Raw genomic sequence first — 949,697 nt, forward strand, 5'->3', positions numbered from 1 at the left:
ATTATTGAAATGGAAAGGGAATCCCATTCCATTCCAAAAAGAAGCATCTAATCATCTTGGATGAACTGCAGTGACAGTTTACAGCTTTATAGTTCTCTTCCTGTGTCATGGCTCTAGGCAGTGTGTATGAGCAAGCCTCCAGAATGTGCTTCTCCTCCAGAAGGACTGGTTTTGTTCCCCACAGGAAACGGGAGAGTGGGGGGAAAAAAAACAAACGATAGTTACATTTGGCGTGGGGGGGTGGGGTAGAAAAGACAACAGGGGGAGCTTTTCATTCCTGAGTAGCTATTTAAATTCAGGGCAAGAGAAGCCCAAAATCCAGAAAGGAAACTCTTGTTTTTCTCTGGTCAGGACACAGCATAGAATGGAAGAGGTACAAAAAAGGCAGAGAATATATACAATTCCTGCAGGATAAAGGTCTTGTCTCAGTCAACATTTACTCTCTGGATGAAGGAGATGAAATCATCCCAAATGTACACAGTGCTCTGTCTCTTCTTTATACCCTTTCCCAGAGGTACAGTCTGAGGTGTTTCAACCTGCAATGGTGGTATTAAATTGCAGAGTACAAGGATTTTCCTGTGCTTCCTTTTCTGGCAGAGAACAGTAGGCCACTGAGTAGGTTTTAGCAGCATGGATGAGCTCTTCAGTATCCTCACATAGCACTCTGAAAAGGGGGTTAGAAGAGGGGGAATCACTTTAATTGTGTTCCTTGTCCCAGATGGTTGATTGATTTACAAACACAGCAGATCATGTCTGCCAATGCCAGCCCAACAAGCAGTTGGAGCAGTTGGTCTAGTTAGATGTAGAAGTCGCTCAAAATTACCAGTCTTCATGTTTACAGTGATGGGTTTTGTTAAATATTTATGTCCAAGATGCTGTCCTCCTCCAGAAAAAAAAGTCAAAAAAAATCGGCTGTCATTTTGATTGAAAATAGCGGGGGACTACTGCCTTTAACTGGTGATTTGGCTAAGCAAATTTAGAAGTAAAGATTTTTATAATACTTCAGCTTTTCATTAAAAAGTGGCAAATTAAAGGTGATGAAATCCTGCAGAACTTCTCCCCGGCTTTGCTGCTGTATTGCTTGGTTCTAGGAATTGCAGCAAAAGAGTTCCATAAAGCCCTTAGACCACAGGGCTGGTGCAGGGCTTGTGTGTTCACCTCTTGCCTTGTGTAAGAAAACTGCTGAATTCAAAGTTGTGGAAGCATGGTTAGAAAAAATAACTTTGATATGTTTAGCATAGATCTGTGAACCAAACATCCTTTCAACTATGTGTTGTCCAGGTATTTTAATGCTTTCATTGTCTTTGAACTTGCAATGCAATGCCTTGCTGCTTCTCTGTTGCTGTAGCTGTCTTGAAGGAAGAATTCAATCCAGCCTAAATTCTTGCTGTTGGTACATTGCTGATTTCTAAGAGGAGAGAGCAAAGGTTGTTTTCAGAGAGGTTTCAGAGGAGTGTGTTTATTACATGTATTTCAAGCAGATATTTGCAGCCAGTAATGCACCTGCTTACCATAAATACTGAAGTAACAAGATGTCCATAAGGCAGCATGATTTTTTTGTCCATAGCATTGTATAATCATAGAATGGTTTGGCTTGGAATGGACCATAAAGATCATCTAGTTCCAACTCCCCTGCCATTGGCAGGGACACCCTCCACTAGATCAGATTGCCCAAAGCCCCATCCAACCTGGCCTTGAACAATTCCAGGGATGGAAGTGTTTTTCTCCTAGACCATGACTGTAACAGTGCAAAATTGGCTGTCCTGGTGTTTGGGTAAAAACAGTATTTTGGCAAATGGTTTTCCTGAGAGCCCCAGTATTATATATATTTAGTCCCTATCAAATCTCTGAGATTTTGTATATGCACAGATGCCTTTCAGAAAAAATCCTCCCCGAAACTCTGTCTAAATATTTCCCATACTTGCTGCTTCCTGCATCCAGCCAGCCACTAATGCACTCTCCTGCACATCGCCATGTTTATTGCAGCCAGTCTCCAGACTTCATCCAGACAGAACATGCTGAGAACAGGCTGAAATATTTTGGAATGTGTACAGAGACATGTGAATTAGATTGAACCAGACTACACAATAGGAATGACCCCTCTCTTAGAGAAGAGGGCTAACTGCTGTCTGTGCTGAGATCAAACAGCAAGAAGAGGGGTTAAGAAAGCTGAGTTTTGAAGTAATGGGGTAATAGGAAAATATATTCAGAATTAATGTATTCATATAAATATTGTACAGTAAATTATTTGCCAAATAGCATTCATTACTCTACAGCAGAGGTCAAATAATGAAGAAAATGTATTTGTGAATAAATTATTCAACAATTAATGCAAAATATAGCGGCTAAATTATTCACAGAGACTAATTCAACCAGTTCTAATTCATTTCCACTTTGAAAGTGTTTGTAGGTACATCTACATGAGCATTTCAGCTGGGGTCATGAGTGCTTTTATGAAGCATGCAGTTCCAGCACGCATTGCTGCATGGCCTCAGAAGCTGGATTTGGGGCAAGGTGAACTGGGAGATGCCCTGTTTCACCTACCCCAGCACGGTGAGCCCAAGTGATGGGAAGAGAGTTTGAATGGGAGCCACTGTCTGGAGCACTGCTGTGGTGTCAGTCCATTACTCCTGCCTCTGCATACTGCAGATTGCTGAATTTCATTCGCTAAGACCTGCGTGGAGCCTGGTAACTTTTGTTTAACTACATAAATCCATAGAAGTGTTTATTCTTGACTTGAAGACACAAATAACCTATTGCTTTCCTGGGCCATTTCTCCTAGTGTTTGGCTACCTATGTATTGAAAAAGAAATCTGCATATTATTGTTAAATTGAATTTTGTTTCAGGAACATCTTCACTGGAAGTCATTATGCTCCTTCTTGTGAATCAAATGTTTTTTTAGTGAACCAAACCTTCTCTGCTTGTGGATCTTAATATACCTTTGCAGTTCAATAAGTGGTTCGACCTCTGTCAGCTTCAGCCTGCCAGATCATTTCTCGGTCCCCGAAATCATGGATCCTCTTTGCTGGGTGTGTTAGAAGAGAAGGTAAGCAGACCTCCACAGGGTATTTAATTACTAGTTTGACTAATAACATAGACCTGGAGTAGTGGCACTGCTTCTATTCTATATAGCCTCTTTGTTTTTTCTAAGGTGGGGAATCCTCAGCCCTATTTTGGATGGTGTTGTAGCCAATCCCCTCACACAGAGCCCCCTGACTTCAGGTTGATTTTTAGGGGCTGGTGGAGAAATGCATGTCTGAAGGGCTGTGGGAGGAGTGAGGATTTCCTGGTGCTGCTGTGATGTCAGTCAAGTTAATAGGAGTGCAAGATGCAGATAAGAATTACATGCGTATTAAGGAGGTTAAGACATGTCAGCAAAGATGACTTAAAAAATGTCATTTTCCACAGTTAATTGCAGTTTATAATAACAAGAAGCAGTTCGTGCTTCCTTGAGGTAAAATCTGAAGGCAGAGGAACACAAAAGACAAGCGTTTTGTATTCACAAATTTCAACGCCCTGTATCCCTGGATAGCAGTGAGCAGGCTGTCCCACCAGCCATGCCCACAGCTCATGGGCCCACAGCCCACACGGGTCACTGGTGGACTCTGGCTGGCTTGGGGCCATTTTTTGGTTTGAATTTTGTTGTGGTGAGTCAGGGTTTCTGGGCACCCTGCTGAGGATTTGGGCTCAGAAGGGGTCTGCGCACAGGTAGGCCCCACCGCAAGGCTGGCGGCCATTTTGTGCTCCGCGCAGGGGCAGGCTGCATGCCGGGCCTGTCTGAGGAGGGGGGACGTGGAGAAGGCGCTCCTGAGGTAAATGGGCACCTTGGGCAGCCCGTGCCCCGTCTGCAGCTGCTCTGGGGTTGTTTTACGGCTGCTGGAAAGAAATAGAATGAGAATTGACAGGTTATCTAATGCTGTGTGTTAAAACACAGAGCTCTGCAAGGTCCGGGAGCAGGCTACCATTGAAGGCATGAGGAAAATGGCGCCAAAAGAGGTGAATTTCTTTCTGTTTGTGGTGGTTTCCTCCCTCAGGAAATCATCAGCGACATGTGATGTATGGTGGCTGCTATCAACAAGCTTTGTTTTCTTTTGAAATCTGCCTACTAACACTGTTTCCAAGTGTTAAATACTCCTAAAACCCCAACATTTTTAAATCAGATGTTTTCCAGAACCACATATGCATGTTCAGAAGGGCCTGGAAACCAGAATCTTTGTGAATTTTTGGCCAACAGCACAACATTGCGAGCATTTGTTGATAGCTGCTTCCAACACAGACAGGGCCTGGCGAGTTACATCAAAATACCCTGGCTTTCAGGAACTGAATCTGTGGTATTTATTTGGATTTACTTTTGGGATATGGGATTTAACATAGTCTTTGTTTGATATAGTGGGAATCTTACCTGAATTGAATGAACAGTTTTATCTTATTCTCTATTTCAGTGGCATACCATTTTAAAATGGCTGCAGTCTTTCAATTTTCCTTAATAGATATATTTTTAATTTCTACCATACATCATAACAGAAATTTGGAACAGGTCACTTGTTCCATTGACACAATTTCTTATTCCCACTGAACTAGAATCCCCAAATTTGCAGTATTCATCTAGGTCTTCATTATGTGCCACTGAAGTATAATGAATACACAGATGCCTCAGCAGCAGACCCAGATGCCTTGCAAAATAATCATGGAAATTAACCAGCCCAGGCAGGAAATCTACTCTTGCCCTTACCATGATCGTATTGGTATTAATCAGGGGGAAAAGAAGCTATTAACTGGCTCACAAAGAGTATGAAAGAAATTATTCATTTCCAGTGAGTGAGATGCTGGAGTTTTCACTAGAAATCTGTGTTTTATGGTCTCAGAAGAACCGCAGTTTGTGCTGCTGCCCAGACTCTTCTCCCATGGCCACTGTGGGCCTGGGATGAAGCTTTTCAGCAGGAAAGCCTGAGGACAGGGTCTCAGCACTCAGTGACACGGGGGCACCAGCACCTGCTTGGGATGTGCTGCTTTGTTCAATGCTTTTACAGGAAACTTAGCATCAACTTTTGCATGAAGAAAATGTGTTAGGCTTTGTAGTGTTTCATGCTGCATTTTTCAGAGGTTTCCCAGCACTAAATCTGCTTTTGTGTTGCAGGTATCGGGAGTAACTGCTGAAGTCTCTAGTGCTACAGCAATGAAATACCAAAATTGGGTGTCTGAAAGAAAAGAAATCTGTTTCAACTGAGCTCTGGCTCAAAAGCGGGTTACCGTGGCTTAATGAATTACCCTGTGCTCGCTGAACAACATGTGTCCTTACGTGAAAGGTGAGATAAAGCTACGTTAGAGAAAGTCTATTTCATTAAGGTTTAAAGCAGCTAACCTGTGTTTGCCACATTCTGAGTGTATGTCTGGCTGCACTCGGGTGTCTGCCTGGTGATCAACAGATGGCAGTGTTTCTGTGCGGTGGCAGCGATTCTATTGCTGGATCTTCATTTACCAGAGTGTCTGACAGAAGGGTGCTCTGACTACACAGAAATATACTTTTTATAATCAACTCTAAGAATATTATGACAGACGATTAATGATCTGACAGCAAAGTAACTATTTTTAATGGCTTTAACTGAACACTTTATTTCATCTTTGAACCAATCCTCCCTGTAATCCCATTACTGCAATAAAAGTTTGGGTAGCAGAATACGTACTGCCTTGCTCTGCCTGCAGTGCCTTGATGAGACCTGTGCTGGCAGGAGCAATGTGTTCAGCACTGACACAAAAGCCGCAGGGTAGAATTGACCTGCTGGAACACTTCAAAATTTATTTGAGGTGGTTCAGAATTTATTCTTTATACTTTTACCTTTACTGCTGAAATTTGGCAAGTGTGTTAGCAACTTAGTTAAGGACGTCATAATTAGCCTTGAAGCAATGTCTGTTTCGTTTGGTGATTTTCGTTTGTCGATGCCAGAGGTGTGAGGATGTACACCTGATTTTTAAATGGGGACACTGAGGTGTACACAGTTTGCTCCAGAGTGCTGCTTTTTCTGTTACTCAAGGTATAAAATTTCATGCAGATTCTGCTGACTGAATGTAAATCGTTAGCAAAGTGAACGTGGAGCATTCCCAGCAACTTCTGTGAGCTTTAGATGTGGTTTTGCTTAGCCAAAACCTGCTCATTGGTAAATAAGCATTCTTGGTAAGGCGTCTTCTACTAGTCTGATCACTGGTATAGGCTTCTTTACTCCTGGTTTCCGCAGTTTTCACTTGAGAATCTAAAACCAAGTCCAGGGGAAACTTGTATTCTGATCCTTAGATAGGGCTTTTGAAAAATCATAAACAAAGCCACTCCTTGTCTTTAGAGACCTGTGTACCTTTTAGCAAGAGGCTGAACTGTATAATTAATTATTTTTTTCCTGTACTGTGTGCCAGCATATCATGTGTGTATTTGAAGGGGGTGGGGGGAAAGAGGGTAATGGAATATTTTGAATGATCATTGGTAAATGTTACATTGTACATGGCTTAAATCTAGAATGTGACAGATACTGCAGCTGGCTGTGATTCAGGTAAGGAACATGAATGATTCACGAGGTTGGTAGAAGTAGAGTAGGTAATTCTTTCATCTTGATCATTTTCTCCCTGAAGCCAAATATCTCGCATGCAGTGACAGCTTTGTAAAATAGTGTGATGGCCAGTAAGGATAGGGGGAGCTTAGAAGAGACCTGCTAAAACAGATTTTATTTGGATATAAGAGATGAAGCCTGTCTCTCTTTGTCTTGCTCTTTTTTTCTTTTTTTCTTTTTTTTTTTTTTTCCCTTCTCCTAGCATTCTCACTGGGCACGCAGGGAATTGTTAGGAAGGAAAGGTAGCTGGCCTAGAATGCTAATATCTCTGCTTTGATAAGTCTGAGAGATGTTTTAATTAGGAAGAGGATGCAAAGACTTAGAAGAATGTTGTTACTCATGTAATTTGAAAACCCTGGAAACAATCCTGAGGGGCAATAGCCTGAGGAATAAATACAGTTTATTTATCTGGCAAAATGTAGCCAGATGTAGCGTATATATGGGGGTTTATGAGGTGGCCTGATAGGAAAATACCTGTGTGATTCTCTTTCAGTTGGCTGTTTTCCAGACAGAAGAGCCCTAAAATGCACTTAGCATGTTTTTAACTGCTGCTGCCCTGAACCTTTTCACTTGCTTTAACAATGTAGATAAAGAGCATCATTTTAAGCTGAGCAAAGCCCATAATCTAGCAGACATGAGATGTAATCCATGCAGGAGTCTGTGTGGTTAGCTGGAGGAGAGGGGATCACTTGTTACGTGGCTGAAGATCAGTACAATTCATTGCTGGAAGCCAAATCTTGCCAGAGAGGCTTCTTGATGCCAAACCTGGCCATACCAGCCCACCAGAGGATTGCCGGTCAAATCAAGAAAGGACTGTCTCTGCACCAGCCTTAGTGTAAATGACATGTTTGGTTAAAGGTTCTCACATCAGAAGCATCTTGTTCTTGTGATCACCTTGAAATCGCTCAGTACTCTTTATAGGATGATTTAACAGGACTTTACCTCAGTCTCCGTCTCTACCTCCTTTTTCTTTGCTTCTCTTTTTCTTCCTTTCTTAAGTCACCTCGCCTTCTTTTCCTTTTTTTTTTTTTTTTTTGTGTGTGTGTGTGTGTGTGTTTTGTTTTGTTCTCTGTCCTGTGTTTTCCTTAGATCTAACCTCAGGTCACCAGCACAAGGCTTTCCCCAGGTCACCTTCTTTGCATCAGAAAGAGGAGCTTCATGAGCCAGTGCAAGGAAGGCATTGTTGCCTTCCCTCTTGCCTGCAGTGAGCTTCTCAATACAATGATAAACTACTTGTATTAAACAGGAGAATAAGAATTTTGAGGCAATAAATAAATCATCTCCCTGCAGAGCAAATCGGTAAACGTGAACAGGGTAAACTTTAAGCACTTCCAACCTCAGGAACCACAGTGCGCATAAGGATTTGATCCAACCCTGCTGAAGTCAGTGAAAAGAATTCTGCAGGCTTCTGGGAGCTTTGGATGGGGATTTGTGATTTTTGGAGAAATGTGGACTATCAGTATTCTTATTCCCCTAGCTGCCTCCTACAAAAAGCTAAGCAAATCTCGCATGGTCTGGTTTCTCTCTGATCCCCAGCTGGCACTCTGATCCTGCAGTGGCAGTAGGGCGAGTGGCAAGGTGGATGTTTGCAAATACCAGTAATACCACTTCTCCCTCTTTCCAAATGTTCAGTGGGTTATTTGAAATATTTTGTTTTCTGCTGCTTGTTAAGTTTTACATTTTGGCAATTTACATTTTGACAATTACTTTCAGCACTTCAATCAATAACGTTTACTGTAATTATGAGCTTTGTGAGCCTGTAATCCACAATTTTGCATTTATTCCACCAGACGTTTGTTGGTCTTGTCATTTATAAAGATGATCAGAAACTCAGGTTTTCTTTTGGACAGGGAAAAAACTAGCAGAGGTATTTTGAGAGCTTTGGCCTTTAAGGTTACCTTACTCTATCTCCTTTATTGGCTCTGGTCACGGAACTTTTGTAGTAGGATGAAAGGAGACCTTACTAGAGGGAAAGGCATGTTTCTCAGCAAATCCACTTGCAAGAAAGCTCAAAAGCAATTACATTAGGTAAACAAGAAAGGGTGTTGTAGATCTTGTCCCTTTTTCTAGCTGGGTTCTAAATGCAAAGCTGATGGGATTATTTGATTTCACCCTTCCAAATCCTACTGTGTGTTATCTTTGCAGAATGACTTCTATGTAATCTTTAGTGTGCATAAATACATATTAACAAAACTGGTGCAATGAAAGCAAAATGGCAAGCATCGAAAGCAAAGCATTATCATGCAAACATCATGATTTATTTTTTCCTTTGAAGGCTAAGCCTGTTGGCTTGTGTACTGCAGGAATTTATTATGTTCTTTCTCCAGAGTGCAGATTCATAAGAAATCTAATGTGGTACGGAAGCTGAACACATATTATTGGTTTAAAGGAATGAAGAAAGCTTTGTGTGGTTGTGATCATGATTTTCACCTGATCTAGTTGCATTTGTTCTCCTGATTTCTGTCAGATGTTAATCGTAGAGCAGACTGGAGGGATTCCCTGCTTTGAGAGCTCCGCCTCTGTTTTCTTGTATGTGTCTGTCCTTGTGAGTCTTGCAGTCAACATATACCACAAATTTCCCCACCCAGTAATAAAATGCATGCCATGTTCTAGAGGGCATGATGAGAACTTTCATAAGAGATTCCCATGGTACATAATGGGAGTCTTTCAGGGGAGTTCGTAGCAATCAGCAGGAGGAGGAGGAAATGCAAAGAGCTGTGTAGCAACCACGATGACTCTTCATTTCATCCCAACTGCCATGCAGAGGGGCTGTAGTCCCTTCTTTTACATACCAGATGGTGCCATGGCTTCTGGCCTGGGGTTTTTCACCTCTTTAACTCCGGAGTGTAACTCCTCAGAAACATTTTGGAAGGCAGCAAACAACATCCTCTAGAATCAAATATACAAAAGGAAATTAACTAGATGTCTCACATTTCTGCATGCAAAGTAAAGCAAAAATGCTCCAGGAATTAAAAAAATGGGTTACAAATGCTGATTCCATGCCGGTGTCAGTCAAGTGCGTTACTCACTGAATGAGCATGCCACTTTCTACTGTGTCCATCTTCTGCCTGTGACTTGTACTGAGATACAGTGGGCATGCAACCACCTCTCCATATCTGTTGTTCAGGTACCAGCCTCACCTTCCTTATCCAATTGAGATGAGGCCCCAAAGTCATATCTAGGGAACAAGAGCTTTTCTTCCATGTAAAAGTTGAGGGAATAATGCCTTACATGATTTGAGTCTTGCATTTCCGATTGTGGATTTGCTTTTATGTTGGTGGAATATATTGAGGTTTAAAGGCTTGAAAAACGCCCTCTCCTCTGGATTTGCTTGCACGTTCATTGCTCACCACCTTGTGGTATGCAGTTTGCTCTACGGAGTAGCAGTAGTGCTATCAGTAATACCTAGTGTAATTAGCATTTGAAGATAGGAACGCTGGATTCAGGCCAAGCCACTCCAATTTTGCATCATGGCAGTGATAAACAGGAAAATTGCACGCGCATGACATAATTTCACCTTAGGCTTGGGCAGCTTTCTAATTCCAGCACGATGGACCTTCTGCTGTCAGGGTGGATGAGGCGTGCAGGTCCACCTCACGGGCAGGAAACGCACCACGAGTACCTCGCTGCAGCAATGGCATCGCCATGTTCATGCAGCACTCACGTCATTCATAACTCTGCTGTCCAACTGCATTTCAATTCAGCTCCATTTGACATTTAAACATCTCACAATAGTAAATTCTATAAGGTGCCCGCATGCTGCATAAAGTGGCGTCTTTCATTTGTTTGACTCTGGCACGCTGGTAATTTTATTGCTTGAACTCCTGCTCTCGTATTATGAATCAGAAGAAAAAAGGAGAGATGGATCATTTCCATATTATGCCTTTCATAATCATAAATACTTTAATAAAATTGCTTCTAACTGTACTATAAAGTGAGAATGCAGATTTAACAGTGATTTACAAAAGAATTGAACAAAAAAGACCGTGTCTTTCTTTTTTTTTTAAATTCTTTATGATGGTTAGAGAACAGGAGAAGGGATTGGAGATGTAATGTTTTTTAACTTAATTGTAGCTGGAATGGAGTTAGAGAGAACACTGTGGGTGAAATAACAATTCAGTCAAAATGTTATTGTATCAAAGCTGGAGAGTTTTGCAGAGGCATATTTATTTCTAGGATCTTCTTGCTGGGGACTCTTGGGTCTGCGGCAGAAAGCAGTGTTTTACACGCTGACCTCAGATGCAGAGAACTTGTGTTGAAATTCTTTTTTTAGGATGAAGGAAAAATAAGAGAAGAAAAAAGGGGCTTTTAATTTGCAGTCCTGGAACTTTGGACCCGGGATTTTTGCACTGCAGATGTTCATACGTGTTATTTTAGAAAAACAGGCAAATGTATGTGTCCTCTAGTCTGGCAGGAAGGCACATTTTGGCATCTTAACTCTCACCTTGAAATAGCCATTACTGCCTTCTGCTCTGAGCCCTTCATCTTCTCTGGCTGTGCTGGGGAAGTTTGGGAAGCTCTGGGGGGTGGCTGCTGAGCATTCCCAGTACCTGGGGGTTCAGTCAGTTGTTTAGGAAAGATTTCTGTTAGTATTTGTTTTAAAGTATGGCCTAGGGGACCGGTCACAATTTGGATTCTGTGGTGCAGAAAGGGGGGCCCTTTCCCTGAGGAACCTGAATCATAAAGTAGGTGAGGCAGAAAGTGCATGGGAGGAGGGAAATGCTCTCCTGGTTTTATAGAGGGGAAATGGAGATGCAGAGATATATAACGATCACCTCGAGCTTGATGGGAGCCTGCAGCTGAGTCAGAACTGCAGGTCTAAAATTGGCCAAGGCTCAGAGGAGTCTTTCAGCTCCTCCTCGAACCTGGGGAGCCCCTCTGCCTGCCCCCTCCAGAGACAGCCAGGAGGTGCCTTGCAGTCAGCCAAGGCAGGTCTGGGGGCAATAGATGCGCCTTTTATGTTTTCTGGTTTATTTCCTTATGCCAAATGGAGGTAAGCCATGCTGACTGTCCTAAAGCTCCTGATGAAATATACCCACCAGGTAGTAGCTGTGGCACCGTGCAGATGAAGAGCTGAGGGTCTTTCAGCTGCGTCAGGTGAGGATGGGGTTTCAGAGAGGTGGAGGACAGGGCAGAGTCCTCCCCTCTTCTTGCTTGGGAGAGGACAAAGCAATGTAACGTGGTGACTCCAAACTATGAAATGCAGAAGTCTTAGCTTAGCCCTTCTCAAAACAATTGCTGCGAGTCCTTTGTAGGCAAGTGCCAGAGAGTGGTGCTGAATATAGTAGGATATTATTAGTATGATAGTAAACTATGAATATAATGCAAATAATATTCATATAATAAAATGACTGAATAGTACAATAGAAAGTAAAGACTCAAGCATGAATCCCCAGCCTGTTTTCACCCCCAGGTATTTGTGTACTTAGGTCTTTTCTCACACCTGCAGTCCACCAGGGCATACATCTGACTACGAGCCCCCTTTCAGTGGGCTCGGCAGCTGGCACCAGAAGGACTTTGGACTTCTCCTCTCAGCTCAGCAAGAGTTTGCACTGACTTCTCCGCAGCCAAGACTGCAGCTGGCACTGGCGGTTCGGTTCACTGTCAGAAATCCATAAGCTGGGTCCAGGAGTGCCGTGCCAGCGCCACAGCACTTCCAGGTCAGGGACAAGGATTATGACGCAGGATTATGCCAAGCAAGGAGGCTCTTTGTGCTTTCACAAGAACAGGGAGAGCAACAGCTATTTGTTACTGATGCGTTATCCCCAGATCTGAGTGTTGATGGAGGGGGGAGGACTTCACTGCCCCTTCATTGCATTTGCATTCTGCTCACATAGCTTGGCATGAAATTCTGCTCCGCTGCAGTTCGTGGGGCTGTTACCACTGATAATAAGATTTCACCCCTGGTACTTTCAGGGTGACCAAGGTTTGTGTTTGGTTTCCATGCAGAGATTTGAAGGACACGAGAGCTGGAAGGTAGGCCTGTAGTTCACTTTCCTTTTCCTTTCTGCAGGGCTAAAGAGAAACAGCTCCTCCTCAAAATACCAGCTCTTCAGATTCTTTGGCTCTTTGCTTACCGTGAAATAGTCTTGATTTAAGGGACATTGAAGCAGCTGGAGTCGGGTTGATTTTAGACCTTTCTGAATTGTTTCCTAAATGTAATGTAAGTTGCAGGGAGAAATTTACAGCTGTATGAGAACAGGCATTTCAAACTGTCAGATTGTGTCTGTAAATTGCCATCTCTGGTAATAAACCCACCTGTCAAGTAACTGGCAATCGTAGCCTACTGGTGAATCTGATTTTGCTGTATGCCGTTTCTTGAATGAATCACAGACTGAGCAAAACTAGCAATTCGTTCTCATATTCTCGACAAATTTTTGGAAATTCAGGTGAGAGAGCAAAACTGGAGCTATTAAGTTAAATTCCCCAACTACAACTCTAGGGAAATAAAATTACAAAGCTATACCGTTAAGCACTTAAATCAGAAACTCTTTAAAGCAAGATTTATTCTTCAAACCATCTTCTTAGCCTGGTTGTATGCATAAGAAACAGTAGCCTACAAAATCATCCTTTAAATATTTGGTTCGCCCTGGATTATTTTTCTTCCCGAGCATTTTGAGCACACACATGCAGTGTGATGTCTGATGGGCTTTAATTCTTTCAGCTCGACCATCTGATCTGAAGAGGGAAGCAAAATTATAGCCATAAAACTGTACCCTCTGATTCACCTTCCTGTTCTATTTATGATTTTTGCAAGTGGGATGAATAAACTCCGTAGTCAGCTTTCAGATGGGCGGGTGTATGGTGAGCTCGTTTCTCTGCACGTGTCCTCCAAACAGAATAGTAAATCTGCCTATTTTTGAAAACACTTCACTGCAATATTGTAATTATAATTCTTTTGGCATGTTTGTGTTTAAATGTGGTATGCTGGAGGTGAATGAGACTGAAAGGCACTCCTGGAGTGGTACCTGTGAAGGTCACGTGTAAGTTAATTAGAAGTCAATTACATTAAAACACTGAAAAGATAGTGGAGGTGCAAGTCCTCTGCATTGGTAATTATCCAAATCTGCTACTGGCTTTTCTTCCTCTCACCAGCAAACTCAAAAAAAGGTAACCAGGAGAATTTGCAATGGGCTGTGTTTTTTAAAAAAGCAACAATATCCCCCCAAAATGGCTGGCTTTCAGAAAGAGTGTGCCTGTCTCTCTGCTTTAATGCTTGCTGGAGCATCTGCCGCCCAAATTGAAAATAAATAAATAAATAAATAATATGTATATATATCTTGACCCTGAAATTCTGCCAACATCCTAAAAAAAAAGATCTACAACTTGCCCAGATAGGTGGGTATTTGTTTGCTAGTTTTGTTATTTTTGATTTATTTGTTTATTTATTTATATATTTATTTATTTAGCAAGTATTCAAGCTTAAGCATTGTCACTGCTTCCTTGGCAAGGAAAACCACAGCAAAAACATTGTCCCAGGATTTAAGTGCTACTGGCTGCATGTCAGGTACCAGCAGCCAGAGGGGGTCAGCCCCATGGTTTGCAGCTCTTTGTCCTCTTCCAGGCTTCGCCTGACTGGTGAATCTTACAGTGTGTATCAGTAAGTGGTGGAGACTCTGATATGCAAGGATTTATCTCCTTAATAGTGTCTTGTTTCAGCATATCTCAGTCCTGGAGACTTTCTGCAAAATTGTGTGACTTCATTATTTATTTTAGCCTCCAACCACCCCTTGCATGGTGATACTTTCTAGAGCTCTTCAAATTTCCATCAATAGTTCTGTGGTAAAATCTTTGTAGGGAAAGGGAGAAAAGATATGTTTTCTTTATGCCTTTGCATCAAATTTGGCAAGGAAAATTGATGTTTAACTGTATCTCTCAGGTTTTCCCCACTGAAGTTCAGGGGGATCCTGCAGTGCTGTTGCTCCTCTTGTGCAGTGGAGGAAACTGAGCCAGGAGAAATGAGCACATACAGGAGGCCAGGAAGGTCTCTGAACTATGAGCTGCTTGTCAGCTCTGTCTAGGTGCTCCCCAAAAGGACATTCATTTGGGCAGAAGGAACATCAAGATGTAGCAAATAATACACAAAACGGGGGCTGAGGGATTTAACCAGATAGCATCTTGTATAATCACTAATTACAATATATCCACAGCCTAATAAAGAACCAGATTGAACAGAATTGGGAGACACGCCAGCTCGGTGCTGTGCCAAAAATCAGCCTGGCATTTTAAACCCCATTTCGGTCATTCTTTTCCACTCAACAAAGCACTTTTACATGTGTTTACAAAATGCTTTGTTGCTGTGGGACGTTAAATATCCATGCCTGTGGTACGCTCCTATCCGCTCTCCTATACACGGTGCTTCACCTGCTGCGGTGTGCTGGGGGACTGTTTTAGCACAGTTGTATTGCTGCAGAAAATGATAAATCTGGCCTCTTTAGGAGTGTTATAAAAGCACTTACACAGATGACATTCCTGAAGCTCAGTAATAGCACAAATGTATTGAGAATGTTTCTCAAGTATTTAATGATCTCATAGATCCCCCTCCTCCATCTCCTCTCTCACCCTCTATTTGTAACTTCTAGCAATGGGGATGGCTGCGGCAAAAGAAAATAGATTTTTCCCTATTCATGATAAAGCATGAAAATCCAACTCACCCAAGGGAACCTATGAAATCACATAAGCTTCAGACATCTAAAGATGCTACAGATTTTACTGAGAATGCAAATGCTCTGGTGAAGCTGTTTTAGATGTTCATAACAGCAGCTTAATTTAATTAGCAGAGCTGGGAAATGTTGCCACAGCCGAAGAATTCTCCTAACAGGCATGCTGCCATTTCTTATGGGAAACCTAGTGGGCTGGGGATAAAGGAGAGCGAATCTTTTAGGGAGTTCCTCTAGGAAAGCTGCTGATCTATCACATACCTTTGTCCCTTGTTTGCAGCCCAGCCTGAGAGGCTGTCGGCTAGCAAGTTGTCTGGGTAGTGGGAAAGGAAAGGTTGGGGAATGGCATTTGTACTGGCAGTGAGCCTAGAGAATATCTTAATTCTAGCAGGGTGTGTTTGCTAGTGCCTCTCTTCAGAGCCACAAATGTGTGCCTGGTAGACACACCTGACGTGGTATGTATACATAATAATCCCGAGCACATGCTGGCAGGTGTGTTTGCTAGACATTCACACTGCTGTGCGTGCACAACAAAATAGGTAACGTCCATAAGCTGTTTGTAGCAGTAAGGCTGTAAAGAATCAGTTCTTCTCTTTTAAGTGACTCCACTTTAATCCAGCTGCGAAACAATAGCAGGCTTTATTGGTACAAAGGGACTTCCCTTGCTCCTTGCCTGTGTAGTTCCTGTTCTACAAATCAATAAGAGACTGCAATATTTATGTGACATCTTGAAGTCCTCTATACAAAAGCTCACTCCAACAACAAATGTATGAAAATTCCCTCCACTTTATGACCATTAGAGCCTTCAGTTGGGAAATGTCAGGAAAGGACTGCTCAGCTGAAACATGACCTGCAGTTTTTCTTGAATGAAAGAGACATCGATGTTGCTAAGTACTGATGCCCTCAGAAAGAGGTAGTTAAAGAGCATTTTTATTTACTTCACAATGTCAGCCTCTGTGCCAAGTGAGTGCCCACAAATTAAGTCATCATTTACTAATGACTCTAACACAGAAATAACCAGATCCTGCACCAATTTTCACCTCTAAGATTTGGGGAAGATCTCTGTTACCTCCACTGGAGTAGCACTGAGAAAATGGGAGGTTGGTTTATGTGGGTCTTCTTGGTAAAGACCTAGATTTACTAAAGCTGTGCCATACGTTCTTGGTAAGGTTCTTGTTTTGGTCATCTGCTGTGTCTGTTACCCCATTCCCACTGTTTAATTTCTCTTGTAGATTAATATTATTAACTAGCGCTGATTGCATTTTTTATTGAGACATTCCCAGAAAAGAGGGGATGGGTGGAAACCCCATCCTGCCCTCATATCTTGCACTTAACTTAGACCTTTAATTCTAGTATTGTTATGTGTTTTTAGACCTAGATCAGAACCAGCAATTAGTGAGTGAAATACAGCTACTGCAGAAGAGAGATGTAATATTCCTGTTTGCTCTTTTGCAAATGCTGTGGCATCTCAATTAAAGATGGTGGTGTTTTTTCAAAAGCTGCTGAACAGACTATTTTTAGATCTAGAATCTGGCACAGCCCACTAATGAGAAGTTTGTTTCTTGCTGCTGCTAGCCATGGCCTTTTTTTGTTCCCCTCAAAACTTTGTTTAAAAGCCAAGTAAGTAAATATTGCTGGGCTCTTGCCTTTTTAATCTGAATATCAAATCATTCCCACGAGGAGCTTCTGTGTCTTCTTGTACAGCTGTACTCCTTAATAATCAAGGGCCAGCATTTTAAAGTGACTGTTACTTCTACGTGCTCTAAAATCTGGGTGCTTAGTTTGATGTGTTTTAAAGGGCTTTTCAGATTAAAAGGGTTTTCAGAATGTCCCAAGCCACCCACTATTGAAAAATGAGGTTCTGACTGCACAAAGTTCCTAGCCAAACACTGCTGCTTTTTTTGTTGTTGTTGTTGTCTTATTTCATTTTGTCTTCTTGAGCATACCAATCAGATAAACTTGCATATATATTTATTTACTGCTCTGCTACTGTAAAGTAGAGATGCTGTAGAGATACTTCTACCATGCCCAGAAGCTTGGCAGAAGAAGTTAACTCCAAACTGCCACTGAGCAAGAGGCGGTCACAGCAAAACTTATTTCTGAGAGCAGAACATTTTGGGGTCAGGGTATGGCCCTGCCAGTCTCTGCCAGTTTTGCCATCAACTTCTGAGGCATCTGGCAATGCCTTCAGTGGAGCAGAACTGCTTTCAGCTGGTTGATATGGTTTCCTGGGCACCTTTTTTTGCAAACCATAAAAGCATCTGCAGCACGAGGACACTCTTCCCACCAGATTTTCACCCGGAGTAAATCCCTGCACCCCCATGAAAGTCAGCAGAGCTGTGCTGATTAATGCCAGCTGAGCATCTGACCTTTACGGTACAACCTGCTGAATTCCTGGGCAGCGCCTTGATGCTGAGGGGACATTCAGCAGCTGCAGGAGATGAGGGATATGGCTAATGGGCTGTCGTAAAGACTCCGAAGCTTGCCAGAGAAAAGTGCTTAATTTCAATCACTCTCATGTTTAATACTGCATAATGGAGACAGTCTATCACCAGCGAGGCTTTTTACTAGTCCGCTGCTGTTTCAGTGTTAAAGAAAGTATGGTTCATAGAAAGAGGCTTCTGCTGATTTTTCAGACTGTATGTGTTAAGATGAACAGCTTTCGATTTGTTGTGGAATTAGTCATTTAAAATAGATGGTTTCATAGTTAAGTGGCTTTACTCAGCGTGGATCACTGTGTGAAAAGCCACACAGAGCCAGCCTCACTTGGTGCTCCATGTGAATCTGGAGCAACACTTCATCAAAGTCAGTAAATTTAATTTAAATAAAGTAAATCCAACGTGAACGAGTCTGGAATCGAGGCTCATGTTTTCAGACATCTGTGGTGGTTTCAGACCCGGCTGGAGGCAGCTGAAAGACTGCCACAGGGTGATTTTAACGGCCCACAGGAGAGCACATCTATAAAGATGATGGAGTGGCACTACTCATTATCTGCAAGCTCTGAAGGTGAAATAGATAAACTTCACAGCAAAAAAAGAGAGCAGGGCCGCGAGCTGTTTGTAGGATGTGTTGATGCAAGGGGAGGTTTCCCAGTTACTCCACCCTGGGTAGAGCACGGCCCTGCCCTTGCCTCATGCCCTGGAAGGTTTATGTGGGTACCACAGGGGTCCTACCCAGGTGCATGGGCCCCATTCCTAACGGGAGTGGGAAGAAAGCAAGAAAAGCATCTGGTTATCCAAGCAAGAGGTCACTTCAAAAATTTGGGTATGCGTTTGAAAATGTCTGTTACTGCCTCTTCTCTGCGTAGCTCCTGCTGCCTGGCCAGATGGCAAGTTGATTAGTAGCCCAAGCAGCTCTGATGGCTTTTGCCAAGAGCTCAGGAGCGAAGCGGTGCTGTGGTTTTGCATTCCTTTTTTACTGCCCTCACTGGATACAGTAGCAGAGAGCTGATAGCAAGGCAAAGCAAAGCACATTCATATGTCCTCTTTTCTGTGAGCAAAACTGTGTTGCCAATTTGTTGGAGGATTTCTGATTAGCAGATGCTGGCTAGAAAGACTTGGGCCTTGTTTGCAAGTGGAGAGGTGTGGAAAACCCTGATGGCATTCAGCTCTGTTGATTTAAATTTAACCTTTATTAATTTTTTGTAAGCGATGCCCATTTACTGTGGAGGAGCAGAGCCTGAATTGCCTTAGCATGCTGGGCTAGGTATAAATCAGCTTGCCTCCCTGACAGCTAATATCCACCAGCCAAGGATCTGGCACATGCTGCTTTATTACCTTCCAACTCTCCTGTGATAGTCAGATCCTGCACAAGCAGCAAGCTCTCCGGTGGGCTCAGGCAAAGCAGGTCCTTCTGGAAACATTGCTTGGCAAGTGATGGCTAGCACAGTTCTTCCCCAGCATTCCTCGTGCTGACCCTACAAGTGCTCCAGGTGGGGTTGCTGGGATGGACGGAGCTGCTGCTGGTTCTTCTGTGGCCAGCAGAGACCTCGAAACCCTCTGTGCCTCTGGAAAATAATGAGGTGTTGCTGTGCATTCCCAGCACTGGATGCAGCATGTGCCGGCGATGTGGCTGTTACCTGTGTGTGCGAGTTAATGACAGGGGACCAGAGAGTGAGGTTTGCTGGTTGTGTCCCCGTTACTGGTGGTAACCATGCTGTGGAGACCCTTCTTCAGGCCCTGGCCAGTCATCTGGGCAGAAGGTGCAAAGGTACAAGTTGTCTTCTCCTCATACATGACTGTTTCTCAGCACAAAAGTTCAAACCTTGCACGCCTGGGTGCCCGGTGATTCCAGCGAGTGATCGATGAGCAGTGAGGGTTGGCTGCTGCCCTTGCATCTTCCACTGCTTTTTCAGTCTCAGAGTTGAAGGCATGGTGCTAAGGTAAGCAGCTCCAGGGAAATCACTGTCCCCTATTTTCTTCCCTCTCACTTATAAAATTAAAAGGCTCTTGAAGCTTCTGATCCTGCAAATGAGAGCACTGCTGGGAATTTGAGTGCATCATTGGCTTTATTAGAGCTAGTCCTGAAAGTAAATTTACTTATGTGTAGTTAGTGTTTGCAAAGGGAGGTTTTGCTCCTGTAAACTGTCATGCAGGGGGAAAAGGACTTCAGAAGCATTTTGAGGTAGAAATGAGTCCACAACAAGTGCACCTCTAAGTCATCTAGAAGCTTGTAGCCTTCCTTAAAGGCTAGCACACCTTCAGAGCAGCGAGCTTCCCCCACACGGTGTCTGCCAGCACCTAGTGCGGGGCCCAGGTAACTGTGGCAGGGAGGAGCCGTCTGGAAACGTCAGCTCAAAAACTGCAAATGCTGCATTCAGTCTGGGTACTGCTGACATAAATACAACTGATGAGCATCTCTGCAGCTGCCAGTGCATTTACCCCAAACCCGCAAAGCCAGCGTGACAGGGCTGCGTCTGGTGTCTGTCCTGAGTCACGTTGTTTCATCTTTTCATGTCAGGACTGTTTTCTTTTCATTCCGTTTTAGGTTAGTGTGCCAAACGTTTCAGCATGTGTAATTTATTCAAAAAAAAAAAAAAAAAAACAGCACTTGGATGATGAAGATGTGGTCCTAAGTGATTTTGAAGTGTGAGGTATAGCAAAAACAGGGCAGCCGATGACTGCGATACTTCTGACTCTTCTGGGTCACTGTGGCATTTCTCGGGAGTTGTATGCGGGCTGAAATAAAACAGGTGTTTAGTCCATTTTGATAAGGAAATGTCAGCTTCAGTCTGTGACAGACAATGAAATCAATAAGCTTCACAAAGCACTGAGCCGAGGAGCTGGCCGAATAAGCAGAGGGTTGAATCCCACGGCTCCGCTTGCGCCGTCATAGCCGCTCTCCGTCACTTGGAGGGCGAGGCGGTGCGCTGGGTGCTGGCGAGGGGCTGCGGGATGCTGGGTGCCACCACAGCGCGCAGCCCTGGACGGGCTGGCCTCAGGCAGCTCCAGCTCGGCTGGAACAGACCTCTGGAGCTCAGACGTTTCTTCAAAGCCAGTGCAAACTTCAAGGCACTTGGAGTGGTTCTGTGCGGGAGGAGGGCAGGAGTGCTTTGCAGACGTCTGCTGTGAGGCCTTTGTGTCCCTCGAAAGCCAGGAAGCATGCAGGCTTTTAAAGTGGGATCTTTTCAGGGGTTTTTGACTACGGTCATTAAAGCTTCCTAGAAAATTCACAGGTAGGGTTATTTTTTTGTCACTTTGAGTCAGTTATACAATGAAAATCAGATATATATCTTTTCCTTAGTCCTCCCTTCTTAGCATTTTCCCCACTGCCTTTTCTTTCCAGCACTCTGTAGCTTTGGGGACGTGGGGTGGGACAGAGGGAATCCCCGGTTTTGCCAGCCTCGTGAATCTGGTGGAGTCAGGGCACTTTCTCTGTTCTGCTCCTGTGCTGCACGTATCAATGAAGCAATGGGCAGAGATATCATTAGTCTCTCCAGCTGCTCCTGCCCTGGCAAGGGGACATGACCGAGTTCTAATCTCCAAACCTTCGCAAGGGCAGCACATCTCAGAGTGCAAGCGAGGGGAAGGCCAGCTCTGAGGATCAGTGAAGATCATTTTAAAGTTCAAGGGAAAGGGTTTGTTCATCCTGTATTCTGCATGGCTGGTGCCCCTGCCTGTGCTGTGTTTTTGCCTGCCTTGCTACTCTGCGTGCTTCTCTTCCCAGCCCAAACACCAGGTCAGAGAGGAGGTGAGGAACGGAGGGACCCACTCACCAAAGAGGATGCAGCCCTTCTGCGCGGTGTGGTGCTTGGGGAGGGCGGTTTGGGATCCAGGCACCCGGTCCATCCCTTGTACAGATCTGAGCACTGTAGTGATTTGCATCCCGTATAGTAAGCCAAGGGGATTTCAGGAAAACTACTGAAGCGTGTAAGAGGATTTTGACGTAGGGGGTATTATAGGGTCAGCTGGCCCTCTCTGGCTGCGGTGACTTTGTCTCTCACAAATGTTCTTGGGGTTTCACACAACATCTTCAAAGTGTGGATACAACTTCTTTGTTGGCATTTTTTTCCCCTCCATTCTTCTTCCTTTGACAAAACCACTGGATGGGTGGACTCTGGGCTGCATCCTGTTCTCCTGCTCATGAGATTCACACTCTTCTTTCTCCATGGATGCCAGTAGCATTGCTCTGGTTCACCCTCTTGAGGTGGGAACAAAATCAAGCTGTTTATCTATAACGAGGCTGTGGACTCCTTTCAAAATAATCTATTTATTTTTTATTAAATTGCTGTTCAGGGCCAAATGCTGGGATTACTTTTTCCCTTTTTCTTTCTTGCTGGCCCTAGGGTCAGAGGGTACTGTCTGACCAGAGCTTCTTGAAACAGCAGCCTCTGGTGAGTGGCTCCTACTGCCTGCATGGAGAGCACTCAGCAGCGCCTCTCCTGATGCTCAGTGGTCTCCTGCCTCTTCCAAACCTCCACTGCACGAGTCAGTACCCAGGCGAGCATGTTTGCACTGCCTGCAGCAGCACCTCTGCTGAATCTACTGATCGGTAGGAAATGCTGCAGCGGTGTGCGGTGTCCTTCGTATTGACCGGCTGATGGATGCGCATACACACGTGTGCACAGAGCCTGGGGCCGGCCAGCCTGCCGGTGCTAGAAGCACAAACACCCGGAGCTTCATGTACCAGAATGGGAAGGACAGGCTTCATACGGGGTCATCTTAGTTTCTGCTTCTTATGTTCCCTGCTCTGTGGGAGTGTGTGCAGTTTTATTAAACGTAGCGTTTCATCTGTTGTTCCTCATGCGATGCATCCACATGCCCACAGAAGTGTCGTGCTCATGGCGGGCTTATGAAACACGGCCGAGTGGATTAGATGCCTCAGTGTTCATGTGGTGCAGTCTGCTTTAATTTCAGCTCCTTGGCTGCTGTGGGTGACTCCAAAGAAATTTCCTGGCTTGTTTCCTACACTCTCATCTACCTTAGGGTGTTCTTTTGTTTGTTTGTTTGTTTTTTATTTACTAGCTATTGTCCCTTTCAGCAGGACTGTCTGAGGCTGGATGAAATAATACTGAGGACTCTTAATACCAGCAAGTATTAAAGTTCCAAAATTATTTTCTGACATTAAATAATGTGTTATAACCTCATTTTAATTTAGTTCCACCTTCTTCTCTTTTCTCTTTCCCCTTCCCACCCTTCTCCCCCTTTTTATAATCTCCAGTATTCTCCGTACACAGGAAAATGTGTGTGATCTTGTCACAAAACCAATTTCTTCTTTTTGGACGATAGAATAGTAAGATTTCCTTCTGCATCTGCAATAATAACATAATTAAATAAAGTAATAATCATAATAATTCTGGTGTTTTGCTGTGATAATATGATGGTCATTGCTAGTGTGATCAGCATGGAGATGTCTCACTGCTAGTAAATATTTGTGATTAGCATGGAGCTGTGTTTTCGTTTGTGCTGTTTTGTTGTTTTTTTTGTTTACCCACTTTTTTTTTTAATTCTATTTCGAAGAAATATAGAAAGGGCCACTGGAAAACTTCCTGTACCTGAAACTTCATTACCCACATCACTCAACCTGTGAAAATTGAATTCCAGCCAGGTTCCTTCTGTCTGTCATACTTGCTGGCTGTTCGTGGACCTTTGTGGCTTGAGGTCTTAGGCATCGACATGCTGAAATTTGTAATGAACAGCCATTACTTATGGATGGCCTGGATGTTTTCCTCACACCGGAAGGCTTCAGTCATTCATGTTTCACATCCTTCTCCAGGGACGATGGGCTGGAGTGACCTCGGGCAGTGTGTACTCTTTGCTGCTGTAAAGGTAATTAAAAACGAGAGCTGGTAAACAGGGCTGTGGCTGGCTCTCAGTCGCACAGGAAGGCAGCCACCACTCCTGTATTGGATTTCTTCCTGGCTAGGGAGAATGTGCATGAGCGGGAGCTTAAGCTCAGCGTGTTCTGCTAAATCCTCACAGATCATCAACAAAAGTCTCCTTGCTGTCTGCTGAGATGGGGCATGAGGCGGTAGGACACAGGAGCATGCCTGTCTTCTGTTTCAGCTCATCCAGCAGCAAAAAGTAGTACACATTGGAGCTAATATCTGTGTCCAGCTTTTGTTTTGTTTTTCATCTGTTGCTGTCTGAGCTGGAAGGAGTCAGACAGGGACAGCGTTTCCCAGAAGCTCTTCTGGCACAGTCTAATTAAGTAATAATGCAAAAGGTATGGAAAGGAAGTAATGGGCATTGCTCCCACTAGGTCTTGCAGTGAAGATGAAGCGCTCTCAGCACTTGTGCTAGCTGGGTACTGAGCTGCTGCCATTACAGTGAGGATGTGCAAGGTGGCTGGGGGCTTGGACACTGCTTGGGTGATGAGGTGCATGGCCTGCAGCTGGGGGCTCAGGGCAGGAGTGGGACAGGCACATTTTGGCTGCCGTTGTCCTTCTGCAATTTGTTCACTTATTGACTTATTAACTTGCAAAAGATGTGTTTTGTGTCACGGGTCTCTGCTTGGAAAGAGGCACAGCTGAGACCGTTTCTGCCCCAAAATATTGCAGCTCCTCTCAGCTCCCACGGAAACAGCAGGAGCCTGGTACCACTCTGCTCAGAGGTACTTCGGTTATAGGTGTGTCCACCTAGCTTTGATTCCGGTTCAGGTTCCCAGCAACCCCCCCGAGTGCTTTCGTGGCTTGGCATTCTTTCAGAAAAAGCCAGCATAGGGACGAACAGCCTGTGTGTTTTCTCTCCTATCATGCAGGTGAGCTGCACTGCAGAGTGGGAGGGGAAGCACATATCTCAACGGGGCAGTGGGCACCAGCTGCCTGGCATCCCCTTCCTCCTGCCCCAGTGCCCACTGGAGTGCAGGTGCTGTGGAAGCGTCTCTCTGGCCCCATAATTAAATCTCAGCAACTGCCTGGTGTTCTAGAGCCTGTCCTCCCAGCCCATCAAAAACCCATCACTCAAGAGGGATCCTATTAATTGCCTGTGGAGATAAGCAAGAGGCATATGCGGTAAGGCATGTCGAGCTTGCTGCTCCCAGCCCACTGAAATTTGCTTCCAGAAGGCTGCATTTAGTGAAACCGATGTGTGGGGCCAGCGAGGACTCGCAGCTGTAATTTGCACTGCCTAGCATGAGTCAACGATGATGGGATGAAATGTTACGGCAGGGTATTGACCTCTCGCTGCCGCAGTTGCTCTTGCGTTTGGAGTAAACAAATGTTAACGTGGAGGTGGTGATTCTCTCATAAACAGGCAGCAGGGATGCTCGGATGCTGTTTTGTGACAATGAATAGATCACGCTGAAAACAACAGATGCTGATTTCAATAAAATAATAGCATTTTCAGGCAATGGTTTTCTGCAACTTCAAAGTGCTTTGCAGGCCAGAATTAATAAGCTGATGTTACTGAGGGTTGTTGCTGCACAGCACAGCAATAGACCTGTTTCATTGCTCACTTCCAGTTTAGCCCCTGTTCCTTACTTCAGCTAACATAAACTACTTTGCACAAAGGTGGCTTAAAAAACCCATTTTACTGGCTTTTATGAATGGGCAGAACTCTGAATGACAGGGGTTCCAGATGCATTATCGTATCGGTTATTTAGTAATCTGGCTGATGGACAGCCCAGCGTGGTACTGAGCACAATGTATGATCTGCAATTAATAGAGAGGTCTTTTTCAAGTCCTTGCAGTTGGAGAATGCTGATTGTTCCAGCCTCTGGCTCGAGCTGCAATCTCAGCACTGCTCTCAGCTGGGTGAATTTGTGTACTAAAATTGCTCCCTGCCCTGATTCACTATTCCAAGATCTCTGAATCTCAGACATTCCCCGAAGAGCAACAAAAAGCTAAAATGCAAAATTGAACAGGACAGTAGACTGGAGAATACAGAATGAGAATTTTCTTTTTCATGGTAGCAACATGGCAGCAGATATCTGTCTCTATTTTTCTATTACATTGGGGAAGGAAGAGAAAAAAACGTTCTTTTGGGGTTACACTGTAAACACACTGCAGATTGAACAATTGTTTGGTAAGTAATTTGGTACAGAAGTCTGGTGGAAGACAAACAGTTTAAAGCTGTGTATCATTGCACGAAAGAAAAGCATCAGTAAATGTTTCCTTTTCCATCCACCATTTTACTTTTCTCAGGGGTCTGGGACCCCTCTATCCTCACTGCCAGTCATTTTCCAATACTCACACCTCCTGGTTAGTGAGCCTTCATCGTCTGGGAAGTGCCTTTTCCTCCCAGATCTGTTCTGCAACATAAACATTGCACGTAATTGAATAAAGAAGTCTGTGAGAGGTTTTGGATCAACAAGTAAAACCTTCTTGTAATACAAGCTCTGTGTTTTGCAGTCCCTTTTCCTGGCAGTGAGGTGGATTTCCTGACCCTCCCTGTGTGAGGTTGTTCCAGATCCTTGCTGCTCCAATGACTGGAGATGCTTTCCCCTTCTTCCTAAGCAGGTGCTAAGTCCTCCTTTCCATAAATGCAGCTGGGCAGGTAGAGCCATAGTGAAGTTGTGACCCGTGAGATGGTCTGAGGTCAAAATTAACTTGTTACTTCAGTGCTTTGAAGGGTCTCATATTCATTGTGTAGTGGCATCTCTCTTTCCTTGTTTCATTTTTTTTTGTTGTCGTTGCTGAAAGTTCTTTTATTATTTATCTACATTTCCTCTAGAAGATGTGCCCAGGTTTATTGGTTGGACAGCCCGGGCTCCATATGGGGGGAGCACTCCTGCCCTGCAGCAACAACAGCTTTATTGGCTTTTGAAAAATAAAAGGCTCAAATGTTTTCGGAGACCTGCAGATGGCACTGCCTTATTGGGCTATTTTAGCGCCGGTCGCATGTCCCTCTGATGGGCTCTGTGTAATCTTCAGTCAAAACGGCTTTTCTTGCAGCTGAAGTAAATAGTTCAAAAGCTCTGGCTGTGGGATGTTTTTCGTTAACAATGAAAAATAACATGGAAATTGCTAGGCACCTTTCCCCTTCCTCTTCTTCAGGTGGTTTTGTTTTCTGGACTTCTGTTCTTTTTGAGGTTTATCTTCAAAGGGTTTTCAACAACTTCTCTGTACAGCTATTTTTTCTCCCCCTGACATTTCCCTGTGCCAATTAAGTACCAAACTGGCTGTGGAGTTATAACCTTTCCCTAGGAGGACCCTGCTAGCAGGGATCGGGGAGGGAGCTTTTTTGTTATCAGTGGTTCCTGGAAGATTCCCTCCACCCGAGGCAGAAATGCCCTCCTTGAAATGGCAACATCAAGGACAGAGTGGTAGGGATGCATCTCACGTTGCTGGTGCCTGTTTCCTACTGCTGTAATTGCTTTTTTTTGCACACATGATTTGGTTCCTGCAGCTTTTCCTGCAGGTTTACTAGGTTTTGGGGCCATACACAAAGGGTATCCGCAATACGCAAAGACAGAGCACTGCTGGCCTCGTGCTTGCAGCTCCCTGACCACCCTGCAGCAGCACCCTGGTGATACACATTGGTTTCCTGGGGTGCTTGCCCAGCCTGCGGGAAGCTGCTGCCTGTGGTGCTTGGTTCTCCACAGGGCAGTCCTGCACCCTCCAGGATGCTTATCCCGGTGTCTCCCAGCCCATTTTGATGTTGCCTTGTGTCCTGCACCATTTGCAACATGGAGAGACTGTGACTTGCTCAAAACATGCTGACATTGCTGAAGTCTGACAAGCAAATGGAGGTCTATTTTCTGTGATTGCTCTCTCTGGGATTTCATGGCGGCCAAAATGATTTGTTTGCTGTTGCAGCATTTAACAGAGGCAGCAGCTATCACATGTGAGGGATCTGCCATATTTCCCGAGAGTCAAAATAAAATTCATCCATGGTGAGGTGTTCTTGGTTGCTCTCCGTGCATAAATCCTCCGCTACCTTGCTTCAAGGTCAATCGGGTATTTCATGCCTCATAAGTGATTTGCTTTGTCAAGTGACTGGGAAGTAATGCTGCCCAGACATATCAAATCTCTGATTTCAGTGCTTATATTTCTTCTGAATGGAAACATTTGAATTCTGCTTTGCTTCATCACCGATATGACTAATAACATATGCACACGAGCGGCTCTGGACAAGCTGCTTTCGGGATGACGGCCCCGCAGCCGTTTATAGGGAACTCCATTTTGTGATTGCAGGTGGAGAGCTGCTGCCTGCATATATCCAGTTTTTTCATGTCTAGCTGTCTGGTGTGGAATAAATGTTTGAAATGCACTGGGGCTCTATTAGCACTCCTCACTTGGAGGATTTGAAAGGGAAGTTTCATTTCCGTGCTGCCAACAAACTCGGTGGAGTTGGCTGTTATGCTGAAAAGTTTAACATGCAGCGTGAAGGGCAAACTTTCCACTTTTGATGCTTTAATGATTTTCTTGATTTCTAAATAGATTTAGTGTGGTTTTGTACATTTGTACGCGCAAACTTAGGCTTGAGATTTTTTTGCAAATCTCAGCTCCTGGAGACAAGTGATCAATGTGCAAACATCAGGTTCAGAACAAAAGGAGACTAAATCCCTGGGCTGTGAATAAAAGCCTGAAAGCCAACAAATGGCTCAAGATCCAGAAGGCAGTCATCGGTAAACGCAGAAGCAATATTTTGGTCTGAGTGTTACAGTATCGGCAGCATCAAGTTGTTGAAAATTTTTCATTTGGACATGGCTTTCTTATGTAGCCAGTTATTTTCATGACTGCCACAAGTTAGAAGTTAGGTCACTATTAAATAACAGTGTTTTATTTCAAAGATTTCTTGTATCTTTGCCAAATTTAGGTGGGCGGTAAGCTGTACATCCTTGCCACAGTGTCTGCAGGATATCAAATCCACATTCTTGCTATGGTGATGACAATTTTCTGCAGGCAAAAGAACCGTCTCCAGAATCATCACTGTTATTTTTTAATCTTTAAAACAGCTTTTCCCCCCTTGCTTTATTTTGGGAATAGCTAAACCGTTACAACTGAAATCCCCTCTCTTCCTCCAACTAAAAATGCTGCCTTGCACAGCACCTGTCACAGAAGGCTTCAGTCTGAATGGGAGTAGATGAACAGAGCTAATAACTAAATCAGGACATTGTAATATAATGGGAAAATTTTCCATAACAGTAGTAATCAGTGAACTTTGCCTTCAGTTGGATGGGGTCAAGCATTAAAATACTTCTTAGTTAAAAAATTAGTTAAAAATTTAAAATACTTCTTAGTTACTTCTTAGCCTTTCAAAAAAAGCCCTTCACATAATTTTGTCATCCTATTTTTGAGTACTAGAATGCAGAGATACAGAGAGAGGAGTAGGTGAAAGACATCCAGAAACATGAGCATGTCTAAACAAATTTTTAGGGGCTCGATGCCTTTAATTCTGTCTCTCTTCTGCTGTTAACCTCACTTGTCCCATCTTTACTTAGGCAAGACCTGGGACACAGATGTTTTGTCTTCGTTTCTCAGTGTGTACACTTAAATTTGTAGAAATTTAAGGTGGGAACAACCACCACAAAATTCTCATCTTCCTACTGCTTCCTCGTTGTCCTTTCTTTTTTTTCTGAGGCATGCAGAAATGCTCAGCATTGAGCAGTCTGCTACTTCAGCAACCGGTGGCCCTCCTGCAATGCTTCTTCCCATCATAGCTACTGCACAGGTAAACTGAACTGGTGAAGGAGTTGGGAGGCACAGGGCTGTTTCTCAGCAAGTTCTGCAACACCAGGTCCTGACAATCATACAGGCACTAGCAGAGAAGGCCTCCTTACAACCGCCGGGGAACTTCCCCCAGGGAATGGTAGATAGAGATGTTGGTGTGCAAGGAGTGCACCTGTGAAATTCAAGACACTTCTGCCTGTGAATATTTTCTTGGAGTCATCTAATTGTATATGAACGTGCAAGGAGGGGGGACAATGCTGCTTCACCCTCCTTCACAAGGTCTGGGCTCCTGCACTTGGAGGCTTGGAAGAGTTGGGGTCAATAACAGACCTTTCAGAGCACCACATAAGAAATGCTGTAGCTTCGAGGCTTGGGGTGACCCACAGGGTCTCCTTCCCAGCAAGTACAAGTGGGCACAGCTGCAGCAGGGCAACAGGACCCTGCCCACAGCCCAGCAGAGGATAGCTACCCTTGGCTGAGGGTAGCGAAGGCCATGGCACAGCTGTAGTAACGTGCCTGCCTTGGAGGATTTTCATTGTAATGATTTGGGAAATTCCTGGTTTGGGAGAAATTTTGGAAGGCTGCAAGTGGTAAGAAGATGCCAGCAACACTGGCATAGATGCATGTCTTCTCTCCTGGCTTTAAGCTAACGTCAAGAACAAATATTGTTTCAAAGGGCCATGCTTGATTTTTATAGCTGCTTAAAATCTTGACTTACAAATGGGTTCCTGTTATATGCTTCTCTAAAAATTAGATTTAAAAAAAACCTACCTTTTGAAGTTATTGACTTGCCAGCCCTGTCACTAAAGCCGAATTGAATCTAGCACCTCCTGATTGTTATCAAGTGTTCTTGGTTGGCTACAGTGCATGATTGGTATCGATCTTGTGGGAATAAAACTAACAATGCTTTTGTTTTTGGATCCGGAGAGATATTTATCTTTTCATCTGTGACTATCATTTTCTATAAAAGAGCGAATTCAGGTCTGTAAATTCACACTGCAGTTACACATTTTATTATTTTCTACCAATGATTTTCATTGGAAGTATTGAGCAAGATGCTGTGTTTTTTTGTTGTACAACTTTCCACTCTGTTTTTGTCTGGTAATGTTCCCGAGAGCTAATGGACATCGATATGTAGGATTCTGGGAGATGGAGAGGGGTGAAATCCTTTTAAAGCCTCGGTCTTCATCATCTATCAGAACTATATGATGATTTAGTTTTTATTGCATATATATTTTATTTGTATGTAGTATTTAGGTCAAATGCACAGCTCTTTAATGAGTGTATTGATTATCAGGTTTATGAACCTATCAAAAGGGGGGAAGAGACATAAATGTAATAAATAAGCATTACTCTTAGTTCATCTTTTCCCATCATGTCTATTCAGATGGCTTTTCTGCATCAAGCTCTATCTGAAAAGTGGGAAAATGGTCAGACCCCAGCAAAGTGCCAGGGCAGGAGGTCCCTGGGAAATGGAGGGAACACAGCAGCTGCAGGTGACCAGATCCCTCCATCTGCCACGTTTGCCCCTGTTACACCTAGCAATCCCAAACTGCAGGACACTTCAAGAGTACCGTGTCGCTTTGGTGGGATGAGACAAAAGGAGGCATCTCCCCTGTTTTCCTTAGCTGTTTGTTTGCTGCCAGCCTGGGGGAGTTTGCTGCCTGGACAAGGCTGCTGCTCACCACGCAGAAGCCTTCACCTCCCTGAGTTTGGTCCTTCCTTAGGAGCACATCACTGGACTGGAGCTGTAAAGTCCTGCCTGGAGCCTGAAAAGAAACCAGAAGGTAGTGAGCTGAGCATACAGATCACTTCAATCTGATGATGTTGTCTATGCTGTAGAATGAAAAAAAGGTTGTTTTCCTTTCAGGCTGGGTGTGGAAATTACCAAAGATAATTTGTTGTATCATTTATTGTAGTATTTGTTGCTCTGCACTCTTGAAGTTTCATAGCATCAGTTTGAGTTTCATTTAAAATAGTTCAAGAGGAGCCCGTGTCATGGAGCAAACTGAACTTTCCGTGAAATATATCGATTTAATGGGGTCGGTTGGATTTACTTCCCTTTCATTAAGATGTGCTCTGCCCGATATGGCTTAATGGTTATTTACATATTAGGAAATAATATGTTATTTCTAAATTCATTCATGTCATTTCTCGATTCATGCATGTGTAATAATAACTTTTAACTCATTTTATGTCATTTCCAGTGAATAGGAATTTAAACACTGCCTCCCAAGATGCCAGTGCAATTTTGCTCATTGACCTAAATGCTGTACATAGAGAGGAAGTGTAGCCAGCAGTTTTCTGAGACATTTTTTTTCCATCAAAATGAACTTTGCTAAATAATTTTTCTAGGAAAGTACGGGACCACAAAATTATCCCTGAAGTGCCACTGTCCTGGGAAGATGGGTTTTTGATAGCACATTATGAAAAAATATTATCAAGTGAACTTCATGTGGCACCAAATGAAAGCACCTTGAAAATGTTGTGCTATTTTGTGTTTCAGGTGAACACCTGTAAAATTGTGAGCAGGTCAGGAATTGACTGGAAGTGTCTTCTGAATTCTTACTACCGAAGGGACAGTAACAATGGAAAATAAAGGCTGTGCTCACAGTGTAGCAGTGTACCTTTTTACACTGCATAATGCCATAAGAGACTCTGAACGATAGGCAAATCTGAGGGGGGGGGAAATGGAAACTGCCTGGAGGAGGCTGTGATAAGAGTTTCAGAACACCTCTCTGAATTCTGCATTGCTAATTTCTTCAGTTTGTTTGTATGCACAGAGAGAGCTGGTAAAACAAGACAGAATAATCTGAATAATTGCTGCGAATGGAAAAACATGCAGTGAGGAGATATAATGAGAGATAGATGGTACATTAATGTGTGAGTTGCAAATGTTATCAAAAGGTTATCTTCAGCTGCTGGTGCAAGCAGACAATGGGAACAGCAGCAGTGGCTCTGAAAGGAGGGCTCGTGCAGGAGAAGAAATGAAAAGAAATTCCGAGTTCCTGGTTTTCTGAGCTTTGCATATGGACTTTGGGAGTTCAGACAGCTTTCCCCATGTGCAAGGTTTGAATGATCAGTAGGAGATAAGGAGTCGATCTTGAAGGCTGCTAGGAGAAATTCTGGAGTGGTAATATTGTGCTCTCTGCTGCAAGTACACAAAGGTCGTTAGTTGGTAAGCACTGTGAACATTTAAAGACGTAACTTGATGTAAGTTTCATTGCCTTTTGGTGGAGGAATGGGTTCTTGGGATATGAGATAATTACACTTCTAGGTTTTCCTTCATCATCGTGGATGTTTGAAACTACCTTTTAATGAAAATGTAATTTCCTAATCCTATGAGTCTAGGAGCTGAGGTTTCCAAACTGTTTTGAGAGCCAGCATTAAGTTTGTAGCAATCAGGAATGCTGACTAGTAGCTGTGGTCACTTTGTGCCTCTTCAGCCCTTATAAAAAGTGACCTTCCCTGTAAGAGAACTGTGCATAACTCATAGTACAGTCTGATAAACCAAAGTCTGTCCCTGCCTTGAAAACATGCATGTCTCAGGCAGCAAAAAAGTGGCTGGAAATAGGGCAGTAGAAGAAGCCAGAAGAAAAACCAGATATAACTGCTGTTTGGCATAATGACAATTCTTAATTTTTTTTCTTCTTCTTTTTCCTTCCACCAAGGAAAACCATACTGTGTGAGTCGTGTGGCTCCAGCTGAGGACCGAGGCTGCTGTAACAGCAGTGACAGATCTGTGAACAAAAGTTCCAAGGAAATAGAAGCTTCAGAGGAGGCTGCTGGCAGGTACCTTGATGTTCTGGTCTCCCAAGACCACTTGGTCATGGCTATACATGCCTGTGTTTCCTCATTCCCTCAACATTGCCCTCTCCCATATTTTTTTTTTTTGTTTTTGTTTTTTTCTACTTTGCTAACTTCCCCCAATCACAGAATCACAGAGTGTTAGGGTTTGGAAGGGACCTTGAAAGATCATCTAGACCAATCCCCCTGCTAGAGCAGGAAAGAAGCAGAATTTTCAGTTCTGATAGTTTGTGACTGTTTAAGACAGGCAGGGAGCTATATTTTGGGGCAAATGTTAAGTGCAATTTCAGTTAACCTGAAGCTGAGTTTGGGTTTGTTTTTCTTTGAACTAGATAGATACACAAAATTCTAGAGCAAATAACCTGCTGAGAACTTTAGAAGTTAGTGTATTTACTCAGTCTCAGCAAGTCTCAGGTTGTTTTCTAGCTTGCTGTGAATCCTCCTTTTCCTGTCCCTACCAGAGGAAGTCATTTTCCTAGGGCAAGGTGTCCTCGCTCTGTCTCTCTGGCATTGTTTCTTCAGTAAATCAGTGGGCAGTCATTGCAGTCAGTGCATTCAGCGACGTGTCCTACTCACACTGCAGCGAGTCCTTCCCATGCCCTCTCTCTTTCCACGCTTTGTTCCATCACACTGACCAGCGCGGTGGCCAGAGGTGGTGGAGAAGACTCTCTCCGGTGTCCCCTTGCAGAAGAGGGCCGTCATTCACACAGTGGTTAAAACAGCCAGGTGAAAGGCAGGCTTCCGGCCTTAAATCAGGCAGCAGGTTTCCCTGATCCACCTTATTAAAGTTAGTATTGCCTTTCCTTTACACACGAGCACGCAGAACAAAACATTTCATTTCCGAGCAAATGGAATGTCAAGTGAAATGATGTGGCGGGGGGATTCAGTTCTGCAGAGATAAAATAAATAAAATTCGATCCAGGGCTGTTTGTTTAATTTTTTATTTCCTCTCTGTATTTTTTGGTTCAGCATCTGAACCAAAAAGCCAATTCTTCCTACAGCCATTGCATTGAGGGGGAATACAGATGCAACAACAACCATATCATTTTAATCTGAGCTTGTGATTTCGAGGTGGCAGTGGCAACTTTTGTGATGTATGCAGATGTCTAAATGCTATTTTAAAGAGTGTGATAGAAACATGAGTATTTGACTGTTTGTTGTTTGTTCATAGGTTAATTGCATAGAAAAATCCAGGCAGAGAATTGTACATTTTAAAATAGGAATTATGGCATTTGAACATGGAAATTTAAATCAGTTTCACAGATTCCGTTATCTGACTTGCTTGTGATCACACACATAGCTTGGCCCACACAGCACCACAGTGAATTGGGTATTTTGGTAGCGGTGATTTACGGTGTGTTTTGAAGCAGTTTGTTCCCTCTGGATGGGAGACTGCCGCCCTCGTCCTGGGGCTGGCCTCATGCAGCGTGTCCCTGGGGAAGGCATCTCTGCTCCATGTGCGGCAGCAGTGCCCAGCCCTGGGCAGGTCACTTCTGCCACCTCGTCCCTCAAGTCTTGGTCTGTGGAATGGGCTTGTAGCTCCCTGGCACACTAGGTGAGAAATCCAGTAGCCCCTCAAATATACATAAAGTGGCCTGCTTCTTTGGGTTTAAGACAAAACTGTTTTATTGGCTGTTTTGCATTTACAGCAACGAGTGGGGATATCCTGCCTCCCTGGCCTTGCTGCGTGCTTCGGGACAAGGCAGGGGGCTCCCTGCAGGGCCTGACCATTTGTCCTGCCTGCGGGGCTGTTTGGAGATGAGGTGACATTGTGTAACTGCTGCTAGCTCCTTTTCAGCCATCAGGCTACTCTGTAATTCAGCCTAATTCTTGGTTTTTATTTTTTTAACAATTATTGTTGCAGGAAGGCATTATGGCACTCCAAAAAAAGAGGATAGGTGGCCTGGGGATTGTTAGCCTATGTCTGTAAATCCAAGTTAAATACAAGGCTGTAAGAGACTGAAATCATGTGCTTCTGCAGAATATGCTGTGATTTAGCTCTGTGCAGCAAATGGAGCCCAGAGGCCGAGCAGGGATCCGTACCCTGCCCACTATGTTTGCGTCCAGAAGTGGGAACCTAGCCAGGTTAAGGATGAGGGTGTCGAGGCAGCTGCTTAGGTGGCATTCCGGGGAGGAAAGAAGCACAAAAAAATATTGTGTTGTGGGTAAGGGGAAAACTAAAGCTGGGAGCAGTGTGGGATTGTGGATTAGGGATAGAGTTGGAGCCGTTGGGAGTTCCCCAAGTGCTGTTAAGGGGCTGATAAGTTTCTGAGAGAGGATCAGGGTTGGCCTTGTATAGATTTTGCTGTTAGTTTCATAATTGCTCTGTAATTATTACAAAGAAGCTGTAATATTCATTTGTAAAAGCCTGGTAACCTGAAGAGCTAAGTGATGCAGCCTTGCAGCAACCCTGGAGCAGTGAGAGTCAAGAGTTATTGATCCAGACATCCCAGAGGCATTGCTCCTGTTTCAGTCAATGACAACTTGATTTCACAGGGTCCGTGGCTTCATTGCAAGTGCACAGATGTTTGGCCCTCTTTTACAGCTGCTTTGTGACCAGTTTAGAGGCTCTTCTCTCTAGGTTTATCATGTAATCTGTGGAGAGAGTGTCCTCCAGAAGGCAATCTGGGGCTGTGAGTCATCCCAGAACGAAGCTCGTTTCTGTCCGCCAGCAATGGAGGCAGCCCAGGGGATAGCATCGAGTCAGGCTGGGTGAGTGCTCCCCACAGCAACCTTCTCCTGCTCCTTGCTCTGTTATTTTCCCATGAACTTTCATGAACAGTTTTACCAGTACAGGATGAAGCAGGCTAAGCAGGCTTTATGTCAATATATTTGGTATTTTTTGTAGTTTTGTTGAATGTTTTAATGCTGGGGAGCACTTCACATTCCATTTTGGGTGCGATGTAGTCTAAATCATAACGGCCCTGCCTTCATCTGGGTATCAATGACCTCTGCCAGTCCCGACAATGTATTTGGGCTTCTGGGAGCAGCCTTTAAGTGTTGCAGGCTGGCCCCAGAGATGCTGGAAACTGAGATCTATCCTCAGTCCCTTCTCGTGTTTATCGAGCACCTGTATCCAAGTGGCCAGTTGGTGGCCAACTTCGGACAGCTGTCACGGCTAAAAGCACTTCTGCAGGTGCCTGCAGTGGTGTGGGCACTGGATGTCCGTCCCGGGCTACTTTGGGCTCAGTTAAACTTCACCCTCTTCTCTGCCAGGAAATGGACACTTGAGCAAATAAGGGAGCATCTGGAAGCTCAGTTCTTGTTTTTCTTGGCATTTTCCAGCTGCAGTTGAGCTATGTCTGAGGAAAGCATGTAGCTCTTTGCTATTTTCTGAGGTGGCTTGGCTTTAGTCAATGGCTAGTCACAGAAGCAATGCCAACTTATATTTTTCTTATGAGTCCAGAAATTCCTGTTTGATTAAGTATTCCAAAGCAACTACTGAAATCTTTAGAGGCAATTCCTGTTTCTAAGACACACTTAGTGCAGTATAGTATTCCCAATTATGGGAAAAGTCACTGTAGGCAGCTCTTTTTTAACTTCTGAAAGGGTCTTGTTCCTTTTAAAAACCTTCCATTACTGTCTAACTGCACTGAAAAATTCTCACTCTTCAGAATTATTTGCAGGGTATTTCAAAAGAATACTATGTCATTTATAATCCAATGAAAGCCCTACTATTGACTCGGGGGTAGTCTCCATTAAAATATTAAATTATAGAACCTGTCTAAAAAATCACTAGGAGAGATGCATTAACTCCGACTATTTCGATAGGTCAGCGTGACTCTAGTTACAGTGGTGGAGCACTGCAGTCTCGATGCCATCCCACGACTCTTAGTGACAGTAGTCCTGCTCCCACAGAAACGAAAAGTAAAATCTCAGCATTTCCAAAACTCAGAGCCCCTGGGAATTTTACTGGGCTCAGTGAGTTCAGAACTTGGCATCTGTTGTTCCTAATTATTCCATAATAATTAGTGATGCAAATCCCACTTGGGGAGGATCTTCCCTGCGCTTTCAGAAACTAACAACAGAAGACAGAGCCCTTGGAGCCGAGGTTCAATGCTCAGTGAGGTGATTATGCAGTTATGTTAGTAAGGCATAGAAAGAGTGAGCCAGCTGCCTCCGCCGCTCCTGATAACACAAAGAATGACATTTTCTACTTGTTGTGACTTCAAGACAAAATGCAAAGTATTATCTGATGCATCAGTGATTTACAGCTGAGAAAGTCTATGTAGACCTAATCATTTTTGTTTTTAAATACCCAGCTCCCCCCCATAAAAAATGCTAGCTACGTTAACACAGCTGAATATTAGGATGATTTCAGATGAAAATAATTTCCAGTATGTTGACAAAATTATTCCAGTAATTCTGTTCTTGATGATCTTATCTCAGATTATGTCTGTCAAGCCTTACCGTGAGAGAAGATTTGGGCCCTCCAATTCCAGTCTTTTTGGTAAATGTTTATCTCAAATTTAACATTCTTGTAAGGTACAAAATTATATCTTTATTGTGGAGTTACAGTAATTACAGTATATCTCGAGAGATTGCGGATCGTTCCAAAGAGGATATATGCTGTCTGAACAACAGTTATCCGTAGTGCAGGGTCAGAATAGCCTGGGTAGCACTGGAGGACCATGCAATTTGGATCATGACATTAAAAATTGTTCTTCTGTTGTTTCTATCTGGAATAGAATAGGTGGATCTTATTTTGGGCTACAACTTCCAGGAGTATCTGCACCGTCTCATCTCCGATGCAGTGGCCAAATTTTACTCTTGTTGAGGAATGGCTGTTGGGCTTGCAAATAGAGAGGTGTTGCTATCTCATTGTGCCAGCCCATCCCTCTATCCCCTTTTTGTGTCTTTTTTTAAAATTGTCTCTCAGTAATATGTTAAGTCTGATTAGCCCCAGAAGTGATCAGCTGTCTAGATTGCATCAGGAAATTTCATATTCATGCAAAAAACTTAAAACATGTTTCTTACTCTCTTAGATTATTTAGTTTCAGTGCACAGTGTATCTTCACAGTGTATGACTGTTGCTGTCTCATGAAAAAACAAGAGGTCACAGAATGACAGCAGTGTCAGCCTGGGGAGCTCTCCAGTCCAACCTCCCACTTGGAGCAGGACCGTCACTAAGTCAGCCCTGGCTTTCTCCAGCCAACTCGTGGAAATCTCCAAGGGCAGGCTTTCCACCACCTCTCCGGTAGCTGTTTCAGGGCTGCACTACTCTCTTGGTGAAACGACTTTTTCTAGCATCCAGTCTTGACCTCCTTATCAACTTACTGTGGCCACCATTCCATCTTTAACTGTCTGCCCCTGCCAGGAAGAGTTTGGCTCTGTTACCTTCATAACTCCATTCAAGTGGCTCTAGACAACTCTGTCAGACTGAACAAGGCTCTCCTGCCTAGGTCTTGTTCCCTGAACCCTTCTCCCTGGTCGACATCCCAGCACTGCCTGCCATTTGCTGAGCCATGATGCAGGAAGTATATATAGCCAAAAAAGCTATACAAGAAACAAATGCTCAGTTACTGGATGCAAAGAAGAGAACCTGAAATGCAAACCATGGTTATAAAAAAAAAAAAAAAGAGAGAGAAAGAAAAGAAAAAAAAAAAAAGAAAAATGGAGACTTTTGAATATCTTTGACCTGCTGAAGTTACTGGAAAAGTCTGCCATTGACTTCAGTGGCTTTTGAGCCATGCCTGTGCAAGACCACTGCATGGGGTCCTGTTTTCCTATTCTTTGTAACTTCCTAGCTTGTTGGAAATACCTTAATTCTGCATGTAGAAAACAACAGGACATTGAGCTTCTTTCATTTGGACCCTGAACAAGATGTCAGTCACAGTGGTTATGCAATCAGAGCCCTTTGCCTGAAGGTTATACAGTGAAATTCAACTTTCTTACCTGCCTTTGTCAGTCCAGGCTCAGGATTTTGGTTCCTACACAGCAGGTAAGTGCTTTATCTGGCTAGCCAGTCTAACTCCTGTTTCTGCTCTGCAGCTCTCTGTTTTTCACCAGATATTTCATTCAGGACGTGAGGAATCCAGACCACAATGAACACTGTTCAAAATTTTAGCAGTAAATAACAGATGCAATTTCAATGAGTCAACATTTTCTGACAGAAGTAAAATGTGATCAGGAAATCCCTGACCTGATCTAAACCTTACTGAAGTTTTGTTCAGTGTGTAAATTTTCTTCATTGCAGAGTTGTAAATCATCATTTTACTACAGACATTGACAAATTCTGCTCTCCTGATGCAGAAACAGTGTTGCCATCTCTTCCAATTAATTTTCATCATCTTTCTCATAGTAATTGTTGTTTTAAATCTCCTTCACCTAAATTCCTCTGAATATTGCCTTGGGGTTTGTTTGGTTTTGATTGTTTGCTTGGGGAGTTGTTTTCTTTTGTTTTAAGCATGTTTTCTACCCATAAAAGAGAAAAACTTTAAAACCCAATTCAACTGTAAGAAGCAAAAAACAAAGTGTAAAGGAAAAGAACAAATACCAATGCTCCCCCTCATTTTTTCATCCAATTTCATCTAGCTTTAAAACGTTTCCATGTAGATGCTGGTATCCTCATACCTCCTGTTGTGAGTCAGTGTAGGATTCAGAGGATGGCATGCTATGTATGTCATCTGCATCATCTACCTCTTACTAGACTGATGTTTTATTTCCCATGTAAATACTGTGACGTTTTCCCTCTCTTCCCTCTTCTTGCTTGGTGCTGGCTGTTTTGGTTATGTAATTAATTGCAGAGGTATTTAATAAAAGAGGGTTTTTCTTTCAAGATACTTGGTCCAACCTTTGCTCTCCCCTGCTGTTGTCGTAGTAAAGCACACTTCCACAATTAACTGTTAAGTGGGGATGTAAATTAAGCTGCTGGACTCACAGATAAATGAAACTGTCACATGTATAATTGCTAGGCAAAGTGGCTACAATTTTAGCCATTTTCATTGGCCTATTATTGCAGTTTTCTATTGCTAAAATAATAAATCATTGTTTCAAAAGAGGTATGTTCCATATGAGAGAGAGGGAGAGAACTATTGCATATGCAATAAGGTAGGATGTTGGGATATTTTTAAGCAGTGCTTTTGTATAAGAGAGCTTTGGCAAGGCCCCAGGCCCATTGTAAGTTAGAAAATAATTGTTTCAATGGGATGCAGTGCTGTGCTGGGTGATCTGCCAGGGTGCTCGAAGGAGATGCGGAGAGCGAGCGCAGCATGTAGGCGGGCTGGGGAAGCACCGGGCTTATGCTCTACCAATTGCTACTCCCAGTTGGTGCCCAGGCTGGGTCTGTAGCTCCATGTAAAGTGTCCCTCAGTCTTGTCTGCTCAACTGTGAGCCTCCTTCAGGGTCTGCATCTTACCACGCGCCTCTGCCGTAGTTCATTTGGTGATTTGCATTGGGACATATGGCAGCACCATGGTATAAAACACAGCAAACGACTTTAAAAAGTCTTGGCAAGCTTTAATTTTTCCTCCCAAAGTAATTCTTCCGTAAGGTTTGTTTCCGTTTGAAAGCAAGTGTGGGTGTATTTGATCATTTCCTTTCTTGTGCGACATCCAAGAGACTTATTCATATGCCAGGTGACTAGAACATCTCTCTCACTTAGAAGTGAAATGGGAACAGTTTGGTATCTGCTTTTGATGCCTTTTTCAGACCACCGTGTGTAACTTTAGCCTCTCTGTTATTGTGCAGGTATTTGGAGCACTCGGTAGTGCTTTCCTTGGTATATCAACTGGATGTTTTGATTAGTTAAAACTTCCATTTGAGGAAAACCCAAGATTAGAAATTCAAGTTTCATTAACTGTGCCTACAGCAGAAAGTCATCAGAGTTTCAAATAGGTCTCAGGAGCACAAGAAGCTATAAATCATTCAAGCTCGTTAGAAAGTTATTTAAGCTCTTTTGTTTATTATCCTAAAATTCTCTATTGTGCAGTATTTTATCCTCTATGTAAGATCCCTGAAACTCCACATTATTATGAAAAACAAATGCAGGTCTTTGTAATTATTTGATCTGTTTCATGGGGAAACTTTTGAGATGTCATATGAAGGACCTATATTGCACATAGAAAAAAAAACACATTAGGCAGTTTTTAGCAAAGTTACTGAGGATATTCTACCCCTCAAAGAGAGAGATGTTAGGGAATTGATGGAAGCCCCTTCTTTAGAAAATTAACGCCACTTTAAGGAGTCTTCAGGGGGTCACTCCAGCATACTGTTTGCTTCTAAAAGTACTGACCTTAGTGTCTCTGTTCACCCTAAAACTAAAATTTAAACCTTAAACCTTATCAGTAGTATTGATAAAGGAACCCTATCCCAGACTGCAATTCCAACTTTTAATTGGGGAATATTACATCCTATAGGCTCTGAATAGGTCCAACGCAGTTGCAGATCCAATTCAATATGTGAAGTGTTTGGTCTTTCTGCAATTTCCCAATATTGCAATTTTCCCAGAAATACTAACAGATAAAGCAATTTTAGCTATTCCTCAGTGGCATTCTCTGTACTGATTTCAGGCTCTTCTTGAAATGCTAATATATCATCCTCACTGCTGTACTCTTGCAGCCTGTTCCCCGAAGGGGATTCGGATTGCCTTCTTAGTAGCAGATTATTTCCTGATCACATTTCTTATATCAGGGAATCCATGTATTCAGCAAGAGACTGAAGCACAGTGATCATTTTACAATTTAGCTTTATCTAGTCATCTATTAGCAAGTCATTTGATATTTCAAGTCGTTTTAGCTTTGATGAGGAAAAGAGCTCACCAAGACATTAATCACTCAGTAGTTTATATACAAAGCAAATCAGTGCCTCAAAGCATCTGAATAAACTACTGTGTCTTTGCCTAAAAACCAGATATTCTTTCTATCAAGGGCATTGGAGGATGTTAACAGATGCCTTCATGTGTCTACTTTGCTGGACCATTTAATGCTAATCTAGTGTTAGATTACCTTTCTGAAACTGCTAATAAAATCTGTTACATTACTGTGTTTAGCTGAGGCCTCAGGGCTTCGGAGATGAGATTTCTATCCACTGACAAATCATGGCTGGGTGAAAACTCAAAACAGATACTATTCTGCATCAGGTGTGAAACACACTCGCATCCTAATCCTCCCAAATGATGCAGTAATGGAGAGATGTATAAAACGTTTGTTTATTTCACAGAAAAGATTTCATGTGGGGATGAGGGCAGGGGAATACATATCCTTGAGCTATATGCAATTGCAGGAAGGCCAAAGTGGATGTGAAATGCTTTCTTTCTGGTATGTTAGTGCTTGGCACCCAGGGAATGCAGATTTTAAGGCCCATATACCATACAAAGTGGTAAAAGCTCAGACCCTATTTGTTTTTCCAGCCCTGCTGGTCTCACTGGTGCAAGCAGTCCAGAGAATTCAAGAACCCCAAATGGAAGAGGGTCTTGATAAGAGATTTTCAGCTGCCATAAAGCAGTATCACTCTCATGCCTCAGTGTAATTATGGCTGTTAAACTTCTGGGGCAAGTACTGCAAGAGTCAGTAAGTAAAATGGACCCTGGAGAACATCTCTCCATATGGCAGCACGACTGGAAGACGATGAGATTTTTCCAAGACTAATGTGACCCATCAGAGCTTTGTGCTCACGTTATTGATGGAGTTACTGTATTGCATTAACTGCCAAAATGTCTTCCCGCTTAACAAATGACAAACTGCGTTTTACAATATTGGTATTCTTGGATGATTCCCCTGGAAAACATCTCAGATTCCTTCGTGCAGGGTGCCTTTGGGGGTCTTCAATGTTTTGGATGGCTAGTGCTGGCTAGAGCCCAACAGGAATGCAATTTGGAAGGAAGCTCCCGAGTTTGATTTTTCACAGCGTTGTGCTTGTGCAGCCCTTTAAACCTGGGTTCTGAGAGCAGGAAACAAAACACCTCCCAGGCAGGAAGTCAGGACACCATGCTGCCTTTGTTCACTCTGTGCCTTTGGAGTGCCACCCGAAACTGGAAACCAGCAGGAAAGAAAGGCTGCTCTTTCTGCTTTCCGAGCGTTGCATCCAGTTCCTTCTACTTCAGATGGCAGCAGATGAGCTACTCATCCAGACTTTCTTTATAATCTCTGCTAAGAAACAGGCATTTCTACAGCATGATTCATCTGATCTACCTCAGATGCCTGCACTAGGAGGAGGTGGGACACACTGCTTCCCCCTGCCACCTGTGAAGGGAGGCTCTGCATGCCGAGTTCAGAGCTAGGCGTCTAATCTCCTATGACAGAGATCTTAGCCCATATGTTCAGCCCCTTCCCCTCACTATCTTGCTTGGACCTTTCAGAGAAAAAGGCCTTTTCTGAGTCAGACTGTACGTGTGGTTTTTGGCAGCCGAGCACTCCAAAACACAAAGCCCAGTGCAGGGTCCTCAGACTTAGAAGAGGAAATTCCCAAATTAAAACCTACATTTCTAAGTCTTGCTTCTTTTGGAGGAGATGTGCCTAACCCGGTGGCATCAAGGATCCTGGCTGATGTTCAGTGATGCTCTTCCAGCAGAAGCTCTGAGCTCTGCTGTGGGTGAATTGCCCTCCAACAAAGCGGGACCCCACACCTGGTGGGATGTCGGTTCCCGCTGGGTGCTTCCACAAGGAGACAGCAACTTCCTTTCAGAAGCACGTGTGATAAGTATGGCTGTGGGCTTGATTCCCTATTGTCCGCCCTCGTTACAGCAAGGATCAATCCTACATATGGCAGTTTTCTGCCAGACATTTTGCTTCAGCAGCCCAACCCTCTCTCGGCATGGTTTGCCTGGGTGGCCAGGCTTTCAGCTGGTTGGCAGACTTGCCCTTTGCTGTGACTGTAATGGGAGAAAAATGAAGAATGACTCAAAGGCACCCGCTGAAATAAAGAGCCAAATAGCTTTGTTTATAGAGGGGGAAGGAAATTAAGGGTTGGTGTGAAAAAAGGCTGGGAAATGAAGTGAAGATAAACTAGAAAAAGGCAAGCAATCAGTAGACTGGATGGTCTTTTTTTGTTCTTGAAAAGTCTTTGCTCTTATGAATACCGGTGACCCTTGAAGGATCTCTCTGATTGATGGGACAACTCCAGCTAAGTGGGGAACACAGCTGTACATTTTTCATAGATCCTAGAGACAGGCCTGCTAGCAAAGGCTCAGTAGCAGCTTGGATGGCTCTTTTCTAACCTTTTTGCACTGCTAATAGACGTTCTGCAGGCTGCCAAAGGAGGGATAATGAAAATCAAGCCAAGGGAGGTCTAAAAACCTCATTCCATCAAGGACAGTGTCTGCTGTGTGAATCGTCAGGAAAGGTTTAGATATTGGCACAGCCTGCTCTCCTGGAGGCAGGACAGTCAGGCAACTGAATTCTCCATAAATTTTCCTGTCATTCATCTGCCAGGAGTATTTTTCAGAAAGGCTGCTGTTCCATCCAGGTACTCCCTTTTGTAATCGAATGATGATTTATTATCCAAGCAATGAAGAAAAATATATTGCCTTGGAATTTATGAATGTGTAATGATATGTAAGCCATAATAATGAATCACTCCTTTCCCTCCCCTCCTTTCCCCATGTATATTTGGATGTTTATTTCCATATAAATTTCCATTTATTTATGTCCTCCTAAGTTCTCCTTCACAAAGGGGAATTCCCAAGTTAAGGTGCTGGAGCGTTTGAGATACCTGAGTTAAAGAACAAACAAACTGCATGCCTGCCAGCTTTTTACTCCCCTCCGTACTTGTTTCCCAATTCCTGATCCTCATCTGAGCTATTGCTGTCGCGTCTCCCTTGCCGATGTCACTTTGACTCATGCAACTATTTTTTGCAGGTGTGGGTGCAGAGCATTGCCCAAGTGTGAGTGCAGACTAAGGTGAGCCATACTCCTTGACCACTTGGCTGCTGTTGTGTGGTCCAGCACGGACCAGACCAGGCACAGCCAGGTGCTGGATCCCCCGCGGGCTGTCCTGGCGAGAGGTGCCCATCGTGTGTGCCCTCTATGCCACAGTGTCACATGCCTTAAAGGCTGTCTAGTCCAGAGTCTTAGGTATTGCTTGTACTTGTAGCAAGACTGAAGGAGCCAAGAGCCTAACATAGCCCAGGCTGTGAAGAGTAAGAGAAAAAACCTCCTCTAACACCCTTGAGGGAGCAGTGTTCGAGAGCAACTGAAGCCTGCCGTGAAGTGGCATGACCCTGGTGATGTGACTCGAAGTAACTCCAAATTACGTGCTGTATTCAGGTGTTGAACTCAGCTATCGTGAAGCCTAGCCTTCAGTGCAGGGTTGTTTTTTCCACTTTAATGCATTATTCAATCTGGACCCATTTTGGAAGACAAGGCAGTGTTCAATGGCAGAGCCATTACGAAAGAAGGAATCTATCTGAACTAGGTTGAAAATTGAGGAAGTCGATTCAGTGCAGTGGCCTTGGCCAATGCTGTGCTCCACAAGATGGGGTACATCAGAGTAATTCCATGATGGGGAGAAGTGACACTGGTGAAACCACACCTGATTTCCCCTCCACACACCCTCCCCAACCTCTGCTACTGTTTGCCAGGGAAATTTCTAGCTAGGCTGACTCTTGTGTTTATTTTCTAGAGTTATTTTTGCAAACTTTTGTGTGCTATTTACGAGCTTCCCCAATTGGTTACTGTTATGCTGGGCTTGAAATTTAGTTAGCAAAATGTATTCTTTTATGCTGGAGATGTCAAAAGAGCTTCATGGAGGTTAGAGACCGAGATCTACCAAAATTCAGAAAAAGCTGGGTAGCTAGCACAGAGAAATTTCATTGGCAGTCTCTGGTTAGGCCATTTTGTTATAGTTGGTATATTCAGAACATGTCACAGAAAAAAAAATTGTTGCCCATAAGAGCTGTAGGGAACAATCCCACAGTTTTGGCTGCTCTGTTAAAGTCTCATAAGGCAGGATAGACAATGCAGCAAGCTTCACCCCTGGGGGGCTACAACACGTGGTTCTGAAGGGATTAATAAACCCACTGTATTTCAATAGGTGCTGTAACAAGACGGTATTGCAAAAGTGTCTCAAATACTGAGTAGGACTTTGGCCAGAGGCAGGCTCTTCAGTGTCTGGAAGCGCACACACACAGGCGCTCTTAGCTCGCTCAAGACTAAGTTGGTCTTTAGCAAAATGAAGACGTTACTGGAAAAAACATAAAACTTTATCCATCCTTGCAGGCTGCATTTGCATTTGAATGGTTTTTATTCTTTTCATGCTCATAAAAAGTGTTATATTAAATATTAATATGGTATTTTTCTTGTGTTACTGTACACTTTCCACACACCTGGAAATTAACTCCATTGTAACCACAATAACCTCCCAAAAGAAGACAAAAAAACCTGTTTATACTAGTGGAAGAATATTGCAAAAGCAGATTGAAGAGTTTCATTTTTCCACCGGCCTGCCAAATTCCTTGACTGACATTACTAAAGATATAGGCATGACTATCTCTATGTTCCTTTATTATTAAAATGCAGCAGAACAACAGGGCAGGCAGCGCTTGGTAAAGCACAGCGATAGGACTCCTAAAAACCTGCTTAACAGCCTTATCTCATCTCAGGGAGTTTCGCTCTCTGGAGGTAAGCCCAAATGAGCATGAACGTTTTGAGTCGTGCTGCAGGGTGCCTTGACCCTGGCTTTTCTGCAGGCCTGGGACCTGTGCATGTGTGAGAAGGAACAGGGACCACGTGAATTCACTGGCTGGCATGCTGAAGGCACACCAGACATCCTCGTTCATGCTGCCATGATCTCCATGGCAGGCAGTTGCTGTTGGTTCTGGTGCAGTGCCTTTTGTGCTTTATGCTGGCTTGAGCAGAATTCGGTGCACTTTGCTCCCCATAGCAATACCAGTGCTCTGATTGTTTCCAAGTTTTTCAGCATTAGGTTCTCGTATTTCCAAGCAAGACATGAATATGTACATTAAAACTTGAATTTGGAGCAGCATGGAAAATGAAGAACGCAATTTTCCATAGGTATAACGGACTTCGGACACATGGTATCTAAAAGTACAGTAATTGCATTTTCATGCTCTCATTATAAAATCTACCAAGGTATCTCAGCTGTCGTCCATCATTAAAGTGCTATTTTATCTGAATGTTGGCCATGGAAACTCCATGTCAAACTTTAGACCTATGGATGAAGCCTCTCCTTCTCAGGAAAGGACTGATTTGTTTAGGCTCGCTACACTTCTGTTATGTAAAATTCTTCCTGCCAATTCTGCACCGATTAAATAAAAATAGGGAAAAGATTCTCTTGAGTGGGCCTGGTTTGCAATTTATACATTGCATACTGGCTGACTGGTCTTGTTGGGTTGACCTCACAGAGAAGGGAAAAGCTGAAACAATCAAGACTATCCCTGCCTGATAAGAGAGGCACTGCTGACTCGGCTCAGCCACGTGTTTGATTGCACATACTAAGCTAACAGACTATAGTATTTACATGACTTCACTAAACACTTAAATCTATTTTGTGGACAAAAGGATTTTAAGTTAATTTATTTTGTTGAGAGAATAATTTAAGCAAGTTAGCATTTTGTTGACAGAATTATGATGAAATTCATTTTGTCTACATAACTGATTGGACAGTTAGCAGAATGCATTTTCTCCACAGAATCCAGTATGTGCCTCGACTGTCAAATACGGTTTCCTCCACGGTTTCAAGTTGTTCTGTCAACAGAATGAATACAAAATCCTTTTGTCTACAAAATGAACTTAGGTGTTAATTGTTTGTCAATAAGGAGTGCAAAGCCAAATGATCCTCTGTTGAACACTGATAAAAATGTACAGGGGTGTGTGTGCGGGGTTGTGTGTGCGTGCAGACATGCACAGCTGTGCCCCTCGCTTTGTTGTCAGAGTCCAAATGTCACAAAGCAAGAGCCTGGCGGGGAACGGCATCTGATCCACGCCGGGGTTAGGCATGGTCTGGGTATTACGGTCGTGTTGGGAGCATCGTGAGGAATTAAGTAGTGTAGAAATGCAGAACACGGGGGCTGGAGAGCTGTCAATATTGTTTCTAGCAGGGATTCAAATCCCCTCTCTGTGAGCATTGATTCTGGTTCTTCTTGGTATGGTACAGCACACGCGGGATGCAGAGGTTTTCCTGCCTGGAAGAATTGTATCACAAATAGATGTGGCAGATGAGGAGCAGGGAGAGGATGTGTTGTATTCAGATCATGCTGGCTGGGAGCTGAGGCTTAATGAAATGAACTCATTAGTTTGAAGTCCTATGGGGAAACACCTCTTAGGGACCATGAATTGATTTGAATCCTGTTGACCGCACAAACCATCCTCTCCTTCTGGACAGACACAAATTAAGGAGGTACACCATGAACATTGTCCTCATAAAAGATGGAAATTTCACTTAAACCCTGATTTTAAACACAGTTGGGCTTATCTGAAGCCCACTGATGGCTTTCATTTTATTTTTGCCATTTTCTTTTTTTCTTAGTTTTGAAGACACACTGTTAGCAAGTATTCATATACTCAATTTTGAAGGTGCCATCAGGGATGTCAGCTCTCAGCACCTCTTGGGTAGACCAGGGAACATAATGGAGAAAATGTTGTGTGGTTTTCTCTGAAAATATTATATTTTTGGAGCAGCCTGCCTAGCAATAAATATCTGGAAAGGAGCAAGAAAAAAAAAGAAATATTCCCTCATTAAAAGTATCATAAAAATTGCACAAAATTATTTTTTTTCCTTCCCCTCTCCTCTTTTGTGCTTTTAAGAGGGTTAAAGTTAATGGAGGGTAGAAAAAATATGAAATAAAGCTATGAAGAAATATGACAGTGTCATAGTGCAACATCAAAGTTCAGCCCTCTAATATATTTTCATGTTCACTCAGGAGAAAACAACCAACTAATCCCCAAGTTCATTTATACTGCTTAAAGTACCCTGGCTTTCAGCTCTGCTAATTGTCAGAAAAGCCAAAAGGAAAGAAAAGCAGTCCCTTTTCAGCTGTGTTTTGTCTAAATATTCTAGTCACTGCCAGGGTTTTGAGGTTAAGGAGAGGTACATCGGGTATGGAGAGGCGAGGTTAAAGGCATGAAGGTTGTTTCTCCTAATGAGGTTTGTCATTTACAAGGGCATAATCATCTCTGTTTTCTGCAAGGGAACATTTATGTCAAGAGCACTATGTGAAACACCGTTTTCACGTTCTTTTGCAGAATGTGACCTTTCAGAGGAATGCAGCCCCATACCTGACAGTTTAGGGCTGCTCAGGCACGGCACACGTTGCTGCAGCGCTGGCGGGGGCTCAGCTGACGGTGGGACCTTCCAGCTAACGTTGGACACAAAGAGCAACTGACCTCACATCTCAAGGTGACAACTCCAGTGGGGCTCAAGTGCCCACTGCTATTCATTAGGTGCATTTTTTACAGAGCTTCCAAAACGGTTTGTTACTGGCTTTTGCCTTTTGCGCCCTGGTGTGAACAACTGGTCTGTGGGGCTGAGCAGGAGCAACAGTTGGGGTTTTGCAGTTTGATTATACCATTTACTCACACTTCTTCGGTTGAGTGCATTATGCTGCGTCCTGCAAAGAGGCACAATTGCTCTTGCTGCGGAAGGTAAAGCAAATCAGACGTGTCAGTCTCCCTTGTTGCTCAACACAGCCACTAATGACTGCAGCATATGTTGCTGCTTCCCAGGCCACTAGGAGCTCAATGCATCTGCTACTCCTGTGGGAGCAAAGCCCTGATTGTCAATACCATCATCCCCATGCTCTTTAGTCAGCAGAACCATGGTGATGTTAGCCCTTGTGTTAGCTGGTCCCAGGGTGGCAGCTCAAGAAGGATTGTGTTGGAGAGGGAGCGCTGGGAAACCCATGGAGTATTAGGTAGCAGCTGGGGACCATGACACACTCATCTGTAATACACAAATGATGTAAGCACCTTGCAGAAATCCCAGCCCAGAAATAAAAAGGTTGCAAATTGCAGATGTTATATTAACATAGGTTTGCAAAGCACTCACTGGGGGCTGCAGGCATAAACTGTCCAGGTAATAAAAAAACACAGTGCTAGTGCTGAGGGACCTCTTGCAAGCCAGGATTTTCAAAACCATGTGGCACCTGTCACGTGGGGTGTCTGTAAATCCGGTCAGTGTGCTATGAACTTAACAGTGCAAGACCACACACTTAAAATGGCCCATACAAAATGACGAAAAGGGCTTTAGTCACCTTTGTATTTCACATACCTCCTCGCTGCTCATCGACTCACATATTTGCATACTTCCCAGCAGATCACGCTGCATTTCCTTTTTGCCCTGAGGTCAAGTCTGCAGTATAGGCAAAGTCACACCTATTCATAAAACTGATTTTGCAGCCTGATAACTCTTCAGGGAGAGTGGGATTTTAATGCAGGCAAAAGCAGGACACTTGGAAAAATAATAAAAAAAATCTGTACAATGTGCTATAAGGAGGAGAGAAGGGAGTACTTGCTATTAAACTTATGTTATACCTTATAATGAAAACAAAATTTAAGCCACTAGAAAGGGCAAACACTGCTCTCTTTTGCCTACATGAATTTTTGCTAGTGGCTCCAGCATAATCATCTCCTAAATGACTTGGCTTACATTACATCTCGCTTTCTAGGTGAAACCATGTCACTTTTGTATGTAGAGGTGATGTAACAGACCTCCTCAGTATATAAATTATTACCAGCTTCTTTTAAGGCCCTAAAAACTAAGTGCATGAATGACTACAGCTTCTTAGCAAGGTCTACCTGCAAAGGTCATGTAGCATTATTTTGAGTGTAAACCACAGAAGTGGTTCCTGGAAAGGCTGTGTGGTATTTTGATATGAGGAGCATAAATGGCAGTAGTTATTCCACGTGTATCAGAAAGAATGGAGATGCATGTGGTTAACAGCTTTGTGTGCAGCAGAGTGGTTAGATCATCCTGGCTGCATGCAGGCCACCAGTGGTTTCTGCTTTTCATGGCATTTGCTCTTGTTTTGTCCGACAGAATCCCAAACTAATGGAGCTGTCACTGTAATCTGACAGGTAGCTAACATAAAAAGGGGGCAAGATACACGACTCAGAGAAGCACTCGGTTGGAGCTATCTCATTATTCACATGCAGGAAATCAATCAGAGAGTGGTGTAATTCGAAGGAAAATAAAATAATATATGTATACTTCACAGTCTATACAGGTGAGCATTTTAAACCTGTGCTGGAGAGCTTTTCTTGCTCTGAGGCATTTTTTTTTCTGCTGTTACCACAGGGAATACGACAGGTTCCACTTACCTGGAGCTGTGTGCCTGCCAGGACCATCTCTCCATTAGACACTCACAGCACCCTCACAAAGCAGCTGATTCCCTCTCTGGACCGCTCAGCACCAGATGAGAGTCCTGCCACCAGCTCCCTGTGTTTGAAAGGTAGTGGGTGCACACCTGACAACTGAGGGGCTGGAAATGTACCACATTAAACTCTTCTTAAAGCAAAACACATTTTCAAACTCACCTTTAGCCTGATTGAGGCCCCACTATACCCACTTTTGGGAACGTTTTTCATTCTTAATGACCAAAGAAATAGCCTACCTTTCTTTTTTGGCAAAGAGGGCTCAATTATTTCACTGAGAGGGGCAGCATCAGCAGTGTTAGCTTTCTTCTCTTTTTAAAGCCTAATGAAAAGGCATAAGAATGATGCTTAGAAACAATAGGGTTGACTCATAAGGGATGACTGTATGTGACTCATAAGATGTGAAATTATTCCAGAAACTTGAAGTATATGTACATGTGCTAAGACTTGGACTTGGGGGGGTTATTTTTCGTAACTGGAAGAAGAATACCTACCGTGTATTTTGAGATGTGCCTGACATACAGTAACATGTTCTGTACAATTGTATATGTGACTAATGAGATTCCGTGGCCTTTCTATCGTATTCCAAGTCCTTGAGGAAATTGAGCATTAATGATGCTTTCCACATCCTTTGCTTTAACTTGGAAGACTACTGCGGATGGCTGGTAAAAGGGGATCTGTAAGTTTCTAAAGAAATTTCTTTTGATACAGATAGCATGAGAAGGAAGTTCCCAAACCAAGGGTTAATCTAGGAGGATCCACAGAATTGTCCTAGGGTTTTTGCACTGATTGGCGCCAGCTTTGCCAGTTTGCTTTGGAAGCTAGGAAAGCCTGACTGAGATGTCTGTGCAAGGGAAGTCACACCCTGAGGGTTAATGGCTGATCTCTTTAAGCAGCACAATTACGCACCAAGCATCCCTGAGTGACGAAGATACCTTTTCACTGTTGCAGCCTAACAAATCCTTTTGATCCCTTAATTGTCTCGTTCAATTAGAAAAGAAAGATGCCACTTGCTTTCCCTCTGCTGAGCATGTCCTTGCAGTCAGTTGGGTGCAGGCATCCTCGGAGCAAGACTTAGAGTCTGTGCTGGACAAGCACTTACCCAGGGAGCTTCATTGGTTTTCCAGCCCAGGAAGGCATTTGCAGCTCTTCATTACCACGTGTTGGCAAGAAAATGGCATTGGGATAGATTAATGAAATGAGCCTGCTTGAATGGGGCTACTAAACTATCGATCAGTTTCCGCTAAACCTGCTTGGTTTTCCTGGGTCATAACCGAAGCTACTTTTTCCTTAAAATGAAGAAAGCTCATGGGATTACATCTGCTAACATTATTTTCAGATATTGTGACATGTAGTGGCATCTTGTCCCATTAATTTGCAACTTGGAGAACATAAAGATGTTAAAAAAATAGGTCATGGTAAAAGGGGATAGTTCATAACACATCTGAATTTGAGGGACCTGTTATTCCACTCCTCTCAGCTTTATGGTTTCCTTTATTTGGCTGCACATGACACAAACAGCAGCTTTTCCTCATGTGCATATATGTCCTTACTCACTGCCCTTGGACTCTGTGCCAAGGTCCTGTTATTGAGGTGCATGAACAACCTAACCTTGAGGGAGCATGTCTTTGGTATGGTTTTGATTTAAAATTAATGCCTCCTGTGCCACATACAATTGTTTAATGTCGGTTGTGGGGTTGCTATCTGAGAAAACCAACCAACTTTGCAGTTAATGCAAGCAGCTGAGTTACCTTCTCTCCTTTTTTGAAGAGCAATCAGGTGGGATGGGAGGGAGACCATCGATGAAACTCAGGTGGTCTTTAGGCCACATCCCAGGTGACAGTCATTTCCAATATGACCTTTGTATGTTGGGCTGTGCACATGCTTGGGTGGGAGGAGAGCACACAGCATTTTCCTGCAGTGCCAGAGGAGCTGATGTGAAATCATAGGTTGGAGGATTTTATTGGGAAAGTTGCACCCTGTGCCTGCCCAAAGAGCCCCAGCCCGGCTGACGTGGTTCCGAACGTGCCATGGATGTGTGTTAAAGCACTGGCCACCTCTTCTCTCTGTACTCCACTTGCAATTGCTTATCAAAAGGAACATGAAGAGGCTGTCACAGTAGCATGCCATGCTATAAATAACGGCTTTGCTGTGCGAATATGAGCCTTTCAGTGACTGGAGCAGAGACAGCTGCTGACAGAAGGCTGAATTGTTCAGCAACAGCAGACACCAGGATTAAGTGTGAGATTTGGAAACTGCCTCATAACTTGCACAGGAATGTTAACGTGTGACATCAAAGATTATCCGTGTTGTAAGGCATGCATTCTCACAGTGAACTTGCTGTAGGTAGGATTTTTCTCCTGGAAAAAAAATTAAGAACACAGATTTGTGTAACTCTTTCCAAGTTTCTAGCCTATTTTAAAGTTACGGTCTGTCGCTCCCCTTTACTGCATGCAGCCCTTATCCCAGCCCTAGTCTGGCTCCATGCAGCAATGCTTATCATCAAGTGGGCACATACCCAATGCAGATGGTGTTTTAAAGAGCGAGGTGTCTTCTGAAAAATCCTCGTGTTATAAATTGACCCTCTCAGTCAAGTGTGTGTCCGGCACTTGATTTGTCCACCAAATGCATGTCATACACAGAAACCTGTGCTCACGTTGGGATTTAGCCTTTACTGGAGAGCTCAGGACACCTAGACTTGCACTTTGAGGTATGGACAGCTGGGGCACGAGAAGGGGGGAACCTGGCAGCCCCTCTCTTGGCAAGGAAACTGTCCCAGGCTCTATCCGGGGTGATTTGCTCTGGGGCATCCAGCCAGCAAGGTGCAAGTCCCAGCATGGCTACTGCTGTTCTGCTCAGAGTGGCCCTGAAGTGCTCAGGGCACCTGAAGCTGGGTGTGCGACATCCTCATTTAATAAGGAAAGCCACTCTGTATTAACGACACCAACTATTATAACTGACTATGAAGATCTGCTTAGATGGGAGAGGATGGGATGTGACATGAAAACACCAATGTCCTTGGTCTTGTTTTGCTTTTTACAAATAGCAAATCTAATGTCTTGGAGACTTTGCAGGGCACAAAAGTAGCTTTCTGTGGTAACTTTTTTGGAAAAAGTGACCAACGTTAGACCCCCATGGCAGAAAGTGCAGCAGTCCAACAGCTTGATACAGTGCTTACAACCACGGGTTCGTTCCTTCTTGCCTGTACCAAAATCAATAAACAAAGTCTATATCAACAGCATAAAAGAGATTTGGCAGCAGATCCAGCAGGTTTTAAAACCTTGGCAGGAGTTTAAAACCAATCAAAGCGAACCCACATTATTTTTTTTTTTTCATGAAGGCATTCATTTTAATTGTGTCTTAACATACATTTGTACATGTATGGTGGGGGAAAAAAATGTTATCCTCCATTTTTCCTTGCCTAATTCCAGCCCATTATTCATCATTAGCATTGGTTAAAGAAAAAAAAAAAAAGTTATTTATTTCAGGGAATTTGTTGAAAATCCAGTCATGCTATTCATTGTTTTTTAAAGGCTAATCATGAGCAGCAGATCTGATGAAATATTTTGTTGAAGTTTTAAACAAGCAGTTACTCTAATCAGTGATGGGCTTTGTAACCTCGTCACCTTCTTTCACAGAATCACAGAATCGTCTAGGTTGGAAGAGACCTCCAAGATCACCTAGTCCAACCTCTGACCTAACACTAACAAGTCCTCCACTAAACCATATCACTAAGGGCTACATCTAAACGTCTTTTAAAGACCTCCAGGGATGGCAACTCAACCACCTCCCTGGGCAGCCCATTCCAATGCCTAACAACCCTTTCAGTAAAGAAGTTCTTCCTAACATCCAACCTAAACCTCCCCTGGTGCAACTTTAGCCCATTCCCCCTCGTCCTGTCACCAGGCAGGTGGGAGAATAGACCAACCCCCACCTCTCTACAGCCTCCTTTAAGGTACCTATAGAGAGCGATGAGGTCTCCCCTGAGCCTCCTCTGCTCCAGGCTGAACAACCCCAGCTCCCTCAGCCGCTCCTCATAAGACTTGTTCTCCAGACCCCGCACCAGCTTCGTTGCCTCCTCTTCACCAGAGGCTTTTAGCAAGCACTTAAGTTTCCCTACAGCCTAATTTCTCTGCTGTTTTCCTTGAAGACTGTCCTCTCCAGGGATGACTTTTACAGACCAGCCCCCTTCCCCACACAGGTGCCTCCACCATCATTACGGCAGGTGGCACCAGGTTTATTTTCAGGTGCCTCAATTCGTTGGATACTCAAAACACGAGCATTCAAAGGCCTCGCACCGGGTGGGTTTATGGATTTGGACGCGAGCCCTTGGCTGTAGCAGGTTTTGCAGCCCTGAGGGAAGGGCTCGCCTCAGGGCCGCCATTTGGGAGCGCTCACGCGCCTCGCCTCAGGGGCGGTAGAGCGGGAAGGCACGGCTCCTGCTGGCTACTGCCGGTTCAGGGCAATTCTGGGCGGTTCTGTCTAGTTCTAGGCAGCTTGGGGCAATTCTGGGCGGTTCTGTCCAGTTCTGGGTGCTTCCAGGTGGTTCTGGGCGGTTCCAGCCAGCTCCAGAGTGTTGGCTGATGACTCTGGGAAAGGGTCTTGAAGAAAGGGCAAAAAAAAAGAAAGCCACCCAAACCAGCAGGAAACAGCTGAGGGAACATAAAGATCAGTGGAGCAGGTGCTCCAGGTGCTAGAGAGCCCGCTGTGGAACCGGGGGAGAGCACGAGGAGGAAGGAGCAGCAGAGGGGAGCCAGTAGGGGCCAGCTGCGGCCCCACACCTTGTCCTGTGGCACAGGTAGGGGCGAGGCTGGGCCTGGGTTAATGGGGTGTGAGGGGAAGGTGGCCTCTGGGTGCTGGTTTCCTTTCTTGCTCTGCAAATCTGTTTCAACTGGCAACAAACTAATTTTCACTCAGTCTAGTCTGTTTTGCCCCTGATGGTGGTTGGTAAGTGATCTTCCTGTCTTCGTCCCAGCTGGTGAGCTGGTGGGCACTGTAGTGGGCTCGCTGGGGTACTGATTGCAGCCCCAGCGCTGGTGGCGCTCAAGAAGCGTTTGGGCAGTGCTCTCAGACACACGGTCTGATTTTGGGTGGTCCTGTGTGGAGCCAGGAGGTGGGCTTGAGGTTCCTTATAGGACCCTTCCGACTTGGGATGTTCTGTGCTTCTACTGTCTCCCCTGTCCTGTTTGAAGAGAAGAAGGCAAGGGCAGTGGCAGGGGGCGGCTAGCAGCCAGTAGGGCTGCATGGACACCACAAAAATACAGGGGGCTGTGGTGTTCAGAGGGGGGTCACCCTGCCTGCAGTATGACAATAAAATGGAGGGCCCATTTTCTCTTCTCCTGGTGCACAGATGGCAGCTGGGGTCTGCTTGTTTCTGCCATGGTAGAGGACTATGCCTGGCAGAAGCTCAGCAGTTAGTTTTCAAGGTCTTCCTAAAGTCCTTGTGCTTGTCTGGGATCAAACTAGACCTGTTGGACTATGAACACTTGTTCTGTGGCTGATGGTTGGCTTTGGGGTTTTTGTTTCTGTCTGTGAGGAACCTTGAAGGGCTTTGAAGTTGGAAGCAGTGTCACGTTCACTAGGGTGCAAGCTGCGTATTGACACTTTAAAAGCTATAGATAAAGAAATATTAATGAGGAATAAGCTATGTGGGTTGAGGGTGGGCTATTTCTGTGTTAGATTTCCGCAGCACTTCAAAAGGCCTGAGAGAGAAGAATAGTGCCTAAGGGTTTCAGAAACAAGTAGCTATTGTTTTAGGGATGAAATCTTATTTCTCACATGAAGCTGGGAAGCAGAGGCACACGTCTTTGGGGATGTCACAGATACAAAGACCATTTCTGTTCATGAAGTGCCCTGGCCTACACTGGACATAGTCCTGTAAGGAGTGACATCAAAGCCTACCTTTGCCTACTCAATATTTAAAGCAGTCCATAGTAGTTTAACAGCATAGCAAGCCATGAATCTACTGTCTACATACAATTCACATGTTACGTGTATGAAATTATGTTTGCGCCTCTTTATAAAAGTATGAAAATATTGTCAAACCACTGCAATGTTCCTTTCCCTTCCTAGCAACTGGCTATGCCTCCAGATAATTTAATGATGTATTTACCATCTTAGCATAAATGAGTAGAAGATCCTAATAATAAAGGGTGGAATTGGGGGGGGGGGGGGGTGGATGACTCCAGGTGTTTTTAATCACAAGAGGAGGGGGACCGGGTGGCACTGAAGGCCTTACCAGGTGTGCCTGGTCCTGGTTATGAGTGTCTGGTCTCAGCACAGTGGAAGGGAATATATGATAGCAGGGAAGAAGTAATTTTATTCAGGTGGGATCTGACCACGCAGTGAGCAAGAGGAGGGTGCAGAGCCATGGAAGAAAGCCTGGATGAGAAGTGACCCACAGCTAGTTCCAGGGCTCCTGCCTCCACTCATGGAGTCGAGCTAAATGTTGCTGATCCTGTACAGGGCCTGACCCTGTAAGAGAGGATTGGAGCGGCAGGTAGTTCAACAAGGATTTGTCTCCTGCTTTTTTACAAGGGGTACTTTTTTTTTTAATATATGCATATATTTTTAAAAAGTGCAATGGATGAGGGGAAGGGTTAGGCTGTTCCTTAGGCAGTAGCATAGCCAGGGATGCTGGAGGGACCAAGAAACATGTTGAGATGTTACTTACTGTGGGGCAAGGAGGAGAGGATTGTTGCCTGCCACCCTGCAGGGAGAAGTACATGCCTCCCTCGTAGCTCTCCTTTTGCCTGCTCTCTGAGGTTTGGGGATAATTTCTCAATTTAAGGGGATTCAACTGCCACATGTGTCAGGGAAGAGTGAATTTACATGTTATGTATATTGAGTATCTTACCTGTAAGAGAAATGTTGTCTTGTTTTCATGCCAAAATGAGAAAGACACAGCTAAGTGTGGAGGTAAGAAAACTTTCGTAGGCAAAAATAGGTTCAGTATTTATCCAGTGTGGGCAGAATGCTGGGAACAACTGTGTGTGAATTACAATAGATGTGTCAGTGCTTTCTTCGCTGTGGTTTCCTGGAACTCACAAGCTGTTTTTAGTTGGTGGTAATTTTGCCAGACTTTAATTGCTTGGGTTGATCTTTTCTACAAACACAGCCGTAGGCTGGTATTCTAAAATTCCTATTATTTTAGTCAAGGCTGTTCACCTGTTTTTAAAAACAGGGCATTGAGAATACTGCTCTGAACTACTGTACATCCTGAAAGATTCTGGAAGCTTGTTTCTGAGCAGCTTAGTTGGTGGTGGCTGTGGCACCCAGCGTGTGGCTTTCCGCTTTGCTGTGCAAAGTTAGACTAACGTGAAACTAGTTATGAAACATAGTTTCATGAAACTATGAAAGTTAGACTAACATGAAACATTAGGGGAATAAAGTTTGTGCGAGGTGGAAAGACCTGTTGGTTTTAGCAGGGAAAAGCCTCTGAAGAGTTCAAACCGTAGGAACATGTGCTATCCCTTTCCATCTGTTAGCAATACCTGCGGGTGCAGGGTTCACTGCCACCAAGTGACTGCCTGGCCCAGGACTACAGTGCACAGTCAGGGTCTGAAAATGCTGCAGCTGCCTGCCCCAGGAGACACCTTCAGTGCCCTGTGGGTCTGCATTTGTGGGTCCTGCGTGTTTTTGCATAGTTCCAATGCAGAGTGGAGGGGGGGAGGGGGGGGGGCAAATAAAACTAGGCTTTAGTGCTGGTGTGCTGTGACCTCAGAGTGCATAATGTTGCAGTACTAATAATGATAGTTACCATGATCCCGAGCTTGTGCACAGAGTTGCACTGGGGTCAGCTTTCAGGAAAGCTGCTCTTGTGCTGAAGTTCCTTTTTAAGATAGCTTGGACTGGAAAAGGGTCAGTCACTCACAGCTTCAGTACAGCCTTTCACTCTCAGAAGGGTTCACTTGTGCTGTATCAAATAGGAAAACAGTTTGAAATATGCAGTGGATTTTGAATTATAAATGTCCAAAGCCTGCAGAAACCACTGAACCCCTCTCACTTATCATTTATAGCATCAGATCAGAATGCTTTGATTCCCCAGAGAAGGTCCTGAACATATCATGCTTAAAATTTAAAGACATCAGGAAGGTGTCCAGAGTCTCTATCTTCTTGCTTCTGTTTGTTATTGATTTGCTTGTTAACACTGTAGATAGATTGAACCGAACCCACACACACTTGCACTGTGGATCCTAAGCGCCGTGTGCCCTGTGGTGGGATGGGTATGCTAATTGCTGCCATGGGTTCCTGGCTGCCATCTCCTAGTGGGCTGGTTGTTCCAGATCAGCTTGAGCTGAGTGGTGCCAACGCCACTTCTGCAGCTGGAAAAGCTCCTCAAAGCAGAAATATGCAAACTGAACTCAGCGCCAGGACCAGAAAAGATCCTCCGTAGAGCAGTAGGACTTTGTCTCAGATAGCTTTCCCCATATCTGTGGGTTCACTTTCCAGGGTTCTTGACTGCAGACTTGTGGCTATCTGGGTGGCCTCTGAGGGCACATATTTCTATAAAGGGTGCAGATAAGAGAAAACTTAACCTAGCTTTTTCCTCTTCTGAGGAGGGGGAGAGTGAATTGTTTTCTGGAAAGCATGCAGAATGCAGGTGCTGACCTGATGTTACACATCCTAAAGCTGTGAGCAACCTCATTGCACATCTGTGCTGACCCTGCTTTGAGCAGGTGTTGGACTGGAGAGCTCCTGAGGTCCCTTCTACCCTAAATGATCCTGTGATGCTGTATGCCTCCCAGAAGTTTCTGGTCCACATCACTCACCCTTTCTGCCACAGGCTTTGCATACTGAGTGGGACTGGTACCGAGCAGAGATGGAAGTGCAGCCAGGGTATGAGGGACTTTCACCAGGTCCTGGGTGTCCTGGCACCCAGACCCACGGGAGTGTCCCACAGCCTGTGTTTCACTCTGCAGGGCCGGGTTTATGGCAGGGGTCGATAGTGAGAAGAGAGGTTTCTGTGCTTCTCAGAGCCCTAGGAGGGAATGGGTTTTCTCTTTGCTACAGCCCCTCTTTCCTTTCCCTCCCAGGTGCTTGGTCTGATATTGGCAATGCAGCTGGAGTAAGGCCTGCACGCTGTGATTATTACCTGTGATTAAACCCTGAAGGAAAAGGACAGCTTTTCCACATGGGATGCTGGTATCATCTGCTGTGAATGAAAGGTAGAAGTCAACCTGTTCAGGAGCATATCAGTCTGGATATTTGTCACCCTTCCTGAATTCTAAATTCTGTCTTTGTGCCTGCAGTTTATTCATTCCTTTAGTCCCTATTCATCTTACCTCCTTCCCCCTTTTTAAAACTATTTTTCAGATGCCTAAATGAGCGGCTTTGCAAAACACACAGTGTGTTTTCCTTATGTTTTTGCCCAGTCTAAGAATAAATTATAGCTTAAACTTGGGAATGCTGCATCTGTCACTGGTTGTAAAGCGGCCTTGAAGAATTTTGCCTTGGCAAGCCATAATTGCTGATAACTGCTCCTTTTATGCAAATCTCAGCGTGCGTGGGACTGCTAATGTGGTGGTGGGCTCAGCAGAGGCACGCAGCTGCAGCAGGCAGGACAGCTTCGCGGGCGCCGCTCTGCATTGCAATGGGATGCCCCAGGAAGCTGGTTTTTAAATGATTGTTAGGTTAGATATCTGTAAACAAGCTCTGTGGTGTTGAATCCAGCCCAGAAAAGCTGACTTGTTTAAGTTCTTCCTCATCCCTAAATTGGTCTTCTGCCTTTTTTTAAAAGGCAAGGAAATTACCTTTTGAGCTGTGGTTGCTTTTATTGCCTGGCTCCCTTGCCTTTGGTGGTAAATACAACTGCAGTACGATCACACTGCCTGCCAGCTCAGCTTGTGGAGCTCTCGCTGAATTACTACTCCCTTCTTACCTGCTGCTCCCTCATCATGGGAGCACTTACTGCTTGGCAGAAGCTGGAGGTATTAAGTCGTAAGGCTGCCAGTCCTATCCTTGGCCTCCAGATGTGGTTATGGTGCTGAGGGCATGGCCTCGCAGCCTCTGAGCTGCAGTAACCCCTGCCTACCCTGCAAGAAATAAGGTGACTCACCCTCTTTCTGCTCCTTCAGCAAAAGTTACTGCTTAAGGGGTGGTAGCTGGGAAGAGCATTAAGATAAGGCTGTGTGCTTTGTGGAGCATCCTTTAGAGCAGTCTCTTCTTGCTTTCATGCTTTGCTGAAGCATATTGCTGGGAACCTGACCACACAGTTAGCAGGCTCAGAGACAGGTCCTGTCACAGTAACATCTCTGAGCATCATGTGCAAACCATTAGCTAGCTGGCATCTAGCTGCTGAGGTATGCACTACCAAAATTGGAGTGATTACAGAGCACGGGGGGCTCAGTGCAGCGCATGAAGCATATGTTCAATGCTACATAGCTAATAGTACACATTGTAAAGCCTGACTTATCTGGAAGGGTCAGCAAGCAAGGCAGCTGGGCAGCTGCCTGGCAGTTGTGTGGCTGTGTCTCTGCAGCCTGTTGTCAAAGGCTGATTCCAGCTGTGGATGCTCCGCTGGGGCTGGCACTTAGCAGACTTCTCCCCTTCCTCTTGCAGGGTACAACAGAGGTCCTGGTTGCCAGCGCGGGATGTGATGCAGAGGTGTAAACCCAGCAGGAGAAAACAGCTCAGGTTTGGTAAGTCTTTGTTCTCGGTTTGTTCACCAGGGAATGACTGAGTGGGTATTTGTTGTTTGTGCTACAGTGGCACTTCCCTGGGTGCTGCTGTGGGAGGCTCCTCGTGCTGGGAGGTGGGATGCTGAGCATGGATGTGCCTTGCACGTGAGAGCCAGGCACGTGGTCTCGGGGAAGGAGAGGGCTCTGTGTCATCAGCTTGGGAACGTGTCCTCCAGCATGGCCCTGCTGGGAAGGCTGCTGAGTGAAACTCCTGCCCCTTTACAACCACTTGTAACCCCGAGTATGACAGAAAACACTCTGCTGCAAATCTGTGTGGAGCGGTTGCCACAGGGAGGGAGATGGGGAGCTCCCAGAGGGAGCCTGAAATTAGGCATCACCCAGGTGTTCTGAATGAATCCAAGCCATGTGGTAAGTAAGCCATTTAAAAATACTTCAGGAGAGTGAGGCTATCCTTCCTTTTTACATGTGATGGGGTTGTATTCCTTGGAAAGTGTGGTGGCACTCTATGGGACACAAGGTAGCGCTGACCTCAGTGTGTGTGTCTGCTGTACAGGGATATGTGTTACCAGCTTGCACCACTGGGACTTCTGTTAGCTGGCTCCATTTGCATTACCAGCAGCTCGCAAGAGCAGAGGCAATATTTTGTTGCTGTAGTTGAGTTTGGCAGGTACAGTTATCAATGCCACCATGTCTGTGTCTTCTCATTTATCTGTTCATGGCCAGGCTCCTCCTACTTTGTCAGATTTCACTTGGTGAGGAAGAAATAGGGTCTTGATTGTACTCCAGTGTCTGCAGGGAGCATATCAGCCTGGGTAGTTCCTGCTGGCTCCTGCTCTGTTTCCATTGCCTTTGCTGCAGCAAGCTCTTAGCTCCTGTTTGCTGGCACAGGTGTGTGATACCACTGCTGCAGGCCGAGCTGGGGTACAAAGGCCACAGTAAAACACAAATAGCACACCTTACTTTTTCCTGGCTCTTTGCGTCCACCTGGGGGGTGGTTTTCATCTGTCTGTTTACAGCACAACTGCATGAAAACTTTGGGGCAGCATTGCTGTACAGCAGCATGATGTGCGGGGCAAGGACATAGGATTAAGATTAAATTAGGATGTTACCCCCATCTGGTCCTTGTTCTGCCTGCAGTGCTTTCCGGGTTTGGGCCACTAACTTAGCTCTTGCCTGTGAAATTGAAAGAAGATGCAGGTCTTATCACTGCGCTGTTGCATCTGTCAGACTTCATACAGTGTGTCTGGGCTTCTTTGGAGGCAAGGTGCACACAGTTTGAACCATGCCTTTGCAAAACAGAAAGCAAAAGTGACATTGGGGTCATCCTTGTGAACCCTGCTAACGAACTGATTGCTGCCTTTCTAGTACCTAGAATAGCAATGGAGGAAAAAAAACTGTTTGAAAGCTTGGAGACAAAAATCCCTTGAAGGCAGGGTTTTCACAGGAAGGGCTGAATATGAGGTGAAATAAATTTTACTGTGATTCTCTCCACTTGTTCTAGACATATAAATATTGTATGGGTAGCCTATATTAATTACCTAGAGGTCTTCATTATAGTCTGAGGAGACCAGGAATAGTTGGTAGGATTATGCCCATTAAGGAATGATTATACCCATTCTACAGATGCGCCATATAGATTCACAAAGGGAATCATTTTGCTTAACAAAAGTTCTGAGGTTATGGTAGTTTGGAGTCCTTGTTCTTCCCAGCAGTATCTCCCTGGCAAAGGAATGCACCAAGCCTTTTGCTTGGAGACTACAGGAGATCATTAAGGGAAAAGGAGTATTGAAACTTGCCAACCAGAAAGGGTGTCTCACGTACGTGACAGAAGTCAGTGCCATCAGATGTCTTGGCTGGCAAGCACACAGCAAGATAAAGAGAAGAATCAGATCTTTGTGTGGTTAACAAAACAGTCAGTAGTGAAAGGGGGAGGACTTGGGGGAATTTTGGAGGGACAACACTCATGGTTAAGGCTACCAAACGGCTTGCAAAGGAAGAACATTCCTTTGTAAGGAAGGAATTTCCCCCCAGCAGCTTTTCTGCAGCACTTCTTTCACTTCTTTTGCTCTGGAGAAGCTGGTGTGTGTGCTAGCTCCACCAGTGTTTGTTCTGAGTCACAGTGGTGCTCCTTGGGCCTGGCATTTCAAAGCCTTTGCACTGCTGCCTTTACAGCACACGATAGATTTGCCTGGAGGAGAACACTGCAGGGGCATACACTGAAGTGTGACTCCAAAACGCTGCGTTTAATATTGTCTAAGACCCCTGCAAAATATAATGAGAGCAGATAGCACATCTAGTCTGTTCCCCTAATACCCACTTATTCTTCAGCTAGCAGTAGCTCTGAGGCAGGTTACTGCAGGATGATGAAATTAAGTAGATAGTTTAAAATTCCTGGTGTAATCATTGATTTTTCCTGTTGAGACAGTCCTGGTTTAGACCAGGAAACAAGGGAGGTGGGAGCCTTTGTGAGCTCCCATGGCAATGAGCAGACCAGCCAGGGCACCCGTGTCTAAGTGGTGGTTACCTCTGAGCCTGGAAGATCACCACAGACCTTACTGGGAGCTCAGTCCTGTCGCCCACGCTGTGTTTAGTGAAGAGGTCACTCAAGCAAGACAGAGGAAAAGATGCTCTCGATGGTCCAGCTCCCTGACTACAGTAGTGCATGTAATTATCTGGAGACAAATAGGACTGTAGATACCTCCCATAGTCACAGGCAATATTGAACAAGTGGTCTGCTTAACGGGGGCTGTACATACAAAACCATCAGCCTATTCAGCTATGTGGATGACTGGGCCCTTTTTATGTATATAAATCTGCAAATGTGTAGTAGGTTGTAAAATTTATGAGCACTTCAGCCCTTATAAATTTTTATCAAGTGTGGCCTTTAAAACCAAAGGTTTTTATTAGTATTACATGCACATTTTCATTATTGTTAACCCTCTGCTCACTCTTTGCATTATGGAGGGAGTGGGAGTAGGGAGAGAAAATAAACCCTAAAGAAAAGGTAAAGAGAAGATTTAGTTCATTGGATGAAAGTAGTGTAACCACTTTCAGGCCCACAGATTGGTGGACTAAGGCCTGATATTAAAGATTATATAATCCAGATGGGAAGAGTTTGGAGGAGGACATTCCCATTAAATTTTAACTGCCCAATGTAGTGTCGCTAAAATAAAATGTGTATCAAATAAATCACTGTTTACTATAGCTAGATGGAAATCTAATGCTTTTTTTTTGGCCAGAATTTAACTCAATAAAGAATGTAAGACATGGTGGTGTTGAAATAGGCTGGCCTGACATTTTGAGGAAGGGAGTAGTAACGTAAGCCTTAATTCTGCATCTTGCTGCTTCTTCCCTTTATCTGTGACTTGGATGTCACCCAAAGGAGTTCCAGCCAAAGCATGTGCAGAGCTGGGGGTGCCTGAGATCAGGTGAGGATGAAGCAATGTAGAGCAGGGTTGCAGGGCAGAGGCGCTGCAGATCTCCAGGGACCCTGGGGAGAGTCACGGGGGTACACAGGACATTGGATTCTCACGGACTTGTTGGTGGGGCACAGAACCTTATGCCAGTGCAGTGGGAGGATAGCCATGCTCTGTTGCAAGCTTTGGATCAGTTCTCATTCCCAGGAGTGAAATTCATAGAATCATGGAGTGCATCGTATCATAAAAGTTCATCATGTGTTCTCATGCCTCTATTTGCCTCTCTTCCCATGCTTGCTTTTTCTTCTGTGGAGTGGAGTCCTTTTTTTTTTTTTGTAAAGGAAAAACTGCTAGGATTATGTCATATTACTTAAAGTGCTTGTTCTGCTACATGTACACGGAAATTTAATTATATTGGGCATATGAAAGATGCATGAATGTTCGGTTTTGGGAAGTATGCCAAGGATATCTTCTGCATGTGTAGCTGTTTGATGTAGGCTTGTGCATGGTAATTGAATTACTGATCAAGTACTGTATCAATGAAATAATCTTGGTAAATTCTGTGTACTTGAGTAACTATAGCCTTGAGGCTGTAGTAATGGGAGTAACCCTGTTACTGATTTTTGTTGTTGTTGAATATGCATATTTCATACCTTTTAATAAGAATGCCCTTTTCTATCTGTTTCTGTGTCCTTCAGAACTCAGGTTTTTCTTTCAGTCACTTGTGAAGGGTTTTCCTGTCACTGCTTATACTGGGGGACTTCTCAGATGTCCTTCTCACGGCCTGCTGCTGCCTTCCTCCTCAGCCACAGGGAATTCTGCTGCAATGCTGCTCCGGTTAAACACTCTCTGCTTTCCCCCTCCCCATCCCACGGCCCTTGTGGGACAGGAAAAGCAGGACATTCTCTTTTTCTTCTAAATGCTTTCCATGCAAAAACTCCTCGCTCTAATTCTGTGGGGTTTTGTGGGAAAGTCCATTTACATCTCCATTCTTTCTGCTCCATCTGTCCTTATCTACCCTTCATATTGTCAGGGGGACTTCCTGTTACGGGACAGGGACATGGCAGTCGCAAATGTGTCCTCAGTGTGTCCCGGGTGAATTATTCCAGGCCAGAAGCGTGCATTGTGCCAGATGCGGGCTCACAGAGAAGTGTGTAACGTGTTACTTCATCTTTAAGAGACAAATGGGACCAGAAGTGAGTCCATGAAGATACTGTTATTATTATTATTATGGTTTCAAAAGTAATTAGTTTGTCTCTCCCATCCTTTCTTGTATGTTATTTCTCTCCTCTCCACTAGGTTGCTCAGTAGGTAGGCTCTGGTCCAAGGGGCAGCTAAACTGATGTTTTTCACAATGTCACTATCTAACTGCAGAAAAAAAACATCTGAAGAAACAGTGAGTGTCATCCTGGGATCACTTTCTGCAAACTGTTGTTGCAGATGCTCCCAGACAGCATAGGATGGCAAATATAGTAGCTCATGACAGTAAATCCATGTAGATAAGATGCAGCCCACTTCCATATGAGGACATGTATGGTATGCGGTGGATAGACTTGGGTAGAAGTTATTTTGCAGGCCTTCATTATGGAGTTGATCCGAATCCCGAAGTGAGGTCTGAGCACTTACTTTGCACTTTTCTTAGAGCAAAGCTGTTTACTTCACCCTTGTCAGTACTAGACATGACTTACAGTATAAATGGCAATAAACTACATGACTGATAAAGGTCATTCAAACTCAGTTTTGGACATAGGCATTATACATGAATTCCTATGGTATGCCATTGGCAAGAAAAGTGGTCTTAAAAATGAACCCAGAGCTCCTGTCTTGAAATGCATGATTTATGAAATGCACTTAGTCAATTCCTTTTGATATTTTAGAGACTGAAGATTTTAAAGAAAATGTCTGACTTCTTGAAATCATTCATTGTTCATTGCATTATGCATTGTATTGTTACAAGTTGGATCTGATGCGCTCCTTTAGCAGCTATAGTCCCTGGTGGCATGTTCCAGCAATTTCTTCATGCTTTCAGGAGGTTTTCCAGTAAAACCGAACCTCAGCATCATGCTCAAGAGATGAGGTGTGCAGAACCGGCCTTTGCTCAGCTGGAGCAACAGCGCTTGGGGACATATTAAGAATTTCTCTTGGATGCAGCTGATGCGTGGGGAATTGAGTGACCACTCTTCGGGTTTCATGAACAAAAGCTTGCCTCTGGATGAGAACCGCCTGATCACTGAAATAAATCCTTCAGTGATCAGAGTCTGGCAAGAGCTGAGCAGGTCTTGGACTGCACAGCCTGGCTTGGGAGGGAGGAAGAACGTCAGGGAGATGCGTTGAAACCTCTGCTTAGCATTGCGCTGCCCTGTCCAAGGGAGAATCGAACTCTTCACTTTGCATGTTGCTAATGGGTCTTTTTCAGCAGTTGCAGCTGCCAAAACCAGAGGGTCGGGTTTTATTCTTTCTCTGGGTCTTGTTGCTTTTGTGTTCTGTTTTTTTCTTTTTTTCCTATTTAAATAAAAGAGGAAAGAAAAATCAAAATAAGCAATTACCAGCCATTAGTATGCTTCCACTTGCTGCTTCTGTCCACATTTTTGAGAACTCAGATGCAAATCCCCCACTAGCAAGAAGAATCCACTGTTAGTTCTTTGATCCCTATTAGGGCTGATGCGTGAAACAAAAGAGGGAGGAATGTTTGATTTTCTTAAACTTGGATGACCCTATAAAAGAGACACTAGAAACAATGTCTTCACTAATAAACTGAACAGAAGTGATGTAAATACTTCCAAACACCACTTTCTAGATAGTGATCTAGCAAGCTGAACACTGCAACTGTTCATTCTTTGAGGTGAGAAAAGCCAACGTTTGACATTACATTTACAAAAACATCTTGTTTCTTGTCACTGATAGTAGGTGGTGCAGGAACTTAAATTTCAAACTGTTTTTTTCCACCTTCTTTTCTTTCCCAAACTACTTTTTGTGGCATTCCACCTTGATGCAATCAAACTATAGTTTCATTCACTTCTTTTTAATGTTTCATATTAAATAGAGCAGCCAAGGGAGAAAAACACCAGTCTGAGGCTATATTGTATCATTCTTGGTCCACTCCTTTAAGTCTTTGTTTTTTCAAATCTTCAGAATATTTAATTGCGTTTTCAGGTCAGGATGTTGTCAGGACAGAACCTGTAGTGGTTGCTTAAGTGTGGAGAACACTGCATGTGATGGGACATCTCGCCTTCCTTAACAAGGGTGCAGGTGTGGGCCTCCCAAGCATCCATCAGCACTCGCCCTCTCCCTGCTTCCACAGACCTGGAGCAAGTCTCTGTTTTCTCCTGCTGCTTGTGTCTCCCAAATGTAAATGAACACAAATCTCTTGCGAGGGAGCGAGTGCTGCACAGGCCTGCTGCATCACCAGCATGTCTAACTGCTGAGAGGATGCCTGACCTCAGAGGAGCGTGTTGACTCAGAGCAGCTGGGGGCACAACCTAGCTCTCTGCGCTTTCTCTGTCTGCCGTATTAACTTGATTCAGAGTGGCAAGGATTATGGTTTGGGGACTGCTACCTAACCACCAGGCAGAAGGCAGTAGCAAAGATGCATTTATGGTTATTTTTACACAATTCCGTGGCCAATGAAAATTTCTGAAGTTTGTGTAATGCTTTTCACCCAGGGTCACTGATGTACAGATTCTGCTAGACCTTTAAAATCAGCAGTGCCTCAGGCTTAGTGGTGCTGTCACTTCCCTTTACCCCTGCCTTTTTCCCAGTCTCGTACAGTTCAATACTTGCATCTCCCTCACCACTGCTGTGCAATTTGGCTCCAGTTGCACTAAAGCCCTGAGGCCAATTCTTTATAAAAATCAGCCAGTAGTACCACTGGGTGCTGTTAGTTAAAATGCAGCTTTGGCTAGCTTTTTGCCACAAGAAAATATCCCTGTATGACCCAGGCGTGGGAAGGGGTTGTCGTGCAGCTTCCCCTGGACTTCTGTGCCATCTGGGAAAGGGGAGTGAGACTACGCCAGACTTGTGCCCTCTTCATTGCCCCTGTCCTCTTGCTTGGAAGAGGGGTGGTGCCCCTTGCAGGTAGGCAATCTTGCTCCTGCAACAGGGAAATAAATTTTCTCAGTGTGAATCAGATTTTAAGTCCCTTTCATGTCATGGGATGTAATTTTAATAGCACCCAATTATCTGTTTTTAAAGATGCCTTTTAAACTATGCTTTCTCAAGAGGTTTTAAAGAGGTCTCCTAAAAGGCTGTGTTTTTTATTTTTAATAAAATGAAAGTTATTTTATACTCCTGAAAATGCTCTGATTTCCTATTGCCTCCCACCTAGAGAAGATGGAGAAGAGATGCCCAAGAAGATGAGCTCTGCTTCCTCCTTTGGGAGCATGGTGAAGGGCTGGGCAGAGCTGGCGCTGCTGGAGCACCCCTGTGCTGGCCTGTGGGGAACGTGTCTGTGTCCTGTGGTGGCCGGGCCACAGGGGCAGCGGAGACGGGCTGGTGTTAGACTGCCCTCAAATCATGGTGTACCTGATTATTATTTGCAAGGTTTCCTGAAGAGTCAGGATGCTTCCAGTACACACAAAACTGGCATTGAAGATGTGTTAACTTCACTAACTCTTTACAGAGATTCATGGCAGGTGTTTTAAAAAGGGAAATAGATGGCAAAAATAACTGGTAATAAAGGAAAGAGAAAGGAAAGGAAGAAGAAGCTCCCCCCTCTACCCAAACCCAAGAAGTTAAATTGTTCACGCAGAGCTATGAATAGATTTCAGGGAATTGCCAATTCGAGGGATCTGCATTATTCTGAGATTAGAAAAAGCAGTAAACGAGTTTGTTAAATTTCTTGGAGATTCTGTTGTTGTTCTATATGTTAATTTCAATTTCTAATCTAATTAAAGTATTTAGTTTAAAAGTGCCATAAAAGGAATTCTTGAGATGCTTTCCAAGGCATGTTTAAACATTAAAGAAAACAAAACGACAAGCCTTGTGATGCAGTGTGTCAGGTATGTTGTCTCAGAAGGAGTATTTCAAATAAGTGGTCATGTTTAAAAACCTATATGAACAGCACCCTTCAAAAGCCTGTGGTAGAAAGGTAGTCCATGGAGATTGCTACTATAGAAAATATTGCGCTGCTGACGCTTACTTACACTTTCCTCAGCAAAATGAGGTAATGAGACCGCTTCAGCTTTCTGTGCTCGTATGAATGCTAACTTCATTGTTTAAAATGTAAATAAGAGTGGGAATGTTATTAAATAAACATGGTAAACAGTTTGGCTGTCCCTTAGGAAGTGGTTGCTACTGTGGTGTCCAAGTGGAGGTGATGGGCAGGTTTAGTGAAGGGAAGCTATCATTAGTGGTTTCATTTCACATGGAGATTAATAACCATACTTTCTATTCCTTTCTTGTTACATTAAAATTTAGTTACGACAGCAAATAATCTGTTTTTATAGGATAAAAAAAACAGGAGAATAGAAGCTCAGGAGCAACTGTCTTGGGGTAACGTGCAGAAGGACGCAGTTCCTAATGCAGATAGAGGAAGACATTTATTGGTTTCTTGACCCTAGAGCTGACTCAGTAGAAAAGTCTTGGCTAAATACGTGCTTGTTTGTGTGTATGTGTTCTTAATAAAATCTTTTCTGGTTCTATTCTCCTTGCAGTTGTGGACTGAAGACAAATATTGCTGATAAAATGAAGGTCAGCAATTTAACAGCTTCTTGCAGAAAAGATTTTGAGGTGAGTGAAATTAACAGTTATCTGAATGAGGTATTTTGCCCATGAGGAGCTGAAAGCTCAAAAACTTTAATGTCACCCATAGGCAGTCAGGATTTTCCAGAATAGCAGAATTCATAATTTTGGGAACAAACAGAGGAACTGGGAGCTCTGTGACAACTCATGGAGATCTGAACTGATACAGGGGCCAGTTGTGCAAGATCATGCTCTAGCCTGAAAGCTTTTGGCTCTAGTCTCTGATTTACCAGGGAGATCAACTGATCGAAGTGACAAAGGATTTTCTTTCTATTCAGTGGATGTGAAATACTTAGAGCTAAGCTAAGTTTCAGATCCTGCTGGCTCTGAGGGTACAGGGACCAAAAAGTGGGAGGTTGTAACAGCAGCTGGACTGGGACAGATCAGATGCCCCAGGAAGATCCAGGGAACTACAGAGCGGTGAGCTTCACCTCTGTGCCTGGGCAGATCCTCCTGCAAGCAGTGTTAAGGCGCATGTAGGACAAGGAGGTGACCTGAGACAGCCAGCATGGCTTCACCAAGGGCAGATTGTGCCTGACCAATCTGGTAGCCTTTTATGATGGAGCAACTGCATCAGTTGACAAGGGCAGACTGACTGATGTCATCTCCCTAGACTTGTGTAAGGCTTTTGATACTGTACCACGTGGCATCCTGATCTCTAAATTGGAAAGATAGGGATTCGAAGGGTGGGCCATTTGGTGGATAAGGAATTGGCTTGCAGGCAGCACCCAGAGAGGGGTGGTCAATGGTTCTATGTCCAAGTGGAAGCTGGTTATGAGTGGTGTCCCTCAGGGGTCTGTCCTGGGACCGGTACTATTTAATATCTATCAACAACATAGGCAGTGGGATCGAGCGCACCCTCAGCAAGTTTGCAGATGACACCAAGCTGAGTGGTGTGGTTGATACAATAGAAGGAGGGGATGCCATCCAAAGGGACTCGGACAAGCAGGAGAAGTGGGCCCATGTGAACCTAATGAGGTTCAACAAGTCCAAGTGCAAGGTGCTGCACCTGGGCTGGGGCAATCCGGGACATGAGCACAGACTGGGTGAAGAATTCCTTGAGAGCAGCCCTGTAGAGAAGGACTTGAGGGTTCTTGTGGACGAAAAGCTTGACATGAGCCATCAGTGCATGCATGCTGGGGTTGTTCAGCCTGAAGAAGAGAAGGCTCCAGTGTGACCTCATTGCAGCCTTTCAGTACTTAAAGAGGGCTTATAGAAAAGGTGGAGAGCAACTTACACGGGCAGATAGTGATTGGACAAGGGGAAATTACTTTAAACTAAAAGAGGGCAGATTTAGTTTAGATGTTAGGAGGAAATTCTTTACTCAGAGAGTCGTGAGGCCCTGGCACAGGCTGCCCAGAGAAGCTGTGGATGCCCCATCCCTGGAGGTGTTCAGGGCCAGGCTGGATGGGGCCCTGGGCAACCTGGTCTGGTGGGAGGTGTCCCTGCCCACAGCCTGGGGTTGGAACTGGATGGGCTTTAAGGGCCCTTCCAACCCAAGATATTCTGTAATTCTCTAATGCCTGTCTGGGCTGTCACTGTCGGGTCTGAGCTAGAGGGCACACAGTAAACATGACTTTGGGGAAAGTCACAAGTGGGAGACTGTTCCAAAGTCTTTCTTGCTGACTACAGGCTGCAGAATTTGAGTGATGCTTCATCCATCTGGGACAAAAATTGTTACGGGAAAAAAATTATATTACCTGTACCAAAGCAGCGTCTCACAGAGGATACTAAAGGCAAGTGTAAAACTGGTTTAACATATGATATGAGATAGTTAGCAAGAGAGAGTTTTGTGTGAGGCAAGGGCTGGGGAGCAGACACTAAAGGTGGAAGATGCTCCAGGCCGGGACTTGGTCTCTGACCCCAGACAGCGCTTCCCTTTGGGTGACTGCTCCGGCTTTATGGCTGCAGCTCCCCACTCTCACTTGCTCAGACTGTCGTCTGGTACTGTAAGCTGCTTTTTGGGAAAGAGAGGAAACATTCTTCAAATGAAAAAGAAAGCAGAAATGTCCTGCAGCTTCCAAACATTTGTGCTGTGCCGTATAGGAGGGTTAGTGCTGTCTGGGTGTATGCCACCAACTGGTGTTTTTACTTTGTTTTTACATTTGTTTTTCTGAGTGTGTGAGCAGGCTGTGACTCCTGGGAAGCAGTGCTGCTTTGTTGGCTTTGGGTTACAGCTTTGGGAGATACAGGCCTGTGTGAACAGCTGGAGTGCTGCTTGTTTTGGCTGTAGTTTGTTTTTAAGATGAGGTTATCCCAGGAGAGGCAAACACTGGTATGGGCTGAAGTTTCTTCAAAGAAAGACTGGCTCGTATGTGGTTGGAAATGTGAGTTGGTGTAGTCGTGTAACGTGTTTGTGTGTGAGGAGTCTACCCTGCTGTATCTCTGTTTGGGGAACCGTGTCTGCTATCAGCTGGAACACAAGCAGCATTTGTAACAGAAGAAGGTATGAAACTGCCTTAAACTGAGGTGGCTCTTAGCCCATGAACTTGGATATGAATTAAAAGCAAAAGTTGGAGTATTTTAGGATGGTCAGTCCTATGGTTTTACTAAGAAATTTAGGACTGCTGTAATAGAGACAACAAGGGGCTAAATTTTCGAAAAGTGCTCTCAATGCGTCCTCTCAGTTTCATTATTTAAAAACTTCTGTGTTTAAAAAGCTTCTTTAATGAGGGTCTCAAAATATTTGAAAAAAAAATCAAAGTAGCAAAATTCTCAGTTATGTTATCATCATTTTAGGCAACTCCAAATCTCAGGGGTATTATAGTCACTGCTCAGGTCTAGGTCCAACCACTGATTATCTGGATTCAGTAACTGCTGATCAATACAGCATGTGGCTCTTGTGCATTATTGTACTGAATAATAGCAGTTCATAATCTGTATAGCTCAGTTCTCTATTTTGTGGCTCTAAAAATTAATACAGCTTTCTGCTCAGCAAATGCTATCATCACCTTCTAGTTGTCAGAGTAGTTTATCTGCTACTAGAGTAGGATACATGCAGAAATGTTATTAAAAATCTGGTATCTTCAAAGAAAACCAGAGAACAAATGTAATGACAGTCATAAGCATTTGGTATTTTCCGTACAGCCTTCACAAATAAGCTGCTCAAACACCATTTTGCTGCAAAACTGTAAACTGTTATGAAGTGCAAACGTTCCATCTCTAAGTAACGAAAAGGAAAAAAAGAGAAAAGAAGGTAATCAGATCCAGCAGCGCATGGTAGGTAAAACATTAAAAGGCTTAAACATCACCTGTATAATAAATCCTATTTATTAAAGTCTTTAGATAAGTAGCCTGGCCCAATGTGAGCTAACTGGGGTCTTAAAACACATCTGAAGTTGTTTTTTTTTTCCTGTCTGTATGACATTTAATGAGAGTGCAGCTGCTTTTTATAAATATCTTTCAGAAGGCTATCAGTAAAGGGCCACAGTACTCTAATTTGTAGTTGCTGGGTCCCTAAACCCATCCATAACATCGTCTACTGCTGTCTGCCATGTGCCTTGCTTGCCTGCAGAGTCCCTTAGTCATTCGTGACCTCTTAGGGGAGGGATCCCTTGCCTGCAGCAGGCTCCTTCCCTGGGAGCCCCGTTCTGTATAGGGTAGCAAAACTGCACCCATGGAAAATTGAGTCTGAATTTGTTCAGAGCCTCTTGGATCACAGCAGACCAGAGAAAACAAAAATCCCTGTCTGTAGAAAGCATGCAGCTGAGCAAATGGCGTTTACAGACTCTTGTAGCCTTTCTTCATGGTTTCAAGCTTGAAAAGAAGCGTACAACGTTATTTCAGTGTGAAGTAAGAGAGACCATTTCCAATGTGGTCTGCATATCTGTTGGCTTCATATAAAATGCTAGGCGCAAGTCTGTAAGCCTAGTGGGAAGGGTTTACTACTGAAAGGTTGTAAAAATAAAAGGATTTGTAAAGATTCTGTCCTCTCATGTGAACTCACTGGCTTTGTGATCGATGTGCTTTACTTTCACGGCATGCTGTAGTGATTTGTAAACATTGGGATTGCTTATTGGACCAAGGCCCATCAATTTTTGCCAGATGAAATGAGAACTGAACAGGTTTTGGCCAGTCCTTCCGAAGAGGTGAAGGTGGTTCTCTGTGCAGTCCTGTTACCTAGCCGGGCAGAGGGCTGAAGTTGTAGGACTTGGTCTTGCCTCCCCCGAGAAGGGAGCAGCCAAAGGCCCTCTGCGAGGAGCTCTGCTAGCCCATTTCCCTCTCCCAGTTAATTACTGGGAGAAAGAGAAATGACAAGAGCTGCCTGATGTTTAACTGTAAACTAACCGGCTAGGAAGCCCGCCATCAGTCTGTCCTGCTTTCTCCGTGTATTTTCTTGATTGCTTTATCTGGTGATGCTTATTATTCTTCATTCCTCTGTCATCTGATCTGTTGGATGATACTAGCAGACATCAAAAGCAAGGATTTTCTCTCAGAAACCCTATCGAGGACAGCACTGGCTTGATGTGGCAGAAGCAATAAGCTCTGCATCTGCTGGCGCGCCATGAGAACTCTCTTATCAATTAGTCCGTCACTTGGAGCTTTGTGCCAGCTTCCCAGCCCTGCGGCATGTGCTGGTAATAGCAAAGTAACGATGGAGATAACTCTGCTTTCTGCACTGGTAAGGTTGTTTTGCTGTAACTTCCTCCCCCTCTGTATTTCTCTGCACCCGTTTTCTCATCACCTGTACAGCTCTTTGGACAAGGACCATCCTAGAATTGCACAGAGGGCAGTGGTCATACGCTAAGAGCTGGGTGAAAACCACTACAGTGGAGCTTAAGTGTTGACATGCCTGTGGCTTCTGGCTAATTAAGTAGCCCTGGTCCCTCCTTGTTTAGCACACCACCTGGTACAAACAGTCTTAATCCCCCACTTAACATGCAGCACAGGTGCAGGAGTTTTGCTGCCTGGGTCTTGGTTCTCTTTCTGTTGGAAATGGCCACATCCAAATACACAACACAGCTGCACCAGAGGCCAGGTAGGTGTCCCTCCGAGAGCTTCTGCCTGGAGGAAGGCAGGACAGGGGTGGGCTGCGTTGTGCCCGTGCGTGACGTGCTTGGAGAGGGTGAGAGGCTGCCAGCGTATCCCCAGCAGTGTTTTCCAGCCCCACTGTTGCAGGTCCAAAGGTCCTTCCCCAGGTGTTAGGGACTGGGGGTGAGGGAGACTGTCACCCTGCTCCTCCCTGCGAGCACCCTGCGTTGGAAGGGCTCAGCTGTTGGGTGGCTGCATGGCAGGGAAGGGCAGCCATTAATCCCAGCTGTAACAATAGCATCCGTTTCTATTTTGAGAAAACAGAAGTATTGAAAATTGATTTTTTCAGCTTTTAGAAAGTTGGCCAGTTTTCTGACCTGTCCCTTGACAGTTACAACCTAGTAGCTGTTTTTTGTAGCCTTCTTAGAAGTAGCCTGGTCCTACCCTTGGTTTCACTCCCGGGCAGCTGAAAACCGTGACCGTCAGCGTTGCTGCATATGAGAAAAGGATTTCTTCTTAACTGAAAACAAGAGGCTGGAGGCCTGAGACTACAAACTGGCCTACTTAGTGTGTGTACTGAGCTCCCTGAAAAACAGCATTTTATAGAGTTGGTCAATAATAAAAAAAGCCCCAGCATAACACTATTAACTGCCGCTTGGAACTGAGCATTGTGGGTTGCAGTCTAGACAAGCTCACAGACTTCCCCAGATCAATCCCATTCAATTCCATGCTGTTTTACAATGATTCTTGTAGTTCCCACAGATTTATGTGTTTAAATCCTTTTTCAAAACACATTAAAAGCTGAGCTCAGCCTGGGTGAAGGTAGACAGAATTCCCACCGGAGTTTTTAGTAAGTACATTGCTTTGGCTTACAGGCCTGTCTGCAGGAAAGTGCTGTAAAGCGTTTAGCCTGATGTGTGTAGTAATAAAAATGCCATGGACAGGGTTCTCACAATATAAGCATGCGTGTCTTGGGATGGTTATCCCCATCTTGTTCCAGGTAGAGAGCCAGGTAGGTCAGCATACTGCTTGTTTTCTTCTTTACACCGGCAAGCGTTGGCACAATGTGCTCTTCATGTAGGCTGGCAGGGGTCATCCCTGCTGTGTGGCAGGGAAGCTCAGGCTGCCTGCACACAGGTCGCTGTTTCATCCCCTGTACAGCTTTGTTTTAAGGACATTGATGCTGGCTAAACGTGTCCAGTGGAGTGCTGGATGTTACCGTGATGATCACCAGGATTTACACAATCCTTTCTGGAACACCTGCGTTTAATGTCTTATATATAATACAATTCTAGTAGTGCGTCTTTGTCTCTTTTTTGTTTTATTTGCCTATTCTGTGCTGGTAACACTATTTGAGTTCTCAAAGCAACAGGGTGGCTGGTTCTCTGTATTACAAAAGCAGGTATTTGAGGAAAAGCCCTTTGTTCACTGGCTGCCCTGTGCCCCTGGCAATTCAGCCCATACTCCTGGCCAGCCTCTGGCCAAAGTTAATCCACCTCCTCCACTAGCTGCTGCAAACTTGCTGACTGGGGAGCTGAGGTGAGGGCAGTCCTCCCAGAGAGTGTTCCCTGGGGTTGCATCAGTGTCTTGTCTTGTCCCATCTGTACCAGCGCTGTCCTATTGCATTGTGTGGATGTCTGCTACACTAATTACTGGAGACCAGAGCTCCTATAAAGGTCCTCATTTGCTTTGGGACTGGAAAATTGTCTCTCTGGGATACAGTGCAAAGCACTGCCTCAAAGGCAAGCATGTTATTTCAAGATGGAGAGGCTCAAAGCCCGCTGCGAACTCAGATGGCCACGTTCTGTTCATTGCTAAGGAAAGTAGGAGAGGGGAAGAGAGACTCTGGTTGGCAGCTTTGAACGTCTCAGCTTAAAGCTGAGGAGTCGTGCTAATGAAATGGGTGGCATCTGTTGGCGTGGAAAATAAGAATTTTATTTTTGAGCTAGCATTCTTTGACTAACATAACATGTGCTTCCAAACCTTTTTTTCTGAATAGCCAAATAATGTGACATTTCCCAGGAACAAGTGTGACTTTCTCAAAGTTTTCATGTTCTTCATATTTTCAGCCTATTTCCCCTTTCAGGCCTGTATTATTTGTCAGACTTGTCTCGAAGCCTTTCTCTGTCTCAGACTCTCTGTGTGCTAGTAGTACAGTTATTTAACAAGCATGGTATTTGTTTGTGTGTGAAGCTAGAATGCTTTCCTGGCAGGGGAAAAAGCTGTGCCCCAAGGAGTTCAAAGACTAAGACAAGAAAGGCTGGACTATGAAGATAATAGACCATTAGTCGTTTTGGTATTACAGCCTGAGTCGGGTGACCAGATTATATTCTCCTGCAGCTGCAAACCCCCTGCTTGACCTTGGATGGGTGATGCAGATCCAAATTGTCACAGATAGGCAGACAGCAGAGATGTGGGCATTATATAGCCCCACTCATCCCTATAAGAGGGCTCTGCTCCCACCTTCTTGGAGCACTTCAGAAATAAAAAGCTTTCATATGGCCAGACCTCCAGATACTGTAGCAACAAGGAACAGTTGAACTACATTAGCTGGCATCAGGGAAAGGGAATCTCCTATGCAAAGGACCATCATTTGTTGCAAGCTGGAATTACTTTTTAAAACACAAGAGAGGTGGTTATGCTGAGAGCTCCTTCACAAAGCAAATTGGCATGTATTGAACCTCTGCTGGCACAGCTGAACAGCTTCCTCAGCCCGACCTTTCTCTTCTGTGCTGACGGATTAGCCCTTGCAGTCAGTGCAGGGGTTTTGTACCACATCGGCAGGCCAGACAGAAAGAGGAGATTGCAAAAAAAGTGTCAGAGGTATGAAGCAGAGAAGTTCAGATAAGACATGAATATTTACAAGACATGCTAAGGAGGGAGACGAAAAGGTGACCAGTAACTTTAATGCACGAAGAAGCTTTGTGAGGTGTTCAAGTATGTAGTCCATGCTGTATATTCAGCAGAGGTAAAATCTTTTTCTGCAATCCTCTATCTTTCAATGATTGCCTCACTGAATTTGGGTGGGTGTAATGCTGTGTTCCCTGCCAGTCAGCCTGGAATTGGCCATCTATCCAGTCGAAAATGACCACCAAGCAACAGCATTGTCTTTCCAAACTAGGGGGACTGCCTGGGCTTTGAATTTGCATGGCAGGCAAGATGCCCATCTCTTAATCAGGCAGCCTCAGTTCAGAAGGAATAGGGTTAAAATGAAGGCCAAACATACGGGAGTGAATATGTTCCTTTCCTGTAATACAGTCTGTCCTGCAAATCTCTTGGGGTGAATGGTAGACAAAACTGGTAACATAATAGAGTAGTAAGGGACTACTTAGCCCAAGTAAAGTGGCAGAGCAAATAGGTCCAGGGCTAATGCTCTGCGTTTTGTATGTATACCAAGAATCATACCCTAAGGAGACTAGCAGGAATAGCATGTAGGAGATGTATCAGTATTACTGTGTTCCTTTGAGCATCCGAAGACTGACATACATTGACCACACAGCTGGGTAGGTGCTGGCCGCGGTGAGCAGGCTGGGGAGGGCTGTGGAAGTTGCCATTGACAATTGGTATTTACAGTGCACTGTTCCCTATTGTCTTCTGTTCAACAACTCTGAGAATTAAATGGTTTTAAGCAATCGCCTGGTCTGTAACAATTGATTAAGCATTTATTAAAACATCTATTAAGCATGTGTTACCCCTTCCTAAACCATTTATTAAAGGACTGCTTGTGCACTGTGTGAGTGTGTTACTGTTGCTATCCATATACTCCAGCGGAGTTCTTTTGGGCGTAAAGAAGCACAGATGATAAAACATCTCATTATGTATTAGCCACATACATCTTGGTTGTTTCTTCCACAAGGAAGACAAGTAGCAGAACAGAGTGGTTCAAGGAAAATGTGCCTGCAGCAAGCTGTCTCAGAGAACATTTTCTGTGAAAGGGGCCTTCAGTTTTCATTTTAGTGCAGCATGTGTATGCAGTGAATGAAATAAAACTTCGGGGAACGGTCCATTTTAAAGAGTTAAAAAGGACTAGAAGGTCAAACTAATTTTTAGGTGACGTATATTGGGTTTCTGCCTTATGTTATTTAATTAAATACAGTATTTTTGTAATGCCATTGTATCCTCTTTAACTACAATTTACTTGGTTATAGGAACCTTCGAAACATCTGCTGGCAAAATCTGATGAGAAGACAGTAGTGTGCTTGAAGCAGAAATTCTAAGAATGAAACTGTAGCCATTTCCAAGAGATGATAAGAAGATGCAGCTCTTCACAGGGAGGAACAAGTAGGTAATGGGCTGTTTGTGAGGGCTCATTGTTACTGCTTTAAGATACAGGTCCAATGCCAGCATTGCATAAGCCATGATCTCTGCAGCCTGATGAAAGCAGGGACCCCCTTCGCACATCTTTAGCCTCTGGAAGTCCTCTGCTTCTGTTGGCACCAAAGAGTGGGTCAGTTTGAAGTGCTTCTTTTTCTCAGAGTTTGGTTGTGACTATCAGCATAATATTAACTGACGTCTCCTGTAGAAGCTGTGATTTTTGTTGTGATGAGTATTTGCACATGGAAATGGCCAAAGTACCCCTCAACAGAAGGTTTTCTGCGCATCTGATGGCCAAAATGTGCTCCAGGGGCAGGAATACCCATTCATTCCTGGATGAGACCCTGGAGCCTACCCAGTATGCCTTCCCTTGAGGTCCTCTGGTGCTCCATTGCCTTTCCACTCTTTCTTCCCCTGGTGACTGCCTGCAGGAGGCTCTGACTCACTCCCTGTCTTTGCCCTTCTCCATGAGAAAACACACCTCCAGGAGTCACAGGGTTGATCCTTGGCTGCCGTGTAATGTTAGTGATTTCAGGGGGGCAGCTGTATACCACCATGGACCCTCCGTGTCTTGTTGCATGGGAGCACGGTCATACCAACTAGGCTGAGGTCTAAGTCACATTTTCCCTGTCGTACTTCCCCAGCTGCTGACGGGCTGCTGCAGAGGGAGCTAACCTAAGGAAACAAGGAGAAACGTGTTGCTTGCTCCCTCATAATTTTATCTTAACCCTTAACAGAGACTAGACTAAGTCCTGACATTCTGTGTGAAGTGATTGCTATAATGGGGAACATTCTCCTTAACCACCCAGAAGCTCTGTGTTGGTGTGAGCACTGTGACAGTCCATTAAAGTTAAAAAACCAAACAAACAAAAAAGCTGCTAATGTGGGCACACTTGTGCAGTAGTGTTGTCCGGGCTTCGCGCAGCGTGGAACCACAGGTCAGCTTAGCTCTCCATGCCACACAGCCTGTGTGAGGGTGTGGTACGCCTGGCAAGGCGCAGGTGGAAAGCACCTTGTGGTTTGTCCATCCTGCATGGGCCGGGGCTGTCAGGAGCCATCCCTCTCTGCTGTTGGGCAAGAGGGGAATCTTTCTCTGTCATAATTAGATCCTCGTTAGCCCTTGGCACAGCAGAACTTGATGTGTTCTGTGTGGAAGCACGTGAATTTGCATGGGGGGTTGTTCTTGAAGTTCACTTTGACTTTACACCTATCTTACTCTCTGAAAGTCTTCCACAAAGATACGGCAGAAATCTGGAAGATTCTGTTTTCGAGTAAATAGCAATATAAGGTGTTAGAGTGCTGAATGCACTCTGTGATGAGGCCAGCAGTGAATATTCGCAGGTTTCAGGTATTTCCATTTGAATCCTTATTCAGGTGGCTTTGAGGGAACCATCCATAATGTGCCTGAATTTCCAGTGCAGCCTAAATAAAAGAGAAAAAAAAGTTGGAAGCTGAAGTAATTAAAGTGATAGTTAAGCCCACACTGAAGGAAGTGTGGGGTGCAGAAAGTCATGTGCCTTTTTTATTTTTTCTGGATTTTTCCTTTTGTTGCTTTCTTTCAAGTGATTTCAAAGGCTTTTCAAAGGGAAGATAAGTGCTGTTCCTGAGTTACCCTCCAAGTTAGGGCAGTTGTGGGGGATTTGTTTCACCTGGAGTTCCTTGCCCAGCCTCCCAGGGCTCAGGCCCTCTGCCTCAAAACCTGCTGCCCACTGGGGTGTCCATCCATGACATGAATGCTGCTGTCTCTCTCTCCTGACTGTCAGGGTCAAAAGCAAAGACTGCAGATCTCTCTCTCTTCTGGCCATGCCTCTTTGAAAGGAAGCTGAAAACAAGTTTATTATTGCCTTTTATGTTTTCGAATCATAGATCCAACATCCTCCTCTGACCTCCTCCTTTTGCCTGCTGTGCAATAGGCTTTGCTAAGTAGTAGCTGGCACCCTTCAAAAAAATGCAAAACAATATTCCCCTTGGCTTCCTTGCTGGATCTGCCCACGTGGGTAGTGCTGGGGTTTAAGGCATGGCAGTCACAGGGGAGAGGAAAGAGACTGAAATGTTTCTTGGGCTTTAGGACTCATTGTGCTCTCCGGGAAGAAAAAAAAAAAAAAAAAAAGCATCAGCAAAGCAGGAAGAACAGTTAATAGAATTTGTAGGGGAGGCTTACAGAGTACAAATTAGCCATTGCGCCAAATACCTCATTTGATTGTTTTGTCATGCACTAGTTTTCAGTATTGCTGTTGCTGGTACCAAGCAGGAAATAAATGAAAACAAAGATGCAAAAGGAACATTTGTGTATGAATTAATTCAGTTGTCTCCAAAGCTACGTCTGTTCTTATATTTCAAAAGCTGCAAAAAGTGCCTGGATTTTTCTTTTTCCCCCCCTACTTCTACAAGGTCATTCAGGTTTCCCACTTTCTTGTTTCCTACCCCATTTGTATGAGTGAGCAGCGTAGTGCTTGGTCAATACGTGGGAGTGCAGCTCTTACTGGAGACAACTCGAAAGAAGCTGGTATGATTTTTTTTTCCCTGAAGCCAAACACTTTGCATTGAACTAACATCATTTTACCAGTTTTTGGTGCCAAAGAAGTGGAGAAGTAATTATGGGGAAAACCACAAAACCTTTTGCAGCCTCTCAAGTCATTGAGCTCAAAAAAGTATGAACTGAAATGAACAGAAGCTCATCATTTCTTTCTCAATGAAGTGTCAGTGCCTCCACACATTCCTGCAGGACCTGTGCACAGAGACTCGTGTAGGAAGGGCAGCCTGCGGTGGATGTTAACGTTAGGGTAGGGCTGGGGAGGTGACGGGCACCAAAGTGAGTGTGGGTGGTGGTTTTTTTTTTTTCTTTTTGCTTGGAGGAGGAGGAAGAGAGGCAGATAATCACCTCATTCCTGGTATTGTTAATGATAGTCTAGAGTCAAAGACATCAGTCCAGAAAAACAACCAAGCAGATAATAATAAATAGCTCATGTTGATGGTGGCAGGAGTATTTGTTTACTGTGAAGCTGAGCATGAGCTCGTCTTGCTGGCTGTATTCAGGCTCACTTTAAAATGTAAAGCATGTGCAAGTAAAGTTTTACAGAGCTTCTGCTGAGGAAAGGTTGGGAGCTGAACCAGAAAGCTTACAAATTTGTCTTTTATTTATTTCTTGTATGTTTTTTAGGTAGTCATACATTACTTTGTGTCATAGCATAATAGAATTGATGTATTTTTATTTTCAGCTCTCTGCAGAGAGTTGGAATTTAGTGATGATTGAAATATTTAAGTAGTGGCTGCCAAAAATTGTTTTAAAGAGAATTATTTAAATAGAGTATTATTTCATTCCAGTAAAACATGCCAGTAATGGTCGTGTATATTTTGTAGAATGCACGTATAAATACAGAAGTGAAGGAGAAGCATGTTATTCTGAAACTCATAATCTTTGGATGTGTTTGTTTTCAGTCTGTATGGGAAAGAAAGGAAGTGTTGACATATCCAGATACTCTGCAGACCAGAAATCCTATCATCTAGCCAAGTCTACTGGTTAAAAGGAAAAGAACAGTGAAAGACAAAAAGTAGAAAGCAAACTTTACTGAGAAAAAAACAAAGTCTGAGGAAAGATGAGAGAGGGGTAACAGAGCTTTTTTGAAAATTAATATTCAGTGTTAGGCAAAACAGTCTGTGAAAGAACAGCGTGGTATTCCCATAAGGAATCAAGAGAAGTTCAGTTCCGCATATTGTACCTTTTCATGTCATAGTCAAAGCAGATATTTATCATATATATTTATTTTTTATTAATAAATGATGGCTGGATCCTGCCACTTCACTTGGAGCAGGTGAACAGTTTTACTGAAGTTGCTTCTCACTGACTGTAAGGTCTGTTTACACCAACCCGGGAGAGTGTAGCAGCCCTCAAAGTTACTCAGATCCACACAATATGGGTGAGGGAAGCAACTTCAGATTGAGTTTAAGCCAGATGTTCTCTACTTCAGCCTGGCAGAGTGTAAAATAGCATTAAGGGCAGGAATTCAGTGCCCAGGATGGGTGTTTGTGGATCCGCACGTCTCAAGGTCTCTCACTCTCAAAATGCCCCCAGGAGAGGCTGCTGTCAGCCTTCACACAGCGCAGTGTCGGAAGAGCAGAGCCCGTTTCAGCAAGTCATCCTTTCCGGTTCAGGTCACTAGTGGGACTCACAGAAGTACATGTTAAAAGAAACATTACTGATCTGTCTAATTCCAGACTTCCAAGTGAAAGTTGAGGTCAGTTATGAATTAGCCTGGTTGCTTGTGTCCAGTTGTCTTCGTCCAAGAGAAACAAATGGCTCTCAGCACCAGGGGCTTTCTTTCTGCTCAGTGAGAGTCTCCTGTCTGTGTTAGAAGTACAGATGCAGTGCAGGGTCTTAATTTGAGTCTGTTCTGCCCCTCTGGAGGAATGCCCACAGGTAGTTTTCCTAGCAGAGGGTTCAAAGGCCATGTACGTGCATATGAATACACTTGGGTCAAACCTAATACTCAGGTCGTTGCTCCGCTGATGCATAGTCACACCCTGGTGATAACGGCACTGTTTATTAAGGCACCGTGTAAACGCTCAGAGCAGGTATTGCTGGAGGAGAGGGCGGAGGCACTGCAGGGTGATGTTGGTCGGGATGGTGTGTAGTGATCCAGGGTGACAGCTCCTGCATAGAAATCACAGCGATACGTGCTTCTGCTGCCTCGGAATACACAAGTTTGAACTGTGTTATTAGAGGAAGGGGTGGATACCCTTCTCTCGGTAGTATTGACAGTGCTGATTACTCTGAATGCAGGTTAAATAGACGAGTACTCCCTCCCCATTCAGAGCCCTGTTCCTTGCTTTTCTTTCTTTGTGCCCATTTCTCTCTCTCCGCCTCCTGACTGAGGCTGGTGTTAGAGAAGCGCTTTGATTGAGCAGCCATGCAGTTTGTGAAGAACAGTGGGGTTTCTGGAACATCTTTCTTCTTGGAACATTACAAATTAATCACCACAAGATTCAATGATTTCAGCTGAACTTCACATCTTTCCACTTAATGGATAGCAAATAATGGTCAAAACAGGAATAAAAAGATTAGTTTGACTCTCACTGAAGTTTCTCCTACATTCCTTAACCTAGAATTTAATCAGGGACCTGACTGAAAACTCAGTGAGCTGACATGAAACACTGACTTCACTTGAGTTGTCCTCAAGCCCTGGCAGTATTACGCCCTTGGAAATGAAATTTGAAGTCTGAGTTTGAGGACAAACAGGAGGAGCACTGTAGAAATTGGAGAGGTAGGCCACTTACTGTCTGTGCCATTATTACTTGTTATGAGAATGTTTATGGTTTCCCCTCATTCCTGTAGTCTTAGTTAACTCACCCACCCTTTCTTCTGTATGTTATTACCTTCTCCTGCCCCCAGATTTAATTTTTTTTTTCAGTTGTTCTTTTGGTCTGAAGGTAGAGTTGATAGTCAGACATCGTTCATCCAGGGAAGAGACAGACGTTGAAGGCTACAGAGAGCTCCAAGCATCTGTCTCTCTGCAGAAGTACAGACACACTGTACCTCTATGTTGTGTGGCTCGGAGATCTCAAAGACCATGTTTCCATTCTTTACAGCCCCTCTTTTTTCCATGCCTTTCTCTTGCCCTTCACTGTCACTGGTGCCTCCTGCCTGCTCCTGGGAGTGCACAGGGAAATGCTGTGGGCTCAGTCTTGGAGGTGGCTGCTGCCAGGCAGCTGAGTGGGGTCTGTGGGGTGATGGAGCACCCTGGGAAAACTTTTGTGGTTCATGCTTACTTAGGGAGGGATGAGGTGCTTGTTTCTCCTGGGGCAGGCCCCATACCCCCATCCTCTCCTCTGCAGGCCCAAAGTGAGCGTAGCTGCAACAAATGTGAATGAGTTTTATCAGCTGCAGCCAGCTGGAAGCCTGGCCTTGTACCAGATAACCACGGTATAACTCAGACTGCTTTCCATTCTCCCCTGCCTCTCCCTCCGTGAATTAGTAGCCGTAAAGCACAGCTATGGGCAGCAGCAAATCTTTCCATAATTTCTGCCTTCCAAAGCCAGGTAACGGTCCAGGTTTCTCATCCCCTTTCTCTCCCCCTCCTTCTTGCTCTCTTTTAGGGACAGGTAACAATAATACTACACATTACGTGTCCTCCTTACAGCTAAATAACTAATGATTGCCATTATATCTCTGTCAGAACTAGGTAACTGCAATACTCTTCATTATATATCTGTCTTAAAGCCAGTAACAGCAGTACTCTAAATTATGTACCTTTCTTCCTTTTTCTCTGTCAGGCAGGTAATTGTTATGCTCATCTTTATGTGTCTTTCCTGGAGCTGTAATAGTTTTCATTGTATCTCCTCAGAGCTTATTATGGTAATGTTCCGTACTGTATATTTCAGAGTTAGAAGCTGATATTTTTTAGAGCCACCTCTAGTATTTTGCCTTCTGTATTTCTTACAATTTGAGTAATTAAAATACTACTCCTAGATTAACAACTTTGAGAAGGATTCTGCTTTTCCTCTCAGGATCTTTCTAGGGACTGTCTTGGGGTTGGAGAAGTGTCCTGTAAAGTGGTGTCTGCCCCCTCTTGATCCCAGGGCTGGGCGGTGCCTTTCCCCCTTTGGATTTCAGCAGTGCCAAGTTGCTAGGACTGGGATTTCGGCCATGGAAGATGCTGAAAAGGCTTGGCATCCCCTGGCACTCGGGGACCACCCTTGGACATTGCCATCTCACGTTTCCACATTTCCATGCCCAGTATTTTGCAAACTGAGATGCTAAGTTCTCTGAGGAACAGGTTGCTCCTCTACAGTGCCTACCACAGTTTCTCCTGATTTTGATTTCAGTCTTCTTTCTTATGTCATAATATAAAACCTGCTATGCATGGGTAACTGACACAAATTTCACAAACTTGGCTACGACTCCTTGATTATTATTAAGAATTATCTTTCTGGGATTTCAGTGTTTGCTCTTCATTTTTCTTCTGACAGTATGATGTCTCCTGTGAGGACCTGATGGAGCAGAAATAATACTGTGTGTTTTAGGAGATCTTCCTCCTTGTAGCATGTATACTAAACAGGTTAATAAACCAGTAGCTGGTGATCAATTTATGTAAAATAACTCTAAGCAGCAAGCCCAATCTGAAAATTACTTGATAAACTATTCAGTAAATGTATCTGCATAAATAACACACAGGAATAAATTGGAACCAGTTTGAGAGCATAAAAGGAGGGCTACATTTGCAGCATGGTTCAGAGACTGTAAATCAAATCAAACCAATTTTGTCTCCTGTTCCACCTTTTATTAGATAATCAAAATTCAGATCAGTCTCATGAAAAGATTTCCTTGTACTGCTTGAATCTCATAAGTAAGCCTGGCTCTACTTGCAAGTGAGTACCACCTCTAAAAGAAATGGAAGCACTGCCTGCTCACATCCCAAGTGTGAAATAGCTGGGAAGTAAAATACATTTCAAGAAACATTTTGTTTGAATTTTGAGATGAACTGGAGTAGAAGGTGCTTAGAAAAGTGATGGGAAGTGGCTCCATGTTAGAGGCATAACACATGGAGAACTCTTAAACTTCATGGGGAATTAACAGGTGTAGCTGAAGTGGGTAATTTCAAGAATGCAGCCCTAGGAGTTGATGCAGACCTGCGAATAACATTACATCCAAGAACTGTGTTATTAAAATTAACACATTATTGACTAGCATGGAAAAAAAAATGACAGAGGAAATCCGTCAGCAGCATGAAAGTCTGATCATGGCAGGCCGGCTCAAATGGCAGGTGTTGTGCAACTTGGAAAGAAGCTGCAGGATCTCGGGGACGGCTTGGAGAAAAGAGCTGCTGCAGAAGAAACAAGTTCACTGCGAAGAGCACTGCACTTAGGAGAAGGGCCTCTAGCAGAGGCAATCTAGTGAAGCCGACTTCAGCTTAGACAAGAAAGATGTACTGGCAATATTTTGTCATACAGAAAAAAATTGAATTCTTACCCAGAATAAGGAGAAAAATAATTGGAATCTAGTGTGATTGTGAAATTCCCTGTGTGGTAATCCAGTCTGGAGACAATCAGCCAGGGACGGCTTTGTCTGTCATTGCCTGACAAGCAAAATTTCCAAAGGAGCCAGCAGGGATTGCTGTTAGCGGCAGATTACATCATCCGTCGTAAGGGCAGAGCCGAGCACCTCCTGTGGCAACTGTTCACGCATAAACTCATGTTGTTGGGACACAAAGGCGTTTGCTGTAAATTGCTGTTGGTTTCACTGGGAATAAAACGCCCTTATAAAGTTGCTAATAGACCACACATTGACCAACTGTAACTTCCTTGGCTCTGTTTGCTTACACCATCAGCTGAAGACTCTGCATTAGGCAAAGTTTAATATGAAGTGGCCAGCTGGGATCTCTAGTGGACAGGGCTGTAGATGTGATGAGCTTGAAAGTAGGATAACTACGTGCTGCCCAAGATGATGCACTTGTCTGTGCCTCTCTTGAATGAGATGTTTTGATGTCTTAATAGCCAATCGGCAGAACAGGATTGCAGGCACTCCTGTTGTGGAGTGATTGGCAGTGGTGACAGGCTGCCTGCTTGCAACAGAACTTTCTGTGTGAAATGCTCAATTAAAAAAAAAAAAACAAATCAGAGTGTGAGTGATAGGAAGTATCTGCAATACAGTTCTGCACAGTGCTCTGCACAGCCCATACCAGGCCAGTTTTAATTATCCTCAGAAACTAAACCAGACATGAGTTCACTTGGCCTGGGGTCTCCTAGGATCTGTGGTACACAGCACCAAACAAGGAGGTTCCCTGCCTGTTATGTTATGCCCTGTTATGTTACAAAAAAAACCAAACCCTACTTAGTACTCGTTACGTTACACCGACTACATTAAAGGAATGATTTATAGGTACAGAGAAAACAAAATAAGGCAAAGTGTGTGTCTTAACAAGGTCTACCAAGGTTAGAAATTCTGATAAAAAGAAATCATTTACATTGAGGCATTTGTTTAATTTATTTCAGGTGAGGTCAAATCTTTGATTCTTTAAATAACTGGGAAGTTTTTACAGATTCCATAATGTGTTCAAGGTAGGTTATGCTTTTGCAAGAGAGCTGCTTCCAGAGAGCTGCAAATACTTATGTTCTGATGGATGTGGTACTAAACAAAGAAGAGTTACATAAATGCCTTGTAGCATAGGCTTCATGTGTTAGGAATATTAAAAATAACTCCTCAATGCTCACAGGGTCTTATTTCAGTAAAGCGTGCTATGTTTTCCATCCTTTTATGCATGACTTCAACTACAAAACCATTATGGAATTGAAATGTGTCTGAATATCCAATCTATAATGCCCCTTGGCAAAACCCAAGTGAAAATAAGGGGTATAAAGAGGGAAAATGCATTTAATACTCATATACGGATTGACTATATAGTCAATACACTGGCTTGCCTTGTTGATTAGTCTTAAGTGTAACCGTTTTGTGTCCAATGTCTATAAAGCAGCAGCGAAGCACCAGACAAAAAATGACATTTTCCTAAACAGAGAAGTGGTACCAAACGTAAATCTGACTTTGCACGTTTTTGATTGGAAGATCCATAGTTTGAGGCTTTCTGTTACAAGACCAGGCCCAGCTTCGAACACCTGGATGCAGTCTTCCTAAGGATTCAGGGAGGGTCTTGAAGTCACGCTCTCTTAACTCTGCTTTCCAATTTTATATGAAATGATAGCAAATCTCTTCCTTTTAGCCTGGTTTCTCATGTAAAATGCCTGTGTGTATGACAGAGTCTGTCCTTCATTGCACAATAACTTCTGAAGTGGTCCAGCTTCAGTGACATTTCCCCAGAAATCAGAAGCCTCAAAACATAATATTCTTATAAGCATAATGAATATAAACAGCTGGATGAAGAAAGAAGTGTCCTCCACTGCAAAAAACGGTTGTAGTACAAATTCCTCATAGGCATCCAGGAATTAGGAACCATGAGAAAAGTTCAGGATAGAGCTCTTTTATTCATAAACATCAAAAACTTTAACCACAAGACATGGACTTATAGTAAAATAGGCTGTTATACAGCTGAATGGGATCTTTTACCTGTTTTCTTTGCTACTCTGGGAAAATATTTTTCAGGTTTCAGCATAAGATTTGCTCCTATCTGAGACGAGCAAAGAGGATTTGCCAGGGTGGGATAGGAACCCAGTACCTTTGAAGATTAATGTGCATATGCAAACCAATTCCTCAAAAACTCAATAGACACGTGATTCACAGAGCATGCAGGAGTAATTGCAGCTGGATCGTAGTCCTGAAGAAAATGAAATAATTCTGTTGAAGAGTTGGGATTTTGCTTTTTTGTTTTTCTGATATATATCTTTAAAATCTAATTAATTGGGAGGTAGAGAACAGAGAAAGATCTCTCAGGGCCTTTCAGCCCTGTCTGGAGAAGAGGAACAAAACCTAAGCAAATAAAAAATCTTGACTATTAAAGACATTTTTAGGAGTTGCCGGAAAATTTGAATACCACAGATTACTTATGAGCAACAAATTCCCATGTTTTTGTATTCACAAAGGCCATAAAACTAACGCAGGAAACTTAATTTTCCTTAATCTCACATACAGTGTATAAATCAAATACTGTTAACAGGAACACTGTTTTTAGCACATAAAAGCCTCTGAGAACTTCTGACTGTTTAAAATCTCCCAGGTGCACGTACCTGTGCTTCCTGTTATCTTTCTCCTCTGCATGGCAAGCACTGGGTGCAGGCTTCCAGTTTTCATCAGACATCTCCGAGCCAAAATACACTGGGCTGGTGTCAGCGTAGATGGTTGGCGCTTGTTTAACATTGCAGCTGAATATGTAACTATATTAGTTTGAAGTTTTACTTTAACTAGGCAGTTTTACTTTAACAAGGCAGTGTTAATAGGTGTTTCATCTTAATTGCTGCCAGGGCATGAGAAAGGATGAAGAATACTGGGGGAAGGAGTAGCCTTGGGACAGTTGCGGTGGAGGTAGCATTTGGCTGACATAGTTTATGTCATTCAAGTCAGATTTGAGTAAAAGGTTTCCAATTCTGTTAAAGAGGTCCAGTAACCAACAGTAAGGCTGAGTCTGTGTAAGGGAAAATCTCTTGAGATTGGTGTTGCAGTGGAAAGTAGATCATCAAGATATTTCAGATTAGGAGTATGGTAAATTTATGATTCCAGAAGGGAAGGAATGAAGAGAGTAGTTTTCTTCTGAATCTGTCATAGCCCACAGCGAGGAGAGACAAGCTAAAGTTATAGCAGACACATGTTTTCCATGTGTCCCTCATGGTAAGGCTAGGGTTTCTAAAAGAAAGAAATGAGAAAAAAAATTGTGAATAATTTTTTCTGTGACCCTAAAAGCTAAGCTGGGAAATGGCATTTTTGAGAGAGAATGGCTTTATATGAAGTAAATTGTCAAACAGGACTGTTCACTTAGGTGCAATTTACCTAGTGTTAAGGTCTTGGGTAGGATTTCTAAAAGAAAACAGCACATTTTTATCCCGTATATGTATGTTTGTACTTCTATATGGAATTCTCTCTATATATACATTTCAAGCATACATAAATATATATTTATAGATATGCATTTAGTCTTTAGAGTTGTGATGAGAAGGGCCATTTTTCTGGAACATTTTTCTTGCTCTTGTTTCAGAGGCTGTCTGTCACGGTGTAGTCGAAGATAAGGATGAAGAGGAGAGTTGCTCCTCCAGCAAGGCGCACAAGGAGTGCTGCTAGAGGTGAGTTTGCCAGCTGTGAAGATAGCACAAAAAAATACGCTTATGGAAGGGAAAGACTTCTTAGATGTTTTTGTAGAGGCAATGCCAGCCCAGATTTTTTTTTTTTCCTAGGGTTATGGTTAGAGATTTAGAATGAAAGCAGATGTGATCATTGTCTACAGATCCTGTCACCAAATAAGATCAAATAGTTTTCTGTTGGTTTAGATACAGATATTGCTATTGTGAATACATTTTTCACTGTAATTAGAAATAAGGTTTTTAAAATAATGGGATGTGTAGAGCAGTTTTCATCCATGCATGGTACGATTTAGAGGAAGAGCAATCCTTGTAGGATTAAATGTATTTATATTATTTTTTGTGGGGGCACTCCTTACCTGGATGTGTGTTTTGCCAGGGATTTAGAAGGAAAGCAATGAGGTGTGAAGTTTCCTACTGATTATTTTATGGCCCATGGAATTAGGGAGAAAAATGGTGTTTGGTAGGAGCAAGCGGCCTCAGATTAGTTCTGATGCAGGGGCTGCATAACTGAGTATGGTTTTCTTTGGGATTGCAGAGACAGGTGGAGTGCAGCTTTCTGAGAGAAAGGTGATCCTCCATGACTTCTGCTGTGCCCAGGAGTGGGTTTTGTACGAGGTCTGCTGACACAAGGTAGGGGTTTCCAAAGGGGAGCAGTCAGGAGAGCATTTTTCTTCTGACACTGTTGGAATTGGATCAAGAGGGCTTCTAGGAGCAAATGGTGAATTGCCCTGGTGCTTAGAGAGAGGAGAGAAAGGGACAGATGCAGGAATGGTTTCATCATTCTGCTGGGGCAAAACTGTTGTGGTTTTGGTTTGCTTGGCTTGCATTAGCTTTCTGGTCTTAGAAAAGGACCTCTTAGCTGTAGCAAGTGCTTGAAAATTCTTTCATGGTCTATATAGATTCATAAATGGGGAGCACGTCTGTGGGAGTGCATGGCTTTGTATTCGTATTGGTGTAGGCACTGTTTAGTTTAGGTTTGCTTTCATTAAGTTTCACACGCATCAGGTTAGGGTTTCAGAAAGGAATCATCACGCAATTTTCCTCTTACATTTTTCTGTACTCTGGTTGTTAGAATACAGAACAATGCTTTGTAGGGTTGAATAGATATTCTTTCTTTATTATGTATACTATCCATGCAGGTATATTTTGGTCAAACTTCAGGATAGACATCAGGTTTCAGAAAGAATCAATTAGGAGAATGGTTCTCCACTGATGCTGTTTGACCCACAGCAGGTACCAGTTCTGAACGAGGTGATGGTTTTTGCAAACTGTAGTTACTTGAGTTCTGTTTTCCTCAGGATTTAGGTTACATGCATTAACCTGTAACACTATGAAAAGCAAATACTAAAGGAAGATGATCAGAATGAAAAACTGTATTGGAAGAAATGAATAGTTTTGATTCAGCTCCGTGAGCGATACTTTTTATGCCGAGTTTGTGATTGACATTGGAGTTTCAGAAAGGAAGCAGGGAAAACTTCATTTTCTTAGAGTTGAGCATTCCACCCAGTTCAGATAAAGACCACTGTTCACAGGGTAAATGGCATTTACTTCATTTGAAGTAAATATCAGCCAGCCAGGTTTTAAAGTATCATAGGATTTAGGTCCTAGAAACAAGAAAAGAAAACTCTGGTTTCCTGCTGCTTCTTGTATTGGATAGGCTGTTTGGTAGAAAGCTTCTCCGAGTGCATTCTCTTGAATATGTGCTTGAGGATTTGGGGTTATTTCATAGCAGAACAGGACTAAGGGAGCACATATATTTTTTGTAAGTCTCACTATTGCACTGCAGTTTGTGGCACCCTCCATCTGACTGAAGCAGATTACCTTTGAGAGAAAAGGCAAGAGGAGGAAAACCAGGCTGGTATGTTTCCAAGGAAAGCCATAGTGCTTGAGACTATGTGCTGAGACAGGCATCTCTAAAGGCTGGGCAGCCAAGGGATATGGAGAACCAGGAGCACTGGTTCAGGGAATGATCTCTCCTCCCCAGAAAGCCAAATCATACTCTAAATGAGACCCAGGGGTCAGATTCATTGTGTTTGCCCTGTGTCTTTCTTAAAACTGTCTGGAGGAAGCATTGGGGTGGGGGTTGCCCTGCTATCGTGGAGTCCTAAAGTGACAGAAAAGCAGGTGAGCTCTGTGTGGCCCTGCAGGCTCAGCAGCATGATGAAGGCTGGTAGGAGCATGCAGCATCCAGAAACGTTGTGTGCAGAGAGGAGGTTATGAAGAGTCACTAAGAAATTGCTCTATAAGCTAAAGGCAAAGCCCAGAGAATAGAAAGGTGCAAATACGATAGCATTGTGGCATGGTTGCACCCAGGGGCTGATTCCAGGACATTTACTAGATTGTGATTGGCTCTAGGGTTATTAATGTGGGTAGTATGGCTTAGTAACTCCTAACACACTTAAGAAGGGACTGTGTGAGACCTTGCAAACCGTGTTGCCATCACAGCTATGCTTAAAGGCTTAAAAGCCGTAAAGCTTCCACACTGGCAGCAGATTTCTAAAAGTCCATCAATGAACAAAGCCAGTGAAACAGCTGAGTTCACCCCTGTCCTAATCCCCGTGATTATAGCAGAGTAGCACCGAGATGTGCTGGAGTGAAATGAGATCATTAAAAAAATAGCAGTAACTGAGCAGCAGCAGATGTGTCAGCCCAGGGAGGTAGCAAGAGCTACAGCAAGGAAGGGCAGGGTGGTTTGGGGACAAAGCCTGTGATATCCAGAGCTCTCACAAATGCTAGTAATTTTTAATGGAAGCTGCTGGAGCTCAGCAGCACTAGAGCTTGTCATTTCAAAAATAAATGCTGTAAAGGTAACGTTATGCCCTGTTTCAGAAGGAAATGACAACAGTTTCCCCTTTGGAAGACTTCCCAGAGCCAAGCTGACGATTGAGTTTTGCATGAATTAAAGCATATACAGATTCATTCAGAGGGGCAGTGAAGGTGAGAAATAAATGCCTCAGAGACAGAAAAATGCAGAGACAGATGTGGTGTGTATGAGATTGGCAGCCCTACACAATGCAGCGGTGCAGGCACTTGGCCTGTCCAGAAATGTAGAGACTGAGTCAGAAAGCTACCAGAGCACTCCTCGTCATCCCTTGGAGGTCAGAGAGGCTCTTAAGGATGGAGCTAAGCAGTGGACTTGCCTGCCAGCTACATCCTGGTATACTACAACAGCTAGCAGGAGGCAAATAGCATTGCAAAATTATCTCTGAAGGGGAACCATCTGAGCAAGGAGTTTAGAGACAAAGTGTCGGACGTACAGGCCAGCTCTGAAAGAGAGTCCTCAGCCTCCTTTCACATTATACTGGGTGAGATTCCTGTTAGAAGTAGCCCTATGGTGGATCTGTTAGGTATTGCAAAAAATGCTGAATACGTCTGCAGCCTTTACTGTAGCAAAGTTCTCTTAATCTTTTTTTTATGCGTTTTATGGGAATTTGCAAGGAGTGCTCCAAAAAACACATGAGCAAGGCAGATAAATCTGTCTGTGGTTTTGTGTAGTGTATGCAGTTGGTTTTCTGTAGAGGTTTCTAGTTGGATGTTATTTTGGGTAATATTGATTGGTGTTATTTTGCTTTTGAGCCTGGCCAGGGTTTTGTAAAATCATACCTGTGTGAAATGAAGTCCCTCCTTTAAGGCTGAGAAGGGCTGGAACAATGATGGAAGAAAAGAGCTTTATGATTTTATTTTTTCCACAGATCTGGAAAGCAGCTTGTGCTTTTCTAAGTGGAAAGCTCTTATAAGAGCAGTGCTTTGGGGACAAAAGACAAGCCTGGAGGGCAGTGACCCAGCAGCCCCGCTTGCTGCTGCAGGCGCTGGCAAACTCCATGGGGAGCCTTCCCTGAGCAAAGCTGTTCACTGTCCCCAGTACAGGGCACTCGGGGACACTTCACCTCCCCCTGTTCCCCACACTGCAATTTCTTAGTCTTTTTGCATGTTTCCTTCTTCAGGGCACACACAGATGAGGCTCTATTTTGTTAGTGGTGCCACATCCTGCTTCAGCATGTACCATCTGATGACATCTTTGTGGGGGGGTAAATATATTTTATTTCTGGATGGAGAACTCTTTTAGATGTTTCTTGAATTACTAGAAGGTACTGCTTACCTGTAACAAAATGCATTAGTCGTATGTACAGCCAGTTCTGCTTCAGAGATTTCTCATTTGGCTATGATCATTTGGGTAAGTGATCTGTGATATGTACCTGAAGAGTCCTAGAAAATCTTCTACTGGCAAATAAGACGTAGCTCTGACCTTCAGCAATTGGGAAAAATAGGGAAATGGAACTTAACAAATATATACGTGTTTTTACAGTGGCTCTCTTTTTATTAACTCAGTGAAGCCATTTTCAAAATTACATTTCAGAGCTTTTAAATGACCATTGTCTCTGGACATGTCATTATTTTTTGGCTTTTCAGTACATATGTACTGTATTTTCTCCACAGTATACATTTTTCGGTCTTTTTTTTCTTGTTGGGAGAAATATTGATTTATTCCTAAAATATTCCTATATATATTTAATTTATATTCCTATTTATATAAAATATTCCTATTTATATAAAATATTCCTATTTATATTTTATTTATATTTAATATTTCCTATTCCTATATTCCTATTTATTCCTAAAAATATTCCTAAAAAATTCCTATTTTTTCCTAATTAATTTAGGAAAAAAAAAACGTCATCCACAAGGGAAGAACAGAAAGCAGGAGTATTTGGGCAGTGCATGTTTAATAGAAATCATTCTTTGTGTAGTTGATTACATTGAGGTTAAAGGGAATAGAATTTGGACATCAATTTGATCGCTGACTGAGGATAAGGTTTCCTGAATCTTTCTACACACCAGCAGCTGTATGGACATTGAAATGCTGCTGGTCTTCTGACACCAATCAGTGTGTTAGGGTATGGACACAAACGCACTATACTGTATTTTTGTGTTTGGTGCCCACAACGTGTTTCATGCAGGATTTCAGCAAATGTCTTGAGAAGGAAAGAGTGAAGAAATCTCTCTCATGACATGCAAAACTCTTGGCATGATGAGAACCCCATGCTTGGTCGGGGTAAGAGATCTGCCACTCTTGTGCTCATTGCAGCCACCCAAGCCCCCGTGTGTGGTCCTGCCTCTTGCAGGTTGAGTGCTGGTCTGAGGTTGGTTATTCTTTGGGTGTTTGTGCCTTCTAGTGGTTTGGGGTGGAAATGAGGCAGGCAGGGAGGTGCTGGGAAGGGGGGTTGACTGCAGCCAGTCGGCGGCACTGTGCAGAGGGGTCGGGAAGTGCTGCTAAGCTGCAGTGCTTTGGAGTTTGTATTCGCCTCCTTGGGCTGGAAATGGCTGTAGCACTCACAAGAATTTGGTTCTGAGTATAGAAATAAATATTCTGTTCTATACGGTTCTCTCCTGGGGGCCAGACAGATGTTTTATCCCCCATGATGACTTGTTTCCCCTTACTCTGCTGTGCTGGTACAGTCAGTTGTGAGGCTGTGCTATGAACCAGACCACCGAAACCTTCTGGGTGAAAAGACAACCTCCTTGCCTGAACCTCCTTTTGTAGTTCTTGTTGTTCCCATAGACATGGTGGGTGTAGACAGCCGACTTTTGAAGGCAGTGAGGTGTTATTGCTCTGAATTACTGATAATACACAATACAACAAGAATTTTACTGGTTAGTATGTATGTATGTATTCTAACACACACATATAGTTCATATGTGTATTCCTAGATTTGCATCAAGCTTGGGGCTCACACAATAGCCAAAAGATGGTTAGTCCAAGATCCCCTTGGACTGTAGGGCCTTGGAAGCATCCAGCACCAACACAGCTCGTCTACCCCTGGGAAATGATCTTCTCGTTTGCAGGCAGTAAAGCTGCAGTTCCGGTAAAACTTGAGCACAGATCCTGTTTGTTTTATCAGTGTAAGTGGGGTTGGCACTGGAGTCAGTGTTACCTGCCTGCTTTGGAGGTGTGCATAGTTTCCACTGGGGGACTTTGGGAGAAAGATACGAAAAAGGGGCATGGAGGTCATGAAAAAGGGTCATGAGGTCATGAAAAATCCTCTTTCCTTAGCAACCTGGATGTTAGATCCTGAGGCTTACCCAGGCTCGAAGGTGCTAAGTGGGTCTCTGAGTGCTTCAGGCACAGCCTGCCCCAGCACAGTGCTGTGCCTGCCCCACTGCTGGCAGCCCGCCTCACGAGGAGAGATGTCCAGCTTAAAAAGAGCCTGGGGTGGGAGAAGAGGGTGATGTTTAGTCGGATAAATCCCCGATCTGCCCCCTCATGAAGGCAGCCTGCACAGCAGGCTGACGGGCAGCCAGAGGCAGGGAGAGGAAATATTCTTGTGCACCTCCTGTGGCAGAGGCCCCATCTTCAGAAGCCACCCTATTTCCCCAGACCCTACATCTGAGCTATACAGGTGCCTTTGCTGTCGCAGAAAGTGCTGGGAAGGTATATTTGTCTTTCATTTTGTGTGTGTTTTTTTTCTTATTTTAAGTATTAGTGTTTGTTCTGGTTTTCCTTTTTGAGGGGGGAAATTCTGTCTTGCGGAGAGATGAAACTTGACATGCTGCAATAAACAGCCGGTGGGCTAGCTATAAATTTAGACAATTTTGAAAACTTGTCATACCGCTTGTATTCTGGAGTTGTGCTATCTATCGCGTTGGGTTAACAGAGAGCTGAAATAAGGGCTAGCTGCACACCGGGTGATCACAGTAAAAATACCACAGTGACAGTGGGCACCACAACATTTTCTAATGCAGTGTTTTGTCTTATTTTAAGGTGACCTCAAAAACAAGCCTGTATGAAGGAATGTGTAGGTTTAACGCAAAGCGTGACTGAAATGGATGGATGTTTAAGAAGCTCCTTAGCCCTGCCAGGTGGCCCGTTAGTGCCCAGCAGTTATAAGGGCAACCTCATCTTCTTCATCTTTGTCACTGCTCTTGAATCCATCGAGTTTTGGTCCACAGTATAATAGCAGCCTAAGGGGACTGTCTCTGGAAAGTATTTCATTTTATACTCTGAATCCAGGTGGGCTTTTTTTTCAGTATGAACTCTGGAGCATAGTACAAAGATTGAGCTAAATTTTCTCTTCTAAAAGACCAATATAAGGTCTTTGTTTGTGGCCAGAACAGTTCTTTCTATACCTACCTCCTTCACTGTCTGCTGGAAATGCTTCCGTGCTGCACCATTGTTAAAGCAGCTATTTGCCAGTATGTGCTGATGGGAATCACACCAATTATCACCTGGGTCACTGGGATTGTTCAGGGAATCTCCTGGCTAGGTCAGTAACTGCAGTGAGGCTGTGGAGCTGGGCAGGGAGCGCTTTGAATTCTTGGTGAACTTTTTTGTCTTGGATGATCTGAAAAGGCCAATCCCCCTCACTTTTTCATCAGGTCATATTTTTAATTCCATCTGTTTTTATCATGATTTATTTTGGAAGAGATACAGAGGCATTTTGGAAAAGATGAGGAGGGATTCAGCATGCCAGTATGATTTTGTTCCTCTGGTTTTCTTGCAGGCCTGCTCATTTTGAAGGGAAAAAGTAGAAAAAGGCTGTTTTCCAGGAAACAGATTTACCCTGCAAGACCTGAGACATTTTAGAGAAGGGGTTGGTGGGTTGTAGAAGTGTTTGTGTTTTGTGTAAAGGCTTGGCAAAAGTAGAGTGAATTATTTTAGGCCCCAAGATGAGAATATATGTGCAAGAGCTGGTCCCAGAGTTCATGAGTGGTGGTGCTTAGGTTAAGGAGCTAATGTAGAGCTTCTTTCAGAACTGTATCTGCAGTATTTGTTACGACAGGATGTGGTACTGAAAGGTCTACAGGGTTTCTAAGGCTGCATGTATCTTTTTTTTTTTTTTTTGTGCCGTATGTGAGACAAAGCTATTAAAACCCATTTCTATCACAGTCTGTTCCCAGCATCACAAGGTGTAAATACTGTTGCAGCTAAATTTGATATCCAATATTTTGGTGGTGTGCAGAGGGCTATTTTACCTGCTTCTTCCTGACTCTGAAACAGCACCACGAGAGCCATACATTCCTCTGCCAAAGTCTAGTTTAGAACTGTGAGAAGAAAGAAATTATCCTTTTCATTCCTTTACGGAGATTCCTTTAAAGTGCCTTTCTCCAAATGGCTCGAGACAGCTTCCCTACAAACAATTAAAATAAAAAGAAAACCAGCAAGTCTTGAAACACAAAGGCTAACCAAAATAAATCAAAACCCATCTGCCTATGCAAAGTAGCCTTGACTAAAGCACGTACTTTCTTATGAAGTGTAATTTACCAAATACTTAGATAAACAGCAGTAGTTTGTCTATTTTGCAGCATCAAAGGATTTCCTACGTTTCTTGATCTTACTTCAGCTAGTACCAACTCCTCTCATTAGTTTAAACCTGAAGGGGGTACTTCTCTTCAGAATTGAGGAATACGCTTGAAATGGTTTGAAATAAATGCAGGAGATCACTTTACTTTTTAGCTCTGTGTATATAAGAGATATCCAGTAGTATATAAACCATCCTCCAGAAGTGTCCAGCACCTGATGAATCTGGGTTGAACAGAGCAGCCTGGACATGCTAGGAGGGAAAGTGGCGTGTCAGGGGGAGCCCAGGCCTCCTTTGCTTTCAGTAAAGCTCGAATACTCATCTATTTCCAGGGGAGAGAGTAGAATGCACTGGGAAGATGAAAAATTTTGATGTATATAGAGAATAATAATATTTTTCTTCTCCCTGGGTCTAGGCAGCTTGGGTGAAGGGGAGGAATTTGGACATTAGCGACAGCCCAGCTGATGTTAACAGTGGCGGCTCTCTTGAGTTCCGTCACAACAGGTAGCGCCAACTGAGAACGGAGGCTGTGTTTGTAGCTCTTTGAATGATAAACTAGCCATCTTCTCTCAGTGCTGCTCCCGTCATGAGAAACCATCTCCCGGAGAACTGCTGGGAAAATCCACAAATGTGAAGGACAATGGGGTGACAGGAGGGGAGGCTGTTATGTCACCAGCACAGAGGAGCTGCTCTGTCATCATGGGTGGCTGTGCAGGGAATGGGATTTCTCCAAGCTGAGACATGGTCAGCCCCTTCGCGCCACACGGGAAAGGGAGGCACAGCTGAAGCCTTTCTCCACGTGGTTCTTGTGATACGGGTGAGCTGAGCTTTGAAAGTATAATAAGGGTAAGAAATAGATTCAGTTACTTATGGCAGCCAGCAGCATAGGAAGCAGAGGGAGATCAGGTGCACAGGTTTGACTGTATTATCACTAAATACTGTGCCCTCAATTATGTATGTAGTGGAGAAGGGAAAGCAAGTCCTTTTTTTTCCTCCTTAGCATGAAGAGAGCCTTCATTAGCTGTGCCTTGACATGGTGATTTCAGCACCAGTGCCTGCATTAAGATTTCAGATTTTATTAGGGCATCTAGCAAAGACAATAAGCCAAAGGATTTTCTTTTTTTTTTTCTTTTCTTTTTTTTTTTTTTAATTTAAAAATTAGATGCGAATGCCTTTATGGTGGTATCAAAATGTGTTGCAGCTACAGTATTTCCCAAGTGGAGGGTAGAAGTTATTTACAAAAGCTTGTTTCAAAGGCTAAGGGCTCTGCACCTATTATCTTGTGAACTTCCTTAGATGACAACAATAAAAAAGGACAGACTCCTTTGTTCGGCAACAACCTGTGAATGGAATGAATTCAGGAGAGACACTTTGCTAAGGCAGCAAAGTCCTCAAATATTACAGGCAGTGTGCCAAGTTCAGTACAGCAATTGCATTCACAAAGGCTACTAAGAAACAAAGATAAATGATCACTTAGTGCACCAGAAGTGCTTATTTTCTCTTTCCCTTTTCCTCTCTTTCCCATGAAGTGTGAAGAAATGCTCTCACTTTGTAGCATTTCTGCTGGTTGTTTTAGTTTTCACATGGAAATCTACAGGTGTAAGGATATTCCTTATGCTTCTTCTCCTGCTGTCAGTGAGGCTGTCAACTTTGAGAACATTGGGGTAGGAGTGGATCCTTTCTCTGTAATTAAAAAATAGTCAGGCTATAGGAAGGCTGCAGCTCTATAATGTGCTCCGTGTTGTGCTCCCATGTGTTTTGCAAGAAGATGCTGGTTATTAACTGGAAAACATTAAAAACCAAAAAGACCACTGCTTACCTCAGGCATTTCTTATAGTATATACCGTAAGTTCTAAAGATGTGTTTCTTTACAGTTTGAAATAGGTGTTTCAAGCTCCAGATTTGGAGTTTCGAAAACTCTCTGAAAACTCTACCTTTTCCCATTAGTTAAAAGAGTCCCATAGTGCCTCATGTTTTTTTCCCATTAAGTGCTCTTTTCACATTCCTGGAACAGTTGTGAAGTTAAAGGAGAGAGCACATCTTCCAAGGGATCCTCCCCTCCGGTGCTGGGTGAAGATGTGTCCCTAGGGACACTAGGGACACTAGGTGTCCCACTAGTGTCACTAGGGAGTCCCACTTGCCTGTGCTGGTGCTGTGAAATGACAAAATACCTCTGAATTGGTTCAGATGCCTGGCACATAACAGAAGAATCCCACTGGATCCTTTGGGTGAACAACCCTGCTCCTCTTTTGTGGCAAAAGGAATCCTGTTCTCAGTGGAAGGGTTAATAATTCATTCTTTGAACCTAATTCACTTTTGCTTAAGCCCTTCTCCTGCACAAGGAAAGATGTATCATTTTCTATTACCTACCCTATCTAAGCCCAACCTACGTATTCCAACATGGAATAGGCAAGATCTGTATTCATTTTGTCAGTGGTAGTCATAGAAGTCAACGCATGATTTTGGGTCACGCTTCTCAAAGAGTATATTCCCAGATGAGCCCATAAATTCTGTATCTTAAAGCCTTTAGCATGTGGTAAATTTCCTTTCCTAGGCAGGTAGAAAGATGGGTCATAAGGTTTGAAAATGTAGATGGAAATTCATTAGGACTGGCAGAGAATTATTTGAATTTCTCACCTTTTGTTGGGTCGAGCTGGTGAGTTTTGGGTTTGACAATGAAAGATCTTGAGGTGTCTCACCGATGTGTTTGGGTATTTGATGTTTCAGCCATCCTTGAGAAATACCATCAGAAATTGGTCCGTATGGGGACATGTCTGGTTTGGAGTTAACAAGAGAGCTGTTGCCAAGCTGGAGCAAGTCCAGTGGAGGACTGTGAAGGTGTTTGGAGGCTGGAGCACGCCTGGCAGGGAAGTTGGAGGGGTGGGTTTGTTCAGCCTGGAGGGAAGAAGGCTTTGGGGGGTAGGGTCAACTAGCTGCAGATTGCTGCTGCTGAGGGAGGGCAGTTACAGAGGTGGAGGTGCTAGACACTTACCAGGGATGCAATGCGACAAGACAAGAGGCAGCAGGCACAGGTTGCAGCGAGAGCAATTCTCGTTGGGTCAGTGAGAAAGCTGTTCACAGCAGGAGTGGTTAGGCAAGGGAGCAGGTTGTTGTACCTGTTGGTCCCGGTTCCCCTAGCCTGGTGCGATTTCCATCACAGATTTTGAGAACTCGTCCAGAGAAGGTGCTGAGCAGTCGGGTCCCGGTCTGAAGTTAGCCCTGCTCCAAGCAGAGGTTTGACCGGAGAACTCCAGAGGCCCCTTCCAACCTGAATTGCTCCGTGGTCGCTTGGTTGCATGCAGTGAGTGCGCTGCACATTGCGCACATTATTGTAATGCACGCTTTAGCCAATGGTTACAGCCCTTCAGCAAAGGCAAATAAGATCTTAAAGCAATATTATCATCACTCCTAATGAATTCACTTGCTGTGTAAGTATTTATAAACGTGTAGCTTCCACAATGTAGTGTTGTATTTTCCTAAAGATCTCTGGCTAGAAACAAAAGCCTTAAGAGCTCCCCTGTCCCTACTTAGCACGGCACTCTTGGCTTGATAGCGAAACCTGCCCGTTGAGTGCCCATCTGTATTCGTTCTGTCCCCCTGAAGTGCTAATCCTGTTTATCCTGTTGCCATAACCCCACTAAGTCTATTTATTTGCTGATTAGCACTAGGCTTTATTATTTCCTTTAAGTACTGACAAAACATGCTGAAAACAAGGTGTACACATGGCAAAATTTGGATAAACAGAATTATCAAGGAAATGCTAAAGAAAGTCCAGGACACAGCACCAAAGATGCTGAGGGAGGGAGAGATGTCTGTACACAGCTATTAGTCTTAGCTGGAAATCAAGGGGAGATTTAAGTAAATAATGTGGGAAAACTGGGAATTACATAGGTGCCTGAGATAAGGGACTTAGATTTTTCATCTCATGACAGCTGATCAAACTCCACTTACTTCAGTGGAACTGCACCGATTTATTATAGCTGAGGATCTGCCCTTGTGGTTTGCAAAATCAGCTGCGAATATGTAATGGGGATGGCTTGTGTTTCTTTAGAAAATCTGAGACCTTTGAAATAAATATTCAGCACACTTCATCTGTTGCTAGAGGAGGACCAGTTGCAGGAGAATGGAAGGACCTCATACAGCATCAGAAATGACAGCTCGTACCAGCGGTGCGCTGTGGCTTTACAGTGACCTGGAGAATAAAGCAGCACGTAGCATTTTTTCCTGTGCTCATTCCTGTGTCAAGCTGATAACCTTTTCTGAGTTACCATGGAGCTTTTAACAGGCAGATGCCCCACCTAGTTTTAAAGACATCAGGTTATTGTATCAAGTCCCTAGTCCAATTTTTTCAATGGTTAATTACTCCTCACTATTAAAGGAAGATAATGCTTAATGAGGCCTGAATTTATGTGGCATCATCCCCTGCCCACTGGACCTTTTTATGTCTTTGTGTGCTAGGTTAAGGAATTGCTGGTGTCTGAAATGTTCCCCCTGGATGGTTGGTTAGAGACCAGCAAGATTTGGTTAAGCTTTTAGGTTTCAGTTGTGGCTTTCTCACCAACGTTTATGTCTCCCAAGACAACAGGCTACACAGCTTTAAAGCTGACTATGCAGCCCGTGTTTACCTGGCTGAATTCCACCCAAACCCTTGTTTCCATTGGCTTCAGCCACCTCTGGCCCTGCAGGTCGAATTAATGACAACCACAAACATGTCTGGAGACAGAATTTAAACTCACGTCATCCAAAATAAACCCTAAACAAGGATGTCAGGGTCTACTCCAGACAGGATTGTCATAGCTTGTTTGGGGATTTCATTTGCCTGTTATCTCTAATTCAGTTACAAATAACAATTTCCTAAAATCAGTTCATGGGAACATACAGAGACGCTGTGCAGTAGTAATGAATTCACTTCGTTAGTACAATGAAAATAGCAGTTGTATGAATGAATATGGAAACATATTTATTTAATGCAGACTTCTGGTGTCAGACTTCTGCACTTTTTGGAAGTAGATAATAGACGTGTTATCTGCCCAACTTATTCTCTCTTCCATTTTTCAGTCCTGTGATTTCTTTGGTAAATTTATGGCATTAAATGATTGGAACAGCTTCAGTCTGACCCACAGAGCAAAGCTGAATCTTACAGCTGTTCTGTGTTGCTAGCTGCCCACAAACCAGTCCGAGGGTATCAGTGCCTGTCTCCTACTACACTCGTGTGGTCTGCTAATGCAATTAACAAACGTCAGAGGATGTTCCCTGCATATGGTACCACCTTTGATGGCAGTACTCAAGCCTGTTCCAATTCAGATATTCATATTTACCGAGTTTTACCACTTGCTTCACTCTCAGTGCCTCAAACTCATCTTTGGGGAGGCTCGTCTTTCACATGAAAAAGCATAAAGTGGTTTTTCTCCATTTCGACAATTCGAAAATGGTCAGCTAGATTGAAATTTGGGCCCAAATTGGACACAAATATATCATCTGCAAATACATCTCTTAGGAAGTACAGCTTCGCGTTGGGCATGGAGGGGTCAGACAAATTTTAGATCATATCCAATTTAGATCATATCCAAGTATCTAGAAACAAAGGAAAATTGCGATGAGTGAGAGGCAGGGACAGGCAGGGAAAGAAAGAAGATTTGCTCCTGTCCTCTCTCGGGCAGCATGCTGCTTCTCAAAGGTACTGATTTACCGGGAGTGCAAGCCAGGGTTGCAAGAGCTACATAGAGCAGGAGGATATTTTGCACCCTGGAGTTCACTGGACCTTGTGTGTGGCACCTCTTACTTGTAGACCAGCAGATAAATACCGCCGTGTATTTTTAGCATCTTCTGCCATCGTGGATATGAGGCAAGAGAATGCCCATTTGCTTTCTGCACATCAGTAGTTCCCCCCGGTGAGCGTTAGGAGTAATTAAACTGGCTGCTCCACAGTGAAAAACACATTGTAATGCCTAATTACAAGAACTTCTGAACTAGAAGCCATAAAATGCCTCATGCTCCCCACCTCCCTCTGACAAAGGTGTTACTGTGGGACAGACTTTGCCACCTTTCAGCTTCCATGGGGAAGTCTTATCCTAATTGCCCCAACGTGTGCAGCGGTGTTTTCCCTGTGGGAAGCTTCGTGCCTTCATTTCGTTGGAGGTCAGTAGGGACCTGCTGGGGCTGAGGAGGCAATAAGAGGGAATGTGAAAGGTCCACGTCCTGCTGCCCTGCTGTCCGTCAGTCCGGGAGGCACTTGCTGGCCTCCTTTCCAGCGTAATGGGCAAATGAGGCAGCGGTCTGGCTGCCTGCAGTACCCAGCTTCCTCTAACTCTTAAAGAATGCAGCAGAGTGCGATAACTTCCAGAGCTAATTGCTGACACAACCTAAATTATGGAGTCATAAACAGAGAACTTTTAGTATTGCATGGGGGATTATTTACAGTAGAGAAGTGTGTGAATACTGAATTCTCTGAGTGATTTCTGGGTGGATTTCACATTTAACTTACGATAACCACCTTGATAAAAGCCCTGAGAGAATAATTCCATCTTGTAGCTTTTTCATGATTGCTATTGTACGGGTTATAGATCTTACACTTCTCATTTAGATATGCTAAATAGTTTTTTTCTTCCATTAATAATGAGAAAATTTCCCCTTTTCGTATGCTTTTCAGAATTAAAATTAGTATTAACATTATTTGGCTATCTGGTTGTGAAGGGAATTTCAATGATGTGAGCAAGAAAGTTAATTTCATTTTAAAAAGAATATTACTGGGTGAAGAGCCACGCAAAGGAGAATTGATGGGATCAGTCTTCTCTCCAACACATTCATGAGTGGTCTACAATTCATTTCTTTTTGTAGAAGAAAAGTTTTGGACAACCCCAGCAAGCTTAATGTTTAAGTTTAGGCTGCTGAAACAAGTGCATTTTTGTAGACTGTTTAGAGACCTCAGATTACAGAATCACAGAATTGTCTAGGTTGGAAGAGACCTCCAAGATCATCTAGTCCAACCTCTGCCCTAACACTAACAAGTCCTCCACTAAACCATATCACTAAGCTCTACATCTAAACGTCTTTTAAAGACCTTCAGGGATGGTGACTCAACCACTTCCCTGGGCAGCCCATTCCAATGCCTAACAACCCTTTCAGTAAAGAAGTTCTTCCTAATATCCAACCTAAACCTCCCCTGGCACAACTTTAGCCCATTCCCCCTCGTCCTGTCACCAGGCACGTGGGAGAACAGACCAACCCCCACCTCTCTACAGCCTCCTTTAAGGTAACTGTAGAGAGCGATAAGGTCGCCCCTGAGCCTCCTCTTCTCGAGGCTAAACAACCCCAGCTCCCTCAGCCGCTCCTCGTAAGACTTGTTCTCCAGAGCCCTCACCAGCCTCGTTGCCCTTCTCTGGACTCGCTCGAGCACCTCCATGTCCTTCTTGTAGCGAGGGGCCCAAAACTGAACACAGTACTCGAAGTGCAGCCATGCCCTGCCTCAGTTTCTCCTGCACCACAGCAGAAATGAGTGCAGCAGCTTACAAGTGGTCCCTGCTGGATCAGAGCAGCTCTTTCTGGAGCTTTCCAAACTGACTGGGCAGCTATTTTTGAGTTTCATGGCTTCTTTGTGTCACTGTTCCCACTGCCCTCAATGGACATCTGGCTTCCTGTGACGTGCCTGGCAACTGATTTTAATGTTTTTTAAAACAGCAGTTAGCAAATATGGCACATTATGGCTCTCTGGCATTAAACAACGAACTCCTTTCCCTGCTCTTTGTTCCCCAGGTTCTCCTTTCAGTTCCCATCCATGGAGCAAAATGTGGGCTCTCCATGGGGAGCCCAGAGGGGAATGGTTCCTGGGTCCGTAGTTCCTGTGTTAGTCCAGTGACAGAGCCTCTCCTATCCATTCTTAGCCCTGCTCTGAAAGGCCTTATCCCATCCATCACATGAGTAGAAAACAGGCTTTTTGCCATACCTGAAGGCTGTTAATGCATCCTGCCTCAGTTTCCCCCTTTTAGGGTAAACTGTTCAAATTCTTACCGTCCTTTCTTCCGAAAGAAAGGAAAACGGAAAAAAAGTACATTTTTCTCTGGACCTCTTTTTTTCTCCTTTTTCTCTGGACCTCTTACCTTGTTCGGCGCTCCCAGATGGCATACTATTTTCTAGAAATGCAGAGCCCAAGTCTGGTGCTTCAGCCAGTGCTTTCCTCCTGCTGGAGAGAGCAGAAGGATTGCTTCATGTACCTCACAGGCAAAACAAACCCTCATCCCTGTTAAAGAGCATTCTGGTGTTTGGGACTAGAGCTCTCATTTGTTAAATCATTTTCAATTCCAGGTCTGTTCTCCGAAGGATGTGTTGCTCTTCCTCGATTGGCATCATCTGCAGACTTAATAAGCACACACTCTGTTTTATCATCCAGATCATTAGTGGAAGTGTTGAATAGTCCTAGACCCAGGGCAGCTCCCCGTGGAGCACAGGTCCATCCCGCTGTTTTGTCAGTGAAACACTGGTAACAGCTTTCCATGTACTGCTTCCCAACCACTTTTGCATTCTTCTGCAGTGTGAAACTCCCTAGCTTCCTTAATTCAGCTATGAGAATGCTATAAAAAACAGTGTCTAAAGTTAGGATATATGACATCTGCTGCTGTTCTATCTACAAAACCTATCACCCTCTCACAGGAAGAAATTACATTGTTTTGACACAATTTGTTCTTTAGAAACCCATGGTGGCTGCTACTCAAGTCCTTCCTTCTCCTAGGTACATACAATGCAATGTGTTCAATTATTTGTTCCAGTTTGGTTTTTCATTTTCTTTTCCTGGGATTTCATGTTACTTCTAATGTCATTTTTCCTTTCAGAGAAGTAGCTGAAATCAAGAGCTGTGGATTTGGAGGAGTGGACACTGAGAATGCCCGTCCCACACGTCAGTGCTGTTTGAGGTAGGAAAAGGGATGGTTTTGTGCAAGGGCCTGAGGCAGGAGCTCTCTGTATGAGTTTGCCACATTTGCCTGGGTGACAAATTTGAGTGACCTAAGGCTCTTTGCAGAAGGTTCACAGATAGGCCTCCCCCGCTCACACAATTCTCACTAGCGTTTTCCTTTTTTTTTTTTTTTGCACTCAAACTGTGAGTCAAGGACTACCAGCACAAGAACTCAAAACTGACCCTGATTTTTAAGTGTGATTTAGTTTCAGGTATAAACTTCACAGGCAGTAACAAAATGAAAGCTATCTGTTACAGAAAATGGTGCTGTTTTTTCTCTTTTCCTCAATTCCCTCCCCTGTAAACGAGGTCAGGAATGTTATGAAGCTAACATCATTAATGGTTGCAAAGTGTTTTGAGATCCCTGAATGGAAGGGCTTATATAAGTGGGAAAGTCTTATTAGGATAATTATAATTGCTAACTGTAGTGGCACAATATAGATCACTTAATGAATTATTTGGCTTTTTCTTTCTTTCTCTCTCTACCCCTCGGCTCCCCAAAGCAACATAAACGGACCGATTTTAATTGGCAACCTTCATTTCTAGCAAATGGATTTTTCACTGAAGTTCAAACGCAGCAGCAGCATTTAGAAAATGCAAGTTGGTTTCAGATCAATTGGAATTTGCAGGGCCACAATAAAGAGGAAAATCTCCACACTCTTTCAACTAGAGAAGCACACACTGAACTTGCCTTTTGAATTATGAGCACTTCTCTCTCCATTACCTTGCAGTGTGTTCACTGCAAGAGCTGCCTGTGCTCAGCTGTTGACAGATGCGTGTGGCTAATATGATGAAGGTGAATTGATGACTTAGGCTGGTGACTAACATGATATAGCTAATGGTCTCTGTGGAGGAAAAGAAATCCCCTTTATAGCTTGATCTCCCACTGCTGTGATTTACTCCCTCAGCTCCACCAGCATTTCACTTGTGTTGGTTTGAATGTGTGGTCTTCTAGAATTGACCTAGAAGTGGAACGAGGAAACCAGCCGTTGCTGTTTTATCAGGACTTATACAACTATTGGTAATTAGCTACCTTCCTTCCTCTAAGACAAAAGTCTCAGCTGCAGTAATAGCTCATGTTTATCCCTATGACTGAGAAGTGCCAACTTAAAGCTTTATAAAAATGGCTTAAGAAAGCCATTAAGCTTTAGGAAATTATGATTCCCCTTGTAGGTATTACTGCCTTGCAATCAGTAATATTGGTGCTTAAATCAGTAAGGGTTTACTTGTTGTTGAGTCCTGAAAATTGTTTCTAATGTGCAGTGTGGACCCATTTGGAAATGTGAAGTGCTTTGGCTGCTGTAGAGATCACCTTTCTTTACTTTCTTACTTCTCATGGGTTCATTAGGAGTGGTGCCAGTGTTTGTTGGCCCATCCATCGAAACACAATGCATTTAACTTGTACAATTGCCATAACAAGTAATTCAGTACTTCATTATTACTACTATGATACAATATCTATCTGGAACTTATAGCTACAGATTTGTCCCTTTCAGCTAAATGGCTTTCAAATGTGCAAGGAGTGAAATCTCCACTCCATAAAACAAATAATGTGGCACAAGAGGTTGTTCCCTAGCTTTTCAAATTCACCTTCATTCCTGCTGTCAGCATGGGGGGAATCACAGCTCTTACAGCATGAACCAGGGGCTTCTGGGCTGGGCTGTGAATCCTGGTGTTGAGAAAGTGCCTTTGCTCAGCTGTGAAACCATGAGGGATGGGTTACTTTGTTTGTCATCGCCTGTCCGGGCTTTACACTCAAGGAGCTGTGAAAGAAATCCTCAGCACCCATGAGCAGCCTGAGGGACTGGGTGGCCCCGTTCTGCCCGTGTTTAACCACCAAGCTGAGAAACCCCTGTGGAATGCCTTAAGGTGAGGTGACATGCAAATGAACTTATTTATGGCAACATCAAAGGGCGGTGATGACAATTTTATATGTCCTGAGTGGTGTGGCATAGCCCTGCACTAGGCTGGGGGAGGAGACAAGTCCCAGTCCGTGTTTGCTGTGGTATCAGTGTTTTGTTCTGCGCAGCGCTGACCATCTTTCTGCCCTGCAACAAAGTGAAGCCACAGCTACTAGTTAGTTCAGCTTGCAAGAGCAGCTGACGTTGTTCATGCACTATTCTTTAGGATGTTGTGTTTGCCTCTGGATAAATCCCAGTGGACTGGGTCGTGCTTTTAGAACACAGGAGATGTCAGATGGCTAAATCCTGAATTGTGTCTCAGTGTCCTCCTGAAGCAGCAAAATGGGCTGGGTTTTGCCTGGTCCCCTACCCACCCCAAACACATGCTTGGCAGAGAGGATGACGTACACTGTAGAGCTGCTGTCAGGTTTTTCCTAAGACAAGTTAAAAATTTAAATCTCTCTGTCTTCCTTCTTAAAGATAAAGCTGATGTTTACAGCCCCTGGAAACCCTTAGATAAATGTACTCTGCTCATGTTGCCTGCCTTGAATCCAAAATGCTACAGCAGGAATCACATCCCACACAAGACTATTAGCTATAGTCTTGCTACAGCAGAGCCCTGTTGCATGTCTAATTAGCTTTGTACCTCACTTGTATGTGTGTGTGTGTCAAAAAATGTCCTGAGGTGGAAGTCCCAGAATATCACTGGGTCTCTGGGCGATGCTGCCTCATCTCTGCTCTCTTCAGCCTCATACTTCCCACCTTGTGCATGCTATTCACTGTGATGTTCCTGTTGGGCTGGGATATTGTCTGGACCCCTTGGCAGGGTTTAGCAGAACATCTCAGGAACAGCTATGGGGACGTTTGCTTCGTGTACCTGTGTCTGCAGTTAGCTGCTTTACTGTCAGAGCCTAGGGCTGGGGCTATGCCTGGTGCCGCCATGTGCTGCTCTGCTTAGTGAGCCCTCGCTGTGGCTCACTGCTGCCCCAGCAGCCCCATCTCCCTCCAGCCCTCCTCAGCTACACAGAGGGACGTGCATCTGCAAGGCAGCCCTCAGTGGAGAGTTTGGGTACCTCGAGATACGCAGTCTGAGGTACCCTTGCTCTGGTCAGCCATGCCAAATAACGGGAGGAAAGAAACTCCAGCTCTGCCTGTGTCTCAGAGGGGTGCACAACATGGCTTCACCTTCGCTAGGCCAGGTGACAGCAACCAGCCTAGGACCCTCCTTACTTACTCGGGAGCTTCAGTCATCGCTCCATCTGCAGGAGTGTAGAGCTGGCTCCATTGCCGCACTCACAGGGTCACACACATACACGCCGTGGTGGAGCACAGCAAACTGGGCAAGGGCTGGAGCCTTACAGTATTATCCCCAGAGTGTTATCCCCGAGACCCCTTACAGTGTCCGGCTGGGTAGCTTGAGAGAACATAGCCTGTGTGTTTCTGGCAGCCTCTTGTGACCGAGATCATGGAGGGATAGTGAAATAAGGAACTGAAGTTAAGTGGTTAAGTTGTACCACAAAACAGCGGAATCCACTTCCTGTTGCATTCAGAATAACCACAACATCCATTTTTGGATGGGGTCAGGTCTCTATCCTCATAATGTAACTGTAAGCATTCGTTTTGGCAAGCTGAGCACATCTCTCCCCGTATACCCCATGTGCTAGTTTCTTCCCAAGAACGTGGAAGTGGATTTGGGTGGTTCCCACTGTTGCTAGTCAGCCTGTTTCTATGTAGATAGAGAGCGTCAAGGTGGGGTGCAGAGCTATATAAGCAGCACTGTGCCTGGCATGGGGAGCGTTTCTTTGTGTGAGAGGCTGCCAGTTGTGGTGACAGATTTCAGTTTTTCTCAACAAAAGGTTATTTTTAAAGGCCTTTCCCTCCAGTGGAAACAGAAGGTTTTAATATTGAAGGTACATGGCAGTTTTTAGAAGCAGAGGAAGAAAGGGCTTTGAATGGCCAGTGGTGGCATTGTGCACTGTAACCAGTGCCACCAGTCTCCGCGCTGAGCTTGTTTTCCATTAACTGCTTCATCTTCCCGATTGCTCAGTGTCATGGAGACCTGCGTGGCGGAGCAGATTGCTGTGGTTACGGTCTCAGTGCCAGTCCTGGGGGCTCCAGGCACTGTGAGTGAGAACGAGGAGGCTTTTAATCAATTTGGAGACATGCTGCCTTCTCTTAGCATGGAATATTCCTGAACCCTTAAAATACTCTTTTTTTTTTGTTTGTTTTGGTTTTGTTTTTACATTGGTTCTTTTACTGAGAACTCAGGTGGCTTTGAAAGGAAGGTTTGACTTCTGCTGTTCTGCAGAGGTGATGTGCTCATAACATCCCTCTTCACCTCCTTGCCCAGCTTTTAGGGCTTTAAAGAGGAAATCAGACCAGGACTGTGTATCAGAGGTGGGCCGGTGGGTGGCACATCCAGGTGGTCCTTCCTGCTGCTGGCCAGAGACTGCCCAGAGTAGCTGCAGAAAGAGCACTTGACAGTGAATATTCCGGGCAATGGAAGAGAACTAACATCATTTACTGGTTCAGTGGGGACCTGGCAAGCCCCAAAAGGGGAAGGAGAAATTTTTGAAATTTCAGGTCTTTCTGATATTCCCCTTTTTATTTATTACTGTTAAAGACATAGGAAAAGCCTAGCCAATTCATTTGGTTTGCAAACAAAAGTTGTTCATTGTTTTGCTTTCCTTTCAAAAAGAGCATTTCTTTATTTAAATATTGACCTACCGATTTACAAGGAGAAGAGGTTTAGAAAAAAGATCAATAATTTGAAATTGAGATGAAGGATTTTGCATTGGACTGAATGGAGCATTTTACCCAAAATGTCATTTTGAGGTGTTTTTTTTTTTTTTCCTTTGGTTGGCTGAAAGATCATTCTTGTTTGGGCTGGAGTTAATTGTTTTGTTGCAGCATTACAGACTGCTGCATAATTCCAGAGAGACACAAGCAGGGGAGACTCCGATAATTGTTTATTAGCTATGGACACTGAAGCTAAGGGAATTAATTCTTAGACTGGGAATTTTTTCAGCTATTTTCCCATGCTTTATGCATTTTGGCTAATCTCTGTTTCTTGCTCCCTTGCACTAACCTTCCTTCTTTAAGTACCTGCTGTAGCACTGCCTATGGTTTAATTGTGAACCATGCAGCATTTTTTTGTTTTCTCTGTGTGTGTTTGTTTTATTTTTATTGCTCCAATGCAAACTGGTGGAACTCTGAGGTATCTCCAAGGAGAGGGAGGCAGGGATCAGGAATGGGTAGCAAGTGCTGCTGGCTCATCTGTGGCATTCCTGAAGTCGTAGCAAACTGGACACAAGCAAAATTAAAGGGAAATTATGAACGTTAGATGTGTTGCCATGGCACTTGGGGCCAAAATCCAGTTCAGGGCAGTGTTGTGCCCACCAGGAGTGCAAGAATTAGTCCCTGTTGTGGACACCTTGTACCCTAGGTAGGTGCTTTGGGATAAATATGTAAAGGGAGTGTGTTAGGTGGAGATGCAGTACCGGGTTATGGAGGCAGTTGCTGGGAGTTCGGGGGTCATCAGCAGTGCGATGCCGGTTGCAGGGCCCAGGGTGTGTGTGCCTGTGCTGCCAGGAGGGACAGGATGCTGGGAAGGCGCTGCAGGAGAATCCCCACTGTCCTCACCAGTTGTAAGCAGAAAGCCAGAAGGCAGCATGCCATTTCGTACAGTCAGCCTGCTGTTATCCTGATCTAGCATGACAAATTGGTGTTCCCAGAGTGGCAGCAGAGTAATCAGACTGTGACAAATGGTTTACTTAGAGCAATTTGTTTTCATTTTACTGAAAATTTCCGCAGTCTTAACAAAAGGTTCCCCCCTCCCTCCCCACTCCCACTGCCTCCCTTCTTCCTTTAATGGCATTTGCATGATGTGGGGAGGGGGTTTTGGATCTGACCTGCGAGAGGGGAGCGTGGCAGCTGGCAGGTCACGATTCTGGGGACCCCAAACTTCCTGTGTCTGGAAGCAGTTGCTGGAGGCATCATGCTGGCAGGGACAAAGCTCCCCATCCCTTTGCTGCAGGGCTGTACATGTACTTTTCATCTGCCTGTCTCGCATGGAGCTGAGCTGCCTCTCACCTTCATCAGGTTGGTTCCTGGTAGATGAAGGGGGTGTGTGAGCGTGGGTCCTGAGGATCCGAAAAAGGTATCTGCCAGTCTGGCACCTTTCACAGGCTCGAAGAACCAGGCACGGCACCATAGCAGTGATGTAGCTGGGAAAGGGGAGCTGTGTCTACCTGAAGCGTGGCCAGCCGAATCTGCTCCATCCCCATTCATGGCACAGCTGGATCTGTCTGCTTTGATGCGCCGCCAGAAGGGGAAAATGGCTAAAGTAAAACAATGCCCCAAAAGCCCTACTTAATTGGAGGAATTAGGGAGTGTGTGGGTCCCTGTCTTGCTGGTGCCTCCAGCTGGCCCTGGTCCTGGGCACCTCTCTGCCTTTTCTGCCTGGGTCTCAGCCCAGTCTTGTGTGGAATTTTTCAGTGCCACGGTGCCACTGCAAGGTTAAAACTCGGCTGGATTCGCCTGCAAGCCCTTCTGGCAGAGCTGAGCAGTGGGTAACCTGCACTGCCCATGTAGCAGGGCTCCACTCTGCCCTGCCGCAGGGAAGTGATTGCCTCCAGCCTGACCTAGGAACAGGCTGAACTCAGGCTCCTTGTCTTCTGCCTGCTCCAGTGTCTGTAATTTATAATTACCTGCTGATTCCTGGTGCAGCTCTTGCAGTTTCAGCAGCCGGTGCGTTCTGTGGGCTGCAGAGAAGGGAGATGGGCTGGGGCCAGGGGCTCTGTGCTGTGGGGAAAGAGGCCGGGAGGGCAGGGAAGGGTCAGGCCAGTGGCAGGGACTGTGCTGCCGTGGGGGTCTTAGGATGTGGGTTATTGATACGACTGTCCAGTGCCCACCCAGTACTGTTCTCTGCGATCACGCACCAGGATGAGCTTGGAGGCAAACCTTGACAGTCAGACCTCTGCCATCCAGCTCTCCCCGGGTTCTGGCTTCTTTCCTGCCTGGTCCTTTCCCAAAATGTGTCACTGCCCAGGGCAGGGTACTTGTGGCTCTGCAGATGTGACGTGTTGCTGCACACCTTTGAAGCAACACCTGAACCCCCAAAACTAATGATTTGGGGCATGCTGGGGTGCAAGCCTTGCTTCTAGGCAAGTGGTGGGCCTGGAGCACTGTGGAGTGAAGTGTTGGAGCCACAGATTTTCTCCATCACACTGCCTGTAGTTGCTGCATTTTTTGTGCACACTAATAGGATGAAATGCTCAGGCCACTCGTACGAGTAGTTGGACATGACAGTCTGTCTTGCTTTCTTTTGGCTCCAACGTCTGCCCATAGCCTCAAAGGCTTGACTGGGCAACCTGTTGCATTAGGTGCTGGTACCGTGGCTTGCATCCCTGTGCTGCTGTGCAGGCACCAAGCAGTGTGACGCAGTCACTGCTGTGTACCGTGCCGCATATTCCAGCCACCAGAGGAGACCATCAGGAGCCTGGCAGTGTAATGGCTTTCCTTGAATGAAATTCCCATTCTGTTGGCAACTTGTTCTTTGCAGAAACCCTTGGAAATAGTGTAGCGGTGTGTAACTGACTGTTGCCTACTGGAACGTGTCCCTGGCCTTGGGTGGAATGCGCTTTCTGGTATTTGCTCATTCCACAAAATGACTTAAGTAAGACCATTATCACAGCATGGATTTTGTAATGTATTAGCAAACATAATAAAGTGATGGAAAATTACTTGCACTAATCGGACATCCATAAATAGGCTCAAATAGTATGTTTGACTCTCAATTGGAGTGAATAATTTATCAGCTGATTAAATCTGATCATTTTGCACAGCCTGCCAGTAGTTTTCCAGTGCATGTTTTTACTGTCCATATATCTCCATTAGATTGACAGATTTGGGTGGTTCAGAATGGTAATAGTCAGGGAAATGCCATGTGTAAGTAAATACGGCTGGATTTACAGCATCGGGGCACCGCTCTCTGGTAGATTAAGCCAATGTGGGGTGATGTTACATATTTAAATAATAGCAGCTCTGCATCTCACATATGATCTCTTAAGACCTAGAGAGAAAGAAGGAGAAAAAAAAAAAAACAGGCACAGAATGTAACCTCACAGATGCTGTAGGTCGGGCAGGAAAGGTGCCCGGAGCTCCTGTGGTATTTGCTGGGTATAAGGAGAGCAGTGGGGTGTAGTGGCAAGCAGCAGCTCACAGCACTCAGCATTTGAGTCCCATGTTGCTGGTGGCGATACGTCCTGGTGGTGAACGTCCTTCAGACACCGTCTGTCTGCCTCCATGCTCCTCTGTCCCACTCTTCTCTCACTCTACCTGCTCCCATCCACGCTTGCACACTGTCTGCACATGCATGGGGATTTTCTGAATGTCGTAGTGTTTGCTCTCTTTCCTTGATGTTAAACTCTAGTTCTCTTTCGCTGTTTGAATATAAAACGTTTCCCTTGATGACACAGCAAAGCCTGTATTTGGGCACAGAATCCCACATGGATGCAAAATTTCCAAGGAGATAGGATTAAAAAGAAATGACATCTGCTAACAGAATGAATATTGGTTGGCTGTGGAGTACTTAGACAAAGTTTTCCGAGAAGTACGGCTTTACTGGAGGCCAAATCCGAGTGCCTGTGCCCTGGTTTGCTCTGCTTGGCCACCCCATCCTATACCAGGCAGACGAAGCTGCTGCATCCCCACAGCTTTAGAGGCTGGTGCAGGATCCTGGGGCGCTGGTCCTGCTCCAGTGCCCTGTGGCAGCAGGACCAGAGCTGGCATCATGCCCTGGTGTGGGCTGGTGCTGGGGAGCTGCGTGGGGCCAGCGAGGGGAGGTGGAGGCCCCTCTCCTCAAATATGTGCAGCTTGCATTCGGTCTGTGAGATTGGAGGGCAGTCAGTCGAAAAGGGCGATGTTGATGCTTAATTGGTCTTTACTCAGCAAACAGGCTAGGCGTACAGAAATGCAAATACAAGTACTCTCCAGATCTGTTTGGCTGCTTCTTTTGCACTATGGGAACGTACCAAAAACCTGAGGAACACCAGTTGCAGTGCTTGGTGTGATTGTCCCAGTTCTGAGCTCCTTTGAGAACCCTATCAGTGAAACTCACGCTGTCTTCCCTTGGAGGAACGGGAGAAACTCAGCATCAGACAGTTTAGTTTGCAGGGTCGCTTAGCAGTAATTTAAGGGAATTAAAAGGAAAAGCATCAATGGGATGAACCAGTCAGCCAGGGAGCATTCGTACTGCAGGGCCAGCTGCATGGGAAGCAGGGCTAATAACTGTTGTCTTTTCCCTTCACATTTGTAGCTGAAATTTCCCTGCTAGACCCAAAGGCCATCAATTCAGTTTGTGACTAAGAAAGAAGAACTGGGAGAAAAAATTCAGCACCAGATTAGTACTTTGGTTAGGGACTTTCCTGCAGGCAGATAGAAGTGCAGGTACAGACTAAGTCTAAAAGTCACTGTGTATTGCTGAATGAAAGCAAGCGTATGAAATACACAGCTTTGGCAGGTTGATAAGTTAATGTTAGCATTGTTATTTTGTACTGGGAATATTTCCTGTGCCTGCTTCAGAGCAGTGGCAGGTTACTACCCATAACAAGCAACATTTTTTAGGAAGAAAATGCATTTTTTTTCTGTATTATATTGCTGCAAAATTAGATCCCAGCCAGGTCTGGCACAAAGCAGGGAAATCCCGGGGAGCTCCTAGGAAGGCACAGTGGTTTATGAAAGGAGGGAGGGTCTGGATACGCCAGGAACAAAACTGTTGTTTTTCACTCAGTGACAGGGTTGCTTGGTTAGAAACCCAGCATAGTTTCTGTAGCATTTCCTTTTTCTTTAGAAAATAGTCACTGTTCAGATCAGCCCGAAGCACAGCGTGGGTGAGGGATGCGGCCAAGCAGGGAAGGAAAGGCCAAAGCTGAGGACCTGGCAGAGCTTTCTGCTGCTTGCATTTCTTCAGCTCAGTCCTGGCCCCAGCCTGCCGGAGGGAGTACTGCTGCTGCCTTCAGTGGGCCTAGCTTTTGTCCAAGCCTCTGGATAATTAGCGCCGCTGACAGCATTATTCTCCTCATGTACACAAGCCAAATAATCACTGTCGTGCGGCTCTGGGCTGGCAAGCTGGGACACTCTGGGGATGTTATTCAGAGCCTGGAGCTGTGTCTTGCCTCTTGCCAGTCCTCACACAAGAAGAATTAGTTCAAACCCAGATTCACTGGATCAGGTCTTCCAGGAAAGCACAGAAGCGCTGATCCAGAGCAGTTTCTGTTCTCCCCTCCCTGGTTTTGTGTACACTAATGAAGCTGAGGGGGGTGTTAGCCCTAGCACATGCCTCTGTGTCTTCTGGCCATGATTACTGTGATATGAGGACTGGTTCTTCCAAAATGTCTTTCTTGGCTTGAAGTGGACAGTGTGGATCATCTCTTCCCTCTCACATGGAGATTAAAAATGTTATCTTTTCCAGTTGATGGAGTGGAATGGCACGTGGGAGTATGTGCCAAGCAGGTCTTGAAAGAATGCCTCAGAGTTCAGGGCCGGGGTTCACAAGCTCCAGCATTTTCTTTGCATCATTAAATATCAATCTTGAGGATGCTCCCTGGGTTTTGTTGCTTATGCATTGCTAGGATGACATTTGACACTTCAAGTAGGAAAGACAAATTACAGTCTTTGGCGAAGCTGCTAAACATTCATCAGTTAGTGATGAACTAGTTAGTGATAAGAAATGGATGCTCAGATGTTTGGGTAGTATCCAAAGCAAATGGATAAGGTCAAATCCTTTACCCATCCGCCTCAGCACACCCCTGTTGACTTAAGTAAGTGGGGTTAAGGCAATTTACCTGCTATGTACCTCCAAAGAGTATTTATTTCCTGATCTGTTAGCAACAAGACCAGTCTATAGAAGACTGACTTAGCTGTGAATATGGAGTGTGTTCAGTGCTGACTCCCTGCAGGCTCCCGTGTGCATGCAGGCAGAGTTCACTGCTCCCTCACTGCCCGAGGACATTTCAGCGTCTGTTTGCTGTGTGCTTTTCTCCTTCGAGCCTACTGGTGGGTTTACATGTCCCCTCTCTTCCTACCCTGGATAAGGAGACCACAAGCTTCTCAATCAGCAGTGTTTTGTTGTCGTCATTTAGAAAACAGAGACTAGCTGCAGGTAATGCCACAGCATGTTTGGACTCCTTTTAACGTGACACCATTTGAAACTGGAGGGGACGGTGGTTATGTGAGGAAAACCACTAGGTTTTGGGTTTGGGCATCATCTCCCCAAGGAAGATACTGTGTTTGAAACTCAAAATGTTTCCAGTTACTACAGCCGTAGAGCCCAAAACCTGAGCCATTTAGCACAGCCAAAATATACTCACAGGACTGAGGCAGAGGAGGAGAAGGAAGGTGCCATCCATCTCCTACCCCAGGCTGCTTGGGGAGAGGTGGACCAGGGAATGGGGATATGGAAGAGTGTATTTTGTCTCATTTACAGCCCAATTATCATTGACATGAGAGCTGCAGCAGTGCACAAATGTGTTTGCTCCAGGGACAAAACAGAAAAGGCACATTTTTGGAGAGCAGCATTGGTGCTTTCGCCCAGCATTTGCTATGGCGGGGCTCTGACCTGCCCTGATACAGGAACAGCCGGAGAAGGAGGATGATGTTTAATTTCACTTGCTACCCAAGTCTTGAATGCTTTTCTTCAGCCTTGTACACCTATCCATTATATGATCTACAGCCTGGTCCCTCCAGTGACCTGCTGAAGCCACATTGGCTTTAGCGCAGCATCGCTGTCTTCTAACATTGCTTTTAGGTTCATGCATGAAGGAGGGATGAAGGTATCACAGGAAGGCCTGATTTCCAAAACCTGGAACAATATTATTGGAGAGCTCTGAAGGTAACTACGGTACTGAGTAGGCCTGTGAGTTTGCTGTTTGAGCCTTCACCCCCTGAGGTGCCTTACTGTGCGTGGCAGGGAGAAGCAGTGGCTGGGTGTGCAGTGTGGGATTTGTGTCTCCTAAAGACTTGAGAACATACCAACCATCAAATCCAGAGGAGTATAAATAACACTGAGAAATGTAGACAAATAGTCATCTTCATTCCCTCCAAGGCGGGGAGGACTGAATGTCTGAAATGCGGTCTGAAAGAAATCTTCATTTTTACTCTTTAATACAATAAAACTGAAAGCAGCCCACATTGTCTCTGAAATGGGAAGCATGAGACAGTCAGTATTACATTTTCTTTCTGGATGCAAGAAAATGACCTTCATAGCTCACTTGAGGCTTTGTCTCTTTAGAATTATGGGCCATTTCCTTGTTAGTGGTAATAAACTACATTATATTCCACTTCACACTGATGGGGTCTTTCTACATAAAGCTGGGGAACTTCAAAAAAAAAAAGAAAAGAGAAAGGAAAAAAGGTCAGTGAATTTCAAAATGTGCTTTATTAAAAAGGATATAAAAGGGAGAGAGCTCGTACCACTTCTCAAATGTTATGTGTTATATTAATAAGCCATTATGTTTTAAACACTATTTGTAAGCGACGCGCACACATCGTTTGGGGCGTTAGGACACCGTGCACATGGGTACCAGATGTTCAGCATGCAGAATGGGCTGGGACAAAGGCCAGGGGTTCGGAGGCAGTGGCAACTCCCAGTACCACAACCTCTCCGAGATTTTGGGCCCTGTTTTTCAAAGACCCTGCCTGGGTAGCAGAGACCAGGACAGTGTGTTAGTGCAAGCCAGGAACCCTGGTGAGTTGGTGCTGTGCCTTTAAATAACGTTCAGAAATCCCCTTATTTCCCCTCTGCACTTTTGGCCTCCCGACAGGCCTGTAATTAGCACAGATTTTTCACATTCATGGATAGATTGGAAATTTGGAAGCACTTAATGGAAGAGGTCAGTCACCTTGACCAGGCTGAAATTGCCGTTAGAGGATGTCTGCATGCTCCCAGGGCTGGCAGCACACAAATACATGAATATTAACGTGCCGCATGCAAAAATGCAAACACAGTTTGTAACATGGGCAGGGCTAGGACCTTGCGTCCAGCGTGACACCAGCCCAAGGGCTTTTGCATCTTCTGGGGACATTTCCTCCTAGCCTTACTCAGGCAGGGCTTGCACACAAGCCCAGTGTCTAGAAATAGCTGCTTTGCGAGGAGCTGGATTAGGACATGGCCCCAGGTCCAAATAACCCCAGATTAACCACCCCTCATATGAGCTGAACCAGAGACGAGGTGCAAGCCCCGCATTCCTTTGTAGTACTTCCAGCACCTCTCCCACCACAGCTTCTGCATGGATCCTAAGGGTGGTGGTGCCAGAGCCTGTTTGCCGACAGGGTTTTGCCTTGGGGAGCTAGTTCTGATGGGAAAATAGGCCGTGGTTTGGTTTGCAGTCGGAACCAGGAAGCTGGTTTTCCTGCTGCAGATGGTGTGAGCAGGACCAGGGGACCAACCTGCCTCTGTGCTTAGCCTGGGACATCATTTTTTGTGTTCCCTTTGGTTTGCTGACAGCTGCTGGGGTTTCCATTTGTGTAGCATTGGTAGGGGAAGCTGCCTCCAGAGCCTTACATGTAGGCTCGAAGTGATTAAAGGAGTCCTGTGGAAATAGAAGGAGGTATGGGAAGCATAATGTGATTTCCTTTCTGTCCCTGTAGTTCATGAGTTTAATGCAGATTTCTAAGACACTGGGCAGTAAGCATACAATGTATTTTTATTTATCTGTTTTAATCTCTCAGACTATTTTAAATTATGATGGAAGTAAAATAAGAAACCCACACAGCAAATCCTCCAAACAACCATTAAGTTAGGAGAACTCGGATCCTTTCATTTCCAGATCTCCTAGGTGCAGTTAATACGTAATGGGAGGAGAATCAGGTCCCTGGCAATAATTATGCAGTTTTGAATTGAAGCTTATGATCCTAGCAGCAAGGATTCTTACAGTAAGGTGCAAAACAACATACCCCATTCTTGTAAAAAAAAAAACAACAAAAAAAAAAACAAAACCACCATGCCTTTTAAACGTTTACTGTGTGTGTTTAATACTAAAAGTGATTATAGCACATTGCTCTTCACCTTAATTGTTTGGCAAATGTCACACTGTAAAAGCAAATCCCTCTCTTGCACTTCCAGAATACCGTGACATTCTCGTGCTGCCAAGGAGCCCCTGCAAGGTGCTTACAAGGGCCCCTTCCCTGTAGCACGGTTTGTGAGTATTTCATAAACATTTCTACACCAGAGCATCCTTCAGGGATGAAAAGTTTATTTTATTCCCACTTCTTTTCCTGCTGGAGAACTGAAGGACGGAACAAGCCGCAGACCCCTTAAGGTCTTCAGGTGCATAAATCTCCTGTGACCAAGACAGAAGTTCAGCACACCTAACATTCAGGATGCGACTGACCAGAGGGTTGTGCTGGAAGTTTAATTGCCCTTAAAAATCAATCCTTAACCACCCAACGACTTTGTTGCTTCCCCTTCCAACTCGCTGCAGCCCTAAAGCTGGCTTACCCATCAAATGTAGAGCTGGAGCTCCAGCAACGCACGGCCAGATTTCCACAAGCCATCAGTGCCAGTTATTTGAACATCTGGCACCATTTGGATCTAGTGTTTGTTTTCCTTTTTTTTTTTTTTTAAAGTAATCGTTCATAGCAAGCACACCATGTTTTCATTAGCGTAGAAGAAAACCAAGTGTGATGAGCTGCTCTTCTTACTGAGGAGTAAAGCAGAGCAGAGTAAGGCCCACAGCGCAGCACGGCCAGAGCTGTCAGAGCACAACCGGCAGTGTTGTGATGAGCTGGATGGCAGGGCAGGGCCAAGGGCTTCTCCAGGACTGGCTTCTCCTCCGACTGCCTGTGAGGGTGCAGGGACAGGATGCAGTGATATGGTAGGTCACTACCAGGAAAGAAAATTCACGACCTTCAAACTCATTGCATGTGTGAAAGTTAGTGCCTGGCTAGTGGTGCTCTTTGCTGTTGTTTGCTGGTTGTCATTTATAGAGTAGAGCAAATAATCAGAGCTAGCGCTGTCTCAGGAGATGCCTGATTCCTTGCAAGATCAGGTTCTGAAAACAAGGAAAGGACTTTATATCACATTGACTGTCATCTGCACTCTCCGCTCCACTAACTGGATTTATTGTAAGGCTGCATCAAACAAATGGAGTCATAAGCTGCACCAGCCCCAAGGCGCCTGGATGAATTAAAACATCCAAGACAATGACGAATGCTGCCAAAGGGTGTTGATATTGGGCTGCCAGACCTGTAGTCTCTGGCAAAGCCCAAGAAACAGCCTTGTCACAGAGGGACTCCAGAGTTACCGTTCTCAGCGCTGGGCGGGGACTGAATTCCCCTCTCCTCTGCCTTTGCTATCCAAGTGGCAGCCATGCTCTGCGGTACAGCATACTGCCTCTCGCCACGCTGTAGAGAATGAAAAGCTTTACGTCTTGAAATTCATCTTCCACAGGTCTCACTGCCTCCTTCCCTCCGCTGCTCCAAAATTCAGCAACACAAAATACAGTTCAGAACACATGGCAAAATCTGGAGGGCCCTATGCAGTTCCTGCTGAAATCAGCACTGACAGAGAGAGCTCCTTGTTGCCGAAATGCCATGACATCGGGCATGTGCTTGTACATTGTGGGCTGGGCTCTTTGTGTGTGTCCGTGCATGTGCATTGTGTGCTGCTTGTGCTTATGCAGATAAGTACACTTAAAAGAGATGAGTATCTGTTAATCTTCAGACAGCAAATAGATATGTCTGTGCACATATGCATATATGCGCGTGTGTGTGTACGTGCACTGCTGCCATATGTTTAAACTGGCATAAGGCCAGGCCCACGCGTCTTCATAAAGTCTGTATCCCTGGACGTGTATGTAAAAAGCCAGTCTGCTCTCAAACTGCAGAAGCCAGCTCTAGATGTAAGCTGTAATGGAGACCTTTGATTTATAAGACCTTCTCTCTTGGTGGCTCTTTGTGTAGGATTTCCGTGTGAGGCAAAATCTGAAATTGGTGATGGATTGTTATCTGCCAGGCTGCAAGGAGAAAGCGCCGTGTGTAGCCCCGTTGGGTACAAGCTCCTTGTGCAGTGCCGTTTTATTTGACAGGTGGCAGTGATCCGAGGGAAGACTTTAATTTGAGAGAGTCTGTACTTAACAGTAGCGGTCCAGAACCCTGCCATGTCCTTTCCATTGACCCCTTTTGTTTCTTTCTTTAAAAAAAATGATAAGCCTTTCGTAGTGCTGGGGGAAGCCAAGGAGGGTAACAGAGTGTATGGGCTGGCAGCAGCACTGGCCAGGCCCACTCCTGGCTGACTGCAGCCTTGTGCTGGCAGCCCAACAAATGATCCCTTGCTGGGGACATGGCAAAGGAGAGGGTTTTGGGCAACACCGCCCTCAGGCACGCGGCTCTCACCGTGAAGCAGTGACCCCAGGGAGGCTGAGAGTGGGCTCCCAGTCTGGGGAGGGAGCAGAGCTCACGCATGGGCCCCGACACTTGGAGAATTTCTCAGTGTAACAGCAAGGTGGGCAGTGCATCAGCTCCTACCCACATGAAGTGCCATCCATTGCACCTATGTCAGCTGTGCTGAATTGGTCATGCAGCCGCGGCCATGTGGTGCTGCACGCTCATACACAGCCTTATTCTCACCTGGTGTGCATCTTCCCCGTCCCCATCCTCCTGTTTGCCTTTTTCTGTGTACAAAGAAATCACTAAGGGAGAGATACATTTCTTACCAGCATCATGCTGACCCCCTTTCTCCTCCCCCCAAGCCTTGAAATTAATTAAATGATGTCACGCTTGATTTTATCTGATTTGGAAGCAATTCATCACCCTTTTGCTGGTTCTATTAGTCCAGGCGATCAGCACATTAATTCATTTGTGAGACTAAGCTCAAGGGTAATTACAGTGAGGAAGCTTAATGCCTAAACGTGTTAATGTCTGTAATCAGAACTATTTTCTCAGTGCGGAACAATTGTTAGACAATTACACTTGGATATGATTGCCCTGGTAGGCAACAGACGCTGTGTCAAGAGGGGAATAGCAGAAGCTTGTTTTGCAAGTACTGTGTTATCAGCAAATTCATCTCTTTGCAATCTCTCTTCTCCTGGATTCTGCGCAGCTCGCCCCTCTCTCAGGTTTCGCATTATTAATTAAGTTGAAAAGTCAGCGCTGCCTCTTTTTCAGACTGGGCAGTGTGGGGCACAGAGGAAAATAGACACCTTTGCTTTTTTCTAACATAAATGTCACAGGCTTTGGCTTCTGGTGTCCTTGTTTATGTCCGCAGAGAGAAAGCATGGCTTTCTTAGGCTGCCCTTTGCCTCCCAGTAGGCCCGATGTGCTTTTTTTTTTTTTTTCCATCCAGCAATCACTGCTGTCCAGTCAAAAGAAGTCTAGGTCTGGATGAATTTTGGGGTTGAGTTTCTCCCTCTCCTGCCCTTACAGAGGGCTCTTTGTTGACCTCACGGTGGGGAAGCATCCTGCCAGGGTGATGCTGGACCTACCTTAAAAGAAAGGTGATTGAGGGACCCGTATGGGTACAGTGGGACCACACAAGCATAGCAAGGGGGCACAAACTCTTTGTTAGGTTGGTTTTCTCTGCTCTCCCCTCCTCTGCCTGAGCTGTCGGTGCACTTGTCTGACCAGAAAGCTTCTAGTTTTGTGTCAGGCATCCTAAACATGTTTTTGCCCTTCATGCCTAGCTCCAAGAGGGAAACAAGGAAACTTAGAGCCAGAATTACAAAGTTCTGCTTTTAATAAAAAGACACCTGCCCAGAGAGTGTCAGGAAGTATCCCACCCATGGGATCACCCTGCTTGTGCACCCAGCACAAACCGCCCTTGTTTTACACTCGAATAACCCCGCCTGTGCTGCACAGCAGGCAGGTATGCTATACATACGTACGTGTGACATATGCAGGACAGTGACAGGGGCCACGGCTAGGGGAGAGGCTCAGGAGTGTAGCCGTGAGCACGAGGCGCATGCAGCGTGGACCTGGGGAATGTGGGGGAGCCACCAGCCAGTTCAGGGTAATTCAGCCTCGTGGGACTGCTGATTCCTGCAACTTTATCCCTTCCTCAGGCTGGTGTGTGCCATGTGCAGGCAGGTTTTGTTCAGCCTCTTCCCTCCTGGTATTTTCCCCTCTCACAGTGAGGATGAATGTGCTGCAGCTGGATGGTGCAGCCGGGCAGCAGGACGCTGGGGGCCCCACAAAGTCATTCCTCTTCCTCCCCGGGTAACCACGGTGACCTCCACTGTCACCAAGTGAGTCCAAGCACTTGTGCTCTGCCGCTGGGGAGAGATTGTATTCAGCTCACCCTGGAGGTCCTCCAATGCGCCGGGCACTGTACCTTGGAGAAATTCTCATTTGGGGTAATGTCCCGTACACCGCTGGCCTTGAAAAATGCATTTCTTGGTGTTTGAAGAAAAGCCTCTAGCTTCGCTGTGGAGTGGCAGCGGCCTCAGAGGCCCCTGCATTAGTCCTCAGCAGCAGGCCCAGCTTCCTGCCACAAATGAGGCAGGGGAGGAAACGAGTTGGCCATGATGTGTTTTGCAGATACGGTGAAGCTGTGCCAGTGACAACCATGAGAAGAGCTCTCTGCTCAGATGGTTTCAGAGGCTGTCTACATCCAGAGAAAGGTAAGAATAAATGTAAAGTTCCTGTTGCCATTAGAGATGAACAAATGTTTGAGAGAAATCCTCGCTGGTCTCCAGCTGGACAGGGGCTGTGGCAGTGACCTTCTCCTGTCTCCACAACCAATTTAGCAGGACACCTCCACGCTTTTCCAAAGCCTAGAATTTAACAAAACCATACTGGGGTGCTCCAAAGAGGTGTGAGTCCTCTCCCAGCAGCACAAGAGCAGGATGGGAAAGATGGCGTGGCCCAGGCCATTGCAGACCAAGCCCTTTCCTTGCCACTGACTTGCTTCAGTGAGAGCCTTCCCCGTCCGGGCTTGTCCCTGCTCCAGTCTTTGGGCTGTTTCACTTAGGAGCTTCCCAGGAAAGACGACCAGCGTGCTGAGGGTCTCCTGCAGTGCCTCGCGTGTTGGGGCGGGTGGGAAACCAGCCTGGAGGGGACGAGGTGGCACAGCTTCTCTGGTGCAGCATCCTGGGGACGGTGGTGACTCAGTTGCTGTCTGTCACCCCAGTGCAGTCTTCCGGGGCTCGCTGCAGGTTTGTCAAGGAGCGCAGCACAGCAGGCACAATTTGTCAAAATGGTCTGAAAACTGACAACATATCTCTGGCATTGAGTGAGTTTTTAAAAAAGTAACATTCAGGGTAATCTGACATCTGTTCTCAGCCAGCTATCGGGTCTGACAATAGGGAATGTAAGCACAATAGGATGTCACATGAAGAGGTCTGAATTTCACATTGTTTCTTCTCCTTTATGCTGGAATAATTTCTTAGCAGTGTAGAAAACCTATTTCTCACCCTTTCGCATTCTCCTGGCAGATCTTTGAATATTAATGCTGTCTCTGGCATCCATGAGTCAAAGCACTCTGCGCTGGGTTGATGAGGGTTGTAGGACATGAGCGACATCCCCATCTCCTGCACGGGCAGCGAGCAAAGTCCCCGTGCTGCAGTGGCACCTCGTGCTGCGGTACAGGGCGGCACTCACTTGGCAGGACCCTGGCCTGGGAATTGGGAGGCCGAGATTTATCGAGCAGCTCTGGCACTGGCTTGCCTTTTGTCCATGCTCTGCTGGTGACGTCAAAAGCACGGTGACTGTTCTTCAAAGAAGCACTGAAGTTCAGGACGGTTGAGCTCATTGTACCATCCAAGGCCTTCAGCTTCTCCCTCTGCTATACCAAATGGCAAGCAGGAGCAGGAGACACAGCCCCACCATCATGTTACGGACCCTAATCCTCAAAATTAGTCCCAAGTTACTGTAGGTACCATTTAAAACTACAACATTCAAACAATAGCTTCTGAAATATTCACCTCCTCCTCCTCCTCTTTTTGTCCTTATTAAAAGCTATTGAATATTTCTAATGTGACAGGAAACATCCTCCATTGTTTAGCCACTATATGTGACTGAAATGAAGCTGCTTGCCTGCACAGAGGTACCACCTGTGAATGCTTTGCTATTCTGGGCCCTGTACAGGTTGGAGCCTAACTTATTTTAACTATTGCAGTCTTGGCTACCTTGTAAAGTTCTTCCAGGCCATTAAAGCTTGATGGGGTTTTACCCTCTCAGCTAACAGAGACCCAGAAAAATACATGGATTCTGTTAAAATACAAAATGCAATCGGTTTAGTCAATTAGGAGGTGAACTTCATCCTCTCTCCTGTGTTCGCTCGTCAGATGCTTTGAGATCCTTGCTGCCAACCAGGACATAGTCTCCTTCTCTGCCACCCTTTTAGCCAGAGGTCATGGAATAACAGACGTGGTAAGGACCTGGGGGGCAGCTCGGGCGTGGTAAGTCTGCATTCAATCAGCGCTGGAAAATCACCCAGTTGTTACTCCTGTCTTCCAAGCACGATCGTTTTCTCCCTTGCAGTTATAAATACATTCAATCAAAATGAGCGTGTTTTACTTCTCTTTGTAAACAATGCAAATGCAATGCAAACATTTCACTGTCTGCTGCTCAGTATTTCTGCATAATCTGGCAATCCTGCACAGAGCAGATAAAATGGTAGGGAAGGAAAGTTCTTAGCTCATTTCTCTTTTCTGGCAAAGGCATTATGTCTAATGGCAGGACACTCAATCTGTCTGCCCCTGATACTCAAACATTTCATGTTTAAGTCTTGCTGTAGTGTCACCTCTGTTGGGGTCCTGGGAGGTGTCGCAGTCCCTGGTTCCTGTCACAACTCCCTGTTCCTGGTTGGTAGCCATCACCACCCCATCAAACACCAGTTTTAGCAAATCAGCAAATTCAGACAGGAAAGTCTTGAACAATTACCTCTTTCCTGCTGCCCAGCTCTCAGCTCGCTGCCTACGTGCCTTGATGCACAGCATGGCAGTGTTTTGGCAGGGGGCTTTCCTTGTGGGCCAGTTGCCTGTATGTCCGTGTGTGCACTCATTGCTCAGGCCCCCCCATTCAGCTCCATAAATCACCCTGCTGCTGGCCGTAGTGTGGCACAACCTACAAGGTGCAAACACACCTTCCTGCAAACCTGCAGCTGCAGCGCATCCTGACAGGCAGGCTGGGGGTGCCTGCCAGCTCCGGGTTTCCCTGTCCCATCGGGGCAGCAGCTTTGTACGTGCCGTGTTACAGCCAGCAGGCAGGTGGGGTGGCTTTCATAGCGCCATGGAATAGAATCATAGCGGGCTTGTCTCTACTCAGCGTTAAACCACGTTAAGCACGTAGTCGTTACGTTCATTTTTCCTTGGTTTGACAGGACTCCAGAGTGCCACAACTCATTTGAAACTTAAAGCAATGATGTGGCATTCAGTGCAGCTAACGATGGGCAGCCTGACGCTGCCAACTGCTATGTTAAAAAGTAATGGAAGAAGAAACCCAAACACCTATGGAAGCTGTTCCATATGTAGCAGAGGAGGTACAAAGGGCATAGAAGTAATACGGTAAGCTGCCCTTCAGGTCACCTGTTAAGTGTCATAAAGATGGGCCAGTCTGGATGTTTCCCAGCTCCTGCAGCAGTAGCACGGACCACGAGTTTGCACCAGGAAGTATCCAGCTCCTTCCTTGTGCAGACGGCTCATGGCACAGCACCAAGCCCAGAGACAGGTGTGGCGTGCCCCAGGCAGGCTGTGCTTTCCTGGCCAGGTCTTCTCCATCCCTTGGTGCTGCTCCATGCTCCTCAGAGCCTGCTCAGGACCGCCCACCACTGACCGAAGCAGTGTTGGAGTAGCTGGGTTCAGCTGCCAGCAGGCAGGGTTTTGCTGAAGCTGTGTACGTGTTTGCTTTCCTTGCCGTGCTGCGGTGTGCGATGCCTTCAGCCGTGGTTCAGCTGCCAAGGAAGGCGGGGGGAGCCCCACAGTCCCCAGCCCCAACTGGACCAGCAAGGTCAGAGGGAGAGAAGCAGAGACACAGAAAGAGGCAGGTGCCAAAGCTGCAGGCCATGAAAGAGATCAGCTGGCTCTTCACGCTGTACAGCTGTTTCTTTACCCCTCCTGTCCTCCCATGTTCCTGTCACCTGCCCAGTCCCTGTTCCTGCATTGCCAGGAGCACACGTTGGTAGAAAGGTCTGAAAAAACCAGGACCATTTCTAGTCTGTGGGAACAAAGGGTTTTCTTTGTTGTCATTCCTCTGTTCAGCTCTGCGCAAGGCCCTCGCATGGGGCACTGCGACACACGCCCTGTATAATGGAGACAAAAGCAGATTGCTGTGGGGATGCCTGAAAAGAAACCGTGACTTGTTCCCTTGTTGCTACAATCTTGTTTACTTGCTGTGCTTTGCAGGAAGCAATTCATATAGGTTTCTTTTGCATAACAATAGTAAAGGCTTTTCGTGGTGAAAAAAAACACAAACAAAATAGGGGAGAAGAGGGTGAGGATTTATCACAGAGGCGAACACAGCCTTGCCTGAAGCAGTTTATGCTGTTCATGCCATTTATGCCAAATGAAATGATCTGTTTCTGCTTCCTTAATGTTGTCTCCCAGTGTCATGGCCCTGATGCAGCGTGACAGAGGGCTTGAGGTGAAGGAGTGGAGGCTCAAAGGCAGTGATAAACTCATTTCAGTGCTGGCCCATGACAGGAGAGAGCAGGGAGAGAGGGCAGCAGCTGGGCTTTGCTAAGGCTGGGCTGCTGCACATCTTGCTTGGTGTTGGTGGTTTGGGTTTATTTTTCAACAAATACTTGGAAGAAAGTAGGCCTGGGTTAAAGGTCAGGTTTAACATGTTCTTGGTGTCTCTTGTGTTTCTGCTGCCTCGTCTTGCTGCCTCCATCTCAGCCTGGCCATCTGCAGTCCTGGCACCTCTGCAGCAACTCTGGTGGCCCTCAGCAGTGTGTGCAACAAGAGAGGCACCCAGCTTAACAGGGCTCTTTTCTGCAAGGAAAAGAGGCTTTTGCAGTTGTGCTGGATGTTCATCAGCTGTTCTCCCTGGAGAGGTGAGCACACACAGCAGGTTGGTGGCACGGAGTGGGCGTCCCTTCTGGAGGTGCTCCCTGAAATGAGGACCTCAGCAGGTGCTCTGTCAGCTGAGGGTAAAACCAGCCGTGCCCTGCTCTGGCACATGCTGCCGCTTTGCAAAAGTAAGGGGAAGACAGGTTTGAATGGGCAGTTGAAGATAACATGGAAAAAGGTTTTTAAGTCTTGCCATGTAATCATTTTTAAATAGAGAAACACAAAGACTCAGGATGGCTCTCCGAGCTGGGCTGAGTGCATCAGAGGCTGCACCCAGCTGCCTGTTTTTGGCAGCATCCCCTCTGGGAAGATGCACAGTCCCCCTGTGGTCCCGGGGCTCTTCCAGGGGCACATTGCTCTCAGGGGCATTCAAGGCTTTGCCCGTGCAATTCAGTTTAATCTCATCATGCCATAACCCCCTTCTCCCGCTTTTTCCTCTAGCTGTTGTTTCTCTGGTTGCTGGGACAAGTTGAGGCTGTCCCCATGCCAGTCTGGGCATTACATAGCGACCCCTGGCCTGGTGGCTGTGCCGGGAGCTGGACGTGGGTCAGGTTTGGGAACAGCAGTCCCCAGGTGAGCACCAGAGGTCAGCAAGGAGCAAAGGCCAGAGCTGTTTGGTTTGATGTTTTTGGCTCGCTTCTGAAAAACCTTCAAAATCAGTTTTGCCCAGGGAAGGAGCAGGACAAGAACAACAGATCCTGCCTTGGGGCTGGAGGGAGGGGGCAGGGACACGGTCACAGTGCCCCTGCAGTGTCCCCAGGAGCCTGCCTGGGACATGGGGTCAGGGAGATAAAACAACCCCACACCCGCAGCCCCTCTATATCACCAAATCTTCAAGAGGCTCAATCAAATGTCTTGACTGAGTTATTCCAAAATGCTCCCGGCATTCCAGCTGGCAAACATTTGGTGATGCTGTTGCAAAAATGACTCAGGAGGACAAGTTTCCAGCTCAGCCTTCCTGGTCTGAGAGACGTGGGCAATATGGAGCGCTCCGGCCACAACCTTTCAGGTAAGACCTCAGCTACACCCTCTCACAGTACTGGTCCCAGCTACCTGTTACACTTGCACATTGAGTCTTTTTTTTTTTTTTTTTTTCCCCTGGGATCCTCACAGAAGCTGCTCATGGGCTCTTTTTCTACTCAGTTTATTTATTTTAATGTGTTGTCCCCAAATAGCCTTGCCTTTACAGGCAGGTTTGTCTTTTGCAGCTTTCCCCAGGGCCTCATTGCACTTTAACTAAATCAAACTTAAAAAAAAACACCACCAACAAAAACAACCAAGCAAAAACAAAAAAACACCGCCAACAACCACCAAGGCATTGCAGCCTCACAGGTAAATACAAACATACACGGGAGGCTCAGTCCTTGACTCTCCTGGGGTCCATTGTGCCACTGGGCCCCACAAGGCCCCCATGGTCCCCGTGCACCCCATCCCAGGTCCAGCCCTGGGCAGCACCCCCAGCCTTCACTGAATGCCGAAGGAGCTGGCATTTGAGGCTGGTTTAAAGCTGAAGAGCCGAGGCATTTCCTGGGCGTGAGCTCTTTGCACAGCCTGACTCTGCCTGTGTGATGGGCACTGTGTAATCCCGGCAGAGGAATTTAGTTGAGAGAGCACTATGGGCAGACTAAAGTAGCCAAGGGGCAGTTCATTTGCTGCCCTCTGCTCTTCTGGTTTGACTTTTTCTAGCATCAAGCAGCAATGTACAAAATACTTCCCGGGCCACTCAGAGATCTACACAAGATGTATTCAGCCCCTGTGACTTAGCAATAGCTGCCGTGACTTCAGTGGTGCTGTTTGTTTTGTGTTTTTTTTTAAGAAAAAGTCTTTTTTACTTGGTACAATCTTCTGTACATGAGGGGTGTTTTGTTTGTTTTAAATGGGCTATTCATCGACTTCTTTGCAGCTTTACAGTTGTATATTTTGTAAATTGAGTGCACGTTTTAACAAGCTTTGTCTGACTTGTGGGGCTGCTCCACTGCTACTGAAATGTTGATTTCCGACCCCCCCCCCCCCCCCCCCCAACCTCTCCTGCCTACGTGGTCCCAGACTTTACCACCAGTGGTACGGGGCCAGCAGCTGCTGCTCGCTTTGCTCTTGGTGAGCGCAGAGCTCGGCAGCGCGCCGCCTGTCTGCGCTCAGCACCCAGGGGTGCAGCTGAGCTCTGCTGGGACAAAATGCTGCTGCTGCACAAGGCAGCCAGGGCTGCTGCTGGAAGCCCCAGCCACATGCTGGGCAGAGCTCCAAAGCCTGCTGCTGGTGTGGTTGTGGTGGGTCATCCAGCCCTGCAGATAGATAGTGTTTTTTTTCTTTTACTGCACGATCAACCTTTATTCTGAAATGAGCCTTCATGTCTGAATAATTTCATATGCACTTGCCCATCTGTTTCATGAAAGACACAGATAACCTCATGCAGCATGAAACTGCCTGCAAAAGCTAAATTGTGCTTTTCAGCAGCAGCTTAAACACCTGAATTTAATAGCCTTCGCAGGGCTTGTCTGAATGAGTGACAGAGGCTTTAAATTAATATTGTTTCAGAGGAAAATAGCTGGTTGATTAATCCTTTTTTTTTTTTTTCTTTTTTTCTGGGGGGGAGGGGCAGGTAAATCAAACCCACCTGGGGACAGTGAATTGGAGGTGGGGAGGGTGTATTTAATAACACACTTGTCTGTCTCGTGTCTGGAATTTATTTGTTCTGAAGCATTGCTAAAGTTTTACAGCAATGATAGCAGGAGTTTTTCGTATCATATCTCAGCCTTCGCATCAGACACCATTTCCTCTGCGCCGTATTAGCTCAGCCGCAGCCTGTGACAGTGCATGTCTCCTGGGGCGCAGAAAGGACACAGTGCTGCAGCACAGCCAGGGCTCGGTGCTGGGGCCCTGCTGGGTGCCAGGTGGCCACCCTGTCGCCAGAGTCCTCCCGGGAAGGCAGGGGCTTGTGACAGCACACCTTCCTGCTGGCGAGCAGGACTTAAGCTGTCCCTGGGGAAAAATGCGGGTCATAATCCCTCATAATTCATGGAGCATGCACGCTTAATAACATAAAACTGGCAGCTTTGCAGCAAGCAGCACTGGTACTAAGAGCTGTGTTCCTGATGCTCTCCAGCTGACGCCTTCGTCTGCCTTTGTGACGTTGACTGAAACCAGGCGGGCCTGTTCAGAGGGGCGCCACGTAAGCACCCGGCACAGCAAAGAGAATTGTACTTGTGTGAAATGACCTTTCCAGACTACTGGGTATAAAATGTTGAGGTCATTCCTGAAACAAATAGTTGCAATCCAGAGAGACTGGAGTATTTTAAAACGCGCCTCAAAGAGCCAAATGACCTTTACTGTTTCACACTAAATTTAAAATGCTCTCCGGAGTCCTGGTAATGCAGTTAGCCAGAGAGGCAGATTCAGGGCAGTGAGAGCGTTTTGATGTCGGGTGTGTGCCAGAACCCGAGGGATTAACCCCAGCACTCACAGCAGACGCGGTGCTGGGAAGGGGCCGCGGGACCCTGCAGGGTGGGTGCTAGGCTGGGGATGTGCCTTGGGTCAGCCCCTCGGGTGAGGGCTGCATGCAGCCACCCCAGTTTTTAGCTGGCTGTGACGGTGCAGCTGCCAAAGCCAGCGTAATGGCTTGGCCAAGGCTGCGGTGGTGGGAGGGTGGGTAACACAGCGGTGTGCGAGCACTTGTGCAGCCTGCATGCTTGAATGTTTTTTTTTTTTTTTTTTTAATTGTATTTAAGCCATTGGGGTTTTGTGTTTTAATACACTGCACCCTCCCCCCCCAGCGAAGCTGTACACCAACCTGACTGCAGCTGGGGCTGCCATGGGGTTAAGGAGCTGCAGCAGGTCCCTATGCAGGTGAGCTGGCACACAGGGCAGCAGGACTGAAACCATTCACAGGCTTTGTGCGCATCCCATGATGGTCACAGCGCAGAGCCCTGTGACATAACAAGGTGGTGTTGGTGTTCCAGACACCCAGCGGCAGGGAAGAAGGGGGTTGCTGCTGGAGCTGGCCTCGGTGCCGTGGGGGCAGTCCCGGGCTACCCGCATTGGAGTTTCAGTCATGCTGTGCTCCCAGGCTGCCGTGGCTTTGGGGTCTGCTCGGCCTTGCTGACTCTTGGGTGGCACCCAGCTGCGGCACCCTGGGGCGCTGTCCTCCAGATGCTCCCTGCCTGCAGCTGGGGAGGCCACCCCACGGCTTGCTGGCCTTCACCTGGCTCTGGGCCATCCCATGTGTGGGTGCCTTTCCATTTTGCCAGGGGGAGGGCCGAGCTCCCAGCAGCCCCCCAGGCAGTGCCGCCTGCAGGTAAGGACAGGGCCACCCCAGCCCAGGTGCCCTGCACGAGGCTTCGGCACCCAAGGCCAGGACAGGAGCGGGGGCCGTGTTGCTGGAAATGCTCGATCCCTGGGAAGAAATTCCAAATGGACACAGAGGCGTTTTATTTCATATTTTATTGAATTTCATTTATATTAAATTAAAAATATATTTCTGACAGATTCATGTAACAAAAAGGCAGAACAGTTTTCAAATTGTTCAGCTGGGATGAGCGTGGGTTGATGCAAGGTGGGTCGCAGTCTACATTTGCCTTAACAAACAGATAAAGCTCTACCCCAAGGACCATGAGGAGAAACTTGGGACTGCACACAGGGGAAAAAGTATAACCACACAAAAGAGAAGATCCACAGGCTTCTCCCCAGCCTCCAAACAAGACAAAAGGGGAGGGAAGGGGAAAAAAAAGAAAAAACAAGAAACCATGAAAAGAAGGGAAATTATGCTAAAATATGTACCTAATATTAACCCAGGTCAGTAAGTATTTTAACAGTGCGTAATCCTCAATAGCTAAAATATGAGAAACAAAAGGTTAAAGTAACATTACGCCACACACAATTGGCATACCCTACTGTGTAAGCAAGTGCAGAAAGTCTGAACACACCACAATAGTGCTAAAACACAGAATCACACAGAATGCCAAAAATGGTATTTCTAATCAAAACCAGAGGGTGGGAAGGGAAAGAAAGAAAAGGGGAGGAGCGGCATAAATCACAAGCAAATTACCTATATACAAATCAACCCTAAGGACAATTATGTTCCAAATAATGGTGTCCACAAGGAAAATAAAAGCAACATTATCCTTATTTACAAATGCAACTAGCTGTGTCTTTAACAAGCTATAAAAATACTATTCACATTTTCAAAGTAACATACAGTAGTTTTTGTATTTTTGTTTCAGAAAGGCAGCTAACTCTGAATGCATCACTCTGCACGAAATGAGCGTCTTCCCCAACATGCTGATGCTTCTCTTCTTCTGAAGGTACTTCATAAGGCAGAAGTAGTTAGTGTGTAACACCTCTGTGCACTATAAACACATGGAGAATTGCCTAAAAACCCTCCCCATCCCTGCCTCGCCTATCTCCCGGCAGGCAGCTGTGCAGGTTTGGGAGGTGCTGTGAGGGGCGCCCACCTCGCAGGAGCTCTGTGCTCTTCCTGCTTCGCCTCCCAGACCGGGCCCAGCCTTGGATTTTGAGGGGGCAGCAGTGTTGTCCTCCAGGCTTGGGAATTTGAGCCTCACCAGGACGAATACGTAGTTTGAGACCACAAGGTTAAGAAATGTATTTTGGAGAGGTTGTTTTGGATAGTCTGTTTTTAGAAACAGACTTCTATTTCCCCTCAGTTTCCCCTCCGTACACTAGGGCTGCTACCTCTTTAGAAATTCCAAGTTAGGATGTCGGGGAAATTTCAAAAACTGGTCCAAAAAAAAAAAGGTTAAAACCACTGTGAATAATGTACTGAATGTGCACCAATTTACAACACAAAATGCTATTAAATAACGGTGATTTTTCTTTGATCTGCATTTTCTCCTCAACATACCCCACCATGAAGACACATACCCAGCAAATACCTTCAGTCCCCGTCTCCAAAGGAACACTGGTTGTAGTGCATTCAAAGTTAGCTACCCCTTACACAGCTGCTCAGTTAATAATCGACCCATTTAACAACAGTACCAGTTTATGCTACATATGTCATAGTACCTTACCTCAAAAGAACGGCATACATATCTACACTTACTTAAAAAATACCATTCACAGTTTCTTACTGTGGTTATCCAAAAAGGGTTAGTCTTCAGAGTGCTATGGACAATACAGTGCTTTTATCCCTAAGAGGGCTCAAAGCCTGGGCAGGGTGTGGGGACAGTGGCTCTGCAGTGACAGCCGAAGCTGGGATGTATGCACGTGCCCTGGTCACAGCAACCACCCCGAGCCGTCAGCAAGAGGGTGCTGTGTAAGGTGCACCTCTGCCCTGGTGGCTTTGTGCACGATGTGCTTGGAGCACAACTTCATGGCTTTTTTTTTTTTTTTTACTGGGGAGGGGAAAGAACTGGGTTGTAACTACTCGCATGGTGTAATACCTTACAAGCCTCTCTTTAACCCCCCCCCCCCCCCCCCCCCCAAGGTCCAAAGGGCTCTCTCAAAATAAAGGAGAAAAAAACCATAGCACTGACTGCTCTCACTTCCTCATTGGGGAAGCAACCTTAGCTGTCCCTCTCACACATCCGCCTTTCTCAGCACAGCCCCTAACTGGAGGATGCCTTGGGTGGGACCGTTTCTTCAGCCTGGCACTGGTCACGAGAGGCACACGGCTGCAGTTCAGGTAAGTCCCACCGTGTCCCACCACCGCCAGGTGGGCTTTAACACCCGCCAGCTTCCCCAGAAGGTGCTCCGCATTGCCCAGACCTACACAGTGATCCCAGCTGATGCCACAGGGCAATGAAGACAGCTGTAGCTTCAGTCCTTTCCCCAAGAGCAGTGAGCCTACTAGCATCATCAAGTACTAATGCACAGAACGGTAGGAGTATGACCTTGTGCTAAAATAAAATAAGGGTGGACACAAATCATTTTTGCACATTTCAAAGTGGTGCTTCTAACTGTGGAACTTTGTTATTTATTCCTGGTTTGTAACGGTGGCTATTTCTACTTGCATACCACTTAGCAAAAGAGAAAAAATGAAGCGGGGGCATGCTCCAAGCAGCCGAGCTGCAGAGGCTGCCCTGGTGGATGACCGTGCTTCCTGTCCTGTGAGGAAGCGTGAACCCTGCAGACCTCCAGGCCCTGCCCATTCACAGCCCTGGCTTTCTGAAGTAGCATTTGAACCCAAATCCAGGACGTGTAACAGACAAGCTGTTTTGTCAGCAGCAGAGGTTTACAATCCAGGGTAATGGGAACATTACAACTGACAGATCTAGAAATGAACAGTCTTTTTATGTTATTGCATGTAAAAACATCTTTTAGAAAATACAGAAGAACTCCGGACGATTCTGTCTCCTTTGAGGTGATCTTTAAGAGCCAAAGAGGTTACTGATAACCTGAGGCCTGACTCCGGTTCTTGCTAAAACCTATTTTCTACCAGTCCTCCTCATGCTAAAGAGCCTTCAAAGCAGAACACCTACTTGAGCTTCCGAATTTTGAAATCTGATTGGGAAATCAAGGTGGAAAACCTGATTCTCCACTTGTGCAGAACAAGGGAAAACAGAGCCCAGCAGGAGAGCGGTGCCCCTGTACACTGAAGCAGATGCCCCAGCTGCCGGTCCCTGGGGCAGTGACATTAATTCCCATTCCCTGCCACTGAACGGGTGGACGGACAGACACGTGTACCACAGTGGCTGTTGGTTTCTGGAAAGATTCCTGCCCAGGGTGCACAGGGCTCCTGAAGGCAGCCAGGCTTTGTTACCCTGGGAATTGCAGGACCAGGAAAACCTAGCTCTGACTTGTACCAAAGCCTCCTCATCTCCTGCACAGCCCAACAGAGCCCACGTAGGCCCTTTGTTTGCACCACCACCATGACACAGGACACCTCCACAGACACCCCATCAGAAAAACAATACCAGATTTTTTGTTAACACCTGAGTTTCCCAAGGTCTAGCCTTAAAAAAATAAAATAAAACCAAAGGACAAGAAACAATCAAGAACACACATACCAAAAAACCCACCCCAAGCTTTATTTCCAGACCCATGTCACAGCTGGCACTCCCCACCTGGACTGCCCGGCTCCAGCTGGCTGCAGCAGGTTTTGGAGCAGTTGGGGCCACGCTGGTCTTTAAGAGCTGCTGTTTTCCTTGTGTCGAGGCTGGGCCCGGTGGTGGCTGAGGGCAGGGGTATGCTCCTGTGTAATTCCCACTCAAATCTTGATTGGAAATAAGCGCTGGATCCACTGCATGTGTGCAGGCTGCCTGGCCCCTGCAGCACATAAACACAACTGCCCCTAACACTCAATTTCTGGGCTTACCAGAAGTTGCCCTGTGGACAGGAAGGGAAGATCTCTCCTCATTAACCCAGAGAAACACAAGAAATGAGATCACTGCATACAACTCCCACAGTCAAGAATGCATTTTCTACTAAGTGGTAAAAACCAGGGTCAATACAACTTTCTTTCTGTAGAAAGATCTCTGGGCTGAGCTTAAGGTACCTGACACAGATCCACGTGGTGGCTCCTGCTGCTGATACACACTCAGATTTATTTCCATTGCTTGCTACCTGGGAGGGATGACCTGTTTGAAAACAAGTTATAAATACTCTGCTACATCTGAGCAAATGGCCGTGTAAGCACATCTCCTTAGCTACTGTACAGAAAAATTTGAAAAAGAACTGAAAAAGGAAGTTAGGAGAAATGGATTTCAGTCAATTACGTTACAGCAAATCAATCCAGCTTCCACATCTGTTTGAAATAGCCCTCAGCTAGGCAGGTAACATCTAAGACAAGTATCACTGCGAGAGATTAGGTAAAATAAGCTGTTGTTCTCCTTCATTTAGCACGTGTGCTTTGTGCCTTGGACAAAGGCTGATACACATGCAGGTATCTGCTCTTGAAAAGTTATTCACTGCTCTTGCATCGTGCATGCTATGATAAGCAAAGGGAAAACATTGATAAATAGGTGTCTGCATTATAAAATCCATAAAAACTGACAGTGGTGTGTATAGATACCATTGTAGAGCCAGAGAATTTATCAGAGCTGGAGAAAATAATTCTGCCCATGCTCTCACCTACTGCTTTGTGCTGACAAAATGCAGTTTGTGGGTGGAAATACCCCTTTTTTCCCACAAACCTGTGAATATTCCTTACAAAGCCTGAACTTCATCTTTCACAGTGTAATAGGTGAATATTTGCCCTGATTTTTCATGTACATTTGTCTGAGTTCCTTGCTCCAAAATAGCAGCTATAACCACTAATACAAACACACGAGTTATGGCCAGGCAGGTGTTTTTGCTGATTAGATTAAAAAAGCCAGCTTTGCTCTTAGTTTTGCTGTTTTTCCTTTAACCATAGTTAAACTTAATTTTTGGCAAAGGGACAAAAACCTACTATTTCCAAGGAACTTCCGTTTCAAAGGACAGGTGTACGCTTATGGGCTGTGTTATTCTCATTGGGAGGAAGAAAATGGTTAACCAGGTGCTCAGCACCATGCACATCCATACACTGCAACAAAGGACAACTATAGGCGCAGCAGGAAATGCAAGGAACATTTTTGGCAATTGCAACTCAAACCAAAAGCTCGGAAAAAGAATGCCCATCTGTTAAGCTGCAGTTTGTTGAGTTTCCATCATCACAGACTGCTGTGTTCATTGATCCCTTGTGCCCTCTGCTATTCAAGGTGCATTGAGCACTGCTCAGCCTCACTTCAAGGAACCTCTGTGTTTCCACACTACCTAATATACTACGTCATACCCACAGTCAACAATTAAATTGAATAAATAATTCAAGCTTTCTAAGACTTGTTAAATTGTTAAAGAACACAATTATTTACATATTGACTATTCTAACACTGGTACTACTTAATTATCCGAGAAACAAACAGGCCTTCACCTTCCATTAGCAGCTACACTCTAGCACCATCCTTTCAGGTTTTGGAGATGTGAGCATCTCTCCCCAGTAGCTTTTGCATGCCCCTCTTTGAATTCAAACACAAGCTTACCGCCAGGTTTTTTCTCCATTAGGAGGTACTCTGTTATAAGGCCTTGTTCAGGGACAAACCATCCCATGCCTTCTCCCCTCTACTCCACCTACCTGTATCACCTAAGCTGCTGCCGCACTGTCAGGCATCTGTGCTCTTGCGCCGGTCCTTGTCCCCAAGCAGCTTGGCAATTGCTGCCCAACCTCCCGTACCTTTGGCCATACTTCAGACGATACCATGAGCACTACCAGCAAACCTTCCAGAAGCAACGTCTGCAGGACTTCATGCCACAATTCTGCCACCCAGCCCCTGCCCAGTGCCTGCCTCTGTCTCCTATCACAAATCATGAGTGGTTATGGGAGGGCGCTGGGAGGAGACAAGGCCTCTGGGATGCATGATGCTCACGGACCATCGATCCCACCTCAGTGCTCCGTGGGCCACTTTATTCTGCCACCACACACCGCCTTGGTACCACCTGGCCCAACATCTCCTTCCAATAGCTTCAAAGCTCCATACTTGCCCTTGCTGTTTTCGGGCTCCCCAGCTCCGTACTGCATTTACAGGTCTAGCACCTGCCCCGCAGCTGGAGTGCAGCTCAGCTGGCTCAAGCTGGCCTCAACACATGCGGCGCAGAAGCAGGCTGTTGGCAGAACCAACCCTGACTGATGACATGCATCTGCTTTCCACATCCAAGCCTACCAACCAACCCAGGTTTGAAATCGCTTCATACCTTTATCAAGCTGACCCTGAGCCACCAAGATTTGGGTAAATAGTGCATGTCTCTTACTCCTTCCTCTGCTCCCTTATGATTAAAGGTGGCAAGCTGTGCATATGGCAGGATTCTGGAGGAACTTGGTACAATTTCCAGACCATCAGATGTTGCTGGTTTTGTTTCCAGATTACCCCAAGATCTTGACTTTAATAGTACTGAAGTGCATAAACTGAAATACTGTTGCATCATTTAACACTGCCCTCCAACTGGTATTTTTCGCTTAAGATTGCCCTCCAACAGATATTATTTCTTCCCCTTTAAAAGCCTTAACGGATAGAGACACAGACAGATCTACAAGGGTACTTAATGTCCTTAAGGTTTTCAGTGGGAACTAGGTATGCAAATGCTCTTACGCACAGGTCTCGGCACATCAGGAGCCAGCCATCAGTGTCACTGGCCCCTTCTGCACCCTTCCCAGCTCCATCTGCATCAGGTCGCTAAAAACATCCAGGACTGTGGCTGAAAGTTATTTCCAAACAGAGGAGGGTGTGTGTGCGGGGTGTCTGCCTAAAAACTGAGGCTGATGAAAGCAGATCTAAGTGCAAGGAGACTGAATTATACTTATTTACACTTTTTGACTGAAAGCTCTGCAAGTCATGCACATTTTGACTTCTCAAACCTCGTATGCGCTTTCTTCTGTGCAAGAGTAATCCTCCTGTTAGAAAAAAACATTCTGTGCTGTAGTGCAAGCCGGAGCAAGGCATTCGTCTCTGCTGATCCCTTTCAGGGCTTGCTCTGCTGTCTGTCACGTGGCAGCAGTAGAGGTGGTTGCTCTGTCACTGTATTCTCTGAAGCAGTCAATGCAATGGCCTCTCTGAACTGGTGGACATTGTTCCAAAGACTTGGTTTGCTTCATTTTGGCATTTCCACAGTCATCCTTTACATATAATTCACTTTTTTTTAACTTAAAATTACTATTTTGTATTTTGCTGGTCACTTCCATATTGCTTCATTCAAAATCCAGAAAACAGTTCAAATAAAATCGGAGCTTAAGTGCAAACAAACTTTCCAGTGAACTGCTATGTGCGTTTTCTCCAGTCCAGTGTCTTTCTTCCAGTTTGAAGGACCCTTCCCACCGCCACCCCACAGAACACCAGCAGGCTTCATGACCATACCGAACTCTCCAGTTCTCCATCTCGTCCTCAGTGTTGCCCGACAGCATCCCCTACTCCCATCATGATTGCGAAGAAGAAAAAGAGGGAAGAATTTGTTTGGGTCTGTTTACGTACTTATGTTCAGCTGGTATAAACAGGAAAACAAAACTTTTTACATACAAATCTTGATTTCTTGGCCTGTCTTTTAGCTTCAAGAAGAACAGGTTGGAGATGGGGTCTTGTTACTCCTTTCTGAAAGGATTTTTCTCTTTAAAACGTTTGTCCTGTTGGCAGATATACAAAAATGGTCATGTCATGCACCAGTTCTGAGCTGGAGTCCCTGTGGTTACCGAAGTGGCACAAAATCATGGTGTGGCTCAGAATAAGGGTTTAGCCGGCTATTAGAGTCACATCATCATTTCTTAGAAAGCCACGATGAAGATCTGAATGATTATGAAAAGCCAGGTTAGCCATTTCCGGTTGCTGGGATAGAAAGTGTTAGAGAAAGAAACTGGATTCTCAATCTCAATTACAATGCTATCACACATGATATAAAAAATGTCCATTTTTCCCCCTAATGGAAACTGCATTGAGATTTCCAGGAATGCTGTACAGACTCTCATCAGTTCCTCCTGACAGAGACAGCCTCTCTGCGGATTTCCCTGCAGTGGCTGGGCTGAATCACTGAGAACCAGTTCGACAGCAGGAACGCTGCCACTGCCCTTACTGGTACTGCCTGGCTTCTCCGACCGTCTGACCCTCAGATCTGCGGGAAGCGCCAGGTTGTACACTCCTCCTTTCAGTCTCTTTCCTTCCTTCCTTTCAGGTTCCCAACCCAATCTGCAAATGACTCCAAGACATCCTTTGACTTGGAAATATCAAAAATGAGTGAACTGGCAAGAGGAGGAAGCTCATGGGAGAAAGAAAGGGAGGTAGGGAGGGGAGAAGAGAAAAGGAGAGAGAGAAAGAGTGAGGCAGCTAGAAGGGGTTGCCTTTCCACTTGTGTAAGACCGTGGTTACTACACCACCGTATTTCTGTGTCTGTAGGGTGGCGGGGGCAGCACAGTGCCAGGCTTCAGGGAGAACTCGGAGAGGTATTCAGGATTCTCTGCCACAATGGGCCGGATCCGTCCATTCTGTTTGTAAAAGTATTTTGTGCTGTACTCTTGCAGGTAGTCCGGGTGCTGGAGGGTGCTTCGTGGGGGCAGGCTGTGATTCCAGTAGTCTGGGTTGTCAAAGGCCTTCTTGGCTTTCTCTGGCAAATTGTTCTTCAGGTACTCAGCATTTTCCAAGGTGTTTGCAAAAGTGTTGAGGTACAATGGCTCATTCACATACTCATCCTCGGCTTTGGGCTGCCCGTTTGGAGCGTTGTGGTACTCTGGGTTGTCCACAGCTTGGAGATCTCCATTCTTTCGTCGGGAGACAAATGGGTTCTCTTCCACTGGGTTTAGGTAATCTAAGGAAAGATAAAAAAAAAAAACAATAAGCAAAGAGGGAGAGTTGTCCATCCATGTAGCAAGCCGCATTTTTATATAACTATGAGACTGCACAGGAAGCAGCCTGAGGACTAGTGCATCCTTCCACCCAGCCATTCCTCCAACTCCAGATGACATCAGGTGCCAACTATGTTGAACACATACTTGCTAGAAGTGAAAAATTTACAACCTAAACAGACAATATGGGTTAAAATGAAGATCCAGGACCCTGGGAGATGGAGTGACTCATCTAAATGACTTACAAAGCTGGAAACTGAACTACAGCTCGCGCTGAGCCATAGCCCATGCCTCATCTGATCCTGGCCTTCCTGTCCGAGTAAGATCTACAGAGCCAAACACGCAGAGATACTTTGTCTTTGTGGCTGACTCTCCATGAAGCCTTGGATGTATCTTCCATCCAAAAAGCTGTACAGAAATCTTAGTTAAGCCTCTCTGCACAAAGAGCATCCCCAAGGGCTAACTTCTAAGACAGCTTCATTTCTAACAGAACAATTTGCCTGCTTAAAAACCTTCCATCCCTGAAGGACAAAGGGCCTTGAAGCATTATGAAAAAAATGATTCAAATGGGTCCTGGAAAGGGTACAAGAGAGACATCAGCTCCAGAAGAGGAGCTGGAGCAGGTTACATACAGCTCCTTCAAAACACTTGCTGTGGATTTACACCACAAAAAGCTCTGGAGACAGGTCCAGAGAGTGCCCTGCCCTGCAAGGAAATGGGCCCCTGCCTGCAGCTACTGTGTCCAGAGGGCCAAGGAAATGCCTGAGAAAGGACACAGGCGACAGTACTCCCCTTTCCCATACAGCGCTGCTGTGCTGCATGGAGATGAGAGGGTGGCTGTGGTCCTCACTTCAACTCTGTTTTTTTCCAGGAAGGGGCCAGAAATATTAAATGTCAATGTTCAAGGCTCAGCAAGATTATTTTGAACATGTAGCTAAAACTTTGCTGAATCAGTAAGAGGGAACAGGCACATATGGCTTGCCAAGAGTGCAGTAGGAACTCTGAAGCAATGCCAACCATATTGTGCTTTCATCTGAATCCTCCCAATGGCAGAGCGCACACAGCATCGTGACCACACCATGATATCCCTGAGTTTGTGCCCGGTGAGACAGGAAGGAGGTGCTTTCTCGTGGGCCGCCACTACTGCCTCCTGGAGGGCTCAGGCAGCTCCTGTGAAGCGTTACGCTGTGTGTACAACACCTGTGTACGCTGACACTGCAACAAATCAAGGCATCCAATCCCTTATTGCAAGGCCGACTGCTGAAGTGCAGAGCCATGAGTGCACTCCCACAATTGCTACTGCCCTGGGTCAGTCCCAGGACTCCCTCTATTTCCAACGTGTAACACAATGTGGCTTCCAAATTCTGAAGCAAACCCAGTAGTTACTTGGCATTTACATCTGCATTAATTAATTTCTTTAAAGCTAATGCAAATGTTTGAAAGCAAATTACTAATGACACATCCCCTTACAGCAAAATGACTGCTGTCACTATTTACAAAGAAAGAAATGAATGAAGGCCAAGTGGGAAGTGTAACACTCCGAGCTGGCACAGATCTAGGCAAACTTCACCTTGCAGTGATGGTCTCTCTGAAGCACATCATGTTCTTTCAATCCTAAACTTCCCCTGGGTATAAAATGCCAACTGTGTGTATTGGTTCTGTGATATGTTCAACATGACATTTACCAAGCACAATGCCATGAAGATAAAGAAGATCAATAAACAAAGCAATGTGGAGACTATGGCTGGCCAAAGAAAGATTCTTCTCTTGGAGATAACCAAATATTTGTTCTTGGATAAGAAGTGAGTTTGTTGTTCGTTTTTTGTTTTTAAATTCTTCCTCATTCCTCTCTCGTTCCTTCCCAGAAACAAAGAATAAAGGAGGAAATACCAAAGCTAACATAGCACAGTTCAGTCTTTCTAAGTAGAAAATTAAGCAAAGAAAAGGGAATCCCTCTGCAAAGAAACATTCACCAGGTCAGAATGTTTCAGCCTTGCTGGGTTAGTTGATAAATCCATTTTTTGGTGAGAAGGTCCTGATACAGAAAAACATAAAATGCAGTCAGGCTAGACTGGGATCTTCTCTGGAAAGACACATTTTTACCTGTTTTAGGTTTGTCTCGCATCGGTGTCATGTACCCATCCTCATCCAGCTCTCCCCGGATGACCCGCTCAGGTATGAAGACTGTGGGATCAGCGCTGTACCTCTGGGTGCTGCTGTCCTCTTTTGCCAGGGTGGCCACTTGTTTTCGCAGCGTGCCATTACAGCAGCTATCTTCAAAGATCTCTGCCGTGGCCCCTTGAGCAACTGGGGCTTCCGGGATTATGCAGCCAGGAGCTCTGTATGGCATCGGCACTCCTTGCTCTGCAGCATAGCCGCCATCTCTATACACAAACTGGTTCTGTTGGAAAAGAAAAGACAGCATGACAAAGGAGGCTCTGAAGGGAGGCAAGATTCAACAGCAAGTCATGTCTGCGGCTCCCGTGGCCTTCCTGTCACATCTGCCCAATGATGCATTTCACCAGGCAGGAGAAGGCCTCATCCATCCTGCAGACTGCTGCATTTCCAGCGCTGCGGGACCAGCAGCAGCACAGGCTCCACAGCAGGCCAGCAAAGCATCTGCCTGCCCAGTGCTGCTGAGCTGGCTTCCCCCCAGGAAGGCACCACCACTGCAGCAAGGGCAGCAGGGAAGTGAGCTGGCTAGAAATGGGGCTAGAAAACTTGTCTCCTACCCAGACGTGGAGGTTGGAGATGAACAGCTGCAAGAGGCAAACGCAGTTTCTCCTCTTCCATTATTTTGGCAGCATCCCAGAACAAAAACCTTAAACCTTATGGTAAGGAAATCTTCTGCAAAGGGGGCCAGGGAGAGAGGACACCATCGTCTTTGACCTGTTTATTCCCAGGGGGCTACTTTTAGGGTGTCCTGCAGCACCAATCACCACCCAAACACTACGTAATCCCATCAGGCAGTCCATTTTGGGCTGGTGAGCCGTGCTCTCACTGGCACCTCAGTGCAATGGTTTGATGCCACCTACCATATTGCTTGTCAGCAGGGGTGTGCAAGGAAATTTTGACATCATGACCTATAAATAAGAAGGAAAAATGGACAGATTCATCCAAGTGTGTTTCCTAAATGCTTTTTCAAGAAATGTTGGCAATCATTTTGTGTGTGGGTCCACAGAGCTTGTGGATGAATCCAGGCTGAGTTCAGAAACCCCTGACTATTTGATGGCTTACACACCCACACTGCATTCACTGTTGGCTTTTGAGCTGTATATGTAGGAATAAGGAGCTGGAAACAGACAACAGGTAGTGAAGGAAGGAGGAAAACCTAAGGGATGAAGGTTGAATGTGAAATACTTACTCCTGACATAGGGGTGTAGGCAGGAGGAGGGCTGTGTCCAATTTCACTCTAATAGGAGAGAAAAATGGAATGATGGATACTTAAAAAGAGATTACATGAATGAAACAAGTCACATGAGCTGTATGAGGTAATGGGGACAAACATGCACATCAGATTTCCTAACTGAATCCAAAATCCAAAGAATTAAATGATGGCAAATGTCTCACCAATGTCAGCAAGTTGTGTGCCCACCTGCCTCAGGGAGGGCTACCACATTCCCCTTGATGGGTAAGATTAAGTGCCGTGTTAACACCTACTGACAGCCATCCATATATTCTGCAAATATCTCCTGTCTCATTTTTGGAGAAGCAGAAAGAATGACAGATGGTGGACAGGCAGCAGAAGTGCAGAAAGCACCTAGCTCCAAGCAAGGCTTCCTATCCCAGGGACAAAGCAGGGAGGGCACGGGACTGTCATTAGTCTGTCGCAGCTAGTTTGAGTATTGCTGAGAAAATAATCCTGAAGAGCTTTGGGAAGCCCAAATAGAACAACATCCCCTGGACTTCCACTTGCCAATGTCCCATGGTCCTGCTTTCAACACATATCACCCTTTTAACTTTAGCTCTGTATGACATGCTAACAGATTTTACCAAGAATTATAGAGGCTGCAAATCAATGTCTCCATGCAGAGATCATCATTTTGAGATTGTTTTTTTTTGGAACCATCTTACAATGCCCTGTGGACCTTGAACTGCTGTAACATCAACAGCACAGAGGCTGTATTTATATCTATTAGTGCTGCTCAGAACTGACCTGTTTCTCACTGAGAAAACGCTGATTTTTGGAGGTAAATCAAAATAAAACCTTTTATTATCATGCGTTTTGCTACTGCTAAAATGCTCACTTTTAGATTTCAAGATCTGTTCTTCATAACTACTTTGCTTCTAATTTTGCTTCAAAAACTTCATTGCATTTCCCTTATCTCCTAATCTGGGGAGAGAAAAAGCCTGGATTCAAAAAAAAAAAAGAAAAAAAACACCAAAAAAATATTACCAAAACCCAAAAGATCTAAAATTGAGACAAATGAAAAAAAAAGACCACTGCTTCAGAAAATAAATAACCACCCTGAGAACACTCCACTTCAGAAAAAAAAAAAAAAAGGTTTTCAAAAGCAATATCCATACAACAAACATACCAAAGTTAGAATACACACTTCCTCAGTTTGTAAGGATGGCAGATAACACAGTCAAGCTTCCCCTTATAAACTTCTTGCCAAAACATCAGGATGGAGATGATGGTGACTATTTAATCTTCCGTTATTTAAAAAGGGTTTTGGTTTAAGCAAAGTATCTGCATCAGGGAAAACCTTTAAAAACAAACTTTTTTTAAATGCTTGCTGGCTACCTGCCTTAAGCCCATTTCTATTGATCAAACATGCTCATTTGCCAGTATCAGAAAAATTCCCACAGCCATTTTGTTACTCAGATCCAGCACCTGGGGTCTGAGGCATTAGTGTGGTGGACAAGCCCTAGTTAGGGATACACTTTTCTCCATTTTCATGAAAATTCATCGGTGTTTAGCCAAGCTATGACCTTCTAAAAAATGCTCCAGGTTGCAAAATACAAAAGTGCAGGAAAACCTCTGTTAGGTGAATTGCCTGTCTGCCCCTTGTTGTCAAAGCCTGAACAGGACTCTCTCCGTACGTGTTTTGTCCCAGGGAAATAAGGTTCTGGAAGGAAGTGATGGAGAGGATCTTGCCTGCAGTCTCAGAGAACCCCCAGTGCCCAGGGAGGAGGAGGAGGAAGAAGAGCTGAGAGGCTCTCAAGGAAAAGTGATGCTGGAAAAGCTGGCACCAGGTAAGTACAGCGATGGTCAGGAACCAGGGAATGGTGGCTTGCAGAAGATCATAAAGCAACGGCCAGTGAGAGAGACTGGGAGTCTCCTATGATTTCCAAGGTGGCTACAGACCTCCGGAGAGTGTGAAGAGCTGTGGCAATGTTGTGGTAGTATTGAACGCAGTTCAGTAGAGTTTGCTGCTGCCCAAATGAGAAGCATGCATCCAATTTTCACAGACACTAAACAAGTGAATACAACCGCTCCTTTCCTATTTGGTACTACACAAGCTGTCTTAATCACCTTTAGTTTACAGCCCTCTGTTTTCACAGAGGCACCCCCATGAATTTCCACTTGCAGTTCGCTGATTCTGGATGAGTAAGGGGAAAGCTGTCTTGAACTACGTTTAGTTCGCAGCCCACAGGGATCTCTTAAAGGCAACTTACAAAAGCAAGTCTTTTGTCAGCGGCCTTGACTTTGATACGCAGGGCTGTTCTCCTCTGTCATTAAATGTTTAGATGATTAAAAATTAAAATTAATTCTGTGCTAGGATGGCCACATCATCTATCTATGGACATGCTTTGCTCCACCCTCATCACAAAAGGCTAAACCCACCGTCCTATCTTTAGATTTTCTTGGCCATGATTCTAGCATTTAAGTACATGCTATGCAAGTGTAACAACATAATAACATGCCCTCTTAGAATAACCCTGTCCCAAGACATCAGGAAACAACGGACCAGCATTAACACACTTACTGCTATTTTTGCTGATAAGACCCTCCCCAGCCAGTGAGCTGCCAGCTGAGATCAGGGTAATGGTATTTTCTTCATGCCTCCCCTTTAGCTCTGTACTAAACATAGCTGTCTTGCAACAGCTTTTCTTAACACAGAATCTTACAGCTTGGCTCTTCTCAAACCGCTGGTGTCTGCACCCATTTTAATTCTCTACTGTTTTTCCCCATGAGCTAATACCCTGTGGCCACTGTTCCAAAAAGAGGAGGCAAAGAAAACAGCTGCGGTGCCAATTAGTGGGGCTGAAAATGTGATATAATTGTTTAAATGTCTTTAAATTGCCTGCTAATTGCAACGTGATGTCATCATTTTGTAGGCTTCCAAGATAAGTACTGAAAGCCCCAGCCAACTTTTATTGGTCAGTCCATGAATCACACTCTGAGCAGAAAATGCATCTGGATCTTAGCAAGAAAAACTTAAATAGCTTGATTTGTATGTGTGAAGCAGTTTACTTTGTTCTTTTTATTTTTTTTTGATTCAGTTGCTTTTGCATTTTAAATGCTATCTTGAAAGAGTAGCCTATGTTCCTTTACTGGGAAGACCTAGGTTTTTGGATTTCTGATGCTGAAATTCTGACCTGAATGATCACTGTCTCTAGCTTGTTGTGATGGACAAGGACTTCAAAAAAAAAAAAAAAAAAGAATCAATAATCACCCTTTTGATAGTGCAATATGCATTGTATCTGTTAGCTCCACAGTGCACACATCCACCAACACTAAACCTCTAAGCAGCCTCCAAAAGGAGCCCAGCATTTTTAACTGTCCATGAGCAGCCCTAACCAGAAATGCCTGAGATTTCTTTCTTTATACTACATGATTCAATTTTCGGCACAAACATGACATCGAGGAGAAACGATTAAAAACAAGCAAGTATGCCCTAAAGCCTTTTTAAAGGCCCTTTGGTATTAAACACCAGTGATGTATCAACTATTGTAACAGCTAATGCATGTGTAAAATGAGCCTTGATAAAAGAGAGGTAAATAACACTTTCGTGAATATTGGCTTGTGTTATTGCTTTCTATTCATTAATTGCATTTTCCAATTCCTTGCTTCTAAAGTCTCCCAAAAGTAAATACCTCCTCCTTCATAGCAAGGACATAACATTGCTGGCTGCCTATTAAACCACAATGAAATCAAAGCCACGTTGGGTCCTGCTGCTTGTATGTACGCAGTTGTGTGCCTCTGCCTTACCTCTTTTCATTTGGGTCTGGCGTTGTGCCTGGAGGATGGCACCCAGGGCCACGTTCCCACTCCTACCTGCACTGCAGCTCGCCTGCACCAGCCTGATGGTGACCACGGCCTCCTCCAAAGCTGCACCCGATGCAGTCTTCAGCTGGAGGAAGTGCTGAAGGTCAGTGACAGTGCTGCTGGGGACTGTGGGTGGTTGGAACTCCATCACCAAACAGGTGACAACTTTACTCTCCAGCAGGATCTGGCACCCCCACGACTTGCTTGCTAGCACAGCCTCCCAGCAGCACCCTTAGTGCTGCGAGCTTGTTTTCCCTGAACCTGCTGAGATTATCATCATTCCTTGTTCTTTAAGCAATCTGCTAAACTCATGTGACTGACAAATTTCTCTTTAGTCAAGGCAAGGCTTTAGTAAAGTGCACACACACACACCTGAACCCAGATAGTGCTCCTGGTCACACGAGCACCCCTTTCACTCCATCTGCTCTCATACATGAACAGCACCGAACCAGGCAGCAGGAGCAGAACACTCCCCTGACCTTCTCAGTCCCCACACGTACCGTCCAGGGGCATCTTGTGGTCCTCGCTTCAGGCAACTCAGTGACCACCTGTTTTGATTGAGCTCTGTGTGCACTTAGAAGTAACTCACTTTCCTCCTTACCTGATTAGAAACCAAGCCAAACCAGGTTTATCTGATTTAAAACCAAGTCAATATCCAGACTCAAGTCACCACACTGCAGCCCCCTAGCATAGCAGGTTGAGCAGATCTTGCTGCAGCAGTTTGCCCAGAAAGAGGACAGCTGATTAATGCAAGTGGGTCTGAATAATATGTTCGGGATGCTCTGGTGGGGCTGCAGGCAGAGCACACCACGCAGAGCCATACCACCAGCCCTGAGCAAACTCCAGTCACATTTCAAGGGAGCTGCCTGGTATTTACAACTGATCTGAACTGAAATTCAAATAGGAAAGACCACTGTAGGAGAGCAGCCATGTCTGCTCAGGAGCAGTCCTGCTTCCCTCTGCCCTGCCTCTGAGAGCAAACATGTCTGAGATGAAAATCAAAGGAAAAAAAAAAAACCTGCACCACAAGACTGTTGTGTAATGCTACACAGAAATTAAATGCTGTTTGTATAGTGATGGCTAGAGGGCTTTGCAGAGCTCTGGAGGTTTCTGGTCCTAGCCCCTGCTCAGAGCCAAGCTGTATGTAAAATGAAAAGTGCAGCCTGGCTTGACAAATCCAGCAGACCACTCACATTTGCAGAGTCACACACGTTTGTTGCTCCAACAGCACTCACGCTGCTTCCTCAGGTCTGGAGAGAACAGGTTCAGGGAACCTTTCTCAAGAGGAAAGTTTTGCTTCCTGCTGTCAAAGCAGCAGTGAGCAGAGGCAGGAATGCTATACACACAGGACAGCTTCCCCACACCAGAAGACCCCCTTGCTGGCAAAGAGCTGGTGCACAGGTAAAATGGATGTAGCACGCTGGTGATCCCTGCATGGGTCCTGCAGGACCTGAGGGTGCTTGAACTTCGGATTTCGGATGCTACCACTTGGTATCTTCAAGCAAGCCGCAGGGCGCACATACAATTAGATCTGTTGACTTGTACAGGGATGGACAACTACCCTGACTTAAGTAGCACCCATGAGACTATGTGAGCTTTGTAGTTCATCCTGTCCTCTTCTGAATCAGTGAAGTTTAATTTTCTACAAAAGTTTCCCACCACTCCTTCCTAAAGATAGGTAAGTCTGGAGCATGAGGCAAACCAGAGAATCCTCAGTGCTACTGGAAAGGATTGCTGTCTGTGGGTATGGTTGGAACAAGGTCTGGGAACACTGAGGTCTATGTTTTTTCCTTCATCAGCTCGCTCCTTCCATGCCTCCACCACGGAACCACAGGCACTGCTCAACTGGTATGCGAAATGAGATCAACCAAGGGGCCCTGGGCTGAGAAGCTGTCACTTCTTTGCAGCGCTGGCTGGACACAGAAGTTCATGAGTCTGACATTCCTCATGCTCTCTCTTCTGTCCAGCCCAGGCTCCTCATCGTACTTAAGAAAACTCCCTTCTCCACTAGGCACTTTCTCTAGGCCTGTGAAGAAAAGTCCCCAGGTTAGACAGCTTGGTACCAGGTATGAGTCATCACTGGCACCTTGCAGCACTTTAGCACACAGAAAAACAATCACAACATGCTAGAGACGTACATCTTCTGAAACCAGTTTAGGATCTGTGCATGTCTCACATCGGTTTTCTCAAGCACACAGACAGAAATATGTCCTTGGCTCAATGGTCATGAAGTCCCACTGGGGAGCAATGAATCTCGGTTGGAAATTACAAATTCCCAGCCACTTTTCCAGTATTAGCCTTTTTCAGAATATGGGTAAACGTTTTAACTTGAATATCTATGCACTACAAATACAGAGAAAAGTGTAAAGCACCATTCTGTGTTAGCTCTCATCTCTGATGTCTGCCCCTTCCACGACCAAGGTATAATCCATCCAGTTTAGATCAGTGAGATGAAATTGGAAAAACAAACAAACAAAAAAAAAAAACCCCAAGGACTAAGTCTTTTCTGTATGTATGCGTTTTCTGCTTGCCATTTGTCAGAAAAAAGGTGAGATGTGCAGGCAGTGTAAGCTCACAGAGGCTGCTGGTATGACAGAAATATGCCAGAGCATGTCCAGGCAGTATGGTGGGTTTATGACATTCCTGAACTTGTTCAATATCAGTACAGGCAGTTCACTGGTGACCTGGATTCAGTTCAGTACTGACTTAATTAATAGCTGCAGGTGACTCGTAGATAACATCTGTCTGTTTTCAGACTTACAGGTTCTTTTACAGCAATCCATGCACAGTGGGATGCCCAAATTTCAACAGAGCCTTCCAGGAGTAATATGGTACAGACTGTGAACAGTTAATGGCATAAAGCATAAATGAAACATGCCTAACGTTCTTGGCATAGGGGTATAGGAAATGAGATACCTAAATACTGCACAGACTATTTCCTGTGCTATTACTGGAAAATACCAGACATACACCCTCCTTTTTCTGTCTAAAACCTCACCAAGTAAGGGAGTAAAGGATTAGAAGACGGCTGATGAAAATAGCCCGTTAAGAGATGCAAGATGTGGCCACAAAATCAAGTTTCCAAGCACACTGGCACGGAAACATAGGTGAAGTGCTCTGCCATAGCCCCACCTTCTGTACCTAGCTTGTGAATAAAAGCTGTGCCCTGCTATATTGTGTCAAAAATCCTCCATGGAATCACCCCCCAACCTCCAAACTTCCCAAACCTTTGTCTGCCCGAGCTTCAGGAGGGTTGGCAAACAGACTTCAGCTGGCAAAATCTGCGATTTGACATAAGCATGGCACAAGAGTGAAGATGCAAAAATTTCTTTCCCCTGCTATTTTGTATGAACACACTGGAGTGTCAAGCAGACAGGAGAGCAGGAAGAGAGGCAGCTTGCACGTGTCTATCTTCCTCCTTCAGTCTCTTTTACTCCTGTATACTCCCTGTCACCCATGACTAGTTTTCTGTCACTCCTTTTCTTTAATACGCGCTCTGAGACATTTTGCAGTAAATGGCCCCTTTTAACACTGGACCAGTTCCCCACCGTTTGGAAGAGACGACGTACCATCACCTAGCTACTCGCACAGTTCCCTGAGGGAGAGAAGGGTCCAGGCACTGCTCCTGCTCATGTAAAATCTGTCCAAAACACAGGAGCAGTGGCAGCTCCTTTTCTGTACAAACCTAGAGCTTCAAATCCCCAAACAGGGAAAGGATGGGGAATGGGACCTTAAAGCCCACAACAGGGCCATGATTTGTGATTGCGATATGGCAGACCAAAAAAAAAAAAAAAAAGGCACAAAAGAAAGTTGATGAGCAACACTCTGAGCAGCAGCCCCCTCCTATGCTGTGCGCTGCATCGCCATCTTCCCCAGTCTGTTTTATACAGTAATCAAAGGATATTCTGAGCCTCTCAAAATGCCATCAGCCCTCATTGAGAATGAAATAGAGCACATCTCCACTGAAGCCTTTACAGCAGTAATCATTACAGCATGCTGGCCTGAACAGGGAGCTCTTACAGACAAAGATGGGTTTTAAAAATAAAATAAAAAAGCCTCCCTAAAATCTGAATAGAAACTTGATGATAATCTCCCAATTTTATTATGCAAGGGGGAAAAGAAACCCGTAATTGTGCACTCTTGGTCTCTTATGGCGAAGAATAGGCTTCTTGATGAAATGCTGAGTTGATTTAGAGCAGGGCTGAGGTTCTGGTGGCAATAATACTCTAGAAGAAATAACCATCCAACTGATTTGGATAAAATAATCATTTTTTAACATTCTAAATCTAAACTTCATCTGTGCCTCCTCCCACTTCTCCCCACCACATCTTTTGGAGAGTCTTTTTATAGCTTCCATAATTTTTCCTCCCCCCCTTCCAAACTACACCATTTAACAAGAAAGACAGACTCTTTACTCTGGCTAACAAAAGGAATTTTAGGCTGTGTTGGCATTTATCCCCACTGAACGTATGTTTAGAAAGTACAGTATTTGGCACAGGACGCTCCCAAGTCCTCCTGCTACCTTATGCTCCAGGCGTTATCACACGAGTGCCGTCGCCATGGGATGCTGTGGATGTTGCTCTCCGGCTTGTGAGCCCCAACCATCACAGGCAGACAGGTGTTCAAATGACAACTCCATGGAGCCTTGCCAGGTGCACTTCCAAATCACAATCCCTTGTATTTTCAGGTGTGGTGATTGTTTTAACAAAACCACGAACACGATTCCACAGAAGCAGACGTTTTTCACTAGCAATTTCTGTTTCAAACCCAGGCACTGAAGGAAAATTTTCTCCCAGCTCTCATAATTATTTCCTGACTCTTAGTCCATTTTTCCAACTACTGAATTATGTAGAGTTGTTTAGCTTGCTTTTTTCCAAGAATGCCTCATCAGTGGAGTGTAGAAATATTTATTACTTATTCTCTTTATATCTATTGACTTTTTTCTTTTTGGGAAAGAAAATGGATCAGCTGTGAGCTCTCTTGACTGTTAACAGAGCCAGCAGCTATTCATGGATTAAGCAGATGCTGCCTGATTTAAAACCAGTTTATACTGAAGCTCAGTAAATTTACATGTCAGATATCAAGGTTTGAAGCAACAGACAGCTACTGTCTCTTCCACTGATTCCACTGAGTGTTAACTCGCATTAGGTCTCACCAGGAGTACTGTGAGCTGGTGACTTGTTTTTAAACATGCATTAAATTCTTAGAAAAGGTATGCTCAAACCCAAATGCCAGCCAGCACTTTCAGAGTGTCTGACTCTGCATGCCTGTTTTCAGGAGCCTGAGTTCCGACAGAAAACAACTAAGACGTTTAAAAAATCCTGTTAAAAATTCCTGTTTTAAGGCACTTGACCTGCAAATCAGGAGGCAATTTAAGAAGTTGGTCCTGATATTCTATTCAGGATGAGAAGGGCTTGGTCCTTGAGAAATTTCGCTGATTTCAGCTGGCCTGGCTGCAAAGCAAGAGACTAATTGCCATAAAACAGGTTTCAAAGATTTCTCTGTGAAGAGCTGGGCATCATCTATTCTCTTTGAGTTCTCCATATGAATTTTCTTCCTTTTTCCTCTGGCAAACGTAGCACGCTTTAAAAAGGTATTTAAATACTTGTATTCTAAATACACACATTTTGAGAGAAGCTTTCCTTTTTCATGTAAATTATTAGACTGACATAATTTTTCATCTAATGCATTTTACAGCCTATTTTTGCATGTTTATTCTTCCTACTTCATTCACCCTGAGCAATGAAATAATGCTGACTAGTGCCACTCTGGTATTAGTCCTGCTTTTCATGGACTATAAAATGGCCTGGTGCTATCTACATTTCTAACAAAGACTAGAAATAGACACACTTTATAGAATACTTGCCAGAAGAAGAAAGTTATTGTAGGTAACACATTTGTGATGGCTGACTAGGCACCAACAAAACACGAACAGCTACTGAGAACTTCATAATGGAAAAGGCAGAGCAGAACAGACAGGAGCCTCCCACCACCAGGATGTCATTAAAACTTAGGGAAGCACAAAACAGGAATGAAAGATCTTTCAGGAGAGCTTGGTGGGACTTGCAGAATTACTTTGAAGGTTTCATGGCAGCAACTGCAGTATTTGGTACACTGTTAAATAGACTCTACTAGGAAAATAAACAAAATGTAGTATTTACTGAAAGATACGGGATGGATTCATACAGAGCTTGAATATTCCTAATGAATCAAACAGTTTTTCAAGAAGCAACAGAGCTAAAGAAGAGGCAGAGTCAATGTAACCTTCTGAAATACTATGAAACCCTTTGATACAACCTCTAGCTGATTTGCAAGTTCATCATGTATTGCAACACCTGCCTAAGGAAGAGAGATCCTTGCAGAAACACAAAAGAAAGACTACCAACATTTTCAACATTTTTGATCACCTTTTAAGGAGAAGGAATTAGACACTGGACAGAAAAGTAAAACAACAAAAATAACAACAAAACCAACAAACAAAAAAACCCACAACCCAACCCGACATGAAGCATGAAATCTAAGGAAAGATTTGGTTATTATTTGGGGGAAGATATTGCAGAAGCAGAGGGATGGCAAATGACACAAACAAACCTAATAAAAAGGAAACATCAGTGGTATTCTGCCCTAACACCAAACGTACAAATGATGCTATCCTACTCAGCCCCTTAGGCAGAAGAGATTTCTGGTAACTGGCAGTTCCTTAATCTAGCACAAAAAAGGTGTGTGGTGGACAGCATTGGGATCCAAACCCTGCTTAAGTCCATGTTAAATGCCCACAGAGACTCTTCTAAACTGTGATGTATTTTCCATCCCAAATGATACAATCAAGATAATCTTTTGGGAAGACAAATTGCACCTCAAAGAGCATTTATGCACTTGAAGTAGAAATTGGGAGACGAGTCCCTGGCTGATTTTATGCCAGGAGGCTAGACAAAATACTTGTACACCCCCATCTAGCCTTGATACCTCTTGACACAAATTATCTATTGACTTTGGGATGAAGTAGTTTTACTGCTATCAGCCCCACACAGCCAGGATATGTCTGGAGAAAAAGTCCACTCAAGAGCAGGGTCAATTAACTGCCTTTTCTTACAGGAAAAGAAGTGAGGACCAAGAAGACAGTGATTGCTACACCAAAGCCCTGGGCACAAGGAGAATCACAAACAAATCATGACTCCCTCATGAATTCCTCTTTGCCAAGAGAAAAGGATGCTAGCTTTCCCCACCAGCAAGGCCAGTACCCCTCATACAAGCTCACCTGTGCTGGCACACTGGGAAGTGCCCTTCCAAATCCTGACTGCTCTCCAAAATCCCTCCTTCCAGCACCAACTGAGGAGAGTGGTGCTTACAGACCCCACCTGCTGGATTTCAGTCTGTAAGGGAGGTCATTATTAGACCTCAGATCTGATCTTCTACCACTGAAGCACTACAGGTACCTAAGAAATTCAGCCCTGCTACTTAAGAGCCTAATTAAAGTCACTGAATTGCGGCAGCCATCTCGTTGGGTGAACAGTCCCTGTTGTCCGTGATAAGCTTTGGAAGGGAAGATGCCACACCAACATGAAATGCATCTAAAAATCACTAACAGCCTTCTCCTTTATAATTCTGTAATTTGGAAATGGCTACTTTTCAAATTCAGAAACCAGATCAAATTAATCCTAAAGGTAACTCCTTGCCCAGTTTCTCCCTGGAATGATCTTTTTATATACAGACACGTACAGATGTTCAGCCATGAGACAGACATTCCCAGCCCTAGAGCTGTGCCAGGACTTCTGGGGTGGCATACCAGACACTACTCAGAGAACTAAAAGCTGGCTTTTGGCATACCAGACCCTGCTGTAGCCAAGCAGAACAGTCTCCCTGGACATATGAATTAGACCCCTCTCCTAAAAAACTAGCTTGATACTTAATTGCAGGGTTGGCAGACATTCCATGATATACAGCGAATGGAGTAAAATTACAGAGACAGCATCAGTGAGTAACAAACAGTATAAACGTTTTTCAGGAGGAATTTGCCAAGGATTTAGAGCAAAAAGCACCACTGGGTACACAGAGTGCTTTCTGTATTAGTATTATCTCTGTGCACACAGGACAGTACTTGTTACAAATACCTGAATGAATCATCTAATGGCTGTGAATGTAGGACACTCAAACACTAACTGGGGTACCGTGCTCCTGGAAACACTGCTGAGGATTCAGTTTATCTCTCAGAAGCACAGACCTTCTAAAACTCCATGTTTCTAGAATATCTCTAGACAACGGAAAATAAAAGCTGGAAAAAGCCAAAGAGCTGAAATTGCAACTGAAGACTTCAGATGCCATGAAAGAATTCAATTTAGCTTAGGATGCTAATTTTTATTTCAAAACTGCATCAGTCTTGAGATGGACTTTGTAACACAGGGCACTATTATGGGCTTAGAGTGTGGGCAAGCTTCTGCTCCCGGCAGCGGAGGTCCTAAAGAAATGCTGGTACAAAGCCAGTCTGGGTGTGATGCAAGTGCTGAAGCTGTGCCTGCGCCTTGCACCTTCAGTACATCTCTGTAATCCCTGGAGGAAGAAGGATGTGGCACTCCCTGTGGAGCTGGAAACTTGCCACGAGGTTTCCCTCCTTCCAGCCCTCTTTCTGTGAGCAGCAGCTCTGTGCTACCGATTCACATCCAAATAGCTCTCACATGGGAGGGAACAGGCACATGCTGCTTTATGCATCCAACCAGTGCTTTATGCTCAACCAGTGGCGCCTCTCCCAGGCCAAAGCTGCAAGGATTTAGGACTGAGATCAACCCAGAGAAACTTCAGCACTTTCTTTAGAAAGTAAATGCCCTTTCTCAGGCCTTTGGAGCCTAAGAGTGGGGAGGCTTATCATCTCACTGCTTTCTCACTGCAAACTTCTGTCCCCAGCCTGTGGTCCTGTAATGTTTGAGTACAGCCGTCAGAGGAGTACAACGCCCTGCCACCATATAACCTGCTTCCCCTTCACTAAAATGACAGTCAGAACAACTAAGACGTGAAATGCAGTATCTTTCAAGCTTCTCATCTCTGAAAATGACAAGAAGATTATGTAGCTCTTTGCGTGTTTTACTTCACCACATTGCCTGGCAATCTCCCCATAAAATTGAATTTGCCAGACGCAGTGAACACAAACTACCTAAGCTGTATCAATTCATTTGGCATTTATGGCTGCAGCGATACCATAATGAGTTTGTGTAATATTAACGTTCACTATACCAAACAAGCACGAATTGCAAACTATCCAAAAGAAACACAAAGAAAGACATCATCAGGCAACTGCAGGTGGAGAGATCTGCCCGCACATCAATTCTGTGTGATTCTTATCGTTGACATTCCCTGGTACTGCACTATATACAGTAAGTGCACAGTTGCCTTATAGGAGCTACTGGATATTTTGTTTCAAACCAACACTAATCTTCACAGGAAGAACAGTTAACACACCAAGAACCTGAGTGTTTTCGAAAAACACAAAGGCACTTAGCTTTCTGTACAGAGAGAACACAAATGTACTACATCCAGAAAACAACAACAACAACAAAAAACTTCCAGCAAAGGAAACCAGGAATGCAAAGATTCTGTGGGGCTTTGATGCAGCCCCAAGCCCCTCCAGCAACTTTGTGCTGTGGCCTTCCTGCAGTCTGGAAGTGCATGCCTGTGTGGCAGTACTAGCAGTGCATTCAGGAGATGCAGGGCTGTTAGCAAATAAAACTGAGACTTATACTAATGCAAGACACTGGACCAGCCTCTCTATATTATAAAGGTTAATATTGTTACAGGTCAGAAGTCAGTCTGCAGCCACTCCAGCAAGTGCTATTATAAATCAGCTGGGAATTCAGTGGCAACTTCTTTGCCCATCTGTTCTTTCTGCCTTAAAAATTACCCCTCCGTAAGGAGGCTTCTGCAAAGAAGAAAAACACTACAAAGCTGGAGGGGGTGCAGAGCCACAGAGCTGAGTGTGAGCCTCCTGTGCCCCAGCTGCCCTCTGTGAGTTAGAAAACCTTGCTCAGAATCTGGAAACTTTTGGCAAAGGGTAATTCCAGATTCGTTTAAGTGTTAGATTGTCATATGATTCCAGAGAAAAATTCCCAGTAGTAGGAGTTACTGAAAGCAGGATACAGAGTTGCTATTGTCATTAAACTGAACTGCAAAGCAAAGCTCCCATTGACTAAGTGGGAGCAGATCACAGTCTCAAACCAAGACGGGAAATTGCGAGCTGCAGAGAAGAGACATCACATCAAGAATGTGATGGAGCCTCTCTGTGTGACAAAATGAAGGCCTGGGGTCTCCTTCTGCAGTTCTGCTGACTTCAGGGGGATCACATGTGCAAGCAGTGTGGCTGCAGGTGGGGCAGAGGCTGTGAGAAAGTTATTTAAATTTTCGCACAGTAATAGTAATACATTTCTGGGTTTGCTTGCCATGAATTTCTCAGTGGGAGTGTTGGCTACCCTATGTTGGTCTAAGTGTTGGTGTACTCTGCTGTGTAAAACAAAGTTACAGTGATTTACAGCAGTGCACAAGTGAGCAACTTCTGAAGGTAACTATTGTCATTTCCTCCTTTTCTCAGAAGCTGGCAGCAAAGGAAACAGAACCTCTCCAGAGACAGCTGAAGTAAAACTAACTTATTTCAGATCAGCGTCAGCCCTAAAAACTCTCGTTGCAATAAAGGGGAAGTTTCTTGTTTATTGCTAAATCATGCATCATTCGCCTCTGCACTGCTGTCTAGTGATGCAGGAAAACCACTGGGTGAATCCAGCTTAGCCATTGGGACTACAACCCAGCCTCTTCCAAACACTTCTCAAGTCTCCTTGCCTTTAAAAACAGTAGCAATTTCCTTATGAATTTATCGGATATTGTTTAAGGTTAGGTTTTGTCTTCCTTATTCCAGAATAATTTACTCAGGAGAGGTGAAAGAGCATCATGCAGAGTACAGTCAGGACATGAATATTGACCTGGTTCCAGAGCTCTTTGCTCCATCACTTACCTCCTCCCTGCCACACATGGTGTAATCAATGCATGGAATCACAGAATGGTTTGAGCTGGATTCGGACCAGCGTGTGAATTTGGGACTATCTATACTATGCAGAAATGTTTGATAGAATTCTAACCCATATGGAATAAATACGAGCATTTCAATGAGACTGCACTTAGTGTTTCAAAATGGGACTTTCCACTAAAAGCAGAGTGGAGAGAAAAATCCAACCCAACAAGGGAAGTCCCTAATTACTGAATACATCTGATGCTTGTGCAAATGTCCTTGCATCAGCAATGACATTTTACCATTTCTTAGTTTTGTGAGAAGGGGGGGCATCTGCTAACTATAAACTATTAAAAGGCCAGAGCCAAATGCAGCACTGGGCAGAGGTCAGAGCTGCAGACAGGAAACTCCAGAGTGAAAAGGAATTCAGGAAACCTGCACTCAGGTCCCACATACAGCAGGGCTCCTCTCATGCTGTGGCATTTACAGCAGAATTAATTTCACCAGACCTCGTGCACCAGGTCTGAGACTGCTCTGGAGCTGTCAGCAGTCAGTGGATAGAGAGAGACACCTCGAAAATGTGACTTATCCCACTGTAAATATCCAAAGTGGGCAGCAATCATCACCCCCTGGATGTTCAGGTGAAGAGCTTAGATTGTATCTCTATCTTTTTGATGGTTACAGTTAAGTGAGCTGAATTCCACCTGAATCCTCTCTGTGCCTCAGTTGTCCCTGTAAAATGAACATCATATCCTTCCCTAACAGGAATGTTACAAAGATCATCATGCCAAAATCTCTGATATGCTCAACCAAAACCCATGCTTGTGAAGGCGGGCCCTGAAAGCATCACATATAAACAGGGAAAGGGGCTGGGTCTGAAATCTGGCTTGAGACACAAAAGCAGCATTATCTGTATATTCCAGCTGCCCTCAGTTACATCAGTGCCAACCCTGTCAAGACGAAAGGATTGCAGGGACAGAGAATGAGAGCTATGTACTTCCTGGCCAGGATGGTACACAACTGAGAAACAACACTGCCTGACTTCACAAGCTTCAGCTGTGCTTTCAAGACAGGCAGTTCAAGTCGAGCCTTTGTTCACTCAAGGCTGAGCTATTAATTCAAAATTCACTTGGGCACAATGAACAGGGAACCCAGTGACAACATTTTTATAGTCACTCTCCTTACAATGGAAGCTTGTAATTCCCAAGGCAACTCTCACCTGTGTTTGATTAGTGTACTTAAATCTCCACCCGTGCTTTTATAATAAGCAGTATTTTCCGTCAGAGCTTGCTCTTACCCTGTTGGAATCAATTCTTGTCCTGGAAGTGTAGATGGGAGGAGGGATATTGAAGGCTTGAGGAACAAGATACTCTTCAGCATCCATCATATCTTCCAGGTCTTCTTCATCAAGAAGGTTTTGAAAGAACTTACTGTCATTTGGACTTGGTAGTTTCATACGATCATCTCCCTGAATAGGTTGTATGGAGAGAGGAAAACAGCAAAGAGATGGATTAATTTCCCAACAGGGAACTTAGGCCTTCTTCATGCCCTAGCAGCCAGGCTGCAGGGACCGCACATGCTGTTTTGTTTATTCTAAAGCACCACATCCACATCATTTGATTTTTTTTACTGGGAGTATGATGACAGAAAGGGAATAACTGCATAAATCAAGCAAAGCCTTTTTTTTTTTTTTGGCATTCTTGTGACTGAGCTTTTGTTCTTTCTTCCTTTTCCCATACAAGCTCAGTTTCTGACCCAAATTCTGTCAAGGTCTGTTGTATTTTGTGAAATATCTCAGCTATTTAGGCTTACATGTTGGGGAAAATAACATGGCAACTGCTGTGTTTGGATGTTTGCTTTATTTTCATTTGTATTTTTAGGGACTCGGTGGGCTAAATTTCCCTCTCATCCATATGGAAAGTTCTGCGGAATGTAACAGAGCTGAAAGCAATAAAAATCAAACTGGGTAACAACAGCAGCAACAATGATAAGTATTTTTTATTGAAACGGCATCTACAAGCCAGAGAGGCAGATCATGGCTGTGCTTTGCTCAGTGCCAAAAACTATCAGAAAAGGCAGCTCATGCCCTAAATGCCTAACTGCCCATAGAAATGATACTAAATTTAACTGCATGGATCAAGAGTGGCCTCCCCCTCACGAATTACTCTACCACATGTGAATTCAGCAAGGAATCATGGCTGCACTACAGCATTCATACAGACCTGTTTAAAAGCTCAACAGCAAGCTCATCGTTCTTGATGGCCTCTGGAGGGAAGGGGGAATCATAATGGCAGAGATACCAGCGCAACAGAGTTACCCTGGTTTCTCTTCAGGATCTACATGGCCCATATTGTCCGCAAGGATCACTGGAGAAGCTTAACGGGAAGGAATACCCACTAGACTATATGTAGTTGTAACAAGGGAGGGAAGGGCAGGGGAAAGGAAGGCGGGGAAAAGAGATTTTGAATGGGGAAACATGTCCTATCTAATTAAGTATTTAATCAGACTGATTTTTTCAGAGTCACTCATAACAGCTGAACCTACGATTTAACACAGTGGGGAATTCCACAGGAGAAATAAAGCACCGTAATTCTTCTTGACCAGCATTTTACTTTTCAAATTTATTTTATTTCTCCTCAAGTTGCAGGAGAGTAGCATATGTTGGCACTGTGCAATAATACACCTTTAGCAGGCTAGCATGCCTACACAGTGAAATGAAACGCTGTGTGATGAGACTACCACTAGCCCCAGAAACAGTCAGGAGGCATGGAAGCGGCAGCCTGTACTTCTGGAGAATCTTCAGCTAGGAAATCTTACCTCAGTGTGAAGCTAAGAACCAGCTGGACTTATCCCCACACTGTACTCCATGATGTGGAGGCAATGTGAGTGTAAGAGTACCCGTGTCAAACTGATTTCACGCTTTGGTTTCTGGTGTTCCAACATCACCCTGCTTCTTTTAGTTTTACTTTACTTCCATTCGCACTGCTCACACACTAGGACTAACCAAGGACTTTACCAAATGGTCAGATTCGTTTCCCATGGCTTGAGATTGAGATGTAATAAACACATAACTCTAGGTTTCTGCAGGGTGTGGGAGCAAAAGAAAAGTCTACACATGCCTGTGTGCAGGGTGTATATGGTTGTAGCTAGATTAGTCAACAGATGTGTCTGTGCTGGTATTGACACCGTCACAAGTGTGGTTTCATGTGATGAAGCATGTTGGTGTGTATCATACAGCCTGTGAAGCACTACAAGCTGCACAGAGCCTACACAGCCTCTCCAGCATGAGGCACCCATATGACACAACTCCCTGCCTTCTGAGAAACCTTTATGTTTAGGCTATGCAAAAAAAAAAACCCACAATCTCAACAGCGCAGGGAAGTTTCTTTTCAGGGTAATCCCCTGAAATTTAGCCTAAGCAACTGCACAACCAAGCAAGTCCTTGCTCTAAAGTAAGTCCACTGATGGATAATTTTTTTCTCCCAATTTCATGAGAGAATGCAAACTACTCAGCAGCTTGCAAAGACAGAGCTTGTGTACGTGCTCACAAACACAGACTTAGGAAGTGAACTTCAGGTGTTTCTCCTAACTTCTGAGATACCAACACTGGCTATTCTACTTTACTACTGTATAGTACTACAGTCACTGTGTTTGATTTAAGTTCAAGAGCATTCTGAACTCCCAAGATTCAAAGGCAATCCCCTTAATAATCTGGTTTGATAAGCAGAATTCTTTTCTCTTTTCCCCGAATGTTGCTTACCTGAATTACCAGGTACCTTTGAGGGTCTCGAGCCATTCTAGAGAATTCAGCAGCCAGCTCCTTGAATTTAGGCCGACTGTCAGCATCGATCATCCAGCCTGGGGACAGATCAAAGACAACAAAGTAAGTGGTTACTTGTCAAGGAAAAAAAAGCATTAAGTTTTTAAAAATGCACAAGTTTGAAGTGAAATGATGTCCTTGATAGTTCTTGCCTAGAGAAAAGATGCAATAAAGAGCCCAGGAAAACCGGAAGGGCGGAACTCTATGATGCCTCTAAAATGGAAAACATCTGGTCCCAGCCAGAGGACACTGGATGTTCCACACTGCAAGGGTTTCTTAATTTGCTCTGAGTTCCTGTTCCCCATCCCCAAAATAGAGTCCGTAACATGGCCTTGTAATTTTCTGTTTTTGCCCGTTTAGATGGCAATTCTGACCATCTTATATTATGGATCTGTCCAACCTCAAATATAATTAATCCCCGATCTCATCTGAGCCTAGTGGGTTTATTACAAAGTTACTGCTAAACACATTTCTTTGAACTACTGTTCCACAGTGGTTTACATTACAAAGAGCTGTTTGACAGTTCTATAGGATGACTGACTTCCCACCCTGCCTTTCAGTTAATTCTGCATTCATGTATCTGCATCATTAACACAGATCTCACACAAGGCATTAGAAGCTATTTTAATTGTGCATGGGTGATTCTTTGGTCCTTCGTTCTCCCAGAAACATTCATTAAGAACAACAGTTCTCAATCTCTTCAGGTGTTTTCTCCAAAACAAGCAAGTAGCATAGGCAGTCACTACTACCAACTAGTTTATCTCAGCATCAGCTTTTTCTAAGGGAAAATTCTCTCAGCAACTCCCCAAGAACACGTTCTCATTTGTCAGGGAGGCAAAATGAAGCAGGCCTTATCTCCTTCATAGCCTTTAACTGAAGAAGTGACCAAAGCAACAACAACAACAAAAGGTATTATAAAGAACTCCACACATGCATTACAGGACTAAGCCTGTACATCTAGCTGAGACTTTCCATCTTCCAGAACAGTCAGTCTGCTAGGACTTCCTTTTGTTCTCTGAGAATAACCTCATACTCATTAGAAATCCTACCAGCTTCGATATATTTGCACTTGACCAACATGAACCCCTTGTACTGTTCTGGTGATTTCCCTACCTGCATGCACTTGTGTTAAAAGGTCTGTGATAATTCAAGCACCTTTCCTCTCGGTTTCCCAGATCTGCCTGAACATGTTGAGACTGCTAATTGTTGTACGCATGGTTCTGCAACATTTATTCGTAAGTAACAGGAGAGTACTGGTGTACTAGTCTCCATCCTGAAGTCACCAAGATATGGTTTAATTGTATGGCTTCTTTAGTAAGACTCACAGAATTGTCTTTAGGGTAGGAATGTAATATGAAGGAGAACTGATCTATTAACTAATACAAACAACTCTTTTCTAAGTAACATTGGTGGTTACCAAATGCCTTCTGTCCTCGTATCAGTATGTAACAGTTATGGATAGCTGATGTAGAAAAGAAAATCCCTCTCTACCTCCCTATCACAACTACCTGGCTGTTGGAACCCAAGGGGGTTGGCAGGCACCAGGCAGTGCTGGTGATTCAAATCTTGCCCATTTTTGGTATGCAGAGCCTGACTTACATTAAGCCACACTGAAAATTCCCCCACAGTACCCTACTTAAGTGTTTGATGGAGTCACGTTCTTCACCAGTCTTTGAACTATCCTGAGAACAGTCCTTTATAGGATACGGGCAGTTCTTTACTGTCGTAAATTTCGACGTGTCCAAAACTGAACCAGCCCATACTACAGATGAGGTGTTCAAATTCTTCACCACTACTAAGCTGCGCAGAGCTCAATACTTTAACAAAGAGTTGGGGTAGGAAAAGAAGAGATGAAATTCTGCACATTCCAAATGCAAACTCCTGAATTAGAGAGGGTGTTCACACTACCAGCTTCATGAACTGCTAGCAACTCTAGCTGTATTCAGAAAAAGCTTATTTACCTCTGTTAGTGTTATTTTCTTTGTGTTTTTGTGTACAAGGCAAAAGGGAAAGGTCCATAGAAGATGGATGAGATAGCTGTATGTTAATCTCACTTAAATTAAGTCAGAAACACCAGAGAGATGTCCCTAATTCTTTTTAAATTAGAAGCATAGCCTTGGAGAATATAGTCACTAGTGTAGGTATCTTGAAGATAAAAAGGGTAGGAAGAAACCAACTACAAGTTGTTTTCCTTTTTTGCTGAAGTAAAAATATCCATAAATTTTTATATTGGACTAAGAATGAAAAATCTCCTTTCTGTATTATTCCTTATATTAATTTTGCTTTTTATTATTACTATTACAATCATCAATCCTTTACTAACAATAAAACATTCACGCTTTCTTTCCTCGATATTTGGAACTAGCATTTCTCCTCCCAACCTTCACTGGCTTAGTATCCATGTACCATAATTATGTTTAATACTATCTTTTTTAACATCAAAATCAATTGTCATGGAAATGACAAGGGTTTACAATAACAATGACACAATTTTGACTTCACAGCAAGAATTTGAGATAGCATCTGACAGTAATAAGAAGCTAACTCAACCCTTCACGGCTGAATTCTTATATTTTGCAACTGCAAAAAATGTGTACACAGTATTTAAATGGAATTTACAGTATCTTGGGAAGCTTTTGTTTTGAAACAGCTTGCACTATTACCCAGCACTGTCAGAGAATACAGATGCAAATATTCTAAAAGAGGATTTCTCTCACACTGAACATGGATATTAAAAACTACAATTACTTACATTTCACCATCACCATATAAACATCAATAGTGCAGATTGGAGGCTGGGGCAACCGCTCTCCCTTCTCCAAGAGGTCAGGGATCTCTCGAGTCGGGATCCCATCGTATGGCTTTCCACCAAAGGTCATAAGCTCCCAGATAGTGACTCCTAGACGGAAAGGAAGAATGTTAATATTTGAAGTCATACTACTTAGATTGCTACCCAATTTCTTACAGGTTGGTATTGTGGCCCAGTTCTGGACTGCAATCTCTTCATTACCAGGGCCTGTGAAAATACTCAAATTTGGTTTGCCATTTAACAAGCACCAGAAAATGGTGAAATGGAACTTACTGTTAAGCTACAAAAGCAACTTCCCTCATTTTTATTGGCATAAGAAGCAGCATGATAGATCTGAAGCACAACAGAAAGGTCTAAGACAAATAAACACTGGGAAAGTAAATGGATGCAATATTAAAAGAATGTATCTTGCTCTTTTATCATATCAAAAAGGCAAATGAATAGCTGATGTACTCTGTTATTCTAAAGGGAAAAAACAAAGATGTTCCCTAACTCAGAGCATCAATTTCTCACAAAGGTACAGCACTGAATAGTGTTATGTCATTGTCTTTGCCTTTTAAGTCATTCACAGCCACTTGTATTATTATTTTTCCTTAAAACACCTTATGGATTTGAGTTATGATACTGCTGTGCTTCAAAACCAAGATTCTCTTTTTGAATAGCCATAGGATTGGTTTTGGCATCAGAGCTGGAAATAAAGGTCATATATCATAAGCAACAATTTGTCACCAAACAAAATCTTCAATATTGAAAATGCTTCTTTCACACCGGTTTCTTTGGTTTTGTTCTTATTTTATTGCAAAGGTCATTTAAAACATGCCTCCAGATCAGTAGCCATATTTTGACAGCTGTCAGACTAACATGAAAAGCAGTGGGCAAAAATACATTATGTATAAAACACGTATTTAGTTTACCCTCATTCACCTCTTTGCTGATGTTCAATAACTGTAACTTGTCAAGTCTTTTTGGTTTTGTCCTTTCTGATTATAGATATTCTAGGCTTCCTGCATTTAAAATGAATTTCATAAACGGAGGCATATTTTTTCTTAAGTGATACAGGTAGGGCAGAATTTGAGTAGAAAGAGCAGCTTTACATGATCAATTTAATTCTCATATTTTTCTTATCTGAATAGAAGAGGGCAGCTACTCAGTCACAGCAAACAGTGTCTTTTGCTGCTACCCACAGGTAGAAGTGAGTAATGAATAGAGTTGCATGGCTTTTTGTTTCAAAATGATATGGCAACAAGAAATGCAAATAGGCATCTGTAAGCCCTAGATACATTCCACTTACAAATGTATATAAGATTTTGTTAGTAATACCTGTGTGAAATAAACAGGCAGAGAACTAAACACGTGGCATAGAAGTTCATCTGGATAACACCGTTTCCAACATTAAATGAACATCTCATTCTCAAAGGTTATTTTTTTGTGTGTGGAGTTCACATGAACTGACCTGACTAACCAATTCCGAAGTTATCTGTGAAATTAAACCCATGCGTGTTTTAGTTAGCTTGAAGAGACTGTCTCTTTCTCTTCTTTCTCTTGCTATATTTGCTCTGTATTATGGCAAATTCCCTTTTATCTGACTGTAGGTACAGAAATTCCCATAAGTCTGAAAATATTTTTTTGACATTCATGACTTTTATAGTTAAGATTTTCAAAGGACTGCTGGAAATTATGACCCGCAGCTGTATTTTTATGAATCTGTGGCTAAGCTGAAAGAAGCCTTCTTCTGTCATAATAATCATCCAAATTTCTACCTGACCAGACCTTACAGCAGTCATCCGTACTTTTTGTGAGCAGGGAAGTAAGGTAGGAGACAAGTAACAATTGCTGTTTAGAGTTACACATTATTTAAAAAAAAAAAAAAAAAAAAAAGTAAAAACTACTAGAATTAACTCCTCTATCCTTTCTGAAAGAAAAAGGGCTATCTGTAACAGAGTAACACAACTTGGTTTAACACTTTACAAGATACACTTATTTAAACTAATCACATGAAGATTTACCGTAGCTCCAAACATCGCTCTGATGGGTAAATTTCCTGTAGTGTATACACTCCAGAGCCATCCACTTAATTGGCATCTAAGAAAAGACAAGAAAAATGCAAGCTTAGAAATACAATATTAAAACAATAAAGCTGGATCGTGTATGTACGTAACAGCTTCCTCCCCGTTTTCTCTTTCAAGTGCAAGCTTAGAGAAAAAACAGCACTACCCCACATCAGAGGAAGTGGTTGTCCCTGGGCTCTAGAATGGATTTTGACTCAGCGAACATACACAGGTGAGAAATGCAAACCAGTTACCTGCAGAACTTTTCATACCATCTGAATTTCATTGATTCAGTTACAGGAGAACAACTCGCTTTTTCATCATGCCTGTGTAAAGTTGGGACCTATGTAAAAATTCCATCCAATCCCCTTAAAAAGTGCAGCAGAAGGTAGAACACAGAAGCTCTTCTGCCCAACAGTTTGCAAAACCTGGCTCTGCTATCTTGATTGCTCTCTAATGAGGCTAGTTAATAATGCAACGTCCATAATACTTCACAGTCTACATAATCATCATCAGGGTAAACAGGCAATAGGGAGGATTTACTGTGCTTAATTTCTAACTTGTAATATTCATTAGGAACTTAGCCTTCCCAATTGTCTGTATCATTACTGCAGTGAGAACTGTTGCTCTAGAAAACAAGTCAGAAGTCCCAAGATAGCCTCTGGCTGTGAATCATCACTGGGGGAAGCTTCTCTCTTTCCTGATAGGAAAGGGTGTGTAGGCAAATGCAAAACTCGGTTTGGAATTAGGGTTCTCCCTCTGGAGTTTGTGTTAAAATGAAATTCCTGGTGTTTTCTATTTCTGAGCTGGGCCTTTGAGGCACAGTCTTGAAGTCCAGTAATTTCTAATAGACAGACACTTAAGTGAATCTTACCTGGCATGGACCTGTACTGGTCCCCTCTGATTTGGAGCTATGCAACATGTAGTGGAATAAATTGAAGAGAGATCTAACTGCATGCAAAATCTGAACAGATGGTGGGTGTAAAGGCAGAGGATGTGTCTTCTTTCAAACCCTTATGAAAACACCTTCCATGAAGTTGACTAATGAACATAACCTATACAGTTATGGCAAAAATAGCGCTCTATTAAATGGTGGCTTAGCACTTGCAAAGACAGTTCATCCTCCTCCACCAAGTTCCACAGAAGCGTACTGCTTTCATTCCCATTAAACATGGTTGGGTTGTTTCAGACTGGAACAACTGTTAGAAGAAGCAAAGCTGCATTGTTCATCACAGGATAACTCAGCCTGGAAGGGACCTCAAGAAGTCCTGAACCTCAGACTCAGAGCAGGGTCAGCAATGAGATCAGACCAAGTTACTCAGGGCTTTAGCCAGTCTAGTAGCAAAAATCTCCAAGGATGGAAACTGAGCCCATCTCTCTCAGCATGCTTACAATACAAAGTTAAACTGCAAGTGTTTTCTGGACCTAACAGCATATTTCTGTGGAACTGGGAAGTGACACATTTGATGTGTAAATCCAGCTCCAGAACTCCCAGCAGCATGACTGGCCTCACAAGTCCAAGACAGGATATAACAGCTGCCAGGGGACAGCTGGTTTGGAAGGACCAGCTCATTTTCTGTCATTCACTGCCTGATGGAGGCAAGAGACAGAGAGGAGGCAGAAGGGTTATTGAAGAGGGGATGAGAGAACTGAAAGCATCAGGGAAGAATGCCAGAACTCCACCTTCCTTGCCAGGAGGTCTCTTTACTGGGGGAAATGGGGAAGCACTGGTGACTCCTCTCAACCTCTCCTCATTGACTGAAATACTGATGTAACCCATGCAACAGCTGCCAGGGGCAGCAGCCACACAAATAACGCAGCAGCCCAGCCAGGAAAAAAGCACAAACTGGCAACAGCTGTTTTTCTCACACAAGGGCATAAATGAGCACAGAAAAACACAGATAGAAAGTACATGGAAGGCAAAATGAACACTGGGAAAAAGGAACGACGGGAGAGGCAGAACCCCTTGGGATTTTGTGACAGGTTGATATGTTGAATTCCAAAATGTTGAGGGAGCAGCTGACATCAGTAAGCAACTTCAGCCTTCTGAAATTTATAATGTATTAATCTGAAAGCATTAAAGCTGGGGCAAGGCACTTATGGAAGTTCTGCTGTATGCAGAAAAGTAATATGGGAAAATATCTGGTTTCAAAATTATCCTGAGGAAAGCTTTTTAGTGGCCTGGCATCCAGCATGGTATTGCAGACTTGAACTTGGATGTGAGAAATAGCATCCACAGGCTCTTCCATGGTGACAGAAGGGGTGGCTCTTTGCTAAGCAGATGTAACTCTCGTATGCTACAAAAACAAGCATGGGCTGTGGCCTTCCTTTTTGTTTTCTGTAAAATAACCTGTCTGGGAACCTGGGACTGCAAGTTGTTGAGGTCCATACTGACCAGAGAAAGAGACTTGGCAGAAGTGCCCTAGAACATCAGTCACTCATTGAACTGACTTCAGAAGTCTTCAAGACAAGATACAAAATAGAACTTATGAGCAAAAGCTAATTCAGAGTGTGGAAACTGTTCTGACAATTTTATTTCTGGACCTGGAGAAGTTCACTGAGGAAAAATGAGCAGCTTTCACTTGTACAGTTCACTGCCAGAAGACAGGGCTTTGCTAAGTCACTGTCAGACTTCCTTACAAAGATACAGTCTGCTAAAGATACACCATCCTAACAAGTAACTTCAGCAGATTTCTAACAGTGGGATATGTTTAATTCCAGACAAGGAAAATCCTCACCTTCCCTCCATCAGCATTATATTCCTTCTCATCCCCTTCCAGAAGTCTGGCCAGGCCAAAGTCAGTGATCTTCACGTGGTTTGGTGATTTCACCAAGACGTTACGGGCTGCCAAGTCCCGGTGCACAAGTCTCCTCTCTTCCAGGTACATCATTCCCTGAAGGACAAAGAGCAGTAAAATAATCTTACTTTTTTCTTTTTTTTTTTTTAAAAGAATCTTGTAGGATCTGGTTCCTTTAATATTGTTCACAGTAATTAAGTAACAAACAGAAATTCAGCATTGCCCTTGCTCTGAGCAGGAGTTGGGATCACATGACTAGGTTCCTTCCAATTTGAACGATTTTATGGTAATTGCCAAAAACTAACGAAACAAAACAATCAAACAAAAACCAGCCACTGGTATCTTACTCAATCAAGTTTAAAACCTGGGAAGGTGAGACGAAGGAACTAAGTATTACAGTCCCTAGTTTTCAGACAGGAAATCTGAAGACCAGAAAGATTAAGTGACTTAGCCAAAGCCCCAGGGAAATTTGGCCAGACTAGGAAACAATCCCAGATCTTCTAAATTCCAGGCAAGCACCCTCAGTTCAAGACAAAGCTTCTTACCAAATGCTTTGAGCTGGACACAAATTTTCAGTACTCAAAGTGGATTATAAGGAAAACAATTTCTTATCCAAGGGTTGCAATCCACTTGCCTTTTTTACTTCCTTTAAATTTTGCATGTAGTAGTATGGTAAGTCACTAGATCAACAGATGTTTGGTTTTTCTTGTTTGTTTGTTTTGTTTTTTAAATGAGCGTATACGTTCTGGTACAAGTACTTTCGTTAACAAGCCCATCCAGCTACTTGTACATGTAAGGAAATATGCCTGGCCTTAACCTTTTTCTTACTGTGATGAAAGACAAGCCACATACCGTCAGTATGGCACACAGTTGAACACCACAGCTTGGTCTTACTAATTATATGACACATAAAGGATAGTCAGGTAGGGTTACGAGCCTGTTATTTTATTAAAAAGCATATATGACATTAACCATCATTATAAGAACCTACAGATGAAATTACACACTTGATAATTACCCTTAAGGTATCTCTTAATATGTTAGCTCTGTATAATATATATGGTAATTTTAAAAAAGTCATTGTTGAATACCAAAGAGATCATATTAGCCCGTAATACAGATGATAATTCAGAAAGTCACAGGCAGTGATTAAAATAACCAGATTACTCAGTGTCATGGGCCAGATTTTATTCCCTCTAGCAACAAAAGAAGCTCACACATCCCTATCCCTCTAGATGTTAGGAGGACGGTGTATATGAGTAAGCTACTGCTCATGGTCACCAGGCCAGAATGCAGCCCTTTCTGACACAGTGGATGTCTTTATGAAAAGCATCAAGTGGAGCTCTGAACTGCTCTGTCATTTAGGTGAAATATTTCAATGCAAACACCACTGAAAGATTTGAGAATGCGTGGGAGATCATTTCGCATAAACACTATTTCATTTGTTAAAGTGGTAGGCTTTGCTACACGAAGGTGCTTTGAAAGGGGACGCAGGGACTCTTTGGCACACAGCAAACAGAACTGCTTTTAAAAGCACTGCTCATTGAAGCAAATGCCCTCTTGCCAACTGCAAATCAATGCTTTTGGCTGGTTTTGTTCTGAGAACATCACAACTCTACGTCTTTGAAAGCTTAATGTTTTTTGACATCAACTTAAAACCTGTTGGAAAAGGACAAATAAATCTCAGAGGTCAAACAGTTGTGAGTTACACAACAATCACACCATGAAACCAGAGGCACCAATGGCTTAGCAAAACAATTGCCAACTGAAGAAATCCAACCAGAAAAAGACCACATGGTCAAACAGCAACGACACAGTGTAACAGAGGAATGACAACCACAAAAGTGGTCCCGTAAAATCCAGATGAGAATTCATATGAGTCCTGGTTTCGCATCTCTGATGCCAGACAGTGGCCAGAAATGCCTCAAGGCAGCATCAGCACTGCTCAGAAGAAATACTTTGTGAGGCGGGTGGAGGACGGTGGCCTCCCAGCCTCACGTCCCTGGCTGGCATCTTTCGCTGCAACAACAGAGCTTGTCCCAGTGCAGCAGGTCCAAGGTGCTGCTTATATTTCCTTTCTACTTAGTTTGGGAAATAGCTCACATTTTTAGAATGAACAGAAGTACTTCTAAAGCATCAAAGACTTGAGAGAACTTCCCAAATCCTTATTTGGTCAAAATTCTCAGAAACACCTCAAAATGAGGGGGAAGAAAATGAAAGGCCCAAACTTGTAGAATGGTATTTGCAAGCAGAACTTGATGAGGACACAAGACCCTGGAGAATCTAATGAGAGAGTTCTGTTGATATCAGAACACACTGGACCCAAATAAAATTAAGATTTTGAATACATTAATTTGTACCTATAGTCGTTGAAAATATATGAAGATATTGCAGATTTCTTCTGGCAGAAACAAGAAACAGTATTTCACTCTTGTTCAAATAGATGGCTTCTGCCAAGGTTTACCCTCTCATCTTTAGCTAATGATGACAGGAATGGATGATAAGGTGTCTAGAAACATCCTTCACTGAAAGAGTTAAACAACCAAACCATTAAGCATGCCTTCTTAGCCTGATTTTACCATCTTTACATACTTAATTGTCAAGCATGTCTTAAACCTGTAGAGTAACACTTTAAGATGTTTCACTGTTTATTCTACTCATTCATTTCAATCTTACACTATTAAGTACTTTCGTAGTAAAACTACATTTATTCAACCTAATATCATATTATGTTATGAACTAGACAGATTTCTCATCAGCAACCTGAATACTGTTCCTAACCAATACCACACCTGTTTTTTTCTTCTGTGCAGGAGGGAAGAAATATCTGTGTATCATCTTCCTTACAGTTTACTTCACCTCTGTCAAACAAGCTTCTCGGGACTTTTTCCCACCCGTGTTATTTGCAAAGCCAAAAACAAACTGTGTAGAATTGACAGCTACAAAATCCTCTGCAGGTCCATGACCTGCAGAAATGTAAATGCTCTTAGGAATACCCTGTTGTGAACATGTTTGATTTTCCTGCTATCCTACCAACAAGTTCTAAAGGTGGATGGTGTAGGTGTAAGAGAAGAAGTGTATCTATAATTGTTTTCAATAAATTAGATTATACAAGCAGAATGAAAACAATCTAAAACCAGGAAGCTTACAGTATTCACTGCAGCAATAGTGTCAAAACATATACTGTGACAAGAATCATCATTTGAAGGCATTTTCAAACCTGGCAGGAAAAATGCTCTATACGTATCTGTAATCTTTTTACATGGCACACTGAAAGGGTAATGAAAAAATACCATCCGTATTACACAGCTGGTGCCACCACCACCCAGCAAGCCTATGATCAAATACCAACAGGACATTTTATGAGAGTTACAAGTAACCTTAGACCCAGACAATGAAAAGGGATCTGTTTGTAAAAATGAAACTTTACAGCCTGATCCAAAGGACACCATGCTGTGCAATTTGCAGTGTGATCTGCGAGGCTGGGGTTCTCCAGCTCCACTCACGACTTGGTACATCCAAATTAGAGCTATGCAGATCTCAGAATTATTGAAGTATAAAATGTCCAGACAGTAATAAATGTCACACCAGTATATTCATCAGAGTATCCACAGCAGAGTGGGACTTCCATGTTGAAACCACCAAGAGGCAAAAAGCCATTAAGCCATTCAGGATCAATTGTCCCCTTACCTCTGAGGCCAGATTCATCTCACACAACCGCAGCCATCAGCCATGACCCACCCATTGCTGATACTTCCTCATCCCGTCATGACACAAGTTTCCTTGCAGAAGATATCACTAGAAATGCAATTACTGCTAGGACGCCTTAACATGAAATCACTCTCTGAATCAGCACCTACTGCTATTAAGAAGTCAAACAGCCACTGCAAACAGCTGAAACACAGATAAGTTGAGAAAGCCCCTTTGGAATTGCAGTATGAACAAGGAATAGCCTTTTATCTTCCTCAGCTGCACCCCACTGCAAGAGTCATGTACAATGACAAACCTGTGCTATACAAATCCTTACCTAGATATATGTAGCATTAAAAACACCCAGATCCTTTCTATTCACGTGATAATGCAACTGTGAAAATGTAAATTCTCCTTTCAGAAACAGACACAAATGCCTTTGCCAAGGCTTCAATTAGTGCTAAAGGTCTTTTGTCCTTGCCTGCACAATTACTAACCTGACCTGGCCGGCCCACGTGTTATACATTTCACACAGCACCAGGGAAACTAATAGCAATGCTGAGGGGCAGAAAAACAGGTTTTAAGTGAAGGCGGCTTTGTTCCAAGAAAGGAGGTGGACAGGAAAGATGTAAATGGCCACTAGGAGCTTAACTCCACTGAGAGTTTCCTTCCTATCACTCTGCAGCCTTGATAATTTTCTATATAATAGCTAGGGGAAAAAATCAGCAGTAAAACTAGTTGAGGTGAATCCCGCTCTCTTCCCATTGGCTTACTCTCAGAGCTGGCTAGGAATAATACAGAACAGAAATTGCCTTGTTGAACAGACAATGAGTTAGTAACTGAGAGCTACAGGAGAAGAAAGGCTTTCTGGTTTTGTTATGGGTTGTTTGTGAAGTCTCCAGGACTGTGAACAAACAGATAGGTATGGTCATTTCAGGACAATCAGGTATGGCCATACTCTTTCCACAAGAAAAACGACAGCCCAGAAAATGAGGTAATATGTAAATGGCAACAAACAGAGGTGGGACAGTGGAAAGGAGACTGTGTGTCAAAAAAATCCGAGGGAAGAGAGAAAAAAACATGATGGGACAGCTCTGTGACCTACCAAGTGTTGTGCTGCAGCAAGAAGTATCAAACTGGTTCATAAAATACAAGGCCTTCCAGTGCTGTGGGCATCTGTAGAAGACTATCACCAACGTGGAGTTAGTGGTGGAAATAAAAGAATGAAAGTACTTTTATAAAAAGCAAAATGAACCTTTTCTGGGAAGTTATGACTCTGTTCCCTAGGATCTCTTGCCTTTAAGATGTGGTCACAATTTGCTGTTTTCTTACTTTACCACCAGCATTATTTTCTGCAGCTATCATTTGTCTCCCAGTTCCTGAGGGCAGTTTTTGAGTGCAGCCTCCATTTGTACAGCTCACAGTGCTAAGAGCTGCAAGCACAGACTGTTTCAGGTGCTGGTTTTTGATTTCTTTCACTTCCCTGGACTTTTCAGAGTCCTATGCTCCAGCTGAGGATGCTTCTGGATTCCTTACAAAGGTTGCAGCTGCAGTTCAGGGGATGTCCAGCTTTCCGAATTGACTGAGCCTCAACTGAGACCTCTTTCCATTAGGCTCATTTCAGGAAAAAGAGTATTCATTACTCAGGACAGATTTTAAGCAGGTATGTACTTTCAATAAATGCAAAGTCCCTTTGGGATAATTACCAAAGATGAACTGAAGTGTGTTGAATCACTAACTAAAGTTTAAGCATATACATATGGCTTTGCAAGATGCGAGATTTAATTTTGCAAGACAATTCCACTGAACAAAATAAGTATAAAGGGATTCACCTACCCCAAGAACTGTAGCAATCAATACTAGCAGGCAGGTGTACTGTAAACACTTCTTTTGTGTGGCTTTTTGCCGATTTCAACAATAAACATTATTTTCTCTCTACACAGAGAGAATGTTGATCTTAATCCATCTTCAGCAAGCATAAAGAAATTAAGAACAGACTTTCTTCAATAATAACTTCCACCCACCAAAGCCAGCACACATGGCAGATCCATCAAACAGGTATGTGAAGAAGAAAATTTTAAGCCCAACTCAAATCTCATGGACATTAATCTCCAGCCTTGGAGACTGCCCTCTTTTCATCCTAATAACTTAAGGCTAGCTTAATAACAGGAATCACTACAGAAAGCTTGAAATGATCATCTTTCCCCCTGCTCACCCCATGGAAGAAGTATAATTTTACCCGGGGCTAAATATGCTTTCAAGGAAAACGCGGTGCCCTTTGTTGTCATGAGCAACCAGAATAATCTAAGTAGCTGTTACTCCAGAGATAGCTGTGGGAGGGAGAAACTGACACTGCTCTGAAATACACTGACTCAGCTGCAGAGGTGTGATTTGGTATGTAGGTCTGCGTGTGAAGCTGGGTCTGAAGGCCATCCTCACAGCCAAGGGGAAGCGAGGGATGCTAACAACTTCAGTCCAAAGCTGGCAGACTGAGCTGGGGACTTGCACCTTGTGCTATGTGCTCTTCCACTGGATTAGGTTCCAAGGTTTTCTGAAAACGTCCAGAGTTCAGCCAACTCAGGTAAAATTGGCAAGGGAGATCCACTGCTGCATCCTGGCCTGGGTTGTTGGCCTTTTTGGTAAATCGTAGACAAAGAAACCTTGTGTCTAGCATAGTACATAGACCTGGCCAGGAGCAGACAATGAAACTTTGCAAGACCTGCATGCCGAGCTGTGTGACATGAGCAGCGTAAAAGCTGTGTATTCATAGCCACTGATAATCCCTTTTCTCAGATTCCTGCAGTGGCTTTGCTAAATGGCTCCTGGACTACACAGTTCAGAGAACAGAAAAGCTATCTCAAGCCTATCTGTACCTGACTTAGGAGAGGGGATGCCAGCACAGCTGGATTATTACCCCTATGGAAAGATAACTAGTATAAATACAACTCCTGGGCATCTAACTCAAGCTGGTTCTGCCATGAGAAATTAGCGGTGATGTTCTGCACACAGGTTAATCCTGTATCTCTCTTCTGTCCGCTCACACACAGGAGTACGATCGCACATTGCCCGACTCAGCCGAAGCACAAAATCAACATGAGTTGGCTTCTTACCAACCACAGGAGGACACGTGCTACCTGTGTCAGTATAAACATGCTGTCTACCCATCAAAAGAACAAACTTGGGGGGAAGAAAAGTCTATGCCCAGGTCTGTGCTCTGCATCATGCACCTGCTGCGGTATATCTGATCCAGAAATAGGATTCCTAAAACACGATTTACTGCTTTGCTGAGCTATGGCCCAATGCACAAAATAAAAAAGATACTAAGGCATAACTCATCAAAACAAAGTCAAGAAGCAAAAAGGAAGGGAAAGAGGCGATGAGGCTAAAATTTAGATGAGAATTACAGGACAAATGCAGGCTACTCCACAGTGACGTGTGATTCATAAAGGGGGATGAATAGGAACAAAAAAGAGGAGAAGCAAGTTCATAAGCTTATGGCATTTCCAAGTCTAACTGACTGTGCTGAGCAGCCATTCTGATGGGCCCAGACCCCCTTCAATCCTAAATCAAAATCTCTGGAGTGTCTCTTCTCAGCCCCTTCAAAGCACAGATAAATGGGTTACCGCTGAACTGAGGTTGTAGAGTCCTTAAAACTAAGCTATCTGTCCCAGGTGGATGTTGAGTTCCTAAGGTGTCACCAGAAGGAGAGATCATTCCACTGTCATCATCAAACATCTCCCTTGCCTGACCTGCTGCGAGAAGTATGAGTTGTCTCCCTGCCTCCCTCAAATTATGCAGATATCTAGATGAGCTGGTGCTGAACATAAAAAGTCTGCAAAGCACTTCATGTTCCTCCCATGAAAGATGTTACATAAATATATAAAGCAGCATAAGTAATGAGAGACAAGGCCGGCATTTCAATACTGCCCGCATTGTGTGTCTCCAAGTTCTGGTCCCATCTACAGGCGCAGCTGCACAGCTGCTACTAGGGCTTTAGGAGTGGAGAAAACAATTCACTCCTACACATCAAATGCCTCAGGGAGGGAGATGTGGAGTTGCATCCAATCTCCATTTTGCAATTGACCCAGACTCTTATCACAGTGGTTCCTTAAGACAACTGAGCCCAAGGTGCTCTCTTACAGCAGTTTCAGAGCCTCCACCCTGAGCAAGCCAGATGTGTGACATGTCCCAGCCTCCTGGGCTGTGTGGACACAGGCTACAGCAGTCTCCTGCAGTACCCTCCTCCTGTTCCCAAAGTGCTCAAGAGGACAGGCATGTTCTCCTTTAACCTCTGAAGAAAATGACCACGGCTCAGCTTACTGCACTGCAGCCCGAAGAGGTGAGAGAAATTGCAGCTTGTGGCTCTGCTTATACTAAAAGTAAGTAAGTAAGGACACAGTAATGTGGATACAGCTCTGCAGCTCCTCCACAGCCTTGCTAGGCCAACAGAGATGCACAAATATGCTGTGCAGCAGAGTCACGCCAAGAGAGTTTCTGACCCTCCAATTACTGCCCAGGACCAACAGCTGTAATAGCAAAAACTTAATAAAGTCAGGGACTCGTGAGTAAAGGGTCACCCTGGCACTTTGATAAAGTACTTAGCATCTGATGCCTCCCTGCTAGCTCTGCAGTATCTGCTTCTCACAAGGGCCTCTGAAGGTGACCACACAAACCAGTCAGGTGTTTTCAAGAGACTGTCATTTGGGTGCACTGCCCATGCAAGACGCGAAAAAAAAACAAGACAAATGTACCAAGGGTCCCTGTGTAAGCAGAGGACCAACTGCTCAGACACAGATTTCTGTTCCACCACGGGGATGACCTTCCCCAGGTGTACCGAAGGACCTGGGCTCTGCGAGTCAGAATTTAATGCCTGCTGTGTCTGGTAACACTAACACAACTCACCTTCGTCCAGCAAGCTGAGAAATACTTAGCACTGCTTCAGCTGTTACGTGTTGCTAACATCCTTCTCTGTAAAAGAAGCCTTTAAGTAAGAACTGCCTAGCAAACCAACTTATCACTGCAAAACTCCCCTTGCTGGGCAGTAAACGCTCACTGCCACGTAACTCCAGCTAAGAGGCCGGCAGGAACACAGACCTTACGACAAAGGCTGGGAACTACTGTTTCCAGAGTGAATTCTGGTAACCTGGGCTACACACGCCAGCAGCGGAATGTACCTGTCCTCTGATCTGGGGAGTGCTCGGAGACTTCAGGTGTCAGCTCGCAGTGGGTCACCAACTCCTGACAAGCGCTTGATGCTTTTCAAAGGGGCAGCCAAACGGAGAGCTATCAGTATATTAGTGGTTTCAAGGAGTTTCTAACTGCTGTTCTGTCTCAGCCTCAATGCTAGGACTAGCTGAGCTCCAGCTCCTTGCTCTGAAGCAGCAGACAGACTGAGCTCGGAGGGCTGGCAGCATCCGGAACAACGCACTGTCTTTCCCACCCCTACACTGCCCTCCTGCCAATACAATTACAATCGGGAGAGTATATGGTGTAGTGCGTTCACTCTCTCCAAGAAGGTGTATTTAAAATGGATTACTTCTGCTCCTTAGGCAGGCGATCAATAGAGATGTGTAGTGCAGTAAGTACAGAGATGTCTGTGGGCTGCAGCACTTATCCTTTGTGTCTCTTCAGAAATTAATTAAAAATCAATGAAGTGTGCAGCCTATTAATAAGGATCCTCCACATTAACCAGTACAAGCCCAGCCTTCCCTCAGTTTCAGAAGGAACGCAGCCACCACGCAAACACATCAGAACTGAGCAGCGCTTCAGACAGCACAGCAAAGACTGTGACCTTGCACTGCTGCGCCCTGTGTCTGGCTGCACTGTGATATTCTCAGCTTTATGCACCCCTAATAAACTATTGGTGATTTGTTTCAAGCTGGTTAAACAGACTTGGGGCAAGCATTTAGTCTTGAGAGATACTGTGCTGGCTTTCTAGCTAATGGCTGTGACAAAGCACAGTCAGCAGCACAAAGATCCAGCAACCACCTAACGGAGGGCTAAATGCACTTTGTAATTCCTGGAGGTCACCTGTGGGATCCAAGAGTAGCTGACACATTCAGCTACCTGACTTCTTTTCCAGCAACCTGAGGACTACACCTTGCCACCTGCTCTGTGCTTACTTACGGCGAAGGATAGAATTTGCCTGGGCTTAAAAGCATCTGGGCAGGGGCTGGAGAAAGGCATTCCTGTCACGGGTTTCCAACAGTCAGGCCCCTAACTCTGCTACTCCTTCACAGCCCAGCGTGCGCAGCGTTAGCATACAGTGCACAAAATACAGAGCAACTTGTAATAAAACCAGCAGTGCCAGCCTAGCCCAGGATCCCTGTTCAGCAAAGAGCAACACATAAACAGAGCACGAGCTTTTCCCTGCTTCCTTGAGATGAGCTTCTAATAATAATAAACTATGTTAATAAACACAGTAATACAATAAATAAACACAACATTTAATAAACAAGGTTTTAGAAGGTGAAAGACCGAACGGCTTAATGGGACAGAGCCTGGGACTGCTCCTAGGTCTTGGGAATCCCTAGTCCAATACCTACCCTCTCTTATTTACAAGCCCACCTTTTACAGTTTTTTGGGAAACGAGCACTGACCCAGTATCAGGTAATCATTTCCCACTGGAAGTGCACTGATCGAATGACAGTATCATTTGGATGCAAGGTCTTCCAGTACTCACCTTAAGCTGCATGTTATGGTAATAAATATGTGACAGAACAGGTCTTTCCTACACTCCATGTACTCTGCCCATTCAGATGAGATATTTCTGGACAGCTGAACTACTTATTTTCTCTTGGGCAGTGCCCACTAAGCATACAGGGAGCGCTGCTACCTTGTATGTTCAGATGAAAATCCTGCAACAGGAGCACACAGTAGCTCTCAGCTTTGCACAAAGCAAATATGCACGTAATTCCACCAATGCCGCTGGAATACCTGAGAGGGGAGTTTTTTAACCTTTTAACCTTTTTTTTCTCATTAATCCCTACCGATTTTTTTTCCCCTTAGCAGACACAGCATAGTTGGAGCTGAATTTCTGAGGCTGGCTCCTTTACTTGAGAGATGCCCCTGAAGCACACCCTGCTGCAAGGGCTCTGTGTGACCACTTCTGAAGGCATCATTTCTGCATAAGCAGGCACCCAACAGAAGGGAAGGGCTGCTTCTAGAGGAAGCCACCGTCTTCACAAGCTATTCCACTGCAAGAGCCCGCTGGGCTCTGCAGGAAGAAAACTGGACCGGGGCATGTTTACCTTCTCCTGATACCATTTTCTTCTCACGTGAGCACAGCCAACAGTCAGACTACTCTATATGATGGCTTCTGCTTAGGATCCCAATATTGTTTTACAAAAGAAAATGGTCTGAATTTATTGCAGATGCTTTTGATACTCTGATTCAAGTGAGTTCTTGAATAAATTAAAGCTTTGAACTTCCAAACTCTGTTGCCACTGGGTTTCTGAGCACTTCTTAAAAACCCACATCACAGGTAACCATAGTTACCTATTTCATACTATTTTTTTTTTCTTTTCTAATTGAGAAGCTTATGACAGCTGACAGAACTGGAGAGGCCAGCTACATAAACAGAGTGTGCTAGCTGATAATGGCTGGAGAAAACTGCTAAATAATCCATTAATATTATTCAATAAATCCAGATGAATGCTAGAATGGGGTGGGTGAAAGACAGAAATTTGGTTTTGAGAGACAGGTATTTGCCCCCAGGTGAAACGTCACGTTATTATTAATGCTTCGCAGCATCACTGTGTTGACAATGAGAGCCCACAGAGCGTGAGTCAAACTGCCACTGTGCCCCGTGAGCTACGTGCGCTCAGCCTGAGCATCCTTTACTGTGTGGGGGGGTTAATCATTAAATACGGCTTGTCACTTTTCACTTCAGGATGCTGAGGAAGATGTTTGTAACAGATAATTTATCAAGAGTTATATGAAATGGCCACATCCTCCTTGTGCTTACCACAGCAAGGCACAGTGACTTTGCACTTGGGAAGGAAGCTAGAGCCGAGCACTGCCTCTTCCCTGCTTACCTGCACCATAGCAGCTCAGCCCTCCCTACATGGTAACACCCAGTCCGTGGACATGTGGGGATAAAGCATCCAGAGCAAGGTTAGAGAAGCCCTTACACTCCGACAGGCATACGTCACTCACACTAAGTAAAGCCTAATTCTACCCTTTAGAAATACGGAGTGACTCGGGTAATTACAGAGCATGGACTGCAGTAATGAATGTTCTGTGCTGTACAGTTGCTTCTGCAAAGTGGGTCTACTGCTTTACCAAGAGACCATGATCCTACACAGGTGAGAAAATATTTCTGAACTTGTAAAAGCCTAAAAAGAAGCCTTCATAATGTCTTCAAAAGAAAACTGGTTGTTCTTTTTGCCTGCATCCCAGAAATACCTAAATGCGGTTTGACTCAAGCTTTCAAAAGCCATTCCCTTTTACGGTGAAACCCAGCACTACAGATTTCAGTTCCCAAATTTGAGAACCTTCTCAGGGAGTGAGAACTGGCTCTTTCAGTTGATCTCTGTACACTTCCTAGCTACAGCAAGTACTTCGGGTAAAGCTCCATTTTTGTCAAACTGTCTCAGGAGTCATGGATGCCATGATTTATTCAGAAAGAAAGAAGACAGACTCATGGCTTTGACATCTCCAGATTTCAGCACGTGGGTGGGTGAATACATTGGAAATGTGAGAGCTGCTGAGCTGAAGCAGGTGACCTGAGTAGAACAAAGAGAAATGAGAGCAGGTGCATTTCCACTGACGCTAACGTCCCAAGCGTCTCAAGACTAAGCTCCTGGATCACTGAACTTAAAAGGGAGCTTTGCCATTTATTGCAACAGAGGCAGGTTCAAGCCCTGGGCCAGTGCTGTTCCCACTGTGCAGTACCAAGCTAGAACCTGCCAAGTGTGTCAAAATGGTTTTTAACCATTGGCAAAGTAATTCACCAGGGAAGCAGAGGAAACCTCCCCCTCCTTTGGGATCCTTTAGAGTCCCAAATTCTGAGAAGACTGCAAAAACTCCTATTTGAACTTTCTCCCCAGCAGTAAATCTGTACCTTTTTGCCACTCATTCTAAAGCACAGCCAAGAATTTGTGTATGATTACAATGACAAACTGCTAGACCTGCCTGTGGAGTCTGTGTATCCTCGAGCAGTCAAAGGCCTTTTAACAGGAATCAACTTCTGTCACCAAGACCTTGTGGGACCAGCTGCTAACACCCAGCCTAACAAGCTGTCCCTGCTCCTCCTGCGGTTCTGCAGCAGCATTTCCATGCTCAGACTATTGCTCCTGCACTGCCAATCTGCCATACAGCCAGTCATTTTACACGAAGATTCTTCGTTAGCTATTTTCTTACTACTGAAACGAACAGATTCATAAGAAAGGGTTTGCTTACAATAAAATTATTGCAGTGAGTAAAAAAGTCTCCTGTTGATTTTGTTTCATTTGCATCAGATCCAAATACGTAGGAAATCTCTGGGCAGTTTCCACACCTCTCCTGGCTCCAATTTTTCTGCCATACCTCTGCCTCTTGGCTGCTCCTCTCACAGTTTCCTCCCTCTCTCTCTAACTGTCTGGGCGTTTTGAAGGCTTGCCTGTAGAAACTCACCATTTCCCCAAGGACCCAATCATGCCGGTTTATTTTTTCCTCTTCAATTAAAACTAACTGGCACCAGGCTTAAAATGTTTCTGTATCTTGACAGAAACACATTGATTAAAACAGAGGCAAAGGTGCAACATGACTCTCAAACAGAAACACCTTATAAAAGCTCTTTGCACTAAGGGTTCTTTAGACACATGGCAAGGAAGATTTATCTGTCACTGAGGAAAGCATAAAAAAATCACATCAATAAATGCTGCACAGTCACCAGGTGCCACGGATTGTAACGGCGAGAGCTTCTTTTCTAGAGGCACTGAGAATGCCTGGAATCACATATGCGCACCTATCATCTGCCTTTTGCACATAAGATTATTATTAAAACTCATCTACATGTGATTCAGGCTCTGCCTCTCTAGAAAACTCATATGAGCCCTCCAAATTGCACCACTAAGAAAAATCACTTTCAACACATCAGTGCACATAGCACAGGTCATACATGCACCTCCAGTCCCAGACCCTAGTAATAATTATGACTCATTTAATAGTTTCTAGCCAAACACATAGAATGAATGGTACCAACAACTTCCCCAAACCTCTGCTACATCTGCTGAGAGTCACAGCAATGAGTTAGGATGGAATGCAGCGGCTGGAATTCTTTCAGAGCTCAGAAATGACCACTATCCATTTTTACGTGAATTGCGATTTTTTCCCCATTTGATCTACTTTTAGCTTGGTTTTCTAAGGAATCAGGCTGGTGCCATCATGATATGTGTGCCTCTCTGTCCCTCCGCAGGAATTTTTGATGCCTTTGATGTGTTTCAGCCTGATTTGGCACGATGCTTGTCTCAAAAGTTTTGCATTCTTATGAGTTTCCTGAAAGCAGATAAGCAAGGAGAGGAGAAAGACTGCAACAGTTTTCCTGCTATTGCGATCACAGTCTTTCTTGGGCACTTGAGACTCCAGATAAGAGAGAAACATTATTGGGGATACTTTAACTAGCACTAGGAACATATTAAATTCTAGATAACCTAATCATGAGACATAAATCATAGGCAACCAGCCCTCAGCAGCTCTACTGCTCATAAAACTGCTTTTCTTAAGAGCTCCAGGGGGCCTCGTTGATCACAAATTCCATGAAGTTCTACTGGAAGAAAAAAATACAACCCTATTTACATACACTTACCCAGACTAAAGCTAGGGCTCGGTGTACCTACTCTGGGGAGCTGCAGGCCAGCACCCGACTCTCTACAAGATGCTGACCCCTCTTTCCTTTCAGTTGTTAATGACATTAAAGGACAGCTACAGAGATGCTAGCAATGGGGTCAGGAGTGCCTTTCTTCAGGAAAGCTAGGAAGAGTTTTGCCCTTTACAAGGCAATTTGTCATCCTCACCCACCTTGTCTGAGCTGTTGTTGTACGAAAACAAAGTATGGTCCCTTACGTGGTGGTATTCCACATGGATAGTGTATTTTCAGGAGCACAAAGATACAACCAAGCACTGCTTCCAGTTATGAACTCTAAAGCTGAAAGTACAGGCTGGGCATGCAGCTTAGGAAAGCCAAGGCTGGATGCAGTGCAGCTGGTTTAGCCTCATGCAGTGTGTAGGTACGGAAGGAGCCCAGGTCTTCTTAGCCTGGATACACCACGGCAGCAATACAGGACCCTGCAGCTGGATCAAGCCAGGAAGTCCTTTATGGTGCCATACTGTACTGCACAGTCTCGCCTGACGGTCACAGCTCCCACTGACTTGTGCATTTCTGCACTGTCTGCCAGATTGCAGAGGGGATACGACCTGCAGACCTTATGACCTGCAGCATGGTAACATCCCCAGACCACAGAAAGGTGTCATGAAGCTCATCACATATTTAGTCCTCCCTGAAGACCTTGAAGCCTCTTCCAAAGCCAGCTCAAAGCCCCCTCTGAATTTTAGAAGGCTTGGAATCAGTCAGTTTTGGAAGAATTAGATAGACTTCTTACAGTGAGGCCTCTCTAAAGGTCCTGATGTGTCGTGTTGATGCTGCAGGTGCTCTGGTATCCTCCTCTAACAGAGAGGCAAAAGACATACGTTCATTTAACTCTGCTGCTCTTACCCCTGGGCAACCTGGGTAGGAAAAGAAGTGGAAGCAGGAGCAGGTGGGACTCTGAGACCACCTGGAGGCAGGTTTTCTATGGCAGTCTCCCACATGGACTCTCAGCTGTTTAATAATGTGGTTGAGCCTACAGTGTCTGTCTTTCCTTTAGCGGGAGTACTAATCACAGTCTCATCTATCTAGATAGCTATTTTTATGAAACTCATACAAAGATAATATCTTTGAGACCTTTTCTCCCTTGTCAAATCTGAATAAATTCAACCAACATTTTGAAAAGTTATTGCAAGGGAAACTGAAGACAGATATTGAGATTGCAATGAGGCTAATTTCCATAGAAAACCATGCTAAGCCCAAAAAGTTTTAAGAAAACTCAAGCCCTCAGACCTTCCTTTCTTTTAAAGGAAAACATCTTCCCTTCAGCTCTTTCAAAGGAGGTTTACAATAACCATCCAGCCCTGTCCCAAGGGGGAAGAAGCCTGAGCTATATAAATACACCCGGGGTCTTATTTTATGGATGGCATATCTCACATAGCTCTGGTAACTTCCATTGCTTCATCTGAACTGTGAACTGCTGTTCAGCAGAGAGGCCACGCTGGAGCATCTGCATATCCCAGATTGAAACAGAAGCTCTCTGGCAGATCCAGGCCTGCAAGCTTCGGCAGTATCCACTTTTTTTTTTTTTTTTTCCCCTCCAGGGACAGCTCTCCGATCCTTTCAGTAAGTGCTGCAGTGCTGTAAATCCCCAGCAGCGAGGCCTTCAAAGAATGAAGTCCCTCAGTACTCCAGGAGGTTGAGCAACACACCTATTATTTAGGTAAGTTTCACATCTCGGTATGCTGGGTAATTACAGCCAACGTAACAGACACAACACTGCTGACCTTAAAAACCAAGGGTCAGAGTCTCTAAAAAAAATCAATGTTTACACTTCCAAAATCCTGGTATTGAAAGTACTTTGGGGGTTCTGTTCTTATTTGCCCTTTGGCCTACAAGACTTCAGGGCATACTTTCACCCTGTTTGCAGGCTCATCCGATGATTGATTTTACTTTAAAAGAAAGCAGAAAATCTCTGTGACTGGCTAGAGGCCTCAGAATATCTTGACGAATGGTGGTGTACGACACAACCATTGGCAAGAAGGTGGATGCGGAAGCAGACATACACAGATAAAGATACTCCCCAAATGACTGACTCTCAAACTTCTTGAAAGATCGAGAAGTTTAGTCCATCTTTTAAACCTGTTATAATTCATACTGCAGTATTCATACTATCCATTTTCATTTCTTATCTCCTAGCCTAGACAGCCTTTTTCCGACGATGAAAATATAATCCCAGGCCAATACTAATGCATTTGTTTACATTTCAACATGCAAATAGCTGAGACTTGGTATGTGTTGGACAAACAACAGGTAAATCTCAATGAGCAGCAGACCCAGCAAACACTAAATGTTTTGGAAGCATCACATTGTGTGCATTTTGAGAAAGAAGTTGGTTTTGCACAGTTCTTAGGAGTATATTAAGAGAGGAAAGGAGAACGGTAATACTATCCCAGGAGCTGTGTGAAACAGCACAGAAAATAGCTTTCATTCAGTACGAGCGTGAGAAGGGGTTCAGTCCGCTGAATGGATCAGGTGGCTGAAACAACAGAGGCCACCATGAGGAGCCGAGCCAGGATGCTCAAATGTTTTCTGCAGGGTCAAAAACAGCCGTGGAGTCATGGAACTGCCTGAACTCCAGCTGGCTTTCCATATGACAGTAAGGGATGCTATGGAATGACACTCAGAAAGAAGGACAAAGAAAGTTAGAACAAGACTTCTAGCATGACTCGAGGGGAAAACCTGAGGATGACTGCTTCTGCACTGAATTCAAGACTGGAAGAAGCCAGGGACTACATCCAGGGCAGGAGGGCTTTTCCATATATTCCCCAAATCAAGTAAAATTCATTAGGAAAAACTTGAACATCTCTCTCCTTTATGCTCATGGAGAAATCATAGAAGATCTCAATTAGTGTATGTCACTAATTACTAGTGTTCAGTCTTTGCACGTCCCCGAGGTTATGAGGCGCCATGACACAATGAGAAACACTGTTCTTGGCAGAGGGGTCATGAATGTTTCTCAGAGACAAATGGGAGAAACACTTGCATACAAACTGCCGGAGCTGCCAAAGGGTGTGGAATTTCTCAAACGCAAACCCAAACTTCACAGTCAACTGCTATTTCTAGTTCTGACAACACAAGTGGGGTAGTCACAGCTCTTTTCTACCAGCTTCATTTATTCTCCTACCTTGAGTGCCTAGCCTCCTGTGGGTCCTGCCATACAGCTGTATTTTCTGCTGTGGGCAGCCCTGCACCTGCTTATCCTGCAAGGTGCATCAGTCCCTTCGGAGAGAGGGAAAGCTAAACAACAAACAGCAAATGAAGGGTTGGGGTGGGGAAAAGTTCAGTGTTTTTGGCAGAACTCATTTGGCTACAGGAATGTTTTTCAGTAACAGCCAGCAGGATAGATTGTAACATCTGGTTAGAAGTTCCTAGCTGAAAAGAAAGAAGGCAGAAGATGGGAAGGGAGGCAGAAGGAGGTGAATTTACAAGGGCAGCACCTTCGGTTTTCGAAGGCTGTCAGGTAAGGTCATTTTAAATGCTTACCACTGTGAAACTAATCGTTGTATTTTCTGCTGTAATTAGCTGAGTGTTGGAATCAAAGCCACGCAACTTCCACAGTTGCAATGTGTTTACTGTTCTGTTTATTTGTTTGTTTTCAATATGTCAATGCAGTTGTAATACTTTTATCTTTTTTGACAGGACTTGGTTCAGACCAAAATAATAACTGTATTAGCATTTTTTTCTCACCCATTCAAAGTAGTTCATTACTGCAGAAACAGCAAGTTTCCCCAGTTTGTCATTAATTCCTACTGTTTTAATTATGAGAAAGAAAAAAAATTCTCTATGGAAGACTTTATGCATAATGACACTGTAAATACAAATCTTAACGCAAAGCTATAAAATACAAACCAGACAAGTCAGCTGCTAAAGTAAGATTCTGGTAAAGATCACACGTTTTATTTAGTAAGAACTTCATTATTCACTCTGCCAAACCATTCTTATGTTGCTCTAAACCCTCTCAAATTAAGTGCATCACATCTGCCTGGAGAAGAACGAAGCCCTTAAAGCTGTCCTAACAATGAGTTCAAACTACATCCCCATACCTTAATTTGACAAAGTTCAGGGAAATGTCAGCTCTGAATGGTGTAGAAAAGACCTATTTCTATAATGAGCATGAATTGGGATTCTAATTCCAAACAACTCTTCAACGTGGGGAAAGTTTTGATGGAGATCTTAACTTGGACTCATTTCTAGTTGGGGCTAGTTTCTTTGGGTACTTTCACAACAGGAGACGAACCAATAAGCCCACCGCTTGCAGACCACATCTATAATAATACAGATAGGCTGCACATCTAAGATGGATGGGATTTCCATAGGTATGAACAGACTTAATTATGAGTATTTTAACCTAAAGGCTTTTGTATCCAAAAATGAAGCATAAGACAAGCACCATAACATAGAAACCACAGGTCCGTATTTTCAAAATGGAATGTTTAAAGTCAAGCACATACATAATTGGTAGCTCAGAGAAAACAAGTTTGCTTGCAAACTAGGAAATTCAGGAAACTTAAGCTGACGTGGACGGATGTACTACACAAATATATCCAAATGTGAAAAGCTGGACTTTTTTTTAAATTTGACAGTAAGTGGCATAAACATCATGATATTTCACATTTCAAAGTGGTGAAAATTAGCTAAAAGAAGCTAATGTGGGGGAAGAAAAAACAAAACAAAACAAAACAGTGTTACACTGAAGTTCAACAATTCCTCTAGGTCTAGATTTCCATAAACACTGGCCTCTGAATATTCCAAAAGGAAACACCAATAACCACAGATAATTAACATGCAACCCCACAAGACAAAGATATAAACTGAAATACTTTGGGTGTCCATTCCTAATCCAGCCCTGAAACCTTGCTAAGAGTTACACCTGACTCAAATTTATTTGCTTCCAGCCACCACAAAGTCCTCCAATATTGGGAAATGGATGTGATTAGACAAATACATAAGAACCTCAAGGGATCTTGTGAATGGTAGTTTTTTCCTGCTTACTCTTGACTATTTTAAAAGGATACCAGCAGAAGCAAAGAGGACAGCAAGAACAATTGACATGCACACTAATAATAATGAAAAATTAAGCAAAATCAAATAATAAATTAAAGCAAAACCAGTATCAGAGAAAAACTCTTATCTTAAAAGAAATAAAATTTTCTTCTACTATCCAAAGTTCATTACTTTTTATAACTAACTGCTTGCACCAGGGCATTTTCTTTGCTTATACCCTCATTACACTATGTTCAGCTGACCTGCTGAATGAGCTAGCAAACTTACTATTACTGGAAGTATTACAATTTTCTTCAGGTAACAGAAAGGATAAAGCTTCTTGCATGCATGCATCTTTCCTGATCAACTGGTCTTGGCAGCAGTATCTGGAGCAACCGTGACCATTCCAAATAACTCCCTGAATAATTATTTTCTCATATATATGCACTAAAACATCCCCAAACAACTATGAAATGTTTACTGTGACACAGAAAAGCTCTTGAGAACCTGATCTGACATCAGTGAAAAGACTTTTTAACTCCTGTGGCCTTTGGATTAAAGTGAGTAAAGTGAAAAAGCTGGAGAGCGGCTGAGAAAACGCATAATGTGCTGTCACAATGACCTTCAAATGCTGCATAATTATCAGGTTCAACTTTGACAGATCAATACTTGAAAATAAAAAATCTTAAATTCTGCATTGCTACTGGATACTTGCTGACAAGTCCACAGCAGATTTTGCCACAGGGCTTTACCACTTATATGAAAATCATCATTCAAGCTTGACTGTATCATCAGTGACCAAAACCATTAATGGAAATTGCTGCATGAGGAATGAGCACCTTCATGGCTTTTGGCATCTTTGCTGGTGATGTGAATTGAATTTGGCCTCTGTACTCAGCCCCTACCCCTTGGGCAAACACCTGGGGAACGTGGGCAAAACGAAACTTGAATCTCTACTGGACATTAGGACAACAGCCCCCAAAACCTACAGTCTTCTAACAGTTACCATAGGTTCTTCCTTTGGCTTCATGAGGTGGAGCCAAATCAGACATCAAGTCGTTTCTGCTTCTACATAAAGCCCAGGTGCACATTCCCAGTGCATAAAGCAGCATCTCTTGGACTGAGTTTCATTTCTGGCCTCAGACACATCTGAACAGCAATGCTCAGGAGCATAGGCTGGCCGGAGTCAAGCTGGCCAAGAGCTTGGTCTGGTAGGACTACAGCTGGATCTGCCAGTAAAGCATGCCATGAAAGGGATGTTTTCTAACAAAAACAATAACAACAAAAAACATGAACAGTTTGTACACAGATATGAGGGCTAGGGCTGACTACCTCCTGCCTGGAGTGTTACTCTCCTTCCTGATCCTAATTAGTAGTTATTCTGTGATCAAGAGGCTGATCAGACCCAAGACTCCAACAGAGCCTATTTGAGTGTATTTCCAGCATGGTTGTAATGCCAATCAACATTATGGAACAAAAACCATCCCCAGTTGGACAGAAAATAAAATTCTGCAGCCCAGACCAATTTCTGGACAATACTTTTCAGGGAACATGCAGTTGATGATGGAGTTAGTACAGACACTTACTACACAAAAAGCAATAGCTTGTACAGGGAGACCACCACACTTGGAAGAAGCAATTTAAAACCAACCAGCCAACCACAACAAAGAAAAACCAGTGTTCTGGCCTTGAGCTGTCCCTGTCAGCCTGCCTGTATTTCAGACCTCTTTCCATAGGCACCCTCTTCCACAAAATCTGGAGGCACTGTTCACAAACGTGCAGTCACTGTGAAAGCTGACATGGAACAGACCTTGAGAGACTATTTCAGAAAGCCTGGAGCCCAAGAAATCAATAGAAAAATACTGTTAAGATATAGTTACAAGCAGTCCCTGTTTTTTCAGGGACAGAAAAAAAAATAGCAGAAGAGAACCTTCCAAAGCTATATTCATAACTGTATTTATTAAGATACAACCGTTAGAAAAAAGAAATGTAGACTTTCTTTTCATCCTTCTCTTGTAACGCAAGTTTTCTTTCTTACTTTGTATTTACCATCTCAGGGCTCAGAAGCGGTTTTCAGCAAGATGAAGAGTACTGGCATTCCTCGTGACTGTCCAGGGGACCTTCCAAGGACCTGTCTCCCTTTTCTAGCAGCCTCACACAGCTACTGTGAAGACACGCCAGGCTAAGGCCTAGCATGGGCATTAACACCCTGCCATTTCAGACAAGGAAGCCCATTCACTGAGAGAGGCCCATTTCCAGTTCATGTCTTAATTTATTTTTTGAGCTCCTATTCACAAACAAACATTGAAACAGAATTTCAAGGCTGAACAAGTCAATAGGAAAGGTAACGGATCAGGACTTAATTCATTTCCAGGGGCCTCCTCTTCTCCCCTTGCCCCAGTTCTAATTGCGACCATGGTAATTGCCACTGTGCAGTGGGAAGGCATCCTCAGGGGTGCCATTAGCTTTTTGGGATGAGTGGCAGAAGTAATCACGTCAGCTATTAGGGGAACAGAAAGAGCAGCCAGTTCTCACAATGCTTGTCAAAGCCACCTGAGCTGCTCTGTCCCCTTCCTTTGCTCAAGCTATTTGCTGGCTGGCTGGCAGAAGTATGCCACTGATGCTTGCTAGCTGGTTTGAAAACATTTTTCCAAAGGGAAAAAGCACGCTCCCTTCACCTCTTCCCCGCCACGGCCGCCCCCAGCTTCCAAGCAGCCATTCAGCTGCTGGGCTGCCTGCTCTCCCCTCTCCCGCCCCCCTCTGCTTCTCTTTGACGGGTTTTTAAATCCCCTTTAGTGTGTTTCCTTAATGCACTGTCACACATTTTAATTCCAGTTCTTAGTCTGTCAACAATGAACTCTGCCAGCTAAACAGAGCTGAAAGTGCTTGCAGTTGGCGGTAAAGATCTATTGAAGTGGGGGGTAACATTTTTTCAATAGCAGGCTTTCATGTAAAATACTAAACTGTAGTGCAGTCTTTCTACTATAGACTGCGATTAAACTGTAATTCCCTGATAGACTTATAGCCATGATTTCTTACCAGCTGCTCTGGGAAATTATTTCTGTACTTCACCCAACAGAGCTGTTATTTAGATGGCGAACACCACAAATGCACATTCAGATTTGCAGTGCCAGTGGCCGGAGGGCAGCCAGGGCAGGTTTCTACAGTAGATGGCAGCAGCCAGGAGCTCTGAGGCTTTCCTGGCCCCGTCTGCTGCCTTACTTCAGTTCCATACATCCCCATACGGGGATGTGCTCCTCCTGCCTGGTCCCGGTTTTCAGCAAACAACTCAGACTGCAGGCCGAAGGCAATGAGATGTGAGGAAGGAAAGAGCAGCAGACAACCGCTCCCCACTTCGCACGCTGGGCGTGCGGCACGAGCTGTCTGCAGTACTCACCCACTCCGGCGCGGAGCTGTGTGTTAGCACCTGGGTGACACCTCCTAGCGCTCCCTGATGAATCCAGGCCAGAGGAACAGGAGCCATCTCCTTCCTGAAAGACTCCCACACTTGGCTGATTGACACTGACACAGGTTAGGAAACTGGCACCAGTGGTGGGGTAACAGCCCCAGGGGAGGTGACCCTTTCTGACAGCACAGGCACAGCCAAAGGGGACTGTCCCCCCCACAAGCACACCTGCAGCAACCCCACTGATGCTCTGCTATGCGCTTTCCAAGTGGCAGCAACACAAGGGATCATCACGTTCCCCCAGAGTAGCACCTGTACGTTTTTAATATGGAGATAAGAGTACTGAGGTCCTCAGAAAAAGGAAGGGATGGAAAGGAAAAGAGCAGAAAAGAAAACATGGTGATGAACATACAGTTCCAAAGATAGAAACAACAAGGCATGCTGCTGTACAGCAACTGTCTGCTGGGCACCTCCGCACTACAAGGAAAAGGGCTGTCAACACAAACCTGCCATGAACCACGTCGCGTCTAACAACGGCCACCACATGACGCAGATACAGTTTTAATGGAAGAGTAAAAAGACCCAAAACTGCAATTTTAACAATACTTACTTATCTGGAACTTTTCCCACTACTACTGCCTTTTCAAACCTCAGTGCCCCAGTTCGTGCTGATGTTGCAGCACAGGTGTTAAGAGATGTGTAGTCACGCTGGTATGTGTTTAGAGCAATACTGGGTGTTTGCTTTGTCCTCCAGATTGCCATGGTGTAGTAATACAACTAAGGAAAGTACTGTAACACAAGACCAGCATGACTAGGGAAGGTTAGCACTACCAATTTAAGTGTGTATAAACTGACTTCTTAGTACAAACGCAGAAGCCATCCCTCCCGCAAATGAAGACCTGTGACTGTTTTCACAATGCATACCTGCTGATTTCATTTTAGGCCTTAGCTTCTGTGAGGGCACTTCTAAACCTTGTTTTAAGTGCTCAGACCTCTTTTCTGTCCTCTGCATTCAAAGGCGGTAGGGTAGAGACTGAAGACAGAAGAAAGGGAACAGAGTGCTGTATGCTGTGGCTTTCGTTCTGCTCCATTCTCAGATGAATGCAATAACTTTCACTGCCACTTCGTCAGTGAGACAGAAATATGCAGCATCAAACATGCCATGTTAAAGTGGTGTCTGGGATATGAGCTGAGGGAGCTTGAGCCTTTGCTTGTGTCAACAGCATCTTTCACATCCCACAGGCATGGGAAATGAAGGTCACTGAGGAAGAGCACTTGAATCAACAGAAATCCAGCTGACAAAGTCAAGCCTGAAATAAAAAAATTACTCCTGATTTTTTTCCTCGTTTCTGAACAAAAAGAATAGAACAAAAATACCTATTTAAAAATATCCTACTGCTAACAGCATCTCGCCCCCAAAACACCTGCACCTTTACAATAACCACAGTACTCTGCCTCCCCAGTACCTTAGCAAATGTAAATGCTCCCAACTCACCTGCCATAGCTGGCACTGCACACAACGGAGTGTCTGGGACTGGAATGTGGTTTTCCTTCTCTTTAAAGCCACCTTGCCAGCCAGGCATTCATTGCCGCTGAGAGAAGTCCCCGTATGATATATTCAGTGGATTATCAGAGTGACACGGGAAGAGAGGAATGCACATTGTAGGTCTGATCCAAACACCATTTGAACAGGGAGGAATGCTCTGAATGAATAGAGGATCAAGTTCTTTTTTTTTTCTGTGTGCATGGAGGTGAGTTTTAAGGTTGAGGTCCAAATATGTATCTAGTTTTAAAATGTACATATATATACGTATTCAGTTTTAAAATATGCAGATAATATCATTGGGCAGTAATAATATATATCTAAAATGTCTTCCACAAATGAGTTAGGAGAACATAAAAAAACACATAATGCATCACTACTATTGTTTATAAATTAAGCAGATAACGCCTGCTACTGGCATTGCACAGAGGGGATTTTGAAACACAGAAGGAATTAGGAGGCCTGCAAAAGGTGAGACAAAGTCCACAAATTAATCAGGAACACTGCTCCCAATCTTGTGCTGTTATCGCTGCCTGAGGGCATCCCACACTTGCTGGACATTATGATCTGCTCTTGCTACAGCACAATGTTAACAATGTCAACTCAAGAGTGGGAATATCTGTCTTCTGAAGCACTGGGAGTTTACTCCCTTCCCTTATAATAATCAGCATGATAGCTACTTGAACGTACCATCAGAAGATTGTAAATCCTAGCACTCTACTTCAAGAGAAGGCTAGATCGCAGCTCAAAAATAAAATTTCACATTTACAAGATATTTTCAGACACAGCTGGCTCTGTGGAATATGGTCTCTTGTTAGCGTTTAGCATGGAAAAAATGTACAGTCTCTGTCACATACCTTCAGCACCCATCGCAATAACGGGGGCAGTTACACTAATTTTTGCATTATAAAACTCTTCATCTGCCACAAAACCAGATATAATCAAGTACAACTCTACATAATGTTGCCCACAGAGCTGGGGATTACCTTTTCTTCCAATACTGCATTCTCTTGTAAGATCCATGCTGACTGGGAGCCCAAAGCTGGGGAAGGCATCTGGACTGGACTGTCAGGGATCCCCACCCAGAATCACAGACAATCCCGCACCATAGACAGAGGATGACTATCACAGCTCAAGAGCAAATTCCAGCCCCCTGTTTTTTCATTCCCTTTGCTAAAGGAATATATCCCAAAGCACATTCCTTACCTAAATATTAAGTGGACACAGGAAGACAGAAAAGCAACATGCTGCCAAGAGAGTTTTGTTATCAGGGCAATGTCCCAACACCATCTGGACCTCATCATCACAGTTCTGCTCCCCTCCAGATGAAAGGAGACAACATACAACCTCAAGGCACGAACTCTCAATCCTTTGCACATTTCTCACCTGAAGGAAAATTCACATTGCAAAGAAATGCCAAATTGCAAAACTGAGTTTGGGAACACTTGGTTCAGATAGCAGGACTCTGTAGTGTTTGTCTGAACATGACACTGAATACCAGTCAGCAGCACACCGTTGTAGCAGACCAACCACAAACCGGGCTGTATAAGCAAGAGATAGCCAGCAGGTCAAGATCAGACGTTATTCCTCTCTGCTTATTTGAAATTCCTTATGAAATCTCAGGTACCTCTGTCACAGATCATGAGAGAACTGCCAACAGACAGGAGAGAGTCCAGCAGAGGACTGCTAACATGGCTGGGGAATGGACTGAATAAAACACTAAGAGAGACCAAAGAAACTGGGTTTCACGTACCCTGGTGAGGAGAAGGCTGATGGGGGAACCTAACTGCACACTTACAGTACCAAAAGGAAGGTCACAGAGGAAAACAAAGCCCAGCGTTCCACAAGCTGACTTTGGTACCATCTGAATTACAAAAAGAGAAATACTGCAGGGCCCCAGTTATTGCAGGTGAGGAAACTACAGCTAAACTACAGCCTTTGACGTAAGGGAGTGACTGTCAACATGTAAACCCCTTCAAGTATCAGTTTATTGTTAGTATTATAAACCAAACACCCACTTGCATATCTATGCAGTATGCTTGTACATACTAACAAAAAATGAACAGGAAGATTAAATGTAAATCTGCAAGCAATACTATGCAATACTATGCAATACTATGCAATACTTTGCATAGATAATCTGGTAAGAAGATGGCCTGTTAGAAAGCTACTGGCCAAATGATAGCCTACTCCAAGACAACGTGAACTGTGCAGTGCACTTCAGCTTCCTACCTCTGAGGAGGGACGCTTCTTTGAAATACAAATATTTTCAAAAGCAACGCAATGTCTATTAATGTGAAAGCAAGAGAGCTCAGAAAAGCAACAAGAAAATAAGATTCTGTCATTATGATCTCAGGTGCCACTGTTCACACATTTGGCTTCAGCCACTAATGTTCTATTCCCTTTTCTCGGAAACCCTGCCCTGCACAGGGTACTGAACTATGCAAACGTGTTTTTCCTGACATTTGGCAAAAGACTGAAAGCTGCAAGGTTATGTCACATGTGAGAAGATGGGTCATCATAGAAGTATGTGGGGGTTCTTCTCATCTTGCCACAAATAAAAAACATTTCAGCAAGTGAGGCTGAGCAGCCCTTGAGAAAGGTTTTATAAAACCTTTACACAGAATCACTTTCCCGTTGTAAGTTAGCATTGTTGTTCAACACAATGGCCTTCACTTAGCAGGAGCCAAGGGTCAGCAGTCTTTTTGTGGAAGGTAAGGAAGGTGCCTCAGCACTACAAGCAGTTAAGCAGATAAAACATTTTAGTTGAAAGAGAAAATACCTGCCCGCAATGACATATGAACGGTTTTATAGCTGGTACTTTGTGTGCAGCTATACTGCAACGTTGAGTTCTTCTGAACACTCATTCAGTGCTTAACACAAGGGAAATGGGCAGGTTCATAGCTTCCTCAACTTCATGAGCTCATCTCAGCTGGGTCTGAGGTTACACGGTCAGCGTACAGTAATGATGTGACTGCAGCCAGGTTTGCCTTATGCCTGCTCCTCCACTGGCTCCCTGCAGTTTCTGCGGTGTCATGGCATCTCCTTGTCAGACGTGCAAGGTTTGACAAGGCCTGGATTTCACCTTACCTGTTTTAGCAACTCAAGTTTTGTTCTGTTCTCACTTCCAGAATCCCTCAATTCTTAGAATCAGGAAAAAGAGTGGCTGAAATAATTAGACCACTATCACAGTTACACTTTGGTGGAGAAGGCAGAGCCTTTTTAGCTATCACCCTACATAAACTTCTAACTTCAAAAAATGCACTAGAGTATTTCAATAGCATTATCTTGGGTATGCTAGTCCCTTTCTCTGAAAGGAGCTGGTCTATCAGCAGGCTCCCTGAAAAGATGACTAACCTGAAACAGTTTCTGAGTTTTGCTTCTGCAAATCCAATAATCCAAGTAGCAGGTTCTGTGAAGAGTTACAGCATGAAACAGCACCTTCATATCAGCATTTCCGCCTCCCCTCTCTTAATTACTGCACTCTGATCCCATACATCTGAACTTTATAAACACCCTGCAGAATGACTTTGCATTACCTACATAAATGTGTTTTAGCAACTTGAGTGATACACAGCAGACGAGAGACTTCCCAAGGAGAGACAAAAGGCTATTAATTCTATTTAGCTGCACTTATAAAATATGCAGCAAATAACAAACACGTGTGCACATACACAGCCCTCCCAGAGGACAACACTCAAAAGTAAAAAACAGGAATGACAGGAAAAATATAGTACTGCTGAAAAAACATTAAGATTTAGAAGTAAAGATCAAATGTTTGCCTGTGAGAATAGGAGAAAAAAAACCAACACAGCAGGATCAGAGAACACTCTCTTGTGCGTGGGGCTCCTGCCATGATATGGAGCAAGGAGATGATGTTCAAATGAGACGGTTATCTTGACAATAAGGAGTATTGTGCTAGTAGGTGTTTCATATGGAAAGCAGGAAGTACTCTCCAAACAACAACAACTTCGGGTGTCTGGTGGCTAGCACTAACATTTTCCTAGGTATGAAGGAACATATGGATGCCTGCTTTTATGATTATTTGTTGGGAAGGAAGGGTGTCCAGGATACTCACTGATTAAAAAAAAAAAAAAAGTATCATGGAAGAAGCTGTCGTTATCCACCAAATGACAAGGAAGGTCAATGATAGCGACTGACCGATTGAAAATTGAAATTTATAAAAAAGAATCAGATGGATATCTTGTACAGATGAAATACTGCAAACAACACATAGCACACCAGGGGATTTATTAGTAAAACCAATTTAATTTTCTAAGCCTAAGGTAATTTAGAACCTGCAAGTGAATAAAAAAAGGTTCTTCTCCTCTAGAAAGTATTTATTCTGACAAAAAATAGAGAATAGAAGAAAAAAAAAGAAAAAGCCCACTAAACATCCCCCACACAAAAGCCAAAACAGAAAAGGAAACAGGAAAAAAAAAAACCTTAAGGTAGCAGAGCTTTATGCTTCATAACTTCATGTACTGTGTTGTCAACCAGACTGGCAGATATGAGAAAGCTGACAGCTCTCCAGAGGACCCTGGCTGAAGCCGCTGTGCAGAAGTCTGGAACGGCACAGACCTGATCCCGCATGTAATGAGACTGCAGAGAGCTGGAAGGTAAACTCCCTCCCCCGGCTGTGGGAAGGAGCAGACGGGCTGTCTGCCAGAGCCTCCCGCGTGCCCCCTGCACACGCAAATGCACGCAGGCGGGCACGGGCCCTCCTTCCAGGGTGGCGTTGCTCGGGAGAGGCGTCCTCGTGGGGTGGGCCAACGGGGAGGTTTGGGTTCTGCTCGTCAGAAACGCACTGCAAAAAGCACTGAATTACATTACATTAAAAAAACTTGCACTCAAAGCATCTGACACACGAATCCACAGAATACACAGTCAAATCAAGGAAATACTGACATGTCTGAGCTCCTCCTTTATGCCGTAGGTTAAGCACACTGGAAAAGCCTCATTAACTGGTGACAGTTTTAGCTGAAGGTCCTGTGCACCAGGCTGGCTGAGAATATTAGGCCTCATTAAATTTAAAAAAAAAAAAAAAAGGAACAAACATAGCTGCTCTAATACTCCAGTCAGTTTGTCTAATTCCACTTTAATCAGTACCTATGTACGTGATCTCTTGCAGTCATTGTGGAACCATCCCAAACACACACATTTCATGCGACTGAATAACTGAACGCAGTCCACACAACCTATCAACTGATCTTTTTTTTCCCCACTTCTTGCAGATATTAGCCCTTCAGGGCTCTGGAAGAACAAAGGGACTGTGGCTGATGATTTGGTGGCAAATCTGGAGGTGCATAGCTCAAAGTGAGGTGTCAGAGCAGCGATGGACAGTCAGTAGCTAATAATTTCCCCTACTTGTGGTATGACACAACATATGAGCGCTTTCCCACTTGCTGCAAATTCACCACCACCACCACCTATAATGAACAACCAAATCCTAGCAACACTACGCGACTTCTCTTATTGAATGCATCCCACTACTGCGCTGAGGTCAGCTCACAGCACTCTCAGACTCTCTCTGATCTATATTGGAAATAAATGGCCTGCCTCTGCAGGCCAGCTACTCTGTAAATCCAGAGTAAAGCTGCTGAGGAGGCCGAGGGTGCTTGTGGTAAGCTAAAGAGAGAGCGAGCCACAAGTTGATGCCGAGTTTTGTGTTTGATGCCTACAGCAGGAACTATCTTGCCGTATCTGCTCATCATTTCTGACTTAATGGGATGGATGCTCAACAAAAGAGGCTGCAAAGAACAGCTGCCACCCCAGTGTAATGCAGGTATCAGATCACTCCTACTTCAGTGAAACACTTTGTATTTCCAGTGGTATGCTGGCGTAAAAGGCACAGAATGGTAATGGGTCTGCAATCTTTATGCTCGTTTCTGACAGAGAACCAGCTTTTTTACAGGAGGGTCACACTACCTCCACATATGATGGAATTCATAAACAGAGCTGTGTACGCACCTAGACAGCACGAGCACAAGACAGAAGGCACAAGAGAACATCTCATTCTTTGCATAACACAACACGCACAGATGTGACTGCGTTGTACCTCCCCTGACACGCGACCTCTCTGACTGCATCACAGAGTCGCACCTTCCTTGAAGGTGTGGGAATTCCTTAGGAAAGGGGAGCAGGGCAGGAAGAAGCCAAAGAAATCAGCATCAAATGGAGACAGTGCTGGCTTGGAGTTTTTTAAAGGTAAGTATCTCATTGGCATTCCTCTCTGTCCAGTATCCTTCAATTAAAATCACTCACCATGCAAAAATGAAAAAGAATAGAAATATCAACAGGAAAAAAAAAGGCTGATTTTATACCCTCATGCTTCTGGTGAGTGGGATGTATGTGAGGATTATGGTAATTCTAACAAAATTAATATGAATCAGCCCTCTGCAATTTGGGAAAAGGTAACGTATTACTAAAATGTACTGCAGATGACACTAATAGACCATGCTGGCACCTTGGAACAATGGATGGAAAGATTATGGCCAGGTCTTTGCTCCTCCATCAGGGCTCTGAGGGCTGAGTGGCTCTGCCTGGCTGCACTGCAGGACAGCCACACTGATCCCACCGATGTGGGCAGCCAGACCCCAGGCTTGTAAGGTTTGTCTGTCAAATGTCTTTACAGGTAGTAGAAGGAAGAGTCCTTTTATTCATCAAGAGTTTAAGCTCGTAAAGAAACACTTGAGGAAGAGAAAGGAAGCAGAACTTCACTTTTCAAAGTGCTGAGACAGAATCTTTTATTCCCATTAAAGAGAACTTCGGTGGCATTGCCAAATGACTTGAATAGGGGAGGGAGTGCGAACTTTCCCTCTGCGCAGCCTGACAGACCTAACGAAGGTAGGCGACCCAGCACATGCTTTTTACTGCACATCATGAAACCAGACCCCGCAGCTTTTATTCATGTGCTCATTCTTGCTAACGTGCCATGTTCTCTTTTTCTACCCTACTGTTCTAATGTCTTGTTGCTGCCTTTTCCAGGAGATAATTAATGCATGAATTATAGCAAAATTAAACAATCAGAATACAAACACAGAAGTAACAGTGCACTGGAAGATATTAGTTATTCCTTTTAAACATCCACCTGCACATTCATCTGGCTTCCACCGGCCAGAGCCAGCCTGGCCTCGACCACTTGGACCAAGAGGACACTCCTTTGGAGCAGAGGTTCCCAGGAGGGAGAACACACCAACGGTGATGACGACATTTTGACATATACGATGCTTCTGTGGTGTCACCATCACCCTCAGCCAAGTGATCTCAGACACGCATGCACAGCATCCTCCGAACCGATCACAGAAGTCGTAATGTTCCTCCTTTTCGTGCTTTCCCTGTACCCAAACAGACCACCTCTTGTGTACGGGAGCGTTTGGGCAGCGCTGGGTGAAACCACCAGCCTGGGGAGACTGCAGCTTACTCACCTCCATCACACTGCTCTCTGCCTTCCCTTGAGCTCATCACTTCGCAAGTCACTCACAAAAGCCGACGGTGGCTTAAAGTGCTTTCTGTCTCTTTGTTTTCCTCAAAGCCACCAGAGAGACAGGCTCGTTCAAAGCATGAGCTCAGAGCATGCCCCTGCTACCTGTGTTCTTACTGCCCCTCTGCAAGTGTGCTTTCTCCATCAGTTACACAGGGGCAAGAAGGCTCTGAGCCTCTAGGAGCGACCTTCTGTGACACCCTCCTGTACTGTTTGGGCACCTGCACAGCTCTATATGCCCCAATGTGACCCTCCCTGCTCCACTCCTACGTACCAAGGCGTGCACACAGACACATGTAAGCATTCCCGGTTTCACTGCTGCAGCTTAGGCTGATGAAAAGAGCAGCTTTACGGAAAACCCCTCTGGGACTGACTGTACATTTCTGCAAAACTGCCTCTACAGCACGTAAATAAATAAATAATGTGGTCCTTGTTTTTGATTTAGACAGTAATTTCCTTTTTAATAACTATCTGCTTTCACAGCACACTCGCCAGCTCAACAGTATTTAACAGGAGGCTTGTACTATTTTCAGGGGACTTCAATTATGAATTAGACTGTAAACTTCTTCCTCTGTTTTTTTTTTTTTTTCCTTTTCTCTAACACTTCACCAAGTGCCAGCATATTCAAATTCCTCTTCAAACAGATGTATTGCTTCAAGTTTGTACATAAGGGAATGGGGCTATTCTCTCCCTGCCTGATTCTACTGTTCTCCTCAAGACCATCAGATTTAAAAAACAAAAAACGAAAACAACAGAATGAGCAAAACAAAAGAGCATGCTAAAAAGTCCAGGTACCAAACAAACACTGAGATGAATCCCTTGTTTCAATCATCCAATGTTCCTTCATCTAGCTACATACAGCGTATTTGGTTGAAATGATCAGAAATACTTTAATATCTCTGTCACCTCTGCCCATTTTAAATGCTAAAACGTATTTGACTTTGTAATGAACTGCAGAGCTGTTTATATAACCTCCATGTTTTAGAATTAAGCTATCATCCCCACAAAATCACTCATTACCACCAAGTTTGGTCATTAGAGTCTATGGCAAGCATGAGGGCAGTTAACTCTCTACCAACACGATTGTTAAGTCCAGAAATGACTTATTCCCAGAGCCTTCTTCTGTTAGATGCTCCATTCCTTATAGTGGAGAGTTTCATAAAACACTTTAAAAGTTACATCTCCAACTGATCGTGAATTAGTTAACATCAAAACTAGATGGCATAAAGTTACCAGGAGAAAGCTGTACCCTAAAAGGGCCAAACAAGAGGACAAGCCTTGTTTAGACGTCAGTCACCACCTGCAGGCCAGTAACAAGAAACCTAGTGAAGGCGAAATGCTGTCACAGAGAACCACCCACAGCACATCCAAATCTGGCAAGAGAGGTCAGGAGTGAAGCGATGCTCTCACAACACCACTGCCAACAAGCACTGGAGCACTGGTCAGGCACAACGGGGAGCCAGCCAAATCCTCTGGCTTTCCACTCCTACAGAAGGCTATTGACAGCAGACACAGAAAGCAAAGACATTCCCAGCCGATTGAGCTCCTGTGCATTGCTCACATGACAATCTGCTGGTTAAAAATATTCAGCTGACTGTCTCCCTGGAGGCCAAAGCAATAAACCTTACTCTCAGTTTAGGAAGAGGGCGGAGATGTATTCTGATACTGAAAATGAAGCAGAGATGAGTTACGCTTCAGGACCTCATTCACCACATGGTCCGAGTTTTGAGAAGGAGAGAAATGTGAAAGGGCTTGTATTTTGCTTCAAACCCTAGCAGCATCCAGCTGATTAAAGGGGAATCTGTCATCAGGTGTCACTGTGGGCCACGTGGTTGGAGCTGACTGCAGGTAATAGGCCAAATTCAGACTGCATTTATGTGGATGGAACTCAAGACAGAGATGCCTCCAGTTGAAGTTGGTCTGAATTTTGTTTCCCACTCTTCATTAATCACAGGGGTTTCAATGGGAACAAAGGATGCTGGCTTCTTTGCACAGGGAACTTTACATCCATTCTATCACTTACTGAAGGAAAAGGCTGGGTTTCGCTGGGTTTCCCACAGCCCTGACCTTTGGTCAGTCATTGGCAGGACTGCACAACTGTGTCCTGGTGTGGCAGGATACCCTAAAAAGTTAAATATGCCTTGATTTTTCTGCCTGTATGAATATCTCATTAGCCAGCGAATGCCTCAGTACATGCTACAAAAGGGGACTTATTTCCTTAAGTCTACTGGGAACTGTGGGGAAAAGGCAACCCATGTTTTCAAGCATGGCAGGACATAAGCTGCACTTGTCTGTAAAGCAAACTGCTATAAGACAGATTTACAAGACTACCTTCAGAAAAGGAGTCAGAGGCTGCTGCTTTGCTACTTAAACACATTTCTAAGCAGTGAATACGTTTATAGTTTTGTTCATCTTATGTTCAGTTAACAGGTATATATAATTATACTGTTACATAAATTTCAATATTTATATACTATTTATATTTTGTAAATAAACGTATGTTACAAAAATATTCTGCTTTATGTTCATTTAACCAAGAAGGAAGATTTGCCTTTCAATTTTAATTTTTACCCTCTCAAAGTTCTTTTAATATTAATATTGGATCTGAGTGACTCTGCTGGAGAATGCAATGCTGAAGAACTACCAGGCTTTTAAGACGATGGCTCCACGTCTGCAGCTACCAAGCTTTTAAGACCTTGGTTCTCTGTAAGTCTATTTTCAGTTTTTGTGTTATACACCCGGAATCAACCATATTTCACAGTCCTGATACTAGTGCTCAGACTTCTTATCAGCTCAAAGTTTAATATCACGTGATAACATCAGTGTATGCTGTCAATGGAGTCAAAATATGAACATATTGCTAGACAGCAGGAGGATTTATTTTCATCCTCTCTGAACACAAGCAAGCACGGCTATATGTATGGTACAGACAGGTAGGGAGGGAAGAGTGCTTTTTCAAAGATACAAAAGGAAACTAGCTGTCCAGTGCCTTCCCATTATATAATGTATGCATTTTGTATATGCTAATGACACATCTGTGTATTTAGCTGCTCTAGAGAGAACAATATATGCACTGCCACCCTCCACCCCATTAAAAAAGTGTCTGTAACACCTCCATTGTACCAGCACTTTCAAATTTTTCTGATAGGAAATGAAACTCAGGTAGTAGTAGGAAGTCTAAGAAAAAAAAAAAAGCCTATTTTTACTCTACTACTGATGTGGAAAAGAACAGCTGAGAGCAGAAACCCACACAGCAGAAACAAACCCATCAGGCAGTGACAGAAACAAAATTACTTGATCTCTTTCTGGTAGACCACAACTTCAAGGAATCACCAGTATTAAGTGGCATTTGTACATTTTCACCAGACACGAATGCAGGTTGCCACTCACTTGAACTGTTGATCTGGTAGCTGAGCTTGATAGAAGAACAACAGTGCCTTTTAATTCCACGTGGGCCGAAGTCGAGCAGCAAGAGAGCATTATGCTATTACTGTAAATTACACTGACAGTGGAGGGCTGCTGGGGTTATATGGAATAAGCAGTGCTGCACAGCCGCCAGTAGTAGAAGTAATTAGCTGGTGTAATGAAGAGCGAGAAAACGTAGGAGAGCGTTGGACAGCAGTGTTGTACTGTCAGCATTATCATTCTCCAAGGCTTCAACAGAACAATGCACTGCTGAGCCTCTGGTAATCTCTACACATGGCTACCCATGAAGATAGTAATTAAGAAATGTCATTGCCTCCTTGGGAAAATACCATCGCGTCTCAAAAGAATGATGATAATCTCCGTAACAGCCCTGTTCTCTCTCTCTCTTCTCTTTGTGTTGGTGGGGAGTAAGAATGCGTGACAATGCACTCTAAGCTAAATGTGCTTTTGTTCTTCCCTTTGTTACACATCAACCCAAACAAAGTGCGTTGAGCCAAAACAAAGCTAGATTTAGAAGCAAGTGCATGCACCCTCAAAGACCGTATTTACCAGGCAAAGCCAAATCTGTGGTGGGCATCCCTACTAAAAAGGGAGAAGAAATTTTAAATTCCTGTAGAAGGAATTCAGCATCTTACCCAAGAGAGGCGAAACCTTACAGGGTTAATTCCCTGAAAGCAAGGCCTTTAAAGGTACTTCTGGATGTGACTAGGACTGAACAATTTGGAGAAAGAGGCAGAGCCACAGCCTTCACCCAAGGGCCATAGGAGTCAATGCAGGACCCTTGTTTCAGGCCTGACTCCAGCTGAAGAGAAGCATCCCTGCCAGTGTTCTGTGGCATTTCCCAGGAAAAAGATCTGTACTTCCAGGCCAACACAAACAAGGCGATGGCTAGTTTTCCAGTGCTGGTCCAGAACCACGTTATCCTTCACTAAGCCACCTTTGTATCATACTCATTCTTTGTCAATCTGTCACACAGTGCCTGAAAACCTATAGATAAAATTGATCTTAAAGGTTACTACCTAAAGTTTTTCCACGTGAAATTTTAAAAGAACTTCCATACTGCTTGGGAACAAAGCAGGAATCTGTGTACTGCCAGAGAGCAAAGCAAGGCCATTGCTAGGATTCGCTGAGGGAGCTAAAAACATCTCTGCCATTCTGCCTCTCCTTGCCTACTTGTTATAAACCACTAGAAATGCATCAGAACTGACACATATCTTGCTTGTCACAGTTGTACTTGTATAAATATCAGAAATCCCCTTACAAAAGGTATGATTAATTACACAAGCAAGGATTTCAGAGAAAATCAGAGAAAAAGCTTTAGTGCAGCAGTCTGCTAATGAGGCTGATCAATTCAAATACTTTTTTCCTCCCCCAAAATTTCATTCCAGGTTGTTTACTCTGCTCTCTGAAATTAAGCAGTTGTGTCTACACAGCTAACATACCTTTGATTCTCCAGTTCACTGGTCATTTGGATTGTACTGGAAGTAAATATTTGTGGCTGGAAAGTAGACAGTTGAGAGTTGAAATGTAACAATTGCTATTTCTGTTTATTCCAGCCTGCTTCTCAAAGAAAATGGAAAAGGTGAGATTAGAAACACTTTCACATAAAAGGTTGCTTTCAGGTTCTGTTACACAGTGGAAAAGGTCCTGGTTCCTCACTTGGGCTTCTCAAACACTTCTACAACTCACGATCAGTACTGCTACTCACACATTTTATTCTACAAACCTTTGGGCAGAAACACAGCACGGGTTGGTGTGTTCTGAGATTCTGGGCAGTTCTTCTGCAAGTGCGATTACATACGGAATGTTGGTGACATGCTGAAGGAATAAATGAGGGGAAAAGAATAATATTTCATTTTCCAGCCTCAACTGATTATGGTAACTGTCATTCTCCAAAGGAGCCTGATGCAGCCCTGTTAGCTATCTCTAGCTTCCTAATTTCAAGACATTATCCAGTGACACTGCTGGTTTAGTCCGGTATTCCCCCTCAGGATACATCTGAAACCAATCAGGTAAGTAACTAAGCAAAAGATAATCACAGCGAGGTTAAAAATATAATGGAAAAATGAATATTTAAAAAGAGCTGAACACACAGTTTGGAGAATGATGGAAAATGACATATCTTCATGGGCAGATTCAGAAAGAAGGGGTAGAAAAAAGCAAGACTTTTTTGATGGCTATTGGAAGAGAGGCTAAGTATTTTTAATTTTGACATTAAATTATTGCACGTATAGTTAAAATAAAATAAATTTTTAAAAAAGAGAATAAAATCTATTAAAAAGTCCAAATGGAGAATTGCTGCCACAGTAGACTCATAACCTTGCCTGATAAGAGTTGCAATCCCTGCAAAGGCTGTATTAAGGGCCCTCCTCTGTATTTTTTCTTTCCCTCTATCTATAACAAACACCATTTTTTCTTCAGCTACAGATTATTGATTTGTACGTATACAGAGAGCATTTGGCATGCAATTCCCATATGTTAATGATGTCTTTTAGACTTTTCCTGTGAAAGCTGCAGAAAAATAGAGGTATGACAAGGACTTACTGAACTGATAAAGGCTGAAAGAGCTGCAAGGATCCTAAACCTCCCTTTGATTTCATGTACAACATAAATGCTAAAGCAGTGGGCTATGTTCCTTCCTGCCCATTTCCACTGATCTCTGTTGTTCTGCCACTGACTTTAATGGAACCCTTATCTTAATCCAGGAATGTCCAGATATGGAAAAAGGAAAACCATTTTTCCTCGGATTACTAAGCCTGAAAGTGAAAAATCTCCCCAAGAATTCATGTGCATAAGGCCCCCAGCCTGGTTCTAAAAGCCAGCCCAGGCAGTCTGGATGAATGCTTATAAACCACAACTGATCAGAAAAGTGTTCTCCACAATAAGCGACACGTTTTAACACCTCTGGCAGGCCTAACCTCCAGTAGTACTTTCTTAGCTTGTGCAAATCCCCACAGATGCTTTGACTCCAGTGAATTTGCACCTACAAGGAACTCACATATTTTGACGGGGATTTACAATAAGACATAAAGCCCTGAGTCTGCATTATTTTGACTAAATACCAGACTGAATGGAAGATCCAACTTGATCCTCACTGTTCTGTAAAGCCACTGTTTTCTGTGACGTCTCCCCAGAAGTAAAGAAACAGATAGCTTCAAAATGATGCAGAAACACTTCCCTTGAATACTCCAGGCCCCAGTGAAACAGACTTATTTTGTGGGCTACTTCACTAGGATGCTATAAAATGGAGAAAAGAGAGAAGGCTAAAAAATGCATGTGGTGGAAGGGGGCAGAGGGGAGTTATATTTAATAGGCTATAAAATTCTGCCCGACTCAGACCAAATGCTTCTGTCATTGCTGTCAGGGAAAATTACAGCAGATCAGTATTAACAGTTCATTCTTTTGAAGCTACAGTCCCACTTCTTATATTGATTTGTGGCAACAGGTCAATACAGAAACCGCTACAAAATGCATTTACATGTGCATATATGAATCGTAGCCAGCAACGTTAAGCCTGTGTGCATGCATGTGAGCATTTTGTTTCATTTTTCTCCCATTTGCCACATGAATGTCTTTTCAAATACATTCATTATTGTGACAACAGGTTGAATCTGCAATTCACCATCTGCCTAAACAGCATTAACCTTCATGCAACCTCATATTATCATTGTTAGGCTTTGTCTGAAATTTAAAATCTTCCTAATATAAGCTGGGGGCAGCCCTTCCCTTAACATCGTCCCTTCTATGGTATGCACAACCATCCTCAAGTGCAACTGGAAACCTGCATTTGGGGTTGATTTTATTTACAGAAATGTGCTGGGTGTTAAGTTACTGCCTTGTACCACTGGATGGTCTTCGCACCCCCAACTCTGTCTTGCAGTGGCTACTGCTTCTGAGCAGTGCTGCTGGGCTGCAGAAGCATATCACCTAATTCCCTTTCCTCCCCTTCTGGAGACACAGGTACAAGATTTGCCAACCACTTTAAATAGCACAGTGCTATTCTTACCGAATCTTTTCAAAAGACTGCAAGTAGTTCTGGCTATTTAGAGTGCCCTCTGAAAGAGTGAAGCCCCTCTTGTGGGAGCATTAGCACAACTTTGGGATAAGCACTGTAAGACAGTGGGCACCACAGCCTGTGCTCATTCCTTGCCAGCAACAGTACAGAAAGAGCCTGAGAAAGTTCAGGGAGCACTGAACTCACCCCACCTTTTTTCACAAGAGCACAAAGCCAGACCTAAGTCTAACCCTCCTGACTAAAAGGTGATGACAGAAGCACTTAACAGCATGTGCACAGCTGAGTAAAGGATCAGCTTTGTTACTTTACAAAAAAACAAAACCTTGTATCAAAGACAGTATTTTAAATCAAAATCCAATTCAGAAATGTGTCTCTAAAGTGCCTCACAGTTTAATATGCCAGGTTATAGCATCTCTGCATCACTGTTTGAGAGGAGGAGGACGGTAAGCACCTTCTGTGTTTCAGACACACAGCATGTGCATGGCCCAACCTGCAGCTGGCATGTTTGCATCTGGCATTCACTCCCAGCATGATCCAGTCAGCAGAGATTCCAGTTCAGATAAACACCCTGTATGTGAAGGGGCACTTAAAGCACATGCTTAAGTTTGAGCACTTACTCAAGGCCCCTTCCTCAATCCCACCCAAAGTCAAAGCTCACTTTTCAGTTAGTGAATTTAGAAGCACCTGAGGTGGGAGCACAGCCTTCTCTGACCTTCAGCCAGCCAAAAGATTTCACAGCTCCACCTTCCTGGATTCAGTACACAATGAGACAGAGACAGCCCTGCACAGTGCTACCTGCTATTTCTCCATGCCTTTCCAACTCAAACTGCCTACACAAGGTAGCACTGGAGATTGATTTTTTTATGGTCCTGGGCACAGTAGCTGAAGAACCACTGACAGAGCAAGCAGCAAACAGCACATAATCCCCAGCCACGATGCTGCTAGTCCCCTACTCAGTTCTAAGCAGTCCTTTCCACTGTCGCTACCAAAATCCATTAGCAAAATATTGCCATACTTACTGTACAGTTTATTTTCACTGTCCATTACTAGCCTGTACTTTGCATTCAGAAATTAAGTTGGTAGTGAATAGCTCCCGTTCACACTACCTTTGAAATCTAAGTTTTCATCAGTGTGTGCCTTGGATGGATTTTTTCCACTGATAAGGTACGATCCTAACTGCTCCAATATTACCATTTTTTCCCTTTGTAATTTTATCGGCGTAAGGAAACACTGCTACGGAAATAAAATAAAAGGTAGCCACTAGAATCGATCTCTCAGACATTCTTGGATCTTTTGGAAAACTGGATCTGGGTCCAAATTCAGCAAATTCTGCTCTCTGGCCTTGATCAGAGCTAAGTCTTCCTGCACTGAATGGAAGTCATCACACCTACCAGTAATTAGTGCTGCACAGGGAATGCTGGGGCCTTGGTCCTGCAGAGGCTGAAGGACGCATCTGAGCATTTGGATACCAACAATGGCAAAGATGTGTCATTTTGAAAATAAACATCTTTGTTTTGTTTCTGCATGCTTGTTGTCTATAAATGTTTTAGCTAAGCCTCAATGGCTATATTTCAGTGGGAGAACATTATCTGTTGACAATTATGCAATTCTATTAACATCATTGCCTTTTTAATCTATGAAAGGTTACATTAAACAGAAAGAAGGCACACAGGAGACTACAGAAAGGAAAGTACCTACCCTTTTAGGAAAAAGAAGATTATTCAAATGATCATCCTGACATTTATTTTTATATGAAGGAAAATAGAACAAGAAACACAGCAGGGTATTTTGGTGACCTGAATACCAACAGAAAGTAAATTAAAACTCACACAATAAATGCAAATGACAGGACAGACTCTTTCCTCTGCTCAGAATTGTTTACAAGTGGGGGGTGAATAAGGCAAAGTGAAAAATGGTTATTTTGTAGACTTGTCTGCACCAGCTATGGCTGAACTGCATGACAAAATAGGATGAAGATTGAAGGCGACGGTCTAATGCAAGCTACCTTACTGCAATCCCTTAACTGTCCATAGAAGCTAGGAAAACCAAAAGCAACAGCTACTTTTGAACTATTAGTAGTCTATGAACACATGGAAAGATACACACCTACCAGCTGACGCTTAAGCCCTGCAGTGGTTGGGATTTCCAGCACAATTTTCAGCAGCAAAGCCAGGAACACAGCCCTTCCCATGTGCACAAGCCCTGGAACCAGCTCTCCAAATCCAGGTACCTAAGGGAGCCTCCCAGAGTGAAGAGGAGCTGCAGAGTTTCTCTGCACCTGGAGCTGACATGTTATACTGCTGATGGAAACATGATGTGAATGGAAAGTTGCTGCTTCTTAGTTCACAGAAAGGTGGGAAAACAAAGTTGTAATTAATCTAATAGGTTATATAGCCTGAATGCTGCACTCAACTCTACCCAGAAGGCTCCCTAATCAGGATTACAATTCAAAATTGTCTCAGTGTCCAAATAAAACACAGCTTTATTTGCTTCAAAAATGCTGCCTTTCAGCTGGAGTCTCTGCAACAACACACTAAGTTCTGGAAAGTGGTAAATGCCACTCTTACTGAGTACTGGTGGCTTGCAGTTGTTAAGCAACTCTGGGGGGAAGGGTGGGCAAATATATGGAGAAGAACGGTGCATTCTCCTTTCCAAAACTGAAATTCATGTGCACATATGTTTTTCATCAAGCACAGGCAAACGACAGTTTAGACAGCAGAGAATTTACTGATGCTTAGGACACTCTGCAATTGACTGACTTTCCTACCTTAGAGACCCCATTAGTTCTTAGCGAGATTTTAGAAAAATCTGTTTACTACCATTATCTATTCAAGTACATCTGGATAAGCTTGTGACCTATAGTTAAATGGCTCTTTGCATCACTCAAGTACTCTTTATCTTCCCTTTCCAAAGCTATGCTTCCTATTGTACTACTCAGTACAGGAGGGATTTGTAATCACAACCCAGACAGTAGAGAGAAGGGGGTTATTTTTTGCACGTTCTGTGAGTGCTTGAAAGACTACGCTGAACGGAGGGGGCACCTGAAGCGAAACATGAGGACATCTTTCTTGAGAGCTGAGACTGTGTTTTGCAAAAGTTGAATGATGACAAAACTTCTAGAGAATTCTAGCAACTGCACCCCCTTTCAACATTAGGGCAAAATCACTAAAAGCCAGATGAAGACTTCCTACAGGTGGAAAACACTCTGCTCCGCGGGTATGAGTAGAAGCATTATAAGCTGGTTCTTGGAATTCACACCCCTACCAAGGAAATCACATCTGTAAAAATGTGCGTATGCAGACCTTAGATTTTTCACTGTCCCTCACTTGCCCTTTTCCTACTTCTCATCTTCCAACTTGTACTCTGGCACATGGCTACTGTCAGATAGAGACAAAGAAGGATTAGTAGTTCAGTATGCAGAGCTACGGAAAGGCGGGAAAGTATAGGAGTATTTTTTATACTTCATTTGGTAGCTATCATAATAATGGCTATTTCTAATGGTGGTCCTCACAGAAGTTTTTGCTTGCCTTTTACTTAGCAGTTAGAATTACTCAGTCTGGAACTGCACTTTCTTGTCCATTTCTACTTACCTGAAATGACTGTTTAAACCTATTTGTAATATAAATGATGGGTAATGCCAACTGCAAGTCAGTATCTACATGGTCCCAGTACTCAGAAAAAGCCTGCACAGAATCTTATTTCATTTTTGACCGGAGGGAGTAGGATTCAGGCTTATAATAAATGCAATTACACAACTGAAAAAACTTACATTGGCCTGCATGTTCTTCCCTAACTGCTCAGAGGTGGTAAACATTGATTAAGTCATAGAAACATCAGTTAGAAGGGAGGTCTGGACGTCCACTACTCCTGTCTCCTTCTCAAGCCACGACTATCACCAGTGCTCACTAGTTCTACAAACCAAACTACTAATTTGCAAACACTGTTTTATAAACAATTCTTTTTTTTCCATGAATAAGTAAAACATTTACAAATACAACCATCCCTGAAAAAAGGCCACCCCCCAGCACAGTGAACACCCTCCCTTTATCGTTACACAAGCACAGAATGGTCTAATATTGGTCTAAGATTTCAGAAGACATTGAATTCGGCATACCATTGCCTTTACCAGAAAGGCAGCATTGATACTGCCCTCACCTTACACAAGCCTGAGCGAGGGCCAAGCCCTTGAGATCTGTGCAGTTCCCAGGAATGTGTTCTCCTTAAGTGCTGTAGCAACAATCTAGGATTGCTGCTCTACAAAAAGGAAGGATTTAGTCATTAATAAGTTTTAAAAAAAAGTACTAGAGATTACACATCACTGTCTAGCTATGAAAATGCCTTTTAACAGTTCTTTGAATGGACTAATTGCTGCCATTACTTTAACTTACATTGGCTCAAATCATAATCCAGTCTGTCTGGTCCTAAACACAAAGAAAGCTGGCTGAGGCACACAGCCGTGTTTGAGTGAACAGTCCCATGCTTCTCCGTGAAGAAGACAAGGCTACACCACTGAGTCTTGCTTATGTTCTGGTCAATACCTACCAAGCAGGTCACATATAACCACTTAAGTTCATAGAAACAGCCCACTATGTACTGAAGAACTTTTTCTATGAAAAACAACATTCCCACTTGCATTCATGCTATTTCTAACAAAGTCTGCTCTGAATAAAACAGAGAACAAACTACTGGCTGCATCAAACAACAAAGCAACGTTTAAGACCAACAAAGACAAGTAAGCTCTGGCAAATAGGCTTAGCTTCCACTAGCGGCTGCCACATTTTCTGTGGATCTAAGCTAATATCTTCACCCAAGTCTAAGCTATTTAGGCACTGAAGTTTTGATGAATTTCCAACAACTGTGTTGGAGAAGTGTCACTAACTTGCCAGCACCACCTACACATGCCAATGGCCAATAATCGTACACTTAGGCAACATTAATACAGCCTATAACTATAGAAAAAATAACTTAGTCCCTGTGGGGGTATTAGGGGGCTATAATTTCAGTTCAAGTTTCTATGACAATAACAGCCAAGAGACTGAAGTCTGAATCAGACTGAACCTAACTGAAAGCGATGTGCTTTGGAATGCCATCTATAACTTTTCTTTTAAATGGCACGCTGTACTAACAAATGAAATAGTTTTATATGCCTTTTACCAGTTTCCACTAAGGCTACTTCAATTTCAGAACTCATTCTTTAATTGTGATGCTATCTGAGAAGAAGCCTTTCCAAACACCAAGATAAATGAGCATCAGCAACGTGATGGATGAAAAACGGAACTTGCTCTGTAGAAAGACATCAGTGTATGGATACAAATTTAATTAAATTACATTTACCTGCACTCTTATGTTCCAGTCCTGCTATTAGGTCACCATACTTAAGCCCCAACACCTACAAAAGATTGTAGCTGGCCAGGAAAATCTGCTTCGTGGAATGGGAAAAGTTTTGGATACATAAACTTGCAGATTAAGTTTTCCTCTGATTGCTAACTAGAATGAGGAGAAGTGCCATCCAGCTCCATATGCTATCCAAGCACATCAGCAGCCTTGCGGCAGGATTGCCAGACTGGTGTAGTAGAAAGCGTGACTCTTCTGGAGATTGCTCATTTTCAAAATGAAGGGTTGTCTTCCCCTCCCACCCCCCAACCCTTTTTTCCCCCTTTCTTCCTAAAGCAATCAGGAAAAGTACTTGGCAATAAGCCAGGGATTCTGTTTTAGAAACTGTAAAGAAGATACCCACATGAAGATATGTTTTTTTATTATTGAACCTGTACTGACTTTCAGTAACTTGGAAAAAAAAGCATAATACAGATCTGCTGAAGTTAAAATACCTGTTGCTCCTAACAACCTCCAATTTGCTGTTTGGCTCAAAATATACATTAGCAATCCCTCTTCAGGGCACTACAAATTAGACTATCTATTATAAAGTAGACTGCTTATTAATATCTGCTATCCATTTGTGGTAAGTATGTTTTTTGGCTTTACAAACCAACAATGGACTGCAAATGATGTATTATGTCAACTGTATCTGGAAAGCCAAAGGTGGTGCAACACCACAGATAGGTATCTGTGCTGCTAATCATTCTTACCCACAGTATTTGTGAGCATCATAACTGGCTCAAACATTTTTGACTTTACCCAGTGGGAATAGAGAGAGAATGAGATTTTAACAAATGACTGAGATAGAAATAAAAGTATGTCCATGTATGCATGAGAAAACTGGTAACGTGACATATTCAACGCAGAGATTTCACCCTGACTTTTATTCATATTCCACATTTTTAATACAAATACTAGCACATCTCAGACTTACCACCTCTCAGCTCTGATTTAACCTCACATAGTCACTTTGCTTTGCAAGTAAAGAAACATATAGTTGGTTACCATACGTCAGCTGACAAGTGGAAATGTCTGAAGACGTGCCAATTCATATACTTTAAGGTAATAACAAGGGTAAATGATTTGTCTGAAAAATGGAACCTAATCACCACAATTATCTTCAGGTTAAGTTAAATAAACAAACCTGTGACAGGTCTGTGATCCATAATATTATGAAATCCTCTTAATTTGAAACAGTCAAGCAGTAACACCTGGCACTTCCATAGTGTTTGTCATGAGAGGACCTCCAAACGCTTTGCTTCATTATGGGCTGCAAGCTAATGTGCTGGAAAGAGTTTTACTGACGTCTCAAACCTCATACCAAAAAATCTATGGAAAGGCAAGGAATAGAAGCCAGTCCATCCTAACTCTGCCCTGCCTTTTAACACAAAATGACTCCTATTTGAATCACTTTGCCTTCTGAATCAACTCTGAGTGCAAGTGCCAATGAAGAAAGAACACCAGCAACTAGCTAGAGTAGGTTTCTGCCTAAGAATCAATGGCATTTTGCTACCCACTGCTTTAATTTAGTGATCTTTCCTTCACCTTAATTTGCTCTGGAGCAAAAATGTTTATGTGGAAGATTAAAAGTCTCTCTCTTTTCACTGCATGCAGCCTGGACAGAGTGAATGATTTTCATTCATGAAAATGATGAGAAACTGGAAAGCACTTCTCGACAGGTTCTGCACACAAACAGACAAATCAAAAATGGGCTAAGGTTACCTTTACTGTAAGAGCTCAATGACTTCATCTGGTTTACTCTTCAACTGCAAGCCACTATCCATGAATCTTTAGCGTAATTCCTATACGGCATAAGCAGGCGGCATACACTTAGCACTTATGCAAAGTGCTCTGTACAGCACCTGCTTTTCTGCTTCTCATTTTGCAGATTTCCAGTTTAGACCTATTCATTGTATCAATCAACAGAACATCCGATCTTACCAAGAAAGTTCAGGAATGTCACATATAATTTCTTTACTCATTTGCTGAGCAAAAACCAAGATGTCTAACACTGTGCTAATAGAGGCACGTGCATGTCCATGCACTTAAAGGAAAGGAGAAAAGTAAATGAATTCATCAGGGGAAAAAAACAGAGGTTGAAACATACAGTTAATTAGCAAGTTGTAAGAGGATACGAAGATAAGCTACATCATTCTAATGCATCCCATGTGTCCATCAGGATTTTCTAGACAATAATATAGGTAAATGTGCTCCGGAGCACAAATATGGTAAATCAGGTATGCCCCATATGCATCATCCATACATGTTCAGATCAACACTGTTGATTTGACACGTCCTGAATGTGTTGCAGCCTTGGGCATGCTGTACAGTCTGCATGTGTCCATAAGTACAGGATTTCTGGACTCCCACAACCTGGAGGTGAGCTGGCCCCACAGAGCACCCACTCCGCAGTGGCTGAGGACTTCAGCCTCCCCCAGAATATTGCTGCAGGGTTTTTTGATGCTCTACACAGCTTTTGGTGTAATTATTACAACTATTCTGGCATACAGTACATCATTGTTAAATCCTGGTATTAGTCCTTCATATGCTTAAGAGCTTTCAACGTTTTTTTTTATTTCTCTCCCTTTCATCAAGTAATTGTGTATTAACTTCATATTGCTATGACACATCACAATGTGACATCGTATCATATCAAGTAATGATAAAATGTAATAGTTAAAGTATCAGCTTCTTTTTATGAAATTTTACAATATTAGCAAGCATTAAAGGCAGCTGCTACTTAAAGCAAATTGCAAAAGCTTATTTCTTTGATCAAAGCATCCCCTTGCTTATGTTGCAACAAAATAGGATCTAATCAAAAGTGTCTTCAAAAGTTTTTCAGGTATTATGTCAGAATCAAATGTGTTATTGCACGATACACATGACATACCATATTATACCTTCCAGGCAATAAAGTAAGAATATGAGATGAAGGTATTTAAAATGCTTTTTCTTGAGTTTATTTCAAGATGAGATATGCTAAATGCATTTTTGGAGCTTAATTTTCAAAGTGTAATCTTGCTCATTATTCAAATGTTGAAATGCTGTAATTGGCCAGCTCTATCAGGAAGAAGGAGCTTCCTCATATGTTTTTCATCACTTTTTTAAACCCATGCATGCAGCGGCTAAGATAAAGCCTAGAAGTCAAATCAAAACCAGCTCCAAACAAGGTCAAACAGTATGCAAACCACCTTTGAGATTTCTACAAAAACATAAACCAGCAGCTGAACTAGATAAAACCACAAGCTACTTAAAAAGAACAGTTCCCAAGTCTTAGGTAACATTTTATTCCATAGAGCAGGCCTTTATAACTCACTTTTAAGAGACAGAGAGAACACAGAAAATGGGCCTCGTGTAGGACTGCATTAGACAAAGGGTCAAAAGCCTGCTTTACAGCTGACTTATTTATTATCATTTTCTGCAATTTAATCACGAAATATGTATATTTCATGAAATCACTGGCTGACCATCATTTAACTCTGTCACGGTCCCTGAGAAAGAACAGTGCTAAACCAAAAACAGTCTCTACAAATACAGACGAGCAGCTGAAAGTCTTATCCTAGCAAAGGGGACCCCAAATCTCCACCTAATAAGCAGGGAAGGTGGGGGGTCGGGGGACTGCTGTGACTATGTCACAGATTTATTTCACCCTGAACCTCTGATTAAGGGGAGGGAGAGGAACCACCGCTCAGTATGAAAGGTAACCACCTGGAGGTAAAATCCTGCCTCACTGGAAGGAAACGAGACAGAACTGGGTCTGCTTCTGGGGCTCGGATTTCACCGAGATTAAAACCCCAAGAATGCTTCCCCCAGTGCAAAAGACAACTCTGGCAAAGCAAACGCAGGCTGTTAGCGGGTAACTGAACTATTTCAGCAGCTTGTTTCTGCAGGACTGTATTACAACAGAGATCAGTTCTCCCTAAAGACAAAATAAAAACTTCCTAAAAACAGTCACCTCAAGATTAGTTAAAACACGGTGAGGAAATCGCAATAAAAAGTGATTGATTCAATGGTAGATAAAGTATAAAAAGAAACAAAGTAAAATGGTTGAACTTCAATCATAAACTCTGTTTTAGTGTGTAACTGAGACACACCAATGAAAGGAAGCTCTGATGAATTAGATTAAAATAACAAGACTTGGCACTTTTTGAATAAACGTACTGTTGCTCTTCAACTATCAGTTTCTCTAAGTGGATGATCCTAAGGAGGCTCACAATGCCTGCCTTGTACTAGAACAGAGGTTCATGAGAAAAAGCTTCATCTGCCATGAGTCTCGGATTCAAGTTGAAACGTACTTCTAAATAAGGTTTGTTTAATGCACAGGTACCAGGCATTCCTTCCTGCTAGTGTCCTCTTATTTCTTTTTTTTCCTTCTTATGTTTACATGAAACAAGATTAAAGAAAAAGTAGCTCACTTAAAACACATGGAAAAAAAAACACCTGGATCCCAGCCCCTCAGGTAGCATGGGACATGGTCTCATGTGACATTGCCCCCACCACATACAGGCGTCTGTATCTAGCCCCTGGAAGTAACATCATGCAACAAGACTGAGCTGTGTCTGTGTACCAAGGAATCTGGAATATTTTCCTCTTTCTCAACTCTAAGTTCATCTGCTTCAGAAGCACAGGATGCAATCGAAAGACATGGGATGTGTTGCTTTGTTTATTGTAGTGATGACTGCAAATGAATTTGCAATTCTCTATGAAAAAAATCACACAAATTAAATCAATGCTTACCTCAGTTTGGGAGAAAAAGCAAAACAATCACAACATAATACCAGTACAGAGCTGTCAAAACAAAGGTTTTTCACTATTTCTATGATTACATTTCTTTTCTTTGTGACATTCATGGTTTTGAAATGAGACGTAAAAAGAATTATTTTTAGTCTTGCAGTTCAAGATACACAGCACTGCACAGAACACAACACCACTATTAACGTTTTAGTCTTAAAAAGACAGAACAGTATATGGGAAAGAAAGTCAAAGTAAGAGCAAAATTGGAAAGATTACAGAGGAGGAGGTAACAAGGTGTACCTGTAAGAGGAAAAGTAGAAAAGAATTCATAACTAATGGGAGGGAGGTAAGAACTGTGGCAGACAAAATACGAGTCATTATGCTGTGAATGCTAGTATTCCATGAAGATGTGTAGGACTGAACATCTTATGAGGAAAATAAAGAGAGCTGGAAGGCAAAATACAAAGGAAAAGACTGGGAGAACATGCAATAAATTCCCTCTTCAATAAAAAATATTGTCCAGGTGGGTGAGCTCCCAACTATAATGAAGAGTTTTTCAATATAGACAAAATCAAAGACACTCTGAATCTTTTTTGAATCTTTTTCCTGAACCACCAGTTTTGCAAAATAAATGTTGTGGGTCATTAGTTTCTAACACAAACTAGAACACTTATGTTTAAAAGTAATAAAGTCTTCATTAAATAATTCCATTATGAGTGTTTTCCACCTACTGTACACATAGCATGAATTACTGACAGCAAGCCCTAGGCAAAGGGGAAAAGAGGAGAGAAGTGGAAACTTCATTTTTTCTTTCTTAGGGTGAAGCAGGCTGAACACACAGGGGATTGATTCTGATATGTTTACTCACAAGAATAGCATCATCACTGCATGAATAGGCTTGCTGATTTCAATGAAAACTCACAGAGTAATGCATTATTCAGTTCAGCTAATGGAATCAGCCTCTGATTTAATTTGAATTAAGAATGAATAAGGTGAGCAAATAAGAAAAAGAAAACAAGAAACAATCCGAAGCGAAAAACCCAACTCGATCTCTATCTCCTGAAGTCCCACATCTCAGGCCTGGGCTGTTCTCCCAGCAAAGCATGGGAACGTTGCCTGTCCTTGTTCATTCTTGCCAGGTTACTCAGCTTCAAAGCAGGGAACTAAAAGCTACCGTGTCACCAAACTCAGCCCCTCGAAAGCAACCACACCATTCAGTCCACATCTGCTTCATCAACACAGCAAGCTCCATCTTAAAAGTCATTAATTATTTTGTCTGCATTATTTCTACCTGAAGGTTTGAGAACCTTACTGCTACAGTAGTTAATAACCTTCTTTTAATCTCCACTCTAAATTGATTCATAGTCAGCTAAAACTCATTCATTCTCATGTCAGTGTCATCCCTCACCTTACATACTTGTTTTCCTCTTGGTATTTGATCATGCTGCGTTCATAGCTAACACTCAGCACACAAAGCCTCATCTAGGTAAACTAAATATACACAAATGTTTTTTCTCATATGATGAACTTGGTATACCCCCAAAACACTAAAACTACTGCAATTTGATTCTCTTTTTGGGTAATGAGATGATAATCTAGAGAAGGTAGAGTCAGAGCTTCATATAGTGACAATGACACATCCTGCCTCTATCAGAAGAGACCTGGCTGGCACGTTTTAGAGTTATTAGCTTTACGTGGGGCTCCAACGTTTGTATTTAAATCCACACACAAAATGGGTTTGCCATTTTGGGGGGGACTCTATTTCAAAAACCCTCACCAAGTGAACCAGCAGGGTGCACGAAAGCAGTGCACAGAGCCCCCGCACCACTGAAGTACTATGTGCTCCACCATGCATGCTGGCAGCCCAAGGTGCCACGCTAATTCCAAGGAGGCAGCACACCACGGCACCACACTCTTTTTTCTGCCACCTTCAAACTTTCCATATAAAAATTCCTGTCACCTGCTATTTGTAGTGTTGCACTGTACTATTCCAGCCCACTTGTGATGTCAAACTCCTCCTTCACTGACTACTAGGTCTTCAGCTTTCTGAATTCCTACACCTATGGAAATTCAGGTACTCTCTGCCTTTTCAAGTCCAATTCAGATTGCTCACGCTTCATTTCTTTCTCCCTATCTAATATATAGTGCTACCACACAATTTGCATTTGGTTATGAGTGCTGACAGGGGAGACATTGCTGTAGAGAGGTCCCTAAGTAAAGGAATTCACAATACAAGTAATGTATCTTGAGTGTAGAAACAAAACCAAATTCTATTAGCGTAACATTTTACTTCTGTACATAGGCTCCTAGGAAATGCTGGTCAAAACAATTTATTTGAAAAAATAAAGCAGCTTACACTAAAATTGACTTTTGCTATTTTTTGAAATATTCTTACAAACTAACACTGAAAAAAAACCCAAACCTTTATGAAAGTCAGATGGGTTTCTGTTTCAAAACAATTTGCTTTAGAATTAAAAAAAAGGAAAGAAATTAAGTGTGAAGCCAAAGCTAACATTGCAAAGGTTTTGGACAAACGGCTTAATTTGGAACTATTCAGAACTGTTCAGCACTATTTTCAGTTCAGGGCACTGCATTTCATTCTTTGTGTAACACACAAAATTTTTTTTATGGGATAGATAACCCCGTCTTCTATCACCTCCTCCAATCAGAAGATATTAAAGCACTGCAGGTCTGAATTGTGCACTGGGTGGAATATGATCCTCTGTGTTTCTTTGCTAACACGGGCAGTTAGTAAATAAAAAACAGAAGCAGCACAGATTTTCCTCTGGCACACAGACAAGGGTAAAGTCTGGGGAACCAAGAAGGTCACAGAATGAAGAAAGAAAACCAGCCTACAGTGAGAACTGCTGCATACTGAGAGCTCATTTGCACAAACAGGCTGGACAGAAACAGATGGGAAGTGGGAAAGAGGGAGAGTGTTGACTAATGACACCTGACTGCCAGATGACCCTGCAGGTTTGAGGGCTGGCACGGCACCTGAAACCATGCCAGCAGCCCCTAGAACTGCCCTCTCCCATTTCATGAAACAGACTAACCTTGGTCTTCTGCATTGCACAGAGATTACACAGCATCCTGGGAAGTGTATTATTCTTCCAGCTATGCTACCCCTTTGTAGGGGAGTTGTGTAATTGAGTGCCGTTCACTGCTGCTGCAGGATTCACCAGCATGTCTCAGAGGATGGACGCATCCTGCTCTGGTGTGTCTGTCAAACTTTACTTTGGCATGGAAGGAGTCTACCCGCAAAAGTACCAAGACATAAGGTGCCATCTTCAGAAACCATCCATGGCTTGAGATGTGCCTCAGAAAGGTTTCATGAAGAGGTAGCGAGTGATTGTTGTTCCTGTACTTCATTCACAGGCCTCTGATATAGCAGGTCACGCTGGGGCAGGGCAACAGGCTTCAGCCCACTACTACTCCTGGCTCCCACTGTTCTGATTTTTAAGATACATCTGAATTTTGGACACAGTAGCTCGTCTGCTAACAGACATCTGCTAGGTTTGATCTCATGTTTATTGACTGCAGCCCTCATATGGACTGGCTTCTTCAGGGCATCTCCCTTCCCTTTCAACAGGCCAGTTCTTTCCTTCTTTCTGGGCACCGGATTGCATGGGAGAACTCTGAAATGCAGCTCATTATGAAAGCTAACCTTCACTCAAATGTGGGCACATACTGCAGAACCCCACTACTTTTTTCAAATGGCCTTGCAGAGCTTCCTCAAGACTCTTAAGTAGTTTTAGAAGCACTTTACTGTTTTTGTGGGGCATGTGCACACTGTGTCACTTTGTAAAAACGGTATGTCTGTGTGTCTTAACTTTAAACATCAATGCCTTGGCCATCCAGTTTTTGTAGTTATCCAAGCAGGATAAGTTACTTTATGAAGTAAGATGTTGAAAGAAAGGCATTCACTAGGGGAAAAAAAGAGTTTTAATTTATGTGTATAGAAAGAAAGAGACCAAGCTTTTGTTTCTCAACTCCACCAACTTAAAAATAGCCAAATACATATATTTCTTGAATAATAATAAAAAATATGCTTGGGGCTGAGACATTTTATGCCAAGTCACAGTCCAGAGAAGAATTTTATGGTTGAGTTATAAACCTGAAAAATATGGCTTTATAATGGAAATCCTGACAGAACCTAGTAGGTGCTCCTATAATATCCTGAATCTGATTTAGGAGAGGTTTTCAATAATGCTTTCCCAAGCCAGTCTGTTGGGGACTGCTAGGAAAAAATCTAATGGCTGGTTTTTCTTTTTCCTCCTTTTTTCCCCAGTGGACTTGAGTGTACTTGATGAGAGTGCTTGTCTGGTCAGGCCAAGTCAGCTTTCAGGCTTTTGTAGCCTGCAGCTGTCAGGTCCCCAATATCAGAGACCCTATAAATGTCAGCACTAAGTGTACCTTTCATTTAACAAAACAATAAATTGTCTATCTCTGTGCAATAGATTGCCCATTTCTGTGCCTTTGCAATGGCTGATGTTATTTGTAAATGTCTGAAAAATCTCTTGGCTGTTTTTTTAACAACCACAAACTGTGGAACTGCTTTTGGGAACATGGGCATTTCAGGGGAGGGGGAAGCCTCAATAATCCACAAGGGGTCGGATCAGGGCTGAAAACAGGATGACTGCTGCTCCTTATAAACCTTCCAGTCACTGGCAAGCTGAAAGCAAGATAGCATCGCTTCTCACAGGCCCTTACGCAGCAGAGCTGGGTACAGCTCCCTAACACAGTATCTACCGCACTGTGCAGAAAGGAAATCCAGCAGCTCTTATGTGAGCTTTAAGTTCAGACCTTAGCTTAGTGCTCTGGTACCTGCCTTGTCCCAGATTCCCCATGTGTTCCTGTCATCCTCATCAGCCTGCACATTTATCCCCCCCAAATTAAGCTGTCAGAGACCTGCAAGGTTAGCCCACGCTTGTCTCCTAGACTCCCTCTGTAGTCACTGGAGAGAGACGCTCACCTTCGGAGGTTGAGTCATTCCACCCAATGTAGATTCCTCTGGACCTAATGAGCAAATATATGTGTGTATATGTTATATTATACACACACACAGCCATAAACAACTTGAACACCATCATCCGGATGTTACTATAGTACGCAGTACAGTCTTAGAGAATCAGATGTCTGAGCACAAAGCTGTGAAAAAGCTGTCTCTAATTTTTTTTTTTTTTATATGTAAACCCAATCTTTCATTTTTGCCTGATGCAACCTTACAGATTCAAATATCCCTCCCCCACAGGCTGTAGTCATCAGCTAGCTGGCACTGAACCCTCAAAACCAAAAACATTGTCATGAAAGAAATGAAGAAATTTAGGTCCTCTCCTAACCCTCTAATGAGATGTGACAATGTTGAAACTGGTGGCGGGCATCATGCTGCTCCTGTGCTGGTTTCAGAGCACTGAATGGCCACCAGCTAGAGGGAGCCAGACAGCCAGAGAATGAAGGAGAAGTGATGACACTATGGAAAGATCAACAACAAACAGGTTGATAAAAAACTGTGGAAGCTGAGGAAAGAAGTAACAAAATGGAAGGACAAAAACAGAGAAAAAGTGAATTTGGTGCGCAGACAGTATGAGATGGAGGGGAGAAGAAAGGATGGAATGAAAGAGAGGAAAAAAATGTGCTCTACAATTCAGTTAGTAAATTTTAATTGAGTGTTCCTTTGTTTTAAGGCTTTTCACAAGGAACTTGTCCTGTGGACAAGTAGGTTTGCTAAAAAACATTCAGCAATTTCTAAAATAGCTTAAAACTGTTCAATAATCCAGATGAAATGACCGGTGGGGAAAAAGTGGAAGAACTGCATGAAATTCTCCATAAATATGTACATAATCATGCAGGGAAAGGAGGAATACTGTGCTGGCCAATGAAACATGCAATTAAAGTGCAGAGATGCTGTAATTATTTCTAATGCGATCCAATTCCCTGATTTATTTGGAGAATTATTTCCAGAAAGAATGCAAAACAGCCACGCTAGCAGTCACGTGAAGTCACCAGGCCTTGAGCCCATGCCTCAGTGCACCAGCAGTGGCTGCACACAGCGTCCATCCACGTTCATCTGAGCATGGCAGATCGGACTGAAGTACTTCACTAATTACTGAAGTCCTAATGTTTATTCCCTGTCTTTGTTTAAAAAATAAACAAAAAAACAACACAACACAACAACACTTTATAATCTAAGAGGACTGAAATAAACTTCTTCAGCCTCTCACAAGACTCCATGCATTCCAGATGACCACAGCAGGGAAGAAATCTGTCCCCTTCTACCAGTCAAGAGCTAAGAGGATTCAGAATACTTCTGAAAAGTCCACCTGAATTTTGTTCCAAGGGTTTCTCAAGTTTGTATGAATCTTTACAACCCAGTGAGCAACCCAGCAGGGTACCAAAAAAGGCCCAGGACATGGACAGGGTGGGGTCATTCCCCTCTGGGCCTTGATGACAGATCCTGCTTCAGTGACAACTCTCCAGCAACACCAGAAGTGTCCTCAATTTCAATCTGCCATCTGCATCCAAGCTTTCCAGCAAGTGTGAAAAAGTCATGATGAATAGGAAAAAGGAAAGGAAACTGCACAGAGGGATTCAGGAGAGTAAAAGTATGCTTTCCCCACCTATTTTGATTTTGCTCTTCCACACAATTAAAGTCTTGTCTCAATATGGCTTTAATTTCATACTCCTTGGTTTAGATCCTACTCTTCTATGCACTGCACTTCCTAATAGAGTAGCCCCATTAGTAAACTACATTTATGCTAATGTACTTGCTCGCAGTGATAATTATCACAGCCCTTAGCCCTGGTCCTTGCCAGTGTGAGCACGTCAGGAGGGGTTGGTATAGCATTATAATTATACAATTAGCCTTGTCATGGCACAGAGCTCTGGGAATAGAGACATCTTGAAGCTTAAAATGTGGACAGCTGATAGATGACTGTCATTAAGCTCCTTTGTTCACTCCATGATGGAGTAGTTGCTGAGCTGTAGGGTAGGCTTCTTTAATGAAGAAGAAAGACCTTGAACCACAGCCACTATCCTCCACCTCTTCCCAACCTGTCCAGCCACCCCCACTGCCTCCCACTTCACACAGCTTCCATCTCGTGCCCCATCTGCAGGAGAATAACAAAAGCCATCTCTAGCGAGTCACTCCTAATCCATCACGGCCTCATGGAGGAAAAAGGCTCCGCTCCTCGCAGTGCGGCTGAATGGACCTCATTTGCCTCCAGCTCTCCCTGTTTAGAGCCTCTCTCCCCCTGCACATGAGGAGTGCAGGCTGGAACCAGTTTAATTTAGGATGTGAGGTGAGCCCTGTACCAGCTTCTGGGGCAGCTTCTCAATTGCATAAAGCAGCATAGATCCTTTGAATTTGACACAGCCTGCGAATTTACATCCAGCTGAGAAGCACTGCCCTGGGCAATAATAAAATACGCCTTTTCTAAAAAACCTGGCATAGAGAGAGGCTTCAGGAGCAGACAGGCTATCCTTCTTGCCAAGAGAACCACAGAAGGCCACGGAGGCCTGTAATGTGAACCAGCTAAAGGGAGAGATAACAGAGGCACACAAAGCAGCAGCGAGGCGGCTTTGCAAGTGCCTTTGCTTGGATGGCTCCTGTAGGCTGCTCCCCCAGCAGCAGATCTGCACTCCTGGTAGAAAATCCTTGAAGAGAGCAGCGAGTGCAAGCGTGCTGGAATAACATGCGGCAGACAGACGTGCATCTGCACTTCCCCATATAAGTGCCATTGAAACTCCATCCCTGAGTTCCCCTCCCTTCTTTCCTACAGCGTTTTCAAACATTGTTTTCTTGCATACTTGGATAACTGATGCCGTGCAGGGCTTTAGTTAAGGTAATTTGAGAGTTCTTTTATATTGAAAAAGTATAAAAAGTAATCCCCCTTAAGTACTTGATTTTCTTTCCATGACATTCCACTGTATCAACCTACTCTTGCCTTACCTCATTACTATTCTGAGGTGATATGAATGAATTATGATAGCTCACGCCACCAAAACCAGGTCTGGCAGGCCAAAGCAGGAGTCAGGACCTAACAGAATGGGGTACCGGCTAAGACCCAGGAGAGCTGAGCTCCTTCCAAATGGCAGGTGACCTTAGGTGTGCTGCTTTGTTTTAGGAACATTGCTTCCTTTCTCCCAGGGCAGAAAAAGTTCCTCTGCATTCCAACAGTGCTCAGCAAAACTGGTGCACATGTAATGTAAGTCACCAGCAGCTGACCAAAACCTTAATTTTTGCCATAAAGGAATAGTAGAGCAATAGATGAGGCTACCTGAGTTGAACTCCTATGTGGAATTTATCAGGTTTTGCACGCCAAGTTACAGTACCAAAAATCTGTTTCTGTTTGCTCCGGAGACAGCCTAGCACAGCACAAAGGCCCACTATAATAATCACAATAGACACAGGCTTATTTTTCCATTAGAGTACCAGTGAGAGGATACAGGCTTTAACAGATGCATCTTAAAGGTAACCTCCCCTGGGGGCATGGGTGTAACCAACTCATTCTGACTAGAAACCCCAAGTTCATCTATTCTTGAATGTGTTTCTCTAAGAACCACCTCACCTCACCACCAAGGTGTTAGGCAGAGGGTTTAGGCAGCCCTTGTTGACAGAAATTGTATCAAACACTGAAATATGAATGCATAAAGTACTTCTCTCTTTTTTTGTTTGTTTGTTTAAAGTCTTCCTGATTTGCATGCATCTGTCATACACTGGATGGCAAGGTCAGAATTTATCTACTGAGAATTCACTAACCTTGCAAGATTTGATTCTCTATCAGTATCTCAAGCAGCCAACACTATGGATGTTCATGAAACATTCCTCCATCCTTCCGTACCCTAAGGCTAGCAAGCTTGTTACTCTTATTCCCACCCTAGGGATCATCTTGATCTGCACAGGTAGCTTACTGCCTAGCTGGACACCATCTCCACACAAAATCACTGAGCTAAACTCAGCCAAACTCTTGAGCTACAAGGTTAAACATTCAGTTCCTAAGCGAGACGCTACACATGCAAGCTAGACACACAGAGATGCCTTGTGTCTCTGCAAAGCAGAAGGGAAGAACCCCCTCAGACACAGCTGCTGTCTAACAACCATGTTTTATGCAGAATGCTTGGGGACTACTCTATTTTTATAACTTTCATCCATAAAATAAGAAGCTAAAGCTTCTGGAAAGAGAACACAATTACCCTACAATGATCTAACAGTCAGAATAAATTCAACACAATCTGTATAAGCAAAAAGAAAAAGTCACCCAAGCTTTTTTTCAATTGGCAGTAGATAATACTTAATAACTGCCCTATCGTCAACCTTCAGAAATGATCTCCAGAGCCATATGCAGGTTGGCAACCAGGCATAGTGCCTAACTAGTTTTTGTATCTAGTTTTACAGAAGTAGAGACATATGGAAATGAACAGCCTGGCAGAACAAGTGAACTCTGAAGCAATGACTTCGATAAATAAAAGCCTGCATACTGGCAGATGGAGAAAAGCGCAGTAGGGAGGAACTGTATTGCAGTAGCAACTTGATTTTAAATGATTCACAAAAAAATCAACCTCAACTTCGGAACCAAGTCATTTCCAATTCCTCCCATCCTACCCTTGCTGGGGAAAATTCTCACCAGAAAAGGAGGGAAGGGGAAGCTAGAATGGTGTTTCGAACAAAGGGCAGGCACCAGGAGATGTTTCAGGAAGCAGAGAACAGAACTGGGAGAACACTAATCATTTTCACCTCTTATTATGCTGCTAATCACGTTTTAGGTGCCTTTCTGAAAACTACAACCAACAACTCCCCGAAGCCTGGAAAAGCATGATGTGGTGATGCATTCTCAAGCTGAATGCTGGAAACCAGAATGTGAGCACAGGGGGGACAGGTACACAGGACACACAGACCTCTTGTTCAGCAAACCACAACTTGTGTTCAACGCAACCACCACCTCCTGCACTCACTCCTGTAGAGACTGGTCTGTTTGCAGGCAAATCAAATCTTTCCTATTTGCAGGCTGCAAAGTGATTCCTAGTCACTGTTAACTGTGACAGATGAGTGGAGAACAAGCATTACAACTCCCCCGCTGCTAGGCTCCAACCAGCATGCTTATTCCACTTTTTGGGATAAGGGGACTCCTTGTCTGGTGATCTCAGACTCTTCTCCCCACTCCTTCTGAAACACCTTTCCATGTACTTACTGCAGCACCAATCCATATTACAGTCTGGGAGCTAGTAAGGGAAAAAGCATCCCTGTATCCCACCAGGAAGTGCAATGCAATGCAGAGAATTCTGTGCAACCTTCTGTGCACATCCCTATCTCTTTCCTAGCATCACTGATAGCTTCCTATATAATAATAAAATTAGTTCAATCTATACATAAAGATACACGATGGGGAAGATTTTCAACACCCAACTGTCACATAAGGTCTCCAAAGACAAGAATAAAATAGAGTTAAAGGAACACATTCTTTGAAGTCTACTTCTGCAATAAGATTGCATCATGGTGTGCAAGTAGTCAGTACTTGTGGTGACCTTGTCAACACTAACAAGCCATCCCCACTAAATATCACTGATCTGCATGCAAAAGCAGCAGAACATCCTGTGTGATAGGTACTGCTCCTCTTCATTCCCACTACAGACCACTGCAGTAAAAATAAGAGAAGGGAAAGAGACATTAAGAAGCTGAGGAAAAACTCCCAAATTGTGATTGTCCAGAACTAAGAAGCCTGCCATAGGTCCCAAGTACTGCAGCTGTTCAGTAACACAGTCACTCGTGCTGTCCCTGGGTAGTTGTGGACAAGCTTCAGGATGTAATGCAAGGCCAAGGCGAAATTAACCTCCAGACTATTGTGATGCAGAAGAAGATGAACTTAATTGAATTTCAATGAGCTAACTGAACTTTACTAAACTTCCCCTCAACAATAGGCCACCTTTTCTTATAAAGCATGTTCCTTTCTCTTCCTGACAGTCCATCAGTTGGTCTTACGCATATGATCTCACTTCTTCACACCGTTTGGTTACCCACCACCTCAAAACTCAAACACCTCTAACACCTCACCTGCTCCTCCCACAGCCCACACAGATCAAGACCACCAGCAGGCAGAGTTTTACAAATGAATGTAGCTAAACCACAGATCTGCCGGCTCTATAAGCCTCTAGTCTATAGCAGGGCTCCTCTCCTTCCCTGATCAGCTGCTCACAAAGTCCAGAGCAAAGCTAGCACAGTTATTACCACAAGTCAATGGCCATATGCATGCACAAATGGAAAATAAAGGTGGATTAGCTTTTCATGTGTGGCACTGTGTAAATGTTTTGAAATAAACAATAATGGCCACTATCCATCAGAAGAGCAGCAAACAGATGGCAAGGAGGTTGTGTTGCAGAAAAAGGTCTCAAACAGGAGTATGTATTTTCTCCCCTACCTTCCTTGTTCTGATAACAGTTTCTATCTGCTCTTGCACATCTCCAGATACAGGCGATCCCCATTACTGTGTCCTAACATACTGTGCAACTCTGGCTGCTTTACCATCACAGCACTGCAGAATCATAGAGAGAGCACACATACAAAATGTCGCAACCTCAGAATGGGGGCATTTTTTGCCCTATTAATTTATTTTAGTGTGTTTCTTTCTTCCCAGATTACTACCTTCCATCTCCCCATGCAAATTCTGAAAGTTTCACAAGTTAGTCACAGATCACTGCTACGGATCAACCCCTCTACCAAGCATTATGCTCATTTAATCTACTGCCACCTTCAGGATGTGACAACAAGATGTAATCCTGGGGGGGGAAAAAAAGAAAAAACACCTATTAACGATGAGCCTCAAACACGCCTCCCTCCTCTTGAGCAAAACCTCAGAGCTAGCTGAATTTCTCATTTTTTTTTCCTTTTGTAAGGAAGTTTTTTTTTTAAAAGAAGTGAATGCTTACTTGACGGCTACCACTCTGTCTAGCAAAACAACTGCTCAATCTCCAGGTTTTTCTCCAGCGTTAGACGTTTAATGCTATAACGTGAATTAAGAATCGTTAATGGATACTGTAACATTCACTTAAGGCTGCAGATTTAATATATGAAGGCAAAGTGTGGCACATGTTTGTATGGAACAAGCATTCTCACCAAAGCAGTCAAAAAATATTAGTGATTTCTATGCAGTTTTAAGTGAGAAGTGAGATCCAGATTTCCATTCATGGTAACTCCATTGTACGCAATTCTGGTTGGACAGAAGAGCCTTTAAAATGGATAAAAACCACAGCCCTCTACACTTCTGGAACTTGTCACTTTTTGCAATGGATTATCAGTAACTTGTTAGTACTGCACTAAGTATCTAAACATATATAAAAACACACATTGAATTCTGTGCAAGGATTACACTGGGACTGGTTTTATGACCTGTTCTGCTGTTCCACCTTAGCTGGCATACAGCCTGTATCTGAATGGTAACGGCTGAACTCTTGCTCCTAAAACTCCCCAGGAAGGCAAAGAACATTACACTAGGGCACGCAAAGCAGGATCTGGCCCCTGAGCATTCCCATTCTGCAAAGACAAGTGATATTACCCTCCAACCTCAGCTGTTGCGATAGGTCTTAAACACAGCAGAACCGCAGTGGTTCCCTAAGGACTGACATGAAGTAACTGTTTATCTTCTCAGCAGTGTGTGGGCAGACAATAGATGGCATATCAGAATTTAGCTGGTAATGCAGATTCAGAAAGGTTGAAAACTACAATATATAATATACTACAGTATCTACAGGCAATCAACAGCAGAAGAGGCTGAAAAATATTTCTGTGCTCAACCCCAGACATCACCATACCAGGGGCTTCTTTCCTCACCTTTTTTTCCTCAAAGGTCCCCTTAGCACTGAGCTGGAAAGGCAGTCAAGAAAAACACTTTGGTTTACGTATTAATGAGTAATCTACAATATTGTAGAGGCAGCCACAACAGTACACATTTCCAAGACTACACACACGTGAAAAAAACAATCTTTTTATTTTTTTTTCCCTTGGCAAGCCATTTGGCTAGTTATGAAAATAAAAGAGAAAAACAAAAAAACATCATCAATTACATACCTTGGCTATTTGGACACACCAGTTTAGCAGAAGCTGGGAGCCAATATTATCCTTATGTTCATGAACGTAATCCAACAGGCAGCCATGAGGCATCAGCTGAGTGACTAGTTGAATGGTCGGGCTCAAGCAGACACCCAGAAGTCTCACCAGGTGGGGGTGGTCCATGCTAGCCATGATCAGAGCTTCCTGTAACAACAACAGTGACCCAGTTACTCCAGTGTGCTTAGAAACCTTATGCAAAGATTTCCCAGACAGCACCTGAAGGGGATCAGTGACCTCTAAATACCATAAATGTTTATTGTCTTTCCAGTGTGAGGCATACATAGACAAAATCCAGTATGATATGATGTACGTTCGATATAATGAGCCCCAAGTGACAGAGCTCCAAACAGATCCAGAGAAGGTTCAGATCAGAAGTTCTGCACTGCCTTAACATTCCCCATCCTGTTACAGCCCCAGAACCAAAGATGTATGACACACTTGACTTTGTTTAAAGATCTCATTTTTCTTATTTCCCCCTTAGTTTCTTGAATTTATTTTTCCAACTGATGGTCAATGCATTAGGTACCAACTTTTTTTTGTGCAAGCGAACTATGCCACTCATATAAAGTTACATCCCCAGTTTGGCCTTCTCTGTTAAGATTTTTGATTAAGCTGTGTTGACATGCTTTACAGGATCAAAAATTTTATGCTTAGTATTTTACAGGCTTAAGTGTTAACATTTAACTAGAAGCACTTAATGTTGCCTAATGTATGCAGAGTCCTAAAGTGCCACAAACAAGTGGCACAGGAACTCCTTACAAAAAAAATGAACATCTGTTTGTCCAGGTAATGCTGCCATCACAAACAACTGGCACTGCAAAAAAATGTAGGGGGAAAGCTTTTCTCCCTCATTCACGGAGCTGAGTCCTCCATTTCAAGACTACTTCATCATGGCAACAGAACAATGAAAAGTGAGATGAAACTGCAGCTCTGTAAAGCTATTTTGGTTCTCTTTCTCCAAAAAAAACCATGTGACATCCTTCTGACAATTTAACAGCTATAATAGTGCCAAAGAAGGAAAGAAAAAAAGGATAAGAAAGTTGGCATCAGAGGAACACAGCATCTTCCCCAAGTCCTAAGTCTCTTTTTTCTTTCCTGTATTAAGGGGAAAAAAGTCCTGGCAGGTAGGCTGAGTTTGTATTAAAGGAAATTGCTCATCATAGTACAAAGAATATTTGAAACCAAATTGCAGAGTATTTGCATAATAGTTCCCTTTCTTTCCCTCTCTTTTTTTTTTAACTTAAAACCAAAAGATGAACGAGACACTAATTGTAGGTTTGCCCCCCACCCCACCCGATAAGAAAAGAGCAGATGGAATCCACTGGGGGAACATCTCCTTCGTTTTTCTTCCTAAACATATGTGAAGAAGTAAATCAATCAATAGCAGCTATGTGATTGGAGGACTGGAGGAAGAGCTCTGAGGAAAATTCCAATAAAACTGAGATAAGGAATCATCATTTAAGAACTTTTGCTCTAATTCAAATTAATACAGTTCTGTCTTATTCAAGTAGCATGTGTGGGGTCTCCTTCAAGCAGTTTTAGCCTCTTCTGTGATCACCAGAAAGTGTCAGTGAAAGCCACCAGAATAAATGTGTGTTGACAGGTGCATTATCCATTTTCAGAGAGCAGAATGACTGCCTCTTTTTATTTATTTTAATTCATTCAATTTTTCCCCTGCAGATGCATAAGGGGATAGCACTTGTTGCCCCCTCCCTCTCAGAGTGAAGTTTCTCCAGAATTTCCAGTGGGAGCATTTTTCTTTATAATGAAGACTGATTAGAACAGAGACAATATATTATTTTTCCTCACCAAGGGACCAGATGGAAAGCTTTGAAGCATGTGCTCCATTAGTCTCCAGCTACTTGCCATTTATAAGTCTATCTGAATCCAAAGGAAAGACACTTCTGTACAATAATAAAAGCAAGTAGTGCCATTTGTCTCATTCTGGTGATACAAGAAAGCACATATCCTTTCCAATAGTTTTGGGCAACAGTTCCACAAAAAAATAAAAATATCATTAATAAAATATTATAGACTGCTCTGTGATAAATTAAGACACACGACAGAGCAGGGAAACCTTCATTATAGATCTAAGTCACTAATGGGTATTAATTTAGCATGAATCCTGGCTTCACATAGTTATTCTCATTAGTAAAAGTATTGTTATTTTTATTGCACTAACTTCTACAAGAGAACTAAATTCAGGGTTATGTCTATCTGGCACAGCATAAACACAAAGTAAAAGAGATTGTAATTGTTCTCCTAGAGTCTAATTAGACAAAACAGACAAACAACAATAGAAACATTATGACTTAGTAGCATTTTAAAAATCTGTTCAGCAAGTAGGGAGTAAGAGTCCCCCTTTTTGGGCACTAAAGACCCAGAACCATGATTTCCATGACACTTAGGCACCTTGCAGCGTGGTTCCCAATCACGTTTTGTAACATAGTTATTAGGTAAGGCACCTAACTCACAGACTTGGCTGCCTGACATTGACACCTCTGAAAACCAGCCTCTGGTTTCCCGTATCTCTTGGTAGCCTTGTCTGCAGATCTTGTCTCTGTACTCAACTGGAAGAATTACACAAATGATTTTGAAAACTGTACCTAATAACATAATTTAAAGGAGAGGAAACTGAGGTACTATCTGGTCACATAGGAAATCTAGAGCAGAATTAGAAATCGAGCCCCAGAACACTTTATCTTTCTTTCCCGATACACTTTATCTTTCTTTCCCCTTTGAAGCTTGAAATACAAAAGGGGTGAGAGGAGAGAAATGATAAAAAATACTTTATATTTCCTCCAGAAGTCAGAGTCTTTCTAACATCATGTCAGCATCTGAGAAGTGCCAGGAGAGGGGACTGTATTGAAAGGCTCCTATCAGACATCAGGCACTCTCCATCTATCTGCAGATGCACAAAATCTTACCACAAGAGGAACTCCTCAGCCAGACCAGATCTCTTCCTGGAGTTCGTTTACACAGCTGTCCCTTCTTAGGTATCAATTATCGCAGCAGCGTGTGACAGTCAGACCCAGGACAGCTGTAAGCCAGCCAGCCTGGGCACAGGTAGCACTTGGGGAGCTCAGCTTGCCCTTACCTCTAAGATGTATTTTACCTTCTGCAGTGAGCCCTGACCAGCTGAGACTAGGGTACTACAATATGCCAGGTAAGTTACTTACCACCAAGGCTATGTACGTATATTCTACTCACAGTATTAATGTATCTGAGGGGAAGGGGGATAAAGAAAGGCTTTGATGCAGAAGGCCTCAGGTAGTAGCTATGGTATTTTAAAGAAATCTCAGGTTATGTTGGTCATTCCTCTCCTCTGCCCCTTTTGAATATGTTTATATTATTTCCACCAGATACATTAAACTCAGCTCCTGTGATTTATATTCACAAGCCCATATTAAACAGTTACAGAAACATTATTTTAATGCTCTACACTGATCCGTCTGTCACATGCATTCAGTAACACAGTGTAGCACCCAACAAGAAAGGTGAGCATGTAGGCTCCAGGGAGCCATCGCCAGACCTATGGCTAATTTCTCTGTGAAGGTCTGAGGAGGGCAATTGCTCATCAACAGAGGCCAGAAGCAGCCCTCTGAGCACATGTCATTAGAACAGCCAAAATACTCTTAGACAGGTAGAGCCTATTTAAGTCACGCGAGCCAGCCATCACCGTAAGGATATAGTGCATAGTTACATCCAGGCTAAAAGCACCTGTCAACACAGGTGATGAAAGGAATTAGCTGCTCACATCTCACAGGTCACTCAAGTCACCTTCATTCCTTAAATAGCTTTGAAACTCCCAGCTAAAATGGTTTCTTGATCTATCCACACAGTGCAGTCCTGTTTGAAGTGTCGTTTCTGAAAAGTAACTGAAAATCCAAATAAAGATTTTTATTTTGGCCTTCCATGAGGAGGAAGACCATTTCTTGAGAGTGTGGGAAGGAGGTATTTCCACAGCGCATCAACACCTACAGGACATCTTACAAAATAGTATTTAACTTCCCCTTTGCTTCTCTGAGGTGTTTTTGTTAACAATTGCAGCTCACAAGTAAATGTAAGTACTAGCCAGCACACTGCCTCCTGAAGAGCATGCTTTGCCGCTGGCTTTGTTTCTCTGAGCCCTGAATTTGTAAAGCAATGACTCAGCAAGGTGCCCTGGGCCACTAGTGGTAAAAATAATGCCATACTGATAGCCTTGTTGAAGATTTATTCTCCACCCAGAGTGGTCCAGGACACAAACCTCCTCCAGTACTAACTTCTCTGTTAACCTCCTCCAGTACTAACTTCTCTGTTAGTACACCAGGAAGTAGCTCACTACATGGTCACACATCCCCAGCCAGACTGTTCCCAAGGTGCCAGAGATGGCATAAAAGCCACGTAGAGCTGACAGCAAGCCACCCCTTATGAAGTGCAAAACCTGGCTTGGAAGGCAGTATGATCATTTTAGTAAGTCAGAAGACCTTCCCTCTGCTGCTTGGGGAGGGTATGAATCCTGTAAACAGGCTGTCTCATTAAGAGAGCCTTGCACCTCTTGGTGGATCCCAAAACTTCCTAATGCAATGCTTGATGACTTTATTTTCTTGGTTGTCAAGACTTCACCTAAAAACAGAATCCACAGGTGAAGCAATATTTGTTTCCTTATACCAGACTTAAATAACTGGCAGAGGAGAAAAGCTATTCTTTCTGGAGACTTGTTCTTTAACATGAGCTTCCTGAGTGCCGATGGCCATGCAATCCAGAGCACTGGGAGGAGCTCGCTGACATCGAGCCCGTGTCCCCTTCCAGTGCTCCACACACACCCACCACACACCATCCCTCCGGGCCAATGCAGGAGAAACACGGTTCCCATTCCAAACAAGTATCAGGGGTGTGCTGCCCCAAGCTTAGCAAGCTGAGAGCAAATTCTACTGCTCCAGATGAACACATGCACCCAATGGAGTTTGGTAAGCCGGGCCAAAGTCTAAGGAATCTTTGGTTTTCTTCTAACCGTTCTTGCCTTAAAATGTCCCAAAAGAAAACAACGAAAAAAAAAAAAGAACAAACACCCCCTGGTTTTCCTCATCATTGCTGAGTACATAAAAGTACTTAAAAGCTTGCTTCTTACTGTGTTGTGCATTTTTCTGAAATCATAAACTGTGCTCTGGTAACAGGAGAGATACTATTGTGAATACATTGCTTTTTTCATTCATTTTACAATGCTTCTAATGGCTAGAGCAAAAACCTGTCTGGAACGCATGTCTGACCTGCTTCGGGGCAGATCCAATTACAGCCCAACATATTTTCAATGCATTTTGTTTGTCTGCTAGGCCTTACAGATTTCTTAGGTTACAGCCAACTTAGCATATGCAGTCTGCACAAATATTTAAGCTGAGAGACAGCACAAGACATATGTTCAAAAACATATATGTCCATGTTTATCGTTTGACAATGATACCCATTGTTTCATTTCCCCTATGCCATATGTAGCTTTCAATTCCTTTGCAGCACTGCTACACGTCCAACCCCTGGGCTTCCATTTTTCACCAGTCAGGTAAATCCTCTCTGCAAAGCTCCTGTCAAAACACCTCGGCCAGTTCTGAAAATGAAATCAGAGATGCAGCAACAGGAACCAACAAAGGCTGTCAGAGCCCCACGGAGGGACAGTAGCAAGCAGAGGGAACACACTAACATCATTAACTGCCACAGCTATTTTTCCAGGAACTGCTCTACAGTCATTAAAAGCAGATGCATTTAACAGGGCACTTTGGGGCAAAAACTCTTATTTGGAACCTGACAACAGCTTGTATAACCAACACTACTGCTCTGTGATACAGTCAACAGCACTTCAATGCTTTGAGGGCAGACTGAGCCCTGAGGTTACTAGGCCAGGACTGAGCTATATGCTTTAACTTGGATCATGCGAGTACAGTGGCGTGTCCTGTGCCCTGTGATGAAACAAGTTTCTGGCCTGAGAGATGGTGACAACATATGGCCAGTAAAACAAATTCTCTCAACTGCAGTGCACACTGGAGTACAAGTGTGTCGCACCACAAAATGGTGAGATTAACTTACTCCTTCAGAAAAGTCAAAAAATACAGCTGGCAGGTCTGCCATTACACCAAAAACTTCCAAGGGTAAAAATTAACAATGCAAAAAAAAATCCACAGCAGGAACCACACACTGCCATATACCATACACCAATGTGATGGAAACATAGCATCCAGCAAGAATTGCTCAGTTGGTTCTGACCAAGGTAGTGCTGCACCATGGGCAGGGGTGCAGCACTCTGCAATGTGACAGGAAGGGCACTCCTGCGTCCAGGAGCAGAGCTGGTTTCCAGCTGGGGCACTGCTGTAGGGGTGCACAGCCTTTTCTGGAGGTGGTATGTGCCTACGTGTGCCGTATTTCTCAGTGCAGTCACACCCTCTGAGTCTCCTGTGACAGCACTCTCGCACAGCAGAGAAGGTACATAGTCTTAGTGCCTCACCACCACAGAGGCTCAGCCTGCACTGTTGATGCCAAATGCATGCGATCACCCCGTGCAATTCAAACCCATGGCAGAGATACCCCACTTTCTTCCAGACACTGCCTTGGAAGTAGCACAATTCAGTGATAAGAAAGCACTCCCTCCTGAAGGTGATGATCACAGACTGCTGGTCGAACGTTCACCTCAGAAGAGCAGCAGGTCCCATTCTTGCAGTAACAGATACGTTCATGTGTTTGTAGAAGCCAGTCTGGCTCACTACATATTTTTCAGAAGGTAATTAAATAAAAAGTATGGCGATCCCTGCCCTGCCAATACCGAGGGCACGGACAACCATGCTGATTCCAACAGGGCTCAAGTGCTTAGAGTTATGCACGTGCTTAAATGTTTGATGGAGTAGGAGATACATTTTGCAAAACCCACACACCATATGCTTCTGACTTCTCCCTGCTGCCTTGGTACCAATTAAGTCTCCCGATTCATCAGAGCCTGTGTTAAGACAACTGAGGAGGAATCTCGAGCCTAAAGGAACAGACCACTTTGTGCACAAGCTAAGAGAGGATTTTCCATCTAACATCTGGTCAGGGGACAACTCCCACCAGCTTTCCTGTGAGCCTCGCCTGTAAACATTTATTTTTGGCAATTAGAAAGTAAAATCTTGCCTGCTTTCAGTTCAGTTTCATGCATAGATGGCCATGAGTTCAAGACCTCAGCAACCTCAACAAACCCTTAGTTAAAAATTTCCTTGGAAAGCAGTTCAGAGAAGTAACCGCAGATTTCAGACTGGCAATCCTCCCGGCAGATCACGTGCAAGTGGTTTAACAGCATGCACACCTCTCTGTACGGATACCGTCTCATTCTGACATGTTTTACTTAGCTTATGATACACATCATTATTTGAGAATAGTCTGCCAAAAGTGTTTTGTTTCTTACTATTTTCATGCAACTACAAAAAAAATAGTTTTAAAAGAACACTCTAAAAAAGTAATCATTTCAGCATTATTGGAACAGGAGGGTAAATCAACCTAAACACAGACCAGCTGAAAACCATTTCCAGCCTTACCTGCAGATTCCTTTCAGAAGAAGGGAGTTATTGCTTTGATTTTTGACGTGAGACGAGTGATGGCAAGGTCTCAAGAATGAGTGATGGGGGGGGGGAAATCAAGTTCTCTCCTTTTTGAAGAGTCTTAGGACACCGCTTTGAAATTTTCTAATATCACTGCAAAGCTAGACTTCACAATCATGCACTCAAAGCCCTTTCCTCCTTTAGGATCAATTTAAAGGGACAGCATCAGACAAACCTAATTTCATCAAGTGTACTATCAACAGTAAGAGTTGTTTTAATCAAAGATACATTTTAACCACAACCAAGGTAGTTCATTGATCACAATTGAGAATTCAAAACAGACTACTCATTTTCATGTTTCCCCCTTATCTATATTCAGTTGTGTAAGAGCATCACACTCAGGACTCAAGTACTGCAAAAGGAAGATTACATTTAAACAAAACAAAAGGTTTAAATGGACTGTTTGGTTCACTGTAACATTTTTTATTTTTTATTTTTTTTTTTACCATCCTGGCATCACTGAACCACAAACTCATCAAAAGCTGACACACACTTCCTGTCTTATTTCATGTCCACATGGAGACACATGTGGACTGCCACCCACTTTTTCTACACTAGCTCAACGAAATGTGCTTATGGCGACACAGTGTACTGTACAACACTTTCTGGATCTTTAGGACACACTGAGATCTTGCCAAGCCATCATGTAAACATCAACTTTGGTAACCTTTGGTAGTCTACAGTTTCACTTGGATCTATGTTCTCATCTGAATGACAGCACTGTCAAGAATGCAATTGTCCTCTCAACTGAAAGAAGAGAATTAGAGAGGGACCAGAAGCATCTCCTGGCTCTGCTTAAAATAAGACAGGATGCTACATTCAGATCCTCAAAAGTGACCTAATACTGAAAAATAGTTCCCATCCCTTACTCAGCTTCATGAATTCCCAATACTCCCCATCCTCCTTCCTGTTGTCCACAACTCAATCACAGAAGAAAAAATATTCAACATTCCAATTCAGATTTGACCACATTTTTGTCTTATAATATACATAGTTCGAATTTTGAAACAGCTGATGACCACAAAAGGGAAATCCACCAGGGTTCATTCAGAAAAGGTCAAAAACGGTATTTCAATCACTGTGGTATATTTCTAAAGCATCTTCTAGCTGAGGAATTCACTGGAATTTCTGTCTGAAAAGCTTCAGCAGAAACAGTTATGTTTAGTTCGAGCAATTTCATGTATTTTAAAGCCCAGATTTATTTATTTATTTTTAATTTTGCCAAGAAAACATTTCACCAAAAAAAACTCACATTCTTGCCCCATTTTAAATGCCTTTTCTTTCCAAACATCCCCCAAACACTTTTATTACTTAAGTAACTTACCCGATGAAGTTCCTTATATTTTCATCCAAACTAACAAAGGTTCATTTATAAACCAACTGTTTCGCCTGGTTTCAGGAAACATACAAAAAGCTAAATTCCGCTTTTATATCCACATATAAATCATCCCACCAACCTCCAAAGGGCACCGCCTAGTTAAAAAAAAAAGCATCCTCAACACCAGGAACATTTCCAAGTAGATTCAATCTGGTTACCCATCCGCTGACATTACCTCCACTCAGTACTGATGCCCGGGGAACTGTCCTTAGCAGGTGCCCGTTTAACATACCCGTCTTGCACTGAAGTCTCACATTTCCTTCAGATAAAGTGCTGCATGACTGCACCTCAGCTGTTTCCTTGATACTGTTCTATATCACAGGATATACCTCCGCAAGTCAATCAACAAGCACTTTTGAAGCTAGTATTGAACAAATTCAGCACAGCTGCCATTTGTTAACATAGCTGAAAAAAATCACAATTATTTCCTCAAACATTTCAGATCATCTGGCTTGCAAAGCATTAAGAAAACGGTAAGCCCTGGTCCATGTGAACACTAATTGTGTTTCATACAATGCTGATTTATCTATGCATTTTAAAACTTCATATTCTATATAAAGCAGAATCCTTTACAAAACAATCATAATCACCTTGTAAGTAACTAAGAGGTAAGAATACCTGATTTCTCTTCTGTTCTTAATTCATGATTTGTCTTCTATCAAGTGTAATCTAACTTCTTTCAAATACCTGACTTGTTGGCAAGCACTGACTGATAACAAGAGGCATTTCAAAAGAACATTTCAGACACGTTCTCGGTGGGTAATTAGAGAAAACAGCTTTGTTTGAAAACAAACCTCATATCTGCTTTTCTAGACAAACAATCCAAGCCAATTTAAAACCAGAATCTAATTAAAAAGAAAAGATAATAATAACCATTAAAGAATTTGCTCTGAGATTGTGAGCTCTATCTTGCAATTCACAGAGTCCCATCTATCAATGGTGGATAATAATAACAATAATCATTCCTCTGCCCATTATCTGTTTTGTCCATCTTGACTCAAAGTCTTTCAGGGCAGGGACAAGCTCACCATGGTTTCACAGCACAAAAGGTTTCAGATCTTAATAGGGCCAAGTGATGCCGTATGTTGCAATAAGCATCAACACCAAAGTTAATATAGAAAATACTGCTGTGTAAAATCTTTTTATTTTTGGAACTATAGTTCCAGTACTGGAGGACCAAGCATTTCAAGCCAGCAATTACTGCTCTGTGATCTCACAGCCACATTGCGACCTTAGCTCCACCTCTGTTTATCCTAGTTATTGCACTGAAATCTGAAAGGTACTGGCTGAATATTACAAAGATCATCAACAACCCAGTCATGCACCAGATTTCCTCGTCTTATTTCTTACAATACAACTATGTGACAAGCAGCTACAGGGATAGTTGACTACCACCTGTAAATAATATGTAGAATATTAATATGAACAGATGTTAATTATTCCATTTTTGTCAGTCCGTGACAGTTGCTGATGTATCTGAGGTGTCAGGATCAGCACTGAGACATGGAAAACAATTAAACAATTTATCTACAATGAAGAAATAAAGGAGAAATTCCAAACTTAATTTTCTTAGCAGATTTTAAGACAAAACTTACTTGATCAGTGATACATCAAGTTCAGTTCTTACAAGCCCGCACTTCCCTACTCTTACACTTCTATTAAAAATGGACACAGCATGAGTATTTGTATGTATAAAACTGTCCTGTTTTCCTCCTGCCCCTCACTTCAACGCAAAACAAAAAAAACTTGTTCTTCCTTAACTTAAACTTGACTTGGCAGTATAAAACTAAGTATGACAAATATAACACATTGATCCTTCAGGGCCCTTAGCCCTCACTTAGGTTGTGCCTTGCTGCTGATCTGTGAGTTGCAGCATGTGCTAGTGCTCACACAGCCTCATCAGCCAGTTTTCATGAGACGTCTGATATGTAATAGCCTACCCATCTGGCACCGAAGTAAATCATAAACAAGTATACTTCAAAAATGATCAGCCGGCATATACATACAGTTTTACAGCCAGCTCCTTTGACTTAAATATCGAGATATTTCTTATTCAGTCTTTCCAACAAACCTCATTAGGCTCACTGTTAACCTTGAGCTAGAGATGGCTTGCTGAGGGTGTAGTACAGTTAAGTCTGTGGAAGCAGTACCTCCTTTTTATTGGCAGAGGTCCCATAAAAGCCAGGTTATATATGGGGAGGGTTGTGTGTATGTGTTTTTTTTTTTTGTTTGTTTTAAATCAGTGTGGCAACTTTCTGACATATGCACTACACTTTAGAAACTTGATGTGTGCTTGTCTTATATTGTTAATGTGAGCAGGAGGCACAAAGAAAAAAACGTAAAGCAATAGGAAGCTTCTTAAATACAAACTTCCAGTTTCTTTTAGTCTTAGGTCAGCATTATTTGCCCAGTTTTTGGTACCAAAGTCTACTTTAAAATTTGCTATGTGGATCATTTTCTAATAACGTATCACATTATTCAATAATCTTATCTTCCATTTTACCAAGTTTTGTCATAGTTTTTTTCTGCACTTGGCATTTGAAGATGTCTGAAAGGCCCTGCAAAGAACTCCTGTGGTCCCAGTCACTTTGCATATCTTTAAGGAAGGCTGTTTTGCACATGTGCAAGTATGTTTTTTTAAAGCTGATTTTTTTTGGACACACCCACTTTGTTCAATCTTAAAATGCTTTTTAACAGAAGGCTCTCCTCTCATGATCTTCATAACACATGCAGCTACGCAAACAACTGCCTTTAATGTACACCCCAAGGAAAATGTACACTCCAAAACAAAAGCAACATGTTACTGGTGTACCTCTCACCTTTTAAAAGACATCACTACAAAGTGTTTCCATTACACATGCCCTTTACAGACAATACTACTACTTGAATTTCATTATAATTTTTAATAGTTTCAATTAACATACATCTTTTCCAGCAAATAAACTAAACTAGCATTCCTTCCTTATTTTCTCCCTACTCCCACGTTTACCCAACCTTATGCAGGGTTTCCAAAGTCATTGTGCAATGCAAACTTTAAAGAAGCAGTTCAGTCATTGCCATCAACCAAAACCTTCCAAAGGTACTTCCTAATGCATTCAGGAACACCTTGTAACATCAGCCCCTCTCTAAAGCACGTGATTTTCCCTTCAACTTGGGGCAGCCTTCTCAGAAGGATGACTGCAGAGGCCAAGACCTGGCCCTGCTGAATTCACTGGCAAATTCACAACTCCATTGATTTCAACAGCGCTCACTTCCTCCCACCATCAGCAGGAGCAGGCAAACTCTCCCTCTCTCACTGCATTTTTCAGTTACGGTGTTACACCAGCAGGATTGTTTCCAAACAGCCTGGCTTGTCTGGCTATGCTTATAAGCTCAGCTTGTCTGGATGTGCTTATACTTCATCTTTTCTCTGTACTGACACATGTTCTTGCATATGGAAAATTAACACACACCCCCGCAGACGCACACACATCTTACCCTCACATACTGTGAAAGGAAAAATTATCGGAGTAAGTAAATATTTAAAGAGAAAATTGTTACTTAAGATGGAAATTAAAGTTAACATGGCCTTGAAACAGTTAATCTTCAGATGACTAAAAGCAGTTAACCTTCAGTAGTGATCAGATTTCCAGCTTCTGTAGAGCCTGATCACTCTCGGGGCCTGTGCACGGTATGCAGAGTTCTCAAGGACAGCTTGATTTCTGGCATCTCTGGACAAGCTGGAAATTGTAATTGCAATCACAGTGAGCTTCTGTGCCTGGAACTGACAGGCAAGCAGGTCCCCCTCCTAAGAGGCTACACTTCCAGTGTGCGTTAAGTGAGAGGAAGAGGGGAGACTGCACAAAAGGGAATCTACAATCAGATGAGCTAGGTCACCCCTTTGCCCCCCCATTCCCAGCAACTTAATGTGATGGAGAGAAAACTGTCAGAATTGCAGCTGAAGCACACTGCCAGGCAGGTGCAGCAACACCACTGTTCATTAGCTGCTATTTTTACAGAGACCCCTTATGCCAGTTGGAAAGAAGGATGTTTACATAAATGACAGCAGAAGAGGGTAAGGAAAAATGTCTTGCTACTGCCATAAAGAATTTCATTTGATCCTAAATCTGCCCTTTAAACTGAGGTTCAAGATTAACTCAGTGGTATTTCCCAAGCAGCCCTGCAGTCAGCAGAATGACTGTGGAGTGCCTGCACGTACCACCCAACCACCATGACCTGTACTCACTTTTTTGGTCTTTCTGAAGCCCCTACAGGGACTGTTGAAGACCTGGGTCAAACACTTTGCTAGACAGCAAGAGATGCATATAAGAAATTAAATGTAATTCAATGGATAGACAAGACTATTTCCACCATCACCCATATACTCAAAAGGCAGGATCATACAAGGGTCCCCAGTGTAAAGGCAGTGGTATTGACAGAGAAACTTCACATCCCGGCACGTCTGGGGGAGCCCTAATAATTCTGTGAAAGCTGCCAAGGGTCAGGGAAGGGACCCAGGAGATTCAGCTTAGAAGCCTGCTGTGTCTGATGGCCACAGCAGAAACCCAAAGAAGTCTTCTCTTGCCTTCCCCACCTGACAAGCTGCTGTACTTTCTACATGGCTTCCAGACATGCCTGATGAAACAAAGTCAGAAGCCAGACCTACCCAGATCTTACCCAGTTTCCAGCTGAACCATTTTGGCTGGTCAGCTATGTGACCTGTTCTCTTGAAGCCTCTGAGCCATATGTAAGTTTGGTATGTCTTTAGTTGTCTTAATTTTAAGAGGGGCTCACAATTTAGGAAAAGCTATTTTACCTTTGTGCAGTATGTGAAGACTGACCACTTTGTTCATTTAGTTAATTAGGCCATACACAGAAACACGATGAAATAAAAGATGTGGGTACCAGCCCCCTATATGCAGCTTTAATTTGTTTGCTGCACGCCTGGTAGAGGTCATTGTCACTTACTACCTTTATACTTTGCTTGACAAATGCTCTCCTGCTCAATGAACACTGCTACTAGGGACAGCAGGGAACTACACTAAGTCCAGGTGAAGTCAAGAAGCCCCCTGGATCTTAATTATAAAACTATAAAAGAAACCAACTGCCTTTGAAGCTCTCTACCAGGAAACAAATGAGAATGGGAAATTTATTTCCAACCATAAATCCCAAACCCTTCGGTTTAATTTTTCCCAAGTTAACTTTCTCACCTAGCTAAGCAGCACTGCCTGCTATTATTAGCTTCTGGCCCAGTATCAGCTGACCACCATTAGTCAAACTGTCTTCATCTCAATGAGCTCAGGGACTCCCAAGGAACTCTGTGTATGCAGACTTGTGCTTGCAGCTTCTAATTATTTTCTAACAGATAATGGAGCATTTAAGTTCAGAGAGAATAGATTAAACTTGTAAGTGGATCAAAACCCTGGACAGAATCAGAGCTCACAAGATTACTTCCCGGAAACACCAAGCTTAGAGGGCTACAAAAGAAAGGCCTTCATCAATTGTCTGTTTCCCCAAGACATGTTAGTTTTAGGATATTTTTTAGCCTCAAAGATGGTTTGCTATGCTTTCCAATTGACGCATGTCTCTGGAATGTATTACATGATTAGCTGAGCATTTGGTTTGATGTTAAACCATCTGATCAGGCCAATGGCTACTTGACTTACCAGATAATCATAACAGTCAAATAATTTGAGGTTAAGGAGGAGAAACCGTTTTCACAAGTGAAATTACAACTCCCTGTTCAACCATCAAGTAGCCTCTTAGCTGATTATTTGACTTTTCTCTCTTAAGCATCCTCTTGCTCCTCCACAGCACCCAGGACCTTCCATCTTTCCTTACAGCTGCTGGTCTCGGGGTGATGAGCAGGATATCCTTCCCTCCCGGATACCCCTGCATCCATCCACTCGCGAATCTCCTCTCAAACATGCTTGCAGGCAGGCCAGCAGCAAGAATGGCTGCACTCTGAATTCCAACTCCAGGGCCCTTCTGGGGACCATGAAGTGTGATTAGCTAGGCGTCGAGGAGAAACAACGCCCCACAAATTAAGCACCCAACCATTTCAACACCCGAATGAAATGCTTTATAGTGCGAAATTATTCCAGACCTAAATAATCACATATTTGAACAACTTCAGAAGGAACTGGAAAGAAACGCAAGCCTAAATTTTACAGAACAGTGGCAACAACAATGGTGAGGTTAAAAAAACCAAACAAGTAAAACTAAAAAAAAAAAAATTCTCTTAGTTCACGTGTACGTTCTGTTTCTTTCCTGGAGAAGGCAATACGGGCTACATAGCAGACTTCGGACTGCTTTGTCTTAACAGACTACTACAGTAAAAAAAACTATATAAGAGAGCAAGGAGCTGAGTAAAAGCAAGACGTAGCTGGGGTTTTGCGGAGAATGCATGGAAAACAGACTCTGCTGCAATTCTGTGAAGAAAAATTCCAAATAGGGGATGTACTTTTTGATGATGGCCCATTCATCATTCCCCTGATGGGAGGGTGGTAGGTGTTTGGCCATAGCAGGTGCTAACATCATGCATTGTATCATTATAGTCATTACAGATCCATTAGTGGGTGTTCAAGGTGCTGAAATGACAGCCCAGTAGCCAAATTGTTGTTCTTTGCTCTTTTAGCATAACATTTAGCAGAATTTCAGCAGCTCCCAGAGCACTTTAAGCACTTAAATTCCACCAACATTACAAGTTTAAACCAGAGCCTACGCACCATGCCACTAACTTCTCTCCCAGCTATTTCCGCAGGTGGTGCAGAGTAAGTGCCCCAAGTACCTTCCGTTTACACAAACTGGTGTGTACAAGAGGTTTTACATTTTCCAGAGCCTCTCTGAAAGGAATACCAAGTTCTAGTTGCAAGTACAAGGACATATACAACTGTGTAGAGTTGCCAACGAAACCTCATCTGTATTTGACAAGTTCAAAAAAAATGAAAGCCAACTGAGTGAGACTCACGACACCTTCCCAATGACCTCCCCTTTCCATTAATAACTGTGTCAGACATTTCTTTACGTCAACGCCCACTGTGCTCCTAAGCACCATTAGCCACCTATATACCTTTAAAAAGAATCTGATAAGACTGCTTTTGACCAGCAAAAGACCATGCATAACACTCGTCTTACTGGAAGCACAACCTATGGATTTTGTTCTCATATGTACTTATGAATGTTCCTAATAAAACAATGCCAACGAACAGTTTCAAGTTTTATCAAGCATACTTATACTGACCAAAGCCTCATAGAAACAATGCATAAAACAGTTTCCTGCTATACCTTACTCTTCAATGAAAGATAGACACCTCCTCATAGTATCTCAATTTAAAACTGCTCTTTCTGGGACAGAAAGGAGTGGTCACATTGAAAGCAACTATCCCAGGGCCCTTCTTTTACATAAACATTATCTCTTAAAATGCTGGTTGCTTCAAGAAATATATGACTGGGTTAGGAGGTGAGGAAGACAGAAACTTCTGTAAGATTGCATGAAAAATTATTTCCAAAGAGTAAAATTAAATCTGCCCTCTCATCAGTTCTGTACAGCAAAGGATGTTACAGACCACTGCACATATATCAAATGCAGCACTGATACAAAACACCTTATTCCTTCTTTTTGTCACTTACACCAACTGATGATGAAGTCCAATTCTCTTTTATTATTATCAAAATAACCTTTAGGTTGTTATTAACCTTTAGGACTCACAATGAACTTCACTATTCCCCCAACTTGTTACAACTAGATCAGAGGCTTATGAGAGAATGTTAATTTAAAGAGAAACCCCTCCTAGCATAGCTGTATGTTACACAGTTAAAATCCCCACTGTGTCCAAAAAACATCATTTCTGGGCTGTTCATCAGATGCATGAACTGGAGGGAAAAGAGGTCCAGTGAATTAAGTCAGCTGATCAAGCTGAGCTACGAAACCTCATACTAGCAACTGTGCCTTTTAACAAGGACCTTACTTTTCCTCTGTACAGTGCATCAACATTAATATCAAGTAAGGAGCCACTGTTACTAACTTCTCGATCAGAAAACCAGATCCTCCTCTGGTAGAAACAGCAGTTCCAGTGACTTTCATACAGTGACATCAATTCCCTCTGCATCAGTGTCCACTGCCATCAGAGTACATCACAGCTCACAGTCAGTGGTCTTCTACTCCCTGCACGTTCACTTCAACAGACTGCTGAATACCAGATCTCTTTCTAGAGCTCTGCCACTAACACTGCTCTTCACCATTATTTTGTCCATTAAGTAAATATAATCCTCTTCATCCCTTTAGTGCAACTCATCTCACCCAAACAGAGCCATTTTTTAATTTGTGCACAATAATTATTCAGTGTTATCAACATAAATGTGTAGAGCTCTGTAAAATGCAGAGGAAGCACCTTGATCTGTACAGCGTCAGGTCAACTACCCGAGAACTCACGTATGATCATTTACCTGAAACAGCTAAAGCCATAACTGTACGTTCCTATTAATTTCTAGATGTAGGAGTAGATTATATAATGGGAATACAGTCTCCTTGTGGTTTATAGTCTCATTAATGCTAATCAAATTAAGCCTATACACTGAACAGATCTTTAAGATTTGAAAGTCCTATGTAATTTTCAAGTTCACGAGAGCAATTTACAAAAAAGTACAAATTTCTATGATTTGTTCAGAAACTGAAACTGAATAGCACATAAACTTCCAGCGTCAATGAGGCTTGGTTTTGACACAGAGCTCAGGACCCAACATAAAATATCCATGAAAATGATCTTGACCTCTTGTTAAAAAGTATTTTAGAGTAGTAAGGCAAAAGGGATTTTTATATCCAGCATACTTTTTTTTTTCCTCCCTGTTATGCTTTATTTCTGCTGACAGCTCCCAGACTCTCAGTGCTTAGTTCCCAGGGAAACTGAAGCAGAAAACAGTTAAGTTTCTGTCCCTGCACCAGTGGAGACCCACACACAGCAAGATTTTCCCCCGCAACTGCTCTCATCTCTAAACTCTGCCACAGAAGTGGAAAATATCTGGCACATGAGACATAGTTGTTTCAGCTTTCCACTGATGGGATGACCACCTGTAAGAAAACTCCCAACGACCTACGGTCCATGACTTGCACACTGAAAAACCCAGCCCTCCATCATGTTGGCACTGAAGTTACCCTGGTAGTCCACGTACCTGCGATTCTGGAACGCGATGATCTACATGCAGTAAGCTGAACAGGGCACCCCACTGCCTTATACTGATTTGTCTAGTTCTTCAACTTCAGAGAGACAGCACTGACCAGATGAGGTGTAGCCTTGTTTTTCTGTTAACACTGTTACCACAGAAAATGCTATGGATATGCATTAACACAGCTCATCAAGGACTAACAGAAGAAAGGAGATTGACGACACGAAAAATCCCAGCAACTGGTTTTCTAGGGACACTGTGTTGTAGCACTCATTAAACATCAGCACAATATTGGTGCTGCGTACAGATCTCCTTGTAATATTTAAATGTAAGGAAAAAGAACTGACAGGAATTCTTCTTTACAACCTCTGTGGACTGAAGAAAGATCCCCCCAAGACTCAAAGTAGCTGATCATCTCCTACTTACATCCATAAACTCCACATTGGCTTTGGGACCAGTGGTCTCGTTAAGGATCTTAATGGCCACAGGAATCTTTACGGTTTCTCCCTCGGGGACCCAAATACCCTAGAAAGACAAGGAAAATGGACAGAAGACTAATAAGACAACAATCATAAAAATTTCACTGTTACATTTCTTTTTGATGTATTTTGTCACATTATGCATCATTATGCAGTTCAGTTGCAAACATCAGAACTGAGAATACACAAAGCAAGCTATAAAAGAAAAAAGGAAAAAAAAATCTCACAAAACTATTTCTTACACCAAAACTCAACCCTTATGTAAAGTGGAATGTTTTATGCCAGTGATTGCCCTTCTTAGGCCCCCTTAATTTTCTTGCTCACAACCAGCTTTATAGGGAGCAACATATGCACGTGAAAGAGTTTTCCACTGCCTATTGCTTCCCATAAAATTGAACAAGAACCTAGATTTTCTGTTCTGGAGTTTGATGTTAATCCCACTGATACTATTGCAAACTCCCACTAGTGAGTATCACCAGCAATTAGGTCGTGCCATCATGCAGAAATAGGACACCTTGAGAACAATATATTTGGATAGAAATAGTTAAATGTTATTTCTCTAAGTAAGTGTTATATAAGAATTAAAAGCTAAGATGGCTAAGCAGCAAACCTTATAGTTACAATTCAGCCTGTTTCTTGGGCTACTTTACCATCTCTATTATCTAACCTATTCTATGTTCCTAGCAATCTTGTGTTACCTGTCTCTATCATTTATTTTCAAATTTATTATTTGAAAAGTATTGTGGTGATGTTGTTGTAGTCATCTGCTCTGTACTTCTTCCATTTCCTCCCCCAGTTTGGAGACAGACACTGTATCTATGCTCCTTCACTGCCCCCTTTGGGTTCTGTTCTTTTATCCAGATTGTTCTAGAGTGCATTAACATAACTTACAGTTATGTTACAATAACTTAGAATGCATTAACATAACATAATTTCCTATGAAACTGAAAGAAACAGAAGGTACTAAAATTTAGCCAATGATAATACCGTATAACATCATATAACAGCTATTACAAAACCTATGTGACATTTGTGAAATGAGAGACAAAGTTTATCTAACTTGCTAAAACTGTACTGTAAAGCCATCGCGTAAGAACAGAACAGCCAACATCAATACTGCATTGAAAATCAGTAGCAAGACGTTCCAGCTTGTGTGGTCCTTTTGCACTCAAGGATGCTCGTGGCTGACACTCCTTTTCTCACCAAGATGTCTGTGAGTCTGCCTAACACTGAAGTCTTAAGTCCACCGTTCTATCAGTCTCCCAGATATATAGGGCTCATGAATCCACCCGCAGTAGAAGATGCCTTGCTGCAATGCAGAACTTGACTGTTCCCAAGTTAAATGAGGCCAGTCATTGCTGTGCAGAGGGGACTCTTACCTTGTATACAGTTCCAAAGGCTCCAGAGCCAAGAACCTTGACTCGTTTCAGCTCAGTTTCCTTCAGGATACGAAGCTGTGCTTGGTTGGGTGCTGTGCCACTCGGAGTTAAGGGTTCCACAAGCTATGAAAGAAAGTCCTACAGTGTTAAGTATCTGAAAGCGTGAAAACCCATCAGAAGTTTATACTGAAAGCAATCAACCCAGTTTAACACTGGAATAAGACAGTGAGGACTACTGATCCGCCAACTTCTGCAGGAGTCTCTCACCTTTAAAAGTAAATCAATCAAATGCTAACAAACTGAGTGACATGATAAAGAAAGTCCTCACTCATCATGTGATAATTTCCACCAGGAATTGCATGATGGAATTATGAACCGGAAATTGAATCGGTGTCACAGTAGTGCACCCAAGGACTTTTACTAATGGAGGCAGTATAAATATTTTCCACATGACAGAAATACAGCATTTATTATCAGCACACCACATTCTATTTTTGCCTATTTTAGTGCCTTTTAAGTTGGCCATATTTCTTTTAAATAACTCTGACTTAATGGATCATCACATTCTTACTCTGTTCTGGGGAAGGGACTACTCTTCTGAACTTCTGCTATACTGTATAAGAGGACAACTTTAAGGAGAAAGCAACTTAAAGCAGATAAGTAATTGTAACAACCACTAATTTACTGGGGGAAAAAAAAGGCACAATTAAGCAATTTGCCCAAGATGACAATCATGTCCCAAGAAATCTTTATAAATGAACCACAATGGCACATTCAGTTAAAAATGCTCTCAGAAATCAACATGGTACCATGTTTGCCAGAAAAAAAAACTATGGTTCTTTAAAAATAAATTAAAAATAAATGAAAAGGACAACATTCTAAACAATGAAAAATAGCCTGTTCCTTTACAGGATGAGACAAATAATTCAGGGCTACTCCTACTCAAATTGGTTTCACACCGCTGCAGTATTTCAAAGTTGTCTGTTTACAAGGCTAAATGCTCTGTGCTCTGCAGTTTCCCAACTACTGCTATGGCTCTTTGAGCATCACAGACTACTTCATCAGTTGACCAGATTACTCTGGCTCAGGTAGGAAGACTGTTAACTGGAAATTACTGGAGTATGGAAACATAACAAAACCAAACAGAAACGAGACAGGTTATCATAGAAATAATTTGTAAGATGCATTTTTTTTTAATAAAATAACTCTTTCGTCCTTCCGGTTTACTCACCCAGTGCTAATGCAACAAAGGAAAGAGGGCTCACTATAACAGAGAACCAGGCAGACTGGAGGAATGCTTCTGTATTTTCAGTTTGTGAAGGGTGAAAACAACTTCTGTGCTAGTGCTACAAGCCACCAACACAAGTATGGCAGGGAGAAGTAGTATTGTGGGGCCTAAAAGAATTCCTTGTAAAGTATTACTGAGAATGACTGATAGAAAGATAGGCCTGTCATAGCCTGCAGCTAGAAACAGACTCTAGCTGAAGCTATGTGTGTTTATTTCAGGATACTCATGATTTAATTTTCTGTTTCTAAGCCAAGACAACAGCCTCCCCACAAATTCAGTAGAAGACTGTAGTCCCTCAGTAAACACCGTCAGCCACAACTTTTATCTGATCAGAGAACAAGAACTGGACTTCAAAGCCAGTACCTCACTTATGCAATAAAGTCTACTTGCTTTTGCTTAAATAGCGGCTGATATGATGTCAACATTTACCTATCTAAAAGCACTTAGTTAAGCTTTCCATAAACGTGAACAGTATTTAACAAACAACACAAATTCTAGCCAGGCATAAAGGTATTTAGGAAAACAGATTAGGGATGCATAAATCATTTGCTCCAAGGCGCTACAGTGGAATTAAGTGAGAGCAGGACCCTTAAAATAACAGAGAACAGCACTGTTAACAAAGCTCTATCGAAGTATTGGTAGTTAATAGTATTTCCAAGTTTTATCATCTCGCAGGCAGGAACCCTTATTTAATATCATCATCAAAGTGTCTCAAAGTATAGGACTGTGTACATGGTAGTAACCACTTCTGCTGTAACTGACAGAGACTAAATATTATGTTTAAGAATATTTTCTAGATTGCCTCCTCCACTACCTGCAAACTGAAGAGCAGAACAGAATGGACATAGCTTTCTGTCCTATAGAACCGTTACATGCTTTTGGCATCAGAACTGTGAATCTTATTTGGTTATGCTCTGGGAAGTATCTTGGCTTATTAAAGCACTTTATTACTACTGAATAGAACTAGAGGCTTTGACAAAATTTGGACCACAAAGACAATACAAGTACTGGAGCAAAGAGTGAGTGACAATATCGACATCTAAGCATTCCTGATGAACTTAAGTTTTTACCAGACATCATTAAAGTAACCTACTTTAATCAAAGTTGACTTCAGTATGCACTGGATGAAGTCTTGATATTTTAAAGCATGAGAGCTACTGAATGTATTGATGAACTGGGACAGAATTTCAACAGAGAGTAGGATAAGAGCTTAAAAATCTGGTGGAACATGGCTATGTGATCATATGGATCTTTTTCAGAAATGAAAAGCCACAAATCCATGTATGTACAGAAAATTAGCACGTTGAAATAGCATCATTCACTTCATCAGTTTAGTCCTGCAGAAGTTAGCAAAAGATTTCTACAGACCTTTACAGTAACTGGATTAGAGACCTGAACATCCTTAGTACAGAAGCAGAACAGTTCTGCACACCTTCCCAAATTTGCAGGTATTTTGTGAGAAGGAACACACGCTCACCTCAGTCTCCAGGAACCTTCGCAACGCTCTCTTCTTTTTAATGCTCTTGCGCCGAACATACACAGCAAATGTCAGGCCCACAATGACGATGATGAAGAGGCCACCAATAACTCCAGCAGCAATCAGAGGGGTTCTAGCAATCAGAATCAGAGACTTTATTGTTAGCTAGGTGACAGACCAAAGAATGGCTAGGTACATAAAATATAATCACTTGGAAAACAACTTACGTTGTAACTGTCTTACAACAGTTACTTAGTCAGTCCAAATAGAAGTCAGGGGAAACGCATTAACATGTGTTACAACTTTTCTTGTTTTTTTTTTTTTTTTTTTTTTTTTTAATTTATATACCAGGTTCACTTTTTTTCAAACTGCCATGCACATGTGAAGAGTTGTGTGGACAAGGAGACACAACATGCACTTTGATGGCAAACGCAAATCTGCAATGGCAAAATGAGGATGCAAGCATCTACAGTTCTCCTGCAAGAAGTTTACCCATACTTACTTTTGGGTCCAACTATATTAACTCATGGGTTTGTGCATTTAAAAAACCAACAACCAACTAACAAAAATTGCCTAACCTACAAACATGATGTGCCTTCCTGAGTCTAGGGAAGTGAGGAGCATCATACGCAGACACTTTGCTCAAGTGGAAGATATTTACACTTGAAAAAAGTAATTCATTACTAGTACCACACACCCTTAGTTCACTACCATTGCATAGGACTATTTTGGTGATGGTTGCACCCATCTGGTTCTGCTAATAGCAAAGCCAAATCCCATATCAGAAGACAGCTGTGTGGGAGCCAAAAAACTCCTGTGTGTAACAACAAGCCAGGGTCAGTATTCCCACAAAAAAGTAGACATCCCCACGTAACTCTGCAACACCTTTCATCTCTCCAGGACCTTGAGCAGCATCAGCTGCAACTTGTTATAAAGTACAAAAGTTCAGTATGAATCTTTCATAATCCATCATGTCAACTCTTGCTGACTTAAGAAGGAAATCATTATTTTTAATGGTGAATTGAAAAAAAGCTAGTGCTTGTTTTTTTAAAAAAACTTCAAACAAACAAACCTTTAGTCACTAACACGAAATATGCTCTAAATATTGTATCTGAATTTTCGGGAGCTACCATCTAAACACACTATTAAGCTTAAAAAGGCAGCAAAATGGCAATGAAATAGCATATGAGGAAAGATGGTTTTCAATGCTGGAAGAACTAAAAAAAGTTCTATTTTTAACTCAAACAATGACCAGCTGCCTTCACCCCTAGGTCCACCATCCTTGCATAAAAATCATGACACATACAAACATCACACACCTAGAGGGATGCAATCGTACACCATGCAACTTCTCCTCGCCCTACCAACACTGAGCTAAGCCCCAAAGTCAACAGCCATGAATTGTATTTGATACACTAGCAAATGTCAAGTCACTGGCCTGAAGCTTTCTGGTATCATCAATGCGCTTCAGTACCACATCTCACTGGTGTTTCCAACCACACAGAGATTATTTTCTAAGCACTTAAGCTTTTCGGTTGTCACTTTCCCCATTTGGGTTATTTTTACTTATGTTAATTAGGCTGAGTTTGCTTTTTATATTTTCTGCTAACATTTCCTACTCCCTTGTATAATTTCTCCAGTGTTTTTGTGTGTGCAGTATCTCACATTTAATACCCTGCTGAATTTCATTAAAATGCTGTTTACTTCTCTTTTAGATAATTGTTAAAGTTGTTTAACATGGATCCTTGAAAGGTGTTGCTGACCAGTGAGACAACTGAAGAAACAAAACCTTTCTTTTTTTTTTATTTTAATCCAATCTTTTTTTTTTTTGCACATGCACCTAATCATCAGTTCAGCTTCACGAACAAGCTGGACACACACAAAGCTCCTTATCTCTAGTGGCATTAAGGATTTAATCCATTTACATTACTATTACTGCCCCACAACCACCTCTGTGAATCCAAGCGGCTACGTTAGACCAATGCTAACTGCTTTCCACTTAAAATTACTTCCATGAAAATTAACAGGAGCAACGTTAACGTTGTGACAAAAGCATCACCCTTAAAAAAAGACATTTTTTTAAAGTCACCTTTAAAAGCAGGGAGGCCACATTTCACTGTTAGGACTCAGAAAATCTAAAATCAAGTAAAGAGAGTAGTTGTATGTTGGGTCCTGCCCATCCAGCATGGATATGGACAGCCAGAGGTCGAATCTAGCTCATGTTTCTTTCAGCTTCACTATGGACCCAGCAACAGAAACTGCTGATACAATGGCCATTTTCCTTTACACAAGGAAAATCTACCCCAGAGGGTGTAAAAAAAAAACCCCTCCCTGCTAGGTGTTTCTAGACTTTTATGCTCATCAAAATAGACATATAATTTCAAGAAATAGGGCCCTGAATTGTAATTCAACCCCACACGATTTGCTGTCCCTCACCCCTCCACCAGCTGAGGACAGAATACCCAATTAATGACTGGAAAAGAAAGCAGCAGGGGAGGTGGTGAGAGGGGAAAAAATTCACTACGTGTGAAAAACTCAGCCTTCTAAACTGGAAGCCGCATCTATCTGTTGCTGAAATTTGAAAGTAAGATTATAATATTCCCTTAGGAGAAATAAATAATATATTTTTCTTTTTAAATGTACACAGTGTTTTCGTATTTAGAAGCATGTAATATCAACTCCTGCGCATCAAATTTGAGACAAGAAGTTCAAACTTAGCGTTCCAAGATGGACAAGGATGCCCAACAGGGGAGCTTGTATCATTCCACTCCAAAACATCAAGACATCTGCAATTCCCAAAGTGCAGAGAGTCAGGTATTAAAGCCTAATTACTGATTTCGATGAGTGCATGGTCTCATACTCTAGACTGGAGAACACAGCAGCAGGAGGAAAGGAAATAGTATTGTGGTCCACGGAATAAAGCTGAGAAAGAACACCTGTTTTTGTACCTTTGGCATTAACCCATGTAATACAATATGTAAATGAACTGAGCTTTGAAGCCAAGCTGTTAGAGAGCTTTCAGTTCCCACCTCAACCTTCCCAGCCTTCCCCACTTTAAGATTTTTTATCTATACATGCAGACAGAAATCATTCTAACTTTGAATACTTGTGAAGTGTTTGCTGCTTGGAAATTTTCTTTTTCAAGATAATCTTTTTTCCTGATGGACAATTCACACATTCTGCATTCCTCTCCCCTTCCCTCAGAAGGGAATTCAGACAACTTTCAAGCTGCACTTTCAGAGATTTAACAGATTCTGCTAATCCTGGAACAATAATCTTTGTATTTAAAACATACAAGATAAACAACCAGAGTGAGAAGCAAATTTGAGTATGTTTTAAGAGCTTCTCTCCTGTGCAGCACTTCTCTGGCAGCCCTCTACAACCACAATTGCTCACAAAACAGTGCTCCTCAGGGCAGGAAGAATTCATCTACTATTCTTCACATCAAGATGTGCTCTGCTTTATATTTTTTCTTTTCCAAGAACAAGACTCACTTCTCCCTTTTCCCATCTAATCCAAGGATGTTTAAACACTGAGCAAAACGTTACCTCTTACGTGCAGATTAGCTTTTATCTTGTTTAAACACAAATTGTAACAGTTGATCTCAGGATGACTACCAATCCGACATTTAAATGTAGATATTAAAATCTAGATAGGGGCTAAATGTATTCCATCATACCATCAACTAGCTGTAGTTAAACTCTGGTGCCAGGTAGTTTTACCCACGACTTTTCAACATGAGCACAATGTTGTAGTCCCCATCTAGGTCCATTCAGTAGTTGCACGTTTCCAGATCACTCAAATCGTGCGATTCAGAATTTTCACCGCCTTTTCCAGCTGAGAGCCATTGTTCTTAGCCACGTACAGAACAGATGTGCCACTGATCGAGATGTCTTGTTGAGAGCAACTGAGCTATAAGGATGCATCAAAATGTTTAATGCAGTGAGTGACAAAATTTTCTGAAGGCTTGTGCATATTTTGGTTATCAGAAAGTGTTTGCTGAAATGACTGTTAAACAAGACAAGTAAATATATCGTGTCTATTCCTTGAATTGTTAAAGTACATCCTACTCAATTTTCAGTGTGTTTTTATTTTATTTAAGCAAAGATAAGATTCCTTATTTCACTCAGCAAAATAAATGGTGGAAAAATAAAAATTGAGGATAGCTTTTAAAATGAATTTGGGCTAGAATTCTAAACATTAATGTGTACTGAGAATAATTTTTTGACATCTTTATTACCCTTAAGCACATACAGTGCACACTGGATTTCTTTAAAACTAGCTTTAAATCCAAATGGTGATTTAAGTAATTTAGGAGAACAACGATGTTTCTATTTTCACCTTAAGTTACTAAGAACTCTGTTTTACCTCCCTGTTAATATAGCTGACTGGGAATAAATACTGAGATCGCTCTAACTGCAGTTTTACCTCCCTGTTAATATAGCTGACTGGGAATAAATACTGAGATCACTCTAACTGCAGTAATAATACAGAGGCTTTTTGTGGGCTTCTCTCTCCATATAACTGAAAGTCTACCTGAGATTTCTTGCATCCCTAATATTTTCAGGCTGAGATTTTTCTCTTTTGCAACAACAACAACAACAAAAAGGAATGCTGTTGTTAGGAACTTGCACGGTGACTTTGTTTTGAGGCTTGTGCTTTAAGTAAACGGATTAACGTTCCTTGTAAAATATGCCAAGTCAGGTCCCACATAATGTGGATTGATTTATCTGTGACAGAAAGCCAGTTAAATCCACTGGACTGGACTCACAGGTGAAGCCAGTTCATCAAGTAAAAGAACAATCCTCTTTATAAACTTGTCATATTTCCCATTTTCATTGCAAAGAGTAATATTTTGCTTCAAATAAAGAAAACCAGACCTGTAATGACCATGGGCACTGATGGACTGCTCTGAAACTAAAACCATGAACATTAGCTTAAGGAGTCTCTCTCTGCATAAAGCATTCCTGTTAGAGGCAATAAACTCAGGCTGCAGCACACAGGCTTCTCTGCAACCGGTTGTAGTCAACAGGTTCTACAATTATTTCTGTGTGCACGCAATTATTAATAAGAACACATGCTTTTCTCAAACAGAAGCATAAGGTGCATTCTCCTGTATACGTTGAGAGACCAGTCTGTCTGGCAGCACTGCTTTCTGTTCACAAACCATCGAAGCCAAAAGCACCACCGAGCTGAAGCCAAACACACCACACAGCTTGGGGAGCTGAGAAATACAATGCATTACATCAGTAGGTAGCCAAACTTCCAACAGGGGCTGGCCAGGTCAGACAGAGAATAGAAATCTTAGCACACATTTGGCCACTGAAACCAGGCAGGAACAACTCCTTCACTGTGCAACTGGCATTCAGGGCAGATTTTATCATGTTGGCATCATGGTTACATTTTGGTACCTATTGTATGTTCTAGCAGTCACAGGAGGCCCATTACCTTCACCCTACACCTGTACAACTTTTCAAGCAGACAGCCAAACTCAAGCCTTGATAAGCTCAATGTAACTCAACCTGCTTTCAGTTTTGCTTCACTAGTGACAGTACAGAGGAGTGAACACTGCAGCCAGCACTAACAGCAATTCATTAGCATTTCAGGTGACAGTTTGATTCAGTCTTGTGTGCTCTTTCATCTTTACACATAACAAACAACCAAAAAGGTGTCTGCTCACACAAATATGTGGGAAACAATGTGTGGGAAAAAAAAAAAATCTGATCCCTGAGGACATGCACTCATGATGAATTAGTCGTTCACTACTTTATTCTCTACAATATCTGGAACCCATTCCAGACATCAGGGGAAATTCATTTCAGTTGGGTGGTAACTCAAACTGTAAAGAACAGAGACCAGAAAGAAACATTTGAGAGTATTTTAACTAACCAAGAGAAGTAAACCCATACGAATACCGTGCTCTTATTTTTCCTCAACACTTCCCAAATTCCACTGGTAAGTGGAGTTCCAGGTGAACCTTAGCTGTAATTGAGCCATTCAATACATGAAATACCCAAATCCATACATGACTAAGTGAAATTTTGCTTGTAAGACTGCAGTGGTCTTTCAGAAGATTTAAGGAGCACAGCACAGTTTCAATACGTATTTAGCTGAGTGGTTGTGCACAGCAGACTCTTTCTTGTTTTGCTTTGAATCATCTGGGGCAGTGTTTGCTTGCTCAAGCTCCAGGAATTTTCATGTCAGTGGACTTTTAAGGACTGTATTTGGGGATCAAGTCTGAGATTCTGTCACTGATTGCCTCTCTCTGAAGTCTTTATGACTTCATGTTTCTCAGAGTCTGCTCATTAAAGACAGCCCCAACTCCCACCAGGCCATTTCTGGTCCAGCTGTGCATCTACACTTCTCTGAGCAAGCCTCTTCAACATGAGTGAGCAGACTAAGGTAGTACTAAGTTCAGCACTGGACACTGGCAGAGGGGGAAAAAAGCCAAAACAAAATGGGACATGATAAACTGCTGAGAACAGAACTGTCATGCTGTGTTCCTGATCTTCAAGCATCCTGTCATATCCAATCACTTGTTCTGTGATAAATGGAGAGCTTACATGGGTTTCAACTGAGTTCTTTTTAACAAGGGGTGGCATTAGATCATCTTTGGGACCTATGTTTAAGATTAAAGTTAGAGTGCATGAAGATTTGTAGGTTCCTTTTTAACTGTGTTTGGAAATTTGCACCCATATATTGTGCATGTATTACATATATAAAGGACTAAGACTTTCCTTTGAAGTCTAAAGCAAAATACTAACACTTGATTCCACATTGGCATACATGTTCTCTCGTATTTGAGGCATAAGTGCCTCAGAGATGGCCACGTTCCTGCTGCTAACTTGAATATGTATTTTAGCCTCTCCTCATTAGAGTTTCTAAATATGCAAAATTTATCTTTGTGGAGCATAGGAGGGAATAAATGCGGCCAGTGCTCATAAATATCAAGCAAAATCCAAGGTAGATAAAGATCAGGGCATAAGGAATTTTTATTTGAATATTCCTGATTTTGCTTTGGGATTTATAACTGTAATATTACAAGGATACTATCATGTCTGCTTAAATGCCCTACATAAATTACATCAATCGTTGAAAAATCCCATTTGATTATGAGGAAAACATGGTAGAAGAAAACTGAGATCCCCATTCTGACACAAGTCTTAAACATGACCCCCCCCCCCCCACCACCAGGATATTTAACATACCAGTCCTCTCCAGGAGTTCTTACACTGTCAAGAGGAACAAAGATAAACAAGTAAAACCTGCAACTCCTCTTACTTCTAGTCATCATCACACTACTAGCATTTCCCTACAGACCACTCCAAAAAAAAAAAGTTCAGCTTAGAAGCTCCAAGCCCACCCACCTTCACTTATCTGCTCCGTTTGCACAGCCACCCAAAGGAACCTATTTCACTTCACTGTCTGTAAAGGCTGTTAAGGGAAACCAGTCTGTGAATATTATCCCTACCTTCTATTCTCAGCCCTACCAGTGATTTTTGTGTTCATGTACACAGCAACCTCCTATCATCCTGATAGTCACAGATGTGACTCGATTAGAAAAACAGCTTGTGTCCATGGTGAGGATACTGCTGAGCGTAACCTAGACTCTGAAACAGCTGTTTTATTATGATTAGTTTGCAGTACAGTATGGCCCACATAAAGGCCAAGGATGATTTAGCACAACAGCTTTGCTTTCTCCCAAATTTCACTACAATATAACATCGCAGAATTTATTACAGATACCACCTTACCTATGCATCTTCCAAATATTTAAAATACTTCTCTTCCAATAGCTGTTAAATGCTCTGAATAGAGCACACCAGCATCTGGGGAAAAAGTGATCCACATGAACACTCAGAATCCTGTACAGGATGCACAGAAACCTGCACGTCACTAACGCTGCTTTTGAATGCTTCGCAACTAGGGTGCGAAACTAAGGTGTTTTTTGCAAGGGACTGGCCAGAAACAAGAGCACATAGAAACCATGCTGCAGAAACAACTGAAGAACACCACATCATTGTTTATGTGAAGCAATTTCAGGGCGCTAAGATTTCATTAAAATTTACATCAGACTGGAAAACAGCGTCAAGTTGGTTTTTTTTTTGTTTGTTTTGACAAAAGTATAGTCATCCCGAAAGAAAGCTTCACTTTTGTAAGTTACATATAAACTAAAAATAATCCATTATCTAGATACTGTGCTTCCTAAACTTCACGTTACCAAAGATGCTACAAAGCATCTATTCCAGGAAAAGTGGGGAAAGATGTTAAGAAGAGAAAGGAAAAAAAAAAAGGGGGGGGGGGGGGAAGGAAGGGGAAGTCTGTACTACAAAAAAGTATTAGATGCTTAGTACCTTGCTAGCATCTAAGGCTTAGAAAACCTGATAGAGATAAAAATGTGAAGATCTCCTTTGTCTATGTTATTAATGCCAAAAATTAGTCATGGAAAACAACTTGCCTTCAGTTGTACCACACTAAATAAAAATGCTGAAACACTAACATGTAAAAACCCTACTGCTAACTTTATTTAAAATACATGCACAGTTGAAGTGAAAAGTCACAATGCAGAAGAGCTCAGCCAAACAATTAAGATCTCAATCAATTTCTCCCCTCCCCTAGCAAAGGTTAGTTTGAAAACTCAGAAGTCCTTTAACTGACCTAACCGCGAATCATCAAGAATATGGCCAGTACAACAGAAACCCTGTGCACAGTCATTTGGAGCTCTCATTCTGCGCCTCAAAGCTGACAAGAATCAAACTGAAACATTCAGTAGCTAGATCTGCCAATACCAGCAATCAAAATTCAAAGAGGAACCCTGGGTGCAAGGCTTAGAACATGAGCCAAGAGATGATCAGAGCAGGAAGCTATCATCGCATATCTGCAACTGTCCTGTCACACGCTGTAAACAAGGACAGAAGGAACCAGTGAAATCCTCCACCCTGATACCTGCACAGCCTACAGGCTTGGCACAGATCGATTCTTTCCAACAGCACACACGTGCAAGGAAGTGCTCCAGTTTTGATTTTACAAGCCTAATGCTAGAAAATTGAATGCTACCAGGGAAAAAATCACTCCAGGGATTAATAATCCTTATTAAAAATGCATTGTCATTTTGCTACTTTGAACACATCCGTCTTCAGATTTCAGCCATTTTATTTTCTCACAGATTCCCTATCCTTTTCCTTCTGCTAGACTAGTGCCACTTGGTTTATCGAACCTGGAGAAAAGATGGCCATGAGGCGAGCTTACCGCTCTGCCAGGTCCTGAGAAGGGAAGCACCAGTTTCTGCTCCCTGGTCTCTGATGACAGGATGTGCAAGAACAGCACAAAGCCGCATCAGGGCTACTTCAGACCAGATACATGGAAAAAATCCTTTAATCTGAGGTTTGTCAAATGCTGCAACAGGCTGTTCAAGAGACATTTGGACAATGCCCTCAATAATGTGTTGTCATTTTCATTTCTGCACAAATGAACAAGATGGACTATGAGCTATCATCACTGACAAGTTATCCACTAGTTCTGATACAGCACTGGAAAAGCTGTTGCAAATTAACTGAGAAACAGAACATACACTTGTGTAAGAAAAAAAAGTGACATAAGTGACATAATTTGCAAACTTCTTTACATACAGATTGTCACCTGCATTAAGTGCTCATTCCAAGAAGTACTTAACTGGTTTTAAATAGGCAATGGAAAAGTGTGCATGCGGGGGGAGTTCTTGTGAGATCACTTTATAGATACTAGAAGGGAATAAATCTACCCCAGCTCAAATACAGACCCCCTCCTACAGTGGACTACATGGTAGGAATTACTAACTGATCTGAAGTAACACTATTAAGCAGACTTTCACTGTACGCATGCTTCCAACACAGGTACAGTGCCACCAGCATACTGTCCTAAAGAACCCCTACCAAGACTTTGCCATTTATTGCAAGAATTGCAGCTCCTTAATTACCTGATGGGTCACGGTGAGTAAGCCAGAATGCAGAGAATTAAGTCTTGGCTGGACTCTGAACTGAAATACGTTTGTCATGTAAATTGCCTAAATATGAAAGAGCGACAAATCCTGCATTATGCAGGTAGATTGGAAGTAAGACTGCGAGCTTTAGTTCTGATTTATTATATATTAAATATTAATGATTTATTAAGAAACCATTCACTGAGGTTTAAACAACTCTACATCTTACATATTTCTAAAGCTCTACAAATGTATTTTTAATAATAGATAATTAATTTATAACAACATTAAATCTAAATTAAATCCTCATTTCAAGCCATAAAAGGAACCCACTGGAGAGTGGTGACATATATACTGTTGCTCTATAATAAGGTCACTTTTTCACGATACCATTTTATTTCTCCATCATGTATTATTTGCGTAGCCAAACCAGTACAGACACACCACACAAAGCTTACGTAGCTTGATGAGTACGAAAGGCAGTGACCTCTGCAATAGGACTGTGCGTTGTTTTCCATTCTAACAAACCATCTGCAACTTGGAGTTTCCTAAATGCTTGCCTTTCAACAGTGACCTATTTGGTCTAATATTTCTTATTTCTTCTGCTCTAAGTTTCAGCACAGTAATTTGCCCAGTTTTTAGAACAAAGACTCTTATTTTAAATGTATTTTAAAATATATTTTGCAACTCATGCAACTCAAACAAAGAGCACAAAAAACAAACAACCAAAAAAAACCCCACTATGATATCACCACATCTGAAACAGACCAAATACATGTCACTGTACATTTCTGCAAGAAATCTGCTTGCTTTTTAAGACTGAATGGTGCACTTATGTTCTTTCAGAGTTCACCAGTTGAAGACGACAAGTGCTGGGATGCACTGTACGATACAGTAAGGACTGCTGTACCAATATCCACAAAGTGATGTGCTAAGACAACTTCTATACCCTCGCTGTAGCGTTTCTGTTTGGCATGCACCACTACGCATTAACAAATCATTACTCAAACCCAGTAAACAGCTCTGCTGCTGAGAAACCTGAACTTGGGCAGCAACAGTCTCAACAGGCAGCAAAAGCATTCCACTCATATTCCACTGCTTGTAGAACTACAACAAACACCAGATTTCTTGCCTTATTCTATCTTGTGCAGTCTAAACATGATCCTCAAACTACTGGAGCCACTGAATGGATTTTAAAAGGCACGTGCATGATGACAGTTGCCTCTGGTTCCTTCACACAGGGAGACTCGGACACATTCCTCCTAAAGCTCCAGGGAGTGAAATGCTGTCATGACAATGAAGGTGCCCACAGCAAAGGTATGTTTGAAAACCAGTTTAGTAGCAGCAGTTCTCACACAACACAGGGATTTCTCCATCCAACTGTCCCATATGTATCAACTGTGAGCTCTACTTAACCCACAGAAACAGGGCAAGAAACAGTATTGTTTCTAGTCTTGCTTCTTAAAAAAATATAAAATATTTTAAATAAATTTAATATTAATATTTTAATAAATATAAAACTTATATTTTTAAAAAATAGAAATTCTTTCTTTAACCGTTCTGTTCTGATACAGCAGAGACCACCATATTAGAAGTGTCTCAAGAGCAGCATCTTTTACCACTCAAGTTAAGTAATGCGGCTTAGTTCATACTCACAGATCCTATATTCCCTCTTATTTTATATAGAAATTCTCCTCCTCTTCCCCTCCAGAAGTTACTATGATTATTCTATAAAAATACAGAGCATATGGAATACTTTCCTCCAAGCAATGGAACAGAGCTCCATAAAAGCAATGAACATTACCAGTTTATTAGAGGTGTTTCCCTTCCCCACCATCTAGTCAGAACGGCTGCAAAATTCTATTGAAGTCATACTGTGCATGGGTACAAAACAGCTATGAAAGGATTCGCCTGCATTACATAGGGTTTATTGTTAATTAGCTCTTGTACACACACAGAGTACATAAAAACAGTTTGTTTTTTTTTTGCTTAGGAAGTGATGATTTGTTGAGAGAACGTCCTTTGTTGATACAAAGCTAGCATTAGGATTGCAATTTGAGTTAACACCTACACTTCATTTTATGTAACCATTTGACAATGGTGGTACTGGCTAATTAAGTTTCTGTAAGTTAAAAACAAAACGTGAAGTTATCTTAGGGCATAAATCAATAGAGACATCAGCTTACTTAGACCAGGGCCATTAAGGTGTTAGTTCTTTCCCATCATAACCACCACATGCTTCCCATTACGCCTTCAGATTTACAATCTCACACACACCAGAAAAAAAATAAAATTCACTCCTGTTTTGATAATCTCTTCCTAGCTTTAAGTTCTATGAATTACAGAAGGATAAACACATTCAGAATTCATACTTTAAGTCAGAAACGTTGTCCACAGCCCAGCTTCAATAACCAAGTTAGATAATTTTCGGGATCTGGGGTGCACAAAAGAACCAACCTTATGTGAGCAACTACAGTCATTTTCTTAATGGATGGTAGAGCACTAACAGTTTTTCAGTCTTCCTTTTAGGCAATGGTTATCCAGCTCTTTGAGGCAGACTCCTCTTTTTGTTCTCTGCACTGCACTCACTGTGGCCCATGCTGTATCCAGAGCCTCTAACAACTATGCTATTCCACTCAAAGAAACCGCTGAGTGCAACTGCCAGAAGGTATTGAATGGCATGTCATAATAGTGACAGGTGGGAAAAGAGGAGTGCTAACTCCTCTGGGCACCCTGGGAGATCCCAGCCTCCACCTGCTCCTTTTGTGCCACAAAAGTGAGCAAAGGCTTTCCCTATGAAGAGTGTAACGACAGCTGGAATTTGCAACTAACCACAAGCAAACGATGCGCATGGTTGTCCCACACTTCTGACCATGTACTGGTTCTCTTACGAAGACTTTTACTTATTCACAGTTTGCACTTTTCCTGGCAGTTAAGAATACGGTGAAAGCCTTTGTGATGAAAAACTTACACTGAAAGTAAATGCAGGTTCTCACAGGAAAAAATAAGAGCATGAGATCTGGCAAGTCGCCCAACAGTCATCTGAGAAATCTGTCACGTTGTGTAGAGGAAACGAGGTCTAACAGCCCTTATAAATCGCACTAAGGTGGAAACAGGGAAATAAAAGGGTTTTTTCATCCTGTGAACTGCACTCTACTGTAGTTAAGGGTTAAAAAATAAAAAGCTATGCAGGAAGACATGGAATAGCAAAAGTAAGGATTTTTCCACAGCACATAAGGGACAAAACATAAGCAGAAAAACTGAAGTTTCACCTGTCATTTGGAAACAGGCCATGTGATGCACATCTGATTAATCTTTATTAAACATGACAGTAAAAATTCCTCTGCTATTCTACCATGCTCTTACAAAAGCCCTCAAGTCAATGGATCATGGCTAAACCAATTTGCAAGGTGCAAAACTGTAAAAGAAAAATGGAAGAAATTCTACTCAATGGGACACGGATGAAACCAATGATTAATTTTAAAGTCTGTTAGTCTAGGGAGGTCCCACAACTTTTAAAGGGACCCAAAGAACGTTCCATTTAAGTAGAACATATCCGTTTATGATTTACATCCCTTCAGTCATAATAAAAGGTATCACTTTTGCCAATGCAGTTTTGCCCATTTTCAGCCCAATCACAATGAACCATTTTCACCAAAAAAATGTAAAATTTTACAGATCTAATAAATACAGAAGCATTAAAGCCCTAAAACCTCCTTCATTGTTTTGAAAGGGAAAAATGCACACATACTAACATTTAATCACATTTACAGTGAACTAGTTTTCCTAAAATAAATTCAGCAAAGTCAAAACAAACGAAATCCATGAGATCTAAATGCCCATTTGAGGGTCCCTCCCTTCTCATACTGAATCAAGCAGGAAATGCTTTGCTTGAGCAGAGTAAAACATTTGTTTTACTTCCACCTACTGAATCATTTGCTTTCCTATCTAGACAGTAGATTCAAGACAAAAAACAGAATTTGCACAATGTAAAATGCAAAACAAACACTGCCTGTTAACACATGGCTTCAGCCTGAAACCTTATAGTCAACGCTTTCTTTAGTGTTGTGATATCGCATCCAAGGTCCCAGGGGCCAATGTAACATCCACTGTGATTAACAGGAGTCTTTCCCTTAACTTCAGTGATTGCTTGCGGCACCCACAAAGACTTCACTGCTACCTGACCATTTTCAGAACAAAGTTCTGAAGCTGTACCACAGGAATTAAACAGTGAATAAGGTCTCACTAGCTTGTGGGCTAACAGAAGAAGCTAGAGCGAGCAGACCATAACACTAAGTTACAAAAAAATGTTGTCTTCCTAGTATTAAGCCCTTAATATTCCTTCAAAAACTGATTGAAATCCAATTGATGAAATACGTGTTGTTTTTAAATTGATTACTAAAGTAATGAATGTCAGCATGGTCCTCATTCCCTATAGTCCGATACGCCCCTTAAACTTATACAATTAATAATACATTTTCTATATTTGTGCTTTGAGTAAAGTTGACAAAGTGAAGACGTTTAAAACTGATAGCAGGTTTTTAGTAACTCATACTCATTGAGTACATCTGAAAATGAGTCCCCCACAGAAGTATCTCGAACTAGACACCCCATAACAGAACGATTAAAAAAAATACCATAATAGGAAAAAAAAAAAACCCTTATTCTTCTTCCATTGCCTAATCATTGGTCTAAGAATTAAGTCAGAACTGATACCCATTTAGTTACACAGGTATACCACCTGATAGCATTTAGATTGTTTTTCAAGGCTAAACATGTTCTCCCTCAACAGCTAGAAAACAGGTATCTTCACGTTAGGTATGAAACTAGAAAGGAAAAGTAACTTTAAAATCTTTTCTTAAAGAAAATAAAAACAAAATAAAATGCTCAATGAGATGAAGCTGACTGGAAGGATATATTTCTTATCTAATCCTAACTCATGACAGTAACCCCAAAGCCTGGAAGTCATACTACCCAGTTTGATTTTAAAAATTAACAAACTCAATGGCAATGAATGGCCTTCACAAAAATGAATGTGGAATATAACTGCAGTGCTTTGGGATTCCTCTTGCATTAATTTGATTTGATCATCATTACTGGAAAACAAAATTGCTGCAAGGACAGTTTTTTTTTTATATATATATAACAGAAAATTGAAAAAAAAATCAAGACAGATAAATCGAGGGAGAAATTAAGTTTTGCTTAAACATTTATTCCCCCCCCCCCCCCCCCCCCCCCCCACAGGAAAGTATGGAAGAAAAAGCTCTGTTAAGTTCTGTCTTTAAAAAATGCCAAACAGAAAAAAAAAAATCAACTTTAACCAGAGGTTTTCACTATGTTTAACTTCTAGTAAAATTTCATCAAGAAACATGGATTTCTGCTTAAAATTCCAGAATTGGACTGTTTTTGTTTTAACCTCAGGAAAAAAAAAAAAACATGCTAAGATAAACATGTAAGATATTCAATTGGCTTTCAAATAGAGAAGCAAATTTGGATGTTCAGAGGCATAAATTACTTAAGAACACATTATATTCTTCCCATATTCCACATTTCTGAACAAACTGGATAGTATAACGTTCCTATGGTAACTAGGGAAGGACCTAGTGTACAAAAATGGAGAAGTGGTGGATGTTACCTAGCATGTTGTGGTAAAGTGGACTGTCGTGTCCATGGATAGTAAATGCAGTCATGACTAGCGGGACCTCTACACCTGCAGGCAATTACAGAACAAAAGACGTCATTTGCCATTCACAAGGACATGCACACGCATGCGCCCTTGTCCACACGTGGAAGATGGAAGACACACAGGGAACGATCACTCAGCAAGTACCTATCCATCAGGCCGACGCAGTCTTCAATACGTGGACCTATGCACCTGCAGCAAATCCAAATTGAGAACAAGGAGAGAAAGAGAAAAAAAAAATTGTTATTTGCAGATCCAAGGAAGCAGGAATCCCCTTTGTGCCACATTCTTAATTATAATTCTCAAGACATACCCAAGTCACTACTAAATTATAGCTTGTGACAAAAACAAGCTTGTGATGGGAACAACAATAGCAACGTAAACAGTATTCCAAGGTTGGACAAATCTTGGCTCAAACAATACTTAATGTAGGTTTCACCTGCGTACGTGGGTGGCCTGACAATAGAGTTGCTTTTTCTGGACGTTTTTTGAATCATCAAACCATTGATTACTGCACGGAAGCAGTTGATTCGCAAAACGAGACCTCTGGGAGCAAAATGCAAAACTTTTTCATTTTTTCCTTCTTTCTGTAATTGATGCAACTGTTCATTCTGTTCTAAGTTTCCAGCTAGGGCATATATTTTGGAAGCTGACTGTACTCATCAAGGAAGCTGAAGATTCACATAAAAAAAAAAAAATCAGAGCAAAACGCTGTTTGCTGATTCAGGCACTTCATTCTGCTGTCTGTAGATGCTGCCGGAAGTCCTCCACCTGCAAATTCAGCAGGTGCTCACCAAGGCAATGGAATTACAGGGAATCACTTTATGCAGCAGCAATGAAGCACAGCCATGGGGAAAAGAGCCTGTGTGCAAAACACAGGTATTCAGGTATTCGTGGACTTTCCATGCTCTCATGAAGAGTAGTAATTGAAATGGTGTACTAGGCCCCCTCTGCATTCACAGAGAAAGCCAATTATACCTTTCACACAGCAGTTAAGATTATCAAAGACAGATGAAATTAAGCTTTCAGGGTCTGAGACAAACTGACACCCTTTAGTGCTGAATGTCCAGCCAGTCCCCCCTTATCCATAGCAAGCATCTAGCCCTCACAATTTTAAGGAAAACAAACCACTAATTTTAACTCTTTAACAAGATCTTGGGACCATGTTATTAACAAGCCCCTCAGCTGCAAGGCTATTGATGCGTCAGATAACCTGTTCCTGTGGCAGATAGATACTCCCTTCAATTGAGGCATTTTAAATTTAAGGTATAATCCCAAATTCTTTTTTAAAGTCTCCTGCTTCCAGTTTGGCTTTGATAAAGGGAGATGTCAGAATTTCTAAGAGTTCAAATATGCTCCCAAGAGATCTCCATTCCACTTCACCATCACTTGCCACTCATCAGTTTTTGCTGCATTTAAATTAAGCTATCACTCTGCCCTTACAACACAAATTCAGCAGATTCAGTTTCACTGTCTTCCTGCTCCCATCTGCTCACCAGGGAGAGCAGAACAACAGTGAACCTTACCTCTTGTTTGTTTACTTGAATCTTTATTTTTACATAAAAGCTGTGACATGCAAACAGAGACTTTGTATTTCCTCAATAATGTTTTCCTTCAGCAAATGTGCGAGCAAAATGGATTCGTTAAATACCCAGGTGGCCAGATAATGCATGAAGTGGAAAGGGTAGATTTACAGACAGTTCAAAAACTTAGAACTCTTGACAGATATATTTTTTTTTGAAATTTCAGCTGTCCTGGGCTTTACAAGTCTGAATTCACTCTCAGACATGCCCAGCATTCTTCCTTTATGGCATTCTCAGCAATTTGCAGAAAACCAGTTCAGTAATGAAGGAGGCTGAAAAAGTTGTTCAAGATCTTCCATTTCCTAGCATGTCAAGAGAAGCTGAATTTAGACTCTTGCTATAAATAAAAAGAAGGTCCTTTTCAGATTAGAGGTCGGAGAGCCCATTACTAGTTCAGATAAGTGGCAGACATAAAGAGCCTATTGTCTTGAAGTCATTTCACATCTGCACATTTACTCTCAGACTTTTGGAGAATAGGACCTTGAATCCAGAAGAGGAGAGGTGTTTGGACCTCGCCCACCCAAACCTGAAATATCACTGATTTTTATTTAAACCTGTAATCGTCTTCAGTGGATTTCTCAAACAGAAAAACTCTGTCTAGGTGCAATTTCCGTTACTCCTAGTAATGGTGAATAGCTACATACTCTATTCTGGCTGTCCTGATTTAAATGCAGTAAATACGATGTGAGTAATGGCAGCAGACACTTAGTTCTATTAACAAGTTAATTTTCACCATGAAGTCATCAGTTATTTTTCCTCTGGAAATAATTTCCTTGGTGTCAGGCTTTTTGACACATGGAAGTACAAGTGTGACACAATCATGCATCACACTGGAACTCCACTGACCCCCAGGCTTCCTCCTTCTGCTTGGAGTCTGGATGGTATGTTTATTTTCCAAGTTCTCTCTGTAAAATGAACTGGTTAATTGATATGTTACAATTTATTAATGACATATTCAGTACCTTACAATAGTCCAATACAGCTTATAAGACAGTTACACTTGGAGCTCACCTTACGTTTACAAAATCATTTTCTGAAAGAAAAATTGTTAAAATGGTTTTGAAAATTAGAATAACAATCATTTTCTCCTGAAATAACCTTTTTTCTCTCCAACTTTCATAAGTATTGTCAGTTTTCCTTAACTTTGAGGTAGGGTCTTAACTTTTCTCAGATCTGGAGTAGCAAAGCCATTTTTAGTCAGATGAATTCTCAAAAATCCTTGTTATTGAAAACAAACAAAATTGATTATGAGATAATATAAATGGATTAATTCTGGACAGAAGAAAACCTTAGTTATGGCAATGACCTGCTCATCCAACTATTGCTATGGATAAAGCCAGATGAATCAAAACCATGGATTTATTTAGGTAACAGGGAGTAAGTATATGCTGACAGTGATAGTAAGGAAGTTGAACTGGGGCTGGGGAGAGGGAGAGAATTTTCATCAACAAAATAGTAACAGTGCCTTAGCTAGAATTTGTTGCCATTGAATTTGCACTATGGTGCCAACTGGAATTCAAAACGCCTTTGGGGCAAGACAGTCCTTGTGCCTTCAGATCCCTTCCGGACCGTTCATATGTTGACTGAAGCTCCCATGACTTCTCTAGTTTTGGCTTAGAGGGATAATAAACTCTTGGTGAACAGTAATACCTTTCCTTCCAAAAAAAGAGCAAGAAAATATCTGATGAGAGGAGGTGTCCAGTGAAATCTCCTGTTTGTGTCTTGCCCAGGGAGGAAGCAGACTGTCAGATGCTATTATATAATTAGTATTTTATTTCTGTGAAAGCGTTCCATTTTGGCTAGCTCAGCAAGGAAAAGTGCCAAATGCTTTCTGACTCTCTTGAATTAAATGGGATAGCTGTCCTACGGGCCTCAGATCTGCTCCAAACTGGCTTCAGAGTAGCTGATGTTTATCATGGGAATGCAAAGCCAAAAAAGCAAAGTTGATGCATCCAAGGAAGTCACTCCTCGATAGTTTTCTTAGTCAATGTAAGATCATTAACAGGACTGCATAATGACACACCTATTAACAGGAGCAGTCATTATACTTGAATAAAGGAGAACAGTGTTATCTAATTCCATGCTCTAGTGAGCGATCGTCTGCAAGTACTGCTACAAAACTGTGCCAAAATGCTCACAGAAAACACAAAGGTGGGACAGGTATCTTCCCCTATGACAGCAACAGCTGGAGATGATAAAAAAAACCTTATGGGAATTAACTATGCATTTTAGCGAAGACCCTGATTCACAGAGCAGCACTGCAGGACTTAGACAGCGCCGCACTGGCAGCAGTGCTCTGCAGCAGCTCAAGACTTTTTGACAAGTACCTAAGCTGTACTGCTAGGGCACTGGTTTTATTCCAGCAATTGGTCTGACAGAGGAGAACACACACAGTAGATGAAGTAAATTTAAGGTTTCTCTGTACCATTCAGTTGTGAGTCAAATATCAAGGTATGTTCCCTCCACAACCTGTTTCACTGAAGAATCCTGATTGAGGGGAACTTCAATATTAATTTCTAAAGGAGGATATGAAACTAGAGAACGCAGCATTTCAGGAGAGACTGATTTCCTTTTTCTCTGTGGGCACATTCAGTCCCTGACAAACCTGGCAAGAAGATGGAAAACCCATAAACCCCAAACATCTGGGGCAATCGTTAACAGATTAACATAATCACATGCCAGAAAGTCTTTAGAAATACTGGAAGAGATTATCTATGCTTATCCAGACTGGGGCATGCGTGTGTTGTTTTCATGAGGGGTAACAAAACACCTAAGAACAGACCCATCAACCTTTTAGTAAAGAGGATGAGGATTTCTGTGAGGAATAGTATGTGACTCATAGTAAAGGTAGAGCTCTTCATCTAGGAGATAACTACATTTTTGCATATGTAACCCAGGAGAAATCTTTGGCCCTATTACCAGCGTATCTCTGTCATTTCTCTGGGGATTGGCATACTAAGCTAAATGAGACATTCTTTCACCTATCAGCTGGACCAGACTTCTGCACAAAGTAAAGAAGGGAAAACAAAGTTCAAGTATTATACGATATCAGAGCTTAGCATAAAGGAACCCTATGAACTAGAATGTCAGATTTCCACCAGAATGTGTATAAACCTCACTTCTTGATCCCATTCTATCCAGTGAGACAAAACCAACCACTTGCACAATATTGATGCATATAAAGAAGCGATAAGGAATGGAAAACTTTCTGCTCCCTTCCTGGTCTCCAGGAAACACAGCTACTCCTGGACAATTAATTACAGTTAGATCTCCCCAGAAAAGGGGATGGAACGGGAAGAACGGTCACATCCTACTCTTCTGAGAGGCCAGCAAAACTGCAAGGTGCTTCTTATGCAGGGCAGACAGTAAATCTGTCAACCATAGATGGGCCTGTCAGACTCCCTCAGAACTGGCATTTCCACCACCTCTTAAAACCAGGAACAGAGCTCCTGAAGTGAGCTCATCTTTTCAAATAGTTTCTTCTTACACTCTTCTACAGTAGCAGCATTTCCTTCTATTGCGTAACTGATTTAAAGGGTCTGAGGGGAAGACAAATGTGTAACAGATCCTGGCTGTGTCTTTGCTATCTCACTTTCATTTCCCTAATGGCTCTATTGTAATTAGATTTGCAAAACCAGCAAAAGGTCTCATTTTGAATGGCAACAGCTGTTGACATCAAGATTACATTGAATAATTTACTGGTTTAATTTTAGCTGCTAAACAGTAAGAGCCTCTTGTGGAAGATTATTTCACTGGTTGAAGTTTTCTCTTTCCCCCCTGGCTGCCTCTTGCTTTCTTTGTATGCTGGACACCACTAACCATCTCATCAAAAAGACACTTCTAACTGATGCAGCCCATGCAAAACAACAGTTATGTATTCGACTACTGTTATTTTGTTACACGTTCTTAATTCTGGCTCAGATACGTGGTCTATATATTTCCAAATGTAAAAAAGTGATCGTGGAGATACTAGACAGGACTTGAGAAATTGATCATCAGATTCAGGTTTCCGACAAACCCATTTCATCAGTCCTCCTATGAAAAAAGGTGACACTAACATTTCAGTCTCATGGAAGAGCTGCAGGGTTATTTCAGAAATACCAAAGAACTGAAATGAAGATTCCATATACAAATAAATACTAAAAATAAAGTCATTGTACATGTCTACACTTAGGTGCAAATGGAAGCATTTGTTACAAAGCAGAGCTAGCTGGTAGGAAAGCTAATTGTGCATTGCTTTAAAAAAAAAAAAAGTTCTGTGTGGTTTTCCAGAGAGGTGTAAACTTATTTTCTGATAAGCTGCTGGACTTTTATGACTGGAATCTGAATGTCATGAGAAATCCTGGAAAACAACCTACATATACTGCTGTACGCACTCCATTTTCAGGAGTGGAACAAGTGCTTTAACAAGCCAAACTGTAGCTAAATCAGTGGTCTACAAACAGTGAATAGAATGGCTCACTTCAGAGTTTGTACTTACCCTTGGGTGCAGTTTGGATGACATGGATGGCACTCACGATCCTCATCGGCATATTTGAAAATGAAACTGTTTGCCCCCTGTAAGCCATCAGGACATTTCTCTACACAGTTTGGACCATCCTTAAAATGGAAACACTTTGTGCAGTGGTCAGGTCCCTGGAGAACATGGAAGAAATGCAGCACACACTCAAGTTACTCTGTCTTCTCCTGCTGCACTAGAATTGCAGATCTTAGCATGACAGCACACTCAGCAGTAACTGCAGTAGCATTTCTTTCCCCATGAACAGCGAGTTACCTGCATGGCCCCAGTCACTGTTCGGGAGCAACATGCGTAAATCCTGGCAGTTCTGGGCAGAAACTTATTCTGTAAAGCTTAAGACTTAAATTCTAGCTTCTGAACAGGTTTCTCTATATTACTGGTGTGCTTAACACAACAAACTTCATGCCCACTTTAAATCTACATGAGAAAAATTTCCTGCAACACTAATCAATACTGAACAGTGCTTGCAAAGCAAGTGCAATGGTCTTTCAGTGGGATACGCTACCTCTGCGACACAGAATTATTCTCCGAACTGCATTCTCCCTGCAGTATCTAGTCACAACAATGCTGAAGGACTACAAGGTCTCCTTCTTAACACATACATAGACTGGACTGTTAAAAGCTATAAACCGAGGCTCTTGGAACAATGTAAACTGAACATTTTAAGCCAGTGGAACAAAACAAATCTGGTGTTCAGTTTGGGCACTGGTTTATGATTTTACATCCAGGAGTCCCGCTACAAATCCAAATTCCCCTCGTTGGCTGAAAACTTGCAATGTTAGGTTCTTGCTTTGTAGTATCAGAAAGCACAGTAGCGCAACAAAAATGATGATGAGAATAATTAGCAGTGTAATGCCATTGTTTTGTTTATAATCAGTAGGTTAAGTCATAGAAACAAAGAAATAAGCTACAGGTTAAATTTTCTCAGTGATGAAGAGCCTAAAATACAACTCCTCACTATCCTGCATGCTTCTTTTAATCTTGGCAATATACAGAAGACCAAAAGAAAGGAACGATTTTTGTCTAAAAAAAGAGCAATAGTCCTTGAAACGGGACTCGCTGGACATATAAAGGTGACAGCTGCAGTTAACATTCATTTTAGGATGCACGCAAAAAAAAAGCTGTATCAAAACAACGCCAAAGACTGGCCTATGGAGAAAAAAAAACAGGTCGCTCAAGCTTTCCAAGAGATTGTGACAAATTCCCACACTTTTTCTGAAAAAAGTCAACTGAAATTACAGTAAACAGCACAGAATTGAATATAATGAATTAAAACAGTGATAAAAGAGGACACTCAAATTGCAACTGAATACCTTCTGTCATTTAAAGACCTGATGAATCTACACAGCTAAGGCATTAAGACAACTCATGAAAGAAAAGGGCACGCATTTTTTAAGCCAACTTAAGGAGACTAATCCAAGGGAGTTTACTCCTAGCATCTGTTTAACGTGCAGAATTCCGTCCCACACGGAGAGTGTGCGTGTATATATATATATATATATTATGTATATATATATATATACACACACACACACTTTTTTTTTCTTTTGTTAACATAGGTTTTCAACAGTCACTCTAAATTCTCCAAGCAAAAAATGCCTGTGCTTTAGCACACTCTAACAACCAGCTAGTCCACAACACACCAAAGGTTGCTCTTACCGGCCCATAGCACGTGATCATGTTGTCTTCCATCTTTTCACACTGGGGATCACACTCGACACAGACAGATCCATTTGCAAACTCACGAAATTCCCTAGAAAAATATTTTGCAGGAAGGTTAGGAGAAAACAGAAGTGAGACTGAAACTGAGCTAAAATGGCTGCCTCTTCACCTGGTGGAAACCAGCTTCACTAATGCCAGTGGACTACACCAGCTGAGATCACTTCTAATTGCATTTTGCTCCTTTACAACAGCTGAAAGTTGGGCACCATCAGCAACATCACTCACAGGCAGGTGAAACAGTGGACATCTTGTTTACCAGTATCAAACCTCAGTGTTTTTCTCCTTTTCCCTCAAGAAATAAGATCCTCATTCACACTAGTGAATGTAGTAGATGAAGTAACTCATTTCTCTGTTTTTATCTAAGGCTCAGGAAGACATTCGTTACATGTAAGACATCGCTACCAGACAGGAAAACATTAGGAAGTGCATCAATCATGGTGCTCTTTATATTCTTTTAGTTAAGTCTCTGCAAACACTCACACTTCAAAGCCTTTCTCCAAAAAGCTCATAACTTTATTTTCATAAACAACAGTTCTAGACTGAGGTCTGAATCTATAAAGTGTCAAAACAAATACTTTTGCTTATTTATTTCATGTATTCACACACAGCTATCAGCTAAGGGATCTTTTTTCACCCTTTTAAAAATTATTATTAACCACTTATAAGGGGGGAAAGAAAAGGTACCGATAATAGTTGGATAGGGATTTCTTCCATCAAACATCAGGTGTCTCAATTCAGTTGCTAGCTGTCTTTTACAAAAAGCTCCAGCACCTTCTCAACGCTATTCACCTCACCTTACTCTAGACCGAAACAAAGCAACACCTGAGAGGTAGCCTCCCTCCCCACTAACCGCAGAGAAAACCTACGTGATAAGCTCAGACTGGACACCTAAGCTTTGCAGATGGATCCCATCTTGTTGCATTATCCATTTATAACATTTGCATTAATTAAAGGTGTGCTGCCCACTCATGCCCATGGGCTGCACTAATATTAAAGGGTGAAGGCCTTTGTGCTTTGTTTATTGATGCCCTTCCTCTGCCCCTCTACAACCATCAGGATCTACTGCAACAATACAGCTAAGGAAAACCTCACTTGACCATTCCGATTAAGCTCATCCTTCTCTAGCTTTGGAGACAGAGCTTTCCTGTCGAGGACTTAAAGAAGTCAAATACATTCGACCCTACCCTGAAATACTGTTGTTACCCTGCAAGATGAACATGCAGAGCTCTCAATCAAACAAAAATACTTCTCCCCAAGCCCAGGTCACACATCTCATATTTACTGAGGAGTTGAGCCTGTGTGAAGTGCAAATACCACTCCCTAATCAATACAGTTCAGAACATCCCAACTAAAGGGCTGGTTAAGCCATCCAAGCACAGAGCCTCCTTGCAATCTTACCGAGACAGGCACCATAGCAGGACCAGCCACGAACTGCCCCAGGATTTGTGCTCAAATATGTTCTGGTGCATATAATACACTTGTGATCTGCAACTTTTTTTTTTTTTAAGCATATAAAATGGTATTCTGTCAATGCTTTTTGCATGTCTTGTCCAGATAGAAAAGTTTAGATTATTTTCGGAAATAATCTAAGCAGGTATTTACAGGAGTTCATTTAAATACTCTCCCCATAACAGTTCCATGAGTTGGCATCCAAGGCAGGAAAAGAAAGAAACCATGCAGTGATGATATTTTCAATTAGCACCTTGAAGGAAAAGATGTAATTACAATAATTTGTCTCTTTTTTATTTATCTTTATTATAAAAGAAATGCTAGGGACCTTGCTATACTATTATATAGGTAGTGAAATTCTACCTGCTTCCCTCCACAAACTAATTATGAATTTCTTTTGCTGCAAGTCACACAAACAGCTTAGCTCTACTTCCCTGTCATAAGGCAGAGTCTGCCAGCTTTGTCTGTGCAGCAGGTAGACTATCCACCTTTCGGAAAAGATGGTGCACGTGCACAAATGGGAGAAAAAAAAGGAGAACTCATTTTGGTTGTATTATTGCTATTTCTGTGTAGCATACTGAATGTTTCATTAAAAAAAAAAGTTGTCCTACTTTGGGGTCCTTACTCAGAGTTTCCCTACTACATGCCTAAATCTAACTCATCTGAAAGAACATAACCATATATTTTTCTTAATAGGGGTGTCAATATTCAAGTAGGGCTAAATGTTTTATGTCTTCATCTAAATCAAATTGTTCACATTATCAGGAGTGTAATAGGTGTAACAAACTAATGTTGTATGAGAACTTCAGCAAGCACAATACTAGATAAATCCTTCTACACAAGTTCACATTATGAAATACTTAAAACTTATCCCATAGTATATTTCACTCAAAAGCAGTGATACTGGCAGTGGAACAGATACTGCTTATCGTACAAACAAGTTAACTTACACATTGGAATCCTGAACAATGTAATCAAGCAGCTTCAGGGAAAAGTGCAAGGGAAATAAAAGGAAATACCTTACCCATCATACAGGTTACAAGACTCTATGCAGGTCCTTCCCCTGATGAAGCGCTTGCAGGAGAGGCACTGGTCTGGCCCTGGTCCCCAGCAGCCATCACTTGAGCATAACTCATTACACACCATCCCATCGGCAGCTGCAGAGAGAGAGGATACTGCCATTAAATTACATAGTCCTCTAAAATCCAAGAGACATTTCATCCACCATTCAAAAAACCAAGATATTCCCATCAGAAACATATGACAGCAAAATCCCTCATAAACGAAGACCCAACTCTTCCTGTGCACAGTATAAGCCAGTGCACACAGTACACAGATGTGCTGCAAAATTCCACTTGCATTCTGACTGTGTTTGCGGAGGGTAAAAAGCCTCCAACTTCAACAGCCTTGAAGATGTTACTAAATTTCAGTCTCTGAAAAAGAAACACTTCCTCCAACTGCATCACTGTTCCTCCAGAGCAGCGATCATTCTTTTGCCCCGATGAACAGTCTTCTCAAATCAAGCCTGGAGTAAAATTAGCAGAACTATTCAGCACTGAACCCTTCCAATAAAGGAGCAATGATGGGTCAAAGCCACTGTTACTAAAATGACCATTCTAACTCAAGCTGTCTGCTGACAATCCATCAGAAAATGAGTTTTCATTGTTTGAGGGATGCTCTTTTGCAATTTTAGAAATGATTCTAGAAAGAAGGCTGAGGGACACATGGATGTATATCACAGAAAAATAGTGATGACTTCAGTAATGAGAAGTCATGCCTCACAAACAGAAAACTGTTGCTCTCTGAAGCAGTCATATAGGCAAGAAGACCTGCTTAATATAGAGTGGTAAATGTGAACTGATGCAGATGGGAAGAAGGAAAAAAAAAAAGCTATTTTCCACACAAGAATTTAGGATTAACATCAATAGTGCTATGAAACACCAATTTGATATGCCATGCTCAGAAAAGCATACCCAATGTTCACAATTTCTAGAAACAGGATAGAGGGAAAAAAACAGAAGTTAACATCTTACCACTACAGAAACCCGCTGTGTATCTACAGTCTGAGTACTACACCCAGTTATGGTTCATTCCTTTGAGAAAGGATAAAGTGAGAAAAAGAGTGCTGCAGGGTTGATCAGAACTAAGGAATAAACAGACTAGTAGCCCTAAACACAGATGAGGAAAGACATAATAAAGCCCTATGAAAATGTGAACAAGAAGAAGATAGGCACAAAACAATTGTCCACTGCTTCTTCCAAGTCCCTCAGGTGTATTCAAAAAGACAGGAATCCAATAGGGTTCAAAACGGAGATTTTTCTTACTACCAAGTATAGATCAAGCTGCAGAATTCCCTGACACAGGACACGGTAAATGCCAAAGACTTGCAAGATTTGAAAAGTCAATTATCCAAGTCCACAGAAAAGCTGTTAAACTAAAATATAAAGCACTACAGCTGAACCAAGAACTCCCTGAAATTAAGTTTATGGATGGTGGGGAAGAAGTTGAAGTATCACTATTAATTGTGTCTTTTAAAATTCTTTAGTGTAAAAGCACCTGAATAGGCAAAGAGCTTTTTATATTAAACACACACAAAAAAAAAACCACACAAAAAAATTGTCCCTGTCTCAAAACCAAAATTTAGCTTAAATAAACAGAATGAATGAAGGGTGAGGGAAAGGTGGTTTCAAACAGAATTGTGTGGTTATATAAAAAATTCACTTTGTAAATGAAAGACTGAGAAAATGAGCAAACAGCAAAAGCAAAACCCTCTCTCTCTCCAGAATTTGGACGTCCATTTAGCAAAACAGTAGCATGTGGAAGTGTAGACATCATAATTTGACTTCACTCTTTCATGAGGAAGCATTCTATGCAAGTAGCTTATATACTAGATTCAGTAGATTAAAGATATAAAAATCTCCTAAACATCAAAGATGGCAAATATACATACACCTATAAAACAGCAACTACATACACACAGCACACCTTTGCAGAGGAGCAGTAGCATAACCAAGAGCAATTTCTCTCACAAAACACAGATAGCCCTCCGTCACCTTTTATTCAATAAAAAGACAGTCTTTTTGTACAGTGTTTTTCTACACTTCTTCCAGTACAGCAGCACACCTGGGTGACTGGAAAAAAAAAAAAAAAAAGCCTTATTTTCATTTCAAAATACCTGATGGTCTTGTCTCCACTGTGTCAAGGCTGGAATAGGGCAGGTAAGTAGTAGCTGGCCATGCAGTCTACCTTAACAATTAAAGGGTACACTGAGTTTTATTACCTGAGAGACACTAAGTCCTTATAAATCGTTAAAGAAACAGCAGAAGGTGCTTTCTACACTCTGCAGCATGTTTTCACCCTGGTTATTCTGTGCTATGGTGTATAAGATACCACATTTGATCCAACTGAATACCTGCCATAGCATCTAACTGTATGGGAGAGCACACTGCTCCTTAATCGCTGTGTTTCATCATGTAGCATTGTTTGATGTTGGCACAAGATTCATCAAGCCCATCTTTCTTATCTATACAGCACGCCTCTATCTTCTTCTGTTCCTTCCAAGGGAATTCGTATACCTTCTTTTGCCTGCTGAGATGCAAGAAGTTGCACCTCAACTTCACCGGCAGGATGCTCTCTTTTGATATGCATTGCTTGCCCTGTTGCTCACTGTCACCCTGCTTCTGACCACTGAATTTATTGGAAAGCACTTCTTAGGAAGAAACACACAACAACTGTATGTGTGGCACATGTAAATGTTTCTCCCTGGCTGCAGGTAGCAAGTAGGCAAGAGGACTGAAGAGGACTGAAGCATCTTCCTTATTTCCTTTCATCTTGCAGTTGGGTATTTTGCTTTATGGAGATTGAGAATGCCAGCTCCTCTCTTCTTTTTCTTCCCTGAACGCGTTCATAGTTCGGTGCCAAAAATGACATCTCGTCTTTACTTTGTAGAAAGAAGTATAGGAACCCAAAGATTTGTTGCCCTCTGGCCCTTGCAGGCAAACCGACCCACAAAAGAACAGATTCATACCTCCTACTTGTGCAGCACTGCTGTTGACCCTTTGCAGCTCTGCTACACAACATAGTAATTCAGCAGGTAGGTGAACACTGCTACATGGTCACTACAATACCACAAGTAACCTGGGATAAGGTAAGTCTGCACACTCTTGTCTTTTACACACATCCATATACTTGTACATATAAATATCGAGGCTGGGGTGACAAAATACATACCACATTTTCTTAATGACAACAAAAAAGATAATTCTGCACGTTTTCTTGTTGATGTCCTTTTGCATCAAAAGTCAAGTCAGTCACAGCCAAAAAAAAAAATAGCAGTAACTGCAGGTGGTCATTTAATTTCTTTTGGACTGAACTAATTCCTGAAGATGGCAACACAGCAAGAGACCGGAGCTATTTAGCTTTATGCCACTGCATAAAGACATCTCATTCTCTTTGCCTGAAGTCTGCTGTAAATCAGGAGTCATTCTGCTGAAGTCAAAGGAACCAAAGCACACAAAGCCACTGTGAGCATACATGAAAAATGTTGTTTTACAATACTGTCCTAAACCTTTTTTTTTTTTTAATTTTTATTTTTTACCAGCATGACAACACTTACAGAAACTAGAAGTCAATAATTCCACTATGCTGCTTCTGACCAAACCTCATAGAAGCTGGAGTTTGGCAAAAGTTTTACATCTGTAAACGCTACATGTAGCCTACATCTCCTTTCTCACCTACTTTTAGACGTTTCAGTCTGATGCTAGCTTTGTACAGTTGGTCCACAGAGGCACTGACTTGGTACTGAAGGCCAGTTTGGGCCTGCTTCATGTTCATTGCCTGCAGAAGCACCCAGCAAAAAGCTCGAGGTGATGCAGCTGGTCATTTCAGGGGAACCCCAGTTATGCCATGGGATTTTGGGCACACTTGAGGCCTCCCTTAGAGCAGACTCCTGGTCTGCCCATCTCCCTTGATCTCATACAGGCTGGTGGTGACGTGTGACAGACCCAGACCAGACAAAGAAATGAGCCCTGCCTCACACTGTCTGCCACAAGGACATCTGGGATTACCAGACAGCTTCAGGCTCAATCTACAGAAAAAAAAAATAAATAAAAAAATGCTGCAATCCAACCCCCACCTGCCCTGAGCCCAGAAACTATCACATTTCAAAATAAGCAAACCTTTTATACAAATAGTCTTATTTTTCTGTCAATGACTGGCTTTAAGTAGTAGTCAGACAACTAAAAAAAAAAAACTGCTTTAGAGATACCTTTGTTCTCCTTTTTAATCCTAAGAATATTTTAAGTTCTAATACTGTTTTACATACTCTTGTCATCAAAAGGCAGTTTCCTATTTTTCTCAATTTTTTAGTAACCTGAAATCATGCTTTTATTACTAGCCATGTCCTTTTCCCCCCTCGACTATTAGAGTACTCTGAATCAAGAATTTATTTACAAAGTATTGCACTAAAATATTCCTTGAAATAGCATGGAACTCTATTACAAGATCACTCAAAGTATACTGAGTGAATGTTATGCAAATGAAACGAGAGCTATTCAGTAAAGAAAATCAAGATTATCCTATTGAAATCTAGCCAACAGTACCTGCAGTTTATGAAAAAAGCAACAGCAGAAAATAGTAATTAAAAAACACTATTTCCTTCTACTTATTTCTAAGTCTTTTAGAAAACTTTTCATAAACAAATCCTGGCAAATAGGGATTTTTTTTTTTTTTGGACACCTTATAAAATCCACTATGCTTGTGGATATGCTTTCTTCCTCATCTTTAAGTATATGGATGGTTAAAGAGATGTTTCAATTTTAGATGTATTATTTGGCATTTTCACACACTGAGAAAGTTCTAAAGCTCCAGCTATCACACGGCCATAGGTGCAAGGAAAGAACAATAAAGCTTTTGACAGGAACTCATTTTGATTGGGTGTTTTAGAACAAATGCTCATTCTTTATCAAAGGGGTCACACAGGTTAGAAGTAGAAAGGCTCACTGTTTTTCCCCAAACCAGTTAGAACAGAAGAAAGTCAGCTAAAAAAAGAAGTTATTTGGCTATATACTTAGGGACCTGATCCAAAGCTCCTTGAACTCGACAGAAAAACTCCTGCAGCCTTCAGTTAGTTTTGCATCAAGCCTGGCAGTCAGTGGAATCATTTATTCAAGTTGTTAATTGGTGGCTAAATTGACATAATTCATAACAACCACATTTGTAACAACCTTTGCCTGGAAAGGTTTCTCCACACACTGCAGGTGTCAGCGGAGCTGAAAGCAATTATTTAAATAACTTGGTATAAAAAAACATTTTTTTCTGGATTTATTTTGTGTGCTCTCATATTCAACATGAATCACCTCTAACTGTTCCATAAAATAACCATGCTGGGCAAAAAAGGCCAATTTTTGACTTCAGCACAAAGTAAAAGTAAAATCTAACCACCAGAGTACATTCCCTAATAAGTAACTTTAACTCCGCGTTAATCATCTTCATAACACAGTAAGGTTTATGAACATCACAGGCTATAGCAGGAAACATTTAAAATTATATATTAGATGAGAAGACCCAAGGGAACGGCATGGAGCTGTGACGGGAGGTTCAGGCTGGGTGTGAGGAAAAGGTTCTTCACTGAGAGCTGGCCGGGCACTGAACAGGCTCCCCAGGGCAGCAGTCATGGCCCCAAGCCTGATGGAGTTCAAGCAGCGTTTGGACAACGCTCCCAGATACCTGGTTTAATTTTTAGGTAATCCTGTGTGCAGCCAAGAGTTAGACTCAATATTCCGTGAAGGTCCCTTCCTACCAGGGAAATTCTGTGCTTCTCTGAGAGCTCCATGCACTGTATTTTGGACAAATACTCTCCAATTAATTTCCTCTATGGTTAGCCGTTTGAAGATACCCATTTGTCATGTGAATTCTTAAACAACTTTGGGAGACGCTGTCAGACTGTGCTAGAAGTGCAACAGCTGTTGAAGCCTCAACTTATCCTTCCCTCTTCTCTTGTAACCAGCCTCCACGCCTAGGAATCTCTCAGGGTCCATGTAGTTCACAAGCCCCTCACTGCTAATCACACCCTGCAGCGTTTTCCGCTCACTGAAGCCCATTGTCATCATTCTCATTGAAAAAAAAATCAGACATGCACCAAACTGTTAGGCCAACGCTACCTCACAGATGAAGCACTACTATAGACTGAACATTTCTATGAATATTTGACTTCCTCAATAATTCTTCAGTGTTCAGCAGAACACAATATTAAATGGTATCAAAAAGATGCATCACCATCTTGTGATGCATAATAAAGCCACTTATTATATGAGGCTGACCAGATGATCTTAGGAGCTCTCACATGCTCACATGTTTTTTTTAAGAAAAGCTACAAGTGTATTAAATGTTTGCTGTCATTTGTTTTAAGGCAGTAATAATCACTAGGCAGTGAAGAAAGCAATAACAAGCTGACAGTGCCTCAAAATATACAAAGGATTAATAATAAGCACACCAGAGTGTGGCTGTAATAATTAACATGGTCTGGATTGGTTTGTTTTGTGGGAAACCATATGAAAAACAATCATTAATAGTTATTTTTATTAATAATTGACACGCCGCTTGATACCATGCAAACAGATAGCATTTCCACCACAGAAGCTAGATTTCAATCCTGCAAATACTTACAGATTTACATTTGCATTTACTCCCCCCTATTCTGATTAGCCTTGTTTGTCACTCAGAGAAGCCCGTGCATATGCACAAGCACCCGCAGGATCAGGGCCTGAAACAGGCTAAACAACCAGAAGGCAGACATGGAAACCCTAGTGGCTTGCCCTCAGCTAACAAACATTCAGGCAGTGGGAGATTCAGAGAAAACTCCCCAAAACCCCAGTCTGTTGCCCTACCCTGAAAACCACAGACGTTTCAAAGAATGCTGGAGAAATGCATCTGGCTCTAAGGAACACTTCTGTCTTACTCAAAGTAATTGTGAGGATTTTAGTTAGACATCTAACCTGCAGCAGAACCTATTTAACCCCAGAGAGGTGCTGACTGACAGGCGGAGTTGAAGCAGCAGGATAGCTCTTCTCATCTACTGCTGACTCTCAGAAGGCCACAAAACATTAATCAATTCATTCACACAGACGTGCACAGAGAGAACCGCTGCTCCCCTTTAAGATTCAGGAAGTAAGCAGTCTAAGACGTTGCTTTCTGAACTGAGTAACCTGGCCCACAGCCTATGTTCATTAAATACAGTCCATTTAATAAACACAGGTTAGAGTCCATTTTTAGAACTAATCCCTCGGTAGTGTAGCTTACACTATGGCTTCTTACGGAGAAATAAGAGAGCTCTGTTTTCCTCATGAAGATTCTCTTGGTGTTAAATTTCATAAAACATCTTTAGTAGCAGTTTTCTTCCTAGAAAGTAAAAGCCTCTACTAAAGCAAATCCTCAACAAGCTGGAAGTCAAATAAAGTTTACATTTTCCCTTTGTGTGCACCTGTACTGACAAGACAGTGCAAGAGGACGATTTGACGGTCTCTTCTCATTTCCATTTGCTCAGGAAGTACGTGTTTCAACAGCTGGGGGCACTTCAAACACACCCAAACTTAGTGATCATAGTAAAGGGCAAAGATATTTGACAAAGCAATCCTGACAACTAGTACAGGACTATACTCCTAACTGTTGTTTTCAGCTAGGTCTCCAAGCTCTCCAAACCAGTCAAGTAAAACACTGCTCCATGAAGGGAAAAGCACTGTACAAAGTTCACCACTGAGTAGTTTTTCATTGTCTTCTAACATGTGGTCTGTAAGTTATGCAGAGCTTGAAGCGAAGAGGAAGTGCTACTGTATGAGATACAAAGACTATGCTCTACTCCATTACTGCTTCATTTTCATACTGAATTTCTCCGGACAGAAGAGAGCCAGTTTTGTTGTTTCCTTAAATGATGCATCATTATCAGACAGCTAGAGCCAATCTTGCTATAAACAAGCAAAGATGTCAAAACAGCAGAGAGCACCAGGAACAAGATCCTTCTCCCCCAGTTAGCAGTTTTTCACACGGTGGAAAGGAATCCTGCACCTTCCTCTAGAAGGTTCATAGGTTCTTATAACTCACAGCAAGATTGGACCACTAAGATCCTACTGGAATATATTTCAGCAGCAAAAGGCACTTATTTAACTCATCGGTAGAAAAAATGGTAAACAGCCAACAAAATCCCACATAGAGACATACCAAATAAGGCTTTACGCTTCGTGAAGCTCTCACCCAGCAGAAGAAATGAGAAAAATAACCGACCAGAGGCGATAGATATTGGAACCTACCCTCATACTACAGCGATAAGCACAGCCATAAAGCCTTTCAAAGCAGAACAGAATAGTAATTCAAAGGGAGAAAAAAGAAAAAAAAAAAAAAGAACTAAAAGACTAACTTGAAAGTAAGACCATAGCCTGAAAAAAACCCAAAGCATACACTTCTGGATGGCCAAACCCCAAAGAACAGACATATCATTTAAACACACAGCAATTTAATGAACTTCCTCTCTGGCAGCCTAACAGATGCTCAAAATGAACTATGTTGCTGCTACAACATGACTGTATTAATGCAAGTCGCTGTGTCATTTCTGCCTAAGCACTCTATTTCATTTGCTACACAGCACTGTTTTTCAGTACAATGACCTTAGACCAGGTGTCTTTCAGCCCCAGCTGAAAGTCTGCTAGTAACCCGGTATCAGATAGGCTGAGTACAGAAAGGAGAATTCCATTACCAAAAACAGTCCCAAAAGCAACCTTTCTGGAGTAAGACAGGACCACTCTGATGAAGCGGAGTAGGAGAAGCAAGAGATGCTAAACGTACTCCCATAAGAAGAGGGCTGTAATTTTCAAAACTGTCAAATCAATGCCTTCCATGAACACCGTATTTGCTACACATTTATAGCCTTCAGAATCCCCGTTTAGGAAGCTGGATCTCTTCTCTCCAATGTTCACACCACAGCAAGGAAGCAGTGCTTTCTCTCCCCTCTCATTCAATTCCTTCATACTTTAAAACACTTTATTTGCCTACAAATCTCCTCAGAGAGGCTGGGCTGTATTTACAGATTCTGTAAATGATCAATGATCCACTGATGTTCATGGAGCTCATGCCAGGTGACACCAGGTGAATTCTGGCCTGCCCACAACACCCTATCCTCAGTAGCTCCACCATTTTCACTCCAACCATAGCCAGTTATAAGCAAGAAGGTCTGCACTGAGCAAAAGTACTTACTGCAGTTCTCTGCTTTTTTATTTCGGTGAATCACTGTCTTTTGACTGGGCGTACTGAAAAGGCTGGTCCAGTTGACTGTGTGGTAGTAGCACAGATTGCTGTTGTCTGTTATGTAGATGTTGCCAGCACTGATTTGCTTCAAGGACTGGAACTGCAAAGAGGTAATGCCTTGTTGCTTTAGGATGAGTAAGGAAAGGCCACTGTGACAAAAACAAAAGAACAGGAATGAGCCCCAGGAGGTGGAACTTACAAGGGCTGGTTGAGAACTTCCCACTAGAATTAGTTTCTAATGGCAAAATGATCTTTTTTTGCAACGCTGAAATTTGGTCAGAAAACATGTCTTTAGGGGTGACATAAATGTTCTGTGAGTCAAAACCCTTTTTTTTTGCCCAGAAAGTTACAAGCCCTGTCAGAATCATGATAGCAAACTGTGAGTCTCGGGACGCAGCCAGCAAAACCACTCTAAGTCAAACACAGTTCAATTTCATATGCTTTTTTTTTTTTAAATGAAGTGCAGTTAAGAAAACTTTAGAAAAATCTGTTCCTCCCCCAAGACAACAGAATTAATATTATGATAGTTTATGTGCTAAAGAAAAATTGACAAAGTCATGCAAAATGTATTAACATCTTCTGTCAGGCGTCAAATTAATGTCATTTATAGTAATACAGGCAGAAACTGTTATTTTCAAGGAAATTTTTCCACTTACTTTCTACATTTCATTTTTCTTTTATTGTAATATATGATTATTTCCTTTCTTCATCAAAGGAAGAGGCAAATGATTGTGTGTATAATCTGTGAATGACTGCACATATGACTACTGATGAGTGAAGACAACAGCCAGTTTCTGGGCAACCTTTAAGTTATTGTATTTTAATGATTGTAATTGTTTTCCAGCTGTTCTAAATAAAAACTGCTGCTTCCAAACAGAACGCTGGGCTGTAATTCAATCTCAAGGTTTCACTGCTATTCATAATCTGCTTGGCCTGCTGTTTAAGATGCCAGCAGAATCCAATGACTGATTTACTACATTTACACAACTGGGAACCAGAGTTTGCTCTATACATCATTCAGCTATCTTGTGCTCCTCCATTACTTCTCACTGCATTTTCTTCTCTTCAAAATCAATTCCTCCGTACGAGTGCTCATATTGAAACATCTTTGGTAAAAGTGGCACTACACAGCTAACACACGCCCCATCTGCTGAGTACTTCAGCGTTCTTCCATGTATTTATCTTTTATGGCTCCTTAAGAGCAGATCATTCTTTGGACACATGAGCCTGCACCTCCGTTCACACCCATACAAGCTTCCAGATAACGAGGCTAAGTTTTAGTGGTTTCTTTCAGCTTACATTTCACATTCCAACATATTTTAAAATTGTATGAAGTTTTTTTCTGAACAATGACTTAAAAGCTACAGCAATGACCCAAGACCTTCTAAGGTTTTTTTTCTTTTAGTTTTTTTTTTTTAACATAACTACATTCAAGAGCTATTGCCCATAAAAAAACAAGTGCTTATCGAATATACTGTTAACGAATAACTTGGTAACAAAGAAAACATACTAGTTTATGATGCCTTTCCAGAAGGATGTCGCATTCTGAGCTACCAAATAAAAGACTAATAAAAAACAATTCCATGAACAGAGAAAGTACCTTACCTATACAGAGCTCTTCCACCAATTGTAACCAAGTTAGAAAACACCCTGAAATCTGTCATATTCTCAGGCCACGACTGTATGTTCAAATACCCTGAAGGAGGTAAAGGCAAACAGGAACATCAGTCATTTCAGACATAAAGACCGCTTGATCACGTATGTGAATGAAGACAAGCCTAACCTTTAACTGAAAGACAGTGCTGGCTTGAGTAAAAGAAAGAAATAAGTAATGAATGCTGCACGCTACTGTGTGGGAATTCATCAGCCTGCTCCGCACTGTCTCCTCCAGGAAGGCAAAGGAAGACTTCAGCAGTGTCACAGCAGCAGTGTCATAGCACTAAGTCCACTTCTAACAGCCAGACTTTCAACAGCCTAAACACAGGCTGCAATCTGCAAGGCCTGCCAGCCAGATGCTTCTTAGCGGCCGCAGACAGAATTAGGATTAGGACAGAAGTTGAGAGATCCTTTTTGATGCATACAAAGATAAGACTTTCCTGAAACAAAGAACCTGCATTCCTTTCTGAGTGTGCGTGAGGATCAGTCACCACTGGAAAGCAGTCTCTGCACAGGCAGAAAGTGGAACTACTTATTTTATTCTACAAAGATTTCTATACATGCAGTTCCCTATGATTTTTCAGCACAGGACTGAAATGCAGTACATCTGTAAGCACAGGGATAATGCCACTTAAGTGGTAGAGCAGACGCTGTCACAACTGGTGTTTGCAACACTTGTCTCACTTTGCTAGCACTGTGCCAAGACCCCCAGCCCACTCAACAATAAGGTCTTGGTATTCTGGTGTCTGTGTACCCCGAATGCAATGTTCGTTCTGTACTCGTTACAAAATGACAATACACTTGTTAATAATAGCTGATACTGGAGCTGTTCTGTATTAAACTTTGTTAAATTGACAATACACTGAGTTTTAAGAAAAAATCACAACCATAAATGCAAAATGAGAAGAAATTCAGATTGTACAAATCAGAAGGGTTTGTTACCTGTTATTTCTCTCACTGTTTGGAAGATATTTAATTTCTCCGGATTAATAGCGGCGATTGTGTGGTATGGATCCCTGAAAGATTAAATGGACAAAATGTGATACTATGAATAAACAAAAAAGTCACGTTCACAAAGCTATGCCACGTAGAAATTCTTTCAGAATAGGAAGTCAACACTTGGCTTTTCGGTAGCATATGTGGCAGGTTTCTGCAGACTGTTTTCAATTTTGTCAGACTGTTGATTCTACAGAATCTGTAGAAACTTCTCCCAAGTCACCTTGAGGGGAAAAAACGGTGCTCACTATCTTGAAGGATCAAATCATCAATATTTGAGTAAATACTTATGCTCTTGGAAAATTAATGGATTCTGAACAACTATGGATGATATCCCTAAAGGACAAGATGCATGTTTTCAACATTTTTTCCAGGAAGACAAACTTAAATGATAGTTTTAATACCGCGCTGCCAGGACTGTACTTATAAAATTGCTACTGAAACAAGTAACAAGCTAAAAACAGAAGAAAACTAAGAGCATTCTGGCAGTGCCTGACCTTGGACATTACAAGGATGCACTGTTTAGAAGGTGTAAAACAGGGAACATCAAGAAGCACAGATCCTTGCCAAGCTAGTTGGTCATTAGAGAACTGAAATACCCCCGTCAAACTTAAAAATCTCTAAGTTAGGAATGCTATAGCATGAAAAGATGAAACTGACTGATTTTGACAGTGACATTATTTAGCTTTTTTTTTTATTATTATTTTTATTTTGAAGGAGTGAAGAGCATTTGCCTGGACAATGTCCACTAACAGGAAACATACTGTGACACTCCCATTATTTAAGGAGTAAAAGCCTAACTCAAACAAAAAAAGGTCCTTTAAAAATACAGGAGAAGGTTCTTCTGTAACACAATGTTATGGTATTTTTGTAGGGTTTGTGAGGGTGGGAAACATATTCAGTAAAGGTGCAACATACATTTCCATCTCTCCTCCTGCTTTCTAAGAGCAGAACTCCTGGAACTGGAACACGTTGGTAATCAACCAGGCTGTCTCTGGGGACAGGCCTCACCCGACTGTGCTGTGGCAGGCTGATGGGGTCATTTTAACTATTGTGGGGGTGACTAGGACAGTAAAAACAAAATAAATTCTTAAACCTCAATACAAAGCCCAGTGGACCACAGAAGCATCATATAAATGTAATTTTAACAATTTGGGGCTCTCAAAAGTAGGTGACAAATTTGTACTACCTAACAGAAACACAACACTTCGCTTTTAAAATGCATTACTAAAAAGGAAACACCATGACTGTACTGAACACGAGGGCTGCTGAATTTCACCTTCAAATCCTAAGATAAGGTGGTCTTTAAGGATACAAATTTAAACCCCCTTAATAGGCAAATGCCTGACATGTTTTTATCAACTTCTAAAACTGCAGACTAATGCAGTTATCTACCATTCTTAGCAGAGACAAGATTTCTCAGTAGAATAGGCTCAGTTGGACTTCACAGCTCCAAGAATAAGAGTTTCAGCTGATTGTGGAATTGCAGACAGACAACTAAAGGGAAGATAAAAAGCTGGCTAGCACTGAGGGCTTGTTGCTCCTGCTGCAACAAGGAGCATTTGCTGCTAGTTAAGGCTGTCTGTCCTCAAACTACACCCCCTCACAGGCAGCAGCACATCCAGAAGGCAGCTTGGCTTTTTAGGACCCCAACCACACGAAAACAACAGAAAAAAAAATTGCACCTGAGCTGTAGGGTTCCTACCCATTTTCTAGCCAACGTGCTCTGTCCCAGGTCAGAGATGTGGATCTTTAAGAAGATCACTTCATCCACACACTTCGGCAGAGTACTACCTCAAAAGAACGAGCACTACCAACTCACCAAAATTTAGGCCTACCTTTATCCCACTTCACATCCAGACTCTAATTAAAGTCAATTCAGAATTATTGAATTTCTACATATACAACCATAAATAATTAACCCTGGAAACAGTTCCTACCTAAACACATAGTTTGCATACACATTGTAACAAAGGCATAGAGACTAAGTTTAAGAGCTCAGAGATCAGAAAGGCTACAAAATGATAGGATCAAAAATATGACAGCATCAATTGTAAGTACAAAGTTACCAGTCAAAACAACAAAATCCATTCTTAGCATCTTTCACTGAATTCTCTGCCACTACAAAACATCTGTCAGTTCCCCACAGACAGCTAGACTTGAAGTCCCTACAATCTGAAATGCTGAAAATTCACACATAGAAGCCGCAGTTCACTGAGTAAACAACTTTGTAACAGAAGTTAACTAGAAGTTCAAATGGACATTTTTTTTATTTTATTGTTTTTGCTCTATACTGCCCATCTATGTAATAAACTGCTTCTGTAGGTAGCTAGTGCTTTTTTATTTCTTTTGTGTACTACTGATTTGCAAAACATAACAGAAATTTTAAACAAAATTCTGTCCCAGAAATGCAAAGTTATTTTAGCACTCTTATTTTTTTTAGTACACACTACCACAATTTATGCTGTGGAACAATTTAGGGTTGCAGAACTTGGTGTCTTCGTGCTTAAGACTGGTTGGAGTGAGCTTTGTTCATGAAGAATGAGACAAAGTTTCTACACAGTATCAATATTAACTGACCTAAAAGTTTTTCTTCTATTAAAATACAGCAACATATTTTAACTCCCTGCTTTATAGTCAATAATTTAGTTTTTCTTTTTCCCAAGGGACATGGTTTTATTCAAGATTGGTTTTGCTCCTTTTAATTTCAACAGATTTGTTAATGTGACTCACCTTGTAACTCTACAATCAATGTAACTTTTGCAACAAGTGCTCCTCTAATACTGAAACTTGCATTTCGCTTAATACACAGAGAATTGCTCAATTCCTCCACCTGCCTACCTTGCATTTATTGAGTACTTCCTGCCAGGTAGGATTCAACAGATTTACAGCCAGCCTCGTGGCCAGTCATCTGGCCAGATGAGGAAGCATTAAGGTGCAAGCACTGACTCCTGCATGACCTTCTCCAGGCTTTCCCAGGTCCAAAGCAGCTTTTCCTTAAACCATTCAAACTAAAGTGTTTCAAACTATGCTATGTTAACCTTCCACACTGTACTCCCTGCTGGAGAGATGAGAAGGCCAACTATGCAGCCAAAGCTCACTTTTGCTGGCCTTTTAAAAATGAGCGAGCTGCAGAGCCCCACTGAAGCAGATTTTCAACCTTCAAATGGCTGGAGTCAAGCTGTAGGTGAAGAAGCATTACAACCAATCACCACATCAAGTCTAGGAAACGAGACATTTCTTTCCACCTCACCTAGTAGGTAAATTTGAGCCATACAACCTAGCGTCAACCACCTTAACATACCTGAAGGTAAGACCAACAAAAGACCTGCTGCCAGAATTCCACTTCAGATCTGCCTGCAGAAGTTCAGTTCATCACTCTCACACTATGCCATGAAACTGCAAACATGGAGTTAATCTGGGAATTTATTTAGTATCACAAATCTTGACAACCAGTTGCAACCAGTACTGAAAGCTCTGAGAAGCCTAAAAAGCATGATAAAACTTCAAGACTATACAGTGGTAGAAGTACTTGAATACTTTGTACTGTTAGTGTACAACAAAGCATGTGTATACTTATTATGTGCAACAAAGCATGTGTATACCTATTATATACAGAGTAGGAAAAAGAGTTTCATCTTGTAGCACATTTTGAGACTTCTGCCCATTTTAAAAGGGCCCGAAATACCTCGAAGCATCACATACAATTTACCATGGCCAATTACAGTACGAAGACTTGAATTAGTAAGAAAACACAGCTGTATGTGTGCGCTCTCAGTGACAAAGAGTGCAAAGCAAGGAAGTAGCTGCTTGCAATAGGCCTCCCCTGATCAAAATAAATTAATCCTGCTTTCCCTGGACACATCCCATCCTTGCAGAATATGCACCACGCATTCGCTTCTGATACAATGACACAAAGTGCATCGAACTATAAACAGCAAGAGGCTAGGTATTTGGCTGGGCTCTTTCCAAAAGAGACATTGGTGAGATTTCCAAATACTGGTTCTGTACCTCCACATCACCTGTTATTAAGACTTACTCAACATACAAAGATATTTAAACCAAAATACCATATTTAAGTACCCCTGAGTTTTGCACATCTCTGCAATCAAACTTGTAATATACGTAATTTAAACCAATTGACCGTTCTTTCAAACACGCACAACAACCACCAGCCAGGCTCTGACAATTTACAGTACCCAAAGATCATAGTAGGCTTTTCTCCTTCTAGTGCCATCTACTTCATTCTTTCTTTTCCTATAGATTGAATCGTAAGAATCCCATTAACAGTTTCCTTCACAACTAAGTCAGAAAACTTATTTACCCTGGATCTGCTGTTGAGCACAAGAAGCCTGCAGCCATAAGTAAGAGGTGTACACTCCTGGTTTCGGCTGGCACTATGACATAACATCTTACCATTTTGTCACTTACCCATGAATCCCAGTAACGAGGAAGATAAGGTTGCCATTGATCTTGGTACAGTTTATGAACTTGTCAATATTGCTGGAATCCACCGTCTGAGCCGACACTAAACTCCCTGTTCCAATGCCATCACATGCTGCCAAAACAAGAAGTTGGTGTAAACAACTAGGAAAAATGATTACTGAACCAGAACACATTGGTCTTCTAAATGCAAGTCTTCGTTTCTTTCAGAGATAAAGCTGAAGAGAGGTGTCAAAATGGTACTCCACCCATATTCCCCAAAACCACGTGTCCATTCAAAACAGTAAGTCTAAGTACCTGTCAAAGAAGGGCATCCTGGCAAACACCTTGTTTCACAGTGCTCTCAAGGCCAGTATGAACCCCCAAAACTCCCTCTCAAGCCCTCTGTGAACAGAGGCATGAGGACTTGGCTTAGAGCAGCTGGCTGGGTGGTCTATCTGCACGCTACTCACTGCAAAAGGAAGGGGTCTGCTAACTCAGCGGGTCCCTTGGCTCTGGGGGACCTGGGAACTTTACCATTCACACACCAGAAGGCGCCTTATAATGGAAGTACAAAAGTTCTATCCTCATCATCTCAGTAAATAAATAAAGAGGCCTGAAGAAACTTTGGTACCGTGTGACAAATCTTCTCTGTCTGGCCTTCAAATGTAATTCAGTTACATGTTCTGGGACACGTGATGCACACATGAACAAAACCTTCACAACTTCTGTAAGATAATACAACTACCTCCCTAATGAAGTCCTCAAATGGCAACTATTAACACCACACCTGAACCTTTTACACACATGTAATAGCTTCCCTCTGTCCCATTAAGCAAGGCTAAGAGCTTGGCAAGAACAATACATATGTATTGATGTGCATGAAAATGTACCTTTCTGGAGGGGGGTGGGGGGTGGAACTGTTTACTGCAATTAGGTTGAAGGGCAGGACACTACACACACTTAGAATTCAGTGTGTAACTTCCCAGCCTTGGCAGAAATATCTGTGTTTGTCTGTCTCAGCCATGTGGAGTGACTGCTGATTTACAGTGTTTTCGTAGCTTCATTGTGAATTCCTTTTCAGACAGGGCTTCCTCTAGGACTGAAAAACAGCATAAGCCCATGCGGGAAAAGTGATGGTGTTTTGCTCCTGAGACATTCAAACAGGGAGCAGAAGGCCTCCCCTAGAGCTCAGGACAGCAAAGTAATCTGTAGTACTGATGAGGACTGACACCTGTCACTGAAAAACTTCTAGTCCTCTAGAAAGACTAGAAAACAGTTTTCTGTTTTCTGCGAAAAGGAAGATATGGGAAAAACATAGATATTCTGGGTAAACATAGATATTCTGGGAAAACAGAGATATTTTTAGAGAACGGACAAAATAAATGGAAACCTAATGCTGTAGTGACAAGTGGGAGACACACCATACACCAAAGGCAGAATTTTAGCGTAGCCTCCTTTGGGATGACAAAAGGAGAGTTCCAAAACTCCTCCAGGAAATACGAGTCATTAAAATGATATAATAAAGAATTCTTTCAGATTTCTCTAAAACCAATGAAGAAATCCCCCTCATTTTTATCTAAGCAAAGTAATTGGCTTAGTTATATTACCATTATAACTGAATAAATTTTCATTTTGTTGTATTTAGGAACACATTTCACACACAGTCTACATAGTTCAAAGTTCTGTGGATATCCAAAGGCTATTAATATCAAGTATTCTACAGCATACTCATACATATTTCATGCCAAACTAACACCCTGCTTTGGTCTACTAGAGTATAGACTACATTCAAGAAAATTTATACCAAATTACTGCCTACCTTTAGGACAAATGTCAGTGCAGGGCTTGCACATCTTAATACCATTTTCTTCAACCTCCATCTTGGAGCTCGGACACGCACGAACACAAGAACTGGAATCGACCACAAAGTTGTCTGAGCAGAAAAAAGAAGATATTGGTAGAAAGTGAACCACTGGACTAAACAATACTGGAACATATGGGTTTGGACTCTATTATGTCAATGTGTATTCCTATTTACCTCAGTACTTCCACATAAACATCAATGTTTAATATTCAGTGTTTTCAGAAACATCTAAATAAGGAAGTTAGGCATGGCTTTGGGTCACTCACGAAAATCTATGAATTGTCAGTCCATAACGCCCCCAGCCCACTCCCACCCCCAATTTGGTTTTATCATCATCTGTGAAATAAATAAAAAACGAGTTATGGGAACTGAAGAGAAATAAAACAAGATGCTCTGCCCTCTTTCACACACACAGAAATATATTTGTCTGGGGTAACACTGCATGGGACAATGACAACTATTTCAATTTTGCCTTGTCAAGCAACTGCCAAAGGGGCTTTTGTCTGATCCTACTTGATTGAAAGCTTAATGTCAAGAGAAAAAAAGTAAGTCAGAAAGTTCAATGACGTATTTAGACAAGGGATCACAGCCCTTAAGCAGTACATGATATACCAGTGTTGTTAAAAATAAATATAAATCTAGTTTGCTTAAAGAAGTCCAATGCTACTATTAGAGACAGAATTAAGCCTTGATGGTCCCAGCCTCATCCCACTGTCAATGAGAACTTTGTCAGAGAGATTCAAAATTTGGATTTAGCTTTGTGTTGAATTATGACACTATTTTTTATAGAACATCCATTTTTCTCATGGATAAATTACACATAATTAATGCACACCATAACTAGAAATCTTGGTGGAAATTAAAGGGAGAGCAAGAACACTGTCTCCCTTATTTTTCTAACAAAAATGTCTACGTCAGACTGTATCAATGAGGACCCTCTGTAAGTATTTGGGACTTGTCATCTGGCCTGCAGTTCAGAAGCATGTGTTTTTCACATGCATGGGATTTAAAAAAAAAAAAAAAAAAAAAAAAAAAAAACACCCCCCTCCTCACCGCCACTATAATTTGACTCATGGCTTGTTAGTATAGCATGTCTTTTTCCTCACTGGGAAAAATTGCAGAAAACATTTATGGTAACTTGATGTCAATCCATCATCATTCCAAGAAGAGGGCATCAGCATCATGAAAGCGTTTGCTACCAGGTAGTACTGGTGGTGGACTAGTTATTTTTCTGAAACTGTGATTTCTACACTTGTACAATCCCACTAATAAATACAGCATATGGCGCTATTTTAACACTTAATTTCTAAACGTACAAGGGCTGATCAAAACCATGACTATAACAAATAGTCATGAAGACAGAAACTCAGTGAATTCCCTTTCTTTAAAAAAAAAATAAATCACTCTAGTATAAGACATTTGGAAAGTGTCAGCAACCCAGAACGTCTCTGTCTTCAGTTAACATGTGACTGAGTTGCTAAAGGCTGCACGCACACGCAGAGCTATTTCAGACAGTGCACTATTCACTTAGCTCTCATTCTCTCATTGTTTCGCGAGGTTCTTGAAACGCAACTCAAAACTTTCCATCGCTGGAGGAAAAGGCAGATAACACAGCACTTACGTGGGCATTTTTTGACGCAAAAAGCCCCATACGTGTACTTGGCATTGTGATTATGTTCTAGCTGGAAGGTGGTAGGATTGTACACAAATGTCTGCGGGCACTGCGTCACACATGCACCACTGTCATTGAAATTCATGCAGGCCTGCAAAGCAAGGGAGAAGAAAAAAATCAGCTTGATTAAATCATATAATTGGTTGTGGTTCGTTTTGTTTTTTTAGCTTAACAGTCCTGATTGTTCAGAAGTGTTGCAACAGTGAGAAATAAGACACATGTTTTTCTAACCCCCATTTTGTCTACTTAGATTTCTTGCTAGGACCTTGACAAATACAAGACACATAAAGGGGGGCTCACAGAGACCCCTTAATTTGAAACACTGCTGCCTGTTACAGCACTTCCTACAAAAACATAACAGAACCGTAATTTGTTTCATAACTATTGTTACTACTAGTAATCAACTAATTCACAACTCGATGGGACATTCTAAAACTGCCAAGAGTGAACAGCTATTTATCTTAGTCAGTCTAAACAAATGCTAATGACTTTTCCTTAGAGGCCCAACCTTTTGATTTCTTACAGCATGAGTCCATAGTCCAGCTGAAAACTGAAATTCCCAATTAGAAAGCAAGAGGGATAAGAACTTCTTTTGAGGTAGCACAGGAGGGGGTCATTTCCCTAAGTGGCAAGTTTAACAAGGTCAGTTGCTTCACACACTGGGAAAGGAAAATAGGACTTTGTATCACTTAGCATTCAAGCTCAGCCACCCACAGCTGACAGGGGACAGGGCCCTGACAAATGAAGAGGCAAGCGTGTGGATAAAGAGAGTAATGGTATGCAGGGAAAATAATTGACTGTGAAAGGTTGATAATTAGTAATATTAAAAAAAAAACAACACACCACACCACTGATTTTGACATTCCTTATCACCATGAATCGTATCTATGGGTTTAACCACAGCTTATAAAAAACTGTTTGAGTAGCAATCACAAAGCAAACTGCAAATGCGTACTGTCAAATCTCATACAAATATGAAAGCTGTAGCCTGGCTTGCATCCCACTAGCATTTTAAGCAACCACTGCTACTGGATTCTGCCTCCCCACTTACCAGTCTCTTCAAGCCACACTGCCTTAGAAATTTCAGTCTAGGGATGAATCCTGGAATTTTCCTGGTAGTCAGAAATACCCAGGTGAACCTGAATCTTTACAGAGTCAGCAAGTACACCAGTGAGTCCCTCCCTCCCCTCCAAAGGCTGGAACTTTAAGAAAAGTGAAAAAATTCCCCTGTTCTTCAGCTTATCTCCATTCAGGTCATGAAGGAGGTTACCTGTCAGGTCAGGAGATTTCAGGAAGTTAAGGCTAACAAAGTAACAAAAGAGAAGGACACACACTGCTGAAGAAAGGGACAAATGGGGAGTTCCATGATGAAGGCACCATCCTAGGCTGAATATGAACTTCCACTGTCCTCAGGAGCTTGAAGGTAGGCCAAACCAGTCCTGTCTTTGCTGGTTTATCAAAAGTTGTATTCAAAAAAACAGTAGTTCCTCACAGAACCAGAACTATGATAAACACGGTCAGTTTCTTCCTTATCAAGAACCAGACAGGAAGTCCACTCTATGAATAGGGTTTTCAGATTTCAGAGTATTTAGCCAGGCCCTGCTACGCATTTCAAGTTTTAGATCCAGTTAGGTTTTGAATAGAAGACAGAAAAACACGTCTAAAACATTGTTTTATCATGTTTGCTTGCAGTTATGTCAGATGATGATTATTGTCTTGCTTTTATATAACTGAATATCCAAATGATTGCATCGCAGCATATGGAGGAGGAAGATAGATAATTTTATCTAGAAATAATAAAGCCGTATTTAAAACAGGATGCTGTTACAAGCTGCCATACACTGAAGGATTTTTAATGTTCCATAAGCTGTGCTTTTGCTTATTAATAAATATTATTTTAGTTTGTTTCCTCAACTTACTTTACATCCATTGTTGACTTAGGAAGTGCTTTGTCAAGTACATGACAATCCTCTGATGATGGTGTAGCAAATGCAAAAAGTCAAGCACATCAATGCTCTTCACAGAGATGGCACTTCTCAGGAAAAGCCCACGTGGAAGACTGGAGAACTTTTAATTCATGACCGTAATATTTCATACACATTTGTAATTGCTTTAGTAACATAAACTTCTAGGATGTGGTGCTAGATGTTGCTAATATGTGAATAAAAGTACAAGAACGTACACAGGGAAAAAACAAGTTAAATGAGTTGTATCCTTCAGCTGAAAACTAAGCACAGTTGTTCACTGCCTAAAGGGTTCCACTTTTCACCCAGTGTGGTGTAAGCAAGTAATGGCTGGTCTTGAAAGACCCCTGCTGAATTTCGTTTACATTGCTCTGGGGCCAGGAGTGAATGAGACAGATGCCCTGGGTACTTCTCTACAGGATCAGAACAAGCATGTTAGCGTGATTTTTAGCATACACATTTCCACAGCTGCCACTATTCAGGAAATCTAACTCATTTCCTTTTCTGCTGTGGTATTATAGAACATGGACACACAAGTTGTGGGTTCAACACCTCAGCACTGGAAATGTTCCTCAGCTGTCATTATGGAAACAGTAGCTGCATTTTTACCTCTTTCCTTTACACATTGATGTTGTATGACGACACGGGCAGGATGTTGTTTTCGCATCCCTTGTCCAAACCATTACAGAAGTTCCAACAAGCTTTGGATCAGGCCTACAACACACGCTGATTATATACAGTAAAGTCCCAATTACAGACTTGACAGTGATTGAAAGCCATCACCACATTTCCTCAGCAGTAAAAGAATACCATTTACAAAGTGTTTTGGGAGCACAGCACCTACCACTATCAAATGGTATCTGAATAGTGAGGAAGTTTGAGTTCCAGATAGGAAAAGATTCATTTTTGCCTGTTTGCTGCGATCCTCTTGCCTAGAGTAGCAAAACATTTGCAATTGTCCAAACCATATGATCTCTCCTCCCAGTCCTTCCTGGCAGATTTTAGAAGGAGCCCACCCAAGTTGGTAGATGTTTGTCTCCTCAATCATTTGGGTACCTCCAAAGATCCACTTCTCTGAACCCATTCTAGTTCTTGGCTTCTTCAGGCCTAGGTTTGCTACCCCTGAAAACATGAGCAAAACTTGCCTCTGTAACACAGTGATGAGCTATATGTTTTTTGAGATCAGTGTGGGGAGCTGAAGCTGCTGATACTACTACAAATACAAACAGTACACAAAATAAATATGGCTAAAGGCCTGTATTTACAGAATGCTTGTTTTTTAAGGAAAAAATAGCCTTTTCTTCTTTTTTCTTTTTAATCTTAAGCACATGTAGTAGAATACATACATTTGAGGTAGAGTATTTTGTGAACTGCTTTTCTTCCCAGTATGGCTAGTAAAAAAACTGAGTTTAAATCAAGCCTGGCAGTAATAGGAAACATCTTTCACAAAGAAGCTAAATTGTATTCTTGACTTTCAAATAAAAAGCACACCGAGCAGCAATAAAAGCTATGCTCAAATGTAACGACAAATACTTCTAAAAATTCCCTATTACCTCTAAAAGTTAATTTTAGGAAAGCAAAAGATAAAAATCACAGAGATTAGCATATTAAAGTTTCCCAATCTATATTTACAAATCTCATAAATCTGTTAATGGGCAATATTAAGTAGATAAGTGATGCTAATATAACGTGAAAAATATTAAATGCTAGAGTTCACAGTCAAAATCTGAGAATGTGCATACAATACATTATAAGGGGCAGAACTGTGAATTTCATGGATTAAAGCATTACGAACTTGCACTGCGACTGCCAGAAACGAGAAAAATGGGAAGTCTCACACATACAAAGCAATCAGTGTCTTTAGGTCCGGAACAGCCTCCAGCGCATTCCCGGTGGCAGCAGTCGCTGACGTAGGGCCCATAGCACCGTCCATCACACTGCTCTGCGCACACTGTCTTGGTTACTAGGAGGAGGAAGGAAAAATTATCGTGTCAGCATCAGAACTAAGGAGACAGCTCTTCAGCCGCACACTGAGGAAAACAAGCAGAACAACACCGTACTGAAAAAAAATACAAGTTTAAAGGCAATTTTTTTCAATGGCAGTAGTAACTGTTTTCCTCCATTATACCTTTACAATACCTTCTTCAAGAATGTACCATTGCCAGAAGACTGCAAAGGAAGAATTTTTTTATGGTGTTTATTTTCATCCTTGGAAAATAATGTAGAATACTATTTTCAAATGATTGAAGTTTAATAAATAGCTGATGGATAGCTATGGAGAGAAAAAAAAAACACATGAGGAAATAACAGAAGAGCTCACCAGTTCCACATGAGTTTTTCCCTGTGAAAAACTGCAACACTGAGTAAAAAGCATGTAGAAATTCTGTGAGGCCAGCAATCTCTGAGCCAAAAGCTGTTCTTGATGGCAATCAATTTGAACAAATTGGCAATGAGAACAGAATACAACCTTCAGACTGGAACACATTTCGAAATACCACTCATCTTCTTCTAGTAACACAATCCAGTCTTCACTCACAGGTAAACAACTACAGTCTACCAAGTGGCAGGTGCAGCAATTTAAAAGGAACCACACTGCTGTACCTCAGGGCTTAGTTTTGGACAAAGAATGGTCAGCAAGCAGAGTAACTTCCTCCCCTCAGCCATCTATATCTTCAGTCTTTATTTTACAGGAAAGGGAATTAAAAGTTTCTGCAGGACTATACCAACCACCTCCTACAGAATTTGAGGAAGCTGTGCTGTCAGCTCTCCTTTGATAAAGAGCAAGAAAGTTATGCTTCTCTAATTAAACTTAACCAATTATTTTGTTAAAAGCATTTCACTAGTTCTCTATGGAAAACACTTTTCAAGAGGCGAAAGAACACAGAATTTCATCCAACTTCTTGCTCCATTCTAATGTGATGCATCAGTGATTCCTTTTTATTAATTTTCCCAAACTGAATTGCCTCCACCACTTGCTGGAAGTACTTAATGTAACACCAAAGCTTCTTAATATACGTAGTTTATTTAGGAGATAAAAATGTAAATAACAAAAGAGAAATCATAGTTTATAATCTACAGAATAAAGTAATGCACTTTAAGAGTAATTCCGACTCGCTGATACCAGAGACCGCACTAGAAAACACTTCTGTGCCTCACACAATAAGATTTTAAAAGTAAGGGAATTTTTTGTAAATGCACTGACTGCCGATGTTACTAAAGAAACAGAATAAAGGTTTTTACTTAATAACTGCATTGATACAATGTTAGGACAGATAGGAAACAGTATCATAAGTTAACCAGGACAGATGCAGACTCTCCTGGTGAAAATTAAGGACTCAGTAAGTCTGTGTCTGCACATTGGCTTCTGCCAGTTCAGAACCTGGTCTATTGCATTTGGGTTTAGACTGGATTGGGCACTACCTGTCTTAACCTTGAATGGAGGTGAAGCCTCCTGACTTAACACAAAGCCCTGTTTGCTAGAACCTATTTGGGTCCCAGGACCCAAACCACCTGCATTTATCCATGCCCCTGGGCTGAGCAAGCCAGGTAAGCAGCGTGCTGATGATTGCCATCAGGCTACCGATCTATTCCAGCAGCTCTGCAAACCACCCCAGGGGGCTGGAAAGCCACCGGCCGCGCCTCTTAGACCAGAAGCCAGCCCCAAGCCACGGCAGCACCCCCCGTATACCCTCCCCATTTCACACAGCAACCGCTCAGCAGCAGGGTTACCTCAGTTTTTAACCCAACCTCCCTCCTTCAAGGGCTGGCCGCCCACCTGCCTGGGTTACGGCTGCCAGCGGCGAGGCAGAGCCTGGGACCGCCCCGCACCGCCCCTCTCCTCAGGAGCCCTGCAGGCATCAAAATGGCGGCCGGGCCTCCCTGCTCCGCGCCCCCTTCCAGAACGTTCTAGAGTGGAAGGCGCGGCCCGGGGCTCTCCCTCAGCAGTGCCCACCCGGCGCGCCTTGAAAGCTTATTTCCCCTTTTTTTTTTCTTTTTATTAAATTGCACCAGAGGGCCAGAGCTTTGGAACCAGTTGTATCAGGCAGCTACAATTAATGCTTTCAATTGGAAAGGAGGGGAAATTGTGGCACAGCACGGCTGCTTTCCTCACTGCTGCTCCACTGCAATTTAATGTTTTGTTTAAATCTGGAAAGTTTTGGTGCACGGTACCTCTGTGTAGAAAATTATTTTGAGGTACCTAATTAGCTCAGTTACAATTTCTTCCCCCAAGTGCAGCTGCTGTTGGGACTTGGGATGCCCATCAGGACTCTGAAGCTATTGCTTCCCTGGGCAGACGGCTTTTCCAAGGGCCGCTGCAAGTGCCACCCTGTCAGCTACAGAGAGTACTGGGAACCTGCAGCATCCCCCAAAAACAGGCTGGGAGGAGGTGAATCCCCACCTTGGCCATGCCAGGTGTCCCGTCACCATGCCATGCAGTGTATCTAGATCTTCCAGTCGGCTCGCTGGCTCTTACGTTGAGCCATCCCAGATCTGCATTTTAAAGGATTTCACAATTCCATCAAGCTGTGCCACAGGTCACAGCACTTCCCAAGGCTGCCTAGTTTAAACAGCAGTAGGAAGTGATCTCCAGTAACAGCAATAGATTTAAGCAATTTACTGGCACCTTTTCAGCAGTTTTTAGCCTACTAGTCTAGGCTCACCTAAACTATTCACCCTCATCTAGAGCCCCCTGTAAGTCTTCTGCCATGTGTAAATTTACAGATACTGTCTTTTATATTTATTTATTTATTTTTACAGTCCTTAGCATTTTAAGAGACTACAATTTATTCCAGAATATGTTTCCTTCTAAAAAGAAGAGCAGGAGCACGAGGACTGATGTGGAGGAGCACAGCCCCTTTCCAGCACAGGACAGGAGCAGAGTGCCCTCACAAGCTGTGCTCCTCTGCTTGTGGGTTTCACGCAGCCTCTAGCAAGCTGTTCAGGATAGGGCATGTTTTGAGTTTTCCTGAACACTGCAAAGATGTAAAGTGGTTTGCAAAATATACAGTTGCGAAGGCTTGTTGCTGCTTCTCCTTAATTGTTTATTTCATGTTTATTTTACTGGGAAAGCCAACAGAACTGCCAACATTTCATTTTAGGAAAAGGCCACAGCACACCTTATTTATCTTTCGGAGAAGGAGCCATAAAGGTATCTTCAGTGACAACTTACAAAGACAGAAAAAAAACTTAGCTCTGAATTTTTGAAGGACTCGCTCAAGACAGTTCACAGCGAAGGGTGTTCCCCAAAACAAAACAACTACAAGGCAATACTATGTAATAATAATAATAATCTGATTGTTCAGACTCCAGTAAACATAGCTCAACAGTTCAACTTCCTGCAATCATTATCATAGTGTAACCCTACAGAAAATGAACTTAGCTGCACACATTTAAAACAATGGCAACCTTTCCCCCAAAACTTCCTCCAAACACAGACAATTTATTGTACAGCTGCAAAACAAGACCTATCCAGAAGAGTGAAATGTAGAAGCAGTTATTTCCCAAGGCATCAAACTGCATGTTCAGATCACTCACCTGGGCTTCCTCCTCACTGCAGAGACAGCCTGTGACATGTAACTGTGAATGCTCCACCAAGCTAGCTTGGAGGTGGTGCATTTCAGGCAAAACTAACAGGTCTGTGTAACAGCCCAGAGGAGCCGGCAAAGCCACAGGCAGCATGGCCATGGGGATGGTTGGGAGAGAGAGGGCTTGAGGAGCAAGGTGGTGTTGAGCAGAGGATGCAGAAGATGCTACCAGGGTGCATGGCTTTGCCTGGGAGCTGCAGAGGTGGATGACTGCAGCTCCAAGGTGAATATGAAAGACCACTGCTGGTGGATGTTGCTGGGTGGCTCCTAGGGGGGACACGTGGCTCGAAATGGTGCTGAGGAGAGAGTGGGGAACTGGGCAATGGCTGCTCACAGGCAGTGTCAACCCAGAGCAACCCTGCTGCAAGCTGAATAAGTGGAGCAATACCAAGCTTCTCCTGCTAACCAGCACCGGGACTGTTTACAGGGGAGCTATTGGACAGTGGTGATTAGGAGCCCTCACTGCACCTCTTTCTTGCAGCCCAGACACACAGGTGAGATCCAGGAGTTCTGGACAGGGGACCCTACAGGCAGGTCAGATGCCAGTTACTCATTTCTTCAGCCAACACAACTGTGAGGAGAGCCTTCACTAACAACTAAGGCCCCAGGTTTCAAACTAGACTTTTATAGGATAGCACAGCTACCTGCCCTGACACCTGCTTCATGGGGTCGCTTGAGGCTTCAGCTGCACAGAACCGTCATGAAGAGTAGCAAACACCAAGGTCATGACAAAATGTGCCATGCATTGGGGCTGGTTTCTGGAGGGGAGAACAGAATGCTGACTGCCAATCTTCACTAGTATTTCACTATGATAGCAAAAAGCTGTGCTGGGCATGGGGTGGAATGGGCACTTCAAGTGTGTGTGCTCAACTAATCAGTCTCTCTTATTGTTTCCCTTCATCTTTAATTATGTCAGGGCACTATAAATCTATGAAGGAAAAAATGGAAAGTAACTGAAATCAATGAAAAAGTCTTATGAACATGCAAAGTTATTAGTGAAATACAAGGATTTTAATTAAAGATGCTGGCTCCAAGCAAAAATGCCGGGTTGCCCTGATTGATCTAAGCTGCTGGTTCAGCTCTTTCCATCTCCCCCACCAGGCTCCCGCTTGCCTTTTGCTGCTCTAATTGGGTACTTCCTGCATCGGCACCTTCTTTTTCTCAGCAACATCAGCTGCAGAAAGACTGTATAAATACAGTTATGCTCAGGCCAATCTCCTGTACACATACACAGTCACACAGTATTTTATGTTTGCTGAATGTTTAGGTTTGGGGCCTGATTTAAAGGCTATTTCCCTTTTTTGCCTCCCCTTAGTTTTAATTTAAATTATTCTCTTTCAGTTTCATTCCTCTAGGATAAAGTGCATAATCTGTCATTTTAATAAAATAATGCATTAAATTTATAAAGCTTTCAATTTCTTTTCATATGAAAAAGAAACAAAAACCCTTATCAGACATCAACACCAAAAGCAGTAACAGTCTAACCACAGATTTTCAAATTTGACTAGTAACTTCCAAAAGCTTTTGTTCTTGTGCTTATTTTTAAAAGTGGTTTACATAGTGGGTGTGCCCAATACTCTGAAAAACATTCTTTTTAAGAGCTATTCCACGTTAGCCTTTCCTGACACTAAAACAAAGAACACTCTCTAGCTTTTAAGTGTTTCATATTAATATTTACTAATATTTTAATTGTAAAAGAAAAATGGGTTGTTAACTGCATAATACAGTATCCTGAAATTATCTCTGTTCTAAATCCTAATGGAACAGCTTATTTAAATTTTCCCATTAATTGCCTTCCTAAATACATAAATTTTCTTGTCACATTTAGACAGATGTTAGGATAGAGTTAGATGCAGGTGGTGTATCAGATAGAATTATACATACAGAGAGACATAGCTGGAGGGCAACATAAGAAGACAGGTAAATGATACTCATGCAAAAACAAAAGGATCTTTGTTTTTTTCCATATGTAATTTGAAATGAAAGACACGGATTAAGATCTTTCATTTTTTATCTATCCTTTTCCTAGGAAAATAATTTAAATCTTATCTTGGGAGGGGGGCTCATCAGAATTTTTTCTTCAGTGACTGGATAAAAAAATGAAATTATTAAATGCAGACATGCTTATGTGCCTTCTGGTTCTAGGAACAAAACTTTTTGACACTGGGAAGTAATAAGGCCAAAGTCTTTTCCTGCAGGTGTTTGAAGGCCTCCCATCCTCAAGGTGACTAGGTGAAGGTATAGGCTATGTTTGTGATACCGTTCTTCCTGTCTCCAGCTTGTATCTAAGAATTGCATTAATTAGACTGAAAGCCAGGGCAGTTTTTTAAAGTCAGAAATGAAGGCAGCAAAAGCTTAACACCACTTGGATTTTTATGTTTTGATTTCCTACTCATATTCTAATTCTTTGTTTTAATGGTTTTTAGAAAAACAAGTTTTGCGAAAATGTGATGAATAAATGCTCATTGCTAGCCCAATATTCACTCTTTTTGTTAAATCCTGCTGTTTACCCAAGGCAGTACAAGGTCAGGGAGGCAAAAGGAAAGCATACAACCTAAAATTAACTCCTGTCCCTGACAATTGCTGCGGGAACTATACTGACAGTGTGTTTCAAGGTAAAAGGCCATAAGTAGCTATTTCAAATTAGGAATGTGTGATCCATGCATCTTCCTGGAACTTAGATAACATATGTCTTTGATAGTTTATTAATCCATGGTCATGCCTTAGCCTGTCCCCACTGTTTGGATTTGAGAGGGCAGTCACTGTGAAGAAAGAGAGAGCTGTCACTCTGGGAGCAAAGCTACTGTGCAGCTCTGCTAAGCTTCTGACTTTGCAACACTGCAGATAAGTTTTGCTCTCTCTGGTATTATTACATTAATCCACCAAATCGGTTTGGTTATCTGAGAGCAGCGCTTTGGGGAGGTTGAGACCATGTGAGCCGATCCTGCCACGTGGGCTTCTGCAGCCACGCGGAGTCCAGCTGGACTGTCCAACACTGCATATGGCTGGAGCCTCCACCTGCTGGAACCAAGGCTTGAGCCAGGATCAGATCATCCTTATCCGACAGAATCACCAAGGTTTTGCACTATTCTCCGATGAGATAACCACGTAAGGCCCAAGTAAGTCTGTCCAACTCGGGAAGAATTACCCAGGTCCTTGCAGAGATGGACAAAACACGCCTAAGAACCATCATTAATTAATTCTAATTTGGCCACAATATAAAATCATTCCAGCCACCTAGAGTTCTGTCCCTTTCCTCTATGTCCTTCAGTACATAACCTCGCTGTAAGGAGATTTTCTCAGGACTGACTTCTTTGCAGCATTCATAGACTGCTAGAAAGAAAGGAGAGGTACTAGCTCAATTCAGACAAACAAGAATACACTTCATTATACAGTTATTCCTGCAACCTGTCCTGAAGCACTTTTAATCACACCCGCAGATAACGTTCAATATGAAAGAGCAATATAACAACGTGTTAGCTTTAGCAGAGCTATAATTGTCATCAGCTTTGCTAGCAACATCAGCTGATGTACCTGAATGCAAAGGAGCACAGGGGGGCAGAGCCTCTGCAGGCACGCAGCTCTGTCACCTGCACCCTGTGCTTTGGCACGGGCAGGAGGTCGGATCGGATTTCCTCATTGTGGTCAACCCTAAAATGTTCATGTCAAACTATCTGCTATTTCCAGTTTCCCACAATTTCTTGCTCTGAATAGTGGGGGAAAAAGGCATTTTCGCACTGTTTCTAATATTTCCAATAAAAAAGATGGCTAACATTGGGCTATCATAAGTTCAAAGAGTTAGCTGGTACACCTGCTTGGTAGCACTTAAATCCCAGCTACAACACGGCCAAGAAAATGAGCACAAGCCAGAGCAGTGCTAACTCAGGGGTGTGAAGGTATCAGCAAACATTTCGTTTCCTGGGAGGAGTGACTCCAATAAACCCAACCAATTTTCACCATCCTGAATTTCAAAGAAGAAAAATGTAAAGGATAGCTCTATTGCTGCAAGAGGAAAAAGGGAGAAACTTGTAGGAAAAGATAGCTCTCAATTTTCTCCTCTTTTATATTTGCTAATATTGTAACTACACTTCTAACTCCTTAGTGCCTGTCTGGAGGAGCTGAAAGCACACAAAGAAGAAACTCTCTCAATATAGTTCTTTTTTCTTACTCATTTTAATGCCATCTAAATTCAAGAGGACAGACAGACATTGTGAACAACCCTTCACTTGCTACTTCCTTCACAAAAAATCATTATTCTCTTTCAGTATAACTCAACTACATTCTGAGTTATTATAAAGAGAACAATTCTGCAAGATAATTAATACTCCCAGGCTCCCACTGAAATAAACAGAGTACTCTGGCATTAGGAACTTTGCAGCATCAGGCCATCATTAAACATCTCCAAATCCGCCTTGTAGACTTTTCTATTCCTGCAGTATTCGTTTCAGTATATTCCAAAATAACCATCAATATTCTCAGGAGCCATGCTCCATGTTGCCGCCAAGAAGTGAAAAGAAAATTCAAGTTAGCTTAAGCATTTTTAGAAAGCACAAGGGAGGAAAGAAAAACATAAATTCACATGGGGGGAAAAAACAAGATCATCAGTTGGCAAAAATATACAGAAAAAACCTTGAAATGTTTCAGAACTGTGCTAAAAAGAAAATTTATAGTATCTCTTCACAATAATAGTAATAAAAAAAAAAAGTAGGATCCCTGTTGCATCATTTTTCAGTCCTTTGTTTCTCAGGGTCTTGCATACTTACAGGTCTGGCAGTGATTCTCTGTGGGTCCCCAGCATCGGCCTGTGCAGGATTTGTGGCATCGACCACCTTTGGGAATGAAAGAAACAGGGAGATTAGAAATGTGGCTTCCTTTCATTTCTTTAGCCTTCAACAACCACTAAAGAGAAGGGTCCATCTTGCCTTTGAAGAGCTTCTATGCTTTACTAAGTTTGAAACCATGTCTGTAAAAAAGTCCAGACACATAGCCAGAATGGGTAGCAAACATATGGGTACTTATCTAAGTGCTTTATACCCTAAATCCCTGTGTGCTACAAATAATAGCTGGAACATTTTAAAACCAAAAAAGATGAAGTGTGGAGGAGCAAGGAACAATTTCACCACCCGGTGCTGTTGCTCTGTACATCCTCCATAAGACCCACTCATTCCTCCCATGGGACGAGAAATGGCTGAGCAAATATCCATCTCATCTTGTGTTCAATTTCACCTGAACAATGGGGCAATAAACTCAGTGCCTTGGAAGAAAAGTGATCCAAAACCAATCCTCCCCCCTAGAAGACTGTACAGTCTTCATGTCCAAAATCACAGTGAAGGAAATTTGCTCTGTGCAGCCACTTCTCCACAGTGACAGCTAAACTCACAGGACTTTGCCTTTTCTGACTGCAGAATCTCTAGCTGCCTGTGGTTGTGGTTCTGCTTCTGAAGGAGCCTCACCTTGGAGGAGATCTCACCTTGGAGATGCTCTGCATCATCCTTCCACGTGTTGACAGTCTTAATCAATCCCTCAAGACAAAAGGGAACTGAAGGTGCTTGCTTTGCAAAATACAGATGGGGAAGGTAGAGTTAACAACAATACCTTTTCTAAACTTTTACAAACTACCTGGTAATTAGCGATTGAAACCCTCTTGCACTGAGGAGGGAGAGGAATTCACATCTTCCATTTCATGGCTAACCACTAACCACTGTGCAAGGAAGCGGAAAGCGGTGGAAGGACTGGCACATACTCTCGCTGCATCTTTTGTTACCTGAGAAAACACTCAGCCAGTCCCACGACAGTTCTGATGGTGAGCGAAGGAGATCTCATCCTGCAGTTCCACAGCCAGAGCTCAGCCATACTCCTTTCTCCCTCCTGAAGTGCAGGAGCCTTACAGCACCCCAGGTCCCAACTGCTATAACATGGGTGCTGCTGGAGCAAAGCCCCTTACAGGGAACCAGACCTGAAGTGATGAACTGAGAAACCTGACACAAGCATTGGGAACGACGCCGCACAGCCCTTCCTGCTGCTCTTCTGACCTCAGTAACTTGACCTCGCCTTGGATTAAACTTTTATTCATCACTGAGTACTGCTGAGAACCTAGTAAGTGAATTTCCACTTTGAACCTGAACCTGAAGTCATCAGGAACATTTCGATCCTGTACTAGCAGCAGTAGCTATTAATGCTGCTCCGCTGCACCCTGCACTAAACCACATACTGCCCACAAGCTCCCACTTGGGAAACAACATTGGAGAAAATGCAAAGCAAAGGTTGGATCACCCCCAAAAGACAAGTGTACCTACCAGTTGTTACACAGTTAAGCAAAACCACAGTTAAGAGTTGCGTGAAGTCAGGCTTTGTGTCGCTACTTTTGTGAAACCAGTGCTCTCCTCTCAGCTCTCACGCAGCACCGATGGTGCTATTGATTATGTTGTGCAGTAATTACGTGCTGTATGCCAACTACCTTGTTAAAACTACCGGCTCCTCACTGCACTCGTGTTCGTTTCAAGCAATTATACTGGGGGAGCGTTGGTGCTGACATCACCAGCACATAATTTGCTGTCACACGCTGCCATCTGTTTATTTAGATCACAGATATACTATAACTACTTAATGCAAACTCATTCTGGCTGACAGAGAAGGGACTCCATCTGGCATGAATAATGCAACTTTAATCAGTAATAATGATTATTATGATTATTAAGAGGCTACTGGAGCCCTGTGCAGAAAGCTAACACATCCATTTTGATTTATAAGAATGGAAGTTTAAAAAAAACAGGTGAGGTAAACAAAAAATCAAGGAAGAACTTTCACAGAAGAGAGCCTTGAAACGACACAGTTTGTTTGCTGGGTTTGGTGCTCACTTTGCTGAATAAATATGATGCCCTGGAACTGGGTGTTATAAACCCTGACCAACCGAACAAGCGGGAAGGAGAAAGGGCAAGGCAGGGAGTGCACATTTCCGTACCTGCCTCAGCATGGCCCGCACCGCAGCATCGCTGCTGGGGGAAGGTAGGGAGGAACCGCAACCCAAGGACAGCAGAGCCACCGCCTCTTGCAAGGCTCCATTTTATGCCTGACCCTAACTTATGGTCAAATCTGACATCCATCTAGCTCAAGGGGACAGGGATTCAGGGAGAAAGCTACAAGGCTGGCAGCCTGACACAGGGAAAAGCATTGCACAGACCACTTGCAGCCACGTATTCCTGAGGCAGAAGAAGGCACCAGTTCAGCTCTTTCTGCCCCAGACTTCTGCCCTCTTCCAAAATTTACTGTAGGCACTGGGCTTTCCTTTGCAGTTTGTGCACTGAGATAACAGAAGATACTTCAAGCATCCTTCCAAGAGACCTCTAACTAGAGAGGCCTCCCACACTTCTGCACAAATTACATTTAAAATGAAAATCTTCACATTTCAAATTCCTAGGTGCTGAGCTGATCCTCAGCAGGCAACCAAAATGTGCTCAGCCAACTCTACTCCTCCTGGAAATAAAAGTGATCCAGCATCTTCAATAATCATTATTTTTTTATTTAAAATCTTGCATGCCTGCTTCCTGGTACATGACTTTGTTTGTCAGTGTCAGATGATCATTTGCATTTAAATAGAGATATTTAACAAAATAGCAAGAAAAGGCTGCCAGTTTTCCTTTTTCTCGTTGGGAACTCAAAGTCTGTGCTTAATTGTTTTCACTTTTCTCAGCTGCACAGACAAAACAAGGAGCCGAGCTTGTAGGCAGCACACCTCTGAATTACATTACATGTCCTTTTGAAGGTCAAATATACCGAGAATTAAAATCAAAAAACAAACTCCCTCCAAACAGTGTCTCTATATTGGTCCGTTTGTTCAAAAAGAAAAATAACTTTCTTTGCTCTCAGCAGGAACTGGTCCAGATTCTGCCCTCCAATAACTCAGTATTTCACCTGGTTTTCCCACCGTAATAAGGACAGATTGCTACCCATTAAAGATCAGCTCTGTAAATCTTATAACAAAAATAGGCCCATGGAAGTCAACGTAAGTAGCCAGGAACATAAGGAACATCCATGTGAGGAACAGTTCTCATGATTAGATCTGTATGCCAGGCTTAAACAATAATAAATCGATTGGCTCCGAGACTGACAAAGTCCTTACAAAAACTGTACTACTTCTCACAAATCTTTCCATATGTATTTCTTCTGATTTTTAGATTGCAGCAAGCCAACAGAGATTTGAGAAAAAAAAATCAAACAATTCCTGGCATAAAATAGATGATTCCTTTTATTCTTTGTGTCTCTAAAATATGCCAAAACCTACTAACATATAAAAGCAACGTGTAGGCGTAAGAAATAATGAAGAAACGGCAAACCATGAAACTGCACAAGTATTTTTCCTTTCGTCTTGAGGCAACAGCTAATAAAGAGAGAGAATTCCTTCCTGTGATTTCCACCGCTGGTCCTTGGCATCAAGATGCTGAGCAAACTGCAGTCTTAATGCCAACCAGGGGGACCTAGGAACACTCAGTGCTACTAGTAGAGCAGCCCAAACTGCGCAAAAGGAGTACGAGTTCACCTGTAACGATTCCTCACACGTATTCTTATTATAATCAAATAGTGATTCAAGAATTAGCTGGAATTTGCCCAAAGAAAGATTTCTGATGGGCTCTACCTTGTAAGTGCAACCTTACCCATTTGCTGAATTCTTGCACATTAGTGAAGGCACATAAGCAAAGAATTTTTTTCTTTCCTAGTGATATATGGAAAGGAAGAACCTTGATCATTCTCCTGCCCTCTTTACAGAAGCGATGCTAGAGTACAGTTCTGCTCCTGAACAGTAGCACTGCTTGGAATACGTGATGACATTTGATTCAATAGAATGCAGAGGAGGAGGGAAGGAGTTAACAGGAGGCTTACATAATTTTTACAGACTTTGTTATGAAATCTAAACTTAGAAAGGGAAAATTCCCACTGGAACATGAGAATTAGTTTTGCTTTGGCAAATTCCACGCACACAACCAATGGCTCTTCTCCTGGGCTCATCTTCCCTTGGCCAATACTAACGCGACTTACCTTCATTATGGAGTCCAGCGCAGAGTACCAGTTGTAACTTCCAGGGTATTTTGTTTTATTTTTTTATTTGTGAAAGATGCCTCTACTCTCCCTGCCTCTGCTGGAGAACGTCACCAGCAGAAAGCATTTGCTCGCTAGGCTGGGAAAGACCAAGGTTACTTTATCCTTGTGCTTTCCCGAGAATTGAGAACGGCTTTCCTTTGTCTCCAGACTGACTTTATTATTTGAGGAACAGTAAAACCGCAGAGGATTAAGTTACTGACAAGACAAGAAAAATGAAGTCCTCCTCTTAACTCTTAGCTCAGTGTAGTACAGAGAAGAACGCTGCTTCTTCCCCATCAGCTATCCCAGCTGCTTTAAGCAGACCTCTGTCTGTAGGGGAAGGAAAGCAGAAGTAAGAAAAAAAATGGTCTCACCTTGTACAATGCTTGCATTTATGGATGGCTTCTACCAGGTAAATAAACTACTAATAAATGTTAGCATATCTGTAACACACTGATAGTGGAAGTGTGAATAAACAGCCAAAAAAAACAGGGTTTTCACGGTTACAAGCCATGGTTACAAGCAGCCTCTTTACTCGTCCAACAGTCTAAAATAATTAACTATCAAAACATCTATAAATCATTTACTAGCTTCTGTAAGCTACTTGTAATCTCATCTTTAACCTAAAAAATCAGTCTTGCAAAAATGCTAGAGACATCCCACAGATGTTTCTGGACATAACTACCTCTAAGATGCACAAAGTTCCAGGCACACTCTGCAGTAAGACCCAGTCTCCTTTCTCCATTGCTTAGATGGGAGAGAGGGTTTAAATAGGCTCGCATGTTGTATTTCTAAGCAGCTGAAACTCCTCAGTTATGTGTGAAAAGATAACACAATCAAAATATAATTCAAACACCACGGCACAGCATTAATGAGAATTAAAGATACTATTGTTGTGATGGATTGTTCTGCCTTTATCAGGCTGTAATGCCTTCCGTGTCCTTGTCTGGCAATTCCTATTGTCACACACTCATTCATTCACACTTCTTTGTTAAGTAAAAATCATTTTACATTTTCTACCAGCCCTGAGCTAGCCATCAGATCTCTTCTATTGATTTGAAAGTTAATTACCTAACACAGACTCACACGTTTCAGGATTTCCTTCCTTTATGGCAGAAGAGAGATGCCTCGTAAGAGAAAGTATAGCTTTCAGTAAAAGAAGAAAGCATCTGATAGGAATATCTAGCGCTCGTTTTCTCCTCCTCTCTGTGGAAGAGTAATGGGATATAGAAATCTAAGGGCCCGATCCTCTACTGCCATCAAACTATGTTGCTTTCACTGATTTCACATGAGCTCACCTCGGGGTATTATCGCCAAATAGTTTTCCAACATGGGATTAGAAAATCCCGTAAAATCCAGGCTTTTCTCTAACAAGCTGTTCTTGCGCTGAAATTGTTACTTTTGTTGTGGTAAATGGCAGCATGTTGACTGACCTTTCCATCTCACACCTGTACCACTGCTTCTACCCCGAAGTCTTCATGCCCAGTACAGGTACCCTGCACAAATGCTGGAGGCGTCCATTTACAGTGAAAACTTGTTTGGACCCATGAGCTGAAAGGAAACTGCTAACGACCATTTCCAACAGGGACTTCCAAGTCTGCCATTCAGTCCCATTCAACACCTCTATCTTCCCTTCGGCTTCCTTGGCAGATAGGAAGAGAGATGCACACAAACGGAGAGGGACTCGGGCACAGGCAGCTGAAAAGAAAGCGGCATGGGAAATAGGTCTGCGAAATGAAAACAGTCCAGGAGATAGGCACTGAAAGAGCACAGTGAGAGATACGGGGACAGCACAAGGGAAGGCAGGGGAGAGGGAGCAGAGATAAACGCAAACCAGCCCAGAAGAAAACAAAACCTCTGAAGGGGGATGCATTTTCAAGAGTAATGTCTGATGGAGACAATGCTCGCATGCGCACAGGGACTGGGAATCTGTAGAGAACTCTGAAATTACAGAGTATCGCTAGATACGCTGGTGGCAGGCACTTTTGATTTTAAGAGAGATTGGCCACCAGAGGTAAAGGAATAAATGGAAAGCCAAGAAGAGCGTGTCAGCGGCACTGAACGGGCTCAGGCCAGTGAATTTGTATTTATCACTGACAGCTCCGAGCTGATAGCAAGCTCTCTGTAATGCAACTTCAGCTGCTACAGAAAAATGTCTTCAGGCCACAGTAACGACTCCAGGAAGGGACCTGAGGGGGGTAATGAAGACACTAGTTATTTTTCTTTGCCTGGAACTGACAGCACTGGTAAGGCTGTACAACTTGATGCATTAATTGGAAGTTTACTCATCCACACAACATAAAAATGTTCACATATGACATAGTGTAAAACTTTACACTGATTAAGCAATTAGGAGCTATTAATTATCACTGCTTATAGCTGTTAGCACAGAGCAATGTAAGTGAATTCCCCCCACTGTGGTGGTGAATTAGCTCCAATCAGCATCAAATGCATTTCTGAACACACACATAGGGATCCCAAGCAAATTGGGAGACACAGCCAGAAGGCAAAAAGGATAGGTCAAGTTATACCTGCTGCTTGGCAGGCTCATCAAGAACAACAAGCCCTCAGGAATCTTCCCTTGTAATCATCACTATTAAGAAAATATATTCCCCTCCGTGAGCCATAGATAACTGCACAGCCTCGCACACTTGCAGCAGGACATCTGCTACTACATGGCCAGGCAGCCCCGTTCCTGGCTAACAGGGGTCTACACTAGGATGGACGTGCAATCCGTCATCAGGCCATCCCCACAGCACACAGAGCAGCAATCGTGGATCCCTTCAAAACCCAGGGGGATTGCTCATTTTGCTTCTCCTCTGCGCATAAGGAGGGTGATGTTCCAGCAGCTGCAGCTACTACCCTTACCAGCCCAAAAGCAGAGAGCTGGTACAGCACACGACCGCTCAGTCCTTACGTGCACAGATTGCCTACCTACAAGGCAGCCATAGCAATGCCTGACTTGGGACACTCTCACTCCTCCTTGCTCCGAGATACACCCAGTGGCTCACAGCCCCGGTGCTTCTTATTCTGGCCCACAACAAGGGCTGCTTCAGTCTGTGGCATGGCGAGGCACGATTCAAAAACCACAAACAAGTCAGGCAGCAGCAGACTCCTACTGACAGCAGTCACGTGTGCCCATCATCACGCTCTTACACCATTTTAACACGGAAAGCTGAGGTGCAAGTTTATGATGTCCGCTTGTGCCTACCTTAGTGTCTGTAATAAATCTTAAGCCAGATCTCTTTCCTCAGATGCACCAGCAGACTTGCTGCCTGATGCCTAATCTTGGCTGAAAGCTGAAGGATGCAAATACAGGTTTCTTTTTGGATGCAGTGTGTAACACTGGGAGAGAAATCTCGGTGCTGTTAGAGGGGATTTTTCAAAGGAGGTGCTCAGCAAACTCAAGACACATTAAAAAGTAAATGCCAAAGCTGGGGGTGTTCAAGTGCTTGTCTAATACCAACTCCTCCACCCCTCAAACAGATCAACTAAGTCAATACCGCATAAATCAAAATAATGCCCTGTAATAATGTCCCTGTAATGCTGCCAAAGCGGTAATAAAGTTTGAACAGAGGGGCATACAGTTTTCATTTTTTAAACAAAGTAATAAACTCAGAGAAAGGAAATGAGAAGTTAGAATTGAATTGGCTTTTAAAATTCATTTTACTTTTTCTTGATGCCATGTAATACTTGGAGAGTCTGACTGAGGGCAGTTAGGTGCACTGACATTTTAACTAACTTTTGACTCAGCCAGATGGAAATACTAGAAAGGAAGTCCCCAGTCCCATGAAATTTGGAGTCCAATTTTAAACAAATTCTGGATAAATATCACAGTATGCTTATTCAAACATAATTGTTTATTCAAACTGTATCTCTGGCTGTCTGAACAAAAGTGATTATTGCAAAACAATAACTGGACAACAGAAGCCCTTTCTTTGTAGGAAAACAATGCTCGGATATATACTCTACTATTTACATTCAGTGTTTGCAATCCACAAATGTACAATGAAAATAATCACGCAAACAGATTTCAGCATGCAATTTCCTGGATAATCTTCAGTTACCAGAGCTCTGCACAGAGATGACCCTGTGGGCATCCTACAACTGTCACAGAGATGTAACGCAATGAACTGGGTAGGAAGCCAAACTTTATACATAGCCATTTGTATAAAACAACTTGAAAACCCTGAATTACCTTATCCTGTAACTATTCTATACTTTTCGACTATGCTGTAACACTTCACTAATGATGGTTTTTATGAGGTTTTGAAAGTAAATTACAAGTTCCTACAAGGGGACCAGAAAGAAGACTTAGAGCTGTGAAAGACTCATTGAATACTGGCTCACAGAGATGCGAACATGGAGCTCCTACACACAGGCACAGTGTGTGTGTGACAGGCTGCAGGTGCACAAAACACACTCCTTTTTTTGCTTTCCTACTTTGTACACCATGCCCATTGCTTAGACAGAAACTTCCCTCCAAGTCACTCAGCACGTGAACGCACGGCACTGCCCACTTTCCTGCAGGAGGCAGAGGGAATCAGAAGGAACCTCCTGAAACAGCCGTGTATTCGTGCAGCCTGCTGGTCCAAGCTCTTGAACCAGGCTGTCCATGAAAGCTGGACAGGAAGGCTAGTGACAGTGCCGAGAACTTCTACTAAAATAGACGTGTGGGACAAAATCCTACAAAAACGCAGATGTGACAGCAGCAAAAGCTTGGGGTGTTTGTGTGTGTCATGAGAGCAGCAGCCTGCCAGGAGATGGCCATCATGAGGCCAGCCGGCCAGCCCCCATGGCAGCCCCCCAGTGCCGTTGAGCAGCACGCCTCTCCTGGCGCTCCGCACAGCAGCACGAAGCGAGCTGGCTGAGCTGGTGGCTGGGACCTGCATCTTGCTCAGCAAACAACAGACAACTTCAAAAGGGTGGGAGGCGTGCAGCAGCTTCAAGAACTGGTAGATGCAATTAAACGACTGATTTTATAGACTTTCTTTTCTTCCTCTTTCCCTAAGCAGCTCTTCAAAGGCAGCTAGCTAGAGCAGCTGCAGCTTGCTGTGAAAGACCAATTCCACCCACCCACCCACTCACTACAAATCTGCCAATTACCATTCAATTAGACTATTTTAACTATTCTGAGTATTTGGGGTTTATTTCCTACTTTCAAGAAACACCGGTGTTTGTGATAAAGCAAGCTGCTTATAATGGAAAGGGATGCTTTCATTTAAACTGAAAGTCTCCCCCTTGTGTAATACAGTGTTTAAACACCAATCTGCTTACAAACAGGTGGCATACAGTAATACGTTAAACACACACAGGTTGCCCTTAAAAGATAAGTATTTACCAAGAGTTGCCACACGCTACCACGTGGAGCACTACTTAAATTCTATAGCTACAGAGCAAGTACCACTTTGTAATATTTTCTATACAGTGGCATGATAATCTGTCCCGCTTCATGGGTGACTTTCCCCCCACAGCTGCGGTAAGGAGGGAAGATTTTTCATTGCAAAGAGATGCTTGTGTCAGAGCTTATTCGGAAACTGTTAATTGTGTCTTTCTCAGTGCTATCCTTTCTGTGCCCATTACTCCTTAAGACCCCTGGCTTTGTAGCAGTTCCCTTGCTAGATCCCTGGATTAGGCTCCAGCAGCCTAAGGACTGCTGTCCCTCATGCCATTATTTATTCGCATTAGCCAGGTATGCTTGTGTTTGTTACTTCTTATTCAGCGAACTCAACTGTTAGAGGCATCGTATTTTCATTAAATGCCATGTCGGCATGCCTTTCAAATCTGTTTCAAGGACATTCACCAATTGACAAATCCCTTCTGAAAACACTGGCTGAAGGTATTTATTAGGAAACTAAACTGATTCCCTTTATTCAAAACACACTGTTCTGAGTTGATGAAAACATTACCATCACCTTCAGGCAGTTCAGCTTTCTGTACCAAAGCAAAACAAGTCCTACATCTCATGTATTCCTCCATATCCAGTTATATAACCTGGCAAAAGCTATTCTTTAAAATAAATTCTTTCTATTACTATATATGTCTTTCATTTCCAGGTAAGTAAACAAATTCTGTCCTGACTAGAGATTCCTTAATGGTAGGAAAAGCAACCTCCACGTACACTGAACAAAAAGCGGTTGCAGGACTTGCTGGCTGCCTATATTCAGCTCCGATTTAAATTTTCTTTCCAACTGAGATATCCGTGAAACTGTAACTGCTGCTTAAATGCCATGTTGCAAGCCTTTGAAGCGTGCTCCACACAGAAGGAGCTTTCACAAAACGGTTTAGTTATTTGTGGCTTTTTACCTGAAAGAACAGCTTCTCCTCCTGGCTTTGCCCTGGTGACACCTGCAGCAAGGAATGTATTCTGTGCCGAGACCACCTCTCTGCAGAGGCCCCATTCGCTGGTCTCCAAACATACATTTAAAATGTTAATTGAACTTCAAGTAATAACCTCAGTGAAAGGTTATAATTTAACCAGCTCCGCAGTAAAGAAGGTCTTCAGCACATACTTTCTGGAATGCCATTTACTCTGTAGGTAGTTTCCAATTTAGATGTACATCAGAAATGATATGCTAGCTATTCTGAAAGCTGGCTTTAAGCATGAATTAGTCACTTTCCTTCCTTCCTTTAGCCAGGATACAGAAACATACCGCTGTTATTTTGGCCTTCTTCAGAGCAAAATCCTTGTGCTTCGAAGAAGAACACAAAACCTTGCAGGACTGACTGGACAAAAGGCAGTTAGCTGACGTGTGCCTCGGTACCAAGGGCTAGGGGGTTGATTTACATGGATTCACAATAGAACATGAGGCATCTCCTGGTCTAGAGGAAAGCTTTCCACGTTCTTTTATCTACACAGCATTCAGCTCTCCCAAGTCTTTACTAACCAACGGCATTTTTGCTGTGACACCCGAGGAAACGGGCCCCATCCTTGCTCCCACGCTGACATCTGACTCCCAGAGTTACCAGGGTGGCTTCCGGATGGCAGCAAATGAGGACTGGTCCTGCCCGAGAGCGTTCTGAATGGTCCACTTGGAAAAGCTGGTGTGCACACATCTAACTTGTCACACAATTCGGCCACAGCATACCTGAGAACTTGTGGAAGGGTGGTATTTTTGGGAGAGATTGCAAGGATCTGAGGTACCCCTGTTCTTCATAACTATCACATAATTAATTCAGAATTAATTACCCCATGGTTTGAACCAAGTATAAATTTCCAGATACACCACTAAGGTAAAAATAATCCTCTTCTACTGTTGAGACTACTCATACCAAACGTGATTTAGTGTGCCCTGTAACCAACAAGGCCACTGCTGAACACTACACCAGGGGCTGGCTACCCTGCAGACCTCCTTCTGCAGCTGTAACGAACGGCTGGACACAAATCCACCCACTTCCCTTGCCAGCCACTCCAAACACTGATTTTTATTACCTGATGGAGAACAGAGCTTTAACACTTACACAAAATCCCATGCAAATATTAACTCATGCATTTTGCTGAAACACCTTATAAGAATACACAATGTATGCTGAAAGGCATGTACAGTAACTAAATAGCTGATTTCTACTATGTCAATTTAAAAACAGTACGGGACTTTTGGCCTCAAAGTAGGCTGGCATAGAGAGACAATTTTACCGAACTAAGTTTTTACGAAATTGTCCCCATTTCTGCAATATTTTAAGGTATCCTTTTGAAACTGTATTACACTTTTTGCTAGCGTGTGGGAAACTCACAGGAGAACATGGTCCAGCAAACCCTCCGGTATCAGGGCCAGTGGCGTAACAGGTTAACCTATTTAGGTTTAACAACTCACAAAGAGAATATAAAAGAATAAAAGAGGAAGGAAGAAAAAAATTTTACGGAGCCAGCACTGATTTAAATCAACCGAATGCACCCTGTACAGAGCCAGGTACGTCAAACAGCTGTACTGCTTCCAAACGCACATGCACCCAGGTAAGGTCAGTCGCAGCCTGGGGTGTCTGCTGCAGGAGAACAGAGAGCTGACTTCAGAAGCCACTGTGCAACTGGCTAGTCCATTTTCTGTTCCTTTAATTAAAATGCAAAGCACTGTCTAACTGGTAAACATCTAATTAGATTTTTGTCTATGTTTCAACACTAATAAAACACGTGAAAATGCATTTAAGTGCCAGCTAATTGGGGACTCTCCAAAAGTAGCTGTAAATGAGCAATTACAATGCAATTGGGGTGTGGTTCCCCAGGGATCAGCCAGCACAGGACTGATGCTTTTTAATATTCCAGACAAAAGTTCAGAAATTATTAGAAAACCCCAGGCAATAAAACATACAGGTGACAGGAAGACTGAAAGCCCAGCAAATAACAGTGAAGAGCATCCAGTATTACAGAGGCAGCCAGGCTGGCTGCTGGTAAGCTGGGGTCCCTCACACCAAACGCCTTTCCTACAGCCAACTGTAAGCCTGCACATTTCAGAATAAAGTGTACAGGCTACATTTTCTGGAAAATAGGGAGTCTCTAAAACACACAGGTATCACAACAGACTATCAGGATCCTCACATGAAGCTCAAACACAAAAGATACAATTTTAACTTCCACAGGGTATTGGTTAAATCACTAGTAAAACACTTTGTATGCTTTGCTTTCCCCCTTCTGAAAGAACATTGGAAAATATTTTACATCGAAGAGCAACTGAAATTATACTAGAGTTGGAAAGAAATTCCTCACAGTGTGAGCCACAAGACCCTCTATCTGTTTAGCTTATGAAAAAAAGATCAAGAGGTGAGCTGATTACGCCGTACAAGCCGCTACTGCAGGCAGAAAACACCGGGTACTCAAGAGCTCATTGAGGTAGTGAAGGTGTAACAAGCAATAACATCTGGAATTTAAAACTGTGTTCAAATCAGACATAAAGGCACCTAGTGTTATTTCTTTTAACAGTAAGGAAGTAATAAACTTCCTGAGGGACAGCTATGACTTCTGTAAAGCTTCAGGGCAGTGCCAGGAGGATGCATAGGGCCGAAGCCCCACTCTCGTGCAGCCAGGGACTCTAGGATCTTCATCCCCTCCTGGGGTCAGGGCTGCAACTCAAAGCCAGGTTGGAAGTTATGCCGGGCTTCAGAAAGCTACTGCGCTCAACGCCAGTCAAACGGATGGCATTCCAGGTCCTCTGCAGAAAGGAAATCAGAGCTAGTGATGTTTCAAGGCTTCTTTTGCCCTTAAGAAATCTATGAATCAATAAGTAAAAGAGAGGAGAGAAATTTTAAAGGAGTCTATCTGTTGAATACAACATGGGATTTATTGAATCACAGGTACACAGCTGAAGACTAAGACTTTTCTTCCCATGCATCATGTTAGGAATGTAGAACTACTACTGCATAACTCAGAAGCCGTGGTTTTATGGTATCAGGTGGAATTAGATAGAAGGCAGTGACAGAGAAGGACGATGTTATGAATAATAAGTGACTGAAGTTTCTGCTTGAAAAAAGTTCTGCAGATCTCAGGGCACTTCAGAATCTGAGCAGAAACTCCAGTTCAGGACAATACTTGAAATTGGGCCCAATTTTCAGAGTTCGGTTGAAGCTGGACATTAGTTAACTTTTGTCCTATGTTTTTCTGAATAATTTGTTATAAAGCAGCAATTTTTTAAAACTTGAAAATGGCAGGTAATCTTTTAATCTTTATTACCCAGACAGTTACCAGCTCCATCATGAATATGCATCCATAGATTTCAGTATTTTTAAATACATTGTTGATTTATTTCAATCTATGCTATTAGCTACACCCAGTGACCTCAACTTCATAATTCAAACCCTCTGGGCTTTTCTGTGAAACAAGAACTCCATGTAAAGCTGTGCTGAAAATTCTGATTTAATACTACAGTCCTTGTCAAAACCTGCAAAGGAGCTCAGCTGGAGCAATGGGGTTCTAGCGCACTTCCTGCTCCGACTAAACCAAGGAGGTCAGTGAGGACGCTGAGGACACGGATCAAAGCAGCTGAGTTTTCAGGTGTGCTGCACTTAGTCTCAGGCTGATCAGAGAGGAGGAGTTCTACCAATGTCAAGTCATTTCAGGCAAGAAGTTTACTCCTTATTCCCTGCTTTATTTCTTGCACCATTGTGGGGAGCTGCACCTTGGGTTTCCAGCTCCGAAGGGCAGATCCCTACGTCTTTAATTACAGGACCAAATCCAACATCTGGATTTGGTAACAGCGGAATGTGGTCTTGGAAGTGTGGCTTCAGCATGCTTGGCTAATGCCTGAATACATGGCTTAGTTTTGGAAGGAGAGAAGACAGATTTTCTGCACTGAAGAAACAAACCAAGTAACATAGACCTAACAGGAAAACTTTGTTCCTTGGACAGTTAAGCATTTTTGAGATTCCCAGTGCCACGTGTGCCTAGCTTAGAAACCTCAGGTTGAAAACACTGTTTTCAGTAAATGGAAGTGAAGGCTATTTTCAATTACAATTAACTGTAAAAGCTTCATCTGCAAGATACCAGTCTGGAAAGGCTCTGCAAACAGTAAATACTCGTAATATCTCAGCACATGAGTCAAAATGCCAGGCACAGAGGAACCTGTCCTCAGAGAGCTGAAGTACACATGGTCCCTGGTACAACATTTGTTTGTGACACTGCAGCAGTACACACTGAGCTTTACACCCGCAGCCATCGGCTCTACTCATCTTAACAGTAAGACCGTGTAAATTCCAGGGCGTCTAACATGAGCCTTTCTGCATGCATTTGATCAAAACATGGAGCAACGTGTAGAACGCATTTTAGGTTAAAGAACAAGAAAAAGGTCAAGCAGCATTTAGGATTCAGATGTCTACAGCACTCCTACTATCGTGGTTAAGACACTAAGGCGTTTTCAACAGGCTTCTTAACACTGATGTGACAATGAAAGAAGGGAATTGGAAGAATCTGTATCCCTGGAGTTCACTGGCCATATCCTCTTCTGCCTAGCATTGATCTAAATGAAGGGGAGTGCCAGAGAGCTGGCAGATCCAAGGTATGAAACAAGCACAGAGACAGAGGAATGATTTTATTTCAAAGCATTTTCATTCCTCTCCACCCTTTTGTCTTCCTCCTCTGCTGATTGCTGTGGAGCAGCAGGGAGGGCTGCAAGTGAAATTATCCCTGAAGTGGGACCATTATCAGCTGTTCATTTGGCTGGGGAAGAGAGCACCGGCAGGCAGCTTGCAGCACCGGCTACCGCAGCAGGGATGAGGCAGGAAGAGCACAGCTGAGGCCAGGCACATGCAGGCTGGTGCACCAGTGCTCCTGGTAGGACTGGCATCTGGTCTGGCAAAGTCGAAAACCCAGCAGGTGCTGCCAGGTTCCTCTCTGAAGGTGAGCCCTTGTTCTGGAGGACCTTAGGGGAGATTTCATGTCTGTTACTCTTGGCTGGAAGCAAAACTAACAATGCTCCAATACTAAATCATGTTTTTAGGACCTGCCCAAAGTATTAAGCATCTGACTCTGACGCTCATGCCAGTTAGCATCCTTTTGTCCCTACAATATTCTCTGCCAGGGAGGCCTACGGAGGTGGTCACTGTGAAATAGCCCCAACAATTTCTGGGGCAAATGCTATTCCTCTATTCATAGCAGACAGGGCTAAACATGACACGTAGGTTGATCCATCTACCCGGGTCTTACGCCAGCACATGTTTACACAGACTTTCCTAAATGACTACTAGTACTGATTTTGTTGAGCTTGACACGCAAGATCTGGCTGGTTTACATTCACAGATGGATGAAGCCCCTCTGACAGACCTCTTCCCTTTCCTGTGAAGGTTTCCAGAAAAGCAGTAAAAAAACACTCATTCTTTTCAAGATACTCTGACAGGGAATGTCCCAGAGGGCCTTCCCTGACATCTTTTGCACTTATTGTATTCTCAGTAACACCAAACAACGTGTGCTTACTAAATTCCAGTGGACTTAGTCAAGATTTGCATTTGATAGAGGCACCTGAGACTTCAGGCAATTTAATACATTTGTGTAAAATAAACAATAAAAATATATGCTGGATCCAAAAAGCATGACTCACAGTCTAAGTAGGAAAGTACCAAAGACTTTGTGATGCACTGAGCATCACTTGCAGCAGTGGAAAAATAGTAAGGCTGGGCCCAGCAAGCACCCACACTGCTTCACAGATTCTGAAAAGTGACATGTGAGCCAAATTTGAAAAGCATGTACCTTACTTAATGATACTCTATAGAGATTTCCATTCTAGGGTTATAATTCAATGTTCATTTCTCTAAATCCTTTCTGTACCAGCAAAAGTAACTTGCCTTTATTGTTTCATAAACTACCATTGTAACATATTCCCCTTCTCCTACCTCTTGACAGGTAGTAATAAGGTTCCACCATTCTTGAGTGATTTTATTTGAAGGCTTTATTATATTTTGTATATATTAATACACACACAAGAAATACACACACACATGGACAGCTATTTAATTTTAGGTGTTTCTAAATGGTGATCCCTGTGCCTAAATTCTTTGTTTCCCAAAGCCTTAACAACTTTGTTAAACCATCTTACCCATTTTTGGACTTCTGTATAACAGGGTTTAGATTTTCACCTATGTAAGTTGTGAAGACAAAAATAGTTTGGATTAGCTAATTAAATAAAATTTCACAGGACTTGTGAATAGTATTGAAATAGAATCCACTGTCTTGGAGAAGGAGACTTATGCTTATTAAATTAAATACAGTCCAACTGGGCTCTTCTCAATCCCAAATAGGGGAAATAAAATTTGGGTAGCCGTCTTAAAGAAGTTGCCTTACTACACAGCCCTCAGTCTGAAATAATGCTGCTTATCAGGATTATCAAACACAAGTGGCAAAGCACAAAATGTTCCTCCCTATGTTTCAAAGCAGCTCAAAAGGAATGATTAAAAAAAAAAATGTCTCCAGAAAACTGGACGGAGATACATACATTCTTTCATCCTGCTGGGGGAGCTAGCATTTGCCTTTATTACTTTCTGGTTGTGATTCCAAAAGTACTCAGCGCTGACCTTGTTCTGATTCCTCTGGAGCTACCAGCAGAACTTTTGCTAGCTCAGAAAGAAAGTATTGATGTTGGTTGCTTTTTTAAAAGAGCTTATTACCTTGGTATTGCAAAAGCATTTGTCTTGAGCTGGCAAAGGTTAAAAGAAAACCCAATAACAGAACAAAACAGAATAACAACCAAGTCTTTTTCGTGTTGAAGTAATGATTCATAAAAGGCTACATACCGGCATTCCTTAACCTTCAAAGGCTTTATTAGTTCTGCTTAGAACTGATCATCACCAGTGATGAGATTTTTAATATGCAAATAAGATAGCTGGCTGCGTTACAACTATGTCAGGTTTCCAGCCAGAAGGCAGAGGAGTTGAGCCTCAGCTCCGGAGCTGGCAGACCCAGGACAAGTGGAGTTTGGCAGGCTCCCGCAGGAAGCTGTGTCTCAAGTAGCTCTGCTCTTTATTTGAGGGTAGCAGGTGAGACATACAAAAGCAAGCTGTCCTTACAGAAAACAATTATACCATAAAACACTTAAAAATCAGTTAAAAATCAGTTGCTGCTTACAAATTATGGGGATTCATCCAATGGCCTTTACCCAGAGTTTTATCTTTTTGTTGAATTCCTAACATACTGCTGAAGGATTTAAATTCTTTCTTGGTTGTTGTGGCAGCTAGAGGCACAATCAGCGATTTATACATCCTTGAGGGACACACCTCAGGATATGGCAAGCAACCCAGAATGGCCCTTTATCCAGAATGCCCAGAACAATGTCTGCTGTGGTATCGCGCCTGACATCGGATATAAACTTCTTCCCAGCCTATACCTGAACTTCAATCTCAATACATCCTGAGGGTACTGTTTAATGGCATGATAATCATTTTGAATACACTTTGCTGTACCAGGGAATATTTAACCTAAACACTTTGTACCGCTGTATCACTAATGAATTCACTATTGCTCCAAAAATCATCAAAATACTACTGGAAGTGAGTAACTCCAGGGAAGGGAATTAGGGAAACAGGCCAAACAGATTAATGAAATTATATAGATACTACAAGTTCGAAAAAGAGAGTATTAAAACAGAGAACACACTAAAACCAGAAATATTGGCTGCAATTGTAAAGACCACCCCACCCTCTGAGTATTCTGTTTCTTTACCAGTACACACAACACAACAGGCTAGCTGTATCTTTAAGGTTCATTTCTTATCTAAAGTCAGAATAGCCGTGAGCTTGTACCATAGTTACTCCAGCAGCTAATTATGATGCCATAGGCAGAACACTGTGACTCAAGGACCAGACTGAGCAGCAGGAACAAATGCAAAACAAACAATAACGTCTGTGCTTCTACAGTAGCACAGTGGCTTTAGCAATAAATAGAAAAAAAAAGAATCTGCACAAGAGAGAAAGCAGATGAGAGAAAATTCAGAAAATGCATGATGTTCACAAACACGCTTTACAAAGTGTTTTTAAGATTAGACTAAGTGTTCCTATAAGCAGCACACAAACTTTGAAGAACGCAGTAGGAGGGGAAAATTTACAAATACAATTCTGCATAACAGAGTATCAGGGAAAAACTTGTGGTCATATTTACTCCGTGTCATGCTGTGCTGATGACAAGACAAAGAATTAAACTGATACTTACATCCCGAGCTGCCATTCGTTGGAACCAAAGTGAAGTTGGAGGCCCAGGGGTTACGCACAATATCCTGCCAATGAATGGTGTCTGCGAAGCAAAGAAATTTGTTCTGGCCAACATACACCCCTCCATTCAGTATTTCTGCACAAAAGAACAAGAGAACATAGTTATAAAGCTTTAGACATACAGCTAATTAGGTTTATTGCCACTGTGTGTACTGGAGAGAGAGGGCATGAAATTCAAATGCAAAGATACTTACAGTAACCTCAGCTAATACTTTGAAAACTGGATGGCAAGTAACATACAGTATTTGTAAACAGGAACCATTTATATATACACTGAAGAAACCTGATGAAGACAGCCACACAACTGCTAGATGATTTACTGGGCTTACTTGTTGCTCCAGTGTAATCGTGTGTAAGGGTATTGTTATTCGTGGGTAAAATAACTCTCAAGATTTAACTGACTTTAAAAAGCACAAGCAGTCAATCATACTATGCTGCATTGCATTAATACATATGAATACTTAAAGCACATAGTAAACTGATACGCTCTCCTGGGGTATGAATTTTCTGATCCCAGAGTAAATAAATAAGGAGGGTTCATTTGTCAGGATGTCTGGAAAAGCACCCCCCCCGACCACACTGCCCTGCTGGTCAGCTCTGCAGTCCACTCTCTTCTGCGCTGGCTCACACATTTTTTCTATCAATGAATCACTATCGACCTTTCCAATTTTGTAGGACTCCCTTCTCATCAAACTTTTAGTCATAAATCCTATTTGAAAAGTCAATACAGAGACCATGTTCTTCTATTAATCCCAGCCATCTACCTATGCAGGTTATAGCGACAGAGCGAGTCAGGGTGACAATCACAGCCAAAGCAGGACCCAAACTCGCATCCTAACTTTTTTAATGCTACAGCATCTACATTCCTTCGTCACAAAACACAGGCATTTCAATTTCCTGCCTCTTCAGCCGTGAATCTACTTTCTGAATTTCAAGACTGACCATAAGTAGTTTCAAAACTGCAAAAGTGACTCAAATTTAAACATGAAATGCCTGTTTTCCAGAGAAAACTGTATTTTTTAAGTTCCCTCTTCCCAAATACTGTGATCCCAAACCCCCACTGAAACATCTTGCTGGGAGCTTTGCATCTGAGGGAGATGGTTTCTGAGCAGATGGAAGTTACCATGATAGGCCATCACAAATTGGAGGGGGGGGGGTTCTTTGAAGGAAATTTAAAAATTTGATAAGTATGGAAAGGTATTAGTGATCATTTCTCTATTTCAATGTGGGTTTTCCTTTTTTTTTTTTTTCCTAGATCATGTTTATTGTGTTTATATCAGTTGATTTTTAAAAAATAGCTTGTTGCCCTACCTCGAAGGCTTGATTTGTCAAATCTCAACATAAAAATGATCTTATGGCTGTTAGATGTAGCACTGGGGTCTCCTTTGGAGCAGTAACTCTTTTTTCACCCTCTACACTCTTGCTCATATTCAGCATTCCTCTTTTTAACCTGACTCCTGTATTTCCAAAGCAGAGGATAATCCTTGTGTCTTTCATTGAGGTTAACAGGAGCAATGCAGCTAAAACCTCACGCACCGCTTAGTGTCAGAGATTCCAGCCTCAGCTAAGAAATGTTGAAGGTTAGCTACTAATGGCACTTTGCAATGACATTAAGTGGTGCTATACAGCCAGGAGTGTCACACTTCTTACAGAGACATTAAGAGTGAATCTCGACTACCGTGGCAATGACTAGGTTGTCTGATAGTCCTCACCTCCCACAAAAATCTTTAAAAGCTGTAGAGGGAATACCGAATACCAACATTGACCAACAAGGAAGGAATTACTGTGTTTTTCTTTTAACATTTGAGTTTACAGGCCATGGCATGTGGAGGAGGTAGCCCCTAAGAAAAGAATTATTAAATAAAGGATCATCTGTAAATACATCTTTCCACCATATTAATCAGTTCACAGTATTAATACCTATTTCTTAGAAATCTCTGGTTTAAAAGCTTGGCTTTTCATTGAAAAGGGGCTTAAAACCAAAACCTGTAATAATAATCTCGTACAGGAGAGAGTCCACATTAGAGATATAGCAATGATCTGTCTGTATGATATTCTTATGATCCCTGAAGAAAAAAACCACAAACCCATACAGCATCTGTTCGCAATTCTGCTCAGGGGAAAAAGTGGGACTCAGAAGCACACTTGAAAACATGATTAGTGATGATTTCTCTGTGTCGTCCCAGCTACACAGGATTAGCTAATCCATGATGGCCCAGATTTTGATTAAAAATAACATCTAACAAGCCATGAAAAACTGAAAAATCTACATTCAGAGCTTCTTAACCACTTGCACATGATTCCAAATAGTGTCACTATCAATTGGTACATCTGAACACCTGCCGCTGGCATAATTTCTGCTTTTTAGAGCATTCACTCATGACAATACCTATCAAATTTTCTCTTTTCTCCAAGGAACTTTGATGTATTCTTGTATATCAGGCACCATCTCACTCTAAAAATAATTCTAATAGTTTCAGTTTGTGGAGAAATAAGTTTTTCAGCATAAAAGTGACCAGAAACTGGCCCCTGGCCCCTCTTTACCGAAAGCTTTCCCTGTGGTTTACTAGGAGCAAACATGGGAAATGCTCTGACTTCCCTCATCACTGAATAAGAAACATTGTACCTGTCGTTTGAGCCACAAAACCTGATGTGATGTATTTTTCCCAAACAGTACCATTTTTTACAGGTGACGGGATTAAAGTTTACAGGTCTATTCACGTGGTGACGTTCTGAGAAACCTGGGCTCTTACAGACTTATTAAATAACCAGGAACTCAAAGTTTAGTACAATCCTTAAGGTGCTTTTGCTCAACTCTTCCCATTCTGTTGGATCCAAATCCAGTCTCCTTCTGCCTTCCTTCCCCGCTTGCTATTCCACTTTCCTTTATGCAGAGTCCTCGGCATGTGTAAATCAGCACAGATGTATTGGCTACACTGAATTAACAAACTCAAATGCATTTTGCACTTCTCTGCCCTCTCTTAGCAAGAACAATGCCTGGAAATACCTAATAAACCCCATTACATGTTAAGCAAATGAAGCACAAATGTAATCAATATACAATAGAGTTACTGTATAATGAACTCATCATCATAAAGTCATCATCTCCTTTTAATTTACAGCACTGCAAGTGAGAGATAAAGTTAAACAATAAACAGGAGGAGAAAGGCAGGGATCTCTGACTACGCAGCTGAGCTAGGGAATGAAGCCAGCAGAAGAGCACTTCCTTCTTCTCGTGCAACAGCAGAGGAGCCTTCCTGCCTTCAGAGGCTGCAGGAGGAACCAGAACAAGTCTACCAGTGGATTTTCTGATTTCTCCTGCGAAGAAAGAAGCCAGTTCCTGCCAAGAAGCACAAAAAAAGGACCGTTTGCAGCGACATATACCTTAAATATAATTCTAGGGAGACTATTTTTGTCTTCTAACACATTTTTTGTGACATTGGAGAACTGCTAATCTAAGTCCACCACCGCTGCCTGGGATGGACAGCAGGCAGAGCACTCAGCTCTAGCAACCGCTGCCTCAAATACCACCTGCTTCCTGCAAACGTTACCTTAGGGCTTCCACACTACTTGAGGACATAGAGTTATATAGGGGGATTTTGAAGCACGGGTCCTACTGGCTTTCATTGGGAAAGGAGCTCCTAGAGGTGGCAGACGATTCTGGAAGCCTTCCTTTTAAGCTCCTGATAGCCACACTTGAGTCTCACCACCTCCCATTTTGGCACTGAAGCTGCAGCTGGTGCTCTGAGCAAAGGAGTAGCTCCAAGGTCTTTTGCCATTTGATTCTGAAGTGAATGCAAAATCTTATCATCTTCCTTATTAGAGCTACTTCCCTGGCTTAAAAGCAGTATAATTCTGTCACCCAAGTTATGTGAAAATAAAGCAGCAAATGCGCTCGCCACTGACTTGTGCCATTATTTTGCTTATTGTGTGGAGAGCTGCCAAATGATTCTGGGGAACTTACATCTGCATATTATTAAAATTCTATTAAATGGTCATTTATCCAGAGACTTGAATCAGAAATGCATTAACTATTTTATCTGCTATTTCCTTGCTTCCATTAGCCAAGTGATGAAGCAGAACTATTACCACATAACTCTAGTAGCCTACCATACAATACCTAAAATACTAACACCAGAGCAGTGATACATACAGGTCTCTGGCAGTCATCAAACACGAGTATCTTACATTTCCCATAAAGTGCCATGCAACATGGAGAGATACACCATGTACAACTTATACTTAGCCTGCTAAGTTCAAAAAGGGGCAAAGTCCATAGCGTTTGTTGCAATGAGATGAAGGGTTTGGGTGGGGTCAGTGAAACGGGGGTTATCAGCCACCAGAAGCTTGAGATCATTGTAAATAAGGCAAAAGGACAGTAGCTCTGCATGTGCGTTGTCTGTTTAGACCAGAGATGGAGAAAACTTTTATTCATCCATTTGTCAAAAGGGCATTTTCTTCAGCTTCTTTTTTCTTCGGTACAGTGTAATCCCTCAGGGTCTGTTATCTAACTTCTAACATGGATTATATTGGCAAAACATGTTCACATTCTGCAGTGTATCCTTAAGTGCAAATAACTTGCACGTTGATCTGACATGGGGGCTGTTGGCAATTATTTCACAATATAATCTGGTTCTAAAATTGTTCATAAAATTGCTACTGCGGCTGAAGGTTACAAATTAAAAGCTCCTCTCCAGGGGTATGAAGCCAGCAGCCACGATGAACTGGAAGAAGGCACAGTGAGAGGGAAAAGAACTAGCTCCAAGGTGGGCAGAGAAAGGGGAAGGAGCTGATTAGGAGAACTGTTACGAACATCCACTATAACCACCTCAAAAGCAAAACAGAAGATACCTTACACTTTCCACGGTGATTGTCTGCTAACAAAACAGCTGTCTGTTACACTACACCGTACACAGGTGTACCCTGCACATACCTATAATATAACGCATATTGATGATAACTGAATTTCCAAGGTCAGCCTCTGTTAGAGCCGAGACATCGTTGCATGCTGACAGTGCTTCCCCATCATCAGCCAGATGACAGGGATTTCTTGTCAGATACTGTACCACTCTCAAAACACTGTCAAATTTCTCTCTAGATGCTCAATGCATTACCTAAAAATGGCTTTGGCCCGGAAATTTCATGCCAAACCAAGTCTTTTGATCTCTTAGCACAGTAGATTGCGCTGATGACCCACTGGGAAGGCACTTCAGGTCTATCATTAATAAGCTATGTCTTAAAGGGTAATGAGAACTGGGTGCTTTAGCAGACAATAGCTCATCCATCATCAATCAAGATCTGAAGTTTTTATACAGATGATTTAAGAAGAGTTGGACTGTGTAAAATTGAAATGTCACATTTGTATTGGGAGACGGGGGGAGCTTGATAATGAAAATGAGAGTTTTAACCTTCTTCATTTCAGCTCAATGACCATACTCAAAAGCTCATGGATGTAGAATCTGTGTACCAGCTAGAAGCCCCAGACAGCCTTCGATCTCAATTATACAATTTCAAGCAAAGATTATTTGGGTCATTAGCTGGAAGTCAGTTTCAAGGCTTGATGGTAACAGCAAAATACTCTTTATTTCTGTCAAAAGCATTCGGTGTTATGTGCGGGCTGCGGGTCTGTACTTCTAAGTGCTCAATAACTAAGAACACTGGATTGTAGCATCTGAGCATAAATCTTCAAAATCTACCTACCTTTTTGCTACAGAAATAAGAATGGAGTAATCTTATTACTTTTCATTGAGGTTGATGGGGTACCTTTTCACCATTTCACTGCAAAAGTGTGTGACTATGGATTCATGTAGTCCTTGTGAGTCATTTAGCTACTACATTAAAGGACAACAGGTCTGGCTAACTCTTCTTTAGCAATCTCCCCAAAGCAAGTTTCTTTCATTAACAGGTTCAGCCATATTAAACCAACTCAAAGAAGACATTTGTATCCGCTCAGATTATTCCTGACTTGGTGCATGCCCCAAGTTCTTCTTTCTCACAGACTTACAAATTTTAAGGCATCATAGCACATAACTGGTTAATTCCTAAAAGGAAACAACAGTGCAGATTATTCCAGATTTACAATACACATCCCATGCCTACTCTCAGGGAACCGCAAGTCAGCGTATGGCTCAGTGTCAGGGTGATGGGTTGCATCTTACCTTGTGCCCTAAGCAGCTACTGAGACCACTGGGCACATAAAACACAGCCACATGACCCCAAGAGCTTCAGTGCATGGAGAAAGGCACCCATGGAGGATGGTAGAAACAGCTTAATGAAACAAGTCACTCAAAAAACCCTCATCTATCCAAAAGGGAAGAAAACAGTTGGATATAAACTCAATTTAAGATGTCCTTTTTTTCATAAAAAGTGAAAGTCTTGTTCTTAGGTATAATTTGCTTTACTAAGCACACTTGTCTTGTGCTAAAAGAAAGGGTATGTCTCCATAATCCAGCTAGACTGACTTGTACTAGTGGCCACTGAATTAAATACATTTCACAATGATCACTGCCGCTTCTGCCTACTTTGATCTCAATTCCTCAAAGTATTTAAACCCAAGTTTAAATTTAAATCATCTCCTTCCCCTTCATTCTGGAGGAGTTATCCTGCTCCTGTAATCATTTCTTGGCTTTGATAATGGAGGATAAAAGGATGTACTGACTCCAACCAACGCAACTTTCCTTAAGCACTTACCTGCCATGAGTACCACAGTACCCTTGATGCTAACTCACAAGAGGGTAGGCATAAAGTTGTATGATCAGCCTTAGCTCTGGCGTTTCCTTTGCAGATGTTATCTGCAGAAGCAGCGGGAGCTGTTTATGATGTTACCCACCTCACTTGTTTGGTTCTGTTCCCATCACTCACTTCTGAAAGCTGTTTGACCCTGTTGACTTTGCAGGTGAGCAGCTTTAATGTAGCACATTGACTCTGTTACAAGGATATTAATTTTCAGGAGATGATAACTGCATCACTTTTCTGTCCAGTCAAATCCTAGTTGTGGGGTTAGCAGCCAAGTGCTTGATTTACTGTTTTCTTAGTATAATTTTGGGGGAGAACGGATTTACAGTATAAAACATACCATTGTAACAATTCACATGACTTCTTGTGGTGTCACCAAATCAGGGAGAGAGGCAGAAAAGGGCCTGGCAGCCTTTGTGGTGGACATATCAGCAATGCACCCATGCATGAAGGGTAACCATGCAGTGGGTGCATTAGCAGGAGAGGGAGCTTGTTATGCCCCTCTGCTGGGTGTTCACAAAGGTTCATCTCAAGCACTGGGGCCATTTTGCGGTACCCCAATACTACACAGCTGCTGCCAAACTGGAGAGAGCCCAGGGAAGGGCCACTATGGTGTTTAGGGGCTGGAGGACTTGTTGTATGGAGAGACGTGAATGGACCTGACCTTATCTGGCCGGAAGAAGGCAACTGTGGAAGCGGGAACACCTGCCTGCAGACTGCCTCTACATACCAGAGGGCTACAGGGGAAAACTGAGCCAGACTTGTCCCAGAAGTGCTAAGTGAAAGGACAAGAGGCACTGGGCACAAGCTGCAACACAGGAAACACTAACCAGACATCAAAATAAAAAGTTCTTCACTGCAAGACCGGTTAGGCACAGGAGCAGAGTGACCAGGAAAGTGGTGCTGTCTCCGTCTGTGGAGATTTTCGGCACTTGATTAAAGAAGACACTGAGCCATTTGATCCTTGTCTGATGTCAGTCCTGCTCTGAGCAGAAGGGTGAAATGGATGATTTCCAGATATCCCTTCCAACCCTCATTATTTTGTCATTCCACAATTATTAGCCATCTACTACCACCATCCTTACACTGTTCCACAAGCAAATCTACTGATGAAAAAGCACATGATGATGCAAAACACCCATCCAGAGTAAACCGTGTATTTAAAAGCATGCCACGTGTGTATAAACAAGTGCTACAGTATTTGAAATACAGAACCTATGCCAGCGTCACCTATCCCATTTCATGCAGAGGGGACATCTGGACCTAGACGCATTTTAGTTTTCATTACGAAAGAAGTGCTGCCCTTTGATTTTTATATTTGTTAGCAAGAAAAAGAAAAATATCTTCACCTAAGTCACTGAATTACTGATGAGTTTCAAATGACTGTCTCTGGAGGGCATGGCACACTGCTGGCTCACCCCAGAAGACACACTCCTGCGCTCAGCAAGAGCAGCTACACCCAGCAGTCAGCAGTGAGCAGCCGTTTCGCTTGCAGGAGCCATAGCTGGACACGCAGGTGACAGAGCACTCCCTGATGGGGTGAGCTGTGTCCCGATTAGCAGTGACTGTGTGCTCAAGAAGAGGTAGTAAGTCCTGCAGTGTACTGCTATGTGCCTATAAAGCCTGATAACGTGCCACCGTTCGGTAGCTCTTGCCTTCTGGTTGTTCAGAAAGCCATACCTTGGAGCATGGATTTCAGCAAGGAAACAGCCGTGGGCAGGTGATGATTCAAAAGGTACTAAAACCTGCAGAATCCTAAATAAATCTCCCTTCCTCCCCACTCTTAATCTTCAGCAGAAAGCCAGCAGAAGGTGCAGAAGTGGGGATGATGTACCGAGTGCTGGCTGCACCACCAGGGCAAATACCAGCCTCCCTGGTGTCCCAGCTGCCTCAGTGTGCTCCAGAAAGCCAGGAGGCTCTGCTGGATATCCCAGTACTGGAATTAATTTCTGCTGCCTGATCAGCTTTAACAGGGAGCCTCCTGTGGGACATAATCTACTGTAATGGCCCAAAGCAGCTGTATCAAGGCTTGCCTTTCAGCCTTTCATGATGCAGCCTCTGCTTTGTGTCAGGCACCCTCCAAATCCATTCAGCAAAGCCTGAGCAGAACCCAGTGTTGCTTCTTCTGCCCTCTAGAAATGCGACCTGTGCCCAGAGGCTGTACAGCTGCATCAGCTCTCTCCTGTCACTCTGATCAGCCTCTGTGACAGTGCAGTGACAATCCACGGCCAAGCCACCCGTCCTGCCTCACTGTGTTGGTTCCACAGTTCTCTCCTCACCACTTACCCACAGCTTGTGCTGCAATTGAAGCATTTCTGCAGATGTATGCTTTCTGCTCCTGAGGGGCAGTACATTATTCAACAACCCTACAAGACTCAGGAGTGGCTCCCAGAAGGGTTTCCATGGGCATGCAGGGTTTCTCCAGCAGCCAGAGATTTACCCATAAACTCTACAGAACCACCAGTCAAGACTTCTTGGGGGTAAGACTGCAAACCGATCCTCCAACCATCCTCCTTCACCTACGACCAGTGTTTCACTGATTCAGAGCCATGGTGTCTGATACTGGGACCAAAACCTTACCGCCCCACTGCTCCAGCTGGGGCTCATCCCACCTCCTCCCTTCCCCTTTCTCAAGGGCAGGCTGCCAGTGATGAAGGGAGCCCGAAGAAATGTGGGGCAGTGATGGAGAATGTCCTGTTTCAGGACAGAAAAAGTGATAGCTACTGCTCAGAGCATTACCTTTCATTTCATACCAACTATGTGAACCAAATTTGAGAAACAGCACTCAGCACTTACTTTAATTCTTTTCCCTAAACTTTTTCCAAATTTCTCTATGCATAGGATGTTCATATCATTTCTCCACCCAGGATAAGGATATGTACTTTGATTGATTCGATTCTGTGTTGCCAAGACAGACACAAGCATTTTAAATGCCTCTCCTTGTCAGGACATTTGGTGTATAATATTTTGATCAAACCTGAAATGTTTCATGTCTGCTGGTGGCAGCTCTCAATTTATCTTTCCCATCTGCAGAGATGTGTAACTGTGAGACTACCGCGTCCCTGTTCTCCTGGCATCAGCTCTTTATAGGAGGCATCTTGTGAGTAAATGTTGCATGACAGTTTGTATGCCACTGCTGCACCCTTTCCAAGCGTGCTTTTCATGGGGAATCTGAGCAGCAGCATGAACAGAAACTTCATCAGGGCCAGGGGCATCTGAACACAGCAGGGTTTCCCTGAAGCATCCCCAGAAGCTTCAACTCTGGCGTTATTTGGTGGTATATTTTTTAATTCTTTTCATCCAACCACTGACAAATTCAAGAAGCCTGCTTTCTATCCCAAGCACATCTGGCACTCAGGCTGCACGCTTGGCAAACAGACTGATGGCCTTCTATCTTGGAGTGTTAGTGCCTCAAGTACATCCTGATTGGCATCAACATGCAGAAATTCCTTCTCCCTTCAAAAAAAAAAAAAGTTAAGATCTGGATGTAGTGGTAATTTCCGCCATTTTCTGAAAGGCTGTAAAAAATTACTGGCTCCATAGAGCCCTTCTCTTTCAAAACTGTCATAATGTGGCTTGGAATAATCCTGGAAGAGTGCCCAGACCCGGGTCCAGCTGCATCCTGCGTTTCAGTACAAGCATTTGCATAGGGGCTGGTAATTGGCATGCAGCTAGTTTGATGCCAGCTACAGCAATTGCATAACCTAACTAATCTTTTTTCTGGGCTCAGAAGAGGAGCCTGTGTCCACTGAGCTTAAAATTTCTATATGGGATCTGTTCAAGTATGCCCTCACATTTCTATGCCACGTTCTTAACCTCTCCTGAGATACAACATCGACTCTTCGAAGAGGAATTTTAATTGAAATCTGTCTGAGGTGGGAAGTGCCTGTGCCTTTCCCTGGCTTTCCCGTGCTGAAGCTGTGCAAATGACATGCTGACAATCCTCCTCCTGCACACAGGGCTGCCAAGTGACTCTTGCATGGCTCCTATGAGCCCTAAGGACCTTGGATTGCATTCACCCTCACACTGCTGTGGCTGGGGACAGGCAGGTAGCTGAAAGAAAGTCTGTAAGCTGAGGAACATGAACGTTAATTACAGCAATCAGGAAAGCCTTCTTTGTAAGTTAATGAGTTTGATAAGGTGAGCCTGGAGTATCCCAACTCACTCTTTTTTGTCCCTCTCCTCTTTTGCTTCTGTAATTGCTAACAGGTCACTGTCAGCCCTGCTTCTTGCTTTTGCACACATGCTAAATCCAGGTTTCGAATCTGACAGGCCGTCAGGGCTTGTCATCCATGCTGCTGAGCCACCGACCCTGTGGGCATGCAGCTGACGTGTTCCTGCTAACTCTTCTCCAGCCCCAAAACTCACACGTGTTCTGGGATTGCCACATTTAGCCACAGCCCTTCTGACCTCAGTTACACTCATGTTCTGTGTACCTGTTGAAATCTGATAGTGAAACAGTGGCAACAACTAAACTGTGGCTGTTACAGGGGAAAAAAAATACAGAATTCAGGTTAGTTTTCCTTAAACTATTAACCATAATCTAGATGCTTAGGGGAGGCAAATAAGCATGTTATTCATGCCTATATAACCCTCTGGTCAGCAGGAGATAGAGCAACAGGTGACAAGGTTGTCAGTATAAGGGATAGCTCAGGGTTAGTTCATTCACTTTCTTAAGACTACCGTCTCTCTGCTGGAGTGTTCTCCAGTTCTTCTGCCTGCTCTTAAACAAGGGCCCTTCTCACCTCCCACCAGTCCTTTTTATGAACACCTCGTCCTACCTATCCAGCTTCCCAAAAGCCACGATGAAACTGTCCTCTTCTTTCTTTCCTTCCATCAGTACTGTGACTGCAACCTATGTGGCTGAAGCCATTCCCAGCACACATCTTTTTCTCTTCGCAGCAGATGAACTGCGCCGAACCCGACCTGCTCTCCATTACGATGCAGTAGATCACAAGTGACCCCGTGGCCCAGAGCGACGTGGAAGTAAAACCGCAGTGAGATCTGTGCCTGCATTAGCAGAGGACATCCTCTGCTCACAGCAGCGGCTTGTGGCACGGCGGACAGTCCCTTTTCTCATTTCTTTCCGCTCTGTGCCTATGCAACCTTGGCAGTACCGAGGGTTGCTTTCATTGTCATATTTGATAGCAGAACAGCACTTTCTTCCTGGAAAAAGGATGGGTTTGCCTCCAGCACTTTCCCACTCTGCAGTTAAACTAGCCCAAACAGTTTCTATCTGCAGGCAGCGGAAGTGCACAGTTTGTCCTTGTCTCCATTCTAGCTAAACTGCGTCTGGCACTGATTAATGATATCTATTTCAATGAGATCATTTTTAATAATGTAGACAACAGGAGGGAAGAGTAAGTGCCCAGACCCACCAATTCTGTCGTTACAACTGCTATCCTTAGCATTAAGAACAAGTCTCAGCAATTTTTTGCCGAAGAGCTTCCCAGCACAGACGATGCGCTGAGCAGAGAGGAGCTGAGGGCTGAATAAAGAAGCTGTTCTCCTGCCTTCAGGGCTCGGCTCCGTGGTGTTACAGCCTGACTCTGCACCCTGCACTGCCCATGTGTAGCTTTGCGGCTTTTCTTCCCGTTGCCTTTTAAGGTCAATGCATCACAGACACAATTTGTAAATTAATAAATTAGCAGAGGAGATATCCTGAATAATAATTTATCTCTTGGTCCGCTGAATGCTATGGCCCAGAACCACATAAATGTTGGTAAAGGGACAGAGATATTCATTTAATCAAATTTGGGGTGGGGGATATATTCTTCTGAGATATAACTCCCTCTTTGGCTTGAATAGCTTTTCTTTCTCTCAAGCTTCTTGCTCAAATTGCACGTGAAGTCAGTGTAAGGCTGCAGAAGTTACATACCTGGTCTTCAAAGGCTACAAAACATCTGTTGGTTGGCAAGAGTAATTAATTAGTGAAAGGGAAAAGATGGTTCCTTTGTACAAAGGCTTGGATGGAGCAGAGGAGGGGGAGACAACTCGAGGGAAGCCAAGCTTTGTGAAGGCCTATAAGCTGTGTGCCTCTGGGCAAATTCCCAAGGCTGAAATCTCAATGCATTTAATGGTTGTTAATTCCACAGGATTTCTAATTACAGCCAAAGAAGGTAATGAGATGTGATGTCAATGTTTAAATGAAAATAAATAAAATAAAAAAGCCTGTCAAGCTTGCTAGCCAGTCTCAGACACACGGCAGCACTGGTCATCCTGGGCAGCCTGTGCGAGCAGCCAGGCAGAGCCCCGTGGCACAGATGTCCACGGGCACGGCACATATCCCAGAGCACCTCCCCCAAGCTGCCTTGGAGACCAGTTCCTAACCAAGAAGGCTTTCTCTTCCTGTCTGCCTCTAGATCTAACAAATTTTGGTGGCTACAACAGCTCTAGCCTAGAGCCTCCCTACATTCCTAGGAAAATCTCCTTCCCATCCCAATTCTCACTGCACGCCAGCTCCCTGCTCTTTCCTAGGGCCTTCTCCTGGCTTCAGGGCTCCCTCACAGCCCCCCTGTCCACTCCACGCTGCCCCTGACAGCCCAGGGGCACTTGGAGCTTTCAGGCAGGGCCATGCTGGGGGCGCTGTGCTGAGCGAGGGCAGGCAGCAGAGCCCATCTCCGTGGCGCGCAATGAAGGGAGGCAGCCGCCTAAAAGCCGTCGCTGGTGTCTTGCCTGGTCTGTTAAGGGCTGCCATTTTCCCGTCCTACTCTCTAATGAAGATTCCCACTCCTGCAGGGCGAGGGACCTTACAGCAATTTGGGGAATCCCAGCGCTGCCAAGCACATCAGACAAAAGGCTGACCTCCATGGAGCATTTGTCAGGGAACGGATGGGAAAGGGCAGTGAGGCTGAACGCTGTGGTATGCGCTAAATCTATGTCAGGGCTGTAAGCCTGTTCGTTCTTTCACTGGCTTTCTTTTTTTAACGTACGGGAGGATCTTGCCCTTCCCTTTTCCCTGTTTTCCACCATTTGAGAATTAAATGCACAGAAAAGGCTCCTGCCAACAATCTACGCATGGGATGGAAACATCTGTACATCACCAGCAACTACTGATTGTTGACAAGCAAACAATCCCCCGAGCCCCGACATCTCTTCAGACACGAGCACCCGTGGAGGAATCCCCCTGGGAGCCCAGCCTGGGGCGAACACGATGGCACAGCACCGCTGCTCTCCTCTGACGGAGCAGACAACACATCCACACCACGCAGCAGCTTGCAGGACTGGTAAAAAAGGGTCCAAGAGGTGCACCGTAAAATCTGACCTCGGTTTTCTGGGCTGTGCCATTAGCACAAATCCCAGCCTGAAAAAAATAAAAATAAAAAACCTCTCCTTGCAAACAGTAAGTGTGAGGGGGTGTAACATCCTAAACGCAGCAGCTTGCAGGACTGGTAAAAAAGGGTCCAAGAGGTGCACCGTAAAATCTGACCTCGGTTTTCTGGGCTGTGCCATTAGCACAAATCCCAGCCTGAAAAAAATAAAAATAAAAAACCTCTCCTTGCAAATAGTAAGTGTGAGGGGGTGTAACATCCTAAAATGTGCAACTTGCAGGATCCTGTCGTGTTGTACCAGAGTGAGAGACAGCACATGCAGAGGCAAGGGCATGTCCGGATGGTCTCTGTAAAGCACGCTGCTGGTATGTGTGCATTAGCTACCCTCAGGTGAGTTAGCCCAACATTCACTTACAACCACCGTGGTATTATGGACTTAGTTACAGGTTCGGAGGGTCAGCACTTCTTTTCTTTTTGGTTACTTTTTTTCTTTTTTCCCCAAGGAAAATCTTCCCACTCGTGACTGTCCATCTCCTGTCTCTGCACCCTTCTAACAGCACACCACCCAGTGCCCCAGCAAAGCTCCCCCAGGGGCACCGCAGGGGGTGCACGCGTGTTGCCATCTCTGCTCTGTAGCTTTTAGATGTTAGGTTGTTTTGTCTCTCAGAAGCTGCCAGGTACTTTCCAGGGGAGTTTAGAACTGCTAATAACAGGAAAAGGAGTTCTTGCAAGCAAGAACTCTCAGAATTCTCAGAATCGTGTTCTTTACAATGCAGCTCAGCACTGCACAGGCGCAGCCAAAGCCGAGCCCAGCTGAGGACATGAAAAAGGGGAAGAGCGCCATCTCCATGGCATCCACCTCTCCCCTTAATTTGCCTAGAGTAAGGCTGTCTCGAAGGGGACAGGCTGGACAGCTGGGGAAGGAGGACTTGACCACAAGAAGAATTTCGATAATGCAAGCTCAGCCCAGGTTCGTGTCTCTCCTTGAGCCTGTGAAGCACTCCAACTGAGAGAATGTCAGCTCAGCCTGAGCCATCTCAAGCCTTGCTCCTTCCCATAATGTGAAGAGAGAGGAGAAAGAGTCCTTGACTGCCTGCCAACACTTGTCACGAGAGGGACAAAGTACTCAGGGCTCCGACAGGCACTCTAAGATCTCTGGATTCATACATTTACTGGCCTAGGTTGCAAAACACAGCTCCTGCTCCGAGCAGCTCTAAGCATAGGCTATCAGCATCATCAGGACCCAAGGGCTGCTGCCACAGGCGCTGACGCCCCACTTGCACTTGCTGTTCTTTGCCTGCTTCTGAGTTACAAGAAATGGAGATTTAAGTCCAAGCAAGACTGAACCTGAACTTTCTGTTTGCATTTCCCTGAATCTGACAAGAGATGAGATCTGGTTCAACAGATAAATGCAGCTGCTCCAGCACCAGCTGCCTTCCCCAAGTCCAACGTGTGCCATACTGGATGCGAACTGCAACAGGCTGAACCCTCCTGAGCGCTGCCCACCTCGTCGTGCACCACACAGCATACTAGGAACTGCCTCTTTTCCAGGAGCCAAATCCTCTGTTTTACCTCTCTGGCAGAGTAGACAGACATTGGAAGTCCTCACAGCATCTACCTTGTGGTGTGCCCTGTTGAGACTTAAACTCACACCCTTCAAAAGGGCAGCACCAGCAGGCTGCGGTAGCATCCCACACTGTAAATTAAACCTACCATATGGCACACAGACACTTGGAGGGTCTTAAAGAAATCTCAGCTACAAAAAAACACAAAAGTACTTACTGCACTCATTTATAAGAAGGCAGGAGGAGAATATAGCCACGCACCATATATACAAGAGAACAACCTTATGATGATGAAACTTTTAATTACAAATTTAGTTTTTTTTTTCATTCGGTGATTTTGATTCCCTTTCAGGAATAATTAACCTTTCCCAGAATATGAAATGCTTCTTGCCAGACAAGAATAAACAGGAGATTGAATATGTCTCAAGGCTGAAAAAAAAATCAGATGCTTCTGTTCAAGCATGGGATTCCTGTACGTTTTCCCTTTAAACACATAACTCAGTTTTATATTTACTTTGTTAATTAAAACTGAGATTTATTAAATTTGTAACTTAAAAATCCAATAAAGGAGAAACCACAATAGGCAAAAGCATTTCCCTTGGTATAGCTGTTACAGAAGTCTATCAGTCTGCTATGAACATCGATATACAAATTGACTGTGCCTATCAGAAAATGATAAAAAAAAAAAAACATCCCGCTGATGTAGGAAAGTTTTGCTTATCAGCAGCATGTGTCATTATTGCCATATAATACAGAACCATGTTCCATACAATCAAATTCAAGGATGAGATCTTTTTCCTCTAAGGTACTTCCTAGGCTGTATTATTATTCCAGTAACAACTATCTCAGAAATTAATTCAGTGCAAGCACCCTGGATGTGGGGAAGTGGGAGTAGATAGCGCTCTATATACATAAGGAATACTAAAAACATGATGTTCTTTACCTTAGAATTTTTTCAATAATCTCAAATTGTTCATTAAATAACCAATACTCTTTACCTGGGAGAGTAAGACACGGAACTAAAAAAAAACCCTGAAGAGAAACAGCGTAAACCTGCCCTTAGAGCTTTCATGTGCTTCCCGACGCCAAGGGGGTACAGCGAGCGCTTGCTCGGGATGAACGTATCGTTGGGCTACACAGGAGGCATGGCAGAAACTGGACGGGATGTTACGAAGTATTTCTTCTGTGCTCTGCCCTCGCTGCTTGGAAAATACTAAGAGAGAGGAATCTTTAACTTTTAACCTTGCTATATATTTGCAGAAGGGTGTACTGGCTTCTGAAGTTTCTGGTTGTTGATCCCTTGTATAATTAACCTTCTGCTTACAATTCACTGAACTGCAATAAAATCCTACAAATATGCCAGTGCCTAGCTAACTAAAATACACTCAGTGTTCTTAAATGGTATTGTACAAGCAGCAGTGGAAACCAAAGCCTGGCCTAATTATACATATTATTAGAGGAAATGTTTAGGACTGAGTATGGCATTTGTGTGGTACTCAACAGTGGGTGAAACTCGTAATGAACTTTACCCTTTCTCTTGCATGAAGAACTAACTTCTAGGCTTAGAGTTTCTTCACTCCCCATGCAAGTAAGATTTCTCAAGGACTACGAATGTGTTTTGCTGTAGCTCCCAAATGCTCTCATTCATTTGTTGTGATTGTTTGTGCAAGTAAATTCCTGCTCCAGAGAAAACCAGATAGTCTCACAAAGGCCCCCATAAAAGAGCCTGCATCTCGGTTTAAACCAGAGCAATTCATGTGGCTGCCCTCAAATGTCACTGACTTCCTGTTCCTACTCATGGGACTTTTGATCCTGCCACCAAGCAGAAATAAATGCCGTGACCAACACAACCAGTCCCCATGCCCATCAAATGCCAGCTAGATTTAACTGAAGCACAGTGGCTTTATTAGCACCTCCTAGCTAAACCCGATCAGCAAAAATCTGCTGTGTTATTATGATTGAAAGATAAAATCATGTTTAAAGAAGTTTTACAGGGATACACCACAGGGCATCAACCTGGGTGTAAACTATTCCAAGCCACAGTTGCATCCCATCTGCACGTATTCTTGATCAGGGAGTCTCAAGCCTACTTGCACAGCTCAGGCACACCTCTCTTATCATTTTAAATGTCCTTTATCTTTTCATCTGAAATTAATATAAAAAAATTGTGGGTAACTTAAAAATAGCTCTACCACCAATGAAGATTTCATTTGCTGAAATGCATCACTGCCTAGGTGTTGTACTAATGGATTGCTTACTACAAAATGGACTTAAAGGCCAATAAATGGGTGGACCCATTTAAAGGCCAATAAAACACACCAAGGCAAATAAAGGTACAAGGAACTCATGTCAGTTTTTAAATAATCAAGGCTTTCAGGAAAACAAATTAATACCCAAATAACTGTCATTCCTCAACTGTTTCTTAGCCAAGATGACTTAGTGACTCAGCTCCCAGACTGGCAATTAGAAATTGGCGAAGTACTTGATTGATACAATAACAGTACTTAAATTAATGAAGCAGATAACGCCTATAATCAAGGAGAAAAACCTAGAAAGGGTGTAGGTAGTATGTTATTACACCACAAAAGAGTTGATTTGTTTTGATTTCAGTTGTGCGTCAGTATGTTTACTAAATGTGCTTCATTTTATAGGGACTTGCATCTATTTATGCATGCTGCAGTTTCCATTAAAATGCCAACTTGGTTAATGATAAATCCCAGAGAATCTGCAAGTTTACAGGATGAGACTTACAGAAAATTTTGGTTGCCTCTCCCTAAAAGGCGCTGCTGACTAGTTGATGGCAATCAGCTTGCAGACCAGAATTTCCGAAATGCTTGGATCTGGTGGAGATCGAAGATGCACTGATTGATCTATAAGTCAAAATGACATCTCTGGAAATTGTCCCTTCTTCTTGGTGACTTCAAATTCTGTTCTCAAATGTTTCCGACAACTTAGCACACCCACAAATCTCTGTAAGCATGCTGTATTTTCATTTACAATGGATTTTAACCCATGCCTCATCTCAGGGATGGGAACTTTCTGTAGATTCTTGCTGGGGACTACTCCAGGGCTTATTGCAATTGGCCTTTTGCCAGCTTCCCACAGGGAAAGGGGACTAACTGGAGGACAAGTCACCAGGCCCTGTCACTTCATATTTCTCCATCACTTGCAGGACCATCATCCTTCAAAAGTCTATTTCCAGCTGAGCTGTCTGAGAAGAATGAAAAATCATTCTTCTGAAAAGTCTAAGCAAGTAAAAAAAGATAAATGGATTTGATCTAATTTACCAGTTGTCAAAGATGTACAATGACATGAGAAGACACAAGTCCTGGTTCATTTAGTACAGCATTTAAATGCCCATCTTTGGTACATGCAGGCAAGTGGTCTTTTCCAAAGCTTTGCTTCTGCGTGGGGTTCATTATTGTAGAGATAACCTTGGTACAGATACGGCGTCCTTTGCTCTAGCACCTGTCACAAATCCACTTTCTTGTCTTGCCAAGCTCTCGAGGGGCTTGCCTGCTCCCTGGAGTAGCAAACGTAAGGCATCTGTCAGAGTGCCAGACGTTGTCATTAAACGCAAACGGAGAAATAACGACAAAATAGAGAAACACCTACTGTTGGGAACCTCAGCCAAAAGCTCTCCAGTTGAAGATGTCACTCCTGCTGTAACAAAAGGACTAGATGGAACACGCATTCCTGTTTTGCTACCTCCCTAAACTGCTGGATTCGTTCCTGGTTTTATTAATAATCTAGTGCTCTGCTATATTCATAGATTAAATACCACTGCTCAACTCCCCCCCAAACATCATAACGCCTGTTAGAAGTTTATTCTTCAAAGGACGCAAACTCATGCCTTTCTCAAGTAGGTAAACCAAGTATGTCACATAAGTCTTTAAAATCTAATGTTACCCTTTTCTTTACTTTATTTATGTCCAGAAACATAAACAGCAATACGAATTTACCCTCCCCCCCCACCAAAAAAAAAAAGAAATTGTGAGAGAAAAGAACAGTTGTGCAGCCACTCAGAGCTTGAAAATACTTCACCTTTACATTTTGCAGACAGAGGAAACCCAAAGGATTCAAACTAACAATGGCCCTTCCTGTAATCCAGGCAGATTACATGACCAACACCATCTAACAGGAAGGATCCATTCAGATCACGTCTGCCAAAAAACATAGGGATATGCAGCACCATCACATTAGCTATATGATCTATGGATTTTTTTCCTCCTGCCATCACTCAGCTGCCGGAGGCCAGAGCCCTGGCATTCCTCTAATGTTGTTCAAGTCTTCCCTCCACTCTGTGCTTCCAGCAGTAGGAGCAAATACCCACACGACTGAGGCAGCTGGGCTGTATGGGCTAGTGCCGAAATACTACCGTGCACAGGCTCCGCTCTCTGGGGAAGCTTCCTTTCCCTCAGCGGATGCAAAGTGTTAGCTTCAAAAGACTGAGATGAAACATGAGGTCTCTGAAGCACATCCCAGAAGCTGGCATCAATACTGCGGTCAATAAGGAGAGAACCAGTTCCCTCTCCCCATCAGTAATACACCGTACTTTCAACTCACCGTGCAAGCGCTGCCAACTATCCCTGCGTGCCTCGCTGACGCACATCCAGAATGAAGCTCCCATTGATTCCCACTTTCTACAGGCTGCTGGATCAAACACTGTACCTACTTATTTATAACCAGACGGTTTTAGGTAATAAAGTAAAGCAAAACAAAACAAAACTCAAAAACCATTACATGTCCTCTTTTCTCCTTCTCCCTTATACACACCCACTTAGAAAAACTTGAGCCCAGGGGATCTGAAATCCATTCCTCCAAGCGTCACCTAAGCCAGCATGTTTAAAACAGGAAGGCTATAGCTACTGTAATCTGCATTGTAACACTTTTTGCTTAACACTACTTCGGGCAGACTTCCTAGTCCAGAAAGCTAAACTAGGAGCCATTTACCTGTGGTGGGTCTGGTGCAAAGGCCACAAAAAAGCAGGTGAGAAGACCCACTGTGAAGCAATTTCTAACATTAGCGTCTCATTTCAGTGTTCTTCAACCATTTCATAGTAGTACACATTAATGAACAACAGAAGTTAGAGCTGTAGGATCACTATGAGATCATGAGAAGAAAACACTCAAATTCTACAGAGTAGTTTCTGCATGGGATTCCCTTCTCCCTCTAAAATTCAGACTGAACTTTAAACTCTGAAGCAAATAAAATAGCCTCTAAAAGAACTCCTCGTGGAGTGCCAAGAATATCAACATGCATACAGTGAGGAAGCCATCTCCTCCATCCTCCGGACTCAAAATGAGGCAAGTTTTATTAACGGGTGATGTACAGTATTTTCATAAAGGTACAGATGTCTGAAGTAAATAAAGCTGGTTGTACCTTATATGATTTTAATTTCTTGTAATAAGAGGCAGTAGTTATGATTTGTACACTGATTTTATTGTTTCTTTAGAAGTAGGCATACGAAAGGTAGCAGCACCAGAAATCTGTAACTTTCTGCAGCTCGGGAAGAGGAGAAACAGCTGATGCAGCCATGGAACCAGATGTTCTTGAGAGTACTAGTAAAACTGAGCTGAAGCCATCTGGTCTCAGTGCTTTGCCACTTGGAAGATGTGATACTGCATTCTCAATTTCCTCTCTTGATATCATTGCTTCTAATTGAGATTTCTACTCCTCCGAGGGTCATGGGGTGTTAAGTTTCTCCCAGAAATTATGCCCTGGTTCAGTAATGACATTTCCTAATGTAAAACAAAGTTTGAATAAAAATGAACTAAGACCCCTGTCGCCCTCTTAATCTCCGTCCACCCTAGAGTGAGTACCGCTGGTAGAATTGGAAAGGGATAGCAAAATATCAATAACAGACTGGATTTTGCTCCAAAACTTACTGCTTGCTTTTGCACTGCAGTTCAAGTTGACACTTTGTGGTCTTGACATCCTGAGGTTGGGAAGCAATGAACTTTGGCTCCCAAAGCCTGGAGAGTTATTTTAAGACCTTCTGCTCTGTGTCCAGGCCGCCCTTAAACACTTCTGGCTGCCAGGGCTGTCCTGGTGGAGTTTGTTATCTCATACCAGAGTCCTCTTTCACAGGGATTCCTCGTGTGACATAACACTCCCAGGGCAGCCCTACCCTTTACCTTCCCATATGCCAGCTGAGGATTATCACCAGATAAAAGACCTGTGGAGGGGCTGTGGTGGCTATCACCTGGCTCACTGGAGGCCATCAACGTGCAGCTTTAATCAGAGCATCTCTGCAACCAGGAGGACCTGCATGCCTTTATTTTATCAGTGCTGGGGCCTTAGCATGGCTGAAGGTCACACTGCAGACTGTGGAACCATGCTGATCTACATCACTTGCAAATTGCGCCTTACTTCTTTTTCTGTGCCCTTCGAGCACACATTTTTGCCTTCCGATGCCCTTATCTGTGATAGCTCACAGGCTCCCACTCAGGAAGAAGATGCTCAGTGAGGATAAATGCCAACTGCCCTTTAGAGGTACTTGTAATAGAGCAGCTTTCATGCTGGATGTTCCCCAGCTCCGGTCCAGACATGGACTCTGACTCAGGACTGCATGACACAATACCTGAGCACGTCAGAGGCAGCACTGAATGCAATTTACCGTTACCTTTCGCAATATGCTATGCTTTGAGCAGTGCTTTTGATTTCTGTTTCTTTTACAACTGAATGGGCTACACAAAATAAGCATCAACCTAATGGTTCATAAAAACACTTTTCTAGAGAACAAACGTTAACCGTTCATCACCACTGAGCATGAAAAGTTCCTGCTTTGCATCTGCACAGGCTCCAGATGCTGGACTCCATGGAAAGGCCATTCAGGAGCTAGAGTCTGCAGCACACTGACACTGGTAAAAAAACAACCCGCTCCCCAAGTGCTTTCTCTGGGTTAACTTCAAATGAATCAGGACAAAGGATTTTTGACACTTGTGGAGTCTGTATCACTGCCTAGCAGGCTTTATGATTGGAAAATTTTTTCCTACTGAGATTTTTTCGTGGCCAGTTGATTCTGTTACTTCTAGTTACAGTTCGTTCCCTGTGCCCAGGCTTTATCTTGCTGAATTTCAGTGAAGAAACAAGCTAAGCTTTCATTGCCGCGGCATTCACAGCCCTCCACAGTAATTCATGCAAAATTGAAGACCTTCCAAATGCGGATTCTTTTTGAGCTGGAAAAGTTCTACCAACATGAAGCATTTTCTAATATTCCCTGCTGCCACCCCCTTTCTGTAATGGCAGGCTTCCTTCCTTTGTAGTTCCTTATAACAAGGCAGAACAAAAACCACAGCACATCAGGACGAGAAGTTTTGCCCATGTACTGAGAACATGCTGCTGTTCCCACATGAGTGCATATTGTTTCAGAAGAGCTTTGATGACATGGTGTCAGAAATAAACCAGCGGAGAGATTGCTCCTGTCAAGTAATCACAAATACCTAATTTTAGTGCTGCAGGATGTTTCAGCTCTAACAAGCCCCTGGACCAACCAGAGTGAAAGCTGTACTGCTGGAGGCTCTGCCCCTGCGAAGTTTAGAAGACAAAGGTGAAATCTAAGGTGAGCTGAGGTCGCTGGCAGAAAGGATCCGTGCTGAATGTCAGAACTGCAGCTTCCTGAGAGTCAAAAAGCTGATGAGCACCCCTTGAAAATATTAAGCACTGTGTGCATTGTGCTTAACTGTAGCTTTCTCTAGGGAAATAGGCTGGGGAGGGAGGTGAGCATTGTGGTAAAAGCCAAAGACCTGGTAAAATGAAAGCACATTTTTTGAATGCCACTGGAATTTAGCAGAATTCTGCAAAATATGAGGAGACATGGGTTTGGATAGCCTGTCCAAGGCCTCCCCAAGCTCCAGTGGTGTGCCATGTGCTGCAGAGGAAGGGGAGAGATCACCATTAGTATGCTGCCTGCGTGCTCACTTCTCGTGGCAGAAGGGAGCACACTTGGGATGAACTCCTCATTAGCTTCTTCAATGTTACATCACATAACATTCAAATCCACCGCATCACTCAGATGACAAACTACCCTTGAGATGATTAATTCCTGAAATCAATTATAATACTTGGGGGAAAGAAAAAGGATGTCAGAAAATTGAAACTCTTAGAGGAGAATTTCTCTCCTAGACCAAGAAATAGCAGAGACAAATGAAAAATGCTTACACGAACAACAGGTTAGAAAAGCAGGAGGAGCTGATAGAAGAGGCGTAATCATACCTACATCCATGAGGTTAGATGCTTAGCAGAGAAGCACAGAGGTCTAGATCCTCTCTCAGAAATATCAGATCAAAGCACAGAAAGATCTGATCGATTGAGTGCAGTATAAAACTTGTGAGATTTAAAAAAAAAAGCACCACAACGGCACGGAGGCCAGATGAACTATTCTTTCTGGGCTTACCCTCTTGTGGCAAATTGCAAAGTAAGTTCCTCTCATTTGTACTGGACAGGTGAATTTTAAAATAAGCATAACCAGTAACTGGTATTCAATTTATTTGCTTGCACTCACCAGCAATCTACCAATATCCAGTATGTAGCACTGATGTCTGGTACTACTGCAGTACAAATAAAGAAATCACCATATTTTTCTGGATGCTTTACAGTGAAAACAGTAAAGCTATAATGAAAGAACAGACCCATCTGTACAGGCACAGGTCAACACTGACTGCTGGATGCTGCAACATGGGAGCAGAAAGCAAGGAGGCTTATACAAACACCTCCGAGGATCTGGCCAAAGCAATAAACAAGTGCAGGAACTTTATTTCATGGTATTCCCAGGAACTCCCAGGCTGGCCATCCCAGCAAGAAATACGGAGTTTTACTGTTACCAGCACTGTGCAGTCTCACAAAGGGCACCTGATTTAAAAATGCTGGGAGATGCAGAGTTGGCCAAAGCCCCAACAAACTCTAGTGGTGCACCATGAGGTCCAGAGCCCCAAAGGAAAGAGAGCTGTTTTTATCATAATATGTATTTATAAGCTCTTTTGACAAATCCTGCTGCGTTCAGAAAATGCCAAAAGTGCTGTCTTAATTCTATTTGCCCATTACTTTTTCTATGCTAACAGGTTTGGCTAATGAAATATCCACTGCACAGGACTGCTGCAGGATGGAGATAAATCTTTGAGTGATATTTTGATTTGGGATTAAATCATCATCATTATCTGGCCTAGTTTCCTGAACCAGTAAGTGAAGAGATGTTGGTTTAGATCAGAAAATAATCCAGCTCTAGAGCTGCAACATAGAGGAAACATGGGAAAACTTTTCAGAAGCACGTTATGTGAAGGCTGCAAGACCCGTTTTCAGAGGATTTGGAATTTTGAACTGAGACTTCATTGTCTTTTAAGCTAAAAGTCAAAAATTTTAATTCCTCTGACAGAAAGATCTCTGTCTTGGATTACTTAGAACACTTCACTTCAGAAAATGTAAATATTTCCCTTTGATTTGCCCTTGGAAAAATTTGGTATATATTACAAAGGAAAATATTCAAAGCTATACGTATTTTTAAAATGAAAAGTTGAAACAGTACTTCATCAAAACTATCTCCAGAGAGTCAGGAAATCCCCAAAGTTACTTCCGCTGAAACAGCTGCCCTTAAAAAATCACTGCAGCTCTGATGGAGGCACCTCCTGACACTCAATGCGATTCAGCCGCAGCTTTGCCAACAAAGTCCCACTTAGACATGTCCCAGGCATTTACAATCTCCATGGGGCGAACTCTGAAAAGATGTGTCCTTCCATCAGTTAGGCTGAAAACATTCTCTAGAGCATAATGAAGAACAGAAGAACAGGTTCCCAGGGAAGATCGAACAAAAGAGGTAACTTCTAAAGTGGGCTACTGTAAAGCAAGGACTAAATATCTTATGCAATTAGAAGAGTATTTCCTACTATTTCTTAATATTTTTTTCAGTACTCAAAGTGTCTTACAAAAGACTGCAGTGTATGAAATCTGAAATGAACAGGTTTTACATTTCCATCATGTCCAGAAATAATTCTAATTTAAACCTTGTCTCAAAATATGCAGAATCTAAGAAGAAAACATGTATTATCTAGGGAAACTAAAAATATGCTTCCCCAGGCAATAGCAAAGTTGTGCTGTCAGAAAGCTCCCTCCTGCCTTGAAATCTTGACAAGAGAATGTGATGATGAACAGAGTATTAGCAAATGCATAATAGTAGCAAAGATGACTGAAGTAAATTGTGTTATAAGAGCGTCAACTACTCTTTCACATTATCAGATCAATTAGAACTGCATAAAAAGCCTAGAAATGTTTACCTCATCACCTTCACAAGAGAGGTTGTGAAAAAGCTTTCCATAGCCTTTAAGATGAGGGATGGCAGTGTTGTATGAGAAATTCTTATTTTCAAGATGTTGTTCGGGATATTTGCCTGAAACTTTTGCATCTTTGCGAAGTTAGGCATGTTCACTCTGGGTAAATTCCAAGCTGCTAGTTATAGATAATACACAACAATTTTGCACAGCAAGGTTTCGAGTTTTCAAGAAGATACCGTTTTCAGAACATTACTACATGTCTTCGTTATCCCTGAAGTGAGGAGAGACGCCAAAATAGCTGTCAAGACACCTAAGAAGAGTTCCTCATGTGATGATGCCTTTTGGGCCATAATAACTTGCAGAGTAACTTGTTCTCACTACCAGTAAATTCACCTCCATTTTTACTAAATGAACAGGAGCTGCAGTTGCCACATTAGACAACTGTAGTTGCCTGAGAGAGCCAAAAGTAACTCCCGCTCCCCAAGCGGGTGGCAGGAACACTTCTGCCAAAAGAGGTTAATGGACAGCAGCTTCCTGGATGAGCTCGGGAATGAATAATCCCTTATGCAGAAAATCATTAAACTTTCAGAATTCCTGAACAGTTTCAGTCTCCCTCCCAGAGTGAAACAAATAGTACAACCTCCCAAAGAAAACTCTATTGGAAGCGGCGCATGGATTTGCAATGATACACGTGAATCGGGCACTTGCTGGTGCCACCATCGTGTGCCCAGTGCCAGCACTGCGCTGTCGCGTCAGCCTGGTGGCCCAGCCTGGCCAGCCCCTCCACACAGCATGGCCTGCAGGCTGCCCACCAGCCACAGCCGCTCTCCTGGGGCTGCCAGCTCCCTGCCTACCTGCTTGGGGACCTGCTCTCCAGGACTTTGTCCAAGCCCTTCTGAGCCTCCAGCTCTGCCTGTCTCCCCAAGTGTTTGTCACCTCCCAAGCACAGAATTTCTTCTTCAACCTCTTCTAAACCAACCTCCTGCTCATTTCATGAAGTGTCCCTTGCTTCAGTATTGTCGGGTTTGGTGAACAACTGTTCCACATCCAACTTACACAGAGCCTTCATGATTTTGCAAATCTCAATCACAATCCCCCTACAGCCTTGACCTTTTTTTGTTGTTTAAATTTGCTTCCCTACACATCTTGTAAACAAGCAGCTCCAGAAATCATGCTGCAAGAGGAGAGGAGATGTATAATCATGACAGGATAATGTGTTGGCAGCTGGAGCAAGGTCTGGGACCCAGAAGATCCCAATGTAATTTTCTTGCCAGGCCACAAAGTTTTCTGTGCCCTTGGGCAAGCCAACCTTGTCCTGGTCCTCATTGGTACAACAGAGACAGCAGCAAAACCCTGACTCCTAAAGATACTGTAAAGCCACAGACATTAACAACTGGAAGACCCTCCATCAGCTAAATCCTTACAAGTATATTAAAAAACAAAAACAAACAACAACAAAAAAAACACCACAGCTGCTTCATCAGAGAAGCAAGGACCAACCTCCTGCCTGCAAGACCATTTTAAACCCTTTGTCAAACGTGTAGGACAGCTCCCTGGGGCCTGGAGAACAAAGAACATTATCTTAGCCTCAAATCATCAAGTGCTCCTTTACATTCTGACTGTAGAAAAGCTGTACCACAGGCTACCAGAGATCTGGAAGAAGAAATATGCCTCACTGTGTGTGTGACGGGTGGGGGGAACAAAATCTATCTCCTGTTCTTTATGAAGCACTTGGATATCTCTACACCAACCACCTACTAATTATTTATTGTTCCCATTCTCGAAGTGCACATCACAGTGGCTCTGGGGAAGATCTTTCATCTTCAGTGTTGTATATTCCTCTGAGGGCAGATGCTTTAGTACCGCAGCGCCTCGAGACCTTGGTGCTCCCACAAGTGCAACAGAGGTTCAGCACTAAAACAGAATTATTAAGTGGTCTTATTAACTTGCAAGTTTGCTCATTGGCTAAACAACTAATATGCACCTTGGCTCCTTCCTCCCTGGGGGTTCTTGCTGTCTTCAGTTCCCTAAGAAACTGGTTTATTCATACCCACATTGTTCTGGGAAGGCAATTGTGATTGCTTTTAATATAACATTAATGTTATGAAGTTTTGATTAAAGCTAACTACCATTACAAGAAGATCACTGATTTATTTATTTTTAAATATGTTGATTACTTGTCTGCGTGCACAGCCTATGAAGAGTGTAATGGTGAGCAATTTTAGAAACCATACTTCCACTTACTCAGTACAGGGCTTATCAAATTTTAACAATCGAAAGAGAAAAAGCAGTCAATGCCTTTCAAAACAAGTTACCATAAAACAGCCTATGAGATAGTTATTGCCCAATACCAATAATGGGAAATAATGCACCTCTTGCACTTTTAGTTAACAAGCAATATCCCCTTTAACTTCCTCTGCCAAATAGGCACCCAGCAAAATGTTTTGCAGTTTTTCTCAAAGGCTGATTTCCATCTCAAAGCAGGCTGCAATCCGATATATGCATAAACATTCAGTTTCTGAAGATGTTCTTACAAGAAGTGGGGAAATGCAAGATTATTTACTGTAGCAAGAGGTAATGAAATAAAAATACACAAGAAAATATTCTTTTCATAAAGCTGGATTTAAATTAGGACTGTTGTGTTTCATAATATACCCTACTCCTATTCACATTTAACACGTTTTTTGTTTAGTTGAAGGCTTTGAGCTCTTTGTTTTTTTAAAAGCAGAATGACGACTGATTCATATTTCTCAGTATCTCAGTTCAATGATTCAGTCCAAAAAACACAGAAACTCCCCTTGGGAATTTCAAAACTTTTTCTTCTTTAATTGAAGACAATATTCTGTATCTACCCTATAGGCTAGAGTTTGAAATTAATGCTTTTGTCTTTTTTTTCCCTGCTTCTAGCAAAAAACACTAGAACAGAATTTGGAAACACAGGAATAACTTCCAGACAGGTCAAAGAGGAATGTTTACCTAAGAAACAAAAATTGCTCATATTGTACATATATGATTTATAACATCATTGACTTCCCAACCTGTAATTAAATCTTACTAAGTCTTTTGATTGTTTTAACTTTTTTGCTATATACAGGAAATCCTCTGCTGCTTCTTCAGAAAATCAAGACTAATCAGAAACGGAAAAAAAAACTCCAGGGAAGAAAAGGTACTCAAACTAAAAATAAAACATAAAATAAAACCCCAAAGCCAAATAGCTACAGTTTGTTTGCTGTAGCTCAGTACAACATCAGCTGCATTGGTAAGAGCACACAATCTGTGTCCTGCTCCAGTAGTATTCACCAACATTATTATACAGTAATATGAGATGTAAGGGGAAGTGAATTCCCTTCAAGACAGAAAATCTCTCTATTCCTCTCCTCTCCTGCTTCCTTACCAGAGCCTTACTAGCAATGTATGTGAAAAACCCTGTACATGCCACGATAGCATACGCACAAGAAATAACTGGAACTGCTGCACCAGTGCTGATGAGCAGGTTCGGATGCTGAGAAGAGCTGGAGACTGCACAGCCACCACCTCTGTATTTCCCCACCTCTAACCACATCAGCAAGACCCAGAGGGTCTCCCTCAAAAGCAAAAAGCACCTGCAATTAAACTTGCTCACCAGAAAAACATATTTCAATGTCACCACCAGAAACTGATACAGCAAGACAGTAAATCCTGCAAGCTAATGGCTCGGTGAGCCATGAGATGCATGTCTGCAGGACTGCTACACGCCTCACTCAAAACAGCTCTGCAAGTCCAGCTGCAAAAGCTTCACCAGCAGCTGGCTAGAAGCAATGCTCACTCTGCTTCCAGATCAGGGCCACCACAGTCCTTGAAATTACTGACCTAAGGATTTAAAAAAATAATAATAATTGCATTCTACACAAATAAATCGTTTTACACTGGCAGTGGCAGAGCACAAAAGCACTTTGGGAGGCAGCAAATGCTAGGCAGTGGCTGGGCTGCATTACTTGCCTTCAGCTTCTTCCCCGTTCAACGACTCCAAAGGAGCTCTGTTTCCTTAACCTGCTGTTGACAAAAGACACTTTTCATATACAGGATCCAACGTTGAGAAATATCAAGTTCTGGAGCAGTTCTGGAGCCTCACGAGGTCTAAAGTGGGGAAATATTTTTCCCCCTGAAGGAATTCAGCATTGATAACTATAATTCACTATCAAAGTAAGCAAACAGAAGTAGGAATGTTACAGACCTAATATTTTCAACTACACACATTTTCTTCAAGTAGTTGTACCCAGCTGGCACAGCAGTGTTGTACCATACACAGCAAAATAATCCACTTTTCCTACCAAGGCTAAATGAAGTGAAGTTAACAGCCTGCCTGCCTGTGTTTACAAAGCTTGCAGCACAATTTCTAACACTGAACCAGTATCTTGACTTTCTGGTAGGAACTATGGAGTAGCAGGCCTTCACATCAACTGTGTGAGGTTGGCTAGTTTCTCATCTTCTGTTTCTTACCATGCAAAAAGTCTTTACGACAAGAATATTTACCACGGAGAAGCCTCCATGTTGTCCTTTGCTGGGAGAAAATCAGCTCTGTTTATGCTGCCCTGACTGCTCCAATGTGGCCGTGTGCTAGTCGTGGGAAGAGGTGCCTCAAGCTCTCAAAAGCCAGTGAGAAAAGCTTGGTGTCAACACTGCCCTCCCAGTGCAGACAGAAGCAGCACCTGTAGCTTGACTTTTCACACAGACTGACACTTCTGAGGACCATTAGGTCTGTCAAATCATGCTCGCCACCTCAATTAGGATTGCTGCTCTGTGGGAGATCAGAAGCACTGATTCCAGACTGGCGCTCTACCAATGCGCTCCTTTCTTCCGCCTTGATTAAAGCATTTCTATTCCCTGTAAGTACCTAAGGGAAGAGCTGCTGTGCCTGGAGCACTGCCTCCTGCGAGCCAGCACGGCAGGAGAGAGCAAAACATCACCGAGGTGTTCACCTCAGGAGTTAGTGGCTCATTTCAGAAGGCTGAAACTTGAAAAAACACGAGCATCTTTTTTACAAAATATACATTCTTCTACCCGAGATGGAACTTACGGTTGTCCTGCATAATATTCTTATAAGCAAGCTAGAGGAAAACAGTCCTGGGAAAACTTGGAGGTGGGTGAAAGCTGGTTGAACAGCTATGCAGAAAGAATAGCTACTGCTGGCTTAAGGTCAAAACTGAGCGATGTCGTGGAGCCTGTCCGATTCTCTGCAAGTACAGCCCAAGTGATGGATGACAACGTATGCTCATATGTTTTCAGACAACGTCAAGCTGTGAGAGACTTCAAATAAATGGGGGAATAAAATTAAAATTTGAATGGTCCCAACAAATTGAAAAAACAGTCTGAAAAGAACAAAATTTCCAGAGGACAAGTGCCAGAGACTATCCTCAGACAGAAGTAATCCACTATACAAACACTGAATGACAAAAATGGACAGGAAGAAGTTCTTCAGAAGATTTTGATGCACAGCCCTAACGTATTGCTGCAAGCAAGCCGTGACACCTTGTCACAAAAATCAGCCAAGCCTATATTGCAGCACAGAGAGAGGCACAGAGCCCGCAGTGCTCACCAGCTAATGCTCCGACGCTGCCCAGCCCCACCAAGCCTGCAGCCCAAACACTAGGCGGAGGTTGAGCGCTGTGCTCCTAAACAAGGTGGACTCATGGAGAGCACTTACAGGAAAGCAATGAGCAGAGAGCTGCAAGGGGAGGTAGGAAGTAAGGGAATGGTTTAGTCTAAGGAAACGATGATAAGGAGTCTGAAGAACGCAGAGAGGGAGAGAATGATCTCCTCTCATTCTCCACAGACAGACATGGAGTAAATAGTGACAGCAGAGAGAAGGGTTCAGGAAGAGCGAAACACTGAGATCATCTCCAGCTTGCCTTGAGGAATCATCTGGGATCTACGAGCACCTTTCGTGTGTACCACTGTCAAGGTGATTTCCTCCATGCAACCTCTGCTAAATCACTGCTAATTGTACAAGATGCTTCCTCAGCCCACTTCTAGCCAGGAGACTCAAACCTCTTAGCTGAGGAGACGTGGTGCCTGGCTCTGGAGGTGTGAAATGCTTGTCTTCCCATCCTCTTAGATTTAAAATGATGCAAAACTAATGTGAAACAAAAAAACAGTGCTCCCAGTGAATGAAACCTCACCCATCAAAAGACTGAAATTTAATGAATCACATCATCTGTAAATAACAAGAGTACAAACCTGGTTGGCAAACTTAGATGTTCTATCTTGAGTCTTCGGTACTTGCAAATAACAAAATAAACAATGAAAAAAAGGAAAATAACATATGTATAGCTACGGTAGCTTTTTATACATGCTTTGTCAAAGCCCTTGGGTGAGTTTTTGGCAACTATCAATTACTGTATCACCCAATCCAGACAGCAGTTCTGCAAAGCTGGGAGACAAGCAGCAGGTCGTAGGAGGGCACTGATTGCAGCCCACAGCTCATGCCCCTTACAGATACATACCACAAGTGCAAGGTTTCATTCAGCACAAACAAGTCCAAAAGGTTACAGTCGCCAAACAGAAGGGGGACTGTTATAAGCCCTTTATGTAAGAGTACTTTTCAAAGCCACCTGCAGTGATGGGTTCTTTTCTTCCTTGAACTTTATTCAAATTTCAATTAGTTATTATTTGCCTGGTTAATTTGTTTTCCTTAATCTCTTTTGAAATTAGAATAGCTTAAGGCTAAATTTCCCATATTGTTTAGTACCCCTAATTAAAAGCCAAGTTTTCAAAAGAAGTCTTGTTTATGCCACTGGGCCAAGATTCAGCAGTGATAAATAACAGTGGAAGGGGTAAGCTGATGCACTGAGAGGGGGACCAGTTTTTAGCAGGGGAAATAGCTAAGCGCCCCTCGAAAAGCAGGCTACTTTGAGGAATGTCAGCTCAGACCTCCAAAAATGCAAGTACCTTACGAAAACAGGAGCCCAAAATAGGTCAGCGTGTTATTTGAAAAGACCTGTTTTGTGACAGGAGACATTTGCTGAATGTTTCTGCAAAGAATACTGTTATTTACATGCCTAAACAAGAAGGGAAATCTACTGAAAACCTCACTTCAATCCTGAATGATAAACAACTGATATTCCAAGTGCAACAATTTTAAAAATCACACTTTTGCAACCATTCCTTTAAACAAGCCAGCTTGAGGTAAGCGAGGACAAAGCACAGCAGTATCACAATACTATTCAGGCACGGTAATTGAAGTAAATCATATAGGACTAGTAAAAAGGCATTTTAGTTTCCTTCTGCTGTTAAATGTTTATAACTAAACTCATTTTCAATGGCTACGAGATATATTAGCACAAAAGTATTAAAAATATAGCCCTTCAAATGATTTGAAAACCCAAGGTCCTGGCAAATTAACCTTCATCAAAAAACAATCCTCCAGCAATTTCCCTCAACCCAGAAATACCACACGCTCCCGCCCCTCCACTGATTACGCTCCGTTCGAGAGGATTTCTGTACTTTCACGTGGTGTGATTCTCTTCCACAACAGAGGTAAACAAACAACTCCCCCCTCCCATGTAATTGTATTTCAGCCGTTTGCAGTGAACCCTTTTAGGGGATCAAGGCTATCCCCCTCTGAAAACGTGGGCCCGGTGCCAACACCTCATCTCCCAGTAGCAGTTTTTTATCCTTCCTGTAAACCAAATTGCATTTATGACTGAAATATGCTACCTGTGGAGCTGTTACTCATACATTTTTTTTACTGAAGCAAATTATAGAAGCAAAAGGAACCTGCATATAAGTAAGATGTCTGATTAATGGTATCTATGGGAGCAACAAAGGCTTTAAAGGAGAAACTGGTTTCCTGTATAACAGTCCCCAGAACTCCTAAAATATTCTGATTCCTCGAAATTTATTATAGTGCAGTAATTAAATGTTCTTCCTTCTTTTCACCCTAACTGTATTATAATTTGTGAAATAAAAAGACAGAAGAAGGACAAATTACACATGGCCTGTCACAGCTGAGGAGAAGGCCAGTTGGAGAAAGGTTGTTTTGCCAAGCTGATGTTTTGAAGATTTCAGACTAAATTTGAGGGCAGGCATCAAATCTGCAGAGAACTGATAGGCACCGCTACCTCTCCCCTTCCCAGCGAGACCGTAGCTCCCTTCTCTTCTCCTAGAGAGATATTCTCCTTTGGCCCGCTTCATTTCCTCCCTTCCTGCTAAACGAGATAAGCCCAGGGAGCAACAATATCCATTAACAGGGTGAGCAAGGCCAAGCTTAACTTTTCAGTGCAAAAAGGCCCCCAAACTCCCAGGAATGGTTCAAAATTTAGGAGCGTTTTTCTCTGTTCTTTTTTTTTTTTTTGCCTTTTCACTAAAGACAGAATGTGTTTGTCATCTTGTTTGTGAGCCTTTGAGATATAGGCTGCTTTGTTTCTTCTGCACCACAAAGCCTGCTCCTGCTTTTAACACAAAAACCGAGTGTCGCCACCAGGGCCCCAGCACTGCTGCCTGGCCGTCAGGGCTATGGCCATGCCCTAAACCAGCATCAGCACAGTACTTGTGTAAAATCACGGGGCCCCTGGGCAACAAACAGAGGGGAATTGCTTTCAGAAAGCACCCCTAGACCCAACTTCACAGCTCTCTCACAGCCAACTTTGGCTTCAATATGTATCACGCTGTTTAAAAAGGGCAGAATTTGGGCACCCTTCCTGCGTCCCCCCCTTCATGTTTCCATATGAAATTAATAAAACGCATTCACTGACTGACTGCAATGATTTGCAACTCCAAATTACACACTAGGTTTACTTGTTGGTTTAATGCAAGCATCTAATTATATTTGGGAAAAGTTGAACATTAGCCTGGGCAAATCTTAATTTTTAATGCATGTCAGAGTGCCAGCTGTGCATTCCGAACCTAGTAATGATTATTTCACACGGCATTAATATCCACAGAAGAACCTGCAGTATTATCCCGAACACACTGAAAAGCAGTACAATTCTCACATTTGACCACTATCTACTGGAAATTGCTTATTATCAGCGAATTGCTGCTAAGGGAATTGGCTGTTTCAAAAGCAAACCTATCTGACCCATCAAAATTAGGTAATTAGCTGATTTGGTTTGCTATGAGCCGCTGCTGCAAGCAGAGTGAAGTTTCAGAGCAGGTTGGCCCCTCTGCCTCCAGGAACAGGGGAATCACTGGGCTGGCTTTGGGCTGAGCACAATGCGGACAGCTCAGCCCTCACATATGTACGTCCCAGAATGGAGCAACACTCGCAGTTATCTCCCTTTTCTGCCCTTTATTTCCCATCACAGCAGAGCAGAGAAGAGGTCAAGAAAATGTAAAACTCTCACTAGAAAATTATTGCCCAAGGACCTCAGTGATTTGCTTTTGTGACTGCTGCTAGCGATGAAGGGATGGCAGGATTAATGGATTTTTTTCCAGGCAAAAATAATTATGCTCCTGTATTTTTTCAATCTTTAGCTCCTATGAATTACACAAGTTCATTTAAATACAAGGGGCTTAAGGATCTTTTTATTCTAACAAAAAGATACCGCTAAGCTCCATCTCCATAAGCACTATTATTGTAAGCAAAGCAATGCCAGACACAAGCAAATCCAAATATGAATTATTAGAGCCTAGCAGAGGACCATGGCTATCCCAGCTGCATTCTCAGTGATTTGTAGAGCTCTGACTTCATACTGCCCTATCCTTGCATACTGGCCAGTAAAAGCAGACAGTTTCACCCCTGTGGTGGAAGGAGAATATAGAATGATGGGGGGAAAAAAGTGATGAAAGAAGCTGCTGATTTAAAACGAACAAACAAACTTCACTCCATTTGTTTACAGGCAAGACTGATGAATGTGTGTAGAAAAATGGCTTGCCCAGGTGCTACCACTGGCTTGATGGCATGGCATTTTTTCCACTCCACTAACAAGAAAAATGTCAGCCTTTGCATCTGAAGCCTTAAGTTTTTTGAGATGAATGCTTACGTCCACCAACACCCTCAGAAATTAAGATCATAAATGCACTCAGTCCCTGTGGGTCCCCACTGCAAATGGGCTGATCCACCAGGCCCAGATTGCAGAAATGTGGTTAGTGAAGATGGCAGCTCATATGCCAGGATGGAAGTGCTGCGGGTGAGACTGGCAGATCAAGCCAGGCGTTTTTATCCCTTTCATTTGGTGCAGTGCTCCATGTGAACAGTTTCAAAGGCACCCACCACTTCCTACTGTATATGGATAAAAAGAACAAATAAAGATTCCAAGTGCCAGTGCACTTTATCAAACAGATGATATCTGATTAGATATAATGACAGCTCAAAAACATTCCCAGCACAGGCTCAGCTTGGTTCAAGGCTAACAGCACAAACACAAACCCATTTTAAATTCCTGCAGTTGGCTTGGAAAGACCTTCCCATGACTACAGCATTTAAGATTCCAGTTACAACCAAAGCAGTCCCTTTTTTCAGGCTGTATCTGTCACTCTGCTGCTGGAAAACAATGAACGAACCCAAATAACATGGCCAAGGATATGAGATTTCCTCCAAGTCAAGTGTATTTGGAATGACTCCTTTGGATGTCTCCATTATACAGAAAATTCCAAATTTCAAGACAAATCTAAATACCCCATGGGATTATTAAGAAATAAAGGGAGGAACAGATATGGATCTGCAGATTTGACTACAAGTTCTGCCTAACTTGTACTATACAGAAAAGTAAAAATGTTTTGCTCCAACTTGGTTTTAAACCAAGCCAAAGGTTTTGCACAGGCATCAGCTTTTCTCCTGCAGTGTCTGTCTGCTGCCTAGATACAACACAAAGGACTTCCACCCCCAGGCCCCAGGCTTCTTTATCCCGAACAAAATCCCTTTGGACTTTGCAGTGTTCCAGGGGGAATTCACCTGCCTGCTATGGATTTGGAAAAGGCTGGCATTTAGAAATAGCAGCAAACCTGATACACCTACTCCAGACTTAGAGAAAAAAACTCTCCCCCACCCCATGTTGTGTGTCTAATCAAAGGCACTAGATAGAAGTAAAAGAAATTAAAAAGTTCTTTCCCCAGGCATTTTTTTCTAATGCTGCTTTTGTTGTTCAGCTCTTTAGTTCTGTTCTCACTTCTAATGGTTTGTGAAGCTTTGACTAGCATAGAAATCGTGCTAAGCATACTTTAAAGTGGTGTTACCTACAAAATATTACATTTACAGTTTTGGAACACTGGGAGTAAATAGTTCGTATCATCTCAAAACAACAAAACAATTACTAGTTTATTTTGTACCTGGCTGAGTCACACATTTCAGCCCTAACAGCGTGTGATGACCTGTTGCTTACACAGATCAAAAAACATTAGCCAAAAGCCATTCCCCATTAGCACTGCCGAGATCACCCCCTGCCTACCACAGGCGTCCTTAAAGGTGCACCCTGATCCAAAATGATTTTAGTTACTCCCCTTGGCTAAACCCATCACTCACTCTGTGCTGTACAGAAGGTGCTTGCTGGAGCACGGCTGAAATCTGGCTTGCAAATGGAGCTGCTGTCTCCAGGGCTCCTGCAAGAGCCTCACTTTTAGGGGTTAGGAGTGTATGATTCTGTACTTAAAGGCTCCAGCACGTTGTCCACGCTCCTCACCACCAAGGAGAACAGAAATGATCGACTCTCCTGATCCGTGTGCGTACAAGTTACTGCTCACACTCTCAACCTCATCAGAAAACCGAGAGAGAAAAGAAACAAAGGAAAACCTCTGTCCTCCCCTGTAATCATTGCAGATGAACTCTTTTTTAGTTACAGCACTGTGTTGTACCAGCTCCTGCTAATACCCTGCAGTTTGTTCACCTGTAGAAGCAATTGTCCCTTAGATCTCTTCTCTCTTGTTCCCCCTTCCCCTGGGCTATTTTGACTTAAGACATATCGCTTGCTAGAACAGACAAGATTAATATAGTTTTCCTACCAAATTTAGGCAAGAATATTCAGATGCTTTAGCAGCTGCCTGGGCTTCTTAAGAACTCAGTAATCCTTTAATCTCCAGACACTTTTTTTTTTCCATAAAAGATTCACAAGCAAAACAAATGCAATACGGATCAAAAATTCAATCAGAATGCTTAAAATGCAATTACATTCATCAGGGTGTTCTGTTAGGTTGGGTATTAAATCTGGGTTTTATTCAATATCCTCCTTTTATTATAAAGCAATATTTTTCCACTCTGTAAATCATCTGATCCCTAGGCTAAAGTCCTCTTTGCCCAGAACATATATAAAAAATAGAGGGGAAAAAAAAAGAGGTGGTTAGAGATTCCTGCACAAGACCGTTTCAGTGGATGCGTAAGAAACAGACAAATAAGACGGTGAGCAAAGACATTTCTACTGAAGCAGGGAGGCTAATTTCAGAATTTGAGATTCTACAGTTATGGCTTTAATAAGTAGTTGTCAAATGAGTTCCTTCTTTAACTCCATTTTCAAAGCAAATCCATGTGCCTGCTTGCACCTCTCTGTGCACATTTTCCCCTTCTTATGGTTTTAAAACAGTTCTGAAATTTAATCACATTGTTTTGCACCCGAGCTGTTTGGAAATTTTCCAGCCCAATGGATTTTTCTTGGGGAAATGCCAACCTGTTTAAACCAGAACTTGTTGTGAAAATACAACTTCAACCAAGTCTTTCAGCTCTTCAGACTTGGGAGGGAGCTCCCACAGAGACCACCCTACCCAATCAGTACCTTCACAAGCAGCTTGGGTTCAGGCTTGAGGGCAAGGGGACTCAGCCCCCTCTCCTGGGACAGAGCAGGGACCTGTGTGAGGTGCTCCCACGTTCAGACCCACAGGTGGAACACGGAGCTATCTGGGGAGCAGGCAGTAACACGTCTGCCTCCGCTTCCCGTCCTGCCCCCTCCTCCTGTCATTCCTCCTACCAGAAAGGAGCATTTGGGAAGGCTCTACGCTTCGAGAATCTACAGCTAAAGAACTCTGCAGAGTTCCCAACAACAGCCTGAAACGTTTTTTCCCATCCCTGAGGAGGAAAGCATTTACAGATGCCCTGCAGGCTGTCACCATTAGCTTCCCGCAGAGCCTCCAGCGCAGCCAGCCCCAACCTGCTGCACACACACGGCTGCTTTCCCGTCCTGCACTTGAGTTCCTCAGCATTCAAACACAACCAAAAGCTCGCAAGTAAAAAGGACGACCAAACCCCTATGCTAGAAACAAAACAAAAAAGGAAAAACATCTTCCTCTCACCTCAACAGTATCTCTGAATAGATGGTCTTGCAGAAAAAAATCTGCTCTGGATTTCCAGGAGGAGGAAGTCAATCCCCAGGCTGAACAGCACCATTCTCCCAGAGAAGTGGCTCTACCTCAGGGCTATAAACATCGCCCAAAGTTGGTGTTGAAGTGCTCGGTTTCTTCCCTCAGTATCCAAGGAAGCCCTGACAGGTGCCCGTGGCTAGCAGACCTGACTCCACCTTGGGGTTTGTGATACTCACACTCAGACATCTCAGCTGGAAAGGGTCAAGAGGAAACACAGGCCAGGTCTTAACCTACCTACCTCTTCTTAAGGACAGTGGGAGCACTGGTTTTCCTTTGTATCAATGTGCACAGGTTACCTTGTACTGCCCTTCTGCTAGGAGGACGGAGCAGTTCTCAGTTGGGTGGGGGTTTAAGAAGACTACTACTTCTCCCATGCTAGCTGATAGACCTTCAGCGGCTCTTTGCCATGCTCAGTGCATCAACAAAGACGTTTGAGCACTCAATAGCTTGCTGTGCACAACAAGAGAAGGCCAGGGATGGTGCTGGCTTAATGGCTTGGATAATCTCTAAATTAGGGCTCAGAAATTAATCTAATTAACATTGCATTGGTCTCTTTAGTGATTTGAGACAGGCTGGGTTGGTGTTTTATGACTGGATTAGGCAACATCCTGCAAGTATGGGTGGGATTCCCCCTGCAAATACGAAAGAAGTCCACTGTGACTTGAGTGGTGCAGCGGTGCAGAAGTTAGAGGCAATAACTTGTAAAGCCTTGGGAGCTTTGCATGCTGCCCTCCCACTGTTTCTGTACAAAATTATGCTGTGACGCTGTCAGGTGCCTGAAATTTGCTGTCTTCTGTGACAGGTGGGCAAAATTCAGTACAGCTACATACAGCAAAGCACAATGGTGTTTTACTAGCTGACATTCATCTGAGTTTGACTGGCAGCTGTCACAGTCCAGCGTCTGTAGTATCTCAGCTTGGCACCACGGAAGGGACAAGGATCTCTGAGAAACAGTTGTGTCTGAGCACACTTCACCAACCTGCTTCCATCCTTTGTACAAGCCACCGATCAGCAGTTTTGAGGCACAAGATATCAGCATCCTAAAAGCTCCTTCAAAAAGCTGTAGAATTGTATTTTAAACTCTCCAGATACACACTGAAGTACCCTCTTCCAGCTGAGACAACCCGCGCTTCTCTTCATAGCTGCTTACTGTAACTCCCTATTAGCAAGGGGAACTGGGATAAAGACTTCTGAAGATTTTAGAGGTATCCCAAAAATACATCATTGCTGTGATTAAAAGTTGAAGATTCTGTGCCACCTGCAAAACCATTTTTGAAATAAATTATTTTGAAATGAAGATAGCAAGTGTTTTGTTAACCTGAACTATGATAACTGGCATTTCCAGTTCATCTACTTTAATAACTTATCATTCAAAACAGAAGGGTCATTTTGGGTGACAACAATTTTCTCCATTTAAAATTCCTGTTGACAACAATTAAATGAGGGAAATCCATCAAAATCAACCCTAACTTACACAAAATTTTGATTTGGTCAGATTGACAATTTTGAGGGAGACACTTTGTCCCCCTGCTGCCGGGCATGTTGCTCTCCTGGCTGCAGGGCAGGGCCACGCCGTAGCTGCTACAGCCCAAAGCTGCCCTGAAGCCCTGGGAGACCTGGGCTTCCTTGTCAGCTAGTCTGTTGAAAAGGATGAGAGATTCTCTACAAGGCAACTGTGAGTCTCATCTCCAAATGAGCGATAAACTATAAAAAGGTGTCAATGTAGCCAGATGGAACAATTTATATGTTGCTTCCAGTTAAAGAAACTACTGCTGTTCTGTAATTCTCTTCTGTTTATCTCTTTTTCCCCTTTTGTTTGTTCCAGAAGATGCAAAGACACTGAATTAGAAAAAGAACTTAGGTCTCCAAACAAATAGCTCTGCAAGGAGCATAATAAAGATGCTTTTCTCTTTTCATAGCTGAACTCATACATAGAGAAGATGGAAAATGCCTGCTTTCCAACACAGATGTATTAGTGATCAGTAACAGTGTGAAACACAGAAAAAAATAGTATTAATTATAAATATGCTGGAGAATATATATATGGTATAACATAAAATCAGTTAAATATGGATAGAGTTCTTTGATGAACTAGTTGCTAGTAGACATAAAATAAAGTCAGCTAAAACCAGTAGCTTAGAGAGTCTGACTTGTTTCTCTTATAATGAAAATTTTAACTCTTTTTTCAGCTGCTAGGTTGTTACTGTCACACATGGAAAGGGTTACTCCGGATTTACAGATGTGGTATAGTACTTATTGCTTTTAAAAAATTGCTTTGCAGAAATAGTCAATGTCTTAAATTAAATATATATATATTCCATGAACGTAACTGAAGAAGGTCACAGAGTTTGGAAAACCGTATGTAAAATAGCATCTCAGAAACATGAATATTACACTAGGTCCCTTCAATAAGGTCGGTGGATCACCAGTATGGCAGAACAAATTGCAAATCTTCATTACGTTGTTACAAGAGATAAGGATGCCCTAGAACAGCTAACGCTTCAAATTCAAGGATTCACGTGATGTGAACCATCGCCCCCTGTGCTGGGTTTCAAGCCAGTCTCAAACATGAGTGAAAGGTACTAGATGTCAGCATCAAGTCAAGGGGAAATCTTCATCTGAGCTCAGTGAGAGGTGGTGCACCAGAACCCAGTTTGCTAATCAGCCTGCCTCGTGGAGCCAGATATTACTAATGCTTTTAATACGCACATTTCCTACAGTGCAGCTTTAGCTGTTCACCTGCATAACCTTACAAGATGCAGCAAGTTCCCTTTGCTTCATTTTACCTTTGCCTGCACCATTTCCTTCCCTGTTGATTTACAGCTACATCAATAAGGAGGCAATCAAGGTCCATGAGGAGGTGAGCTCTTCCACTTTCCTGACCCTTCCGTAGGTGTTTCCGCAGTGATCGCAGAGCAAGCGATCAGGCAGTGCTACAGGCCCCCTTCACACTATTTCAGTGAGGTCTAAATGCACACAAGATCGGTGTTCACACAAACCACAGCTCAGTTGCTCTTTGACCTTCACTCCTGTCGTCTCTTCACAGCCCCTGCAAACTGGAAAATGATTTTAAACCTGGAAAGTAGAACTCACATTAACCTAATTCACTGGCAGCAAAAATCCCTGCACAAGATGCAGGACAGAACCAGTCCTGACCCAACATGCTGTTCTTGCCATGGAGTCTGAACTGGAAGAGTGATTCTGCTGTGCTCCTGAAAGCTGGTCTCCAAGAGAGTCTCATCTCCCCCACAGACAAGTTTGTACCACTCAGAGGTATTATGATACACACAATGAGCCCTGCAAAATAGCTTCAGTGTTAATGACAATCACATTTGTTAAAATTTAGTAAGCAGCTGAAGAATGAAATTAGATGTTCCCTGGCAAACTAACTTGCTTACATTTCACCTTCTGTGGCATCCAATTTACAAAACTTCCTTTATACTGTGCTTCATTTTCACAAACCTTGCTTTCTCCTGCCTGAATCTTTCCCTTCATATCCGTCAGGGTCACTGCTGAATTCCAATTAAATCATAAAAAAGAGAGAGAACAAATGGAAGAGCAACATAACCAACGCAGACCTGAGCAGGTGACGATGACTGCAGACTGGAGCTATCACAGGAAGGTGGTTTAAAAGTATGGTGTCAAACCAACGAACTAATTACAACATGCCTTCAATTAACCTGGGACAGAATTTCATGGCAGAAAAACACTAAGTCTAACATAAATTTGAAGGCAGAAAGAATAGTTTGTACCCAAACCTATGTTCCTGCAGCTACCTCTGGAAAACAACCTAGCTTGAGTTAAAGGTATACTCTCAGAAGGTCAAACAGGTGCAAATACAAAAATTTGGTCACAGAGTATGAGAAGCATATGAGCACAAAAGCAGTCAACCCAGCTTACACTGACTAGGTTTTCTCCTATGTCCTTCCTCCTTGTGATGTTACACTGTGTTCCAAAGAAATGACAATTTTTAGAGAAGAAAAAAAAAAGAAAAAAGAGGGGAGCTGTGGCAGTTTAATGCTCTGAAGAGCACTTTAATGGTGAAAACTGGTACTACTGACAAGAATGGCTGCCCCATTATCAAGCCTGCTATGGTCTTGACTGCAGCAGGTATTGCAGCAGTTAGCTCCATACATAAGTGATTAGTCTACAAAAGTATTTATTATTCCCTGCTTCATATTTGTGGTATAATTCTTTCTCATCTAGATTGTGAAAAAATTGTGAATAGGAGTGTTACAGAGTGCAGTAGTCTCGCTTGCTTGGTCCATCACCAAATTGAAGAATTACCCCAGTGCTTCCAGTGGGAGCCTCCCTCTATGCAAGTTTCTTGGCTATACTCAGCCTATAACATAAAACAGAACAAAATACAAATCTTCAGTCTTCATCGGATTGTGCACAGATTTGTATGAGGTGCCTGGAACAACGCACACCTTTCTAGGTAAGAGTGACCACTTGGGGATGGTACAACTGCTGATCAGCACTGTAATCAGCTCGTTACAAGAGCTGCAGCACTTTCTGAACTATTTAAGTAGATGTTCTTTACACGTGTCCTGATTTTTTTTTTCCCTTAGAATAGCTTTGGGTAAAAAAAAAAAGCAAACAACAACAAAAACCAACACGGATGTCTTCACTGAATTGTTGATCCTTTGATAACAAAGCAAGTGATTCCTGCAACAGCCTCGGGGAAATTCACATTAGTTTTTAAGCAATAAAGCAAATTAGTACCATAGCTTTAAAGGTTAAGAGATAGAATAATCCAATTCAATAATGAGGGAAAAAGATGAAATGATTTAAAAAATCAATTTGTTGCTGTGTTGTGATGTTGTTTATCATCAATAACAGCATAAAATCGTCTCCTCTACATTGCATAAGGACCTGATTCCTGCACATGCAGTTACACAGAACAGACTCTGCTCTGCACAGCTCACACAGGGAATGGCAACGAAAGGTGAGAAAGGCATGGAGGCACAGGAGAGCATCGCATGGTGGTCAGAGTGGCAATAGCAACGCTGCCTTTGGATGTACCCCTCAAGAGACAACTGAAAACCCCCCAAATGCCTGCCTTCTCCATCTACAAAAAGCAGCGTGGTACAGACAGAACACTGTTTCTCGAACTGCCGCCTAACATCAGAAAAGATCGTGTGGTCCTTGAACTGAGAAACACCCGCAGCTCCCCAGGCTGGAGTGGAGGAACTAGCTCAGGGGACTGCAAGACGGCAAGCTGGCGCACAGACAGCTGCTTCAAATGGGATGATTTACTCTTGCAACTGCGTGGCTGTGCTTGGTAGCTAAGCTGGTTCATTTAGAGATAGTTCAGGTACCTTTCTAAGTAGTACTCCTCTGATACAGATGAGCAAGCCTTACCCATGCTCCGAGGCCCCTAAAAGCTGCACAGTACCAGACCTGGGCTAATACATTCTGACGCACAGCTCAGCACGCTGTTACTGAAGGGAGACAGCTCAGACTCAGCCGTAAGCATGAGCGAAGCAAACTCATACTGACCCATAAAAGACTGCAGACATAACTTGAGCAACCCCACAGTTAGCAGCGTAAGCAGATCCTCTCCAAAGAAGTCAAGTCTGATTAATTCTCTAGCACTCTTTTACTGAAACACCAGGAATAAAAAGAGAGCAGGACATTCTCCTCTGAAAAGCACATGAGCCCCTCCCATATTACCCAAAACACCTTCGGAGCATCACCTCAGCTCTAACACACGGACAAAACCACCACTGCAGCCTCTCAGAAAAGGCACATGCACAAGAACAAAAAAGGAAGAACCACAAACACTGAGGAATCTCCCTTTTCCTCTAGTGCATAGCAAATACACCCTGGAGCAGACCCCTTCCTTTTTCCCACCACAGCTCACAAGTGGCTTCTGACCGTAAGACAGCAGCACATTTCCATCTCCTTTTCCTCAGGCCCCGATTCTTCTTCCCCTTCCACCACTAAGCGCTAGAAAAGGACACTGGGGCACAAAAACCACAGCACTGCTCTTCACCACCTGCCGTGCAGGGAGTAGCATGAGGCTCAGCTACACCACTGCTCCTTGACAGCTCTGAGGAGCCAAAAGGGAGGGCCTGCTCTGTCTGAGTGCTTTAATTGTTGGCCGCCCTTACCCAGCACCCTGCAGCGCCTTTCTTTGCTGCTCCCTACATGCTGACCATGCTTGGACTCACTGCGCTTGGGCACTGCTGAGCCTCAGGTGACGTAGCTCCGGGCAGCGCAGCAACATGCTCCTTTCTGCAGTGCTGCCTCTGAGATACCAGCTCAGGAAATTCTCACCTGTGCTGCAACTTTTATTTATTTTGGTCCCTTGACAAGCAGCAGCAGTTCCAAGTTAAAATGAATAGCTTCATCAGAGATTGGGAGCTCCCAGGCCCTTGCACGGGGACCTGCAACATCTCCATGACCCAGGGTCCCTCTAAGGCAACAAGGTGCTGTACACTTCTACTGAACAACCTGTGGTCCCAGAATGGCTGCTTATCTACTGGTCTGCGGGTCAGGGGGTTGAAAAGCTATCCCTTCTGGAACATTTAACAGCCTTGGTCTTCCACACCAATGATTTTACCATATCTGAAAACTGTTTGGTCCATCATCCCACAGCAGCTTGCAAGTCACAGTGTAAAATAAAGTTATCTTCTTCCTGAATGGATAAAATATGCTTGTCCTTAGGAGTAAGTTTGTATAACACGAAGTGCCAAAACATACTTTCTTTTCCTTTTTAGGATTTATTTTTTACATGGAGAGAACTACTAGCATTGCCTCATATGGCGTAAAGAGGAAAGAAATGAGAAAAGGGCAGCTAAGAGAGCAGAAAATGCCACATACGGGAGAAAAGAAAATGTTTCCTTTGGCAAAACCAAGACTAAGTACAAAGAATGAGGAAGAGATGAATGACAGATCTCAAAATGCAATGTGATGGGCATGGTGACATAGCTTATAGAAACTATTAGCTTTAGGAATGGGAAACTGCCAGGAGCCTCAGCCGGCTCCACACCCATGAACAAAGAGAGTTCAGAGCCAGCTTGGTGCAGATCTGCTGGGTCTGAGAAAACCAGAGCTGCTAACTGACTGCAGGAGGAAGAGCTCAAACACAGTGCAAGGTACCTTACCTTACACCCAACCCATCGGGAATGAAAAAAAGGAAACACAATTTGCCTGAAAGTTACACTTACACATCCCTTCCCCCTCACCACACACGCACACTTTGACATAAACATTTTTCTGAAGGAGTTACTGTTTTTACCCTGCTGTTTCTATACTTCTGATTAAGAGGACAAAGGATGAGACCTTGCATGAAACTGGTGGTGGTTGAGGCTGGACCCTCCTCTCTCCAGGTGCCCTTTCTGCCTGGGATGTTCAAAGCTGCACTTGCAGAAGTAGATGAGGAGTCCCAGAGACTGAGAAAGCCCTGACTGGAACAGCACTGGGGCATGTAGTTCAACACATCTGGGACTCTCTCCCTCCTCAGTTTGGGCACTGAGCTACCTGGAAGAGACCAAGAGTGAGTCAGTGGCAGCTGAGAGCAGTGGCTTCATCCTGTCCCTGGCTGTACTGGGGCCAGTTTGACGTCTTGCCACTCCTTCTTCCTTCATCTTAGGGGTGTTTGCCATGATGCTTGCATATTTGATACACTTTTGTGGTAGGATTGTGCAAGAAATCACACTGTTATGTGACTCCCTGCTCTACTGGCACACCTTCAAAGCCTTCCACACTGAAATATGTAGGGAAATCCTTTTCTGAACATGTATCATGCGACAAACTGTCTCCATGCACCACCTTCTAAGTTTTCATTTAAGCTACTAACCCAGAGTTTGAAGTAGTAGTTGTGTTCTTTTGGCACCTTTGAAATCAATGGAGTTAAGCCACCCTCTCTGCACTCAGCATTGGTTTAGTGCCTTCAATATTACTCTTGGAGTAACTCTACAGGCACTCTGATGATAAATGTTCATCTGCTCTGCCATCAGACAGCAGCAGAGCTGGGTCTGTGCCTAGCCCTTGCCCAGCCCAGGAGCCTCTCCCCACGCTCCCCAGCACCGCCTCTCCTGCCCCTCCACCGGGCTCTCAGCTACGGGGTGAAAGAAAGACCATACTGAAACTCCTGGTTGCCCCACAGTGCCCAAGAGAAACCACACCCACAGGCAGAGTCTGATACTCCTTTCACACTTGTTCTGGTAAAACAGCACTGGGATTATTGAGATTTCTAGGATGGAACTGAAGGTACGACTGCCCCACATGAGAAACTCTGTATGTGACAAATCCACTACAAAAAGCCATGCCAAGTATTGGTCTACTCCTTTTGTTTTTAATCTGTAATGAGCAAAGGTGTTAAAAAATAAAGCACAATAGGAATAATACAACGTTTCTAAGGTAGCTTTTTGCCATCTGTCAATTTTGTAATATTTTCAAACTACTCTCCAGCGAATTACTAATTCATCACAACATCTCTCCTCTTGTCATATGATAAAATAGAATACAATTGCTAATGCAGTATATTTAACCTCTGTCAGGAGTTTGTATATTTGTGCAGAACCATAAACTGGTTGTTAGTGTGTGCCAGAAGGCTTCTGGCAGCCTTCCTAAGGATTTGTCAAAAACCAATTTGGATCCCCATTCCAGTAAATATGGAGCCGCAGACCAATTGTCTTTGTATGTCATAATCTTGTCAAAAGCAGCCTGTTGCGATAATACCAATCTAACATGGTGGATTCAGCACAGTGGACAAAAGCATCATGTCTTTTCCCAGTGTCTCCGCGACTTGATAAATATCACAGTTTTTTCCTCAATTACCCAAATTACCTCCTGATAGCTTGGCAGGTTGCTGACTGCTTTACAGAAGCCTTTTAAAGTTTCAGCATGCTCATGTCCACAAACTAACTCGGTGCTTCTGGTGGCTGTCTCATGATTGAGGTTGGCACTGGGGAAAGAGCACAGAGCAGGTGGCACCAATGCTGCCACCACCTCCCTGTTGCCTCTGCCTTAAGAGCAGTGTCCCCAGGGTGCCCCAGCTGGTTCTTTCAACTGGATTACCAGAAGAGGTGCCATTTGCAGCAGCAGCAGGCTGCCCGTCAGCCTGGGGATGGACTAACAGCAGCAGCTGGCCTTCTACAGCTGTGAACACTAATGGGGATGTCTGGCTGAACAGGGCCACGAAGATGCAGGCACCGGCAAAGAGCACTGACCTTCTGCTCGCTGCTGACCTGCGGTGAACGTGACCCAACTGCTGAGAAACAAACAGCTCTCTCACCCTTCCTTTGGTTTCTGCAGGTTCTTTTTTAGAAGTTACAGGCTGCATCCTCAGCAGATATAGATTTGCATAGTTCCCTTATAATCAGCAAACCATGTCAGTTGACACCAGATGAATACCTCGTCCTACACTTTCAGTGGCTTTCCACATTCAGATATGCTGGAAAATTAAGATTTTTCAGTTCTGAATGCATTCCCGAACCTCTCTTCTTTCTAATATGTTCCCCCCCACTTCCCTTCCATTTTAACCTATGATTTTTCAGGTCATTTAGTTCAGAATGCAAACACGGATGACTTATTAGGAATTGAATATTGCCAACTGTGCATGTAATGTGACTTTGTTTCACAAGGCGTAATAAGCATATCTGCCCTAACATAAATAAGGACTCACAGTTCAGAAAGACATGATACAATGGAAGAGGATTAAGCAATCTCACAAGCAAGTGCTCTTTTGCCTAAACGCTTGTAGGAACTTTTTTTCTGTAATTCTAAACAGAGGCTATAAGACGAGAGCAGCAGAAAGGGCCAGACCTGTGGAATTAACTATAATTTCATGTACTGCCACCACTACATCGTTGGGATGAAAAAAAGATCATTTAAAGGGGAAAGGGTAATAATGAGGGTTCTTTAACATGTCAACTACAAAATACTGCAGAAATGTTGAGGCCTGGAAAAGGGCTAAGCTAAAAGGAAAAGGGCGATGGTCGCACAGGATTAAAGGTAGTAAAAGCTGACCCCTAAAAAAGTGCCATTTATTTTAGACAAGCTGATCCTCCGGGCTCAAAATTTAACTTGTTTTTACTTCTGTTTTATTACTTTTTCCATTTTGTCATGACAAGCTAATGATTTTTGCAAAAATGTACCATGACAAATCTGCCCCTGCAGGTGGTTTTACACACATGCTGTTCACAAAAGACTTTGACCCCTCTTCTCTTAATTTTTCTCCTTGTGTTATGGGTTGGTGAGTTTGTTGTGTGCGTGTGGTTTTTTCTTCCAAAGGCAGATTAAAGGTGAGAAACGCAGACCCTGAGGAACTTGCAGGTAGGACACAATCCAACACAGTCCAACTAAACCAAGAGACACAGGGCTACAGGAGGCTCTGCAGCTGGACTTCCTTCCACATCCCCTCCTGTTGTAACAGCAGAGGGTCATTTTCAGACCTGCTTGCCAAGGACACTCGGTGCAACACTTGTAGGTCACAAGGCACTGAAGAGAGAAGCCAATCCCTCTGAGGAAGAATAATGTTACTACCTGTCCAAGGCTATCCCACGTGCTGTCAGGATGGCTGAAAATACAGGCAGGACAGCTCTACCAAATGAAGTCATCTCCAGGAAACCTCAAGGTAAGCCCTTCTGTTGTGGGAGCTCTGAGCGTGCATCCATGGCACGCCTCGTGTATTTCTGATCTCTGTGCAACACGCACAGCACCAGCACTGGAGCCGTGGCGCTCCACCTTGGAAGCTCCACGTTACACCGCCATCAGGACGTCCAGCCCAGCCTCCCACCAAGCCCCAAGCAGCCGAGCACCAGCCCTGCTAAGGCAGCGTGAGCTGCCCACCTCCTCAGAAACCCAGGCTTTAACGCGCTGCGTCATATTCCCTAATATAATTATTACCTGATACCTCTGAATGGCAATAACAACAGCTGTTGCGCAGAGGCTGGAAAAGGGAGGGAGGGAGGGAAGATGGACTTTATAAACACTTATAACTTCTAAAGATTATTCCTTTTGAAGCTAGACATACATTTTAATCAGCTACTTTCATCATTATTCATGAATGAATTATTAATTAGTCCTCTTGACTAAAAATATCATTTCCAGATTGCTGCAAAAATACACGCACACACACACAAACATGAAAAAATAATACAAGAAAAGGAAGATATTCCACATCATTAGCACTGGTGTAAAGGATGGCTATTTGATCTTGGTTTAATTATGAATGCCTAGTTTGAAAGAACACTTCCACATCACCAGTCAATAACACTGATGTGTGCACTTGGGTGTAAGATACGTAAGAGGCAGTATTGGCACTGACTTACTTTGCAGCAACTTTGTTGACTAACTGCACTGCTAATATGTGCATGTGCTAAGACATGTACTAATATATCTGTTGTTAAATTGCCCTTTGTCTTGTGACTTCATATTCAAAATTGGGAAAAACCCAACAACTCACCCTTGTGGTTATTCCTGGTTACACAGCAATCCACGGCTTCAGCTGTTTTAAGAACTCCGAAGAAAAGAAACTTTGTCCCCAAACTTAAGTGAGGACAAGGGAAAGAAAAGGAAAATCACAAGAGGAGTACCACCATTTCGCTTTACAGATGGGGAAGCAAGGTGACGACAGTAGAGATAACTTATCCAAGTCAGAAGTAATGCCTGAGCCCAGATATCCTAAGGAAAGCCTTTTAAGCTGCATGATTCCTTTGATATTCCTACCTACCTACACCATTCAGCACGGGAAACCTCTCCACAACACGCATATTCATTCCCTCTCTGATCTCTCCTTTCATCCACAGGAGTGTGGCTGTCTGGAAGCCCTGTTTTGCCCAGAGGGAACCCCAGATGGCTCTGTAATGACCAATGCCATGTTTCCTATTGCATACGGTATACCATAAGGAAGCATCTTAATGGTGGTGTTGCTCACACAGCTGCTGGGAAGGGGAGAGCAGGGAGAAGTGGGCAGAAGGTGGTATCTGGGAGCCAGCAGACAGGGATCAGCTTGCAGGATCTTTTTTTTCCCTGTAAAGGCAGAGACAACTAACAATCACACCTTTTTGTTATCTGAATTGGTTTTCTTGATGAACACATCTCTTCAGAGTCTCTGCAATGTTAATTTCCTAAATGATCAAAAAGCTTCTAAACTAAGAAAATGCTGTATACTCAGTAAAAGAGGGGAAGGGTTCAGAGGAATTGGAAATGACTTGTTATTCTTCACAAATCTGGGCCATCCTCTGAATGCTGTTATTTTTAAACAGCTTGTGTTGTACATATGTGGAAGTATATAAACACTTACAGAGCTAATGAGGTTGAATGACTCGGAAACACTCCTGTTTTGCCAGAGGCCTAGAAAAAAATTTAACTAACAGGTTTCATGAACCTTGTTTGGGTTATGTTAACTGTTACTGTATTATGTTTGTTTATGTACGGAAGTCTCCAGGAAAGCAGCAGGTTCTTAACATTTATTTATCATGAGCAGGGCAAATGATCTGACCTTACCAATCAAGACCACATCCAAGATGCTGCTTTCACCTCAAGTTATGTGAAGAGTCCAAGGCCAGCGAAGAACTAAGATGCACACACCCATGAGGGAGGGATTTGGCACATCTCCTGGAATAGCAGCTGTTCACCTGCACAGCACTGGGCGCTGGCTGCTCTGGGGGGGCAGATGATTTCTAAGCTCTGCCTGCAGACAGCAACAAGCAAAAACTACCTCTGCACCTTCCCAGGTCCTGGAGTTGCAACTCATCCTATGCTGGACTGCAATTTAGGGCAGCCTCGTTGCAGCTCCAATATTATGTAAAAAGGCTTTTCAATTTTCAAAAAGTTGAAGAAGAAAAAAAAACACAACAACAGATGAAGAAGGTACAGCCCAAAAATGCAAAAGCAAGGGTAGTGAACAGATCAATAAATGAATATTTGCCTAACTGTACAATTGCTATTGAGTTCCCTGGAAGAACTCTAAGTATTTAGGGAAGGTGCTTGAAGGAGAAGCTGCTGAACTTGGGTGCTTGCGTCCTCCCAGGACTGAGACGGGCTTACCTGGCAGTTCCAGCTCTTCAACTCGTGTTTACAGTTCTCTCCCTTTTCCCTTTTCCCCCAGACCTCAGAGGAGATTTTGTTCATTTAGGTTTAATCTTGCCTGGCATGCTCTTTCAGGTCCATTTTCGGCTCAGCAGGTTTGCACATCGTGCTCCACTGCCCACACCTGACTCTGCTCTACCTGTGGATTCGTACTTGCTAACCCAGAAAAATCCCTCCCCGGGGCCCTGGGCTTGGCACGCTCGTGCCAGTGTGGGGCACGCATGCTCTGCCCTGACTACTCTGCTCGCAGAGCACAGTAAGTGCAGAGCATTCAGGTCAGGTTTTTCCAAAGTGGAATCATACACATCGCTTTGGTTGTTATTAATATTTCATTAATTTCCCAGCTACAGTAGCTCTCCCTTGAGAGATCATTAATAAAATACCACCCATATAAGCAAGATAGCAGGCAAAGTGACTAAACTACAAAACAAGTTTAATTACCTTGGTGTTATACCTTTGCAAGCCCTAGCTTTAATTTAAAGAATTGTATAAACTGAAGCTTTGATGATTATGAGGTCTTAGCTTCCTGTCTTGTCTAATTACTTCTCTAATTTTGCCCCACATCCCCTATTTTGTTTGGAAGAAGAATGAAAGTGCCTGTGTAAGTTAATGGAGGGTTGCTGGGGGATTTGAGCAAAACTTCCCCGGCACAAACGGCTGACAATGGAGCCACCCTGCCCACACGCAAACCTCACCCTGAGCTCAATGCTGCCCAAAGCAGCAACTCTTTCAGGGGTAAAGAAAAAGATGAAATTGCTCAACAACTTAAACCCTATTTCCGCTGAGATTAGATTTTGCCAGATTTAAATGTAACCTGACCAAAAAAAAAGAAAAAAAAAGCAAAGAACATTTCTTCGGTCTCTTCCCAGAAATGACATGGCAACTGACCAACTAACGAGCAGGGGCTACACAAAGAACTGCAGCAAGAGGATGAAAAAGCACAATATAATTACTGCTTCCTTAAAAATATATTAAAATAGTGGCAGTACCACATACTAACAAACCTGCAGGAGATGCGTGCTCCTTCTGGCAGGCTTTGGGCTACAGCATATACGAACAGTCCTTATGAAACTGAGTTCTTCACAAGATTCAAATCAAGTACGTATGGAAATGCTTCAAAAAGCTCCCATTTCTTTAACTGCAGATTTTCCCCAGTTTCCTCTCCCCCCTGGTCCCTTCTTCAGTTACTAACAAAAAATTATCTCATACAAATTAGTTATCTATCTCGTATTATTTCTATATCTCTCCAACAAATATTTTCACATTTTATTTTTTGAGCTCTATCTACTTGTGGAATACTCAAAATTGTATGGGTCTTTGTCCAAAAGTAGCCTACCGCATAAAATTACACAACGTATGGAGCACTGGTGCAGACTGGATTTTAAGGGTTTACAACTGAGGCCCCGCTGCTGTGACAACCTGAAGCAGCTGCATCTTTCCACTAAGGAGGAAACTCCATCTCTCCATCGGAACTTGTGGTTTGTAACAGAGAAAAACAGAAGTGATTCCCTGGCACACTCACATTACCTGCATTTAAAAATAAGTTCATATGGAAACTATTTCACATCGTATTTACTAATCACTAAAGAAAAAATGCTTTCCTTATCATGCATTAAATCCTCACAATGCAAAATATCATCAGCATAAACAAAATCGTCAGAATTTGGCCTACAATCATTCTAATGCTAATTCCCTTTGTGAAAAAACAAGCAAGAGAAATGCATTACGCACTGATTCCTTCTAAACCTAAATAGCACTGTTTGTAAGTATCATAAAAAAATACATGCCATGTACGTGCATGCACCTGGCTGCGTGGGAAGTTTATTTTATAGAAAGTTCTATTGAATCTGGAACAGAAATAAACATGTAATGCTGACAGCAAGCCATGCCTTAATAGGGAGAGGGAAGAGGAATATACGCTGATGTAGATCTCTCTTACAATTTCTTTCCTCTTGGAAGCGTTCTCTGTTTCAGCCTGGAATTAATTTACCTCACAGTAGCCCTTACCAAAAGGTACGCTATTTAAGCCTAGCAAAGGAAAAATAAAGTACATTTGTTATACACAGGAGAAGCTGAAAGGTAAGCACTTCTTCTGCCAAGATGGAAAGAAAGTCAATAAGTGAATCTTCGATGGTTTACTAAAAGAGCTGAAACTTCAGTGACAGAATGGTGAAACCATTTTGAAATTGTACAGATTTCAATACAGGCAGCTAGAACAAAGAATAATAAGAGATTGACAGATGAAATAAAGAAATAATTGTTGTAATCTTCTCTAATGCTTAGCGTGACTTTGATCATCTTCAATAACTCTTGTGATGCAAAGCAAAATCATTTCCAAAACAAATTTGCATACAGAAACTTTTTTTTTTTACAGTGCTCGAGATGCATTTCTTGAGCTAGACCAAAATAAACAGCAACAATTTAAAGAAGAGAGCAAATACACAGCACCAACCAAGCACAAAGAGATACCACCAAGCAAAGCTATGTTAAATTTTGCTTGCCCCAAAGAGGACATTAACTAGGTGGTTGCACAGTGCTGAGGCTCCAGAAAACCACCAGTCAAGCACACATTAAAAACCTGACAGATTGTTCCCTAAACAACTTTAATATAGCCCAAAGTGTCAAAGGATGAAGAAACAGGGGTGTGTGCACAGAGGGGGCTGCAGGAAGCCAGGCTCTCAGCATGACTGAGGGCTCACGCAGGAGCCAAAGGCAAGTTCCCCACTGAGGGCTTTGGCTCAAACAGCTAATGAGTAGGTGCTGGGCTTGCCCCATTGGTCTTTGGAGCTCTGCGCCCATTTCTGGTAACCAAACTGGAATAAAGACAGAGTGGATAAGGTTCAGAAATGAGCCATTATGGTTAGAAAGCATAATTTATAGTGAAAGGCTTCTGGATCTCCATAGGTTTTCTCAAATAGAGCTAAGCACTGACTTTATCACAATCTATGCACGCGAACACAGGGAACAAACACTTGGTAAGAAAAGGCTCTTCCCACTCTAGTAGGCAAGCATCGTGGACATGATGAGTGACACTACAGAAATTCACACAAGAAGCACTGCTTGTGCTCCAAACAGGACAAGCTACCGACCAGCCACGCAGCCGGCCAAGGCTGTAGCAGCGCTCCTCTGAGGATGTCTGCTTTCAAAAGACAGAGGGACCACTTCCAGTACACACACACCTACGGACACGTTCTGGATTGTTCATCCACGAGATCTAACAACATAACCAAACACACTTTGCAGGCTTCAAAACATGATCATCCTTGGAAACCACGAGGGGAAATGAGGCTTAGAATTCCAAACGTTTAAGCATTTGAAATAAAATATGCAAACAACATGGAAATCTATGGGCCTGCTCCTAGAGGCAAATCTTTGCTGGACTGTGCTTATACCCTGCAGGACTCACTGGGACCAGCAAGTAAATCCTCTCCATTTCCAGCTCCTTTCCTGCAATAAGAAGCTAATGATAGGATAATTATGTTTTCTAATACTGCTGCTGTGGTCTGAAGGGTGATATTTAAGGGACTGACCCATAGGACCATGGCCGCAAAGGGAGATGATTACTGAGCAAGACTCGTTAGGGTAGAAAGGAGCTGAGAGGTCCTGACAAAGAAAAAACAAAACAGTCTTGCATCTTATAATATGGTCTCACAGGAACTGCCATGCCTGAGAAGTACAAACACAGCAAGAAGTTGCTTTCTTTTCCCCATTGTGATCACTGCGCAGGTGTTTGCATCTACGCTGAAAAGAGAAATACAGGCTTCTTTTGGAGTCAAGAGAGCAAAAAAATCACCTTATATACTTACTACTCTAGCTTTGTCCTTCAAGATGCTAATGGTTCTTCCCTCTCATTAAAAAGGGTGACTACATCCCAAGAGGCTGTGGGTGGCTGGAGGGTGACTCCTGTGCTAGCTCAGCCTGCACCCATAGATCCCCATGCTGTAGGGGCAGCATTTCCAGCAGGGATGTAGTGAGATTTTCACCAGGGACTTGAACGAAGCAAAATCTTGCCAGTATGACACCAATACTGATCTGCTTCGAAAATCCTGCATGAACATAAATTTGTTTCATCCTGCTTTCACTATGTAACATGCCTCAAAACATTACCTTAGAGAGCCTGAAAAAATATTGCAGTGATTACACATTAATTTATGCAAATTGCTATGTTAATTTTGAAATCATTTCATTCTATAAAATGCCTGGAGTTTTTAGTGTCCCATTCTGAGTTGGCTCTCGAAACACTCCTCCCCAGGCGTGAACAAGCAAAGGTGTGTGAGTAACCCTGCAGCACAGTGCCTCACACAATGCTGCAGCAGCAGGGAGGGAAGGAAGCAGATTCAACACATTCTCAAAGAGGAAGGCCCGAAGCATTTTGAGCAGAGAGGAAACCACAGCTGCTCTTTAGGGTCCCACAGTATAAGAGAAATGAAGAGCAACAGTATGGTGCATTGGGAGCAGGAACACCCAGGGCTCAGTGACTTGTCTGCAATCATCACACAACCAGTACCACAGCGAGGTGGCATTTCTCTAACAGGAGAAATTCCTTTTCTGCACCTCTTCCCACTGACTTCCTAACTCCTCTGGAAAAACAGACAAAACTAAATTCACCTCTTGCTTAACTGGACTGAAGTTGGTGAATAACAAAAGCTTTTACCTGTACTTTGTCTATCATTATAACCAGATCTACTTATACAAAACGTGTTCCCCCTTCTGATACTATTTCCTGTTCCCATATTGTAGTTCTCATGCCCTGAAGATCCTTTCAGTGATTTATCCCAGTTTCAGTCAGGTTTGCTGGTAGCCACTGTTCATCCATGGGCAGCCTGTTTTAGGTCAGTGGTGAAGCACGGTGGAAAGAGGACGGCAGCCCTCCCTGTAGTACACAGGACTTGGGGAAGTCCGAGGGGAAAGCCACTCCCTCAGCAAGGAGCAGAAACTTCTACCTGCTTTTAGTGAAGGAGAAGGAATGAAGGGGGTTGCCCCAGTCTGCTGCAATGGGTTGGTCTTAATCACTGGGAGAGGCTCCATGTCCAGCGGCCAGAGACCAGTGGACAGAGCAATTCCCCTCAGTCTTGATTTCTGTGAAGTCCGAATTCTAATTAACAGTGGTTAAATGATAAACTCACCAATTATAACTACTTAGTCACTGCCTTGATGGAAAAAAACTCAAAGCATGTAAGAAGCATTCACATGTTTTGAATAAGTCAGTTAAGAATAGAGATTTTACTGAGCAGCACATTAAAGCAGATGGACATAATGGAATAAGCTTCCAGTCTTAATTAGTAAGGAAAACAGTGACCTGCTTTCAATTTAAAAAATATACATAGCAATAATTTACAGGACACAGAGCATACCATGGCCTAAGTAAACTCCAGGTCTGGCTGACTGTGAACCGTCAGTACAGTATGACTTGCTAATGCTCAGAATATGCTTTTAATATGCTAAATGTATCCCTAAAAGGATACTAAAAGCCTTGCATTAGCATATTCTGGATGATCTTTGAATATGTGATCAGTGCAAGACAGGCAGAGACTCACTGTCATGGCCTAATTAAAAATGAATGGTATAGCATATTGACCTAACAAAAGTAATTTCTTCATCTCAACTTATTTCTCCTGTTCTTTCTAGTTCTTTGGGTGGAGCCAGTGAAGAAAGTCAAGCTGAACTCCCGCTAATAGCCAGCAGCTTTGGGGTATGAATTTTTCATCTCAAACCATCTTTGCATTTTGCTAATACCATCTTGTGTAAACTAACTGAACGTATCGTAACTTCCACTGCAAACAATATTTAGTGCACTCATCAGACATCCCCCGTTTGTGCTTGCAGCACTCAGGAATGAGGACATTTTCCTCAGCCAAGGATCAATGCTTAATCCATGCCAGCAGATGCATAATAGATCACCTCTAAAGTGCCTATGCATCATCATAAATGGAAATTGAGTAACAAATGGCTGTCAAAAACAATTCACCCCAAGTTATGTGGAAGCAGTTTCTCCAGCTACTACAAATAAGAATGTCGTTTCTGCCTAAGTCCTGGTGACCAAGCACACCTTTTTTTAACTTGCACAACTCCCTCAATGTCAAATCTCCTAAATATGTTGGAAATAAATATGTAGGAAAACCCCACAAGCCCTTTGTGTATGTCCCATTTCCTCGCTGTATAGGTGACTATAGTGATAGGGGAAAGTGTGGGAAAGCAAGACCGAAAAACCACCTGCCCCTTCCCTCAGCTGCATGGAAGGATGAAGCAAGGACCATCTCTCAGGCTTCAGCTTAGTCTCACCACTATGCATTGTCTCGAGGCACAGACAGATACCCTACGTGGGGAAATATCACTTTATAGTGATAAGACGGGGAGTAAAATCAAGTCTCATTTGCCATGGTGACACTCCTCTTCTCAATTTTCCCCACTCCATAAACTATTTTTTTAATTAAATTATAAAATAGTAAAGGTGAGAAAAGTAAATTATTATCCAGTTTATAGCTATCTACTCACAGGACTAGAATTTGTAACTACTTCCTCTCCTTTTCTCTTATGCTCTACTTTTTCATCTCACAGCCAGCCACTTGCATCTTCATTATACACCCATCATTACACAACAGAAGAGTGAAACCCAGACAAGACTTTGTCTTTTTTCTTAAACAGGGTCATGATGTAGAGGTGCATTAGGTTTCACAAATGTCTTATCAGTCCCTAGTACCTTCTGTAACTGGTTTTGAAGCCCAGTTCATTTAAAAGTCAGTCATTTGCATCCAGTTATATTAAGAAACACTGGGATGAATGCTGACTTGCAACATAAAGAAAAAAAAAAGTTGCAAATTTATTATTACGTACCTGTTTCTTAAGTTAACCAGAACCAAGCCACCAGTTTTTGCTAAGTGACATCTTTGCCTTCCTGCTAAGAAGAGAGCAGCTAAGCTAGCCAGGTACCATGATCCATGTAATTCAGGTCTGGCTCTATCTGCTGAACTGCTCTCAAGGTGTTGGAACCTCCGTGTCACAAATTAAGCTTTCAGGGATATTCAAACACCAGATCCCAGGTTTCTCACATATCAGAGCTGGCTGAGAATGAACTGTTTCTCCACAGCTCAGTACTATCAGACACTGAAATCATAGCCAACTATAATCTTCAACCCCTGGCAAAGAAAAACACATTTTCATTTCCTGCCAATAGTACTACCTCTTGCCAGCACTCCAGTAGTGGTTGTGGCACTGTCTTCCACACACCAAGTTGTTTTTCATTCTATTTTAAAATAAAAACTTGCCAGCTTCCCGTGTCTGAGGAAAATATCACACCTTAAAGGGCTTAATCCTGCTCAAGAAGGCAAAATATACATTGCATTCAATGGAGTAGAGAGAAAGCCTCTAATATTTAGGTTCACATTGTACCTGGGGAGCTACAGATGGGTGCCTTGGCTTCACGTAGCATCTATCACCACTGTGGTTTAAGCTGTGCAAAGAGTAAGGCTGAAATACTGTTACCTGCAAATAAGCAAGGAGTATGGAAGCAAGTAACAAGGGGCACTCTGAAATACTCCAGTCCTGTTCGCAGAAACCACCATGGATCTTTCCAGCCTGCAAAGACGAGGGGGGAGCACCCCATAATAAACTAGCATTGCATGACAAGGAAAAGGAGTACAAGTCTAATTCCTAGGCAGCTCCTTGGTGGGCATGGCTCCTTTCCAAACTGCTTTTGGAAGAGCTGAGGACAGTAATTCATGATTTTGTACTTGCAACACAAGTATTTTTTAGAGCTTCAAGCCTGAAAACCTACCAGGCTCCCCCCATGCAGAAGATACAATGCCCTATTTCAGATTCAAGCACCTTCCTGTACATGCTTTTACACAAGCATCTGACGCCTCTTTCAGAATCCAAACTGCACCTCATGTAGGTACCACACGCCCACATACAGGTCTCTGGCTTGCCTAAAATCAGAGAGCCAGAGCTCAGCCGCAGGGGCACATGGAGATACTGATACGGATGCTGTGGAGACAAGAAGGCTGGCCCTTCCCACTGAGTTACCCAGGCGTGAGCTGACAGCCTCTCCCCTCACAGGCAGTGACCAAGGGAACCAGGTGGGCACTGACCTTACACATTTTCTACTTTTGGTATTTATACATAGCAGAGTGGCACTCCACAAGCAATGCAAAGAATAACCCAGTGTCTGTGACAAGGAACAGGAAAGGAGGATGCATTTTCTGCACATGTTGTCAAAAAGCCACAGCATAAACAGCTTTGACACAGGTATGAGAGCTGTGGAAGTGTTACAATTGTGGAGACATTTTTTCTTCTCCCCGACACAATGAGCTTGGCTGGGCTGGTTTGAATTTAGCAGGACCTGTCAAAGAAGTACAAAAGTGCTGTTCGCACTAGAATCGCCTGGTAAGTGACTGGGCTTAACGTGTCACGAACAATAAAATGCAGACAAATTCAGTCTGCTTATGAGCAAGATGCATGCTCCACGGTGGCAGAGATGTCCACACAGACACGGCAAAGGCACACTTAGCTTCACTCCACTTAGCCTGGGGAATAGCTCCCCCGACCTCAGCGAAGCCCTGGGTTTTTGTGAGAGCAGGTTTCCATCCCTCGTCCCTTCCCCAAGCCACTGTGGTTCAGCCCGCACTCCAGAAGGTGCTGCTCTGCGCCCGTCGCTCCGTGCTGGGGTCACCAACCTGACCGCCAGCAGCCACGAGTGTCCTTGGGCTGAAAGCGATCTCAACAACGAAATGCCTGCGAAGAGTGGGAATTCCTGAAAAAGGCCCTTCTCCTGGCTTAGCACTCTTGTTAAGTGGCATCTATTTCTGGGCAGATTACAAACAGCGAGGACAGTTGTTGCCACATTTAAAAATAGCCCCGGAGGAAGGCTTAACTGTTCCTTGACCAGCAGTGAATTGTAATCGCTATTCCTAGATCAAAAAGACAATTATTTAGTGCATCTTAGAATGGATCAGGAACATCTCCATGTGAGATTCTTTCAGGAGTTTCTCACCCCACCTAACCCCGAGTCTGCAGCCAAATGACTGTCTCAGCACCTGAGCCCCAGAATCAAATCCTCAGCTGTACAAGGCTGTAGCTACACTCGTCACAGTCCACCATTCACGCTTACAGTATTTTTAAACCTTTGAGAACAGGAGGAAAAGTTCCTTGTGTTTGAAGCCCACTGTACCTTACATCCATCTGGTATTTTACTTTGCAAATCATTTAAGCTGTGGCTTTAATACCAACCATTTGGCTCGTAATCCCCGTTTATAAGCAAAAGGCTATACCTGTCTTAAAAACTAACGCTTAGGGGAGCTGCACCACTGCACATGAGCAAGGGCAGCATCCTGAGCAAGGGCTTGTATACATACGGTGCTAGCTCCATTTGAACTATGAAGTGAAGGTGGTACCAAAGCAGAGCACGGTCGCTGTGGATAGTCTTACAGAGCATACAAGTAGCATCTTTCACTATATATTTAAGAAATCAGGAACAGTTTTTATCTGTTAAACAAGCCTCTCTCCTATTGAAATTGCAGTGACTATACAGTCTTACGCAAGTCTACCTCCAATAATCTAAAAGCTTATCTAAGTTACACCAGTCACCGCACTGCAAAATCTTACTTCCGAGCTCAGTGTCAAGTACCAAGATCACATTTACAGCAGAGTGGCACGCTATGCATGGTTAACTACACAAGTACATCCGTGGGAGGTGGGAACCCAAAGGAAGCATCTCCCAGCCCCACGCTCTTGAAATTCCTGCCAGCATCACATGAAGCTGCTTGACCAAACAGTTAAATCCAACCCCCTTCAGCTTGCTGTGTGAGCAACATGAGCCTGCATTTGCGAGCCAGCACGCAGTCTTCTCTGTTCTTCTCTCTCTTTACATTAAATATAATGGAACTGCACACTGAGGGACTATTTAAAATACCTTTCCAGGAATAGGCTCAAATAAATGCTTCCCCTCCTATGATTGGATTTTAGAAGGCCTTCTTGAGCTACGAGTTGAAAAGCTTGGTCCCTGCCTAGTGCTGCAGGAGGCAGAGCTCCACAGCATGCAGGGTATCACGCAGCCCCAGACACAGCCCACTCGGCGGCTCCCACCCCAGCCCTGCGCAGCACCCAGGAACCACAAGAGGAAGCAGCTTCCTCACAAGAGAAATGACTAAAAACTAGCAGCAAGGTTTTCCATACCAAGCCGTGGTACATGGGCTAGCTGTAACAAAGGGCACTTTAGAATATTGCTTTATTTGTCTTTTGATTTCAGGAAGCATATATAGAAAAAAGGGAAAATATGCATGTAAAGCATATGTATACTTTTAGTAGATATGAAATTTTTTTATGTAAGTAGTATCAGTAAGAAAAAAACTTAAAAGTGTGTAAGCAGATACACAAATCTTCCTTTGGGGCAACTATTGGCCTGCCTTGATTCAGAGACCTGCAACAAAATGAGCTCATATATAAGCTAAGACACTAATGATGGGACCTTGCAGTCCCAAAGACTGTAGGAACGCTACACAGAGCTGGGGAAAGTTTAAAGTAATAGATGCAACAAAGGAAGAAGAGATGCAATCCTGAAAGCAAGAGGTCCTTTGTGCACACAAATGCTGTGGTCAGCTGGACACAGTTTTACTAAACGTTGAAACACTCCAGAGATCGCAAAGACTGGATCAGAAGAAAATCATGCCTCTGAGCATGAAATGCCCCAATGCTCTGAGGTCTCAGTTTTTAACATAGATGTAACACCAGGCCAGAAACATGCAAGTAATCTGCTATATATATACTGAAAGCGGGTTTAACAGCAAGCTCCTCTTCTGGAGCATGAATTCCACAACCAGTGATGGTTATGAAGTTCAGCTACCCATTTCCTACCCTGGGAATACAATCAAGGTACTGCCACTGCGTTCCTCCTGCCGCAGGCAGGACAGCATCTCACTGTGGGAGCTGACAAGTAGATAGGACTGAGAAACTGACTCTTCAGAGCAGGAGAGGAAAGAGAAAGGCATATTGCTGCTACCAGCAAAGGCAGTGCTACACGCTTCAGAAACTGCAACATAAGTCAGAGAGTTCTTCATTTCTTCTGTGCAACTTCACTGCTATTCCGGGACAGAGCGTAGTGCTCAGCAATAGCGCTGGTGACATGCAGGAAATAATTTCCATGGCAGTAATCTGAGCAGACTACTTGAGCAGGGATGATACATTTGTCCCTCTTTTGAAGATAAGTCTATACTCTGAGATACCGGCTTTAAAATATATTTGGCTGGCTGTGGGACCGCACTGGATTAAACTAGTTTTGAGCCATTTGTGAATTTGTAATCCCTTTGATATAGCCATGTTTATCCTTTCTTCACACTGCTTTGGTAATCGAGGAAGGTTTAGTATACTGCTGCATATTTTCAGGAAAACTCTGGGTTTTCCCAAGAGCTGGGTGCCACAATCTGTTTGCAGGAATAGGCATTCTCCCACCAAATGTAACACCTTTATTTGTCAATATGAGTTTAGAACCAGAGAAGAAACATGCTGTTGTCATTAAACACTTGCCCTACAGAAGGGTGGTCAGTGCCTACACGATGTTGGTATGCACCTGCACCCTGTGAACCTCACAGGAAACTTGCTTTTAATTAACACACAGGCTAAATGTACTCTACTGGCTAAATGTAAGGCCCAATAAAGAGAAGCAGCTTGCCAAAGGCTGTACAGAAAATGGGGGTGCATGCCCACTACAGCAGCCTGGACACTGCTGCCTGACACACCTGATTGCCAGCCCCTGCACAGTTTTCAACTGCAGGTGAGATGAATTGGCAGAGTACTCTGGAGTGGCTCTGAGCATATATGCAGCCCACAAATCTGGGAAGCAATGTGGTCAGGTGATTTCCAAATAAAACAGGTTTTATAAAACCTGTTCTTTAGCCAAACTCCAAATGAGCATTTTCTGGTGACATTTTATTACCTTTACCATTACTGTGCTTTCATGGTAAATTGTTCTTGCCAATCAGTGTTAGAGCATCAAAGAGACTGTTAGAGACATCCGCCTGAAGAAACTAGATATAAAAGATTTGACTGTCTGCATCTACGAAATGGGCTTGTTTTTATTTTTCAGTGCAGCTTAGTGTCCTGATTAAAATAATAAACCAATACAATGATCAATGAAGGGAATGGAGAAGTAAATATGCCAGTCAACACTAAAAGCCATGCTACAGAAATAACTCAGAGTAACAGCAGCACTGACTAAGGAGCAGCCTACCCTGAATGTTATACCAAGGATTCCTGAAATTTATATTTTTACAGTGGCATTATTAAGCATTTTTAGACCATACTGATGAGGAAGGAAAGACCATCAAGGGTATTTTTCCCCCACCTGCATTCTGTAACAGCATGAATTACCCAATTTATTAATTTACAATTACCCCTGTGTCACAGAATAGTATCCTCCCACAGAAACACCGATGTTTGCACCTTCACAAAGTTTCCAAAGACTTAGGAAAAACCTGGTGCTTAGAAACAAAGTATGTTTATATTGCCCTCCCGTACATTTTAGTTAATTGCTTGTCAATGTAATTGCCCAAGAGAATGTCAGTGGAATACACATTTTATTTTCACTTCTAAGAGACTACCCCAGGGTCACCCACTTTGCCACACGTGTGGGCCTGCTCAGCGAACACCAGGAACCTCTCGCCGTGCCCTCCTTCTCTCTCATACATTGCTTCGGAGCTGCCAGGCCCTGTTAACCATTTGGAAAGCAAGCCTATCGCGAGGTTAGCAGCTCATTAACTGCTGTTCCTCAGAGCTAATAAACACGCATTAGCTGAATCCTACATTGCAAGTGACTGGCAAAGCTCAGCTCTCCCTGTTGCATTCCCTGGCCATCACACAGCACGGTGCACTAGAGTAATTAACGCGAAAACACACGCTAATTCTGTTGATATTTGATATAAAGCAGTGTTGCCTCAAAGTGGTTGTCAAAACCATGTTTGCTGATAATAAACTGTTCCTATGCGAGTGAGTGCTGCAGCCTCCAGCCGCGGTGTTTATCATATTACAATGTTGCAGGCTCTCAACTCTGAATATTCATGGTCAGAAATTAAGCCATATTTTTTGAATGCTAACAGTAGTTGATGCTTAACATCGCTGGGTTTTGGCAATGCTTTATGTTGTATGAGAAATAATAAGCTAGACACATGATCCTTTGCTAAAATAGTAACTGAAAGCCAGCCACTTAACAGGTCACGTTTAGGTACCAAAATAAAAAACAGCCATCCACACGTACAAACAACCACATATTTCTAGGGTTTAAAAATAAACAAAACAAAATACTTGGGAAACTACTATTGCATCTCAGTGCCTCATTTTCAGCACTCAGTTTTCTCAACCCTAGCCCCATAGTCAGTTCAAATACACCTAAGCAAATAACAAAACAAAAGAAGAGGATGCTATTTACTCTGGAGATGGGTTTATGGCCTGTTTACAAATGGAAAGGCCCACATTCCTCCACACTGTGTTTGTTAAATGCTCTGAAAAGATTCACTTTAAACAAACTGTAAGCAGGATAAATAAGATGTGATGCCTGAAATGTCCTTTTGGGACAGAATCCTCAGGGAGGAGGATGGCACACACAGCAAAGACCTGCAGTTCTTCACGGTAGTCAGAAGAAGGTCAGAAGAGGAGTGTTCCCACAGGAAGGGCTTCCCTACCCCTCTAGGATATTTGACAGATCAGAGTGTTATCTGAGTGGCTGGGAACTACCCTACACACTTTAAACAAGCACTGTACATGCACATACAATGAGGTTTTGCCTATTTGGCTCAGTGTCAATCACCAGATGATAGCAGAACTGGCACAGCAACAGAAAAGGAGAAGACAGCGTGGACCTTGTAAAGCATGAAAGCTCACAAAAGATGCCAAGTCTGCTGTCCATTTCGTGAGCCTCAACAGTTTGCTGACCTTCTGGTGTGCCTGTCTTCCCTGGCCCTAAAAGTAGCTAAAATATCCATATATCCAAAATATCCAATATTTCAAATGCCTGAGAAATAGCATCCCTGAAAAACAGTTACTAAAATTAGGAAACAGAAGTTTTCCATAAAGCAGGTTCTCTAGGAAGCCAGTCCCATCGCATTTCATTCTTCCCTGAGGTCCTCAAGAACGTGTCCTGGACATGGTGTTGTTGCTTCACAGAGCTTGTTGCTCTGGTATCACCCCAGAGCAACAAGTCTGTGGCTTTCAGTTGCTATGCAATTTCTAATCGTAATAAGGGGGTCCTTTTCTGGCATTGCTGTGTTGCTAAGGAATGTATGGTTCCTATCCTAGACCACAGTTTCTCACAGCAATCCTATATTCCCTTGGACAAACACATTAATTAAAATGTCATTGTGACATTTCTTTCTGCATGAGCTCACAGTTTTGTTTTTAAGAAGCACGCAGCACCAGGGTGGGAGAAAAGCAAAAGTGGGCTACAGGATGATAAGAGCATTACTAATTACATCTTTCACCTGCCTGCAATACTGCTATACTACTGCAATGTAGGCAGGAGATCCAGCACAAGCAATAGGCTGCGTATGGGATCCTGGACACAGTCCAGCTCCCTGTGTTCCAGAGCCACTGATCTGGATGACTTTTAAGTTGTTCATGCCTTTCAGCTCTTAGTCACAAGGTGTGGACAGAAGACAGAGATTGATTTAATGGAGAATGAATGTAATGCTCTGTAAGTAGCTTAGGCTGCATCAATTAATCAATTATCCGAGTACATTCCACTTTAAAATATTCATTACTATTCTCATCTTTAATCAACTGCTCACTCCACACACTGTGCGCTTCCTGTGTCTCTGTCTGTGAGAAGAACAATATTCACTTTGCAAAGGAAAAACACCTTTTCTAGTGCCAACCACAGAAAACCAGAAGTGCACTGACCGCTGTGTAATGTGAACCATCTCCTAACTAACAGCTTACAGACTACACTGGCACTTGCTGTGCCTTTGGTTGCTACAACCCTTACAAATTTTTATTGGAGATCTATAGCAGAAACTGATCTGAAGGATGTTTTCACCTTCATGTCTCTGCTTGACATATGCAACACAAACTTCTACAACCAGCTACCCTGTTTCTGCAAGCCACAAGAGCTTTCCAGCTATGATTTTATTTTATTTTTGAAAAGGAGGAGGAAAGTTTGAAAACTGCATCACCTGCAAGTCCTCAGCTACATCACTACCCTGTCTCTCCCCTCTCCTAGCTGCAGTGTAAGGTAACTCCACTCCCAGAGGAGACAGCCCACCCCAGCAGGGCCTGATCCAAAGCCTCTAGGACCTCTCCTTTGACACCAATGGGTGTCAGAGTATACCCGTAACACCCTGCTGCTCATTTCTTGATCCACTTATTCTGTAAAATGAACAACCTCCATGAGACCACTCCAAGTCCTGTCAGTCTCGCTGCCCCCACAGGAATTTTGCACAGTTGTTCCAGTATAGGAGAGTTTCTGCCACAAAGTGCCCTGAACCACCATCATCAACCAGGAGCTGAGGAAGGTCTTTCTGTAAGACAACCTTCTGTAGGACAACAACATCAGTATGCAGTGAAGGAGTGCTGGTGACAGAAGACCTGCGGGTGGGCTGGGGGAGGAAAGGAAAGATCTCAGATTGAAGGTAAGTGGATCAAAAATATCTGCAACAGTGAGAAAAATGCAGTTGTTGATAAGTCCGGTGTTTGATGTGCATACATACTTTATTATCTAGCCTTTCATCAAAAGCCAGAGGATTTATCCTTCAGGGATGAGAGATGGAACAGCTTAAAATGGTCAGTGACCACAGAATGGATTAGCACATTATTATCTTTTTAATCCACAACATTTACTTTTTCAGGATTTATTGGAGCTAATACAAAAGTGATTAGTGTTCTAGTTTTGCCAAAGTGAGAGGTTGTTTATGACTCCATTCCCATACACGGCCTGTAATAAACCCATAGTGCTGACTGGAAAGTGGCCAACTGGAAAGTTTCATCATCTATGAAATATTCACAGAAATAGACATGACTTGTGCAAGTCCTAATAAGCACCTGGACCTCCTAAAAGTAAAGCACGAGTATGTTGCATTACACCACCCTGCAAGCACACAATAAAAGGTTGTGTGCAAAGTTCTTGCCTTTGCTAGACTTGTGCTATTTTTAAAAATGCGGGATAACCAGCCCCCAGCATTCCAGGGTCTTAGTCAACCCCCAAGAAGTCATGACTAAAAAATGCTGAGATGTTAAAAATAATCAATGTTATTTTTTGTATGTCTATCCTAGCTTCTGAGAATTCAGGATTCAGATTTTTCATTTTCACTCCACATCTGCAATGGCTGGAAACGGTTATTTGCTCTTAATGGAAGCTGAAATTCTCAGGCCATTGCAAAACTTGAACACCTAAGGTTTTAAGAAGAATTGACAAAAAATGACTGTCTCAAGCACGTCTGTATAATTGAAGATGTTAAACCTCTTTTTCAGAATAGCATAGGAATCTGGGACTTCAGGATTGTGTTTCCCACCCTTTCCAAATTGGATTTGTGTTCCTAGAGTGCGTACTATTTTAAAAGACATTTAGATGGCTAAATCCTACTACACTGAGTAGCTGCTTCTCTCTCTGTCTCTCTTTTTTTTTAATACATCGCATACTACCTTTTGAAAACAGAGTGTATTATTTTAGGTCTTTGGCTGCTTTTGAAAGTTACACCTAAAATATTGTAACGTTAGCAATAAAGTAGAACAATGCTGTTAAACTGGAAGGACTGACAGGCATATTTAGAAAAGTAACAGAACATTTTCTTCTTCCCATCCTTTTATTTACACTGATTAAATTTAGTGCATGTGTTTGGAGCAGTCTTAGAGAAGCAGAATTTGTTCTTGTTTTGGATTTCAAGCAGAAGTAAGTCTCCTGTAGTTTCTATACCAACCTGCAGAGTCTCTAGTTAAGTTCTGGGTATTTCCCTAACTTTCTCTAATGCTTCACAGAATCGAAGCAAATTCCACAAGTGTAACAACAGTCTTCTATGTATTAGTACATTTCAGCTCTTAAAAGACTGAGAAGTAGAAATGGCTTTTACTCTTGCAAATGGCAGGAAGTTAAGCCAGGCAAATAGCACAGCTTACCCCAACAAATCTTAGACTGCGATAGCTTTGTCTTGCAATCGATCCTCTTTGGTGTGTGATAAAAACAAGTACTGCGTGCCTCCACATACACAAGCCAGTCAGAATTCTTACTCCACCTGGTATTTTAAAACATCGTCCTTAGTGAATTTGCAATGAGTACCTCTATTAAACCTCTCCAGCACGTAAATGTTCCTTCCATAAGAAAGATGCTAAAATCAAAGGTGAAGAAATTTAACTGTGGGGGCTGATTTTGCTTTAGTTCCTCATTCACCTTGAGGCCGAAAGGACAAAAGGCAAGCTTGTGAGAGCTGTCTTTTCTTCCTCAGCTTGAACTGCAGATCAAATGTGAATTGCTACAGAACTTAGAAGCAGATTAGGATTTCAAAATGCCTTGTTCTCATTTACAGGTTACCTCTGTATTGCAATCACAGTGTCTCGAGTAGATGTTCTGGGCTGACTTCAGACCACTTAGATCTTGTACTGTGAACAGTGTGACTCGGGTAGCCTGGAGATGGCTTTTGGCCAGCAGCCCAAATATTTACTTAGTATCTGGGGAAACTTTTGTGAACTGTGCGAGGTTCCCTTGCTCCACTGTAAGAGCAGCTGAGCCAGGCAGCGAGCTGGGATTTAAATCCCTGGCTTCCGTAGTGTAGACATGCACTTCAGCACTTGTGCTGACAAGACAGAGCGTACAGCCACCTTGCAACTATCAGGACACAGAAATACGAGATTTTTCATACATGAAAGACAACAACAAATGCCCTTCTTCCGCTCACTATTACAGGTTCAAAGTTCACCATTCTCATCTTTAACCTGACCAGGTGCTTTGTGTCATATATGCTGATGTTCTACGTCAGCAAACACCTTTGGCAACCACACACATCAGTGAGTCTCAGTTTGGACAAGCCTTGCATGGTGCTGGACGAACACGTGGTGGTTATGCTGCAAGTACAGTGCCCGCTCAACAATAACCTTCCTTCTCCATCCTTGGTGCTGGTGCAAGGCGCCCGACTCAAAGGGAACTCCCCTGTGCTGGGCAGCTGCCAGTTCATCACTGCCAGAGCTGCCCAAAGGGGCCAGGCAGGTGCTGAGCCATCCCTGGACATCAAATGTAAGAACATTTATAAAAGATTTAAGCTATACTTAAATCAGTTGTCGCTCTCTTTATAGACCCTACATTTGTGACTGCACCCCAGTTTCCATTAGGATCATTTCTTGCAGAGCGAGGTTTTTAAGACAATAGCACAAAAGCCTCTCACAAGAATCCAGGTAATACACTTCTCAATCACACAGCAGACAGGTGAAAAACATGAAAGAAGAACAGTCAATAGCTGCTTGCTGTCTCACCCCCTCTGAACTGCAAAAATGTCTTAGGGAGCTGTGAATTACTCCCCTATTGTTCTTGCTATATCATTATTTTGAAGTGGCTCATGCCTGTGTCATTTGGTTGCCTGCTTTGTTTCCTTTATCAGTTTGCTGGGTGATGTATAATTAAAAAAGCCCTGTTTTACCACCTCACTCACAGATCTCTTTAGATAATACAACAAATGTGATAGCAAGAAAATCACAATATAGGCTTCAAGTTCTGCAGCTTCCCTGCGAATTTATTGAAACTTTCCCCTCTGGGATACGTGCCTTTCATCAGAAATGGGTCTGTGCTCCGAAAGCCAGTATTTATTTCCTGGTGACATCAGTGAACATGACAGTTTGTTGACATAAGAAAGCACAGATTCAGATAGCAGGTGAGACTGGACAATCCTCCCCAAACATTCACCATCTGCAGCTCCTGACAAAACCTCCCTGGAGGTACTTTGAGTTTGGAAATACACCTGGAGATTGTGATCACAGATTAGAGCCAAACCATACATTTCTAAGCGCAGATACTCCACAGATGCTTGCTCCAGAGAACAAGCTCTGCAGCCCCCCTCCCACCAGCACTCTCTCCTTTGCCCTTTCAGCCTCAACAACCAGCACTGCCAACTGCCCCACCACTTCCACCACACCCCTCTGGAGTCACCTTCTCTTTTGACCTATTCTCAGCTCAGGAAACACAGTTGATACCACCTTTGTTCTATCATGGCCCTTTTGTCTGTCGTTGCATCTACAGCTCCTGTCCAGGCTCTTCTCATGTCTTGACAACACCACCTCCGCTTTAAAAAAAGTTTCACTCTTCCCAGTTTCCTTCTAAATTCCACTTCTCTAGCTCACCACTCTAACCCTGCCTTTTTCTTCTCCCCCCATGTCATATCTCCTCATCACATCAAATAAAAGTGAATTTTATTCACTCCCCAGATCTTCCAAGGCCTCTCATTCTCTCATACACTATTTATGCCTTCTCCCACCTTCAATAAGCCCATCATGCCACCTTTCATCACACACAAGACATTTTCAAATATCTTTTGTTCTTTCCCTGTGCTGCATCTTATACAAAGATGTGGACAGCCAGGAAGTTATCTCATTGACCTCTTTGAAATACTTCCCTCAAACCTCCTTTGCCTTCACACAGAAGTGAGAGTTGGCTGCCTCAGTAGATGTGGATGTGCAGATCTGATACTACCCTAAGAAGCTGCTCTGTCTCCTTAGATTTGCTTTGCCCACCCCTCCGAGTCCACTGGTGGACAGGGGCTATTTTTGTCAGTCTTCTTTAAGTTTATGAGCCATGACTGGGAGTTTACGTGCTGCTTACAGACAGAAAACTAAATGATGACCCACGTTTCAGAAAAAAAAAAAAGAAAGAAAAACAAACTGAGGTCTATAGATTAATATTTACAAAAGTTGACATTTACTTATGGACTTGTTACTTAAAACATGAACACTGTCCCTAACTTAGAAATGTCTGTACAGAAACACTATTTTTTAGTAGGTAAGAGAAAGCTCAACATTTATCAGAGTGGTTTCAAGAGCTTGTGCTGCTGCAGTTTAACACCATCCCATCATCAAGCCCTGGAAATGTCATAAAGCTATGCAAAAATAAGGTAAAACATTCCTGTAAGCCATTTTGGGAGCAAAGAGCACATACATTACCTGTTACCAGTGCTCAGCTGTCAAATGATAACTTACAAGCAAGCAACTTGTGAATCTGCAGTAACTTGCACACCTGCAGTCATCTTCTGCATCTGATCTTCAAGGAGCATGAAGGGGAAGCGTGATCCTCACTCCAGGCCCAGAGGCCAGGTGAGGAAGATGATGGGTTAGATTTCAGTTCCATGCCAGCAGAGCAGTTTTGGTCACAGTCTTCTCGAGTGCGAGTTTGGGCACTTAAGATTAGCTCGTGGTGGCCAAGATAAAAGCAGCCTGTCAGCTTAATGGTTGGAGGAACTCTGGTGTATATAGGATGAGGAGTACATAAGCACAACCAAAGCTGAAAGACACTGTATGGCAAGGGAAAGAAACATTTGCTTAAGGGCTCTTAACTATTCTTGCTAGCTTCAGGGGCATGAGGTAAGACTGCAGAGAAGTAGGTTTGCAAGCCTTTGTTTTTGTTCCTCTCTCCAGGCACTTAGGTAACAGGGCACAGGAGAACAAAAGGATTAAATAAACGGTCTTTCTCCAATAGCTGCCTTGAAGAAAGAAGGCTGATACCCAGTCATGTGGGCAACACTAGCACCACTTCAAGTTGAAAATAAGGGACAGGGTTAGTAGGGTACCAGAGCATTACCGTCAGCAGGGCAAGAGACACATTTTTCCCCTTCAGTTGCAGTTAATTTTCCCCTAAGTTGTCACGTAGCTCTTGGTCAAAGCAGTAGCAACAAATAAGAAAGGCCGATTCTTCACACAAGGCTTGCACTGGTTTAACTATAATCAGTTTTGAAGCCAAGTCTGTTCAGTAGGTATGAAATCCCAAGTGAATGCACTCAACTTAGTGCACAGACATCAATTTAGCTCATCCGAGTTACTGAAGTAGGCTAAATCAATACAAGGCACTTGTAAATGGATATAAGAGTACATTCATGTGGGGTTTGTTTCAATTTAGCAAGTTGTGTTAAGGAGCAATTTTAGTTAAACCCAGGTAAGTTTTCTTTTCTGGCTATCATTAAACCCTAGATTATGACACTAATCACTCATATCAGAAAGCAATCCTTGCACCTCCGAGCAGGCTACCCCAAGTCTCTGCAGCACACCCCAGGGAAGATGGATGTGCAACCTGCCATCTGAGCCTTGTAGCACAAACCCCTCATTGCTGGGGCAGCAAAGACACCATCGTGCAGCACCATGGCACATCAACACCAGTCACATGCTAACAGTGGGACAGAACCAGCAACCTGCTCCAGCAACCTCCTCCAGCAGCCTTCGAGATGCCACCAACAGTGCAGCTTCCTTCTTTGAGGCTATCTATGTGCGCTCAGGAGGCAGCAGCAGCAAAGCAGCTTTCTCATGCTGCTCTTGAAAAGGCCTCGGACTTGACTTGGACACCAACAACAGATAGGAACAAGAGCTTTGAAATGGCCTCGTAAGACATGGGCAACCAACACACCCACCTTGCTGTAAACTGCTGCTCACAGGGACTCACCACCAATCTGAATGGCATCTGCACGCACAGAGCTGTCAGAGTGCCACATAGCATGTTAACTCTTCATCACATCACTTGGAAAGTGCGAAGGAAGCTCCAATTCCTTCCGGCTTGCTACTCCCCTCCGTGAATCCATGCCTGGCCTTTGAGCAGGTTATAAAGGGATTGTATATGATATAATGCTTATCTGAACCTGACCAGCCCCTTCCAACCCTCCTTTTTTTCTCAATAAGAGCATTCTTTCCACATCCCTTAGTTTCTGTCTGAGGACTGAAACAGTAAGCTAACCTGTGACAACGTGTCTCCATACAAGCTTCATCTCTCTTTCCAGAAATACCCAAAGAAAAATAAGATGGAGGACTGCTGACTCCAGGAAAGGATGCAAGAAAGAAGAATTAGCAAACAGGGATGCTGGAGGACATTCCTCATGGCCAGGAAGCAGGTGCTCCACCGGACCCACCTGCTGTGCCAAGCAAGCAGTAATCTGTTCCACCCAAACACCGTGGGATGGACAGAGCCCCAAGCACAGAAACACACAGGACTCACAGCCACTTCTTTCTCAGAAGAAAAGCAGTAAGGTTGGACAGGCCCACTGGTAAACCAGTGATTGCAATTATATGTTTTTTCTATTTATATCAGAAACTACATTAACAGATTAATGTTTACTTCCCGCCGCTGCTACCAGCCTGCAGGGGAAATGGAGCAGAATGAGGTCAGCAGAGGTCATAGCTCATACAACCCATCAGTACAGTCAAATTTGCTCAGCAGAGCTTTGATTACTTTTTCAAACTTCAAGGGAGGTTTATGGTAAGACTTGTTTTTTAAAGAAAAGGAAGAAGAAAAAGGCTAAAGCTAAGGCCAAGTTAAGATACTAATAAATCTCTCAACTAGCAAAAATATTACCTTTATTTGGGAAGCTGAATGCTTCTGAATATTAAATCAAAACCATTCAGCTCTGTACATGCAGAAGTCTTGCTCCTGAATGAAACTGGGGCTGCAGTGAGGTTTACTGAGCTTGCATGGGGCTAACCATACAGCCCTTGGGATTACTCCATTACGTAGTCACAGCCATTAAAATATCCCTCTCAGCTCTTCTTCCCACGTACACTGAGGAGGAGCATGCCCTTGCAACCTTACTTCTATGCATATTTCAGCTCAGTGCTTGCTTTTAAGTCTCACTTAAAGTCTCATTTAAAGATCAGCCTCTGAGTCCAGTCATTGCTAAAGCTTTTCATCACCATCACCTTTACCTCCCAACTATACTGAAGCGCACACCTACACCTGGCCTGGATTACCACCTCAGCGTGCTCACCAAAAACATGGCTACCGCAAGTAATCATTTACTCAGCAGAAGTAAACCCCAGCCACAGGACCATAATAGCATCATTTAAGACCCCCTACATAACCCTGCACGGGCAAAGGAGAAGAAAAAGAAAAGAAAAAAGACAAGTTAAGTCCTGATCCACTCAATCAATCCATCCTGTGGTTGGAGTGTTTCTGAACAATCATCCCCTCCACCTCTGACCGCCCTACCTCTCCCTGGCACAGCCTCGGCAAGAGCTCAGACAGCCTCACTGTCAGCGCTGGTCGAAGGTGGCTGCCTGTACCTGCATAGAACTGCTAGCAAAAGCCAGCTGGGGACAACCCTTGGTAGCAGGGCTTTTACACCTACCTGTAGGGTAGCACAGCCTTCTGTTAAAGGAATAAATACGCAGCATTATGATCTGTAAGAAGAGCGAGCAGCGTGCTTAACATTTTCTGCATTACATTTTATTTAATTATATTACCATTGCTTGCAACAATGTGCAAAGGATCTGTAACTGGCTAAGGCTTGTAAGGAATTCAAATATTAGGGGAAAAGAATCATTATTTCATGGAAATGAAACACAGTTGTTTTAACTCTAGAGGAGAGGAGAAACCTGTCTCCTCTTTTTTCCACTTAGCTTCTCCTATGAAACAAGTAAAGAACAATTTCAGCAGGATGTGGAGTGGGCCCTCAGACCAGAAAATAAACTCAGCCATGACCTAAATCTCAGCACAAAGTTTGCCACTATCTCAAGGGTACTTCTTTGATGTTGCTTTGGCTAAAACAAAACAACAACAAAAAACAACAACAACCACTCCCTACTCCAGAACCAGAGACACACTGGGATCCCAGTGTGAGAAGCATGGACACGAGGGCTCTGCATCCACAAGCAACCCCACGAGTGATTACAGCATGCTCCAGGGACACCCACAGTAGTCTGAAGCAAGTACACTGGGGTAAGTTCAGGCACCACAGCAAGCAGCCCTGCTAACAAGACAATTTTCCCTGCCAAAAAAGCAGGTAGCTCACATAAAACTCTACGTCAATACACTGGCACCACAACCTGCGGCCAAACTCACTCATTTAAAACTTCCTCTGTATGTCTGTGCCATTGGACACACTCTTACAACAGAGCAAGGATCTTATGACTGATGTTGGGATGAAATATGAGCGGAAAGACACTTTTCCAGCCTCTAAATGTTTTCAAGGATTGTGGAAACCCTTCATTCCTTAAACCAGGTAAAGAAGCCAACACTGGATGCTTTTGCAAGCTGAAATCTGACAGAAAACGTAGTCTACAAAAGATTCAATTACTTTCGTTCAAGTATCACCAAACATTTCAATTTGGTTGAAAATGCAAATTAAGCTATATAAAAAAGCATGAAAAGTCATTTACTATCATAAGCCATGTGTGTTCATTTTAAAATAAAAGATGGTGCCTGACTATTTCATCACTTTTCCCTCCTTTATAAGCTCCTCCATTCTTGCAGAAAACTTCCCTGATAACAGATATTTCATTTTTAAGCAAGTGTCAAAAAATACTTTTGGCAAAAACATCTTGAATTCTCCAGTTCCACTCAGCCTCTGTGTCCTGCCCTCAGCTACCCGTGGCCCCTTACCCATTTTTGAAGCTGACTGACTCTGCAGCACTCCATTCAAACACTGGTGATAGAACCAGCTCCCAGAGCTGTTACAAGCCTTTACCATCAATCTGAATGCATGCCTAGCTGATCCATTAACAAAAAACAAACACACACACACAAACCATCCAACAACACAATCTCATCTTTCCAGCAGGGCAGAAAGAACCATGTTTGATGCTGCCCTTCCCTCCGTGCTCCCACATCAGGGGTACCTGTGGTTTCAAACTCAAAGCATGTGGCTACACTACTTCTGAGGGGCAGAAGCAGAAGCCAGCTCCCAGGGGAACTCCAGCATAAGTACGGTGTTTGTAGGATGATTGGCTGGATGGACACCCTCTCTTCTAAGCCTTAAAGAAATGAAAGCACATCTATGAAAGTTTCACCAAGGGGGAAAAAAAAAAGAAAAAAAAAAAAAAGAAAAAAAGAAGAAAAGAAGAAAAAAAAAAAAGAAAGGAAAAGGATTTTAGAGAAGACAGCCCCTTGAGCAATTTCCAAACATCAAAGAAAAAGGCCTCCAGCGTGTTCTCCTCACGTGATACCTTTGTTCCTCCCTCCTCGCCTGCAGGCGGCCCCTACAGCCCCGGACAGCTCCGCATCCACATGCATTACCTGCCTCCTGCTCTGATTGCCTCCCGCCGTCACCTCAGACCAATCAACGTTCATTTTGCATGGAAAGAAGCTCTCACGAAGCAGGTGGGACCAGCTGGGGGGTACCAGAGAACTACAGAGTTCTCTGTACAGAGAACTACAGCAGTTTTGTCTTAGCCACGTTTCTGTGCAGCCTGCCTGCTCCTTCGTCCATAACGCAGTTACTGCTTAGGTGGGTGCTTCTGCTTTGCCATTAGACTGTGGGGCACATATTTGGGTGTTTGCTACTTTCTCACCTCTCTTCGCATGGTGACTTCCCTTGTTCTACAGGACAGTATTACTGGTTTTATGTTCCCCTCAAGGTTATTTTTTGCTGGGCATCTCTGCATCTGTCTAAGCAGCTTTGCAGAGGTGCAGGGCAGTTGGCTCTATGTTCCAGTGTTTAGAAAGCAGAGCCTCAACCACAGCACTTCAAACTGTCCAGAACTGCTGTCCTTGTTAGTCTTCCACAGCTGCAGGCAGGGCAGGGATTGCAAACAAGGCAGGCCAGAAAGGGGCTCTGGAGACAACTGCAACTGTCAGTCCCTTTTACTTCCCCCAGTCACATCAGAAAGCTCCTGAAGGAAAACTCCTTCCTCCAACAGGAACCTCTGTCCAGAGGAGGGCGACGAAGATGGTGAAGGGCCTAGAGGGGAAGACATGTGAGGAGCGGCTGAGGTCACTGGGCCTGTTCAGCCTGGAGAAGAGGAGGCTGAGGGGGGACCTCATCGCAGTCTACAACTTCCTCGCGAGGGGGAGTGGAGAGGCAGGTGACCTATTCTCCGTTATCACCAGTGACAGGACCCACGGGAACGGTGTTAAGGTGAGGCAGGGGAAGTTTAGGCTGGACATCAGGAAGAGGTTCTTCACCGAGAAGGCGGTTTGCGCACTGGAACAGGCTCCCCAGTGAAGTAGTCACTGCACCGAGCCTGTCTGAATTTAAGAAGAGATTGGACTGTGCACTTAGTCACATGGTCTGAACTTTTGGGCAGACCTGTGCGGTGCCAGGAGTTGGACTTGATGATCCTTATGGGCCCCAACTCGGGATATTCTATGATTCTAACAAGAAAAAAAATACTAAAAAAAAATAAAGCACTGAAATTAATGCCTCTTTCATTCATCCAAACTGAAGAAGATAAACTACCAGAATGACAAGGATTTCCATTTCAAATGACCTAGTCTAGACCAGACCCTGGCCTGAGCAGTGGCATACAGCTCCTTTCTGTCCCACACAGAACCTGGGATGCATCTTTTCAGCAGTGCTGCCACTATAAACCACGCAATTTCTTCCTGACTGCAATGCTTATTGCATTTTACTTAAGTTATAGTGTAGCTCAGCACAGATCTGTCTGCCAAACTTGGATGTTTTGAAATGCCACCCATTCCTGACCTGTGTGATTGAAACGGAGGGATTACTCTGTTCAGATGTTTAACTCCCTGCAAAGCATGTGGCCAGAGAAATCCCTGTGCTTTTAAAGCTCTCAAGTCACTGAAGTCAGGCAAAGCTACTACATTACTAGAAGGTTTCGGCATTACTGGATTTATCTTGATTGCCCATATTTCTAAAAAAGCTGAAGGGTGTTTCACACGTCTGAAACCTGGACAATTTCTTACCTCATAATTGAAAAACGCACAGATAGAGAACTACTGCAGAGAGGTAAAAAGGAGAAACTGCCAAGAAAGATGGGACAAATGACATTATTATTTTACATGGCATTTTCAGGTGACAACAGCAGCACACCTGGATGTACTGTGTAATAACATTTAAACTAGCATTTGACGGTGTTACAAGCTAAATTCCACATCACCTCAGATCCTCCCTGACTTTTCATACCAAACAAAAGCAGCCTAATTAAAGTGGCAAACGTTATTGGCTCTATTGTAAAGATAGTGATTCACAACAGAAAGCAGCAGAGGTGCAGGTTACCATAGCACTGGGAAGGCTTTCCTCTATCTGCTCTAGTCTCCCCATCCTTCTACACACTCCACTCCCCTTTACACAGCAGCCATTTAATTAAGATCCAGGACAAGGTGCTTCTGTTTCCAGGGACCATACTCAGGCAGGAGCAACCTGCTGTGTCCACCTTGCTGGGTTATTTAGCCCAGGCACAGGACCCCAGTGATGCAGCTACACTAATTCTGAAGCCAGCCAGCCTGATGCTAGCTCCAGGTCCTGCACAGAGCTCCGCAGCGTGGTGCAGACATGCCTTGAGTCAGCTATCATTAGCTGGTATTAATCCTGACAGAGCGTCCTGAATACAACATCCTTAAAAGGGCTTAAGAGGGAGTTAGGCACTAGTTAACTTATAAATTAAAGTGTGAATTAAATTATCCACTGAAGAAAGCAAGGGGCAATTTGAATTTCATTTCATTACAAAGTCAAAGGAACCATGCCACTTTACACCAGCTAAGGATTTGGCCTAGCTTCTCCTCCCCATAATTTTAAGCCCTGTTTTGGCTGCTGGAGAGGCTGTGTGATGTGACCTTATCCTGTTGTGTGATACTGGAGACTTGCAGGGAACACTCTGTAAACAACCTGCAATAAACTGTTTTAGTCTGCTTACAATACACAATGTGCATTTCATAGTTTATCTGAAAATATTGGTTGGGCTGGGGGGAAGCAGCAAACAGCTTTCAGGGAGCAAAGGCAGGAGTTTAAGATAATCCAGTCTGTGGAATCCTTTGAGCATCTGATCAGAACACATTTACCAATAAATCATTACTATAAGCTTTTCCTTTTCTTTTAATTCCTTGCCATAATCATTCCAAACAAGGTTGCACATTTCTAACACCAGAGACAGAACTAAAAACAGTAAAGTGCTTTGAAATAAAGCTGAGCATAAATTAGTGAAAAACAGGTTGCAAAAAATCAGACATTAGTTATACCATTTAGCATGACAAAAGCATATCTGAATCCTTCAGAGACTGTAAAATTCTAGCCTTACTGAAATTAAAAATCCAAAGCTCAGCCATTGTTACTGAACATAATCAACTCATGAGCATAAATCTCTTGGAGCTCAGAATCAGTATTTATTTCTGGCCAGATACAATACGCCTATGTGCCTCGATACCACCTGTGAGCCATCTTCTGCTAGTTTGAGGGGGTTACAACTCAGCCCTGTGGGTCCCTTATGTGGGATTCCTCGGGGCCACGTCTGCAGCCGTGCACTGAGGAGCGCCTGGAAGAGCTGCCAGGCACTGATGCCAACTGGCACGGCACAGCCTGGATCCACGCTGGTAGGAGTCTCTGTGCTCGGCACAGGGTGCCTGCACGCTCCTGCCAGCAGAGATCCGTCTCCGGACTCCCCTGGCTACATGCGACAGTGTCAGGGGAGAGCATCAGCAGCAATGGGGCAATTTTTTTTCAAGACAGTCTAACAGTGTCCCGGAGGAGACAGCTGCTTGCTAGCTGGCACATATGCATTTATTAGCATAAGGGCAGTCACAAGCCTTGGCAGTTCTTTCCATACGGGTGAGACAGGGGAACCTGTAGCAGGTCCTGCACCATGCCTCCAGGGGTCTGTGCCACAGCACAGAAGAGCTTTCCTTTCCCAGGGGAAGAACAGCCACGCTCAAGGTGTTCCTCTCTTTTCTTCTACCTGCTGGAGAGTCAGCAAAGATGTGCTGGGATACAAATGCCTCTGTGGTCTGTGCAACTCCAAGGCCACAGAGAAAGGAGCACTCACGGGCAGTTGCTGAGCTATTGCGGCTTCTTCTGGGCAAAACATTTTAACTCCTGCAGCAGCCCTGACTGCAGAGGGTACCAAAGGGATTTTTTAAACAAATTTCTCATTCCTTCACGTATCCTAGCAACACCTCTCCGAGGTTAGAGATGCGATGCCTTGCCCACCTGTTGTATAGGAAGCCCGAGGCAAATTACATATTGCTTTCTTCCCAGTTCGCCCCACTAGTAGGAAGCCGCAGCAATTAAGGAGTACACCACAACCAGCACATCCCAGCCTCATCTGCTCAGGCCAGGTGTCATGCTCAGGCCTTTGCATCTCTAAGCACTGTGAACTCAGCAGTGGCTCAAGCGACGTGCGAGCACTCCAAGGACAGGCAATAGAAAGGCAGAAGTCTTACCCCTCTGAAAGAACGCTTGATGTGCAGTCACACGGGGCTGAAGAAGCTCAGGCCCTGCACAGGTATCTAAGGAAGATTCCCAAAAGCACCTTTGGTCCCAAATGTGCAGAGTCAACAAAATCAAAAGAAAATATGACTCCTCCTGTGCCCTTCCCCCAATCTCGATTGAGCTGCAGTGTAATGATAGTAAATGAACAGTCCTTGTTAAAAAAAAAAAAAAAGGCAAGAAAAAGATAGAAAATCACTGACAATTCGCCTTTTCTAGAGAAGTGGTCATTCTTCTTTTGACCCCCCCTCCACAGTACCCTTTAGTATTTTTGATTTCTTGAGGAAAAAATATATTGAAAATGTTACAGAAATTATCACAGAATGTTCAAATTTTGTTTTACAGAACAATTAAAAATGTAATCAAAACTTAAAAAAAATAAAAATAAAAATTACAAAGATATGTAGGAGAAGGGGAAATTTACAATGGATCACTTTCTACACCCAGTGAAAACAATCCTTTCCCCTATGACTTTCCTGCCAATCAAATGAGATTTCCTTGGCTATCACTGGCCAGATCCTTTGGGCTACATCATGCATTTGCCATTTGAACCATAGTTGCCTTAATTTAGCTTTTATCTCCATTCCTGAAAGCAAGCAAGCAAGAAACTACAAATTTTCCTGCTTTTACGTGTTATCAAACTAAGCACTCCTAAATCTGCTTTAGTCTAATACATTTAAGGAATTCCAGGGGAACTTCTGTTTCCAAGGCCAATAGGGAAGATGATGACGTTATCTCTGCTCATTCAAAGATGCATCATTTGCTGTAGATCTCTGTTACTCATCTTCACTCAGAAGAAAATATGGGATACTTCATAAGTGGTTCTGGCACTTGTGAGTTATCCCTCCTTCCCAGCTCATGAAGATAAATGCCATAATGAAATGCAGCCATCAGGTATTCTCTATATTTGGAGTACTCAAACTGTGAACAACGATTATGCCCTTTCATTGGATAAGTTAAGGTTGACTGCCTAGCTACATGGGAAAGACAGGAATGATTTGCAGTAGCTCATAGGCAGTAAATGGAAGAAGGTGGCATACCCTCAGCATCAGTTATTCTGCTAATCTCAGCCTGAATAATACGTTCAGTATGTCAAAACCGCATTTTATTTTAAGGCTACTTGGCAGCTGAATCTGCAAGCTGAGATGAGTTCAGCTGAGATGACAGCAGCCTCTTCATTAGTTCAATGTCCTTTTGTTTTTGACACTTGTGGAATCATTGACCAAGTTATTATAATAAGTGAGAAATAGATTTTTATAGGCAAGACTTTCTGGAAGTGTCACATGAATTTTAGGACCCGTTCCTGACCTGTCCTGCACAAACAAAACTCCCTCTCAGGTTAACAGACATCATGAGCGAGAACTGAATCGTGCTTTCTGTGCAAGATAAAACTTACTGCCTTCACAGTTGTCTTTTATATATATATATATATATATATCTTAAGGGAAAAAATTCAAGCATTTAAAGTCACATTTAAATATGAAAGCGTGATAGACATATCTGACAATAAAAACACAGCTGTTAACAACGCACTAAAAATAATGCAATGGTACGTCACAGAGGGATGAAATCCTGCCTCTGGTTAAGTCACAGGATAACCTGCAGGTGAGAATAGCCTCTGCATTTATTTGACACAGAGGGTAGTGTTTGTATTTGAACACTGTGCAGTAACAGACTGAAATAGCATCAGGATCCCTGCATCCAGACACTGCACGAATAAGAACAGAACCTCCTGAGCTTTTGGGAACATAAGCCCTGGAAAGACAGTTCTTGGCATGCAAGGCAGGAGTTATGTTTATATTTTACTCCGGTGGAAGAAATGCACCATTCAAAGCTGGTCTCTTTAAATCTGTAGTGGACTAGAAGCTTGATGGATGCAAGTTCATGGGAACCACTTCATCTTAAATTCAATGCAAATCACTGGTTGTTTCTGATGTAAATACGGAGCGGTTGGTAGGCACAGGGAAGACCCAGACACAGCTGATCTTTTGTGGCCTTGCAACATCGCTGACTCCCGCAACCACCACTTATTTTTATGTAGTTATTAAGGCTGTGTTACAAAAATGACTTAACTATTAATACGCTCCAGGGAGAGCATTTGCAACAAGAAGCAGGTTGTGGGTTAAAATAGCGAGGTGCATCTTAAACGGTATATAAAATGGTCAAAGAACAGCTGCTGTAGGGACTCACAGGGTCCTGGCACACGCTGTCTAGAAAATATTAGAGTATTTTTAAGTACACACTAGCTCATATTCAGCACCCAGAAGCTATTTTAAGCATTCAGCAGAGACAAGCTAGTGTTATTAGGGAACTTTTCTTCCAAGAGACAACAATACGTTTTGAGCCAAATAATCCCATCAGAGGGATTAGGTAAACACCTAAATCAGATGAAGTGGTTGTGATGAGCTCATGTTAGGGAAGATTCAAAGGCTGAGCTAAGGCAGACTTTCTCACAACACTTGAAAAGACAGTCATGCTATTTGCTGGACAGTTTTGGTGTGGTGCCTATCACATAAAAGCAGCTTCCAGAGAGAACCTCTGGAGTCAGATGAACTGTTCATTGGCACAGGGCAGCTAGTTCAAGAACAAAATCTTGAGCCGGGGCCTAAAAGATAAGGTTTTTCATGTTACTGAGCAGTAAAGCCATGGCTAAACAAGCACTGAAAATACAACCCTTGCTTCCTGGCAGAACAGCCTCTAGCCCAAGAGAAAAGGGTTCCAGTCCCTTTCTAGCCTTGGCCTCACATCACCTCTCTGTCTCAGTTTCACCCAGCCTAGTGTCTTTCACAAAGCATTTTGAGACTCATAGACAAGAAAAGTATACGAAGAAGTAAAAAATTAGTACATGATGCTGTAGCTGTGCTATGTGAAGGCACAGGCAGCCACAATGAATACCCTAAATTATAAGTGTGGGAAAAATGTGGGAATAGAATAGGAGAAAATTGGATTATGACAATGATAGAGAGAAGCGCAGCAGGGATTTAGAGACTTTGGGAAGCACACTGGTATCATCACGATGGCCTCAGTAAGCAGAAGTGTTAGAAGTCTGACCAGAAGAATGAACCTGATCAGAAAGTCTGCTAAAATTGTGTTTTATTCTGTAAAATAGCCAAAATCTCATTTTCCTTCCTATTTTTGAAAGCACCTCTGTACAACCCAAAGAGGCTTGAACAAAAGGGAACTGCAGGAACTTGTGTACCACTGAATATACCAACACAAAAAAAACAGGAGTGAAGGGTGCCTTAATATAGTTCAAAACGCTCCCACCTCCCTGTACTCAGGTTCAAGCCCAGGTCACGTCAGTGTTTGCACTGAACATTTAGCCACTTGCAGAAATAAGGCCATTTCACAAACACCAAAACTTAGAGTACAAATGATCATAGCAGACACCACTCCCTTCACAAGGAACCATGTACAAATAAAACACTTCTAGTGAACTCCCTAAAGAAACTTTGCCACTGCCTGGCCTTTATTAAGTTACAGTGCAATACATGATATGATATTTAGCCAGCATTTAATCTCTCAAACCAGTTACTGCAGACCCTCATTTGGGAGATATGAAATGCTGACCTACCCCACATCATTATCCATCCAGCCCTGAATTTACAGATGACCAGAAAACATAGACTTAGCTTACATTTTTGCCTCAAAAAAATATCACTATATATAATAAACTTTTTTATTTGAAAGCGGAGGTCTTAAATTAAATACACCGAAGATCCAGTGTCCCCTCTCACCCACCTCTCTTTCCCCCACGTCTGTGAGAGCAGCAACAATGTTGACACAACAGCAAGAGCTGAGGCTGAGGGAAGCCAAAGCTAACTTGCCAGAAAATAGGTAACACCTGAAGCAACATAATAATAACCAAATTTGCGTTCTCAAAACTAAGAAAAAAAGTGCATCTTTTCTTTCAACAATTCTTTTTGTTTCAAGTACGCTCTTGGCATGAATTTCATACATAGCATTTGAGTGGTAATGGAAAAAGTTCAGCTGTGATTCTGAAAAGGAATGAAATTAAGTACCAACAAGCCTTTCAAACAGTGTATAACTGCCAGCCTCTCATGGTACCTATTATTTGCACAATGTAAATGACTGAGGACATTGATGCACATGTTCAACAAGCTCTTTTTTTCCCAACTAATCCACTGCATTTACAAGTTTCACTTACCTGTCAAGTTCTTCAAGCCAAGTTCCCTGAGTCCAAAATTACCATCCTTTCTGTAGTTAAGAAATATCGCCAAAGCATATCGGTCTTCATAGAGTTTGGTCCCACGAACGATGCGCAGGTTCTCCAATGGCAGGTATTCAAATTGATTCAAAGCCACCAGAACATATCCTGTGACTTCTCTGATAGACTGAAAGACAAAAATGAAATAAACACATTAGAAATGGTCCACTTTTAATTATTCTGATTTTTTCACGTAGCAGTTGCTTTAGTATGTGATACAGGTATGCCAGGAAAAAAAAAAAAAGAAAAAAAAAACCTTCCCCAAAGAATTCTGTTTCAAGTTCTTGAATTTAACCACATTTCTCTTTCAATGCAACTGAGCGTATTAGACATACTGGCTTGAAAAGTAGAGAACAAAGGGGTAGACATTCTTTCCAGTTTTATTAAACTCAAGCAGAAATTCACAGTAAGCATAAAAGATGCATGAAAGGATGACTTTGCACAACTCAAAGCAGGCAGCAGGTCAATGGTCTCTTTAGGATATGAGCAGAATCCACAATAGCAACGCCACAGGTCAGATAAGGTAGTCTGTCTGTGAGTAACTCCGTTGTACAGGATATTCCAGGGTAAGAGTAAAGGACACAACATGGGGTAAGGAGAGACCACTGGAAGAGCTCACCGTCAAATAGGAATGCACGACAGAAATGGAGAGCACATTTGAAAGAGAAAATACAAAGCACGTAAGTAATATCACCACCTTGTACTTCCAAATAAATCAGATCACTGAACATTTGTAAAGATTCAAGTTTGATTTTGAAGTGCTGGTATCACCGATATACCCAGATTTTGATCAAAAGTAGTATCAAAACCATTAGCAAAATGACTGTTGCACTTTGGGGCTGGCTGAATACTTTGTTTGCTTTAGATAAGCTATACAACAATTCTCTCCTGCTCATACTCAAGACTTGACTGTCTGGGTTGTAAAGGGGAAAAAAAAAAACACAACAGTTTTTCAAAGTCCAAAAGATTAACAGTACTAAGATGTTTTTTAAAAATAAAAATGTTTTAGAAAACAAAGTTATTCCAAATAATTCAAATAAATGACCTAGAAATCTGAAAAGTGTCATTTCAACATTAACCTAGAGCGTTACTATCCTTAGCAGGAGGGACAGGTTGAAGGATGCTCCTGCCCAGAGGTGCTCCCAGAAACACAACCTCTGTGTTGGAAAAGGTCTCTCAAATACAGTTTTCAAATCTCACCTAATTCCATACCTGCAACAGCTTGCAATCACTGTGTATGTTTATATACCTATGTGTGTTCGTGTATTTAATGGACAGAAATTGACATAAATACGCGTCTGCTTAAGTAGATGCAAACACTTTTTTCTTCCCTTTGGCAAAGTAAATACCTTAAACAATACACAGAAATAAAAAATTCTACTTAGAATAACATGCCTGAACTATGAGTAACACAACAGGGATGCCAGTCAATGCCAGAACAAAAAACACACAGGCAAACAATGGCAAGCATTGAATTAAATGCGTTGCGCATGTATCGTTAATAAGGAAAGACAACAGATTTGCAGAACAAAGGACAGCTTTTGTTTTGCTGGTTCAGCACTGCTGACAAGATTTTGCCTGGAAGTGTGCAAGAACCTTTTAATTAGGTTTATAAAAGTTCATAAGATTATTGCCGAATGTGGCAGTATACATAATGAAAGATATATATATGCCACGGCAGTAGCTGTCCTTCTAATGTCTGATGTCTCTACTCAGCTGAAGCTGCTAAAAAAGATCTGGAGCTATTTCAAGAGTTGCTTGGCATCTAAACAGAGCACAGTGTCATTACAGCACTTTGATGAGAACCCAGTGAGTTTAGCTAGGTTGAGATGTACGCTTCAGTAGCTCAATATTAAATGCAGAGCTGCATTATTCCCTGGGACGCTGATTCCATTATAATCAGAAGCTTTATAGCGCTTTCATGATAGCTCTTTTACTTTCAGACATTTCAGATTAGCCAGTTTGGTCAGGAGTTTGTTTTTCATCGTATCCAAAAATTTCCGTAAGCTGGCTTTTCTAGCTTCTCTTCAGAATTCAGGAAATATTAAAGTTATACTCAAGACATGAATTTCTCCACTGATGTTCCAGAGATACTGTGATTGTTCTAATTAATTTAAAGGGACATTCTAAACTTGGAATAGAATTAAAAATAAAAAATCAAAACAGTTCCAAAGCTGCATCTAACCAAGTCCTCCCTGCCAATTTTTTGTCACTTACAAACATCTTTTCTATTTTAAGGTTACGTTTTATTTCCTCCGTACAACAAGCACACCTGAAATGACAATAATTTCGCATGGCACTTCAGTTACACACACACACTCACCAGCAATTTTCATCACAAAGTTTGGAAAATAAAAAACAGAGGAAAAAATAATAAAGTTCTGTTGTTGATATTTGTGGCCAACTGCCCCGTTTGGTTTATCCAACTGAAATGACAAATTATGGCAAGTATTTTGACAAGAGCCAGAGGGTTCTTTCCAATCCCATCAGTGTTACAACACCTTTTTCTCCCCAACAAACGTATTTGCTGGAGAAACAGCCACATGAATTTAATTTTTGGGGAAATACAAAAAAGGGTGTCAAAAAAGGTGGAGGGAGGTTCTATTTGCTAGAACACAGCCTTCTGACTAAGTCTAGGGCCATAGTATTTCAATTTGGGGTTTCTTTCTTTATTCAAATTTGAATGAAAAAGACAGAGTAATGACATGTTTTGCAGGATGTTTTGGTTTTTGACTGGTTCAGCTTGAAAAAACGTACTGGGAGCACAGCAGGTGGCCCAGGTTTTAGCCACTTCTTGACAACACTGTCAGTTTGCAGTCACTGCTAGTTTTGACGTGATTCCTACTGAAAGTGGACACCTGCATGCTTGGAGCTCACTCCAGGCACTGTTGGAGTCACTGCAAAGATATCTGTTGGCCTCCATGCAGATTCTCAAATCCTCATGTCGGAAAGGATCATCCAACTCTTATCTCCTCCCCTGCAAGTCATGCCAAACCTAGGCATGTTTTGAACATCCCATCCTTTGATTTTGCAAAATTTTCCCTTTCTCCCCCGTTACAGCAGCATTGTGGCTGGAAATTCCCTGCTCATGCTACTTTGCCTTTCTTTGCCATCCTTCCAGTTCTTGAAAAAATAACTTCGAACCAGAATGCAAATTGCCACACCTCAGGGTCTGCCCCAAAACAGCAATGGCCACGCCTCAGGAACTGCCCCAAAATGGCGGCCACCGCTCCTCACATCTGCCCTAAGATGGTGGCCGCCGCGCCCCAGTAACAGCACAAAAATGGCGGCTGCCGTGCCTTAGTAACTGCCACAAAATGGCGGCCGCTGTGCCCCAGTAACTGCCCCAAAGTGGCGGCCGCCCCATCTCAATGGCGGCCCCAAGATGCTAGCTGCTTTGCCCCTCAGGCAGGCCCAGCAAAGCCCAAGAAAGTGTACAGCAAACATTGCTGCCGAGTGCTCAGGGGACAGCTTTTCCTCTCTAATGTACGCATTTTTCCTCCATTTGCAAAAAGAAAAGCTGAACGGCTTTAATGGTGTGAGTTCTGGGTTGTACTGTCTGGAATTTGTGTCCTTTCATCAGTGATAGCACATGGAAACATTAGTCTAGCTCCCTTCAAGGACAGTTTCGCATGCATGTCTTATTTAATTTCTCAGCAGCTAATACTGGCACATTATACCATGCACAAGGTGAACAGAGAAATGGGATCTCAAAATGAAAAACACACGGTTATTTTCAGAGGTACCTTTCTAGAGGATGACCTGTAAAAATTAGCTCCAGATAACCCGTTCCCTTGCAATGTATAACCTAGGAGCTTTAATTACAAACAATACTAGCTGAGCACAGGTAAAGCATTTTAAGCTCCCAACAGCCAGGCCAGAATTATCCTGGCAGCAGGGATTAAAATACACGATTGTTACTAGTGATCTTAAATTGGCGTCTGGTTCAAGTCAAACAAACCCAAGTGAAACGCAGCAAAATAACGGGTAACTTCATTGAGCTGCCCAGAAACACAGATCAATGACTGATGAAGGAACCTGGGGCTTCTCATAAACGCTACCATGTCCTTTAAACATCTATCGTGGAGGCTTTGTGATTTTTTTTTCCACCAAAAGGAGAGAAATAGAAAGGGTGGATAACTCTAAATGAGATATATGTCAGGAATAAGCCAAGGGCCCACTTTAAACGCCATCAGTTGCCAAGTACAGTAAGCTCTATTTTGAGGGAATATCCATTTCATGACGCATCAGCAAGGCTCCTCGCACGCCTCAGCTGCCAGCAGACAACAGACGTCTGCTGAACCTGGTCCAAGGAGCTCGACTGACCCTCCAACGTGGCCCATGCATTTTGTCACATTATGTTAAATCCCAAGAAAGCTGGATGTCTAAGTGACACAAAGGGGAAAATATTTCCTAAGTGCAGAGACCTTTTTTTTTCCATGTTAATCACAGTTAACATGCCACAGCAGAGTTGTGAGCACAACTACTGTGAATAGTTACCACCACATCATCTGTTTCAGAAGCTTTTCACATCTCAAGCTAACTTGAACAGCATATTCCACATTTTGCTTTTTGATCAATTAAAAGGTAAGCATTAGATCTGTTAGAACAAAACCAAACTGGATAAATTTGTTTCCTGTAACAGGGAAATTCAATAGTGCCATAAAGAGAACACTTGCTTAACTTTAAACAAGTTCCCAGGGCAATCATAATAGCCACGTTCACAAAATGCAGTCAAGCATGTTAGTGAGTGTGCTGATAACCTAAAATGCCATCAATTAATTTTCTTTTTTTTTTTTTTCCATACATTTTCACTGATGCAATGCACTGTCTTCCATTGTGACAATTAAAAAAAATTAGCATTTACTGAATTAGCAAAAAGTGGTCTCTAAGCAGCTACGGCAGTTACAGACCCAACTCCAAGGGAAAAAATAATAACTGAAATGTAGCCATGTGGAAATAACCAGCCTATCGCAATTTATGGAGCTCAATTAGCTGTTCCATGCATTGCTCATTGACAATTATAAATATTAATGGCAAGATAAACTGAGATTTTCAAAAGAGTTCAGGAAACATATTTTATGGGATTCAGGCACAGGGCTGCTTCCAGCTTCTCTCAAAGCTGTTCACAACCATGAGAAATATTTAGTACATACTGATGTTTCTCATGTCTAAGAGGACACTCCATTTAGAGACAATGTCAAAACTAACACAAAGCACGCACGTCAGGCATTTTGTTCCAGAACAAGCTCATGTCTTGTCTCCTTCCACGTCCTGTATTCTTCAATTACGTCAACATTCATGAAATTGTGGTGTAAAGCCCTTCTGAGCACCGGTGGCTTTTCTGATATGCGGTACAAGCTTCAATGAAAATCCCTCAAGTTTGAGCATACTGACAAGTATCAGAACATGGATAGTGAAAAACAGTTTTCTGGTTCCTGATCTGGAAGCAAGTAGTGTATCGCAACCAGAGTTGCCTTGACAGCTGCAGAGAATTTATTGTCCAAAACACTAAAGTTGCAGTTTAGATTCGGATTTGTTACAAAAAAAAAAAAAAAAAAAAAAAAAAAAAAAAAAAAAAAAAGAATTTTGGGTAGACTTTTAGTTTGCTTTAAGTTGTACTAAAGGAAAAGGATGGGCTTGGCTGTAATTTTGAAAAGAGCTGTACCTGAGGAGCCTTGTGCTGCTGCATGACTGCAGAACTGAACTGTGACTGAACATTTAAGACAGACGGTAGAAACTTTAAATCACTCTTGTCCTCACTGACACCTAGACTTCTTTGTTAATATGCACAATAATATCTTGAGCAACAAATCAATGGATTGAAAGTAAAATTAGTTTTCCTGAAATTTAAAGTAGCAGTCAGTGAGGAGCATCTTTTGTTAAGTCCTTGGAAATTTGTAAGTGAAGTTTTTGTGACAATTTATAGAAGCCATCCTTGGAGTGTTTGAACTGAAGTTTTGTTTACTGAATGGCTGGTCTTTACATTTCATTTTTTTCAGGAGTGGGCCTCTTCATACACAAAAACTGGAGAATTAACTGTATGGTCATTATGTAGTTATTGAGTGTAACAGAGAAATCACATTGCTGCATAGGTGAAGCAAGTGAGGCTGGGACTGAGCTAATATACATTACAAAAAAGGTGATGGAGGTCTTGGATACAAAGCAAATGCCAATTTTAAATCCACTAAACTGCAGATCAATGTCCAAATCTGGCATTTGGAAAGGAAGCTCCATAAATAATGTACAAGCGACAGCGATGGATAAAAATGTAGGGGGGAGCCTATGAAATGTGTATCTTGACTCATTTTGCAAAGCTTTCCTGGGAAAACAATGTGGGATATGGAAAGCTAAAATAATAAAATAATAATGTGGGAATGGGAACAGTAAATCTAAATAACAGATAAATAGCATGATAAAAAAAACCTCTAGCTTTCAAATTTTTAAATATAGGTTCTAGAGACATAGTCAAGTATTTTTCCTATTGACTGAGCTAGACTTAAGCTCATGTCAGCTGTCACCATGTGTCTATATCTATTTTTCAGCTAAAAATATTGTATGACTAGAGAAACTGATTAGGCTTACATCAACATCTGAGTGTCTTTCTAACATTTTCTGTCTAAAACACAATTCCTCTGTTAGTGTACCTGCTTAGGAGGCGTCTGACTTTCAGGTATACAGGCTGCCTGAGCACATACAATAAATTCTAAGCTGTTTAAATTGAACTACATTATGACCAAGACAAAGCCTCCACTCTGTAACAACCCAATCTTCAAAGCTAACATCTTACTGTCCTGAGGAAAGCTAAGGATGACTACGTATTTAGCAAGTCAATACGAATTTTGACATTATATCTGTAATACCTGATTGGCCTTCAACATATTTGCAAAGTGGTTTCCAGGAGAGTTTATTGTATCATCTCCCAAGGGAAAATTTAGTCATAAATTAGATCGGAAAGATTAAAATGAGAACATTATACTGTTACAAAATGCTTTACCATTTGGGCTGTTTAGCAGTAGCTACATTTTGCAGAAACTCAAAGCACATCAGCTTATAGCTGCCCAGTTACAGAATTTCCAATTGGAGAGATTAATGCCTTTTGCTTTCTTTGCATTTGGGAGCTTCAATCAAGTAAATCTTGCTTTCGAGGCAACATAAAAGTGCACAAACTACTACCTCATAAACAAAATAATGCCAACAGTCTGGAAGGATTTTAGGAAAGTAATAACCATGGGAAAACACATTGCCTTTTATCAATTTGCCTTAGACAGCTATAGTCTATAAGAAGCTGTGAGCACATTCAAGGGTCTTGGGACACCCACCAGGAAAGACAAAATGATGGCTGGCTTACTGAGCGGATGGGCTGAAACTGCTTTAGAGAGGCACTGCGGGCTAGCAGAGTGAGCACTGCACTGGGAAGTATGCATCCCCTATCAGCACTGACATTCCTGTTTTGCAGTTGGACAGCACAGTCCTCGGAGCAGAGGGGTTTTCCTAGCAAAACAAGGAGCCTTAACCCCAGTTGTAACTTTCACTGTACAAGGTTTCATGGTTGTATTTACACCAATTGCTGTCTGCACTGCTACAGACATCTGGAGATGATGTCAGTGCACTGAACCAGGTTGATGTATTTATTTTGGCATAACAAGATGTCATCTACAAAAAGAGAAAAAAAAAGTATTTGATTCCTCGTTGCTCTTAACTGTGAGGCTATAAATCCCCATGAGATTTCTGCTTGCGTCTAAGCTGAACTAAACGTCAGAAGCTTGACTATTTGGTCCTCCAGGTCAGGAAATGGTTGAAGCACACCAGGGAGCCCATCCAACTGGCATCCCCGAGCCTCCTTCCCAGGGAAAGAGAGGGAAGACAGAGAAGGAAGAGGAGGACTGATGCTCACAAAGTCTCTCCCAGCAAGTGGATGAAATTTTACAGAGACAATAAAAAGAAGTGAAAAAGGATGGTTTTCCCACAATGGTTATGAAAGGTCAAGGTACTGATCAGAAGTCAAATGGAAGAATACACAAAACAAATACACTACAGGCTGTAACAGTGTGTCCAGAATTGCATGCTCCTTAATGGAAGCTGCCTGCAGAAATCCAAGAAATGTTTTGTGTGCATTTAACAGTAGAAGGTGGTTTTATTTATTCGTCTAATAGATGACGAGCAACAGGCTTTGTGCATCAGACATTGTGATTTTTTTTTCCTTGTATACAGCCATGTTAGTTGGTATGAATTACTGTAAAGGCTATAGTTAGCCTGATAAATTACATACATTTATTAAAGTTTCTCCACCATCTACTGTGGAAGCAACAGGAGCCACTGGCTGGCACGATTCCCACTCCTTGGACCGATGCAGAGTGAATTAAACATCCCTGAGCTGAACAACAGGACTGTCACATATTCCTATTCAAAGTGCAGGTGAAGGTGCCAGGCCACTCCGCAAAGCAAAAGGCTGTTTCTATTTCTGAACACAGGAAGCAACTGCACGTAGTGAAGATGTGGCAATCTTGTCAAATTTCAGCTAAACATCCTCAGTCTGAGCTTTGGGGTTTTTTCAAGAAGCAAACGACTGGCTGTCCAATCCCAAAAAAGCAGTTAGCTTTTTCTTGGAGAGCTTTTCTTTTCTTTCCCAAGAAAATACTTCCTTAAAAACATGCTTTCAGTGTGTTTCCTATGTACAACAATCACCCCTTAATGAGTATTTTAAATGCATTTCCTGGGAGGAACCAACTTTATTGGCACTGCAGGACATTTTTGCACACATAAATTACCGAATATTGGAGTTGCTGCTGTTTGTCTCGTTTTGTCGAAGAAGAGAATCTTCATCCAAAAATTGGATTTTAGCAACTCTGTTTCTAGCTGAGCACATACAAACAACACAATCTGAGCTCAGCATCACACCTTCCTATTGAAACTATTTCAGCCTTTGTGACTCTCTAATCTTCAAGAATAGAAACCCTGGAGAGATCCATTAATCGCTGGCTTTTGATTAGGTTTATTTCCATTAAGATAAAAAGTGAAGAGTCTTGTTTTTAAAGACGTGGCTTTGTTTTGTTTAGAAGTGGGAGAATAGCTCTGTTATTCAGGCTTTAATGGATTGTTAAAGTCTCCTTCAAGGATAGATCCCTAATTTCTATGAGGTAAGGAAGTAGTAAATGCAACTGAATTTAAATTCTGAAGTATTCTTCAGGAAGAACATGTAAACTTCAGATTTTGAGATTATGAAGGGTGACAGCAACCAGAAAAACAACATCTAATCTTCAGTGACTGAGCTAACTATCAAGATAAGATATTTGCATTAATTTCACTACTTTTATTCAAGGGGGCATGTTACAAACTTATCCCACTCAGCAATTTCAGTGTGGTTCCTGAACAATGCAAGATGCTCAACCTTAGAAAAGATGGGGATCTTTTTTAATTTTTATTTTTGCTATGTCCAAAATTTTTAATAACCAGATGCCTTAAATATACCATTATTACTACGTACAGTTATTGAAACAATTAAGAAATTGTGGTTCCTTCAATGTTCACAAATTACATTTTCATTTAAATTATAGGTAAGTTTATGGGGATGGAAGGCATTGGAAAATTTCTGCATAAAATTATTTCTCTCTCTTCAGGAACAAGACCAGAAAACATTGTTTGCTCTTGATATAAAAATTCTAAACATCATAAGCATTAGGATTCCAGAATAAATGGTAATTTTACCATCATATTACTGGGATTTTAAAATTTTATAATTTTATTATGGGGAACAGGTCAAGCAACCAGAGAGGGAAGAGGAACTGCACGTGATCAGGAGCAAAGAAGGACAGAATTTATGGTTCATAACAAGCCAGGAAAATTCAGGTAGCCATAATTCTGGCATTATCTATTTTTTGAGTGCTTGAGTTTGCAATCTTACTGCTTTATTTTTGTATCATTTTGTTCTTTTGTTTCTCTCTTTTTTTTTTTTTCTTGGAGCCTGGCGGGAAAAGTATAATACTCAATGTAAGATATAATTTCTCTCAATACTTATCACCAGCAAATGATTGGACCAGCAATTTCTTTCCACCGGCTTAATTAGAGGAAACATCTATATTTAATAATGCTCCTTACTGTACTGAACCACACACAATAGCTTGTTGAAGGAGAAAAAGCAGAGTGGTTATTGTCATAGCTAAGGATGGAAGAAAGGTTCAGACATTAAAGTCATCACAGAAACAATGTTATTAAACTGCGCAGGAATAATCTCAAAGGAGATCCCAGGTGATTGACAATGATAAAGTAATGCAGCAAGCTAAAAAGGCCCTTCTCTCTTCACCTGTTTTTTATTAATACCTTTATTACCTTTCCCTCAAAGACAGCTTTTCAAGAGCTATTATTGTACTTCGTGATAAATAAAGTTACCTACCCCCTAAATTGAGGGCAGTCACCCGTGCACCCCTCAGCTGGAAGCTGCCCTTCAGCAGGAGAGGTCCTGCAGCCAGATCCCCAAAAACCCTCCATCCATTCGTGACCCTGAGATGCTGAGAGCATCTGAGAGAGCCAGGCTGTATCCAAAATCCACAAAAACAGCAAAGTCTGGGCTGAGTGGACTGAATTTGGCCACTACTGCTTCAGACTACTTAACCCCACAGAGCACACCGGGGACATATCCTCCCCAGAAGGAGAGCATGGGGTTGAGTGGTCATCGAAGACCAGGCTTAAGCATACACAACAGAGACTACATCAGAATGCCAAAAACGGTGTTTCATACCTATTAATTACTTTGCAGTCTACAAAATATATAGAAAGTGTCAGCTGCTGTAAACTAGGACCATCAAAGGTCAGATTATCATGAAATCATTAAGGCAACACTGCTTTCGGTTAGCATATAATTGCTGAACCTAAGCATACTCCATATAACCAATAGGAAAATGAATTATTTAAATACTCTTAACAAATAGTATTACCATTTTAATTACATTAGTATTAATTTAACTCTAAAAAGTGCCTTAGGATTTTGCAGAATTAAATTTTGTTTCTCTTGAGTTTTTACAGATTTCAGAGCTTCTACAGGACATACATCTATGTGTATATATATAGCTTTTATATGTATTTACACATATATATTTATATATGTTTTTTAAAAAGTGTGGTTTTATTCCTGCAGGATTTCTTATCTTCAGATATTTTGGGTGTCTAAAAATGCAATCCTTTGGTAGTTTCCTCACTGAACTGCACGCTGCTGCGAGACAAGAAAAATCCTGGATAAAAATGACAGCTTTTTCTCACTTGAACAAACCCAGCTCTCATTCTCACAGCACCCTGCCTGACTTTAAGGCTAAATAGGCAGGTATAATATCAAGTTGAAGTTGCAGGCATTTCTGGCTCCAAAGGATTTTTTTTTCTTTTTACCCAATTCTCTTCTAACTTGTAGCAACCAGTGCATTTGAAAGCCAACTGGGAAAACAGAAAATGGTAGGTCAGGACGTTTTACTTCTGCAGATGTAATGCGAGCACATATTCAGTACACTCGGTGCCAGCCCCGTGTCCATACATGCCGTTTCCTAGATAACTGTAAGATTCCAGAAGATGCAGCCAGACAACTGCTCTCTCCATATTGCTCCACAGCCTCCATTTACCCCATTATTTTTAGCTAGTTTTGATCCTCCCTCTTTTCTCATGTGGCCCTTGACAGAAGAAGTGCTTTGATTTCTAATAGCTCTTTGTTCACAGCTTCTCTGAATTTCGGTTGCCTTCTAGTATGGTCCCACTAGTTGAGGGCTCTGTTCGCCCTGTGCTTTGCTTCCTGGCCCAATCTTCCCAAACTGAGACTCCCTACCAGATGCACCACAGATACCTCTTAGGCCTCCAAAATTTCTCACTGAATGAATAAAACCATTCTATTTTACTGAATTGAATTCATTCAATAAATCTATGTATTGACTACATATATTTGGAGAGCATTAAGTTGAACGGTGTAAGTCCTGACTCTTGGAAGTCAATAAAAATCATTTCATAGGCTTCAGATCGTGCCCTTAATTGGCCAGGTCTTCTCCCCCCACAAAAAAATTTGATCATATAACAACCTTGCATAGATATTTCCAGGAGGTCTTCAAAACAGACTCTTCTTTCCCTTATAACCATGAGATATGACTGGTGCAGTGCAGACTGCAGAATGAACTTCACAAGCTCTAACATTTGGGAAAGTTTATATATGTAACTTTACAACCAGCCGAACACTGGCATGTTTGTTTGTCTGCTCATCTGAAACACTGCGTATATCTGAGCGTGAGCGCTTGTGCACATTGCACTTGATACTTTCGAAGTCCTACATGCTGGGGGCAGAAGTGGCTCGTGTTTAGCTCTGTAACTCACAGATGCAGCAATGTATTCACAGTATTTCTCCTAACAGGTTTCCATGGATGGTTGACCTTTCAGCTGAATACTTTGACATCCCACTTTCCCCATATTTGTTATAATACTTTTCTATCCCCATTTGACCCTGGCAGTCCATGAATATTTGATACTAAATTAAAGCATTACAAACCAAGAGATAAATTCTGTTCAGGATGCAACCCTTGCAGCCCTTAATTACATTTGCCAGTGTGAATGTCATTGCAAGAGCTCTTGGCTTTGGCTATTGTTGAACCAGAGCTTGAGAAAGAAAGGCACTGTCACCTGCCCACACCTTCCCAATACCAAAGGTTTTTTAATTTACTTGACATTTGCTTGTGTGCCAGCACTTTCCTTTAGTTTGAACTGCTCCCAAGTACACGCAGCAATTAATACACAATTTGGGGTCTTGTTTTGCTAACTAAACGAGCCCAGCTTAGCCCTTCTAGTCTCTTCTTTGAGAGGCTCTCTATTCCATTCAATCAGCCAAGTAGCTCATCTCCCTGATTCTCTATTCCCCATCTATGAAAAAGAATTCACGACGTATCCACTGCTTAAAATTGCCTCTTTTTTCCCTCTCTCTTGTCCATTTAGGCTGTAAAAGGGAAAGATCTGTGTCATATGACGTCCTTACACTACATAATTAAATTCTTAGCTGAAAATAAGTTGCAAAGTCAGGAGTAAAACACGAATTATCAGTAGTTACAGAAAAAGAGTCGTGATCTTTGCAAGTCAATGCTTAAAGCTCAGTAAAATAAGCTGGAAAGTGGCAGTTCCATATAAGCATTTATGTCAAATTATTCATTAAAACAGAGCCTACCATGATGCCTGCACACCCCGTACTACAAATGCTAGCAATTCTGCAATTTCCAGTGGAAATTCATTGGCTTTCCCATCTTGTCTTTCTAGCCCTTCATGTTGGGCTCATGTGGAGCCCAAAGAGTAAGATCAGCCTGTCTCACCAGCATTTAAAAATATTATCAAAGTGGTACAAATGGTAATCCGTGACTCCAGTAACCCAAAAGACCAGATTCACAGCAAATTTCAGGGAACAAAAAACTGACCCCCTGGCTCTCGACACAGCACTGTAATCTAAGGGATAACATCTGCTGAGAAGCTTCACTATAGCAGCCTTTGCCACTCTCATTGCAAATATTAGACTGAAGATACAGATGAGATACGAAGATCCGGAAGACACTGGAGGCTAAACCTCCAGCTCATTCTTGCATCATTTCACATTCTGCTGTTTCCAGCACGGCAATCTGCATTTTCCTTTTCCATGCAGGAGACAAAGTTAATTCACAGGATGCCTACAAATTAACACTTGTCCTTTACTTTAACTGTTCTCGATGAGATATATAACTAAAGCTGAATCAATTAAAACAGACAGAACTCTAATAAAGCATAGCTCTAAGCCAGAATTTTATCATTCCTCCCCTCGGGACCAAGAAGTGGGGGGAGATACCTGAGGCCAAATTTACCTAATTGTTCCACAATAAATCCTTATGTTTAATCACAAGCTGCTTCAAAGGAACTCCCAATAGCTTTAATTAATTAGCTTCATGCTATGTCCTTTCATGGAACTGGAAATATTTCACCACTGCCATCTCTGCCAGCAAACCACCACTGTTTGGCACTGCAGGATACCTGCAGGACCGGGACTGGTTCAAGCGGACAATGGGATTACTCGTGTCTACACTGGTGTGCCTGCAAAGGGGAGCGCTACCAGATGGGTAGCTGGAAAAAGAGTTCCACTTGCTTTCACTGCTCCGCACAGCAGGCATTCTCCTTCTAGCAAAATTACGCCAGGATTAATTTCAACTGTACCTACAATACTGCGTTTGTGTTTCAGTATTAGTAGTTACATGGCATGCCATTAGAAGGAAATGTTTTTCTTTCAGAGAAGCAACCAGGCTCAGGGCTGATCCAGAGAGCTCCTGAACTGCCGTGTAAAATCAGGAACTCCCTTGCCTATCCCCAACCCTTTGCTGCACTTACCAAGGCTGTAGCCAGCCGCTCCACAATGACATTTGTCTTCCTCAGCAGCATCTCATTCTCAAATTGGGTAGGAGGATGAAAAAATGTGTTAAGACCAGCTACAGCCACATTACTTCGGCTGAGGTTTTCAATAGGAAAAGAGTGGACCTGAATCTCCAGTACTGTGGGATGGAGGCATGAAGCATTGGCATGGACTGGAAAGTCTTTTCAAGGCAAAGGATGTGCTTAAATGCTTTCTCAGTTGAACACTGGGCTTGGGTTCAGCTGTGCCTTTAAAAACGTGCTCCAAACCACACAAGTCTTGGGGCCGTCCCTGCTCTGCAAGGTACATAACCACATGCAGCTGCTGCTGTTGTAACGCAGATGGAAATGTCTTCTTTTCTGCCTCAGGATGCCCTCCCTGGGTGATGTCAGCATGTCAAACTCCATCAGCCTTTCCAAGCTAACAGCATGTTGAAGGGAAAATGATTTAGTCAGAGTAGCAGCATCTTTGGGTAAAAAGTTGTGATACCTTTCTTTGAAGCTATGCTTTAACGCCGAACTCCAGCTGACTCCTGTTTTGGAGGCAAATGTCTCAGAAGACTGCCCTGGTGCAGAGGTTTAGGGTTAGCCCTTCCTTGTATTGCCAATAGGCAACAAGAAAAAGGTTGAAGCAAAAAAAATGTCAGAGCCTTCCTTCTTTAATACCAAGATTCATTTGCATTTTGTATCTAACAGAGCTGACCTTAGCCTACCTGTGGTCTCTTTCCTGTCTGAACACACCTCCTGCTTTGTTGGGAAGCAACTTTTGGTGGAAGCCTGGAATGAGTCTGGATGGCAGCCCTGGCTTTAGGCTTGGAGCATCCCAAGTCGCACACTGCCAGAATCCAACTTGGCCTGTGCAGCAGCAGAACTACTGCTTTACTCCCTGAAAATTAACTATTAATCACAGCCTAGCACAGTGCATTGTTGTGGGTCATAATCAACCAGGCTCCAGGCCATGAGCATCAAGTTTTGCTACAGGTCAAGGTGTAAGCAAATTATCAGGGTCACAACTCTGCCTGAAGGCATGTTCAGAGCCTATATGATCAGCTCTAGAAATCACTGTGAAACATTCACCTCTCTAAACACACTAATCACACAAAATCAGGAGATAGTGAAGGACGATGAGGGTGCTGAATTGCTGCCTGCTCCTTGGCTCCCAACAGTTCCCCTGTTCAGCATGCTTAGAAATTTATGGAGACAAAGTACAGAACCCAGAAACTGCCAGATGAGGTTTAGGAAGCATGAACACAGACACCAGAAAGATGCTACACTCACTGGCTATGTGTCTTCATCTTTTACAATTATTGACTGCCTTTCCTGGTCCTGCTTTTCTGAGCATTAGTAGGAATCTCTCTGCTAGCTGTTGAAGAGCTGATTGTGCATGGGGCTGCCAAAATTCTCCCTGCTCTGATTGAACTTTTCTCCTCAAACCATGACACCTGGCTAATCAGCATCATTTACATTTCCATATATATAACACTTGTTAGTTCTGAGGCACAGCTGAGAATGCATCTCCTTATCAAAGCTACTTATGTATGCAAGGAAACCCACTGCAAGGAAGGCAGGGGTAGGATAAGGAAGGAGGGGAAGAACATTGCCTTCTAGGTGGGCAAAAAGGCTGACGTGACAAATCTTCCCCCTTAATCAACTTATTTACTTTCCTGAAAACTCACGACGACAAAGTATCTGAATCTGAGCAGCTTAGGAGCTGATATCCCTCAGTGTCCATTGCAGTAAGTTATTGCCTGGCTCTGCTGGTGGAGATAGAGGTGATAGAGCTCCGTAACAAAGGATAAATGGTAATACCCACCATTTCTTTCCAGTCTGCAACCAAGCTGCTAGTCGGAGTGCTTAGATTAGGAAGTCACAGCTATTAAAATAAAATGGCTTTCTTCCTTTTTTATTCTCTCCCTAAGGTGAACAATAGCTATAAAAAAAGCCATAGATTTCCCAATAAATACTAAACCTGCTAGAATCAGATAACTGAGTTTATGCTAACTTCTAAAATACATTTTTTGGCAACAAATAGTCACTCAGATATCAATAAACATTGTGCACTTTATCACCACCCTGCTGGCATTTCAGCTGGCAAAAGAGCTGTTTATGTAATGCATCTTCAACTCCCAATTTCTACGTATCCTGCTGCTGCTATTCCCACCTTCTCCTCATCTCCGAGATGATTTTTGAATGGCACATGTGATGCTACTGAGACAACTCTGCTCCTTTGTACTTTCTCTGCACATCACTCAGCAAATAAGCTTCTGCTCATCATGTCACGGCTGCAGGCTGGGGAGAAAGTATTGGAAACTGTGAACAGTTCCTACCAGTCTGGAAATACTGATGTAACTAGGGATAACTCCATGATGTGGTTCCACTTCGGTAGCTAAGGATTTAATTACACACTCCAGAAGGACACAACCATTAGCATATCCACGAAATGCAGTATGTAGCCTTTTACGAGATGTCTGTAACTACTGCAAGGCAGGAAACACGTTTCAGGGAGTGGTGTGCAAGGGAAAAAGGAGGTGATGCCAATGCAACATCGAAGTAGCAAAAGGAGACGGGGATCATGATCCCTCCAGTCTGCAATGCTGCATGGAGCTCAGCACAGTAAAAAGGATGCAGTGAAAATGTTGATTAGAAACAGTGCACAGCATCTTTCTCAAAAAAACAAACTGATGCTTACAGAGATCGAGATGAGAATCCTCTTGTTTTGCATAATGCAGTCTATCAGCAGGGGAAAAGTGCTGGAAAACCTGTTTTGATCCTCTGTGGTGTAAATTCTGAACATCCCTTGAGGTTGGCAGCCACGCTGGCCATCCCCTGCTCACCGCCACAGCCGACAGCTTCCTTGCTGCCACACTTGACTCTGCTGAGTTGCAGCACGGCAGCTCCTGGCAGCAGCACAGAAGAACTGCACTGACTTCTGGTCTGCACTGGACCACCCCACAGTCTGGTGCCACGTGGCTGTCACCAAGAGGACGTGCTGTCTTAAGAGCCAGAAACGTGAAATTACTGAAGGCACTGGTGACTTACTTGCTGGGCAGGTACAGAGAAACAGGGACCCTCTACAAAGAGCAAAGCCGAGTGGCACTGACTTCTCTGCCCAGGTGGTCATTTTCACAGTCCTTGTCAGAACATAGTATCACCAGAAACTCTGCCTGTCTGACAAATGTGCTTGAAACCAGACAACAAAAGTTAAAAGGGACGGAGACTGAATAACACATACTTGTAACCCCTTAAGAAATCAGGCTGTAAAGGGGCTGGGTAAGGGAAGCAGAACTAGAGGCACAACAGATGTCTCTACCCATTTACTTTTCTCCCTCTTCATATGGCCAGAAGCCAACACGTACTGGAGTGAGCTGACTCAAGGTCGTTTATGGTCTTGACCTCCAGCTTGGAATGAAATTCAAGCAGCAGTGGTACCATGCTAACAATGCAGGAATATTAAACCCATAAACTGAATCTCCTTGGACAATGAGGATGACCAGTCCTGGAAAACTACTGCAAATAGATGCGGATGACCTGACTTGAGGCTTTAAGCAACTGACAATGTCAATGGTGATGCAATTACGTGATGGAGGTCATCCAGCTCTCCAGGCACTTCGGACAGCAGAAGGTTGCAGAAACCAGGCAGGGCCTGGAGGAGAAATACTTGGAAAGCAACAAGCACCTGCCTATAGTACACGCTGGAGTAGTGATGACATGGTGGCAAGACACACTCTTGTATCATCAAATGCATAAAAGCCCATCCACAAAATAACCTCTGGATCAGGAACAGCCCCAGGAGCCAGGGTGTCCCCAACCCTCAGCCTAATGCTTAAGGTGCAGAGGGGAAAGGTAAAGGCACTGAGGCTGAAAATGGCCCAACACCATAATGCAATGCTGGAGCCAAGGTGTCAGTGCAACAACTGAGTGGTTACTTCCAGCCTATGTCTGGCCCTTACATTCCTCAAATGCCAGATTTACTTGGATGCCTTCAAAACGTGTTGACTATAAAAAATGTCAGTGTGATTGACTGACCAGAAAAATGTAAATAAAAGAGCCCTAAATTGCATCATTTGGGTAAATATGTATTTATACAGTTTAGAAAGAAAAGCCTTGTTATTCAACTGTTGGACCGCAACAGCGACACAGGAGCTGTTCTGGTTTATAATGCAAATCATGTAATTTAGGACACGCATTATGTGTATTAAAAATGCAAAGTAAGATCCATGTGAAATGCTGTTAATTTGCAGTAGCCACTTTTCAAAGTATAATTTCTCAGGCATTTACATATTTTTTCAGTAAAAAAAATAAATTAAACAGTATTTAGAACATTTGCCATATCTCATTTGTTGGATCAAGATACTTTTGAGCTACAGAAACACAAAAATGGCAATAGAATCTGGTAAATTACTAATTTCCTGCTATTTTTTAAAATCAAATATAAATTAAATATAGGATCCTCATTTTCTAATAGGGCAAACATTTTCAATTACAAACAATCTGATTCCAATTGAATTATATGATCTTCTTTGCCAAATTCCAGCCCCTGGAATAATATTTACGGTGATAAAAGAGAGGCACGGAGCTTCCTGGAACAACATCCAGTAGCAAGAAACTTCAGTTCGAGGCAGAGTTGGGTGCTGCGGGTCAGCTCCAGACCAAGCAACCTCATGTGAGGACCACGGGGGACAAGGACTGGTTTTGACCTCCCTAATAGCAGGACTTGGTCCTAGCAGACATCTTGCAGTGGCTCCAAACCTTTGCTGTAATTTTGCATGGTTTGGCTCTGCTCCTTCCTCTCCCCATTGAAGGCGCTTCCAAACAGGATGAGCTGGAGGTGCACATAGCCATGCCATGCTGTGGCTGCATATTTTTCCTACAGTTACCTCAAAAACCTCTGAGCCTTTTCATGTCAGGGACACTCCCACTGCTGCAGGGGTGGCGGTCTTCTCCTGTCCTACGGAAGTGGCAAGTTTAATCCCTACATTTGCAGATCCTTACACTTATCACAGAGATGCTTCTGAGGGATCCGGAGGTCTGCTCTGGGCTTCTCCTTGCAAATAAATAAATGGCCATCAGCTTTGTGAGGCTGCTCTCCCTGGTCTTGGGGGGAGTCTGAAGCTGGGGTGTTCCCCCAAAGGCAGCTTGCTAGCCACAGTGTGAGAAGGGGTGTCCAGAGAAAATAAAGGTCAAATAAGAGAAAATAGTAGGTTCCCACTACAACGCCTTTCCAGGTCATTACATTTAAGAACGTAATTTTTCATTGCCATAAAATGTGAAAACAATTCATATGAATAAAGTTTAAAGAGATTTTTTACTTTTGGATATTTTTCTTCTCTTTAATTTTGCTGGAATTGCTCACAACCACTCTTCTGAACAAGCTGGCTCGCCAGCCTGGGCATCTCCTGCCTGTAAGCCTCCTCTCGTAGCAAAACTGAAGGGCTGCGACCGTCAGGGCCCTCCCTGCACTCGCAAGCAGCCAGAGGCTGGTCCTTCTCCTGCGTGATACTAATTCCCTCAGCCTAGCTGGAGTATTGAAATGGGATCTCTGGGCCTGAGCTCTAACCCAGCTCTGCCGTAACCCAAGGCAAGCTGTTTTGGCTTGTGCCCCAAATTGCACGCTCTCTAATCCAAATCCTGCCGTACTCGCTGCAGAGCAAGGGAATCCACAGGCTTTAACAACGCTTGGATCGTGCCCAGTAATACTTGGGAGCACTCCTGGAGGTTATCACAGGGAAAGTATTATTTAAAACTAACTACTTTATTATTTTCCCAGCAGCACGTCGAACAATAACCCCTGAAGTGGTGAAGCCAAGCCATAGTCTTTGTCAGATTAACCTTCCTAGAGGCCTTCTAAAATCAATTGTAAATGTTAGCTCTGAAGGAGCAGGCAGATAAAAACCAGTTTCTATCCCCCCCCACTAACTTTCATTTCAAGTTGCAAAACCAATCCAGAGTCCCTTTACAAATCAGATCTGAAAAATGCTGCTTGATTATTTTTTAAAGAGCTCAAACTAGGTCACCAAAAATAGAGTCTCTAATGGGCTAAATGTGGAAAATGACTGCTCAAAATTAACAAGTTCCTGGGCTCCAGGACTACACAAAAGCTTTTTGAGTAGATTGCTTGCAACTACACAAACTGTATCCTCTGCCACACATGGCAGAAGCCCAGCCTGCCAGATGCTAAGTGATCGTTTTCGCAAAACATAAAGCAGTTTTCAAAAAACCATGAAGGAATTTTTATTCTTAGAAAATATCTCTCTAGCCTCTTTCCCCTTCACGAGGAAGCATTTTACCAGCGCCGGTCCTGAGGCTGGCTGCCTGGGCCACCGCAGGGCAGAGGCTTGTGGCTCCCACTGCTGCTCCCAGACTGCTCTCAAACGCATGGCAGGAGACAGCTTTTGGCCCCTGGCATGACAGACCCTCCAGGTTTCCCTAAGAACACCACTTCCCAGGCAGCAAGAGGTCATCGGGGACAATTTTGCAGAGCAGCTCTAAACAGAAGCCCCCGTAAAACGGTTAGCAAGCCCTTCAACATCACTTTGACTCCTTGCAGCCTTGACTTTGTCCCCATGCTTACACCCTACATTATTTTCAAGAGCAATGAAGAAATAGGAAATGTCCTGCTCTGGGGACAACCTCTGGCCTCCATTTTGCTAGCACCCCTGTGGTGGTGCACCGCATCTGCAAACCTCCCAGGTTGTCTGTCTCTATTCTAATCTGATGTAATGCAGAAAGGGATGATAAGGACCCTCAAATTCCCAGCGCTTGAAGCTCTAATAAGGAAAAAACGTTATGTACCCTGACTGCTTACTCCCAGGAACCTTCCATCTTTTGAACAAACACTTCCACGGATAAAAGCAAGTCCTGCCAAGTTAATGGAAACAGCAAACACCCTTCTGGGAAGTACACACAGGCCTCAGCAGTAAATAGATGTGCTCATGTTTTGGCCATGAGTCACCCTCTGCACAAAGCTCCTCAAAAATCGATCAAAGATGAGGACAGTCTTCCTTCAGGAAGAGCCCGGGTTAGACACACATTTTGGAGAGACTGTCTAGCAAGGCCTGAAAGCCAGGAAGCTGCAGTGGTACTTCATGGCCCCACCTTTGCCAAATAGTCAAAACATTGAGTCTCTGTTTGCCTGTTTCTTCTCTTAACATGAGAACTTGGTATAACAGCCTAAACCCTTGGATAAGGGATGCTTCAACACATAGCAAACAGGATCGTGACTTCTGCACGGCCCACCTGTACAGAGGATCTGACTTGGAGGCTCTCAAGGCTGGGCTTACTCACTCAAGAGCACAAGTGGGGCTGATCTGGTTTGTGCTGCATTTTGTTTTTGCTGTACTTGCCTTCTACGGGACTGCATCTGTCACAGAAATGTCACTTTCCAGCAGATAGACTGACCTTTGAAAAAAAGTGAAGCATTTCAAAAAATATATAAAAATCTCTGATTAAAGCCCAACCATATGTTTCAGAGAACTCCATCTCTTCAGATTTTCCACCTACACAGTGAACACCTTACTGCACTTGTCCTCTTGCATTACGCTCCGTGACATGATGGAACAAGACATCGATAACAGCATGATGTGAAGTGTAAAACAAAATGAGAAAGCTCTAAACGCATCTTTCTTTCAAAAGGCTTTTGTATGTAGAAAGTGGTGAGCTCAGGGTACTGAAATGCAGAGCGGTTTCCCACCTCTGGGTAGGTGGCATGAAAACAAACCGGGGAAGCAATGAGAAAAATTTGGTGCCCCCTGCTCTCAGTGTGGGGGTGGAACAAAGTGGCAGACTCGGGTGTTACCCAAGGGTGAGCCCAAATGACCCCGTGTACGAGCAAGCTGGCAGCTGGTCTCAGGATGTAGGCAAGGAATAAGGCACACATTTATCTGCTTGCTCCTGCTGCTGGTATCTACACGCGACATCCCAGCCGGGAGGAAGGCTGCGGGACAGTGGCCACGGGTTGGTGTGGGCTCTTGCAGCTGGCGGTGGAAAAGGACAGGGACGTGGGTGGGTGAGACTTGCCTTGTTCTTTTTATAACAGCTATGAAATTAGAAAGGCACTGGAAAAATAAAATGGTTTTGCTATTGTTTTGAAGGCCCATCATCCTAAATTGATGCCTGTTAGCTCACATTGCAATTTTATCTTTAACTAGGTCAGTAGAAATACTGTGTTATTAAAATTACAGAGATGTTCAGACACTTTTGTCTTCAATCCCTGCAGTACTGTCAGCTGTCTCTCGCTGCACAGGGTGTAGGAGTCCAGACAGTTTCCCCCCAGTAAACATCAGTGTGGCTTTCCAGTGTGGGCAGCACCCTGCAGAGCTCTGCAGAAATTCATGAAGGGTTAGTGTGATACATTTCCATCAAAAATGTCTGTGGGATTAACATAGTTTACACTGTAGGCATTAGTGTCACTTCAGCATACTTGCATGCGTATGTGAATACAGTTCAGCTGGCATTCATTTTCTGTACGTGGCTGTAGGAGTTTGTACAGGGGTAGATTAATTTCTACAGAACCAGAGCCTGAAGTCTCTTCAGGCAAATCGCCCACTGGACTCAGGGAAAGGACAGCCTGCATTGCAAGTGCTGTCATCTTAAGATTTTTGCTCAAAGACCCCTCTGTCTTTCTATGAAACTGCTACCTTTCAATATAGAGTAACTGTGACATCCTTGTTACCATACAGAACTCTTTAAGCTTTATAAGCAACAAGCAGTCGTAGCTGCAATACAGTAGGAAGGCGGATGAAGGGGATTGGGTGAGGATTCAAGCTTCAGTCATTAGGGCATGGTGGGAGAGAACTCAAATTGCCCCAGCCTCAGGTCTTTGCCTTCTCTTCTCCCACCTTCCAAACAGCGTTTCCCTTCCCTTAGCTAAAGGCCCCTTTGCATCTTCCACTGAATGGCTTTGTACAAAAGTAGCGGCTGAAAACCTCGATGCATACTCTTGTGGCACAAGGAGGGGAGCCCAAGATCCTCAGTGAAGCTTCAGCAAAAATCCCAGATTTATACTCTGCTTTTACAATGCTAGTTCTACAAAGCATCACCGTGTTCAGGCTCCCAGCCTGCTGTACCCAGGCACTGCTACTAAAGAGGAAGATGGGCTGGAGTTTTGCCAGCCAGAGTACACAGTTCACCTGGTAATTCCACACATGGACGTTAAACTGGTTATAAATAACTAAATTTTACAGGGACCTAAAATCAGGAATTATGACTCATATTGCTCCTAGATTGCACATGAGGACTGAGACTTCAGGTGGGGACCCACAAACGTGTCATGGTGCCAGAACTGCTCATGAGACACTGGGTATGGCAAATTTTAATGATTACTCAATTTGTCAACTAGATTAAAAATTAGCAGATTCTCTTTTGCCCGTAAGTAGATCTCCTGGCTCCTGCTGCAGAGGCAAGCAGAGGGCTTTAGGAGAGGCAGAGCCTAAGAGGCCGGTCTGGCACCTCTTGCTGGGAGGGATGGGGTGGCCAGGACGGAGCTGGTGACCACCAAACGCCTTCCAGCCACGTCCACAGTCAGCGCTGTGAAAGCAAGTTATTTCTAGTGCCGGAGACTTGAAGCATGCAAGCTTTTACCATATGGCAACGCTGACAAGGGCTCGCTGAACAACCTTCTCTCCTCTTGTGACTCCTTCCCTGACAGCTGTACAATGAAGCTGCACTTTCAACTCTCAAAAAAGAGACACGGGGAGAGCGTCAGTGCTTTCATTAGCCATTTTACTCGCAGGAATACTCATCAAGAGCTGCACAGGCAGTTCTGAACTCGGGCAAAGCAAGCCCTCTCCATAAAAGAGTAAATAAATTAGCTTTTCCATCAATGCCTCTTGTTTTCCTGCTTTACAAAGAGTAGTTGTTCATTACTCAAACTGCTTTGTGCATTAGTCAGTGAAGTTCCAAACATTAAATTCTGCTCAGGAGTAAGAAAAATGCCGCCCAGATAACTTTTCTTTTGCAGCCTCTATTGTCAGAACAGAAATGTTCTTTCAAGGCGCAGGCATTACAGCACGGTCCCATCTCCCTGCAACAACAATCCGCACGCTGCAAGGTCTGTATCCATTTCTCATCGCTGCCATCATTAACCTCGAGCAGATCATTAGATAAAAAAATACCAGCATCCCCAACACCTGCATGTTGCTGACACACAACAGACATCCGCGTCCTTTTCTAGACAGCAGTACAACATCTTCCTTTCTAATGCAAACTTCCACCCACCCACATACCACACATAATGACTCAAAAGCAAAGGCACCGGATTAATTATGCCTCTGATGTTCTACATTTTTTGTTCTCACCATTATCCAATTCAAAAGATTGGCATCCCTAAATTCGCAAAAAGCTTCTTTCAGGGGATGGCTGCGTCTGTCAGATGGCGGGTGACAGAGAAACGCCACGGATGCCAAGAGAGCCACACGGAGATGTTCCCCCGCAAGATCAAGCCCCGTGGCTTCACGTAATCCGTTCAAGCAGATTTCTACTGAATGCATTTTTGTTAAACTTTTGTTAAACTGTTTGTTCTCCATTTTCTTTCTGCCTTTAGAAACCTGATTGCTCCAAGATTAGGACCAAAAGTGCATGAACCGCCTGTAAGTCTCTTTAGCAGTGTAGAATATAAAGACAGCATGTTTCTGTTTAAAGGGATGATGAAATAGGCAAGATCAGGTCCCTTTATGGCATCCCTTTAAAAGCAAAATAACCGAAAAACTGAAAAAGTGATTTTTTTAAATTAAGGTGAAAATTATCTCTGAAACATGTAAACAGATACAAAAAAAAATATATATATATAAAGCTTTCTTCTCTTTAGCAAAGAAGCTTCTGCTTTCATGCTTTCACTGCGGGCTCTAATTTTTTAATATAAATAACAGCCAATTCAGTCTTGGTGCTGAACCATTTGGGGCTTCAGTTCTTATCAGAGGTTAATTTTGGAGTTTTGCCATCATTTTGCTGTATCTACAGTTTATCTGATTTTATCGACTCCTTTAATTAAAGTGATTCGCCGCATAATGCTAATTGATTTTGTGATAGAACAATTAATAGCAATTAATTCATTTTTGTAGTAATTAGCAGATGTAATTTTCCTCCAGCTGTCATTTTCTGCCTCTCAGAAGCCATGCCCTTAGGGCAGGAGAGGTAAAACAGCGAAGTTTCTTTATCCAGATGTCCACAGAGGAAGCAAATCTCTTCCCCTCATCCGAGCGCCTTTTGTGAGCACTCTTTGGTATTCTGATCACTCCTGCATCATCCACAAATATTATCTGTGTTTCTATCCAGTGCTCATCAGGCAAGTTTCCCAACCTCTCTCTGAAAGAAATGGAGAGGTTTTCAGTAGATGCGTTGCCCAGGAACTGCTAAGACACTGCATTTTAATTACCCACTCTTAAACTATAATCATTTGCCTATTGAGAAAATCATACACGCGCTATAAAATGAAGGTAATTTTCCCCCTGCTCCAAGCATCTTTCTCTCTCCCTGCCCTTCACTTCGGTATATGCACTGTAAGTCACGGATGAAGCAAGCATCGCTATTAAGCACGTCAGGATTCTCCTGAAGAGAGACCCTATCGTGCAAACTCATGTCAAGTACTTCTTATGGGCCTAAGACTACATGTTCCCCGGTGTCTTATTTTCAGAGTGAACTCCCCAGTCCCATGCCAAATAACCTATAACTTAGAGTTGAACTCAAGCTTCTTGCTCGCTTTTGGCAACAAGAGCTGCATACCCCGTGTACTTGCACGCGCATGTGAGCGAGGCAGGAGGAGATGTGCTTGCACCTGCCACGATGCCCAGCGCGAATAATATTCAAAAGCCATTTTGTTGGTACCTGTGGACCCTGATGCACTGCACTACAAAAATTTCTAAAACTTGTAATGCACTGAAGAAGAAGGCAGGTGACCTGAAGGTGCCAAACAGCCCTTGACCCCTGCAGTCACCAGCAGAAGGAATTAAATGCACCACCAGGACCCATGGCACTGCCAAAAAAACATTGAGAAAACACTGCGAAAAATGCTGCCCCAGAGGCTGTGCTGGGCTGTGAAGGATGGAGAATAAACAGAGCTGGCCCCACCAGCAGCTGCTTCTTTAGAGAGACCGGTGGGGTGGTTGTGGTCCCCTTACTGACAGCACCCACATCTGGCCCCCAGACCCATCTTTGACAAGCTACCTAAAAGCTAAGCAAATTAAATGACAAATTTAGGCATTTAGGTAAAATAATCTTCTACCCTGCACATTCCTCCTCCAAGATAAAACAGAAAGAAGCTCGTTATTTTCAGATTGTAGAAAACCTCAATCCCATCCCTCGTGTAGAACACTTTCTCCAGCACATTACTCCACAATTACACGGCAACTCGGTGCTTTAAAACATTAAGTAGGATAAAGCATAGCAACAAATTCACTACTGTTCAACTTCTTACTGCTTAATCAAATTATTTAAAGGAGATTTTATTCTTCTGCCACTTTTTTCCACACTTTTTTCTAGACAGTTTTAATAACCATGGTGAGCACTTCGCAGTTTTCAGAAGCTGATATCAACCCCCGTGCATACAGAGATGTTTTTAAAAGGCTGTTGTCTCCAGAAAACAACATGCTGTCTTCAGAATAGCTGCCTTGGTGTCTCAGTCAACTCCATTTTAACACACAAGAACTTGCAGCCCCAGGTGCTCAGCTACCATTTCATATGGGCAAAATTCAGAATTTGGGGCATGCAGATGTCCTAGCTGTAACCAGAAACCAGTACTACCAGTGTAATGTCGAAGACAGGACCAACACAAACCAGCTTAGATCCAGTTGCATGTGACCTCCCCGAAACAACCAAACAGGGGACAGGAGCCCAGCCTGCCCAGTGCAAAGAGACAGAGGCACCATCGGATGGAGGTGCTGACCACCCAGCTGGCACCAAGTGAGGGACACACAAGTTGGCGAGGGCAATCGTGCCTCTTAGCTCTCAGAAGACTAAATTGGGATTTTGGCACTGGACCGTCTACGTAAAAGACTGGTAGGGTGTGGGAATGCAGCAGGTATATAAGAGACAGGGAACTGAGGTGCTCCACGCACCGTTTCTTGATATTGCGCCCTACAGCTTATGAAAGCCAGGAGATGACTAATTGGCTGTAATATGGCATTTGCGGTTCTCTCGCCTGCTGCACTGATTGCCGTGATTGAATGCCTGGTGTTTTAGAAAGGGCTCATTAAAAATAACTTATAAAGACATGTATTGCTCAAAGAGAGTGCCTAGAGTCTCCCTTTTTATAATCTCCATTACAACTGGAAATCTGGACTGTTACTGCCCTTCTATGCTTCTCTCTATGATGATATGTGACCACAGATTTTATTTCATCAATAGACTTTGTATCTTTGGAATGGAAGAGACACACACATAGATACTGACATTTAGATAGATCTCTCTTCTATAGAAGACAAACATTTTCCTTTTAACTGTTCTCTCACCTTACCAATTAATTTTATTGCATATTTTTTGTATGTTCTAAGAATTTGTTTTCAAGCTTCTACTGTTTCATTTCCAGTGCAGACGTATTTCTATGTGTTGTCTAGATCTAGAGTTGCCTTTGCCCAATATTGTGAACTTTTGACACCACAAAGCTGAATTATAATTGCTCTGGACACTGTTTCTCATACCAACTCATTTCCTTCCACATACCTTATAAATTCCCTTTTTGACTGCTTTTCTCAGAATGCCTTTGTGTTTGTGTCCAGCTCTCTTGTGCCCACAGATGTCTCAAGAAGTTGTCCCCTTCAGAAAACCACTTGTTATCTTCAGAATAGCTGTCTTGGAGAACTTCATCCAGATTTATGACAAAGGAATTCACAGCCCAAAGGATTTGCTTGCGATTTTAGATGAACAAAACCCCAAGCTCTGGGCACTTTTGAGTCACAACATCATGAAAGCAGACAGATTTATACAGAACTGAAAAATCCATTGCCCTTTGTGCCACAAGTTTCATATTCCTTCATTATGTGCATTGACTTTCTGCATAGGGGGGAGAAAAGGGCTTGAGCCTGGCACTGTGTGGTCTCTCAGCATTTTGCAGGGGGATGAACTATGATTTCACCTTCCAGTTTTGTAATTCTTTCTGCTCAGTTTTGATTCCATCCCAAATTTTTCTGCGAACAACAAGTATAAAACCTCTTCCCACTTTGTTACAGATTATGTAAAATAGTGCTAAAGTGATAGGAACCTCATACCCTGAAACTGCAGCAACCACGTCATGCGTATTTAGCCCAGAAATGACAGTTCCCCATTTCCTTAAGGAAGGAAAAGGCAGGGGAGATGGATTTCAAGCTCTGAGCCAAAAAAACTCCACTAAAAATCTAGCTTCTCAGCTGTGTCTCTTTCTCTCCCTTTTATCCTTTTATTTACCTGATAACATTTATTTTCTACATTTTTTTTTCTTTTGCAGTAATTTTGTAAACTCCAAAGGGAAAATGAATGTTTTGGTTGAACTCAGACTGAAATACTTCTGTCAAGCTGGATTGGACTACCCTGCTTCAGCTCAGTTCACCCCTAACTGACCAACGAGTTGCCTCATGGCATTTGTGATCCAGAGCTTTGCTAATTTTTATGCTGAACTTGCTACTCAGACAACATCGTGATGCAGCTGGTACCATCACACCTCACAACGCAATTCGTTTTGTCATTGTCAATATGCTTCTATATGGGCATTTCATTTTGCCAAATTTCTGCATATTTTAATTTGTCGTCCCAAATCAGGATTACCATATATGTTGAGAGAGAAGAGGTTTCCCATTAGGCAGGAATACCAATGTTGCATTTAGCCTTGCAGCTAACACTGCCACTGTTAGTGGAGAAGTCTTCTGCTGCTGCTCAATATCTCATTATATCAAAATCGTTCGGCAATGCATACCTTAAAAAAATAAAAAAAATCACCCTTCCAAGATTGAAAGACCAAAGAACTGAAAGAAAAAAGCCATTTGGTGTTGCTGACCCTGCAGCTAGTGAAAATCAACACCAAGGTGATGGAAGGAGGAATGAGTTGTGACAAGATGAGAAAGTACCTCTCCCTTAGTTATAGGAGAAAATCTATGAAATGCCCAAGGAAATAAATAAAATCTGCTTCACGCAAGAATTATCAAGGGCTTATTATGTCAGAAAAAAGAATAATTCTCTCCTGCTTTCCTCCCCATCTCCACCCTGACTGCCTAAAATACAGACACACAAACTAATGATGAACTGACCTGAAATGGAGGGCTTTTGGCCAGCTCAACAAACAGATGCATTTTAACTGCAGACTGACCCCAAATAAATCTTTCCTTATTTCAGTTTTTCAAACTAGTCTTTAATGAGATTACAGGAAACGAATGGACTTTAGAATCTTCCATCAAGCAGAAGCGACATGAAAAAAGGCATTAGGACAATAATACAGACAATGTGTCTTCTTCCCTTCACACAGCTTCCCGACCAAGATTCCTTACCAAAAATGTATAAATAAGCAACACAGCCATAATTACCATTGTTGGGCCTTACTCAGCTGTCCTTCTTCAAGAAGGCTCTCACCAAGTCACCAGGGAGCCCTGAGCAGGGGCCACGCAGACATTACCGAGTCTATACCACGCACTGGCAGAGAGGCGTTGCATCTTGAGAGAGTACATGAGGAAGACCAAGTTTTGCACCAGATTAGTTGAAATAGATCAAAATAATTAAAAAGAGCTAAAGGGAGAAAAGGATTGAAAGGAATATAACCAGCCAACGCACTGGATGGCACACTATAGCTAGAGCAAAAGACAAAGGCAGGAGAGCTGTGAAAGAAGAGGGAAATGCTACTAGCAAGCTTGGAAACATCACAAAATTCACACGTCCATAATTTATTCACCTTTTCAATGTTAAGATTTAGGTTTAATATTACCAGACAGCAACAAGTGAATGCCATTCATTTATTTATGCCACCCTTAAACACTGAGCTTAGCAGACTGATTTACAGAGGAAGTTTGACAGACTAAGTCACCTCTGTTCAAGGGAGAATGGACAAGCTTGAAGCCATCTTCTCTTGGGTTCCATTCCCCTGCCCATATGGGACCATTTAAAACACAGACTCTATATTGCAGTAGATGGTGTGAGGCATTTAAATCTACGTTTAAAGGCTCTAGAAAATGACTGAAAATTTAAGGAGCGGAACAACTTGAAAAGCTCCTGAATTTTACATTCAAGACTCAAAAGATTGACCAACCTACGTGAGCACTCCCGGCAGTGACCGGGGCCTCACCAGGCCAGCCGCGTTATGAGAGCTTGTGCTTCAAAGGGCTATGCAATAACAACTCAGTGTACTTATATTTAATATACTGGAAATATATATATATACTGAAATACATACTGAAAATATATGCTAGAGTATACAGACACGGGGTGCCCCATGCCCCTTCCCCAGACCAGCGGCCCCATGCGAATCCAGCCCAGCCTTAGCCAACCTGCAGCGCCTTTTTGCCGATCCCCTCGCAACTGCCTGGGTAGACCTCCAGCTCCAACCCAGCTCCCTGGAAATCCATTTGCAAACCCGCTTTATGATTTCTATCCGTAACAGCAGACACAGTTTAAAAATGTAATGAGAGGTTCCCATGTATTTTTGTGAATCATAACAGGGAGTTTGATTCACCTTCATTTATTGAGTCAAGTTTAAAGAGCATTTGAATAATGCTCAAAAACCTATTTGCATACTTAATGGTTACATGCGTTTTAGCGCACATGAATCTCCATTTGATGATTCACACAATAAACACGTTATTTGTCTTCAGCAATTTATGAAAACTGTTTTAAAAAACAGTTTCAGTCCTCTGGGGAGAGAACGAAAATGATAAAGGAAGGCATATGTAGACAGCAGCAAAGATTGGTGTGATTGAACACACCTTGCCAGAAAAAAAAAAAAAAGCCACAGTTAAATATCACTCAGAATAGATTGTTGCCAACTCGCAGTACATGAAATATTTTTCCAAAATGCGTTATATGGCAATTTCATATAAATACCAGAAATGTGGGAAGAATATGAAATCGGCCATGAGCAATTTGCTAAGCACATCAGGAGCAGAAATCTCAGACCATTCAGGAATGATCTTCTGTAATATGCAAGTGCTTAAATTCATCTTTATTTAGCATCGTGAAGCATGTACTTGGGTCCCAAAGGACAAAGAAATCTACCTGCATGCTCTGGGTTAAATAAATGTCAAAACGCTCTGCAGAGGTCTGCCACTGAGCCCAGGCAGGAACGAATGGCCAACACATCTACGAGATGGACTTGGGGTATGACCAGAGATAGGAAATAGCAACATGATGACAAATACATGCAGCAGTGGAGATAATATGTGAAAATGGTGTCAAAGAGCCAAATGTGTTAGATAGGTTCCTGGCGATTTACCTGTTCTACTGCATCACTGCTTTTTAAAAGGGATCTAATTCACACAGAAGCCTTAGCTCCAAGTGATACAACTCTTACCTGCCCAGAAAACATTTGGGATCAAATTAATGAAGCCTTGCAGAAGTACAGAAGTTCAAGACTTGGCACCTCGGCAAGTCCTCTGCTTAACATTTTGTTCCAGTAACGTGGGGAGGTGATGGGCTAGGCAGTCCAGCTGACATGTTGCAATAGAAAAGCTCTTTCCACCTTAGAAATAACTGCAACCAGGGAAAATCCTTCCTCAAATCTACTTTTCCATTTCTGGACACGTATGCCAAAGTCCTTAACATAACGTAGAGCCTTACAAAGTAGGATTTCCTGTGGTCTCCTTGCCCATAGCAGGGATCTCACGCAGCATTTCAAGAAGCTTTGCAAAGGTCAGTAATATTCAACAGGAGGGATAAAGCATCAAGGTTTCTTGCTCTAGAGAATAGATGTTCTCTCTAAAAATTAGCATGCGAATAACAAAGTACTGTAGCTTGTCAGAAGGAAAATATTCATTTTGAATAGAATTAACAATGCCTGTTACGGTGCCACACTGTGCCTTCCCTCCCAGCTTTTCAGGGATGTGGCTCATCCCTAAGCAAGAAACAATCCTACCAATTTCAGCCAGCAGAGACTATTACTTAGGGCCACAGCTCTTCCTAAGTGCCTCACACTGTCTCTCAACACCATCGTTTCATTCAGGCAGTGCAAGGGGAAAGCACAGACTGGGGAAATGTTCACTGCCCACAGGTTCCTTGAAATATTGCAACGCACTACATTTGCTCTCTGAATCTCCCTTCCAATTTTTCTTTGTTTTAATCTATGAGAAAAGAAAGGTGTCTTACATGTTTTGATATTAAGCACACAAAGACTGTTTATCTGTGTCATTATAGCACAGCTTTAAAGTCTTTGCATATTTAAAAAAAAAAAAAAAAAAAGGATCCACCAACAGTAACTGGATTTATGAGGCTGGCATAGGTTCAAAGCCAAAGTTGATCAGAAAAAGCTTTGAATGCAAGGCGTAATAACTAAGCCAGTCTTGAGAAGCTTTTGATAGATGTGGTCTTCCCTCAAGCCATGAAATCCTACCGGAGAAACTTCAGCTTGTCATGCTCTTTTAGCAAATATCCAGAGGCTCCCCAGGCCCAAATCCCTTTGGAGCGGTTTGAGAGTATCACCCATGCTAAGCGTTATCTTCTGCTCCGTGCCTCTAACTCGAGCTGCTCAGAGGTTATCTCAGTGCTGCAAAGAGGCACTCGGACGTGAATGCTGGGCTGGAAGGCGAGCAACTTCGCCGGGATGCACGTCTGGAATGGTGCAGCAAGTCACGTCAGGAGCAGCCAGCTCCCCTTTGGCAGTTTTGGGGAAAGATCATGCTTTGCAAATCAACAAGGGTCACTCTAGTGCTCAATTCCTTCCAAGTGCCAAAAATAAGCACCGGAAAATTAATAAGCCAAGTCAGAGCTGGGTTCGTTTGTGCTGATTTATCATCACACGAAAGGAGCCCTGACCGAGGCGTGCTGCAATCAGCCAAACTGGGGCTGACACCGCCCTATGCATCTTCTCTCTGGTCTTGCCGGAAAGTCTGGAGGTGCTTTCCTTTGGAAAGAGCAGGCTTGATTGTGATCACAAATGACTTCACATGATTCACTGCCCCTTCTCTTCCCGAATTCTTCATCAGTTTGCAAAACGAGCATGGGTAATTGCATTTTACTCTGTTCCTAGGCTTGTTAACTTATTACAAGAGCATAAAAAGGAGCACTGGCAGTCAGAGCAACATCCCAACATCATTCAAAGTCACATACTTCCTCTGCTCTCAAGTTTTTCTTTATCGGTGAAACAAGGGCAGAGAGTCTTCTTCCCATTTCTTCATGGAATGACCCAAAAGCCTGTAGTTGTACCTGGGTGCACAAGTACCGTAAGGACCTGAGGTTTGCTTTGCACCTTGTTGTATCACTTCCAGCTCCCAGAATACGTAGGTAAAGGTAAATCATCTCATTTCTCACGAACCCCAGAAAAGTTCGACTTGAGCTCAGATGAGCAAGGACCCTGCCTACCCTACCTGTTTGCCCAGCTTTGGTATGAATACAGCGTGGCTAGCATGCTTCCCACGGGCCTCTCAGACCTGCTGGCTATTTGCCCTGCACAGAGCACAAACACAGAAGGCACCTTTGGTGCTTGCCATGAGCAAACAGCTCATCCAAGGCTTCCAGAGCACATGGAAATGCAACAGAACCGGGGGAGTTTCAACCCAAACACAAAGCCACCAGCGCAGGTGAAGGGAAATAAGGTCAGCGACAGGGAAATCTTTCCGAAAACACCATCTGATCAGCCGAGTTTAATGAAAACTTGATGGCTACTGAGCCCTAAGTTGTCACCAAAGCCAAGCAGGCATAGGCCAGTGAGGCTGTGACACATGGGTACAGAAAGAAAGCCAAAGAACATCGAAACCACTCTCACAGCAAAACACCCGCCTGCCTTTCACCGCACAGCTCTTTGCTGGTGGCTTGGTGAGCTCTCATCTTTTCTTGCCTTTTTTTATAGGGATGCATGAGATCTAATGCACAAAGAAGGCACATATAAAAAAGTAAGACTAAAAGAGGTTTAACATATAGCTCACTTTTTCGTAGGCTGATTTATCTCCCTGATTGGAATACACCTTTTGCACTGTTAGTGTCAACCGGAGTGTCAGTGAATTACAATGACACAAATTAATTACAGAATGAATTAAAGCAGCACTGGGCAAAGAAACATCAGAAAAATTAAAATAAATTAGAAAAGCTACCCCCTGTACATTGCATTTTTAAGGTTAATCAAGTTGCCTAACACAAGCTAGCGTAGCTACTCCGAGTCCTTCTCCAAAGGAATTCAGCCTCCAATGCAGGAGCAAACTTGCACTTGCCACCAGCACCCTCTTTGTCTTCATACGCACCAAACACGAGCACTACAGGTCCCTGTTCAACAGAATTATCAGAGCTGATGCAAACATTAAAGCATGGATTAGGAAACTGCAAACAGATCTAGTTTAAAGAAACAGATCTAGTTTAAAGAAAAAAAAAAGTCAAGCAAAGATTTTTTTCCATCACTAACCAGAGTTTTGAATAAACATTTTTATTGCTCCCTGGGAAAATCATGCCTGCCTTGGAAATTACTGACTCTGAACTAGAACACTTTAAAAAGAAAATAAAAATGACTGCAGCAAGGTTTTTGGGTTTGTTTCCTATTTTTTTCTTGGCTTTAAAATCTGTGGAGATTTGAGTGGTGAATTTTTGCTTTTCATATTTTTTTCAGTGCTTTTGTTTGCCTTTTAAGAGTTTTTTTTTGTTTGCCTTTTTTTTAATCCCTCAGACATTCCAGATATTAACTGATTTCACTGAAATCCATTCTCTGATCACTACAATCGACACAAACTCTAATCTGCTCCATGCTTTAATAATGTAGAGATCTCTTTGTGCCCAGAGGGACAGACTTTTCAAAGACAGACTCTTTGGAGACTCCTTCATTGCCCATATCTTCAGCAGACACATTTCTAACCTATTCCTAAACCCCCTAACAGCATTTTCTATGGACCTGATACAGAGATAACTAAACTGTCAGCATCTATAAAGAAACTTTTTTGTAGCACTAAGTCTTGCATATGAAAAGACACCGAAGAAAGTGAAAATAAAGTCACACAGTCTACAAAATTCAGTTAAAGCATATTAAATCCTCACGTAGATGCTTTTATTTGTATGAGGGCAGGCTTGAGTTTGGGCACTGTGAGTCTGTGCCAAAGTGATGGCTGAGATCCCTGCCTCCTGCTCCTCTGCCAGCTTTCAGGGAATTATAATTTCTAAGACTGTAATTTCAGAAGGAAGAGTGGAAGTTGTGTGTCCCACACTACTGTGAAATCCTGGGCTAAAGAGACCGGCAGAAGGTTTCATTGATGCAAGGAAGAAAAAGAGGAGTTAAAAATCTCAGCACTCGTAGAAAGTTTCATTTCTGAATCCTAATTCAAGGTTCTTGATAACAAAGCCTAGCTTGCTCATCCTCACTTAAATGCTGCCTGTTCACAGCATACTGTCTGAAAAAAATAGCGAAACTGGAGAAACTAATGTAAATACACTTCATTTGGGGTAATTTCCTGAAAAAGCAACCCAAACCAGTCATTTATTCTATTTTCAAAATGCAACACTTCCTGGCAAATGCCAGGAATTGGCAGGATGAGGTTTAAAAAGGTAAAAGCAATATTTAACCACAAAAAAACATGTACGCTGCCAGAAAACTGGCCAAGAAATGCCGGTTTTCAGAAACACAGACTTGTAAACCACAAAGACCTTCAAGGAAGAGTAAAACGCAATATTTTCCTGGTGAAAAGAAAATCTGCACCAAAAGAGGATTTGGTAAGAACCTTTGTTTTGCTCCAAAAAATAAGTTTCATTTAAAACATCTGGAGGAAAAAATCAACCAAGTGGATAGTCTCTATTTTCCCCCCCCTTTTTTTTTTTCCAAATAGAAATCACTTAATCAGCTTCAAGCATGTGCAATGCCCCAGGCTGGTTCTGGGGACACCGAGCCACGTACGAGGTGACGGCGCTGCCTTCCACGACGCTGCCTGCAGTTGGCCTGTGCCTGGGAAGAGTTTGAAAGCTTTTCCCTACCCTTTAGCTGAGAACCAAGGAAAGCGTTCCGCATCAAACAGAACAAGCAGGATCACTAAGTGCTGTCTGCACTATTAAACCCTGAGGTATTTTTCTCCAGTGCTCAGCATCCTCTAAGTGCCTCCTCTACGAAGAGAGAGCTCGCGGTTGCTGAATCCTGACCGCTCTGAACCTTTAACTGACCCATTTTAGTTATTACACACTGTCCTCTCACAGTAGCAAAGAAAATTATCAAATTTACTGCTTTTGATAAGTATTTCTTACCCACCCAGACGAGGAAAAAGGTGCTTGAAAGAATAAGATGATCACGTCTTTGTTACATTATACTGCTACGGTGCGTTTCTCACCATTCATCTTTCTATAAAGTTCTCTCTGCCTTTGGAAAATGCTGGCTTTTAAATTGCACATTCTTTGCAATTACTGGTTATTGTTTTACACTACACAAGCTAGGTTTGATGGTAGCAGTATTATTTGGCAAGTTTTGCAAGCCCTGACCCTGACAAAGGAACATTTTATGAAGCCAACAAAGTGCCACTGGTCTGTGGGGACACGGTGCCCATTGGTGGAGGACCACTCACAGCCCTCGTTGATTCTCAAGCGGAGTAGCTCCGATGTTGCTCCCAGCCTTTGCAGGATACAGACATAGCTGGGGGGGGGGGGGGGGGGGGGGGGGGGGGGGGGGGCGAGGAGAAATACCAGGAGTTATCCACAAAAAGCATGTTTCAGGTGAGTGGCAATCCAGCTTACCATTTGCATGCAAGTACCATAGCTCAGGTAGCGCCCAGCTCGCCGTTGCTTTTATCGACCATTTTCCCAAAATATTTGCTGGTGCATGCAGGTGTCTGCTTAGGTACCAGCCTGTCACCGAAGTTAGGTGGATTTCAGCTGGCTTGGTCACAGTCAGAGGCAAAGCAAAGGAAAAGATATCTAAAGGCACAAAGGAAACTAATGGAGAAATTCCCCTGGACAGCTCCAATGCTGCTGCATTTTCAGCAGAGAAAGCATCCAGGAGTGTGGCCACGCATGGCATCAGCCCTTCTCATACCATGAAATGGGATAGCAGAGCAGCACATCACCTCGCTCCACTCACCTACTTATTCCACCACCTCCAAATATTTACTGAAGCAGGTGCACTGGGCAGCTGCTGCAGGGCTAACTATCGTGCTTTTTCACACCGAGGAATGCTCACAGTTCGGATCCTTCCAAATTTTGGAAATCATTGCAGCTCCCCAGCACCCTGGGCAAACCATAGCTTTAAAGAAACAGCTCTGGTGCCTGTGAGCTCCTGCTCTTACAGCAGGGATGAGTTCAGTCTACTGCAATCTAATATTGGCTCTTTCACACCAATAGCAGTTAAGCCTCTGCAAGGTTCGAAGTTGAGAGAGATCCCTGTGCTTTAGATGCTTACCTGAATTACCCTGGCCTCTGCTGTCTGCAGCAGAAGCTCTTCACAAGCAATTTTTGATACATGTTCTGCTACTCCTGATGTTTTTTACTGTACCGGGTATTTTTGACAGGGGCAGAGAAAAAGAAAACAAAAAAAAAACACTCCACTTCAGCCTGTTGCCTTATTCTATATTTCTTCTGGACGCTATTCATCACCTGCACTGCAGCAGTGGATGGGAGCAACATCAACCCCAAAAGTCCCCCCCTTGGGCAACTGACAGCCAAACTCAATAGACATGACCAAAGCAGGAGATGCAGTGATCTCTCAAGAGAAGCACAAGGAAAGCTCAGGGATGAACCTGAAAAGCACCAGGGCCAGGGAGAAAGTGTCCAAACATCCCTGGGTGTAGGGAACTTCCCTGCCAGCATCCTGGTAGAGCTGAGTCTTACGGAGAGGTCAGAATTAAGGTGACATTGCAGGTTTGGGGGATTTCATCAAGAGCTCCTCTGCCACGAAGAGGGGGGGAGACAGCATCTGAAGGACACATGGGTGGAAGGGCTGGCGGGTTACAAGGCACAGTAAAGTGAAAAACAATGGGAGAAGGGAGGTTAATTAAATGCTTTCCAGCCTTTGGAAAGGCTGGGGTTCCCTGTTCAGCAGAGGCAACACTTTGGGATGGAGCAAACCACATCTCTCCTGCTCCCGAGCTGGCTTCCAGACTTACTTAGCGTTGGTGTGAGTTAGTTCTTCTAAAACATTTAGCTATGCGGCAGCCCCGGCACCTTCTCACACAGCACGCTGTTCTAACAGATGAAAAATCTGCTGTTTTTAAATTCTCATTAAATATAAATTCAGCTGTCAGGCATTAGTGCACATTACAAAACCCAACCTGATGTCTGAGACTGGAAATCCAGCCCGATGTGCTCGCCGTGCTGTCCCCTGGCTTCTTCAGAGGACTCTCAGGAGCGGGTGATGTGCTGCAGCACATTTGCTGTTACACCAAAACGCGACAATGGGATGAGTCAAAGGCAGAATGTCAGGTCACATTTTTCAGGCTTAGCTCAGGATTTAATTGCATTTAGAGGTTTAAGGCAGACTTTTACAACTGCCTTGAATGTAATCTCTGCAAGTGGGAGGGAGCATACATATCCCGCAGCCAGGTACACCTGCTAGGGTGCTCTGCTGCTAACCATCATACTGGGAGACCCCTTTCCTCCTTTTTTACTGACTGCTGCTGAATCGGCACACTGCAGCCTGTAAGCCTTGGCTGAGGTGTGTCTGTCCGTCCTAACCCTCATGACAGCTGTGTTTGTCCATGTTTGGCACGTTATCCGTCTGCAACCATGATACTGGCACCCTCCTGCTCAACCTATCTAGTGTTCAGTCCGTCCTCTCCTGGAGTTTTCTGACCTTCCCTACCACTCGCATGCACACGTTCACCTATAAACAAAATAAATCATAAAACGAAGGAATAAATGAATACAACAGCTCTTTGCCCCAGTACTGCCACTCCGTGATTCCTAGACCAAGGAGCACTGGGTGGACACTCAGACACCCCTGCCAGGTCTTCTGCATGTCCTGGAGCCTTCCCACCACCACGCAGCCCCTCCAACTCCCTGGACTGCTTAGATGGGAACACCCCAGAGCACAACTCCCCCTTCCAACACGCATGTTCACTGTAACGATACATAGGTGAGGCTCTTTGGACTGCATCATCATGCAAACACTCTCCAAATCATTACAGACCCAAAGTATTATTTGATGCTTTTTCCACATTTAAAAATCCAAGTTCTCCCACCCAACTTCTAACTCCTCACAATAAAAATTGTACAACAAAAAAGGATGAGCCTTCTTTGGATGTCTGGACCAACTAGCTCAGCAAAAACTGTAATTTCTTCTCTCGATCTTCAAATAGCCTTTGAATTAAATGCTTGCTGCAGCGTGAGGAAGTTTGGTTTGTTTTTGTCATCAGATTTGAGATCAAGAAGAGATGGGATGCTTGAGGATGAAAGGCGGAAACGCCAGATGAAAGACAGAAACCCAAAAAGATTCAAAACAATTCCACAAAGGCGCTGGGAGGAAAACATGGATAACTCTGTAGTGCTGGGCTTGGTACCACCACATGGGCTCTCCATCCCTTGTGCAGGTTGGGACGGACATCCCTTGCCCCCAGTGTCAGCTTCAGCTTGCCCAGCCCTAGCCCTAACCCAAGGTTTATGGTGTGGGGGATTTCCAGCAGCAGCTCCCCTTTGCCTTTGGCAGCCCATCCTGAGCAAGGCTTTTGCTGAAGCTCTCTCCTTTTGGCAAACTCTATCCCCAATAGGTGTCTGTGCTGAGGTGATGCACAGGCTCCTGGGCACCAGCCTCTTCTTGTCCCTCTCCTGTGCTGCTCCTTGGTGGCCTCGTCCTGGCACCCGAGGGACTGGAATTACGGCTGCGGTGCAGGTGCAGCTTGGTACCGTGCTCACTACAACAGCTACACTGCCAACAATCACCTTCTGTCTGCTGCAACCCTTACTCCCAAGTCATTTGGTTGGCTGGATTAAACAGATCCACCCCGGTGGCACCTCGGATGCCACAGAGGAGATTACGCAAACCTCGTTTCCATCAGTGATGAAATGTGCTCTGGGCTGATAAAGAGGGTACAGTGTAAACATCTTTTAAATGCTCAATATTCTTCTCGTGCAGAGCATGCTCTCTTTTGGGGGTTTGTTTTAAAGTTCATTTTTCAATTTACAAGCCCCCTACCTGCTTTTCATCAGGATCACATCAGGGACACCCTCAGTTAATCAGAAAGAAATGGGTTCAGCCTAGGAAAAGCTCCGATAACCTGTGGGAAGTAGCCTAAAATCCATAATAACCACACACATACAAAAAAAACCCCACTCAAATCAAGGTAAATCAACAAAAAATCATAAAAGATTCAGATTAGAAATAATCGCTTATTATAGTAGAGAAACAATTTCATGCCAATGAAAGAGAGAAGGGAATATTTAAGAAAGAAAAAAACAGCCTCCAACTTTAAAAGATTCAATTCAGTTTGTGTGGGTTCAACATCTTCGCTGCTGACCCAGACTGAAGCCTTTCCTCAATCTGGGATAAAACACCCCAAAAACACACCAAAATCTCTTGCTGAGGTCCACAGCGCTTCAGAGCGACTCCAGCTGGTGCTCACAGCCCTGGGCTGGGGCATGCAGGGAACACTTGGGGCTAACGGTACGGGGCCTGAAACACCTTGCAAGCACTGCTTTTTCCTACCTTTTCTTCTTTATTATAGCATAAACCAGTTGTTCTTGAATAACCACCCCCCAAAAATCTGTTAAGACAGCCAAAGAGTGGCATTTTTTTGTCTGTGTTTTTTCCTCTGTGATTCACTCAGTACCACTGGTACATTCAACGGAGGTGCCTAAAATGCTTTTTAAAATTGCTCTTAGGGGTGTCTAAACTCTGCCCACACTCTGTTCCTTGCAAAACCCCACTACTGAAAGGAACAATGTGCCTAAGAGCCGGCTAATTCTCATTTGCCTGAAGAAGTTAAACAAACAAAATCACAGCACCCAAATACTCCAACTTATAAGCAAACAAACATTATAGAATTAACAAAGAGGTGCCAATCTAATTAAAATCAATCCACTGATACCTCTAAGCACCGAGGGAGCCTGATTAGTAGCTGTTTATAGTAACTACTTAAGCAAATTGTGGAGGAGTAATAAAACGGATCTCTTCACTTGCCAGGAAGGTTTCTCTCACCTCTAAAACATGCTTTCAGCTCCAGTTTAAGCCCACATTTAAATCAATCCAGCACCTTCTGTGCCAAAGCTCCTTGTGTCAGAGTGAAGGTGTGCTTGCATTGCTGGAAGACCATGGTGATGCTCTTTGGAGGTGGTTGGACACAGTTTGTCTGCTGCCCTTGCTGTTCCCAGCCACTACGTGCCTCTGGTAGCAGGATTCAGGCACAGGGAGATGCCACACACAGGGACAAAGATGCCCCTTCATGGAAGTGGCAGCACGTGGGCTTGGAAATTGGGCTGCTAAAAAGCCCTGCACCCACCTGCTGTGTTACCCTCCAAACTCTCCCCATTGTTATCACTCATGGACCTCTTTTACTACCTTTTCGCTCTGCGATGTCTGGGTCAAGGCAGCAAGGAAAGAAGAGGAGCCTTTGAATCACGCTGTCTGTGGCTGCAGAACTAGAGCACTGAGCAGATTTGGCTGACTGGAAACACGGCATACATTACACCCCAAACAAAACAAGCTTCTTCCCCCCAGGCTCTTTTCAAGGGTTTCAAGCAGAGCACCTGCTCAGAAAAGGGAAGGCATGAGTCCCAAACCCTAAGAGAGAAGAAATTGGGGCTGAGAGAGAATGCTTTCAGGAAGGAAAGTGTTTTTTCATGTGGACACCCAGTCCAGGCTGGGAAATAAGGGTTTGCTGGACAGAGATGGACTCTGTAAGTCAAGAAGAAAGCAATGAGCCACAGGAAAATTTCCAGACACCCATAAGATCAGCAAATCCTCAAAACTCCTATGAGACGAGACAAAGCTGAGATCGAGCACGAGGGGAAGGTGTTATCCCCTTGCATGACCTGGGTATTTCATGACACATCTAAAGACAGATTGCATTAAAAATCCCTTTGGCAAAAGCACTGAAGGGAGCAAGAACAGAAGTGGGAGACAGAGCTTGTGCTAGATCCTCTTCAGGACCACCACATCCCTAGAAAAGATGGGGATCAAAACATAGCACCCTCTGGATTGTCTGACCTGGAGATTTCACCTGGCCCAGCTGATCCCCAGGACCTTCTGAGGCCGGGATGGACACAAGAACACGTGGGCACTTCAGCACTCACATCCCATTTCTGCTGTGCACAGCAAGACTTTGCAGCCTACAAAAGCTGTAGGGAGAGCAGACAGCAGAGCTCCTCCAGCACACAGACCCGCTCACAACCCCGTAATCTCCACTGCAGCTGACTCCCGTATCTGTGACCGAGCTGCTTTATTTCTGACCAGCCCCAGGACCAGCAGCCCCACAGAGATGCTCCAGAGATGCCCGTGCTCTCCCACCTCGGTTGGCCAAGCCAAAAGGCAGCAGCAGCAGAATATGCATGCTCCAGCGATGCGGGCCATCTGCAGCCGCGAACAATACCCAGCTGAACAAATCATTCACTGCTGCTCTTTTCGGCACTGAGTGGGAAAGCGAAGTCTACAGGCTCAATCTGTGGGTGCTGCCCCTCCCCTGCAAATGGCACAGCTGCTGAAATTCATTTGTTTTTAGAAAGAGAGAAGGGGAGAAAAGAGTTTTTTCAGTATCCAATTCACAGAGCTCTGCTTTTTCTTCCCCCCCCCCCTTTTTTTTCTAATGTGAAAAGTGCTTTGTGAATGGGCCAGCTAAAATTATTTATAATGAGCTGATTTCCATAAAATTGGGCTAATTAATTTCCATGCTGCCTGATGAAAATTGCTAACATCGGCTTTTTACTGACAATCGAGGTCCTGCAGGCAGTCTCACACCCATCTGACTGGTGGAAGTCCAGGCTGGATCCTCAGCTCGTGTAAATCAGCAGATCGCTACCAAAACAAGTAGAGCTGGGGGCTGATTTACTCAGGAGAAACTTAGTCTGGTTTCTTTTACAATTTATATGGCGTTAATAGTGTGTGATCTTCAATTATGGGCATGCGGAGGTGAAGAGGAGGAGGAAGCTCATTCTTCAAGCTCCTGAAATCCAGGCAAAGACTCAGCCCAAGTAAAACTGTGTTCCCCCACTGGATTTAGGGACAATATCAGCTCAATAAAAGATCTGGAGTGACACGTTCCAGGAGGACGCGCCCCTGAAAGCGCTCGAAACACACAAATCCTTTCCAAATATTTCCCCTCTCAGAATACTCGGTGTATTCCCACCTATTTATCGAGCAGTGAAACGGCAGCACCTGCTCACAGCTCCACGTACTGCTGTCGGTCGGGTCCATCAGTCCTGTGGCACCAGTCAGCTGGGAAGTGACAGCAAGGACAGCTCGAGGGGAAAATAAAAACCAACCTTACCAAAGCGCTCCGGTGGCTCGGGTTTTCACAAACAGTCAAGGGGGATCCGTGCTCCTAAGTGATTTACATGTGAAAATTGCCGTCAAAAGGATTACGACTACCCTTCTAAAACCCTTTCACACAGCTTTAGAGGACGGAGTCCACCCATGGCTACTCCTGCTGAGAGCAGTTGACTTGGCAAAACAGCATGATGATGTCCTGCATCAATGAGATTTCACAGGTATAACTGAAGGCACGATTTGACTGGCCGTAGAGGCAGAAAAGTGCTCCTCACAGCATCTCTGTGTTGTGGGCTACACTTTGACAATATTTTCTAAATCACGTTAGGCAGTAAGTCCCTAAGCCCACGCACCACTGAAGGAAACTCCCGTTGGCATTTAGAAAGGTATTGTAATCAAGCTGCAGCATGGGCTTGAAATGGTTCTTGGACTCCTAAGAAATATTCTGTTGATACTCTTGAATTATTCCCATCTGCACTTTCCTGTTAGCCCAGGGGTGTACGTCTGCAATCATCAAACCTCCTGTAACGTCGATGTCCGTACCTGCATCCTCTCTGACCACAGAGATGATCCTTCCCAGATATAAAATCTTTCACATTAACACTGTGGATCAACTTGTTTATCATACTACAGTAAAACAAAGCAAAGCTAAACCAAACAACTTGTTTTTCCTGTCTAAATACTGCTAAATGGTAATGTATCAAGCTAATTTTGCCTTAGGCTTATTAACACAAATTGAATTTGCCACTAATCAGATATGAAGTTGGTATGCAATATGGAAATGAGTGATTTGCACTGACTGCTGTAAAATGTAGTAATTGTATTTGTGCAAGACACGTATCTTGCAAAAACCACACAATTATTAGTAGTCACACAATGCCTGTGACTTATTGGATACCGTCTGAGCAATTTATCTGCTCTTTGTCTCAGGACTACACTTTCAAACCATCTACATAGATTGTAGGGCAAACATTTCAGGTTTTGAGTTTACCTTGTGCCCCCTCATCTTCCAGAACTTAGGCTCTGCATGGAGACCTGTGGCTTCCAGGACACTTCTTTCCATCATGAGAAACCTGGGAAGGTCTCACCGGGGGTACCATGGTCTCTTTTACAGTGGGAACCTCTAAAATACTCCAGGTTTTTGGTGCACTGCAAGCCTGTATGGAAGCCTCACATCTTTTGGGCTTTTAGAGCCAGTTGAGATGTTATCCTCTGTTGTCAACAATACACTTCTCCAACCACCTCCATCTCCTCTAGAAATTGTTCATAACTCCTCTTAAAAAGCTTTTAAAAGCAGAGTGCAAGCATACACAAAGATTTTTAACAACAAACCCTTGGAAACTCCAAGCCATTGAAGCACAGGGTGAGCTGGTGTTAAACTGTGCTGCTGGTACATATACAGCCCTACGTCAGAGGGAAAACACGATGACAGGGACCCAACAAAAATGCAGGTGAATTAGCTGCAGCCCGGAGATCTCCCAGGTCCCCAGCACTGTGTCCTGATGGCACTATGGAAGTCCAAAAGCTGTGACTTTCAATGCTGGCCCCATGCTCACAGCGAGCTCAGGTTTACAGGACGGGATGATCGGCCCTTCCATGGAGGCATCGTCCGGGGCAAAGTTTACGCTACGTACAGGACTGGCACTGAGCAGTGTCTGCCAGCAGCTGCGATGTGGTGGCCACCTCTAAAACCTTTGTGGGCAACCATGCAGGGCAAGGTTTCAGCAGGAGGAGGGGTTGGGGGCTGCCGTGTTGATCTCCTGGAGCATCTGCACACTCCCCCATTTGAAACAGGCCCAGCTGTCCTGGCCCCTCTGAGGTAAGTATTTTGTTCAACCCACGTGCACAAGGCTGACATCTCTTTTTCAGCTTTGTCTACTATTATCTACTGCAGATAATTTTGTTACTGATACTCAATCCCTTTTGCAAAACCCAGCCCTATATATAAGAGGTCCGGAGCTACCTACTGCATTGTGACACATACATATACATGCATTTAATACACTGCATTCATAACATTTTTAATAGCACAGCACTAAGCCCTCAGTTTGCAAGCATTTATATATTGAGTTCCCTCACCACGAGGAAATGCAGCTCCATGACCCCTGCAACTTTAATACCTGAAACTTATCCCCACCTCTGACAATCAATGGAAACTCCTTAAGACCTCATTCAGAGGCTTCACTCCCCTACTGCCTTTATGCTCCCTATTAGTCAGACGTGCATACTAGGCACAAATGCAGTATAGATTTATGTGAATATATATTATATAGCTAAAACCTTGATATATGTCAAGCTAATATCTCTTTCTCCTTTTATTTCCACTCTTGTCCTTACAGAGACACTTTATTCTCCTGAAATATTAATTACGATTTTTCTTTCCCTGGATGTGCCCACATTTGTCTTTTGCTTCTATTTACTGCTTCGTGACAGCTCCTGAAAAGACAGTCAATAACTCTGTTTTCCACTCCCAGGCAATTTGAATGGATGGCTTATAAGAAAAGAAATTAAAAAGGTGCATGGTGGTGGCAGTGGGGAAGAGGACACGAATATTAGGCCACGGTTGTGCCAGATGACATTTTCCGAAGGGGCTCCTCTAATTGCTTTTTAGGTTTTAATTCAGCAAGGCATGCTCTCAGCCTGGCTTTGGTGTCAATAGCAGATGAACGCTCTTCTAGAGAGGGAAATAATGCCCGCCAACATGTTTGTGTTCCTGCCTCAACTCAAAAACTCCCTGGCTGATCTTTTAAACTCCACATATGGATCAGTCAGGAAAAAAAAAAAAGGCTGGAACAAAGCAGTACTGGGGAAAAGAAAGTGTTCTGATCACCATCACCTGCGAAGAAAATGCTCTGTGAATGCAGCAATGATGGGCAAAACCACCCGAAGATTTTGAGCACCCATTGGATAAAGTTTGTAATATCTGCCTGCCTTCTAGTCCTAGATGGGGACTGGATGAGACAGGGATGCTCATATCAGCCAAACCAGTCACAACACAACAGACCCCCAGACTAAGAGCAACTAAGAGCAGATCCTCGACTCAGCACAAACCAGGGCAGTTCTCAAGGGGCCGGATCCTGAGCAAAGAACTGGATTCCCACTACTGGAAATATTGCCTATGTTGAGACCTGAGCTCTCTGCACAGCTTCGGCCACAATCCAGCCAAAGGCTTGCTCCAGCTCGACACGACCAGCCTAGACAGGACGTGATATCCTACGGCATTCCTCGTTTACTTGAAAGGAACTTTTCTAGAGTGCTCTTACTGTCACACACAGCAGCCTAAACAGACTTGTTAAAATAGCACATTCTCCATGTCTGCAACTGAGGCGCTCACAGCCAAACAACGCAGTTGTTCAAGACAGAACTAGGTTTTTATCAGAGAACAAGCCTCCCAAAATCTGAGCAGGAATGGGACAACCAAAAGAATATGTCATTCTGCTCAATAAATGTGGTTTTTGCATATTGAGGGAAATACATTCCCAAAATATTAGTTAGAGTATATTAAAATCTTTTTTTTTTGATGCAATAGTTCATCTCCATTTCACCTACAGTATGCACCACTTTATTTTAAGGGTAATCCTTTCCAAAGATGTAGGTATCTGATTTTCATTCATTTTTAAGAGGAACCGGAACTCCACCTTCAGCCACACCGAAGTGCTCAGTCAGAAAGCACACTGGGCTGGGTCTGGGTGCATTTACCGCACGGCAGCGCGCTGTGAAAGCCCACTCACTGCCATGCCCAGAAGGCTGCTGCAAAGCCTCTGCCATCTGATGCCGACACCTTGGTCTAACCTACACTTCGTCCATGCACTCGTACTCTGCCCTTTTAATCTTTCTTTTTTTTTTTCTCTTCCTCCTGCACCAGCAATCTTATTTCCTTTCAGCCATCTCTGCACTGCACTGAAGTAACCTAAATTCACCTCAATAGGATCCCAGCCTGCAATCACAACGTACAGCACACTGCCTGTCTTTACAGCCCATTCAAACTTCTGAGCTCCTTACAGCTCAACTCATCCAAATCTCACTTGTTTAGGCTTATTCCGTCTCTGTTACCATGCAGTACCTATCTCCATGTCCTTCACCAGAAGCGCAACACCCTTCATTCTGCTGCATGCCATTATTTGCATTAAGATAACAATTTAACATCTCATTTCTTTCTGACACACCAAACACTCCATGTTTTGGTGCATGTAACACTATGCCATCATGCCCATAAAGCCTATAAAGGGCAGAAGGGTGCACCCCTCATAAATAAAATGTAGTAGAGCACGGAAGTTCATAAATGATTTCCTAACTGCGTGGCATATCAGCAGGTCACTAAGTGAACTGACCAAAGCAGCCCCACCACTGCCCTAATTTCATCAGAAACTGCACTGTTGATGATGCCAATCAGCGTGAGGTGGCTTGATTTTAAGTAGAAAACTATCCTGAGGTGAAGAAGGCAGGTTAAGCTAAAAAAGGAAATAATAATAATAATGATGATGATGATGATATAATAATTAAAAAAAAAAAAAAAGATGCTATCGACAATACCATGAGCTCTGCGGGGAGCTGGGCAGGCTGCAGACTTGCAGATGGTGTTGGTGTCCTGCTGGACCAAGGGCAGTGGTCAAGCCCGCCGTGTGCCATCAGTGGCTTCTTCATGTGCCATGGGCTGGGTTTACATGTGACTGGGAGACACCTGGACCAAAATTACTGACAGCAATATTTTCATATTGAGAAGGGAATAAGCTCTTCTGAGGTTAACATGCATGCTACGAAGATAAATGTTTGTGGTCAAGCGCAGCTGCGTATGTACAGCATTGCTCTAGTACCTAGAGCACTCCTTAGGGGTGCAGAAGACAGGTAGAAAATCCTAATTTGTTGTCTTTTGGGTAAAAGACAGGAAGGTATTTTAAAATAATGTTTATGTTGCTGTGACAAGCTGGAGTCTCAGCCCAAGATACAAAGGCCCTTCTTATTAGCCCTGTACAAAGCTGAACCCAAAACTCGGGCCGTTTCACCAGCACATCAAAAACCAAGCCCAGACCCCTCACTCCCCCCAGGGCACTGCTGTTAGGCCTGCCTTCATCCCGAGGGGCTTTTTACTACAGCACACAGCTGGCGGGACAGATCTTACATCCCTCCCCAGGGCACATCAACAGCACATCGCCCAGTAGTCCTTACTGCCTGTGGTGCTGGGGACAAGCAGCAGCTCAACAGTGTCCCTGCTTGAGACCCCGCTGCTGGGTGGATTGAACCAGATTAAGTAAAATCTCCAGGCTGAGAACTTTGTAGCAAGAGCTAAGTGAGCATCGCTCATACCCTGGATTTTGGGGGCGGCAGGAGCAAGATGCGGGCACAGAAAGAGCAGAGGTGCAGGGCACCAGCTCAGCATCCCTGCGGGCGCCCCGCAGGTACGGCCTCAGCACCCCGCGAGCATTTCCACAGTGAGGAGAAACCTGTACATGCTCTGGGCAGTGTACTTTCGCTCCAGTACTCCGGCGAATGAGTTCTGACTGTGCTGAATAGGTATCTTTGATGGGAGGTTAATCTGCAGCAGCAGCCGCTGCCCTCTAGTCCCAGAGAGCCGCCTGCACATCGATTGCCTCCAGCGCGAGGAGGATCTGGCGGGGTCCGCAGGGTAAACGCCTCCAAATACCGATTGCTGCGCTGCCAGACCGTGGTGCCGCACGCTGCCTGGCCCCTTTCCCCCACCCGCTAAAACACACGAAAAGGAAATAAGAAAATAACAGTATCAATGCGGAGTATCACCTTCTGCGGCAAGCGCGGGACGGCAGCCCCAGAGCATGGAAGGCATGTCCTTCAATATTTAACTTCTTCACTCTTTGTTCTCCGTCTCAAGTTGAACAATACGTTAATTACCTGATGAAGCGTTATAATTACTCTAACAGCTCTACTCTTAGTTATAATTACTGCATCAACACTTTCCTTTTCATATGCTTCAATCTATACCTATTACATTGTCATGATGAAGACACATTAACATTATAATACCGTATAATTAGCTGATGAGCAATTAAATTATTCCACTGCTCTTGTTCCTCTTTGCCAAGAGGTTGCTTTCCAAGCGCTATTATCTTCTTTTTCTCTGGCTTGCTTTAGAGGTTGTTTTTTTCTTCCTTTTTTTTTTTTTTAAAAAAGGACCTCATATACTTTATTCAAACAATTTCATTTAAAATTCCAAGCGAGTGCTGTGGTTAAGGTCCTAACAGAAGCTAATTTGTTCAAAATATTTTAAACTTCTTTCCTCTCGAGTTGAAACTGGTTTTGTTTTTCAAAAGCTGGCTAGAAGAGGAATGTGTCAGAGATATATTTGTGTAAAAAATAAATGAATCGTTAATCGCTCCTTTAGAACACTTAGAGCCACATCGCGGAATTATGCTAATGAGAAGGAAAAAGGAAAAAAAATCACATTATTTATGTTACTTTATGCCTGAAGGAAAAGATCATAAATATTTTTCCACTGTTTTTGGTAACATCCTAGAGAAAAATGTTGGTAATAAGCTCCGCGTAACTATTTGAGGATCTGGACTCAATCTAGACAGCAGTAGCAGCGAATTCTCCCGGCGTATAGGAAATCTCCTTACAAATACTCTGCAGCACACGATAATGCTGCGCTAGACTTTTTTATCTCTAGCACTTATCTTGATTATTAGCCTGCCTTGTAGGTCTCGTTTTCTTTGTCCTCTCACTTGTTTTTTGCGGCTGAAAATCGCTCATTTGCTTTTCCATCAATGCGGGCAATTCTTGGGTCATTATACACCCTTTCCCCTCTCCTCCTCCTGGCTAAAATCATTTTAATATGGCTGTAAAATATCAACAGCGCTGCCTTTGTGGGAACACCGGGCCCATCGCTTTTACACAGCCCTGGGCTGTCTGGTTCTGGGGATTATTTCTGACTTTCTTTTCTCCACGCTTTTCTGCCGTCGCTGTTGCTCTTCAATCAATGCTTTGTAATCAGACGGCTCTTTCCATGTAATAACACAGAAAGATGAGCAAAATGCCTCAGGATGACAGCAGGACTGACCCAGGCGATGCAGTCTGACCCCAGAAGGCTGGGGAGCAGCCTAGCATCCCTATTTTTCCCATCTACCTACTAAGTTTTGCATGGGGGCTTTCCCCACCTCGCTCTCTTTTATTTTTAGTATCAGAACCCCTCTGTTTTCATTTGAAGATAGTGGCAACTGTGACAAATCCCACCTGTCATTTACTTGATTAAATTCCTCAATTTCAGAGCTACTCACCACGTCTTCTGCCACCTCCCACAGCAAACCTGAATTTCCCATCCTTGTGCTCAAGCTGTTATTGGGCAAAATTCCTCATTTGCTGTACGCACCATCCCTGGAAGCACTCAGGCCTGTGCTTGCACTCCTTTCTACCCAAGAAAACCCTGAAGGACCTCACTAACTTTGTCCCGGTGAGGATTACTAAAAACATACGGAATCCGAACAAACATCCAGAGGACTCAAAGCTGTCAGGAAGGTTTTTTGGCTTTTTCCTGATGGCTCCCTGTCTCTGCAATACCTACAGCAACCTGGCTGCTAATAATGCACTCGGCAGTTTCCATCCTCTACCCAGGCTCCTGCCAGCCTCCGTCCCTGCCTCCTGCTCTTCTTCCTCCAAGGCAGGTCCAGGTTTCCGTTTGAGTGGCCTTGCCCACACCATGGCTTCCAGTTGGCTCACCTCCTCCCTGAAGCAGTCCTAGCGCTTTGGATTGAGGTGCGAGACTTTGACAGCTTTGTCAGATGGGAAAACGCTGGGACAATCAGCATTGATCCTCTCCGATAGCCAGCATTTATCCCTGCGCTGGTGCTTCCTGCAGAGCTCGCTGCAGGCTGTGTTAGCACCAGACAAAGGGACTGACAGCTCGGGTCTTGCGGCCATGTAAACACATGAGCACTTCTCAAACTTTCATCTATTGCCAATTCTCCTGCATTTAAGGTATTCTTAAACTGTACATATCAAGCGCTTGCTGTTTAATCACCCTCTTACTTTCCATGAAAACTCCTATTTATTTTCTGCAAAGTTCTTTGCATAGACACCATGAAAGCACAGAACTGCTAGACAATAAACCAAACCTAAAAGAAACGCACTGGAACTGACGCTTCCCATCCTCCGATTTTGTATTCCTCTGGGAGGATTATTTGGGAGGAAGCTGGTCTAAAATGGGCCATGCTAAACAGCCCTTCGCTTCTGCACAGGGCTGCAGAGCATTGCTGTGTGTGATTAAGACAGAAATAAGGCAGTGCCAGAATGACCTTTGTCCCCACCGTTTTCACGTAGCAGGTAGCAGTGGCATCATGTGCTATCTCCATTACGTGAAGTGGGGACAGAAAGCTCAACATCTGGTCAACCTCCTGTTGTTTTGGGTTTTTTTGGCCATGCTTTTTCCCAAAAAAAGCCCTTTACCAGATGCAGTGCACATGTACTTCCAGCCAGGTCGTTCGTTTTGCCCTGATCTTTACTCATCCTCCGAGGGCTTTGCAAGAGCAAGATACGCACCTCAGCCTGCGAGGCTTTATCGCCCCCATTTTGCGTCTAGCAGAGCTTCCAGAGGGACTGCCCCGACGCACAGAGCTGGCCACGGAGCCAGGAAGGACGTTCATGCAAACACCTCCCTGCTGCCTGCATCAAGGAGAAAATCTCCACTCTTACATTTTTTCTCATCTCCACCCCGAGCATTCCCCTGCAGGGCTGTGGTCTTGCTCCCACACAAGGTCACGGATTCGGCTTTTGCTCTGGTAGCTGCTCGATTCAGGGACAGCTTTACGGGTACCCCTACCAGCCGAAGGGCTGAACTTTACCCCTTATTTCTGCAAGAAGTGCCAGCTTCAACCTCTGCTGCTTTGCAGGACTGATCCAACCTCCCTCCCTCCCCACAACGCGCTTGTTCAGCGATCGCAGCTTTTCGGCTTTAAAAAGCATCTCATCATTTTTGCCCATACTGTTTATTTCCTGATGTTGTTTTAAACTGTTTGCACATGGCCCCTGGTATCTCAGCGGGGGAGCACTTTACAAATAAAATGATGAGGAGGGTTAAAAGGATGCGACTTGCTAATACGCACTAGTAGCAGCCAGATGTCTTATTGCCTTGGAAAGAAACAAAAAGGAGAAAAACTGATCATCCTCGTGTGGATTTAGTTGTATGTAGAACACTTTAAAAATGAAAGCCAAATAATATACCAGATGCAAAAACTGAAATTAACAGAAGTGGGTCTGAAAAGCAGACGTACAGAGAAACGAAGGGAAACGTGCTTCCTCACGCTGCTCTCCACAATCGTACTGCACTCCGTAAGATTTTGGTAGCCTAAACCTTCTAAACCGTGGCATTTAAAATAAAACTACCACATGTGGTATCAAGCCAAGTATGTAAGAGCAGGGGCCCCACACACCAGGCTGGACCAGTCAAGCAGCAGCCACCCGAGCAGAGGGCTCCGGGCTCCATGGAGAAGCACGAGAGGGTCCTTGGCATTTTTATGTGATCATCTGACACCAAACTGACCCCAAGGGACAAAAAAAGCCTCATCTCAAGATCACACAGTCCAAACAACGAGACCAAACCCTGGGAAACTATCTGAATGGCATCACTCCCCACACCCGCTCTTTGGGCATGACGTCCAACACCCAGTACATGAGGTGTTGGTGGTTTGGGAGAGCGGTGGTGCCAGCAGCCCCCGGAGGCCTGGATGAGAGTATCTTGGCTTCTCCCACCTCCCCATGGACCACACTGCAAAGCGGGGCCTGGCCACAGGGCTGACCATCACCTCCTGTGCCACCAAACAGCACTCGTGCTGGGAAAAGTTTCGCTGCCGTCTCATGCTGGCAAAGGGAAAGGCGGTGGAGGCAAAGATTGCGCCCAAGGCACTGCAGAAAAACAGATCTGTTCCTTTGGAGGATCTGTGAAATGCCATAAAGCATTTCCAGCAGCACGCATTTCAGGGAGCTGGGTTTAGCTGTAAGGCACGAGGGGGGAGACAGCCATGCACAGGTCTCGTAACTGTAAATTTGATCACCTTCTAAAAACCAGCTGGAGCCTAGTGTTAAGCCTAAATCTAGTTCTGCCTCAGTGGCAACAAATAAAATAGTAAAATACTCCAGGTAGTGGACAAGTTTAAACCCATAGCGAGAATAAAAAAGTGACTTTAGCATCTAAAGGTGTTCTTTTTTCTTTTTTTTTTCCCCACATGTTAACAAAGAAGAAAGACGTTCGCCAAGAACCCGAGTTAACGCTCCTTGAAGCCAATTTTCCACTGAACTTCACAAAGCTGTGGATTTTGCTCCTCTGAACTTGGTGGTAGTTTCAAGAAAGGTCTTTTCAAATATACAGGTTGCAGGCTGAAATGCGCTTCTGTATTTCCTTAACCCTTTGACACGACACTTAGGAAAGTTCAGGTCAGTACTCACGGATGAAGTGTGACCACATTCCCTCTGAAGTCACACCTAAGATTAGTTTGTGGGGTCTCAAGTCCAAGAAACCAGCTGCTGAGCAGATAAAAACTTGCACAGCACCAGCAGCATCGGTTGAGCAAATTTACACTAGCAGCAGACCTGGCCTTTAGCACCTGATGGTATTTGCTGAAATCCTAGCAATCGTTTGGTTTGGGCAGAGCTCGTGTGCCTGGTATTGATAGTAGGATAGGGGCTGTAACACATCGCAGTAAAATCAGGACACCTGCTTTTGCTGTTCTATAAATTATTTAGGTTGGACAGGGTTAACAAGCTTGCTACTAGGATCAGGGTTGCTACACACCCAAATAAAATGAGGAAACACTCAATTCTTATGATTCTTCCTGAAATGATCTTGATGAAACAGTAAATTTTCAGCTTTTAGTGTGTGTCACCCCAAATGCAATTCCTGCACCACACCTGTCTGGGTCCACGCAGCCAGCAAGGCACTGCTGGAGTAAGAACATACAGATACAGCGCTAGAGCTGAGGCCATCTCCCAGAGCTATTCATTTTAAACAGAAATCACAGAATGGTTTGGGTTGGAAGGGACCTTAAAGACTATCTAGTCCAACCCCTGCCATGGGTAGGGACACCTCACACTACATCAGGCTGCCCAAAACCTCATCCAACCTGGCCTTGAACACTCCCAGATCTCATCGTTTACCCAGGACAATTAAAAAGAAAACAGCTGCCAATATCTCAGCCACCTTGACGCAGACACCTATGTTCTACTGTGACTTTTTCACCAGAAAGTGAAGCAATCCCCAAATGTGACACAGCTAACACCATAAGAAGTAACTGCACGTCCACTGCAGGCCGTTTCTCCAGTAGCCAAGGCTTGCTGAGCGCCCTGACCAGCACCTCCATCCCCTACATGCTGACCCTCTCCCTCAAGCAGCAGCTGGTGTGGACATGCTCCCGCCCAGCTTTCAGAGCTGGACTTCCAGAGCACAGCTTTACTCTATCCTTCCGTAAACATTTAGCATTATTTCTACCAGATTGAGGCCCCATCAGCGTGCCAGGCATTGCTATTTTCCAAGGCAAAGGAATTCATCACCTGTTCAGTCTCCAGATTGTGCAGGGAGCTGGAGATAGAGACAGCTATCGGGCATTTCTTCCCAACCCGGCCATTTAATGCATGGCAGCGTGCCTTCACCGCCGCCACTGCGTCCAGCCCCCGCCGCATGGGGGGCGAGAGTTCTGCAGACAATAAATGCCGAGAGCGGTGGGGCCAGACGCTTCCCCTCCATTGGGATAAACGGGAGAACCAACTGGGGCCAGTGACCGGAGCGCGGCAGATGCCACTGAAACAAAAGGCACAGGCAGGCATGTCTTGGCTGCGGGGAGAAGGCAGAAATACCAGGAAAGCGCCCCCATAATTAGAGAAAGCCCGGCCCTGCGCAAGGTCAGCATGTGCTGGGCTGAGCAGCGACTGCTGGGTGAAGCTTGGAAGAGGAACTAAAGCGATTACCTCCTCTGAAGCTCGAAATTCCTCCTGCCTTCAGGGAAACATGGCTTTGGGCAGCGACAGATGGCCCCTCGCGAGCCTTGCTGTGGTGGCTGGAGGCTTTGGACGCGTCCAGCCTGCCCTTCTGTGCCACGGCCCTGCAGCAGCAGTGTCAGCAGAAGGCGACCGGGGACCAGAGCTCGCAGCCCAGACACTTCCCAGGAGGAGACCGCGGGTGCTCGACTTCAGCTGCCAGCGGAGGTGGGCTTTAGCTCACAGCTCGGCCAGCAAAGCAGCCCAGGGACCAGGCTGCTGGTGGACACAGCTTAAAGCTCCGCACAACAAACTGCACCAAAGCAGGGCTGCCCGAATCCTCTGTGATTTCCATATGGATAAATGTAACCAGGAAATAAAGGTTCAAAAGGCCTGTCTTCAAGAACTATTTATCTTCTTGAACAAAAGCATCATCAGACAGAAATCTGGGCTCCAGACACCTTTTTTCCTGGCACCTCCAGACCTAAACACCTACCTTCACCCAGATCTCCTGGAGCAAGCTGCTGGTGTGCACAGGTGCACACTCAGGCACGCACAAAGCACCACCTGCTTTACACCAGGAGGCCTCTGGGCAGCGTTATAAGCAAAATGCTCCACTTGATGAAGCTAATAACAAGGAGCTTGGCACCTCTCTGAACCTGCCATGTCAACCTCTAGTCAAACAGTGTGCCCTAATCAGCATTCTTCCTGATGGGTTTATACTGTAATTGATAAAATTAGACTGAGTACTATTGTGCCAAACAGCAGTATAATTTAAATTCCCTCTATTTAAAAAACTGCTAGCTCTTGCACAGAAAGTACTGTGCTTGAGGTAAGCACGTTACTTTTAATTCCCTACTTACCTATTGTGTCAAGTATTTTCTTGTGGTTAAGATGACTCCCAGGTCTATTCTGCTATGTAACCCTTCTTGTTTCAGTCATCATCATAAATCTGAAATGAGGCACTTGAATGTCATATTACTCGATATGGCATCTTCATTTACACCTGCTTATGCGTAACTCCCCCAGCAATCCAAACAGTGCTCTTCAAGTAGCACATACCAACACGTACTTGGAATTGAAAACTCAACAGTAGAAAAAGAGAGAACTGACAGTGCCCAGAATCACGAAACAACAGGAAATATTGGTAATGGCAAGCTACCTCCATGAGAAGTACAGAAGAAATGTTGCCTTCGCCATCAGAGCCATGCTCGTAACAAAGATGGTGCTGATGCTTTCTTGGGGACAAAGAGCCCCAGAACTGTGCCTTTGTGGTAAGACCATCAGCTCATCTCTTACGTAGGGAGAATAATAAAATTTCTATAGAAATAGCGACTAACCAGTAAGGAATAAGCTGCACTGAAAAACTCAAGTTCAGAAAATAGGTTGTCTTAAGGAACCATGTAAAAATGTATAGCTGTATGCTCTGTAAATTTGAATTCAGTATAAAGAGAGATGTTAAAAGTTGCCACAGATTTTTTTTCTTCCTTCTTAGCCATCCACTTCTGGGTCTCATCTATAGTCAGAAATAAGTGTATTTCACATCATGCCAGCTAACAGCAACACTCAAAATACCTACCCAGCACACTTCACTGAATTTACAGTTACAGCCTTTTCCTATGTTTTAACATCATATTAGGGCTGCTGTGTGCCTATAATGCAGGGTGAATAGACCTGGCTGGAAAACAGCATTTCTATTTTTTGGAGATCAAAAAATCTGTTTGCAGTTTGCACTGGCACAAAATCCCAAGCCCATATTGATGGGTTTCTGTGAAAGATGTCAATTAGAAAAACCCAATATTTTCTAACAGCAATAAAAAAAATAAATCCCCAACCCTCCACTTCGTGGGAGGAAACAGAAGCAGTGAACTGGAATGGAAACAGCCTAGTAGGCATTAACCCCAGGATGTGGTCTAAGCCTTCAAGAAGCTGCACACCACATTCAGCAGGGAAGTTCGGCAACTGTTCGGAAATTCTCCTTTTCAGCGCACTCACTGAAACAGATATGTTTTTGTCAAAGGCACAGATTAAAAAAAAGAACTTAAAACTTAGCTCACAAAAAAATAAGCAAGCACACCTTTGGGCCTGCGACTTTTCCTGTGCCTTAGCACCACCTTTTTAATTAAAAATATATATATATATATATTTCCTTTTGGTAAAAATCATATATATGAAAACCTCGTTTAGCTGAAACAGCTGATTTTCTGTGCTTTATTGCTCCTTACTTATTGATATCTGGCTATTGATTTATCTAAACAAAATCCCTTTAAGCCACTTGGCATTAATGCCAGTGATTATGTCTTGCCATACGTGGGGCTGAAATTAAATGACCCAAACCATTCTGATTCTATGCGTCTTAAAAATACATTTGCATATAAAGATTTCAATGTGCAAATAGTAGCTGAGAAAGGGTAATGCATGGGCGTACTGAAAACGTAGCTTTTCCCCATTATCTATCACACAGCAGAGATGATCTGAGTTATCCCCTTCCATGAGCTTGTGAGGTCCATGCTCAGAAAGCTGGGGCTCTGTGCTCACTGCCACCAGTCGAGGATCTGCCCCTCTGACCTCCCCGGCAGCTCACCAGTAAACCCTACATTTGAGCAGGACAACAATGACACCAAAAAGCAAATTGGGATCGTGACTTCGAGCCCAGACCACCCCGGTGCGAGTGCAATACTGCTGCGCCTCTGGGGAAGGAGCCAGGGAGAACCAGCACAGCAAAATGCCAGGGGGACAAATGAATGAAACGCTGGATTTGTGGTGACAAGTGTGAGATGGAGGAGAATTAGCAATCTTAGCACAAATTACAGTTGGGAGGACAAAGGCGACCTGGTTTTGGTCACAGCAAAGGTGATCAGACCAGAGCTTCTGAGTTAAGAAAGTGCACATTTCTTTTCTCAACTCCCTGATGGCTATCAGCTCTTTTCTAAGGGCTGGGTATGCTAAGCATGCATTACGTATATACACACAGCTCTGCCACCCTCCTTAATTGCTCTAATCATGCACTTCATCATTAAGGCAATTTCTAATGGCACACACTGCATTAACTGAGTCTTTCAGTTTACTTTCTTCCCCACTTTTAACTGAGAAAAGGAGACCAAGGAGGAAGGGGAGAGAAAACTGCCCCCGTTGAGCACTGCAAATTGCAGTCGATTTCTCTCAGGGCAGGTTTGTAGGGCACAGGGAGCTCGGGTCCCAGATGGCTGATGACAGGGGCTGGGAAATGCCGACTGCCTCCCTAGGTCCGGACAACCACGCTCGCTCTGCTGCAAAGGCAGCCCCCGGGGCACAGAAGAGAACGAGATGAGTCCCTCCGAGGCCACGGCCAAATCCCCGCGACTGTGCGCTGGTCCCTGCACAGACACAGAGCTCTCGGCATCCCTGTAGGTCTACAGATAACCAGACTTTATCCTGACTTATTGTACAGCGCTGACATACAAGCACAGAAGCAAGCTGGAAAACAGTGAAGTGCTCTTTTCTAATCTTGCTAGCTTGCTAAGGACACTTCACTCTAAGTGATAAGACAAGATCAGTGGTGACATTATTCATAACTGAAACCAAACATCCATTATCTGGCTTTCAGTGCCTTCCTTGGCATGGCTGTTAGGTTTCCCTCATACCTTCACAGAGCAAAGAGCAATCTAAACTTAAGATGCTATTTCAAGCAGTTTAATGTTAAAAGTGTTTTTACAATCAAAAAGAGCAATGCCACACAGCAGCTGTTAAAAGCTCTGCCCATAGGACTCATTGAACAGCAAAGAAAGTTACGGTGGTGAAAAACACCCCTAATGCTCCACTGAAGGTGAAACTTCACTTATTGATCACACAGCATGCCCCCTTTGCACCGACTGCTGCCTTACGGGACCATCAGAGCCGGACCACACCACCTTCGGGCAGCCAAAGCTTCGTTTCACCCAGCCTGTGCAAGCATCGGCAGCTTGGCCACTTGCAGCCTTCACTTCTGCTGCACAGCCACGAGCAGCCCCAGCCACGGAGTCCTGAGACCGTTTTCCACCCCAGTGCTCGGCAGCAGCAATGTGATGTCCCACCTAGAGCCTGCAGCGGTAAACGCTGGGCTTCGTTTGCTATTAGTGCCCTGCCCCAGACCAGGCTGTGCAATTAAATACTATCTGACCATAATTTTCTGCATCTCTGGGGAAAAGCAGAGAGGGAGAGAGAAGGGGAAGGAAAGGGAGCTGCAGCATTTAACAGTGACTGCATGTTCAGGCCCAGGGCCAGCACTGAGGTCCCGGGCGGCGGAGATGCTCCTGACTGCGACAAGGGAGGCTAGGAGAGCCCCAGACACTAAAACTCACTGAGAGCCCTCGATGCTGAGCTGGAACAAAACTGTGCAGGCGCTGTGCAATACAGCAAAGGTAGCTGCAAGTGTGTAACAGGATAAACTTCTTCACTAAGGAGCTTAGTTAGAAAATACAGGTCTCAGGAACGTCGTGCAGGGTCCCTCTGCGTGACTCAAGCCAAGTACCTGCTCCCAGACACCCTGCGCAAAAAGCTTCCCAAATGTTAAACGTTGCCTAAACGAGGATAAATTTAGGTGCATAGACTGACTGCTCTCCACCACAGGATGACTGACAGCTTACAGAAACTACGGAGAGAATTAATGTGTGTAAAAGTGCCAGAGTAATCACAATATATTTACATTTTTCTGACACATTAGTCAAACATTTATCATTTCTTAAAATGTGGCTATGATACTTTGTCTAAACTGTCATGAGTCACAATGTAATTACATGGTAATCATATGGCAATTAATTTATATGATATTCATTTGAAACAGAGAAGAATTAGGCTTGTGATAGCATGCAAAATTAACAGGCACACCAGACAAGGAATAGAAATTAAGGCACTGGAAAAAAAAAGTCAGAAAATAAATGTTAAAATCAATGTTAAAACAAATTGCTCCAAGCTTTAGGGAAAAGCTACGAGAATAAACCAATCAATTCCATGCTTCCAAATTTCTTTACCACAGTCTCCCAAAAGTTGTTTTTCACTTCATTTTAACCCCTTCTATCCATCCTAAAGGCCATTTCAATCTTCCCACAATCTGTTCACGAAGTTTCCAACCAACAAACAAGAGACCAAAAGCAAAGGACCTCTGCATTTGTCTGTGCCCTGCTTCAGCTGAGGTTTCGGGTCTCCAGATCACTGCCAGGGCTTCTGAGCACAGATGCTATGATGCGGCGTGCTCTGGTGATGCTCACAAACTAATAGAAAACCAGTGGCAATCCCAAACTCTCCTTGCTTCAGAGACCTCCAGCCCTGTAATCTCCTCTTCTCATTTATTAGGTAACTCCAGGGCAAAGCTGGGCACTGAGCAAAACCCTACAGCAACGGGAAACTGGGAGGGCTGGGGCTGGAGGGAGACGATGACGATTTGGGCATGGTTATAACCTTGGCGGTGTTCAAAACACCCGAGTAGGATGCTGGATGGGTGGGGAGCAAAGGGGAGTGGCAAGAAACATCTACCAAACAGAGAAGCTAGAAAACCAAAGGGCCCACCTAAAAAATAACTTCTGAGCTTCAGAAAGCTTTCAACAACAACAGAGAGTAAACAATAAAAAAAGAAACCTATTTCACAGTGAAGAAAATTAAGATGCCACACACGGTGAATTATTCCATTTACAGCTTCCTTTTAAAAAGTCGTACTAATTAATGGGTTTAACTAATCTCATTCTTATTCACAAGACAGCCTGTATTTATTTTGCAAAGAAAATGTTTAACTGGAATAGCCTATTGAGGTCTTCCTAACTCATCCTCAGCAGTTGTCTGGGGAAACAGCACTGTAGTCATATTTAATACATGCACTGTGTACAGCAACTTTGATGAAAAGAGGAATAAAATTATACAATTATTGCATTAATTATACATTATACATTTTTGTTCAGTGGCCCTTAGTGCCTTGCAGCCTAGCTGGGTCACCTGGAGAAAGGCTGCACGGAAAAGCCATCCCGCTAACACTGCGAAGGCGGTGCCTGGGACACTGTGAGCAGCAGGAAAAACGAAACCCAGCCTCTACCTGAAAATAAAAGCGGCCAAGGAGCAGGGCTAGGGGACCAGGGTCACGCAGATGGCTGCAGCATGGCCTTCCCTCTTAGTCTGCCTAGGTCAGCGTCTTGAAAATGCCCCAAAACCCACCCTGAGCCTCACCTTGGGATGCTCTTAAAGCGTGCCCGAAGCCGCTGCTTTCTGTATGGCACTCCAAGCCATTCTGACACGGTGCTGCTGTCACTCTGACCTCCTGCCCAGCCCCTCTGCCATCGCCCACTGTGACCCAACAATGGGGTCAGGCCCAGCAGCCCTGCTGCCCCGGGAAATGGGAGCCAGCCTGCACAAACGCCCCCAAACCCTTTTTGAGAAAGGCACAGAGGAACAGTGGCTGGTGCCACCCTGGGATTCTCCATCCACGTCCACCTCTGGGCTGGTGGAGCTGGACACCTGCTGCAATGGGACACTAACCAAGGTGCAGGGGAACCCAGGAGATGGGGTTAAACTGGGGACTGAGGGTGTCCAAAGCTGCTCCAGGTGGGCTGACTTACAATTATGTGGTGCCTCGCTTGCACGCATGTGGAACGGGGCACAAATCATCTCTGACCATCCACCAGCACGGAGCAGAGGATCTCCTTCATGGCCACAGATGATGATAAACGACACTCGACAGCATCCTGTCACTTCTTATATATCCTAACTTCACTGTTAGCTGTCGTACTGTGAAGCTGCTCCCAGGCTCCTCCTCTGTGCTATATGAAAGAAAATGGGTATGCCAAGTTCCTGATCCCATTTACTACGTGGCTGTCATATTTGTATGGGGTAAATACACCACAGCTTAGGCAAATAACGAAAAAATAATAATTACCTAATGAATTCTCTGATTGACTCGATAAATGCTCTTCAAACATATAGAGAGGAAAATGGAATCATAAATAATGCACCCCTCACTGATGGAAACAGTTTTGAATAAACTTGCACACGTCTGGCAGTGTTTGCTGAGAGGGCTTCAGCATGTTCCCAGGCGCGGTGCCTGCCAGGAGCCACCAACGGGAGTTTGGGCGTGCTGTTACTCTGTCTGATGCTAAGGGGAGCAAGGAGGAGGGTGTGCGAGGGAGCTGATATCCCGAACCCCAGGCAAAGGGGCCTGCTGGCCTGCAGAGGCGAGACATTGCACCTCCTGCCCACCAACATCCATGCGTACAGGCATGCACACATTATATTGTGCTGAGTTTGTGTTTACAGATGGGCAGAGAAAGATTTCAAGTGGCTATGCCTGGTCTAAAACCTGAAATCCCACCCGGTTCAAGCTCAGACACACCAGAGAGCTGCTGCATACAGGCACAAGCTGGTACCTCCATGCAGCTCGGTGCACCTACCTACGGCCCAGACAGGTCTCTCTGATATCCCCAGCCTTCTCCAGGCTCTGCGACAGATCCATCCTCACCTCCTTGGTGCATGCCTGAGGTGGCCCAGCTCGGAGGACAGGCTCCAGCTGAAGTTGGTATTTGTTCCTTGCTGCCCTCCCTGTCTGCAAAGCACATACTCGGCTTTCACTCGTACCTATGTGAGGTGCATACAGAGCAGGCTGGGAAAAGTGTCAGCATATACATTATTTATGCATCTTATTGAACGGGTTTGGCTTGGGTGATCGATATGAAGAAACCCCCAAATGCTCTGAAAAGCTCAAGAAGCCAAGATCCGTGGACCTGCCAGATCAGTCTGTGTCAGCCTTTGCAAGGACTGGATTCTACTCAAGCATTTTTGAGATCTCAGGTAGGAAATAAATGAAGACCTCTTCCATCTCGTGTGCTTCCTGCCCCCTTTCCTGCAGGGGTGACTCACAAGGACCGGACACCATGCACGTTTCTGCCCGTGGACTCGTTCCGCAAAGCAACTCCCAGCTCTTTCTCAGCTCTCTGAGAGAAACCGTTAAGCCTTCCGAAAGCAAGACCAAAATATTGCATTTCCCAGGTTGTCAGGAGGATTCTCAACACGTGTATACATAAATTGAGTGTTGCTGATTTCTTCTGTACAACTCCCCAGAGCTTTACCATGCTGGCAGGCTGTGGGCCAGACGAAAAGTATTTTCAAGACTTACCAAAACTACATTCATCTTACTCGTGCTTCATATGCCCAAAACAGTTCTCACAGATGACACTTGATGGAAAATGCTTTAATGGACTATAAATTCTGCCAGCTCCTCTATGCCTGCTGCAGGCTCCGGTTAAATATAGCAAAGAAGAACTATTTGTACGTAAATAAATTATTCTTCTATGGATAAAACCAGTCAATGTGGGAGATCGGATCCAGTTCAATTAGTGCCTCCATGACAGTAATGAGAAAAATACTCTACCATGACCTATTGTAAATCTAAGAGAAAAGGCTCCAGCAGGGAGTTAGCAATTCCAGTGCTAATTGTACATAATTAAACAATGTAACAGCACCATTTACAATAATTTCAATGAAGTTCAGTGATACACAAATTTACTAATTTTATTACAACATCTGTGTAACTTCGTTTGGTTTCATTTATTATATTTCTTACGGAGGCAACAGCTCTCTTCAGTAAAATAAGAATTGACCTGCATTTTTATGAGTAACTTGTTTCCATCAAACCTCAACTCAGCAAAGAGAAGGCAGATTTGACAAAATATCATGAAAAAAATAATCTATCCTTATTAGGTTGGAGAAAGTTCTCAAAGAATAAACATAGCAACAAAGGGAGAAAAGGATCAATTTTTGGTTGACCAAAGTAAATCAAATATTCATCCTAAGTGTGGCAAGGAGCTCCATCTGGGAAGGGGAGGGAAAATGTACTCAAAAAAAAAGAAGATGCTCACTGTTTTGCAGTTTACCAGCACGTGCTGGTGCTCCTACTTGTCTCTCCAGCAGTGCTGGGCTTGGCACTGCCTTGGTCTGGCCTCCGTGACAACTTTCAGCCAACAGCCCTGACAGGGGATAGTCCCCGGAGGCTCTGGAGTGTTCATGGAGAGGTCAGTCAGAGCTAAAATGGAATCATTCCTTTGACTTGTAGCACAGGATTTCCCTGCTCACGTTAATATCTGGTTGCTGTATCTGTAGCGTCTCTCTGTTTCAGCCTGCATCAGTGGCTCCTCAAAGGTGCTTAAGAAAAACAGCTTTCTGGTTAAATTTGCCATTGCTCCAGTGGAAAAGTTTTAGAGGTCTCCTGGGGAGGATTAGGAAAAAAAAATAGTAAGGTGGAAACCCCTGAACGAAAACAAGAGGAATTAAACTAGGAATCTTAAATGTAAGGATGATTAGACACCCTTTTATATTTACAAGATGAAAATCTTTTTCTGGGCACCCAGAAGGGATCAGAGGTCTGAATGTAAGAGGAGATCACCATGTGCTAAAGGTGAACAAGATGGTGAGACCTGGATTTCTGCCTTTGAAAAGTCTTCACAGACCCCAAACACATGCAGGAACAAAGCTGTGTGTGAAGCACAGTCAGATATCTCATTTGTTGTGATCCCTGGGAGAGGAATCTGCATTTGGCCACCATCCCAGGCAAACCCTGAAGAAACCAAGTAAATGCTCTTTAGCAGAGGGCAAAGCAGTTTTGCATTGACAGCTCCAACATATGGGACTGCATTTTGACTCCTCTTGTATTTGGGGAACCAGGACATACGTCCTACCTGCCCTACTGTTCTCCTACCAGCCTTGTTGGAGCTTGCCCGGTTTACTGCCTCTCCTTGAAGGCCGCAGACCTCTGGGGAAGTGTATGGAGCAAATCGCAATTAGTCTTCATCATAAACAAAGCAAAAAATCATGGCTACCCACAACAGCTGGCAACTCTTCCTGCAAGTACCTCCACCAGCTGCACCACGCAGACCTTCTGCCTTCTCCACTTTCTCTCTCTTTATGCTGAGAAGCAAGCCAGAAAAACGAGGAGAAGTCCAAGAGGAGGGGTGGGGAAGGAAAGCAAAAGTGAAGCTCAGAAGTAAGAGGCAATGAAATGTGAAGAATAGCCTTTTTTTTTCTTGTACTATTGTTCCAAGGAGTGCGGGCTTGTACAATTTGAATTCCTTCCAGTTCGGCTCATCAATCACCCGGAGACACCACCCCCCTCGCACAAGAGCGAGCTTCAAATTGGCTCCCACCAATAATAAAAGGTAGTGAAGAGGGACATTCCTTTTAGAGGATTGTTTAATAAATCTCACCCAGACAGGGAACATGAGAAATTGAAAAGATTTCTTGGAAGACCATGGCCGCTCCATCCTGTGCTGCTTATATTACTGATGCATGCTTTCTGCAACTGGTACTTTAATGTGAATTTTCGTAGTCTGATTCTTGTTAGCTGGTATCATCCAAAATTAACCATTAAACTTGAAATATTTAAAAACATGGCAAAGGTAATGAGTTATGCTGATGGAAACTGCATGCTGGCACCATTCCTGCTGCTTGTGCTTGCCTGGCTGCAAAAACACCAAAGAGACCCTGTTGATACTCCTCTATTTTCAGCAGTTGCTGACATTTTGCTGTAATTTATTCTCATTTCCCCCTCTTCTTCTTAAAAATAACACCACCGCTACTCTTCTAATAATAAACCAATAGCTCTCAAGTCCGAAAGACCTTTCTGCAGAGGACCATTTCTGCTGGTAAACAGTGACTAAGTGCAGCTTGCGGAGCATCTCCAGTGTAAACCCCCCCCCGGCTGCTCATAATATTATGCCTAGCATCGTGTTACTCTTGGGCTTCTTACTCAAAGGTAGCCTGTCCTTTCCAATGTAGGCTTCCGAGCGTCAGCAGCCAGCAGAAAGCCCGTTCCAGCCTGGATCTGGTATATTTTTGATGGCTTCCTCCTCCGCTTTTATCTGTCAGAAGCGCTGAAGGCTCCCACAAGCTGCGAAGCGTTTCTGACATTCATGGCTTTTAGATCCAGGGTTTCAAAGAAGCGCTGAAGGTTATGTTGATTAAGCCCAAAGATATATTTTCAGAAAGCTGTAGCTTAAATAAAAAAGGTGTTTTGCTGTCACAGTGATCAGCCAAAACTGTTACTGAACCAGAGCATATGGGAGACGAAAGCCATCAGAGGAACGTGTGATGTTACACGCTGCTAAGATTTGCTCTCTCCAGCAGAGATCAGACGCGGCATTAAGGCAGAAGAGACATTTAGCTCAATTAAAAAATAAATAAAAACAAAGACCTGCATTGAGCGAGATGGCAGCCGATTACCCGCCAGTTAAGTGGGGGCTGAGAAAAATCGTTGCCTCTTAAAAGCGCTATCAGACAAGAGACCTTTTTGTCTTGAGAGCCCCAGAGGGGTACCGAGAGATGTGCCTGGAGGATGGAGCCGTAGATGTTTACTTAAGGGAACAAGAGGTGCCTTTGCTGATACCTTCCCTGAAATCCAAAATGAAACCTCCTTCTTTTGCTTCTGGGAAGTTCATGCTAACCAGGCACAACGGGATTTATCGTTCTGGCAAATTAACATCCAGTGGACACCGGCTGCAGCAGGTATGACAAATATTTGCATCGGCTTTGAATTCGCAGAGTGATGCAGCATTAAAATTTCATGGGAAAAAGTATAAAAATTGCTCAAGGAGCTGTCGGTTCTGGGCTCCTCACGGTTGCTCTAACAGTTACAGGCAGCAGTCATTGTAAAATGACTAGCAAAACTTAACGGACGTAAAAAGGTGGTGTGTAATTCCTCTGCAGAAGTCAGAGCTACAACCCAAAGCTTTAGGTACAGCAAAACAATTAAAACTTCAGAAGAAATGAAAACAAGAAATTAGATTATGGCTCATACTGGAGGCATGTTTGGAGGAAGGTGAGATTTTATGGGAGGAGTCGAGGTGCAGAATTGCAATCCAAATTATTTCTTTTCAAGCCAAAGTCTCGGGGAATCTGTGAACTCTATTCAAAGTCATTTTAATAAATCAGAATTTTATAACTCTTGGCTGCAGGCTTAGCTGGCTCTGATATGTCTGTGCGAGTGTGTGCAGATCACCTTATTTGAAATGATTTCCATCCAGTGGTGATCTCTCTGTATGCACATTGTGAGGCTGACCAAGGGGAGAACATGAGCCCCGGGACATGTGCCCCAGGACTAAGGAGCACCACGAGGTCTCCTGGAAACAGCTGCTCAGCACTTCCCGAAGTGGGGCCATAGGAAACCACACTTAAAATGCTCTCTTCTCCCATCACTCTGCCTAAGGACAGAGAGAAAAACTCCCAGTGCAGGTTGCTCCAAACACCACCTGACAAATCCCTCTTCAGAAACCCAATCTATCTGAGGGTGGTTTTACATCTCCCTAGCGTGCACGTGGCAGCCACTGCTCCTGCTGGGTCTCTGCTGAACAAATCAGGGGTCTCGCTGCTGTGACAGTCACCTAACAAAACCAAGAAATTATGTTAAGAACATCATACCAGGTGCAAAAGAATGCGATGGAGAGGGATTTTTATTTTATATATATATATATATATATTTAATTAACAGAGGCTGGTTGTACTCCCTAGTAGGATGTGCCCTGAACTCCTGCCTTGAGCTCTCTGCTCTCCATCACCCAATCGAAGCCAGACCCTGCAGGCCAGCTCCCAGTGCAGTGTGAGCACCTTCTCGTTCCTGCAGCACCCTTCGGTGTCCTCACATGCTGCTTCCTGAGCAGCACGTTTCCACCAGAAGCCAAAAAAGGAAAAGGTTATCACAAGTACGCAGAACTGAGCACGCAGAAAGGCCAGGAACTACATTCATTAAACCTCTGCCTACTGAATACATAACATCGAGGTAAATGAGACATAAAAAGAGCACTGCCATTGAAGCTGAATAAGCATTTCATCCAATCTCAGGAACAGCTGAGAAAAGGACGGGCGTAAGGAGCCAGCCCCATCAGGCAGGAAGGGGAACCTTGCTCCATAAGCGAGAGCACGCGTACAAGAGCGCAGGTGACCTGCAGGTGCCCGGTTTTGATGCTCTCGGTGTATAGCACGTATAAGGAATCCATTGACATAACCTTATTTTTTCATTGGGACTGAAAGCCTGGAAAACTTTTTCATGCATATCAGCACATGATGTGCTGTATTACCACAACCCGTTAGGGGATAACAGTGGTTATCTCTTCTATTAAATAGAGAGCGATTGGGAAACACCACATTTTGGTCAAGCAGCAGTATCACAAGCCAAAGCAAAACACCTTTTTATTTTAATAATTCACCTGAAATCTGCATTTTGAATACCTGCAGTCAGCTCTCTTCAGCCCTACACTGCCTGGCCAACACACACCGACATAAGCTGAACTGATCCTGAGGCAGGGCTGCCACGGGGGGTGCAAACGTATTGATGTGGGTGAGGATTTAAGTCTGCCAGGCCTACTCTGCCCAAGAAACACCAGCTTGCCTATTAGGGACACCTGCAGCAATATGTTATTTCAGCATTTCGGGAATTTGTCATTTCATCCGCATAGGCTAGGCATGTACCAGATGGATAGATCTGCAAGGTGAGGGGGTCAAGACTGAGGGGCTGGAGGATGAAAAAAATTAGACTAACTCTTCAGAAGGGATAATTTTTTTCTTCTTAATTAGGACTGCACAACTGCCAACTAAGATCCTCCCTTCCCTGACCAGAAAAAGGAAATGCCTGCTGCAAAGAGGAGCAGAGCAGAGCTCATGCTACGCTACCACCAGCTTTTCCATCACACCTTCCCAAACTCCCAAAGAGCTTCCCAAGCTTTACTTTCTCTTTGGGGGCTGGGGGAAGATATTTTTGATTAAAAGGTCGTAACAGCACCAAGAAAAAAAACAGCATGAAAACACTTTCTTTGGTATGACTAAATTGCCTCTAACATGATAAACATCACCTCCCAACAGGCTCTAACCATACGCATTTGATTTTGCATTTGATCAGTTTGAGTGATTTTGGTGTCACCCAACCAGGGACACTTATAGGCAGCCTAAGAAATAAATGTCCTTTTAGCCACATTTTATTCTTATATATGCATTGTTCTGTTAAAATAATTCATTGTATCCTAATGAAATGAGCATGACTGGCTGGAGGAATGAACGAGCACTCGCTCCCCGGTGATGGATATTTATGCGCATGGATGGAGGATCTGTAATGGAAGATCTATCATTAGTGCCTCCATCGGTTTTGTCTTCATTTCACATGCTATGAGCGAACCGAGTGTTGTTTTTGGGGTGTAATTGATCTATAGCCGAAACAAATCAGCTCCACAGCTAAGTGAGGAGATGAAGTGGTGGATAATCTGTAGTTTAAAACCAGCTGTTCTGCTGAGATCAAATGATTGCTTTGGCACTGAACTGATTAGCTGACACGGGAGCATGTTTCAGCATCCGCCGTCATTACCGGGCATCGCCTCCAGAACCTCCGGCCACGCCGACGCCGAGCACCGGAACTCATCGACGGCACGGCTGGGATCGGCTTGCTGTTTGCTAAATGGACGGACCTCACCTGGCCTCAATTACAAATATCTGCATTTTCAGGCAATGAGCAGACAGGAGGGGCAGGGAAGGAGGATATCAGCCAGCAGTCAGATAACCACAACTGCAACAAATCCCAGCAAAATGTTTCGGGTTTAAGCTGCGCGGCTGTTGCTGTTCTCCGTTGGTTCAAAGGCAGCACAAATATTTGCAAATATTTCCTTCTTATTTCTTTCTGCTTGCACATCTCTGTCAGTTACTGAGCACTGCAATTCTTCCCATCCCTTGCTGCACAGTCCTTGCGTAGAGATGGCTGCAATAGCTGTTTTGAATAGGTTTCCCTTTTTCAGGTAAGGCACTTCTCCACCAGAGTATCCCATGAAAGTCCCATGAAAGGGACAGAAATAAAAGGAGGACAGGGGCCTATAGGTGTTGAATTTTTTCCTTAATCACCTTCTATACTTTTAACTACAAGAGCCTTTTCCAAATCACTTGAAGATCCCCGCGGCTGCACAGCAGCTGAGATATAAACATTTTCGCAGAGACCAGCTGTCCCAGAAGCACGTACGCTTCGCCCTGAGCTCATTGGCAAGGAGAGTGGGAAGGCAACACATCTGGAGAATACCCTTCCTTCTTTTACCTAAAAACTCCCCTGTCTCCAGAGAAATTAAAAAATGTTATTTTAAAAGTGAGAGCAATCTAAGACCTATTAGGTCATGTTTCCCACGCCCTTATCAAAGCTAGGCTGTTCCTCACAGCAGACACATTTTCTAGTTGATCACTCCATGGGTTTGAAAGGAATCCAGCAACATCATCTGCTTCCTGAAGAGGTTATTCTACAGTTTTGCAGAGACAGCCATTAATTCCCTGATATTCATTATAGATTTTCCTTTCTTGGCCCTTCACTCCTCACGGTGTTTTTGAAGGATGAACTGCCATTATTATTCCTGAGGTATGTATTACACGGGGTTGCAGCTTTTGATTTATTACAGCCATAGGACACATGTCTTGCCGTCCCTTCTGCTCTCCCCTGCCCATTGGTCCTTTCTGGAGGGGACACTGTTTGCAAAATCCCCCTTCCAAATTCAAGGCAGGAAGGGTCTTTCTACATGTAAGCAAGGCTGGTATGAAAAGGGGTTTAAAAAAAAGGGGGGTTTAAAGCAGGAGTTTCAAGCAGTAGCCAACATCTCAAGCTTTCCCATTTCAAGGGAGCAATATACCACGGTCATCCAGATTACCCAGACTTATAAAAACAATAAATAACGTTTCACAACTCCCTTGGTGGCATTTAAGACCTGAATCAGTCCCAAAGTACCAGACGTCAGAGGGAGCTCTGACCACTGTTCAAGCTCCTGGACCATTCAGTTACCTATTGCAATCCTTTTCAAACTGAACAGCATTTACTTCAAGGGTCTCTTGTCTCCATTCTGGGCTTGTTAAGGTTGTCTTCTTATAGCGTGAGCATAAACTCTTTTACAAAATGCATTGTTGGTATAACCTCTCCTTCCACTGAGCAACATTAAGCAATCATTTATTTTCCCTGCACAAAAGAGTGCAGGTGTTTCAAAATCAGCATGATATTTCCACCCTCCTTTTGACATTTTCCCATTTATTATGTTCTCACAGTACCTCAGAGCACTTCACTCTTCCTCTCTGGCAGGACTAATCACCGCAAAAGGGGGAAAAGGAACCTGCTAGTCAATACAGCACGCAAACACTATTAGCCTCCTACTAAACTTCAAACCCAAGCAGGAGAAGGCAATGGGGATGGTTGTGCTTAGCCACCTGCACAACTACTGCCTCGCACTAGATCCTCAGTGCGTTAACCAAAACCTCCCAATTCGACCTCTCTGTGATGACGTTTGACACCCGGGACATCTCATCTCAGAAATACATCATCTCATACCCTGCGGTTCAGCAGGCAGAGCCACCATCAGCCCCTGGAAGATCCAGCCGCCCGGCTCCTCAAAACAGCCCAGCACAACGGAGCAGCTACCACGAGGACACGACCTTGGGAACACCTGAAATGCACCCGGTGGGTGCTCAGGAAGGCTGCTTCTCCCTCTGCCCGCACCCTACCCACGCAGGATGCTGCGCGACACACGTGGCTCCACAATTAGACGGCCTCGTACTCATATCGGGGTTGGGGTGGGAGTGCTAATGCTGCTAAATGCTGCAATCTGCACAATTGTGCTGACATTTCTGAACTATAAAAGCCCTCTGGCAGGCATCTACAGAGGAAACCTTTAAAATTGATCTGGTTTAGCACAAAAACTGTTGGCTAAGCCTCCATCCATCCCTCTGCTCCTCCACCCCTTGACACAGCTTACAGCGAAAGACTTTGGTTTCCTTTTCATATAGCTTTTAGCAGCAATTCAAGCCCAGTGATCCAGGACTCTGAGTCCGTGTATTACAATGCAAGATTATTCAGCTCTCTGACAGTCAGTTGGTTAAATTTCATTTTGTTCCATAGTAAAATGGGATTGGAGGGAGGAAGAACTAAAGGAAAAATTGGCAATTCATTTTCTAAATGCTGAGGAAAATGGAAAAATATCACTCAAAGGAAAGCACAAAATGCTTTCACTTAGTGCATACCACTATAAAACAATTATATATATCTGTACCTATCTGTACCTACCTATACCTTGCCTGGGCCTCTCTTGACTTCAGTCTCTGTGGAGAAGATCTGAGAGGGTGGGTGGACAAAGAGGAGAAGAAATAAACCTTAAAGACACCTGAGCACAGTTCATCAGGGAATGGTGTGAAGTGGTGGAGTTTACTCCAGCTCCAAGTTAGGGTTAAGATTAGATTTGAAAACTCATTACACTCACCACTGACGCCAAATGCAGATAACCTCTCTTTCTGTGGCTGGAAGATAAGTACCCATTTGCTTTATAACCTAATAAATCCATTTAGAATTTAAAAGTGTTTGCAACTAGTCTTTTGTTGTTAGTTAGCTTAACTTTACCTCCTTGTTTGATTTTGTCCAGCTTCAATGAGGCCAGCACTTCCTAGGGGAGAGGTTTACATTTACAAGAGTAAGATCATTAGCAGCATAAGGTGGTTGAAAGGGAAGGCATAATTGCTTTCACTTGCCTAGAGGGCAGATCAGCTTCTAAGAGAAACACCACCTAATTAAGAAGGTTTGCACTGTTTTATTTTTAATAACGTTTTCTTTCCACCACCGGTGTTTTCATAGCACCTGTCCCAGCAAGGTTGGGATGCGGGCTGAACCAAACGCACTTCACAGACACGCAGGAGCTGACAGCATCAGAACCCATCAAGGACTGGCAGAAGAGTGCGACGAGACACCAAGCAATTGGGAAAAAAAAATATTAGCAGTCTATAGCGAATAAAATAACAAGCCTGGGCAGAGTGATGAATCTCAACGGTTGCATTCGTTTATGTCATGAATTTGGACAAGGACAAGGGTGATGCTGCCCTGCATCGCCTCCCCGGTGCTCTGCGAAACGAAGGGCGGCTTCGCTGCAGCCACGAGAACAGGACAGTAAGAGCAAAAGGTATTACTGATGTTGAGCATGTGCGTGGGTTTGGGTTACTCTGAATAATTTAAGTCAGGCTTCTTTTATCTCTCAAGAGTTGCTATCACTGCCATGCACATGAATCAGACAGGCTTCCCGGGCGGCAGGAGGTGGGGCGCCTCCACTACAATGGGAGCTGAAAGGGAAAAACTACAGAAAATTTAAAGAGACTCTTTAATCACCCTGGACTTCAAATCTCCGTGTGTGATACAGCTGAAGGATGTTCACCCAAACTGAAGGCTTCACAAAGACGAGGGCTGCTGGGAGCTGGGGAAGCTCTTGACCAACATGGGCGGTGGGGAAACAAGGCCACAGGTTGGGATCTGTCCCTGTGTCCCCCCGGAGCCTCTCCAAAACCTCCATGAGATGCCTGTGCTGCTGACAGGCTCTTTGATGCCACCTGCTAGTTGCTCCACACGGACAGCAGCTCGTGCCTTGTACAGCAGATTGGTCACAGAAAAGCAGAAACAAGTGAAAGCCACCACCCTGGCCTCCTGCCCTGTGGCAGTGCCATCTGATGGATGATGCCATCCTCAGCAGGGCCACGTTCCCCTGGAGAGGCACCACCTGCAGCCCTGCACCTCCCCAAAAAGCTCTGCCTGGGGAGCTGCACAGCACCTGGTGCACACACAGCCAAGGAGGGCAGCTTGACAGTCCCTGGATCAAAACAGGAGCCTGCATTTATGCAGCACACTGCTCTTCTTGCAAACAAGTGGTTATTTCAAGCTATATCTTTCATACGAAGCCACCAAAAGTAATTGCTAAATTAATGGGGCAATAACAAATGTACATATATTTGGTTATGACTTGACAAATTCAGCTCGAGAATTAATTGTATATTAATTCTCTTGTCTGTTTGTTCTGCAGAAGCTAAAATTTTAATTCAAAACAGAAGACTACTAGCTTGCGCAGTCTGTAAGTTACATTTCCAGCCTCAACACCAAGCCAAAAACTACACTGCAGAGCACTTCTAGTCTGGTTTTGCATCGCTGGTTGGGAAAGGAGGAGAGCAGAAAGAGAGGTTCCACTGGTGGGTTTTTCAGTTCATTGTAGGGACACGAGGTTGGATCGTGTATGGAAGAGAAGCGATCCTCCCAGCCCATTACTCTGCCTGTTGCAATGCCCTGGACAGCTACAAAAATAAAAGAAGAGAGATGGGAGGAGTATAAAAACAGAGCCAAAACCTGGCTGGGGGGAACTACCAACAGCATGAACTGCATGGAGAGACGGAGCTGCTAGGTTTGTGAGCAACATGAAGAAACAGTTCTGCGAGAGCTGGACAGGGATAGCTGCGCATCACGGAGTTAGAAGCGAGAGCGAATGCATTTGTTTAACCCCATGCTCCTCCCACTGCCACGGGTGCTGCAAGGGTTATTGGCATCCCTCAGCAGGCAAGGGTGACCAGGCATAATGGGGAAGACTTGGAAGAAATGTGGGGAGGGAGGGAGGCAGGTGGGAGACCAGAGGCTGCACGGACAGCTTTTGGGAGGGGAGGGAAGCTGCAGGAGAGGGTTTCTGGAGCACATGAGGAAGGGAGGCACAGAGGCAGCTACGTGCAGCGTGTGGTGTATGAGGATGTACCTGTATTACACACACCTGCCCTGGACAGCACGGGAAAGCAGATGCTGCGGGGACGTGGATGGTCTTGTATCGATGCCTCATGAAGGGGGAAAGCACAGGACTAACACAGTGCCTCTGCACACACTGAAAGCACCCGGTGCCTTTACCTGCCTGCTGGTGAGGCTCCAGGAGTGGCGGGGTTGGGATGGAGCTGGGGGAGGTTATGTCAGGGACTATGCAGCTGTAATATTGGTCTTTGGAGCAGCAGCAAGCACCCAGGTGCTGGCTCACTCGCCTACGGACAAGGTAAGCGTGAACACCGCTGGCTGGCTAGCAGCAAGGGAGAGGAGCAGGACAGCATCATGAGAGGGGATGAGTGTGGCTTTGGAAATGCCAATCCCTGCCCTGAGGTTGGTGGCACTAAATTATATATATATATATATATATATATATATTTATTTTTTTTTTATCACCTCACTTCTTACTGTACCAACACACTGCACCGTGCTCTTCGTAGCGGCTGCAGCACAGACTTGCCACTTGACCACCCGTTTCTGCAGGCAGGACAGGTCTGGAGGGCCACATGAACCCAAGTCCTTCCTCCCCTTTGCAATCGATACTCCCTGGCTGGTTTGAGATCAGCTTATACTGCTGAGACTATTTTAAGCCACGGTTTCTGCAAAAGCAAAGGGAAATGAAGAAAAAGGCATCCTCCTGGAGAGGAGCTGTATCACATATGCACCGCGCAGCTGGCCTCTGCTCCCACTCCACCCTCTGAATTTGGGATCCAACTTGCTTCAAACACGGCTCGGGTTCATCCAACACAGTTGGCAGCTGATCACGGCCGGTGTAAAACATTTTGTCCATGCCAGGAGCACGGCCTGGCATGCCCCTGGCCTCCTGTAACCCCCCCAGCGCAGCAGCTGCTTTTATTGCCGCGTGTGCAGGACGCCTCGGCCAGATTTAGGCAGCAAGTCGGAGGTGTCCTCTTTCCTCCAAGATCATGTGTGTGTGGCACATGCAGCCCTGCCCATCATGCTGCTGCCGGCACACTATTTGGCTCTTTATGCTTTGTTTCTTATGGGTAAGGTCCTGAGAAGGCAATTACAAATAAATAAGGACATCTATTTGACTTCCAGGTCTGTAATTACCTGGTAATTACCTTGTCCAGCCAAGAACAACGCGTGCTGCTGAGGCTGTCCTGATGCAGCTCACTGCAGGAGAGGTGCCATGGGGCAGCTTCGCCCAGCAAATCCTCCTCCCCCCAGATCTACTAGGGCTGATGTGCAATACTTCCCAAGCACGGCTGGGGAAAATCCCCCTCCATGTAGGCAGAGCCACCCTAGAGCCTCTCCTTTCTGACGACTCCTGACAGGCACTACTCCCTGTCCCACTCCCTTTCTGCTGAGCTGGGACCCTCTCCAAGCCTGTCAGCTGGGAATTAAGATACCATTTTGTTGCAGAAGAGGATGCGGGCTGTTCTGCCAGGCCTTCAGGAGCCGTATCTATCACTGCTGGGATCTGCTGAGCAAACTGGATGTGGCACTGCACTCCTGGCTCTGCGTTCCTCAGCCCAACACGTCTGTTCAGGCCGCAGGCTCTGTCCCTGCCCTGCCACTGGCTCGGCAAGGCAGCCAGAGCTTTCAGAAGGATCTGCATAGACTTGGTTTGTTACAAGAGAGCAGAAAGCTTTCTAAAAATACAGAATTTTTTTTATTTTTTTTTAACCAGAAGCAGTCCTGAACACCCAGGGGCCAGGCAGCGAGGTTGGCAAGCAACTCTTCCCTTCCCTGATCAGGCAAGCTGCCTTCCTCAGAGGGGCTCTGTCTGACCCAATCCTCCTCCCAGGCTGTAACGCGGCCAGAAGCAAAAAATTACCTATATTCTTGACATAACACCCAAACCCTCGAACTCCACCTGCCACAAAGTCTAAGGGTCCTGGTTTTCACAGCCCACCCAGCTCTGTGTGTCGACACGGGGACAACGTGGCTATACATTGCTGCAGACACAGAGCAGCTATAAAGCTGCCTGCCGAGCTCAGTTAAACAACACGCAGATATAACTGCTAGCGTTGCTGCGGGTAAGGGAACTACAGAGGTAAATGAACAAGGAATTTATCAAGCGATGGTAGATCATTTCTGAAGGCCGTTGATTGCAGTTAGAAATAAGTTTCATAATCATTTGGGAGAGTTATTGCAGTGAGCAGTGCAGAACTTCAGTCATGTCTTCAAAAATAAATAATCTGAAGTGGTTAAATAAAATCCAGGGACAAGAAAACAATTTACTGCCTGCGAATTGCTAAAAGGCTGAGGATTAGCCTAAGATAACTCTTGTTTACTAAATGTGTTTAACAGAAGAAGAGTGCCTGCAGAAGATCATTTTGTGGTATACTAATTGTGTTTTTCATTCAGAAAACTGAACACAGAGATACCATTAAGAAGTAAGAACTGCCCACAATACAAGCTGTCAGTTTTGCCAAGTGAAACTAGAATAAGGTCCTGCTTCCAAAACCAAACTGTCATTTCCAATATGAACCAGTGCATAGCTGATCTTTTCCGAAATCCCAAACAAGGAGGTAAATCTCCGTTCTGACCTCGGCGAGACTCAAGGAGCAGAGCTGGTGGAGCCAGAGGCCGGCCCACGTGAAGGACAACCTCGGGCTGCAATTGCTCTCCCTCCTTTTGGCCACCCATGAGCAGGGGATACCTAGCTCCCAAAACGGCAGGATGAGAGCATACGAGAGTGCTGGGAAAAACTGGGGGAATATACAAACCCTTCTTATGTGAGTGAAGCTGCTCGTGATCTCAATGCCACGCACACGCTCTCAAGCTTCAAAGTTTGGTGGCTGAACGTTTCGTTCAGGTGACAGACAGCCCTTTTTAGTCTTAATCAGCAGATTAAGTGAGCTAACTCGTACACGTAAAGCAAATCTACTTAGAGAATAAATGTCTGAATATGTATGAAAGATGGGATGCTGATCTTTTAATCTTCCTCGGCACAAATAAATTTAATTGTGTCCCCCCCCCCCCCCCCCAACTTGAATTCATTTATGGTATTCATTTATTATTGCATGATAAGAAGGTGAGCAGGCCTGGTTTGCTAGGTCTTCCCTCTAAGCTGGGGGCTACCGAGAAGGCAGGTGGGCACAAAGAAACCCTGTACTCCTCAGACAGACGTACAGACAACACAAACCATCACCTGACTGCTCAAAGTCCACATGGTGGAGAAAGAGGGCAATTTTCGCAAGAAACTGGGAAAAAAGGGGAGTAGGCCAGAGAAGCATCATATGAGTTGCAGGATGAGTTCACCACGCTGAAGTCTAGGAGAGATAAATAGCCCTTCATTTAGTTATCTCCCATCTGCCACCTTCGTTTGGCGGTTAAAATCACTTTTAAAATGATAAAACAAGTAATATTGCCTAACTAATGAATGTTGAATTATCGGCACAAATATGCCAACATTTGTTTATTTACTTGCCTCACCGAGAACACGTTCTCCTCTGTTTGGTTTTCTATTTTAATGACCACAATTTATCACATTACATAGATTTGCAGTTTGCTGGGGTTTGTTTCAAGTTCTGCTTTCTGCTGAGATTTCAGTGAGAGTGCAGTCTTAGGTAAGATAAGCAATAATGCTAATAAAAATGCAATGGTAACCGTTGCCAAGAAGCAAACGTAACTGGACAACCTTCGTTTACTACACAGGATCCTTTTTTGCTCTCATTTGCTGGTTTTACTGTCTCTCATTTGCTAAGATTTTCCTCTGCCTGCAGCAGCTCCCCACAAGGAACAGTGACTCCCTAATTCCCAATTAATTTGCTCTCCCCACCTACCTGTTGGTCAGCATAAGAAGGACGGGAAGCTGAATGGGTGAACTATCTGTGATGAATCTGATGAATTCAGAGGCATGCACGATGGCCCCGTTGGGAGTTTCAGGAAGCATCTGAAACTCCAGCATTGCCCAAAGCAGCGCAGGGACCCTGCCCTTGCACGAGGACTCCGCTGCCCGTGCAGTGCAGTGGGAACCGTTAGTCCAGCTGCCCCAAGGCTATCTATTTCGGAGCTCAGGCACATATGTGTTTTCCCCACCTGTCACAACTGTGAAATGTACAGATAGCATTTACTTCCTAGGCATTCGTCGCTCAAATTAACAGGCAACCTGTTAGTCTGAGTGCAATTAGCACCCCAAACTTCACTCCAGACGTGTATCTGCTAGCTGAATTTTGCTTGCAGATCTTTTCACAGCCTGGTGTATGCTTTGAGCAAATATAGGCTGATGTATAGAGCAGAAATCCTGCGAAACCCCCAACAAATTTAACACGAAGCAATGTTAAGCACACTGTCGGAGGCTCTGCTTTGCCTTTGTTAGAAGCCATAATGGAAAGCTCAATTTTTTCTGAACTGAAACTGAGCACAAGGCTCACCCAAGACCTGGCAAACCAAATGCCCGAGTGTAACACAACCTGCGGGGCTGCCAGATGAAAACTCCGCTGCTCCCCTACGTGCTTTTTACAAAAATGCCACTTACATGCAGACACGCATCTTGCCATGTGACAGGAGCATTTTGCAGAATGATATGCGAGCGATACCATACAACACAGGCAACACAAATCCTTATCCATGTCACGGCTTGACTTTTATTTGAGAGCATGACCCGTGCAATCTGTAACCACACCACCACGGGCTGTTTTCAAACATGGTTCTCGCACCAATTTCATCTATGTGCACTGGAACACTCCTTTACCAGGGTATTTTTTTCAAACATAATCAGTTTTGGCATGCCAAATCATGATGGGTTTAAATTCTTTCCATTTGGCATTCACCTCCTACTCCTTGTAGTTGCTACCAAGTTAACAGGTAACGCACAAACCATGTCGAAATACTCCTTCACAAACACAAAGGCTAAAAGCATGATATTTAAACAAAATAGGGAAACCTCTAAAGCAAGAAGCTGGGGGATCACACAACCCAGGCTCCACAGTGAAGAGGGTTTTATGTTAATTCAGTAAACACCTTTTGTTTCAGAGTTCTTCCCTTGTTTACCCTACTAACCAGTCCACATATGACATTTTATCAGGATAAGCTTGACCAAGCCACCAGTGCTTATCTGCACTGCTCCAACCTGCCTACACCCTACCCTAAGAGCTCCAGACCCGCTGGCAGTAGGCAGCCGTAGAGACCAGCAAGGTGTCACCCTCCTCCGGCATGACACGGCTTTCTCCCTCACGTCCTGGACGCATGTAAATGACATACTCAGAGCATCTGTCACAGCCACGACATCGCTCTTGTGTTCTGTGCATCTGTGACATTTTATTAGCCTCTTCTCCTGCAGGCTCTGGGAGGTGGTGGGCAGGAGACCTGCCATCCTCCAGCCCAGCATTGTGGCTACTCCCCTGTCCACAGAAGATGGAGAGGAAATAAAGAGAAGGTTGCTTACCCGCAGGAAGGAGAGGTCTCGGTTGTGCTCGATGCTGGTGATTTCCAGGTTGCCCATAACTACCTCACAGTTCTCATAGTACTTGCGCAGGGCCCGGTATTGCTGCTCCAGGTCCGAGAGGGAGCTCAGCTTGTTCTCGGTGCCAGCACACACTGCAACAAACCACAAACACAATCCGAGTGAGTAAGGAAGAGGGGAACAGGTGCAGAGAAGGAAGGAAGGAAGATTTATATCCAGGGATAGAGGTACCTGGAATAAAAATTCTGAGTTATTCACAGGATTGAGTATCAGCAGCAGAGGTGAGAAGGTCCATGATCATCTCAGCAATTTAAATACCTCTCACCAAAGGGACCAGGTGCTGGTATTTACCACTGAACATCCAGAAATGTGGAAAACGTAAACACATAGGGCAAATGGAAAACAAGTTGACCACAGCACATTAAGAGCAAAAACCAGGACCAGGTGAAGTCCCTGGATACAGGATGCTGAATACTAGATGTTCACAAATTTAAGGATAAGAGGCCAGAGAGACCTGTGCATCTGAGCTGACGTGTGCAATCCAGCATTTTTCCTATTCAGCTGACACCCAGTAGGACCTGTCAAGAAACCATGAGCAACCTGGCCAGAAGGCTTGTACCCAGCATCATTTTCCCTCCTCTTTCCTGAAGTCCCCAGCTCTTCCGAGCTCTGCACAATTAAATAATAAAAGACAGAGCAAAAGCCTACTGTCTTTCCGCAAGTCACCAGGCTGTGATCTGAATGCACAAGGGAGCTGTGTCAGACGAGTTCGGAAATACCAGCCAAATACAGTCAGTTTTCAGAAGATGTTCTTTAATATTACAGTACTCTGTTCTGAATCTTCAAGTCCCGTTCAAAGCCAGTGCCAAATCACAGCTCTGCTCAGTCTATTAGATTGCCGTGCATCAAGCAGCGACAAAAATGAATCCAGGAAAGAAACACAGAAGCAGGATTTTACAGCAGCATTTTTTCATGCAGCTCTCAGCCTGTCATAAGAGCAATGCTACTTAAATGTTTGAGCATGGGGCTGGCCTTTTCTTTTTTTTTTTTTTTTTCACTTACACTTACTTTTCCTCTCTACTGACAGCTTGTGGGCTGTTCTTATCTGGGAACAAATTAATCTGAATCTATCCGCACTTTTGAAATGGGCATTATATTATGCAAAACATGAGCCAGACCAGAAGAGCATTTCTGGAGCCATTCCCACTGCTGGATTAGATCAATACAAACAAAACCCTCCATGACTGGAGGCCTAATCAGTAAAATTGGCTAAAATATGCTCTTTTGAATGATGCAGGTCCTTTTTCCTTTAAAAGACCAAAAGCGATTAGGTTTTGGAGTACTACTATTATTGAGTATTTACTTACTACACCCTTTTTTTTGGTTTTTTGTTTTGTTTTGTTTTGTTTTGTTTTTTTTAATAGAAACGGGAACAATTCTCATCTGCATCCTCTGCTGCCCATCTCGCCTGCCGCAGAGCAATCTGCTCCGGTGCCAGGGCAATTCGAGCCTCAAACAGCCGGCTGGCGAAGGGCTGCGGGAGGCAGCCAAAAGCCCCCCGACTGCTCAAAGTTTGCTCCCAAGGAAACTCCCCCTGCCCTACAAATGGCAGCGGAAAGCTGCTCCTCCTCAACTGGGATGCCCCACCAGGGAGCAATACCGGGGCTGGCATCACTATGAGCCATTTGTGGGCTCAGGGGTTAGCAGATAATTCTCTTTTCTTGCTTTTCTAGCAGCTGAAGCATAGACGAAAGCAGAACAGGCACTACATAGGACTGCTTTACCATGTATATGTTTGGTCTAGTTACCAAAGGAAATAATGCATAGGATGTAGGTTTTTAATACTTTATATGACTTACTCAAATTACAATTTCAAAGTTCTCACTAAGTTTATAAACTTGAAATGTTTGAAATACATTACAGTGTGCTGCAAAACAAAAAGTAAAAATACTGTCTGGTTTACATGAATTTTAAAATAAATACTACCTGATTTCAAGCCGTGATTTAAAGCATGAACATTCCTGCTTTTGAAAGTTTTCTCAGAAAACCTTACCATTTAGAGTAAAACACTCCAAGACAGGATTTTGTTCGTAACGTTTAATGGGTATTTTTGAGGATTCCCAACTTGGTAAGTGGGAATAGCTGGAAGGATCAACCACTACTGCATCGTCCTTTCTGAAATACAAAGCCCCATCCTCTCGTGTATGCAAAGCTTCGTTCAGATCCAGGGATCACAGAATCATAGAACACTTTGTGTTGGAAGGGACCTCAAAGACCATGAAGTTCCAATCCCCTTCCACGGGCATCAAAACCCTTCAGGAAGATGCCCGCATGTCCCTGCCAGAAGCCTTTGGAAAATGTTTGCTACCGATTACAAAATCAGTTTGTTTGCTTTTTCCTTGAAAGCAGCAGCATCTATAACACCAAGATTGACTGTGTTTCCAGCCGAATAAGTATTATTCTGTCTTAAGGCTCCCGAGGACTAATAAATAATTTCTGTTCCATTTCGCAATCGGTACTAAGGATCAACATAGCTCAGAAAACAATTCCAGCAGCTCGGCTAATAAAGCTATCCACCGCAACACTGGTATTTCATGTCGCACGCACATTAAATGTTTCACAAAAGCTAATTTAGCCATTTTTTGCTGTAAGGAGGCAGAACATTTGGAGCCTGCTCTTGCAGCAACAGGGGTGAAACCAGCCGAGATGTAAACCAGGGCTGGAAGTTTTATTAGAGGAAGATTAATTTTGTACAACCAAACCTTGCAGTAACTACTGCCGGCTTTTGATAATGCTATGGAAATCAATTCTTTCAGATGAATAAAATCTTAAAAGCAAATTTAGAAGAACTCACGTTGATCTTCTAAATTTATCTCGCAGTGATTCCAAGCATTTAATTTCTGTCTTAGAAAAAAGAAACCCCCTCTGGTGCATAAAGCCTCTTCTTGTGCCAGCTCACACCTGGGCCTCTGCTGCTGGGGGATGCATGGCAAAAGGTGGCCATCTCCCCTGCCAAGGGAGGAAAATTGGACACAGACTGCCTCAAACCAAGCAGTAGTACAAGACAGACTCTCCTGCATGGAAGGGGGATGTAACAGAGCTAATATTCTGCAATATGTACCCGAGTTGGGAGAGCACCTCCAGCCTTTGCAGTCTTTTGAAACAGTACTGGCACTCATGTGTTGTCTCAGCTCTTTAAAATAAAGTGCCAAAATAAACATGAGCACAACAAAACATCATGCCGTGTGCCTTGTCGTGCCATACAAAACTGCTGTAATCTCAATTCCACAGAGAAGCACCTCTTCAAAGCACTTGGTTGTACGCTGGTTATCTTATACAGGCCCAGAAACTGATGAACGGTATGAAAACAAAGACCGTGCGTTGAAAGCAGTCCCTGCACCAGATTCTCTCTTGGTTCATAAAAAAGTACTAATTGGTCTGTCTCTAACAGGGTCAGCAAAGTACTAGCTCAGATGCCTCTCCAGCCTGTAGCTTCTCCCCGTGGGGAATGTGAACGTAAATCTGCCTTGGCCTCTGAGCAAGAGCACTCCCAACTTGCTCAGATTTTGCACAGGTGGCTCAGAGAGGAAAGCCCTTCAGAGCCATTTCAGTGCTGCACACAGAAAAATCTGACAACCCCATACATTTTCTCAGACAGAAACACAGGGAGCAGCTGACCTGCGCCAAGCTACCCTGGTGCCATGATGCTCACAAGTACATTTCCTTACAAACACGCTATCTGCAAGCCCTTTGCCATGCCCTCTCCTAGAATTATGGTAACAAACCTTGCTACGTGCTCATACACAGATATAGAGAGCCACCACAAACATCATCCAAAAGCTGAAGGAGCGCCCCTTCGTATCTGGGAAGCCCTGTGCCTGCTTCTCATCTAACCCCCAAGCCTAGGTGGTTTGGGGAACTGCATCCTCCTGCAGTACAGAGTGCAGCCAGTGAAAATGAAAACAGAAAACTTACAGATTCCTGTTCCCAGTGACCTGGAGTAAATCTCTGGCTTTTCATTCTAATTCATTTTATTGACATCTCGTAACTCTGAGGACCCTTTCCCATGCTCTGCTGCAATCCAGAAGACAACTCATCTAGCAGCTAGGGAGCTGAGAGATGCCTCCCTGCAGAGAAGGGTGGAAATGGGCATCTAGCTCCCGAAGCAGTTGCCTACGCTAGGCAATATGCAGGTCTCACTGGCAGAACCACCAATTCTCACTGAAAAGAGGATTTTAAAAAGGAAAAAAAATTAATTCCAACACTACTATTGTTTTGTGCCCACTCTGATTGTTGTGATGGCTTTTCCCTGTCTTACCCCTCTCCTTTGGGCACCTGTGCAGAAGGGAGCAGCTGAGGGACCCAGGCATGTCAGGTGGGCACCGGGGCACAGCACTCTTGGTCATCACAGCACTGGACCCCCAGTATTACCCACACGTTCATGCTTCAGGTTCGGTTGCTTAGTTCTCCCCAGCTACCTCAAGTGACAGAGAACTGCTTCGGCTTCTAATGGCCCCAATTACAGCAGTCATAATTGTCCGTATTGAAGTGAGTTTACATTTTTCATCAATATTCATGCATATGACTCTGAAATTAATTTCCCATTGACATTTTTTTTCCTAACGAAGCCACACCATTTGGATGCTCACTCAGAGACAGGAAATAGTGGAGGCATTTAAAAATGTCCTTTAGTTTCTGCTTTTTAGGCCATTATTGTGCTCAGCTCCGCTGATGACAAATCTCTCTGTTATATTACAAAATCATTTCAACTCAGTCTAATTCTGGTTCTTGTAATTCTAACTGATTTTATAATCATCCCAGCTCAACAGACGAGCTAACTTTTGGAAGGAGGGTGACAGGTTTCATTTTTTTATGCAGCCCCTCTCTGGATTTGCCGACGGTTTGAATTTTTGAGTTGCCCAGGAGAAAATACCGTCACCTCCATGCAGCCACCCTGGTGTCTCGTGTGTTCAGCCAAGCAGCGAGGAGGCATCACCTTGAGCATCCCAATACATCTCAGGATTCATCACAGCTGCTCACAGTGCACCCCATGGCCCCAAGCTCTGCCTTTCAGTCTTCCGAATTACAGGACATTTGAGTGAGGAGGCAGGAGAGCATCTCTGCCTGCACGCGGCACGACCTCTGTTTGTTGATGCATTTGTCAAGCAGGCCAAAAACACGAGACAAGGATTAAATGTTCCAAGTCACTAATTTTTTTTTTTAGGAACACAGAATTATATGTTCCTTTATCGCAGCCAGGAGGAGCCTAACAACATTTAGCACCTCTTCCTAATGCAGCCTTTTTGTACTTCCCCGTAATTTATTTACTTAATTAGCTGTCTTTATACAGACAGCACCATTACCAGGGTTTCTTGAAGGACAGCTGAAGTAACTGTTTATTAATAATTGCAAACACTCCTGGCAACTTGCTAGACCCCCCAGCTGGGGGGGAAATACTGGAGCCCCTTAACAAACAGCTAATTACCAGCAATTTCACAGCAGCCCCCATTCATTTCCTTCAGCTCCCCACTCAGCCCTAGCCTGGGTACCCTGTGCCCGCACAGAAGTAAGGGGAAAACAGTTTTAATGCTTTCATTACCTTACAGCTCTCCTTAAATGAGCTGCAAGCCCTGTGTTTTCTTGCAATTAGGCACATCCTAATGAAGGGAGGGCCGGCCTGCCTGCCCTTACAGCCCTGCAGATGGCTCCTGGGAGAAGGCAAACACCTACTGCAGGTCACCACTTTCTTCCTTTGACCCCATCACCTTCCGGAGAGCGTCGTCAAACTGGAGGCTTCCCTTCCCTAGGTGAGAGGCCGTAATGAAGGAAAGCATCATTTTCTCTCTACTCCTAATTAAAAGCTCAGCTGACACAAGCGTTTTCCTTCCATAAGGCCTGCTCCGTGCTACAACACGGCCATCCCCTCCGAATCCCACCAGCTACCATGGCCCCTGGGTCTGGAAACGTGCACTGAGCCCCCAAATCTTGTCTCCAATGGTGTTGTCACAAAAGGAGCGGGGCCGTGCTTTATGAGGATGGCCCCACCTCCGACGGAGGCTCATCAGACACCATCTGCAATGGGCAGATCTCCCCCAGTGTTACGAACACAGAACTGAATAGGCACAGTGGAGACTGCCAGGGATTGTAACTTCATCGAGAGGGATTATTTATGTGCGATGACAACTTCTCGAGCTGATGGCACCCTGTCTTTGCACCGAGCTCTCCAAAATCTGTTTGGTTGCTGCTACGCACTTTCACTGATGTAGCGCTCGTGTTTGCATCAACCAAAAAATGGCATCAAAACGTTGACTAGATTGATACTGCAGCATTTCAAGGATAATTGCCTATGCCGACGGTGTCGAGCCACTGTCATCTGCTTGTTTTATGCTAACATCTCCAGCGTTGTTTTTCCTCGTGTCCATGCTGCAATGGGAAAGGACAACATGGGGAAGATGTGCTGCAGGACCTAAGTCACGCAGCTACCACTCAAAAAAAGCTGAAAATAATACACGAGGCTTTGCCAATGCTGTTGTTTTTTTCCATGGGTGCATACCAATTTATTTTCCCTGGGTACTTCCCCTTCCCTTCTTCTCCCTGCTCTTCACAGACATACACACACATGCACACACACTCTCTTTCCTCATTTCATCATATTTCCAGGGTAAATAGTTGCTCCTTAACTATAATGTAGGTACCGGACTTGACAAGCAATTAAAGCAAACAATTTCCACTCGTCTAACTTTGCCAAATTAGTCATCTGCCATCTGCTCCATCATCTGGCTCTCCTTGAGGTCTTGCTGGGAATCTGGAAGCGCTCGCTCCAACAAGGAGGCAGCAGCAAAGCCTCCAAGCTGGCGGGAGCCTGAGGGATGGGGGGGACACAGGGGGACACGTGGCCCCACGCTGCTCGCCGCCACCCCCGGCCAGCAGCCCCGTCCCTGCTGCAAGCAGCTCGCTGGCGCTGGCAGTCAAGGTGGCAAGTTGCAAGTCGTGTTAGAAAAGCATTTAAAATTCAAGAATTCTTTTTACAGCCATGCAAATAAATGCTTAGCGAGGATGAATGCACGGCATAGAGGGAGTGTGGCATTTTCTTACCAGCTGCAGGATGCAAAAAATAACTTACTTTACTGAATGTTTTCAGCGTTTACAGTTTTTCTCCCGATGAAGCGCCAGGCCAAAACAAGCAATTAATAGACATTATCTAAGAGAGACTGGAGCGGTCTCTGCTTCCAGCACCAGGCTTAGTCTGGTCTTAGATCTACAGACGGCCTGTTCCCGCCTCATTTTCTGTGCAGTGCCCAAAATTAAGCTTGTGAATGCAACTTCTAATGCCAAGAACCCAAATCCTCCCCTACAGCACCAAAATACAGCCTATTACCAATGCCTCCCAAAATGAACGAGTCTGGAGATAATTGATCCTGAGTGATACAAGGCCAGGCACGCTAGGGCAGCTAGAGGCGGAGCGAGGTGCCAGGCTGAAGGCACAAGTTTGCAAGTATTGCCCTCCCTGCTTCCCAGCCTTGTCCTAACTGAAGCAAAGCGGTGCAAATGATGGAAATGTCTACGGCAAAGCCAGCTCACAGCAGCAGGAAGGCTTTGGGGTGCTTCTTCAATGCTGGTACGTTTCTAGAGGAAAGCCAGGTCGGCAGGGGGAGATGATGGAGCACGAGCACACGGGCAGGAGCTGAAGGAAGGGAAGCACTTCTGTACATCTGCCTTAACCGCAACTCGATTTAGTGACACCAATGACATCTGCTGCCAGGTTGGCCCCAGACCTCCTTCCCGCTCACGGAGTGGGGACACGCAGGAGCTCTCCTGGGGCCAGGGGGTGGCACAGAGCAGTGCCCACTGCTAAGAAGCAGTCGCCCTCGCCGGCAGCTCCGGCTGCCCTGCTGGGACTCGCCAACAGCCAGGGGCTTCGCTCGCCTGGCTGCCTGCTCCTTCCCCAGAGGGGCCCCGAATGCCTCAAGCATTCGCTCAACTTAAATGCATTTTAATTAACGCTGTACAAACACACCGAGCTGGTGCGGGCACAAGGGAGCGCATTCATTCAGCGTTGGCCGGATCCTCATCCCCAGAACTCCAGCGGGAGCCCTGGCAGCCGCCGCAACAGGAAGGGGATCTCAGTCCTCGCTGACAGTACGATACTGAAACACTTGGCCAAATGGGAACCAGCCCTCAGACCCTGCTTACTGCTACTTAAGCACTGTTTGCATAAAAGATGCATCTCAGGAGGGGTAGGTGGGACAGGTGCTTTTATATCTACCCGTGTAACCAGGACAATTACTCACCACTGAAGCACACAGCAAGTGCCCCATTGTTACAGGGTGTGCATGAGCCACTGAAATCTCCCTGGAAATCCCCCTGACATCTCCCATTGAAGTCATTCTCCCTTTGCATCGGCAAATATCGCATAATCCAAAGACCACCTATTAAAATTATTAAGGTAACTACGGAATTGTAGCACACAAAGAAGTGGACTGCTTTGGAAAGATCAACCTCCCCAAATTCTGGCAACTCTGCAAGAAAAAACTGCAGGAGGGGGTTAAACAAAGCCCCTGGACAAACATTTGGGGAATAAGGAAACCCAGCACCCCTCTGGGAGCATGCTGGTACTGGGAGCCCCTATCCATGGGGCAAGAGTGAGCCCAGAGCCACAGAGCTGCTTTGCCCAGCTCGCTTCAAGGGGACGGGGTAATGCAGGAGAGTGCAATTAAAAAAAAAAAAAATCGCACTATTTTAGCAAATATGCACCTGCCTATTAAGCTGAAGCTGCACACAGTTTATTTTCATTGATGAAAATAACAGGTTCTCAAGCAACACACGATATCCTTGTCAAACAGCCAGGAGAATTCAGCTCGTGGAAGACAGCTGAAATGGTGATTACTGAAACCTGGAAGCCAGGAAAGGTTTTGCCGTGTTGATGCTGGGGAGCTGTGAGGGCTGATGGCACCGACTGCTCAGAGCCAAAATGCTGGAGCCTGGCTGTAGAGAGGTCACCAAGTTGAAGCACTGGTCTCAAGGTCTCTCCTACAGAAGCCTTCCTTGAACTGATGGCTGTGTTTTCCTAATTGCCCATGGCCACACAGAGCAACAAAAACTGTATGTTATTAAACCAAGTTCAGATACCAGTTTATAGGCAGGAAAAACAAACTTTCAGCAATGGTTCTATGCAAGAACCTTTTTTTTTTTCTCTATACTGTATATGTAAAACACACAGCCTGGTTTTAAGATAGTGTTTTAGGCTAGTATCTTCTGCCACATGTACCCTTCCCCGGTTGTACTTCCCGCATGTTGCACACAGCTTCGCACGCATCACTGCGCCTCCCCTGCACGGCACCCTCACACTTACCAAGCTCCTGCTTTCTCAGACCTGTGTGCTTGGAACTGAGACCCTGATCCCACAACATAAGTACAATCAAAACAAAAAGCTAAAAAACCCACCAGCCTATCCTTCAGATGTGCTGAGCACCCAGTCAGGTCTTCTGAGGCCCCTGAGAGCTTCAGCTCTGCCAAACACAATGTATAAAACCTTACCTCTACTGCTGAGAAGCTTTTGTTCCTATTAAGAAGTAAAGGGACTGATTTTTAACTTCACTGTGACTGTTGGCCTATACTGCTATGAAATCTGTACAGAGGGACATGTATTTCAATTTATGACCTGCTTGTATAAGAGCAGTGTATTCAGCGCAGTGCTGAAGCTTCCTCCTATTTTACCTGGGAAGCGAGGGCTGCAGGTCTGCGTTGAATGAGCTCCTCCCTCTGTCTCCCTGACTGCTCAGAAAACACACAAGCCTGTTCCTGAAATCACAGCCGGGCTGACTTGCCCCTTCTCATGTAATTTCTATTGAGTCTTCTCAAGCAGCTTCATTTTCTGAGGCTATAAGGAGGCGGGGGTGTCGCAGGTGCTGGGAAATTGCTCCCCAAATGCACTTCACCTGTAGTCGAATCAGGCAAAGCATCTTCAAAATCTCCAATTGTTTTCCAAGCCCAACATATCATTTGTTCTGGATTTCCTATAAGGCATGTTTGTTATTTTTTGTCTTGTGTACTTTCAGAAATCATCCCAAAAGACAAGCTCTAAGTAACTGTAGTCAAAACTGTGTATTATGAATTCTTTATGGATCAGTTTTCTCCAATACGCTCCCTGTTAATGTTGCTTGTTCTTTCTGTTGGGCTTCTTAAAATGCACTCCATATATATTTTATAAAGGTCTGGGTTTCTTTCCCACCCCCCCAGAGACTGCCCTTAAACTTCTGTCCATTGATTGTGCCGGTATCAATTTGTAAAGGTCAACAGAAAGCTGCTCTGACAGCCCAACTCAGAAAGCAGTTTTTAAATGAGCTGTTTCTCTTCCTCTACAAAGAGAGATGCCAAGAAAATCAAAACCTGAGGTCTTTATTTCACTGGCCTGACCGGTGGCTTTGATAGGCTTCGCAGCTCTGATGGCCACAGACGGCTCCTTGGGAACCTGAGCTTGTTTGAGGGTTTTAAACATCATCATCTGAACAAGCAGGTTTATGATGAAAAGAAGCACATTAATTTGCTGCTCCTCCAAAAACCCCTGCAGGCCTTGGTTAACAGAGCTCCGAGGGTTCGCCGTAGAAATGCCACTGCTGTGTGGTTTTGGCCTTGTGCATCCTGTTATCATACACGAACACCTCACATTTCACACTACAAACGCCCCACAACTGGCTGTATGCAAGAAGCAGGCTGTGCCAACCTATTTGGATGTTTGCTTCGGATTTGCACTGAAAGAACTGGTTATTTTGTCTGGGGTTGTGATCAAATGCCTCTTCAAAAGGCTTCCGCCCTTTTTCCCCCATCCCATAGTTTACTGAATTCCTCAAATTTATAACCACTGAAAGTAGGGCTGCACAATTTATGTCACTGCTACACATGAAGAAAATCGGCTGTAAATCAAGGACAACAGTTATATAAATGAGCATAAAAGTGCAGGGAAATGTCAAAAGATAGCAATAAAATACCTTCCAAATGGTAAATCCCAGGAGCAGGAGCACCATTAACTTGAATCCTCCGCTCCACAGCAGTAGGAGTGTTTTATCAACAGAGGCATTGGTGCTGGAGCTCGCCTCCCTTAATAACAGGAGGGCTTCAGGATGGCAGGGGGAAGTGAAGACAGCGCGCACAGACACAAAATCACCATCCCATGCTCCTTGCCCTGCTGCTAAGCCTACGTAAAACAGGAACACAGTACATATTTTGGCATACACGTATGCACACACACATAATAAAGTTGGTCTTTTGGGATTCTCTCTTTTCCTAGCCCTTTTTCCCTAAAACGAGGAACCCGTGGAGGGCTGATCCTTACTTTACCCAAGATGCTCACCCCACAGTGGCCACCCAGGTCTCCTCTGCAGATGTTGCAAAGCAGCTTTAACAGACACAGATGGGACACACACCTTGCCTGGGGATCAACCAGCCCAAATCCGCCAGCCAGACCTCCCCAGGGGTCCATACAGCAGCCGGGGAGGGAGTCAGAGACAGCGCTCTGAAAAAGAATGGAGTGAGGGGTTTGTCCCGGTAAGCAGCCATAAAGCCTTCCACTGACTTGCCATGAAATTCTGGCCTTTTCCACAAATGCTACCAGCAGGAGAGTGGCCATTTCACAGCAAAACATCCAGAGATTTGTTGGGATGAAGGCAAGGCGATGCCTCGTACACACCTGGGGCAGCTCCAGGAACAAATTAAATGTGAGCCACCACCACCCCATACCCTTGGGCAAATCTCTTAGCTCTGTGCACAAGCCGTTCCCCTGATCCTTTTTAACTACAGCTAGGAAAAATCCCAAACCTATTTCTGACTTCATAAGAGGACACTTAGAAGCACCTTTACCCTGCAAATGGAAACTGTTAGCTCTCTATTAAAATAACATGTCCCAGTGATGTGCCAAAATAACCTGTTTTCTGGTTCTTAACCTAACGCAAGGGTAAAAAAAAAAAAAAAAGGAAAAGGCAGAGCAGATGTCTGGTTGCTTTTTTTGAAGACACAGATGACATATTCCCACAGACCGAGAGCAGCTTTATATTCCCGTATCCCACAAGACGACACGGTGTTTCTGCCCAAAGCTCTCCCCACCCGGTTTTATTTTCGCAAACATGGAGAAAGGCGGGTGAGTGACAAGCGCCCTGCTCCTCGTGGCCGTGTGGGAAGCAATGGGCACGTTATCAGCAGCCTCATTAAGGAGAAAAGGCCAAGAAGCAATTTTCCCAGTGCCGACAACACCGCTCCCGGGGTCCCCGATTCATTAATACCTTCCTCCTCGCTCACTCCACTTGATGATCCCATTAAATTGAACCTGGGAAAGGCGAGGAAGGTGGGAGGGGGAGCCCGGTGGGATGCACAGGGCTCCCAGCATGTGATCCCATCCAAAACTTGTGACCGGGGCTTTGGCCACAGCCGCACACTTAAGTGATGCAGGAGCACGTGCAGGGAGAGCGGCTCAGTGCAAATTTACCCGCTGCGAAATGCCCTTGGAGCTGCCTGCCTGTGACGGGTAAATGGCATGGAAGGTCAGCGAATCTCATTTGGCAGCAACGAGCCCAGCTCTACACTGCTTAAAAACCCCCTTAAAAACACACGCACCCACCCCGAAACCAGCAAAACCATCTCATGGGGTGCAGAGAAGTTCCTGGGAACAGGGCTCCCTTGTTTTCCCTCCTTAATACCAGCAACCGCTGCACTTACAGAATGTGTTTGCTTTTTATTACAGGCAAAAAAAAAAAAAAAAAAGCCCAGCTAGGACCGCTAGGAACAGCTTAATTAATAACAATTAGCCGCAGCACAATTGTGATTCAGGTGGCGTTTTGGAGCATGAAGGAGAAACTTGACACTTCTGCTTGTGTGCACGGACATAAGAAATTCCAGGCAAAGTTAATGGAAAGTGAGAGGCTGAGCAACGCCGAAATTCAAATGTACTGTAAAATTACTAAATGATTTCAATGTCACAGGAGTGCGCCGCGCTGCTTCTGGGATTATCAGCCCTTGCCGAGTTTTAATAACATTTGGTCAAACACCTCGGCAGCACGTCGCTGGGAAACATCCACATTTCCCGAGGGAGGGGAAAATCCCTTTGTTCCTTACAAAGGGAGAGGACAGCCCAGAGGAGATGCCCCAGGGGTCCGACGCCAGCGGGTCGGGGGCCAGCCCCGCGCCCCCCGAAGCCGCACGGCCTCCGCGAAGGGGAAGGACGCTTGTAGGAAATTGCAGTTGTCTGAAGCGGTCGAAACACCTGCCAGTCACGGCGGATTTCTTGGCCGCGCTCCCCGCAAGGGGGGCTGCCTCCCAGTGCCTCCGCCATAATTAGTGTCACCACAGTCAGATGCAATTTATGGCTAAATATACATGGGGAATATGAAGACAGTCCCAGCGACCGCTTTCAAATGAGAGGAGAAAGGTAGAGGCTTCAAAGTGTTCGGAGGGGAACAAGGGGAAGGAAGTTCTTGGCTGGCAAATAAATGGGGCCTTCTATTAATGAAGGGAGCTCAGCACCAAGGGTGCCCTTGCCTCAACGTGGCTGCCTTTCTCCTACTGAAAAATAAACACATCAGGACAAAATGAAGCTAAAAGAGCAAGTTTTAAAAGCAGGAAAAGAGCTGACATGGGAAGATCTATCCAGATTTGCACCTTGTTGTCAGCACACAAACCATTTGTGCAGAGCAACCCAGAGAGCTTGGTGCGTGCTGCACACCCAGGTGCGATGCTGGGCCAGGAGGACCCGGTTTGGGAGGCAGTTGTGGTACAGGTGTGATGCCACTAGAAAACCAAGTGCTTCGGGCTCCTTGCCAAGAGCAAAACTGTCATTTTCTAAAATAGGCAGACCTAGAAAGGGGGGGGCTAAAACTGGAGATGAAGGCAGGAGGCCCCCGTCACAGCAGAGCACCACCCCCCAGGAGAAGCTGCCGTGTTCACTACCATACGCTTCCCTCATATTTAAAAAATCTAAGCCATATTGTTGGAAAACTGTCTCTCGAAGTATGAAAACTGTTCCAGGGTTTCTGGCAGAGCCTGCAGACAGATGGGCCAAAAATACACTCGTAGCAGTGGGAACACATCCCGCTCATCCCTAGCATTGCTGCCCCGAGGGCACACAGCCAGTCTGTGCGCCACTGCTACCTGACGCCCAGAGCTGAGGAGATGGAGACCACCATGTCCCGAAATTACCGCCTTGTCCCTGCACCTGATTGAGTCACAGAATCACAGAATCATTATGGTTGGAAAAGCCCTCCAAGATCATCTGGTCCAACCATCCCTCTACCACCAATGTCACCCACTAAACCATGTCCCTAAGCACCACGTCCAACCTTTCCTTGAACACCCCAAGGGACGGTGACTCCACCACCTCCCTGGGCAACCCGTCCCAATGCCTGTCTGCTCTTTCTGAGAAGAAATGTCTCCTCATTTCCAACCTGAAACTCCCCTGGCACAAATAATCTCTGCCCATCTGAGACCAAAAGAGCACCAATCCCATCATCTGTGTAGTGGTAGTGGGCTAAACTGGGAGCTACTCCCAACACCAGAAACTCAGATACCCCTTGTCACTTGCAGTGAGAGCGCGGCCCCCAGTATTTAATTCCTGTGGGTTATCTGCAAGACCCCTCCCTCGGCCATGACAAATTCCCATTAAACTGAAGTCTGACATGAGAGGTCATCAAGAGAGCTGCTTGGGGCATTGGCCCCTTTCCCACTGCTCGTGTTGGACAAGAAATACAGCATTTGAAAAACAGCTTTGGACCCCACTGCATTACCTACATCAGTCTGAAAGGTTTGTGGCTCTCCAGACCCAAGGAAGAGTGAAACAAAAATATCCCTTACAGATCATCTGGACGTAGAGAACCCAAGAAAACCTCTCAGGCACTCCTCCAACTCGACATACTACTTGCACATCGCCCGACATTTATACAGGTGGTATTCCTCCTTAAGAAAAGCATCGCTTTCAGCTTAGCCGCCTTGCTTGTCCTCAAAGGACAAGGAAAGGAAAGGTCGGGCCTGAACCTGAAACTAATTGCCCCTACGGTCTCAGATCTTAATGAAACAGATCAAGTTCAAAATCAGGTTTAATGCTTGCTCAGCTTTAGCCTGATGTGCTTCTTCCCAACAGAGATTACAACTGTTTGTTGTTTAAAATACGGTGCCCCTAATCCTCCTGATAGGTTGCAGAAATCATCCAATATAGACACCATGCTCTGCAAATTTGCCATCTGGGAACTACAGACGCTTACGGAAATGACTAATTCTCTACTGCCCTTGTCTCTAGATGAAGGGAGGCAAATTTCTCCCACGGTGCCTGGAGACAGTTTGAGGCACCACCTAGGAATTAAGGACCCCATAAGCCCACCTAAGACTGGCACCCCAGCCTGGGGGCAGACTCAATGTGCCCGACTCACCTGGGAGTGGGTTTTCATCCCATCCTTAAAAGCAGAAGACACTTTCCAAGTCCTACAGGGACGTACTGAGCTGAATTCTTCCTCCTGCTCTTCCTTCTGCTGAAGCTGGCAGTACATGATTAATATCGCATCAAATTTGTCTTTTTATAATATCCCACCGATCTTTCTTTTTGTAATGTTCGCTTTCCATCAGGTGACAGTTTTAGTGATTCCTCCTTTATTTGCATGTCCCCTTGAAGAAGCTTCATTTCTCCTTCTAATCAAGTCATTAATTTTCACAAAAATCATTCCCACCCCGAGATGGCTGGATTCTAATTTGTCTCTGTCACACAAATGACAAGTATCACCTCATTGCCATGCTGTGATGTTCCTCCACATACCTGTATCTGAGTAGGAAAAGCACCAAGATTATTTTTCCTCAGACGTAACTGCTTTTCTCTGTGGCAGTTTGATTCTATCATGATCCTTCCTTTGGGTACTTTGTAGTAATATTATACAGCTGCTTGCTTTTTATTTCAAAGCAGATCTTGTTCATGACTTTTTTTTTTCCCTAATGGGAGAAGCAGAAGTGATGGTGGAAAAATTACTTCTCCTTTTTATCTTCTCTGCATCCTGTTTACAAACACGGCTGCCTACCTGGGATGTCACTGCATGGCCTCTGCTGTCAGCATGATGCAGCTCTCCCACACCTCTTCCCCTTCCACAGCACTGGTGGCACACGGGTTTTCACGTCCTTTACCAGTTTCACATATGGCACTAAAAAAAGCTGGATTCATAGAACCAGGAAATACCCCAAGTTGGTGGGACCCTCAGGGATCATCAGTTCCCCCAAGGAGGAGGGCTGAGCCCCAGCCTGATCCCCACCGGAGTGGGAAGACGCCTTACCCCCATGGACAGGTTGTGACAGCAGCTGCCAAGCAGGGACTCGTGCACGTCCCTGCCCCAGTGCCTGCTCCTCAACCAGGCTCAGCAGCTGCGGACAAAGGGAGCAAAGCCCATCGAGGATCTGCATACAGGGGGCCTGTCACTACCAAACCAGGAGAATGACTAACCCCACCTCCCCTTTACTACAACACGTAGACACCTCAATCACAAACATGTAAGAAACACGGGGCTGAGAAACCAAAGTCACCAAACTCCTTTGCCAGCGTCCCATCCCTGTTCTCTTTTTGTCCATGGAAACTTCCTTCTGATAAACTCCCTCCGCCAGTGCCAAGCCTGCCTATGGATGGGAACTTTTCCAGGGGAAAACCTTGCTTCGTGACTCGAAGCGTATCTGTGATTTTCTTCTGCCATTTACTAAGGCACTAACTCGATGTTAACATCAAAAAAACCCTGGCCTCTCAGAGATTTGAAGAGCACTGATCGAATTCTCTCTCATCCAGCTCTTCTCCTTGCGTAAGCGAGCCTCAGAACCACCCAAAATCACATTTGGAAAAAGGCTGGGGCTGCAACTCCTGCACCAGCTACTCCCGGCCAGCAGGATATTAGATATCAACAAATTCCAATCCAATACCATTGAATAAATCAAATCTCTCTCTTAAAGAAAGCTTACTCGTGCCTCATTAAAGCTGCAGCGTGGTGTACGCACCCTTGAGGACTGCCCTGCCTTTTTGATGTCCTCTCAGCTGTTTTGCTTACCGTAGTGCCTCGCACTGAGCACCACCAGAAGCGATGGGAAAAGAAAACTGGAATTATTCACAGAGGATCTGAAAACCTTGCAAGTTTCTTTTACTGGCAACTCAGCAGATAATTTCCACCAGTGGGGCTGGACTGCCTGGTTATACATTCACGTGCTGCCCAGGGTTCGTGCCCTTGCTATGCATTACCAGCAAGCGCAGCACTCCAGGGAGAGGGTTACCTCCCAGTGCAACCACCCAGTCCTCACCCTCAAGGTTTCTCAAAACAATGCCTCTCCTTCCTCTCCTACCTCTTCCCTGATCTCCTTTCCTTCTGCCCTCCAGTGAGGCCCAAGCATTGGGTCCATCCAAATCCTCTGCAGCTGTAATCCGGGAGGCTGCCCTGCTTATTCACACCCCTACGAACACCCCATGTGTCCTCTCATCAAGCCAAATCTGCTAGAGTGAAGAAAGAAATCCGTCAAGCAACAGCAACGACCCAAGGCACCCGAATTATGCAGCGCTGTTGGGTTGGAGAACTCCTGCAGCAGCCCCACTCCTTAGGATGCAAATTCAAACACCCGTTGGTGCTCATTGTGCAGGCAGGAGCAAGCTCCGAGGCACCAATTCCGCAAATTACAGAAGTATATATTCAATTGTAAGTGTTCAAGACTCGGCTAATGGAGGGGTGAACTGTGACTGAAAGGATTGATTTTGTGCAATAAAAAAAATTTTGTGCTCCTTCCCTCTCCTTCTTTTACAGGCTGTTATTACTTAGTGGGCAAACACCAGTCAAATTTTGCCAACATCGTAATTGCACAAATCAATGGGATTTTCAACCATAAAATGGGAAAGCAGAGGAGAGTTGCTTAACGTGTTTCATCATTAAAGAAACCAGAGATCAAACAAACTGTTGCACTATCTCAAATCCTAACTTCATTAAAGAAATTATTATTTTTTAAAAATCAGAATTAAACTGACAGCAATGGTTGTGTTTTGTATTTCTACTGGGAAATGCTCAGAATGTATTTCATGTCTGGTCTGAGCTGCAATGTAATAGAGGTAAAGCAGGTGGGCAGGGGGAAAGCGTGTACTTTTTAATATTCCTGAAATAAGACAGGTGGCCACTTGCAGAACAGCAGAAAAAAATGATTTCTAGATCCGGAGATAACTGCGTTATTTGAAAAGGTTCAGTCAGTCTTGAAAAGAAATGTATGAACTTCAGGAAATCTCTTTTTCCCAGCTGGGAGAAATTGCTATAATTCTTATAAAGTCTTATAAGAAATAATGCGAAACAACACTGAGCAACAGTACCCGGCAAAAATTCAGATTCATTTTGTATGATGGATTTATCTTGTTGGTCCCCAGACTAAAAACTTTTCATCAGCTCTAATTTACTCAGCCTGACTGCTGGTTTTATAGACATGCAGCAAACTCGATACAGATGAATCACCTTGCAAAGAGCAGACCTGGAGCACAGGCAGAATAAGTCTTTGTACTGGTGTAAAAGCAAGAAGAGAAGTTTCCATGTTTTGCAGGCCATTGCATTTAATCCAAAGAAAATTTAACTGAAATTCAGACATTTTTGCTGTCTTCTCCACCCGATCATTGTTACTAGCTATATCACTTAATTCTACAATAGTATGCAGCTTAGGGGAAATCATCTCTGATAACACATTTATCACTTTAGGTGTATTCTGGGTGTACCAGTATCTACTGATGGTATTTTGCCTTCAGGGCACCTGACTACAGATTACTGTTCCCTTACCTGTGTGCAAATACAGGAGCGCTGTCTCAGCAGGGATGTGTTTCACAAAAAAATCAACAGCAGCATCTCACCTGGGACCAAATTTTGTGTTGAATTCAAGCCCTCTCCCTGGATGGCTCAAACTTGTCTCCTGAGTGCTGAAATCAACCTCTGCTCCTGGGACGACCCTGGCAAAACCCCACATTCAAATGCTCTGAATTCAAGAAATCTCCAAAATACTAGAGGAAGGAGAAAGCTAATGCCAAGGGGAGAATGACAGGTCCCAAACCATCCCCCCAGAAAAGAATTCAGGGGACAGACTTGGGATTCTCGATACCAAGCCATCAAAGATGTGGGGTGTCTACGCAGGAGGAAAATAAAACAACCCGTGGAGAAATAACCCGATAAGAAAGCAAGCAGGATGGCAAGGTGGCTTTAAGGTTGGCAAAGAGCAAGCTGGCACCATATCTGAAATGAAGGCATTTTAGTTACTGTTTTTGAAGCCTTTTATTCAGTGACCTGGCAATCAGTGATAACAACAGGGTTTCTTTTCTTATTTTAAACAACATCAACTAAATTAACCTCCCTGTAAGAATTCACACCTCATTTTAAAACTTGAAGCCTTTCTGTGTGTACTTAAGGAGCAGTCAGGCATTTAATCACTGTCTGGATTTCAAGTAGTGCAAAAAAGCTGTGTCCCATTGATTGAAGCGTGGTGTATCTGAAAATACGTTTGATGGAAAGCAAGAGAAAGCATAGAATTTAGGTCCTATAATACCTGCCTCACAGTGTCAGATCTTAATGAGTTATACAGATAAAAGCATTTTGCAAATGTGATAGAAAATCTCAATGAAAGGAAGGAGATCTTTGAGAGAATTTGAGTCAACTGCTTCCCAAAATTAAAAAAAAAAAAAAAGCTGAAAAACATTAAGTCTTATTCACTTTGGGGAGGGTACAGAATTGAGGAAATACCTGAAAATGTTCTATTTGCTGAAATTAGTGAAAAGAAAGAAAAACATATAACTACAAATTAAAAAAATAAGAGTCCCTGATTGAAATATACAGAATCTTGTGTTCATGTCAGCAAGAAATTTCTTAGGGATTAAGGTTACATTTTGTTCGGGATTATGTGAACTCACTGCTGTATATCATCTGCACAGCACTGTCACTATCACCACATAAGTAGCATCCCTACTATCCTATTTTAACTTCAGGTTGTTTGGCGAGTGGATGGAATATGCAGTTTTTCCTCCACTGAGGATAATAACAGGAAAAATAGAAAATTTTCATCTTTGCCTATGCCTGCAATTTGTTTTGTTGTTGCTGTTTGCTTGCTTTCGAGCTGCCACAGAACCGATGCTCCCTCGGATTAAGTTGCGAGCCCTTTGTAGTTGGTAGTGATTGATTTCAACTCCACCACCTCCGAGATCCCCACGCCCAAAAGCAGCCACTTACGTTTTCATCTCGTCCTCAGCTGAAGTTGTCTGGGGGAGAGAGAAGGACAGGGCTGGATAGAGATTGATCAGCCCGGCGGTGGCATTTGAAGCTTCAAGCTGTGCCTTATCACCAGGCGCAGCAGGGAGGATGCAGCAGCAGAGGCTTTGCAGACATCAGCAGGGGCTACCTGTTCGGCTAGTGAGTTTTCAAGGGGTTTTAAATGCCTTTTGAGCACTGCTCATTAGCAGAACGGGTATCCTTGACTGCAGCCCCTCTGGAGGCAAATAAAACCAACATCTCAAAGAGAGATGTAACAGCACCTGCCAACGTCCACCTGCTTAGGAGGGGACGTGATAAGGAAAAATCAGAATTGAGACTCCTTTAGGCATCAGCCAGGGCTACTGAAATGAGCTGGGGACACCGATGATGCTAGTATGATTTTCTTATACATATTGCTTTAGAGGAGGACTGGGACCAAATAAGCTCAAATAAGGTTTTTCAAGAGTTGCTCCCAAACTGAAAACATGCATTCTTTTCTGTGCTTGCAAATGAGGGAGAAAAGTTCTTTTCCATCTATAATTCAGTGCTTGTGCCAGCACACTGAGGTCGCTAGGAACAGAGCAGTGCTTAGAGCCAACCCTGTTGGAGTGTTTTGTGGAATTGGGTCAAACACCTCTGACCACAAGTCGCTCAGAGATGAACTTCCCTTATCAGATGCTACTGAGAGGCTTAAGGGAGAAAGAGAGAACAACGCAAGCACGGAGAGGGTAAAAGCCTTGCTTCGGACTAATTCCTAGCAAATCACAGCTCCCACTGCCTGTCCCGTACTTCAGTAAGCACGAGGCCATTTAGCTGGACCGTGTCCATATGGAACTGCTGGAATCAGGTTTACAACAAGCATTTTGAGTGAACTGCACATCTTCCAAGCCTGACACTTTAAAACAAGCTGCTCCGGTGCTGTTTACAGTCAGCAGCAATAATTCTATAGCCTCCAAGTCAGAGCACTGAGGAAATAATATCTCGCTCATCACTGTATCAAGGACAGAAGTCAATTTGTGCTGGAACAGCATGTATTTCCATTTTGTGACCGCAACAAAGGTGAGTACCCTTGAACCGGTGCAAGGAAAGCCTTTCCATTTTGAAATTCAGATTCAGACAAAAACTAAAGCACAAGATTGCTGTATCTTCTGAACGATCCTGAAGTTCAAGCACACTTTCTACAAGAGCATGAACATCTCAGCCTGTGGATCCTTAAGCTGCTAACTTGGTGAAATAATGGAGAGGGAGGCACTCAGCACTAAGGTTAAATAGGCTACTTGGGTGGACATGGAAGCACACAGAGCACGGCAAGACAAGCAAAACCAGGACATTTTGCAGCACAATAAGTCTCAGGAGATTTTTCATCACAGAATCAGAAGAGCGGGTCTAGAAGGGGACCCGGGAGGTCACTATGCACAGCTACATAATCCCCCCCCATTATGACTTGAAATGATCTGTGTACTCATATGTACTTCTGAAGATCATGATGGCTGCTGGATACATCTTGCTATAAGGCCATGTGAGTACCTGAGGCCACTGACTGCACTGTTAAATGAACCTAAGTGCCCATGCCTCTCTGTTACAACCCTGCCGACTTCTGCTGGCCATCCCATTTGCCCCTATTTACTTGTTGTTGCCCTAACTGCTATTCTGCAGGTTGCTGAGGACCTGGAGCACCACTATTTGTTTGCATAGCACCTGTAACACCTATTCCCTCGATCAGCTCTGTAATGCATCATAGTACGTTGCAGTGAAAGCATTGGCAACCAAACCATTTCTTTTCTCCCTTCTGTAAGCACAAAGAAGGACACGTTACCTGTTCATCCCCACCCCACCTCCACAGCTTTTCTGCAGCTACCTTCTTACCAGCAGACACAGTGAGAAAATCTTCTCCTGCTTCTCTGACCCCTGGCTTTTGTGCAGGTGACTCACTCCTGCCCGCCAGACAGCAGCTGAGGACAAAAGGTGCCACAGGTTTTGTTCTGATGTGCACGATAACACTCCCCACCTCTTTGCATCAATCCACACATTTTAAAACCTTAAGAGTTAATCCCAGTTAAGTAACATTTGGGTGAAGGTAGGGATCACCAACGGCATCATCATAGCTTCATTCGCCTCCAAGTGCAGCCTGGTGTAACTCCACCATAGTGAATACCTGAAATTACTTTGTGCCAGGAAGGGATTTTTCCTGGCTGGAGCCTTTTTGGGCAGTCAGAGTCACGGGGAACCTGACATTTGCTGGTATTTACCCAAACCACCTCTATTTATCAGTCACCAAACTAGAGGAAAACAAACACACAACAGAAATTAGCAACAGGCTACATTCAAGCAAATAACTCAAAGATGAAAGATGCAAAAGCTGGGAGAGCCTCAGGAAACTCCCTGTCCGCTGCCAGGGGGAACAAAACCTGCAGCCTGCGGGACATAAGCAAGTGCAGGGGTGAAGGCTGTGCTTGGATGGATACAAACATGCATGGCCATGCCTTCCCACGTGCCTAGCAGCAGCCAGAGAGGGGGAACAGCATGGCCAAGAGCGCAGAGCAGTGTCTGAAGTCCTTCCCAGGTATCCAGGGAGATAAAAGACGACAGCTACAAAGCACGCAGCCTGAACGGTGAAGGTTAAATATGGGCTCCCACTGCCATTATTTATCCCCTGAAACAGCTGGGAAACTTCCGAAGTAGTTAATATATCACAGGAGCGGAGGAAGCGAGACCGACTGTATAAACACACCTCGGGGCCTGCTACTGTTCCCATTAACTGCCTGTCTCTGTAAAGGTCTGCTATTAGACAGCCTCCTGCTGCCACCGCTCTGATTGAACGCTGCAGGTAGGGCAGGGAATCAGAGTGAAGCGCGGCTCTAAAGATGACTCACAGGAGGTTTTTCGGGGAAACAATATTTATGTGGCAGTTTTGGGAAGGGCTGAGCAAAGCTGCGGCCACTCACATGTTCAAACCCCTTGTTCTCCATCCATGCCCCTGCAAAGCTGCCTCTGTCACATCGGCACATGGAGGGGATGCAGTTGTGCATTAAACAGTAGAAAAACTGCTAGAAGCCGATAGCTGAAATACCTTTTCTTGGCGTTACCATCAGACTGCCCACCAATGCAAGGCAGGTGAAGCTGCAGAGCAGACCTCACCTTGCAAAAGCTGAGGGGTAACACTCCTGGCATGCTGGTGCTGTGAACTCAGACACGGAATCGAGTTAAGGTAAACCAGCAAGTTTTGCCTCCCCTTGGGACAAAGCCTGGTGGGATTATTGAAAACCCTGTTTTATCTCATACCATACCATCTAGTGTCAGCAAAAGTACCCATCCCAATCTCACATCTTGCTTGCTTGCCTTCTTTTTGTGTGGCGAGTACCATAATCTTTCTGTTGAGTTGCTTGAGGACAAGTTCATCAACTCACTTGACCACAGGTCCCAACAGAGACAAAATACATGGTGGCGTGGCGACACATAAGAGACATAAAAGCAAGTCAGAAGAGCTCTGGAGATGCCGGAGCTGTACATCTGTCCAGCCCTTTGCTCTGGGGCAGCTCCCAAACAGCACAAACTGCTCAGCCTTATGCCGACAGGTCTGCATCCACGCCGGTTCTCCTGAGGGCGTATCAGCTACTTGACCTGCCCAAAAGAAATGTCTGAAGCAATTCAAGGTAAAGGGAAAATATTATGGCAAAGCTTAAAGCACCCGAACTGAGCAGAAACCTTCCTGCAACCTTTACTCTAGAAGTCACTGTTACTGTTGTTTTTGAGAACAAAAGGCAATGCAAATGGTAATACAACACATCACAACGTGGGTACGCCAGACAGATGCCTTTGAAATGAAGGAATGGTGATAATTACTGTGTATAAGCAAAAAATTTGGTTTTACTGTTCAGAAATCTTCTTCCCTTTTATATGAGGGAATGTAGCATCTGCTGCTAATATAATGCACCAATAATTGAGCCATATAGCGTATACTCACGGGAACCATCAGGCTGTTTTATTTATTCTTGGCCAACTGCGTAGATAAACAGATTTCACCGAAAGCGGTGCATACGGAATCCCATCTTCATGGTGAGCCTATATATGTCTGCAGGGAGGTAAGTACTGAAATGCAACAGTCTCCATTGTGAATGCTAATGGCACGAGCAGAAAATGAGGTAGTACCATCAAGTTTAACCTTGAATCTTCTCTCTGTACAGAGGACCGGCATCCTGGCTGTCCCAGTGCCTGTGAAGGGAAGGGTTTTAAGGCTCCTTAGGAGCCCAAGCTTCCCAAGTCAAAACTCAAGCTGTGAAGTCCAAAAGAAACATAGGCTCTTGCTTGAAATGCTACCAAAGGGGGCTAGATTCAAGTTAAATAAGCAACGAGTGAATACAAGTCCCATTCCCTGCCACTGCTTCCTGCGTAGACAACGTATTCAGATACTGCTTAATCCATACTAGAGAGAGCTCAAAAAGATGAAAAAGGTATTAAAATAAATACACACATACAAATAAATGCAAGTTCATAGGAAGTGGCAGGTGGTTGGCGACACAGATGACTAGCTAGTGGTCATATCCATGAATTTATCTTGCATACAGGTGTTCCATTTCATATTTGATGGCCAGCCAAAAGGTGGACATTTTGGGGGGATCCCTGACAGTTGTAGCACAGGGACACCAGGAGGCAGAGCTGCCCGCATCACCTGGCACTAACTGCAGTAACCCTACCTTGTTGCAGGCTTCAGCCAGACCTCTCTTCACTCTTGTGCAATGTGATTAAAAACAAATCAGTTAGGTAATCTTTCAGACAATAACCCTAACCCAGTATTTGCTTTCTCCTCTTCCTGTTGAGCTAAATGCTGCTGTCTTCACCTGATGTGACTAGCTTTTTGTTTACTATCCACAACAGCCTCCCTGCTCACAGTGGCTGTTACAGGGAAACCCTTTGTTTTCTCACCCATTCCAACACAAGGCGCCAGATGTTTTACAGAAAGGTCCTGCCACAGACAGGATTTGGCTCCAATTGTGAAATTTGCTCTGTATAATGGATTTTTGATCTGTCAGGCTGAATATACCTGCAGCAGCAGTACCTCAAGGAACCGCTTCCATTAACACGGCAAAGAATATAAGGTAAAGAGTTTACCGGGTGAATCCCCTCGTGGGTGCTTCAAAAACTAGTTCGAGCTACCCAATTTAGAGATGATGCATTGGTTTCCTCCAGCCTCACCTAAGAGCCAAGAAGCTCCCCTTGCTCCCCGGCTGATGAGCTCCCGGTGCCAGCAAGGGAACAGAAAGTGGAGAAAATGGCGCGGCCGCTGCCATCGCTCACCGCCACCGGCCTCAGCTCCTCTGCCCGCTGCCGCCTCGGCTCCATCCCTCCACCGGCAGGTCTTATCTGATTTACTGATCTATTACCCATTTATATTAGGAGCTTCTTCAGGACAAAATTGAAGCCTGCGTCTCCGTGAAAGGCTATAAAGAAACCCACACACATTCAAGAATCATTACAGGGTGATATTTTACTCTGTTAGACCATTAAACAACAGATGAAATACTAGGCTACTGAAATCACAGCAGCAGGGTGATTTCCAAGACACAGCCCTTAACAGGCCATGTTTCTTTTATTCTCAGGATTCTCAGCAACTGTATTTTTTTTATGTATTTCAGAAGCCATCATCTGCAGAAAAGATTTTATCTTATCGCCTTGCAATGGCAAATCTATTTTCAGTAAAGAATGGGTGTTCAGAGGCTACCAGTATCACTACTGCTTGCAAATAGTGGCACTACAATGGTAATTCCTCTCTGAGCGGAAGGATGAATTACATTTAGGTTAACAACTGAGGCTCCAAAGAACTTTAAAGTGCATTTCCTGGGCGTTAGTTAAACTCGCTTTGTGGCTTGGATCTGTTCCCCGTTCCCTGGAACTGTGCATCAAGGTCTGTCTGTGCCAAGGAAACGCTTCACACGGCTTTTGCGCTAAAGCAAAAATCACATAACGCAGCCTAATTGTTTCACAGAAGCATCCTTAGGATGATGCATGGTTTTCTTCCCAAGTTCCTTGAAAATAGCTCAAGATAAATTGCCCTGCTCTCACCAACACGAGGCAGGCAGCCCCCCGCCGAGCAGCACCCGTCTCGCTGCCGCCGAGCCCCTGCATCCACTGGGCGCTGCGCCCATCTGCTGGTGGCAGCCACGGCATGGGGACACTCAGGGCAGCTTGGGAGGACCTACAGAGGACACCGAACTTGTGCAGCTTGTAAAAAGAAGGAAAAAAAGCCATTTTGGCTGCAAGCAGCCCCAGGTCCCAAAGTTGAAACTGCATCTCCTGCAGTCCCCGGTAAACACTGAGCCTCCAAGAAGCTGTGAAGCTCTGCCATGTCCATAAATCACTTTAACCAAGCTGGCTTGGAAATCAGGAAAGTTTCCTGTTGAGGGTAGGACTGGTTACATTCACAGTCAATCCAACCCATAAATACATCATGTTCTCCATCCAATTCCTTCCTGAGGTCCTGATGCTTTAGAGAAGCTTTTATATGCTGGTTTTACATCCAAACAAAAGCAGTACCTTCCAGGAATCCTTAAATACCTACAGCAAGGATTTATTCAGAGAAGTTTTTACACAACTAACCTTCCTGCATTTCCTCTCTCTCTGCCTCCTGCAAACTTTTGTCTCTACTCAGATGTGTTACAGCAGTTATGTTTCGTGACTGACAATTATCTCATAATGAAAAACAAGTCACAATTAATAAAGCTCAAAACTAATACCTGCTAAACTCGTTTAATGATTTAATGAAGTAGGAGAGAGCCTTATGAAAAGATTTTAAAAGCAAGGGACTCAATTTCCAATTAGAGCTAGCACTCATTTGAGAGCCTGCAGGCTCCCAAGGTAAGAGATGAGGAAGAAAGGGAGGAAAAAAATATTTGTTTGTTTGTTTTCAGTTGTTTTTCTCCGTGTACTTCCGAAAGGGAAGACTGACTTCTGAGTGTCTCTCTGTGAACTGGCGTCTCCAGGTGGGACAGTGTGGTCCACTGGTTTTAAGAGCTCAACACACACACAGAGAGCACATTGCCATGGTTAGAAACACTCCTGGCTTTTCCTGTGGGTACTTGTGGTATCCAAAACGTGGACACGTGAACTGATCCCTCACCATAAGCACGTCCAGCCTGCCCTCGTGCCCTGCCAGGCTGTTGTAACCTCGGCATGAGGTGACACGGCGAGAAGACACCCGTTCCGCAGGGGCAGGAAACACGGCACCAGGAAGTTTAAGCAAATTACTAGACAGCACGTAACTCCAAAGACAATGCAAGTTCAATTTACGATGGTAGATTTGATTCCTGAATGCTGATACACCTTTAAACATTTCTGCACTCAACCAGCTCCGCTAATAAGTCTAAAACTAATTTAATGTTGTGCTGTTCATTAATCACTATTATGGAAGGGAAACACAGAAAGCAGGAGGGAAGGGCACACACCCTACAGAGGATTTTTCACAGTGGTAGTCTTCTAACACTATGGCTTAAGCACCCAAAAAAAACCACTCTCATTTCAGAAAAAAAAAAAAAAAAGCAGAACTGAAGGAAAACAGCAAACAGTGGCATCAAATTATCCAGATTTTACAGAAATGACATCCGCCCCCGGTTTGGTTTATAAGGTCTTGGAAAAAACAAACAAAAAAAAAAAAAACAAACAGCAGCTTTGATGGGCTTTGCCAGAAGCTGACAGCTAGCAAGTGGAGGGGAGCCCAAAAACGATGGATGTGGGTGAGTCAGACCCAGCTCTGTACCATGGCTTCAATACATAATGGACACTTTTATTCTTTTAAAACCACTACACCTACAAGTTTACCCTATCTGGGATATATCCCATTCTCCATCTGTAATGGTAACCCTCATATTTATCTACTTATTTTCCCATAAAAAGCTAGCGACTATTTTTGATGATTAGTTTAAGGTCTCACTTCTGGACCTGTCGGGTGTCACCTCTCTGATGTCTTCAGCTATAACAGGAGCGATGGTTTCTAGCTGAGCATCACAAAGTTTCACAACCCTACAAGTTCAAACCAGTTAAGTGACTAAATCCCTCTTATCTGCCATGAAACTCTCAACTGCTGGTAGTTTTTTGGGTGAGAAATCCCACCATTAATGCCCGGGAACTAAGTCCAAGAAGCCTTAGTCCCAAGACCAAGTCCAAGAAGATCAACAGAGGATCTGCAGGATTTTTACAAAGGGAAAAATAACAACCAGAGATAAATTTGCAAAGATTGAATCAAATCTCACCTTCCATTCCTAACACGCTCACAAAGTTCCCCTTGTTTGCTGCCTTGTGCTCCTGCCAGGCAGGATCTGCAGGGCTGTTCCCACCTGTGCTGGGACCTCGCCAGCAGGGAGCCGCTCTCTGAAGTGCTTAACAGGGACAGTAGTGACAGAGGGGCAAACTGCACTCAGCCTGCCGGGTTGTTGAGAGCTGTGGCTCCTCTCCCTTCCCTTTTCAGCAGTGATGCTCTATTTTCTACTTCTTACCTCCTGTGACCACCGAGTCCCCTCCCATAGAGGCAGCCACCAGCAACATCCAACTCCCCACGGCGCAGGTCCCAGCTGGGAGCATGCTCTTCACCAGCCTGATGTTCAGATGAGCTCCCTGCCATTCAGGCTATTATATTTATTATCCGGCTCTGTTATATATCTCAAAAAATGAAAAATCATTTGACACTCCTTCATTTTGAGGCTGCTAAAGGTCACCCTGCCTTGCGGGCTGAGAAAATCCTGGAAAGCGCAACAGAAATGGCACATGCAGTACTCCCTGTCCACTCTTGCCCACCTTCTCCCTTAAAAAAAATACGTTTGAAAAGTTCACAACTCTTCTCCATGACAAATGCTAGGGCTCCAAGCCCTGAAAGAGAGTAGACGAGCCGCCTGTGCTCCTGCAGTTATTACAAAGCCCGGGGAACCACAGTGCTCCTTATGGACCTGACGGTACACGCAGGTGATTGTGCCGAGCTGTACATTGCTGGAAACTCCATTTACTCGGATGGCTCACGTCTGGCTCAACAATGATTCAGGCTGCCTCCCGTCTTGCCAAGTGACATAGGATTTTATTTTTACTGGACCTACAGGAGCTTCATAGACTTAAAAATATAATATGCTTCCATGCTTTTAGCCAGTGCCACATATATGCAGATCCTGTATATGTGTACCCCCATGGCAAAGCCCACCTGCTCCCTACCACGCACAAACCAAGCTGTGAAACCAGACTTGCTTTGCTCGTTCTTTACTCTCGTCACCCTTTCCCCAAACTTTTTCACTGCTAGTTCTGTTAACTTCAGTTGCCGCCAGGAGGGATGACGTGACTTCAGACCTGTGCAACATGATGCTGCCAGACTCACTTTTCCACCAATTTTCATCCGAGTAATAAAGGAAAAAAAAAAGGAAAAAAAAGCATTTGACATCATGTGTGGTTCTCCCCTTGAATTAAGGGCTTCAAGAAATCAGGTGAGTTACAGACATGAATGTTTGCTAACTAAAATACAAACTTACCAGCCCAAGGCTCTCACAATGGTTGGCAACAGAAGTCAGAGCTGCCAAAACAGCAGGTGTAACCTTTTCCAGTTTGGGGGCTCCAGAAACTCCACAGTGAAGGTTTGCAGTCACAGACAGGGTTTGCCTGTTAACAGGAAAGCTCTTTTCTTACTTGTATTTTATGCCCCACCTTGGAAATAACACATGGGCCACTATGAAGACAGGCCACAATTTGAAAATCTTGTCGTAGACGGATCCTCAACTGTTTACAGGGCTACTGTCCTGTATGTACTGTATGTCATACGTACAACCTTTATATCAAGTGCTTATTTTACAGCATACAACCCTAAATTTCCATTCTTCTCTCTGAAGCCAGATGTTCTCCAAAAGAAAAGAACTACAAGCAAATTCAAAATCTGTTACCCAAAACTTCCCTGAACTTTCTCATCTGACAGAAGCTCAGCTCCGAGTACTACACTGGATGGTGGCAACGTCAGATGCCTTGGATCCCTCCAGCTCAAGGGGAGAAATTATCTCCCCCTCCTCAGTCTGCAACAAGTAAGACTCCGGGAAGTCTTTATATGGTTCAATCACGTCCTTACTCTACACCTAAGAGAACAGAACCACAAAACCATGTATTACCAAAGGTAAGGCAGAGTCAGAAGGAAAGCGCAGTGCAGATCCCTGCTGCAGCCAGGAGCACCTTGCAATAGTTTTGCCAGTGAAGAAGGGCAGGCACGTTCAGCAGGTGAGGGCTTGGAAGGTTCTTCAGCCTGGCTGGCACTGAATGCAGCAAGACAGCACCACAAACCTCATGTGCAATAGATTAATGTTCCTAATGGCCTTCCACTGTGCTCCTAGCTGCTCGGACAGGGGACCACCATGATTCTACACTCCTCTGCCACGTAATAAAGGTGAACTTTATGCAGTGCTTCACTTCGGAGCTTCACTGAATTGCTGACCCAGGACGGATTTAAGCACCGAGATGTTGTTGCTTAACCAAAGTCTGTGTGGGACTGGAATTATTAGAGAAACAATTAGGTGGTGCCCCAAGTCTCCAAATGAAAAGCACTGCCTGAGTCTCCTGCCTTCTCTTCCAAGGCTGTCTGAGGAGCAACAAGAAATATTTTAAGAAGTTATTTTCCTTCCCTTTTTATTAAAATGTTCTCTCCCCTCTACCCTCAAATCAAATTTAAATACACAACAATAAAACATGCATTAGTCTTCCTGTCAAAAACTGCAATCACATCTCAGGTAAAGAATAGAGACTCAGCCCCAAGGCTGTAGTTAGCAAGGTTTCATTTGACTATTATGTTCTTCGGGAAAACAGAAAGAAATCCATCTATGCTGACACAATCGAGATTGCAATAGCCAAAACAACACAGCTGTTCTTAGAATATTTCAGATAATGCTCTGCCATTGATGATGATATTAGGACTGCCTGTCTCTTCCAGTGCTTTGCTACAACGATCAGCACGCCAACAGAAATGTTCGCCACCCCTCCAGTTGGTGAGGAGCTTCTAAAGATGTCAGTTTGATTATTCCCTCTCTGTGACACTGTATTTTTGCATCGCAGGCACTAGAAACAGAGGCTACTCGAGATAAATGAAGAATTTAGCTATCCAAATGTAACTAAAAAGGAGGGCAAACTTGGACTCCATACACTGACCTCTCGATACAGTAAAGTATGTCAGCACATGCTTACATAGAAGTATGTGAGTGATTTCTGCAGCTTCCAAGTGACTTTAAAATAGTGTCTTTAAACCAGGCACACATTCAGGACCAGATCTGCAGACACACCAAGTATTACATCACCAAAAAACATAGCTCTACATCTCAGGTGAAGCATTAGAGTAGAGGATGGATGCAAAAAGTATTGGTTCACACACCTGTGTTCAGATGTCATTATGAAAACATTATCTATTAAAAGTGGTTTTTTTTGTTTGTTTAAAAAAAAACTAAATCTGCATGTATTTTAACTCAAATTACAGGTTTGAGCAAAAAGTAAACATGTCCAATTTGGGATTATTTCCCCCACCACCACCACCTCATTTGTTGTGGAAGTAAAGGTATACAACTCGAATTTCTGTTCCTCTTCTTTCTTTTAGCCAATAAGCACAAAGGCATAAATACTTTATAAGTTATAGGACTGGTTTTGTCACTTTGGTTTCTTCTGCAAAATCATGGTGAAACTGAGAAAATAAGGGACATTTTAGAACAACAAAAGGAAAAGAATATTAAGAAATAATTTATTATATTGCCTTCACTATTAAAGGAGAAGTTATAAAGCGGAAGAGTTCAAATTTAAAACAACTCTATATGAAAGTGATGCCATCAAAACTGGATCTTCAAGTGAGAGATGTCCTTGCATCAATCATTTTCAAAGACCCAAACATTCATGACATCAGTGATATTTATAAAAGGCCTATTTGATCTATGCTATCTTTCCTAGTGGCATGCAAAAGTTATTATCCGTGTCACTCTCAGGGGCTTGCTGAAGCCTGAATTTTTGTCTCGAAATAGCGTGCTGTAGTATTTAGAAATGCACCGACGGCCTGGACTGAACACGCATGACAAAGAAAAGGAGGTTTAAAGAAACAGTTGTGTAAGATGTCTCCTTTAGATGTAAACCCTCCTGGCTTGCAGTGAATGATTCTAAATTGCAACCTCAGACAGTATTTCCCTCAGCTGTACCCTACTGCACAAATGCCAATGAGTTCACTGCACACAAACCAGCAGATTACTCTGCAGTATTTAAGCGTGCCTTGAAAAACCACAGAAACCCCATAATATATTACTATGATCTATACAAAGCCTTCAGTAAAGAGGTTAATTATGGATTAAGCGGTCATGCTTGCTCGTGTATCTTTAGGCTAGTAATTCTTAAAACACAATAATACAATCGCAGAGATCTTAACAGGAGGAAGAGCAGGACTCCTCCTGCCCAGTGTTAGCCATCCAAACGTGGAACAGCTCTGCTAGTCAGTTTTGCCTAGTCTGGGAGGGCATGAGCTACCAAAAGTGAACAATTCAACTTAAAATGATGGGTTTAGTGGGGATAAAATCACCCCTAGAGGTATCCGCAGGTGAGAGAGGGAGCCAGGCATGCTGTCTTAGCTAAAGTGCATAAACAAAATTATACTTCAGCATCTTCTACACATAATTGAACTCAGCCTTCCTCATTTTTGAATACAGGTTTATGTAGATGGCAGCTTTTCCTTGAAAGGGAGTTGCCAAAAATCATCATGAGCTGTAAAGGCTGGGATTCAAAGTCCATCCTTCTGCGATACTGCAGCATCTCCCTGCACCCTATTAGTTTCATTCCCCTCCTCAGTTTACCAGGTGGTGCACAGGGAGCAGGGGGCTCAGCCTGAGCAAGGTGGCCCTGCCAGGACAGGCTGCGCCCAGGGGACAGCTTTCATGTCGTTTCCAGCTACAGACTCACCACCCCGATTTGTACAGGGAAATGAATGCTGTGCGAGTTAGGTCACTTTAATGAGTTAGCAGTAATTTGTAATTAATTTTGTACTTGCTGCAAACCATTAATTAGCATCTTTCAAACAGCACTTTCTGAGTACGGACTCGCAGCTGAACAGTGATAGCTTCCCCGTAAGCTGATTTAACACACTGCTCTGACGCGCGTTACCAGACCCGCAGCAATCCCACATCCAGAGGCCTGGATGCTGTTTCAGTAAATACACGCTCTCAGATGTGCTCAGCCCACAGACATTTACATTTCTAGTCCTGGGATGCCACAGTTTCTTTCCCGGTCAAGACAAAGATGGCTTTCATCACCCTGACATTTTAATTTGGGATCCTACTGGCAATACCCATTAAAGTAAGTGGTGTATTCAGCACTGGCAAGCTGAGGTAGAAATAGAACTAGTTCAACATGGTTTGGATGCTGCTCTCAGAAAATCCTCCTTACCTGGAAGTAACATGATGCTTACAAGAGAAACTTCGGTTCTAGCAGATTCTGGTCACAAAAAGACAGGAGCCCTGTGCCACCGAGGCAATTCACACAATTCTTCACACACCTACAACTGACCACACCAATTCTCACAAGCCAAATTCATACAGCAAAATCAGTGCTGCTGTTGCCCAACGCATTCTTCCTGAAAATCGTCTGTGTGCTGTGACAGAAGGTCACATGATACAGAGTTAACAGTGGAGGACTTACGTGCTGTGCTTGTCTTCTTAAATTACTCATTAATTAGGTACCAGAAAGAAAGTCTACAGACCTTAATCCTGGAGAAGCCCAATGAGTGACAAGGCTGGGATCTTCTAGAAAGGCTCTTACGGTACTGTGCTAACGAGTGCATGCAACAAATACTCGTACTTTTGCTAGTGTGCACAGATGTAATGTTTGTATCTGACTGTCAAAGACAGGTTGACTGAACCACTCCTGTGGGCCTTCTGCTCCTTTGAGGCAGAGAAATAGTCACATTGTAATAAATACCAAATTTCTGAATTAGTCTACATTTCAAAGTACAATGCTTAGACTATCGGACTGAAATACTGAACCCTACAGTAATTTTGGAGACAGGTTTGCAATGATAGAAGGAGAAACGTGTTTCACAGTAGTATGAGGAAGTTAACCTTGAAGAGCAAGTGGAGATGAAACACACAAAGATTACTCCAGAAACACTGAAGCAAAATACCTTGGGAACGTTTCACTGAGCCCCATTCAACTGTTCCATGTGTTTTAGCCATGCAGAAGATCAGTTGCCCTCTCTTATCCTAGCATTCTCCTTGATCTAGGGCTAGGCTACCCATGTCATTTCAGTTTGGGTCTCTCTGTATGTGAATTGTGCTGTTGTCATGGATGTTTTCTTGAAATCAGCTTGTGACTTAACTGAGAAATTGCTCTGATCTGAGAGTGGGAGAGAAACGAGAAGAGAACATTAATGGAAAGAGAAATGCAACAGCACTGCACTGGGAGAGGCATCTACTGACTAGCATCGACTCCCTGCCTCCTACCCCAAAAGCAGGCGACTGTCTCATTTGTGGAGGTCCCATCACAGCCCGCCCAGGAGGGCCGAGGAACGCCACAGGTACCAGCTTGCAGAGCAGCTCTATTTATATTCCCAGCCAGTGCACCTGGTTTCTGCAAATTTTGCAGTTACACTGCAGACAGATCAATGCTGTGATTTGCTTTCAGCAGGGAGGTGGGAACCCCCTCTGGCACTTCCTATTTTTAAACAACTGAAGTTGTTTTGTATTTTCTAAACCATATTGATCCAAAGGCTAATGATAGTTTTTATTAAAACTCCCTTTTGTTCACTAAGTCACAGAGGAAACCTTGGAAATTACAATTAGCAATATGGAAAATGTTTGAAATCTATTTTACTGTACAAGTCTGCTGCCAGCTACTACATGCAAAGCAGAATGACAGCCACAAAATCTGTCTGTCCTGCACGGAAGCACAGATGAACTGCTACAGATGTAATGGAGAGAGCTCATAAAGAGTGCAACAGCTACGGACTAGCATGTGCCTTTCATTTACACCATCCTTTCCATTTTATAAATGAACAGTAAGAATTAGATAGGCATAATCCTGTATTTCAAATATATTGAAAATATTAATGAAGAGCAGGTGTTGTCCTTGGTGCGCTCTCTCTGTTCTGTGTGCTTAGGGAAAAGGACACCCTGTTTATAAGTGGCCCTTAGGGCTGGAAGGTAGCTCCTCGCAAAAATTATTTAGTTTTCAGTTTGCTGACGGAATGGAAAAAGACATTTGAAAAATAATTCCTCATCCTCACAGCGTGAAAAAGTTTAGATCAATCGAAGCATTTTGTGATCATAAATGGCATTTGTCAGAGTAAAGGCATGGGGAAAGGAGCACATCTCTGACAGACGGACCAACACAAAAAGAACCAAGTGCTGCTGAAACAGCCGCACCGACTCCAAACACACACCCAAACCTGGTTGAGGTCTGGTGGAAAGCAGAAGAGAACGAGCAGGTCTGGGTCACCAAAAGGTGTTATTCAGTCCCACTGTGCACAGCAATGTTCATGTCTGCCCAGTGCTCAGTCATGGGCTGTGCTGAAAAAAGGACAACCCCAAGTGTCCGCTCCTGTCACCTTCTGTTGTCACCTGGAGCTGTGAAACGCACTTGCAAGACAACTACAGAACAGTCACGTTTGGGTGAGAAAAAATCAAGAATTACCCTCTCCCCCTAAAAAAAAAAAAAGATTTCCTAGTCCAGAAGTCCAGACCTAAAGCACTGTTTTGCCTCCAGAGCAAATGTAACACACATTTCAGTAAAAGGGTACGGCTGGGAATTAACAAGCTAATAAAAGGGACTTTAAGGATGCATTAAACTTGGTTTGGGGAGCTCTCCTGCATTTACAGCATAAATGCTAATAAAATTATAAATCTGTTATTAACTTTTTATATCCCTGCCGAGTGATAAAGACTTCAAAAAAAAAGGCATTAAAAAGTCTGTAGATTTAAGTTTTAAGATGAAAAACCGAATAGCCCATACAATGCAAAAATTACTCACACCATATCAATTCTTCATACCATTTCCTTCCCCTGAAAAAACACACACTTATTCCCCCAGGGCAATCTGGGATTGGTATCTGATACAACGTGAGGACAAGGGAAGAGGAAAAAAATAAATAAAAATACTAAGTTGACTCTTCCTTTTATAGCTGATTAAAGCAGGATCCCAGCAGTCGGTGCCGGAGGGGCAGCGCTTCTCCACGCCTTGTTTACCTGACAAGAAGCCGGCTCTGGCAAGCCCTGCTCCCCCATTACAGCCCTACAAGTTTCCTGCTGTACCAAACACCCCAACCTATTCAGTGTGCTCATTGTTTCAGCCACTAACAACAGCCATCTAATTGCTACACGTGGAAGGGAAATTAAAAGGACGGTCCTTTGGGACTGCTACGTCTGCTTCCAAACGAATTTAATTAGCAGAGGAGTAGAAAATATTGTAATTGCTTCAGACTTACTGGGATAGGAAGGATTTACAGATGAATATTTCAGGGAACAGTCTGCTAGTTCACTGTTTGGGAATGCAGAGTGACAACAGGCGAAGGACTGGGTACCCCAAACCTCACCGTCCTTCAGGATGGCAAAAACAAGGCAAATTGCCAGAAACACAACTAGAGAAACTCATCAGGGAGATGAGATCGTGGTGCTTTTGGGTTGCTGACATCAAGACCTGCTTCTGTGAGGGGCTGGGACCTCCCTGGGGTGTCGGCTGAAGCACCTCATCCAGTATTGCAAAAAACATGTTACTACAGGAGATGGAGAACACCACAAGAAACTCTTTCCAGCACTGAAAAACGTCATCATGCTCATTTGGTAGTGCAGGTGGCACAGAGATGGGCACCTTACAAAACCCCAGACAGAGAAGACCAAGAATCCAGCATGAGAAGAGTTCCTCTCTGCTGCAGGAGGTAGCATTGCTAAATGGTAAACCGCACTCCAAAGCTCTTTTGCAGAGGAAGTTTTGCTGATTCCAAGGTTTGCGGTACATGCTAGCAGCTCCTCATCACATCAGTTGGGGGCTGGAGAGCTCTCCTCCCGCTGGGACCCCTCTCGTCCCACCCTGAGCACACACTTCTGCTCCAGCCCGAGCCATGCTGCCACGAAGAACTAAGCCAGGACACATCCCCAGACAGAATAAATGCCTATTTGGGCACCAGAGTAAAGAGCTGTATTTTTTTTTTTTTTTTAAGTCCTTATTAGCAGAGAGCTGTCTGAGATCTGGGTACTGCTGAGAGCCATGCAATTTTGAAAAATCAGCTCGTTTAAGTGAATTAATGGCTGCTGAGTAGCTGTTCAATCTGACCTCAAAAGCGTGTGCTGAGGTTTTCAGCTTCTGCCCAACAGTAAAAATAGCGGTGCCTTTAATGGACCAACTGATAACAGGAGGAAAAAGTAGACAGCGAGTTGGGAAAGGAAGGCTCAGCCCCAAAGAGTTGTGTCCATTTTCTCTAAGTACTCCGGCTGCCTTGAAACGTTGCCCTCTTCCCACTCAAACCGCTTCCTTCATAGCCCTCAGCCACCACAATTAGCTTCCAAATCTGATCATGAATTTGCACATTCATGATTTCACAATGAAAATTAGTTAAACAGGATTATTTTACTCCACATTTCCCCTCCAGTCATCAAACTACAACCCAACTGTAACATGCTGCAGATACTGTGCGGGTATTTGTCTCCATACAACTCATATACCTATCATGCAAATCTGGCTAAAAACCACTTGTGCGTAAAGCTAACTCAATTTTTCATTAGCTTGATGAAACATCCCTTCTGCTGAGCCCCTTGCTGACACAACAGGTACCACTCCACCACGTGTCTCAAGCCACACACAGTGCGCTGCCAGGCAAACACAAAACCAGCTGAAACGGGCACTCACATGGTCACAATGCCCCCATTCCACCACAGTGCTTCCTTCACCTTTCCTTCCTTCAGAAAAGAGGGGGGAAAACGTGCTGGTATCATGGTTTGGCCAAGCATGGATGTCTACAGCTGTTCCTCTCCCCTCACTGCTCTTCAAAAGGCCCCCAAACCTGCTCTGAGACAAGTCAACATCCAGGGTGGCTCTGCAGGAGGTCCCACCACGTAGGGTTTCTCCGAGGCTTTAGGCTCTCATCAGGTGAACGGGCAAGTACATCTCATCCTTGAGTTTCCTTCAAATTCTGTGTATACGTACATGAATAAGAACATGTATGCACTTGGAATGCTAAGGAAACGGAGCAGCACAGAAAACAGACAACTTTTTCAGCACTCCCATGTTTGTTTTCCATCACAATATTCTAAAGACTTGCCAAGGCAGCAAAGAACTAGGGAATTAAAGGACTACATTTTATTTATGCTACATATCTGTACGTTAAAATCATGTGAGAAATCAAGAAGCCACCAAGAGCAACTGGCCTCAGGTCAGCGCCCCCAGAGCTGTGCAAATCCCTGTGTTGAGCCCCGCCATGCAGCAATGCCTTTCAGGCTTCTGGTTCCCTCCTGTTGACTGACACCACTGAGAAGTGCCAGTCAAACTCCATTTCTCAATTCAAGATCTTCATATAAATGCATGGCTAAAGAATGCAATAAAAATGACAAAACCAAGCCAATAAAAGACTGCTCGATTTTCTTTTTTTTTTTTTTTTAATTTATTTATTCTATGACTCTAGGTCATGTTAAATCACTGGTGGCTTCTCAAAAACACACACACAAGCAAAATTACCTCCCTCCTTCTGCTTACTCCCCACTAAATGATTGCCCTGTGTTGCTGTGTTTTAAACAGGCTTCAGAGAAAGCAGCATCCAGCCCAGAAGTGTTCGAATATCTAAAAATACCATTATTTTGCCTATAGGCTGGTTAAATGGCAAATTAACTAGTGCTTCACAAAACCATGTATTACACACACAGCAACAGTAGATTAACACTTCAAAGAGCTTCAAAGATACAAACCTCATAGTCCTGTAGTAAATACGGACTTTGGCTCAAAGATGTTGAGCGTGAAACACTACACAGCTTTACAACCAGATAACTGATCTTAGGGTAACTGCATGAGGCACGGCATCGCACCTCGTCCTCTCCAACACCAACTCCTCACGGCAGCATGGTCCACAGCGCCGCTATGGCTGATGCACAGCACAGTGCCTTCGTACAGCATCCTCCTTGTCTTAAGCTGGCCTACTTCTTGTCTATGTCTTTTTGTTTAATTCACAGTATTTCACCCGGAGTGGTTCCTCTCTGAATTGCTGGGGACTGAGCTAAAAGGTAGCAGTAGTCACCAGCTCTCCACCTGGACAGGTGTCTGCCTGATACCACGTCTGTTACACTCCTCAGTGCTGCCCCATGAAAACAAATGCAGAAATGGACAAAAAATTACCTGGTTTCCAGGATTAAATTAAACAAAGTCAGAGATCCACATTGCTAAATACTAATTACATTACTACTTACATATGCTTGGTGTTAAAGAGGGTACTTCTCTGTAATACATACAAAATAAGCTTTCAGGGTTGCATGTTTTTAATCTAATCTAATTTCATCGACAGTGTTGGTTTTCACCAGAAACAAGCAACTACAGGAAGATGGAATTAAAACAAAACAACACACGGCACAGGAAAGAGGACTCTTGACTCTCCTCTTTAAGTTCCTGTCTCTCTTCACTTGTCATAACGTTTAATTACCTAACGTCTGTTGATAAATTCCCCTCTTTATTATCAGCTAATCAACATGCAGCACTGACTATGCCAAATTACCTTAAAATGGTTAAAATCAATGGAGTGTGTTGTTTTTCCCCTTTACAGTACATGAAATCCTACCTGAGGACGATATCAGAACAGCTTCAGAAGATACTGGAGATAGCCACCCAGTGCAAAGGATCAATTATGTACTTTGATCGCGGTCATGTTCTGGAAAGCCTTTGTACCAAACTTCTCAAGTGTCCTGAGGACCAAGTGGTTTCCCTCCACAAACTTACCACCCTCTGCTGAACAGAGCACAGCATCAGGTCACCACTAAGTGCAGCACTTCACTGAAGAAAAACACCACCACAAAAGTCTGGACCAAGTTTTTCAGGTTGACTTCCTTCTCTCTTTCACCACTCTCAGAAGCAAAATAGTGCACGTTACCACATATATCATTCAGATTTAAGTAAGTCCTTCAAGTAAATCAGAAATAAATATATTGATGTTATAAAATTTGTTGCACAACGTGACAGCAAAATTTCAGACAGTTCTTGCTGCAAAACAGCTGCAGCACTGCAGACCCTGTTTTGATGTGAGATAAATTGACCATAACTAATGTAGTTATTATGCTAACTCTTCTATTTCAACTAATTCGCAAGAGAAGTAACGCAGCCCAAATTGGGAGTTTGTTTGTGGTGCCTTCTATTAAAACAGATTAGAAAGCAGCAATATTCCCATTAATGAGATTATGCGACAGATATGCATTCTTACTCTGCCAACTAAAGATATAAAGGCACATTTAAAATGACTTAGGGCTATGTGAACAGGGGGAAAAAAACAGACAGTCAAAGCTTCTTCACCTTAGTTCTGGGATTGAGCAGTGCTGGATTTGCAGTACACCCAGACAGGATAAGCGGACAGCTCCAGAGAGGGGAGAAAAAAAAAAAAAAGCCTTCCAAGAGAGATTTTCATAGGAAAAAGGCACTAAACTTAACATGCAGTTTTCCTAAAATACCCATGCTTTTCTCTTGAGCGGAAAAACAGCAGCATTATGTCAGACGCTGCCAGCATGCAACTCGCTCTGCCTCGTGTTCTCCTCAGCATGGGTGAGCCACACAGCCATCATCAATATGGAATTAAACACATACTAGCAGATAAAACCCAGAATTTTCTCATTTTTTCCACTGCTTTTGTATTCCAAGACTAATGGATTTACTAAATCAATAAATGGCATAGCATTTGATAAGTCTTTTCCTTTAGAGTTTGTAATTCATTATCAGACAATCTGGCTGATCTGCAGAAACATATGCAGATGTTTACCAAGCACTCTTCCAAGACTGCTGGTGGTTAAAGAAGACCAGAAAACAGTTATTTACCTATATGATCTATTTTCAAGCACATCTTATGAAAAGAGCAATAAAGGAGATGCTATAATATATCTAAACGAGTATCGTATCCCAGTGACTATGCCAATGACACGGAGAAGTGTTGCAGACATCGTGCAACAGAGTGGCACAATCCTAAAGTCTTGGGGACATATACAGATATATATAAATAAATATAATAAACACTGATTATTTCATGAGAGCATTTTAAATGAACTTGAGATGCTGTCTGCAGGCAGCCGTTACATTTTTATTTCCCCAGACTAATGCATTTGATGTACTGCCACCCAAGGACCACGTTAGATAAGGCACACTATTTGGCAGTTCCTATGTTGTGATGCCATTTGTGCATCACAGAGCAGAGGTTGCGTGTAAAGTCTCAACCAGTAGCCTCAACTAAAGCCACATCAGTTTTCCATCTGAGTCAGGGTAAAGCTACAGTAGACTCATCTTCAGAAGCAGCCTAGAAGGCGGCACAAAGCTTTGCCCAGCAGCACTGCTGCTCCCAGGCTTGCAGCTCGCTGGATCTGTCTCCCCGGTGGCTGGTGGGAGATTAATTTCCCCGTTCCACTTCGCCAAGTCCACGGCAGTCTCCACAACCACCTCGCCAAAAGCCCAGAAGAAAACCAGAGTAACAGAAATGAATATGAGCACAGGAGACATGAGAACTATACATCAGTGCCAAGATGCTAGCAGTCACACAGCCCTCACCATTTCATCATCCCAACTCCCAGCTCGGAGCTGCTTTCAGATACGTGGCGGGCCTTGCCTTTGGTGTCCCGGCCAGGTTATTTTGGCAGGACTGGGGCCTGGCTCCATGCCAAGACATTGCTCGGCCTTGAGATCAAGGCACGATGATATTTGTTTTTCTGCCATGTAGTACCGGCTTAAAAAAAATAATAAAAATATGCAGACAACTTCTGCCTTTTTCTAATCAGATGAAAACAAGAAAAACTCCCACGCAGATCACACATGAGACTTTGTGGGGTATTAAAGACTTTGCCTTTCATTTTGCTTTTTTTAGTTTATTTTCCTTTTCTGTGAAAACAACGTCACGTATGTCAACAGACTTTGGCCAAAAGCAACCAACTGTGAAATCCTCGCCGAGCTGTTTTCAAACAACATTCTTCAGATGTTACCTTGCCAGATAAGACACTCAGACTACTGCAGTTCAAGAACCACTGAACTCAAGGGCCAGGGGTTAAATGTGGAAGCACGCTTCTTCTTAGGGATAAATAAACTCTTCCACCCCCGCCACCCTAGCTAAGGATGTTCTAATGCAGCACAATTTGTGGACGAAAAGATTTAAGTAAAATCAGAGTACGCACTGGCATCGCCTGCCAAATACCAAGGGAAGAAAAATTAGATGGGAAACTGTAACAGACTTAGTGTGCTGGACACCAAACTGATCCCCACAACGACTGGCCTGGTGTGCCAGCAAGGCAGAAAACACACCGTAGGCTCTTGTCCTCCTGGTCAGCAGGCCAGAAAACTAATCAACAATGAACCAGGAAAGGTCATTCCAGAAATAACTATAAATCCTTTAAAAGACCTTAATAAACCTCCCGAAGCAGCAGCAACAGCCAGAAACTGTAAGCTGCGCGGCTGCTTTATTGGGATTTAAAACTGGAGAGGGGTCAGGGCAGAGGGCGAGGAATGGGTCAGGATAAGCAATGGCAGGTGCTGCTGTTTGGTGTTTTAAAAGTCTGCTTTAACTGTGCTACTCGTGTAGCTTTTGGGCACCTGAACTAAGCACAGCGGTTAAATTGTGTCCGTGGGACTCCGCAGGTTAGGGCTGAGGGGCTGCTCCAGTGCTGGGGGCTTCCCTGCAGAGGTCCAGAGCCCACGGCTTCCGACCCAGGTCTCTGATTGGGGCCGTACGAACACAACCACTTCTTTTCCACATGTCCATCAACTTCGCTATCGATAAGCCACGGCACACAAGTGCCGGGGAAATAACTACCCATTTCTAGATGCGTTTGATTAGGACTGGTCAGACTAACTTGGACAAATACCTTTACACTCCGAAGACCCAGCATTTCATCCGAAACATCACAGGTTGACTACAGGGAATTTCCCAGGGAAATGGCAAGCTACATAGTCCCAGGGCAGAAAAATTCCATTAAAAGCTGGCAAATCAGGAAAGCCAGAAACTTGAACTCTGGTCCTTTCTATCCCAGATCATTATTCAGGTTTATGAAGGCACAGTTACTTCGGAATAGTTTTGTAGTAAGTCCTATGTCTCCATAAAGTCTTTAGGCTTAAACAAAATGACAGATAAAGCAACTTCTACCTACATGAGCTACTTCTAAACACAACATTAAGGAGCTTTTGAAGAGCTTAGGAGAGTTTGCAACAGAGAAAGAAGAAAGCTTTGTGGCTCAGAGGGGTGACGTTGTACAGTTTTGCTGATACAAGAGGCCAGGTCCTTCCAGAAGTGACCAAATGAACAGAATAATTTAAATTGCCCATCAGAACCCCCAGGTTTTTCATCTGACAGCAGCAAACAACTGCTTGCTTGCTCGCTTTGACTGACAACGTTACCTTTTACCACGTCGTTTTGGCAGAACACAGGTTAAATAAATCTCAACTCTCTGTTGAGTTCATTGCACCTAATGACTTTGAACTTGAAGGCCTGCTAATGCTAAACAGCTATCATCAGGCAAACATGCTGAATTGCCACAGGAAGGAAAAGGTGCCTTGAAAGAAGGAACAGCACAGATTGATGCCAAGAAAACTGGACGTCAATGAATATTGTTGGACTGGTCTCTGCAACACCAGGTTTCTGGCCCAGACAAACATGTTTCCCATCTACAGTATTTATCTCCTGCCAATATAAATCCAGCCAAACTGGCTCCATCTAATTCTCACTCAATATGTCCTTGCAGAAACAAACAGAGAGAAGAGAAGTCTTTATCAAGAAATAGTCCTGCATAAAGCAGAGCGACTATCAGTCTCATTTGAGGCAATTATCTAGCCATTTCAGGCGCTTCCCTTTTATCGACAACTCAGAGGCACTCCTTACACAGTAAGGACCGATGACATAAGGACTGTAAGGCTCAAAATTTAACAAATCCTCAAGCACAGCCAAAATCACTTGACATCTGTTGGCTGCTCTGGGTCTCTGAAAGACAGCTCAAAACATGCTCTCAGTCGAAACGCCAGGAGCGTTGTCTTTTCCACCAAGACAAAGATTACAGGCGCAGCACTCAGAAGCTGTTGAAAAACACGTGGATTAGAAGGACAGGGCATATTTTGCTCTCTGATCACTTATGGTTGGTACCATCCTGCCAACTGCATTCACATGTGAGCTATGTGAAGACTTACTCCAAAGTAATGCCAAAAAAGAAACATGGTTCCACTATGCACAGAGGTTGAGAAGCTCCACAAGTGTTTAAAACGTATCTTCAGGACAATGGTTCAAATCCTATCTCAGAATTTACAGTTTCTAAATGAATGAAAATGATTTTATCAGTTGTAAAAACATGCACTACACAGCCAGCAATGCACACAAATGACACAAGCATTTCTGAAGTGTGAAGGCGACATCTCCAAAGTGCTCCCCATCAACTCCACAGCATTTTTCTGAAGTCTACAGCACATTCTGAGAAATGAGAGAACACTGAAGCCCCGTCCATGCTACTGAATAACACAGTATTTATTTCTATGACATTTTGTTAAATAAACTCTCATAACCAAGTTGTTTCTATCATAAAAAAAAAAAACACAAACACATCAATGGATCCCCTGGTGGATAGAGAACTCAGCCACAAGGAGCAGGTACATAAAAACTGTGAATTAAATAAAATTACTTTCTCCCCCTCTTTACATCTATTTTTTTCTCTAAAGCACAAAAAAAAGCGTGCATTTTTACCACTTTTGTCTTGTTAAATCCTCCCAGAGAAGGCAGAGGGGGCAGCACAGCAATAATCCTAAATGTGGTGACGTTCCTTTGGCTTACTCCTCTCATTACCCAATGCCAGAGATCATACCAAGGATTTGGGGACAAATCACTTTTTTTTTTTTTTAAGCAACCATCCCTGTTAGTAATTTGAATGAACAAGGCAACAGAGATCCCTCCAAGCCTGTGAAGTTTTTATAAATTTAGCTTCAAGTTTCTTGCAGATAAGTGGGCATGGGCTCATTTCCACAAAGACGCTTTCAGTTCCCTCTTTGCTACGTTATCACTAGCGGGTCCCTGAGTGGTTTCAACGCCCCAAAGGTTTGGGAAAGACTAGATTCAGAATTGTCTCGAATGAGTCACCCTCACTTGCAAGCGGGGGTCCAACGCTTCACTGGGCATATCTCAATGGAAAACACGGTTCAAGAGCTAGTACTTGCATCACCCGTAGTGTCAGCCCATTTTAATCAAACGAAACGTGTTCCATGATTTTATAAGAGATCACTACTCACAAAGAAGTTTTCTGCTCGATAACTTTGCTGCCGCTCCACAGCACCATGCTTCAACTGTGCTCTGACTGTGAGGTTAGCAGTGAAATTGTTCGTAAGTGGATGTAATACATTCTGGGACACGTACTATCGGCTCTTCTCTTTGTGGAGAGGCAAACACAATTTTTCTGCTGGAGCTACGCTTGGAAGACTTTCTGAAAAATCTTACAGCAATTAAGCTAATTTATCCCTGCCAAGCAGATGCCAGAAATTAAAACTTGCAAGAATGACAGACTTGCATGATAGCTAAAGACAGAAGAAAATTGCAAGATCCGAGATTATCATTCTCTTGCCTGTATAGAAATGATTGTAATTATTGTTTGGTTCCCAACTATTCTGGGGCAGGCACCAAGGAAAGACATCTATCAAGACATTTGGATTCATTTAGGCGCCCTGCTCTAAGGGGTAATAAATGCGAGACTAAAAATACCATTGACATTTCAATATTAATAATGATGTGTGCTCAAGTGTCACTGTAGCGATCCTTCTGCAATAGCTTTGCAATGTCTCTGTTTACTGCTGATTTTCATTTACCTTGCAGCTTCAGGAAGGTAATCGGCACAGTGTAGGAGTCTGAACCACCACTTGTCCCAATATTGTCACTCAATCTGATTCCCAAGTACAAACGCCTTTTAACTTGCCTGTTCACAAAGTCTGTACTTTACATAGTATCTATCGTACAAGATTGTAAGAAATTAAAAACCGATACAAGAAACGCAAGTGGCTGCTGTAGCTGCTCCCAAGCTTGGTATTACTCGTTCAACCTTACAAAGCAACATAAAGTAAGAGGAAGCAAAGATCCCAGTCCTTCTGGGTCCTTAAAATGACTCCCCAAAGCATACCTGTCATATTCAGCTTTCCCTGAGCTTTGAGGAAGTGCTTGAAAGGCGCTACAGATGCTGATTTGAAAACATGTTGCTTGAGTGCTACACGCAACTGTAGCTCATATTGAAATAAAAACCCTCTCCGAACAGTAGAATTTCATTGACACCTCTCACAATATTGCTTAGCACTCGGTAAATAAAGATACCCATCTTCAGACCTGTCCCAAACCCCTATATTCTGACTTTCATCCCATGCACCAAAAACGACAGGTGTATTATTACTATTTTTTATCTTTGCCCATTCTACGAGATCTAGACATCCACGAGGGTGTGATGCCAGCACACTCAGCACCTCCTGTAAAGGTGATGCAGGACAGCTGTAGGTTAAACTCTGGCACTCTCAAGTCCAAACTTTCCTCCTCCCCTCCCAGGTGCGGGCACATCGGGTATGCTAATTGTTCAGAAATAATCAACGTGGAGCTTGATGCTGCCACCGTTGGACCGGTGCTTTTCCATGTACGATGGCACCTTAATGAAGAAGCCCCTGGACTTAACATTGATTGAGCAGTTTCTAGAGCAGGGATGACAAAAGCGTATTTATTCCCCACTGCCTTATTTTAATCTCTGTGTTTTGCAAATTCTTTGTAATTATGTATGCAGTTCAGTTTTAACTGTATCACCCTCTCCCAGAACTGTGAGCATATTAATAAAAATAAATAAGCCTGGCTTGCTAAAGGAGCTTTAAAGAGGTGGATGTCCAATTAAATTCCCAGGCTCCTTTGAAAATCCTAGCATTTTTCACTGTCAGGTGCCATTAGAATAAGAAAGGTCAGAGCCAAAGCGGGATCTCATGTAATTCCTTGCGAAGAACAGAGTCTGCGACCAGAAAGCATTAGGGGATGTGGCACTGAATGCTTCCCAGTAGAAATCCAAATTTGCTTTGCTAAAATATATTCATTCCACTGTAATATTTTTTTGTCACAGCTAGGTGAGGACAAAGTTTTTGGAACATTTTCTGAAACTTTTGCCAACGTATTGTTCAAAGGCAGACCAACAGAGGTTGCTTTTCGACTCCTGTATTAACAAGCACAAAGACAGCGCTAATTCAGTCCCTCTGAATGACATACACTTGGCAACCAGGAAAATAAATGTAGACAGAAACAGGGACAGGAAGACAGATGTTTTGTATTTATCAGCTCAAAGAAATGCTTCATGCGACCTGATCAACAAAGCCTTGTGGGCTGTTTTTATAGTGTAGATCTATCTGGAAGGTTAAGTGAGAAAATGAGCTTTAGAAATATTACTGCTCAGCGCGCTGCCACGGCGCAGCTACCAAGCAGCATTACACTGTGCCGAACAAACAACATCAGCACAGGAGAGAATCCCATTAGCAAGTGAGAACCCGTGGCCTTGTTGCGGGTGCCGTTTGCATATATTGCAATTGCACAACCTTTAAAACTGCAAATTGGATTTAGTTCTCCCCTGGCTACCTGCCCATTTTTTTTTTCAAATTGATTTATTAATGTCCACTGTTGCTTTGCAGTTTTATCCTTTTAGCAATAATAGATGTAATATATCACAAAAACAAATTTTTAAGAGTACATCATTAGAGTGATGTAGCACTGGTAATAAACCCCTTCACACTTGGATGAACTTAAATCAGTTTCTCTTTATTGATTTTTGGTCATAACATAATTTTAAAGTTCAACTCAGTTAATAAAAAAAAAGATTTGCTCTGGTGTTGCGCGTAAAATACTTGTGTTGTAAGTTTTCGCGTCATCTGTTGTAAAGGGCTTTACGGATTTATACGTTCCCTCAAACGAGGGTTCGTCACTACACAGCCTGCCTTATCTTCTTCTCACTGACCTGCATTTATCTGCCCAGCTTTATCGCTGCACAGCTTAGCGCACAATAGATCTTTGCTCTGCAACCACCCATTTGAACACATGCAGGCATTTTACCTTTTAGCAGTATTTTGAGTAATGGTCATTTGCATTTTTACCAAACTGCTACTTTTCCAAGCACTGTGTGTGGACAAAACCATTTGTGGTGGGACCCTTATTTTTGTTTTCTTCCAGTAGAAAATAAACAATTCATTTTTTCCACCTAGCTATTTTGGAAAAAAAATAATATATATATTTTAAAGAGTAGAATATTTGCAAACTGTTTTTTAGTCTTTCAAAAGCACAGAGTCACCCAGAGTAAGTTAAGGACAGCTGAGCTTAAGGATTTATTGGCTGTAGTCGTTCTTGGTAAGGGAGCATACGGTTCGCGAAGGGCATATAGAGCACCCACCTTTGAACAGAACTCATGGGTCTTTATGCTCTCCACCCTGTCCATCAGCAGCTCTGAGCTGTAATTTGGGGGCCTCGGAGCCCTCCTAACACTTAAGATTGCACTGGAGGAGCAATCTGCATGGCTGGCTATCACACAGAATACTGCACAAGCACGTTACTTAGTTTCCATTCTCTCTCATTTAACACATCACAGAGAGTCTCCAGACTGGTTTCTTACAGACATAAAAAGAGGGTGATTGGTGCTGGGCAAGACTGCAAAATTGGTGAAGACTGATAAGGTATGTTGTGGTTGAAAAGAAAGGCCAGACTGTGACCCCAGATCACTTCAAACAGATGCTGTGCGACAAACTTATCAGTCCAAGGGCTTACCTAATCCAGCATTTTGTCTCCAGATATCCTTGAAGTTTTCTGAGTCGGCCGATACATAAAGCGAGCAAAAGTGAGATCACTTGGAACCGGTGGCCCATAAGGAGCCTATGATTAATGAAGCGAGTGGGTTGCTTACATCCTGGATAGTGAATTAGTCACATATACATTCATCTAAAGGGAAACTTTGGGCCAGGGAGTTACACATTTACAGGGACTTCATTTACAAAATTTGTGTACTTAATAACCAAAGAAATTAATAGCCAAATCGTTATCATCGATCTTAGGTGCTACCCACCCGAACAAACTATTCTTGTAGCAGTAAGGGAAGTCTTACCTCAATACATTAGTACTAACTTCAACTCAAGAAGAATAATTCATCAGCCAGTAAGCACATACTTTTGTTTTTCTTTCACTAAAAGGGCTGTTTGTGTACAATCTTAATGAAAACATGCACACGCATCCATGCGCGCCAAAGAACTGTACACAATATTCAAATCAGTATCACGTACACATAGCGACTTACAGGGAAACTCTGGAAAGAGAAATAGCTTGTTCTAAGGTGCCTTGACTGGTTAAACAAGGGCAGAAAGAAAATTAAAAAATAAAAAAGAAGGTTGTTTAAGTGTTATCTTTCTAATTTCCAGTCTGTACCGCTCTTCTCTAAATGCATTTAGGGTTCATTCCTGCCTAGCTTTATGCTGTAAGATTTAGATCTGGAGCCTAGAAGAAAAAAAATCCCCTACATGGCACATAGCATGCAACAAGAACGAGCACTTCGGACGCAGGCTTAAAAATGAAAGCCACAAAGCACCAGGTGGGTGTGCGCCTGATTCCCCCCAAGCAGAGCGCTGCATTCGCCAGAGCCCTCGTCCCGTGCCCCGGCACAGCGCCGCTCTGTGCGCCCTGCTCCTTCCCAGCCAGCTCCGTCACGAACTGCTGCTAATGAGGAAATCCATAACCTTCCTACACCAGATGCTGAGGAAACACTCTTTCTTGATATGTAATGGTGTATTGATTTTTCATTTAAAAATATGCAAACATGACATTTGCAATAGTGACTCCACAGACACAAAAGCTGTATTTTTGGACTTTTCGATCTGTATCAAGTTTTGCAAGCTCTCACCATCAATAACCAGGCAAAAGAAACCCAACCCTGCACATGAGGGGCTTTTTGCCTACAAAAATAGTACTCGCCAGGGATCTCTCCCTGAACAAAAACACTCATGGAAAGCGGATGTAAACAGGCGCATGTAATGAACACATCAAACCTCAAGGTTAATTTAACAGCACAGTGATAAAGGTATTGCAGATGGGGCAGTATCTCCGTCTCGACTTTCAGAAGACATCTTCTGTTATAAGACAGAATCCAATAACATCACATGGGATCCTACCTCCCTTGCTGGATGTGTGCCCCCTAACATGGCTTGCTTCCTCCCCCCCTTTTTTTTTGGAAAGGTGATGGTGGAAATGCCAAAGTGGATTTGTCATTAGCAAGAATGAGTCCTAAGAAAAAAAATATGCTTTGCACCTGTAAAAATAATTCTTACGACTGACTTACTGAAAAAAATGAAAAAAAAAATTATCACCACATCCATTTTCTGGAACAGGTCCTTAAAAGTGGGGAGGAGGGAGGGCAAAGAAGGAACGCAGAGGTCACTGCAGTGCCAGCGATGCGTTTTCAATTAAAGAAATCATTCTGGCCGTGCTGTACAGCACAACCTATGCCCGCTGGAAAGATGCACCAAGTCAGGAGAGATGAATTAGAGGCTCCCGGGGCAGCACAGCAGGGAATAAACAGGGCCAGAAGAGAGAGTGGTACCAAATCTTTGCCCAGGGCTGGGACACGTCGCTTTTGTGTGTACAAGCCCGGGTTTGTGGGCAGCACAGTCCCATACCCATTCCCTCTGCCAGGGGGATGCTCAGAATTAGGAGGAAGGGGTTGCTGCCCCCTGGCTGGGCACAGCTTCTACCCGAGCCATCACCTGCTAAATACGGGCAGGTGGAAATGCCTTATCCCCACTGAGCACTACTGCTATCGACACAAAAAGCAGGCCAGGTAATTATTTTTTTCTGCATTCTGGATAAATCCCATAATAAGCGCTTGGAAAACCACTGAGGAAATACCCATTAATTCAGTTCATTAAATGATATCTTGATTTCTTATGAACAATCATTATTAGCTCAGAGACACATGGGGGAAAAGAAGCAGCGAGCTACTCCTTAACGTCGCCCTCACTGCTACCTTACACTGCGGAGGCAAATATTCAAGTGGTTTTTGGAGTCCCCTTCCAATTTCACATCACTGAGCCTCTTCTTTCCTCTAATGCATACAGATTTGTATCTACAGTAGCAAAGACAGCTTTGCCCCATGGCGAGCACCAGCCTGACCATCGTATTTACAAGGAAAAACAGTCTAACAGAAGTAATAGGGCTGGCTTTGGGGCAGCCCCCGAAGTGCCACCGCAGTAAGAGTGGTGGCTCCAAAGAGGACAGGAAGAGATGAGTAAAACACAAGTGCATGTGGGACAACCAAAAATAACAATGCTCAGAGAAGCCCACAGAGGAAACCTGTGTCTATCTATAATCTTGTTGCTTTTTGAGCACACCGTTTGCTTGCAGGCAAAAACCTGGAAGAGGTGACTGGGTTAGTGACAAACCACCGAAATATGGCAGAACGGAAAAAATACCCATAGGGGACATCTGCAGCTGGGATAAACAGGCTTGGCTTTCCTGGCTTCAATGGAGTGACATCCATTACACCAGCTGAGGATCTGGCCATACACTTATTTTTCAATTCTTTGCTAATGTACTTAAAATATCTTCTTGGAATCAATGTCCTGTAATAAAACACCATCCCAAGAGCACACACTCTGAATGTCAAGGAGAGGAAAAAAATACATCTTGCACTGACTTATGCCATGTTCATAATCATTCGCTTAATTTTTAAGCAATTCAAAAGGAAAAATATGCTGAATATTTCTAACGATATACCCTATAATCTTACAACATATTTAGAATAGGAAATTAAAGCTGAGCTAAACTACCAATTGTGTCAGCAAAAACAGCCTTTCATGGCAAAATGACAATTTTCTGTCTTTGAAAGCTGCCTTTCCCAGTTCAAAAAAAATATAAAAAAATAAAAAAAAAATCAGGCAGGAATGAAAAGTGTTTTGCCCTTTTATTGTGCAAACCAGCAAAAATACATTCCCTCCCTGCAAGAGCTCTTCCAAACCAGATCTGTATTTTTTACTGTGACTCTCCTAGAGATCAGCCATTTGGTAGCAAAACATGAAAAAAAAAACTGCATTTAACTTGACAAAGGCAAATAATCAAGCTATCATCATTTTAAACAGCTACAGGTTCATCCAAATATTCAGCGGGTTTATTTTTACCTTCCTCTAAATCCTCTCACTGCGTGCAGCTTGACCCCATTGTGTAAAATGGCACGAGTCCATCTGACTTTAGCACAGCTCGTGCTCAATTTGTAAGTCGCTGGACCTCACTACGAGGAATGTTTAAGGACTCCTTTAAATGCTGCAAAGTAAAAGGTATCAGCGTGGCACAAGCGATTTGAAAGGAGCATCACGTTAAACAGCTTGGTAACCCCGTCGTTCTCAGCTCTGTCCCACACCCCTGTGGCACCACAAACATTTCAGTGCAAACCTTGAGGCCTTTACAGTCTGGCAGGGAATTCAGTTTTGTTTCATTCCCGATATTCTTTGGGTTACTCTGTACGAACAAAGACCCTCACCCCCAGGCACAGGACTCTCAACGGGAGACGTTAAGAGCACGGTTTCGTAGGACGAGTCCCCCAAAATGCTTCTGTGCAGCTGTGTATTTAAATGATTTTCACTGCAGGCTCACGATACTCTCTCATTTATGTCCTAGCATGCTGCCTAAATCACAGCGCCTGTGACCCAGGTGCCTGTGAGCAAGGTCTGGTACCAGCTCTGCACTCTTTAGATGCTGGAGGCTCTAAAACAGAGCCTTTGTGCAACAAGTATATAGGGCAGCCAGCTATTCACAGTATGCAGATAATGCTGTGTTAGGCTCCTGCAAGACCCGAGCAGCAACACTTCTACATGAGCCGTGAGTCAGTGAGAATGGAGAGCAACTTACAGAGCCAAGGCTGTAGATATAAATAAAAATCAAGTGACCTTCAATTGCTAACTCAGCACAAGGGGGCATAAAAATTGGGGAGAACAGAGTCCAAAGCGTTAACCTCTTTCCAAGGAAGAACAAGCAAAGAAAAGGCAAAACAAGCACTTGGATCTTGCTGCCCTGCTGGGGCCGGCTGACCACAGCACCAGGAGAGGCAGGGACCATGGCGAGGACGCTGCCGTCTGGAGGGTGCAGGATGTGGCTGTGACGCATAGCTCACCCATGTGTGGCTCTGAATAAGATGCAAATGTATTAGGGAAGGGGTGGCGGGGGGTTCTGTGTGTTCTGCATGGGCAAAGAGCAAAGCTTGGGGCAATCGTGACCTCCTGCCCTTTATTTTGGGCTAGTGGTTTTGCTACCACACCTGCCAGCAACATGCCTGTGCCCTGTGGGTAAAGCATGAAAAGAAGCAGCTTTTAGCCTGGCTCTGCGTGGGTCTCCTTTAGCTTAATTCAGGAATAAGAAGGTCAAACCCTAACAAAAGCAGGTATTTCTTTGCCTGGACAGCATATACTCCTGTCCTTTAGCACCACGTAACGAACCACAGCCGAGACTCCAAAGCATTACACGGGTCCTGAGGGCACACCACATCTGAACTGCTGAAAACAGAAAAACAGCAACATCACTTCATCATTTGACATGTGCTCTGCTCCCCGTGTTTTCCTCGACTTTGGGCTAGCATAGATCCCAGTGGGATGGGCATTTGAGCTTGGTCTATTCCGCCAGCTGCATTTCAGGATTCAAATGCCAGGAATGCCAGAACAACAGACAGAGAAAAAAAAAAAGCAGTTTCAGGCAGTTGTATCAATATGCAAATCCCAAATTTGTTTTAATGACTTATTAAGAACAAACATCGGGGGGAAAAAGTTGAATCATGGAAAAAAAACAGCATCCTCAAGTCATGTAAGCAAGCTTTAGTATCGATTTCCATCTATTAAAATACTGAGTTGAGCATAAAAGAAAAAACCGACAAGCCCAAACCCAGGCCCAGACTGACTAGTGGTTTCTACTTGGAGAAAAGTCATGGTGAAACCAGAAATTAAAATTAAAAAAATAATAATAATTACAAAAAATCAATGTCTATGTTACCTCATCAACATTAAATGAAAGAGAAGAAGAAAAGAAAGAAGCTGTTTCCAACTGGGAGTAGGAAAGCTCCCCTTCCAAGATGTTCCCACCGAGCCCTGCATCATCCTGCAGGTCCCTCCTGCAGAGGACCGATGTGCTGCTGACCCCGTAGAGCTGAAGCTGGCTGCACCAAGCAGAAGGGACGCTGCACAACCTCCCCGTGCCACCCAGCCAAGCACTTAAATCTCCAGCAGTACTTCTAAAAGACCCCTAGGTTCAAGAGCAGCTCACGGCAAGTATGCAGATAATACAAGGACATGACTGCGATAACGAGATAAGCCAAATCAAGGGCAGGGAAGCACTCTCTTCTCCAGAGGTCTCTGGCTCGGCCATGGCCTGCTTTCTGTCCCAGGCACACCCCGCTACCCACTGCCCCACACCACATCCCTCTGCATACCTGAGAAATCCCCGACCTCTCAGACCTCACAGGCTATCGGCGTGCTTCATTCCCCATGCACACGCTGTACATGTGGAAACAAATTATCTGGCGAGAGGAGGTTTTAGCTGTATCAGATGGGATCGCAGAAATTAAACTTGTTCCAACGCGTTGGAGCCATCCTACTGAACAGCAAAGTTTCACAGAGTCCCCGCTCTGCTGAATACCTGCACTTAACGAAGGAGATTTGCTGCTGATTGGATTAGAACATAAGTGAAAATTCATGCATATTAATGATAAAATCCATTATTAGGGGTAAAGATGAATGTATAGTCATGGGGCATATTAGTAACTAACTTTTAAATGGAGATTATTTCTCCAAATGAAGAGACAGAAATAATCCTCCCTAAGCCTGCTTCATTTTAAATACGGGCTGCCAGCAGCTAGATCTGCTCGCTTCCCCTCCTGATATCCCCTAAAACCTTCCAGCTTGTAATACACCCTGTGCGTTTGTCACATCACTCACCCAACAAAAATAAAGGAATAAATCCGAACGTGTAAAACTGAAAACAGGAAAATCATCTGTGGGGAAAAAAAAAAAAAACACTAGTGGTCAGAGGAGGTCCCCAACATCTGGGGAAAGGCAGGAGGGACGGGGGGGACCTGGTGAGCCCTGGGCTCACCCATCGCTGGAGGTGGCAATGCCCCCCGGACCTGTCTCACTGGGGAGGGGACGAGGGACAGGTGGCCCCCAAAGGGCCCCTGCGGTGGCACCACTGCCCCTCTGCAGCCCAAGAGGTAAAGACTGTAATGGCGGCTCTGCGAACTGCTTATCCTTCTCACTCTAGGACTCATGCTCTCTATCACAGCCAGGCAAGAGAGTGAATAAATTTGCCTTCTGTCAGGCGGCATCAGAGATATGAATAAAGCATTACAAGGCAATTTCGGTACCGCACAGCTTTGAACTGGGCTCTGTTTTCCCATCACTATGCCCCTGCCCACCATGGTGGAAGCAAAAATCCCTATTCATCACGCTGGGACTTCTTTTTGATGTTGACTGCAGATAGAAGAGAGCGCATGCAGACCTCGTGGATTATTGGTCAGTATCTAAAAAACTCCTCACGGAAGATGACTTCTGCCTGAAGCCCCGCACAGGGTAGAGCAGGATAAATAGCAGCAAGATTTGTGGCAATGAGACACCCCGTCCTCTGACATTGTGCTGTCCAAGTGACGACGAGAGGGAGCCGGTGGCTCCCTGCCAGGCCCCCCCTTATGCTGACAAGGGGCTGCATACAAAAGAGGAAACTGTCCACCACTTGATCTGTCTAAAAACTATCAGAAAAACCATTCCTTTGTCTCTTCTTCTGTACTTTTTTTTTTTCCTCCTTTCTTTTTCCCTTGGATTTCTTCCCCAGCTCTTTTTTCTTCTTCTCTCTTTTTTAAGGTTTCCCAAAGCAGTCGCTGGCTCACCTAGGACGATAGACATTACAGACCCTGAAGCTGTACTTAAGTATGCTCAGAGCCCACAGACACAGTCACCCCAAACCACAGGCTCCCTTTGAGCCCACCAGGCTGACTCCCCGCCTGTCCCCCCTTTTCTTTAGGGTCTCACCCTGCACTAACATTCCCACACAGTCCCTGTGCGATGTAACAGGACTGCTTGCAGCAGCAGCAGATACTTGTTTCCTAGACCAGGTTTCCTCTCGGGTCTCAGTCCTGTAAACATTCAGAGCATGTGAGCAGTGCCCTTGATTTCAGGGAGCCGCTCACATGCTTAGAGATGCACAAACACCTCGGAGCTGGCGGGAGCCAGACGTGAACAGGCATAGGGCAAGCTTGGAAAAGAGGAGAAACCCCGTCAGTTAATAAATTACTTGTTAACTGATCCTCCGGTTCAAAACACAATGACTCGAGGGATTTAACTCTGAAACACCACCAGAAAACATGCACTGAGGGTCCAGCTCTGCGAGACCTCTGGTCCTTCCACTAAGAGCCACTCCAGGAACAGCGCACAAGGTGCCCATCCTGACCCACGGCCAGGTGCTCTGCACCAAATGGGATCACTCTTTAATTCCTCCAATCACCTCAGTAACTAAAAGTATATCTGAATCTGCCCGGTTTCAGACAGCAATCAATACACTTCCTGCAGCAAACCCAGTTATTCTTCACCCAGGAATTGCTCTTAAGGATGTCCCACTGCATTTCTGCATCTTCGTTGCCAGAGGCAAAGTCTGACCACACTGGGATCCAAAACCACAGGGTGGGTGCCCCAGCATCACTTACTCCATGCGCATATATAAGTTGGAGTTTCTCTTGGCTTGGTTTAGACATTTGATGTTTATATTTTCCTGTTCCTCTGCGATTTTCTGTTTTATCAAAGATGAGATTCTCATAAATCACACAGTTCCCAGCGTTGAGGTTTTAAGAATGCAAAACACCACAACATTGATTTTAAGATGAAATAAAACACCAGCTGGAGTTAGGGGAATCTGCAGCTACTAGCATCTAAGTATCAGACCCGGTGCTTTGCCATGGCACAGCTTACACAACCATTTCATGCGGTTAAAAAGGAGGCCACATGGTACCTTGGAAATAATTTTAAAAGAAAAAAAACAAACGGGCATTGTACTTCATAGCTGTTTAAAGTTACAGAAACTTTTACCATCACTGCATCCAAACCTCCTTCTTCGGAAAAGCAGTGGCTTTTTTGGCTGTGAAGTGACGATGTCAGCTCTGCTCTGTGATGGGCAGGACCCAACACCCCCTTTTGTAAGAGCCAGGTGCCCAAGCACACAGCACAACCACCACTGGCAGTCGGCATTTCTCCTGCTCTCCTCGACTTCCACCAGCATGCTTCCTAAAATTGTGCACTTCCAGCGACAGCTCCACTCATCAGTCACAGCTCAGGGCAAATCCCCTTCCGTGGGAAATGGTCAACCCTGGTTTTAGCAGCGCTTTTGACAAGCCGAAAGGTTTTCCAGAGGGAAGGGAGTGGTGAGATAAACAACCCCACCAGCACCCATTATCTAAAAATAAAAGCACTGGGGGAAACGATAACAAAATGCTATCGAGACCATTGGGCTGTTCGCTGATCTTCCCAGCGCATACAGCACCACCCAGCCATGGCACAAAGGGAAAAGGTGTCTGTAGGGCAACACAGCAGCACTGGGAGTAGCTGAGAAATACTTGGAGAAAGTTTTGTGCTACAGGACTGTGCCTTCCTACGTTTCCTCTGTCCAAAAAGTCAGGGTTCTCTGGCCAGAGAGTCCTTGTGCCCCATGGCACTTGCCTGGCTGCCTTGGAAAGGATGCAGGAGAAGGCAGGACTTGCTGAATGGGGCAATAATGTCTGGCAGCTTTTAAAAAACAGAGAGGGAATAACGGTGGAGACTCCCTAGTCCCCATGCCTGAAGGGCCAGAACTTCACTCCTCCCATTCCTTCGATTAAATAAAATGCCACTTACAGATAATAAAATCTTGCTGTTGCACACAGTCTCAGTGCCTGATTGCCAAGTATAAACACGTAATTCTCAGTCTTAAATAGCCAATTTCAGTTTGTAAAAAGCATTGCCAACAATAAGCAGAAAGTCTAGCTTTTAGAGCAAGTACCCTTGGCAATTATTTGTGATAATCATGTCTCAAGCTGGTACAATTTCATAAGCACAGACATCTCTCGCACAGCAAGGAGTAACGCCTTTTTTTTTTTTTAATACCCCTCATGCAAACTGAGTCAAAATTATAAAGAACCTCTGAGGGCTACGCTACGCAAAGATGATACAAAGATGATGGAATGGTAAAATACCTGGGATTTAACTGAACACCTTTTGGGCGCTACGCAAAAGGCTCTGGTAACAAACTGTAAGAGCACAAGAGCTTCATCTGCTGGGGGTCAGGGCTTCTATAAGTCTGAAGCGATGGACAAATTGCATAAACTTCTCTAGAATACTTACAGTGAACGTGCAGAAGTCCACATCTATCATACCAACTCCAGCCATACATCTGAAGGTTGAACGCCCAGCAACTGCCTAAGGACCATTCAGTAAGGCCTAAGCCTTCCCAGCTTTATACGTGGCCCCGTTCCTTCTCCTTGCTCCCGTACTTCAGCTTCTCTGCTAAAGATGCCATGCCCCAAGCACGAAGCAAAGCCCCAGCTGTGCTGAGCATCCTGCAAGTCTCCTATACCACCTCCTGACGGCTGGGGGAGCCGGGCCACCTTGTCCTGCAGAGGTTCTGGCAAGGCAGGACACACTCAGTGGGTCAACCCTTTGTATGGACCGGTGCTCTACAACCTACTGAGCTTTCCCACTCTGCTTAAACACCTATTTTCCGCTTGGCTACTTCATAAAGATGAAGGAGGTGGCACTGCACACAAAGCCCTTTTGCTGCCTACCCAGTCCCCAAAGGGACAGGTGTTTTTCCAGGCATCTTGAAAGTAATGCTAATTGCATTACACACAGGGGATAATGAGGTAGCTTCTAATTATGTATTATTATTGCTTCCACTGCTTCTTGTCCTCATTGTCTTCAGAGGACGAGGAGGCAGCAGCCCTCCTGCTGCGCCATGGCAGATGAGCCTCCAGGTCACATCCCCTCCAGGAATCTTCTCCTGCCAGCTGGGGGCACAGCCCCCTTTGCGAGGATTTTAAAGGGGTTATTCTCCAACACCAAGATCAAACAGCCCATGAAACCTTAAAAACTTTCCTGGGGCTGGCTGGCTGTGAGACCACGGTGCTGCAAGAGGACAAGCTGGCACCCAGCACCCCTCAGCTAGCAGCCCTCACGACTGCATCGCTCACGCGCACAAAATACTCACCACCTTAGCAAAACGCAGTCAAGTGTCAAGTTCACAGCCAACATCCCCTCTCCTCCCTGCTGAGCCTGTTTCTCACCCAGCTGAGGGTGCCTTTAAACCATAAGCATATTTACTTAGCTGGAATTTAGTTGTAAGCACAACTGAAAGGATGTTCAACACAGTTAATAAGTGAATGCTATAAATCCCACGGTGAGTGTACGTAGTCATATATAAATTATATATGATCATAAAACCTTATTTATACATGCACATATGCAAACCACTTTTTCAGGAATCCCTTTTGTCATTCCCTTGTAAAACTGGAGAGTCTCTCTCCTCCATCGTTTCTTTAAGTTTATTAAACCAAATGCTTTTCAGATGTCATAAGGATAGATAGTAAAAACAAATGGATATAAATGTTACTTAAAAAGAAAAAAATAAAAAAGAGAATACTTCCCTCATTTTAGTGTCATTTTTGAGCTTTCAGAGCAGAGCCTGGCCGCACCCTGGGGGCACAGGGAAGAGGCAGACCCCTGCTGCACAGCAGAGTAGGGCACATGGGTGCAACCATGTGGGGACATGGTGACAACATGGCTTGCAAAGTTCAGGTGACAGCAGGGTGCACGGATACAGGCACGTGGTGACATTTTAGGTGCTCTCAGACACCTGGCCGGGCCTTCCCCATCACCACAGAAAGGTACAGGCCTCCTATGGGTCCTGGGCCATTTCTGAGTGCTCTGCCAGTGGCTGTGCACCCCGAGATGCCTAGCAGGCAGCAGAAGCTTATTTTAGTCTCCTCAGTCTCTCCACACCCCAAAAATCAGATCTGCCAGGGATGCTCGGTGGTTCGGCCGATCCTTAACTGTATTTCTTCTCCTCCCCTCCACATGCCACAACAACGTGGCACAAGAAGGCCCCTTGATGACTCAGCTCTTTGACACTGAGAAGCTTCAAGTCAGTTCTCTACGCAATTTATTTGATGATAATGCAGCAGTGGGCGGTAGGCTCACTAAAAGCAGCGCAGTATCTCTCACCCAGGCCCAAGAGATTTTCAGTAACAAAATTCTCCTAAGCCAGCCTACCTCGCTGGACAGCCCGTGTGTGCACAACAGATAATTTAACTTAGGGCTGGCGTGCTCAGAATGCTTAGCATAGAGATTGCTCTGATGGGCTGTGTCTGAGGGTTCTTGAATTAGTAGGAATACAAGGAGAACGTGTATCAATTATTCAACATTTGCTGGAAATACTGAAACAAATTACTATCAGTAGAGGTCAATTTATATTTTTACGTTTTTAAGAAAGACACGAGATTATTTATCTTCTTACTAACATAAAGCGAACGAAGCTCGCACATAGCTCGGTTAGTGTCTCTGTAGCTGTACACGACAGACCCTAGAGTAGTCCATACAGAAAGCTCTGCCGGATCTAATTGATAGCACTGAAAGAGGCAACACACGAGGTGCTACAACACGAGCTGGTGCTCCGGCTCCCCTTCTCGCTTGCAACATGCGCACGGAGTTTGGGGGCAGCAGAGCCTGTTACCGCAAGACAAATTCAGAGCTAAAAGGATATGGCAGCACTCCACACTGTAGTCTGATTGCATTAGACTGAGCACAGCACAAGAAATAAATATTTAGACAGGGTAGATGGCACCCTGAACACATCAAAGTGTCAGTTCCGATCTCCAGCAACTGAAAAGCACCCTCCTCTTCCTGCGCTCACGTGAAGCTCGCCACCTCTTGCTGCCTCGGCCAGATGGTGCGCGGGGAGCTCCTCTGCTCCGTTCCTCGACAGCTAAAGCACCAGCCAATCTGCCACGTTATTTCTGTCGCTGCGCTGGCTCATCTATCAACGCCAGTGCATCTACTGTAGTACACGCTCCTGCTCTGCTGCTGTTTACAATTTAAAGAAAAATAAAGAAGAAAAAAAACCTCCAAACCCTAAATTACAATTGTGCTTCAGCTGCACAGTAGGTAATTAAGAAATCCGGGAGCTTGCAACTTCCCAGGAGGTAGTGGACTTAATTAAAATTAAAGCATTTCATTTGAAGAGGGTGGTGTGACCCTCTTTTCTGCCAGACTTGAGGCCCATGGAAACCCCTCACTGGTAGCTATGTAAGCTCCAAGTATTAGGATAAATGTTTTCATATGCAAATTGAGCAAGCATTCCTCAGCGCCCTGCCTACGGAGCCGCTTTATGGCTTCTCCCATACAGTGGTGCCCAGCAAACAACAAAAGGCAACCTGTGTTTATAGGGCACCGGCCTGGCATTCAAGAAATCCACATGCAAAATACTCAGCTTTGCCAAATGTCAGCAATGTGATGTGGGCAGGTCAAACACTGCTCTGTCTCATAGTTCTCCCATCAGGAAAAATGGGAACAATTTGTACTTCTCTCCCACTTAACTGATACAAACCCGTACACTTTTCAGCACAGGGACGGACAATAATTACACAGAAACCCCATAGCAAATGACACAGGCATCCTCTCGTCTTTGTCTGTGCTGTTTCACAGAAGGGAAAGAGCAAATAAAGGCACCGGACCGGGTGCCCCATCCTCTCCCTCCTGCTCCTCGGGCTGCCACACACCCGACTCACACCGGTCAGTGCAACGTGCAGTCCTGCCTGCTTCAGGGGGCCTCGGCCAAGCCGGACGCGAGGCTCCGTGGTCTCATCCATGCGGCAGTGTTTGACACAATTACAGCTGCTGACAGCAGGACGAGGGAAAGAAAGCTAAGCTGCAATTTGTGACAGCAGAGCTTATGCTGGATTCCAGCTAATTGCCCACCATTAGCTGTACCTGGTGCACATCCTCCAATGCATACAAAGCCTGGTTTTATTTCCGAAGGAGAAGCAACCACAGCTACAAGGGGTGAAGCAGTCACAAGCACCTTCCCTCCACTAATATTTGGATGGGCAAGCACAGTGCCCTCGAGGTTGCCACACCAGTGCCAGCCACGCTTCCTCCTCCGCCTGCCCTACCCACATCCTACCCTTCATCACCCACAGCAGAAGACGACACAGAAATTTGTACCTCCTAAAAACACCAACTCTGACCAGGAAACAAACAGGTAAGGAGCTGAGCACTGTCCATCAATGCAGGTGAAGCCCAGGGCACCTTGAGGCAGTGGATAGCCTAAAAAAGCACTGGAGAAAGGTTGCCAAGTGATGAGATGATGTCTCACAATACTGGATTTGATCAAAAAAACAGAAATCACAGACTGTAAAGGGGGCTAATGAGACACGTGGGCAAGGATTTTCACAAGGAACCCTGCCTGCCTGAACACGACACAACCCAAAATGGAAGCTGACAGCACGAAGGGAAGAAAAATGATCACAGTGACACAACCTGAGGTTGGGGCTGCCGAGCTCCCGTTCTGACATCTGAAAAAGCACTGGCCCAAAACAGCGAACCAGGACAACTTAATTGCTGTTTCAAGGTAATCACTATCAGTTGGCCGTTCCTCTTTCAATACGCATTAGCCCATCTGAGCCGTTTTGATTCCCCTTCGCAGCCTCCTGGGCTCTCCAGCACCGCCCCATTACAGCTTAGATACAACAGGGTCATCTCAAAAATCATGGCAAAATAACAGGATCAGGCAGCGCGGTGAAATACCCAGCATCCATAATGATGTCTTCCACGCAGCTTTTGACTGTCACTCAACTTTCTTGGCAGCCGTTCAAGTGTTCTCACAGCTCAGCTATTGCTAGGCAAGAGCTCTATGGTGGAAAGCAGAAAAGATTAAAATTTTGGGAAGAGAGAGTAGTCAAGTTAAACATAAGTACTCTGAGTACCAAGAATTAAAAAAAAAAAAAAAAAAAAAGACATTTCCAAATCATGTTGGTGGTGTTAAGAAAAACTGTAACAGAAGGAGGGTCTTCTCCTAAATTAGCAGCGTCAGCTTCTTGCAGCTTGCAGAGCTGACCGAAGGAACTCAGCCGTTACTGCCCGTTCCCAGTAGCAACGGCGTGAAGCTGCCAGCCAGGGTATTTGTTCTTCGGGAAAATGCCCGAGTCTTGGATAACCTGAGGCATTCCCATCACCAGGACATTGGGTGTTTGCTTGCCTGGTTCCACGTGGTTTAGGGATGGGATGAAAGGCTAGCTGGACTCTCAGATGTGATCCACCTCTGCTGTTCTTACCCCGTGCACCTGAAGCAAGTCAGCACCAGCAGCGGATGTCTGAGTGACAAGGAGTCTGCAGTCACTACATCTAAGGAAGTGACCTTCTCCTTACCAGCAAATTACAAGTAATTACCCAAGAGAAATAGACTCTGGATGAAGGAACACCTCCACTCAGGATTCAAGTCTTTATTGGCCAGAGCACATGGAGGGTACAAGGTATGCACCTTCCCAGGAAGTCTCTCAAAAGACAAGATTTGTTTCCGCAGTGCCCTGTGGTTGCTGCTCATGCTGATCCAGGATCCGCCACCCCATACTGAATGCACAACAACTTCTTTTAAGTTGTTTTTGCAACAAAGCTGTAACAACCAGGGTTGTAAAAGCCCTTCCTGCACACAACAGGTCAGCACAACCCACGAGGGAAGCTCTCCTCCGAGAAGGGCCGGCTCCCTACCCAGAACCCAAACTCAGCCCACTGAATTACCCATCTCACTTCCCGTATCAGTTCTGCAGCATCGTTCCCCCCGCTCTGCTGCAGAATTACCCAGTAGGCCAGACTCTTTCACCAGGGATGAAAGCCACTGACCTTGGACCTTCACCTGCCGTCGCTCAAAGACATGGAAAACAGCTCTGCTTCTGCCTAATTTGTGCTGCGACTGAAGTCGTCGGGAATTGAGACAGATTTTCTATCTCCAGTTCCATGTTAGGCATCTTAAATCGACAAGAACGTATAGGAAGGAGACTATGCATAAACCCACAACGCATTACTGGAAGAAATTGAAAGAAAACAGGCTAATTCATGCTAATAAAATCATTCAAACAAAGCAGGTAGCTGCCAATTGCTCTTGTTTAATAAAGCCCCAATTAAATGTGGCAATTTTTCATTTGCAGTATTTTGATTGCAGTGACGTGCACTGGCACCTGAATTTCTGCAAGGATGAAACCGCTCATTTTGTCGGTGTGTGAGAAAGAAAAAGGAAGCAAACCTCAGGCTTTCTTTCAGCATATTCCTACTGAACTAAGTGCTTCGTTATTGTTTCAGACCACTGAAGTCCTCTTCAGTCTTCATAAGGCCATTTATTCCATGATGTTCCCAAGATTTTGGCATGAACAATTTTCCTGCATTGCATTCTGCTTTTAATGGGGTACACGATACAGAAGCCATCTGAGAAAGCCTTCCTGAGGCACTGCTAAGCACAGGTGAAGGAAGCAATGCCACTTCATAGAAGGGACCAGTCAAGTCTGCATTTTCAGGTGCTTACCTCAAGTCTGGTGTCTTCACGGGACATTTTCCCTTTCAGACTAAAGTTGGAACAAGCCCAGATCACCAAGCAAGTTGTCTGACAAGGCCGCGTCTTCCATTTCTGTCTCAAAGCATGTCACGTAAAGCAAAATTGACAAAATCACAATGGAAACTCTGAAGCTCATCCCCCAGGTACATCATGGATGCAGGGAACACTCAAGGACAAATTTCTGACAAAACAGTGCAATTCTGCATGGTGTCTGCCTGCAGTTTTCAACAATTTCCAGTACAACCGCTGCGGGGCTGCAGGAGCAGATTTTGAAGCTACCGAGCCAGAGGGAAGGCTGGATGGCTACCTGAACAGAGGACAAGGATTTATTTCTTGCCTAAGGGCCACTTGTGACCTCCAGCTCCAGCTGCCTTGCTCGTCCAGCTATTTGCCTCCTCTGAGACACCAGGGCCGGTGCATCTTCCCAAAGGGCTACAAGCTTATTAAAGAGCAAGAGACAAATTACTAACCAGCATTATTCCTCCTTATCTGCTTATAATTAGCAGAGTTTGCTTTAGAGAGATAAAAAGAGTTGCTTTGAACACAGCTAGGACTGAGATCTTGTACCTCAGACAAGAGACGTGGTCTTGATGATCAAAATCCCTGAATTGTAATGACAGAGTGGTGAGACAGAAATGCAAAACCTGGTGAGGGGCTCATTTACAAGGATGCTTACTTCAATTCACCGATGGCCCCAATTAGCCCACAGGCTGAGGAAACGTCTTCAGAGAGTGCCCTTTTTTATACTGCCATCTCCAAAGGAGCACGATTAAAAGAGTTCAGAGTCTCTTTGCCACAGTGGGAGCGTCAAGTCATATGTGAAATATGCAGGGAAGGCAAGTGGATCACGTATTTCCCCAGAGAGAAAATGATGCACGCTGACAGGCTGATAAACCCGCTAAAATCTGATCCTGGTAGCCACATGGCAGGGCCAAATAAATCCAATGCAAATCTCTTCAGCATTTCCTACAGCTGTACGCCTTGCAAAGCAATGTCAGGTACGGATTAAAAGAAGAAATTAACTCTCTGACACGGTAGGAGCTGAAGGCTGTAACATTTAGGAAGTCTTTGAAACAGATTTCCCCACCCAGGTACTGAAAGCCAAAAATCCCTCCCAGGAAGTATCACACACCACAGAGGTTCACAGACCAGAGAAAGTCAACACGCACAAGGAGGCCGCTGTAAAAGAGAAAACAAAAATGCAGCTCTGTGGAGGGAGATGCCTCACTGACCGGACTGACATTTTTCACGGGACTGCCTTCACTGTGACGAACACAGGAGCACAGTCAGAAGCCTGTGCTGCCCATTTGAACGGAGACAGAGCTCGAGCTCCTTGATAACTTCTCACATACAGAAACAGTGTTTCTGCTCCTTTAGGTTTTGACACTTACAAAGCAGCTTAAGGCGAGCTGCCTACCCACGCTACACCCGCTGTTCCTTCTTCCCATCAAGGTACTGGGGTTTGGGCTCTCTTTGTACCTTGACCGCTGGTTGAAGCGCAAGGATTTAGGCTGCAAGGCGCAGCTCCCAGCTGCCTGCTGGCCCATGGGCCCCGTCCAACCCATGCTGAGGACCTGGACCACCTCACCTCACCCTAGACATGTGCCCAAGGCAAAGGGGACTGTGCTGAAAGCCACAGCCTGCCTCACTGGCCCTCCGAGAGAACAGCACTGCGCTGCCACCCCAGTGACCCAGCAGGTGCACATTTCAGAGCTCCTTGTTGCTGTTCAGCAAGTGTTGCTGCTCTTTTTCGGCATCCCCCTTCATCTAAACCTCACCATACACAGCTTGTTTCTCTGTGCTACTGCCTTCCCAACTTTCCTGCTTTAGAGTCACCTCATTAACTGCTTTCAGAAAATCAATAGTGGCATTTCACCAACGCCAGTGCTGCATATTCAGCTAGAAGAGCTGGCTCTTTGCTCCCTCTGCAAGACTCAGGAGCCGTGATCTTCCCATTTGGGGTCTCTGCTAACCCCAGAGAGGGAGAGGACACAAGTCTGGCACATGCCTCAGGGCGTCAGATCCTAGAGTCATACATGCGTGGTGGATGGCACAGGACAGCCGTTGGGAAGCTGGCAACTGCTGCAGAAACAGCCCTGGTCCCCCAGCACAGCTGTGGGGCACCAACCACAGCACGAGCACTTGTGAGCAGATGGGATGCGAAAATTCCATCCACGCACTGGACACACGAATACTGACTGCAAGCACTGCCTGTGACACTGATCAAACCGCCTGGACTTTGGGCATCGACTTTTTGGTTTTCCTTCCAACCAGTCTGCAAGGCACGTAGTAATATAGGCTGTCTTCTGTGCTAGGAGCCCACATCTTGGTTAGGGCACTCACCTGTGATTTTTAAAACAGGTAATATACTTTTCAATCCTTCACATTCATCTTACAGATCTTCCAGAGCCCAGCCTTGATTTGCTAAACTGTCAGGTTTGCAAACCCTCCAGACAGGCAGCGCAGTCACTTTAGACCATCATTAGCTATCTTCAGGGCTGGGACCTGCAACAAAGAGGAATCCTCCCCGTGAGCTTTCAGTTTCCTGCTCTGCAAGGAGCTGCGAGTGTTTAACTTCTTGCGCAGACCCCTGCAACAAACGCACCTTGTCAGAGAGGAACAAGCAAAGTTGCGTGCTTGCTCTACTGCAGGTTGTTCTGAATATGACACACACTCAATTTTCAAGGAACCAAATTGGCTGCGAAGGCTGAAAGCCAGGGCCTGCAGCTCAGCTGGAGGGGCTGGCGCTGAAGCGCTCGGCCAAGGAAGCCGTGTGCATCTGAGGTTTACTCGGGCTCATTTTTCATCGTCAGGCTGCCGGGAGAAGGGGATGCCGCTGCCTCCCGTGGAAGCTGCCAGGGGAGGCCGTGTACTTGGCCGGTGTCTCAGCGCAAGCAAAATGGCACCAGCCGGGCGAGAACCAAAGAAATGCATTTTAAAATGGATTTTTTCCTTCGCTGCCCCCAGCACCCCAGCAGCCATGCCCGCCCTGGCCCCACCACCACCAGCGCACTGTGCCCATGCCTCTCCCTCTCAGCTGGCCCCACCGTAGCATTAAAACCGGAGCATCTTCCTCCTTTTGGCCAGTTGCAAAGCTACAGGGCAGGAAAAAACTGCCCTTATCCCTTCATTGCAGGTCCCCCAGACTCCTTCCCAAAAATCTAGACAGCCTTTTAATTCATATGCCCAGTGCTTCGAGGCAACACGGCACACAACTAATAAAAAAAAATGTTTCAATTAACTTTTTACGACTTCTTGAAAACCATCTGTGTAATTTTGCAGCATTTCCCTTTTAATCCCACTGACAGAATTATGTTCATCTGCCTGAAACCCCGCATTTGTTGTGACTATCACAAGACCTCATTTGGTGGACGTCACGGCCCATTACCTGTTTTTAATAGCGGGCGGCCGCCTCGCCTGGTGGAGCTGCTCTCACGTGATGGCCAGGAGCTGGAGCTGGAGCAGGAGCAGCCCCACAGCTCTCCCACAGCCCCTGCTTGCTGGCCCCGAGCCTCAGCACTGGCTGCGGGGAATAAGGAGAGTTTTCCCAGGCAGTTGGGTGCAGGTGCTCTCAAGTTACATATCTGCTTCATTCCTCTGGGCAGCTCTTTATGCCCTTGCAAATGGGGTTTTCTGCATTTCTCACCCACTTTAAATGAATGCACTGGGACTGCAGCAGCCTGGTTGGTACCTGCTAAGCCATGCGGACATCCCTGGGGACAGGGCAGGACCCCAGCAAGAGGCACGGAGGCTTTACAGGCACAGCCCTCGGCACTGTGTGCCCCTGCAGTGCAAGCAATTGCGGTGTGCAGGTTGGAGAAGCGGGCTGCCTCCACTCCCTCCAGCTCTCCTGCTGAAAAGGCTTCACCCCCTGATTTATTTTTCCAGCAGCAGGGCTGTCCTTGACGGGCTACTTTTCATTTTACGGTCTTCCGCTGGGTTTTCAGTCTTCACAAGGAGGCTAACAGCAGGACAATAGTTCTGAAGCCATATTAAAGAAGCAATTGTTCAGGATTGGTCCACCTGCTACTCCGGGAGGCATTTCGGCATCTCTAAATAGTGGGGATAGCGCAAGTGCCTCTGCTGAAAGCCAGCCGCCAGCTGACAGAAGGAGTTAGAAGACTGACGTGGGCTTCAGCCGGTTCCGCCTGTCCCCGGGCTCCTCAGGCAGTTTGTCAGAGCACGCCTGACACCCTCTGATCGGCCTCCCCGGATCTCTCTATCTGCCTGTCAGAGGGAATAGCGGGATGGTTTTTTCAGGTGTCTGTCTCCCTCGCTCGCATAATCACGCAGCCGACTGCTACGCCAGGGTTTACCCGTAAACAATTAGGTGGCTGTTGTTGCTCTGTGTGAACCTTTGAAATGGAGATTTCTTGAGAAAGTGTGGTGGTGGTTTTGTTTTCTTTTTACAAATCCAAATGCCGTCTGAATGGCATGTCATAAAAATCAGCGATAAAAAATTCATAACAACCCCTCCAGGCTAGAAGAGCGGCTGCTTATTGTATTTACTAAGCCGCTGTCTGGGAGCCCGAAGCCTGATTTCACACCAATCCACTCATTAAACATCTAGATCAACATTGCACAGATTAGGGTGAAATGCAGACAGCAGCACTGAATCTGCCTGCAGAGATCGCGGCACAAGTGAAACAAAAGCCCTGTGTTTGTCTTAAAAAAAAATAAAATAAAATCACCACTTCAGCAGTACCAACAAACATCTTGCCCTTCCTTGCTGTGTTGTTTCCTCTCCCCCACCTGCTCTGTCAGGTTTTGCTGGCTCGGGCCCTCTGCTGAAGGACCACCAGCCCCATCCCGAGCCTGCAGGTGACATCTGAGCCAGCCAGGGCTACCAACGCTGCACGTGACACCGACTTTTCATGAATCCACAGTCTCGTTCAGTCAGCGGCTGAGCAGTTTCTCTTTCTAGAGAGGAAGGACTCCTCGCTGAAAGCTGAGAACTGTGCAGTTTCCCCTGTGTTTTCTCCATCTTAATGAGCTTATGCAGTAAACGCTGAAGCTAATATGAGAGATACCAATCGCTCACAATCATGATCTGATAGGGAGAGATTATCACTCTGAAATAGCTTGTTTAAAAGGAAGTACCTAATAGCTTTACTAAAAGAAAAAAACATGGAAATTATTTCAGAATACATCCTATCTTTAACACTGACAGCCCTTAGAAAACAAAATGGAAAATAAACACACAGCCTCAGCTCGAAACTAGTCGGTTTGAGGTACTAAGGGTGTCAGCAGCTTGACTTCTATGTTCACGGTTCACTGCTTTTACAGGCTACTTTTTCCTCCTCCGTGTTGCAGCCTGGAAGAGCACAACAAACACAAGGAAAACTAACTTGGCCACCTCGCACAGAGAGAGAAGAGCGAAGCTTCCTCTGCCCTAGGACCTCCAGACTGCACTGTCCTATGTGCACAGAGAGGAGACTCCTCGCAACCCATAACCACCTCAACAGCAGAAAGGGAGCGCAAGTGCTAAAAAGCAAGACGGGTCAATAACATGAGATACCACGCGCATATTTTCTCCTAAAAAGGCCCAGCTTTCGCTTGGAAACCCACGGGGTTGTTTTCAGGATGAGGTACCACCCACGACAAACGGGGCTCTGACTGTCCATGTCTAATACCTCCGGCAGCTGCGACACCAACCAGTTTGCAGAGCGGCTCACACACAGTATCGATCCACCTCCGCAGCACCTGTAAGCCTCCCTTCCTGCAGCGGCTCAGTCCTCGCAGCCGCTGCCAGGCCATTCCCCATGGGACAGCACAAAGCCACTTGTTCTCCTTCAATAACAAAGGCCCAGAGAGGTCTTGCAACTTTCCCAAAATAAACACTACATCCAGCCCTGCAGCTTCCGAGCTGAAACCAGCTGAAGGCAGTAATCAAACACCAGAGCCCACCCTCAGCGCTTGCTATCAGCAGTGTGCCTGTGATCCACTGCGCACAGGAGCATGTAAATGTAGTGCCCAAGATGCAGGAGCAGGCCCACCTTGTGTGGCCTCCTAATTGCGCGTGCCTTCGCTTAGATAAGAGGAGAAAGGGAGCTTATTGCCACTGCACTAACAGCAATACATTGATGCTACAGATCAGGGCTCTCTTGTTTGTATATCCCGTTACATACAGGTATATCCCGTTCAAACACACACACATATATATAAACTCCTTCCTCAAACAGCTTTAAGTCTCACTATGGGACTAATGGGCGGTAAGGAAGACTTCAGTATGAAAGGACTAGTCCCTGGAACAAAGGTGTGCCGCATCAGGCATTAGCACCGAAACCTGCAATACAGTCCGACAGAGACAATGCAACAGAAGCCTGCTGCCATAAAAATAAATAGATCAATGAACGCTTCAAAGAGCGCAATGAAAGCAGACTGATGATCCAGGTTTCCTAGAAACCCATCAGAGAGCCCGGAGCTGGCAGAAGCATTTTGCAGCCGCACGGGAGCCGCGATCTCCATGCCCTCGGGGGGGGGGGGGGGGGGGGGGCACCTCCAAGGACCCAAAATCCACACAGCCGCTCCCGGGAGGGGGCTGGTGGGCACAGCCGACTCCCTGCAAAGCCTCGTCCTGGCAGTTCCTGTCCTCCTGTAAGGCTGCTGGCGCTGTTTTTAATAGAGAAAAGGCGAGCGCATATAGTGAGTAAACAAGGGCTTTGCACCACCCCTTCCTGCCCCCTTTTCCCCAACAAAATTTCTCTGTGCACCAGGAACAGCAGCTGTCCTCTGGAAGTGTTCAGCAGCAGCCTGCCTCACTGCAAACAAGCTCAAGTGCTCACATTTTTAGCCTATACCCAGAAAGTGCTACATCGTTCCTCACCACAAGGAGTTCTCATTTTTCAGACTGGGGTTTCCAAAACACTCCGCTGCATAAAATCCAAGAAAATACTGTGGGCTCTCTTTAATTGAGCAAGTCGGGCTGTGGGTGGAAGGAGAAAGGCTCCATCTCTCTCAAGTCCTGATTTGGGGCACTGTTCATCCAACAGATGAGTTTTTGTTGAGATCTACCCTTCCTACAGGTTTCACAGCCTTGCAAGCTAGCCACGGACATCTGACATTGTCTGAAAGAGCGGCGGAAGGACAAGATGCATCTTCTCCTTGGTAGCAAGGACAGCAGCTACTTGATAGGTACCAAAACAAAAGACTTCCATGTACTGCCAAACAAAAAAAATCCTCTTTGTCTGTTGAAGCCTTCAGCCTACAGATCCTCCTCCTTCCCTAATTGTATTTGTTTCCACATTTGTGCTTGTCTGAAGATGTGTGAAACAACTCATTATCAAGACAAATGACCTATAGCACAAACCTCCACAAGTGACAAAAGTGAAGGTTACACAGTGCTGTACACAAACCCAGGTTCCTCTGCCACACGAGGCAACGCGGTGGCAAACCAAGTCCTGAGTCATTTCACATTATGTGCAGGTTCCCTTCCATACCAGCACCAGGCCGGATAAAAGTGGAGGAGGTTTCTGCAGAGGTTCACAAGCACCGTGCTCAGGTTGAGCAGAGGCAGCATTTCCCCAGCCCAACCCCAGGCTGCCTAATTAAGTGTGACCGCATGCTGCTCCGAGTCCCCATTGTGCAGCTCCAAGAAACACAGGCACCTGCCTTCTGAACATCTTACTTTTTAAAAATCCAGCTGCTCGTGTTTTTAGGAGAGCAGAGATGCTATTGATTCAACAACCCAGGATTTTTGGAGTCACTGCTGAAGTTTACTTTTACTTGCCCTAAGTAAGGAAAACACAAACACAGCACCACCAGCAGAAGGAAAGAAACTGAGCTCTCATAACTCCACAATGAGGAAAGCGTCAAGAATGTGGCGTGCAACACCACTTCCACAGCATCTGCAACTTCTTTAATCATCTTTTTGTTTCTACAATTGTATTTCAAGTCTGGAGCAATGCTCTCCAGCAAATTCCATTTCTTCCTTGAGCGGTCCCAACCCATGCTTTTTGGCACAGGTCAGAACCTCCGACAGCACAGACTTCCCCTCATGGTGCACCTGAAGGCAGGTATTTTCCTTACTCACAGCAAGGGGCTGGCTTGCACTCCAGCTTTCAGTAAAGACTGAGGTTGGGTTACGGCACTTATTTCCCCATAGAGTGGCTCACTGTCCCTTAGTCACGGGAGGAATGAAATAAACTCAAATCACCATTTTATCTTACAAGTCAATGGAGCTCTAAATTGCCTTTAAATCTGAGGTCTGGTCTACTCTTACTTCCTACTCCTCATACAAGAGCTTAGAAATTTCCTTGCTGATTCTCTTCCTGAGGGCCCACGAGACCGTGTGCAGCAGAAGTGAATAATTATTTCTGCTACACTTGTTCTGCGGTGAAGTACAAAGATTTGTGCGGAGGTTTCCCAGCGAGGTTCCTGACAGCGTGGGGAAAGAAGGTGTGCTGGGCCCTGAAGCTCGGTCAGCCTTGCAGCTCAGGCACGCTCTGACCTTCTTTCTCACAGCAGCCTTCTCCCAGGGATGGGGCCGTGGGTGCCGGACATTCAATCATACACGTGCTGGAGGAAGTAGGTAAACCCACACCTTTTGGTTCGCTGGTTGTTGCAGGGAGCTTAAGCACCGATTAACGCTGCTGGAACTCCATGCATTTCCCTGCCAGGTCTAGTTATTAAAGATATTTTACACATTTGATGAAGGATTATTTTTTTTCCCCCAGAAAACATTAAATCCTCTTTGTAGCTCATGTCATTTCCATGTCTAATCTGTTCCCTTCTGCCCATCAGCTCAGCCCAGCATGCCCATTATAGCTGAACTGCCTGGTCACAACAGCCAGACAAAAGGCACTTATTTATTGTTTGGAAAATTCAGATTTCACATATGAAGATGCCTGGAGATTGTTTTTCTTGCTTGTTTGTATACACAGTGAGATGCAAAGCCTCTGTTTATATTTTACTGTGTGCCATTTATGGTTTTGCTGCTGGTTTAAGTAAGAAAGCAGCAAGAAAAGTGGCGTTCAATCCCCTTGCATCACATGCGATTAACACGTTGGCTAAAACAACGCTGGGTTGTGATTTTTATATTCAGCATTATTCCTCTGAGCAAAATGTTACTACAGAAGAAATCCATGGTCTGCCTTTTATTATTTTATTTTGCTTTACCCATTGAGAAACATGCTGGAGATGGCAAAGCACCAGTGAAAACACCATGAAAACCAGCCCCCAGGTAACGTGATAAATCCCTGCTGGTAACACTGAAGAGATGCCTCCAGTCGGGGCTGGGTGAAGGATTAACCATGATCATTTCACAATATTCGATGGAAGAATGCACGCGTGTCTAAACAGCACATGTAAATAAACGAGGAACCACAACCCTTATAAAAACACTCTCCATGACAGACTCTGTGTAAGCAGGTCAAGCACCATCAGGATGTTTGTGTACTTATTTCAGCAGCCTCCTTCATCCACTGTCGTCTCATCAATGCCTTTGCCAATAACTTTCAATGCCTTGCTGCATTAAAGCCTGCCCAAGTAAGAAGTTTCTCAAGAGACAAGACTCATGCAGTTAAAGACTACCTCACACTGCATTCGTTAAAAATAAAAATTAGGACTGGATTGACCGTGAAGTTCCTCAAATATTTTCCAAATGCTCACCACCACAGCCCTAGTGCTCTTTTAATAAGGTTTGTGGGGTGGATTTGTTCCATTGCACATCCTCCCTCCACTCACTCAGACAGAATAATGCAAAAAAAACGTTCTGGCACGATTCATTGATTTGTTCCCCCAGCTTCACACTGTTCAGAGCATGTGGTGGGACCAGCCACGTTACAACCTCCGCATTGCCTTCCTGCTAGCTGGGAAGCCCCCACACCCACATGGAATGGAAAGGGCCCAAGGCAGCACCCTGCAGCTGGGCACTTGGATCCCAGCACCACCTCTCAAAGCACCCAACAGCAGAGGCAGCACCACCTCACATTTACCCAGAGGTGAGACCATGACCAGGATGAGTTACTTCAAAGCAACTGCCAGGCTGCACATCCAAACCCTCATCCACCTGCACAGCACAGAGCTCCTCCCCACGTCCCACGGCAGGGATGGTGCTGCAGCAGCAAGGGGAAGCTGGGTTTCAACACACAGGTCTCTCCCTCTATCTCCTAGACCAGAAGTTCGCCGGGAACACATTACCATTTTCCGATGTGCTTGTCACATAGAAAAGCACTGAGTTTTTCTGGAATGCAATTGCAAAAGGTTGGCTCTTTAGGGAAAGATGTACTGCTGCCCAGAAATAAATAAGAAAAAAAAAAAAAGCTTGTTAGAGACTGACCACTGCCAGCCTAAGCCGTGGAAATGGTGAGTCATCCCTCTGGTCGGGTCCCGAGGGAGGTGCGGGGGTTAAAACAACTGGCGTCGGCATTTCCCCGAACGCAATGTTCCACACATGGCAGCAGCAAGGAGCTGCTGCTCCTTGGACCGCAGCCTTTTAATAAAATTTAAATATTGTTTGTTTTCAGGAATTGCAACTCAGCCAAATACCTCCTAAATTATTCAAAGATCTTAAGCCCTGGAGCCTTTCATGGAGCCGTGGTATTGCAACCATTTTCTTTTGTTAATTTTATTAATAATTAGCCAATTTGTTAAGTAGAAATGACAGAAAGTAAAGGCCACGCTTAAACTATCCAAAAATATGTAATTCTTTCTAAAAGAGTAGCTTTGGTTAGAAATACGGACAAAGCTGAAGTACAGAGTACCTCAATGCGCCCCTCTGAAACAGCCACAACACCTCCCCCAGCAGCCACCCGACACGTTAGCACGTCCCACAAACCTCATGCCGTACTCAGTAACACCAGCAGCTCGACAGGTTGCATGCTTTAATGTTATAATGTGGCTGGACAGAGCACCTGCACGCAGGCAGTGTGCATGCAGTGCTGCAAAATGCCATTTCCTTGGGCTCGGCATCGGCTCCCTGAAAAGCCCTGGGGCCAGCAGGCATCCAGGGAACATTAGACAAACTCGAGCAGCAAATTCCACAAGAAACTCCTCTGTGCAACTGATACAAACAGCAAAACTGAGTTAGATTGCTTTAAACTGATACCACTTGCCTTTTTTTTTTTTTTTTTTTTAAACAAACCAAGTGCCTCACTCCCATGCAGATGCCCAGCTGAGTAACCACACGGTTTCCACACATCACACCCCGCTTGGTAACCACGGGGCTCGTGCCATTTCCCATTACACACAACTGAAACACGCTGTAGTTTCAGGTTGCTTCCCCTCTTTCATGCGATTAAAAGCATACACTGAAAACCAGCTTGCTCACAGACAATTTTCTCTAATGGCCAGAGCAGGGGTCTATAAATTACAGGATCAAGACAAGGAGATCAATAGGCCCACGGAGATGGGGGAGTGAGAGGAGGAGGAGGACTTCTCCCACTATATTATCAATATTCAGACGAATTAGCATCACATGCTGTGGCAGGACTGGCTTTACAGCCCAGAAGCCAAGTGGGACCCGTTGATCTGGCACTCCTGGTCTGGTGCAAGAGAGGGCATATACACTGCTGGGTGCATCGCTCCTCTGCACAGGGCAGCGCCTTCGGGACACAACGGGCAGAAACTTCCATCTTCTTTATAAGCAAATATTGGGGCCATGCAATCAGCTACAGATCTTGTAGCAGCATCACAACTTACTCTGGAAGGCTTGCAAAAGGCTAAATGTCAAAACTCAATGTTAATTTCCTAGCGGAGACAAACAAGGATTAAAGCACACGTTGAGCTGTATACAGTAACTCCCCCTGCACTTATCACAAGCATTAATCACAAGGCAGGGATGATAAAAACTTCCCTACAAATAAAGCAAAGCAAGGCAGAGCTGCTCACGATCTGATTTGTTTTGACACGACCGCATTGTTGAACATTTGCCATTGTGCTTTTGTACGAAGAGGCGTTTAGTGCTCGGCTCACTGTGCTCATGTGCCCCTGCACTCTCTCCCTGACGTTACACTGCTGTTCAATGGCAAGCAAGCACTCAACAAAATGTTTAATTTGCAGGCACGTGCGATTCCCTTTTTGATTATCCATCTCCCCACACAATAAAACCCAGCTGATGCAGAACTCCACAAGTGCTGCCAAGTCAAACTGCAGGGAAAGGTTCATTTAGCAGTGCAGCAACACCTCTGAAATTCTCATTTATTGGATTCTGCTGCCAATCACGTTAATTCCAGCACAAATGTCAAAATAAGATTAAAAAAAGTTGCATGGTTAAAGGAGTGAGCAACACAGAAGGTTCTCTACATATAGTTTTTAAAAAGGGTGTTGTGTTTTTTTCACCCCCCAATCAGTTTAAATGAAGCAACTCCTTTCCTGTGCCTGCATCTGCAGGCACATGCAAACTCTTGAAAACAAGAGGCAATTATTGAGTCTGGATAAATCAGCAAGAGCTCAGCATGGCCAGCTTCAGCTGCTTGTGGTAACTCCAGCCCTGTACAAGAAGTTCCTCACAGTATTTCAGCCTTACCGAGACTAAAAGGAAACAAACATCTGATCTCCCAAGCACTTATTGAGACATACAGCCTCTGCACCCCAAGGCCACCACAGCAAAACCTCAAGTATTTAACACTGAGTTTGACACACGAATGGCTGAGCAAACACCAGCCAGCACCTTTGCCACATTGACTATGACTGGATCCACCAGCGTCGTAGAACTGGCACCTACCATGCAGCCCACTAAAACATGAGGCAGACGATGGAAAGGGTCTGAGCCTCTTCTCCTGGCATTTTAGTGGTTTCAGCACGCTTGTAATATCATTTTATCTGTATCACCATCATACCCTGTATAGGTTTGGGTTATTTTTGACATATATTGGGTCACTGCCTTTGTGACCTGGAAAATACAAGGAAGTCTGCTCCTGAGCAGAGACTGTGTGCCTCTATGCCAGCGAAATCTGCAAAAGACAGCCCGTAAGCAGAGCCCGCGACACCTGCGCAGAGTAAATAAACAGTAGCAGCCCTTTTTCTGCTGTATAAATGCATATATTTCCTTTGTATTTTTGCATTCATGTCTTTGTTTTTATGCATGTGTTAATAATATTCCTTACGGAAAGAGACATTTTGCTAAGATCAGGTCACGAGGCAGTACAATTAAGGTAGTGCATCCAGCCACAAACTCTTCCTCTTCTACATAGACATTCTGATGCCCCCTCTGCTAATAAAATCAAATTCGTTTATAGGATTCATTTCCTGCAGGCAGGTCCTGCCCGAACCCGGGGCTGCTCAGGGAGATGACCCATAGCTACCCGTGTTTCTCAGACACACATGACCTCACTGCACACATACAAGTCCCCTTTTCAGCTGCCAGTTTACCGACAGGCGCAGGTGGACACATCTCTCCAGCACAGAGTGCCTGACCAAGCTCTTCTCCTGGGGTGACATCTCATGGAAGCCCTGCAGATCTGGCTCCTGTTCTGCTCAGGCCTTCTGTGCTTATGTCCCTGAGCCACGGTGCAAGAAGAGGATGGAGGACAAAAGACTCTTCAGGCCACCTGAAACACCTGGACTTTGAGTAACTTGCACTAAAAATAACCTGTGCTTGCATGAATAATTTGCACAATATCCAATGCTGTTCTGAACAGCAGGTTAGATTAGGAGAATAGGCCCTCGAGGCACCTGGGCAAGTCCCTGGTGGAGCAGATGACCTGACTCACATGTATCTAGTTCCCTCTGAAACCTGCCAGGATTCCTCTTCCCAGTGCTCCTAATGGGAAGCTGCTCCAGAGTTTTGCTCTCCAACTGGTTCACAAAGCCTCTATTTCCCACCTAAATGAGTACTTTAAAGGTGGTTCTTCTCCTCATCGGTATTTCTTACGTAACTCTTGTTTTATGACCACTAGTGAAACATGTTTATGTTGCTAAAAAACACAACTGTTTACAGAAAAAAAGAAAAAAAACCAAGGCTGCTTTTTGAGTGCAAAATTCCCATTCAAGTCAACATCAGTATGCTCTGAAATAACAGGGAACCAGATGCCAGAAGGACAACTCCAGTCTCCTCAAAGACATAAACAGGGATGCTCTGGCCTGGATTTGGGAGCATCCAGTTGTTCCTGGGCTGAGGGCTCGCACCAGTGGGAATTAAGCCAGCCTCTGAACTAAGTGCCCTCCTGACCGACAGGGAATGCCACATCTCGCATCCATACCCAGAATCCCATCACCTTTGCCCCCCTTTCCAGTTTATTCAAAATTCAACCCATTCCCTCTGTCTCCCCCCCTCCCCCCCCCCCCATATGGGGGAGGACTAAAGCAGACCATTATCCAAGCAGTTCTGCCTAAATAGTTTCATCAATGGAAAATAAACAGTTTCCTATGTCACAGCTGCATAAAAACACCTCATGAAGTTAACGGCAGTTCAACAACAAGAAGAATCCTCTACATTAAATTGCCAGATTGATCAATCACTGTCTTTGCCAATTAAGTAAAACCAGAGCTCTGCTTTCTTTTAATATAATAACAACTGTAAACCACAGGGGCTCAAGCAAAGCTCAACTTCTCTCACCTTCATATCCTATCTTACAGTAACCACTGAAGCAGCATTTACTATATAGGACACAGAGCCATCGTGCTAATCGGTCCCTGCAGGCCTTAGGGTGCACTTTGCTGCAAAAGCAATTTGAATTTTTTAACTCCAACACCTTCTACATGAACAATGTGCTCTTGAACTTGTTTCACACCCTGAGTCATGCGGAGCAGGTGGCCCTTCCAGTTCCTTCCTTCTTTTCCCTTCCTTTTCCTTGAAACGCTTCAGCTGGACACGTCTTCCACTGCAAGAGCGAGAACTGCAGAGAGCACTTCAGAGGCTTCTCTACCTGCGTCTTCTCCCTTCAGAAACAAAGATGTGGCACCGAGGGGCTTGGGTAGCAGGAAGATCAGATCCCATTTGTTAGGGCAAGGAGCTCCGAGAGACTTGGTCAGTATGAGAACATGCTTTGGGGCACAGAAAGAGCCAGATCCAGCCGGTTTTTTCACAAGTGTTTTGACATAGAAAATTGCTTCATTTAAACTAAATCTTTCTCTTCTTTTACCATGTAGTTAGTGCACTTAATCAAAGCTGTAAATTAGTTCGGTAGACACAGAAGCCCCATAAGACTGACAACTTTAAGTGAAGAATAATGGCATTTTAAAGCACATCTGTCCCCGCTGTCTTTGCGCTTGATTTTTTTAAACAGTTTGACTTCCACTAAAACAAAGAATAACATTATTTCTCTTTCATTTTGCAACTTTTTTGTACAGCCTTTTTCCTCCTCTCATCCCTTAAACTCATTTCCAAGAAACGCAGGTAGATCAAGCAACGAAGTCTATGCTTTGGCCCTTCCTCCGACGGCCACCAGGACAGATGCTCACATGCTTATCAACAGCCTTTGCAGTACAGTGAGAAGAATTATGATAAAAACACCGCCAGCCCCAATTTCTGGTAGTCTGGCACGGGGGTCTGGCTGCTGCAGGAGTGCTTGCCAGAATACAGCCATCTAAACCTGTCCCTAAACGTCTCTGCAATATTGTTACACGGTGAAACAAGAGCGTGGCATTTCTCCTGATCTAGCAGGCAAACAATACAAAGCTGAAATTCAAACCGCGTAGGAAGATAATTTTTCCTTAATAAATCACTTTCCAAAACAAATCTTTTGCTGCTAAAACAAGCTGATATCACAAGACCTTCCATGCCCCGAAAAGTGCCATTAGAGCTAGATTTGTCATAGCTATGTTTATCTCATAGACGTTGGAGAAGAAATCATAGATGTGCTTCCCACAGTGATGACAGGCGTTATTTTCCCTATAATGCTGTGATAATGCAACAGCACAGACAGTTACTAGATACCGTGTTTTTAGTTATCATGCCTGGGAGCAACTAGTCAACTCCGCTGCAGACATGAGATTTCACTGGACTTAGGCTGGTGGGAGACTGAACTTGAGCAGAGGTGATAATATTGTTATTTTCAAAACACTTTCAATTAAGCTGCCTTAACAGCGCAGATTCATTTAGAACAATACTGAAGGCTTAAAAATATATATTTAGGAGTTCTTTGGACAGCCAACTATAGGAAATCTATTGGTTTAACAAAACTTCATATTTGCCTTTCTTTTTCATTAGGAAAATGACAGCAGTGATTCATTTATTTCTGCTAACTGCAAACACCCCATGCTTAGTGTATGATCCAAAACTCAGATACCGCAGTGACAGATCCCTGATCTGTGCCTCCGAGCCACTGACAGCTGACGGAGTAAGCGGTAACTGATTCACAGTCTGTACCGAGAGGTTTTTAGCAACCCTACATTCAGGCTGAGTAGATTAGCTTTGGTACACTTTGAAAGACATTTTGCACTCGTTTTTTTTTTAAGAGGTCAGATACACACGGCCTGCGCTTGCCCATTTCATGGGAAAGCACCTCGTACCGCACGTGGCAGCTGCGTTCATGACTAACACAAGAGAAGCCAAGGCAGGAACCCCTCCAGCCTGGCAAGCCCCACAATGCTCCAGCTACGACGGCAGCTATGATGGGAATTTGGGAAAAACATCGGAGGAGATGGTGTTTGTGCAGGACCACACTCACCCTGCAGCACTGCTGACAGGGGACATCACTGTCAGCACGTCCATTGCGCTGGTGCTTCTGCGCTCTCTCCTGTCTGAATCTGTGCCACGAGCAGACTCTCTCCTCTCCTTCCTGATTAGATGGAGGGTTTTGGCCGGCACCACACGCACATGGGTGCCATAACAGTCAGCAGCTCTGTGTACGACACTGGAAAAAATTCAATTATTTGTGTTACCTCTTCAGCGGGTCCTTTGTCTTTGCTTAGTGGGCTTGGGAGAGAATGGGCCCTGCGTGTTATTCAGAGCATGACTGCTTCACGCTGGCTGGCTTCTGAGCCTCATATAATGCCATTCTTCATGAAGAACACTTTTCTTTTTAAAGCATGCTTTAAAAGAAGAAGAGGGAGGGGGAGTACAGTCCTCTAACACAGGCCTTGCTTACTTCAAATGTAAAACCTGACGGTATTCTGAGCACACAACTGACAGATCAGCTTGTCTCATCTGCAACACCCACATTAACTTTCATATACTGCTAGAAAAATAAAGACTCAGCTGTCTGATGAGCTCTCAGGTAGCTACTACCAAAATATACCAGATACCGACTTTCTCTTTTCACCATTATCAAGTCTGACACTCCCCCTTCCCAGTGCAGCCAATAAGAACCCAACTGCTCTGACACAAGCCCTGTTCAGTCCCTTCGGGGATTTTTTTTTTTAAGTAGACAAATCAAAATTGGTGATTGGTGCATCAATTCATCCTATTTGATTATCTTAAAAATAAGAGGCACGGGCATAAAACTAGAGCGTGGAGCAAGGTTCAGTTCAGACCTCAGTTACTGACTTGAAATGCATTTTACATACAGAGCTGTGTGGGTTAGGGCAAAAGGCTTCCCTTTTGGCATGCAGTCACTGATGGAAACTTTCCTTGGCCTCCAGTTTCTCTGTCAAGGATTCACACACAATTTTCTTCTGGTTTGAGTGGTGGGTATTGAGACAGAGAAGCCTTCCTACGCGTGCACAGTTGTGCTGCCCCTTGAATGCAGCCTTAGTCCAAGGCAGCAAACAGGAGATATGTGGCAGCACAAAGAAAAGAATCCAAGTAAAGCAGGCTGGGCCTGGAGTAAGCCCCGAATGCCCTCAGTGGGCAGGGATGGGACACCAGACCCCAAGCCCACTCAGCACAGCTATCAGCTACAGCAATCACCAGCCTTTGAGCCAAGCAGCCACAGAACCATCACAGGAGGCTCTGCTCACCAAAAAGCCCCCAGAGGATGCTTAGGTAGGAAACAGAAATCTCTTGCAGCGTGGCCAGACAGCACAAGATAAATAAAAGCAAAAATCAAGGTCAGCCTTTTTCAGGCTACTGAACTGAGCCTACAGCTAGAAGGAAACCAAGGTCCAAGAAATTCTCCTCGTGACCTCCCAGGTGCAGCAGGGAACGGTTCCCTGCCCACAGAGGGGCTTTAGGATGCACAGCAAGCACAGGCACGCTGCCGCAGGACTCTGTTCTCCTCTCTCCCCTTCCTGGAGCTGAGGGAAAAAGCGTCCAAGGTTGGCTTGAGCCTCGGGGAACTCACGTGCACATCAGATTCCTGTACAGCAGAGGATTTTTTAACAACCAACCTAGAGCCCAAGCCTGCAGCCCTTTACCAGCGCACGCCCTGCCACGCGTGAAGGCAACGAGCACTTACCTTTCTAGAGGAAGCACCAGCCAGCCAGCACCGCAGAGCATCCCCGCGCTGCTGAGCCTGCACCAGCCAGCCCCGCTCTCTCAATACCAGCTGCACCAAAGAGCTGCCCCCAAGCCCTTCCCAGCTCTTCCCTTGCCCTCGCCCCCAACGGGCTCCGTTTCTGCTTAATTTTTTGGTTTTACTATTTATTTAGTTTAATTTCTTAGAAAAGCTAGGTCATAAGCCATCTGATGACTTTGTAAATGCAAAGGGCCAATGTTGTGGAACAGACAATCTAATGACATAGTGTTTAGTGTTCCCTAAAGCGGGAGACAGATGAAGAGAAACGGTGAACCGGCAACCTTAGCATAATTAAGACAAGCCTGAGTGCTTGCTGTAGTGCCATTACATTAATCTCACATCGGTGGCACCTGGCTAAAATTTATGAGATATGTAAAAAGGGCCTTTCTGACTGACCTTGATAAGACAGTGTTATTTATCACGTGAGGGAGCAGGCAAGGATGCGAGGTGGGAGGGGGCGGACGAGAAACGAGCCAGGAGGGAGATGAGAAGCCACGGACTAAAATCTGCTTACAACTGAAATTTTAAACAGGAATTTACCTGTACAGTACCCGCATCTGGCAACCACAATCAATCAATGCAATTCTGTATTGCTACAACACCACTGCAGATAACACCAGGGCAACTCCGGCCTTTGGCACATCACGGCCTTGTGAGGTCAAGCCTCAAAGCAGGCAGATTTTTCAAACTGGCAGATTTTACACCCAAAAATTTACTCCTACTTTTCAAAGTTCTCCTATCAAAGAAGAAAATGAATCTTGCACATAAAATAGCGACCTCACGTTGGAAAAATATTTCTGCATGAAAATTATATAGAGTATAGAACAGCATAAAACTAATAAAAATACATATATATTTCTTGATGCTTTTCATGGTGTTCTAAACGTACAAAAACTGAGGATGAAACTTTAGGACATATTTACTTCCCACAGAAATGGTCCATATAAAACCTCAAAGCATTGTAGTAAAACAACTTGAGAGTCCCCAGGAACCTGCCACAGCCAGTGACTGCGGCTGCGAACAGTGGCTGTAGGCAAAGCTGAGCCCAAGATCTCACTGCAGCTCCCTGCAAGAACAACACGTGCCTCTCATTTCACAGAATGAACTGACCAAGAGGTTATTTCAGTCCCAAAGGATGTCCATCCAGAGCAGGACCAAGATTAAATGCTGCATTTTTAGAGAAGACAATACGTAAAACCACCAGAGACACCTAGGCCAAACCTATTCTACCTTATTGAAGCAAAGTTTTCAAGTTGGACTCTGAAAGCCAGAAGGTTACAAAAATACTGCTCTTTATTTTGGCTAGTATATTTGCAGACTTCAGGGGAGGCTGTTCATGTAAAGCCTTTCAGACAAGGCATTCAGCATGTGGTAAGAAGCTGCAAAGAGCAGAGTTGCAGTCACCACTAATGCTTCCCACCAGACATGAAGAGCAACACGTATGGTCCTGCATGGTCACAGCACAGGGCAACATGGTACAAGACATGCTGTGTCCGGACAGCAAGGCCAACAGGGGATAGTGAGACAAAGTAGTCATTGCACCTCAAGTTCAGAGATGGTAACTTTTCAAATAAATAAATAAATAAATATCATCGGAGAACTTTCACTCTTCCTAAAAAACAGAAATGAAAACCACCAAGCACTAATATTTTGATCCACATCTTTCCAGCAAACAATAGCAGATTGCCATGAAAAAATGTAGTTATAGTGAAATACCCTCAAAAAAAAAAAATTGTCCCCAGCTGAAACAGGATAAAAGGGTGTGTGATTTTTATCCTTCTGCAGTCAGTCACAGGCTGGGTGACAGTCACCAGTTAAGTAACAGCCTATGCTAAGGCTTCTGCCAGATTTACACTGCACAACTAGCACTGTCCACTTTCACAGGTTCACCACATAATAAGTTTCAGCTTCTAACCTGATGATTCTTTCATCTTTGCTATTTGAGCATGGACACCACGTCCCAAATGGTGCTTCTTCAGCCGAGGTTGCCCAAGGACTTGGAAAATCTAAGTGCCCATCTGCCTTACCTCAGAGACCTTTCTCCTCCCCGCCTTCCTTTCAGGCAGGGCACTCATACCCCGGCTGCTCCCTAATGAAAGCCTGGGCCCATCAAGCCTCTCAAACACACAAGCTTGCCTTTCTCTTCCTCCATTAAAGTGACGTGGTCAGAAATATCCATGTGCTTTTATTGTTGGTGCTGAAATGCAGACTTAACTTTTTTTTTTTTTTAACCACAATCAAACGAATGTGAAAGTCAACAGTTTCTCACAGACCTTTTCAAATGCAAGGACGCTGCTCTGATGCAGTAAAGGTAAAGGAAACTACCTGCGACTCGTACTTCTCAAAACACTTAGTGGGGAAAAAGAAAGTAATCAATTTCTGATGGATAACTACCATGCCCAGGCAACATTACTTTCCCTGGGGAGGTCTTACATGCAGGTGAAATAAGAGCAACCTAATTTTAAGCCTTGAAGTGGTATCACCAGGGAAAGAAGACGGTTGTTAGCATTTCGCCTAACCTGAACCTCTCGACAGCATGGGTGTACAGCAACACAATAAAAATATTAAGTTACTTAAAAACAAACTCCAGAATCACCTCCTGTAGACCAGTTCATTATGGGACACACATAACCCAGTTTGCTCTCACACAAAGGTACTACTGGGATGGAGAAAGGAGAGTGAAATGTGTCCTCTGCTTTCCTGCCCAACCGAAATGAGCTTGCCAAAACCAGTGTTCTTCCATAAGAGTGCTGCTTCCTTCGAGTACTTTCCAGTGAAATATTTGCTAACTGAAGTCTGGTGTTCAGGCAGCTCCTGTCCACCTGTTCCTAAGCTGAAAGGAAGAAACACAGAACAAAGTGCTGGAAGAGCCCTGCTGGGATGACTACCCCAAGCTGACCCCCTGCCTTCCCCACCCCACGGCTCTGGGACCCGGCAAGGGCACAAACCTGGACTTGTTTCATCAAAGAGCATTCCGGGCAGGGGACAAGAATACTGCCTACCGGAGTCAGCACATCTGAGCAAACAAGGCAAGGCTCTGGTGTATTTCTGCTGAAACTAGAATTAGCTGTCATATGCTTCATGCACTCGGAGAGCCCAGCTCTGATCTGATCCGGCCTCCAGAGTGGCTGGCTTTGGTTCCAGACTGTGTGCAAATTTCAGGAAGCAGCTCTGAGACACAGCACTGCCTTTTCCTGCTTTACCAATCCCTCGTAACACGGTTTTACGGCTCCCTCTGCAAAACGACACTTTGTCAGATTAGCCAGCGTGGCTTCTGGTCCACACTTGTACATGCTTACAGTCCCAGGTCTCGTGTCAGAAGGAAGAGGATGATTCTCTCATTTTAAACAAATCCCAAAAAGCACAGGGTTTTTTTTGATCCCCTCTCAGTATAAATATAATTGCACAACATCCACCAGCAAAATTCAACAAGGCACAACTATTTTCAGGGTCAAGAAATAACGGTTTAAAAAATAAAACATAATCAACCCAAACTGGGATTTGCCAAAGATGATAGAAATGCGTTGGCCTGCTCCGAGCTACCCTTCTATTAACATAAAACACAACAGAGTTACCGTGTTATCTCTTGCCCTGAGGGAGAACTTTTTAAGCTACATTTGAGGAACGAAGTTAAGACTAAGCAAAAGTTACTGAAATACTGTTATTATTCACTTCTGTTAATACTTTTGCATGTTTCCTTACAATGAATCTATCTTAATCCCTTCTTGGTCCCACTGAATTTAGGGACTAGCCTTCATGAACTAAACACACGGTCTTTTTCTGTCATATTCAAACAGCTACTGCTTCCTTCATCTGACAACAGGAGCCCACAGAAGGCAGCAGCTGTGCCAAGCACAGCAATAATGGCAGACACCATATACCTGACTGCACAACAGGCAAACAGGATCCTCTACGTGCCACATTTGCCCTCGTGCAACATTGTTCTCACCCGATTGCTGCCAGCACGGGATATTTCCTCTGGAGAGGCCCAATCCTTCTCCTCCTCCCTGGTCTGCTCTCTGGACTCCTTCCTGCTGCTGAAACACCTTGGCCAAAGCCTGTTTTTAACTGGTGTCTGAGAGAGGCTGAACGGCAGATGGAAACATCATACTGTGGTGAGAAGTCTATCCGAGGAAGATACCATGAATAGCAAATTGCAACAAAGAGGAACTATTTACACATAAAAGGGGTTTATCAGAAGTTGCCATTCAACTTGTCTTAGTCAACAGGTTCAGGTAAGATTAAGTCCTTCTCACAGGATAGGCTCCATCAGACCTTCCAGTTTAAATAACCTTGTTTGTAACTCCTTTTCATCACCACACAAAGATCCCATTTTCTTTCTCGCTCTCCTTCTCTCTTTGTTGGTGCTGTTTACTCCCAAGTCTGTCTCTGAACTCTGTCTAATTAGCTCTTGATAGATCTGCTGCCCTGTTTCCACAAACATTTAATTCTGCCGTCAGTCCCATTTACATTACAGCATGTTGCATTGTCTTTTACCAACCTAATTTTGTTTGAGTGAATGTAAATCCCATTAAGCAGTCACTATGTACCTATTAGACTGTGGCATATAAACTCCAAACCCTCCTTATTTACAAGAGTGAACATAAGGCCCAATTCATAAAGGATTTCTAGGACACTGCAATTTGTGCTTTCTTCCAAACTACAGAAAATTCTTAAAGGCTGCAAAACTCTTTTCTTCAAGGTAGCATTGTTGGACTGCCCAAAACTCGACATGTTCCAACCACTGCATAACCGACAATAATGCTTTTATAATTCTAATGAGTCCCCAGGGAGTGCTCACTAATTAGAGCACTGATTTAAAGTTGTCATTATGAGTGCTCTACATCTATTCTGGATTTTACTTCATTTTTTTGTCTTGAGAAGAATGCTCGAATAAGCTGCCCAACTGTAACAAAACAAACCCCGACACATCGCTCTTTTTCCTCAGCTAACTACCGTGACACGAGGAAAGAAAAGTCTGCATGAAACTCTTGGAGGTGATCAGTATGGGACTGAAGTTTCACCTGGGGTGAACTCTCATTCAGAAACCAACCTCCCTCTTGCCAGAAGTCCTAAAAGCTCAGCTGGAGTCAACTCTTCCTCGAGCTTTGCCTCTGGAAGAGAAACATTGCCTGCCCACAGGACAATCCAGGGTATTCCCAAAACACCAAACCCAATCTAGTTATACCCATTTGCTCTGTTAGAAGCCAACCTTGAGAGAGTGAAAAGCACAGAAAATTGCTAAGTCTAATAGTACAGAAAAAAGCAAGTCTTATGCACTGACAAGTCAGTGTTAGTTAATGGAACTACAGTTTATTTAAAAAGTCTGGCTCAGCAAGCACAAAGCCCAAACAGCAATAATATTCCTTTCAGAGTAATCTGGGAGAACTGGTTTCATCCATCAACACTTCTTACACTGTAATAGAACCTCCGAGTCAAAACTCGGAAGTAGCTAGAGATGGAAATATTCACACAGACAGCTTCCAAGTTCAGCATACTAAGAAATGCAGTTCAGTCCCAAAGACAGCACAGTTTTTTTTTTGCTGTTGTGATTTAGTTCCACCTGAAAATGAACAAAACAAGCAAACCTACCCAATTATGGTCACTCCTAATTGCAAAATTCAGTAAACAAGTTTTACTGTGGCCAACGAAATAAACATTTTAAGAAGTTGTAATTAGATACAGAAAAAAAAAAAAGCACAGTTTCAGGTTGAATTAATTGAACAGGAAGAATATAATGAAGGAATTGTAAAATTGCCAAAGTGTTTCAAGTACACGAGTTTTGATTTTCTAAATACTGAAGCATTAAAATGTTTGCAAATGGGTTTGTTTTTTTGATTTCCTTAGGAACTGGCATATTTAAGAAACAAAGATAGGACAGAGTAACTACAAAATGAAACTGCATCAGAAAATAAGCCAGTATTAAAAATAAGTAAACTTCTCGGCCACAGCACAACAGTTCCATTACCCACCTACTCGTGCTCAAAAGGCAGCAAAGCAAGCATTTCAGACACTGGTATTTTCAAGTAGGGTTTATGGCACTTCGACGCACAGTTGTTATTGACCTTCATCAAAGGGTAAGAAGCGCAATTCCTTTCCTGAATAAAGCTTAGGACAAGTGCCTTCTCGATCTCTGCCACCTCTTAAATTATCTGAAAGAAGGATGATACAACTTGAAACATTAACCACGATGGCAGTAGGTACAAAGGAAAACCGTACCTAGTGGCTAAGGATTTTGCCTATGACTTGCATGCAATCAGATGTACCATAGTGCAATTAAACCAAATGCTAACTGTTTTTTTAATGCAGATAGAATGTTTCATTTCAGCATCAGAAATAACTGAACAAGCTCAACAAGATGTTTCGAGCCCATGTCCACATTTATTTCAGGCTACTCACTGCCTAATTTGAAAGCCCAGAACACAAGAGGCAGATAACACCTCCAGGTGTACGGTACGAGTGTGCGTTTCTGTGGCAGACTGCTAATTTCTTTGCCACATATGCTTTAATTTTGGATAATGGCCTGGCTTGAAATTACAGCTCACATTTGATGGATCTAGTTGATCAGCGTTTCCCCACTGTTTATGCTGTGGAAAACAGGAGGGAGCAAAACAGAAAAAAGAAATAGAAGGAAAGGGTCACCTCAGCCGCAGGCTTCACAGATGACTCAAGTGAAAGCTGCCCCCAGCACAGTTTGGGAACAAGCAGCTACTGACAAAATCTTACAATTCTCCCCACTTCACCGGGACTACAGTAGATTGGCACTCCGCTGCACGAAGGCCTTCAGCTGCTAAATGAAATACCAGGACTTAGAGGCACGATGTCAGTCCCGACGCTAATTGATCGCTAATGGCCAAACAGAGCGCTGATTGGCACTAATTTGTTAGTTATAGACTACCAAATCCTTCGGGATACTAAATCAGCATGATGTACTTTACCATGCTATAACAGCACAGTCTTAAAAAGCTCACCTGACCCTGACACAGCCGTCACAAACGTTATACTTAAGATAGTTAGTCAGCCAAGTAACACATATAAGAGATGTATGCTGGAATTGAGAGAAATATTGCCCCTAAAAGCAGACAGAAAAGCTGTTCTTATCCCATCTGCAGCTCCCTGCAAGTGGCTGTTCTGCAAAAGGAAATTGGATGCCATTTACGTCCTGCACAGAAGTATTCAAGAATCCATAAAAATTGAAGCTTGCAACTTCCCAACTCTGTTCCTCCGATGCAGAAAGGAACTTGAGTGTTTATGTCACTGAAAGTGGAGTTGAAGTACTGCATTCTGTTTCCCTGTCACGTTAAGCAAAGATCTTCGTCATATATTCGGGCAGGAGTTGTCTCCATTAAACATTTATCCAGTCCAATGAAATGCTCACCTCTGGGTGTAAGCCCTCATGATCACAGGTGATAATTTTGTAAGAAACATCCATATCAAAGCCTTTATCTTTAATCCCAATTTGGAAAATAATTGGAATTTGAATGGTTCTTTGTTCTACCTCTCGTTCTTAACTACTTCTAAACTAGTACAAAATGTTAAGAAGTGATGACAAAACAGTCTGGGGCTCCAATTCACTGAAATCTTAAGGGATCAAGACATCCTTCCCAGTCACCCCTTGAATATCATGTTTCATACATAGTCCTCTGGGTGTTCCCTGCTCTGGGACCAAGGGAGCTGCTCTCCAGCCTCGGTCAGCAAAGCTTCTCTCCCAGAAGCAGGCTGGGATAAGGCAAGCGGATATTTTCTCAGCACACCCTGATACAGTGGTGTTTCCTCCCTTCCAGCGCACACACATCCCCGGTTGGTTACCTCTCCACAATCCAAGAGGATTATTCTACGACAAACTGCATTCTATCTTATTTAAATTATGGCTTTAAAGACAAACACAAAACTCCAGTTTTTCCGGTCTAGTTGCTTGGCATCAATAAAAGCTAGTCCTAATCCCATCAAGACTTCTCAGACTCTGTATCTGATGCCATAAAACAAAACATATTTTAAAGGCTTTCCGCATAGCGGTTTGTTTGTAGTGAAGTCAGTGAAGCTCTGATAGAACAGTAAGAAATTATGGGCCTCATATTTCCTATGCTTCAGAAAAATAGAACTGTTGTATTTTTATTGGGATCATACCTTGAAATACTAAGTTTCTGATGTGAAAAATGTGTTTCATCTACCAACAAACATAGCTTTTAGCTTTCCACCCCAGACCTTTCCTGCCTGACTGCGTTTCAGAAAATGTTTTCTACAGCAAGCATTTGAAGTCCTACTTCATTCTATATTCTTTTATCCTTGCTATCATCTACGTATAATTTACAATGTCACTATTTATTGTCTCTCCCCCATGCATTCTTAATTTTTTGTGCTATTAAAGATACACCATTCAAAGACACCTTTCAGTGATCCCTACCCATTCTGTATTTTTTAAGAAACGCATGCTATGTAGGCATTTTGCATCTTGCCTTTTTTCCTTTTTTTTTTAAAGCACATTTGTGCAGACACACAGTAGAGGACACTACAAGGAGAGAACCCCACTCTGCAAGCTGCACATGTGCACATCGCACAACTAGGAACAAACTCTTTGGTTACACTCACACAGCTCAAAGAGAGAGGTCAGCAAGTGAACAGCCAGAAGGGCATGGTAGGGTGCTAAGTCTTGGAAACCTCTTCAAGGCAGTCCTCTAGCAGATTGATTTTCATGTGCCTTCAGGCTGACACAAAGCCACGTGTGAGAACCTCTCTCAGTTACCCAGTGAACTGGGTCGTGTGTGACAGTATTAGTTAGATGGTCCTAGGATGTGACAGCAGAGAGGGAACCAGCTGTCCAAGGCTAATGTGCCATCTGTGCCTAAAATACTCTGCCAATTGCGTTGGCAGAACATAAAAAGTGTGTCCCTTTATCGGGCTGTAAATCACAAGCAGATCTTGCGCATTGTCAATTAAATGCTGATATATTGAGCAGCCTAGATGCTTCATTGACTTCCGGGCTTTTGAGTGTGACATTTGGTGGTATGACCACTGCGGAGGTCATTAGCTGCAAACTTGAAGCACCAAAGCAGCCTGAGCGACTCCCCCGGTGACAGGTCCATGGTTTACCGCCATCCAGGAAAACATTCAGTCGCATTTGGTTTAACAACTCGGGGGAAGAAAAAAGAGCAGCATCTATGGCAAAACAAATTATTGTAGACTTTATTACTGTACTTCCCTCACACCCGGAAGAGCAGGTAGAAAAAAACTTAATCTTTCCAATTATAGCCATGGGCAGAGACATCCAACATGCCTTCTCACAACTGGTGTTTTGGGGAGCAGCTGCCAGTCCCGCAACTTGGGGCCCTGAGACTGTACAACTCAGGTGAGCTGGGTTTCACATACTCCACGGCATTCTTCCACCAAAGCCTTAACCCAAGTCAAGACATGCAGTGCAGCTGAGGAAGCAGTGACATCAGAGGCCGAGCACCATGCACTCAATTTGTCACTACACAGCAGCCCCTGTGCAGGGTCAGAAGAAAGGGCCAGAAGAAAGGGCCAGCTAGCCTTTTTCTCTCTGATCACAATGAGGCAGATGCCTAAAGAGGACAGAGCATGGCAAGCACACAGCTCTCCCTTCCCCGCAGTGAGCCCCAAGCTCTGGAGCCAGACGTGGGTTTGCACTCATTTTTCATTGCTATGTTATGTTGTGTGATCACTGCCTTCCACCTAACTGATACAGCGTGTAACTGGCATCACTGCTAATAAGATACACAGATATTTCCAAACAGAAGTGCTGGGGATTCACTTTGCCGATGGAAAGAAAAAAGGAGGAAAAAGCAAAAACTGAAGTCAGTTTCTATAAGACAACACCCCAGTGAAAAGCTACCAACTTGGGCAAACAAGGCACTTCTATCTTTCCAGCTGCCGACTGCAGTACGTTAGGTAGGTAACAAAGCCTTGACACCCAGAACAAGCCACATTTTACAGCACTGCCCTTGCAATTGACAACGCCATAAAATACGGGACCAAAATCAGTCATCCTTAACTTGCAGGTACTGAATATCTGAATGGCTGGCTAATATGCCCTTTCTTTTAAGTTGCTGAGAGAAAACATGAAGCGATCTTGTATTGCCCTTTTTAAATAAGGAAACAACACAAAGAAGTTCAAAAGCAAGTTGGCAGTATTACTTAAGCCTCAGTTTTAACAGAAAGAAATATTTTGACATATTTTGTAACTGGGTCCCTAACGCTCCTCATCTCTCTGCACACAGAAGCAAGAAGCAATCACCCAAAGAAGTGCATTTTTCAGACCCTCGGAAACTAACCAGCCCTAGTGCAGATTAATATACCATTTGTATATTGCTTTGTCATGAGCTACTGCTAAAGAGAAGTGGCATCTCTAATTGGAAGAAGCTTTGATATCTCCCAAGAGAAGCAATTTAGCATACATCAAAATAAATATGAGATGCCGGTGCCTTAACTACAATAAATTTAAAAAAAGAAAATCGAACCTTCAGGTACAGTATACACCTGATAACTCCAATCATGCCATTTCTGTGAACTGAACTGCGAACCTTCAGAATATTTTCTTACCAAAAGGCAAGACCAAGGGAAATTCATAATGAAAGATATGAGTAGAACAAAAAGATTTATTAACTGTCGATGGACATATAGTATTTTTCTTTTCTTTTATTCTCTTTGTCTGTGCTCGGTCTGCTCACAACAGACTCAAAATACACTGTTGGACTTGGAATTAATCTACTGAACGTGTATTTTCACTTTATCTTTCTGTTTTCCCTTGTGCTTTTTCTGCCAGCTTCCTGTTTTTCCTTGCAGATTTAACTCATATCTCTAGGCCTTTTAACAAAGATGCAAAAAAAAAAATCTGGAAAAAAAAAGAATTAGGGATGAGTTTACAGAACATAATGGCTGTATAGGCTTACAACACCTACTGCCAAAATCACTCCAGAGATCTAACATTACGACGCTGTCTGGCATTCCCTAGCAAGCCCCTAGGCTAAGCACAGAGATCTGCGGTAACGTCATCTGCTGGCAAACAGAAAAACCACAAAGACTTTAATTGAGAATTAAATGTCATTGAATACTCCAAAGGTTGCTGAGAGGTCATCATCATCTTCCGTATGCCAGGAGGTAGAAGAAACCGAGTCCAGCCTTGAGCAGAACATTTTTCAAAGGCTCACTCACATGAGGTTAACTAATGCTTTCCAAGTTCTCCTGTGTAGCACAACTAAGAGGAGGGGAAGAGGGAATGTCAATATTTGGCTTTTGCTAACACCACAGCAGAAGCTGTAGTGCTAAATCCTGGAGAGCTTTGTTCTATTTTGGAAGGAAAAGTATGTAATTTTGATACAGAAAATATATTGAATAATGAAAAACCAAAATATTAGTGGTATAGTTATGCCAGAGGATGGCATTACTAAAACATCCTGGTTAGTTATTAATAGCATTAGTCACTGAAATGGAATTAGTGACTGAAAGAGGTGAGACAGTACGAGTGATTACAGCAGATATGTTTTTCTGAAACAGGTGATCATTTCAAATTAGGAGGTTTCACCAGAAGACATGCAATCCCAGGAAGTGGTAGAATATTTACCACTGGTAGTATATATACCAGTGAATGGTATATTTTGGCTTTATAGCCAGTAGACACAGTAGTTTCAAACCAAACACTGTGTTGTAGACCCAAGTTGCACAGCTTCATCAAGAGGCTCAAGCACATCAGAAACCACTACACACTAATTTTAGTCTGCTCCAGTACATAAGGAAATCAAAACTATAACCCTGATCCCATCATTTTACAAGGATTTGTTAAGAGGCCAAACTGCACTCCTCTTTCAGAGGAGCCTTTAATTAACCAGAGGGGAAAAAAGATTGACTTACTACCAAGCAACTAGTAATCAACCTGTGTTTCTAGGGAAAGACTTCTTTTAAGAGAGTCATGGCAGCTGGGCACTGAGTTCCCACCACCACTCAAGCCTAATTCTCGGCAGTGCATGTGGAAGTCTCCCACATGACTTGTTATGCTGGACCGCTACTTCCTTTCCAGTTAAATTTCAGAGGAACTTTTGGGTTTTGTTGCATTCGTTGCCGTCACACTCACACATTAGGCAATCAGGCCCGTTTGAAAAAAAGCCATTTAAATAAAGATGAAATTCAGGCCTTTTATAGGTAGTTCAAAATCAGATTCACCTAAAACCGCTATAATGTGCTTCTCTGCTTTGGTCAGGCTTGAATAGCTAACAGCACCTGCCTAAACGTGCTGTATGTTCTCATATTAATTGCATGCCCTTCCCAAAATACTGAGTGATTCCTCTGGAGAGCTCAAATCGGGGCTTATTATTGCCAGCTATGCAAACCAGTGTTAGATACCCAGCAGTAGTGACACTGCGTTATTCTGAGATAATATCACAAACACTATCTGTGCCCAAGCAGTGCAGCAGGCCACGAGGACGAACAATGGGCTGTGAAAATCCTGGACTCCAGGCACAAACGAGCAGGGAGAGCTGACGGACATTTCTGTTGTGTGAAAAGATCACGGAGTATTTGCAGTAATTCTTTTTTCTTCCCCCAGGAAGCATGCTGTTCTTCCAATTGAGCTAACTTTATTTACAGTAGTTTCTTTATACCCAGCATTACACGTTTGTTTTTAGCCTCACTGTTTAGCTACAGTAGGTCCTAGATTAGATCAGCTTGCTTGCTACTTGCGTTTGATTTACAGGTAACAACTTTTCTCCTATGCACATACATACTCTGCATCATCTACCTTGGCTGCTGGAGCAAGCTGGGGGTTGTCTTTACATCAGCAAATTGTTTCCCCTAAATAGCAGCCTCAAAAAGCAGGTTAATTTGCACTGTTCAAACATAATCGCTCTAAAAAAGGAAAGGACTCATTACTTTACTGATGTTTCCTGGTCCATTGCACCATTGTTAGAAACTGTCAGTAAACAAATTACATGTAACACTGTGCCCTTTCTCTAAACAGATCTCCTGAGAATATCTTGTTATGCATAATGCTTTCTTTCACTTCTGTGCATCCGGCAGAGGAACACAAGTATCTCTCTAGAAATGCTCAACGCTTTTCTCCCATATTTTCCGTCTAAAAAGAGTAAATAAAGTGGGAAATAACTAAAGCTCAATACTGCAAACTCGCTTTCAAATGGCAATATCAAAGAGAAGGATTTTTCCAATAGTAGCAGCAATTTTTGATACTTAAACAGACACAGTCTTCAGAAAGTGCTGAGGATCTCCTGCCTGAAAAAATAAAGCAGACATTTTCTCAACATCTCCGCATTTGGGTGATGCTGTATTTGGGAGTATTTGCACATTTCAGAACCACTGACCAGATCAAACCACCAGGTTCACCTGAGAAGAAAGCTAAACCCCAACATTATGGGCAACTTCCCTGTAAACTGATAGCCAAGAACCTGGAAATAGCCAACTTTCTGGGAAAGACACTACTGCAACACTATCTTAAGCACTGTTATAGTTTGAAGATGATCTTAAAGGACCGTTGGAATTTGCAAGATGTGCTGAAAGCTTTGTTGGCAACCACCAAAGTTTCCCCCATAAGCTCTCCTCTGACCCAGAGGTTTCAACACCACAGGGATTTCACATATTGTTAGGATACTGAGATTACAGCAGTTAGTTATAATGGACTAATGCAATTTCTTTGGACTCCAGTAGGCTTGTGCCAGTGGCTCAGATCACTGCAGTTGCAACCATTTAAATGGATTATCCCATGGGGCATTTTACATCAAATCAAGCACCCATCAGAGGTTACTAGACGGAGGCCATACCATGAGGCTCATCCCATACGTGAGACTGCAGGCAGCACTGCTGACTCTCTTGCTGCGCCCAGAGGGACCTCTCTCTCCTCCTCTGCCCACCGCTTATCCCAGCAGGAACAAGGCAATGCCAAATGCTTTGGGATATCCAGTCCGAGCAAGTGCCACACAGATCTTTAAAACAGGAACTTCCAAGAGTCCATAAAACAAACGTGTGGCAGTAATGCTTCCCAAGACAACCATATTTTTTCAAAAGCAAATGCATTAGAAAACTCCTCTCTCCTCCCATTGCCTTTGTGCAACACACCTGGATTTCAAATTAATAGTATTGCCTGCAGCCACTGCCGATATCACACAAAATATAAAAACTCTGTACGCAAACCAGGGATGGAGGGGAATGGAGAAACGTCTTGAAGAAAGCTATTGCACACAAAAATGATTAATGTGGGACCTGGATAAGAAAAAAAATTAACTTATAAAGAAAAATTATTGAACTACAGACTTTTCACTACACAATAGGGAAAAACTTGCTTCCCCAACTTGTCTCTCAGTTTTTATCTTTCCCACTGTACCTCTACTCAGTGTGTCACCACAGCAACCTTTAAGACCAGCAAGAAATGGTAGAGAATCTGGAAACACCACCAGCAGTTCTGGCCAGAACATCGCTGCAAGGAAAGCTTAATTTGAAGCCCTGCTCGGAGGGCTCAGGGAAGACCCAAGGCTGTGTCTGATGTCTGGATGGAAGCTCTGCTGGAGAACACAGCAGAGTTGGCCATTTGCATAAAAATTTGAGACAAGAAGCAGTCATTAGGAAAAACAAGTTGGTAAGTTGGGAAGGGGAAGCAGGAAAGGAAAAGAAAAACAGGGGAAGGCTGGTTGGGAAGCAGAAGCAGTTTTGCCATACTTAGCAAGCAGGACACTACTATAGGAAACAGCGAGGGCAATGAAAACACCACTCGAGTCCAAATGCTCCTAAAGGGGGAAAAAACTACAATGGACAAAAAAACTTTAGCACCAGCAGCTGAAAAGAGCTGCTATTAACTCATCATTGTAATTCATCACAGAAAGCAATAAAACATCAGCAGGTCTCTGTAGGCTTTACCTGAGCCTCACCTGCCAGCTCGCAAGGCATTCCGAGTGACCTTTCTGCTTGCTGGAGCCGCAAGGAAAGCCTGTTTCCAGCTGTTCTTCAAGGCAGAATGGGAAGCCCATGGTAAACTTCACAAATACTCACCCAAATTCTCCCAATTTCACCAGCCCCCCCCCCCCAGAAAATGGAGAATCAGCACCAGAGTGGCACAAACTGCCCAAGATCCTCCAGTTCTGATGCCAGCAGAGAGCTGCTGAAATGAAAAGCGATGTTCACAAATGGGCACACCATCATCTGAGCACCATTTCTGCACTGATTTGTGAAGCAAGCCTGTGGTCTGGGAGAAAGTGAGCCACTAAATGTTATTATTATATCCATAGGTAATTTAGAACAACCTGTAATAAGGCTCAGGAAAGGGATCAGACAGGACTGAGGCATGATAGAAGGATGAAATTACTTCCCAAACAGACCTCTTCAGTGTTTTGCCTTTAACTTTTGCAAAGGAGAGTCTAGGTAATTAAGGAGTAAATTAACGTTCCATGGTGTTGGGCAAGACAAAATAGGAAACGAATGCAGCATTGTGCAAGTGTGCCCCAGTGGGTTCTTATATCACAGTCATCATCATTGGTTTTGTTCCAGCCACAGAAAGTGCTTTTTGGAAACAGGCATTTCAAAGCAAGCATCAATCATTTTTAATTGAGTCAGGCTTATTTTATTGACTCTGTACTTTGAGTTTTCCTTGGACATGCACATTACTTAAAACAAGAGAAACTGAAAAATGCTGCCTTTCTGATAGGGTGAGTAATCCTGCATATATTCAGAACGTATCCATCCAATTCCTCTGACAAGACGCATTGACGCAAGAGTAATCAAAACATACAACGATGTCCCTTAACCTCTTTGACACCGGTCCTCAGTTTTATTTCAATATGTTGTGAGCTAAATATGATGAACGCCAGAACTGCAAATGCTGAACAGGATAACTAACCCTAGTAGTGAAAAGCAAAACACATCTGAATATGAATCGGCATTCTCAAATTAAATAGCTCTGATTTTGATAGCTAGTAAACATATTTATAATCATTCAGATGCTAAAATATGTGCTCTAGTCCTTGGATGAATAAACATGAAAGCTGTGCCTGTTGGTAAGTACTTACACATTCATTTCTTTAGTTGGAATACAAATCATACTTTTAACTTTTTTTCTTTTTTTATTAAATGGGCTAGGTTTCCTTCAGCAAGTCTATGCCATTGTAACACCAACTATGAGAGGTACACGAAACCATTATATGCAATTCCGCTGGCATTTTGATAAAAGCCTTTCACGCAGAGATAAACCCTCTTCAGAGCATTTGCTACTTGGATTGAAAAAGGACTGGTTAATTCTTTATTATTTTTAAAATGAATATGCGTTTGCAATTCAGCACCTTGTTTATGTACAAAACACACGCTTTTCATTATATCCATAAAGAATACCAGTTTTGACCAATATATGGTTAGAAGCTTAGGGAGCAGAAATTAAAAAAAAAAAATAGAAATCCAAGCAAGACATAGTTCATTCCAATATTTAAGGACACCAGTTACACCAGCGGTTAAAGGGCAGAAGAGGAAAAAAAAGAGGACAGAACAGAAAAATAAGGCCGCAGCACTGAAAACCTAGAAGCAGTTGGAAGAAGAGATCACTTGGCACGATTCTGCTTTCCTCCGAGTCTGAGCAGGCTGAGTTTTACCTCGCATGAGTTTTGGAAGTGGCAGAGCTGACAAGGGAAGCAAAATACAGCAATCCAAATACATACTTGGACACAAGGATTTATCTAAAGAATAGAGCACAAAGACGTAACTGCTCCAACAACTGCTCCAGGATTCCCTAAGAAGGTGAGCAGAGGGAGGACCATCTCCCCGTGCTGACATCCACATGTCCAGGTCCTAACCAAGCCAATCGGCACGGTCTGAGGTGCTCGACCCTCGCTCCTAAAAGCAGAAAATCAGGGCGTTACAGAGGAGCTGGCAAGTAATTATCAGAGATATAAGAGGTAGTGCTATACTTCTTAATAAAGTCAGGAGAGGGTCACCTCAGATGATCAGGAGCAGAAAGAAAACAAAAGGAAAGAAAAAAAGAAAAAGAGAGAGGAGAAGGAGAGAGAGGAGAAGGAGAAAGGCAGCTCACAAAGCAGCCAACTGATGCTCTAACTGCTGGAACATCTTTCCTCTTCTTCACTCTCATGAGAGCCTAGGCGCTTTACTCTCCTCCCTAGGCAAACAGGGAAATAGAGTACCTAGATAGATTCCCCCTCAGTATCTATCCCTGTCTAACTTCCTAAATTTTTGGAAGATTTGCAGACATTACTGAATATTATGCAATAATTACGCTACTATTCAGAGGTTTCTAAAGACACAGTCTTACAAATGGATAGTCTGCAAACCAGTAGTCAAGCTGCTCAAAAATAAACTGACCCTAAAAATATGAGATTAGAAAAATCATTGACAATATTAGTTCAGTCACCCCATTTTTTATAATTTTTTTTTTTGCCATATGGTTTTGGAGCCTTTCATTTTCACTTGTCATATTTTCCCCATAACCAAAGTCCAGAAATGAGTTTCAAGAGAAAAAAAAAAGTGGAAGAAGAGATTGCCACATAGAGAAACAAATCCAAGAGCAAAGATCTCCAAGAAAATTAAATGTTGCGAGATGTAGGAAAAAGAGAGAATGGAAAACAGTAACAGCATTATGTATGACTAATACTTAGTTGCAACAACACTTGTATGACACCATAATTTTCTCAAGGATGTGATGGCAATCGCCTCTCACCGCTCCCCCAAAGCATTAAACCAGCAGTAAATCCAGAATCAATTCAGGCTCCGTCACTTCTCTTTTAAAGTTCCTCTAGGACTCACAACGATGCTGCTACCTGTTTCATCACACATTGCACTTGACTCATACACGTCTGCAGTCAAAATGTACCTGAACAACCTCAAACAAGATAAGCACTCCAAAAATTTAAGCCAACTCTGGTATTCTGGAAACAGCCTCTCATTCCTGTCCTTGCACCCCAACAGCAAACTCTGCTGGAAAACTCATGCCAGGCTCAGATTTGGCCCCGATGCTGCTTCTTTGCTTGGACGAGAGGCTTGAGGAGAACAATAGTCTATGTAAAGACAAGGATGTTTTGAAAACTTGTTCCTCTTTCTCCAAATGGCATGATTAATATGAAGACAAATGCAAAACTTTACAGCTTAAATTAAAATTCAAGAGGAGAAGGAAAATATGACACCCTGTATTTTAAAGCATAATGTTATGCAGGGATTGGACCACTTTTACCAGCCAAGCAAGACATGACATGAAGTTTAATAAATATTCAATAAAAAAGGGAAGAAATATGAATTTGATGAAGTTTGCAGGCAATTAGAGCAATTTATTTCACTATTAACGTGACAGACTAAATGGAAATCAGCTATGGGTGAAAATGCAGTTTTATTGCCCAGCATTCAGACCACCATGTAATTAATAATGAAACAGGGGTGAGGGGCATCCACAATTGACTCCTCCAGCAAGGCAACATCCATCACAGCCTTACCTCCTGCCAGCTCAACACCGAGACAGTGTTTGGGGTGGGGGTGGGTGTCTGCCTGCATCTAACACTGCAGAGGGGATTTCTTTCCACTGCGCAAAGGGCATTTCCCATGCGGCTAGGTTATCCCTGCTTCCTCTGCATACAATCCAGTACTTCAGGATAAATTTCACTCTTTATGCACGTTAGCCAATGCCCACGTATTTCCTTACCCTCCTAGTGGCAGGTAGTGCTCTGAACACTTCTAGCATATTGGTCACAGACACTGAGTAGCTGTTCCTGAAAGACTTTCCAGCAACGGAGTTTGCAGTCAGTTATATTTGACAGGTTGTAGATCTGTTTGAGGTTAATAAAATGCTTCCTTTCTAAAATAGCTGCTTTGTCTGGCAGCACATACAGTGATAGATGTGCAAAATGTTTGCTCTAAATAATTCCTCCCTTTGCCCATCTTCCACTCAATACTGCCTCTTTGCGAAAGATTTTTAAAAAACTTGTATACAAGCCTGCTTGTGAGCTTACATCATAAAAATAAAATAGGCAAGTTTAAAAGGTGTGATTTATTTATTTTTTTTTAAGAAACTTTAATGGAATTTTCTTTCAGGAAATCTGCACAGCATCAAGGTTTCTGCAAATAAAGTCTCTTTGCAGTGACTCCAGCTGGCCACCCAAAAATTGCAGATACATTTGAAAATCTGTTACTAAACTACTCTATCTTGCAACATATTACACACAACTCAGTTATTATTACTTCCAACTTCAGAGTTGGTCTATCCACTAATAGCCATCACCATGGGAACAAGGAAACAAGCACCAGTGAGAGGGAAAATATTTTCTTAATCCTTGAAAACCTACAGAGATGTGCCTACCCTGTCTTGGTTGCATTTCAGCAATTTATTACTGAAACAACATGCAACACCGAAATCAATGGTATTCCATCTAAAATTAAGAATGTTTTTCTGGATCAGAATTTCAGTTTGAATAAAGATACCCATTTCTGTTCCCAGGACAGCAAACATGCTTTACGGATCAATTTCAGGTTCAGTTTCAAAAGGAAGGAGAGAACCCTGAAAGCTTTGATCTGGCAGATCTTGAGAAAACAAGTATTCTGTGGTGTCAATACTCCCATTTATTTTACCTTATATTTTTTTCAGGAAAGGAACCACGAAAATGAAGGAAACTATCCCAATTAAATCTACTCCAATTAGCTTAACTTCAGCTATGAATGTAACAAATTCACCTATACAGCAAATAATGCAGCCAAGTCAACGCAGCATTAATACATCCTTACAGCAGACAGTGCTATATCATTGATTTACAAGACCTGACACGGTTGACTTATTATGTGTATTGGTATATACAGTGGCAAAGGACATGCACATGATCAAAAAACACGTGTACGTTTTAACAGTGAAGAGCCAGCATACTAATTTGTAATAACAATAGGTAAGAACCTGGCCCTATTGTAGTCAATTGAAAGCTTATGACAGTCTTCATTGTGGCCAGAACTACAGCCTGGCATGTTCTGAAGAGGCATGCATGGTACAAAAACCTCCATCATCTCCTGAAATCAGACAAGCTCCTTAGAAGGTCCACTTTAATTAAACCCATTAAGGAGTAAGAAAAGGATTTGATGCACAAAACAACTCCTGAAGGATCTATGACACTGCCATTAGACATGAAGTTGTACACTTGTTTAAGAAGTGTATGGCACTGATGCATTAATTACACTTAAAAAAAAAAAGAGCAAGACAGGCGGCCATCTTCTATATCAAGAGGAATGCCTTGATCCTGACTTGCAGCTTCGCTGCCTGTTAGCTGCTATGCTTTTCCCTTGTCAGGACATCAGAAAGCTGCCTCAGTAGCAACGAGCTCATAGCTATTAATTTTTCATAGGGAATACATATTGCCACAGCACTGTGAAGAGTTATTGATAAGGAGAAATGAAAAATCAAAGAGAAAGCGAAGCATCTTTAATTCTCCCCTCGGTCTCTGGTTGAAAATTGAGAGCACCTCAGTAAGACAGAAGGCAACATTGCACAGGTAACGCTGTGGGAAGTTCCCTGGTGCTGCTCCATGAACTCAGCAAACATGACGAGGCAGCGTTATGGACAACACTTACACACAGCTGAGCACAACGCAGCAAGCCGCTTTGAGTGGGAGGATAACAAAATGCTCTGTCTGTGGCAAAGAAAAACAGGCACCTGCTCTCAACAAACCCATCTTGTTACCAAATATTTTAAAAGACTGCAATGGAGCAGAGCAGCAAAACAACACACACCAGCCCTTTTCATATTGACTGTGTATGAGCACACAACTCATTAGAAATCTCAGGAGACATCATCCCCCCCGCAATTAAGAGAATGCATTAATAATGACATTATTTTAATGCTTTTTCAATTTGCATTTACCCAAATGCCATCATGTTAAGCGGTGTTAATTACATGGTTTTGTCTGGGACATCACATTTTCAGTAGCATCTGCTGAGCTCCTGACATGCGAGACCTGTCACATTTCAATTTTTTGACAACCATCATGCTAAAGCGGTGGCGATAATTCATGAGGGCTTCTCCAAAATTGTAGAGATGCAGCAGCTCCTGCTTTGCATACCCTTTTTATGTCCCCTCCATGTTTCTCTGAGCTATAGAAAAAGCTATATGGGAAAAAGATCTCGTCTCCAAAGCTCTTTATTATTATTTTTTTATGCTTCAACTAAAGGCAGACCTTTGTGTCTGTGAACCCAACTTCAGGTACTCAGTACCTGACCACAGTATCACATACCTGTACACCATACCATGAGGTATCCAGGCTGAAAAAAAAGTAGCGATTTTATCGGGGTTTTGGCTGAGGGGGAAGCAAGCAGTAGGACCAAGGGCAGGAAAGTGACAGCACCACGTTTTCTCCATCAATATACGCTCTCCAGGATGGATTTGAACAATTTCCTTCCCCTGTGGGCCAACACAGGTTATTTTTCTACTGGGCTCCAGTTTTGCCTGTTTTAAACTCAGTCCCCCCCAAGCTGCTCAAGCCTGGGGGCCACCCGCCACAGACATTTTCCTCAATAACTTACCTCAAAAACACCTCAAAAAAGCCCCCAAACCCACAGGTCCCTTCAGGGGAGGCCAATGCCTGACCACTGGAACACTCTCCAAGGAGAAGGGGGGCTGTGGGGCCCACTTTGTGCCCCTACGGGGCAGACCCTGGCCCTGCTGAACCCCCCAGGAGAGCATGGAAGCCACTCACCATTTCCTCCCCAAGAACCCCACTTTACTGAGCGGCCCTTTCACAGGAAAAAATGCAAAGAAAAGGAACTAGAGACATACCTGAAGGAGAAGGAAATCTTGCAAATGCTCCCAAAGTCTGTGGAAGGTCCTGGCCTGCCTTGTTGTATGTAAATATTCAGTGGTTACCGCTGAGGGGTCGTTGCAACGGGCTGGTGGAGCTGCCCAGATGCCCACCAAAAAACACAACATGAGCATCACCCATGAGCCAGGCACCACTGGTGGATACAACCCCTTCTCTCTGTCAACGTTCTGAGGTGAAAATATTTCCTGAGGAGAACAAGGTGCTACCCCTGAGGCAGAGACCTCCTGCCTCCTCCCAGCTCCTCCATGAGGAGAGCCCGGCACTGTCCCTGAGGGCAGCCCCTCAGCAGGACCCCCCAGAGGCAGGGAGAAGCTGCAGAAAATGGTGGGGCCAGCTCAGAGCTGGAAAAGCAGCACTCGGGGATGGTGAAGCCAAAAGAGCTCACAAAAGCCGCTGCATCGTCCACAGTTGCTGAAGATATTAAGGGAAATCCCACACCCACTGTCTAATTTGTGGCAGATGGATCAGAAAAGCTACCTTTAAGCAAAAAGAGTTTACAGCAGGCAGCTTGAGGCCATGGTGGAATTCACCCCACAGTTGTGGAGGAACTTGAATGGGAAAACACACAAGAGCAGGCCAAAAGGTGCAGCCTCAGCACCTGCAGCTGCTGAGCCATGTAATGGCGGCTGGACGGAACGAGTCCCTTCTCCAAAATGGCCACCAGGGCATCCTAGGAGCTGGAGAGCTCCGAGCCCAGTTTACAGTCCTGCTAGGATGGTAGAGCTCTTTATAAAGAATAAAACACTGGTCACACAGATAGAAACTTGTGGGGAAACAATTAGCCTGTCTCCCAAAACAGGAAATCCTGCCTCAATAAAATGGATGCATGAGACAGTCAGTTGGTGTATGGATGAAAGGAATTTTCAAAAGGCCTTTCACAAATCCCCCCATGAAAAATAATTTTAAATATTTCTTCATTTTATACTATTTCTAAATATTTTATATTTTACATTATTTTTAGTGTTACATTATTAAATAAAGCTACAATGGGCCTGAAGGAAAGGCTCTTTTATGGACTAAAAGCTGGTTAAGAAGCAAAAGGTTTTGGGATAAAGTAAAGCTCGCACTGTGGTTTCCAGGGATACATATTTGCAAGGACTTAATTCAACACCTTCCATCAGAGACATGGAGAAGGAAGTAAACTGTGAAATCTTAAGGCCTGGAGATGAAACTAAACCATTCTGGGTAGTGAAATGCTGCATCAACAGTGAGGAACTCCAGCAGAAACCCAAAGCTGAGTGAGTGAGCAAGAAGGAAACAGCTGAGCCTGACTAGTTCAGTTCATTATCCTTAGCTGCTTTACCTTTAATCTAAACAATGCCTATGTAATGCTGAAAATGAGGGCAGTCACACCTTCAGATCTTGGAGTCATTGCTGACAGTTATCTGAAATCATCAGCTCATTGTGCAGGGGCCTCCAAAAAAAAAGTCAACAAAATGCTGTGAATCATCTGGAGGAATACTGTGAAAGGGACAGGTGTTGTTCTGCCACTTCACAAACCCCCCGAATGCCCCCATCCTGTACGCAGTCCTGGCCTCGGGAAGGTTGCAACAGTTAGCCAAGGTCAACTGATGTGGTAAAGGGGATGGAGCTGCTGTCTTGAACGAGGAGATACTACCCAGCTTAATAATGACTTATTAGGAGAACAATTATTATTATATGAAGAGAAACATGAACTATATGAGAAGAAACCTGAAGTGGAATTGTGGTTTTAAGGTTTACAAAAATCATGAACACAGTGGATAAGCTTAAGGAATTGCACTTTGCCAAGTGCTACAGAATGAGAAGCAAGGGGAATTGGAAAAAATTTTGAGAATACTGATTTTCTAAGAGGTATAAAGAAAATGTATTTGCTCAGGAGGTGGTGAACACCTAGGACTTGTTGCCCGCCCCATGAGGCTGAGAAAACAGGCAATGCCAGGGGATTCAAAACGAGTCAGACAATAGGTCCACGGGCACATACCGGGAGGGTAGGCAGGGACCTGACCTCCCCACAACAACTGTGGATGGTACTGAGGAGAAGCTCTCCCGAAGCACCACCCTTTTTAACATGCTGAGGGACAGAAAAGTCGGCTGGCTAGACCACTGGTCAGACTCAACAGGCACACTGATGGAAATGCAGAGCGCTATACAGCAGGACCTTATAAGACCCTCCTAAATGCTTAAAAAAAAAAAGCCATTTGAAAGATTTTCCTGCTAACCAAATCTTTGCACAAGCCTCAGATTTTTCAGTACTGATGTGTAAACAGAACATTAGCGTGTCAGGGCACTTTAAAACTCATTTGCGTCACAGAGGTAAGGAGGGAAAAAAAGGGTTGGAGAAAAACTAAAGGAAGAACAAGAAAGAAGAACAATACCCAAATAATTGCATCATTCCAAATGTTCAGCTGAAGTCTCCAGCCAGGTCTTCAGTGCCCTGAGTGCTTTCCTCATCCTCGGTGTGTCAGTATAAATTATCATCAACATTAATTCTTCTGTTTCTTCCCTTTCCTAACAGATGTAGTAATCACGCTTTTGGACACTGGCAGTATTTCTAATTGTATGATGGGAGCAGAGTTAGAATGAATTAATGATCCAAGTTAGATAGGAAATCCGAGTTAATTTTGTGCCGTTTTTTTGAGGGGTTACTTACGGCTGGAGGTGTTCTTGTAGGCTTCTAGCTTTGTCACAGGATCTAGCCATGCATGCCAATGAGAAAACAGGCATTGCAGGAAGAGAATAGGCCGGATATTGAAGGACCCACTGCCACAAAAGTACTTTCTTAGTGGCAACAGGCCTCGGATAGTAGCTGGAGTCAATGCAAAGTAGTACTGCCAGAAATTAAATTTCCCTGCTGGGAGCACGGTAGAGTGATTCCTTTTCAGCATTTCTTGGTCTCCCCCCACAGCCCCTGTTTTTCCTTGTCTATTCACCTATCTGACTGCTTCCTGCATATCAAGAGACAGCTGCTTTCTAGAAAACAACATGAACAAGTCACAGATGCACAAAAATACAGACTACTTCAAATACAATTAAAATGATCAAGGCCACCCCAGTCTTTAGGCAACTGTGCAAGCGAACTGCTAACTAGGAGGAGATACAAGCTCCGGAGATGATGCGGATCAGATGCCCTGGGCCTGTGAGGAATGAGTATATAGCTCAAATTATGCACTTTGCCACTGGGGAGACAGTCACAACACCTAGCTAATCTATACAAGCACACTGCCAGCTTTTACAGGCGGCCACTTGCTGGAGGTATTGTAAGCTGTCACAAAAGAGGCTGAGACAAAGGAAGGGGAAGGAGCAGAGCACATATGAATAAAGCTTGGTTTCATTCAGGATTACAACTCCTGTTCTACTCCAGAAGTTTTAAAACTAGTTAAATTAATCTACCATATATCATATATCAGATTATGCATCTAGCAAAATTGCAACTATTCAGCTAATATTGGAGCCTCAAATGAAGTTGTTAAAGAGGATATAATTCTCAAAGGAAATCATTACGTTCACAGTTCTCCAGATTAATAACAAGATTTAAAAGTTTTCCATGTTTAACTATTTTGGGTGGCTTCGGTTTAGGGTATGAAATTTGCCCAAGAGACAAACTTTTCCATAAAGGGTTGTGTCCCATATCTGAACTGACAGTTACTTTCTAGAGTCCGAATTCCCCACTAATATACATGCATTTTAGAATTACTCCTGCTATATTTCTGCATGTGCTTCCTGAAGCCTTTACCAAGACTTCTAGAAGAAAATACCACACACACAATACTGCAATGCAAATATAAGCTTTACAATGGATGTAGAGTCGCATCTGATGTAACAAGAAAAGACTCCGTCTTATCCACCATCATTCACTGGAGTTATTGTTACTCACCAGTAAAAAGCATTTAAACAGCACAAAACCAACCCAAATGCTGTTTCTCCACGTGACCAGTACAAAAAAGTCCTATCCACATGACATGCCACTTGTATGTAAGAGACTGACCCGAACCCAAGGCTTCTCCAACCTGCAGGGAGCCTCAGCTAAGCTGACCTCAGCTCCAAGTCCTGGAGCAGAACTGAGCTCAGGTGTGTATCTACCCCAGCACTGGAAAATACATTTAATGCTCCTAATGTAGTGCCAGTCGTGTACACTAGTTAGCAACAAGCTGAATCAACTCGAAGCATGCACAAACCGGCAGGGCTCAGCTTCTACAAGGGATGAGAGGTCCCCTGAGGGCTCTATGTATATTTTATGATTCAACTTCTCTAGTTCGGGTCTTGAATTCCTATTTTTACTGTCATGACAATTTTTTTAAATAAGCAAAAGCAGTTGACAAACGCTGCGCCCACTGCCTTGCTCAGCAAACTACTGCGCTTAAATAACTCTCACCATATCTCAACTTTTAAGCAAGACACAGGTGAGAAGAACCCTTCTGGCTCAGACACCAGCACCACCTCTCTCGACAGAAGTCAGCTGGCCAGCCTTTTGCTATGACAAACATCAAGACTCCCCAGCATTGCCTTTCAACAGATTCAGCTACTACATACTTGCAGCAAGCAAAGACTTGCTCCAATTCCCAGTTCACACTCTTTCCTTTATCATTAGATTTCTCCTACTCAGTGTACACAAGCTGCATGGCAACTCTCACTCACACCGAAATAAGCTTTCAGGTGAATTTACCTTGGAGTCCCCCGTGACTGTGAGCAAGTTCCCAATCACTCTCTCACAGAATTGCACCCACACTGCCCCTGGCATTTGGATAAAAGTGGTTTGTCAATAAAGCGCTGAAAGAAATTGCCTGCTTGGAGTGTGTAGCATCAGCTGACGGACAGGAACTGAGCAACTAGCTTCTCCTTAAAAAAAAGGATAATTTTTAAGTGTCAGGAAAAGAATGCGGGCCCATTTGGTTCCTTTTAAAAAACACCGAACAAAAAATCCATTTTTCTTTCAGCATTCCAGCTTGGCCTCTCTGAAGAGGAGCAGGAGATTTTTCTTTTTGGTTTGAAAGCGGATGGTGATGTTTAACAGGTTATATAGCTGCAGGCATTATTATTTTTCAAGCTACTAGCAGCTTCGACGTGCTTTTCCTTTCACTGTGGCATTCCAGAAATGCCGAGCTTTAACCTTACACACTGAGACAACAGACCTGTGTCTTTGCATTAACTCGGAGTTACAACTGCTGCTGAGTTACAGGAGTATTAAAGATTAAGGTTACCATGTCAGCTGGCCACAAATCTAACTAGTGACAGCTTATTGTCTCTTTATAATTAGAATTGCCTAGAACCTTTGCAAGGAGCATGACCTGCAATTTTTGCCCTTTTTTTAAATCACCTTTTCATTCATCCTATATATATGTACACACAAAATGTACATGTGTATCCAAGAGTCATCTTCCTACTGCTGGTATTGAGACAGCACAGCTAATAATCTTGTTGATACATAAGCTCACTGATTTCAGTTATTTGCCACAGTGAGAAGACAACTCTGAGAAGACAACTGATTGCCTTACATGAAGGAGACAAATGCTAAAGGGATATATAATGTCATTTCTCTCAAACTGGAAAATTATACGTGGAATATGCAACTACATACCAAGCAGGACATGCCTGAAAGTGTCAGACCTCTAAAGGAACAGCTTGCAAATCACATGGCATAACATGGAAGAACTTCATATAGAAAAACAAATCTAAAATATCAGATAAAAAACAAACCCAGTTGCCTCAGATAACTGAGCAGGGTTAAGTTTGTGCACACCATTTCAGGCAGGACTAAGAAGACAGCAGCTCTCTGAATTCCTCTCTTTACACCTTGTAAGATTTATCCCCCTAAACCCCGTTTAGCAAAAGCAAAACAAGAGAATTTTTAAGAGTAATGAACATCTTTTTCCAACCCCCACTCCACTCTGTCCTTCAGTTTTACTGCTGTACTTCTTTCCATCATGCTTGTACTGCTTACTGTTAGCATACAGAAAGCAAACAGTGAGCTAAATCAACCTCTACCTGACATTAGGGAAGTAGATGACATTCCCTATCACGCAAGAAGTAAGATACATGTTGATGGCCATCCTTCACCCCCTCCAGATCCAGCAGACAGCTGGAAGAAGGGTGGCTTAATTCCCTCTCCATCACTGATCTGAGGTCAGAAGAGCAGCCATGTCTGGGCTCCCCGGCATTCAAACGCGGGAGCCCTGAACAGACGGGGCACATGGTGACTTGACAACACTCACCTCTTTCTTCCCCAAAGAATATGAAAAGATGGACTAAGACAAGCCTTGTGCCAAGCTCTATAATGCATTTCTAATGACATACGCTGAAAATCAATGCTTCTCCAATGTCCTGCCATCTCCTCGGGCTTGCCAGCAGAGTGGAAAGCAGATATTCAATACTTGACACAGATTACTTCTGAATGTTAAAATATATTAACAAATATATCCTGCTGACATAGCATATCTAGTTTCGGGTGTTTGCTATAAGAACACACCAGTGTTAAAAAAACAAACACACACCCCACTCCACAGCCCACCACTAAGTTCAAGTGTTTTTTGCAAAGATTTGACACATCTACAGACACCAAGAAATTCTTGGCTCACTCAATTCATCTAGTTAGCCCCTTTATTTCAGCACATGTAATTTATTTATTTTTTTCCTCTGTTGCATCCCTTTCTACCTCACGCACTTCATCTAGCTTCTAGGAACAATGCAGAAGGTGTTCTTTTTCCTTTTAGAGAACGCTGTTGCCACAGTTCATTTGCTCTCTTGGAATAAATATATTAGAGATGGGACAGAAGAAATGTAAAGTCTTCTTAACCTATCACAACCTCTGAGTTAAAGCCAGCACACGCAAACTTTTTGCTCTTTCCTTAATTTGGGATGGAGTCACAGAAGTCCCTCACATAAAATGAAAGCTAGTTACTCCAAATAGGATGCCAGCTCCCATTTCAACATGAGGACTACACTCTCAGAACTGCTCCACATGGCGTTTGAGCCATTGTTGTCAGTTTTAAACTGCATAGCCACCAGCCGGAGTCCAAACCCACGGGTACAGGTGGATGCATGTCTGCACAGGCGTGCACGTTACTGCAATCCGCACAGAACCAGAATTATAGCCACATGACAGGTTAATTCTCATGAAAGCAGCAACCAAGGAGCTGGCAAGGGGATGAGAGCTGTGGGGAGCTGCCATGGGCGAGGGGGTGGCAGTGCTGAGGCTGGGGCGGCAGCTGGTGCAGAGCGGAGCAGCCAAGCAGCCCAGATGTCTCCTGCCAAAGGAGGAAGGCGACTGCGGGGAAGGAACGGAGCCAGCTGCCTCGCATGTCTCACCCTGTCTGATGGAAAGGTCCCTGGGATTTTTGGCATGCTGCCCCCTCCCCAGGCAAAGCCTAAGAGGGGGAGAGTGCACAGAGAAGTAGGAGAGACCTCAAGATCACCATCACCTTCAAAGGTTTCTGCAGAGCAAGTGACACTTGTCCAAAAAAAAAAAGCATTCCGCTAAAAAAGAAGTCAATCCTTCCACAAAACGATTTTGTAAAGAATGGTAGCAATGGATCATCTACACCAACAGACAGGAGCCATGGCACACACTGAGAAAAACACCAGAATTGCTGACAGGGAGAACAAGGGAAAACCCCCGTTGGCAAAAACAGCAGCTTGGATTCTGCGGCTTACCCTCTGCTTTGCAAAAAGTCCTACCTCTGGTATTAGTTAAATATTTATGATCCTACATACACACATACCTGCACAGGAGATGCCAGGAGTTTGTTCTGCCATCCAATAAAGTGAGGCAGGAAACAGAAAATAAATATGCCAGGGATTTATTTTTATTTTTTTATTTTTTGTATATATAATGAATGTGATTTTGCCAAGGACATTTATGACTAGCAGAAGAAAGGCAACACAGAAACTGAAAGCAACTTCAACTGATAGGAGCAGAAGAGAAGTGCCTCAATATTCAGCCGCTCACCATTGTATCACATTAATCCAACCCAAGCGGAAACGTAATAGCAAGGTTGTGGCTAGGTACCTGTAATGTACTTTACTTGCTTTTATTTTTACATATCAGATTTTCTGCCCTTGGCTTTCAGCCTCTCGTCCTGTTGCACCTCACACACTGAGGGACCTAGATGGAATCAGGCAGTGGAGTTAGGTATAGAGGCATATATTTGCCTTTGCATACAGTTGAATCACTTCTTTGTGCTTCAGTCAGTAACTGAGGGAACTCTTATTTCACATTTTCTTGGGGGAAATCAACCCCTTTCAGTCACACAGCCTGACATCCCCTTTGCTTTCTTGCTGTGCAAAATCTCACATCATCAGCAAACAAACATGACCGGCTTCCACATCGCTACAAACATAGCTGAAGATGAATGCACACCACTGTATGAAAGCTCCATAGGGTACAAAAGCAAACATCAAGAAATCTGAAGAAAGCTGTTCTGTGTTACAGGGCAAAGTGCTGTTACTCTTTGTGCACAGACTCTAGGTGGGGACCCAAATCCTACCTCCCCCGTCTAAGGGGTTAGACAGTGTTTTCCATGAAGAAATGGCAGTAAGACTAGCAAGCACAGGGATCTGGACCTGCTTTTCCGATGCACTAGCTGCCAGACTTTAAAAACAGGGTGATAAAGAAGACTTTCCCCTGCTGCTGCTTGAAATGTTTACTATGGAAATAAAACTCTTTTCTTAAGAGCGACTGATTGGGCTGACTGAAAATTTCAGCTACTCGATACTGGGGTGTGTGTATGGGAAAAGAGAAGCAGAAGGTAGAAGTCATCCTGAACAAGAACTTGCACATCCAATTTTCCTTGGAAATTCTGATGCCCAAAAATATCACTTACCTGACTGTCAAGAAGTAAGTTCTGTATGAAATATTCCAGCTATTGGATTACTGTGCAAAACCTCTACAGCAACTACTTGTAAATAACAAAACACTCATACTACTGTGCCACATAACTGTTGACATATACCAACTATTTATGGAGTCGTGCATCCACAGACTGTGCCATCTTTTATAGAAAACAGGGGTGCAGCACATCTGAGGAGATCTTTCATTCTCAACTAGCTCTGCAGTACTTCAGTTCCACTGTGGGCCCTATTTTTGATGTCTTATCCCTTACGTTGATTCAAGTCATTTGGTTTCTTCTGCATCCTTGGGTCTCATTAAGTCCATCAAGCTTACAGTCAGTTTCAATGGGAGTTGGCCACCCAGCTCTTCTGAAAACACAAGATTATGCCACTTGACCTTATGGGAAGAAAAACATCTTATCTAGATACATGAGACAAGCATCAACTCCATGTCCCTATCAGGAATCCCTGCTAATTACCTCACTTCACATCTCCCATTATTTAAGCATCCAATTCACCAAAGACTGCAGTAGGTGAAATGACAGAGGAACAACAACAAAAGTAATGGGGAAAGGAATTCCAGCAACCCGAAACGCAGCAGGCCTATCGTTCGCCAGCTGCAGGCCCAGAGCTCAGCAGCACTGATTAATAAGGTAATGCTCAAGGTTTGAAAACCATTCTCTAGACACCTCACATTATAGCAGCATCTGCTACTTGGTCTGCACGTACACAGATATTCCTTGTAGGCAACACCCTTAAGGAAAAAAAAATAGCAATATTTGATGCCATCCTAAACTGCTAAACTCAATTACCTAGTCAAACCAGACTCTTGCTCTAAACCAGACAGGGTTGTTGCTGCAGCTTTACAGCCTGGCACGATGAATCAAGGTTTATATCCTGTTACCAAACACCAGTAGGTTTATATCCTCTGTTATCAAACACCAGTAACAGTGACCTGGCAAGGTGGGAACTCAGCTCTGCCACCAGCCTGCTGGGTGACACTGTTGGAGCTCTCACCTCTCTGTGCTTGTTTCTCCTCTCCCTCCTCACCTTTCTGAGCTGTAAGCTCTTTCTAAAGCCTGCTGGTGTTTGCCCTATACCCAAGAGAAGAAGGCCTCAGCTTCATTTAGAGAATGAAATGCAACTTTTACTCTAACATGCGTGAATACGTACTATACACACAGAAATCTTGTGGGCAGTTGTCAGTTTTCCTCTCAGCCCCCTTGCCTTTACCACCCAAAACTGTCACGAGAAAAGACACAGAATGCTTAACAATGGTTAAACAACAATCTTTAAGCACTTATAAAAAAAATAAACAAGAGGTCTTAGCAAGTTAAAATTCATATTTGCACACGCAAACACAGACACACACTACAGAGCTCGCATCATATTCATGGCATGCAGCGTAACCATTGGGGAAGGCTTTATTAGATGAAAATAGGCCTGTTGTAAGAGATTTCCTTGCAATTATTCTGCTGCCATTATCCTGGCCAGGCATTCATGCAGCTTTTCAAATTAATATGCTTAGTTTTCTGAGCAGGAGATCAGAATAGTGGATTTCTATGGGGAACTCAATTACCAAAGAAAATGATTGCTTGAGCATTCAAGAAATTGGAACTACATCTAATTGTGAATAGTAGATTATTATCTGGATTATGGAAGACACTTTGAAATGAAGTCAGACACATAGCTATATACATCTCAAGGATGGTACCTGCTAAGGTTTCTAGGACTACTATCAGACACAGGGGCTGGTTCTCCAACAGAAAACTGAAGCTACCAATGTGTCTTGTTGGCTTTCAGCCAGGAATGCAAAAAGCCAATATCCCTGCTGAGAAGTTAAAAAGCAGAGAACAACAACACCAAAAATCACTGAGGGAGTTTGCCTGGGACTTGTTCCTTTCCCATTTTGTATTCCTTTGGTGTGGACGAATGTTAGCCTGTTTCTGTTGCTGTAGGGTTGGTGGTTTCGCTTTTGGAAGACTGCAGATTGCTGGGTGCGTTCAGGTGGTGGCCGTACTTAGAGCAGCACAGCTGTACTGCCTGACATTATAGTGCAGAGATGAGCTTAAATGGTGGAACTGGAAGGCAAGAAGAAAAGGGCTTAAGCCCAAGAAGCTTGGGATTGTTCAGAGTGCAAAATGGGACACACTGTAGGGGAAAGATCTGAGGATTCTGTTCAATTTCTCTCTGAAGATAAGCAAGTACCACAAGGGAGAAAAAGATGATAGCATTGAGAAAACATTTGAGAATTACAGCAGACATGAAAGGATACAGAGTCTATAGGATGCATACTGAGTAAATATCTGGCAGAAACGATGCATGAAGCATACCTTGCAGATTAACATCAAAGAAGTACGAAGACTACAGAAACAGCTGGGAACGATGCTGGAGCTCAGACAGTGGGAGTAAGGATATAACAGCAGAGAGGCAACGTGGACAACTGGAGACCTGCAGGTACTTATGTGCAGACTAGATAAGCAGAATATCTGTGGCACAAAGCAAAACAAACAAACAAAAGCGCCAGTCCCCTCTTCCCTCCATCCAGGAAACGGGAAACTGAACTGAGGAACAAGCTGGCTGCACAGGAGAGCACACTGAAAAGCCAAGGTGAAGTAAGCATTTTTTATTTTTTTCCCCACAAGAATTCTATGAAGAACCTAGTTGCACCACAAAGTACGACCCTCCAGAGATGGGGGAAAGACCTTTATTCCCACCCTGGTGAGAAAGGCACAGGAACCTCCTCACTACCAATCATTTCATGCAGGAAGAGGCTCAGAGGCAGCCTATCCAGGTAGCAGGGGAGCCCATTTTCAGAGGGGACACTCAGAAACTGAGATCATTCAGCCTCAGAGAATACAGGCTAAGGGAGCATTTAGTGTTTACTACACTGACATTAAGAAGAAAACATGTATTTCCAGAAACCAACCAGACAGAAACAAAGTAGTTGCTTAATACAATACTGTCACACAAACAAGAGGAAGGCACTGAGAGTAATGCCCAAGCTAGAAATAAGGGTTTCCTAACATCCCAGGAACCCCTGAACTTTCCTACCAGACAAAGCAAAAATGGCAGCCTAGTGCTATAAGACGTCACAACGAATGTGTGGAAGGGATTGCGTGATACAACAGTTGGAAACTTCGAAGGACTGAACTGGATAGCCTTATGGTCCATCCATATCAGGGAACATCTTAGATTTTTCATACGTAAATACATTTTTACCACCATAACCCCAGTTCTGTTCACAGAAGAAAGCAAACTCTCTGCCATGTAATTTTGCCCACCAACTCGTAATATGGAAACCCTCCATTTACTATTCAAAACATAGCTAATCTCCTTAAAAATACCTTCTGGATAATCTTTTCTATATCACGCTTCCAGGTATACAACTGAGTACCTGTTTTTTTCACAGCTGGTCAGAAGTGCATTTCAATACAACATCACCCTTCCAGAGACACTTTCCAGACTTGGCTTTGTAGTACCACGCAGACTCATCAGTAACTCACTCCACCAGCCCCTAAAATCCATCAGAGAGCGCTCTATTCTTTTTACACCCCTATAAAACTTGAGTTGTGACCCACCATGTTTTGTCTGCACTCTGACTTCAGGTAGTTTGACCGAGCCATTTCAGCTATATGGCTTTCTGACAAAAAACTGGTGTTACTCATACATTTTGAAGGTTACTGCATCACTGCCTGCCATTTCCTACTGCAGAAAAAAATGACTTCAGCCTTGAGACTTCAAGCAGGGTGCCATGAGAGATCTCAGAGGAGTTTAATGCAGGGGCCAGCTCAGAAGGAGAGAAAGGCCTGCTTATGAAGTTACTCAACAGCAAGTGTCTACTTTGAGGCAAATTCTTTGGATTTGGTGGGCTTGGTTCTTCATTTAATCGCTGACAGGTATCAAAGCTGGTGACACCACAAGCAGGACCTTCTAAATTTGTTTTTATTTCTAACACTGCCCCCAGTTTCATCACCCACTGAGCTACAATTCAGAGGCCAGGTGTAACCATACCACGAAATGCAAACAGTCTGTGATCATAGTCCATCACCATACAGCCAAACAAGAAACCAGCTCTTCCTAAGGTCTGCAAATATCTCCCACTTGCCAACAGAGCTCTCAGTTCCATGGCACCTGGGACTTACCTCCACTCCAAGCGAGTCTTCTGCTTCTTTCTCCTTTCCCTGCATTCCACCAGGATAATTTTCCTTGGCTTCAAAGCACAGAGCGATCCGATGAAGGATGAAGTCTTCTCCAAATTTTTTCCCCGTTCTTTCAGGGAACATCTCCTGGCCTGCCCCCAGCCTGGGAGCAAGGGCTTCTGGCACAACTGGGCTGAGTTACAGGTTCCCCAGCCCCACTACACCCTGCTGGCTCCCACAGTCACAGGAATTAACCCCAGCTGAGCCCAGGGCTCTGCCCTGCTGCAGATATACTGCAGTACCAACCCTCTTAAAAGAGCAATCACTCCCTGTGACAAAAACAGTGGTTTTCCAGCTTTTTTCTTACATGAGGAGGCTGACCTGGCTGCAGGAAGGGACCTTGGCAAGGAGAGTACATCCCATGGGCTACTCAGGAAAGCTCAGAGCAGTCAGTCTGCACTTAAGGTTCTCACCCCACAACAGCCACCCACTGCCAAAATACCCAGCCAACCCCTCCCTCACCCCCCACTGAATGCTTCATGGACACCAGTGCCGGCCTCATATACCTTTGGGGGGGCATTATGACCTGGATGATGGAACAGAGCGCGCCCTCAGCAAGTCTGTTGATGGCACAAAGCCGGGAGGAGTCACTAATACCCCAGAGGGACCTTGACAGGCTGGAGGGATGGGCTGAGGGGAACCTCATGAAGTTCAACGAGGGCAAGTGCAGGGTCCTGCACCTAGGGAGGAGTAACCCCAAGCACCAGTGCAGGCTGGAGGGTGACCTGCTGGAGTGCAGCTCTGCAGAGAGGGACCTGAGGGTTGTGATGGACACCAGGCTGACCATAAGCCAGCAATGTGGCCTTGTGGCCAAAAAGGCCAACAGTATCCTGGGGTGCATTGAGAGAGTGTTGCCAGCAGGTCAAGGGAGGTGATCCTCCCCCTCTACTCAGCCCTGGTGAGGCCTCACCTGGAGTACTGTGTCCAGGTCTGGGCTCCCCTGTACAAGAGGAACTACTGGAGCGAGTCCAGAGGAGGGCTATGAAGATGATGAGGGGCCTGGAGCACCTGTTGTGTGAGGACAGGCTGAGAGAACTCATGGGCAGTTGCCCCCTAGTAGCGAGGGAAGGAGGAACTTGAGCATGGCTTCAGCATCAGCTCACGTCTCAAGCATCAAAGGATCAGTTCCCTGCTCCCCCAGTGCTGCCTTCAATTTCTGGGAAATCACTTAGCTTGTGCCTCGCTCCTCGGCCTGTAACAGCACTAGACATGTAGGCTCACATTTTAATTACTGGAAGAGATTAAGATGCCACTGGAATTACTTTTTCTTTCTGCTTAAGAGCCACAACTTCCCACTGTTCCACTACCACGACCAAGGACATCTACTGCATCGCCATATGTGGACACTGCAAAAATATTTGGCTTATTGAAACTGCTGAGAAAAAATACACTGACTTTATAAATGAATTCAAATAAAACATAATGACTTCAGTATCAAACTGGACGGAATTAGGTAATTATGCAGATTGTTCTGCTGAGCCAAAATTTCTGTTTCTGGACTGAATGATGCTTCTGCATACTTATGTGAATAGCCCCAGTCGCTTATGGGAGACTTTTCAGAAGGCTTGCAGGAACGTTTAAGTCCAACAATTACTGGGTGCCAGTGGCCTTGTCTACTCCTGGTCCATGAAAGGCAATCACCAATTGTTTTTACATGGGCAAAATGAACTTATCCATTTTTCTTGAAGGTGTGCCAACAGCTGTGGCTGCTGCCCCCCACCAGGAAAGTCCCTCACCCACGGTGGGCTGAAAGCTAAGCTCCACTTCCAAAGTTTGTTCACCTTCTGCCCCGTTTTGCCTCCTACCACGTTGTCCTCGCAATTTCAAACCTGGTTTCCCACTCTGAATGACTTGATCCTTGCTCTTACCCTTCTTGAGATCAAAAAGGTAGAAGATGGATGGGATATTTGTCACATAGGCTCCACAGAGACAGAAAATATTGCTCCGTAACACTCTACGACCCTTGTTATTTTCTTTGACATATCCAATGGGTGATCACAGCCTACAACAGGTAAATTGTACATAAGCCCTTGTGTAGGAAATTGCCCACCAAGATCACAGAACAAGGTCTGAAAGACAACCCAAGGAATCAAGAACATCAATTTTCACAGTACCGTGGCATAACATGGTGAGCAAAGAGAAACTTTGCATCCCCCAGAAGCACATTTAACACTGGCTACTGAAAGAAGTATCATTTTCCCCACATTACTAATTGTAAGCAGGCTCTATTCATTTTTTACTGATGTTTCATACAGTAGCAGTGCAGTAGAAACGCAGGAGGTCTGCTGTGTCTCACTCCAGCTGACAGAGCATGAGGATCTACGTCCTGAAGTAAATGCCATCTCTCTGATGCCATGAAAGTTTTGGTTTCCAGCCTACAAACACTGAGAGTCCTCAAAGTGTCCCGAAGACAAAACAAGACGCAAGATTTAGTTCCAAAGTCATGCCTAATGACAGCACATCTTGGAAGTGATATTAAACTGTAAACCTTGGCAGAGAAGCCAGTCTCTTGCTATTAGGGATCAGGGCGAAGCCTATGGCAATATTATCTGATACGTCAGCTCCACAGGTCGAACGCTTTCCTCCAAGCCTCTGGCATGCTGTCTCTGAGAGAGACAGGGAATTGGATTTAATAGACTTACATGTGACACAGGCTGGCAAAAATCCTATACTCTAATGTATTTGAAAGTTTTTAAAAATATATATATAGTAAATAACAGATCTTCATCTGTTATTAAGGCATCAATCTTTAGGGAAGATGCTAACACTGCCAGGTTATTTCCAAAGGAACGAACTGATTTTACAGATCCATGAAGTGTCACATAACAGTACTCTATTTATAATCCTTATTTTCTTAGCCTACTAAATCCGTGTCTCTAAACAGTTTTTGAACCCAAGCTTTTGAATCCTTCCAGTTACAACATTAACTGACTTCAAAATTTTGAGTAACTAGCAAGGGTTTCCGGAATCTCACACAAATATGCGGAGTGTCACAGGAATCATGTGGCTTCCAATAAGCTGAAGGGAAAACAACCAGAAATAACTGACTTTGTTACTAATGCTCCTGTTTGGAAAACGGGACAGACCACGGTTCGCTGAGAGAAGGGCTGGCTTTTCAGCTAGCTGCTTGTTCATGTCCATTTTTCTGTCCTCCCACTCCAACAAATTTAACTAGCAACCTTTATAAACCCGCCAATGAATTACTGTAAAAGGAGAATATACTTCCTGTCTCAACAAATAATAGCTGAAAAGTTCCTAATGGGCCTTTTACGTGGGAAGAGACTGGCTTTGTTCAACACACTGCATGTTTTTTTCGTAAAAAACAGAGGCTTCATTCAACCGGACTCCTTATCTGCACCTGTGGTCGCTGCAGCTTGGCAGCTTTTCCGCGGTGGTGTGCCGTACGTTATTTTCTTTCGAAAGCTAGAGGTCAAGCCTGCCCAGGGGGTGCCAACAAGAGGTGGCTGCTGCCGCGGCTCAGCATCCCTCCCCTGATCTCAGCATCCCTCCCCTGATCTGGCACCGCATCTCCCGGCCCCTGCCGAGCATGAGCCACCGTCTGTCCTAATCCACGTGGCTGCATCTCCCGGCGCTGAGCTCCGTCCTCCCGCGATGCCCAGTTGCCCACAGGCTCATCTCAGCACAAGTAATGCTCGACACTGGTCCCCTGGAGTCCCCTTGGCTCACCCTCCTCCCTCGGTGATGCAATTCCCACATCTGTATTTTGACAGTTTCAAGATTTTCTCCTTATGTAACTGCGCTACCTACTGCTTCAGCACCTTAGGAACAGCCCCAGTGGGCAAATACACCAAAAAAATAACAGGAATCTACACAGTTGTTTTAACTCCCACAATTTTCTTGACAATAAGTAGAAATTAATCCTGCAAATGCTTTCACGTGAGTCACCTTATCCTGAGAGGGGTACGTGGCCCAAGCTGAGCAAAGTCTTTGATGAATAAGAGAGACTCAGAAAGTGAAAATACTGGCAATTAGGCTGCCTGTATTTTAGAGCAGTATCTGGTCTGCTGGTAATTATACCATGCTCAGCTTTGCACCAGCTTGGCCCTTTAAAAAGCCCTGCCTTTCACACATCATTAACATTGCTCATGTCATGTGCCAATGCAGACTACAAATGCAGGATAAACAACATTAATGCAATGCAACAGCTACACTTAAAAATATACATTTATTGTCAGATTAGCCCTGCTCCCTGGCTGAATAGCATACGCTCTAATCTACTACAGCAGTTGCAGACAATGCAAATGCCAAAGGATCCTAAGTGGAGCACGTCACAGGGCACTGACTTACATCAGGCACAGACATCGAAAAGTTTGCTGGAAAAAGTGGTCAAAGGCATTTGTGTGGTTGACACAACGTACGGCTCCTTCGGTGACATCACTGATTTCACACTCTCTAGTCACCTAGCTAAAACTTCCTATTTTCAACTAAGCAGCAAGATTTAGCAGACTCTACAACAGTTGCAGCAAAGGAAACCTACAATTTAGGAGCCTCCCACCAGGAGCAGATGTCACCGTCGGGAGGTTTGCAAAAATCTTCATCAAGACATCTCAAAAAGCATCTGTAATTAGGAGAAGGGATGAAAAGAATGACTACACCCCTCCTATTAATGTCAGCTTGAGCCGTCTTAATCTCCACGTACAGTCTTCAAGAGGTACTCCTACGATTCTTACTCAGCTTATATTTTTCCCCTGATTATTGTGTTCGCAAATGATCGCAATTCTGGCTTCATATGCACATCCAGGTTACAAAATATAGGGCACATTCACCAAGACGGGGATGATCTCACATCGCCTCGTCTCACATACAAGTTACCTCCAAGCCGAAACGATGACACCTCAGTGCCAAGCACGCTCAGCACCTCATTTTGGTTCCGGGTACGTTTGAAAGCAGCATGTCACCCTACCCCCGGCTCCTTTATCACTCAGCATATCACCTGGCACCAACAGCTTCTCCTCTCAACCTTGTTCGCAAGCCTTCACAAACGCTTCATTATCTCTTCTGAAATAGAAATTGGTACAGTAATACAGCTGTTCACCGTGTCATCAAGCCGTGTCGACCTTCGACTGTACGCAGCCAGTGCTTGCAGAGCGTTGTCTGCTAATACAGCACATAACACAGCGTGGTTCAGACCAGGTGGTGAACTCTGCTTTAAAGCAAATAGGAAATTGCGGCTTCGGGAGCCCCAGTTCTCCTCCACAGCTTTTTTCTCCATGTTTTTTTCCCCCATCTAATCTACTCCATTCCTAGGATGCCTCTTCTCTGACTCCCTTTGGTCCTTACCTTGCCTTTGGCACATTTGTGAGATGCTACTCTCATTTGAGGTGGGTTGCTAGAAAAAGATCAGGAAATATGTTTTGGAAGGAAGAAATCCCTGCATATGACTATCATCATTGCTTAGCCAAGTACAGTAACAACCACAGACCACTAGGGAAGGAGAAAAACCCTGTGAGATTCCCTAAAGCAACAGGAAAACTCTCATCTTTTCTCAGGTGTAAAGACTAAAGATTTGTCAAAAAGTGGAATTTCTTCCTAAAGCCCCATTTTGGAACTTAAATGAAAAATGCTGGTCTTCTTAAGGAAGAAAGAGAAATGAGTCCCATTGTCGCTGTTGTCTGTTAAACCCAAAGCCCCGATATCCAAGCATCTGTGCCGGCTCCAGATCCAGATCCAGGTTCCCTGTCACCCACTGGGATGGCAGGGCATGAGGTTTGGCCACGGGACAGCCATCACCTGCAGGCGCCCTGGGACGGACCTCTGTTTTGCTGGGAATTCATCAGGAGCAATGCCCTGCCACAAAACAGCTGGCTTCAAAAAAAAACCAAAACAGGTGTTTAAAAAAAAAAACAAAAAACGAGTTTGATCAAAAGTGCCTTCATAGTGCTGAGGACAGAACACCTGAATGATAAGCGTGGGCTTCCACACTTCCCTGATGCAATCAGTGCTGCCCAGGCTAAATCTCCTCTTCAACCTTTCCTCTTCAGTGCTCTTCTGCAATACAAATATGTTTATAATGGGACACTCCAATTTTATGCTCTTTCATTAGCGGCCAGGAAGTGAAACAATTAAAACTATGAGTAATACTTAAAAAAGTATAAAAAGTTATTTCACTTTGTACTGAAAACTGCAGGTAAATTTCAAAGCAAGCAAAAGGGCTAATATGATTATTGCAGCATTTTTTCAAAATGATGACTGCCTACAAAACTCACCAAAATTCAGAGTTTAATCTCTTGATCACATACAAAAATGGATGTGTGTGTCAAAACAACCAGCTCAGTAGCATTTGGACAAGAAAGTGCCTTTAAGACATGGCTGGTGGGCCCTGCAGCCCAATTTCTGTCATTAGAAAATTCACTACGCCGCTCAGAGGATGGGGCAGCTCCAAAAGGAAATGCCCTGCATTGGAACAACAAAAACACCTCGTGTGAAAGCAGTGAACTTTAAAAGCGTTTGAGAAATTCAGAGTCTTATTTAGTCAATCATACACCATGGCGCTGCCCCCAGAGCTGTATGTCATTTTGATAAATTAGCTTCAGAGACGTGGAGCATAATAAAGTTAAAGCCGGGCCCCGGACTCCAGCAATCACGCCTGAATGTGGTGTAAAATACTTCCCACAATAAAAGTCACTCTTGCTACTGTTTAATGGTTAAAATCATTTTGAACCTGATCAAGGTCAGCGGCTGCATAATGTGTTTGTGCTTCTTTTGTTTTCGCTGCGTGTGGTTGCTTAGAATAGGAACCACGCTAAAAACGTCGACCTGGAGGGAATTCCTGCCTCACCCACGAATGCAGCCGAGGATTCAGCATCCTTGCAAGACAGCTTGCCAAAAAAATATATATATATATATATATATTTATATATATTTTTTTTTTCTGGAAGAATTCAGGAAAAATATGACATTTTATTCCCTTGAATTTCTCCATAGACTAAAGTTATGCTGCACCACACATGAAAAGCGAGACGTGCTGCAGACAGGATGGCACTAATTTAACTCAGGGAACAAAGGAAGATTGCTGAAAGGACAGCACATGCCTCCATAAGGAACACAATAAATATATGAGAAGTACATATATGAGGCAGAAAACTGGAGGTACAGAGCCCCTCGTGCCAAGCACCCTGCATCTCTCCAGGAACCACTAAGTCCAGAACTCCTGAGACAACACAGCTCTGTGAGCCCTCCTGCCCTTGTCAGGCACCGTGCCCTTGGTCTACCTTTGCTGGGGTGTTTCTTTCAGCCATTAAGAGATTAGTAAGTAAAAAATATTTACTTAAAACATATGCAATCAAAGAAAGAATAGCTATGATGTCTGCAGAGCCACTCACACATCTGACTGCTTCTCTACCTCCTGGTCTTTCTGTATCCTGCACTTCGAAGCACCTAAGGACATGAGGGTGATATATGTTCTAAGGTTTCCTGATGCTGTTTGTGATGAAAACAAACAATTACATCAGATTTACTTGAATAAGACTACTCTAGAGGGATGCCATTAGCCTCTGCAAACAGAGGGTGCTTTGCACAGTTTAGATTTGTGCTGCTGCTCTTGGCCAGGAACGTGGCTGCCTGAAATATCTGAAAACAGCATGACTGCATCAAGCTGCCTTTGGCATTTTTATTTAACTTTGCTAAATGCACTGGTTTAAAAAAAAAAAAAAAAGCCACCCAAAACCAAGGAAGTGAAATTAATCTGCCCGGAGTCACAAGGAAACCCTTCTTGCACACTTTTGAAACACAAACACCCCCATACTGGGGCTTCTGTTTCCCTGACTCTCAGCTGCAGCGGGATGTGCAGACCTTTGAAGAGGATTTTCCCAGCAGGGATGATACCAAAGGCGGGCGCACCCGCACAGCCAAGGGGCTTCTCCGCGGCTCACGTCCAGCCCCTTCCACGTGAATCAGCATCTGTGCTGGCCACATCAATAGCGCCTGTGTCAGCCCAAATTCACCATTGAAGCCCAGGGAGGTTAAAATAGAGCCTGGCTAAGGGAGGGAGGAGGGTGGCAGGCACTACACAAATACGTGCATTACCCCCGCGACAAGGAACGCCTGTCTCCTCCCTGTGGGAGATTACGGCTATAGGGTGGGCTGTTTTTCCAGGTTTTATCTCAGTTCGAGAAAACTGGTTTGTGAAGGTCTCAGCCTGTGTGTTATTCCTAATATTACAGATCTGGATCTGTGGTTATGTTTGAGAAAGGTTAGTGCTACACAGCATACCACAACGAGCCTCTTGTTCTGACTACCCAGAGGGGCCATGTTTTAATTTGCTACCAATGAAACAAGGAACAGGCCATTTCTATAGGAAATCACAAGAATTAATTAACCAGAACTCAGGACCCCTGCTTCCAAGCAACAATTTCTCTTTGAACTCAAGGACATCCTGATTCCTGTGCCTTGACCACCAAGTCTCTGAAGAAATGAGTCTATTTTGGGTATGCGCAGAAAGAGGCAGCGATACTCAACATGCACATTAGGAAGTGAATTCACACCCAGCAAAGTAATGTCAGTTTATTAGTGTGCACTCCTTCCCAAAGCATGCCTGTTGAAGGTTTTCCAGCCACTCCTTGTGGTCAATAGGTCTTATCTTTCCTGCCTACCTGGTGGATTAGGCACCAACTTCTCTGTGAGACAGGAGCCAAGTAACCACAACTATAAAAATAAGTCTGCAGCCTTCAGACATTTCCACCAACCTTGAAAAGCTGTTCAGGTCTTTAACTTTCAAATTGCATTGCCCTTTACCTCCCAACTATAATTAATTTCAAGAAAAGTCCTTGATATCACTTAAAAATAATTTTAAAAAGACATGTAAGGCAGATGTCACTTCAGCTTTAGAACACCATAATGGCTCAGATGGTTTCCCTGAGAAAGCAGGAATATCCTCAAACATTTTTGAACATAACAGTCCCCCAGTTTTACGTACGGAGATCACATTTCCACATTGGATGATTATTGCCATGAGACTTCTCTGGGTTGGGGGTGCTGAGAAGGGGGGCAGGGACAGCCATTCTCGCTCAGCAGCACACTGTTGTGCACAGTCAGCTCTTCCTGCTCCTCAAACCAGAAGTGAAGCCTTCAAAAGGTCTGGGGTTAAAATACATTTGCACACATGAACAAGGGAGTAAGACCAAAATCACTTCTGGTTGTTCCAAATAAACAAGAAGGCTGGATGCTGCAGTGCTGGAGCTAACCACAAAATAAGGTGCATGGGCCAGGATCTGAAGGCTGTCTATAGCTTGGTTTAAGCTACTGGCTAGAAAATATTACCTTTAATAAGCTTTATTGAATTGCAGGCACAGTATTCACCCCCAGATTCTGGGTTCTGCACAGTTCGCAGCTCTAAACCTCTTTAAAGACAGCAAGAGCCTAGTATTTGTGCAACAGCTTTAAAAAAAGCGAACATTTGTTTGAGCTGACAAACATACTTAAGTCTGTTCTTCAAACAGCAGTTGATGAAAACAGCACTTCTCAATTAAACTAGCATATATTAACATTTATTAATTTCCTCTCGCTCCTTAGGCTCAGGCTTAGGGTGACAAACAGCCATGAAGACATTGACCATGGCTGCAGGGGAAGCCCAGGAGGTGCACTGCTCCTTGCTCCACAACATCAGCCCCTCTCACCTGGAAAAAAAACCCTTCTGCTGCAATTCAGGGGGTTCTGGTTTCTGTGGGTACACAGCATGTCCCCAGCAAGAAATACAACCTGTGCCACAGCTGCACACACAATTTCTCTTGTACTTTGAATAACCCCAAACAAAAACACGGCGCAGACAGGAACACATGCATTTTTGCAGCATTGTGCAACACCTCTGAATAATCAAAATGACTTCTTAATAGCACGGTCTGACTTTATGGCACAAAGAGAGAGAGGCTCCCTCCCACCAGCCCAGCATTTCCAATGCAGACAAGTGGCTTGCAGCCCCCCCGCTGCGGGTCAGCAGAAGGTGGGTTTGGGACTCCCTTGCCCTGAGGCTCTGTTAGGTGGTGAGCGAATGGCTTTTCCATTTCTCAAGCACCCCCAAGCAGGATGAATTTTTCAAGAACAGAGGAAAGAGGGAAAAACCTCTCCACGTAGTCTGAAAGCACCTTACATCTGAAAAGACCTTAACATCACATTCAGCAAACAAATAAATGCTCCACACTGTGCTGTGTCACGTAGGCACTCCCATGCCCTGCCCCTGGGCACCCCACACGGCTCATTTTAACTCCCCAGGGCAGCAAAGGAAAGCCCAGATTGCTGTGACATCGACATCCAGAAACCCGGCTTCAAAAGACAGAAACAGCACAGAAAGAGATGCTAAGGCATCCCCAGTGGGTGATGAGGTGCTCCACAAAGCACCCCAGCAACACAATTTCTTCTTCTTTTCTACCTGATGAGGTTGTGGGAACATGACAAAGTCAAGAAGCATGCTAGGAAAAAACAAAATCTATGATGTGCTCCGGATCACAATGGATGCACAAATACACAAGTGTAAGGTTTGCCCTTCCCTTTTTCTACTCGAGAGTCTACAATTCAGCTTCAGCGTCATCTTAAGTTCATTGTTGTTTTCAGAACAAAGATGATCTAGTGTGGAGTGCCAAAAACACTTCCACAACTGAAAGGAAAAGGTGTTTCGGGAGCAAAAGCGAATAACACATTACTGCATAATGACACGGCTGAAGAGGAAAAGAAAACCGAAAACTCTGTTTTCTTTTTTCTCCTGAAGTCAAGAACGACGGAAACCCTCGATCAACATAAGTAGCCTTGCCTTCCAGACAGCACCAAAAATTGCAGTCACTGAAAAATGTACACTTGTAGATGACCAGAATAAATCTTGTCCTCCAGGAAAAGAGAGTGCCAGAGTTTTAAGGTCTTGTTGAGGAAGTCATGAGAGCATGTTCTCCCTTTCCTTTAAACTACCAAAAGAACCGTAAAGCTGATATACAGCATCATCTACAAAACCAAATGCTTCCAGCCATCAGAAGTAGTGCAATGTAAACTTAAATATTTGATTCCTAGGAGCAGCCGTATAACAAGATAAGGGAACATACCTATGAGTGCAGAGTAAACTCATAACCACATCATTTACAATTCTGCCCCCGAGCTCCTCTATTTCAATATATAAAACAGAAAGGTAATTTCCATATGGCTTTCTTTTCAGAACTTAAACAAAAAAATGTCATAGCCAAATGAACGCATTTTATACCCACTTGGTATGTTATTTCCTATCTCGTATTGCAGAATTTCTTTTTATTTCCCCTGTTGGAGGTGGTACTTCCCAGGTCAGCTCCATTGAGGAGGTCCCTGGCCCATAGCCATAAAACCTCCCCAACCATTAAACCAACAAAAAGGGAAGGTTTTGGCCTACTGGCCTGACTGCTCCTCATATAAATTGCAAAACCCCAGTTATTAATGATAATAAAGAAGCAATGTGAAGTCAGGGGGAGCAGTGCTTTGTTCCCAATTAAGTCGATAGCCATTTTATCACTGACCATGGTAGAATAAGGACGCAGGTCACTGTAATTAAATTCTTTTTTTCCTTTTTGAAGTTTGGGCTGCAATATATCAATTTACTGTTCATCTGACAGGACATTCCAGCTGCAATTTATTTAATGAGGAGAATCAGAGGAAGAAACAAATGAGGCAGGACAGCAGCAGAAGTATCATGGTGGGCTGAAAAGAGAACAGGAAAGCAGGGATGTGATTATCTTGCTACTGTAAGAAGAACTGAAAATCTGAGCAAAAAGAAAGGCTTAAGAAACTGATGGAGGTGTAAGAGGGGAAGCAGTTTGCTTTCCCCAAACAAAATCAGATCAGATGGATTTAGTATGGATGTTTTCTTAAAAGCTTGCAGGAAAGCAGTAATAAGCAGAGAACAAGCAGTGAAACACCGCCCACAGTGAAAAGACAGCATAATAAGACACCTCCTCCTTCATCCTGCCACAACACACTGGAGGGAAATGCCTGGCACAAGAAAGGCAGAGACAGCCAAAGTCACTCCCTTTCCCTTCCCAGACTCACCGCATGTCCTGGGCTGCAGGAACAAAAAAGAGCACCCAGCACCTGACCCCAACAGCACATGCACTTTGGAAATTTTCATGCAGACCTGCTCCATCCCGATCCCAGGGCCTAAATGTTTGTGAGCAACGAGACGGCCTTAAGGGAATTTTGGAGCACATCACCTGGTAGAATTTCACCCCAAAGAAAAGCACCTGGTCACAGCTTTGTGATACCAACCAAAGCACAGTGAGTGGGGACAGCCTGGAAATTCGCTTCAGAAAAGCCAATCCAGATGTGACCTGGAAGAGGAACAAGCAAATGCCTCTCCCTTGAAAAAAATACAGATGTATTGCCACAAAGACGTTACTTTATCCTAAGACATTTGTCCCCGAAGGCACATTGTTTTCTCCATGCAGCTCGCCGAGCTATGAGAACAACATGCAAAGAAATGCTCTCCATTACGAGTGCAACCAACCCCATTAAAAAGAACAAAAACCTGCACCTTAGATTTCTTACATATGTTTTCACATAGGCTACTGCCCTGCATGTTCAAGAAGCAAATAAATCAAATAGTGTTGTTCTTCACACAAAGGTTTCAATGCAGGAACACACTAATAGAGAATTTACTCAGCACAGGGTCTCTGAAGTCAAAGATACGACAAAGCAGGCTCTATTTCCACGGTTTGCTTCTCTCAGGGACGGGCACTACACAGCAGTAGGGCACGTGGTGCTGGGGAATACAAGGATGATGTTCGGCAGCATGGTCACTACATTGACAAGGGAAATGGTGGGATCTCTGCTTTGCTCCTGCCCCAGCTCTGAGTCTGAGAAGTTCTCTCTCACAGACAGACCAAATCACATATTACTAGGGGAAATAGACAGATCTTATAAATCTTTACATCCCATACCAACTCAAGAACAGTGGGACAACACTCAAAACATCCTCCATGAAACGTTTAGGGTGGGGGTTATTTGGATGCTTGTGCATCTGGTTTGTTCTTTTTGCCTTTCATACTAAAAGTTCCCAGGAGAGTTTTACAATAAAGATTTCTGTATGTTATTGCATACCTGCACATTGCTTTTCCAGGGAACCCCTGCCTAAGAGCAACGCCAGTACACCACTAAACACAACCTAGAAGTACAAAAATACAGTAACATAAAATACACTAAGTAAAGAAATATATTATCTTATGTTGCATTGAAAATATATTTGTTAGCGGGGCGTTAGATGGGAAAATCTTCCTTAGAGCCGAGCAGATGAAAGGTTTATGTACTCACGTACAAAAGGTAAGGGTAGATATCGCCTGGTTTTCATGAAACCAGAGTCCTTGTTCCGACACTATCATCTCACCCACTTTTCTTCCCAGCTGGCACATCATTTAACTCCATTATCTTTTCTTGCAAAGAGGTTTATAACAAAGGAGCTGCTGAATGCCTTTGTGGGAGAAGCAGCTAATAAGAGAATGTGACCAACCGGCATTCAAGTTTTTATCCATTTCGTTTACAGTTAGTAAAGAAAATGGAAGAGCAATTACCCCCATGCCGCATCTCCTCCAGCAGCCCTGACTGACAGTCTGCCTGTGCTTCGTCTTTGTAAACCAACGTGATGGAAATCACAGCAAGTACACCCAAACAGCGAATGCTTTCTGTGCTGGGAACATCTGAGACGTGCTGATGCCAGCAACAAGGTAAGTTAGTGCTATCTTTAATTCCTACTGGGCAAAATATTAGAGACAATGAGGATCGAACAGGCAGCCCACGACTGGCAGGCAAACAGACGTGTGATTCATTGTCCCAGCAGGGACTCTCCAAATTGTGCCTGAAATTTCTCCCAGGGATCTTCTGCCCTGCCAGGACCTCCCAGACAGGTTTTTCTGCCAAAGTAAGCCAGGTCTACGCTGGAGCATGAAGAATATCCTCAGCCAGACAATTCCCCCACAACTTTCTGGAAAAGCACAGATTTACCATTGTGGTTGAAGAGCTTTCACTGTAGATCTTCAGTAGTGCCAGAAAGTAACCACTTCAGAGTGTGTCTTCGAAATAATTGCTCAACAGAGGAGTTATAGGAGAAGGACCCCATCACAAGTACTGCAGCTGCCAAGCAAGAGGAATGAAAGCTCTGATAGCAAAAGCTACACCCATCATGCAGCAAAGCCAGGATATCCAAGCACCAGCGGTAGAGCCAAGATGTGGGGACAATACCCTACAGGAAAACCCTCCCAAATGCCACACTGCTTTGTTATGGAGCAAAGGGACATGGACACATAGGGCACACCTTCAGCATTAGAAAACAGCAGTGCTTGGGTTTTGCCCTTGGGAGGAGGCACCTTCAGGAGATGATGGCTCACATTACCACCACCACCACCCTGAACCTTTGCTTGAAGGTTTGAAAAAACCTTTCTGGTGTGCCCCAAGCAGACTACTGGAACATCATGGCTTGGAAAGAGCAGGACAGCTGAGATCACTAACTGCTTTCCACCTAGATGCTCCTGTGAGCAGTTTTGTCTTCAAAAACTAAATATAGTATCTTTGCACAGATTTGTCGACAGTTGGCTTTCCGTGCTCAAAAATTATTAAAACAGCAAAACAGAAAAGCTAATTGCTTAGGAAGAAAAATGCCCTTTCTGCAATCACTTGAGGTTTAAAAAAAAAAAAAAAAAAAAAGGCCTCTAAATTTTGAGCAAAGCACAAGTAGGTGCTTTGCCAGGTTTGAGGAACCACCAGGATCTATTGTGGGTGTCGCAGCTCCATCAGCAGTGACTTCTCCAGGATCTGCCTCTTGCTCATCTCCCTTTTAGCACACGCAGCCTCTGGCATCACGTCACTCCAGGGTCTGGCAGAGGCACCCCTTATTTCCTCTTTCTTGCACCCTCCTCTCTCCTGTTTCTCCCCCTTCCCTTTTCTCCGGTTTTCTCCCTATAGCTTTTCTTGCTCTTTCTTTCTTCCCTTGCTCTTCCCAGCACAAGTCCAGACAATGCATTGCACTCACCCAAAAACTATTTTCTCCTCATTAGGAACATGGGATTAGGCCTCTGTTATTCTGTGTTTACTTTAATTATATTATTTAGCAACCAGATGTCTTTGTAAGATGCAAATTCGTCCATGCAGAATATATTCCTTGATAATCAAGGGAGAAAAAGTTGCAGCTCCAGCTGTGACTCAAGGAACTCAATTTGTTTACATTGGTAGGTACTTATTAAACACCTCCTTACTAAAGAAATCTCCAAATCAACATTTAAGAACATTTATTTTCATTGCTTACGGGGGCGTCTCAGTGAAAATACAATTTGGACAGCAAGCTACCACCTAGGATTTCTGCACTGTACTAAGAGGATGCCACAGCCAATGATGCTGACAGCAAGTGTGAGGAAGAAAACTGCTATGTGTAATCAAATACTACAACTGAATGTTGAAATTTTTAGTCCACTGAATATTGATCACATTTTTTATGCTGTCATTAAACCTCTTGAAGATACCATAACACTAGCCTAGGCTCCCAGAGAGCACGTACTGTCAGCGATTACCCACACAACAGCACATAACAGGTTCAGACAGAGCACCGCTCGCTTACCCCCTCCCAGTGCGAGCACAGCGGGGGAAGAGCCCCTCTTTTGCTAAGTGCTAATTTGGGTAATGGATACAGACATCGGTGGCTTAGGAACCAGCTTCTACCTGATGCACTCTGTGGCTTTACGCATGAGCTGACTTTCTGGATGTTCTTGTTGCGTTATTACTTTCAGAACAAATTGTCTTATTTTTATACAGAGGTCAGACCCTGATGGCCTTAGTTCAGGTTTGTTTGTTTGTTTTTTAATAGTTACTCCTTGCTTCCCAGGTTAAAAAATGAAGCCAAGTCCTAGGATCCAGCCTTAGACGCAGCCAGGAGCAGCGGCTCTGTACTCCTACCCACAAACAACCCAGGCAAAACCACACTGCCTGCACCGAGGGCAAGTGCTGCCTTTCCCCCATAACCCATGTGCTCTGCAGGGACCGCTGCTGTAGCCCGCCATTTACAAGCTCAGGTGCACGAGGATGCAGCTGAATTATTACAGTTGGCTTTTAACATGGTCTCTGAGCTTAGCCTGGTTGTTGGTCACCTCCTCATGCCACGCTGTGCCAAGAAGCCCCCAGGCTCACCCCCCTGCACATCCAAACCTGCTCTGCAGTTCCCCATCAGGCATCCAGCTGAAAACAGAGTGTGGCTACAGGTACATGAGCATGTGTGCTGCTGGCCGTGCTATATCAACCTCCCTTCAGATCACAACTTGGCACATGTGAGCAGGCCACGTAGCCCATCTGCTGCGAAGCAGCTAAGTTATCACAGCTAGGTCTAGAGATTAGGAAAAATTAGCACCATTTCCACTGAAGACAGGGATGACACCTTTCAGAGGAGGGCTGCTGCCACAGAATCAAGCAGTTGCTTTCAGAAGGTATGGCAGAGCCTGACCTGCAGTAGAATGAAGATGAAATCACTTGCCTTCCCCTGACTGCTGTAGAAAGGGGTGCAAGCACGGTATGTTTTTGAATGGGGATCAGCCTGTGCCACATGCAGGTTGAGGGACCAGAGAGCGAGACATCTACCACATGTGGGCCATGAGACAGCCAAGGACCGAGGATGAGGCACTTCCCAGCTGGGGCAGCAGTTGTGGGGTGCTCACGTGGTCCTTGCTCACCTGCAGGACGCTGCCAGGGGACATCCTGATTCCTGGGAAACACCATGCAAGGCACCACACAGCCTCTGCCTCCATCGGGGGCGATGCAGGACCATAAAACAACCCCAGACTTTACATAAGCTGGGAAGACGGAAGCAAGGAGCATGGCTGACAAGATGACAAAAGAAAAAGACAGAGAAGATGACAACAACAGCTGTGTGAGACCAAGAGCCCTCAGCAGCATCTCCCAGAGCACTTGGCTTGCAAAGTGCCGGAGCGGCTGAGCCCCACACACCGCGCCGAGCCCCGACCCCATGCAGCAGCGAAGCTCTCTGCGGCCGCTCCTCGCTGGGGCCTCCTGTCAGGAGACTTATTTACTAAAACGGGGAATAATACATCTCGTCTAACTTAATTTACTGCACAATTTCACAGCACATCTAGAAAAACTCGTCCTGGTGTCACTATGATTACCAGCCATGATTTCTGTGTCTGGTGTTTTAGTTGGATGCTGCTTTTTTGCTATTTCATCCATAATTGGAGCAGAAGAGAAATCAGTTGTTTCACTTATTTGTTTTTTTATCCCCAAAGCTAATATCCCACTACCCTTCCCCATCATTTCATAAATCCACAGACACAGGTCTCTTACACTGATTGAATTACAACACATAGTGATGGACTTTTTTCAGCACAGGAGGAGTCGAAACACGGCCTACAATTGCTGGGCAATTCTTTCCCCTACCTGGAGGTTTCTGCAAGCTAGGTATCTGCATCCAGCAGCGAGGACATGCTAACAAGCCAAAGAAATAATACACACTGAATTGCTGAACATGGATTTCCATGGTTTCCTGTTGGCTTGCACAACCCCGTTCCCCACTTTCCAGCAATTCAGCGAAGAAGAGCAGAGGGCTGGAAAGCACTGCTTTAATTATCGCCATCAGTCTCAGAGACAAGGCATTTAAGAGCTTTAGCTGCTGTAAACACTCCCTTGATAGCAGATAAGGAATCTGCTGAAAGAGGGTTTTGTGGGGGGAAACCTCAGGGGCATACCAGTTAATCACTGCTGCGCGCTGGATGCACAGGGCACCAGCCCAGCCGTGCGGGCAGCAAAGCCCACCTAGGGAATACAAAATGGGTATAAAAGGTGGCAAAAGAGTGTGTGAAGAATATTGGCTGGCTTTGCCCTGTTGTAATGACCCTGAAGTCAATGAAAGTCCACCGGGGATGTGTTTGGAGCAGGTATTGTCATTCATCTCTTTCTAAGGAAAAAAAAAATAAAAATAAAAGAACGTGTTTTCTTTTTGGTAGGGCCAGCCTTTCAGGGGCACATCGCAGAAGGAATCAAAGTTAATGTAAGAACATAATTCTGTTATATATTACAGCTGAGAGAGGCCCAAGGAAAGACTACACAATCAGGTCAAAAACGCTGTATTTCTGCAGATGCTCTCCTGGTCCCCAGCAGCTCGTGCCAAGGGAGCTCCCGAGCCACAGGTAGTTTCTCCACATTTAATAACCCTCTATGGATTTTTCTTCTATGAATGTGTTCCTTACTATATTTCAAAACATGTCATTGATTTGAGTGGTGTTTAAATGAACTCGAGAACTCGGGCTTAAACCTGTCACCAACACAAATAACTGATTGATACCAGCGATGAGTTGTGCCTACTCCTGTTAGAGATTAATTTGGCCCATGCCATTCAATGCAGACTGACAAGCCAGCTTTCCTGCAAGAAGCAGCTGAACTTCGTGACTTTCCATGCCCGGAGGTCAAGCCTTGCTTTTGGCAGGCAGAGCCTGAGCTCCTGTGCCGCCCAGCCTGCATGTCTTCACCCAACAAAGTCATGGGGCCCCAGGGAATGAGACAGCTTTCACTGAAAAGCCATTTCCTTGCACAGATCTGGACAGTTATTCCACATACCTCTTTACTTGGATGATACAATTTACCATTCAATTACAAGACATAAAAAGATGCTTAAGCACTGCTTTGCATGTAGCACTGGAGTCCCACCTTTATCTATTTGAGAACATGAGGACTTCAGCATGAAACTCTGGAATAAGTCAACAAGCCGTGGTTGAAGAAACCGGTCTCTAAATCTCCTCTTCTCTATTCACTCCCCTTGTTTTGCACCTTTCTTTGAATAATTAACGTATTAACTTCCCTGGTAAAGGAGTTAAAAAGAAATAGTTACGCATCAACAGCAGGGACGTTTTACATAAACATATTTTTAATCACTATACAGCATGTCAGTTTCTACATGCCAGCCACGAGACAGCTTTTTACTGGGCAAACACCACAGGGATTAAGAGCCTCAAAATATCGCCCACCGACTGCCAGCTTTGGAGGCCTGGGATTTTTACACTGGTGAAACCTCCCTCGAAGTCCTATGAGCGTATGCGTATTTTTAACCCTCCTGCAACATGGCCGCATGTGCCTGCATGCCCACACCCAGCAGATTTCAGCACAATGGCAGTAGCAGCTCATAGGGTAAGTCTTCCACAGACCTCAGCAGCCTTTTTCCTTTTTATTTTGAAGGGGAGCAGCTGAAGATGAATGGTTATGAACAGAAGAGGAGAGCCACCAGATCATGCTGCTGTCGAACTTGCCGGTGGCATGTTTTTAATGACTAGCACCTCAGGTACAGTTTGACTTTTTATATGGAAAGCACTTAAAACAGTTAAACCAGGCTCTAAAGCAACGGAGTAGAAGCAGCATCATGGTGCATCTCAAAGAAGGGCTCAGAAACCAGATCCTGGGCTCAAGCCACTCTGTGCCTGCTGTCCTCACACATTCCCGGCATCAGGGAATGCTCCTTGCCAGTTGTTTCCAACGAGACCTCCTATTTCTATTTATTAAACACAACACCACCACGCATTTCTGTCCCAGTCCCCCCGACTCCTGCTAATAAAGCAGCCTCGTCAGCATCCTCGCAGGCTGGGGCAGCCTGCCTTTACGGAGGGAAAAAGAAGAAACACAGAAAGAAGGACTAAAAAGGCAGATGGACAAACAAATATATATCCTCCCCTGAGATTCCTCTTTTGTTTTTCCCTTAAAAGAAGAACAAAAGAACCAACAAAACCAATTATTTTTTTCTGCAGCTGAATCAGCTCCTCCAGTGCATCACCCCCATTTATTACAGCAAAATACACTGTTAACTGTCTACAAGGCATGGAGAGAAGAGTTGCATGGCTTTTTAGATGGGATGGGGCTGAAATATGGCCATGATCACAAATATAAGGCTGGGAGCAGGCTCTGCTCAGCCCGCCAGCTCACTTCTGCCAGGCAGCAAGGTGCAGCATGGTGGGAAGCTCAGCAGCTTTTCATGCACACATGCAAAGACCACCATTTCTGCAGCCACCTCATCACATGGGCTGGGAAAAATGCTTTCAACCTCTGCAGAAGAGATCAGAAACAAGACAAGGTTTTCCTTTTTCCTCCAGAGACCCTGTGAGCAGCTGGGCTATCCCTTCTATTTTTGCAGTGGCTGGATGTCTTGTCTGAAAGCACCATAGCAGCTGATATTCTTCCAGTCAAACTCAGGGCACAAGCACGTGAGCCAGGTGTGAACTACCCAGGCCAACCATTCATGCTGCTTACCCCCACACATGGCAAAGCCTTCACCTGAATTAGCACTCAGTCCATAACTGATTCAGACACCTCAACATGACAAAAATTTCCCAGTTTTGCCCTCACTTAGCTTAAAGTGAGAGCAAACATCCTCAACTGCTGCCAGGGGACAGCTTAACGGGTACAGGTTGCCCCATAAAATTGCCATAGCAAGAGCGCTAAAGCACAGGTGCATTTACACAGCACTGTCCTGAGCACCAGCAGGCTGCCAGATTTTTTTTGCCGTAAAACTGCCTTTGAGAAAAGCCATTATTTATCCCAGATGTAAAACACCTTGCTTCCTCCACGTTCCCTGATAATTTGATGCCACAAGATAATAATAAAGCATCTCCATATTTTATACAGCAGTGTAAAAATTTACAAGTGAAAAAGAAAACCCACTGCGGTGGCAGAGATGCCTAGTAAAACAAGTGGACTGTTTTAACATTTCTGGGCTCCTCTATGACACTGCACCACGTTTGTGTTGTTTAAATGCACCCAAGGCCCACACACCTCATGCAGGTGAGGTGCTCCTCACATTTCATGCGCTAACAGATATTACAAGGTGGATAGCTCGCCTTGACTGGCCCGAGCAGCTCGGTGTGAACAAGGCTGCTGGTATTACTTTCACGAGTAATTTAATCTATTTTGTAAAAGGTTAGGACAAAATTAAGATTAAACTTTGACGCTCTCGACACTTCTCTTTTTTTTAAGAAGGTATTTTGAAGAAATTATTACCGTAATAAAGGAAAGGACAAATATATGTCAGTAATAGAAAACAAATTTATACTCCTGCTGTGACAAATGGGCCGTGCCGTGCTGAGCGGCCCCGTGCCCTGGTCGGAGGGGACACCCCGGCCTGGCCTCGCTTAATGGAAACTTCTCATTGACTTCTGCCGGGCCAAGTTTCCACCTAGAGATTTGATATTTGCCTTCATGGCTGCTTCTTAATCAAATAGGGTACTTTTAGAACGAAATTACCGTGGCTGTATTACGGACAGAAGACATCTCACTTCAAGGGCATAAGCCAACCATTAAATGATGGACATTAGAGAGAAACTTTTCTGGTGAGCAACTTACTGCACCCCCATGGCGCCACACGCGATTCTGCTTCAAAAATGATGGCTTTGCTTAGCGCTGCCTGCCTCCTCCCAGGCCCACGGGCCTTGGTCCTTCCTCATCATCTCTTTCCCTGGGGAAGGCCACCAGGATCCCCAGGCACACCAGCCTTTGTGCACTTCTCCCCTCCTAGGAAGCAAGCAAGGGCAGTGAGAAGGCCTCACCGGTCCTCTCAATGGAGGGATGGGAGGGTGCCCTTCACCCCGAGGCCCTGAGGTGGTCTGTGAGGGGGTTTCTCCTCTGTGTGGCCTGGCCTCCCAGGAGACTGCTGGGGTGTATTTTGAGGAAGGCTCAAAATCGTGACAGGAATCATGGTAGAGGATTCAGTGTTTATACAGAGCAGCTCAGATCCTGCAGCCCCTAAAGGCTGAAGTTCCTCAAGCCTGGACAGATCCCGAGGAAGCCCCAAGAGCTTCATCACTGCCTTGGGCCCCAGGGGTAGGAAGCACAACCCTCACTTCTGGCCCTGAGGTACAAGCACCTACTTGCATCCCCAGGGACAGGAGCAGCTCTTCTCTCTTCCCTTGCTCTTCTGTAGCCACACATCCTGGCTCTTCTTGGTCATTGACACTTTGTAGGGTCATGAAACCACCCAAAGCTTTCACTGAGCAGCTCCCCACCATCAATTCCGGGTTCTGCATGTGGGCTGGTTTCTGGACAAGATTTGCCGAAATTAGAGCAAGCAGTACCCTTCTGTAGCACCTTCCTTCAAACTACCTTCAAACACCCACTTTGTGGCAGATTCCAGCCAGATAAGGTCCCACTGTATGCAAAAGCAAAACCAAATGGTTCGCTGAGAAGGCAAGGACAGCGCTGTACACGATGAAGTTATGGGCCATCATTTGTAGTGGCGTTTCTGTGTAGTTACTTTCAAATGATTCATTATCCTAAGTTTTCTTATTCTCCTAGCTTGAAGATAATTCAGAAATAACTTGATTACATACACTTCCCATCAGTGGAAACAGTACTAGAAAAAAAAAAGTTTTACTTGTTACTGTCTAGTGCTCAATTTTCTGATTTGATTTTTTTTTTCCACAAATCTAATACAGCTTGTTAAGTAGTAATATAATCAAGAATGGCAAGTATGGATGCCAGTTTTACAGAGATTAAATCATCTCTAAAGAAACTAGCAACAAACGAGTCAAAAAGAAAATCCGATCCTGCTGGAAATCCATTAGTTTTAAAAAGGACACACTTGCTTGAAAGGGCACTGATTAAATCAACTGAAGCATTGTATAAAATAATTGGGTGGGAGGAAATGGACGGTTAATTATTATGCTATAAACATAGTTATTGCTAACCTAAGTAGTTGCACAGATTACAAAGTCAGGTGGTTTATTTTCCAGTGATCAATCTGTGAGATTTCTGCCTGAAACAACAGATGTATATACAGAATGCACATGCATACACAGTGAATATATATACATATAAATATACACATAAAAAGCAGATTAATTAATTTAAAAAATACAGAAACAGCAAACAAAAATCCAATGCTAATGCCTTCCAGCAGTAACCAGCATGACGATGGTTACCAACACTTGCAGAAAAAGTCCTGCTGCATGAGGTGATATCCTGGGACACAGAGCAGCGCCCATGCTGGGAGTGGGGCAGCCTTTCCTTCTCTGACACCTCTGGGACCTGCGCCCCAACCTCAGCAACAGCATTTAAGCTCTGATCTCAGGCTACTGGACAGCCACGACTCCCACGAGGTCTGCCATGGAGAGAGGTCAGTACTTTGCAAAGCAAAGTCCCTAAGCCCTCTGCACAAATCTGTCACTTGAGGATACTGGTAGTTACTCCTCCTGGTAAAGCTCGTGGAGATTCAGGAATGAGGAACCACGTCTAAGCCAACAGTACCTGCATGACTACAGACATTACTTCCTCCACCCATGTAACCACTTTCAATGAATGGCAGGTGGAGTATCTCTATGTTGTAAATGCAAGTGCAAGGAACAATTGCATAATTTATATAAAAATATTATGTTCTAAAGGTTCTAAAAGGAGACATCCTATAGTTATGCAAGTAAAAGCTTAATACGCATACACTTCTTAAATACTGCAAAATTCTCACTCTTACAAGCCATTTCTTGTATTACCTTTCATTTCTTTGAATACTTTACAGTACTGTTTTATTTTTTTTATTACAAATATTGCCTACACTCCATTGCTGAGCAGCATTTCAGACGACAGGTTAATGTACCTGCACACACCCCTTGAAGCAGCCCAACATCTGCTGTCATACACCAGCAATCAAAGTCACATAGCTGATTCCTTGACTTCAGCAAGTGAACTGCAAACAGTAGGAGCTAAGGTTCTGGGACACGTGGCACTCAGAGCAAGCCAAACCTTTGGGATTCTCCTATGTTACATTAGATTACACCATAGCAATCAGATCTTCATTACTCTTTAAATATTTATGTTAACATCAACCACAGAAGGCCAACAACAGCCAAATCGACCAATACAGAGAGCATCTGTTCAGCAACAGATGTGTTGGGAAACTATTTTGACTGGGTAGATTATACATGTACTTACGTTTATACATATACAAATGCATATACACATATATATTTAGGCACACAGACACTGAATCCTTGCATTAATTTCCAGGATGTAAAAAAAGAAAACATAAAAGGATGTAGGCTTTGAAAAATATATATGAGACAGAGAAGGCTTACGATGGATGGGCGGCATCCTTCCCCCAACTTAAGTAACTCAGATGGTGCTCAGTCACCAGGAAGGTTTATTCCCAGAGTCAAGCTAAAAAACCCTGAGATGGTTTTGGTCTGAACCACTCAAAAAATAGGTAGGCTTAAAAGGAAGACTGTGAAATTTAGGTAATATTTTTCTCCCCACAGCTCTGCTCCCTGACCACAGCCTGTATTTGGATGTTTTTCTCTTCATCCAGCACCCAGGGATCTGAATCTGGAAGACCTCTTGCCATCCATTCACAGAGATGCTCTCCACACTTCTTCCAGAGAACGAGAAATGGCATTTCCCTCGCACAGAAGTCCTGCCCCATAGCAGCCATCCTTCACAGCTACAGTACAGAAAGAGACTGCATGCTTCAAGCTTATGAACTTGCATGCAGAGGCTCTGCTTTACCAAAACAAGCCGAGGAGGCTGCTTTTGGCAACAGGAGAGGAAAAGCACAATAGTGGGGAAGGGGAAAAAAGTGTACCAGTACTAAACTGGGAAAACAGATCAAGAAAAAAAATTTAAAGTAAAAAGAAAATAGCAGGATTGGGGAAACACTAGAAAATTTTCTATGGTTCCCAAAGCTTCCTACAGGTAGTCTTGTTTCTGGAACTTCTCTATGAAACAGTTACTGTGTTTTCATAATATTAGCATCACTGTCACTGCATTGCATCCTATTTTGACTTTCTGTAATGCAAAACCTTTCCCAAACCTGAGGGGTTCCCAAAGGCACCTTGGGACATTCGCAACCTAAAAGCTATGGGGGAGAGGCCAAGGCACCACAAAGGACATAAAAACACCCCTTATCATCGCATCACTGATCTCTTAATAAAAATAACTTGAAAAAAAAAAAAAACATATGTAGCAAATTTCTGCCACAGCCCAAGAATAAAACCGCAGTAAAGAGAGAAACAGAAAGATAACAGTGGAACTGAGTAAAACTGCACGGGGCTGGGCAGGGATGCTCCCCCAGCAAGGCACCCAGCCTGCAGCTCCGCATCGGGAGGAGACACCTCTGACAGGTTGTCATTAGCACCCTGATCCTGCTTTCCTCTGGTTTCCGTATATCTAGGTCATTAGCTTCAAAAATACAGCATGTAGGATAGGGAAAGGGCTTATAAGAAAAATAAACACATCTTTGTTTGCTTGGAAAATGGAAACTCTAGGATTAAAGGTATCTGTATAAAAACTAATATCACAGATGAGCTGAAAGCTTTTTTGTTTTTCAAATCAAGAGAGTGAAGACCCAAAGGTATGCACTGTGCTCTGTTAATCCACCAGCTATTTGAATACCCGAATCCTTTCCCCTGTTCACCCCCTTTCTTTTATTTTCTTACCCTAGCTACTTTCTGTCTCTTCACAAGCAGCAGTCTTTGCCAGAGCACAGATCTCTTTCCTGCTGCCTGCAGTATTTACCCTGCAACTTCTTGCTGCTACGCGTTAGCTGCAAAGGTGCTCCTCAGCCTAAAATCCGGATAATTGCAGAAGACCAAAGTGAATGAGCAAACACTGCCTTGGATTACACAGACTGGCTTATCCTCAAACATGCTGAAATCCAGCAGCAACTGGAAGCCTGAGGCAAAATTATTCAAGTCTCAGTCCCAGTTTGACCGGCATAGTGTTGTCTTCAAGGGCATTAAGCCCTGCTGCCCACTCAGAGGAAGGGAAAAAAGAGCCACAGGTTCAAAGGTGCTGTGCTACTAAGTTGTTACTCCAATTTGGTGACTGCTGCCTTTTCTTCTTTCCCCCCTCCTTGTTATTTTGGTTATTCCCCCTTCAGTCATTTCACAGTGAGATGCTAACAGGCTGCCAAATAAACCCTTTGGAGAACATAAGGATGTTACATGCTTCATGATTCCTAAAGAAAATATCCAGTACTGTATTAGGGATTTTACATAGTTCAATTTAACTCTTGTGTACTTGCGCTAGGCACCCATGAACAGAGACTGTCCCTCTGCATATTGCAAAGCCGTGCCCTCTGCTCGCTTCTTTCAATTCTTCCCCCAAAATGCTTCCATCAAACCTTAGACTGGAGGAATCCTTAATCTAATGATCCACGGAGGACATCGCTGCCCAACCCTGGCAGCTTCAAGCTCTTACCAAATGCATGAGCTGCCTCTCCTTCCCCATGAAGCAAAAACATCTTATAAGGCAAGTGACAGCCATTCTGACCCCACATACAGCTTTTTTTACCTTTTTCTTTTTCTCTTTTAAGGCACGTTTTGCAGACAGATGGAGCCACGACGCTCCTGCAGCACCTCATCGAAATTCTCACCCAGTTTCGCAGCAGCTTGAGGCTGCCCCCGATGAACAGGAGCAGCCCCCACCAAGGCACCCCAGCACCCTCCAGGTCCCCTCCACTACTCCTTCCCCACCCCGGGGGCAGCCAGAAGAGCACGGAGGCAAGGAGCACCTCGGGAAGCCTGTGGGACTTGCCCTGCTTGCTCCTGCAAGATGCTTCCCAGCCCTCCAAGGAAGTTCAGGTTTCTGCCTTGATTTTTGCTTTTTTTTTTTTTTCCTCCACTTTGCTTTGGAAAAGCCACAAAAAATCCCTTCCCTCCCTGAATTCAGAAGCAATGCTTTTGAACTGCAACTATTATTTTTTAATAAACTGCGCTTGTCCAAAATGGCAGGGTATTTAAGAGAAAATGACACTAATTTATGCAAAAGTAAATGATATAATTGCAATATTCATTTCCACCTCAAGTCAATTTTCAAGGTGGTAACGGAAACCAATATGGCTTGAATGGGAAACATCTGGCAGGCAAATCCAAGGAGGGATGCTCAGCACTAAGAAAATGCAACAACTGCGAAGAGATTGGGTGAAGTCTGCTGCAGAGCCAAAGCCAGCCAGAGCCTTGTTCACAGGCTGTCTGGAAAACATGGCTTGCTTCTCCATCCTTCCTCCTAGGTTTAATCCAGGGAGGAGAGAAATGCAACAGAGACTCAGATATGGCACAGAAATCAGCACAAGACACAGCCAGGGAGTTAACCACATTAAGCAGAAGAAAGAAAATTTCAGTAGTATACCAGATTATTTTTTTCTAAGAATCACCTTCCAAATACTCTGGATAGCCAAACAAACAGCACTAAACAGAAAAGGGACATAGAAAGGCCCTCAAGCCTGGCCACAACAAAGGAAAACCATTTCTACTGCAGTCATAACCAATAAAAGGTTGCTGGAAAGAGAAGTCTTGATGCCTTTTGTTGAAGAAACACCAGTTTGTGACTAATACATTGCAGAAACCGTTCAAGAACACTGTGCCCATTTGAAAATACGGACTCTGTAGTGTTTTACTACCAAGGTTAGAGAAAGCTGCAAGGAATCAATATTCTTTGCGCATCCACTGCATAGTTCAAAGCTGCCTGTCTGCCGATTTCAGACTGCATACAGGTCTTTCAAGAACTTTAAAAACTGCTCAGAAAAAAATAATATAAAAAGTTTTAAGTCTGAATCAGTTTTCTTCCCCTTTTCTTTTTTCTTTGTTTTTAGACCATCCCAAACATCCCTACAGCACTCCCTCCATGCATCTAAGGGTTTGGCTCCCTATAAAAAAGAAAATTCAGCATTTCTCACTTATTTCAGGCAGCGTAATATTGGAAATTGCCTGAAAGTCACCAAGACTCCTAGGGAAATCCTACACTGGGCTCCTCTGGCATTAACAGCTGCAAAAAGGTCTTTGCCAGCAGATTCCTGATATGCCTAACTTGTTTCACGTTGATCTGGAGCATCACCTCAAAGCCCACAGACAACAGGTTTGTTTTAGTAAGTTACTTTTCCCAGGTCAAAAAACTATCAAAGCATATGGTTCATACAGGCATGGAAATTCAAGGTCAAGAATGACTGTAGCTAACATAAAAAAAACATGAAAAAAAACTTTTGGGATTCTTTGCTTTCTGAGAGCACAAAGCAAATCTTGTGGCTGACACCAGATGACAGGATTCAAGACACTTGTTGCGATAACAATACAAGCAATTAAATAAGCTTTATCCTTCTGAAATAACTAGGTATGATCTGTGGAAATGTCACACTGGATTTCAACTCAGTGACTATGCCAGCAAAACATTTTTTGGATTAATTATAGGAACGAGTCAATCAATCTGATGTTGCTCACAGGGAGAAAATAAACATAGAAAGCATTGAGGTATACTCTGATCTAGCATAGATGCCTCTGTGTTAACTGTCCAAAGGCTGAAAAAGCTCTTTTACATCTACTGCAGTTAGGGATACCATGTGAAAGTCAGATTTATAGTCAACACAGACACATTTTGAACAGTAACAGAGCTTTAATTTACAATGCATATTGGATTACAGAAAGAATTCTGACTATGAAAACTTTCCAAAGCTTCACAACCACTGAGGGTTTGAAGCAAAACCTTTTTTTTTTTTTTTCCTAAAGTGACATTTTTCATGAACACGACCAAAACACAATCCAACAATAAAAAAAATCCACCATCATCACATTGTATTTTTGTGGGGAAGTCAGCTTGAGTTAGCTGAGAAAGAGACACAGCATTATTTGCAATTAGCCAAAACAAGAGGCTGTCTATGGGACGGATGCTGGGCTGCGTTATAGCACCAGCTTCTCTGTTTCCTGCATTAGCAGGATTGTTCCACTCCATGACGGGCTGACTGACTTCCTGCTGACTTCCACACCTTGAAACTCACAGCAGTTAAGAACTTAGATCACAAAAAAGTATCAATAATCAGAGTTTCTGACTTGCCATTTCCTTGGGAAAAGCCTGAACCTCAGACTCAGCCCTGCATCCCAGCTAGACGTAATTACATTAAAAACAAAGGAGGAAAGAACACACTCTGCTCTACTCTGGTCTCCTTAGCAAAGCACAGGATTTGAAATTGTGCTTACAGTACACTAAAAAGAGGCTGAATTGTTCAGGTAAGCACAAGTCCTAAACATGGAGAGTTTAGAAAGGACACGACCAACAGTTCACATCAGACGATTAGGAAGCCCAGACACTGATCACTGGCATATTACAGCAAAGACTAGATTTAGCAGTACAGTTTTTCTGTCCTTACCTAGTTTTTAATTGCACAAACAGACCCTGTTTGCTTTACTACCTGACTATGCCCTTGGCAAACCACACTGGAGATGGTGATGTGTCTTTACTTATAAATGATAATTTACTTATAAATAATTAAAAAAAAAAAGCACTGACATGTGGTCTGGGACCAACCCAATGGTCCCCACTGCATGGGCTCAGCCAACAACCCTAAAGCCATCAATCGGTTAAAATGGGGTGTCACAAAAACAACCTTTTTTTTTTTTTTTTTTTTTTTTTTAAAAACAGGAAACTACCCAGCACACCAGACAGTAATAATGTTCATGTTACGGTTTCTGAGGAGTCATTTGGATCTGGACACATCCCCACATCTGCCTTTATCTCAGAGTTACGCAGTGACCAGCAGGACCTGAGCAACGCGATGTGATGTCTGTGTTGGCCCTGCTAGGGACCAGGGTTGGACCAGATGACGTCCCATGGTCCTGTCCAAGGATGTTATTTTACTACTCTGAGTGAGTGAGTACAGGAGCAACAACAGCTCATGACCCAAACCCACGGGGCCATTACTGATGCTCCACTCCTTCAGCATCCAAAAGCTGAAGCTCTCAGAGGGCTCTGAGCCTCCCTGGTTTTCTCCCAGCTACTTATGGGAGAATCCGTGCATCTCGCTGCAAACAAGAATAGATCTGGGGGCATTACTAAAGGATTTCCATCAATTCATTATTTTAGACCACAAAACAACACCTAACACATTAAACTACCAGCCAGAAAGACAACCTTTGTAAAACTTTACGCAGTAATCCCAGGAAGACTGGTCATCTCCTTGGTGCAAGACTAGAGGAAAAGAGGGACAGAGGCAAACCCTGGTTGAGGACTCCCATGTAGTTTGAGGAGAAGACAGCTGAAATGTCTCCAACTCGAATATTCAAAACAGCTTCCATATCATACAGGACTTACATACATACTGCTAACTGCAGGCTCAGTCAGGTGCTGTTTTGACTGTTTAAAACAAGAGAAAACATTCTTCATGAAGGAACTCGAGCTGTACACACTGAATCAAAAACCAGCTCTTTCACACTTTGCACACTGCCAATCCTACCAGTCTGCCCAGGCCTTAGAAATAAAGGAGAAAATGAGAGTAGCGTGACATGCTATGATACTTTTTGATTATTAAATTCATGCCACATTGTTGATTCATCTATAATTCATTGCAAAAAGCATTGCAAATATTCAGCAAAAGTGCCATGATCTTGGGAAAGACACCTCTTTATTTTTCCTTTAAGCAAACCAAGACCAGAAATAAGCAATTCACACCTAGTCCATCGTGCAGGAACAAGAAACAGTTATTCGCTGATTAAATTCATCCAAATCTACTGAGCTCCAGTTCTAGGTATTTGGGAAAATTGGTTCCCAGATCCTGTGGATTTGGGGTAAGAACTAGAGGGCAAACTAGTCTCCAAAACTGGGAGGATTCCTTCAGGAAATGCATGTAATTGGTGCATGTCATTACAAATTGGAGAATGGCTTCACACATTCAGGCATGCTATTACAAGATTTAATCCATCGAAACAGTTTGCAGAATTGCTCTATGGCTAAGCAGGGTGTAAAACACAGTCAGGTCAAACAAAAATAAATATTCAGTAGTTAATTCCCCCCCAGTACATCATCTGGACATTCAGGCAGGTGGTTTAATGGGAGGCTCAGACTTGAATGAAAAGGAAAACTTGTCTGAAGTGCTGCTGAAAGCCATTTTCCAGACTACACAGGCTCAAAGGTGGCCCAGAGAGCTTTCTTTCTGTCTTTAGAGGTCAACGCCCGCCAGCAAAATCTGTGACATTATTATCTGTAGCCTACAGAGACCGCCAGCTACACTCACCACCAAGCCGAAATGGAACTAGCTATAATCCCTTGTCCCCTGCAGGAATGGTATCCTTTAATTTTTAACCTCCTGTAAGTTAGATTTTGCTTAATTATGTTTATCATTGCCCTCTGTATGCTCTGGTGCTGTCGAGCTGTTGAACTGAAAGAACAGGCATGACTTCAAAAACAGGTAACACCTAAAAAGGTCTGTCTTAGAGGTTTGTTGGTGTACTTGCAGGTTTAGACTTGGCCATTGGAGTTAATTCTGGACGTGGGAGATGAAGCAAGATGTCATCTTTCTGACCTCCCCACCCCGCTGAACATGCCAGTCCACCTGAGCACAGGCTGAAAATCAGCTCCAGCTCCTGACGAGAGTCCTGGGGAAAGCCTTGTACGTGCCATCCAGCTTCCACTGCTGTAACGGAGCCAGGATTTGCCACACTGTATTTGAAGCAGAAACGTGCAGAATGGACTTTCCCACTTGGGGCAGCACTGCTGCAGCAAAATCAGCAGGATTTGTCCCACGTCAAAGGCTGCCTTCATTCAGAGGGGCACGCAGGTGTCCCCCATCACCGCCAAAAGGGTGCCAGCTGTGCTGATGCTGGCCAAGGACCCACAGTCCTGCACCAGGCATCCTGGCACCCACGGGGGCTGCCCAGCACAGCCAAAAAAACCCCAAGCCTCACCAGCCCCAAACCTGCATGAGGTGCTTCAGGGATGCTCGGAGGTGTCTGCAAGTGGGACCTGAGTGGCAGGAGGTCCAGGAGAGACCTGGCACCTACCAGCTGGATGCTCACGGAGGACAAACTGTGTGCGCGTGTGCTTCTTGCTAACACACCCCCTGGTTATGGTAGAGGACTCGGTGCCACCACACTGCTGATTTTGGCCGCCTTGACAAAATGCTTACTTAATACAATCCGTCAGAAATCCTGAACTCGGTAGACGAAAAATGGGTTCTCTGCTAAATAAGTTACATCATATAGGTTATTGCTGCCTTACTGGCAGCTTTCTCAGGATAGACTGACAAACCAAAAATAATTGGATTCCTCTCATTTATTGTCTATCCAAACAAAATTTGATTTTCATACACATCTTAGCTGGTGGAGTAAAATATTTCACATCTCTGAATGCTCTCCAATGGATCAGTCCTATGCATGCTCAGGGTCCACTTCTGGAAGATAAATGTATGTAGTGGCATATACATGCTTGGTCACACTCAGGCTGTGCCAGTGCCCCTGTGCAGATGATGCCTGCTAGGAAGATAAAGCATTTAATAGGTAATGGCCCAACAGTGGAGCAATCACCTGCAGAAACTGCACAGAACATAAACCATGTGCCACTGTATTTGCTCAAAATAATCAGTGCCACCTTCTTTTATATATATATTGATATATATATATAATATATACACACATATATAACATGCTTCTGGCTGTATAAATATTACTCTCATTTTTAAACTAAGGTTCAGATAAGGAATACTTGCTTCTGCCTACAATTATTTGAGGGTTTTATTTTTTTTCCTACAGAATGACAGATTATACTGTCTTTTCAAACTGACAGAGCAAAAGAGATTACTGTGATAATCAGGTTACCTTACAGATAGATAGAAAGAAAAGAGAGATTCAGAGATATTCTTCCGCCTAACAATCCCCAGACTTAATATTTTCATCTGCTGGGTGAGCACTATCTCTGTAAGGTTTATTTGAACATATCAGTTTCCTACTAAAGCATTTTCTTGCTTTTTTAGACTTTCTCTAAGGATTTTCAGCTAAAAATAGATTAGAGTTTTAGTTTCAAAGCACAATCCTAACTGAAATTGGAGAAGATAGATCATAGTAATTTTGTTTACCTTATAATAAAAGAAAATGGGGAATATTCCACATACTTGAATAAGAATTTAAAAAGCTACCAACACTAAAAGATAAAGCAACATCTGTCCAGCAAGTCCGTAACCAAGCTCTGCATTAATTACCCAGAAACATTTTTAAGCCATGAGCTAAGTGGGACACCAGAAAGGCCTGGACATTTCTACTGATAAAGATGGTCACGATAGGAAACATTAAGAAAGAGTCTCTGAAATTAAACATTATGAAAGGGTCTCTCAAAAATAAATCAATAAATAAATAATAAAAACCCCAACCTGATTCTCCAATATTAACATTTGTTTTGTTTTTAAACTGTTGCTCATGAGGTACTAACATGATGACACAGTGATGATACAGGATGTCCAGAAGAGGACACCATGAGAAACTGGGAAAACACAGTAAAAATACTGCAGCAGAAATTATAGTTCCTGGGGCTCATACAGAGTCCGTGGACCTTTGAGCCATGGAAAAGAGGAGCCCCCAGACCCCAAATGACTACACTGGATAGCCTCCCCCCTGTCCCACAGCCACAGTCAGGGTTCACTTTTCCTTTGTTGTGTTTCAGGTGATGACTTCCAAGCTCAAGTCTCCAAGTTTCACCAAATTGGGCCTTTTTTTTTTTTTTTTTTTAGCAGACAACTCAACTGTAACTGCTGCCACGAGTTCCTCCCCAGTAGGTATCTGATAAGAAAGGGACAGTATGGGAGCAGCATCTATAGACCTCTAGGATTGGGTTAGGCCCCAAAGAACGTAAAGGGCTAAAATAATAGTATCCCAATCCCCAAAACCCAATCAAGTCTCTCAGCTAGTGTGTCTGACAAAATGCTTTCAGAGCACCTGCAGATCCCAAAGGAAAATGTAAAGCAATGAGAAGATGCTAGTTTTAATTTCATTTTTCCAGGCTCAGCAACTCACTTCTGGATCTAACACCAAAATGGAAGCAGAGATCTGGCACCCACTGGCATCAATTTCAGCCTGGGGAGGATCTGGTTCTTTCAGATTTGATTTCTTAATCAGCTCAGCCACAATGCTCAACAATTAGCAAATGCATTGTTCAGATGAGAACCCTCTGCTATCATCCAATTAAAAACACAGTTAGAGAACAGGGAAGCCATCTCCATGCATCTTCACAACCAGGACAATCCACAGAAGCTTAAGCCCATTTCCAACCAACATTTCTAGACCTGGTAAGGCTTGCTCACCTGAAGGGTACTTGCCTTGGACCTCAAAAATGGACCCGTCCTCAAGAACAAATTTCTAGGGCATGTCAAACTACTCACAGGACCTGACACCACAGTAATGCTTAGCAAATTCAGGACAGAGTTAAATGAGCCTCTCAAGTACATTTGATCTGCAGCACCAAAATTTACAAAAAAAGCAAAGGCTTTCCTGATATAACACCAGGTTGGGTTCACAAACAGGTATAATTTATCAATGATATGCATGCAAACCTCAATACTGTGGGGCTGATCCAAACAAACTGGATAAAATGGATCATCATTCAAATTATAATCATTTAAAAAGTTAAAAAAAAAAATAAAGTGTGTAAGTATTGAGTTTCAAACCATTAAAATGGGGTGGAAGCTAGTTGATAGCAAAATACCAGGCCAGAGCCCTACCCCCATATTAAAACAGCCGTGGGTTAAGTCCTGCTCCACAGGCTTGGATGTCAATGAGCATTAAGCCCCTCAAGACTTCTCTTTTTGCCCATCAGCAGCTCCGAGGGAAGGGGACTGCACCACCAGCCACTGGGAGAGCCATGCAAATGGGCACACGGAGATGCAGAGCTCAGAGCTGGAGGAAAAGCAGGTTTTTAGTTTGCCTTTATTTTCCTTTTCCTCTCCAAGACATACAACAGACTCATCAGCTTCAATTTCTTGTTTCCCTTTGCTGAATTTATGAGCACATTATTTGTATTCATAAAGGTTGCAGGAGAGCCAGCATCAGAAACCCAGCTTGTGAAGTATTTATGTAGAGGTCTAACCTAAAGAACACCTCCAAAGAAAGTGTCCCTGGGCTGCCAAGATTCAGTCTGTAGCTCTAAACTAGATCAAGATCTTTTTCAACAAAACATTTTTTTTCCTCTTTGCTGAAAACGCAGATTCCTCAAAACCCAAGCACGCTGGGTGTGAGGAAAACTTCATTAGAAAAAGCCCGTAATTTCAGTACTGCAGTGTGTGGTCAAAACCAGAATGGAGATGAAAAGCATCTGAATGCCAAAAAATGATGTGAGATAGGAAAAGTAATCCCTGTTGCGGGAAAGGAGGGTGAGACAGCCCCAGGCTGCGGGCTCACAGTGCTATTGGGGTGCCAGTTCCCAAATTGGCCCACGTGTCTCCTACAAAATCCCAGCACTGTGAGCAACGCCCAACGGGAAACCATTAACATCTTGATTTAATGACTCGCTACGAGTGCTGAAATTACAGCTGCTCTTCTGATTCCAGAGATTAAACTTTCTGCACTCATAAAACCTCTTCTCTTCACTTGGCTGCTGCTTTTGGTGTCTTTTGGTGAGTGATGGACAGTGTTATCCTAAAGGGGATCCAGTGATTTCCAAACAAAACATGTGACTGATGCCGACTACATGATCTGAAAAAATGCTAAATCAGATGAAGCCAAACGACCAAAAAATTATTTCTTATTAAATTTCATATTACATTTCTTCATATGGTAATTAAAAAGCTTATGGCCAAAGATATAGAAAGCACTAAAAATGATGTATACGAAAAGATCTTACTGAACTTAACGCACCGTGAAATTATTCAACGGGCCGGTTTAAATACTTTGCTGTAAAAACACACAGCATAAAAGCATGTTTCACTACTCTTTGTTTAATAGTTGAGATAATTAAAAAAAGACAGTATTTCCAAATATAAAAATCATGTATTTATGTTCTCAGAGAGTTCCTAGAAGTACAATTTGGAGAATATAACAGCACTAGACACATGGAAAATGCCAGGGACTCACTTCTATTTTGTAATTCTCTGAAACCATCCTTTTCAGAATAACATGAAATACTAGAAATCACATTTCTATTCTGATTGACTTTTCATTTTACCAGGCTCAACGTGTTTAAACTACCATCTTGTTACGACCTGAAATATTTCAGGGTTATGGTTATTTTACAAATGATTGTCAAGAGCAAATTTACAAATTAATCCTAAAGTAGCAAAAAATGACTGCTGAATAATTTCAGCGACTCTCCCCAATGTTTGCACAATTCTTTGCTTAATTCCCACTAGCTGCATGCCTCCGCTGGCACAAAAAAATGGAGCTGTAGCACAGACTGTGTCTACATTGCATATTCTTGCCAAGTAAAGAATTTTCATTTTTTTTTCTTTTTTAAACCCCATCTTATTAACTCCTCCAGTGCTGACGCAAAGACATATATTCCCATTAAATGTTTCTTTTTCAACCTTAACTGGCTCTTCTTCAAACAGCCCGCTGGCCACTCTGTTACCATCCCAAAAGGCCAACATCCGACATCACTTTTCCCACCAGCGCGGACGTTTGCAGAAGCAGAACATCTACCCACAAGAAAAATATGCGTTTTTATCTGGGTTTTCAGAAGAAGAAAGGGAGGGTGCTGCCCACCTCCACGAGGGTAAAAGGTGTCTACTGCCCTTGCTCCAAGCACAATATTTATGTGGAAATTAATTCAAACACGGAAAACTGCCTTGAAACACCAATTAGGTGACAGGTCAACCAGCAAGGGAAAGCACCCACCCTCCTACCTCAAACCTTCAGCTCAAATTTTTATAGACGTGAAAAAAACTGTTCTTTTGTGGACTATATGGTACGTGAAGGGTTCAATGGGGAGACACATTTTCTTGATTTCCTCTGGATGTAAACCATTACATTCAAGGGAGGACTCAAGCACCAACCAATGTGGAATTATATGTATTTTGACAGCAATGATCATAATTCATTTCCTATCTTGCACCATGTCAGATGGCTGGTGAGGCCGCATACTAATGCATGTTCCCTGCCATTTGCAATGCATCTCGTCCTTCTGACATGCTCAGCCACGAGAACGTTCACGATGAAGCGAACAGCATTTCTAAAATTCAGGAGGAAAGTGGATGTAAAATAATTATTAAGGAACCAAATTAAGGAGGCAGAATGTGAGTTTTCCCACAGAGCACTTCAGCAGCAATTTTAAATGTGGTAAAAGCTGTCAAATATTATGTTCATCCTAATTTAAAAAAAAAATAAATAAACTTTTTGTGGACAGAATACTGAACTGGCGGCTTGATCCATGTTGTTGGCATCACTCCCCACGCCACTGTATGCACCAACCGCTTGCACTTCAATATGCTGTTCTACTGTGCCTTTTTTTTTTTTTTTGTTTTGTTTTTGTTTTGTTTTGTTTTTTTTTTTTTTTTTTTTTTTTTTTTTTTTTTCAGTGGGACAGGGAGATAAAATAACACTATGGATACCTATTTTCCAAAAATACTCTAATGAAGTCAATGGAGAATCCAGGAGCTCAATACCATAAATACAGAAAAGAAACAGAACATATCAATCAAGCAAACCCAGCCTGAACTGCATCTATAACAAAAATAAGGAAGGAAACAACAACATATTCAGCAGGGGAATAGCTGAGAAAATATTGACTTGTTAAAGAGAAGCTACAGACATATTTCGAGCTCTGAGGAGGTTGTAATTGTTTCTAAATAAAGCTAGAAGCCCAACTGCATGGTCAGCTAGCTCCTGAATGGATTCGTAATTCTGAACTACAAACGTTAGGTGGGATTTTTATCATCGTTTCTGCTCAAATTCTTTCTTGGAACAAAAATACCAATACCCACTAATTTTCAAAAGGAAATATGCGTGCAATTGGTGCTCTGTTAATGGCCACTGACGCTTCTGTACTAGTACTGCATTTCTTTCTGCTTTTATTGACCTGCTTGGGTGGCCTTAAAAAGAGCCAAAAGCATAACTAAAGCTGTAGCACAAGCCCAAGGGTTTCCAACGCCCATCCCAAAAGCCTGCCCCAAGCAGTCAAACCTACCCGTACAAGCTTGGGTAGAGGAGCACCATGAAAACCCAGCGGGGACCATCCCCGAACAGCACTGTACTACTGGGGAAGATACCTGCTAGCTCCTAGGGCAATGCTTTCACAGTGCTCACACATGCAACATCCACAACGGCCTCTCTAAATGAACCTGGTTTCGTTTTTGGCAGGGTGTACATTAATTACTGGTAGGACAGGCACTGTGGCCCTCCCTCCCCTCAGTGCTGGGCTGCAGCAGCCGTGCGCCGGCTGAGAGGCAGGAAAACCTCTCCTTGTTCAAGTGGTAATTATAATTCTCCTTATTACAATAAAATCCATTCTGTGATTAAATTTCAGTCTGAGAAGGTTCATTTTCCCATTTGTGGAGATTTTATTAGTTTGTAGCAGTGTCTGCTTTCCTTCCTTTGAATCTATTCTGAAATTGCTCTCTTTTTTTCCTTTTTTTTTCCCCCTCCAAAATCCCTCTCTTTCAAGTGACATTTGCCAACATTAGTCTGATTTAAGACCTTTTATCCAACCCATTGCCTTTTACTTAACTATATTGCTTCCAAGACCACTGGGATCTCCAGGCATTAATCACTAGCACTCACACTGAAGCTGGCTTCAGGCAACGAGTTACCATTTCTTTGGGGAACACCGTGCACCATCAGCTGAAGTGCACCGAATGGTTTGCTCTGTTAAATTAACTCTAAAAGCTAACTCTTCCCCAGACCATAAATGCCCATCTTCTGAAAGTGTCATTTCTGTGGCAGTGCCAACCAATTCCATGACTGAGCTTTATGACAAGGAAAACAAACCCAACTTCATTTCTTCCCTTCGTTTAGGCTGAACTTTCCCCCGTAAGACATGAGACCCAGTCTAGGAGCAACAGGTCAACCCCGCTTGCTTGGCCAAACCAGTCGATGCCGTGGTCCTGCATGGACCTGGAGCTCCTGCATGGAGCTGGATGGTCCTGGCTGCAGCTCAGTGGGGTTGGAAAGCCCACAAACCATTGGATGGGAAGAGCAACATGCTACCAACAGCCATTAAACTCGCAAAAATTGCTTTACGAGCTCAACAAGGTCACTCAGCCAGGCAGCAAGGAGACAGGGACAGGGATTAGCATTGCCTAACGAGCGCAAGGGAGACAGAGCAGCAGCTCTGAATGCAAATTCACATCTGGCCGGTAACCAAGTGCTCCCAACCAGGCACCCCATGCACGGTCCTACACTGTTGGCTCCTCCTAAGTGAGGGAGCACCACATTTTGGACCTTCCTAGACCCAAAAGGACGCACAAACAAAGCCAAAGTCACAATGCCACTTTTAAGATGTTTCGCACAAAACGCAAGTTTTCCAAGACTAGCGATGGAGACAAGTTGTGCTCCTCGGCAGGGATGCCCTTACCAAGAAGAGTAGACTCCAGATTCCCACATTTTGCAGAACTGCTTTGACTCCACCTTGTACAACGTGCTGCATCTTTTGTTTTTCCAACAAGAGAAATTTCTCCTTTTGCTTATTTTGAGTGTCACCAGGAAATAAAACAGGAATAACGCACATCAACATTAACCTCGCTTAAATCTGTTGACATCCACCCCACCACAAGGGCCTTGCACGAGCAGCATTTGGCTCTGTTCTCCTGCAGCCTTCCCGGACAAGCAGCGTTGGGTTTGTTTGTTCCCTGGGTGTTTGCCGTCGGAGAGCCGAGGTCACATTCTCAGTCACAGTAAATCAGCGCGGCTCCGCTGCTTCCAAGGGAGCACGGGCGTTTGCAGGAGGCGAACACCTAAGGTCGTCTTTGCAAAGGCATCAGGTGGAGGTAAGGGGGGGGGTGCGGGCAGGCACCCAAGCAAGGTTTTCCAAATGGCACGAGCTCATCTACAAGGTGAAATTAGCACGGGGTAAATCAGAGCAGGAATTGAACATGCATTTGTAATTCCACGCAAATTCCCTATGTGAACAGATTTAATCTGCATTACAAATGGCTTTTCATGGCTGAAGTCAACGCAGAGCTATTCTTTCAGGAGGAGCAGAAATCTAAGGCTCTATTATTATATGTTTCAGCTCGAGTTTCTAGCATATTTTTCTTGACCTAGGAATGTGGATTTATAAATACGCTCCTGATTTCTGCAAGTCTGAGCCAATGCATAACTAATATTCCCAGGCATCTAATAATGCAACACAGACATGCTACCTACAGGAGTAGTTTTTTCGAAACGTCATTAGGCGGCTTTGAACCTAATAGCCATGTCTCTGTTAAGTTTTTGTGTCTTTTCTCTGCGATTGTGGCGTGAGGTTCAAAGCAGCCCTCAGCAAATTCAGCTGCTTCAAGAAAATCAGCTGTACAGGCCAAACATACACATACACACACACACGCAATTAAAATCAAATGCCTAGATGATCATTTCAGTTTTAATTAGATTTTACTGGGACTACGAGTTAAGTCAAGACTGCAGGCTGAGATGTCGATTTAAAGCTGTAGCTAATGTGTTTTATTGCCAGATTTGCTCATAGTCAAAGCTAATTATCCCCATTATGTTTACATGATTTTTCAAACAACAACAAAAAAAGCATTAAACGGGCAAGCATGTAGAAAGCAGATTGGCGTGCTAGTGTCTGTGCATACGTGCACGTGCATGTGTGCTTTTACCAACTATTTAAAACCTCTCAAACAGGAAAAAAAAAAAACAGGTAGCAAATGAAGTAAGCACGGTACAGTTAAACAAACATCTCATTGCATGAAATGGTTCCTGGTGGGCCCTGGAAACGAGAACGTCCTACAGTATGCCCAAATACATTGGTATTGCAGACTGCATGAGGTTTTTAAGTTGACTAAGAAATGCTAAGTAATTTTTCACAATTATGTCTTGGAAAGTAAGAGGAAGCTAAAGAGAATTTTTTGTGGTTTCCTACTTGGAATATCAAATACTGATTTTCTTAAACAGGTTCTCACTGTTAGTATTTCTTAATTTTATCTCCAGGGAAAGGATGAGTGGAGATGTTATATAAAAAGAAAACACAAATTTGAAACTTTTTACATTTCTATGTTTGTTTTTTTGTTTTAAAGAAAAAATAAATAAAGAAAAAAAACTCATTTTGAAGTAAAGCCTTGCCTCTCTACCTCAAGAATGAGTTTGGATACAGCCTGAAGAAACCTTCTCTATTGCTTTTGCCCCCGTCCCTGAGCAAGGACCAGGAGCATTCCCTCCGTTTCACCTCTCTACCCATGGCTTGTACCCTGAGCAGAGCCCAGTGCCTGCCACTCGCTTCCTCCGCCACGATCTCCAGCTACCAGGGATCCTGCGGTGACACACAGGGCGTCTGAGGAGACGCCCAGAAGTTCATCTTCCACGTGTTAAATCAAAACCAGCGCGCGTAGAGTCAGCCAATTTTTTTTTCCCCTCTCCTGTCAGAACAGATTTCATTTTGCTTTTGTTTTGATTTTAAAAGGAAAACATTCTGGAGGGAAAAAAAATGCTTAAACATTGGAAAATGACAGCTTATTTGGAATAAAAATAAAATAAAGAACAAAAACAACCGGAAACCCAACTACTGAGACTTCAACATGGTTTTGCACAGCCCCATTGGTCCCCTCTAGAGGAGGGTCTCCCCTGCACTGGGTGGGGGGGGGACAGCCCAGGTGAGCTCAGATGCCTGCAGCAGCACTTTTGAGCCCAAAAGCATTTAATATCCCTTCCATACAGTGGCTGGAGCTGCCAGCCAGTCCTCTTGAAAAACTGAAGATACTCCCCTTGCCACTTCCACAGGACATCCCCGAGCTGCTTGGAGGCACCTGCGAGGGCTGGGAAGCCGGAACACAGCAGAAAGCCTACAAAAGCAGCGAGTTTTAGGGCATCGAGCCAGAAAGGGAAGATGCCTCGTCTTTTCTGAATGTAACACTGCATCGCTAAATACACATGTGGGTTTTCACTACTTGCTTGCAGTCAGGATGTCTTCTGCTTTATCAATTTTGCTTACTCCCCCGTCACGTGCAGGGCAGTCACTCTCTGGCCATCCTTCCCATTCAACCCACCTGAGCTAATGCAAGGAAGCACATGGTAGGGTCTCCAGGGACCAAAGCCCCAAACACTCACCCCATCACCCACCAGGTACAACACAGGCTCTGTGGTGCTGCCAAGGCAGCAATTAGCTGCCATTAGGTAAGCAAATGGCTTTCTTGGCATCATTAATCCAGCAGCAAAATATGGACTACCTGTATATCTTGAATAACCTCACATGCACAGCCTCACAAGACATCCAGAGAACATCATGGTAGTTTGTAAAAGCTTTGTGAAAGGCTAAAAAGAGAGCAGTCTTTAATAGTTTCAGTGCTTTCACATTTGGTAAGTTCGGGCTTTGGCTAGCAAGAGGACCCGAACCACATTCCTGCCATTAATTGCTTCTGAATTTACAATCGTAAATCTCTTAAAAGCGATACTCCAAACAAAACACTTCCCGATCTTCTGGCTTTCTTAGCATTAAGTAAGAAGAGGGTGGGAAAGCACTCACAACCCTCAGATGTTTTGCTAAAACCATCTGCTGTGCTGCTTCAGGTCAGCCCCGACACCAGAACTGAGGCATCGCACAGCCCGTCTGGCCTTGGGGCATGCCCAGAAAATTATTACTTCTCTTTTTCCCGGCGGGGTTAAGCGTGGCCTATGGTCACAGCAGGTAGGAACATCAGTGGGAGGCTGCCCAGGTGCATGTACAGGGCTGTGGCCATACCTGGAGGCTGCTGGGCCATTCTACTTTGTCTTCACTGCAGCAGCTGCTCTTGCTGTCACTTGCTTTGAGGGAACAGATGGGCTTGCTCAGTCTGTCTGCGGATTTCCAAGCCCATCAGCCAAGAGGGGCCAGTGAATACAGCAAAGGAAGACCCCTCTTGGAGAGCCTCTCCTTGGGCATCCAACAAAAGAGAAAACGAAGAGCTAACGCTGGACAAGACCCAAGAACTCTTTGTGTGAAGAACTACTGGTGGGAAAAACATGCCCTTGAGAGACCGAGCCAGAGGCAAGTGGTGGCAATGGCTAATAACCCCCTAGGCTGGAAGGGCTGGGGCTTATGTGACAGCCCAGCATGCCCATGGCATCAGATGGACGGAAATCCTGGCGGATTTTGCTCAGCCCACTTAGAAACCACACCTGCATGTGGAGACAGAGCTTTTTGTTCTTCTGCTTGCAAACAAAATGTCCTTTCAGCAACACCTGGCTGTGGCTCCTGCTTCTGTTTCGCTCTCCTAGTATTTTCTCAGTCGCACTGAAGCCCACAAGCCCTTTAGCTTTCAGTCCACAAATGGAAGGTCAGCCACTGTTCAGAGAGGCCAAAGTCTTTGTTTGCAGCCCCAAATAGGATTGCATTACTTAAGCCTGAGCTGCCATTCTCAATTTTCTTCATTCACACTACACACTGGCAGCCGATTCGGTTGAAAGAAATTTGGCAAGTGCTCTTGGACCTTCGTCCTCCACTGTTCCCTTTTCCCCAAACAGTTAAACCAACTGTTTTCCTTTGCTATTAATGAAAGATACTAAAGCATCTCGCTAGCGCATAAGTAGAGCAAACAAACGCGTGCCTGTTTGGGAACCACTTGGCTCGCACCGTGAGGATCTGATAGCAATTAATGCCTCTGCACTTCTTAATGCCTTCTTTTTATTTAAGCTTTTCCAGATGTATCACCGAGCACATCACCACCCAGCATCCTAGGCATAAGCGACAAGGTGCACAGGATTAGGTATCTGATACCTGCGCTAAACAAAACACAACTTCAAACTCCTCCTGCAATTGCAGGTGCACTGTTTAAAGGCTGCAGCATGAAAATACATAAAACCCCCTGGGGATGCTTTCTACTGGAGGAGACCCTTCTTTTCCAAGAGAGAGGCTGTCAGTCTCCTACTTGCCATGGCCATGTTGATGTTTTTTGGGAAGAAAGCCCTGCAATAGCCGTGAGGAGCCTTGACCGAACACAGCTGATGGCTCTCCCTCCTCACCTCAGCAGAAGAAGCACTCAGAAACCAGTTCTCTGCAGTGATGAAGAGCTTTCCTCCCTATTAAGTGACAGCTTTCCCTGGATAGCTTCATCTGATGTCACCCGCCAGCACCAAACCTTGCAAGTAGCTGGCAAGACGCGAGAGGCAACGAATGCGTCACCTCATGGACTGCGCCACCAGCACTCACTTATTACTAATATCTGTTTCTAACGAGTAAAACAGACCCTGTGCAAGTTGGCACACACACCTAACGTGTGTAGGTGGCGATCCCCTGGAATCACAGGCTGACTCACCGACGCGAAAGGCACATGCCAACGCCTCCACACCCCGGGGCCCTCGAGCCTTTCTTGCTGGGATGGGAAGGCAGGCTGCACCGAAAGCAGTCACAGCTTTAATTTATTATATTCTGTTCAAAAGCTGTCCCAAGTTGGGTTAATCCAAATCATGCTGCCTGCATGGTTTTGTACATTCCTGATGTTTTATTTATACCTCTTCTGTTAGCAGAACGTATACTGGGTTATCCATGGGTCCCTGGTGCCAATAAATGTCAGGACTGGAAGTTGCATTGTTTGTTCAGCTCGGTAATGAGAGGTTTTGTAACACAATCATTCAACGCTGACACCATTTATTGACTCTGTAAAACAACCACTTTTCGAACTCGTTATCATTAATTGATCCCATGGAAGTCAAGCTCAAAAGAAAGAAACAGACTCGTCATATTAGCAAGGCAAGGTTTCGCACCGGGCAACGTGCTGATGAATCACCAATTGGATTATTTCCAGGCTCAACCACTGGAGTTCAGAAATCCTTTAGCGCCCAGAACCGATAGCAAGGGTGAGCCAAAATGTGTTGCTGACTGCTGTCCCTTCCCAGGGAGCTCCCCCAGCACCAGCTCCCCCGGACGAGGATGCACCAGCACTGGAGGGACTTGGAAATGTGAAACACAACCTGTTTTATTCAGGATTTAGTTCAGAATTTGTTTTCAGAATCAGAAATGAACTTCAGACCACATGAAGTTAGGATCTAAAACAGAATTCACTCAGTATCGGTGGGATTTGGGAAAGTGTTCTTCCTTCCTTCCATTTCTGAGGACTAGATTTTTAAAATATTCAGATACCCAAGGATGCAGATATACCTAAAGCAGGATAATCACCACGCTTCCGAAAGCCCATTAAGTACCTGACTGCATCTTAGGGTAGCAAAGACAAACTTTAAATGTCTCATTAAAATCTTTACTGAATAAGGGTTGGACTTGACTCTTAAACTTCTCCCTCAGTCAACAACATTATTAAAGAGACAGGTAAGAGATGCTGATCCATATCCAGATGTCTCCAAAGACTTGGCTAGATCTTAATACAGGTCCAACGCTTGTTCCTACCTGAAAATACTGATGATACAATGATAACTGCATTTCATGTTTTGTAATGGCAGAGACTCACTGGCGATCCTGCACAGGGTTATTAGACTTGCAGCAGAACTTTAATATGCCCAAAATGCTTAAGATCATACGAGTGTTGTCAAAATTTTAATATCATACCCACTGGAAAACAACCCACCTTCAACAAAATACAATGTACTTGTATTATATACAGTGGTATATAGAATCTCAGAAAGAAAAAACGTACCGGGTAAAAGTCCAAGATCATTGTTTCTACTTTTTCATTTCCATACTGTCAAAACATGTCTTTTCGGTAAGAACAGAGTAGCTTTGTTTCAACTTTGCCATTTTATTTAGACAAGTCCATTACTTGAATTATATTTCTATTTATTCTACTAGATACTGTTCCGTTTATATACACACCTATGATTCCAAATGATTTTTTTAATACTTGCTATTCCATATATTTTAAAAATACCACATTTCCTTTCCACAGCCTTGAAGCCTCATTTAATATCTAAAGACATATCATGGAGCAGAAACTACAGTCCTCTGCCAGCTCTAGCTCCTGAGCTTTATCCAGTGCATGCTACGTTTTTTTTGGAAGAAATATAACCGATTGTGGGGTTGCACCAGGAAAAGCCAGTTCTCTTTTCTATTTGACAAGTATTGAAGATGTAGAGGCTACCAAAAGGTAGAAACAGGGAAGCATAAAATCAACAGCAAAGGATTTAAAGACCTCTTAGGGGTCTCAAGAGCAAAATGGAGCAATGCTGTCCGGATATGTGCACGGGTGCCCTGTGTAAAGTGGCTTTGGCTGATGGGCAGCAAGCTGTCAGTCTTAAGGCACATCTGAGTGGGTTCCCCAAACCTGCACCAAGACTACAGCTTCCCACAAAAGGACTGCGAATTTATTCATGTAATGCTTCCCAGCACCGTGCCAGGATCAAAAGCCCCAGCCCAAGGGCATTTGCTCATTTTAAATGAGCATACTGTGCTTTTTGTCTTTTTTTTCTTTTTTTTTTTTTTTGGTGTACAGTGAGAGCTGGGCATGAGATTTATGCTGAAGGAGGAGCTGAGTTAATGTGTCAATGACTTACCAAGGTTATTAAAGGGTCTCATTTGAGACACAGGAGCATCTTGAAGGCCTCTCCCAACCTAGCAGATTCCATCACTCTATAATCCCACCTCAGCTCACGGCTGCATCCCACAGGCAATGAGCACAGGCCATATTAACACACGTTTGTGCCACTCCTGCCAGCACCTCATAGGGACCTGCCACTACACCCAGCAGCCTCACCCTGCTGAGCCTGAGTTTCCTCATTTTAAACAAAATGTAAATATGGGGTGCTTTTTACCTTTGCAAAATCAGAAAAACATCATTCCGATTGCAAGACATGGGCTTCTAACCCTAGGAGGACAGATATCTTAGCATCCAAGATCTGACATATAAAGATTTCATGCTTTTCTTGAAGGGAGAGTCAGAATTAAGTGGTTTTCTTTTTTACAAAATAAGAAGCTCCATAAGTCATCTGTATTATTATAAAAATATATTCCTATCATTTTTCTTTAATCACCGAAGTAAATGTTATGTACACAGGAAAAAAAAAAGAACAAAGTTGCATATAAAATAAACAACACTGCCACAAAATAAATACTTCAGAAATACGATGATGTGATGAGGCATCTTCCTAGCTACTTTTTAAGATGTCAAGTGTAATTCAGACTCGACTTCCTCCTACCACCAGAAATGTTCATCAAGAAAAAATGTAGACCACACCACCTAAAGCTCCCCACATATAAACACCCAGAGAATGCGCAAACTGGATTATAAAAATTTAGTGCTCTCAAATTCCAGTGCTGCAGCCAGCCAGCCAGACACAGGGCGTATGTCCTGGATCAAGACTGCAACGTCAAATTACACTAATTATTTTCTTGGAACAAAAGTTCTGAAGAGTCCTGGTTATGAAATGTTGAGGCGTTTCATTCCCCTCTGACAGGCAGTTGGCCGGATGCCACCAGGGAGACAGGGAGCGCTCTTTCAGCCAAAATCTCGGCTGGTTGTAAATGCTTCGCCGTATTTATCGTAACATCCACCAAGTGCCTTGAACAGTGCAGACGTGGAGACGCTTTCACCCTATAAAATGGAGAAGGGGCATGCTAGCTCCTCTCTTTTTCTTATTACTACGGATGCCAGAAACGAAAGACCACCAACCTGGACAGCAGAGGTCACAGCCACACGTGCCACAATTGCGCACAAGAGGAGCAGATCAGTAGGTCCAAACCATCAAACGCCTCCCTGCATAGGAAGCCCATCAGTCTCCCTGTGCACGTGGACTGCAGCTGCCTGCAGGACGGGTTTGGACCCTTTGGTCTCCCTCCATCAGGGAGCACATCTTCGGGGGGTCTCAAAGTAGAGCATCAGAGCTTCTTGCCTCCAAAAGCAGTTTAGGATGCGTACACCACACAGACAGGCTGTGAAACAAACTAGCATGCTCTAAGCGAGGGTGCTGGAAGGATCTGCCTTAAAACTATCCTTCTGCTCTGAACCAAAATACCAAGTGCTACTGGAATAAGAACTAGGGAGGTGGCATAACAGCAAAACGTGTGCTGAAAGCCACAGCATAGCAGGAGAACCAAGCAGGCTCACCAAGTACATCGAGGAGACAGATTTATAGCTGCACACAGACTTGCAAAGTCATTAGAGACCCAAATGCATTACAAAACAGAAATATAGAGCCAAAATGATCCTCCAAGCTGAAAAGGTATCTTTACTTTTTTGCTTTATTAAAAATATGTATTTTAGCTGCTGATTCTCCTTCTCTCCAATTTAATTTCTGGCCTTCCCCTCCCATACAGGAAAACTCCTCTGGATACAGAGGCACCTCTGGCAGCAAGCTCACGCATGAGCCTGGCCCTTCACTGCCTTCATTCACTGTTCTGCTCCCCGTGAAGCCAAAACAAAGGATGCGACTGATGTACCCATTTCATTTTTTTCTCTCAGTCTTGTTTTTTTTTTGGTTTGGTTTGGTTTGGTTTTTTTTTCTCCTCCAATTTATGAAGACCTGAGTCATTGCAGGAATTAAGTGACAGCAGAATAGGAAGGGTTTGTTTTGTTTTTATCCAAACACATGGAAATGTTGCACCGTGCTGAGCTCTGCCTGAGCTGTGTCAATCCCAGTCCTAAACCAAGCCCCAGCCAGCGATGCTGGGAGGTGCCCAAGCCAGGGACAATTCTTAGTAAGGAGCAGTTTTCCATCAGAAAAAAAGAAAAAAGTTAAAGATAAGAACCGTAAAAGAATCAAAGTGGTAACTTCCAGGGTGGGACAAGGAGAGCAGACATCCAGCTCCTCACATCCTGCTTTCCTGAGCTCTTGCCTAAGCAGTAAGAGAGGAAGATGAAAGGGGAAAACCACCATTAATTCTTGGTGAAATCTAGTTCTACGTGAAGCATCAGGAGAGTTCTCCAGGAGGCCCCAGCAGCTGAGCTCAGTAATGATACCTGCCTGCATCAAACGCCACCAGCACGACTTCCTTTCTTAAGGGTACATTTTGTAAAATTTCACGAGTGACAGGTTCATAGCCCTATTCACGAAAGGTCATAAAAACCTGTATTCTCATTTTCCAGTGCTCTAACCGATAGCTAAAACAGCCGGCATGATTTAGGGGCTGCAGTTTGCCGGTGTGATTGCTGCTGAGCCGAGGAAGAGCCTTCGTGCATACCGATACCAGAACTCCAATTTGGCAGGCTAAAAGTCCCCTAAAATTGTAAAGTGCTGCAATAACTTTATGTGACTTTATAGGACTGCGTTCCAAAACCCCAGCCATTTCTAAAATAAAGCGCCTAAAGAAATTTCAGGGCTCCAATTACAGTATTTAAAAGGAAATGTACCGCTCAAGACCTTGCAGCGCTCAGACTCCGACGAAGCACTCAACAGCCTCCAAATTGGTTCCCACAGAGTGAAGTTACTGGAAATCAGTGCAGCATTTTTCACTCCATTTTCCAGCGACTTTACATGGCCGAGAAGGGAGAAGCACATTGAATGGATTTACGTGGATGCCCCGGGAAGGAGCCTGGTGGAGGACACAGCAGGACACACCGACTGAAGCAGTGGCAAGGCAGAGCCCTCCTGGGGCTGGTGGCGTTCTGGTGGGCACTGCAGGATGGGGATCCCATAGAGTGCAGAGCTGCCAAGCTGCACACAAGGGAAATACAGACAGACAGAACCCAAACCTTTCATAACGTCCTGGACTAGGCGGCCTCCCTTGCTCTCCATTAGGACACAGCTGCTGTTGGTAGACCAGAGATCCAAGATGACCCAGGGGGTTCAGAACCAGAGAAACCAGACAAAAAGATGTTGAGGAGTTAATAATATTAAAAAAAAAAAAAAAAAAGACTATTATGGCATAAAGGAGGCTCCAGAAGCTCAAGCAGCCCCTGAAAGCAGTCGTGTTTCTGAGCAGTGCCATCTGCTAAGGTTTTGCTCCTGACGGACTCTCTGCCAGGATAAGGCTCTTCTTCAGCCTCAGCCTCGCAGCAAGTTGCACGTATCTATTTTAATCCCTGAGTAAAAATACCTACACACATGGAGCTTAAAGTAGGAGAAATTGCCCAAATCCTTTGTTGGTAGAGATTATATAAATACCTACAGGGAACATACAGCAGGTATTAATTTACCATAAAATATAGTTACTTGATTGAGAAGAAAATTTCCGTCAAGCCTTTCATCTTGTAAAAGTTGTTTCCCCCCCCCCTTTTTTTAAATAAAGGGAAAAAACAGTCCTATTGTAGTTGAAAATGCTTGGTTCCTAGAAAAGGAGTATAATGAGCCCTAAACCAAAGGCCCTGACAGGTCTGACATGGGAAAAAATAAAAACAGGAAAATATGTGTTGGGGAGGGGTTTCAACAGAACTTCAGTCTTTTCAAGGGAACCTCTCCTGCCGGATGTTTGTTTTTCCAACTTACCACCTCTTGGATGGGGTCAATCTGAATACCAGCTGCTACACTGACAAATATGAATCCATATAATTCTACAACAGCATCAGCAGAACGTAATTCAAAATTGGCTTAAAACTATCCCGCTAACCCCATTGCTACATTGGTGCAACACCTTTGCACGACCACACAGTGCCCTCCATCCCTTCGCTCCATACCTCTAGGCTTGGCTGATGCTGAAAAATGCTGTTGTTAAATGGTGTACTGGTGGTGGAGAATCCCCCCTCCCAGCCAGCTCAAGTCGTGATGCTCAGTCACAGCAGAAATAAATGCAACTCCTAAATGATGGCTAGAGAATCTGCTTTCTAGCAGCATTTCTGAGTTTCTTTAATGCACAAGATAAAAATCGGCATATTGGCATCCTGCGCTTCACTGATTCTGAACCAGGAATAAAAAGCTGGATTGGTTTCAGGTTCCTCCGGCCCAGACACTGCTTGGAAAAGTCCCGATAAGATTTTATTGCAGATTATTTTTCCTGCAGGGAAAGCGAGGCTGACAGAGAAAAATACAGCATTGTTTGTGCTAACAGGAAAATTAAAAAACTTGTAATTCTCACAAGATAACATCCAAGGGACATACTCAGAGACACAGAGAGCTGCTGAACACATGGGGATCTCTGCATTCATGGCTTAAAGGTTATCAAGACCTAAAGTAACTTCAGCTGCACCTCCTTCTCTTTCTTGTATGGCCTTACAAACTACTACTACTCCTGTACTACATGCTACTCCTGTAGCATGGGTGTCCAACTGGCTGCTGCAAAAATCATGGTACACAATGCAAAGGAGCATCTGACATTATTATAATTTAAGGATTATTAAACCTGATCCAGGTATTGTCTTAAGTCCCATCTTGAGTTTAAATACAGTATCCTTGGTGCTAATATCCACCAAAGACTTACAAAAAAGTAAAAAAAGTAAAGATGCACGGTTTATATTAAATATGCTTTTTAAGCTGTTCCTATGAAACCCCATTACACATGCAGAGAAACGTGCAGGTCAGCCCATAAACTCCTTTCTGGCAGTCCCTGCTCACTGATGCTGAAATCAAGGTGTTTCTGCAGAGCATTGCACTTGGTTACAGCAGATTTTAGGGGGAAAGATGCACGTGGTGCGAGCGATTAGTCGCTGCCAGGCTGCTCCTGACCCACAGCTGAGAGAAGTGTGAGGGAATACATAGGTTTTATATAAGTGGAATAGGTTTTTCCACTGGGGTGCAGATGTTTTCCTCTCTTTTCATTGCACATTTCTCCAGCACATGACTTGTGTGTGTCAAGAAGAGAAGCACTCAGGGTACCAGGCTGTTTGGAACTGTGCATCTTTTGAAAGTAGCTGATTATAAATAACGCAAAGGAGCTGCAGGTGAGGGTTTTCCCTAGAAAGGGGAAGTGAGCTTACCTTAACCAGGGAAAGCTCTGTGTAGTGGAGCTGAGACAGTGAGGAGGGTGAAACAAAAGCCAGAGTGGCTCTGTACAGCAGCCTGTAGCTGTTCCTACATTTTGGTCTTTTTCAGTACTTGTCTTCATTTTCATTAAATGGCGTAATTTGCCTCTTGTTCTTCAACGCACCCGTCTAATCTCTCCCCACGACGCTGCCTACCACAAAGAGCCCCATCCAAACGCTGCTGAAGCTGAATTCTCATTCGCCTTTTTTTCCTACTAAAAGCAGTATGCTAACTGGCGGAAAAAAATATTTCTTAGAAGAAAATTTAAGCAACTGTCCTGGTTCCTCCTGATTAATAAGTCTTGTATTTATTCAGCAAATCATTTTAAGGAATGTGTTTACTTCCCTCTCTCTGTTCTAGACCTCAGATTTATGGTGCGAGGCAGCAGCAGCATTTGTGGGTCGGGTGTTTACCTCGTTAGATGTAGTTTATGAAAACTTTTATATCAAGGTCTTAAAAACCTTTTCCCAATTCTGGTACTTCCCCAACAAAATCCTTCAAATTCACCTGTTTAAGAGGCGATGAAATGAGACACAGAGAAGCCAGACTGCTTCACCCAGCCCCACATCACCATGCTATCCCCAACCCAGGTGCCCAAACCACTGAACCTCTACCTTCGCTACAGCCTGCGCTACAAAGCTCAGTTTTACCCAACCTCTTTGAGTCTGACACCTTTCAGATCATATTTGGGTGGTTGGTTGTTTTTTGTTTTCTTAAAAAAAAAAAAAAATCAACAACAGGCAGCTTGGCACCCTCCGTTTGACGTGCAAAACAGATCAGGCCTTAAAGTTATCTGTGTGCGACTCCATTGCCTTTAAGTCATGCTGTACTAATGTGAAGAAGGGACAACGTAGTTAGACAACTATAACAAGAATCGTGATTAAAAGCAAATGCTCTGCTTATGAAGTGAATATAACTTGGTAAGAAAGTGCGTGGGTTGAAAAGATCAAATTCCTTCATGTTGGTTTTCAGGACATATGTAAAGCCTTCCAACTCCTTGTTCAGCTAGAGAAGCATGGCCAGGCTCCTATGTTTGCCATGGCAAATAGCATTTCTGTTGTACATTTCTTCAGAAGTACACCCCTGTATCATTATACCACAGGACAAATGTTTATTGACATTTCAACTGTACTCTATTGGGTGTTTTAATAACAAAGTATGTTTATTCCATTCACAGTAATAGTCACACTGAGTCATTGTCTCCTGCTCTCATAAGTGGCTGTGAAGCCAAATGGGGGAGAAAAAGGAAAAAGCTCCGCACAGCATGTTACAGTAATTATAATAGTTGTCCTATAATACCTATTTGTTCTGTGTTATTTCTCCTCTAGATCATTTCCATTTCAAAATATAATGTTCCCATCACATTTGGAATATATATATGTATATAATTTCCATGTTTTGTACAAAAAGTATGTAACAAATAATACCCACGGTAAAGATGGCCCTGGGATCTTGGGGAGTTGTGCTAGAAAGTCACAGCAACAACTTCTCTTTTCTACCTTAACATCTTTATTTTCTGTCAAGTGAGAGATATCATTCCCTCTGGCTGAACAATTTGAATTGTATCTTTAGGTTGTGGTCTGGGGGGCTTGTTTTGCCACTGTTTGCTTCCTTAGGTCATTTGCAACTGGATTCTATGATTCTGATCACAAGTTGCCCTGCACCATTACCACTCACTGACTGCACACATTAGCAGCTCGCTGCCCAGCACATCCTGCACCAGTAAGCACACCATGCCCCATGCATCAAGCACCGCAGAGCTCCAAGGGGTGGTTTGCTCAGAGGAAGCCCAAGATGTGTGCTACTCCTTTGCTCTACTCTTCATTAATGCCACTTTTGGGATTGCTTTCTTGGTCTGTTACCAGCTCACCGCCTCACCTCCCCTCATCCGTTAGTAATGCTTAAATTGCATCCTATTGCTACAGAAATCCAACACCCAAGTCCAGGAAACTTCTCTGCTCCCAAGCCGTTCCCTAGCTGCCGGTAGATAAATCTCACCTTTCCCTGTATTACTCCTTCTAAACCTTAAATAACAAGAGCATATAGAATAATTTAAGACAGTCCTAGAAGGGGCACCGAGACAACAGCTGCTTCGACCTCCCCACACTACAGCTGCTGCCACCATCCCCGAACCCCCAAAATCTGACAACCCCATTTCTGACCACCTCCACGACGGTATCGGCACCAGGTGGGGCTTCACAAGCCACCAGGTCACTGTCCGTGTTGGGTCCAGCATTCCTGGATAAAACTCCTATCATTCACCCTCTTCAGAAAAAAAACTGCTTCTGCTTTGATGCCAAGCTCTTGTTGACTACCGAGAACAGCAGCAGGATCTCAGCTGCTCTTAGTACAGCTACCCTAGGAATAATTAATGGCAGTTGGTTGTACACTCAACTGAATGAATCACTGCCACTCCAGGGAAGTCAAGAGGCCAGAACCTCGCCGGCATTAAAAACATATAGATCCCCCGAGTCCCCTGCTGACTTTTATCTGCTAGTAATCTAGAACAGCGTTTTCTGACTACTCCTTCAAAGTCATGCCTTTTTTCAGCCTCATCAAATTCCTCACACCCATTGTGCTGCTGGGACTTGGTGGCTCACCCCAAGTCTTCACTCGCTCAAGACATGATTCATCTGCAGCCCCCTTTCTGCCTTTGTCTGGTTCCCCAACGATTCAAAGCGGTAGCCAAAACAAACACAAAGCTTTTCCATTAACCAGTTTGGGTAAGTACTGTCCTGCCACAAGTCTTTATTTGAAGGCATTGGTCTAGCTGGACCAATTGAGATGGAAATGAGCGTAATTACCAGCGTAAACAATCTGTTATGTTCCATACAAGTCAGAGCATAAATCACCACTGGTCCACCACATTACCATCTGAATAGGAGGAGGTGGCTAATGGGCCATATGCTAAAAAGCAGGTTACTCGCATCTTCATTTGCAAATGAAAAGCAAGAATGACAGCTGGAGAGTGAAGATATGACCACTGGTCCTATTGCCATTCCCAGGACCCCCACGTAGAAAACCCACCTACCAAACCACCATACAGGCTGTCTGTTCTGAACACTGTCTACTTCATGACGAGGCTCCAAAAATTGCTTGTAATACATCAAGTGCACAACCCAACCCAGCTCCAGCTCCATCTAGGAGGTTTCTGGATTAATTTCATATATTACAAGATAGCATTTGAAAAAACTAGACTGGAAAAAACTACGTGTTTACCTTCCCAGGCTGTGGTGTATGCCATCGGACCACAGCTTCCCAAGAGAAGAGTGGGGATGATACCAAACAAGCGCTGTGCATTGGCCGGGGCTCATAGGGACCACCAGTAACACCACACGTATACCCCATCTCCAGCTCTCAGGCCCGAGCCATACCCAGGAGCTACACGATGCCTTCAGAAGACCAGGCACAGCAGATGGGCTAAGAGAAGCATGCGGACAGCAACTACAAAGGATGACTGTGCACTGGGAGAAACACCTGCCTAAGCAGGTGTTAACCACCAGGTTCAGATGCCACAAGTGAGCACAGGCAGAAAAACCTTCAGCTCCACAACAGGAGATGTTCAATGACAAAGCTGAATTAAGGAGTTAGCCCTCCCTACCCTAAGCTGCTTGTTCACAACAATTGTGGTAAAACAAAGAAGGGAAAACAGGGTGGTTTTTTCAGCCCAGTTAGTTCACGCACCAAGTTCCCAGAGCAGCCCCACAAAGAGCTCCATGGACACGATGACATGGTAACTGAATACCCAAATGCCACCAAACCCAACCATTAATCCTAAAACAACACTACCTACTTCATAACGGCTTAAAACAGCACAGAGCAAGGTTTCAGGTTTGTTCTGCCTCAGCAGTGCTGCTGCCGCCAGCGCCGTTTTACTACCTCCTTGCAAAGACGTTGCTTTGTTCCTCGGCAGCAGGACTTTCTCCCCTTGGTCTGCTGGTTGTGCCCTGCCCGTCAACGCATACTCTTGACTTAGTGCTTTAAAAAATAAAAATGAAAAGCCTTAAATTGAGAAGTCAAGCCGCTCTTAAGTGCGCAAGCAATAGGGCTCCCAGAAAGGAAACTAATTACACTGGAAATGATGAGCTAAACAGACGCAGCGTGACACCAGAAACAACCACTGAAGGTGCACTAATAAGCTTCACCAGGCGCATTATTTCTCGCTCACGAGGGTGCCATTTTGTCCCATGCCACCAGCTTCAGCCCACAGTCCTGTCCCCAAACAATGTGTTCTGTAGGATGCTCCTGAGAGCTGCCAGCCCCACCCCAGAGGGCAATCTCACTGATAACCCTGGCGGAAAACTAAACCTAACTACCAACTCCGTGGTATTTTCCTCCTAAAGAAGTTTTTCCTCCTTCTTCACCGACTTCAGAAATGATCTAACACATCCTCCCTCGGCAAGGAAGAATGAGGCAGTCAAATCACAACATCCTGGCATTTGTAGCAACTAATGGATATAAACAGCATCTTCAAATCTGTCAAAATAATTTACGTTATCTCCCAAAGTTTCCTTGCAGTATGCACAGTTGCCGAGTTAAATGGTTTTACAATTGCAAATCATTTTTTGGGAACAGTCTAAAGAATGAGGGCATTCATCAATAGGTTTATTAATACGGGTGGAAAGAATAATGGATGCAATATCTGCTACAGGGACATCACATTATGATACATGCTTTAACTAATCTGCAATCTAAAAAAAAAAAAAGAAAAAAGAGCATCACATCCCAGGGAGGCTCTTATCATTTGCCTACTGCTCTCTCTTTAGGCACTTTCAGCACCTGATTAATTAATAATTGTTGCTTGGCTTATGCTGCTCGGCAACTTCTGTACCCTGGCTGTGAATCATAATCTGGCACTAAAAATTTAATAGGTGCATTGCCACGCTATCTGAGATGCACCCTGTTGAGTGTTAAATAACTTATTTTTTGTAAATATAGTGTTGTTTTTTTTTTTTTAAGCCTGAAAGCAGCATTATGCTTCAATAATTCTACCTGTCACCAATAGCAGTAATTAGCATTTGTGTTGCTTCATTGGGAGGTTACCTGATAGGATCTAATTAGGGATTTTTTTCCATTGTTTTTTTTTCCAAAGCCATCATCTGCAGCAATGCTTTTCACCCGAACAAGTGGGTTCATTAAACACAAGTGGTCAGTTGGGTTTTTTGGTGCCATTTGTGAGCCCTGCATTTGGGGCAGTAACAGCTTCAAAGCCCTGCAGGTACTGGACGCTGCTGAGCTCCAGGTAACAAGGCTCTCGAGGAAAAAATACCTAAAATAACCATAACAACCAATTCTTGAATAACATCAACCCCTTCTCCCTAGTGCCTGGCGTGAGTGCTGCTTGCTGCAGCCTTTCTGAACAGAGCTGAGCACTGCACAGCACAGGTTTGGGGATTACAGAGAATTTTGGGGATGTGCACATCACGCAGTTAGGTCTGAAAGCAGCACCTTCCAACAGCCACACAGGAGCACAAACACTCCCAGCCATTTGCCTTTGCTTTTTGCCATCACTTGTGCGGAAAGAGAACAGGAAAAAAAAGTAATAAAGATTTTAGTAGAACTAATTAAAATTAAATTACTCACAATTTACAGCCTTCTATATGCCCAAAAATAATAGCAGTAAAAAGACAGATTCTGAAATATTAAATAAAAAAATATTTCTGGTTTTTCCTTGCTTTTATGTCAGCCAAGAAAAAATTAAAAATACTGCCAGTATGCCTGCATCATCATCAGCAATAATTCTTGACAAAACCATTAATCATGAAACATTTATTCAACATTTTGCCTTTTCTACCTACATGAGAATAATCCACAAATTAAAAGGAGACCAAGCAGGGTTACCACCACGATGATTAAAAGCTTTGGAAGAAATACAAACGCCTGCACTTCGGGGCATAAGCTGACCTCTGGTACACTGGAAGAGCTGAGCCAAAACTCCAGCGAGTCGAACCAAAGCTGCCTTCAGGAAAAAGGCTTCCCCCCGAGCTGCTAGCACTGCCCTGTGCCAGGCAGACCCCAACTTCGGAGCTATTTGGGCAGGCATTTGCACCACACACAAGAGACTCCTTGTCTCTGGGTGACAAGGTAAGTGTGAATTTTGGATAATTGCTTTTTTTAAAAAAGAAAAAAGAAAAAAGAAAAAAAGCCGGAATCCAGTAAGAGGATGGGATCAGCTGCTCAACAGAAATGCTTCTCGGTGCATTTAGGAGACAAGCAATTCGGTGAAAAAGTGAACTCTCATCATCCCCAGGAATATTTTCCTGACTTACAGCCAAAAATATAATAATAATAATAGTCCATGATGCATGAAAATCTCGCAGAACACATAATTCACAGACCTGTACAAAGCCAGAAAAATCCCTGTGATCCTGCAAGTGCTTTTCAAACCAGCAACAGAGCAAGGAGGAAGTACACAAATGTGACAGAGCTGAAAGGAACTCATGACAAATGCTAAATATCGATGCAACGACTGAGGACCTGAGCAAGAGCATGAGAAAAAGGGGCCAAGATGAAGAGCCCCATGTTTCCTGCTCCAACAGACATCCCATCGATGCTGCAAACACTGTCAGGCACCTTGCAGGGAATTAACAGGAATATGATCTGTCTCGGGAAAGGCACGGCTTTTCTTCTGCAACCACACTAGGAGCACAGGCGTTTGGGTTCGGTTTTCGAGACGGCTTCAGCTCCGCTCCCAGATGTTTCCTGTGGTTTTGTTTGTTTGTTTGTTTGTTTTTTCCTCCTCTTCTGGGTACAGTCAGGTATTTCCTTCTGTCTCACTGCAGCAACAACACCGAGCTTGTTAGGGAAAGGATCCAAAAGCCCGTTGCACAAGACGCCTGTATTATTTTACAGACAGGGAAACTGAGTCACTCCTGCTTGCACCAGTAAAACCCCAGGCACCGAGCCACAGGCTCCTCTAATTTAAACCCTCCCCTTTCACGGAAAACACGGTGACATCTAGCCCGAGAGATGTTTTCTACTGACTTTAAAGCTGCCAGGAATTTACTCCCAGCCCTCAGCTTTCTCGGTTTTGCAGCCTATAAATGGTGTGTGCTGCATCCTGGCACAGAGCAGGGACCCAAAACCACGACTTCAGAAATCAGAAGTTTGTTTGTCACAGCTCTTAAAGCAGACACTGGCTGACCTCTTCAGCAGCGTTGGAGTATTTTTCTTTTCTGACCTATTTGCTGCACTGTCTATTATCTTCCCACTTATTTTAAGTTCTGCTAAGCCCAGCGCAGAAGGTTCGCAGTTTATATTGCACTTTGCTGATCCTCCTGTTTTGTTTTTCCCCCTGTAACATATGGCCACTGAGGTGATACCTCTCTTTCACTTCTGTGTCTTGTTTTACCACCTTATATTTTTTTTAATACCAAAATCTATACGACACTTCTCTCTTCAGGTATCTCCTATGTGTGAATAGCAGTTTTATCTTCACCTTCCCCCCCGCCCCCCGCCCCGAACTGCTCTGGATGCCCACCCTGTACCAGTGCAAGACTGTGACAGCACTGGAAGCTTCTGTTGCAAAAAGGAGAAACGAGTGCTTGTGCCCAGGGTGGTATTTTAGGTATTGCTAAAGTTTAGTAACAACAGCAATCTTATCCTCCTTCACCTTCACTCCACATCTTGGCAGTATAAGAAAATCCCACTTGATTTTCCACGTCTTTTTTTCCAAGCAATTTTCCCTTCTGTTTCTCCACAAGTTGTTCAGTAACACTTTCCACCTGCATTCATGTGCTGATTCCCTCCTCTTCCGTCACTTGCATTTGATGGACACATAGCTCCTTCATTTACAACTGCCCTACCGAAATCCACCCCATCTATCATGTTACCTCTATGATGAGCTACAGAGCTGGTTTTCATATTCCTCCTGAGAAGCTGCCTCACACGTTGTCTCACCCACTGATAGCGTCCTGCCAGCCCTGCCAAAGGCATATATTGGATATAGATAGCAAAAATGGGTGAGGAGGAGCACAAAAAGTGCCTCCTGGGCACTACCTGCTAGGCTGAGCACAGGTACCCGGGTGGAGAAGAGCTCCTTTTATTCCCTTCCCTGTACAAGAGTGCAAGCTGAAGACAACCATTTTAACGCCTGTTAAAGAAGTGAGAAATGATGCAGCTTAGAACTAGGGAGAAAAAAACACTTTCTGTCTACAAAATGTCAAAGGTGGAAGGATGCTGTCCTTTTCATTTCCTTTCTTCTCTTGTAATGAACAGGAATTTATCACCAAGTGCTATTTTTAAACAGAAGTACAGGAGTTAAACAAACAGTTAAGGTTTGATCTCCAGGTAATGTAAATCAGAGCAGCTCCATCAAAGTAAAATCTATTTATACCAGCTGCGGTCCTTGTAATGTAATTTCAAAGCATTCTTGTCATCTGCTACTGGCTTTACCAGGAGGAAGGCAGAAAATGTACCGAAAGCCAAAGCAAAAAGATAGTAATAGAGATGTGTTAGCGATGATTGCAGAATCAATAGGACGGCGCTGGAGACTAAACGGCTATGAATCATCTCGTTAAGCCCAGTCTGCAGGACTACCAAAAATAAATAAAAATAAATAAGTTAGCCACCAAACGACCCCAAAACCGACTCAACGGAGTGGCTCCTCCCAGCCCCACAGCCGCCCAAGAGGGAGCGCGGGACAAGGGGGACATTGTTCCCCCCAGCCTGGTTATTGGGGGCAGCTACAGTCATTCATTTCAACTTAAAAAAAAATAAAATAGAACAACAACAATGCAGGGGGAGCGAGGGAGAGCGCCCAGCAATGACATGGGCACAAGGGTATGCGGGGAATGAGGAGGAGGAGGGACAGGCCCTGGGTCCGTAAATCACACGGGCTGCATGACCTTTGGGGCGCTGGTGGAGGTTTCTGGCAGGCAAAGTTCTCCTCTCTGCTCGGCTGGAAGAGGCAAAAACAAAAGCGCAGGCTCATGAGTTATTAAAAAGCCTCCTGAAGGGATGGGAGGCACGGGGCACGTCTGTGTGCTTGCTGCTACGGAGGGAGGGCTGTTAACACTAGGTACCATGCTCACGTCGGGCCCTGAAAGGGCAATAGCTCTTGTCAGAGGGGTTATTTGTTTGCGAAGAGAAAGCAATGGGAATTTCATTGGCAGCACTTTATAGAACAGCCTTTCTGATTTGAACGAGCACTGAAGTGGTGGCTTTCTTCTCCTTGCCTTTTGCCACCACCACCCCCAACGATCTCAGCCTGTTCTGAAGGAATATTATGAAACTAAAGCCACTGGACTATATAAATTGCTCTTTATCTGTATCAAGCATCTTGGTGCCAAACTGGAGCAGCTCCAACAAAAGAAACTGAAGTTTCTTGTGCACAGTGTAAAAAGTTATCTCCCCTTTATACATACATGTAAATATATACATTTCATTTGTACATATATATATATATATTAGTTATCATCTAAAGGGCCACATTTTCCTTTCAGAGCAAAACACAGGCTTTCAGGCTTCCCAATTTTTGTTTCACAGAAGGAAGATTTTCTGCAGAGACTTGCATCTGGCCGATGACTTCTTGTAGGAAGAAGCTAAGCTTCTCAACAGGAAGGGTTGGCGGGGCTGGGTCCCCGCGTAACAAACAGATGGGCACAATTTTCTGGTTGGACGTTATTTTTAAACGTGACGGGATCATCGAGACATTATATAGTAATTGTCACACCATGAGTTCTTTGCCTGCCACAGATCAGGAACTGTAAATAAACTCCCAAGGCAACAGAAACCCTAGTGCGGGCTTTAATCTATCAAATCTGGTAATTGTTAGCACAACCTAATGACTCGCTGGCTTGCAAATTAATCACTCAGTCTTAGCAGCAAGGTGCATCTTTTTATAAGCAATGCTTGGCAGGTGAAGTGTGGCTAATCAGATGCCTCTCATTTCAGAGTCTCACCAGACCCCCCTCAGGGAGATAATTGCCCTCGCTGATGGCCTCCATCCCGAAAAGGCTGCAGAGCCCTGGAGAGAAGAGCGGGGCAGGACAGCAACTTGCCAGTATCTGTGTCCTACAGGACCAGGAAGGTCGTGGCCGCAACATGAGCTCTGACCCAGCATTTGACCTCTGGGAGGTCAAAATTAATACATGAAAATACATTTGAACAATACATTTCTAACAATATGGGTTCAAAACCTTCGGGTTTGACCATGCTTGCAGCTACTCCTAGAAGCATCTTCCCTGATATCTTATAACCTATATATCACTGTGTATGAACATAAAATTTAATAACATACAAAATTCAACCCCACTGTACTATTTTCAGCATATAACTGCTTGTTTAGGAAAAGAATAGCAGATCTTAATCAAGTCAATTTAAAGGACAAGCACACTGTCAGCTGAAGCTGCAGCTATTCAGTTGGCATTTGCATTTTCAATTTAGTGTTCCATTTCGTAGTTAAACTTCATATGCTACATAAATAAGCTTCGTATTTTCTTGAAAAACAAGGGGTAACTCTTCATTAAGACTTATTTTCTTAGATTCCCATTGCTCCTGGCTTCTCCTGACAACCTTTCTTCTGGCACCAGCTCAAGAACTTCACACCTGTGTCTCCCTACCAGGAGGTCAGTTTTATAGGCTCTGGGAGCAAGGGAGAAGAAAAGCTCGGACACAGTTCTGTCAAACTGGGGACAACAGCCACTGTGGATACTGCACCCTGTAAGAGGCAATTGTTGACAAAGCAGGTGAGACAGCACACAACTCTCCTCCAGGACCAGTGCAGCCACACGCCACGTACTGGTACTGATACAATACGGCAGCGTGCAACCCAAATGTCACACCGTGCCAGAATGCCTCATCCGACCTCTTTGTTCCAGAAACTTTGCTCCAGGTGAATCAGAAAAAGGGAAAATCTGTAGTTCCTGCAAGGGCAGGATCCCACTGCCTCGGTGACCTTTCCAGGAGAAGCATGGAAGAAAAAGCATGTTCCCCCTCTGCTCACAGCCCAATCCCCTAAAGCCTTTACACACACTTAAACACATCCTACCTCATACAAAGCATTTACGCTGAGGTTCAAGCACCATCTTGCGTACCATAGAGGCTTCACAAGGTGCCTCTGGAGAACCTGGTCCTTGACTGAACTGGGAACTGGGATGGAGGATGGGTTTGGAGTATGTTCAACCCCAGAAGGATTGCCACCAGCAGAACCAGCCTGAACACTGCAAATCTGATGTGTGCAGTTAGATATGATCAATTTTTTTCTCCAAGATAAATCCCCAATGTCCCGTCCCAGTGCTTTCAGACACCTTCTAGCACAACAGAGTGCTCCATGCAGGCTATTCCTAACCTTATGGATCCCAATCCCATGGACCATGACATTGAAGTCCATCCACTGGAGAGGGCAAGACCATAAAGCGATCAGCTGAAGACACCCCAGCATGGGTTTCCCATGGGTATCTGCTCATCTCACACAGCGAAGACAGGTCTTCCCTCTCCATGTGAAGTTTTGGCACACTGCTTCTATACGACGAAGTGATATTTAGTCACTAATTGCTCCAATTTATTACTGCTGCACTGTTTCATTCAAAACATCATTTAGACCCAAGTTAGGAGCTAGACTGCTAAATATGCTTTAATCATAGTATTCTTCAAAGAACAAAACACAGGCAGACAGCAGCCATTTTGCCATCATCTGTCTTCTCCTGTTGCCAAAGCCCTTCCAGCAGCTCCTCCATTTATCACTTAGATAGCAATCGTTAGCTCTTTTCATCCCAACTCCTACAGACTGATGAGGGTTGTTAGACTTTTTGATTTACTTTTTTTTTTTCCTAAGTATGCACAGAGCAAGCTCTATAATAACTTCAGTCCTTTTATGAAAGTTATCATTTAAAACAGGAGCACTGAAAATCATATATAGCCATATGCAGGCTGTATAGATACACGCCCCTGGATAATGAACAAACAAGCAGATTTTAAATTAAATTACCTTTAAATTAAAAGGTAAGCAGTCAAATACTGAAAGTGCATCCCATTGACAAAACCTGGGTTTTACTCTCATGGCATTTCAGTAATCTTATTGAATACACACACACATCTAAACAAGTCATTCTAGGTTAGAGTTGTAGTTATTTGCTCAAACTTGAAAAGCATTTAAATTTAAGCTTCAAAGAATGTGCTAAGAATAGAGATGTAGATGTAATCCACAAGGAATTTTATTTTAGAAAAATTATTATTTTTTCCCCCTTTTAAAAGAAAAAGGTGCCTTCACAACCTAAGCCTAAGTTTACGTTCAAACACCACTTACTTTCCAATTTTATGAAATATTTGGATGTCCATTTCAGAATGTAAAGATGTTTTATTTCACTTTTGTTTAAGAACAAAGACTCAAAGTTGACTGAAAAGGGTAAAAATCAGTAGTTTCCTTCCAGTTGTTAAGCTAGGTCTGAACACTCAACTGTTGGGGAAAAAATGAAAAACAAACAAACCCAAGAAGAGAAGTTTTCTAGAAGACAGTAACTTAAACCTAACAAGATATCCTTAGTGGGGAAGTTATTCATGCAAAAAGTTTGACCAGCTCTAGAAATAGCTGAAATATGGTAACAGACCATTAAAGTGAGCAAACAAGGCAGACAGCGTTCTCTAAATATGGATTTATGGACATCAACTTATTCAAGGTCATGAAAATACACAAGCTGAATGCTCATCACCTTCAATACCTAATCCACTGCCTCTTGTCCCACGGACCCACGTTCGGCCAGCAACAAGTGGTCCTTCTTGGGTACACCCCTCTTGCAGGGTACGACAACAGAAAGCAAATTGGAGGAAAGCACCCAATTCTCTCTACCAAAAACCATCTCATCTACCATAAAAAAATGCGATATAGAGGCTGAAAACTGCTGACTTACACTTTGTTCAACTGATGTCCAATTATTATTACATGAAACTCTAGGCTTTTAAAAAAGGAGTCTAATCAGAAAGCTAATGAAAATTAAGTATTTTGCAAGGAAGTTATCTAAGCATAAAGTCAACTAAATACTGCATCCATTTTCAAATCCAGGGGCAGCATCAACTTGGGAAAGTTGGCTTTCACACAGGAGTGAGCTCTCAGATGAGGAAGAAATGGAGCGAGCCAAAATCTTCCACACCACCACTCTCACCACGATCTCTTAGTTTTTCAATACAGTGCAGGGCTTTCCATAAAGTACCTGGAAACAGTTCACTGTGCAATGTTTTGAATCAAAATTAATGCAAATTAATGCACATCATCAGGATGTGAACTATTAATCTGGGAGCGGGGGGGAGGTCTGAAGGACCATGAGCTGCAGCCCTGAATTCTTGAGGACGAGAGATGCTTCCGAGATCTTCCACCTGTTTGCAGCTCCACGTCCCACACAAATGAAAGGGGCAGCAAATTGTTATACTCCTTGTAATTCACTACTTTCTTCATTTTGACTTTTTCTTCTTGATAACTTCAATAAAAGCCTCTGCTGCGCTTGACTGCGGACAGATTTCACTGCTACTCTCTTCACCGACATGAGGCATAAAGCCGCGCTAATTACTCGGAGAGGCTAATGGGAAGAAAAAAGGAAAAAAAGCACACACAGACACACACATATCCCTAGTGAATCATCATGGGTAAAAGCAGGATAGAGCCCCTCAGCTCAGCCAGCCCTATTGATACAACAAAGGAGCTTCTGGCTTGGCAGCAGACAGCCAAAACTGTATGGATGCAAAAAGCAGAACGGGGGAAAAAAGAAAAAAGAAAGAAAAGGAAGTAACTCATTCTTGTGTTGTGAGGTCCTTACTATGCAAAGCTTTCATGCTGCAAAGAAAAGTGCTATTGAGGGAAGGTGAAGGGGACCGAAACGCTGGGAGGCAAACGAGCAAACACACTGCAGCGTGCACTGCGAGGGGCCAGACCCTTCAGCAGCACTGGCAAACACAAAAATTACATAGTGCCTACTTTTAAATTGAGGGAAACACTATTTTCCTGCCACTATCAGCATGCAGGTGCATGCCACCTCTGTGCCTCTTGAGCAGAGCCCGCACATATCCCAAGCCATCACAAGACGATCTACCACACGCAAGCGCAGCGCTGGGATAGTCGCTTAGACTAGATTTGCTTTCCTATAAAAACCAAAGAGAGAAATTGAGTTATGAGAGAATAGGATTCAGGCCAATGGGTAAAAGTGACATGAAGGCTCCACATTTCATCTAAGCCCTTGAGAAGCCACTGGCATGCAGATCGCTTTGGAAGCACGTTTGGGAAGCCCTCCATGAAACACGAGCCCTTCCTTTGCACGTGCAGCACTTAGCTCCCCGTTTCTAAAATCCTGAGATCTTCACAAGTGACAACTAGCTATTTTCAGGACAAATAAGGAAAACATTTCCTCGCTCTCCTTGCTAATTATACTTTAAAAATATGTAAAATGTAGCCACAGAAGGAAAAAAAAGCGATTAAAAAGAAGTCCAGTTACAATAGCCATGCATTGACAACCTAACAGACACAAACTAATTATTTAGCGTCTCTCCCAGCAAGTTTCATTCAATTAGCTGCACCGCCGAGTTCAAAAGGTGATTAATTGAGGCCTGTTCTGGTTTACGGAATCACTGTTGCACAATGATGTATGCGAAGACATGGGGAAAATCTTAGATTTCGGCTCAACCACCTTAACTAAATATTGAAAGAAAGAAGGTGGGGGGAAGGAGGAAGGCACTTGGCATTCTGACCTTGTCTGCAGAAGAAGTGATTTCCCACTCTGCGAGGACTGGCACAGCGGTGTAGCACGCACAGAAATACCTGTCCTTCAGCACTCGACACGCCAGGCAGGAGAGCGCTGGAAAACCCCTCGATTTAACCTCCTGGTGCGACGCACCAGGCACTGAGGACGCATTGAGCACAGCCAGCATCCTCAGGGCGGTCACTGCTCCACAGTCCTTAGTGGCATTCCGAACATTTAATGACTAATTTTTCAGACTAATAGCATTTTTCTTTCTTGCAATGTTTTTTTTTTTTTCTTCAAATTTTTGCTACGTTATTCGGTGATTTCTTAACCTTCTTCCTTTGTTTATCCATCCCAACAGAGGGAAACACATGTATCTGGGAGCTTTCTGATAAGGAAGTCACTTGGGATGCTCGGGGCACTCCTTCCCCCTGCGCTGAGGAACAGGAAGACTTTGCCAAGAGCCACCCTGCCTAGGAGCAGTGACACGGACTGAACTGTTAGCTCTGGCAATGGCAGCCAAGACAGCAGAAGAACGAAAAAAAAATCAGCCCGAGAATAACCTTGAAAAACAAAGGACTGAAGTAAGTCTTGAGTTCTCCCAGGCTTTGGGGACGGATGTTGGAGCAGCAGTAGGGCTGGGCTAAGCTTTCTCCCTCCTGGTAGCACTGGATACCTGTAGCCACAGGTTTTCCTTGGCATTTCACCAGCACAACCAAACCCAGACCTACAGCAGCGTTCAGAGCAACAGCAAAACACCTCTTGGGCACGAGAGCCCCGACTGCCACAGGCACTGGTCCCCAGGCAATGCCCAATGCCCTGCTCTAATCAACACCAGATCACTGGAGTCTCACATCGGACGAGAGCAGCATGGCTCTGGGTACTTTCTAGGAGCTTCACGCATTTCTTGATGGGAAGCTCTTTTTCGCTCCTAAGGACTCTTGTGCATTATTATTGACCCGTGCATTATTGATTCTTACCCATAAAGCCAGAACCGCCCCGTAAGTGCTCATGGCTGCGGGGTAGCACCAAGACCAGGCACACCACACATATGTCACCCCAGAGCAGGGACGTTGAACACAGCACAGCCACCACACAAATTTATCCAAAATAATCAGTGCGAACAGAGGTGAGCCTTATTTTCATTGCCTGTGATCTTGGTTTTCCTGCAAGAAGGCGTGGAGTGCGCGCAGGCATAACATACGCACTATATCTCAGATGATCTGATTCAGAATACATAACAATACCATAAACTTGAGGGTATTGCTCTAGCAAATTATTTAAAATCCAAACAACAGCCCATGATGAATGTAACGGGCTGACTCAATGGCAAACACATTTTTCCTTTATTCATTTCTGTTAAAACACATGCAATGTTAAAAGCAAGAGATGATTAAATAGATGAGCAATACGACGCTAGGTAAAAGGGAGCCACTTAATGTATCGGTAATTAAAGTAATCTTTTCATTATTCTTGCTTTATAAGTATTGTTGTCTTTGCTCTAGTAAAGCACATAGCTTTTATATTCTGCAGCTTACCATTTGCTTCTACTTTCTTTGCTAACAGCCACTGGCACGTGCAGGCTCTATTTAGGCAATTACCTGCTTTTCAGGTACAAGAAACTGCACATTAGATAATCAGAGGAAAACACGGATTGAGAAATCCACCTCCATGTGCAATGTTTACACACAGCCCTACCCTACCACCTGAGACCACGTCTTTCCCCCTGGAAAGATTATGCTCAAGTAAAATGGAATAAGCATATCCAATTTTTTATTAGAAAAAAAGCAATCATTACTCACAATTAAAAACCGCCAAGTTAACAGTCATGTTAGGATTCTTCTCATGGCCAAATCTAGCAAATATAATTCACATTGAAACCAAAATAGTCCTTCCAATTATGTCAATCCTCAGCGCTCTTTACAGCACGATGCACTTTGATTAGCGAATTAGCGAGGCGCGTGCGTTCGATCTGCTGTGCACTTGAGAGCTCTCCCTATTGAACCATCCTACTTCAGCCCAAAAGCTTTCTTCCACGCTTGTGCTTTATAAACTGGAGGAAAATAAGAAAATGAAACAGGGGAGCAACTAGAAAAAGGTCTGCAATAATGTCCTGATAGCATGAAACAGGTTGTTATTTCTGTCAAAATCTCTGAGCAGCCCCTGTGCATGCACGTGCACTAACCTTACACCACCGCAAAGAAGGTAAAAGGAAACGGAAGATGTCCGAGTGACAGGTTTTAGTGCAGTGTAGCAGAGGGACAACCTGCAGCTTAAGGATGTTCTAGGATCTGCTAACTTAAGGTGTCCAGATGAAGGACGTGACCACCACCACAGCTTCAATAACAGATTTCTGTTTTCTGGCTCGGTGAAGTAAGCCCAGCCATGACAAGCCACTAAATTCAAGGAATGACCACTTGCCACAACCTGGGGCTTTCACCTGGGGACCCCTGAAACAGCTGCCAGCATAAACACATGCAGGCTATAAAATAAAATAAAAGATGAAGTTCCCCCCAGCTCTTAAGGCTTGGCTGCATGGTGCTCGATGCATCCTTTTGATCCACATAGAAATTTTGGGAAGGTGCAACATATACCTCTGCCCAGAACTTCCCAGGGACCACAAGAACTACACAGAGGAGGCTGGACAGTGCATCAACACCAGAGCATGCATCAAGCACCAGCCACATGCAGCTATGTGATCAGTCCTCCATCAGCACCTTCCAAAAGACAGACATGTACCCTTATATTGTTTTAGAAACACAAGAGGAAAAAAAGGCAGAAAAATAAAGAAAATAGGGACAGTAGGAGAAGTCCTGTGGCATACCTAGTGCTCATGCAGGAGCAGAGGCTGGAGCATGGGGTGGGTGCAGCATGCCACGCAGCAAGGAAAATGGATGTATACCAAGGAACATTAATGAAATACTGATGCAAGTAGGTATGCAAATATTTTGCTGATGACAAAGGAAGTAATACGGTATTTTTCCACCTTTTTTCTTGTGGTCGGAAGCTCTCCTTAGGGGCACCAAATAGCTACACCACAAGCAGCACCATCTCCCTTGCATTCAGTACTTCAAATCCATACGCATACCCCAGTGCACGTATATGCACTTCCCAGAAACCAAGTGCCACCTTTAAATATTTCCACTTTCCTTGCTTTGAATCGCCGGAGATCAAATGAGTCAATTAAGTGCTGTGTCTTTTTTGTTCGGAGGCGAGATGAAGGTAATTTGCTGCTCCGTGCATCTGTTTCCTCATCAGCACAGTAAGGACCAGGCTAATTAGGGGAGGAAAACAATATGGTCATATGGATAGGCCAGATTGCCTGTCACTCAGCAGTTCAGCGGCCAGGTTGTGCTGCGAGGACAGCCAGCAGATGAGGAGTCTTCGTCACCTTTCTCGCCATGCCTCAGAAAAAAGGACTTCAGGCACTCAGATGGCCACCTGAATATTTTTAGCATAGCCCCACAGGGTTCCTGCCATAACCCACGTGTCAGTAACAAGCGTGGCTGTGCTCTGCTCCAGCGAGGAGCTGAGCAGGCAGGTGCCAAGGTTTTTGGTTTAGCAGCTCACCAGCACCAAGGTGGGGCACCCACAGCTCACCTGTAAGCATCATTTGTTACCAATTAGCACAGAAATTTCCTAACATCTTCCCATCGTTTTTCATTTCAATAGATTCAATCAGCTGTACTAATTCATTCTCAAATGCCTCTGACTTCACAGCACTGCAGAGCTGCAGACCTCGATGCAACAACGATCACGTGGGTGAGCGCCTTGATTTAGCTGTAAATCACTAATCTCAAATCTGATGTCCAAAATTATTTTGCTGGTAAACTGCAAAACATGCAAGTGCATGAGGAGAGCAACTTTAAGGAGACGAGCTAGCGATAAGTAATTCCCAGTCACTCGCATGCAATCCCACTGCGGCGTTGCTGTTTATTAGGAGAAGATATGGAATATCAGAGGAAGTTCATTTATTCACTGGCCTGTAAAATCAAGCAGTAGTATACATTACGTTTACTACATGGAGGCTTTATTTGCTACCACAAAATGAAATGGTAGAAGGTAGAGAAAACAAGTTAACTCATATTGAGCACATCATAAAGGCAATCAACCTAACCAAGGGCTTTACATCTCCCTGTCAGCTACCACAAGACACGGACTGAGCACTGCATACTGCAAATACAGCATTTTTTTTTCTTTTTTAGAGTATTCCCAGCAGATCTCTGGTCTTACATTGATCAGAAACACGCCAACAAAGTCTGCTCCTCAAGCAGAGAACAGTTCTGCAGGGCTTGCTAAAAAAGCAACCAAACCCAGAAGAGGATTTTAGTGGCCATCTCCCTTCTCCCCGGCTCACCCACAAGCCACCTAAAATCCTGCCAGGAAGCAGCTCGGTGCCTCAGCCCAAAATAAATCGAGTTTCATCCCAGATTTTGGCACAGGTCCCACCCTAGCCATGACCCAACAGCTTCACTTAAAGGGAAGCAGCTTTTCACTCCCATTTAGAGGGCTGTGAAGTTTTGGGTGAGTCACCAATTAATCTAGAGCCCTAAATCAGCAGACATCCAAAAGCATGGATCAGACTGCAGAGATCCCCCCCAACTTCAGATCTAGACCTCACCAGACCTCACAGAAATTGTGTTTTCTAATTATGAACCCTTCAGTTCATAATCTATGCAAAACCTACATCTCCAACCCTGATGATGTACATTGGTCAACTTCACATCAAGAGATAGGGGCCAACACCTGAGAGTAGCTATGATTATACTTACTTCTTTTCACATATGCTACTGTGTAAGTCACCTTGCTACATACCCTGTAGGAGCGCCCAAACTACTTTAACCACAGCTTTATTGCACCAGGACCCCACAAAATTATGGGCAGAAGCTACGTTTCATACCTTGCTGCTTCTTAAAGCCATTTACATTGTTCCTTCTAAGTGTGTAAATATTAAAACTTGTCCAAATGGCATAATCAAATTCAGCAAACTAAGCAGAAAACGTCAGCGGCAGGGACGGCAGCGCAGGCTATGTGCTCCATTAAGCAAATCCAGGCAATAAAACGCGTCCTCCCTGGGAGCAAACACTTGCTCGGAGCGGGGCACATCAAAGACCAAAAACTCAAAAACTCAGAGGTGCTGCGTCCTTCTGGCAAGTGAAACCGACGGGCTAAGATACCAAGCACGAGCCCTGGAAGCACAAAAAGCGAGCCACAAATAGCAACTGGCTGAAAGGAGCGCCGGAGTTTTAAGAGACGCCTTCAGCCCGGCCAACACTGAAGGCATTTAAATTCTGGCAGCTTCAGAAGCGAGTGCCAGCTTGAATTTAGATACTTGGAAACATTCAAAGTCTTCCAATTTCAGTTTCACCAGGAAATAATGAAAGCATACACAATCAAATCATTATAAATAAAGTTTTTATGCTCAGTGGAAGACAACGCTGATGGATTCATGATCTGTGCTGTTGTAATAGAGATAGTAATAATTTTGATGTATTGATTTATTATTCCTTTTAAAAAAATCTCAATTTCTGTAAGGAATGCCTGCTCAGGAATTTCAGCCGAGCTGAACACTGTATGTTGCTGACATTGTCACTATGCTTTAAGTCAATTAGGGAGACCAGAGCCAGATGGCTGAAAACGACCAAAATTACACAGTACATTCTGTTTATTAGTTAGGATTATTATTCAGGCCATAATTGCTTTTAGCAGATTATTTATCATTATTAACATTACAATGATGTTTAAGAAAATTACAAAGTTATGAAAAACATGAGTTTTCAATTGCTTCCATCTCCGCACTGGTCTAAACTTTTCTTAAATGCCTGAATTAATTCTTAAAAACTAAATAAATAAAGTACAACCTATTTTTATCAGCAAGTCACATTGATTTTAGACTTGACTGAAGACTGCAGAAAGATGCCAGCAGAGAGGAGTTTTCTGATGGGGGTTTGCAGTGCCCGTACAGGGATGGGAGGATGCTCAGTGCCTGTGACTCCCCCAGGGCCGCCTGAGCCCCTCCACAATCCCCATTGAAAAGGGCACCCTCCAGTCCTGCCTCCACGAGTCTCATTCCTCGTGCACTCCAGCCAAACAAGAAGCCACAGGAAAGTCTGATTTTCTGTTGTTAGTCCGTGTGAAAGCTATCAGCAGAGGCATCCCGGACCTAATTTTAAAACTGTGGCAAATACATTGCTCTGGCAAAGGCCAGGGCTCGCCCAAGGCAGCCATCAGTTATTTATACAGTAGATATTAGATACCTCCCTCCTTCACCAGCTGAGACAGCCCCTCCAATTTTTTTTTTTTTTTTTTAATAACTCCCTTGTAATATTCAAGCCATCACAGCCAAAGCAGGCTTTGAATCCCATAGGAATTCACTGCTGGGTGGATGCCACCAAGAAGGGAAACTCAACTGAGCTCATTAATACCTGCAGGTAGCCATAAGCCCCGCTCCTTTGGTGCTGGGAATAGTACACTAAGGAAAAAGGACGTGCAACACGCAAGTTGCTTTGTGTGTCAGAGATCCCAAGATCATAGCTACAGCCATCACTGGTGACAATGAGAGTTACGTAAATTCCAGTCTCTTAAGCTTTTAACTGAATATACACACAGCAATTATCTGAAGACTTAATCTTTATCCTACGGTCCTTGGGGGAGAAGTTAGGTTCAGCCTTCCACCGAAATCCCAAAACATGGTATATACCACATGGCAACTACAGTTCAGCCTTGAAATACAATTCCCTCGCTACAGAAACAGGTGCTTTAACACACTATTCACCGTTTCCCAAGGTAATGACACCTTTTTTAATGCCACTTTGGCAAGCATGACCTAGAAAACACACCTTTATTGAAGGAAGCCTGATAGATCTGAGGGTCTTCAAACTCTTGTCCCCACCACCCACTCTGGAATCTCAACTGTTGACACCATATTGAGCGCACATTGCACATATATAATAAGCAACTACATCAAAACATGTCAAAAGTTTACTGATTCTTCTCAAATTAAGAGTTTATTTTTCCCCCTACAATTCAAAACACACACAGCAACTACAATTTTGCTTCTTGCTAACTTATGCCCAGAATCAAGGGTCTACCACTCGAACCTCTGTAGTAATAATCACAAGGCACGGGTTACCCAATACATCAAGTTTTTGGCAAGAAACCTGGGTTAAGATACTTGTTCACCCTGCCAAGTTGCCAATTCAGTTTTGTGCCCACACAACTGTTCAGGAGGCTGCTGGGAACCAGCTGCCTGAAACAACCAACATAAGCCCTGTGCAATGGTAATAATTAGCACCCACGGGTGGGGAGGGAATTCCTGCAGCACCTTCACCACCAAGGGCAGTGTGTTGTGTTGTTGCATCCCGAATCAGCACTCGGCTCATGTGTGGGTTTTTCCAATAGCCCCACTCTTCTTCTCCCTCCTGATCATATAGACAACTAACTCAGCATCTCTTCCCACTGAGGAATAACGCTCTGCATGGTTTTAGTTGCTGCTAGGTTGGATTAAGCCCTCTAGTAAATGGAAAAAAGAATTACACATGAAGTGCCCTTTGAGCTGGACCAATGCATGAGGCACCATTAAGGAAAGGGCACTAAATGAGAAAAGCATCACCGTGATCCTTGTCATTAAGCTTTGGACAGAAGAGTGAGAAATGAAAGGAACAAGTAGACAGGCTAATCAACACGTATACCATGCAGACACCCATTAAAACTATATTACCTTTTCTTGAAATCCATATTCTTCATGTTACTTCATCTCTCCCCCCACCTGCCTCCTCATTGCCCATAACTTCTAATAGCAATGATGACCTTGGCACGTGGCATTTTCTTAGAATTAATAGTTGGCTGGTGTTAATGGCCCTCGGCTACACCTTGGGCCATCAACTCCTCCCAGACAGTCATTAATCCCAAGGAAATACCCTGCATCTCAATCGTTATTACTTAATTAGTTCAGCACATCATCTCTGGAGCTGTAACACAACACCAAAGGCTTGACACGTAAGTTATGAACAAGAAAACTTTCAAGTCAAAGGATTCAAGACACCGCACCAAAACCTAATTAAAGGAATTTTAACACGCTAATAAATAAAAGGATGATTATTCTGGGCCTGAATTGGCTACTTCTGTAAGCAGAACAACTCCTTTTGATTCAGCGGAGAGCCAGACGGGTTACTTTATTTTGCAGCACCACAGTCCATGCCACGTTGGCCAGCACATTTCTATTTGGAATTACAGCCAGGTTATTCTGGAGGGCCCCTCTGGTCTATCTTCAAGTCTCCCTGGCAGTCTTGTATACCACTAATCCTTAGAAATTCAAAGCCAGTCAAAGATTTTCAACCGTTAGAAGCTGTAGATCCAAAGACAGAAAAAAAAGGTAGCCTTGTATGTGGATTTATTTACAACCCAAGGCATGAGTTAGGTTCCATTCTGGCAGTCTTCCTTGCTGAACATGACAATGCAATGTAAGCCCTGCTTTGAGCTGCTGCACTTCTGCACTGGAAATGGATTAAGTTCACCGTAGCACAGGATACTCTTGCTCCACTGCAAATGGTTCCTTGCACAACGTGGACAAGACGAATAACGCCAGGTTACCAGAGAAAACAGATGAATCGAGCAGGTGCAGCAATGGTAGGAGCCCACATCCTGGCTTCATCCAGACACAGACAGGCTCATGGAGTCTGTGTCCCCCAGCTCTCAAGGAAGAAGAGTTGTGTGTCCTCACCGTGCTTCCAGAGCAAATGCACAACCCCAACCTTGCACATCAGCAACAAAGTGATCATTGTTCACAAGTGGTAAATTGCACTGCTTAACAGTTGTTTGCTGTTAGGGGGAGATTTTGAGGAGGATGCACCCAGTGTTACAAAAAACAACAAACTGAGGACTTGGGAGCCATCTACAACGTGCCAGGGCTTCATACACAGCCTTTAAGTAGCTTAGAAAGAGGGGGAAAAAAAAAAAGAAGTCAGCTGAAGTGCCCCAATATGGAAGGCTACGCAGGGATGCAGGGGTATGACCTCCTTCCCAAATGACTTACAGAGCCCTTCTTTTCCCTGATTTACCCCTGGTGTGCATGCCACTGCCCAACCATTATTCTCAAGCTTATTAAAACCTAAAATACCCTCACTGAGCACGCTGTGGAACAAGGCAACATCAAAACACAACAAAATCCTCACTGTCATTAAAGGCTCCCCAAAGCTTTCCTGAGTACTTCTGTAGAAGTAGCCTGGGCTGCTGCAGCTCCTGTTCCTTTCATTGCTCCTGTCACGTACTTCCACCACCTATAGGGCAGGTGTTTTTCCCAGATTACATATCCTTTGCAGAGCCAATTATGATTAATTATGTTCTTTCATTATCAGAGCCACCCAAAGTGAAAGCAGGCCTCGTGTTTCATGATGCTGCATTAATATCCCCATCCCAAAGGAGACCCAACCTCATCACCAGCTAATTCAAGCCCAAAGCCTCTTCCATCTCCTTCCCCGCTCCTCGAGGACAACAGGGAAACCAGTCCTGGTAGCAGCAGAGCCGAGGGGAGACAAACAGCCTCATCAAAATAAAATACAATAAAAGACTGATCCACAGAGGAAGATAAGCTCGAGGAGACAACTCAGATGAAGAGGACGGCCGATGATTTAAACGTGTGGCTCAAAGGGAGCAGGAGATGTCTGTAATTATGAAGGAAGTATCTTTTCATTGCCTGGGCTGTTATTAGCTGGGACAGGAAGCAAGATGACAACCGAAGACTTCATCTATCAGCTCCTTGGTGTTACATGAAGCCCTGCCTACATATGCACCATTCAAGAAGCGTGTGGCCAGCAGACCTCCAAACCAGAGCATCTCCCACACCCCACCGCTTCTCCTCCACACCACAACCCACCAGCCAGGCATTTTAAAGCTATTTATTATCACTCACACCACCAGAAGGAGGGCTCATGCCTCGTGAGACTTTCCTATGATATAGGTTTTTCTTTTCTGGCCTGTTTTCATGGGTTTTCCTAGCAAGGACTCGCCCACACTGCAGAGCTTTCCTCCTCCCCACAGCCTGGCCACCGTGCTGCCATAATGGCTGCGTAATTAAAAGGAAAGCCACTCCAGGTAATTGGCAGGCTTTGCTAATTGAAAACTGTGTAGGTAATCATTTGGCCCAGGGAAAAGTCCCACTCATACACCGTAATACGGACCACCATCTGTCTGTTAAATTAATCACAGTGAAATATTAACATACAAATGACTGATGCCAATTATTTCTAAGGAGTTCGCCTCAACAGAGGATACTTCAGCACCTCTCTGAAGCCTCCCCCATGACAGGAGGCAATTTCTCTTCCAAGAGACTCAGATACGGATGTCGCCAAACTTTACTGAGCATAAAACCAGTAGCTTGCTGGCACTGGACCTTCCCAGTTCCTAAAAGTTACTGGGATCAGCATCCTCGGCTCTCACAGCCTCAAATGAGCATTCGACCCTCCTGTTAGGCACAGGTCCATCTCTGCAGGGAGATGGATGGCCCTGTACACAACAAGGGCAGCCTCACACCTGGGGTCACCTCTTAATTCACTGTGATTAACCAAATTTTGGGAGATTAAGGAATTCTCAAGTTCTGTCCCACTGTCAAACACTCACCTAAAAGAGAGGACACCGCTTCTTCATCTCAGGGCCCACAAGGCTGGAGCAAACCAGCATGTCCCGAAGCTGATCATCTGCCTTCAGCTGCCACCCAAGCCAACCCCTCCCCACCCAGGGTACCAGCTTGGCCATTCCAGCAGCTGGTGGCCAAACCCCAAATCCTCACAAACCCAGGCAAGGAGCAGCTGAAGCCCGGACTGCCGTGGTGACAGCCGTCGTGCTGCTCAGCAGGGAACTGGACACTGGGACACACGGGGACCAGCTCATGAGCAACAGTACAAAGGTGCTGTGGCAAGAAACTGGAGGAAGACCCCCCTCCTCTTCACCCCCTTCCCTACCCAAACACACTGAGCGGAAGGCACGCCACAGTAAATTAAAGCAAGGATGCTATTCAAGCAAGGAATCTAATTTCACTAATTAAAACTGTAACAACGGCTGTAAAACAAAACAACACTAAAGCACGCAGTATATTTGCCATTTACAAGTTCCCGTCGAATCGGGAAGGCCTCGCTTCTTCCCCAGCACTGCTTATTCACTTAGGGGGAGCAAAATCGACAACTACAACCATTTCGTTTCCTCCTGGGTTTGTATCTCAGTGGTTTAACCCGTGTGGGAATCTGAAGGACCAGAGCTACATAAAGCACCCCAAATGCAGACCCTATCACTTGCCATACTGACACACAGGTGCTGTAGGGATGCACACACAGCTGGATGCAAAGAATCATGCAATATAAAAAATAAATAAAAATAAAATCAACCAAGAAATCCAACACAGAGCTCAGAATTAAAACCTGAGCACCTTTGCACCTGGTATTTTAATTACCGCTGTCACATCACTGTCCCAAACGCTCACTCCGCCCTTTGTAAGAGGTCTATTTTTATTTTTGCTTAAGCATCAGAACAAGTAATGGGCAAAAGTTTGAGGAGAGGACGGGCGAAGCTCCCGAGGCAAGAGCTCATTTGTGACTCACTGCGGTAATTAACAGTCGAGCTGGCCCCATCAGGAGTCAAAATGCATTTTTCTGATGGAAATGGAGCACGGCTCCAGAAGCCATGCAGGTTCAACACACGCAACCACACGGGTGGCACCCCTGAGAAGCACAACCGATCACTGCAGACTGCATTTATATCGGGACATAAGTAAACAGCAGCAAATAAAGAAAATAATATCTGTGTGATGCCCTGATACATCTCCCTCAGATGTTTTCAGGTGTCAGCTGTAATAAATGAAGCGTTTACTGGGTGCAGACGACACTTTAAACAAATCAGCGCAAGTCCCTAAAGGAAACAAGCAGCAGCATATTCTGTAGTATTTCATCATTTTGGAGCCGGCAGAACGGAGCTGACAAGTACACAAGATAAATACTTTGTTCTGTCACGCTGTGTCATGTCGGGGAGAACAGAAAGTGTTATATGACCTTTGGAGGCACAGCCCAAAGAAGCCTTCTCGCTCGCTTCCACGCCGGCGTTTTCAGAAGAAAAAATATAAAAAAAGAAAAGAAAAAGCAGGAACACCCCTCCAAGGCGCTGCCTGGCAGCAGCTGTAGCTCAAGGTATTTCACGGCCACATTCCTGGCAGATTTTGCTGCTGAAGCCTGAAAGGGAAGAGCAGCCCAAGCAGGAGGCAGCTCCGCAGCATCTCCTGCTTGCTGCGGCCATGCAAACCAGAGGGGGGAAAAACAAGGTGATGCAGATTAGGTACCACTGACCACTATTTTCCATCAACAGAATCAGCATCTGTGGGTGCTTTGTGTTTTGTTGTTGTTGTTGTTGTTTTGTTTTCTATTTATTTTTATAAAACAAAACCCTTATGCTCTTGGTGGAGCACAGCCACGGCACAACCTATGCCTCTGCGCCTCAATCGTTTCACCAGACAAATCCACCCCGGGACACCCCTGCCACCCTTAGAGCTCCCATTTCAAAGAAAAAGGTGAGATAACTAATCCAATAAAAAAGAAAGGATGGTCGCAAAGACACCAGCGTGGGCAAGAGGACTCAGAGAGGAGTTTAACGTGCAAAGCTAGTTTCAGGCATTTAAAACAAAAAAAAAAATACGTATCAAATTTACAGTTTTACTTAAATGAAATCACTTTGCATTCTCAAATAACTGTAATAACTAACCATAGATATTGTATTAAGCATAAGTGTGGGAATGTTTGACATTTCTCCCCTCCCCTCTCTCTCATGAAAGATGGCAAGCAAGAGCCCATCCTCATTAATTACTGTCACTTTTCCGTAATAACCTGCAGTTACGGGATCTCCGCTATAAATTATATATATTCACATCAACTTACTAGCTTTCACGCTTGTGTATCTACTTACTATGAAACAGACAAATAGGTAATTAAGCTATTTGAAGCCAAAAGAGTCTGGAATTAGTGGTGTAAGGAGATAAGTAGGGGAAAGCTGGCCCATCCCAGGTTTCTTCCAGTACGCGCAGTAGGAAGAAATAATATTAAAGGCAGACAAGGTAAAAGTGCATGCGTAATTATTAACAATATGCTTAACATTTGATTTTAAGTGTCACATTATTATGAATTAATTTAACATTCATTAGAGCCGCTCTGATCATAATGAATTCGTTTGCCAATTGCTGTGCCTTCAGATAAGGCTCCCGCAGTTCCATCGGAGCCCAGTTGTTGAGCGATAATTAACAAACGCTCAACAATGGAGCACTAGAAGAGGAGATAGATAACAAAAAAAAAAGTGTTCTGACCTGCCAAAAACACTGTAGAGCCCCAAGTAAATAAATAATAAAAATCTGGGAGACATAAACAATGTCTTCTGCTCATTTCTGGGGGCCCAGCAGGATGCCACGCAGGGAGAGGGTGAGGAAGAGCAGGGCTCTCGGGTCACGGCGACACGACGGCCGTAAGCAGCATCCCTCCAGTACCAGGTCTGTGTGTTCACCTTTCACTCCCTGCAAATTGCCACCACGCCACGTCTGAAGTATCACACCAAGTAAAGCAGCACGATACCCCATGCTAAAAGAAAAACACTCGGTGGGAAGAAATGAGAGGCAGCCCCAGTGATAACAGCTTATTGTAAGTGCACATTAACTAACGCTGAACTGTAATAAAACACTTCCAGAAGTACACGTGGCATCCCCAGGAATGCTAAATGGCTTCATTATTGTCCACTGCTTACAGACTGAATAACGAAGGAATTCACAATAAAGAATTGCTGCAAGGAAGCACTGCCCCGCAAGGGAACAGAAGCGGAGGGGGATGGCTTTTACTGCACACCTTGCGGTCTCCTGCACCTGGGAAAGCACAGGAAGGAAGGGTTAAGCACCCACTTCTAACACTGGGGCTACCTGCAGGTGAAATCTGGGGGTTGGTGGGTGCACGCATCTATTTCTGTAACCACCTGCTGCAGACCAGAGTATTGGTGCATGTTCCCACCCCTGCTGCATCCTCACACCCACCTCGGTGCACGTTGGCAGGCACGGCACCCCCAGCACAGGGAAGTAATGGTGCTGGTGCTGTTTCTCCTCCTGCCGCCCTGTCCCCAGCCCCCAGGACCTTTTTCCTTCTGTCCCAGAGAGACCAACAGCCAGGAGCATCCAGACAGGGAGAGGGGAGGCACCTGCTGACACAAAGCCAGTGCAGAATAACCCTGGCAAAGTAAGATTTTTTCCCTCCGTGCCCTTGGGAACTTCATAAACAATAATCAAATACTCCAAAGAGAAAGTAAGGAAGAAAGCCAGCCACAGATATAACAAAGTTTTGCAAAAAACGTACAGAAGTACATTTTCCATCAGTCTGTCTTCCACCAGCTCTCTTAAATGCCTTTTATTTTTTCGCCTTTAATTTGTTAACTACTTCAATTTGCAAGAAAGCTTCCACTTTATTTTAACTTCCTAATAAAACGTGACAACTCAAGGAAATAAAAAATAGATTACAGCGAAGCAGCCTGACCACACTGTGCCTCCTTATTGTGAAAACCCCTTTCTTCATTTTTCCATTAAAATATTTAAGCCTTCCAAACCTCTGTCTTTTGCCAATTAAGAGCTCTGCTAATACAGTTTCAGGCAGCAAGAGAAAGCCGAGGACCGTACTTCATGCTCTGCGGGCTGAATAGCTCGAAGTAACACAGGCAATACGCCGCTTGCAAGAACAGCCAGCGAAACTTCAATCTCTCGCAGGCAGCCTGTTCCCTGCGAGTACGAGAGCGACTCCAAGCCAAGGTCAATTCTTTTCTTTAATTCCCTTCTTTCCCCTTTTTTTCAAGGCATGGGAAGAGAGCTTAGTTATTTCTGCATGGATGCAAGGTGAATGAGGCTGTCGCTTCTCATTGCAGTGCTATTTATTACAGGTCCTGACATAATACAGCTTTTTTTTTTTTTTCCCCCCTCTCCCTCCAATACCAGGAAAAAAAAAAAAGCGGCAGAGAGAGTTCTTCAGCATTGTCTCACTTACCAGCTTCTTTGAAGGGAATATATGAGCAGGTTTTATTTATTTATATAGTGATCTGACAACCCCTATGCATCAGCGTGTTTTCAGAGGCCTCCTGCTGAACAAGGCGAGTCGCTACCCCGTCATTATCAGGTTTAAGAATCCGCACGCATAATAAAACGTAATAAAAGAAAGGAGCGCGCCGGGGGAAGAAACTGCAAGATTAACAGGAGGCGCCAACAAAGAAAGGGAAATTTACCCTGAAATCAAAGGGGAGGCGGGGAGAGCTTTGCAGGCTTGCTCTTGCATGAACCAGGCTGATAATAGGGAAAGAAAGAGGGCAGTAGGGGATTGGGCTCCTGTCCCTCCAACCACCTTGGCTGCAGCAGGAGACCGCTTCCCGAAAGCCTGCCTGCTGGCTCTGGCCTCTCATCAGCAGTTCCTCCCAATTTAACTCATAGTTTCAGATGAAAAGATTTTATAGATCCCTGTTCCGTCCTGAGATGAGTTTGCCTAGAGCTCCGAGCAATAAATTGATGATAAATCAATTCTCCTGGTCTGCGCTTTGGAGCCCGCTTCTCTTTTCCCATACAGTGCCGAGAGCTGCGTATAAAACACATCCCTTGTCCTTAAAGGTAGGCTAATGCCTTTTAGAAATTCAGGAATACCCACACACTGTTTCCAGGCCACTAATGGCATGCCAGAGCTACCTTAGGAAAAAAACTATCAACAATTAGCAATCACATCTAATACTTTATTTCACAGCCAGAATGGAAGGTAAGCGAGTGCGTGCCAGCAGCTGGGAGCTGCGGCGGTGATTTCGGAGGAGGCAGAGCCAAGGACTCACACATTAACATGAGAAGTCTCTCCCTACAGCTCCCAGCTTTCAGCTCTTTCGCTGATAATATAGGTGGTATCATAATTTATGCAGCATTTTTTATCCTTTCCTATGCAGAGATTCTTTACCAGTTCACACCCTTCCTCACAGGGCTATCAGCCTGAAGCAAGGCTGTGCACCAGAACTCATGCCTCTGGAGAGCTTTCGAGCCTTCAAGACTATTTCCCGATCCCCAGGACTCCCTCACTGGCCACCACCAGCCACGTCTAGAGGCTCTCAGCAGCCCAGCAGCACCAGTGTCCCATTGGGGAGCCACCAGCTGCTGCCACACATCCCCTACCAAGGCCCCATCCCCTCCAGAGCAGGGCAAGAGGATGACGGGTTTCTACACAGAGAAATGAAGAAAACCAGCCACTTGCATCAGATTTTGGAAATACCCCATTTGTCTCTTAAAGCACCTGCACAATATCTATACATGTACGTATACGCGTGTGTCAGCAGTTTCTGCAGAGCAGCTGGTGCACGGGGTGCTCAGGCAGACCTCAGCAAGGCTCACACACCCCGACTCTGCTCCCACCTGCCCTGCGTTTCAGGGGCAAACCTTCACCTGCACATTGGGCTTGCAAACTGTGCTTTTCTGATGCCATCTCCTTCACCCCCCTGTGGATGCACGATCATCATAGCCACTGAGAACACACAAGGAAGCGTTTGAGAGTTCTGGCTGTTATGCACACAAAGCCAGAGACACGCAAATTCTGTGCGCAGCAACCTGCGACTCCCTGCTCTTCCTCCCCCGAACCTCCCCCGGCTGCCAGCCCAAACGAAGTAAATGGCACGCTGGCATAAACAAACAGAATTACCTTTCGCAAGACAAGCCACGGCTTAAAACCAGCCTTGCAGATAACATCTGTAGTGCTGACTGCGAGCCGGGTGGTAACTCATTTTGGTCCCGCAAAGGCAGAATCAATAAGCCACAAGGAAGGCCGAGCCTCTCTGTTTACATTTCAAATTAAAAGGACAGCAGCTTGCAAGTGTGACTTGGGGACGGTACAGGGTTGCAGCTTGGATTTTCAGCGAGCCAACTGGTGCAGGAGAGCAGCGCATGCAATCCAACAGCAGCCAGGAAGCACAGAGGAAATCACGTCCTAAAGCGACTCCAAGGGAAAACTGAGACCTGTTTATACACCACCGAGCAAAAACCTTGCTCACTGCAGCTTCAGGCTCGGACCTTTGCACAGATTTTACAGCAGTTGTGTTAATGCAGCGTGGGAGGGGAAGGCTGCTTTCTAGTCCAGGCTCTCTCTCCCAGACCAGCCACCAAGGCTGCCCAACACACTTGCATTTGCTCTCTTTTCCACCACGTCCCAAGCTGTGAAATTAATATGCACAGAGGACATAAACCTCTTGCTCGGGAATAAAAAGTGACCTTAAAATGCTCCTGCTTAATCCTTCCCGGGCTGCAGCGCTGCTCTGGGAGGAGAAGCCATCTTCAGGCAGGAGGGTTTCACCTTCCCGAAGGTCTCCTCCTGCCCTGCTCTGTGGGAGCAACTTGACATCAGCATTTCCCTCGGCCCAGCCAGGAGAGATGCATAAGCAGCTGCCTTAGGCTAAAGGCACAGACGAGCACCCCCTCCCTGGAAGCAGTGCCAAATTTTGATAACAAATCAGCACTGCTCATCTCGGGGGGCTAAAGCATGCACACACGGGCCAGTTACATGATTCACACCTGACAAACAAAAACAAATACCTGAAGTGCTCAAACACACCTCAAACAATCGATTCTGCAGTGACAAAAGCATCACATTACTTTCTTTTTAAATAAGTAAATTCCTGAACAATAAGATTACACGTGCGTTAGTAGGTCTTACACCTGTGCTTGTGTATTAAATTTAAGACACACACCCTTCGTGGCCTTTTTAGACAAGCGTCACAGATTCAGACCACAATGCCAAGGTGAAAGCAAAACCCCAAGGGCACCGGGAGAGTCAAATGCTACTTTGGGCTTTGCCCCCTGCTTGTGCAACCATGGATGTGTCAACTCACTCCTTGCCATCTCTGATTTTTCTTTTGCTCTTTGGTTTTAAGTTTAGAAGCCTTTGGCACACAGGCTTTCTGTCCTTTGCTTCCAGCATTTCAGTGAAGAGAAGGGCACAAGGCTTGTTGGGGAGGACCCCTCTGTTAGAGGAAGGTGAGAAGGTGTGACACAGGCAGCCATGTCCAGAAAGCTGCATTTTCTGCCATGAATATTCAGAGCCCAATTTTCAAAATTGGTTAATTTTGCATGCAAATGGACAGTTACACATCTAACTGACCATTTGTGCAAGCAATTACACGCGCGATTACCTGATTGCATAATTGTGTGGGCTTAATTTTGAAATTGGGTCTTACAGTTTCTTTTGAACACGAGTGCTGTATTTAATAGATAGATATTGGCTACTTTTGAAGCAAAATCATGAGGACCTACTGACTCAAAACCAAATACTGACGAAATACATTCAAGCATGTCTTTACCTAAAGCCTATCATGTCACGCGGGCATGGAGTGGCATACACTTGCCAAAGTGAGCTGCAAAAATCCCTGCGGAAACTTCTGGGCCTTCACATTGGGACTGCCAGCAAAATACCCATCCAATGTAGGCAAACATATCTGTACAAGCAGGTATCTTCATCCAAAACACTGGGCAGTTTCTTACTGTGGGTAATTTTTTCCGTGGAAGACTTGTTCTTGGGCATTCTTGCTGCTTAGGTAGTATTTGAGAAAAAAAATTCAAGTAAAACCACATTAAAAGAAACCTCCCATTAGCTGTGGGGTCAGCAACTCATGAGCGTTGTTTTACCAGATGACCCCTGAAGATCAGGCAAAATTCAGTCTTGGAATTATTATTTGTCATGCTTTTTTTTCCTTCACATGTGATCTGAGTGGTTAACTTCCCAGGCCTTCGCACTGCTGACCTCTAAGGAAAGGTTTCCATGCAAACTTAATTATCCTCAAGTATTTCCAGCCAACGTAAGGAGTATTTTTCTTTTATGGAATAATCCTGAAGACCACCAATTTTCTCGTGAATGTCATCCACAACTCTCTATTTTACATGTCAAGCAAAAGCTCTTTAAGATTAGCTGTCAGAGGCCTCCTGTTTTGGCCAAATATCAATTTTCTGTGTGGATGATGCATTAAATTTAAGACGCTCATTGCTACTGCGGGCAAAGCAATATAGCAATTACTAGGCTATTTCTGGTTTACAAATCCATAAGTAATCATATCGTTGGAAACCCAAACTTGGTGGGAAAGAAATGAAGTAGAGCGTTAAAAACAAAGCCTAACGCCGGTTTAGTAATTGCCAGCTCCCTCGGGATGCATGGCGGTGAAAAGAAAAGCACCAGACCTGGTGTCACGGTCCTCAAGCCACACGTATGTTTGCTGAAGCCTGAGAGGTTAAAAAAAAAAAAAAAGTGACTAATACTTTCTAGCCTGTATTTATGCCATCACACCTACATTTAGGCTAGGGAGAAAATGAGTGGGAGGAAACGTAACACAGCTGGGGGCAAAGGCAGAGATGGCCAGAGGATGGCTGCACATGGTTTGCACCCGCCAGCCCAGGACTGGGCTCAGACTGCCTGTGCTGTCACTTTTTTGCGATCCCGCTCATTGCTGCTGCCCCTCCAAGCACCCTCCAAGCTTATTATCCCGAAGTCTTCGGGTTTTTAGGACCACTGAGCTCAATGGCAGCAACACAGACCACGAACCAGGACCTCTCCAGGACAACGTGCGCTGACCTTTGTGGTGCTCCAGCACTGTTCTTCAGGAAACCCAGGCAGGTTTCTCCCAGCTACAGCCTGAAGATCTCATTTCTGAGTAAAGGCACCACGCTTAAAGCCCTTCTGCAAATATCTGTGTGGCTTTCTTTGGAGGGCTTGCTCCTTTGTGTACCCTTCCCTGCTACTTCGGTTCCTGCCTCTTACATTTACTTCTCTTGCACCTCCGCAAGCCACGGATGCCCTGTATTACCTGGTGCCCAGATACACCCTCCTAACAGAACTAGTCGGGCTCCTGTGGTCTGAGAAGTGAAATTGTTCCAGCACCTCATTCTCTTGACTCCTGAAAAAAAGCCTTATCTCACCTGGCAAAGTAAGACTTTGAGCCTGTGCCACCTGATAAGCATGGGTTTTATTCCAGATATTCCTAGAAATGCAGGAGTGCTCGGGTTCATACAAGTTCTCAGAGAATTTAAGCAGAAACCGGGTTAAGAAAACACAAGGTTCAGTGATGCTAGGTGTGATCTGCGAGAGTCAGAGGGGATCCCAAAACACCCCAGCACTTTGGCCCACACATCAGCACTGGCCAAGTCAAAGAGCAGCAAGGCAGGCAGCAGACATCCATCCCTCCTCCCTGCCCAGCACAGCCCCAGCACTCTGAGCCCACCACCAAACGCCATCACGCCCCAGGAGACCCTGGCATCATCAATGCTCAGGACCCACAATACGAACCCTTCACTTGGCCCCAGCAGACCAGCCAAACAGATCTACACCTGACACACGCCACCCAATGCAAAAGCTCCCTGGTTGCAGGAAGGAGCCAAAAATCAATGAGACAAAAAGGAAGCTCTTACAAATACTGATGCCATGAACGTGCCAGCAGCTGATGTCATTTTGTCACATCACTGCATCAAACAGTCAGGCTAGACCCCAAAAAACAAATGGAAACGAGCACTGCAGCAATTCTCACGTAGCCTTGGACAATCCGGACACTCTTAACCCAGGAAAAGCCCAGGGCAGACATGGGCTGGGCCAAAAAGCTTTTACTCAAAGGGACACAACCAGTCTGGGATAGACAGCACCTACAGAACTCACACACCACGGGATGGCCCCTGCTTGGAGAGAGTCACTAATTATAATGCCTCACCCCCCCCCAACACCCCCATTTCTGTGGGCCTTCAGCATGACTGAGATGATTCAAGCTGACAACAGAAATTTGGCAAGATCATTTTCCAATACGAAAGGACACCCACCTGGTAATTGTTCTACTGTAGCACAAGGCATAACCCATATATTTTAATGCCTTAACCACACATCAGGGCAGCAGGCAGACTACAGCTATTAGGTTCCTAATAAACCCAGGTTTCCATCCCCAAAGTCACCAACGTTTGCCAGACACTGGAAAGCCACAAGACAAGCGGCCCCTGCATTAAATCCTACAAAAGAGTTTAAAACAGTGGGTTACAAAAACAGTAATTCTTGGACTCTCCCTCTCCTGTTTCTTAAGCTACAGGAGTTTTGACTCGTCTTCACTTTTCTTCCCCTCTGGGAGGATGAGATTCACACAGCCCTGAGATTTTAGGATAAAATTAACACCAAGAAACTTGCAGCCAACAACGCTGCATGAATTGAGTTGTAAATCTTCCAAAACAAGAAGGGAGAAAAAAAAAAACACACACATTCTCCTACTGTCCCCAATCCTTTGTTACTACAAAAACGTAACCGCTCATAAGAGGCTATTTGAGAAGCTGCTATATCACGGGCTCAAGCTGCACACCAAGACCCTCAGGCAGCCAAAACCACGCAGTACAGACCTGACTTCGACTCCTTTCTAGGACCCTGGACCAAGGGACAGCAAACAAAGCAGTCCTGTCCCTCTCAGCAACTCCCAAAAAGAAAAATCCCACCTGCACTGCATGCACCCCATTAACACCACAGCAGCTGCACCTTACAGTGTGCTGTAACAAGCTTTCACAGCAGCACTTGATGCACTGCTAGAAGCAAACCCAGCCCCTGACTTGAGGTGTGTCTTGCAGCACCAGGACAATTAAAGCGCTGCAAAAGTTACGGCCACTCCTCAGACTTTAATAATGCCATATTTTTCTAATAAGATCTTCCCAGCAGGAAATACAGCCCTGGATAACATCAAGGCTGCGTGGCTGTGTGAACTGGTCCTGGCTTTGGGCACGTTACCCGGGAGCACCCGAACATGCGTGATTTTAAGGGCAGCTTTAAAATCTGGGGCACAAAGAGGCAGCCCCGTGCTGAAAAGCATGGAAAGAAACCCGCAGCAATGCCAGTGCACCGGCACAAAGGATGGGCTTGAGGAACAGACAAAAGGAGAGATTTTGACTTTGACTCCCTATTGACTTTGAAATTTTCTGTTTTCTTGGAAATTTCAGACCCCTGCTTGCCAAGCAGAACCACCACGTTGCTCAAGATTCGGTTTCTCCCTCTCGCGACGAGCTAATTCGGGCAGCAATCGCTGCAGTACGTACAGACAGAGTAACACGGGTGGCTTTCAAATAAAGCAGCCACATACGTTATTTTTGCCTCCTTCCTACACAATTCCATGGCTTTTTCCATACTCTCCCATGCATACATCCTCTGAGCATTATTAATAGCTACCAAAGAATATTATCTGCCTACCAATCACTTCAGCTTCCTACTTAATGGCAAGCACATTTTTAGAGCATCAAATATATCAACGGGGACAATGGTTGCTAAATTTGAAGTCAACAACAACTGGAAAATGCTCGCTACTTCACTGATATTTTTATGCGCTACAGAAATATCTCTTGAAATAAATGAGCCCTTTTTTTTTATCCTTTCAAAGAGATAATAAAATAATGCTGAATTCTAGATACTGTCACATATCCTTAGCAAACAGAAATTTAAATTTAGATCTACACATTTTTGCTGCCAAAGGTAACGAGCAAAAATATCCGCAAGGCAACCTTGCAGAGAGGATCAGGGATTTTGGAATTGTAGCTGGATAGCAGCGGCAGCACAACCGATAAAGAGTCGCCAGTATATGGAAGGTTTTGGAAAAGGGGTTAAAGCAAAGTAACTCTCAGGAACCCTTATCCCTGCATCTCTACCTGGCTGCTACACTAACCTTAAAGATTTCCGAAATACTCCATTAGTGTACTAACCATGCTCCATAAACTTTTACGCCCAAGACGTTCGATATTTCAATGTAATTTAAATTAATGGAAATTGAACATTAGGATGGGTACCAAGTTAAGCATGATGATTTTTTCTTCCTGTCCGCGTGCCAGAGCAGCTCCATCCTGAACATCCTAGAAAAACCAGACGGGAATGTCCGGGAACACCATTTGGGAAGGAGCAGCAGGAGGCACGCCACGCTCCTGGTATCAGTGGGATGTGGGCAGGTCCTGGAGCTTTGCACCATGCCCCAACCTTCAGGATCCGGTCCTGCAATGGGCAGCAAGGAAATCCCCTAAATGCCATGCTGCACGTGTACCCCATAGCCACACATCCCTATTTCTGGGAGAAAACTTCCTGAGCCCTGCATCGCTGTGGGACAGTCCTCAGGACCCATGCACAGCCAGCTGGGTTTTGGGAGATGCCTACAGAAGTCACACCGGCATGCGACAAGAGCACAGGACACGTTGCTGGTTTGTTAGGAGAAATTTAAGGACGACCAAGTTATAACTGCCTGCTTGGGTACTGTACACCCAACTGCACAGACATCAGGAGAAAGAGGAAACAAAATCGGTACGTTTTAGAAATCTCTGGCATTGACCTTAAAGAAAGCATATATGGTGACTGAATATTTTTATAGCTCCGAGAAGAACTGCATCTGCTGAAACTCAGGGGCTTGCTTTCACACTATTTACTTCATTTGCCCATCTACTGCTCTGGCAGGAGCTAGATTTGATAGGCTTCAAAGATAGAAACAAAAAGCAGGTATCACTGGAAAGCACAAATACACGTCGATATCCTTACAGTTAGCATTTCTACTGTCATATTTATATTCTAGTTTTCTGACGGTGCAAATCGTACATGCTCCTGTGGTTTGAATTACAGACTTGGCTGCCCTAATGCCTGCCAGCATCAGACCCCTGGTATCACCGACGCACACGTGAATATTCATCTGCCCTGGACTTTGCATCCCGTTTACACAGTGGGGAGAGTTTTCCTGGCAGGCTGAGGGAAAAAAAAAAGGATATATATATATATATATAGCAGCAGCTGTTCGAAGACTTCAGGAGGCTTGGCATCTGCCCGTGTGCCCAGCAGAGGTGCCGAAATGAGACCGCTCGTTTATCACGTGGGCACGCAGGGAAGCTGCCACCGAGCGCAGCGTATACGCAGCTCCTCCAAACCGAGGAGTTCCTGAACAAACATCACCTGAAGCTGCTGAAACGATGAATCTTCCTGGCAGACCCCGGTCCTCCTGTGGGATAATTCAGCTACGTGGGCATGCAAAGCCCAGCAGCAGCAGCCTGCGCTTCTGTGCAGAAGGAGAAGCTTTGAGTCAACAAAAACAAGGGCCGGTCGTACTTGCCAAGGGTGCAGCCCAGCAGGGCTCACCTCCCGTGGAGAGGGCTCCTCGTGGTGCCAAAGCACCTGCCTTTCCAGCAAAGGACCACTTTGAGCATTTAAAAAGGAAAAAAAAGGAGAAAAAAAAGCTATACCCTCCTTTTGAGCAAGTGCATGTGTTTTTATTGCCTTTTCCCTTTCCTAGCTTGCCCCAGGAGTTATTACACCACTAAGAGCACACACTTAATGTGAACTTGCCCGCCCTCAGCACCCAGACACCAGTCTGGTTCCGACTTACGGGGCAGCTCAAGTCCTCTAGGATAAAACCCACAGTCCTCTCAGCCGCCTGAGCTCCCTTTGCCGCGTACTCGAAGCACTGCGTAGTCTTTGAATTATCCTCCCAGCTCGCGGCTACGCTTTCCATGGGCGGTGGGGATGCGGCCCCACGGGATGACCGGTTCCCTGTGCCTCCCACTCCAGGCTGAGCCCCCCAGAGCTGCCCCCAGCCCCCGCAGAAGGGATCCGGGGGGAATCAGGGCCCGGGAAATCCCATCTCCAACTCCAGGCTGCGCGTCCCGCTGCCGGGGAGCTCCTGGGGGCTGCTGCCACCTAGAGCTGCTCACACGGCATGGCTGCGGGCACGCCACCCCGCGCACCCCACGGCACCCCATTACAAAGTTTTGCCACCCATACGAGCGGCTCTGTGGCACCAACAGTGACTTTTGGGGGAATTTTTCCATAAACCCATTGAACACTTGCATGCTGCCAAACAGGTTGCTCTTTCTAGGTGCAACTGAGCTTGCTGCAGTTTGCTTAGATTTACTTAACTAAAAAATAATGGCAATTCTAGCATCCCTTAAAAACTAGAAGGGGAGCATTGCTCCTGAGCAAAGACAGGGCTTCTCCCTTTGCCAGCTGCTACTGCCAAGTCTCATTCTGCTCACTCGTAGGCATGTATTTCAGGTCCTTATTACTGTTTTCATGTTAATTACCAGCACGGCTCTTAGTGCCAGCATCCGTACACATATACATCAATTACCGTCTCCTTAAAAAGAAAAGAAAAAAAAGTCACGAGGAGGTCAGCGGGGCACTCTGCAGTGCCGGCGAGGCGGGCGCACGCAGGCAGGCTGCACAGCGCGACCCGGCACCGATGCCGGCTGCATCCCCAGTCCCCAGGGATGCCCCGAACGATGGGGCCGGACCCGATGTCCTGCGGTGAGCGGCGCTGGCCAGCGGCACACTTGGGGGACACCTGGGGACGGCAGCAGCTCGGCCTGGCCACCACACAGCGACCCCCAGAGCGGGGACCCCCAAGCATGACGCGGGGTCCCCACCAGCACCCCTTCGGTACCCGTGCTGCCGCGGGACGTCCCCTGTGCAGGGACCGAGTCAGCCGGTGGCAGCGTCAGGCTGAAGCTCCCGGTCAGTGCTTATCGTGCCTCCGCAAAGGCACTCGGAGCTCAGCCTAATTTTAACCTCTGGACAGACATCGTGGCGGACGGGGCGGGAGGGGTGCCAGGAGGGCGGCTGCACCTCGCCGAGGGCACACGCGAGGAGCAGTGGCATGAAATTAAAGCCTGCACACGCACCAGCCCGAACGGGCTCCTCGCTGAGGGGAAGAGGGGGAAAAAAATAAAATAAAATAAAATATTGCGCTGCCAAAACATTTGAAGTACAATTAATTTCTCAGAGCAGTTGAATACTTCAAACGGCACTAAGTTAATTTGGCTGTAATTATTTAACGACTCAACAGCCCCATATATCAGAAAAAGGAGTTAATTTATCAGCTATTTCCACGCAGAACAAAGACTCGCCAGCTTCCAGGTAACAGCCCAAGCTGTTTGGCTCACGTGACCCCGAGCTGTGCACTGCAAACATTATATGCCCGAGCACGGAGAGAGCAGAAATTGAAAAAAAACATGTATTCATGCCTCGGCCGACAGACTTGGGAGAAGGAAATGAAAACTTTGGGTGAGAGCGGTGGTCCTCATCTCCCTTGATGTGCTGAAAATGCAGGTGGCAGCCAGAGCCCCAACCTCAGGCCCCCGAAAGCCGGAGGAGCCCAGATTTTTGTGGGGCTCCTAAATGTTCCCAGATCGAAGCTCACCTGTCCGACCCACGCTGCTGTTTCGGCTAGCGCTGAGCAGCATGAGCCAAGCCTTACAAGCCGCTGTCACCCAGAGCGGCAGCCCCCGAGCCCCTTCCTGTGGGGAGGGTCACGCCAGCCCTGGCATCCCTGCGGACGGGGCGGCTTTTTTGCGCGGCGCAGGGACCGGAGGCTGTGCCGTGACGGGGATCCTGGCGGCCGAGCTCGCCCGGCTCGATGCTATCTGTCTTTGGTGGGGGGTAAATCCAGCAGGGCTCGCTCGGAGCGGGAACTCCTGGGAAAGGGGACGGGGAAAGCGGGAGAGGGGCAAAGTAGCGGGTCAGGGGCTGAGGGAGAAAAGCCAGAGCGGGGCTCGGGGAAGCAGGCACGCAGCGCTCCTTCAGCTGGGGTTTCCCCGTTCAACACCGCGGGAAAAAAAAAAAAGAAAAAAGAAAAAAAGAGAGAAAAAGAGCAAGAGAAGAGGAAAGCAGCCTTCGGCCCCTGCCGATCTGAGGAACTGGGAAGCGATCGCGGGCAGGGAGGCGAGGGCCGGCCGCTTACATAAAGCCGAGCCCGGCGTGCGCCCTCAGCACCCCGCGCCCGCCCGGCGGGCCGAAATTCCACAAAACCCCCCAAAACCAACCATAATTTCCCCTAGATCCCCCCCCCAACCCCAACGACGGCCGGGACACCCCCCCGTAACAGGGCGGACAGCGCGAACCGGGGGCCGAGCCGCGGGGTCCCCTCAGCGCGCTGCGCCCCCTCAGCGCGGGGCGAGCCCCGCCGCGTCCCCCCCCCCCCCCGGCCCTACAACCCCCCGGAGCGGCACCCCACAGCCTGCCGCCCGCCCGGCGTGGGGGCTAGGAGCATCGCTGCGCCGATAAGTTTGGGAGATCCCCCCCATCCCCCGCAAACAGCCCGCAAACACCCACCTGCCTGCGCCGCAGCCGCCCGCGGAGCCCCGGCGGCCGCCGCCAGCACGCAGCAGCTCCACCACAGCAGCCCCCCGGCCGCCGCCGGCATCGCGCCGCCGCCTCCTCCTCCTCCTCCTCCTTCCTCCTCCTCCTCCTCCTCCTCCTTCAGCACCGCCTCAGCCTCAGCCTCGCCGCCATCCCCCGCGCAGCCTCCCCAAAAGTTGGCCCCGGCCCCTCCGCCGCCGCCGCCGCCGCCGCCGCCGCCCCCAGCGCCGCCCCTCCGCGGCCCGACGGGGCGGCCGCCGCTGCGGGACGCGCGGAGCGGAGCGCACCGAGAGCGCCGGCGGCAGCAGCAGCAGCAGCAGCAGCAGGAGGAGGAGGAGGACGGCGAGGAGGAGGAGGAAGGAGGAGGAGGTAGAGAGGAGGAGGAGCGGTGGCGGCGGGACGGAGCTTTGGGGGGGGAAGAGGGGGATCTGACATCCCCCCCCCCACACCCCGCCCCAAGCGGCAGGGGGGCTGCTGGTGAGGGGGTGTTCAACAGGGGCACCCCGGCCAAAAGGGGTGGGAGGCTGCTCCGAGGTGAGGTGGGACTCGCCCTGCACCTGCTCTGGTCCCAGAGCATGGGCAAGCCCCCGTGGAGATGCTCGGATCCCCCCCTCGCATCAGGCCTGCTGCCTGGACAGTTTCCCCCAGGAATTCCTGCAGACCCCCCCCGCCACCACCCTGCACGGCCTCGTCTCCAGCAAAACCCCGGCCTCGCACCCCGAAGCCAATGCCAGCGCTTTCTCCAACCTTGCAGCTGGAAAGAAGGAGCGGGACCCTGCAGAAAAGCGGCTGCGAGGGGCTTAGTGCACGCTTCAGCGCCCCGTGGCAGCAGGGAAGCAGAGCCCTGCTACCAAGAGGAGGCTCAGAAGAGAGGCTGCAGGATGCAGGCAGCCTCCAGCCCCTCAGGACTTGCAGTTGAACCACGGTTTGGGGCAGCCCAGGCTGGAGCCAGACTCTTCCCTTAGCATCTGTCTCAGCCAAAACGCCGAGCTCCCCCCCGTGCCGCCCGAAACGGAGGCCGTGAGCCCAGACTCCCTCTGATTTAAATAAAAAACTCAGGCTCTGGCTGTCTTTGGCTGCACGTGGATGCATTGCTCGGGCTGGAAGGTGCAGCTCGCACACCGACGGCTCCTTCCAGAACGCCGCCGGTACATTAATCACTAATGCTTGCTATGCAAATCTTGTCATGCCGAGCAATTATTGCGGTGCCCATCCTGACCTCATGTTTATTTATTGCAGGAGCTCTTTCTTTGAACCTCGCCTGGGCTCCCTCACCGTAAGCCTATTAGCGTGGGGCTTCCGAAAGCAGCCGGCTGAGAAATTGCAGCTTTACGGTGCAGCTCCGTTTGGTGGCCAGGGTGTCCTTAAGCCCCAAATATTCTCTTGCCACAGGACTTTTCTCCGTGTGATTTAATATTGAGCAACAGTGGCATCCGGTGGGCAGCGGGCTGCCTCCTGAGCAGCTGGCAGCAGCACGCTCCCTCTGTTTGGTCATACGCTTTCTCTAGGTGCTTATTAAATACAAGTTCTACTTTTATCCGAATTTCAAGGTCTTTTTCACCCAAAAGCTTACACACTCCAGCCTATCTGAAACATCTCCCCCCGCTCCACATCATTCCCTTTTATTGTACTCCTGTAGCTTTTGCTAATTGTTCATGGGATGACATTTTTTCCTAAAGTAATATTCTTGAGAGGTTAAATTAAAAAGGGGCCATAAATGATTTCAAAGACCAATGGTAATTAATAAAAATGAAGCAATAATTGGGCAAATAATTGGGCAATATCTTTAAATGTGTATGCCTAGGGTCCAGCTCCTAAATCCACATTTCATTTAGAGCAGCCTGGGATTTTTTTTCTCCCCTGAAAGAGGGCAGGGCACAAAGAAAAGGACGGGAAATACTGTAATCGGTGGGGAAACCTCCAAAAGTCCTGAGGGATTAGTGATGGGAGGGCAGGGAGCTTGCTGCTGCCCCCTTCCCACGCTGAGGTTTGCGGGGCTGATGGACACCTCACTGCTGGCAAGCAGCACAGGGAACCTACGGAGCACCACCGGGCACCTGAGCCCCGTGGCATCCACAGGAAGCAGATGTTTAAGGGCAGGACAGTTATGCTAAAAAATAAAAATAGAAGCAATAAAAGTCTTCTGTGGCTCAGAGCATAAATCAGCCTTTTACTGCTTCCCCTTTTAGCGTGTTCAGCCACAGACATCTAGCTCAGGGGGGTTGCAACTGTTTGCGAGTACCTGCAAGAGGCCACAGCACCACATCCCCTGGTGCCACCCCATGTCACTGCCCACGAGCATTTGGTTTACAGAAGGTGCCATGCTTTGGGAAAGAGAACACTGCAGAAACAGACACACTTCCCAAACCCCTGGCTTTGCACATGCCCAAAGTTGTGCAGAGACACATCCCTGAGCCTTGTGGAAGCCACAAGGTAGCAAAACAAACAGGTTGCACGGGGCTGTGAGTTTGAGAGCGCAGAGCAGCTCCTGAAGATGTTTTGTGGAGCATATTTGAATGGTACTTGGGTCAGGGCATCATTTTCTGCTCACCACTTGTTGCAATGTCAAGCAGCACAAAGAGGGCCACGGTGGTGAAAAATATCGCCAGCTCCAGAGGAGGAGGCTGGGTTCCTCTCCATCACGGGGCTGGAGGAGGACGTTTAAGTCACAGCAGCAAATTGTTCAGCTGCAAGCATGGGAGAGAACTTGTGCCTTGCACAGCAGCATCCTGTGTCATCTAACAAAGCAGGCATGTGTCAGCCGCGTGACAGAAACGCTCCTTGTCAGCCTCCTTGAACGAGGAGTGCTCAGCATCAGGCAGCACATGCGGGGCAGCGTGGGGCTGAAAGTAGGCACCCTGGTGCAGACTACCAGACCCCCTCAAAGGAATGCAAGACAGCTAATTATGGAGGGTTTTTAATAAGTGCAGGCCTTGTCCTTCACACATCAGGAAGCAGGACAGTAAATTCAGGAGCTACATGCACATACCCACATGAGCAGTGCCTTGAAGGCACATCTCCCTTGTGGATACCAGTGGCAAAAAAAAGGGGGAAGTGTGGCACCCCCCTCCTGGGGGAGGAAAGAAGCTCTGCCACTTGGCTGTTGTCCCCACAGCCCACATGTGCGCCCCGAGGACCCACAAAGGGAGCAGTGTGGGGTCAGCTGTGCTCGCAGGGCTTCAGAGATGATCTCACAACCCAAGGGGATGAGCAATGCAGTAGCTGGTCTTCCCCAAACAATAGCTGCAGAGAACAGGGAGAAGAAAAACTCCCCTAGAGCATGGTATGTATGCTGGGAACCTGAGACAGGCCAGCCAGCTAGACTGTGGAACAAGTTATGCTAGAAGCATGAAATTTCAAAAGTAGTAGATAGCAAATACAACACAGGCTTAATAGCCATGTTTTCTGGAAGGAATCAGCTCAAGAAAGGCCATGCTTGATTTTTAGTGTTGTTTATATCACATTCACAGCAAAAGGATTCGAGCACACTCTCGGTTTAAGGAGACCCGAAACAGGTCTACGAGGTCCTCTCTGAGTTAGAGCATCATGTTATTTTTTTTTTTGTCCTCCTGCATATGTAGATCAGCCTGGGAGCCTGCCTTTACCAGGGCCTCGCTCACACCTCACAGCCCCTCTCTGCTTCTCACCTCCATAGAAGATGCTGGCTTTTTTTTTTTTTTAAATCCTTGTCCACATACAGAAAGGTGTGCTGGGGTTTTCCTCACACCAGGATCAAACACAGCATCCTCTTATCCAGACCTCTCACCCATCCTTCTCTCCCACCCATCCCTTGCCTTCTTCCTTACCCTGATGGTGAGTCTGCGTTACTCACACCCCTGCAAATTCCTTGCAGCCCACTGATTCCCTGTCATATTTCATGTTTTGTTTTTTTTTTTTTTAAAAAAAGAGCCTTTTTTTTTTTCTTCAGAATGCAGTATAGACAATACAGAGGTCACCTACTTCACAACAGCAGAGTTTCTCCTTGCTCACTAGTTGGTGGATGGTACTTCAGTCCGGTCCCAACACATCACTTTTCAAGTGATACATCACAAGCATGTCAACATACTAATAGCATCAGTATTTGCTCATGGGGGCCTCAATTTTGCAAGGCAACCGAAGCCAACACAAGCTGCAAGTCAGCGTTTTGCAAGCCTGGTGCTTTCAACTGACAGGAGCGGGGCTGAGATTCCTCCACCGGGGTCAAAGCACTCACTGTTCTCAGTGCATTCAGGGTTGCACCTTGATAATATTGAAGGAGGGGGTGACAACTAAAGGATATTCACCAATTCCCCAAAGCACATTTGAAGCTCCCAGTCACTTATTTATGAAGCATTCCGATGCTTTTTTTTCCCTCTTCATACAAAGTTTTCCTATGAAAAATTCATCTATACTGCACAGAACGTATTTATAAATAATAGACACTCTGGCTCACCTGCCTCTTTACATTTCTATGGGCAAGGTGAGCTCCACTTAGAGCTCTGTGGAGGAAATTAACGGCATGGCATTACCAGCACAGGTTGCTGGTTGAGCACCATGTGCCGGGGGGGTACCATTTGCCCAACAGCTTGCTACAGCAATCCCACAAAGAAGAATTCTCCATTGTGCTTGAGGACAAGGGTGCTCCCAGGACCTTGACAGCTGTATTAGCTCAGCATACCTACAGATATGTCATCCTCATCATCAAAAAACAGCTGCCAAAACCACTTCTTTCAAGTTTGGCCATAAAGATATCCAGGATGAGGTGTTTGGTTGCTTCCAGGGGACTATCCCATTCATTTATAGTAATGTTGAGTTTAATTGCAGGAAAGAAGAGCTAACTTGACCAGCCCCATCCCTCTGGGCTGTTGTTTCAAGCAGTCCTATCAAGTCCTAGTTTTGCATGAACATTTTCTGAATGAACATTTTCTGATTTTGCTGAACACAACCAGCAGCAGTCCAACACCTGGCAACTTCGCAAACAATCCTGGAGAGGACCACAAAACTGGTTTATAGGTTTGCCATTGACGATGCCATCGCTTGTCCTTAAAGGTGGCCAAGCCAGAGGCAATGTGGCCGGGCTGACTTACACCAAGGCAAGCCGGCAGTGAAGCCTGGAGGCAGCCTTGAGGTGCTGCTTAGCAGGCGGCTCACACGCGGGGTGCTTTCTCATGCAGAGCACCTCCACCGGCATCTTCCCGTCGCCCGAGCCCACCAGGAACCGCAGCACAAAGCCGAGGGGGATTTCGACACGCTGCTGCCAAGGCCATGGCAAAGCTTCCGCTGGCAGTCCAGGAGCAGGCACGAGGCCAGTGGGGCTCCTTGTCTGCAGGCAGCCGTGCAAATCACCTCCCAATTTTTTTTTTCTCTTGGAATCCAGCCATTTGAGAGGTGAATGCTCTCTTCTTGCACTGCCTTTTTTTTGAGGAGAGGGCACTAGAAAAATAAAAGTTTTAGCAAACACTATGTACTACTTTATTATTTCACATCCTCTACTGCTTGTCTGCTTGTTTAGCAAGAAAAAAAATGAAGTGTGCTACTTCAGGCTATGCCAAAGGTCCCACCATCCTGACAACACCCAACAGAACAGATTTGGAACAAGCCATTATCAGAATTAGTCCTGATGCATTTTGGGCCTTATCCTGTGCACAGAGATCCTGGAACATCCCTTAGAGAGATGCCACCTTGTGCCTTATCACCAACAAAGAGAAAAGGGAGGCGTACGACCACAGGTAATTCTGGCATCTTTTCTGCACTGACGAGGGTACCTGGTTGTTCTCACCAGGCGTTTTGTTTCTAGCAGGAACCTGTCAGCTACATTCTCATAAGGTAATGGATGGTCTGGTAACAAACCTTCCCCTGCTCACATAAAGAGAAAGCCTGTCATTTAGCCTGGTTGAATGAAAAAAAAAAGAACAATGCACACAACCTGAAAAGCTGACTACAGCAAAGCCAGCTGTGTGCATATTGCACTGGCAATGTAGAGAGGATGTTGGATTGACTGGTGGAGATGGTTTTCCAGCTCCTCATCAACTCTGACTTACTGTAGCCCCACTGAGATTGCTGCTAGCCACAGCCATGGACTCAGACCAAAGCAAATGAGCATTATCCTCCCCAGGACAATGAGGTGCTGTACATTTGCTAACTATTTTATTATAATGCAGAGCCTATCACCCTTCTCCATGACTTTTCAGCTTAGAAATTTAACTCAAATTTAATAACAGCAGTTTATTTAATCTCAATAGACAGACAAAATGTGAGCCAGATTCAGAAGATTACACTTTTTCCTTTTTAAAGCACAATTAGCAATGCCATTATTGGAAGATAATCCAAGGAAAAAAAAACAACTAGCCAAAAAAAACCACCACCACCCAGATTTAGAATAAAACTCCAAAATTTGTTATGTTTCAACTCACCAAATCCTCCAGCCCAAACAATGTGCTCCATGCCACTTTTTGCCAGGCAATAAAAAGGGAGTGTTAAACTACTTAATAAATCATCTAAGGCAGTTCTGTTGCAGGCTGCATCTTAGAGCAAAGCAAGACCTCACAACCCCCTGGTACCACCCTCTTAATTTCCTAATCGGCCAACCTTAACCATGTAAGAAGTGACTCGAGCCCAGACCTTACCTAACTACCCATCACACAACCCACTCAAACACTTACAGTGCAATTTCTTGGAGGTTTCCTCCTTTATCTTCTACCACCAAACAGGCTCTGAGATCCTGACCGCTCCAGTTTGCCAAAACGCAGCACGTGCCCAAGGCTTGGAGACATTTTCCTCCTCCGTGGTGAAATCCTGCCACAAACCCATCCATCTCTGCAAGCGGGGAATTGCTCCACGCTTCCCTCCTAAGGTTTAAATTAAGTCTTAATGAAGACTCAGAATTTAAGATTAAACGTTCAGCCCCTGGCTAATTATGTTTGTAAGGTTCAATTTGCTTGGCAAGCATCTGAGTTGGAAAAAAAAGAACAGCCCCAAAACATATTTACATGATTGGAAATACTGGGAATCCTCCCTTGAAGTGGCACAAGAAATCCACGCAGAGCTCTGGCATGCTTTTGGGCAGCCTCTCTTTATTTTCAAGAATTTTTTTTTTAACTCCCCACTCAGGTCTTTCATTGCAATTCCAGCCATTGGCTGGATCAAATTTTCATTTTTATATTATTTCTTCCCCCGGTAGCAATGCCTTGTAAACAGCCTGCTTATTTATGACTACAAACAAGATAGAAAAAACAGCAAATATCTTGCAGTATTAAAGAAAAATAGCAGTAGTTATTACCTCATACAATGCACATGATAAATTTGAATAATCTGAGTTTTGATTGCAGCAGTCTTTAAAATGAAGAGCTACAATTTCCCTTTTTTTCTTTTAATAATGCACAAAAATTCTAATAAACAATTTAGTCTGAGCCACGGGGAGAAATGAGCGCCTGTTAAGATGTAGTAACTTGCTGGATTATTGAGAATGACTGTGGCTACACCTACTTTGACTTGCCAATACATCTTTTCCCTCTTTTTTTTTTTTTAAAGTAACTGGGTCACTATAGAGCTTTTATCAAAAATGAAGTGTTTGCCCCCCCCCCAAAGAACGGAAATATTCCTGTGGTTTGGAGAAATACAACCAAAACAACAAGTGCTTCAACATAACTAGAGCCTACCATGTGCAGGTTTTACATTTAAGACTTGCAGAAGTCTCCCTGCCTGTCTGAATTCTTGTGACTTATCCACTAGCAAGATTTTTTTTCCCCTTCTGCGGATCTGCCGATCAATTTTTCTCCTTCATTATTAATAAAACTCACTCAGAAATGAAACATGAGGCTTGAAGCATCTCTGGGAATCTCTGCTGCCACTGTGTATAAAACAGATGTAAATTTAAAGGCTGTCTGCTGTGTGACATTAAGCAGATTACACCTCCCACTATGCAGAAAAGCACCAACATCAACATTACACCAACTTTTTAATAATTTTTAAAGAAATGCTAGCTGGATCTTATTGAAATATCTATGGTTAAACACAAGGGAAAAGCCTACCAAGAATTGTTTCCCTCTGACTGGTAGCACCTCTGTTTACACACACTCAGCGTCTCTCCGTGGGTATGCAAAAGCCTAACTGTGACAACCAGTCTCCTATACCATTACTGACAACACATGATGTTTTAAATCAATGAATGATTAGCTGCGGGAGGCAAAAAGAGGTTTTTGTGGTTTGTTGTTGCTTGACAAGCAGGTGAGAAATCTTGCTCTCCAAACACAGTTGTCTCTGTTGATAGAGGGATGCATTATGGAAAGACATTAGCCACTGTAAATCCTTCGATACCCAACAAAGATGGATTTCAATAAAAGTCAAGAATCATTAAACTCACCCATCCTCCCTTCACAGGCTCAAGCGTTAAGATGAATGTTATGTGTTTCTGATACCATCTTGTTTCTTTCAACTGCCCTGAAAATACTGCCCAGGGCTGAATCCCACTCTCACTGAAATGCCAGTTTAGCATCTCTGAAGACCAGATATCACCTTCATTTTATTTTGAGTTTTTTTTTTTTGACAGAACAATTGTACCACAAACAAGCAGATCACTGTCTTCTGAAATACTTACTAGACTTATTAAAGATGAAGACAACCAAGCTTTCCTTCCCCCTCTGCATCAGGGTCCAGGTAGAACAACCCATACCTGCCAGCAAAGGGGGCTGCTGTATAACTTGGTGCTGGAAGGGGCTTCCTTCAGAGCAGCTTCTGATCTTCATGAGGCTTCATATCCTTTTTCTTGTGAGCCCTCAGTGCTGAGCTCTCTTGTGGCAGCAAGGCTGGGGGAGGTACCAAGGGCTGGATGTGGCCCCAGCCTTCCAGAGCACCCTCCCTGCAGGGGGTTAGTCAACTCAAATGCAAGATCCAGTCTCAGAAATAGCCCTTATCCTCTCCAAACTTTAACCTAAGAAAGTTCAAGAGGGAGGGTGGAGTCGTTTGGTTTGGTCATTCACTTTGCTTTGTCAGACAACCATTGCAGAGAGGTACAATTTAGATAAGAAACCCCTTTAGACTCTCCATTTCTGTGGCTGTTTAGTCCTTATTTTTTTTGACATATTAAAGAAATCCTCTACAACACAGATGGCTGCAGGGAAATAAGAGGTTGGTTTGAATATTAAGGTCCCCATGTAGCGTTACGGGAACATGGAAAGATGGTCAGACCACCCACCTTTGTGAGACCTGCTCTTCCACCCCACCTGGCAGGCACCTCTTCAGCTGCTGCAAGGCACAGCACTGGGCTTGCAAAACTTGAGCTTTCCCTCTCACTCTTAATATTCTTGTCATACGGAGTAGGAATCTAAAATGAGTAGGTGGCTTTGCTACAATAGTACAAGAGAAATCATCAGCTCCTCATTGTTCGACCTTGTGAAAGAAGGGTGAAGTACCTGAGCCCGTTTTCCTGACTTGAGATGTCATTTGTACCGATAAGTAAATTTTCGCGAAAGAAAGGTAATTATCTGCGAGTGCTACGGAGCGGCGTGGATTCATCTGTCCTGCAATGTCAGATAAAGGTGAAGGCAGCCAGCTACCGCGTGCGGTCAGGTCCTGTATTTCACAGCTATTGCAAGTTTTTGGTTCCAGTTAACTAAAGGGAGGGAGGTAAGAGCAGATCACCTGCCATCACTTTGGGTTTGAAAAGCCAGGCAAAGCACAGCCTTCCCGCAGCTATCGCAGGTACTGCCCTGGCACACAAACATGCCCACACGGCAAAATGCAGCCAAATCCCTGGCGGAGGCTCCGGCGGTGCCGAGTCTTGGGGATTTTGCAGGTGCTTCCCCCCCTCCTCCGCAGCTTCCTCCTCCTGCAATACAACACTGCCCTCTCACGGCTGCTCTGCAGCCAAAACTTCACATCCACGGGGGCACACGTGCAAGCCCGACCCAAAAACCCGGGGTAACCCCCCCCCCTCATTGCTCTGGCATCGCAGAGGGATGCTCCTTTTTTCCACCCCATTTTGCATGGGGGCAAGCACGCCATGGGGATTCGTGCTCTGATTTGACATCCGGCTGCTTCCTGGAGCAAAGGCAGAGTAGGGGCGTGTGATTCCTTCATTTCTTTCTTAATTTATCTAAAAAAAAGTCCTTCGCAGCACCAAGCCAGCACTAAGCCCAGGTCAGGTGGGACATGTGTCTGGAGCAGGTGTCTGCTGCAGGTGGGTGCTGGCTGTGAAGGAAATAAACTAGCAAAAAAACCTACCTCCCTGAACACCTCAGACACTTTCACCAAAGCAAAGGTGCAAGATACTATTTAAAATTGACCCTAACAGATGACAGACGTGGTCACTGTCCTCTCCACAATGGCTCCAGCTGGATAATGTTCGAGCCATGACGCTGGTGGAGCCATCATCATCATCATCATCACCCATCAGCACCCACCTGAACAACTCAGAGGGGTCTGATAAGAGTAGGATCTCCCAGATTCATTCCTGATTAAAAATAAAGCACGAGCAAAGAAGTCATGGAACAGCCTGTTCAGTTCTAGCTGTAACCCACGACCATGCAACACGCTGGCAATGGAAGTAAAATAGATTGTGAGCTGAAGGGTGTATGATAAATAGGCTGTCACTCAATATTTACTTCACAAATAAGTCACCAATGCAAGCTAATGATGTAGCCTCAAGCCAAGAGGCTTGAAAGCATTTTCCAAAGGCAACCAATCTTGAAATACTGAAAAAAAAAGAAAGCTGTTGGGAGAATTCTCCCACCAAGCAGACAGTGCCTTTATGTGACCAAACCAAGCAGAATTGGGGCATTTGCCAATCAATTTCACAACTACATTTCCATTTAGTTCACAGGCGGTCCTCTTTCCGCTTCCCTTTGTGATGGATAAGGATGCAAGAGCTCCTGGAGGTCACATCTGGGGGGTTCAGACTATTTGCACCCCTTGGGGCACAGCCAGACTGCTGTAATCTCACCCCAGCCACCGAGTCCTCCCACTCCTTTTTTCCAATAAAACTTCTTCTGCAGGTGTAATTATTCAGTGGCTGGGTTTAGCCCAATGCTCTGGAGGATGAAGGTAAGGTAATTGGCTGTATTCATCATTGTGTTTCTTCTGCAGCTCTCCAGGTTTATAAATACGTGATAAAATATTACTGCAAGAAACCAATATTTAGCAAGGTGTCAGGCAAAGCAGGGAGACTTCTGAACGTGCAAAGATGCTGCACCAGGAAGTCTGGGGAGCCCTGTGGTATTAAATAACCTTTTAGCATCAGGAACGGAGATTTGAAGAACAGATCCAAAGGGAAAAGATGGGAATTTTGTCTCCTGCAGCCCTCTCAAGCAAGCCCCCCTCATCCTGCCACCCCATCAGTCATGCTGCCCATCCAGGCACTGCCCCAAGCCATTCCTCAGACTAAATCTGGCTGCCTGGCCCCACTGCTCACCTTCTGTGTTTGACATTGCTGTTCTCTTCCCACACAAATGGGGCCAGATGACTTTTCTGACATCTCGCAGCTCTCAGATTAATTACACGGTGACGAGGGCAACATCCCCGCCAGGGCACGTGGGACACGGCACTGGTGCTGAGCTCCACGAGGAGCAGCAGAACAAATGTCACCACAGAGCCACGGGGCTGCCATGAAAGTCAATTGTTCGTAGGGTTAGGAAAAAGATGACACGTGCAATATAGGTATTCATCGTATGCCTGCTGTCCCATTTACACAGGAGGTGTTCAATTGGATCTAATGAAAAAACATTTTTGCTGCTTTTGGAGAAAACTGCAGGTCTCTGAAACAGGGAAATATTTGGCATAAATGTTAGCACAGGACTTTTCATCCAGCAAGAGAAATCTGCTGTACTGCTGGGAGACTTCCTGCAGGGTAAGTAAGGTTTAGAACTAACTTAGAAATGCAAAACCAGATTAAACAGATTACAACATCCAATTTCTGCTTTTCATGTAGGTAACTCTTCAGCTTACATTCATTTCTTACTCTTTGTAAAATTATTGGCATTTGCAGTGTCATTTTCCCCATAGCTCCGTTTACAACCAATAAAAAGCTCGGGGACATTTCTAAAACAAGAGATACCAGACCACGCTACCCAACTGAAACCAACGGGGTGCAATGCTTCAAGGTTTCCTCCGCGGCTTCTCTTCTGGCAGACAAATCTCAGCCTCAGCTAACCCAGAAAAAAAAGGTCAGCCAAGCCATCAAACATTTCAAAGCACAATTAAGACCCTAAATGAGAGGAGTTAAAGTTTAATGCTGGAACTTCACTGCCGGTTGATGCTCACCAATTACAAGGGTCACTTGAAATACGATCGGCAGAGCCGCTGTGTGTCAGAAACCAGCCTCCGCTGATGGGAGTTAGGAAATGTTCTGGCGAGGCAAACAACCTTGCTCTAATAATACGACTGCTGCCATAAAAAGAAAAAAAAATCCTGTTTCTGACAGCTGAGAGCTGCTTCAGGTCTGAAGAACTTGAATTTGATGCATTTTGAAACCCTTAAAGTAATTCAGCTCCCATATGGGTGTGGTTATTATGAGGAAGCCAGAAATTAACTCTCCATCCCAGGAATATAACATTAGAGGATAAATCTAAGACTGTGGGAATAAACCACAGATTAGTCTAATTCAAAAATATCATGCAATTTCTTTTTAATAATGCTGTAATTCTATATTGATCATCCTATTTCCCAACCCCATGAATTCTTCACTGTAATATCCTATACTTAATATTAAAACTAAAAGCAAAGTCAAAACTAAATCAAAGAAAGTTCAAGAAAAGCATTTCAACAGCAAAATGAACAGACAAGAAAATGAAGAGCGTCAAATATGCAATCTCCTGTCCGTATGTGATTTAGTCTGACACGCTCCTGTGTTGTATTTTATTTGAACAAATATCATTGTTTCCAGCAGCAGAACAAAGCTCCTCACTGCCATCCCACCCATGCCCGACAAGACCATTTCGGAGGGAGGACACTGAAATACTGTGGGAACAACATGGATTTCATAACAGCACACTCATTACCTGCAAAACAGGAACGAGTTTGGATCTAACATCTCCAGTACCCCTCCTGCCAAGTCACCGCAGCAGGGACTGTCTTCCATTAAAAACCAAGGGTTTGCCAGGATCTGGCTTTCCCCAGATCAGCCAAGGAAAGTATTTTAGGATTAAACCAGGCTTGCTCAGACTCTAGCTCCATTTTCCCTAAGTCACACAAGTCAAGGGAGTGAGATAAGGAGTTGCCCTCTTCATGCATCAAAAATAAGCAAGTAGAAGACTGTTTTTGGCCAGCTGAAGATCAGCAGCTTACTGAAAACATGCCAGGAGATAAATAGTGGCCATGTAGTGACTTTTGCTATACCACCACCTACCTCACACAACAAGAGTCGCCAGATCAAATCCAGATCTGTTTCTGGAAGGGTCAAACCTGATGCTGAGGGACACCCATAAAAGCTACCTATTCCGAACATTTTTTCCTCAAGTATGACTTCCCATGGGACATAAATTCATGGGAATAAGGTCTGGAAGGCATTCCTTATAGTTACTAATAAAACCCTACTCAGAGAAGCTCGGACACTTGCTTATGGCCCCACAACACTCAAAAGCCTCTGTGGTCCAGTGCAAGATACTAGGAGAAGTAGAATGTGAGAAAGTCTCAATTGACATAGGTCACTGTTTTAGCTGCTATCAAACGTTCACTGTAATAGGGCAATATCTGCCGTTTGGCACAGACCTAAGGTCTATCAGATGCTACGGAGTCCCGTGCTGTAGCACACAGTGCTTCACCTCTTCTGCTTCCTCTCCAGGCTTGGTAGATTTTTGGTGGGAGGGAGGATGAGGAAGGGTGGAGACAAGATAGCAAAAGGAGAGTGAAATCAGTGACCATCAGCCCCATGACTGAAGGGCAAACCCAACTTCAGGCTCTCCTCCTATTTGAAGGAGCATCGCTGGGGTCCACACCAACTCAATTTTCATCTCAATGACACATCTGACTGCATTTTAAACCACACCTGCTTGAGATGCTATTAAAAAAAAGCAACAGCAAAAAAAGGAATCAAAAGCAAATCTGAGCTTTACTGGCACCATTTCAGCTGACAGAGAATGAGCAAAACACCATGGAAGACAATCATGTTTGGCTCCTTTTTTGCCAAGACAAAAAATCATGCTTAATTACTTCATGTTCTGACACACGTTGCAAAAAAAAGTCCTTAGCTCAAATGCCACCTTGACACATTAGCTATCGACTTTCATTATATTCATCTTCATTTCTGGTGTATAATCTAAGTCGTAACATAAAGGTTTCTCTGTGGTAGTAAGAGGTGACATTATAAGACATTACACCGCAGTTTATAATGCCAGTGGAATAATTTTGCATCAAGGGTTACAACAAAATTCTTGAAAGAGAAAGATGTTATGAGAAGTAATTACTTCCCCCCTCCACTAGCTATTAAACTTTAATAACTCAGATATGATTTCAGGTTTCTTAGAAGACAGGCTTGCATAGAAAGTTTCCATAATTTATATTTTAGTGGGCAGAATAAGAGTATCCAGCAAATATTTTCTATTTCATTTATGCAACAAGTAAGAGCTGCAAATGAATCCAAAGAGGGTTGCTCATGGCAGACCAAAAGAAGGCCTTTTTCCTGAACTTAGGTCCCAGATACCAAATCTCAGCTGACGGGCAGTTTGTGTCAGCTAATCCCATAAATATAGTTATTTAGACTAGAAACTGCAAGTGACAGATGACTGCAGATGCAGAAAGAGAAATCTAGGATGTACTTAATGGATTATATGAAAACCAGTGACAAACACTATAATTATTCCAGGCAGTTGCACTGGCTCCTAAGTTGATTTAAAGACTGAGCCACCTCCTCTGAAGAAATATGTATACCTAACTATGGTACTTATAAAACTTATAAAGACTTATAAAAATAATCCAGTAAATTTGGCTCCCAGCCCATGCTACAGCCTCATCTTTCTGCTTCTGACGGCACAACGGCACAGCACAGTGTAAGCAAGGTGAGAGACATCTGTAGTGTAGTGTCTGGGAGGTCCCATGAGCCTTTCTGGGGGACAGCATCTACACAAAAGGAGTTTGACTTGGTTTACCATCATACTTAGAAACACCACAGTCATCCGTAGGAGTAACACCTGAGCTAACATTCTCCTTGCTCGGGCATAGCCACCCGCTCAGAAACCTGCATCCTCTCCTGGGTGAGAAGCACTGGTGCAGGAGGGGGGCACAAAGCTGGTGGCACTACTAAAAGAACCATGCAGAAACAGCAAGGACTGGCAAAAGTCAACTAAACTTATGTTCAGAATACATGGTATTGAAATGGCCCAGTTATAAGAGTAGGAACCCTGTAATTTCCTACTCACATCACAACCAGCCCTTTTAAAACCAACTTCAGATGGTTTCTGTACATGGAAGTATTTGGTAATTTTTTCCTGCATCACTCAGTGTTTGCAATGTAAGCTGTAATAAAATATTGAAGATGTATTATCAGCATGAATGTGAATTTCAAATTATGGTTTATGATCTGGGGTCTTTTGCAGGGGAAGAAGTGTTTTTATATGGTTCATTCTCTACAACTCAACCTACAAGAAGCAACACCGCAAACTCCTCTGTGCTTTTCTCTCCCATGCTGGACTGAGCTGTGTGTATCTGCACTACCATCCTTGCAGAAGGACCAAAATTCTCATTAAGGATAAAGCCAGGTGCACAAAGGGGAAGTGGTACCAAAGCAAAGCAGAGATTTCTTCTGCCATTTTAACATTAGCCTTAAAAGATGCTGTATAAAAGAAACAAGTCGATTTTAAAATATTGGTTAAAACTTCAGACATCAGGTTCAGGAAGGTATCTGTGCTCTCCAAGCAAGCCCAATGCCCCAAACAAGAAAAAAGAACAGTTCATGGTGCCTGAGCCTCTGAGTTGAACTGGTTTCTGCAGGGGAAAGCGCATGGGGAGGAGGAACTGGCTCTCCAGAAACAGAGAAACTTGTACCCACCTTAAAGGGAGGACCTGAGACCCTTCCTGTTAACTCCCTCCTACTATTAAGTTGTCTCAGCAGGACCCTTCCATTCAGATAAATAAACCAGAAAAAGCTAGAGCAAAGCAAAAGAAACATAAGAAAAAGGCAAGGCATTGTAATGATGCACTTCGCAAGAATAACATTTTTAGCAGACTTCACACAGGCTTTTTTGTAGCAGGAGAAATTACCAAATCTAGGAGCATAGCTGTAATTAAGGGTGATTTTTTTTTTTTGATGGGCAGTTTAAGGAATGCAGCTGAGAGGAAGAGCGCTGCTCCCAGGGCTGTTCGTTCCTGAAAGCCTTGGTCCCTGGCACTGCTGGAATTGGATTCTGCTGGATTCTTTGGAAGGGTTTGCTGGAAGGCACCATTAGTGCAGATTAGCAGGAACAGAAGAAAAAAAGTGATTCCAAAGACCCATGTAAAAGTAAAGGCATAAAATATTAAGATTTTAGTAATGAATGATGCCTCTGCTACTAACAGGAGCCCATCAGCTGGTAACAACCGAGAGGGGAAACTCTGTGAGACCTCCTAAAGAGCATTAGGAAATTCACACACAGATGAACAAGCACACATTCACCCAACAGTTACTAGGAAAAGACAGAAAGGAGAAGCCCATCTGAAGAAAACTTTTTAGGCTACTTATCTAGTAATAAGGATAAGGTAAGATCAGGTCCCTTTAAGGAACAGTGTCTATCAGCTGATACTTGACTCAGCTTTTCCTTCTGTCTGCTGTAGAAAGTGAAGATTAGCAGTGGCACAAGAGCAAGTTCGCATACACAGCCGCAAATATGTTAATCCTGAACTTAGAAACAGATAAGAGAACCATGAGAAGCATCTATTTATGGAGCAGCCCTCTACAAGGAATAGCACAGGACAGAGGAGAGCCACTTCTTATATGGAGCTGGACGTAGCCCCGCAAGGAAGCGCTTGCTGGAGATTGACTGCCAGGTCCTCAGCACAGAGGAGTCCTGTCCCTGCACACTTAGGCTCAGAAAATAAGAGCGTTGCAGTGGCACCTTCTGGCACCATATGAAATCTCTTAAAGGGATGAAAAATACCTCTTCACATATATACATATACAAGGAGGAGCACTCCCCCCCCGCTATGACATCCCTTTTCTCTCCAAATACCAACCTGCAGGTGAAATCCCATTCAAATCTCCCTCTGACTACACCATCCCCAGGCCTTCCAGAGCTGCCCTGCTCTTGGGACCCAGCCCGCAATGCGGGCAGGTCAGAGAGACCCGGCCAACTTTACCTCCTGCACTGACAGACTGGCATATAGGAAGAAGGCTGCGGAACTGGAGCAAGTTTGTCTTTTGTTGGACATCAACTACTTCCAACTGGAGTTGACTCCAACCAGTTCCAGTTTTGGAGCTGATGCAATGCTTCAGTCTGGATTTATTCATCAAGGCCCAAGACTGCACATCCTTCATGACATGCTGTATGTCAGGCTCACCTCTCTCCTATGTGCTGGCTTCCCCAAAGCAGCCACAGGGATTTTACTTCAAATTTTACCATGTTTCAGGAAAAACCTCTGACGCATGGGGTCACCAGCACCCAAGCCACCATACAGTGAGGCATTGCCTCATAGGGGTCTGCAAACACAGGGCTGAAACTGAAGTAAGACATTTTGGGTGCTTTAAAATAAAAGTTAAAGTAGGAACATTAGCAGAGCCACCATTACTTTAAAAATAAAAAATAAAAAAAACCTTTTTCCATTATGTTCACCACTGCAGTGGGTGATGACAGACACCACCAGGTCAGTAACCATAAGGACTCGCCCAAGGTTAGGTTAAGGAACATTGCTGACCCCTCAAAGTCACTCCTCCCTGCGCCAGGCAAGGATTTCCCAGCTCTCAGATCTAGACCTCAAGGTTTATTTTCTAACTACAGCCAGTTTTTGGTTAAGTGCCTCAGCACTTATTAGCCTCAGCAGATTGGTGAGCAACCTGACCCTGCAACTCCCTTGCATCTGGCTCAGCTTCATCAGCCTGAGCACTGTCCCTCCTTCCTCTTTATATCCCATGTTTAGATGTGCTACATTTCTGTCTTTTAACAGAAGGAATCTGAGAACACAGCAATAGATGTCATGTAGGTTTGGTTTTCCTGTTTGAACACCCCATCTCTGGGATCCCAGAGCAACCAGCTCCCAGCAGACAGAGACCTTCCCCTCCCCTTTCACCCCTTCTCCGCCAGCCACCCTCCAGCTGCATTTTGTCCCATCAAGTGCACATACCAGCCACTTCTTTGGCTGATCCAGAGCCAACCCATAGTCATATATCCATAATACTGCTGTCCAGTCCGTAATGTTGTTGGACAGCCAACCCTGTCTGTGATTGAAGGAACAGGACTGGAGTCTTCGTGTATGTTTGGATGCTTTGTTTTAGGCACTAGATGTCAGTGTTTTACCTACACTTGTAGAAATTTCCACAGTGACAGTGGAATCACTAGTAAATAAACCTATACATAAAAAGCTAAGTGTCTTTTGTACCAATGCCCCACCAAAACTGCAACAAACCCACCTTCCCTTCCAGATCTAAGCAGTACTTCTCCCCACCCCAAATTTGCCTATGCATGTAAACAGTAGTTTAAAGCAAAGTAGCTAAGCCAAACAAATGCATGACCCCAAAGGTGTCTTAATTCTACTTCAGAGAGTACCTGCCAATATTAGCTAGATCTAAAAAAAGGCACGTATTTGCTAAGAAATGCTTAACAGATCTGGCCAAATATTTTTAATATAAGGAACGTAACACAAAATTAAAAAAAAATCAAAGAAATGATATTATATTCATTAAAGTTTTGACTTGGAATAACAAAGTCAATATGCATATAAATTCTATGAAGTTCCACAATTTTGCCTGAAGCAATTTTACTAAGAACTTAAATTGCTTTTAAATTCAGATAAGAATATGGATTCAAAAAACCATTGAAAATATTAACTGAAGCTGATATCTTCAAAATGTGAATTGAATTAGAAAAACAAATATCCCCCCTCACCTCCTCAAATAATCAAAAACATTGAAGCCAAGTATATTGCAGCCCATTGTCATCTCGGCACCAGATTAGCTCTACCTTAGCTGGTTTTAAATAGTCCTATTCCTTTTTGTGCACACATGGTCTGTCAGTGCAACCGGCTTTCAAAGGAATTTGTTTTAAAAAGTGGGGAAAGTAGGGGAGGGGAAGAAAAAAATAATTTATAAGCCTTTTGCTTCTGTCTCAAAAGGAAGAAAAATATTCTATCAACACCAAACCTGTGCCATTATCTCAAAACCTAACTACTCCTTACACTTTTTAATTAATATATCAGCACACCTGCCACCCTGCCTTCCCCTACTTGGGAGCACATCCCACTTTTGCTCAGCTCAGGTCTCAGCCAAGATTTATAGCAGTTACAGATAGGAGAAGCACTGCATTAGCCCCCTGCCTGTCAGCTTTGAGATATGGCCTCAGCCTGTGGAAATCCCTTGGGAAAGGAAACATCTTCACTCACCACCTGGAAGCTCAGGCAGGGTTTTGAAGAAGCTGCACGTGAGCTTCTGTGCAGAAAGCAGCAGCAGAGCAGAGCCTGTGCCACCACGAGCCATGCAGAGCTCCAAGGTAAGTCTACCAAGACCTTTTCCCTATGAAGAGCACCCCAGAAAACATCCATGGCTGTGTGCCATCTGCTAAGTGTGTTGCTGTTAGCCAGCATCAGCAATGGTACCTGGGGGCACAAAATCAAACTGAAATCCCGATATATGCAGCCAGCCTAATTCCAAAGTTGGAAATTCTTATCAAAAAGCTGTCAGATACTCATGCTCACGCACCATGAGGTTACTGCTTAATTACAGTTTCTTTGCAGATCATCCTGTGTATGGTTATCTTATACCAGTTAAAGTTGTATCCTCCTGAAATCAAATTTTGCAGTCTTTTAAGATATAATAATAAATATATGTTGATGCAAATTGCCATGCAGACTACTGGCTTTCCTGGGGGCTGGACTTCAGCCCAAGACAGCTGAAATTATCTGTACAATCTCCTAAGACACCAATAACTTCTGGAATTAGCAGATCTCCTACGTTTCCAGGGGAGTTACAATCCTGGCTAAAGTGTCAGCTTTCTGTTCCTCTCCCCAGTTACTTTTCCTCCCCAACAAAGGGCTGAAGGAGATGGACCTCAGCGCCCTCTTTGACTGCTCAGGGCACTCTGCTGGACCAGCACCACAGACTACCAACGCTGTTCTGAGTATTCAGATGTTGGACAAAATGAAGGACCTATAATGAGCAGCACACAAACAAAAGTACTCCAAGAATTGTGAAAAAAACATGTTAATTTTAAGGGGAGCTTCTGTTATCTTTCGTCCATCAGTATGTGTACGTGCTATTTTGCTTTACACCTGTTGATCTAACAATGAACAGTGCACCATCCAATGAATATAATGACAAAATAAATAAGGCCCTTCATTTTTATTTATTTTAAGGATTCCTATGCATTATGCTGAATATAGAACTTCAAGTATGTAGCACTAGCACTGAACAGCAGCACAAGGGCCTCAGGGGAAAGGTAGGGAACTACCTTTGCTGCAGAAAGATCAATGTTAATCTTGTTATGTCACTACTCATAAACAAAGAGTTGCAAAGGTCATCCAGACTCCAAGCAAGTACAGAAAACTGTAAAACTTCACTGAAAGAACAGGGATAGACTCATATTTGAAATTAAATCTCAGGCTAAGCTGCCCTCTAGAAGAATATATCAAGGACCTTTGCACTTTAGAGGTAGCTGGTAATGATACAACCAAATACAATGCCACATTTATGGCTTATTTTTAGACAAAACCTACCCAAAAGGCAAAAAAATTAAAGAAAATCCCATTTTCTGGTCTGCTTCCCGAAGAATAATAAAACCCCTATCAGTGACCATCTAATGATCCATCCCATCTCAAACACTGAAAACTCATTATAGAATCATAGAATATCCTGAGTTGGAAGGGACCCTTAAGGATCATCAAGTCCAACTCTTGATACCGCACAGGTCTACCCAAAAGTTCAGACCATGTGACTAAGTGCACAGTCCAATCTCTTCTTAAATTCAGACAGGCTCGGTGCAGTGACCACTTCCCTGGGGAGCCTGTTCCAGTGTGCAACCACCCTCTCTGTGAAGAACCCCCTCCTGATGTCGAGCCTAAATTTCCCCTGCCTCAGCTTAACCCCGTTCCCGCGGGTCCTGTCACTGGTGTTAATGGAGAAAAGGTCTCCTGCCTCTCGACACCCCCTTACGAGGAAGTTGTAGACTGTGATGAGGTCTCCCCTCAGCCTCCTCTTCTCCAGGCTGAACAGGCCCAGTGACCTCAGCCGTTCCTCGTACGTCTTCCCCTCCAGGCCTTAGTGTTCCTCCAGCCTCACGAATCCAGGCCTTGAACCAGTGCGGTATGAACAAGTCAAAGCCAATCTGATCACTCTGCTGTATTATATCCCAACACGTGTTGGGGGAGATTGGCGCCTATCACTGACACTTAGCAGAGGGGTTTCTCAGAGAGGAAAGCATATGCTGGGCAGGAAACAAGACAGAGCCAGAAGAATGGGGAGGAAACAGCAAAATGTTTTTTGTTTTTTTTTTTCCTTTTTAATGGAGAGCACTGCTTTTGATTTAAAGAGCTCTTGACACAAAGAAATTTCTTGAAAGACATGGATGATCACCCCAAAAAGCATGCTGTATCGGTGTTTTGGAAGCCCAACATCCCAGCTCCTGCAGCAGGTGTTTGGAGGTGGCTACTGGCTGCTTTTGTTCTGCGGTTTTAACAGCGTCTCAAAGAGCTGCTATTAATTCAGGTTTGAAGGAAAGATAATATAAATTAGTGCTTCAACTTTCGTACCGGCTGGAGGCAATAAATCAAACAATCCACCATAAATCAACCTAAAATTGCAGGACAAAATGTCCATTTGTTTTGGTGAAATCCGTTCTCCTTAAACAGTCAAGTCAGCTTACTGGGAGAGAGAGAGCGCGCCAGAAGACAGATACTGCAGGAGTTTAACAATCCACAGGGAGTTTATTTTTAAACCATGCTGGGAACTGCTTGTCAGCACCTAGCCCATGGCTTGCTACGGCTGCAACTCCTGACACCAACCAAAAACACAAAAATCCAAACAAAGCACTGCCGAAAGAAAGCTGTGACCACGTCAAGCTTTCTCTTTAAGCCAAAGGACCCAGACCTCTGAAGTCCCACGAGTGAGCCATCAGCCGTGCATCTTTGGTTTTGCAGCCACTGCTAGCAGGCAATGCAGAACTGATCTGCAGATTGCTCACTTGTCATAAGCTTTTCCTTGTAACCAGGCTAGCTCAGCCATCCCACCACTTAAAGACACTGTTTGCAGAAGCATCTCCTAGTCTGGAGACCACTAAAGTGTAGAAGAAATAGAATTTACTAAGCCCTGCATTGGCAAAAGGTAAAAATCAGTGTTGCTTCATGCAACTCAAATTATGCTGGTATAAAAACATATGCATCAGCCCCAGGATTTTAACCTCTCCTTTCAAAGTGTTAACTCAAGATTCAGTTCAAGCCTGTAGCAAATAGCAAGTGTTTTCCTTCATGCCTTGTCCCTGGGAAATCAGTGATGATTTTGTCATTGATTTCAATGAGAGAACAATTACTGCAAAGCTTGACAGGCTGCTTAAGCAATGGGTTCTCAATCATTTTACATAGGGCCATTAACAGCTGCAATTTCAGCTAACTGCTACATATTTGCCAGAGTTTTATGTTTATATTTCAACTTTAAAGGTTATCCCCCTCTCTAGCACGTTCAACACCATCTTTCTTTATTGCAGTACTTCAGAAAGGGGCCACTTTCCATGTAGCCATAGCTAATTAACACTGGATGAGCAGCCAAATTTTTTTCTGCATGATAGCAAAAGAAAAATTATCATGTTTTTACACATTTCTGCTGGAGAAACCCCACTGATACCACACAGAAGACCACAGAGGTAGAAGATGTTGAGTCAGGAATGGTTGATGGGGGCTTAAAATAGGGTGGGAAAGGGACAACACAAAAGGCTGAGCTCAAAACCAGTATTCTGAAAATGTCTCCAAAGGGCCAATGTTCAGCTAGTCCTCTGGCTGGAGCCCACTATCTGTGTTCGCACTCATCCATCCATTGCACTAATTTCAAGACCTTTACTTATTTTGAGATTTTGGGAAACCCATGGCAAAGGATTTCTAATGAAGTCTCCAACAGAGGAGATAACCTCAGGAGGACAGCCTTGTTTGCATCGGCCATTGAAGAGTTTCAGCTCTCCAGTTTCAAAACTTGGCTGCAAGGGATCCTGTTTCCATTCTTACATGCACGCCTCCCTGCAGGATGCGTACACGCTCCTACCTCCTTCAGCCTGTTATACAGTTCTCCTTTCATTATCAGGTGCCTGCAAATGCAAGGTTTACTTGAAAATACGTACACAGATTTCACTCTGAGAAGCTACCTGTGTTTTGTACAGCTCATTTGCTCTTGATTTTGACAACTGCCAAACACTGCAGCTTATTCTAAAAATAGAGCCAGATGTGCTCTTTCCTACTAGCTTTGTTGGTGTTCATTTCACCTGGAGCACGGCACCTTTTGGACAACTGCATAACGTATGGCTAGGACCTACAGACCTTGCTGCAACCTGACCCCAAATGGGATCTTGCAGCATAGAGCACCATCACCTGGCCCCATCCCTGCACCACATTGGCAATGGACACCCTGTGCAAACCCCAGTGATGCATACTCCAGTGCACAATGGAAGTTAACAATCCACTGAAGTTTACTTTTTCTCTTTTCCTTTTTAATTCACAAGTCTCCTGCATATCTATCACTTCCTCAGATATGACCTGGGTTTAGAGTTATCCCAGAACGCTCTGCCTGAACACCTTTTGACTTCACATTCGGTCACAAATTGACTGCAGGAATCTGAGATTTCACTATTGATTGGACTGGGTGAGCTGAGATATCATTGTTTTGTAACTCATCCAATATCAGAGCTTCAACTATTCATGTAATCAGCTACATTTTAAGATTTCTTGGACATAAACAATTCTGCGTTTGGGCAAATTTTCAACCATCTGAATGGGACAAAATAAGGATGCAGACACAAAAGTCTTTTTAGTATTTGCAGAAATATCATACCATTCCCACTTCTGTATGCCCAAAATAGTCCAGGAACCCAGCCACTTAGTTTTCCTCTCTAAATATTAAAAACAGCTTCTTATAGCATCATATTATCACCAATCAATTTACTACCAGCTGCCATCCACCAGCTCTAGGAGAGCAGAGGAGGTTCTCATTTCCCATGCCTTAGGCTTTGGTGTTTGCAGGGGACGGATTCAGCATTTTCCAGACTCTCCATCTGGCTCTATCACCCTCATGCTGAGCAACGAGCGTTTCCTCCCACTTGCCACTCAGCCACCACCAGGCACACGCAGCAAACACATCCTGTGGCCATTTCCACTAGCAGAAAACCCACATGCTTTGACAATATGCTTTATTCTTGGCAGTCTCCCAAATGCTCTGCCACAGGGTGTGATGCACAGGTAAAACCTTATAAACAAATGAGCAGGTGAGTTTTGTCAGGGCATTGGTCTTTGGTCCCTTTTGAAATCAAGGAGCAGATAATCTGCTCAAAGTCCTCCTGGAGCTACACATCAGAGTCCTACAGCCAAGGCAAATGTTTTCTGGTTTCTTGCATGGGCAACCCTGATGTAGTTTCATCAGCCGTAGCAGACTATAGTGCAAACTACAGTTAATTTTGAAGAAAACAAAATGGATAATTTCATGCCCCGTTAAACTAATAATTTCTTTCTGCATTGGTGGAATTGGGCAATGTTGTTCTCATCCCTGCTCAGCTTTCTACAGCCTCATACCCATTACTGTGGAGCAGTCTTAATTAAATACAAATGTTCTTCTCATCGATGCACTGACTAAGGAATGTCAAGCCTTGTCTCCTCAGATGCCATAAGGGGCCCATTAAGTTATCTAAACACTTGCAGAAAGCATTGCAAGGCACTGCAAATCTCTGCGTTATGAACAGGCACTCAAGGTGCTCTCATCCGTAGGCTCCCAGCCCCATAAGATGCACCACCAGGATCCATCCATAAGGGTGGAGAAAGGCTCATCCCCCAACAACAATGGCATAATGTGATATTTCTGTCAGCCTTAACATAAGACCAACCTTGTACCAGGTAACGAGATGTCTCCTGTTCCACATTCATACCTTCTGAGCAGGCTGCTGGCTCCATATCAGCTTGTCCTCCTCTGCTGGAGATGCCCCTACAGCATGGCAGACTTGATTTAAGAGATACGGGCGCCACATTTCAGCAAGCTCTTCATAGCTTTGAAAAAATACATAAAAGAAGTCTGAAAATCTTAGCATACAGACAAGAAAAAATACACAGCCACCTCCCCCCCCCCCCCCCCCCACTCAAAACTCACACAGGCAAACATGAATGAACAACCACCTCCTCCTCCTTTTATCCACACATGACCCTTCCCATCAGGTAACGTGCAAACCATTTTCACCTGCAGCCAGCTCCCAGTCAGAAGTCCTGGCCTTTCCTCCCCTTCTCCTGTCACAGAAGTCTCCTGTCACCTTGTTGCATGGCGCAGCAGTAAGACCCAGTCAGAGTCACTTGAAGGGACATGCATCCCTGGGGTCTTCTCCATCCTGTTATCTCACCCTGGGGAGCATGGCAGTCCAGGAGACTTAATGGGGCAGCACATATACATCTGGCAGAGTAAGAAAAACACTGATTGAAAGAGAAGGCAAAAGAAAAAACCCTTGACAAAGTCATTCCCTGCTACTACAGACTTGTTTAGTTGCAAGCCTGGCATCTTCAGCACTAAAAGGTTCAGTAGGAAGGCTGTCAGCCCTTTTTGGGGCTTCAAGAAACTCTCCAGTATTTCTCCCTGGGGCTCAGGAGCACTACTGGAGAGAGGGCACTTGGTTTTCATTGAATCATAGAATATCCCAAGTTGGAAGGGACCCATAAGGATCAAGTCCAATTCCTGGCACCACACAGGTCTACCCAAAAATTCAGACCGTGTGACTAAGAGCACAGTCCAAACACTTCTTAAACTCCAACAGGCTTGGTGCAGTGACTACTTCCCTGGGGAGCCTGTTCCAGTGTGCGACCACCCTCTCAGTGAAGAACCTCTTCCTGATATCCAGCCTGAACCTCCCCTGCTGCAGCTTGACACTGTTCCCGCAAGTCCTATCACTGGTCACTAAAGAGAACAGATCAGATCGGTGCCTTCCCCTCCACTCCCCCTCGTGAGGAAGCTATAGGCCGCGATGAGGTCTCCCCTCAGCCTCCTCTTCTCCAGGCTGAACAGGCCAACTGACCTCAGCCGTTCCTCATACGTCTTCCCCTCCAGGCCCTTCACCATCTTCATCGCCCTCCTCTGGACACTCTCCAACAGTTTAATGTCCTCTTTGTACTGTGGTGCCCAGAACTGCACACAGTACTCAAGGTGAGGCCGCACCAGCGCAGAGTAGAGTGGGACAATCCCTTCCCTCGACCGACTAGCAATGCCGTGCTTGATGCACCCCAGGATACGGTTGGCCCTCCTGGCTGCCAGGGCACACTGCTGGCTCATATTCAGCTTGCCGTCAACCACAACCCCCAGATCCCTCTCTGCGGGGCTGCTCTCCAGCGTCTCGTCACCCAGTCTGTACGTATAGCCAGGGTTGCCCCATCCCAGGTGCAGGACCAGGCACTTGCTCTTGTTAAACTTCATGTGGTTGGTGACCGCCCAGCTCTCCAATCTGTCCAGATCTCTCTGCAAGGCCTTTCCACCCTCATCCGAGTCCACAATTCCTCCAAGTTCCATGTCATCGGTGAATTTGCTCAGAACACTTTCTAGTCCTACATCCAAATCATTTATAGAAACATTGAAGAGGACTGGCCCTAAAATGGAGCCTTGGAGGACCCCACTAGTGACCATCCGCCAGCCAGATGTGCCCCATTTACCACAACCCTTTGAGCCCTGCCCATCAGCCAATTGCTCACCCATCGCATGATGTTTTTGTTTAGCTGTATGCTGGACATTTTGTCCAGTAGGATCCTGTGGGAAACTGTGTCAAAAGCTTTGCTGAAGCCCAAAAAGATCACATCAGCTGGTTTCCCTTGATCGACTAGATGGGTGATCTTATCATAAAAGGAAATCAAATTTGTTACGCAGGACCTACCCCTCACGAACCCATGTTGGCTGGGACCAATGGCTGCATTGTCCCCCAGGTGCGCTTCAATAATTTCAAGGATCATCCTCTCCATAATTTTACCAGGCACTGACATGAGACTGACAGGCCTGTAATTGCCAGGGTCTTCCTTCTTGCCCTTCTTGAAAATTGGTACAACATTTGCCAGTTCCCTGAGCAGCCTGAAGTCTGCTCTCCCCATACCCAGGGCTGTTCTCCTTCTGTCACCAAAAGCCACATCGGTGACTGTGGCTGGAGAGGCCGCAAGAGCATGCAGAGGCCATGTTTTTCTGCCTGGTGGATACCACGGCCGGGCTCTTCACGAGCAGCTTACAACCACGGTTGGGAAGGACCGCTGGAGGAGAGCGCTGAGGGGGCCACCCCTGCCCGCCCTTCCCGCGCAAACGGCCGCGCCGTGCCCTGCCTGAGGCGCCCCGGCCTGGCCGCCGCGCTCCCCAGGGCCGCCTTTGTCCGGCCGGGGCAGGGGCGCTGCCGGCTCCGCCCGCGGCTCCTCAGCCTCCGTCACGGGGCTGCCGGCGGCTCCCTCGGCTGCCTCGGGCGGCCTCGGTGCCGGAAAAAAAGCCCTGCCCGCCTCGATCCCCCGCTCCGCTGCAGATCGCGTCTGCGCCGGAGCCGATCGCCTCGGCAAGAGGCGAATTTGATTCTGAAAAAATTCTGAGTGCCTGCAACGCAAGGCAGCTGCAAGTTAAACCACATAAGTAGCAGCTCTCAGCCGCTGGGGCTCGGAGCCAGGAGTGCCTCTCCAGCAGGTAACTGCACCTGGGAAACTTGTCAATACCTCCAGGGAAGTGCCAATGAAAATTTAGGGGTCTCAGTCCCAGGAAAATTGACTTCTCCAAGCCTTATCTTCTGACATTCTTTTTGTATACGTTAGTAAACACATATATATATGTACTTGGGTACCTCATCATTTTTTTTCACTTTTTTTTTTTTTTCCTGTCACAGGCAATTGAACTAGCTTCTCTGGTGCTGCAACACATCAGGGATGAGCCACCTTCATCTCCTCTCCACACCCTGGCACTACCCCGGACAGCTTCAGTTCTACTTGATAGAATGCTTTTCTTTGTCCTTCCAGGGTGAATGTCTGTCCCACCAGGAAGATATTTTTGTGGGCTTGCGTAACTCACCTCATTGTGTTTGACCAGAATTTCCCATCTGAATCCTGAAAGTCAAATTGAAAACCTCACACCCTCTTCCTGCTCCCAGAGTCAATGTGCCCATGGAAAAACCTCTCAGGAGCTGGGCCTGCTTGTAGCACGGTCATAAAATGCTCTGGGAAGAGCTTCCAGAAGCAGAGAAAACAACTGGGAATATAATTCCCCTTTGGGAGCCTCTCCCTCCATCCAAAGTGGATAACCTATCTTGTCAAAGTCTGAGGACAAACGTTTTTCCCTCCAAGAGCATGGACATTCATTGCCAGTAACAAATATATGGACCTGCTGGCAGGCAACCATATAAATGACTGTTATAGCAGCATCCCATACATCCCTTGTAATAGAGGCTCTCAAAAAGGCTTTGTTTTTTACATCATTTCAGACCGTCTGACATAAGATTCATTCCTGGTGCTATTTTTAGTAAACTAATCTGTGTTTGGAGGCAATTTTTCCCCCCGGATATTTCTGGGTGTTTGAGAACTGACACAGCCTCCACAAGTTAATAATTTGTCATCCTTCACTAGAGAAGGTCACTTATGACCATTTTAGCACCTCCCAGTACTTAACTGTCATGAAGAAGTGATTGTTCTCATTGAAGTTCAGCAAATAAGTTGGCATTAAGTTTCCAAGACCAATTACTCCAGACTATTGGTTTCATATTAGGTCACAGGAAAGCAACAGCTCCTGGTTGGACTTTGGAGTGTGCTGAGGTGCCAAGGCAAAGAATGAGATTGAAGGAAACCAGGCTCTTCTGGTTTCCATGGCCAACAGAGCCATCCATTTCATCCGCTAAGGTCTTTGTCACACCACTAAGATTCATGCCTTGAAGTATTTTCTGCTTTCTCTAAGTGCCACGTTTGATGAAAGCAGATATCAGGGATTCAGCCCACAGGAATTCAGCAGTGCACAGCTTCTAACAGTGAAATGAAGCATGGCTGAGTTGGGTCCATGCTTTTCCTCTTGTCCAGAGCACCAGGAAGGTTGCCAAAGATGTTTCCCCTAGCTTCTGCAAATGCATATCCCTCGGTCACACAGCTTCTCTGTTGGGTTATTCTGTGACACTGACTCCCAGGAGAATAAGGGCTACTCCAGACAGCAAGTCTCGTGGTGACCAACCAAGCTCAATCACACAAGACAGTAGTGGAAAACACACAAGTATTTGTAGAACAAAGTTTATTCTGGGTGAGCCTGTTCCTGGTCTGGAGAAACTTTGTGTTGCAGCCAGGAGTTTCAGAGCAACTTTGAGACCTACCTGGTTCTGGAGAGACAGAATCCAAATGGAGATTATAAAAATACTTGTAACAAAAATTTGGTACACAAAATGCATGCCGGCCAAGGTGGGTGCAAATGGGTGTGGATCCGCTTCATGCCCATGGACAGGAAATACAGGAGACAGCAAATTCTGGTCTGCTGTATCAGTGTAGCTCAGCAGTCAGAGCACTGACATCTGATTTTAAACCGCAGTCATTTAAAACTCAGCAAAACTCATACCGTTGTACTTCAGCCAGCCATGGTAAGTGGAAAAAGCTCCTAAATTATAGCTCAGGTGCCTCAGAATGATGACACAGCCCATCCCAATTTAAAGCCCTGGAGTGAGGAAACAGCTTACCTGAAAGCTTTGATGTCCTTGCAGTGCTCAGACAGTTGCAATTAGGGTCTCCATCCTATTTATCCTCCTAGTTTGTCTAGCGATTGAAAGAAATACTTAGTCTGTTTTTGAGCATTATTTCATGTGGCGCAAGAGAAATTGGTTCTGTAACTGTAAGAAGATTACTTCTTACCGAGGACCCTGCGTAAAACCTCCGTGGCACTTGCTATTATCCCTAAGAGATGTTCATTTTACTTGTTATCCTGCATCCAAAATGCGGATCATTTTAAACATCCATGTTTAACTCGCGTACATAATTTTTCAGGATTTTAATAGGATTTCTCCTCCTCTGCGAAGCACCATGAAATGTGATATATTCCCCAGAATGGGCTGTGAAATGCGTCTACCTTATCAGCAATTTATGTAGAACTTACTTCTTGGATTGTTTGACTCAGTGCCTGCCTCGTTCCTACATTCAGTCTGTTGGATTGGTGTTGGAAAACACAGAGTTCATCCTTTTTTTTTTTTTAATGGGAGTTGCAGTCTCAGAAGTGATACATGGCATTTAATGTGTGTGTACATGTTTACGTTTAATTGCCGGAGCTTAAGGAAAGACATGATGTCTGATTTTCTGCTGGAGTGTTTTTGTTGCACTGTACACACAAGCACACAGCTATGATACCCTGATGTCTAGAAACCCCACATACACCTTGAGATCCCTGAACCAGAGGGTATAAAGGTCCCTGCTCCAGGAGTTTAGGATCAAAGCAAACAATAAGGCCTCTTTGTTAGCCCAGACTAGCCATTTCAAACAGGACCGTGTTGGTTCCTGTGACCAGGAGCAATGCCAGAGCAGCAGTGACCTATAAATAGGAGATTCCCCCACCCAGAACATCCCCAATATATAAAATACCAGGTTATTCACGGATTTGAGGCTTGTTCTTCTGAAAGAGCAACCTCTAGGAAAAAAAAAAAAAGTGTCTTCTGATGATTGCCCCAGACTATAATTTAGTCTTGTATCTGCAAGTTTCAGGTTTTGTTCAAGTACATAATGGTTCGGTGGAATGCTTCCCAGCAGTCCCCCAATGCACACTCCTTAATAACAGAGAGATCATTTATTGGAGAGAATGAGCATATTCTTGCATAAGCCTCTTTTGTATGAGAAGTTTCAAGGATATGAAAGCAGCAATTATCCTCACCTTGGTTAATACAATTAAGAAATTCTGAAGTACCAAGAAAACTCCGGTGCAATTAGACTTGGAAAATTGTCTAACTATGAATTGTCATTTGCCAGTGAGCTATAGTTAGGTCAAATTAAACCTGAGATGCAGGGAATGATCTGAAAGCAGCCAAAGACAGCGGGGTAGGATTTCCACTGCAGTTTGTCCAGGAGCAGAATCCAAACCCCCATCAGCTACCACCATGAGTTACAGACACTCAGGAGTTTTAAGGGCATGAATCACACTTTTTTTTTTTTCCAAATTTAGGTAGAAACAATGAATTTTTAGTGATAACCATGGAACCAATTCTACTCCCAGTCCAAAGGAAAACTGTCCTAGGTAACAGGAGAAATGCTGCTTAACTTAAATCTTTCATGCTGACTCCAGCTTTTGTGAAAGAGGTAGGTTAGTCCTTACAACGGGATCACAATTTGAACAAATTGACTGTGATATCAGGCAGAAAAAGCTCCTGCAGGATTACTGCAGCTTAAATATCATCAGTGAGAAACAAAGCAGTCCTTGGATAAGTCCTGCACTGAATTTAAGGCAGTAGAAGGCAAAGACATGGACTGCAGAGGAGCACAGGCAGGAGCAGGCATCCAGAAAACACGATCCATGAGAAGATGGTGGAAGATGCGATCTGAAGAAAAGAGGACGATATAGAAAAAATCCTTACATGACTATTGTTGAGAAGGGAATGACTTCTTCAAGGTGCTTGCAGGTGGTAGAAGCATGAGAAGTTTAAACTTACATTAGAAGCAGATGTCTAATGAGGAGAAGGAGGAAGCACTGGGTGGCTGGGGATGGTAAGCAGCCTTCATCAGACCTTCTTCTGGCAGCTGTTTTATGTGGCTGGTTTTGCCTCAGCAGAGAGGGAGGGGGTGACACTTGAGAGGCTGTGATTTCACCGTCCTTGATCCCCAAAACGTGGGGATAAAACACATCAAGCTTCAAGCCCTTTGAAAGAGGATTGGTACCCACTGTGTAAAACAAACAGTATTTCCAATTAATTTCAAAAGACAATTAAGTGAAAAATAGGATGAGTCCTGTCTCCCTATTGGCTTAGTTATACTTGATTACATTTGCCAAGATATGCATGTAATTTCAGATTTCACCAGGCAGGGTAATGAATGCAAAGCTCACTCTGCATCCTGCTGAGGCACAGCCCTGCCGCTGGCAGAGCTCAGCAAGGGGATGTCCTGACAGCCTCCTGAAAGCTCTCCTTCCACCCTTTGCAAAGTTCCCTGCGTGCACAACTTTATCTGATGCTAATCAAAAGAGCTTTTTCAATTGAAACGTCTTTTTGTGCTTGGCGAACTGGATAATACTGAAAGTGTGGGGATATCACCCAGCCTTTGGGATCCATCCAGCTCTCATGCTGAGAGCAGTTTACCCTCTACTCATTCCCCCAGGCTCCCTGTTATCTTGGTGATAACATAACTTGTGAAGAACATTACATTATCGTTAGCAAGGGAGACCCAGGAGATCTGAACGTTTGTCCTGCATAATCTCCCTCCTTATTAACAGTAGACTTATGCAGGCATCGGTGATTCACCTGTAGTTAAATGGGTAAATGCTTTAATTTACAACAAGGGATTTATCTGGAAAGGAAGGAAAATAATTTCACGTCTCATTGTTTTTCCATGATCCCATTACACCAGGGAACGAGGCTTCCTTTATATCACTCAAATGTGAAATAGGAGACAAGGAGCAGAGGAGGGATTGCTCTTGCACCTCTGCTTACACAAGGATGGAGAATCTGGCCCAGGCTTAGTTTCAGTGCTAAATACTTTCTTCCACCCCCCCAGCTACAAGCTTGTAAGCAGCTCTGTCCTCTGAGGAAGCCAGCCAGACACACCAGCTCCTGACTGATGCACAGACAGTGCCAACAAGAGGAAATTGTAATGATAAAAACACAAAGTTTGTGAGTATGAAGCTAGGGCTTTCAAACTAGAATCTCAGTGTCATAAATAAGAGGGACAAAAGGGGTAAAAAAAAAAAAAAAAAAAAAAAAAAAAAGGAAGTGGGACATGCTGGGCTATGCACAGAGTTGCTGGAGAGTCACTGCAACTAAGAAACCTGTGGTACCAAAGCAAGACAAGGACATCTGCAAGCACCTTCTTGCTCCTGCACCACCAGAGATGAGTGCTCTTGGTGTATCTAGAGGGTCCACCTCCACAAACAAGTTCAATACGATGAAAGTTACAGGAAGATTGAGACTATCAGCCGCTTCACACCAAGTCAGAGAAGATGCCCAGAGGCACAGCAGTATATCTAGGTGTCATTATCACTGAGAGAAGAGTTCACATGGAAGGGACCTACAAAGATCATCAAGTCTGAGGCGTTAGGGTGAGGCTTGAGATAAGCATAGCCCACTGAGGTCTGTTTTCTTCCTCTACGGTGCCAGAACAGGCAAGTGGTTGGAAGCAGAAGGATTCAAGCCTTTGATACATCTAAAGCATGAAGAAATACCTTCACACCTGAATGAAACAAGGGCCTGGGGAGGGGGCACAGCCATCCACAGGATAGGGGGAGCCGAGCGGTGCAGGAGAGAAAGGCAAGGCACTGGAGTAGCCCAAGGACTACCCACTCTGAGCATCAAAGGCTTGCTGAAGAGCAGAGGTGTGAGAGCTTTTCACAGGAGAGGTTGTCAAGATCTTTTTATAGAAGGCAATCAACACAAAGAGGTTTCGAGCAGGTTTTTTTCCTCCTGTACAGTTGTACAAACAGTTTGCTCATGGAGGTGAGGAGCCCGTTCCACAAGCAGCAAGATTCCTCCAGTCTCCATTACTAAGTTGTTGTGTGTTGCTGATCTTAATGGAAGCTAAAAAAGGTGAAATCACCTTGGGAGCCTCTGTGGGGAGTGCTGCCTCATTCAAACTGGTGTCACAAGTCCTGGAGAAACCATGGATTTGACAGAAATCAGCCAACAGGTTGCAGCCTTTCCAAGAAATGACAGGGTGGCTGCATGAGGACACAAAACTTTATTTACAAAAATCCTAGCAGCAGGTGTTGCCCAAACACTGTAGCTCAATGGACAACCCCTCCTTTGTGTTAGCTGGAGCATTGTATGTTGACACAACACCATTGTGTGCATCCCTCAGCAGAAAATGTAGCACCTAAAATCTATTTTAAGAGATAAAAAAAAAATCCAATAGGCTCCAAGCAGTTTGACACTTAAGTTATCTCTGTAAAATGAACAAGGCTGCAACCTTAAAATAGTTCACGGGCACTTGGCAAGTTTTTTCCACTGCACCCAGATACACATCTCTTCGACAAGCGTGCTGCTGTCAGCAGAGCCCCACTTCGTTACACAGCACCCTGTGTGCTGAGGCTGATTTGTAGCTTTTATTTTTCCTTTCCTGTCTTCATTCATTTTTTTCTGCTGCTCTCATAGTCCCCAGAGCAAGTCTGAGCACGCGTGGGCCTCTCCAAAGAGAGCGCTGGTGGCCTTTGAGCATCTGAGGGCACCACCACCAGTACTTTGATCTGTAGGAGTAAAGAAGTTAAAAAAAAATATATAAAAAAGTAACAATCACAGCCGCCACACACCTCCACCCTCAGCCACACAGGCATTAGAAATGACTAAGAGCAATCCAACTGCCCTTTCCAATTTCAGTGAAGAGGTTTTAGTCTTCAGTGTGGGCACTGTGAAGACAGTACCGGGTTCTTTTGGGTGCAAGAGCCCTTTCCATTATGAATCACCGTTTCCATTTCCTGATTCAGCAGCAGCTGGGCTTTCTGCCCGGAGGGATTAAGAACGAGGAGGTGACACGGCTCACCTTTGAATTACCATACTTCCCCAGGATGATTTGAGCCAGCCCACCTTCTGAGACCAACATGACCCTGAAAGGCACAGGACAGGGGAGCAGCCGCAGCTTCCTTCAACCAAGGCAGCGCATTGGGCAGCCTCTGAAATTGTTCCTGAACCAAGATCTCATGCCAACGGTAGTGTGCAGCACCCTTACACAACGTCACCTTCTGACAAACACACTGGGAAAGTCCCACAAAGCTCCACAGCCCTCTCAAAGGGCTGCGTGATGAGGCGAGGCGCGGGCTGGAGCCCCTTTCCGCGGCACTGGTCTTGTTTTCTGCTCAGCTCTGTTCACCCCAAGGCCCCCAGGGATACTCCAAATTAAATTATATAGGCCATTTCCATTCCAGTGGAGGAAGACTTCGAGCAGCAAACCACCTGGATGTCTTTTGGAATTTGTATTTTATCGTAGCATGCATGGAGAAGACAACCTTGATTTTCATTTTGAACCTACCCGTGGAGCTACTGAGGCAGCTAAGGTCTTCCTGAGGACTTTCTGTGAAATTTCAGACAAAGCTGAGGAATGCCGCCATGATACTGCAGGTTGCCACTGAGAGCTGAACTGTCCCACCAGACCCAGCACAGAGCTGCAGCTGTGCCGCGTTTCTCGTGCAGTCCAGCACAAAACCCCAACCCCATGGCCCCACAAGCACATCCAAATGAATGCACCAACCCTTGCCTACAACATTTATGAGCTGTGACAGTGGTTTTGGGACAAAACCAGCATTTTTTTTTTTCTGCAAAAGAGAGTTATCAACCTTCCCCTCCCCACCTTCTATTCCCAGTCCTTTACCATTTCCACATTTTACTTGTCAGACCCATGGGACATTATTTAACCTGCCAGGAGCCAACAGCCTCAGCCAGGCTCATGGGTTTTATTTGTGATCAGACTGGGCTGGAAAAGGCAGTGATGAGCAGACTAAAACTTGCGGCTGGTTCACCAGCTGCAGCCAATTTCAGAAGTTTCTCCAAGCGTGAATAAATCACAGAATCACAGAATTGAAGGGGTTGGAAGGAACCTTGAAAGATCATCGGGTCCAACCCCCCTGCCAAAGCAGGTTCCTTAGAGCAGGCTGCCCAGGTAGGTGTCCAGACAGGCCTTGAATGTCTCCAGAGAAGAAGGCTCCACAACCTCCCCGGGCAGCCTGTTCCAGTGCTCCATCACCCTCACGACCCCCTAAAGGGTCAGAGGAGAAACCTGACAAGTTTCTACCTCATTTACAGGGGGACACTTCTTCCTACTTATTTGTGCAAAACACCAGAAGGACCGATAGACCCAAAACAGAAACCAAAGTCAATGAGGAAACCCCCGTGGACGCTTAATGGCTCTATGGCTGGGTAGGCAGGTGGCCTAGTTACGCTCCTCGCTGCTATTAATTTCATTCTGAGTGCAACGGGGCCCTCCCTTTCCACATGAAAGACAGAAGTCAGCATCACAACCCATGCAAAACCACAGCCGCTCTTGTTTTTCTCTCAGGGGTGCCCTAGGAACGGTGGCATTGCTCAGCTGGACCCAGGCACCGTCTGTCACACAGCGGTAGTCTTTCCATGAAGCACTAGTGCAGCTCAAGCCTTCACACCCTGGTCGTTGTGCTGGGGCTCCATCGAGGTGCCTTGGAGCAGGACCACAGCCTGACCTGCTTTATTTTGTTCCTAATGTCTTGCATCGGGTCATTTTCAGTTCTTGTACTGGGATAGGTCTATGCCAGCCATGGGATGTGGACCTGTCCCTACAAAGTGGGGAATGGGACACAGGGACATGAGCAATACTGGCTCTCTCAGGCAGCTGAAGGCAGTAACTACTGCTCCTGAGCCCCACCAGCCCTTCAACCCAACATGTCCAGGAGGAGACCCCAGCAGTGGGAGCCTAAGCAGGACAGGAATGAAGTCTTGGGCTCCCCTAAAACACTTGAGCAACATGAATTAACTGTAATTTGCAAGCGTTTAGAGCTACACAGAAGACAGGTCTTTAAAAAGCACCTGAGGCTGTTTTGGACAGAGTCCCATTGAATTTCAAGAGCAATTTCTGCTGCTGCATGCCTTAGGTGCAGAGAAATAAAGCAACACAGGTGGGATGGGAGCCCACAGCTCAGCCTCCTGGTTTCTGCTTGCCATTACCTTCAGCTCAGCAGACTGATGTTGCGGGGCCTCATGCAAAGTTCCTTTATCTGTGATGCACCTCGGAGCACGGCCTCCGTCTTGCAAGCTCTGCACTGCAGCACTGCTCCGTACAAAGACTCAGAAAGAAACTCAGCTGCCGCCGTTTCACCACTGTTCCAAAATGTGCTGATCTTGCAGGAGTTTGGTGTAAAAATGGTCATAGTTCAACCCAGGCTACAGCTAAGGGGGCGATACTGCAGCCCTGGTTTGGGATGAAATGCCAGTCTGCATCTCGAGACTTCGATCTTCAGGCACACTGAGCCTTTGATGTAAGACGCATCACTTGCGTAAATGCACTTGCATACTTATTAAAAAATAAATTACTTGTGTGCCTTTTTCTACAGATAAAATGGGTGGAGTGCAGGTTTCCACAGAGCACGCTGGAGCGATTTCAGTGCTTTGTAGCACTGACTAAAAGAGAAAAAGCTACCGGATGTAATAAGCAGGACTTTCCACCTTATCCTTTTCACTCCAACCCCATTCTGTTGTTGCCAAAAATCCTCCTGGTCCCTCTCTGTCCATCAGCTTCCCTCTCCCCTGTCCCCTTTGCAAAGGAAATGCTGAGTGCTCCAGCTGGGCAGGGGAAAATAGGGTTTCCCAGTGCCACACACTGCACAAAAATGCAGGAGGTTGTCCATCAGGAGCCCCTGTGTCACAGCCAGGTGGGAGGGCTCCCCAGAGGGACCAAACCCCCACCTCTGGGCTTGGCCAGGGTCAGGGATGTAAGAACCAAGAGCCGTGCCCGTATGGCTGCTATAGGTGCCACAGGAGGGGAGGAAGCCCCGGCGTGCTCCCAGCACATGCAGCAGTGGCTGTGCAGCACAAGATGTCGTTGCTGTGCTACTTTTGTCCCTCCTGCTCTACACCTCGCAGGGAAACTCGGGGCCTTTCCCGTACAAACGTGCGTGCCGGTGCCGGATGGCTGCTTGGGCTTGCTGCAATGCCGGCCTTCAGGAGAGGGCTCGCCCAGCCCCACCGCTTGCTCTCGCTGCTCGTCCCAGCGCAGGATGCTGTAAGGGTGGGTGCCTGTGTTTGCACAGCGCCCGTGGAGAGGGGTCAGGGACTGCACTTCATTACCAAGCTGCGGATGGACAATTTTAGAGCTAGTTCTGGCTCTTTGACAGCTTCTGGACTTCTCGAGCCAGGCTAGCAGACACCACTAGTTTGTCAGCACCTGGGGAAGGAGCTCAGCTGCTTTCCACCGATGGGGGGGCAGCACAGACTGTGCATGCCCTGAGAGCTGCCAGTGAGCTCCTGCTCAGCTTGGGAAGTCTGGAAGGGAAAGAAGAGGTGCCCACAAGGGTTAGCAGCTGGATCGACCTCAGAGAAGAGAAGACAGGGTTGCTACATAGGCTTCTGCAGAGCTTACGGTCTCCTGTAGCTGCCCTATGACCTTGCATGTCCTACTTCTGGATAAAATCTTTTTTTTTTCTTCCATATCATAAATATAATCCATGTAAGTGGTATTTGGCAATGCTCAACACGAGGTTTTTCTGGGATCAAGTGCCCTGTGGTGTAAATTCAGACAGCACTTAAAAAAAAAACACAGGTCCCCTGAATACCTGGCATCAACCATCCTCTGAAAACCCGCCTGCCCGGGGGACATTTTACCCATTTCAGAGCAAAACCCACACAGCCGAAACCACTGCAGATCTGACAGTATTTGGGATATCTATTAGTCATATTGATGGTTTTCTCTCTGTAATATTCATACCAGAATTTCTTTGTAAAAGCCACCTGGCAGATGGTATTAGTTACTTTTAGAAGAATTTGTACAGCAGCTACGCTAAAGCTCAGCAATAATTATTCCATAAAATGGGTTTCAATCACAGAAAAACCTGTTTCCTCCTAGGAAGTCACCAGCTTTAACTCAGGTCAGGGAAGTTTTTCTGCAGGGATTCAATACACAGCTCTTAACTCCAGTGCAAGGGCTGTCCGCTGCCCACATGATTGTGTTGGACTTCTACTAAGTTCATATCAAGAGGTTTTAATGAGCTATGTATTTATTTATTTTAATGTTTGAGGGGACTTCTGGGATGCGTCACACAGATCCTTCCCCAGGGACCTTCAGGGCAGAGAACTCCCTAAGAACCAGCACGAGGTTTGGTTGATCTTCACATGCTACCTTAAAAAATAAATCCAGATATATTCATGATATTCCTTTAGCTGTTTCAGGCACCTTTTAGCGAGCTCCCCTTCCACCTTCAGCAGTGCTGCAGCTCACTCACCTGTAAATCTTGTTTACACCTGGTGAATTAAGCACTGCTCAACTTTATCACATTCACTTGTTTTCTGGGTTCCCAGCTCCCTTTACGCAGCAGGAGAAAGCTCCTTACCCTTCTTGCTCCTCTGAATCCCCTCTCAAAGGAAATAAGCATCAGTTCAGGTGTCCTTTACTTATTTATTTTTTTTTACAACCCGCCAAAATCCTAGAGACACTTTACAACCTCGGTCGCCCTTGGGCAAATGGCACAAAATAAAACCGATCGTAATCCTGTCCGTGGCCCAGCACGATGAGAAAGCCGGAGCCCCTCGCAGGTTCAGCGTTGCACTGCTGCCAACAGCAGCCGTCTCGGAAAGCTCGTTGGAAATAAATGAGATTCCCCGGCTTGCTTTGCCAGAAGCAAGAAGTTTGAGACACAGAGTGGCCTCTGCAAAGCCACCCGAGGCTGCCTGGTTAAACGCAGGGGGCTGCGTGACCGTTCCAGAGGTGCTTTCTGCAAACCTCATGCCGAAATGTGAAGTCACCCCCATGTGTGTGTTGCCATCCCCAGATAAGAGGAGAGCACGTCGTAAATGCTGCCAGCGCCTATTAAGGGGTTTCGCTTTACTGAACCTGGCAAACACAAATAAGCATTTGAGAGCTGAACTAGCTCAGAGAGCTTTAGCCTTTGGATTACTTACTAATGAACTCCCCCTAGTCAAGCCATTTAATTTCATTAAATTGCCAAGACAGTTCCAGTTAAAGGCTCAGGTCAAGCGACATACTGCTGTTTTTTCAAAGCGACCTCATCAGGAAAAAGCATATTCCTCTGTTTAAATAGATACAATTTTATAAACACCTGCATCGAGCAGTAGCTTACACGGGCTATTTTCCCTCTGCACATCACTGGAAAACCCAGCAGGTATCATCTAGAGGCAGAAGCAAGCATTGTGCCTTTATTTTTTTTTTAATTTCTGCTCCTCAGACCAGAAACTCCCCTCAGACCCTGCCTACTCAGCAATGCTCTCTCATCTCCAGTTATTGCTCACATTTTCCTCTGCTCATCCCACCTGCATGGACTTCAGCCCACAGAACCCGGATATCGTAACGGGGATCTGCACCCTGGTTCAAGGAGAGACACTCGAACCTTTGGCTCATTTTCAGGGTCCTTGAGCATTCAGAGGGTTTGGGCTTTTTGTCGTGTCTCCCAGGGGAGAAGGACCTCCCTTTGGGACCCGATCAAAAGGCTGCCAGAGCCCTTTCTCACTGATCTCACAGGTTTTGGACTCAGCCCATGATAACCTGCACGGTCAGCAATCCTTCGGCAAGCAAGCAGCAGGGCTGCCAGCCAAGGACAACTGAGGGGAGTGAAATTTAATTTCCAGAAGGGATGGCTGTCAGCACCACGTCCCACCAGCTGCATCCCAACAGGGATGCACAACGCCCTGGCTCCAGGCGTGATGCTGCTGCAGCGCTGCCTTGCCTGGACTGAGCACACATGGCATCAAATTCACTTAATAATGCTGATTTATCTCTTTTTTCACCTCCAGTTTTAGGATCTTTCCCTTAAAACAGAGTCAGCCTGGCTGTTCCAGCCCTCAGTGAGCTGCAGAAAAGTTTCACTGCCTGGTCGGGTGCTTCTGGGTCCCGCTGGGGATGGGGGACCTGGGCAGCAGCAGGGGAATAAATCCCCTTCATCCCACCCTTGGCCACTCAGGGCTTGATGCCCATACAGTCAGGGATTGCCCTCTGAAAAGGAGTGCAGTGAGCAGAAAATTAGGGTTGAGACTCTTTGGGGTAACACCACGCATGCATACACACACAGCAGTGAGATGTTTGTCCCAGCACAGTAAAGGAAACCCTAAAAGACAAGGCTTAATAAAAGAAGTAAAGGACCTCACTGGGTCCTGTAAATCCCATACTATTCCCACCACAACATGAAATAATTACCCAGCAAAGCCAACATCAGCCAGACCCACCTACCCACAGTGGTTTGTTTCAGCAGGCTTCAAGCCCCTTTCCATTAACAGTGTTGGTCCAGGAGGCTGCTAGACACCCATGTTCATGTGGTGCTTTAAGACACTGGTGTTGAAAGGTAACCTTTAAAACTTCTTTTTTTTTTTTTTTTAAGTTTTAAGAAAACAAAACATAAACATCTAAATTCACAGCAGACATTTCTATTAGCAGGGACAGGGCTTGAATTTAGGTTCAGAAACAGGACAACATCACCTTCAAATAACTCTTTCCAGATGTTAATCTTGCATACAGAGATCCATGCACTGTGGAAATACAGAGGAAAAAAAGGACAGTCAGGAATAAATCGCAGCATGACAGAGTGTGCCTTTCTCAAAGATATGCTCTGGTTCAGCCACAAGTTACTCGACTGAAGCTTTGTGTCCCATGCTGCGCAAGGAGTGCAACGAGCTGAGCGTGATGCTCCCTTCACCCTGACAATCCCCAGGCTCCCTGCAGCCTCCCACTGCTGTGGGACTGCTGTCAGCAGCAGCAGAAGTCCTTAACACCCCCTGTCAAGGTTCTCAGATGTGGATCTCTCCCTTGCAATTACAAAAGCGGTCCAAAGAATGGAAATAAAAGTCAAACAACAACAACCAAGCAACCCTCACAGCTGTTGCAGATTCCTCTTGGAAGTGAAAAATCAATAGCTAGCTTTTAAAAAATGATTAAAGGTGAAATACAGAAACTACTTCTGTGGTGTCCAGCCTCCAGCCCCAGCACGGGGATGCTTGTTCCTGTGGAGGTGTCACCAGCAATTTTGGTAAAACTGCTTGAAATCATGGCTTTGTACAAGGAGGCAATGCAAGTCTCAGCACAGAAAATGGCTTGGACTGATCGTTAGTTCAATCCTTATTGTAAAAGTTTGCTTCAAAATTACTTTTGAAGTAGCTCTGTTACTTCCTTATTTACAGCTTTCAAATATTCACAGAAAGCTTCTCCTGGGTCAGTGTGTGATGTCTGAATACCACCAGTCTGTACGCATCCTTCGCGTGAAAAAATGAGTGGAGCTCTTGCATCAGTCGCACTCGTCCTCGGTCTGGTACGTTTGAACAGGGAGGAGCTTGGCGACTGCTGACAGAAGTTATTTGGACACGGAGAGCCTTCCACATGGAGACACCGGTCAGATCACCTTTAGTACAGTTGGAGAAGAGATTCATAGCCTGAGAGTGACATGGGAACGACCAACACAGCACATCTTGGCCCACTGCTGGAAGTTCCTTGCCCCATTTCATGTCCTCTGCATTAGCATCCACTATTTCTTAAATACCCAGGAAAGGAAAAGCAGGGCTTTGCCACTCCATTTTAACAGAGCCAGTTAAAGTCTAGCAGGGGTAAGCAGATCTTCCTTTGGCACAACCCTACAGAGCCAGCAACTCCTGTCAGCGAACTATGCGAAGTCCCCAGTCCATTGTTCACCAATCTGGGACGGGATTTAGTTCATTAAAAATAGTTAATGGAATGTTAATGGCACTTAATTGTATGCATTGTGCTGGTTTTGCAGCGATTTTTTTCCCCTTGATTCACAAAGATGGGATTAAGTGCTAATGTATTGCAGGCTGCTGAAATGTATAACCTGCGGTCATGATTTTAAACACATGTAAAGGTGCTAATTGCATTCAGTTGACACAACTGTAGATGGGAAGATCATTTTTCGCACCTTATCAGCACTGGTGAGGCGCTAACTGCATTCAGAAGACACCACTGCTGTTACAAAGGTAATTTCTTGCACTTCATCAGAGCTTAACACATGCTTAGCAATGCGGCTAGCCAAAAATATCATACCATCGGAGTTAATGAGGTGCTTGCACATTCTTAACGAATGGGAATTGTAAGAAAAAAAAAAAAGAAAAAAAAATCACTTTTTTTTTTAAATAAAGAGTAACAAATTCCTGCAGATGCCACGTTTTTGGAGTTGGTGGTTGCCTACCTTGGTGTGATTTCTGAGCATGCTGCTAATGCCTTCTGGTGGATGAATGCCAATGCCAATCAGGTGCGACTCTCCTTCTGTGAACTGCGGAGTCCTACAACCCAGCAGAGCAGGTGAAATGGCTGCTCCCCAATTTCTGAGCCTGAAAAGAAACTCTTGTTAACAAACTCTGTTTAATCCCTAAGGTCTGGGCTGTCCATGCAGCATGTTTTAGCAAGCCAGCCCATTCTGGGCACTAGACCCAGCAGAGCTCTGATCTTTGCACCTTGAGGAAGGACAACACGCACACCTTCTTGGCCTCACCTCACCGTACCAAGGAGGTTTCCGTGGTGTCCAGTACTGCCTTTATGGCATAGCCCACTCCATATCATCTCTTGTTCTTCTGCTCTGCCATCTCTAGCACCTCTCTTTGAAATGCTGCTGGTAAAAGAGATGAAACTTGATTTTCCAGGGAGCCAAAGGTTGTTTTGAGATCCCAGCTCATCATTTTATGCAAATTCAACTTATTTTACTATAGCATGAAAACCATTAATTGTTCTCCTCCCCTTTGAGGATGCCCCTTGACTATGCTCTGAATCTGCCTGTGGTCTTCGACTGAAACCCTCCTGCTCCCAAGGTGCTGAGGCCATTCGGCTGGGTGGGCAGCTTGTTTCCCAGCCCCATGGGGAGGGCTGGCCTGAGGCAAAAACTCCTATGGAGAGGAGTCTCTCGCTGCTTTAAATGAAGAAGCCTATGATGAACCAGTATCTTATACTGGGAATAAATAAAACTTGCTGGTGGGAGGGCTTCCCCATGTTCCTCTGGCACAGGATGACCAGGGACCTCTTGTTCCCTCTCTCCAAGTTTTGACAGGGCAGGTGGTCAGGTTCTCTTTCTTGCATCATTCCCCAAATTAACGCTGGGTTGCACAGAAATGCAAGCAGCAAGAAAAGACAACTTAGCCTTCACAGCCACACATTGCACATCATCAGATTCAGCGCAGGAGGACGGAGGGTGCACCACCAGCCATGCTAGCAGAGGAGAGCACACTGCACAGCACAAGCACACCCACACAAGGGGTGCTGAGGGAGTGCAATGGTTGCACGTGTCCTCAGATGACTCTCCTGTACCTACAAGACAGTGGATTTTTGGCAGTGCTGCTGAGCAGCACCCACCTAGCCAAAGCAGGGTCCGATAGCCAGCAGTCAGAGCAGTGAGCAGCAGAGACCTGCCCACAGCAGGGTCACTAGCTTCAAGAGAAATGATCTAAAAGCAAAAAAGAATTGTCAGCTATCCTGAAAATACCCACTTTGTGTGCTTGCCTTGAGTGACATGCTGGCATGATGTTAACGAAAGGCAGAAATTCCAACTAATAGAAACATGAATATTCCCCCACATTACCTCCAAAAATCCCTGAGCAAACAAAGCTAATCTGAAGACACAAAGGTAGATTTGCAAAGCAAATTTACCCCAGCAATGCACACAAGCCACTCCCGGGGAGGGCGATGTGAGCAAGCGGGGCGAGCACTCACCCCGAGCACCCTGACCGGCTGACACCCAGCTCCCCGGCGCTGAGCCTGGGTAAAAGTCACAGCCTCCAGCCACGACCAGGGTCTTTTTATTTTCCCTCGTAAAGCTTCCTCAAGCTCTCCCTGCAGAGTCAGTCAGTATGTATCCTGATCTCTTTTTTTTGTTTTTATAAATAGCTTTTCTTTGCAGCCTGGTAGCTCCGGAGCTGCATTTTTTTTTCCATCCACCTGATGAAAGGTTCCTTTAAACGTGCCCCATCTGATGAAAGGTTGTCTTGGAAAGCGGCTGGGGCTAAACAAAGCCAGGCAGACTAATCCCAAAGGCTGTGGGTGTAACATGTCCTCTGCAATTACCTCCCAGGGCAGCAGCCTGTCTAACCAGCTGGTTTGGTGGCAGGAGGACCCTCGCCGTCACACCAGAGCCCAGGGAACCTTTCTGCTGCTCTCCCGAGTGTCCCCGCACACCCTGAGCCCTTACAGCTGGCAATAATCAGGGCACCCTTTCTGCACATCCCTCTTTGCTTCTGAAGACACCACATTTATAGAGGTCTGAGCATGGCCATGCGTCGTCGGTCAACACGTTTTTGGTTTTACAGTGCGTTAAGCAGATGAAAGGGATTTGCTCTGTAGCATAAATTAACGCAGTCCTAAGGCAGCGTTCATTTGCATTCAATGCCACACCTTCCCAGGGAAAAGCTTTTCTTACTAAGCATGTTTCGGGTGGCAAAGCTCAACCTGCACTGCGTTCGCGGCTCCCGAATTCAGACACAGACGGGGAGATGCCGTCATCCCGGGGTGACAAGCAGGGAAGCTTGTCGCCGAGCCTGCCTGCAGCACGGCGTGTCTTGCAGCTGCTCAACTCTTCTGCCAGAGACAGCACACGGACGTGGCACCGCGAGCAGGCAGCTGGAGGGGTTCCTTGTGTCCCCAAAGGAGAGGGCGTGCTGTCAGTGGGCTGTCAGCACCCAACCTAGGGAGACCCCTTGCCTCTTCCTCCTGCTATGCTCCCAATATTGACACTACATCAGTCACCCCGGTGCAAAGAGCTTCCTTTCCCCACTTTAGAATGGGAAGAAGCCTCCTGCTTTCCTCTATTATTCTTAGCCACATCTGTATCTCGATATCTATTCTTTATCTATTTATAATAGGAGGCAGAATTATTCTGAAGCAGTTGGACACCGCCTGGCCAACCCGACCTCTTTGGGATCGTCAACAAGGCCATCTCAGAGATCCTTGTCACTGTCTTTGCTTGGGATCTGCCGGCATTTCCCAGCACAACTAGTAACTAACAACAGGGGGGGAGCTGAGGACTCTTCCTCCGGGGGAAGAGACGCAACCCAGCTGACTGCAGGATGAAATTTACTGCGATGTGAAGGGATCACCATGGAAACCTCTTTATTTTATTTCAGCCAATCTTTCTGTGCTGTCACTAACAATATCACCTTCTCACTAGCCATAAAGCAAGGATTCCCAAAGAGGTTTGTAATCCTTGCTGGCTGGCTGAGCCATCTGCCCAGGAAGACAGTTTTTCTCCAGGAAAACCATTCTCGTGGTTTCCTCTCCTCTCTAGATGTAACTTTGCCAGCTCACCATGCAAAGGATAAGGCACTGCTCCTGCGCTGTGCTGCTCCTCGAGCCCCTTTTTCATGGTGCTCTCAGGGTCCTCATTTCTGACTTTCACCAATTTGTGCTGAATTGGCGCTGCCCTCTTCGTGTCCCTAGTCCTGCCACCAAGCTCTAGTAAGCCAGGTGTCCCCATCACCTCCATTTCAGGGGACAAATGTCCAGATGGGGTAAGACCCCTTTTTACCAGCTCAGATCAGCACTGCACACCCACCAGATCTGGCACCTGAGAGGATGTCAGATATATAAGCAAGTGAAGCTCCACATGTGGCTTCTTTGCAGGAACCTATAATTGAAAAAAAAAGAAAAAGAAATAATACAGTTTATCTTCTAGCTGTAGGGGGAAGGGAACTGCTGTCTCTTTGGAAAAACTTCATCTCCATATACAAATATGCATCAGAAAAGAAGCTCTTTGCATGACACAGATGTATCGTGGTCCTATGGCTGCAAACACACAGCAGTTTCAAACTCCATGTCTTGTTTGGTAATGCTCAGGATTTTGGGAAAGATCATGTCCCTTCAATTTGAACACAAACCCTACTGGCAAAGCCTCTTGTTCTGGGGAAGATAACGCTCTGTCTTTCTTTGGGTTGAGCAGAAGCACCTATTTGCAAACTAACATCCTGCCAGATGAGCTCACATCCCCAGGCTCCACCAAGTTGACACCGAGTGGCCTCCTGCACCCCGCAGGACACCGCACGCACCTGCAGCCTCAGGGACATCTCGTGGTGTGCCACCTTATTGAGCTGCATGGAAGAGTGCAGATCTCAGTGACCTGATTTGCTCCAGGAAACACAACTCCCAACAGCAAGGACGGGTTTGTCAGCAAGCGGAGCACTTGAGAAGGCCGCGATTAGCCAGCATCCCCATGCCTTCCGCTGCAAAATTGCCTCGCCTCTAATTGCTTTGTACCAAGTAACAGCCTCCAATATATCACAGGAAACAGAGTCCTGAAGAGAGCTTGCTTACCGACAAAGCCCTCAGATAAGTTCTAAGAACAGCGGCTGCTAAAGCAGCATTGCTTTGTCTTTTAGGCAAGAACACATTATTTGCGAGTTCTACAAGCTCGCCAGTAAGTTCATGGCAGGGAGGTTCCAGCTGCAACATGAACCAGGGCAGAAGAAACTCAAGTCCAGAGCACTTACACAGGGTGACATGTGGAAAATGACACTGATGAGGAGAAATGATTAAGTATGTTAATCAGTCCTGGGCATTTGGCAGGCAGCAGAGCCCTAAAGGTGCAAAATCCGAGGGCAGGCTGGAGGCAGCGCAGTGAGGGCCACAGCTGCACCTTGGTGCTCAGCAGGACCAGCCCCAGGTCTGACCTCTGCCTCCACATGCCAACTGATACAAGGTTGTGGCCCAAATCTTGGTCATTATTTCGGCAGTATTCCACTGAAAAATAAAATATAAAACAAACAAATAAATAAATAAATAAAAAACGGAAAACAAAATAACAGCTACAAATGCAGACCCAGTGCTAGGTGTGCATCCTCACAAAGAGACATAGCATAAAGTATTGAAACTTACTCCAGTGCTCTGGAAAAACTGCACATTTTCAGTTATTTTCCCCCCCAAATACATAAAACATAGTAGACACCTTTAAATAAAATGAGCCTGTAAGTAAGTTTGCCTTCTTAGCTTCAGCCCTAACGGACTAGCCTTACTAGCTCTGCCTATAAAAAGGGTAACTAAAGCCATCACCCGGCCAGTGGGCCAGCCTGACCTCGAACCCCGCACAGATGCATCATTTCAGACATACAGGAGGTGTTTCAGTTTGTATTTGCTAAACAACAATTTAATAGCCCAGCTTTTTATGATGGATCTGTCATTGTGGTTTGCAAGACAGGAATGTCCACCCACAGAATGAATAAATTTAGTCATCCCCATTCCCTGTTGGCTCATCTTCTGCTGAGTTGCAACATACAACCCGGGGCACTTTTGGATCTGCTTCCTTAATAAGCTAATTTCTCAGTACTAACACTGAAGTAAAGCAGGAATTTTCTACCTCTCGTCCCCAGGCCAGACAGGGCAAGATGGGGATGAATAAACAGAAAACAGTGAGATACTTTGGAAGACAGCTTAGATTTGTCACTCATATTCCACCACTTCCTTCTGGTGGTCTTGGGATGTCCTCTACTCCTAGTTTTGTTTGTCTCGAGTGTCAGTTCTTCACAGCAAAGGCCATTTTCCGTCACAGCTTGGTACTCTACTTCACGCTGGAACAGCCTGTTCCCAGGCAAGGCCATTCAGTACTTCAGTAATATAAATAACGGGATCTCAAGTCTATTTTTGATATGATGTTATATTGTGTAGGAAGTCAAAGAACCATTATTCCGTATGAAGTGCAGTTAAATAATTTAGAGAAAAGATGATAAAATCACAGACAGCAAACACATCTGTTTAAAGTTCCTATAGAAGAGACGGACAGAATTTGATAGGCATGGGCTTGTAGTCAGATCCGGTGGATTGGTCTCTCCTAAAACCTTTTTCTCCAATAGAAGAAATCTTTTTGGACTGAAAATATCAGCAAATCTTATCTTGATTAAGAAGCACAAACAAGCTTTTCAAAATCTTACATTTTGCAGAAACTGCAAATTTTCTTTGCAGAGTTTTGCATTTTGGTGTTCAATTGTGAAACTTTTCCTTTTTTTTAACTATGTTATATTTTACTGTAATACCACTGCCATGAAAAATCTGATGTAGAAATTATTTAATGAAAAAAGACTATTGCAAAACGCTAGTCAATGTAACCTTTCAGGAGATTCTGGCATCAATTTGGATCTACATATCTTGGAAAACTTTAAAAGAATATTTCACTTCCCAATTTAATATGTGTTAAAAGGTTTTTCATATACATCAATCACTGTGTTATAAAGGCTTCAGACAGAAATCAGTAGAAAGGAATAGAGATATATTACAGGCTTACTTACTATGATACTTACCCCTATGCCATGGATTTATAGTGCTGTTACCACAAGCTTATTTTGTCATAGGTTTCTTCCTGTCTCAGGAAGCGTAGAAGTTTATTGGGAAACAACTTGAGGACAAAATCTACCATAACACAATTCATAATAAAAATAAAATATACAAAAACATGCTTCAAAATCAGTAAAGGCTGCATATATTCATGAGCCCGTCACACTTCATTTTTTTTAAGATGGAAAAATGGTGGAAACGCTATTTGTTCAATGTTTTATTTTAAAAAATGTTTGTTAAATTATGCCATCATGGTTAATCTATCACCACCAATCTGGATGCTATGAATATTAATAATTATTCTTCAATAATTCAATTAGTAGTTCAATAATTAATGGGAATCCTAACCTTCATTAATATTTTCATCATTTGTTCGGAGTTTCTCCATTCTCCCATCTGCATAGCTGTGCAAAGATCCTGCAGGGCAGCCGTACATGGACCTGAAATGATGCATTATATGAGGGCAGATGCAGAATGTCCCAGCTCATGCCTTATCCCAAGGTCCCAGCCCACCAAAACATTTATCTGCACTCTTGGCTCTAGCAGCAAGAGCAGCTCACCAGAGCTACCTTCATGCTCTGGGTGTAGGAGTCTGGTCCAAGCTCCCACCACAGCTTTTGGAAGCATTACTTCTGCTTTTGCCAACCTATCTGCAAAAAATTGTCTGAAATACTGTTTTTGCAGCCTAAAAGATCACAACCTCATACAATAGCTTGTTCAGAAATGTGGAGGGGAACACGGAAACTGTGCATCCTTACCACACATATCATTACTTTTGGTCTGCTCCTGAAACAACGCAGATCTCCGAGGGGACTCCTGAAGGAGGATTGCTATGGGGAGCTGTCACAGAGGGCTGCATTCAAATATTTGCCAATTTCTCCTTTTCGCTCTCCTTGCACATTCCAAGCGTCGTAGTGAAGATCAAAGCCTGCAAAATGGTTGCTTTCCCCCAAAAGGCAAACCAACCGGTTTAGTTCCCCAGCTAAATTTATCTCAGGTAGTTGTTAGTGGAGATGCAGGCTATGAGGGGGGAAATTTGGCAGGCTTCTCATACTCTCTTAGAAGAGAGAAGAAAGAAAGAAGGCAGCTCACCAAGTGTGTTAGCCCAAGGAGTGTTCAGGAAAAGTTAACTCTCACTATTTTCCTGTACTGTCCCTTCCCAGCATCCAAGCATCCTTCCCATTGCTGCTAAATGGCATGAGATGCAAGCACAGCAGTAGCATCCACCAAGTAGATCTAGAGATTGCCTGGAAAATAAATTTATTAAGCGTAAAAACAGTGAAAAGTTGTCCAGTGAAAGCTGATCAATCAGAGGCTGTTGTAGAACGTGGTTTATAGCAACAGCAAGCACTAAGCCTCCCTAAGAGAAGACTCGTGGCATCACCCCATGGTAAATCTCCGCAGGAGATGCCTCTCCCTCTGTGCACGGCCCACGGGAGCCTAAGGACTGTGCTTGACCAGACACTGTGGTTTTAGACAGCTCCCACTAGGAAAGGTGAAGCCCACCTGTTAAAGGCTCACGTCAGGATTCATCAGAGTCCTCCAGCTTGCATGCATGTAAAGTAACTTGTAAAGTTACTCTGTTCTCTCCCTGTCTGAGGTTAATGTGCCAGGCAGGCAACCCAAAAGTTGCCAAAGCCCATGTGAAGTCTGCGTGGCTGAAGTTAGATGGCTGGAAATTCAAGAATTAGCAGTTGTCTGACAAATTTATTAAAGCTTACCCACCTGTCACAATTTAATGAACATATTATGCATTGGTTGGGCATATAAATGGTAGCCATGGAGAAACAATCCCATATCTCTCCAGAATAAACAACATTTCACAGTTTTAATTGTGTCCTGATGTTATAACGATCACAAGTAAACTGGGTAATCATTCATTAAACATGAGCTAATTCTATGTCCTGCTATAATTATTATTGTTTCCTGAAAATATAATGTGTAGTACAAGTACAATAAGTGCAAACTGAAATATTGCTTTTGGAAGGTTATTTATTACTACCTTCAGCTGTAAACATTTATAACTGAAATTTATTGGTCCACGGTCTCTTCATATAAATATTTTATGTTCAGCCTCAGGGATCTGCATCTTCTTGTTTAAATGTCTCAGTCCTGGTGTCTGCACCAGCAAAATAATCTCAGGGGAGAAAGTTTGCTGTCCTACATTATTTGGCCATCCTGCTGTTAACATAAGGCAGCATTACTTGTGTTACATATTACCTTGCATAGGTGCATGCAGATGTGAGATAGCAGCAGCCTTGGTGCATTACTCTGGCTTGCTCGTTTGTTAGTGTATCACTTGTAGCACTCCTACGTGCCATAGGGTAGCACCCAGTCGTTATTTCTAAGCCTTTTATTGAAATAAATAGTCCTGAGAGGAGTAGAAGGAAATGTCAGAGGTGACCAGAAAAAATCTGTAAACAGCAGTGAAGGGGGGAGGGTTTGTTGAGAAGAAGCTGATATGCGATCAGCCTCTCTCTGCTTTTATTCCTATTCCCATGCCAATAGGACAGCAAGAAGTCCCCTAGAGCAGAGAAGCGAGGGTTGTTGAGATGATGGGAAACAAGTTTCAGACCTGGTCCTGTGTCAGCTTTATAGGGAAGGCTCAGAGCCAGCTAGACATGGGGCATCGAGGGCACCTCAGCGTGATACCAAAATGACTAATGCCAGGAGTACCCTTGCGTGACCACAAGCATGAATATGCTCATAAGGCAGCACACAAGAGGAGAGTCACCTCACCTTCACCACTCCAGTCCAGAAACCCAACACACTTAAGGAAGACACGAAGCAGAGACAGAGCCTCCTACTTCACCTTGGTTTGTTGCCTTCATCCCATGGCCACACACCTCCAGCAGGTGATGCTGATCACGCTGCCCCATCCCATTGTCTGGGTCCCACCGTCCCTCCTGCACCCGACGTGGGGACTGGGCTGCTCCTGCTGATGGAGATGTACAGATAGCAATAAAGAGGAGCCTGCTCAATCCCCACCACTGAATTATAATAAATCATTTGGGTTTCCATGGCACCCATCCAGAAAAGTTGAAGGAACTGAGAATGAAGTAGCTGAACGGCTCGCAAAAATAATGTATGCTTTTTAGTGATAAATTACAGTTTCTACAGTAGAGGACTGGAAGGGGGCCAAGTCCATATCAATCCTTTCAAAAGGAACTAATGGTTCTCCCAGGACTCCCGAGCCCTCCCCACACTACCAGGAAAAATAGCAGCAAGGATCCTTAGAGAAAGCTGTAGAGCCTCCTGATGAATATAATATGTGAAGGGTGAGCCAGCATGAGATTTGCTAGGGAAAAAATCACTCTGTCCTAAATAATAAAAATTTACTGAAAGAAGAAACAAAGTAATGGCTGAGGGATAGGCAGGAGACATGGTGTGGACTCTCGCAGGGATTTCGTCTTAAGTGCCCCAAAAGACTATTAACCCTTGGAGCGTGACACGTAAGCTCATGTTTTCAGCTCTCGTTTTCAATTACCTGCACTGGGGGACTGCTGAGCACATTTGCCTCTGGATTCCTGATTTTCATAAATGGATAAACACACACACGGGTGCCTCTCTCCAGTGCCTGTCCCCGTCTCTGCATGGGGAGACTTTCCATCCCTACAGCCACCACGTGGGGTGCTTTGCCCTCCTTAATTTCTCAGCTTCCAGCAAGCCATCCTTTATCACAGAATTTTTAACGGCCCTGAAGTACTCGGTGATACATCACTTATAGCATGTAACAGTTATTGATCTCTTCAGTTCATCCTTCTAAGTGGCTCCCATTGAGTGCCGGGAAGTCAACCAGCTTGAGCTGTGCAGCCCATCCACCAAACTCAGGATGAGACGATTGAGCCTACTCGGAAAATGTTTTTTTCTTCTTTTTATTTTTTCTTCCTTCCACTGGGAACCAGAGTGTGTGTGCTGTTAACACACTGTGCTTGCGTGCCCTTAAAAATAATTTTATGGCCATACTGAGTGCCTCCAAACATTAAATATGTTTTGTAAGTAGTTAGCTAACTAGCTGGGCACGCTCTAAATGTGGCAGTAAATAAAACAATAAGAATCTAAATATCAGCTATATTTCATCATCAGGGGTACTTCTCAGCCCTGCAGTAATTCTCAATGTTAAAAACCCTGATTTCTATTTTTGAAGCTATGTTGTGACTAGAATTCACACCTAATCTTTCCAAGTTATGCTGACTCTCTCTCACCTGCTTAATCAGATTATGTTCCCATGAAGAGGGGACGTATTTTGTACCGAGTGGGTAGAAATGGTTTCTTATGCTGGAAATTCACTTCCCAGGTTTCTAAATGCAGCAGCAGCATTAACCCTGATGCAGCTTGCTTTAGGTCCAGGTGGCACTGGAAAATCCTGCTTGTCTGATGTTTTCACTTACTGTATGATCGCAAATTCTGCTGGCATCACTCATTTCACAAAGCCATGCTCTGCAGTCAGCGTAAAGTACATCTGCAAGAAGAGGGGTGACAGGTAGAGCATGAAGAGGAATGGTCCAGATTAACTTGTCCCAAGATTTTCTGTTATATTCAGAGGTCGACATCAAATGCAGCTACACCCTTCACCAAATGTCTGTGACTCCACAATCTGTTGGCTTCAGACAAGTGCTCCCAGTGAGGAGGAGGAAGAGGCAGAATAAAGAAGAGATGAAGAAAAATTCACCCATGGATTGATTACCCCCCCTAGTTTCTTTCTGCCCATTCTGTGATATTTTCTGGAAGCCAGAAGGGCGAGGAGCAGCAGGACAGCATGAGGTGACTCCTGCCCATCCGACACTGCACATCCATCCCCACCTTGCTCAGACCCACCCCGCTGTTTGGGTGCAGACGATGAGCTCAGGACAGGCACCCCAACATCTCCACTGAGCCACCTGTTGAGCGGCTCCCTCTGCTGCCAAATGCAGCCCGTAAATCAGAGCGTGAGGATATGAACCAGGACTGAGGCATGACTGCAAAGTGCCTGAGATCCGAGATCAATATTCATTTTGCAAACCTCTCTGGAAGAGTTCCTTAATTAATTGTTGGAATTAAAGTCAAAGTTGACCCCTTGATTTGTTCCTGTGGCCTTTAAATCAATTTTCTTCTCTTTGTAAAACGTCATTTTAGGACCGGCGAATAAAACAGTGCATTTTTTAACACAGTATTTTTCTCCGTAGATGCCATACCCACGCTCGCTGCTCACCCCTCAGGGAGGTTGGCACATGCTGAGCTGTTACCTGTGGAAGAGCTGCCGGCAGCAGCACGGCTTTTTGGTAGGAATGGCTAAGGCTGATTGGCAATTTCACCCTGTAACCACAACCATGGCTTCCTAAGCAGCCTTTATTTTCTATTTCTTTACCAAACCCTAAATGACAGCGGCTTGCATCTCAGGTTACTGAGGTCACGGACTCCCTTATTTCATGTCTCCGAATAACTGCTATAACTCTATAAGCTCCCACTGAATTTATCCCCGCCCTGCAATCCACAAGGCAGGGAAGGGAGAAGATATGATTGAGGAGATGCAAGGGTTTTCCTGCTGTCACCGAAGTCCCAGCTCGTGCAGGCACTACAACTGTAATTTCCCTAGCTTGTAATGCAAGTTTCATAATCCATATATCACCACCTTGTTGTAATGTTTCCTGGATTCCCTAACGTTCATTATTTTTCTGACACTTTCAGGGAATTGCTAGGAAAAAAACCAACACAAAACTGCCTAAATTCGATAAAGCTGGGGCTTAACCCTGTAGATTACTTGCTGGTTACATCCTCCTGGCATTTCATAGCTGGGTCCCTGTATAACATTTTTCTCTGGGAGAGCAGGTGGTACCCAGCCATCAGCTGGGGATGCTTTCTCCCTGATGGGACTCTTATCTTGCATACCCAAGACCAGATAAAGATGAGTTATTTTTCCATCCATTGTCCCCCCAGCCATGGGAACTACCTGCAAGGCCCCGCTCAGGATGATGAGGATGGGTTTCATGTCAAAATGAGACTTCATCCTGATCTGTAGCTGTATCACGGGCTGTCTCCTCAGCCATATGTGGGCCAAAAGCCCTCTAAAACCTAGGATGAAAGGTGTGTGAGCTCAGCATAATGCATTCATCTCTGAAGGAATTTAAGTTGGCAGAAAGATCAGAGTTAATCAGTTCTGATGGATTTTTAAAATGTTATTCAGAATCCACCTATTTAGTTGCACTTCCTCACTATAATTAAGAGAATTACTAAGTAAATACACATAATCCGCTGAGTCAAATTTTTGAAGGCTGTGGTGGGGCCGCCAGGTCGGCTCTGGAGGCACCCAGAGGTGCTGGCGCATGGCACCAAGTCACCTGCGACTTGCCAAGACACCACAGAGATGGGCAGTGGAAACGGGCAGATATCATGCCTGTCTTTTTTTCCTGTGCAATTTTTTTTAAATTGATAGCTCTGCACAGAATTCACAGATGAATACCATCTGGTGTAGTGATTTATTGCCCCTGAATTTCTCAAGTTACTTTTTTAATTTTTTTATTTTTTTCAAACTTTTCTCATCTTACCTTTTCCTTGTATTTTCTCTCTACAAAAAACATTTTCTATAGAAATGCAGTTGAGAGAGGCATTTCCCTAACATGCTGTTTTATCATAAGATAAACAGTGGCCTGTCACTAGACAGACAAACAAACAACTGATGTATGGGATCTATTTAATATCTCTGCAACTCCAGAGGCCTTCTGGTCATATATGTTGTTGCTTTCCAATACTGTAAGAGATGCCCATAACTGGTCATGTGAGAAAATTTATATATAATGACAGCATTAAAAAACATGTCTTAATGCATATACATAAGGATAGAGAAAAAAAAAAGAGGTGTTCCACAAGCAGTCCTGGCCCTGGCTCCTCCTAACTTTTAAAAGGCTAAGGAACACAGTAAACTACTTCTGCTGTAACTTTGCTCATTGTAGTGCATATCAAAATTTTATTGTAATCTTCCTAACGTTTATTTATACTTTATTTCCACCTCACAACTTACCACTTTCAGTATGTACGCTGTCCATCACCACAATTTCCAAGTTCTTTGCAACCCTTAATGGACTTGGTCTCTTACCAGTTCCGGAAGAGGAATGTGAGGACCAGCACGATGGTACTAAGAATCAGCAGGGATGGGAAGGAAAACCTGTGTTTTGGGAAGGAAAAAGCCATTTGTGTCAAAGCTTTAGATTTTGGAAAATGAATGTCATGGCAAAATAGTAATTTCCCATGATTCAAGGTGCTTTAGCTTGGTCAATTATAGAAACAGGATCAAGAATCTGTAGCAGGCTTGTCACCATCAATGAGCCCACATCCCCAGAACACCAAAGCATGGACATGTGGTCTGGAAAAGGAAACTTGAGACATGGTGAAGCTCTCCTCCTGATCCATATAAGCATAAGGTAACCAAGAGCCAGACCTTTCTGCATGACACTCTCCTGGCCTTCACTCTTCTTTCAAGAGCTGTGTCATCCTGCACAGGATAAACTGTTTCATTAGACATTTCATTTCTGATCTCACAGAAAATGAAACATTGTTTTGGCCTGGGCTTTATCGGATTACCTTGGAACCAGCCCCTGGGTATGTCTTTGACACAATACATCATAGCTTTAATGAGACGATTTTCTCTGTGTGCTAAACAGAACCTAGAAGAACCCGATACTTTAAGCCTTAGCAGGACCTGTATGGTGGGGAAGGGCTGGGAAAGATACCTAGGGCTTAAACCTGAGCTGAGCAGTTTTAAGCAGTGGGTTTTAGCTAACAACTTGCCTGAAGTGAGTTAACAGGAAGGGTGGGCATTGCAGGATGCCTGGGAGCGGAGCAGGCTGGGCAAGCAGCTCCGTTCGTTTTTCACTAGGGAAAAATCAATGCTGCTTTAGGATTTTATGGTGCTTGGCCGCACTTCAAATACTTCTTTTAACCACCGGTTGAAAGCTTTCTATGCTACTTAAGTGGTAGGGGCGCACATAACTCCTTACTGGATCTGTGCTTCGGAGCAGTAGGGTGGAGTCCAGCTGTTGTAGGAAAAGCCCATGAACAACTTCAGCTGGACTCTGTGGGGTATGGGAAGACCTGTACGTTGCTCCTTTCACATCAAAGGTCTTTTAAAAACATCTTAATGTGATTTTTTTCTTTTTATCACTGGAGACTAATGAGCTAGATTTATGGGAAGCAACTTCTCTTACGCTGAGGAACCTCGCACACGTTTGGGATTGGGTGAGAAACCGTAACACCTACCAAGTTCACCAAAAGCAATTTACTCCCACCATGAAAATAACCCTGCTGTCTCTGGAGAGAGCTCTGAGCCTGCCTAGTCATGTGGGACCACCCATACCTACATATCCAACACAGAACTGGGCACCTCAGGGTCCTCCCTGCACCCCTACTCCTTCCCACCCCAGTCGGGAGCTACCTTTGATTAACAAAACTCAGATCTCTATAAGCAAACACAGGCGTAGCAAAGACAAATTGGGTTGACCACCAAGAGGAGAAGCCCCACCACATTGCTGGTGGGAAGGAAAGGGAGGTGAGGGAAGAGAAATTCGAGCCAACTTCTGCAGGGCAAAGGCTGTCAGCTCCAGGTCCCCAGCAACAGAAAATCCTTGTAACAAAGTGACTCCATCCTCTTCATTAAACTCTGCTAAGGTTAGAAAGTCACCCTCACATCATGCTTGAGAACTAATGGCTGTGCTTTTACTTACAGGACTGCTCTCCTCCACGAGATGCCTTGTCTGAAGGCCGTCAGGGAGCTCTGGCACAAAGAAGGACTCGACGCTGAAAGCCCACGTGGCTGGGTCACAGCACACACCTGCAAAGATGGGGCATGGGACAGCCTTGCAGATTATTTTCTTCTAGGACTGAGGGAAAACGACCTGAGCAAAAGCAGATACACATTTTTAAGTTACAGAAAAGATGGAAGGACCGCTTCTGTCCCTGTTGCTCTTTCAATACCAAAATATTAATATGAAGAACAAGCCTTGAACTATTTGAAATTTTTTTTTTTGTATACAGCTACCATATTAGACAACCAAATCACACTTTCAGCCCTACTAGGAGGAAAAGGATCCCTTATTGTTTAAATACGTCGGACACGAACAAAAACCAGACTATAGGTTGTTTGTCCTTTTATTAATAAGAAAGTATAATTAGAAGTCATGTTAAAGTTGGAAGATCAAGAGAGTTTGTGATAGATAACAAGCTCAGAGCTGTCAAAACTGTCAGGCCATTAAAAAACAAAATAATTCACACCCCAGTAATTGCTTTTATGCTCTTTTTCTTATAAATCCAGGAGACATGAGTCATTAGTCCTTACAAAAGAGCCTTGTTTATCAGCCTTCAGTATGCTATATTGCACTTTTACTTTCTGGGAGTGTTTGCCGTAGGTATTGTCCTCTGAAGGCTTAAAGAAAGCGAAGGGGCTGTGTTCAGTCTCATTTGAGGAGACTCTGGAGGCTTTCATTGTCAATGAAGTTTAACAGACCTCCGAGCTGAAATCCTCTCTATTAATGCCCAGGCAATCGCAGTGCTTAGCATCACCACGCTGTCCCCAGCAGGTTTTGTCCTGAATCCCTGCAGCACGCTACAAAGGTTTGGCTTTGCAAAACGGCACGCAAAGATTTTCCTTCCTCCTGCCCAGCTCTGTGATTTCTTTGCTCTGTTTGAGCTGAGACATGCCTGAGCTAAATAAATCATGCAAGCAAACATTTGGGAGTAATAGCAAGATTTTTCCAAACTTTTGGTTGCCTCCAGGCTTCCCCTTAGCAGCTCTGGTGTCAGGTGTGTTTGAGGGAGACAGGCTGATTTACGAAGTTATGCCCCTCCACTAAGAACTACTTCCACATATTTAACAGGACGAGGAATGAAGTCATCTGCAAAGTTTTGCTTTTTATCCAAAACTGTTATTTGGGGATGGGGAGGGGGGAAGTGGAGCGAGGGATACCTTTTACATCGGGTTATTGGCAGTGGTTCTGACCTCCAGGTTTGCTCCTGTGGGTTTCTTTGCGTGACGATGGAGACGAACCTGTTTGAGACAAGAGGGCTGATTTACGCTGATTAGATTACAGTGTACGAAACGCGTTGTAATGCCACACTTACTCATATATTATTCAGCCACTAGATGCCCCTGCAAGCCACACAGTCTTCTGGGCACGGTGTGTGATTTGGCAGGCAGAAGAGACAAAGCTGAGACTCAACCTGAGCAGAAGGTGGATTTTTTTTTTTCTTTGCCAGGGCTTTGGACAGTGAGCAGTGCCCGTTTAGCCAGCACTGCTGTATTATATCGAGGGATGTGGGATGCGCGTGCAAGGGGACTTGAGAATAGACCAGAAATCCTAACAGCACTTAACCTTCACCTGCACCGGTAGCTGTGCTATTGCACAAGTGAAGGTATGTCTCCCTTTTCACCAGCTGGTTTGCATGGTGCAGAAGAGCGGTATGGCAATATGCAAAAACCCATCTCATGCCGTAAAAGGCTCCGGGTGTCATTTACTTACTGTGCTGCACTGTGTAGCATCAACTCATTTCCTCAGACGCTCTCGATGCTGCCTGTTCAGGGAGAATGATGTTGTAGCACAGACTGATGATTACTTTCAACTCAATGGTTCCCAGGTCCCCATCTGTTTCCCATACCGTTTGCAGGGTAACAAAGCCCCTCCAGCTTTAACTGTCACCTTCCCTCCATTAGGCAGGATTGACTGCGTGCTCCAGAAGAAAAATTAAGGAAAAGTGAGCAGAACACCTAAACACACAGGTATTTATGGATCAAGGTGCTGCCATCATCAGGAGCGAGGCTGTGCCAAAGCTGGGACAGGCTGTCCCTAGACCACACATTGAGCTGCTGCTTTCCCAAAGCCATTTTTTTTTTAAATAAAATAAAATAAAATATAAAATATTTTTCTGCAATTCCTTTGAGGATCTCTGTATTCTCTGCAGAGACCATCTCAGCACGCACCCTGCTCGCCCTTGCGCAGGGCGCACTCCAGTGCCTCACACCCCTGGGTTTCGCTATGATTTTCAGCTGCAGACCTGGCCACTGGGCTCTGTGCACTTACAGCAACTGAGATTTGGGGTTTGGATCTGAAGGCTGATCTGTATCAACATGTACCTCCCGCGGATGAAGAGGTTGAGGCAGGAAGCACCTGGTGACTAATTTAGACTCTCGCCAGTCTGCCCAACACAGCACTGCCAGAACCATCTTTCATCGGCTGCTCGAGCTTTTCTCACAGTCTCATGCTTTGAGCGGTTTTGCCTTATCTCAGCAGCACTGTGTGAGCATTGTGTCCTTGACCCTGAAGCCCAGACCTTCTTTATTCTCTGCTTTTGGGACAGTACCCATAGCCATCCCTTTATCACTTGTAACAACCCAGGTCCTTCCCACAGATGCCATCAAAGGATGTAAAGTCCCACCGGGAGCTGCTTGCCCAGCTCACACCTTCACTTCGCTCAGGTGGCTTCACCTTCAAGACACCTCTTCGCCCACAGACAATTAAAAATGCATTTACTTGAAATTCTCTAGAATCATCACCAACATGCAAGAGGTGGGTCAAGACCAGAACCACACATGGGAGAGGGATGGAGGCCTCACCCACTGCTCGCTGTGTCGGGAGGATGAGTTTTCCAAGCAGCCCTCCATCCACCTCCCGGGGGTTTTGCTGCTGTGGATAGCTTAAAAGCTGGATTTTGTTTTCTGGTGGGTCTTAAACCCAAACAAACCCAACACAACCAAACACAGGAGGCTGATGCTGGTGGCTCCACGAGGCCACCTCGTGTCCCCTGGCTCCCCGCCCCTCTGGTCGAGCCGCCAGGAGCAGCCTCCTGTAAATATTTGCTCAAGGGAGATCCTCGCCGATAAGAGAGCTGGGAGGCTGCTTGGGGTGACCGCAAGGGGAGGATTAGGGCTGGCTGGGGAGGGGTGGGCACTCTGGGAGGTGGTTTCCATGGGGAGCAGGAATCTGGCCCTGCTGGTGCCCGGCCATCCTACGACGTCCCGCTGCAACCAAGACCTGCTCCTGCCCACCTCGTGCAACGCATCCCCCGGAGGCTGGGACACACTCAACACCACTCAATACACCTTAAGAAGAAAAACCTAACTGCATTCCTTCCCCCGCCCTGTTTTTTTTTTCTGTTTTATTTTGTTTTTAGAACAAGGGCTCTCCCAGGCAGAAACTGCCCTCTCCCGTTTGCACAACCCGCCCTGTCCCCCATGCTGGCGGTGACAGCGCTGGGGCAGAGCAGTGCCACCGGCGATGGGGAACAATGTGGCTTTGAGGCTCCCGGTGCGTGCAGGGCAGGGGAGCCGGGCTCCCCTCTGCCTGTAATCCCCCTTTAATTACTGTGCAAACACAGCGAGTGGGTGGTGATTTCCATGGATTTACACAGCAGCTCATCACCACAGGCAGAACACGCTTTCTGAACGTTTTGGCTGAAAAAAAAAAATAAAAAAAAAAACTCACATTTTTCTCAGGTGGGACTAACATACGCCCAGCTTTCGGTATTTCAGCAGAGGTGCTGTAATTTACACAATGTCGTTAATATCAGCAAACCACTAATGCCGACACGGTTACATTTAAAAGAAAAACAATTAAACAAACAAAATGAACAAAACCCTGTTCGTTCACAGAAATAAACACATCTATATAAACAGTCATAGCCCTGTTGTACCACTTTTCCCATACGGATGAACAAAAGCAGCCCGAGCAACATGCACTGAGCAGCCCCCAATTACCCTGTGACTCTGCAAATAAACAAACTTTTCAGGTATCAAAACGTATTCCCAAATTTTAGAGCGCTGGGCAGGCGTCATGGAGCTATAGAAACAGCCCTCAGATTACGAAACTGGAGAGATTTCTTTCTTAAGAAATTGGCTTTTAGAGCATTCAGGTGGGCTCCTAAAATCCCACATAATCCAGCTACAGTCAAAACTTTTTCCTTGCAATTATTTTTTTCTTGCAATTTGGGTTTTATCAGAATTTTCCACAGAATAAATATATTTTTCAGTGAAATATCTCTCTTGAGCAATGAAACAGCATGACTCAAAATTGTGTCACTGTGTCTCATTTTTTGTCCCTTAAGGCTTTTTTTTTATTTTCTTCCCCTCCCCCCCCCAGCATTTTGTTCTGTAGCCTGAGGTTTTGCACGGGAATTCAGCAGACCTTGAAAGCACGAGACTCCTCTAGCTTACACACAGCCTCTCTCTGTCTGCGCACATCCTGGGAGCTGCAGGTGGCAACAAAACCTGGCCCAGAAAGGAGAATGGAAGCAGAAGGTACTGAAAACCACCATTCCCATGAGACGTGCTAATGCCATTGTGCATCAAAACACTTTGGTTGTCAGCCAGAACAGCCTGGCTCCCAGTAGTATGATAATACAAACACTAAGATACGGGGTGGAAAGCAGATGCGCACGTGAAAAAGGTCGCTTTTAGTCAAAGACCCAACTTTGCACCCAAAAAAAAGAGAAGGTTGGACCACAAATTTGACAAGCTGCTTGTCTGGTGAGTCCCTGTGACGCCTGAGCGCCCCTGGGAGGTTTGCTGTTCACCACGCTGGGCTCAGGACGTCAGGATATTTAGGATTTTAAACCCTGCTCTGCGCTCACTGAAAGTTCTGCTATAAAGCCGCGCCTCCAGCTTGTTGCGCTTTGCACGTGGAACAAGAGAAACATCCCATCACAACCTTCTCATGACATAACTATGACTAGGACCAACGTGTTTGCATTTTGCTGCTCTCACATCATGAACTTTCTGAAAACCTGCAAATCTGTATGGATATGGAGAGGAAGTAGAAGACAGACAAGTCCAAGGAAACACATTTTTTTATTTACACACATCCCCACTCGTCTCGGGCCTCAGAGCGACCTGTTCAGGGCAACCAGCTCCACTGGAAAGCTTTGTGTCCCTATCCACCCCCTTGCTTGATTTTTTGAAGTTACTATGTTTTTCTGTAGCAACAAGTGTTGCTGCAAGGGTTGGTAGTGGCCTGAGATGTATGCCTACTGTGGTTGCTCAGAGGGAACACTATTTTGATTAAAAAAAAATCAGGCATTATAGGAAAGTGCTTACAAAAGCTGAGTGAAGCACTCATTAGGTTTGCACAGGTAAATATTCAGACAGATTTGAAGCCCAGGGATACACATGCCTGGCAATCTGTTTTCAAAGGTGAAGTGGCCAAACAACCATCTCCCATAAAAGATAACCTGCTCCAAAGAGCTGCCTCGTGCCGAGGGTCTCTCCGAGACAGGACTAACACCTTGGGTCTTGGCCCTCGCTGTGGCGAGACCAGCCCAAGCACACAAGGCCGGGTACAAGGAGTGCCCTTTCCATTTGAATTATTCCACCTAGATGCTCCAAAAGAAGTTGAGGGCACACCTACTTCGTGAGTCACCAGGAGGAAAAGTCATCGCATGTATGGCCTGTACAATGCCAAGCTATGTTTTTGTACCCGAGAACTGTTCCTTGGACTCTGCTGAAACACTTTTAGTCAGACAGGAAGATCGATATAACAAACCAGAGAGGATGTCAGTTCCTGATACAGATGCTCTTATAGTTTAGGATGCAGCTGGTGTGTTACTAAAGGACAGACTTTGGCTATCTTGCAGGAAGCCTAAGAGAAAATCTGTCTTCCTTTCCTGCTGTTGCTGCGAGGAGGGGCGCTGAGAGTCCCTGCTTGTGAGCGTGCCTCTCGCACACACACAAAGTCCATCAAAGACTCCCAATACCTTCTGATAAGCAAGTCATTACCTACTGGTGAGTCACGCCTCTGCCCGGCCTTGGCAAACAGCTCTGTGGACAGGCTTTGTCGTATAAACTGTAAGCTTATACTGATAGCACCGAAAAGTGTCTCATGCTCAAAACTGAGAGCAAAATGTAGTTGGCTATCATCCTCATACACTTCCATGGGTTTCATGGAAAACTGCCACAAGTGAGAAGTATTAAATCACCGTGTGCCATTAATACATAACCAAACCATAACCATTAGACCACAAAACCATAAATTTGGAGGGATGAAGGCCTCGGTCTGAGTTTTTTCAAGAACCACACACGTGAACACAGGCTGCAAGTGCTGTGAGGGTGCAACGAGCAGCATCCATCCTTAACAGGGGTTGGTACAGACACAAAAGAGACAACACAAACCACGTTAGCACTTCGAGGAGCTGACAGCAGGCAGAGAGGATGAATAGCAACGTATCTTCTGCTATACTTCAGGAGAGGGACTGTTCTGAAACATAATTCACGTGCTGCTCCCAGAAACCAGACGCTGTGTGGGTCTGGGCTGCCTGCAGCTCCCATGGGTGTAGAGAACAGCTCTGGCATGTTCCCTCCTTTCCTTTTTCTCTACAGATGAGGCTTTTAAGGATGGACTGGAGACAACACTGCTACACAGCTCCCCTGCACATTTCCATTCATAAACCAGTGAGCTGGTGATTTTATAAGCCGTAATTAGACATTTTCTGACACCTAATCTGCTCATGTATCTATTTTAACTTTCTGCACTGAACATGCAGGACAGGATGATAACCTGCTTGCTTGCTGCTCACCAACCCCACAAAGAGAGCAGTTCTTTAGACACTAGTCCTCTACTTCTCTAGCTGGATCACCCTGTTATAAAAAGCAGGCAGTGTGTAGCAGAAACTTGGGAAACCCCTCCTTTCCAGCAAATTCCTTCCTTTTCCTCTTCCTTTTTTTTTTTTTTTCTTTTAAAAAGCAAACCCAGCTTACAAAACATGCTTTGCCAAGCTCAAGCAGACTTGGTGAGCCACCGCTCTTGCAGCCTCTTCCAGCCCCTGGGTTCTCCAGGGCCCCAGCTCCATCCCGGCGACCCGAGCGCGTCCCTAACCGCAGAGGCTTCGCCACAGACGCTGGCGGCACATGTCCCAGCGCTGGGATGGTTCAGGGCTGCGTAAAGTAAATACAACTGACAATGTAATTGATGTGGGTTGTTTTTTTTTTCCTTTTTTTCCAAGCGAGTCAAGAGAGTTTTGTTTGTCTGGGTTTGAATGTCAGATGGCTGCAGCTCATTTCGTCGGTGCATTATCAAATTCCTTTCTTCCAGGTAAGAGGGTGCAACCAAATCATGGCTAAGAGGATTACTGAACATGTGTGGCACCTGAGTCTAAATTAAATTCAGGTGAGAATGAACCAAAAAAACCCTTCATCATCTAATGACCAGATATCCACAAAGCATTCACTATTTCCACCAGAGCAGCCAAAAGCCGGTGCCAGATGCCAGCAGTAGTCCATGTGAATCACCCCTGCGGTGAAGCTGTAGAACAAGATGTTGGTTTGCTGTGTTCCTGCTAGATAAATCACAACCTTACAAATCCAGGGAAAGGCAGGAAGGCTTGCCTGTCACTCAGCATCTCTCGACATGGGGATTTGGAGGTTTGCAGCAGGGAGCACGTCTTTCTGGGAGCACCACATGGGAAGGATGGTCTCACTGGACAGCAATTGGGCCCAGAAGTCCCGTCCCACCTGTAAACTATCACATTATCTGGGTGATTCGCTTCTTTTAGCCTTTTCGTCTAAAAATGGAGGTAAATTCTCTCAATGACCTAGCAATCTGATACTGACCAAAGTCAGTCTCGAAACCATGGTGATGTGGCTGTGCAAGGAACAGAAGAGATATGCTAAATACATAGCTGAAGGATTCAGCCCAAAGAGAAGCACATTTGTGGAACATACCGAGGGAGGCCACCAAAGCAGCAGCAGAACTGCCAGCTGATATAAACCAGTGCTGATGGGTTGGCTTTTCCACTGGCAATTTGAGCCACGAGTAAGATATCTGTATGTGAGCTCAGAGAAGGGGAAGTAGCCAGGATTTTATGAGGATAAAGCCCTTGTCCCCATGAGGCACTGCCAAGGAGGCAGGTTGGCCACGGGCATATGGGATTGGCACCTGCATTTACTGTAACCTGCAAAGGAGAGAGCTGTGGATGAGGAAGGAGATGTTAATTTACTCTGAGGCGAGCAGGGACCCACCCATGAAGTATCAGGTTGGTTTTCTGAAGGGATTAAGGCGTCCTCACCCTTTTGGGAATTCTCTGTGCTGTTTTTGTTGCTGTCATCCAACAAAGGTGTGGCAGCGGAGAGGTCACAGGAGAGGTGAGCAACGTGTTGAGCGCTCTGCTTCCCCCAGGATGGAGCAACACGTAGCAACCGAGCCAGGTGAGTCAGAACGGGGGAAAACAGCAGGGAAGACTTCAGTGCAGCACAGAAATGTGTGTCAGAGCTTCCTGATCAGAGCTCTGTCCCTTATAATCCTTTACAATCGATTCTGGTAGCTACTGAGTTGCATATTCCTGAAAGAAATGGAATTTGTCTTCAGGTAAGGGGCTTGCCCTGTGGGCTTGCAAGGAAGCAGCTTTCTCCCCACTGAGAGCTATGCCGAGGGCTGCCAAGAGTCATTCCTGAACACAAACACAATAAAAAAAAAAAGGAAATTCCTGCTACCTTCTACAGCCAAACTCCTGCCCACACAACTTGAAGGGAAGTTACCATGATGATGGCCAAAGCGTTCTTGGTAATGGCCCGTAGGGGTGATGGCCGCTTGCTTGTGGCTGATAAGGTGCAGATGGGACATGAAGATAAAAAATGCATCTCTCCTGGTGTCATCCTGGGAAGCAACGGCATCTGCTCTTCTCCAGTTCCTACCAGTAGGCAGAGTCCCCCTTCCAGCAGCGGGTTGTGCCCAGGGAGCTGCTGGAAGGGACTGAGAGCTGAGCTGTGCAGGGAGCCCGTTTGCCCCACTGGCAGGTAAGAGGGACAGAGCTGGGAGTTGAGCTTTGCAGCCATTATCCTCTTCTGACCACCTACAGGGAGTCCTTTTTATGCAGCACTCAGCAAATTAAGAGGTTTCACCAGGAAACTCTGGGAACAACTTGTTTTGAAGCCCAAGATGACCACCCACTGCCCTGCTGCTCCATGTTGATGCTGTAGATAATGCCATTTTGTAACTCCTAAGGATGCTCTTTTGCTGAGGCCACTAGAGAGATGCACTTGAAGCCTTCACATGGCAGGAAAAGAATGGCTTTCGGCATGAGAAAACCGATACATGCAGCAGCTACTCACTGGGCACAAGCTTGGCTGTTAGCAACTCTGCGGATGCCGCTGGAAATGGCTGTGGGATTTTTTAAGGGCACATCAAATTGATTTGGATCTGTTAAAACCTAACGCCTTGAGCTCCATCTGTGTTTCAAGTGTCCCTGCTGGAGGAGCAGAGGGAAGAACAAACACAAGCAGAGAACAGGATTTTCCTTGCCTTATCCCCAACCAAGTATGTTTGTTTAACAAGATGGGTGGAACCGAAGCCATGCATGGGTGAAGCTAAAAGGAGTCGATGTATGTGCCTTACTGCTTCACACTAGCCCATTTGCACAAGCACATTTCCTTGCAGTACAAAAACCCAATGGAGTCCATGCAGTTTGCCCAGGTCAACACCTAATTTCTTCTGAAAAAACATTGCTTACCACCAAGGCCTTTAAATTTAGCCTTTTCCCCCATCGCTATTTCACTTCTTCCTGCTTTCAGTATCCCAGGCAGAGGGTTTACCCTCCTTGTGTCGCACGCCACCTTTTAAAAGGGATGGTATGGGGTGGGGACGGCCACTCCGTGCCAGCGCCCGGAGGGAACGCCCCAGCCTCGGCGCGATGCCTCAGCCCTTCCTCGCTGCTCTGCCCACGGAGAGGGCGAACACGTCTGCAGCCCATCCCCTGCCAATCCACGAGTCCACCACTTGCATAACCTCGGTCTAAAAATGGGCTGAGTGAGAGACAGCTTTGCACGGCATTAATACAATTAATTTCAGCAGTAAAGTAATTCTGCAGGAATTCAGCCCTGTACAAAGCCTCCTTGGCATCCCTCTGCTTTCTGTGAGCAGATCTTTGGACCACATCGGATACCTAAGTCAGCCTTGCTGGAGCAAAGGCAGGAAAACATGTTCTGCACCCCCTGCCAAAAGCAGACCAGACATTATTTACAGGAAGGGGGAGATGTCTCCGGTGTCCCTGGATCACGGCACTGTTCTTCGGAGGATCTTAATCTATTTAAGACCTTTGAGAGCACCGAGCCTAAACCATGCCCACCAGACTTCAGGTAAAGGGGCTGCTACACCAAACCAAGAGAGGCACGGATATTTTCACCCTGGAGTGACTCTCCTAGAGCAATTTGTGAGTAAAGGGGTGATGTCTGGAGCAGACAGCATTGCTTCACCACGTCCCCAGAATGCTCCATTGCCACCTGCACGTGCCTCCCCAGCACGTCCCAGCCTGCTGCTGAGCGGCCTGGCCCCCACCAGCAGCACCACGCACTGCTACGCAGGCACACGTGCACCGAGAGACCAGGAAACCAGGGCTAGAGTGGATGGAGAGTTTGGAAATACGTCCTCGGTGAGTAAACACTCCTTTCCTTGAAACAAAACCGAACCTAAAACAACAACAAAACAATTTATTCACGCTCTTTGGAAGATGCTAATTAAAGTTTACTTTAAAATACTAGCAGACATGAGTGTGGGCTGTAACAGGAACATGCTGTGAAGTGACAGGTCTGCAATAATCCCATGCCTCAGCCAAGTCTAATTCATTCTGATCACACACAGGTCCGAAAATCCAGGGAGGCTCTCGGAGCAGGAGCATGTGCACTTGTGGGAGGTGCAAGAAGTGGCTCCGGAGCTCTGGAGGTGCGATAGCGAGAACAGGTGTGAGAGCAAGGGTTAATAAACGGGGGGTGCCAAGGAGCCCAGCTCTGCAGAAAGCAGAAGGAAAGCTCTCCCCGCCCCGGTGCAGCAGCATGGCACAGCTCTCCCTCACTCACCAGCTTGGTAGTGGCATCTCCTGCCAATGCTTTCTGCACCACTGATGCTGAGCAGCTCCAATACTGACCGACCACATGCTCCTCAGCGAGCCCCAACACTGGCCTGGAGATCAGGAGCTGGGGAAGAAAGTCACTGGCGCCACAGGGCAGAGGGCAAGGCCCACGCTTCCACCAGGAGCAGAAGTCCTCCACGTGCTCCATCAGTTTCCTGAGGTCAAGCTTGGGATGAAAGGCCAAACAGAGCAGCAAAGAAACCCTACTGCCCAAACACGAGGGCGATACGGAAATAAAAATTGGTTTGTTCTGGTGATGCATGTTCCAGCCAAGTCCCTTATCTCTAGAGCGGCACCAAAGCATTTATACCCAGGCAGGTATAGGATGTTGAGGAGAAGGCTGATAAGAGATGGGTTCCACATCCCCAATCCACAACATGCTTGTCTAAATTCATCTAAAGAGTCCTCTGCAGCACAAAAGGACGGAAAAGAACACTCATCACAGATCAACTAGCTTGAGGATCACGCACGCAAAGCCCCAGACCTGCATTTATTCACCAGGGGTGGGGATAAGGAGAGAGACACCGGGCATAATAGGAAATCGTGTCACCTGCTCCCTGCAGCCAGCATCATTTATTTTCATTCCATCTTTCCCCCCGGCTCTACATGCCCTGGGAAGGCGTTGCAGGAGTCGGATTTCCCTGGGATCCCACCTGCACTCGCTGCAGCACTTCTCTCCCAGGCAGGCTTTAATTAGATGGGGCCCAATAAACCATATGTCAAAATGGGTGATTTCACTTTTAATTACATTTTCCAAAACGTAATAAATAGCTCCACTAAGGGGAACACGAGCAGCCAGGCGCCCGCTGGTGTCGTGTCATTTCACCGGGCAGTCAAAATCTTTTTTAAAAAAGGGATAAGCATCCCCTGAAGTGACTCTGAGACTTGGAGCGTCAGAAAAAGGGGGAGTCTGAGTTTAAAAGCTGGCAGGACTCGTGTTTTGATGAGCCTCTTAAGCACTTGAGAAAAATCACAGCCTTTGTGCAGGGCTGGGGCTCGCTCAGGCTGATTGCTGCCCGGCACAACTTGCAGCCAGTCCAGGGAATCACATCCTCAGATGACATCTTTAGGAAATAATCCTCACAGACACTGAGGGGAGAGGCTACCTCACCTCCTCTTGTTTTTCTTGCAACCCGCAGCCCAAAGGTTTTGACACTTTTCAGCAGATGAACCTGGTGCCCCACTTCTGGTCGTGCTGCTGGATGCAGCCACACAAGCAAGGAACAAACCTGAGCTTCTTCGTGTGCCACCAGCCCTCTCACCTGCAATTACGTTCGTGCCCATACGATACACAAAATTGCTCTCAGACCCTTCGCTGGTAAACAAAGTTTCATTCATGTTTTTTTTTTTTTTTTCCTTGTCTGTGAAATCCCCATTACTCCCCGAGAGATGAATACATATAGATCCTAAAAACTAACCCGACAGATGGGAAGCAGTATAATGAAGGAGCATTACTTCTTACAGAATCTCAAGCTTTCTCCTTGGGCCTCTGAAGAGCTGGAAAACAAGGTCAGTATAAATAATTTTGTATCCCAAAGCTGTTTAATAAAAACATTCCTCTGTTTACCAGACTGCTGCTCAGCCGTGCTTGCGCTGACATCCCCCTAATTGGGGAGCAAGAATGTCAGGGTGGCTGCTTTGCACCACGCAGGATTTCTGGCCAGAAATCCAGGTCAGATCAAATGTTGCGTTTGCTGGGGTTGGACTTCTTTTTTCCCATATTAGGAGCCTGCTGTTCAAGCCAAAGTATTGCATTTGAAAATAAATATTAGCAGTGAACGTCAAGTGGGAACTGCAACCCCCAGGGGAATTCTTCTTAAAAGCCTGGTTAGATCTGTATCAAATGCAAGCTCCTGCGCGCACTCCTCACATGCCTTGTGGTCTTGGGGGTGACAGGGATGGCCACCTACAAAACCCAAATGAGACAATTTCATTTCTGCCACCAGGTAACGGCACTCAACAACCAAGACTGTGCAGACCATATGGCCCGCCCTTGCAAAAAAAGAAATAGGATTTGCACCGTGATTCCTGACCGGCTAGAGTCACAGACCTGGAAAGCTCCTGAGAAATGAAGCCCAGCAGCTCTCTCTCCCTCTGTGCCGATGTTTAAGCTCCACACCAAAGCAGAGAGGCAGACCCAAACCTTCAGATAACTCTCCAAGGTGTTTGTCCCCCTTGTGCACATCTGTGCACAACAGAGGAGACACATCCCCAAGCACGGGCTCTTATTCCTGCCTAAGCCCTCCTGAAATATTTCATCTTTTCCACCTTCACAGCTTTTAAGGTACCTGAGTAGCTTGTAACTACTTACAGCTATAGTTTATAACCATATGTAGCTTATAATTATATACAACTGTAAGAGCAGATACAACACGTGCCTTCAGAAGCATCTAGCAATGGGGAGATGGGATTTCGAGGCCAGGCTACCTTCAGTTTCCCTAAATAATACTATTACTGCACTTGTATGTGGCATTTTTGAGCCTTAGTCTATGAAAAAGAACATGGAGAAATGCCTTCAGGTGCAAAAGCGCCGAGTTACACACCTGCACAGATCTCTGAAAGGTGGACATCAGCACTATCAGCTTCTTCATCTCTACCTGAAAAATGCCTTCATGTTTCATAACCATCAGTTACACGTCTGACTAACTTCAAATCTAGAAAGTAGCTCAAAATCCAATTATTTTACACTTTAAAAGAAAAAAAAAAATTCACAGCTCACATTAGGCATGAAAACTCACAGTCAAAACTACAGCCTGGTGGGGAAAAAGGACATAAATACACATTTTGCTTAATCAGTAAAATGGGTAAATAAACTTAGCCAAATTTTAACCATCCAATTTCCAGTTATGTTAAATGACTATGAAAGTGCCCAAATGCCTGATGTTAATGTTTTTCTAGTTCAAATGTCATTTTTTTGTTCTTTCTTCATACATCACCTTATCTAATTGGTCACCCAATTATCCCTTATATGTTTGGGAAGGCGTCCCTCCCAGAACAAAGCTGCATAAAAATCACCTCAGGCTTTCCTCTATTTTTGTTGCACTATAGCCTAAACCGGCCCCAAATCACCTCTTTCTCTGAAGATTTATTAAAGTGTGAAGTTTTAAAACTCCAGTTGCAGTGCTACAGAAGCCTGCATGACAAGTCATTGCCAATGCACAGCACACATATAGTTCCCCTCGAAAACAGCCACAAAAATCTATCCATCTTCCATGGCAGGAAACCTCAGACAGCCAGGGTCTGGGTGTGCTGCAGACCAGCATCCCGTACCTTAATTACTGGTACACATCTTGTAGCATCCACACCTTCCACACGTCCAATTCCCACAAAATATTTCCTTGCCAAGACATGCTGAAGGCTTACTTGGCCCCTTGCTGTCCTTATCATTGAAGAGGGGAGGGAAAAAAGCAGTCTGGTATTTCCAGTTGCTGTCACTAGGAGCAGGTGACAGTATTCCTTCGGCATTTTCCACTAGCAAATCTTTGAAAAGATGAACGTTGTGGTCCCGTGAGATCAGGCCTCTCCACCCCAAGTGTCCTCCCAGTACCTGCAGCTCTTGCAGGTGAAGCAGAAGGAGGCAGAAGAAAGTTTTATTTCCGCGACTCTTCGTATCGCACAGAGAACATGCTGTTAATGCTGACATGGAAAACTGCTGCTCTCAAAGGGAAATCCTGTCCTCAGCTCCATCAGTAAAGAACAAGAGAGCAGGATTTGATGGGGCACATAGAAAAATCCCAATCATCTGAGTTAGACAGGGCCATTGGCAGCTCTTTTCTCCCTAGTTTTGATGACTCTCAGCTGTTGTCACACCTGGAACGAAGTCAAACGCATGTTATCCTGCTGTGCAAAGTCATTTCAGCTTCTCTAATAAATCAAGGGCATTAGCAAAACCTTACACAGGCTGCAATAAAGAACCAGCTTGTATTTAACACGAAACAACTTCCAGCTGAGATTGATCGTGCTCCTTTTTAATTTTCATTGCTTCATTCTAGGCCAGCTCATCCCCTCCTCCTTCCAGGCCTGCTCAAGCCAAATGCCAGCATCTGCTCCCTGAGGAACTGGTCTCACCTGGGTTGCTCCTACTCAGTTTGTTACTCACCTGGAGAAGCCAACACGTGGCTTTATGTTTTTAGAAAACTCATTCTCAAAACCCTCCTGGCCAACCCCAGAGTACTTCTCTCCGTCCACACGTGCTGCCAGCTCTTGGGACCTCCTCCATTCCTTCCCACCAGCCATGTGGCTTTGCCTCTCTTGCAGCTGCAGAAGAGATGCTGTGGGTAGAAAGGTGGAGATGCAGTGATCCCATGTGGCCCCACAGCCAGGAGCAGATGAGCACATCAGCATTTTCGCAGCAACACCACGATGCTCCTCACCATAACATCAGAGAGAAATATGGGCAGGAGCAGAGTCTGAGACACACAGGAAGCAAATCTTCCTCTGCAAAGATGGGTCCTTGCTCAAGTGTGTTTCATCTCACACACCACGATCCAAAAAGGCCATTTCCCTGTGGGTGGGCATCCAAAGAAAGAGGAGGAAGCAGAGGTTGACTGAACATCACCTTTACATTAAGGATGATAGACCTGGGATCATTTAATTGAGGGAAGGGACTGAGGAACGCTATACTGACACCACCCCCCAGCGTAAAAAACAATTACATAGAAAGAACAACTTGTTCCTCACACATCCACTGCTGCTGGAGCAAGGAGGAATGCACTTGGATTATAGCATGGGAGATGGTGGATGGGCATGAGAAAAACTCCCCTAGCAAGGAGCAGGGTGGGAGATGGGTCAGGGAGGCTGCAGGAGCTCCATCACTGGGATTTCCTGCAAATGGGCTGGATAAAATCAGCTCATGGGGACACAGGGTCCGTCCTGGTCTGCTCTCTCCTCCTTCCTGCACAGTATCGTGCCTCTGGGCCTTTTGACATGGTCCTGTGCTCCAAGGATGGCAGCTGTTTATAGGTGATTTCAGCTGTTGTGGGCACCGTTTGAAACAATATTGTAAACCATTTCCAGCCAAACCAGCTTTTACACATGCTCGCTCCTCTCCACAAGTCACACGTTGTGGAGCTGCAATAGTTCCTTGGTGCTTCAGTCAAGTTAGCTTGGAAAGTTTGAGCAAACCCTTTCAGGGAGTTTGGAGAATAATTAATTCAGCATATACTGAAAAAAAGCCAGAGAAACAAAAAATCCTGAAGGCTGCCATTTCTGCAATTGAGAAAAATGTTTCATTGGCGATCTAACATCATCTACAAAGAGTCGTGAAAATACTGTGCAGTTCTGAAAAATGGGGACTGATACACCTTAAGCTGCTGTTGCAAGAGGATGATGAACGCTTCCCGTTCAGGATGATGGCAGCAGTCCTATATTCTGGCTCAGACCTGAGTATTTCAAATGAGTTGAGAAATCTGCTGCACGAAATAAAATTATAAATGAAGGACTGAGGAAAGCCTTGACCTTTTTATGTCCGTTTTTCTGTGAAATTTTATCAACTTTATTAGAGGTAACTTCCTGCATTCACAGAAAGCTGCTTTTCTTCGTTAATACCCCAATAAGTCTGCAGAACTTCGTCAGAGCCAGAACTGCTGAAGAACTGCTTTTAACCGTTTCCTTTCTGATAAATGCAATCACCTGCTCAAGTGCATTTATCGTAAGTCAGCTGAAATCTTTTGTCATCTCTTCATGGGCTGTGTCCCCACTGCAGTATGAACAGTCACGTAACCAACTGGTGACAGCAGGAGATGCGAACTTCGAATAGGTTGACTGTGTCATCCCAAGTCCTAGCTCCACAGCACTAACTTTAATTGCCAGATATTTTCCACCTGCTCCTCTAAAATTTCATATGAATATACAGAAGATTTCCACTATGAAGTAGCTTTCAACACCATATGGGAGACTAAGTTATTCCCATTTCAAAGATGAGTCTGTGAGACCAAGAAAAACAGCTTGTTGACACTTGAAAATTGACTGGAAGAGCTTTTCTGGATGCTCTTAACTAGAATAAGAAAATAAGTTAAAATAAATCAACTCTTCTTCCATATAATGAGGGCTATTATATTTTGCATTCAGTACATCAATTATAATGGATGTACTTCTAGATATAGATGAGTCCTCCAGTTCCCAGAGGCAATGGTTGCTCTTTCATTGACTTTGCTGTCAAGCTTTTGACAAAGGAACTGAAGGGATGCAACCATGAGCCTTTGGGAGAGTTTACAAGAGGTTGGTCCCCATAGCAGAAACAGAGATGTCCTCTGTGCTGCAAACAGGTAGGAAGAGCTGCTTGTCTCAAAAAATGAGATCCTTTTAAGCATCACACCAAAGGGCAGCTGCCCCAGCTCAACAAAAGGAACAGGAAACATTTGTTGGGGAACGATGAGGATGGAGGTATCTGTCATCTCACCTCTCCATAGCTCCGTGCTCTTGGGATTTTGTCTTGCTTGAGATTCACTCCTCAACGTAGCACTTCCATCTTCCAGTTTAAAAATTTGAGCAGAGTAACTCTCCCTTGCAAAGGAGAAGAAAGAACCTGTCATTCAGTATCTTACCGGTTAAAGCGTTTTTGCCCAATATGAGACCTAATTTCAACCTCTGAATGAAGATCAGATGCATCTTTTCTGCACATTGTAAGAGTGAAATTATCACTCAAGGATAATTCATCCAGGAGAAAAGGTAACTTTCACGATGCAGCCTCCATCACTCAGTGAGACTTGAAGTTATCTGAGGATAATAACTTGAACATAAGTACTCATCATCCAGGCAAATTATGATAAAGTTCGCAGAAGGCTGAGAAGCTCGAAGATGACAAGATGAGCAAGACTGTGGAGCCCAAATCCCTAATACGCTTTCATACATCCCAGCTACAGCTTATCACAGAAATACTCTATGGAGACTGTAGGCACTGTGTAGGTTTTCTAGCATTAACACTCCCCATTTTAACCACTTGTTTAACCATCAGCAAGGACAACCCCTTCAAACCTCATTTATGTTGTCTTTGACCACCCTGTTGGAGCCTTTCTTGACAGAGTTGAGATCTCCCCCCCTTTAAAAAGCCCCATGACCTTAGAGAAAAGCTCTCCCTCGGTCCCAAGCGATGCACAGCATCTTGGGGCCACCTCCCGTATGCTCAGCACCTGCCTGAAGTCAGACACCAGCATTCACCACACACCTGCGATCGCTCCTGTCACAAACAAGATGCGCCTTCAAAATTCTTGCCAAGCATGAATGAGACAATGCTGATAAAGTACCAATATTAGAAACAGGCTCTGTGATGACCACCTCACAAGTGAGCCAAAAAATCAGCTGGGGGAGAAATCACCCAGCAAAACCCAAAGAAAATGGAGCAGTGAATGGCCAGGAGGAGCATCGGGTGGCAGAGGGGACCAGGGAGATGGCCCTAACCCTCACACAGCTCTGGGCAGTGCTATTAGCCCCGGTGCTTAATGAGCATGAAGCACACAAACGAGCAGGCTGGCAGCGGGACGCGTGGCCTGACGGAGCAGCAAGCAGGTGAGCTCGGCTGCTCCTTACGTAAGGATGCATCTCATGCCTCGGTGCGGGAGGGAGCACAATTTTTTTCTGCCAGAGAGAGTACTCTGTGAGAAATTACAGGTGTGTTTCTCATGCCCAGAGAGAATAATAATGATAGCTTTGGAATTCCTGAATTAGGCCAATCATTCATCCAGGCGGCAAAAAAATACAAATCCTGCCTGACAGGCTGCCACCCGAAACCAGAGGCAGGCTCTTGACCTAAAACCAGCCCTCTCCAGAAAGGCGTCTGAAGGAGGTAAAAGGAAGCTCTTTGTTTTTGGAAAGACGACCTTTTTTTTTTAAAAAAAAAAAAAAAAGATGACAAACCACATGGATCCCCAAAACAGCTGCATGACTGTTAAGGCAGTATAACGTGAGGGGTTTCCACGGTACAATCAGAAAAGGATTGTGTCTTTGCTATCTACACCCATATCAACAGAGTTTCTCTCCTAACGCGCTCGCAAAGGCATTAGTATACTATCTGAAGGTCTAAAAGTGAAACGGGGTTTGAGTTTTTCTTTTCATCTCCACAAAGCAAAACTTCGATGTACCTGGAAAATATTGCATCACCAGAGTTTCATTTCCCCTTCTACTTCTTCAGCCATGGCTCTAAAGGCAGGGAAAACACTAGATAGCAAGCAACAAGGAGAAATAAAAGCATGGAAGAAAGGAAAATCACAGACAGTAATTAGGCTGTTGTTAGTTCGTGTTTTCCTTCCGTGATGAATGGAAAGGGAAGTAAGAGATGGAGAAAAAATGTTATGCCAACTTTTTAAGCCCAGGCCCTTAAAACTGCTGCACATTTCAACCGCTGTAGAATAAAGCACCAGCTGAAGCCAACCACAGACTAATCTGCTGCAATCTGCAAACTTATTTTTCTAGCTATTTTGGTGAGTGCTGAATATGATTAGCAAGACAGCACCTGAAAGTACCCGTTTCAGGTATCCTGAGCCTTGTCCATCATGGCACAGGAGCCCTTCTTGCACAGGAGTCCTCCACTGCAGCCGTACTGAACAAAGGTTTGAATGTTTTCCAGATTTTATTTTTTAACTGTGAGGGTTAAAACTGTTCATGCATCTGTGCAGTGGTGTTGGTCTGCTCTATCTCCTGCAGTCCATTTCAGCCCTGAACTTCTCTGCTTCTAACTTATTGTTGGAGCTAGGTAAAAAATTGTGTGGGGAGGCAAGGTGGTGGAGCAACTTTTGCCACTTTTTATTTATTTATTTATTTACTTATTTTGGTGTGTGTGTGTGAGACTAGTCTTAGAATGATCTCACATCAAAATCTCCACTAAACCAACCCAGGCCCCCGGCTGGTGCCTGCACCTCTGTGCATACAGCAGCACCGTAGGTCTTTCAGATGCAATCGATGTGTCAAGTCCTTTCTTCTCTGAGCACACAGCAGGTTTTCCCCTCACTGCCTGCTCTCCCCAGTGCCTTTCATGAAATGCTGCCATACCATTGCCTCTTCTCACCCGAGAGTGCAATTGCATGCATGGGTGAATTAGCCAACCCCACCCAGTCTGCCGTGAGCAACCCTCAGCTATTAATCACCTACAGCTCTTTGGTGAACTTTGTGAAATTTGACTGTTTTCCTCCTCTCCTCGATTCAACTTTCTTGTGTGCTTGTGCCTACCTGGGGGGAGAAAAAAGAAACCACCACTGCTGCTTTAAAATTCAACAGGGCTGCAAAACCCCAGCAGCAAACCCAACAGCATGGAGAAGGGCATCCTGCTTCTACTCTGGTGCATGTCCTGGTCAGAGGAGGAAATTCAGGATCCACTCACCTGTGGAGCCAAGCCCAGGTCCTGCCTGAGGTGTGGTGTCTGAAGAAGCTGGTGCCTTCAGGGGTGGCTCCATGTCACCCCAGCCTTTGGGACTTGGCATCTGCCAGCTGCTGCTCAAAGTACAGCCATGGTGCAGATGGACATATTTGGACCTCTTTCATCATCATGTTTTTCATCAGGCTTACCTACAAGTAAAAGCAGAGGCTAATTATCAGATGAACGCTGATCCAAAAAATAAGCCTCCACTGGTAGAGTTACACGGCAGATTATACTAAGAAACAGCAAAAATAATTTATTTCCTTTTATTTGAGGTCATTCAACAAATCTTTGTTTACCCTATAGATGATGCATCTAAATGTTGCAAACCCACTCAAGCCTTACAACAGTGAAGTGAGAACCTTTAAAGTTCTTCACAAGAACAACTTGAATCATGTCTTTGTCACCAGGCTCGATTACTCGATACCGACCTGCTTGGTGCCCAGGTGGGACAACACTTGTTGTCCAACCCAGTTCTCAGAAAACAGGGGTCCAAGTCACACATTAGGCATGTGACAGAGATGGTGGCATTGGAGAGGTGTGAGGCTGACTTCCTCCCAACACACATGCATTCGGGGACCAGAAGAGAAATGGCCATTTTATTGGGATTAGACCACTTCGGCCTCAGAAGCCTTTTCACAACTACAAAAAGTTCCCATTTACATGATGGAATCAATAGACAGGTAAAATTCTTTCCAAGTTTAACCAAATTCCAGTCTGTTTCAGCCCAAGCCCCAAGCAGATCACCTGATGAGGAGGGCCATGTACCGCCACAGGAATCATCACATGTGTCCCACTTCCTCTGCTCTTCACTGCTCACGAGATCTTTATCACAAGAGATCGCTTGCGCTGTGCTGTTTCCTCTTCTTGTCACAATCTCCTGCACAACAGGGATTTCTCAGAATTTTAATGCTTAATAATATATTTGACCTTTTCTTTAATCCTGGTTTTGGTTGGCTGTCACATTAGCTTCATTTCTTTGGGTGGCACACATTGCAAACCAGGTACAAACAGGCACAGATACCAATTCGCATGAGAAAATACTGTAAAAAAAAAAAAAAACAGGTTGAGGTACTCCACAGTTAGGTTTCGAAGAATTTGAGAGACATGACGATTTGGAAATTGATACCACCTTTTATTCAAAATAAAAATGGAGCCAAGCGTGTCAGAGATGACTAAGTTTTGAAGAAAAGAAGACATACTTCTCACCTATTGGTAGAAGCTAGACTTAAATAAAATCATGTTATTTGGTGTTGCTAGAGACCGTGTTCCCTCACCGCCTCTGAAGCACAGAGCAAAGAGCAGCAGCACAAATGTCACCTGGTGCCGGGACACCACCACTTCTCACTTCACCCTTCTTGACAGCTCCCAAGAAACCAGCCTTAACAGATACTTGGTTTGTGTCTCTGCAGCCTGGTTTTGTTCTTATCCATAAGCTGAACTACTCTGACAGCAGTATTTCATGCATCAGTGTATTAAAATGCCTGCCTTTGGTTCTCTTTTGAAATACATTTTAAACTAGGCTAAATCGAGATACATTTATTGATTCCATTAGTATTGATTTACTCTGATTCAGGGGCTTATTTGGGACCAGGTAAAGCAAATCAGTTTTATTTGGACTACTGTAGCTTTTTATATTAACCCATTCCACCTGTGGGTGATTTCCTGGCTTCTCCTTCCCTCACTCCTCCACAGAGATTCAATGCTCGGTCCATTATTTTGATGAGGATAGCAGTGATGGCAGCCAACTGCCTGATGACACTTGTCCAGCCCAGTCCAGCTTTTCTTCTGAAATACCCTTTCTGGGTCAAACTATGTCTTCTCCGGGCATTTTCCACCATCTACATTTTTCTAGAACTCCTCCACAAGCAAAAGGCAACCTTAGAGAGCAGAGTAAAATGCTGCCTTTGGCTGGAGATCACTTCTGTGCAGCACCCAGCTTGAGGCAACATGTGAAACAAGTCCAACTAAGCCTTCAGTGCCATGTCTCTGGGTCCGGGGCGGTACCAGAATGCTCCACGCACCCGAAATACTTCTTTTGACTTCTCAGGCTGCGTTTCCATACCACTGACCGCTATTTTTGCGCACTGTGCTTCTCTCAGCGTGCGTACAGACCCCCCAGGCTTCCTGCGTATCTATATGTACTTCAAAAAAATAATAGGTGTAGACATGCATTAGGTTAGGAAACAAAACAGTGATAAGACCTGGGAAATAGAGATGGCCCGTTCTTTCCCACCCCGAAATAAGGGGATTAAAATTAATTGCTGTTACAGCGTCTGATATGCACAAGGGATGAGCTGGTGCCTTTATCTTGTCATCACCGGCTTACAGCTACCAGGACCTGTTACTCTCCTATTATGTTTCCTCCAGGGGTGACAAAAATCTGTTTCAAAACGTTCCCAGCCGTGGTTTGAGGCTTTCTTGCTTAGGGCCCGTAGATAAGAGGGCTCCCAGTCGCTACCACACGGCAAGCCGAGAGCAAGGCCGTGCACTGCGGCTCTCCCCTCAGCCGGCGCCGAGCAACACGAGGAGCTCGGCCCTGATCTTATCCCACCGGCGCGTGCAGCTCCTCGTGGCCATCCTCCTTCCCAACCCGCTGCTGTCAGCGCCCTGCTTGCCTGCGGTTTTATCTCCTCGTGGTCTTCTCCTCCATGCAAGGTCTGTGGTCCTGGAGGGTCTTTTCCTGCTAGGCCTCTGGGAGGGAAAATCCAGCACAGGCAGGGAATTGCTCCCAGATCAAGGCCTGTCCCTTGAGGCAGCATGACTGGTTCTGCTCACTTGGTTTTCACCAGAAACCATTTATTTTTACTGTGTGGATGGACAAACATAGGGTGCCCAGAGAGGCTGTGGTGTCTCCAAGCTTGGAGATATTTAAGGCCCAGGTGGACACAGCCCTCGTGGCCCAGCTTGAGCAGAAGGGTCAGACCAGGCCACGTCAAGGTCACCCCCCTCATGCCCACCTCAACCACTCCGTGGTTCAGAGGACTGCAGCGTGCTTCAGAGCACAACTGCCACAGGGAAGGTGGTTCCTCTTTAACATAATTACTATACTCATGGTTTTAATGCCAAACCACCTCAACTATCCACCAAGACCTGGGAGGGCTAGACCCTGTACAAACTCTGAAAGGAAGATTTTACACCTTTCCTCTTTCTACTCCCTCGTACAGACCAAATTACAACTTAATAAGTGTAGAACCAATTCTCTGCATAATGAAGGTAGCTTCATTAATAAAAGTGTTTAAATTAAATGTCACGGATGGGATATACTAATCATACTGGTTGGCACAAGAGTTTGGTTTTGTTTTTCCCTCTCCATCGTACCCATCAGGTGGTGCCTTGTAAGCAGGAGATCTCTGGGTGGAGCAAGTAATTAGGCACAAATTAATTTTAAAGCGACAGTGAATAGCAAGAACATGAGAGGTGACAAGCAAAAGATCTGTGACACATGACTGCAACTCAGTATGCCAGCATACTGAAATCATAGCTCCACGCTGGCTAAATAAAGCAGGTATCCTTCTTCCTCTCCATCCAAGAATGAATGAATACATGGAAAAAACTCAAAGATGACGTGGTCAAATTCTCCCTGGGAAGCAGTGGGTGTAATGGTGATGCTTGATATGATTACCGAAGTAATGAAGGTAAAGGCAAGAACGCCAAAGGCTGTGTGCCATGTAAAGATGCTTACTAACCAAATGCTTGTTTTGCCATTTCCCCAAAGCAAAACCTGGCGACAACCCTTACAGTTGGACGTGCCCATGACTGCATCCAACTCTTTCCTCTCCCTTGAGCTGAAACTAGGAGGCCAACCAAGCGTCTCGTCACATGCATCTTGGCAGCCACCCCCCCAGCCCCTTAAATTTTGGGAGGAAAGGGAATGCCCTTGCGTTAGTCCCACTTCATAACTCTGTCTTCAAATGTTTGAGTTTCCATGGCTGTGTCCCAGCAGTCTATCCTGGAGGGTCCAGAGCCTGCAATTCAATAATCTCACTCACAACTGCCAGAATTTTTATCGTACCTTGTTTTGCCAGGCCATCCAGTGGCGATGCACTAACAGAACCATCTCTATCACACCACTGCGATTATTTGCAGAAGAATATTTTCCGGGTGGTCCCAACCACACTTTGTAGAGCTAAGAACTAATACATAAAATTAACAGTCAGATAGGAAACTGGACAGATTTTTACTTAACTACAAACATGGTATCTCTCCAAGAAACTATCAGAAATAACACCAGTCAGCTACAGCTGATAAAAACATTTTGATAGATAATCATTCACTAGGAAATGGCTTAAATGTACCAGCTTAATTCTAAAAAGATTAACAAACAAGCCTGCATTGGCTGTAGCTGCCAGGGGGCTGAGTTCAAACTGAAATTTGACAGACAAAGTATTTCACTGCCTTGATTACCTATATTCAGTCCTTATCTATTTTTTTTTCTTAGGCTCATAAGGTGAGCAGTTGTCGATTGCTGTTTTTGCTAAAATATTGATCTCATAGAAATTGCTTTGGCTATGGGGAAAAAACAAACTAACAAACAAAAAACCAGTCCTGTTGCTATTATTATTATTTTTAAACAGGCAGAGGAAACAAGGTGGCAAGTGTCAAAGGGTTCACAAAGTTATGTTGTTAGGAGATTCTGAAAAAAAATCTTAAAACCCAGCAATGTATATTAGTCAGCCACACCAGAAATACATTCTCAAAGCTTTGTCCATAGATAATTTATCATCTGATTAAGAATAGAGATTTCACTCCTAATTATGTAAGTGGGGAGAACTTGAAGGGTTGTTCACATTAAAAGAAAGTGAATATTAATCACAAATCACATCCCCATCCCCACCCCCACCCCGATCCTTACAGCTCTGCTAAAAGCAAGAAGTTAAGTGGGTCAGGAGAAGGGTTATGACAGATGCTGCAAGACCAGAGATAAGCCATCAGGCAGTTAGAAGGGAAAACATTTTATCTAGAAGAACAGGCCTGCCTTTTGTTCCATCTAGATAAGGGCTAGAGCTTCTCTACGTGGGGAAACAGCCCAAAATGGCTGTTGTGGAATACCCCTGCCCACATACCTCCCTGGGCAGATTCGCGGTGTTGAACTGCTTTTTGGTCCTGCACGGAATGGGATGAGCCAAATGGTGTAGTGAATCATTTTTTTTCCCCTAAAAATAAACTTTTTGATGAGGGTTTCTGGCCGTCTGCAAGCCTATCAGAGGAATGGGACAAGCGACTGAAGACAAAATTACACCAGAGGTCTTCTGCAACTCATTCAGCCTAGCTTAGGCTTGCACAGGTCAGCCTGAAGCAACAGCCAAGGTTCCCCTGCTAGCAGCCCAGGTGTCAAAGAAGTCTTGGCAGTGCAGCAATACACGGGGTGAAATGAAGCACAGCAGTGCCTTCACCTGAATTTGGCAGGAGAGGAGAGTCAGAGGTCACTAACAGATCAGGAATTTCACATGAAGCTGAATGAGCTGGCTAGTGATGCTATCTTCAAAACCATACCTTCCCTAAGAGCTTGAGTTTTCTTTTACAACTCTGTCTGTCCCAAATGCAGAAAGCCCTTCACCTTTCATCTGTTACAGAAGGTTGTCTCCTAAGCGCGGCAGAAGTGTCTTGTACGGGGCGTGTCACACCAGCTTCGTCTTAAACACTTCCTTCCCAGCAGATATGACCAGCATAGAAATGGTATTCTATCAACACTGTTATCGCTGTCTCCCTCTGGAGAAAGCAAAATCAATTCTCACGTATTAAATGGATGGCAGCCCATCTCTGTACCTGAGAGTTTTCAATAGGAACTGCAAAGGGCATCACCCAGCTGCAGTGTATCTAGCAGGGTCCCATTTAGCTTTGGTTTTGACCCAGATCATTTAATATCTTATCAAAACATCTACCCCAAACTGGAGAAATAGAGCTGGTAACGTTCGCAGATGACACAGATCTGTGAGAATACGATAAAGACTAGGATAAGTCAGTTATCCAAACCCATCCGGATCTGTTGGGCAGCGGGACTCATTTGACCAACACGTGCTTCAGCACATCTCGGTTTCAGATCAGACGCCTAAGGACCAGCAATGTAGGTCACATTTATAAGGAGGAAGGTTGTATTCTGGAAAGCGGTTATTCAGGCAAAGCCTAGAGCTAAACTACACACACGCAGCACTCGATTGAAAGCACAGCGCCCTGATACACAAGAATTGAAAAGTAATTCATGGAAATGCAAAGAGATATTTCTCCATAGCTTTGTATTTCTGTATATACCCATATATATATTATATATATATATAATGTATTTCTGTATAGTCTCAAGAAGCAGCAAGATGTTAGTTAGAGGGACAGTAACTGGCATACTGTCTCCAAGCCAGGTATCCATGCTTTAACAGATACAGGATTCAGAATAGCATTACAAAATTATCTTTCAACTTCTGAAAATGAGAAGAAGCTTGGCTTCTTTTTATACCTAGATGATAAAACCTTTAGTGTTATCTGGGACCTACTTTTTGTTCGGTGCTAGTACACCACCTAGCTCTGAAGGACTTCTAAGAACTAACATAAGGCAAATATAAATATCAGCCTGGATTGATTTAAACCTTGCTCTGTTCTAGTGTCAGCCGACAACTTGCTGTTTTCTTACTGGAGGAAAGGGAAAAAAGTTGAACAAAAAAAAATACGAGAAACTCAGACTGAGAAATCATTCTTTAAAAAGAACTCCCCGGAAAAAGCACTGTAAATGCCTCATCATGGCCCAAAAGCAGCACTATATACTGCAGGCAGCTGAACTGTGCATTCATTGCTTCGTAAATGCGACCATTGCCCAAATACTACACATTTCTCCCACTTCAGCCAAAGGAGCAGCTTCTTGGGCTGGTAGGACTTGGCTTGCTGTCAGGTCAGCCATTAGAGCAAGATGCAATTCAGCTTTTGTCTGCAGGTGAGCAAATCAACCCATGTGGGCTCTTCGGCTTGAGACCCAGCCTCTGTTGTTATCCCGTTCTTCTTTTGGTCATATTACCTGGTGTGGTCGTGTATGTATAACTGACAAGTGGCCACAATGTTTTTTTTTTCTCCCTGCATTTTTCTCTAAGGCAGATGTTTGACATGTTTTAAGCATCTCATTGCTACATGACAAGATGCAGAGGTTGCCAAGGACAGGTAGATTGCATGCTGGCCAAAATGGGCAAGCGTGGCCATCAGTCTGGAACATACGACATGCAACACCTGAATTTAGATATCAGGAAGAGCCAAAAGTGACACAAGGCACAACCTCAGGCATGACCACACCGTGGGCCTTGAGCAAACCATCCAGGTTGAAATAATCTCTTCAATGACCGCACTCCTTAAAATCTATACCTGGATTTATCCATAAATGAGGTGTGGACTGAATTGACTGCTAGAAGTCAAGTTGCACTAACACAAGCCGACACGATCTCCAGCTTTTGGTGGCTATAATGACTATCACCAGAACAGACACACACGCATAACCTGTGCATAAGAGCATACACATATATGAGAGCACATCCACAAGAACACGTGCAGAAAGATGAATTTCCTGTGACAAGCAGATGATTGAAGAAGGGCCCAGAGGGCTCAGAGGAGCTCTCACACCTCACGGAGACTCGGGCTGAGCGCTCACACAGCATAAATCAGCTTAGCTCCAGTAAGAGCAGATTTGCAGCAGCCAGGAATCTGGTGCTGTACACCAGCCCCACGAGAGCTTCTGACCCCCAAGTGTGCCTTACACAACAGCTTGTACTTCGTGGGATGAGAGTGGCTCAGGAAAGACGATTTTGGAGAGCCAGAGCTTTGGAGGTATTGCTGACAGGAGGCTGTGAATTTGCCACTTTGCAGTTTGTGCGAAATACAGCGGTGCTTCAGACGTGTCTACTACGACTATATCAACAGCTTTACTCAAACCCAGTAACAAGCACAGAGCTCAGTTATGCCTGTTTCTTTTACCGTCATGAATCACACCCAAAGGCAAACCTTAAAGCTTTTTTTTATATGTATATAAAGTCAGTTATCAAGAGACAGCCACTGGCAGGCTACCATCGGAGATGAATTTGAAAAGTGAGGCCAGTCACATTTTGCAACGAACTGATAAAAACAAATCAGCCACAGAAACAAATTCCTCTACTCATTTCAAAGAATAGGGAAAAAAAAAAATAAAAGAAAAGCTTCAAGCAAGATCTGCCCCCACCCCCAGTCTCATAGATTTCAGGGACTGCTTTGAATGCTTTATTTTAGTAAGGAATAAAAGTCCCGGCTCCTGATAGATTGCAGTGCTCTCTGCCCTGAAGACAGATCAATATTACAGATCACAAATAAAATAGTCAGAAGGATTGAAAACAGGATTTACAACTGAATAGCTACCACACCTACATGAAAATAATAATTTACATTCCTTACCACACCCTATAAACTACACACAGGCAGCCTGAAACAGGAAAAGTAACAAAAATAATGGGAAAGAGCAGCAAATCGTGTCCTAACATTATTTGAACTGATATGAAAACAGCTGAGGGGAGGGAAGTATTTCCTCTTGAAACCAAACAAAATAACCCAGAAACCTTCAGAGGGTTTAGAGTTTCAGCCTTTCTTCCTGAGAAAAGAATCCCCAAATCCTCCCAAATCTATGAAAAGCAGACACTTTCCATAGAGAAAGCATTCACCAAAAAAAAGCAATTTTCTGTTAAAAATCAGTTTTGACAGGGTAGCTTCATCCAGGCTCAGATGCTGGATGCGAGGGGAGCATTTGCCAGGAATAGAAATGGGATTTTGAGTGCCCAAGTACCAGGCAGATGGGGTTAAGGACTTTTTCTTGCCTTGCGGAGAGGTTTCCTCCATCCCAGGAATGGCCTTGGCTGCAGGAACAGCTCAGGAGGGATAGAGGTTCATGATTTGTGTGGGAGTCTTGAATAATCTGTTCCTATTTTAATGTGAACACGGGTGGTAACGTGGAATTACAGCGTGTGGAGGCGGGCTGGCGCGCATGGATTAATGAAAAATAATGAGATAATATTGAGCATTCATGTCGTCTCATTAGAAGGGCTAAATTCCTCTACAAACAGAAATCTCTGGGAAATGTATTCTGAGACTCCATCCATAATCTCTGTAACAGGAATTAATAGGACACAGGCCTATTAATTCACAAATATATTCATTTGAAAAGAGCTTTCATTCTCAGCCTTAAATTTTAAGCAACCGAAGTACTTACACAGTAATCCTTTCACCTTGCATTTCATCGTATCCAGAAGTCATTGTGGCTCCTAAGGTGCCCTGCTGTGAAAAAAAGAATAAATACTAATAACTGCATGCTGGAAATTATGCCATGCTTATGTGATGCACCAGGAGAGACAAAAATAAGCACCGAAGGGCAGTAGGGTAGAGCTGAGTTTACTGAGGACTAACTGCATTAGGATTGACTAAAAATAAAAAATAAAAAAAATCAAGCACATTCAAAGTGCAATCTGAGCAAAAATTATTTTTAGCCCCTCAATTATTGTGAGTTTCATAATGCAATTGGTAGGGCCTGCCGTTCCTGCACACCATTGTGCTCGATGCGCCGTGGTGTCTTAGCGGGGAATGATTCACTGTAGGGCTGGGATCTCACATGCAGGCACAGAGATGGAGAAAGCCAGCTTCGATTCACCTATTTCTAAAAACACAAATTTGCCCTCAGATGGAGCTTCTGTAATTTCTTGAAAGTACTGTATAAAACTGGAGATATTAGAGCTATCGAGGTGAAAGACAGGAACATAATATTTATTAACTAGGGAGATGATATTGGTTTCAGTAAAGCTGCAGAAGGCACGTGTCAAAACTCTTGGTGACAAGGTGAATTTGAGCTTAATCCCAGCATGCTGGACACGTGGGTCAGAAACACGCTGCTTACCTCACTACTAGGCTGACCCAGTCAATGAACAGAGGGTGATGCTGCAGGTTAAAAGACCTGCTATGACTACATCATTTGAGCCTGTAAAGACGACACACAGAAAACCATGAAATATTTTGAAACTGCCTCACCTACACCAAATTAAGGCTTGGTAATGGCAGGTAAATGGTACAAAACAGGCAATGGTACACCTTCATGCGACTTGTACCTGGACCATGCACAGAATCTTACTCCCACGAATGACTTGGTAGCCCTAATAATTATGGCTCATTTAGCTTCTGCCTACGGTTCCCCTCCTTGACTTTGAATCTTCTCTGAAGAGTCTGAAGTCAAGGAAAAGATCACCAGCATCTGCAGTAAGTCTTAGGGCAGGACCTCAAGTGGGTCAAGTCCGTCTTTTCAGTCTTAAAATTTTACAGCATGACCTGATGTCTTGTCTATGCTTTAAATAACTGGACTGTCACGTTAGCTGAATCTTGGGTCTTTCTGAAGCAAAACCAGTGAGCTGGCAATCCCTAGTGAAGTAAAACGGGAATTTCTGCCCGGCAAGCAGAGGCATTCCTCAGGAAAAACATACATCAAGCAACTTAAAAGAAGATTAAGTTTTATTCAGATGATATCTGAAGGAGTTTCCATTCTCACATCAATGATGAATACTTTTATTAGTGGGGAGAGGCTGGTTAATCTTTAACCAAGAATTTACAATTCTTAAAACAAACAACACAACTTAAGAAGCTTCATGAGATCTTCCTTTTATTCTGGAGTGTTCCCACCCCCACCCCCACCCCCCTTTAAGCCATGAACACCACCAGATTGATAGCTGTGTTACGAAAGAAAGTATGAGTTGGGCAATGTGAACTACCCCATAAATCCATACGGCTAAGATCACCCCTGGACACAACACAGGGGAACTCAGCCAAAAACCCAAGCTGAGGGAAGGGGTCAAAGTCATTGCCTACGTGATCTGAGCACTTTCCAGCACAAACTGGACCTCAGGCCACTGACTCGTTTCAAAAACAGGGCGGACCAAACGGCAGGTACCTGATGCCACCATTTCACGTAACAGCACCTTAGAGGGAATACTACTCTAACTCACGCTGAAAAACTTGATGTGCTATAGCTGGTGGACAGATCCTAAGTTTCAACATACTCCTAAAGTGGATCTTGGCCCCATTCCTCAGTCTCCTAACGCATACTCATAACCCCAACTCATAACTCGTTCAGCCTCTCTAGGTAGTTAATAGGATTTGTTACGAGGTAGAAATGTGATCCCTCCGAGGTGCAAAATTACCACTCATGGTTCCTGCTGTAAGAAAGAAAAATGTATGCATACACCAATGTTTCCAGAAAGCTTGAATGGAAAACCCTTTCATGTCAGAAGTTTATTTTTATTGGTAAAATATTAAATAATATACAGAATTAAAAACTGCACTTACACTTCTGAGAAGAAATAATTCTTGGACAAATTATATGCTTGTTCCTGAGATTCCCTACATTTATTCCAGTAGCTGTGCACTCAAGACAGTACAAACCTTTATAATATAATCCTTTTCACAAAGTATTACAAAGTTTCTGCAGCTTTTTTATTTATACACACATACAGACTCACACTCTCACATGGCTGTACAACACTCACACATGTACAGAGTACACACATACAGATGTGGAACCATATGTATGCATGTACGCTAAGGAGAAAAAAATAACAAGTCCCATAGTTCAGTCTACAGCGGCAAAACTCTTTAGCAGGGGGATGCAGGTTTACATTGGGGTTGCTCACATGCACCACTGTGATTGTTTCTGAACTCCAATTTAACAGTATGTTCCAATGGTTTTGGAATAAACTCGGATTTTTGTTTTTTTCTAGATTCCTCAATTTGAGTTCAGAACATCTGTTGCAGAACTAAAAATCATAACCTGGGGGAAAACTTTTTTTTTTTTTTTTTTCATTTGCCAGATTACTCACCAAATCTTATCCTGCTCCAGAAAACGACCAATGTCCAATTCGGCACTAGAGTGGGGAGAGTGCAACACTGCATGAGTCACGAAGATGCTGACAAACGGGTCAAGACCCAACAGCCTGAAATAGTGCTCACAAGAGCTCACGTGCTTTGCTACGATCCCACTGCTTCAGTGCAGTCCCCGTTTGCGGGAGGACCTCAACAACCTGCAGGACATTGCCAGAATTTGGCCCTAAGAGTGTGACCCCACGGGCAACTGCGACAGTCGCCCACTGAATGCATTTTTCTACTTGAACTCAAACAGTCCAGTCTGAGAAATTATTTTGGCAATCTGTCAGAATGGGGTATAGTCTACTCACCTTTGCTGTTATTAAAAAGGAATATCTTAAATAGAAATTTAGAAGACAAAAGTGGCTACTGTGCATGCGCAGTAACTGCCTTTTAAAGAATCTCAACGGGATTTTTATTACGTACCTAAATACATATTTACAGAACAGCGGTTTCAGTCTACTGGGGTGGAAAAAAAAAGTCATTAAAAATACACTATATATAAATATGTATGATATGTAAAACAAGTCCCATCTAAACGTATATAAGACAAGGACAACTCTAAAGAAGCTTTTCTGGTCTCTCAGGTAGATAAAGGACACAAGTCCTGTAATTCTTACGCAGGCAAATCTCTCCCATCAGAGTAAATGGCAGTTTTGCCCTAGCTAAGAGCTTAGGCCTAATCCAAAATCCATCATCAAAGTCACAAGAGTCTCCACTGAGTGGGTTTTGGATCAGACCAAACGATCTTTTTATTTTTTGTTATTTTCAAAAAACATCAATATTAAGTGCTTATTTAAGAGGAAAAAAAAAGAAAGCTGCAATTATAAAAGAAAATGAAGGAAGAGGCAAGAACACATTTGTCCTTATTTCAGACCACTGGATGTGTTTCAATGTCAAATAAAAGCCAGAGTTAAGGTCTGGGCTTTAGCCTTAACTTACAGTTTCTCACCTTTTGTCAGTCAATCTTAATTTACACGGTTACTTGATGCTTATCTTTGAATGTATTTAAGATACAGAATTTCATTTCACTGATTTGTATTGACTGAGGAAAGAAAAAGTAAACCCTTGTACATTAATAAGATGTCAGGGAAAGTATTGCACTTGAACAGAAAGATAACCCCAAAAGGTGGTTTTGTCTTTTTTTTTTTTTTTAAACTAATATAAGCAAATCATCCATATCTGCAATGAGCATCTTTAGAAAGCAAGATCCAAGAATGAAGCATACGAAGGAAATTTGGGGTCAGTAACCCCCACCCTGGAATACAACAGTAGTAAAACTTTTTAAAGCATTTTCTTCCAACAGGAAAAAAAAGTTATATGACTTTTTTTTTTTTTTAACTTTACAATTTTTAAATCTTTCTAAACATTTGCATTAAAAGTTTCCAGTTTCTCATAAAAAGATATACATTTTAGGAAAAAAAAATACAACCAGAAAATAAAACCAACTAAAAAGGCAAATATACAGTATTATAATTACATCACTGTGGAGTCATCTCTGAAGGTACCCTAGGTCTTTAAAGTGTTACAAAGAGTACGTACCTTAATATTTTTTCTCAAATGAACTTTTTTTCTTTTTCCTGTTTTTAATATAAAACTACACTCGAGTACAAAAATATGTAAACAGACTGTACAGCCAATGAACAAAAAACCCCCAAAAAACAAAAAAACCTAGACAGCCCAAAGCTACAGGAGATAAGAGCAGGCCCAGACTTAAAGCTAAGAGAAGGAAAAGGGGGGAGAAAGAGAAAACAATTGGAAACCGGAGGAAACTGCTACATAACAGAGGAAGTGAACACGTTCAAGCTCTGAGAACACTTGACAAGTAGTCAAATAATTGATCACAGTTTCAGAATCTGAACTACTACAAAAAATAACCAGAAGTCCTTCCCTCGTTACAGCGTGTTCAGAAGTGAACATCCATTTCCAGTAAGCAATGTCAAATCCCAGTAAGTGCATAGTCGGGGATTCAGTGACCTCTACCCCTTCAAGAAGCTTTTCTTATTCCATGTCACTTGAGGTAAAACTAAATGGCCCAATTTACTGCAAACTGGCCTCTTTGTGCCAACAGTGGAGTCATGCTCTCCCCTCTGCCTTGCAGGAGGCTCCTGTATTTTACCCTTGATGGATAATACAGACTACAGGCTACCGGTACGCGCGTACTGCCGAGCATGAGGGATTAAGGCTACTACACCAACGCACGTGAATTCATGCTCACCGCCGAACCCCACTGCCGAGTGCTATCAACCATGGACCTTGCCATGCTGTACCAAGGAGCAAGTAAGGCCCTGATTTAACAAATTAAGCACATGGTTAATGGTAAAGCTCCCATGCATTTCCAAATTGAATCAAAGGGATGACATGGGGCTCATGGCGTGCTCCTATACTTCCTCGGGCTGCGGCGCAGTGGGCTGAGACAAATGGCTGCTGCTGGAAGGAAACGTCGGCCGTCTTCGGCAAGCTTTGGGTCAAGCTGCTGCCCTTCTCCCAGTGGAGAACACATAACACAACACCCTCAAGACATGATCTGATTAACTTCATCATCATTCACTCTGTAAAATACTTCATGTACTGTTAGTGAATACACCACAGTATTTTTTTTTAATTGTAAATAATATTGGGATTTACTACAGCAGTGTACATCTTTGCTGAAATGGTTGCTGCTGTCCTCCGATCAATGAAGTCCCATGATTTTTATCTAAACTTTTTAGAGCAGGGGGGTGCATGGACAGCTGTACTCCCAGACAAGGATCCAAGTGAGAAGACCAGTAACCACCTTTCCGAGGGCTGGAAGTGAACTGGAGTAACTAGGAATGTTGTTTGAGCCTAGAATAGAAAACAGTAATGTTCTTGGTCTATCCTTCAGCACAATTCTTAATGGGATGAATGGGAATACATTTGCTGTGAAGCAAACTCTGCCTCCTCTCTGCCTAATTCCTTGTTCCTGCTCCCATGTCCTCACTGTGGCCACCGTGGCCCCAAGCACAGAGGGATGGTGGGTGGCTTGGACCCCGTGGGAGATGTGCTGGGGACCTGACCTCCTCCCCTGCCTGCACCCTCAGATGCTGCACCCGTGCAGGGTAAATAACCAGACCTGAAAGTAGGTCACCAGCCTGCCAGGAAAGTACCAAAACAATACTGCACTTTTCACCCAAGTGTGCCAGCTAATAAAGCCCCACAGAGGAGAACGAGCTCGCCCCAGCCTCATTGGTGAACATGCCCCATAACATCACCCCCCGGCGGGTTTCTCTTTGCTCCATGTCAATGATTCAGGCGGCGTCACAGTCAAGCAAAGTCCAATGCTGCGTTGGTTGGGACCAGCGCCGAGACCAGCTCTGGCTGGAATGCACTTCGCTAGGGCAATGACAGCCCTTCCCATTCCTAACGCCAGCTTTCAGCAGGAAATCTCATAGCTAAATACTAAGACAGCCTTCCCTCCCGGCTGAGCTGCAAAAACGGGCGCAGAGGGGGACCGGGATCTGCCTTGCCACGTCGTACGAGAAGGGATTTTTACTTTGGGTTGGTTTTTGTCATGCATTCTGAAAGGGCAGGGCAAGATATCACGAATGACATCATGAACTTTCAAAATGCATTAGAAAAAGGCACATATACAATAAAGCATATATCTAATTATACGATACCATATATATAAATATACTTTCTCAAAATCTCCAGCTGCTCTAGACCGCACGCCATCACTACCATCCACCTTTGTTTTGAAAGGACACTAAGCCAAGCTAAGATGCACATTTTTAGCGCCAAAGCCAATTTCATCACACTTTTCCTAAAAACCTCAAGTTGAATTTAGGTGATTCAGGTAACAGTGCAGACTCCCTTCTCCCTCATTATAATATAATGCACAGAAACAGTTAAGTAAAGGAATATCATCTAGTGCAGGAACCGTATTACTGCTGCTCCTGTCCTTGGCTGAAATATGTACCTTTCCCTAAATTGTCTCCAAAGTTTCTCTCAGGAGGAAAGATTGTTTTCTGGCTTCTTTCAATGTATTCTCAAGTATGAAAAAAAAAAAAACACAGCTCAGGACCCAGACAACAGTAATAATGTCCTATTAAAGATCAGTTTTGAAGGGTTTGGTTGAATTCATGGCCTCCTCCTCTGCCTGACAGCTGCAATTTAAGAAGGCCCTTCCTTGTAAACACAGAAATTTTGAAACGCTTTAAAATTGAGAATTTCTTCACTTTTAAGTAAATACACTTTATTTCCACGTGGCTATTATGTAAGCTGTCCTCTCAGACTGTAGAAACTACTACCACAAAAAAAAAAGGCCAATTTACAGATTTAGATTCTTTCCCTCTAATACAAACCAATGGAGGTTAATGCCTAGACACCTTTCACATCACTTCATAGATGGAAGCACTTTTTAAGGAGAATAAAATTGTTTTAATCTCATAGGTTACTGAGTAAAGAGCTGGCTTTCCTGAAAAATGCTATATATTTTGATGTGCACTCCTAACTGACTGCAAAGAAAGGTGGCTGTAAAATTCATTGGCCATAACAGCAGATATATAGATAATGCCCTTTGCTCCAAGAACATGGATCATATCAAGAAGAGAATAAGCAGGCACACTTCTATTTAAATTAATAGGCATGTACTACCCTAAATTGAGTCAGAATCTTGCCATTTTGGATGTAAAAAGAAGTGAAAGGGTTTACTGGCAGGGATGTTTGCAGAAATGGCTTTTTTTTTTTTTATAATGAAAATGGGGAATGTTTGCAGAAAGCCAATTCTAAATTTGCAAATGCTTTTTTTTAACTGGAAACCCAATTCCAAGAATTTCAAGAGAGTCCAGTAAAAATCAGCCAGGTTTGATTTCAAACACCAAATACTTAGAACAAATGGATCTGCAGGCCAAGGCTTATCTACTCAAATTCCTAGTACACTTTGACTAATGGATTTGACAAAACTCAAGAGCTTTTCTTAGATAAGTGCAGAGAACGAGCAAGAAACAAAAACAAACAAACAAACAAACAACAAAAAAACACCAACTCAAAGGCCCCAAATTTGCACGTGCCCATGTAGGGGCAAAGTGATGTATACAAAACTCTATTAATTTTCCCTAGATCAACTAGGCATCTGATTTTGAAGAACTGGGGACTGCCTTTTTTCCTACTCTCTCCCAACAAAAATGCCAAGTGGGAACTCAACGTTAAAAATAAATACTAGTCAAAAATTTGGTTCAAAACTTCAATTGGAATTTAGTCTTTCTTCCTTCCCTAGTTCTAGGATGAAAAAATTCAGTGAGCCCTAAGAAAACCACACTCATAATAGAAATTAATGCAACCATTCAGCTTCTTGCTCTCTAAAAAATACAGGTTTTCGAAAGTAACAGTGAGTGCCCTTCTCACTGTCTCTCCCATCCTCTAGTTCTGTGGTATCAGGACAGGGCACTGCTCACAAACTGATCTTGAGTGCTGCTATTGGAACAAGAAGTTAGGCTTGACTGAAGCCAGCTACAAAACCACCAAGCCTCCCTGTCTCATCTTTTAAACATCTCCAGCATGTACACTGCAGGAGGTATCAATGAATCATCAGCGACTGAAAGTGCACACTCACAAACTGTGGGTATAATCACAGACAACTTATTTGTGGATACACAAATGATGCTCCTCCTTTCCCTGTTCCTCTGGTTTTCCATACATAGGCTTTTTTTTTTTTTTTTTTTAAACACTTGCTCCCTAGTGCTAGCCATTCCAAGACCAAGAAACCAAAGCCTGTTCTCTCCATTGACCAGAGGGAAGAATGGACTGTTATCCCCCCAAGACTGAAAGTGATTCTTGGCCACCCTTTCCTCTTGCACTCTGGAGTCCCATGCAAGCCTAGTGACCTTCAAGCCCAGCTCCTTTCCCCTTTGCACATTGTTCCTAGAAAACCCTTGCTGCCTCAGAAGACGTCGCAACCACCTTCCCCCTCCCCAACCCTTGTTTTGTGACATGCTGTAAAAGTAACCCCCTTTTTCTTGATTTCCAACTAGGATGATGCAGAACGCAGCCAGCCACCTCCTAAGCCAACCTTCCTAGCTCTAGACAATCAGCCATACAAAACCTAAGTGATGCCCTCCAGCATGTACCCCTTTTTCTCCTGCACAATCTCCTTCGGTTACACCAAGTGCAAGAAAACGAGAAAGGGCTGGAGATTAGTTTGCCTGAGGTTCCTCTGCGTTAGAAAGAAGAAAGAAGGAGGGGGAGGAACCCAACGACATTAAGAACAATGTTGGGAATAGATCTTTAAATCTGTCTCTCCAAAGCCCGTATATTCCCAGCCTTGATAGCTCTCACATTACACAAGATGACATTTCTCTCCATATTGTATTATAATTAATAGGCTACTGCAAGACTTTACCAGCTCCTACTTAATAGCATTTCAGTGCTGGGAAGCAGTCATCAGGTAATCTGGCCATGATCTACTGTATCCTTTCTAAACACAGGTTCTAGCTGCCAAGAATGTCACCATAAAAAGATTTCAATCGATACCACTCAGCTCCTTACTTTCAAACGCTCCAGGTCTAGGAAGAGAAGAAAAAAACCCAGTACCCTCAAAACAAACAGCAAACTGGCATATGCATAGTGTATGCAGATTGAAGCGAGCAGATGGGAACTCATTATGGCCTGATCTTGCTCTCTTCTTTTATACTTTAGTAACTTCATACGTTGGAAAAGGTCTCGCCAAGTGCATGGGGACCGCTTGCACTGAGGGGGTTAAACCCATGCATTTCTTTCCATTCTCAAGCTGCGCTCTTGTTGCCAAACAACAACATTTCAATTGTGATTGGTACAAACAGTTGGGTTGCAATGGCAATCTGTCACATAGGTTTAAGCCCAGTTTTTACTGCTGCAACCTGCAGCTTGGGTGGTTGCTTGCTTTGCTACTTTTTGGGAGAGAAAGAAAGGAAACAAAACAGATAGGTGGTTTTTCTTTCTTTCTTTTTTCCCTTGTCCAGTCTGTAGCTCAAGGAATTGCTCTGGAGTTTGTTTCTCTGTTTTTTCTACATTGAAATTAATAAATTATGAATAAAAATGAAGTATGTGAATTGAAATCAAAAGCACAGCACCTGCATATCTCCATGCATCAACTTCTAAAGAAGTAGGGAAGTTCATGAGATCTGTTTGTTTGCAAGGCTTGTGGACTGGCTCTCCAGGAGCTATCTAGCAAAACCTAAAGACTATCTAGCAAAACCTGCACTTTCACCCCTAAATTAAAGAAGAATTGATGACAAGAAAACAAAGGGAAATCACAGTTTCAGTTAATAAGATGTCAACAAGAGAAAAAAAACGATCGAGGCTCAGATCTTGACGTAGCTGAAATAGTTGGGTTAGTTCCATTAAATTCAATGGAGCTAAGAGGATTAATGCTGGCTGATGATCTGGCTCCTAGCGTTTTCTCAGCTGCAAGTCTCAAGTTTAGGCTGTTGCCAAGAGGTTAACACTGTGATAATAGAATGAGAAAGTATTTATATAGGTATATATAGATATATAATTATATTTAAAGAACACTTTGCTACCAGTACTTTTGTCATTTTAAAATCTGTAATTTTAAAACAAAATTATTTTAGAAGAGCAGCAGAACCTCTTGAGTAAACTACAGACTCTCTCGCCCACTCCTAGGCCACTTACTGTCCTAGAAGCAAGTTTAAATGTTATTTGCAAATGATATTTCTTAAACCATAGGGTGCAACTAAATATGTAAGGCTCCCAAGGGTCTCTAAGAAGCCAGTGAGTCAACACATAGGCATGGAGTAATGGCAAATCAACAATTCTAAAAAAGGTGCTTCATAAGTTAAGGAAAATAAAAGTACAGAGCCTCAGACTTACCACAGAAGGCCCTCAGGACTTATGAAACTAAACTGCTGTTATGTGGTACAGTGTTAAGACATACATTTCTTTTTTTTTTTTTTCTTTTTTCTTTACCTTCTAGAGGGGCAATACACACTGAACCCAGAAAAGCAGCTCACCCTAGAAAGTAATTTTGAAAAGAATATTGACTTTGATTCGTGCTCCTAAATCCCTAAACAGTTTTGCTTTAAACCTAATTGTTCGTTCTGTAGAATAAAGATCCCCCAGTCTTCTCCAACCACCAGAACCCCCCACCGTATCTGCACATTTGAAAAAGGCTCTCCTCTGAAATGTTTCTACCTATTTGTCTGAAATTATAAATGAGCGGCAACTCATCATGACTTTAAAGCACCTAGCAGGGTTGAGCAACATCCCAAAATAGGACACGATATACAGCTGATTGAGACAGAAACAGACTGCCTTTCAACTCCCACAGAAAGCAAGTCAGGTCACTCACCAAAAAGTGACAGCAACAACAAACCCTTCTTTTATCCCTTCCCTTCCTTCTTTCCATTCTTAAGCTGGGCAGAGCAAATGAGGTTGGGTCCACAAAAAAAAAAATAAGGTTAATAATAATAATTAAACAACAGCAACAACAACAACAGCAACAATAACAAAATAGGCGCATCAATGTCTGAGGAAAAGTGGGATTGTAAGTGCAGTATTTCTTCATGTGCAGTTCTTCTACTTCATAAGAGTCCCCTTTGGATGAGAAGGCCTAGTGGAATGTGTGCTCCCCTCGGACAATGTGCGACGAGAACTCATAGCGGTCCTGGCTTCGGTAGCCACAGATGTTGCACTCTAGCGGGTCCCGGTAGCCGTGGCAGCCCATGTGGATGGTATACATGACATGGTCCAGGAAAAGAACGCGACAGTGCTCACATTTGAAAGCCCTAATCTGCTCCCCTTCTCCATTGATGACCTTGTAGATATCCTTTAAAGAGCCCTTAGAAGCTTTTGTGGCATCCAAAGCCTTGGCGTCCTCCTTCATATAAGCCGGGCTTGGCTTCCTCTTGGGATTTAAGGCAGAGTTTCCTTGGTAGGACTGGCGGTCTTCGTGGCTGCTCTCTGAGTCAGTAGAATCCAGGCAGCTATTGCTGGGGGAGCCCTCTCTATCCTGGGTTCGACTCTTTGGTCTGATGAGGGAGATCGGGCCATCCATGTTGTTCTCGTGACTGTCAGCTGTTTCCCTGCTAATGGGCCTTTCTATCCTGTTCGGATGATAGACCTGAGCGTAAGCTGAGCTGATGACCGGGGCCACCTCTGCAATTGTGCTTGGTGTGTGCTGCATCAGGGGGTGAAGTGCCTCAGCTCCAAGGTAGGTGATTGCATTGTTGATGGCTTGGTCCATCATGTGAGACTGCATCAGCTCAGCCTCCTTCTCATAGGGTAGGTTCATATCAAAGTGTATATCTGGATAGCCATATCTCATGAGCTTTTCACCTAAGGGACAAGAGCAAATCAGTGAGAAACATCAATGCAATTGCTCCACAGTTTTACTGTACAAGGGGTGGAGAGGGACAGAAACACCTGGCTTGAAGTGGAATTCATTCCAGAGCCCAAAATTTGCCTCCTCCTTGTTAACAGAGCTTGTACAAAGTTTCTGTCTTGAGATGGGTAAAACAGCACCATCACCTACAGCTTTATTATTATTATGGGTGAAGCAAGCAGCTGCAGTGACCTCCAGACCGTTTCCAAACCTTCCAGTTGGCCTCCCTGTGCCCACACTTCCAGTCAGAAAACACATGTGAACAGGGAGAAAATGGGATTGTAATGCTGAAGTCAGTGAAGCTTTACCAGTTGATACCTTAAGACATACTCTCCCCAAATTAAAGGAGGCAGTACCACCTGTCCCCCCCAACTCTACAGTGTCTCATACCTACCTGACATCAGGGCTGCGTAATCAGAAGTTTAAGCAACCGCTACAGAGGGCTGGTAAGGTGGGGACCTAACACCTTTAGAGCCACAATTATGTAAATCCTTCACCCAACAGAAAAAAAATTAAAATGTGACTACACTTGACGACAGAATGCAGCAAATAATTGGATCACCTGATATCTTGTGTTCAGGGTAAAGCATTTTTGCAGCTCATCCCCTCAAAACAAGAAACAAAGCCTTCCCCAGCATTTTGTGCTGAAGAAAAGGACAAAAAAAAAACAACCTTCAAGTGGCTGTCTAGGCAGGAAAGCAGAATAGAGAAACCACATGTACAGCTAAGTTTCATTTAGTAAAAGGCAAAAGCATCTTTCATTGACATAGGACAAACAAATATATAATGATGATGAAAGCTGGCTGATTCATTACTATGTGAATCCAAATTTAAATCTTTGTAGCCTTTTAAAATCAATGGCATTACAGATACACGAAACCAGAACCACAAACTGGTAAATTATGCTAGTCACAGGGCACGTTGTGTATGGCTGATCTCCTCTGAAGTTACAAAACCACAGCTACTTACATCAGGGCTCAGCTTAGCAGCACTGCTTTTCCAGTGACGGCTTTAGTGTGTTAGTTAGTACAAGGAAAGTTCATTTAACAGCTCTTCTTAACTAAATATAAAAGATTATATGCTTACTGTATGCATAAAAGATATACACACACACATGTTCACGCATTAATATTAGTTAGTTGTTAAGAGTTAATTTTTGAAACTGATTTTACAAGTCTGATAAATAATTTTGGTGGGTTTTCACTGCCTTTGTTACTTTTTGGTGCCCCAGAACATAAAAGCACACTTTTCTTCAATAGTGTAAGCTAATCAATTCAGGGAGTCACTACATACGACTGGTTTGGCTATCCAAGCATTAAAAACTCAAAAATCTTGTGTTACCTTTTGCCAAAATTGCTTGGAACAAAATGTGTATAAACCAACATAAGAAAGAAACAGAACTGTAATCCCAAATCTCTTCCAAATAGCATTAGTACATTTCAACATAGCTATCATTCAGCATTTTAGTTTTGACTATAATAATTCATCCCATTTAGTATGGCTTATCTTAAAGTGATGCATGAAGAGGGAAATAATTTCACATTACCCATTGAACAATCAGGTTATCCTTGGAGATGATGCATCGCTTTTGCTTGGGAACTTAGCCCTGATTAGCAAGGTAATTAAATGCAAGTTTAAAGTGAGGCACGTGAATATTCCTACTCTTTGGCAGCACTGTTCATGTGCTTCTGATTAGGGACCATGTTTGTATATCTCATTACATTTCCCTACAGCCAGCTGTGTTACACTTATAGCTCACTGAAAGCAAGCATAACATAGAAAACCGTTCCTTTGTTGCACATTAGACATTTGGAGAAAAATAGGGAAGGAACAACCAGCCAGTATTGCAGTGATGGCCTTTGTTATCTAATGTGACTTAAGGATGATTCCTGTAATCAAACATCCCCTTTTAGCATTTCTGTCTTGCTGTCAGTTACGGCTGTCCTGCCACAGATAGGATGGATGACTCTTTGATGGGAGGTGGGTACAGTCCCACTCAAAACTGAGCAGCTACTTCCCAGGTAGGGCCAAAGTGTGACTGGAGGAGAGTTGCAGGAGATGTGGGATACCTCTGGCACAGTGAGAGAAAGAAAAGGAAATGGAAGAGTCTACTGCACTCTGACACCCACTCAGGCCAACTGTATCGCTCCTGTGTTTGAATAAGGAATTGGATCTGGTGAAAAAGGGTATGATCCAGTCTCCAAACACGCTGTCAGTCCTTTGAAAGCCAGATAGATCAAGAAATAGCACCTGTCCTTTATGGACAACTTGGATGAACAATGCAGACCTTATTTTGATTCCTTTTACCTTCCATATTTAGCGACTCCACCAGACAGCAGAGTAGAGAAAATAGTAAGTTGCCAGTGATCTGAATTATTCATTCCTTTAATTATGCTCCAAAGATGTCAGAGCCTTAAAAATGGCATGTGACACACAACAGTAAAATAAATGCTAACATGGGAAGAAGGGGGCATAAAACACAGAGCTCAGAAGAAACATTAATAAACCAATCCAACATGGTTTTCTATTTCAGCTCCTCTTTAGCCAAATCTGGACTTAAAACTAACTAATCAGATTCATCATTTTTAATTTCTTCAAAACTATGCTCAAATTCTACGCATTCTTACCTTACATTACTGAAATGGAAGAAGAAATTCTCCACTGTGGTCATCTTATCATATGACATCCAAAAAAAAAAACCCCACAAAACAGATATGGGAAGCTAGATCAAAGAACACAGTCCTGTGTACCTGCAGTCCATTTTGTCAAGTATCTACAGCAACTGTAATTTCAGACACTTTGGAGAAAGCTGTAAGAAACCTTGGAGAAATCAGATACAGAATTTACCACTGGGTACATTTCTTCCTGACCCCCATTAACTAGAAGCTGACCAACTTTGAAGCAGGTTGGTCTTCATCTGTTCTGAGATGCCTGCACATTTTTAATTCTTACTATAACAACTGTGGTCTTATCGTAAGATGTATAAATGTCTTCTTTTGTATCCTGCCAAGTTCTTAACCTCAATGACAGTCTGGGACTGTGAGTACAACATTCAAATTAAGAATATGTGAATCTGCTTCATGTGATCAGCTTGAAGATAGCTTTAAACGCCTGCTTCTCTATTGAAAGAGGCAAAAAGTATTCAGACTCCTGTGTATCTTAAGTTATATTTCTGCCTCCACTATCTCAACAGAGCTAGCAGGACTAGTACCTCAGTGACAGATATATAACCAAGTTCCTCAATCAGAAATTAACTCTCTTTGCTGTATGCTGCTTCCTCTCCTCCCGAAATTTCAGCCAAGAGTAGAGACTGTGGTCCATAACCAAGGTCCCTTGGAGACTGCTGATCAGAAAGAGCAGTAAAGCATTGATAGATGTAGCATGCAAAGATTTGAGCTTACGCTTACATGACCTTCTCATAAACACCATTAAGTTGTTTTGGACAAGTGCCATACTTGCAGTATGCACAGGAAAATTTCCTGCAAGCAAGAGAACCATTACAAGTTCTTCCTGATAGAGTTGAACAATATTTCATTGGGGAGAAAACGGGAAGAAAAGTGAGGTCATGGTGAAAAACAAAGGTAGCAAAGCAGAGAGACTGCTGGTTTTCAGCTCAGACAGTGCTGCCAGGAAAGATTAGAAATGGCAGAAAAATACAATACAGTAAATATGAAAGAGGACACTTTTCCCCCTAGAGCTGAATCTGGATAAAAAGCTGCATGCCATGTGAAACCCCAAGTTCCTAGCCTCAGAAAAATAGAATGACAAAGTCATCTGTTATGCCTGTAAATGAAACAGGTTCATCTTAAAACAAAGAAATATACCCTACTGAAGAGAATAATGAAAAGTTTTAGCATATCTCACACAAGGATTTCCAAGCAATAAGTTTGCCTTTTAAGACAGTAACAACATATGGCCAAATGCACGTGAGTGGACAAATAAAATAACCTTCCTGGTCTAAAAAAAGAGGTCATCATCTACAGTTTCCAAAAATTGATGGCATTTATACCATCCTCAGTTGTGAAGGACATTGGTAAAGTTTTACTTTAACAAGTAAAACTATGCTGCTTCTGACAGCAGCATAGCTACTCCAAAATTTAAGGGGGAAGGGAGAGAGGTCTCTAGTCCTCCCAGATGAATTCTGTAGCCCCTGAAAAGGTAACCTTTAAGAGGTGTTACAAATACAATTATGTCTACATCTGTGGACAACTTGAGGGGAAAAAAAGGGGAAAAAAAGGCAAGAGTGAGAGGTGCGAACTGCCCTTCTTCCAAGGCTGTAATGGGTCTGATGTCTAGTACACCAATTTAAAGTCGGCATGGATAACTATTTCACTGTTGATCACAATGTGCAGGAAAGCACAGCACTTACTGAGACAACACTAAGGAGATCTGTTACGATGGAGCTATGTTTACTGTATCATATAGCTGGATTTGGCTTGTCAGCATAGAGCCCCGCTCCTATTGTCACCCTTTTCAACCTTAACTAGTGCCACAGCAGTAGATTAAACCATCCTCCAGTTCTTACTAGCTGTACAGTAACTCATTTCAGAGCACTCAAAGACAATAAAATAAGAATTAAGCTTTTATCTCAGGAGGACTAATAACAATATAGAAAAAAAAACCTGAACCCTCCTAACCCTCCTAGCATTTCTTGTGTGGGTTGAATTGTTCCTGACCTAACCTGGGCTTAGAAGGAAAAGAAAGGACATGAAAATTTTTAATCAGTGCACAGAAGAAGCCTCAAACTGGTATTTGGGCATGGTCAGATGACCGAGAGCAGCCAGGTCAGTATGTCAGCACCCCTCAGGTGAGAAGCTGCATGCTGTTAGCCCCCTACAATTCAAAACCACGTGGGTTAGCTTAACATCACCCTCAGTGGTGATTTAACAAATCCATCCGAATCTCCATTTAGCTGAGGGGCACTGACTTTTCCAAATTGCTGTCTTAATTGCCTACAGCCCTCTGGATCCTCTCTCCATAAGTGTCCTCACAGTAGGCACAATGAGTATTTGACACCCTTAAAATCTGTATGACTGTCCTTACAGGGAGTGAGTGTGGAAAACACACATTACATTAGGTCAGAATCTAGCAGCATACACTTACCCCAAATAATTCTCTGTCCTACCTCCCCTCCTAAGTAGTTTAACACTGCCTCAATAGCTGTGAAAATCACCTTTAGCTGGACCTCAAGTAAAATAGTCAATACTGTCTCCTGTTACTAGCAGAACAATTTTAAGATGTAAAGATACAAAGCAAAATACAAATTTTTGGGCTAGGATTCTAAATTTGGTAACCAAAAGTAATCCAATGCTGTTTTATATTCATGAATTAAGTTTATTGGGTGCAGAACACTGCACTTGGAGCAAGCACTTCTTCCAATACAAGTGATGTGATTTTCCTTCCTCCTGCTGATATTATCAGACCAGTTGTTGCCAACTCTCAGGAATTTAATACAAGTTACAAGTCTTGTGATAACATATATATATATATATTTTTTTTTTAAACACACACATACGTAGATGGATAATTATATGAGTTTTATATTTTACTTGCTGGGGTGAAGAGAGGGAAAGATGACAAGTCTTTGTCAAAAAGACAAAGGGCCAGAGAACCATTTAAAAAAACGGACTTGAGGCACAGGGGAAAGCTCAAGATCTTCTAAGCCATTTTCGTGATTATGGGGACCTCAATTTTGAATAGCCTGGGTTGGCAAAACTAATACCATTGTTTGCATAATTTCTTGCTGTGATTTAACCATATTAGCTGTTGCCCTGCTCCATCACATCCAAGTCCTGAGAGTGCTACTTTTCCCTTGTTCTTTTGGCTATCGTTCACAAGTTACAAGCAACCTATACCTACAGGCTAAAAATAATAAAAGGCGTATCTCAAGCTTACCCACAAACTTCTGTGGGGTGGAGCTTTTACGCTTTCCCATGTTGCTTGTCAGCTTCTCTATAACAGCAGGTCTCTCAAAAGGCACCAGAGAAATATTGTTGTCCATCACAGGCTCTTGTTCCTTACAATCTTCCATAGGAGGTACTACATAAAACCAAAAAATCGTATCAGACAAGTCTGGTCTACACTTCACAGACGACAACAAATCATTTGAGCCTTGTTGATCGCGCAACAAGTGCAATGCAAAACAAAGCAAAGTGCAAGAACACAACGGGCATCAAGACAGCATTCACCCTTGAGCAGTCAGAGCCACGCTTTTCAATTCCCTGTCTTTGGGACCATCTTATTTTGCAGAAGCCCGGCTTTAAGCATTTATTAAAGAACTCATTTTGTTCTGAATACCGAAGATCCCCAGCGAGGTGGGAAGAAAGCTAATGGTGCACGGCATTTTTGAAAACTCCCTCTGCAGATCCCATTTTCTGTTATTCTCCCTCCAATATGGTCCCATGACAACCTTAAAGGTACACTGGTAACGTTCTTCATGCATTCACTTAACATCAAGCTTATCACGTGCCATGTTTACCCATCTTATTTCCTTATCGCGCTAATCTCAATGACTAGAAAACATACAAGGTGTTAGTGATATGAGTTTCCTGGGCCTGGCTTTGCACTCCCCAAGACAAAGGCTTACAGAATGAACAATGTTTAAGGTGTGTTTCCCTTTTTCTACACATGACACCAAAAATTCACCAAACAGTATACTGAAATTATAGGATTAAAGTTATATGGAGATTTCCTCTAGAACCAGTGAAAGAAACTAACAAGTTCTTGAACTAACATTTTCCCCTTCACATGCAGACCTAACAGCTGGTAAATGCAACTCTTCTTAATCTGTCTTCTTGCTGTTTGGGACCAGCAGAGAGCATCCCTGTGCTACCTGTGCTAGGGGAACACTCATATATTGTCTTTGAAACAATAACAAGAAATTAATGACCTCTTCTGTCTCCTCATTTCACTCCTCAGTGCTTGCTGGGTTAGAAAATAAAGTGCTAGTGCAAAAAAAAGTACAGGAATTCTATGGGCTACCAACCAAGCTAGGGTCCAAACAGCACTTTAGTTTTGTCACTTGCTGACATACTGTTCGCTAAATATCTACAGAATATTGTTTTTGTTGAGCATCCTCTTACAAACACCAGAAGAGTCAGTGGTAACATGCTGAGGATTAAACTCAGAAACCCCAAGCCATTCGCAATATACGTCAAGTGTAGTTATTCCCACCACTCCGCAGCAAGGAATTTCATACATGGCCTGACTGTTCCTCATTCATCTCCAGAAGGTAGCAAGAGAAACATGAGAAGGATCATCCACTACTGTTTGTGTGCTAATAGGAAGGTCAAGGTATAATAATAAGAAAATTATGTGAGAAGAACGGATGGCAGAGAAATAGGATTTGGGATAATGTGGCAAAGAGTTCCTATTTCTAAGCTGTGAACATCCCATCACATTCTCTCTATTAGGTAAAACTTCCAGTGAAGTCACAGGTGCTCTTGCAGAGGTAGTAAAAACACACCACATCTTCTGTTAGCTCTTCCCTGCTGTTTCTGCAGCAGCCTCGCATGTCATTTCTCATTCACAGTTACCTTTTCTCCGAGACTGTGCCATAAGCGAGCACCGCCAGCCTGCTTTCCTCCCCTGGAACTCGACTGCCTTTAGGATCCTAATAGGGAATAATCACTTGCCTGTTCTTGAACATGCAGCTGTTTGCTAGCACATAATATATGAAAAATGAGGTGATAAAAGCCTTGTCTTTGCCTTCTTTCTAGTAAGGAAGAGCAAATACCAGGCAATCACAAAACAAGAATATCTGCTCAGGTGAACTTCTCAGTTCAGACATTCATAATAAGAAAACATGGCAATTTATTCATTTGATTCCATTTGTGCCTCTGCTGCTAGGGAAAGCTGAGTACTTGGAGTTTTAGAATCTCCCATATGCTATAAAATGATTTACTCTGCTGCTTTTTTATTTGTACAGGATGCTCCCCCTGAGAAACACAATGGTTTCTCATTTACAAGGCAGTCCTGCTGGCATCAGTGAAAGAGAGGAAGAAAAAGCACAAATATGAAATGAATCTAATGTTGCAACAAACTGGGATGCAGTGTTCAAGTGACCTAATTAATACCCAGTGCAGTCTGGGAGGTCTGAAATATTATAATAGATATGGCTAAATTCTTAAGGTTATGTAAACGCTCTGCTTGGGCCACAGCTCTCCGCGCTAGACCTACTCAAGTATTTACTGGGGAGATTTGTAAGAAAGGAGTGATTACATCTGCTGATTTCCACTGGGAACTGGTGTCTGACTGTCCTTTTGGCTTAACAAAAATCAGCATATGCAGATGCACACACGCTCCGTGTGAAACCCTGGATTCCTGTTCAGTGGCAATACCCGTCCTCGCTGTGATGGGATAGGTTTGTACACGAGGACCACTTCAAGGATTTCCAGCCCTTACCTGTGGGATGCACAGGACTTGTGGTGAGAACCTAAGGAGGGGCAGAGGGCTCTAAATTCCTCCTATGAAGACCTGCAGCCTTTGAAGGACTGCATGCCCACAAAATCAATTGAAAGCCTCCTAATTACTTTCATCGCTATGTGATTAAGCCCAAAATGTAGTGACATTTGTATGTCTTATAAAGATTAATAATTGAATAATTTGACTGTTGGGCATATGTGTGCAAAATTTCCTAGATGGAATTTGAAACCTTTCTTCCACAAAAAATGAGTAGTGCTAAAAAAGACATCTGCTCTTCTCTAAGTCAGGCAAAAATTCTGCTAGGACTTCTAAAAGTAAAAGCATCACCAGTAAAAGCATTTTCTTTTCTGTATTGGATCCTGCAAGCTCTTTTTCCCACCTCAGAACTCAACTCTATAATCCAGGACACGTTTTTTTTTGCAACAGAACCGCTCAATCACACCAATATTTGTGTTAGGATGGGAGTAAGTTACCAGAAAGCATCTTGTTATGTAGATTTCCTGGAAGACGGGAGAGATGGAAATAGGCTACTTTCCAAAACTATTTAAAGCACATGCAAACCTGGACCAAACAGGAGAGATGTCACAACTTAGAAACCCAAAGAGTTAAGCTAAAGATCACATTATCAATTCCACATGCATTACTTTTCATTTCAGTTCCAAAATATACAGATGAAGGTCAAGCAGGCCAGCCTGCACCATTTTTTGGAGGAAAAAAAAAAAGCATCAAACCAATCCCACAGAAGCAACAGTTAACACCGATCAGCTGCTCTGTGATGGAAGCTCACATGCACACATTTATTCTGCAATAAATTGTGCAGTAGTGGGAGCTACTGAAGAACAGCTGACACGTTATAACTACATTTGATACCACAACTTATTTTATCCTGTGAACTTACAGTCTCAGTTCAGGAGGGCTTTTTAATCCCAAAAAGGAAGTGTCTAGTTCATGAAACGCCCATGCCTGGGTCTGTTTCTGTTAAAGGATGTTCTTCTTCCATTATCAGGGGGCACTCCTGGACTGCCTGTGCAAATGTTCACTGACACTGCTGATGTCCTCAACTGCAGTTAACACCAAACAGGGTTTTTAAGCTCAAACTCTCCATACACAAATCTGGATGGTCTTCAGAACAAAGTCTTTATTTTCCTGAAGAGATTGGTCTCATGGTCGTAGTGCTCAAATAGGATTTTTTTTTTAGTTTTTGCTTCCTCGTTTAAAAGAAACCACACACACTATTAAAAAAAAAGTTCATGCTCTTCCAATGAGGAAAGAATAGGGGAAAAAACAAGGCAAAACTTACCCAGCATGTGTTTTGCTGATAAACATTTTTGTGTGCAGACAACAGACACTGGGCTAAGTCTCAGCTGGTACAAATTAGTATTACCCCACCACCCTCAGTTTCCTTTCTTAAGCTCACAATATTGCTATTTTAAAAAGTGTGTGTGCACGCACTGAGAAATGACAGGCAATATTCCCATGGACCCTAGTGTGAAGTATCCTGTGGGACTAGCATTTTAACTACATTTCAAGCAAGTATGTAAGAGGGAAGGACACAAAGCCATTGTGTGTTTTATGTGGAGCTGGCCTTTGAGCCTTTCACAGCCTACGGCTAAACTCCTTTCTCCTTCTCCTAAAAAGAGTATTCTTCTCCACTTTAAGAATTTCCCTAGACTTTTTCCTTTGTAGAGATGAAGAAGAATATATAAACCATATATAAACCACGGCTGGCATTCACCTTTTTTCCATAGTTGTTCATGCAAAGATCACATTCTTTGCCTTCAGAGACTGTCACTTGTGTCACCCCTCAACACACCGCTAGCTAGTAGACTGCAGACTAATTTCTACCCCAAGAGCCAAAGCTGCTTAGCTGAGAATTGCCACCGACAACGTCACGGGAGCTCTCTTGCAGCAGGCAGCACGAGACTGAGCTGCTGTGCTGAGCTGGGACTGGGACCCAGCCACGAGGAGGGGCAGCTCAGCAAGCAGCCGGCACCCTGCAAAAGGATGGAGAGAGCCCCAGTGCCAGAAATTTGTACACTCCTACCCACACGCTGAAACTAAGCCTCTCTGACTGCCTCTTGCTTCCCCTTGTGGCTTTGGTCAGGTGATCTAGCCATCTGCAAGGCAAAGATAATTGAAATCAAAGTAAATATTTGCAGTGTGCCTATAATTTGACCAAGCAGAATACAATGCTTGAAAAAAAACCCCCGAACTCTCAAGGGGCTGCCCCAAGTCTATCGGAATTAATCTCTGCAAGAATAATTTAGCTGATGTTACACATGGGTTGAAATGGTTGGGACCCAGCACTGCCACCTGCACCCTTAAAGCAGAATGCTGGTAGGAACGAGCAAATCCTCAAGTTCACCCATTCTGTGCTTCATGGTGTTAAAGGCGTGAAGAGGAATCACACTGACATGCGTTCGGAGTCTGGTGTGAACGTACAGATCCAGGTAATCCAGTTCTAGGAATCGCTGCAAGTGGCTGCAGAAGGTCCTGCTCCCAGCTGGGCTCAGAGCACTCAGCAAAAACAAGATTCTTCAAAAGAATTTGGAAAGAGAGTAAGGCCAGCTTAATGCTCTTGTGATGCAAAATAAAGGAACGGTTGAAATCTCTAAAGCACACCCTCACTCAGCCTCAAGAATATCTTTTCAACGTGTGACACACAGGAGAGGAGGAAATTAAAGCATGTTTCAGAGTCAGACTGAGACCCAACTTCAAACAAAGAGCAGAGAAATCATTTGTGTGTCATTCCCTGGTGATTTTATACTCCCCAGAGGAAGGACTTGGCCACAGACCCGTACGGTGTGGTGCTCAAAACCCTCTGGCACACACAGAGCTTCCCAGGTGGGAATACAGGGACGCGAGGTGAGATTTATTACCAGTGCCCAGCCAGATCTGCGGCTCCCTGTCGCTGCCCATCCTCACTCTGCCCTCTCTAACCAGCATGATGCAAAGTGTGGATCAAACATCCCTGAAACGTTCGCCAGGGGACTTTTAGGCATGTTTACCAAAGGGAGAAAGAGGCACTAGTGGAATTCAAAGTGCTGTTTTAAGCTAATTTTTCTGAGAAAAGTGAACTATGTGCGTGAACGCTTCTATTTTAAGCCCAAGCAAAGGCAGTCAGGCTGTAAATAAAATAACTGTCCACATGGGGTTCACACTGGTTTAACTTCAGCTGGTGGAAAAATCAATGCAAGGTCAGCCATACCAGCTTCTCTGGGTGGACAAGGTTAGGGACTTAGCCCTCTTGTCATAGCATTAAGCAGCTTGGAAAAAGCTTTAGATTTCCTCAGAAGTACACCATCAACAATATTAATCCCATTTTGAATAAATAACTTAATGATAAACCTAGAAGTTGAGTGGAATTTGGGCAGAACCTCCATAAAGTGATCTCTGAAAGAGTCTGGCTGTCGCAATGCTGTTGATCGACTGTTATTTCCCTAAGAAAAGGCTGGCTGATACCATCACCTAGCTGGTTAATAAGACGGGCAGACCCGTGCAGAGCAAAGAGCATGTATTTTGTTGGGAATGGAGTAGGTGGCTAAACTTCTTCTATCACCTAAAGTGCTCTGTCTAACAGATGAAGCGCGCAACAGGTCCCTCCAAATAGTAGAGCCCTAAAATCAGTCTTCCCACTGACTTTTACAAGCATAAAGTAAGGCCTAAAGTAGATAATCACTACCTTCAAGGACTTTGAAGTCATCCATTACATTTTAAAGGTTGATTTTAGTCCCCAGCCTACATAAAAGGATGGTACTTACTTAATAGAGCCGTATGAACATTTTGAGTATACGTACAGCATATATTTTGAATGCCTTTATAGATTTGAAATTTTCACAGAAAGGTACTCTTTAAAATATTTTGGTGATTATTTTCACCAAAAAATACCTAACATTAGAAACGTTGAACAGATTTTGTTTCAGCTTGTCTTTTTAGTTTTTTTAGAAATTACCTCTCAGAACTTTTACCTGATTTCCAGATGATGCCAGATGACTACACTCAACGATGAAAAGCAAAATGAAAAAAAAAGTTTTCTCCTTTTTCATTTACCTACTGTCTAGCTTTTTGATATTCTAAGGTATATAGTATTTTCTACTCAAAATGAAAAAAGGATGTCATTTTTATATTTCTTTCAAAGTGAGAAATTTAAAATACTTCCAGTACCAAATAAAGATAATCTTCAAAAGTTAAAAAGACGTTCAATTTCCAAAACACTAATTTTGAATGAAAAGATAATTTTTGGACAGCTACTATTATTTAGCACTACAGATATACGTATAACCCCGCAGTCAGAGATGCTATGCTCATTACCCATACCAACAGCTACAGAAATTTCTGAAAACAAATTCACAGAGTTTGACATTTCTTGCTTTCAACAATCTTTTTGGCAATCTTCAGTCTTTCTGTATATTAACACATGTAGTGTTAGTTAGCATATTAATACCAACACATGTAAATGCATACAAACATTTTTTTTTTTATATATAATTACTTTCAACACTGTTGACTTCCATGCTGCTCTGTAGGTTTTTACATCCAATTCCCCCCTCCTTTTTTTTCCTTGATGGAATATGTTATTATAAGGAATGGAAATAATGACCCCTGAATACCTCCACCATCCTTACTTCTTAAAATTACCAGTCACCATCACAACGGGGGGGAAGGGAATTCATACATTTTATACATGCCTTAGTTTTTACAGTAACTTTGCACAGGTGACTTTGATCACTTAGAAGTCTGCATATTTGTACAACTGAAAAAGTGAAATACTGACTTCAAAGCAACAACAAAAAGCCAGCAAAAAATAGCTGTTAAATCAGAGTGAGGATTTTAGCCCAGCTTTTTTCCTCTTGCATATCCAAGTGCAAGCAATCTATAAGATGGAAGCGATGCAAAGCGCAAAGGAAGGAAGAAAAACAGATGGAAAAAAAAACCACGAGAGATGCTCCAAGTCCAAGAGACCTCAAAACGCGGTTTCCACCCACCGTGGTGACTCATGACCTGCCCGGCAGCCTCCATGCTGACGTTCTGCAGATAGTTGTGGCAGCGTTCCTTGTGCTCTTCCAGCGAACTGCGCTGCTTGTAGCTCCGGCCGCAGTAGTTGCACTTGTGAGGCTTCCCCACTGCGGAAAGAACGAGAGCTTCAGGTCAAATCCATGGCAACCCACTTTTGCTATCGACATCGCATCTTCGCAACAAACCCACTCTCGAGATGGAAAGACGCCTCAGAAAGGTTACTCAAGTCCCAGGCCTTCTTCCCAGCCCTGTTTTCCCACCACACACACCTCCTCCCACCTGCCGGGTACTTGGCCCCATCAGTTTTTCACACTAACACCCGGTATCGGCAGAAGCCAAAAGAGGCGAACTCACTGGTCGCAAAGCAAACAAACAGACTGCAAGAGGGGAAAGCAAACCAAATAGCTGAATCACACCCCGGCGCTGCCCGTGTGTCACCAAGCCTCGTGGGAAAGAGACTTCTGAGATGTTTTGCCCACGGTACGAGCAGCTGCCCTCGCAAAAACGTGCTGCCCCAGTGGCCTCATTCTGCTCCAAACCAGGGGAAGCCATCGCGGGGCACAGAGGGGTTCTTTCTTTGAGACAACTTGGCCAAAATTACCAGGGGAAGGTTTAAAAAAGAACACAGAAGAGACAACAGAAAGTAACGTTGGTAACGGCCTCCGTTACACGCCAGGGCTGAGCTGTCACCAGTAATTCACAGAGACCGGATAATATTAAAAAAAGGCCGAGTACAACAAAAATTGAGCCAGATGAACGCAAGACATAACTCCAATTCTTTTGTGTGTGTGTTTCACTCAGCAGCAATATGACTAAATGGCAAATGCCTCTTAATACATGCAAAACCTGGCACCAGATCCCCATAAAGTATATCCCTTTCATAGCATGTCATTAAGTAACCACAAGAATGGCCTAACCCAAGGCCAGAAAGCTAGCCAGAAGTGTAGTTTGCCAAGCCATGCTAATAAAGGTTTTTAATATAATTCCAACTCGTAGAACACAAGTATTTATTCTCTAATAACTAAAGAGCTATTAAGTCAGCGCTGCAAGTCCAGTAAAACACCACAGGCTGAGGTTTTCAGAGCTGCCTGAGGGATGGGGAAAGTCAAACTTCTCACAGAGTTTTGCAAGTCTTCGCTAAGAACTTCAGTTGCTAGCCAAAGAAATTGAGAATATCCTCTGCTGGATACTGTACATGTTCCTACTGGGGTTTGTCCCAGTCCTGAAAGCTTTTCGCTGTCATTTACTTAATGAAACCCAAGCTGCACTGACGGCAGCCAAGAGGCACCGTCATGGAGGGCTGCCGGTCCCTTCCTCCTGCTGTGGGACATGGTGGCACGACGGGACTAACACCGGTCCCAGAACCTCCAACCCAGCCAAAAGCTGACTCCGTTACCCCTCCACGCTGCTCTCCATGGGCTTCCAACCCAAAAAGCTTGGGGGTGCTTCCCTGCTGGGATGGGAGCTGCAGGGGACACGGTGGGAGGACATCCATGACCAACAACAAGTCACACAGGCAACTTCTTGAGGTGGGGCTGAAGCCCTCAACACGGAAGACCCAGAGGCAGGGAAATTATCCCCCCCCCCCCCGGGGGAGAAAAAGCAGCTTTTAATAAGCAGCCAAACTGTGGATTTCTCTCTCTTTATTTGGAGATAAAGTTCATCCTCATGGAAGCAATGTGTCTCAGACCAAAACAGTTTTTTCATATTTTTCTCACATTGTTGCCCTAACTGGTATTGTTACTGGGAAACTCAGCTGAGGCCAAGGATGCAAGGCTCGTTATCATTCCCAGAGTAATTGCCTTTGATGTGAACAAGTTCTGGATCGAGCCTCAGCTCTTAAATGCAAACCATCTGTCTCATCCTGCAGGCACCTTCAGGATAACGTACCAGTAGTGCCCTGGAATGGGAAAACTTTCATCATCACAATTAAAATGTTTCGTCATGCATCTAGATGGCTTTAACGTCCGTCGGTCTGATGCCTTTATTAGAAGCTAGCTTAATGTCTAATCAAGAAATTTAAAGCAGTTGGAGGGATTAAGTTAACAGAGCTGAAGCAGGGCTGAATTAGCCCACCCAGTTCGGCTACACCAGGTTCTCAAACAACTTAGATAAACTGTAAGACGCAAGGGAAATGGATGATTGCTTTCAGTTATTCCAGAGGTAGCTGCTGTTAATTAAACATATGATCACTTAGCACAGAGAAACATATTCTCCTGCAAGCTTGCAGTACAAAAAAATTGATTCAATGTAAAAAAAAAAAAAGCTGATATTCTACCTCTTCAAATTTCTGTTCCTTGCCTTGCAACCATTTCACAAACTGTTCACAGACAACAACACTGAGCTTTTCCAGTGGTATCTGGGAGAGCCAGCCACCCAAATTCCATCAAATTTCAAGGTTCATAGGAGAAGATAAAAGCTAATGATAAAGGCAAGATTTCTACATGCAATATGGGATTTGAGGAACGTAACTCCCCAAGGAAAGAAATACTCCAGCACACAAGCTCCTTCCTCTGGGGAGAAGATAAGAGAATAAACAACATGTGACAAATATTAGTCATGTTGCCTAATACACAACTGGAAGTTGCTCAAACACAACAGGGAAGAGCGAAGTTTGTGCATTCCAGTTCAGTAGACTTGAATATAACTCCCTTGGGTTCACTTGCCAAGTTGGTCCCCAGGCTCCCCCGGCTCTATAGATGCAATCACACCATAGCACCGCAAGTGACACAGGGCAAAATGTGATTTATACTATAAAATTACACAAAGCGACTGCAACTTGGGCCATGGTACACTTGATCAAGACAGATCACAACAGAGTAGGTTTGGGTAGCAGTAGCTTTTGTCACCAGCTACACTCGCAATCCAGTTGGTAAGAAGCGCGGCTAGCAGTGGAAGCAATTGCGGTCTAGATTTTAGGAACCTGGTCGTTGTGACAAATGCCAAGACATTGAAATAGCTGCAAATTTCCCCTCATACTCTCATCAAAGCAGCTCATGACAAAAAATACGTTTGTGAATATGAACTTTGCCAGTGGGTGTACATTTTTCCATATTTTGTGTTACCCAACAGAAAGCTGTAAAAGCTTATTAGAGAATTCAGTTCTGGTGATCTCCTCAACAACAACAAGAAGAAGTGTATTTTGTTCCACGTAACAAACCACCAAATGAAACCACATAGCTGTCAAGAGAGTCTTCAGCCTTTATCATATATTATATAGTAAGTAAATGTTAATGGGCATGAGTTGCCCCCGGAACATAATGCTTATGCTACTGGGCTCAGGGGGTCCTGGTCTTTGGGCCACTGCCTTGAAGGCAAAGAGTTCCTCAAAGCCTACCAAAAACCTCCCTGAGCCCCACCGAAGGCAGCTCTTTCAACCGTCTCTTTATGGAGCCAGGCAACGTTTTGTTTGGCTTGCTTGGTACCAAGTTGCCTCCTCTAGCTCCTGACTGAGGACCCTGGTGCCTGGACATGATGTTCGGTGCTGGACATCACCGCTGCTGCCAATGGCAGTGGCACGCCGGCAAACGCAGTTCGGAAATTCCTGGTTTGGGGTAATTGTTCCTATACTACCTTTTCAGGGTAAGTAATCAGATAAAAAATTACCATCACTCATTCTCATAAAAATGACACAATACAGCGAAGGCAAACAACCCCAAAAATCTTGAGAAACCTTCGATTTGTTGTTGAACTGGGAAAGACCAGGGCACCGGGCAAAACCCAGCGGCCATATCTATGAAACAGCTGACTTAAGAATACAAAAAACACACTTCGTATTTCTTTCTTAAATGTCAGAGTTTCCATGCATTTAAGCTCAGATTCATACAGATGACAATGTGGCACAGAAAACCCACAGTGGAGTCTCAGCCTCAAGTGGAAAATATTATGACAGTCACAGTGAAAAAAGATATTTCAATTTGAAGTAGAATTTTTACCATGAAACAGGTAAACCACTCGCTGAAATTCACAGAGCAACCGAGTTTGCTTGTGAAATTAAAATGTTCGTGTGCAGAGAGGAGGGGGAAGAGGAGGAGTAGGATGCAACAGGCAAAGTGCTCATGAGTTAGGAATACTTTGAGTCCTGTGGGTGAACTTTGATAGCTGAGAAGTCTTCAAGCAGTGACAACGAGATGGTGCAACTCTCAGGTCAATATTCAAGACAGAAAGCAGACTTGGGCCTAGGGAAACTGCTTTTAAGTCATAAAAAAAGGTCAGCGAAAGAAGAAGAGCCCGTAAGGCATTTGTGCAGCTTTTTGTTCTCAAAAGAGATGGGAGCACATAGCAGAATATAAAGTAAGTCAAAGGGAAATAACAAGGCATCCCAGGTAATACCTTGCCATGAGCACACAACATGAAAAAGGCTTACGGAACAGGTTCACTAAGCTAAAACCCTGCCTTCATTAACACCAGTGACAAAACATTCACTGGTTTCAAAAGCCAGGATTAAGTACTCCCACATTCCCCTGTTTTGGGTATCACATGCTTTTCTGCAGCAGTGTGGAGCAGGATTCCTTCCTGTCCGTCTGTCCGCGTCCCGAGTCCCTGCAACAGCTCAATCACTAATAGTACCTGCTCGTGTAGGGAAATGCGTTACTACGGCTGTCTTGTGTGGGTCAGCCCAATTCAAGGGCTGTTAAAGCATCTTCTAGCCTTTACACTAAGCTTTGTATCAGCATTTTCCAACTATTTTCTCAGAAGGAAAGCCAGTTTTCTGGATTAAGTGTCCATCTTTGCACCTGATGGAGCCCTCCTGATGGCAGCACACCCAGCGTGACTCAGGTCTATAAAATCTGAACTCCCACTCGGCCCCTAACACCTCAGGGCTGGAAAAAACCTCCATATTCCCCAAAAGAAGCTTTCTGAAGCAGCTTCAAAGAAGTTTAAATGTTCTTTGGGGCTAAGACACACAAGAGCGAGGCTGTAGAATCCACTGTCACAACCATAACCAATATTAATTAATTAATTCTCCTTTCTTCCCTATATCTGGAAGCTGCCTGGGACAGGGGAGATGCTCTGCAGATATTCACTACCTACCACAAAGCAGTCTTCAGTGGGACTCTCCATACCAAGAGCAGTTTTAACACAGCAGTAGGAAATATGATTAAGGCACTGGGTTGGGACTAGGGAGCCTAGGGTTCAATTCTTAGGCTACAAATTTTGTGACTGCAGGCAAGTTACACTGATTTCCCGTGCTTCAATTATTCATACGTATGATTAAGGCAATAATTCCCTTCTTTGCAGCATGTAAATGAATTCAGGCACTTTGCAAGATGCACAGAGGATAATTCGTTGGAGCTCATACAAGTAGGTAGACACAGGAAAATATGGCCCATATCTCTACTGAGAAATTAAAGACTTAATAATACACTGATTTTATTAGATATGGGAGTGAACATTAAAGAGCAGGAGGAGATATTTAGGATAGCACGGAGTAGAGGATCAAGTGGGAATAAGAAAATCAAATCAGAGAAAAAAGTAGGTGGCATATTAGGCAATTTGCAAGCATGGTGTCCTTTTGGGCTGTGAAATGGTCAGCCTGGAGAAATGTAAAATGCTATTTAGCTTGGTGACTTTTACCACCACAGACGACAAAAAAAAAAAAGTGCTGGGGTAGTACTAAGGTGCTGGCAAGAGGACTGAGGCAGCAGACGCACAGCAACAACTGGTCCCCTGGGTCACAGCTGTAATGAAACAGTGCACCTTAGCTTTTCTAGAGGTGCCCATCCCAAAGCTTGGCACACAAAAACATTTACATGAGGAATAGACCCTTGAACTAATCAGAAAAAATAAAGTGAGACGTTAGCCTGTGCTGGCTCTGAGCAGCACGTAGCTTTACAAAGGAAACTGCCTCCCACTCCAATGCTGTATCTCACTGCTGTGCCTAATGACTGTAAATGTGTTCATTGAAATTCATAGGGGCTCTTTGTTTTGTTGGTTTTTTTTGTTGTTGTGTGTTTTTTTTAACGTACAGACACAAAATAATCAGTCTATACCCAAGTTCAGAAATAACAGCAAGTCCCACAACTAAACCAAGATTGTCCAAGACAACCTGCACGCAGAAGTCACAACATGTAAACATCTAACACAAGTCTGCAGGCTGCCAGAGCACACAGACTTGAGACAGTGTCAGGTACCTCCACTTCTGAGCACTCAACTTGTGACATCTTAACGCAGCCTGACTTTCAGAAAGAACCCGATCTCTATTCATACTACGAAAACTTTGCTTTAACCTTTTAATGCTTGTCAGTCCAAACAGGAAGCAAATCCTGCAGTACGTGTCGCTGTCTCAGCACCTGAGTGGCAGCTAAATGCAGAGATATTTTGCCTTATCATGGCTCAGAATTAAAGCCCTGCTTACTAATAAACTGTAGATCCACTGGAAGGAAGCCTCCTCCTATTGTGTGATGGGTGGGGAAGGGAAGAAAGACAAAACATAACAATAACTTGATTACAGGTAACACTACAGGGGTTGCTTCTTCCAGCTATTCCCCACCTTCAACAGCTGGTGAAGTTCAATCCTGATTTTTTGCTTTTTTGACTTCTGGAAAGAGAAGAAAGCTTTATCTCTTAAAGACTCACTGTTCTAAATGAGATGCAGAATCCATTCTGGATCTCATGGAGTTCTGACATCTCTGTTTGCTAAGCACTTTGTATTGTATTTTGGGCCAAGTATCAAGGTTTGTGAGGACGTGCTAACAGACAGGTTCGCCAAGTCATGCAGTAGAGGAGAGACCATAGAGATAGATCTGCACTTACAAACATTTCGGGATACTCTGGAAGCCTCAACAAGTTCAAGAAATAAAATGCAGCAGGACAACAGGTGAAGCCTCCACACACACCATTAAGCAACTCGTACCTTCCTGACTTGGCACCTGAAATAGTGCATTTGACTCACTTCACAACCTCACGGCCCAATACCTCTTAGTAAAGATTATTGTCAATTGCCTATTGATATATATGTGGCTGTTTAAGATTTTGTGAGCCTCCCAGCGACTAAAAAACAGCTCGTCCTGCATTTCTGCACAGTAGCAGCCAAGGGTAAGTTATTTCTGCCGACAGCCACCACGTACTATTACGACAGCCCAAGCCAGCTAGCAGTGTAACACCACTGGATGCTTGTAGTACGTCAGCATGCAGTAAAACAATGGCAAAACATTACACCTACACACCCTTTGTTTTCTAGGCATGCCTGCCTTTCCTATAAATATCTCCGGGGCATAAAACAGCGGCTTGACACCTGCACCTACCTGCCAGTTGTTTATGGTATTGTAAAGCAAGTGGCTAGCAGTGCAGTGCTGCGCTGCCATCCAGCTCTTCCTCAATCTTCTGTGGCGAGCAGCGTTAAACATCCGATTACATATAAACTCCAAAGACTTCATCCGTGCTACATTTTGTCTAGAAGGGACCCAAGAAAGCATGTGCAGAGGACAAGCAAATACACTAGTCAGTGCAAACTTTCAAGCAACTATACCTCCTCTAAGTGTAATGCACACTGGCCTGAACGTGGTGTAAATCAGTGCCCGACAGCTACGGCATCGGGGTCCTTATTTGTACCTTCAGGACGGTTCTGTCTGCAGCTTTTTTTTATTACTTCACTAGTTCATTGCCATTTATCTCACAGCTACTGGCGGTTATTGGCTCTACTGTTTAATCTGATTCATCAGATTGTGTTTATTTATTAACTGATCTACACAGTTTTACAGATAAAACAATGTTCCAATCTGCCACCAGGGTTATAAATAAGTAGGCAGCATTTTTTGTGCCAGGAGTTTAACAAACAAACAAACAAACTCCTGTTCCATTGGCACCATCACAATTACTGAAATCTCCCTAGCCATCCAGACACTTACAGGGCTCCTGTCACAGTCTCTCAGCACCCATTAAATCAATCAAAACCAGAAAAGCAAAAAGCTTGCACCCCATTTTCTCCCTCTGCAACGCACAAGACAAATGGTTTACTTTGCAGGTTTGTATGCTGCATCTATGTAAATGTATGTATGAAAACAGAAGAAAGGTCTATTTGTCTAAGTGAAACCATGTAAATAAATTACACAGTAAATCAAGGAAAACACAGATAAGGACATCAGGGTTGTACTAAGTTCTGAAAAGGATGTAATCCACAGTTACTTGCTCTGAATTCATGTCCCATAAAATATCTATTGCAACAGATAGCAGCTCTCTTCACATATTTCTCTTGGCTTACCTCTCTTACCTTCAAAATAAGAGCTTCAGAGCTGGCAGAAAGGACCCAACTTTTTCAGTTGCTATTAATGGCAATGGAGCTCTAAGGTCCCCCCTTCATTTGGGAATCTCAGCGCTGATGCTCTACGAGCCCCCTGTCCTCATGCCCTACCAGCATGTCCCAGTCCCTTGGGCACCCCTGGCACTGGGTGAGGGTGTCCCCAGGAGTTTTATAGCAACTCTGAAATGGTTAAACACTATTAAAAAGAGCCTGTGTTGAAACAGCAGCGTGGCGGTGAGATAAATAGCAAAAACCAGGAAGTCCACAAATAACTGGATGTTTTTTATCACCTTGCCAGCTTCAAAATTGCTTAAAGGCAACGAGGTTTGCTGCAGCTTACTTCTACAGGGGAGAGGCCATGCAAAAAATATGAGAGGGGACTCCTCAAGTTTGATGGTCTGTTCAGGACAGGAGCCTTCCTCTCTATCTGGATGTGGGTGGAAGTAGGATGGGGGTTACATCTTAACTGCATTTATGGGCTCGGTACTTTCCACTCTGCTTCAGACCTTTAACATTATGTTAAAGTTGACTTGATATGCAGAGTGTTAATCCGTTTACGCAACAAAAGCCTTCCAAAATACGCTCTCTTCAGTTCAACCTGCTCCAGCGACACAGCAAATAGGAAAAAAAAAAAAAAAGAGAACAAGTTTAGGTGGGTCTGTTGTTCTCTGTCCTGTCTGCTCCCATCAGCGGCACAGCGAAGCGGGAGCCGAAGGAGGGGGACCCAGACGTCACCGCGAGTCATGCTCGGCAGTGGACGGCTCCGAGGGGAGAGGAGCAGCTCGCACATGCAACACAGGGTGGGGATGCCTCACTTCGGAGCAGGAATGCTGCTGGACAAACACTCCCTCGAGAAGCGCTCGTTTGGTTTGTTGTCCCCCCCCCCCCCCCCTTTGGGGAAAACAAGCATAGACGTTGGGCTAGATTTATAGGTGGTGTAAATGGAAGTGATTCCCTGAAGCCAATTTACATCAGCTGCTTACAGTTTATAGTTGTTACAAGTGCAGCCCCTTTGCATATCTTGCAGAAGCCCTTTAGCATTTGACTGTAAAGTCAACACAACCTATAAATTATTTGAAGCAAGCAGTGCCAAACATACTGTTACCGGTTATTCTATACCGTACAAAGAGATAGGGAATACACGACATCTAACTTTCACTATAGCACTAGAGTTTTTTTCCTGCACAAAACCACCAAACAAGCCCTCAACTCTAGCCAACTCCTCATCCCATGGCAATGACTTCCACCTATACATTCCTGCACAGGAGAAATCTATTTCTTTTAGACTTTTAGTTTTGTGTCTGATATTAGGATATAGGAAGAACAACTTCCCATTTTCCTTAAGTTTTCTCTTTTCTAGTCAATGCCATAACCAGAGCCTTGGAAGCAGACCATTAACAGCAAGCTGTTGTGAACATAATAGTGACAAGGGAGGAATAATACTGACAGCTCCTCTGCTTTTCCCAGCCATTGAAGCTGGGAGTTTTCACTTATTTTGATCAAGACCAGCAAAGAAATGAACCTTGCTTCCAAAAAACAGGTCAGGCAGCAAAACTAATGGGTTCCTTTGGGACGTGAAGATTTTTAGTCATACTTTCCCCGTTGCCCAAGAACCAGTGCCACTGTGTTAGTCCTGTAAAGATCTGCTGTTCAGAGGTTTTGTCATCTCTAGCACAGATGTCAAATGAGGGCAAACCGAAGATGAGCCGACCGACTCCTTTTACCTATGCAGCTTTCCTACCTGCTCGTGTTGCTCTCTGCCAACGTGCCTGACAACATATATATTTAACACTAGCATTACAGAGAAGCTTAAAATAGGGGGGTGAGACTTTCCTAAAACAGACAGTGCTAAGCCCAGCTGTGCTGCATAGTGCTGAAAACCACATGCTAAAGGCTCTTCCAGCTCACTGCTCTCAAAAACTTTTCCGACACCCAGAACACTTACTCCAGCTTCATTAAGGCAAAGGAGTTCAATGCCATGAGGGCTGGACAGACAGCTCCTCTCCCACCATGCTTGCCACCACCACAGAGATCTGGAATTGTGCTGACACTTGTGGTGTTCACTGCTCCACATTCCAAGTCACAGCATTTAGAAGGGGGGAAAATTAGGATCATTTCTTTATGGGAACAATTCTCAGCACAAAAAATATTAAAAGTAAAATATCTTTTAAAAGACAATGGATCTTTTAGCTGAGAAATGAACTGAGGCTTCTGGACAGTTTCTGTTCTACTGCAAACCTCTATACATCAAGTGTCTACATCTGACATCGAAGTTACATTAATCTCTTTTGGGTATTAAAATCCAGCAATTCCTGTTAGTCTTGATATCTTCCCTAGACTTTTTTTTTGTAGCAGAAAAAATAAATAATGACAGTTCCAGAGCACTTGCAGTTCCCCTTGATTTTTTTTTTTAGGTTTGGTCAGCTGAGAGAATGAGAAAGGAGGGAGAGGAAGAAAGGAAAGATTTGGGGTTTTAGGGTGTTTCTTTTTTGGTGTGATTAGTTTTGCAATACAAGCCCTGGATAGATTCAGAAACTGTATCCTGGCTGAAAGAAAGGCAGGCAAAATGAAAGGAAATTAAATATGGGTGTGAAATTAAACCAAAATAAAGTAAAAGAAAAGAATGAAAGCAAAAGCATCTACTTGGGCTGAAAGTAGACAGAAAAGCTGGAGAACACAAGACACAGCTCTCTAAACATCCAGAAATGCTTTAAAAAGGTTTCCTGTAAAAACAGGGAGTTTAGGAAACTCTGAATACATTTAATTGCATTCTTTGATGAAAGGAAAAAAACTCATACTGATGGCTCCACTACACTATTCAAAACAAGCGATTTCTCTGAGAAATCCGAAGCAAGAATGAAAGGGTATAAAACTTCTTATTGCACAATACCTGGAAGAAAATTTTTTCTCATTTTCTTACATCTATTATTTTTTTCCTTGGTGTGTGGAGAGCCTTGTAACAGAGTAAGGGAATGGGAATTTAGGACATCTGGGTTCATTCCCATCTGCAGCACTGATATCTTGAATGTCTTTTGCAAGTCTCTTTTTGCCTGTATTCTAGGTTTGTCCTCTGCAGAAAGTGGTTGGGCAGTAAGCCTTCCTGTCTTTTTGTCTTGGGCTTGAACTCTGAGAATTAACTGTTACAGATTACCTGACACAAAGTGGTCCTTTCCTGTCTCTGTACCAACTGTGCAATCCTGTCCCAGCAACTGCATGCCAGCCAGCTCAAATTCATCCTGGAGTTTACGCTGATAAAGGCAGAAATCTCATGCATCTGAACCAAATCTGCACTTGCAGTCTCTTGAAGTTGGCTCCTCATTAGCCCTTGGGACAAACTCATCGTTTGCAGAAGACTAATGACATGAACATAATGGATACATTTTTCACAATATAGCTACCGTGGACATTTTACTGCGGCACATAAAAGTCAAACAAAGCACTTTTTCTGGTGGATGATCTATTTGAATTTGAGCAGCTTCATTCCAACGAAACATGCCAAAAATCCATCCTTTGGTGCTGCTCAGTGGTAACGTAGCTATGGATATTGATACAGATCTGACTCTACAGCGTTACCGACACCTGCAGTTCCCCCCAAGTCAGATACAACACTGTTTTCCTTCAGCTTCCACCTCCAGGAGTCAGTTGACCAAAGGGAAAGGTTAGCTTGCATGTTTTCTCCCTTCCTCCCCACTCATGAAATAAGTGTCTTCAGGTGAATAAAAAGGGCAATTTAGCACCTTGCACTCTCCTCATTTGTAAGCCTCTGTGACCTGGAGGATCCAGATTCATCTTTTTTTTTTTTTAATTCCTGGGGTTATAAACACATCAATAATATACACTCTGAGGAATTCTGCCAATATCAGTGGAGTTTCTTCAGATTACTACAGCTATAATTGATATCTAAGCACTGTCATTTCTTTCAAAAGCACATTTGTGTACAACCTATTTTCCTACTGGAATTTTCCACTCTCCTGTTGTTTTAAAATCCAGTGCAGCTGAGATGCCTTTCTCCCTAAATGTGCTCTTACTTATACCTCAAATCATTTCCCCGTTCCATCCTGGTGTTTTATAGGAAGAAAACTAATCTTATAAATGAATCACGGAATAAAGTGCCTCCTACAAAAGACATCACTCTATTAGGAACACATTAAGTGGCACATTTACTGTGCATTTAATTTTCATTTACAGTATGTGCTCTATACCCAGCACACTGCCTATATCAGCTTTTGTTTTCATAACCTATTCCTGACACCTAACAAGAACTGGGAGTGCTGCTCCAGGATTTGGCAAGAAGGAACAGGTTGTGGATGAGCAGGTTTCTCTGACTCACCTACACGGATCAACAAGGAAAAATAAAAAAGGGAGAGGGTGGAGATTACAAAGGAAAAAAAAAAGAGAGAGAAGGGGGGGGAGTGACGTGTTCCTGTGGATGCGGTGTGTAATGCAGCTGGCAGGCCGCCCGCTCGCAGTGCCACCGAGTTCCAGACGTGCCAGTCCAGCTGACTCAGCTCTTTGGAAGAAGGAAAAGGGAAGGGAGCAATTTCACAAACACTTCTGGTTGCTGAGGGACGGAGGTTGCTGGACTCTCCTCAAGGCTCTCCAAACCCATCTTTCATACCAGGGATTCGCGCCGTGTCCCCAGAGGGGTACTGGGGACAGATGCTCACTCGATAACCTCACACAGAACCGCTTACACCGTTACCAAATGATGCCTGTACGGCTGCTGGAGAGCTCAGCAGCACAGCTTCGCCCTCCAGACCTGAGACGCCAGGCCTCTCCTCGCCAAGGCGAGCTGCTCTCAGACGAGCCACTGTCTCCAAGGAGACGAGCAAAGCGCATGCAGATGAAGGGTATCCAAGTGAGAGACAGTCTGTGGCCTGTGTCGCTTTTCCACACAAAAATCTCATCGTCACTTCTCAGCAGCAGGTCCTTGATACGTGGTTTATTTTCTAGCCCTTAAACAGCCCGGGCTTTGCCCACCTGTGGGAGCAGCTCTGTCCCATGTGTCTAAGGGCTGTCAGAAGGCACAGGCAGACCCTAAATTTGACTGAAAACAAGCATATCAGGGAATTTACAAATGAGGGCTGAGGTGAACTGGCCCCAAAACCAGCACTAGGCACTGAGCTTGTCTTAGATCCCCGGCCAGGATCCTCACCACAGGCCCTCAGCTCCTTCAGAGCACGTGGGGGCATCCAGGCCGGCCTGTCACAGCAGAAGGGAGGGAAGGGACGCCTGTGAGGAGCACACTGCCCCGGCCTTCAAACTGACCAGCCGGCTCCCCGGGCACGAGGAGTCTTGGGACAGCAGCATCCTGAGGAACTCTGTGGCCTGACACCAAAAATCCTCCCAGATAACACTGCCCCACCAACTGCTCACAGAGGTACAGCTGCTCTTGCAGATTTAATACGAACAGAAGGAACAACATTGAAGCAGAGGCTTTTCCAAAAGCAAGAGCTTGTGAGGGTACAGATAACTGTGCGGTCGGGGAGTGTCCCAGCCAGGTGCTCTTTGTCAAAGTTTCAATAGGCAGGGCCTCAGCAGCATTTCTCCAGCTTCAGGAATGAAGATAGAGATCTTGTCTCTCTGTTGCAAAGCAAGGAGGGAACTTGGGGCACCCTGTCTGAAATCAACACAGCACAGTTATGCAAAACATGTGTGCAACTGGCATCTCTTGTGTAATCCTCGCTGTAATCAACCTCGCTAACTACTCCAGCAAAGAAGGAGGGGCGGAGGGTGGAGAAAGTTCACACTTAGATCAAATAAAAAATGGGAAAATATCCAGAGAGCTTTAGTCAGGTAAAAACACAGTTCCCTCTCATGGGAAACCTCCAGGACAAGTTTCCTTGAACTTCATACAGGGTTATAAATAGGAGGAGAGTCACACAGAGTTCAGTACAGGTTCACTATAAAAAAAGTAGACATTCTCATTTTCCTTCTTGAGTGATATCCATCAATATCTTAGCTGTAAGCCAATTCATAATTACAGGTTGCTGAGAGCTCAGAAGAATACAGCAGTAGCAGCTCTCTGCAGCTCTGCTGTGGCACGGTGTTAACCACGTGTTTTTTTTTTTTTCCTTTAGTTTCTCTTGGCCTCCTTTCCAGATGGCAAAAATACCTCTTTTACACCTTAAAGCACTCATATATTTTCTAAATGTCGGTGGCAGTTCTCCATTTTACATTGCCCCGTAAAAAAACTGAGATAGCAATGAAAGATGGCCTCAAACCAGTCCGTGATTCCAAGCTCCAACTTTCTTAAGCTGAAGGGTTTCACAAGCTCCTTTGAGAACTGACAAAGGCCAGCTCCAAATGCTGCATTTCCTTTCATCAGAGGCAAAATGCAAAAGCTTCTCACCCCTGAAAATAGTTTTCTCAGGGGAAAGAAAAATAGGTTTTTTCTCCTTAGAGCTGCTGTGGTATTTTGCTGCTCAAACAGAGTACGTGCAAGAAGCGGTTGGTCTTGGTTTTGCTGCGATGTGGCTTCATCAAGTCAAAAACCGTGTTCTCATCTCAAGTGCACGAGAAAGCTCTGTCACCCCCTTGGTCCTCTTGTTCTGCAAAAACAACTGCAGCTACCTCAGAAGGCTGCTTCTGAAGCAGGGGGACTCCTGATTCACTGCACCACGTCCCTCATGGGTATTACAGTGCCGTGAGACACCCAGCTCCCAGAGGAGGTCTGGAGGCTGGCTGTGCAATGCCTGCATTTACGGCTGTACCTTCAATTCCAGTTTGGTATCCAGACGCCAATCTGAGCCTACAAATATAGAATTTGTGTAATAATCCCTGCTGACAGGGAAAACAAGGTCCAAAAGAGGCCTCTGTAGGTTGAGCTTAGAGGAACTAAGGGACTACCTATCTTTAAACATCTCAGCTATTAGACCCTCACCTGACAGCCTGTCCATAGCAGTGCTGGTACAGAAAGACAAGTAATCTAAATTAAGCTACCTCAGTGCTTAGATACCTGATTTTGCAAATTGGGTCTCCTAGGGCTTTTTCCTATTTCTTTTTCCCATCATTGAAAAGAGAGGCAACAACACATACCCACTTCACACAGGCTTTGGGCTGATGAAATAGATAGGGTTCATAAAGGAAACAAGACGCAAAAATTGCAGGCTAAGTAGTAAGTCCTTTAGTATTATTAATAATCACCTTACTATTGTGTCTAAGATAATCACGCAGGTATCAGGGTATAATACCTCAGTGGTTACGGTAACAATACAAAGTTATTATTCCTTCCACTTTGTAATTATCTCATTTCACTATTGAACAAAGGATACGTAAAACTAAGGAGATAATACGCAATGCTATGCAGCAGGGGCGCCAGCAGCGCTGGAGTACTCTGCTATGTACTTACATGACCTTCATTGCAGCAATATGCCTGAGCCTTGCAATCGCTCGTGCATCCTGCCCTCTCCCCATCACGACAAGGTTGAGAAGTTCTCTTATTTTGATTTCACTGATAGGCAGCTGAGGCAGAGATGAGGTTAAGGGGTCTGCATTTGTACTCGTCTTTGTTTCCCCAAGAGGAAAATGACTTCACAATTTAGGTCCCTCACAAATGAGTAGCAAAAAAAATAATCAAAATTAGTAATAAAAAAAGATGAGAGGATTAGAAAAATAAAGACAGTCTAGAACAGAATCAATACTGGACAGATGACTGTAGACTATAAATGCTGTCACAGTATAAACTGAGTACAGGAATTACTCAGTCACAGAAGACGGTGTTAGTAAGAGCAATAATCTGCAGCAGAAGAAAGGATAGTTTAGGTTAAGTATAAGGATGAGAGTCATAGCTATAAAAAGCAGATGGGAAGTGGAATTGTCTCCCTAGGGAGGCAACAGAAACACAGCCTCCCTGGATGTTTAAAGAACAGGTTAGGCGTGCTGCTTAGCACTGCTGCTCTATAATCAGAAGCCTTATCATGTTCATCTGCCTTTTTGGTGCTAGTGAAATCCCACATACAATGTCGTGGCACAATCAAGGCCCAGAGGAAAGAGAAAGTCACCATCACATTTGCTGCTGCAAAGCAAGATGACTGATATAAAGACTGGCATCACTCAGCAGTGGAGAAGCGTCCATTTTCTCTCCAGCGCACACAAAAGCTGGCCCGTCCCACCAGAAGGATGTGAACTGCTAGCACAGAGGGGAGACAGAAAACAGGCAGAAAACTGGACATCAGCAGTCCTGTACCAAACACACACTTGCGTCTTGGCACTGGTGCTACACATGAAGAAGGAACAAATTGAAATTAATGAGGGATGATGCCATGTGAATCTTACACTGTGCTGAAGATGTCTAAACAAGGACCTTGATACCCCCAAATACTGTGGTGCTGTCCAACCTTCTGACTACACTGACAGAAGGTTCAGGAAGTCTGAAAAAAAGGGCAAAGGACACGCAGTCCCCCTCCTTGTGAGCATCCTGTCACACCACAGAACAGAAATCTGCCCTAGGAAATTTCCGTCATGGTGAACCTGAAACTCTGGGGACATTAATACTCCATTTTCTTCTCCAATTTGGGGTGCAGGACATCGTACCTTCACAGTAAACTCTTCCTTGCTAAGGGTCCAGAGACTTACAGGTCCTGACACCACATGTACAACTCTGCAACCCTGGCTCATTAAGGAGAGGAAACTTGATCAGTGACAGGAGGAGACAGGGGAACTTCTCTCCAGACCTTCTCTCCCTGCTTCTTTCTGCTGAAAAAGGGAGGGCTTGCTGGGAAACCTGCAGGTGGCAGAGACCTAGCACGGCCATGCTCCACCAAGATATACCAGGAGGCACAAGACTCGTCTCACAGACACAATAAATCTTAGCATCTAGTAATCTTACTGTGAACTGACACGTGGAAAGAGAATATCCCCATGGTACTGGTGTGTCTCATCACTAGTAGGGGGGTGAGCCTTTCTTTATCCAGTCAATTTACAAGCAGCCCTGAAGCGCTACAGGAACAGGGCATCCCCTGCTTACAGACGGAAGAAGCAGGGAGCTGTACAGCATCTGTTCCCCTGTCAGCTCAATTGCACACCCTGGGGAGAAAAAAAAAGGGGGGGAGAAAAGCTGATACCCACTGCTAAGAGAGATTCATAATGCTGGTATACAGCACGTTCACCTTTGCTTGCCATGACCACTTCTCCTATTTCTGTCTTATCTGCAGGAAACAGGTCTCTTGGGTTGAACAGCCAAAGATTGATTCATAACTGTTGCAGATAAGAGGGAATCTTTATGGAATTTCAAGACTTTTAAAGGTCTGACTAGCAAAAAGTGAACGTTTCTTGCTTTGGGTGGAACCTTATCTTTTTAGTAGTTCCTCCTGAACACAAAGTCCAAACGTACTTTTTCTGGAAAGAGCATGGTCTTACAGCATCTTGAAATCAAAGAGAGTTTCTCATTGATAATTACACTGTAGAAAAGGCTTACCATAACCAAGCTTCTACACTAAGATAATTCTGAGCTCATAAAAGATGATCTTTTCATATAGCTTATACTGATACTGGTACAAGTAGTGCTCCGGAGGTGAAAATGACCTCCCCACTTCAAGGATCAGCCTCAGATTTAGTGAAGCATGGGATACAAGTTGCTTCTGCAGAAGATTAAGCTTCAAAGGAGGGTGCCTAGGGTATGAAAGACCTTGCATACCAATCTCCTACCCTTGTATATATTTTGATCTTCTCACTTTCCAGTGTTGCACATATAAACAACATGGAAAGGAGAATACTAAAGACTTCAGAGACTACAACACAGACTGAAGGCCTCTAGGTACTGGAGGCTTTAATGAGAAAGCAGAGCTGCTTCAGTATTGTGCACATGCTAATAGCAGTTTAGAACATGGAGTCTGATAAGAAAATAACGAAATGATTTTGTGACGAGATTAATTCCACCGAGTTTAACTGAAGCAGTGTAAGAAAACCTGAAAGGAAGAGCAGCTCTGCCTGATTAAATAGAGCTCTAAGTACTGGATCAACAGAATAAATGCCCACTGGCTCATCACATCTAAGCAAAGATGCTGTTTGCTAGCCTATTTGCACAACTGGGATTTGTATGCAAAATATCGCCTCCACCCCTTCACATACTTGTTTCATTTTTCAGATAGTATCCTTCTTGATCACATTTAAATTTTTTCCCCATTCATGATGTGCTTGAGTCAGTCCAGCTCCGAGTATAATGAGAATTTCAGGTCCCAAGACTGTTGTAATTATGATGTTCTCATCATCAAAAATATGGTTACAGAATAGATACTGACTTTACCTGGGTCTTTTGAGAGCGGAGGTGTTAACAGTGATACAAGTCTTTTTAAGATGAAAAAAGCAATTTTAAACATAGAATTTTACAATTCTCAATAGCCACCTTTGCCATTCTTTCAGTAATTTTCACTGGCTTTTGCCAGGCAGTGCCTCAAGCACAACAGTTTTTCAGCACTGGGCCTGTTCATCCAATTCTTTAGCTGGACTGAAACACGCACAGGTGGGATGTCGCTCTCAAACACCTATTGGGTCAGGCGCTTCATAATAATTAAGAACCAGGTTCCTTCTGCCTCTAAGCAGCCACATGCATGAATATCAGTGCTCCAATCCCTTAAGAAAAGGTTCTGCTGACACAAGCCATGCAATTGCAGGCATACAGGACACCTCACATGGCTCGCTACAACACAAGGAGCTGAGAAGAAAGCCCTTATAGATGAGAACTGCAAAACAAGAAATGTAAAAAGAGTTACTCAATTACCTTTCCATATACAGGGCATTTACCTTTTTAATTAGGCACGTCTTGTGCACTGTACATAGTTTTCTAAGATTGTGCTTTTGGGAGATTTTGCCTAAGCTTTGCTTTTCAAAACAAATGCTTCACTGCTTTTCTTTTGCAAATAAAGTGATACCATTAGTTCAGTGCTATTGAGGAGCTGGGCAGTAACAAAGTGCAGCAGCAATGCAGGAAGAAGAGAGGGAAGAAAAAGCAAATATTTGTTAAAAGCAGAAAAAGGAAAAATCATTTTCTAGACAGAGAAGAAGTAGCTTGGAAGAAAATTTTAAAATGTATTGTGAGGAAAAGCTTTTGTGACAGGAAAAAAATAATGATTTGACTACCCAGTTTTTAGGAAAAAATAAACAGTAAAACTGCTTTCATATATGAATAACACTTACTCCCACAGTAAGGGAATGTGATTGAGGTTGCCAAGATAAAGACAGAAAAATCAGGAAGTTCCAGAATTAAGGATGCCTGAGAAGGCTTCATTTGGCCTGTCTGCGTATGCATGATGAGACACAGTCTTTTAATTACAAAAAAACACAAAATAATTTGTGCACAGGACCACCCTTGCTTATTGCAAAGGATGGATGGATGCATCCCACTTAATGAAAACCTATTTCGTGTTTTGTTTTCCCCTTAGCAAGTGATCCTATCCTTCATTTACTGCTTACTGCCTAAGCCCTGCTCTGAAAACTAATGCACTGTTTTCGATGGGCTTTTCTGGATTGCTCATCATTGCAGCCTTGACTTTTTTCATAACTATCAAAGCGTCTCTGTTTACAATAGCATTAGGAGGGAAAGGCTGACTTGGCTCCATTTTAGACATGAGAAATTCACGTCAAAATGTAATTGATAATTGTACGTGGCCTCTTGAGGATGCCTGGCTTTTCAGGATAAAGGAGCATCAGGTTGCACGTCACATCTTTCAAAGCACAGAGGTCAACACCTAGGTGCTTTAACCATCAGATCTATCTGTCAGAACAACTGTCCTCCTTAAAATTTGTATTTTGTTCTTTAGCTGCCTACAGCAGAATTTGTCTCATTTGTGTTCTATCTGCCTTTGTTCAGTTGTGCAGTTCTAGAGATGATGGAGGGTATGGGCACGTCTCAGGGTGAGATGGCAGGTATTTTGTGACTTCCATCAGGATAGTGGCTTTGCCTGGATATTTTTATCTAAAAGAGCAGACGTGAGGCAAGGTGAAGCCAATGCCTGCTGTCTGGTGACACAAACCCTGCACAAAGGGGCTATCAGCTTTTGCCCCTGCCCTCTACAGCCTGTCCTTAGACTCACGTCCTGGAAGCCCACTCAGGCACCTCTCCAATATCATCTGTGTTGTGGAGCTACAGAGTTAATTCTGAAAACAACATCTGAAATTCCTGTCAGTACCTCCAGGCTCAAGCCCACTCTTAGTGTAATTCTCTGCATGAATCTCTCCCCAGGCATTATCCCGCTGACGTCCTGAAGGCATCATTATATTGCTGAAATCAAAGAAGCTGCATGTGGGAGGAAAATATAGACACAAAGTTCATCAGAACTGCATATGTCAGTAAAAGGTAAATAATCGCAGGAGTAAATAACTGCAAGATAAGTCCTTAATTATTTAGGGTTAAACAGCAGCAGCATTACAGATGCAAAGTAATATTTTGCTAACCACTCATCCTGGGAACACTTACATAGAAAGATACTATTCTGTATGACAAAGGTAGGCAAAATGTGGATTATGATGCTTAGAAACACCCGAAATAAGTAGGAAATAGTATTAAACGGCATGAGCAAAAAATCCCTCTATAGCAAAAAAAGAAAAAGCTGTCAAATTATTTTTTTCCTTAAGCTAATAGTAGTTTCAGCTATTTCAAATCTCTCCAAGATGTTTCCGCTAATTTCTCTCCACAATTACATTTCCTTAGTTTTTCACCTTCCCTGTCTCACTGTATGAAAACTCTGCACTAAGCACAGGAAAAATTGACTAACTGGCAGTACTGAGAGAGTGTAACTGACTAAGTGGTGACACAAACAAAGTGCTTTCAAATTCACAGATCAAACTAGCTGGCAGAAAAAAAGACAAAAAAAATTCTTCAATTCCTTTCTTGTATATTCTACCTTACATAAAGAATGAGCAGTTTAAAACATTCTTGATTTTTTTTTTTATTATTATTAATAGCACTCTCAAAGTGGAAAGGGACATACAACAAAAAATTAAATTAGTCTTGCATTTATGTAATCATGTGCCAGATTCTCAGCTAGTGCAAAATAACGCTACTTGCCTTGCTTAGGAGATGTAATTACAATCTATATTAGCTAAGTATCTGATCTAAAGAGCTTTCCTTTTATAAATATAAAAACATATTCAGACTCACCTCAATTCAGACATAAATGTACCAGATTAAAACTGGACTGAAGTCTCATATTTCAAAACAGTTCTCACCCTTTTAATAGTTTTTCTACCTGATACCCTCTTTTCTGGTCAGAAATAGCAGATGTACATATTCAATGAAGTTTACTATGTTTTGCTCTGGTCTTCAAGATTTACCTGCCAGACTCTGATGTGTGTTTTATTAAAGCAGAAAGTACTTGCATAGTACACTGATAGAAAATAGTATAAAACCCTAGGGAACATCTATACATCTCCATGAAGCAGGTTCACAGATGCGGACATAAAACCAACCAACCTACGTGTCAGGGATGGACAGACACCTTAACGTCCATGCTCACGTTGGCCTGGTGTTTCACCTTTGTATAGGTGGCTGTAGGTTTGGGGGTAATATCCCAGGTTTTTAAACTCTTCATCTACGAGTGATACACTAAGAATTGTCTTGGAGAGTACTGTGGGAGCTGAAATCCTCCTGGGCTTCTGGTCAAAACAGTTATAACTTAGAGCGATGACTCTCTCTCCATTGAAATAAAACAAAATCAACAAATCAGCACAGCTACATCAGTTAGGGAAGGAGCTCCAGGGGGACTTGTATGACAAAGCAGCTTAGATGCCTTCTGAAAATCCCACACCTTAACTGTGTTTCATCCTCATGCAAAAAGCAGAAAGATCAGCCATGCACTTTTCACACAGGAAGAGTGAAAAATTGCTATCAATGGCTGTATCTAGGTAACAAAAAATCTATATTCATAATATGAAAACAATCCTCAACCACAACGTTCATGTTTTGTAATGTGGGTTATTTTATGTCACGATTCCCTTTTTAATTTAATTGTGAATATTTTTATCGTGTTCTCTTTTTTACTAAATTTCAAGTTGAAACTACAGTTATGGTCAGATGTGCGAAAATTACAACTCACTGTTCCACAGAGACGTCTTCCCTTCTAACTTTCAGATCAAATCCTCTCAGCTGACAGCTCTCAGGCAATGCTCCTTCAGCCTAGTCCCACGTTTGCACTCACATTCATGTTTTCTGTCAGAAGGATGCTTGCAGTAATGCAGCCTCCTGCATACTCTGAAGTCTACCTGGAGAAGAAGTCTACCTGGAGAAAGTTACTAGCTTATCCTTTATGATTCTCAGAAATGTAAAGACAACTCTGGATCCTAAAACCAATTTAATGCTCGTAAAACAGAAAGCTCCGCTGAAGTGAGGCTGACCCTTAGAAGAAATGTGTATGAAGAGTCAGGAAGCTCCACAATGACATTTTCACATGCAGTTTCTGCCTGCAGCTGCACTTCAACCACCGTGTTTCAGTAGTCACACATTTGCTAACACCTTAAAAAAAAGTTCATCTGTAATCCTGTCACTTCTAACCAGCCCAATTATCTCTGCTCATTCAACAATGAAAAACATAGTCCCCTATTAATGGTCTGGACATAAAAGTTGAACATCCTAGGAAAGAAAGAAACACAGCAAGCTAAGATCTTTCAAGAGTCCTACACAAATGAGTAAGCAGGCAGAATGCAGCCCACCTTGGGGTAGCATACAGAGACCAGAAACACCCCCAATCCTGACCATGCAGGCTACCAATGTCTTTACTAACATGCAATTATGTGACAGGTATTTTTTTAGATCCCATCAAAAAACTATACCAAGGAGACTCATGGCAAGGAAAACCCAGTCTCTCTTCCCCACCTTCTGCTCTAGGGTAAGTGCTGTGCCTGCCACGAATTAGGACTTCACAGCGAGAAATAACCGAACTAAAAATGCAATTAGGAGGATTTTGAAAGATGAACAAGTATGAACTCTACCAGCATATGGCATTTATTAGATGAAGAAATGGGTACGAACTGCAGAGCAGACTTCCAAAAGCACAAATCCACTCTCAGCGATCTTTGGAATTTCACAGCCACTTTGGGGCCCGGAGTGTCAGAACAATCTGCCAGCCAAGTCTGGATACACCCAAGGAGACGTTCAAAGGGAAATGCGATAGCATCAGCAGAGGAGCTCAGTTACACAAAAGGAGAGGTGTGGCCGAACCACAACTTCACTGATTCACATCGAGGCTTTTCCAAGGTTCAGAGCTATGCTCTCTGAAGAGGCAGGTACAGAGCCACCAGGAACATACAGTTATTTTCACAACCTTCAACAGTAAGGAGAAAGGAAACAACAGGATAGAAACGACACGGTGGGCTCACCAGAGTGCGTCCTGAGGTGTCCTGTGAGGGCGTCCCTCCGTCGGCAGGCATAGCTGCAGAAGGGACATTTGAACGGTTTCTCCCCAGAGTGTAACTTGATGTGCCTCAGCAGGTTCCCCTTCTGGGTAAAAGAAGCTCCACATTGGTTACAGTGGAAGGGGCGTTCACCTGGAAGGGAAAATGGAAAGGAGAAAGCTGTCAAGAAACGCTACAAGTGCAGGGAGCCCGTCACCTCACCCTGTGTAACAGCGCCTCCTCACCCAGGCCTGCTCCCTCCACCACCACCTTGACTCCCGCCACCACCATCTTGCGGCCCTACAACGGGCAGAGCCTCCAGCACTGTCTCGGGGCTCTCCCCGTAATGCTGCAGCACTCGAAGTGCTGCAGAGCCTGATTTTCCTCAAGTTCTCCACCTCAGAAGTTTCATCCTTCGTAAATGATGAGCTCTGCTCAAAATTTAGACCCATGACTGGGGTTTTGTGGTGTTTATCGCTATGGTTTTCCCCTTATTTTTAGTATCGGTCTGATCTAGATGAGTATTTAGAACTCATCATGACAATTTGACCTGGACAGATATTAAGGTCTTTGCTTCAAACCAAATCTTTCGCTTGCATTACAGTTAAATTGACATCCCCTCTTAAAGGCTGTTTTCCCTTGCTGGAGTAGCATGAGGAGAATTAATGCAAGTGAGGATCAGGCCCACAAGCTTTGGGAAGTAGCAAACAAAAAAATCTCACACCATTAAACTGAGAAATAAGCAAACTAGTGTCTGAAGTAAAACTAATGGAAAAGACTTGCTAGGTGAAAAAAAAATTAGTAGTTTTAACAGAAACTCTACCCCTTACCTGCTCCCTTCTCCCCAAACATTCACACACACACACACACACACACAGATTAAGTTGATGTTAATCATTCATATTTGCCCTTGACAGTGGGGATTGGGTCCATGAGCATCCATTTTTTATTTTTATTTCTTAATTTAAAGAGGAAAAAACATACAAGCTGACACAGGTTTTGTAAAGTATTATTAAAATCATACTCTATGTCAATGTTTGCTGAGGCCACTCGGGTCTGTCTCAGACCCTTAGGCCCCCAGTCAGCTGTAATCACCTACTTATATCTCACTGGGTGCAGTGCAAATCAACAGGGCCCAAGTATATACTCACGTTTGCTATTTGCCCAAGTGCTTTACTGAAGCTAGGCTTTCAATGCTGAAATCACTTCACCAACCAGGGCCCCAGTTCAACAAGGTCTTGAACATCAGATTTCAGATGTAAGCAGAAATCCATTTTTTCATTCATTTTTTTCAGTACATCACTTATTATGGAGCCTCGGTCAAATCCTGGTGGGACTTTGAGGTTGAATTCACCGGCCTGAAGCACAGTTCTCATGAAAAATAAACATGCTCTGTGACCTGTCGCATCTCTCCAAACCTTTTTTCAATTGCCTTAAAATGGTTACTCCCTTGCTGTACAAAAATAATGCTATGTTTTTATCAAAGTAGTTCACGTGTCTAGTGTAAACTCCAGCATCTGCCTTTTGATTCAAATGGAAACAGAAGGATGAAGAGAGCTCTTAGAGATGTCCTCTAGCAATTCTTTGCAGTGGTTTAAACCACCGCAGTGGTGTGGTCCTGCAAGGAGTGCACCAGAGGTAGGTGTGCCACATACATACCAACCCTCTGCAACTTCATTTCATGTGTGCGAGCTAGAAACTACACCTGAAACCACTGCAGACGCACTGCAGAAAATACTAAGGTTCCTACATTCTTGCCAAGAATATTATGGAGTAATAATAATAATTTAAAAAAATCTCAGCATAAAGCTTTTCTTCCAATATACTGAACACGAGCTCATTGGAATTGATAAAGAGTTTGTGGTTTCCCTTTTAAACTCCCACAATACACTTAAAGGATCTGATTAGCCATTATCTTCTGTTATATCATTTAAGATGTCCATAACATAGATATGTAAAGAGATTGCAGTAGACAAACGTGTTTTTTCTTCTTCTTTTCTGTTTTGCTTTCACTGTCTGAGAAAACAGGCAAAACCCCTTCCTTTGACACATTTCTCAGGAATGATAGCTTCAGTTTCAGGATGACAACATTAAAGGCTGCAGCAGGTTTCTTACCAAGTCTAAAGACTTGCCTTTTCCTCCTGCTGCATTTAAAGCTATGCTGTTAATGTGTTTTACCCAACTGATCTTTGATATTCTTGGAGGCCATGTAAGAGCAGGTATTATTATTCCCCAGTAAGCAGGCAGCTGAAGGAGGTGCTGAAAGCCTTCAGTCAGGAATTCAAATAACCACTGCACTACAGCTCAGTGGCAAAGATGACACAAGAACATCCTTCACAAAGTCACCAATAGCCTGTTCCTTTCTTGCCACATACACAGTCTGCTACAATAGCACGTTTTACCTTCAATAACCTTCAATAATCTATTTTAAACCAGCATGAATTCATTTTCCTTATTGGCTTAATTCTGAGTAAATAACTGCTTTGATCTGTTTATTGTACTTTTGGCCAACCACTTATTTTCTGCTCCTTGATTAAACTGCAGGCTTCTGGGATGACCATTAATTTCAGTCATTCATGCTGTCGAGTAGCAGCTTTTACATTTAGTACAGTTAATCTTAGACACAATTACCCAATACAAGGGTGCCCCAAAAAAGTAAAAACTGAGTAATAAGATTTTGCTGCCTTTCCAAGAACTCTCCTGTCCGATGCCCACTTCAGATAAGCAGTAAACCAACCGTCATCACTTCACTGCTTTATGAAGACTGCTCCTTATTTTTCCTGCTGCTTTCTCCTAGTACATCTGTAAGCAGTTCTCCAGCATTATTATTACTTCCTAATAAAAAATAAATACATTAAAAAAAAATCCTGGCATCCTTATTCAGTTCCCTTACACTTGTGTAAAAAGGTTTTTTTATTCATAAGCTGAAAATTGATCATATTTCTAACTAAACATCCACTGATACTAACTCTGCTATATTCCCAGATTCAGTTAATAATAATAAAAGCACATCCTTTATGAAGGATTATCAAACCAGATTTAGGTAGAGCTGTAAGTCTAGGATCAGACAGCAGCAATCTGGTCTCCCCAAGGTATTGGTTTGTGCAGCAGGAGATCTTGGTGCAGTAGGGTCACTCCGATTCCACTGCCCCAAGCCTCCACGGGCACTGCATGATGCATGGGATAACCTATCTGACGCTGGTCTGGGCAGCTCCACCGCCCACTTTAAAAACTCTTGACTCATGAAAAATATTCACCTAAATACATTTCCTCTCTCTTTTGCACCCCCTGACTGTGTTTAAGGTATTTTCCAGTCCTTAGGGGTGACTGCAGCACAGACGTACTAGAAACTACAGACCTATTGAACGGACTGCATGCATGACTACAAGAGGCTATGGACAATTATAAGCACGGTGTATGTTTCACCATTTATAGCTATCTAGTACTTGCCTTTTGACTCTATAAACTTGTACTGATTTATTAAAATAAGAACTCCTAAGAAGGGCATGTACTGAAATGTAACTAAATGAGCTTTTTGCTTTTTAACACTGGAAACTACGTGAGTGCAAAATATTTTTAGTCTACTGTTACATTACTAAATCTTTTTTCTCTTTTAAAGCTAAAATGGCAGAAAAAAATCTCAAACCTTAGTGATTAAAAGAGACTAAGTTGCGACACTGAGAAGAACAGCTAACCGAAGAAAAAAAGATGTTTCCTTTCTAGTTCCAGATTTAAGACCTTAAGTCAGACAAAACCAAGAATGCCTAAAAAGCCCTTTTCTCCTGCACAGAGAATTTAATTATCTAAAGCTACTTCAGGAATGGACAAGGCAAGGTAAGGCAGAGCTGCCAAGTATTACCTTTCCTAAAGGCTTAGGAAGAGGGGCTTGTGCCAGGAAGCAGTGCTGATAATTAAAAAGAAAAACAGAACAAAACCCAAGGGAGTTTATCATTTTGTAGTTAAATAAAGTATTAATTAACAGGTATGATTTCACATACTTACATCTAAGTTACAGTAAAATACTGATGAAACTTCACAGTGCATTGCTTAACATGCATCCATTATAGCTATTTCTTCTCCAGAAAAAAATTATAATGAAATATCACTGCTCTTTAGATATACTAGTGTCTAAAGTACACAAGTTGGCTTGCTGTTGTGTAAACAAATACTGAGATGAAAAATGACGTGGACAGATAGAGTTGGGGTTATTAGTAAGACATGGTCCTTTGGTAAGTATCTTTAATATATGGCTCCTGGCTGGAGACTTCACGGCAAAAGCTACATGTGCTTTCTAGCTGATACAACCTGAAACCAGGCGAATGAACTCATTAACTTCCTATTAATAGCTGCCATATTTTACCATGTATATGTCAAATGTTATTTCAAAAAGCAAACCAACCCCTTTTTCTGCTTAATTGGAAGCTTCCCTGTACATTGATTCTCCTTTACCGCCTCAGCACGGAAGTGCTGCGTAGAAGTTTCAGTATGAGTTAGCCTTCTCTGAATTTCGTACGGCTGCAAAATACACCAGTGACATTTTCTGTATCAAAACAGAAATCGAAGCGAGGACAAAGAGCGTCCAAAACCGTTCTAACACTTCTAATGCGACTATCACAGGTAGTTGGCAAAATCTGCACAAAAAAACTTTTAAGTCTCCTAAGAGAAAATATTTGAAGTTAGCTCCATTTTAAATGAATTGTTTCCTGCATCAGAGGTGTCCTGTTGTGCTTTCTACAGCTTAAAACCTTTAAAAGGTAAAATGTGGGAAAGTGAACCACCAATTTCCTGGATCATGTGTTTTTCAAACACACAGACCTCCCAAGGAAGAAGACTTGGATTTTCATAACCCTCACCTGATAACTTCTGTTCCTTTGAAATCAAATAGAGTGACTCACAGACTAATACATATTAGTATACAATTTTTTTTGTTAGAAGAGCGGCCTGTTTACTTTCACAGCAGTGCGCAAGCTCTTTCCTATGAATGTTTTAATTACACTTTTAAAAAACACTGTTTTTAAAGACTTGTCACAATACATATGAAAGCCAGGATAAAGTCTTTATAAATATAAGAACCAGGTCCAATGGGACTACATTTCACATCTGTCCTAGTTAAATATATACCTAAGATCTCGGTCCTTTCTTTTTGGCATGTATTTTTGATACACAAAGTATAACTTAGGTACCTGTAAGACAGGAATTTACTTTCTTTTAATCTCTTAAAGCAACATTACTATGCACATGCTGCCATGAGAAAGTATTTAAATATTTGCTAATACTAACAGCAATAATTTTCACTGTTCCGTAGTAGATTTTTTTGTTCATATTCTGGTAAAAGGAAACATTTCTTCACATGCTGCATCTGCTATGATTATGCTCTGTCCCAGGAGCACGAATGAAAAATTAGTTGCACTGCTAACACCCTGGCAGGCAATGAGTTGCATCGTGCCTTCACCCAAGTGAAATACAGAGCACCAGACTTTGCTCCATTTCTGTGTTTGTTATTCTGGGGACTGTCTTGTCTAAATACTTACTTACTCTTCTTTTAGAGTCACTTAACAGTCTGTACCTCACTTGCAATCAGTGATTTTACTAAGTTTTTGTTGTTGTTGTTGGGGAAAAAACTGCTTCCAGATAGGGCAATTTATTATAAAATAGCAGTGATGAATCTCTCAGGAAAAATTCTTGGGAAATCTTGGGTGATTTCCAGGTGTCCTCTGTACACAAATTTATGACCGCATTCTGAAGGGAGAAAAATCCTTTAAGTGAATGGGCAAAAATATCCAAAGTGTTCAGCTACCAAGTACTGCAAGTAAAACACATCCTTATGAGGAGAGAAATTTCAGAAACCTAAGCTCTTCTTTCTTATGCCTAAGTACAAAATGAGACTTTAAGAAAAGTTAGATTATTCATTTAGGAATTTAAGTAGAAAATATTACATTAAGAAATCTGGCCCTATTATTTTTGATTCAGTGCCAACGATTCATACTGCAAGAGGTAGGAGCATGCAGTAGGCTACAAATCACAAATTAAAGCCAATAAAACTTTTCGACTAGAAGAATTAGTCAGTTTAAGGGAGTTAATCGTAAGGTGTTAATATGACCATTTGTTTAAATTTGTTCCTGGTTAGCTGCTTTAGGCAAAAAGGTTTTTGATACTGAAAGGTATGACTGGGTTTTTCCTCATTATTGATAGTGACTTAAAATTTTACGCGATTTTTTTTTTTTAAATTATTTTTAATTTAGAGTTCCAGTGTTGCATAAGTTTGATTATAACACGATGGATGTTAAAGTAGAACCTGGAGGTGTTCCTCATTGGCACGTAACTAATCCAGTTTCACTGACTTGATGGTCCTGAAATGCATGTGGAAAGCAAGCAAAAATCAGAGATCTTCCTGCGGTTAGCACCCCACAAAAGCTTAAAAGTAACACAACGGCAGCCAAAACGGAGAGCATGGTGAGAGCTACCACCTGTGCCTGCTGCATCATACCCAGCACCCCAAGTCCTCTCCCCAAGGCTTGGGGCACAGCGGCTGTCCTGCTGCATCAGCACAGCAAATCCCTTATCCTCTGGGTGTCTACCACTCCCAAATCTTACAACAATAAGGATGGTCCCAACCCCCTCTTAGAAATAAGAGGTGTTTCCAAACCCAGCAGTGGACTCAGGAAAGGACTGGATGTTATCGTGGAGAAAAATCCCTATTGACAGTGCAACATGTGGAGCTTACCTCTCACAGTATGGCTATAACAGTAAATAGTTTCTGCTTTACCAAAAATGAGGAAATTTTAATTCAGACCCACTAGTAGAAAGCCTAAAGAGGCGAGAAGTCTTCAGCGTTCCTTTTCATTACCTCGGACAAATTGGATTATTGAACTGAGCTTCTTCCTCTCCCCGTTCCTCAACATGCCCCAGCACAAGCCCCCGGAGTATCCAGTGGCAATATTACTGACTCCTCGCCTCCTGCACTAACAAAAAACTGATAAAGATGCTGCAACCTGGGGCATTTGCTGTGGAGTATGAAAACTGGACCAAAAGGAGATAGTGTAGATAGTATGGGAGAGGAGGAAAGTAAATCGAACCTGACACTTGCTGTTTTTCCAACACGAGCACGTGAGGAAGGGGGTGTGGAGTTACCCAGCTCCCTAAAGCAGCAAGTGCATCACACAATTCCCACATCGAGCACTTCATTTGTTTTCTGTCAGCGATGACAAATAAATAGAAAGGCCTTCTGCTGATGGCCACGCAGATTACCGAAACGCTTCACCTGAATTGTCAGCGTTTCAGAGAAATGTTGTGTTCTGTGCTAGCAGGTGAGCAGCTCCGCTACGGAGGGGCCAGGGAGCTCAGCATCCCCTGCACCACATGCCCAATGCTTCGAAGGATGAATGGGAAATCCCTGGCTCTATTATGGGAAGTGGTGGCCACAGACATCAGGGGAATGGATGCTCCAGCACATGAGGATGAAAGATGGGACACTGAACTCATCTGTTTTGACCTTACCCGTGGCAGAGGTTATTTTTTCCATCCCTAGATGTGTTTGACTGAACTATCATAATGTGGCAGGGGAAAGACAACTGCTCCTCAGTAACAGATGAATAACGTCTGCAGAAAACCATCTCCCTTTATGTGCGCAACACAGCCAAAGCCATATGGCACAGCTTTTCACAAAGCCTCAGTCCCTGGTGTAAGGAAGCCACACTCTCGTCCCAGCATACATGCAAATTACAACCTCTACCGTGACCACAGCATTTTGGGTGATTTACATAGAATGCTGTCAGGCTTTTGGGGAAGGGAAAAGGACTTCGGTTTTTGCCAGTGCAAACAACTGGCCAGACCGTGCTTCGGCTGAGCACTGATAAAGAGAAGAGTGAGGCGGGATCCAGCTCCCACGACACATATGAACTGGCTTCAGAGGTACGGATTTACATGCCAGTTGCATTAGCTGATAAAGAATATCATCAGTTTCCACTCACCAGGGACAACCTCCCTTCCCTCCACCATTCTCCCCTGGGCTGCAAAACCAGACTGCCCACAGGTCAGGGCTCATTCCAGAGCTGGGGTCAGCCCGTTTAGCCCAACTGCTGAGGAAGTGGCGATATATTTTAAAATACTGCACTTTAAGAGAGAGATACCAGTAGGTTAAAAATACTCCTTAAAATCAAGGATGTGGAAATCCAAGCAAGCTTCTCCTTCTGTTGTGGACATTGAAGTAGCAGCATGTATTAAAAAACAAACAAACAAAGCGGGGGAAAAAAAAATCCCCCGCAAAATTTGCCAACTGGTTTACTGCGAGTAGAGCACCAGGCTGCACACGGAAAGGAACGCTGCTTCTATAAAGCTTGAGATCATCTGTACAGAGCAGTGCACCAGAGCTCCTCTGCTCAGATGGGAAAAGTCATGGCTCAGTGAAGTACCACCAGAAGGAAAAAGCTCCTGGTTATGCAACTCCTATCAATTCACTCATCTCCAGTGGTCATCGCCTGCACGCAGATGACATTTTGTCCTACTGGTTTAGAACTTGCTTGTTTTCTTTAAAATGAAAAGGCAGCTCAGCAGTATTTAAAGATGTGCAAGCTATCTCCAAAAAACACAGACTATTTAATTAAGTACCTAAATCTAAATTTAGTAGGCCTAATTTATCTGTTCAAGTTCAAATACGTGGACTCTGATGCACCTACAATACATATGCTCAGATAGATGCGAGCGCCAATGAAAACTTTTCAGGAGGTTGAAAGCTGGAGACTCAGTCTGCTGCCTTCTCTGCTCCCTCCCCCTTTCCTAGTAATAGCACGTCAAATTGTTAATCAAGATTTCGTTCCTACAGCTAATGCGTTTCCCCTGTCGTAATTGCTGTCTAAAATCATGACTGCATCATAAACGATACTGCAATGCTTTGCATTATACATTTATGTTAAGTTATTATCAATACAGCTTATATACAGGGCATTAACTATGTAATATATATTTATTATTCCTCCGTACAGAAATTCTATTGATTTCTTTCCCACCAAGCACACACTACTTGACTGCAAACTACCAGGTTTACAAAGGGATTAGACAAAGTCTTCTCCTACTCTACCTTAAAACCCCACTTTTCTTTTTATATCCTGGCAGATATCTTGCAGTTACAGTGGGAGCCACTCACCCCGTTAAATAACAGTAGGGAGAGATTAAAAAAAAAAAAAAAAAATCAAAAAAATCTTGCAGTTCGTCCACAAAAACATGGAGAACAAACACCCCCCGAGGCTCCAATGTAAAAACCTGCTTAACCTTAGCAAGATTTAAGCGTGGGTCTCAATTTAAGCATATATTATAGCACTTCAGGTGACTTAAGCATGTCTTTTTATGCAGCTGAAGCATGTGTAAGTGCTTTTTTGCATTAAAGGCTCTGGCCAGGCAGATTCCACCAGACCCAAGTGCTGTCTTCCGGCAACGCCTGCACTTTTGTCCTGTCAGAGGTAGCTGTTGCTCCCACCTGAATAGCAACAGCAGAGGTGATTGTGTATCAGCCTCTGGACACCCCAGTTTGCTGGATTAGCCCAAAACTCCTCCAGAACTCCCTGTTTGGAACTCGAGGGCCCATCGTTTGGTCCCAAAGACCCACTCAATCAGCACATGGCAAAGGTTTTCATCTGCCACTTGACTTCTCAAATCCTTACGCCTAGTAAGATGTTTTGATTTCCAAACAATAGCAGCACTAATAATAAAAATAAACAAAAGGAGAGTGCATGCATTGAAAGATGCCACAAAAATGCTATCTGTATGGTCGGGAGGAGGAAGCACTAGCCCATGAGAGCGGTTCAAGTGAGGTTTCCCTGCTGGAGCTGTCACCTGATGAGCAGCAAGCCCACCCCAGCCCCAGGATCAGCATTCCAGCATGAGGTAATGTGTTCACCCCATGGGTTTGCTAAGCCTGGGTTTGGCCAGGTCACCCAGCAGCAAGCCCAGCCCCTCGTGCAGGAGGCGTGTGTCCCCCAAGCTGCTGGCCTCGTCCAACTGTGAGCAGTTCCAAGGGAAAGCTCTCCAAGACTCTCTGTAAAGGGTCAACAACCTTGCACACATGAACACACACACAGCCCATGCTGGAGAATTATTCTTGCCATATTCCCCCAGTTAAGAACAGTAAGAAGACTGATTTCGAGACTTGCGTTGCATTTTTAAGAAACAAAGGCTGGAAACCAACATCAGGAAGCACCATGCTTGCCAGTGACATGTAATCATCAGCATCTGAGGAGCAGAGGGAGAACCGAAACAACCAAGCCCACCTTTCCCCTCCCCAGCCACCTGCTACCCCTGAATGAAAAGGGAAGAGAGAAGAGTTGTCAGGTAACATCAACATCAGACGCCACGGGCAGTCATCAGATTTTCTTTCAGCTGCTTACCAGTGTGGCTCCTTTTATGTACCATTAGCACATTGGGCCCAATGCAAACCATGCCACAGACGTCACATTTCAGTTTACCATTCGGAAGCCGGATTCCTCCCTCGCTCGATAGCTCCTGGATCTTTCTGTTATCCGCCATCTCGTTATTCTCTGTGAGGGGCTCTTCCAGGCTGCTTCCTTCATCATGAGCCCTGACCTCATCTTCCTGACTCAGAGGCTTTCTGTCAGATTCCTCATCACTTTGCATTTCTAGCTTTACTGAATTTGCTGAAATAAAAACAAAAACAAAACAAAAAAAACATTAAAAACGCGTACTTTCTAAGTTCCCAATTGCTAGTATGGAAAGTTGCTACTATTACCAATACTAAAGCAGAGGCTGAAGAATCAAAGCAACACGAAGGCTTTGCGGTGGTAACAGTAGCACAAGTTGCGACTGAATCTTTTCTCAAGAAATTTAATTCCTGGTTTTCTATCCCTATTTTCCAGCTTAGAAACTAAGACATGGAGCGAACCAGAGACCTTCCAGAAGCTGCAGAGACATGGCAGGCTTAAAAACTGACCTCCTGCTGCTCAAGGTGAAACACAGGAGCCCCCCTTCCCTTCGAGGGACCCAAGCACATGGGTAGGACAGAGCCAGATGCCTTCTGCCCCGAGTTAGGGCAGCGAGCCCCAACCTTCCCAAAGCCACAGCTAACAGAAACGAGCACACTTTGCAGACAGGATTGTTCAAAATGCAGGGACCTGAGGGAACAGGGCTGTGGCAGTAATCTCCACAGCACCCTGCCTGCACAGGCACGTCTCCTGACGGAGGGGAGAGCATCGCCACAGGAGCCTTGAGTGCTTTTCTGCCACCATCTTCTGATTCACCTAAGTGGGACATTGCCAAGGCAAACAGGTCTGAAGCGAGACGTACACTGCTAGCTTACTTATATCTGTAAAATTTAGTGCAATTCAAGACCTTTCTTGTCTGCCTGGTCAGGCCCATGGGCCCCCTGCTGATTTCTGTGATCCTCAGGTCACAGGGCAAGTCTCCTAGAACTAGCAAGAGCTCGTGGGATCAGCAAGTCTTGAACGAAAATAAGTGTATCACGCTTTTTTTTTAAGCAGGGGGCCTCAGTGCAGGGGTATTTTAACCCCCCAGCCACCCACGTTTCAACATTTCCACAGTCGGTGGAAACTGCCGAAAGGCCTGCCCCACAGTCACACTCTCCATCCGCACCGCCAGCCAGAAGGCAAGCCCACATGCCACTTTCCATAAGCCTTGATCCTGCTGAGGGGTTTAAAAAGGAGGTGATTCAGCCTTCGTACCTAAGCAGCCTCTGACCTCGGTGCTAAGGCCATTAGCCGATGGCAGCAGGGGATCTGAGCGCAGACGCGTGGCCTCAGAGCGCCTGGTGTCCCCAAAGCCCTGCTAGATGTGCCCCAGAGCAGCACCCACCACATCTGGGAAGTGAACAGAAGAATTAGAAAGAAGTGTGTCTGATCGCTGTGAGTCATCACGTTTTCAAACAACTGGCCTGGTAGTATCGGAAGAACTAACCCTACTGCTTCAAATTGCTCCTTCGTCCTCTCTCCTCCTTCCTGCCCCCAAATTTATGGTTACAGAAAACACAAGGTTCAGAGACTGATGTTGCAATTCTAAACCATGGCTGTTACTACCAGACAGAGCGTAATGAAAGGGACGAAGGCACCAGAGACCAAACGACATTAAGATGCTGCTTTTTAATCATAAAATTGTTGAAATGCATCTTCCACTACTCACTGAGGCGCTAATGGGAGCTCAGGAATGGAAGCACGATTGCAGCAGAGCCCAGCCCGAAGGAGGACACAGATCACAGCAGACTTGTACCAGCACAGGCACTGTCATCACAACACTTTGCAACTACAAAACACTGGAGCAGGCCAAGGGGAGGCTGGGCACAATCTCTGCCAGCCTCCTGGCCAGGAGGCCGAGCAGAAGGGAGGACGCTGGCGGGGAGGCAGCCGAGGTCCTCGCCCCATCTCCCTGCGCGAAGCACATGTTGGTGATTTATGGACAGCCTGACTTTAGAGCTAAGGAATGGCAGTTCTCTCTAATAATAGCAGCCTTTTGGGGTATTCAGCAAGTCGGAGAATGGAGCCCGAGTAAATGGTTCGCTGTCCTCAGGAGCGGGATTTAATACACTTGGCCACACAAGTAGCTACAGTAGGGCCAGGAGCAGTGCCGGTGCTGCTCACCCGAGATCCCAGGTTGCTGCTACAGGACCGTGCGTTCTCCTTGCACAGTAATGCACAAAATAGCCAAAATACTTCATACCAACTGTGTATATTTATATGTATCCTCAAGAGAGAGAAAGTATCATATCTTACGTGTCTTCTTGCATTACGTTCAGAAATTTTGAGCTCCGTTTCTGACATGGAATAATAATCACTTGCCTGCAGCCATGCCCAGCACCACTAGCTCCCATGCGAGCCTGCAGACCTCTGGCTGCTCAGCCCCTACAAAAGTGAGGCTGTAAGAGCTTATAAAACTGGAAGATCACTTACTTTATCTTGCCCCAGCGTTTCTTGCTGCCGAATGCTGGCGGCTGTCCAGCAGGACAAGCAGCACAACAAAGCGGAGTGAGCCGTTTGCTGCAATACAACCTTCCAAAAACACGCAGTGCTCCCAAAATCCAGCAAACAGAGCTCACAAAGTCCACGGAGCTTCTGAAGCACCTCTCTTAATATCCCAGCTATTCTGCAAGGTATTGCAGGCTGGTTACCGTCCTCATTCCCCTCACCTTCACCCTCCCACCGAGCACTGCCTCTGCCATTCTCAAAAGCCCTCTGTTAGCTTGTTGCTGCGCAAAGGTTTCCTTGGGCTGGGACTGCTCGCAGGTCTCCAAGGAGGGGATCGCTGGTGCAGCAGGATCTCCTCGGCTCTTTGTCAGGGCTTGGCTAATCAGGTCATCTCCGCATCACACTGGTGCACGGCTGTATACAAACGGGTGCTTAAATTGCGCACACTATTTTCTCTGTTCTCAGCCAGCCTTTGAAACTACAGTCGTTTTTACAGAACTGCCTTTGTTTTCACCTTCAGCCACAAACTTACAGAGCGGAATGAACCGTGCTACAAAGGGAGAAGAAATATTTAAGGGATGTTTACGGCTACGACGCATCGTTCGCTATCTCCACGTCAAGCTTCACCCCGGGTTCCCTTGCCTTTCTTGCTCACCCACTTGCTAAAAGTGGCAGGCTTTCTCATTCCTTGGCAGAGCAAAGCATAAATAAGTAAATGGAAAAAATTTAAAAATTTTTTGGCACCTTTCCTAAAAATCACAGCAAATGAGATAGCGGGGATGAACTCTAATCCAGCTTGCTGCAAAAGCATGAACTTGCAGTCAAACCATTTCCCTCCAGCTAATCCAACTGCCTCCCACTTTCTCCCTGTCCAAGACAACATCTCGTGAAACACACACACACAAAGGGAGGTGAGCAGTCTCAAAAGCTTCTACCTGTGGATAAGAAGCCAGTGGCACACGTTCAGCAGACCACATGGCAATATTTTTTTCCAATTTTTTCCTTCTTCTCTTTTCCTATCTCAGAGCAGCAAGCAGCTGATCCTGAATCACACCTTATCCTGAGTGACCAAATTGAAAACAATTATTGTTAATGTCTCCTAAGTGCTAATTGAACTGCAGTTCCCTGTTAAACTGCATTTTGGCAAGTTCTCAGTACCAAAATATTTTTTTCACCCACAAATTAGTGTAGCTACGCACCAGAAGCTAGAAGTTCCTCGCGTTTTGTCCTCTATCCTAGAAATTTGTTTCAGTCAAAAGTGAGATTTGGGGGGAAAAAAAACGCACCAAACCCAAGCCACCTCCCAGCCTTGCTGAGAAATGTGATGCCCAGGTGGGCTGTAAAGGACAGCTCTGGTCACCTTGTCCTAAGCATGCAAGGCAGAGGGCAATTCCTGCTCAAGAACAAAAATCCATCTGTCCACCACACCAGGGAGCATGCAGCAGGACTGTGCCCCTCCGTCTCCTCGGCTGTCTGCTGTCCTAGGTCGTTGCTTATTTTGTCTGTGGGCTCGGAGAAGCAGGCTGGCCGCTGTCACCAAGGGACTGTGGTCTCCAGCTGGAGGTTAACTTTCCTGGCAGCGGCAGCGTGCCACCGGCCTCTTCCTGCTGCCCCCGGAGCAGCAGAAAAAGCAAGCCTGACCCTTGCCTCTTCCCCGGCTCCTCTCCTCTCACCAGCAGGAAACAAAGCTTTGGCCCTGCTTCAGATCCTCATCCTTGAGGAGGCAAAATTCGAATCTGCCGCCCCCGAAGAGCCTTGGGGTGGCTCCGTGGGCGAACGCAGTGAAGGACGGCTGCAGCTCGGGCGGACACGACGTGTTCCCTCCCTGGCCCCGTGGGACGCAGGGGGCAGATGGTGCAGCAGCTCTCCCAGGGGCTGCTGCAGATTCCATGTCCATAACACAAAATAATGCAACGTTTGCTGCCAAGGTCTGCCCTTAGCTTTGATTGCAAAGAAATTAAGCACTGTTACGTCCCTCTGGAAAATGAGGCCGGGCTCCAGCAGTGACAGCCAGGTACAGCACAACCTGCTGCACATCGCCTTGCCAATGGTCAGCCAACCTCGCTGTTCCATTCACAAACTTCTCCTAGGCAGTAATTAACAACATTGCTAATTGGCAGCTCAACACGAACAGAAAACAACCCAACTTCTTCCCCTTTTCAAACCTGGATACCTAGTTCTTAAACACGGCAACGCTCGGATGTGGAGCCCCTCTTCCACACTATTAAAAGCACATTTTTTTTGAAAATGCAAGGTAAGGAATGCCAAAACTTGGAAACAATGAGCCCTGACTCTTACTCTAAGAGCACTCCAATAGCAAAAAGGGTCCTTAAGGAGGGTGTTTACACCTCTCTAGGAGTGTAGTGAGACTTCAAGGCATGTTTCAACATACTTTCCTCCTGGAACAGTACAAAGGAGTCTCAGTGAATAGAAAACTTCATCACTGAGTTTCTTGCTGCTGGTACAATTTGGCTCTTAATTAATGAGGCTTTTCAAGTCAATTTTGCTTAAACAGGGAGCACAGCACTCTACAGAAGTGAAGCTGTCTCTGGATGGAACAGATGATGGTGAATGTCACCTGCAAAGGAAGGGGAATTACCCGAGTCAAGTGACAAAAGCCTGAGCAGGGCTCTTACGTTACACCTGGACATCCCCGATGCTGGGTGTCAAATTTGTTTGTCACGAGCTGCCAAAAGATCCAGCTTCTGGCCACCGAGCTAGTGCAAATCTTAGCCGGTGACACCATGCTGTCACACCGACTGCAGCAGAGCTACGGCTACTCCTAGCAGTTAGGTTGAGCCAAATAGTTCACAGCTAATAAAAAGGAGGAAGGGGGAACACAAAGATTTAAAAGCATCGAGTCCTTTTCTGCATGCTACAAATGGGAGCCTTCAGGCATGCCCACATGGAGCTGGTTAACATGCCAGAAATTCAGCGAGAAATCATCAGCTTATTTAGGCAACCTCGGAAATTTTTAGTTTCCACATTGAAGGATCTCAGTTTAAGCCTGCTACCTCTGAAACCCATTTAAACCTTCGCAGAACACGGCTGAGTAGTTATTTAATATCTTCTGGAGGTGTTGCGTGCACCAAGTGTAGACTAACAGGTCTGTTACACCCAAGTGAAGCTTAAATTAGGATGTGGCTGCCTCGCTAAGCCAAGCTTCAGTCAGGCTTTAGCTGACACAAGCCGTTGTTGCCGCACTCCCGTTCCCCACCCCTTCCCCCGCTAATCCTTTCTGCTGGCACCAGTGCTCAGGGAGCTGGGCGGTAAACCAACACCAACCCTCCCAAGGAAGCCACCTCTTTTCAGCTGGATCAGGGTTCCTGTGCCATCATGGGAATGGGGGGCTGTGGGAGGCCAGGGGGAGCCCACCTGGGATTTTCAAACCCTGACGGCTTCGATGATTTGAGCCCCATTCAGCGAGAACCCTGCTCCGGTCCAAAGGCCGGGACGCTGACTGAGCAGCATCTCGGTACCAGCACGGATGGCAACGTCTAGACCACAACTTGCCCCAGATGGCCAGAGTTTAGGCATGACTGCCTGCTTGCTCACGGCGAGTCAGCCGCGCTGCATACCTCCACCTGGCAGGGGCACGAACTGCTAACCGAACATACACGGCTGCTCTGTGTCGCAAGACTCCTCTCCAGAACCTCGGGCCAAATTTCACCCGCAAATGCACTTATGCAACTTGTACTTACACGAGTGAGAGTCATGTATTCATATCCCAGGGTAGCAAAAGCATTTCTGGTGACCCATCCTCCCCCTCCTCCTTTCCCTCTGCTTCCCAAGTAACTATGGTGCAACAAATATTGTGCTTAACACAACACCAGGCTTCTGCTGCCTGTCTTCAGGTGCAGGGAAGAGCCTCCTTGTCCCCACACCCTTGTAAATCCGTGTGCAATGTCAGACCTGATCCCCAGGAAAGAAAAGCAGGACGCAGTGGTACTTGGCTACAAGCTGCCGTATCCTCTGCCGGTGCCTGAGCTCAGCCAGTTACTAGGGTTGGAGTCGTGGATGATTTTTCCCTAAGGTCAAAATGTTGGATGCCTGTTTGCTCTGCTCCTTTTGGGGTTGTTTTGGTGGGGACAGAGGGGTAGGGATTTTCTTTTTCCTTCTCTCTATGAAACACGCTTTTCTGGTCGACTGTCGCCTAGCAAACTTTCTGCCTTTAAGCAAACGTGGTCAGTGCCTGCGCTCCTCTGCGTACCGCAGCCACCAGGACTTGCTGCCTTTGTCTTGCTGCCCTGATGCTTGTTACAGGCAGGCAGGTGATGTCTGGGGGGGCATGGGGGCTGCGGTGCCTAGCAGGTGTTCTCCAGGGCCCCTTTTCATTGTAAACTTTGGTTTCACAGCTCGGCTGAACTGCAGGAGGCAGGGCTCAGTGACGTGGGTGGTCTTTCACAGCCCTTCCCCTGGCTGATCTAAAGCAAGTCCCCTACTGTCTGCAGCACGCGCGATAAATACTGGAAGCCAGGCTCCTCTCTCACCACCGCTCCTTCTGCCTTCAGTACAACTACTTCCAAAGTACGCTGGAAAGCAGGGAGAGGAGGAAAAAACAAAATCAGGCTCAGCCCTTTTGTGAAACACTGTCTCAAAGCATTAAGACCATGAACACCTTTTTATGTTTAAGATTGTTTCAAACTCTAACGAGGGAGCAGAAGAAACCCATACTCATTGAGCAACGACACAGCATTCACCGCTAAGAGGATTTTCTAAGAGCCCGTCGAGAGCTCTGCGTGGTACCCAAACCTAGAAGTTTGTAATGGAAAACGCTGACAAACTCCGGCTATATATGGATCATCCCTTATAAACAAAAATAAAGTGATTTATAACACCCCTTCAAAGCGACCAAAACCTCATTGCTCACTCATTGTCATCTCTGCTTCTTAAGAAGTGCCTGACTTCCTAAAATGCTTTCCAACATACGCACGGAGTAGTAATTATAATAGTAATGGCTATTTCATTTATAAGGAACTTTCCACGAGGGATCTGCGCTATATTTGAAAATACAGCCAACAAAGTTCCTTGAAGCACACGGAATGACTTCCAGGGTCTGGACCAGGCCCTTTGGTTCATTTTCTGGCATTGTCACTGCATTTTTAGCACCAGAGACCTTACTTTAAACAAGAGAAATGCTTTGATTACACAGCTACACTATTGGATCCTTCACAGCTTTCAGGAAAAGATGCATTTGTCTTTAATTGTACCAACTCTAAATCATCTTAATGCAAGCTGACCTAGCCACGTCCTCCTCCTCCTCCAAAGGAGGTGCCTCCCCTGACTCATCAGCCCATGGAAAATTATAGGATAAGCACCTGTCACAAAAATATTTTCTGTCTTTGTCACCGAATTGTAAAAAGGGGATTAACAAAGAAACCTGTCTCATTTATTTATTTGAGGCAGAGCCTTGTCTGCGCCCTTGGAGGCAGGTGACTGATGCAAAGCCGGGGCAGCTCCCCAGGTACAGGAACCCTCCGGTGAGCTGCAGGGGAGCAACAAGCCCTTGCAGTCCCAAAGCACTGTACAGGGACTTCTCCCCCCATGTTTCACAGTCACTGCCGTGTTGGGCTCTGCTGTGATTAAAAGCAAAGAGGGAAAACAGTTTTGCCTAACCACGCTGTGACTGCATGAAGTTGAATGAAAACTCTTAAAAGCCAACAGTGCCTTTGTAAGCGCTGCGCTCTGTCAGCACAGCGATGCTTTGAGCCGTGTGTTTTCACTCAAGACACACGATCAAGTGCCTTTCTCTTACATCTTCTTTACCAGTTTCAGACACCCAGCGGGGGCCAGGCGTTTGCAGCGAGACCCCCTCACGTCCCGAGCCCCCAGCAGCATGGAGCTCTGTCCACGCGGGCAGGACCTGGAGCATGCAATTCCCCTCCATCTGAGGGTACACATCAAAGGGCTGCTCCTAGAGCCAGCCACGGGTGGTATTATAAGGACCGCAGGACCCGGCTCAGTCCCTTGACTCTTCCAGATTTAAAGGACAGAGCATTTTACAATCAATTTCCCCTTTCAGAAGTCACTTTAAAAATCTAAATCTGTTTAAGCCCCGAATTTAATATATTAAACACGGGGGGAAGGCTATCTCTGGTGCCTCCTTCCCACAACTTAAAACACACCAGCTATGAAAGCAGCAAGATATTTAAATGACTATTCATTCTGATTATTATTTTTTTTTAAAGAAATGCTAGGCTTTCACCTGTATCATTATTATGTAGGCAGTGACAGATGGCAATAGAAAAATATAAAATAACTCTTAGAGTATTAACTTTTTTTCAGTACCGTATGTGTCAGATTCTTTAGCATAAATAAATGGCATTGCACAGTCTCATTAAATCTATACATCTGTGTAGTAACTTGCAATTTATGGATATTTTCTGACACAATGTTCAAACCAACAGGTTTAGCTCACATGTTTCTTTTCTCACCATGCCATCTCCAAGTCACCAGAAAAGCAAACAAAAGCTAAACCCTACAGTAAATACTCCCAAAGAACTCTACGAGAAGATTTGCTATTCATCAGCTGCACACGTTTAAGGGAACGGGAAGGGAAGAGGGTGGTGGGGCCACGGGAAGGAAGGGGCTGGAGGGAGGTGGCAAGTAAAGCCTTGTTCAGCCTGGACCTTGTCCCCAAAGGGACTTTCATTGGGACACAATGAACTATCGTTGGGAGCCCTGCCTTTAATGTGACAGCCCACTGGCACAGGGCGGTGAAACAAGATGCAGCACCATCAACTGTTGCTAAAGATTCATTAAAGACTTCAACAAAAGATAAAATCCATGAACAGCCACAAGGATGGTCAGAGAACAAGCCCGTGCCCCAGAAGAGCATAGCAGCTCCACAACTTCATTCCCGACTGGTTTATTTTATAAGGTACCTCCTTTTTCATCTGCCGCAATAGCACCTTGGGAGCTGCTCTCCAAAGATCTCCAGCAGATCCGGAGAACTGTTAACACCTCCAAAACAGCACAAACATCAGGAAACGCTCCTGCCGAAACATCAAGCCACATCTTGCAGACGAACGCAACGAAAGCTCCAATCTGGCATTAGCTGCAACTTGTGCACACCAACCTTTTGTCTCCCTGGGTGAAGGATCTGTTGGAAGCTATTTACGTACTGGCTCCTTTCCTCTAGGAGGAGCTGGTATCTCTGCCTAAAATTAAGACTGCTTGACACTTCCTACGATAAGGCCCTGTTTTTTACTTGCTTCTCTCTTTGCCAAAAATGATTTAGGCTGAAATTTGTAGGAAATATTTTTTTTTTTGTGCGCGTGAAATTGCCATCACAACAGTTCGCCTGGCTCTGACAACGAGATGGGAGCAAACACCACCGCTGGCTCTTCAGTTAAAACAAGCTGATCCATGACCAGCCAAATTAATGAAGCCTGTGCTTTTCTACAGATTTGTATAGTCTCCTTCAACCCCTCTTACCTTGCAGTAATCCCATTTCAGGTACCTGCTACCAGACAGAACAAGTAGCATCCAAGTCTACCCTTTTCCCCTCACTAACAAGGGCCAGCAATCCCAGGGGATCCTCTGACCATTCCCCAAATTTCATCTCACCAGTACACCTCTTCTACTCTATCAACGCAAGAAATGTGAGATCCAGATACACGAAACATCACCGACACACTTTACTTAGTTTTTGAGGATGGGTCATGTGCATTTAAAAATCATTATTCACTGCAATGAAGGAGGGGGGGGAATAGGAAAGAATTTGGCATCCTAAGAGCCTCGCTAAAGCTCTTTAAAGTGCATAATTCCATCACCGTACTGTACATAGCACACAATCTCTGAGGGGTAATTATCCATGGGTTGGAAGCCAGTGTGAATATACGCACAGTAAGTCAATATGATGTTGTGCTTGCTGCTTCTCTTTTCTTTTTTTTCTTTCTTTTTTTTTTTTATAAATCAATTTTAATTGTTGTGGATCTATTTCTGCTAATAAAAGAGAGTGAACCGATTCTGGTCGGATGGATTTCTGGATACGGAAAATGAGTGAGCAAAACATGTGAGAGTACTTACTGTATTACCAGAAATATTTATAAATGGCTCTTCCCTCCCTCGGCTGGCAGAATATCAAAGCAGTGAGGAAGCAGCACGGATGGCTTTTGAAGGGATGGAGAAAGCACAAGTCCACTCCTCCATCATCAACATGAGAAAGCAATGCCACAGGGCTCCAGCAGAAGCGCAGACTGCAACTGCTCCAGCAGCAACATCTCCCCCTTGACAAAGGGCAAGCATTCGTCCGAGGGCAAGCTGCACTAGGAAGGATCACAATGAGCCTCTGTGGGGAATATACAACGTGCCTGCTGGGCTATGACAACGGAGCAGCTGGAGAGCAAGGTTTTTCTTCTCTCTCTTTGTTTTTTTCCCCCAGTTTGGATAAGATTCCCAGGAATGTCTGTCCTTCCAGCTGAGGATGGTGATATTCTACAAAGGTTTGATGCCAGCAAGACCAATCTAGACTCTGGGTTTGACAGCAATGCCACCTTTTCCACAACACACGGCGCTCCCCCAGCACACTGACACCAGCAATATAAAAATGCAGAGATGAGCACATTTTCAAGAGGCACGTGGAAAAGCATCCATGCCCTCGTGTGAAACTTTGGCTGGGACAGAAAGGGCTCTGCACCAGGCGCTCCTGCAAACAGGGTTTGTGCACAGGTGTGCACACACACATCCCCATACAGGGATGCAGATTCCTGCCGTGGACGTGTGTTTTTGGATAACTGCACACAGAGGGATGAAGCTTTCTACAACTGGATTAACCAAATGAAGACAGGCCAGCCGTGGCCTGCAGATTTACCTGGTGGGACGAGCCCCTTGTTGGGGTGCTGAGCTCCCAGCTGTCCCCGTGCCCAGCCAGGTACCTGCAGTGACAGCTGGGCTGCAGCAGCGCCTTGTTCCCATCGGAAGAGAGACGCAGCAAGGCACATCGATTCCCAAGTCAGCTCGTACATGTGAAAGTGCCTGGGGGGTCCTGATTCAGTGCAATACTTAAGCAATCACCGATCTTTAACGTTAAAGTCAACAGGACTTTGGTACATACATAGGTAATTACATGAATTCATCACTGGGCTGAGCAGGCATGTTCCAGCTCACAAAAGCAATGAAAGGACATTGTGCAGGAAGAACGAAAAGCCTTGAGGAAAGGATTAGTAGTGTCACAAGTTAAACATCTCCTCCCTGATGACATACAGGATCGGGTCAACTGTGCAGACAAGCGAGAACACTGCAGCATGAAGCTAGAGGTGGTAATAGCCTGCTCAAACTACTGCCTGTAGTAGCAGTTCAGATAACAAACAATACTAATGTACAATAAACATTTTTAATAGCTTTCCTGCAGAGGGGAGGTTGAGATTTTTTTGTGTGTTTAACTGCACATTGTTTCTACTCCGCATCTACTTGCCTATTTTAACTTACCTGACAGATTTAAGCGTAAGAAATAACAATAAACTTCTCTCTATAACCAACCTCCGAAATCCTGCAGCTCTTGCTTTACAGTTCTAAAAATCATAACCTAGGAGGGCTATAACCTAATAGTGATATGCTGTCATTAACAGTCTGCTGAATTACAACAAATAATGTAGAAGGACCTGAGTGGCAACGCCGCCCCACTCTCGTAAAAATAGATCACAGAGGTTTGGCGACAGTATGAATGTTTTCCAGTTATATTGTACTAGGTAACCAACCATTAGTTATGACCAGTCTTGATCTTGGAAAAAAAAATCAAAATGCATTATTTTAAAACTCTTCTTAATCTGCACTAAACATCCAAGTACCTCGGGTGACTGTCTTCTTCTAAGTCTAGGAAATATCAAGAATTTACAGTAGGTCATTTGAGCACCTTCACTCACAGCGAGCACAAAAGAGTTCAGTGCCTGCTGAAATAATTGCCAAGCAAGGATGAGATAAAGATATAAAACAAATTTATTGGCTGTCTAGCAGACTTTACATTCAATTTGCTCTTGTCACATTCTCATCAAGTGTAGGTACCTGCACAACTCTAGTTGCAAAGGTTACGACCAGAACCACGCCAGACCCAGCTAGCTCAGTGCCAGATTCAATCTGAGGGGTTCAGAAAGGCAGCACACATACCCCCAAGTAGGACGTATAATTTTATATATCACACGTGATGCTTCATTTATCTGCTTTCATGTTTGTATCGGATTCCTTGACTTCCTTTAATGTTCCCAAACATTCATAATCACTATTATTTATGTGCATATGCTAAAGGCTGTTCGCAGAAAGTGACTTGTCATATAACCAATTCCTTGTTACTACTCTGCTGTTTCTCGCCTGGGGCTTTGGGAGCACTGGCTTCCTTAAAGATATCGCCCACTGGGGATTCTCACTCAAGGGAAAGAATAAAGCATCCACTGTGAGGCACAGCCTGAGACACTTAAAGCTCAGAGGTTTATTTTAGGCACCTGCATCCTGCATGTACGCAGAGGGGGAATGTCCCAGTCTCCAACTCTCAGTTCTGGTAGGAGACGTAAGGAAAGAGTAGATTTTGCATTGACCACGGAAGGCAAAAAGAAAGAAAGAATCATATGGGTTAAAGCAAACATTTAGTTTGCTATTAAAATAACTTGAGTTGACTCAAGACATTTATTTGAGCAAAGAGAAAATAAAACATTTTGGAAATTGTGTAACCTCCCTTTCAAGGGCTAGCCCTTTAGAGCTCAAATAGATCATCTTCAAGCAAACATGGAAACATTTTCTACTTTTAAGCAGCAAAAGCCATTTCAATGTCAGGGAAGTGTTTTCTCCCCCAACATTTTCATCAGACTTGACTCAAATTTCATTTTGGTCCTGCTCGCAGGCTGCCTTTTTGGACACATTGATTGCTTGTTGTTTCTACCTAGCAGTTACCACAGCATATCGTTCCCAGCAGGCTGGAAGGATGCAAACCACTCTCAAGCTAGTCTCCTGCATCAAGAAGTAGGGAATATGTTTAAGTCTAGGAATTTTTGGAACAGGCATGGTTTAAATAACAAAAAACAAACACAACACAGAAACACAACTAAAAACACCAAAAACTGAAAGACGTGAAGCATCTCTATGTCCTTAACTATGATGACCACACGTGATGGCACGGATATGTAATATCTGCATTAAGAAAAGCCCCTCACTTCTCTGGACCTTAAACCTCCAATAAAAGTCAGCTAAGGCATCTCCGTAGAGTCTTACTTGGCACCTAGCTGCATCTTGAGATGTCTAAACAAACCTTTAAACCAGAATCTAAATCTCTTTGCAACTCAGTTCATCTACAAAACAGGCTGTAACTCCTTACCTTATGGAGGTTCAGCGACAATAAACTGATTAACAGTGGAGATTAATGTTTGTGCACTGAAGTCAATGGAAGTAGAAACAAATCCTAATGCAGCCTAAGTGGCACACACTGCTTACAGGAATCCCAGCATTTGTAAAGCAAGTGCCTTCTCCATCAGAGACGAGATACATCTGCTTGCAAAGGAACTTGCACAATTTTCATTTCATACATTTTGGCTCAAGCTAGTAGTAGCAGCCTGCCTCTCCTATGAGCCCTTCAGAGAAAAAAATCTCTGTACATCCTTTAAGTTCTCTGCTGTTGGGTTCAACAGAATTGATGCAGAACAACTTGGAATGTAAATTCTTGCGACAACTGAAGTTTAACACAGGCTGCAAGAAAAAGAAAGAAAGGCAGGACTTCGCATATGTTTGCACAAAAGAGAAATTGCTCAAATTAAGTGGGAAAAATCTTCTAACACTAACATCTTATAACATGACCGTGCCCATTGAAATGTCTTTCACAAAGACCGTGCTGAATCCACAAGTCACTATTTCCAGTGTTGGAAGCATGGCCAGATACTGCACGAAGGAAAACTAATTTGTATCACTACAGCGAGTTTTTCTTATACTGCAAACAGAATATATTGATAAAAAACATAATCTGGATGTTAATTTAAGACAAAATATGACATTAATAGTAATTTGGCAGAAAAACCCACTACATCTGCTAAAATATCTATTTCAGTAGACATGGAACATGTCTGACTTAGTCCTTAATACATTTTATCCTCTCCCTCTAGTTAAACACAGGCCATGACTAGCGCTAGCTTTAAACGGGGGTTTTATTACACAGAAAATGTCAAGGCTGTCATTGAGAAAATCCTGAAGATGTAAGGCAGGCCCCAGCTCCAGCAGAGTGAAGAACTCTACCCCCTTTAGGGTCTTCAGTGACACTTGAAGCATTTGCTCAGACTAACTGAGCCCAAGCTCTCTGTGGCACTGCTGCATCCCCTACCTTCTCAGCTGGCAAAGGCGTTTTGATCAGGAATTCCATCTGGATGTTAGAAATCTTCTCAATTTAGAACTCATCCAGACTTGCACACATCTGCAAGAAGCTTTGATTTCTAGACACCAAAGGCTTCCTGCAGGAAAAAAGCTTCTGTGAGTAGTTTCCTGCCCACTTGAGCAGAATGGCTGGTAGCAGACCCATTTCACTGGTGATTTTGGGTAGAAAAGGTACACACACACACATGTATATATATAATATACACACACACTATATATATATAGATATATATATATATATACACATACATACATGCACACATGTTCCTGCTGGTGAAGCTACACTCTCTCCTTAGTTTAGATTTGGTTGTCCCTGCCTGAAAACATCACAGCATCCTGCACTCATCAGAGCACTGTCCATCCTACAGGCTGAGAAATGCCTGTGATGGTTCATTTGGCATCTCCTCCCGCAGCACGCCTGCTACCACCAAGAGGAATATTGCCAATGTACGTTATCAGAAAACATAAGCCTTGAAGAGCTGCCAGTTATTTTCCCTGGTGGCACCAGAAGTGCTGTCCCAGGGCTTTGTTCCTATCGCGTCTTCATCTGCCGGCGAGAGAAGTTTGTGCCAGAGCACTGCCTTTTGGTACCTGGCAGACGTCATCAGCCACTGGTGAGTCAAGCAAAAGGCAGGACTGAATGAAATGGATTTGACCAGAGGTTACCAACCTTCTTTCAGCCAAACGCTCTATCTTTGCAAAAGAAAACAGAATTATTATCTTATCTGCCTTCTTTTTTGGGGGGAAAAATGGAGGGCAAACTTTCAACCTTCTTAAAAAGGCAGTGAGCTTTCTGCATTCCTGACCTTTCACTCGCAGAGGGAATGCTGATTTCTTGCTGAGCTATGGCTCTGATCATCCTTGCCAAAGCTAAGATGTACACGAGCTGGCTCACCCTTGTTTCCACTGGCTGCTGGAGCATGCCAAAGAGACTGTGTGCCCTACTGCCTTCAGCACTGAGCCAAGCAACGTGATACTTTTCAGAACCTTATATAGCACTTTAAGAGCTGTATGGAGGAGCTCTGCACAGGATGGCATAGAGGGCAGTGGTGCAGGGAAGTTGAGAAATGTCTTCTGCTTTTGCTGTCAGGAAGATCAAATGGTCAGTTTGAAAGTGGGGCATGATAAACTCCCTAAATTTTTGGAGTCAAAAGTTAGTTGAAAGACTAGAATAACATGGAGTAGGAGGGGGAAGTGGATGTGCTCACCCAGAGACAAAAAAAGCAGCTTTATTCAAGCACTGCAGTATGACAATCATGCATTGCAAATGCCCCAGTGAAGTGAAAATGTGCAGTCAATGCGGGAGGCCCGAGGTTTCAGCACTCACAACGTGAGCCAGCGAACAGAAGCCCTGTGGGAGCCGCGTTTGGCTGTGCCATTGCTCCTAAGAAGCCCAACAGGAAACACTTGCGCTGAGCTACTACTCTGAAACACCGAAGCTGCTGTTTGAATGGCCATGCTACTACCCCTTCCATCAGAGCTGTGCCTACAGACCCCAAACGAGGCCTGGCTCCTATCCTGCTCAGTGAGTATGAAGAAAAAGTGCAGCAGCAGCAAGGCAGGAGGTCTGTACCAGCAGTGCCCTGCCCATTTATCCATCCTGTTATTCGCTGTGCTGCCAATACATGACATAACCCTTCCACTCCAATCTTTATTTCAAAATTAGTAAAAAGCCATGAGTTTCATTTCATGCTTGTTCCAGCACAGAGCTGGGGTGCTCTCTATCAATATCAGCACAGACAGACTGTATCTTCAGAATTTGGCCCAAGATGTTAAAGGGTTATTTTAAGGAATGCTTCTTTTTTTTTTTTTTCCCTCTCCATTTGTTTGTTTTGGAATTGATACCAGGAAAAAAAAAATGTAACTAGGAAACAGAATACATAACTGCCTGAGGTGATGTACAAGAAGTTTCTTCGCATTCTCTGACTCTTTCCTGGTTAAAACCAGTTCGCCTGGGGATGGGCCAGCTGGGTTTCGGCTTCCCCTGCTTTCCCAGCATCCCACACACTAACGTGACCTTCATTAACTCAACACAGCAACTGGATCCAGCTAACAAAATCCAACACATGTAGGCACTTGTCCCCCTTGTCCTCAAGGGTAGAGAAACAAGGATGCAGTTGTTCCAAAACTGGCCTTGCCGTTTCCAATCCTCATCCTCGCGTAACCGATGCTATCGGGGCTGCTCGCTGCTGGCCAAAGGCTGCAGCAGCTTCTTGGAACCAAACTCTGCTCACTTTCTGCGCTCTGCAGAAGGATTAACCAACAGCTGCTCTCTTGAGGAAGCGTGGACCTAGGGAGGGAGCTTCGTGCCAGTTTACAACAAGGGATACAGAACTAGTAGCCAGGCTTCTAGTGGCTGGATGTCAGAGCGTTTGCTGGTGAGAATATGGAGTTGTCCAAATTAAAAAAAACAACAACCAAGCGACAACAGAAAACCTCCGAACAGTAGCAATCTGGCAAAGTTGGAGAGAATTTGGGGGGCAAAGGAGGGAAAGATCCAGGCCGCAAAACTGCATGTCTAGAGATGCCGCAGAGATAGTGGGGAAGGTACTGATTACAGACCAGCCTCACGTTATTTGTTCAATCTCCTCATGTTTTCAGCAGAAACTCCACTAAAAAAAGGACAGTAGCTATTGGCAGCAGACAGCAGGACACCATTAGTAGCTAAAATAAATAAAGTAAAAAAAATACAAAGAAGGATCTCTCTCTAGATCATTCTAAGGACCAACACCCATGAGCACAGACCCAGCCGTGGCAGGTCTTGTATGCTGCCTGCAATGAAACTGCTTTTCTGCACTTACAGGCTGGTGAACCTGAGAAGCTTCAGCCCTAATAATTCAAATGTTGAAGTCTGCACCTGACCTAGAGCAGAACACTCCAGTAAATACAGGGACTGTGTTATTTTACTGACTGATAAGCTCTTTGCTGTATATCAGGCTGTGCTATTACTTGTTACAGGCCTCCTCCCAACAATCTTAAAATGCCAAATTGGATCTTCACCCACGCCTGTCGGTGGAAGCAGCCCTTTGCAAAGTGGCTGTGCTGTCTTAGCTACAGACCTGGAGGCAGAGCTGAAGCTTCGCTCCAGATGAAGCCTGAAGCCCTCCTGAATCAACTCGGCTGTAAATGGATCTCTGCTTTGTCCAAGCCAGAGGCAGCTGGGTGTGCTGCCAGCCCAGGCAGGAAGGAAACAAAAGCTGGCACAGCCCATGCTTGGGGGCCAGGTGAGAACGAGGAGGACCCTCAGCATGTTACTGACCATGAAGCAGGTGTAAGGCCCTCTCAGACTGGGGCTCTTTCTGGCATTCCCTCTTAAAAATCACTGAAAGCTCCACCAAGCCCACAGACCAAGTAACCAGCACAGAAACAGGCAATGGGAGATGGCGGAGTTATAAAGTAGTTGCACACGGAGCATTATCGCTTTGGTGGGGTTGGTCAGCTTAGTTTGTCATACCAGCAAAGAGACCAGTGAGAAGTGCAAGTGTTTCTTTATAATGTTCAGTAAATACCTCTCACAACTCTGATCCTTGGTAAGGATTGTATGTACTACAGAAATACCAGAAGGAATCAAACAGTATCATCACACTTGTGCAGCAGTAGCCTGGTAGGTGAGATGCCTACCCGCACCACTCCAACATCACTGCTATCCCCTAAGCTTGCACAAACACCCCGCACCAGTCTTCCTCTCTGCCTCTTGCAGACGTATGCCAGAGTGACTAGACCCCAGACTGTGTCTCTGCCACCTGAAATGATGGAGAATGCTGTCACCTTGATCCCCAGCTTCATCTCCGGTGCAATCACCTGGTGGTGCTCCTCCATCACGCACGGGAGCTCCACGCGCCGACAGCGCCCGGCTGATGCTATGAAGATGGTTACTGTTATGAGCAACGAGCATATCAAAACAACCGCTGTATTTCAAGTTACCAACATGAGAGGTGGCCTCGCCACACTCAAATTCCAGGAGGGTTTTGTGCCTGCATTCCCATCTTTGTCCTTCCCTGTGGTGAGTTTAACCATCACCTCCCCGCTCCCTGCTGCCAGGGCAAATTTATGCCACCTCTCTTTACACATCTAACAGCCGGTTAGCCAAGTCCCCGCTAGCACTGTCTAGGCTCCCTGTGAAGTCAATCCAAATAAATGCGCATCTCCAGAGGGCAAATAATTTCATCCCACCTAATCTGCGAGATGATTTCTGGAGGAGCCTACAGGAGCTGATGAAACGACTAGTTTGAACCAGCCATCTAGCCTCTGCACGGCTGAGGTTCCTGGAGACAAATTCCACGCAGACAGGACTCAATTCAGCACACAACTCCTTAGACAGAAAGGGGAAAATATCTTCCACTAATCATGTCAGCTGAAGCCTTTTATTACTAAAACAACAGCCTTAAATCACCTTCAGAGCAAGTCATCCTCACTAGACAATGAGCAAAGCTGGGTCATATCACTATGCCTTTTCATCTTCCAGGTGGCTGAGACTCCCCACCACCACCTCTCCTCCACTTTATTCCCTGTTTTGTCCCCTCAAAAACCCTAAAGGACATGGCTCACCCTTATCTTCATTTCTGTGTTTTACACATGATGCTGAAGTTGAGCTCTTCTTACATTATTACAAGCCCTGTTCAGATTTGAGAAAGTTTTAGGCAGAATATTTTACGTTAATAGAATTGGTTACTCCAAATTCCCTATTATAGATCAAGGGTGAATTTATGCCAGAAAAAAAAATCTTGTACTTATTTCAATTACTTTATTGATTCTCAGAGGAATAAATAAATAAATAAAAATTAAAACTACCTCAAACTGGGACTAGGGAAAGGTAATGTGCACTTCTCTTCCACATACAGCCAAATCCTCCAGCGATGCTGGTTTTAATAATGCCTTAAGTCTATTCTTCTGCTCTGCAGAGGTAAAAAAAAAAAAAACAGACCCTTTTCTTTTCACTATTTCCATGGGAGAGGCAACTACAGAGAAACAGAAGTGAAAAGACGTGGAGAGGCACACACTCATAGGAAAGCTTCAATATATTACAACTTCACAACGAGGTTACAAGCATTCACGCCACGCATCATATGATGGCACACAACCTCCCATCAAATCTTTGTGAAACAACAAAAGGCAAACTACCAGTAACGGGGCGGGTAGGATGGTTTGAGAAGCCCAGAGCCAGGCAGGACTCAGACACACGGAGGTCAGAAGAGGTTATGGTCTTGCCTGCCATCTCTAGCCACAGAGCTTCTCCCATCCGTGCCTGCACAGAAGCCACAGCCCCCTGGCTGTCACCTTTCCCCAAACCACTCGTGTTCCTTTGCTGCCAGTGCCACACGCAGGTAGTTCAAAGGTTTCTACCAACTCGCTTCCCTCCCTTGTAAATGACGAGCACGTTACGTACACAGCTCCTCCAAGGACAGTCCCCAGCTCTAACGGTGTAACCACTGCAGTCGTCTCCAGATTCGTTACAGGCACGCTGTGTGACCCACCCCAAAAATACCAGCACGTGGCTGCACCTGGCTGTCCACCACGCTAAGTCTTTCTGCCCAAGACACCGAGCAAGGCAAGGTTTAATCCCAGGCTACAAGGGAGGAGGAGAGCGTGCTGCTGGAAAGCAGCACATCAGCAGGAGCTGGAGTTTTTCCCAACTCCACCAGCCTTGCGAGGGCACAAGTCCTGCAAGCTGACTTGCACGGCTTCCCTGCCCTGTCCAACAGCAGCAAGCTTGTAGAAGGAACTTATAAACTTAATAGAAAAGAAACCCTATATGTTTTCTTAAAGGGCAAAAAATGAAAAAGAGACAAAAGGGTCCTAAAGAAACGCATAGGGAATTACAGGTATTGCTTGGATATTTTTCGTTTCTTCCTAGAGTGAAACTGTGATGGAGCAATAGGTTTTCTGTGCTACTTAAAAGGGAAAAGATGACTATTTGGCTTATATTAAGAATGGCTTCTCTTATGTTAGAGATTACTCTAATAGGCATTACCACCAGTTGGTTTCAGTGCTGGAAAACAGATCCATGCTCCCTGCAATAAATCGACGGCTGTGACTCTCAGGAAACCCAAGGTGTGGTCCTTGCTGGCAGGTGGTGAGGTGTTTGTTTGCCAGCCTTTCCCCAACTGGAGGAAAGGTGCTAATAAGGTAATGCTGTGGAAGAAGAGCAAAAAGTGAGAGGCAGGATTCCCTTAAGTGAATTTCCCACATTCAATGGGCATACATGTTTCTGCCATGTGACCAAAGCGTGTGTCAGAGCAAAAGGAGACCCACCGGCCAACGGGGCTCCTATCACTCTGCACTGGCATGCATGAGATGGCTGACCTTTGCCACATCTCCTTCTTCGGAGCTGCAGGCAAACAGGTTTGGGAACAAAGGAAGCACAGAGCATGCATACATCCTCTGGACCAACGACGGAGTGAGTGAGGACAATCCACTCTTTCCTATCAGACTGCTGCTAACAGTCACCAGAAGACATTTACGTCCTGTATGATGCCATGCTTCCAAAGATTTGGAAGGGATTTAGTCAACTCTTCTACCCAATGCTCGCCGCGTGAGGCAGGCGGGGAAACACTCTTACCCCTTTCCTTGCAGTGGCGAGAAAAATGAAACAGAAAGGTGAAGCAGCTCGCTGAAGTCTGCCCCATGAGCCAGAACTAGATTTCACCACCTCCTGCCTCCCAACCCTGTTTTCATTCCTACAGACCACAGCACCTCTCAGATCTGCTCCAGGTGAGCAGATAACACACGTGTACTTCATACCACAGAGGAGGAAAAGTCATAGCGAGAAATGACTCAAGGATTCAAAGGTTTGGCGTGATTTACAGCTAAGCACCCTGGGAACAGTGGAGGCTGATGATACTCGAAAGTGAGTAGGTAAAAGCAGAAAATTAGGACTGGGGCAGAGGTGCTGGGCTGAGCACAACGACCTGACTGCAAACAACAACTTTTCTCACTTCCCCAGTGCCCTCAGAAGCCTTCAGACACAAGGCAACTGGCATTTCATTCACAAATCCCTGGTACCATGCCCAGCTAACAACTCAGCACCCTCTCTCCATGGCCAAAGACCAGTTATGATTTTCAGAGGAAAAAAAAAAAATAAAAATCTTTATCAATGGCATCATTCCTTAGGGCACTGCCAGTACAGACACCCAAGGGATGTACAATTAAACCCTGTTGTCCTTCAGTCTTTTATAGTGGATTTCCTAGGGTTTTTGGTCACTGAAAGGTTCAAGTGACAAATGCCAGCTCAGACTTACCCTTCATGCGTGTTGTCCTGGTTCTGACCTCCTAAAACACAACTGCTAATTCCTCCTAGTTAGAAATAGGAAGCTTTCTTAAACTGCCCAGCTCTACCTCAATAGCAAGGGGCACTGTTTTCCAGTGATATCTCCCCCACCCTCACCAAGTTGGACTTGAAAATAAATCTCAGACTCTGGAAATAGAAAGCTATCATGCCTAGACTTACAGCAGTTGGAACAGCACAAGTACTCCAAGGTGAAAGGCGGTATGGCCAGAGGCACTGAAAAAGTTGAGATGCATGCTTAACTTACAAGCCCTGAAGTTACAGGCTAATTTCAGTACTTGGTGAATCTTAAAATAAAGCCTCCATGTAAGCCTTTTTAGGCTCGTGGCCCTCATTTGCGTCTAAGTGAAGAAATGAAAACTATCATTATACGAGCCTAGCTCTGGAAAAGGCTTATTCCCAAATAGATCCTATTTACGGGCCAAGCTCTACCCTCCCATGTTTACACGCAACTCCTATAAAAAAATTAAACGCTGTCCCCTGAAGATCACGAGATCGTGCAAATACACCCAGCCTCCCGAGCACGCTCGGGCTGGCCGGAGCCAACTGGAGGGAGAATCCTGGAAGCTTTACAGAGAGAGGCGGCAGCACCCACTGCTCCCTTTACACCGCGCTGCTCCAGCGGGGTGGCAGCAGGCATCACAGCAGTGCCGGGGCATGGTACTGTCCCCTTCCATGCTGATATCTGGGCTAACTTGAAGGCAACCCAAGCAAACCTGCAGCTGCTGTCACCCCTCCAACCGCAGGTGTGCTTTAACAGGAGCAGAGGATCCCGAATTCCTTCAAAGAACTAGCCTTTAATGGCCTAATTTCAAATAGGAACATTTTCACGTATCACAGACAAAAATCTAGGGTTACAGCAAATAACTGAGTTCCCGTCGCCACAGGAAAGGTGCTGTACTTTAGCTTAAGATGCTAAAAAGGACAAGCGTTTTCCTCATCTCCGTGAAAGCACCACCTCAGCCATATACTGGTGAGCCAACATAGCTAAAACCCAAAGGGCATGCCAAAATTTTACATCAAAATCGCCTTTCAGAACAGATTTCTTGCTGAAAATTGTTTTCAGTTTCTTTTAATAAAAAAAAAAAAAGTTTTTTAAATGTGAGTAAGCCAATCTGCCTGGTAGCCCTCCTCTCCACAGCACTGCCCAATTTTGATTACACAGGGAGGATGGGATGGCTGCTAACCTCTCTGTCGTTGGGTCAAAGTCACAACAGGCAGCTCCTCCGACAATCCTACAGCTCTTCCTCTACCTCCACTTGTTTTTCCAAGTTTAATTAAAATCCACAGCAGTTTTCCCCTGCTCTGTTGCGAGGGCTGAGCGTCTCTGCCTCACTTCTGCTTCTAGAAAGCGGCAGGAAAGGAGGGGTTAATGCTATGCATTCAGAACAAAAACCACAAGGCTGAGGCAAATCTGCACTCATCCAATCCATTCCCTGACAAAACTTGTTGCTAGTCCTGTCTGCACCATCCGAGATCTCCCAGGTTTCACTGGCCTCTAGCCAAAAGTGTCGTTTTACTCTCATAATGAAGGGGGCCAGAAGGATTTATCTTTCCCAACCTCTCCCTGCATTATGTCCATCCCTGCAGAGCAATCTTCTTGTTTTTCCACATTTTCTTGCAGTCTGAAACCCTCCCAAGGGCATATCCCCAAGGATCTGCTGAGATGTAGGGCTTCTCAGCTTACAGCTTCTGCCTACAATGCTGTATTTAGCCCATTAAAAATCCCAATAAGGTTACACATAAAAGCTCCTTCAAAGTTTTGGCCCTGACGCTTTACTCCTCGCCTTCTAAATCAAGTTATGGCTTATTTGAAAATCTTTAGAAATTGTTTGGAGGAGCGAATGACCTATTCTGAGGCTTTAAAATTAGATCAAAAGTATAAAGTTGCTTCCTCCCAAGCCACTGTATTACTAAACAAGGAAATGGTCACACAATAAAATTTCCACAAAAAGAATGGAGTCTGTAAACTGAAGCTGTCACAGGTGATATCGTAAAAGAGATGGAAGAATGTGGTTTCGATGTTTGTTAGGGCCTGAAAGCTAATTCAACAATATATAAATTACAGTTCCCAAATTGCAATTCACATGGAGAACCCCTCCACATGTAACAATCCCCCTCCCAAAAAGAACAGACCCAAACCTCTGGGGTAAGCACAGGGTCTAAGTGCAGGCTGAGAAAGTAGGGTTAATGGGGGAGATGCCCATTTTACCTTTACCTGCTTAAGTAGCGTTGAGTAGTTATTCTGCCAGAGTTCAGGGATTACAAATACAAATAAAATCTGCCCCTTGGATCTTTCCTTATCCTTCTTTTTCCTTCCTTTTCAGTCTCTTTTCTCCCTACAATATATCATGACCAAGTTAGTCACAATAATCCCAATGACTCATTAAAAACCACAAAAAGCACTCCAAACACACCTGAAAAGCAACTAAAATCCAGCACAGCACAATACCATGTTGGTGTTCTCTGAAATGATTCATTTCCCTGGGCCTGGAAGACGAAGATATAAACTGGTCTCCTCCCGGCCCATGGAGAAAACCCAGCAGTAAAGGCTCTGCAGCTGGAGTTTAACAAGCAATCCCAGGGATGAGGAACAAATACCTGTTGTAACGTGGCAGGTGTGGCTGTACTGGCTCAGTCAATACTCCGGTTGGAATAGAAACCTCCTTGATTTTTAGGCAAAGTAAGCCAAGGCAAGTCTGCAAGCAAGTGGAAGGATCCTGAAGCCAGTAAGGGCTATTTTTACACACTAATTGCTGATAAAACCACACTTAGGGAAAGAATGAACTTCAGCAGCACTTCCATTGTTCCCCATCGCCATGGTCTACTGAAGGGAATCTCAACTAGATTGAGCCTGCCTTCAGCTTTACTTTGTGTTTTGATTCCAGCTTTGATAAGGTCACACCTTAAAAGAGCCACGCACAGTGTAACAGATGGGAATAAAGCTTTCAGCTATTCCCAGATTCTGTTAATAGCATTTTTTTAAGAGAAGAAAAATTAAAAAAAATAAAAAAATCGATGCCTATATAAATAGGTCTGGGTTTTCAAGTTACTTTTGCTCCCACCTCATCCCGGCAGCCCACACGGGGATGTTTTCTGCTGCAGTGGAGGTGTAACAGCTGATGGAGCAGAGGCAAATACCCACTCAGGCAGGCAGAGTGCCCCCCTGGGCTGAGATCTTGCCTGGCCTCCTTGGTGCTTAGCCAGTCACCAGGGCAGCACCTCCTACCTGATCCCTAAATCCAACCTACTCCTCCAGTGTCAAAGATGAGTCTGTACTCTGGCTTTCCTCCCCAGATAACCCACTGGTCCAGCTGATCCTCTGGTGGCACTGCCTTCACACAGCAAATTCACCCCTCCAAAGCTTCAGGCCGTCAGACTCCTTCTGCCAGCTTGGGATCCAATCCACCTTTGGTGCTACCAGTAAAACAGCAACAGTGGCAACTACAGGAGATACTACAGGATTTAAAATTAAAAAAAAAATAATAAGAGAATAGTGAGGTAATGGTGACCTAATTTCCTAAACTGTCTTTCTGCTAACCACAACTTTAAGGTTTCAGAGAGTTTGGCTCGCTATCAGCTTGCTCTAAAAATGCCTTCTCTGCAAACCAGAAATAACCATATTACATCGCTTTCAGATAATACCATCCAAAAAAAAATATGAAGAAATGCCACAAACTTGCATCCCCCTGAGTAAAAAGCCAAAACCTTTTTAATTCATGTCAAACTTTTATATAGAAAGGCTCCTATTTCTTTTAAAGTAGCTGAGCTTCTCTTAGTCTGTCGCAATAACGCACAAATGACCCTGCATCAAGATTCCTACAATGCAGACTTAATCTTTAGTGAATTATGTTAGAAAAGCCTTCATCTTAGTACCACTTTGTATCAGGTCAAGAAGTAAGCAGCAGCATTACTAGCCAGAAGGCTGAAAATCAACTGCGGGGAGAAAGCTTTGGAAGCTGCATGCCATAAGAATGATACACCAGGAAAACGTGGAGAGCAACTTGCCCAAGACTGTGCCGGCTGGACGGAGGCAGAAGAGGTCACGCTTAGCAAAGCCTCTGGAATTCCCCGAGGACGGCACTGCAATGACGTGAAGGAATTTCGGGGGCTGTTGTATACTCACAGCATTAAAAAGCATTTCACAAGGTTCTGCACCAGACAGCAACAGCTAAGGAGAAGAGCTTTGGAAGAAGATCTAAAGTGGGAGCCTATACAGTAAATAGAGTTAAGAGCAGAAGCCAAACGGTACCAGAAGTGAAAATACTTCAGGGTGGTATGAAATCAAAAGAACGGCACTCCAGAGGTCAGTTTAAATCTCTTAATAAGGCTCTTGTTGCATATTTATACATTTGATATAAGCAGAAGTAGTTGTGGTTTGCTCTTCTCTTCCATGTTTCAGTGCATTACATTTACACATCACGTTATCATTACTAAAAGGCAAAAATAATACAAATAAATTGGAACAGGACTAGAACATTGAAGGAACGGAGCCATCATACCCCAAATGATGTTTGATAGAGGCAAACCTGAAGCAGTTAAATCAGTTCACAGCTACGTGAGCCTAACCCGTTGATAGTTGGGGAGTTGTGCACACACAAGGACCTAAAACCATAATCCAGCACGCTGGTCAACAAAATAGATTAAGCTTTACGCACAAAGACATTTCTGCTGGAAACTAGACAAGTTCTAGATATGCTGGGGAGGAGAGGGAGTAAAAAGCCTCATCAGATTCAGCGTGGAGCTTAAGGGAACTGAGACACTGCTGCCTTCACAACAGCTAAGGACAATTTCACAACCAGAAGAGCACAGGAGACAAAAAGGCTCCTCCGCTCCTAACTAGGGCTCATGACAGATGCATGACTGAGAAATTCCAGTGTGATACACAGGAACCAGTAAAAAGCAGACAAGGTATTTGGTTATCCTTCTAGAAGGCTTCACTCAACAAGGCTGTTGGGTGCACACTCAAATCCTGTTCACACCAAAGGGGTTTGTCAGCGTCTACGGACCCATGGTGAATTACTCAAAGAGAGAATTGCTCAAAGTTGAACAAGTGCAGAACTGCTTAATTAAACTGTGTGCTGCTGAATTCAGATCTAAGACATTTGAGGAATACCTGGGTTGATGAACTTGTATACATCTCAGTCAGTTCCTCGAGGATGTTTTATCACTACCCTTCAAACAGTTCAATGAGAAGCGGGTCAGGAAGATGCCAAATACCAAAACTCCAATGTTACGAAGAAGAATTGGAGGAGCTAACTTAAATTCCACAGAAAGAGAAGATTTCTAGGACATGTTAGAAATGTTTATTGGTACAGGAGGGTCAGACACCTTTCACATGCCAACTGTTTCACAGTGGTAAAAGGCTCAGAAACGAAGGAGCAGTGCAGAAAGAAAAATAGAAGTAAACAGATTTGCTTCAATGCCTGCTTAACTCAGACAAACGTAACCCAGAGAGGAGAACTGAAGTTTTTAACTGTGCTTAGAGGAGACTTACTACAGAGCAGGTCAGACTGAATCCACCTAAGCTCCTGGATCAACAGTTTTCTGTTGGACCAGTCTCTTCTGAAAAGCCAGCTAACAGCAAAAATCCAGGTCCAAGGGCTCAGAAAGAATGAGAGAGAGCACCCAGGCCACTGAAAACCTTTCTCTTCAAGGAAAAAAAAAAAAAAAAAGTGAAAGAGCCCTATTCCAAAGCTCGTCTCCTTCCCTCAGTTTTGGCAGTTCCACCACCACTACCAAGCAGAAAAAAAGCATCAGCTTTCCTCATTCACACTTGGTTAAGAGCCTCAAATGCTGCAGACCACTGACACGGCTTAATAGGAAACTTATGTCCTTATCACACAGCTTTTCTAACATCCAGCTAAACACTAGCAAAGCCTCCCAAAATACCCTATACCTAAATTGCAACTGTGAGCTTCTCCAACACGTCACTGCAGTTTGCCAAGTGATTATTCAGCAGAACTACCATGAGAACAGAGGAAGACACTTCTCTTTACTTCCTGGCTTTCAAATACACTTTTTGTTGTTGTTGTTTTGGTTTTAATTCAACTGTTTTGCTGTTCTCCAGCTTTACCGCAGGCCTAGGGCACAGAAAATCCTGGACCTGCCTATCGCTAAAGCAATATTTAAAGGCTGTTGTATTAAACTGAGGCCTACTGGGACCCACAGGCCCCCGACGCCATTTTGTAGCTTGCCTCCAGCAAAAAAGTTCCTTGATAAGAAGGAGCCGCATTAGGTTCACCTTTCCATTCAAAGAAAATAGGCAAAAGCTCGCTCAGTGCTAGTTTTTAACCAAAATGTGCATTTCCTTCCCCTTGTCAGGCAGGCCTTGTAAAGACAGCAGCGCAGCAGTGGAAATAAGGCTAGATTTTGGACACAAATGTGCAGGAACTGAACCCTTTTTGTCACCTTGTCAGTGACACATTGAATTATCATATTCCAAGGGCCAAACTCAGAGCAAGCAGGTACTAACCTGTGGTGAACCTTACAAAAAATGAACACCAAAATTATATTCAACACATATGTATGCAGAATTTCTTATTGTTCGGGTCTGAAAGACAAGATCTTGAGGTAAGGCTGATTAGAATAACTTTTCACCTGAAAAGCACAACACATAGCTTCTCCTACATAAATACAATGAACATATTTATCTCCTAGGAAAGCCCAGGCTCTTCCACTGTCAGATCAGGCAGCCCAGCACCATGAGAAGTCTGCATTAAAATGATAATTTTGAAGTAGTCCAACATTTATTTTAACCACCTGTAGCAGTTTCTCCCAATATGCAGGTATGATCAAAACTTAGAGCATTGGGAAATTGCTTTTTAGCCTTTAAAGAATGTAGTCAGTCTTAAACGTGCGTCCAGAAAACTTCTGACACTTAAAAGCATGTTTTCATATCAGCCCGTGGGAGGTATACAAACAAATCCCATTATTTGTTAACAGGATTAGCAAACGCTACTTAGAAAATATATCTCAGAGCATTTTAGCATTTACAAAAAAAATTTACAAGTCTCAAAAACATTATAATTAATTCTTTATAAGAAAACTCTTGTCCAAAGATCCAGTTAGCCAGCCTCAATTAATCTCTCGTCTCATTTACTATCTGGGCAGCGTATTTGGTTTGTCTGCCAGACGTGGCACTACACCATCCTGCTTCATAGCAGAGGAGAGGTAGATTGTTAAACTGCATTTTGATCATTGGAGTGAATTTACAATTTCTAACACTACAGAAAAATGGAATTCCTTTCCATCTCAGAAATACAAAGGAAAATAAACCAACTAATAGTTTATTATGGAGCTTTATGTCCAATAAAAATGACGTCGAGTTAGTAAACTAAAAGTCAGGTGCTCTAAATCACAAGTCCTATGCTGGATCTACACTTACAGCAGTTTACCTCAGCTGAAAATTTGGCACCAGCTGACATTTTGGTTCTGTACAGACATCTTGCATAAAAATCAAAGCAAATTGGCCAGAATATTTACACACAGCTTACAGTAGCTTTTATAAAAAAAAAAAAATATATATATATATATGGCTTGGCCAAAGGTTGAATGGACTCCAGAATTTCATTTATCCAAGGGAGAGTTAAATCTTCAGTGTTCCTGAGCCCTGATCTCTGCAGCTATTCATACATTTAAAAATCAAAGATGGGTCTAACCTTGCCCTTCACAGAGCAAGTCGGGGAAAAAACCTGCACCCAAGTGGACTGGAAACAGGGACACACTATGTTTTCATAACCTGCATGTACTGTTATGTGGCACCAGTGAGAAATATCTTGATCTAACTTCTTCCTCGTAAAGTACCCGAGAGGAGGTTCTGAGTAGAGGGATACAGGAAATAACATGAAAGTAACGTAAAACATGCATGAGGGGCATAAAACACTAAATTCATAAGTTTCAAGGGAAAAATAGATTAAAATCTCTGTATTTTAATGGCATTTGTTAGGAAGAGACACACTGCTGAAAACAATGTTGTTCTCTATTTTCCCCTCCTCAAAACGCTTGCTGCGTGGCAAGTCTGAATAACATGGGTTATTACAGAGCAGCGAAGTCTTACCCCACCTTGCTTGAAGTGGCTAACGAAAGAGGAGCACTGAGTGGTACCAAAACAGCAGCACATCGTTTAGACTCTTCACAGATGCTCAGTAGGATGACTTTCCTTAAGTAAGAAGAAGGGTGGAAGCGTCTGAACACTTCCAGTTTTGCACTGCCTTGCCTGATGGCACAACAGAAAAAAAAGAGACAACTCTTAAGTCCTAAGTTCCTCCAGCTCTGGAGTAAAACATGGGACATGTCATCCAGCTCAGGGGAGCTCATAACCATGCCTCCAGGCAGCCCAGCACTTTTCGTTCTCAACTGTTTCCCTCCTATAGACGTACTGCAGTTCTTGCCGAGAAAGTTCTTCTGCTGGAGCTCACATCAACTGACAGGGTAGCAAACTCATACTAGAGCTGCATGAAGTCCTGAGAAGTACATAAATATGATGGCCCTGTTGCTGCGCAGTTAAACTATGTGAGACCTCGTGTAAGCACACAGGCATCGCAGGCCTGGGAAAGGAGTAGCAAGAGGCTGACACCAGCCGTGTTCAAGTGAGAATTTAAGACGAGGAAGGCGTTCTCGTAGCTCCAGGCAGGCCACACGACTGGTGACCTCTATAAAGAGCACGGGTGCCTCGATGTGACATCTCCCCCTTCCTGTGTTGTTCAACAGGCACAACCCCCTGCCCTTTCTCAAGGCTGACAAGACTTGACCGAAGGCCCCTTCGTTTCCTGACAGAGAGGAAAGATTCCCGAACTAGTCTGAGAAGGAGCTCACGAAGTGGAAGACGCCTAGTCGCTGCGGCACAGACCTCTGCGTGGGCCTGGCTACCTCGGTTCTCGGGCTTGTACGGCAGCGTCAGCATTTCCCATCGCCGCTGCAAACACTTCACCTGCGATATCACAGCACGGCATGTGCCTTCTTCCTAACTGCATCATAGCGGTGCCTGACAGACGTCTCGAGTCGCCTGAAAACATGCAGACCTTTCTGCTCCTCTTTCCTTTTCAGCTCCCAGGCACGCAGGTTACAACAGATTCCTGTTAGTCCCAGTGTGTGCAGCCCCGCACGGTCACGTTGCAGCTTATTTTCACTGCCCAAGCGCCTCAACTCTTCCCGTGCAATTTTCTGACTCCCCTTCATGCCGGCATCGCCTTCTGATTTGACTTGGAAGTCAGATCAGTAACTCATCGTTTGTAATGGCAAATCATTAATGACTATTTGAAATAAATCAGTTCTGAGTCTGAACCAGAGGGAACTTGCAACCTCCTTGTCACCTGATAATTCCCATCTATTACGGCCTGCCATGATCTTCCATTTAGGCATTTTCTCCTGCACTTTATAATAGCTGCATCAATTTATCTTCTCAGTTTAACTAACAGCTTTCTCAGTAACTGCATATCAGATGCTCTAAAGAAACCTTAATAGATTAGCTATACTGTGTTTTTTCTAATATATACACACATGTATATTATTAAGGAAAAAGACCTGATGAATCAGTTCATAATCGAGTCATTTCAGTCACCTTTTAAAGCTGACGATTAAAAAAGCAAGCAGAAAACTTCAGTTCAAATACCATAGCATGACCTCGCGCCCCATTAGGACTTTTCAGTTGTTTTCTAAACAAAAATTAACTATTAGCCACAGAAACCAATGATTTCGCAAGTAAATCAGCTCCATAGCAGATCAGACACTTCTTTTTGTTACCACTTTGCGCTCATTTAAATAGCTTCGCATTCATTTAGTCACACGTTTGTTTTACATGTTAATGCATTGAAGTTAATTAACAATGTTTCCTAGATGATTTTTTAAATTCATTATTTATGTCGTCTTCATCCTGAACACAAATTTGAATTGGCCTCAACCTCTCACAACAGTTTTTATTCAACAGCTTGCCAAAGAAAAAAATATATATTTTTTTAATCTCCTAACTTTTTCAGTTGCTTCAACTAAACTCTGAATACGCTGAAGAAAATACTCCTGTACCAACAGAAAAAGCAGCAACTACAGCAATAAAGCATTTTCAGCAACAAGCTCTGCTTTTAGGTGCTGATTTTGTGGCATCCCCACTTTTAGCAGCTAGACTTCCTTAAACATTTCAGCCAGAAATATTTAAGCAGCACTTTCGCAGTTATTTATGCGATTTTTCTGTTAGAGTTGATTTATTAAAACGGGTTATCTCAATTTCAAACTCAGGAGGGGTTTTAAAAGGTTATCAAATGGAACCTGAAAATCCAGTTTAAACTTTAAAATTTGTTTTTAAACTATTGGACATTTATCTATTGTAATGTTTGGCCTGCTCACAGCCTGCCTTTGGACAGCCGTGGGTGTACATGTTGCTGAAGGCATCTTGAGGCATTTCCCCCCACCTCGAACTCTCTCCCTCTTTTCTTTCCCCAATTCTTTGTGCTGCTGTGGTCAAACTAATTCACCTGAGGCTGCCCACCTCACGTCTGTTCTGCAAAATGACAATGGATACTGTGCCATTGCTGTGAATGGTACTTGTTAAATTATGCCTTCATCCTCATTTATTTATTAAAAAAACACAACAGGGTTGTATAAAACACTATCAGCTAAGAGGAAGTACACAGAGTTTAATAGACAGGGATGGGCATGTTTTGCTAACTGGCTAATCAGACTCAGAAGAGCATAAACCCATGTAAAACTTCCTGGTGCTGTCACAAACAGGCAGGCAGTGGCGCACAGAGGAGTCGCTCCCGCGTTGCTCTCCCTTCTGCATTTTCTGCTCCACTCCCCACGGGATCCTGCTCTGAGCAGAACGGTGTTTAAGGCAGCACGAGCTGCGCCGGGTGGTCAGCTCAGACAGCTTCGCAGGGACATGTAACATCCACCAGCCGAACGGCATAATCCTGGAGTCCTGCCCAGCATTCCTGCTCCTGCATGTGTTAGCATCCATAAATTAACTGGCGCTAATGAAACGCCCGTAACTGGACTTGGAATACTGTTGCGTGCCTAATGCCTACCTTCAGGTGCATAATTAATTGCTCTGCGAGGCACCGGGAGGCAGTGGGAATAAAAGCCCAGCTAAGTGCTGATACAACAGCCTGTAAAGCCAGCGGACTAGAACAGAAAGGCCTCCGAGATCAGTCGCTTTCAGCTAAGACTCCCGCTAGCGATATGCAGAGGACTAATTAGGATATTATTTGTTACCATTTGGAGGAGCAGCTTCTCAGTTTGGTTAGAGGTGAGCACTAATCAGCTGCTGAAATCTAAACTGATTATGTCTGAAGTGTCGACAGATGCAGAACTCCCTGAGTGAAGAACGAACATGTGTCAGCTTTTTGTGACAAGCCAAGGGAATACTTGTTTAACAGAAAAAAAACCACCCCCCACATTATTTAATTCTGTGCAGCCGTCATGTACAAATAGAATGAATCATGTGAAGAGCAGTGGGATTGAATGTACCAGTCTAACACCCCAAAATAATTACATAAAATGTCCTTTTTCCTCTCAACAGAGCCCAACTTTTTCCCCACTGATGCTTTTATCTTAGTAGAGATCTAGGGGGTAAGTGAGGGCAGAAAGAAAGCAAAACCTCCCAGACTTGCCAGCAAAGCATCCTGGTTCATTGCTCTGCAGAATGCAAGTTAACACTGTTGTTTAAACACGTGTTATAAATAAATTTTGCATTCCTAAAATACTAAGCTCAAATCCTTTCCCTGATCCCAACATCGTCTGTGCAGTCGCATTTCCACGCAGTAACTAACCTATCACCACCCAACATACCTACAGCCAACAAAAAGCAATCTTCGCCCTAAGGAGTTTACGAGGGAATTTAACAGCAATACTCCCAAGCCTTCTTCCAGGCAGCTGAGAAGTAGCAGAAAGGTCCCAGTGCTAACAGGACAGCCACGAGGGCAGCCGGGGGAGGACTGCCTGACTCAGCAGGCTCTAGAATTTATTTTTTTTTTTTCCACGTTTTGCCAGAGGGGCTCGCCATTCTGATTTAAAAAAATGCCACGAGACTGAAAGGGAGTAAAAACCAGCCCACTGCCTTTGATCTTCTCCCCCAGAGCAGCAGGGTCTCAGTCAAAGCGCTTGGTTGAGTCAGGACTGAAGAGCTCAGCTCCTCACAGGAAGAAACATCGACACCCCGCTTGTACTGAGTTAGGCAAATGTGTCAGCATTTGCAGGACTCGGGGCTTCAAAGACAAGATTTGAGAAGTGAAAGGAACAGAGGGATACAGCATCAAAACGGCATGTTGTAGCACAGTCACCTGTTCACAGTTACCAGATACAAGACGAAGCAGTTGCAGGAGTCACACCAAACGCTTCAGACGAGCCAACAACTCACAGGCTTACCCCGTCCACGTTTTGCTGGACCAGGTACGCAGTTAGTGTCGTGCGACCGTCCAAACTGCTCCTTCCTAAGTAACACGGCTGTCGATGAATTACAAAGACACTGCAAAAGCATCTCAACTACATAAGGTGCTGAGCATATATATGGAAAGAGACAGCCCATATCCCAAAAAGCTTTAATCCTCCTGAAAATTAAAATCCAAATGAACGTGTGGGTTTGAAATGTCATTGTTCAGCACCAGCCAATGAGATATTCCAGTCTGAGTTTCTGAACCATCTGGTAAAGCATCACAACAGCTTTAAGCATCCAAGGATCTGTCAGGGGCTTTAGTTTAGAAATACTAATAATCCCATCATGTGCAGCTCCTGCTGAATGGAAGGTATACCTACTCAATGATTTACTCCCCCCTCCTCTTCCCAACCGAGCTGGTGAGAATTAGCCTGAATAAGATTGGTTACGATTCCTCCATCCGAACAGAGCACTGCTCAACTGGCATGGAGCTCTTACCCTCCTCTGCCTTACGAGTCCTGGAGAGGAGCTTTGGTGGGCCAGAACTGGAAGAACAATTTCCAGGACTAGCATTTAAGAAAGAAAAAGCATTTTGCTTTGAACTACTTAAGTCTATTGATTTTGTTAGTTTTTTTTTTTTTTTCTTTCTTACAATTTACCTTGACTTTTAGAGGTGACATTTAGGAAAAAAAAGTGGAGGAAGCTCTATGAAACACATTTAACACGCGTGTGCAGCCCACGGGACAAGAAATGCTGGTCTGGCGAAGCCAACTCCTGGCTGGCAGACAGGCATTTCAGCTTCTATCTGTGGCTCTGCCATTGACTCATGTGGCATGTCACTGACCGAGTCACTTTGGACCAACTCTTCAGGAGCTGTGCCCAGCTTGATGTGTTCCTGACCCATTTTCAGACTGTGTAGCAACCCATGCCATCTGTGGAAGCCAGACCTACAACACCCCTGGTGAGGCATCCCAAAAACAGGGGCTTTTGCCAAAAGAGTTCTGTTCGCACCTCTCTTTGCTGAAAGCACCGAGGCTACTGCCCTATCACCATCAATGTGTTTGAGACCTTTGGGTGAAAGGCCCTTTCTGAACCATCGCCTGCTAACACTAACGTGAGAGTTGGGGCTTCTTTGTCTCTTCATTCCACTGTGGTTTCTAAACCATGCACAGAAGCTTGAAGTTAAATTAGCAGTTTAGGACCATTGGTCTTAACCCCCAGTCTGTGGTCAATGTGTTGCACTTGGTAGGTTTTGATAATGCCCACAGCAACAGAAATTGAAAAATGAGGTGACACGGGACTGAATACGGTAGGTCTGCAGTCCTGTTACTGCCCACGGGCTGACAGTGGCTGGGGACTGTACTCCAGAGCAGCAGTTTGCAGCCACTAGAGCATGGAATAATCCTAGGGGCACACAACAAAAGGGAAAAAAAAAAGAAATGCAAAGCTGCTATTAAACAGCTTTAAATTCACTTTGTGAGATCCATAGCTGAAATGTAGAACGTTTTAGGAAATTGAAGAATATTGAATTAATTTTTTTATTTCAATAATCATTAAGAAAAATAATGGTTTTTGAAAACTGGCCTTTGAAAGTAGCTTAACAGTCTACTAGAAAGGCACGCTAAACCTAATATGCAGAATCTTCAGGGGAATGGCTTAAAAATGCTTTGTACACAGCCAATTAACTCTAACTTATTGATTGAGATAGCATCTCTTAATTGTTCACTTGGTTAAATATTTCTCTTTGGAGAATTTTTGTTCCAAAGAACAATTTTCACCAATTTCTGTAAGCTGCCATTCAGGCTACAGGTGGACACACAGAGTCATAGTAGTCATATAGATGGTGGTGAGTTGTTAGTAGTTCAAAAAATAGCAACAACAAAAGAAGCAGAAGAGGTTTGTCTCAGAAAACCACACTGGAAAATAAACACTTGCAGGTAATTCTAAATAGAGACTTGTGAAGTAAAGACAAACGCAGCTGAGAGCTAATAAAGCCCTATCTGTTAAACTCAGCATCCTGTGAGCCGATATTGGTCTTTTAGCACTCACCATTCTGCAACCACTGGAAAAAAATGGTCATGGGTAAAACCCAAAAAGATGTGATAAAGTCTTGCTATTTCGCTGAAAAGCCACACGTCATTTGCATGAGCACTTGAGCAAATCATTGCAGAAAAATCAGCTGTCAATCAGCTGCTGCTTCTGTATCACCAATTGACCAGAGGGGGAGAAAAATAAATAAATAAATGAGGCAATTTTCAGTAGTAAGAATCGTGTTGATATATAAAAGACATTGATCGGTACGTGGGCCAACAGAGAAGCGGTACGAGTTACGAGGTATTGAACTAAGGCAAGTCAAAACCCGCAGCAAAGTGCCAGCCTTTGCTAAACGCATATGCCACCAGCAGCTGAGCATCAGGGAGAGCTTTGCAGAAATGAAGAAGTATTCTTGATTGATGGGAAAGCAGCCCAGAGCAGAGTTTGTGGCCTTAAACAAGAAAAAATGTAATTCGACAAAAAAAAAAAAAAAGTAATTCAACAGACAAAAAGCCAAAGCCGCTAAACGTCCAGTTTTTCTCACCAGCAGCTCCTCCACACATCTCACCTAGGATGCAAGCCTGTGAATGCTGAAATACACAAAAAATTCTCCCCACGTAGGTATTCCCGTGGCCTGTTCTGGTAAGGCAAGGTACCCATGAGCCAAATCAAAGGCAAAAACCTCACACTTTACACGTGCCAGCCTCCGGCCACAACCTGAGACTCTTATCTCCAAAGGAAAAGGGATGAACACTTTGGTCTTGATCTCCCTCCGAAAGCTGAAAAGACTGGTGAACATCACGCACTAGATGATGATGGTCTCAGAAGAGTAAAAAGCAGGTACCAAGTTATCACATCCTCCCCTCACACGTGGCTTTTGTTGGGGTAGATGAGAAAGCAGACGGGGAAATTAGAGCTGGACAACAAACACCACGAATGTAAGACACAAAGCTTATCGTTAAGGAATGTTCCCGTTTGCATCAACAGTTGAGCTGGCTAAAAATAATAGTAATTTAAACTCAAAAGAAAAATGGAGGCGTTTTCCATTAAAATTGATTTTTCAACTTGTTCTAACAAAAAGTAGAGAAAGGTTGAAAACAAAGGACAAGGAAATATAATATTAAAGTACTCCAATGCTTTGTAGCTCTTAGCTAAGGTCTGCTGAAGTCAGTAGGTAAGTGCCTTCTTACTGGTGTAATTGCATCTTCTTGCCCCATCCACAATTTCCTCTGCAAGATCAGAACTGGACCAGCCCAGCGCCTTATGCTGCACAACCCACCCTTCCACAGAGAAGCAAAAACGTTACTCCCAGTGTCCCTTACAGAGTCTATTATTTATCAGCTACAAACACCTGTACTCTGAGATAAAGCAGGTTTCCAGCTCTCGAGATCAGAGGATAACTTACAACAGCGTTTTGAAAACACGTTTGCCCAACCGGGTGCAACTCAGAGCAAAAAGGGAAGCCCTGCAGGACGCGGTGGCCTCTGATGGTCGAACCCATGTAATGTTAAACGGAGACCGAATGAGGAGGGGGAGCGAGGAAAAGGAAGTGTGCACACACCACGGCTTTGCACTTACATAACGTTTCCTCTCCAGAGTCCTTTACAGAGAAGCACCGCCTGAATCTTCATCATCCCCATCTCGCAGGGATGAAACTGAGGCAGAGAAGAGGGGGAATTTCCCAAGATCAAATGGGTGCTGCGATAAAGGAAAGGTCATGCTAAAAGTCTTACAGGCTTTCAGGATGATGCTAACGTTATTATCCCCGGTTTTCCGGTGGGAAAGAAGGGTCCTACCATGTAATTGCTTTTCCAACACTGCAAAGGACATCGAGCTTGGAGTTCAGGGAAGAGGAGGGGGCAGAGAAGGGAAGACAAGCCTAGTTTCAAACCTTTGGTGCGCATTTATAACGTCGTACAGAAACTGCATTTCAGGATGGAATGATTATTGATTTCTTAATGGATTACTGCTGCACAAATTTACACTCCCCCCAAAAACATCAATCTTAGGATAATAATTATAAACCTATCACGGGGTATAGAGCCTTCTGACTGAGTAGAAACTTATCGCTATCTGCCGGGAAATGGCCAGTTTTCTGTTTCTCCTGCTCCAACCACATTACAGCACGGTAAGGAGCTACTGAAAAATACATGCCACTATAAAACAAAGTTTGTCATAGCCACAGGACACACCTCCAGTCAACTTTCCTTAAACACACTCTTTTAAACAGCCGCCCTTAAGACAGTGCTTGATCCATTAATGAACAAGTTAATTAGTTATTAGAACCCTTTTATGTTATTTTTACCATAGTAATGAAGCAGCCACAGCACAGAATGAGACTCCTTAATGGGCAACATACATTCACAAACCCACACACACTCACTTTTTCTGCTTGCCAGCCTACAGTCAAATGTTTCTGTAGCCTTTTTATTTATTTTTTAGGGAAGGCACCCATGGAACAGATTTGCTACAAGCAGCATCACTGCAAAAACTACTGAATTACCCGAAGGACTCCCATCGACTTCAAGAGGGGACAGACCAAACCACTCGAGACGGGCACTACGCAAATTTATAAATGGTTCTAAAACAAAAAAATCAAGATCCCACTATGAATACCACCTACTTCCCACCCCCTGTTTAACCAGAAACATCACATGAGGTTATAGTTCACCTGTGGCCCCCGGGCTGACAGTGATCTCTGAAGGGCTGGCTGTGAAACCAGTGCCTACCTGCTGCCAGTCCCATCTCTGCGAGGGGCAACCACCCCTCGCCAGTCGGCAGAGGAGCAGAGCAGCCAATTCACCACCTCCTTGCCCCACAGGGATACCTCTGAGCTGAGATCTCCGAGCTCCAGCCACCAGCACAGGTCAGTGTACCTTGCCCTCTGCAGAAACACCAGCACCAGGAGCTCCCAGCCCTGCTCAGACATCACCTCGTCCCTGTGAGAGACCAGGTAGGACACTGATTGATTCAAGCTAAAAATACCCCCATTTCTGTTTCTTTATTTAAAAACAACCAAACCAGCCAGCCTGACAGAGAGCAGGGCATGTTTAACTCTACCTTAAATGCAAGCCTTAAGGAGAATCATCTCTGTTAGAAGGGCATGCGGGCCACCTGGCAGCCATAACATCTTCAAACTGTCTTAGATAAATTGCTCAAAATACTAAGTGACAGCCCACAAGTCCAACACCATTAAATCAGGTTAAATCCTGGCACACACCAGCTTATTTTCAAGTGCCTGCCATGCTGTTTGACTGCTGTTCACCCCAGTTGCGCCCTGTTCAGCACCAGGCCCACTGCACCCAGCGCAGAGCCTCACTGCAAGCAGGGGTAATGGTGCCCAGAGAAGCCAAGTGGCAGAACTGAAATGTGAAGACAAGGTAGGACCTGATTGTAATCTACCTGCTCCCTTCTGTGCCTAAAAATGTCACATACAAACGTAGCCAGCTGAGGTTTCCCCCAGAGTAAGCTTGTCACTACCTACATCTTGCCTCCACGGTGTGGGTCTGCTCTAAAGCAGGTGGAAACAGACGGAGAACCTCCAACTGTGGGCTTGGGATCAGGTCCTCAGTTACTTCTGACAAAGCCCTCCAGCTACATGGCACAGGATCGTCACCTTAAGTCCCATTTATCTGAAAAGCTACAATTCAATTAACGCACCAACTTCTTCCCCTTCCTCAGAATCTCCCCTCACCCAGGACCTAGACACAGCCACCACAGGAAAGCGAGAACATCTCCAACACACATCATGTTCTGAAAAAGTGGTTAGCAAACAACAACAAAAAAGTCACAGAAAGCAGCATTCTCCAAGGTACACAGGCCACATAAAATAAAAGCAAAGGGCCCAAAGCGCAACACTTGCCATCAGCTTCAATTAGCAGCAAAGTGGGGTTTGGGAAAACAAGGGCCTCTTCAGAGCTGCTATAGGGCAAAGATGAAATCCCAGAATTAAAAACAAAATCCCCACATGCACATTAATATTCAGAGGCAATTACCTTTCAGCTTAAAGTCAGCCAACATGCATCTTACTACAGCAGCTCTTAAAGCAATCTTGTTTACAATTGGAAATGGATTACATTATCTCAGCTCCACCTATCCACATAATGCAGAGCAAACTGTCAAACATAAAATTACAAAATGGTTATTGTAAGGTATCCCCTTCAGCATAAGAATTAATTTGACCTATTTTATTACTAAATTATTACTCCCACACAAATTTTCTATCACAGATATCTATCAGCGCTGACATTTATATTCCAGTGAGGCACTCTCAGATGCATATTTTCTTCTTCTCCATCTCAAAGGTGTATTGAGCAGATTTGATGTAAACAGCCTCCTGCCAAGCTAGTTAAAATCTTTAAACTTTATACATACAATTAGATTGTGACAATAAGCATTTGCTTTAAAAAAAAAAAAAAAGATCTACACAGCTTCAGATTCTGAAACAAAATGCTTCACAAGAAATATTAATCTGCATTTAAGGAGGACCTACAGATATTTTCACTCCAGCTCTGGCAGGTTGTTCTGATTGTCACCGAGAGACATGATTTGACACAGTGGCCCTGATTAAGAATGTGCTTAAGTCCTATTAAAGCCAATGGGAGTTAATCAGCTGTTTAAGGGCTTTGCTAAATCAGGACCAGAACAGGAGACATTTCCAAAAAATCTGGGCCTAAACTGAACACGCACTAATTAGCTGCACACACCAATTACATGATTACGGATGAAACACAGTTGTTTAGCATTTACAACAGCACACTTTGTGGGGAATCATTTAGAAATAACTTCTAATTACCATTCTGTAGCAGGTCCCACACTGCAGTATAACCCACATATACCATGGTAATTGTAGTTGAGGGAATGCTTTTTTTGTTGTTTGTTTGTTTTTAAATCCTGCCATTAATATTTGCCCAAATTCTCAAGTGGATCAAGATCTGACCCTTTTGGAATTTTGCTGTGTTCGTAGTGGGAACAGCTGAGCGCTCAAGCTCTCCTTTCTTACTGCTACTTTTTTGCTTGCAGACACTATTCACTCTTGCCTTTCCAAATGTAAGATTTGTACTCTGTGCCGCCTAACGACTTAAGCTGGGCGCTCAGGAAACAAACAAATTGGCACAGATTTGCATATTCAGGATTACAGATACCAGCAGTGAATTTCTAGCAAATTACTGTTCCTACAAACCAGGAATTGCTAAAATTATCAATGATCATAGCAGTTTATCTGTTTGACATGAACCAGGATTGCCAAGTCTCACTTTCATGACCACTAGCCTGCTAGGTACTGCTTTTTCTTAGCACCAAGTGACTATAAAAATTATCTAAATAAGAAAAAAAAAAGGCATTCCCAGCCCTACAGGTTGCTGAATAGCCATGCCTCAGTGGAAAACAGCTCAGAGACGAGAAGATACGCTGAAAATTACATTTATTAAAACAAACAAAAAAAAAAATCTCATGGCATGTAAGGCAATCTTGCAATTTAAAACTTGACTCATGATTGTGAAAGTTTGGAGTTGGCATGCCAACTTGGTGAGCCATCTGCTCACCAACAATTTATAAACGAGACTGCTGCCAAAGCCACCCGATTACTCAGTTCTAATATTAGTGATGCAACTAAAACATGCTTGTAGGATTTTTCCCCCCTGTGAACCAGGAAGCACAGAAAAAAATTACATAGGAAAAGTTAAAAAGAAAATAGGGAAAATGTGTTTTTACTTCTTCAAATCTGATTATTAGGAACATTCAAGATTAATTCAGGCCTTCAGAACTGAAGGTACTCTAAAGCAGTCAGAAAGAAAAAAAAAACAGTAGAGATTACAGCAACGAGAAAAGGTAAATCATGTACTCTGTATCCAATGTCTATTTCTTCGTTAGTGATTCAAATGATAGTTAAAAATAAAAACACATTATGCTAAAAAGCAACTCAAAATAGTATTTAATACATTTGAACAAATGAAAAAATCCAACAAACTGTGTGTGCAGGCTAGCAGGTACAACTGCTGATTTTACTACTGATGCTAATTTTACCATTAGAAATGGGCAATTCGGGATAAAAGCACTGCTTTAAACAATTTCTTTCTTATTGAAATTCCAGTTTACGTACAACAGTGAAAAACTGCTGGAAGTTAACCTATGGTAAATAATCCTTGGGGCAAAAGATACCGTAATGAAACTGCATGGAAAATTACTCACTCATTTTTAAAACATGAGTCACAATTCAGTTTTGTTGGCCTGAAACTCCAGATGCATCTCCATGGCAAGCCCGCAGCAAATCCCAAAGCACGGCCCCTATTCCCCGAGCTCGGGGATGCGCTGCTACAACAGTAACCCAGGCACACGCAGCGCCAGCCCTGCCACACCGCGCCGTCTTCCCGTCCAAGTCCCTTCACAGCTGAACCACCAGCATCATTGTCAGCAGAACTAGGACATTTCTGAGTGCTCTGCAGGGCACAGAAGCAGAGCTGAAAGCACAGGGAACCCTGGTTTTATTAATTAATAGGACAATGACAGCAACGAGCATCCTGCTTTACACCTTGCTCTGTCGCTGCCAAAAGGGGTAGCTTTCAAATCTGCGTTTTGAAATTAAAATGCATCATCATTACACAATTACTGTTCTAATTAGCCTCCTCAACAACAGATCAGCTTTATTTACATTTAATTTGGGTTAATGAGTTAGTTGTAGTTTTATCTGAAGGATAATAGGGGAGAATTAATAATTGCTTAATCCACACAAAATTTTGTTGTTCACACAGTGCATAAAATTCTGAAAAACGCTTCTGAACCCTAGCCAACAACCACCAGCATATTTTCACTATCTGAAAGCAGCCAAAGCTCAGCAAATGTTACCATATTACATTAGAGTAGATTAAACTATTTATGTATATAATTAGAATTATTATTATAAACTACCGTCATAATTATAAATTGACATTTCATTGCCAGCTCCTAAGGAAGCTTTCTCCCTTCCAAAACACCCGGCCAGGACGACTGATTCAGGCCATCCCCTTGCTGACCTACCGAGACTTATTCCACTTGGAGCTGCACGAGGAGGTCACACAGATGCCCAGGCCAGAGAAGAAACGGGCTTCTCGCCTTCCCCATGCGTCCTGTATCTCTCATACCTTTCTCCCCAGGGAACCCTAGTCTGCCTCTGAGGCCACTTGAAGTCCTCGATGTTTAACCAGGCATTGGTTTAAAAAGACTTTCAATTTTTGATTTACAGATGAAGTTTTGTGCTGCACATTCTCAATTTGGCTAGGCTTCCCCTGCGATAAGGCAGACCTTAGGGGCCAGCAGGTGGGAAATTTTGCAAGAACCCTTCGGAGGTGAGTAGGAGAGCCTGAAGTCAGACCGCATGTCCTCGAAAACACTTTCCAGTTGGCAAGCCCAGCCTTCCTCCACCCGAATCTGAGTTCTGACCCCACCACAAGAAACCAGTCAGAAATTCCTCGGTGTATGAGGAGGGAATCACTTACACCACTGGTTGCATAAAGGCATTCAGATGCAACAGCAAAGAGAATCAAGCAACATTCAAGAAGTTCAGAAAGCAGAGCAGAAGAGAGGGATCTGCACCAGCACAGTGGAGCAGACACCCTAGCCCATCGCTGAAGCCTTGCTGAGCAGACACGACTTAAAACTCAGGGATCTCCCTGCATATAATCACTAAAGAACCTGGGATACGGCAACCCTCCTTCACGTTCCTCAACGAAAATGTTATTTTCACTCCTTTCCTGAGGCACTGGGCAGTGCTGTTCTAGGCTACGCTGCCTAAAAGAGGGTTCTGCTGCCGAAGTGGTTGCATTTGGGACACAGATAAAGTGTCTCGACGTGACGATGAGCAAGTGCTCTACAGAGCATCGTTATAGATTATTTCCTGGAATGCACTGCAGTTCACTTTGGTTTTGAATACAGATGTGATATATATATTTACTACAGCAAAAATCTCACTACTATCGATCTCTTTATAAATATTTAATGGTTACCAGTCACAAGCTAAATTTAAATAACAATAGCACTAATGACATTAAATAAGTGAAACGCTTTAAAAGTGTGAGACAAAAAAAAAAAAGCAAATGCTTTTTTTCCAGGACTTTAACCCAAAAGCAGCAAGACGGCAACCTGAAACCACGTTACGTGCTGATGGGCTGAGTCATGTCTGGTCTCACAGTCCCACCAGCGAGGTGATTTTGCACAAACATCTAACCAAAAGTAGGTTCTGCGAGCAGCAGGCTTCACAGAAAGCGTCTTCCAGCAACTTTTTCCCATGCAGATCCTTTGACATTAGAAAAAGGTGGTGCTTAATAGCTTTTCCTTCAACGGAGGCAGAATTCACATCTCTCCTCTCTTTCTGGCTTCCTAATTTCATAAGGCTTGCGTGATTGTAATATTTTTCAAGCCCGTACATCTCTATTGTATTTGACCGAGACTCTCTAAAAGTGCTTTTACCGTGGATTTACACACATCACACATGCACAGGCTTGTCACAAACCAGCGCTGGACACATTTCAGATTGCTTTCGCCAGCTGCCTGCCTACCTCCTCTACCTGGTGTTAGTTATTTATGGGCAGCTGACTGGTGACAGCATTTACACCCTGAGAGTGCTCTGGCTTGGGATACATATACAAGCATGTGGGAATTTCGGAGAAATAAAGATATTGTGCAGCTGATAAAATACAAGTTTCAGAGGGCGCAGGAATCAACTCAGTTCTCAAGTACTTGACCCTTTGATAGGCAGCTAGCACATCCTTCTTCTGAACTCGAGCTACCTATAATCTGCCATTTTAAAGTCACACACACGAATGATGAAGCTGACTGCCTCCCACCTATAGGAGCTGAATTCATACTAACACTAATTTCTCTAATTTATCTCCACCTCTTCAGCCTATAATTTTGTTCGCCCATTTGTATCTCTTAAACTGGCACCCTTTGTGAAGCTCTGCAAGATTTATTGTTAAAAAGGAATGATATAATGAGGAGATATTACCTTAAACTCTAAAAGAATAGATTATCTGAAGGATAATACCTAACAGTGCTGGAGAGAGAGGCCTGTGTATTTAAGAGAGAGGAAATTTTCAAACAGGGTGTTTCAAGTAAAGCTGATACCACAGCTCGTTCCACTGCAGCTGTATGGAGATGCACTAATCTCACCCAGGAGCCACCTGTGCTGGTTCAAGGTCAAAACACCTGGTAACAATAACCCAATTTGAGGAGATACAACCATAGAACTACTACACACTGTGCCTAGAACACGTCTACATCTGAAAGGTGATGAGGGTCAAGGCACGGTGTGAATATAAGGCACAAAGGTGTATTCCAAAATATTTCTGCACTTAGGCAAACACAGCACATGTGCCAGATGATCGCAGACTCTGCGGAGAGCCAGGGAGAAAGGCCCCTCACCACAATATTGCACGTGAAATACAAACACCAAACCTAGGAATAGACAACTAAAAGAGGTTTGCAAAACTGCTCATTAAGATTTGCTCCCCTTCTGAAGTCATTACCTGGACAAAGCAAAACATACACTGCAGGATGTCATTTTCTTAAGAAGCCATGAGGTAAGTTTAAGATATTATAAAAACAAACCACCACCACGCACCAAAACCAAACCCTGTTTTCTGCTTTTGCCTGATCCTTCTCCCCTTATCACACAACTGGTTTGCTAACCTGAACAAGGTCTTGACTCTACTGCAAGTCTTTCCTGGAAACTTTTAAATCATCGATGACTTCAAGAGAATAGCTACTCTTCCTCAGATGAATAGACTTCGTACCTCTTCTGTGTAAAAACACTTGCTGTTTTCATACAGAAAGAAGCAACCTCTTTCATTTTCAAAAGAAGGGAATTCACACCACCGCACTTGCTGCTCTTTGGACAGAAGGGGGTGTTTAATTCATGCTGCGGGATTTTAAAGGATGCCCAGATACAGTTACAAAAATTTCTCTCAGTTTGTGTTTTATGGCTAGACTGTTACCTAAGAGAGCACATTTGCTTGCAGAGGTAATCACAAAATGTCTGGAGGCTGAGTTAGGAACTAGGAGACAGTAGGTGTGAATTCTCACTGCACACACACACACCACACCTAAAAGTAATTACAGGAAAAATTAGTATGGATTTGGGCATATCAGAGGCTTCTCCAGGCAGCTTTCTGTGCTGCTCACCCCCATAACTCTCACGGACTGAGGGAACAGACATCCCCTGAGAAAAAACAGGGCAACACAACTTCTGATACAATTAGGGTTTTTCAGAAGTTGAGGGAATGCAACAGAAACATGGCCAACAATGAACCAAGAAGGATCCATCCTGCTGTGAAGGGCAGAGCACAGATATCTTCAGGATAACATTTTTGTTGTTGTTCAAGGGGAAGAGAACAAAGGGGATAAATAAATAAATAAATAAAACTATTCCTCATCAGAAACTCAGGCTTTGTCACGTATGTGTTTTAACTGCAGATGTATCACCCCTATGGTAAGCCCTCCACAGAGCTTCCATTAGCTAGAGATGAAATACAGACTTGTCTTTCTGTCTCACGTGGGAAGAAACCTCATTAGAAAAAAGGTGATAGACAGGACAGGAAGATAGGGTGATGATTTGCTGTGCTTCACTGTGTCCTACCTTCTTCGGAAACTGCTTCAGACTTCTGCCCGCAGGACAAAGGGTGACACCCGCAGCACCAAGATGCAGTCGGGTCTTTTACCCCTGCTACACAAAGCTGCAGTTTGGACAGCAGAGCTGAGTCCCCAAAATGCCTTCTCCAGCCCAGCAATGCTGAGGGAAGAGATGTCAACTTTTCCCTTCTCTCTCCCCTGCTGTAGCAGCTACACTTGTGCCCAGGACAGCCTCACAAGTGGTACCAATACTTAAGTAAAAAGAGGGGGACAAAAAAAAAAACAAAACAAAAATAAAAAAAACAAACACAAAAGGTCTTCTCCCAGCTTCTCCAGGTAACCTGAAGCCACGGTCTGTAGTGAATCACGCTCCTCTGCCCATGCCTCGTGCAAAACCCAGAGCTTGCTGAGGACAGGGATTCCTACCTGTCTGGGGAGGTGATGCACTTAAACTCCACTGTCTTTTGTTCACCACTGGCTGGTGGTTGCCGAATTTCACCTGCTCCACACCTGGAGCTGTGTGTCCCTAGGACTGACCTCCAATCACCTACAGATAACCAACGCCCTGTTCCTAGGGCACAAGGGGATCCGACCGGCAACTTCAGCTTCACCAGGAGGTGTCCCCACATGCACTGCAAGGGTACCAAGAGCTCTGTGGCCTCTCCGGATGTGCAGAGGACAGAGCAATCGTGAGCTAAAAGAGCCAATGCAATGCACACAGGTGGTGCTCTGCTTGGCCATAGTGGGGGAGTCAGGAGAGTAATGGAACATAAACCCCAAAACTGGAATACAGAGCCTCAAAGAAGAAGTACGGAGAAAGCAAGAGCCAATTAAAAACCAGGAGGTTCTAGTTCACAGAAGTTTAGCTGACTTATCTGCACACAGACGAGGGGGATGAATCAACCCCATGCTTTTCCAGGAACAGCATCTCCTGCTTTACGACAGGCTCCAGCGTACCACCTGTAACACCGCTCACAGGTGACCCTGCCAGCCAGGGCCGTGCTTGCAGCAGGAGCTTCTGCCAGCACTGCTCTGCCTCTGGGGGATTTGCAGCCCTCCGAAGCCACAGGCTGACACAGCGGTGCCAGCAGAGGCCGGTAATGTAGAGCTGGCTCCAGATCAAGGGCACATTTTGCTGGGCAGTGTAATTGGGGTCTGTCCACGCACAGACCTGGTAAGGCTGAGCTGGATGAGAAGAGTTAAAATGTTGTGGCTGCTGCCATGAAAGCACATTGAAACAACAGGGGGCTTTAGGACTATCACAATTACTTCTGTGTGGGACAGGAAATAAGCTACACTAGTATTGAGGTACTGTTATCTGTGCCTAATTGTGAGGTTGTAGAAATGAAATTTAAATCAACACCTCAAAGTAGATACTGTAACAGAACTCCTGCTTTTGATGAGGTCTAAATGTGTGCCATCCAAACCTCCATCCTGAGTGATATATGGCCTCTGTGATTCTGGAAAAAGGAGACACAAAAACATGAGAGAAATCCCCTGCGATGACAAGAGTTGGGAGAAAAACCGGGCCCCCCATCCCCTAGCCCAGAGCCATACCTGCCAAGCCTCACTGCTCCTTGCTGACAGCCCTAGCTGTGCTCCCCTCCCTTGGGGTGAGCAGCCAGCTGCCAGCACTTCATGGCTCTGGGCGAGGGACAACACGCCGTGGCACAGACTCAGCACCACAGGCTGGCGACTGGCCTCATCACTACAGGCGTGCTGCGCTCTCTGAAGTCTTCTACGGAGCTGCCTCAAGGCAGACCCCCTGCAAGAAGTTTCATTCACCCCAACTCACCAAGGAAAATGCAGAAGAGGGGTATGTCATTCCCTCCTGGATAAACACCACTCCTCCCAAATTCCCTCTCTGCAGTAGGAGGACAAGCTCTGCCCACCTTCAGCGATGCATAAGGACAACACAGGCAGCTGCACTGCCACCTAAAAAGCCTAGCCCTGCAAACAGCCATTTAGCTAGTGAAGGAGACAGCGCCAACGGCCCACAGGAATGGGAAAAAAGGCCTTGATCCAATTTCCCAAGAGAAAATACCCACTGATTTCAACGGGAGTGACACCTTCCCTCAGATCTGGGGATGGGAGGGACGGAGCACTCTGTAACGGGTATCTAGTCATCCAGCCGCTGTCGAAGCGCCGCGCTTCAAGGAAGAAGACTGCTCTTTTCGTTGGCGTGTCTGAAAAGGAACTGAAATTCCAGAAGCAGATATTGAAAACATGCTGACTACAAAGCTACCCAGAAGAGCGAGTGTTGTAACAGGGTGTGTACCAAGGAAAGTTAACCGAACCTGACAGTCCAAGAGAATAACAGAAGCTCCCTAAGAAAGGTGTGTGCTGCAACAAAGCCCTGGCAGATGACCTCTCAAGAGAGTTCCATCAGAATGAATAAAAACCTATTTAATGAGATTAACTGATCAGTTCACTCCACCCTCATTATAACACTCACCGAGAGGGAGGAATGTTTTTACAGCCAAGTATCTGATCCCGTCGGGAATGCCAGAGACACACTGACAGAAGAGACGAAAAATACACAGAAGTTTCAGCAGCTCCTTGGTGTTTGTCTACACGCAGGGTTTGTATCACAGGAACTATTTCAAGATTATAACCATATCCCTGTGAAGGATCTAGGCTGATGTGAATGAAGCTACAGCCCAAACAGCATCCCAGCAAATGTTTCATTTCCTGGTACTTTCTTTCTTTTTTTTTTTTTTTTTTTTTTTAAATTAAATGGGTGCAACACAACTTTGCAGAGCTTCAGTTTCTTATATGTGGACAAAAATGTAAAGCCCGATCATCACCTTATTCCCCACCTTAAACTTCAAGAAAGGTAACTGGCTAAAGCTTTTGTGAATATTATTCCCCCAAGCAATTCTCAGGGAGTCTGAGGTTACAAGGCTGAAGCAAAGTCAATGCTTCTGTAAGTGTCAACGTAACTCACTTCTTCCAGTTCCCTGCTGCACTTTATCGAGCTCTTCTCACGTCTAAGCTTGTCTTGGTGTAGCATGTCTTTGCCACCCTTCAACCTGAGAAGCCACAGGTACATCTGTATTTAGGCACCACTGTGAAATTCCCCAGCTGACCTCTCTAAACATCACACTGCCAAGGTTAGCAAGTCAGACACAAAGGTCTGGAGGATGTGTCGAGCGAGTCAGAAGCCCACCTCGCTGCACTTATAGCCCAGACCAGCAGATGTTGCCTACCCTGTTCCTTAAAAAGGCCTCCGAGGAAAGAGATTCCTCAGCACCATGAGGTAATCCAGCCCAAGTTTTTAGTACCATATGCAGCGTTTCACACTTTGCATGTATTTGGAAGAACTAGAGACCCAAATCCCCACTTGAGAGCGCGACAGTCGGGCTGCCAGAATCCTTCACGCACTGGCGCCTGTGTCAGGGGAGTGACTGCCTCAAAGCACCAACTCGATTCCTCCCCCTGCAGCCCGGCCCCGACACCCCAGCCACCAGCCCCAAGGAAAAACCTCTTGCAGAGGCTCAGCCACACCACACACTAAAAAAACACACATTGAGCCAAAAGGAATCCCAGCACGAGGTCCAGCCTCGCTTGCCTGGGCAGTAGTGCTGGCAATGGCAAGGCTTGTTTGCTGCGTAGCTGAGGCATGAAGCAATCTCTAATTTTACCTGGTTTCATCCCAAAAGGCAGACTCTGTAGTTACATTTCTTTATCCATACAGATGTGGTGCTGATACAGTGGTGGTACATGAAATATTTTGCTCGGGGCAACACAAGTGTGACAAAATAGGGCTTGTATGACAGTATACAGCGGAAAACCGAAAGTAATCAAGAAAGATGTGGGGTTTTGAAGCTACCAAAAAATAAATAAATAAAAAGCAACTAAGAGTCCACTACAGTCCACCCCAACTGCTGGGAATCCAGCACTCGCTGCTTCATAATGAGACCTTGCCCGAGCTCTCTGCAACAGACTCCGGCCGTAAATACCGTTAGAGGAACCACTCGCGCTGCACATGGCTGTCCCAACAGCTCTCTTGTCAGAAAGCGTGATCATTCCCCACCACGCAGAAAATGGAATCGTCTCGTTACGTTCAGCAACTGAGTCAGCCAACAATGCTATTTTCTTAATAAATTATACCTCATAACTTAGTAACGCTTCTAAGCTATTATAAACACATCTTGAAAGCGTACCACAATTTTAATCAGTTCCAACCATCAGATGTTGGGTTTGATATTTATGATTGTTCTGCCTCCATTTTGTTTAAGGGCTCCTTTTGTCTATGAAAGCAGAGATAAGAAAGTTATCTAGGACGCCCACTGTAAAGTCTCTAATTTAAGAGTAAATTTCCTCTGTCCCTGACTGTCAGATACAACTAGCTGCTGTTACTTTCCATAGCATACCAAGCAAGTGGTCTTATAAGAAACAGCCTTCATCCTACACAAAGTGGTCACCAAGTTAAGTATCAAACAACAGAGCCTTGCGGCTTCTAAAGGAGACCCTCTAAGCCCACTTTAACCTACAGGGGGGAAAAAAAAAAAGTAGTAACTGTAGTAAGAACTTAGTGTGGTATTAAATAAATGATTTCCAGCCACCTCCTTATAAAAGCCTCTTTTATAATGGCTCCCCATCAGCCTTTAAATTAGCATACCAGTTCCTACTCTGAGGTTCCTGATCGCTTGCAGCTCAGTTCAACACGAACCAGAGGCAACAAGTCTGACTCCCTCGGGCTTTGTGGGGTCCAGTGGGCAGCTTAAGGGCACCCAGGGAACTCCTCAGCACCCAATGCGGAGTTAGTTGAGCAGGCCTTTGGCACCCAGCTCTGTGCTTCACCCTTTGAAGGAGTTTTCCTACAGAAGATCCGAAGAAAATCTGGACTTCCAGATTTGGGGCTACGTGAACACATCATCTGTAATCAGAAGGTACAGCACTAATTTGTCTTTTGCTATACAAGAAAGCAAGATGATCCATCAACCTATTCAGTTTGACTATTTACACATATTTTAAATCTTTGCTTACATAAAACTACAATAAAGTATTTTAGAACAGAGCATCTGCCAACATGCATATAATGTTCTGCTAAAGGCAGATGCATACCGTAAGGTATATGTAAGATCATTAGTTAGCTATGACAGGTGATTTGCTGTGATTTATCTTGCAGGATCACCTCATTCACAAGGAAAATTGAGTGTCGGCCCCATCCATAACCTATACATGCAGTCTAGATACTTGAAAATGATAATAGGTTAAAGGATGCAGCAGACAACTCTCCACAGCGAGCCAAAATATTTAACCTGAAACCTTTTGGAACAGAACCTGAAAACATCAGTAGCCCAGCCAGAACTCTTACTAACATGGAATTGCCAGGGGCTAATGAGCACAGAAAACTCTTTACCTAGCACATAATTTTACTGTTGCTGGGAGAGCACTGCTCAATTGTTTCGGTAAAGATCCAAGAAATTTGCTTCTTATGGTTTTGTCTCTGTTTGAGGCAGACACAAATTAAAGCTAAATTAAGAGCTGTGGTTCAAAGCGAGTCAATGGAACGCGAGAACAAAGGTCAGAACTCAGAGCTCTACCCTGCAGGTGCATATCCCGAGCACTCAGCGAAACAGGGCCATCCACCTTCTGGGGACAGCTGGCAACAGAACCGGGAGCAAAGCCTTTGGAGCCCGATCTTCGTACCACCTCCTCCAGTGGCAAACCCTATGCAGCTGGGACAACGTGCCCTGAGCTTCACAAGAACGGGGGGCTGACAGTAGCGCAATGGCTCCGCTAGAAATTAAGGGGCACTGCGTTCAGCACAGCCATTTCCTCCCCTCATGTCCCATCGCTGCTTCACAGGCCTCCTTGCAGCACCACAGCAGGATGGACGATGGCTCGTTCCTGAAGCCATACTTAGTTTTACAAATTGCCTTTCCTCCTTACTCTCCTCTCTCTAAAAAGGTTTCCTGAACACCACAAATCAGGTGCAAGGCTCTGAAGCACAGCCTGGTGAGTTAGTCTGTGCATGCTAGATTTAAGATTTGCCCAAAACCCTTAAGTGAACCACCTTAACAGCTGCCACAAAAGCCAACAACCTCTGATCGATACCTTCCATGTTTAACACAGAAACTGCCTCTCCCCAAAACATTCCCATGCCTGCAAAGAATAACTAAGTGACAACAAATTTAAGATGCTCTTGTTTTGCATGGCTTAAGAACCCCAGGCAGAGCCCCTAATTTTCCAACAGCAGCATGTGCTTTACAAAAAACAGCGACGAAGGCAATTGAGACACCTGTGAGATACCACAAAACACATTAAAAAAAAAGATATTCACCAAGGCTGTAAACGCATGTGTGTTGCATGAACTAACGATGCTTAAAAATCATTGAAAATGTTAACACAATGAACATGAAAATATTGAATGCGTTAAAGTATTTTTGCATGACTTCATCCTAGATCTTTTTATTCCCTAATTTGACTCTGGTTTTTAGTCTAGATTATAAAGAAGATTTAAAATGGAGCTTTTTTTCCCCCCTTCCAATGAAGCCTTCCCATTAATAAAAAGGAAACAAAGAAAATGAAGAAAGTGAGTAGTAAAACTTTTACAACATAATAAAATATATCAGAATCCCAGTGCAGCAGGATTGGAATTGTCTAAAGATGCTGAATTATGATAGCTTGTCATATAAAGTTCAGTCCAGAGTATTAGCAATCATATTCTCTAGCAACATGTATATAATTGGTAGGTCTTCATTATAACCCTCAGTTTTAAAGGCTCATAAAAACTGCGTTTTACTCGTAATTTGCAGGAAGAAAGAAGAAATTCTTAAAGGAAAGGAACATCTTTTTCTCAGGAAGAAAGACCTTGGAGGCAATGCACCGTATTTTAAAGCAAGCAACTCTAAGTGCGCTCTGTTTCTTTTGCATGCTTTGATGGGGTATTATACGGGCAGTTTAAAAAGATAAATACGTCTCTATAGCACGCAGACTAGAAAGAAAATCAGTATCACATGCTATAGAGAGGAACCTTCTGAAAGTATACTGTAAGCAAAGCACACCACATTATTTTTGAATACAAGTACTGAGGTACTCTAAGGTAAGTATCTCAGTGCAGAATTGTAACCAAAAGTAAAACAAGCAAACACAAAAAACAAAGGAGGCTACTTTATGAAATGTATATAAACTACATTTATTCGCCTCAGTACTACAGCATGAAAAATAATTATAAAAGTATTACGAGCACTTGACACTCGCAGTAGGCTCCTAAATCTCTCCACATTTTCTCACTTTCTTCCTCGACACTCTAAAACAAAATCCTTTCAGTTTGTTAGCAAGTCAGCTACTGAGTGCCATAAATTTCCAATTATCCCAGCCATCCCTGGACTTGCCAAGGCAAAGCTACAGTAATGAATAGGATGCTGAAGCTTCTATATGGAACAGTAAAACACAACCTGCCATCAAACCCAGACATTTTAACTTTATACTTTTGCCAGAGTAAAGCCTTTTTGTAAATAGAGCGTGTTTGTTTTCAAATAGAACTACTTCAAGCTGTTTCTGGAAGCACAGTAAGTAGTAAAAAATAATAACAGCAACAATTCGCATTTGGATTTCAAACCTTGATGAAACAAAGCCAGCACACGTCAAGCCTAGCGTTTTCCTACCTGGAACAGGTAAGGACCAGCTCTCAAATGCCACCTTGGGATAGCTCAGACTAGTAATCCCGTTCATGTTTAGATGAGACACCAGCGTGAACAAGAAAAAAAAATCTACCCCGTCCTCTTCTTTTATTAGCAAAGCCTAGAGCCGTGGTTAAGACACGGAAAGCAAGCCGAGGACCCGGACTAACCCAAACACGCTGCTCGAGAGAAACACGTTTAAAAGAGACTTACTGCTTGCCATGTGACTTGGTGAGGTATGCTGCCCATTGGGTGTACTGGAGGTGAGGTCAATAGCCATGTTGGAGTGCTCCCTTTCGGGTGAAAGCTCATTGTCACCTGCTTTCACAAAACAAGTCACCCATAAGTTTCCGTCCCGCTGTCCCGCAAAGAGACCCCCTGATTAAGAGCTATGCCTCGCTGGCTCCCTGCGCCCCTGCCCATCCTCCCTTTGCGAGGGGAGCCTTACAAAGCCTGTGCAAACTGGGTTCTCAGTGGCCACGAGTACATATTTGACTGACTGATTTTAAGGACCCCCTCAAACCTACTGTCACCAGTCTCTTATGAAAAATCCTGCCCCAGCTGCTTCGTCTCAACAGAAGCTAGGATTACTTCTCCGTTTGCAAACACTGAGAATCAGTACGGGGCAGGAGCGGGCTGAAATATTACTTTACAGGACAGACCTTCCCCTCAGAGGCTCCAGCTAACTGACAGTTAAACAACGCACTCAGAAAGACGCTTTGCTCTGACACAGAAAACAGGAGAAATGCACAGTGAAAGGCATTAAAAGTTTCTGGCTGCAATGTGAATTTCTGAAAATGAGCTCTCTCTCTCTCTTTTGCAAAGTTCATTCATCCTCAGCAAATATTTAAATTGCGAGGTACTCACCCATGAGCCCATACCCACACATTTCTCAGCCATACACCAAGTTTATGTTTAAATGCCATTAATTCAGCGGCATCTCAAAGCAAAGCCCATACAGAAGAAAGCTAAAGTTTCAGGTGTCTGCATGACAAAAAGATAGTGGGAAAAGGAAAGTAATTCAGAATAATCAAATAAAATGACTACTTACATGTTATATATCCATCAGCAGCCTCTGCTTCCATAGTCAAAGTGCAGTGCTGCAAGGCAGAAAAGTACACCCTCAAAGACGCCTGTCAGTATCAACCATTAAATGATTAAACTTACTTAAAGCCCTAAGTAGTTACCCATTTTACTGCTGTTGCAACCATTGCCTAGAGAAACACACAAGTGTAGTGCATGTGCTCGTCTGCGAATCACTGAACTCTTCCTGCAAATTATCTGAGCAGAGAAATCCAGCAGTCCCCTGGGCAGCCTGTGCTGGGATCTTCTTGGTCTGACCAAGAGCTGTCCCCCACTCGCATTTTTACCTGATTTGAATTTTCCCTCCCCAGACTTTCCACTTGTTTTGTCCAAGAGAGGATTGTAATTCTTTGTCAATTATCAGCTCTCACAGCCAGAACAGACTTTGAGGAGATTGCTACTCTTAACAATTGGTCTTTTCACACGTACTCCGGGAGACTCCATCCTGCTCTGAACGACATAAAGCCCTCCGTGCCCATGCCCCTTTGAGAGGGTCCTCACAAGCCTTTGTCTCACGCCACCACCCTCACACCAGCACACACACCTGTACACGCACCTGCTCCTTCTAACCTTACTGATCTGCCCCAGCACGGGGCTGAACGTCACACTGGATGCTCCCAGACCATGCATTTTTTGGCGTGAAGCAATCTTAAAGTTTCTGGAAGCACTTTGCTGACACAGAACAAGCTATTACTTTCCAGAAACCCAAGTAACTGTATAGAATGACACCCCCTAGCTATCATTTGATATATATTGAGAAAAAGAAAGAGAGAGAGAGAGAGAGAGATCAATAATCATAACTATGTTCTTTTAAGTGGAAAAGTTAAGAAACTGACATGACCAGAGGAGAATTTTATTTCCTCTCTCCCTCCATGGCCTCTTTTTTGCCTTTAGTTTCAAAACTCTCACTGCACCAGGCAGCTAAATTATTCACAATGAGCCATTTCTGTATTGATCGCCAAGTATATTTAGCCCTGGCTCCTGGAATTTCTCCATTACTTACTGGAAAACAGGCAGCTTCACTTCTTGTCTCCAAAACCACTTCCCTCCCCCTCCCTTAACCCGCTTTCCTCCCTCCCCGACCCCCCCCCCCCCGTCTTTCCCCCAATAAATAAATACTTTTCTCTCTGTTCTTCCTTGGTATAAAGCAGATCAAATTCCCAAGGCATTCAGCACGTAACACTTAAATTTCAACCTGCCTGGCTGCTACCAAACTCTCTTCAGTTACTGATTTTTCACATGACTTAAAAAAAAATCTCCAAAAAGTTTCCAAAACAGGTAAGCCGCTTCCTCAAGCCCTTCAAAATTACCTTATCTTCCCCCTAGTCCAGGTAGGCAGGCACACACTGAGAAAAAGAAAGAAACATCAGAAGCAACAGGGAAAGATCATCCCAGCCAATGAAGTGGAAGGAAAGAAATGGGAGGAAGGGAGGAGGAAGAGAAAGGAAGGCAAAAAAGAAACACAGAAACATCCGTAACCAAAATTAAAACACGGTTTGGCTTTTATTTTTTATTTCTCCAAGCGGGGAGGAGGAGGAGAAGGGAAGGGAGGGGGAGAAAAAAAAGTTCGGTCACCATTTTTAGGCTGCGATGGCAAATCCCGGCTGCTAAGCTCTCCTTTCCACGACGAATGAAGGGAGAGGGGGGAAGAGACGGAGAGAGAGTTTTTGGGTGTGCTGAGGACACAGCGAGATGGGGAAAGTTTAAAAAATAAGGAAGGGGGGGGGATAAAGCCGCCCCCGGCACTTACAGGTGGGGCATGCGGAGCCGGGCAGCCCGGGGTGAGCCGGCAGGGACAGGCGCTCAGGAATGGCACATAGTTTGAGGGAAGATGAAGAACAAAAAGGGAGAGGGAGGGAGGGAAGGGGAGAGGGAGGGAGGGAAAGGGGAGGGAGGGAGGGAGGGAGGGAGGTCAGCCGGTGCTACAGCAATGCGATTAACCAGGAGGGAGAGAGAAAAACTTGATCCACCGGTTCCTTCCCGATCGGCACGGCAACGGGAGGCGAGGGGGGGATCTGGGGGGAGCTGGAGAAGGTTTGAGGGGTTTGGGTTTTTTTTTTTTTTGGGGGGGGGGTTCAGCACCCGCACCCCCACCCGCACCCCGCCCTGCGAGCCCAGGCCAACTTCCCCGGAGCGTTTAAAAAAAAAAACAAAAAACACCAAAAAAAACCCACCACAGCTCCTCATCCCTGCCTCTGCCAGCCCTCAGCACGACCTGTCAAAGTAACCCAAGTCCTGCCGGGGGGATTTTATTTATCGCCCCCCTCGCTTTTATATCCCCCCCCCCCTTCCCCAAAGGGCTCCTCAAGGCAGGTGGCGGAGGGAAATGGCAGTTGTGGCCGGGGAACGGCCACCGCTTCTCTGTTTTATCGTCATATTTATTTATTTTCGGGGGGACACACACAGCAACAAGTCGCCCCCTCAGCGACAGGCACTTGGGGGACCCCCTGGGAAGGGGGAGGAGAAGGGGGGGGGGGAGGTGGGAAGGGGGGCAAGAAAAAAAAAGAGGAATGGAGGAGGAGGAGGAGAAGGCAGGCGCGGCTTTACCTCAGCGAGTCCCTTCCATCCCCCTTGTGTGTGTGTGCGGGTGTTTGTGCGGGGCACGGCGGCCGGCTATGGAAACTGAGGCAGCGGCGCCGTAGCTAGGGGCGATCCGCCGGGCGCTGCCGCCTCCATCTTCGGCGAGCGAGCCGGGGGTTAGCCCGGGACCGGCTGGTCAAACCCCGAGAAACCGATCCGCCGCCGACCTCCGCCGCGCTCACACCCGCCTCACACGCGCCTTTACACGCTCACACGCAGCCCGGCCGGGGGCGCGCAGCGTGAGGGGAGAGGGTGAGGGAAAGGCGGGGAGGGGGGGGACCCGCGCGCGTGCCCGCGCCGGCATGGCCGCTCAGCGCGCTCGGCAATCGATTAGGGGACGAGGGCCGCGGAGGCGCGCACACGCGCACGCGCGCCGCCCCCTCAGGGCAGCGCGGCGGCAAGCGGGGCGCGCCCCCCCCCCCCCCTTCCCTCCCCTCAGCCGTCGTGAGGGAGGGGTGGGTGGGTTGTCGTTGGAGTCATGATTCAGCACTTCTGGTTTTAACCCTCTTTCAAGTGTTTCCCTTCGGAGCCCTGTGGAAATAAAAGCGTTTCCAAGCGTTTTTCAGTCAGAAAAGAGCATTTCCCCAACCACCCACCCCAAAGACCCTACCTCACGCTCCCACCGAGGACACCGAGTCACAAGTGACATGCCGGGCCTCATGGAGGGCCCAGGCAGAGGTGCAGTGGTGAACGCGTGGGGCACAGGCACCCCACTGCCTTCGTCATGTCACCACAGGCACCCTACTGCCTTCATCATGTCACCACGGACACCCCACTGCCTTCATCATGTCAGAACAGACACCCCACTGCCTTCGTCATGTCACCACAGACACCCCACTGCCTTCATCATGTCACAACAGACACCCCACTGCCTTCATCATGTCACCACAGGCACCCCACTGCCTTCGTCATGTCACCACAGGCACCCTACTGTCACCACAGACACCCCACCCCACTGCCTTCGTCATGTCACCACAGGCACCCCACTGCCTTCATCATGTCACCACAGGCACCCCTCTACCTTCGTCATGTCACCACAGGCACCCCTCTACCTTTGTCATGTCACCACAGGTACCCCACCGCCTTCACAACGTCTCGGTCTGGCGCCATAGGATCACCCCTCGACATCAAAGCTGAAGGGAGGGATGCGGGCGAGTGTGGGGTGCCAGTAGGCACCTGGGTTAACGCTCAAACGCTCTTGTTGTGTGTCGTGTGTTACATACACAAATATTAAAGCAACTTAAATTTGGAAAGTCAAGTGCACAAGCATTAGGAAGCATCAGATTTTAGGCTGCACATACACTCCGCCATTACACCCAACGGGAGCTGACAGGGAGTTATCCTTCACCTACACTGGTCACCAAAGGGGAATACCATACATTTTGCCGGAGTTTCAAACATTTCCTGACTAGAGTACCTCCATCACTACATAGCCATATTCTCTGCGTATTTATGAGCATGGCAGGGCTGTAGGTATCAGCAAGTCTTGCGTTCAAACAAAATCTTAACTACATCCTCAACTCCTACTCTAGCTATGTGCAGGTGTAATGCTGAGATCCTGTTGCAAGAGGCACTAAAAACCCTCCCTTATTCGTTTGGACACTTCATATTGAATGACATCCTGCTTTGTAGTGACAGAGCCACCCTATCCTGAGAGAGGGAGACAACCTCCACTTTCAAAAATACATTAAATTATTCAGCGAGCCAAAAAGAGTGAAGTTAATAGCTCTCTCCACAGCGCTACAAATTTTAGCCAATTAGTCATTACGCCACATCTGTGAAGTGGGTTAATTTAACTCTTCTCATTTTGCATAGGAAGGAGGCAGAAAGGTTAGGGGACTGGCCCAAGGCCACAAAGAGCTGTACTCAGCTGAGCCTAGAAAGCAGACTTCTTGTTTCCCACGCCTACGTTTCAACAACTAGACTTGGCTTGCCTACATCAGAAAATAGACTGGCATAGCTATAGCTCTGTAATTATACCATAACAGCTCTGCCGGAATAACTCCCCTTGTGGACATTCTCCTCCACATGGAAGGTGACTTCCCAAAAGCTGTCCAAATGAATTCACTCAACAGCAAACACTTTGGTCTTGGCATTTTTTTTTTGTTTTAGGGGGCCAAAATTCCTAGGGTACAGGTCTCAGCAGCGCTTTGAAGACTTTGATGGCTTCTTCAGGACACTGAAAAGTAGGAATAAATGCGAGAAGTGTCGCTGAAATGCTAGAAGTTTTGTTGTCGGGATTTTTATGATGCTTTTCATCAAAATGTTGAAAGCTGAAAGCTTCCAGCTGGTTCTCCTTACAGGTAATAATTTAATAACTAACAGCTCTTCTCCCAAAGCTTCTGGAACTGGCTTGAGTTGTGCAAGCTGATGGGAAAAGTCAGACCCATCCTCTACAGTAATTATTTCTGGTTTTAATCCTGCTGCTCCGTAAGCTCTCAAAACCAAATGAAGCTGTGAAAGCAAGCAAGAGTGACCAAAGGAAAAGCAGGGGACAGGCAATAAAGTGAAAGAGTTCACCTTTAAAAATCAATATGTTAACTCCAAGGACTGCAGAGATGACAGCATCTTCACTACAGCAACACGGGCGTGGGGGTGAATCACTTTTTTCATTGCAAAATTGAGCTCTGCCTCAGCTCGAGCTGCAGTGAGAGCTCCAGCGATTTACATCGACCACACACTCCTGCCTCCTAATTACACTTGCTGGAGTAGCTGTGATGATCTTGAGGACCAAGTGATGGTTGAGGGATCAGGAGAACAGCATTCACATCTGACCGTGGGCAGAGGTCCTCTGTGTAATTTCAGCCAGGTCATTATTCCTCTGCATTTCAGTTCTCTGTTTCTAAAATGCAGTGAATAGTGCAATGAGAGCATTATTCCCCCCATCTCACGGGGATGCCGGGAGGAGAAATTAATTCCTTATTGCCATCAGTAACATGCTTCGATAGGTCAGTGATGGGCTTAGCCTGTTTTCAGCAAAGTATTTAACTTTATATGCATTTAACTCTTGTGTGTGTGCGCATGCATGTATGTGTTAATTATTACTCAAAAAAAAAAAAGGCTTTTATGTAAATTCTGGCTTATATTATCTAATTCTCCTTTTTCATGGGCCTTTTTATAAAGGTCAAAGTCTTCTAGGAGTTAGCTCCCAAAAGCCTAGTGTTAGGTATTCACCTAAAGAATAGCTTATCGCACCCGAAGCTCGCTCCAGGTTTATTTAGATTTAGCAAATTTTTAAAAGGCATATCTAACACCATTGCCTATGAACACCACAGAGTTGCAGACCCCCGGATCAGCTTTCTTGCCTTTGGACTGAATCCTCTCTTCTCTGCCCACAGAAGGGGCACTTTGAAGACAGGCTGGACCAAATCCCAGTATACTTTGAACAGGACAAATGTAGACCTTTCTTTACTTAACTGTGTTGGGCAATCTAAAACCATATAAGCACTAAACTATTCATTATTCCATCTCCTCCTCTTTACTACAATAAGGCACTGTTTTATGCTTATATGCACCAATAAAGAGACCTATAAAGAAAATAATGAACATCCTTGAATATTTTCAGGCCATACCCTATTAATTTTAAAAGAGACTCAACATACTGCACCCCTTGTATTTCACCAAGATAAAAGCCTATAGATTAATTCCTATTAAAACAGTTGGTATTTTCAGGACATGCAGATGTAATTTATGGAGAAGCACAATACTCATAATAGCTCAAAGGCCACAGAAACTGTAGATCTGTGTCTGTTACTGTAGTTGTACAGGCATTCATTGTACAGAGAGCAGTTGAAAAGACAGAGTATGTAATCTGAATACTAAATTTGTGAATAGTTTCTCACTTGGGCTGGTTAGGCTTTTCAAGAGCAGCGGATGCTTTGTGGGGGACTTTGTAAAACATTCCGCTAATATATCACATGGTTGCTGTATTTTCTTCTCTTATCTTTACTGTTAGAGCTTTATTCATGAAGACAGTATTTTATTCTTAGAAGGCACCAGCTCCTGCTCTGTACTCTCCACCTGAATTCAGCGTGCTCCGTGTGAGACAATTTTCACAACGAATACTGCTTCCTTCTACAAAGTGAACAGCTATAAGTGTATATAAACCAAAAGCATACAAGAAATCAAGATTCCCTCTCCTCCCCACCACATACTCAGACTGCTTGATACTTATATCCAAGTTAACTTGTTACTTATATCCAATAGCTGTTAACAATATCCAAGTTGCTTGGATAATAGTATAATATTTTACGTTTTACTATCAACAGTAAAAGTATACAGGTTTTCTCTTTTATTATAGAGATATAAATGTATACAGATACATCACTTACCAGGTAGGTGGGACAATTCTCGTGTCCTAACATTTAATTATGACTCAAGCTATGAGCAGAGAATCCTTGAGCAGGGGATCATCTCTTTGTACAGCACCTAGCACAGGGAGGATTTACGCGCGACCAAGCATCCCACTTAGTATTTCACCAAAATTAAAAGTCAAAGTGTGTTTTGCTTTTGACTGGAAATCTCAGTACCAACAGAACTACGTACACCCAATATTGAACAGAGAACAGCACAGCAGTATGATGTTCATTAAGCAGCTGATACAAAAGTATGCTGGATCTATTCAAATCACTGGCGGGTAAGGGCAGATGGGCAATTGCTTCTCAAGCTGAAATTTAGTACAAATCACAGGTCTCTGTTATGTTTGGCATTGCAAAGTACCAGGGAACATTCAGGGACAAACGACTGGACTTATGGCTTTACAGCATCTGAAAATCTGTCAGGAATGGAGTCCTCCTGTTTCTCTGTGGCAGAATTAACATGAATCTCAAAAGGTCATAAGTTCCCAGTTGGGTTTGAAGGGGCTTCTCCAGGACAGATGACTTGGACTACCTGCCAGAGTTCAGCATAGGCCAGTGGCTCCTGAGAGGCCAGGAGGGAAATCCCAGGCAGGAACCCCATCAGCCAGGGCCCACCCCACAACCCCCAGGAAGGGAACGGGAGTTGGTCAAGTCTAACCAAGAGCCCTGGTCTTTGAGAAGGCCTGCAGGGGTGAGGCAGGTCTGGTGTCAAGCCAGGAAGTCAATCTGCAAGTTATTATCGGCAAAGTCCACAGCTGGGGCCAGGCTGGAGACCAGCAGAGCCCAAGCAAAGAACAATCTGAAGGTGCTCCTGGCCTTGTGGCAGGGGTGTGGGTGGAGGCTCCAGCCAAGGCTGGTCATGGCCCTTAGGATCTGTTAGAGCCTGCAGAGTGCTGACACCACACAGCCAGCTTCAACGCTGAGCAACTTTGGGTATGAGCTTTCAGACAAGCTGCTGTGAAGGAAATGAAGGTAGATGCTCAAATAGATTGTGCACGCTTCTGCTCAGCTGTGGCTGTTGAGCATCCCATTCCTCCTTTGCTGGAGTGATGCTGTGCATGAGGGAAGTAACTGGCGTCTTTTAAGTTCACATCTCACTTTACCTTGCAGGTGCTGGACAACCTGCCTGGAAGTTAAACAGGCCATTTTCTACCTGGATGGTTGCACAGTTTCCCTCAGTGTCCCACAGCCTTACTTCAAAACACACAAGGGATGTCCTGATTATTCATTTCGCTCTTCACTTGCCACCTTTCCAAAAATTACAATACCTTCGTTCAGCGTGCACAGCAGGGGACAGGCAGGGATCAGCCCCCCTGCACCCTTCACCTTAGGCCAGTGCCGCTCAGCACAGGACTGCATCTGCATTAAACACCAGGGCTGAAAAACTGCCATCCAGACCAGTCTGTTGATCATTGCAGAAACAGTATGTCGTCAGTCTCATGAGTAATGAAGTCAGAGCGTAAAATTGTCCAAGAAAACAAAACCGCCCAGCTCTCCACCTCCCGAAGAGGCATGGCTGAGCCAGAGGCTGACAGACACCATGTCATCTCAGAGGTGACGCACAGCCTGGAGACTGAACGTAAACCTCAGTGTGGGGGACTCACCATCAGCTCCTCGCTCTGGAGGAGGATTTTCATCTCCCCCTCCATTTACAAGGGGCACACAGCTACAGGCACCTCGCTTGGCCTCGTATTCCCAGGCTGCTTCTGGAGTCCATGGAAAAAGACTGATGCATCCAGACTGCAACTCCAAGAACAAAAATTAAACTCCTGCCTGTGGTCACTCTCCAGAGGAGCATTTCTTTCCCCAGTGACTACACGGGGAGGCTGGAGGTATCAGCTGGCTAAATTACACTTCCGGTGGGTGAACATCCTCGTTCATCCTTTAGCTCTTCACCTAGAAAATAAAGCTGATGATATTTCTTCTCCCCTGTCAACTGTGCTGAGAATCATGCAACACCGCAGTGAGAGGGGCAGAGGCCTGGATACAGCTGTGATGGAGGCCAAAAGAGTATATGGGGGGAAAACATTTTAAAAATAGGGTTTTGTACATCTTTTTTTTTTTTTTTTGCCCATGTCATCATACAAGTGTCTTGATGTTTGATTGTGAAAATATGGTCACCTTAAATTAACTGGCCACATAATCAGTTTAAAGTGGAGCTGGGTTAACTTTGATTAACTCCGGGCAACAATTTAGATCATAAAAATAAAGCATTAGCATCTTTTTACACTGCTCTCAGTGTTACATTAAGCAGTGTTTGACCACAGCCTTTTAGAGCTGCGTGTTAATTTTTATTGCGACGCATTCTGCTGTCTCTCTCCAGCAGCAGAGCTGATGGAGTGGCTCACGGCCTTTTTTCAGAGACTGTTTTGTTTGGTGGTAATAATTTCTTCATTTCTCAAAGTTTTATTTATTATTCTTATTTTACTCCAGTAAAGGAACATTTCTCTACATCCAGATATTACCCACACATAAGTGTGCAAGCAAAGAAAACATAACTTCATTCTTGTGGTTTGAAAATACCTCTTTTTTTTCCTGTTTGTTTGTTTTTAAGAGGGAGGTGTTTCCATTTTTTTTTTTCCATTCTCCTTTAGGGATTTAAATCAATAAAGACATAATTCAGTCTATAGATTAAAAATAAAATCTTTCCCTCCCGGCTTCTCCTAAAACACTGTCATTCTTTCTGAGATCTGGAAGAACAAATGTTACTTTCTGTTTCCTGACAACATGAGGGAGTCTTTTAATTAAGATTTTTGTTGGTGGAACAATGGCTAAAGATGTCATGGTATCAGGTATTTTTTTTTTTTGCTGCACAGGCCTGAGCTTACACCACAAACATCAACAGAAATTTTCTTACTGACTTCAGCTGAAAAGACCCAATCTAAAGCCTACGAAAGTGAAAAACAAAGATTACCATTTTACAGGATTATGAATCAGGACATATGTAGGAGAAAAATTTTGCAGATATTAAGATCATCATCATCTTCGTGTTAAGGATTCTTCCCTGAATTGCTTAGGCCAGCTTATTGCATCCTTATACTGCAAAAGACTTCTTCCCAGAAGAAAACTATCCTGGTGCAAAACACTCACAAAGTTTATTGTGAAGCCATATAGAAGTGTGGGTCTCAGCTTACTCACTGCATTAGAAAGTCAAATGCTTTTAGTAGTGGCTTGTTGCTGTTTGGGGATTGTTGGCTTTTAGTTCAACAGGGGTATAATTTTGCATTTGGCTCAGAATTTTGGTTAAAAATAGCATTGAAAATGATCCTTAAAGTACGACTTTTTCCATGGACATTGTAACCTAAGTTAGCCATAGGTCTTTAGCACTGACTCGATCATAAAGTGATTTCCATGCTGTACTGAGCTGCGTTCGCTGGCCGACAACAAAATCACAACCCTCTTGTGAGGTTATCATCGCTGGTTCACGCAAGGTTTTGGAACATCTGCACATATGACCTTTTGAAATAAAGTGTTCTTCTGTCTGTGGATGGTGGCTTTTTCTTTGGAGAGATGAAAGATCTCTGTTGAAAAACCCTCACTTAGTTGTCATCACCCTAAAATTGGAGGTTCTGAAAGAGGGAAAACTAAGACAAAGCCTTCCCTACAAATTGTTATTTGCGACTGCTTAAAGCAGTCTGAGCTATGGCAAGAACAAAACGCCAGGCTGTGGGGCTGACCTCACATTTCTCCATGGGAATGTTCTTCCCATTTTGTTTTTCCACTGCTTCCTTTAAGAAGTAGTTTCTTCCTTTAGATAAGGGAAGCTCCATCAGCTCCTGCATGGAGCAAAACTGACACCCACTGGCCACCCCCAGTACTTGAAACGCTGTGAGCCAGTGAGCAGTCCTAGCCTCGGGGCGCAGCCGAGGTAGGAGGAGATGGAAGAACCTCCTGGTGCATCTCAGCAGCAACAAGTCCCACAGCAGCCCCAAAACCTCACCGCCATGAAGTGGGACAATGGGCACCACGAGGCGCAAGCTGCCCTTCCTTCCTCTCCTAACGTTGGGGAATCAGCCAAACAAACTCCTGCTCCATGACAAAATCCCTTTCTGTAGAAAGATGGACCAACATTACTGACTTTTTTTGTCAGTAATGACAAAAAAATGACAAAATTCTGCTCCCGTGGAAGTCCCGTCGGGGTCTCTCTCTTCTGCATCGTGAGCCCCTCTTCTTCCTCCTCACCCTGCCACCTCCGACCTCTGCATCTTTATTTCCAAGGCTCCCAAAGGTAGCGTTGCAAACCCAGCACCATCTCTGTGTTGTGAAGAAGTGTCTCTTTCTGCCTCCCTGCCGCAGCACAGCCCAAACCACATTGGCATTTATACACTTATTTTTCAATCTCATTGCATGCTTATGTCTGATTTGCTATTCACTTAGGCACTTTCAACATGATTGCCTGGTAAGTAGCTCCTTCCTACCAAATATCTTTGTTTTAGATTATATTTATCTCCTCGTGGAGAACTTCAATCTTCCCCGAGATTCAATCTAATTCTCTTATTTCCGCCACATGTCATATATCATCATGTGCTACCCTCTGGTATTATTCCTTGCTCCTGTCTGGTCTTGGAAACTCTCCTCACTCTGTTATATGTTACTGGTTTCATATAGTACGTTATCGTCTACATGGAACATGTCACCTCACTGAACGGTACATTATTATATTTTATGTAACCAGCGTGCCCTTTTATGCCTGCGTGATCACTTTGCACTTTAGCTATTTTAAACATCACGGTAGTACATTATTCAAAATTTAATGCACGGCATCTCCAAAGCACTGTCCTGTTTCTTATCACCCTTCCCAGGCAGTAACTTCAACTGTTAAACGGGGAGGAATTTTTGTTAACGCTAAGCAGCTTCAGCCCGTGTACTTTTCTTTTTTTTTTTTCTGTGCCACTAAGCTGGCTCAGCCTCAAGGGAAAAAGGAAACTGGGGTAAACTGTGCTCGCCTTTTCAGAACACTCACCCGTTTAGCTTTTCTCACAAGGGTTTTCAAGGATACACGAGCTACGCTCGTATTTTAAATAATTGTATTTGGGGACTTCCAACAGAGACTAGTGCTCTGACTTCAGTGTACATTCTTTATTTTAACTTCTCCAGGTGAGCAAAGCATCACCTTGCTTTGCATTATTTTAAAGAAAGCTGATGAGGTTACAAGATTATTCGGTGATGTTTGATAGCTGGTTAATTAATAATTTGAAGTCAACACATGGCAGCAGCCTCTCTAAGAAGAACAGAAGCCACGGTGTTGTTCTGCATTTTGTACAACACTATTTACATCCACTTCAGCCTCAACTTGTTCTCACCCATGGCCAGGGCGACATCAGAGGGAACCGACCAAAGCTTTTAGGGTCACTCATTGCCACGTGGCCTGCATAAACACTCTAAGGGAGCAGACCTCACCTTGATTTTCCAAGTCCAAATGCTTTGAGCGGGTCACGGCTGTGCGGTGTTACTTGTCATCGGGCAGGGATGCTCTGTCTGCTGAAGCCTTTGGGAGCAGGGGGAAGGAGTTGGAGGGACAGCCACGTCCAAGCACTGATGTGCCAGGGCCTCCAACAGCATCGTTCCTTATCACAGCTCACTTTGTTTTGGCTTGCCTAAATTACAGTTTCTCCCTGACTAAAACACGTAGCCCTGTGGGCAGAGGACCAGGTGATTACTTGGAGAACACGGAGCCCTTCGATCCCCAGATGTCACCACTTCACAGAGGTGGTTTATATAGAGGAACCTCAAGTTGTTTAACTTCCAAATTTCACTTTTCAATGCAATTGCTGAAAAAGGACCCACCCCATCACCTTCCTATTTGCTTACTCGAGGTCTGCAAAGAAGGATTATGTTCTTTAGCTCTCTGTGCAGGAACACACAAATAGGTTACTTGTTTGCAAATTTGCAAATTCCCAAGCCAATAATAAGCATATTATGCTGATGCACCACCTTGATCTTGCTATGTTCGGCTTTTTAAAACTGTGCATCACATCCACTCTACCACATTCTGATGAGACTTCTTCACTCAGCCGTAACTAGTGAGGTTAGCATCTTACTACCTACCCATCCTTCCACCTTCTCACGTTAGTACTGAGCAATATATCAGCAGCAACAGAAACCATCATCTTTCCTACATAGCAACAACCGATTCAAGGACAATTCTGAAACGGGAGCCCTTTGCAAATTTACCCTGACACTTCTGAAGGTTTGGCTTCTGAGAAATCTGCCAGAGAGGGAAAATATGGAGAGCCTTCAAAGTCACCTCTGAATATATTTCACTGGGATCACACACACGGGTGGATGCAGTATGATGGAGTTTATGCTGCTGGGTGAAGGCTAATCACCTTCTCTATACTTTACTGTATGTTTATATATGTTTACTTGTTGGCTCAGGGTTGGATATGAAACAAGAGGAACTTCAAGACTTGGAAACCCTGAAAAACATCAAGAGCTAACAGCCTTCTGACGTCCCATACCTTCAACAAAATGTCTCAAAACATGGACAGAAACCCAGACATCCAGACTAGAGGCACAATCCAGACACTTGTTATAAGTGATGTGAATTCTTGGAGGAAATCCCAAGAGCCAGTTTTAATGGTACTTTCAGCACAAACTTGTTTATAGAGTCACAACCAGTATTTCCATGATTTCACCAGCTACGTTTCTGTTGTGAGACACCTGCTCGTGTTTTACTTTGATAACTATTAGTAAGAAATACTAATATATATTTTTTTTCTTGGTCTTTCAGCTTTCCTTTCAGCTGAGTGAAACATGTAGACATTTTCCTTTCAATTTTTAGGTTCGGGTCCCAATCCAACAACGCACTTAAACCAATAACTCCATTTGCAGCTGGCCCTGTCTTGATCAGGAGGATGGATTAGATGAGCTCCAGAAGCATCCCTTCCAACCTAAATTCCCCCATTACTACTTCCACATTAGTACTAACAGTGCCTTATATTTTGAGTCCCCCATGGCCCTCAGAGTGCTCCCGTGGCCATCAGAGAACAACCAGGCTCAAAGACATGACAGTCTATATATACAAGAAGCAATAGATATCAGAGGCAGCATAAGATACAGAAAAAGAGTTGGTTTCCAGTGGTTTAATCATTTTTGCACTATCACTGACATCAAGGAGAGGTTTCAAGGGAAGTTGTCTACTCATTCCATTTTTTTTTTGCCCTTCATGCATATTTAAAATCCATAGACAATTTCCAGTCTTTCAATGACTTCTCATTTTTTTTAAATTATTTTATTTTTAAAGGTATTTGAAAAATACACTGATCAAAGGGCTTTGTGGAATTGTAGCTTGCTTTCTACCTTTTCATAAATAATGGAAATACACAGCTGAGGCATAGCAAGCGTGTGGCTGTACTATTTATTGCTTTCCTCTGGGGAGCCATTTATCTTAAAACTACTACAGTTTACTTTCTAAAACGTGTCTGATTGTAACACTTGCAAATGTAGATTTCAAAAGTTGGCTCCGATAATTTATGCTCTCACGCTTCCAGATCACACGTTATTTTTGAAGCTTCCCTTTTCACAACGATGTTCCCCATTTTCATTAAAACAAAGCAGAGGGAAAAAAAATAAGCCCACCTATGATATAGCTAAAATGACAGCTGTGGAGATGAAATTAAATTTCCATCACGTTCGTTGCTCTCAATGTCACATTATTCCTTTTGGGCCACAACCTATGCCATGCGTACAAAGACTGAAAAAATAGGGGAAAGGTGGAAGTTAGTACAAACTACTCTACATTTACTGATATTATTAGTTCAGAATAGGAGAAATGTGGAAGATAAAAAACTAATCACACAAGCTTATAGTGCCTGAAGACCCATCCTTTACAATTTACTGCAACAGAGAGAAAAACATGCAATGTGATGGACTGCTTGCCATCAAAAAGACAAACTCCCCCCCCCGCCATTTTGGTTTGTACCTGTTAAACTTGACCAAATGTCTATCCCAAACTTAACTTTTCTACTTTTGGAAACATATTTCTGGATTTGGGATCTTCCATTCTCTTAATAAAAAAAAGCATCATGCTGAGTGGAAATTATTTCCCTGTCCATATTTTTTAATTAAAATTCAAATTTTCTGTTAAAAAAAAAAAGGATGGAAATTTTTTGTCTAGTTCTAACCTTTGTTCTTGCTTTTAGTCCATAGCTGCAGGCAAGACACCAGACTGCAGAGGACAGAAAGAAGAAGTCCCCAGCAAAGGTTCTGGGGAAGGAAAACAGATGCAAGATAATTAAGGAATAACATTATTTGCCTTATTCTGGTCCATTTCCTCGTTCAGAGTTAACAGCACTCAAAATTCATTGATTTCTTTCCCTTGTGTTTAAGGAATGAAACCAAGGGCAGTGTCACAGATCTGGGGGCATTCCAGATTTACAACATGCTGGCTACCATGAACTAATGGCAGATGCTTTTAGGTGTGCATTTTGGAAAGGGCAAGAGCAGACAACCACACACTGCAGTTACATGTGCTTGCATGTGGTCTGCAGGCACGTGCAGGGCATCAGATGTCCCACATCCCCATCCTTCCTGAGCATTTCACCATCCTCACGAGTGCCCCCGCTAAAACAAGAGCCTCTTGCAGTACAGAATTAGGGGCCTGGGGGCTGCTTGCTGCCTCCTCCAGTCGGAAATCTGCCCCCTTCAAAAGGTTTCTAGAGCAAGAAAGAGAGGGGTAGCTTGCACAACAGAAGCCAAAACTTTCCACTACCCTTCAGCTTTCTTCTTCTGTGGTGAAAGGCAGATGATTTTGATGTTTATTATCAGTTTTTCCTATTGTTATTGCACGGGCTTAATGTAACTGCCATGCTATAATAATATACATCTGCTCTTTGAAATGCACCGGTGAATGTCAGTTAGGCAGCATTTATGCTTCTCATGGTGTCAGAGCAATTAACATCCCCTTCTTTTTAAGTAAGCGATGAAACAGTACATTAAAAGGCCCCGCAGAACAAGCCAGAAAGTGTTCAAACTGTAGCAAAAAAAAAATAATCATAAAGATGAGGCTCAATGCTCTGGATACATAGAAGTTCAAACCCATGAACGCCGGGGGCTTTAAGCAAGGGTGCCAGGGCTACGTGTGGGTGAGGGATGGATGGTGTACGGATGAGGGATGGATGATGTATGGATGTGGCCCCTTTCCATTCTCAGGATCTGGAGACACTTGTGATGGGGTGGGAAGGGAAAGCAAAGCACCCGATGCCCCATGAGCAGCTCCTGGAAGGGAAAATCCCCCCTAAGGGAATCACAGAATCACAGAATATCCCGAGTTGGAAGGGACCCATAAGGATCATCAAGTCCAACTCCTGGCACCGCACAGGTCTACCCAAAAGTTTAGACCATGTGACTAAGTGCACAGTCCAATCGCTTCTTAATTTCAGGAAGATTCATCCTGAAGCGGAGGCGCTCCCTGCACCAAATCTCCTTTGTAACAAAGTATGGGACATCACCTACATCACCTGCAGAGCCTCTGGACTGGCGACCCCTGAGCTGCTTTGATTTCCTTTTGTTCTCCGATCCCCTTGCCCACCCATAAACCTCTCCCGCCTTTTTTTTTGTCCTACAGCATCGAGTTTCATTAAATGTTTATGATCCTATTACAGGATACTGCTTGAGATTACTATTATAAAAGGGAGTTGATAAAACTTCATTATCTGTGGTGGCAGAGGAAGAATAAAATCTTACACCTTCAAGTTTGTCCATAACATTTGTTGTAATGGCTTTTTTAAAAGCCAAAGCACACACACACAAAAATCCCCAACAACCAAACCCGCCGTAGCTGACACCGGTGTCACGAAATGTCACAATGCTGGAAATTGGCTGCATCAAGCACATCAAGAAAACTTTACGAAAGCTACGATTTCATTGTCACTGCATATATTATTTCAGGGCAGCACTTTTTTCGTTTCCTGTGTTACTACGGTGGGAAGTACCCAGCTATTAATGTACAGCAGCATAACCTCAGCAAGGACCAATTTATACCTGAGCCTGGGTGCTGAGCTCTGCAATTCCTGTGATCTTTTCCTTTAAAAAATAAATTGCCGGTACTTTAATCATTTATCAGAAGGAAGAGAGTGTTTGTTTCAAAGGCGCAGAATAAAGGCTTTAAAATTATACTCTGCTCATCCTTGGCTTCTGAGTGAATGCAGAAGTAATAAGGTTTTTAGGATCTGCAGAGACGTTTTAATTCCTTTACGTTCTGCAGGTAAGAAAAAAACAAAAACCTCTCTTCCTCCTTCCTACCAGGTGTACAAGAAGGGACATTTTGATAATAAAAAAACTGTTTTCAGTATTGAGTTCTCTAAGAAAAAAAATACACCAACGCTAAAACTTGGTACTGACAGCCTCTGCGAAATACTTGCCTCTTCCCCACCCACGGCGTTTTAAGAGCCTGATTTCACTGCAGAGGGAAGGAGAAGCAGTAGGGCCAAGGGAGACGTCCCTGAGGCCTACGGGCGAGACCTGTCACCAATTCGTATTTCTTTTGCTTCCTTCAGTTTCCCCTTTTCTCCCCCAAAACCACCGCTGTGCGCCCCTTTGAAGGCAGGGCCCCACTCACCAGCTGTGGGCTCCAGATGTGCTGGGGGGTGGGCACCCACCTGGGGGCCTCTCCTCTCCCCACCTGCCCCTGTTCGGAGCCAGTTTCCTTTCTGCTCTCTGGTTGAGCAAAAATGAGACCTGGCAAGGCCGGGATCTCCCTGTTCATCCCCTCTTTTGCAGGAGAGGTTTAACGGGAAGGCAGGAGCACCCCTGCTGCTGACAGTCCCTGTGCTCACGTACCCACCACACTCTGAGCATCAAATTCCTGTTCGATAGTTGGGATGAAAAGTGCTCAGCTTGGAAGAGGCATTATCACACAGCTGCCATTATCAGGATTTGGGGCTTTCTGCCCACGTGCAAGAGAGTGGGAAGGTGTTTTGAGGCCGTCCTTGGACAGGTCTGTTTGAGAAACAGCTTTGTGGGACCTCCTGGGCTTTAACCTGGTGCAGCTCGAGCCCTGGGGGTGAGGGGCTCAGCGAGCATCAGCCACGGCTCCTCAGAGCTAAAAACGAAGCTGGAGCCTATTAGTCAGAAACCACCTCAAAGCTGCTGAGCCGGAGGATGCTGAAGCCCCGGGTGTGCTATTTAACACCTGCCACCTCGCGCTGCAACTGTATCCTACCGGGTTGTTTCCAGTTGCATTTGCGGTTAGCGAAGCAAAACCCCAAATCTTCAGCAATGACTTGAACGCCTTTTGGCTCAGGCTGCTGCTGAAAAGCTCCGTCGCTTGGCCACCTATAGCCCCAGTGCAGAGCTGGCTGTGAGAAGAGCATGGGTTGGATGTCCCAACTCTGTTTCAGGGATGCTTTGGTTTTGGGAGTCAAAGGGGGGTGAGGTTGGAAGGGACCCCTGGAGGTCACCAAGCAGGGGAAGACAAGGAGCAAAGCAATGGGGATAGAGGGGAAAGGAAAATAAGCTGTAGGAGAAGGACACCACTAGGAATGCATCACCTCCTAAGAAGTTCAAGTCACCCTGGCTGCTCAAATTGTTGTGCAAAGCCACAGCTGCCAGCCCAGGAATGCACCCACAGCTATGGGGACGTGGTTATGGGGCTGCTCCGTGGCCCTGGTCCCTTCCAGCCCCTCTCCCTGCTCCAGAGCACAAGATGCTCCCGGCACCAGGTGGTTAACAAGCTCTGGAAATGGGGCGGTTTTATACCGAGCGTCCCCTGGGTATTCCTCTTTTAAGAGAGAAACTAGAGGAATCAGCCACTGGGGAGCAGAAGCAAATATCTATGGATGAGATGCACTTATTAAATTCCCTTTCATGGCTGACCTCTTCTTTTTTTCCTTCCCTTTTAAGGGGTTAAACAGCTTAAAACCGAGCCCTGTTGGGCGCAGCGTTTCATGCCCAGGTCCTCCGCTTCCCAAAGGGGAAGGAGCCCTGGCTCTGCCGCACTGCGAGACCTGCCATATTCTCCCACGACCGCTGGTGTAAGCTAGACTGCATTCCTGTCTTTCAGTTGTCAGGAGAGTGCGGAAAGAAGATATTTATCACATTAGCCCTGCACGATCAAGGAGAAGGCTGGCTGTTTAAGGATGCTTTATTAATGAACGCTGGAGGACATCTACCCCTCCTAAGGTACGAGTGGCTCGTTACTGAAAAATGCAGGGAGATAAACAGCCCAGTCCTCTGTCTTCTGTGGCTCTCCAGTAGGTGTGTTACACTAGACATGGGTTATTTATGAGCCTCAGATAGTGCCCAAGGCTAAACCTACCACTGCCATTAAAAAATAAAAGCCGACGTAACTGACAGAGCGCTCTGCTGCTGCTGGTTTAATAACGCAGGTGTCTTTCACATGACTTGAAAGGCCCAATCCAAAGCCTATCAAAGTCAGGGATAATTTTCCTATTGACTTCAAAGATGGAGCAGCCCTGGGGGGCGCAGGGCTGAAACCCCCTCGCAGGCTGCGTAAAGCCCCACGTCCCGATGGAAGCTTTTCCCCCTCCAAAAGCAAGCAGAAGCTCTGCCATCGGGGAAACCCCTCCTAAAGCTCACTACACCTGTTTTTTCCAGCCCTCCAAACTCTTCCACTGCATCTGACCCCTAGATGGAGGGGGGAAAACCCACCCAGCTAATAAATCCCACTTTGCGTGAAACTATAGGATGATTTTACACCCAGGGCTTTCCTGGTCCTGCTACAACTGGATGAAGAACAAGCCTTCTGTGAGACCCTATAGCCATCATACACCATCCTATAGCACCATCACACTCTGGCCAAGGGGAGCAGAGAAGGCAGGAGACCCTCTTGGGTCCAGCAGCACACTTTTTGGGACAGGAGCGTACTGCAGAGCACGGGACATCCGACTGCAGCGGCTTCTTTGGCAGAACCGCTCTCTCCCAAAAGCTCCCCGCACACTCTGGCTGCTTGCTGACAACACATTGCAGGCGCTCTGCAAAATGCTGCTCACTTGCTCTGCAGTTGCTCGTGACAGCTTGGTTTGGATGGGAAGAGGGAACAAGAGGCGCCTTCGGAAGGAGAGGAGCTACCTGCAGCCGATGCCACCTTGCTCTTCCTTTCCTTTCGCTCAGAGCCGTGCCGGGCTATCCCCATGTGCCAGACATGGGCACACACAAGGGTTAATCCAGGCCTCCCTCCCTAAAATAGAGAGAAATTTGTTTTCCCCAGCACCAAACTCCTGCCGCGTACGGGTGCGCAGACAGTCATTTTAATGACTATACGCTGTTGTAATGTTAGCAGATATTTTAAAGAGCATATCGCTCCAACAGAAGCCACTGCCATCTGTGCTTCCCCAATTAGGAATGCAAGCAAATATGTATTTTACAGTAACATCAATAAAATGTAACGCGCAAGTGATGCATCTTGCCTTTTTTTTTTTTTTTTTTAAAGCCACAAATTGGGGAAGCAGTCAGTCTTGAAGCCGTGGAATTCCCTCGCATGAAGAACGGGATTTTTGAAACCAAAAGCACCATCCACGCAGGGATCGTGCAAGGATTTTTATTTCTAAAACCAGGTGAACTATGCAGAATAAAGGTCCTGTAATAGTTTATGCTTTTTTAAAGATTATCACTTTTAGAACATGGCCTACACTTCTGCTGTTATTAAAAAAAAAACGATTGCCAGGATATTCATCAGCAAGCATCCCGTGCCGTCCACCCCAAAGCTACCTGGTGCCAGCGGTCCCTCAAAATCCCAGCTTTCTTGCTCCAGTGAGGGACCCTCTCGCCCAAGCTGGCAGGGATCAGCCCTCGGGGGACACAAGAAGCTCCACGTGGAGCTGCTGCCAACCTCCTCACGAGTTTGCTTTTTTTTTTTTTTTTTCCATGCACTTGAGTCTTGAGATTTTTTTTTTTCTTACACACCCTGAAGGGAAGGGGACGAACCCAAACAAAGTGAAAGGCAGAGCAGCTCGCCTGCCGCTGCCAGGCAGGCATCCCCTCCCTACCTGGTGCTTAATGTGATAATGAACCTTCCCCGAGGAGCTTTTGTGGTTTAGGGCTTGCTGCATAAGAACGCAACGCAGAACACACAAAGCCACATTTCTCTCTTCCCCCCCCCACCCCACACACATCTGATCAAAAGCCAGGCTGCAATTAAAACGCAGCACAGTAGTTTTTTTTTTTTTTCCTTATACCACTAGATGGTCTTTCATCAGCAAACAAAAACAGGGTAAATATTTTCTGTGTAGCGGTAAAGGTTATACTTCATAACTGTGCTTTGTGCTTCAACGCCTTGTCCTTTTAAAAATAGTTTACGTTAAAACACTGCCAGACAAACCATTAGGTGCCACACAGGAGGATTACACCTGCTTCACAGCAAAGGCAGATGAGTGCAGGACCTGCCCTGCTCTGCCCTTTGTTTCCCTTTCCAGTGGTCCCCAGCCCTGTCCCTAGCCCAGGGGTGGCCCAGTGGCACTCACAAGTGCATCACCGCCACCAGCAGCACTCACCCATGGATGCTTTTGTCCTACAAATGTGTTGGAGCATCTCTGGGTGACACCTCAGGGACCAGGAGCGATGGGTCTTGCAGTGTCAGGTGGAGCTTCCAAGCTGCTTCTGTCTTTTCCCACATTTTTTTCTTAAGAGACCAGCACAAAAGACGGACCTTCTAAGGCCTCTCTGCACGCTCCAACTCGCTCTCCACATGCATATTAAAGCACTTGAGAAACTCCTTGGAAGATTTGGAGTCTCTGTAGCACAAAGAGGAACAGAGACCAGGTAAGGAATGAATCCACCAGGTCCCCACATCTCCTCCAGGATGGCTGCTGCACGTTGTGGCCGTGGAGAAAATAACCTGTGGGGTCAGAGCATTAAATCCATTTTCCACTTTTTTTGTCTAAGTGTGGACAACCTATTGGGCTCTGGATCGAGGTGTGGAGGTCCCATATCTCACCCCTGGGTGCAGTAGGAGCTTTGCTGTTTCTATCACCTCAGAAATCTTCAAACAAAGCGCTAAAGTAAAATAGGTCACCACAATTTCACTTTTTTACTTCACTGTACACCAACAGTTACGTTCCTCCTTGTGGGACGCAGATGCAGCATCTCACTTGAAACCCTGATAGGAGTCACTCGTACACACAATTAAAATTAATTACAGAGCTGTAGAGATGTCCCTGCACCGTGCTAATAAAGAAATAATTCAATTTGTCCATCATCTTAATTTCTATCTTAACCACAGCGTGTAAGACTGGAAATACATGTGTTTCACTCCCTTTAATTACTCTGGGCACACACAGACACGGACCATGCAATTAATTACTCAGAGCTCAATACCCTTCTTAGGGACTCCACCACAGCCTTTGGACCAACAAAAGGTCCATCTCCAGTGCTCAGCCACTGATTTCTGCCTGGGGCTGGGCAGATGTGGGCATGGTAGGGTTGGGTGTGCTGAGAGCCATGGAGAGAAAGTCATTTGGTGCTTGCCCTCCTTGCAGCCACCTCCAACCTCAGCTGAAGACAAAATGCCTGTGAGAAGGGTAAGATAAGCTGCCCTTATCTCCTGGGCTGAGAAAGCCTTGGCAATGCTTGCTCTTCTACTCAAGCCCAGGTTGAAGACAACTATAAGGACATTGCAATATCCACGATGGAAGTCCTGTAACTACCATTCAGAAGATGCTAGCTGCTGCTTTCTGTTTATTTTGAATCTAGAGGCTTGTGCTTAGCGACAGGTTGCCCGTGTCCATCTGTAGCTTGTTTTTTGTTTTCACGCACGCTGCACATTTGTGTGACAAGACGTGGGCACATTCAGCGCGGAACAAACCCGCTTGTTTTTCACCTACGGTCTGCCCACAGGGGGGGGTCGGCAGAGCCCAGGCCTGGCAGCATTTCTCCCAAAGGCACCTGGATAAAAACAGCATCCCCTCCACTGCCCACAGTATGGGGCAGGAGTAGGCCCTGCCCTCTGCAGGAAGCCTGGCCAGGAGGAGCAGCTCCGCAGGTCCCGATGCTCTGGAGGCATCGGGATTGCTTGTTCCTCGGGCTTCAGCCCTGACACACATCAGACCACTACACTTCTCTTCGCCTCACACAGTGCAAGACAGCTTTACTACTGCTATTTAAGAGCTAGGACCACATTTTGGGGGAAATTTGGGTGTTAAACCTGACCAGCCTCTCCCAGGCTTTCAGGATCCCATAACTAGTGCCTCACAACCACTGACCATCCCAGAGGAGACTCAGCAGGATGAGCACAGGTGTAACACCTGCCAACCCTCACCTGGCTCTTCCCATTGACTCCAGTAACCTCCCAGCAGGCCTGAAGCTGGCCCTGCACCTATTACCTTGGTCTGTTAATTAAGCATCCGAATTTACTTTCCTCTCTGAGTCCTTTTCCAGCACTTAGGAAAAACTCTTACACACCCTCATGTCCAACCCAGCTGGTCTCACCTGTTTGAGCTTCAGGCTGCCCCCAGGAGAGGAGACCAGGCTCAATTTTGCAGCAGATTTCGGGGCTATCACCACCCTCTGAGCAAATTCAGGAGCTCACCAAGCAGACACTTCACAGTTACTCATGAAAAACCCTGCTTTAAAGTCCTTTGGTGGGTGCCAAGCACTGCACAAGGCGAGCGCTGCAGTCAGATGGCAACGTAGGAGATCCAGAAGTTGTGCCAAGGCTTTGACTGGGAGGGGGAAAGGGAAAAAAATATTGTAGTCACCCACGCTGTGCAGCCTTCCTTCTCATGCTCCCTGGCAAAGCACTTTGTGTGCCCTGAAACAGCCCCAGCAGCACCTGAGCATCCCCAAAACAGCGGAGAGGAGCCCCAAAGGCAGCTGCTTTGCCAGCTGTTGGCCTTGGTAGCGCAGGCCTTCTTTGTGTGACAGGCAGTCTCTAAGGAAAACCTTAATCTCTGTCCCCGAGCACAGAAGCTGACACTTCTGAGGTTCTTTTCTCACTAAGTTTTTTTGCAAAAGTTCAGGTAGGGGAAAATATAAATTCACTGCCATCAAGGTTTTCTATATCAAATCTCAAAGACTCCAGCCAAAACACCTCAAGGAGGTACAGAGGTCTCTGGTCGTGCCCCCCAGTATTAGCAGGAGGTGAAGAGAAAGTACGAAAGGAAGCAAGAAAAAGGGTTATGTTACAGGATGTTCCTCCCCTGGGCAGGCAATGCAAGAAATGGCCGCCCACTCTCCCCACAGCAGCTACACATGTACATGGGTTTGTAGGTATGTAGTAGATCCTATGTATGTAGGTACTGCAAGGACAAAACCCCACAGCGCTGAAATTCTTTGAGGCAGAGACTCTGTGTAAAGAGCATTTGGGAGAACAGGGCTGGGGGATATCACCTCAGCTGAGTTATTTTCCACAGTGGTAGTGACGATGGTGTCCTGTGTCAGTCACAAGCTCTGTCTGGCCAGAAATCTGGTTTGTTGGCTGACACCCTGCCAGCTCCTACCATTGGCATGGGGAGCTGCTCCCTTTGACCTACACACAGTGGGAACCCACCAATTTCAGAGGCTCTGAGTAAAATCCCCAGAAGGGTGATCAGCCCTGGGTGGGATGGAGAAGGCTGATGACTTCGGGAGCACCAGCAAGGCTTCGCTACCCAGACTGTAAGTGGGCCGAAACATGGCTCCACAGCACAAGGAGATGAGAAAGCTGGGCAGGAGGCCTCTTCAGGAACCAGAGGGGCAAATGCTAACCCAAGCCAGCACAAAGAAAGAATACGATTGTCTCTTACCATTCCCGGATGCCCAAGATGAGGCTTAGGCCGCACTGTTGGAGGCAGGCCTTGTTGTGAAGGAGGCAAAGCCCAAGATGGGAAGCCTAGTTGGAGGTGACACTTAGGCTGTGCTCTACCTGCAGCCCCCAGAGCAGCACTGCTGTCCCTCAGCTATCTCCAAAACTGCCTCCCAAAAGCAGACGATGATCCAACAGACACCCCCAGCACCAAGAGCCCCATGTTCTTCAGGCACCAGCTGCACCCCGGACCAGCCAGAGAACAGACATCCACATTTCCAAAAGGACAAATGCAACACGACTCACCGAGCAGCTTCAGGACCTCAGATGGACAAGAGCCCTGACATCACCATCAGAGCTCTCCTAAGGGGGATGCAGGGGGCTTTTAAACCAAAATACTCCTCCCTTAAAAAGCCTCACGACATGGCTGGTTACAACAGAAAACTGTTAACATGACCACCATCAGCAGCAGCCAGATCTCCACGTTGCCCCAGGTGAGTTTGTCAGTTTTCAGAGAGGCCAAATTGTAGCTCTTGTGGTTATGGAAAACCCTGGTGCAGCAAAACTTAACAGGCTCTAAAACCTAGAAAGGAAACAAAAGCCAGATCAGCAAGAAATCCTGCACTTGGGGGTGCTTTTCTGTAAAACCACTGACCTAACCTGTGCGGCATTTGACTTGTAATTTTTGAACGTCAGGAAGAGCCAAATTCTGCAGGTTTGAGAACCAAAACACGGGCACAAAGTTGACTGCCCCTGGTCCCTGCCATTCCCCCATCCTGTGCTACCTCTCATGCCCCAGAGCTCTTTCCATCTATGGGGCCACAGCTATCACTCCCTCTGCAGGATGTGTGCCCATATATTTAGCTATACCCACATACCACTTGTTCGTGCCCCAGGTTCTTGAGGGGATTTTCTTCTGTGTTTGCACCCTTTTCCTGTCTCAGTGATGAAGGAGATATAAGTACATTGTATGTTCTCATAACTGTCTTTGTTGTGCCCCTTGTTTTGCTCTCATGGTAGCATTGCTTGATCGAGACTTGAGCCTGAGTCTTGCGACACCCCCCAGCTTCCCTGTTATCCCACTTTTTGTAGTGATAAACCCTATTTTCAATGTATTTTTACCTCCCTTATTACTCTGAGATTGCAAAGTAAAAGCTAAGCACATTCAGGAGGGAAAAGCTCTTGAAAACCCAACTCCTAAAAGGTGATACATTGGCACAAAGAAAAAAGGTAATTATAATGGACTGTTTTCTAGTTTGTAACCTCTTGCTGCTTGGTGACTTATGCTTTGCCTGCTTTGAATGCTTGGTCTTGGCTGCACACCCTGCTTTGCTGTTCAGGGTAGGAGATGGGGCAAAACCACTTGTTCTCCTTCTGCACATGGAGTCTGGCAGCAGCTGCAGCCCGAACTGCTCAGCAATAACAGCCCCACCAACATGAAGCTTGGTATAGGCACACAGGGCTCCTCACTTCAACACTTATTTAGAAATAACAGCCACTGATCACATACTACCCCCCTATTTTTGACATGAAGAGCATAAAGCAGCTCTGGATTTCAGAAATGGCACTTGGGAGGCTGAAAAGCCTCAGGTCACAGCCTTGCTATCACAAGGGAAATCTTGAATTGGTTCTTAAGGTGTTTTCCCTCCCTCACTTAAGTATGGTAGGCCAAACCCTGAGCTAAGAGTTTCAAACATTATTAACCTTTACTTGCAAATGCTGTGAGCCAAGAGACATGCTGCAGGCACGACATTTCCATTCCTGGACACTCGGGGCTTTTCCTAAATTCACTGTAAATGCAGACTTCTTACAGGCTTTCAATGTTGTAACTTGGCTTTCATCAACAAAAACCCACACATTTCAGTGTAATAAGCTGGTTATTAGAGAAAGTAAAACTTGAACACTCCAAGGATATGCCTGCAAAGTTTGCTGCCCTGTTCATGGGAGAGACCCATGCAAGGATTTGGCTTGCACTGGTAGGTATCAGTGCAGTTCTGGGCACCATCTCTTAGTCCTAGAAAATAATCAGTGGTGGGGCTCCTGGGACACCTCACCAGGCATCAGGGTGCATGCAAAATAACCCTGCTGACTTTATTTTCACCTTTTTTCATGTGTAGGACTGCCCAGGCTCTGCAAGCCTAGTGGACTGTGCCCAGCTAGCCTGCTTATGGGACAAACCACATGTCCAGCTCTCACCAAAGTACGTTTTGTTCACTTCTGCCCACAAAAAAAAAAAAAAAAGGAGGGAGCAAGCACCAGATTATGAAAGCCCTCTGTTCATTGAGCAACTTTTGGCAGAAGCTACACTCTGGCATAGTTCAGCTATACTTCTCCCACTAGACTACCCAGCAATTTGATTACTGTTGCAGTTAACTTCTGAAAAATCTGGCCCAGCTGAAGAGATGTGAACAGGCCTCCTGGTTAACATTCACGTAAAAACAGGTAAATCCCCTCTCCTGCTTTCGCCCAACCTACTCCACTCATCCCAGTGCTCCCCCTTCACCCCATGCCCAAGGTGTTATTCTTCAACTCATACTCCAAAGGCTGCCCTTCCTGCACCCCCTGCCAACACCATGCTCACACAGCCCTTGAAGCACCTGGGGCACATCAGCAGCAGCACAGGAGTTATAAATGGAGCCCAAGGACAGAAAATCACTTCATTGGTAATTCTGTCCCAGGAGCTGCTGCTCTTGCCCCTTTTTTCCTGACGCACCTTGTTAAATACCTGCAGGAAATTACCTGTTTCCCCAGGGTCTGGTTCTCCACTGCTTTACATGAAAGCAGAACAAGAATAAAAACAGTTATTAGGCTAACCTGGTTGTCTTTTCCACCTGCCTGCTTGAGTACACACAACCGCAGGAGGTGTGGGGCAACAGACCCAAGGTCCAGGGCTCATCTTACATAGTTTTAATCAACAAGAGGAAAAGTCTCTTAAAAAGGTGAACCTGGCTGAGGCCCAGAGCAAAACCCCACTGAAACAGGAATTAAGACTCGCTGCTGACCTCCAGCATTGCTCCCATGGAATGATGGGGCAATCTGTTTTATATATAATAATCCTCTTTTGCCTTCAAAAGTAGCACATCCCTCATCCTTCTGCACAAACCAATGACTGGCGTAATTAAAACCAACCCAGACTCATCTAATTTGACACTCAAGCAGTTCAGACGTAAAATATTCTCTTGAAAAAAATGCACTTTGCTGTTAAAAAAGCAGCACATATGTTTACATATGGATAATGAGCCTTGCTGGCAAGGACAATTAAGTCTCCTGTAAGCATCTGTGGTCATTCTCCACCTGCATTTCAGAGGAAGGCTGGCTGCAAGTTATTTGCCATCCACTAAGGTAATTGTTGTGTCCCTTGTGCTTGGCTCCTGTGGCTGCTACAGCAATTCCAGAGACTGTTCCTTGCCTTTTTCCTGATGCACTACGTGTCTCAAAGGAGGACAGCTAACATCTGAAGAATTGGAGAGCATTTCCTCTTCTTCCTTCCTTTACATAACATTTCTGACTTGGAGCTAGTTCTTATAAAATAATCCTGAAGACTGGTTTACCAAGTGTGACCAAAATATATCTTGTAGCAGCTCCTTTGACCCAGGTTTCTCCACCTTTTTCCCCAATTTAGCTCTGCTGCTGGTGACCAGGCTCACATGGGAGCTTTTTTCCATGCAAAGTGGGACTGAACAGGACCAGCTCTGGTCAGGGACAAGAGATCCCATGGTGCTCGGGTGATATCACCCATCATTGCTGCCAAAGACCGCCACATTTCTGGGTGCTTATGAGACTTCTTAGCCTATTAGGTAGGAAGCTTTCCCCTACACCTGGAAAAAAAAAAAAGTTATATTGTACTTGGCATATCCAGTTCTCAAGCTATACCTATACTTGACCTAACCATCATTTAAGAAACAGCATAGCAAGATAGTGGCAAAGTAGCTCTGTGCAAGTCAGCTTTATTTATTTATTTTTTTAATATTAAAAATATGTATGCACACATGTTTGGGGCAAAGAACAGTAGTGTGGTCATGAGCAGTCCTCTTCTGAAAGCATCTTTGCTCACTCACAGCTATTTTGCAGTAATACCCTTTGGTGTTAAACACAGCAGGGGATTAAAGCAAGCACACTTGAGAGCAATTATGCAGCTCTCAACCAAGCCATCCACCTACTTGCACTCATCTCCACTCCTCTCCCCCCCATTATATTTTCAGCATCTCTACAGCACACAGAATTATCAGCAGAAGAATGTAGTCCAGAGCAAGAAGCCTGCGCACAGCAGCTGGGGTTATTATTAAAGGACCAACCTTGCAATGCTGCACAATGAGCACCCACACTTTCGTGCATAGGTGCATTATTACTTAAGTGTGCAGCATCCCCCCCATTTTTTTTTCCAAGAGGATTCTATTATTCTCACTGTGAAAGCTGAAGCAACCCTAGGCTCAGGTGAAAGCAACAGGCAGCACTAAAATATCATTAAAAATGATAGAAAGTTCTGGGTCAAGTTGGCTATTGCAGATAAAGCTACTATCATCTACCCTTAGCGATTGGGACTGAGAGCCAAGTGTTTTCATTACACACTGAGTAAGAAGTACTTTATAAATCACAATAACTCCTGACATGCAATAACATCCAGTCTTATTAATATAAACTGCAGGGATTTTTTTTTTAAAGTCTGTTGGCAGTAAAACCACCCCTTCCATAAAACGTTGGCATTCGCACATGCCCTGCAGCTTCTCACAGCACCTTTAAGTACTAAAGATGTTCATTACCTCATACACACAAAAAAACGGGGCAGGATTATATCATCGCTTAAAAACACCCTCCCCTGCTTCTCCCTAAATGCCAGGGAAGTCGACAGGGCCAGATGTGGGCACCCCAAGCCCCGTGGTGGTACGGGACACAGGGCAGGAGGACACCAGCCCAGCACCACATTGTGCTCAGGCATCCAGGCAGGGCTCCGTGCTCTCACAAGGGGTGGAAGAGCATCCCGCTCAGGGCTTTTTTCCCCTCTCCATTTCACCATAATTGCATTTTATTGTAAGTTCTGGTCTCCCCCAGCAAATACGTCCCAGGGAGCAAACAGAGCTGAATTACAAGTATTGGGGTAGAGAAACACTCTACAAGATACCATTTTTCTATCTCATAAAGAGACTTTTTATGGTTTCCCCTTTCTTTCTAATTCAGTCAGGCACAACAGTGTGGAAGTAGAAGGAAAAATGTTGCTCCTCAGGATTAAGCAACATTAAAGAAAGCATAAAAAATAGATTATTTTTGCTTTGTTGAGCAAAACAGGGGCTTGGCTCACACTCTCCAGCATAGCAGAAAACACCACCATCACCTGTCTGCCTGAGAATTTCTGCTTGTTGAGGAAACCTCTCATTAGAAAAATTCTGACTACCCCCTAACACTGTTTTCCTCCCAGGACCGTACCTGAGGCCAGCACCCCTGCCTAAATGCACCTTGCATTAGGGTGAAATGCCCATCAGGTGTTGATCTGATGCAGTTTTGTGCCACTGCACCACGGCTGCACCTTGTGTAGCAGCTCTAGAGACTGGTAGGGACAAGAGAGAAAAGACGAGACCACAGTTTGGCATTTCCAAGTGACTTGTGATGAAACGCATGAGAAGTGGCAGGATTGTTTTAGATGACCATTGAGTTTTGCACCAACAGCTGCTCGTTGTGTGCAATGCAGCGCAGGTGCTAAGGAGATGTGAGTGGGAATGGCTGCAGTACCTGCCTATAAAGAAATTAATTGCTCATAATTAGGGATACTCCAATAAAAAACGTCATCGGGAATAACCCATTTCCCAATAAACTTTTGCAACTTTTTGATGCTTCCAGAGGCACAAACACCCCTATGAGCATCATTTGTAACTTTAAGGCTTTTTTTTTGTTTGTTTGTTTGGTTTTGTGTGTGTGTGTGTGTGTGTGTGGTGGTGTGGTGTTATTCTTGCTACAGGAAACACAACACAGTTCCAATCTGCACTTGGGGGCTCTCGTGGAAAAAAAAAAAAAAAAAAGAGGTTTTAGCGCTAATTGGGTGGAAGAGGAACGCTTCGCAGCGCAGGCAGCAGATGTCAGCATTGCCATTCCCTGCCTCTGCCCGCAGCAAGCCTTCCTCGGAGGAGAGGGGCACCGGCGGGAGGCTGTCCGCACCGAGGAAATACTCAGCTGATTGGGAAAAACATTGATT

The 949,697-nt window shown here is 44.0% G+C and overlaps 2 protein-coding genes and 5 long non-coding RNA genes across 49 annotated transcripts; 1 reads left to right on the plus strand and 6 right to left on the minus strand.

Moving 5' to 3' along the window:
* Positions 1–2,384: 2,384 nt before the first annotated feature.
* LOC106034474 (uncharacterized) lies at positions 2,385–137,646 on the plus strand. 14 transcript variants are annotated; one of them, XR_010832526.1, is made up of 23 exons: positions 3,067–3,813; positions 3,936–3,997; positions 5,139–5,307; positions 32,982–33,102; positions 35,699–35,829; positions 37,507–37,567; positions 38,103–39,058; positions 44,913–44,954; positions 49,257–49,410; positions 51,307–51,460; positions 60,419–60,550; positions 61,944–62,023; positions 71,091–71,166; positions 80,298–80,430; positions 92,097–92,181; positions 92,735–92,829; positions 109,322–109,402; positions 127,878–127,960; positions 130,663–132,333; positions 132,791–132,922; positions 133,242–133,358; positions 136,120–136,192; positions 137,566–137,646. It is a non-coding gene; the product is annotated as an uncharacterized lncRNA (long non-coding RNA). The 14 variants fall into 14 exon arrangements; XR_010832520.1 differs by lacking the exons at positions 3,067–3,813; positions 92,735–92,829 and adding an exon at positions 2,385–3,047; XR_010832527.1 differs by lacking the exon at positions 92,735–92,829 and having other exon boundaries at positions 80,298–80,434.
* LOC136791146 (uncharacterized) lies at positions 134,648–136,262 on the minus strand. Its single transcript, XR_010832532.1, has 2 exons — positions 136,137–136,262; positions 134,648–135,328 (listed from the first exon to the last, which is right to left on the minus strand). It is a non-coding gene; the product is annotated as an uncharacterized lncRNA (long non-coding RNA).
* On the minus strand, positions 136,772–715,962 carry ERBB4 (erb-b2 receptor tyrosine kinase 4). Of its 5 annotated transcripts, XM_066999834.1 has the most exons (30): positions 715,760–715,938; positions 504,182–504,333; positions 423,404–423,590; positions 337,727–337,861; positions 318,795–318,860; positions 310,291–310,409; positions 306,432–306,573; positions 304,766–304,879; positions 302,953–303,079; positions 298,468–298,541; positions 297,475–297,565; positions 295,819–296,018; positions 286,601–286,733; positions 284,065–284,158; positions 282,367–282,521; positions 276,451–276,495; positions 276,256–276,330; positions 260,663–260,795; positions 257,898–258,020; positions 256,466–256,564; positions 237,878–238,063; positions 175,253–175,408; positions 172,473–172,548; positions 170,410–170,556; positions 167,598–167,695; positions 165,135–165,305; positions 149,002–149,049; positions 148,673–148,720; positions 147,741–148,038; positions 136,772–145,600 (listed from the first exon to the last, which is right to left on the minus strand). In XM_066999834.1, the coding sequence occupies exons 1-30, from the start codon at positions 715,848–715,850 to the stop codon at positions 145,164–145,166; spliced, it is 4,020 nt and encodes a 1,339-aa protein (XP_066855935.1). In that variant the 5' UTR covers positions 715,851–715,938; the 3' UTR covers positions 136,772–145,163. The 5 variants fall into 5 exon arrangements, with proteins under 5 accessions (XP_066855935.1, XP_066855937.1, XP_066855936.1 ...); XM_066999836.1 differs by lacking the exons at positions 149,002–149,049; positions 276,451–276,495; XM_066999835.1 differs by lacking the exons at positions 148,673–148,720; positions 276,451–276,495.
* Positions 715,963–720,232: 4,270 nt separating this feature from the next.
* LOC106034584 (uncharacterized) lies at positions 720,233–743,357 on the minus strand. The gene is made up of 5 exons (XR_007161284.2): positions 742,960–743,357; positions 741,291–741,497; positions 740,986–741,103; positions 722,428–722,613; positions 720,233–721,198 (listed from the first exon to the last, which is right to left on the minus strand). It is a non-coding gene; the product is annotated as an uncharacterized lncRNA (long non-coding RNA).
* An 11,443-nt stretch (positions 743,358–754,800) lies between these two features.
* On the minus strand, positions 754,801–775,872 carry LOC106034442 (uncharacterized). Of its 4 annotated transcripts, none has more exons than XR_010832401.1 (11): positions 775,669–775,872; positions 773,878–775,196; positions 772,179–772,322; positions 771,111–771,232; positions 769,573–769,643; positions 767,994–768,119; positions 765,530–766,428; positions 763,348–763,597; positions 759,375–762,488; positions 759,072–759,213; positions 754,801–758,273 (listed from the first exon to the last, which is right to left on the minus strand). It is a non-coding gene; the product is annotated as an uncharacterized lncRNA (long non-coding RNA). The 4 variants fall into 4 exon arrangements; XR_010832403.1 differs by having other exon boundaries at positions 759,375–759,488; positions 762,417–762,488; positions 765,530–768,119; XR_010832402.1 differs by having other exon boundaries at positions 754,801–757,407; positions 765,530–768,119.
* Positions 775,873–783,077: 7,205 nt separating this feature from the next.
* Positions 783,078–789,740, minus strand: LOC136791114 (uncharacterized). The gene is made up of 2 exons (XR_010832405.1): positions 788,303–789,740; positions 783,078–786,938 (listed from the first exon to the last, which is right to left on the minus strand). It is a non-coding gene; the product is annotated as an uncharacterized lncRNA (long non-coding RNA).
* A 15,888-nt stretch (positions 789,741–805,628) lies between these two features.
* On the minus strand, positions 805,629–921,830 carry IKZF2 (IKAROS family zinc finger 2). 23 transcript variants are annotated; one of them, XM_066999153.1, is made up of 9 exons: positions 921,443–921,830; positions 920,206–920,241; positions 918,864–918,912; positions 918,026–918,133; positions 863,002–863,268; positions 852,608–852,775; positions 829,023–829,160; positions 821,509–821,652; positions 805,629–815,567 (listed from the first exon to the last, which is right to left on the minus strand). In XM_066999153.1, the coding sequence occupies exons 3-9, from the start codon at positions 918,895–918,897 to the stop codon at positions 814,843–814,845; spliced, it is 1,584 nt and encodes a 527-aa protein (XP_066855254.1). In that variant the 5' UTR covers positions 918,898–918,912; positions 920,206–920,241; positions 921,443–921,830; the 3' UTR covers positions 805,629–814,842. The 23 variants fall into 23 exon arrangements, with proteins under 23 accessions (XP_066855254.1, XP_066855256.1, XP_066855260.1 ...); XM_066999155.1 differs by having other exon boundaries at positions 918,026–918,130; positions 921,443–921,829; XM_066999159.1 differs by lacking the exons at positions 920,206–920,241; positions 921,443–921,830 and adding exons at positions 887,593–888,631; positions 919,325–919,944 and having other exon boundaries at positions 918,026–918,130.
* Positions 921,831–949,697: the final 27,867 nt, after the last annotated feature.

This window comes from Anser cygnoides, chromosome 6 (genome assembly GCF_040182565.1).
Source record: "Anser cygnoides isolate HZ-2024a breed goose chromosome 6, Taihu_goose_T2T_genome, whole genome shotgun sequence".
NCBI classification, from domain to species: domain Eukaryota; kingdom Metazoa; phylum Chordata; class Aves; order Anseriformes; family Anatidae; genus Anser; species Anser cygnoides.

Coding starts and splice junctions, on each gene's coding strand:
- IKZF2 (XM_013178728.3), bottom strand. CDS start 919,525: ATGCATGGTCTGGGAGCATCCAGTGTGACGTTCAGCCCCGTGCTGGGG. Junction 918,913..919,324: donor GCAGGATGGAGTCTCCCGGA/GTACGTGTGAAA, acceptor TCTGCCTTGCAG/CACTGCACTTTGACTATGGA. Junction 863,269..918,025: donor ACCAAGTCACATGGCAAGCA/GTAAGTCTCTTT, acceptor TTTTTATTTCAG/CAAATTCAGTAAAGCTAGAA.
- ERBB4 (XM_066999834.1), bottom strand. CDS start 715,850: ATGCCGGCGGCGGCCGGGGGGCTGCTGTGGTGGAGCTGCTGCGTGCTG. Junction 167,696..170,409: donor TTATATGGTGATGGTGAAAT/GTAAGTAATTGT, acceptor ATCTGTCCCCAG/GCTGGATGATCGATGCTGAC. Junction 145,601..147,740: donor GCGAGACAAACCTAAAACAG/GTAAAAATGTGT, acceptor ATCTTTCCTTAG/ATTACCTAAACCCAGTGGAA.